At 47.9% G+C, this 1,153,433-nt stretch overlaps 4 protein-coding genes across 53 annotated transcripts; 2 read left to right on the top strand and 2 right to left on the bottom strand.

Moving 5' to 3' along the window:
- The first annotated feature begins 138,911 nt into the window (after positions 1-138,911).
- On the top strand, positions 138,912-280,827 carry clvs2 (clavesin 2). Its single transcript, XM_072499335.1, has 5 exons — positions 138,912-139,914; positions 156,544-156,718; positions 245,140-245,250; positions 261,729-261,949; positions 265,774-280,827. Exons 1-5 carry the CDS (start codon positions 139,526-139,528, stop codon positions 265,856-265,858), a joined length of 981 nt encoding a protein of 326 aa, XP_072355436.1. The 5' UTR covers positions 138,912-139,525; the 3' UTR covers positions 265,859-280,827.
- A 152,576-nt stretch (positions 280,828-433,403) lies between these two features.
- LOC140410753 (uncharacterized) lies at positions 433,404-960,061 on the bottom strand. Of its 50 annotated transcripts, none has more exons than XM_072499281.1 (46): positions 959,953-960,061; positions 954,804-955,109; positions 953,251-953,310; positions 901,218-901,295; positions 824,601-824,645; positions 801,920-801,967; positions 796,209-796,253; positions 772,597-772,635; positions 771,183-771,215; positions 767,791-767,841; positions 767,528-767,545; positions 756,784-756,816; positions 731,780-731,818; positions 728,643-728,681; positions 723,175-723,201; positions 719,987-720,013; positions 716,482-716,508; positions 709,548-709,592; positions 693,012-693,050; positions 692,810-692,836; positions 677,137-677,187; positions 664,223-664,297; positions 660,389-660,424; positions 651,229-651,279; positions 634,496-634,540; positions 632,715-632,735; positions 611,314-611,334; positions 604,211-604,255; positions 599,014-599,058; positions 597,486-597,506; positions 593,732-593,776; positions 584,401-584,445; positions 576,397-576,417; positions 566,811-566,855; positions 556,010-556,054; positions 553,365-553,385; positions 536,328-536,372; positions 531,545-531,589; positions 528,854-529,378; positions 523,138-523,164; positions 522,492-522,518; positions 522,250-522,273; positions 507,749-507,772; positions 501,455-501,493; positions 449,843-449,875; positions 433,404-434,592 (listed from the first exon to the last, which is right to left on the bottom strand). In XM_072499281.1, the coding sequence occupies exons 1-46, from the start codon at positions 960,044-960,046 to the stop codon at positions 434,435-434,437; spliced, it is 2,700 nt and encodes an 899-aa protein (XP_072355382.1). In that variant the 5' UTR covers positions 960,047-960,061; the 3' UTR covers positions 433,404-434,434. The 50 variants fall into 50 exon arrangements, with proteins under 50 accessions (XP_072355382.1, XP_072355384.1, XP_072355383.1 ...); XM_072499283.1 differs by having other exon boundaries at positions 576,397-576,414; XM_072499282.1 differs by having other exon boundaries at positions 597,486-597,503.
- Positions 854,841-855,556, top strand: LOC140410752 (NHP2-like protein 1). The gene has a single exon (XM_072499280.1). The coding sequence runs from the start codon at positions 854,995-854,997 to the stop codon at positions 855,379-855,381; it is 387 nt and encodes a 128-aa protein (XP_072355381.1). The 5' UTR covers positions 854,841-854,994; the 3' UTR covers positions 855,382-855,556.
- A 58,785-nt stretch (positions 960,062-1,018,846) lies between the features above and the next one.
- On the bottom strand, positions 1,018,847-1,152,861 carry LOC140411474 (triadin-like). Its single transcript, XM_072500571.1, has 8 exons — positions 1,152,433-1,152,861; positions 1,072,280-1,072,486; positions 1,061,792-1,061,845; positions 1,049,802-1,049,855; positions 1,046,621-1,046,764; positions 1,031,094-1,031,123; positions 1,019,686-1,019,715; positions 1,018,847-1,019,043 (listed from the first exon to the last, which is right to left on the bottom strand). The coding sequence occupies exons 1-8, from the start codon at positions 1,152,452-1,152,454 to the stop codon at positions 1,018,847-1,018,849; spliced, it is 738 nt and encodes a 245-aa protein (XP_072356672.1). The 5' UTR covers positions 1,152,455-1,152,861.
- Positions 1,152,862-1,153,433: the final 572 nt, after the last annotated feature.

The raw sequence follows: 1,153,433 nt of genomic DNA, 5'->3' as shown, positions 1-1,153,433 counted from the left end.
AGGACTGTCATGTCAGACAATGGACCTTGTTTTGCCAGCCGTGAATGGTCGTCCTTTGCCGCAGCATATGGTTTCACTCATGTGACATCCAGCCCTCTGCATCCACAATCGAACGGGAAGGCTGAAAAGGGTGTCCACATCGCAAAGCGGCTCCTGTGCAAGGCGGCTGATGGCGGATCGGACTTTAACCTTGCCTTGCTGGCCTATCGATCGGCCCCGTTATCCACGGGCCTCTCGCCAGCGCAGCTACTAATGGGTCGCTCCCTCAGGACGACGGTACCTTCCGTCCTGGCACCGACAACAGACAATGAGGCGGTTCTTCGGAACATGCAACTGCAGCGTGATCGCCAGAAAGGTCGGTACGACACACGAGCGACGGACCTGCCCCCCCTGTCCTCCGGAGACAAAGTACGCGTCCATCAACCGTATGGTGGCTGGTCAGCACCGGCCGAAGTCCTCCGACAAGTGGCTCCCCGCTCGTTCCTGGTTCGCATGCCGGATGGTTCCGTGCGTCGCCGCAATCGGCGCGCCCTTCGCCGACTTCCACGCTCACAGCCACACAACACGCCAGATCCTCAACAGGCTTCCGAGGATGACTTTGTGGAGCTGCCGCACATCACGCCCTTTCCATCGCCACCCATGGCCATGCCTGCACAGCAGCCGGTGGTTCTTGATCCACCCTTGAGGCGGTCAACCCGAACTCGTCGCAAACCCATTAGAATGGACTTATAATACAGTTCATATGTTTAATAAGTTGGACAATTTTACATGATAACCTGTTGTTGTTTATCGTTCCAGATGTCGTCTGACTGGACAACTGTTCAAATTTTTTTTCTTCTTCTCTCGTTCGCATTTCTGTTATGTTATGGTACAACTGGATTCATGTGACGCACTCGACATCGCCCCATGTACATAGTTCCGTCATAGACACATGCTGAACACGACACACACACACTCTTAGATGCACTCACGTCACGATCATATTTATCACCACGTAGGCACATAGCTTTGTAAAAAGGGGGGATGTCATGATATTCAAACACACACATCATGATGGACACACCAACAGGCAAATCAGAGTACACAACACCACAACCAATCACAGACAAGAACACCAACCACATAAAAAGCACGAGCACGACACCTGGAGGTCAGTAGGTCTGGGGAGAAGGGAACAAGAAAGAGCTGTTGAAACACCACAAGCAGGGAGCCCCCCACGTGCAGAGTGCAAAGACCAAGTTGTAAATAGTGAGTTTAAATAAAGAAGCGTTGTACCATATGCAACTGTGTTGGCTCATCTGTGTGTCAGAACACCCAACACCACAGACACCGGGGCAGGATTTGTGGATTTCTATGACAGCAAAGCAGGCCCCACAACTGGACCGACTCAATGACCGTTCAGGGGCTAGCAACGACGCCACATGGAACATAATCAATTCCAATGGTACGGGATTTGCGGGGTTCGCGATTGACACTCAGGAGGCCGACAAGCTGCAGCCTCACATACACACTTCACTCGCCACACACACCAACCCAACCAACAAGATGGAGAGCAGCACCCCGTTTCACAAATGCCGAGCTCGAGACCCTGCTGGACACAATGGAAGAGAGGTGGGTGATCCTGTACCCCGGCCAGGGAACGAGGCTGCCAGTCATCGCCGTTTGCCAGACCTGGGCATAGGTGGCAGAAGTCGTCAGCGCTGTGAGCAACACCATCTGGAACGGTCTGCAATGCAGGAAGAAACTGCAGGACCTCCTCAGGCTGGCCAAGGTGTGTAGGCAGCACTATGCCTCTAGCACCAACCCCAGTCCCACACACCAGTAACCCCAGCCCCCCCATACCCGGAGGCCTGCCGGGCTCCCACCCTGCACCACATGCCGGCACCCATACCGGCCCCATGGCCGGGTACCCTGGTCACTGAGCAATCAGCTATCCACCCTCTAGGCAGCATGCGTCAGACTGTTGGATTGGATTTATTTATTGTCATGTGTACCGAGGAGCTCAAACAGATCATTTAGTACATGAAAATAAAATAAAATAAAAAGAAAATACATAATAAGGCAACACAAGGTACACAATGTAAATACATAGACACCGGCATCGGATGAAGCATACAGGAGTGTAGCATTAATCAGGTTAGTTCATAAGAGGGTCGTTTAGGAGTCTGGTAACAGTGGGGAAGAAGCTGCTTTTGAGTCTGTTTGTGCATGTTCTCAGACTTTTGTATCTCCTGCCCGATTGAAGAAGTTGGAAGAGTGAGAAAGCCGGGCGGGAGAGATCTTGGATTATGCCGCCCGCATTCCCCAGGCAGCGAGAGGTGAAGATGGAGTAAATGGACTGGGCTGTGTTCACGACTCTCTGAAGTTTTTTACGGTCTTGGGCCGATCAGTTGCCATACCAGACTATGATGCAGCCAGACAGGGTGCTTTCTATGGTGCATCTGTAAAAGTTGGTAAGGGTTAAAGTGGACATGCCGAATTTCCTTAGTTTCCTGAGGAAGTATAGGCGCTGTTGTGCTTTCTTGATGGTAGCGTTGACGTGGGTGGACCAGGACAGATTTTTGGTGATGTGCACCCCTAGGAATTTGAAACTGCTAAATATCTCCACCTTGGCCCCGTTGATGCAGACAGGGGTGTGTACAGTACTTTGCTTCCTGAAGTCAATGACCAGCTCTTTAGTTTTGCTGGCATTGAGGGAGAGATTGCTGTTGTTACACCACTACACTAGGTTCTCTATCTCCCTCCTGTATTCTGACTCACTGTTGTTCGAGATCTGACCCACGATTGTCGTGTCGTCAGCAAACTTGTAGATGGAGTTGGAACCAAATTTGGACTGTCTAACATTGTGCATTTACTAGTCCCCCTGCCTCCCCCCAGGAGAAGGATGCCCATAACTGGCAGGAGTGAGAGAAGACTGGAGGGGGACCACCGGATCTCAGGCTCCTCACTACAGCACAGCAGAGGGCCCTGGACGTAGTCGGCAGGCCCTAAGAAAGGGCAGTCGTCAGAGTGCAGGTCGGCATCGGGCAAGGAAGTGACACCCTGCTAGGTTGTGATTCCCTATGACACCCAGCACCACCCCACACTAACCCCACCCTCACACCACCCCCACCAATAACCCTCCTCCCCCCCGTTCCAAACAACACCACCCCCCCACCCCCGGCCTGCGGTCTAATCTTATCTTGTGTTTTGCAGGAGCTGCTGGTGATAGGGTGGGCACTTCTGGTGACCACCGCCTCTGACCCCAGCCACAGCCACAGCCAGAACCACAGGTGCCGACTAGTGGCGAGGACCACACTGACAGAGACGGAGGCCATCGACCCGAATTCCAGGACACCCCAGAGGTTGAGTCCGAGGACGACACAGATTTCCTGTCATAACTGTCTCCAACACACTCCACCATCTCAGAGTCACTCACCTCGGTTGGGCATGTTAGTGAGAGGCCCCTGGAGCACTATCTGGTATGCACCACACACATGCTTTGGTACAGCAGGTGTAGGTAGGAACTCACGAGAGGGCAGACGGTCGGAGGGGGGTCCGACTCCAGAACCAACTGCTGTCCAGATGGGTTTCGGGCTTCTGGAACAGGCAGTCCCATCGATCGTGGAGATGCAGTCGAAATGGCCAGGGACTGCATGAGGGGCTGTCGGTTGATGCACGATCAATTGCACAGAGACGTGAGTTGAATACAACTGAGGCTTTATTACTCTAAGATGTGTGGCCTCCTACAGCAGCTGGCAAAATGGCTGCAGTATAGGGAGCACGCATTATTTATACTCCGCCCACTGGGCGGAGCTAGCAGGCAGGGACTACCCCCGTACCTGTAGTACAGGGTCTTACCACACATCTTCTAATATGTACAACAGTGGTGATTACCACATTCACCCCCTGTTAAAATTGAGTCCAGCGGGGGGGGTGGAGAACTATACACAGAGCAAGTTTAATATACAGAAGTGAAAAAAATATATATCTCTTTCTGAAGTCCAGTACAAGGTGGTTTGATAGTCCCGAACCAATTATAGATTTAGCCGGTCCGGGGCCTTGATATGGAGTTGGGAGCGACGCAGTGGTGGCGGCGATTTCAGTGTTCGTCTGGTCCTCAGTGACTCCGGGAGCGTGTCAAAATCCTCCTCATCCTCGGGCGTGGGCAGGGGGAGGACGGATGGTCCTGGGGGGGTTGCTGCTGGGTGCGCTGGGGGACGGGGGGGGGGGGGGGGTAGCCGGGCCGGAGCGCTGTGTGTGTGTGGAACCTGCTGGTGCCAGGTCCCTGAGGGAGACAGTATCCTGGCGGCTGTCGGGGTACGCCACGTAGGCATACTGGGAGTTTGCATGGAGCAATTGCACCCTTTCCACCAACAGGTCCGCCTCGTGGAGTCGGACATGCCTATGGAGGAGTACGGGTCCTGGAGCTGAGAGCCAGGTCGGGAGCGACACCCCGGATGTGGACTTCCTGGGGAAGGCAAAGAGACGTTCATGGGGTGTGTCGTTAGTGGTGGTGCATAATAGCGACCGAATGGAGTGCAGTGCATTGGGGAGGACCTCCTGCTAGCGGGAGGCCGGGAGATTTCTGGACCGTAGGTCCAGTTGGACGGCCTTCCAGACCGTCCCATTTGCGCTCTCCACCTGCCCGTTTCCCCGGGGGTTAGAGGTGGTCGTCCTGCTGGAGGCGATACCCCTGCTGAGCAGGAACTGACGCAGCTCATCACTCATGAATGAGGATACCCTGTCGCTGTGGACGTAGGCGGGGAAGCCGAACAGAGCGAAGATTGTGTTGAGGGCTTTGATGACCGTGGCAGACATCATGTCGGGGCATGGGATGGCGAGGGGGAATCTGGAGTATTCATCGACCACACTGAGGAAATATGTGTTATGGTCGGTGGAGGGGAGGGGCCCTTTGAAATCCACGCTGAGGCGTTCAAAGGGGCGGGAGGCCTTCACCAGGCGTGCATGGTCTGGCCGGTAGAAGTGCGGTTTACACTCCACGCAGTCCGGCTGGTAGAAGTGCAGTTTGCAGTCCGCACAGACCTGGCAGTCCCTGGTGATTGCCCTGACTTCCTCGACGGAGTAGGGCAGATTGCGGGCCTTTATGAAATGGTACAACCATGTGACTCCCGGGTGACAAAGGTTGTCGTGCAGGGTCCGCGGTCGGTCTACTTGTGCGCTGGCACATGTACCTCAGGATAGGGCATCTGGAGGCTCGTTGAGCTTGCCGGGGCGAGACAAAATCTCGTAGTTGTAGGTGGAGAGCTCGATCCTCCACCTCAAGATTTTATCATTTTTGATCTTACCCCGCTGTGTGTTATTGAACATGAAGGCTACCGACCTTTGGTCAGTGAGGAGAGTGAATCTCCTGCCGGCCAGGTAATGCCTCCAATGCTGCACAGCTTCAACGATGGTTTGGGCCTCTTTTTCGACGGATGAGTGCTGAATTTCTGAGGCATGAAGGGTGCGGGAAAAGAATGCCACGGGCCTGCCTGCCTGATTGAGCGTGGCGGCTCGGGCGACGTCTGATGCGTCGCTCTCCACTTGAAAGGGCAGCGTCTCGTCTACTGCGTGCATCGCGGCCTTGGCGATATGTGCTCTAATACGGATGAAGGCACGTTGAGCCTCGGCTGTTGGGGGAAAAGAGTGGACTGGATGAGTGGGCCGGCCTTGTACGCATAGTTTGGGACCCACTGGGTGTAGTATGAAAAGAACCCAGGCAGCGTTTGAGGGCCTTGGGGCAGTGGGGGAGGGGGAGCTCCATGAGGGGCCGCATGCGGTCGGGACCGGGCCCCAGAACTCCGTTCTGAACCACATAGCCGAGGATGGTTAAGCGGTTCATGCTGAATACGCACTTCTCCTTGTTATAGGTGAGGTTTAGGAGAGTGGCGGTATGGAGAAATTTGGCAAGGTTGGCATCGTGGTCCTGCTGATCGTGGCCGCAGATGGTGACGTTGTTCAGGTACGGGAAGGTGGCCCGCAACCCGTACCGGTCGACCATTCGGTCCATCTCCCTTTGGAAGACCGAGACCCCGTTGGTGACGCCGAAAGGAACCCTGAGAAAATGGTAGAGGTGGCCATCTGCCTCGAAGGTAGTGTATGGGGAGCTGGTGGTAGGGGGATTTGAGGTCTACAGTTGTGAAGACCCGGTACTGTGCAATCTGATTGACCAGATCAAATATGCGTGGGAGGGGGTATGCGTCGAGCTTTGTGTACCTATTGATGGTCTGGCTGTAGTCCACGACCATTCTATGTTTCTCCCCAGTTTTCACCACTACTACTTGGGCTCTCCAGGGGCTGTTGCTGGCCTCAATGATGCCTTCCCGAAGCAACCGCTGGACCTTGGACCTGATGAAAGTCCTGTCCTGGGTGCTGTACCGTCTGCTCCTGGTGGCGAAGGGTTTGCAATCCGGGGTTACGTTTGCGAATAGGGAAGGTGGATCGACCTTTAGGGACGCAAGGCCGCACACAGTAAGGGGTGGTAGGGGCCCGCTGAATTTCAATGTTAGGCTCTGGAGGTTACACTGGAAGTCCAGGCCGAATAGCAGGGCAGCGCAGAGGTTGGGGAGGACGTAGCGGCGGAAGCCGCTGAATTCTATGCCCTGGACCGTGAGTGTGACTATTCAGGACTCCCACATCGCCATGGAGTGGGATCCGGAGGCCAGGGAGATTCTCTGGTTGGCGGGGTGTGCCGCGAGGGAGCAGCGCCTTACCGTATTGGGGTAGATGAAGCTCTCAGTGCTCCTGGAGTCCAGCAGGCAGGAGATCTCGTGCCCATTGACCTTCACTTTAGTTGAAGCAGTTGCAAGGTTGTGTGGTCGAGACTGGTCAATCGTGACCGAGACATGACACGGCTGGTCGTTGGCGGTTGCAGGCGATGAGCGGCTGGATGAGGTGCCCGACGGGCATGGGCCCTGTGTCGGGTAAGATCGCGGCGCCCACGGCCCGTACGTGTCATGGGGAAAGCAGGATGGTGGCGCCCACAGGCTGCACGTGGGGGGTGCCGGGACAATAGCGGCGATTGAGCAGGCCTGGCACACTGCAGTGAAATGTCCCTTCTTGCCACAGGCCTTGCAGAGGGCGCTCCATGCCGGGCAGCACTGCCGGGGGTGTTTTGACTGCCCACAGAAGTAGCATTTGGGCCCACTGGGGTTGGTTGATTGCCGCGCGGCACAGACGTGTGATTGGCTGAGGGCGGTCGCTGATGGGGTCCACGATGGGGCGGCCGTCTGCCAAGTCCACGATGCACAGGGGGGTGGGCTGCGCGGTCGGGGGCATAGGCCTGAATGTTGCGTGATGCGACCGTAAATGACAGTGCTAGTTTTTTGGTCGCCGCAAGGTCAAGCGTGGCCCCCTCTAAGAGGCGCTGGCGGATGTAGTCAGACCCTATGCCCGTATGCCCGTAACAAATGCGTCTCTCATTAGAAAATTTGAGTGTTCCGTGGCCGAAATGGCCTGATAGTCACAGTCTCTAAATAGGGGGAGCAGGGCGCACCAGAAATCTTCCACCGACTCACCGGGAAGTTGACGCCGCGTGGAGAGGAGGTGCCTGGCGTAGAGTGTATTAGTTCACTGAGCGTAGTTTTCCTTCAGTAGTGCCATGGCCTCTGCGTAGGTCGGCGAGTCCTGGACAAGTGGAAAGATGTTGGAGCTCAGCCGCGTGTAAAGGATCTGGAGCTTCTGTGCTTCTGGAATTTTGTCTGCCGCAGACCCGATGTACGCTTCAAAACAGGCTAGCCAATGTTCAAAGTCCTTTTTGGTGTTGTCTGCTTGCGGATGCAGCTGCAGGCTGTGGTAGTCGGTATTAGGGGTATTACGGTACCCAGGTTGATGCTGTAAGACCATTGGTGTGGGAAGTACCTGAGACAGCAATATCATTGGTGAAGCCTGCCTGCTGGTTCCGCCCAGTAAGGCGGAGTATAAGAGTCTGTGTCTCCCCAGCAGCTGCATTCTGTACCTGCGCTGCTGGGGGAAACATCTATTCCAATAAAGCCTTCAATTGTCATCCAATGTCGCTTCTGGAGTTATTGATCGAGCATCAATTTATTGGACTAGGTTTTAAAGAATGGAGCTCTGAATCAAGCCGGAGTGTCTGCAGCTCAGCCCCCATGCTGCAAACTCAGCGGCAACCTTCAAACACTGGCTGGCGTACTTCAACAGGTACCTTAGGACGGCCAAGACTGAGGCTACGGAGGACCAGAAATTGCAAGTTCTCCACTCGAGGGTGAGCCCAGAGATCTACACCCTCATCGAGGATGCGGATGATTTCAAGGCCGCAATGACCCTGCTGAAAGGACGCTATATTCACCCAGTAAACCAGGTCTACGCCCGACATCTGCTAGCGACGAGGCGACAAATCCCCGGGGAATCGCTGGTGGAATTCTACCGTGTGCTCCTGGTGTTAGGTAGGAACTGTGACTGCCCGCAAGTTTCAGCCAGCGACCACACAGAACTTTTGATCCGGGATGCATTCATTGCAGGTATGCTGTCCTCCCAAATCTGCCAGCGGTTGATAGAAAAAGAGACACTGGGCCTCAAGGAAGCACGGGCCCTTGCTAGCTCCTTGGAAGTGGGCTCCCGAAATGCCCACACTTACGTACCTGATTGCGCGGCAGCCCCTTGGGCAGTGTGGAACCCCCCCGCGGCCGACTCCGATGCATCCCCCATCCCCCCACAAGCTTGTGCTGCGCAACTACCAGGCAACCCCGGGGGGCCCCGCTGTTATTTTTGTGGGCAAGCCGAGCACCCCCGGCAGCGCATCCCGGCCCGCTCCTCCACCTGCAAAGGGTGCGCCAAAAAGGGCCATTTTGTTGCGGTATGCCAGGCCCGGGTGGTCTTCGGGGGCAAACCGTGACCGCCACCCCTACCCTCTCCACGAGCCACGTGTGGCCAGCGGGCGGCGCCATGTTTCTGTTCCAGAGCCACGAGCGGCCCCGGGCGCCGCCATCTTGTTCCCCGGGGACCACGTGCGACGGATGGGCGCCGTCATCCTTCACACCCCCAGCCATGTGCGACCAGTGGGCGCCGCCATCTTGGCGGGAGTCTCAGGACTGTTCAATGACCACACACCGCCTGAGGAAAACCTCCAACTTCTGCCACGACTTGCCTTGGTGACCCTGGACCAGTCTCGGCCCCGAACGCTCTCGACCGCGACGACGACCGTGCTCATCAATGGGCACGAAACATCCTGCCTGATCGACTCCGGGAGCACAGAGAGCTTCATACACCCCAACACTGTAAGGCGCTGTTCTCTTCCCATCCACCCAGTTAATCAAAAAAATTCTCTGGCCTCCGGGTCTCACTCTGTGGAAATTAAAGGGTTCTGCATAGCGAACCTCATGGTCCAGGGAAGGGAATTAAAAAATTTCCGCCTCTACGTCCTTCCTCACCTCTGCGCTGCCACGCTCCTTGGGTTAGATTTCCAATGTAACCTCCAGAGTTTAACTTTTAAATTCGGCAGCCCTTAATCCCCCCCTCACTGTCTGCAGCCTCGCGACCCTCAAGGTCGATCCGCCTTCCCTTTTTGCAAACCTCACCTCGGATTGCAAACCCGTCGCCACCCGGAGCAGACGGTACAGTGCCCAGGACCGGACCTTCATCAGGTCGGAGGTCCAGCGGTTACTGAAGGAAGGTATTATTGAGGCTAGCAACAGTCCCTGGAGAGCTCAAGTAGTGGTTCCAATCTCACTTCTGTAGTTATTGATCAAGCATCACAGGTGATCCGGCTTGATGCGGAGGTCCGTCTTCTGAAAAACTCAGTGTAATAAATTGATGCATGATCAATTACACAAAGACGAGAGTAGGATGTAATCGAGACTTTATTACACTGAGATGTGTGGCCTCCTACAGCAGCTGATGAAATGGCTGCTGGACTGGGAGCAGACATATTTATACTCCGCCTACTGGGTGGAGCCAGCAAGCAGGGATCTACCCCCGTACCTGTAGTATAGGGGCCTTACTGTAAAGCACCTACATCAACATCCTATATATACAATATATACATCAGTGGTGACTACCACAAGGAGAGAATGTAATCTAAGCATTTCTTTCTGTCTGGGCTGTGCATGAAAAACACATCCGTGTGTAATATCAGTAGATGCAAGTCCACTTCCCCGTTCACCAGCTGCCCCATGCTGCTTACCTTCCCTCTGTCACTGACCATCACATTGGTCACATTTCAAAAGTAAAATACAACAAAATAAAACTCATCCCAAACCAAATTAATACTTTAAATAATGCTGTATTACATTAAAAATGAAGTATCTTTGTGCATTCACTTTAGTGCCTGTATTCAATGTGACTTTGGCTATCCTCGTGTTCCTATGAAGTTTTGTTGTACATATATACCAGTATTCATCTGCAGGATGCCTTGAAATGTTCATTGAAGTCCTCTGCCACAGAATCTGTGCCGCGTGGTAAGCTGGGACCTGTGCTACCCTTGCCCTCTGTCCTGGCTGCAGCTCACTTCTGCTCGGTGCTCCCACAGTCCAAAGACGTGCAGGTTAGCCGGACTGGCCATGCTAAATTGCCCTATAGTGTCCAAAAGGTTAGGTGGGGTTACTGGGTTACGGGGATAGAGAGGAGGCGTGGGTTTAAGTAGGGTGCTCTTTCCAAGGGCTGGTGCAGACTTGATGGGCCGAATTGCCTCTGCCTACACTGTAAATTCTATGATTCTCCCACAAGTCCTGAAAGACGTGCTTGTTAGGTGAATTCTGAATTCTCCCTCAGTGTACCTGAACAGGCGCCAGAGTGTGGCGACTAGAGGATTTTTACAGTAACTTCATTGCAGTATTAATGTAAGCCTACTTGTGACAGAGGGGATTTAAACCCAACTGATTGGTTTTCTCTTTCCAGGAATTGACAGGTGCTGCTTCCTCTGCCTGAGCCAGGAGAGTTTGAAAGCAGCGATTTTTTTTCACTGCCTCTGTCTGGATTGCTCCACAGCTTCCAGTCAGGGGTCTCTTTTCTGGAGGGAGGGAGGCCTTCCTGACAGGGGACACTCTTCTAAGGGGCTTCCTGACAGGCGGAGCTCTTCTGGGGGATGGGGAGGTGGGGAACGGGGGGAGCGGAGGGGGGGTGGGGGTTAGGTCTGGGGGTCTGTGGATGGTTTCTTTATCTGGGGGATCTCTGGAAGGGTCTCTTCATTTACGGAGTCTCTGTGGTGGTCTTTATTTAGGGCGTCTGTGTGGGGTTCTCATTATTTGGGGGATCTGTGTGGGGTCTCGTTATTTAGGGGGTCTGTGGGGTGGGGTCTCGTTATTTAGGGGGTCTGTGTGGGGTCCTCTTTATTTAGGGAGTCTGTGTGGGGGCCTCTTTATTTAGAGAGTCTGTGTGGGGTCTCTTTATTTAGGGAGTCTGTGTTGGGGCCTCTTTATTTAGAGAGTCTGTGTGGGGGTCTCTTTATTTAGAGAATCTGTGTGGGGGCCTCTTTATTTAGGGAGTCTGTTCATTTAGGGGGTCTGTGTGGGGGTCTCTTTATTTAGGGAATCTGTGCGGGGGTCTCATTATTTAGGAGGTCGATGCGGGGGTCTCTTTTTTTAGGGGGTCTGTGTGGGGGTCTCTTTATTTAAGGGGTCTGTGTGGGGGTCTCTTTATTTAAGGGATCCCTGTGGGGGTCTCTTTATTTCGGGAGTCTCTGTAAGGAAGGTTGGGGGAGTGGGGGGTCAGATCACCCCTTCCTGTGGAGGTGTGAGGTTAGGGGTGACCCAGACAACCCCAGTTGGGGGGGTTGAATTGCGCTGCAAAGGGGTGCGGTGGAGGGGGAAAGCAGTGGGTCCTCGCTATTGGGCCGCCCGCTGAAACATTTCATGGCTGAGGATTGGGAATTGCTTTCAGTGGGAGTGCCAATCAGGTGCAATTCTGGTCCGGCGGGAGAACATCTCCCAAACGGAGAATCCTGCCAAACGTTAACAAACTACAATTTTCTGTCAAAAGCAACAGCCTAAGAATAAAACCTACCCCCCGCCCACCCCCAACTGCCCGTCTACTCTTGTCCCTCTGCTCACTGCCTCAAATCCTAGCTTGTGCTACCAATGAACTGATATAACCCCCAACTGGCCATGTATGGTAATCCTCATTAACAAAGATTTCTGTAGATTTGTTCTGATGTAAATCCTGATTAATTAAATGCTGAAGAGTCAAATTCTGATTCCTATTTTAAATTCCGACAATTCGGTATAGTTCAGTGAAACACCAGTGAACGCACTGAGTACACAGTAACCAGCCAGAATTTTTGACTGTCAGAATTATTCTAATGTGCTGCATTGTTTCCCTCAGTACTTCTACACTATTCCTTGCCAGCCTAAGAAGTGAAAACAGTTGGGTGAATTAAATGATTCAGTCCATTGTAACTTTGTGCACAAGGATTGTTGATTTGTTTCCCACATGATGTCATTGAAGAGTGGGTAAAGACTGCGCACTTGGTGGGATATCCTTCAGTCTCATGCTTCACTGCAGATCTGACAGTCCATGAATACCTTCCTTCAGTTTGCTTTGTGTGCAAGGCCTTTAGCTGGGCTCTGATTTAGTCCTAAGCGGATTGTGCCTCAAGTGGACTGAGCATGACCAGTTTGGTTGCAGCCACTCAGTGAGTGGTTTGCCAGTTACATCACCATCAGACGATGGATGCTATACAGTCGTTGCCACCTCTTTATTCTTTATGATTAGCGCTGAGGAAGCCTGGGAAAAATGCAGTCTCGACAATCTTGAGACTGCTTTGTACATGGGTTGCATCCTAATGAACACATCTGAATGTGCACTTTCTCCAAGATAGCACAGCAGTGAAAGATGCAGGCCTGGCCACTTGGAGTGACTTGCACAGTATATTTCCAACTGATAAAGACTTTGGAATGAATATTCTGTGAAACTTAAAACATTATAATGCAGGGAAATCACTAAAGCATCAGTTTATAAAAAAAATGTTTATTTGATTCTGATTTATTTTTACTTTTGCGTCACCTTTTTGCATGTGGAAACACCGGAGCAGAATCTTTTCTTAGCAGGTAAAGTAGACAAAGGGTGAGGGTTACTGCAAGCAGAGGAAATGTTATTAAAGCATTGCAGAAAACAGAAATAAATCTCTGCAGAAGTTTAAGTTACAAGAACAAAAGGAATTCCTAAAATTGTAAGAGTGCAAACAGTAAAACTGAAAATCTGAAATAACTAAAGTGTTGGAAATGCAAATATTGATCAAAGGGAAAAGTTATATTTGGTGGTGTCCTTGTTCGAACTCCTGAAAATCTGAAGCATTGGGCAGAATCTTGTTGCAGCAGTGAATGTCCTGCCTTTAATAAGGACACGGGGAGTTCGCACCGAGTGAGTTTAGGAACAAAGTTTATTTACAAGAACAATATGTACATGACCCTGTAGATCCCGGGTTCTCCACTGGTCGGTGCCTTGCAGCCCAACCTTTTATACAGAGATTAACAAGATACCCTGCCCCTAGTGGGGGAACTCATACTCCAAAACGGCAAGTGGAAGACAAGCATTCCCACCCCGTAGGTCTCTTCATAGAATCATAGAATAGTGCAGAAGGAGGCCATTCGGCCCATTGAGTCTGCACTGGCCCTTGGAAAGAGCACCCTACTTAAGACCACATCTCCACTCTATCCCCGCAACCCAGTAACCCCACCTAACCTTTCTGGACACTAAGGGCAATTTAGCATGGCCAATCCATCTAACCTACACATCTTTGGACTGTGGGAGGAAATCGGCACCTGGAGGATACCCATGCAGACAAGGGGAGAACGTGCAGACTCCGCAGACAGACAGTGACCCAATCGAACCTGGGATCCTGGAGCTATGAAGCAACAGTGCTAACCTCTGTGCCACCGTGCAGCCCACGTGATACCCTTGTGGGGTATTATATTGGAAGTGAGTAGGACCTCAAGTCAAAGGTGGGAGGGTTGGCCAAAGACAAAGTGGTCAGCTAATTGATAGGTTAGGAGATTAGAAACTCGTTGGAAAGCCAGCATGTGGTCTCACCCCCTTATCAACCCTCGTAAGATGTTGTTTCAACATCTTGTAAGTGCAAGAAGGCAGCAAGGTGGCACAGTGGTTAGCGCTGCTGCCTCACAACTCCCGGGTTCAATACCGGCATCGGACGGTTGTCTGTGTGGAGTTTGCACTTTCTCCTTGTGTCTGCGTGGGTTTCCTCCGAGTGCTCCGGTTTCCTCCCACAGTCCAAAGTCGCACAGGTTAGGTGGATTGGCCATGATAAATTGCCCCTTGGTGTCCAAAGGTTAGGTGGGGTTACTGGGAGCGGGAGGAGGTACAGGCTTTCAAGGGCTGGTGTAGACTCGACGGACCAAATGGCCTCCTTCTGCACTGTAAATTCTATGATTCTGTGATCTGTTGCTGAGATATTCCATATTTTGCAGGTAAGCACTTCTGGTCAGGTCTTGCCAAGATTCGGGCATGTGTAACTGAGACATTTATGACCTCTTTCCAAGCAGTAATGCGTGTGGCTTTGACAGGATCATGGATATGGGCGTGTTTATGCCAAAAGCCTGAAGTCTATTTCCTTCTTGGTGTCAGAGGTTGTGGGCCTGTCGGTTGATTTGGGGCAGTGTTCCGGATGTGGTGGCAGTCCCACAGTGACATTTCTTGAGGAAGAAAGCAAGAGATGTTAAAGATGCCTCACTTTTGCTGAAATTGAGATTCAATGAGAATCTCACGGGTCTGTCTGCGACATCACCCTGGCATTTGCAGCAGGAGCATCACTTCAATCTTCTGATTCTTCCCCTTCGTCCTCATCTCAGGATGAACCCGGCTTCTCCATCTCAGCAATTGGCAATTCCTCATGTCCTTTGTGCACCAATTTTTGTCAGGTGCACCAGAGAACGATGAACTGAGAGATTCTCTGTGACTGCAGTGCTACGTCTGAGGGGGTCCAGGCAATGTTCTGTTCTATTATTGCCCTTGTTGAGATATATGGGAGGCATTGTACTTCCTCTGCCGGGCTTTGTGGGTTCCCCACAGGTGTCACAGACTATCCCTTGCCACATGAAAGCCCTGACAACGACAGTTGGGCAGGGGGAGCGAAAAGCTGTGACAATGAAGAGTGACTGGGAATGTACGAGCCATGAGAGTTCCCTGGGAAACAAATAAACACCTGCAAGTGTCATTTTTGGTTGTCATAGATTAGCTACACATTGATGGAATGAAATTCCTTTCAGATTATGAATGTTCCATATGGAGAATGCAATCAGTTAACTCTTGAATTTGTGTTAATCCAGCAATAGAGCCAAACCCAGCAGTTTCTGGCAGTCTGGCTCTCAGGGATTGGGGTGAATTGCTCAAATTCATTGACCCATTTGAACATGGCATTGGTGAACTCCATTTTGCATCTGTGTGTGCCTGACTGGAAGATGCCTCACATGTCCCTGTGGAACCGTGGAGCAACCTAGTCGGGTAGAACTTCAAGGCCACAGTGAGTTTTAAGGCTACTGGCATCTCTTTCTGGAAAGGATCCTCTTTCCATCATCCTCGGCCTGCCTTCAATGACCATAGAACCACCCACTATCAACCTCATCTGGCAACTTAGACCTGTCCCTATCACCCTCGATTTTTCAACCATCATCCTCGATAATCCTTCCATCACCCTTAACTTGCCCTCACTTACCCTCAACTCTCTACACTCACCCCATCCACCAACTTAAACACCCACTCCCTCCAGCACCAACTCACAGTAGCAGTATCATCTGCAAGATGTTGTGCAACAACTGACCAATGCTCCTTTGCCAACATCTTCCAAACTCACAACACTACCATCTTGAAGGGCAGGGGCAACAGATATAAAGAAGCAACACCAACTTGAAATTACCCGCCAAGCCACACACGATCCTGACTTGGAAATATATTGTGTTCCTTCACTGTAACTTGGTCAAAATCCTGGAACTCCCTTACAGCACTGTGAGTGTACCTACACCACAAGCAGACAGCAGTGGCATGTTATCAATATCCTAGTAATCCAGAGACCCAGGTAATGCTCTGGGGACCTGAGTTCAAATCCCACCATGGCAGTTTGTGAAATTTGAATTCAATTTATACATTAGGAGCTGGATTCTCCGGTCCCAAGCCAGAGGTTTCTCACCGGCACAGTCTTCACTTCTGTCACTTGTCAATGGGATTTCCCATTGGAGCCACCCCAGACCACTGGGAAACCCGCGGGCGGGGGTACATTGCCAAAGGTACAGAGAATCCCAACGACTGGAGAATACCGACCCGGGTCGTTATTTGGGGTCAATTAGCCGAACAACTAGTTTGTGATGCAGAGTGTGGTTTCCAGTATTACCGGCTGAGGTTATTCATGAAGACCCCATCTTCTCAAACTTGCCCCTTGTCTGAGATGTGGTGATCCGCAGGATAAATCGCAAAGGGGAGAGCAGCCTATAATCCTCTAGAACTGTGATGACATTTACATTTGGACCTCCACCATTTAGACTGCAGGGGTTCAAGAAGGCAGCTCACCACCACCTTAGGGATAGGCAACAAATGATGGCCTAGCCAATGGTACTCACATTCCATGAAAGAATAATAAAAAGTGATCAGAAATAAGGAGTACAGAGATATGGGCGGGGATTCTCCCCGATCCTGTGGGGCGGGGGTTCCCGGCGGGATGGAGTAGCGGGAACCACTCCGGCGTCAGGCTGCCCCAAAGGTGCAGAGTGCACCTTTAGGGGCCAAGCCCTCACCTTTAGCGGCTAGGCCCGGGCCGGAGTTGTTGGCGCGCCGGCGGGAAAGGCCTTTGGCGCCATGCCAGTCGGGGCCGAAGGGACTTCGCTGGCCGGCGGAAGTCCGCGCATACACGGGAGCGTCAGCACCTGCTGACGTCATCCCCACTCATGCGCAGGGGGGGTGGGGGTCACTTCCGTGTCGGCCATCGCGGAGGCTGTGGCCGACGCGGAAGGAAAAGAGTGCCCTCACGGCACAGGCCCGCCCGCGGATTGGTGGGCCCCGATCGTGGGCCAGGCCCCCATGGGGGCACCCCCCGGGGCCAGATCGCCAAGCGCCCCCCCCCCGCGCGCCGCCTGGTCCCACCGGTAAGGGAGGTGGTTTGATTCACGCAGGCGGGACCGGCATTACAGCAGCGGGACTTCGGACTAGAGGACTGGGAAATCTTTAGGGGACAACAGAAAGCTATGTTGCTAACTTTGGTTGGCTCTTAATTTGTTGCTCGTTGCGTCTTTACTTAATTTGCTCTGTTTCTATAACCTTTGCTTGGCAGGGTCACTCAGCAGCATGAACCAACCTTTGACAGTGACCTGCCTAGCTGCCGCAACAACCAAGTCAGTCTCCAGTCAACGCTCGCTACGAGATAGGTGCTCCTAGCTACCAGTCCATACCAGCTTTTGAATCCTGCAGACTCAGAATCAAACGAAAGGCCATTTGTTCCCCTGACCTGGTGGGCAAGTTCCGAAGCTAAGTATAGGCCTTTTAGCGATAGAGATAGTCTAGAAAGTAGAGTTATATGCATGAGTAGTGATTTACTGTGTATAATAAACGTGTTTTGATTTGAATCTTACGAATTGGTGTGTCGAGTTATTGATCAGTACTTGAACTTGAACCTCGTGGCGGTATCATACCTGGCGACTCTCGAGCAAAGGTTATAGAAGCAGAGCAAATTAAGTAAAGACGCAACGAGCAACAAATTAAGAGCCAACCAAAGTTAGCAACATAGCTTTCTGTTGTCCCCTAAAGATTTCCCAGTCCTCTAGTCTCCCACTAATTTTTGCCACTTTGTATACTTTTTCCTTCGATTTGATACTCTCCCTTATTTCCTTAGATATCCACGGTCGATTTTCCCTCTTTCTACCGTCCTTTTTGTTGGTATAAACCTTTGCTGAGCACTGTGAAAAATCGCTTGGAATGTTCTCCACTGTACCAAATTGTATCCCCTCACACTTGCTGATGATAACCTGAATTAATATCACATAAAAAGCCTCTGTAACTGCCATGGTGCTGTGAGCTAGAGAAAATGAAGAAGAAAATTAGAGTTCCTCGTTATTCGGGCCTCCTCTAAACATGACTGGAAAAAACAGCAGTATTCTGGTGTGGATTCTGTTTCATTTACGGAGATCACATGAGCTGAAATAAATATGTATGCATTTGAGATACAGTGATTTAAATAAGAACACACAGGCATTAAGAGGTAAAGAACATTAAACCCAAAATGTACTTCCTTTTTTGATAAATGTACACCACTTAATCACCCTTTCACCATTTTTTTAAGAGTTGGCCCTCATGTCAAAACATCACAAAAAAATATTTGTTTGAAACAAATACCCAACAAAATAATTGAGAACTACATATATCTCCATATGAAAATTGATGAGCTCTTTCTGCTGTGCTGCCTCTGGGCCTGAGATTTACATTCCTTTTTTAAAAAAAATGTTTTTATTGGTTTTCACAACTTTTATGTTACATATTTCAGTTTGTACGATTAGTTTACAGGTTTCATAGCCACCCATAGTATTTGGGAAAGCAACTAAGGAAAGACTGACCTTACACAACAAATATAGACTAAAGTACTATGAGAGAACTTACAAACAAACATGGAACCCGATACATGGTTACAAGTACTTATTTATCCTCCCTTCTACGGCTGTGGGTCCCATATGGTTGTTCTGACTCGGCTACCCTTCCTGACACTGGTCCCAGCGTGAGTAGCCCCGCATGTTGTTGCTCCGACTGACTCTCTGCTTGACCTCTGCATCCCCTGCGGTCATGTCCATAGCCATTTTTTCTCAGAACTTTGTCCCTCTCGCCTATTCCCCCCCTTCCCCTCAGCCCTACTCCTCCTTCCCCCCATCCTTTAGGCTCAGTGTCTCTACTGTGCCTTTCTCCCCCCCCCCCCCCCCCCCCGCCGCTCTACTGGTTGCTGGCTATGAACAGGTCTAGAACAAATTAATGAATGGCTTTCAGGCCTTATGGAAGCCCTCTTCTGACCCACGGAAGGCAAATTTTGTCTTCTCCAGCTGAATGAAGCCCGATAGGTCAGCCAGCCGGTCTGCGACTTTGGGTGGTGCTGCCGATCACCAGTTGAGCAGGATTCTTCGGTGCACGATTGGGGAGGCAAAGGCTAGGGTGTCAGCCCCCACTTCCCACCTGGCTGGTTTGACACCCAGAAGACTGTCACTTTTGGACTTGGCTCCACCCTCACCGCCACAACCTTGGACATCGCCTCAAAGAAGGTTGCCCAGAACCGAACCAGTTTGGGACAATCCCTGAACATGTGGGTGTGGTTGGCCGGGCCTCCCTGGCACCGTTCACATTTGTGCTCCACCTCAAAGAAGAACTTGTTCATTCGGGTTCCTGTTAGGTGCACTCTGATAGGTGTACTTACTTTAACTGCATCAAGCTCAGCCCTGCAGATGTGAAGTAATTTCTGCTGGAACAGAAATGCTGGGAAATTAGGCTGAGACACTGATACACTAATAGTGGGAGACTGGTGAGCAACAGACAGTGTCATGGTTTGAAGACCCATAGAGCAAATAACACCATTAATACATATTACTTTCACCTTTTTCTTTATTTTCTCAGCGTTTAAAAAAAAAACTATGCCCTCCCGACATCTGATGCAACTATTGCTGTAAGAGTCATTTTCATCTTTCTCATTTTTCAGGCAACAAAACCTCATTCCTCCAAATCCACAATCCTCCCTTGGTGGCTTGTGTGTTTCCTCTTTTAATTCCTTGGTGAGCGTGCCTTCAGTTGCTGAGGCCTCAAGCTCGGCAGTTTCTTCCCTGGACCTTTTTGCCTCTCTTGCTTTCCTCCTCCAAGATGCTTCTTAATATCTAACTCTTTGACCTGCTTTTAGTTATCTGACCTGACATTACCTTATGTGGCTTGTATCATACTCTGTTTTATAATACTGCCGTGAAGCACTTTGGCATGTTTCATTAGGATAAAGGTACTATATGAATATAAATTATTGTTGGTGTTGAGAAGTAGAAAAACCTATGTGGGTGTGAAGATAGCATAATTCACAGTAGAAGTGAAATACCTCTGTTAAAATTTTGTTGGCTGTAGCGTTTACACAGAACTTTAATCGTTACTATGACGTCATTAGTGCCATCTACATAGCTTTTTGTCTTCCGTGGCTGTTGAGTCAATGAAATAAACTTCAGGAGTTCTTACCACTTGCCACTTGTCAGCCCAAGCCAGGATATTATCCAGGTTTTACTGCATTTGGACAGCATCTAAGGAGTTGCGAATTTATCTGTGAACATCCCCACTTCTGACCTTATCATGGAAGGGCAGTCATTGATGAAGCAGCTGAAAATGGTTGGGCCTAGGAAACTACCCTGAGGAACTCCTGCAATGATGTCCTGGAGCTGAGACGATTGACCTCCAACCATCACAACCATCTTGCTTTGTGCCAGGTATGACTCCAACCAATGGAAACTTTTGCCCCTGATTCCCATAGACTCCAGTTTTGCTAGGGCTCCTGATGCCATACTCGGTCAAATGCAGCCTTAATGACAAGGGCCTCACCTCACCTCTGGCATTCAGCTCTTTTGTCCAAGTTTGAACAAAGGCTGTAATAAGATCAAGAACTGAGTGACCCTGACGAAACCCAAACTGAGTGGCAGTGAGCAGGTTATTGCTGAGTAAGTGCCGCTTCATAGCACTGTTGATGACCCCGCCCATCACACTGCTGATGATCGGGCGTAGACTGATAGGACGGTATGGGGCAGGTTGGATTTGTCCTGTTCCTTGTGTATAGGACATGTACCTGGGCATTATTCCACATTGTTGGATAAATATCCCTGTTTTAGTTGTACCAGGAACTGCTTGCGGCAAGTTCTGGAGCTCAAGTCTTCAGTGCTATTGCCAGAAAATTGTCAGAGCCCATAGCCCTTGCAGTATCCAGTGCCTTCAACTGTTTCTTGATATCATGTTGCTATTGTTATGTCTTTAAAGCAGGATAATAATTGTCTCAGATTTGTCTCTCCACGATTTTCTCACAATTCTTACCGCAATCTTATCCATGATGTGGAGATGCCAGTGTTGGACTGGGGTGGGCACAGTCTTTACATGTCCAGACGGTGTGACTGGAGAGAGGGAAAATCGCAGGTTAAAGAGGTGTCCTGAGGTGTGGTACAATGGCGAGACCATTCAGATGCTGCGACAACGGATGAACGGACATTGCGCAATAAATACCAGGCAGGAATGTTCCCTTCCAGTCGGGGAACACTTCAGCAGTCAAGATCACCTCTGATCTTCAGGTAAGTGTTCTCCAAGGCGTCCTTCAGGATGCAGGACAACGCAGAATCACCGAGCAGAAACGTATAATCAAGTTCCGCACACATGAGTGCAGCCTCAACCGGGACCTTGGATTCATGTCTCATTGAATTCACCCCCCACCATCTGGCCTGTGCTTGCCAAATCCTACCAACTGTCCTGGCTTGAGACAATTCACACCTCTTTAACCTGTGATTATCCCTCTCTCCAGTCGCTCTGTCTGGACCTGTAAAGACTTAATTACCTGCAAAGACTCACATTCAAAGTATTATCTTGCATCATTGACTTTATCTACATATGAGTTTATGGAACCCACCTCTTCACTCACCTGATGAAGGAGCTGCACTCCGAAAGCTAGTGACTCCAAATAAACCTGTTGGACTTTAACCTGGTGTTGTATGACTTCTTACAATTTTATCAGAAGAACAAAGTAAAGTAGCTCCTTCCAAACCAGTGGCTCTACCAGCTGAAAGGACAAGGATAGCGGATGCATGGGAACACCACCAGCTGCAAGTTTCCCTCCAAGCCACATACTTAGAAATATAACGCTTTTCCTTTGCTGTCATTTGGGCCAAATCCTGGACCTCCCTCCCTGACAGAATTGTAGGTTGCCACCCAGGTTGAGAGGGTTGTTAAGAAGGCATACGGTGTGTTCGCTTTTATTGGTAGAGGGATTGAGTTTCAGAGCCATGAGGTCATGTTGCAGCTGTACAAAACTCTGGTGCGGCCGCATTTGGAGTATTGCGTGCAATTCTGGTCGCCGCATTATAGGAAAGATGTGGAAGCATTGGAAAGGGTGCAGAGGAGATTTACCAGAATGTTGCCTGGTATGGAGGTAAGATCTTATGAGGAAAGGCTGAGGGACTTGAGGCTGTTTTCGTTAGAGAGAAGGAGGTTAAGAGGTGACTTAATTGAAGCATACAAGATGATCAGAGGATTGGATAGGGTGGACAGTGAGAGCCTTCTTCCTCGGATGGTGATGTCTAGCACGAGGGGACATAGCTTTAAATTGAGGGGAGATAGATATAAGACAGATGTCAGAGGTAGGTTCTTTACTCAGAGAGTAGTAAGGGCGTGGAGTGCCCTGCCTGCAACAGTAGTGGACTCGCCAACACTAAGGGTATTCAAATGGTCATTGGATAGACATATGGACGATAAGGGAATAGTGTAGATGGGCTTTAGAGTGGTTTCACAGGTCGGCGCAACATCGAGGGCCGAAGGGCCTGTACTGCGCTGTAATGTTCTATGTTCTATGTTCTAGGTCAATTATCCCAGCTCCAGGAGTTCCTCAGGGTACTGTCCAAGGACCACCTTCAGCTGCTTCGTCAATGACAGTCCTTCCATCATACGGTCAGAAGTGCCGATGTTCGCTGGTGGCTGCACAATGCTCAGTACCATTCGCGACTCCTCAGATACTGAAGCAGTCCATGTTGGACATACACATAGAACATACAGTGCAGAAGGAGGCCATTCAGCCCATCAAGTCTGCACCGACCCACTTAAGCCCTCACTTCCACCCTATCCCTGTAACCCAATAACCCCTCCTAACTTTGTTTGGTCACGAAATGCAATTTATCATGGCCAATCCACCTAACCTGCACGTCTTTGGAGCACCCGGAGGAAACCCACGCAGGCATGGGGAGAACGTGCAGACTCTGCACAGACAGTGACCCAGCGGGGAATCGAACCTGGGACCCTGGTGCTGTGAAGCCACAGTGCTATCCACTTGTGCTACCGTGCTGCCCCGTACTGTTCAAATGCAATAGGATCTGCACAATATCCAGTGTTGGGCTGACAAATGGCAAGTAGCATTCGCACCACGCAAGTACCAGACAATGACCATCTCCAACAAGAGAGGGTGTACCCATCTCCCCTTGACAGTCAATGGCATTAACATTGCTGATTCCCCACTATCAACATCCGGGGGGTTACCATTGACCAGATATGGAACTTGACTAGCCATATAAATACTGTGCCTACCAGAGCAGGTCAAACAAAGGCTATGAATCCTGTGGCCTCCTGGGCCCAAAAGCCTGTCCACCATCTACAGGGCACAAATCAGGAGTGTAATGGAATCATCTCCACTTGCCTGGATGAGTTCAGCTTCAACAACACTCAAGAAACTTGAAAGCATCCAGGACAAAGCAGCACACTTGATTTCTACCCCTTCCACAAATATTCAAACCCTCAACGACCGACGCACAATGGCAGCCATGTGTACCATCTACAAGATGCACTGCAAGAACTTACCAAGGTTCCTTAGACAGCACCTTTCAAACCCACAACCACTACTATCTAGCAGGACAAGAGCAACAGATACCTGCGAACCCCATCACCTGGAGGTTCCCCTCCAAGTTACTGATCATCCTGACTTGGAAATATACCGCTGTTCCTTCACTGTCACTGGGTCAAAATCCTGGAACTCCCTCCTTAACTAGCCTCTTGGTGTACCTACACGTCATGGCCTGCAGCAGTTCAAGAAGGCAGCTCATCACCACCTTCTCAAAGGCAACTCGGAATGGGCAATAAATGTATCCAGTGACGCCCACACCTCACACACACTCATCTCTCTCACACACACAGCTTTCTCACCTCTACCTCAGACACTCAAAGTCTCACCTCTCTCCATCACACACAGAAATACATACATACAAACCCCCACTCCCACCTCTCTCTCTCAGACACATTCTCATCTCTGCCTTTCTTGCACACACCCTCAGCTCACACACACACACTCCCACCTCTCTCTCACAGACACACCCTCAGCTTTCTCTCACACACTCCCACACACATTCTCACTTCTCTCTCACACACACATACTCCGACCTCTTCACTCTCACACACATTCTCACCTCTTGCACTCATCACCCTCTCCTCTCTCACTCTCACACACTCCCTCCTCTCTCATTCACACACACACTCCTCTCTCATTCACACACACTCACTCACTCCTCTCTCATTCACACACACTCCCTCCTCGCTCATTCACACACTCCCTCCTCTCTCATTCACACACACTCCCTCCTCTCTCATTCACACACACTCCCTCCTCGCTCATTCACACACTCCCTCCTCTCTTTCACACACACTCCCTCCTCTCTCATTCACACACACACTCCTCTCATTCACACACACTCGCTCACTCCTCTCTCATTCACACACACTCCCTCCTCTCTCATTCACACACACTCCCTCCTCTCTCATTCACACACACTCCCTCCTCTCTTTCACACACACTCCCTCCTCTCACTCACATACACGGGTGACAGAGGTCGTTGTGGAGGGCCCGGAGTCGGTCTACCTGTGCACTGGCACATGTACCGTGGGATAGGGCATTTGGGGGTTCATTGAGCTTCCCAGGTCGATACAAGATATCATAGCTGTAGGTGGAGTGCTCGATCCTCCACCTCAGAATCTTGTCAAACACCCACATACACATTCACACTCCCAACTCTCTCTCAAACACATTCATACTTCCACCTCTCTCACACATCTTCACACTCCCCTCTCTCTCACACACACTCACACTCTCACCTCACCCTCTCTCTCATACACACTCACACATCCAATTCTCTCTCTCACACATCCAATTCTCTCTCACACACAAATACAGACATACACATTCACACTCTCATTTCTGTCACACAAACGCTCTCTAGTTTTCTTCTCTCTCATACACACTCACATTCCCACCTCCCTCTCACACATTCACACTCTCACCTCTCCCTCATACACATTCACACTCCCAAGTCTCTCTCTCACAAATGCACACATACCCTCTCATTTCTCTCTTTCACACATACACATACTCACACCTTTCCCTGTCTCTCATAGAAACTCCCACTCCCACCTCTCTCTGACACACATTCAAACTCTCACCTCTCCCTCTCTCTCATGCGGCACGGTAGCACAGGGGTTAGCACTGTTGCTTTACAGCATCAGGGACCCTGGTTTGATTCCCAGATTGGGTCACTGTCTGCGGAGTCTGCACGTTCTCCCCGTGTCTGAGTGGGTTTCCTCCGGGTACTCCGGTTTCTTCCCACAAGTCCCGAAAGACGTCCTTGTTAGGTGAATTGGACATTCTAAATTCTCCCTCAGTGTACCCAAACAGGCGCAGCAATGTGGTGACTAGGGGGTTTTCACAGTAAATTCATTGCAGTGTTAATGTAAGCCTACTTGTGACAATAATAAGGATTATTATTATACTCACACTTCTAATTTTCTCTCTTACAGAAATCCATACATACACACTTACACACACTCCCATTACTCTCTCTCACACACACAGCCACACTTCAAATACTCTCTCTCATACAATACACACAAACCCTACCTTTATATCTCTCACACACTCAAACATACAGATTCACATTCCCGCCTCTTTCTCTCTCTCTCACACACACATAGACATTCACACTCTCAAATCCAACACGCACTCACACTCTCTCCATTCCTGCACGAACGCGCCTGCATTGGAATTGGGAGTGCTGGCCCTTCACTGGTGATGCAGACCTGCACAACGCTGCATAGTGTCCAGGCTTTCCGCAATTTAAACAGCGCCTGCCTCTTGGAGGGCAGTGTTTCTTTAAGTGGGCGGTGCCGCAGTTCGGGCACGTCGTTACGCTCCGCGCGTCGTCGCACATGCGCAGTGTGGTCGGCAGACATTCGCACCTACGCAGTGTGGTGATCGGCCGCTTCGTTATCCCATTCAGCGTGGGGCTCTGGGAAGAGCACGCAAAATGTCCACTTTCATCAATGCTGAGGCGCTGCATCGGGAGGTGGCCTGCATACTCTCTGCCTCGTGGGAGGCAAGTTTCTCATTTTCAGCCTATTTGTATTGGGAATACCGATTTTTTGGCGTGCTCATGCACTGTACATGTTTCAATCAGACTGGTAGGGTCATGTGCTTAATTTTTAAAAGCTGCTCTCTCAGAGGATCAGAGTGAACTCCAAACACGATTTGGTCTCTGATCATGGAGTCAGCAAGATCACCAAAGTTGCAGGACAGCGCTAGTAGATGGAGATTAGTTAAGAAGGAGTTGAAAGATTCATCTTTACCTTGTAGGCATTGTTTGAATATATAGCGCTCGATGACTTAATTGGTGTCCACTTCGCAATGACTATCAAACTTGTCCAGGATGGTCTGAAACGTTGTCTTGTCCTGGCCTTCGGTGAAGTTAAATGAGTTGAAGAGTTGGATGGCTTGATCCCCCGCAGTTGCGAGGAGAAGCACAATCTTTCTTGTATCAGATGCACCCTCGAGGTCTGAGGCTTCGATGGACAGCAGAAACCTTTGCTTGAAAGTCCGCCGGTTGGCACTGAGATTGCCGGAGGTCCGCAGCTGTTGGATCTTCTCCATGGTGCCGGGATACATTTGCTGGTTGTCACGGAACAGATTGAGGTAAACCACCGAGGGATAGCAGACTTCTGGTACCATGTTGTGTTAAGCACAGTGAGATAACACGGGCTGCAACTCGATGCAGCTATAACTGAAAGATACTCCAGACCTTGAAGTTAGTTCAATTTGATTTATTGAACCTGTCACACAGTTAGTTCAGTTCTCTGTGAGTTCGACTCTCTGCTAACCTAAGTGTGATTACTCTGTCTGACTGAACCAGACTAGCTCTTAGCCACGTGCTGTAGGTGTTATGTGATATATACACACGACTCACTCTGCAGATGTCCCCAGTGGAAAGAGGCGGAGTGTGAGTGCCTCGTGCCTTTTATAGTGGGAAACCATCCCCAAGTGTTCTGCCTGCTGATTGGTTATGTCCTGTTCTCTGTGTTCATTAGCTGCCTGTCTGTATCTCATTATGTGCATGTCTGCATATCATGACACAAACATCATGACACAAAAGAAAAGGATTCAGGAATCCACCATCCACCCATATATAGTTACCAACAACATACACAGTCCACCCCCCCCCCCACCCCACAATGTTCAATGTCATCCAATTATTCAAAGTGCATAATAAACAAAACCCATGAATTGTAGAACCCTTCCATTCTTCCCCTCAACTCAAACTTAACCTTCCCAAGTTTTAAAAACTCCAAACGATTCTCTCCGCCACACCAGGGTACAGGGTGGAGAAACTGACCACCCCAACAGCTTCCTGATACACCATCAATAACACACGACGAGTGATGAACGTAACTGAGGCTTTAATACACTAAACAGCAAGCCTCCTGCCTCTGGACCCGAACTGGGTCAGAGGCGGAGACTTGCCACCTTTATACATAAGCCTGAGGGGAGGAGCCACAGGCGGAGCCAGCCTGGACAAGCCCAGGTATGCACAAGCATGCACAATACAGTATAATACATATAATACAATAACGTGGTTTACCACATTCACCCCCTGTTTAAAAAAGAGTCCGGCGGGGCTGAAGTGGTCTTAAAGGTCAAGTCTGTCAGGGGCCTTGACCTTCCTCCATGATCGCCTCAGTCCCGGCTGTGGTGTGGGCGTCGGTGTCGAAAACTGTGCGTCCGGGAGCGTGCTATCTTCTTCTTCTTCACCCAGTTGTTGAGTCGGTGAAGGGGAGGGCGGTTTATGGGCAGAGGTGGTAGTGCTTGTTGCTGGTGGACCTGTGGGTGTCAGCTTGTGAGGGAGGTGGGCAGGGATGGGGGAAGACGGTGGGGGGTGGTGGTGATGGTCGCTGGGGAACCTGTCGGTGCCAAATCCCGAAGGGAGACCGTGTCCTGCCGCCCGTCCTGGTGTGTCACGTAGGCATATTGGGGGTTTGCATGGAGGAGCAGGACCTTCTCGATGAGCGGGTCGGTTTTATGGCTCCTTGCATGCTTCCGGAGAAGGACGGGCCCCGGGACGGTCAGCCAGGATGGAAGCGAGACCCCGGAAGTGGACTTCCTGGGGAAGGCAAACATACGTTCATGAGGAGTTTCGTTAGTGGCTGTACATAGGAGGGACCGGATGGAGTGGAGCGCATCGGGGAGGACCTCCTGCCAGCGGGAGACTGGGAGACTTTTCGACCGTAGGGCCAGAAGGACGGCCTTCAAGACCGTCGCGTTCTCCCTCTCCACCTGTCCATTTCCCCGGGGGTTATAGCTGGTGTCCTGCTGGAGGCTATGCCTTTGCTGAGCAGGAACTGACGCAACCCGTCGCTCATAAAGGTGGAGCCCCGATCACTGTGGATGTAGGCGGGGAACCCGAACAGGGTGAAAAGGCTGTGCAGGGCCTTGATAATGGAGGCAGAGGTCATGTCAGAGCGGGGGATGGCGAAGGGGAACCTTGAGTACTCGTCAACGATGTTGAGGAAGTACACGTTACGGTCAGTGGAGGGGAGGGGCCCTTTGAAGTCCATGCTGAGGCGCTCAAAGGGGCGGGAGGCCTTTACCAGATGTGCTCTGTCTGGCCGATGGAGGTGCGGTTTGCACTCCGCGCAGACCTGGCAGTCCCTGGTCACGGACCTGACCTCCTCGATGGAGTAAGGCAGGTTGCGAGCCTTGATGAAGCGGAAAAACGGGTGACAGAGGTCGTTGTGGAGGGCCCGGAGTCGGTCTACCTGTGCACTGGCACATGTACCGTGGGATAGGGCATCTGGGGGTTCATTGAGCTTCCCAGGTCGATACAAGATATCATAGCTGTAGGTGGAGTGCTCGATCCTCCACCTCAGAATCTTGTCATTCTTGACCTTGCCCCGCTGTGTGTTATTGAACATGAAGGCAACCGACCGTTGGTCAGTGAGGAGAGTGAATCGCCTGCCGGCCAGGTAATGCCTCCAATGTCTCACAGCTTCTACGATGGCTTGGGCTTCCTTTTCGACGGAGGAGTGTCGAATTTGAGGCATGGAGGGTACGGGAGAAGAAAGCCACAAACGAGCCTGCCAGCCTGGTTGAGGGTAGCGGCCAGAGCAAAGTCCGACGCATCGCACTCCACTTGGAATGGGATGGACTTGTCCACAGCGTGCATCGCGGCTTTGACAATATCTGCCTTGATGCGATTGAAGGCCAGTCGGGCCTCAGCCGTCAGGAGAAAAACGGTGGATTTGATCAGTGGACGGGCCTTGTCCGCATAGTTGGGGACCCACTGAGCATAGATCGAGAAGAACCCCAGGCATCTCTTCAGGGCCTTGGGGCAGTGGGGAAGGGGGAGCTCCGGGGGGGGGGGGCGCATGCGGTCGGTGTCGGGCCCGAGGACTCCGTGTTCCACTACGCAGCCGAAGATGGCTAGGCGGGATGTGCGGAAGACGCATTTCTCTCTATTATAGGTTAAGTTCAGGAGTTTAGGGGTGTGAAGGAAGCGCCGGAGGTTCTCGTCATGGTCCTGCTGGTCATGGCCGCAGATGGTGACGTTGTCTAGGTACGGGAACGTGACCTGCAGCCCGTACTGGTCAACCATTCGGTCCATTTCCCTTTGGAAGACCGAGACCCTGTTGGTGACGCTGAAGGGGACCCTGAGGAAGTGGTAGAGGCGGCCATTTGCCTCGAAGGCAGTGTATTGGCGGTCCTCCGGGCGGATAGGGAGCTGGTGGTACGCGGACTTCAAGTCGACTGTAGAGAAGACTCGATACTGCGCAATCAGATTGACCATGTCAGATAGGCGGGGGAGGAGGTACGCATCGAGCTGCGTGTACCGGTTAATGGTCCGGCTGTAATTGATGACCATCCGGTGCTTCTCCCCAGTCTTGGCGACCACCACTTGGGCTCTCCAGGGGCTGTTACTAGCCTCAATGATCCCCTCTCGCAGAAGTCGCTGGACCTACGACCTGATAAAGGCCCTGTCCTGGGCACTGTAGCGTCTGCTTCTGGTAGCGATGGGCTTACAGTCTGGGGATCGGGCCTGGCAGGCTTTTGCGAAGTGGCCCTTCTTCCCACAGCCGTTACAAGTTGCGTTCCGTGCCGGGCAGCGTTGTCTGGGGTGATTACCCTGGCCGCAGAAGTAGCACCTCAGGCCTCCGGCGTTGGCGGGCCGCTGCGTGGCGCAGGCTTGTGTCACACTGAACTGGGTCGGAGGCGGAGACTTGCCACCTTAATACATAAGCCAGAGGGGAGGAGCCACAGGCGGAACCAGCCTGGACAAGCCCAGGCATGCACAAGCATGCACAATATAATACAATACATATAATTCAATAGCGTGGTTACCACACTTCCCCCTTTCCCTCCCCCCACATCTACATCTGTCACAGTTTCCCCTCTGATGTTAACGTCCCTGCTGTTTGACCTTTCAGTCCTTTTGTTCTCTCTGGGGACTGTCATTAATACAGTTTCCCTTGGTTTCTGTGGCTATGACTCACCTTTCAGTCTCTCACTCCACAGTATAAATATTTCCCACTTTCTCTGTCTTTTAGCTTTGACAAAGAGTCATCAGACTCGAAACGTTAGCTCTTTTCTCTCCCTACAGATGCTGCCAGACCTGCTGAGATTTGCCAGCATTTTCTCTTTGGCTCCACCCCAACAACAGGATCAGCCTTCGGGCGACCAGTGAGGTATGGCTAAAACATCTGCCTCCGCACACGCTTCCAACCGAGGCCGATCCGATACCCCGAATATGGCCTCCAGAGGACCCGGCTCAAGCTCACATGTACCACCTTCGAAACTACCCTGAACACCTCCCTCCAATACCCCTCCAGCTTTGGACAGGACCAAAACATATGAATGTGGTTTGCCCCCCACGTCCCCCCCCCCCCCCCCCACAACATTCACAAACATCGTCTACCCCCTCAAAGAGTCAGCTCATCCTCGCCTTTGTGAGGTGCGCCCTAAACACCACCTTCAGCTTTATTAACCCCAACCTCGCACACAAAGTTGAGGCTGATACCCTCCGGGGTACCTCACACCACAACCCCGCTTCCATGCTCTCTCCCTGCTCTTCCTCCCACTTTGCCTTTATCCCCTCCAGCGGTGCCTTCTCCTCTCCCAGAATCGCCCCATTAATTGCCGACACCACGCCCTTCTCCATTCCCCCTGTCCTCAGGAAATGCTTATTGAAGCCATTTCCAGCATTAGCATAGCCTAACACTGATTTCAGTCTGAAAAGATTTAACGTATCACCTAAAGAGCAAACAAAAGTTCTGGAATTATTTCCTGATAGCAGTGTAATTAGACCAGCCAATATTGAACAAAATACTGAACTTTGACTCTTTCTGATTTGTTGATTGCACTGGTGCAAACATTCTTTTCTGATTCAAGAAGACTAATTATTCATGTATTTTTCATGCAAAGTTTAGTGAGGGCAGCAACTTTCTGTCTGACTTCTTCCCTCATCTCTTACCTCTCTGATTTATTTGAGACTACTATAATCAGAGCACTCTTGTTCCCCTTCAGTTCTGAATGTATCTCCTTACATGCTCTTTTTCCTCTTGTATTACCACTCTGCCAAAATCATTTGCACCTTATCTTACACCAATCCATTATTTCTCAGCATCCCCTTAACGTTACTCAGTCTGGTGTTGTCCCCTACGGATTTGGAAGCAGGCCTTGGCATCATCTAAACAGTACTTTATAATTTGCTTTGTTTCCCCCCGACTATTTTCAACGTTGGTGGTGTTCTGCATTGCAAGCTTTGACCCCCTATCCAGGTTCCTCAATAAAACAAAAAGCAGGAAAGAGGTAAAGAGGAAGTATACACTGGAATAGACCAAAGCCTTCAATTAGAATGGATTGGCAACCCCAAATTGCTGGCTGATGAGTGAGGATCTATTTTTACTTCACAATATGCTAAGTTTTGACGAACTAAAACAAGTTTGTAAAGACTGGGTGGACAATGGCAGGTTATTGATGGCACTACATTTACTTTGGCAGTACACCATGTACTTTTCATTGCTGCTGCGACGTGCCGCACTGGAATATTTAAATATTTTAGCACGTGAAATTCTGCCACTTTGTAACAACAGAAATATACGTGAGAAATAATATTTTCTGAAATGAGAAGCAGTGTGAATATTTTATCTTATCGACATTAGTTGCATACTAAACAATGAACTGACCCATTTATTTTTCATCCCGCCCGTGTACCATTTCGCCTGGAACATCGTGTTGCTGACAAGTGCTAGCTAAGATTTTGGCGCCCCTTACTGGTTGAATAAGCGGATTGCAGGCTAGAGTGGCGTTTCACACGTTTTCAGCATTTCAAGTGAATGCAAAAAATAAGTATAGGAAAGGATCATTTAGTCTAGAATTAATCAGTTTTGACTAAAAGTAGCATATATTGTTGCACCGCCCAAAGCTTCACATGCAACTTGAAATGTCTCTGATATATGCTACCTTGCCCCTCACTGGGCCTGTCGTTGTGATAGGCACATTGTGTCCTATTACACTAGGAAGTACTGCAATAAATTATGACCTGTGATTAGGAACTGCAGGCAGTAAAATAAAGATCTTCCTTCTGTTCTGTTTGGTTGTCAGATTGCTTGGGGATACCATAAAAATTATTTTATAAAATACATCGCCTGTGCCAAAGCCTACAGGAAGTGCAGTGTATGTTAATGCCGGCTCTCTGCAGATTAAATCATGGCTGGTTCAGAGTCTATATCTCATTAGCGTCCATCCGTCATGTACTCTCCTAATGAGACTAGAATTTTGAAATTGTTTCTATTTTACTTAATTATGCAATGGGACTAATCTATATTTCCTTCATTTTAAATTTTGGTATTACCTTGTGCCATGCATGTAGACGTCTAACATTGGCATTTTAATCGTGAAGAATCCATAAAAGGTAATGGGGTCAAAAGACTACGATTTTTTTCTTCCAGACCATCTACAGATTGACAAATACCTGAGACTAAAGTTAAAACTGGCACATCGGGGTGAGGAGAGGAGGGGAAGGGCCATGTAGACTGCCCCCCCCCCCCCAACACCAAACAGCAAAGAATAAAACCCCAGTGGGAAAAAAGGAGAAATAAATAGAAATGCCTCCAACAGGGGAAGGGGTGGGGACCGCTTGTAAAAACTGTTGTATATAAAACACAAACTGGCTTGTAAATATCAGACACACTTGAGCTGCTGTTTAGTAAATACCATGTGCCTTACATGTCAAACTGTTATAGTGGATAGCTTTTTCCCAGGGTGGAAGAGTCAATTACTAGGGGACGTAGGTTGAAGATATGTGGGGGAAAATTTAGAGCAGATGTGCGAGGAAGTTTTTTACACAGAGGGTAATGGGTGCCTGGAAATCGCTGCTGGAGGAGGTGGTGGAAGCAGGGACGATAGTGACATTTATGGGGCATCTTGACAAATACATGAATATGATGGGAATAGAGGGATATGGACCCCAGGAGTGTAGAAGGTTTTAGTTTAGACGGCAGCATGGTCGGCACAGGCTTGGAGGGCCGAAGGGCCTGTTCCTGTGCTGTACTTTTCTTTGTTCTTTGTTAAAGTTGAAAATGCCAATAAAAATATTTTAATTTAAAAATGGCGTTGTGATGCCTTCAGCAGGACTGAACAGAAAACATCCACGGTAATACCCTCCCTCACTTCTGGGAAGCAGGTACCACTTACTCAGTCATTATCGGCGCGATTCTCCAGCCTTGTTGCACTCTCGCTTGAGCAAAACGAGACTGGTGAATAGCGGGAGAGACCGAGAACGAGAACCGTGCCAGACACCAAACAGTTAGTGATGCAACCGGCCCGCTCCCGTCGGCAAAATCGGGATCCTGCCGTAGCGTGATGAGAAAGCAATTGTCAGGGGCAGCATGGTGGCGCTGTGGTTAGCACTGCTGTCTCACGGCGCCGAGGACCCAGGTTCGATCCCGGCACTGTGTCACTGTCCATGTGGAGTTTGCGCATTCTCCCCGTGTCTCACCCCCACAACACAAAAATATGTGCAGGGTAGGTGGATTGGTCACATTAAATTGCCCTTAATTTGAAAAAAGAATTGGGTACTCTAAATTTATTTAAAAAAGAGAAACCAATTATCACCACTCAAGCCCTATTTCCATGAAGTTAATGGGAGCCATCCCTTATCCAACCGCCTCCCTTGATTTATCGGCTTCCCCAGCAAGTGGTCACGCTGGCGCCGATTAGTACGCTTTTTGAAAAGGTGAAGCTGCTGGAACAGCCTCTGCAGGGAGCCAAGGAGGGGAGTAGCCATCTTTGCTCACAGGCAAAGAGCCCGAGACGCTGGGCTTGCTGCTTCAGTGCTCAGCGGGGGTTGAGAGACCCTCGGCCGGACTGGCGGGCACCCCCCACAGGGGCCTAACAGCCCCTTCCAATTCCTTACAGATGTTGAAATGTATGGATGATATTTTGGATCCCCCAGAACAGGCCCCTGGGAAAGCGGGAGGGGGAGACAAGGGGGGGGGGGGGGGCAGGTCCACCATGCCAACCCCTGGATCATGTGTACCCATTCTGAGGGCAATCCTTGTCCCTGCCCGTCTGCCCCACCGACCACCCATAATCCCCACCAACTGCCGATACCTCTGGACTTGCGGTCGAAGGCTATTGATAATAAGGATTTGCCAATCATGGTTAATGGAGCACTTCAGAGAACCCAAGTGGATTCCTGTGGGTGGGCAGGCCATATAGCACTTGTGAGTCAATGACTAGCATCCCGATCAGACCGTGATGTCTGGGCACTGTGCTTGAGCAATGCGGAAGGCAACACCACACACACAGCAGCCAACATCCAGGGGATGGAACACAGGTTTGGGGACATGTCCACAGCTGGAGGGTGGGCGAGTGCCATGGGAAGGGGACCAGCGCCCGGTCCAGGTGACGTTAAATGCGGGTGTCTGGGGTACAGGGTCTGGGGCCCGTTGAAGGGGGCCCGCTGTGGCCGGGTTTGCGTGGGCAGGGCGTTCCGGGTGTGTGGGAGGGAGGTATCAGTGGGACAATGGAGGATCCTGGGGTGGGAGCCACCAGTGTTTGTAAGTCTAACATCCCCTTCAATTTCCTGACAGACATTGAAAGGTATGGGTGGTATTTTGAACTACGCAGAACAGGCCCTAGTGGTGCTGCTGGTAGGTCGGGTGGCCAGACACCGGACAGCGTCAGCAGATGCTCGAGGCGACAGGCCACGTTCAGGGACCTGCCCCACATCCTGAGGATCCGATCGCCCAGCAGGCCAGGGAGGGACCCAGAGGGGGAGGCCCGTGATGGTCCAGGGTGAACAGGCATTGCTGGTCCTTTGAGAGATGACAGACAGCACATATCTCAGGAGGCCGCAAGGAGATGGGATGACACCTGTCTCATGTTCTCGCGGACGTGGCACCACATGGAGGAAGAAGAGGACACCTGCACTCGGTGGCCATCAAGGTCACTGCAGCTCTGACCTTTTACGCCAGCGGTTGAGCAGGGACCTGTGTGGCATCTCGCAGGCCACAGCCCACAGGTGCATCGGACAGGTCTTGGATGCCCTGCTTGCCCGGGCAAAAAACTATACAAGCTTTGACATGGACCAAGCCCAACAGGATGCCTGGGCAGCAGGATTCGCCGCCAACACCAGGATGCCACAGGTACAGCGGCTGACAGATTGCACGCATGTCGCTTTGTGCTTGCCAGGCTATTGGGAGTGCCCACATCAACAGTAAAGGGGTTCCACTCCCTGAATATCCAGCTCATGTGTGACCACCGCATGATAATCAGATACGGTGTGCACGCTTCCCAGGGAGTGTGCACGACAGCTACATCCTGGGGCAGTCGGACATCCCCGACATCTTCGAGGACCACCCCTGGATGGGTGGCTGGCTCTTGGGGGATAAGGGATCTGGCTGAGGACCTGACTAATGATGCCAGTATGGAGGCCGGAGACCGAAACGGAGACCCGCAATAAAAGGCACATGCAGCCACCCGGGCCTTCATTGAGTGGTACATTGGACTCCCCAGGATGCAGTTCAGATGCCTCGACCACTCTAGTAATGCCCTGTACACTGCCCGGAGGGTCGCCCGCTTTGAGGTGGTCTGCTGTGTCCTCCACAACCTGGCACAACAGCAGGGCACCGTGCTGGAGGTTCGGGATGAGGAACATGTGCCCAGCTCTGAGGAACACAAGGAGGATGAGGATGATGAGGAGGTGGCGGACCAGCAGGGGCTGGAAGACGGCCCCGGGGATGAACCGAAGGACCAACCAGAGTCTGCAGGCCAGGCGACAGCGATACGGGTCCGGCCAGCCTGGAAGGCCAGGGAGGCCCTCATACTCGCCCGCTTCACATAGGGTGTGTCCTGGTCCGTCATCGCCACCTTACCCACCACCTCCCCCTTTTTGCACCTCCTCAGGGTATGTATAACATCACTCCAGGGTGCGGGGACTGTATCAGCACCCTCAGCGGGTCACTGTCGAGGGAAGGGGGGAAGATGATATCCCACAGAGAGCTGCGCGCCAGTGCTCCTCAATCTGTGCCATAGTTTGACCCCTGCCTGTCTGCTGAGTGCTCGCTCACACCCATCACCTGAACATGGTGCGTCCGTAGAGAAGAGATGCCTGAAGAGATGCCTGAGGTTCGGAGGTCAACCCGCATTGTGGAAGAAAGTGTCAAAAGCGTCATACTGCTTGTGGTCAATGGTTTTTAATGTCACAGGTGTCCAACAATGCCCCACTCCCCAGATGGTGCCGCCCCACTCTCCCCACCAACTCTTTGTCCCTCTTCCGATGCCCTATTGATCCTCAATATGCTTAGCCTTCCTTGCTCTTCCACTACATCTGGCTGTGTCCCCAGGATGCACATATGAGGTGGAGGCAGCTTATCACATCCCGTGGCCTTCGATGCCCCTTGCGGGTGTCCTCTGGGGGTTCACGTGTCGGCATCACATGCACAGTAGTGTGGCCCTGCCTATGTGCTCACTTCAAGACTCGGCTTCATCAGAGGGGTGAAACGTGGGGAAGCAGGTAGCCACCCCCACTCCATGGGACGGCCTGGGTTGGCACCCAGCACCCTCTTCTTCTGCTCGGTGCCCAAAGGGCCCCAGACTTTACCTAAGGCAGCTAGTTTGAGCCTCGGCTGTCCCTGCGTCATCTGGCTCTGCGAGCCCTGGCGGCTCACCGATGTCTGCACCATCGTGCTGTCACCCTCGGTGATGCTCCGCAGTGACTGGGCCATGCTCTGCAGCGCCTCGGCAATGCCCACCTGTGACTGGGACAAGCTCCGAGCACCTCGGCAATGCCCACCTGAGAGCGGGATATGTCCTGCAGCACCTTATCAAGGTCAGCCTGGTACTGGGTCATGTCCCCTAGTGAGTTGGACATTCTGCCGATGCCCTCAGCCATGGCTGTCACCGACTCGCCACTCCTCGAACACCTCCACTAATGCTGCCGACGTTGTACGCCAGGCTTTACGATGCCGTCGCCACCCTAGCAGTGTTGGCTTTGGTGCCACGTATTGCCGGCAACATCTCCTGTGCCCATAGCCTCTGAGACTCCTCCAAGTGGCTATGGATCTGCTGGAGTGTCGCTGACATCTCCTCTGGATGTCCTGCTCGCTCCCGATAGCTCAGCGTCAGGCTGGGAGCCAGCTGGGTCCTGGGATCCAGCAGCCACCCGACTGCTGTCTCGCCTGGGGGTTGCTGCCTCCACCTGATGTACATCAGCAACTGTTCGGTGCTCACCAGATTGTGCCCAGAAGCCTGTCCACTAATGTTTCCCATCGAGGTGTGTGTATCTGCGCTGGTGGAGGGTGGGGATGTCAGCTGTGATGCGCTGATAGTGATATCCTCGGAGCTCTCCTCTGAGGTGGTCTCATGGGAGGCAGGGACGGAGGCCTCCCCTGATGGGCTGGCACCGTCGACTGGAGGACCAACAGGTGATTGCACATGTGGTCAGTGGGAGGCATGGGTCAGTCAGTAAGGTAATAACAACTTACGTTTGACAGGTCCTCCAGGTGGGGCCCAGTGCATCCTCCACATTGGTGACCACTCTGTCCTCGGCCAGCCCGTCACCTCCAGGGCCCATTCCTCGAAGGCCGTGAGGATTCTTATGTCCGGCACCCCTCTGCTAGTCTGGGCCCTCTCCCGACAATTGTGGGAGAGCTTCTCCTGCGGAGACACAGAGGGGGGATCGTTCGACGCCTCTGTGGTTCACAGTGGTGGAGGTGGGGTGTGAAGGAAATGTTGGGGGAGTTGAAGGGAGAAGGGGGTGATGAGAGGGTTGGGGCGGCAGCGAGGGTGAGGGTGGGTAAATGCTTGAATGGAGGGGCGGGGTGGGAGACATGGTGGTGTCCACTCACCAGTGCTGCCCGGTGTAGGCCATTGACCTTCCGACACTGGAGGCCAGTCCTCCTGGTCACACTTTTCGAGCTGACGACTGCTGCCACTTCGTCCCAGGCTTCACTGGCTGTCATGTGGCTCACCATCCGGGACTCTCGGGGAAGCAGGACATCCCTTCTGGTCTCCACCGCATCTGGGAGCCATCTCCAGGTCTGCGTCTCCAATATCATGGCCGGGAGCTGAGTGGGGTTGGCTGGGCAAATGCTTTTTAAGTGCTGCTCGGCCTTGATAGCCGGGGCCGGGCAAGCGCTGTCCTGGCGAATCGGTAGGTGAGCCTTCATGTGCGGTGAGAAGCCCATAAAGCCACGTTAAGTGGACCAATTAACATTGAATAGTGTTGCTGGCCTCGCTAGGCCGAGTACTGGGAAGATTGCCGCAGTTCCTATTCGCTACCACACTTAGAAATCTTTCTGGAGGATCGCAACAGCTCATATTACAGGAAAGAATACTGTCTCATGACAGAAAAGCCGAGCAGGAAAATAAAATGAAAAATCAAAATGAAAAATAAGCGGGGGGGGCAAGAAGAAACGTTATTGGAAACTTTTGAAAGTCGGGAATGGTACCATGGGAATTACTCATTTAAACTTGCATTTATAAATCACAAACTAATGAATAAAAGCTCTGGGGACGACCCTACTATTGAACGGCACTCGTATTTGTTCGGGTCTCAGTGAGGAACAAAAGAACAAAGAACAAAGAAAAGTACAGCCCAGGAACAGGCCCTTCGGCCCTCCAAGCCCGTGCCGACCATGCTGCCCGACTAAACTACAATCTTCTACACTTCCTGGGTCCGTATCCCTCTATTCCCATCCTATTCATGTATTTGTCAAGATGCCCCTTAAATGTCACTATCGTCCCTGCTTCCACCACCTCCTCTGGCAGCGAGTTCCAGGCACCCACTACCCTCTGCGTAAAAAACTTGCCTCGTACATCTCCTCTAAACCTTGCCCCTCGCACCTTAAACCTATGTCCCCTAGTAATTGACCCCTCTACCCTGGGAAAAAGCCTCTGACTATCCACTCTGTCTATGCCCCTCATAATTTTGTAGACCTCTAACACCCCACCGAGGCTGCACTCAGTTGCACTTCCTGCACTGAGGAGCTCTCAGTGATTCGGGGGGGGGAGATTATCCCATTCAAGGTGCACGGGCATGTGAGGAGAAGACAAGTGGGCAACACGGTAGCACACATGGCGAGCACTGTGGCTTCACAGCGCCAAGGTCCCAGGTTCGATTCCCTGCTGGGTTACTGTCTTTGCGGAGTCTGCACGTTCTCCCCGTGCCTGCGTGGGTTTCCTCCGGGTGCTCCGGTTTCCTCCTACAGTCCAAAGATGTGCAGGTTTCTTGGATTGGCCATGATGAATTGCCCTTAGTGTCCAAAAAGGTTAGGACGGGTTATTGGGTTATGGGGCTAGGGTGGAAGTGAGGCCTCAAGTGGGTCAGTGCAGACTCGATGGGCCAAATGGCCTCCTCCTGCACTGTATGTTCTATATTATGTTCTATTACTGGATGAGACAGGGAATATTTGAGAGACCCCACCGTGGAGGGATTTGCAAAAAGAAAGAAGTTACATGGGCAGTTCGACAGGCTGACGATGGGAAGGGCTCATTGGCAGCTACAGAGGGCGATGGGGCAGAATGAATATGGAGAGAAGGTGATCCGCATGCTAGCCCATCAACTACAGAGGCAGGCCACGTCCATAGAAATCCTGAGAGTATGGACAGATGAGGAGGTAGTGTTTAAGCAGGGGAGGATAAATGAGGCGATCCGTGAGTATTATGAGAAATTGTACAGGGCCGATCCGCGGGGGTGAGGAAGGAAATATGGGGCGGTTTCTGGAGGGGCTGGAATTCCCACGGCTGAATGAGGGGAGGAGGCGGGCGCTAGAGAAGCCATTAGGGTTGAGATAGGTGATGGAAAGCATAAAAGGGATGAAGTCGGGTAGGCCCCCGGGCCAGACGGCTATCCGGCGGAGTTATGTAAGGAGTTTGCAACGGAGTTGGCACCACATTTATTGGGGGAGTTTAGCGAGGCGTTGTTGCAGGGAGAGCTGCCGGAGGCAATGACACAGGCAATGCTCACACTAATTCCAAAGAAAAGGAAGAACCCGCTAGAGAATAGGTTATACAGACCCATATCACTGTTAAATACAGATGTGAAAGTGTTGGCTAAGTTAGTGGTGGGGAGGATGGAAGGATGCATTCCAGGGTGGTTGCAGAGGAGAAAACGGACTTTGTGAAGGCAACTATAGTAATATTAGGTGGTTATTGAACGTAATCCTGTCCCCATCGAGGTGACGGGTACCAGAGGTAGTGGTATCTATGGACGTGAAGAAGGCTTTTGACCAGGTGGAGTGGCAGCACCTGTTCGGGGTTCTGGGAAGGTTTGAGTTTAGGCTGAAGTTTGTGGCATGGGTGCGTCTGCTATATGTGGCTCCATTGACGAGTGTATGGACAAACAAGATGACCTCACGGAGCTTCGAGTCGCAGAGGGAAACGAGGCAGGAATGTCCGCTCTTGCCACTGTTGTTGCGTTAGTGATATAGATCTTGCCGGTGGCCCTTAGGGTCTCGGCAGAGTCGCAGGGGATTATGAGGGGAAGTAGGGAGCACTGGGTGTCACTGTCTGCAGACGACCTGCTGTTGTACGTGTCAGGCCCATTGGAGAGTATGGGTAGAAGTATGGGCTTAATAGAAAGGTTCGGGGCCTTCGTGGCAAAACGTGAGAACGAGGCAGGTCGGGGAGCTAATTTAGGGGGGTTGCCATTTAGGGTAGCCAGGGATAGGTTTAGGCATCTGGGATCCAGGTTTGCGGGGGTGGGTGACATTGCACAAATGGAACTTAAAGTTGGTGGCAAGGTAAAGGAGGGCTTTAGGAGGTGGGATACGCTGCACCTGACACTGGCGGGGAGAGTACAAGTGGTGAAAATGAATGTCCTGCCAAGGTTCCTATTCGTATTCCAGACCCTCCCGAACTTTATTCCGAAAGCCTTTTTCTAGAAGCTGAACGCAGCGATCTCGGAGTTTATATGGGCAGGGAAGGTGCCAAGGGTAAAGAGGGCCCTGCTACAGACGCAGAGGCAAAAAGGGGGTTTCGTTACAGAATCTGCTGCACTATTATTGGGCAGTGAATGTGGAGAAAGTGAGATTTGGGGTTAGAATGGGTGAGGATGGAGGAGTCCAGTAGGGGGTCCAGCCTGAGGGCTGTGGTGATGACGGGGCTACTGCTGGCACTGAGGAGGTGTACCGAGAGCCCGGTCGTACTGTCCACGATGAGGGTGTGGAACCAGCTGAGGAGATACTTTAGAATGGAGGGGATGTCAATGTCAACACCGTTGTCTGAGAACCACAAGTTCAAACTGGGGGAGACGAATGGAGAGAGATGAGGCTGGTGAGAGTGAGGGACCTATATCTGGAGAAGAGGTTTGCAAGTCTGGAAGAGCTGTGGGAGAGAGTAGAGCTCCCGAAGGGAACTGAATTTAGGTATTTGCAATTGAGGGACTTTGCACGGAGAGAGTTTCCCAAGATGCCAAAATATGCCCTATTGGAACAGTCCCTTCCGGACGTGGAAGGGGAGGGTAGGATCGGGGACATATAAGGGTAGCTGGGGGAGCAGGGGGGAGCACAAGTGGTGAGGATCAAGGAGAAATGGGAGGAGGAGTTGAGGAGGAGGAGATAGGATGGGAAGTATGGAGTGAGGCGCTGCGCAGGGTGAATTTGACCTCTCGGTGTGTGAGGATGACTTTGATATAGTTCAAGGTGGTACACAGGGTGCACATGACTTGGGCGAGGATGAGTGGGTTCTTCCAGGGGATGGCAGATGAGTGTGAGAGGTGTGGGCGAGGACCAACAAACCATGTACATATGTTCTGGGGCTGTGAGAAGTTGGGCGGGAGTGTTAGCACAGATAGTGGGGGGTAGAGGCCGGGCCGGACCCTGTGATGCCGATTTTTGGGGTATCGGAAATGCAAGAGCTGATGAAGGGTAGGAAGGCCGATGTGGTGGCCTTCGCCTCTTTGGTTGCCCGGCAAATAATTTTGTTGGAATGGCGGTCGACACCACCGCTCGGGGTGGTGGCCTGGCTAGGGGACCTGTACGACTTCCTCCAGCTGGAGAAGATTACGTTTGAATTGAGGGGATCAGCAGAGGACTTTGAGACATGGTGGGGATTGCTCACAACCATGTTTGATGAATTGTTCGTCGCATGAGGGGAGAGGAGGAGGTGAAAAGGGGAAAAAACCTATACAGACTGTAAAATTGTGAGTTGGGGAGAATGTTCCCCAGATTATTTATGTTTTGTACTTTTGAATATGTTTGAAATAAAAGACGCTTTAAAAAAGAAAAGATCATAGATTATCATAGAATTTACAGTGCAGAAGATCTCATGTTATGGTGGTGGGTGGGTTGGTGTTGATGTGACAGTTTCTAAATTATACAGTGCCAGTGGCCTCAAGATGGTGGGGTGAGGTTCACAACCACGATCACAATGGGGTCAAGGTTTTGCGTGTAAAGACTGAGAGGTCATGGAGTGCGGCAAACCTCACCACCCTGCTCGGCCATGACTTTCGGCGGGGTTTCCACACTGGCACAGGTCTGACACAGAGGTCTCAGCACCATCATCTTACAACATGAAACGATTGGGCGGCAAACAATGTTGATAAGGACAAACTCAGCTGGTGAGTTCGCGGAGGAACACTTGGATGACAGGTGCGTTGTGCTTGGGGATCATGTAAAGGGCCAGCAAACAGAAATGACAGGTGCACAGCTGGGACAGAATATGAGACCTTTATTCATAATGCAGGAAATCAGAAAAGGGACCAAATGAAGGGCACTCATGCGAGATTAATGCCGCTAAGTAGCACAAAGCGATTACTTGACCCTTAGGTCACAGCCTCAAAATTCCCCAGAGCAAGATGGGAGTCAGGAGCAATTGGTTGACTTGACCTGCTTTACCTGCTGGTTACAATTGTACTGCTGGCAGCTTCACACACAGAAGCATCCGCTACTGCCCCCCCCCCCCCCCAAACAAAATAATCTCCGTTCCTGACTAAACATCTAATGTCAATTATCTACAGGGTCAGGGGAAGGATAATCCTGAAACACACCCTGCACTGGCCAGGTTTTCAAAGGCAAATATTTGTCTACGATATTGGTACTAAGACATTTAACTCGTTAGTTGTCATGGGAAGAATTAGGGGGCTGGATTCTCCGATTCTCAGGCCATGTCCTGACGCCGGCATGGGAACAGTGGACTTTTATGACGGAAAGTTCAACGCAAAACGGCCACTGAACCTCCGTTTGGCTGGGGGTTAGCAGGAAGGCAGCGTAGAGCACCCGGCTCTAGCTGTCGATACTGCCCAGAGAATTGCCGGGTCCATGGCTGTGCATGCGTACAGCGGGGGCCTGCAGCGGCCACGCCATGCAATATGGTACCGGCCGCGCGCTGACCCAACCTGCAAAATAGTGCCCCCCACTTTGGCCGGCTCGCGAGCCCCGGACCACCCCCCAACAGTGCTCCCAACCCCTGCCAAAATGCCCGCAGATTGGCTCTCCCCCGACTGTGGCAGTGCTGGACTGAGTCCGCAGCCACCACGCCAGATTCCCATGAGAGACCCACGCTGTCGGGAACTCGGCCGGTCGAGGGCGGGGCATCGTGGGGTGTGCATCAGGCAACGTCCTGAGGCCGCCGATACGGCATGCGGTGTACTCCCAGAGTACGACGTTTTGGAGGGAGCTGAGAATCGCAAAAGCGGCCCCAATTAGAGGGAAGCGGGGATTCTCCGGCCAATCGCCGAATGCAATTTCAGCGTCGCCGACTGGAGAATCCTGCCCAGGATCTGTGGAGCCTCATGCTCGCTGATGTATTTTGCTCATGTATGTTGCAGAGAGAAGACTATCAGGAAGGTGGATGCTGTATTGATGGCTACCTGCAAAATTGCACGCAGACAGGGCAAAAAGAGGAGCAGACAAGGAAACCAGCGCCAGACTCACCAAAGGGAGGAGATTCACCCTCATGAGCAAAGGAAAGCAAGACCCCCTCCACATGCCAAGGACGAGGCTCCAGAAACATTGTGCAACTTGCAAGAACCAGAGCTGCATGTCTTTCCTGCAGATGAATGAGAGATAGTTTTGGTGACACTTCCACATGTCCATGGATCTAATGACTTACATATACCACATTCTTCAGTACTTGGCACCATGGGACTGCCAATGGCTCTGAAAGTAACAACCGCCTTGAACTCCAATGCCAATGGTTCTATCCAAGGCATAATTAGGGACCACTGTGGGATGTTACAAGCTTCCATGCATAATTGTATCCAGGAGGTTCCAGACAGCCTTTTTGTTCAGGCCCACAATTACATGTTCTTCATGATAGATCAAACCAGAATGCCACAGCATTGGGCCTCACACCAATTTCCAAATTCCCATAGGTGCAAGGTGCCATCGACTGCAGGCATGTGGATATCAGATCTCCTTGGCAGCAGGCACTGCAATATATCAACTGGAAAGGCTTCCACCTGCTGAATGTGTAGCTGGTGTGCACCAACACCTAACAAGCCCTGCAGGTTTGAGCAAGGTATCCTTGAACTGTCTATGATTCCGACATGCTTGGTAGATCGCAGATCCTGGAAATATTCCCGGGGTTGACTCCTCTGGGACAAAGGGTACCTGCAAAGGCCGTGATTTGTGACATTCGCCTGCTGGCGACAAACTGCAACTGAGAGATGGTAAAGCGATGCTCATGCTGAAGACAGAATATTGGTGGAGCACACCACAGGCTTGTTCAAAATGCAATTCCGATGTGTGAACAGTCGGGCTGGTCACTGCAGTATAGTCCCCAGAGGGTCTCATGGATCATTGTGGCTTGCTGTATCTTTCATAGCTTGGCCATGCAAAGAGGGTAAGAGCTGCCAGATGCCGAGATGGAAAAGCTGCAGCTCTCCTCTAATCAAAGAGCATGAGAGTGATGAGGTTAAAGAAGCTAATACTGGAGGGAGGGGGAAGAGGCCATAGCCAGAATCTGGCCACCTCGCTTGGTATCTGCTTATTATGGACAGGTTTATGCGCTATGCACACCAGATTGTGAGACCAAGTCTGCTCTAGATCTAGGTTCTACCGGGGCATGTGTATCTGTGCCGGGGAGGGTGTGGGTGAGCACTGTGGCAGGTCTTCAAAGGTTCGGTTCTTCCCCCAGGTTTCTCTTCTGAGGTATCCTCGGCAGTGGGGTTGAGGGCCTGGCTTGTGGGTGTTCTCTGGTGTTCTCCAAAGGCACCTTTGAAAATGAGTGGAGAAAATTAGTGCATGGCAGTGGTCTTGAAAAGAGGACAATGCACTCACAGTGCCATGGTCTGTGGGATGAGCTAGTGCAGGATCCCCACTCGGGTGTGCGCCACTCAATTCGCCGTCGCCACAGGTGTGGTTGATGCCCTTGCCAACTAACATGATGGCATGCTCCTCGAAGGTGTGTGGTGAGTGGAGCCCAAGACAGGATGAGGACACGAGCTTGAGAATGTGAGGCTGATGGATATGTGAGGTTGTGTGTGTGAGAGTGACTGGCAATATTTCATGTTGGCAGTGCGCGAGATGAATGCCAATATGTGATGGGCTGGTGAGTCCGTGAGTTAATCTTAGTGAAAAAATGGATTTACCCTGGTAGCATGGAAGAGATCACTCATCCTCTACCAACATTGGATGGCAGGTCCCTTGTGTGCTGAGTTGACCATGACCACCATTGCCATAGAAACATAGAAATGTTATGGTGCAGAAAGAGGCCATTCAGCCCAATGTGTCTGCACCGGCCAAAAAAAGGATAAAGAAACTAAACTAGCCGCTCATTTTAATCCCATTTTCCAGACCTTGCAGGTTACTGCACTTCAGGTGTAGATCCAGGTACTTTTCACATGAGTTGAGCATTTCTGCCTCAACCACCAACTTAAGCAGTGAATTCCAGATGCCCACCGTCCTCTGGGTGAAAATATTTTTCCTCATGTCCCCTCTAATCCATCTATAGATCACCTTAAATCTATGCCCCCTGGTAGTTGACCCCTCAGCTAGGGGAAACAAGTTTTTCCTGTCTACTCTATCTATGCCCCTCATACTTTGTGCTCCTCAATGAGGTCACCTCTTAGCCTCCTCTCTTCTAAGGAAAACAGTAAGAAGTTTTACAACACCAGGTTAAAGTCCAACAGGTTTGTTTCGATGTCACTAGCTTTCGGAGCGCTGCTCCTTCCTCAGGTGAATGAAGAGGTATGTTCCAGAAACACATATATAGACAGATTCAAAGATGCCAGACAATGCTTGGAATGAGAGCATTAGCAGGTGATTAAATCTTTACAGATCCAGAGATGGGGTAACCCCAGGTTAAAGAGGTGTGAATTGTGTCAAGCCAGGACAGTTGGTAGGATTTTGCAGGCCAGATGGTGGGGAATGAATGTAATGCGACATGAATCCCAGGTCCCGGTTGAGGCCGCACTCATGTGTGCGGAACTTGGCTAGAAGTTTCTGCTCGGCGATTCTGCGTTGTCGCGGGTCCTGAAGGCCGTCTTGGAGAACGCTTACCCAGAGATCAGCGGCTGAATGCCCTTGACTGCTGAAGTGTTCCCCGACTGGAAGAGAACATTCCTGCCTGGTGATTGTCGCACAATGTCCTAGACTATCCAATCTCTCTCATAGTTGCAATTTTCAAGGCCTGGAAATATTCTTGTAAATCTCCTCTGCACTCTCTCCCAAGCAATTATGTTCTATCTGTAATGTGGTGACCAGAACTGAACACTTAATTCCAGCTGTGGCCTAGCGAGCGCTTTATAAAATTCCATCATTACTTCGCTGCTTTTGTATTCAATACCTCACCCAATAAAGGAAATAATTCTATTTGTTTTCTTGACCTCCTTGTCCACTTGTCCTGCCACTTTCACGGACCTGTGGACATGCAGTCCAAGGTATCTCATTTCCTCAACACTTCTCAATATCATTCCATTTATTGAACATTCCTTTGCTTTGTTTACCCTCCCCAAATGCATTACCTCACACTTTTCTGGATTGAATTCCACTTGCCATTTCTCTGCCCACTCAATTGATATCATTCTGGAGATATCAGAAATCTCTTCACTATCAACTTCACGTTCATTTTTTTTGTTAGCTGCAAATTTCCAAATCATGCCTTCCCCATTAAATATACAACATACAGCAAGGGTCCCAACACTGAGCCCTGTGGAACACCACTTGAAACTGTTTTCCATTCGCAAAAACATCCATCGATCATTACCCTTTGCTTCCTGTCGCTGAGCCAAGTTTGTATCCAATATGCTGCCATCCCCTGTAACCCATGAGATCTCAACTTTCAAACCATTGGGGTTTATCAAATACCTGACTGAAATTCATGTACAATCTTCCTCTAACAAAATCATACTGACTAATTCTGATCAATCCGTGCCTTTCTAAGTGACAGTTATCCTGATTCTCAGAATTGTTTCTAATAATTTGTCCACCATTGAAGTCAGACTGGCTGGTCTATTGTTTTCTGGCCTTGTCCTCGCACCCTTTTTGATGTGTTGGGTGTTCTGGATCACATACAGGTCACCAACTCTTGAAGTATTGCAACACTATTTTATTAAAAGGTTAACTATTTAAACATACTTGAACTGTGGGTAAATACGATATGAGCTTTAACTAAAGACCTTTGCCTTGTCCTAACCAGTTAATGCACTCAGCACATGGTGAATGTCTGAATGTCCCCCCTTTTATAGAAAAAAATGTGCCTGCGTAACAATAAATAGTGTGTGGTGAATGTTCCTGACTACGTGTGTGCGAAATATTTACAGGACTATGTACATAAAACTAAGTTATTTACATGGGAAGGTGCCTAGTGCAGAAATAACAGTGTGTCACACAAATAACGAGATGAACACTATATACAAATCACTTGAACGATTAAACGGAAGAACAGAACAGACCAGAGAGTCCATTAGTGCACAAAGTTCACAAATTAAGTCTTTGAGGTGGGCGGCGAATTCTGGCTGACTGTCAGAGTGGCACACCACTCATCGTCTGTTTTGATGCTGTATACCGACAGTGGCTGGTGTCTTAGCTTCGGGGACAGTCTGTTTTTCGTTACGACATCGACTCAAAAAGGCGCCTTCGGGTCCTCGGTGTCACTGCTGTGTGGTAGGTCGGAATCAGACTCGGTGACTGTGGGTTGAATTGCCCAAACATTCCTGCGAGGCTGGCTGAAGCGATATGAATTGGAAGGCTGAGCTGCTCGACAGCAGGCAGCATAGTGGCCAAGTCGTCCACATCGTAGGCATTGTCGAGATTTTGCGGGGCATTGCCACTTTAAATGGGCAGAGCCACAGTTGCCGCACGTCGTGACGTCTGCACCTTCGTTTCGCCACCGCGCATGCGCGGTGCGGTCATGCGTGGTGCGTGCCTGCACATTACGTTCCTCCACGTCGCCGTCCCCTCTTTTGGTGCGTACAAGCGCGGGAGTCCGCGAAAAGTGCGTGAAATGGCCGCCCTCAACCAGGCTGAGGCCCTGGAGGTGCTCAATCATTTGGACCCGTTCCGCCTCGTGGGGACCTTGCCCCGCCGTTTCAGCCGCTTGTATATGGGAGTACCGACTGGTGGCATTTTCATGTAGGACACAGGTCTCGATGGCGGTCGCTAGGGTGAGTTGCTTTACTTTGAGGAGCTGCTGATGTAGGGGGGCCGACTGAACACCGAAAATGATCTGGTCGCGTATCATGGAGTCGGAGTTGGGCCCATAGCTGCAAGATTTTGCAAGGATGCGGAGGTGCATTAGAAAGGATTGGAAAGGTTCACCCTTACCCTGAAAATGCTGCTGGAACACCTCGCGCTCAAAACTGTCATTCATCTCTACGCTGCAGCGAGTGTCAAATTTGAGGAGAACCGTCTTGAACTTCGTCTTGTCTTTGTCATCTGCAAAGGTGAGAGTTGAAAATGTGGATGGCATGGTCCTCGGCCGTGGAGAAGAGAAGAGCAATCTTTCTGGTGTCCGAGGCGCCCTCCCTGTCCGTGGCTTCGAGGATGAGCTCGAAGCGCTGTTTGAAATTCTTCCAGTTAGCCCCGAGGTTGCCGGCGATGCAGGGCAGCGGCGGCGGGCTAATGTTGTCCATGTTGCAGGATGACGGAATGCTGGCGGAAGGCAGATCACTTGCAGGTAGGTCCAAGAAGTGCTAGTATGCAACCACTCCTGGTATCATGATGTGTTGGGTGTTCTAGATCACATACAGGTCACCAACACTTGAAGTAGTGCAACACTATTTTATTAAAAGGTTAACTATTTAAACATCCTTGAACTGTGGGTAAATACGATACTAGCTTTAACTAAAGACCTTTGCCTTGTCCTAACCAGTTGATGCACTCAGCACATGGTGAATGTCTGTGTTGCAGGCTGTGAGCTCTGTGCTCCTAGCTAGCTGCTACTCGAATGAGCGGGAACTCTGATGCCCCCTGTCTTTATAGTGCGTGTGCTCTAACTGGTGATTGGCTGCGGTGTTGTGTGTTGATTGGCCCCACTGTGTGTCCATCAGTGTGTGTCTGCACCATGATATACTGGTGTATATTATGACACTTTTTATATAATGGTACAACATTCACAGACCTCCAGTCCTTTGGTACCTTGGCTGTATTTAGTGATTATTAGAAAATGATCCCCAGAGCATCTATTATTTCCTCCCTGGCTTCCTTCAGCTCACTGGGATACAAGCCATTTGGCCCTGGTGAACTAATTCACCTTCAAGGATTCCAGTCCCTCCAGTACTTTGTCTCTCACTATGCTTCTTTATCTAATATTTCACACTTCTCCTCTTTAACTAGAATGTCTGAATCATCCCGCTCCTTAACAAAGTTAGAGTTAAAGTACTCATTCAGAATCCTTCCCACATTTTCAGAATCAACCCAGAAGTTACCATGTACATCTCTGATAGGCCCTACCTTTTCCTTAGTTATTATTTTGCTCTTAATGTATTGGAAAACCATTTTAGGATTTTAGTTTGATATTCCTGCCAATGTATTTTTGTATTCTCTCTTTGCTTTTCAAGCTTCCATTTTTACTTCACCCCTATATGCTGTTGCGACATCCCACTGATTTTATGTGTGAGGGTGTTCCAACCTGAAACACTGGTTTCACATCGTGTATTGTTTTTTGGATATTAGTGAGAAATGGCTGAGGAAATAATGAGAATTCAAACCTTTCTTTTAATAAACAACAAAATAAAAGTATTTATTAAAGTAGAAGGAAGATAATGAAACACTACAAAGAACAATCTTATACTTCGGCACATTAACAGTATTTAGTCCCTCAAAGACTGGAAACCCAAAAGCATCTAATTTCCCCCGTAATCCTAAACTCCATTGAGACCCCTCCATTTCCCAAACAACAACCGTAAATCTGTTGGTCAAATCTAAACAGTGACGAGCATACCATATGGCCTAAGTGATCAGGACTTCGGAATGGATTTTGGTTCAGCGAAGGAAATGATATTTTGCCTGAGCTGCTTCCTAAGGTTGACTTCCTTCTCTCTTGCTGTTGCTTCTTCAACATACGGGGCGGGATTTTCCATTCCCTGATGCCAATTTTGTAATCGGCAATCGGGCGAAGAATCCCTTTTAACGCTGAAATCAGGGGGAGCGCCTGTTTTCAGATGCTCCATGTTGTATGGCGCGACCGTTGCAGGTCATCGCCGTGAGCATGCGTGACCATGGACCCGGCAATTCTCCAGGCCGCACTGATTTTTCCCACGGATCTTCTGGACATAGCCTGGAAATTGGAGAAACCAGCCTCTCATCTCTGACTAGACTGCTTCCTGGCTCAGTACATTGACTACTAATTGTATCAGTTGCAAGGAACACCCTGTTTCCTATTCTTTCCTTTGCCTCCCGTTTTCTTAGTTGCTGCCCAGACATGGATTACAAAATATATCGCAGTTTGATTTTACTTGTGCAAAAAAAAAAAATTTTCATAGCATCCTATCAATTTAAGACAACTTTCTGTACTCATCTAGTGTAATAAGTATTTTGTGATCGTAGGACGGCACGGTAGCACAGTGGGTAGCACTGTTGCTTTGACGAATGTGATATAAAATAGTTACTTTAGAGATATTAGTTAATGTAATGTAGAGGTAGGCCAGTCTAATTCTGGTGAGTTCACAGACAAAGGATTTCAGACCGCATGGAAAAGCAGGAAGAGGTGTGTCCACCAAAGCAGGAGAAAAGGATGCTGGGTAATAGGGGCCAGAGGAAGGGATTGGAAGTGAGCCAATCAGAATAGATCAAACAGGTCAGGAGGGATATAGGATGACCTATGGGCGTCGAGTATGTGAAACTTGATGCCATTTGAATGCATCAGTACAGATTCTTTTGTTTCATATCCGCACTTGATTCCAGAAGTCCATGGAGCACAATGTGCTTCGTGCTCCTGAGAATTGAGGAACGCTTGCAAGCTAAATAAAATAACTAATGCTGTACCTGCAAATCCATCTCGACTTTTATTGAGGCCAGACTGACGGGTAAAGAAACTTGGGATTCTACAGCTTCACTGCGCCAGGGTCCCAGGTTCGATTCCCGGCTTGGGTCGCTGTCTGTGCGGAGTCTGAACTTTCTCCCGTGTCTGCGTGGGTTTCCTCCGGGTGCTCTGGTCTCCTCCTACAAGTCCCGAAAGACGTGTGTTAGGTGAATTGGACATTCTGAATTCTCCCTCAGTGTACCCGAACAGGTGCCAAAGTGTGGCGACTAGGGGATTTTCAGAGTAAATTCATTGCAGTGTTCATGTAAGCCTATATGTGACAATAACAAAGATTATTATTATAAGCTTTCTTTTTCTGCTTTATCTTGACCTGTATTCTTCTGGATTACCAGAGTGCTCTAGATTTGGCAGTCCCACCCATTTCCTTTGCGTCTACACCGTGCCTGCGGAATTTCGCTTTTGAAAGCCTCCCACTGCTTTGACAGTTTTTCCTTCCAATAGCTGTATCCAGTGCACTCTTGCCAGCTTATCACTCAGCTTTGTAAAATTTGTCTTCCCCCGATTTAAAACTTTTCCCCAAGACTAAACCTAGAAGTGCACCCCTTCTTGTTGGACTTGTTACATGCCGGCTAGAAAAGTCCTCTTATTATTATTATTATTGACTGCAGTTCAAGAATTTACACCCTCTGTGCCCTTCACACTGTTTGTGCCCCAATTGATATTAGGAGAGTTGAAGTTCCCAATGATTACTACTCTATTGTTTTATACTCAGAATTCAGTCTATGTATTTGCACTTCGAACTCCCTTCCACTATTTGAGGGTCTATAGTACAGTCCTAACAGTGTGGCTGCCTTTTAAAATTTCTGAGCTCAACACATTTGACCTCATTTGATGCTTCACTTAGTATATCATCCCTCCCCACTGTCATGATATTCAAACACACACATCATGATAGGCACACCAAATCAGAACACACACCACAACCAATCACAGACAAGGACAGGGACAGTATAAAAGGACAAACACGACACCTGGTGGCCAGTAGAGCTGGAGACCAGGACAAGGACAGGACCTGTTACGCTACACACTCACGGAGACACCACGTGCAGAATATCCAGACCGAATTGTATATAGCAGTTGAAATAAAATAGAGTTGTACCAAATACAACTGTGTTGGTTCATCTGTGCATCAGAGCACCCAACACCACATGGTACAGGAGTGGATCGATACCTGCCGGCATACTTCAGCGTACAGAGACAACCAGCAATACCCAGGCAAGATGTATGAGCTCCCGGTTCCGCAGCCGCTCCAGTGCCACGGCGATCTCCGCGAAAACTGGCGGCGATTCCGGCTAGCGTTTGAATTATTCCTGGTGGCAGCTGAACTCAAAGACCTGACTGATGATGAAAAAATTGAATTTCTCCTCACCATCGCCGGTGCAAGGGCAAAAGAAATCTTCACAAAATTCAAGTTCTTCAGGAGGCAACAAAGGTACGATTACCAGGCAGTCCTGAACAAATTTGCCAAATACTGTGAGGAAAACGCACTCCAATCGGCAAGTAAAGGTAAGAAAAGCGGCAGTACTCACCTCGTGGCCGGGATCCCGGAGGCCGAATTCCCGGAGGCCGAAATCCCAGGCCTGAGAGAGATTTGGGTCGAGGTCGGTGGCCATCTTGCTAAAGGTATCACGCTAACACAGTTGCGCGAGCAGTGCGCAGAACCGGAAGTTTCGGTTGCGCATGCGCGAGACGCTGTGCATGCGCAGTCAAGAAAACGGCCATCGGTAAAGGAACAGCAATCTGCGCATGCGCAGTCGCTTCCTACGTGCTACATACCGAGTGTCAGGATGTCAGACGCCCCAGACCGAACAAATTTAAAGGGGAAACGTCCCAAATCCAATTTAAAAGGGAAACGTCCCAAATCAAAAAACAAAAATCTGTTAAAGCTGTAAAACAACCTTCCCTCACCTGGAATGACAGCACATTGCCGCAAATTGACCCTGGAGATGAATTTGACCTCCGAAGAACCCTGCAACAAGCAGTTACCTACGCACAAGCCGATGATTCCAAACTCGAATACTTCGATACCGATCTTTACATTTTTTCTGGAACTCGCAAGCCCAATTACAACTCCGTGGTCCTAGACGACTACGATACGGACGAATCTTTCGTGTTGCACATTGGCGACCCCCACATCGAATCCGACGCAGATGCGGATTCACTTTTCGGATCTGAGGATCTTCAACCCAGCACATCTGACGTCCCAACTCATCAGTGCCGGATGATGCCGCAGCCTGAAATTAGGAGACAGGAAGCGGTGCAAGCCCACGGCGAGCGGCCCGCTGCCACACAGAGCATGGTCCACGTCCCGCTCAGCGTTCCCGACTCTGTGAAAGAACACATGCAAGACTCCACACCCCAGTCCTTGCATGCAAAAGAAGCGACTCCAGTATCACAAGACTCCACAGCAAGCTCGTGGGCAGACTCCACAAGGGCAGAAACGCTTGACTCTGATGCGCAGTCCTTGCAGGAACAAGACCATGATGGTCTAGCAACCTCTCCTGACCAACCAGCGGCAGACGATGCAAGTCTGCCATGCTCACGTGAACAGCAAGAAGGCTATAACAGCCTACCATGCTCCACTGCACAGCAGCATGACCATGACGGTCTCTCATGCTACAATGAAGGGCACAGCGCTGATAACTGTTCAAGCCCAACTGAAGACAAGCCAAAGGAATCGCCTCTTCCAAGCCCGAAGGAAAAAGGTTTATGCGCTGACCTTCAGGATCATTATAGCCGAACAGAGATTAATAATGCTGCACGGTCACAGAAGGATGCTGAGGATTTGCTCAAAAAAATACTTGTATGTTTAACTTGCAAGGAGCAGACTGAGAATTGCCAGTGTTTTAGTACGGATCGAAAAAATGGACAAGACATTGATCCTCAGGTAATGGAAATAACACAACCAAATGAATCATACCTACAGCAGGGACAAATGTCTCCCTTCAACACAACACCGCAAAATCCCAACTTCGGAGACCAGCAGTTAGTCAGTAATGACTCTTCAAACCTTGAGGGGAACATTAATTGCATTGAACCCCTACACACTCCACTGATAAATGAGCAGAACATTGGAGCAAGAATCCTGAGGACACCGACATCGAGTAGCCAGATAATGAATTTAAAACCCGCAGCAGTTTCAAGTGAACCAATTGTGCTTTCCACTGATGGTGAAGATGCAGATAAGGTCGACCCGTCTATCCATTGTACCACACTAACCCCAGAGATTAAGCAATTATGTCTGGGGAGTATAATGTGGGCAATTGAGAACACTAAAAGAGAGACTGTGACTATGCCAGTCCCAGCAAAATCAGACCCAGAGACTATGAAGGCATGTACATTAAACAAAGATACATATGAAGTCACTGAAAAGAAAACTGAAACGGAATGTTCTTTGGAACATAGTACAATGTCGAAAGAAACATTGGATCCAACATTCGAGGCCATACATATGGGAGAACTTGAGGGTAATAAACAAGGTTCTGCAATGTCTGGGGGAAGATTTAAAATTCCAAAGAAGAAAAGCCCAAATGAAGGACAACGGCAAGACAATGACAGTCCACCGCCATGGTTTGCACCACCAGATGAAAACTCTGACAATTTACCCAACCCTAGTGAACAGCAAGCTGCCAGTGAGGATCCATCCACGGGGTGTGAGACGAGTGACGGCGGCGTCCCACTTCCCATGCAGGGGGTGCAAAGTGACGGACCTCGCCTAGTGCGTACGGAGGCACTCGACGATCACGGTGGGACCACTGACAACTGCGGTGACAGCGCACCACTTCCACCCTCAATGGCTCGAACCTCTCCACTAATCAATGTACTCCTGCATGTCCCGACTCCACAAGTACAGCTTCACGTAATCTCAGCTGCCTCCAGTGAGCCTGCTGGGACTCCGGACAGGGAGCATCGGCGGAAGGCGGACCGGACTCCAGATGGGGAGCGGCCAGGCGCCGACTCTGATTCACGTACGCCAGACTTTGCTCCAGACGGGCAGTGTCGCGGCCTCGGTGGTGGCACGCTCAGGGTGACAGCGGATGTCACAGTGACAGGGAATGGATCACGTGACAATCACACTGGGTCAGCAATAACAACCAGCACCGACAGTCCAAGGCGGATACACCAATTTGCTGCACCACAGCCTCGCCACATCGCGTTTTCCTATCTGATGCAAGGTTCTAGTTTCATACAATCACCAGACATTGATGCGAGCAGCAATTCTCTCTCCAAGGTGACATGCTTCGACGCTTCTCAGCAGAATCACCCTTCCAGCACAGCATGTGGCCAGAACCAGCATGCACAGTCTCAGCCAACTTCAACATCTGGCACATTCATCGCCTTGCATGATATTAGTGATGGTACCTCTTCAATGTCAACGACCCATCAGCTACAAGATGCCATCCAACAGCACCACCACAAACATAAGAAGAAAAAAGACTCCACCTCGTTCCTGGTGTGAATGGCGGATGGATTGGTACGTAGGCGCAATCGGCGAGCCTTGCGCCGCCTTCCACGCTCGCAACTGAACCGTGAACACACGCCGGATCCTCCACTGGTTCCCAAGGATGACTTCGTGGAGCTGCCACGGATCATGCTCCTTCCATCGCCACCCGTGGCCAGGCTTGCACATCAGCCGGTGTTTCTTGACCCACCCTTGAGGCGGTCAACCCGAATTCGTCACACACCTATTAGACTGGACTTATAACACTGTTCATACATTTAAACGTTAAACAGTACTGTATTATAACCTGTTGTTGTTTTATCGTTCCAGATATCGTTTGACCGGACCACTATTCAAAGTTTTTTTTGCATTCATGTTTTGTTATGGTACAACCTCGTTAGCATGACGCACCCGACATCGCCCCATGTATATAGTTACATCGTATGCACTTGCTGTAAATAACACACACACACACTCTTAGATGCACACACGACACGATTATATTTATAACCAAGTAGGCACATATCTTTGTAAAAAGGGGGGATGTCATGATATTCAAACACACACATCATGATAGACACACCAACAGACAAATCAGAACACACAACACCACAACAAATCACAGACAAGGACAGGGACAGTATAAAAGGACAAACACGACACCTGGTGGCCAGTAGAGCTGGAGACCAGGAGAAGGACAGGACCTGTTACACTACAGACTCAGGGAGACACCACGTGCAGAGTATCCAGACCGAATTGTATATAGCAGTTGAAATAAAATAGAGTTGTACCAAATACAACTGTGTTGGTTCATCTGTGCATCAGAGCACCCAACACCACACCCACAGCTGTAATTTATTCTTTAACCAATAATATTACAACCTCACCTTTTTTATCCCCTCCCTCTCCTGCCTGAAAACTATAATGTTGAGCTGCCACTTTCTCCTCTGCTTCGGTTCAGTTTTCATTATAACGATGATGTTATGCTGCCATGTACTTACCTGTACCCTCAGCTCATCACATTTATGCACTATGCTCCTTGAATTTGTATAAATGCCAAATTTCTGTGCTGTGCACACACAACCTGTGCTGCTTCCGTCTTTCAGAGTCACTCACTAATTCTCCACCTCCCCTCCCTGCTCTGAATTTGCCCTCAGGTTCCCACCCTCTTGCCAATCTAGTGCCCCAACAGCACGAGTAAATCTCCCTGCGAGAATATTCATCCAAGTCCTGTTCAGGTATAGACCATCCTTCTTGCACAGGTCCCACCTTTCACAAACCGGCCCCAATGCCTCAGAAATCTGATGCCATCCCTCCAACATCAGCTTTCCAGCCACATGTTTAATCGTTCAATTCTCCTGTTTATATACCCACTTGCATGTGGGAGTAATCCTGAAATTGCTGCTTTAGAGTTTCTGTTTTTCAGTTTCCTTCCTAGCTCCCTGAAGTCTGCTTTCAGGACCTAAACCCCTTTTCTACCTGAGTCACTGATGCCAACGTGGACCAAGACCTCTGGCTGATCATCCTCCCCACCTCTCAAGCCAGAGTGGTGAGGTTGATGGACCTGTGGCCAAAGGGGGCGGTAGAGGACAGTCCTCAGGCCCCAACTCTGCCCAGCAGCTGGTTCAGGAAGGTTCAATGAACTTTGGGGCAGCAGTCTTTCTGGCTTTTGGGGCCATCATGCTGCTGTGTAGCAGTCCTGGGCTGCCTAGAGTGAGATAGGTGTGCGTGGGTGCACTTTAAAAATGGTGCCTTGGACTAGACGGCAGTGATTTCATGGTATTGCAGGCAAATTGAGACTGCCTGCCAGCGACCTGGTGTGCTTCCTGTGTGTGTAGATTCAATTCACTCGGAAGCGTATGATATGTCACGAAAACCTGCCTTTGCAGTTGGTGAGAAAAGCTTAGTTTTACATGCCCGTCGCAGTACATAGTGCGCAAAATGGACAATTCTGCCCAGTATTAAAATAACAGTTTTCTATACTGTGATATTCCTTTAATACTGAGCTTGCTTACATGTAATAGATATTATGTGGTCTAGTCTAGTTTTAATTGACTGGTGAGTGATTGCTGGGCGAAGTTTGTACGTTCTCCCCGTGTGTGCGTGGGTTTCCTCCGGGTGCTCCGGTTTCCTCCCACAGTCCAAAGATGTGCAGGTTAGGTGGGTTGGTCGATAAATTACCCTTAGTCAACAAAGGTTAGCTTGGGTTACTGGGTTATGGGGTAGGGTGGAGGTGTGGGCTTAAGTAGGGTGCTCTTTCCAAGGGCCGGTGCAGACTCAATGGGCCGAATAGCCTCCTTCTGCACTGTAAATTCTATGATTCTATGATTGTCCAATAGTGCAAGTCTCATCTAAAGACAGGAGTAGTGTGATGGAGGAAGAAGGTTAGTGGATTATATTAAAACTAACATTTTGAAGGGCGTCTCTGAGTTAGCATTGGCCATCTCAGTCTGACAGGCTTTTTCTACTCAAGGGCAGCCAACCAACTTCCACAATATAGGTTGTCCAGCTACTTTCAGAAGAGTAAGAAGAGCGGCATTTCTACACTTCTACCGAGCCTGCAGGGTGGCACGGGGGCACAGTGGTTAACACTGCTGCCTCGGACTTCCAGAGGCGACCATGGAGTGTGATCACACATTTGTTGGCTCTCGCTCGTGGTGGACTTTTTGAACCTTTTCCTCGGCTAACGGCGGAACATGTAATGGTGCAGGAGAGGTGGAAGAAGAGAGTATCCCACTGGTTTATGGATTTGTGGACCAGGAGTGGTCGGGAAAGGAGGGAACAATTGTCGAAAGCTGGTGTGGAGCCTGCGACATAGGGGAAGATGGCGGAGGGTCAGGGTCCAAGCCTACCGTCCCAGTGGTCGACGGAGCAGTTAGTGGCCTTTCTCCACATTTGCCCAGCAGAGGAAGGAGAACTTGGAGGACCTGGCCAGAGTGTTGGATTCTATGAAGGCGGGGTCGACTGCATGGAAATGAGGTTGGAGGCCCAGGGCCAGGCGATTTGGAATGTATAGGAGGTGGTTGGAGAGCATGAGGAGCAGCTCGCCTCGATGGCTGCAGAGATGGGCCTGATGAGAGATCATCAGAAGAGGCTGCAGGATAAAGTGGAGGTCCTGGAGAATAGATCACGCAGGCAGAATTTGAGCCTGCCGGAGGGTAGTGAGTGAGCAGACACTGGTGCATATGTGGCACGGATGTTTGAGAAGCTGCTGGGTGAAGGAACGTTTGCTCGGCCCTTGGAAGTGGACTGAGCGCACAGGGCGCTTATCAGAAAGCCGCAGAGAAACGAGCCGCTGAGGGCGATGGTGGTGCAAATGCACCGGTTCCTGGATAAGGAACAGATTTTGAGGCGAACGAGGCATACGAAGCGCTGCAAATGGGAAGGTAGCGAGATGCGTGTCTACCAGGACCTGGGTGCGGAGCTGGCCAAAAGTAAGGCAAGCTTCAGCAAGATCAAGTCGGCCCTCGTTCAGAAGGGGGTGAAGTTCGGCATGTTGTACCCAGTGTGTCTGTGCGTAACACATGAGGGCCAGGAACTCTACTTTGGATCGCCAGAGGAGGCAATGGAATTTATTAGAGACAATGGACTGGCAGGAGAATGAGAGCATTGAACTCTGGAGGGAGTGTTTATGTTTTGTATTTTGGTTTCCTTCTGGTTTGTATGAACCACTTTTGCACTATGTTTGGGGCCGTTGCTCTATTATGTTTTGGGTTTGTTTCATTCTTGATGGGAGACGGTGGGCTGCTTTTTTTCTCTTTGTGTTTGTTGGGGATTGTAAAGTTTGCACCGAGAGGATGGTCGAGCAGGGGGGAGGGGAATCAGTGGGAGGTAGGATGCTTGGCACCATGGGCGGGGGCTACCAGGCTAGCTGGGCGGCTAGTTCACGGAAGCACAGTGGGGGGGGGGCGAGCAGGTGGTAAGTGTGTTGATGGGGGTTGGGACTGTTATTTTGTTATGGGGTAGAGGGGGAGGGAGAGGGAGAGGGGTAGAAGTCTGCTGACAGGGGAGGGACTGACGAAAGGTGACAGGGTGGGGGTCGATGACGGTGGGCACCCGAGGGCGGGCCTGAAGAGGTGCGGGATGCGGGCTGGGGGCTAGCCTAGGAAGGACTATGGTTGATCGGCAGGCAGGGTCCCCCCCGTCCAGGCTGATCACATGGCATGTGAGAGGGTTGAATGGGCCAGTCAAGAGAGCCTGCGTGTTTGCACATCTGAAAAGCTTAAAGGCGGATGTGGCAATGTTACAGGAGACACACCTGAGGGTGGGGGATCAGCCTCGGCTGAGGATGGGGTGAGTAGGGCAGGTATTCCATTCGGGGCTAGATTCTAAATCAAGGGGTGTGGTAATTCTGATTAATAAACAGGTGGCATTTGAAGTCGGAAGCATAGTGGCAGACTCGGGGGGGGGGGGGGCAGATACGTTCTAGTAAGCGGGAAGTTGGAGGGGATGCCGGTGGTGCTGGTGAACATTAATGCACTGAGCTGGGATGATGTAGAGCTTATGAGGTGGGCACTGGGGAAGATTCCAGACCTGGACTCGCATCGGCTGATTATGGGGGGGGGGACTTTAATACGGTTATAGATTCAAGGCTGGATCGGTCGAGTTCGAGGACAGGAAGGGTGTCAGCGGCAGCGAAGGAACTAAAGGGGTTTATGGAACAGATGGGAGGGGTAGATCTGCGGAGGTTTGGTCGGCTGAGAATGAAGGCGTTTTCTTTTTTTTCCCATGTACACAAAGTATACTTCTGAATTGACTTTTTTGTCATGTATAGGACTTCGCTAGCGGGGGTGGTTGATGTTGAGTACTCGGCGATAGTTGTGTTGGTCATGCCCCACACTGGTTGGATTTATGGGTCAGCAAGGAAGGGGGTCAGTGCCCACACTGGAGATTAGATGTCGGACTAGTAGCGGAGGAGGAGATGTTTGTGCGGAAGGAAGGGAGGAAATTCGGAGATATGTGGAGATAAACGATATGGGGGCGGTTTCGGAGCCACTGTATGGGAGGTGATGAAGGCAGTGCTGAGAGGGGAGTTTATCTCGATACGGGCACACAGGGAGAAGGTGGCGCGGGCTGAGATGGATAGACTAGTTAAGGAGATTCTCCAGGTAGACAGGAGGTACTCGGGGGCCCCCGAGGCAGGGTTATTGAAGGAGTGGCAGAAGCTGCAGATGGAGTTTAGGTTGCTATCTACAGGGAAGGCGGTGGGGTAGTTGAGAAAGGCGAGAGGGCGGTACACGAAAATGGGGAGAAGGCTAGTAGGATGTTAGCACACCAGCTAAGGAAATGGGAGGTGGCTAGGGAGATAGGGAAAGTGAAGGAGAGAGGGGGGAACACGATCTTGGACCTCGTGGGGGTGAATGGGGTGTTTCGGGAATTTTATAGTAGGCTGTACAAGTCGGAACCCCCAGCTGGGGCGGAGGGGATGAGGCAGTTTTTGGAGGGACTGGAGTTTCCGAGGGTGGAAGAAGAGCTGGTGGAGGGCTTAGGGGCCCCGATTGGGCTGTTCAAAGTGGTGGAGGGGCTGGGGGCTATGCAGTCGGGCGAGGCCCCGGGGCTGGACGGGAATCAGGTTGTGGTGAATGTATTATGCCAATAATTCACCATTGTATTTGTATCTGTGCTGTTGCCCTTGTATCTGTATCTGTGCTATGCTGTTGCCTTTGTGGGCTCCTCCTATGGGCCATTGTATGGCATTATTCATAGCGGAACATGTTGGGCCCTGTAAGGGCTCCGCCCATGGCTCCTCCCCTTGAAGGGAGGTATAAAGAGCAGTTGTCATGGAAATCATAATAAAGACAATGCGACGGTCTGGAAGACCATCCTTCTGACCCTGCGGTCCAGGAATCTACCAGTTTCTCACTGGCAGGAGGTCCACCCGATGCGCTCCACTCTATTAGGTCCCTACTTTGCACGGCCACAAACAAGACTCCTCATGACCGCCTATTCGTTTTCCCCAGGAGATCCACCTCAGGGGCCTCGCTTCCGTCCTGGCTGAAGACACTGGGGCCCGTTCTGCTCCGCAAACACGTCAGGAGCCATAAGTCCGACCCCCTGGTCGAGGGGGTCCAGCTCCTACACTCCAACCCCCAGTACGCATATATCGAACACCCCGATGGCCGACAGGATACGGTCTCCCTCCGGGACCTGGTGCCAACCGGTTCCACCACCACCACCACCACTGCCCCCCCACCATATCCCACCCAACCTACCATGACCAGCGCTCCCGCCCCTATATGGCTCCCGCACTCCCTCGCGCCTGCCATCCCACCCTTCACTGATCCAGGAATGAAGCTCCAGAAGAGACGCTCCCGGAGTCCACGCCTGTACCCGCACCGGCGCCCTCACTACCAATGCCAGCACGGACAGCTCGACACCCAGGCCAGCAACAATGCCAGAGCTTCCGGAGGCCGGACTTCTGTTTTTTAACAGGGGGTGAACGTGGTGAATGTATTATATCAATAATCCACCATTGTATTTGTATCTGTGCTGTTGCCCTTGTATTTGTATCTGTGCTATGCTGTTGCCCTTGTGGGCTCCTATGGGCCATTGTATGGCATTATCCATAGGGGAACATGTTAGGGCCTGTATGGGCCCCGCCCATGGCTCACCCCTTGAAGGGAGGTATAACGAGCAGTCGATCTGTAGGTTGTTCTCAATATTGTATCAGTCACAGGCAGGCACTGTTCTAAGTTGATTAAAGCCACAGTTTACTTCTACTCCCTTCTCGAGTGATTTGATGGTCGCATCACCGGTGGAGCTTTATAAGAAGTTTTCAGGAGTGCGGGGGCCCTTGCTGATAAGGCTAGAGAGAGAGGAATACTCCTCCCAACGATGTTACAGGCCTCGATCTCTGTCATCCTGAAGCGGGATAAGAACCCGGAACAATGCGGGTCATCCAGGCCAATCTCCCTTCTAAATGTAGACGCCAAACTGCTGGCCAAGATCATGGCCGCGAGAATAGAGGATTGTGTGCCTGGGTGATAGAGGAACCACACGGGGTTTCTGAAAGAGAGGCAGCTAATGGCCAACTTCAGAAGGTTGTTAAATGTGATTATGATGCCCTTCGAGGGAAGGGAGGTGGAGGTGGTGGTCGCCATGGATGTGGAAAAGGCCTTTGATCGAGTGGAGTGGGAGTACCTGTGGGGAGGACCTGGGGAGTTTTGGGTTCAGGCAGGGTTTTGTGGACTGGGTTCAGTATTTGTAACAGGCACTGGTGGCGAGCGTGCGGACGAACTGAGTGAGCTTGGATTATTTTAGGCTGCACCAGAGGACGAGGCAGGAATGTCCACTCTCCCCACTGCTGTTTGCCTTGGCTATAGAACCACTGGCGATGGCACTGAGAGTGTCAAAGGACTGGCAGGGGATAGTGCGGGGTGGTGGTGGAGCATAGGATCTCGTTTTATGCGAACAACCTACTTTTGTATATTTCTGACACGTTGGGATGAGGGGGGGATTGGAGCGACTATGGGAATCCTAGGGGAATTTGGCTAGTTTTCAGGGTACAAAAGCGAGGTCTTTGCGATTCAGGCGAGGAGGCAGGAGAGGAGATTGGGGGGGGGGATGTCGTTCAAGGTGATGGGAGGGATTTTTCGATATTTGGGAATCCAGGGTTGGGAGCAGCTAAACAAGCTGAATTTGGCTCAGTTAGTGGAGCAGATGAAGGAGGACTTTCGAAGGTGGGATATGCTTTGGTTGTCACTGGCGGGGAGGGTGCAGACGGTAAAGATGACGGTTCCCCCAAAGTTTTTGTTTGTATTTCAGTGCCTGCCTATTTTTATTACAAAGGCTTCTTTTAAGAGGGTAAACACGGTGATATCTGGGTTTGTATGGGCGGGTACAACCCCGTGGGTAAAGAAAGTGCTGCTGGAGCGGGGCTGGGAGCAGGGGGGCTGGCCCTACCGAATTTCAGGAACTACTATTGGGCGGTGAACATAGCAATGATCAGGAAGTGGGTAGTGGGGGAGGGAGCGGGTGGGCGGCATCGTGTAGGGGCACAAGTTTAGGGGCATTGGTAACTGCATTTCTGCCATTCTCGCTGGCTCAGTACTCCCAAAGCCCGGTGGTGGCAGCAGCTTTGAGGGTGCGGGGACAGTGGCGTAAGCACATGGGAGTGGAGGGAGCGACGGTGCGGGCTCCAATTTGTGGTAATCACCGGTTTGTGCCGGGAGAGCTAGATGGGGGGGTTTCGGAGGTGACAGCAAGCTGGGATTGAGCGGATAGGGGACCTGTTTATTGATAGCAGCTTTCCGTGCTTGGAGGAGTCTGAGCTACACGGGCGGAATGGGTTCCGCGACCTGCAGGTGATGAACTTTGCACGAAGGCAGGTTTCGACCTTTCCTCTCCGACCGCCCCAGGGGATATAGGACAAGGTAGCGTCGAAAACGGGAGTGGGGGAGGGGAAGGTTTTGGAAATTTATAAAGAGCTCATGGAATGGGAGGGAACCCTGATAGTGGAGATAAAACTAAATGGGAGGAAGAGTTAGGCAAGGAAATAGAGGCAGGATTGTGGGAGGACACCCTGAGTAGAGTTAATGCGTCCGCGCCATGTGCCAGGCTTAGCCTGATACAATTCAAGGTGGTCAACAGAGCACATATGACTGTGGCCCTTATGAGCAGGTTCTTTGAAGGGGTGGAGGACAGGTGTAGGCGCTGTGCGGGAGGGACTGCAAATCATGTCCACATGTTTTGGGCATGTCTGAAGATTCGGGGATTCTGGCAAGGATTTGCCGATGTCATGACCACGGTATTGAAGGTACGGGTTGTTCCGTGTCCAGAGGTGGCCATTTTTGGTGTGTCAGAAGACCCAGGAGTCCAGGGGGCGAGAGAGGCTGATGTTTTGACCTTTGCCTCCCTGGTAGCCCGGAGACGTGTCTTATTGGCGCGGAGGGACTTAGAGCCCCCGAACTCAGGGGTATGGGTTAGTGACTAGGCCGGGTTTCTCAAGCTTGAGAAGATCAAGTTCGCCCTGAGAGGACCGACGCTAGGGTTTGCAGGAAATGGAAAATTAAGTTATCAGCAGATGCAAAAAGTATGGGGAGGGGGGTTAGGGAGGGAGGGAGGGGAGATGGTTGAGGTGGGATTAGTAAGTGGGGGAGGGGACTAGGGAACGGTGTATGTAAGCCATGTTGGCTAGGTGTGGTTGTTTGGTTGGCTGAATGTTACTTACTTTATTGTTTTTCCTCTTGAAATTGTTGATAAAAATTTATAAATGCCTTAATAAAATGTTTTTAAAAAACCACTGCTGCCTCATAGCAGGGACCCAGGTTTGATTCTGACCTTGGGTGGCTGTCTGAGTGAAGTTCGCACTCCACGTGTCTGTGTGGGTTTCCTCCGGGTGCTCCGGTTTCTTCCCACAGTCCAAACGACATGCAGGTTAGGTGGATTGGCCAAGTTCAATTGCACCATAGTGTCCAAAGGTTAGATGGGGTTACGGGAGTAGGGTGGGGGAGTGGGCCTAGGTAGGGTGATCTTTAAGAGGCCGGTGCAAACTTGATGGGCCAACTGGCCTCCTTCTGCACTGTAGGGATTTTATGATATCCAGGAATTGGTGTTAGAAAAGAGTAAATTAAGTTCTGGTCATCTTTGAGTTCTATTTTTAAAGGAGACGGCACATATTTTACAAATGGAGAACAGAGGAAAGGATGAGTTTATTTAATCCAACAATTAATTTTTGTATAGTTATGAAAGGTCAAAAAACATTTGATTTGATGTGCTGTTCTAAAACGCATATTGTGTTTGTCATCATTTACATCTATGTAGACAATGGAATGCAGACAGGCAGTGATTGACACACAGGATGACCAGTAAGCACACAGAACAGAGCAGCCAATCACCAGACAGGACACGATCACTATAAGCCAGAGGGCACCAGCTTTCCCATTCTCTCGGGATCCAGCCTCTGAGACAGTCAGAGTTAGTGAGCTGGCCAGTGCAAACACCATGTGGTAGCTAGTAAGTCTGGTTAGGCTAGTATCAGGTCTCCAGTCAAGTCAGCATAGTGTCAACCCACAGTTGAACATGTATAAAAGTTTAGATGTTAAATAAAATCGTGTTGCATCTTGTCAAGTGTTGGAGGTCTGTCTCTCGCCACACTGCATCAAGGACAGTCCACATCGACCCAGCCTACCCAACACATCATGGTACCAGTGAGTGATACTGAAAATTGACGGACCAACCTTGAGTGAATCAGCGTTGACCAGCAAACTGACGGACCTACCTTGAGTGAATCAGCGTTGACCAGCAAACAACCATCCGGTGACATGGAAAACGTCCGCCCTCCTCCGCAGCTCCGCAACGCCGGCAACCTCGGTGCAAATTGGAAGATCTTCAAACAAAAGTTCCAACTCTATCCAAAAACCACCGACCTCGAGGCCGCATCGGACGCCAGGAAGATCGCACTATTCCTCTCCGCAGCCGGGGACCACGCCATCCACATCTACAACTCCCTTACATTCGCTGAAGGCGAAAACAAGACGAAATTTAAAACAGTCCTACTGATGTTCGACAGCCACTGCGACATTGAGGTGAATATGAGCTTTGAACGGTACGTTTTCCAGCAGAGGTTTCAGGGTAAGGATGAACCTTTTCAATCCTTTCTGACCCATCTCCGCATCCTCGCGCAGTCAGATAACTATGACTCGACGGCTGATTCTATGATCCGGGATCAGATCGTTTTCGGGGTCCACTCCGACTCCCTGCGTCAGCAGCTCCTGAAAGTGATGCAGCTCACCCTCACCATCGCCATCGGAACGTGCGTTCTCCACGAACATGCTAACAAGCGGTACTCCCACATCAGGGCGGCAGGAACGGCAAAGCAAACCTCCCACGAGGCGGAACGGGTGCAGGCCATCGCACAAATGCAGGGCCTAAGTATCGACGAGAGTGGCCATTCCGCTTTCCCGGGCCCCTGCGAATGCGCACCACGACCGAGGGGACGGCGAGACCGACGAGCAGACTGCGCAGGTGCGTACATCATTCGACCGCACTGCGCATGCGCGATGGCGCACGGATGCGCTAACGTTGGCGTCATGACGTGTCCGAATTGTGGCTCCGCCCATTTAAAGCGGCAATGTCCGGCAAAATCACGACGGTGTCTACAGTGTGGCAAGCTTGGTCACTACGCAGCCCTTTGCAGATCTGCTCCACTGCCCAGCATCCAGTGATCCCAGCCACGGCGCAGAAGTGTCCGTCCAATACAGCAGGCCATGCCAGACTCCGGCCCCGACAGCCCAACAGATCCTGATGCTGCATGCCTCAAATCTCCATACCGGGTGGGCATCATTACGAAGCATGCGCTGCCTTTCTTCAAGACAGCGAAGCACCTCCTGATCCTCAGCGTGGATCCTGACGACGAGTGGTGTGCTGTCCTCACAGTCAACAAGGCTCGCATCCGGTTCAAACTGGACACCGGCGCATCGGCGTACCTCATCTCCAAATCCGATCTCGACACCATCTGCGTCAGACCAAGCATTCTTCCACCGGCCTGCCAGCTCCTAGACACGAGTGGCAATGCCATGGCTGCCAGTGGCTCATGCCAACTCGGAGTTTCCAATAAGTTATTTAAAGCGACGCTGTGATTTGAGATTGTGCGACATGACAGAGCATCCTCGGTGCTCGGGCCTGCAAACTCCTGAACTTGGTTCAGCGAGTCCACACCATGTCATCCTCACAGGCGACGGCCTCACCTGATGAGAACTTCCAGGCTGAAATTGATGACATCATCACGCAGTACCACAGCGTGTTCGACGGAATGGGCACACTCCCATACCGATACAAAATCCTGCTCAAACCAAACCCCACCCCTGTGATCCACGCACCACGTCAGGTGCCGGCACCCCTCAAGGACCACCTCAAGCAGCAGTTACAGGACCTCCAGGACCAGGGCATCATATCAAAGATCACAGAACCCACGGACTGGGTCAGCTCCATGGTCTGCGTCAAGAAGCCGTCAGGGGAGCTTCTAATCTGCATCGACCCCAAGAATTTAAACCGCAACATCATGAGGGAACATTACCCGAGACTAAAATGAAAGGAGTTGACCAGCGAGATGGCTCATGCCAAACTCTTTACGAAGCTGAACGCCTCCAAGGGGTTCTGGCAAATACAGCTGGATGCATCCAGTCGCAAGCTGTGCACATTCAATACCCCGTTCGGTCTGGGCATCTGGGCAACTGCTACAACCAGGTGCCTTTTGGCATCATCTCTGCCTCAGAGGTATTTCACCGCATCATGGCACAGATGATGGAGGGTATCGAGGGGGTGCGCGTGTATGTTGACGATGTCATAATCTTGTCCAAAACTCCTCAAGAACACATCGATCGCCTCAAGCAGGTATTCCACAGAATCCATGAGCATGGCCTCCGACTCAACAGAGCCAAGTGCTCGTTTGGTCAATCAGCAATCAAATTCCTTGGTGACCACAACTCGCAGTAAGGCGTGCGGCCAGATGCTGACAAGGTCTCGGCGATCAGCGCCATGAAGACCCCAGAGGACAAAAAGGCGGTCCTCCGCTTTCTAAGGATGGTCAAGTTCCTCGGGAAGTTCATTCCCAACATGGCGGCACACACCACAACCCTCCGCCATCTCGTCAAAAAGTCGACGGAATTCTAGTGGCTGCCCACTCATGAGAACGAATGGCGTGAGCTGAGGGCAAAACTCACCACAGCCCCGATTCTGGCATTCTTCGACCCTACCAAAGAGACCAAAATATCCACTGACGCGAGCCAGGACGGTATTGGGGCGGTGCTCCTCCCACAGGATGACTCCTCCTCAGGGGCCCCAGTTACGTATGCCTCCAGAGCCATGATGCACACTGAGCAACGGTACGTTCAGATCGAGAAGGAATGCCTGGGCCTCCTAACAGGAATTGACAAATTTCACGACTCTGTGTATGGCCTCCCAAAATTCACGGTTGAGAAGGACCACAGGCCACTTGTCCACATAATCCAGAAGGATTTGAATGACATGACGCCTCGGTTACAATGAAACCTTCTCAAGCTACACTGCTATGACTTTGAACTTGTCTACATGCCAGGCAAAGAACTCATTGTTGCAGATGCCCTTTCCAGATATATCACCACACCATGTGAACAAACTGACTTTGTCTGCCAACTCGATGCGCAGGTGCAATTGTGTGCCACCAACCTTCCGGCCACTGATGAAAGGTTCATCCAAATTTGTGAGGAAACGGCCAAGGATCCTCTGCTACAGCGTGTGATGCAGCATCTCACGAATGGCTGGCAGAAGGGGCAGTATCCCCAGTTTTACAACATCAAGGACAGCAACCTCATGAAGCTCGATAGGATTGTGATTCCGCAGAGCATGCGAGCTATGGTGCTCAGCCAACTGCATGAGGGTCACCTGGGGGTCGAGAAATGTCGCCGCAGAGCTCGAGAGGCAGTCTATTGGCCCGGCATCAGCCAGGACGTTGCCAACACGGTCCTCAACTGCCCCACATGTCAAAAATTCCAGCCAGCTCAACCCAAAGAAACTCTGCAGCAACATGCGATAGTGACCTCCCCATAGTCCAAAGTCGGCGTCGACCTTTTCCACGCCAAGGGGCGTGACTATCTCCTCCTGGTCGACTACTTCTCCAATTACCCAGAAGTGGTGAAACTGTCCAACTCCACGTTGAAGGCGGTGATTAAAGCATGCAAAGAAACATTTGCCAGGCATGGGATACCGCTCACGGTGATGAGTGACAACGGTCCCTGTTTTTACAGCCAGGAATGGTCTGATTTTGCCCGCCGATACAACTTTCATCACGTAACCTCCAGCCCCCACTACCCGCAGTCAAACGGGAAGGCCAGAAAAGGGGTCCATATTGTCAAGAGATTACTAAGCAAGGCTGCAGACTCAGGCTCCGACTTCAACCTGGTGCTGCTGGCATACAGAGCATCCCCGCTGTCCACTGTGTTGTCTCCCACGCAGATGTTCATGAATCGCACTCTGTGAACCATGGTTCCAGCCATCCATGTTCCAGACCTTGACCACCTCACGGTCATACAAAAGATGCAGCAGTCTCGGGCCCAACAGAAATCAGCATACGACACTCATGCCATGGATTTCCCTGAGCTGGTCCCAACTGATCGTGTTCGTGTGCAGTTGCCTGACAGCTGTGGTGGTCAAGCAAGTGGCCCCGAGATCGTTCCTCGTCCGCATGGCTGATGGCTCCTTCCTACAAAGCAACAGCCGAATGCTGCACAGAGTTCCATGCCCGCCACCTAACTATGATGGTCCGCCTCATACAATGCTTCCTCTGGACGTGCCCTACCACGAGGCCACCGATCTACCAGCAATCCTGCCGACCTCTGCGACAACTGCATTGGCAGCGGTCCTGCCTACCCAAGTGCAGGCAGCCCCTGATCCACCCTTGAGGTGGCCAATCAGAATTTGTCGCCTGCCGCAGAGACTAAACTTATAGACTGAACTTTTGCACAACTGTGTTACCTTATCGTATTCTGTAAATATCGTTGTTATCGTTCCATCTGCCCTATATCTGCACTAGCGATACCTTCCTGTGTACATAAGGTCATTTTAGCACATTCTGTATATAGTCACGCACATATACACATCCACACGCACATGCACCTTAATGTTTATTATCTCAACACACACAATACAGAAAAAAAGGGGAGATGTCATAATATACATCTATGTATACAATGGAGTGCAGACAGGCAGTGATTGACACACAGGATGACCAGTAAGCACACAGAACAGAGCAGCCAATCACCAGACAGGACACGACCACTATAAAGCCAGAGGGCACCAGTTTTCCCGCTCTCTCGGGACCCAGCCTCTGAGACAGTCAGAGTTAGTGAGCTGGCCAGCGCAAACACATGTGGTAGCTAGTAAGTCTGGTTAGGCTAGTATCAGGTCTCCAGTCAATTCAGCATAATATCAACACACAGTTGAACATGGATAATAGTTTAGGTGTTAAATAAAATCGTGTTGCATCTTATCAAGTGTTGGAGGTCTGTCTCTCGCTACACTGCATCAAGTGTAGTCCACATCGACCCAGCCTACCCAACATATCAGTGTTGAGAGATCAGAAGATCGGAAGAAAAAGGTATAGCAATGGTATCAAAAGGAGGTTATATTTAGCAGGCGTGAATATTTTATTGGTAAGTTGAATCCTGATTCCCATTTCAGATTTCAAGATGTATCCTTTGAGTGAGAGTTTTCCTTCATGTCTACTCTATGTTCTTCTGCTCTTAAAGCAATTAAGTCCACCTCCCAGGAGTCATCTCACCTTGGCCTTTTCAGCAAGGTCTTGCAGGGCACTGCAAGCTGAGAGTCCCTTGCGGTGTCTCTGCTATGTTGGAGCCTTAATCTGGACAAACTGGAATGAGTGATTCAATACTTTATTTTTTATTTACAGTACCCACTTATTTTTTTCCAATTAAGGGGTAATTTAGCATGCCCAATCCCCCTACACTGCACATCTTTGGTTTGTGGGGGTTAAACCCACGCAGACACAGGTAGAATGTGCAAAATCCAAATAGACAGTGGAGTGATTCAATATGAAGCAATGCATGAAAAGCACAACCTTTATTTGATAATTATTAAATGATTTCGAGGACCGATTTAGCTCGGTTTAGTGGGCTAGGCAGCTGGTTCGTGATGCAGAACAAGGCCAGCAGCATGGATTCAATTTCTGCACCGGCTGAAGTTATTAGAACATAGAACATGGAACATACATGCAGAAGGAGGCTATTCGGCCCATCGAGTCTGAACCGACCCGCTTAAGCCCTCACTTCCGCCCTATCCCCCGAACCCAATCACCCCTCCTAACCTTTTTGGACATTAACGGCAATTTAGCATGGCTAATCCAACTAACCTGCATGCCTTTGGACTGTGGGAAGAAACCCGGAGCACCCGGAGGAAACCCACACAGACATGGGGAGAACGTGCAGACTCCGCAAGGACAGTGGCCCAGAAGGGCATCAAACCTGGAACCCTGGAGTTGTGAACCCACAGTGCTAACCACTATGCTACCGTGCTGCCCTATTAATGAAAGCCCCACCTTCTCCACCTCGCCTGAGGTATGGTGATCCTCAGGTTAAACTACCACCAGTTAGCTCTCCTCCTCAAAGGGGAAAGCAACTTATGGTCATCTGGAACTATGGTGACTTTACTATTAAATCATTATTAAAAGAAAATGAAAGAAAGATAATGTTATTAAAAAAAGGAAGAGAAAAACACTTTATGTGGCATGGTAGCACAATGCTTAGCACTGTTGCTTCTCAGCGCCAGGGTCCCAGGTTCAATTCCTGACTTGGGTCACTGTCTGTGCAGAATCTGCACGAGCTCCCCGTGTCCGTGTGGGTTTCCTCCAGGTACTCCGGTTTCCTCCCACAAGTCCCGAAAGACGTGCTTGTTAGGTGAATTGGACATTCTGAATTCTCCCTCCATGTACCCAAACAGGCGCCAGAATATGGCGACTAGCGGCTTTCCACAGTAACTTCATAGCAGTATTAATGTATGTGACAATAAAGACTTATTTTTAAAAATTATTAAAAGAAAGGAAGACAAACAATCCTGCATACACATATTGTATTACAGATGCATAGCATACTACAAATGTAAACCACCCCATGTGTACGGCTAATCATTGTCCTGGCCTGTGGTTCAAGCATCATTGAATGCAGTAAGTAAAAGCATCTTTGATAAACAAAAGTCAACTTTTGTTTCAGTAGTACAGTTGGTAACGGAGAACCAAAGATATAGACCAAATGTCAGCTGTGAATGGCCAGTATGAAAATCAGGGTCTTGCACAAACACATCCTCAGTTACTAAAACTGATTACTGTTGATTAATTACTTGCCTTAATCAACGCACAATCGCGCCTAGTTTTAAATCAAGCTCCAGAAAGTAACTTTAAATATTCAATGCAGGCTTAAAATCAAGAGCAAAGCAGAAATAAAATGCAAAAATACAAAATTGCAAAGATAAGTGGCTGTAGGCCTCCCTCTTTAAAGTGCAAATTACAGCAGAATTTTACAATGAAAATATCTTTTTTTTTGTAATTTATCCAATTGAAATTATCTTTTTATATTCCCCGTGTAATGAATGTAGGTATTGTTATATATAGTTTATTGTAATAATAACCCTGGGTTCAAATACATACAAGCAATAATTAAGGAGTCATAAATGTAAGGTAATCATCGATTTTAACCATTTGTTTACAGAGAGATGGCTAATGGAATATTGATTTGAGAAAAGTAATCCCTGAAGTGCAGAAAAATAATGAAGGATGATGTTTAGTCATAGCTGAGCAGGTCATGGGACATCTTAGTGGGATACAGATGTGACGAATAGTAGGAGCCAGGTCGGTCTATAGTTTTGGCAGTTTTGCCACAGGATTTGAGTCTGACAAGGCAGAGGGATTGTAAGGTTGTTTCTGAAAGGGTCTTTGTCCAAAGGTCTGCACAGAGAACAACAAGTAGCCATTAGTGCTAATTTTATTTGGAAGTGGATTTTGAACTGTATTGGGTTGCTTGGTTGTAATATAAAGTAAAGATATAGGGCATAAGTTAAAGTTTTTCCTTTTAACTGTTTAACTGTTAATTGTAAAACTATTTATTTGATATTAATGTGGTTAATTCTGTGTTGAATGTTAATTTAACATGAAAGATACCTATTGGCCAGAGTCATCACTTCTGGGGTGAAGTATCCATTCCTCACAGTTTTACAAATTGCTTCTCTTCCGGTATCCGAGCAAAAACTGGAGTCCAGTATCTTAACACCTGCGGGTTTCATTGATCTTAAAAAATTGTATTTTGGATTCAGTTACCCGTGCGTGCAGTTGTTGATACATTTTGCTTATTCATTGTTGTATACAGCATATGACTAACAGGGACATAATTATCAGTAATTGACAAAAGACTAGCATATGTTGGGCCTGAGATTAAAGTTCTAAACTGGGAGACGGCTGATTTTAGTAAGATCAGATATGATTTGGCCAGCGTGAACTGGAAGCAGACACATTTAGGTAAATCTGTGACAGAACAGTGGGACACATTCAAGAAGGAAACAGGGAGAGCACAGGGCCTACATATTCCAATCCAGTGAACCCAGGATATCGAGGGATAGATAGCATAGGATCAGGAGGAAAAGAGAGGCTTATGGCAGATATCGAGGACTCAAAACAGCAGAAGCCCTAGAGGGATATAAAATGTGCAAGAGGTAACTTAAAAAGGAAATTAGGAGAGCAAAATGGGGACATGAAAGGATGCTAGCAGGTAAAGTAAAGGGAAATCCTAAGTTGTTTTACAAGTACACTAAGGGTAAAAGGATAAGACCCAGTAAGGACCATAGTGTTACTTTGTGCGTGGAGCTGGAGGATGTAGGTAGGGTTCTAAATGAGTACTTTGCGTCGGTGTTCGCTCGTGAGAGGGACAGTGTGGGTATAGAAAGCAGGGAGAAGGACTGAAATAAAATTAAAGAGATCAACAGAGACAGAGAGGAGGTTGTGAGTGGTCTGGCAGGCTTAAAAGTAGACAAATATCCGGGGCCAGGTGAAATGTATCCCAGCTGTTGAGTGAGGCAAGGGAGGACTGGCAGATAGCAAATGTGGTACCATTATTCAAGAAGGGAGGAAGGGTAAACCAGTCAGTCTAACTTCAGTGATGGGGAAACTATTGGAAGGAATTCTGAGGAACAGAATTAATCTGCTTTTGGAGAGGCAGGGAATAATCAAAACAGTCAGCATGGTTTTTGTTAAGGAGAGGTCATGTCTGACCAACTTGATTGAATTTTTCGAAGAGGTGACCAAGTGTGTAGATGAGGAAAATGCATTTGACGTGGTCTACTTGGACTTCAGCAAAGCTTTAGATGAGGTCCCACATGGGAGACTGATATGATACCCATGGGCTCCAAGGAAATTTGGGAATTTGGATCCAAAATTGGCTGAGTAGCAGCATTCAGGTGATGGTCAAGGGGTGATTTTTTGACTGGAAGGCTGTGTCCAGTGGGATCCCACAGCGATCAGTGTTGGGGCCCTTGCTGTTGGTGGTTTATATAAATGTTTTAGATATGGACGTAGACGGTTGATCAGTAAGTTTGCAATTGATACGAAAATTGGTGTGGTGGTAAATAGTAAGGAGAATAGCCTTCGATTACAGGAGGATATAGGTGGGCTGCTCAGATGGGCTGATCAGTGACAAATGGAATTCAATCCAGAGAGGTGTGAGGTGATGCACTTGGGCAGGCCAAACAAGCCAAGGAAATAGATGATAAACGGCAGGACCCTGGGAACTACCAAGGATCAGAGGGACGTTGGTATTGATGTACACCCTTCCGTCAAGGTAGCAGAGCAGGTGGATACAGTGGTAAAGAAGGCATATTGTATACTTGCCTTTATTAGCAGAGGCACAGAGTTTAAGAGCAGGGACGTTAAGCTGGAACTGTGTAAATCGTTGGTAATAATGATAATAATCTTTATTATTGTCACAGATAGTTTTACACATTAACACTGCAATGAAGTTACTGTGAAAATCCCCTAGTTCGCCACATTCCGGCATCTGTTTGGGTACACTAAGGGAGAATTCAGAATGTTCAATTACCTACAGTATTCCCCTCCTCCTACATATGCAGTTTACTCAGTTTACATCAGCCTCCTGGTTGTAATTTACTTGTGTCTGATTAAGCCTACATGTTGCTTTGGGATGGTACCTCATCTCGTATGGCCAGACAATGGGCTGGATTCTTCAGCTGCACCCGCCACAAGATCGCCACGGGCGAGACGGGGGCCTTGTAAAGGTCCATTGATCTCAGGCAGAAATTTCAAGTCGCTGGGCGGGCACAGCTGGAGAATCCCGCCCTTCCAGTCGAGTTCCTAACACAGTCAACTTCCACCATTTGTGGGGTTCTATTCCTATGAATTCTCACCAAGTGCGAAATCGCAAATGGCAAACATGCGCATGAGCAGTCGGCACATACGAAGTGCGCTCTTTCTACATGGGAGCGACATGGGAAAGGTGAAGGTGTAACATTCAAAATCGCAGATGAATGAAGTTCTGAGGCTGCGAACCGTGATTACGTATACAACTACCTTCGCCCGGGTGAACAAATTTGTGATAGAAAGGGTCAGGAATGACAGGAGGTGACTGCACATAATTTCCCAAAATTACTGCAATATGGGTAGACAGCCCAAATGATGAATGATCTCACCTGGAGGAGGAGTCACATTGACCAACTGTTGCCAAGTCAACCACCATCTCAGAATACGGCCATTATGGAAGAGCCTGATTTCACCACTTCCTGTGAGTATTTCCACATCCAGGAATGCCAAATCCATTCTCACCTCCTCAGTCTAGTTCAACTGAAGTTGAAGGCGTCTACCCTTCACCAGCATTAGATAAAACTTCTAATTTGGCTACAAATCCTAAATTGTCATCAGTCTCCAATGAACATTATTCTGTAAAGTCTGCCTTAACCCATACCGGGAGAGAAAACCACCTGAGTGTCTGAATTATGTTAAATATGCATGTATATTTTTGTGGAAGCTTACCCTCCTTCCCTAATTTAGAAACCGTTTTGTTAAACAACATTTCCAATAAGCAGGAAGGAATATGTTATGTACTGCATGTTTTGTCTGGCTTGCCGTACTTTGCAAGCTGGTGCATTATGGGATTGCAGGATCTATGTTTTCTCATTAGTTCAACTGAGACAGCAAAAAGAACAGTTGCAATATTAATCACCTCCTGTGTCTACTTGTGTACTGATTTTGATAGGTGCCAGGACCAAAAAACACACGTTGGTCGCTGTTCTCTGCAAGGGCCAAGACTTGGAAGGCACCAGCCTGCTTTGGATGTCCTGTGTAATGAACCTGTGTTTTAAACTTGAGTGCAGTAGTAACTTTCACATCTACAGACAGCTGATAAGGCAATTGATTTTGGCCACACGTACTTGGTTATGCCCTTCTATTGACCCTCCAATAACTTGTGTTTCTATTCACACAGAGTCCTTCATTAAGAGTTTGATAAGATATGCACGTCCTGTCAATCCATTTGGAGAGTTTGGAGAGGATAGGAGTGTAATATATAGGAACATAGGGAATAGGAGCAGGAGTAGGCCATTCGGCTCTAGGAATCTGCACTGCTATTCAACTAGATCATGGCCTATCTTCTATCTCAACGCCATCTTCCCGCATTATCCCCACATCCGTCCTGCATCTACCCGGTTGAGCCCTGTAAGAATTTTGCAAGCATTTTGTATACTTCAATGTCAAACCCCATAATAATTTTGATAATCAAAATTATGGGTACTGCTAGTAAGGTATGTCTTCCTCATAGGTTGCACCACCCTGCTTCCCTCCGTTCTGCCTTGCTCCTTTGACCCCAACTCGATTCGAATTTTGGACAAAGCAATGCCAGTTTAAAAGCGGTATGGGTCCTTCCTTTGAATTTTCCCCCCCAAACCTTACCAGTTCGGATGTCAGCAATTTCTGACCTTCTGTTAATCAGTTGATCGACTGAACTGTTGAAGCTGCTCCGTTCCAAAAATCTTTTGAAAAATAATGTTTTCTTCTTTCTTCTGCTCCCGCTCTCATTGCCAGTTTTCCTTTTGTAAACTGTTGTATCTTTCGACTAACAGTACAAAATAAATAGGATTTCAGAAGCATGTGGGTTTGATGCAAGATTAACATGTATTTATGGAATAGGTCTTAAAATTCTTACAGTGCAGAAGGAGGTCATTTGGCCAATTGAGACTGCATCGACAGTCCGAAAGAGCACCCTACCTAGGCCAACTCCCCCACCCTATCCCAGTAACCCCATCTAACTTGCACATCTTTGGACACGAAGGGGCAATATAGAATGGCCAATCCATCTAACCTGCACACGTTTGGGCTGCACTAGGTTTGACACTAGACTCTCTAAAAGCCTGCTAAGTAGCCGATGACTCGGTTCATAAAGAGACGTTGCACACAACTGCAATAAGCCACATATATAGCAGTTTCTCTGTGTGTCTGCCTGTCCCCTATTTGAGTTACACACTTGGGGGCTGGTAGAAAAACAAAACAATTTCAAAGCCACTGGATTGAAGCATTTTTAGGCAGCATCCATGACCGCTACCATCTAGGACAAGAGCAGCAGATACATGGGAATACCATCACCTGGAAGTTCCTCTCCAAATGACACATCATCCTGTCTTGGAAATATTTTGCTGTTCCTTCTCTGTCACGGAGTCAAAATCCTGAAACTCCCTCTCTAACAGCACAGTGGGTGTACCTACATCAAATGGACTGCAGTGGTTCAAGAAGGCAGCTCACCACCACCTTCCTGAGGGCAATTAGAGATCGGTAATAAATGCTTGCCCAGACAGCGGACCCCACATCCCAGGAATGGGTACAGAAAAAATGGAAGTAATTACAATATTCAATTATATCATGGAAACCTATTTATGATTTTGTTTATCAGTGTTAAAATTGTGATGAATATACATAGTCCCACCATTGTCAAATACAGTCTATACTTAAGCCTAATAATTGCTGTTTGTGATATTGCTTTACAAAAGTTTAACATATTCATATGGCATCCCCCTGGACTAAATGAACGAGGTGTTAAATATCTATTGAAATACTGTACAGAAGACTGTCACATCTGCATTTGTCTGATAATAACACGTACATTAAATTCTAGACTATGTCATCAATTGATGATTCACTTTATTATTATGCAATCATACCAGTAGAAATTGGGTTTGTATTACGGATTACCCATGAAGTAACCCCCATGATGATTTTTGTGGAAGGATATAAATTGCTGACATGAACATAAGAAAAGGTGCTGAATCTTTAACCCCAACAGCTGTTTCCAATTCATCCACAAAATACAGAAAATCTATGCCAGAAGCAAATGTTCCCTTGGCAACCGTATTAACATCAGTGAAGAGGAGACCAAAGTTTAAAATGTTCTCTATACTCACAGCAATGACAACTGCAGATCGAGTGGTTTCTTTCGGATCGAGGGGCTGTTTAGCACAGGGCTAAATCGCTGGCTTTGAAAGCAGACCAAGGTAGGCCAGCAGCATGGTTCAATTCCCGTAACAGCCTCCCCGAACAGGTGCCGGAAATGGGGCGACTAGGGGCTTTTCACAGTAACCCCATTTGAAGCCTGCTTGTGACAATAATGCTTTCACACGATGCCATCAGATTAATACACGTAACACCATCTGTCATAACCTATCATAAATCTGTTTCCACTACATTTAGAAATCTCTAAAATTTATTTTTTATTTCAACTTGTATTTAATCATTCCATTTTTGCTCATCCATCGAAGCTAACTCAACTATTAATTTACTCAATCATGCCCTCACCTCCACCTTAACTCCAGTCCCCAATTAAACCATTACACTCTTTCACCTTGGCTGTTTGCCCGGTACGTTCCTTATCTCTGCTTTGTTAAGTCCAAGGGACCCAGACTTGAAACAACATGGTGGACAATTGGTTAGCCATCTACTGCCAGATCTGGTTGGACTACACAAAGCACTCCCTGGTCTTGCTGTCCTCTGCTTAAGCTGCAAGGATAATCCTCGCTCCCTTCTGTACTGCAGACCGCCATCTTCAACCCCTCTGCTTTGACCGCCCACCCTCACTTTCAACAATAAATGTAAAGAGCTCATTAACGTCTTTATCGTTGAGATCGAGACCATCCAACAAGTTGCCTCTACTCTGCCCCTCCCTTCCCCAGCCTGCCTTGCCAAACTTCCTTTAATGCTCCTTTTTTTATAAACAATTTTAATGAGGTATTTTTGGTATTAGCCAGGTCTCCGACTTCGGGGGCTTTGAGTCCCTCCAAGCTAGCAGTATCCGTCCCCGGGCTACCAGGGAAGCAAAGGCCAAAACGTCAGCCTCTCTCCTCCTGGATTCCCGGGTCCTCCGAAACCCCAAAAATCGCCACCTCTGGACTCATTGCCACCCTTGTTTTCAATACTCTGGACATGACGTCCGCAAACCCCTGCCAATATCCCCTATGTTTTGGACACGCTCAGAACATGTGAACATGGTTCGCTGGTCCTCCCGCACATTTTGTGCACCTGTCCTCTACCCCAAAGAATCTACTCATCCGGGTCACTGTCATGTGGGTCCGGTGGACCACCTTGAATTGGATCAGGCTGAGCCTGGCGCATGTTGCGGTCGCGTTGACTCTGCTCAATGCGTCCGCCCATACGCCATCCTCCATCTCACGACCAAGCTCCTCCTCCCACTTACGCTTCAGCTCCTCGGTCTGCATCTCCTCCGTGCCCATGAGTTCTTTGTAGATGTCCGAGACGCTCTCCTCCCCCACCCATCCTCTAGACACTACCCTATCCTGGATCCCCCTCAGTGGCAGGAGTGGGAAGGATGATACCTGCCTACACAGAATGTTCCGCACCTGTACATATTTAAAGTCGTTCCCCCTTGCCAACCCAAACTTCTCCTCCAGAGCCCTCAAGCTAGGGAAGCTCCCCTCTAAAAACAAGTCCCCCATCTTCTCAATTCCCACCCTTCGCCATACTCAGAACCCCCCATCCAAGCTCCCTGGGGCAAACCGGTGACTGTCACATATTGGGGACCAGACCGATGCACCCACTGCTCCAGCGTACCTCCTCTACTGACCCCAGATTCTCAGGGCCACCACCACTACGGGGCTGGTGGAGTACCGCGCCGGCGGGAAGGGCAGAGGTGCCGTTACCAACGCCCCAAGACTGGTGCCCCACAAGAAGCTGCCTCCATCCGCTCCCAAACCGACCCTGCCCCCACCACCCACTTCCTTATCATGGCTATGTTAGCCGCCCAGTAATAATTGCTCAAATTCGGCAGCACAAGCCCCCCACCCCCCTGGTTCCGTTCAAGCATCACCTTCTTCACTCGCGGGGACATACCCGCCCACACAAAGCCCAGGATGATTTTATTGACCCTCTTAAAAAAGGACCGCGGAATGAAAATTGGGAGACACTGAAATACGAACAAAAATCTCGGTAGGACCATCATTTTAACCGTCTGCACTCTCCCAGCCAACGACAGCTGGAGCGCATCCCATCTCCGAAACTCGCCCTTCATCTGTTCAACCAACCGGGACAAGTTCAACTTGAGTAACCGGCCCCAGTCGCACGCCACTCGTATCCCTAAGACCCTGAAACTGTCCCCTACTAACCTAAACGGCAGCTCCCTCAGCCGACTCTCCTGACCCCTGCCTGAACTACAAACATCGCACTCTTTGCCATGTTCAGTTTATACCCCGAAAACCCGCCAAATTCCCCCAAAACCGCCATGAATTCACCCATCCCTGCCCCTGGATCCAGTATAAGAGAAGGTCGTCCACGTACAGCAAGACCCTATGTTCCACCCCCCCCCCCCCCCCCCCCGCGCCCCCCACCCCCCGCACCCCCCACCTTCCACTCCCTTGAAGCTCTCGGAGCAATTGCCAGCGGCTCTATAGCTAATGCGAACAACAGTGGGGAGAGGGGGCACCCCTGTCTTGTCCCCCAGTACGTCTAAAATAGTTCGAGGTCGTCCTGTTCGTCCTTACACTAGCCTCCGGGACCTGGTACAACAGCCTGACCCAGTCGATAAAGCCCTTTCCGAACCCAAATTGTTCCAGCACCTCCCATAAATAATCCCACTCCACCCGGTTGAATGCCTTTTCTGCATCCATTGCCACAACTACCTCAACCTCCCTACTCTCCGGGGGCATCATGATCACATTGAGCATCCTTTATATTGGCCACCAACTGCCTGCCCTTTGGTCCTCCATAATAACATCCGGCATACAATCTTCAATCCTGGAGGCCAAAGGTTTGGCCAGCAACTTGGCATCCACGTTAAGCGGGGAGATCGGCCTATATGACCCGCATAGCTCTGGGTTCTTGTCCCGCTTCAACAGCAACGAAATAGTGGCCTGTGACATCGTCGGGGGCAGCACCCCTCTGTCCCTTGCTTCATTGAAAACCTTGACCAGCACCAGCCCTAATATCCCTGAGAACTTTTTATAGAACTCCACTTGGTATCCGTCCTGCCCCGGGGCTTTACACAACTGCATTGCCTTCAAGCCCTCAGCTATTTCTTCGGCCCTGATCGGGGCCCCCAGCCCATCTACCAGCTCCCTACCCACTCTTGGGAAGGTCAGTCCACCCAAAAAGCGTCTCATCCCCTCCGGCCCCGTGGGGGGCTCCGAGCAATAGAGCCTACTGTAAAAGTCCCTGAACGCCCTGTTTAGCTTGCCGATTCCCCTGCCAAGTGCCCATCCCCATCAATCACCTTCCCTATTTCCCTGGCCACCTCCCTCATCCTAAGCTGCTGTGCAAGCATTCTGCTGGCCTTCTCCCCATGTTCGTAAACGCACCCCTCGCCTTTCTAAGCTGCTCCACTGCCTTACCTGTGGCAACACCCCGAACTCAGCCTGCAGCCTCCGACATTCCCTTAAGAGCTCCACCCCTGGGGTCACCGCATACCTCCTATCTATCTGCAAGATCTCCTTTACCAGTCGGTCCGTTTCTGCCCTTTCCGACCTGTCCCTATGAGCCCAGATTGAGATCAGCTCCCCTCTCACCACTGCCTTCAGCGCCTCCCAGACCACCGCTGCTGAGACTTCCCCCATGTCATTAACCTGCAGGTAGTTCTTCATACACTTCCTCAGCCTTTCGCACACCGCCTCGTCCACCAACAACCCCACCTCTAACCTCCATTGCGGGCACTGGAAGCTCTCCTCACTAACCTGCAGTTCCACTCAGTGTGGGGCATGATCCAAAATAGTGATGGCCACCCCCGCCAGTAAATCCCTGCTCAAAATAAAAAAGTCTATCCGGAAATGAACCTTGTGAACATGCGAATAAAAAGAAACCTCCCCATCGGCTGCCTAAACCTCCATGGGTCGACCCCCCCCCACATGTGCTCCATGAACCCTATCAGTTCCTTCTTCATTGCTGGCACCCGCCCCATTTTCAAACACGACCGGTCCAGGCCGGGGTCGATAACTGTATTAAAATCCCCTCCCATCACCAACTTGTGCGAGTCCAGGTCAGGTATCTTCCCCAACAACCTCTTTATAAATTCCACGTCATCTCAATTTGGCGCGTACACATTAACCAAGACTACCTTCCTCCCCTCCAGTTTACCGCTAACCATGACATAACGGCCCCCCCCCCCCATTCAAGACTATACTGCCCACCTCAAATTGCACCCGCTTGTTGATCAAAATCACTACCCCTTTGGTCTTGGTGTCCAGCCCCGAATGAGAGACCTGACTGACCCAACCCTTCCATAGTCTGACCTGATCCACCACTTTCAGGTGTGTCTCCTGCAACATTACCACGTCCGCCTTCAGAGCCCTCAGATGCGCTAACACACGTGCCCTCTTGACCGGCCCATTCAACCCTCTGCGGAGTCTGCACGTTCTCCCCGTGTCTGCGTGGGTTTCCTCCGGATGCTCCAGTTTCCTCCCACAGTCCAAAGATGTGTGGGTTAGGTGGCTTGGCCATGCTAAATTGCCCTTAGTGTCCAAAGAGGTTAAATGAGGGTTACTGGGTTACGGGGATAGGGTAAATACGTGGGCTTGAGTAGGAGGCTCTTTGTAAGGGCCGGTGCAGACTCGATGGGCCGAATGGCCTGTTTCTGCACTGTAAATGCTATGATTCTATGAACATTCCAGGTGATCAGCCTAGTTGGGGGGCACCCCCCCCTCCCGCAGAGCGTCAGGGAGGACCTCCTGCCAGCGAGAGGCTGGGAGGTTCCTGGACCGTAGGGCCAGTTGGACGGCCCTCCAAACCGTCCCATTCTCCCGTTCTACTTGCCCATTTCCCCAGGGGTTGTAGCTGGTCGTCCTGCTGAAGGCTATACCCCTGCTGAGCAGGAACTGACGCAGCTCATCGCTCATGAATGAGGATCGCCTGTCACTGTGGATGTAAGCGGGGAAACCGAACAGAGCGAAGATGGTGTTGAGGGCCTTGATGATGGTGGCAGACGTCATGTCGGGGCATGGGATGGCGAAGGGGAATCTGGAGTATTCATCGACCACACTGAGAATGTACGTGTTACAGTCGGTGGAGGGGAGGGGCTTTTGAAATCCACACTGAGACGTTCAAAGGGGTGGGAAGCCTTCACCAGGCGCGCACGGTCCGGCCGGTAGAAGTGAGGCTTGCACTCTGCACAGACATGGCAGTCCCTGGTGACTGTCCTTATTTCCTCGACGGAGTAGGGCAGATTGCGAGCTTTGATCAGATGGTACAATCGAGTGACCCCCGGGTGACAAAGGCTGTCGTGTAGGGCCCGGAGTTGGTCCACTTGTGCGCTGGCACATGTACCTTGGGAGAGGGCATCTGGGGGCTCGTTGACTTTACCGGGGCGATACAAAATCTCGTAATTATAGGTGGAGAGCTCAATTCTCCACCGCAGGATTTTGTCATTTTTGATCTTGCCCCGCTGTGTGTTGTTGAACATGAAGGCTACCGACCGTTGGTCAGTGAGGAGAGTGAATCTCTTACTGGCCAGGTAATACCTCCAATGCCGCACAGCTTCAATGATAGCTTGGGCCTCCTTTTCGACGGATGAGTGTCGAATCTCAGAGGCGTGAAGGGTGCGGGAAAAGAATGCCACGGGTCTGCCTGCCTGGTTTAGAGTGGCGGCAAGGGCGATGTCTGAAGCGTCGCTTTCTACTTGAAAAGGCTGTGACTCATCTACTGCGCGCATCCAGCCTTGGCGATGTCTGCTCTGATGCGGGCGAAAGCGAATTGTGCCTCGGCCGCGAGAGGGAATTGGGTGGACTGAATAAGTGGGCGGGCCTTGACGCAAAGTTTGGGACCCACTGGGCGTAGTGGGAAAAGAACCCCAGGCAGAGTTTGAGGGCCTTGGGGCAGTGGGGGAGGGAAATATCCATGAGGGGGCGCATGCGGTCGGGGTCGGGCCCGAGAAGTCCGTTTTGGACTACAGAGCTGAGAATGGCTAACTGGGTCGTGCTGAACACACACTTCTCTTTGCTTTAGGTTAGGTTGAGAAGAGTGGCAGTGCAGAGGAATTTATCGAGGTTGGCATCGTGGTCCTGCTGGTCATGGCCGCAGATGGTGACAAAGGCTGCCGTGTAGGGCCCGGAGTGAGGTAATTCGGTGAAGAGTGGGAGAAGGTGCTTTTTCCCAACTGTTTTGTTCTCTCTCTTTCTTCGGGCCTATTTTTGGGAGCCGTTCGGAGGAAGAGAAGCAGTCTCTGTGAGTATAAAAACGGTAACTTCCTGTTTTATAGTTTTTTTTCCAAAAATGACGTCAGAGGGAAGCTGTGATCTGATCAGTTGATAGCAAATCTGCCCCAAATTTTTTTAAAAACACAGCTAAACTCGTAAACTTAAATTAAACTAATTAATTAATTAGTGACGGCTGGTCAGGTGATGTGCTTGAGCTGCTTGATGTGGGAGCTGGCAGATCCCATTGCGAGCTGCAGTGAACACATCTGCAGTAAGTGTTGGCTGCTCGAAGAGCTCCGGCTCAGAGTTGATAAGCTGGAGTCTGAGCTTCAAACACTGAGGCACATCCGGGAGGGGGAGACTTACCTGGACACTGTATTTCAGGAGACAGTCACACCTGTCAGAGTAAGTAATTTAAATCCTGCAGTGGCCAGGGACAGCAGGGTGTGACTGCAAGTCAGGCAGGTAAAGGGAACCAGCAGTCAGGAACTCAGGAGCCTCAGCCCTTGACCCTGTCCAACAGGTTTGAGGCACTTGCTCTCTGTGTGGATGGCGAGCAGGGCTGCAGGAAGGATAAGTCAGCTGACCAAGGCACCATGGCTCAGCAGGCCATTCAAGGGGAGGGAGTAAATAGGCAAGTTGTAGTTGTAGGGGATTCTATTATCAGGGGAATAGATAGTATCCTTTGTGAGCAGGATAAAGAGTCCCGCATGGTATGTTGCCTGCCCAGTGCTAGGGTGCGGGACATCTCTGACCGGCTTGAAAGGATACTGGAGAGGGAGGGGGAGGATCCAGTTGTTGTGGTCCATGTCGGAATAAGGGAAGTTAACACGTGGCTGAAAGAGTGGTGTGGGAAAGAGGGGTTCCTTTTCATGGGACACTGGCATCAGTTTTGGGACAGGGACCTATACCGTTGGGATGGTCTCCACCTGAACCGAGCTGGGACCAGTGTTCTGGCGAAAAGAGTAAATAGGGTGGTCAATAGGACTTTAAACTAGAGATTAGGGGGGGGAAGGGAAAGTCAGAGAATCAAGAGGGGAAGTAATCAGTGGGACGCGTAGCTGCTTAGGAATACAAAAAAGCACGAAAAGACAGAGCTCAGGAGAGGTTACAATAGTCCCCATCCCACAAAATATGACAGTGTATGGAAAGGCTCAGTAAACCAAGGTCCACCACACTAAGAAAACAAAAAGGGACGGTCAATAGAGAATTAAAGGTGCTATATTTAAATGCGCGCAGTGTACGGAACAAGGTAGATGAGCTTGTGGCCCAGATTGTGACTGGCAGGTATGATGTGGTAGGCATCACAGAGACGTGGTTGCAGGGGGTTCAGGAGTGGCATTTAAACATCCAGGGATTCACAACCTATTGAAAAGACAGAGAGGTGGGCAGAGGTGGCGGGGTTGCCTTGTTAATTAGGAATGAAATAAAATCAATAGCACTAAACGACATAGGGTCAGATGATGTGGAGTCTGTGTGGGTAAAGTTGAGGAACCACAAAGGCAAAAAAACCATAATGGGAGTTATGTACAGGCCTCCTAACAGTGGTCAGGACCAGGGGCACAAAATGCACCACAAAATAGAAAGTGCATGTCTGAAAGGCAAGGTCACAATGATCATGGGGGACTTCAACATGCAGGTGGACTGGGTAAATAATGCTGCCAGTGGACCCAAGGAAAGGGAATTCATTGAATGTTTACAGGAGGGCTTTTTGGAACAGCTTGTGATGGAGCCCACGAGGGGACAAGCCATTCTGGACTTAGTGTTATGTAATGAGCCAGACTTGATTAAAGATCTTAAAGTAAGGGAACACTTAGGAGGCAGTGATCATAATATGGTAGAATTCAATCTCCAATTTGAAAGAAAGAAGGTAGAATCAGATGTAAAGGTGTTACAGTTAAATAAAGGTAACTACAGGGGCATGAGGGAGGAACTGACGAAAATCGACTGGGAGCAGAGCCTAGTGGGAAAGACAGTAGAACAGCAATGGCAGGAGTTTCTGGGAGTAATTGAAGACACAGTACAGAGGTTCATCCCAAAGAAAAGAAGGGTTATCAGAGGGGGGATTAGGCAGCCATGGCTGACAAAGGAAGTTAGGGAATGCATCAAAGCAAAAGAGAAAGCCTATAATGTGGCAAAGAGTAGTGGGAAGTCAGAAGATTGGGAAGGCTACAAAAACAAACAGAGGATAACAAAGAGAGAAATAAGGAAAGAGAGGATCAATTATGAAGGTAGGCTAGCCAGTAACATTAGGAATGATAGTAAAAGTTTATTTAAATACATTAAAAACAAACGGGAGGCAAAAGTAGACATTGGGCCGCTCCAAAATGACGCTGGTAATCTAGTGATGGGAGACAAGGAAATAGCTGAGGAACTAAATAAGTACTTTGCGTCAGTCTTCACAGTGGAAGACATGAGTAATATCCCAACAATTCAGGAGAGTCAGGGGGCAGAGTTGAATATGGTAGCCATCACAAAGGAGAAAGTGCTAGAGAAACTAAGAGGTCTAAAAATTGATAAATCTCCGGGCACAGATGGGCTACATCCTAGAGTTCTAAAGGAGATAGCTGAAGAAATTGTGGAGGCGTTAGTTATGATCTTTCAAAAGTCACTGGAGTCAGGGAAAGTCCCAGAGGATTGGAAAATCGCTGTTGTAACCCACTTGTTCAAGAAGGGAACAAGGAAAAAGATGGAAAATTATAGGCCAATTAGCCTAACCTCGGTTGTTGGCAAGATTCTAGAATCCATTGTTAAGGATGAGATTTCTAAATTCTTGGAAGTGCAGGGTCGGATTAGGACAAGTCAGCATGGATTTAGTAAGGGGAGGTCATGCCTGACAAACCTGTTAGAGTTCTTTGAAGAGATAACAAATAGGTTAGACCAAGGAGAGCCAATGGATATTATCTATCTTGACTTCCAAAAGGCCTTTGATAAGGTGCCTCACGGGAGACTGCTGAGTAAAATAAAGGCCCATGGTATTCGAGGCAAGGTACTAACATGGATTGACGATTGACTGTCAGGCAGAAGGCAGAGAGTTGAGATAAAAGGTTCTTTTTCGGAATGGCAACCGGTGACGAGTGGTGTCCCGTAGGGTTCAGTGTTGGGGCCACAGCTGTTCTCTTTATATATTAACGATCTAGATGACGGGACTGGGGGCATTCTGGTTAAGTTTGCCGATGATACAAAGATAGGTGGAGAGGCAGGGAGGATGGAGGAGGTGGGGAGGCTGCAGAAAGATTTAGACAGTTTAGGAGAGTGGTCCAAGAAATGGCTGATGAAATTCAACGTGGGCAAGTGTGAGGTCTTGCACTTTGGAAAAAAGAATAAAGGCATGGACTATTTTCTAAACGGTGACAAAATTCATAATGCTGAAGTGCAAAGGGACTTGGGAGTCCTAGTCCAGGATTCTCTAAAGGTAAACTTGCAGGTTGAGTCCGTAATTAAGAAAGCAAATGCAATGTTGTCATTTATCTCAAGAGGCTTGGAATATAAAAGCAGGAATGTACTTCTGAAGCTTTATAATGCATTAGTTAGGCCCCATTTAGAATACTGTGAGCAATTTTGGGCCCCACACCTCAGGAAGGACATACTGGCACTGGAGCGGGTCCAGCGGAGATTCACACGGATGATCCCAGGAATGGTAGGCCTAACATACGGTGAACGTCTGAGGATCCTGGGATTATATATTGGAGTTTAGGAGGTTGAGGGGAGATCTAATAGAAACTTACAAGATAATGAATGGCTTAGATAGGGTGGACGTAGGGAAGTTGTTTCCATTAGCAGGGGAGACCATGACCCCGGGGCACAGCCTTAGAATAAAAGGGAGTCACTTTAGAACAGAGATGAGGAGAAATTTCTTCAGCCAGAGTGTGGTGGGTCTGTGGAATTCATTGCCACAGAGGGCGGTGGAGGCCGGGATGTTGAGTGTCTTTAAGACAGAAGTTGATAAATTCTTGATTTCTCGAGGAATTAAGGGCTATGGAGAGAGAGCGGGTAAATGGAGTTGAAATCAGCCATGATTGAATGGTGGAGTGGACATGATGGGCCGAATGGCCTTACTTCCGCTGGCCTCCGGATCCCATTCCGTGGTGATCCGGGGATACTGTACGGTCACACTCACGGTCCAGGGCGTAGAATTCAGCGGCTTCCGCCTCTACGTCCTCCCTAACCTCTGTGCTGCCCCACTACTAGGCCTGGACTTCCACTGCAACCTCCAGAGCCTAACCCTGAAATTCGGCGGGCCCCTACCAACCCTCACTGTGTGCGGCCTCGCGACCCTAAAGGTCGATCCGCCTTCCCTCTTCGCAAATCTAACCCCGGCTTGCAAACCCATCGCCACCATGAGCAGACGGTACAGCACCCAGGACAGGACCTTCATCAGGTCCGAGGTCCAGCGGCTGCTTCGGGAAGGCATCATCGAGGTCAGCAACAGCCCCTGGAGAGCCCAAGTGGCAGTAGTTAAAACTGGGGAGAAACATAGAATGGTCGTGGACTACAGTCAGTCAATCGGTACACGCAGCTCGACGCGTTCTCCCTCCCATGCATATCTGATATGGTCAATCAGATTGCACAGTACCAGGTCTTCTCAACGGTAGACCTCAAATCCGCCTACCACCAGCTCCCCTTTCGTAAATCGGACCGTCCATACACTGCCTTCGAGGCAGACGGCCGCCTCTATCACTTCCTCAGGGTTCCCTTCGGCGTCACCAATGGGGCCTCGGTCTTCCAAAGGGAGATGGACCGAATGGTCGACTGGTACGGTTTGCGGGCCACCTTTCCGTACCTAGATAACGTCACAATCTACGGCCATGATCAGCAGGACCACGACGCCAACCTTGCCAAATTTCTCCACACCGCCACTCTTCTAAACCTCACCTACAACAAGGAAAACTGCGTGTTTAGCACGACCCGCTTAGCCATCCTCGGCTATGTGGTCCAGAACGGAGTTCTGGGGCCCGATCCCGACCGTATGCGCCCCCTCATGGAGCTCCCCCTCTCCCACTGCCCCAAGGCCCTCAAACGCTGCCTGGGGTTCTTTTCGTACTACGTTCAGTGGGTCCCAAACTATGCGGACAAGGCCCGCCCACTCATACAGTCAACCCATTTTCCCCTGACAGCCGAGGCCCATCAGGCCTTCACCCATATCAGAGCCGATATCGCCAAGGTCGGGATGCACGCAGTAGACGAGACACTGTCCTTTCAAGTAGAGAGCGACGCATCAGACGTCGCCCTAGCCACCACCCTCAATCAGACAGGCAGACCCGTGGCATTCTTTTCCCGCACCCTTCATGCCTCAGAAATCCGGCACTCATCCGTCGAAAAAGAGGCCCAAGCTATCGTTGAGGCTGTGCGGCATTGGAGGCATTACCTGGCCAGCAGGAGATTCACTCTCCTCACTGACCAACGGTCGGTAGCCTTCATGTTCAATAACACAGCGGGGCAAGATCAAAAATGATAAAATCTTGAGGTGGAGAATCGAGCTCTCCCCCTACAATTACGAGATTTTGTATCGCCCTGGTAAGCTCAACGAGCCCCCAGATGCCCTATCCCGAGGTACATGTGCCAGCGCACAGGTAGACTGACTCCGGACCCTGCAAGACAGTCTTTGTCACCCAGGAGTCACACGGTTGTACCATTTCATAAAGGCCCGCAATCTGCCCTACTCCGTCGAGGAAGTACGGACAATCACCAGGGACTGCCAAGTCTGTGCGGAGTGCAAGCCGCACTTCTACACGCCGGACAGTGCGCGCCTGGTGAAGGCCTCCTGCCCCTTTCAGCGCCTCAGTGTGGATTTCAAAGGGCCCCTCCCCTCCACCGACCGTAACACATATTTTCTCAGTGTGGTCGATGAGTACTCCAGATTTCCCTTTGCCATCCCATGCCCCGATATGATGTCTGCCACCGACATCAAAGCCCTCAACACGTTCTTCGCTCTGTTCGGTTTCCCCGCCTACACCCATAGTGACAGGGGATCCTCCTTCATGAGTGATGAGCTGCGTCAATCCCTGCTCAGCAGGGGTATCGCCTCTAGCAGAACGACAAGCTACAACCCCCGGGGAAACGGACAGGTAGAGAGGGATAATGGGATAGTGTGGAGGGCCGTCAAACTGGCCCTACAGTCCAGGAACCTCCCGGCCTCCCGCTGGCTGGAGGTCCTCCCTGATGCACTACACTCCATTCGGTCACTGCTGTGCACCGCCATGAACAACACACCCCATGAACGTCTCTTTGCCTTCCCCGGGAAGTCCACATCCGGGGTGTCGCTCCCTACTTCGCTCGCAGCTCCAGGACCCGTCCTTCTCCGTAGGCATGTCCGACTCCACAAGGCGGACCCGTTGCTGGAAAGGGTGCACTTGCTCCATGCAAACCCCCAGTATGCCTACGTGGCGTACCCCGTCGGCTGCCAGGATGCTGTCTCCCTCAGGGACCTGGCACCAGCAGGTCACACACACACACCCGGCCCGGCACCACCCTCCCCTCCCCCGGCGCTCCCAGCAGCAACCCCCCCCCCCCCTCCCTCCCCCCCCCCCCACCCCCGGGACCATCCGTCCTCCCCCTGCCCACGCTCGAGGATGAAGAGGATTTCGGCACGCTCCCGGAGGCTCGGATATCAGACCAGCATCAACATCGCCGCCATCACTACGTTGCTCCCAGTGGCACATCAAGGCCCCGGACTGGTTAAACCTCTAACTGGTCCACTGGACTTCAAAAGACATTTTTTTTCCTCTTTATCAAAAATTGTAAATGTAAATGTAAAAAGAAAACCATTTGTTGTATTTAGTTCTCCACCAACCCCGCCGGACTCAATTTTAACAGGGGGTGAATGTGGCAAACCCACTGTTTCACCTCTATTAGGTGATGTATGGTAGGACCTGTACTACAGGTACGTTGGTAGTCCCTGCCTGCTGGCTCCGCCCAGTAGGCAGAGTATAAATATGTGTGTCCTCCAGGCTGCAGCCATTTCACCAGCTGCTGTGGGAGGCCACACATCTTAGAGCAATAAAGCCTCAGTTGTACCCAACTCAAGTCTTTGTGCAATTGATCGTGCATCAGTGGTTTCAGTGCCGCAAAAGATTTCAATGATTTTCTGCTCTCGGCAAGGGTAAGTACTGATTTGGCATGGTAATGTATGTAGAAGTCTTGAAGGGTGGCCATTCTTCATGGCGCTCGAGGGAATAAGATTCAGTGTAACAGAAGACCCATATACCTGTGTCTGCTGAGGCTTGAAGATCAGAGCACTAGTCCTGGGAGCATCTAGGGGTGAAGAGTGCACATCTCACTGACAGCTCAACCTGGTTCTGGGGGGAGAGGAGTGGGAGTGCCTGCTTGGTAAGGTGGTGCAGGTAAAGGATGGATTAATGAATGCACTTTTGTCCACACAGGAGAAGAGAAGCCATAATGCCATTGAGTTCACACAAACAGGTGGTAGGGTGCCCACCTGCTCATCCTTAGCAACTTTGAGATAGATGCCCTAGAGCTGGTGTGCGAGCGTGTACCAAGGTAATCAGGGCCAACAGGACAGGAGAGACAGCAATCTGCCTCCAATGCTGCTTCCAGCAATCAGGGGTGGGGGCCCCATGGTTTATCACTCACAATTGTAAGCTTAAGGTACCATGAGCGCAGGATGGGTTTTCACAGGTGACTTTTGTTCATTTCATCAAAGTAATGTTTTGCTTCTGTGTAACTGTGCTAACGATCTTATGTACTGTTCTTTGTTTGCAAGACTACTGATGATATAATAAGTACTGTGTTGCAATGACCTTAGTGTCCTTCATGTTTTTGATTGGTTCAGGCCTCGTCAGTGCCTTATGTTGGATGGCAGGCGCAGCAAACATCTTCATAGACATTGCGAGGTGTCACTGGGTTCATGGCATTGCCTTCTCAGAAGTGTTTGTGCCTTTGGGTGCTCTTCGACTTAGATGGACGCCAAGCCTTGACACCATAGTCGAAGGAGCGTTGAATCAAAGCCTCTCTGGTGTCCCTCTCTCCCTAAAGGTTCAACAAGGCTACCCCCTCATTCTCACCCTCTGACTACCTAGGCTTCACATTAGATTCAACTGTGGAGCCTTCCTCTGAGGCGTGTGTCACCACCTTGTGTCGTCCCCTTCCTCAAGTACGGCCCCCTCTTGCCAGTGCAAGATTGTGCAGAGTGCAGGGTACCACAATGATAAGCTACACTTGCACTGGAGGATATTGCAGGGACCCCAGGCAGTGGAACTTCATCTTCAGTAAGTTTGCTACCTTTGTGACCACCACCCTTGTGGAGGAATGTCACCAATTGTATCTCGCTTTCTCCTCTGACCAAGGGTGCCCAAGTGGCATTATGAGCCACCGTTTCAGTGAATACTCTTTGTCGCCCAACAACCAACCATCCAATCAAGCAGCTCTGGCACCTAAGGGTGTTGCAGTATGTATGCATCATGGGAGCTGCTAGGGTACCTCACACAGACTTATTGAATCTGGGTCCTGTGGTCGCATACTATCTGGACATCCATAGAGTGATAACCTTTCCAATTTACAAAGGAACCAGCTGACCCGCTGGTTCCTTGCTGGCCTCATGTAGTCTAGCAAGGGGGGGACCCAGCAATAGCTGCAAAGCCTCTGGCTCGCTCAGTCTGGCTGGCTTTGTCTGTCCGGTAATGAATGAATGTGCGGATCCATCTGAACAGAGCGTTTCCAGCTTGATACAGCTATGGACAGCTGAGTGGAACACTCCGCTCAGATTCCCCACTGACTCCTGGAAAGATCTGGATGCATAAAAATTGAGGGCCACTGTGACCTTGAGAGTCACTAGCACTGGGTGCCCACGCACACAGTTGGAGGTGATCTCTAGTCCAATCATGTAGCATAATGATGTCAAAGTTTCTCTTGAGAGGCGGAGCCTCCTGTGGCAGTGGACCTCAGACATGCTGACGTAGCTGGATCGTTGGATGTACACTCTGGCAGCAGGATAGTGGTGTCTTCTACAGGACCGTCGTCCTTGCCCTCCCTGCTGGCCCTGTGCTTCCCGTTCCTGCACCTCTCCTCCCTAAGGTCTCTCCGGCGATTCTTCATACGGATACATGGGCCGGGATTCTCTGAAATCCCGGCCAAATGTTGACGCCAGCGTCAAAACCTGCGTGAGCGATGCAAGTGTCAATGGGCCTCCAGGCCTAGCCATTCTCCCCTTCCTCGGGGGCTAGAACGGCGCCGGAGTGCTGTGCGCTGCTCCAGCGCTGAAAACCGGCACTACACGGCCGACGCGGGTCCGCGCATGCGCGCCATGGCCGGGGGATCTGCGCATGCCGCCACAGCCCTCTCTGCGCCGGCCCCCAGGCAACATGGCGGAGCCCTACAGGGGCCCGGCGCGGAGGAACATAGGCCCTTCCTGGAATTAGCGCACCCGCCGATCGGTAGCCCCCGATGACGGGCATGGCCACCGTGGAGGCTCCCCCCCAGACTCGCCCCCCCCCCCCCCCCCCCCCCCCCACCAGGACGACCCCCGCAGTCAGAACGCCGAGGTCCCACCAGATGGGACCATATGTAAACCAAGCCGGTGGGACTCGACGGAACTCGGCGGGTACTCGGCCCGTCGAGGCGCGGAGAATCGCCGTGGGGGGGCCACTTTCAAAGGCCCCCGACTGGCACCACGGCGACCGTGCCACCGCGATTGGCGCTGATTCTCCGGTCGGCCGAGGAAAAGGTCTGAAATCTCAAGAGTAACGCTACCGCAAACTCTCACCTGACCACCTAACAATTCACACAGCCAGTGCCACTGCCCTCTTTAATCTCACCCTTGTAAGAGAAAAGTGAAAAAGTTGGGATGGCCGCCTGCCCATGTTACCCTGCTCCGACCTGAAAATTGCACAGGCAGCATAAAATTCCAGTCAGATGGACTTTTAATCCTCTTAACCAGCTGTTTTATTGTCAGCAGACACAAAGCTGACTCCCACTCGTGCCAACCACCCAACATTTCGCACAGTGCACGATGACTTCGAGATACAAGCCCGACGTCTTCTCAGGTAATTTCACGTGCTTCCGGGTCAGTCATGCGCCACCCAAGCAACATACAATTCTGGCCATAATAGTTGCTGAGAAGCACTTTGGAATGTTTTATTATGTTAAAGGTTTTGCATAACACATGCATATCCTCCAATGAGCGTGTGTCCACATCGAAAGTTAGGATCCTCACTTACCCTTGCAGCACTGTAGACAGATCCAATGGGTGCCCCATGGCTGCTGATCTTCTCTGCCACCTCCATGCAGGCTTGCTTAGTCAGGCAGGAATATCTCCTTTTCCCATTCGCGGCAGAAGAACATCTTCCTATTTGGCCTCAACTTGGAGCAAGGCTCACAGGGAAGTCACCATCAAACTGCGGGCTAGCCATGGTCGTGCCTCTGTCATTGGTCTAGATAGGTCATCATTTTAACTTTTCTCAGTCAGTACAATTTGGTGAAGATCTGTGTACATAGCAGTTGGAATCAGCATTTCAGGAAGACTGGGATTACAAGAATGCTGGTAGCTCTTCCGTCTGCAGAAAATGTGCCTTCTTCTGCATGCAAAGTGACCACTTAATGCAGTCCCTCCATTGCCCTGGTGCCCATTGATCGCAGCCGTTTGCTCCTTGTTGAACTCCCGGCACCATCACTGCCTGACAACTTGCCCTTGGCCTACAATTTCCCAGCAGTCCAGCCAGTTGGCCGCTAATTGGCCAGCACATAATTGCAATGGGACCACAGGACTGGGCAGGAGTGGCCGTGCCATGTGTTTCCAGCTTCTGCCAACATCACCCTTCCACCAAGCATAAATCCCAGCCTACAATAGGACCTAAAGGTGCAGTAGAATGGGCAGTATGAGAAGCACTGGAACAGGGTTTAGCAGAAAACAAATTCTCCCTAATAAAAATGATAGATGCACCTCATTTCTGCCCCACCCTGTTCTCCTCCATCTGTCACCCCATGGCAATTTTGTGAGACCCAAGTGAAATAAGAATAAAATCTATCCTATTACAACTTGATTTTCTATTTTAATCATTGACTTGCCTTGCCTAGTTTAATTTCTTGTGTTTGTGTAAATGTGCTGCTTTGTATCTGTTGCCGGGAGTAAGTACTGTACTGAACATTTACATTGACTTTGTGTACCTACTGTGCTGACCTGAATAAATACCACTTTAAGTAAATTATTCTTATCAGGAATGTAAATACTTTGATGGCCTATTTCATGTCTGGGACAATTTGCTTTTCATTTGCTCTTAATTGTTGTAATGAGCTCAACTGATGGTCTGATCTACAGTGACCGTTATCTGTGTCCAATCTAGTTATATAGAAATTTAAAATGCATTTCATAAATCTCCTTTATTTTTCCAGGACAGCTGTCAGCACTTTTACTCTGGCTTGAGGATTCAGAACACAATTCAGCTTTGTGCATTAATAAAGGGTGCTCTTTGGCCAGGAATAAATCTGTAAAAGCTTCTGATGCCCATCTTGCATGATCTTAAGCTCAGATTTTGTGAACCATTATAGATCTGATGGGCACAGTACCATTGTCAATATGCATCTGGTAAGTCCTGCTTACACATCCTCAAACCTCCAGCAAATAGCTCCCAAAAACTCTTCCACCCCTACAAGTTGGAAACATGCATCTATTTGTAAATAAACTGTATTTAACTCATAACTTGTCAAATAATATTTTAAATACAAGGTGAGTGTCATAACCCACCATATGGGACTTACAGGGTGAAGATGATTGTCTTCCCCGTGTCCCTTGCAGAGTACGAGCTCCCTGGTTAAGGGAGTGAGGTAAGCTCTATCCATATTGTATATAATGTCGACCAGTTTGGCACCGACCATTAAGACCCTTTTGAGAATGACCAGGAACTGTAATACAACTCTGTGTGGACTCCCCGTGACTTCACAAAAGTTAGTGCTGATGTTTAGTAATTTCTTAATACAAAACATTCAGCTAATTGATAAAAGTGATATAATTGACATTTTGACTCTAGTGTAGGATAATCAAATCTCAAGGTTCCAAAACTGAAAATGACACACATTGCTTTGTGCCTGAGCTGTGCAACTCCACCCAGTTGGCTGAAACGCCACATTCTCGGTACTAGAACCTATGGGCGGAATGATCCCCAACCAGCCGAGACAGGCATGAAGGCAGGACTGTCAGAAAGTGGGAAAGGAGAGTGTTGGGTTATAATAATAGTAATAATCTTTATGGTCACAAATAGGCTTACATTAACACTTCAATGAAGTTATTGTGAAAATCCCCTAGTCGCCACATTGCGGCGCCTGTCCGGGTACACCGAGGAAGAATTCAGAATGTCCAATTCACCTAACAGCATATCATTTGGGACTTGTGGGAGGAAGCCGGAGCACCCGGAGGAAACCCATGCAGACACGGGGAGAACATGCAGACTCCGCACAGACAGTGACCCAAGCCGGGAATCAAAGCTGGGAATCTCGCGGTGTGAAGCCATAGTGCTAACCACTGTGCTATCATGCTGCATATGAACTGATGCATACCCAACTCTGGTCGATCTCGCCAGAGGTGAGGTGAAACTGGCAAGGGCCACCCGGCAAACAGCAACAGGTAGCAAACTGGCTTACTTTAACAATTAAATGGCAGTTTGTGGGCAGATTGAGAACACCGCCATAATGTGTGTGGTGACAGATGAGGCTGTAGCCCAGCAGGTGCCTGCAGAGGGCGTGCTGACAGCTCGCCAGGCGAGGTCTGGTGGGGATGGTCGTGCCAGGCTTCTTTTGCTTCACCCCACCCCAATGGAGCCACGGACATCAATGTGCCAAAGGCATAGTCTGACAGCAGTGGCCACAATTTATTTTCTAAAAGTTCAAACCCCTTCAGAGAGCCCTTCAAGATGGAGGCAGCCTGGCAGTTCCTATCTTGCTGTGGCAGCACTCAAGTCTGTTTGGGCCTGCATCCACTATCTTTAATTGGACCACAGATACAGAGAAGGCCAATTAGATGGCCATCTTGCAAAAGTTGTGCCAATTGGCACTTTTCTGCTAAGTGTGGGGTTGGAACCCGGAAACTGTCTCACATTGCGATTATGATCATGCCCTTGGTTGTCACACATGAACCTTCTCACTTCCCACTGAAGTGATTTCAATGATTTGTTTGCATAAAAGCTGTTACAAATTGTTATTTTCTATTATCTGGAGTTTCTGCATGATTGTGCTTGTTTCTGCGGCATTATTCCTCCGAAATAGACAGAACCAGAGTAAAAGATCACAGAATTCTAAGCTCAAAGTTACATTCAACGTAAAGTGAGCTTCTGAAATATTTTGTACTAGTTCGTCGACCTGCCGTAGTATGTCCGGCTTGTCTCGGGGATGGTGACTGGTCTGTTGCCAGGGAACAGCGCCCTCACGTGATCTCCAAGAGCCTCACTCATGGTTGCGGCATCTCGCTCGATTTTGGCGGCTGCCATCTTGGAACGTTGGGTCGGGGGACACTTCGCGGTCACTCCGGGGCGAGCCACAGCAATTGCCGCGGAACCTGTGGTGGGTTCCTCCTCGTGAAAACCCCAGCTGTCCGGCAGTCCAGTCAGTGGCTCATAGTAAGGACCGCTAGGCCCTGGAGTTCCTGGAGGCCGCGCTCGGCACTCTCCATGGAGAGTATAATGTCGACTGCTCTCTGGATGGTCAATGGAGCCTCCATCAGTAATTTGCATTGCGTCGCTCGGTCCTGTAGCCCAGAGACAAATCGGTCCCGCAGCGATTCGACCAAGGCCGCCCCAAATGTGCAATGGGTGGCAAGCATCCACAGGCGCGCCAAAAACTCCCCATTGGATTCAGTCGGGGCCTGAGAGGCTGTGTGGAAACGGTATCTCTGGAGCATGGTTGGGGGCTGTGGGTTTAAGTGTCTTTCGGCCAAGTGCATCAGCTTTATGAACAGTAGCATGTCCGGCCTGTCCAGTAGGCAAGTCTTTTAATGAAAGCTTGAACCGCTGATGGTGATTAGCAGCGTGCCCATCTGCCTGCCATTACCCGCGATGGCATTTGTTCAAAAAAATGCCATCGCGGGTAAAAAAGTTACACCCGCTCGACGTATTGGGCCCAATCGTCAGTATCGGTATCAAATGGTTCCAGCCAGGCTTGTTTCTTCTGTGCATATGAACAGAAAGGTTTCATAAAGGTGACAATCAGGCATAAAACTGAATATATCTTGTCTTGGATCCTGTTCCAGCCGTCTTCTCTGTACACTGTGTTTCAGGAATGATTTTCTGAATTTACTGACTCTTTCATACTATTCTTCCTCCATGAATAGATCTCTTTATACATTAATCTTATACGGTGCAACTTTGTGGCCACGTTGTGCTTAAGCGAGAGCACAACGAGGCCATTAAATTGCGGGAGAGGCCTGATACAAGAAGTGTTCTGGGTGCCGATTTGCTTGCGATCTTACTGTCCCCTCCCATTGGCCAAGTCAGAATCCCGCCGTAGCATGGCGAGGAACCAATAATCACCATTTAAGCTCAATCTCCATACAATTAACAGGAGCGATCCCTTATCTAACGGTCCTCCCTGATCTAACCCCCTCCCTAGCAAGTGGTCACGCGGGCGCCAATTAGTACTCCTTTCTAAAAATATGAAGCTGGTGGAATGGCTGCTGCAAGGACCCGAGTAGGTGAGTAGCCACCTTCGCACACAGACACAGAGCCCGGGGTTACTGGGGCTGCTGCCCCTGTGCTTGGAGGGGGATGGGGCAGCCACCCGAGGGGGCCAGCTTCGGTCGGGGAGAATTTGCGGATCCGGGGTGATGGCCGCCCATAGACTGGTATAGTTTTATGGGGGGGCGCGAAGATGGGTCTCTCAGCGTCTGCAGGTCTGCCATGCCAACCCCTGGACCGTATGGTCCCGATTCAGGGGCAACAGCAGCCCGTCCCTGGCTGCTCCAATAACCACCTAGAATTCCCAATAACCACGGAGACCTCTGGCCATATGGCTGAGGGCTTAGGGCAGCATGATAGCACAGTGGGTAGCACTGTTGCTTCACAGCTCCAGGGTCCCAGGTTCGATTCCTGGCTTGGGTCACTGTCTGTGCAGAGTCTGCACGTTCTCCCCGTGTCTCCGTGGATTTCCCCCCGGATGCTCCAGTTTCTTCCCACAAGTTCCGAAAGACGAGCTGTTGGGGGAATTGGACATTCTGAATTCTCCCTCAGTGTACCCGAACAGGTGCTGGAATGTGGCGACTAGGGGCTTTCCACAGTAACATCATTGCAGTGTTAATGTAAGCATACTTGTGACAATAAAGATTATGATATTATTGGGAATTGGCAATTGTAATTAAGTGAGCAGTTCACACATCCCGAATGGATCCCTGTGGTAGGCGAGCCATGTAGCATTTGGGAGTCATTGCCTAGCACCCCAATCAGACCGTGATGTCTGGACAATGTGCCTGAACGATACAGGAGACAACACCGAGGGCGCAGCGGCCAAAGTCCGAACACCTAAGGGATGGGCCCCAGCACCGGGGACATATCAGAGACCAGATGGTAGGTGCGTGCACTGGGAAGGGGATCAGTGCCCTGTCCATGTAACATTACATACAGCGTCTGGGGTCCGGTGAGCAGGGGCTCCAACTGTGGCCGGTGTGCGTGGGCAGGCGGTGTCGGATGTCAGGGGGTTGGGAGAGTGGGAGCAATGGGGAAATGGAGGGTCTTAAGGTGGAAGACACCACTGGTTGTCAGTCTCACACCCTTTACTATCCCTTACAGATATTACACGGAATTGTTGGTATTGTGGTGCTGCTGGCAGGCCTGGTGGCCAGACATTGGAGAAGGCGGCACAGCAGCGTCGACAGAGGCTCGAGGCGGCGGCCCATTTGCAGGGTCCCACCCCACACTCTTGAGGGCTCGGCCGACCATCAGACCATGGAGGGATTCAGAATGGTCGGTCCGCGTGGGCCCAAGGTGTACAGGCATCGCTGGTCTTTCGAACAGATGTTGGACAACTTGTGCCGCAGGATGCTCCGCCTCAACAAGGAGACGGTGTGGCTCCTGTGCCATGTCCTTGTGGACCTGACACCACGTGGAGGAGGAGGATACCCGCTCTGGATGGCTGTCAACGTCATCATAGCCCTGAACCTCTCTGCCATGATCATTCCAGGGCTCGAGCGGGGATGTGTGTGTCATCTCATAAGCTCTGGCCCACAAGTGCATCCATGAAGTAACGGATGCCCTCTTTGGCTAGGCAGCGAACTATATAAAATTTGACATGGACAAGGCCCAGCAGGATGCCTGGGCAGTAGGATTCTCCGCCATCGTTGGGATGTCCCAGGTCTGGGGGTAGTGGATGGCACACATGTTACCTTGCCCTTACCGGGTCGTCTGGGAGTGCCCTACATCAACAGGAAGGGGTTCCACTACCTGAACATCCAGCTTGTGTGCGACCACCATATGAAGATCATATACGTTTGTGTACCCTTCCCAGGGAGTGTGCACAGCAGCTACATCCTGGGGCAGTCGGACATCCCCACCCTCTTCAAGGATCACCCCAGTATGACTGGTTGGCTTTTGGGGGATAAGGGGACCTGGCTAATGACACTAGTACATAGGACGGTGACCGAAACGGAGCCGATACAATGAGGCCCTAGAGGCCACCCAGTCTGTCACTGAATGGTGCATCGGAGTCCTCTACGCCATAGTCTGACCCCTGCCTGTCTGTTAAGTGCTCGCTCACACCAATCACCTGCATGTGGTGTGCCCAGAGTGGGGGTGGAGGGTACCGGGGTGGGGGGTGGGTGGGGGGAGTGGTGGTGGTGGGGAAGAGGCCTCCAGTACTTCCATGTTCAGGGAGCTGGGTCACAGTATTGCCGCTCAGGCAGCATTGCAGAAATAGGCGGCAGAGGCGCCATAGTGTTCAAGGTCAATGGTTTTTATTTGTGCACACATGTGTCCCCACCTATCCCAGTCCCCCAATGCTGCCCCTCTCTTCTCACCCCACTGACCCCTCCCCCACCTTTTCCCCCACCCCTCGCTGCACCCTCCCCCCCTTACCTGCAACCCGCCCCTCTCCCAGTGCCCTCTCAGTGATTTGTGATAAATAAGATCATAAGACCATAAGATATAGGAGTAGAATAAGGCCATTCGGCCCATCAAGTCTGGTCTGGCATTCAATCATGGCTGACAGTTTTCTTATTCCCATTCTCCTGCCTTCTCTCCATAACCCCTGATCCCCTTATTGATCAAGAACCTATCTACCTCTGTCTTGAAGACACTCAGTGATTTGGCCTCCACAGCCTTCTGCGGCAAAGAGTTCCACAGATTCACCACTCTCTGGCTGAAGAAATTCCTCCTCATCTCTGTTTTAAAGGATCGTCCCTTCAGTCTGAGGCTGTGCCCTCGGGTTCTAGTTTTTCCTACAAGTGGAAACATCCTCGCCACGTCCACTCTACCCAGGCCTCGCAGTATCCTGTAAGTTTCAATAAGATCCCCCTCATCCTTCTAAACTCCAGTGAGTACAGACCCAGAGTCCTCAACCGTTCCTCATTTGACAAGTTCTTCATTCCAGGGATCATTCCTGTGAACCTCTTCTGGACCCTTTCGAAGGCCAGCACATCCTTCCTTAGATACGGGGCCCAAAACTGCTCACAATACTCCAAATGGGGTCTGACCAGAGCCTTATACAGCCTCAGAAGTACCTCTCTGGTCTTGTATTCTAGCCCTCTTGACATGAATGCTCACATTGCATTTTCCTTCTTAACTGCCAACTGAACCGGCTGCCATCTTGAAAATGACCCCTTTATCCCCACTCTCTGCCTTCTGCCAGTCAGCCAATCCTCTATCTAATACAGGATCTTAACCTTAACACCATGGGCTCTTCATTTATTTAACAGGCTCCTATGCGGCACCATGTCAAAGGCGTTCTGGAAATCTAAATAAATCATGACCACTGGTTCTCCTTTGTCTAACTTCCTTGTTACTTCTTCAAAGAACTCTAACAGATTTGTCAGACATGACCTCCCATAGACGAAGCCATGCTGACTCAATCCTATTGTATCATGCACTTCCAAGTACTCTGCGATTTCATCTTAATAATGGACTCTAAAATCTTACCAATGACCAAAGTCAGGTTAATCAGCCTATAATTTCCCGTCTTCTGCCTCCCTCCCTTCTTAAACAGTGGTGTTACATTGGCCACTTTCCAGTCTTCTGGGACTCTTCCTGCCTCCAGTGATTCCTGAAAGATCACCACCAATGCCTCCACAATTTCCTCAGCTATCTCTTTCAGAACCCCGGGATGTAGTCCATCCGGTCCAGGTGATTTATCCACCTTCAGACTTTTCAGTTTCCCCAGAACATTCTCCTTCGTAATGGTCACTGCACTCACCTCTGCTTCTGATTCTCCTGGAGCTCTGGCATCCCACTGGTGTCTTCCACCATGAAGACTGGTGCAAAAGTAACTATTCAGTTCCTCTGCCATTTCTTTGTTTCCTATTATTACTTCTCTAGCCACATCTTACAGTGGTCCAATGTCTATTTTTGCCTCTCTCTTACCTTTTATATATTGAGAAAAACTCTTCCTATCTTCCTTTCTATTACTAGCTAGCTTGCACTCATATTTCATCTTCTCCCCCTTATTGCTTTTATAGTTGTCCTCTGCACGCTTTTAAAGGCTTCCCAATCCTCTGGCTTCCCACTAAAGCTCGCCACTTTGTATGCTTTCTCTTTCGCTTTTATGCTGTCCTTGACTTCCCTCATCAGCCATGGATGCCTTGTCCTCCCCTTAGCATGTTTCTTCCTCCTTGGGATGAATTTCTGTTGTGCCTCCCGAATAACCCCCAAAAACTCCTGCCATTTCTCTTCCACTGTCTTCCCTGCTCAGCTCCTTTTCCAATCAACACTGGCCAGCTCCTCCCTCATGTCTTTGTAGTTACCCTTATTTAATTGTAATACCGTTACATCTGATTGCAGCTTCTCCCTCTCAAACTGTAGGGTAAATTCTATCATATTGTGGTCACTGCTCCCTAAAGGTTCCTTGACCTTAAGTTCCCTAATCAAGTCTGTCTCATTACACATCACCAAATCCAGAATTGCTTGTTCTCTAGTCATAAACTGTTTCCTCTGTCATAAATTGCTCCAAAAAAAATCTCTTAGACATTCCACAAATTCCTTTTCTTGGGATCCACTACCAAACTGATTTTCCCAGTCCACCTGCATATTGCAGTCCCCCATGATTATTGTAATATTGCCTTTTTTACTTGCCTTTTCTATCTCCTGATTTATTTTCCGCCCCACATCCTGACGACTGCTACGGGGGCCAGTACATAACTCCCATCAGGGTCTTTTAACCTTTGCGATTCCCCAACTCTACCCACAGAGATTCTATGCCTTTTTATCCCACATCGCTTCTTGCTATTAATTTGATTTCATTCCTTACTAACAATGCAACCCCGCCCCCTTTTCCCATCTGCCTGTCCTTTCGATAGGACATATATCCTTGGATATTTAGATCCCAGCCCTGATCCCCTTGCAGCTACGTCTCTGTGATGCCCACAACATTCATACTGGCCAATTCCAATGTGTGCAAAAAGCTGATTTCCCTTATTCCGTACACTGTGCGCCTTCCGTGATCTGCTTAGCCTTCTGTGCTCTCCCACTATGTCTAGGTGTGTCTGTGTCCAGGATACACTTCAGAGGTGGGGGCAGCTTGCTGGTGGGCAGCCCATGGTCTTTGATGCTCCTAGCGGTTGTCCTTTGCGGGCCCCGGCACACTTGCCAGTGGCACACGACACCCTGTTCTGGGTGCTGACTCCGAGACATGCTGTTGTCAGCTGGATGGCTGGCTGCCACGTTGCCACTCCAGAGGGTGGCTCCGGGATGGCATCCAGCTGACTGGTGCCCACCGGCGCTGGGGTCTCCTCAGGATGGGGGGGCAGCTGGATTCAGCCCCAGCTGTCCCTGCATCACCTGGCTCTGCCAGCATGGCAGCTCCCCAATGTCTGCACGATGGTATTGACGCCCTCGGTGATTCTCCTCAGTGACTGGGACATGCTCTGGAGCACCCCGGCAATGGCCTCCTGAGATTGGGAATGTACCCTGTGTGTAGAGTCTGAAGAGATAGGCGAGATACTAAATGAATATTTTTCGTCAGTATTCACTCAGGAAAAAGATAATGTTGTGGAGGAGAATGCTGAGCTCCAGGTAAATAGATTAGATGGCATTGAGGTACGTAGGGAAGAGGTGTTGGCAATTCTGGACAGGCTGAAAATAGATAAGTCCCCGGGACCTGATGGGATTTATCCTAGGATTCTCTGGCAGGCCAGGGAAGAGATTGCTGGACCATTGGCTTTGATTTTTATGTCATCATTAGCTACAGGAATAGTGCCAGAGGACTGGAGGATAGCAAATGTGGTCCCTTTGTTCAAAAAGGGGAGCAGAGACAACCCCGGCAACTATAGACCGGTGAGCCTCACGTCTGTAGTGGGTAAAGTCTTGGAGGGGATTATAAGAGACAAGATTTATAATCATCTAGATAGGAATAATATGATCAGGGATAGTCAGCATGGCTTTGTGAAGGGTAGGTCATGCCTCACAAACCTTATCGAGTTCTTTAAGAAGGTGACTGAACAGGTGGACGAGGGTAGAGCAGTTGATGTGGTGTATATGGATTTCAGCAAAGCGTTTGATAAGGTTCCCCACGGTAGGCTATTGCAGAAAATACGGAGGCTGGGGATTGAGGGTGATTTAGAGATGTGGATCACAAATTGGCTAGCTGAAAGAAGACAGAGGGTGGTGGTTGATGGGAAATGTTCAGAATGGAGTTCAGTCACAAGTGGAGTACCACAAGGATCTGTTCTGGGGCCGTTGCTGTTTGTCATTTTTATCAATGACCTAGAGGAAGGCGCAGAAGGGTGGGTGAATAAATTTGCAGACGATACTAAAGTCGGTGGTTTTGTCGATAGTGTGGAAGGAAGTAGCAGGTTACAGAGGGATATAGATAAGCTGCAGAGCTGGGCTGAGAGGTGGCAAATGGAGTTTAATGGAGAGAAGTGTGAGGTGATTCACTTTGGAAGGAATAACAGGAATGTAGAATATTTGGCTAATGGAAACGTTCTTGAAAGTGTGGATGAGCAGAGGGATCTAGGTGTCCATGTACATAGATCCCTGAAAGTTGCCACCCAGGTTGATAGGGTGGTGAAGAAGGCCTATGGAGTGTTGGCCTTTATTGGTAGAGGGATTGAGTTCCGGAGTCAGGAGGTCATGTTGCAGCTGTACAGAACTCTGGTACGGCCGCATTTGGAGTATTGCGTACAGTTCTGGTCACCGCATTATAGGAAGGACGTGGAGGCTTTGGAGCGGGTGCAGAGGAGATTTACCAGGATGTTGCCTGGTATGGAGGGAAAATCTTATGAGGAAAGGCTGATGGACTTGAGGTTGTTTTCGTTGGAGAGAAGAAGGTTAAGAGGAGACTTAATAGAGGCATACAAAATGATTAGGGGGTTGGATAGGGTGGACAGTGAGAGCCTTCTCCCGCGGATGGAAATGGCTGGCACGAGGGGACATAACTTTAAACTGAGGGGTAATAGATATAGGACAGAGGTCAGAGGTAGGTTCTTTATGCAAAGAGTAGTGAGGCCGTGGAATGCCCTACCTGCTACAGTAGTGAACTCGCCAACATTGGGGGCATTTAAAAGTTTATTGGATAAACATATGGATGATAATGGTATAGTGTAGGTTAGATGGCTTTTGTTTCGGTGCAACATCGTGGGCCGAAGGGCCTGTACTGCGCTCTATTGTTCTATGTTCTATGTTCAATGTACCCTCACACCGGGACATAGATCATAGAATTTACAGTGTAGAAGGAGGCCATTCAGCCCATCAAGTCTGCACCGGCCCTTGGAAAGAGCACGCTACCCATGCGCACACCTCCACTCTATCCCTATAACCCAGTAACCACACCCCACCCCACCTTTTGGACACTAAGGGCAATTTATCATGTCCAATCCACCGAACCTGCACATTTTTGGACTGTGGGAGGAAACCGGCGAACCCAGAGGAATCCACGCAGACACGGGGAGAACATGCAGACTCCACACAGACAGTGATTCAAGCTGGGAATCGAACCTGGGACACTGGAGCTGTGAAGCAACTGTGCTAACCACTGTGCTACCGTGCTGCCCATGTGCTAGAGCACCTCGGCTATGACCACCTAACACTGGGACATGCTCCGCAGCACAACGTCAAGGTCCACCTGGTACTGGGTGACATCATCCAATGACTGAGACAGGCTGTGGACGCGCTCAGCCATGCCTGTCACCGACTGAGCTACGCCTTGGACATCACCACTCATGCCATCGACGATGTGCACTAGACTCTCAATTGCAGTCGCCAGCCTAGCAGCATTGGCCTCGGTGCCATGCTTTGCCGGCTCCAACTCCTGCTCCCATAGCCTCTGGAACTCCTCCATTAGACTATGGACCTGCTGGAGTGTCGCTGACATTCCTCTCCGAATATCTGCAGTAGCTCTGGATTAGCCTGGTCCAGAGGCTCAGATCTAACTGGGACCCAGTTGGGTTCTGGGATCCAGCAGACGCCGACTGTTGTCTCCCCTGGGTAGTCCTGCCTCCACCTGATGTGCATCTGCAGCTGTGGTGCTCACCAGAATGTGCCCCAGAAGCCTGTGCGCTACATTCTCCCACTGAAGTGTGTGTCTCTGTACTGGTGGAGAGTCGGGGTGACAGCTGTGATGGGGATAAGGTGGTGTCCACGGTGCTCTCCTCTAATGGTGCTCATAGGATGCGAGGGGGGGTCCATCCGGGATGGACCGGCAGCATTGATGCGGATCCTGCGGGAGAATGGACATTTGGTCAATGAGAGGGATGGGTCAGTTTGTATGGCAATAACAACTCACATGTGACAGGTCATCTGGGTCGGGATGTGCTGAAACTTACCCCCTGATCTGTTTGGATATTCGAGGTGCTGCTCTTTGGTCCCAATCGTACGACTCTTGTGATTGTCTGGGTGTCATTGTATCTGCGATTAGTTTCTAAGGCGTCCTGCAACAATGTTACTAATCCTGGCTGAAGTGGGGAGTCTCTTTTACCCTGAAACCATATTTTTACCACTACCTTTCTCTTCAAATAAAGCCGGTACCAGAGATAAATGCAAAATAAATACACCGTGGAAAGTGCTGGGGAACTGGGCGATGACCTGCTTTATTCTGTTCTGTGCATTTGCAGGCTTTAGTTCACAAGGGTGAAATGAATCACTCCTTGTGCCTGAGGGAAGCTCATTTTCAAATGCTTCTTAAATGTATAGCCCTCTCACATCAAAGCTGTTACTCACTGAAGAATGCTCTGAGCATGGTAAGCCTCTTCAATAAAGTTCAGCAATTTCCTTGATGCATCTGTTGGCATCATTCTGACAGGACAGAAGGCCTGGCACGATCCTTGAATGAACTGGAACTACAACAATTGAATTCCTCAGAGAGCTTGATGCCACTGGCCATTCTGTCCAGATTGCAGGTGTTATCTGAGGATCTTTCTGTCGGAGATGCTCTCTAACTTTATTTTAAATTGTAGGCCCTAAAGTATTCAATAAATAATTGTGCCTGGTATAGTAAACCTGCAAGATAGTATTCATCACTCCTGGACAGTATACTTTTGATATCACCCAACATCTCTGACACCCACTACCTTCTCCCACTGATTTTCCTCAAATGACAGGGGAACAGCAAATTCAATCCCCATTGTGCTGTGTCTAGAAAACGACAATGTCTCGGAACTCAAATAAACAGTAGTTAGCTACTCAGTCACTGCTACAGCTGACAACAGTCATTACATGGGTGGAGGGAATACATTAGATACGGAACAGAAAAACTCTGTCGTATGGTGCACCCCAACCCCAGGTTATTTCCCAATTATGCCAGTATCATTAACCCTAATTGGCACAGTGCACATGTTGGGGTAATTTCACTTTTTGTCTCTGGATAAAAAGTGTTACTATCCTGGATGCACCCCCAACTTTTTATGATCTTGGTCAAGATCAGTAACTTTTTTTAAAAATAAAAACAAATCCGAAACCCCAATGTTTTGCATCAGACAACACTTCAGCACCAGAATTTTGATTTGTCTCATTTACATGTTCAATGAATCACTACTAAGTCATTCAGAAAATCAACAAAATAAAGACAAAACAGAGCAGAACATTTTCTGAGAGGGATTCAGAGGTATGAGCCATTTCTGTCATGTTTAATGCCTTGTGCTGACATCCTGTGGTTCCCGTCACCATGTGTAGCCTTTACAAGGACCTCTACTGATGCTGCTGGGAGATCATTCAATTAAATTCTTACCAGTAGGAACTGCATTTAAGTAACAAATGTGTATCCCCATTTTACCATGGCAATTAATACATAGAAACATACATAGAAAATAGAAGCAGGAGGAGGCCATTCGGCCCTCCAAGCCTACCCCGCCATTCCTTATGATCATGGCTGATCATCAAATTCAATACCCTGATACCGCATTCTCCCCATTTCCCTTGATTTCTTTAGCCTGAAGGGCTATATCTAATTTGGGCAGCATGGTGGCGCAGTGGTTAGCACTTCTGCCTCACAGCACCAGGGATCCGGGTTCAATTCCGGCCTTGGGTGACTCTCTGTGTGCACTTTGTATGTTCTTGCCGTGTCTGCTTGGGTGCCTCTGGGAGCTCTGTTTTCCTCCCACAATCCAAATGTGTGCAGGTTAGGTGGATTGGCCATGCTAAATTCCCCCTTAGTGTCCAGGGATGTACAGATTAGGTTCCGGGGATTGGGCGAGGAAGTGGACCAAGGTAGGGTGCTCTTTCAGAGGGTTGGTGCAGACTTGATGGGCCGAATGGCCTCCTCCTGCACTGTAGGAACTATGGTTCTATTCCAAGGTTCGAGGAAACCCATGCAGACACAGGAGGAATGTATAAACACCACACAGTCATCTAAGGTCCGAATTGAACATTGATCCCTGGAGGCAGCAGTGCTAATTAGGGTGCCATTGTGTTACCCGTGTTTCTGCCTTGTTTACTTTAATTCTCTTATTAATTTATAATTATCTTAATTAAATGTTGTGTTCTGATGTTTCAGGAAGACATTTGGAGAAACTTATAAAGTTTAATGTAAAACATTTATTAACAAAAGTAATTTTATAAATACTAAACTTTGAAACCAGTTAACATTTAGCTTAACGTTTAACTTTATCAGCTGAACAGTGACACAAAACCACCTCAACGTTTACAAATTTCTTGCAATAAAATATATTTTCTTACTTCAACATAACATTCTCATCTATTTGTAAGGGGGGGAGAGAAAAGGAGGGGAAGAGAAGGGAGGGAAGGAGAGAGGGAAGAGGGGAGGGAGGAAATACAGGGGGAAGGGAGGGTTTTGACAATTGTTGATTGACAAGCTCAACATCCAAAAGTGGCTGCTGAAACTCAGTGTCCTGGCACACATCTCCTCTGACATCATTTTGGGATGTTCTTTGGCAGTACACTCTCAGGGGTGGGTGATTGATTCGCTGCAATACCTATCAGACAGATTGTTCATATCAGCTTACAGGAGGCTTGCATATATCAACTTTGTTCAACCATTTGAAGTAATCACTGAGGCTTCTCAGGACTAACATTACATCAGGGAGACTTGAAAACAACTCAGCTTAAAATACATTGCCAAATCCAAATGCACTTTAGCTCTGAATCAGCTGGGAGAACAGGTGTGCTTGAGAACATTAGTGTCCTTGAAGGAGTTAACAGCACCAGTATCAAGGCCATGATCATCTGAAGCCAACTCCGCTGTGCTTAGGACGTCAGAGTTCTGACTGCCAAAGCAAATCTTCACCCAGCTCAAGGAATGATCCCGAACAAGAGGAGGTCAAAAGAAGCTCTTCAAAGACACCTTGTAGGCTTACCTCAAGAAATGGAACAGAGACGTCAATGCCAGGAAGACCTTTGCTCAGAAGAGACTTACTTGGAGAAACCTCCTTGATAGTAATCAACTATTTTCTGAGAGGTAAAAAAAGGCTATTTTAATGTAAATATTAAAGCCCAGTTTTAATACCCATTTTAAAATAAGGATTTCAGCACTCGTAACCTCATGACAAAACACATAACTTCAACAGAAGCACAAAAGTCTGACACATGCATAAACTAATTGTAGATTAAAACAACATTTTAGAACAAGCTATTGTTCTAATAAACAGATTTTCAAAGTCAGTTTGACATTAAGAAATGAGCTGTACCAGTAATCTAGATCAAGGTCGAAGTAAGCACCATAGCAATATGAAGGCACCATTGTTCATAATGTGGATAAAGTAAAGTCAGCAGAAAACCAGTAAAAACCAGTCTTGATAATAGCACAAATTTGCATTCCATAGCATGCACAAATATTCACACATGAAACATTCAGAACTTATGTTGCACATTGAGGATTGACAGTTAACTATCGAATCCAAATGTATTTCATTCTCATCCAAACCAATTAGGACAACATAGAGCTGTAGACAGATGGCTAAAGACAGATAAAATTCTCCTTAAACATGATGGTCCGTATGGCCATCTTTATCCAGGATCATTCTATACTTTGATCTAACTACTCGCTATCTCTATTTTCATATTTTCACTTTTCCACTCTAACTCTTGAAGTAAATGCAAGCTGTTTTGCTGTAAGCAAGAAACCATTTCTGTATTATTTTGAAAGTTAAATTGTTTAGAAGTTACTTCGCTTTAAGTCCTTTTGCTAGCCAGACTTTATTGAGATTAGATTTAAGTTTCTCTCAATTGTAATCAAGTAGAGGCAATAAAAGATTCTTATTTGCATCCGAGACGTTTAACTCAAATTTCTACTGAGTTTTAGTGTTGCAAGACTTCACTAGATCCGTATGGTAGATCTCTACACTCCTGATTGAAGGGTCATAATTCTTCAAGAACACCCGATGGCAAGAAGAGACCTGGAAAGGAGCCTGAGAAAGGAATATCCTCGATATAATGTCCAAGGACTGATCTAACCTTTCGGAAACCCCTGCCAAGTGAATGATTGAAGCTGCGGCTCTAGGATTGGGTTCGCTAGCTATGCAAGAGCCACAGAACCTGTGACCAGGAACACTGAGTATCTTATGTGGACAATTAGATCTGTTAGCGAGTGATCACTGCATTCTATATATTCTAGTTCCTTTAATGGAATTAGCCTCATAACAAACCAAAGTTAAAAAAAAAATCTTCCTTTCATTTCAGTTGCATTTTAAATATATTTATAAACACTAAACACTAATAATATTAAATAGTAACCTATCAACAAATGTCTCCCGATGCCTCTTGCTAGACAAAAACATTTCCGTGTAAATAAAAAGGTGTAAAAACTCACCAAATATCTGGGTAAGTGATCCAGGTTAGCGCTGCAGCTGGATTTTTCTGCAGTGCAAGGCTTCAAGCAGACAAAAAAAGGGCAGGAATTCAAACGCTGCATGCTTCCAGTGTGCATGCCTGACTGCCCGCACGTTCGGGTCATCACGCCATGCATGTGCAGCGCACCACCGATTTAAGTCTCAAATGATGCAGAACGTTACGACCAAATGTTTTGGCCTCAACTACTTTATGTGGTAGTGAATTCCACAGATTCACCACTCTCAGGGTGAAGAAATTTATCCTCACCACAGTCCTACAAGGTTTTCCCCTTATCCTCAAACTATGACCCCTAGTTCTAGATTCCCCCACCATCGGGAACATTCTTTCTGAATCTACCCTGTCTAACCCTGCTAGAATTTTATAGGTTTCTATGAGATCCCCTCTCAGTCTTCTAACCTCCAATGAATATAACCCTAGCCAATTTAGTCTCTCTTCATATGATAATCCCGCCATCCCAGGAATCAGCCTGATAAACCTTTGCTTCATTCTTTCCATAGCAAGAACATCCATCCTTAGATAAGGATACTAAAACTGCACACAATATTCCAGGTATGGCCTCACCAATGCCCTATGCAATTGCCGTAAAACATCTCTATTCATATACTCAAATCCTCTCGCTATGAAGGCCAAACTACCATTTGTTTTCTTTACTGCCTGCTGTACCTGAGTACTTGTTTTCAGTGACTGATACACAAGGATAGCAAGGTCTCGCTGAGTATCCACCTCTCTCAATTGACACCCATTCAAATAATAATCTGCCATCCTATTTTTGCTACCAAAGTGGATAACCTCAAGTTTGTCCAATGGTCAGTTACCGAATGCGTGCCTACTGCCAGCAACCGCTAACCTTGACACATGTACTTGACTTTGCTTCAGTCTGATGAAGCAAATTGTGGATTAATTGTTCAAGTTGTAGCAAAGCTTTTAATGCATTTTGTTTGTTTCGCACCTTCCTTTGTCACTGATAACCTGAGCGTGTAAGAGACTACCACAAGCATCCTCCCCCACCAGCAGTAAGCCTTTCCTTAAATGTTCTTATGCATTTCCTGGCTTCCTTCAACTCTGGATCCTCAGATGGCTGGTTAGGTAATGCACAATCTGAAGACTCTGCTACATGTGGGGCAGATAGTGTTCAGAGGGTTGGGGAGATGAGTTATTTGGAGGTTTGTGCATCTCTCTGCTTCCTCGATTTCACCTCTGCCTGTTCCTGAAGTAATTAATAAGGAGAAACCAGGATGCCCTCCAGGGACAAGAGGTCCTGCCTCAGAAAGCTGCCACCCAATCAGAAGCCAGCAGCTCTCCAGTACTGGCTGTGTCACCAGGAGCAGGGGCCACTGCCGGTACTGCACTCAAGGTTGGAGGAGGCGAATTATGATGGATCGTGACTTTGTAAATATTTGGGTCCCACCAGACACAAAGCTAACAAGCCTGGGAAGAGGATGGGGGAGTAGTCGGAAGGGGGGGGGGGGGCTGAGACGTTGTGGTTGGAGAGAGTCCAGGGTGGTGGTGGGGGGGTGGAGGTTGGGGGGGCGGGGGGCGGTAACACATTGGGGGGGGGGGGCTCCAATGGGCCCAAGGGACCAGTTAAGGAGAATCACCCTTGCTGTCATTAGTCCACAAACCTGATTGGTGTGAGCCTCTCCCAAAACCCGTTAAATCCCAGTGGAGGTGGAATGAGACGCCTAAGTGGGTGTACGGGCAGATGGGCCACCTGCTGTCTCCCCAGCTGCCAGTAAAATTGTGGTGGGAGCATGACATTGGGTAGGGAGAGGACAGGCCACCCTCTGGATTTTTAGGTGCCACCTTGGCTTCAAACCCTCTGGTGAGGAGCATATAATCCAACCCATCGGAACAGCAGTTTGGAAACAGGCCATTTGGAAACTTTAACCTGTTCCACCATTCTGTGAGATCTGTGACCTAACTCCAGATGTCCTCCTCTGCCCCATCCCTCGATACCTTTGATGAAGGAAAACCTGTCAATCTTAATTGTAAAATTAACAAATGATCGAGCATGAATTGCCATTTTTAGGAGGGAGTTTGAACATCCACCACCCCTTGCGTGAAGAGGTAATTACTAATTTCACTCATGAAAGGTCAGATCTAATTTTTAGACTATATCCCCTAGTCATAACCTGTGGTAATACCAGATATTGCAGTACCTGAGAGGTGGATGACCATTGGCTAGACCTAGGAGTCTACCATTGGCTAACGTACATAGCTCTGCCCTGAGAGGCGGGGTATAAGAACCAATGCCGTCCCAGCAGCCTTCACTTTCTGTATCGAAGCTGCTGGGTACAGTTCTAGCTGATTAAAGCCTATTAGTTATGACTCAACTTGTCTCGAGAGTAATCGATTGTGCATCATAACCTTCCCAATCAGCGGAATGCTTTCTCTATATCTGCTCTAACCGTTCCCCGTGATACCTCAAAAACTTTGATCAAATCACCCCTCATTCTTCTAAATTGTTGGAAATATAATCCTCGTATGTGCCATCACTCCTTGTAATTTAACCCTTCGAGCTCTGGTAAATTTCTTATAAAGCCAAGCTACCCTCTCTCCATTCAACATGTCCTTCCTAAGATACGGTGTCCAGACCTGCTCACAGCACTCCAGATGTTACCTAACCGGGGCTTTGTACAGCTGAAGCTTCACCAAAAAGGCAATGAGAACTATGCCAACTGCTGCAGTGAGACCCTGCGGAAGAATTAGTGGCCTGGAAAGATCTGCCTGTAGCTATGAAAGACACTAACAATTAATGAAATTTAATGTCAGTGGTAACATCTTTTCAATGATAAAGCTAGTATTTACCATCATTCAAAAATTGTCCTCACCATGACCGACTGATGGTAGTATTCACGCCAACATAATAAAGAGCTAATTGAGCTGGTAATTAGTTGCAAAATGGCAAGAAAATTACTCCTTTGTGACATTCAATGACAAATTCTGGTGCTAATCTCTGGTTGTGTTTAGGCCATGTTGAAGTTATTCTTAACACTAGTCTATAAAAGTCTATAAAAAGTCTATAAAACTTGTCACAGAGGAATAAACCACTCCGCAATAACACAATAACACATCTATAATAAAAACAGAAAATACTGAAAATACTCAGCAAGTCGGGCCATTTTCCCAAAGGCAGAAGGGGTGGTCAAATGGCAGCAGGAGGTTTCAAGAGGGAAGGAGGACATGCTCTGCCCACCATGGTATTACAGGGGCTGTCACGGCAGCTTCCCAGTGAGAGTTTTTCTTTCCAAAGACGCTTCTGATCTCACTCCTTCAATCATCGGGGCCTACCTGCCAGCCCTGGAATCACAAAACATTTCTTACCAGCTCTTCAAGGAAGCCAAAACATCTCCTCTTCCTGGAAGCCTCAGCAACAACCTCTCTTGATGGCACTTTTGAGGATGCAGTGCTGCCAGCCTTCTGATTGGACTGACAGCTTGGAGAGAGAAGCCACCATTCTCCATTGGTGGTACATGTGACAATAAATAACAATCAGTCAATCATTCATTTCAATCTCATTAGTGAGGGGGTTTGAGCTTGGTTGTGGGGGGGGGGGGGGGGGGGTGGAGACTTCCATGCTGGGGGTCACCCCGAGGCCGGGGCCAGGGCTGGGGCTGGGGGGTAGGGGAGTAAAGGGCAACAAGGGGTGGGGGTGCAGGCAGGCCTCACACGTATCAGGTGTAACATGTTTCAATAGTGCACATATCCATTTCCCCTAGCAACAGATAGTGACCCTCCCATCCCCCTCAGTGCCCCCCAGTGCCCACTCAGTGCTCCTCAATCTTGTCCATCTTACGTGGTCTACTGCTACGTCTAAGTGTGTCCCCAGGATGCACATCAGAGATGGAGGCAGTCTGCAGCTTTCTGCTCCCTATGGCCTTTGATGCCCTTGGCGGACGTTCTCTGGAGAATCTGGAGCCGGAGGGCCGCAATGCCACTGGAATTGCCCGCTGCCCGTGAGATATGCCAGTGGAGGGAGATTCAGAAGAACTGGAGGCCACCGTCGTCTCCCTAGCGGAAGACCCTGGGTTGGTCTCCAGTGCTCCCTCCTACCTGACGGTGTCTGCTGGGCCCTGGAGACTCCATGGGATGGAGCGGCAGTTGGAGTGAGCTCCAGAGGCCTCTGAGTCATCCGACGTTGCCAGTCCCGGCGGCTCCCCATTGTTTGCATCAGGTGTCGACGCCCTCAGCAAAGCTCCTCAGTGACTGCAACATGCTGTTGAGGCCCTCAGCCATGGCTGTCACTGACTGAACCATGCCTCGGACACCCACACTCATGTCGCAGATGCTGTGCACCAGGTTTTCCACTGCAGTTGCCACCCTAGCAGTGTTGGCCTCCATGCCGGCACCATCTCCTGTGCCCACAGCCTTTGGACCTCCTCCAATCAGCCATGGACTCACTGGAGTGTTGCTGACATCCCCATCAGAATCTCACGGCCTCACCCAATTGATTGCATGAGCTCCAGGATAGCCTGGTCCAAGATGCTCTGCATCTGCCTGGGGCTTAGCTGAGTCTTGGTGTCCTGCAGACTGCAAAGTGCTCACTCCTCTGGATGTTCCTGCCTCCACCTGTACATTACCTAATATTGCCCACTGAGGTGTGTGTTTCTGCACTGGTGGAAGTTACAGATGAAAGCTGTGACACATCGATGGTGATCTCCTCAGAGCTCTGCTCTGAGGTGGTCTTTTGGGTGGGGGGGGGGGAGGAGCTGGGACCCATTGAGTCGAGATCCTATGAGAGAATGGGCATGTAGTCAGTGAGAGTGAAGGATCATTTTGTCTGCCCTGAAGTACTCACCTGAGGCAGGTCATCTAGGTGAAGGGGCAGTGGATCCTGGATCCTGACCTCAGTGGCGCATGCCAACCTCGCAATCAATGACTGCTCTGTCCGATGTTGTGCCCGCGATCTCCAGAGCCCATTCCTCATGTCGGGTGAGGACTCTGATATCGGGTACTCCGCCCCTGTCATGTCTAGTTCCCTCCTGTTATGGGCGAGCTTCTCTTGCGGGGACAGAGTCAGGGACTTTTGAGCCACACGCATGATGAGTCAGAGGAGTTCATAGCAGGTGGCATGTGAAGGGCAGTGGACCTGGACATGAAAGGGTTGTGCTGGTGGGTGCCGGGGTTCCTGAGGAACAAGCACAAAGATCAGTGTGGGGGGGGGTGCAAGAGGTCAGCCAGCGATTTGATGGATGGCACATGGAACTGATGCCAGGAGAGAGGCGGTGATTACCCTTGCAGCTCGTTGGAGGTCATTGGATTTCTTCCGACACTGGACGGCGGTCCTCTGGTACAAGCTGCCTCCGTTCACTGCAGTTACCACTGCCTCCCAGGCGGCAGTTCTAGCCGGGGTGCGAGTGTGGTGAATCAGACGGTGAGTGAGTCCGGAATGGCAAGAGGCTCTTGAGGGGCTAATGTTCGGCACTAGGTGCCGTTAGATATGTGTCGCGATCTCGCCAACGCAGCCGTCGAGCAACTCCCCACTAATCGTGTTCGAAATAACACTTAGAATTTATTCCGTTAGATTGCGGCCACACGCTAGAATTGGGTGCTTAGAATAACCATTAGGTCTGGGTTTCCTGTCTCCACCCACCCACATAACTCTGCAAGCACCCAGCTCCATTTTCCATGGGGGCCTTACATATGCATTAACAGATTGAATGTCAGGCCCACTCTTCAAAAGTAGTATGATTCTAGAACGTAGAGCTCATGTTCAAACTCTGAAGCTTGTCTCCTGTCCTAGGTTCCATAAAGTTAATCAGCTGATAGAAGGTCATGACCACCATTTTCAAAATGTCACGGTACGGACAGGGAAAGACGATGGAATAAGTTTTCCTCTTTTTACTCTTCTCTCCATTGTCTGCAACAAGATGTGCTTTCTAGGAAGTGTTTTAAACCTTTTGAGTGTTGTGATTTTCGGTAATGATCATGCAGCATTTCGGGTAAGTGTAAATCAAAACAGAGACTAATGTTTATTTACAAAACACCCCGAAATGCAGATGTAACGAAACACACCCTTAAGTACACAGACAATCATCCAAGTAAAGATTGATTCTATATGCAAAGCGTGAATATCGTTTATTAGCAAAAAAAACAAGCAAATTGTGGTAAACCACTGTTACACCTGTATTAGGTGATGTACAGTGGGACATGTACTACAGGTTCGCCGGTAGTCCCTGCCTGTATAAATATGCGTGTCCTCCAACCAGCAGCCATTTCGCCAGCTGCTGTGGGAGGCCACACATCTGATAGCAATAAAGCCTCAGTTGGATTCAACTATCGAGACGATCAACCAAGACTCGCCTCCATGTCAATCGACCAGTCTCGTCCGCATATCCTGACCAACGCATCCACCAGCGTGAAAGTTGACGAACATGTAACCTCCTGCCTGCTGGACTCCGGGAGCACCGAAAGCTTCATACACCCGGATACGGTAAGGCGCTGCTCCCTCACGATACACCCCGCCAACCCAAAAATTTCCCTGGCCTCCGGATCCCATTGCGTAGTGATCCGGGGGGTACTGTACGGTCACGCTCACGGTCCAGGGTGTAGAATTCAGCGGCTTCCGCCTCTACGACCTCCCTACCCTGTGCGCTGTACTAATCCTCGGCCTGGACTTCCAGTGCAAACTCCAGAGCCGAACTCTGAAATTCGGCGGGCCCTTACCACCCCTTACTGTGTGCGGCCTCGCGACCCTAAAGGTCGACCCACCTTCCCTCTTTGCCAATCTAACTCCAGATTGCAAACCCGTCGCCATCAGGAGCAGACGGTACACCACCCAGGACAAGACCTTCATCAGATTCGAAGTCCTGCAGCTGCTTCAGGAAGGCATCATCGAGGTCAGCAACAGCCCCTGGAGAGCTCAAGTGGTAGTAGTTAAAACTGGGGAGAAATACCGAATGGTCGTGGACTACAGCCAGACCATCAACCGGTACACGCAACTCGACGCGTACCCACTCCCACGCATATCTGACATGATTAACCAGATTGCACAGTACCGGGTCTTCTCAACGGGAGACCTGAAATACGCCTACCACCAGCTCTCCATCCATAAATCGGACCGTCCATACACAGCCTTCGAGGCAGACGGCCGCCTATACCACTTCCTTAAGGTCCCCTTCGGCATCACAAACGGGGTCTCGGTCTTCCAAAGGGAGATGGACCAAATGGTCGACCGGTATGGGTTGCGGGCCACCTTTCCGTACCTGGACAACGTCACGATCTGCGGCCATGATCAGCAGGACCACGACGCCAACCTTGCTAAATTTCTCCACACCGCTACTCTCCTAAACCTCACTTACAACAAGGAGAAGTGCATGTTCAGCACGAACCGCTTAGCCATCCTCAGCTATGTGGTCCAGAACAGAGTTCTGAGGCCCGATCCCGACCGCATGCGCCCCCTCATGGAGCCCCCCCTCCTCCACTACCCCAAGGCCCTCAAACGCTGCCTGGGGTTCTTTTCGTACTACACTCAGTGGGTCCCAAACTATGCGGACAAGGCCCGCCCACTCATACAGTCCACCCATTTTCCCCTGACGGCCGAGGCCCAACAGGCCTTCGCCCGGATCAGAGCCGATATTGCCAAGGCCACAATGCACGCTGTAGATGAGACACTGCCCTTCCAAGTAGAAAGCGACGCATCAGACGTCGCCCTTGCCGCCACCCTCGATCAGGCAGGCAGGCCCGTGGCATTCTTTTCCCGCACCCTTCATGCCTCAGAAATTCGGCACTCATCCGTCGAAAAGGAGGCCCAAGCTATCGTTGAAGCTGTGGATTGGAGGCATTACCTGGCTGGTAGGAGATTCACTCTCCTCACTGACCAACGGTCGGTAGCCTTCATGTTCAACAACACACAGCGGGGCAAGATCAAAAATGATAAAATCTTGCGGTGGAGAATAAAGCCTCAGTTGGATTCAACTATCGTCTTTGTCCAATTAATCGAGCCTCACAAATCACCTGGATATACAGTCCTTTCAGAAGCACACATCGCAGCTTTGGTGGGTTCCTTCCAGTGGTTCTTCGGAGATGAACACGAGTTGGAGGTCTCCGGATTTCCAGACATAGTTATGATCAAATTTCAGTGAAGTGAAGTGAAGTGAAGCTTGGCAGGTGACTAGGAATTTATCCCCTTTGCAACGCATGGGTAGAATGGTCTTTAGGCAGGGTTCTGTTCTACTGGCTGGTGGAATTGTCCCTCTTGTCCTGTAGGTTTCAGGCTGCCCTGCTAGGTTTTCTTGTGGAATAATAAGATCTTGACTCCCCTTCAGTTAGTTTTGATAATGTGATGTCAGGTTTTAGTGCCTACCACTGTCTGCATAATAGGTTGGACCCAGTGTGATTGATATGCAATGGGGAAATGATTGAAAACTTATCAATATACCAGCTATAATTAGCTACTGGAAGACTTTAATTGATATTCCATACTCATGGCCCCAACAAATCTGGTAGTCATCGCCTGTTAATTCTTTTCCGATGAGCTGGTGAGGTTGGTGAATTTACATGAGGGAGATACATTTGCATTTGCAAAATTTCCAGAAGCAGGTTCAGACATTAGTTAAATTTTTGTCTGCACTGAGGTTACGAACAGCAGCTACCTGACTCTCGGCAGTCATTTTTGGGGAGTATTTTGATGACATTTGAAGGCACCTTTCAAAAATCTGCATGAGCTGAAGTCCTTGTCCTGAAAGGTAGGAGTGTGATATCCTTACGCAGGCATAGCAAACACAATGAAAGAAGTATGTCACGGCATGTGGAATATTGTGGTGAAAGTGGCATCAAGATGTCAGGACGTCATTTGAAGCGCAACTGCAGCTTCGAAGGACTGCCTTGGATTCCCCTAAAGCTCTCTAACTCAGAACTTACAGAACTTCCTTGAATCTATTCGACTTCATTCAGATCATTAGATCAAATGAACCCATGAACAAGTGGGCTTAAAGAACAGGGGCGGGATTCTCCATTAGCCGACACCGAAATCGGGAAATGCAATTTGGTGGAGAATAGCTTCCACCGCCAAAATCGCGGCAGACGTCAATTTGATGCCAAATCACGATTCTCCGTCACCTCGAAAATGGCGTCAATGCATTACACGCCGCATGTACAGTAGGCATCGTTTGCATATCATTAGCAGACCCGACCTGGTACTCTTCAGGGCCTCCGCGATTCTCTGCCTCCGATGGGCCGAGTTCACTTGTGCTTCTAATAATCGTGTATCCAGCGTGGTGGCTGATGAGGGAGAGCGAGGGAATACGGAAGGTGTCCAACATCGGCATAGTTTACTGACAGTTGTGCCACAGGCCGGGAGGCCTCTGCAGCCCGGTCCTCTGCTGGACATTCCGCTGCTGTCTGCTCTGCTGCTACAGCTTCCCCCTCCTCTCCAAGCAGCCCCTGCTTACGCGGCCGCAGGGCATCTCGCAGAGCTGCGACCATCACCACGGTGCCCAGCATTGCTGGTTGAACGCCAAACGACATTGTCTGCAGGGGTGGAAGGACATCATATTAGCATAGCGCATGCTCCCATGCCCCAGCCAGGTTCCATGGTCTACACGGTGGCCCCGGTTGGCACTCACATGTTCCCCTCCACCCCTGCATCCCTGCCCCATCGGCATCCGGCTCCGTCGGTGCCCCCGGTCCTGGCGCCCGTCCCTGCTGCTAGGGGCACCGTTGGCTGGCACTGGCCTCACTGGGGGCTGCCTTGGGTGTGGCCCTGGGTGGTTGGCTGCCAGTTGAGTGGGGTGCTCAGGGCCCGGGAGGGGGCACGATTTGGCGGGGGTGACGCACCTATACTGCCGGTGTCACTGTGTAGAACTAGGGGCCGGGATGGGTGGTAGGCAAGGTGGCCGCTGTAATGGCGGTTGGTGTCTGGGCACCGCCCCATTCCTTTGGGGGGGGGGCACCCTGACTGCTCGGCCCCCTTCCACCCCTTCCCCATCCCATCCCTCGGCCCTGGCAGGGCCCCCCGCCGCAGCCAGCACGGCCGGTGTCCGGGCCAGCAGCCCCAGTCACTCCACGCCATCTTGACCTCCTCTCTCTCAATCAGCAGCCAGGACGCCAGGTTCACGATTTCTATAACCACAAGAGAACGACGCCGTCAGGAACTCGGCCCATCGGGGGCGATGAATCGCAGAGGCCCCGGAGAATCGGGTGTCAGGCCCACTAATGATATGCATACTGTACTTTTACCTCCCGTGCCGAGTGACACATTTACACCATTTTCGGTGTGCCGGAGCATCCCAATTTGGCGTGAAAGGGGCACCTCCCCGATTTCAGCTTTGGAAGATATTCTCTGCCCAATCGCATTTTGCAAATGGAGAATCCCACCCAGGCTCTGTAAGAACATCAGCATCACTGAGGTGAATGTCACCTCAATCCCTGAAGGATCTATCAGTTCTGCCCCAGCCACCAACCTCAGAATCTCTTGAGATAGCACAGAGGAATTAGAGATTAGGCACAAAAGGTGAGAAGAAATAGTAGTAGAACACAATGTGCAGATAATCAGTAAATATGGAAAGCTTTGACAAATTGAGGAGTTTGTGCACATTTAAAAAAAATTCAAGGCCATCAATTTACTTTTTGTTTGTTTGTGAATGTCTGTAAGTGTTCCTTTCTTGAAAGGATGGGGGCTGGACAGAGGGGTTGATCTGTCTGTTTGTGAGCATTGTAAATGTTCCTCATTGGCATTAAGTGTTCTGGAAATGGGGTACAGTGGGTGTTGGATATTGTGTATATGTGCAATAGCTTACGTTCATTTATATCTTAAACAAATTTAGTTCACAAATTTAGTGCAACTTGTTTTAATTTGTTTTAATTTCAAGCCTCATATCCAATATACATCTTACCCAATTTAGGAATTAAATCAGTCATGAAAGGAAGTAGATGTCGCTCAGTGACACAGCGTTTGACTGCAGATTAAGAGATCACTGCTTCAAATCCAGGTGCTCCATGGCAACATTTTACAAGACGATAAAAGTAGTAAGAAATGTGGGAGTGAGTTCTGGGCTACAGAATTGGCAGGAGAGAGTGAGAGTTCAGAGCTAAGTGGTGAGAGTGAGAGTTCAGTGGGTGTCTCCCAATGACATTCTCCTGTCGCCACGCCACCTGTGGTCGGATGCTAGAATACATTCTGTCTCACATGTGGCTGTGTTCCCGTAACATTCACTGTTGTCACGCCACTTGTGGTTGGATGCTAGAATACTAATCTATACATACAGGCACTAATGTTTATATGCAGTTTGGTTATTATATTATATACACAAACGATAGTTCACATATCATCACATTGACCACCTCTGCCACCTGTGCTCAGGCACAATGAATGGCAACAGCTGGCAGCCTCCTTCCCGGCCCAAAGTACAGAGTCACCCTCCTCTCCTCCATGGTGTCCAGGCGGGTCTCCAGCTCAGCATCGATGAAGTGTGGAGCTGCTCTCCTTACTGCCATCTTGTTGGCTGGGATGGTGTGTGTGGGGAGTGAAGTGTGCATATGCGGCTGCAGCTTGTCAGCCTTTGGGTGTCAATTGTGGAACCGGCGAAGCTGGCACCGTTTCTCATTAAAATTATTCTGTTCCACATGGTGTGGTGCTAGCCCCTTAACAGTAGCGGAATCGATCCAGATGTGGTGCCAGTTTTGCTCGAATTGTCAACGGCCATGAGTTCAGCGTTGGCTTCAACACTTCGTCTCAGAAACGGAAAATCCAGCCCCAGAGCTATAAAATTGGTGAGAGAGGGGGTGAGAAGCTGGTTACAGGGGGGCAGTTTTTGGCAGGCCGCGTCTGCGCGTAGCCAGCACCATGTTGCATGGCATAGCTGCCACAGGCCGCCGCCGCCTTGTGCATGCGCGGCCATGGACCCGGCCATTCTCCGGCTTTATCTGCAGGTAAAGCCAGGGAGTTTGCACTGTGCGGCTGCTAGCCCCCCACCAGACGGAGTATCTTTACGGGGGCGACGACGACTTTCTGGTCATAAGACCAGACGGATCCTGCGGACATAGCTGCAGGATCAGAGAATCCAGCCACATGACTGTAAAAGTGGTGTGAGGGGCTAGCACCGGCACCACGTGGAACACAATCGATTCCAATGAGAAATGGTGCCGGGTTCGGCAGATTCACGATTGACACTCAGGATGCTGACAAACTGCAGCTGCAAATACACTTCACTCCCCACATACACCATCCCAGCCAACAAGGTGGCAGCGAGGAGAGCGGCACCTCGATTCACCGACACCGAGCTGGCGACAAACATGGGTGCGGTGAAGGAGAGGCAGGCCACCCTGGCCCAGGAAGAAGGCTCCCAGCCACCAGGCGGCAGAGGTGGTCTGCACCACCAGCAACACCCTACGGACCGCCTTGCAGTGCTGAGAGAAACTGGGTGAGTGGGCCATTGTCCATAGAACCAACACTGTCCCAATCCAACTGCACCAACCCTGCCCTCTTCCCCCCCTCCGATTCGGTGGGTGGGTGAATTGCCACCCTGCACCACATGCTGGCACTCATATCAGCCTCCATGGCAAAGTGCCCTGGCCACTGAGGCCACCAGCTATCCACCCCCTGGGGTCGGACCGTCTAACATTCATTTTCTGATCTATCCTCCCCTCCCCCCCACAGAGACCCATAACCACCGGGAGTGTGATAAAACTGGAGGGGGACCGCAGGAAGTGCGGCCCTGTACATTGGCAGAGCAGAGGGACCTGGATGTGGTCAGCGGCCCAGAGGAAAGGAAAGTCGTCGGGGTAGAGGTCGGCTGCGGGCGAGGAAGTGAGACCCCACAGTTGCGATTCCCCATGCCACATGTGTCAACAGACCCCAACACCACCCCTCACCCTCACCCCCACACCAACCTCTCACCCCCACACCACCATCACCCTCACCCCACTCACCCCCACAACAGCCTCACCCTCACCCCCACACCACCCTCAACCTCATCCCCACACCACCCTCAACCTCATTCCACACCACCCTCCCCCCCACTCCCCCCCCCGGCCCACGGTCTAATCACACGACTTGTGCCTTGCAGGACTTGCTGGAGATGGGGCAGGTCCACCTGGTATCCTCCGCCCCAATACCAGTGGCACAGCTGGAGCCCCCCCATGTGCTGAGCAGTGAAGCTGGCAGTAGTACGGACGGCAGACCCAAGACACCCCGAATTCTGAATCCGGTGATGATGCAGATGTCCCGTCACAGCTGTCTCCAACACCCTCCAGCATCCCAGAGACACTCCACCTCAGTTGGGCACTTTAGTGAAGAGGCTCCTGGGACACCCTCTGGTGCGCACAGCTGTTCTGGTACACCAGGTGTAGCCATCTGGGATGGCCACTTCCCGATTACAAAATGGACACTTTGCAAAGATTGCAGGGAAAATGGACAATACTGAGAAAACAAGCAGGTTCAGGGTTTGTCTGCATATTGGAGCCGCAGCTCCCAGACAAGACCAAAACTGCAAACTCATTAGCATACTAATGGCCCAATCCGGGAACAAAAGAGTAACATTTAAGTAACCAATACTAAGGCAGACACCCCGGCGCCAGAGGAGACCACAACAAAGCAGGCCAACGGCCACCTAGGACACACCCAGCCATCAGGGCACCCACCCCTTTATTGGAGGAAATCAACAGGAACGATCGAGAAACGGCCCAATTAATTGGGGTCAAGTGCAAGGCCCGCCCAAAAGTGCGCGAAGCCCCTTTTGGGTATAAGAAGGATCCCCCAAGAGAGAATTGTTCTCTTGGCTCCAGCTCTCACCGAGGAGAGACCTGCCCAACAGCTGCACCAGAACAAGTAAGTCCAAGGTCAACGCTCGCTACCAGACAGCCGACCTTAGCTGTTCCCCTTCACCACTTCGACCCCAGCAGCCTCAGAACCGAACAACGGCCATTGTTCCTCTGACTGAGTGGGCGCCCGAAACTAAGTATAGGCTTTAGCAGTAGTGATAGTTTAGTCTGTAGTATTTGTGCATGAGTATATTTAACTGTGTGTGTAAATAAATAAGCATTTGACTTTGAACTAACTAATTGGTGTATCGAGTCTTTGATCAGTATCCAGTTTGAACCTTGCGGCGGCATCGAAAGATACCTGGCGACTCTAGAGCAAAAAATAATTAGAATTAAGTAAGGCGACCATATTGACTGCCATATTCAGAGGCAAATAATTAGAGAAACACAAATAGCAACACAGGTGAACACCCGAGGGGGCAGATAGTCGGAGGGCAGGCCAACACCAGGAACTAGCTGTCATCCAGACGAGTTTCGGGCTTCTGGAACTGACAGTTCCATCAATTGTGGAAATGCCGGCGCACGTCGGGTGATGGCGGCGAACCTCACTGCCTGGGCATCCTGGTGAGCTCGGTCCACATTGAAATGGATGTATTGTGCTGATGGGTGTATAGGGCCTCCGTGACGGATGCATCTATGCACTGAGCTCTGTGAGATCCCAGAAAGGTCCCCACCCGGCTCCTGGAAGGAGCCTGTGGCGAAAAGGAAAGGGCGACCGTCACCTTGACGGCCACTGGGAGCGGGTGTCCTCCCCTATTGCCCCGCAGTGCCAGGTACACCATGATCTGCACTTTCCCCCTTCTCAGTCGGTGTCTTCAACTGCATGCCGGGTCCGGCAGAACCTGGAATGACAGGTGCTGACAGTTGTCATGTTAGAGTACCTTTAAGAAATGGATGTTTAAGCAATGTACCTTTAAGAAATGGAGCTGATTATATTACTGAAGTGATGAAGGGTGGTGGGAACTGAGCTCACTTCTGCTTTTTGAGTTTCAGTTTGAGAACACAGCTGGGAGTGGCTGTGTGTTTTGCTGTGAGCTGCATGAAGAAACACAGACCTGGGCTGTTGATTTCTGCAATCCAAAGACTATAAATATATTGAATGTAACCTAATGTGCTGCTATTTTTGAAGGTTTGAAGTCTTTTGGATGTTTAAAGGAACAGTTTGAAGGATTATTTAGTGTTGTAGTCTTTTGGGGTTATCTTTGAAGTAATGGGTGTTAAGATACTCAATGTTTGTTTTTAAAAGGTTAACTTGAGTTCATAGAATAAACATTGTTTTGTTTTAAAAACCATTTGCCCATTTCTGCTGTATCGCACCTGGAGAGTACGCCGTGTGCTTCCCACACCACAATCTATTAAAAGTTGTGTGTCGGTTGAACTCCATGATACACTTTGGGGTTCTGTAAACCCGGAACCATAACAATTGGGGGCTTGTCCGGGATACAAGTCTATCGATTGGATTGGCTTAATGAACTTAAGGACAGTGAGGGGTGAGCATATTGTGGTTGCTTTTCAGGTGTGGTATTTTAGTTTATGTGGAGAGCGTGTTGTGGACAATGGCTCTTTCAGAGGCTCAGGAGTTTTTGGGGGTGGACAAGGTAACACGCAATACCTTTCCGACAGAGACTAAAAGCAGACTTTTAGCTTTGGCAAAAGCATTGCAGTTAACATTGCCTGGCAAAATGCAAAAAGAAGAGGTACTTACCATGGTAGCTGAGCATTTAAATCTGCCTGAGATACATTCTGACTCATTAGAAATGGCAAAGCTCCAGTGGCAGATTAAGCAATTTGAACATGAAAAATAATTAAAGCAGCTTGAATATGCAATGAGAGAAAAAGAAAAAGAGAGAGAAGAAAGAAACAAAGAAAGAGATAGAGATAGAGTGGAAAAAGAAAAGGAGAGAGAAGAAAGAAACAAAGAAGGAGATAGAGAGGAAAGGAAAAAGAGAGTTTGAACTTCATAAAATGGCTATGGAACATGAAAATCAGTTAAAATTGGCAGACGCAAAGGGAAACATACGGTTGGATGAGATTGATGAGGATAGTGAGACAGAGCATCATAGTCGAAGATGTGGTGGGGTTCTATTTAAATATGTCTAAGCATTGCCAAGGTTTGACGAGAAGGAGGTAGAAGCCTTTTTCATTTCCTTTGAGAAGGTAGATAAACAAATGAAATGGCCACAGGACATGTGGGTATTACTGATTCAAACAAAGCTGGTAGGTAGAGCTAGTGAAGTGTTTGCATCACTACCTTCGACACGACGGGAAATGGTTCGATTTCTTGGCATGAGTGGATTTGATCGAACATTTGTGCAAGAGATTTGTAGCGTGATTGCTCCACTGATGGACTTGCTCAAGAAACGCAAAAAAATTTCAATGGACAGCGGAGTTCCAACATGCATTTGACTGGCTGAAAGCTGTGGTAACCGATGCTCCTGTATTGGAGAATTGCAAGGGACTCGGTGATCAGATTGAACTGAAATATCTAACTTTAAAGAGAAATGCTGAGGCGTAGAGGAATGGATGGATCATGCAGAGACTTTCTTGTTCAAAGATACTGTCAATCGAGAAGGATTTCGGTTGGAGGAAGAACGAAAAAAAAAATGGACTATATTATTATACCTATTTGCGTGTGTTGTTTTTTTTGAACCGGTAAATTGTTTTTACTGTATGCATTTCTTAATTGATGGTGCAAAGGTGAAAAATGAAACCATCTTGAAGTTGATGGGGTTTTTTTCTTGGGGGGGGGGGGGGGTGTCATGTGAGAGTGCCTTTAAGAAATGGATGTTTCAGCAATGTACCTTTAAGAAATGGAGCTGATCAAATTATTGAAGTGATGTCAGAGGGTGGGGGGAGCTGAGCTCACTTCTGCTTTTTGAGTTTCAGTTTGAGAACGCAGCTGGGAATGGCTGTGTGTTTTGCTGTGAGCTGCATGAAGAAACACAGAGCTGGTCTGTTGATTTCTGCAATCCAAAGACTATAAATATATTGAATGTAACCTAATGTGCTCCTATTTTTGAAGGTTTGAAGTCTTTTGGATGTTTAAAGGAACAGTTTGAAGGATTATTTAGTGTTGTAGTCTTTTGGGGTTATCTTTGAAGTAATAGGTGTTAAGATACTCAATGTTTGTTTTTAAAAGTTAACTTGAGTTCATAGAATAAACATGGTTTTGTTTTAAAAACCACTTGTCCATTTCTGCTGTATCACACCTGGAGAGTACGCCGTGTGCTTCCCACACCACAAATTATTAAAAGTTGTGGGCGGTTGAACTCCATGAAACACTTTGGGGTTCTGTAAACCCGGACCCATAATACAGTACACAAGAGGCCTCATGCGGCACCTCCTTTGTACCTCCTCCCCCTCGGCCTGTTGGGCGGCCGGCACTCCATCCTGGGCGGCTGCCTCCTGTTCCTCTGGGGCACGCTACTCTGCTGCAGCTTCCTCCTCCTCTCACAGCTCCAGCTTGTGCAGGGTATGTCCAGGGCTGCGGCAACAAGCAGGGAGGCCACCATTGCTAATTGAATTCCAATATCCATTGTCTGCAGGGGGTGAAAGGCTGACATGTTAGCATGGTGTGTATCCCGTACCCAAGCTGGTCCACCGGGCTATATGGTGGCCCCGGTTAATACTGCAGACTCTGCCCCCGCATGTTTCTCCCGCCCCCCCATCCTTGCACCCATGGTCCCTTCGGTGCCCGGCACTGTGGGAATCTGGTCCTGGTGCCTGTCCCTGCTGCCAGGCGTACCATCGGCTGGTGCTATCCTTGCCAGAAGTACGCTCTGGGTCCCTGCCCAGCTCCCCCATAGGGGCTACAGTGGCCCTGGGTGGGCCTCCTAATGCCCTGCCGGCGCAGGTAGCCGCTGGTTGGTTGGGGGGGGGGGGTGGTATGGTGGAGGATGGGGTGCGGGGGTGGGGGGTGGTGGGGTGCAGCGTGAGGGCTGGGGTCTGGGAGTGCGGGTATGGGGGCACCCATACGGCTGGTGGCACTCTGCAGATCCAGTGACCAAGGTGGGTGGTCAGTGTGGTGCACAGAAAGATGACTGCCTTGTCAGCTGTGGAAATGGCGGTCACTGCCTGTACACCGCACCAGTTCCATGGTCACCCCTGCCACAAGGCCCATTCGACCGTAACCGCCCCCCCCCCCACCCCACCCTCCCAGCCTTGGTGCCCCTCCCCCCCCCCCCCCCCCCCCAATCTCAGCCAGCCCGGCTAGTGTGCGGCCCTGCAACCCGCAGTCACGCCTCTGTGTTATACCTCCTCTTGCTCCCTCATCAGCCATGATGCTGGTTTCATGATTTTTTAAAGCACAAGTGGACCTCGCCATTGATAATTCGACCCAACAGAGGTGGAGAATCGTGGAAGCCCCGGAGAATACCAGCTCGGGCCCGCTAATGATATGCAAACAGTGTTTACTGTATGTTTCTTCTGGAATGCATTGATGCCACTGTTGAGGCAACAGAGAATTGAGATTTGGTGTGAAATCGGAACTGGCCGCGATTTTCATGTCAGAACCAATTTTCCGCCCAATTGTGTTTCCTGATTTTGACGTCAGCTGACGGAGAATCCTGCCCCAGAACTATAAAAGTGCTGAGAGTGAGAGTTCAGGGCAAAGTGGTGAGGGAGAGAGGGTTCAGGGCTATAAATGAGGTGAGTGAGAGTTCAGGGCTGTAAAAGTGGTGCGGGAGAGAATGAGAGTTCGATCTGAGCCTATGGATGTTCAGAAACAGAAATGAAGGTGTTGCGTCACAGCAAAGTGAAATTTCATTCGCTGGTGAGTATTGCTACTTAGGGACTGATTCTAAACATGTGGGAAATTAAAGTCAATAAAAATATTAAGTAGCAATAATAAGTAACAAGTGAGTAACTGGTGGACAGGATACTCAAGTTGAGACTGAAGAAGTGTTTTAAAAGGCTCATAATTACCTCCTTGCATTTGTACTCTTTGGCTCCATCAATAAAACACAGGATCCTCTATACCATCCTCAACCTGGTTGCCACTTTCAATTATTTGTGCATATGTGCTCCCAGTTTTCTCAATCCCTGCACCACCTTTATTTTATATCACCTCTCTTCCTACCAAAATGCATCATTTCACACGTCTTGGTATTTGATTTCATCTACCACATACCCTCCCATTCTACTAGCCTGCACATATCCTCTTGAAATCTCTCACTATCCTCCTTACAGTTCACAAAACTTCTTTTAGAATGCATACTTTATGATTCTCTCAAGCATTTCTCCTATTGCTGATGTCGCGTAATGGGTTTATAGATATCTGTTTTTGCTTTATCCCTCTTTTTTAAAAATTGGAACTACCTTCTTGACAACAGCAAAATATTACAGATCTGGGCATGGAACTCATATACCACCTGTCCTTATTCCTTCAGGACCTAGAACATAGAACATAGAACAATACAGCGCAGAACAGGCCCTTCAGCCCACAATGTTGCACCGAAACAAAAGCCATCTAACCTACACTATGCCATTATCATCCATATGTTTATCCAATAAACTTTTAAATGCCCTCAATGTTGGAGAGTTCACTACTGTAGCAGGTAGGGCATTCCACGGCCTCACTACTCTTTGCGTAAAGAACCTACCTCTGACCTCTGTCCTATAGCTATTACCCCTCAGTTTAAAGCTATGTCCCCTCGTGCCAGCCATTTCCATCCGCGGGAGAAGGCTCTCACTGTCCACCCTATCCAACCCCCTGATCATTTTGTATGCCTCTATTAAGTCTCCTCTTAACCTTCTTCTCTCCAACGAAAACAACCTCAAGTCCATCCGCCTTTCCTCATAAGATTTTCCCTCCATACCAGGCAACATCCTGGTAAATCTCCTCTGCACCCGCTCCAAAGCATCCACGTCCTTCCTATAATGCAGTGACCAGAACTGTACGCAATACTCCAAATGCGGCCGTACCAGAGTTTTGTACAGCTGCAACATGACCTCCTGACTCCGGAACTCAATCCCTCTACCAATAAAGGCCAACACTCCATAGGCCTTCTTCACAACCCTATCAACCTGGGTGGAAACTTTCAAGGATCTATGTACATGGACACCTAGATCCCTCTGCTCATCCACACTTTCAAGAATTTTTCCATTAGCCAAATATTCCGCATTCCTGTTATTCCTTCCAAAGTGAATCACCTCACACTTCTCTACATTAAACTCCATTTGCCACCTCGCAGGCCAGCTCTGCAGCTTATCTATATCCCTCTGTAACCTGCTACATCCTTCCACACTATCGACAACACCACCGACTTTAGTATCGTCTGCAAATTTACTCACCCACCCTTCTGCGCCTTCCTCTCGGTCATTGATAAAAATGACAAACAGCAACGGCCCCAGAACAGATCCTTGTGGTACTCCACTTGTGACTGAACTCCATTCTGAACATTTCCCATCAACCACCACCCTCTGTCTTCTTTCAGCTAGCCAATTTCTGATCCACATCTCTAAATCACCCTCAATCCCCAGCCTCCGTATTTTCTGCAATAGCCTACCGTGGGGAACCTTATCAAACGCTTTGCTGAAATCCATATACACCACATCAACTGCTCTACCCTCGTCCACCTGTTCAGTCACCTTCTCAAAGAACTCGATAAGGTTTGTGAGGCATGACCTACCCTTCACAAAGCCATGCTGACTATCCCCGATCATATTATTCCTATCTAGATGATTATAAATCTTGTCTCTTATAATCCCCTCCAAGACTTTACCCACTACAGACGCGAGGCTCACCGGTCTATAGTTGCCGGGGTTGTCTCTGCTCCCCTTTTTGAACAAAGGGACCACATTTGCTATCCTCCAGTCCTCTGGCACTATTCCTGGAGCGAATGATGACATAAAAATCAAAGCCAAAGGTCCAGCAATCTCTTCCCTGGCCTCCCAGAGAATCCAAGGATAAATCCCATCAGGTCCCGGGGACTTATCTATTTTCAGCCTGTCCAGAATTGTCAACACCTCTTCCCTACGTACCTCAATGCCATCTATTCTATTAGCCTGGGGCTCAGAATTGTCCTCCACAACATTATCTTTTTCCTGAGTGAATACTGACAAAAAATATTCATTTAGTATCTCGCCTATCTCTTCAGACTCCACACACAACTTCCCATCCCTGTCCTTGACTGGTCCTACTCTTTCCCTAGTCATTCGCTTATTCCTGACATACCTATAGAAAGCTTTTGGGTTTTCCTTGATCCTACCTGCCAAATACTTCTCATGTCCCCTCCTTGCTCGTCTTAGCTCTCTCTTTAGATCCTTCCTCGCTACCTTGTAACTATCCATCGCCCCAACTGAAACTTCACACCTCATCTTCACATAGGCCTCCTTCTTCCTCTTAACAAGAGATTCCACTTCTTTGGTAAACCACGGTTCCCTCGCTCGACGCCTTCCTCCCTGCCTGACCAGTACATACTTATCAAGAACACGCAGTAGCTGATCCTTGAACAAGCTCCACTTATCCAGTGTGCCCAACACTTGCAGCCTACTTCTCCACCTTATCCCCCCCAAGTCACGTCTAATGGCATCATAATTGCCCTTCCCCCAGCTATAACTCTTGCCCTGCGGTGTATACTTACCCCTTTCCATCATTAACGTAAACGTCACCGAATTGTGGTCACTGTCCCCAAAGTGCTCTCCGACCTCCAAATCCAACACCTGGCCTGGTTCATTACCCAAAACCAAATCCAACGTGGCCTCGCCTCTTGTTGGCCTGTCAACATATTGTGTCAGGAAACCCTCCTGCACACACTGTACAAAAAACGACCCATCTAATGTGCTCGAACTATATCTTTTCCAGTCAATATTTGGAAAGTTAAAGTCTCCCATAATAACTACCCTGTTACTTTCGCTCTTATCCAGGATCATCCTCGCCATCCTTTCCTCTACATCCCTAGAACTATTTGGAGGCCTATAGAAGACTCCCAACAGTGTGACCTCTCCTTTCATGTTTCTAACTTCAGCCCATACTACCTCGGAAGACGAGTCCCCATCTAGCATCCTCTCCGCCACCGTAATACTGCTCTTGACTAGCAGCGCCACACCTCCCCCTCTTTTGCCTCCTTCTCTGAGCTTACTAAAACACCTAAACCCCGGAACCTGCAACATCCATTCCTGTCCCTGCTCTATCCATGTCTCCGAAATGGCCACAACATCGAAGTCCCAGGTACCAACCCATGCTGCCAGTTCCCCTACCTTATTTTGTATACTCCTGGCATTGAAGTAGACACACTTCAAACCACCTACCTGAACACTGGCCCTATCCTGTGACGTCAAATCTGTGCTCCTGACCTCTATACTCTCATTCTCCCTTACCCTAAAACTACAATCCAGGTTCCCATGCCCCTGCCGCATTAGTTTAAACCCCCCCAAAGAGCACTAACAAATCTCCCCCCCAGGATATTTGTGCCCCTCAGGTTCAGATGTAGACCATCCTGTCTGTAGAGGTCCCACCTTCCCCAGAAAGATCCCCAGTTATCAAGAAATCTGAATCCCTCCCGCCTGCACCATCCCTGTAGCCACGTGTTTAATTGCTCTCTCTCCCTATTCCTCATCTCACTATCACGTGGCACGGGCAACAACCCAGAGATAACAACTCTGTTTGTTCTAGTTCTGAGCTTCCATCCTAGCTCCCTGAAAGCCTGCCTGACATCCTTGTCCCCTTTCCTACCTATGTCGTTAGTGCCAATGTGGACCACGACTTGGGGCTGCTCCCCCTCCCCCCTAAGGACCCGGAAAACACGATCCGAGACATCACGTACCCTTGCACCTGGGAGGCAACATACCAAACGTGAGTTTCTCACTCTCCCACAAAATCCCCTATCTGTGCCCCTGACTATCGAGTCCCCAATTACTAATGCTCTGCTCCTCGCCCCCCTTCCCTTCTGAGCAACAGGGACAGACTCCGTGCCAGAGGCCCGTACCCCATGTCTTACCCCTGGTAAGTCGTCCCCCCCACAAGTATCCAAAGCGGTATACTTGTTTCTCAGGGGAACGACCGCAGGGGATCCCTGCACTGACTGCTTTTTCCCAGTCCCTCTTACAGTTACCCATCTATCTCCAATCTTTGGTGTAACTAATTCCCTGCAGCTGCTATCTATGACCCCCTCTGCCTCCCAAATGATCCGAAGTTCTTCCAACTCCAGCTCCAGTTCCCTAACTCGGTCTTGGAGGAGCTGGAGATGGCAGCACTTCCTGCAGGTAAAATCAGCAGGGACACTAACGGCATCCCTCACCTCAAACATCCTGCAGGAGGAACATTGCACTCCCTTCCCTGCCATCCCTCTAACTTTCTACCAAGATCTGGCTAACAACTAAATTAAATGTTTTTAAAAAATAATAATAATAATAAAATATGGTACTTACCTCACACCAATGGGTTTTATTATTAGGTTAGAGGAGGAGGGCGGGTGGGAGACACTACACGTGTAGTGTCTCGGGTTTCCTCTCCACCAGAATTTATTGGTGAGGGTCTTCCCAGAAGTCCGCGGGTCGAACTTCCTGTTCCCGCCTTAAACACTAAATTTTTTTTTAAAAACAGCAAAGAGGGACCGAAAACGGGACCAGGTAAGTGTTTTTAAAGGAGAGACTTACCTCCCAGAAATCACTTCCGCACTGCTCCCGCTGAAATTGACTAACCAGCTCCGCTCCCGCTGAAATCGACTGGCCTGCCCCTGCAAAGACAAGTGTATTTAAAGGAGAGACTTACCTCCCAGAAATCACTTCCGCACTGCTCCCGCTGAAACTGACTAACCAGCTCCGCTCCCGCTGAAATCCAAACAGAAATCGCTTGACCAACAGAAAACCTTATCAAAGGGCCCGCCCGGGATTTGAACACGGGACCTCTCGCAAGTTTCGAAACCGAGACACCCAAAGCAAGAATCATACCCCTAGACCAACGAGCCGCAAGCTGAGGGGGATATCATACTGGCTGCCATCCAGATCGATTTTAAGGTTCTGTGTTCTTTCGAAAACAATACCTTCATCTATGTTAATGTTAACATTATTATTAACAGCAACACTTTATGCTGACAGTTGCACATTATCTTCGTTTAGTATCTCTGTCAAACCATGAGAGTCCTTTCCAACCTGTTCTGGAGCCTTTTTGAATGGCTCGGTACACTCCTTAGAACTCTTTGACACTCCTCTTTAAAAATGGTCCCAGTAATACCACCGTTATCTACAATGCTAGTTTCATTCACCTTTTAGCTGACCTAATATTATCCCTGGTTGGCACTTGTCTTGGTTCTGCAGTGTATTCCGTATTGTTTAATTTCTGGTGGAGCCACAAGGCTGGAGAATCTTTGCTTGTTCATCCTACAGGCTGCCATTAGGAAAAAGGCGTGTGGAGTATTGCTGCAAGTTAAACAGTGAGAGTTGGACAAGGGGCCATAGATTTACATCAGGAAAGGGCACATTTAGAATAGCTTCTTTTCATAAATTGTGACCAACCCATGGAAAGGATGTCCAGACAGGGTGGAAGAGTCGTACAGGCTGAAACCTTTTTGAAATAATGTGTTAAAATGGAAAGCCCATAAAGAACTATCTGGATCTATGAACTAACAAATATCAGGGGCGGGATGCTCCATTGGCTGACACCGAGATCAGGGTGTGCAATCGGGCGGAGTATAGCTCTCGATGCCGAAATCGCGGCCCGAACCGGCTTCATGCCGAATCGCGATGCTCCACCTCCTTGAAAACGGCGTCATTGCCACGCACGCCACGTGTAGTTGCAACCACATTTGCATCTCATTAGTTGGCCCATCCATGATGCTCTGCCTCCGATGGTCCGAGTTCCCGACGGCACGGTCCACATGTGTTCTCAACAATTGTGAACCTGGCGTGGTGGCTGCGGGGAGAGAGAGGGCTTACGGACAGTGTCCGGCACTGCCGTACTTCATCGACATTCGTGCTGCTGCCGGGGGGCTTCTGCTAGGGCTGGGGTGGGGGGGTAGCGCGGGATGGCCAGGTGGTGGGCTGTGGGGTCAGGGTGGATGGGGACGCAGTTCAGCACAACCAGTGCCATGATCGGTGTGTGTGAGGGGGGTGTATAGTCTACACGCGGTGCAGCTCGCTAGCCCTGCCCGTGTCCAGGATGGACCCAGCAATTCCCGCCCCATTTTCGTGTGTTCTGCTTGTGTTCCACGTGGCGTCGTGCTAGCCCCTCACCAGTAGCGGAATCAGTGTGGGTGTGGCGCTGATTTTTCTGACGTGGAGCTCCACGGATCCTCCACTCGGACAGCGCAGGAATGGAGAACCCAGCCCCAGGTGGTTGGCCCTGTCAGGTCTATAACTGTTTCGGACTGTCACGGCACAGAACAGCACAGGAGACCACTCGGCACATCGAGTCTCTGTGGGCTCTCTATGGAAGCGCTATCCAGTTAATCGCTGCAGCACAGGCATGAGAAATGGAAGCCACTGGACCAAAATCACATTGCGAGTTTCTGAGAGGGGTAGCTGTACCTCAATCCTACCTCGCCTTGGTTTGTGTTCAATTGAGATTTAGAACAGTATCTGCCCAGTGATATTTATTTAAATCGAGTGGATGTGGTCCAGCTGCTAGCACTCGGCAGCGGCTCCACCCATTCCCCCTGTGGCTGCAGCCCAACACCGCCAGGGTACCACTGATCGCAGCCTCTTCCTGGAAGCAGAAATCACACTTTCAGGAATCGACAATTTGGGAATGTTCCAACTCCAATTTGATGCCTGTGGCTTTATTCGAACGATGTGCCGAATCTTTCATTCCTAGTCACAGGCAAAACGTCCGCGAGTTAACCCTAAAAGCACGTCATGACATGAAGGTGCATTTTGGGTTCATTTATCGGGAGGGGCACCTGTTCTGTGTAAGATGTAGAGGTCGGAATGGAAATAATATGTGCAACAGAGCCTCGTAACAATAATAGGGTCCTTAAAACCCATATAAAATGTCTGAAAACGGTCCCTAATACAACCCATACATTTCCCATGTTCCTTAAGAGAAAGCAGGTAAAGGGGGAGGACCTGCTTTTGAGCACAGGCACTGACAAACTACTCGATGTAAATAATAATAAAAGCTTCACCGCCCACGAAAGGTCACCATGTCATTAAACAGCAGATGCATTCCCCCAATATTGAATGAGATGGGGGGGGGGGCGGGGAGACTTCTTATTGCCCTGATTTACTGGGAGGGGGAGGGGCGAGAGGAGCTCTTTACGCTTTAAATAATAAATGAGATGACAATGGGCTGGGAGCGGCCAGAGCAGGTGGCGAGCATCCGATCCAGCTCTCTCTATCTCTCGCCAACCATTGCACGCCCAGATTGTCCCTGAAATTACATCGAGTCACTTTCACCACCACCTCCAGTACTGACGTAAAGCTGATAGGACGCAGCAGCAGGACGCCGAGTCACTGAAACAAAACACCCCTCCTCCCCTCCTCACACACACACACCGGGGACGGAGATGGACAGCCCGAGTGCAACTGCTTTCAAGAGCCGCCGCGTGAACAGCTTGTAATAAAACAGTTGCTGAGAATTGAGATGCCTCTTACTGCGGCACGCATTGCCTGGACCATGGTAGGAACCGTCTTCTGCAATTCGCTGCTTGTTGTATTGATCTGACATACAGACGGTGCTGAGACACACCACCACATGCGTGGGACTGCGCCTGAGGTTTTTGAGCCTGGGGTTAACGCGCGACCACCGCCGAATTAGTCCGCCTTTGTCATTTCCATTGAATTACCAAATTCGCACCTTTTTTTTTCCCGAACCAAACCGACAGCAGGTATGACCATCGGAAGCTAAAGGACAGGTTGGCTGCCACACGTTCGCGGGCGAGCCGGATCAGGAAAGATACACCCTGCCCACGTTCCAAAGGCAATAGGAGAACAATGACTCATTTGCAAGCGGGGTTGTCTCCAGAAACTCTGGAGAAAGCCAAACTGGAGCTGAATGAAAACCCCGACACCTTGCACCAGGACATCCAGGAAGTGAGAGATATGATTATCACCCGGCCGGACATCGGCTTTCTTCGGACTGACGATGCTTTCATCTTGAGGTTTCTCAGAGCCCGTAAATTTAACCATTTCGAGGCCTTCCGCCTGCTGGCTCAGTACTTTGAGTATCGTCAGCAGAATCTGGACATGTTCAAGAACTTCAAAGCCACCGACCCCGGGATCAAACAGGCGCTGAAGGATGGCTTCCCTGGAGTGCTTTCTAACCTGGATCATTATGGCAGGAAAATCTTAGTCCTCTTCGCTTCCAACTGGGACCAAAGCAGGTACAAGGCTGAATAAAAGCTTCTGATCAGCCCAAAATGAGCGCTGTTATGTTTGGTCCATTTCGAGTATAGCTTGATTGGCAAACAAAAAAAAAGATTATTTCCCCCTAATGTTAGGCTTTTGTATGAACATGCATCCTGGCTCCCCTTGGCCTATATCCCATTGAATTACAAAGCGCAAAACGAAGCATCAAATTGCAGTAATCATCCTCGAAACACTGCTAGATAAAAATAAAACAATCCGAAAAATCCTGAGTTTACAAAGAAACCCCGATGCCAATTACAAACAAATACTGAATGTATTCCTGAACCAACCTATTTTTGGCAGAGAGTACTTCAATGAGGGGTCAATACAACACAAAATAGTTTTTTTTTAACCAAGGAGAATGTTACCGATTGATTTTAAAATTAAAGACATGAAATAATCAGATATATTTGTAACATGACATCACCAGGCCTGTGTCAATCCTAACCATCACCATATCATGAATACTTACCCCGTGACTGTACTAATGAAGTTAAGCAGTATTAAATGAATATTGGTGATGTATTTTCCTTTAACCCAAAGCTCAGAGGATTTTGCTTCACATCGAGTAGGTGGGAATGGGGAATCCATGTAAAAAGAACACCAAGGATGACTTCTCCCAAAACAATGGGAAACGAAATACGTCTTGACGACATTTTAGATAGTAACAGTTCAGTGTCTAATGGGGAATCATTGAAAAAATGCTCACTTAAAATTCACATTAATATATGAAGTGCAAAGGACCAAATAAAGCTTTTTAATTTCACATTGACGTTCTTTACCGCAAGTTTAGTGAGCATCAATCAGGTCAGTGGTCAATAATGTAACATTCTTGAGCAAGATAGGAGGTCTTTAGTGATATATTAAGAATGTAATATTAACCAGAGCAAATACATCTGTAGCCTTGAAGTAATGTCTCTTGCCTCCGCTATTCCATCATCTACCATGGAACTTGGCTAGTGGCATATTTCACAAACTACCTTTAATGGCAACAGCTCAATTACATCAATGTAACAGTACTGACCACTACATGGGTGGCACGGTAGCACATGCTTCTTAGGGGCTGGTTTAGCTCAGTGGGCTAAACAGCTGGCTTGTAATGCAGAATAAGGCCAGCAGCGTGGGTTCAATTCCCATACCGGACTTCCCGAATAGGTGTCGGAATGTGGCGACTAGGGGCTTTTCACAGTAACTTCATTGAAGCCTACTTGTGACAATAAGCTATTATTATTATTAGGTGAATTGAACACTCTGAATTCTCCCTCCATGTAACCGAACAGGTGCTGTAGTGTGGCGACTAAAGGATTTTAACAGTACCTTCATTGCAGTATAATGTAAGCTTAATAAAGACGATTATTATTATTACATTTTCAGAAGGGTATTACTTCTCAGTTGTAACTGAAACTTAAATTAACATTTAGATATTTATTCAACATGTAAATATATAAAAAGCCACCTAAATGTGAAGCATTTGCTTTATGATTCTTTTGCAACTGATGCAAAAATTATATATAGCTTAATCATTTTATATGTGGGGCTGTACAATGCTACGCTACCATGATACCGAAGTGGAGCCATGTCTTGATGTTGTAGGTGCCTTTAACAGGATTTCCACAGAAATATAATCTAATTTGAAAGGTAAAGTTTACTAAGAATTTGTGATGTATTCAATCTGGATACATGGTAAATACAAGTCTATATAGGGCCATTGAAATGCCACTAAACTTGGAATAATTGCTGCGGGTAACCAGACTGGTACCATGTTTCTTATACCAGTCAGTTGCTCCTGACACTTAAAAAAATTGCAATTTTATTTGAATTTGCCATTTCTATTCTCCTTCACTTTATCACTGGTCATTTGATCCATGTATTTGCTACCTTCTGTATATGCAGTTAAAATAAATGTCTTATTACTTTTCTTTCTTCATTACAAGAATTGTTTGTACTACTCCAGGCAGGGAAAAACGATTGTTTTATACAAGCTTCCTATCATCTTCAAGGAATTAAGTTTTATTTCTCCGGCTGCATATCCTGACAACGTATTTGCTTATTTAAAGCTGTGGCACTCTGCTGATGCTGCCAATGAAATATCCATCAGCATCATTAGATTATTCTCCTAAGTTACATTTGTCTTATATTTTTATGATTTAGTTTTGACTCTCATGGTCTCATTGTCTTGCATTTCTCTTCATCAAATCACATTTGCTTTCTCAGCCCAAAGCTATCAATCTATATTTGGCTTATTTATTTATTTACTTACACCTTGTAGGTTAAAAAGCAGGGAACTTATGTTATGCTTGTATCAGAACCTGGTTAGATCACACTCAGAACTGTGCACAATTCTGATCTCCATATTGTAAAAACAAAAGATACCAAGGTACTGGTAAAGGTGCAAAAAGACTGACAAAGATGGTGCAAAGACATATTTATCAGAAATGATCTAGACCTGATAGAGATCTCTAAAATTAAGAAGGGGTTTACTAGGGTAATTTGAGAAGGTGTTCCCACTTGAAGGGGGAAAGTAAAACTATGCAGCATAAATGTAAGATAGTCACCAAAAATTCACCAGGAAATTCAGGAACTTCTTTACACAAAGGGTGGTCAGAATGTGGAACTCCGCAAGGAATAGCTGAAGCGAGTAGCATAGATACATTTAAGGGGAAGCTAGATATATCCATGAAGGAGAAAGGAATAGCATATGTTGATATAGTATGATGAAGTAGGAAGAGACTCACAGCAACACAGATCAGTTGGGCAAATGGCCTGCTTCTGTGCTAGACATTCTATGCAATATATGTAACAGTTCTGTATTACTACAAATAAAGGCAACTGTGTCCCTGTCCAAATGATCTTCAAACTCCATGTTTTATTCATCCATATCCTTACCTCAACTCTAGATTTGACTAGTCTAACACACACCCTGTTAACGTCAAACATTTTACTCTACATAAACTGAACTGATCCATAAATCTGCAACAAATTTCATATTTCTTATTGAGTTCTGCTGATCTATGTATTTTGTCCTGGACAACCTCCACAGTGCCTCCACACTTTTGTGCATTGATTTTCGCTCTTTTTCACCTGTCCTTTTCCTAAAAATCAGTCCACACTCTCCACTCTTCCAGCTCTGGGCTCTTGTATAACTTGCTCCTCTTTGTTTGCCTTCATTGGCAAAGTGTTCAGCCATCTTGGCTTTATAACCTATTTTCCAAACCAACTGTTTTGCTGTTACTGTCCCCTGCCCTAACCCATGAAAATTTCTAAACATATTTTACCATGTCTCATTCACTTTTTCGAACTGATCTGCTCTTACTATCTAGCATTACTTTACCTCCTCTGTGAAACAACCAGGAACATCTACTCCATTAAACAGACTATATGAATGAATAAAATCTGTTGATTTGTTTCCATGTCTTCTGATGTGGTGGACCAATTTCCGGTTTAGCACCCAAAGAACAGTACAGCACAGGAACAGGCCCTTCGGCCCTCCAAGCCTGTACCGGTCATGATACCACCCTTGGCCAATACCCTCAGCACTTCCGAGTGCCGTATCCCTCTATACCCAATCTATCCATGTATTTGACGAGATGCCTTTTGAACGGCATTAACGTACCACTCAATCAAAGCCGCCATTGAAATATCAATACAAAACAATAAATTGTATTAGGTTTTGCTTTTAGTTCAATGCCTCACTCAAACTCAATGGGAATCTGGATTGAAGAGTCAAAAACAGAAGTCAGGTGCAGTGAATTCAGCAATCTGATCTCAGCAACGTTTCCCTTGTCCATCCAAGCTGTCATGGAATCAAACTCTGCACCTGAAGCTTTGCCTCACAAATTGTACCCCTTCTTTTTTTTAATATAAATTTAGAGTACGCAATTCATTTTTTCCAATTCAGGGGCAATTTAGCGTGGCCAATCCACCTACCCTGCACATCTTTTGGGTTGTGGGGCAAACCCACGCAAACACGGGGAGAATGTGCAAACTCCACACGGACAGTGACCCAGGGCTGGGGTCGAACCTGGGACCACGGCGTCATGAGGCCGCAGTGCTAATTCACTGTGCCACCGTGCTGCCCTTATTGTACCCTTTCTTAACCAGAGAGTTTCCTCTCCAATCCTTGAAGAAGTTGAATAGATTTGTCACACACAAAACCTATAAAGTTATGCTGACTCCCTTTATTAGTCCATATTTTTGAGGTTTTTCGACATTATTGTCAGGTTTCCTCTATTGTTCTACCAAATATGTGGAAACCAGGGAATCCTAGAAATGTGGAGTACAGAAGGAAGCCATTCACCCTGTCCTGTTTGTGCTGACTCTTTGCTTGGTCCCACATCCCTCCCTTTTTGCCCCTCACCCTGAAAGTTCCTCATCCTCAAAATCTGTCAACTCCCTTTGAAAATTATTTATGAAATCAGTTTCTGCTACCTTTCAAGTTCGAGCGGTCCAGATATAAACAAGTCACTGAGTGAAATTATTTTGTCTCATCTTCCCTCCAGTTATTTAGCCAGTAATTTTAATTCTATGCCCTCTGGCTATTGACCTGCTCATTATAAGGAGTAGTTTTTCTCTATCTACTTTATCAAAACCACTAATATTTCTCTTTCTTGAAGTTTGGTGCCCTGAATTGTCCATAATATTCTAATTGTGACCTAACCAGTGGTTTGTAAAGCTCTAGCATGATCTCTTTGCTTTTATGTTCTGTGCCTCTATTTATAAACCCAAATAACTCATATGCTTTTATAACCACCTTACAATTGTACCCCTGTATCTTTGATGATTCGTGTAAATGGACACCAAGGTCTCTCTGCTCACCTACACTTTTCAAATTCATGTATACTGTCTTTCCATCCCAAAGTGCATCACTCCACACTTCTCCACAATGAACTCCATTTATCATCCTTCTGCCCATTTAACCATTCTGTCTATTTCATCCTGAAGTCCACACTTGTCATCTTCACTATCTGCTACATTGCCAATTTTTGTATCACCTTCAATACCCAAACTTAGGCTATAGCTAAAAACTGAAATTAGTAATGGACCCAAAACTGACCTCCACAAACACCACTACAAACCACCTCCCAGACAGAAATCCATCCACCTCTGCTTCCTATCACTGTTAATTTTCATCCATATACCAGTATACCAGTTTCCCCTTAATTTCATGGTCTTCCATCTTCTTAAATAACCTCTTATCTGGCACTTTGTTCAATGTCTTTTGGAAATCTCTGCAAGTGACATCTATTGCACTTCCTTGAGCAAGCTTCTCTGCTACTTTGTCAAAGAACGTAATCAAGTTAGTCAGACACACTTTGCCTTTAACAATTCCATGCTGTCTGTCTTTGATTAATCCGTGCCGTTGCAAATGAAAATTTATTTTGATACTGTTTGTTCAAAGGTCTTTTATTGAATATTACACTTGATGGATGGAGACAATGAATACATGAGGGGAAAGGACTAGATATTCTGAAAGGCTGAGATGAGATACAATGAAAGGAGACACATGGCATGGTAAACATTAACACAGCCTAGTTAAGCCAAATTTCTTTGTGAAATATGCTATGTCATTCAATGTAATTAGTGCTTTGCATACAATGAATGACAAAGAAGTGCAGTGACTGTTGGTAAGCAGAGATAAGCGATAGCCATTCTTTACAGGGTGGTTCCATAAATAAAGATCTACTGTATATTAGTATTAATTTATTATTGTGAGCATTGCTGGAGAAGCGTTTGCTCATTATTCTTGAGAAGTTGGACTGCTGCCTTCTTGAACCAGTGTACTCCAGGTAGTGAAGATACTTCACAGCATTGTTATACATGCATAGAACATAGAACATTACAGTGCAGTACAGGCCCTTCGGCCCTCGATGTTGCGCCGACCTATGAAACCACTCTAAAGCCCATCTACACTATTCCCTTATTGTCCATGCAGACAAGGAACAGGAGTTGGCCATTTGGCCCCTTGAACCTGTTCCGATATTTAATAAGATCATGACTGATCTGAGAGTAACACAAATCTGAATCCCATGATAACCTACCACCCCCTTGCTTATCAAGACCCAACCCACATCTGCCTTCAAAATATTCAAAGATTCTGCTTCCATCACCTTTGCAGGAAGAGAGTTCCAAAGACTCACAACTCTCTGAGAGAACGTATTTTGCCTCACCTCCATTTTAGATGGGCAACCCCTTATTTTAAACCGTGACCCCTAGTTCTAGATTCTCCCAGAAGAGGAAACATCCTTTCCGTATCCACCCTATCAAGACCCCTCATGATCATCTACATTTCAGTTAAGTCACCTCCCACTCTTCTAGTAAGTGGATTCAAGCCTAGCATGTCTAATCTTTTCCCATAAGACAACCCACCCATTTCAGGTGTTAGTCTGGTTAACCGTCTCTAAAATCTTTCTAACACATTTACATCCTTCCTTAAATAAGGAGACTAATATTGTACACAGTACTTCAAATGTGGTCTCACTAGTGCTCTGTATAACTGAAGCATAACCTCCCTATTTTTGTATTCAATTCCCTTTGCAATAAATGTGAACATTCTGCTAGCTTTCCTAATTTCTTGCTGTACCTGCACACTAGCCGTTTGCAATTCATGCAAAGATATCCCGATCACTTTCAATCTCCCATCATTTAGATAATAACCTTCTTTTTTATTCTTCCTGCCAAAATGTACAAATTCACATTTTTCTTATATTATACTCTATTTGCCAGATCTTTGTCCACTCCTTAACCTATCTGTATATTATTGTAGCCTCCTTATCTCCTATTCACAACTTACTTTCCTACCTATCATTGTATCATCAGCAGATTTAGCAACCATCCCATCCATCCAATGTAATTTCCCTTCCAGAAAACCATGTTGATTCTACCTGATTATCTTAAACATACACAAATTCCCTATTATAACTTCTTTAATAATAGCTTCTAACTTTTTCACTATGACAGACATTAAGCTAACTGGCCTATAGTTTCCCACTTTCTGTCTTATTCCCTTTTTGAATAATGGAGTTATATTTGCTATCTTCCAATCTAATAGGGCTTTCCCCAAATCTCACGAGTTTTGGAACATTAACACCAATGTATCAACTATCTCACTTGTCGATTCTTTTAAGGTCATAGGATGAGGTGCATCACGACTCCAACAATTTACTCAGTACCACTTCTTTGGTGATTGTAATTGAACTGCATTCCTCCCTCCCTTTCCTTTCCTGGTTTGTAGCTGCTTCTGGGATGTTACTTGTGTCTTTTATAATGAAGACTGCTGCAAAATATCTGCTTCATTCGTCTGCCATCTCTTTTTCCACGGTCAATACTCCAGACTCTCTTTCTATAGGATCAACCCTGACTTTATTGACTCATTTCTTTTTAAAATATTTACAGAGACTCTTACTATCTGTTTTATATTTCTGGCCAGCTTTCTCTCACACTCTAATTTTTCCTTCATTAACCTTTCAGTCATTCTTTGCTTTTCCTGATATCCTGTCCAATCTCCTGGCCTTCCATCTATCTTTGCACAATTAAACAGCTGGCTTGTGATGCAGAACAAGACCAGCAGCCGTGGGTTCAATTCCCGTACCGGCCTCCCCGATCAGATGGCGGAATGTGGCGACTAGGGGCTTTTCGCAGTAACTTCACTGAAGCCTACTTGTGACAATAAGCTATTGTTATTATTAATTAAATGCTTTTTTCTTTCCGTTTGATATTATCTTTAACCTTTCTAGTTAATCAAGGATCGTGTTTCCACCCCTTGGACTTTTTCTTACTTATTGGAATGTACCTATTCTGTGCATTCTGAAACACTCCTTGAAATGTTTTTCCACTGCTTCTCTATTGACTTGTCACTTAACATAATTTACCATGTTGCTTTAGTCAGCTCTGCTTTCATATCCTCATAAGTTTAAAAGCAAAGGGCGAGATTCTTTGGCCTCCCCGTGGTGTTTTTCTCGACGGCAAGAGGCGACCCGCCATTGACTGGTGATGGGATCATGTGGTCCCGAGGCTGCCAATGGGATTTCCCATTGAATCCACCCCACGCCACTGGGAAACCCGCAGTGGGGTTTACCCTCAGTGGAACCGGAGGATCTGGAACAGTCGGAAGGTCAAACCCAGAGTCTATGACCCACTCCTCTCTCAAACTGAATGTGAAATTAAATAACATTATAGTCGCTGTTTCCTAGGGATACCTTGACTATGAGATCATTAAGTCAATGCATCTCGTTGCACAATACCAGATCCAGTATAGCCAGTTCTCTGATTGGTTCCAGCACATGCCATTCTAAGAAACTATTCTGACAACGTTCTATGAACTCCTCATTTAGGCTACCTTTGCCCATCTGACTTTTCCCATCTATAAGTAAATTAAAATCTCCCATGATTATCGCCATGCCTTTCTGACAAGCTCCAATTATTTATTTCTTTATAATCCACCCTACCACGTGATTATCATTAGGGTCCTGTACACGACTGCCACAAGTGACTCCTTGTCTTTACCATTTCCCATCTCAACCCAAACAGTCCTCTTTTCTTTAACTTCGGTCATCCCTCTCTATTGTGCTATGACCATCATTAACTAACATAGACATCTCTCCACCTTTTCCTCGCATCCTGTATCTTTTAATATTAAGGTCCCAATCCATGTCCTTCTGCAGCCCTGTCTCTGACATGGCTGTCAAACCGTATTTATTTCGATGTATGCTCTCAACTCATCGGAAACGTTTCAAATGCTTTGTGCAATCAGAGACAGAGCGCTGGATTCTCCGATTTTGTTGCTATGTCTGGAGGAAGCGCCTGGTCTTACAACCAAAAGGTCGGTGCTGCCCCCGCACCGATACTCCGCCCGAGGGGGGGCTAACAGCCGCGCCACATAAAGCCCCCGGCTTTACCTGCAGATATGGATGCAGAATGGCTGGGTCCGTGGCCGTGCATGTGCACGGCAGCCACCACACGCGGACCCAGCCTGCCAGATAGTGCCCTCCTGCAACCCCCCTCGCCAGCCCTGGACCACTCCCCACCAGTCTCCCCAGTCCCTGCCAAAGCCCATTTCTGCCAGCGGAACGGCTCCACCCCCCCCCCCCCACACCCTCCCCCCCCCGAAAATTGAGGGGACACTCGATCAACGCCGTCGGGAAGTTGGCCCATTAGGGGCAGAACATTGGGGGAGGGCCTCAGATGACGCCCCAAACCCTTTCTTTTTAATCTTTTTTCTAACCTCTAGTCTCATCTGTTCATTTACTGTTAGATTTGTACTATCTATCTGATCCTGTCACAGTCTGTTTTGCATTCCCCATAATAATACATTTTCCTTTTGCATTAGCTCTACTCTTGATGTATCACATCCTCCCAAATGTGATCCCTTGCCCCCACCATTTGGTTTAAAACTCTCTTTACTTCCCTAGTTATGCAGCTCACAAAAACACCGGACTCAGCATGGTTCAGGTGTAAACTATCCCAACGGTACAGATCCCACTCTCCCCACCATTTGTACCAGTGCCCTATGAACTGGAATCCACTCCTCCCACACTAGCCTTCGAGCCACACATTCATCTCCCCAACCTGAATTGTCCCATACCAATTTACATGTGGATAAGGTAATAATCCAGAGATTATGACCGTTTGAGGTTCTGTTTACTAGTTTGTTCCCAAGCTCCTCATACTGCCTATGTCATTGGTACCTACTTGGACAATGATGACTGGGTCCTCGTAGTCCCACTGCAAGTTCCTCTCCAGCCCTGAGCAGAAGTCTGAATCCTAGCACTGGTCAGGCAACACAGCCATCTGGACCTTTGATCTTTGCTGCAGAGAACAGTGTCAATTCCTCTGACTATCTGTCCCCACTACCACTACATTTATTATAATTCCCCCGCTTGAATGGCTTCCTATACCACAGTATCATGGCCAGTTAGTTCATCCACCTGCAACCCTCACTCTCATCCAAACAAGCTGAAAAAAATCTCAAACCTGTTGGACAATGCACAAGGTGAGGTTCCCGCACTCTTGCCATCTGGGTCCCTTACCTGCCTCACTTGCAGTTGCACCCTTCTGTCTCTGACCACTGAACAAATCAGAAGATTGGCTGGTTAACAGGGAACAGAAGAGTTGGCATAAATGTGCCTTTTTTTATTTGGCAAGATGTGATTAGTGGTGTGCCACAGGGATCAGTGCTGGGGCCTCAGCTTTTTACAATTTATATAAATGACTTGGATGAAGGAACTGAAGACGTGGTTGCAAGATTTGCTGACAACACGAAGATAGATAGGAAAGTAAATTGTAAAGAGGACGTAAGAAGGCTACAAAAGGACATAGATAGGTTAAGTGAGGGGGGGAAAATCTGGCAAATGGAGTACAATGTGAAATTGTCCATTTTGACAGAACGAATAAGAAAAAAAGTTCATGATCTCAATAGGAACAAAGGGACAGGTGTAGGCCATTCAGCCTGTCGAGCCTGCTATGCCATACACACACTATCCACAGAACCCTTTACATTATTGTGAATCAGAAAGATATCAATCTCTAGTTTAAACATACTCAATGACTGAGCATTCACAGCCCTCTGGAGGAGAAAATTCTAAAGATTCAAAACCCTCTTTGTAAAGAAATTTCTCCTCATCTCTGTCCTGAGTGGCATCCCTCCTTATTTTGAAAATCACCTGCATCTATCCTTTCCATCCCTTTAAGTATTTTGTAGGTTTCAATGAGATCACCTCTCTACCAAACTCTAGAGAAGACAGGCCCAGTGTCCCCAATCTCTGCTGAACCTTCATTGCACTCTCTCTATGGAAATAACATTTTTTGAGGTAAGGGGACCAAAACTGCACACACTGCTCCGGGTGCAGTCGAAACAAGCTCCTATACAATTGAAGCATTTGACCTCACTACTCCTGTACTCATTACTCCTGTATGGACAAGAATATCCAGGCCCATTTGTATATCTACACTTTCTAACTTCTTACCATTTAGGGCATACTCTGCAGATCTATTCCTCCTACCAAAATGGATTACCAGAAATTTTTCCACACTATATCTGCCACGTTCTTGCCCACTCACTAAGTCTGTTCAAATCTGGAGTTTGTGTACGTATTGGTCTCCATATGTAAGGAAAGATGAAGAAGTTATGAGAATGTTTACTGGACTAATTCCAGGAATGACAGGTTATCTTACGAGGAAAGGTTGGAGAGATTAGGTTTGTATCCACTTGGGTTTCGAAGAGTAAGAGGTGACTTGATTAAATCCTTTAAGATCCTGAGGGGTATTGACAGGGTGGATGGGAGGATGTTTCCTCTTATGGGAGGATCTAGAACTAGGGGCCACTATTTAAAAATAAGGGGTTGCTCATTTCAGACAGAGATGAGGAGAAATTATTTCTCTGAGTAGGTCATGAGCCTTTGGAATTCTCTTCCTCAAAAGGCAGTGGAAGCAGAACCTTAGAATATTTTTAAGGCAGAGCTAGATAGATTCTTCATTAACAAGGGGTTAAAGGTTACCGGGGTAGGTAGGAATGTGGAGTTGACGAATTTGGGGTACAAGCAGGTCAGTCATGATTTTACTGAATGGCGGAGCAGGCTCAGGGGCTGAGTGGCTTACTGCTCCAAATTTGTATCTTCACACCCTATCCTGAAAGATGCCTCCTGGAATAAAGTGTCCAGGTAACTCTGCCCTTCCCTGATATGCGGGAGTGTCTGCCATTCAGCCTCCAACTCAAGAACTCGGTGTCAAAGTTGCAAATACTCACTGCAGATGTGTTAGCCCTGGATCACACCGGTACTCAGAATCTCCCACATCTTGCAATGGTGACACTTCATCTGCTCTGCCTTCTCCAATATGTGGTCATTAGAATAGAATAAAATAGAGAAGAATATAATAGAGTAAAATAGAATTTACAGTGTAGAAGGAGGCCATTCGGCCCATTGAGTCTGCACCAGCCCTTGGAAAGAGCACGCTACTTAAGCCCACTCCTCCACCCTATTCCCGTAACCCAGCAACCCCACCTAACCTTTTGGACGCTAAGGGGAAATTTAGCATGGCCAATCCACCTAACCTGCACATCTTTGGACTGTGAGAGGAAACCGGAGGACCCGGAGGAAACCCATGCAGACACGGGGAGGAAGTGCAAACTCCACACAGACAGTCAACCGAGGCCAGAATTGATCCCGGTTTCCTGGAGCTGTGAAGCAGCAGTACTAACCGCTGTGCCGCCGTGCTGTCCAATTAATTAATGATTGCTAATTACTTCAGCTATAAACCTCCCAAACCTGCCAGTAAACTTTACAATACTATACCAATTACTGATTTACCTGCTCCTTTCCTGTACCAATGTGGAAATCTAATACTGGAGCCGGAAACAGTGTAGAAAAAAGGCACCTCCTCCCTATTCTCCACCAAACTCCCCACTCTACACACTCTTGCAGTAAACCTTACCTAAAGCACATATTTCCCGTATGCACCGAATTCACACTTTGAATCAAATTCCCAGATTCACTCACTTGGTCTCTGCCTCACTCAGTCTCCCCTCACTGACCGTGCACCTCTTATTGATGTAGTTACTTGCCTAGTCTGTGGCACAGCCCTCCCAACTTTGGCACAAATCCCCGACAGTAATGAGAAGAATTTGTCAGGTTCAACAGGGTTGGATGTGCATTTGTTATACCTGAGTGTCATCCCTTGGTTACAGCTGGGGACAGTTTTATTTTTATACAACTTTGGTATCAGTTTGATGCATTTGCCCATTATGTCAGAGGGCAGTTAAAAATCAACTGCATTGCTGTGGGTCTGGACTCGCAGATTAGCTAAAGATGGCAGGTTTTCTTCACTGAAGGGCATTGATGAATCCATTTCATTTTAACCGTCTTTTACCATTTCTTTCTCTCTTGTCTTTCTTTATGTATATTTAACCCCCCCCCCCCCCCATCTTATCTACCTTTCCTTACCCTTCCTCTCCTTTGCTTCCCCATTCTCTTCTCCCATATCTACATATGCCACAGTTTACCCTCTGATGTTAGTTTCCCTGCTGTTTGGCCTTTGACATCTTTTGTTCTCTCTGGGGAGTGCAATTCGCACTCTTCCCCCGTGGTTTCTGTGGCTATTAGTACCCGGTTTTGTGGCTGCGACTCATCTTTCATTCTCACTCCACAGTATAAATATTTCCCACTTTCTCTGTCTGTTAGCTTTGACAAATGGTCATCTGGACTCGCAACGTTAGCTCTTTTCTCTCCCTACAAATGTTGGCAGACCTGCTGAGATTTTCCAGCATTTTCTCTTTGGTTCAGATTCCAGCATCCACAGTAATTTGTTTTTTTACATTGATAAACTCATTGGGTTTATAATTGAATCCATTACCTTCATGATCATCATCATCAACTATTGATGCTGTTTTTTTATTCCAGATTTTATTTAATTATTTTCAAGTTAAGGTGAAGTCCACTGCTAATGTGGGGCCTGTGATTATTAGTCCAGACTTCTGGATTACTAGCCCAATAACATAACACACTTTAAAATGTAAGTTGTTGTTAGCTAAATAAACCAATTAGCATACCAAGAAGGTTTTCTCTTAGAGTCGTAGAGGTTTACAGCACAGATAATAATAATAATCTTTACTGGTGTCACAAGTAGGCTTACATTAACACTATAATGAAGTTACTGTGAAAATCCCCACATTCCGCGCCTGGTCGGGTACACAGAGGGAGAATTCAGAATGTCCAAATTACCTCACCGAACGTCTTTCAGGACTTGTGGGAGGAAATTGGAGCACCCGGAGAAAACCCATGCAGAAACGGGAGAACGTGCTGACTTCGCACAGACGGTGACCAATGCTGGGAATGGAACCCGGGTTAATGGCGCTGTGAAGCAACAGTGCCTAACAAAATGATCTAAATCATTTATATAAACCACAAACACCAAGGGCCCCAACACTGATCCCTGCAGAATCCCACTGGACACAGGCTTCCAGTCAGAAAAACACCCCTCGACCATTACCCTCTGTTTCCTGCCACTCAGCCAATTTTGGATCTAATTTGCATGGTGGCAACTGCTGCTGGCACACTGTACAACATTGCGCTGGTCGCGTGTGGACCCGGCCTGCCAGATAGTACCCCCCTGTAACCCCCTTGCCACCCCGGACCATCCTCCACCAGTTCCCCCAGCCCCCGACAAAGCCCCCCGGCCAGCGGAATGCCCCCCCGACTGTGGGTGGTGCTGGACACAGCGCCATGCGAGGTTGACGAAACCTCAAACCACAAGTGATCCATGCCGACGGGAAGTTGGCCCATTGGGGGCAGAGCATCGGGGGAGGGCCTTCCAAAGGTATGCGGCTGACTCACCGATGATGCCGCTTTGAAGAGGGCAGAGCATCCGAAAACAGGCACTGCCCCCGATTTCGGTGACAGAAGGGACTCTCCGCCCACTCGCAGAATGCGAATTCGGCAGCGGCAATCGTAGAATCCCGCCCGACCTCTGCTTAACAAAACATGCTGACTGATTTTGATTAATCCCTGCCTCTCCAACTTCCTGGTTTATCCCTTTCTCTCTTCTTGAATAATGGTACCACATTGGCTATCCTCCAGTCCTTCCACACATCTCCTGTGGCCAGAGAGGAATTGAAAATTATTGACAGCACCCCTCCTATTTCCTGCCTTGCCACACTCAACAGCCTAGGATACATTTCATCTGGCCCTGGGTGTTTGTCTACTTTTAAGCCTGCCAGACCACTCAGAACCTCCTCTCTGTCTATGTTAATCTCTTTAATTTTATTACAGTTCTTCTCAGTGATTTCTATACCCACACTGTCCCTCTCATGAGTGCAGACTGACACAAAGTATTAATTTAGAACCCTATCTACATCCTCTGGCTCCACACACAAATTACCACTGTGGTTCTTAATGCGCCCAAGTCTTTCCCTCGTTATCATTTTACCCTTAATGTACTTGTAAAGCAACTTAGGATTTTTCTTTAATTTACCTGCCAGCATACTTTCATTTCCCTGTTTTGCTCTCCTAATTTCCTTTTTAAGTTCCCTCTTGCACATTCTATATGCTTCTAGAGCTTCTGCTGTTTTGAACCCTTGATATCTGGCATAAGCCTCTCCTTTTCTCCTGATCCAATGCTGTATATTCCTCGATATCCAGGGTTCACTGGATTTGTTGGTCCCACCCTTTTCTTTATGGAAACATGTTGGCCCTGTACACTCCCTATTTCCTTCTTGAATGTGTCCCATTGTTTTGTCACAGATTTACCTAAAAGTGTCTGCTCCCAGTCCACTCAGGTCAGATCATATCAGATCTTATTTAAATCGACCTTCCCTCAGTTTAGAATTTTGATATCAGGCCCATCCTTATCATTTTACATAACAATCTTGAATCTAACGGAGTGATGATCACTGTCTGTACAATCCTGCTCCACTGATACTTCAACCACTTGCCCAGCTTTGTTACTGAAAATTAATTCCAGGATTGGGCCCTCTCTTGTAGGACCTTCTACATACTGGCTTAAAATGTTCGCCTGGATGCATTTTTAAGATTCCGCTCCCTCTCAACCTTTCACACTACGGTTACCCCAGTTGATACTGGGAAAGTTGAAATCCCCCACTATGACTATCCTATTACATTTACACTTCTCTGAAATTTGCCTACATACCTGCTCTTCTATAATAGTAGTATACATACCTGCTCTTGTATTTCTCTCACACTGTTAGTGGGTCTGTAGAACATTCCCAGCAATGAGATTGCCCTCATTTGGTTTTTAAGTTCTATCCATATGTCTTCAGCTGAGGAGCCATCTAAGATGTCGTCCCTCCTTACTGCTGTAATTGGTTCCTTGATCAAAATTGCGACACCCCTCCTCTTTTACCTCCCTATCTCGCCTGAAGGTCCTGGGATGAATTCTCTGCCGGTGGAATTCTGTGTTTCACTGACAGCGCACCTCCACCTGCGGGTTTCCCGGTGGCATGGGGTGGCTACAATGAGAAATCCCATTGACCAGCCGCTGGAATGGAGAATCCCGCTGCTAGTGACAGCGTACCACCGAGAAACCCGCTGGGGAGACGGAGAATTCACTCCCCTGTATCCTGGAATAATGAGCTGCCAATCCTGCCCCTCTCTCAACCATGTCTCAGTGACAACAATGGCATCATACCCCCATGTTATAATTTGTACCCTCAATTCATCTGCCTTGTTCGTCAGACTCCTTGCATTAAAATAAATACCATCCAATCTTGCCAAAGTCCCTTGTAACTTAACTAGACCTTCTATTATTTCCTGACTCACTTGATGTCTCTTCTAATTTTGGCTGTGTATCTATGTCTGCTGAACCTTCTCTCAGGATCCCAGGCCCCTACCAAATTAGTTTAAACCCTCCACAATGGGACTAGCAAACCTCCCTGCAAGTACACCGGTCCCATTTTGATTTGGTGCAGATTCAGTTCTTTGTTACTATTTTGGCAAAATTAGTGTTTCAGTTGCCCACAGAGTATGATAATTGGTAATATTGGGGAATATTAGCTCCAAACGCTACAGTTAACCAAATTATCACAATCCTTTGGCCAACCTTTGCTGTTTATTGCTTTAAAAAGTTCCGATTGCTAATGACAGAGTCTCTGTTTACAGGTACACATTAATAGATATTTTGCGTGCCATACTGCTATCATTGGAAGCAATGATTGAAGACCCAGAACTTCAAGTGAATGGATTTATTTTGATCATAGACTGGAGCAACTTCACGTTCAAGCAAGCCTCTAAACTAACCCCGAGTATGCTTCGACTGGCTATTGAGGGTCTGCAGGTATAGATGTTTTCTAGTTCTTTCATTAACGTGCAGAGATTTTCAGTGTAAAGTTTTATTCATATTTGTGAATCAAATCACTGCATTTTGTAGAAAATATAATATTGTCCAAGTTTTTCTATTTTATATGTTATAATTATATATTGAAGGCAAAATACTTTAAGTTCATAATTGGATATTCCACAGGAGAAACATGTGGTAATAAGTATGTGACAGACATTGCTTTTACAGAAAGAAATAATTCAGGAAGTGATTTTATAGAATGAGTATACTGCAATACTAATCAAATTGTTTTCATACTTCCTCTGTGTTTATCTATCCTCGGAATGTATCAATCTATCACTGTGAATATCCCATTATGTCAACTAACTCACCAAATATATTTGTGCACAAATCAATTTAAAATGAAAACACTTGCACAGAAAATGTTGCTCTAGGATGGGGAATCAAAATGTATATTGGTTAATTTTTACTTGGCATAGACCATTCTTTGAAGCTGGGAATTTATTCCCCTCAACATATTTCCGTGAGCATCTGAACATTATAAAAAAAACAGAACTGCATTTGAATTAAGCTATTAGCACCACAATAATCAGCTACAGCCAGCAGGATCATATTTAAGCACATTCCAATAGTCACTTAGATAAACCAGTTCTTTAACATAATTTACTTACGCATGACTACCAATCACTATTTTATTGGTAATGGCAAAGATTTCCACCTTGGTTTTGAAAAGCAGGAGAAATTCCCATTTTCACCTTAGTTGATGATCCAAAAATTGGATCCTTCTTGAAATGAGTGATTGCTGAATATGGGATTTGATGGGAATGGGCCGAGAATGGAAAAAGCAGACATTTGTGATAGTCATGCCCCTTTAATGCTTCTAAATCAGCTATTGAGCCATTAAGATGTGTCATTCTGCTTCTCTGGGCCTCGATATCACATTCAGCTCTCTGTCAGGCAGGAGTCAGACATTTCATTGAGGATAAGGGGCGGGATTCTCCGCAATCGGCGCGATGTCCGCCAACCGGTGCCAAAAACGGCGCGAATCAGTCCGGCATCGCGCCGCCCCAAAGGTGCGGACTTCTCCGCATCTTGAGGGGCCGAGCCCTCACCTTGAGGGGCTAGGCCCACGCCGGACTGATTTCCGCCCCGCCAGAAGTCGGGAAAGGCCTTTGGTGCCCCGCCAGCTGGCACGGAAATGACTTTGCCATGCGGCGCATGCGCGGGAGCGTCAGCGGCCGCTCACGGCATCCCCGCGCATGCGCAGTGGAGGGGGTCTCTTCCGCCTCCGCCATAGTGGAGACCATGGCGAAGGCGGAAGGCACCCCCTGGGGCCAGATCGCCCCGCGCCTCCCCCAGGACCCCGGAGCCCGCCCGCGCCGCCTTGTCCCGCCGGTAAGAGAGGCGGTTTGATTCTCGCCGGCGGGACAGGCATTCCAGCAGCAGCCCCCGCCGAATATCCGGTGCCGGAGAATTCGGCAACCGGCAGGGGCGGGATTCACGCCAGCTCCCGGCGATTCTCCGACCCGGCGGGGGGTCGGAGAATCCCGCCCAAGCTGAGCATTGCTTTATCCTCACTGCAAGTCAAGATTATTCTCCTGCAGCATCCAGCCAACACTTTAACACCCTGCCCATGAATATAGCCATCATCCTGATAACCTCCCAGAGGCACTGTAGCAATGCGAGTATGTCAGACCCCATGGTGAGAGATGTTTTCACAGGTTAGTCCTGTTTGTCCCAAATGGAGAGGCTATGAGGGCGTCTCGAGCACTGTGCCTTATGCGGGCCCTGGCCATCACCTGAGATCCTTCCTTCGACTCCTACGCGGGTTGCCTTCCTCGGCATCTTCCTCATCTGAGGGGAGGGTGCTCCTCCATCTCCTCCTGGTCCAGCTGCTCGTCCTGCTGCAGTGCCAGGTTGTGCAGAGCGCAGCAGACCATTATGATGTGGTACACCTTCTGGAGGCTGTGTTGGAGGGCTTCCACAGACTGCTCCAGGCACCAGAACCATATCTTGAGCAGGCCTATCATCTGCTCGACCAGCGCACGCATTGATGCATGAGTTTCATTGTATTGAGTCTCAGTGGAGATTTGTGGTTTCCGCGCTGACATTATCATCCACCTCCTGAGTGGGTACCCCCTATCCTCGAGGAGCCATCCCTCCAGTCGCTGCTCTCCCTCAAAAACGGCTGCGATCTGTGAGTGTCCCAAGAACAAACTGTCATGGACGTTCCCTGGTAAATCGACACACATCTGCATAATTAGCATTGCGAGGTCACAGACGACCTGGACATTGTGGAAGTTGTATCCTTTGTTGTTCACAATGGTGCCCCATATTGTCATCGGAAACAGTCGATGACACCCTATACCTGGGGCATACCTGCTATGCAGAGGAAGTCCAAGGCCCTGGCTCACCTGGTCATGGTCCAAGTTAATGTACATGTAGGCCCTCACAAATAACGTGCATTTATGCACTTGTGCAGCTGACTGGGAGATCCTGCACAGGTCTCCAGTGCAGCCCTGAAACCAGCCACTGGCACAGAAGTTCAAAGCAGCAGTGTTTTTCAGGGCCTCAGGCAATGGGTGACCTCCCAGTCCATGTGATGCCAACTCTTGCACCACCTGACATAGGCGGCGCACAGTCCCCTGGGACAGATGCAGCCTTCTCCGGCACTGGACCTCTGACATCTGGAGGTCGGAAGTTCTGTGGTGGTATAGAAGTAGCCGAAAGTGTCACCTCCGAGGCTCTGACATCTGTGGCCCTATTCCTGGAAGATCCCACCTCTGCCTCCCCTTCCTCTGCAGGGCACTGATCCTGCCATACGCAGCGGCAAATTGATGTTATGCTGCTGTTCGATAACAATCAAAATATTGCTAACTTGACTGGCTCAATGTTTCTCCCGAATCAAAAACGGAAAGAAAGACAACATCAAAATGAGTGATGAGGAGGCCTGACAATGTACTGATCCACAGCCCTCTCGAGATCTGGGACATCCACCCTATGCATATCCCACTATGTGAGTGCATTTCCACTCAGCCTCACTCCCTCCCCTGTCACACAATAGTCACTTCCGCACAGTTGCCCCTCTCAACTCCACCTGAATGAAACACTTTGACCCTTGAGAATCTCAGCGGGCTGCATTCCTTCCCTCAAGGGTGAGGAGTGAGGGCAGTTGAGTGTATTCAATGGATCTGCGTTCTAACCTCACGAGGGAATGAGACACTGCCACCGGGCCTATCCTGAATGGAGTGACTGGTGAGCACCTTTACCATAACACGTTACATTTGGAGCCACATATACTTTATCTCTCTGTTATGGAAATGTGAGTGTTAACCTTGGAGTTCAATGCTCGGGGGCGAGGCTTCCAACGCTTTTGTGTGGAACCAACTATTTAGCATAAAACAATTAAACTAAATTAAAAGAACTGATGCACATCTTTGTCTGAAACAAAAATAAATCACAAATGAAACTTAGATCATCAAATTAAAATGTGATTGAAAGGGTCAATAAGGCATTCTAGTCTCTGAAGTGTGCAGTGGGCATGGGAGACCTCGATGGTGCCAGTGGACACCACATGCTCCCCCTCTAGGGACACCTAGCTGGTCATCTCGGCAGCCACAGCCAGTCTATTCTCCAACCACCCAAAATGGTAATTGGTGGAGGTGCGGATTCCTGAGCACCGGCTCCCTGACGACAGCCACTGCCCCAGACTGGGGAGAACTGCGGTGAGAGGCAACCGTACTGCAGGCTTTGAGTAGGTCCCAGTAAAAGGCGGGCAATGCCTTCAAGGAGTTATGAAAACCCATCAGGCCTGGAAGTTATGCTTACAAAGGGTTAACAATTGGGTGACTATCAGTGCCATACTCATGCATTGAAATGCTGACTAAATTGGCACAATTTACCCGTGAAGGAGGGTCAGGGAGCTGATTAGGCAATTGGCTTCCCCTTGTGGCAGGTGATGCATAACTGATGCATGTGAAGACTGCAATTTGCAATCAACTTCATCCTTAGATGGCATCCTCATTCCCCCAGCTTTCATGGGTTGCAGATTAAACAAGGCTTCCAACTTGAATAGCCCCCCCCTGTTAAGGGTCTTTTGCCCTTATGAGGCTGGGAACCATCCTTTGTCAGAATCCCCCACTCTGCCCATGCAGTCTTGAATCTCATGAGACCCCACTCAGGGACCTCACAGCCGCCCCCAGTGCTGACCCTGTGGGTTCACCTGCTCCAGCCCACTTTCCAGCTGCTGCTCTAGAAGGGCAATCCCTCAGTGCTGAACGCTAACCAGTGTGGAAATCTGTCACTGAGAGGGCAGCAGGGTGTCAAATACACGGATAACTTGCCAACAATTCCAGAAGAAGTTTCCTCACACACAGAAGGTATAAAATTGCTGGATAAAAGAGCACAAAGTTAGGGAGGTAAGGCGGTGGAGGTGGAGGAACTGGTGGATGGGAAAGAAACACTCTAGGTCCTTCTGGCCCCTGAGCAGTGCTGTTAAGTATTTACTCCCTCCCTCTCAGCTGCTGGCACATAGGTGCTAAAAATAAAACATTACTTAAAATGGAGGCACACAGTCACCATAAAATACTTTAGTGACTGATCCATCTCCCGAGACCTGAACTGTTGCTGTGGCTTCATTAAAACCAGAAAATTGTCAGTTTGAAGGCAGATTGGGGTCAAGCTGTACTTCCTTTTAGTTTTAACACGAGCAGTGAAACCTGCAACTTTATGGGGATTAATGCTGGTGATATTTGATCAGCTGTTCAAGTTACACCACACATTATTTTCCTTTTCCGTGCAGAGTGTAATGGGTGGACAATCTGCTAACCACCTGTTTTACTTGCACCCCAAGTCTGCATTAGATAGTTATTTGATCTAAAAATATTGGTTGGTATTCTCCCATTTCGAAGCTCAGTGGCGGGGCGGGAAAATGGAGTGTTTCCCGCTGCGGTGGCTGATGGGAAAATGTATCAAGTCCTCCGGTCCTGACCTAATTAATTATGTACCCGGGTGTTTTGTGCTATATTCCATGGCGGGGGAGACCTAGTCTGCTGTTGTGCCTGGAGGCCACACTGGAAAGGCGCCCAATGCCACTTACCCACCATTGAAGAAAGAAGGTGGACCACTTGAAAATGAAGATAGATCTCCGGGCGTACCCTGAGACCAGAAGATTGACCTCCTGAGAATGAAGATGGATTCCCAGGAATATTCCGAGGCTGGAAGATGGACTCCCTCCAGGACAGCTAATTTGGAAGGTCCTCCTGCAGATGCACCCCTAACCTACTGCTGTGGTGGTCCAGGGTTGCAGGTGATCTCCATCCTATTCCAAATGTATTTCACGCCAGCGTGTTTTCCCGCTGGCATTGCAGAGAATCTGGTGTGGGGGTGCAGGCCTTCATTTGCATCGTATTAACGGGATGCAAATGAGGTTTAAGCTGGCCTCTGGTGAGTTTTATGACCTGCCATGGTGGGCACTGGCGGAAGATCCTGTTGTAAATTTGCACCGGCATGAAACCGAGTTCTGGGCCTCCTGCCATATTCTCTTCCCCAAGCCTGCCATTGAATACACTAACGGGGACTCATTGTATAGGAAGAAAATCTGGCTAGGTTGACCCAACCGCTTCCAGCAGCCTGTAATAGAGCATGTGGCAACACCAGTAGCATCAGCAGTGGAGAGGATAACCATATGGTGTGGTTGGTGAAGGAACAGCTGGCTCAAGATTTGGCATGGCTAATTTCAGTTCACCTGGGGAATGGTTAATGAGGAGATACATAGGATTCTCAGGGTTCATAAATATTCAGTATTCCTTGTTCGCACAGTCCAGTATTCCTTGTTTGCACAGTTCAGTAAACATTGTGAGGCAATATCTTACAACAATTGCATGTGTGGTGATTTACTGTCAATGTAAATTTTGTCCAATTATTGAAGACCTGCTCAAGGGACGTGGCAGTGGCTTTGAATGCAATGGTACCACAGCAAAGGCATTAAAGGAGACACCTGCTGCTGATCTAGGTTCATCAGGATGTGTTGTTGATGACAAAATTATGCTATTTGAATCCCCTGAAATCGAGGAGTTGGCTGCGTATTCCTTGACTGGTAGTAGCCTTTAATCCTGTGGTTTGTACTCTAGAGGTCAATAGTTAACTGTAATGTTGACTATTACTATTCATTCAAGTGAGATAGCACTTATAGCAAAACCCATTTACATGCATCAGAGATGGCGAACTGAGCTCACTAATGCACTGTTGCTTCATCATGTCCAAACAGCTGATGTAGTTCTGGGCGATCCACTTAATGCATTCAGTGTCACTAAGAAATGGTCACTGACCCTTATGCACTGGGGCAGTATATCCTATATACTACCCAGCTGTGGTGATACTTGAAATCTTAACATTTCGTGGAATCACCAACTAAAATTTGGATTTAAATACTCTTTTGATTTTATAGGAATTGTTAACCATTAACAACAATTTGTATAACACTTTAAATGTCGAAATCACCCCAAGGCACATTAAAGAAAAATTGAATAGTAAGGAAAGGTGCCCAGAGAAATCAATCTTGAGGAGACTTTTGAAGATGGGAAGATAATGATAGGTAGATAAGTTTAAATGTACGTTCTCTCTCAATTTTATTAACTAATTTTTTTGGGTAAGTCTGACCTGCAAATACTCAGTAAGTTTCAAAAATTATTTCTTGGTGTTTACCACTGCTGGTAAACACTTACCAATTTTCTTCGCTAAAATGATAAAATAGTGATGAAACAGAATACAGTCCATCAGAAAATTCTCTACATTCAAAGTGGTCTTATAGCAGTCCTGCTAGGTTCTCAGTGAGAAATCAGGAGCTCAGATTCGAGGATTGATGGGAACAATCCCCTGGCTTAAAGGCTTTGCCTGGTTACTGAGAACAATACGGAGAGAATCCTTTCTTACATTACAAAGAGAATCCTCTGGTCGATTGACCATTCAGACTCAGATGTATAAATCCTTTTATTTTATTTCAATGCCAAAGTACTTGCATAGGAGCCAGCTTTTGATTCATTTGATTCCTTTTGTTCACACATTGTACAATTTTCTAACTGGCGCAAAGCTATGTGCATCAATCACGACGGTTAGGAAGCTGGCTGTCAGCCATGAGATAAAAAAAAGATGCACTGGGAAGAAAAATTGGCAAATAAGATTGGAGAGTGGAGTGGCCTATTGTGAGAGGAAACAGGGTGAGAGGCCAACAGATAAAATGTGAGGACCACTGGCAGTGAGTCAGTAAATGCAGAGAGAGTGGGACAACTGACCGCAGATTTGGTGAGAGCGAATAGAGCACAGGAGAACTGACAGCGGTGCGACAGTGAGAGCAGCCAGCACAGGAGAACTGATAGCAGAGACACAGAGAGAGCAGAGAGCACAGGAGAACAGATAGCAGGGACACAGAGAGAGCAGAGAGCACAGGAGAACTGATAGCAGAGACACAGAGAGAGCAGAGAGCACAGGAGAACAGATAGCAGGGACACAGAGAGAGCAGAGAGCACAGGAGAACTGATAGCAGAGACACAGAGAGAGCAGAGAGCACAGGAGAACTGAGAGCAGAGACAAAGTGAGAGCAGAGAGCACAGGTGAACTGATAGCAGGGACACAGAGAGCAGAGAGCACAGGTGGACTGATAGCATGGACACAGAGAGAGCAGAGAGCACATGAGAACTGAGAGCAGAGACACAGTGAGAGCAGAGAGCACAGGTGAACTGATAGCAGGGAGACAGAGAAAGCAGAGAGCACAGGTGAATGAGAGAGCAAAGAGCATAGGAGAACTGAGAATAGGTGTGGTAGTCACCACTGAGTATATATTAGGTGATTTGTGGTAAGGCCCTGTACTAAAGATATGGGGGTAGTTCCCTGCCTGCTGGCTCCGCCCAGTAGGTGGAGTATAAATATGTGTGCTCCCGTACAGCAGCCATTTCGCCAGCTGCTTTAGGAGGCCACACATCTTAGTGTAATAAAGCTTCAGTTGCATTCAACTCTCATCTTTGTGTAATTGATCATGAATCAATTTATTACACTAAAGTTTTCAGAAGATGGACCTCCGCATCAAGCCGGATTGCCTGCAGCTGGATCCGCAATCAGGCAACGCCAAAAAGGACTTTGAACATAGGCTAGCCTGTTTCGAAGCTTACATCAGGTCTGCACCAGACCCAATTCCGGAAGCTCAGAAGATTCAGATCCTCTCCACGCGGCTGAGCTCCAACGTCTTTCCGCTTATCCAGGACGCGCCGACCTACAATGAAGCCATGGCGCTACTGAAAGAAAATTACTCTCAGCGGACTAACACGCTTTACGCCAGACACATCCTCTCCACGCGCAGTCAACTCCCTGGTGAGTCAGTAGTAGACTTCTGGTGTGCTCTAATTCCCCTAGTCGGAGATTGTGACTGTCAGGCCGTCACGGCCACAGAACACTCAAACTTGCTTATGAGGGACGCTTTTGTTACGGGGATAGGGTCAGATTACATCCACCAACGCCTTATAGAAGGGGCCACGCTTGACTTTGCGGTAACCAAAAAGCGTGCGCTCTCGCTGACGGTCGCCTTGCGCAACATCCAGGCCTACACCCCCGGCCGTGCGGCACACTCCTCCTACGCATCGTGGACTCCGCAGACGGCCGCCCCATCGGGGACCCCACTCATCCAACCCCACGCCTGTGCTGCGCGGCAGCCAACCAACCCGGGGGTCCAAAATGTTACTTCTGTGGGCAGCCAAAACACCCCCGACAACGCTGCCCGGCCCGGAGCGCCCTTTGCAAGGCCTGTGGCAAGAAGGGGCACTTTGCGGCGGTGTGCCAGGCCCATTCAGTCATCACTATTGTTCCGACCCACCCCCCGTACGGCCAGTGGGCGCTGCCATCTTCCCCTCCTCGGACCACGCATGGCCAGTGGGCGCCGCCATCTTGTTCAACCCCCACCACGTGCGGCCCATGGGCGCCGCCATCTTGCCCTCCCCAGGAACATCGGGCGCCGCCATCTTGTCTCCCCCACGGCACGTGCGGCCCGTGGGCATCGCCATCTTACCAGGATCCATGCCCCCCGGGCACCCCATTGTCTGCCACCATCGACGATCAGCCGTGTCTCGCCTTGATCACGATTGACCTGTCTTGCCCACACAATCTAGCAGCCGCCTCTACAAACGTGAATATCGATGGGCACGAGATCTCCTGCCTGCTGGACTCCGGGAGCACCTAGAGCTTCATTCATCCCGATACAGTAAGGCGCTGCTCCCTCATGGTACACCGCGTCAATCAGAAAATCTCCCTGGCCTCCGGGTCCCATTCCGTGGCGATCCGGGGTTACTGCATAGCCACTCTCACTGTCCAGGGCGTGGAGTTTACCAGCTTCCGCCTCTATGTCCTCCCCAACCTCTGCGCTGCCTTACTACTCAGACTGGACCTCCAGTGCAACCTCCAGAGCCTAACATTGAAATTCGTCAGGCCCCTACCACCCCTTACTGTGTGCGGCCTCGTGACCCTAAAGGTCGACCCACCTTCCCTATTTGCAAACTTAACCCCAGATTGCAAACCGTCGCCACCAGGAGCAGACGGTACAGCATCCAGGACAGGACCTTCATCAGGTCCGAAGTCCAGCGACTGCTTCGGGAAGGCATCATCGAGGCCAGCAACAGCCCCTGGAGAGCCCAAATGGTAGTGGTGAAAACTGGGGAGAAACACAGAATGGTCGTGGACTACAGCCAGACCATCAATAGATACACGCAGCTCGACGCGACCGGGTCTTCTCAACTGTGGACCTTAAATCCGCCTACCACTAGCTCCCCATCTGTAAGGCGGACCGCCCATACACTGCCTTCGAGGCAGATGGCCGCCTTTACCATTTTCTCAGGGTTCCTTTCGGCGTCACCAACGGGGTCTCAGTTTTCCAAAGGGAAATGGACCGAATAGTCGACCGGTACGGGCTGCAGGCCACTTTCCCGTACCTGGACAATGTCACCAAATGCAACCATGATCAGCAGGACCATGACGCCAACCTTGCCAAATTTCTTCACACCGCCACTCTCCTCAACGTAACTTATAACAAGGAGAAGCGCATGTTCAGTACGAACCGCTTAGCCATCCTCAGCTATGTGGTCAAGAACGAAGTTCTGGGGTTCGATCCCAGCCGCATGTGCCCCCTCATGGAACTCCCCCTCCCCCACTGCCCCAAGGTCCCCAAACGTTGCCTGGGGTTCGTTTCTTAGTACGCCCAGTGGGTCCCGAATTATGCAGACAAGGCCCCCCACTCATCCAATCCACTCTTTTTTCCTTAACGGCCGAGGCTTACCAGGCCTTCAACCATATTAAGGCTGACATCGCCAAGGCTGCGATGCACGCAGTCGAAGAGACGTTACCATTTCAAGTCGAGAGCGATGTCTGATGTGTCGCTCTAGCCGCCACCCTCAACCAGGCAGGCAGGCCCATGGCATTCTGTTCACGATGCCCTATCCCGAGGTACATGTGCCAGCGCACAGGTAGACCGACTCCGGACCCTGCACGACAGCCTTTGTCACCCGGGAGTCACACGTTTGTACCACTTCATCAAGGCCCGCAATCTGCCCTACTCCGTCGAGGGAGTCAGGGCAATCACCAGAAACTGCCAGGTCTGTGCGGAGTGCAAACCGCACTTCTGCCAGCCAGACAATGCGCGCCTGGTGAAGGCCTCCCGCCCCTTTGAACGCCTCAGCGTGGACTTCAAAGGGCCCCTCCCCTCCACCGACTGTAACACGTACTTCCTCAGTGTGGTCGATGAGTACTCCAGATTCCCCTTCGCCATCCCATGCCTCGACATGACATCTGCCACTGTCATCAAAGCCCTCAACACCATCTTCGCTCTGCTCGGCTTCCCCGCCTACGTCCACAGCGAGAGGGGATCCTCATTCATGAGCAATGAGCTGCGTCAGTTCCTGCTCAACAAGGGTATCGCCTCGAGCAGGATGACCAGCTATAACCCCCGGGGAAATGGGCAGGTGGAGGGGGAGAATGGGACAGTCTGGAGGGCCGTCCAGCTGGCCCTACGGTGCAGAAAACACCCGGCCTCCCGCTGGCAGGAGGTCCTCCCCGACGCACTGCACTCCATTCGGTCGCTCCTATGCACTTCGGCTAATGACACACCCCACGAATGTCGCTTCGCCTTCCCCAGGAAGTCCATGTCCGGGGTGTCGCTCCCGACTTGGCTCGCAACTCCAGGACCCCTTCTCCTCCGCAAGCACGTACGACTCCACAAGGTGGACCCGTTGGCTGAAAGGGTACAGCTACTCCACGCCAACCCACAGTACGCCTACGTAGCGTACCCCGACGGCCGCCAAGAACCTATCTCCCTCAGGCACCAGCAGGGTCCACACACACACACACCCCTCCGGCCCGGCGCCACCCTCCCTCCCCCAGCGCACCCAGCCGCATCCCCCGCTCCAGGACAATCGGTCCTCCCCCAGCCCAAGCCCGAGGATGAAGAGGATTCCGACACGCTCCCGGAATCACCGAGGACCAGACTGGCACCGGAATCGGCGCCACCACTGTGGCGCTCCCAACGGCAGATCAAGGCTCCGGACCGACTGAACCTATAACTTGATCTGGACTCTTAAAACATCATCCTTCTGTATAATTCTCCTGCACCCCTGCTGGACTCAATTTTTTTTCTCTGTATTTTAAAACATGTACTTGTATATAGTTCTCCACCACCCCTGCCAGACTGAATTTTAACAGGAGGTGAATGTGGTAGTCACCACTGATGTATGTATTAGATGATTTGTGGTAAGACCCTGTACTACAGGTACGGGGGTAGTTCCCTGCCTGCTGGCTCCGCCCAGTAGGCGGAGTATAAATATGTGTGCCCCCGTACAGCAGCCATTTCGTCAGCTGCTGTAGGAGGCCACACATCTTAGTGTAATAAAGCCTCAGTTGAATTCAACTCGCGTCTCTGTGTAATTGATCGTGCATCAATAGGGACACAGTGAGAGCAGCCAGCACAGTAGAACTGAGAGTATGGACACAGTGAGAGCTGAGAGCACAGGTGAACTGATGGCAGAGACACAGTGAGTGCAGAAAGCACAGGAGAATGGTGAGAGCAGAGAGCACAGGAGAACTGATAGCGGAAATACAGTGAGAGCAGACAGCACAATAGAACTGAGAGTATGGACACAGTGAGTGCTGAGAGCACAGGTGAACTGATGGCAGAGACACAGTGAGTGCAGAAAGCACAGGAGAATGGTGAGAGCAGAGAGCACAGGGGAACTGATAGCGGAAATACAGTGAGAGCAGAGAGCACAGAACAGAGAGCAGGGACACAGTGAGAGCAGAGAGCACAGGAGAATAGTGAGAGTAGAGAGCACAGGAGAACTGATAGCAGAGATACAGTGAGAGCAGCCAGCACAGGAAAACCAATAGCAGCAACTAACTCAGTGAAAATGCTCTCTGGTAACACAATCAGATTGTGAGTTGAGTGTGGAACACTCAGAAAGAAATTCAAAAGTGACACAAGAGTTCTGGAGGAAACAGCTTGATGGATAAACGTTACTTCTAGTTTGTTAATTTGTCTTGTTAAATTTATGGGGCTGGATTCTCCAAAAATGGAGCTTTTTCCTCACGCTGGTGTAAAAACGCTGGCGTTTCACTCCCCAGTTTCCTGCAAAAAAAAAGAGCTATTCACTTACTTGCAGGGGGCCAGCAGAGACCCAGGGAGCTTCATGCAGCTTTGGCTGCAGATACGGACCCCCGCACGTCTGGTTCCGAGTCCGCGCATGCGCACGGCGGCGGCCTCTAGCGGCCGCACCGAGCACCATGGCGGACTCGGACCGTGGACCATCACCAAGAAAGAAGGTCTCTCCGATCGGCCCCGTGCCCCTGCATCGGACCGGCCTAATCGCTGCCCCAGACGCCTATAAGGGCCCCCTGGTGCTGGATACCCCCGCCCCCAACAGGGTGCTGTAGATTGAGTCCCGACTTGCCATACGTGGTTAAAATCATGCCATCAGGAACTCGGCCGGTCAGGATCGGAGTATCGCCGGGAGGGCCTCTGGCAATGGCCCCTCAGCCGCACGGCGTGATTAACGGACGAGTGATTCTCCAGGGCCCGGAGAATCGCTGGAGCAGCGCCGGTCGCGATTGAGCCGGGAACGATGATTCTCCGCCCCCGCGCCAAACGTGATTTCGGCACGGGACTGAGGAGAATCCAGCCCATGATTTTTCACTGTCCCGTAATAGTTATCATTAAATGGTAGATATCAATGTGTGTGATTTTTAGTAATTATTTTGTGAGGCATAAGCATCAGTGAAAAGGTCAAAATTTATTGCCCATCCCTAATTGCCCTTGAGAAAGTGGTGGTGAGCTGCCTTCTTGAACTGCTGGAGTACATCTGGTGTAGGTACATCTATCGTGTTGTTAGGTAGGAGTCCCAGGATTTTGGTCCAGTGACAATGAACTCGGATATATTTCCGAGTTATGGTGGTTTGTAGCTTGGAGAGGAGCTTGTAGGTGGTGGTGTTCTCATGGGCAGGATTCTATCGGGCTGATTGGGGCTTCACCCACTGTTCAAAGAAGCGCTGGTAAAATATGATGGGAACAGATCCTGAATACACTTGATTCAGTTGCTGCCAGTAGGGGATTGATAGGGGTTTCCTAACAGAATTGAGAGCCACTTAATGAACTGTTCCCATACCAGCAGCGAGGGAGAAACTTGCCACATGGCAAGACTAGTGGGTATACCCTGGTAGATTCCTGTTGGCTCAGCATAGTGGGGCACCACTTTAGTCCTGATCAGGAACCTATGGTCAATGGAGAGCTCCCCTTGTGGCAAGGGCAATCCCGGTTGGAAGGCTCCGGTCTGTCTTCCCAAACATGCCCCCATTCTCACCCCAAAACCTCCCTATTGGAACCTGCCTGACAGGCCCCAACAAGCCCAACCCAACTTTTCTTCATTCTGGAGCCTCCTTCAGGTGGCTGGTCCTGGCCAGCTGCAGTTCTAGCAGTGGTCACTGCTCTCCGAGGTGTTGCTGGGACTGAAGAATTGTTGGCCATCTGATCTCATTTCTTAAAGGGATGGTAGCTTTTTGCAGGCAGCTCACCATCAAATGTATACTAAATTCTGTCAGACCTTCCATGAGGTTGCCTCAAGTTCTCCAAATCCTGGCTCATATATTCAGAAATTATAAGGGAAAAAAAGAGGAGGGGTTTTGGTAGTATTGATTAAAGATAATGTTACAGTTTTAAATCAAAATGATTATACCAGATGAACTGAATCTAGTTGGTTTGAGTTAAGGAACAGAAGGTGAGTTGTTATATTTCTGGGAAATTTTTTGTAGAACTCCAAACAATGAGGAAGAGATAAATGAGCAAATTTGTTGGCAACTTTCAAACAAATATATCAATTAGGAGCAGGAGTAGGCCATTCGGCCCCCTTAAGCATGCTCTGTCATTCTACAAGATCTGATTGTAGCCTCAACTCCTGTCCCAAATAATGTTTGACTTCCTTGTTAGTCAAGAATCTACCTACCTCTGACTTAAAAATATTTATATTCATTGACCCAGTCTCCACAAATGTGGTCTCACCAATGCCATGTGGAACTCTAGCAAAACAATGGGTGGGATTCTCCAGTCCCCCAGTCACTTGTTTCTCAACAGCGCACCATTGGCTGGCAGAGAGATTCACTCTTCCTGTTGCTTGTCAATGTGATTTCCCATTGAAGCCACCCCACAGGACCGGGAAATCTATGGGCAGGTGTGCACTGCTAGCAGGGAAAGAGAATCCCAACGGCCTACGTTCCATTCCCCTTGCAATAAACAAAAATATTCAATTTGCCTTCCTAATCACTTGCTGTACCTACACACTAACATTTCTTGATTTATGGAACAGGACACCCCGTTCCCTCTGTACCTCAGAGTTTTGCAATCTCTCCATTCAAATAATGTGCTGCCTTTCTATAATTCCTGTCAAAGTGGACAAGTTCACATTTTCCCACATTATTCTCCGAAGACATGTATTGTTATTTAAGCAAGGGATAAATCAGACTCCAAGCCAGCAGCCTAAAGTTTATGGTGGGGAAGTTGTAGGAAACCATTATACGGGTAAAGTATTTTTTTTGGAAAGGCATGGGTTAATCAAGGACAGTCAGTATGGACTTGTTAAAGGGGAGTCATGTTTGACTAACTTTGACTAACTTTTGTAATAAAGTGGGTTGGTCAACCTCGTGTTGTAGATGTTGCCTTTCAGTGGGCATTTGCAAAGTGTCACTCAGGCGGCATGTTAAGAAGGCAGAAGCCAATGGAATTGAGGAGAAAAAAACAATATGGATGCAAGGTTGACTTAGTGACAGGAAGCAGAGGGTGGTGCTGGATGGATGTTTTGCAGACTGGGAGGTGTTTCTCAAGGTTCAATTAAGAGTTCATGGCTCTTTTCAATCTTTATAAACGATTTAGACTTGGGAGTTTGGAGCGGCATTATGGAATTTACAAATAATACAAAACTTGGCAATGTAATAAATAGTGATGAGAACAGTTGCAGATATCAGGATGAGATTTGCGATTCCAAGAAGAACAGCCCAAACATCTGGTGAAATAGTCAGAATAGTAGGGGCTGTTTAGCACAGGGCTAAATCGCTGGCTTTTAAGGCAGGCCAGCAGCACGGTTCAATTCCCGTACCAGCCTCCCCGAACAGGCGCCAGAATGTGGCGACTAGGGGCTTTTCACAGTAACTTCATTTGAAGCCTACTTGTGACAATAAGTGATTTTCAACATTATTCAGAAGCATGGAGATCATAATAAAGAAGCATTTTGGAGGACTAATATGAAAAGACAGGACACAATGACATGACTTTTAACGTGTAGATGTGTCCATATACTCAAATCCTTAAAAGTGATAGAGCAAACTGGTATAGTGTGCAGAAACAACTGGGTTAATTGGGTTTGTAAATACAGGCACATAATATAAAATCAAAGAGCTTTTAGAGCTTGGGGGCTGAGGGCAGGGCAGAGGCCATTGCTGAGGAAAGAATACAGTGGTGATCAGTGGAGAGGAAGCTGAAGGCTTCCTCCAGGGGCTGGTGGGAGAGCGGTCCTGCTCCTGCTAAGCCACAGGAATTCTGTATACCTTATGGAGACGGCAGTTCCTGAATTTGCAACCAACGGAAAATGTTCACCACAATTATAAAATGCGATAAGCTGGAATGAGAGAGTTTTATTAGATGGAGAAGCTGAAGAAGCTGTGGCTATTTTCACCACAGAGGGAAAGATTAAGGAGAGGTGAAAATTGTGTTGTTCGGATCACGTACATGCTGGTCAGCCACTGCATAACTAGTAGACAGGCATACCTTTAAGATCATCATTTAAAGAATGAAAGAAAGGCTGAGTTGGATTAGTTGATGCAAAGGGGGGTTGTTAAATCATTGAGTGTTTTTTGAGGGAACAGAACAGCTTTTACAAAGGATATATATATCAGAAAAATAAAGGAAAATGAAAGAGGCTAAGGGAATCAAGAGATATAGAGATAGAACTGGAAAATGGAGTTGATGTAGATAATCAGTCATGATCCTATTGAATGGCAACTCAGGCTTCAGATGCCAGATGGCCGATTCCTGCTCTATTTTTTAAATACTTTTATGTTCTTGTAGCTCTTTGCACCAAGCTGGTACAGATTCAGGGAGCAAATGGTCTCCTCCTGGGTTATATACACTGGAATAAATAAACATGCAAAATTATAAGGTTTATTTAATTGATTACAAAAAATCAATCCCCTACTTCCGCCATTCTATTCATATTAAAAGTAGCTGGCTTTATGAATTGTAAGTTCATTAATGTCTTTGAGTATGTGGCCTGTCAGCAAGATCCTGCTCATTTTAGAATTACCCGCAGGATCAGGTGGAGTTGGAGCTGTGAGCAAGAGTCAGTTCAGGTCAGGGTATTGCAATCAATCTAGGTCTTGAGAGTGCTACATTCCAGTCTGCTATTCAGGCTTTACAAAGTCTTTATCTGCACTTTTCATTAAGCTTTGGTCATTCCACAGATGAATAATCCAATATGACAGTAATGCTTCAATCGTGCTTCAGGAGAAAAGTGTGAAAGGAACAATATCAGTTCCAGATCTGGCTGATTTTCTGTCATTGCTGCTGTTTGAATTTATTTGGGATGAAAACACCCAAAGTAAAAATTAAAGCATCCATCATTTTGACTGCTGCCTGTTAAACCCAACCAAATGTAAGATCCAATCAGTTTAAATCCTGTCAATTCATTTTTTTTTTTACCAGTCATTTCATAGAATAGCATGAATATAAAAGCACAAAACAGCCCACCAGGCCAACTTGTCTGTGCTGATGTTTAGGACATAGGTCTTCTCCCACATTGCTTTATCGCACTCTTATCAGCATGATCTTTTACTCCTTTCTCCTCCATGTGATTTGGCTTCATGTTAAATGCATCTTCAACTCAATTCATCTCAACTACTCCATTTGACATCATGGGCTGGATGTTCATCCTTGAGGCGGGAAGAAGGAATTGGGAAATCTCTTGGCTTTGCCTGCCCACCTCAGGAGAAAGTGTCTGCAAGGATGGGGTTTTCATTGTGGAGAAGCTGGCGGGAGCTGCATCTAGCTGACCTGAGAACAAATCTGTAAGCCAGGGCGGAGGTGGCATGGTGGCGCACTGATTAGCACTGCTGCCTCACAGCAACCTCATTTGACTGTGTGCAGTTTGCATGTTATCCCCATATCTGCGTGGATTTCCTCCAGATGCTCCCACAGTCCAAAGATATGCAGGATAAGTAGATTGGCCTTGTTAAATTGCCCCTAAGTGTCCAAAGCTTAGGTGGGTTATGGGGTTACAGGGATTAGGTGGGAGATTGGGCCTTGGTAGGGTGCATTTTCAGACTTGATCGGCTGTAGGGACTTTATGGATTCTATAAGGTGGGCTGATTAAAAGGCTCACCTCAGTACTGTCGGACATTCCCCCAGTTATAATAAAAACAGAAAGACCCTCCAGCCCTCACCCCCTTCCACCCATACACTCCCCATGTCCAAACAATGCCACTTTACGCCCTATGGCTCTTCATGCCCCCATTCTCCCAATACCAAGGTATGGCCCCCATCCTTTCCTGATGACCCCTATTCCAATGTAAGTATCCCAATTAACCCTATATCCCTTCTTAACCCCCATTTCAAGGTATGGGGATTTGATGCCCATTCACCCACTATTTAAGGTATAGAACTAATGAACCCTATAGTGACAATAGGATGTGTAAGAAAAAAAACTATTAAAAACAGTTAGTTATTGATTAAGGATGTCTAGTAGTGCAGTGAGTAACATTCCTGCCTCAGAGTCAGTTGCTCTGGATTTGAGTCCTCCTACAGGATATATCGGCCATATGTTCATAATGTGGCCAAAGAGGTTGAATAATGACAAGCTAGCAACCTGTCCCAGAAATTCTAAGCTATGGGAACAGACATGAGTATGTGCCTCATGTGCCTGCAGGCACCAGTAGAGATATGTATGTATTAATTGATGACTTTACATTTTCTTAATCTTCCTTTTTCCTACAGCCTAATATGAGTGTCAATCATCATTTAAAGTATCAATATCAGACAGGGCAAGCACTTGAAACCTTTTATCTTGTGTAAATAAAGTGATGCAATTAACAACATAGATCAGAGAGCCAGATCTTTAGATGGTTTAGTATGCCAATAGATGTCTGAGCTCTCAGCCACAAATAAACAATGAAGCTTGGCTTAGAACCTGCTGAGTGGTGTGTTTGATGGGGAGTTTCTCAGCGCCCGCAGCACCGAGAAAGATCCCACTATTTTTGGTCTTGGCGAGGAACTGCCCACCGAGTCCACTCTTTAAGTCATTTCCTGCACCGGAGAGCTGAAAAATCCCCATAGATCGGGGCACCATTTTAAAGGCAGCCCCAATCTTTTGACCTCCCCCTGCGCTCCCATTGCAGCATCTGGATCCCCCCACCACACAACTTATATCTTCCAGGGTCCTTGAGAACTTACCCTCACCCTGCCTGTTATGGGCAAGGTCTCCCCCAACCCCCGGCCTGACTCCTGGCACTGGCAACCCAACACCAAGGCACCTTGGCACTGCCAGCCTAGCAGTGCCACCTGGGCACACTGGCAGTACCTCTGCCAGCCTAGCAGTGCCTGGGTGCTTGGGTGGCAGTGCTAAGGTATCAGGCTGGCTGTGCCAAGGTACTCAGGTGCCAGGCTGCAACCCTGCCCTTTATTCAGACGAGGCTGCTGAATAATACCCTTAATCTGTTCATATGTTGCTCCTCGATCCACCAAGACCTTTGTTAAAATAGGACACAGAAAAATGTATTAAGTATGAATGAATGCATTAAATGTTCTCCCATTTACTACCGGCAATAGAAATAAACCCATGTTGCATTAAATAAAAGTGCTGAAGGAAAGGATGCCATGGATACGCTTCCAGTCGAACTGCTTTTTGTCCTAATTAAAATGTTCTAACAATTGATCTATTTACCTATGTCTCAATGAGACTGATTTTCTTGTTCCTGGACTTACTAGATCACTTGGCTGCAACACATAGGGGACCATTGCATGAGTCTTATAAAGTGTGGGCGATCCCCAGTTTTTATCTAGGAGCAGAAAAACCTGTCCCACTGTCTGTATCTGAGGCATTTATGATATTCAATTTATTTTGGCTGATATGTTGAGTGGCCACATAGGATTTACTGCAATATTGTTAATCAGTCATGCAGACAGTTATTATGCTGTCCCTGGAATGCTCACATAAAATTTCACCCTCTCATTTTGAGAATTCCTGACTTTGTAAAATCACAGTTTTTCTGGCACACAGACATGGTTGAATCTTTTTCTATTTCTTTTTTCTGTCACCTATTTTTGTTGAATACCTTGGCAAGTTCTTTCATTATTTTATTTCACTTTTGCTGGTGAATAAATGCAGGAAAATGCTTTCAATAATTCAAAGTGTTTCGCAAATATATGTTGTGACATCCAATTGAGACTGAAGAGTTGCAACCTTGCATCATATTGCCTTATTAGTTTTAGCGGTGACTGTATGCTGATTTGTGAGTCTATTCCAAATAAAGGGCATAAAAGCGAGATTTTTTACATTTGTTAATCTGTGATCTGTAAGGTCAATACTGTGTCATGTGCCAGATTCAATTTGATTGTGATTACATGGTGGCAAATGTGGTCAATACTTTAATTTCGCAACAACAGTATCAGTAAGATATTATGGTGTGGGTGGGGGTGGGGGGGGGGGAAACAATGTGAATTTATCTTCACAATACAGTTCAGATGTAAACAGTTAATATAATTATCAATTCTAGTTTCCTGAGTGAGCTATAATTATTAGTCACTTCTGTTTGCTTTAATGTAATGTTATGGACATTCTGCGTGTAATGTTTGAAGGCTCTGACAGTATCTCATAGTTATTGAGCTATCACTTAAGGTCAAACAATTTGATTGTTGGAGGAATGTAATGCCGGCTGAATTAGGCACAGACATGGTGGCCGCATTATGATTGCAGGCTGCAGAGTTATAAAGGAGGCGCGCTGAGAAGTTCAGGATGTTGCTATCTCTCACACAGTGCAAGTCATGTCAGTATGTCTGATGTTTTCGAGTCCAGTAGGGTGGAGAATTAGAAAGGTGAAAAATAGGAAGGAAAAGCAATCGTGATGGACAGGATTACCAAAAACAAAGAGAAGAATCAGAAAAAAGCGCAGAAAGAGGAAGGAATAAGTCTGAGAAAAATAGGACTAATGGAACCAAATAGATGGGAGAAGGAAAATAACTAAAGAAAAGCAAATTACATATAGAGAAAAGGAAAGGACAGAAAATTAAGCGTGTGCACAGATCTCCGTGCCTGAAGCTCAGCCTCGAGAACACTACTTTGTAAAATCTACCTGACAGCAAGGTAGATTTAGACAGCAATAATTAAAACACTTTCTTTTTCTTTCATCAGAGCGAAACTTTTCACCTGCATTCATTCTGTCTCTTCTACCCTCCTTTGCCTCTCCTCATTCCACTTCTCCCAATATTACAACCATTGTTAGCTACTGCAGTTACCCCCTTCCGCCCCCACCCAATCCTTTATTTAGCGATGTTGCGAAGCTGTCCTGCATGCTGGAATCACCTTGGATTCTTTCTAATCTTCCCAGATAGGAACAAAATAGCCAAAATATCAAATAATTAACTAAATCTGCATAAAGAAGGGAGAATGAACAAATAAAACACTTTAAAGCAAGAGGAAGGTATGAAAAATAGAATTGTGGTACGAACATGTTCAATAAAAGGAAAAAAACTAAAGAAAAGGCAACAGTAAACATGGATTCTCATGGAATGTTTTCGGAGTTTATATTGCAGTTCCAATTCCGTTACTCCATTTTATCGAAATTTCGAGAATGTTTTAGAACGTGCATTACTTAAACCGAGTTGAGACAGAAAATTCCAAGCTAAATTAAATATGCAATGCAAGTATACTTGATGGCAGTAATTGAGCTGGCTTTATATTTGCACAACACTCCTTACGTGTTTTCAACAGTCTTCATTTTGTGATTTAGGGGAGGATTTTTGCAGAATAGTGAAGATCCCAGACACCTTTAAGAATGGTGAGTGGAACCTAGATGTGGAAATTTCTACCCCATTTCTAGCCAATAACACTGAAATTAAGGTAGAGAAAGGGGGCAGGATGTTATTCGCACAGACATGAAGCAGGAGTCTGCCTGATGGACTTGTGGGGAAAGGTGTTTCTCTGCATAAATTTTTTCAATGAGGAACAAGTGGTATGGCACGGTCCACCTACTTTGGAGCGTTTCACAGCAGTATGGCCAGACCAATCCTTTGCAAAACCATATGACTTATCTGCCTTATCTCCATAACCCTTGATTCCCTTACTGATTAAAAATGTGTCGATCTCAGCCTTAAACATACTTAATGATCCAACCTCTACAGCATTCTGCGATAAAGAATTCCACAGATTCACTACCCCCTGAGAGAAGAAATTCCTCTTCATCCCGGTTTTAAATGGGTGACCCCATACTCTGAGATTATGCCCTTTTCTCCTAGTCTCTACCACAAGTGAAAACAATCTCTCAGCAGCTACCCTTTCAAGCTTCCTGAGAATCCTGAATATTTTGTTCAGCTTTGATCTTGCAAACATGCTGGCTTACTGGATCTGTACACAGTCCTCCAGGTGAAGTCTCACCAATGCTGGGTACAGCTGCAGCAAAACTTCCTGACTTTTCCATCTTCCTTTCTATAAAGACCAACATTCCATTTGCCTTCTTAATTAATTGTTGTATTTGTATGTTAACTTCTTATGGTTCATTCACAAAGACACAGAGGACAGAATTTTACTCTCCACCCAAATGTTTTTGAGGTGGCGGGGAGTGAGTGTGAAATTGCATGGGTGGGATTCCATAGAAGCATGGAATCTCTACAGTGCAGAAGAAGACATGGTAGCACAGTGGTTTAGCACTGTTGCTTCACAGCTCCAGAGTCTCAGATTTGATTCCCTCTTGGGTCACTGTCTGTGCGGAGTCTGCACAGTCTCCCCGTGACTGCATGGGTTTCCTCCGGGTGCTCCGGTTTCCTCCCACAGTCCAAAGATGTGCAGGTTAGGTGGATTGGCCATGCTAAATGGCCCTTACTGTGCAATCAGGTTAGGTGGGGTTCCTGGGTTATGGGGATAGGGTGGAGGTGTGTGCTTGGGTAGGATGCTCTTTCCAAGGGCCGGTGCAGACTCAATGGCCGAACGGCCTCCTTCTGCACTGTAAATTCTATGAATCTATGAGACCATTCGGCCCACCGAGTCTACATTGATCCTCTGAAAGAACATCCTACCTAGGCCCACTCCCCCACCCTATCTCTATAACCCCACTTAACTTACACATCTTTGGTCATTTAGGGGCAATTTGATATGGCCATCCACCTACCCTGCATATTCCTGCTGGATTCCCACCCGCCCAGAAATGGAAGCAATTTTACAGTGGGGTGGGCAGGATCCATTGGATGGGGGGAGAAGCCTGCTTAAGCCCTTGCCAGAATTAAGCTTTTTAAGTGACCACTTCAGGGCTTTTCCCGCCCAGCCTCAATCTTTACACTGGCGGACAAATGACAGATCAGAAGGAAACAGAAAAATGTCCAAACCTACCACTCGGGCAAGAAGGGGTCCGGATGGCAGGGGTGGGTGGGCCTCCATCACAAGTCCCCTTCTGACTGGTGGCGCCATCCCCTCAAGACCTGGATGATCTCGGACCTCAATCTATACCCACACCCCACCTCCCCAACCTATCCCCAGGGACCTCAAAACCCCCCTTGCTCACTGCCCACATGTACCATGCCCTCCCCTCCCTGGGAACCCTCCTACTTACATTCAATTCTTACAGTTACACTTACAGCTCCAGGCACATTGCTGTGGTGCAATATGATTGGCCAGCAGCCCTCCAAGGCAGGACAAGGTGAGAGTGGAAGTCCCACCCTCTGCTAATCAACTCTCATTAGCGTGTGAATGGCTGAGGGCCTGTTTGAGTCAGTCAGGATATCTTCCCCACCAAGTCTCCAGTTGGCAGAGGCTGAGCCCAGCCATCCTTAGAAATTCAGGGCCAAGGTTCCTCTGTACTGCAGCATTCTGCACTCTCCATTTAAATAATATTCTGTTTTTCTACCTGAAAAATTGGACAACCTCACATTTTCCCACATTAATACTCCATTCGCTACTTTTTTCCCACTCAATTAACCGCTCTCATCCCTTTGTAGACTCACAACTGGCTTTGTTACCTTATCTTTTGTATCATCCGCAACATTGGCTACAATACAGTCTGTTCCTTCATCCAAGTCAACTACAAAGATCGTAAATATTTGGGTCACCAGCACTGATCCCTTTAGCACTTCATTAAGTACAGTTTGCGAACCAGAAAATGACACAGTTATCATTCACTCATTGTTAGCTAGTTAATCCTCTGTCCATGCTAATATATCACCCCCAATACCATGTGCTCCAATTGTGTGCAGAAACCTTTCATGTAGCACCTTTCCGAATACCTTTTGGTCGGGGCGGCTAGGCACGGACCATCATTGCCGTAGCCTGCAAGGCAGCCATCCGGCTGCGCATGCCACCGCTGACTGACCACTGTGAACTTAGCGTCATGGTCTTATGGGTGTTCCCCCCAGCCACCTTCTAGGTATCCTCTGGCCCCAGCAGATCCAAAAATGGGATGGGTGTGCTCCAGCGCAACCAGTACCGTCTTCTTGGCTGGGATGAGGATTGACATACATTGAAATCACACAGATTCCACGTGGCACCGGAGCTAGCCCATTAATGGGACCCAAATTGCTCTGGGACCCGCACCACTTTCGTGAATGTAGAACACCCGCGATTCAATCCTGGCATCAGCATTTCGTGTCTCAAATGGAGATTCCAGGCTTATGTTCTCCCGCCGGAGGAGAATTGCAACTGATTTATGTTCCCCCTGCGAGCGCAAATCGGGAAGCAATTCCATATCCGTTGCCATGCAAATTTATGCATGGCCAGGAACATGTGGGATTCCCAAGGGAATCCTGCTACCGGACCACCATTTCGAGCAAAGTCCCGTGGCCAGCCAGTCCCCCCCCATTGCAAAGTGGCCCCCCACCCAGGCAACCTGACCTACCCCCCCCCCCCCCTCCCACTCCCCACCCACCCAACCAGGGGACTTCCTAACTAGGGAGATTCATGACCCGCCCCCACCCCAGGATCACCTGAATAGGGACAACACCGCTCCCCCCACCCCCAGAGACCCGCTCCATAGGGAGAGCAGGGAGAACCACCCCAAGGAGCTCCTTAATAAGGAGACCCTCCCCAGGGGCCCCCCTTAATCGGGAGATCTTTCTCAAGGACCATTTGCCTTCTTTACTGTCTGCTGTACCTGAGTGCTTACTTTCAGTGATTGATGCTCAAAGACACCATGGTCTCACTGAGGATCCACTTCTCTCAATTTACACCCATTCAAATAATAATCTGCCGTCCTATTTTTGCTGCCAAAGCCGGTAACCTCACATTTATCCACATTATACTGCACCTGCCATGCATTTGCCGCTCACTTAGCCTGTCCAAATCCCACTGTATCCTCCCTGAATCCTCCTCACAGCTCGCCCTCACACCCAACCTTGTATCATCTACAAATTTGGAGATAATACATTTAGTTCCTTCGTCCTGGAGTACCCCATTAGTCACTGCTAGTTACTCAACTCAAATAGCTACATCTTCAAATAATTCTAGTAGATTTGTCAAGCATAATTTCTCGTTCGTAAATCCATGCTGACTTTGTATGATTACAACACTGCTTTCCAAATGCTGTGCTACAAAATCCTTGCTGATGAACTCGAGCAACTTCCCTACTACTGACGTTAGACTAACTGGTCTCTCTATCTCCACTTTGATTGGCAGGGTTATATTACCTAACCTCCAATCTGTAGGAACCATTCCAGAGTCCAAAGAATTTTGGAAAATGCCACCAATCGATCTACTATTTCTAGGGCCACCTCCTTAAGTACTCTGGAATGAAGATTATCAGGCCCTAGAGATTTGTCCGCCTTCAATCCCACTAATTTCGGCAAAACAATTTCTTTACTAATACTAATTTCCTTCAGCTCCTCACTAAAACGTGTTTCTCAGAACTTCCAGTACATTATTCATGTCATCCTTTGTGAAGACAAAAGCAAAGTTTGAATTTAGTTCCTTAGCCATTTCTTTGTTTTCCATTATGAATTCCCCCACTTCTGACTATTGACGGACAACAAATGTTAAAATGGCCATGACATCCACAAATCTTGGTGGACTAATACCTTCACTCAATGTCTGAATGAAGACTCGGGACTTTCACTGCTGGATATGTTAGTCACACCCTTGACTGTCACTAGGAAATGGATTACAGGCCGCAGACTTCATTACCGTTGTACCACCAATGTGTACGTCTTGTTGTGGGTACGCAGCTCCTTGCATAATTCAAGAAGATCAGCACTCGTATTCTAAATGGCCTTCAGATACAAAAGGAGGCCTTTAAAGTCGACATTCTGAGAACATGTCTAGCTTCAGATCAGTACCTTCAACCGTCTTAGTGGAACCCTTAGAACCAGTTTTTTATACAAGTTTAACATAACCATCTTAGCTTTGTAATCAAATGACCCTAATAATAAAGCTTAGGATCTTGAATGCTTTATTAACCATGCTCTCAATCTGTCCTGCTATGTTCAATGATTTATGCTTGTACACCTAGGTCCCTCTGCTCCTGAATCCCCCTTTAGAATTGTACCCTTTTGAAGGGCTCAAGACATACACTGGAGGCTTCCAGTAGTTAATAAAGGGGTTTATTGATGAAAGGCAAAGGCAATTAAGTAACAGGCATAGAACACTATACAACCGGTCTTAACACTTCGGCTCCCTGGTCCATACTGCCTGGGGTTCTGCTCCCAGGGCCCCATGCAAACTTACTATTGGCTGGGCTCACAAGCTCCCATGCAATTGGCCCCAAACAAGTCATGTGATCTGTGGGACCCGCCCCTTTCAAGGGGCCACACCGCCACATCATTATTTTATTTTGTCTATCCGAATTCTTCCAACCAAAATGAATCACTTCACGCTTCTTTGCTTTAAAATTCATCTGCCATTTGTACTCCCATTCTACCAATCTGGTTGTGTCCTTTTGAAGTTCTACATTATCCCCATTCACAGTTTACAATAGTTCCAAGTTTTGTATCATCTGTAAAAATTTAAATTGTGCCTTTTGCACCAAGGTCTAATTCATTTACGTATATCAGAAAGAGGAGGTGAACTAAACCTTCCACCAATCTGAAAAACATCTATTAACCTGTTTACTGTCTCTCAGCCAATTTTGTATCCATGTTGCGACTGTCCTTTTTTTTTCCATGAGCTCTAACTCTATTTACAAGCCTGTTCTGCAGCACTTTATCAAATGCCTTTTGGAAGTCTATGCACCACATCAATAGTATTGCTCCCTCTGTTATGTCATCAAAAAAACTCAGGAAAGTTAGTTAAATGTAATTTTCCCTTTACAAATCAATGCTGCTTTACTAAAATTAACTTGCATTTACCTAAATTGCTATTAATTTTGTTCCAAATTATTGTTTCTAGATGCTTCCTTGCCACTTGAATGCTCTTTGCTCTTTTCCATAACCAACCTCATGGTACAATAATCACTGTTCCCTAAATGTTCCCCTACTGGCGCATGATTGACTTGGCCCACTTCATTCCAAGAACGCATTGGACTGGAACCATTGCTGCTGCAGAAAATTCCCCTGAACACAGTCTAGGAATTCTTGCCTTTTGTTGCCCTTTACACAACCACTGTCACAGTTTATATTTGGATAATTATGGGGAGGTGGTGGCATAGTGGTAGTGTTACTGGACTAGTAACCCAGAGGCCTAGGCTAATGCTCTGGGGAAACAGGCTCCATTCCGATTCAAAGCTGGTGGAATTCAAAAACGATGAACAAATCTGTAATTAAAAGCTAGCCTAATGGTGACCATGAAGCCACTGCTGATTGCCATAAAAACCCATCTGGTTCACGAGTGCCTTTTAGGGAAGGAAAAGTGTTGTCCTTACCCGGTCTGGTCTACATGTAACTCCAGGCCCACAACAGTGTGGTTGATTCTGAAATGCCCTCTGAAAAGGCAGCCCAGCAATTCACTCAATTGTATAAAATCGCTATGAATCTTTAGGGCAGCACGGTAGCATTGTGGATAGCACAATTGCTTCACAGCTCCAGGATCCCAGGTTCGATTCCGGCTTGGGTCACTGTCTGTGCGGAGTCTGCACATCCTCCCCGTGTGTGTGTGTGGGTTTCCTCCGGGTGCTCCGGTTTCCTCCCACAGTCCAATGATGTGCAGGTTAGGTGGATTGGCCATGATAAATTGCCCTTAGTGCCCAAAATTGCCCTTAGTGTTGGGTGGGGTTACTGGGTTATGGGGATAGGGTGGAGGTGTTGGCCTTGGGTAGGGTGCTCTTTCCAAGAGCCGGTGCAGACTCAATGGGCCGAATGGCCTCCTTCTGCACTGTAAATTCTATGATAACCCTGAAAGGAATGAAACCAAATGAACCTAACACCCAACATCAACCTAGGCCCGGAAATGACAACAGCATATCCAGCACTATCGACCCTGCAAAATTATCTGTATAAACATCTGAGGGTTTATTGTCAAAATTGGGAAAACTGTCATGTGATATTGTCATATTCATGGCATCACACCTTACAAACAATGTCCCAGGTGGCACTATCATCATCGACAGGACAGGGTCATCAGCAGTGACGGCACAATGGTATACATTCAGGAGGGAGTTGCCCTGGGAGTCCCAAACATTGATTCTGGACCCCATGATGTCTGAAGGTATCAGGTCAAACATGGGCAAGGAAGTCTCCTGCTGGTTACGACATTCCATTCCCCCTCAGCTGCTGAATCAGTACTCCTCCATGTTGAACACTCCTTGGAGGAAGCACTGATGTTGGCAAGTGCACAGAATGTTAACTCAGTTGGGGACTTCAAAGTCCATTCCCAACAGGGACTCAATATTATCACTGTTGACCAAACTGGCTGAGTCTGAAGGGACATAGCTGCCAGACAGGTTAAAGGAACATAGGAATATGAGTAGGCCATTCAGCCTCTCAAGGCTGATCCACCATTTAATAAGATCATGGACTTAAATGCCTTTTACACCCACTATCCCCATAACCCGTTACGTTACAGTTCATCATAAATCTATCAATCTCTGCTTTAAACATATAGGAACATAGAGGTTCTGCAGCAGGGGCAGAACCAACAATCACCTCGTCCTAACCAATCTACCTGTCACACATACATCTGTCTATGGTAATACTGATAAGAGTGACAACTGCACAGTCCTTGTGGAGATGAAGTCTGTCTTCAAATCGAGGATACCCTCCATCATGTATGTGGCACCACCACAATGCTAAATAAGATAGATTTCATACAGATCTAGCAATTCAAAACTGGTTATCTGTGAGATAGAATTAACAGTGCAGAAGGAGGCCATTCGGCCCATCGAGTCTGCGCTGCCCTTGGAAAGAGCACCCTACTTAAGCCCACGCCTCCACCCTATCCCCGTGACCCAGTAACCCCACCTAACCTTTCTGACATTGAGGGGCAATTTAGCATGGCCAATCCCACTTATCCGGAACATCTTTGGACTGTGGGAGGAAACCAGAGCATCTGGGGGAAATCCACGCAGACACGGGGAGAAAGTGCAAACTCCATACAGACAGTCACCCGAGTCTGGAATTGAACCCGGGTCCCTGGTGGTGTGAGGCAGCAGTGCTAACCACTGTGCCATTGTGCCGCCCTACATGCTGTGCATCATCAGCAGAGTTGTACTCAACCACAGTCTGTAACTTCATGGTCCAGCATATCCCGCACTCTAACATTACCATTAAGCTGACGATCAACTCTGTTTCAATGAAGACTGCAGGAGGACATGCCAGGTGCGGCGCGAGGCATACCTAAAAGAGAGGTATGAAGCTGGTGAAGCTACAACACAGGATTACTTGCGTGCCAAACATTGGAAGCAACATGTGATTGAGAGGGCTATGTGACCCCACAACCAATGGATCATATCTAAGCTCTGCAATCCTGCCATATCTAGCCATGCATGGTGGTGGACAATTAAACAACTCACTGGAGGAGACAGCTCCACAAATATCACCATCATCAATGATGGAGGAGCCCAGCACATCTGTGCAAAAGATGAGGCCGAAGCATTTGCAAACATCTTCGGACAGAATTGCTGAGTGGATGATTCATCTCTTCCTCCTCCAGAGGTCCTCAGCAGCACAGGTGTCAGTCTTCATATAAATCAATTCACGCCACGTGATATCAAGCAATGTCCCTGACAACATTCCAGTGATAGTACAGAAGACCTCTGCTCCCGGACGAGCCGCAACTCTAACCAAGCTGTTCCAGTACAGCTACAGCACTGGCATCTACCCGACAATGTGAAAAATTGCCCAGGTATGTCCTGTACACAAGAAGGAAGGCAAATCCAACCCTATCAATCTACTCCCAATCATCAGCAAAGTGATGAAGGAATCGTTGACAGTGCAATGAAGAAGAACTTACTCAGCAATAACCTGCTCACTGATGCTCAGTTTGGGTTTCACCAAGGCCATACAGTTGCTGATCTCACTAAAGCTTTGCTGCAAACATAGACAAAAGAGCTAAATGACAGAAGTGAGGTGAGAATGACTGCCCTTGATATCAAGGCAGCATTTGACTGAGTATGGCATCAAGAAGGCCTGGCAAAACCAACGGTAATCAGGGAGAAACATCCTCACTGGTTGGAGTCATACCTAGAACAAAGGAAGTTAATTTTGGTTATTGGAGGTCAATCATCTCAGTCCTAGGACATTGCTGCAGGAGTTCATCAGAGCACTGTCCTAGGCCCAACTATCTTTAGTTGCCTCATCAATGACCTTCCCTCCATCATAAGCTAAGATGTTGGGATGTTCGTAGATTTTTGCACAATGCTCAGCATTATTTGGGATGCCTCAGGTATTTAAGGAGTCCATATCCATGGACAATATACAGGCTTGGGCTGATAAGTGGCAAGTAACATCGGCACCACACACGTGCCAGGCAATGACCATCTCCAACAAGGAAGAATTAACTATCTTCCCTTGACATCCAATGGCATTACTATGCTGAATTCCCTATGATCAACATCCTGGGGGTTTCCATTGACCAGAAACTGGAATGGACAAGCCATATAAATATAGTGGCTACAACAGCAGATCAGAGGCTGGGAATTTTGTGACGAGCAATCACGTCCTGACCCCCAAAGCCTGACCAGCTTCTACTAGGTGCAAGTCAGGAGTGTGATGGAGTACTCTTTACTTGCCTGGATGAGTGCAGCTCCAACAATACTCAAGCACCATCCAAGACAAAGTAGCCCATTTGATTAGCACCCCATCCACCACAAAAAGCATTGGGCTGAATTCTCCGCTGTCAGGATTCACCGTTGCGCCGGCATCGCACCCACGGCCAGTGATTTCCCGACAGTGTGGGGCTGCCCACAATGGGAAATCCCATTGGCCAACTGGTGGAACAGAGAATTCCGCCATTGGCTGGGGCGCGCCTTACCAGAAAACTGGTGCGACGGTACGGAGAATCCCGCTCATTGACTCCCTCCACCACCGACGCACAGTAGCAGCAGTATGTATCATCTACGGATGCACTGCAGCAACTCACCAAGGCTCCTTCAACAGCAGCTTCCAAACCCGTGACATCTACCACCTCGAAGGACAAGCGCAGCAGATACATGGGAACACCACCACCTGCAAGTTCTCCTCCGAGTCACTCACCATCCTGACTTGGAACCATACCGTTCCTTCACTGTCGCTGAGTGAAAATCATGGAACTCCCTCCCGAACAGCACGATGAGTGTACATACACCACAGGAACTGCAGCAGACCCGGAAAACAGCTCACCACCGCTTTCTCAAGGGAAATTAGGGATGGGCATTAAATGCTGGCCTAGCCAGCGACGCCTACATCCCATGAACAAATTTTTAAAAATGAATACCCCCAGTATTACTACTCCATAATATTTTCACCTCTCTTTATTCTCCTTGCTGTACCTGTTGTCGATTCCTGTCAGCTTTCCTCATTATAAATTTCTATCTTCACTTTCATAATACAATGCCCTATATTAATATCACACTCTATTTCAACTCTCCTCCGAATAATGGTGCTACAATGCCTCTTCTGTGCGGATGGTTTTAATTTCAGTGTGACGTGGATCCTCCATCGTTCTTTTTCTTTACAAATGAGGATTTGGGATTTATTATGGAAAATCGGTCAGGAAAATGCAGACATTAGGGCGGAATTCTCCATCCAGCGACTCCGGAATCGCAAAACACGATTGGGCAGAGAATCGAAGGTCAGGCGAAAATCGTGACCAGCGCTGAGCACCTAACAGAATGCCTTCCTCCAATGCCTCAACAGTGGCGTGAATGCATTCTACTCTGCGCAGACAGGAAACACCATTGGCCCATTAACGGGCCTGACCCAGTATTCTCCAGGTCCTCCGCCATGCTCCAACGGTAGATTTCCCTTGTGATTTAAAAAATCGGGAAACAGGCGCCCTGGCTGCTGAGGAAGAGAGGGAAGGTAGAACCACTGTGACCTTGGGCTGCGCACAGTGACACAGGCCGTATGGATATCCTCACCCCACCACCCCGCACTCCCCACCAACCCCACCATCCACCACCCACAGCTAGGCACCCCCTGCCGGCAGGGCATCACATGGCCTACCCAAGGATTGGGTTGATTTGTTTCTTGTGACATGTACCGAAGTACAGTGAAAACTATTGCTCTGAATACTGTCCAGCCAGATTATTTCATACAGGAAAAAGAAACATAGGGCAAACATAAATAGACAATGTAAATACATAGACACAGGCATCGAGTGAAGCATACAGGAGTGTAGAACTACTCAGTAGCGAAGATGTGTAAAGAGATCAGATCAGCCCATAAGAGGGTCACTTAAGAGTCTGATAACAGCGGGGACAGTACAGTAGGGGGCTAAGTATGCAGCCTTGCGGGGCCCAGGTATTGAGGATTATCGTGGAGAAGGTGTTGTTATTTATCCTTACCGATTGTGGTCTATGGTTCAGAAGGTCGAGGATCCAGCTGCAGAGTGGGGAGCCAAGTCCCAGGTTTTGGATCTTTGATATGAGCTTGGTGGGGATTATGGTGTTGAAGACGGAGCTGTAGTCAATGAATAGGAGTCTAATGTAGGAGTCCTTGTTGTCGAGATGCTCTCGGGATGGGTGTAGGGCCAGGGAGATGGCATCTGCTGTGGACCGGTTGCGGTGGTATGTGAATTGCAGTGGATCTAGGCATTCTGGGAGTATGAGGTTGATGTGCCTCAGGACCAACCTCTCAAAGCACTTCATAATGATCGATGTCAAGGCCACTGGACGATAGTCGTTGAGACACGTTCTTTGGAACCGGTATGATGATGGTCTTCTTAAAGTAGGTGGTGACCTCGGAACAGAGTAGGGAGAGGTTGAAGAGCTCCAGAAACACATCTGCCAGCAGGTCCGCACAGGATCTGAGTGCGCCACGGAACCCTGTGAGGACCCATTACGTTCCGAGGGTTCAATTTCAAGATAGCCGACCTGACTTCAGAAGCTGTGGCGGTAGGTATGGGTGTGTCCGAGGCTGCTGGAGCAGTTGACAGCGGTTTGATAATTTCCTGCTCGAACTGAACATAGAATGCATTGAGTTCATCGGAGAGGGATGCGCTGCAGCCGGAGATTCTGCTCGGCTTCAATTTGAGGATCATTATGTTATTTAAAACTTACCACAGCTGACGAGAGTCTGTGTCGTTAGTCTGTGACTCTAGCTTGGTCTGGTATTGTCTCTTGGCATCCCTGATGACATTGCAGAGGTCATACCTGGAAATCTTGTATAGGTCAAAGTCGCCTGTCTTGAACACCTCAGACCTTAATAGCCCCTACAGGAGGGCACCGAATGAGGGCCGCAGAGCATACCACCAGTGCCCCTGCTGGCATGGATGGTTGCCCAGGAGCCTCTTCACTAACATGCCCAACCGAGGTGGGTGTCTCTGGGATGGTGGAGAGTGTTGGAGACAGCTGTGACGGGAAGTAAGTGTCGTCGCCGGACTGGTGCTCCGGGTTGCCCCAGGCAGGTGCCAGGGGGCTGTCTTCACAATCCGTCACCTGCTTGTCACTGGAATCTGCTTCGGGATGGGATCAGGGTTGGGGGACATCAGTAGGGCACGCCTCATCGCCAGGTGATCCTGCAAGACACAAGATATGACACATGATTGGATTGTGGGGTGGGGTGGTGGTGAGGGGGTGGCGAGAAGATGGTGTGGGGTGTTGTGGGCGTGGTGAGGGGGTGATGTGGGGGTGGTGTGGGGTCTCCAATCCCATCGGCCAGCTCCAGCGCCCGACGCTCTGGCGGGGGGCTACAGGCCTGGCAGTCACCCTCAAGTCTTCTCTCTATCTCTGCGGTTATGCAACGCCTTCACCTGAGGGTAGGGGTGGTGGGTGCAGACAGAAAGCACATAATTAGGTAGTTGGATGCAGGCAGCACAGAGAGTGGGCAGCTGATTGCCTTCGTCATCAGGGCACCCGGCCATGGTGGCTGGTATGGGTGCTGGCAGGTGCGTGGGTTGGGGAGCGCGCACACTACCAGCGAGTGGGGTTCGGTCACCCTCCGGAGGGGCTGGAGGGTTACGGGTGTTTGGGACGGGGGTTGGTGCCAGGGGCATAGTGCAGCCTACTCAACCTGGCTGCCGTTAGGATGTTGTGCACATTCTTTCAGCACTGCTGGCCGGTTCTGGCGGTGTGGCCCACAGATCACAGTCTCTGTCACCCGCGTCCTGGCCCAGTGTACAGCAGCAGGTTACAGCCTCCTTCCCACCCTGGGGAACATGGAGGCCCACCTCCTCCATGGCATCTAGCAGGGTCTCCAGCTCAATGTCCGCAAACCGGAGTGCTGCTTTCCGTGCTACCATCCTGTTGGCTGGGATGAGTGAGTCTGGGGGGAGTAGAGCGGCTGCAGCTTGTCAGCAATTGAATGGCAATCCCGACATCTGCAAATTGGACACCGTTTTTCATTGGAATCGATCGTCTTCCATGTGCCGCTGGTGCTAGCCCATTAACCGATCCTGGATTGCTCTGGGATCAGCGGCAAGTTAATTGCCATAGAAGTCGACCGGTTCTGTCCTGGCGTCAACACTTAGGCCGGGATTCTCCGGTTTCCGGCGGAGCGGGTGTACCGGCGCCAAAGAATGCCATGAACCACTCTGGCATCGGGCCGCCCAGAAGGTGCGCAAGCCTCCGCACCTTCAGGGGTTGGGATGGAGCTGGAGTGGTTGGCGCTGCGCCAACTGGCACCGAAGGGCCTCCACCGGCCGCCGCGAGTTGGCGCATGCGCAAGAGCGCCAGCATGTTCCCAGAACCGCTGGCGTGATTCCTGCGCATGCACAGAGGGTTTCTTCTCCGCGCCGGCCATGGTGGAGCTTTACACAGGCCGATGCGGAGGGAAAGAGTGCCCCCACGGCACAGGCCCGCCCGCAGATCGGTGGGCCCCAATCGCGGGCCAGGCCACCGCGGGGCCCTCCCCCCCCCCCCCCCCCCCCCCCCCCCCCCAGGGCCGGATCCCCTCACCATAAGACCAAAAGACATAGGAGCGGAAGTAAGGCCATTCGGCCCATCGAGTCCACTCCACCATTCAATCATGGCTGATTTCAACTCCATTTACCCGCTCTCTCCATAGCCCTTAATTCCTCGAGAAATCAAGACTTTATCAACTTCTGTCTTAAAGACACTCAACGTGTGTGTCCCCCCGAGGACTCTGCAGGCCGCCCTCAGAGCCAGTTCCCGCCGGTACAGACCTCGTCTAATCCACGCCGGCGGGACTGGCCGGAAACAGGCGGCCGCTCGGCCCATGGGGGACCGGAGAATTGCCAGGGGAGCCACTGCCAACGGCCCCCGACTGGCGCAGCACGATCCCCGCCCCCGCCAAAAAAACGGCGCCGGAGAATTCAGCAGCCAGCGTCAGAGCAGCGGTGCGGGATTCACGCCACTCCCCGCCGATTCTCCGACCCGGCAGGGGGTCGGAGAATCCCGCCCTTCGTTTCTGAAACGGAGAATCACGCCCATGTTTGATACATGAATTTGAAATAACCTTTCATTTAGCATAAGATATAAGAGCAGGAGTACGTCACTTGGCCCCTTGAGCCTGCTCCTCCATTCAATAAGATCATGGCTAATTTAATTGTGGTTTTACCTCCACTTTCCTTCCTGCTGCACTTGTAGGTCACAGATCACAGATCTGTCTAATTCAACTTTGAACATATTCAATAATACAGCCTCTTCTGCTCCGTGTGGAAGAGAATTCCAAAGAGCAGTGACCCTTTGAGAGCCAAAATTGCTACTGATTCTATCTAAAATGGAGACCTATGATTTTTAAACTGTGCCGCTAAGAATCCTCCTTGAGGGGAAACATCCTCTCAGTATTTACCCTGCCAGGTCCCCTCAAGGATCTCCTCGTTTGAAAAGGTGACCTCTCATTTTTTAATACACCAATGCATGTAGGCCTGACCTGTTCAACCATCTTCATAAGACAACCCCTTCATCCCAGGAAATGAATCTCGTAAACCTTCTCTGAACTGCCTTGTCAAATAAGGAAACCAAAACTGTACACTGTACTCTAGTTGTAGTCTCACCAATGCTTTGTACAGTTCTAACAAAAAACTTCCCCACATTTATCCTCCATCCCTCTACTCTTGTAACAATTTTGTCATTTTTAATGATTATAGCTATAAGTTGTGATCACTTTTTCCTTGGAAATGTATATAACCTTTTGTACTTAACCGCACTATCTATTTGCTGGATGGCATTCTGGTGGAATATTCCACAGCAGCTCCGGTTAGCTTTTTATAATAGTTTAGAGAATATTCATCACAATTAACTGAAATAACTTGCTCTCCAGTTGACTTGGAGACAAAAATTGGTTGAGGTGGCATTTAACTGGGTAACAACAGGTGATGCCACTTCAGTGATTTTCTGTTGAAGGAACTCCACCCGTACAATATGTTCACTCTCGTAAAGTCAGGCTGTTGTAATCAAAATAAAGTACAGAACAATGCAATTCCTGTTACTTTGACTTTAGCAGAGCTGCCGCAAGAAGATAAGTCCAGAAGACCATATTTCGTAGTAGCAGAAATAGGCTATTTGGACCATCAAGTCTGTTCCACCAATCAACAAGATCATGGCTGATCTAATATAATCCTCAACTCCATTTTCCAACCTATTCCATAACCCTTGATTCCCTTACTAATTAAAAATCTGCCTATCTCAGCCTTGAACATACTTAACGACCCAGCCTCCATTGCCCTCTCTGACAAAGAAATCCACAGAGAGAAGAAATTCCTCCTCATCCCTGCCTAAACTGGGTGACCCCTTACTCTGAGAATCTGCCCTCTGGTCCTAGACTCTCCAACAAGGGAAACCAAACTCTCAGCAGCTACCATGTCAAGCCTCCTGAGAATTCTATGGGCTAGATCCTGCCGCCCCACCCGCTGCAAGATCGCCACAGGTGGGGCATGGACCATGTAAAGGTCCATTGATCTAGGGCGGGAATTTCTGAAGAATCCCTCCCTATATGTCTCAATAATGTTACCTCTCATTCTTTTAAACTCCAATGAGTACGGTCCCAGTCTACTCAACCTCTCCTCATAAGAAAATACCTCCACACCTGGGATCAATCTAGTGAATCTTAGAATTGTAGAATCCCGATAGTGCAGAATGAAGCCTTTCAGCCCACTAAATCTGCACCGACCCTCTGAAAGGGCACTCTATCCAAGACTACTCCCCAGTCCTATCCCCGTAACCCTTTAACCCTATCTAACCGTTGGACACTAAGGGGCAATTTAGCATGGCCAATCCACCTAACCTGCACATCTTTGGCCTGTGGGAGGAAACCGGAGCACCCGGGGGAAACCCATGCAGACAAAGTACAAACTCCACACAGACGGATACCCAAGGTCGGAATCAATCCTGGCTCCCTGGCGCTGTGAGGCAGCAGTGCTAACTACTGTGCCACCTTGCCACCCCTTCTCTGGACTTCCTCCAATGCCAGTATATCTTTCCTTAGAAAGGGCACCAAAACTGTTCAAAGTATTCCATACATGGTCTAACTACTGCCTTGTATAGTTTTAGCAAAATGTCAATGTTTTTAAACTTCATTCCCTTTGAAAACAAAAACAACATTCCACTTGCTTTCCCTATCACCTGCTGAACTTCCATGCTAGCTATTTGTGATTTATTCCTGAGGACACACACATCCCTCTGTGGTGCAGCTTTCTGCAGTCTTTCTCCATTTGTTCTTCCATCCAAATTGCATAACTTCACATTTTCCAATATTATAGTCTATCAGTCATTTTTCTTCTCACTCACTTAACCTGTCGATATACCTCTGTCTACTCTTTTTATCATTCTGACCATTTGCCTTCCCACTTATCTTTGTGCAATTTACAGACTTGGCGATAGTACACTTATTTTCCTCGTCAAAGTCATTATTATATATTGTAAATAATTGTGGACTCAGCAGTGATATATGTGGCACTCCACCAGTTATAGGTTGCCATCCTGAAAATGCCCCTCTTATCCCAACTCTGTTTTCTATCAATTAGTCAATCTTCGATCCGTGCTAAGATACACCCCCAACTCCGTGGGCTCCTACCTTTTAAGTAGCCTTTTGCGAGGTACCATATCGAACGCTATTTGAAAACCCAATTATATTACACCTACTGGTTCCCCATTTATCTATCCTGTTCATTACCACCTCATATAATTCAAATAAATTTGTCACGCATGATTTCGCCTTCATGAAGCCACGCTGACTCTGCCAATTATATTATGTTTCTAAATGTTCTGCTATTGCATCCTTTATAATGGACTCTATCTAACATTTTCCCAATGACAGATGTTAAGCTAACTGGCATGCAGTTACTGTTTTTTATCTCCCTTTCCGAATAAGGGTGTTACTTTGGCATATTTTCCAATCCTCTGGGTCTTTTCCAGAATTTAAGGATTCTTGAAAAATTACTACCAGTGCATCCATTAGTTCTGTAGCTACTTTAATAGCCTGGGATGCAATCCATCATGTCCAGGGAACCCATTGGCCTATAACCCCATCAGTTTACCTTGTACTTTTTCTCTAGCGATAGGTATTATTACTCCCCCTTTTGCCCCTTGATTATTTAGTATTTTTGGAATGTTATTGGTGTCATCCACAGTGAAGACTGGCTCAACGTATTTATTTAACTCCTGTGCCATTCCTCGGTACCAATTATTATTTCCCCAGTATCATTCTTGGCCTCTCTCTTCCTTTTTATATATTTAAGATGCTCTTACTGTCTGTTTTCATATTAATTGCAAGATTGTCCTCAAAGTTTATCTTCTCCCTCTTTATTATTTGTTGGTCCTCTTTTGTTGGTTTTTAAAACGCTCCCAATCCCCTAGCTTACCACTAATCTTTGCCACATTGTATGTCTTTTCTTTCAGTTTAATCCTAACCTTAACTTCCATGGTTAGCCGTGGTTTATTTATCCCCTTTCTTGAATCCTTCTTTCTTTCTGGGATATATCTTTGTTGTGAGTCATGAACTATTTTCATAAATTTCTGCCATTCCTCATCAGCCGTCATTTCTGATAAATTCCTTTCCCAATCATAGAGTCTTAGAATTTTACAGCATAGAAAGAGGCCCTTCAGCCCATTGTGTCTGTGCCGGCCATCAAGTACCTATCCAAGTTCACTCCAACCAACTTTGCTCTCATTCCTCAGGAAGCCGAGGTACTTCTCTCGTTTCAAAATGCACTTGGGACAGATGTACTTTGCAGTGTTGCACAAAAAGTCAAGAATGTAGCTGGAAGCACGTCGAAGATCTGTTTTTAATCTGTCCAAAGAGATGCAAGTGTTGCCACAACATTATGTTCCACAATGCATATAGAATTAAATTTAATTCAAATGCCAGCAGTGTAAAGCATTTGATAGACAATGTGTCATCTGTGCGACTGGAAGGTATGAACCAAAGAATCTCTTTAATTGTGAAGAGAGTGGCCTTTTACCATGTGCATTCTTCACTTGTAAAGGTCTGCTTCATTAAAAACATAGGGAAGAAATTTCATTATGGTTTGCTGCAACATGGATGGCAATGAAAAGTGCAATCTGCCAATGGTTAGCAAATCATGAAATACTTGTTGTTTTAGAGGAGTTCAGCATTTGCCTGTGGTTTACAGTGCAAGTGGGACCATCTTGAGGACCCGTGAGTATTTTTTCTGAATGGGTGCATTTGTAGAATCACAAACTGAATCAACCACGAATCTTTGTCTGAAACTGACACTGATGACATTGGTGCAATGACAAAAATAAATGCAGGACCTGGACAAAAATGGTGACATGATTTTAGCAGCAAGATATTCACGCTAGATTTAACAGTGCAGTGTATAGATCTTGATGTAGAGCCAAACTTGGGCGGCTCACAATGGTAGAAAAAGACAGTGAGGTTTACTGAGTTGTTTAGTGGAGACAAGTAGGACTACTGTGGTTCAAACTGTACAATTATATACTCTTAGAATGAAATGATAAGTTAGTGTTTTTGACAAAAAGAAACTGCAGTATAAATATACTTTGTGAGCCTTCATACACATTGGTTCACCTTGTTTACTGGTGAAATCAAGTCATTTTTATTTTAGGTTAATTGAGAAGCAAAATAATTTTACGGTCCACTTCTTACAGGGGGAAAACCATTTTAACAACCATGCAAATATAAGCAAATGTATGGAAATGTTTCTTAATTTGTTAGGACAGCATCTTAAGATACAGGGGGCTGAATTCTCCGCAGTCCCGCACTGAAATCACGTTTGGCATGGGGCCGGAGAAACAAAGTTACCAACCGAATCGGGCCCAGCGCTGCTCCGGCAGTTCTCCGAACCCCGAAAAATCCCAGGGCCGTAATTTACGCTGTGTGGCTGGGGGGAGCCCGGCCAGCGATACTCCTACTTGACTGTCCGAGTTCCCGACGGCGTGGAACTAATGTGGTATGGCCGGTCGAGACTCAGTCCACGGCCGCCCTGGTGGGGAGTGGGGAGATCGAGCACCGGGAGGGGGGTGGAGGCTCATGGGCGGCTGGGGCAGCGATTGGGCCGGAAGGATCCCCAGGCGCGCGACCGATCGGGGGGACCTAGATGGTTGATATTGGTCCGCGGTCCAAGTCCGCCATGGTGCTCGGCATGGCCATTGCTGGCCACCGCCGTGTGCAGGCGCGGACTAGGAACCAGTGGTGCGGGGGCCCATATCTGCAGCCAAAGCTGCGTGAACCTCCCCGGGTCCCTGCTAGCCGCCAGAAGGTAAATGAATGAACTTTTATTTTTTGCAGTACACTGGGGAGAGCAACGCCTGTGTTTTTACGCCGGCGTGGGGACATAGCCCCATTTTGGTCAAATCCAGCCCAGGGTTTAGAATGGTCAGACTGAAGAGTTATACTGATACTGTTCTTGTGCCAGCATTTATTGCACCTCCCTAATTGCCCTTGAGGGGGCAGTTAAAAGTCGATCGCATTGCTAGGGATCTGGGGCGAAATTCTCCATTATCGGCGCAAATCCCACTTGCGTCACGTTGGAAAAATGGGTCGAAAGTCTCCGGCCCGAAATGGGCTAGCAGCGACGTAACGGGATCCGCGCTTGCGCAGTGGTTCACGCCGTGCAGCGTCATTCGCGCTGCACGGCGCGACGGCTCATAAGGCCGCGCAGCTCCCCCCCACCCGACCGCAACAGCCGACCGCAACACCCGACTTGATGGCTGGCCGTCGCTCAGCCCCGAGGTTCGAGTCACGCGATGTGGAGGCGCTCCTGGACGCGGTGGAGCAGAGGAGGGACGCCATGTATCCCGGGCACGGCCGCAGAGTTGCCCCACGCCACAGCCGGCGTCTGTGGAGGGAAGTGGCAGAGGCCGTCACCGCTGTGGCCCTGACACCACGGACAGGTACCCAGTGCCACAAGAAGGTGAACGACCTCGTCAGAGCAGGCAGGGTGAGCCTCCCCATATCCCCCCTCCCCCATATCCCCCCCTCCCCCATATCCCCCCTCCCCCATATCCCCCCTCCCCCATATCCCCCCTCCCCCATACCCCCCATATCCCCAAGTGAATCCAGCCCTAACCTTAACCTCTGCAATGCACGCGCAACCGATGGCGTGCATTCATATACCTGCCTAACACTGTTGCCTTTTACCCCTGCCACCACCCCCCCCCCCCCCCCCCCACAGGAGAAGCGCGCACACAACAATAGGGAGCATGTGAGGACTGGAGGAGGGCCCGCTGATGAGAGGCCACTGACCGTACACGAGGAAAGGGCCCTGGAACTGGCTGGCGGACCTGAGTACCGGGAGGTTGCTGATGCAGAGGTCGGGGGCCCACGAGCAAGTGAGCCATCAACAGCCCGTCCCCATATCCCCTCTCCCCTATATCCCCCTCCCCGTATCACCTGATCACTGCCTGATGTCTAACCATGCATGCTTCATTGTGTATCGCAGGACCAAACGTCCAGGCACCCATCCCCGCAGATGCACACCGCCCGCAGGATGCCCCTCGGAGACCACAGGAGACGGAGAGACCCGCACCCTCCAGCATGCGGCGCCCGCAGGATGCCCCTCGCACACCACGGGAGACGGAGAGACCCGGACCCTCCAGCATGCGACGCCCGCAGGATGCCCCTCGCACACCACGGGAGACGGAGAGACCCGGACCCTCCAGCATGCGATGCCCGCAGGATGCCCCTCGCACACCACGGGAGACGGAGAGACCCGGACCCTCCAGCATGCGACGCCCGCAGGATGACCCTCGCACGCCACGGGAGACGGAGAGCCCCGGACCCTCCAGCATGCGACACCCGCAGGATGCCCCTCGCACACCACGGGAGACGGAGAGACCCGGACCCTCCAGCATGCGACGCCCGCAGGATGCCCCTCGCACACCACGGGAGACGGAGAGACCTGGACCCTCCAGCATGCGACGCCCGCAGGATGCCCCTCGCACACCACGGGAGACGGAGAGACCTGGAGCAACAGGGAGACGACACCCCCGTCACGTGCGGGAGCGACCACCCAGCGATGAGGGGGGCAGCCACAGGGCCCCGTCACATCCGAGCCAGGACACCACTACCCAGGACACCACTATCCAGGACACCCCTACCCGGGACACCACTACCCGGGACAGCACTACCCAGGACACCCCTACCCGGGACAGCACTACCCGGGACAGCACTACCCGGGACAGCACTACCCAGGACACCCCTACCCGGGAAGACAAAATACCGGACAGTGACTCAGAGTGGATGGGTGGATAAGAACCCCCACCCCAAAGTGCCATGGAGTCAGAGTGGGACGAAGAGCACGACACAACGCCACTGCTGTCACCAACACCCTCCGCCATCGCAGAAACACTCACCACAGTTGGGCACTTTAGTGATGAGGCGTCTGGTACACTCACTGGTGCGCACAACACAGCCGTCCCGGTACAGCAGGTGGAGGTAGGAGCAGCAGAGGGACCGGGCGGTCGGAGGGCAGCCCAGGCCAAGCGAACATCTGCCGCCCAAATGGATCCCGGGTTCCTGCAGTTACCACACCCACACATAGATCCGATGCAACCATCGACACGGAGACGAGCGAATAGGATGACGGGTGGCTTGCGGCGGCTGCGGTCGCAGGTGGAGGAGTCCACCCGCGTCCAGGAGCTGGGAGTGGTCCCGGTCATGCGTGCCACCCAGGCTGACACCGCACGGGTGGCGTCGGCGGTGGAGGCAATGGGTGCGACGGTGTCAGACATGGGGAACGGTTTGCGAGGCCTGGGGCCTTCCGTGCATGCGGCGTCTGTGGCCCAGGAAATGGCTGCCCTCTCACAGGAGGCCATGAGCCAGTGCCAGCGCCAGATGGCAGAGGCGCTCAACGCCATAGCCCAGTCTCAGCAGGCCATGGCCCAGTCTCAACAGGCCATAGCCCAGTCTCAGCAGGCCATGGCCCAGTCTCAGCAGGCCATCGCTGAGGGCATCGGCGCCAGTGGCCATGTGCGAGCCGGCGTCGCACTGTCACAGACAGGGTGTGACAACCCCCTGGGCTCCATGGCTGCAAACCTGCAGACCCCTGTCGATACCAGCACGGGCCTCCAGGACTGGCAGCGCCAGATGTCGGGGGCGCGTCGGATGGCCAGTCCGTTCGCATCCCCCACCCATGTAGAGGCCTAGGGGGCCATCGGGCACCCCAAGGGAGGAGGAAGTGGTGTGGTCCGTCCCAGCTCCCTCTGTAGGGGAGGTCCCGGTACACCGCGACACCTCGGGCACCCCCCTTCCGTCCCAGGTGCATCGGGTGGGCAACGGTCAGGACAGGCTGGCAGCTCGCCATCCCAGTCGCCCGGGCCGCAGCCTGGCCCATCTAGGCCAGGACGCCCCAGGAAACGGCCGCCAAAGGGATCCAGTGTCAGAGGGCAGGAATCACAGGAGTCCACCTCCGATTCTGCTGTACCGTCTGGGGAACCACGTAGACGTGGTCAAAGGGCCCGTAAGGCCAAACAATTAGACACTGAGTAAGTTGGCACGGGTGCAGGGCACAGATGAGTTTTAGGGGCTAGGGCACGTGCATGAACTCCTTTGATTATTAAAGTCAATGTTACACCTACCGAAGCTGCCTTTGTGCTCTGTCCAAAGTGTGCGGGCGTGTCATGTACGTTGAGCGCAAGTGTGTGTGTGACGGGTGGTCTTACCTCAGCCCCAGGTGAGTCTGCCCCCTGGGCCGCCATCAACATCCCCCGGGCAGAGGACGGGACCGTGCGCTGCAGTGTCACAGCCGCATGCAGGGATGGTCCGGGTGGATGGTGGTACTGTGGCCATGGGTCAGACATAGTCCAACGATGTAGAGCCAGGAGCTCATCGGAGGCGGGTTGTCATCATCCTCCATGGCCTGCGATAGACACGCGTCCACCCGCAACTGGGTGAGCCCGGCCCGTTGTGCCGCCGGTGGATCGGCAATTGGGGGGGGGGGTGGTGTGCATGCGGGTGGGGTGTGTGGGGTTGGGGAGGGGGGTGAGGGTGCTGGGTGGGTGGATGGGTGGGGGGTGTGGGTGGTCGGCTGTTGCCATGGTGTTCGGTCTGTGGCCATACTACCCAATTCCCACGCCCATCTAGTCAGTGAAGCGGGCGTCTATCAGTCTGTCCCGTGCCCGCTGGGCCAGCCAGTAACGGTGGACAGCCACCCGCCTGTGTCTACCCCGTCTGCCCTGACCATTGCCCCCATCCCCCTCATCTGGGGAGGACTGCGCCTCTTCCTGCTGCTCCTCCACTCCGCCCTCCTTTGCCTGCGGCACATCGCCCCTCTGCTGGGCTATGTTGTGCAGGACGCAGCACACCACAATGATGCGGCCGACCCTATCTGACCGATACTGGAGGGTGCCCCCAGAGAGGTCCAGGCACCTGAAACGCATCTTCAGCACGCCAAAGCACCTCTCGATTACTCCCCTTGTCGCTACATGGGCATCATTGTAGCGGTTCTCCGCCTCATGGCGTGGCCTCCGTATAGGCGTCATCAGCCACGATCGCAATGGGTAGCCCCTGTCGCCCAGCAACCAGCCCCTCAGCCGGGGATGGCGTCCCTCGTACATGCCGGGGATGGATGACCGCGACAACACGAATGAGTCGTGTACACTGCCTGGGTGACGGGCGCAGACGTGCAGGATCATCATGCGGTGGTCGCAGACCACCTGTACGTTCATCGAATAGGTCCCCTTCCTATTAGTGAACACGGCCCTGTTCTCTGCAGGTGGCCGCACCGCGACGTGCATCCCATCGATCGCGCCCTGGACCATGGGGAACCCGGCAACGGCAGAGAAGCCCACGGCCCGGGCATCTTGGCTGGCCCGGTCCACGGGGAAGCGGATGTAGCGGTGCGCCATGGCATAAAGGGCATCTGTCACTGCCCGGATGCACCGATGCACCGATGTCTGCGATATGCCGGACAGGTCCCCACTCGGTGCCTGGAATGACCCCGTTGCATAAAAGTTCAGGGCCACCGTAACCTTGACGGACCCGGGGAGAGGGTGTCCCCCGCCAGTGCCACGCGGTGACAGGTGTGCCAGCAGGTGGCAGATGTGTGCCACGGTTTCCCGGCTCATCCGGAGTCTCCTCCTGCATTCCCGGTCCGTGAGGTCCTGGTATGACTGCCGGGGCTGGTACACACGGGGCGCCCTCGGGTGCCTCCGTTGCCGTGGGGCCGCGACGTCCTCCTCCCCCTCCTCGTCCTGTCGGTCAGGTGTCCCTCCAGCCTGGGCGGCTGCCGCCTGCCCCTCAGCGGCAGCCTGCGCCGCCTCTCTGGCACGCTCCTCCTCCTCATCCAGGGCAACATAGACATGAGCGGCTGCCACCACGGCGGCCAACATCGCTGGATGGTCTGAAAACATGACGGCCTGGTGGGGGGGAGGGGAACGACGACATCTCATCATTGCCCATATCCCCTCCTCCCCCCAGCCAGGTGGCATGGACCGCATGGGTCCAACTGTTGGAGGCTGGCACCTGGCCAGGTGGACCAACTAATTTGCCCTCTCAACCTCCACCCCGGCACGGACCCCTCCCAACCCCCAACCTCCACCCCAGCACGGACCCCCCCCCCAACCTCCACCCCAGCACGGACCCCCCCCCCCCAACCTCCACCCCAGCACGGACCCCCCCCCAACCTCCACCCCGGCACGGACCCCCCCCAACCCCCAACCTCCACCCCAGCACGGACCCCCCCCCCAACCTCCACCCCAGCACGGACCCCCCCCAACCACAACCCCAGCACGGACCCCCCCCCAACCTCCACCCCAGCACGGACCCCCCCCAACCCCCAACCTCCACCCCAGCATGGACCCCCCCCAACCTCCACCCCAGCACGGACCCCCCCCCAACCTCCACCCCAGCACGGACCCCCCCCAACCCCCAACCTCCACCCCAGCACGGACCCCCCCAACCCCCAACCTCCACCCCAGCACGGACCCCCCCCCAACCTCCACCCCGGCACGGACCCCCCCCCAACCTCCACCCTAGCACGGACCCCCCCCAACCCCCAACCGCCACCCCAGCACGGACCCCCCCCAACCCCCAACCTCCACCCCAGCACGGACCCCCCCCCCAACCTCCACCCCAGCACTGACCCCCCCCCCCAACCTCCACCCCGGCACGGACCCCCTCCCGGCACTCCCCCGGAGCCCAGCCTACTCTAACCACCCCCCCCCCCCCCCCCGCCGCACACACACACACACACAAGCCGAGACACACCTCTCCTCACGCAATTAGTCTGCGGCCACGCCATTTCCTGCCCAGAGCCAACCCCCCAGGCCGTCACTCACCTCCTCGCTGGTCGGCGTGAGCCTGGAGCACCGGGTCACGCCGATGAAAAGGAGGTTTGATTCACGTCGACGTGAACGGTCAGCACGTCGACGGGACTTCGGCCCATCGGAAGGGAGAATATCGGCAGGCCGAAAATCGGCTGCCTTGCGCAGACCCGTGACATTCTCCGCGGCAGCGGCGCCATTAACGCCCCGCCGACTTTTCTCCCTTCGGAGACTTCGGCGGGGGCGGGATTCACGGCGGCCAACGGCCATTCTCCGACCCGGCGGGGGGTCGGAGAATGACGCCCCTGGAGTCACATGTAGGTTAGACCAGGTAAGGACAGCAGATTTCCTTGCCTAAAGGACATTAGTGAACAGATGGGCTTTTACGACAATCGATAATGGTTTCATGGTCATCATTAGACTGTTAATTCCAATTTTTTAAATTGAATTCAAATTTCACCATCTACAGTGGTGGGATTTCAACCTAGGTCTCCAAAGCATTACTCGGGTCTGTGGTTAACTAGTCCAGTGACAATACCACTACACTATCGCCTTGTAGATGGTGGAAAGGCTCTGGGGAGCCAGGCGGTGATTTCTTGCCACAAAATTCCCAACCTCTGATCTGCTGTTGTAGCTAGAGTATTGATATGGCTGTTCCAGTTCAGTTTCTCATCAGTGATAACTCCCAGGATGTTGCTCGATGTCTTTATTTATAAAGAATTATTTTTCTTTATTACTGTGGTGGTCTCTGTCACATACGATTAAAATCTGATTATTGCTCTTCAATCATTAGTCATACTTAACTTTTCATTAATTTCTTTAATTCATAAAAAATCATAGCAATATTTTGAATATGGAATGTGAATACTATAGGGAATAGTACACCACCATTCGCGATTCCTCAAATACTGAAGCAGTCTATGCCCACATGAAGTAAGACCTCAACACCCAGGCTTGGGATGATAAGTGGCAAGTAACATTTGTACCACACAAGTGATAGACAATGACCATCTCCAACAATAGAGAATCAAACCATCTCCCCTTGGTAATCAATGAAATTACCATTTGCAGATCCCCCACTAGCAACATCCTGGGAGTTACAATTGATGAGAAACTAAGCTGGAACAGCCATATGATGGAATACTCTTCCTTTCTCGGATGAATGCAGCTCAAACAACACTCAAGAGGCTCAACACAACCCAGGACAATGCAGCCCACTTGATTGTCCCCCAGTCAGACCTACTCTTGTTCCTATTTTCTACATTTCTATCTACCACTTTCAACATTCACTCCCTCCACCATCAATGCACAGTGACAGCAGAGTGTACTATTTACATGATGCACTGCAGCTACTCACCAAGCCTCCTTTGACAGCACCTTCCAAATCCATGACCTCTACCACCTAAGAGACGTAGGTGCATGGGAGCACCACCAATTTTCCTTCCAAGCCACACATTATCCTGACATGGAACTTTATCACCGTTCCTTCGCTGTCAAACTTCCTTCCTAACAGCACCATAAGTTTACCTACACCACATGGACCAAAATAGTTAAAGCAGGCAGTTCACCATGACCTTCTCAAGAACAATTACAGGTGGGCAATAAATGCTAGCCCACATACCGTGAATAAATATAAGTTGATGAAAGTTGCACAGATGCATTTAAGGGGAATTCGGGGAAGTATGTGAGGGAAAAATTTCTAGAACACAATGCTGAAAGAATTAGATGTAGTAGGTAGGGAAGAGGCTCATATCAAGCACAATGTGGAATGGATTGATAGCTAGCTTCAAACTAAAAACTGAAAGTGGGAGTAAGGGGTAGTTATTCAAAGGGCACAAGATAGGAAGTGGTGTTTGAGTGGATCAGTGCTGGGACCACTGCTATTCACAATTTACATTACCGATTTTGACTTTATAATAAAAACTATAATTTCTAGGTTTGCAGATGACACCGAATTGGGGGGGGGGGGAGTGTGCTGGTGGTAATAGAAAATACTTAAGTAGACTGCAACGAATTATAGGAGGACGTTAATAAATTTGATGATTGGGCAAATAATTGGCAAATTAAGTTCAACACAGACAAACGTACTGTAGTTCATTTTGGTAGGAGGGTTAGGGATGTCTCTTATTACTTGGAAGGTGAAGGTCTAGGTGGGATAGAGAAACAGAGAGATATTGGAGTACAAATATGCCAATCACTAAATGTTGCCCTCTAAGGTCTTCCTCCTTCAGCTACCAAAGACCATGCACTTCTCTTGGATTGATCCATGATTATGCATGGCAATGTATTACAATGGTTCGCCATTGTCTTCTACAGCCACCAGGTATAGAGGAAGGATTTACATGCTGATAATCAACCTCTTTGGCCATATCCCATGGCTATCATGCCCTGAAGTGGGAGTTGAACTCAAGCTTCTAACTGAGCTTCTACCCCAGAGGAAGCGACCATGGTGCCAAAAGAGCATGACTGGTTAGCAAACCATTTTTAAAAAGCAAACCAAGCTAGTCAAGCATTACACCTGCACAGATTGATTAGACAAAATGGCTTGTTTCTCTGCTATATATCCAATGTAACTTGAAGTATTCTGGAAAATGAATTGCTCTGATAGCTTCTATATTCACTAATGAAGGGCTGAGCATCCTAACCTGGATTTGTGCCTAATAGATCTAGAACAGAGTTGCTAGGTACTGTTTGAATAATTTCACAACATTGGAAGAACAGCCCTTTACTGCCTCAGTCTGAAGTTTTTTGATTTCCCACTTGAGTAATTTGTGGCTTATAAGGGTGATTCTACGATGCAAAGAGATTGTTTTTGTATGAATGCAATTTGTAAACCTGTTTCTTCATATTCCAATATCGAAACGCATGATATTGCTTCACTGTTTAATGATGTAATTCTTCTTCTCCAGAGATCAAAGCTAATTAGAGCCACATATTAGCAGGTTAATGCTTTGATCCCATACCTACTCTGAATGAGTTAGAGATGGTTTCAAGCTAATTTCAAAGTTGAAACTTTCAGTCCCGTAAGTTTGGGTTAAGCAAGCTCAGCTCCCTGAAGTGATCATCTTTCTAACCTCCTTTGCCTTAGCTGAATAGTTGTTACTGTGTGCAGGAGTCATAGGACAATAAAAGGTCTACAAAAATCATTGTAATTTCCTCAAAGGAAACCCTTTTCCTCCCATGACATCAATTAAAATCTTAAAGACCACCTAAATTAGCAATCTATGTTTAAAAACCAAAGAACTAATTTCAGGCAACATCTGTTCAGACAGCATCTGCTTGCGGTAGAACAATAGGATGCGCAGCTATTGACACCAAGGCGGGGAGGTTCTCTGTGATAAATTGATATTCAGCGATGGATCTCACCAGCCTGAGATAGCTTCTCACCCAGGCAGTTAGAACCCCTGCTTCATCCAAATCACCATAATTTGTAATATTTTCTGAAGTATATCGTTTGCTGGAGGATTACTGAGTATAGTTTAAAGCATTGTGAAGTGTGTACAATTCTTTGATAAAATGTCTTAGGGGTTCTTTTCTGTGCCTCTTGGGTCACTCACACCAGTTCAGTGTAATTATGGCACCGTAAATAGCCCAATCCAAAATTTTACATAATAAGCATTATTGAGAGGTCTGAAGATCTGAAATATGATATAATTTTTTGATCTGAAATAAAATGGTTGCCATATTTGCCGATATGCTTGTAACAGCAGTTATTGGATTTCACACAAAATGAATTGTGTGTAAAACACTTGAAATATTCTCATGAGAAAACATGCTATTAAAATGCAATTATTTCTCTCAGCAATTCTCTTTCTTTCCTATTCTCCAGTTCTTTCTGAATGACATAGTGAATTTAAGGGCAAGTTAACCTGCTTCATGTTAGTGTGATGTGGCTGTTCAATAGCTGATAGTCCATGTTTAAGGTGTGAGTTGTCAGTGAGCAAGGGTTGGAAAATATTGGTGAATGGGAGAGGTGTTATGGTGTGGTGCAGTGACTATTGGGGAGCAAAGGGGTGTTGGGAGGACAGTCTGGTGAATGGTGTTAATCCTGTAGCTATTGAAAATGGAAGTGGTACAGCTGTAAGCAGAGGCTTTTGGGACAATAGTCTTACTTTAACAACTCTAGAGGGATCATTGATTTTCGTTACGCATTGCAATTATATCCTGAGTGCTAGGCTCCTAGTATTTATATATTCTGCAATCACCCCCCAGTAACAGTGGAATTGATGTTCAGAGGGCATCCTTTCCCTCCAGGTCCTTCATGATTTTGAATACTGGTATGGGAGAGGAGTTCAGACACCCAAAATGGGAGTTCAACCAACCTCTCCCTTTAATGCTATTTGTTGCTTGTCCGAGCACATGGCTTGTTCCCTAGGTGTGGGATTACAATTATGGACACGTGGGTTTTTAAATACAACACAATGTTTATTCCATGAACTCAACTTAACCTCTTAAATAAACATTGGATCTCTTAACACCCCTTACTTCAAAGATAACCCTGAAAACATTACAACACTAAATAATCCTTCAGTTATTCCTTTCAACATCCAAGAGCGACTTCACACCTTTAAACAGAAAGACATCAGATTAAAGGCTTTACTATTATGAGTTTAAATCACCCAAATGATCCAGAGATAGTCTTTCATGGCAGAGATCACAGCAAATCCAGCTCACTGCAAACACAGACACACACCCAACCTCTTTATTTCAAAACTGAAACTTCAAAATGGCTGAACTGAGCTCAGCTCCACCCACTCTCTGACATCACTGTTTTCTAAAAGGTACATTGCTTAAACATCCATTTCTTAAAGGTACCCTCACATGACACCTCCCCCCAAGAAAAAAAAACAAACCATCAACTTCAAGATGGTTTCATTTTTCACTTTTGCACCTTCCACTAAGAAATGTACACAGTAAATATACCTTTTCATTTTAAAAAAAAACAACATACGTAAACAGGTATAACAATATAGTCCATTTTTCTTTGTTCTTCTTCCTCTAACCGAAATCCTTCTCGATTGACAGTCTCTTTGAACAAAATCTCTGCACGATCGATCCATTCCTCTACTCCTTGGCATTTCTCTTTCAAGTCAGATACTTTAGTTCAATCTGACCACAGAGTCCCTTGCAATTCTCCAATACAGGAGCATTGGTGATCACAGCTTTCAAGCAGTCAAATGCCTGTTGAAAGTCCGCTGTCCATTGAAATTTTTGACGTTTCTTCAGCAATTCCATCAGTGGAGTAATCACGCCAGAAAATTTAGCACAACTGTTCGATCAAATCCACTCATGCTAAGAAATCACATTATTTCCCTTTGTCTTGAGGGTATCAAAAACTCCGCAAGGAAAGTGATTCGGGCTTCTCCAAATTCACTTTCGGCTAGCTTTCATCACCAAACCCGCCTCCTGAAGTCGATCGAAGAACTCCATACGATGTTTTAAATGCTCTTTCCATGTCTGGAAGTTGGAAATAAAGGCAGATTGTCCCACTTTCTCAATGCAATCCTTCAAACGTGGGATAGGATAAGAGTCCGTTCTTGTAATCATTCACCTTTTGATAGTCCACACACAACCGTTGGGTACCGTCTGGTTTAGGTACCATCACTATGGGTGAGCTCCATTGGCTGCAACCCATTTCAACTATGCCGTTTTTAAGCATATGCTCAATCTCTTTGTTAACCTGTGCCAATTTTAAAGGATTAAGTCTACATGGATGCTGTTTGATCGGAACAGCATTTCCCACATCTACATCATGTATAGCCATTTTAGTACTTCCCAATTTATCTTTACAAATTGGCCATGTGATATCAATAACTCATTCAGGTCAGTTTATTTTTCCTCTGGAAGGTAACTTAACAATTCATCCCAATTTTTAAGAACATCCTCATTTTCCAATTTAATTTGAGGTATGTCAAATTCACAGTCATCTGGATTTGGTTCGTCACTTTAAGTTAGAATCATTAAAACCTCCTTTTTCTCTCCTTCCCTTTCAAAGTACCTTTTAAGCATATTCACATGACACACTCGGTGATTCTTCCTTCTATCTGGTGTTTTTACCACATAATTCACCTCACTTAATTTCCTTTCAATCTGATACAGCCCACAAAACCTAGCTTTTAAAGGCTCCCCTACCACTAGTAACAACGCTAATGCTTTATCCCCACTGGCAAAACTACGAACTTTGGATTTCTTGTCCGCAACCCGTTTCATCACATTTTGTGCAACTTTCAAATGTTGTCTAGCCAATTCACCTGCTCTATTTAATCGTTCCCTAAAATTTGACACGTAATCCAATAGTTTAATTTCCGATTTCTCACCCACCAATTTTTCCTCAATCAATTTAAGTGGTCCTCTTACCTCATGACCAAAAAATTAGTTCAAAAGGACTAAATTTGGTAGACTCCTTAGGTGCATCCCTAATTGCAAACAATACGAATGGGGTTTCTTTATCCCAATCCTCTGGATAATCTTGACAATACGCCCTCAACATTGTCTTTAATGTTTGATGCCACCTTTCTAACCCTCCCTGCGATTCTGGATGGTACGCAGTTGATTTAAATTGTTTTATTCCGAAGCTATCCATAACTTCTTTGAATAACTTTGAAGTAAAATTTGATCCTTGATCCGATTGAATTTCTGTGGGTAGTCCATATCTAGTAAAGAATTTAAGTAACTCCCCCACAATCCTTTTAGCTGTAATATTACGTATGGAATGGCCTCTGGAAACCTAGTAGACACATCCATTATAGTCAAAAGATATTGATTCCCACTTTTGGTTTTAGGAAGCGGTCCTACACAATCAATTAGGACCCTCGTAAAAGGTTCCTCAAATGCTGGAATGGGTATTAAGGGCGCTGGTTTTATCACTACTTGAGCTTTCCCTATCACTTGACATGTGTGACATGATTGACAAAATTTAACTACATCTTTATGTAGGCCAATAAAAATGTTTCTGGATTTTAGCTTGAGTTTTCCTTATTCCCAAATGACCTCCCACTGGTACCGCATGTGCAACTCACAACACCTCCGTTCTATACCTTACCGGCAATACTACTTGATGAACTTCTGCCCAATTTTCACCCGCCTGCATATGTACAGGTCTCCATTTACTCATCAAGACATTACTTTTATGGCAATAACACTCTGGTATACACTCAGATTCCTCTTCCGTATATGCTTTCTGATATATCCGTTTTATTTCTACATCGTTCTGTTGTAACTCCGCCAATTTTCCTGAACTAAACATATCCGCCTCATCCTCTACCTGTTCTTGTTCTTTTTCAACCATCTGATCAAAAATAGTTTCTGATAATTGCACTTCAATTTCATCTTCACTCTTTGATTTCTCCTCTTGTCTTAATCTGTGACTTTGCGACCTTGTTACTACACAATCCGGAAAAATCCCAGGATATTCGTCCTTCAACACTTCAGTTGACTGATTTTCCACTTGCCTATCTACCACAGTAGGCATCACTCCCACCTGCGATCCAGCTATATCATTACCCAAGATAAACTGTATTCCTGGACAAGATAGGTTCTCTATTACTCCTACTACCACTTCACCACTCTTCACTGGACTTTCCAACCTTACCTTATATAATGGAACGCTACTCCTCTCACCCTGAATTCCACATATCACCACCTTTTCTGGCAACATTCTTCCCCAAACTACATAATTCCTTATCTCTTACCATTAAAGATTGACTAGCCCCTGTATCACTTAAAATTGTGACTTCTTTACCTGCTCCTCCTGATACACATGAGTAAACTTTACCCAGACAAGTAAATTCTTTAAAGACATCTGGCACCTTCTTAACAATTACTTCTTGATCAGGCTGTATAATCATTTGCACCTCCTTCACTTCCCTTGGGTTTTCCTTTACCACTCTAACAAACCCTACTGTCCTTTCCTGTTTTACCACATCAGCCTTCCCAGTGCTATTCTTCAACCACCAGCACTGTGACTTTACACGGCCTAGTTTATTACAATGAAAACATTTGAAACTTTTCATTTCTTTTCCACCCTCCTGGATTTCTTTTTTAATCTGAGGTACACTCTCTTTATTGTCTCCCATCAGATCACCTTTACCTTTACCACTTGAATATTTCTCATGTCCCCAGTTTCTATCCCTCAACGGGTGAAACTGATGTTGGAAACCAATCTTTGATTTATCAACTAATTCATAATCATCTGCCATTTCTGCTGCTAGTCTCACAGTTTTAACCCTCTGTTCTTCCACATGAGTTCTCACTACATCAGGAATTGAATTTTTAAACTCCTCCAAAAGTATAATTTCTCTGGGAGCTTCATACATTTGGTCTATTTTCAAAGCCCTTATCCACCTATCAAAATTACTCTGTTTGATCCTTTCAAACTCCATGTATGTTTGACCAAATTCTTTTCTTAAATTTCTAAACCTTTGTCTGTAAGCTTCAGGCACTAGCTCATATGCACTTAAGATGACTTCTTCATCTCCTCATACGTTCCAGATATCTCCTACGGTAGTGATGCAAACACTTCACTAGTTCTACCTACCAGCTTTGTTTGAATCAGTAATACCCACATGTCCTATGGCCATTTCATTTGTTTAGCTACCTTCTCAAATGAAATGAAAAAGGCTTCCACTTCCTTCTCGTCAAACCTTGGCAATGCTTGGACATATTTAAATAGATTCCCACCAAGCCTTTGACTATGACGCTCTTTCTCACTATCCTCATCACTATCCTGCAACTGTACGTTTCCCTTTACGTCTGCCAATTTTAACTGACTTTCATGTTTCATGGCCATTTTCTGAAGTTCAAACTCCCTCTCTTTATCTTTTTCCCTGATCTGTATCTCCCTTTCTTTTTCTTTTTGTTCTGCTCGGGCGATTCTTTCTTTTCTCCTTCCTTCTCTCTCCTTTTCTTTTTCCTCTCTCTCTCTTTCTCTTTCCTTTTCTTCTCTCTCTCTTTTGTATTCAAGCGGTTTAATTCTTTCTTATGTTCCATTTATTCAATTTGCAACTGAATTTTTGCCATTTCCAATGAGTCAAACTCTATCTCAGGCAACTTTAAATGCTTCACCACTGCCATAATTACCTCATCTTTTCGCATTTTGTCAGGTAATGTTAATCGCAATGTTTTTGCCAGACCCAACAGTCTGCGTTTAGTCTCTGTCCGTAATGTATCACATATCACCGCATCCAACCCCAAAAACTTCTGAGCCTCTGAAAGAGCCATTGTCCACAACACATTCCCCACTTAAACTAAAATACCGCACCGGAAACGCAACACTCCTTCACTGTCTTTAAGTTCACAAAAGCCAATCCAATAGATAGACTTTTATCCCACCTGAGCCCCCAATTGTTATGGGCAAGGTGTTTAGAACCTCAAAATGTATCATGGAGTTCAACCAACCTCCCCCTTTAATGCTATTTGTTGCTTTTCCGAGCACACGGCTTGTTCCCTAGGTGTGGGATTACAATTATGGACACGTGGGTTTTTAAACACAACACAATGTTTATTCCATGAACTCAACTTAACCTCTTAAATAAACATTGGATCTCTTAACACCCCTTACTTCAAAGATAACCCCGAAAACATTACAACACTAAATAATCCTTCAGTTATTCCTTTCAACATCCAAGAGAGACTTAACACCTTTAAACAGAAACGCATCAGGTTAAAGGCTTTACTATTATGAGTTTAAATCACCCAAATGATCCAGAGATAGTCTTTCATGGCAGAGATCACAGCAAATCCAGCTCACTGCAAATACAGACACACACCCAAGCTCTTCTCCTCAAAACTGAAACTTCAAAAAGGCTGAACTGAGCTCAGCTCCACCCACTCTCTGACATCACTGTTTTCTTAAAGGTACATTGCTAAAACATCCATTTCTTAAAGGTACCCTCACATGACAATACCTCTATCAAATCTCCTTTCAACCTTCTCTCCTCCAAGAAAAACAGTCCCAGCTTGTCCAATCTATCCACGTAACTGAAATTCCTCTTCTCGGAGACCATTCTAGTCTATCCTATCTGCACTCTCTCTAATGCCTCCACATGTTTTGTATTGTGTGGCTCCCAGAGCTGGATGCAATACTCGAGTTAAGTTCGAAACAGACTTCTATACAAGTTTAACATGACTTTCTTCTTGTTATACTCTATTATGCCCCTGATAATAAAGCCTAGGATGCTGAATACTCTATTAAGTATTCACTCAACTTGTGTTGCCATCTTTATTGATTTAGCTACATATACACACTTGTCACTCTGCTCCTTAACCACCACCATCACCACCCCCACTTTAGAATTGTACCCTTTATTTTATACTGTCTCACCATGGTCTTCCTACCAAAATGAATCACTTCACACTTCTCTACATTAAATTTCATCTGCCCACTCCTCCAACCTGTCTTTATCCTTCAGAGGTTCTACACCAGCTTCCTCACAATTCACAATGCTTCCACGTTTTGTTTCAGAAATGTTGAAATTCTGCCATTACACCAAGGTCTCGGTCATTAATACAAATCAAGAAGTGCAAGGGTTCTGATACCAAACCCTGGGGAACCTTTCTCCAGTCCAAAAAATATCTACTAACCACAACGCTCTGTTTCCTGTCACTCAGATTATTTTACATCCATGTTGCTACTGTCCCTTTTATTCCATGGGCTATAAATTTGCCCACAACTCTGCTGTGCAACACTTTTATCAAGTGCTTTTGGAAGTCCATGGACACCCTAGCAATCTTCTCTGATACCTCACAAAAATAACTCCAACATGTTACTTAACCATGATTTGCTCTTAACAAATTCATGCTGGCTTCCCTTAATTAACCATAAAAAGCTAATTCGTGGAAAATGAAGTCTCATGGACTTGTTAATTGGCTCAAATTAATTGGCTGCTAATATTTGGTGAGTCATTCTCACATTGATTGTGGAAAGCTGTTATGTATATATTATGGCAGTGCATGTATAAATTCTGTGTGAACTTCACAATGAGAGTGCATGAAAAACCCATTGCTGCATGAAGTTTCTAGACCTTAATTTATAATCAATACCTGGAGGTATCAGCTGGATAATTATCTAGTTGCAATAATATTGTAAGTCAAGTTAAGTTCTGGGATAAGATGAAGAAAACTGCTTGGGTGTGGGCAGGACAGGAATAGGTGTGTTGGCTAAAGATAACAGCAGATCAAGTTTGAAACATATGGGCCATGAATAATCCAGCACAAGTTTGTAGAGTCAAGCAGTAAGTAACTTTATTTACAAGACTGTGTCCACTGGGCCACTAGTTCAAGATGGAATTCAAGATGGCACTGGAGCGAGGCAACTTTTTGCAAGCTGTGCCCAGCATACCCTCTAATTCTATCTTTTACTCTCGTTCTATGCTTCTAAAACTTCATTCTAACTCTTTTAAACTCTCTAACAATGTTCCCTACTACCATCAGACTTTTGAATGGACCTACCTCGTATTAAGTTGATCCTTTCTATACACCTTGCTTAACTGTAACATTATATTCTGCAGTCTCTCCTTCCTTCCTTATGTACGGTATGCATTGTTTGTACAGTATGCAAGAAACAATACTTTTCACTGTATACTAATACATGTGACAATAATAAATCAAAGTTCACTATTGTTTCCCTCTCTAGCCAGTACCACACTAGGCAGCTCTATTTATACAGCTGTATGATTTCCCCACCCCCCTCTCATTGTGATTGGATTGGATTTGTTTATTGTCACGTGTACCGAGGTACAGTGAAAAGTATTTTTCTGCGAGCAGCTCAACAGATCATTAAGTACATGAGAAGAAAAGGGAGTAAAAGAAAATACATAATAGGGCAACACAACATATACAATGTAACTACATAAGCACTGGCATCGGATGAAGCATACAGGGTGTAGTGTTAATGAAATCAGTCCATAAGAGCGTCATGTTGGAGTCTGGTGACAGTGGGGAAGAAGCTGTTTTTGAGTCTGTTCGTGCGTGTTTTCAGACTTCTGTATCTCTTGCCCGATGGAAGAAGTTGGAAGAGTGAGTCCACACCGGCTCCTGAAAAGAGCACCCCACCCAAAGTCAACACCTCAACACAACAGCACATTTTCTGCTTCCCCGCAACAAGTGATACCTCAGAGCAATTTAGTTTTTCCAACGGAAGAGGGGACAGAAAGGAACAAATGAAAATGATGCAGCAACAAAACAGAATGATGTCAACCTACTAGAATTTACTACAGTGAATCCCCAAGCTCTGAAAATCGGATGAGGAATTGAGTGAGGAGCAATATCTCTAACTTCCGTTCACTAAGAAAGCCACCGATGAACTGTCCCACTTTCCGCATGATGATCTACATTCCAGAGAAATGATACTCCAGGCTAGAAATAACTATCCATGCCTTTTCTCCAGAGAACTGTGATGAAGGAAGATTGATGTCCTGTACAAGCAGCTTATAGCCAAGTTCTGCACACATGAGTGCGGCCTCAACCGGGACCTGGGATTCATGTCGCATTACATTCATCCCCCACCATTTGGCCTGCGAAATCCTACCAACTGTCCTGGCTTGACACAATTCACACCTCTTTAACCTGGGGTTACCCCATCTCTGGATCTGTAAAGATTTAATCACCTGCTAATGCTCGCATTCCAAGCATTGTCTGGCATCTTTGAATCTGTCTATATATGTTTCTGGAACATACCTCTTCATTCACCTGAGGAAGGAGCAGCGCTCCGAAAGCTAGTGACATCGAAACAAACCTGTTGGACTTTAACCTGGTGTTGTAAGACTTCTTACTGTGCTCACCCCAGTCCAACGCCGGCATCTCCACATCATAGCTGGTTTCTATATTAGAGGTTGAGATGATGGGCACATTGTAAGAAGCTTTTCAGGAACTGCAGAGTAGCATGGAGAGAGTGACAGCCTAAGGGGCTTCTGCAGCAACAACGGATAAGGACAGTGGTAGCTTCCAAGCCTTTAACAAATGTTTTCAAGGTTAGCCTGAAAGCTACACTTACACAGGCCTTCCAAGATCTGGGTGAATTCCTGCCGCTAAAATGCCTGTCCCGCCGGTGTAAATTAAACCACCTACCTTACCGGCGGGACAAGGCGGCGCGGGCGGGCTCCGGGGTCCTGGGGGGGGTGCGGGGCGATCTGGCCGCGGGGGGGGGTGCCCCCACGGTGGCCTGGCCCGCGATCGGGGCCCACCGATCCGTGGGCGGGCCTGTGCCGTGGGGGCACTCTTTCCCTTCCGCCTCCACCACGGTCTCCACCATGGCGGAGGCAGAAGAGACTCCCTCCACTGCGCATGCGTGGGAATGCCGTCAGCGGCCCGGAGATGTCATTTCCGCGCCAGCTGGCGGGGCACCAAAGGCCTTTTCCGCCAGCTGGCGGGGCGGAAATTCATCCGGCGCCGACCTAGCCCCTTAAGGTTGGGGCTCGGCCCCCAAAGATGCGGAGCATTCCGCACCTTTGGGGCGGCGCGATGCCCGTCTGATTTGCGCCGTTTTGGGCGCCAGTCAGCGGACATCGCGCCGTTTCCGGAGAATTTCGCCCCTGGTATTGAATCACCAGAAATGTGCTCTAAATGAATATTGGACAGATCAAAGCCATCGTCTTTGATCCCAATAATAAACCTTGGTTCCTTGTCACTGAATCCAACCTTTTCCCTGAAGGGGCTTGATTGGATAGGGGCTGCCTACTAAATAATTAGAAGCAGTTTAGGGAAGGTTCACCCAACTGATTCCTGTGATGAAGGAGTTATCTCAGGATGAAATGGGCAGCATGGTAGCATTGTGGATAGCACAATTGCTTCACAGCTCCAGGGTCCCAGGTTCGATTCCGGCTTGGGTCACTGTCTGTGCGGAGTCTGCACATCCTCCCCGTGTGTGCGTGGGTTTCCTCCGGGTGCTCTGGTTTCCTCCCACAGTCCAAAGATGTGCAGGTTAGGTGGATTGGCCATGCTAAATTGCCCTTAGTGTCCAAAATTGCCCTTAGTGTTGGTTACTGGGTTAGGGGATAGGGTGGAGGTGTGGATCTTGGGTGGGGTGCTCTTTCCAAGAGCCGGTGCAGACTCGATGGACCGAATGGCCCCCTTCTGCACTGTAAATTCTATGAATTCTATGAAAGGTTGGAAAGGCTGGGCCTTGGATTTTAGATGAATGAGCGGTGATCTCATTGAAACATATAAGATCCTGAGGGGATTGGATAGTGTGGATGCTGAGAGAATGTTTCCTCTTGTTGGAGGTATTGGAACCATGGGGCACAGTTTACAAATAAGGGGTCTTCCATTTGAGTCAGAGATGAAGAAAGAATTTTCCTCTTGCTAGGCTCGTAAATCTATGACACCCTCTTCTCCAGGGGCAGTGGAGGCGTGGTATTGAATATTTTTAAGGTTAAGTTAAATATATTTTTGCTTGACAAATGGTGTCAAAAGGTATATGAGGTTGACAGGAAAGAAGTTGAAGCCACAGTCAGATCAGGCATGAGGTCGGTTCTGCTGGTCAGAAAATCGTAAACAGTCTCAGGATAATGGACTGAAATGAAGAAAAATTATTTCACTGAAAAGATTGTGAATCTTCACAACCTTCCCCACTGGGGTAGAGAAGGGAACAATCTCTCAGCATCTACATATGTACATAAATACTTTGGTACGTATAAATTTGGACCAAGAGAAGTCTATTCAGCCCTTCGTGCCTGCTCTGCTATTTGAGAAGATCATGCCTGATCTGATTGTGGCCTCAACTCCATTTTCCTGTCAAAAATCTATTTAACTTAGCCTCCCTCTAACTGTTTTTTCTGGTTCTATTGAAAAGGAAATAATGTGTACGGCATACCTGAATAAAGAACCAGTAATCTTCTTTATGCAGAGCTGAGTTCCTGCCTATCAAAGGTAGCTTAGGTCACCAGACGTTGCAAGGAAGATGTTGAAGGTGACGCTGACTTTGACTGGTACAGACACTATTGTTCCCTTGGTGGAAGTCGGGAATAGCTTATCAGCCAACAGCTGGCACTTCACTGCCTTGGACTTCGCCAGGAGGGATAACCCAAGGCATTGATTGAAGAAACATCCAAATAAAATGTTCTTGTGTGGTTGAATTTATTGATTTGGTATCCATGCATAGGAAACAGACACCACAATCTAAAATCTTCCAATCAATCTTCTTGTATCACTTCCTCTTGAAAACATAGTAATAAAGGGAGTCTCATTGGATAGCCTGTGTTCAAAATCCACAAGTGTATTTTTTGCCGAGCTAACTAAATAAGGCAGTGAAAGTATTAGCAGGACTGACTGAGCACCAAACAAAATTAAATTCAATCCTTCAGCTCACAATTGTTTTGTCTGCCTCAAGGCCTGGGTTGAAGTGATTCAGCTAGGGTAGATAGGAAGAAACCTTTTTACCCCTTTTACAAGGGTCAATAACCAGGGGCATAGATTTAAGTTAAGGGGCAGGAGGTTTGATGAAAAACCTTTTTCACCCGAGGGTGAATCTGGAACTCACTGCCTGAAAGGGTGGCAGAGGCGAGAACCCTCAAAACATTTAAGAAGCATTTAGGTGAGCACTTGAAACTCCATGGCATACAAGGTTACAGTCCATGTGCCATGAAATGGGATTAAAATTGATACGTGCTCGATGGCTGGCGCAGACATGATGGACCGCAGGGCCTCTTTCTGTGCTGTATGACTTTATGCATCCTATTATATTGCTGAAAGTGCCACTGATATATTGTATTAATTAGGCAAAGGATTAGGTGGAATTTGTTTGGAAAATGGAGTTTCAATGATAGTCATGCCCACTGAACTTCATTTAAATATAACAGGCTGGGCTCCAGCTGAGTTATTAATTTAGCAAATGCAAATTCCCTAAGCCAAACAGTTTCCCTTCCAGTCCTGCTGTGTTGAGTGCAAATAGGCCTCCGCTGAGTCTGTGGATTAGATGTTCTTCCATGACCCTAACCCTAATGCATCGCTCCCACAGACACAAAGGGGGCTGACACCAATGCCCCATCAGTGGAGGTTGGCCAAGCAGGGGCCATAGCCACTCTTTCCTCGGATGTTAAAACCAGACAGCTGTTGGATTGGGTTTGAGACCAGGTACTTATTTGTCATGTCCAGTGATTCCCATCCATTTGTCCAGGTGAAATTTGTGGTAAAGTCCTGTGTGGGAGAGTTTTTCCAGATCGGCCTTCTTGATGGGAGTTATACCTTGGGTGGGCTGAATAAATCAGCATGGAGTGGCAGGTGGGGGAGGGGGGGGGGGGGGGGGGGATTGCAAACTTTTCCTCTCGTTTTGTGGGTTATTACAAGTCGGCAAATATGTGGATGTTTGCCAGGACAGGAAACCAAGGGAATGAAATGAAAAGGAAATGAAATGAAAATGGTGTTGAACGGCGTGTTCTCTGAATCTTCCAGCTGGATGTTCAATGTGGATGGTGCTTGTTCTGGAAGAAAATTCAAGTGCAATTCTTTTACTGACAAGACTTGAATAAATAACCAGTTTAAGAGTTTGGCATGCATGAATGGTGAATGAGTTGAGAATCCAGCCGTTGGTTTGCTGTTTAATATGTGTAGCCCCAGGGAAAGGCAGGACAGGGATTGTGAATGAGATGTGGAAAAAGGAGGGTACTTACTGGATGGTAGCACCACATCTCCAAACTCGATGTCGACAATAAAAGCAAAACACCGCGGATGCAGAAAATCTGAAATAAAAGCAGAAAATGCCAGATTAGCGCCACAGGTCTGGCAGCATCTGTGGAGAGAGAAACACAGTTAACGTTCGTGTTCATATGGCCTATCTAAAGAATTGAAGAGGGATAGAAATGTATTATATACTAGGAGGAGGTAGGGCAGAATAGAAAGTCAGGAAGAGATCAGTGCAAAGGAGAGATTAACAAAGGTTTCAGGGACATATGGCAAAGGAAATGTTAATGGTGCCATTAAGGACTAATGAATGCCAATAGTGGCAAAAGGGAAAATAGCAGAATGTGTTAATAGGAGAACAAAGGTTACTGTTCAGTGGGATTAAAACTGAACAACAAGGGACAGGAGGGATATCTCATGAGGGGGAGGTATGTTGGGGCAAACCAAGGGAATGGAAAAACAAGCCAAAAAAGGAGCGGGGTCATATTTGACTCTCTTTCTCACTTCACTCATGCTGCCAGACCTGTTGAGTTTATCCAACATTTTCTGTTTCTATTTCAATATCAACACTACCTTCCACACTTTCCCTGAGGAACAGAGAAAAGATTATCCTAGAGAGATAGAAGTTTTTGATGATTATAGGTTACCCCTCCATCATTCCCCCAACCCCTGAAACACCATAGACCTGTCCCACTAACCAGTCTACATCCTCAATTTACCCGACTATGGTCTTATAAAATGTCTTGGAATGAATTGTGATTAAAACTGATGCGCCTTTTTGTTTAAAAGATACATATGAGCGTTATGATTAAGTATTTTCTACTATCTGACAAATTGATAATATAATTTTCTTAGGTTTACTTATTTTAAATGCTTCCACTCTATTTTACAGGTATCTTCATATAAATAAGCATTACATGGAAGGGGTTGGATCCGCTTCCAGCAGTAAAATAATGACTCCTGAACAAGATCAATTTTGTGGGCAGATATTTCTCTATTTATTTTACTCCTCATGTTCTAATTTGAATATGCATTGAAATAAAACCAAATATTCCACCACTGGCATTTGTGTAGTGCTGACAATTGCTACTACTGATACAGTAGTACAGGAAGGTGTACAGGAAGGTTTCCTGACTCAATATGTAGATGGGCCGACTAGGCCATATTGGACTTGGTGCTCGGCAACGAACCAGGCCAGGTGTCAAATGTCTCGGTGGGAGAGCATTTTGGTGACAGCGACCACAACTCCTTGACCTTTACCATAGTCATGGAGAGGGATAGGAACACACAGTATGGGAAGGTATTTAATTGGGGGGAGGGGAAATTATACTGCTATTAGACAGGAGCTGAGGAGCATAAAGTGGGAACAATTGTTCTTGGGGAAATGCACAGCAGTAATGTGGGAGTTGTTTAAGGAGCACTTGGTGCGAGTGCTTGATAGTTTTGTCCCACTGAGACAGGAAGGAATGGTAAGGTAAAGGAGCCTTGGATGACAAGAGAAATGGAGCTTCTAGTCAAGAGGAAGAAGAAAGCTTACGTAAGGTTGAGGAAGCAAGGATCTGACTCGGCTCTAGAGGGTTACGAGGTAGTCAGGAGGGAGCTCAAAAATGAACTGAGGAGAGCTAGAAGGGGGCATGAAAAAGCCCTGGTGGAAAGGATTAGGGAAAACCCCAAGGTGTTCTGCACTTATGTGAGAAATAAGAGGATGATCAGAGTGAGAATAGGGGCGATCAGGGATAGTGGAGGGAACTTATGCCTAGAGTCTGAGGAGATGGGGGAAGGCCCTAAATGAATACTTTGCATCCGTATTCACTAGAGAGAGGGACCTTGTTGCTCATGAGAACAATGTGAACCAGGTTAATGGGCTCGAACACGTTGATATTAAGAAGGAGGATGTGCTGGAAATTTTGAAAAGCATAAGGATAGATGTCCCCAGGCCTGATGGGATATACCCAAGGTTACTACGGGAAGCGAGGGAGGAGATTGCTGCGCCGTTGGCGATGATCTTTGCGTCCTCACTCCCCACTGGAGTAATACCGGATGATTGGAGGGAGGCAAATGTTGTTCCCCTGTTCAAGAAAGGGAATAGGGAAATCCCTGGGAATTACGGACCCATCAGTCTTACTCTGTGGTGAGCAAAATATTGGAAAAGATTCTGAGAGATAGAATTTATGATTATTTAGAAAAACAGTTTGATTAAAGATAGTCAGCATAGCTTTGGGACGAATAGGTCATGCCTCACAAGCCTCATTGAATTCTTTGAGGATGTGACACATTGATGAAGGTCGGGCAGTGGATGTGGTGTATATGGATTTTAGTAAGGCATTTGATAAGGTTCCCCATGGTAGGCTCATTCAGAAAGTTAGGGGGTATGGGATACAGGGAAATTTGGCTGTCTGGATACAGAATTGGCTGGCTGAAAGAAGGCAGCGAGTGGTAGTGGATGGAAAGTATTCCGCCTGGAGGTCGGTGACCAGTGGTGTCCCGCAGGGATCTGTTCTGGGACCTCTGCTCTTTGTGGTTTTTATAAATGACTTGGACGAGGAAGTGGAAGGGTGGGTTAGTATATTTGCCGATGACGCAAAGGTTGGGGGAGTTTAGATAGTGTTGAGGGCTGTTGCAGGTTACAACAGGATATTGACAGGATGCAGAACTGGGCTGAGAAGTGGCAGATGGAGTACAACCTAGATAAATGTGAAGTGATTCATTTTGGAAGATCGAATTTGAATGCTGAATACAGGGATAAAGGCAGGATTCTTGGACGTGTGGAGGAACAGAGGGATCTTGGGGTCAATGTACATAGATCCCTCAAAGTTGCCACCCAGGTTGATAGGGTTGTTAAGGCGGCGTATGGTGTATTGGCTTTCATTAACAGGGGGATTGAGTTTAAGAGCCGCGAAGTTTTGCTGCAGCTTTATAAAACCCTAGTTAGACCACACTTGGAACATTGTGTCCAGTTCTGGTCAGCTCATTGTAGGAAGGATGTGGATGCTTTGGAGAGGGTACAGAGGAGATTTACCAGAATGCTTCCTGGAATGGAGGGCATGTCTTATGAAGAAAGATTGAGGCAGCTAAGGCTTTTCTCACTGGAACAAAGAAGGAAGAAAGGTGACTTGATAGGGGTGTACAAGATGATGAGAGGCATAGATAGAGTGGATAGCCAGAGACTTTTCCCCAGGGCGGAAATGGCTGTCACGAGGGGACATAATTTTAAAGTGATTGGAGGAAGGTATAGGGGAGATGTCAGAGGTAGGTTCTTTACACAGAGAGTGGTGTGTGTGTGGAATACACTGCCAGCGGAGGTGGTGGAGTCAGAGTCATTAGGGACATTTAAGGGACTCTTGGACAGGCACATGGCCAGCAGTAAATTGAAGGGGTGTAGGTTAGGTTGATCTTAGATTAGGATAAATGATCGGCACAACATTTTGGGTCGAAGGGCCTGTACTGTGTTGTACTGTGCTATGTTTTATGTAGTAGGTCCCAAAGAAAGAAACAACTTGTAACCTTATAGATATTGCTAAGACAAACATCTCCAGACATGGGGTAAAATCGGAATTTGTAGTGCAATAAAGGTGCCAGCTACATTTAATGTTTAAAACCTCCAACTCCTCTGACAGCTTGGAGGATTTTTAGTATCGCAGGAAAGGATAAAAAAATTCAGGCAGGGAATTGTTCCATGTTTTCCCAATTGATCGTCACCAACAATAGAGTATTCTGTCAGATATGATTCCAGCACTGCATATCACTAACGTTATCAAGTTACTGCAAACAAATATTGCTAAGGGCCAGAGGAAGTCCCCCTTGAATATTAACTCCCTCTCTCCCTAAAGAAACATTGAAAAAACATAGGGTGCGCTTACTAGTCACGTCCCGCTAGAATCGGGAGAGGGACACCGCCAGAGATCCCACGGGAGGCCTCTTCCGGGAGACCCGACAGTTGTTACGCCTCACGAGATCTAATGGGATTGCGCGAGGTGTTGTGATTTGGATTCTGTCCACAATGGGCGAAAGCCAGACTTGCAGAGTTAAGTGAGCTTAAAAGTATCTGGGAAGAATGGCACCCCGACACCATGGCACTGCCAGTCTGGCATTGCCAGGGTGCCAAGGTGACACTGCTTGGGTGCCAAGTTGGCAGTGCCAAGGTGACCGCTGGCATTTTGTCCACGCCGGTCAACAGGGCATGGGAGTACCCTGCCTGTATGAGGCGAGGTGCGAGGTACTCGAGGATCCCCAACAGGGGAGGTGTGGCGTTGGGGGTGTCTGGGGGTCGTGTCAGTGGAGTCGACAGATCGGGCACCATTTGGAGCCCCTCAGTGCAACTGTATGCAGCCTTGGTGGAGTGCTCCCCGTCGAGGCCTGAAAATAAAGCAGATGGAGTTAGCGGGATTGTTCCCAGCGCAACAAGTGCTACGACCCCTCTAATCCCGCCTGGGACAGACTCGTTTTCTTCCCGATAAATTGGGCCCATAGAAATTAGGAGCAGGAGTCGGCCGTTCAGTCCTTCGGGCCGACTGTGCGATTCATCACAGCTGATCATCCAACTCAGTAATCTGTTCCCGCTTTTTCTCCATATTGATTGAACCCTTTAGCACCTTCTTGGAAACACACAGGGCAGGATTTTCTGGTCGTCCAGTTCCATGTTCCTCGGCGGCGCATCCTCGCCGGCAGTGGGATTCTCCGTACCCGCCACCTGCTAATGGGATTTCTCATTGTGGCCAACCCATGCCACTGGGAAACCCGTGGGCGTGTGTGCGCTGCTGGCGCAACAGAGAATTCCACTGGCGGAGAATCCCGCCCACAATGTTTTGGCCTCAACTGTTTTCTGTGGTAGAGAATTCCACAGGCTCACCACTCTCTGGATTTTTCCTCATCTCAGCCCTAAATGATCTACCTCGTATCCTTAAACTGTGACCCCTGGTTCGGGTCTTGCCCACCATCGGAAACATCCTTCCTGTATCTACCCTGTCTCGCCCTGTTCGAATTTTATAGGTTTCTATGACATCTCTCCATTATTCTTCTGAACTCTAGTGACTATAATCCTAACCGAATCAATCTCTCCTCACACTTCAGTCCGCCATTCCAAGAATCAGTATAGTAAACATTTGGTGCACTCCCTCCATAGCAAAAGTATCCTTCCTCAGATAATGAGACCAAAACTACACACAATTCTCCAGCTGTGGTCTCAACATGGCCCTGTATAATTGCAGCAAGACTTGCCTCTGCGCTCGAATCCTCTCACTATGAAGGCCAACATACTGTTTTCCTTCTTTACCACCTGCTGCACCTGCAAGCTTACTTTCATCAACTGGTGTACACGGGCATGTAGGTCTCATTGCACATTCTCCTCTCTCAATCTACAGCCAATCTGATAACCTGCCTCCCTCTTTTTGTTATCAAAGTGGATAACCTCACATTTATCCACATTATACTGAATTTGCCATGCATTTTCCCATTTACTCAGCTTGTCCAAATCACACTGAAGCATCTCTGCTTTCTCCTCACAGCTCACCCAGCTTCCTTTTTTATAGAACCCCTACACTGTAGAAAGAGGACATTCGGCCCATCAAGTCTGCACCGACCTTCCTTGAGCACTCTGCCTAGTCTACTCCCCCACCCTATCCCTGTAACCCCGCACATTGATCATGGCCAATCCGCCTAATCTGCATATCTTTGGACTGTGGGAGGTAATGGGAGCACCCAGAGGAAACCCACGGAGACATGAGGAGAATGTGCAAACTCCACACAGTCACCCTAGGCCAGAATCGAACTTGGGTCCCTGGCGTTGTGAGGCAGCAGTGCTAACAACAGTGCCACTATGTCACCATATCATCTGTAAATTTGGAGATTTTGCACTTTGTTTTCTCATCTAAATCAATAATGTATATTGTGAATATCTGGAGTCCTAACAACGATCCCTGCGGTACCCCACCAGCCACAGCCTGCCATTTTTAAAAAGACACGTTTATTCCGACCCTTTGTTTCCTGTTTGCCAACCAGTTCTCTATCCATCTCAATACACTACCCAAATCCCATGAGCTTTAAATTTACACACTAATCTCCTCTGTGGGACTTTGTCGAAAAACTACTGAAATCTCAAATAAACCACATCCATCGGCTCCTCCTCGTCACCTCTGCTAGTTGCATACTCAAAGAATTCTAGTAGATTTGTCAAGAATGATTTCCCTTTCATAAATCGGATTCTGTGGCATGTCCACATTGATTCTCGCCAATTATTACAGATGCACCATGGAAAGCATTCTATCTGGCTGCATCACAGCCTGGTATGGCAACTGCTCTGCCCAAGACCGTAAGTAACTACAGAGAGTCGGGAACACAGCCCAGTCCATCAAGCGAACCAACCTCCCATCAATTGACTCTGTCTTCACCTCCCACTTGCCTTGGGAAAGCGGGCAGCATAATCAAAGACCACCCTCACCCAGGTTATTCTCCCTTCCAACCTCTTCCATTGGGTAGGAGATAGAAAAGTCTGAGAACATGCCTAACTGATTCAAAAACAGCTTCTTTCCTGCTGTTACCAGACTCCTGACTGATTCTCTTACGGACTGAACTGATCTTTCCACACATCTTCTCTGAGTAGTACTACACTCCTGTATGCTTCACCTGATGTCCGTGTCTATGTAGATACATTGTGTATCTTTTTGAAGATGGAACCAAAGAATGTATTTAGTTGGTCATCAATTTCTTTGTTCCTTGTGATAAATTCCTGTTTCTGACTGTATTTGTCTTCACCAATCATTTCCTCTTCATATACCGGTACAAGTTTTTGCAAAACGTTTTTATGTCCCCTCAAGCTTGCTTTCACATTCTATTTTCCCCTTCTTAATCAATCACTTGATCCTCCATTGCTGAATTCTAAACTGATCACAATCCTCAGGTCTGCAATTTTTTCTGGCCTACGGTATGACTCTTTCTTGGATCTAATACTATATCTAATTTCCCTTGTAAGCCATGGTTTGAATCATACAATTCCTAAAGTGCAGAAGGAGGCCGTTCAGCCCATCGAGTCTGAAAGAGTACTCCGCCCTATCCCAGAACCTAACCTACACAGCCCTGGACACTAAGGGGCAATTGATCATGTCCAATTCACCTTTGCGGGAGGAAACCGGAGCACCCGGAGGAAACCCAGGCAGAGATGGGGCAACTCCACACAGTCACCCAAATCCGGAATTGAACCCAAGTCCTTGATGCTGTGAGGCAGCAGTGCTAACCACTGTGCCATAGTGCCACCCTTCCCGTTTTAATTTTGCAAGGAATGGACAATTGTTGCAGTTCACCCATGTGCTCTTTGAATGTTTGCTATTGCCTATCCACCATCATAGCCAACTTATGCCACATAGCATCGTAGTTTCCTTTATTTAGATTCAGGACCCTAGTCTCAGAATCAACTATGGCACTCTCCGTCTTGATGAAAAATTCCATCATATTATGGTCGCTCATCTCCAAGGGGTCTTGTACAACTAGTTTGTCAATTATTCACTTCTCATTGCACAATACCCAGTCTATGATGGCTATTTCTTAGTTGGTTCCTCAATATATTGGTCCAGAAAACCATCCTGTAAACACTCTAGGAGTTCCTCCTCTATGGTATTGTTACTAAATTGGTTTGTCCAATCTATATGCCCATTAATGTCACCCAGAATTACAAATGTTCTTTTATTGATAATTTCCAATTTAATGTCATCCCCCACATCACCACTACAGTTTGGGGGTCTAAGTACAACCCCATTAATGTTTCTTTCCCCTTAGTGTGACTCAGCTGTACCCATACAGATTCCACATTGTCAGAACTAATGTCCTTCCTCACTATTGCATTAATTTTCTCTTTAACCAGCAATGCAACCCCACCGTCTTTTCCTTTTTGACTGTCCCGCCTAAACATTGAATATTCCTAGATGTTCAATTCCCATCCCTGGTCACCCTGGAACCATGGGCGGGATTCTCCCCTACCTGGCGGGGCGGGGGGGGTTCCAGCGTAATGGAGTGGTGGGAACCACTCCGGCGTCGGGCCGCCCCAAATTTGCGGAAGTCTCTACACCTTTAGGGGCCAAGCTGTCACCTTGAGGGGCTAGGCCCGCGCCGGAGTGGTTTCCGCTCCGCCGGCTGGCGGGAAAGGCCTTTGGCGCCATGCCAGCTGGCGCCGAAAGGTCTTCGCCGGGTGACGCATGCGCGGGAGAGTCAGCGGCTCCTGACGTCATCCCCACGCATGCGCAGGGGAGGGGGTCTCTTCCGCTTCCGCCATAGTGAAGACCATGGCGAAGGCGGAAGAAAAAGAGTGCCATCGTGGCACAGGCCCGCCCGCGGATCGGTGGGCCCCGATCACGGGCCAGGCCACCGTGAGGGCACTCCCCGGGGGCAGATCGCCCCGCGCGCCCCCCCCCCCCCCCAGGACACCGGAGCCCGCCCACAGCGCCTTGTCCCGCCGTTCAAAAGGTGATTTAATCCACGCCGGAGGGAGAGGGTTGACAGCGGCGTGACTTCGACCCATCGCGGGCCAGAGAATCGCCGGGGGTGGACCCGTCGACCGGCACGGCGCGATTCCCGCCCCCGCCGACCGGCGCGGCGCGATTCCCGCCCCCGCCAAATCTCTGGTGGCGGAGATTTCGGGTCACGGCGGGGGCGGGATGCACGCCAGCCCCAGCGATTCTCCGACCCGGCGGGGGGTCGGAGAATCGCGCCCAAGGGCTCCGCAATCCCGACAATATCATACCCGTTTACATCTATTTGCACGATTAATTCATCAACTTTATCTTGAATGCGGGGCAGCATGGTGGCGCAGTGGTTAGCACTGCTGCACTGAGGTCCCAGATTCGATCCCAGCTCTGGGTCACTGTCCCTGTGGAGTTTGCACATTCGCCCCGTGTTTGCGTGGATTTGACTCCGACAAACCAAAGATGTGCAGGGTAGGTGGATTGGCCACTCCAAATTGCCCCTTAATTGGAAAAAATGAATTGGGCAGTTTAAATTTTTTTTCAAAAACTTTATCTTGAATGCTCCACGCATTAAGGAACAAAACCGTAAGGGTTATCTTTTTAACTTTCCTCATTCCATTCCCATAATTTTTCACTGTGGCCCAGTTTGATTCTGACCTAGATTGCTTTGATTACTTTTCTTATTCCTTTTTCTGTCTTTTGTTCTTGTCTGTGGTTCCCCCTCCCTTGTCGTCTTGCATAGGTTCCCAGGCCCCCCCCCCCCCCCCCCACCCCCCCCCCCCCCCGCCCCCTGCAATTTTAGGTTAAACACTCCCCAACCACACTAACAAATACTCCCCCTAGGACATCAGTCCCCGTCCTGTCCAGCTGTAACCATTCCAGTTTGAACTGGTCCCACCTCCACCAGAACTAGATCCAAGATTCTGAAATTCTTCCCCTCACACCATCTCTTCAGCCATGCATTCACTCGATACAGCTTGCTATTTCTGCTCTGACTAGCATGTGGCACTGGTTTTAATCCTGACATCACTTCCTTTGAGGTCATACTTTTCAACTTACTTCCTGGCTCCCTATACTGCTTTTCGGACCTCATCCCTTTTTTACCTATGTCGTTTGTACAAATGTGTACCACAACCACTGGCAGTTGACCTGCCCCTTCCAGAATGTCTTGCAGTTGCTCTAAAACATCCTTGCCCGAGCACCAGGGAGTCAACATACCGTTCTGGAGTCTCATTTGCAACCTCAAAAACACCTATCTATTCCCCTTACAATTGAATCCTTATGACTATTGCATTCCAATAATTTTTACTCCTCCCTGTGCAGCAACATCAACCTTGGTGCAACACATTTGGCTGTTGCTTCTTTCTACTGAGAGGTCGTCCCCCAACAGTCTCAAAAACGGTATATCTGTTTTGCAGGCCACAGCAGATCCCTGCACCGCCTGCCTCGTCCTCTTGCTCTAGCTGGTGGTCACCCATTCCCTTCCTGCCTGTGGAGTCTTAGCCTGCAGCATGACCATTTCTCAATATGTGCTATCCACAATACTCTCCGCAATGGCGGATGCTCCACAGTGTCCCCAGACATTGCTCCAGTCTGAAACCAGAGCTTCTAGGAGCTGCAGCTTGGGACACCTCCTGCATAAATGCTGACCCCGAGTACTGGAAATGTCAACAGCTCCCACATAGTGCCGGAGAAGCACAGTTGGTATTGAGCCCTCCTGCCATGACTTACCATTTTGCATTCAACCTTTTGGAAGATAGTTAAAATAAAATAATATCAATTACTCTAAGTCCCTTCTTCACAGGTTGTCCTTACTACAGAATATAGCCCATACAAACTATAAACAACAAAATATAGATTGTATAAACTATAAGCGATAAAAGTAATAATTACTTACCCAACCATACTCATCCAATCAGCTGCTTCCACTTTTGAATTCTGATATACCTCAGGGGCTCCAAACTCCAAGCTTGCACGCTGCTCTCAGACACCCTCTTTCTTGCATCATTTATCTCCCTGGCTCTGATCCCAGTCTCGCTCTTTCTCACGCTCTTTTATCTCCCTGGCTCCGCTCTCGGTCTCGCTTTTTTCTCGTGCTATTTCATCTCTCTGGCTTCGCTCTCAATCTCGTTCTTTCTTGCGCTCTTTTACAAATATAGAAACATAGAAAATAGGTGCAAGAGTAGGCCATTCGGCCCTTCAAGCCTGCACCACCATTTTATATGATCATGGCTGATCATGTAAATTCAGTATCCCACTCCTGCATTCTCTCCATACCCCTTGATCCCTTCAGCCGCAAGGGCCATATGCAGATCCCTCTTGAATATACCCAACAAACTAATCCCAAAAGCTTTCTGTGGTAGAGAATTCCACATGTTCACAACTCTATGAGCGAAGAAGTTCTTCCTAATCTCAGTCCTAAATGGCGTACCCCTTACTTTTAGGCTGTGACCCCCTACTTCTGGTCATCCCCAACATCGGGAACATTCTTCCCGCATCTAGCCTGTCCAGTCACACCAGGATTTTATATGTTTGTATGAGATCCCCTCTCATTCTTCTAAACTCCAGTGAGTACAAGCCCAGTCGATCCAGCCTTTCTTCAGGTGTCAGTACTGCCATCCTAGGAATTAGTCTGGTGAACCTTCGCTGGACACCCTCAATAGCAAGAATGTCCTTCCTCAAACTAGGATACCTAAACTGCACACAATACTCAAGGAGTGGCCTCAAGATATAACTGCAGCAAAGCATTCCTACTCCTATACTTAAATCCTCTCACTATAAAGGTCACCATACCATTAGCTTTCCTCATCACCTGCTGTACCTGCATCCCAACCTTCAGTGACTGTTCCACCAGGTTTCATTGCATTTTCCCTTTTCCTAAACTGTCACCATTTAGATAATAATCTGCCTTCTTGTTTTTGCCACCAAAGTGGATAACCTCATATTTACCCACATTATATTGTATTTGCCCACTTAGCCAGCCTGTCCAAGTCACCCTGCAGCCTCTTTGCATCCTTCTCACAGCACACACTGCCACCCAGCTTAGTGTCATTTGCCAATTTGGAGATATTGCATGCAATTCCATCATCCAAATCATTAATGTATATTTTATCACCCCTTTTGTCTCCCGGCTCCGCTCTCAATTTTGTTCTTTTGCTCTTTCTCATAGTCTTATGATATTATGATATTATGAACCTTGTCAAAAAGAAAAAGGAAGCATTTGTAAGGTCTAAAAGGCTAAGGACAGATGAAGCCCTTGAAGAATGGATAGTCAGAGGCTTTTCCCCAGGGTAGAGGGGTCAATTACGAGGGGGCATAGGTTTAAGGTGCGAGGGGCAAGGTTTAGAGTAGATGTACGAGGCACGTTTTTTACACAGAGGGTAGTGGGTGCCTGGAACTCGCTGCCGGAGGAGGTGGTGGAAGCAGGGACGATAGTGACATTTAAGGGGCATCTTGACAAATACATGAATAGGATGGGAATAGAGGGACTTTAACTTTCCAAATATTGACTGGAAACGCTATAGTTCGAGTACTTTAGATGGGTCCGTTTTTGTCCAATGTGTGCAGGCTGGTTTCCTGACACAGTATGTAGATCGGCCAACGAGAGGCGAGGCCGTATTGGATTTGGTACTGGGTAATGAACCAGGACAGGTGTTAGATTTGGAGGTATGTGAGCACTTTGGTGATAGTGACCACAATTGATGGAAAGGGATAGGTATATACCGCAGGGCAAGAGTTATATCTGGGGGAAAGGCAATTATGATGCGATGAGGCAAGACGTAGGATGCTTCGGATGGAGAGGAAAACTGCAGGGGATGGGCACAATGGAAATGAGAAGCTTGTTCAAGGAACAGCTACTGCGTGTCCTTGATAAGTATGTACCTGTCAGGCAGGGAGGAAGTGGTCGAGCAAGGGAACCATGGTTTACTAAGGCAGTCGAAACACTTGTCAAGAGGAAGAAGGAGGCTGATGTAACAATGAGATATGAAGGTTCAGTTAGGACGCTCGAGAGTTACAAGTTAGCTAGGAAGGACCTAAAGAGAGAGCTAAGAAGAGCTACAAGGGGACATGAGAAGTCTTTGGCAGGTAGGATCAAGGATAACCCTAAAGCTTTCTATAGATATGTCAGCAATAAAAGAATGACTAGGGTAAGAGTAGGGCCAGTCAAGGACAGTAGTGGGAAGTTGTGCTTGGAGTCCGAGGAGATAGGAGGGGTGCAAAATGAATATTTTTCGTCAGTATTCACACAGGAAAAAGACAATGTTGTCGAGGAGAATACTGAGATTCAGGCTACTCGACTAGAAGGGCTTGAGGTTCATAAGGAGGAGGTGTTAACAATTCTGGAAAGTGTGAAAATAGATAAGTCCCCTGGGCCAGATGGGATTTATCCTAGGATTCTCTGGGAAGCTAGGGAGGAGGTAGCTGAGCCTTTGGCTTTGATCTTTAAGTCATCTTTGTCTACAGGAATAGTGCCAGAAGACTGGAGGATAGCAAATGTTGTCCCCTTGTTCAAGAAGGGGAGTAGAGACAACCCCGGTAACTATAGACCAGTGAGCCTTACTTCTGTTGTGGGCAAAATCTTGGAAAGGTTTATAAGAGATAGGGTGTATAATCATCTGGAAAGGAATAATTTGATTAGAGATAGTCAACACAGTTTTGTGAAGGGTAGGTCGTGCCTCACAAACCTTATTGAGTTCTTTGAGAAGGTGACCAAACAGGTGGATGAGGGTAAAGCAGTTGATGTGGTGTATATGGATTTCAGTAAAGCGTTTGATAAGGTTCCCCACGGTAGGTTATTGCAGAAAATGCGGAAGCATGGGATTCAGGGATATTTAGCAGTTTGGATCAGAAATTGGCTAGCTGGAAGAAGACAAAGGGTGGTGGTTGATGTGAAGTGTTCAGACTGGAGTCCAGTGTGCCACAAGGATCTGTTTTGGGGCCACTGCTGTTTGTCATTTTTTTAAATGACCTGGAGGAGGGCGTAGAAGGAAGAGTGAGTAAATTTGCAGATGACACTAACGTCGGTGGCGTTGTGGACAGTGCGGAAGGATGTTACAAGTTATAGAGGGACATAGATGAGCTGCGAGAGGTGGCAAATGGAGTTGAATGCAGAAAAGTGTGAGGTGATTCATTTTGGAAGGAATAACAGGAAGACAGAGTACTGCGTAATGGTAAGATTCTTGGCAGTGTGGATGAGCAGAGAGATCTCGGTGTCCATGTACATAGATCCCTGAAAGTTGCCACTCAGGTTCAGAGGGTTGTTAAGATGGCGTACGGTGTGTTAGCTTTTATTGGTAGAGGGATTGAGTTTCGGAGCCATGAGGTCATGTTGCAGCTGTACAAAACTCTGGTGCGGCCGCATTTGGAGTATTGCGTGCAATTCTGGTCGCTGTATTATAGGAAGGATGTGGAAGCATTGGAAAGGGTGCAGAGGAGATTTACCAGAATGTTGCCTGGTATGGAGGGAAGATCTTATGAGGAAAGGCTGAGGGACTTGATGCTGTTTTCGTTAGAGAGAAGAAGGTTAAGAGGTGACTTAATTGAGGCATACAAGATGATCAGAGGATTGGATAGGGTGGACAGTGAGAGCCTTTTTCCTCGGATGGTGATGTCTCACACGAGGGGACATAGCTTTAAATTGAGGGGAGATAGATATAAGACAGATGTCAGAGGTAGGTTCTTTACTCAGAGAGTAGTAAGGGCGTGGTATGCCCTGCCTGCAACAGTAGTGGATTCGCCAACACTAAGGGCATTCAAATTGTCATTGGACAGACATATGGACGATAAGGGAATAGTGTAGATGGGCTTCAGAGTGGTTTCACAGGTTGACACAACATCGAGGGCCGAAGGGCCTGTACTGTGCTGTCATGTTCTATGTTCTATGATACGGACCCAGGAAGTGTAGAAGATTGTAGTTTAGTCGGGCAGCATGGTCGGCACGGGCTTGGAGGGCCGAAGGGCCTGTTCCTGTGCTGTACTTTTCTTTGTTCTTTGTGATACAAAGCAAGTAGGATAGAACTTAAGGTAGGCGTTAGGAAGGCCAAATGGGGTCATGAAATGTCATTGGCTAACAGGATTAAGGAAACTTCTAAGGCATTTTATACATATGTAAACAGCAAGAAGATAGCCAGAGAATGGGTTGGTCCATTCAAGGATATTGGAGGGAATCTATGTATAAAACCAGAGGAAATGGGAGAGATACTAAATGAATACTTTGCCTCTGTATTCATCAAAATGAAGGACTCGGTGGATGTGGAGTATAGGATAGAGTGTGTAGATACTCTGAGTCATGTTGATATCAATAAAGAGGAGGTGTTGGGCATCTTAAAAAGCATTAAAGTAGATAAGTCCCCAGGGCTTGATGGGTTCTACCACAGAATACTGAGGGAGGCAAGGGAGGAAATTGCTGGGGCCTTGACAGTAATCTTTCTATCCTCATTGGCTCCAGGTGAAGTTCCAGAGGACTGGAGAGTAGCCAATGTTATTCCTTTGTTTAAGAAGGGCAGCAGGAGTAACCCAGGAAATTATAAACTGGCGAGTCTTATGTCAGTAGTAGGGAAATTATTGGAAAAGATTCTTAGAGATAGGATTTACTCACATTTGGAAACAAATGGACTTATTAGTGATGGACGGCATGGTTTTGTGAGGGGGAGGTCGTGCATCACTAATTTGATTGAATTTTTCGAGGAAGTGACAAAGATGATAGATGAGGGAAAGGTAGTAGATGTTGTATACACGGACCTCAGTAAAGCCTTTGACAAGGTACTTCATGGTAGACTGATACAAAAGGTGAAGTCACATGGGATCAGAGGAGAGCTGGCAAGTTGAATACATAACTGGCGTGGGCACAGAAGACAGAGGGTAGCTGTAGAAGGGTGCTTTTCTGAATGGAGGGCTGTGACTAGCGGCGTTCCACAGGGATCAGTTCTGGAGCCTTTGTTGTTCGTGGTGTATATAAATGATTTGGAAGAAAATGTAGCTGGTCTGATTAGTAAGTTTGCAGATGACGCAAAAATTGGTGGATTGCGGATAGTGAAGAGGGTTGTCAGAAGATAAGCATGATATAAACTGGTTGAAGTCTTGGGCGGAGAAATGGCAAATGGAGTTTAATCCAGACAAGTGTGAGGTAATGCACTTTGGAAGGTAAAATGCATGTGGCATTATACAATAAATGGTAGAACTCTCACGAGTAGTGACATGCAGCGAGATCTGGGGGTGCATATCCACCGATCACTGAAAGTGGCAACGCATGTGGATAAGGTGGTCAAGAAGGCATACGTCATGTTGGCCTTCATCAGTCGGGGCAATTGAATATCAAAATTGTCAAGTCATGTATGAATAGGGTGGGAATGGAAGGATACGGACTCCGTAAGTACATACGGTTTTAGTTTAGGCAGGTACCATAGTCGGCGCTGGCTTGGAGGACTGAAGGGCCTGTTCCTGTGCTGTATTGTTCTTTGTTCTTTATTCTTTTTATCTCTCCAGCTCTGTTCTCAGTCTTGATCTTTCTTGCTCCTTTATCTCCCTGGTTCCGCTCCCAGTCTGGCGCCTTTTTTGCACTCTGTTATCCTCCAGACTCCGCTTCCAGTCTGGCTGCTTTCATATGCTCCTTTATCCTCCCGGCTCCGCTCTCACTCATGTTCTTCTCATGCTTACTTTTTTCCACGGCTCCGCTCTCAATCTCGTACTTTCTCACATTCTTTTATCTCCCGGTTCCACTCTCAGACTCGCTCTTTCTCACACTCTTTTATCTCCCGGTTTCACTCTCAGACTCGCTCTTTCTCACATTCTTTTATCCTCCTGGCTGTGCTGCGAATTGATCACAGATAATTGACATGATTCTTTCAACATGGGATAAAAAAATTTGAATTAAAATGGACGTTAGTTATCCTGGCCCATATGGAGAAAGGACAGATTCATATTTTGGGAGTAAGTCTTTATCAGAACTAAGTTATAATGTCTTGTTATCCTGGTTTGGAGGAGGAAGAGGAAATCCAATGGAGGAATGAAAGCAAATGTGCTTGCAAATTAGCATTTGATATCTGATTAATGGTGACCCAGGATATGAATAATACAACCCAGGCACAACTACCCGGCTTGCAATGCCTTGCAAGATCTAACTCCTCACGAGATCTAACACAATCTCACGAGACATTGTAAAACATCCCATTGTGGGCGGATCACTTTTTGGCAAATCTGCATAATAAAGTGAGACAGCTAATCTCACTCTAATACGTGTTCCCACGATCTACCCAAGGCATTGGGATCTAACCCCTTAGCCTTGGAGATCACGGGAGAGCGCTGTTCAATGCTCGTCTCCATAAACGAGAACCGGATGGAACAGCATTCCCAGTGGATCGGATGACCCAGGTGTGGCACCCTGGCACCTTGGCAATGCCAGACTGTCACCCTGGCAGTACTACCTGTGTGCCAGTCTGACACTGTCAAAGTGCCCAGGGGGCACTACCAGCTTGAAGGGGCACTGTTGGGTGAAAGGCAGGCATTTTTCCCACACCACAGCTGGGCCTGGGGGTAGCCTGCAGGGTGATGCACGATCAATGACCACTAAAGCGAGGTTGTAGTCCAACTGAAGGCTTTAATAAGCTAGATGTTTCCCCCAGCAGCTCAGGTACAGAATGAAGGCTGCTGGGGCGGCACGGGCTCTTATACCCCGCGTAGCAGGGCAGAGCTACCATACAGCTTGACCAATAGGAAGCATACAATATCTACCAATGGTGTTCCAGCATTACCAGGTACCGGAATACCTCTACACAGACTACCACACAGGGGTACAGAGGGGTGGCCTGATAACCCTCTTATAGGTGAGTTGGGGCTTGGGGGTCACGTTAAGGGGTCGAGAGATCGGGACTCCATTTAAAAATGTCATCCCGATCTCCTTCTGCACTGTGGAGTTCCAGTGAGCAGAGCTCCTCAGTGCAGAAAACGGGACTAAGTGCAGCCTCGTCGGGGCATTCCCACTGAACCCCCTACCCCCGACTAGGTGTTCAATAACAAAGGGTTTCTCGGTGCTCCAAGCGCGTGGAAACATCCGGCTAAACACACTCGCTTCGGGAGTCTGTTCCCATTCAGATAGATCGTGCTCAACGTAAATCAAAGAAATTCCTTCTCACACTTACTCTCCCATGATGACATGTTTAATAATGTTGGCGCTTACAGTTCATAATATTTTTTTGAAAAAATAAATGTTTTTTTAATTGGATTTTTGAACAGAGTATATTTTGCCGTTATGTACACAGGATATGATATATCTATATATATGTAAGTAGGCATCCGTTTGTGCCGGCGAGGCACTTCCGGAGGGCAATCCTCGAATGGGTCTGGTGCCGGTGTTGTCCCTCGCTTCTCCCGGTCGGATTTCGCTGCCGTTGTCTTCTCGTGCTCACTACCGCTTCAGCCGGCCCTCCCGTCCTCCGCCTGTATTCACCTTTATCTCTGTTCCTGTGGATGTCAGGTTGGTTAACGTTCCCCTGCCTCCCCCCCCCCCCCTCCCCCTCCCCCCCAGCTACCTCCCTGGCTCTCCTCCATTGTTCCCTGTCTCTTCCCACCTCCCCTTGCGGTTCGCCTTTCCTTTCCTCCTCCCCCCCCCCCCCCCCCCCTCCTGTGGTTCACCTTTCCTTCCTCTTAGACTGAGTTGTCACCCCCGCCCCCCCCCCCCTCTCCCGGTCTATCTCCCCCTCTCCTGCTTTGGCTGCTTTCCCCTGGTTCCTGGCTATTCTTCTGCTTGTTTGTTGGCCACAAACGGGTCTCGGAACAATTGGGTGAATGGCTCCCACGTTCTGTGGAAGCCGTCGTCTGACCCTCGAATGGCAAATTTAATTTTCTCCGTTTGGAGAGATTCCGAGAGGTCGGACAGCTTTGGGCGGTGCTGCTGACCGCCAGCCCAACAGGATTCTACGTCGGGCGATCAGGGAGGCAAAGGCAAGGGTGTCTGCCCTCCTCCCCAGAAATAGATCTGGCTGGTCTGAAACCCCGAAGACCGCCACTTTCGGGCATGGCTCCACCCTCACCCCCACCACTTTGGACATTGCCTCAAGGAAGGCTGTCCCGTACCCCGCAAGTCAGGGGCAAGACCAGACCATGTGGGCATGGTTGGCCAGGCCTCCTTGGCACCGTTCACATCGATCCTCCACCTCCGGAAAGAACCTACTCATACGGGTTCTTGTTAAGTGGGCTCCATGTACCACTTTTAGTTGCGTCAGGCTGAGCCTTGCGCAAGTGGAAGTGGAGTTGACCCTATGCAGTGCTTCGCTCCAGAGTCCCCAACCTATTTGAATCCCCAGGTCCTCCTCCCATTTCATTCTTGTTGCATCCAGTACGGTGTCGGCCCCTTCTACCAGTCGGTCGTACATGTCGTTACAGTTTCCTCTCTCTAATATGCTTGCGTCCAGTAACTTTTCCAGTAATGTCTGTCGTGGCGGTTGTGGGTAAGTCCTTGTCTCCTTTCGTAGGAGGTTTCTGAGCTGCAGGTACCTTAGCTCGTTCCCCCTGGCCAGCTGGAATTTCTCCGTCAGTTCGTCCAGTGTCGCGACCCTGCTGTCCGTGTATAGGTCTCTGACTGTCAGTGCCCCCTCGTCCTGTCTCCACCTTTTGAAGGTGGCGTCAGTCAGTGCTGGTGTGAACCTATGGTTGTTACAGATGGGAGCAATGTCCGACATTTTGGTCAGGCCAAGTTGCTGCTGTAGCTGGTTCCAGGACTGGAGGGTGGCTATCACCACCGGGCTGCTGGAGTGTTCTTTGGGTGGGGATGGGAGTGCCGCCGTGGCGAGGGCCCAGAGGGAGGTCCCCTTACAGGAGGCCTCTTCCGCGCGCACCCACTCTGCTTCTGGCTCCTTAATCCATCCCCTTATTCGCTCGGCTGTCGCCGCCCACTGGTAGAATTGTAGGTTTGGGACGGCTAGCCCTCCCCTTGATTTTGTTTTTTGTAAGCCCTTCTTTGTGATCCTAACATTCTTCCCCCCCATACGAACGCCATGATTAGTTGGTCTAATGCTTTGAAAAAGGCCTTGGGGATGTAGATCGGGATGGATCTGAATAGGAAGAGGTACCTGGGCAGCACGTTCATTTTGATTGTTTGGACTCTCCACTCTCCCCGTGAGGGAGAGTGGAAGTGTGTTCCATCTTTGCAGGTCCTTTTTTACTTCCTCCGTCAGACTGGTGAGGTTCCATTTGTGGATCCCTTTCCAGTCATGGGCTATTTGGATCCCCAGGTAGCGGAATTTGAGTCGGGCTTGTTTAAACGGCAGTCCCGTTAGTGCTGCCCCCCCTACTTGTGGGTGTACCGGGAAGATCTCGCTTTTGCTCATGTTGAGTTTGTAGCGCGAGTAGGCGCCAAACTCTTTCAGGAGCGCGATGATTCCGTCCATGCTGCTTTGTGGGTCCGAGATGTAGAGGAGCAGGTCATTGCATAGAGTGAGACTCTGTGCTCTCTGCTACCCCTTTGGATCCCCCTCCAGCTTTTTGCCGCTCTGAGCGCAATTGCCAGTTGCTCGATCACTAGGGCAAACAGCAGCGGGGACAGTGGGCATCCTTGTCTGGTGCCCTTGTGCAGCTGGAAGTATCGGGAGTTGGTGTTGTTTGCCCGTACGCTCGCCATGGGAACGTTGTATAGGAGCTTTACTCAGGAGGTGAACCCTGTTCCAAGCCCGAACCACTCCAGTACCTGTATGAGATATTTTCATTCGACTCTGTCGAAGGCCTTTTCTGCATCTAGGGAGGCGATCACCTCTGGTGTTCTCTCCGCGGAGGGGGTCATTATCACGTTCAGCAGGCGCCTGATGTTCGAGGTAAGCTGTCTACCTTTGACAAAGCCTGTCTGGTCTTCTGCGACCACCTCTGGCACGCAGTCTTCTAGCCTTTTGGCTAGAATCTTGGCCAGTATTTTGGCATCTGCGTTCAGCAGTGAAATGGGTCTGTATGACCCACATTCCGTTGGGTCTTTATCTTTCTTAGGTATCAGCGAGATTGAGACCTGTGCTAGCGTGGGTGGGAGTGTGCCCCTAGCTAACGGATCTGTGAACATCTCCCGCAGGTGCTGGGCCAGTGCTGTCGCGAATTTTTTGCAAAAGTCTGCCGGGAATCCGTCCGGTCCCGGTGCCTTTGCCGCCTGCATGGAGCTAATGCTGTCCATGATCTCTCCCAGTGCTAGTGGTGCTTCCAGGCCCCGTTTTCTGCCCTTCCCCACGACTGGTATGTCCCGTCCATCAAGGAACCGTTTCATCCCGGCCTCCCCTATTGGGGGCTCTCAGGTGTACAGCTCTTGGTAAAAGGCCCTGAATGCCTTGTTGATCTTTTTTGGCTCTGTTTGTGATGTGCCTCTGGTATCCCTGATTTGTGCAATTTCTCTGATGGCTGCCTGCTTTCTCAGCTGGTGTGCCAGCAGGCTGCTGGCTTTGTCTCCGTGTTCGTAAAGGGTCCCACGTGCATGGCTGAGTTGAAGCACTGCTTTCCTGGTGGAGAGCAGATCAAAGTTCCTTTGTAACTATTTCCTCTCGGCCAGGAGCTCTACGGTCGGGGCCTCAGAGTATTTATGGTCTACCTCCAGTATGGAGTCGACCAGCTGCTGCCTAGCCGCCCTTTCCACCCCATCTCTTTGCGCTTTGAAAGTGATGATTTCCTCTCTTAGTACGGCTTTTAGCGCTTCCCAGAATGAGGAGGGTGAGACCTCCCCGTTCTGATTGTTCTCCGTGTATTCTGCTGTGGCCCGAGATATCTTTTCATTGAAGGCCTTGTCTGCTAGTAGGGCAACGTCCAACCTCCATGTGGGGCGTTGGGCCCTGCCCATTTCCAGCGTCACGTCCATATAGCGTGGAGCGTGGTCTGATATCACAATTGCTGAGTATTCCACTTTATCTATTCCCGGAAGCACCGTTTTCCCCACCACAAAGAAGTCAATTCTGGTGTATACGTTGTGTACTGGGGAGAAGAAGGAACACTCCTTCACCCATGGGTGGGTGAACTTCCAGGGGTCTACCGCTCCCATCTGTTTCATAAAGTGTCCGAGTTCCCTTGCCATGTCTGAGGTTTTCCCCGTCTTGGAGTTCGATCTGTCAGTCGTTGGGTCCTGTACACAGTTGAAGTCCCCCCCATGATTAGCCGATGCGTCGCTATGTCACGGATTTCTGCCATGGTCTTCTTGAAGCTCGGGTCATCCCAGTTGGGCGCATACACGTTAACTAGTACTACCGGTGCCCCTTCCAGGGTCCCGCTAACCATGACGTACCGTCCCCCTGGGTCCGTAACCGTCTTTGTCGCCCTAAACATCGTCCATTTGCTGATCATTATTGCCACCCCCCGGCCCTCATCCCGTAACAGGAATGGTAGGTCTGTCCCACCCAGCCCTTTCTTACCCGCAGTTGGTCCTGCTCTCTCAGGTGCGTCTCTTGAAGGAAGATTATGTCTGCCTTCATGTTTCTTAGGTGGTTGAGGACTCTGGATCTTTTCACTGGGCCATTGAGTCCGCTTACGTTCCAGGTGGCTATCCTGGTGGGGGGCTTCTGCCCCCTCGCTCCTGTGGGATTAACCATTTTCACCTGGTGGACGCGCCCCTGCCCTCCGGGGTTCTGCCTGTCACTGTCCCCCCGTTGGGGGTGCGCTGCGGCCCTGCTTTTTTGCATGTCCCCGGTGCTAGCTTTCTTGCTCGTGCGGCGACCCCCCTCTAGAGAGTTACTGTCTCACTTCTCCCCTGCCCAGCCTCTGTGTTTTTTTGCCCACTCTTTCCCCGCCCTACCCTGCGCTCCCCCTGTTTGCTCTCCCTTCTCCGCTACTCTCATACCCTTGTGCTGGGGCCTGGTTTCCCACCTATGTCAGTTTGTTGGGTAGCGGTTTGCTTTTTGTTCAGGGTGCGCTCGCCATGGTGGGGGTGGGGGCAGGGGGACCTGGCGTTGCCTCACCCCCCCCTCCCCGTCAGCGTGGCGTTGCCTCACCCCCCCCTCCCCGTCAGCGTGTTGTTGCCCCTTACCAGGGGCCCCCTGTTTCTACCCTCGCGGTTGGTTTTCCAGCCTGTGTTCTTCGATATATTTGTTTGCGTCGGCGGGGGCTGTAAAGAAATACTCTCTTTCTTGGTAAGTGACCCAGAGTTTCGCTGGGTACAGCATAGCAAACCGCACATTGTTCCTGTGAAGGGCTGCTTTTGCTCGGTTGAATTTGGCCCGTCTCCTGGTGAGTTCTGCCCCAATGTCCTCGTACACCCTAATGAAGTGTCCTTCCCATTTGCAGGTTCTGTTTTGCCTGGCCGAGCGCAGGATAGTTTCCCTGTCTTGGTACCGGTGCAGTTTAGCTATAAATGCCCTCAGGTGTTTCCCCGCCCTGGGTTTCGGGCGCACCGACCGCAGTGTGTTCTCTGTCCATTTCTGGTGGGTTGGGGAAAGTTTCCCTCCCACTAAGTTGCCCAGCAACTCGGCCACGTAGGCCGTGGGGTTTCTACCCTCGATCCCCTCTGGTAGGCCCACTATCCTGACATTTTGTCTTCTTGAGCGGTTTTCCTGGTCGTGCACCCTGCTCTTCAGGCTCCCTTGCGTTGTGCCCAGTCTCGCCACCTCCTTCTCCAGGGCCGTGATCCGGTCACTCATGTCAGTCGCAGCCCGCTCCAGCTCCTTAATGGTCACCTTTTGGGTTTCCAGTTTCTCCTCCTGGGCTTCCCGGTTCTTCTCTGCTCTGCCCAGGGCGAGCCGCACCTCCGCCAGGGCCTTGGCCATTGCTGTCTGTACCGCGGCCTCTATGTCTGCTTTGGTCCCTGCCTTGCTTTCCTGCTGGTGTTCCCTCAGCGCTTCGGCTAAAGCTGCCTTCCAGTTCCCCTCTGGCCCAGGGGGAAAAAGCTCCCCCTTTTTGTTCTTTTAGTTGCGGCGAGGCTACCATTCCGCCGCTTCGTGTGCCGTAACTCGTCTGAGTGGGCTCGTGTATTGCCCCGTTTGCTCTTGGTGCCCTTTCGCCCTCTGCTTTGGCTCCCTTCTGGCATTTTTTTTTAAATTCCCCCCCCCCCACTCTTTTTTGAAATTCCTTTTCTCCCCCCTGTTTCCCTCTTTTTCTCCCCCCCCCCCCCCCCCCCGCCCCCCGCCCTCTGAAGAGACTCTTTTCAGGTAAGTTTGGTTTTCTTTTTTGAGAAGCGTGGAAGGAGAGAGGGAGTGTTCTGTCCCTTTAACAGTTTTCTTTTTCTAAGTCTTTATTTTCTTTTTTTTTCCTCCTCACTCACCCTGGAACCAGAGAGAGAGAGATAGTCATCGGGCCGGGAGTCCCCCTTTGTTCCGCCGCTGCCTGCCTCGTGGTGGTTGCCGCCGGGGGGGTGTCGGTCCTCGTTGCTGGCTCGGACCCCGCTTTGGCTCAGGCTGCCGCTCCTTCTGCCCCGCGTTTCGCTGCTCCGTGTTGTTGTTCCGTGCCCCGCTGCCGCCCGCGTTCTGCTGTGCAGGGGGGGGGCTTGGTCAGCGAGCCGGCCCGTGCTCCGATCACAGTTCATAACATTAATGGACAAATATGAACATCGGCCTACGAGCAAATATTAACTAATTTATTTTAAATGGGTTAATGCCCGTGTTATGATACCATGACAAGATTATCATACACATGTGTTCAGTGTTTACTGCTGACATCACCAGCAGCTATTTCTATGCTTTAATTGTCTTACTTGCCACACCTTTGTTAACATTTCTCATCAAGAGAACCCTTTTTGGGTGCATATTGTCCTGGACTACTCATTTACAATAATATTTGCCTTCAAACTCTAAACTTAATGGAAATTTTTTCTCCTTTCCTCTCAGGGTTGTTTAATCTGCAAACTGCATTTGTTGCTGCATTTTCTATTTATTTCTGACACTCTTTTGCCCTCCAGATATGTTAAGCTGATTCTTCATTTCAATATCCAACAGAGCTTGGAGTCCTTTGTTATTGAAATATGCTTTTCTTTGCTGGCAATTAGCCATTTGTTCCTATAATTGCTCACTCCAGTTTGTGAGATTTAGAAATAATTGGCTTATTAGGTGCTTGAGAAGTGTTAAAGAATTGTTGTTTGAGATGCATTGTGATTGGCTGATATTTCTCATTACAGCTGACATCCATTTTTGGGAGCATCGTATTACCGAATTATGGGCTCTTCACGTTTTGCAATTAAAACAGGCCTCATTTTCAATATTTCATTCAAGAGTAATTTGAGGCCGCAGTTTCTGATGGAGAGACTAACTAAACATGCTATTTAAAAAAGTGCTGCACTTCGAATTCAACAGCTTTGCAATTCCGTCATTGTGATCCCTGCAGGGGGCCCCCATATGTTGCTTGCATATAGTGTGAAGGGGGTAAACAAACTAAATTCATTGGAATTAAATATAAATTTGGGACAGTTGAAAGAGTCACTCCTTCCTAAGTGTATTCCTTTCATTACAGGACAGCTTTCCCTCTCGCTTCGGAGGAATTCATTTTGTCAATCAGCCTTGGTACATTCATGCTCTTTATACTGTCATTAGGCCCTTCCTGAAAGAGAAGACCAGAAAAAGGGTAAGACAAATATATTTAATAAAATTAAAATGCTGCGGATGTTGGAAATCTGAGATAAAAACAGAAAATGCAGGAAAACCTCAGCAGGTCTGGCAGCATCTGTGCAGAGGGAAAGAGATTTAACGTTTCGCGTCTGTATGACTCGAAACTGAGTCTAACTTGATGTTTAAAGGACATGAAACCACACCCAATCTGTTATCAGCATTCTATATTAATAGTATCTTTGCTGTAGACCTGCAAATTAGCAATTTTCTCTCTTCACCGAAGCATAACAAGTTATTCACTGCAATGGTGCAATTATAATCATATAAAAGGACTATATGAAGTTCCTCTAACCTGTACTCTATTCAAGTGCAGCTCCCCACAGGATCTGTTAATTTATCTTCATGTGTGTACAAGACACTGTAATGAATTTTGATCAGATTTACTTCATTGTACCACCTAAGTAAACAAAAAAGACTTTGCCAAACAAGTTGTCTTGCTAAACGGTGCTTGTTTAACATGACACTCTGCTGCTCAGGGTGAGTTTATGAGAAATTAAATACTGAGTTGAAAGGAGCTCCCAGACAAGGACTGGAACCTCAGGTTAAAAGTCTGACATCATACCCTGACTCAATAAATGTGACTTAATGGTCTTTTGCCTCACTTCAAAATCAAATGACTTTGACAATGTTTCTATGTAGTCTCATAGCAGGGAACCTTGTGGCAGGCGAATGTGATGACTAATACACTTTACAGAGAGAGCCTGAAGCCATGCCAATTCACAGATAGCAAAGAGAGCCAGCGGATGGCTACATGCCGAGACCCAGGGTTGAACCAGGGACCTTTGAATCTTCAGTCTAATGCTCTCCCAACTGAGCTACTTCAGCTGATGACAACATTTTCCAGGTCACCCATTCATGCCACAGGACGGTTTTTACCATCTACCGTGGTGGGATTTGAGCCAGGAACCCCAGAGCAGTGACGTATACCCCCTATACCGCATGGGAAAAACAAAGTTGAAAACTCACCCTTTTCAGTTTTTTTTTGAAACATCGTTTTCAGTTGAAATATTGCATCTTTGAATGTTATCTTATTCCCACACTTTTGTTGCGATGTGTTATGTTAACCAGCTGTTCACAAATCTAGTCGTAGGAACATTGAGTCTTTTTCATTAGGGATTATGCACTTTCAACAGATAAATGTCCATAAGACCATAAGACACAGGAGCGGAAGTAAGGTCATTCGGCCCATCGAGTCCACTCCACCATTCAATCATGGCTGATTTCAACTCCATTTACCCGCTCTCTCTCCATAGCCCTTAATTCCTCGAGAAATCAAGAATTTATCAACTTCTGTCTTAAAGACACTCAACGTCCCGGCCTCCACCGCCCTCTGTGGCAATGAATTCCACAGACCCACCACTCTCTGGCTGAAGAAATTTCTCCTCATCTCTGTTCTAAAGTGACTCCCTTTTATTCTAAGGCTGTGCCCCCGGGTCCTAGTCTCCCCTGCTAATGGAAACAACTTCCCTACGTCCACCCTATCTAAGCCATTCATTATCTTGTAAGTTTCTATTAGATCTCCCCTCAACCTCCTAAACTCCAATGAATATAATCCCAGGATCCTCAGACGTTCATCGTATGTTAGGCCTACCATTCCTGGGATCATCCATGTGAATCTCCGCTGGACCCGCTCCAGTGCCAGTATGTCCTTCCTGAGGTGTGGGGCCCAAAATTGCTCACAGTATTCTAAATGGGGCCTAACTAATGCTTTATAAAGCTTCAGAAGTACATCCCTGCTTTTATATTCCAAGCCTCTTGAGATGAATGACAACATTGCACTTGCTTTCTTAATTACGGACTCAACCTGCAAGTTTACCTTTAGAGAATCCTGGACTAGGACTCCCAAATCCCTTTGCACTTCAGCATTATGAATTTTGTCACCGTCTAGAAAATAGTCCATGCCTCTATTCTTTTTTCCAAAGTGCAAGATCTCGCACTTGCCCACGTTGAATTTCATCAGCCATTTCCTGGACCACTCTCCTAAACTGTCTAAATCTTTCTGCAGCCTCCCCACCTCCTCCATACTACCTGCCCCTCCACCTATCTTTGTATCATCGGCAAACTTAGCCAGAATGCCCCCAGTCCCGTCACATTAATATATAAAGAGAACAGCTGTGGCCCCAACACTGAACCCTGCGGGACACCACTCGTCACCGGTTGCCATTCCGAAAAAGAACCTTTTATCCCAACTCTCTGCCTTCTGCCTGACAGCCAATCGTCAATCCATGTTAGTACCTTGCCTCGAATACCATGGGCCCTTATTTTACTCAGCAGTCTCCCGTGAGGCACCTTATCAAAGGCCTTTTGGAAGTCAAGATAGATAACATCCATTGGCTCTCCTTGGTCTAACCTATTTGTTTTCTCTTCAAAGAACTCTGCAGTGTTCCTCCAAGAATCTGAGTTATATGTAAGCATGGAAACTAAAGACTGGGTTATATACTGAGGGCAGTTTGCCTGCATGCAACTCAACATATACTTTGGGGGTGAGCCCGCCTTGGCCAGCTCAGGCTGCTTTAATTTATCAAGCGACGGCCGTTTAATTAGAATGCAGGGTGGACATAAAGACAAAACTGTGGGGAGGACCTTCAAATTGGCATAGGGATCGGGGAAGGGACACCCAGCCTCCCTTTCACTGATCAAGTATGGCAGGGTTAAATCTATTGGGTTACACAGAAGGCGAATGTCTCTCCCGACATCTCTTAAATCAGTGGTGGTGGGATTAGGCCCTTAAGTGAGCATCGTTGCCCATTTAAGCTCCTCAATTGGGTCATAAGTGAGCAGCCCACCTTACACATCGGTGCAGCCCCTAAAATTGGGGCAGTGGCAGGGGGTAGTGAGCACACTACCAATGGCACAGTTCCCATCTTTACAGATTCACCCGTCTGTTTTCTCGCCCACCAGTTGCCCATAAAATTCATTCCCAAGAGTTTCATTGTTCCATTTTAATTGATGCTCTCATTTTAAATTCTGAATAAATACTGAGGTTAAAGATGGATTGTCCACTATATTCCTCCTCAGGCTTAACAGAGAGAACTTTGCACCTGGGCATGATGGACCTGATTTGGAATGCTTAGGGCGTTTGGAAATTAGAATTCAAAATAAAGTATCTTCCAACTTAAAGATTACATAATTGCACTGAAAGGTAAAAAAATAAGGAAATGTCCCCATGTATTATAAGGATTCCTAGCATGTAACCAACATTCACTCTAAGCTGCACAGCAACCTGAAAGTTTTCACAAAGCCAATACACAAGTTGGCACCTTAGGTTGACACGCATGCACAATGCGTGCAAGATAACTTGTTATATTGTTCGTAATTGTTATGAAAGTGTGCATCTGGCCACCGCATTTTACTGCTGCACTGTTGTGATGTGCCAAGCAACAATGTATCACTCCATCAGTCTACCAGCCACACGAAGAACAGCTAGAAAAACAACCAATCAACTTCCAACAATGTGAGTCTAAAATGTGATAACTTCTGACTAATTAGAACCAGAAGATTCTCACAGAAGGCAGCAGGTTGTCTGTGAGTAAAAACCCAAACATTGTAAATGGATTCAATGCTGAACTAGATGGAAAAATCAACCTGAATTCATGCCGGGGGAAAAAGAATTGACTGTCATGTGAAAATGAAATGGCCACTGCCATGGCAATGAATGCACAACCCCCCTCCCGCCATTAGAAGTAAAAGTTCCCAGGCTTATCCCTACAGCCCTGCTTAAACAAGGGCACAATATTTGCTACCCTCCAATCTTCTGGTACCTCTCCTGTGGCCGTCGATGATTCAAATATCTCAGCTAGAGGGCCGGCAATTTCCTCCCAAGCCTCCCACAATGCCCTGGGATACATTTCATCAGGTCCCGGGGAAGTATCTATCTTGATGCGCTTTAACACCTCCAGCACCTCCTTCTTTGAAATATGTACACTCCTCAAGCCATTTTTGTTTCCCCATTTCTCTAACATTCGTGCCTTTCTCAACAGTAAATATGATGAGAAATATTCAGTTAGGACCTCTCCTTAATACGGCGTCAGGGCAGCGTGGTGCGGTCGCAGCGATTCTCTGGCCAGGCGCGGGACTCGGAGAATCACGCCCCTCATGTCCCCTTTATGCCCTCCTGATTTCTCTCTTAACTCTACTCAGACAAACCCTATACTCTTCAAGAGATCCATTTGATCCCAGCTGCCTGTGCATGTCATATGCCTCTTTCTTCCTTTTGACCATGGCCTCGATATCCCGAGTCATTCAAGGTTCCCTACTTCTACCAGCCTTACCCTTCACTCTAAGAGGAATGTGCTTACCCTGAACCCTAGTTAACACCTTTTTGAAAGACTCCCACTTACCAGCTGTCCCCTTGCCTGTAAACATTCTCCACAGCAATCTTAAAATTAATGGAAGTATGGTCACTGGTCCCAAAGTGATCCCTCACTAACACTTCTGTCACCTGCCCTTCCTTATTCCCCAGGAGAAGGTCAAGTTCTGCCCCCTCTCTGGTCGGGCCATCCACATATTGAATGACGAATTCTTCCTGAATACACTTGACAAATTTCTCTCCATCCAAACCCCTAGTGCTATGGCTGTCCCAGTTAATGTTGGGAAAGTTAAAGTCCCCAACTATTACCACACTATTTTCCCGGCAGCTATCTGTAATCTCTTTACATATTTGCTCCTCAATATCCCTCTGACTATTTGGGGGCCTATAGTACAGTTCTATCAAAGTGATCTATCTCACCCTTCTTATTTTTCAGTTCTACCCATATAGACTCAGTGGGCGAACTATTGGATATATCCTCTGTGTGGCTGTGATACTGTCCCTAATCAAAAACACAACTCCCCCTCCTCACCTATCTCCTGTTCTATCTTTCCTATAGCATCTGAACCCTGGAACATTGAGCTGCCAGTCCTGCACCTCCTTTAGCCAAGTTTCAGTAATAGCTATAATATTCCAGTCCCATGTACCTCTATCTCTACAGATTGGGGAAAATTATATTTCGGTGAGAGAAAAGCCAAATGGGCAGTTAAGAATTTGCCTGGATTCTAAAGATCTTAATTTAACAATGAAGAGGAATCACTATCTTATTTCAACACTCAACATGATCACACCAGGACAGACAGGAGCAGAGTTTTATCAGCAAGCTTTATACAAGAAATGACCACTGATATATAAAGCTTGATGAAGGATCTTCACTGTTGACAATATTCAGCTCACCCCTTTGGATGGCACAAATTCCTGCCTCTACGCTTTGGTCTTAAATTGAGCCAGGAAGTGTACAAACAGTAAGTAGATAAGACACATTGAGGATGCATAGGAGCAGTTGGCATAACTGATAGTATCTAAAGATTAAAAAGATCATAACCATTTGTTACAGGAAGCTATGGTGAGAACCACTGAAGCCTGGATCAAACTAAATGCAGCCAAATGCATTGTGAAAGTGACAGATTGCCAGTTCTTCAGAATGGTGTACACATTGGATGCAAACCAAGTCCTGGAAAAGTCACAGATATCTCTGAGATGGAAGCTCCTAGTGACACGAAAGAGCTGAGAATTTTCTTGACTTGATCCAATACATGACTCACATGTCAGAACAGACAGCAACTATGAGAGCTAATAAAAGAAGATATTGAATCCCAGTGGTCAGAGTCACACAAGAGGAATTTCAACAAACTCAAAGAAGTAGTATGCAAGGAAGCAAGTCAGTAACACGACAACAGAAATAAACCTGTCACTGGGAGCAGCCCTGGTATAAAAAGGGAAAACTGATAGCATTCACATCAAAATCTCTAACTGCAGCTGAGGCCAACTTTGAGGCTTCAGAATTACAATTCTGCTCTGAAATACAAGCCAGTAAGAGAAATGATGCTGGCATATTCCCAGCTCAGTTGTCACCACAGGATAAACATTTTTTATTTGTTCATTGGATGTGGGCATCATTGGCTAGGCCAGCCTTTATTGCCCATCCCTAATTGCCCTTGAGAAGGTGGTGGTGAGCTGCCTTCTTGAACTGCTGCAATCCATCTTGTAAAATATTTACCTATAAAGATCCATCACCTGGTGAATATCAGACTACTGAAACTGAGTCAAATTAGAGATAAGACCAGTAAAGATGAAGATTTCAGGATGCTCTCTCAGTAAGTGATCTAGGGATAACTTGATAAGAAACAGCAAACTCGCCAGAGATATGGCAGTGCCGGTCTATCAAAGGTGACATCTTACTAAGAGATGGTGCTCTGCTGTCCAGAATAATCATAGCCAAAATGATGCACTAAGAATTGCTCCAGAAGATGTATGAAGTCCACATTGGAACAGAGAAGTGTGAGCTCGGAGTCAGATGGCTCTGCCCTGCATTGAAACCTACAAAGATATTGAAAGACTAGTGTCTACGTGCAATGTATGCCAGAAGTACAAGGACAGCACAGGGACAGTACCAGTACAGAAGTACAAGGGGCAGCACGGTAGCACAAGTGGATAGTTTTATGGGTCAGAGTTTAGAGAACTCTAAAGTGTATCGTGGAGTTCACCTGACCCACAACTATTAATAGATTGTGGTATGGGGAGCACACGGCTCACTCTACAGGTATGGTACAGCAGAAATGGTACAGTATTTTTAAAAACAAAACAATGTTTATTCTATGAACTCAAGTTAACCTTTGTAAAACAAACAGTGAATATCTTAGCAACCATTAATTCAAAGATAAGCCCCAAAGAATACAACACTAAGTAACCTGTATGCTGTCCTTTTACACCCAAAAGACTTAACAAACCTTTAAACAGAAGCACATCAGAGTTTATAATTCTGAATTCGCCAAATGATTAAGAGATAGTCCTTCATGTCAGAGAGCTCAACCGTACAGCTGCTTTGGTTGACTTCAGCTGCAACACACTGAAAAGCAAAACCAAAAAGGCAGACACACCCAAGCTTTTCTCAAAGTGAAACTAGAAAGCAGAACCAGAGCTCAGCTCCACCCACACTCTGACATCACTGCAGTAACATGAGCAGCTAACCATTTCTTAAAGTGACATTCTCATGACACCTCCCCCCAAGAAAAAAAAATAAACCATCAACTTCAAGATGGTTTCATTTTTCACCTTTTCACTATCCTTTAAGAAATGCACAAAGTAAATATACTTTATCGTTTCAAAAAAACAACACACGCAAACAGGTATATTAATATAGTCCATTTTTTTTTGTTCTTCTTCCTCCAACTGAAATCCTTCCTGATTGACAGTCTCTTTGAATAAGAAGGTCTCTGCACGATCCATCCATTTCTCTATGCCTCGGCATTTCTCTTTAAAGTCAGATACTTTAGTTCAATCTGATCACAGAGTCCCTTGGAATTCTCCAACACAGGAGCATTGGTAATCACAGCTTTCAGGCAGTCAAATGCCTGTCGAACGTCCGCTGTCCATTGACATTTTCGACGTTTCTTCAGCAAGTCCATCAGTGGAGCAATCACGCCACAAAACCTTTGCACAAATGTTCGATCAAATCCACTCAAGCCAAGAAATCGTATTATTTCCCTTCGACTTGAGGGTATCGGAAACTCCTCAAGGAAAGTGACTTGGGCTTTTCCAAATTCACTTTGGCTAGGTTCATCACCAAACCGGCCTCCTGAAATGGATCAAAGAACTCCATCAGATGTTTTAAATGTTCTTTCCATGTCTGGCTGAAAATGACCAGATCGTCAATGTATACCGCACAATTGGGTAATCCTGAAAGGACTGTGTTAGTTAACCGTTGAAATGTGGCTGGGGCGTTTTTCATGCCAAATGGCATTACTTTGAATTGGTATATACCATCTGGAGTCACAAAAGCTGAAATCTCCTTTGCCCTTTCGGATAAAGGTACCTGCCAATAACCTTTAAGTAAATCCAGTTTATAAATAACAGCTGATTGTCCCACTTTCTCAATGCAATCCTCCAAACGTGGGATAGGGTAAGAGTCCATTCTTGTAACTGCATTAACCTTTCGATAGTCCACACACAACCGTTGGGTACCGTCTGGTTTTGGTACCGTCACTATGGATGAGCTCCATTGGCTGCAACCCACTTCAATTATGCCATTTTTAAGCATACTCTCAATCTCTTTATTAACCTGTGCCAATTTTAAAGGGTTAAGTCTATATGGCTGTTGTTTGATCAGAACAGCATTTCCCACATCTACATCATGTATAGCCATTTTAGTACTTCCCAATTTATCTCTACAAACTTGCCCACGTGATATCAATAACTCTTTCAGGTCAGTCCGTTTTACCTCCCAAATGACCTCCCACTGGTACCTCATGTGCAACTCGCAACACCTCCTTTCTATACCCTACCGGCAATGCTACTTGATGAACTTATGCCCACTTTTCATCTGCCTGCATATGTAAAGGTCTCCATTTTCTCATCAAGCCATCACTTTTACGGTAATAACATTCTGGTATACACTCAGATTCCTCTTCCGTATATGCTTTCTGATACATCCGTTTTATTTTTATATCTTTCTGTTGTAACTCCGTCAATTTTCCTGAACTAAAAATATCTGCCTCATCACCCACCTGTTCTTGTTCTTTTTCAACCATCTGATCAAAAATCGTTTCTGATAATTGCACTTCAACTTCATCTTCATTTCGATTTCTCCTCTTGTCTTAACCTGTGACTTTACGACCTTGTTACTACACAATCTGGAAAAATCCCAGGATATTCGTCCTTCAACACTTCAGTTGTCTGATTTTCCACTGGCTTATCAACCACAGTAGGCGTCATTCCCACTTGCGATCCAGCTATATCATTACCCAAGATAAAATGTATTCCTGGACAAGATAGTTTCTCTAATACTCCTACTACCACTTCACCACTGTTCACTGGAGTTTCCAACCTTACCTTATATAATGGAACGCTACTCCTCTCACCCTGAATTCCACATGTTACCACCTTTTCTGGCAACATTCTTCCCAAACTACATAACTCCTCATCTCTTACCATTAAAGATTGACTAGCTCCCGTATCTCTTAAAATTGTGACTTCTTTACCTGCTCCTCCTGATACACATGAGTAAACTTTATCCACACAAGTAAATTCTTTAAAGTGATCTGGCACCTTCTTATCAATCACCTCTTGATCAGGCTGTACAATCATTTGCACCTCCTTTGCTTCACTTGGACTTTCCTTTCCCACTTTAACAAACCCTACTGTCTTGTCCTGTTTTACCACATCAGCCTTCCCAGTGCTTTTCTTCAACCACTAACACTGTGACTTTACATGGCCTAGTTCATTACAATGAAAATATTTGAACCTTTTCATGTCTCTTCCACCCTCCTGGATTTCTTTTTTAGTCTGAGGTACACTCTCCTTATTATCTCCCATCACATCGCCTTTACCTCTACCACTTGAGTATTTCTCATGTCCCCAGTTTCTATCCCTCACAGGCTGAAACTGATGTCGGAAACCAAACTTTGATTCATGAACTAATTCATAATCATCTGCCATTTCTGCTGCTAATCTCGCAGTTTTAACCCTCTGCTCTTCCACATGAGTTCTCACTACATCAGGAATTGAATTTTTAAACTCCTCCAAAAGTATAGTTTCTCTGAGAGCTTCATACATTTGGTCTATTTTCAAAGCCCTTATCCACCTATCAATATTACTCTGTTTGAGCCTTTCAAACTCCATGTATGTTTGACCAAATTCTTTTCTTTAATTTCTAAATCTTTGTCTGTAAGCTTCAGGCACCTAAGATTTTTTCACCTCCTCATATGACTCAGATACCTCCACTGGTAGTGATGCAAACACTTCACTAGCCCTAACTACCAGTTTTGTTTGAATCAGTAATACCCACATATCCTGTGGCCATTTCATTTGTTTAGCCACCTTCTCAAATGAAATGAAAAAGGCTTCTAATTCCTGCTCGTCAAACCTTGGCAATGCTTGGACATATTTAAATAGATCCCCACCACACCTTCGACTTAGACGCTCTTTCTCACTGTCCTCATCACTATCATCCAACTGTACGTTTCACTTTATGCCTGCCAATTTTAACTGACTGTCATTTTTCATGGCCATTTTCTGAAGTTCAAACTCTCTCTCTTTATCTTTTTCCCTGATCTGTATCTCCCTTTCTCTTTCTTTTTCCTCTCTATCGCTTCAATATTCAAGCTGCTTTAATTCTTTCTCATGTTCCATTTGTTTAATTTGAATGGCAACTGATTTTTTGCCATTTCCAATGAGTTGAACTGTATCTCAGGCAACTTTAAATGCTTAGCCACCACCATAATTACCTCATCTTTTCGCATTTTGTCAGGTAATGTTAACTGCAATTTTGCCAAATCTAACAGTCTGCTTTTAGTCTCTGTCCGTAAGGTACTTTGTGTGACCGTCTCCACCCCCAAAAACCTCTGAGCCTCTGAAAGATCCATTGTCCACAACACACTCCCCACTTGAACTAAAATACCACACCTGAAGAGCAACCACAATATGCTCACCCCTCGCTGACTTTAGGTTCACTAAGCCATTCCAATAGATAGACTTTTATCCCCCTCTAGCCCCCAGTTTTTATGGGTCAGAGTTTAGAGAACTATTAATAGATTGTGGTATGGGGAACACACGGCTCACTCTACAGCTTTGGTACAGCAGAAATGGAACAGTATTTTTAAAAACAAAACGATGTTTATTCTATGAACTCAAGTTAACCTTTTTAAAACAAACAGTGAATATCTTAGCAACCATTAATTCAAAGATAACCCCCAAAGAATGCAACACTAAGTAACCTGTATGCTGTCCTTTTACACCCAAAAGACTTAACAAACCTTTAAACAGAAGCACATCAAGGTTTATAATTCTGAATTCACCAAATGATTAAGCGATAGTCCTTCATGGCAGAGATCTCAACCGTACAGCTGCTCAACAATACAGCTGCTTTGGCTGACTTCAGCTGCAACACACTGAAAAACGAAACCAAAAGGACAGACGCACCCAAGCTTTTCTCAACGTGAAACTAAAAAGCAGAACCAGAGCTCAGCTCCACCCACACTCTGACATCAATGCAGTAACATGAGCAGCTAACCATTTCTTAAAGTGACATTCTCATGACAATAGCACTGTGGCTTCACAGTGCTAAGGTCCCAGGTTCGATTCCCCGCTGGGTCACTGTGTCTGCGTGGGTTTCCTCCAGGTGCTTCGGTTTCCTCCCATAGTCCAAAGACGTGCAGGTTAGGTGGATTGGCCATGATCAATTGCCATCAGTGACCAAAAAGGTTAGGAGGGAGATAGGGTGGAAGTGAGAGCTTAAGTGGGTCGGTGCAGACTCGATGGGCCGAATGGCCTCCTTCTGCACCGTATGTTCTATGACACATAGCAGAAAGAGATGACAGCGACTGAAGTACCACCCAGATCATGGTATGCTGTGGGAGCCAACTTATTCATATAAAATCAAGAATGATATCTCATAGTTGCAGACTACTACAAAAGTTCCCTTTTATCTGAAAGGTGAAAGCCTTGACAGCTATAATAATCATCTCAATAGTATGATTTCACTGAGTAGGGGATTCCTGAAAGAATAATATGTGACAATGGAACCTTCAGAGAATATAAGGAGACAAGAGTGTAATCACCTTCACAGGACCCATGGGGACACTCCAATTCATCTCCCCATGGGAGTTATGTAATATGAGCTCGCCCGGTGGTGAACGGAGGCCCATCAACTGGAGCTTGTAGAAATCACCTCATAAAAGCCGGCCCGGATTGGGACCGGCTAGAATGATAGTCCTGTTTGGAACCTTGGAACTGTAAGCCATGTTACGGCCTATACTTTGTTGTTGAATTAAACTTCTTTTGTATTTACCTTCTCAGAGTTTATAGAAAGGCATGTCTAGACAGTATAGCAAACCCTCACGTAATCCCGAGAGAGAAAGGGAAAATGAAACATTGCCTTATTGTCACTCCAGTCCACATCTCTCGCGGCTGATATGAAATTATCTGCAAAGCTGTTAAATAGAACAAAGAACAAAGAAAATTAAAGCACAGGAACAGGCCCTTCGGCCCTCCCAGCCTGCGCCGATCCAGATCCTTTATCTGAACCTGTCACCTATTTTCCAAGGATCTACTTCCCTCTGTTCCCCGCCCGTTCATATATCCGTCTAAATGCATCTTAAATTATGCTATTGTGCCCGCCTCTACCACCTCCGCTGGCAAAGCGTTCCAGGCACCCACCACCCTCTGCGTAAAAAACTTTCCAAGCACATCTCCCTTAAACCTTCCCCCTCTCACCTTGAAATCGTGACCTCTTGTAATTGACACCCCCACTCTTGGAAAAAGCTTGTTGCTATCCAGCCTGTCCATACCTCTCATAATTTTGTGGACCTCAATCAGGTCCCCCCTCAACCTCCGTCCTTCCAACGAAAACAATCCTAATCTACTCAACCTTTCTTCATAGCTAGCACCCTTCATACCAGGCAACATCCTGGTGAACCTCCTCTGCACCCTCTCTAAAGCATCCACATCCTTCTGGTAATGTGGCGACCAGAACTGCACGCAGTATTCCAAATGTGGCCTAACCAAAGTCCTATACAACTGTAACATGATCTGCCAACTCTTGTACTTAATACCCCGTCCGATGAAGGCAAGCATGCTGTATGCCTTCTTGAGCACTCTATCGACCTGTGTTGCCACCTTCAGGGTACAATGGACCTGAACTACCAGATCTCTCTGTACATCAATTTTCCCCAGGACTCTTCCATTGACTGTATAGTCCCCCCTTGAATTAGATCTTCCAAAATGCATCACCTAGCATTTGCCTGGATTGAACTCCATCTGCCATTTCTCTGCCCAAATCTCCAATCTATTTATATTTTGCTGAATTCTCTGACAGTCCTCCTCGCTATCTGCAACTCCACCAATCTTAGTGTCATCTGTAAACTTGCTAATCAGACCACCTGTACCTTCGTACAGATCATTTATGTATATCACAAACAACAGTGGTCCGAGCACGGATCCCTGTGGAACGCCACTAGTCACCTTTCTCCATTTTGAGACACTCCCTTCCACCACTACTCTCTGTCTCCTGTTGCTCAGCCAGTTCTTTATCCACCTAGCTAGTACACCCTGAACCCCAAACAACTTCACTTTTTCCATCAACCTGCCATGGGAAACTTTATCAAACACCTTACTGAAGTCCATGTATATGACAACTACAGCCCTTCCCTCATCAATTACCTTTGTCACATCCTCAAAGAATTATATTAGGTTTGTAAGACATGACCTTCCCTGCACAAAACCATGCTGCCTATCACTGATATGTCTATTTTCTTCCAAATGTGAATAGATCCTATCCCTCAGTATCTTCTCCAACAGTTTGCCTACCACTGACGTCAAGCTCACAGGTCTATAATTCCATGGATTATCCCTGCTACCCTTCTTAAACAAAGGGACAACATTAGCAATTCTCCAGTCCTCCGGGAACTCACCCGTGCTCAAGGATGCTGCAAAGATATCTGTTAAGGCCCCAGCTATTTCTTCCCTCGCTTCCCTCAGTAACCTGGGATAGATACCATCCGGACCTGGGGATATGTCCACCTTAATTCCTTTTAGAATACCCAAAACTTCCCCCTTCCTTATGCCGACTTGACCTAGAGTATTTAAACATCCATCCTTAGCCTCAACATCCGTCATGTCCCTCTCCTCGGTGAATACCGATGCAAAGTACTCATTAAGAATCTAACCCATTTCCTCTGACTCCACGCATAAATTCCCTCTTTTGTCTTTGAGTGGGCCAATGCTTTCTCTAGTTACCCCCTTGCTTATATACGAATAAAAGGCTTTGGGATTTTCCTTAACCCTGTTAGCCAAAGATATTTCATGACCTCTTTTAGCCCTCTTTATTGCGCGTTTGAGATTTGTCCTATTTTACCGATATTCCTCCAAAGCTTCATCAGATTTAAGTCGCCTAGATCTTATGTATGCTTCCTTTTTCATTTTAGCTAGTCTCATAATTCCACCCGTCATCCATGGTTCCCTAATCTTGCCATTTCTATCCCTCATTTTCACAGGGACATGTCTGTCCTGCACTCTAATCAACCTTTCCTGAAAAGACTCCCACATTTCAAATGTGGATTTACCCTTAAAGAGGTGCTCCCAATCCACATTCCCTAGCTCCTGCCGAATTTTGTTATACTTGGCCTTTCCCCAATTTAGCACTCTTCCTTTAGGACCACTCTCGTCTTTGTCCGTGAGTATTCTAAAACTTACGGAATTGTGATCGCTATTCCCAAAGTAATCACCGACTGAAACTTTAACCACCTGGCCAGGATCATTCCCCAATACCAGGTCCAGTATGGCCCCTTCCAGAGCTGGACTATTTACAAACTGCTCTAAAAAATTCTCCTGGATACTCCTTACAAATTCTGCTCCATCTACACCTCCAACACTACATGAGTCCCATTCAATGTTGGGGAAGTTAAAATCTCCCATCACGACCACCCAATTGCTCCTACATTTTTCTATAATCTGTCTACATATTTGTACCTCTCCTTCACGCTCGCTTTGGGAGGCCTGTAGTAAAGTCCCAACAATGTTAGTGTACCCTTCCTATTTCTTAGCTCACCCATATTGCCTCAGTGCTCAAATCCTCCATCATGCCCTCCTTAATCATAGCTGTGATATCTTCTCTGACCAGTAATGCAACTCCTCCACCCCCTTTACCTCCCTCTCTATCCCTCCTGAAGCATCTATGTTGCCAGTCTTGCCCTTCCCTCAACCAAGCCTCCGTAATGCCAATAACATCATATTCTCAGGTACTAATCCAAGCCCTAAGTTCATCTGCCTTACGTGCTACACATGTCGCATTGAAACAAATGCACCTCAGACCACCTGTCCCTTTGCGTTCATCATCTCTTCCCTGTCTACTCTTCCCCTTAGTCACATTGAGTTTATTATCTAGTACCTTACTGGCTTTAGTTGTTGCCTCTTTACTGACCTCTAACTTCCTAATCTGGTTCCCATCCCTTTGCCACATTAGTTTATAACTCCCCAACAGTGTTAGCAAAAGCACCCCATAGGACATTGGTTCCAGTCCTGCCCAGGTGTAGACCACCCGATTTGTAATGGTCCCACCATTACAAATGGAAGAAAGGATAAGATATCTCTGCCACGGAAGGTACTCCCTCCAAGTTATCAGCCAACAACTCACTGATGCACAAGTAGAAGGAGGTCAACATGGAGTTAAACATGGGCAGCACAGTGGTTAGCACTGCTGCCTCACAGCGCCAGGGTCTCAGGTTCAAATCCAGCCTTGAGTGACTGATGGAGTTTGCATCCTCTCCCTGTGTTTGTGTGGGTTTCCTTCAAATTCTCTGGTTTCCTCCCATATTCCAAAGATGTGCAGTTTACGTAGATTGGCCATGATAAATTGCCCCTGGGGTTATGCGGAAAGGGCAGGGTCTTGGACCTGGGTGGGGTGCTCTTTTGGAAGGTTGGTGCAGACTCGATGGGCCAAAGTGTGCTTCTTCTGCGCTGGCAGGATTCTATGATTCTAACACTTGAACACGCATGCTAAATCCCTGCCTGAGCTGTTGAAAAGACGAACTGTACATTTGCCAGCATCCAATCACGAAAACCTGGAAGTCAGCAAATGTTGCGAATGAAGCAGACACTCCAAGGTCATACGAGACTGAGACCAAACCCGGTAAGTAAATATGAAGGAACGGAGACTCATTTCAATTTGCACCTGAGCTGGGGAAATATAAAAGATTACCAATGACATCAGCAGCACCATTAACAAGCGAGACAACATCGACAGCATCACCAACAAGTGGTGCAGTATCAACAACGATACCAGCAAGTGACACAATGCTAGCAAAATCCAGCATGGCTATACAAACCAGGAGCAACAAGCACCAACACAGCCTGCGCTGTGTGCCAACTCACCACTGAAAATGATGAATTCCAAATTGTCACGGTGGAGGTACAACATCCTACCACCTAAATAATAGTCTCAATAATATTTTGAGAAAACAAACTATACAAGACTCTTAAGCTTCTTTTATAAAAGCCAATTCTTAATCTTCTTTAGTTTAGAAAAAAAAAGTTAATGATTGGAACAATTATATTGATACATCAATATAATTGCACAACAAGGCATTGTCAAAGTATAAGTTGACATACTGTGAGATCCGCTGGGAGCTCACTTGCAGACAAAGAGTAATTGCCATTCATAGGCTGGTCATTGCTGGTAAATCCCCAGTGCCTCCCATAATCAGAAAAAAACAACAGGAAATTAGTGGCCATCTTTATCTTGTTCCCAACAAGGTGTGAAGCGGAACTTGTTGCGAAAATGTAAGTATCACGTAGGATTCTGTTGGGTAACATTGTTACTAATTTTAATTTAAAAATAGTTTGAAACATGTTACTGTTTTATTATTTCTGGTATCTAAGTTTATGTGCTGTTTGCTGCATTATCTTTCCAGATATTTATGCATGGAAATAACCTAAACAGTCTTCACCAACTTATACATCCGGAAATCCTGCCTTCAGAATTTGGAGGGATGCTGCCACCTTATGATATGGGAACCTGGGCACGAACTCTGCTGGAGCATGAGTATGATGATGACAATGAATATGTCAGTGATTCTTATAATATGTCTTTCAAAGATGTAGAAAAGGGCCTCTCCCCAAAGTCCATGAAGAGGTCTGTATTCTTCTGTTTATCAAAACTGAGCCACCATTTATACATGGTTCAGGTAAATTTTTGATAGATTAGATGGAAAGTAGGCGTTACACAGTTTCAAAGCTCCAATGCTCTTAAGAATGTGCCTTTTTCTTTTGTAAATGTGGCATTTGGCTATGAAAGGATTACAAGTTTTGTTTTTGCAGTGGACTGCTACTGGTAAATTATTGTGCATGGTTTTTCATACCTTAATTTAATTTAATGGATGGAAAATCTTGAAGAGCTGCTGACCTTTACGGCTAAATTCTTCATTTGTGCCCAGTTTATGCCTGAAAAGTATTCAGCCTTAAAGTCCCAAAGCTAAAGGTATCTTGCATTAAAAAAAACATCTAAATCTCATAATGTGGTCATTAAAAATAACCTTTTCATATTTTATCAATCTCAAAACTATAAAATGAATCAGAAACATAATAATTGTCTTGGTGTTTTCATAAATAGAAAAGTAGCTATGAGGAGAGCATGTCATTTTGATTTTACTGTTGTATTATTTATGAGGTCGGTAACCAAATATTGATATTTCCCTGGAGCTCACTGTCCCCTTGCGCCTTCACAGATTGTTTACTTCATTCTCTTGAAGGTGAGTACGGTGGAAAGGAGAACGCCTCAAATTCATGCTGTTTCGAATGAACCTAAAGCCAACAACTCTTTAGTCTGTTCATTTGCAACTCCATGCACTGATTGCAAAGCTGTTCCAAAGCCTTGGAATCCATTGTTACATCATACCGGAGCTAGGGTTGGGGAGAATGTAACAGGAGGCAGATTGACTGCAGTCAGCAGCTCTGCCTGGCTCCACATTAATAATATAAAATGATTTTCCTTCTGTCACAGCCTTTTGTGAAGCCATATGGGTGCCTGGAGACCCTGGACAGAACAGACTGTTCAGGTCTGCACTGCTCAGAGCAGCTCCTTTTGGCACAAGAGTCTTTAAGTAATCTGATGCTTTAGGCTGCCGCCTAAGAAATGGGTCTGACAGATTTAGCAGTAGGCCAAATGCCTGTGAAAACTGGGCACAAGCATCCCAACTGCTACCTTTTCAGCATTTTACCAGTTTTGCAGCCAAAAAATAGATAAAATGCATTCCAATTTCTACCCCTTAATGCTTGCATGACACAAAAACACTTTGCAGCAGTTAAAAATTAGTTATAATACTTATACATTAAAATGCATGATTTATTTGTGTTAGTTGTGATTGAAATCTGGACTGAACAGGAGGAAATCAGTGTTTCCTGTTCAAATTAATCAATTTTTACATGGTACCATCCCTGAATTGAAAGGAAAGCACAGATCGGATGAGTTTGAATTGGAAAGAAAAAGAGGAAAAAAGAACTGAGAAAGTTCAAATGCAGTGAGCACATTTAAAAAAGAAAGCTTATTCTTGGTTAAATTTCATGTTGTGATCAGTGATAGACTCTGATTTTTCTGGAATGGAACCACAGTTGGGCACCCTGCTTGTTTTTTGCCAATTACAGTTTCAATGCAAAATTTAAATCTGTACTTGGGAGCATGCAATTTGTTATCAATATTGTGACAGCAACACAGCCAACTGCAGTTTTGCTTTGCAAAGTTCATTAAGACCATGAAAGTGAAGACAGTTGAGATTAGTTGCCAACTCAAAATGAATGAAGGAACAAGAAGCAGCTATTAATTCTATTTCCGTTGTTATTTAGACCTTTATCACAAGTTGCTCAACCAGTTTCCGTTGGAATCATTGGTTCTTCAGAAGAAACAGCATCAAAGATGTCCAGTGGCCTATCCGGCCTGTGCTAGCTCTTTGAAAGAGCTAATCATTCCAATTCCTGCTTTTTCCCATCGCCATGCAAATTTCCCCCTTAAAATAAGTATCCAATTCCTCTTGAATCCTCCTCTATGGCGGTATGGTGGAGCAGTGGTTAGCACTACTGCCTCACGGCGCCAGGGATCCGGGTTCAATTTCGACCTTGGGTGACTGTGTGGAGTTTACACATTCTCCTCCCGTGTCTGCATGGGTTTCCTCCTGGTGCTCTGGTTTCCTCCTACAGTCCAAAGATGAGCAGGTTAGGTGGGGTTATGGGGCTAGGTTATGGGGAAGTGGGCCTAGGTAAGATGATCTTTCAGAGAGTTAGTGCAGACCTGATGGACCAAATGGCCTCCTTCTGCAGTGTTTGAATTCTGTGTTACCCTCCTTTTGGGCAGTGCATTCCACATTATTTGTTACACTGGTGTAAGAAAATGTTGGCCAGTATTGTCTGCAGGCCCAGTGGCAGGTTTTGGGGCGGCAGAAGTGGCCTGCCATTGGCCAAGATCCCACTGCTGTTAGCAGTGTTTCCCATTGTTCATACCCACCGCCACCGGGGAACCTGCGGCGGTGGTTCTCTGTCAGCGGGATAAGAAGATACCATTGACGGGCACGGCCAGAAAAGTCCACCCCGAGGTCTCTCACCCTGAGTATCATTTAAGTAATCCCCTTCTGTTTCCTCTCTGGGCCCTTGACATCCATCTTAAAGTGTGATGGGCAGAATTGAATACAGATTTCCAAATGAGGCACAACCCTTTTGTAAAGATTCCTTGACCAGTCCTGGTGCGGCAGGTCCCACCGTGGCGGATGTAGTGGACCATTCAAACGTCCATCCACTCTGGCCAGATCATACGATCCCGCCGGTAGGAGGGGCCAGAAAATTCTGGCCCTCATTCTTATGTTCCATGCCTCCACTGTAAAGCCAAGGGTCTTCACATGCCTTTCTAATAGTTTTCTCAATTTGTCCTGTATATGCAGAGAGCCCAAGACATTCATGCACCCGCATTAAAATTGTGCCATTTAGCTCATACTGCTTCTCCTCATTCCACGCATCAAAATGTATAATTTCACACTTTGATGCATTAGATTTTTCTGCGGTGTGTGTTTGCCCATTTCATCAATCCTGAAGTCTTCTAATATCCTCTTCACTATTTAGTATATCCATGTAATCTCCATTCTTTGAAATTATATCCTGTATGCACAATCCAGATCAGTAATATAAATTAAAAAGGCCTAGTACCAGTCCCTGGACGACACCACTATAGACATCTCTCTAGTCTGGAAGGAGACTGTTCATCACTACTCTGTTCCTGAGGCAAAGGTGCTCACCTGATTTTTAACCGATTGCAAGGCATTTTGCCTGAGCAAAACAGGCAGCCAGGAACAGAATATCTGTCCAGCCTGTAGAAATCCCAAGTCTTATAGGAGATTTCAAAATAATGAGAAATTTGAAGGAAAAAATATTCATATTTGAATCAAGATCATTGTAGGATCAAGTGCTGAAAAAGGAGTAAAAATTGCCTCACGCTTGAAGTCTTTGGAAAAGGCTGCGCTACGGAACAGAAATTACATGTTCATTTAAAAAAATTAAATTTCAATATTTGCAACAAAAGACAAAGAAACAGGGCACTGTGAGCAGATTCTGAGAATCTGGCCTGTCTGGACCTTTGGCATTCAACATTAATTACATTTGACAAGCTATGCCCAGTTATTGATTGCAGAATCAACTCACAAGTTAATTGTTCCCCAGCCAGATCATAATATTCTGCTTGTTTGGATTTTTTTCTCCTCTTGCTGTCCTGACAATGCTGACTCATGCTGGGTACAGTTCCATGACAACCAGCTGTCCTTCAGTGCCTTGCCTGAGTGACTATTATATATCTTTTGAGCCTAGACAGTGAACGTTGGCTTAAACACGGCAGGTGTTGGGAAAATAAATTCAAGAAAGCGTCTCTCGGAACACATTTGTGGCCCAGTCCTCAGTCTGAATACACTTTCATTTTACTTGCAGGTCTCAGTCAGTGGTTGAAGCTGGAGTTCTGAAACACATAGATAAGGATGATGAGAATACTCAACCATTACTTTCCCTGGACTGACAGCGTCCAGGCCACACATTTTTCATGAAAGAGAAAAGCACTTATTCAGGAGGAGTAGTGTGCTAACACAGAGGATTATGTGTGAACTATGATGGTAACATGTCACTTGGTATGAACATTACAAATTAGAAATAGGCTGTAATATTTGCAGATCCATCCTGGCCTGCCTGTTTGGATGATAATCATCGGTATTCAAAAAGTGAAAGTGCCAACTTTACTGTAAATAAATTTTCTTAACATCATTGGAAAGTATTCAAAATCCACAAGATTAGCCAGAAGTCCATGTAAAATAACAGTGAAAAATATTTTCTGAGCCAAGTTTACATGTTGTGCTGCCTGTATTAAATGCTGTCTGTTTAATCTTTTGCTCCCACCAACAGCCTTTCCCTTCAAAAAGGTTATATTTTGGTAGGAGAAAAGTAGCTTTGCCCAAGTAAGGGGCTAAATATTTCTTGTCAGTTTGATTGTTTTATGGTTAACACTATAAGAATAATACTTGCATTCGTATAGCGCTTTATCACAATGAGAATGCCTCAAAGCCCTCCGCTAAGAATCATTCTTTCCTGGCGCACACAGTGCCCTCAAAAACAGACAGGTTTCTCCATGAAAAATAATGACAGGAAGAGAATCCAGGCCAGGAACTAGTCTCTTACTCTGAAAATTTCACTTCAAATATCACTGTCATGGCACTATATAAGAAAAATATTTGCATTATCTTACAGTTATATTAGTAGCTACTTTTTACGTAGACATACATTTTTACAACACAAAGATCACTTGGCCCAGCAGATCTATGCCGCTATTTATGCTCCACCTCCCATTTTGGAGGCTCCTCCCATTTTGCTTCATCTCACCCGATCTATCTATCCTACTGGCTCCTATGCTGATATAGCTTTAGCATAAATGAATCTATGCTAATCAACCACTCCCATGTCAGAGAAACGTCTACATTCACTTCTCACTTTCTTATTGGATTGATGAGTGGCTGGTATGGCCTTTGGTTTTGGACACCCCACTGTTAGGGGGAAAAAGACAATTCCCAACTCCCTGGCTCATTCTTTCCCTTCAGTAGCCATGTCTGCCAAAATATATCCATCAATCTCTTGAAATATTTATTATTGACCTCTTGTATGTTTCTACCCATGCCCCCACCCAGTCTCCATCCTCTGGGTAGGTCCTTTCACATGCTGATTTTCTTCAACATGGATAAATTGTATTGTATTTGGTTTCACCTTCCCTCATCTAAACTATGTTTCCTATACTCACCATAGGTCTATGTTCACCTGCTGTGGAGATTGTGCTGGTATTGAGCAATGCTCTGAGATCCCAGTTAATTTATTTTTTGGGGTTCTCTTGAATATTTCAATATAATCACATCTGGACCAGCGTTACTTTGTATGCAAATATCTCCATGCTTTCTTCAATGACCACATATTTTATCCTTTTTCTCAACTTAGTTGCCTTTCTCTTTACTCCCTGCTTTATCAGGTTGTCCCTCCTCCAGCATGGTACACAATTCTCAAGGACCAGTGCTTTGTAAAAGCTAATGAACTCTCCCTGGGATTTATGTGCTGTTCCTCAAGCAACGTGTTCCAAGATTCTGTTGTCTTTCTTCTGACTGCTACAATTGAATGTTTTCCATTAAATCTATTTTTCCTATCATATAGTGGCTAAGAATGTGTCTCACCAATTACTATTTTGTGAGGAGTTCCAGACATTCTCATTTCCAAACTACAAGACATAAGAGAAATAAAGTGTATTTCATCACCTCAAAAATCCCAAATATCTTTGCAGCCAATAAATGACTCAATGTGGCAGCCAATTTTTACACAGCAAAGTCCCACAAAAACCGACACCATCAATGACCGGATAGTGTGTTTTAGTGTTGTTAGATAAATGATACATTTTACCCAGGACACCAAAATTATCTCTGCCCTTCTTGCCATTGGATGTTTTATGTCCGTGAGAAAAGGACAAATACAGCTTAAATTTAATGTTTCATTCAAAATACAGGACCGGTGAAAGTGCACCACTCAGAATACTATAACATGGCTTCTGTGCTCAAGTCAATGGAGTAGGGTTTGAACTTTCACAGTCAAAGAAAAAGAGTGTTATCACTAACCCAAGATTGACATGAAAAGCATTGGTATTCTATAAATGTTCATGATTATGCACTTAATTTTACATTACTATGATAATATATTGTAAATAAAACTATCACCGAGAGCAGGAAAAAAACAGATACATGCAATGGAGAGTAATGCCAGGAACAGATACTAGAGGGGTTTTTCATTGAAATTCATAAATACTTCACATAGATCACAAAGTGAAGTGGAGGCAGCTCAGGCAGAGCACGGAAGTTAGTTAGAAAACTCTGTTTTTGAATTTAATGAAATGACTAGGTAATTTCAATTTAGTAGAATCTACTACAGGGGAGCTTTCAACTTTGGCTTCGATGAAGAAGAAAATTTGGCAGAGTAAATTGGTGGCCAATAGGTTACCACCCATTATATGCCCTGCTAAAGTTGAAAGTCCCAGACAACAGATTTCGTATTTAAATGTTGAAAATGTCAGTAAAGAACTTTTGACAATAGTTTTGATAAATGTAATTTCTGTCAAAACTACTGAATGTTGCATGTTCTTTACAGAAGCATACAATGTTTTCTGCCAGCCCATGTTATTTAATTATTGTACATTTCTTAATTTTTTTTTACATTGTTATGCTAATTAAACAAATTCTTGAAATGCGCCTTTCCCATGTAAAATGCAACTCTTTCCGATAAAACATCGATGCATGTTCAGTTCCTCAGGTGGGTTGAGAACCTGAAGTATTGATGTACATGTAACAACTAATTTTGTTCTCTATGTTGTCATTTATTTTAAAGTAATGATGTCTGTTAGTCTTATATTACCTTTGTTTGTATGTCTTCCACTGTTCTAACTTGTTAATGAGCCATCTTCATGCAATGACTGGAATGTAAAGTTCTTACTGAATTTAAACAAAAGTGTCTTTTTTTTAAATATGGTTACTACGAGGTCACTGAAATCAACTGCAGATTTAAGCTTTCAGGTAAAATTGTGGGGTTTGTTTTTCCCCTTTATGATAATTTGTTTTGAAGTTTAATTTATCATTCAGTATTATTTGGAGAATTATATGTCATCATTGATTTAGGCAGCTTTCAGATTTATTGAGCGATATTGGGCGAAATTCTCCCCCAATGGCGCGATGCCCGCCGACTGGCGCCAAAAATGGCGCCAATCAGACGGGCATCGCGCCGGCCCAAAGGTGCGGAATGCTCCGCATCTTTGGGGACCGAGCCCCAACATTGAGGGGCTAGGCCAGCGCCGGAGGGATTTCCGCCCCGCCAGCTGGCGGAAATGGCGTTTGTTGCCCCGCCAGCTGGCGCGGAAATGCGGCGCATGCGCGGGAGCGTCAGCGGCCGCCGACAGTTTCCCGCGCATGCGCAGTGGGGAGAGTCTCTTCCGCCTCCGCCATGGTGGAGGCCGTGGCGGAGGCGGAAGGGAAAGAGTGCCCCCACGGCACAGGCCCGCCTGCGGATCGGTGGGCCCCGACCGCGGGCCAGGCCACCGTGGGGGGCACCCCCCGGGGTCAGATCGCCCCGCGCCCCCCCCCCAGGACCCTGGAGCCCGCCCATGACGCCTGGTCCCGCCGGAAAATACCAGGTTTAATTTACGCCGGCGGGACAGGCAATTTCTGGGCGGGACTTCGGCCCATTCGGGCCGGAGAATTGAGTGGGGTGTCCCGCCAACCGGCGCGGCCCAATTCCCGCACCTGCCCAATCTCCGGTACCGGAGACTTCAGCGGGGGCGGGGGCGGGATTCATGGCGGCCAACGGCTATTCTCCGACCCGGCGGGGGGTCGGAGAATGACGCCCATTAAGAGGTTTACTTTCAGCAGTATTGTCTGTGTTTACCAAATAATGTCAAATAAGCCATGTAAAACAAAATAACCTGGGAGTATACATTGCTAAAGAAACCACTGAAAGGTATATTCTTATATTTCCCAATGTGTTGATTTGTGCTAAAACCGATGTTAGTTTGGGGACTGTTGATATGAGGTTCATTATATTTAATCTTTTAAAGAGTATGCAATACTCAAAATATTTCTCTATTTTTCATGTATTCTCATTTCCTGTATTTATGAACATTAATTCAATATTGAAAGGCATGTTTTCTTTCTATAATTCACAATGTAATTATGGCATCTGAAGCAATGAAAACATGGTTTGAATCTCTTTCAATGGGATTCATATTATTCGTCAGTTGCTTCCAGATATCAGATAATACAGATCTTGTAAAGGGGATAGATATTTGCTATATATTGTTTATTCGAGTTTTTGTTTTAATTTTTGTCCAGCTTTACCTTTGACAATTCCAACCATCTGTGATTTACTGTGTACAGGATTATTACTGGGAACATTGTACAAACAAATTGCAGAATCCGGATCAGCATGGGACTGATATTAGTATTTTGTTATGCCAGCAGCATTCACTGTACTAAGATTTGCTGAAGAAAGAGACATGCTATCAAAACAAATAGATTCACCCACATGCCAACTAATCAGCACCATCTTGTCATGCAGGACAACTTGTTGTTCCCTTTGAGATTTGGTATTCTTGCATCTGTCCTGTTAAGGGCAAGACAAAAAGCTTTGATAGCCTGGCTATTTTGCAGCAACATTTAAATTATGTACTATCAAGTGACTATTTGTGCTGAGATTGCATTTACAATTCAAAATATACCTTTTTGTTTATCAATTGCTATTTGATGCTGAGCAGTAACGTGTGGCACAATATAAATAATATAGAAATATCCTGCAGAGCTTTTGAAACAGACACCGAAGCTGGTCTTCTTTCCAAGAAGTAAAATTATTGAAACAAAGTAAAATTAGATAACCTTCTGTTCATTGTCAAAGAGTCATTACGGCACAGAAGGAGGCTGTATAGCCCATTGAGCCCATGCCGGCACTTTATAGAGCAGTCAAATCAGTCCCATTCTCTTGTTCTATCCCATAGCCTTGTAAGCTAATTTCCCTCAAGTGTCCAATCCAATTCACTTTTGAAATCATTCATCATCTCCATTTCCTCCTATTCGAAGAACATTGATTTTTTTTTTATAGCCTGTCTTTTATGTAATACTTTATCAAAGGCTTTATTAAAGCCTACATAGTCAAAATCCATTGCTTTCCCTCCATCAACCTTATCCATTACTTCGTCGAAAAAAATCAGCCATGTACAATTTACCTTTTACAAATTCGTGCCGGATATCTTTAATTAAAATCTTTCCAAGTACAAGTACCTGTTGAATTTTTTTTCCTTTTTTAAATTCTTTCATGAGATGTGGGCATCCCACAATTTTCTGCCAATCTCTACTTGCCCTTAAACTGAGTGGCTTGCTAGGCCACTAAGAATCAACCGCATTGCTGGGGTCTGAAGTTACATGTAACCTCCTGAGGACATTAGTGAACCAGATGGGTTTTTACAACAATAGTTTTGTGGTCACTATTACGTACAACTTGCAATTACAGATTTTATTAATTAAGTTTAAATTTCACTAGCTGCTATGGTGAGATTTGAACCCATACTCCCCAGAGAATTAGCCTGGTCATCTGGAATACTAACCCAGGGATATTACTACCATACTACCATAACCTTATCCACTACTGATGTTAAACCAACTGACGTAGTTACTCATAATGTGCTTACAATCTTTCATTGAGAAAGGTGTCATATTTGTTACGCTCCAATGTTCTGGACCTCCCCTGTATCCAGGGAAGATTAGAGGGTTAAAGCAAGCCTTTTTGCTATCTCCACTGCCACTTCCTTTAGCAACCGATGATGCAAGCTATTCAAATCAGATGAATTATCCACTCTAAGCATTTCCAGCACCTCATTCCTATCCATTTTCACTCTATCCATTACCTCTATCACCTAAACTGCTACTAATATTTTGTCAGCACCCTCTCCCTTAGTAAACACTGACACAAGGCACTCATTAAGTATTCTAGCCTTGTCCTATGTCTCTAAGCATTTGTCACCCTCTTTGTCATCAATCGGCCCACATCTTACGACCCACTTACAGTTTACATGCCAGTAGAAGATTTTTGGTAGAAGATATTTCATGTGATCTTCCATCCTAGTCTCCACCCTTTTCAATCTCACACATCAATGTTTAGTATGAGGGAACCAAAAGTAATATTTCAAAGTTTGCTGATGACACAAAACTGGTTGGGACTGTGAGTGGTGAAGAGGATGTTAAGAGGCTTCAAGTTGCTTTGGATACATTGGGCGGGATTTGCTAGTCTCCCAGCCGCAGATGTCTTGGCCACGTGAAATCTATCTTCCCGTCACCTATCAATGGGATTTCCCACAATGCCGGGGGACCCACTGGTGGGGTTGCACTGCTAGCAGGAAAAATGAATTCCGGCCATTGAGTAAGTGGATAAATACATGGCAGATGTATTTGTACATCTCTGAAGGTTTGCTCCTCTATCTCTCATTTTTTGAAGGCCTATAATAATAATAATCGCTTACCCCCAGGAGTGTGATCAGACTCTTCTTGCTACTCAACCCGAACCAAAAGGCTTTGCCCCATCCAGGATATCCACTCTTCAATGCGACAATGTCCTCGCTGATGAGTGCTCCGATCATCTTTTCTTTACAGTTTGTGTCCGGGAATATTTAAGTGCCCAATTCTCACAATTTTTAAGCCATGTTCCATTGTTGCCATTACATCATATGCAGTAACAAGTGGCATAGGTCCATTAGTATTTGTAGCCCATCAATTTTGTTCACCACTCTTTGTGTATTTACATACATGCATCATAAATCAACCTTTTGTAACCCTTTTTTTCTGCACCTATATCATGTTTTTTCTCATAAAGTTGCCATAGACCCAGATGAACATAGGCTGCTTTCCCCTTTGTGGAGGAGAGCTGACTTTAACCTTAGAGTCACCACTCTTCAGGCGAGGTGCAAGGTTGAGAAGGTGGGGCCTTCATTAGTGACCTCAGCCAGTATGAGAATTGAACCTGTGCTGTTGGACTCACTCTGCATCACAAACCAGTTGACTAGCCAACTGAATTAAACTGGCACCCTTTTCTAGTATTTTTCTAGTAATATTGGATTCTCTCATTCCCTTTTTCTACTTCGATATTCTATATGTTGGTTCCCGTCCCATTGCCACTTTAATTTAAATGTTCCTCAACATCACGAGTAAACCTTGCTGGGAGAATATTGATCTCAGTCCTGTTGAGGTGCAAACCATCCCTTTTGAATAAATCCCTCCTGCCACAGAACTTTCTCCAGAATCTAAAGCCCTCCCTTCTGCACCATGTTTCAAGCATGCATTGACCCTCACTATCTTCCTATTCTGCTCTAGCTAGTGCTTGACGCTGGGAGTAATTCAGAGATTACTACCTTCGAGGTGCTCGAGAACTAGGGGTCATTGCTTAAAAATAAGGGGTCACCCATTTAAGACAGAGATGAGGAAATGTTTTTTCTCTCTGAGGGTTGTGAAACTTTGGAATATTCTTCCTTAAAAGGTGGTTGAGGCAGAGTCTTTGACTATCGTGAAGCCAGATGTAGATAGATTCTTGATAAGAAAGTAGATGAAAGTATATCGGGGTAGGTTGAAGTTTGGATGAGATCACAAGACGATAAGATATAGGACCAGAATTAGGCCATACGGCTCATCGAGTCGACCATTCAATCATGGCTAGTATGTTTCTCATTCCCATTCACCTTCTTTCTCCCCATAACCCCTGATCCCCTTATTAATCAAGAACCTATCTATTTATGTCTTAAAGACACTCAGTGACATGGCTTCCAGAGTCTTTTGTGGCTATGATCTTATTGAATGGCAGAGCAGGCCCGAGGGACCGAATGGCCTATTTTTACTCCTAAGTCGTATGTCCGTTCTACTTTTTAACTTGCACCCTAGCTGATGAAAATATGACTGTAGGACCCCAGTACATGCCCTCTCTATTCTGTTAATGCTGAGAGTTACCACAGCTTCTGGATTATTCTCTGTCTCCTGCAGAATATTGTTTTTCCAATTAAGGAGCAATTTAGGGCGGCCAATCCACTTACCTGCACATTCTTTTGGGTTGTGGGGGTGAGATCCACGCACACTCGGGGAGAATGTGCAAAGTCCACACTGACAGTGACCCAGGGCCGGGATCGGGCCCGTGTCCTCAGCTCTGTGAGGCAGCAGTTCTAACCACTGTGCCACCGTGCCGCCTAGACTGTCCTTCAAGATGTCGTCACTCCTCGCATTCCCTAACATTGAGTACAGGTTTGAGAGAGTGGCACCCACCCCAGAGACTCCTGCACTTCCTGTATTATCCTGCTATTCTGGCTAGCCAGCAAGCTTCTATCCTGAAATCCTGAACGCATCTTACATCATGTTGTCACTGGATAAAAGGTCATCGTTCCCATATACTAAGAAGGCTGAATTTTGATAGACCCCCATGCCCTCCTCTTCTGACTTTTATATTACTATGAAGTTTTATGAAGTGACAAATGAATGAGGAATCCATTAGGTTGGAATTTACAAACCCCTGCCTCGAGTGTTTACGGCAAAGCGGCACATAAAATATGTTAGGTGGCTAGCCCAATGCCTTCTCACCCACCTCTACCTAGTCCCTAAAGTGAGATAGACGGACGGGTGCCAACATTGGCAGCCTGCCTGCTATTTTTAAATAAATAATTAACAGGCTTGTTACCAGGCCAATTAGCCTGAATAGTACACTGCTCTCATGATAAAATTATTGTTGTGGGTAGACAAGAGGGAGTGGGTTAGCCATTTTTGTTAAGCAAACAGTTTAAAAGACACGAAGAAAGGGAAGTATGTTCTTTGTGAGGGCTGCCATATGTCATGATGTTACCCCCTCCTTTATTCATCCCGGCCTGGCTTCCAAAAACCACAGCCCCTCCTAGGTTCGCCATACATTCATTACTTCCAACTCACCTCACTCCAGGATCCTGGGCCTCCTCACAGTTCTCGAACCTTCCACTACTGAATTCAGATACTGCTGGGACCATTGTTTGCCAATTAGTTGTTCAGGGTGGGACTTCCATTGAGGGTTCACCTCGGTCATGTCACCGGCAGCGCTTATTTGCCACCAGACGGCCCTGGCTTAGCATTGGTCAGAGTGGCACCAACGTTTATTCTGGGGAGTGAGCAATACGTGCCGCTCGGAAAATTCAGCCCATTGTTTTCTTTTGTTGTATTGGAAAGACTGGCACTTTTTCTGTTCATTGACGGGGTGGTGTAACTGCTGGTTGGCCAGCATTTATTTACAGGGTGGTGGTGATATGTTTCCAAGCAGGGATGGTGAGTGGCTTGAAGGGGAAATTCCAAGTGGTGGTGTTCCCATGTATTTGCTGCCCTTTGTTGTCTTTTTAGATGAGGTCGCAGGTTTGAAAGGTGCTGTTGAAGTAAAACACGATGAAAAGGTTATGAAAAAAGGTTTCAAGACTACTTCTAATGCCAAGAGTAAAATCGGAAAAAAGTGAGGGAAAAATAGTCCAAGCTCAGAAATATATTGTCGGGTGTATTTTCCTCCATTCATTTATACCTTTGTATATTTATTCATTAAAATTTAATTCGCTAATAAAGAGCAAATTGGAATAATATAACCTTTTGTAACTAAAATTAATCAGTTCAATAGACATTACTCCTTCCTGAATGACTTTGCTGAACATTGAACTTGTTAAAGTCGGAGCCATTCAAAAGATTTGGCCTCGATTTTGGAACATGCCAGTATGCCACACATTATACATGCCAGATCATGCTGGTGACGCGGTCACAGAAAATTGTTTCACCGGCTTCATTATGGTAATGCCAATACGTTGTGGGTGCTGTTCTGAACCACAGGAAATGTGACAACAGTGGGATAAAATCAGCCAGTCCAGCCACTTACTGACCAACGGTCTTAAGAGTGTCTATGTTAGGCCGAGGGGGAGGGCGGTGTCACAGTGGTTAGTGGTATTGTCACTGGACCCAGGATACTGCTCTGGGGACACGGGTTCGAATCCCGGGCAGATGGTGCAATTTGAATTCAATGAAAATCTGGAATTAAAAGTCGATTGTTGTAAAAACCCATCTGACATTCATGAATGTCCTTTAGGGAAGGACATCTGACACCCTTACCTAGTCTGGCCTACATGTGACTCCAGACCCACAGCACAGGTTGACTCTTACAAACGACCTCTGAAATAGCCTAGCATGCCACTAAAATCAAGGGCAATTAGGGATAGGCAATAAATGCATTCTGGTTCAGCCAATGACACCCATATCCCATGAACGAAATTAAAAAGGCAGTCGGGATGGGGTCTTTGGTGCCAGCATGTGTCCACTATTTATGTGTGGAGTTAGGAAATTAAATCTTTAAGCTTACCTTTAGGGTGGTAGCCTTCAATCGTTCTTATATGAACTGCTGGTTTGGATGCTGCATGAGCATCTGAAGAAACAGACTGCAGCATGTCCTGTGTAGTTTAAGGGGCCTAAAATGGGCATTAGACCTCTTCCCCACCCCTCGAATTAGAATATACAAGTTGGAGTTATGTAACTGGATGTCTACTGAACTGCCCTAACCAATTACAAATACAGAACCACTGCACCCTCGTGCTCCAGTTTTACACATGTAAGATGTGTATAGTGTGATTCATCCTCCAGCCCATTCATCTGGCACTGACCTAGAAATAAACTTTTAAAATTTGGTGTTCCAGATGCCAGATTTTATTTGAAATGCGTCTCGAGGCAAAGGTGCTGGAATCCTCTTTCACTTTGCTGTGCCGACACAAAACCAGTGGACACATCATCTTGCTCATTCGGAGTGGGAAGGCTAGGAGTTTGGCTGTTTGAGTTGTGGCTGCAACTTCCTCATTGTGCTGGTGTTCATTTTTCAATGTAATTTTACATACCTCATGAGATTCCTAATTGATTTGTCATACAAACCTTTCGAAATGTAACTGGGCTCAGCTGTCATGTGTATGCGCTGAAAGACATTTATTTTATGGAAGAGACTGTTCCATATTTCTGAGATTGTATTCACTTGCATTCTATATAGTCCACTTTGCCATGTTGTCTCACTTTAATGCACTATCTAAATATTTTTTAATGTGATGAGAGTGCATACATTAACCATTTGAATTGCATTAAAAATAGATTATCAGGCATTCATAATATTTCTATTTCTTTTATTTTGAATGGACCAAAATGACCTTTTTCATTAACTAGGACAGGTCTTTGTGCTGACATTTTATACAACAATAAAAATAAAATTGTGGAATACAGCCACTGTCTCTAAATAGGTCTCTTAATAAGCATGGTTTATGTGCTTTCTAAAGGTTAGCAAGGGACTAAAACTGAATTAATGCCTTTTTTGCGGACAGCTTTCCATTTCTTTAAACCGTGGAGCTTTCTAGTTCCTGAGTTAATGGAGGGACATGGATGAGAGATTTGTTTTTCATAGTGCTATGGCAGTCTAAGATGGGATCATGCAAGAAGTCTATTAGGCATTCATTTAAATATTTATATGAACCCCAAAAATTCACAATGTAGTGGCACCCAAAATATAGTTTAAACATTTCAAATGATGCTTCTTATGATGCTAATGGTAATTGAATTGCCCATTTGAAACAAAGTCCTTTATCTTTAAGTTAAGAAATTGAGAAAAAGGAAAGTGAGGATAGCATTCAGCATTACGTTAATTGCAGCTGTTCCTCTGACCAAATAGTTGTTGGTCCTCTATAAACATTGCTTCTAAATGAAGTAAAGGTTGCAGATACAAAAACCTTTAGTGTGCTGAATAGACTTGCCCTTGAAAATATCCAGTCATTTTAAGGTTAGGAAACTGGAAAATTCAGATGAATTCTACATTTTTCATCTGAAATAGTAATTTGAAGGAAAAATGAAGCCAAGCTACATTAAAATGTGAGAGGGGATTTACATTAATTAACTTAGCTTTGCTTTAAGTCCTGGAGGATGATTCTGAATCCAGAATCATTAAGTAAAATCTAAATTTTGGCAGAGGCCGCAGAAAAAGCTTATTGTCATGTTTATCAACATGCACCACTACTTAACTCATTCTCTTATTTCAAAAATAAATTCCTTTGATGCACATCACTTACTTTAATGAAAAAGGCTCCTGTTAATGGGAAAGGCTAAAATGTAATTATTTTAATACCACAAATAAACCTCCAACAATGAAATAAAAAACGTATTATTTTTTGCACCGTTTTGTTTTTCATTTCTTTCAGCCACTTTTAAAAATGATTTTCAGATCTTTTGCCAAATACTGACCCATAGAAATAAAATGGAAGCTTGTTGTTATGGTAACTAAGATGGTTGCTGCTCATTCTGTCAATATTTGTTTTGCTGTTAAAAAAAAATCTCATCTTTTATGTTTTCCGTTGAAGCAATGGCTATAAGTGATGTTTTCTATAAGAAGTGACCATTTCTTGGAGCTGTGCCATTTTTGTTCCCTCTCTATGACAATGATATTGTTCAGAATATCAAATTCAGATTCAAATAATGGAACTGATACTGATTACTTATTTTACATAATGTTGCAAGTTTTACTAGTACTGTGTGCACCATTTTCATACGTGCAATATATATTTTATGAACTACGAAAAGATGCAAAATATACTGGACAAATGTAAAATTTGGAATTACCTCATTGAGTCAATTTTATGTTGCTCTGTTTATTTATTTACATGTATTAGTGTGCACCATAATTTCACAAAAATTACCCTCATTTTCCATCAAATTATGTTATTAATTTGTGTTTTGTTAAAACTATGCTGTATATACTTAACACTAAGGGCAGGCTTTTGCAGGATTCCACCCCCCCCCACCATCTTTGCTGAAGAAATCGGTGCAAAATTCACCCCTGTTCCAAAGGCCCCACGACCATTTAACGATCTATGTTTTGAGATGTGCCTCCCGCCTGGAAACCCACCCACAGGGACCTGTAAAGTTCTCCCTCAGATATTTAGGGCACGATCAAATGTAATTTCAACAGAGTCCCGTGTTGAGTGCGTTTAGCCGGGTGTTTCCCGGCGCTCGCAGCGCCAAGAACGACCACGCTACCTGATGGGGCATTGTTGTAATCCAGGACCTCAGCGGGGGACGCCCCGCCGAGACCGCACTTGGTCCCGTATTCTGAGATGCTACGATTGCTAGACCTCCTCAATGCAGGAGGGGATCGGGGACCCCCCCCCCCACCCCACCGAATCCCCCCACAAAGCCCCAACTCACCTAAAAGGGGGTTCTCAGGCCTCCGCACCCCATCTTACAAGGGCAGGACACTCCCGGACCCAATCCCTAGTGCGGGAGATATGCACTCTGGCAGTGCCCTGACAGGCTGGCACCCAGGTGGCTGCCAAATTGCCAGGCTGATTGTGCCAAGGTGCCTGGGTGGCACCTACTGTGTCAGGGTGCCCCCTGCGCAGAAGACAACCACCTGGGGGCCTTAGATTTCCTGGGAGGCCTCCTCCAAGTGCCGTTCCATCTGGTCGCCATTTGTGGGGACCAGTACTGAATTGTGCTCGCCTAAAGTCTCCGAGGTTAAATCCTTGTGTCTCAGTAGATCAGGCAAGCGCATATTAGAGTCTAGCTATCTCACTCGAAAATGCAGATTTGGCAAAAACTGATCCAGCTGATAATAGGCAGGATTCAGAACGTGACGTCTCGCGAGATCCTGGGATCTCCCAGTATCAATGGCTGTGCCCCCATTCACTGTACGGGAGGGTGGAAGGGGCAGCAACACAGCTGCTAGATCACGCCCTTAAAGTTCATCATTAATACCTTCCAATTTACAACTATACAGAACCACATTTGACCTTTATTTTTTACCCTTAAGCTTCCTTCTAAATATCTATTTAAATCCAGAAGATACTGGGGCTTGAAATTCTTCAGATCCTGGAGTAGCATGGGGCAGGGCGGTGTAAGACAAAATGGAAACGATAGGTGGAGAAGTGGAGAGAGTCTGGAATCATTAAACCACCACCGGGAGGAGCCAGAAAGACTTGGGGTAAGGTGAGCTTGTTTCCAAATAGCAAACCGAGAATCAGGAAAAGCTGGGTACTCAGTTTATTGTGACAGAAGTATTTTCTGAAAAGTGCCAATGTGCTTGGGCAATCATTCTCCTCATGAAGAAGGCTGAATGACAGTACTGAATCAAGATTTCTGAGCCAGAGGTACCAGCCATGGTCTGTAAGTAGCTTGCCAGTTGTGTTTTCTCCTTTTCTTCCCCTCGTGGGTGCTGAAAATGCAGCCATACGGCTGAGGTGCATTCTGTAAATAAGAAATAAGATAATGCATCCGTACCCCTGATACTCTGGAGGAATCAACCTCACCGCCATACGTATACTGGTGAAGTCGGTCAAAGAATTTTCCGACCATCACCTTCACAAGGATAGAGGACCATATTTAACCATTCAGCACCAATGACAAGGTACCTCCCTACTCTAGCTCACAATTGTCCCAACACCCACTGACAGCAAATTCTTTACCTCACTTCTTACTCAAGCTTGGGAATGTTACCATCTTATTGCACTTGTTACCTGTAGATAAAATGGTACTGGCCAGCTTGCTGCAAGCTTGTACCTGTCTATTAATATAATTCCTGTACCTGGAACATTTAAATTTGCACAATAGGTTATTTTCATGAAATTATGGGAAATGTAAGCTATTATACAATATTTTCATGTAAGGTAACTGCGAAAATGTAACTCCGACTTTATGTAAAAGCTTTCATTAAAATACCATGCTATGTATAAACTCTTTGTATTATGGTGTTGAACTTCACCCCAGGAGTCCCAGGTCTGTCCAGTTGCAATCTTTTGGAGTCATATTCCCTATTTTTGGTTGAAAAATGTAAACTGTTTCTGTACGTCCTTATCTTTGAAAATAAATGCATCTCTATATATTTAAATAGCCTTGTAGTTCATCACCAAATGTCACTTTTGGTAATATATCTATATTACTCTTCCTTGGCGTAGAGGCAAAGGGTTCTGCCTGAAACAGTCAGAGGCATTTTAATTATATGGTAATAATTTGGACTGAAGCTACATATGTCCGGCATTGTTTTCCTGAGCTTTCATCTGACAGATCACTAAAATGTTAACTCAGAGTAAGTGAACCTTAAAAGATTGCAGCCAATAATTTCAGATTGGATGATTAGCAAAGAAACTCTTACTTGGGACACATTAACAGATCACTGGTTGGGGGGTGGTGTGGGGGGGACGGTCTGGTAAGGTGGGGTGTTGCAACAGGATCTTACAAGCCGATAACCAGAAGACATCGGAGCAGAATTAGTCCACTCGGCCCATTGAGTCTGCTCCGCCATTCAATCATGGCTGATATTTTTCTCATCCCCATTCTCCTGCCTTCTCCCCATAACCCCTGATCCCCTTATTAATCAATAACCTCTCTATCTGTCTTAAAGACACTCAGTGAATTGGCCTCCACAGCCTTCTGTGGTAAAGAGTTCCACAGATTCACAACCCTCTGGCTGAAGAAATTCCTCCTCATCTCTGTTTTAAAGGATCGTCCTTTAGTCTGAGATGATGTCCTCTGGTTCTAGTTTGTCCTACAAGTGGAAACATCCTCTCCACATCCACTCTATCCAGGCCCTGCAGTATCCTGTAAATTTCAATAAAATCCCCCTCATCCTTCTAAACCCCAACAAGTACAGACCCAGAGTCCTCAAACGTTCCTCCAGGGATCATTCTTGTGAACCTCCTCTGGACCCTTTCCAAGGCCAGCACATCCTGAGATACGAGGCCCAAAACAATACTCCAAATGGGGTCTGTCCAGAGCCTTATACAGCCTCAGAAGTACATCTCTGGTCTTGTCTTCTAGCCCTCTTGACATGAATGTTAACATTGCATTTGCCTTCTTGACTGCCGACTGAACCTGCACATTAACCTTAACAGAATCATGAACAAGGACTCCCAAATCCCCCTGTGCTTCTACTTTCTGAAGTATTTCCCCATTTAGAAAATAGTCTATACCTAAATTCCTCCTTCCAAAGTGCATAACCTCACACTTTTCCACATTGTATTTCATTTGCCACTTCATTGCCCACTCTCCGAGCTTGTCCAAGTCCTTCTGCAGTCCCCTTGCTTCCTCAATACTACCTGTCCCTCTACAGATCTTTGCATCATCTGCAAACTTAGCAACAGTGCCTTCAGTACTTCTTCCAGATCATTAATGTATATTGTAAAAAGTTGTGGTCCCAGCACAGACCCCTGAGGCACACCACTAGCCACCGGATGCCATCCTGAAAAGACCCCTTTGCCCCCAATCTCTGCCTTCTGCCAGTCAGCCAATCCTCTATCCATGCCAATATCTTGCCCTAAACAATAAGATATTGGCATTTAACAGTCTCCTATGCGGCATTTAACAGTCTCCTATGCGGCACCTTATCAAAGGCCTTCTGGAAATCTAAATAAATCACTTCCACTGGTTCTCCTTTGTCTAACTTGCTTGTTAGCTCCTCAAAAGAACTTTAACAGATTTGTCAGACACGACCTCCCTTTGACAAAGCCGTGCTGACTCAGTCCTATTTTATCATGCACTTCCAAGTGCTTGGCGATCTCATCTTTTCTAACAGACTCTAAAATCTTACCAATGACCGAAGTCAGGCTTACCGGCCTTTAATTTCCCGTCTTCCGCCTCCCTCCCTTCTTAAACACTGGTGTTACATTAGCCACTTTCCAGTCCTCTGGGACCCTTCCTGCCTCCAGTGATTCCTGAAAGATCATCACAAATGCCTCCACAATTTCCTCAGCTACCTCTTTTAGAACCATGGGATGTAGTCCATCCGATCCAGGTGACTTATCCACCTTCAGATCTTTCAATTTCCCGAGAACCTTCTCCATAGTAATGGTCACTGCACTCACCTCTGTCCCTGGAGCTCTGGCATCCCACTGATGTCTTCCACCGTGAAGACTGATGCAAAGTAACTATTCAGTTTGTCTGCCATTTCTTTCTTTCCCATTATTACTTCTCCAGCCACATTTTCTAGAGGTCCAATGTCTATTTTTGCCTCTCTCTTACCTTTTATATATTGAAAAAATCTCTTCCTATCTTCCTTTATATTACTAGCTAGCTTGCACTCATACTTCATCTTCTCCCCCCTTATTGCTTTTTTAGTTTTCCTCTGCTCTCTTTCAAAGGCTTCCCAATCCTCTGGTTTCCAACTAAACCTCGCCACTTTGTAAGCTTTTTCTTTAGCCTTTATGCTGTCCTTGACATCCCTCATCAGCCATGGATGCCTTGTCCTCCCCTTAGCATGTTTCCTCCTCCTTGAGATGAATTTCTGTTGTGCCTCCCTGATAACCCCCCAAAACTCCTGCCATTGCTGTTCCACTGTCTTTCCTGCTAGGCTCCTTTTCCAATCAACTCTGGCCAGCTCCTTCTTCATGTCATTGTAGTTACCCTTATTTAATTGTAATACCATTACATCTGAACAAAGAAAAAAGAAAAGTACAGCACAGGAACAGGCCCTTCGGCCCTCCAAGCCCGTGCCGACCATGCTGCCCGTCTAAACTAAAATCTTCTACACTTCCTGGGTCCGTATCCCTGTATTCCCATCCCATTCATGTATTTGTCAAGATGCCCCTTAAATGTCACTATCGCCCCTGCTTCCACCACCTCCTCCGGCAGCGAGTTCCAGGCACCCACTACCCTCTGTGTAAAAAACTTGTCTCGTACATCTCCTCTAAACCTTGCCCCTCGCAACTTAAACCTATGCCCCCTAATAACTGACCCTTCTACCCTGGGGAAATGCCTTTGCGTATCCACTCTGTCTATGCCCCTCATAATTTTGTAGACCTCTATCAGGTCACACCTCAACCTCCGTCATTCCAGTGAGAACAAACCGAGTTTATTCAACCGCTCCTCATAGCTAATGCCCTCCATACCAGGCAACATTCTGGTAAATCTCTTCTGCACCCTCTCTAAAGCCCCCACATCCTTCTGGTAGTGGTGACCAGAATTGAACACTATACTTCAAGTGTGGCCTAACTAAGGTTCTATCTAGCTGCACCATGACTTGCCAATTCTTATACTCAATGCCCCAGACAATGAAGATAAGCATGCCATATGCCGTCTTGACTACCTTCTCCACCTGTGTTGCCCCTTTCAGTGACCTGTGGACCTGTACACCTAGATCTCTCTGTCAATACTCTTGATGGTTCTACCATTCACTGTATATTCCCTACCTGCATTAGACCTTCCAAAATGCATTACCTCACATTTGTCCGGATTAAACTCTATCTGCCATCTCCCCACCCAAGTCTCCAAACAATCTAAATCCTGCTGTATCCTCTGACAGTCCTCATCACTATCCACAATTCCACCAACCTTTGTGTTGTCTGCAAACTTACTAATCAGACCAGTTACATTTTCCTCCAAATCATTTATATACTACGAACAGCAAAGGTCCCAGCACTGATCCCTGCAGAACACCACTAGTCACAGCCCTCCAATTAGAAAAGCACCCTTCCATTGCTACTCTCTGCCTTCTCTGACCTAGCCAGTTCTGTATCCACCTTGCCAGCTCACCCCTGATCCCGTGTGACTTCATCTTTTGTACCAGTCTACCATGAGGGACCTTGTCAAAGGCCTTACTGAAGTCCATATAGACAACATCCACTGCCCTACCTACATCAATCATCTTTGTGACCTCTTCGAAGAACTCTATCAAGTTAGTGAGACACGACTTCCCCTTCACAAAACTATGCTGCCTCTGACTAATACGTCCATTTGCTTCCAAATGGGAGTAGATCCTGTCTCGAAGAATTCTCTCCAGTAATTTCCCTACCACTGAAGTAAGGCTCACCGGCCTGTAGTTCCCGGGATTATCCTTGCTACCCTTCTTAAACAAAGGAACAACATTGGCTATTCTCCAGTCCTCCGGGACATCACCTGAAGACAGTGAGGATCCAAAGATTTCTGTCAAGGCCTCAGCAATTTCCTCTCTAGCCTCCTTCAGTATTCTGGGCTAGACCCCATCAGGCCCTGGGGAATTATCTACCTTAAGATTTTTCAAGACGCCCAAGACGTCTTTCTCGATCTCAATGTGACCCAGGCTATCTACACAGCCTTCTCCAGACTCAACATCCACCAATTCCTTCTCTTTGGTGAATACTGATGCAAAGTATTCATTTAGTACCTCGCCCATTTCCTCTAGCTCCACACATAGATTCCCCGCCCTATCCTTCAGTGGGCCAACCCTTTCCCTGGCTATCCTCTTGCTTTTTACGTATGTGTAAAAAGCCTTGGGATTTTTCTTAACCCCTTCTAGCCCTCCTAACTCCTTGCTTAAGTTCCTTCCTACTTTCTTTGTATTCCACACAGACTTCGTCTGTTCCCAGCCTTCTAGCCCTGACAAATGCCTCTTTTTTTTTGACGAGGCCTACAAGATCTCTCGTTATCCAAGGTTCCCGAAATTTGCCGTATTTATTCTTCTTCGGCACAGGAACATGCCGGTCCTGAATCCCTTTCAATTGACATTTGAAAGCCTCCCACATGTCAGATGTTGATTTACCCTCAAACATCCACCCCCAATCTAGGTTCTTCAGTTCCCACCTAATATTGTTATAATTAGCCTTCCCCCAATTTAGCACATTCACCCTAGGACCACGCTTATCCTTGTCCAGCAGCACTTTAAAACTTACTGAATTGTGGTCACTGTTCCTGAAATGCTCCCCTACTGAAACTTCTACCACCTGGCCGGGCTCATTCCCCAATACTAGGTCCAGTAAAGCCCCTTCCCTAGTTGGACTGTCTACATATTGTTTTAAGAAGCCCTGCTGGATGCTCCTAACAAACTCTGCCCCATCTAAGCCCCTAGCACTGTCCCAGTCAATATTGGGGAAGTTGAAGTCTCCCATCACAACAACCCTGTTGTTTTTACTCGTTTCCAAAATCTGTCTACCTATCTGCTCCTCTATCTCCCGCTGGCTGTTGGGAGGCCTGTAGTAAGCCCCCAACATTGTGACTGCACCCTTCTGATTCCTGATCTCTACCCATATAGCCTCGCTGCCCTCTGAGGTGTCCTCCCGTAGTACAGCTGTGATATTCTCCCTAATCAGTAGCGCAACTCCTCCACCCCTTTTACATTCCCCTCTATCCCGCCTGAAACATCTAAATCCTGGAACATTTAGCTGCCAATCCTGTCCTTCCCTTAACCAGGTCTCTGTAATGGCCTCAACATCATAGTTCCAAGTACTAATCCAAGCTCTTTAAGTTCATCTGCCTTACCCGTAATATTTCTTGCATTAAAACATACACACTTCAGGCCACCAGACCCGCTGTTTTTAGCAACATCTCCCTGTCTGCTCTTCCTCAGAGCCAGACTGGCCCTATTCCCTAGTTCTCCCACAATACTTTCACCTTCTGACCTATTGCTCCGGTACCCACCCCCATGCCATACTAGTTTAAACCCTCCCGTGTGACACTAGCAAACCACACGGCCAGGATATTTATGCTTCTCCAGTTTAGATGCAACCCGTCCTTATATAGGTCACACCTGCCACGGAAGAGCTCCCAGTGGTCCAGATAACGGAAACCCTCCCTCCTGCACCAGCTGTTTATCCTCATGTTTAGCTGCTCTATCTTCCTATTTCTAGCCTCACTGGCACGTGGCACAGGGAGTAATCCCGAAATTACAACCCTAGAGGTCCTGTCTTTTAACTTTCTGCCTAGCTCCCTGAACTCCTGCTGCAGGACCTCATGTCCCTTCCTGCCTATGTCGTTAGTGCCAATATGTACAACGACCTCTGCCTGTTTGCCCTCCCCCTTCAGGAAGCCCGCTACCTGTTCAGAGACATCCTGGACCCTGGCACCAGGGAGGCAACATACCATCCTGGAGTCTCTTTCATGTCCACAGAAGCGCCTATATGTGCCCCTGACTATAGAGTCCCTTATGACTATTGCTCTTCTGCGCTTTGAGCCTCCCTGCTGCACATCAGAGCCAGCCGTGGTGCCACTCCTCTGGCTGCTGCTGTTTTCCCCTGATAGGCTATTCCTCCCCCCCCCCCGACAGTATCCAAAGGGGTATACCTGTTCGAGAGGGGGACAACCACAGGGGATTCCTGCACTGACTGCCTGCCCCTTCTGGTGGTCACCCATTTCTCTGCCTGCACCCTGGGTGTGACCAGATTTATATAACTGCTATCCAAGGCGCTTTCCGCCACCTGCATGCTTCTAAGTGCATCCAACTGCTGCTCCAACCGAACCATGCGGTCTGTGAGGAGCTCCAGTTGGGTGCACTTTCTGCAGATGAAGCCATCCGGGACGCTGGAAGCCTCCCGGACCTGCCACATCTCACAGTCAGAGCACTGCACCCCTCTAATTGACATTGTGTCAATGAATTAGTAAATTAAATTAAAACTTTTTTTTTTAAAGTTACTGTTAACTATATGTTTCCTAGCACTAGATTTATACGAGAAAAGTGAACGCTAAATACAGATCTCCGAACTTTGGCTCAGATACCCCTCTAAATTATAATTAAGTAATTATGTTTAATTAGTTTAACAATGCTTAATTTTTAAATTTATTGTAGATTCCCAAACAGCCAATCAGGTCACAGCTTTACTGTGATGTCACTTCAGTTTTCCCCCCCCCCCCACACACAATTTGAAAAGGTAATAAAAATAAATGCAAATCACTTACCTTCTCAGGTTCTCAGATGCTCTCTGGTTCTCCCCCTGCAGATTAAAAGTTTAAGGCCAGAAGAAAGAGAACAAAACAGTAGGGAAAAAGCATCTTCTCCCACTCTGCACCGAATTACCTCACTGCACCAAATTACCAAGTTGCAATTTCTGATTGCATCTTCTCCCCCTCAAACTGCAGGGTAAATTCTATCATATTGTGGTCACTGCTCCCTAAGAGTTCCTTCACTTTAAGTTCTTTAATAAAGTCTGCCTCATTATACATCACCAAATCCAGAATTGCCTGTTCCCTAGTAGGCTCTGTCACAAGCTGCTCCAAAAAAATCATCTCTTAGACATTCCACAAATTCACTTTCTTGGGATCCACTACCAACCTGATTTCCGTAGTCGACCTGCATATTGAAGTCCCCCCTGATATTGTAATATTGCCTTTTTTACATGCCTTTTCTATCTCCTGATTCATTTTCTGCCCCACATCCTGACTACTGCTAGGGGGCCTGTACATAACTCATATCAGGGAGTTGCAGGATGCTCGACATGCTCTCCTTCAATCTGGAGTGTCAATCCATTTGCGGGGCATTTTGACAGCATGCTTTGCAAATTAGCTGAATGTCTCCAAAATATATCTTGAATTTTCACAATGTGGGAGACATTTGGGACTGCCCCTTTTTTGTCTACACCCCTCCACCCCACATTGGATAATCCTCCATCCAAACGGTGAGGTCTGAAAAGCTTGAATATTCAACCTCGAACTTCATTAGATTGAAGAAGTACTGTGGGTAGAGGCCACATAGGTGGGAACTGCAAGTCTGGGCCCCTGGTAACTAGGTAATGCTTGTGGAATTCTGATTGGGGCCTTGGGTTGGGAAAAAAGATGATCGGGGCCTCAATGAGGAAGACATCAGGGACTTTGGGGAGGGAGAGTTTAGGATCTTGTAGGGAGACAAGAGCAATCGAGGACTGACAGTATTGACAGGTTGGCTGACCTCCTTTAATGGGTAACCAGTCTGTGATTCCAGATCTTATAAATTTCAGTTGCATTCTGCAAAGACTGATAGCTGATACCTCAAAAATGCGATGTGTTTTCCATCTTTTTCTCCAAACAGTCTGCAAAACCCTAAATTCCCATAATCAAATCTTTGGATGCACTCAGTGATCAGAACGTTTCTCCATCAGATGGTGCAGTCAAAGCTCAGCCATGCACTTTATCAAAGGGGAGGCAGAGGCGCAGCAGTAATGTCACTGGACTAGTAATCCAGCAGCCCAGGCCAATGCCTGGGTGACACTGCTAGGTTGGCGAATACAATGGAGAGCCTAGTGAACAACGTCGGCAGCATGATTTTCCAAGGCCTTGGCTGAGTACCTCAGCAGAATGTCTGACTCGCTGGGGGATGTGACCCAGTACCAGGCTGACCTTGATGAAGTGCTGTGGAACATTTCCTGCTCTCAGATGGGAATGGCCGAGGTGCTGCTGAACTTGTCCCAGTTGCAGGTGGGCATTGTCGCGGCGCTGCAGAGCATGTCCCAGTCACTGCGGAGCATCGCTGAGGGCATCAGAACCTTGCTGCAGACATCGGGGAGCCGCCGGAGCTGGCAGAGCAAAATGATGCAGGGGCAACCAGGGTCCTATGGGAACAGAGCAGGAGGAGAGAGCGCTGGATGCCAACCCGGAATAGTCCCATGAGTGGCCAGCAGCTCCCCTGGCTTCCACCCGTCTGATGAGGCCACGTCTCGAAGTCAGCACACGTGACAGCTAGCCAGAGGGTGGGGGTGAGTGTGTAGACATCCCTCTGCAGTCGGTGGGTGTTAAGGATGACCGGTGAGGCAGGTGGGCAGGAGCTAGGATTGCTCCGAAACGGGTACACCCGATCCAGAGGTTGGCATGGTGGTGCTGCTCTTGGTTGCCCCAGACCTCCCCCTCCCCTCCCCTCCCCCACTTTGCATGGAGGCCCAACCCTGCGGAGGGTGCCCCTCCTCCCCAACCTAGGGTCATCCACTGCCTGCCGAGCACTGGGGCGGCCAGCCCCATGCCCCTGGGTTCTTTGCCTGTGAGCAAAGATGGCTACTCACCTCCTCAGCTCACCACATCCTGACTTGCCTGATTCTGGTCGAAGTGGAAGTAATTGCGTGGCCACGAAAAGAGTTAATCTGTCACCTCCTGCGTGCACATGTGCAGAGGCATGTGAGATGCAGCAAAGGCTGCGCATGGAGCCTTGGATGAAGCTGTTGTGTTGGGTGTTCTGATGTACAAATGATCCAACATGGCTGGAGATGGTGTAACTCAATTTTATTAACTACTCAACTGTAACAGCACACTGCTAACTTAGGTATGTGCATTACCAGCTAATCTGTGGACCCTGTCCTATCACTATCTGGGTGAGGCACTCAGCACATGGTGAATGTCTGAGTGGCAGGCTCCGAGCTCGGTGCTCTGTGCTGGCTGCTGTTGGAATGAGCGGGAACTGTAGTGTCCCCTGTTTTTATAGTGCGTGTGCTCTCACTGGTGATTGGCTGCGATGTTGTGTGTGTGTTGGTTGATCCTACTGCATGTCCATCAGTGTGTGTGTGATTGCACCATGATATGCTGATCTAAATATCATGACATCCCCCCTTTTCGCAAAGAATATGTGCCTACATGATAATAAATAAAGAAGTGTGGTGAGTGCATCTAATCATGTGTGTGCAATATTTACAACAATATGTACATGTGGCTATACTATATACACAGGAAGGTGCCAGGTGCAGAAACTATCTATGTTACACCAAGAACGAAACCAATGTTATTAACAAACAATAACAAAATCTTAAACAGTATGGCAAACAGTCTGAAACAGTATGTCAGAACAAGTCAGTGAGACCAATATGAAAAGGTTCATAAATTAAGTCTCTCAGGTGGGCGACGAATTCAGGGTGGCCGCTTCAAGGGTGGGTCAGGATTCACTGCTGAGGAATGGGCTGGGCCACGGTCGAGTGAGGAGGATGCAGGGTGTCCGGAAGGTCAACAAAGTCCATGTCAGGGACAACAGGAGGGTGTGGCACCGGTGCAGGATCACGTAGCAAGCGTGGAACCAGACGAAGGGCACGTCGATTGCGGCGGTGATCGAGCCATCAGGCAGACGAACCAGGAAAAAGCAGGAGCTATCTGTCGGAGAACCTCAGTGGTTGCCGACCAGCCCCCTCCGGAAGGTGTATGCGGACATTATCTCCAGTCGCCAGGGCAGGAAGATCAGTCGCCCGAACATCATGTGTCGCCTTTTGTTGCTCACGCTGTTGCTGCATCCGCCAAAATACCGGAGCATGGTCGAGGTCTGGGACGTGAATGGATGGCACAGTGGTCCTGAGGGTGCGACCCATAAGCAGCTGGGCCGGCGATAGGCCTGTGGACAGTGGGGCCAAGCGATAGGCCAGCAAGGCGAGGCAGAAGTCAGATCCGGCATCAGCAGCCTTGCAGAGGAGTCTTTTAACGATATGGACGCCCTTTTCTGCTTTGCCATTCGACTGAGGATGCAGAGGACTGGACGTCACGTATGTGAAGTTGTATGAGCTGGCGAAGGAAGACCATTCCTGACTCACAAAGCAGGGGCCATTGTCTGACATCACGGTGAGTGGAATGCCGTGGCGAGCAAAGGTCTCTCTGCAGGCCCGGATGACAGCCGATGACATGGTGTCGTGTAGGCGTATGACCTCTGGATAGCTGGAAAAGTAGTCGATGATGATGATGTAGTCCCTGCCGAGCGCATGGAACAGGTCCACGCCCACCTTCGTCCAGGGGGACGTGACCACTCATGGGGCTGAAGGGTCTCACGGGGTTGTGCCGGCTGAAACCGCTGACAGGTGGGGCAATTGAGCACAGTGTTAGCAATGTCCTCACTAATTCCCGACCAGTACACAGCCTCTCGGGCCCTCCGCCGGCACTTCTCAACGCCGAGATGGGGCTCATGATGAAGCGTCATCCCGTTGCAGGAGGACCGCCCCAATGCCGGACTGGCTGGCATCAGTCGGGATTTTCGTCTCCCTTGCAGGATCAAAAAACGCCAGCACCGGGGCGGTGGTGAGCTTGACCTTGAGCTCCTCCCATTCACGCTGGAATTCAGTTGTCTTCCTGACAAGGTGCCGGAGAGCTGTAGTGTGGGAAGCAAGGTTAGGGATGAACTTCCCCAGGAAGTTGACCATCCCGAGAAAGCGTAGCACCGCCTTCTTGTCTGCTTCTGCATAGCCGTGGTGGCTTCCACCTTGTCGGCATCCGGCCACATCCCAACTGGGAGATGTGGTCCCCCAGGAACTTCAGCTCGGTTTGTCCAAAAGAGCATTTGGCTCGGTTAAGTCACAGGCCCTGGTCCCGTATCCGTTTAAAGGCACGTTGGAGGCGACTGATGTGCTCCTGCGGTGTGGTGGAACAAATAATGATGTTGTCTACATAGACACGCACGCCTTCGATGCCCTCCATCATCTGTTCCATGATGCGATGGAACACTTCAGAGGCCGATACGATGCCAAATGGCATCCTATTGTAGCGGTATCTGCAAATGGAGTGTTGAAAGTGAACAGCTTCCTGCTGGACTGATCCAATTGAATCTGCCAGAAGCCCTTTGAGGCATCAAGCTTGGTGAATATTTTTGCCCGAGCCATCTCGCACGTGATCTCCTCAAGTTTGGGTATGGGGTAGTGTTCCCTCATTATGTTGCGATTTAAGTCTTTCGGGTCTATACAGATCCGGAGCTTGCCGGAAGGCTTCTTGACGCACACCATGGAGCTGACCCATGGAGTCGGCTCCGTTTCCCGGGAAAGGATTCCTTGATCCTGAAGGTCCTTCAGCTGCTGCTTGAGGCAGTCCTTGAGGGGTGCTGAGACCCTGCGAGGTGCGTGAACTACCGGGGTGGCATCCTGTTTAAGCCGGATTTGTACGTGTAGGGCAGTGTGCCCATGCCCTTGAAAACATCCTGGTTGTGCGTGAGGATTGAGTTGAGCTGCGCCCTAAAGTCTGCATCTGGGAAATCGGACGTGCCTTCTGGAGAGAGAGAGTGTACACGCCGAACGAGGTGGAGGATTATGCATGCCTGTGCACCTAGCAGAGAGTCCTTTGAGGAGCCCACGATTTTGAATGGTAGTATGGCTTTACGTGAGTTGTGTGTCACTTCGAGCTGGCATGACCCCGTGGCGGGGCTGACGTTGCCATTACAGTCAACGAGTTGACAGTTGGATGGCAGAATAGGTGGTTTAACCTTCAGGGTCTGGAATGCTGACCATGCGAGGAGATTGGCGGACGCACCAGTGTCCAGGCGGAATCTGATCTGGGATCGGTTGACCGTCAGGGTGGCACACCACTCGTCATCCGGATCAATGCTGTGCACTGACAGCGGCTGGTGCATTCGACTCGGGGACAGCTTGTTCTTGTTGTTGACAGCAACGCGGAAGGGCTCCCTGTCCTCAGTGTCACTGGTCTGTGTGATGTTGGGATCGGACTCGGTGAACATGGGTTGAATTGCCCGAACGTTTCTGCAAGGCTGGTTAAACGGGTATGAGTTGGAAGGGTGAGCAGCTTGAGAGCAGGCAGCATAGTGGCCCAACCTGCCACAGCGTAGGAATTGTCGCGCTTTGACAAGACATTGCCGCTTTAAATGGGCGGAGCCATAGTTGCCACACGTCGTGACGTCAGTGCGTTCGTTGCGCCACCGCGCATGTGCGGTGTGGTCTTGCGTAGTGCGCGTCTGCGCGTCGCATTCCTCTGCGTCAGCATCCCCTCTTTTGGCACGTACAAGCGTGGGAGGCCTCGAAAAGCACGTGAAATGGCTGGCCTCCTCCAGGCCGTGGCCCAGAAGGTACTCGATCGTCTGGCCCCGCTCCGCCTCATGGGGCCTGTGCCGTGCCGTTTCGGCCGCCTGGATGTGTGAGTAACGACTGGTGGCGTTCTCATGCAGGACGCAGGTCTCGACGGCAGTCGCCAGGGTGAGTTGCTTGACCCGAAGGAGCGGCTGGTGCAGGGTGTCCGACATGACTCCGAAAACTATCTGGTCGCCAATCATGGAGTCAGAGGTGGTCCCATAGCCGTAGGACTGCGCGAGGATGCGGAGGTGTGTTAAATAAGACTGGAAAGGTTTGTCCTTACCCTGCAGGTGCTGCTGGAACAGGTACCTCTCGAAGCTCTCATTTACTTCAACGTTGAAGTGTTCGTCGAACTTCAGAAGCACCATCTTGTAATTGGTTTTGTCCTCGCCGTCCGCAAATGTAAGGGAGTTAAAGATGTGGATGGCGCGTTGGCCCGCCGTGGAAAGAAGAAGGGCAATCTTCCTGGTGTCCGATGCATTCTCCCTGCCTGTGGCCTCGAGGAAGAGCTGGAAGCGCTGCTTGAACAGTTTCCGATTGACCCCGAGATTGCCAACGATTCGGAGCGGTGGCGGCGGGTTGATGTTCTCTATGCTGCAGGATGGCGGATTGCTGATACATTGCAGGTAGGTCTCACAGGCGTTGGTTTGCGTCCACTTCTGGTATCATGTCGTGTTGGGTGTTCTGATGTACAAACGATCCAACACGGCTGGAGATGGTGTAACTCAATTTTATTAACTATTCAACTGGAACAGCACACTGCTAACTTGGGTACGTGCATTCCCAGCTAATCTGTGGACCATGTCCTATCACTATCTGGGTGAGGCACTCAGTACATGGTGAATGTCTGACTGGCAGGCTCTGAGCTCGGTGCTCTGAGCTGGCTGCTGCTGGAATGAGCGGGAACTGTAGTGTCCCCTGTTTTTATAGTGCGTGTGCTCTCACTGGTGATTGGCTGCGATGTTGTGTGTGTGTTGGTTGGTCCTACTGCATGTCCATCAGTGTGTGTGTGATTGCACCATGATATGCTGATCTAAATATCATGACAGAAGCCAGTCATGTAAACATCGAGGAGAGCTGTGACTTTCAGTGTCTCCGGCGGTGGATACCCTCCAGATCCCCGTGGCAGCAAATGCTGCAGAAAGGTGCATATGTGAGCCACCAGCTCCATTGACAGGTCAAGTCTTCGGCGACACAGGTTCTTACTCACCTGCAGGAAGGTCAGGCGCTGTCTGTACACCCTGGGTCATGGAACAATTCTCCGAGCGGCACTCTCTGGTACCTCCTGTACCTACGGAGCTCTGGTGTTGGGACTCCAATGTCAGGCACATTTCTGGATCTGTGTTTGACCCTCAACAAACATGAACCCTCAACATGATTTTTAATGAGCAAGCCAAGGAGTGACCAGGTTGATGCTTGCTGTCCATTTGAAGATTGCAGGTTGACTTCTGAGGCTGAAGGTTCAATAGGAGGTAGGTGCTGCTGATGTAGGGCAAACCTTCCACTGGACAAATACCAGCTACAGGTGTGCTCCTTTGTCTTCTAGCACCCCACCAGTTGCCAGCCTCCATCTCTTGACTGTGTTGCAGCTTCAGCAGGGGCTCACACGCAAAGAAGCTGTAATAGAGCCTTTAATAGGGCTAATTGGCTACCTACTGCTTGCGGGTGGATAACTATCACCTCCCAGTCCCTCCTCACCGCTGCACCCCCTACCACGTACCCCCTCCCACCCCCTCCCCCCCACTCTGTATCTCTCCCCCCACCACACCTGCCAATCCTAACTGAATGAAAATGGCCCATAGGCAGGGGACTAGCATACTATTGGTTGCAAGAAATTGCAGGCCTGCTGCCTGTCTCCTCAGGTGAATGACATGGAACCTGTCATTTGGTTTATGCAGGAAGAAAATACAGACTGGGAGCACACAGCCAACTGCCCAATATTCACTTCCAGCTGGTGAGACTGCTGGTCTCAAGGATGAATTTATAAATGTTTTTTTTTTGTTTTGCCTATACTGCCTTCTGAGGGGCAAGATAAATGAAACACTATATCACATTGGCGTCTACGGATTGAAGATCCCTAACTGTCTCCATTACTTAAATTTGTTTCACTTCTCGATCCCCGTGGATGTAGGCTGTCAGCTTCAATAAGAGGACTCCTCAAGTTTTAACATTCAGCATGAAATATAACCTTGAGGATGTACAATCCATAAAAGGAGCTGTGATTACTTTGTAACACAATGATAGATTCAAATGGGTGACTGTGAAAGAATTTAATAGCTGACATCAAAGCCGACGATTTATATTTTGTTGTGGAATAATTTCTTTCAGCCTTACTTAAATTCTACTGACAAAAACAATCTCCTCCTTCTCCGCCAGTCCTTTTTCACTTGAGTCAAAACCTTCTCGAACGGTAGCTGAAATATTAATTTCCAATCAAAAATGCCGGACAAGATATTTAATATTTGAAAATCATTAAGAAAGGTTTGTCTTTGTGAGACAGCGAATACAAATATACAATTATTTTTGGCTAAAGAAGTAAAACATCTCTCCAAAAGGCTAATCTTGAGAAAGTGTTTTTTCTAAGTACCAATGGGTGGTATTAAATCACGGCGACGGGTGTCTTGCCAATTGGTTGGAGAGCAGCAAGAGTCTCATGTTGCCTCTTTTAGAAGAAGCCCACGGTATGAAATATCACTCAGGCAGTTAGCTGGACGAGGATTGGCTTTCCCTGTGAGCAAGGACCCTGAGGTGGTGGTTACGCTCATTGAGAGCTGGCAACCAATCAGAGGCTGGCAATTCCATTGAATAGCAGCACCACCAAGTAGGAATTGGCTGCTGCTGATATGTCACTCACCTGAGGCTTAGTATTATCACTTATAGGTGAGTGATGGGGGGAGACTCGCAGGATGGTGGGTCACGGGGGAGGGGATTCCAGCGCATGGCAGGGCTCTGTGAATCTCAGTTGCCCAAATCCCACCCCAAGGCCTAATGCTGGGTCCTTCAGTCAACAATTGAATACCTTTGAACAAGGGACACCATCAGGAGCATTCAAGCACCCCATAAGGGTTTGATTGTGGTTGTCATGCTTCACACATGGCTAGGCCCAGATGCACTGTAGGCTAGGTCTCTCATGCTGAGGGATAACCTGATTGTTAACAGCAGATTCTGTAGCATTGTGTCCGTCACAACAAGGTTATCGAGGTCTCTCATCACCTTTTATAAGCAGCAAATCAAAGCTCAGAATTCCAAACAAGGTATCACATCGTTGCCTGATTTTGGGCTCAACAAAAATGACACCTCAAGCTGCAGTGTAACATAAGTTCAGAATGTGAGGTGGCTGTGATTTCCAGAACAGACATCATCAATTCACTCGGCAGAAGGCGAGGTGGCTGTGATTTCCAGAACATACACACAGTATCAATTCACACAGCAGAATGTGAGGTGGTTGTGATTTCCACAACATATAGCATCAATCCACACAGCAGAATGTGAGGTGGCTGTGATTTCCAGAACAGACATCATCAATTCACTCGGCAGAAGGCGAGGTGGCTGTGATTTCCAGAACATACACACAGTATCAATTCACACAGCAGAATGTGAGGTGGTTGTGATTTCCACAACATATAGCATCAATCCACACAGCAGAATGTGAGGTGGCTGTGATTTTCAAAACATACACACAGTATCAATTCACACAGCAGAATGTGAGGTGGTTGTGATTTCTAGAACATACACACAGTATCAATTCACACAGCAGAATGTGAGGTGGCTGTGATTTCCAGAACATACACACAGTATCAATTCACACAGCAGAATGTGAGGTGGTTGTGATTTCCACAACATATAGCATCAATTCACACAACAGAATGTGAGGTGGCTGTGATTTCCACAACACACACACAGCATCAATTCACACAGCAGAATGTGAGGTAGGTGTGATTTCCAGAACATACACACAGCATCAATTCACACAGCAGAATGTGAGGTAGGTGTGATTTCCAGAACATACACACAGCATCAATTCACAGAGCAGAATGTGAGGTGGCTGTGTTTTCCACAACAGACACAAAGCATCAATTCACACAGCAGAATGTGAGGTGGCAGTGATTTCCACAATATATACACAGCATCAATTCACACAGCAGAATGTGAGGTAAGTGTGATTTCCAGAACATACACACAGCATCAATTCACACAGCAGAATGTGAGGTGGCTGTGATTTCCACAATATACACACAGCATCAATTCACACAGCAGAATGTGAGGTGGCTGTGATTTCCACAACACACACACAGCATCAATTCACACAGCAGAATGTGAGGTGGCTGTGATTTTCAAAACATACACACAGTATCAATTCACACAGCAGAATGTGAGGTGGTTGTGATTTTCAGAACATACACACAGCATCAATTCACACAGCAGAATGTGAGGTAGGTGTGATTTCCACAATATACACACAGCATTAATTCACACAGCAGAATGTGAGGTGGCTGTGATTTCCACAATATACACACAGTATCAATTCACACAGCAGAATGTGAGGTGGTTGTGATTCCAGAACATACACACAGCATCAATTCACACAGCAGAATGTGAGGTGGCTGTGATTTCCACAATATACACACAGCATCAATCCACACAGCAGAATGTGAGGTGGTTGTGATTTCTAGAACATACACACAGCATCAATTCACACAGCAGAATGTAAGGTGGCTGTGATTTCCAGAACATACGCACAGTATCAATTCACACAGCAGAATGTGAGGTGGTTGTGATTTCTAGAACATAAACACAGCATCAATTCACACAGCAGAATGTGAGGTGGCTGTGATTTCCAGAACATACACACAGTATCAATTCACACAGCAGAATGTGAGGTGGTTGTGATTTCTAGAACATACACACAGCATCAATTCACACAGCAGAATGTGAGGTGGCTGTGATTTCCACAATATACACACAGCATCAATCCACACAGCAGAATGTGAGGTGGTTGTGATTTTCAAAACCTACACACAGCATCAATTCACACAGCAGAATGTGAGGTGGCTGTGATTTCCAGAACATACACACAGTATCAATTCACACAGCAGAATGTGAGGTGGTTGTGATTTGTAGAACATACACACAGCATCAATTCACACAGCAGAATGTGAGGTGGCTGTGATTTCCACAATATACACACAGCATCAATTCACACAACAGAATGTGAGGTGGCTGTGATTTCCACAATATACACACAGCATCAATTCACACAGCAGAATGTGAGGTGGCTGTGATTTCCACATTATACACAAAGCATAAATTCACACAGTAGAATGTGAGGTGGCTGTGATTTCCACAACATATAGCATCAATCCACACAGCAGAATGTGAAGTGGCTTTGATTTTCAAAACATACACACAGTATCAATTCACATGGCAGAATGTCAGGTGGCTGTGATTTCCACAATATACACACAGTATCAATTCACACAGCAGAATGTGAGGTGGCTGTGATTTCAAGAACATACATACAGTATCAATTCACACAGCAGAATGTGAGGTGGTTGTGATTTCTAGAACATACACACAGTATCAATTCACACAGCAGAATGTGAGGTGGCTGTGATTTCAAGAACATACACACAGCATCAATTCACACAGCAGAATGTGAGGTGGCTGTGATTTCCAGAACATACACACAGTATCAATTCACTCAGCAGAATGTGAGGTGGTTGTGATTTCTAGAACATACACACAGCATCAATTCACACAGCAGAATGTGAGGTGGCTGTGATTTCCACAATATACACACAGCATCAATCCACACAGCAGAATGTGAGGTGGTTGTGATTTTCAAAACCTACACACAGCATCAATTCACACAGCAGAATGTGAGGTGGCTGTGATTTCCAGAACATACACACAGTATCAATTCACACAGCAGAATGTGAGGTGGTTGTGATTTGTAGAACATACACACAGCATCAATTCACACAGCAGAATGTGAGGTGGTTGTGATTTCCACAATATACACACAGCATCAATTCACACAACAGAATGTGAGGTGGCTGTGATTTCCACAATATACACACAGCATCAATTCACACAGCAGAATGTGAGGTGGCTGTGATTTCCACAATATACACAAAGCATCAATTCACACAGTAGAATGTGAGGTGGTTGTGATTTCCACAACATATAGCATCAATCCACACAGCAGAATGTGAGGTGGCTGTGATTTTCAAAACATACACACATATCAATTCACACAGCAGAATGTGAGGTGGCTGTGATTTCCACAATATACACACAGTATCAATTCACACAGCAGAATGTGAGGTGGCTGTGATTTCAAGAACATACATACAGTATCAATTCACACAGCAGAATGTGAGGTGGTTGTGATTTCTAGAACATACACACAGTATCAATTCACACAGCAGAATGTGAGGTGGCTGTGATTTCAAGAACATACACACAGCATCAATTCACACAGCAGAATGTGAGGTGGCTGTGATTTCCAGAACATACACACAGTATCAATTCACTCAGCAGAATGTGAGGTGGTTGTGATTTGTAGAACATACACACAGCATCAATTCACACAGCAGAATGTGAGGTGGCTGTGATTTTCAAAACATACACACAGTATCAATTCACACAGCAGAATGTGAGGTGGCTGTGATTTCCAGAACATACACACAGTATCAATTCACACAGCAGAATGTGAGGTGGTTGTGATTTCTAGAACATACACACAGCATCAATTCACACAGCAGAATGTGAGGTGGCTGTGATTTCCACAATATACACACAGCATCAATTCACACAACAGAATGTGAGGTGGCTGTGATTTCCACAATATACACACAGCATCAATTCACACAGCAGAATGTGCGGTGGCTGTGATTTCCTCAATATATACACAGCATCAATTCACACAGCAGAATGTGAGGTAGGTGTGATTTCCAGAACATACACACAGCATCAATTCACACAGCAGAATGTGAGGTGGCTGTGATTTTCACAATATACACACAGCATCAATTCACAAAGCAGAATGTGAGGTGGCTGTGATTTCCACAACACACACACAGCATCAATTCACACAGCTGAATGTGAGGTGGCTGTGATTTTCAAAACATACACACAGTATCATTTCACACAGCAGAATGTGAGGTGGTTGTGATTTCAAGAACATACACAGAGCATCAATTCACACAGAAGAATGTGAGGTAGGTGTGATTTCCACAATATACACGCAGCATCAATTCACACAGCAGAATGTGAGGTGGCTGTGATTTCCACAATATACACACAGTATCAATTCACCCAGCAGAATGTGACGTGGTTGTGATTTCCAGAACATACACACAGCATCAATTCACACAGCAGAATGTGAGGTGGCTGTGATTTCCACAATATACACACAGCATCAATCCACACAGCAGAATGTGAGGTGGCTGTGATTTTCAAAACATACACACAGTATCAATTCACACAGCAGAATGTGAGGTGGCTGTGATTTCCACAATATACACACAGTATCAATTCACACAGCAGAATGTGAGGTGGTTGTGATTTCTAGAACATACACACAGCATCAATTCACACAGCAGAATGTGAGGTGGCTGTGATTTCCAGAACATACACACAGTAACAATTCACACAGCAGAATGTGAGGTGGTTGTGATTTCTAGAACATAAACACAGCATCAATTCACACAGCAGAATGTGAGGTGGCTGTGATTTCCAGAACATACACACAGTATCAATTCACACAGCAGAATGTGAGGTGGTTGTGATTTCTTGAACATACACACAGCATCAATTCACACAGCAGAATGTGAGGTGGCTGTGATTTCCACAATATACACACAGCATCAATCCACACAGCAGAATGTGAGGTGGTTGTGATTTTCAAAACCTACACACAGCATCAATTCACACAGCAGAATGTGAGGTGGCTGTGATTTCCAGAACATACACACAGTATCAATTCACACTGCAGACTGTGAGGTGGTTGTGATTTGTAGAACATACACACAGCATCAATTCACACAGCAGAATGTGAGGTGGCTGTAATTTTCAAAACATACACACAGTATCAATTCACACAGCAGAATGTGAGGTGGCTGTGATTTCCAGAACATACACACAGTATCAATTCACACAGCAGAATGTGAGGTGGTTGTGATTTCTAGAACATACACACAGCATCAATTCACACAGCAGAATGTGAGGTGGCTGTGATTTCCACAATATACACACAGCATCAATTCACACAACAGAATGTGAGTTGGCTGTGATTTCCACAATATACACACAGCATCAATTCACACAGCAGAATGTGAGGTGGCTGTGATTTCCACAATATACACAAAGCATCAATTCACACAGTAGAATGTGAGGTGGTTGTGATTTCCACAACATATAGCATCAATCCACACAGCAGAATGTGAGGTGGCTGTGATTTTCAAAACATACACACAGTATCAATTCACACAGCAGAATGTGAGGTGGCTGTGATTTCCACAATATACACACAGTATCAATTCACACAGCAGAATGTGAGGTGGCTGTGATTTCAAGAACATACATACAGTATCAATTCACACAGCAGAATGTGAGGTGGTTGTGATTTCTAGAACATACACACAGTGTCAATTCACACAGCAGAATGTGAGGTGGCTGTGATTTTCACAATATACACACAGCATCAATCCACACAGCAGAATGTGAGGTGGCTGTGATTTTCAAAACATACACACAGTATCAATTCACACAGCAGAATGTGAGGTGGCTGTGATTTCCACAATATACACACAGTATCAATTCACACAGCAGAATGTGAGGTGGTTGTGATTTCTAGAACATACACACAGCATCAATTCACACAGCAGAATGTGAGGTGGCTGTGATTTCCAGAACATACACACAGTATCAATTCACACAGCAGAATGTGAGGTGGTTGTGATTTCTAGAACATAAACACAGCATCAATTCACACAGCAGAATGTGAGGTGGCTGTGATTTCCAGAACATACACACAGTATCAATTCACACAGCAGAATGTGAGGTGGTTGTGATTTCTAGAACATACACACAGCATCAATTCACACAGGAGAATGTGAGGTGGCTGTGATTTCCACAATATACACACAGCATCAATCCACACAGCAGAATGTGAGGTGGTTGTGATTTTCAAAACCTACACACAGCATCAATTCACACAGCAGAATGTGAGGTTGCTGTGATTTCCAGAACATACACACAGTATCAATTCACACAGCAGAATGTGAGGTGGTTGTGATTTGTAGAACATACACACAGCATCAATTCACACAGCAGAATGTGAGGTGGCTGTGATTTTCAAAACATACACACAGTATCAATTCACACAGCAGAATGTGAGGTGGCTGTGATTTCCAGAACAGACACACAGTATCAATTCACACAGCAGAATGTGAGGTGGTTGTGATTTCTAGAACATACACACAGCATCAATTCACACAGCAGAATGTGAGGTGGCTGTGATTTCCACAATATACACACAGCATCAATTCACACAGCAGAATGTGAGGTGGCTGTGATTTCCACAATATACACAAAGCATCAATTCACACAGTAGAATGTGAGATGGTTGTGATTTCCACAACATATAGCATCAATCCACACAGCAGAATGTGAGGTGGCTGTGATTTTCAAAACATACACACAGTATCAATTCACACAGCAGAATGTGAGGTGGCTGTGATTTCCACAATATACACACAGTATCAATTCACACAGCAGAATGTGAGGTGGCTGTGATTTCAAGAACATACATACAGTATCAATTCACACAGCAGAATGTGAGGTGGTTGTGATTTCTAGAACATACACACAGTATCAATTCACACAGCAGAATGTGAGGTGGCTGTGATTTCAAGAACATACACACAGCATCAATTCACACAGCAGAATGTGAGGTGGCTGTGATTTCCACAATATACACACAGCATCAATTCACACAACAGAATGTGAGGTGGCTGTGATTTCCACAATATACACAAAGCATCAATTCACACAGTAGAATGTGAGGTGGTTGTGATTTCCAGAACATACACACAGCATCAATTCACACAGCAGAATGTGAGGTAGGTGTGATTTCCAGAACATACACACAGCATCAATTCGAGGAGCAGAATGTGAGGTCGCTGTGATTTCCACAATAGACACACAGCATCAATTCACACATCAGAATGTGAGGTGGCTGTGATTTCCACAATATATACACAGCATCAATTCACACAGCAGAATGTGAGGTAGGTGTGATTTCCAGAACATACACACAGCATCAATTCACACAGCAGAATGTGAGGTGGCTGTGATTTTCACAATATACACACAGCATCAATTCACACAGCAGAATGTGAGGTGGCTGTGATTTCCACAACACACACACAACATCAATTCACACAGCAGAATGTGAGGTGGGTGTGATTTTCAAAACATACACACAGTATCAATTCACACAGCAGAATGTGAGGTGGTTGTGATTTCCAGAACATACACACAGCATCAATTCACACAGCAGAATGTGAGGTAGGTGTGATTTCCACAATATACACGCAGCATCAATTCACACAGCAGAATGTGAGGTGGCTGTGATTTCCACAATATACACACAGTATCAATTCACACAGCAGAATGTGACGTGGTTGTGATTTCCATAACATACACACAGCATCAATTCACACAGCAGAATGTGAGGTGGCTGTGATTTCCACAATATACACACAGCATCAATCCACACAGCAGAATGTGAGGTGGCTGTGATTTTCAAAACATACACACAGTATCAATTCACACAGCAGAATGTGAGGTGGCTGTGATTTCCACAATATACACACAGTATCAATTCACACAGCAGAATGTGAGGTGGTTCTGATTTCTAGAACATACACACAGCATCAATTCACACAGCAGAATGTGAGGTGGCTGTGATTTCCAGAACATACACACAGTATCAATTCACACAGCGGAATGTGAGGTGGTTGTGATTTCTAGAACATACACACAGCATCAATTCACACAGCAGAATGTGAGGTGGCTGTGATTTCCACAATATACACACAGCATCAATCCACACAGCAGAATGTGAGGTGGTTGTGATTTTCAAAACCTACACACAGCATCAATTCACACAGCAGAATGTGAGGTGGCTGTGATTTCCAGAACATACACACAGTATCAATTCACACAGCAGAATGTGAGGTGGTTGTGATTTGTAGAACATACACACAGCATCAATTCACACAGCAGAATGTGAGGTGGCTGTGATTTTCAGAACATACACACAGTATCAATTCACACAGCAGAATATGAGGCGGCTGTGATTTCCAGAACATACACACAGTATCAATTCACACAGCAGAATGTGAGGTGGTTGTGATTTCTAGAACATACACACAGCATCAATTCACACAGCAGAATGTGAGGTGGCTGTGATTTCTACAAAATACACACAGCATCAATTCACACAACAGAATGTGAGGTGGCTGTGATTTCCACAATATACACACAGCATCAATTCACACAGCAGAATGTGAGGTGGCTGTGATTTCCACAATATACACAAAGCATCAATTCACACAGTAGAATGTGAGGTGGTTGTGATTTCCACAACATATAGCATCAATCCACACAGCAGAATGTGAGGTGGCTGTGATTTTCAAAACATACACACAGTATCAATTCACACAGCAGAATGTGAGGTGGCTGTGATTTCCACAATATACACACAGTATCAATTCACACAGCAGAATGTGAGGTGGCTGTGATTTCAAGAACATACACACAGTATCAATTCACACAGCAGAATGTGAGGTGGTTGTGATTTCTAGAACATACACACAGTATCAATTCACACAGCAGAATGTGAGGTGGCTGTGATTTCAAGAACATACACACAGTATCAATTCACACAGCAGAATGTGAGGTGGTTGTGATTTCTAGAACATACACACAACATCAATTCACACAGCAGAATGTGAGGTGGCTGTGATTTCCAGAACATACACACAGTATCAATTCACTCAGCAGAATGTGAGGTGGTTGTGATTTGTAGAACATACACACAGCACCAATTCACACAGCAGAATGTGAGGTGGCTGTGATTTTCAAAACATACACACAGTATCAATTCACACAGCAGAATGTGAGGTGGCTGTGATTTCCACAATATACACACAGTATCAATTCACACAGCAGAATGTGAGGTGGCTGTGATTTCAAGAACATACACACAGTATCAATTCACACAGCAGAATGTGAGGTGGTTGTGATTTCTAGAACATACACACAGTATCAATTCACACAGCAGAATGTGAGGTGGCTGTGATTTCAAGAACATACACACAGTATCAATTCACACAGCAGAATGTGAGGTGGTTGTGATTTCTAGAACATACACACAGCATCAATTCACACAGGAGAATGTGAGGTGGCTGTGATTTCCAGAACATACACACAGTATCAATTCACACAGCAGAATGTGAGGTGGTTGTGATTTGTAGAACATACACACAGCATCAATTCACACAGCAGAATGTGAGGTGGCTGTGATTTTCAAAACATACACACAGTATCAATTCACACAGCAGAATGTGAGGTGGCTGTGATTTCCAGAACATACACACAGTATCAATTCACACAGCAGAATGTGAGGTGGTTGTGATTTCTAGAACATACACACAGCATCAATTCACACAGCAGAATGTGAGGTGGCTGTGATTTCCACAATATACACACAGCATAAATTCACACAACAGAAAGTGAGGTGGCTGTGATTTCCACAATATACACACAGCATCAATTCACACAGCAGAATGTGAGGTGGCTGTGATTTCCACAATATACACAAAGCATCAATTCACACAGTAGAATGTGAGGTGGTTGTGATTTCCACAACATATAGCATCAATCCACACAGCAGAATGTGAGGTGGCTGTGATTTTCAAAACATACACACAGTATCAATTCACACAGCAGAATGTGAGGTGGCTGTGATTTCCACAATATACACACAGTATCAATTCACACAGCAGAATGTGAGGTGGCTGTGATTTCAAGAACATACACACAGTATCAATTCACACAGCAGAATGTGAGGTGGTTGTGATTTCTAGAACATACACACAGTATCAATTCACACAGCAGAATGTGAGGTGGCTGTGATTTCAAGAACATACACACAGTATCAATTCACAGAGCAGAATGTGAGGTGGTTGTGATTTCTAGAACATGCACACAGCATCAATTCACACAGCAGAATGTGAGGTGGCTGTGATTTCCACAATATACACACAGCATCAATTCACACAGCAGAATGTGAGGTAGGTGTGATTTCCAGAACATACACACAGCATCAATTCACACAGCAGAATGTGAGGTAGGTGTGATTTCCAGAACATACACACAGCATCAATTCACACAGCAGAATGTGAGGTGGCTGTGATTTCCACAATATACACACAGCATCAATTCACACAGCAGAATGTGAGGTGGCTGTGATTTCCACAATATACACACAGCATCAATTCACACAGCAGAATATGAGGTGGCTGTGATTTTCACATAAGATCATAAGACCATGAGACATAGGAGCAGCATTCGACCACTCGGCCCATCGGGTCTGCTACGCCATTCATTCACGGCTGATATTTTTCTCATCCCCATTCTTCTACCTTCACCCCATAACCCTGATCCCCTTATTGATCAAAAACCTATCTATCTCTGTATTAAAGACCCTGAGTGATTTTGCCTCCACAGCGTTCTGCGGCAAAGAGTCCCACAGATTCACCACCCTCTGGCTGAAGAAATTCCTCCTCATCTCTGTTTTAAAGGATCGTCCCTTTAGTCTGAGATTGTGTCCTCTGGTTCTAGTTGTTCCTCCAAGTGGAAACATGCTCTCCATCTCCACTCTATCCGGGCCTCGCAGCATCCTGTAAGTTTCAATAAGATCCCCTCTCATCCTTTTGAACTCCAACGAGTACAGACCCAGAGTCCTCAACTGTTCCTCATACGACATTCCAGGGATCATTCTTGTGAACCGCCTCTGGACCTTTTCCAAGGCCAGCACATCTTTCCTTAGATACAGGCCCAAAACTGCTCACAATAGTCCAAATGGGGTCTGACCAGAGCCTTATTTAGCCTCAGAATTACATCCCTGGTCTTGTATTCTAACCCACTCTATACGGATGCTAACATTGCATTTACCTTCCTAACTGCCGACTGGACCTGCACGTTAACCTAAAGAGAATCGGGAACAAGGACTCCCAAGTCCCTTTGTGCTTTTGATTTCTTAAGCATCTCTCCATTTAGAAAATAGTCCATACCGAAATTCCTCCTTCCAAAGTGCATAACCTCACACTTTTCCACATTGTATTTCATTTGCCACTTCATTGCCCACTCTCCGAGCTTGTCCAAGTCCTTCTGCAGCCCCCTTGCTTCCTCAATACTACCTGTCATTCACAATCTTTGGCCATGTTATCAAAAGAGAGTAGGAATGGAATATCTCTGCAAGGATGGAGTGTGGGGAGGAGCTTTCAGGAAATATCCGTCAGAAGGATAATTCCCGCATAGCGGGAAAAGACTGGAGGGGATTGCCGACCTGCGGCCCCTCACCGTGGCTGAGCAGAGGACCCTGGACGTGGTCCATGGCCCTGAGCAAAGGGAAGTGGTCAGGATGGAGATTGGCCGCGGGCGAGGAAGTGAGACTCCGCTGAGTTGTGCTTCCCCATGCCATGAGTGTCAACCACACCAAACACCACCCCCATAACACTCTTACCCCACCCTCACACTACCCTTGCCCCCACCCTCAGACTCACCCCCACTCTCTCCCCTTCACTCCCCCCACCCGGCCCATGGTCTAATCATGCATCGTGTCTTGTGTCTTGCAGGACCTGCTAATGATGGGTGTGTCCATTTGATGTCCTACGCACCCACCCAGTGCCACAATCGCTCATGTGCTGACCAGCGATGAGGAGAGCAGGATGGGTGGCAGCCCTCAACAAGAGACCAAAATGACCACGGAGCTCGAGCCCAGAATAATACTGACTTTCCATCACAGCTGTCTCCAACACCCTCCACCCAGAAACAACCACCTCGGTTGGGCACTTCAGTGAAGAGGCTCCTGGGACACTATCTGGTCCTCACCACACAGCTGATCCGGTACATCACTTGGAGGTAGGAACACTTGAGGGGCGGAGGGTCGGAGGGCTTCTGGAACGGGCAGTCCCATCGATTGTGGAGATGCAGTCATGGAGCCAGGGACTGCATGAGGGGTTGTCGGTGAGCATCCAGCACCTTCAGGCACAGTTGGAGGAGTCCAACCGCGTGCAGGAGCAGGAGATGTTGCCGACCATGCATGCCACCTCAGCCAACACCGCATGGCTGACATCCGAAGTGGAGGCATTGGGGGTGAGGGCTTTGGCTATGGATCAGCACGTCCAAGGCCTGGGGAATTCTGTGCAGGTGCTGGCTGAGACCCAAGACAGGGTTGCCACCTCACAGGTAGCCATGAGCCAGAGCCACCTGGACATCGCAGCAGTGCTTCTGAGCATGGTCCATGGCTGGAAACATTGGCAGCATTGCCCAGATGCTGGCTGAGGTGGCGCAGACACAGAGGGATGTGACCCAGTCCCAGAGGGAGATGGCACAGTCACTGGAGAGATGTGACACAGACCCAGAAGGTGGTGGCACAGTCAATGGGCGATGTGCTGCAGTCCTAGACAGAGATGGTCCGCTCCCTGTGCTCCATGGGAACGAGCATGCAGACCCTGGTCGAGACCTGAGCGGGGCTCCAGGACTGGCAGCGCCAGGTTGCGGAGGAGCTTCAGGGGATAGCTCCACTTACACCCCCGTCCCATGGAGTATCCCAGCGGCCACCTAGCACCCCCAGATGTGGGAATCACAGCAGGCCACCTCCACTCTTGCTGTACCATCTGGGGAACTTTAACGTTAGGGCCCATAGGGCCAAAAAGTTATACACCAGTTAAGTTGGCATGGGCGCAGTGCACATTTTAGTTATAGGGGCTATGGCACATATCTGTAAATATTTGTGCACATTAAACATCTGTTAGCACTGCTACAACCTGCCTCGGTGCTCTGTCAGATTGGTGTGAGGAGTGGGCTGGTCTAGGCTGGCCAGAGAGGAGATGTGGGGGGGGGGGGGGAATGGGCGGATGTTGTGGGTGGCCTGGGCTCCCCCATCTCATCCATCGACCGTCTCGTGCGTGTTGGCACTGGCTCACACGTCGTGCGGCCATCCGTGCCTGCCTGGGACCCACATGCTGCTCATTCTCCCCCTCCCCCGTATCCTCCTCATTGGAGGAGGCCTTGTGTTTATCCTCTTCCTCCAGAACATCGCCCCCCTCTGCTGCTCGATGTTGTGGAGGATACAGCAGGCTACCATGCCGTGGGCGACCCTCTCAGCGTCAAACTGGAGGGCCCCTCCAGAGTGGTCCAGACATCTGAACCCCATCTTCAGGAGGCCGAACCACTGCGCAGCATGGGCGTCATTGAAGCGGGTCTCGGCATCAGTCTGTGGCCTCCGGATAGACATCACCAGCCAGGACTGAAGTGGCTAACCCCTGTCACCCATGAGCCAACACTCCAGCCAGGGGGGGGGCGCATCTTGAACATGTCAGGAATCGTCGAGTGTACCAGGATGAAGGCATCGTGCACACTGCCCAAGTGTGCATGATGCGCATCTGATAGTCACATATAGAACATAGAACGATACAGCGCAGTACAGGCCCTTCGGCCCACGATGTTGCACCAACATGGGAAGTCAAAAAACAAAAGCCATCTAACCTACACTAGGCCATTATCATCCATATGCTTATCCAATAAACTTTTAAATGCCCTCAATGTTGGCGAGTTCACTACTGTTGCAGGTAGGGCATTCCACGGCCTCACCACTCTTTGCGTAAAGAACCTACCTCTGACCTCTGTCCTATATCTATTACCCCTCAGTTTAAGGCTATGTCCCCTCGTGCTAGCCATTTCCATCTGCGGGAGAAGGCTCTCGCTGTCCACCCTATCTAACCCTCTGATCATTTTGTATGCCTCTATTAAGTCTCCTCTTAACCTTCTTCTCTCTAACGAAAACAACATCAAGTCCATCAGCCTTTCCTCATAAGATTTTCCCTCCATACCAGGCAACATCCTGGTAAATGTCCTCTACACCCGTTCCAAAGCTTCCACGTCCTTCCTATAATGAGGTGACCAGAACTGTACGCAATACTCCAAATGCGGCCGTACCAGAGTTTTGTACAGCTGCAACATGACCTCATGACTCCGGAACTCAATCCCTCTACCAATAAAGGCCAACACACCATAGGCCTTCTTCACAACCCTATCAACCTGGGTGGCAACTTTCAGGGATCTATGTACATGGACACCGAGATCCCTCTGCTCATCCACACTTCCAAGAATTTTACCATTAGCCAAATATTCCGCATTCCTGTTATTCCTTCCAAAGTGAATCACCTCACACTTCTCTACATTAAACTCCATTTGCCACCTCTCAGCCCAGCTCTGCAGCTTATCTATGTCCCTCTGTAACCTGCAACATCCTTCCGCACTGTCGACAACACCAACGACTTTAGTGTCGTCTGTAAATTTACTCACCCACCCTTCTGCGCCCTCCTCTAGGTCATTTATAAAAATGACAAACAGCAACGGCCCCAGAACAGATCCTTGTGGTACACCATTTGTAACTGAACTCCATTCTGAACATTTCCCATCAACCACCACCCTCTGTCTTCTTTCAGCTAGCCAATTTCTGATCCACATCTCTAAATCACCCTCAATCCCCAGCCTCCATATTTTCTGCAATAACCTACCGTTGGGAACCTTATCAAACGCTTTACTGAAATCCATATACATCACATCAACTACTCTACCCTCGTCTACCTGTTCAGTCACCTTCTCAAAGAACTTGTTAAGGTTTGTGAGGCATGACCTACCCTTCACAAAGCCATGCTGACTATCCCTAATCATATTATTCCTATCTAGATGATTATAAATCTTGTCTCTTATAATCCCCTCCAAGACTTTACCCACAACAGACGTGAGGCTCACCGGTCTATAGTTGCCGGGGTTGTCTCTACTCCCCTTCTTGAACAAAGGGACCACATTTGCTATACTCCAGTCCTCTGGCACTATTCCTGTAGTCAACGATGACATAAAAATCAAAGCCAAAGGCTCAGCAATCTCTTCCCTGGCTTCCCAGAGAATCCTAGGATAAATCCCATCAGGCCCCGGGGACTTATCTATTTTCAGCCTGTCCAGAATTGCCAACACCTCTTCCCTACGTACCTCAATGCCATCTATTCTAATAGCCTGGGTCTCAGCATTCTCCTCCACAACATTCTCTTTTTCCTGAGTGAATACTGACGAAAAATATTTATTTAGTATCTCGCCTATCTCTTCAGACTCCACACACAACTTCCCATCCCTGTCCTTGACTGGCCCTACTCTTACCCTCATCATTCTTTTATTCCTGACATACCTATAGAAAGCTTTTGGGTTTTCCTTGATCCTACCTGCCAAATACTTCTCATGTCCCCTCCTTGCTCATCTTAGCTCTCTCTTTAGATCCTTCCTCACTACCTTGTAACTATCAAGCGCCCCAACTGAAACTTCACACCTCATCTTCACATAGGCCTCCTTCTTCCTCTTAACAAGAGATTCCACTTCCTTGGTAAACCACGGTTCCCTCGCTCGACGCCTTCCTCCCTGCCTGACCGGTACGTACTTATCAAGAACACACGGTAGCTGTTCCTTGAACAAGCTCCACATATCCAGTGTGCCCAACACTTGCAGCCTATTTCTCCAACCTACCCCTCCCAAGTCATGTCTAATGGCATCATAATTGCCCTTCCCCCAGCTATAACTCTTGCCCTGCGGGGTATACTTATCCCTTTCCATCACTACCGTAAACGTCACCGAATTGTGGTCACTGTCCCCAAAGTGCTCACCTACCTCCAAATCTAACACCTGGCCTGGTTCATTACCCAAAACCAAATCCAATGTGGCCTCGCCTCTTGTTGGCCTGTCAACATATTGTGTCAGGAAACCCTCCTGCACACATTGTACAAAAAACGACCCATCTAATGTACTCGACTATGGGCGAAATTCTCCCCCAACGGCGCGATGTCCGCCGACTGGCGCCAAAAACGGCGCCAATCAGACGGGCATCGTGCCGGCCCAAAGCTGTGGAATGCTCCGCATCTATGGGGGCCGAGCCCCAACATTGAGGGGCTAGGCCGGCGCCGGAGGGATTTCCGCCCCACATGCTGGCGGAAATGGCGTTTGTTGCCCCGCCAGCTGGCGAAAATGGCGTTTGATGCCCCGCCAGCTGGCGCGGAAATGCGGCGCATGCACGGGAGCGTCAGCGGCGGCCGACAGTTTCCCGCGCATGCGCAGTGGGGAGAGTCTCTTCCGCCTCCGCCATGGTGGAGGCCGTTGCGGAGGCGGAAGGGAAAGAGTGCCCCCACGGCACAGGCCCGACCGCGGATCGGTGGGCCCCGATCGCGGGCCAGGCCACCGTGGGGGCACCCCCCGGGGTCAGATCGCCCCGGGCCCCCCCCCCAGGACCACAGAGCCCGCCCACGCCGCCTGGTCCAGCCGGTAAATACCAGCTTTGATTTACGCCGGCGGGACAGGAAATTTCTGGGCGGGACTTCGGCCCATCCGGGCCGGAGAATTGAGCGGGGGGTCCCGCCAACCGGCATGGCCCGATTCCCGCCCCCGCCCAATCTCCGGGAGCGGAGACTTCGGCGGGGGCGGGGGCGGGATTCACGGCGGCCAACGGTCATTCTCCGGCACGGCGGGGGGTCGGAGAATGACGCCCTATATCTTTTCCAGTCAATATTTGGAAAGTTAAAGTCTCCCATAATAACTACCCTGTTACTTTCGCTCTTATCCAGAATCATGTTCGCCATCCTTTCCTCTGCATCCCTAGAACTATTAGGAGGCCTATAGAAAACTCCCAACAGGGTGACCTCTCCTTTCCTGTTTGTAACCTCAGCCCATACTACCTCGGAAGAAGAGTCCCCATCTAGCATCCTCTCCGCCACCGTAATACTGTTCTTGACTAGCAGCGCCACACCTCCCCCTCTTTTGCCTCCTTCTCTGAGCTTACTAAAACACCTAAACCCCGGAACCTGCAACATCCATTCCTGTCCCTGCTCTATCCATGTCTCCGAAATGGCCACAACATCGAAGTCCCAGGTACCAACCCATGCTGCCAGTTCCCCTACCTTATTTCGTATACTCCTGGCATTGAAGTAGACACACTTCAAACCACCTACCTGTACACTGGCCCCCTCCTGCGAAGTCAAATCTGTGTTCCTGACCTCTATACTCTCAATCTCCCGTACCCTAAAACTACAATCCAGGTTCCCATGCCCCTGCTGCATATCAGCTGCACATTCATCGAATGGAACCCCTTTTGGTTTGTATAGAGTGGCCTGTCATCTGCAGGTGCTCATAGGGGGACATGTATCCCTTTGATCACCCTCTGGAGCCTGGACATCCCATCGTTGGCGGCGAACCCCGTTGCCTGGGCATCCTAGTGGGCTTGGTCCATATTGAAATGCATATATTGTGCTGACTGAGTGTATACGGCCTCCGTGCTGGCGGTGATGCACCTGTACACCGAGCTCTGTGAGATCCTGGACAGGTCCCCACTCGTCGTCTGGAAGGACCCCGTGGCGTAAATTTTCAGGGCGACCAACAGTCACTTTGACAGTCACCGGGAGCAGGTGTCCTTCCCCGTTCCCCCGCGGTGCCAAGTGAGCCATGACCTGGCAGATATGTCACACTGTCTGCCAGCTCAGCCAGAGTCTTCGACGGCATGCACGGCCCCGCAGGTTCTCGAATGACAGGCGCTGCCGGTACACAAGAGGCATCATGCGGCGCCTCCTTTGCACCTCCTCCTCCTCGTCCTGTTGGGCGGCCGGCTCTCCATCCTGGGCAGCTGCCTCCTGTTTCTCTGGGACACGCTCCGCTGCTGCAGATTCCTCCTCCTCGAGCTGCTCCAGCTCGTACAGCTGCAGGGCATTACCCAGGGTTGCAGCGACTAGCAGGAAGGCCACCATTGCTGGGTGAATTACAATACCCATTGTCTGCAGGGGGTGAAAGGTCAACATGTTAGCATAAAGTCATAGATAGATGATTACAGCATGGAAACAGGCCCTTCGGCCCAGCTTGTCCATGCTGCCCAGTTTCTATCACTAAGCTAGTCCCATTTGCCTGCATTTAACCTATATCCCTCTATACCCACCCTGCCCATGTAACTGTCTAACTGTTTTTTAAAGGAAAAAATTGTACCGCCTCTACCACTGCCTTTGGCAGCTCGTTCCAGATGCTCACCACCCTCTGTGTGAAGGAATTTTCCATCTGGTCTCTTTTGTATCTCTCCCCTCTCACCTTAAACCTATGCCCTCCAGTTCTAGACTCCTCTACATTTGGGAAAAGATGTTGACTATCTACCTTATCTATGTCCCCTATTATTTTATAAACTCTATAAGATTACCCCAAAGCTTCCTACGCTCCAAGGAAAAAAGTCCCAGCCTATCCAGACTCTCCTTATTGCTTAGACCATTAAGTCCTGGTAGCGTCCTTGTAAATCTCTTCTGCACTCTCTCTAATTTAACAATATCCTTCCTATAATAGGGTGACCAGAACTGAACACAGTATTCCCTGTGTGGTCTGACTAATGTCTTGTACAACTTCAACAAGATGCCCCAATTCCTGTATTCAACATTCTGACTAATAAAACCTAGCATGCTGAATGCCTTCTTAACCACCCTTTCCACCTGTGACTCCACCGTCAAGGAGCTCTGAACCTGTACCCCTAGGTCTCTTTGTTCTGTAACTCTCCCCAACTCCCTACCATTAACTGAGTAGGCCCTGCCCTGATTTGATCTACCAAAATGCATCACCTCACATTTATCCAAATTAAACTCCATCTGCCAATCATCGGCCCACTGGCCCAATTGGTCAAGATCCTGTTGCAATCTTATATAACCTTCTTCAGTATCCACTATGCCACCAATCTTGGTGTCATCTGCAAAATTACTAACCATGCCTCCTACATTCTCATCCAAATCATTAATATATATATAACAAATAACAGCGGACCCAGCACCGATCCCTGAGGCACACTGTTGGTCACAGGCCTCCAGTTTGAAAAACCACCCTCCTCAACCACTCTTTGGTTTTGGTCGCCAAGCCAATTTTGTATCCAATTGGCTACCTCGCCCTGGATTCCATGAGATTTAACCTTTTGCAACAACCTACCATGCAGTACCTTGTCAAAGGCCTTGCTAAATCCCATGTAGACAACGTCGACTGCACTGCCCTCATCTACCTTCTTGGTTACCCCTTCAAAAAACTCAATCAAATTGGTGAGACATGATTTTCCCCTTACAAAGCCATACTGACTTTCCCTAATTAGCCCTTGCCTGTCTAAATGCCTGTAGATCATGTCCCTCAGAATACCTTCGAACAATTTACCCACTACAGAAGTAAGGCTAACCGGTCTGTAGTTCACAGGCTTATCCCTACAGCCCTCCTTAAACAAGGGCACAACAAGAGCAGCATGGTGGCGCAGTGGTTAGCAGTCGGTCTACGGCGCTGAGGACGCAGGATTGAATCACGGCCCTGGGTCACTATGTAGAGTTTGCACATTCCCCCCGTGTCTGCGTGTGTTTCACCCCCATCACCCAAAACATGTTCTGGTTTGGTGGATTGGCCATGCTAAATTGCCCCTTATTTGGGAAAAAAAAAACAAGGGCACAACATTTGGTACCCTCCAATCTTCAGGCACCTCTCCTGTCGCCATCAATGATTCAAATATCTCAGCCAAGGGGCCGGCAATTTCCTCCCTAGCCTCCCACAACATCCTGGGATACATTTCATCAGGTCCCGGGGATTTATCTTGATATGCTTTAATACCTCCAGCACCTCCTCCTCTGTAATATGTACACACCTCAAGACATCGCTTTAATTTCCCCAATTTCCCTAACATTCGTGCCTTTCTCAACAGTAAATACTGATGAGAAATATTCATGTAGGACCTCTCCCATCCCTTGTGGATCTGCACATAGATGACCTTGTTTATCCTTAACAGGCCCTACCCTCTCCCTAGTCACCCTTTTACCTTTTATGTATCTTTAAAAGCTCTTTGGATTTTCCTTTGCATTATCTGCCAAGACAATCTCATGTCCCCTTTTTGACCTCCTGATTTCTCTCTTAACTCTACTCCGACAAGCCCTATACTCTTCAAGGGATCCACTTGTTCCCAACTGCTTATGCATGTCATATGCCTCTTTCTTCCTTTTGACCATGACCTCGATATCCCGAGTCATTCAAGGTTCCCTACTTCTACCAGCCTTACCCTTCACTCTAAGAGGAATGTGCTTACCCTGAACCCTAGTTAACACCCTTTTGAAAGACTCCCACTTACCAGCTGTCCCCTTGCCTGTAAACAGGCTCCCCCAATCAACTTTTGAAAGTTCCCGCCTAATAGCCTCGAAATTGGCCTTGCCCCAGTTTAAAATTTTAACTTTTGGGCCATAACTATCATTCTCCATAACTATCATAAAACTAATGGAATTATAGTCACTGGTCCCCAAGTGATCCCTCACTAAAACTCTGTCACCTGCCCTTCCTTATTCCCCCAGAGGAGGTCAGGTTTCGCCCCCTCCCTGGTCGGGCCATTCACATATTGAATGACGAATTCTTCCTGAATACACTCGACAAATTGCTCTCCCTCCAAACCCCTAGTGCTATGGCTGTCCCAGTTAATGTTGGGAGAGTTAAAGTCCCCAACTATTACCACCCTATTTTTCTGGCAACTACCTGTAATCTCTTTACATATTTGCTCCTCAATATCCCGCTGACTATTTGGGGGCCTATAGTACAGTTCTATCAAAGCGATCTCACCCTTCTTATTTTTCAGTTCTACCCATATAGACTCAGTGGGCGAACCCTTGGATATATCCTCTCTCTGTACTGCCGTGATACTGCCCCTAATCAAAAACGCAACTACCCCTTCTCTCTTACCTCCTGTTCTATCTTTCGTATAGCATCTGTACCCCGGAACATTGAGCTGCCAGTCCTGCCCCCCCTTTAGATAAGCTTCAGTAATAGCTATAATATCCATAAGTAATAGCGTGTTGGACATTTCGCCAACCAGGTCCAATGGGCTACATGGTGGCCGTGGTTGGCGCTATGGACTCTGTCCAAGCATGCTCCCTCTTCCCATCCTCGCACCCCTGGCCCCGTCGGTGCCCGGGGCACTGACAGCTGGCGCTGCCCTTGCCAGCGTTACACTCCATGGCCCTGCTTGATGCCCCTGTAGGGGCTCCATTGGGTGTTGCCATGGGTGAGCCGCCTGAAGCCCCGCCGGCAGGTGGCGGCCGGTTTGGTGGTAAGGGGTATGGTGGCAGGTGGGGTGTGGGGTTTGGGGGTGGGGGCACTAATGCGGCCGGTGTCACTCTGCAGAACCGGGGCAAGGTGGGTGGTCAGTGGGGTGCGCAGCAGGCTGCTTGCCTTGCAGGCTGTGGTAATGGCGGTCCATGCCTGGACACCGTCCCACTTTAGTGGAGAGTCACCCCAGCCACTCAGGTTGTTCCTCGTCACCACAGCCCCCCCCCCCCTACCACCCCCCACCCCTGGCAGAGACCCTCCCCCACCCTAGCCGCCTAGCCAGTGTGTGGGCCGGCAGCCCTCAGTCGCGCGTCTCCGTATCCTACCTCCTCTCTCTCCTTCATCAGCTATGACGCCGATTTCATGATTTCTAAAAGCACAAGTGAACCTCGCTGTCAGGAATTAGGCCCATCGGAGGCGGAGAATTGCGGAGACCCCGGAGTCAGACCTGCTAGCGATATGCAAATGGTGTTTACTGGACGTGCATTCTGGAACGCATTGAAGCCACTTTCGAGGCAATGGAGAATTGCGATTTGGCATGAAAGCGGCATCTGCCACGATTTCGGCGTTGGAACCGATTTTGGCGTCGGCCGACAGAGAATCCCGTCCAGATGCTGTAAGAATGAAGGGCGAGAATTCACTTCGATCTGGGCCCGCGCTGGCTTGACGCCGGTCAGTCATGATCTGCTCTCTCCACAATAGCGTGCTCGATAGGCTGGCATGCACCATCATCGCCCGTTAGCCCTTTACCATCCCCGGGCCCAAGCCCCCGAGGCACTTGCCCCCCCTCCCCACAAGGCATACCACATGCAAATATGGGCGCGCACTCAGCAGACAGACAGGCGTCAGATTGTGGCATAGATTGAGGAGCACTAGAGCTTGGTTCACAGCTGGTTACCATCACACTCCTGCCTTGTATATGGACCCACTGACAAATAGGCCCATCACCCTAGAGTAATGTAACACAGACCCTAGCAACCTGGACCCTTGGGGGGAGAGTTAATGAATGGGTAGGGGGATGATAATATAATGATAATAATCGCAGATTGTCACAAGTAGGCTTCAATGAAGTTACTGTGAAAAGCCCCTAGTCACCACATTCCGGCGCCTGTTCGGGGAGGCCGGTACGGGAATTGAACCCGCGCTGCTGCCTTGTTCTGCATGACAAGCCAGCTGTTTATCCCACTGTGCTAAACCAGCCCCTTGATCATGGTGGGTGGGGAGGGAAGGGTGGGGCGTAGTGTGAGGTGTAGGGGAGACAGGGGTGGGATGGTGGGTGGGACAAGGTGAGGAGAGAGATGGACAAAGCCACGTTCTTTGAGAAGCGGGCGAATACGAGGGCCTCCCTGGTCCTCCGTGCATGCTGAACCCTCGCCGCCGCCCCTTGTCGACCATCCTCCAGCTGGTCCAACAGGTACACCCTAGGCTCGTCCTCCAGCCCCTCCTGGTCCAGCTCCTCCTTGGAGGTGGCCGCATGTTCCTCCTCTTCCACCTCTAGTACGTCAATCCGCTGCTATGCCAGGTTGTGGAAGGCACAGCAGACCACCACAAAACGGGCAATCCTCTGGGAGGTGTACTGCAGGGCATCACCAGAGCAGTCGCGGCATCGGTACCGCATTGTCAACAGTCTGATGCACCACTCAGTGATAGCCTGGGTGGCCACATTGTCCTCATTATATCGGGTCTCTTGATTGGTCTCCGGCCTCCGCACTGGCATCATTTTCCAGGTTCTAAACGGGTACCACTCATCTCCCAAGAGCCATCTGATCACCCTGGGGGGTCCACGAAGACGCTGGGGATCTCCGACTGCCCCATGATGTAGCTTTTGTGCACACCCGCTGGGAAGCGTGCATATACCTGCATGATCTTGAGGTGGTGGCCGCATATGAGTTGGACGTTGAGGGTTTGGAACCCCTTCCTGTTGGTGAAAGGCACCCCCAGACAGCCCGGTGCATGCAAGATGACATGCGTGCCATCTATTACCCCCTAGCTCTGGGGCACCCTGACGATGCCGGGAATCTAGCTGCCCGGACTTTTATTCTTAATTCATTTACAGGATGTGGGAATCACTGGTTAGTCCAGCATTTGTTGCCCATCCCTAGTTGCCCTTCAGAAGGTGGTGGTGAGTTGTCTTCTTGAACAGCTGCAGTCCTTGAGGTGTTGGTACACCCACTGTGCTGTTAGGGATGGTGTTCCAGGATGTTGCCCCATCCAAGTCAGGGTGGTGAGTGACTTGGAGGGGAACCTCCAGGTAGTTGGGTTCCCAGATATCTGCTGCTCTTGTCCTTCTAGATGCTGAGGAACCTTGGTAAGTTCCTGCAGTACATCTTATAGATGGTACACATGGTTGCCACTGTTCATTAGTGGTGGAGGGTTTGAATATTTGTGGAAGGGGAAACAATCAAGCTGGCTGCTTTGTCCTGGATGGTGTTGAGCTTTTCGAGTGTTGTTGGAGCTGCACTCATCCTGGCAAGTGCAGAGCATTCCATTACACTCCTGGCTTGTGCCTTGTAGATGGTGGACAGGCTTTGGGGGGTCAGGAGGTGAGTTACTCGCTGTAGGATTCCTAGCCTTTGACCTGCCCTGGTAGCCACAGTATTAATATGGCTAGTCCAGTTCAGTTTCTGATAAATGGTAACCCCCAGGGTGTTGATTGTGGGGGATTCAGCGATAATAATGCCATTGAATATCAAGGGGTGGTGGTGAGATCTTCTCTTGTAGGAGATGGTCATTGCTTGGCACTCATATGGCGCTAATGTAATTTGCCACTTGTCAGCCCAAGCCTGGATATGTCCAGGTCTTGCTGCATTTGCACATGGACTGCTTCATTATCTGAGGAGTCTCAAATGATGCTGAACATGCAAAGTTATCCACTTTGGTAGAAGAAACAAGAAGGCAGACTATTATCTGAATAGCCATAAATTAGGTGAGGGGTGTCCTCATATACCAGTTACTAAAGGTAAGCATGCAGATACAGCAGGTGGTAAAGAAGGAAAATGGTATGCTGGCCTTCGTTGAAAGAGGATTCGAGTACAGGAGGAGGGATGTCTTGCTGCATTTATACAGGGCCTTGGTGTGGCCACACCTAGAATATTGTGTGCAGTTTTGGTCTCCTCACCTGAGGAAGGATGCTCTAATTATAGAGCGAGTGCAGCAAAGGTTTACCAGACTGATTCCTGGGATGGCAGGACTGACGTACGAGGAGAGATTGAATCGGTTAGGATTGATTCGCTGGAGTTCAGAAGAATGAGGGGGGATCTCATAGAAACCTATAAAATTCTAACAGGATTGGACAGGGTTGATGCAGGAAGGATGTTCCCGATGGCGCATGTGTCCAGAACCAGGAATCACAGTCTAAGGACATGGGGTAGACCATTTAGGACAGAGATGAGGAGAAATTTCTTCACCCAGAGAGTGGTGAGCCTGTGGAATTCGTTACCACAGAATGTAGTTGAGTCCAAAACATTGTATGGTTTCAAGAAGCAGTCAGATATAGCACTTAGGGTGCAGGGGATCAAAAGTTATAGGGGAAAGCGGGATTATGCTATTGAGTTGGATGGTCAGCCATGATTATAATGAATGGCAGTGTGGGCTAGAAGGGACGAATGGCCTCCTCCTGCTCCTATTTTTTCGATATATCTATGTTTCTAACATTGTGCAGTCATCTGTGAACATTCCCACTTCTGACCTTATGATGGAAGGGAGGTCATTGATGAAGAAGCTGAAGATGGTTGGGCCTGGGACAGTACCCTGAGGAACTCCTGCAGTGATGTCCTGGAGCTTGGTGGGCTTAGTCCACGTCTGCCCAGGCAAAGAGGGCATCCATTACTTCACGGATGTACTTGGGGGCTGTTGGTTCGGATATGCCGTACAAGTCTCCGCTCGAGACCTGAAATGATTCTGTGTTCAGGGTTGTGGTGACTTTGACGGCCACCGGGAGTGGGTAGCCTCCTCCTCCACGTGGTGCGGAGTCTGCAAGGGCATGGCACAGGTGCAACATTGTCTCCTTATTGAGGCGAAGCCTCCTGCGACACATATGCTGTCCATCATCTGTTCGAAGCACCAGCGATGGCTGTATACCTTGGGCTGTCTTTGGCCTCCCCCTCTGAATCCCTCTCTATTGCCGAAGGGGTGGCCGGGTCATCAGGGTGTGGGGCGGGACCCTGCACATGGGCCGCCGACACAAGTCTCTATCATCACTGCTGCTGCTGCCACCTTTTCCGGCCATGATATCATCCATAATGTAATATCTGTAAGGAATTGGAGAAGGTGAGAGACAGACAATCAGCTATGGTTCCCACCCTGGTATACCCCCATCCCCCAAGCCTCCCCCACCCTCACATTCTCTGTCATCCTTCAGGGTGCCATCCAACATGCCATGCACATGCACCCCTGGCCGCAGCAGTGGGCCCTGGGTACTGAACCCCAGACCCTGTACCCCAGACACCTGCTAGTAAAGTCTCCTTGGCTGGGTGCTGGATCCCTCCCTGGTCCACACACCCACCCTTCGGTCGCAGGGATGTTCCCAGTGCTGAGGGTCAACCCCTGGGTTTTCAGATGCTGGTCGCTGCCTCTGTGGTGTTGATGCCACCAGTGTCCAGGCCTCACAGTCTGATTGGAATGTTGGGCAATAACATTTGCCCTCTTCATGGCACTTGTGCCCACTTGGGAGCTGTGAAGTGATCGCATTTCTAGAATTGCCAATTCCTCATTAGCAATAGCCTTCAGCTGTGCGGCCAACGGCCGCCACGGTCAGTGGGAGTTAAAGTGACAATCACCATATTACCATGGGCAGGCCTCTGACACGGGGGTATTCAGTGGGACTGATAGGCAGCATCTGGTGCTGTCGGGGGGGGTGGCATGGTAGACCCACGGGTGCTTGCACCCCAGCCCAGAGGTGACCCCTCAACTATGGTGGCCCACAGCCCACCACCCCCTCCCCCCGCCCCATTCCCCGACCCAGTCCGTGCTTCCAGGTTGACAGCCCAATTTCAAAACTGGCTATGCACCTCCTTGGACCCCCACAGCAGCCAGTTCACTAACTTCACGTTTTGAAATAGGTACACTAAACGGCACGCAAATGACCACTCCTTGGGGTGCTGGTTTGACCACTGGAGGCTGTTCGATAGGGGGTCCTTCCCATTAATGGAATGGATTGTTGGTTTCTCGCCATGTTACAGCAGGATCCTGATCTCACCAACAGGAGCGGGCGGGTTGGATCTGAAACCAATCAGCACCCAGCATGGTTCGCGATTTCGGCCTCTCTCACTTTCTAACTGGCCCACTCGTTTCATAGAATCATAGAATCCCTAAGTGCAAAAGGAAGCTATTCGGACCATCGAGTCTACACCGGTCCTTGAAATAGCCTCCATCTAAGCCCACACCTCACCCCCTCCCCGCAACCCAGTAACCCCACCCAACTATTGGACACTAAGGGCAATTTAGCATGGCCAATCCACCTAACCTGCACACCTTTGGACTGTGTGGGGAAACCGGAGCACCCGGAGGAAATCCACGCAGACATGGGGAGAAAGTTTCACGCCTGGTGTGATGCGGCCAGTAGATCGCACCCTTAATTTCTATGGCTGTGATGCTTTTAACTAATAATATCATTCTTTCCTCCTTTTTCCTTTCTCTGGCATAGAGTCTCATTAACATCTGCACAGCACATTTATGAGGACTGTGGAGTCTGAACTGTGAACTCCAGTTCTTCCTGGCCTCACAGGACAGAGCACCCATGAAGAGCCATGTCTCACTTATCACCGCCCAATTTCTGTGAGGGACTCAAAACAGGCACTAGGTCCTTTATTTACATATAAAAAGGAACATTACACTAGACTTGGATAGCTATCATGTCCTGGCCCAATTTTACAATTTTGCAGGTGCTTTTAGGGCCCAGAATCTTTTCCCTGGAATTGGGTCTCACAACACAGGCCATCGTAATGACTGTCATAATTTGCTTAAATCAAGTCTGTACTTACACAGTCCCACATTCATTCCAGCCCTCGTGGCCATTAATTGGCAGCCAAATCTGTCTCCAAGTCAATTTCAGGGGGATGCCTCTGTTAAAATTGGACCCAGTGGCTGTATGTCGCTGGTGGCAGTTTGGGACTTGGAAACTGTCGAATGTCAGTTTCACCCCTCTCCTCCATAATCCCCCCCCCCAGTCACCCTCCCCCGTTCCCCACCCCCGTCACCCACAATATTGGCACAGCACTGATAACGAGTGTGATGGTTGCCATGGCATTCAACCATTAATGTCCTCATCTCTCCCGTCACCTTTTGCACCCCAGTCGTGATTAATCCACACCAATTCTCTTCAGTGAATGACTAGCATACCATTCCATCGCTACTGTAAGTACTTACCGAGCTCCATAATGCAGTTTGAATATGATTTGAAAGATTAGTCCTGCTGCCTTTCTATTTGCTGCTTGGCTGTGTGGAAGAGAATCCCCGAGCCACAGGCTCAATCCAGCAACATTTTCTGGGAACCAGGAGGATTGAATTCTCTTAGAGCTTGTTGTATCCCACATTTTACTCATGAATAGCACACCAGCAGCAATTTCTAGGCTATTGAGACTAACACTGGTATCTAATGATGTTGAATTAATAGGCTGATTGTCAGCCTGGCTGCATCTTAAAATTAATCTATTGTTTATTCTGACTGAGTTTCAGCTTACTAGTTCTTCCTTATCACCAAGCTGTTAGTCAATCAGTAATATTGAATAAACTGCTTCTTTCTCAGAGAAAGAACTGAAATAATGAGACTTTACTATGGCAAACCAGTTTTCTGGCTTCATTATAAAATTAGACACAACCATTTGAAAGAGCAGGACATGGTGTGGCAATTTATATTGCTGTTAGACAGTAAATTTACATTCCAAGTCCTTGCATTGACTTTTCACAGCAATAAAAATAATCAGCTGAACAAACCAATCAATTAGGAACTCACCTTTCTATTATGGCTCCTGTATATTTGTTTTGTTCTGGATCATTAGAAATAAGAATGGGTGTGTACAGAGGGCTAATATAACTTATGAGGCCTAGAGAGATCCTGAGCCTCACTTAAAAAATGAGGCCCAATCTCCAGCCCAAACCAGATCGGAACCATTGCATGACTGGTGCAATAGGCCACCGGCGGGGTCCTGCATTAATGTCCCCTGGCAGCAAGTTTGGTTGCAGAGGAGTTGGGATACTCGTGGCAAGGGAGGCCTGCGACATCCTGGAGTACCAACCCTGCTCCTCCTGTTTCCCCCAAAATTTTAAAAGTATATTTTACTGTTATTTTAGTGGGCTTTCTCTGGGCCTCGATCCAGAACACAGCAGACTGGATTGCCACTGCTCCCCTGTTCAACCCTGAGGATGAAGTTACAGATCGGGGCTCTGAATAGCTATCGGAATCTGATGTGCATATTTAAAGAGGAGCCCACCGCCCCACCCCACCCATCCCCCCTCATCAGGTTTGGGGCATGTTCGCTTGCCACGTGCAATTTAACATATCTTCATAGACTCCCTACAGTGCAGACTGGTGCCCGAAGAGTCTGCACTTACCCTCTGAAAGTGCTAACCACTGCACCGCCCCCCAATCTGATAATCTGAGTTGGCTGGTCCCATTAGGACAGCATTTGGATGTTAAAACTAGATTCAGTGCCCTTGGGACAAAAGGGAAAAACATCTGGGATTGCTATCCTGGACGCCAATGCAGTATCAAGGTGAGAGCGAACATTACAAATTTTGGCCAAAATTTCTGAGACGGCAGAGATGGAATTTAAGTGGCTGTGGCAGGGATTTCGGGCAGAACCAGATCTACTGAATTTCTGTTCCATCCCAATTCTGCAAGGAGAAGACTAATCCCTTTTCTATCTAGTACAGCCACATTCACTTAGAGTATATTTCCTGGCAAAAAGGCTACAAAGAAGCAGGTTCTCCTTAAATTCAATGCCTGTCGGAGTACAGCACAGTTTCCATTAAGACCATTGGGCGGGATTCTCCGCAATCGGCGCGATGTCCGCCGACCGGCGCCAAAAACGGCGCGAATCAGTCCGGCATCGCGCCGCCCCAAAGGTGCGGAATTCTCCGCATCTTGAGGGACCAAGCCCTCACCTTGAGGGGCTAGGCCCGCGCCGGACTGATTTCCGCCCCGCCAGCAGGCGGGAAAGGCCTTTGGTGCCCCGCCAGCTGGCGCGGAAATGACTTTGCCATGCGGCGCATGCGCGGGAGCGTTAGCGGCCGCTCACGGCATGCCCGCGCATGCGCAGTGGAGGGGGGTCTCTTCCGCCTCCGCCATAGTGGAGACCATGGCGAAGGCGGAAGGAAAAGAGTGCCCCCACGGCACAGGCCCGCCCGCGGATCAGTGGGCCCCGATCGCGGGCCAGGCCACCGTGGGGGCACCCCCCGGGGCCAGATCACCCTGGACCCCCCAGGACTCCGGAGCCCGCCCGCTCCGCCTTGTCCCGCCGGTAAGAGAGGTGGTTTGATTCTCGCCGGCAGGACAGGAATTCCAGCAGCGGGACGTCGGCCCATCGCGGGCCGGAGAATCACCTGGGTGGGGGGGGCCCCGCCAACCGGCGCGGCGCGATTCCCACCCCCGCCGAATATCCGGTGCCGGAGAATTCGGCAACCAGCAGGGGCGGGGTTCACGCCAGCCCCCAGCGATTCTCCGACCTGGCGGGGGGTCGGAGAATCCCGCCCCAGGTCTCAACAAACTCGTAGAGCTTAGATAATCAATTCAAGAGTGGATCAGTGACCACTGACTAAAGGTTCTTGTTCCCCTTGGGGAAGAGCTGAAATATTGTAAGTTTATTTTTGGCCTTTATCTAACCCAGCAGTGAAGAGACACCAGAATTTCAGACCTTCACCATCCAGGCTCAAAAATGAAGGAAATTCACTCACGTCAGTTATTGACGGGCATTACTCTATCCCAGTAAGGGTCAGTACCTGGAAGAGAGGAGGAGGATAAACAAGGACATGTAATAGAAAACAACACTGCATAACACAGATTTTAATCAGATTGTTTGTGGTCCATAACATCTGTTGTGAATTTCATTAAATAAAATTCTAAGTCCTTGCAATATAAGTTGATTTCTGGTGTTCTTCTGGCTGAGAGTATTAAACCTGGATTTCTAGATGCCAGTCACCAGTTGTTGGGTGCAGAGAAGGGCTGAAGTCTCACTCTACTGTCCAGACCTGCCTGCACCACCATTTTAATCCTGATGCAGTGACGGGGCTGGGGAATGGCAGAACACACAGCATCCTCACAAGTACCTCTCACATCACCAACTGTGGTTCAGAGCAGCTATCAAAGGAGGAGCCAAGTGCTGGGTAGCAACACCACTTAGCTACCATTGATAAATAGGAGAAACGGAAGGTGAAATGCAGCCTGGTGAGAGACAAAAAAAACTTCAAATACATGCGCAGAAACACATGCAAAATACCAAATCTAATCATTTCAGCTATCGCACAGCTAAGTTTATTCTTGGAGAGTGGGGAAGGTGGGTGGGGTGGGAGCAGGGCGAGGGGGCGATGGAGGTGGAGGACAGATAAGTGTACATAAATCTTGCAACATTTAGATCGTGGTCTGCATTTTAAGACAAGGTTAAGTAGCTTTGTCACAATTGCATAACGTCAGATTCATTCACCACAACCATGCAACCAGCTCGAGAAGCCCTGCAGTCTCTCCCTGGCTGATCAGGCAGGTGCAGCAGCCAACCACACAGCAAGCATGATTGAGTGCATAATCCATTTAAAATACATATATACACGGAGAGCGGGTTAAGTCAGCTGTGCAGATAGTGTCTGTGAGCCTTTACTGATTGCAGCAATTACTGAGCAGTCTGCTAGAGCTCCCCTAAGGCATCAACTGCTTTGCTCTTTACAATGAACATTTGGGGGGGAAAAAAGCACAGACACAGGCGGTATCCAGGCAACGGAAAAGCCAAGATCCTGCTATTGGTTGTGAACTGCATCCTATCACTTGTATTACTGAAACGAAATTACCTCAAATATGAAGATAAATTGTATTTATTGTTTTTTAATATTTGTATACGCATTGCCAAAAGATCTAATTTTCTCCTTCAATTCAACCAAAATTAATCTTTAATATAATTTGTCAGATGAAGTAAGAAGCATAATCTATTCATTCACAACATAATTTAGGAGGTTACACAATGCTGTTTTATTATGCATATACCATATGAAGAACATTTGTTTGTTGTATGTTTATAGTAATTAAGCAGAAAGGAAACCTATTTTAGGAAGGATGTGGAAGCTTTGGAAAAGGTGCAAAGGAGATTTACCAGGATGTTACCTGGAATGGAGAGTAGGTCTTACGAGGAAAGGTTGAGGGTGCTAGGCCTTTTCTCATTAGAACGGAGAAGGATGAGGGACGACTTGATAGAGGTTTATAAGATGATCAGGGGAATAGATAGAGTAGACAGTCAGAGACTTTTTCCCCGGGTGGAACAAACCATTACAAGGAGACATAAATTTAAGGTGAATGGTGGAAGATATAGGGGGGATGTCAGAGGTAGGTTCTTTACCCAGAGAGTAGTGGGGGCATGGAATGCCTGTGGAAGTAGTTGAGTCGGAAACATTAGGGACCTTCAAGCAGCTATTGGATAGGTACATGGATTATGGTAGAATGATATAGTGTAGATTAATTTGTTCTTAAGGGCAGCACGGTAGCATTGTGGATAGCACAATTGCTTCACAGCTCCAGGGTCCCAGGTTCGATTCCAGCTTGGGTCATTGTCTGTGCGGAGTCTGCACGTCCTCCCCGTGTGTGTGTGGGTTTCCTCCGGGTGCTCCGGTTTCCTCCCACAGTCCAAGGATGTGCAGGTTAGGTGGATTGGCCATGATAAATTGCCCTCAGTGTCCAAAATTGCCCTTAGTATTGGGTCGGGTTGCTGGGTTGTGCGGATAGGGTGGAGGTGTTGACCTTGGGTAGGGTGCTCTTTCCAGGAGCCGGTGCAGACTCGATGGGCCGGGTGGCCTCCTTCTGCACTGTAAATTCTATGATAATCTATGATTAATCTAGGACAAAGGTTCGGCACAACATCGTGGGCCGAAGGACCTGTTCTGTGCTGTATTTTTCTATGATGTGGAGATGCCGGCGTTGGACTGGGGTGAGCACAGCAAGAAGTTTTACAACACAAGGTTAAAGTCCAGCAGGTTTGTTTCAATGTCACTAGCTTTCGGAGCGCTGCTCCTTCCTCAGGTGAATGAAGAGGTATGCTCCAGAAACATATATATAGACAGATTCAAAGACGCCAGACAATGCTTGGAATGTGAGCATTAGCAGGTGATTAAATCTTTACAGATCCAGAGATGGGATAACCCCAGGTTAAAGAGGTGTGAATTGTGTCAAGCCAGGACAGTTGGTAGGATTTTGCAGGCCAGATGGTGGGGGATGAATGTAATGCGACATGAATCCCAGGTCCCGGTTGAGGCCGCACTCATGTGTGCGGAACTTGGCTATAAGCTTCTGCTCGGCGATTCTGCGTTGTTGCGCGACCTGAAGGCCGCCTTGGAGAACGCTTACCCGGAGATCAGAGGCTGAATGCCCTTGGCTGCTGAAGTGTTCCCCGACTGGAAGGGAACATTCCTGCCTGGTGATTGTCGCACGATGTCCGTTCATTCGTTGTTGCAGCGTCTGCATGGTCTCGCCAATATACCACGCTTCGGGACATCCTTTCCTGTAGCGTATGAGGTAGACAACATTGGCCGAGTCGCACGAGTATGTACCGCGTACCTGGTGGGTGGTGTTCTCACGTGTAATGGTGGTATCCATGTCGGTGATCTGGCACGTCTTGCAGAGATTGCCATGGCAGGGTTGTGTGGTGTCGTGGTCACTGTTCTGAAGGTTGAGTAGTTTGCTGCAAACAATGGTTTGTTTGAGGTTGCGCGGTTGTTTGAAGGCAAGTAGTGGGGGTGTGGGGATGACCTTGGCAAGATGTTCATCTTCATCGATGATGTGTTGAAGGCTATGAAGAAGATGTCGTAGTTTCTCCACTCCGGGAAAGTACTGGACGACGAAGGGTATTCTGTCGGTTGTGTCCCATGTTTGCCTTCTGAGGAGGTCGATGCGGTTTTTTGCTGTGGCGCTTTGGAGCTGTCGATCGATGAGTCGAGTTCGTACGAGGGCATCTTTCAACGTCTGTAGATGACTGTTACGCTCCTCCTCGTCTGAGCAGATCCTGTGTATACGGAGAGCTTGTCCATAGGGGATGGTTTCTTTAATGTGTTTAGGGTGGAAGCTGGAGAAGTGGAGCATCGTGAGGTTATCCGTGGGTTTGCGGTAAAGTGAAGTGCTGAGGTGACCGTCCTTGATGGAGACGAGTGTGTCCAAGAATGCAACTGATTTTGGAGAGTAGTCCATGGTGAGTCTGATGCTTGGATGGAACTTATTGATGTCATCGTGTAGTCGTTTCAGTGATTCTTCGCCGTGGGTCCAACGAAAAAAAATGTCATCGATGTATCTGGTATATAACGTTGGTTGAAGGAGCTGTGCGGTGAGTAGGTCTTGTTCAAACTTGTGCATGAAGATGTTGGCGTATTGGGGTGCAAATTGGTCCCCATGGCTGTTCCGTGTGTCTGGATAAAGAACTTGTTGTCGAAGGTGAAGACGTTGTGATCCAGAATGAAGCGGATGAGTTGCAGAATTGCGTCCGGAGATTGGCAGTTGTCGGTGTTGAGTACTGAGGCTGTTGCAGCAATGCCGTCGTCATGGGGGATGCTGGTATAGAGTGCTGAGACGTCCAGTGTGACGAGGAATGTTCCTAGTTCAACTGGTCCATGGGTGCTGAGTTTCTGTAGGAAGTCCGTCGTGTCGCGACAGAAGCTGGGCGTACCTTGTACGATGGGTTTCAAGATGCCCTCGATGTAGCCAGAGAGGTTCTCACACAGGGTCCCATTGCCTGAAACGATAGGATGGCCTGGTATGTTGGCCTTGTGTATTTTCGGTAGGCAGTAGAGACCTCCAATGCGGGGAGTACGTGGGATGAGAGCACGTAGGTTGCTCTGAAGATCTGGATCCAAGGTCTTGATCAGTCTGTTAAGTTGGCGTATGTGTTCCTTGGTCGGATCTGCGGGTAACTGCCTGTAGTGTTCTTGGTTGTTCAGTTGTTGGTATACTTCTTTGCAGTAGTCCGTTCTGTTCAGTATGACAGTGGCCCCTCCTTTGTCTGCTGGTTTGATGACGATGCTGCGGTTGGTCTTGAGAGCGCGGATGGCATTGCGTTGTGCTTGGGTGACGTTCGGGGCTGTCTTGTGAATGCGACTGATGAATCTGGCATTGACGCGACTCCTGACGGCTTGAGCATACATGTTGAGTCTAGGGCAGCGGCCTTCCGGAGGGGTCCAATTCGACTCTTTCCTCTTCGGTTGCCACACCGCAGATCTCTCGGTCTGCTGTTCTGGTTCATTGATATTCTGCTTGGGTTCGCTGTTGGCCTCTTGGCGTCTGTGGAAGAATTCCCGGAGCCTCATTCGCCTGATGAATTCCTCCGTGTCTGCCGCGAGACTGATGGGGTCCATTTTGGCCGAGGAGAAGCTTATAGCCAAGTTCCGCACACATGAGTGCGGCCTCAACCGGGACCTGGGATTCATGTCGCATTACATTCATCCCCCACCATCTGGCCTGCAAAATCCTACCAACTGACCTGGCTTGACACAATTCACACCTCTTTAACCTGGGGTTACCCCATCTCTGGATCTGTAAAGATTTAATCACCTGCTAATGCTCGTATTCCAAGCATTGTCTGGCGTCTTTGAATTTGTCTATATATATGTTTCTGGAGCATACCTCTTCATTCACCTGAGGAAGGAGCAGCGCTCCGAAAGCTAGTGACATCGAAACAAACCTGCTGGACTTTAACCCGGTGTTGTAAAACTTCTTGCTGTATTTTTCTATGTTCTATGTTCTATCTTCTATTGACATCATAGATTAGTACATTTTCTTTCTGTTTAGCTACTTGAGTATATTGATTTTTTAAAATCTGTTTCTTGATTTTCTGTTTCACACCAGTACTATTAGGGTCTCTTCATAGCCAGGAGCTAGTTTACACTAGTCATATATATATGCTGAGTTTTAGAGTTCCAGCAGGAACATGGAATTGAATGCTATCTAATCTGAGACTACAAGCCAATACATTTGGGGTTAAATCCAGTCCAGAAATATGGATGATAGATTCCTCTAAGGAATCCAGGGAGAATTGGTTTTAAAAAAATAAATTTAGTGTACCCAATTCATTTTTTCCAATTAAGGGGCAATTTAGCATGGCCAATCCACCTACCTGCACATCTTTGGGGCGAAACCCATGCAAACACGGGGAGAATGTGCAAACTCCTCACGGACAGTGACCCAGAGCCAGGATCGAACCTGGGACCTCGGCGCTGTGAGACTAAAGCTCCAGGGTCCCATGTTCGATTCCGGCTTGGGTCACTGTCTGTGCAGAGTCTGCACATCCTCCCAGTGTGTGCGTGGGTTTCCTCCGGGTGCTCCGGTTTCCTCCCACAGTCCAAAGATGTGCAGGTTAGGAGGATTGGCCATGATAAATTGCCCTTAGTGTCCAAAATTGCCCTTAGTGTTGGGTGGGGTTACTGGGTTATGGGGATAGGGTGAAGGTGTGGACCTTGGGTAGGGTGCTCTTTCCAAGAGCCGGTGCAGACTCGATGGGCTGAATGGCCTCCTTCTGCACTGTAAATTCTATGAAATCTATGAAATCTACCCCACTGCGCCATCATGCTGCCCCGAATCCAGGGAGAATTAACCGATGCAGAAGGGTAACTTTGCAATTTGGCATTCCCTGTCAATTTGAGCATGGGGTAATTTAATAACAGGTTAAGATTATGTAATCTGCAAGACATAATCATAGGACTAAAGTCTCCGCCTCGAGGCGCTGGAAGCGAGGTTCCCGGAGAGGCAGAGAATCTGGCGTCGAGGAGAAAACGGGTTTGGTGCCAGGTGCCGATTCATTTCTGATGCCCCCCACTGGCATCGGGATCGAGGTTAGCATCCTCACACCAGCGGGAGTATGTAATTGGGTCTTAATAAACCACTTGCATTCACTTTTCTGGACCCGTGTGATTCTTCGGTCCTCTGGGCTGGGAATCAATTGGATGGGAATTACGACAGGTATGGACAAGTGTGGCCCTGATGTGGTGGACGTCATGGTGGGCAAGGGGATGGGAACTCCTTAAGGAAGTTGCCCCTAAATTCCATCCAACAGCTATCCACTTCAATGCAAGACCTGTCTACCCCAGCCCCTCCCACTGCCCCCTCAGAGACCCCCTAAATAAATAGACCGCAGAGACTCCCTAAATAAGGAGACCACCTGAGACCCCTCAAATAAAGAGACCCCCAAGAGACCCCCTACATAAAGAGACCCCCTATTGAGCCCCAGAAAGATCCCATGTCAGGCTGCCCACCAGAAAAGGGACCCCTGCCAAGAAGCCCCCAAGAAAAGAGACACCCGTGTGGAAGCTAGAGAGCAGTCCAGACAGATGCAATGAAAATAATTGCTGTTGTAACACTCACCTGGGAAATACATCTGCTGGCTCAGACACAGGAAGCACCACATGTCAAATACTGGAAAGAGAAACAAGTCAACGGTGTTTAAACCCCTCAGATCCTTGAGTTACAAGCTATTCATTCATTTCCCTTATTATGCTGCGATTGACAGCTTCCACACACACACACAGCTGTCAGCTTTGTTTCATTCATCTTCCTTCACAGTTGAGTAACTCTGAAGTGCTCTAACACTTTTATGGTGTTTATAAACATCAGTCACTTCAAACTGGGTTAAGTGCTTTCCAATCACCTCCCTCACTCTTGAGTGATTTTGAAGTGGTTGGCTGGAAATTGACAGCACTTAACTCTGTTTGAAGTGGTTGACGTTTATAAAGATTGCGGTTAGAGTTACTCAACCATGAAGGAAGATGAATGAAGATAGCCTTCACAGTAAATGGAAGATCATTGAAGATGGAGTTCGACACCAGGGCAAGTTGGGCGAACAAATGTTTAAATATGTTTGAGGAGGCATTCAATCTTTGAACCTGTGTGACACAATAGCCAGGTTGGCGACATATTTGGGGGAGCCATGAAAACTTTGATAATAACCGTGACTCCAATGTTATATCAGCAACACGATGTCGAGTCACCTATGATCATTGTCAAGAGACAGCAACCAAACCTTAAGTTGAACTGGTTAAAAGTTTTCAAAATCTCGGGCAGTGTCTTTCAGTTATGTCATATACAAATATAAGGATGTGTAGCAGAAGAGTTGGGTCGAATAAAGTGAGTAAAGGCCAAGATTTACATCAACATTCAATGCCAAATTTGTTTGGAGCGAGACCAGTCCCTTACTCCTTGCACCAAATGGTTGAAGCTAAACTTAAACGCCTGCAAGAACTAGGAATGATCGTACCTGTGCATTTTTCAGAATGGACAGCCCCCATTGTCCTGTATTAACACCAAATCACTCAATTAGGATATGTGGGAACACAAGGCAGCCCGCATAGATAAATACTCAATTCCATGAGTTGAAGATCTTTATGTGAAGTTGGTAGGGGTCTCACTTGCACCAAATTCAACCTCAGTCTTATTTATTTGCAGCTGGAGCTGAATGAAGATTCCTGAAGATTAGGGGAGGATAGCAAATGTTGTCCCCTTGTTCAAGAAGGGGAGTAGAGACAACCCCGGTAACTATCGACCAGTGAGCCTTACTTCGGTTGTGGGAAAAATCTTGGAAAGGTTTATAAGAGATAGGATGTATAATCATCTGGAAAGGAATAATTTGATTAGAGATAGTCAACACGGTTTTGTGAAGGGTAGGTCGTGCCTCACAAACCTTGTAGAGTTCTTTGAGAAGGTGACCAAACAGGTGGATGAGGGTAAAGCAGTTGATGTGGTGTATATGGATTTCAGTAAAGCGTTTGATAAGGTTCCCCATGGTAGGCTACTGCAGAACATACGGAGGCATGGGATTCAGGGTGATTTAGCAGTTTGGATCAGAAATTGGCTAGCTGGAAGAAGACAAAAGGTGGTGGTTGATGGGAAATGTTCAGACTGGAGTACAGTTACTAGTGGTGTACCATAAGGATCTGTTTTGGGGCCACTGCTGTTTGTCATTTTTATAAATGACCTGGAGGAGGGCGTAGAAGGATGGGTGAGTAAATTTGCAGATGACACTAAAGTCGGTGGAGTTGTGGACAGTGTGGAAGGGTGTTATAAGTTACAGAGGGACATAGATAAGCTGCAGCGCTGGGCTGAGAGGTGGCAAATGGAGTTTAATGCAGAAAAGTGTGAGGTGGTTCATTTGGAAGGAATAACAGGAAGACTGAGTACTGAGCTAATGGTAAGATTCTTGGCAGTGTGGATGAGCAGAGAGATCTCGGTGTCCATGTACATAGATCCCTGAAAGTTGCCACCCAGGTTGAGAGGGTTGTTAAGAAGGCATACAGTGTGTTAGCTTTTATTGGTAGAGGGATTGAGTTTAGGAGCCATGAGGTCATGTTGCAGCTATACAACACTCTGGTGCGGCCGCATTTGGAGTATTGCGTGCAATTCTGGTCGCCACATTATAGGAAGGATGTGGAAGCATTGGAAAGGGTGCAGAAGAGATTTACCAGAATGTTGCCTGGTATGGAGGGAAAATCTTATGAGGAAAGGCTGAGGGACTTGAGGCTGTTTTCGTTAGAGAGAAGAAGGTTAAGAGGTGACTTAATTGAGGCATACAAGATGATCAGAGGATTGGATAGGGTGGACAGTGAGAGCCTTTTTCCTCGGATGGTGATGTCTAGCACGAGGGGACATAGCTTTAAATTGAGGGGAGATAGATATAAGACAGATGTCAGAGGTAGGTTCTTTACTCAGAGAGTAGTAAGGGTGTGGAATGCCCTGCCTGCAACAGTAGTGGACCCGCCAACACTAAGGGCATTCAAATGGTCATTGGATAGACATATGGACGATAAGGGAATAGTGTAGATGGGCTTTAGAGTGGTTTTACAGGTCGGCGCAACATCGAGGGCCGAAGGGCCTGTACTGCGCTGTAATGTCGTTTGTTTCAATACATCAGGTTACTCTTTGGCATCTCCTTAGCTTGTGCGATGCACAATGTCAAATCTACTCCAGGACATCCCAAAGGTTGTGGTTTACCTGGATGACATCCTAGTAACTGTAAAGATATGTAGACTGACATGAAACTAAGGGGTTAATCAGAACACCCGGCTGTGGCATGACCACTAGAGGGCACTACAGAACTCATTATAACACCAGTCACACACTAGACCCTCCCTCTCACTCCTGGCAGGGACTGTAGGATTAGCACCAGAATAGTTTAGACCTCAGGCTGGGTCACCACATGTGGCCTAGATCCCAGTTGTACAGTTAATCATTATCACTGAGTTACTGGAGTTAGATCAGCAGAGTGTCGAACTCATTTATCTAGTTGTTGTTACTGAATAAATCCTTTCAACTTACTTCAAGGACTGAAGTGTCTTTCAATGTCGTCTACGGTCAGTAGCAACTTATGTTAATCAAACAGCATAATATAACAGTAACTGGAATATCAAATGAGGAACACTTGGCAAGCTTAGAAGCGGTAATGATAAGATTAAGTGATGAGTGAATCCGACCAAAATGGGAGAAGTGCACTTTCCAAGCTGGTGAGTTCACTTAACCAGGGTTTAAATTGGACTCAAAAGGCCTGCACCCACTTGAAGACAAGGTGAGAACCATAAGAAAAGTCCCAGCATCTAAGAACATGACAAAATGAAAGTCCTTCTTAGGAATGCTGAACTATTATGATCGTAGGCTATTTCACAAAGAGTCATTCAGACTCAAAACGTTACCTCTGCTCTCTCTATCCTCAGATGCTGTCAGACCTGCTGAGATGGCCTAGCATTTTCTGTTTTTGTTTCAGATTCCAGGATCCACAGTAATTTGCTTTTATTTTACATCAAACTATTGTGGTAGTTTTATTCCAAACCTAGCATTGAAATTGGCACCACTACAATTGCTGTTCAGAAAGCACCAGCGTTGGCCTTGGAAGTAACCACAGGAGCAAGCCTTCCAACACGTTAAGCAGGCGTAATGTCATTGAATCTAATAGTTCACTTTGACCCGAGAAAACCCATCACATTCTGACCTGTGATGCTGTAGTCTCTGCACCCAGTTGCACGGGGTTACCCCAAATTATGTGGGGAGGATGGAGGCAGGGCAGGTCTCCCAGAGGAAACAGCACATTTCACAAAAAGGGGGCAGATAATTCTAAGTTGGTGACCAGGCGTGATTCACCCCTACCCGGCGGGGTGGGGGGTCCCGGCGGGATGGAGTGGCGTGAACTATTCCGCCGTCGGGCCGCCCCAAAGGTGCGGATTTCTCCGCACCATTAGGGGCCAAACCCTCATCTTTCGGGGCTAGGCCCACGCCGGAGTGGTTGCCGTCCCGCCGGCTAGCGTGGAAGGCCTTTGGTGCCACGCCAGACGAGGCCGAAGGGACTCCGATGGCCGGCGGAAGTCCGCGCATGCGCGAGAGCGTCAGCGGCTGCTGATGTCATCCCCGCACATGCGCAGGAGCCTCAGCGGCTGCTGACGTCATCCCCGTGCATGTGCAGGGGGGGTCACTTACGCATCGGCCATCGTGGAGACCTACACGGCCGACGCGTAGTAAAAGATTGCCCCCATGGCACAGGCCCGCCCGCGGATCGGTGGGCCCCGATCACGCGCCAGGCCACCATGGGAGCACCCCCCGGGGCCCGATCCCCCAGGACCCCGGAGCCTGCTCGTGCCGCCTGGTCCCGCCGGTAAGGGAGGTGGTTTAATTCACGCCTGCGGGACCGGCATTACACCAGCGGGACTTCAGCCTATCGCGGGCCGGAGAATCGGCGGGTGGCCTGCCGATCTGCGCAGCGCGATTCCCGCCCCCGCCGAATCTCCAGTGTTGGAGAATTCGGCAGCCGGCGGGGGCGGGATTCACGTCGCCCCCCCCAGCGATTCTCCTACCCAGCGGGGGGTCGGAGAATCCCGCCCTGGTCCTCATCAGAAACATTGCCTCAGGCCCACTGTGGCCAAATTGTGACCAAGTCAGACCCTGACTTTGTATGTGCTGGATTTGAATAACAGGACAGTTTGGAAACATGTTAACCACATGAGAAGCCGGGGCCCACAACTCCAATTTTGGAACAGATCCTCCTGTGGTGGAACTCGAACAGAGAGGATCCAGAGTCTTGAGGAGGCCCCATAATTGATCCAAGAATGAGCCAAAGAAAGAAATAATAATCTGCTAAGTATGGCAAACACGTTCCCTCTGAGTTGGAGGAGCCAGTTGGAGGATTAAGGCAGTCATGAAATCCAAGAAATCCCCCAATAGGTTAACGTTGTGATGGACTGTTCGGGCTCTCTTCCCTTTGTTTTCCTCAGCCTTATATCGTATATAATTACTGTATATAGCTTATTTATAAAATGTTATTCAGTGAATAAAGAGGAGAGGGATGTGGAAATGGCAGCCCCTTTAAGGGGCTTGCCCTCGTGGTCCATGAGACTGGCTTGGGGCCTATTGTGCGGGGGTGCGTGAACACCAATGGGGAATAAGCGCGTGGCCTGGTGAGAAAGGTTCTGGTCAGCGTGAACCCAGGAGCCAGAGTGTGAAGACCTGTATAGAGACTCTGCACCTGTATGTAAGTTATCGTTGATAGCTGTCAATAAAGCCTTCGTTCTTCCTTACTGACATCTACCAGACATTAACTTGAGCCACCACAATAAGTGATCTGTGTGCCTGATGCTATCTCAAAACTGCACACACTCCCTCCCAGCATCAGCTGGTAATTCAGCCAAAGAGGAACTAACAGACAACTTTACATTTCATTCTATGAATTTGGGCTGGTGTTCCTTCAGAATCCACAAAACCAGCCTTGGCTTCTGCCTCCCTGGGACCCTCCTCTCCTATGAGTGGCAGACTCAACCCTCTGCCACCACACCCAGATACCTGCCAGAGCTTGGCTGGGCCATCTGATATTGCATGCAGCAGTGCTTGGACATGCCCTAGTATTTGTTTCCTGTCATATACGCCAAGACTTTCAATAGTGGCAGGGTTGTAAAGCGGGCGTGGGCTGTTAAGGAAAATTGAACAATGTATACACTGTCCTGCTGATCCGATATTATCCTTTTTACACCCCTTGTCAAGTTGAACTTCATGGTTTCAAGTTCAAAATCCAATGATGCTGTAACCCACTCAGGACCCCACGGAACCGGGCCAATTAGGCTTCCCGTGAGCCTTGTGGGATACGACCTTCCCCGCTGAAGGGTGGAGCCCCCTGATCAGCGGGAGAGGAAATCAAAGTATATAATCCCGGCCCAACTGTGAGCCTGCGCAATAGTCCCATTGGGACTTGTGCACATAGTCTTTACATATCTCTGTAAATAAATGAAATTGTCACAAGTAGGCTTCAAATGAAGTTATTGCGAAAAGCCCCTAGTCGCCACATTCCGGCGCCTGTTCGGGGGGGCTGATACGGGAATTGAACCGTGCTGCTGGCCTGCCTTGGTCTGCTTTCAAAGCCAGCGATTTAGCCCTGTGCTAAACAGCCCCTGTAATATGTAAATCTTTCGTTCCCAACGCTTCTCATGTGGCTGCTTCTGTGAACTCAATAAATAACATCTCAAATAAGGAGCTTTTATAATCTAAGATTGAATTTTGCAGAGTACTTCGCAATTGTCATTAGGGGTGGAATTTTCCGAAAAAATGACAGTGTCATTTTCGGAGTGAAAATCGGTGCAAATCCCATCAGCCCTGATGGTGCAATCCGGAGCGCGGTCTTTAGCTAAAAACATTTCCCCACTTAGTAAGTGGCGCACCTGTGGTTCAAAGCGTGTGATTCGCCCATCCTTGGGTCATCTGAGCATTTCAAAGAAGAGGATGGTGCATTTAAGCGGCTCCACAGCACTCATTCTAATTCAAGTCAGGAGAATGGCAACTGGGAGACCTGCTCCCAGATCTTCGAAGAGGGCCCTGACTCGATTACTGGATTCTATGGAGGAGAGGTGGGCCACAATCTACCCATGGGGTGACAAGAGGCCCTCCAGCAATACTGCCTGGGAAACGGAGGCAGCACTGGTCAGTACCAGCAGCCTGACCAAGAGGATGGGGGTTCATGCAGAAAAGGATGTATGACCTCCTACCATCTTCAAGGGCAAGTGCCCCGTGTCTGCCCTTGGACATTGACCTGTCAAGCCTCAGTATGTCACCTTGACCCCCCATGCTACAACCTCGGTTTCCAGCAACTGATCTCCCATCTTCATCCTCAACTGCCCGACACTCTTCATTAGAACACTTCCCTGCTTAAGCGCAATGACCACCATGTCAGTTGTCCTCAACCTCTGAACTGCCAGGTGTGTGGCTCACACTTTCTGCTTTCATGATCCAGGAGAGAGCGAGAGAGAGGAGCCACTGCAGTTTCCCCCAGATAACCAGTCTCAAGTGAGGTATTTGTTTTCAAACCCTTGACCAGGCCATGTACTAAAACCATGTTTCTTGCAGGAACATCAAGCGAAGAGCCTGGCAAGTGTTGCCCCAGCCACCCTTGGCAGAACCTCGGAGGAGATCTCCTAGGAGGACAAAGGTGTTGCTATCACCCACCCAATCCACCATCCCAAAGACATGAACCTTGGTGGGCAAACTTAGCAGGCACGCTTCTGGATCACTTTCTGGTGAGCACCACACTGCATCTGATGCACATCATGTGGAGACAGGAGCATTCCAGGGATTAGGCAGTTGGAGGCCTGTTGGATTCCAGGACTATGCTGTGCTCCAGCCAGGTGCCATGCCTCTGGACATGTTCATCCCCCAGCTACTGGAGATGCAAAAGCAGAGACGGGAATACCACGAGGGGTTGTCAGCGACATTCCTGTGACTGCAAGGCCGAATGGAGGAGTCCCAAAGCCTTCAGTCGCAAACGTTACCTGCGTTGCATGTCACCCAGGCATCTGCAGTGGAAAGCCTGGGGAAAGACGTCAGATCCATGACTGGCAAATTCCAAAGCATGGCTCAGTCCCCGAGGACCATGGCTGATGGCTTCGAGGCCATGGTGCAAATACAGAGGACCATTGCTGAGGGGTTCGACACCATGGTTCAGACACTGGCAGGCCTCCAGAACTAGGAGTGCTAGATGCTCTTGAGGCACTCCAGATGCCCCTCCAACCCATGGAGTACCCCAGCGGCCCATGAGCACCCGGAAGAAGGAGGACGCGCTGGAGCACATCCCAGGACCTTTCACGCAGGAGGCCCCGGAGATGGCCAGACCTTCTGAATCCCCACTTCCTGATACCAGCACTTCTCAGGGGCAGCGGGCAGAATAGGATGTCACAGCAACATCAGTGCCATCTGAAACTCGGCTGGGATCCTCCAGGTCCAGGCCCCCCATAGAATGCCCACCAAAGGTATCTCAGACAACAGGGCGCGGAAGGCAGCAGATCGCCTCCACTTTTGATGTGGTTCATGGGAAAACACCTGGACATAGTAGGGAAGGGAGGGTTCGCAAGATGAAGCCGTTTTAGGGGCACAGAGTGGGCCTGGGTGAAGTTAGGCACTGATTGTTGCGGGTCAAAATCATTTGTCACAATTTCACTTGTCACCTTATTAAAACCTTTTGTTGTTCAGAACCTTAAAGCCTCACTCTGTTTACCTCCCCCCCACCGAATGGGATTGATCCTCATCCCTCTGGACACAGCATTTCATATAATTCATAGAATCATAGAAGTTATAGTGCAGAAGGAGGCCATTCGGACCATCGAGTCTGCACCGGCTCTTAGAAAGAGCACCCTACTTAAGCCCACGTCTCCACCCTATCTCCGTAACCCAGTAACCCCAACTCACCTTTTTCTTTGGACACTAAGGGCAATTTATCATGGCCAATCCACCTAATCTGCACATCGTTGGATTGTGGGAGGAAACCGGAGCACCCGGAGGAAACCCACGCAGTAACGGGGAGAACGTGTAGACTCCTCACAGACAGTGACTCAAGCTGGGAATCAAACCTGGGACCCTAGAGCTGTGAAGCAACTGTGCTAACCACTGTGCTACCGTGCTACCCACTACTCCTTCAATGTGAGAGAAACAGTTAAGTCCACTCAAACAGAGAGTAACATTCATGTTGTAAGGGGCCTCCAACCATTCATTAAACCCTAGACCGTAGCCCCTCAGCCCTCTCTGGAGCAATGGGACTGCCATGGTGACCATAAAGGATACAGGGGATCATCAATAGATCTCCCCTTGGGCTCGTGGAATACGAACTCGCTTATTGAGCGGCCAAGTCTCGCCCAATAGGAGATACATGGCAGGAGTTTAAAACCTGCAGTTCCTAACTGGACCCGCAGGGTATCTCTCGGTCCCTGGGCTGGGACTCCAAGTGTTGTATGCTGCGGTAGCGGCCCTTTTTGTCACTTGGAGTATCGCTAGAAGACTGGCTCTGGCCTAGTTATTACAGTGACGATGAGGAGTAAGAACAAGTTTTTCTGGGCCGCCTTCACAGTTGAATGTAAGCAGCTTCTCCGGCAAGAAACAAAGTGCTTCTCTTCAATAACCTCACACCTTATGATGTTAAGGGAGAAGACCGCACACAATATGCGGAATTCATGCATTACTTCTTCCGGGCTGATAACATTGTGGAAGATGAGAAGCAGAAAGTGATTCTACTGATTGCTGACATTCAGCGTCATAGAAAGGTTGACCGACCCAGATGCCCTCGACTCAAAAACTGTTGACGGGTTGGTAGACCTAGTGCAAAATCAGTATGACCTGACGCCCTCTATCATCCTCCAGAGATATCGCATTAATATGTGAGAAGGTCCTCGGGGGAACCTGTCACTGAATTTTTAACCAGATTGCAGAAACTGGCAGAACATTGTAAATTTGGCCCATCCCTGACGAGATGTTGCCAGACAGATTGGTGTGTGGAATAAACAATGTTACAACTCAAGAGAGGATACTGGTAGAACCGGGTCTGGATCTTTAGAAAGCCATTAAGAGAGCAACACAGTGGTTAGCACTGCTGCCTCACAGACCGAGGTTCAATACCGGCTTTGTCTCTGTGGAGTTTTCACGTTTTTCCAGTATCTGCATGAGTTTCTTCCGGGTGCTCTGGTTTCCTCCCACAGAGAAAGATGTCCAAGTTAGGGGAATATTTTAGTTAAATTGCTCCTTAGTGTCCAGAGCTATGCAGGTTAGGTTCAGGGGTTATGGATGGCGGGGAAGTGGACCTAGGTAGAATGCTCTTTCAGAGGATCGGTGCAGATTCGATGGGCCAAATAGCCTCCTCCTGAACTGTAGGGATTCTATGAACAAGCTCTATCAAGCTCTATCACTGGAAAGTGCAGAAAAAGGGGCTCAGGAACTCCAGGGGACACCTGACAGTAATGTCTCATAGTTAGGGGGAAAGGCCTCGTTGAAGGTGCCTGTGCGAATAGCCCATCACCAAATTGAATCCTAGCTGGTGTTCCCAGGCAGTCTGGGAAATTTCTTGGCAAGCCTTCGCATGCTAGTGAAAACACTCCGGAAGAGTGCAAACATCAGGGAATGGACTACTGTGAACACTTTTTCACACAGAGTGTGATGAGTGCCTGCCAGAGGCAGTCATGGAGACAGATACAATTTTGTCTTTTAAAAAGCATTTAGACAGTTATATGGGAAAGCTGGGTATAGAGGGATATATACCAAATGCGGGCAATTGGGACTAGCTTAGTGGTAAAAAGCATGGATAAGTTGGGCCGAAGAGCCTGGTTTCACCTGTAAACCTCTATTATTCGATGACTCTAAGCACTGTTAAAGGGCACAACTAAGGCAAGGCTATAGGAATTGGCAACACCATGGTGCAGACAATGGGAAGCCCCCAGGACTGACAGCGTCACATGATTCTGAGGCCTCTGGAGCTCACTCCAGCTACCCTTCTATTCCATGGAGTCCCCAAGGACTCTTTGGGCACTGTTCAGGAGGAGCAAGTACTGGAGATCAACCGAGGGCCTGCCACCAAGGAGACTATAATGGTCTCCATTATTTCTGATTCCCCCCTCCCGACATCACCGCATCTCATGGGCAGAACAGGGCGGCACGACGATGCCAGTGACACTGGTAAGTCGGCAAGGGGCTCCCCGGCTCTAGGCCTTCCAAAGGCATCAAAGACCACAGGGCATGTAAAGCAGCAGGCGACCTCCACGTCTGCTGTGCATCCTGGGGACACATCTAGACATAGCACTAGACCATGGAAGATCAAGAAGAGAGAGGATCACTGAACAGGCACTGCTGGGGGTCTTGGGGGCGGGGGGGGGTCACTTTCTGTACCTAGGGGGAATGCTGTCACAGTTAAATGTTCACTATTAAAACATGTCACATCTCATACATGTGAAGCCTCGGTCACGTTAATCTTCAAAGTGGGCCTGTCCGCACCCCCACCCCCTCTCCCCCCCCACTCCCCAGCATATTGGTCCAAGATCAAAAGCCCCAATGCAGACCCTGTTCAGAGGATGGGTGTGGGTGCGCTGGCAGCAGAAAGACAGGAGTCAGACTTTAGCAGAAACTGAGGAGCATCAGAGCTTTCCTCCCAGCGAGTTATCATCACTCTCTGCCTTGTATGGTGACCCGCTGACAGTGCCAACATCGGCCCATCACCCTAGAATGATGTTAAATCAGTCCTTGGAGGGGGGAAGGAGAGGATTTGGGGGGATTGGTTGAAGAGGACTAGGGGGTGGGAGTGAAATGAGGGGGAGGGAAGACCATGGGGCCTCCTTGGTCCTTCTGGCATGTCAGACTCTTGATGCAGCCTGTCCACCATCCTCTGGTCCTTCCTCGGGCTTGTCATCCAGCCCCTCCTGGCCCGTCTCATCTTCCTTCTAAAATGACGTTGCATGTCCCTCTGCCTCTTCCTGCTCCTCCACCTCCGCTTGTATATCGCCCCGCTGCTGTACCAGATTGGGGAAGGCACAGCAGAACACCACAAAGTGAGACCCTCTGGGGGGAAGGTGTTCTCCCCCAATTCCCCTCACTGCTCTGGGAGGTGTACTGCAAGGCACTACCAGAGAAGTTAAGGTATCAGAACCGCATTTTGTGGAATAGAATAAACCAGCAAACAAAAAAAAATCATAATGAAGGCACCAGCATCCAAATCAACCCCTCACCCCGCAGCCAGGACAGCAAACTTGAAGTTGTGAAAAGCCACTTGATTCTGGTGCAGAGCCTGGCGGAAGAGTGAGGGAGCGCCCTCCTCTGGGAGCCAGGCCACAGGTGGGCTGCAGCTGACAAGCACAGGGCATCCAAAAAGCAGCAGGAGACAATGAAAAATATAAAAAGCGGCTAAGTCAACCCACCGCTCCCTCCCTCTCCTGCAGCACCCGGCTGCAGGACACAGCAGAAGGGCAAGGGAGCATTCCTTTCTGGAAATTAGACCTCAGACAAAAGGGGCTGTGGCAGACAAACACAGAGCCTCCAGGCAGAAAACAGTAAACAGTCAATAACATAGCAAAGTCACCAGCATGCTAGCCAACTCGAGTTCTCCCTCCGTCCCGTCCCCACCCCCCACAACCCCATTAGCAGGCCCGCATCAGTGGATAGGCGTGCAACAATTTACTGGAAAAGTACTCAATTAATTTTTTTTCCAATTAAGGGGCAATTTAGCGTGGCCAATCCACCTACCCTGCACATCTTTTTGGGTTGTGGGGGTGAGACCCATGCAAACATGTGGAGAATGTGCAAACTCCACAGTGACCCAGGTCCTTGGCACCATGAGGCAGCAGTGCTAACCACTGCACCACCACGCTGCCCTACGTCACACTGACATTTTTGCAGTCAGGAGCAGGAACACACAGAGCACACAGCTTATGCAGCCACTTGAGAATATTTTAGTTTATTAACAGTTCCTCCATACAAAAAAGACAAAACAAGGTACAAAACAATTACATAAACCAAAAAGCAGGCAACAATACAATGAATTTGCCAACTTTACACCGTTACAAAGGAGACAAGACAAACCAAATCACAATACAATAGTGTAAACCAGTGAACAAACAACAGCATAATAATAGCACCAGCATTCAAATCAAACTTGTCTCTAAACTCCATGATAAGCCTAATCAATGGCAGGACAGACAGGCTGCAGCTGTGGTTGCCCATGCTATGGGTATTCTCAATATTTAAAGATGGGGACTTCCGGTTGCGGCTATGTGGAGCTAAGCCGCACGATTCGGCAGCTCCCGCGAAGACAGACTTTCGGGCTCGATTGAAGAGCCCCAACGGAACTTTTTACATAGTCAACCCGTGGGAAAGAGAGGAGAGAGGTCCCCCACTAACCTGTATGGACCGGACCCGCAGCGAAACGGCCAAAAAAACGGCACTGGAGCAGCGGGAGAAGAGGGGGAAAACAAACAAAATGGCGGCGGCCGGGGACAAAGAGGAGATGCAAGAATTCATTAAGCGCTGCTTCGAGAAGCTGCGCAAGGAGATGGTAGCGCCTATGCTGGCAATAATTGAAGGACTTGCGGCAACCCAGAAAGCCCATGAGGTGAAGATCCAGGAAAATGTGAGTGAGAATGAAGATGAGCTCTTGGGCCTGGCGGTGAAAGTGGAGCGACACGAGGCGCTACACAAGACATGGGCGGGAAGACTCGAAGACCTGGAGAACAGGTCGAGGAGAAACAATCTGAGGATCCTGGGTCTCCCAGAAGGAGTGGAGGGGGCCGACACCCACGGCATATGCGGGCACAATGATCGGGGCGCTGATGGGCGCGGAGGCCCCCCCGGGGTTGCTGGAGCTGGAAGGGGCGCACCGGGTGCTGGCGAGGAAGCCTAAAGCAAACGAGCCGCCAAGGGCGATGGTGATGAGATTTCACCGGTTCACAGACAGAGAGAGGGTCCTGAAATGGGCCAAGAAGGAACGGAGCAGCAAGTGGGACAATGCTGAGATTAGAATATACCCGGACTGGAGCACGGAGGTCGCTAAGCGGAGAGCGGGTTTCAACCGGGCCAAAGCGGTGCTGCATCGGAAAGGAGTGAAATTTGGAATGTTGCAGCCAGCGCAACTGTGGGTCACATATAACGGCCAACATCACTACTTCGAAACGGCCGAAGAGGCGTGGACCTTTATACTAACTGAAAAGTTGGACTCTAATTGAGGGTTTGTGAGCGTGGGGGGTATTTGAGGGTTGAAGTATGATGGCGGTTGTATATAGGGGGGCAAGCACGCGCAGGGAATGTTATATGGGTTGGGGACGAAAGACAAGGCCGCAACAGAAGCTGCATCGGGGGGGGGGGGGGCGGGGGGGGCAGGCTCTGGAAAGCGCGGAGATTTTCTCCCGCGCGCGGGAAGAAAGGTGGGAGGGGGAACGTAGGAACATCTACTGATGGGGAGATTCCCACACGGGGGGGTTCAAAGGGATGGCAGGGGAAGCCGGGGTCAGCAGGCGTCAGCTGACTTACGGGAGTGATATGGGGGGAGCAAAAAAGCTAGACAGGGATTTAGCGGGGGGGAGGGAAGGGGGGGAGGGGGGGAAGGGGGGGGGGGAAACAGGGTTGCTGCTGCACTGGCCGAAAGGGAATGGGACACAGAAGAGGTGGCCGGGACGGAGGTCCCCAGGTTGGGGGCCTGAAGGGTGAGGGAGACGCGGACACGGGACTGGCCCAGAAAAGGAGATGGCTAGTCGGCGGGGGGGGGGGGGTTGAGAGCCCCTCCAATCCGGCTGATAACGTGGAACGTGAGGGGCCTGAATGGACCAGTGAAGAGGGCTCGAGTGTTCGCGCACTTGAAGGGACTGAAGGTAGACGTGGCTATGCTCCAAGAGACACACCTGAAGGTGGCGGACCAGGTTAGGTTAAGAAGGGGATGGGTAGGACAGGTATTTCACTCGGGACTGGACGCAAAAAATAGAGGGGTGGCAATTCTGGTGGGAAAACATGTGTCATTTGAGGCCAAGACTATCGTAGCGGACAATGGAGGGAGATACGTGATGGTGAGTGGTAGGTTGCAAGGGACGTGGGTGGTGTTGGTAAATGTATACGCTCCGAACTGGGATGATGCTGGATTCATGAAGCGCATGTTGGGGCGCATCCCGGACCTGGAGGTAGGAGGACTGATAATGGGAGGGGACTTTAATACAGTGCTGGATCCAGCACTAGACCGCTCCAGATCAAGGACGGGTAAGAGGCCGGCGGCGGCCAGGGTGCTCAGGGGGTTTATGGACCAGATGGGGGGAGTGGACCCATGGAGGTTTGCAAGACCGCAGGCCAGGGAATTTTCTTTCTTCTCCAATGTGCACAAGGCATACTCCCGGATAGACGTCCTTGTTCTGGGCAGGGTGCTCATCCCGAGGGTGGAGGGGACGGAGTATTCGGCCATAGCTGTTTCGGACCATGCCCCGCACTGGGTGGAAGTGGGGCTGGGAGAGGAGAGGGACCAACGCCCGCTGTGGCAGTTGGATGTGGAACTGCTGGCAGATGAGGTGGTGTGTGGGAAGGTGAGGGGGTGTATTGAAAGGTACCTGGAGGCCAACGACAATGGGGAGGTGCGAATGGGGGTGGTATGGGAGGCGTTGAAGGTGGTGATCAGGGGAGAGCTAATCTCCATCAGGGCTCATAGGGAGAAGACAGAGGGCAGGGAAAGGGAGAGGTTCGTGGGGGAGATTTTGCGAGTGGACAGGAGATACGCAGAGGCCCCGGAGGAAAGATTACTTGGGGAAAGGCGACTGCTCCAGACGGAGTTTGACCTGTTGACCACGGGGAAGGCGGAGGCACGGTGGAGGAAGGCGCAGGGGGCGACCTACGAGTACGGGGAAAAGGCCAGTCGGATGCTGGCGCACCAGCTCCGTAAGAGGGCGGCAGCAAGGGAAATAGGAGTCAAAGATGGTGGGGGAGCCATGGCCCAGAGTGCAACGGAAATAAACAAGATATTCAAGGCCTTCTATGAAGAGCTGTACAGATCCCAGCCCCCAGGGGGGGAAGAGGGGATGAGAAGATTCCTGGACCAAATGCGGTTCCCGAGGGTGGAGGAGCAAGAGGTGGCTGGTTTGGGGGCACCAATCGGGTTGGAGGAGCTGAGTAAGGGTTTGGGTAGCATGCAAGCGGGTAAGGCCCCGGGGCCCGACGGGTTCCTGGTGGAGTTCTATAGAAAGTATGTGGACCTGTTGGCCCCGCTACTAGTGAGGAACTTTAACGAGGCAAGAGAGGAGGGGACCCTGCCCCCGACAATGTCGGAGGCGACAATTTCCTTGATTCTGAAGCGAGACAAGGACTCACTGCAATGTGGATCGTACAGGCCGATTTCGCTCCTTAATGTGGACGCTAAGCTATTGGCAAAAGTGCTGGCCACGAGGATTGAGGACTGTGTCCTGGGGGTGATACATGAGGACCAGACGGGATTTGTAAAGGGCAGGCAATTAAATACGAATGTGCGGCGGCTCTTAAACGTGATAATGATGCCATCGGAGGAGGGAGAGGCGGAGATAGTGGCAGCTATGGACGCGGAGAAGGCCTTTGACCGAGTAGAGTGGGAGTACCTATGGGAGGTGTTGCATAGGTTTGGGTTCGGGGGAGGGTTTATTAGCTGGATTAAGCTACTTTACAGCGCCCCGGTGGCAAGTGTGGTGACGAACCGGCGGAGGTCGGAGTACTTTCGACTGTACCGAGGGACGAGGCAGGGATGCCCCCTGTCCCCCCTGTTGTTTGCATTGGCGATCGAACCCTTGGCCATGTCATTGAGGGAGTCTAATAAATGGAGGGGGGTGGTCCGCGGAGGAGAAGAGCATCGGGTGTTGCTATACGCGGACGACCTGCTGCTGTACGTGGCGGACCCAATGGAGGGGATGGTGGAGGTCATGCAGACTTTGAGGGAGTTTGGGGAGTTCTTGGGCTATAAGCTCAATGTAGGGAAGAGCGAGCTTTTTGTACTACAGGCAGGGTACCAAGAAAGAGGGATAGGGGACCTACCGCTGAGGAGGGCAGAGGGGAGTTTTCGGTATCTAGGGATCCAGATAGCCAGAAGCTGGGGGGCCCTACACAAATTGAATCTGACGAGGTTGGTGGACCAAATGGAGGTGGACTTCAAAAGATGGGACATGTTGCCGCTCTCGTTGGCGGGTAGAGTGCAGTCGGTCAAAATGGTGGTCCTTCCGAGGTTTTTGTTTGTGTTCCAGTGCCCCCCCATCGTGATTACCAAGGGCTTTTTCAAGAGAGTAGGTAGGAGTATTATGGGATTTGTGTGGGCGAACAAGACCCCGAGGGTAAGGAGGGGGTTCCTGGAGCGCAGTAGGGACCAAGGAGGGCTGGCGCTGCCAAACCTAGGGAGCTACTACTGGGCAGCAAACGTGGCGATGATCCGTAAGTGGGTTATGGAGGGAGAGGGGGCATGGAAGAGGATGGAGATGGCGCCCTGCAAAGGAACGAGCTTGGGGGCGCTGGTGACGGCACCGCTGCCGCTCTCGCCATCAAAGTACACCACGAGCCCGGTGGTGGCGGCAAAGTTAAGGATCTGGGGCCAGTGGAGACGGCACAGGGGTGCAGTCGGAGCCTCGGTGTGGTCCCCGATCAGGGGTAACCACCGGTTTGTCCCGGGGAAGATGGACGGGGGGTTCCAGGGCTGGCATCGGGCGGGGATTGGAAGAATGGGGGACCTGTTCATCAACGGGACATTTGCGAGCCTAGGGGCACTGGAGGAGAAGTTTGAGCTACCCCCGGGAAATGCCTTTAGACATATGCAGGTGAGGGCTTTTGTGAGGCGACAGGTGAGGGAATTCCCGCTGCTCCCGACACAAGAAATTCAAGAAAGGGTGATCTCGGGTGTATGGGTCGGGGAGGGCAAGGTTTCGGCAATACACCAGGAGATGAAAGAAGAGGGCAAAGCGCTAGCAGAAGAGTTGAAGGGTAAATGGGAGGAGGAGCTGGGGGAGGAGATCGAGGAAGGTTTGTGGACTGACGCCCTGGGTAGGGTTAATTCCTCCTCCTCATGTGCCAGGCTCAGCCTGATACAATTTAAGGTGGTTCACAGAGCGCACCTGACGGGGACGAGGTTGAGTAGGTTCTTTGGGGTAGAGGACAGATGGGGAAGATGTTCAGGGAGCCCGGCGAACCATATCCACATGTTCTGGACATGTCCGGCTCTGGAGGGGTTTTGGAGAGGAGTGGCGGGAGCAATATCTCAGGTGGTGAAAGTCCGGGTCAAGCCAAGCTGGGGGCTAGCAATATTTGGAGTAGTGGACGAGCCGGGAGTGCAGGAGGCAAAAGAGGCCAGCATTCTGGCCTTTGCGTCCCTGGTAGCCCGGCGAAGGATCTTGCTAATGTGGAAGGAGGCGAAGCCCCCTAGCGTGGAGGCCTGGACAAACAACATGGCTGGGTTCATTATGCTGGAGAGGATAAAGTTTGCCTTGAGAGGGTCTGCGCAGGGGTTCTGCAGGCGGTGGCAACCGTTCCTAGACTACCTCGCGGAGCGTTAGAGGAAGGTCGGTCAGCAGCAGCAGCAACCCTGAGGGGGGGGGGGGAAACGAGAGATTGTTTGAGGGGACGGATGAGCGGGGGATAACATGGAGGGTGGGGGAAACTGGCATGAATGGGCGAGAGCCAGTGTACAAAGCTATGTAAATATATTATCTTACCATGTATATATCTTGCTCAGGGCGATTTTGTGTTATTTTGTTACGGGGGGGGGGGTGCGTTATTGTTTGTAAGGGGAAAAAATAATTTTGTTAAAAACTTTAATAAATATATATATATTTTAAAATATTTAAAGATGGCTTGAAGGCCTCTCAGATGCAGAGCCCCTCAGCCCTCTAGCCCATAGATGACCTCTGACCTGGAACACTTCAGTCAGACCAAACCCAAGTCCCCTGAACGGTCCCCCGTGACTCGAGCACTGGGGCAGCAGCTCTGGTGCCTTTCAGCTGCATGTCGGAAAATGGAAAGGGTTACTCACCTCCTCAGTTCCCATCAGCCTCACGTTTTTAAAAAGGAGTACTGAACGTGCCTGTGGTATTATCAGGTATTACGGTACCTGAGAGGCTGAAGTACCATTGGTTAAACCTAGGGGTTTACCATTGGCTGTAGAGTACAGTAGCCCCACCCTGATAGGCGGGGTATAAGAACCCATGCAGTCCCAGCAGCCCTCATTCTGTACCTGAGTTGCTGGGGAACAGTTGTAGCTTATTAAAGCCTTCAGTTGTACTAGAACCTCGTTTTAGTAGTTATTGATCGTGCATCAATTTAATAAGCTAGAACTAAGTAGAAAGAATGGATCTCCGAATCAAGCCGGAATGTCTACGACTCAGTCCCCATGCGACAAACTCAGCGGCGATTTTTAAGCACTGGCTGGCGTGTTTTAAAGGCTACCTTGAGACAGCTGGAGGCACACCCTCGGGGGAGCAGAAACTGCACGTCTTGCACTCAAGAGTCAGCCCAGAGATCTACACCCTCATTGAGGAGGCGGAAGATTTTGATGCAGCAATCGAACTTTTAAAAGGACACTATATTCGCCCAGTAAATGAGGTCCACGCTCGTCACCTGCTTGCAACAAGACGACAAAACCCCGGGGAATCGTTGGAGGAATTCTACCGCGCGCTATTGGTGCTGGGAAGAAGCTGTGGCTGCCCGCAAGTTTCGGCGAGCGAGCACACGGAACTCCTAGTCCGGGACGCCTTTGTACCAGGTATGTGCTCTTCAGAAATCCGTCAGCGTCTTTTAGAGAAAGACACCCTGGGACTTAGGGAGGCACGGGCCCTTGCAGGGTCCATGGACGTTGCCCCCAAGAACACACGAGCCTACGTGCCCGACCGCGCGGCGGCCCCCTGGACAGCGTGGAATCCCGCAGCGGCCGCCCCAGAGACCTTCCCCGCTTCCCCACAGGCCTGCGCTGTAAGGCGACCCGCCAACCCCGATGGACCCCGCTGCTTCGTTTGCGGGCAGGAAAACCACACCCGCCAGCGCTACCTGGCCCGCACATCCATCTGCAGGGGGTGCAGCAAAAAGGGCCATTTCGTGGGGGACTGCCAGGCATGGGCGGTGGCCGTGGTCTCCAGCGGCGACTCCGGACCGCCACAGTGAACTTCTCCAGGGGCCCCGGGAGGCCAGCGGTCGCCGCCACCCCCATATCCCAGGCCCACGTGCGGACCCCAGGTGCCGATATCTTGTCCCTCGGACACCACGCTGGACGGATGGGCGCTGCCATTTTGTCCACCCCCGACCACCATGTGCAACCAATGGGAGACGCCATCTTGGATGCCCCAGGACCCCAGCTCGGCCGACCACGCACTGCCTGAACAAAATCCACAACTACTGCGTCTTGCCTCGGTGACCCTCGAACACTCTCAACAGCAACGACGACCGTCTTCATCAACAGCCATGAGACGTCCTGCCTGATCAACTCTGGGAGCACGGAGAGCTTTATACACCCTGACACGGTAAGGCGCTGTTCCCTCTTTATCCACCCTGTTAATCGAAGAATCTCCCTAGCCTCCGGTTCTCACTCTGTAGAGATAAAGGGGTTCTGTTTAGCAAACCTCACAGTCCAGGGAAGGGAATTCAAAAATTTCCGCCTTTATGTTCTTCTCCACCTCTGCGCGGCTACACTCCTGGGTTTAGACTTCCAGTGTAACCTGCAAAGTCTGACCTTCCAATTCGGCGGCCCTATACCCCCCTTTACTACCTGCGGCCTTGCGACCCTTAAGGTCGACCCGCCTTCCCTGTTTGCGAACCTCACCCCGGATTGCAAACCCTTCGCCACCAGCAGCAGACGGTACGGTGCCCAGGATCGGATCTTTATTAGGTCAGAGGTCCAAAGGTTACTGAGGGAAGGGGTCATTGAAGCCAGCAACTGTCCCTGGAGAGCTCAAGTAGTGGTGGTAAAGACTGTCGAGAAGCATAGGATGCATCTGAGTTTAGGTGAGTGACTGAGTTCGGGTGAGTGGCGAGAGAGGGCTGTGTTTTTGTTGGTGTTCGGGTTTATCCTTGAGGTTCTATAAAGAAATGTTTTTTTTTAAAATATTTAAATTAATTAACTAGTTGAATATGGCTGGACAGGTGATGTGCTGTTGCTGTATGATGATGGAACTGGTGGATCCCATTGAGACCGTCAGTGACCACATCTGCAGCAAGTGTTGGTTGCTCGAGGAACTTCGGCTCAGAATTGATGAGCTGGAGACCGAGCTGCACACACTGCGGCACATCAGTGAGGGGGAACATTACCTGGACGCTTTGTTTCAGGAGGCAGTCACACCCGGTAGAATAAGTTCTGTTAATAGTGACAGTGGTCAGGGACAGAGTGGTGTGACTGCAAGGGAGGCAGGTAGGGGGATCCTGAGTTTAGAAGTTGAGGAGCCTCAGCCCTTGACCTTGTCCAACAGGTATGAGGTACTTGCTCCCTGTGTGGATGAGGAAGAGGGCTGTAGGGAGGATGCGTTGACTGACCACTGCACCGTGGTACAGGAAGCCATTCAAGAGGGGGGAGCAAAAAGACAAGTGGTAGTTGTAGGGGATTCTATAATTAGGGGGATTGATGGCATCTTTTGTAAGCCAGATCGAGAGTCCCGCATGGTATGTTGCCTGCCCGGTGCCAGGGTGAGGGACATCTCTGATCGGCTTGAAAGGATTTTGGAGAGGGAGGGGGAGGATCCAGTTGTTGTGATCCACGTTGGGACTAACAACATAGGTAAGACTAGGAAAGAGGACCTGCTTGGGGATTATCAAACACTAGGGACTAAATTAAAGAACAGGTCCTCCAGGGTTATAATCTCTGGATTACTACCCGAGCCACGTGCCAATTGGCATAGGGTTGAGAAAATTAGAGAAGTTAACACGTGGCTAAAGGAGTGGTGCAGGAAAGAGGGATTCCATTTCATGGGGTATTGGCATCAGTACTGGGGCAGGAGGGACCTGTACCATTGGGACGGTCTTCACCTGAACCATTCTGGGACCAGTGTTCTAGCGAACAGGATAAATAGGTTGGTCACAAGGACTTTAAACTAGCAAGTTGGGGGGAAGGGAAGTGTAAAGCTATGGACAGTATAATGGTTAATGGAGATTAAGGCAGCAGGTTACGTGACAGGTTATTATGTAGAGATATGGGTTCAAAGACAAGGAAAATTAGGAGAAAGGGTAAGAGGAAAAATAAATTGTGAAAAGTTACTGATCAAGGTGTCAGGATTTATAACAAAGACATAAAAAACAGCATAAGTGTACTTTACCTGAATGCTCGTAGTATACGAAATAAGGTAAATGAGTTAATGGCGCAAATCATCGTGAATGACTATGATTTAGTGGCCATTACTGAAACATGGTTAAAAGATGGTCACGACTGGGAGTTAAATATCCAAGGGTATCAGACTATACGAAAGGATAGAATGGACGGTAAGGGCAGTGGTGTAGCTTTGTTGTTTAAGGATGGCATCCGGGCAATAGTAAGGGATGATATTGGTGCTATGGAGGACAAGGTTGAATCAATTTGGGTGGAAATCAGGAACAGTAAGGCGAAAAGGTCACTGATAGGAGTAGTCTATAGGCCACCAAATAGTAACAGGGTGGTAGGGCAGGCAATAAGCAAATAAATAACGGATGCATGTAGAAATGGTACAGCAGTTATCATGGGAGATTTTAATCGGCATATCGATTGTTTAACCAGGTTGGTAAAGACAGCCTTGAGGAGGAGTTTATAGAATGTGCCCGGGATAATTTCCTGGAACAGTATGTAATGGAACCTACAGGGGAACAAGCGGTCCTAGATCTGGTCCTGTGTAATGAGGCAGGGTTGATTAATGATCTCATAGTTCGGGATCCTCTTGTAAGGAGCGACCACAATATGGTGGAATTTAAAATACAGTTGGAGGATGACAAGGTATAACCAAACACTAATGTTTTGCGCTTAAACAAAGGTGATTACAATGGGATGAGAGAAGAACTAGCTAAGGTAGACTGGGAGCAAAGACTTCATGGTGAAGCAGTTGAGGAACAGTAGAGAACCTTCCGAGCGATCTTTCACAGTGTTCAGAAAAGGTTCATACCGACAAAAAAGAAAGACGGTAGAAAGGGGAAAAATCGACCGTGGATATCTAAGGAGGTGAGGGAGAGTATCAAATTGAAGGAAAAAACATATAAAGTGGCAAAAATTAGTGGGAGACTAGAGGACTGGGAAGTTTTTAGGGGACAACAGAAAGCTACTAAAAAAGCTATAAAGAAGAGTAAGGCAGACTATGAAAGTAAACTGGCTCAGAACATAAAAGCAGATAGTAAAAGCTTCTCCAAATATATAAGACAAAAAAGAGTGGCTAAGATAAATATTGGTCCTTTGGAAGATGAGAAGGGAGATTTAATAATAGGAGACGGGGAAATGGCTGAGGAGCTGAACAGATTTTTTGGGTCAGTCTTCACAGTGGAGGACACAAATAACATGCCAGTGACTGATGGAAATAAGGATATGATAGGTGAGGACCTTGAGATGTTTCTAATCACTAAGGAGGCAGTATTGGGCAAGCTAATGGGGCTCAAGGTAGACAAGTCTCCTGGCCCTGATGGGATGCATCCCAGAGTGTTAAAAGAGATGGCTAGTGAAATTGTAACGCACTAGTGATAATTTATCAAAATTCACTAGACTCTGGGGTGGTCCCAGAGGATTGGAAAGTAGCAAACGTGACACCACTGTTTAAAAAAGGAGGTCGGCAGAAAGCGGATAATTATAGGCCGGTAAGCTTAACTTTGGTTGTAGGGAGAATCATTAAGGAGGAAATAGCGGGGCACCTGGAGGGAAATTGTCCCATTGGGCAGATGCAGCATGGGTTCACAAAGGGTAGGTCGTGTCTGACTAATTTGGGAGAATTTTTTGAGGACGTTACCAGTGCAGTAGATAACGGGGAGCCAATGGATGTGGTATATCTGGATTTCCAGAAAGCTTTTGACAAGGTGCCACACAAAAGGTTGCTGCATAAACTAAAGATGCATGGCATTGAGGGTAAAGTGGTAGCATGGGTAGAGGATTGGTTAACTAACAGAAAGCAGAGAGTGGGGATAAATGGGTGTTTCTCTGGTTGGCAACCTGTAACTAGTGGGGTCCCTCAAGGATCAGTGTTGGGCCAGCAGTTGTTCACAATTTACATAGATGATTTGGAGTTGGGGACCAAGTGCAATGTGTCAAAGTTTGCAGACGACACTGAGATGAGTGGTAAAGCAAAAAGGGCAGAGGATACCGGAAGTCTGCAGAAGGATTTGGATAGGTTAGGTGAATGGGCTCGGGTCTGGCAGATGGAATTCAATGTTGCCAAGTGTGAGGCTATCCATTTTGGGAGGAATAAAAGCAGAATGGATTATTATTTAAACGGTAAGATGTTAAAACATGCTGCTGTACAGAGGGACCTGGGTGTGCTGGTGCACAAGTCGCAAAAAGTTGGTGTGCAGGTCCAACAGATGATTAAGAAGGCTAATCGAGTTTTGTCTTTCATTGCTAGAGGGATGGAGTTCAAGACTAGTGAGGTTATGCTGCAATTGTATAGGGTATTGGTGAGGCCGCATCTGTGTTCAGTTTTGGTCTCCTTACCTGAGAAAGGACATATTGGCACTGGAGGGAGTGCAGAGGAGATTCACTAGGTTGATCCCAGAGTTGAGGGGATTAGATTATGACGAGAGGTTGAGTAGACTGGGACTGTACTCATTGGAGTTTAGAAAGATGCGGGGGGATCTTATTGAGACATATAAAATTATGAAGGGAATAGATAGGATAGATGCGGGCAGGTTGTTTCCACTGGTCGGGGAAAGCAGAACTAGGGGACATAGCCTCAAAGTAAGGGGAGGTAGATTTAGGATGGAGTATAGGAGGAATTTCTTCACCCAAAGGGTTGTGAATCTCTGGAATTCCTTGCCCAGTGAAGCAGTTGTGGCTCCTTCTTTAAACGTTTTTAAGAAAAAGATAGATGCCTTTCTAAAGAATAAAGGGATTCGGGGATATGGTGGAAGGGCCGGAGAGTGGAGCTGAGTCCACAAAGATCAGCCATGATCTCATTAAATGGCGGAGCAGGCTCGAGGGGCCAGATGGCCTACTCCTGTTCCTAGTTCTTATGTTCTTATGTTCTTATGTCATCGACTACAGTCAGACCATCAACAGGTTTACGCAGCTGGACGCGTACCCTCTCCCCCGCATATCCGACCTCATAAACAGGATCGCGCATTATAAGGTCTTCTCCACGGTGGACCTCAAGTCTGCCTACCCCTCCGTACTAGTGACCGCAAATACACTGCCTTCAAGGCAGACGGGCGGTTCTATCACTTCTTAAGGGTTCCCTTCGGTGTCACTAACGGGGTCTCGGTCTTCCAGCACGAGATGGACCGAATGGTTGACCGGTACGGTTTTCGGGCAACGTTCCCGTATCTTGATAATGTCACCATCTGCGGCCACGAGCAGCAGGACCACAGCACCAACCCCCGATAATTTCTCCAGACCGCTAAAATCCTTAACCTAACATACAATAAGGATAAATGCGTGTTTAGCACCGGCCGTCTCGCCATTCTCGGCTACATAGTGCGAAATGGAGTTATAGACCCCGACCCTGAATGCATGCGCCCCCTTATGAAGATCCCCCTCCCTCACTGCCCCAAGGCCCTGAAGTGCTGCCTAGGGTTTTTCAGTTACTACGCCCAGTGGGTCGCCAACCACGCAGACAAAGCCCGTCCCCTGATCCAATCCACAACTTTCCCCCAGTCGATAGAGTCCCGTCAGGCCTTCAGCCGCATCAAAGCAGACATTGCAAAGGCCACGATGTGCGCCATCGACGAGTCCCTCCCCTTCCTAGTCGAGAGCGATGCATTCGACGTAGCTCTGGCGGCCACCCTCAACCAAGTGGGCAGACCCGTGGCCTTCTTCTCCCGCACCCTCCATGCTTCCGAAATCCGCCACTCCTCAGTCGAAAAGGAGGCCCAGGCCATAGTAGAAGCTGTGCGACATTGGAGGCATTACCTGGCCGGCAGGAGATTCACTCTCCTCACTGACCAACGGTCGGTTGCTTTCATGTTCGATAATGCACAGCGGGGCAAGATCAAAAACGACAAGATCTTGTGGTGGTGGATCAAACTCTCCACCTACAACTACGAGATCTGGTATCGGCCCGGGAAGCTAAACGAGCCTCCTGACGCCCTGTCCCGCGGCACATGTGCTACCGCACAAGTGGACCACCTCCGAGCCCTCCACGAGGACCTCTGCCACCCGGGGGTCACTGGCTTTTTCCATTTTGTTAAAACCCGCAACCTGCCCTATTCCATCGAGGAGGTCAGGACAGCCACCAAGGACTGCCAAATCTGCGCGGAGTGCAAACCGCACTTCTACCGACCAGAGCGGGCGCACCTGATTAAGGCTTCCCGTCCCTTTGAATGCCTCAGCATAGACTTCAAAGGCACTCTCCCCTCCACCGACCGCAACACGTACTTCCTGAACGTGATTGACGAGTACTCCCGGTTCCCATTCGCCATCCCCTGCCCCGATATGACCGCAACCACCGTCATCAAGGCCCTATATAGCATTTTTGCACTGTTCTGTTTCCCCGCGTACATACACAGTGATAGGGGGTCCTGTTAATGAGCAACGAACTGCGTCAATTCCTGCTCAGCAAGGGCATCGCCTCGAGCAGGATGACCAGTTACAACCCCCGGGGAAACGGACAGGTAGAGAGGGAGAACAGAACGGTGTGGAAGACCGACCTACTGGCCCTACGGTCCAGGAATCTCCCAGTCACCCGCTGGCAGGAAGTTCTCCCGGAGGCCCTCCACTCCATCCGGTCACTGCTTTTTACGACCACCAATCAGACATCTCACGAACGTCTCCTTGTCTTCCCCAGGAAGTCCTCCTCCGGGACCTCGCTCCCGACGTGGCTGGCAGCAACCGGACCCATCCTGCTCCGAAAACACGTGCGGGCGTACAAGTCGGAACTGTTGGTCGAGGGAGTCCATCTGCTGCACGCTAACCCCCAGTACGCCTACGTGGCGTTCCCTGACGGCCGACAAGATACGGTCTCCCTACGGGACCTGGCGCCCGCCGGAATCCCACGTACATCCCAGCCACCAGTCCTACCCTCCCCTTCACCGCAGCACCTTACAGGAGGATCAGTCCTCCCGCCGCCGCTGCCAAGGCCCCCCCCCCACACCGACGCCCCCTACAGGCGCCCCCTTCCCAGGTCAGCCGTTTTTCCCACCAGCGCCGTCTAGGGGTGACGAAACTGCCATAGAGGCAGAAACCACGCTCCCGGCGTCACAGACGCCCGGGCCCCCACCAGAATCACCACCGAGGCTCAGACGATCCCAGAGGATGACCAGGGCACCCGACCGACTGATTGCTTAATTTTAATGAATGTATATACCCGCCATGCTTGTAAATATTCGCTGTAAGGAGGTATGAGGTACCTCCATACCTGATCATACCATGTTGTTACATTTTGTTGTTGCTGGCCACCACCCCCGTCGGACTCTTTTTAACATTGGGTGAATATGGTATTATCAGGTATTCCGGTACCTGAGAGGCTGAAGTACCATTGGTTAAACCTAGGGGTTTACCGTTGGCTGTATAGTATAGTAACTCCGCCCTGCTAGGTGGGGTATAAGAATCCGTGCCGTCCCAGCAGCCCTTATTCTGTACCTGAGCTGCTGGGGGACAGTTCTAGCTTATTAAAGCCTTCAGTTGTACTACAACCTCGTTTTAGTAGTTATTGATCGTGCATCAGCGCCCGCGTTATTTCTCGTTGTGGAGTCAGGTAATTTCAGGGAGGCCGCTGCATTCGGCTTCAATCTAATGAGATTGAAATGAATGCAATTGAGGGTTAATGACATTCGCGCCATTTTGGGCGTGATCCATAACTCGCCATCGGGAGCGGGCCAGATGAATCACAAAATGGTTCGCACCCGGCATGAATCTTGATTTTGCCCTCTCTCGCGTTCACCCGGGGTGCCCGGATCCACGCCAGGCGCAACTTGATCATTGAATCGTGCCCATCATTTCAAATAAGACTTTGGAAGTATTTATTCTGTCCTAGATTTCCTGCATTGGTGAGATCATCTACATGCACTCTAAATTTAGGCACCCAGCCTGTCTCTAATTAGAATATGTTACAGTGAAATTTGTGGTGATTCAGACACTGGACAATGAGAATCCCATTCATAGAGAAACATTTTTTATGACAATAAGTTAACATAACACAGGGAGTTGGCTAGTGCAGCTAAATGCAAATAATATATTGGCGAAATGTAGTTACCAGCAAGGTTTGTGTGTGGGTTGTGGGAGGGTGGGAGAGTGTCAGGAGTAACATTTGTAAATGATAGCCAGCTAACTGAGATAGTCTGGAGAACAATGTGATGCCAGAAGTATTGGGACTAATTGTGTGGACTAGTAACACTGTGTGCCACAGGATGACAAGGAAAATAAATTTCTCTGCGGCTCAGTTTATTGTTACTAGTGACTTCTTCTGTGCGAGTGCTGCAAGCGTCAGCTGATTATAGTAATTCTGGCACAGTCAGGTGTCTGTATAAGTGTCGGTGGGAAATCTCATAGGCCCTTCAGCCTCTCAAGCACAAGTTGTTTCTTCATGTGAATCACGCTGCGCTCCGGGCACCCTCCCGCAGATTCGCTCGTCCCAGGGAAGCTTTATCACTGCAATCAGTGGGGCCATAAGACAATAAGACATAGGAGCAGAATTAGTCCACTCGGCCCACCGAGACTGCTCCACCATTCAATCATGGCTGATATTTTTCTCATCCCCATTCTCCTGCCTTCTCCCCATAACCCTTGATCCCCTTATTAATCCCCTTATCTCTGTCTTAAAGGCACTCAATGATTTGGCCTCCACAGCCTTCTGCGGCAAAGAGTTCCACAGATTCACCACCCTCTGGCTGAAGAAATTCCTCCTCGGCTCTGGTTTAAAGGATCGTCACTTTAGTCTGATGCTGTGTCCTCTGCTTCTAGTTTTTCCTACAAATGGAAACATCCTCTCCACGTCCATTCTAACCAGGCCTCACAGTATCCTATAAGTTTCAATAAGATCCCCCTCATCCTTCTAAACTCCAATGAATACAGACCCAGAGTCCCTGGAACATTCCAGGGATCATTCTTGTGAACCTCCTCTGGACGCTTTCCAAGGCCAGCACATCCTTCCTGAGATAAAGGGCCCAAAACTGCTCACAATACTCCAAATGGGGTCTGATCAAAGCCTTACACAGCCTCAGAAGTACAACCCTGGTCTTGTATTCTAGCCCTCTCGACATTAATACTAACATTACATTCGCCTTCCTAACTACCGCCTGAACCCGCACGTTAACCTTAAGGGAATTTTGAACTCGAACTTCTAAGTCCCTTTGTGCTTCTGATTTCCTACACTTTTCCTATTTAAAAGTTAGTCTATGCCTCCATTTCTCCTTCCAAAAGGCATAACCTCACACTTTTCTACATTGTATTCTGCCACTTCTTTGCCCACTCTCCTAGCCTGTCCAAGTCCTTCTGCAAAACCCCTGCTTTGTCAATACTACCTGTCTCTACCTGTCAGTACTACCTGTCTACCTGTCAGTACTATCTGCCCCTCCATATAAACGCCTCCCCAACACTTGTTTCAGATTTATCAGAGGGGATAGCAGCCAGAAAGCCAGCTCCACAAGGGAGCCCTGACCAGACTCCTGGCTGGAGTTCACCAGAGGTGGGATCTCCTGTACCTGCCCCTCCAGCAAGTTGACCACCCCCACCTGGGAGGCTATTGCAGCTTTCGTAAGCACCAGTTCCCTGCAGAAGAGGATGGGGTAGCAAGTGTCAGAAAAAAATGAATGATCTTCTTCGCGTGGCCAGGATAGGTTTGCCACCTCCAGTCTCTTGCTGCATCCCCTCACCCACCCCTCGCACCTTCAAGGTAATCTCTCACCCAGCCACCTCGTGGGTTACCCACCTGTCACAAGGCCCTCTTCGCCACCAACCCACCCCCCCCCCCCCGCCCCAAACCCCATGGTCTTCTCACAGTCTTCTCTCTGCCCTTCACCTATCCGCTCCCACTCCAATCTCACACATGCCACTCCTCAACCATCTGAAGTGGCAGGACTCACACCTACACTCTCCACATCCGTATCCCCACAGGATAAAATCGAGCACACCAGACATGAGAGGCATAGCCACCCAAGTGATGCCAGAGCTCCGCACCCTCTTCCAATGTGAGGAAAGTGCTCTTGAGCTGGCTGGGGAGAAGCAGGACCATGTCAGTGCTGATGGTGAATAGAGGCAGTGAGCAAAAGTGAGAAACCCAAGGACACAGTCATTCCACAAACCTCACCTGAGTAAACAGCTCATATTATTTCTCACCTGTGACATACTAATGCCATCTCCCTTCCATTGCAGGGCAATCAGATGAGCAGCCCGGACCATCCTCACGCTCCCTGGAAACCACAGACTCAAGCAGTTATGAAGGGGAAATCTTGGACCTAACTACAGAAGAGGTGTCATAGAATCATAGAATTTACAGTGCAGAAGGAGGCTATTCGGCCCATCGAGTCTGCACCAGCCCTTGGAAAGAGCACCCTACTTAATCCCACGCCTCCACCCTATCCCCATAACCCAGTAACCCCACTTAACCTTTTTGGACACTATGGGCAATTTATCATGGCCAATCCACCTAACCTGCACGTCTTTGGATTGTGGGGGGAAACCGGAGCATCCGGAGGAAACCCACGCACACACGGGGAGAACGTGCAAACTCTGCACAGACAGTGACCCAAGGCGGGATTCGAACCTGGGACCCTGGAGCTGTGAAGCAACAGTGCTAACCACTGTGCTACCATGCCACCCTGTGCATGTCATAGCTATCAGCGCAGATACTCACAACCCGTTGGGATTTAGTAGGGATGCTTCTGGGTCATTCACTGGTGAGCACCTCACAGTTGAAAATCCATGGCAGATGGAGGTAGGGTTGTCCCAGGATCTGGAACTCGGAGGGATGTCAGACCCCAGGAGATGGCTGAGTCTCTGGCCAATAACGTGCTCCTGGATCCGGTCATTCCAGAGTTGATGGAACTGCAGATGCAGAGTCGTGAAAATGAGGAAGATATGACAGCATCGTTCCTCGGACAAGTCCCATCGCCTTCTGTCCAAGGAGATGGTGCCATCACCCAAAGCAGTGAGGCCAACACTGTGAAGGCAGCAGTGAAGGCAGCATCCACACATCCACAGTAGAGACCTTGGTGCAGGAGTTGCACTCCATGGCAGGGGATGCCCACTCCATGGCTCAGCTCATCACCTCCATGGCTGAGGGCATGAGTTCCATGGTGCAGGTCTTCAACTACATGGTGCAGGCCTGGTGGGAATCCACAAGTGTAAGCGCCAGAGGATGGCGGGGCTTCTGGATCTCATTTCAGTTGTGCCTCCATCTCCTGGAGAGGCACAGGGAGCCCCAGACATCCTAAGGGAAGAGGATTGGCAGAAGCACAGCCCAGAGCCCTCCACCCAGGTGACCCTGGGGTTGTCCAACCCATCTGACACCCCCTCCCGTGAGTGACACACATCCAACCAAGCACACCGAGGAGGGTAGACCTACAACATCCATGCTGCCCGAAAGTAGGCCCAGATCCTCAAGGTCAAGGACCCTCAGGTGGTCATTTCAGGCAACAGAGCAGGAAGGCAACAGACCACCTAAACCTCAGCTCTGGATCCTAGGGATACACCTAGTCATAGCGGGAGAGTGAGGAAGAGTAAGAAACTGACACCATTTTGTGAGCATGGGTGAACATAAGTACCCAGGTAAGATGGTCACCACTGTAATACAGTGCTTGTAAATAAACATCATTCTGATCACCAGCAGAACCTCCATTCTGTCATTTCATGGCGCCATGCTCTGCAAATCCCGCACATAGTGGCTGCTTCATCCATGTGTAGTTTGAGAATAGAAGCACTATGTCTCTCCCAACTCCCACACTTATGACTCGGTAAACATACGCTGCTACTGACAGGACCCCCCCCCCCCCCCGTCCTCCCCGTCCCCCTCCCCATCCCTCTGCTACTGACAAGACCTGCATCACAGTTATGATGAGATGAGAGCTCCTCACTCCCTACTCCTTCTCATCCCCAAACCAAAAGGCGATGTGGGCGACCCTAGCATTTGGGCCTGGGCCATGGTCCAAGGTCCTTCCTCCTCCGTGGGTAGCACCTCGCCACCCCCTCGACCTCATCTGAGGAAATGTGGCTTTCCTCTATCTCCTCCTGGTCCATCTGGGCTCCCCTCTTCAGCGGCAAGTTGTGGAGAGCGCAACAGACCACAGTAATTCAGGATACCCGCAGGGGGCTGTATTGTGGGGCACCTCTCAATTGGTTCAGGCACTGGATCTGCACCCTAAGCGTCCGATCACCTGCTCCTCCAGCACGCATGTTGATGCATGAGTTTCATTGTAGAGAGTCTCCCCAGCTGTTTGTGTCCTCCACACTAGGGACATCAGTCACCTCCTGAGTGAGTGGCTAACCTCTGTCTATCAGGAGCCATCCCTCCAACCACTGCTCTCCCTCAAAAACGTCAGAGATCGGAGAGCATCCCAAGATATAACTGTCATGGTTGGTCCCCGGCAAACAGCACACACCTGCATTATGGTGCATCATGTGGTCACACAAATGAGTTGGACATTGAGGGAGTGGAATCCCTTGCAGTTCATGAATGGCATTACATAATGCCATAGAGACTGCAGGGCCACATGAGTGCAGTCTATCACATCCTGCATCTGATGCATGCTTGCTAAGTGGGTGAAGCCCGTGGCCCTGGTACCTGGCTCAGGTCCAAGTTTATATACATGTGGGACTTCACATAAAGGGCACCTGTTACCTCTCTAATACATCTGTAGGCAGCTGGCTGGGAGATGCCACACAGACCACCACTGCTGCCCTGAAACGAGTTGCTCGCATAGAAGCTCAGAGCGGGGGTAGGTTTAAGGGCCACGGGCAGTGTGTGTACTCCCATTCCATGTGGTGTCAGCTCTTGCAGGACATAGCAACAGTGGTCCACCATCCCTCGGGACAGACGCAGTCTTCTCCAGAACTGCAGCTCTGACATTGGTCGGTAGAATGTCTGATGTAGGTATATCCTTTGCCAGTGGTGTCTTGTACAGGGTTCCATCATCTGTGGTGCTGCTCCTTGTGGTGAACCACTGTAATAGGAGATGTGAGGTAGGACCTGCACTACAGGTTCACTGGTAGCTCCTGCCGGCTGGCTCTGCCCACGGAGAACTGTATCAATATGTATGACCTCCAGTGCCCTGCCATTTCACCAGCTGCAGCAGAAGGCCACACATCTGACTGTATTAAAGCCACAGTTGTACCCAACTTTAGTCTTTGTGGAATTGATCGTGCATCAATTTATTACAGTCAGATTTTCCACAGAATGGATATCCGAATTAAGCCCGATCGCCTGCAGCTGGATACCCATTCGCCCGACGCCAGGAAAGACTTTGCTCACTGGCCAGCATGTTTCGAGGCTTATATCAACGCGGCGGACTCCGCGCCAACGGAGGCTCAGAAGATAAACGTCCTGTACTCCAGACTGAGCTCCAGTGTGTTCCCGTTGATCCAAGACGCCACAAATTACACAAAAGCAATGGAACTCCTTAAGGAACACTACGCGCAGAAGACGAACACGCTCTTCGCCAGGCATGTACTCACCACCCGCTCGCAACTACCTGGTGAGTCCATCGAAGACTTCTGGCGGGCCCTAATCCCACTCGTCTGGGACTGTGACTGTCAGGCCGTCACGGCCGGCGAACACTCGAATCTCCTCATGCGCGATGCCTTCGTGACGGGGATTGCGTCGGACCGCATCCGAGAACGATTGCTGGAAGGGGCCACGCTCGAACTGGTGGAGACGAAAACCTTGGCGCTCTCCATGACGGTCGCATCCCGTAACGTACAATCGTACCCCTCCCGCCTCCCTGCCCACCCTTCTACATCTTCCTACCCCTCCTGGACCCTGCCGACGACCTCCTCAGCCGGGGCCCTGCCTTTGCAATACGTCTGCGCCGCAGGCCGATCCGCACACCCCGGGGGTCCCCGCTGCTACTTCTGCGGTCAGCAGAAGCACCCCCACCAGCACTACCCGGCCCGCACTGCCGTTTGTATAGCCTGCAGTAAAAAGGGCAACTTCGCGGCTGTGTGCCAGGCCCGCGCAGTCGCTGCGATCGCGCCCGCTATCGCCGCCTCCCCCATGCCAGGCGCACAATGGGAGCCGCCATCTTCTCCTGCCGGGTCCATGTGCGACCAATGGGCGCCGCCATCTTGGCCCGACCCTGCAATGTACGCACCATGGGTGCCCCCACCTTGTCCCGACACCCCAATTTGCACACCATGGGTGCCGCCATCTTGTCCCCCACAGGGTCTCCGGACATCCGGACATCGAAACCGCACACGCTCGCCACCCGAAGCATCCGATGACTACTCGCAGCTTGCTTCGATGACGCTGGACCAATCTCACACGCACAACCTGGCCACCGCATCGACAACGGTTAAAATCAACGGCCACGCGACCTCGTGCCTGCTGGATTCTGGGAGCACCGAAAGCTTTGTTCACCCAGATACGGTAAGGCGCTGCTCCCTCGCGGTCCATCCTGCCAATCAAAGGATCTCCCTAGCCTCCGGATCCCACTCCATCCCAATCCGAGGCTTTTGTACAGTCACCCTCACGGTCCAGGGCGTAGAATTCAGTAACTTCAGCCTCTATGTTCCTCCTAATCTCTGCGCTGCACTCCTGTTGGGCCTGGACTTCCAGTGCAACATTCAGAGCCTCACCCTCAAATTCGGCGGACCCTTACCCGCCCCCCTTACCGTGTGCGGCCTTGCGACCCTCGAGGTCAATCCCCCCTCCCTTTCTGCCAATCTAACTGTGGATTGCAAGCCCGTTGCCACTAGGAGCAGACGGTACAGCACCCAGGACAAGACCTTCATCAGGTCCGAAGTCCAGCGGCTGCTTAAGGAGGGTATTATCGAGGCCAGCAACAGCCCCTGGATAAATTCCTCCACACTGCCACTCTTCTCAACCTGACCTACAACAAAGAGAAGTGTGTGTTCAGCACAACCCGGTTAGCCATTCTCGGCTATATTGTCCAAAACGGACTTCTTGGGCCCGACCCCGAGCGCATGCGTCCCCTCATGGAACTTCCCCTCCCCCACTGCCCCAAGGCCCTCAAACGCTGCCTGGGGTACTTTTCCCACTACGCTCAGTGGGTCCCAAACTATGCGGACAAGGCCCGCCCACTCATTCAGTCCACCCAATTCCCCCTTGCGGCTGAGGCACAACATGCTTTCGCCAGCATCAGAACAGGCATCGCCAAGGCCGGGATGCGCGCAATGGACGAGTCACTGCCTTTCCAAGTAGAAAGCGACACTTCAGACGTCGCCCTTGCCGCCACTCTAAACCAGGCAGGCAGACCCGTGGCATTCTTTTCCCGCACCCTTCATGCCTCTGAAATTCGACACTCATCCGTCGAGTAGGAGGCCCAAGCTATTGTTGAAGCGGTGCGGCATTGGAGGCATTACCTGGCCGGTAAGAGATTCACTCTCCTTACGGACCAACAGTCGGTAGCCTTCATGTTCAATAACACACAGTGGGGCAAGGTCAAAAATGACAAAATCTTGCGGTGGAGAATCGAGCTCTCCACCTATAATTACAAGATCTTGTATCGCCCCGGTAAACTCAACGAGCCCCCAGACGCCCTCTCCCGAGGTACATGTGCCAGCGCACAAGTGGACCAACTCCGGGCCCTACGTGACAGCCTTTGTCACCCGGGGGTCACTCGATTGTATCATCTGGTCAAAGCTCGCAATCTGCCCTACTCCGTCGAGGAAGGAAGGACAGTCACCAGGTCTGTGCGGAGTGCAAGCCGCACTTCTACCGGCCGGACCTTGCGCGCCTGGTGAAGGCTTCCCGCCCCTTTGAACACCTCAGCATGGATTTCAAAGGGCCCCTCCCCTCCACCGACCGTAACACGTACATTCTCAGTGTGGTCGATGAGTACTCCAGAGTCCCCTTCGCCATCCCATGCCCCGATATGACGTCTGCCACCGTCATCAAGGCCCTCAAGACCATCTTCGCTCTGTTCGGTTTCCCCGCCGACATCCACAGTGACAGGGGATCCTCATTCATGAGCGATGAGCTGCGTCAGTTCCTGCTCAGCAGGGGTATAGCCTCCAGCAGGACGACCATCTACAACCCCCGGGGAAACAGGCAAGTAGAACGGGAGAATGGGACGGTTTGGAGGGCCGTCCAACTGGCCCTACGGTCCAGGAACCTCCCAGCCTCTCGCTGGCAGGAGGTCCTCCCTGACGCTCTGCACTTCATCCGGTCACTATTGTGCACTGCCACTAATAACACACCCCATGAACGTGTTTTTACCTTCCCCAGGAAGTCCACATCCGGGGTGTCGCTTCTGACTTGGCTCGCTGCTCCAGGACCGGTCCTTCTCCGTAGGCATGTCCGACTCCACAAGGCGGACCCCTTGGTGGACAGGGTTCACCTGCTCCACGCCAACCCTCAATATGCCTACGTTGAGTTCCCCGATGGCCGCCAAGATACTGTCTCACTCAGGGACCTGGCACTGTCAGGTTCCACCCCAACACACACCCCCCACCAATGCGCCCCCCCCACCTCCCACAGTGCCACCAATATTGACCCCAACAGACCACCCCCCCCCTCCCCTTTTCGGCACAAGAAGAGGAAGAGGACTTTGGCACGCTCCCGGAATTCCCCGATGACTGGCCAGCATGAGCACCGCCACCACCACCATCGGTGCCACCTCCACCACCGCCAGCACCGACTTCGCCGCCACCGTTACGCCACTCCCAACGAAGCACAAAAGCACCGGACCGGCTGAACCTTTGACGGACTCCGGAACGTCAACATGGACTTTTCTTTCCCTACCACTGTACATAATTGCACTAATTGTATATAGTTTCACGTCAGCCCCGCCGCACTCATTTTTAACAGGGGGTGAATGTGGTGAACCACTGTAATAGGAGATGAAAGGTAGGACCTGGTAGCACTACAGGTTCGCCGGTAGCTCCTGCCGGCTGGCTCCGCCCACGGAGAACTGTATAAATATGTATGACCTCCTGTACCCTGCCATTTCGCCAGCTGCAGCAGGAGGCCACGCATCTGACTGTATTACCCAACTTTAGTATTTGTGCAATTGATTGTGCATCACTCCTGGAACTGCTATGTGCCCAGTCTCCCCCTCCTCTGCAGGGCACTGGTCATGGGCGAGTGCAGAGTCTATGTCTTTACTGTGGCTCGATTGATACAGAGTAGAAAAGCTAATTCAATAGGCTCCATGATTCACCAGAACCATGCACTGAAAAGAAGAGAACACCAACGTGAGTGGTGAGGATTCCTGACAGCCCTCCATGCATATCCCCATCAGTGAATGCCTATTCACTAGGCCTCATAACCTCCCCTCTCACACTGGCAAATCCCCACAGCTGTCCCCTTGAACTGCACAGGATTAGGAGCCTGGACCCTCGAGAGTCTCAGCGGCACTTTCCCCTGACTTTTCTCCCCACCCCTCAACCCTTAGATGCAGGGCAGTTGAGTGAATGCATAACCAGCATCTGAATCCTCATGGGACACCTTAAAGACGCCTTCTGTCATGACATAGAACAGGGTGAGTGATGATAGACTTAACCATTAAGTAAAAGGAGTAGCCTCTGAAAGGGACACTGTCTTAAACAAAATAAAATCCCAAATATATCTTAAAACATCAAATTAAAATGTGGTGATAAGAATCAATAAGGCACTCCAGTCATGCCCAGCGGGCATGTTCCCTCTCCAGGAACACCCGGCCGTGAATGTAGGCATGGTATAGGGGCAGACAGTTGGGTCGAACCACCCCCTTGGTCGCCTGCTGCCTAGACCTGTACATGGCAAGTTTTGCCAGGCCCAGGATCAGGTTCACAAGGAGGTCCTCTTCCTGCCCGCCCCTATCTGAACCAGGTGCCCACCTTCAAATAACTAAAAAAGGAGTGCCATCTAAAGCAAATTCGATACACATGGTCCACGGACTCTGCAAGGCCGCAAAAAAAGCAGGCATATTGGAAGTCCATGAACCGATGCAGTCTACACTTGTATGGGACTTCTACGAGCAATACCCTCCACAAAAGGTCCCCAATGTTGAGGGCCCTCAACTGGGGAACTCCGCCGCCAGGTGGCAACCATGGTTCCTGGGTGATGGGCGAGGGCAATGAAGTGAAGGGTGTGCAGCAGCAGCCCATAGAGGAAACCCCTCCGTGCAGTGAATAAGGGCATTGAGGGCATTTCCGTGAGGACGCTCAAGCTGTGGGGCTCCTGCTCCTGAGGAGGGTTTTTGGGGTCAGTGTGCAATTCCGTCCGAGCTGGGGTAAACTCAGATGAGCGCTCACCTCACACCTGTGCCACCTCAAGGCTTCGAGTGCCATCAGGTATCAGACGTGAGCTGGATATCCACCACACACGATGTGCCAATTTGCGAGGAGTCATCCAGCCCACTCTCCACCACCCAGCATGTCCCCGATCCTGGTCACCCCAGCAGCCACAACCCATCTCTCTGACAGCCACCCAAAATGGTGGAGGGGCAGATTCCTGATCAGCGGTTCCCTGACGACAGCCACAATTCCAGATGGGGGAGACTTTCCGCGCAAGGCGACCATGGTCCAGACTTTGAGCAGGTCCTGGTAAAAGATGGGCAGTGTCTGCAAGGAGCTACGAAGACCCCTCAGATCTATGGACAGGAGTTTATGCCAGACTTCAGGCTGTGCACCTAGCAGAAAAAATACCTTGCCAGGGCACACCATCTGGAAAGGCGTTCGATGTAAAGGTATCGCTGCAGGATCTGAAGGGTACTTGTGCATCCTCCGCAGGTCAGCAGGGTCCATGAACATGAGGAGCACGTCATCAGCGTAGGTTGAAAGGAGCAGCCCATTGCCTGGCCCGCACAGAACAAATCCCGACAACGCCTTCCGCAATAGGCACAGGAAAGACTCCATGCAGATAGAATACAGTTGGCCAGACGAGGGCAACTCTGACGCACTCCTTAAGGGGTGCGTTCAGGGACTGGCTCACCTTAACAAGACACTCTGGAGCTGAGTATAGAAGTTGGATCCGGGTGATAAAGTGCGTCCCGAATCCGAATGCCCGCAGAGTTCTAATAAGTATTTGTGATCCACCCTGAAGAACGTTTTCCCTGGTCAAGAGGCAGGAAGGCACTCGACGTATCAGCCCTCTGGAAATGAATACACCTTTGCCATACATTTTTGAGACAGCGACAATAGCCGACAAAGGTAGTGACAGCCTCATCCTGCCCAAACAACAGGTCCCTTCCCCAGGCAGCGCATAGCCCAGTCACAGCAATATACCTGGAGGGCACCATCATTCTCCCAGTTCACAGTTCACTAATTCCCGACAGTCAAACTTCCTTGCCAATTGGACTTGAACTTCCATACTGCTTAACCACTTTGTCCTCATAGTGCTGCCTGAATGTGGGGTTCTATTCACATTGCAGCCATGCTTTCCCAAGTGCGAGAGTCTTCATTCCTCATGATGCAGAGATGCAACCTATTCCTGAATTCCCCACTTTGCCCTTGCACCCTGGCCTCTCATGGAACCTCACCCAAGAACCGCGCCGGACACTCCCTCAGTGCTGATTTGAGCACAAGCTCAGCAAGGAGGGCACAGGAAGTGAGGCCTACATGCCAGCCTCCAGGCCTCCTTAAAGCAAGGCTTTCCCTGGAGTAAATGGAAAGTAAGGCCTGCTAGCGACCCCTCCCCCAAGATTGAGAGACTGAACCTCAGCCCTGTCGTGTTAGGTAAACGGGTCTAACACTGGCTGCAACTGGATGCAGCTTAGATCTGAAAGATACTCCAGACCTTGAAGTTAGTTCAATCAGGTTTATTGAACAAATAGCACAGTTAGCACAGTTCTCTGTGAGTTCGACTCTCTGCTAACGTAAGTGTGGTTACTCTGTCTGACTGAACCAGACTAGCGCTTAGCCACGTGGTGGAGGTGTGAGATTGTAACAACACGCTTGACTAACTCGCTAGATGTTCATCAGTGGAAAGAGGCGGAGTGTGAGTGCCTCATGTCTTTTATAGTCAGATCCCACCCCTGAGTGTCCTGCCTGCTTATTGGTCATGTCCTGTTCTCTGTGTCCATTAGCTGCTTGTCTGTATATCATTATGTGTGTGTCTGCATATCATGACATCTCCCCTTTTTTATAATGTTTGGATAACATATGTGAACGTATTTTCAAGAATAGGCCAATATTAACATATATACATGCAGTGGATGTGAACATACGTACATGTGTAAACAGCTGTCTAATGTGAGAACACAGAACATAGCAAACAGAACAAATGTTCTGATGCACAATCAATACTCTTGAGACCACGAGGAATCATATCGATTCAGCTTTAATCAGATAGAACTATACCCAGCAGCGATGTTACATAAGTGAACGCTGCTGGGACGGCACTGGTTCTTATACCCCGCCTCTCAGGGCGGGGCTATGTACATTACCCAATGGTAGACCCCGCGGTCTAGCCAATGGTCATTCACCTCTCAGGTACTGCAATACCTGGTATTACCACATTCACCCCCTGTTAAAAAAGGAGCCAGTGGGGTGATGGCCAGTGTTACTGTCGCCTTTGCATGGTAAGACCAGGTATTGCAGGTACCATGCTGTCGAGGGTAACGGAGAAAGTTCTTGTGTTGTTTATTTTTTTCATGGTGCTGCAATCAGACGATCGGGTGGCCTGGTCGTCCTACTGGAGTGTCTAAGTTTCGGCGGCGATCCTGGTGAGGGCCCCGGCGGTTGTGACTCCGGGAACGTGGTGTCTTCCTCCCAGGCAGTTTCGTCACCCCTAGGTGGCGCCTGTAGGGGGCGTCGGTGCCTGTTCGGCGCTGGGTCGGGGTCCGGCGGCAGTACTGACCCTCCGGTCAGGTGCTGCGGGGGGGGGGGGGCAGTAGCACGGGTGCGCGTGGGGCTCCGGCGGGTGCCAGGTCCCAAAGGGAGACCGTATCTTGGCGTCCGTCGGGGAACGCTACGTAGGCGTACTGGGGGTTGGCATGGAGCAGGTGGACCCTCTCGACCAACTTGTGCGCCCTCGCATGTTTCCGCAGCAGGACGGGTCCGGGTGTCGCTAGCCAGGTTGGGAGCGAGGTCCCGGAGGAGGACTTCCTGGGGAAAACCAGGAGACGTTCGTGAGGTCTCTGGTTTGTGGTAGTACATAGCAGGGACCGAATGGAGTGAAGGGCCACTGGGAGGACTTCTTGCCAGCGGGAGACTGGGAGATTCCTGGACCGAAGGGCCAGCAGGACGGTCTTCCAGACTGTTCCATTCTTCCTTTCTACCTGCCCGTTACCCCGGGGGTTGTAGCTGGTTGTCCTGCTCGAGGCGATGCCTTTGCTAAGCAGGAACTGGCGCAGCTCGTCGCTCATAAAGGAGGACCCCCTATCACTGTGGATGTATGCGGGGAAACCGAACAGTGCAAAAATACTTTGGAGGGCCTTGATGACGGTGGTTGTGGTCATGTCTGAGCAGGGGATGGCGAATGGGAACCGGGAGTACTCGTCAATCATGTTAAGGAAGTATGTGTTGCGGTCGGTGGAGGGGAGGGGGCTTTTGAAGTCCATGCTGAGGCGTTCAAAGGGATGGGAAGCCTTTATCAGGTGCGCCCTCTCTGGTCGGTAGAAGTGCGGTTTTGCACTCCGCGCAGATTCGGCAGTCCCTGGTGACTGTCCTGACCTCCTCGATGGAGTAAGGCAGATTTCGGGACTTAATGAAATGGAAGAACCGGGTGACTCCAGGGTGGCAGAGGTCCTTGTGGAGGGCTCGGAGGCGGTCTACCTGTGCGGTGGCACAAGTGCCGTGGGATAGGGCATCAGGAGGCTCATTCAGCTTCCTGGGACGGTACAAGATCTCGTAATTGTAGGTGGAGAGTTCGATCCTCCACCGCAAGATCTTGTTGTTTTTTATCTTGCCGCGCTGCGCATTATCGAACATGAAGGCCACCGACCGTTGGTCCGTAAGGAGAGTGAATCTCCTGCCGGCCAGGTAATGCCTCCAGTGCCGCACAGCTTCCACTATGGCCTAGGCCTCCTTTTCGACTGAGGAGTGGCGAATTTCGGAGGCATGGAGAGTGCGGGAGAAGAAAGCCACGGGCCTGCCCGTTTGGTTGACGGAGGCGGCCAGAGCTACGTCGGACGCGTCGCTCTCGACCTGGAAGGGGAGGGACTCGTCGATGGTGCGCATCGTGGCTTTTGAGATGTCCGCTTCGATGCGGCAGAAGGCCTGGCGGGCCTCCGTCGACAGGGGGATGGTTGTGGATTGGATTAAGGGCCGAGCCTTGTCGGCGTAATTAGGGACCCATTGCGCATAGTAGCTAAAGAAGCCTAGGCAGCGCTTTAGGGCCTTGGGGCAGTGAGGGAGGGGGAACTCCATGAGGGGCGCATGCGTTCAGGGTCGGGGCCTATGACTCCATTTTGCACTATGTAGCCTAGGATGGCTAGACGGTCAGTGCTAAACACGCACTTCTCCTTATTGTAGGTCAGATTTAGGAGGTGCGCAGTCTGAAGAAATTTACGGAGGTTGGTGTCGTGGTCCTGCTGGTCATGACCGCAAATGGTGACGTTGTCAAGATACGGGAACGTTGCGTGTAAGCCGTACCGGTCAACCATTCGGTCCATCTCACGCTGGAAGACCGAGACCCTGTTTGTGACACCGAAGGGAACCCTTAAAAAGTGGTAGAGCCGCCCATTTTCTTCGAAGGCAGTGTACTTGCGGTCACTATTACGGAGGGGTAGCTGGTGGTAGGCAGACTTGAGATCCACCGTGGAGAAGACCTTGTATTGCGCAATCCTGTTTACCAGGTCGGCAATACGGGGAGAGGGTACGCGTCCAGTTGCGTAAACCGGTTGATGGTCTGACTGTAGTCGATGACCATCCTATGTTTCTCCCCGGTCTTTACCACCACGACTTGAGCCCTCCAGGGGCTGTTGCTCGCTTCGATGTCCCCTTCCTTCAGCAGCCTTTGGACCTCGGACTTGATGAAGGTCCGGTCCTGGGCGCTGTACCATCTGCTCCTGGTAGCGACGGGTTTGCAATCCGGGGTGAGGTTCGCAAACAGGGAAGGCGGGTCGACTTTAAGGGTTGCGAGGCCGCAAACAGTAAGGGGGGGTATAGGGCCGCCAAATTTAAAGGTCAGGCTTTGTAGGTGGCACTGGAAATCCAGCCCAAGAAGGGTGGCTGCGCAGAGATGCGGCAGCACGTATAGGCGGAAATTGCGGAATTCCCTGCCTTGGACGGTGAGGTTCGCGAGGCAGAACCCTTTTATCTGCACCGCGTGTGACCCGGAGGCCAGGGAGATCCTTTGTTGGATGGGATAGGTGACCAGAGAACAGCGCCTTACCGTGTCGGGGTGGACGAAGCTCTCCATGCTCCCGGAGTCGATGAGGCACGACATCACGTGGCCGTTGATGGCGATCGTAGTGGTGGCCTTCGCTAGCGTTCGGGGCCGACTCTGGTCCAGGGTAACGGAGGCCAGCTGCAGCAAGGAGTTTAGGTTGGGCAGCGCGCAGTCAGCCGTGCTGGCGGCTTGAGGCCCCATCCAAGATGGCGCCGGCCATGGATCGCACATGGAGTCCGGGGACGGGGACGCCGAAGATTGGACCGGTGAGGGACAAAATGGCGGCGTGCACTCCTCCAGCGTGGTTGCCGGGGGGCAAAATGGCCACGGCTGCGACGCTGCCTGGAGGGCCAAAGGCTGCGGTGCGCGTTGGGCCAGCGGGGCTGGGAAGAAGGAGTGCGGTGGGCCTTGGACAGCCGGGACTTGGAAAAACAGCTGTGGTTGAACAGCAGGGACCTGGAAAAACGGCTGTGGGTACTCGCTGGATACCGCGGCCACCGCGCGGGCTAGGCAGACCGTGGCATAGTGGCCTTTCTTGCCGCACCCTTTGCAGGTGATGCTGCGGGCTGGGCAGCGCGCGCATGCGGGTAATTCGCCTGGTCGCAGAAGAAGCAGCGTTGGCCGGCGGCGGTAGCGGGGCGCCTTGCCGCGCAGGCCTGCGGTGTTAGCGGGTATGTCTGCGGGTTAAGCAGGTAAGTCTGGGGGACTGCCGCGGCGGGGTGCCACGCAGCCCAGGGGGGCGCGGGGGCGTACGCAAGGGCGTTCTTGTACGCCACGTCCATGGACCCTGCCAGGGCCCGGGCCTCGGTGAGGTCCAGTATGTCCATTTTGAGGAGCCTTTGGCGGATGTCGGGGGAAACCATACCTGCCACGAAAGCGTCTCGAGTTAACAGTTCAGTGTGCTCGTTCCCCGTCACCGCTGGGCAGCCGCAGTTTTGGCCCAGCACTATCAGTGCCCGGTAGAAGTTTTCGAGTGTCTCATCTGGGCTCTGCCGTCTCGTTGCCAGCAGGTGACGGGCGTAGACCTGGTTCAGTGGACGAATGTACCAGGTCATGTCCTTCCAGCAGTTCCATGGCTTTATAATAGTTCGCCACCCCTTCGATCAGGGAGTAGATCGCCGGGCTGACCCGCGAGCGTAGGAGGTGTATCTTCTGCCTTTCCGTGGGGGTGTCGGCAGCCGTATCGAGGTAGCTCTGAAAGCACGCCAGCCAATGCTTAAAAATTGCGGCGGAGTTTTCTGCGTGAGGGCTGAGCTAAAGGCATGCCGGCTTGATGCGGAGGTCCATCCTTCAAAAGTACTTATCTGATTAAATTGATGCACAATCAATACTCTTGAGACCACGAGGAGTCATATCGATTCAGCTTTAATCAGATAGAACTGTACCCAGCAGCGATGTTACAGAAGTGAAGGCTGCTGCGACGGCATCGGTTCTTATACCCCGCCTCTCAGGGCGGGGCTATGTACATTACCCACTGGTAGACCCCGCGGTCTAGCCAATGGTCATTCACCTCTCAGGTACTGCAATACCTGGTATTACCACATGTTCATAAGTCCAGTCTCTGTGGCTTGCCGCCGGAGAGGTGGTGGTGGGGACGACGGCGCCTTGATGGGCGGGTTTGAAGCCTGGCTGGTGGCCTCGTGAGTGGAGGTATATCAGGAGGTGGCAAAACAACAGAAGGAGATGGAGAAGAATGTGGTTGCGGGCAGGCAACTTTGCGCAGTGCCCGTCTGTTTCATTGAACAACAGAACCATCAGCCAAACGCACATCATACGAGCGGGGGGCAGCCTGTCGAATAACGACAGCTGGAGCTGACCAGCCTCCATCAGGGAACTTGACCCGAACAGTGTCTGACGGGGATAACACGGGCAAATCAATGGCATGAGCATCATAGCCCTGTTTTTGCCGGTCTCAGGGTTGCTGCACCTTCTGCAGCACTGGGAGGTGATCCAGGTTGGGCATGTGTATGGCTGGAAGTGTCGTTCACAGGTCCCTGTTCATCAGGAGTTGAGCTGGCGACATGCCAGTGGACAGTGGGGTTGCCCTGTACGCAAGCAGCTCAAGGTGAATTTCAGACGCAGAATCCGCGGCCTTGCAGATGAGTTTGACTCTCTGCTAACTTAAGTGTGGTTACTCTTGTCTGACTGAACCAGACTAGCTCTTAGCCACGTGGTGGAGGTGTGAGATTGTAACAACACCCTTGACTGACTCTCTAGATGTTCATCAGTGGAAAGAGATGGAGTGTGAGTGCCTCGTGTCTTTTATAGTGAGATACCACCCCTGAGTGTCCTGCCTGCTTATTGGTCATGTCCTGTTCTCTGTGTCCATTAGCTGCTTGTCTGTATATCATTATGTATGTGTCTGCATAGCATGACAAGCCCCAGCCCTGAGTTCAACTCATCTGTATCCCCCACATCCTCTCTGGTGCGTCCTGAGCATTGAAGAATCCTGGAGATTCATAGCTGCCTGAGGTTTCACTCCGATATCCCCCTCGGAGGTGCCAGGTTCACTGTAAATTTATGTAAACTTGTTGCCATGTGCTGTCAGGCTGGCCTCCAGTGAATATTCCATGAAGGTGGGGACGATCTGGAGAGAGTGCTCGCTAATGACATGCTAGTGTATTAAAATGCATGGTGTGATTCGGGAATGTTTACTGTACGCTAGGAAAGGGAAAGCAGTTCTCTCAAGATTAATCTCACCCAACACCTTCTGCTAATCTACTCAGTTTATTTAATTGAAAAGTCATATACCAAATGGTTTCAAAATGGTTTTCATGACTAGTTACTAAGAACTGTGAAATGTTGGATTAGATTTGATGCAAAACCTTGTCTGGAGAAAATATAGATGAGCCTGATGACAATGAAGTATTTAATTTAGTGAATAATATATTTTCACACTGATTCTTCGACCATGCTTTTGGTATTGTCACAGTCAACTAAGATGTCAGCAACATAAATGAGCAAACAAATGACAGATGATCCAGGAGGGGTGAGAAACTAGAATCTCTTAATCTGGTGAACCTTAAGTCTGCTTTTTCTAAAGTGGGGCAATGAATAGAACAGGTGGTATGCATGCATTGCAGCAGGAAGGGCACAGCATCTAACCCAGCAGCAGGTGAATCTCTGCGTAGCTGCTGCTTTCAATGACCTGGAAAATCACAGCTTCCACCATAACATAAAAAAATGGCAATCTGTTTTACTAAATTGATTTCTTAAATTGCACCCAATATGAATGGGCCAGTTTAAGTAGGAGGTGCACATTTCAAAATTTAACAATGCATTGCACATATCCACAGGTCAAAGGCATTCACTAAATTGGAACAAAAACAGTGACTTCCAGAGATACCCAGTAGGTTAGACAGCACCCCATCAAGAAAATGTGAAATTGTTGACGGTTCATGTATAAAAGCTGGTCTCAGAACTGAAAAATATGACAAATGTACGGTATTAGAGAAAGAACAAACAAAAGAAAGGGGCGAGAGAATACAACACACACATGAACCACAGGCAGAGGAAAAGACAGAGAATGGGGATCATAAAATGTTAAAATGCAGAAATGAAATACGTAGGAAGCAAAAGGAGTGAAAATAAGCGAAATTAAATAAATAAAAGAATGTAAGAAGTTGAGGCCTCCCGCCTGGATGAAACAGGATCACAAAATTGGTTTAGTAATTGCCTTATTATTCCCAACAGTGTGGCCATTCCTAACTTCGCCAGTGTCTATTTGATGAGACAGCTATCTAAATTAAGTGGTAGGCCCCATCAAAATAAAAATAGGGCACATGTAGCAGCATTTTTAGGACATAGAAACATGGAAACATAGAAAATAGGAGCAGGAGGAGGCCATTCAGCCCTTTGAGTCTGCTCCACCATTCATTATCATCATGGCTGATCATTCAACTTAATAACTTAATCTCGTTTCACCCATAACCCTTGACCCCCTTCACCCCAAATGCTACATCTAACTGTTTCTTGAGAACATACACTGCGATTCTCCATAGGTGGGATCCTCCAGTTGGCAGCGCACCCATGCCCGCGCGTTTCCCGACAGCGTGGGGTGGCCCATGATGGGAAGCCACATTGGCCGGCTGTAGGAATGAAGAATCTCGCTGTCGGCTAATGGCGCAGAAGTAGGCCATTTGGTTCATCGGGTCTGCACCGATCCTCTGAAAGAGCACACCACCCAGGCTCAATCCCCCACCCCTTCCCTGTAACCCCACCTAGGCACAATTTAGCACATCCAATCAACCTAACCTAGGCGTCTTTGGACTGTGCGAGGAAACCGGAGCACCCAGAGGAAACCCACGCAGACACTGGGGAAAGTGCGAACTCCACACAGACAGTGGTTTGAAGTCAGAATCAAACCCAGGTCCCTGGCGTTGTGTGGCAGCAGTGCTAACCACTGTGGCACTGTGCCATCACTTGGGTTGTGTGAAGTGCTCACTTAACCACGATTGCCTATTCCCTATTAGCAATAGTCTTCAGCCTCATGGCTTGATGCCTTGGCAGTCAGTGGGGGTTATGTGGTTATGGGGAAGACAGGCAGGGAAGGTGCCCCTGGAATGGATACACATAATCAGGGGTTGGCTTTGTGGTGCCGTGCACGGTTGCCGCCCCCCCCCCCCATTGGCGGCCCATGTGGAGGGTCCCCCGCCCCCAGCCGGGGATTTCGCCCCCAGCCAAGGGTTCCCCACCCCTCCCACTGAGCACTGGGGTGTCAAGCTCAGCACCCCCGGGCTCTTTGCCTGTGATCAAAGATGGCTACTCACTTCCTCAGTTCCCCACAGAAGTCCTTCCGTCAGGTTCACATTTAAAAAAAGGACAACTAATCGGCGTCATCGTGACCACTTGTTGGCGAGGCCAACGAATCATGGGAGGCTGTTGGGTAAGGGGTGGCTCCTGTTAATTATATGGCAATAGGGCTTAAGTGGTGATACTTGGTTTCTCGCCATCCTGCGATGAGATCCCAATTTTGCCAATGGGAGCAGGCTGGTTGCATTGCAAACTGTTCAACGCCTGGCATAGTCCTTGTTTTCAGCCTCCCCCGCTATTCACCGGCCTCGTTTCGCTCGAGCGAGGATGCAACGTGGCCGGCGAATCGTGCCCAATGTACAATTTTTCTCCTTTAATCATCATTATTTCTATTAATCTTTCATCTTCATTAATTAATCTATTAATCATCGACATCAGGGCAGCATATAATGTTCAGGGATGCTGCATTTTAAATATGTGCCACGATGTGTTATTGGATGGAAAAATGGCCTGAATTCAGATGTAGGAAAGGTTCCAGTTACAGAGAATTATCTATTCTCTCTGAGGAGACAGGGTTCTTAACAGAAAGGGATCCTTCATAAGTTCAATCAATTCTCATGGAAAATGTACTGCATTTGGGCTGAGCAGTCATTAAGAATGTGTGCTTCAGAACAACAGCAGGTATGCATCAGGAGGGAATGGGGGCTTGCTGAAATTATAGAATAGAATCAGTGATACAGCACCAAAGGAAGTCTGATTGTTCCTTTGCCGGTGTTTTGAAAGAGCTCACTAATTATCCCAGGCCCCCTGGCCTGTCTCTGTAGCCTTGCAAAACTTTTCCCTTCAAACATCTATTCAATTCCATTTTGGAATCTATTATTAAATCTGCTTCCACCATTCTTTCAGGCAGGGCTTTCCAGATCATAATAGCTGCTGCATAAAATAAAATTGCTTCATCTCCCCTCTGGTTCTTTCTCAAATTACCTTAAATTTGCATCCTCTGGTTACTGACCCTTCTGCTACTGTAAAGAGCTTTCTCTTATTTATGCTATCAGCAGTATTATGCAACACATTATCAGACTTTGGATATTTTTTCAGCCTGGCAGTGGTATTTCTATTGCTGATTGCTCTTGCTATATGCTCTAAAGTTACTGTTTTGAATTATGTGGAATAAATCAAATCTTTTGTTTTGTGCTTATTTTCTTTTGTTAATTCTTGAATGCATTTTTTAATGTCAAAAATAGGTTGTTATTGAAAAAGAGGTCATTCATGTAACAAAGGGATAAGATGCCAGAGCTTGTAATTGTTCAATGTGACACACTGCACATCATTAAAATGGCCACAAGTAGGTCAGGAACAGCACTTATAATGCCCTCTGGTACTATACAAAGAAGGTTATAGAACCTCAGTCTGCTTTCACAATTGTAAATGCAACTATCTCAACATGAGTGGCAATATTAAGTAAAGAAGTTCCCAAGACAAAAAGTAGTTTCCGTAGTTTTCTTGGACTGGCTCTGGGCCATCGATGCATTTTTTTTTATAAACAAAGGAAAAATAATTCATATGCTTGTGAATAAAAAAAATTGTTGCCCAAACCTTTTTATTTGAAGGATGTGGAGAAAGTTAAAGCCCTATTTTGGGAGCTGTGAGAATGGGAAATATTAAGACAATCTGTCGAGGTAATCTTCTCGACACATTAGTGGTCAATCCAATTGCGCCCCAGTTTTGACTCCATCAGTTTTCTGATACAGCAAGCCTTAGTCATAAAAGTAGTAAAAATTTACAACTTGACTGATGCAATTCATCACATTTATTTTGGTGGCAATAATGGGAGTGCCAGACAGCAAGTAGAAAAGTGTATTTCGGTAAGATGTGGATTTACATTTTGGCAACAAGTGGGCAACGGAAATGAAATGGGCAGATTGCTGTTATATGCCTTAAATTTCCTGTTGTCCAAATTCAGGTGGGATAGCAATATTACAATAGGAAACAGGCCTCTATCCAACCTTTACTTTCTTGCACTGCTGGAATATTTATGTTCCAAGGAAAATCCAGCTCTATATTCTCTCAGAAAAAGTTTTGGCACCAATAAAGGTCTTAATGATGGTTATGTGGATGTGACAAAATGGGATATCGCTTTGGTTAAGTACAAGCTAATATGTATTTTTAAATTATGAGAATTCTCAAAAATGATGGCTGCGGGAACTTCTTAGACTGGCAGGAGAAGGATCATTTTATGACCTTCAGAACAAGTCGCTGTCCTTTGTTGTATGAGCACACTCTGATAGTATGCAAGTAACTGAAGTTTCTCCTCACCCTGTAAAAGTCTGGCAGGGTAAGCAACCACACTGCCCAGTGGATATGAGTCCAAATGGGTGGCACGGTAGCACAGTGGTTAGCACTGTTGCTTCACAGCTCCAGGGTCCCAGGTTCGATTCCCAGCTTGGGTCACTGTCTATGCAGAGTCTGCACGTTCTCCCCATGTCTGCGTGGATTTCCTCCGGGTGCTCTGGTTTCCTCCCACAAGTCCGGACAGACGTGCGGTTTGGTAATTTGGACACTCTGATTTCTCCCTCCGTGTACCCGAACAGGCGCCGGAATGTGGCGACTAGGGGCTTTTCACAGTAACTTCATTGCAGTGTTGTAAGCCTACTTGTGACAATAAACGTTATCAAAAAAAAAAAATGAGTGTATTTAGAAGAGGTCATTCATGGAAATATGGAAAAATTCAGGCCACAAAAGATGTGGGTGACAATTGAAGATCATCCCAATAGTGCCATAGTATAGATTCATCAGGTTCATGTCAAGTTTGGAAAATATAGCCATAGCAAATGAGATATTGAATTTTCATTGGACCAGGGAAAGCCACGAAGAGACAGAATAGCTTTCTTGTAAGATTATGAAGAGGTTATTTTTTTTACAATTAAGGGGCAATTTAGTGTGGCCAATCCACCTACCCTGCCCATCTTTGGGTGTGGGAGTGAGACAAGGGGATAATGTGCAAACTCCGCACGGACAGTGACCCGGGGCCAAGATTGAGACCGGGTCCTCAGCGCCTTGAGGCAGCAGTGCTAACCACTATCCACTGTGCGGCCCCTAGGTAATGAAGAGCTTTGAGAATAAACAGGGAAAGACTATTCTCTTGTGGAGAATCAATTATGAAGGTTGTCCATTTAAAATTATTACCAAGTGTAATAATCCACAGGAGGCAGGGGTTCCGTCACCACACCAGTATTTATTTACAATAACTTATATACAAGAGCAGCTCCAAACAGTGCTGCTAGCATTCCAGTCAACCTAAGACTGCCTCACAAAGCCTACACAGGTGCTTGCTTATATGGGCCCCCTCAATGAGCTATCATTGAGGGAGCTCATACTCCAATTGGCCAACCAATAATGCCAATTGGAGGTCATTACACCCCTCTTCCCCCCCCCCCCACCCCCCCACCCCCAAAGGTCTGAGGAATTCCTGCCAGCTGGCATTCCTCGGAGCTTCTTCCTGCTCCTCCTGTCCGGGTCTGTCACCTCTGTGTCGTCCGCCGGGTCGTTCTCCGACGTGGGTGGGGTGTACCTTCTTCGGTGCCCGTCTTTGCCTTGATGATCTCCTTGGAAGTTGTACTTCCTCCTCCTCGGGGAGAGGTGTCGCGGCGGCCTCGTCGAACGTGTCCATCTCCGACTCTGACGACTGGATGACGGGGACTGGAGAAATTGCTCGGGGCTGGGGTGTGGGTATCTTTCCCGTCTGAGCTATCCCAACTTGAGGCGGTCCTGCTTCGACTGCCTCCAGGTGTGGTTCCGCTGCCCTTATTTGGTCCAGGTGTTTCTTCAGCACCTTACCTCCTATAGAAACTTCATAGGATATGGGCCCGGTTTGGGACTGTTCCGTGCCTTTGACCCACGTTGGTCCATTCCCATAATTCTTGAACCAAACCGGTGCCCCCACCTGGAAATGTCTCTGCTGCCGACTATTATCATGCCCCCTGCGTTGGACCTCCTGTTGTTTCTCCACTTTCCCCGTTAAATTTGGGAAAAGGAGACTCAGCCTCGTTCGCAGCCGCCTTCCAATTAAGAGTTCAGCTGGCGGTATGCCCGTTGTGGAATGCGGTGTCGTCCTGTAATCAAACAGCCAGCGGGAGAGCTTTGTGTCCATTGACACTGATGGCTGCTTCTTGAGTCCCGCTTTTAGTGTCTGGACCGCTCTCTCTGCCAGGCCGTTGGACGCTGGATGGTAAGGGGCCGTTTTGATGTGGCGGACTCAGTTTCCCTTTAGGAATTTTCCAAATTCCCCACTTGTGAATGCCGTTCCGTTGTCCGACACCAATACCTCCGGAAGCCCATGTGTTGCAAACGAGGCCCTGAGCTTTTCAATTGTCGATGCTGTGCTTGCCGCGTTTACCTGGTGGACGTCCAACCATTTGGAATGTGCGTCCACTATCACCAAAAATATTGAGCCCATGAAAGGGTGCAGGCGGGTCCACGGTCCACAGTCTGCCTAGCCATTCCCACGGGTGCAATGGTGCAGCTGGTGGCACTCTTTGCCCCTGTTGGCACTCCTGGCACCGACGTACCAAGGCTGCTATGTCTGTGTCCAATCCCGACCACCAAACGTATCTTCGAGCTAGCATCTTCATTTTAGACACCCCTGGGTGTCCGTGATGTAACTCGGTTAAGATTGCCCGACGGCCCAGAGCTGGGACTATTACCCGGGCTCCCCATAATAGGATACCATCTTCTACGGTTATTTGGTCCCTTCTGCTCCAGTATGGGTGCATCTGGGGCTCCACTGGTCTCTCCAGTTCCCCTGTTAGCAGTAAATGCTTCACCTTGGCTAAAACTGGGTCTATTTGCGTCCACAACCGAATATGTTGTGCGTCCACTGGTAGGGTGTCCAAAAAATTTAGAGTCATTACTGTCTCCTCTACTTTCGGTATTAGCGGCGGGGTGTCTGGGAGGGGAAGTCTGCTCAAAGCATCTGCATTTGCTACTCACATTCCCAGCCTGTGATCCAGGTAGTCCTAGCAGACTTGGGGAAGTTCTGGGGTTTTCCTTTGGCCCTCTCTTCCTCAGGCTTTTCCTGAGGGTGGCTATCTGGTAGTTGGACCCATTGTGGTAGCCCCTCTCCCAGGTAGCTATCTCCATTGGCGTGCCCTGTAGTTCCTGCGCCCCACTTGCTGCCTTTTCTAGGGACGGTGCAAGCTGTAACGCCCACCTGCAGTCTAGCTGCGTTTCCACCAACAGGCACTTCTGTATTTGGAGGTCATTTATGCCACACACTAACCGGTCCCGAAGCATTTCATTTAGCGTCGGGCCGAACTCACATTTTTCCGCCAGCCTTCTCAGGCGGGTCAAGAAATTTGTGACTGCCTCTCTGTCTTCCGGTTTCATTGTGTAGAATCTGTACCTACACAAAATGAGGGGTGGTTTTGGGTCATAGTGCTCTTCCACCAATTTCGTTAATTCTTGGAAAGGTATCGTGTCCGGCATATCGGGAGAAGTTAGACTACGTATAATGGTGAAGGCTGAGGGTCCGCATGCCGACAGCAGTATAACCCATTTCCTTCCGTCCTCCGTTATCTCATTGGCCTGGAAAAAGTAACACATTCTCTCCACATACTGGGACCAGTCCTTAAAAGTCGGGTCGAATGCATCCAACTTCCCAAAAAACAGCATTTTTGAAAGAGCAAGGCTTACCCTCCGAGTGCGGCAGCTGGTCTCCGCAAGGTTCTTGGTTTACCTCATCACCACTGTAATAATCCACAGGAGGCAGGTGTACTGTTATAACCTGCCTACTTACGATTGGCTGGGGACTAATGACTATCCCACAATCCTAGGGGAGTATGAACTTCCCCAATGAGGGGGGCGGAGAAACTCCTAGTATAAATAAGTTGGCCAGTTCAGGAACCAGCTGGAAGGAGAAGGTAGCAAGGGAAGTTACTGCTACTGTTATGTATATATTGTTATAGTAAATAAACGTTATTATTTTGTATCCTTAAAACTAGTGCTGGATTCTTCGTGGCCCTTACAAAAGGTACCATCACTACACCAGTATTTATTTGCAATAACTTATATACAAGAGCGGCTAGCATTCCAGTCAACAAGAGCGGCTAGCATTCCAGTCAACAAGAGCGGCTAGCATTCCAGTCAACAAGAGCGGCTAGCATTCCAGTCAACAAGAGCGGCTAGCATTCCAGTCAACTTAAGACTGCCTCACAAAGCCTACACAGGTGCTTATATGGGGCCCCTCAATGAGCTATCATTGAGGGAGCTCATACTCCAATTGGCCAACCAATAATGCCAATTGGAGGTCATTACACTAAGAGAATAAAGAGCGAGAAACAGAGCATTCTTAATGTAGTTGGTTGTTGGAGCATTGAATTCTTTGCTACTGGGAAATGTTGAGGCAATGACCATTGTACCATTTTAAGGAGAAATTAAAGAATCTTTGAAGCTGAAGAAAATAGGAGGCTATGAGGGAGAGCCAGAAAGTTGGATGAGTTTTGAATCATTCCAGAAAATGGCTGGCAGAGGCAGAGTGGGCTGAGTGGCTGCTATCTTTTTTGTTATTCGTTCATGGGACATGAGTGTCGGCGACTTGGCCGGCATTTATTGCCCATTCCTAATTACCGTTGAGGGGACATTTAAGAGTCAACCACATTGCTGTGGGTCTGGAGTCACCATAAGACCATAAGACATAGGAGTGGAAGTAAGGCCATTCGGCCCATCGAGTCCACTCCACCATTCAATCATGGCTGATTTCAACTCCATTTACCCGCTCTCTCTCCATAGCCCTTAATTCCTCGAGAAATCAAGAATTTATCAACTTCTGTCTTAAAGACACTCAACGTCCCGGCCTCCACCGCCCTCTGTGGCAATGAATTCCACATACCCACCACTCTTTGGCTGAAGAAATTTCTCCTCATCGCTGTTCTAAAGTGAGTCCCTTTTATTCTAAGGCTGTGCCCCCGGGTCCTAGTCTCCCCTGCTAATGGAAACAACTTCCCTACATCCACCCTATCTAAGCCATTCATTATCTTGGAAGTTTCTATTAGATCTCCCGTCAACCTCCTAAACTCCAATGAATATAATCCCAGGATCCTTAGACGTTCATCGTATGTTAGGCCTACCATTCCTGGGATCATCCGTGTGAATCCCCGCTGGACCCGCTCCAGTGCCAGTATGTCCTTCCTGAGGTGTGGGGCCCAAAATTGCTCACAGTATTCTAAATGGGGCCTAACTAATGCTTTATAAAGCTTCAGAAATACATCCCTGCTTTTATATTCCAAGCCTCTTGAGATGAATGACAACATTGCATTTGCTTTCTTAATTACGGACTCAACCTGCAAGTTTACCTTTAGAGAATCCTGGACTAGGACTCCCAAGTCCCTTTGCACTTCAGCATTATGAATTTTGTCACCGTTTAGAAAATAGTCCACGCCTCTATTCTTTTTTCCAAAGTGCAAGACCTTGCACTTGCCCACGTTGAATTTCATCAGCCATTTCTTAGACCACTCTCCTAAACTGTCTAAATCTTTCTGAAGCCTCCCCACCTCCTCCATACTACCTGCCCCTCCACCTATCTTCGTATCATCGACAAACTTAGCCAGAATGCCCTCAGTCCCGTTATCTAGATCGTTAATATATAAGGAGAACAGCTGTGGTCCCAACACTGAAACCTGCGGGACACCACTCGTCACCGGTTGATCTGGTCACATGTAGACCAGACCAGGTAAGGATGGCAGATTTCCTTGCTAAAGGATATTAGTGAACCAGATGGGTTTTTACGACAACCAACAATGGTTTCATGGTCATCATTAGACTTTTAATTCCAGATTTCTTTTTATTGAATTCAAATTTCACCATCTGCAGTGGCGGGATTCAAATCTGGGTCTCTGGTTTACTAGTCCAGTGACAATACCACTATGCCACCACCTGCCCATATCTGTGAAATAAAAGTATATAGTTCTAAAGTTCATGATTCTCCGTCCTGCCGCACCAATGGAGAAAACCTACCAAATACGCAACATTTCCCTTCCCAAGTTTCTGAGCTGTATAGAAGAGTTGGAAGGACAACTGCCTTGTACATGAGGATCTTGGTGTTAGCACAAATGTTGTGGTCATCCTTAGGTTTCTGAAGGAGGCACTCGGGATTGGATACGATGTTGGATCTCCGCATCAATGTCAGCCTTAGATGAGAAGTGGCTCCCTGGTAGGGGAAATGTTCCACATTTGGTAGGTTTTCTCCATTGATCTTGATGGAGGAAGAGTGAATAGAGACAATCTATAAATGAAAGCAAGACGCAAAATGTCTAGATTATGAATAAATAAGCAGTGGGATTCTCCGGTCTCCGATGCCGTTCAGCGAATCCCCGTTTGCAACCAAATCAGGATCGGCAGTGAAGTGTTGGGTGCTCTGAGGTACAGTCGAACCAACACGATTGCGATTGGTACAACGCAGTTTTATTCCATTAAACTATTTATACATCAGACTTGGTACTCAGCACTTTGTGACTGTGTGAGTGTCTTGCTATGAGGTCCTGGCCCTGTGCCGTCTCCAGATGGACTGCCCAGGAAGTGTCGTGTTTCTTGTTTTATACTGTGTCTGCTCTTGTCTGTGATTGGCTGTCGTGTTATGTGTGCTAATTGGTCCGTTGGTCTGTCTATCATTATGTATGTGTTATGATGTATGTTTGAATATCATGACATCCCCCCTTTTTTTACAAGATTATGTGCCTACGTGGTGAGAAATATAAATGTGTCCTGAGTGCAGCTAAAGGTGTGTGTGTGTGTGCGTAATATTTACATCATGTACATGTGGCGTAACTATATACAAGGGGTGATGTCAGGTGTGACATGCTAACGAGGTTGTACCATAACAAAAGAAGAACAACGTGGACATTTGGAAGAATCAAACGAAGCCTGTAACGATAAAACAGAGACATGTTATAAACCAGTGGTTGCAAAAGTTTGACGTGTGAACAGTCTCATAAGTCCAGTCTAGTAGGTGGGCGACAAATTTGGGTTGACCGCCTCAAGGGTGGGTCGAGAACCATCGGCTGAGGTGTGAGCTTGGCCACGGGCGGCGACAGAAGGGGCATGGTCTGCGGCAGCTCCACAAAGTCACTATCAGGAACCAGTGGAGGACGCGGCGTCTGTGTAGGGTCCTGTTGCGAGCGTGGAAGTAAGCAAAGGGCTCGGCAATTGCGCCTACGCACAGATCCATCCGGCATGCGTACCAGGAACGAGCGGGGAGCCACGCGTCGGAGAACTTCGGCAGGTGCTGACCAGCCACCATCTGGTAGGTGGATGCGGACGTTGTCTCCAGGGGCCAGGGAGGGAAGATCAGTTGCCCGTGTGTCGTACGATCTCTTCTGGCGACCGCGCTGCAGTTGCATCCTATGCAGTACAGGAGCATGGTCTATTGTTGGTGCCAGGATGGAAGGCACAGTGGTTCTGAGGGCGCGACCCATCAGCAGCTGTGCTGGTGAGAGACCAGTGGCTAGTGGGGCTGAGCAATAGGCCAGCAGGGCAAGGCAGAAGTCCGACCCGGCAGCAGCAGCCTTGCAGAGGAGCCGCTTGGCAATGTGAACGCCCTTCTCCGCCTTTCCATTGGACTGGGGATGCAGAGGGCTGGACGTCACGTGTGTGAAGCCATACGAAGCAGCAAAGGACGACCATTCCTGGCTGGCAAAACAGGGCCCATTGTCCGACATGACAGTCATCGGAATGCCGTGGCGAGCAAAGGTGTCTTTGCAGGCCCTGATGATAGCAGACGACGTCAAATCGTGCAGGCGTATGACTTCAGGGTAGTTTGAGAAGTAGTCAACTATGATGACATAGTCCATGTCGAGCGCGTATAATAGGTCGACACCCACCTTCGCCCAGGGGGACGTCACCAGCTCATGGGGCAGAAGCGTCTTAGGAGGTTGCGCCGGCTGAAACCTTTGGCAGGTTGTACAGTTGAGCACCATGTTGGCAATATCGTCACTGATGCCCGGCCAGTATACCGCCCCTCGGGCCCTCCGTCTGCACTTCTCGACCCCCAAGTGGCCTTCGTGTAGTTGGTCAAGAACCAGCTGGTGCATGCTGTGCAGAATCACAATCCGGTCCAGCTTCAGAAGGGCACCATCAATGATGGCTAGATCGTCTCGTACATTGTAGAACTGCGGGCACTGCCCTTTGAGCCATCCTCCCGTCATGTGGCGCATCACTCTCTACAGAAGGGGGTCGGCCGCTGTCTCTCAGCGGATACGGGCCAAACTGGAGTCGTCAGCCGGCAGATTTGCCGCTGTGAAAGCCACCTGTGCCTCGACCTGACATACGAACCCCTCCGCATCTGGCGGCGTGCTCACTGCTCTGGATAGGGCATCTGCCATGTTGAGGTCCTTCCCTGGAGTGTAGACCAGTTGGAAGTCGTACCTCCTGAGTTTAAGTAGGATGCGCTGGAGGCGAGGGGTCATCTCGTTCAGGTCCTTGTTTATTATGCTGCCCAGAGGGCAGTGGTCAGTTTCGACTGTGAACCGTGGAAGACCATATACGTAATTGTGGAACTTGTCTGAGTAAGTTAGCAAGCCCAGGCATTCTTTTTCGATTTGCACGTAGTGCTGCTCTGTGGGGGTCATGGCCCGCGATGCATAGGCCACTGGGGCCCATGATGCCGCGTCATCCCTCTGCAGGAGCACTGCTCCAATGCCGGATTGGCTGGCATCAGTTGAGATTTTGGTGGCACGAGACGTGTCAAAGAACGGCAACACTGGTGCCGTAGTGAGTTTGCGTTTGAGCTCCTCCCATTCCAGCTGGTGCGTATGTTGCCACTGGAACTCTGTGGATTTTCTGACGAGGTGGCGCAGAGTCATCGTGTGGGAGGCAAGGTTGGGAATGAATTCCCCAGGAAGTTGACCATGCCAAGGAAGCGTAGGACAGCTTTCTTGTCGGCCGGCCGCGGCATGGCTGTGATGGCGCTCACCTTGTCTGCATCCGGACAGATCCCTGACCGGGAGATATGGTCCCCCAGGAACTTCAACTCGGTCTGGCCAAAGGAGCACTTGGCTCGGTTGAGGCGCAGGCCGTTTTCCCGTATGTGGGCAAAAACGTGTTGGAGACGATATATGTGCTCCTGCGGTGAGGTGGACCAGATGATGACATCGTCCACATATACGCGCACCCCTTCGATGCCTTCCATCATCTGCTCCATGATTCTATGGAAGACCTCGGATGCCGAGATGATGCCAAATGGCATCCGGTTGTAGCAGAACCTGCCGAAAGGGGTGTTGAAGGTACATAGCTTTCGGCTGGATGGGTACTGTTGGATCTGCCAAAATCCTTTAGAAGCATCCAGTTTCGTGAATATCTTCGCCTGGGCCATTTCACTGGTGATCTCCCCCCATTTGGGTATGGGATAATGTTCCCTCATAATGGGCAAAATTCTCCGTTATCGGCGCAAAGTCCGCCGGTCGGCGCAAAAAACGGGGCAAATCCGACCTGCGTCACGCCGCAAAAATCTTCGCGAAGTCTCCGGCCGAAATGGGCTAGCAGTGACGTGACGGGATCCGCGCTTGCTCACGTGGTTCAGCCGCACGGCGGGACGGCTCATAAGGACGCGCTGCTCCCCCCCACCCGACCGGAACATACGACCGGAACACACGACCGGATGGCCGGCCGCCGCTCAGCCCCGAGGTTCCAGTCACGGGATGTGGAGGCGCTCCTGGACGCAGTGGAGCAGAGGAGGGAGGACCTGTATCCCGGGCACGGCCACAGAGTTGCCCCATGCCACAGCCGGCGTCTGTGGAGGGAGGTGGCAGAGGCCGTCACCGCTGTGGCCCTGACACCACGGACAGGCACCCAGTGCCACAAGAAGGTGAACGACCTCGTCAGAGCAGGCAGGGTGAGCCTCCACCCCCCCTGCCCGATATCTATATCCCCCATATCCCCTCTCCCCCATATCGCCATATCCCCCCTCCCCATATCCCCCCTCCCCCATATCCCCCATATCACCCCTCCCCCATATCCCCCCTCCCCCATATCCCCCCTCCCCCATATCCCCCCTCCACCATATCCCCCTCCCCCATATGCCCCCTCCCCCATATACCCCATATCCCCCCTCCCCCATACCCCCCTCCCCCATATCCCCCTCCCCATATCCCCCCTCCCCATATCCCCCTCCCCATATCCCCCTCCCCCATATCCCCCATATCCCCCTCCCCATATCCCCCTCCCCATATCCCCCCTCCCCCATATCCCCATATCCCCTCTCCCCATATCCCCCCTCCCCATATCCCCCCTCCCCATATCCCCCCTCCCCCATATCCCCCATATCCCCCTCCCCATATCCCCGATATCCCACCTCCCCCATATCCCCCCATATCCCCCTCCCCATATCCCCCCTCCCCCATATCCCCCATATCCCCTCTCCCCATATCCCCCCTCCCCATATCCCCCTCCCCATATCCCTCCTCCCCCATATCCCCCCTCCCCCATAGCCCCCATATCCCTCCTCCCCCATATCCCCTCTCCCCCATATCTCTCCTCCCCATATCCCCCCTCCCCATATCCCCCATATCCCCCTCCCCCATATCCCCCATATCCCCCTCCCCATGTCCCCCCTCCCCCATATCCCCCCACCCCCACATCCCCCCTCCCCCATATCCCCCATATCCCCCCCTCCCCCACATCCCCCCTCCACCATATCGCCCCTCCCCCATATACCTAACCTTAACCTCTGCAATACACGCGCAACCGATGGCGTGCATTCATATACCTGTCTAACACTGTTGCCTTTTACCCCTGAAACCCCCCCCCCCACCCGCCACAGGAGAAACGCGCACACAACACCAGGGAGCATGTGAGGACTGGAGGAGGCCCCACTGATGAGAGGCCACTGACCGAACACGAGGAAAGGGCCCTGGAACTGGCTGGCGGACCTGAGGACCGGGAGGTTGCTGATGCAGAGGTCGGGGGCGTACTAGCGAGTGAGCCACCGACAGCCCGTCCCCATATCCCCCCTCCCCTATATCCCCCTCCCCCATATCACCTGATCACTGCCCGATGTCTAACCATGCATGCTTCATTGTGTATCGCAGGACCAAACGTCCAGGCACCCATCCCCGCAGATGAAGACCGCCCGCTGGATGCCCCTCGGAGACCACAGGAGACGGAGAGACCCGCACCCTCCAGCATGCGACGCCCGCAGGATGCCCCTCGCACACCACGGGAGAAGGAGAGACCCGGACCCTCCGGCATGCGACGCCCGCAGGATGTCCCTTGGAGACCACGGGAGACGGAGAGACCTGGAGCAACAGGGAGACGACGCCCCCGTCACGTGCGGGTGCGACGACGCAGGCGTGTGCCACCCAGCGACGAGAGGGGCAGCCACAGGCCCCTGTCACAGCTGAGCCAGGACACCACTACCCAGGACACCACTACCCAGGACACCACTATCCAGGACACCCCTACCCGGGACAGCACTACCCAGGAAGACGAAATACCGGACAGTGACACAGAGTGGATGGGTGGAGACGAACCCACACCCCAGAGTGCCATGGACTCAGAGTGGGACGAAGAGCACGACACAACGCCACTGCTGTCACCAACACCCTCCACCATCGCAGAAACACTCACCTCGGTTGGGCACTTTAGTGATGAGGCGTCTGGTACACTCACTGGTGCGCACAACACAGCCGTCCCGGTACAGCAGGTGGAGGTAGGAGCAGCAGAGGGGCCGGGCGGTCGGAGGGCAGCCCAGCCCAAGTGAACATCTGCTGCCCAGATGGATCCCGGGTTCCTGGAGTTTCCACACCCACACATAGATCCGATGCAACCACCAAACCGGAGACGAGCGAAGAGGGTGACGGCCGGCTTGCGGCGGCTGCAGTCGCAGGTGGAGGAGTCCACCCGCGTCCAGGAGCTGGGAGTGGTGCCGGTCATACGTGCCACCCAGGCCGACACCGCATGGGTGGCGTACGTGGTGGAGGCAATGGGTGCGACGGTGTCAGACATGGGGAACGGTTTGCGAGGCCTGGGGCTTTCCGTGCAGGCGGCGTCTGTGGTCCAGGACATGGCTGCCCTCTCACAGGAGGCCATGAGCCAGTGCCAGCGCCAAATGGCAGAGGCGTTCAACGCCATGGCCCAGTCTCAGCAGGCCATAGCCCAGTCTCAGCAGGCCATGGCCCAGTCTCAGCCGGCCATAGCCCAGTCTCTGCAGGCCATCGCTGAGGGCATCGGCGCCATTGGCCATGTGCGAGCCGGCGTCGCACAGTCACAGACAGGGTTTGCCAATCCCCTGGGCTCCATGGCTGCAAACCTGCAGACCCCTGTCGATACCAGCACGGGCATCCAGGACTGGCAGCGCCAGATGTTGGGGGGGCGTCGGATGGCCAGTCCGTTCGCATCCCCCACCCATGTAGAGGCCTGGGGGCCATCGGGCACCCCGAGGGAGGAGGAGGTGGTTTGGTCCGTCCCGGCTCCCTCTGTAGGGGAGGTCCCGGTACACCGCGACACCTCGGACTCCCCCCCTTCCGTCCCAGGTGCATCGGATGGGCAACGGGCAGGACAGGCTGGCAGTTCGCCATCCCAGTCGCCCGGGCCGCAGCCTGGCCCATCTAGGCCAGGACGCCCCAGGAAACGGCCGCCAGAGGGATCCCGTGTCAGAGGGCAGGAATCACAGGAGTCCACCTCCAGTTCTGCTGCACCGTCTGGGGAACCACGTAGACGTAGTCATAGGGTCCGTAAGGCCAAACAATTAGACACTGGGTAAGTTGGCACAGGTGCAGGGCACAGATGAGTTTTAGGGGCTAGGGCACGTGCATGAACTCCTTTGGTTATTAAAGTCAATGTTACACCTACCGAAGCTGCCTTTGTGCTCTGTCCAAAGCGTGCGGGGGTGTCATGTACGTTGAGCGCAAGTGTGTGTGTGTGAGGGGTGGTCTTACCTCAGCCCCAGGTGAATCTGCCCCTTCCCCCTGGGCCAGCCGGTAACGGTGGACAGCCACCCGCCTGTGTCTAGCCCGTCTGCCCTGACCATTGCCCCCATCCCCCTCATCTGGGGAGGACTGCGCCTCTTCCTGCTGTTCCTCCACTCCGCCCTCCTCTGCCTGCGGCACATCGCCCCTCTGCTGGGCTATGTTGTACAGGATGCAGCACACCACAATGATGCGGCCGACCCTATCTGACCGATACTGGAGGGCGCCCCCAGAGAGGTCCAGGCACCTGAAACGCATCTTCAGCACGCCAAAGCACCTCTCTATCACTTCCCTTGCTACATGGGCATCATTGTAGCGGTTCTCCGCCTCATTGCGTGGCCTCCGTATAGGCGTCATCAGCCACGATCGCAATGGGTAGCCCCTGTCGCCCAGCAACCAGCCCCTCAGCCGGGGATGGCATCCCTCGTACATGCCGGTGATGGATGACCGCGACAACACGTATGAGTCGTGTACACTGCCCGGGTAACGGGCGCAGACGTGCAAGATCATCATGCGGTGGTCGCAGACAACCTGTATGTTCATCGAATAGGTCCCCTTCCTATTGGTGAACACGGCCCTGTTATCTGCAGGTGGCCGCACGGCGACGTGCATCCCATCAATCGCGCCCTGGACCATGGGGAACCCGGCCACGGCAGAGAAGCCCACGGCCCGGGCATCTTGGCTGACCCGGTCCACAGGGAAGCGGATGTAGCGGTGCGCCATGGCATATAGGGCGTCTGTCACTGCCTGGATGCACCGGTGCACCGATGTCTGCGATATGCCGGACAGGTCCCCACTCGGTGCCTGGAATGACCCCGTTGCATAAAGGTTCAGGGCCACCGTAACCTTGACGGACACGGGGAGAGGGTGTCCCCCGCCAGTGCCACGCGGTGACAGGTGTGCCAGCAGGTGGCAGATGTGTGCCACGGTTTCCCGCCTCATCCGGAGTCTCCTCCTGCATTCCCGGTCCGTGAGGTCCTGGTATGACTGCCGGGGCCGGTACACACGGGGCGCTCTCGGGTGCCTCCGTTGCCGTGGGGCCACGACGTCCTCCTTCCCCTCCTCGTCCTGTCGGTCAGGTGTCCCTCCAGCCTGGGCGGCTGCCGCCTGCCCCTCTGCGGCAGCCTGCGCCGCCTCTCTGGCACGCTCCTCCTCCTCCTCCTCCTCATCCAGGGCAACATAGACATTAGCGGCTGCCGCCACGGCGGCCAACATCGCTGGATGATCGGAAAACATGACGGCCTGGTTGGGGAGGGGGGGTGGGGGGGGGGGGGGAACAACGACATGTCATCATTACCCAGGTGGCATGGACCGCATGGGTCCAACTGTTGGAGGCTGGCACCTGGCCAGGTGGACCAACTCACTTGCCCTCGCACCCCCCCTCCCCGGCCCGGGCAACCCCCCATCCTCCTCCCCGGCACGGGCCCCCCATCCTCCTCCCCGGAACGGACCCCATCCTCCTCCCCGGCACGGGCCCCCCATCCTCCTCCCCAGCACGGACCCCATCCTCCTCCCCGGCATGGACCCCCCATCCCCCTCCCCGGCACGGGCCCCCCATCCTCCTCCCCGGCACGGATCCCATCCTCCTCCCCGGCACGGACCCCCCCCATCCTCCTCCCCGGCACAGGCCCCCCATCCTCCTCCCCGGCACGGACCCCCCCCCCATCCCCCTCCCCGGCACGGACCCCCCCCCCACCCATCCCCCTCCCCGGCACGGACCGCATCCTCCTCCCCGGCACGGACCCCCCCCCCATCCCCCTCCCGGCACGGACCCCATCCTCCTCCCCGGCACGGACGCCCCCCCACCCCCCTTCCCGGCACTGACCCCCCCTCCCAGCACTCCCCCGGAGCCCAGCCCACTCTAACCTCCCCCCCCGCCACACACACACACACACACAACCCTACACACACCTCTCCCCACACATTCAGACTGCGGCCACGCCATCGCCTGCCCAGCGGCCAACCCCCCAGGCCGTCACTCACCTCCACGCTGGTCGGCGTGAACCTGGAGCACAGGTTGACGCCGATTAAAAGGAAGTTTGATTTACGTCGACGTGACCCGTCATCACTTTGACGGGACTTCGGCCCATCCGGACGGGAGAATATCGGCAGGCCCAAAATCGGCTGCCTTGCGCCCACCCGTGCCATTCTCCGACGTCTGCGGCGCCATTAACGCCCCGCCGACTTTTCTCCCTTCGGAGACTTCGGCAACCGGCGGGGGCGGGATTCACGGCGGCCAACGGCCATTCTCCGACCCGCTGGGGCGTCGGAGAATGACGCCCAATATTATTATTGAGGTCTTTGGGGTCAATACAGGTGCGGAGCTCGCTGGAGGGCTTCTTGACACACACCATGGAGCTGACCCATGGCGTGGGCTCCGTGACCCTGGATAGGACCCTTTGGTCCTGGAGATCCTGCAGCTGCTGCTTGAGGTGGTCTTTAAGTGGCGCAGGAACCCTGCGAGGTGCGTGAACGACCGGGATGGCGTCCGGTTTGAGGCAAATTCGGTGGGTGTATGGCAGTGTTCCCATGCCTTCGAATGCCTCCTGGTTGTGGGCGAGGATCGATTGGAGCTGTGCGTTGAACTCTGCATCCGGGAAGTCAGACGTGCTGTCTAGAGAGAGAGAGAGAGGATTCGTTGCACAAGGTGGAGAGCCTTGCATGCCTGTGCGCCCAGCAGGGAGTCCTTCGGTGAGCCGACTATCTCGAACGAGAGTGTGGCCGTGTGTGTGTTGTGTGTCACCTGGAGCTGGCAGGATCCCATGGCCGGGATAACGTTCCCGTTGTAGTTGACCATCTTGCACCGGGATGGCCGGATTGGTGGTCTGACCTTCATGGCGTAGAAGGCTGACCGTGCTATGAGATTGGCGGAGGCGCCAGTGTCCAGGCGGAAAGTGATCGGCGATCAGTTGACCGTTAGGGTGGCACTCCATTCATCGCCCTGATTGATGGTGTTTACCCGGTTCGCATCAATGACCGCAACCCGGAAGGCGTCTTGGTCTTCTGTGTCGTCGGTTTGGATGTCGTGATGTGTAGGCTGAATGGTCCGCACCATCCTGCGAGATTGTCGGAGATGTGGAAGATCAACAGGTAGGCGTTCCTACTGTCGACCTGTATTGAGGACGTATTGCGCCCTGCCCAAATCCTGCTATGTTGAGACAATTGCAGGAGAGCCTCAACACAGGAGGAGTAAAAAGTGTGGGAACACAATAATTATAGAGGATTCAATTGTAAGGGAAATACATAGGTATTTCTGAGACCGCAAATAAGGTTCCAGGATGGTATATTGCATCCCTGGTGCTCAGATCAAGGGTGTGTCGGAGCGGTTACAGGACAGTGTGGGGGAGCGGGGTGAGGGGGTGGGGGGGGGGGGTGAACAGCCAGTGGTCATGAACAACAAGGGTAAAAAAAGGGATGTGGTCCAAAAGGCAGGTTATTAGTGAGACCATACCTGGAATATTGTGTGCAGTTTATTTTCCTCATCTGAGAGAGAATGGGCGCGATTCTCTGACCCCCCCACCGGGTCAGAGAATCGCCAGGGACTGGCGTGAATCCCACCCCCGCGGTGTCCCGAATTCTCCACCACCAGAGATTCGGCGGGGGCGGGAATCACGCCGGCCAGTCGGCGAGAATCGGCAAAGACCTTTCGGTGCCGGCTGGCGTGGCGCCAAAAACCTTTCCCACCAGCTGGCGGAGCGAAAACCACTCCGGCGCGGGCCTAGCCCCTCAAGGTGAGTGATTGGCCCCTTAAGGTGAGGAGAATTCCGCACCTTTAGGGCGGCCCAACGCCGGAGCGGTTCCCGCCACTCCATTATGCCGGAACCCCCTGCCCCGCCAGGTAGCGGAGAATCCCGCCCTTGTTCTTGCTGTCGAGACAGTGCAGAGAAGGTTTATCTGACTGATTCCTGGGATGGCAGGATGGACATATGTGAAGTGATTGAGCCGGTAGGTGTGTATTCACTGGAGTCCAGAAGGATGAGGAAGGTCTCATAGAAACCTATAAAATTGCACCAGGACTAGACAGGGTAGATGCAGGGAGGATGTTCCCCACAGTGGGGTGTACAGAAACAAGGGGCACAGTCTGAAGATACGGGGTAGACCCTTGAGATGGGGAGAAATGTCTTCACCCAGCGAGTAATGAGCCTATGGAATTTGCATCCACAGAAAGCAGTTGACGCCAAAGAATTATATGTTTTTAATAAGCGGTTAGACATAGCACTTCGAGTTAAAGGGATCAAAGGGTATGGGGAGAAAGCGTGAGCAGGCTATTGAGTTGGATGATCATTATGTTGAATGGTGGAGCAGGCTCGAAGGCCAAGTGACCTACTCCTGTTCCTATTTTCTATGTTTCTATGGGACAGTGCCTGTGGCCAGTAAGGTGATGATGTGTTAAGGGCAGTAGATATTTGAGGTGGCTCTGCGTGCCGGGATGGTGATGGGTTGCCAGTTTCCAGGATCGTGAGTACATGGGGTTCTGGGGGCAGTCGGGCGCTTTGAGGGTGCTGGGATGGAAGACCTCACTGACTGTCATTCTCTCTGGTTCTCCACCGTCCCAGATTAAATGTTAATTTTGAGATAGAGCCAGTTGAGATGGTTATCATCTTAATGACTGCAGTCGAGGCAGACAGACATTGACCACTGTTGTGTTATGTACTCTGGGATAACACAGGCTGCAACTGGATGCAGCTTTAACCAAAAGATACTCCAGACCTTGAAGTTAGTTCAATTGAACTAAGTAGCACAGTTAGCACAGTTCTCTATGAGTTTGAATCTCTGCTAACCTAAGTGTGGTTACTTTGTCTGACTGAACCAGACTAGCTCTTAGCCACGTGCTGGAGATGTGATACTGTACATACACCCTGACTCACTCTGTAGATGTTCATCAGTGGAAAGAGGCAGAGTGTGAGTGCCTCGTGCCTTTTATAGTGAGATACCACCCCTGAGTGTCCTGCCTGCTCATTGGTCATGTCCTGTTCTCTGTGTTCATTAGCTACCTGTCTGTACATCATTATCTACATGTCTGCATATCATGACATCTCCCTTTTAAAAAATGTTTTGTTAGCACATGGGAACGTACTTACATGTGGTGGCATATATTAACATATTTACAAGTGGTGGCATATGTGAACGTATTTACATGTGAAGACAGCTGTCTAATGTGAGAAAACAGAACATAACAAACAAAACAAATGTTCATAAGTCCAGTCCCTGGGGCTTGCGTCTGATTCTTGTTGACCGCCAGAGAGGTGGTGGTGGGGACGACGGCGCCATGACAGGCGGGATGGAAGCCTGACTGGTGGCCTAGTAGTTCGAGGTATCAGGAGGTGGCAAAACAACAGACGGAAACGGAGAAGAAAGCGGTTGTGGGCAGGCAACTTTGCGCAGTGCCCGTCTGTTTTGTTGCACAACAGAACCATCAGCCATACGTACAACATACGAGCGGGGCGCAGCCTGTCGAACAACGACAGCTGGAGCAGATCAGCCACCATCCGGTATCTTGATCCAGACAGTGTCTGCCAGGGATAACACGGGCAAATCGGTGGCATGAGCATCATAGCTCTGCTTTTGCTGGTTTCAGAGCTGCTGCACCTTCTGCAGCACCGGGAGGTGATCCAGGTTGGGCAAGTGTATGGCTGGATGTGTCGTCCACAGGCCCCTGTCAGGAGTTGAGCAGGCGACATGCCAGTGGACAGTGGGGTCGCCCTGTCCGCAAGCAGCGCGAGGTAAATGTCAGAAGCAGAATCCGCAGCCTTGCAGATGAGCTGTTTCACAATGTGCATCCCTTTTTCAACCTTCCCACTGGACTGCGGATAGTGTGGGTTGGAAGTGACATGTTTGAAATGGTATGACTGGGCAAACAGAGACCATTCATGGCTGTTGAAGCACGGGCGATTGTCACTCATGACAGTGATGACAGTCCGAGATGTGAGGTCTGAGAGCTTCACGACTTCAAGGTAATTGGAGAAATCGTCAACAATCAACACGTAGTCACGACCATTCGCACAAAAGAGGTCGATGCCAACCTTGGACCACGGGGAGGTCTCGATTTCCTGCTGCTGGAACGTCTCCTTGCTCTGCACTGGCTGGAAGCGTTGACAGGTCGCACAGTTGAGGACCATGTTCGAGATGTCCTGGCTAATACCGGGCCAGTAGACAGCCTGCCTGGCTCTGCGTCTGCACGTCTCGACGCCCAGGTGTCTCTCATGGATTTGGCGGAGCACCAAGCTCTGGAGACTGAGTGGAATGACAATCCGGTCCAGCTTGAGGAGGATATCATCAATCACCATCAGGTCGTCCTTTACATTGTAAAATTGAGGGCACTGCCCTTTCTGCCAGCCATTGGCGAGGTGTTGCATGACACGCTGCAAGAGGGGGTCTTTGGCTGTCTCCTGTGTCATCACGTTGAAGCAGCACCGCACCGATGCCATCCTGGCTCGAAACTGTTGAGATCTTCGTCTCCCTGTCTGGGTCAAAAAATGCCAAGACGGGTGCAGTGGTGAGCTTGGCTTTCAGCTCCAACCACTCTGCCTGTTGTACTGCCGCCCACTCACCAGGTTTCGTAGGGCCGTGGTGTGTGAGGCCAGGTTTGGGATGAACTTGCCCATGCCCAGGAAGCGCCAACACCGCCTTCTTGTCTTCAGGGACCTTCATGGCTTTGATGGCCTTGACCTTGTCTGTGTTCGGGCGCACGTCCTGCTGAGACATCTGGGGCGTCATTCTCCGACCTCCCGCCGGGTCGGAGAATCACCGGGGGCTGCCGTGAATCCCGCCCCCGCCGGTTGCCAAAGTCTCCGGTACCGGATATTCGGTGGGGGCAGGAATCGGGCCGCGCCGGTTGACGGGCCCCCCCGCTCGATTCTCCGGCCCGGATGGGCCGAAGTCCCGCCGATAAATTGCCTGTCCCACCGGCATGGATTAAACCACTTTTGAACGGCGGGACAAGGCGGCGTGGGCGGGCTCCGGGGTCCTGAGGGGGGGCGCGGGGCGATCTGACCCCGGGGGGTGCCCCCACGGTGGCCTGGCCCGCGATCGGGGCCCACCGATCCACAGGCGGGCCTGTGCCTTGGGGGCACTCTTTCCCTTCCGCCTCCGCCACGGTCTCCACCATGGCGGAGGCGGAAGAGACTCCCTCCAATGCGCATGCGTGGGAAACTGTCAGCGGCCGCTGACGCTCCCGCGCGTGCGCCGCCCCGAGATGTCATTTCCGCGCCAGCTGGCGGGGCAACAAAGGCCGTTTCCGCCAGCTGGCAGGGCGGAAATTCCTCCGCCGTCGGCCTAGCCCCTCAATGTTGGGGCTCGGCCCCCAGAGATGCGGAACATTCCGCACCTTTAGGGTGGCGCGATGCCCATCTGATTGGCGCCGTTTTGGGCGCCAGTCGGCGGACATCGTGCCGTTTCGGGAGAATTTCGCCCCTGGTCACCGAGGAACTTTGGCATGTGTCGCCATGCCAAAGCAACACTTGGCCCTGTTCAGCTTCAGGCCTTTGGCATGGACACGGAGGAATACCTGCTGGAGACGGGAAACATGCTCTTCAGGGGTCGTGGACCATATGATGATGTCATCCACGTACACACAAACCCCTTCAATGCCCTCCATCATCTGCTCCATGATGCGATGGAAGATCTCCGATGCTGAGACAATGCCGAACGGCATGCGATTATAGCAGTATCAGCCAAATGGTGTGTTGAAGGTGCAGAGCCTTCTGCTGGACTCATCCAGCTGGATTTGCCAAAATCCATGTGACGCATCTAATTTGGTGAAAAAACGTGCGTGTGCCATCTCACTGGTGAGTTCCTCCCGCTTCGGGATGGGGTAGCGTTCACGCATTATATTCTTATTGAGATCCTTGGGATCAATGCTGATGCGCAGGTCTCCCGAAGGCTTTTTAACACATACCACCGAGCTGACCCAGTCAGTCGGTTCGGTTACCTTGGAAATGATGCCCTGTTGCTGAAGATCCTTGAGCTGTGCCTTCAGGCGCTCCCTCAGCGGAGCCTGGACCCGGCGTGGTGCGTGGACCACTGGCTTGGCATCACGTCATAGCAGAATCTTGTATCGAAATAGCAGCGTGCCCATCCCATCGAACATATCCGGATACTGAGCGAGGATGTCGTCAATGCCGGCCTGAAGATCCACATTGGAGGATGTCATTGTGTAAACCCGCTGCACGAGGTTCAGCTGCTTGAAGGCATGCGCGCTAAGTAGGGATGCCCTGTCTGGCTTGACAATTTCTAAACGTAACCGTGCATGGGTGCTCCGGTTGGAGACGAGTAGATGGCAGGATCCCAGTGCCGTGATGGCATTTCCGTTGTAGTCCAGGAGCCTGCAGGCTGCTGGAAGAACCTTGGGGGGCTTCTTGTTGCATTTGAAATCTGCCTGTGAGAGGAGGTTGGCAGAAGCAACTGTGTCCAATTTCAACTGGATGGAGTAGTGGTTGACCTGAATCACCACACGCCATTCATCTGCAGAATCCACAGCGAGGATGGATTGAATTTGTGATGAGTTGGATGTGGCATATACACATTTGATAATGATGCCCACACAGTAGGCGGAGTCCAGGCATCCTTCTTCTGGATCTGTTGTGCTGCCAGGATCAGAATCCTGTAATCATTGTTGCACACTCTGAACGTGCCGTTGTCGGAATTGGGAGCGCTGGCCCCTGACTGGTGGTGCAGACCTGCACAAGGCTGCAAAGTGTCCAAGCTTTCCGCAGTTTAAACATTGCCTGCCTCGTGCAGGGCAGTGTTTCTTTAAGTGGGCATTGCCGCAGTAGGAGCACGTCATGACGTCGGTGTCCTGACGCTCCGCGCGTCGTCGCACATGCACAGTGCGGGTGTTGGCCGCTTCGTTATCCCGTTCGCATCGCGCATGCGTGGGACCCTGGAAAAAGCGCACAAAATGGCCGCTTTCATCAATGCTGAGGCTCTGCATCCGGGAGACGGCCTGCACACTCTCTGCCTCGTCGGAGGCAAGTTTCTCATTTTCAGCCGATTTGTACTGGGCAAAGCGATTTTTTGCGTGCTCATGCACTGTGCATGTTTCAATCGCGACTGGCAGGGTCATATGCTTGATTTTCAGTAGCTGCTCTCTCAGAGGATCAGAGTGAACTCCAAAAACGATTTGGTCTCTGATCATGGAGTCAGCAATATCACCAAAGTTGCAAGACAGAGCTAGCAGGCGGAGGTTAGTTAGGAAGGAGATGAAAGATTCATCTTTGCCTTGTAGACGCTGTTTGAATATGTAGCAAATATATTCGAAGATTTCATTGGTGTCCACCTCTCAGTGACTGTCAAACTTGTCCAGGATGGTCTGAAACTTTGACTTGTCCTGGCCTTCGGTGAAGTGAAAAGAGTTGAAGAGTTTGATGGCTTGATCACCCGCTGTTGAGAGGAGAAGCGCAATCTTCCTTGCATCAGACGCACCCACGAGATCTGAAGCTTTGATGCACAGTAGAAACCTTTGCTTGAATGTCCGCCAGTTGGCACTGAGATTGCCAGAGGTCCTGAGCTGGTGAGGAGCCTGAATCTTCTCCATGGTGCCGGGTACATTCGCTGGTCATCACGGAATGGACTGAGGTAAACCACCTAGATTAAGCAATCACCTGGTAGCATGATGTGTTATGTACTCTGGGATAACATAGGCTGCAGCTGGATGCAGCTTTAACCTAAAGATACTCCAGACCTTGAAGTTAGTTCAATCTGATTTATTGAACCAGTAGCACAGTTAGCACAGTTCTCTATGAGTTCGACTCTCTGCTAACCTAAGTGTGGTTACTCTGTCTGACTGAACCAGACCAGCTCTTAGCCACGTGCTGGAGGTGTGATACTGTAAATACACCCTGACTCACTCTCTAGATGTCCATCAGTGGAAAGAGGGGGGTGTGAGTGCCTCGTGCCTTTTATAGTGAGATACCACCCCTGAGAGTCCTGCCTGCTCATTGGTCATATCCTGTTCTCTGTGTTCAATTGCTGCCTGTCTGTGCCTGTCTGTATATCATTATCTGCCTGTCTGCATATCATGACAACCACTGCATCAAGGTCAACACCGACTGGAGCCTGAACCGTAGCAACAGGGGGCCTTCTCTCAGGCTCAAGTCCTGGCTGCCCATCAGGCTGAGGAGTGTGCCAGAAGGGTACACCGACAACAACCCAGAGTGTATAGGACTCGATGATTCATCAATGAGCTATGGGACACCAGACTGCATCTGATCAGGGTGGCACGTCCCATGTCCTCGTGGACCTCGCACCCCGAGGAGGACGAGGACAGCTCCTCCCAGTGGCCGTGAACTTCACGGCTGCCCTCAGTTTCTATGCCACTTGGCTAGTCCAGGGCTTGAGTAGGGACCTGTGTGGCATCTTGCAGTCATCAGGCCACACCTGTATACATTATATGGTCACAGATGCCCGGACATTGAATCACATGCACTTGGGCCTGGACCAGGCTCACCAGGATGCCCGAGGTACAGGATCCATCACCATCGCCCCAGGTCCGGGGGCCACCGATGGCACACGTCGCCCTGAGAGCACCATAGCATATGGGAATGCCCTTTATTCACTGAAAGGGTTTCCACCCCCTGAATGTACAGATTCTGTGTGACGAATGCCTCAGTATCAAGTGGGTGTGTGTGCATGCTATCCTAGGAGTGTGCATGACAGTTACATCCTCGGGCACTCAGAGACCCCCGAGGAGTCAGGGACCACCCCAAGCTGACGGGTTGGATTGTGGTGGACAAGGGATACCCATTGAAATCATGGCTGCTGATGCTAGTGAGGAGGCCCGAGATTGAGGTGGAGACCCATTACAATAAGGCCCAAGCTGCCACCTGGAATGTCATTGAGCGGTGCATTGAGCTGCAAAAAATGTGACCACTGTGTGACCACAGCTTGGGAAATCTGGTGGTGCTTTCCAGTACAGCCCCGGAAGGGTTTCCCGCATCGTTATAGTCTGCTGTTTCTGGCACTATAGTGGGGCCACATGCTGGAGGAGTAGGAACTTGTGACCTCGTCTGAGGAGGAAGACCAAGAATGAGTGGAGGACAAGCCCAAGGAAGAGCTGAAAGATGAAGGACAGGTGACAGCAAGGTCTGATAGGCCAGAAGGACCAGGAACGCCCTCATAGCCTCCAGATTCCCAAGTTAAGAGGCTTTGTGTCCAGCAGCCCAAACCCCCTTTCCTAAACCCAGATCCCCCTTTCCCAAACCGTGTTCCCCCTTTCCTCAAACCCGATCCCCCTTCTCCAAACCCAGTTGCTCCTTCCCTAAACCATGCTCTTCCCTCTCCCCCCAAGGGACATCACAACAGGTTGATGGGCCTGTGTTGACAGTGTTAGCAGGTCATTATTCAAGGCAGGATAGTGATGACTGTTAAGTAATGGGTTAAGAGACATTCCAATTAGTTGTCTCATTTAAGGTAAGTATCCAATAATTGACACTGATATGTGAAGGGGCTTAAGGTGGCCTTCGTGTCAGGTGATGTGATGTTAGAGTTTTGTGCAGAGTCTGTTAAAGTGAAATAAAGGTGTTGGTGAAAAGGAGCAGAACTTTTGACTCTTTATACAGCAGCTAAACGTCTAACAATTGGTAGCAGAGGATGGTTGCTGTGCAAATGTGAAGGGTTGAATGATACAACTTTTCCAGACCAAACCAAGGAGTGAGTGAGAAGAAAAAAAAAGATATATGGCTGAACCTAGGATAAAGATGGCCGGATATGACTATCCCCCCTTATTTTCTGAAAGGGGATCATATGACCAATGGAGAAATGCAGTAATTATGTGGATTAAGGTAACTGCCTTGGGAAAGAGAAAACACTGTATGACATTGGCTCTTTCTCTACCTTAATATAGTAAAATCCAGAGCAAAGTGTTTTCTGAGCTGGAATTGGAAGAGTTAGACTCAGAAGAAGGTCTGCAGACTCTATTATGTTATATGGATAAGATTTATAAGAAGGATGACTTGTTAAGTGCATATGAAGCATGGTCGGATTTTGATAGGTTCTGGAATATAGAGGATTTCTCCATTGAAGACTATATAATGGAATTTGTCAGACTCTCTAAAAGGCTGCAGAAACACAACCTGGAATTTCCACAGTCTGTGTTGGCCTTTAAATTACGTGACTGTGTGAGAGTGAGCAACATGGATAGGCCCCTGGTTTTGACAGGAGTTCAGTTTGTGAATAAGGATACCTTATTCGATCGGATGACAAAGCTTTAAAAAAGGTTTCTGGGGAAACATTCGATTCCGATGGCTCTGATGACCCAAATAGGTCAGCCTGCAATAAAGCAGAATATGGAAGATACACTACAAATAGGATGGCAAAATCGTATGGCTACGAACAAGTTCCAAGACATGGAAGGAGATCGAGACCCGGAAATTATGACGACAGAAACCCAGTTAGAAAGTACAGTAGGAAGATGAACCCCAGAAATGCATGGGGCATGATAAATCGATGTTTTAGATGTGACTCTCAATACCATTATGCTTTCAACTGTCCAACACGTTATAATAGAGTGTTTGAAGTGACACATGAAACAGAAGAGTCAGAAGATGAAAAAGATAGTGACCAGAAAGAAGGCACTGTCCTATTGACAAGCAGTTTTATACCGGTAATGAGGGTGTTGGTTGCAGAATCCTTCAATTGTGCTGTATTGGACAGTGGCTGCACATCTCTGTGTGTGGAATTAGCTGGTTAAAATGTTACCTGGACTTGAATGCTGAAAATCGTAACAAGGTTAAGGAATGTGAAAGTTCCACAAGTTTCAGGTTTGGGGATGATAATACTCTGAAGTCACTGAAAAGAGTGGTGATCCCTTGCAATATTGCTGGAGTGAATCATTTCATAAGCATGGATGTTGTATCAAGTGAGATACCTTTGCTTCTGAGCGGACCGTCGATGAAGAAATCACACATGAAACTGGATATGGAACAGGATAAGGCAACAGTTTTTGGAAAGACGGTGGACTTACAATTTACACAGTCGGGACACTATTGTATTTCCTTACTGATAAATAATATTTCAAGTACAGTTGTTAAGGATGTGTTAATGGCAGTTGAAAATGGGACTTTAGCTGATAAAAAGCTTGTTGTATTAAAACTGCATAGGCAATTTGCACATCCGTCTCCTCGGAGGCAATAATTTATTAAAGGATGCAGGAGTAAGGGATGAAGACTATACTAAACTGATAGAACAGGTTAGTGATCGCTGTGAAGTTTGTAGGAAGTACAGAAGGACACCAGCACGACCGATAGTAACCCTACCTTTGGCCAGTGATTTTAACGACATGGTGGCCATGGACCTTAAGATCTGGGATAAAGCCAATAATATATTTATTTTGCATTTTGTAGATTTAGCAACCAGATTTAGTCAATCAACGATTGTACGAAGTAAAGAAAAGAGAGTAATATCTGGATCAAATTGTGGAAAACTGGATAGGGACAGGAATGGGCCCACCAGCAAAATTCCTTGTGGACAATGGGGGAGAATTTGCTAATGATGAATTTAGGGATATGTGTGAAAATGTGCATATCACAGTTATGAATACAATTGCGGAAAGCCCATTTAGTAATGGTGTCTGAAAGAAACCATGCTGTAATCGACATGCTCTGGAAAATTTTGGCAGATAGGCTGAATTGCAGGCTAAATTCAGCTTTAGCAATGGCGGTACATGCAAAGAATTCATTGCAGATGGTTGGGGACTATAGTCCCTATCAATTAGTGTTTGGTAGAAATCCTAAAATTCCGTCCATTTTTGGTTTAACAGCCTCTAGCTTGGGAAGGGACTATAATTAGCTCTGCCTTTGCTGAGCATTTAAATGCATTACATAGCAGTAGAAAAGCCTTTTTGTAAGCAGACGTCTCGAAGGAATGCGCAGAGCTTTAAGGCATAATGTACGGCCATCAAATACCGTTTTTCAGCAAGGAGACATAATATACTGTAAAAGAGACAATTTTAATGAATGGAAAGGCCCAGGGAAGATCATAGGCATAGATGGCAAAACAATTATTTTGCAACATGACAATCAAACTGTTAGGGTACATTCATCAAGGATAATGGGTACAGCCTACAAATTTTCAAATTTAGACAGAGCAGACAGATATGACGAGGAACCAGGGTCATCTGGTTTGCAAGTGTTACAGAACTACGAGGACCAGTTAAGTGATATAGACAGGGTTTGTGTGGAGGAACACAACACTTCTGATGAATTAGAACAGGCCATTTTTCCAAAAGGACAACTGCCAAAAGTTGGTACAAAAGTGACATACTTGCCTGAAGGGTCTAGTCAATGGAAGGATGCAACTGTTATTAGTAGAGCAGGGAAGGCCACTGGAAAGTATAAACATTGGTTGAATGTACAGCATTCAGGGGAAGGAGTAAAGACAATGAATTGGGAACACAAAGTTCAAAAATGGAGGGCACAGAAACGCAGTGCCAGTTCAGATAGTACATAAGACAGTGAACAGGTCTGCAGGAAAATATTGAGAACTATTGAAAGGACATCCCACAGCAGAAGGGAAAGATCAAAAAGTAGCAGTATAGAACGAGATACCAGGCGGCAGAGGGGACATAGTTTATCAAGATCTCGGAACATGAGTAAGACTACGAATACAAATAGGAGTAGAAGCCCACATTCATGTGAGATTTTGGTGGCTTCCAATAAATTAGATGAAAAGTTATCAAAGATGCCAAACAGCAAGAACTGCATAGTTGGAGTGAATTTGGGGTATAAACGGAAATACCGGATAGGGGACCAACAGCTCTATCCCACAGATGGATTTGCATGGAAAAGGTTCTTCCGGATGGAACTTATAAGGCAAAAGCGAGCTTGTGGCAAGGGGATTTGAAGAAATCCTAGAAGATCAGGATTTAAGGGTAGATGCACCTACGGCAGGAAAGGTTATTTTAAAGATCTTCTTGGCCCTATTAACCACAAAGGCATGGGAATGCAAATCTATAGATATAAAAGCTGCCTTCTTGCAGCGGCATCAGCTCCAGAGAGACATTTTTCTCCGTCCTCCTAGAGGCAGCTAACACAGAAGGGGACTCTGGAAGTTGAACAAATGTGTATATGGATTAAATGATGCGTCTAGAGTCTGGTATTTTTCGGTGAGGTCAGTTTTGTTAAAGTTAGGCTGTTGCCAGTTAAAAGCAGATCCAGCAATGTTTTACTGGCACTATAAAGGAAATCTTTCTGGCATCTTCATGATGTATGTCGATGATTTTTTGTGGGGTGGAACTAGTGATTTTGAAGCTATTGTAATCTCTGGTTTGAGGAAAGAATTCAGGGTTGGAAGTCAGGCTTCCGGTGCATTTAAATATATTGGACTGGAAATCGGACAGACTAAGTTAGGGGCAACTTTACGTCAGCAATCTTATCTGGAAAGCATCAGCCCAATAGCAATTAGCCGTTGCCGGGTTTCACAAAAAGACGCAATGGTTTCAAAGATGGAAAAAGAGCAATTGCGAAGTTTAATTGGGCAACTGAATTGGTTAGGTAGACAGACTAGACCGGATGTGAGTTTTGATGTCTTAGAGTTGAGTACAAAAATGAAAGATCCCAAAGTGGAAGACATAATAAGAGCAAATAAAGCATTGGTCAAACTAAAAATGCAGGAGTGTGTTTTGAGGCTCCGGTTTTAGGTGACCTTAGGCACTTGAAGCTCATAGTTTATAGTGCTGCGTCCTATGCAAATTTATGTGATGGGGTTTCAAGCACAGCAGGTTTTATAATTTTTCTTTAGGGGAACAATGGTAAATGTTGCCCTCTTGTGTGGGAAACAAAGAAAATAAGGAGAGTGGTCAAAAGCATTTTGGCTGACGAGACGTTAAGCCTTGTAGAGGTGGTGGATATGGCCTTTTATATATCTCAGATATTGACAGAAATTTTGGGATTAGGGGATTTGGGTAACATACCTATTGAATGTCACATTGACAATAAATCCCTGTGGGAAAATGTGCACTCTACAAAAAGTGTCAATGAAAAAAGGTTAAGGATAGACATCGCAAGTTTGAAGCAGATGTTGGACAGAGGGGAAATAGCAAAAATTAAATGAGTCGACGGTAGCTATCAATTGTCAGACTGTTTTACAAAAAGAGGGGCTAGCTCACAGAATATTGTTAATGAAGGGCGCCTGTCACATTCCAATTAGTTGTCTCATTTATGTTAATTATCAAATAATTGGCACTGATAGAAAAGGTGTCCTTTGTGTCAGGTGATGTGATGTTAGAGTTTTGTGCAGAGTCTGTTAAGGTGAAATAAAGATGTTGGTGAAAAGGAGCAGAACTTTTGACTCTTTGTACAACAGCAGCTAAAAGTCTAACAATGACCCTTCACTGTGAGGAAAATTCTGGCACTCCTCAGCTTCTGCTCAAATCTGACTCTAATTGTTCAGGCGATAACATATTGACTCCCGACTTCATGCCTTAGTGTGTGTCGGGTGCACATTCCTTTGGCATAGGATTAAGTAGGTTGGGCATGTACTCATTGGAGTTTAGAAGAATGAGAGGTGACCTGAGTGTAACATTTAGGAATCTCAGGGGGCTTGACCGAGTAGATGCTGAGAGGTTGTTTCCTTTTGCGGGAGAGGGTATAATCTCACGGTAAGGGGACGTCCATTTATGAAACAGATGAGGAAGAGGGTAGGGAATCTGTGGAATTCTTTACCACAGAGGGCTGTCCAGGCTGGGTCGTTAAGTATTCAAGGCTGAGATAGACTGATTTTTAATCATACTCGAATCAAGGGTTCTGTGAATAAGGTAGGTAAGGAGAGTGAGTTGAGGATTATTATATGAGATCAGTCAAGATTTCAGTGAATGGTGGGCTGCACAGTAGTTAGCACTGCTGCCTCATAGGGCCGAGGACCCGGGTTTGATCCCTGCCCCGGGTCACTGTCTGTGTGGAGTTTGCATATTCTCCTTGTGTTTGCGTGGATCTCATCCCCACAACCCAAAGATTGGCTAGGTGGGTTGGGCATGCTAAATTGCCCCTTAATTGGAAAAAAAAAGAATTGCCTATTTTAAATTTAAAAAAAGATTTAATTGAATGGCGGAGCAGTCTCAATGGGCCTACATCTTATGGTCTTATCGTCAGAGGGACCAACAGGACTCGGGCAGCACAGTAGCATAGTGGTTAGCACAGTTGCTTCACAGCTCCTGGGTCCCAGGTTCAATTCCCGACTTGGGTCACTGTCTGTCTGTGCGGAGTTTGTACGTTCTCCCCATGTATGCATGGGTTTATTCCGGGTGCTCCGGTTTCCTCCCACATTCCAAAGATGTGCAGGTTAAGTGGATTAGCCATGATAAATTGCACTTAGTGTCCCAAAAAAAGGTTAGGGTGGAGTTACTGGGTTACGGGGATAGGATGGAAGCGTGTGCTTAAGTATGGTGTTCTTTCCAAGGGCCGGTGGGCCAAATGGCCTCCGTCTGCACCATAAATTCTATGATTCTATGACAACCTGGTTTTGGTTGCAAGCCACAACATGTTCGCAATGAAAATATAAGATGCATATTTTACCCATGCAACGCTCAAGAGACCAATCGACAAACCACGGCAGTTGTTAAGCCAAGATTGTAAACTATAAATCTGGTGGGTGGAAACCTCAAGTGGTGTGCAACTGTGGTGGAGAAACTAGGATGCCACTCAGTGCTGTATTGATGTAAGTTCTGCATTGTTATTTGCTCAGTTTTGGGTGAGACTTTAAAGAACGTTCCTGTATTCCTTTTCAAATGGAAGTTAAAGATTCCATTGTACTATTTAAAGGAAAACTGCTCAACATTCCACCTGACCAAAAACATTCATAAAGTGTCTTTAATGTATGAAAATATCCCTTGTTTTTCACAGGAGGATAAGCAGTCAAAAGCAGGAGAAACTAGGAGTAAGTAAACGTTTGGTACAAGATCACAAAAACACATTCATGGTTTACTCAGGAAGTTACAATGTTGCAAAAAACATTAATAAGTCTGAGGATAGAGAATGTTTGACAAAGCAGCAAAAAGCCACCAAAACATTTATAAAAAGACAAAAAAATAGAATGAGAGCAAACTAACAAAAATATTGGGCATGATACAGTGACCCCGTTGCACCCGGTGCAGAGACGGGCACAGCGGGTGAATCGCACGAGAGCTCCAAATTGGGATCTGCACCAGGCCGATTGAGAGCCATCTGACGATCTAATGGCTCATTTAAATACCTGGACGCCAGATTCAGCCAGCGCCCAGGTCTCAGCAGCCGCATCTGTGAGACCTCGCCAGGGTAGCGGTTAGTACCAGTCCGCCAAACGTAGGCCAGGCTTAACGGCACCTGGGGAGTTTCGCAGGCCATTGGACACTCCCATGTGGTCGGAAACAGGGTAGGGTAAGGCTCATTTAAATATGCTGATCTGGATCACACCCAGTAAGGGCGAGAGGCAGATTGTGCTGAGACGAATTAGTCGGGTGGTTTGCAATTAGTTTGGCGTGGAACCCGATTTGGGATTGCGAGTGATTCACCGTTTCGCCCGGATCTGCGCCGGGTGCAACAGGTTTGCTGAATCCCACCCCTAGTGTATTATCCTTTTGTGTGGCAGCTTATCAAATGCATTCTGGAAGTCCAGGGACATCTACCCATTTTGCTTGTTACATCTTTGAAGAACTCCAGCAAATTAATAAACATGATTTACCCAATCAAACATGATTTACGATAATAGGCAAGGTAAGGGCTCAAGGAGTCGGGGTAATTGGTTAATGGCTAGAAAACAGAGATTGGGCATAAACAGGACTTTTTGAAGTTGGCAGGCAGTGAATACTGGAATGCAACAAGGATCAGTGCTGGAACGTCAGCTATTTAGAATCCATATTAATGGCTTAGTTGAAGAAGGAGAGAGTAATTTATCTTGGTTAGCTGAAAAGACCAAGCTAGCTAGAAGGTTAGCTGTAGGAGTACGCAGAGTGGCTGCAAAGAGATGTAGGGGATGATTTTCCGTGCCTTCTGCGATGTGTTTCAAGGTGGTGAAGGCAGCCCGCCATTGGCCAGCAAAGGGATCCTCTTGTCCCGCCATTGTTTCCTATTGTACGCACTTGCCACGATCAGGAAACCCATGGCAGGGGTTCATTATCGGCAGCATCGGAATATCCCTCCGGGGGAATGGAAGGAAATTTCTGACTGTAGACAAGTTGAGTGGGAAAACAAGATGCCGGATCGAGTATAATATAGGGAAGTATTCACTTTGGTCACAAGAATGGAAAGGCAGAATAGTTTTTAAAAGATGTGAAACTTGTAAGGGCCTGCTAGCCCCAGGCAGGAATTGCAATGGCCCATTGACTCAGGTAAGAGACGTAAATCAGGATCCTTGCCGGGCGTCTCAGACTACTCCACTGGTCCCGATCAGGTTCTCGCCCAGAGCAGGCGAGAACATGCTCGCTACTCATTTAAATACATTTTAATTGAATTACCAGGTTTGAGGCTGGATGCTCCAGTCTCCTTACATTTTTCCGCCCACGCAGCAGGAGGTCCAGTGCGTGCCAATTAGTGCAGGTCCTGACAAGCGGGAACCTGGCACCTTGGACTCCAAGATGGGGCAAGGAGGTAAGTATTATGCCCATAGGCTCCTCTGCCACTTCTAGGCTGCAGAAGGAGAGACCCTTAAGGGACCTGGGGTTGGGGGGCTCAGGCTTGGGGGGAGGGGCCGGGTGGGGGAGGGAGGGTTGACCTCGGGATTCTCCCCTGGGGTGGGGGTTGTGTGGCAGGTCAAACCTCTGTCGTTTTGAACATCACTAAACTGTTTTTCAACACGTCCAAGTTGTGGTTAAAAGTTTTCCCTCAGAAGCTTTGATGTCTCTCCCAGCATGGCACTATCAATGATCTGTCAGATGAAGGTAAAAGTATACCTTTGACGTTTTGGTAACATTGAACTTCTTTTTTCTTTGTTCTGAAGAGCTTCCTAGAAAGAGCAGGTGCAAGGGCAGCACTCAGACAGAGTACCTGCACTTTCTCGGAAGCACTTAGAACAAAAAGACCATGGGCTGGATTCTCTGTTTTTGAGTCTATGTCCCCACCACGTCATAAAAACTGTGGACATTCACGGCAGAAAAACTGGAGTGAAAGGGCCACATATTATTAACCCTGCCGGGGGCTAGCAGTGAACCAGCATGAAACTAGCAGCTTTTACTGCAGATACGGGACCCTGCACTTTCTGTTCAGAGGCCGCGCATGCGCACGGCGTCATCCTCCAACTGCCGCGACATGCTCCATGGCAGACTTAGACCACGGAGCTGGACCCTAAACATAGTGCCCCCGATTGGCCGCACTCTCGACTGGCCGCCCCAAAATTGCCCGGCTGCATATCAGGCTACCCTCTGCCCACTGATTGGCCTGCCCCCGACCAGTGCGGTCGCAAACTGAGTCCGCAGCTGCCACGCTAGTTTCCCAACCGGCAGGACCTTGTTAGATCCATGCCGTCGGGACTTCTGCCAGTCAGGGGCAGAGAATGGTGGGGCGGGCCTCCAGCAATGAGCGCAGGTAGGTGATATGCGGCGCGGCGTACTTTTCGGGGCCTGGAGAATCGGGGAACCGGCGCCGGTCCTGATTCCATGCAGGGAAATGGATTCTCCACCCTGGCGGCAGACGTGATTTCGGCGTCAGTGTGCGGAGAATCCAGCCCCGTAGAATTCCCAAATGCAGGAGGCCATTTGGCACTTTGAGTCTGCTCCATCCCTCTGAAAGAACATTACCCAGGCCCACTCCCCGTCTATCCCACCTAATTTGCATATCCTTGGACACTAAAGGGAAATTTAGCATGACCAATCCACCTAACCTGCACATCTTTGGACTGTGGGAGGGAACCGGAACATCCGGAGGAAACCCACGCAGACACGGGGAAGAAGTGCAAAATTCACACAGTCACCCAAGGCTGGAATTGAACCTGGGTGCCTGGCACTATGAGGCAGCAATGCTAACCACTGTGTCATACTGACGATAGATTGGGGGAGGGGGGAGGGGGGGCAGAACATGCATCTTGCTCATCAATTACAGCTGTAACAAGCTATTTGCATGATCCCATCAGGTCTGGACAGAAAGCCCGTCAGTAACATCGGGAACTCCATTATGGCCAACATGGTTGGGATTTGATGCCTGACGCGAATCGGTATTTTGTCCCAACCCGGGCCATTGCGAATCTTGCCACTGCTGGGGGGAGGGGGGCCTGAAGATTCCCGGCCCTTGTCTCCATTCCAATAAATTGGAATTTGGAATATCAAGAAAATGCTAATTATGTAGCCATCCTGGCTGTGAGCTCAAGTCATCTTTAGTCTCTTGTTTTCAAAAAGCCTCTGTATTAAACACTAAATTCAGGCTTCCAGTCAGTGGATTAAAAACCATTCATCCCACATTGAAGCCACATTATTGCTTCAGCCCGCCGGCAGGATGCTCCTTTACGCCAGCCGATTAATGGGATCTCCCATTGTGGGGCAGCCCCATGCAGTTGGGAAACCGCCGGACTGCATCCCGCTGGTGGAGAATCCCGCCCATTATTTGCCATAAAACACATTTTCATGACAACTGTAACCTGATAACTTATTGGGAACAAAGTCAGCAATGTTCCTTCCAAACCCATAACCACTACTACCTAGAAGGACAAAGGCAGCAAATGCATGGGAACACCACCATGTCCAGGTTCTCCTCCAAGTCATATACCATCCTTACTTGGATTAGATTTGTTTATTGTCACGTGTACCAAGGTACAGTGAAAAGTATTTTTCTGCGAGCAGCTTAACAGATCATTAAGTACATGAAAAGAAAAGTAAATAAAATAAAATACATAATAGGGCAATACAAGGTACACAATATAACTAGATAACACCGGCATCGGGTGAAGCATACAGCGGCGTAGTGTTAATGAGGTCAGTCCATAAGAGGGTCGCTTAGCAGTCTGGTAACAGGGGGGAAGAAGCTGTTTAAGAGTCTGTTCGTGCGTGTTCTTAGATTTTTGTATCTCCTGCCTGATGGAAGAAGTTGGAAGAGTGAGTAAGCCAGGTGGGAGGGGTCTTTGATTATACTGCCCGCTTTCCCCAGGCAGCGGGAGGTGTAGATGGAGTCAATGCATGGGAGGCAGGTTCGTGTGATGGACTGGGCGGTGTTCACGACTCTCTGAAGTTTCTTGCGGTCTTGGGCCGAGCAGTTGCCATACCAGGCTGTGATGCAGCCAGATAGGATGCTTTCTATGGTGCATCTGTAAAAGTTGGTGAGAGTTAATGTGGACATGCTGAATTTCCTTAGTTTCCTGAGGAAGTATCAGCGCTGTTGTGCTTTCTTGGTGGTAGCGTCGACCAGATGGACCAGGACACATTTTTGGAGATGTGCACACCAAGGAATTTGAAACTGCTAACCATCTCCACCTCGGCCCCGTTGATGCTGACAGGGGTGTGTACAGTACTTTGCTTCCTGAAGTCAATGACCAGCTCTTCAGTTTTGCTGGCATTGAGGGATAGATTGTTTTCGCTGCACCATTCCACTAGGTTCTCAATCTCCCTCCTGTATTCTCGTCGTTATTCGAGATCCGGCCCACTATGGTTGTATCGTCAGCAAACTTGTAGATGGAATTGGAACCAAATTTTGCCACGCAGTCGTGTGTGTACAGGGAGTATAGTAGGGGCTAAGTACGCAGCCTTGTGGGGCCCCGGTTTTGAGGACTATTGTAGCGGAGGTGTTGTTGTTGGAACTACTTGGAACTACATCACTGTTCCTTCACTGTTGCTGAGGTCAAAACCCTTCCTGACAGCACTGTGGGTATTCCTACAACAGAGGGACTGCAGCAGACCAGGAACACAGCACACCATCACGCTCTCAAGGGCAGTTAGGCATCGGCAATAAATTCTGGCCTCACCATGATGCCCACATTCATGAATTAATAAAATAAAACCTTACACCTACCTTTACATTGCAATCAGATGAAAGATTTAACAGAGTTATCATTACACCTTCTAACAGTTTAGTTGAAATTGCAGCTGTCTCCCCTGATAATTTGTCCATAATTGTTTTAAAGCAGCATTGGGATGGAATATGATTTGAAGATGATCCCATGGCCTCGTTTCTTTTTGAGGTGGGGAGGCTGAAACGGAAGGCTGAAATCAGCATTGAGGAGAAACATTTTTTAATCCTACTGTTGCTTAAAAACAATTATAGTCAATTAACTTATATAATGCCCATTAAAATGTACTGTGAATTAGTAGCAAATTGCCATTCGGTTTAAATCATAGGTTCCTCAAAGTCACAACAAAATCATGGTTGTATGACTTGCACTATTCTCATTGCATCTTATGTCCTGGAATTAAGTTTGATTAGAGGGCAGCTGGGGCCAAACATTTGATCACCTGACTGATATATATTTTGAGTCTTGGTGCCATTGTCTAAAATAATCTTCTGATGAAGCACCATGGGACATTTTACCATGTTGAATGTGCTGTATAAATTACGGGTAGCGCGGTAGCATCGTGGATAGCACAACTGCTTCACAGCTCCAGGGTCCCAGGTTCGATTCTGGCTTGGGTCACTGTCTGTGCGGAGTCTGCACATCCTCCCCGTGTGTGCGTGGGTTTCCTCCGGGTGCTCCGGTTTCCTCCCACAGTCCAAAGATGTGCGGGTTAGGTGGATTGACCATGATAAATTGCCCCTAGTGTCCAAAGTTGCCCTTGGTGTTGGGTGGGGCTGCTGGGTTATGGGGATAGGGTGGAGGTGTTGACCTTGGGTAGGGTGCTGTTTCCGGGAGTCGGTGCGGACTCGATGGGCTGGGTGGCCTCCTTCTGCACTGTACATTCTATGATAAAAATGTTTATTATTTGATCTAAAAAAACAAGTTTGGACATGGCGATTGTGGGCCTGGATGTGCTGAGTTCAAACAGATCCCATTTTCACTGGGGCGAAGACCTTATCCCAGTGTGTGTGTTCCTAATTTTTAGAGACAGCATAAATGATCTTAAAGTGCCAATAAGATCTGTAGAACTATCAATCTGTCAAGTTATTCAAATGCCCTGCCCTTAAAAAATAATAAACTGGCTGCCTGTGTCTGTGAGAGGAAGAAAAATGTCTCATCAGTTTCAATAGTTGTTTGTTGACATAACCCTAAAACCAGCCTTGAGAGTGAAAATCCAAGTCCCAGTATTCTTGATCATGTCTACTGACAGCCATTGCATTTTGAAAGGGAAGCAGTTTGAGATGTACTCATGCAATATATTACAAGAGAGATCCCGGAGTAGGATGTGCATGTCTACCATCTGGTGGTGCAGCAGGAGACACAGTCTATTTTAAAAGCCCGTGCTTTGTTTCAATGGAACTGAAGGATTTCAGGAATGTAGAAGATTAGGTGAGCCCAGGGCAGCAGAGATAGATATGTAGGAGCTTTCAAATCGAATTTAGGTTGTGAAGTCAAGAATATGAATTCTTTAAGAATGACTTGCTTGCTGCAAGCACAGGATCATGAAACATCCTTATTTACCATTACTGAATCAGTGTGAAAAGTACTGTATCAATAAAGTATAAAACTAAGAACGTTTTAAATTAAATATGTTTATATGTTAATTGTTTGACAACTTTCCTGTTTTAAATTGTAATCTGTTTGTAATTGCGATACCTTTATTTGTGCATCGTTGATTGTGACTCCAACTTCTGTCTTCACAGCCTCAGGCCCCTCTTCACTCTTGACTGAATTAGAATATATCTGTCAGATCTGCATTACCATTTTAAATGTAGTAACACATTTCTTTGACATCAGTTTTTATTGCATCTGTGTTACTGCTCTTAGATTACACATTGAGAGTTCATTTGTCTTTTTCTAGCGATATTTGTTGCATGCACTGGATTTGAATTGAATGTTAATTTTTAAAAAGCTTTTGTTGTGATGGCTTCTTTGTTTGAAAATATTGCATCCGCTCAGGGACAAAACAATAAAATAAAGATTTGCATTTCTATAGCTGGTTACTGTTGTAATGCAAGTTAACAATCCAATGGTCTTACATATGGGACTGAATGTCCACTATGGGGATGCTAAACCAATGTTGGGACTTTTATGGGGTCCCGAGCCTGGCTTTGGGTGGGAAGTAGATGAATGTTATGGTTTTTGTGGGGGGAATCCCTTAATTAGATTGGCGGCAGGTTTAGTGGCCAGTTGGAGGTTGTGGGGGTTGGAGATAGGCCAGATGAATTGTGAGTCAAATTTGAATCTCCGTAGTTTCCTTTACTGTGGCTGCCATTGAAGCTTGAAGGAAGCAAGCAGAAAAGTTTCTGTGAAGACTGAAGTAGATTTAATACTGCAAAGATGGCATTGGAAAGCCAAATTACTGAATGCAACATTTCTTGCAATTAATACAGCTCATAAACAAGTTATCCTGTATGTCTATGCAGTGCATGTCTACCGTCAAAATCGTCAGCTTCTCATGACAAAACCTTTTATACTATGGTGTGCTGCTTTGCTATTAGCTTGTAATATGATCCTGGTATGTCAATGCAGGTGCATGATGTTACCATACACATAAAACATCAATTTGTCATTAAATCAATTTTTCTAAAATCAGCTGCTTGGTAGTACGGAACTTGGTTATTGCTGAAAAGAGAGATATGGTTGAAACTTTTCCCCTTGCATTCATTGGGCCAAACACATGGCGGCCAAATTTCAAATAGTCATAACAATTTATGCTGCAGGAGAAAAAGGTGTGCTGATTGATTGTCAAGTTAACTCTGATTGGCTGAGGTGCTGCAGTCTATCAAAAAATACATTTTGTCTACCACACGATTGAGCAAAATGGAGTATGAATTTCAGTGCAGATGCAATGCCAGGTATGTAAAACATATTTCTGGATGATTGACTGATAGAATCAAATAACATGCTCCTCTGGCTGTTTGCAACCAGCCCGTGTTTACAAAACCTAAACATTACGTCTACTGTTAGATGTGATTCCGCAATTGAGCAGCACTTGCTGAACAATCATGGGTGTGCTAATCATTGCACTAACAACCAATTTAAGATGATCAGACTAGCTCATGACGTAGTTCATTTACACTTACTAGAAGTGACATACATTCATACTAATGGACCTGTTCTCTACAAACAGAAGGAATATTTCAAACCTTGCAACTTTTTGAATTACTCAGAAGCATGGAGAACCTACTGTTCCGTTGCTTTCTCCATGGCAACACTTCAGCCAGTCAGAGTTAACTTGTCAAACATTCGGCACCCTCTTTTCCTGGAGTATAAATTGTAGTGATCATTTGAAATTTGGCATTCTTGTGTTTGTCCTGATGAATGCAAGACAGAACGATTTTTTAAATCATATTGTCTGCTCATTGCTTTTTGCATATTTGTTGCTTAAAAATGATTTGAACAATGCTTAATAACAATCACAACAAAAATACATGGGCGAACATTTAAATATAACCTCAAACAATGGACAACATAGCATCTCACATATTTATTAGAATTAGTGCAGTGAAACATCTTTGATTTATTTCTAGGATTGAATCCAAGCATAAAATGATTTAAAACAATAAATATCAATCCCATAAGCAAAAATATCATTACGCACCTGGATAAATTCTTTAACAACTTCATATTTAGAACTGCTACACAGTGACATTTTCAATTACATAGATTGTCAACTACAGAGTATTGATTGAAATACAGTGTCACATAATAAAGGCACCGTTTTAAAAATTCAATAGATTAATTGTCTGTGTTAACTACTAGCTTTACTACATTCCAAACGTAGTCACATTTAATTAAATATAGTAGATACTGAGTGCGAAAACATTGTAAATGCCAAAATTCAGCATCATGAACTAAAGATAAAGGAAATTCTAGTTTCCACACTAAACATTTTATTTTTGGTTATGCACAGAGCTGACCTTAGTGCCCAGTCACAAATAAAAATAAATTATAAACAGCAGCTACATCACCATATTGTAGAATTGAAAATCAATTTGATGACTGTATACAACAAATAAGCAGCTCCATTTTTAGCACCAAATTGAGGTTTGTCTACTATCGCAACAGTCAATGATGATGATAGATTTTTCCGTCAACGTTTATTTTATTTTACCCTTTCATAACGGTCATATCTGTGTACTTCAAAATTGTGATGTACCCTAGAGTGCTTGCTATCACCAAGTTGAGCAGCATCCACCAACTAGCCTATAGTCATAACAATCAATCGTGACACTAATCAGATAGCAGCAACCTTTCAATGTTCCTCTCATGTCAGTTGCTAAAGACAATTGCAAATTTGTCAGTCAGGAGTGAAACTTTTCATGTTAACATAGTTAGTCAACTTTTATAGTCAATGTTAATATTTTGCCAGTTATATTTTGTTAATTTCATCCAAAGTTGAGCTTATTCAAAAATGTTGTTCAGCTCCATTTGAGTCAATAGCTGAAAACTTACTGACTATAACTGAAATGCCATTCACTAGAATTTTCTGGCACGGTTAAAAGAGAAACTCAGTTTCAGTATCCAAATTAGTGTTCATGTGGATCAAATAGTTTTCAAACATTAAATTATTTGATGTTTTTTTCACCATAAATTAGCAATTGCATTGAGGAGCATAAATTTAAGTTACATTTATAAAAATTGTGGGTCAGCAGAAGAGTAAAAGGATTGCACCAGCTCGAATTGGTTAAAATAGATGATTTGTATTGAGAGTTTTACTTCGGCTGTTATTGTTTGTTTCAAAAATTTGGGAACTTGGTACTTTAACTGAAATCTCTTCAATTTGAGAAATAAAATGGGTTGTGGTGGCACACTTTTTGTTGATTATGTGGAATTTTATTGCTAAATTGTAAAATGCAGAGGAGATCATCGGCCCATCGTGAATGTGCTGTTTTTTTTTAAAAAGAGCTATCTAATGAGTCCCACTGTCCTGTTCTTTCCCATAGCTCTGCAAAATTGTCCCTTTCAGCAATATGCCCAATTCCCTTTCGAAAGTTAAAGCTGAATGCGCTTCCATCAACCTTCCGGATCGTAACAGTTTGCTATGTAAAACATTTTCTCCTGGACTTTTTTGCCAATTACCTTAAATCTGTGGAATCAGTTTCTCCCATCTAGACTACCAAACGGCTTGTTAAATTAATATTTTGGAATTATCTGATGAAATTATTTATTCCACACCAGCATGGAATTTTAATTTTAGGTTACTTTATTTAAAACAAGTGTTATATGGAAGGGAGGGAGAATAAACTTATACCAAAAAGAATCTAGAATTCTATTGTAGTGAATAATTGATTTAATGATTTTATGCACAGGTACAAGTAGCCACACGTTTGCATCTCTGTGACAAATGGGATTCGCCTGGTTTCTCTAAATCCAAAGCTAATTTTTGACTGATAATGTGGTGAATGTATCAATTAAATTTTATCTTATTTCATGGGCGGCACGGTAGCACAGTGGTTAGCACTGTTGCTTCACAGCACCAGGGTCTCAGGTTCGATTCCTGGCTGGGTCATTATCTGTGCGGAGTCTGCACGTTCTCCGTGTCTGCATGGGGTTCCTCCGGGTGCTCTGGTTTCCTCCCACAAGTCCCGAAAGACTTGCTGTTAGGTAATTTGGACATTCTGAATTCCCCCTCTGTGTACCCGAACAGTCGATGGAGTGTGGCGACTAGGGGCTTTTCACAGTAACTTCATTGCAGTGTTAATGTAAGCCTACTTAGATGATAATAAAGATTATTATTATGTTCGATGACTAAAACAAATCACAAGGTACATATTGCTAACCAAGCCAACATTAAACATCATTTGTTAATATGGCACGTCCAGCACTCACTAGCAGCTCCTTGCAATTCCTCTTGTATGCCAGTTACCATACCCCCCAAAAAAACCAAAAATCATTTGAATGTTGTTGCTGCATTATAAACAAAAATTTCTTTCACTGGAAGAGATTTGTAATTGACTAAACTTCTATCAGAAAAGTTAGTTGTTTAACTTTGCTCCATCCGTGCATGTCTTTATTGTCTTTTTTTTTGCAAATAGATAGCTGAAAGGATTTCATGACTAAAAACAATTTCTAAGTTAATTTCCTCTTTTCAAGCAACATTTATGAAAATTCTGTTTATTGCCCAAAATACTGATTGGTGGATGATTGTTTTTGTGCTCATGCCTGACTTTGTTTTTGTGCTCATGCCTGACTTATTTTTCTCCAATGCCCTGCAGTGCTGGCGTCATGCTTATGAACTGAATCTTGGCGGGAGCGGAGATTTTTGCTGTGATACATATTTTTGATTATCATAGAGACAGCATTTATTACAATCAATATGCTCCTGGAACCATGATATTGTGCACCTTGTTTTCGAGTCATTCTTGAACACATTAACATCTAATAAAGAGGTCCAGTTTCTAGTATTTTTCCTGCCATTAATGGCCTCAAATGGGATCGATAGCCTAACTACTCAGTTTACATCAATGATGCAGCCAGCACCATTTTGAAAGAAGCCTGCCTCTAGGTGCTCAGAATGGTTCCTGGGCTGGAATCTCCGGTTCCCCAGCCACGTACTTCTCAGCGGTGTGTTATTTGGTTATGTCGGGATTCTCTACTCCCGTCGCTTGTCAATTTGATGCCCCCCTGAAGTCACGCACACCGTTGGGAAAGCCATAGTCGGCGATAATGATAATATATAATAATCGCTTATTGTCACAAGTAGGCGTCAATGAAGTTACTGTGAAAAGCCCCTAGTCGCCACATTCCGGCGCCTGTTCGGGGAGGCGGTACGGGAATTGAACCCGCGCTGCTGGCATTGTTCTGCATTACAAGCCAGCTGTTTAGCCCACTGTGCTAAACCTGCTCCATGAGCTATTGGCAGGAACAGACAATCCCAATGGTTGGAGAATTCCGACTCCTATTTTAAGCGATAGACGCCTTTTGATATGGAAATTAGTGTCCAATTAGAAACTCCTCCAGCTCTACAACCCTCCGAGATATCCGGGCACCTTCATTTCCAGCCTCTTGCACATCCCCAATTTCCATTGCTTCACCAATGGTGACCATACCTTCAACTGCCTAAACCCTATGCTCTAGAATTCCCTCCCTTAACCTTTCCACTTCTCTCCTCTTTTCACCTTTTAAAGTTTTCCTATAACACTTTGATCAAACTTTTGGTCACAAGTCCTGATAACTCTTTACATGGCTTAGTGCTGCAATTTAATGAACATACCTGTGAAGCATCTTGCGATATTCTACTGTATTGAAGCTGATATATCAATTTTTAAGTTGGCTGTTCTTCTTAATTGCTATTTTAGATAAATGGTGAGGCCCAGCAAAGAAAAATCTTGAACTATATTTGTGGGCCTCAAAAATGCATCTCTGGAGCACAGAAAACTAACATGGATCAGTGCTGCCTGTGAGCCATACCCTCAGCGATCACCATTTCCCCTGTGACTGATCTTTTTGGTATCAGCTCCAGCCTGTTTTCCTTTGCAATATTTGATGAGTCTAGTTGGCACGTCTGTTTGGTACCCTGAAGCTCAGTGGGTGAATGCAAGTCAGGCAAGAGCCTCATTGCAGGAATGGTTGGCTGCCCAAAATTTATAATAAGTCTTACAACACCAGGTTAAAGTCCAACTGGTTTAAATGGTAAGTCACCTGATAGAGGAGCTCCGCTCCGGAAGCTAGTGATTCTAAATAAACTTGTTGGACTTTAACCTGGTGCTGTAAGACTTCTTACTGTGCTCACCCCCGTCCACCACCGGCATCTCTACATCAAATGGATTTCACAAAGGATGAAAGGAGCTTATTCTCCCACTCTCCAACTGCTTGCTTGTTGGCGGCACTTTGTTCGCTGGTGGCGGGTTTTTCTACTCCCGCCGCAAGTCAATGGGATTTCCCATTGAAGTCACCCCACGTGCCGTGGGCGGCGGGGAGATATGCCGCTGGATAATTCTGGCCTACATTGTTTTTGATTTTACTTTCCACTGAAATCATGGAAGTAATAATGGACAAATGAGACAAAAATAAGACACATTCTTAAAATTTTCAATCCAATTTCTGCTATCAACTACTGGGGGGGAAAAATACTAATTCTTTCCAGTTGGGTTCCAGAAGTTGGTTGATGATTACATTCACTTTGACTCCTTCTTTCCTGGCTTAGCAGGTAAAACCACATCAACGATTGACCAAGTTGTATCTATGACCGTGAAACTGCCATGCGAGTGCTTTCGATCGGTTTGGAAAAGTATTCCAGTCAGTTGAACACAACTATGGGCAGAAAGCTAAGAAAATTTAAGTACTAAAACATTTTCTGTTAAAATACCATTCCAGATATGTATTTCAGTTCTAACAAGAAAGACTTGGACTTCCATAATGTCGTTTATGACCATGAAATGTCTTAAAATGCTTTGCAGCTTCAGAGCTTAACTTTAGAAATGTGGGCGAGATTCGCCGACCCCCCGCTGGGTCGGAGAATCGCTGGGGGCTGGCGTGAATCCCGCCCCCGCCGGTTGGCGAATTCTCCGGCACCGGATATTCGGCGGGGGCGGGAATTGCGCCGCGCCGGTTAGTGGACCCCCCCCCCCCCCGCGATTCTCCGGCCCGGATGGGCCGAAGTCCCGCCGCTAAAATGCCTGTCCCGCCGGCGTAGATTAAACCATCTACCTTACCGGCGGGACAAGGCGGCGCGGGTGGGCTCCAGGGTCCTGGGGGGGGGCGCGGGGCGATCTGGCCCCGGGGGGGTGCCCCCATGGTGGCCTGGCCCGCGATCGGGGCCCACCGATCTGCAGGCAGGCCTGTGCCGTGGGGGCACTCTTTCCCTTCCGCCTTCGCCATGGTCTCCACCATGGCAGAGGCGGAAGAGACTCCCTCCAGTGCGCATGCGCGGGAATGACATCAGCGGCTGCTAACGCTCCCATGCATGCGCCGCCCGAAGATGTCATTTCCGCGCCAGCTGGCGGGGCACCAAAGGCCTTTTCCGCCAGCTGGCGGGGCGGAAATACGTCCGTTGCGGGCCTAGCCCCTTAAGGTTGGGGCTCGGTCCCCCAAGATGCGGAGCATTCCGCACCTTTGGGGCGGCGCGATGCCCGACTGATTTGCGCCGTTTTGTCGTCAGTCGGCGGACATCGCGCCGATACCGGAGAATTTCGCCCGTGGTCACTGTTGTAATGTACAAAATGTGCGAACTAATTCACCCATGGCAGACCCCCACAAGCAGCAATAATTGCCAATGTGGTATGTTGATCGAAGAATATATTGGCCAGAACACATGAGATAATTCATTTGCCCATCTTCAAAATAGTGCCGTGAGATTTTTACATTCACCTGACACAACAGAACAGGCTTCAGTTTAACGTCTCATTCAAAACTCAGCGCCCCTGACAATGCAGCACTCTCTCAAGGCTACACTGGGGCTTCAGCCTAGGTTTTTAAGCCCTGGATTGGGTACTAATGTGACCATCTGCCTGTTCAGGTGTATGTAACCGATTCCATGGCACTATTTCAAAGAAGAACATGGAGTTATCCCTGGTATCGTCACAAATATTTATCCCTTAACATTACAAAAAGTGTTATCTGGTCATTATCACATTACTGTTTGTGGGAGCTTGCTCTGCATTAAATTGGCTGTTGCGTTTCTCCGGGCCCACGTAATTCTCTGGTCCTCTGGTACGGGAATTACTTCTGCTATTGATAAGCGTGGCCCTGATGCGGTGGACCTCACAGTGGGCAAAGGGGAGACGCCCTAAATAAAGGGAAACCCCAAAGAGACACTCCAGACAAGAGACCCCTGTCAGGAAGCCCCCAGAAAAGAGACTCATTTCAGGGCGCCCGCAGAAGAGAGATTCCTTTCAGGAAGCCCGCAGAAAAGAGACTCCTTCCAGGGAGCTCGCAGAAAAGAGACCCTTTCAGGGAGCCCGCAGAAAAGATTCCCCTTTCAAGGAGCCTGCAGAAAAGAGACCCTTTCAGGGAGCCCGCAGAAAAGAGACGCCTTTCAGGGAGCTCGCAGAAAAGATTCCCCTTTCAAGGAGCCTGCAGAAAAGAGACCCTTTCAGGGAGCCCGCAGAAAAGAGACCCTTTCAGGGAGCCCGCAGAAAAGAGACGCCTTTCAGGGAGCCCGCAGAAAAGAGACGCCTTTCAGGGAGCCCGCAGAAAAGAGACGCCTTTCAGGGAGCTCGCAGAAAAGAGACCCTTTCAGGGAGCCCGCAGAAAAGAGACCCTTTCAGGGAGCTCACAGAAAAGAGACCCTTTCAGGGAGCCCGCAGAAAAGAGACCCTTTCAGGGAGCCCGCAGAAAAGAGACGCCTTTCAGGGAGCCCGCAGACAAGAGACGCCTTTCAGGGAGCCCGCAGAAAAGAGACCCTTTCAGGGAGCCCGCAGAAAAGAGACCCTTTCAGGGAGCTCGCAGAAAAGTCCTGACAGAGGCAGTGAAAAATATTACTGTTTTAACATTCACTGGGGCATACATCTGCTGACTCGGACAGAGGAAGCACCACTGACAATTCCCCGGAAGAGAAAGCCATTCAGCTGTGGGTCATTTTCTTCTTTTTTTAAAATAAATTCAGAATACCTAATTCATTTTTTCCAATTAAGGGGCAATTTAGAGTTGTCAAACCACCTAGCCTGCACATCTTTGGATTGTGGGGGCGAAACCCACGCAAACATGGGGAGAATATGCAAACGCCACAAGGACAGTGACTCAGAGCTGGGATCGAACCTGGGACCTTGGCGCCGTGAGACAGCAGTGCTAACCACTGTGACACCACGTTGCCTGAGTCAGCTGTGTTTAAGCCATCTCAGTTCTTTGCAAGCCATTCAGTCATTTCTCTTTGCTATTGATTTTACTAGGCTGTGATTGACAGCTTCCACTCATACACACTATCAGTATTGCTCTAGTCATCTTCCTTCATGGTTGAGTAACTCCGAAGTGCTCTAACAATGTTTATCAATATCAAGTTTAGATTGACAGGTCCTGGACCACTTGGAACAAAATTAAGTGCGTTCCAATCACCTACCTTCACGCATCAGTGATTTTGAAGTGGTCAGCGAGAATTTCATAGCACATAACTCTTTGAAGTGGTCCAAGACCTGTCAATCAATGCTTGATATTTATAAACATTGGGGTAGGACCACTTCAAAAATACTCAATTGTGAGGAAAAATTAATGGAGCAATGCTGACAGCTGTATGTGTCTGGCGGGGGAGGAGGGGGGTGGGGGGGGAGGTCCCTTTATTTAGGAGATCTCTGGGAGGGTTCCTTTATTTAGGGTGTCTGGGGGCCCTTTATTTAGGGGGTCTCAGGGGCTCCTTTATTTAGGGGATGTTTGAGGGGGGTTCCTTTATTTGGGGAATCTGTGGAGGCGTCCCTTTATTTAGGAGGTCTCTGGGGAGTGGGGGGGGGGGGTATATCGGGGGACCCAGGAAATCTGAGATTGGGGGAATGAACTGTGCAGCCGGGGGGAGGTCACAAACCTTGATATCGGGCCGCCCGCTCAAAATGGCAACCTGACGAAGGATTGGGAATCGCGCCTGCGAGCGCAAAACAGGTGCAATTCAACTGTGGTGGGAGAACATAGTCTCCCAAACCGAGAATTTTGCTCTGCTTCACTTATTTTTATTTATATGTTTGAATAAAAACAAATTATCTTAATTTTTTTTTTAATTTCTCCAAAATCACTACATGAACCTGCACAAATTATTTTAAGTAATTTTCCTTTTATACATTTATCATTATATACATGTTATTTTACACATGTTTTATCCATTTATCATTCAGTAGATGGATTGTAAGGGTTTACAAATGACCTTCAAGCCCTATTCCTATTTTATTTGGTAGATATTGGCATCTCTCATCATTTCAGATCATCCATTCAAAATTGACACTTGTGATTTGTAAATGTAAAATGTATTTGAAATTAACTTTTTGGTATGTATGTAAATTAACTTATTTGTATTCGTTTGGTGCTATCCTTATTTCTGCCACTAAATAGAAAAACATTTTCGATTCCTGGAGTACATTGAGGTAGATCTTGACCCTGTGCAATAGAGTGAAACAGATGTCAGCAGGTTAGCAGCCCAATTTATATCTCTTCAGGAGAGATGTAAATCATGCTGACAACTCCTTATTTTCCATTAGTCAAGACGCCTCATTGTCTTTAACACGAATACACAATTGCGCATAAAATCTACCAATGAACTCAATTCTGTGCATTATTTTTTAAATGTGAACTTTTCTTTTAAGCGCAAATCTAAAGTATAATCTGACGATATCAATTTTGATATTGATCACAAGAATAACTTTATCTTACGGTTCATCATAAACTCAAATTTAGCAGTGAGTTTTATGATGTAAATTAAATGTTATGAAATTTCAACCCAGATCATGTGGGAAGCAAAAGCAGTTCAGCTGGAATTTAGCTGAAACACACTTCGAGAGGGAATCCACTTTCTGTCAAGAAGGACCATGAATGGGTCTACTTCTTGAACCTACATGATGGGGCAACTCTGATGGAGTTCTCAGGCTACCTTAAGAATTCCAGCCTGTGCGCCTTTAAAAGACTTCAGCAGAACGCACGCAACCTGAGAGTCAGGGTCAGGTCCCTTTGAAAGGCTCCATTACTTATCTAGGCCTAATTCAAAAAGGATTAATAAAGTTATATTTTGAAGCAGAATGACTCCTTTTTTGCACTTCATGGTTTACCTTTGGCCTTGGGCCACTGAGGCAGGATGGCTGTGGGCTGCTCCACCTTATAAAGCTGGACTGAGCAGATGCCGCTGAAGCACCTTTGCAGGTCCCCATACCATGTAAATGGAAATGGGGTTCAAGCTAACTGTCTTTCACCAACAGAGCAGCTTCCACAAAATTCTGAATTTTACATCCATGTGGCATAAAATAATAGCTGCAGTCATTATCTCCCTTCAAAGGAGCTTAGTGGTTATTCAGCTGTCCAATGTTTTTAAGTTCTCCATGATTTATGTGAATATCAAATAAAATACAACATTGTGCCATGAATCACCTGAAAACATGATAAGCAAGTGTACTTGTGCCTTGCAGGCAACTTAACAGTGATATTTGTATAAAGCTTAATTTTACAGCCACAGATTTAAAAGCAGAACCTGTAACACATTTTTAAGGTGCCCTCTTTCCCTTTTATTCCTTAGACCATTATTCCTGGAAAATAAAACTTGCTTCCATCTTGCCCTTAGTACATACCTTTACATTATTGTTTACACGTGATCACTATAATCTGCAAGGTTCATAGGTCAAGCAGCCTCTCTTGCCCAGAAATTGTATTTTCTCATCTCCAATCTTAATGCAATCTGAACAGTTACAATTTCCTTTTATCAAATATTTTCTCCAGTCTCTCTTATCCTCGCTGCCCAAATGTTCCTTCACTTCCCTGTGGACACACATGGGCTGCACCCATCTGCTTGAAAGGATTTCATCAGAGTTATATTCCAGTATTTGGAAAGCTTTCCCTTTTGTGAAATATCATTTAGCATCAAAACAAGGTAGCAATCTTTTCCAACTGTGATTAATATAACATGGCAAACATAATTTCAGTAGAATATTATGAATTATTTTATAAAGAACACAAATACCTTAGATACGTTTGCAAAATTTGCATTCTCTGATTCAACATTGTTTCTGTACTACCATTTGCTAAGGTAGTGCTGTCGATTTTACTTTAAAACCCACTGATAAAACGTGGTTACTGTCCAACTGTCATATTTCAAAATAGATTAATAAACCCAAAATGCGCCAGGAACAGCCTTTCGGGTCTTATTTCTGTATTTCCATTCATGCATGAACAGGATCTTCTGAATGAGATGCCACGAAAGTCCGTCTAGTCAAAATGTTTTGATGTAGGTCTCAGAACTGAAGTTTCTGTCCCCAATCACACACAAACACATGCTACAAAATGATTTATCCTAAAAAGATAACGAGGCAATTTCTTCCTGGTTACATTGATAAACAATGATCACAATTAATACAAACAGATGTAAACATAATTTTAGGTTAATAGTGAGATGCTTTAATTTAGTTGCCATTTTGATGTTGCCTTTTAATTACACCAAAATATTAAAGCAAAAATCAAAAGCCTTTAGATGTTGCGTCATTGAGCACAAGCAATGATAACATCTGTCAGACTCCACTAAACATATTCTTTAAAAGAAATTACAATTTTTTTCACACCCAATGAAAATCTAATGATTATTACACTGGTGGTACTATTCCTGTTGAACTAGTAATTATCGGTGCCATATCTAAGTCAGAACCAAGCAAAATGCTGATTACTTTCTAGATTTAAGTCAAACATAGTTACCCACAGTACCAACACTTGCGTCTCCTTTAAAACTCTTGTTGGTACACTCCAGAAGACATTTCCTTCATGTGCTTCTCGACCAATTACCTAAACCCAAGTTGTGAAATTTCTCCTTTTGTTTTAAATCATTACGTGCTTGAATAATAATTAAAGTCAAACAGTGGCTGGTAAATAACTGTATTTTGTTTCAAATTGTGATAAAATGTTATGAAAATACAGTCACAGAAGCAGCTGGCAGAAAGAGAGGTCATTTCCAACAAAGCCATGCACTGTCAGCATAAATACATCAAAGCTTTTGGATAGGTCAAGCCTAAAAGTGAAATGCTGAGTGCAACAGCTCAGTGTGAAGGTTTCCATCTGGCAGTTAATCACAACAGTCCCTCGGAATGCTGAAGGGATATTAATGCCATAAAAACGAATTGCTTTCCTTAAAATTCTAATTTAGGGCTAATGCTTCAGAACAGACTGTCAACACTTATCTCACATTGAAAATTTGGATGGGCACTTTCACTGCCCATTGGCATTTGTGTAATAATACAAAGATTATTGGAAGCCATTCACAGTCTGAATACAATACCGAACATTGTGGCTGGTTTTCAGTCAGAGCGAGCTGCAGTAGCATTAATATTCAGAATTCATAGACGGAGGACAAGAACAATTGAAGCAGGCAAACAAGTATTCTGATGGAGTTCACTTGTTTTTTTCTCTACACCTGCTTAAACTGGAAATTGGAGATGCAGCAAGTCCATCAGAACGTCAGTTTTCTGGATTTCAGAATAAAAGCTTGAACTGAATAAATCATGGTTATGGCCGTGTTGTGTTTTACAAGCAACTGAAAGGTAATTTTAAACTGACACACCTTGGATTTTGCAAAGAGCCATGGAGAAGGAACTGAAAGATGCAGGCACAGGTGAATATTGCATGTTGTTGTCAGGAGCAATTTAATGCTATAGCACCATAGTTTTGACAGGAGGAATTAGATAGTTAAGTCTTCCAACCCCTAATAATATTGCATTCCATTCAAACCGATCATCATTCCTGCTTTTCAGATCTGCAGTCAACAGTAAAATATTTTGTTCTTCTCAATGACCTCTGCGATTACAACTCTGCAAACAGAGCAGAGCAGGAGAATTGGAAGTTTCAGCTTGAAATCTTCTGGATACTTTTCCATATAACCTTGTTATCCATTCATCTAATGTCCTGGAGATCTGACCTTCTTTTCAGATTCCCCACTCTGCTTGGGGCTATGTTTACTCACTGCAGGGCTTTGGAGAGATGATAAAGCATTTGACATAGGCCCATATCCATTGGGAGCATCAAGGGACACACACTGGAAGAAGCGTAGATTTGCTGTGGTGACAAAAGAGTATTTAAAAATTCATACGTTAATGAAAATGTACATTTTAGATTGGTGTATTATTCTACCTTTTATATCTTTATCGATACATGAATAGAATCGCTTAAAAGTCACTTCTACTCTAGTAATTTTGGTTTAAAATGTAAACCAAACTTTCAACGTTTGATTCAAGTTCTGACAAATGCTAGCAAAGCAACAATGCAGTAAGTTTAGACATTGCAGTTAGTGCACAAATCAGGAGTGTACAATGGGTTACTAAAGGTTTTGGAGAACAATAATCTTGCTGCTTTACAGATCAATTTCCTGTTTTCAATCCGTGAGCTAATTTGAGGGCTAAAATGTGGGTTATGTCTACCACATAGTAAGACTACGAGGCAATGATGAAGGAGAAACATTTAATCATAATTAGCTGGGAGCTGTGAGTGGGAAATAGTTAATAACAAAAATGCACCGGCAAACAAAATCAGCTATATACGGAGCAAAAATTCTGTCTAATTGTCATTGGAATGAGGAAAATTGGTTTTACAGGCCATCTGCTAGAAGAGGAGGAACATAATTGATGAAAATTAATGGTTGTCTTCCCCTTGAGATTTAGTACACCCAATGTGGAAGAAAGCTGGTAGGACCAGCCTGCTACTAGGTCTGGATTGCTCTGACTCACTCTGGATGTCTGCAATTGACAGTCTAAGAAGTGATAGAGCAATTAGAACTACAGCAGATCGGAGGTGAAATTCTACAAAACAGCCACAAGGAATTCACTAAAAAAATGCTGGTAGGTTAGATGTCACGCGACTGAAATAAAATGCAAACACCATCTGTTTAACTTAAGCTGCTAATTTTAACACACTAAGGCGACAAATTTGCTTGAAGCTGTTTGAGCTTCACTGCCATATCGTCGGCAGAAGTACCATGGGACTCCTGTTTGAATTGAACACGAAAGCTTGAATGTAACTCCCTTTAATCAATAAAGGCATTAATTGATTCATGGATCTGATGTCATAATTCATTTGCAAATTCACTTTGTGCAAGATTGTACAGTGCCCTCTATGTGCCCTCGATCAATACACTGACTAGCCAATTAGTGAGATGGTTAAATTTAGTGTTTGAATGCAGATAATGGTGACTGAGTATGACATTTAGGTATAATTAAATTGCGAACACAAAAACGAAACAACACAGCCATTAAAAGTCAAAATAACATATATACCATGGCATAGCTATTCAATACCATTTGAAAACTTTGGAATTAGTTTTAGATGCAATTTTAAAAAAATAATCAAATCTCTAATGGATTGTGACTACAAGAACAAAATATTCGACTGACTTTAATATTCATTTTCTAAAATTTATAAATGTTACACTGTGGCCATAGAATCATAGAATCCCTACAGCGCAGAAGGAGGTCATTCGGCCCGTCGAGACTGCACTGACCCTCTGGACGAGCACCCTAAGTAGGCCCATTCCCCCACCCTAATCCCCGTAACCACACTTAACCTTTGGACACTAAGGGGCAATTTAGTATGGCCGATCCACCTAAACTTCACAAGCTGGATTCTCCGTCGGCGGGATCCTCCGTTTCGCCGGGAGTGCACTCACGCCTGCGGATTTTCCAATGGCGTGGGGGTGCCCATAATGGGAAACCCCATAGGCCGGCTGCTGGGACAGAGAATCCCACTGCCGGCTTGGGCGTGCCACACCTAAAAACGGGTACGGCGGGATGGAGAATCCCACCGCAAACCTTTGCACTCTGGGATGAAACCAGAGCACCCGGAGGAAACTCATGCAGCCATGGGGAGAAGGAGTCTGTTGGAATTAATTGCATAAACATTTTGGTAATCAGGAACACAGTTGTCGCAGTTTGAGAATGTGAAATTTGAATGCGAAGAGTTGAGCAGGTATTTAGAGCTGACAATTATGTTATTCTCTAATTCTGAATAACGACTGTAGACTTACAGTTAACACAAACACTTTATTCAAAGGGTTCGTTCTGCTTCCAGACCTCAACTAGATGTAAAACAGTCAAGAGGTATGACCAGTGAAACTAAGGTAAACTGCCTATGCTGAGCTATCCCTGTGTGCTGCTGCTCATTAGCTCTGTGCTTCTGAAAGAGGCGGATCCTGCCTTGGGCTCGACCCTTTATACCCGTCTCTGATGCTCCCTCTAGTGATGCTGTGGCTGTCACATCTGTGCTGCAGTCCCTGGTGTATGTGCAGATGTACAGATCACTACATCCCCCTCCCCGCCACTTTTGACTTGATATGTTTCCGAGACTGACCTCAAGAAAACTGTACATAATAAGCGGTGAGAATAAGCAAAGCTGCACACTGCGAAAATGATAAAGTAATACAGAAACAATTAACTGTGTTATGAGTCCATCGTGAGAAAAGTTCATATTTGTCTTGTGGGTGTGTTGAAGTGTCATTACAAATCTAGCCGGTCAAGTGCCTAACGGCTTCTGCTGGAGCGTCATAACGGTGGTGGTGGGGATGACGGTTTGATGTCATCAAGAGTACTGTCTGGCGTTGTGTGGTGAGGAACGTCCTGTGGACTAATGGACTTGGTCAAGTCCAGTGTGGGAAACACCGGCGTTGTAGGCCGAAGCATTAACAGATCCCGGCGGATACGGCAAAAGAGTACTCCCGCCGACGACTTGACAATGTAGGACCACGGTGCCTCCTGCCTGATCACCGTGGCTGGCTCAGACCATCCGCCTTCTGGGTCCTTGATCCTGATGTTCAGTTGGTTGAGTGGGATCACATGTTGATTGTAGTATTGTTTTTGCTTGGACCATAGTACCCGCATTTTGGCGAGTACCAGAGCGTTATCGGGGTCTCGGAATTGAATTGCCGAGAGGGTTGTCCGTATGTCCCTGTCAAAGAGCATCTGCGCTGGCGACAGTCCTGAGCTCAATGGGGTTGCTCGGAAGGGCAACAGCGCTAGGTTGATGTCCGAACGTGAATCTGTTGCCTTGCTAATAAATTGTTTAACAATGTGGACACCCTTTTCCACTTTCCCATTTGACTGTGGGTAGCGCAGACTGGATGTTACATGCCGAAAGCTGTAGTGGTCTGAGAACTCTTTCCATTCCCAGCTCGCGAAGCAGTGACCATTATCTGACATCACCACACGCGGGATTCCATGTCACGCGAATGTCTCCTGGCACGCCTTGATGACAGATGAAGACGTGAGATCACGGAGTTTCAGTACCTCCGGATAGTTTGAGTAATAGTCCATGATCAAGATGTAATCACGCCCTGTGGCATGAAATAGGTCAATGCCCACTTTTGTCCACGGTGCCATTGTGAGTTCATGTTGCTGCAGTGGTTCTTTACACTGTGCGGATTGATGTCTTTGACAGGTGCCACATGTCATGACCATGTCCGTCATGTCTTGATTCATGCCGGGCCAGTACACAGCCTGTAGTGCTCGCCTTTTGCATTTCTCAATTTCTAGGTGGCCTTCATGAATCTTACGTAGCGTCTCGGCGCGGAGCGTGGCCGGAATCACAATCTGCGCATTGCGTAGCAGCAGGCCGTCAACTTCAATCAGTTCTGACTTGACATTCCGAAATTGTGGACATTGTCCCCTCGTCCAACCGTGCTGGAGTAGGTGCAGCACCCTCCGTAAGGTTGTGTATTTCTGCGTCTCCTGTCGGATTAGGCAAAGCTTCTCATCCGAAGCAGGCAAATTCTCCATGCATAACCGTGTTTGGGCCTCGATTTCTCTGATAGGGGTGATGGTGCATTGTCAGTGCCAATTGATCGGGACAGTGTATTGGCAATGGCAAGATCTCTTCCCGGAGTGTATATTAGGGTGAAGACATACCTTCACAGCTTCATCATGATGCGCTGCAGACGAGGTGTCATGTCATTTAGATCCTTGTCTGTGATATGGACCAACGGTCTGTGGTCGGTTTCCACTATGAACGTGGGCAGGCCGTACACATAGTCATGGAACTTCAGAATCCCAGTGAGGAGTCCGAGACATCCTTTTTCGATTTGTGCATATCTGCACTCAGTTGCGGTTATGGCCCTGGACGAGTATGCCACCGGGACCCAGTCAGACTGGTCGGCCAGTTGGGGGAGAACGGCGCCAATCCCGCCCTGGCTGGCGTCAGTGGAGATCTTGGTGGGTCTGGTTGCGTTGAAGAAAGCAAGGGTCGGTGCCCTCGTTAGTTGCTGTTTGAGATCCACCCATTCATTTTGGTGACGTTGTGTCCACTCAAACGCAGATGTCTTTCATCGGAGATTGCGTAAAGCTACCGTCCGTGCGGACAGGTTTGGGATGAACCTGCCGAGGAAATTGACGAAGCCAAGAAATCGTAGCACCGCATTCTTGTCGTGTGGCGTCTTCATGGTCCATATTGCAGCGATTTTCTAAGTCCCTCATCAGCTATACCATTGACTATCTGGTCGCTGATGAGGGAGTCACGGAGGTTTTCAAAGTTGCAGGATTGAGCTAGTAATTTTAAATCAGTTACAAAACTGCTGAAAGATTCTCCCGGTTTTTGTAAACGCCTGGTGAACTTGAATCTTTCAAATATCTCATTGACTTCAGATTGACAGTGGGTTTCAAATTTTTTGATGATTATTTCCAGCTTGCCCTTGTCCTCCCCTTCCAGGTAGCTAAAGGAATTATATATTTCTAATGCCTGTGGACCTACCAGGGATAAGAGCAAGGCTATCTTCCTGGCATCAGACGCTGAGGTTAGATCCTTAGCTTCTAGATATATTTTGAACTGTTGTATAAAAAGTTTCCAATTGGAATGCATATTACCAGTGGTCTTGAGCAGGCGTGGAGGTTGGATTGGGTCCATCGTACCGATTGGTATCTGAAGGGTCCGAATACTGTGAGGCCTTCCTTGGTCGAATGTCTGGTTTAAGTTCTCTTCTCTTGCTGGTGTCTAGCTGGCTTGCTGAAACCACACCTGGTACTATATGTTATTCTCTAATTCTGAATAACGACTGTAGACTTACAGTTAACACAAACACTTTATTCAAAGGGTTCGTTCTGCTTCCAGAGCTCAACTAGATGTAAAACAGTCAAGAGGTATGACCAGTGAAGCTAAGGTAAACTGCCTATGCTGAGCTATCCCTGTGTGCTGCTGCTCACTAGCTCTGTGCTTCTAAAAGAGGCGGATCCTGCCTTGGGCTCGACCCTTTATACCCGTCTCTGATGCTCCCTCTCGTGATGCTGTGGCTGTCACATCTGTGCTTCAGTCCCTGGTGTATGTGCAGATGTATGTACAGATGTACAGATCACTACAACAATCCCAGGGTTTACACTACTTACTGGTGCAAGTTTAACACAGTGGTGCAAAATTAAAGTGAGCGAATTAAAAACCATAACATAAACATTCAGAAAAAAGACAAATCCACTCATCTAGATATAAAAGATAAAGTCCCAAAATCCCACCCTCAGTTTTGCGATTGCTGGCAACCTGCTCTAAACTGTCCATACATACAATGTAGCCTAGGAGGTTATGATCTGATGATGCCAAACTCCGAGTGAAGATGAACTGAAGCTCAACCATAATAAGTTGTGAAATTGAATAGTGAAATGATACCCATAAACAAAATAACAATTGAAAGCTACCATACTGCAAAAGCTAGTGGTAAGCTGGAGGATTGGTATAGCTTTAAGGTTCAGTAAAAGGATACTAAAAATAAAATCAAACGAGCTAAGATGAACTATGAAAGGAAACTAGCAGACAACATAAACACTGATGCCAAAAGCTTCTATAAGCGTATAAAATGGAAGGGAATAGCTAAAGTAAATGTTGGTCCTTTAGAGGATGATACTGGTGAGGCAATAATGGGGAACACAGAGATGGCCAAGGCACTGAACCAATATTTTGCCTCTGTCTTCACGGCAGAAGGTACTAAATTTTTTTCCAAAAGCTGCAATTAATGTAGAGGAGCGGTGCAATAACCATCACTGAGGAGACTGTATTTAATAAGTTGACAGGATAAGAACAACTCCAAGTTTTACATCTACTTTTACTTATGTGCCACAAATGTATGCACTGTATATTACCAGAGGCAGATCTGATTCCATCAATTTCTTGCTGGGTGGGTTAGATTAAAATGTTCCTCTTGTTTTTTATTAAAATAGTAATGTTTCAGATAATTGGTATTGCCTTGGAGGTTATTATTGAGCTATGTCTGATATTGGCTTACTGCAGTTTGGAAAGATCTTTAGCATTACAACTGTTTGCGTACAGCTTTTAAAAGACATGGGTCTGGACTCTCTGTTCAGGAGATGAAGTTCTCCTGTCGGAGTAGAATCACTCTGGGTCTGCACTGGAAATTATGTATTTTTATAAAATTTACAGTGCAGAAGGAGCACCCCAATTAAGCCCACGCCTCCACCCTATATCCGTAACCCAGTAACCCCACCTAACCTTTTTGGAGACTAAGGGCAATTTATCATGGCCAATCCACCTGACCTGCACATCTTTGGACTGTGGGAGGAAACCGGAGCACCCGGAGGAAACCCACGCAGACACGGGGAGAATGTGCAGACTCCACACAGACAGTGACCCAAGCCGGGAATCGAACCTGGGACCCTGGAGCTGTGAAGCAATTGTGCTATCCACAATGCTACCGTGCTGCCTGTAAATTTGACCACCATTTATGTAACTGCGTAAACCTTTGACGATGTTGAAGGTGGTTTCAGATGTCGAGATAGGTCTGGCTGTGTTCAGTGCTCGCCGGCCAGGATGTCCGGAATCATGGTGGTTTGCTGTTTTCAGCACTACATTGCACAGTAGAGAGGGAAACCCACGCACACGGGGAGATCGTGCAACGCCGCACAGTCAATGACCCAAGCCGGAATCGAACCTGGGACCCTGGAACTGTGAAGCAACTGTGCTAACCACTGTGCTACCATGCTGCCTATGTATGGCAGGGAGCTTGCCATTTTGAGCTGGTGGTGCTGATGCCGAGGTCTGGTGGTGGCCCCCCTCCCCCACACAATGCAAATACTGCCCCTACCCCTCTGCTGACAAGGTCATCCTCCCTCCCTCCCACTACCACAGGAATTATGGGTCAATGCCGCTCCCCCTGCATCCTCCCCTCCCACCCCCACAGCACATACAGATGAGGGTGACCCAATCCAGCCCCCATTAACGTTACATCAGAAACCCCAGTCAGGAACCCCGAACAGAGTACCCAACAGAGATCCCCACATCAGCGATTCCCCCATCAATCACCCCTGCTTGGAAGCTAAAGAGCAGTCCAGGCAGAAACAGTGAAGCAATCACTGCTTTTTCACTTATCTGTCCCTTACACCTGCTGATTGAGACAGAAATGTTGAACGTGGCAACTGTAACAGGTGACCTAGGCTTCATAGAAAGCCAAAACAGATCCATAGATCTGCGGGGCTTCTCTTCACTTTCAAAGATAAATAGCTTTTAGTACGCTGTAAATGATAGGGTAACAGCTTCCAGACAGTCAGGTGTCTGGATTGTTTATTTTCATTCTTCTTCATGCTTGAATACATTTCATGTACCCTGCTTTAAAGCTAGACACAATGTTTGTATTTGGGCAGCACGGTAGCATAGTGGTTAGCACCATGGCTTCACAGCACCAGAATCCCAGGTTCGATTCCTGGCTTCAGTCACTGTCTGTGCGGAGTTTGCATGTTCTCACCCGTGTCTACGTGGGTTTCCTCTGGGTGCTCCGGTTTCCGCCCACAGTCCAAAGATGTGCAGGTTAGGTGGATTAGCCATGCCAAATTACCCTTAGTGTCCAAAAGGTTTAGGTGGGATTCCTAGATTACGGGGATAGGTTGGAAGTGTGGATTTAAATAGGGTGCTCTTTCGAAGTGCTTGCGCAAACTTGATGAGCCGAATGGAACCTTCTGCACTGTAAATTCTATGATTTTATCTAGCTATGATTGATAGGACCTGACCATATCAAAAGACGTTGAGTGCTTTCTACTGAGAAAAAGAGAGTGTGAAAGCACTGATCTCCTCTATATTGCCCTGGAACATTGACTCTGGAAGTTTGATAGTACCAGGTCAAACACGGCCAAGGAAACCGCCTGCTGATTACCATGTACCATTCCCCCTCAGCTGATGAAGCAGTACTCCTCCATGTTGAACATCACTTGAAGGAAGCACTGAACTGGCAATGAAACAGAATGTATTCTGGGTAGAGGAGTTCAATCTCCATCACCAAAAGTGGCTTTGTAGTACCACCACCGACCAAGCTGACAGGGTCCTAAAGGACATGGCTGTTCGATTGGGGCTATGGCAGGTGGCGAGGAAACAAGAGGCAAAAACATATTTGACCTTATCTTCACCAACCTGCCTGGCGCAGATGCATCTGTCCATGACAGTGTCAGTAGGAGTACCACCGCACAGTCCTTGTGGAGACAAAGTCTCATCCACAACAAACGCACCAGATCTAAGCTCTGCAGTCCTGCCACATCCAGCCGTGAGTGATGGTTGACAATTAAACAACTCATTGGAGGAGGAGACTCCACAAATATCCCCATCCTCAATGCTTTTTTTCCCCATTTAAAAAAAAAGTAAATTTAGAGTGCCCAATTCATTTTTTTTCAATTAAGGGGCAATTTAGTGTGGCCAATCCACCTTTCCTGCACATCTTTGGGTTGTGGGGGCAAAACCCACGCAAACACAGGGAGAATGTGTAAGCTCCACACGGACAGTGACCCAGAGCCTGGATCGAACCTGGGACCTCGGTGCCGTGAGGCATCCATCCTCAATGCTGGAGGAGCCCAGCACATCAGTGCAATAGATAGGCTGTAACATTCGCAAAAAGATTTAACCCGAACTACTGAGTGGATAATCCATCTTAGTCTCCTCCGCAGGTCCCCAGCATCACAAATGACAGTCTTCAGCTAATTCACTCTACATAATATCCAGAAATGGCTGAAGGCACTGGATACTGTAAAGGCTATGGGCTCTGACAATATTCCAGCAGTAGTACCGAAGACTTGAGCTCCAGGGCTTGTCACGCTCCTAGCCAAGCTGTTTCAGTACAGCTACAAGACGAGCGTCTACCCAGCAATGTGGAAAATTGTGCAGGTATTTCCAGAACGCAAGAAACAGGATAAATCTAACCTGGCAAATTACCGCCCTATCAGTCTAATCTCGATCATCAGCAAAGTGATGGAAGGAGCTATCGACAGTGCTATCAAGCCATGTGTATTCAGAATAAGCTGCTCACAGATGCTCAAGTTGGGTTCCGCCAGGGACACTCAGCTCCTGACCTCATTACAGGGCTGGTTCAAACATGGACAAAAGAGCTGAAATCCAGAGGTGAGGTGAGAGTGACTGCCCTTGACATCAAGACAGCATTTGACAGAGTAGGGCATCAAGGAGTCAACGGGAATCGAGGGGGAAACCTTCCACTGGCTGGAGTAATCTTTGACACAATGGAAGTTGGCTGTGGTGTTTGGAGATCAATCAACTAATGGGCGGCACATTAGCACAGTGGTTAGCACTGTTGCTTCTCAGCGTCAGAGACCCGGGTTCGATTCCCGTCTTGGGTCACTGTCCGTGCGGAGTTTGTACGTTCTCCCCGTGTCTGCATGGGTTTCCTTTGGGTGCTCCAGTTTCCTCCCACGAGTCCCGAAAGACTTGTTAGGTGAATTGGACATTCTGAATTCTCCGTCAATGTACCCGAACAGTCGCTGGAGTGTGGCGACTCGGGTATTTTCACAGTAACTTTATTGCAGTGTTAATGTAAGCCTATGTGTGACAAATAAAGTTTCTTATTGTCATTGCTGCTCCAGGCCATCACTGTAGGAGTGCTTCAGCGTAGTGTCCTAGGAGGAGCCATCTTCAACTGTTTCATCAGTGACCATCCTTTCATCATAAGGTCAGAGGTAGGGATGTTCGCAAATGTCTGCACAAGGTTCGGTACCATTCGCTACTCCTTAGATACTGAAGCAGTCCATGTCCAAATGCAAGAAGACTTGGGCAATATCTTTTTTTTTTTTTTTTTAAGAAATTTAGAGTACCCAATTCATTTTGTCCAATTAAGGGGCAATTTAGCATGTTCAATCCACCTAACCTGCACATCTTTGGGTTGTGGGGGCGAAACCCACGCAAACATGGGGAGAATGTGCAAACTCCACACGGACAGTGACCCAGAGCCGGGATTGAACCTGGGACCTCGGTGCCGTGAGGCAGCAGTGCTAACCCACTGCGCCGCCGTGCTGCCCAAGACTTGGGCAATATCGGCTGACAAGTGGGAAGTAACATTTGTGACACACACGTGCCAAGTAATGACCATCTCCAAAAAGACAGGATCTAACCATCACCCCTTGACATTCAATGGGGTTGAAATTGACCAGAAATTGAACTGGCTAGCCATATAAATACGGTGTCTACCAGAACAGGTCAAAAGCTAGGAATCAGGGGCGTCATTCTCCGACCCCCCAGCGGGTCGGAGAATGGCCGTTGGCCGCCCTGAATCCCGCCCCCACTGGTTGCCGAAGTCTCCGGTACCGGAGAATGGGCGGGGGCGGGAATCGGGCTGCGCCGGTTGGCGGGCCCCCCCGCTCAATACTCCGGCCCGGATGGGCCGAAGTCCCGCCGAGAAATTGCCTGTCCCGCCGGCGTAAATTAAAGTAGGTATTTACCGGCGGGACAAGGCGGCGTGGGCGGGCTCCGGGGTCCTGGGGGGGGGGCGCGGGGCGATCTGGCCCCAGGGGGTGCCCCTGCGGTGGCCTGGCCCGCGATCGGGGCCCACCGATCTGCGGGCGGGCCTGTGCCGTGGGGGCACTCTTTCCCTTCCGCCTCCGCCACGGTCTCCACCATGGCGGAGGCGGAAGAGACTCCCTCCACTGCGCATGCGTGGGAAACTGTCAGCGGCCGCTGACACTCCCGTGCATGCACCACCCGGGGATGTCATTTCCGCGCCAGCTGGCGGGGCAACAAACGCCGTTTCCGCCAGCTGGCGGGGCGGAAATCCCTCCGGCGCCGGCCTAGCCCCTCAATGTTGGGGCTCGGCCCCCAAAGATGCGGAGCATTCCGCACATTTGGGGCGGCGCGATGCCCGTCTGATTGGTGCCGTTTTGGGCGCCAGTCGGCGGACATCGCGCCGTTGGGGGAGAATTTCGCCCCTGAAGTGAGAAACTCACCTCCTGACTCCTCAATGCCTGTCCACTGTCTACAAGGCACAATTCAGGCATGTAATGGAATGCTGTCCATTTGCCTGGATGAGTGCAGCTCCAACCAACACTCAAGAAGCTCAACATAATCTAGGAAAAAGCAGCCCGCTTGATTGCTCCCGCTTCTAGAAACATTCAATTCCTCCACCACTGCTGAACAGTGTCAACCATGTGTACCATCTACAAGATGCACTGCAGCAACTCTCCAAGGTTCCTTCGACAGCACCTTCCAAACTCACGACCACTACCATCTAGAAGGTCAGGAGAAACATATACTTGGGATCACCACCACCTGGAAGTTCGCCCTCCAAGCCACTCACCATCCTGACTTGGAAACACATCACGATTCCTTCACTGTCGCTGGGTAAAAATTCTGGATCTTCCTCCCCATCAGCACAATGGGTACACCTCAACGAGTGGTTTGAGAAAGCAGCTCACCACCACCATCTCAAGGGCGACTAGGGATGGGTTATAAATGCTGGTCTGGCAAGCGACACCCACATCCCATAATTGAATTTTTAAAAATCTGTCTTACCAAGGGCCGAAAATACTGAGGAAGATTGAATCCACCAGCACTATGATTTGGGAAGGGGAAGAGTAGAAGTTGGATTGGCTAGAATTCATAGTTGTAAAACTGGTGTTAAAGAAATGTAAATAGTTAAAAATATAATTTCCTGCGTTGTTGCAAAGCAGGATGTAATATTTGGGAAAGGTGTATAAAGGATTGGCAGATGGGATATGCAAATATATAACATAGATGATGATGTACCATTGATATCAGCCAGTCATGTGTTAGATTCTTTCGCGAGAGAGAGGGGAGAGAGAGGAGGCGTGATCTACTAGCCACGTCACTCCAGAATCGGGGCGAGATGCGGCCTGTAGATCCCGCGAGAGGCTTCCCCCGGGATTCCCGACAGCCGTTACACCTCAAGAGACGTCACGATCTAGGTCCCACCCACAATAGGCGGGACCCATTCTCGCATGGTTAAGTGGGTTTAAAAACCCACTTAGCCATGCCAATGCTGGATCGAACTACCACCCAGCATCTATCAGCCTCGCTGAGGAAACCCCACCGAACGCCGATTAGTACTGGTCCCCACTAATGGGGATCAGGCGTATCGGCATTTGTGGCTGTATCCCAGATGACTGGAAGTGCCTAGGTGGTTGGCATCTGGCACCCTGTCACTGCTGATGCCTCCTGGGCACTTTGGCACTGCAAGCCTGGCAGTAGCAAGGAATCAAGTTGGCATTTTCCAGTTTCCTCCCACAGTCCAAAGATATGTCAGTTAGATGGAGTGCCCTTAGTGTCCAAAAACGTTAGGTGGGTTATTGGGTTACGGGGAAAGGATGTATGTGTGGGCATAAGAGGGGTGCTCTTTCCAAGGGCTGGTGCAGACTCGATGGGCCGAATGGCCTCCTTCTGCCCTGTAAATGCTATGATTCTATGATTTTGCCTGCACCAGGGATCAGGCCCAGGGGTGTCCTGCCGGTATGTGGTGGAGTGTGGGAGGGTTCAAGGATCCCCCAATAGGTGAGTTGGGGCATTGGGAGAGGGGGTGGGGTAGTCACGCGACTGGTTGAGAGATCACTCACCATTTAAAAATGGAGTCCCGATTTCTTCATGCACTACGGAACTCTGCTCATCGGAGCTCCTTAGTCCAGGGAATGCAGCTGAGCCGTTATATAATCGGGTCATTCACGGCACTAGAAGCGCCAGGAACAAACCCGTTAATTCCGCCCAGAATGGACTCTGACTTATTTGGTTAGATCGTGCCGAGAGAGAGTTTGGAACCATACCTAGGAGCTAAATGTCTACTCTGTAACCTGCTTAGATGTCATACAATAAACATGTGTTTAGCAGATACCAGAATATGTCTTCAGTCTGTAAGAACCAAATTCCATTCCTCCATTCCAAGTTGGAAGATTCAATCTCACACCGGCTACCATTAGTAAGATGGAGATTGTGGACACGGTAAAATCTAGGCAGGAACTCCTATTCTTGTGAGGACACCTGTCTTCAAGATACCATGGCAATAATCTCTATGATTACTGTTTCAATTATGGTAAGAGTAGAGAGGGACCCAGTCCTGTACATTATGAGAGCCAAATTTAGGCAGAAGTAGAACTGCAAGGAAGAGAGGCTGATCATAGAATTTACAGTGAAGATGGAGGCCATTCAGCCCTTTCAGTCTGCACTGGCCCTTAGAAAGACTACCCTACTTAAGCCCACGCCACCACCCTATCCCCGTAACCCAACCTAACCTTTGGACACTAAGGGGCAATCCACCTAACTTGCACATATTTGGACTGTGGGAGGAAACCGGAGCACCCAGAGGAAACCCACGCAGACACGGGGAGAAAGTACAAACTCCGCACAGTCACCCAAGGTCAGAATTGAACCCAGGTCCCTGGGGCTGCGAGGCAGCAATGCGAACCACTGTGCTGCTGTATCTTTGTCTGCAAATGTTGATGTGCTAAGGAAGTTCCCAACCCAAAACACTAAAGGACTGAGGCACCTCTGGGGTTCGGATAATTAATGCCATAATTCTGGTATTGTCCCATTTACATTGCTATTTCTGAACTAGGGGGTTGATGATTTTTTAAAAAAAGGATTGTGCATATTTGTGGACATACTGAAGACATGGGTTAAGTACGTACTGTATTTATGCATATATGCTATACATGTATTTTTGACAATTTCCTGTATTTTATTGATGACAGGAGAAGTTGAGATTTGGTGGTATAGAGTAGATATACGGTGAAAGCTGCAGGGGGAAAATGGTATGTGGGCATTCATCAAAAAGGGTAATTCTATGATCTTTTATCGTCAGTTCCATTCAGGGGCCCGTTAAAAATGGCAGGACGTCCAAATTCTGGGATACCCGGCCTCATTTCTGGACTTTTTCACTCCTGACCAGGCCTCCATTGGGGAGATTGATGGATCCTACTGCTCTGCAATTTTCATGAGTTGGGCCAGGTTTTTAATGAGTTGTGGTTCTTGTCTTCTTAGAGGAGGTGTGAACCCTGCATGAGGGGACCTTTTAAAAGTTAAGTTCAAAACATTCCCTTCATGCCCCCTATGCAAAGTTATGCCCCTCATGCTCTGTCCTCTAGTGCCCCCGGTGTCAAAAGCTCTGCCCTTCCACCTACACCCTCTGTCCCCTTGTGCCCCTATATCAAGCTCTGCCCTTCCACCCACTCCCATGCCCTCTGTGCCAAGCTAAGGCACCTCCATGCCCATTGGTCCACTGTATACGTTCTAGAAGCAATGAACCCAAAATGCAAAGTGGGATTTCTCTTCTTTATCCTTTCCCTGGATGTGAATGTTGGTGGGAAGACCAGTATTTGTTTAACCATCCCTCAGCGACAGTTAAAAGTAACCCACTTTGCTGTGGGGCCTGGAGTCAAATGTAGACCAGACCAGGGAAGAACGTCAGTGAATTGGATTGGTTGTTATGACAATCTATAATAGTTCCATGGTGAACGTGGTTGAGATTACTTGTCAAATAAGATTTAATTTTGTTAACTGAATTTTAAATTTAACCTACAGGGGGATTTGAACCCAATTCCCCAACACATTACTCTCGGCCTTTGAATTACAAGCCCAGTGACATTTCCACTGGGTCACCAACTCTTTTGCCCTGAATTGACTTAATCCAATCCTTATCCACTCTATTTCTATCTTTGTATTTAATTTGAAATTGAATTCATTTGATTCAATTCAGCCTTTTCACATCGCTAAAATGAATTGGTGAAGGAGGTACACTGTTTGCACTATTGTTCACCAAGGTTGCCCTTACTGCATCGTTATTCGTTCAGGCTTACAAAACAAAATAGTTTTGAGCTGAAATGTGCAGGAAAAAAATCGAAGAAACTAGACACATCATGAGATGCTCTGCTCTGGTAAATTCTGTGCCAGTAGATTCTGGGACTAGTCAGAATTCCAACTGCCAAGATAAACCAGGTTACCTCAAATTAGTGATATTTCCTTTCTCATTTCAAAAATACAATTCACAGTAATTTCCTGCAAAGCAAGTGAGTCAAATCACTTGTTTCTATAGGAAAAGGGTAATGATTTTATTCATTAGGCCTACCTTGAGACTTTATCATTCCAGCTGTGCTTTGTCCTGGAAAATGAAAAAGATGGATTCAGTTACAGATATCTGTCAAGGATGTTAGCTTTTGTGCAACGGTGTGTGAATACATTTATAAAACACCTTGAGGATTCCGGCCACAACTCCAGGAAACACTCTAACTGATAGCAACAACTCACATTAGGAGGCCGGTCTAGCTTAGTTGACTACTCGGCTGGCTGATGATGCAGAGTGAGGCCAACAGAGCAGGTTCACTTTCTGTGCTGGCTAAAGCTATTCATGAATGCTCTGCCTTCTCAACCTTGCCCTTTGCCTGAGGTGTGGTGACCTTCAGATTAAACCACCTCGTCTTAATGATAAGGAATTTGCACACTCCACTCGTTTCCAGCAAACCATGGTTGAAGGTATTGATCTATAACTGCGGAAGTCTGTAACCTGTTTTGGTTGATTGGTGATAGGTCACATTCACTTGTGTGACAACCTGCTCTCTTCTCCTTCAAGCAGTATTTTGTAAGTGGCAATTTCAATGTCCAAAGGGGAGAGCAGCCTCTGGGACTACGATGACTTTACTTTGTACAGTCATGAGCAACCAATATTTTCCATGATTCAAGTTGAGCTCCATTTTGTTTTTAAATACTTCATTCAAGAAATCTAATATCTGGAATGTGCAGGTTGGTCCTGAGCTAGTCACCACATCTAAAAGCTGGCACCTCCAACAATGCAGCACTCACTCAGTATGAGACTGGAATGGTGGTTTTGGTTATGTGTCATGGAGTTGAAACCATAATCCCTGACTCAAAATTCAAAGAGTTACTTGCTGAGTCAAGTTGACACAAGGCTGAGATGCAAGTTTCTTGGTTTGTTTCAGCATTTGGAAGCTTAAAACGTTTGTTTCGAAACACTGTGATGTTGTTACAATGGTAGCACCATCAATTTACTCATGCTATGGCACATTACACATTTGTATAAATCTAATAAATGATTTTACATGAAAGGTTTTTAGAGTTTTCACAAAAAACCTGCAGATTCTGAAAATTTGACATTTCGTGATATACATCATGAAGTAAGTGGTTTATATTTTTACAATGTCATCCAGTGCTTTAACTTTAATACTAATATTGATATTAATCAGAATATATTCAGTCTGCAGAGTTCTCCTAAGTTGTGGGATAATGAGAAATTGCTTGAGAAAGCCATGATACCATCCCCTCAGGGGCCAAACATTTTGTTGTTTCTGGTTCCCCACCTACACCATGGAATATGAACTCCCCCCGGTAATTGAGGTGGTGGAGCCTCTCCCCCGATTGGGAGGAACTTCACAGTATATAAACCAAGGGTGTCACTTCGGGGTGAGGAGTTGTACTTGTGGTTATTGTGCGTAGTGTAAATAAACCTTGTTCTTATCCAACTTACGGTGCATACCATGAAGTCTCGTCCTTCGGCTACTACAAGCCATAAGACAATTCCTCTATGGTGTTCTCAATGATATTGCCATATAGAAGCTGTTTGCATGGAATATTGGAAACATTGGGCAGAAGGAGCAACAGAGCAATTACAGAGCAAGAGGTAGTTCAAAATACTTTGGATTTGTCAGGAAAGAAACTTGATCTTCAGGGCAGAAAGTATGAAAAAATGGACTTCGATTGAAAAATAGTAACAAATAGTAAAAACAGATGGAATACCGAAAGGAGAATATCCAATTTATATTTTTAGTGGACAAGGTTGGCTAGTCATTTAATTTAATTCAATTTAATGAAAGCAGTACAGGAAGGAAAATATGGAATTTCTTTAGAATTTTTGTAGAATCTGCAATTGCTTTTCAGAATGTTTGAAAGAGACTTTTAAAAGTTTGCATCAGTTATAAAGGGGTCAATCTTTGTTAACAAGAACTACTGATCAATGCGGCCTGGCAACCATTGAACTGAAAGCGGTACCAACAGGCAGGAAGTTTATATACAAAGAAGCTGTGTAGCTGGCAGACGTAAGTGAGAGGTACAAGGAGAGGAGCTGGAGGGTGACGGCAATCAGGCGCACAGCTGCAGGTACAAAAAGAAAGCAGAGTCCAAAAGAGGAAAACAGAATATTCATCCGAGGAGAAGAAGCCAATCAAACCCAGAAAAAGAGGTCAGTTTTTTCTGTTTGGCAGGAAAGGAGGCAGGATCTCTTGAGGCAGTGAGGGAGTTTCTCTTCCCCTTCTGCGGCATGTCATGCAGGGGGTAGCTTGCCAGTAGCGGGATCTTCTGGTCCCACCGTTGTCAATGGGACAATGGGATTTCCCTTTGAACGCACCCCTCACCACCACCTTTTCAACCATTGGCAGGATCAATGCTGGACAGCGTTATTAAGCATACCAACATACGAATTAAGGGCAGGAACAGGCCATTCGAGCCTGCTCTGCCATTCAATAATATCTTGGCTGAACTGATTGTTACCTTAACTCCATGTTTCCCGCTTACCCTGTTAACCTTTCACCACCTCGTTCATCAATAATCTATCCAGCTCTGCCTTAAAAATATTCAAAGATTCTGCTTCCACTGCCTTTTGAGGAAGAGAGTTCCAGAGACTCACAACCCTCAGAGAAAGAAATGCTCCTCATCTATCTTAAATGAGCAACCTCTTATTTTTAAATAGTGACCCCTAATTCTAGATTCTCTGACATGAGGAAACATTCACCCTGCCAAGACCCCTCAGGATCTTAAAGGTTTCAGTCAAGTCACCTTTAACTCTTCTAAACTTTAGGGGATACAAACTTAATCTCTCCAACCTTCCCTCATAAGACAACCAGTCTATTCCTGGTGTTAGTCTAGTAAACTTTCTCTGAACTGTTTCTAACATATTTACATCTTTCCTTAAATATCGAGATCAACATTGTACACAATAGTCCAAATGTGGATTCACCAATGCCCTACACAACTGCATAACCTCCCTAATTTTCTGATCAATAACCCTCACAATAAACTATAACATTCTATTAACTTTCCTTATTAATTGCTGTACCTGTATATCAGCCTTTTGCGATTCATGCATGAGGACACCAAGATCCATCTACATCTCAGAGCTCTGCAATCTCTTTAGATAATAAGTTTCTTTTTTATTCTTTCTGACAAAGTGAAAAAAAATCACATTTTCCCACATAATACTCCATTTGTCAGAGTTTTGCCCACACACTTAACCTGCCTATGTCCCTTTGTAGCCTCCTTCTGTCCTCTTCACAATTTACTTTCCTACCATCAACAAATTTAGCAATCATACCCTCAGTCAGTTCATCCAAGTCATTTATATAAATTGTAAAAAGTAGAAGTCCCAGCATTGATCTCTGTGGGATACCACTCGCCACATCTGCCAACCCAAAATAAGACCCATTTATGCTGACTCTGTTTCCAGTTAGCTAGCCAATCTCCAGCCCATGCCAATATGTTACCTCCGAAGCCATGAGATTATATCTTCTGCAGTAACCTTTGATGTGGCACCTTATTAAATGTCTTCTGGAAATCTGAGTCCAGTACATCCACCGGTTTCCCTTTATCCACAGCACATGTGACTCCTTCAAAAATATTTTGCCTATTACTACCTCCCCCTTGGATTGCCACCTTGGCATGATGGAAAAGCTTGTGTGCTCAGATGAACTCTTGAGCGTGACCGTGAGCATTCCTTACATCTGGTAGGGTAGGGCCATCATTGGCAGTAAGGTCAGGGGAAGGTGGCAGACAAAGTTCAGCCCAAAACATTCTCAATGGCAGAACAGATGAAGCAAGACAGTGTCTCATCAACTGCAAAGGCAGAAGAAGAACCCCACATTAAACAAATCATGTTCACGCTTCTCCAGGGTATATTTGGCAAGTCCTGTGTCGATGGATAATTGAAGACACAGCCATGTTTACGAAGCTGGGAATCCCAAGTCAAGATCTGTACACAGGTGACAGATGCGTGAAGGCCATTGGATACCTGCGTAGTGGCAGGGCTGTCTTTGAGCAGAAGCATCTATGACTGAGCTGTTTGAAGCCTACTTGTGACAATAAGCGATTTTCATTTCATTTCATTTTCAAGAACTCTTACACAAGCAACTTGTCATTGCATTGGGCAGCACGGTAGCATTGTGGATAGCACAATTGCTTCACAGCTCCAGGGTTCCAGGTTCGATTCCGGCTTGGGTCACTGTCTGTGCGGAGTCTGCACATCCTCCCAGTGTGTGCGTGGGTTTCCTCCGGGTGCTCGGGTTTCCTCCCACAGTCCAAAGATGTGCAGGTTAGGTGGATTGGCCATGATAAATTGCCCTTAGTGTCCAAAATTGCCCTTAGTGTTGGGTGGGGTTACTGGGTTATGGGGATAGGGTGGAGGTGTTGACCTTGGGTAGGGTGATCTTTCCAAGAGCCGGTGCAGACTCGATGGGCCGACTGGCCTCCTTCTGCACTGTAAATTCTATGATAATGATGATAATCATTCATCAAACTGACCAATTAATTTAACTCAGTAAAGCACAGGATTATGTGGATTATGCTCCAAAGATTTGGATGTCTGAGAAACTTAAGTACAATCCTATAATTGCTTCATGATGAAATGACTGCAACAGTCTTGAGTGGGAGGTTTGAGTCAGACATCTTCAAAGTCTGGAGTGGGGTCCTGCAAAGCTATGTGGTAGTCACCATACAATTTATAACCTACATGACAATGGCTATTCACCTCATCAACTGATGTCAGTATTAAATACTGTCTGGATGGAAAACTCTCTAACCTCAAATGCCTCCATGCCAAAAATAAATTGACGACATAAATATTATTGATCCACAGTTTGTGGATGACTGCGGTGTTACTGCCCACTCGGCACCAGTTTTGCAATCTCTTCCATTCTGCATACAAGAAACTCAGCCTGTCCGTGAACATGGCCAAAACAAATCTCATATCAACCTACACCTGGGCAGCCGAACGTCCCACCTCGCAAATGTCTTGAAGGCGAGCCTCTGAAATATGTTCAACACTTCAGCATATGCGTTGGGGTGGAAGAAACATTTAAATGGTGCTCCGAGCTCTGTGGAGCTGCCGTTCCCAGGGCTCTATCAGGCCCTGCCTCATCAGATTGACGGCACAATACACAGCCCCACATTTTCTGTGCACTAAGTGGCAGAAAATCTGGTCTAAAAACTCGGCTGTGTTTCTGGAGAAACACATGTAGGTTTTCAGTCAGAGCCTGATACTTTTGGGAAAATTCCACCCATAGAGGCTGGTGCAACTGAACCCACTCGACGAAATAGCCCCCAGATATGCCTTTTTTAAAATGTCTTTTACTCCAAACATATTGAAAAGTACAAAAACATGAATAAATCAAAAACCATTCTCCACACCTCGCAGTTCACAGTTTATGCAAGTTGTTCCTCCTTTTCATCCCATCCTCCCCCCCCCCCCCCACCCCCGATGAACAATTCCTCAAACAACGTCACAAACAGTCCCCAACGTATATCAAAGCCCTCGCTGATCCCCTCAATTCAAACTTGATGTTTTCCAGTTGGAGAAAGTCGACAAGGTCCCCCAGCCAGACCCCCCCCCCACCCGGGGGCATTGTTGACCGCCATTCCAAAAGAATCCTTTGCCGGACAACAAGAGAAGCAAAGGCCACAACATCGGCCTTCCTCCCCTCCATCAGCTCTGGCATTTCTGATACCCCACAAATCGGCACCATAGGGTCCGACTCAGCCTTTACCCCCACAATTTTTGAAAACTCCTGTGGTGAATGTATTCACCTGAATATGAGCTGTCTGTATAGTACTGTGACCTATGGCCAGGAAATGGTAATACAAACTACTTCCAGGTATTGTACTGGAACCCCAGTGGGCTCCGCCTCTGGCTCCGCCCCCCCCCCAGCGCGATATGTAGACCTGCCACCTGTGGGCGGCACTCATTTGTACAGCAGACACTGGCAGACAAGTTCCTGCATAATAAAGCCTATGTTCACTCGTTCTCATAGTCTCGCAGTGAATTGATGGTATATCAATTTATTATCCAGCGACATCACTATGGAAGCCGCTCTAAAGCCAGATAAACTTGAACTCGACACACGAGCAACAGAAGCTAAGGAGATCTTCTCCCACTGGCTTTGCTGTTTTGAGGCCTACCTCGACTCCTCCGCAACGCCTCCCTCCGAAACCCTCAAGCTGCGCCTCCTCCACGCACGGGTGAGCCGTTGAATCGCCGTAATGATAGAGAAAGCTGCCACGTACGAGGTGGCGGTCGCGACTCTGAAGGCACATTTCGTGAAGCCTGGAAATGAGGTGTTCGCGAGGCACCTCCTCACTACTCGCTGTCAACGCGCCGGGGAATTGCTGGACGAGTACCTAGAGAACCTGACCCTACTCGCCAGGAACTGCAACTATCAGGATGTGAAGGCCGAGGAGCACATGAAGCTGCAGATCCGGGACACCTACGTGTCTGGGGTCCGTTCTAACTATGTCAGGCAGTGCCTACTAGAAAACGGGGCCACTGACCCCGTAAAACTAGCCACCTCGTTAGAGGTGGCCTACCAGAACCTCAGTGCGTTCCCCGCAGACCCAGCGAACCCTTCGTGGGCACGACCGATGCGGCCTCCACCAGACTCGACTACATCACAGGCCTGTGCTGCGCGGCTGCCCGTCCAGACCGGGGAACCGCCGTGCTACTTCTGCGGCCAGGGTCAACACCCCCGCCAGCGTTGCCCAGCCCGCACCGCGACGTGCAGTGACAGCGGCAAAAAGGGACACTTTGCCAGAGTCGGTCTGGGCCGACCTAAAGCCCAGAAGTCCAAAGCTTAACAGGCCCAACCCACGGACTCACAGGCCCACAGATCCCGCAATGTGACTGCGTGCCTGCTGGGGACGCCCCCTTCAGACGTTTCATCAGCCTCGTGCGACTCATGGGGGCGGCCATCTTGGTCGCCATCTTCGACTCAGCCCGACACATGCGACTCGTGGGGGCTGCCATTTTGTGACCCCGATACCTTCGACCACGCAGGCTACACGCAGCTTGGCGCAGTCACCCTCGACCAGTTGCGGCCAAAGCACCTGAAAAGTTCTATGATGGTCGTCCGGGTCAACGGGCACGAGACCCCCTGTCTTTTCGACTCCGGGAGCACGGAGAGCTTCGTTCACCGCAACACGGTAAGGCGGTGCTCCCTTCACATCTACCCCGCATCCCAAATAATCTCCCTTGCCTCCGGATCCCATTCGGTACTGTTTCCGGGGATACTGTATCGCGAACCTCGAGATACAGGGCTCTGAGTATGCCCATTTTAAACTGTACGTCCGCCCTCACCTCTGCGCCCCCCTATTGCTTGGACTAGACTTCCAATGCAGTCACCAAAGCCTGACCCTAAAGTTCGACGGACCCTTACCCCCCCTCACGGTATGTAGCCTCGCGGCCCTTAAGGTCGCCCCCCCCCCTCACTCTTCGCGAACCTCACCCCCGACTATAAGTCTGTCACCACGAGGAGCAGGCGGTACAATGCACAAGACATGATTTTTATCAAGTCAGACGTCCAGCGACTCATGAGGGAGGGGGTCATCGAGGCCAGCAACAGCACCTGGAGAGCACAAGTGGTAGTTGTCAGGACCGGGGAAAAGAACCGGATGGTGGTGGACTACAGCCAAACCATAACCCGGTTCACGCAACTGGATGCGTACCCCCTCTCCTGCATTGTGGAGATGGTCTACCGGATCGCACAATACCGGGTTTTCTCCACGATGGATTTGAAGTCTGCCTACCAGCAGCTCCCGATACACCTGGAAGATCGCCACTACACTGCTTTTGAAGCAATAGCCGACTCTTCCACTTCCTCAGGGTCCCTTTCGGCGTCACTAATGGAGTCCTTGCCACACTTCTCACACTTCCCTGCTAACCCCTGGACAAACCTACTCATCCTTGCCCGAGTCATATACATTCTTTGCACCACCTTAAACTGAATTAAACTCATACTCACACACAAGGAGGTCGAATTCATCCTGCACCTCACTCCATTCTTCCCATCCTATATTGCTCTCTCAGCTCCTCCTCCCATTTCTCCTTAATCCTCACCACTTGCGCTCCCCCTATTCCCCCAGCCACCCGTATATATCCCCAATCCTATCCTTCCCTTCCACATCTGGGAGCAGCAACCGCTCCAACAGGGTAAACTCCGACAGCTTGGGAAACCCTCTCCATTCCTTCCGTGCAAAGTCCCTCACTTGCATATACCTGAACTCGCTTCCCTTCGGCAACTCCACTCTCTCCCGCAGCTCTTGCAGACTCGCAAATCTCTCTTCCAGCTATAAATTCCTCCCATGATGTCACCCATCTCCACCCAGCTTAAACCCATGATTCCAACACAGCAGTGTTAGCACCGACATCCCCACCATCCTAAAGTGTCTCCTCAACTGGTTCCGCACCCTAATCGTGAACTGTACAACCGGGCTCACTGTGTACCTCCTCGGTGCTGGCGGAAGCACCGCTGTCATCATGGCCCTCAGGCTGGACCCCCTACAGGACCATCATTACCTGCTTTAATCCCTCCCCTTCCCACCACTGCCTCACCTTCTCCACATTCACCACCCAATAGTAATGCAACAAGTTTGGTAGCGCCAACCCCATTTTCTGCCTCTGTAGCAAGGCCTTCTTCATCCTAGTTACTGCTCCGCCCATATAAAACTCGCATAAATCGCTTCATCCAGTTTCCAGAAAAAGGGCTTTGGGATGAAGATCAGCAGGGTCTGGAATATAAACAGGAACTTTGGCAGAAAGTCCCCAGATATGCCTGATCCCAACTATGTCACTGAAACAGAAATTCACAGAGTAAAACAAACTGGAATCCCTGAGAAATTATGCAGCCCAGTGCAAATAGTTATCAGCCTATTTTGGCAAGTTACATTTATTTGTCTCCAAAATTACAGATCCCCATGTGGAATTTCAGCAGTGAACTGTTTAGCTGATTTAGTAGTTTCCTTATCCCTTTATGTCCAACCATCTATATTTTACAATAATCCAGAACTGAAAGCAAACAGGCAAAAGAAAAATACATTACATTCTCCATAGGCATTCTATATAAAATAAGCATACGTAAAGTAAGTAAGCAGAGAGACGTATCACTATGTTCCTATTATTTACCAGCAAATGTTGTATGTTGAACATGAAGAAATAGTCGCATTTGATCTGAAACCATGGGCGCGATTCTCTGCTCCCGCGCTGTTTCAGAGAATCGCCTGGGGCGCCATTGTTACCTGCGACGCCGGTCCGACGCCCTCCCGTGATTCACCCCAGCGGTGAGAATGGCCCCGTCGAGGTCTGCGCGGCGCAGGCCAGAGAATCGCCCGGGACCCCCAAAATGGCGATTCTCTGCTCTCCCAATATTCTCTGGCCCGGATGGGCCGAGCGGCCTGCCCAAAACGACGGCTTCACGCCGGCGCCACCACACCTGGTCACTGCCAGCGTGAACACCGCGGGAACGCTGGGGTTGCGGCCTGTGGGGGGGCGAGGGGGGTTCCTGCACTGGGGGGGTGCTCAAAAGGGGTCTGGCCCGCGATCGGTGCCCATCATCTTGCGGGGCGGTCGCGGGCAGGACGTCAACCGCGCATGCGCGGGTTGGCGCCGATTATCCCGCGCATGCGCGGTTGATGTCATTTACCCGGCGCCGGCCCTGTAATTTACACGGCGCCAAGGCCTGGCACGCGTAAATGACACGGCACCGCTCCTAGCCCCCCGGGGGAGTGTGAATCGGGGTGTGGGAACGGCCTCCGACGCTGGAGTAAAACACTCCGGTTTTCACTCCGGCGTCGGCTCTTAGTCTCCAGATCGGAGAATCGCGCCCCTTAACTCTGGGCGTGATTTAACTGCCTCGCTGCGGCCACTTCGTTCCGGGATGAGACCGTTGAATCTCGCGAGATTTGCAACATTCAAAACACCTGGTGAGATTTAACGGAGTCTCACGAGACGCCGTGATCTTGATCTCACCCACACTGGCCGTGATCCAGATCAGCATATTTAAATGAGCCTTTAGGGCGTCAGAAGATGCCCGCCAGGGATATCAAAAGCCATGGGGTGCAATAAACATCAGATTCTGTGGACGAACCTAGACATGGCAGCAGAGCACGGAGGGTTAAGCAGTTTGAGGATCACTGAGAGGGCACTTGGGACAATTAGGGTTTTATTGTACACTATTAAAACACGTTACAACCGAAACATGAGAAGTGTCTGTCACGTTATTCCGCACTGCGGGCTGGCCTGCACTCTGCACTCCCAGTTCCTCTGCGCCCTCCCCCAGTCCCAGCCTGCCGGGCGCAGGGATCGCTCTACCCCCTCGAGGAGGCATACCACGTGCAGGTGATGGGTGTGAGCACGCTGTCAGCAGAAAGACAGGAGTCAGACTACGGCATAGATTGAGGGGCAGCAGAGCTCAGCTCACAGCGGGCTGTCATCACCCTCCTGCCTTGTCTATTGACTCGCTGACAGTGCTGACACAGGCTCATCAGCCTGGAGCGATATAACACAGATCCTGGGAGGGTGGGACAGGACAATCAGGGGGAAAGGGGAGAGAAGTGGGTGGGTGTGGGAATGGTTGGCGGGGGTGGGGGTGGGGGAGGGCGGAGAGAGATGATAGGTGAGAAGGGAGAGGGGGAGAGGATGAGATACAGCTGAAGCCATGTCCAATGAGAAGTGGGCGAGGGCCTCCCAGGACCACCAGGCATGCCAGACCCTCGCTGCCGTCGCCTATCCTCCGGCTGCACCGGTGGATCCTCCTCGGGCCCCTCCTTCTCCATCTTCCAGTACATTGCTCTGCTGCTGTGCCAAGTTAAATAATTCTTGGGCTGTTGTCTGTTGCTCTATACAGTGTATTCTGAAGTTCACCTTTACACAAAGCCGATCCATCAGCATGTTACACAACCTGGCAGGATGTTCTGATCAACCTCAGACAGGGCCAACATATTGACTCTGCGCAACCTCTCATATCTTTATGTTCACCACTTCAAATCCAGTTTAATTATGAATAAAAATAATACTCCCCGAACAGGCGCCGGAATGTGGCGACAAGGGGTTTTCACAGTAACTTCATTGAAGCCTACTTGTGACAATAAGCGATTATTATTCGTAACTGTAGCTCCATTCTTTGTTTAAAAGCCTAAATTCCAATAGGACATCTGTTGCCTTTCAATCCAGGCTGGGGAATTTGGTGGTCAACTTCTTGATGTTTCCTATCTTTTACGAATGCTGTCGACGGGTCGAGATTTGAAGCTTCTCGACACCATGGACAGATTCAGGAACTGTGTGTATTTCCTTTCCTTTCCCTCTTTTTTATGTTTTCTGGAGATTGGGCTTCTTTTCTGTTTTGTTTGTTGTTCATTGCGCGGGAATGGAACTCGAGAACATTGCAATAGCCCTGCAGCTTGTTCTGATTGACTGAAAATCGACTGTCTGATTCACCACCAATCTGGCTACCCTCAAATCAGTATGATTTGCAGAAGTTGAGTGAGTGAGAAAATGCATGGCAGATGCAGTATAATGTGAACAAATATGAAGTTAACCACCCTGGCAGTAAAAAGAAGAAGGCAGATTATTATCTGAATGACTACAGATTAAGTGTGGGGAATGTGCAACAAGATCTGGTGTCCTTGTACACCAGTCGCTGAAAGCAAGCAGACAGGTGCAGCAGGTGGTGAAAGAGCCTAATGGTATATAGGTCTTCACAGCAGGAGAATTCGAGTCCAGGAACACATGTGGTGAAGAGTAAGAATAATATTTTAAAAGCTACGTGGGAAGAAAGTAGCTTCCTAGTGGAGAGATGCAAAAGCAAAATTACATAATTTATGTAAAAATCACAGACAACAAAACATGTTTCAAATTGAACGTGTTGAATTATAACCAGATCACCGATAACCAGAGTTTGAGCACACCTCTCACTGGCCTTTTGGGATAATATGAAGCAAATTTGTAAACAACCATTGTTTTGTCTAATTATTTATCCTGTGTCAAACCAACTAGCTGAGAAGCTAACACCAAGTGTTATACAACATTAACATCCACAACCATATATCCATGAAAAGGACACCCAATCTTAAAAATTGCCAATAAAAATATATTTTGAACAAAAATATGTGCATGGCAAAACCTCTTAAACAATCATTTATGGTTAACGGTATTGGACATGATCCCAGTTACATAAGGCAGTGAGTGATTTAAGGATTGGTATCGTCTCCATATGCATGTGCCTGTTATTTTTGAGGAAACGTTTATTTAAATCACACATATCTAGACAGGTTTGAACTAAACCAGATTGTTGAAATTCAGATTAACAGTTGGATTCAACCTAAGACAAGTAAAAATAAGTTGCAATAACTGGAGCCTGTTGTGATCCTGTTGGGAAGGTGACCTACTTTGGTGATGCTGTTCACTTCATGCAATTCTGAATCTGCTCACTGACAACAATTAGCTTCATTCATGGACGATGTTATGATACAATTACAATCATTTTAGGCACTTATTTATAAATGTCTTCCCTTGGAGATGAGCTGCAAATAGGACAAGGAGATAGAGGCCAAGTTGTTCTTACATACCTATAATCAGAGGTAATGCTCAAAGAAATGCAAATTGGTGGTTATTATTTTTAGTAATAAAACAAAAAAAGCTGGAAAACTTTATTTATACCCAGCATCTTTTATAGGCTAAGATTTTTTGTTGTGGTAACATTAAAGGTCTCATTAAAGGAATGCGTTGGTAATTGCCTATGAATGACAACAAAAGATGTTAACCTGGAAATGTATTTTTCCTGACTTCTTCATGTGTTTTGAATGGAATACAAGAATAAATTAAAATATATTTTGAATTTTTTAATTATTTTGTCCCAGTTCATGGTGACACACATTACAATACAGAAGGAAGTGTTTTCATTCATTATGCATGTTCCACACTAGCTCCTCAACTGAAAATATCTAGTCTAGGCTTATTTCCTTCCATTTCCTCCTATTTTTTAAATACTTATCCGATTCCCTTTCAAATGATACATTTATTGCTGATTCTTTGTCAGCTATTTTGGCAATGCATCCGTGTTCAAATAATCCTTATGTTAGAAGATAAATTATTCTAACTCCCCTCTTTTGTCTTCCGGTGATGATTCGGAGTCATTGGATTGGATTTTCACCACAAAGGCGGGAAGCTCGTGTTAGGAAATTGTCCAACTTGGCAGATCCAGCTCCATGTAAATGAACCCTCCGAGCACAATTTTGATTGGGGGAGTGGGTGAGTTGATAGTGGTGTGATTGGCTCAGGCCTCCTGAATCTCTACAGTTAGTTCAGAGGCAGGTGAGTGTCAAAGCAGGCTGGTTAGAAGGGTAGCATCGGTTCTCTGAGGCTTTGGTCCAATATTATAATAGGCTGTTCAGGCCTAAAGCCCTCACCGTTCAGCCTCCGATCAACTTCATGCCCCGCCCAATACCCTCATATTACCTCCATGACCACTCATAGCCCCATGTCACCTCAATGCCACCTTATACTCCCATGCCTCCTCCACAGTCAATCATCCGGTATCCACTATGGGATGAACTCAGGATCCATATGGAGATGAAAAAATGGTTAACAATCTAAGGAATTTATAAAAGATCTAAAAAAGCAACTCTCATTCATGAAACACATTCAAAACTTTCAAATCCCCTCAAGTAGTCCATCAATTATAAAAACAAATAAACTTTTATCTACTAACTCAACCAAAGACAGCTAATCCTTTAATAGCCTCTTAAAATATAAGTCAAAATGTGAACTCAACCTCACTGTTGAGATGTGTTTTTTAATTGATTGAAACTCACTCAAGCATTCATAGAGGTATTGGCAAGAATAACAGCCTTTGGGAAATGTCAACAGTGAGGTCTATTGAAATCATAGGAACTGATAGTTTATTGATTTATTCATGGTTTTAGGTGCTAATTGAATGCATAGCTAAAGAGTGAAATTATTAAAAATGTCTTGACTGTGAGAATACTGTCATTGTTTTAGATAATGAATCAACTATTGAACATTGTTTCGGTGAATGTTTCATATAATAAATTGACTATTGTTTTTTCAGTGCACTTAGCAATAAGAATGTATCAACTAATTAGTTATAGCAAGGTCTATGACCAGTGGTGGCATGTGAAACCTATTTTCATGAGATTGTGCATGTAGACACTGAACTAACTTTGATGGACACCAGTCAATCTTAAGTAATGGCCAATGTTTGACTAATGAACCATCCTCTAAGTAACATACATCCATTTGAACAAATCAGGAGGTCTTAGTTGAGACTTAGAAACCAATGAGGAATTAGACCTTAGATAAGGATTCCCTTAAAAGTAAGAGCTCGTGATCGAGGTCTTGTTCCTGAATTCTTGAATCATCCTATTCATTTGTTTTGAAGTGATTTATTAATGCTTTTGTGTTTAATGCTTTTCTTTGCCATGCATTTGACCTGTTCATGTATTGTTTGATATTTCATTCCTAAGTTTTGATTCAGTTCTTATGCAACTGTATTAAAGTGAATAATTAGCAATAAAGTTGTATTTTTGACACCTCCAATCAACCGGACAATCGACTCTTATTAGAGGAAGGTAAAACAAGTGTTCTGATAGGAACAGATGGTAATTTTTCAAATTGTAAAAAAGATGGCCTGCCAGTCAATGCACTCCAGCAACTGATTTTATTTTGCATGATTAAAGGCCTGGAGATTTAAAAACCTTAAGATTACAATACATAACATTCCTTATCCACTCTTTAATAGTGTTTAAGTCTCCCCTATCAATTTGTGACTCCCACAATGTGGGCCAAGGAAGAGCAAAAATGGGGTATGTTTGAATTCAGCACTAATTTTAATTTCCCACGTATCTGATTGATGTCCTGCACCCTTTCCCCACCGGCAAAAAAGGATCTGTTGAAAATGAGGGCAGGACATCCACATTTAGTTCCTGACCACCATTTTAAAGGTCTCCAGAGTCAATCAAATTCCACAAAATCCATTCCTGTATCCTTTTTCAGGCTCAAAGATAATTTTTGTAATAGGGGAGCCCAGAACTGCATTCTGTTCAGTGGTTTAAACCATTTCAATATCACATCTTCACCTTCATGACCAATATATAAAACACGGAATCCAATTTTGTTCTTTATGGGACTTATCAACCTATGCTCTAAGCTTTGGAGATCTATGCATCTGTGCCTCTGGAATTCACCATTATTCTAGTTGGGTAAGCATCTTACCAGTTATATTCAATCTTATCAAATGCACTCTTTGAAAATCCCTAATGAAATATTGGCTGCATTCATTTTCTTTATACATTCTGATTACATCAAAACATCCAGTTAAGCTAATCAAGCATGGTCTGATGTTTGCAAATGCATGCAAACTTTCCCAGACTGTCTTTCTGAGCATTTAATAATACCGTTCTGCATGATAAATGACAGAGATAAATTGCTGGAGTGCTTGGCAGGCATCAGCGTTCGAAACAAATGTGAGCGTCATCAGTCATTCCCCAACATGCCATACTGAGCTGCCTCATTGCAATGAGGGCTCAGAAACTCCGGACTCTATGTTATGGCCTCCTGCTGGATGAGCTTTCAGGTGAGGGCACAGTAGCCCACTGCCTTCCCGCTCACACCCAACCTGGCCACCATATACAGGGGAGGTGGGTAAGGCGCCCACTAGTTCTCCCGCTCTTAGACCCATTGACAACCTTAATTGCTCAATTAAGGGCCTCAATCCAACTCCACTGCGATAATGCGCTGGACAATAGCAGGCAGATGAGAAGGAGAACTCAAAGTTGGTGAAAAGCGGGAAGGAAGGTTGAACATGCAGTATTGTGAGAGGTCACTACTGTCCCACAATGCATTGGCACTGGGCAAGATATGCTCCTTCCCTTTCAGCCCACCTAGTCTTTGTCTTCTGGGGTATTTGGGTAGTTTGCAAATTCTGCACACTATTTATTGCACTCCCCCCTCAGAAAAAGCTTTGGCTGGTAGTGTTCATACAAAGTTTCAGGCTAAGGGTGGCCTCTCTTTCAAATGAGGTAGTCAGCGATTGTCCTTTTTGGCTGACACCCCACCTAATTCTTTGAGGGCAGCTTCAAAAATGATACATTTTTCTTCCAAATGTTCTTCCAATTCAAGTATCACAGAGTGCACCTGCTTTTACAAAGGCTTTTTGTCGCAGCAATCGGGTCTTAGAGAGCAGTCCATTAGGTCACATTCTCCGACAAAAGAAAGCAAGGGTTTAAAGGAGCTTCGCAGCTGTCTGAAATCCACAGTCCGCAGCAGCCACTACTGTCTCATAGCTCATGATCCCATAATCTAGTCATTCGGCCTCACTGGGGGTCGCAATGCACATTTTGGAAAGCCCTGGCCTAGCGAGTGACTCAGCTATAGAAATAAATACATCAAGTTGTCAGGGTAACTAGGAATAGGCAATGCATGCAGCATTGCCTGTGATACCTGCCTCATGATTGCGTTAAAAAAGTCATGTTCCAACCGAAGAAATAGTACCTTTAAATGATAGTTGTGCTGGGATTATACCCGCATCTGTTATTGCCTTCTTTGGACAATCGATCACCCTATTTAATGGCCACATGTTCATTCCCAAATCAGAAAAACCCCAACTCTGCAAAACCAACTCGGGAGAAAGCGCTCTGAACACTGGGGGCAGCTAGCTAACAGGAGATGTGCCTTCCAATCCCAGAAAGAGTTCAGAGGCAGCCAGGTGCCAAGGTGGCCTGGTTAACATTCCTCCTTGATACTTTGGGGCATCATCCCAGTTACAATTTAAACAAAACAAAAATCAGCCCTTTAGCCTTCACCCTTCACACCTCCACCCACCCCATGAACTTGTATACGTTCCATGCCAACCTATGCCCAGACCCACTCCATGGCTACTCAAAACCTTTTTGCCACCTTATGCTCCCACCCACCCCATGGATCCTAATACCCTCTCTGCCAACTCCTTCCCCATTCATCCACATAGCACTTTCTGAACTCTATGTCAACCTAATATTAATTAGTGCCATCTGAAGTCCCTCACCAACCACCCTTTTCCCTTACACCCTCTGTTATGTATTATAAATCAATGCGTCTCTGTGTAGTGTGTGTCATGTGAGAGTACCTTTAAGAAATAGATGCTTATAAATGGGTGTGTATATAAATATCTGTAGTGAGAGTACCTTTAAGAAATGTGTGTTTACTACTGCAGTGATGTCAGAGAGTGGGTGGAGCTGGGCTGTCTGTCAGCTTTTTACTTTCATTTTAGGCTGTTTGCTGCAGGGTGTGAATTAGTTTCGTTTTCAGTGTTGAAGCTAATGCCAGACCAAGCAGGTGTACTGCTGTTCTCTCTGCATCAAAAGACTATCTCTTGATCATTTGGTGAATTCAGAATTATAAACGTTTTTAGTAGTGATTTTGACCTGATGTGCTTCTGATCAAGGTTTTGTTTTTCAGTCGTCTGGATGTTAAAAAGGAAAGATTAAAGGTTTACTTAGTGTTGTAGTCTTTGGGGGTTGTATTTGAATTGATGGTTGCTAAGATGTTCACTGTATGTTTCAAAAAGTTTAACTTGAGTTCATAGAATAAACATTGTTTTGCTTTAAAAAATACTTTTCCATTTCTGCTGTACCACACCTGTAGAGTGGACCGTGTGCTCCCCATATCACACTCTATTAAAAGTTGTGGGTCAGGTGAACTCCATGATACACTTTGGGGTTCTCTAAACCCTGGCCCATAACACGTGTCACATGATTATGTAGTGACATCATCAGAGACACTTTGGATTGTGAGCAAGCAACACCTTCTGGTTAAGTAACCTCAATGTGGCAACCTTTTCATCCTTTGTTTCTACTGCAAAGACTAAAAATAGAACAGGAAAGACAAAGCTGGCGAGGAGGATCTTTTTCCAGTAAAAAGTCAGAAGAAATAGTCAGTCCTCGAGTCCTGGATCAATTTTCAGGAGACCACTCTTGGAGGAGTGGTCCACTCCACCACCTGGTAATCTGGCCATTAGAAAGGGGCTTTTCGTCTTTGCTAAGGGTGTACATTAATTTTAAAGTGATTTTAAGTACCCTAAACGTTTCTTTAATTTTGTTTTTAATTCGACTGTGGTCACGGGAGATCTTGGAGAATTGGAGGCGGGAAAAGAAAATATTTTCTCAGCCAGCACGTCGACAGTCGTACTGAGCGATTCACACAATTGGTGGATTCCAAAACTGCCTGGAGAATTAGCAAAGAAAGAAAATAAGGGGGTAGGCTGTGTAAAAAATGAGCTTACTCAACTCAGCTGGGGAGTCTTTTCCAGCTGCGTGCCTTCGCATATAGTGGGCTGCAGCATCGGATCCTCAATCGCAGTGAGAGAGTTGCTTTTGAAGAAACAACTGCTCACATGGGAAAAAAAAAATAATAACCAAGATTAAGTAGAAGTAAAGCTAAAATCTTCAGGTTTTAAAACAGATTGGTTTTTGAAAAAAAAAAATGGTTTTCTGAAAGCCCGATCCCAACCAAGAAAATAAATTAGAGGGGAGGAAAAGTTAAATTAAGTACTGCAACTTAAGAGCAAGTATGGATCCAGATGAGAATGTGGAAGCTTGGAGATCCTATGAAGAGATTTTAATTCTATCTGCCACAACTTTGCCCATTCACCTAGTCTGTCAATATCGCCTTGCAATTTTATGCTATCATCTCGCCGGTCTTCAATACTGCCTAACTTTGTATCATCAACACAATTGGATATATGACATTCTATGCCATCATCCAAGTCATAAATGAATAGTGTGAATAGTTGAGGCCTAACACAGATCCATGTGGGAGACCACGAGTCACATCCTGCCAATTAAAGTAATCACCCATTATCCCCACTGTCGCCTGCCACTCAACCGATTTCCTAATCCTCAACTCCGTGGGCTTCCACCTTAGCTAACAGTCTCATATATGGGACTTTATCAAATGTCTTTCGGAAGTCCATATAAATAACATCCATAGACATTCCCCTGTTCCTATCTGAGTCACCTCTTCAAAATATTCAATGAGAATGCCTAATGCAGCTGTAAGGGACAAGAGAGTTTTAGAGCAGAGATTTTTTTTTTCACTGTTTCTGTCTGGACTGCTCTTTAGTTTCTAGGCAGGCATCTCTGTTACAGGAGCGTTTCTGTTATAGGGGGACTGATGGTGGGGGAGTCTGGTGGTGTGGCAGGATTTGCATTGTGGGGGAAAGAAGGCCCTCTGATGGACATTGCGGGCACCTAAAGACTTACCCCCTTGGCCCACTGGGAGGTCCACCATGCCATGTCCACAGTAGCAAACCAGCACCAATCCATGCCCATGAGAATCCCAGCCCAGAGGACCGGAGAATCATGGAGGCATGACGAATCTGGTGTCCAGCCTATTAATAGGATGAGAATGGGTCAATTTGACCCATTTGCATGCTCCCGCAGGTGTGGGGCGTGAACCTCGATACAGCCACCAGTGGGGTACTGGAGCATCAGAAACGGATCAGCGCCCTTTTCTTTGATGACTTGTATTCTCCGCCCAATCACGGATCTCTCTGGGGCGTCAGGCAGCTGAGATTCCAGCCCTAATTCTTTCACCATAATTCTTTCCTAACCTTTCTATTTTCTACCTTTGTGTGCTCTATATAATTATTCTCACTTTCTTCTATCTTATTCCCCAACTTTACCACGGGCCAAATTTCCCCAAATATGTCAAAATGTCAATCTCAGTGTGAAAACCGGTGCTATTTCTGCCGGCCCTAGCAGTGCAGTCGAGACTGCAATATTTAGGCACTTAGAAAAAATGTTCTCCTCACGGGAATAACATGCAAAGCTTCTGATTTGCTCACCCCAGGGATCATCTGAACACTTTAATAAAGGAGCACTGCATTTAAATGGCAGTTCCTCTCATTCAAGCCGGGAGGATGGCAGTGAGGAAACCTGCTCCTTAGAGGTGGCCCTCACTAACCCTCAGGCTGGCAGGAGACCTTCCAGCAAGATACAAGTGGGCAGCACGGTAGCATTGTGGATAGCACAATTGCTTCACAGCTCCAGGGTCGCAGGTTCGATTCCGGCTTGAGTCACTGTCTGTGCGGAGTCTGCACGTCCTCCCCGTGTCTGCGTGGGTTTCCTCCGGGTGCTCGGGTTTCCTCCCACAGTGCAAAGATGTGCAGGTTAGGTGGATTGGCCATGATAAATTGCCCTTAGTGTCCAAAATTGCCCTTAGTGTTGGGTGGGGTTACTGGGTTATGGAGATAGGGTGGAGGTGTGGACCTTGGGTAGGGTGCTCTCTCCAGGAGCCGGTGCGGACTCGATGGGCCGAATGGCCTCCTTCTGCACTGTAAATTCTATGATAATCTATGATAAGATAACGCATCTTTGTCTGAGAAACAGTCTCAGCACCGGTCAGTGCCAGCAAGCTGAAAAGAGGATGGGTGTGCAATGCCACAAGATGAATGACCTACTCCCTTCTGCCAGGGTAAGTACTCTCCGTCTCCTCCCTGCACTCCACCTTGCCGTCACCCCTGGGAATGCCACCTCGATTCCACATGCTGCCACTTAGCAGGGTCCCAGCGCCTGACCTCCCACAAGTTTCCTCACACCCCCGGCACTCCTCTTGAGAACCCCACACTGATTATGCGCAATTCCCACAAATGCCAGGAATCATCAGCATCTGACCCGGCTCACATCATTCCCATTAGATCCTATAGGATCAGCTCGCCCACAAGCGCTGCAAGCGAGCTAAAACGGGATAAAAAGTGGGATACCCAAGGTGAAGATCCTGATTTGTTTTGAGGAGAGTGTCTTGGAACTCACAAGGAGGTGCAGGAGCAGGCCTGTGCTGAGAACAATGTGGGCCTCTGAGCAAAACGTAAGGAGCCACTACATGTCCATCCAGGTGACCAATCTCAAGTGAGTTCTGTGTATCCCAGAAAACTGACCTGGCCATGTAATAATACAAAGTCACTTTCCTTGAAAGATCATCACTTGAGCAGCCTGGCCCATCCACCAGCAGGGTCCCACCGTCCAACCTCGACATGACCTCGGAGGAGGAGTCAGAGGAAGACACTGAAGATGTGTCATGGCTCACACCTGCACCTTCCATCAGCGAGAGACACACATCTTGTTGGCTGATCTTAGCAGGCAGACATTTTATGCACATCAGGTGGAGGTCGGGCGGCCCAGGGATTGGACAGTCAGAGGTCTGCTGGATCCCAGAACTCAACTGTGCCCCAGCCAGGTGCCGTGACTCTGGACATGTCCATACCTTAGCTGCTGGAGATGTAAAGGAAGAGCCAGGAATACCTGGAAGAGGTGCCAGCAACATTCCTGTGACTGCAAGGCCGAGTGGAGGAGTTCCAAAGCCTTCTGTTGTAGGAGATGTTGCCGGCGATTCCTGGCACCCAGGCGAGCACTGCAAGGGGGTATCTGCAGTTGAATGTCTGGGGCTCGAGGTCATATCCATGGCGGGAGAAATTCAAAGCATGGCTCTATCATGGCTGAGGGCTCCAACTGCATGGTGCAGACAATGGCAGGCCTCCAGATGATGTTGAGGCTTCTGGAGCTCACTACAGCTGTTCTCTCATCTTATGGAGTCACCCAGGGGCCCACGAGCACCTGGAAGGAAGAGAATGCACAGCCCAACCTCTCCCACCTAGGAGGTCCTGCGAGTGCCCAGCCAATCTGAATCCCCCCTTCCTGAGACTGGCGCAACTCAGACACAGCGGACAGAACAGGGTGACACTACAATACCTGTGCCACCCGAAGGTACGCTGGGGCTCTCTCTAGGACTCAGTCCTCCACAGGACATCTGCCAAGGGCATCTTAGACAACAGGACGTGAAAGGCCGCAGGCTGTCACCACCTCTGATGTGCATCCTGGGAATAAATCTAGACATAGTGGGAAGGTTTGCAAGGCTGAGGAATTGTTAGGGGGCTGGTTTAGCTCAGTGGGCTAGACAGCTGGTTTGTGATGCAGAACAAGGCCAGCAGCGCGGGTTCAATTCCCGTACCAGCTGAGAATTCTGAATTCTCCCTCAGTGTACCCGAACAGGCGCCGGAATGTGGTGACTAGGGGCTTTTCACAGTAACTTCATTGCAGTGCTCATGTAAGCCTACTTGTGACAATAAAGGTTATTTATTTAATTTATTTATTATTGTTGAGGCATAGTATAGGCACGGGTGAAGTTAGACACTAGTAGTTAGAGGACATTGTCTCTTGTCACATTTTGATAGGTCACTCCATTAAAATTACTGTTGCTCACTAATTTTAATGCCTCAGAATCGTTAACCCACCTCCCAGTGGCTTGGAGCTTCTCCCCATAGGGACGCAGATGTTCTCACTGGGCCTCCATGCCTGCCAGACGGTTGGGCGTCATGATAAACATTAAAGTAGATAAGTCCCCAGGGCCTGATGGGATCTACCCCAGAATACTGAGTGGAGCAAGGGAGGAAATTGCTGGGGCCTTGATATAAAAATTGGCAAGTCATGTAGCAGCTGTATCGACCCTTAGTTCAGCCACACTTGGAATATAGTGTTCACATTACCAAAAGGATGTGGATGCTTTGGAGAGGGTACAGGTTTACCAGGGTGTTGCCTGGTCTGGAGGGTGTTAGCTATGAGAGATTGGATAAACTCGCTTTTTTCTCACTGGAACGACGGAGGTTGAGGGGTGACCTGTTAGAACGTTACAAGATTATGAGGGGCATGGACAGAGTGGATAGTCAGAGGATTTTTCCAGAGTGGAAGAGTCAATTACTAGGGGACATATGTTTAAGGTATGAGGGGCAACGTTTAGAGATGTGCGAGGGAGGTTTTTTTCTTTTTTTTTTTTACACAGGGGGTTGTGGGTGCCTGGAACTTGCTGCCGGAGAAGGTGGTGGAAGCAGGTATGATAGTAACGCTTAAGGGGCATCTTGACAAATACATGAATAGGATGGAAATAGAGAAATACGGACACCAGAAGTAAAGAAGATTTTCGGTTGGACGGGTAGCATGGTTGGCGCAGGCTTGGAGGGCCAAATGGCCTGCTCTTATGCTGTACTTTTCTTTGTTCTTTGTCGAGTGGAGCCCCTTTCAGTTGATGAAGGGAATTCCCTGGTGCCATGGGGTGCAGAGAGAGCGACATAGACTACACCAATCGCTCCCTGCACCTGTGGAGACCAGCTGTGTGTCCAAACTTCGTAGCCCTCTCACCTACCGGGCCTGGTCGAGATCAAAGTAGATGTCGTCCATAACCCATGCATGCAGTGCATCCCCCACCTTATGGATGCACTTATGGGTGGATTCCTGTGAAATACCACATGGGTCCCCCATGGAGCCCTGGAGGGACACTATGGCATAGAAGCTGATGCTGCCATGAACTTGACGACTACCGGAATCGTATGTCCTCTGCTGCCAGGTGGCACCAATCTGCAAGGACACGGCACAGGTGTTGCACAGTCTCCTTTGTCAGGCAAAGTCGTCAATGGAAGATGGTATCAGACAGCTCCATGAAGGACACATGAGTCTGGTAGATCTCCTGGTGCTTTTTGGTGCCTTTTTACCCTTTGCATGGCTGAGGCAGTCTGCAGGCCCTGCTCCTGCCCTGGTCTTGTTCTGCAGGGTCTTCCCTCAGGGCCACTGGCGTCTGTGCTCCTCCAGTGCTAGCTCTGCTGGCTCCATGCTCATATCACTCAGACCCCCGGGAAAGAGAGAGAGAGAGTCAGGTTGATGTCACTGTTGCTGACCATAATTAACTCACCTGACCCTTTGGCCATCATGACCTGGAAGCAGCCAGTCCCAGAAGTTCAACAGCAGCGATCGCCTACTGACTGCTCAGATGCTATCCCATCTCCAGACCATGAGAGTCTTCAGCCTCTGTCCTCACCCACTTACACTCGCCTGTAGACTTCCATCTGGGTTTCCCCTCCCTTAGCTCACTACCACTGTAGGTTCTTATAGGAGGGTCATGTACCCCCTCATCCCAACTGTCCAAGGTCAACTTGATGGTTATGTTTTTCTTTTGACCCCCAACCCCAAACACCCTGGAGCTGTCCAGAGGCCATGTTTCCTTGGACTCTCTGGTGCTCAGTGGAGTCAGTGGTGCTCACCTTCTTCCTCCATCTCGGAAGTCATGACCCCTGGTTTCCATTTTTAAAAAGCAATAGTAATCCAGGTTGGCGTAACGTCATGCCAGATGGGAAGGAAGATTCAATGAGGGCTCAAGATGTGATGTTAACCCTGCTATGTAGATGCTAATTGATTCAAATTCATGTTAACTCAGGTTTACACCATTCCTGGATGTGAATCCAATCACGCGATCAGAGATTGCATTCCAAAAGCGCGGCAGCACAAATCGCATTATTGGCCTCTTGCGATGTTCAGCGGCCATTGCGGGATTTGTGTCCACAGCTGATGTGCCCGCTAAATCGCGCCTCACATGATTCTACTTTACAAAACTCTATTTGCCCATGGGACTTCAGTCTTTAATGTACTCACCTTATTCTTAACTTACTTAGCATGTACCTCATGCATCTCATATTTAAATATGTTGCACTGTTGATCCATTGATTGCTCTGCCATTTTCTCTCAACTAATTAACCTGCCTGAGTTTCTTTGCGTCTCATTGAATTTAAATACTCCAAGAGCTTCATCTTTGACCCTTCTTTATCTATTTTCAATTATCTTTCCTTTGAAAGTAAATTTATTTTATTGCAGTGGTCTACTTAGATGTGTTACTGTTTTCAAAGGATAATTAGTATGTGCTGGACTGTGATGCTGTCCTCGGTTTTCAGTGAAGTTCTAATACAGACATCACATTTTATCAGCATTTCTTCACTGAGATAACCTGAACTTGCTGTAGCTTTATGGGAATCAATGTTCCCTTTAGAACAACTGGAAATAAATAATTTAATAGTCACAGATGCAAGGAACTAAATATAGATGCAAACATTACTTCACGGGCTAGATTCTCCAATTTCCAGACTTGGTGCTGATGCCGGTATGGGAACAGTGGCGTTTTACGCCAGACAAAATGGCGCAACAGCTGCACAGATTCCGGGACCGTTGGGGGGCTAGCAGCCGCGCTGGGTAAAGCTCCCGACTCCCACGCCAAAAACGGCTGGAGAATGGCCGAGAATGACCACGGCCTGCGGTGGTTGCGCCGTGCAACATGGCGCCAGCCACGCGCGGACTGGGCCTGCCAAATACGGACCCCCAGTAACCCCCCTCGCCACCCCCAGACCACTCCCTTCCAGTATCCCAGCCCTCGCCGAAGCTGATGTCAGGAACTCAAACCCATCGGGTGCGGAGCACTGGGGGAGGGGCTTCCGATGACACGTCAATGCCTTTCCAATGGCGTGCGGCAACAACGTGATGACGCCATTTTGGAGGCGGCTGAGAATAGAAAACAGGCGTCAAACCGGTGCCACCCCCAATTTGGGTGTTGGGAGGGATTCTCCGCCCGATCGCCGATTACGATATCGGCATCGGGCAACAGAGAGTCCCGTCCCATTTTGTTTATGGTAGTTTAACTATTTGCATACTTGTGTGTGAAGGTAAATGGCTTTAATTCAAAGGGTTTGGAGATATTTACTTCAAATGTAGTTATAAATAATGAAACTATTTAACTGTGCCAATGAATATATATTTTTTTAGCCCAGATCGTCTGGTCTCTGATGGTTGTACCTTGGAGGTACCCAGGAAGTCAACCCTCCGACTCGCCTCGACCCACCAACTCCCACCCGCCCCTCTAACTCCACCTGGCCCGGCATGACGCAACCTCATCATCTAACCCACCTGGCTACCCTACCCAATTGGCACCTTATCCATTCTACCATCTTGCCACCAACCACCATGTCACCTTCGCACACTGCCACCCAACCCACTTACTTCATTCACATTCATTAACCAACACAGTGAAAAGCTATTTAAATGTCCCAAAGCTTTTAATTGTGGTAGTTGAATGAAGACTTACACAATGACAGTGAGTGCTAAAAAAGACGTTTGGTCTGGTTTCCCTCGGCAATCCTGCCCGAAGGTACGCTCCACACAGGCTGCCTCTCAGGACACCCTCATACCCAGTTGCATCATCAAGGGGCTGGGTGTGTCCAAGCTCAATCAGGGGCCCACCAGGTGTTGCACTCCACAGACACGCTGCCCCATTGCAGAGGAAGCAGGGGATCAGCAGAGCTCGCCCCAACCAGAGGACACCTGGACTGCAGCCTTTGGAACCTTCCCTCATTCTCTGCCGCTCTCAGGTCAGAGGACTCAACAGTGAGCTCCACCCCTCCAGATTACCAGCTGTCTCTTCATGGTGAGGCTGGCAGTGCTGACTGCCTCTGCAACCACCTCCCATGCAGTGTACAGGAGGAAAGGCTCGTGTCTGCGGCCCACGCTAGGGAAGAGGATGTCCCTCTGCTCCTCACTGGCATGGAGCTGTGGGTCTACCTCGGACTCCTGACATTGGGAGTCAGGTCTTCTCTGAGCCATCATGGGCTGCAATGAGTCTGTGGGAAGTGGAGCGCTTAAAAACAGTTCCAGCTGCCATGCTCTTAGGCGCTAACTCTGGCCCCATTGGTTAGAATGCCCGTTGGGCCGGGAACGACTCGGAGTTTGCACAGCAGAATGCTGGCCCATTAGCATGTCCTGAATTGCTCCACAAATAGCACTCGCAGTGGGAACGTGTACCACACGCAATTCAGTCCCAGAGTCTTTCGGCCAGTATTGATCATTCCCTCCTTAATAAACAAAATAATATTCCACACGTTTCCAGTATCATTATGCACAACAACTCATATTTCCAAATTATAACACATCTGTCAATCCTCAGCCTCGCCATTTGTTCACATTCCTTTAGTGGCCTCAAATTTCCCTTATCCTAACCGGATATGACGCAGCATGTTGCTGTCCACAAATATAAGGCCATAAGACCACAAGTCACAGTAGCAGATTTAGGTTAATCGGCCCATTGAGTCTGCTCCATCCTTCAATCATGGCTGATATGTTTCTCATCCGAATTCTCCTGCCTTCTCCCCATAGAGGCACGGTAGAAGAGGATTCTGGCAGAAGTCAACTCAGTCATTTTGACTGCGCTGTGGGTAGCCGAGGAACCCCTCTAGTGATAAACAGGAGGAAGTTCATCCAGTAGAGGTTGCAGAAGAGGATTCTGGGAGAAGTCAACTCAGTCACCTTGACTCGATGGGCCGAATGGCCTCCTTCTGCACTGTAAATTCTATGATAATCTATGACTGCACTGTGGGTAGCCGAAGAACTGGTGTCAAGGAGCAGTTGAGCCCAAAACACTACATAAGAGTTTCCCCCCATCCCAAAAATGGCACTGTGAAGCTAACAAGGGTAAAGAAGGATATCATGACCAGCAGGTAAATGAATGGTTGGTGACTGGTAAGTACTTTTATTTTGATTTTCTGTTTTCTTTTCTCTTATTCTCTCTTGGCATTGTTGTAAAGGTAACTTAAGATTTACGTCATGGCTGGAGATTCCAGACCCATGACATGCTCCTCCTATGCGATGTGGGAATTCAGGAACCCTTCCGGTGTCCCTGACTCCTTTAAGGGCAAGAGGTGTGTCCAACTGCAGGACCTGTCAGACTGCTTGATAGCTATGGAGGTGCAGGTGGATTCACTTTGGAGCATCTGTGATGCTGAGGAAATCATGGATGGCACATTCAGTTAAGTTGATCACACACACCACAGATTAAAATTACTGAGGGAGATAGGGAATGGGTAACCACCAGCAAGGAAGAGTAGGAAGACAGTGCAGGGATCACCTGCAGTCATCTCCCTCCAAAACAGATATGCAAGCTGTTGCATGCTGTTGGGGTAGATGGCTCACCAAAAGAAGGCGGCAGCAGCCAGGTTCATTGCACCGTGGCTGGCTCACAGGAGGGCAGGAAAAAGAGTGACAGAGCTATAGTGATAGGGGACTCAATTACAAGGGGAATAGACAGGTGCTTCTGCGGCCGCAAACGAGACTCCAGGATGGTGTGATGTCTGCCTGGTGCAAGGGTCAAGGATGGCTCAGAGTGGCTTCAGGGCATTCTAGAGGGGGAGGGTGAACAGCCAGCTGCCATGGTGCATATATGCACCAATGATAAAGGTAGAATTTATAGGCTGAATTTAGGGAGTTAGGAGTTAAACTAAAAAGCAGGACCTCAAAGGTAGTAATCTCAGGATTGCTACCAGCTAGTCATAAACACAGAATTTACAGTGCAGAAGGAGGCCATTCTACCCATCAAGTCTGCACCCCACTTAAGCCCATACCTCCGCCCCATACCCATAACCCAGAAACCCCACTCAACATCTTTGAACACTAAGGGCAATTTAGCATGACCAATTCACCTAACCTGTAGGTCTTTGGACTGTGGGAGAAAAACGGAGCTCCCGGAGGAAACCCACGCAGAAACGAGGAGAACGTGCAGACTCTGCACAGACAGTGACTCAAGCCGAGAATCAAACCTGGGACCCTGGAGCTGTGAAGCAACAGTGCTAATCACTGTGTTACCATGCTGCCCATAGTCAGAGTAGGAATGGCAGGATAGCTAAGATGAATATGTGGCTTGAGGGATGGTTCAAGAGGGAGGGATTCAAATTTCTGGGACATTGGAACTGGTTCTGCAGGAGGTGGGACCAGTACAAACTGGATGGTCTGCACCTGGGCACGACCAGAACCTAAGTCCAAGGGGGAGTATTTGCTAGTGCTGTTGGGAGGGTTGAAACTAATATGGCTGGGGGGATGAGAACCAATACAGGAAGTCGGAGGAGACAGAAACAAAAGGCAGTAAAGGGAAATGTGGAAGACAGGGAAACCAAAGACAAAAATCAAAGAGGGCCACATTACACCATAGTTCTAAAAGGGCAATAAATGTCAAAAAACAAGTCTGAAGGATGTGTCTCAATGCAAAGAGCATTTGTAATAAGATTGATGAATTAACTGCGCTGACAATCATAACAGTTATAATGTAATTGGGATCATGGAGACCTGGCTCCAGGGTGACCAAGGATGGGAACTCAACATCCAGAGGTAGTCAATATTCAGGAAAGATAGAAGGAAAAGAAAGAGTGGTGGGGTAGTGTTGCTGGTTAAAGAAGAGATTAAAGCGAGAGCAAGGAAGGACATTAACCTTGACGATGCGCAAAACCAAAGGGCAAAAAACATTAGTGGGAGTTGTGTACAGACCACCAAACAGCACTTGTTAGGTTGGGGATGGCATCAAACTGGAAATTAGAGATGTGTGCAGTAAGGGTACAGCCATTATTATGGGTGACTTCAATCTGCATATTGATTGGGCTAATAAAACTGGTAGCAAGGCAATGGAGGAGGATTTCCTGGAATGTATAAGGGATGGTTTTCTTGACCAATATGCTGAGGAACCAACTGGAGACCAGGCCATCCTAGACTGGGTATTGTGCAATCAGAGAGGATTAATTAGCAATGTTGTGGTGTGAGATCCTTGAAGGAAGAGTGACCATAATGTGGTAAGTTCTTCATTAAGATGGAGAATGACTCAGTTAAGTCGAGGGTCCTGAACTTAAAGAAAGCTAATTTTGATGGTATGAGACATGCATTGGCTAGGGTAAGCTGGCAAATTATACTTCAGAGGTGATGATGGAGAGGCAATGGCAGACACTTAAAGAACACATGGGTGAACTTCAACATTTGTATCTCCCTGTCTGGCATAAGAGTAAAAAGGGAAGGTGGCTCAACCATGGCTAACAAGGGAAATCAGGGATAGTGTTAAAGCCTAAGATGTAGCCATCTGGGATGGCCACTTCCAACTAGGTACAGAGAAACTCGCAAAGCCTAGCGGGTAAAATGGACAAGCCAAGACTCAGGCAGGCTCAGAGCCTGAAATGCATATTCGTAAGCAAGAAGTCCAGACGGTATCGAAACTCCGTCCAATTAGCATTTTAATGGGGCCGATTAGCATTCGATGGCCCATCTTCCCCAAAACAAAGGACTGGTACTCGAGCAACCGGGGCAGTCCCAGACATTTCGGCGCCACTCCCTGTTCAAGGGAAATGCAAACAACGGGGTCAGTGACCGCTTGGGACACGCCCCAGCCATCCAGATCCCTGCCCACTTATTGGCTAAGGAATGGAACGGAGTGATCAGGGATCACCCAATTAGTAAGGCCCAAATCGAAGGACCGCCCAAAAGAGAGCGAAAAAACCCCGAGTATAAGAAGAAGAGTTCGCCATATGTTCGCTCTCTCTTGGTCCTGGTACCCCGGTCACGGCCATCGCCAAGTGCAGCAACACCAGAAGCAAGTCCAAGTTCAACGCCCGCTACCAGACGGATGAAACCAGCTGAGCAGCAGTTACTCCTTCGAACCCGATAGATCCAGAAGCGAACAGCGGCCACTGTTTTCTGACCTAAGCCGGGTGCCCGAAGTTAAGTACAGGTTGTCTTAGTCGATAGGTGTAGTTAACTAGTAGTGTTTATGTTGCATGACTAATTGTGTGTAAATAAAGTACCCTTGACCTTGAACTAACTAACTGGCTCTTTGATCGATAACCGGTTGAAACTTGTGGTGTTATCATTTGATACCTGCCGACTCTAAGCATTTGGCATAGATAACATAGAAAGAAGGGCAAATTCACTGATTGCCATAATTGCAACAGAACCACAGAAAAGACAAGTAAAAGAAACTTGCAACAAAAAGGAGGCATATAAATTGGTCAGAAAAAGCAGCAAGCCTGAAGGCTGGGAGAATTAAAAAATTCAGCAGAGAAGGACAAAGGGTTCAATTCAGAAGGGGAAAATAGAATACGAGAGTAAACTTGCAGAAAACCTAAAAATGGACTGCAAAAGCTTCTATAGACATGTGAAGAGAAAGAGACTGGTGAAGAAAAATATAGGTCCCTTACAGTTAGAATCAAGTGAATTCATAAAGGGCAACAAAGAGCTGGCAGACCAGTTGAACAATTACTTTGGAGCTGTCTTCACTAAGGAGGACACAAGTAACCTTCTGGAAATACTAGGAGACGGAGGTTCTAGCATGAAGCAGGAACTGAAGGGAATCCTTATTAGTCAGGAAATTGTATTGGGGAAATTGATGGAATTAAAACCTGATAAGTCCCAGGGCCTGATGTTCTGTATCCCGGAGTACTTAAGGAAGTGGCCTGAGAAATAACAGACACGTTGGTGATCAATTTCCAGCATTCTATAGACCCTGGACGAGTTCAATGGATTGAGGGTAACTAATGTAACCCCATTTAAAAAAAAGGGGGGGGGTGGCAAAAGAAAGAAAATGGGGAATTATAGACCAGTTAGCCTAACATCGATGGTGCGGAAAATGCTGGAGTCAATTATTAAAGATGAAATAACTGAGCATTTGGAAAGTGGGGACATGATCGGCCCAAGTCAGCATCGATTTACCAAAGGGAAATCATGCTTGACAAATCTTCTGGAAGTTTTTGAGGATGTGACCAGTAGAGTGGGCAAGGATGAACCAGTGGATGTTGTGTATCTGGACTTTCAAAAGGCTTTTGACAAGGTCCCACACAAGAGATTAGTGAGCAAGATTAAAGCTCATGTTTTGGGGGTAATGTATTGATGTGGATAGAGAACTGGTTGGCTGACAAGAAGCAGAGAGTGGGAATAAACAAGTCCTTTTCAGAGTGGCAGGCAGTGACAAGTGGGGTACCGCAGGGTTCAGTGTGGGACCCCAGCTGTTCACAATATACATTAATGATTTGGACAAAGGAATTGCATGCAGTATCTCCAAATTCGCAGACGACACTAAGCTGAGTGGCAGTATGCTGTGAGGAGGATGCAAAGAGGCTGCAGAGTGACTTGGACAGGCTGGCTGAGTGGCCAAATACTTGGCAAATGCAATATAATGTGGGTAAATATGAGGTTATCCACTTTGGTGACAAAAACAGGGAAGCAGATTATTATCTGAATGGTGGCAGTTTAGGAAAAGGGGAAGTGCTACAAGACCTAGGTGTCATGGTGGAACAGTCACTGAAGGTTGGCATGCAGGTAGAGCAGGCGGTGAGGAAATCTAATGGCATGCTGGCCTTCATGGCGAGAGGATTTTAGTATAGGAGTAGGAATGCCTTGCTGCAGTTATATAGGGCCTTGGTGAGGCCACATCTTTTGTATTGCGTGCAGTTTTGGTCTCCCAGTTTGTGAAATGACATTCTTGCTATTGGGGATGTCCAACTTGCTATTGTGGATGTTCACCAGACTAATTCCCGGGATGGCAGGATGGATATAGAAAGAAAGATTGGATCGACTGGGCTTGCACTCACTGGAGTTTAGAAGAATGAGAGAGGATCTCATAGAAACATATAAAACCTTGATAGAACTGGACAGGCTAGATGCAGGAAGAAGGTTCCCAATGTTGGGCACATCCAGAACTTGGGGTCACAGCCTAAGAATAAGGGATAAGCTGTTTAGGACTGAGATGAGGAAGAACTTCTTCTCGCAGAGTTGTTAACTTATGAAATTCTCCACCACAGAAAGCTATTGCAGGCCAGTTTGTTGGATATATTCAAGAGGGAGCTGGATGTGGCCTTGCAGCTAAAAGGAACAAGGGGTTTAGAGAGAAAGCGGGAATGGGATACTGAATTTGCATGATCAGCCATGATCATATTAAATGGTGGTGCAGGCTCGAAGGGCTGAATGACATACTTGTGCACCTATTTTCTATGTTTCTATAAACCCTGAACCCCTTGTTGTAATATTACTGGAAAAGCTCCATTCATAATATTGATAAATATATGAAAAAGAAAACAGAACAAACCACTGCTCCACTGATAACTGTACCTGCATTGATTTAGTTTTGACAACATTGAATCTAAGATAGCAAATTTGCTGTAAATTCAATTCTCAAGGGAGGAAATTCTATAAATCGCAAACAGTTTCAGGCCATAAGAATACACCTTATTCAAATGTATTTTCAACAGCTAGTTAAGACGCAGCCACTGAACTACACTTGTGTATTATTTTCAGTTATGGCATCAAACCCTCACCATAATTTTGAGATCTTTGTTGACATTTTCCTATCAGCCTTGTCAATAAGGTCAACCTGGTGAATCATCAAACAACGTAGAGCAGAAAGTCCTGAGTTTAGTTCCAGGTCTGCACCGAGTCTGTCCCGATGTCAGAGAATAAAATATTGGAGCCAGAAGTCAGCCTGATTGCCAGGCTTGGAGCTGGATTCTCTGTTTGGGAGACAAGCCCCCATGCCGCCATGAAAACAGTGGTGTTTTATGCCATGAAAACTGGCGCAAAACGGCCACAGATTCTCTTCATGGCGGACGCAGACCCGGACTGCAAAAATAGTCCTCCCATTCGACCGCTTGCGCGCCCCAGAACCCCCCCCCCCACAGTGCCCCAGCCCTGAATAAAGCCCCCCCTGCCCGCGGATCCGCCCTCCCCCGACTGTGTCGGCGCTGGACTGAGACCACATGTGTCCCATGCCGTCGTGAACTCGGTCGGTCGGGGATGGAGGATCGCGGGGTGGGCCTCAGACAATGGCCTGAGGCCGTGGATACAGCGTGCGGTTTACTCCTAGAATACGCCGCTTTACAGAGGGCAGAGCATCACGAATTCGGCGCTGCCCCCGATTCTGTCATCGTTGGGGATTCTCCGCCCTGTCGCCAAACGCAATTTCGGGGTCAGGGATCGGAGAATCTCGTCCTGGCCTGGATTCTCCGTTTGGGAGACTAAGTGCTCCCGCCAGCGGAGAATTGAGACTGGGCTCCGTTGGCATTGAGAGTGGCGCGCATGTGTGCATCTCTGTCTCCTTAACCATGCAAATATATGTTTGGGGGGGGATCTCACCAGATTCCATTGGAATCCTGGTATTGGGAACCATTTTGAGTGGGCTGCCCAATCCAGAGGTTCGGTAGCAGCCCCCCTCTCTCCCACAATGCTAAACCACCCCCCCTCCCCCACCCCCAGCCCTGGGCATCCTCTCCACTACCATTGGAATAATGGGTCACCCTCCCACAGCACACATGTATGGGGGTGACCAGATCCCCCCCCCCCCCCCCCACGACCTACTACCAACCAGACCTTCATCAGAAACATCCATCAGTCATCCCATCAGAGACTCCCATCAGAGACTCCCAATGGACCAACATCAGAGACCCCCATCAGATGACCCCCATCAGCCATCCTATGACCAACCCATCAGTCGCTCCCATCAGAGACCCACCATTAATCACCCCTATCAGAGCCCCCTATCACCCTATCAGTCATCCCTGCCTGAAAACTGAAGAGCAGTCCAGTGGAAGATCACTGCGTTTTCACTTACTAACTTCTGTTGCTAACATCTGTTGCTTCAGATAGAATTGTTTAAAGCAGTAGCTGTTACAAGTGTCAGAGGCTTCCTCGAAAGTACACATGAAAGGACTCCAAATCCCCGACAGACTTTGAAATGCAGAACTCTCATTCAATTTTACCCAGCAATACATTACACTTGTCAGCGATTGACAGTTTTATTACTCTAGAGATTTATGCTTGGTGGATTGTTTATGAAAAATGAAAATTGCTTATTGTCACGAGTAGACTTCAATGAAGTTACTGTGAAAAGCCCCTAGTCGCCACATTCCAGCGCCTGTTTGGGGAGGCTGGTACGGGAATTGAACCGTGCTGCTGGCCTGCCTTGGTCTGCTTTAAAAGCCAGCGATTTAGCCCAGTGAGCTAAACCAGCCCCTACTATTATCTATTGCTCCTTCAGTGCTTTGCTGCTGACGACAATGTTTATAAACATTTTTGTTATGATTGACAGCTCCTCGCCACATCAAAAGGAACTAAGTGGTTACACTTTCTCGAATTTACAGCAGAAAGCACTGGCCACACACGTGTGCATGGCGTGGGTGGCGACCCATTATTCCTGTGGTGGAGTGGGAGGATGCCACTTCCTATCAGTGAGAGGGAGGCAGATTTGCACTGTGGGGGATCAGGGGGGCCTTCCTATGGACTTTGGGTGGGCACCTCGGTAATGCGCTGGTCCCCTTATCACCTCAGGGTCCACTATGTCAGGACCATGCTTGGGCAAACTTGCACCAAACCCAACCCAGAGAATTTCCGCTGTGGGGATCAACAAATAATGTGGGGGGGGGGCGGGGGGGGTGTGTAGAAATAAAGGCCCATTCTACGCGAACTCACCTCCAAGGGACATGTTCCTTATCCCAGGAATCAAATTGTGTGAACCTTCATTGCATTCCTTCAAAGTTAAGTATATATTCCCTTAAGTAAGGAAAACAAAACTATAGACAGTACCCCAGTTGTGGTCTCACCAAGACTATGTACTCTCAAGCTACAATCCAATTTAATTAAGGCTAGCATACCATTTGCCTTCCTAATTGCTTGCTGTATCTGCATCCTTGCTTCGTGATTGTGTACAGGGATACAGATCCCTCTGAATCTGAGCAGCATGGTAGCACACGTGGCTTCACAGCACCAAGGTCCCAGGTTCGATTCCCTGCTGGGTCACTGTCTGTGCGGAGTCTGCATGTTCTCCCCGTGTCTGCATGGGTTTCCTCCAGGTGCTCTGGTTTCCTCCCACAGCACAAAGACGTGCAGATTAGGTGGATTGGCCATGCTAAATTGCCCTCAGTGTCCAAAAAAGGTTAGGAGGGATTATGGGGATAGGGGGGAAGTGAGGGCTTAAGTGGGTCGGTGCAGACTCGATGGGCCAAATGGCCTCCTTCTGCACTGTATGTATGTTCTATGAATACCAACATTTTTGAGATTCTCAATGTTTAAAAAGAAATGCTGTTTTTTTTATTTTTCCAACCAATTTCAAATTTCCTCAAATAATGTTACAACTTCCAAGATCTTGGCCACTCAAAATCTATCTTTAGCTCTTTGCATCCTCTGTGTCCTACTCAAAGTGTACTTTCCTACCTTACTTTGTATCAGCGGCCAACTTGGATGCATTACACTCCTATCCTATTGATAAAGACTGTAAGTAATTGAGCAAGCAAAACCAAAAACAACCTGTTTATTCCTGTTCTTCTGGGTTGGAAGCTGGTTTTCAGATTTTTTAATCTTTAGCACATGCTCCAACACTAACCCACCATACTTGGGTGATAAAGTTCTCCTCCTAATTATAAAGACAGCATTTTTCATGCTTTTTTAACCAGCCATTTATATCCAAGGTCATTAGTAAATATAAATCCAGGTCATTAATGAATATAGAAGAAAAGTGATCCCAACACTGGCTCCTGTGAAACAATAATGTATAATTCCCTTCAATCTGAAAAACAATCATACCCGATTACCTTTTTCCCCTTCTTTAGCAGATTCATACTGTCACTGTTTCTTTAATCCTATAGGTTTTAATTTTGCTAAAAGGTTTATTCTGTGGTACTTCATCATACATCTTTTGAAAATTCATTTACCCATTAACCACACTACCCCCATCATCCACAACCTTTTCATGATCAATTAGGGATGAACACCAAATGCTGGCTTTGCCTGGGACGTTCACAGAAATGAAAAAAAAAATCCCCTGTTACTTCATCAAAAAATTCACTCAAGTTAGCCAAACACATTTTGTGTTTAATACATCATTTACAGTCATTTAGTTCTTGCCTGACCTAAACTGGATTGGAAGATGTCCCAAAGTTTTTACTATCCCAGTCTATATTAGGGCAATTTGAAGTTGTCTATTATTACACTACTGCCGGGATTTTCCACACCCCCGCGGTGGTTTTTATGGAGACGGAGGAGACCTGCCCTTGGTCGCCGAGTACCCCGACGGCAAGGCCGGTGAGCCATGGAAGACATTGATTCCTTCCTCATCTAAATTCTGAGACATATAGGAGAGTTTATCAATCTGCCCTGCATCAAATTCTCTATGCTGTTTTCCTCCAACTATTTTATCTCACCTTGCACTGCACTTGGTAGAATTCTGATTGAGAGCACAGAGGACGTTTTTTCTGTGCTTGCATTCAGTGTATTGATTTCTGTTTCAATCTGTTTTAGCCGGTCAGCTTTTGATGCTATTAAAGCTGCCAGCAGATGCGTCTTAATCATGTAATGCTATTGGCATCATAGCATCAAGTGCACTAAAACCGGCACAGATTTACTGGCCAGAATTGAAGTAGATGAATGGAGTGGCAAAACCTGTGAATAAGTTAATCAACATAGAAAATAGTTGATCGTTTATATTGATGAGTACTAGTGACCGCCAGAGAAAAACTTTCTTTCAACGCAAGAAAAAGCTTAAATGAATCAAATGAGCACAATTAATAAAAAGGATTTCCTCAACAAAAAAAACCTGACAAACAGAAATAGCTGACTTGCACATTGGAAATACAGCAGACACTGCTGATTCTCCGAGTGGAAACATAGCTGCTCAATCCTTCAAATGGGAATCAACTAATAGCATGAGTCATGTCTGAAGAGGAAGTAGCACTGTTAGATGTGAAAGATACAGGACAAGCACTCAAACGTTCAAACAGTGCCACGTGCTATTCCTACCAGTAAAATCAGTTCTTTGGACCATAGGCTTCTTCCAAGGTTGAGTATGTTTCAACGCATTGCATTATGCAACTGTGATGGGACTGGCAGTAATGCATGCCATCAATGCTTTATGAGCATCCATTCAATTTAAACCAGCTTTTGAAACTTACGACAAGCTGCTGAAACTGGGTTTGTTAACAACTGGGTTTGTTTCCTCCCCCGCACCCCCCCCCCCCCCAAAAAAAAAATAAAACTGCTTCCCAAAGGCAGGCGCCAAACAAGAGGTTTTCAGGTTCACTCCTTGAGCAGCATCATTGCAGCACCCCTTCCCACCGAGTCTAAGATACATTCCATGTCCATCTCATTGCCTTCCTCTCATCGGCAAAGTTTTAAAAAGCCAAGTAACGAAGAATAAAAAAAGTGGAAAGAAATAAAAAAGAACTTTAAAAATTAGGAAATAGAATTGAAGAACAGAAAAACAGAAGAAAGGAGAAACAGAAAAGTGAAGCAAAAAGTTAAATATAGCAAAATAAAGCACTCAATTGCACAAAGCGAGTTTGACTTAATTATTAGGATCTTTACTGTGCTTTGTGACATGACAGTTTTATCATGATGAATGTAGAAAAATAGAGCTCTCGACATAAACATTTGTGAACCACTATATACATGACCGACATCTTTTGAAGGAAGCACAAAATTTCAAGGCAATTGAAAGACTAAAAGCATCAAATACCTGACTGAACAGATATTAAGCAGTTAATAATAATCACTTATTGTCACAAGTAGGCTTCAATAAAGTTACTGTGAAAAGCTCCGAGTCACCACATTCCAGCGCCTGTTTGGGGAGGCCAGTACAGGAATTGAACCCGCACTGCTGGCCTTGTTCTGCATTACAAGCTAGCTGTTTAGCCGAGTGTGCTAAACCAGCAGTTATCACTGCTGGCACATTTGTTAAAGAATACACAACCAATAAAGGCTTTCTTACACTGGAAATGGACAACAATAATGTTATAAAATAAGGTCACTGCAGTCAGTTTCACAAGATTTAATGGGATTTAGCATTGGCTTCTGATCAATAATGAGTGAAAAGCAACAGAAGGAAGTTAAGGGTTGTTTTATTTGTTGCTGATACATTTCATAAAAAACAAGTGTTGTGGTGTGAATTATTTTACTAGTCTGTTTGGTTGTTACATTCTTCTTCTGTTTAATGTAAACATACCAATCTAACACAAGGATTGGTGAAATAATAATGTGGGTTCTTTATTTGACAGGGTTTGTAAAGGGTAGGCAGTTGTCCTCGAATGTGCGGCGCTTGTTAAATGTGGTGGTCTCCCCATCAGAAAGAGGGGAGCTGGTGACGGTGCTGGATGCAGGGAAGACGTCTGATCGAGTAGAGTGGAATTATTTGTTTGCGGTATTGGAGCAGTTTGGGATTCGCCCTAGGTTTGTGGTGTGGGTCAAATTGTTGTATAAGGAACCGAAGGTGAGTGTTCATACAAATGAGGTGAACCCTGTATATTTTCAGCTGCATAGGGGAATGAAACAGGGCTGTCCCATGTCTGCCCTTTTGTTTGAGCTGGTGATAGAGCCCATGGTAATTGTGCTGAGGTGTTTTGATAAGTGGAGGGGGATAGTGAGTGGAGGGGGGGTTGGGCATTGGGGGTAGAGCATAAGATGTTCCTGTATGCTGATGACCTATTGTTGTATATTTCTAACCCGGGTGTCATGGTGGGGAATAAAATAGGTCTTCAGATGATTTGGGGCATTTTCGGGATATAAATTGAATTTGGAGAAGAGCGAGTGTTTTTTGGTTTCCTCACTAGGGGTGGGAGCCTGCCTTGGAAGATTGGCGTTTTGTGTGGCGACTACTACTTCAGGTACCTGGCGGTGCACTTGGCTCGGGACTGGGCCCAGCTCCGTAAATTGAATTTTACAAGCCTGGTCGGCAGGGCTAAGGCAGATTTGTTGAGGTGGGACAACCTCCCCATCGTTGGCAGGCTGGGTGCAGGCGGTAAAGATGAATATTTTGCCGCCATTTTAATTTTTATTCCAGTGCTTGCCGGTCTTTTTGCCGAAGGCACTTTTCGTGAGGTGGAACAGTTGATTTCGCCATTTGTATGGCCAGGTAAGTGTCATGATATTCAGGTGAACATCACAGCACATACAGACACACATAATGATGGACAGATCAACGGACCAATCAACACACACAACACGACAGCCAATCACGGACAAGAGCATACACAGTACAAAGCAGGGACCATGACACTTCCTGGGAACTCGAGCAGGAGGGAGCTCAGGGCACAGACCTCATTGCCAGCCACTCAGAGGTTCACCATGTGCTGATTACCAGAGTTTACTATGTTTATAGTTCAATGAAATAAAACTGCGTTGTACCATACTCAACCGTGTTGGTTCGTCTGTGTGTCAGAGTACCCAACACTTCAGTAAGGTGGCGAGGATTCGGAAAACGATGCTTCAGAGAGGGTGACAGTTGATGGGTTTGGCTTTTCTGAATCTGATGTATCACTATTGGGAGGTAAGTGCCAAGAAGGTGCGGGGCTGGGATAGAGAGCCAGAGGCAATGTGGGTGAGGATGGAGGCAGGCTTTTTTGGGGGTCGGGGTTGCGGGCACTGACAACGGCGCAGCTCCCATTTTCCCCAGGGAAATGCTCAGGTAATCCAGTGGTGGTAGCCACGCTAAAGATATGGAGGTGATTTCAGCAGCATTTTAAGTTAGGGACGAGGTCCAAGCTGATGCCGGTTCAAGAGAACCATGTGTTTGAGCCAGCGAGACTGGATGCTTGGTTTCGGGGGAGGGAGGAGCTGGGTGGGGGGGCGGGGGGGGGGGGGGGGGGGGGGGGGGGGGAATGAAGGACTTATTCTTGCAAGGCCGGTTTGCGGCTTTAGACGAGTTGGCGGAGAAATTTGGGGTTCCACAGGGGTGACCTTTAGGTATATGCAGGTGCAGGATTTTGCTATGTAGGTTTTCCCAATGTTTCAAGTGACACCTCCCTCCTCGTTGTTGGACAGTAAGAAGTTTTACAACACCAGGTTAAAGTCCAACAGGTTTGTTTCGATGTCACTAGCTTTCGGAGCGCAGCTCCTTCCTCAGGTGAATGAAGAGGTATGCTCCAGAAACATATATATATATATATAGACAAATTCAAAGACGCCAGACAATGCTTGGAATGTGAGCATTAGCAGGTGATTAAATCTTTACAGATCCAGAGATGGGGTAACCCCAGATTAAAGAGGTGTGAATTGTGTCAAGCCAGGACAGTTGGTAGGATTTCGCAGGCCAGATGGTGGGGGATGAATGTAATGCGACATGAATCCCAGGTCCCGGTTGAGGCCGCATTCATGTGTGCGGAACTTGGCTATAAGCTTCTGCTCGGCGATGCTGCGTTGTCGCGCGTCCTGAAGACCGCCTTGGAGAATGCTTACCCGGAAATCAGAGGCTGAATGCCCTTGACTGCTGAAGTGTTCCCCGACTGGAAGGGAACATTCCTGCCTGGTGATTATCGCACGATGTCCGTTCATTCGTTGTCGCAGCGTCTGCATGGTCTCGCCAATGTACCACGCTTCGGGACATCCTTTCCTGCAGCGTATGAGGTACCTCATACCTCGTTGTTGGAGGCGGTGTTGTCGGCGATGGGAATGGGGGGTCATCTCGGCGATGACGAATTCGAGGATGATCTGGGTTGTTTGAGGTGGTGGAGGAGATTTGCGAACGGTGTGGGAGAGGTCCGGCCACCATGTTCATGTGTTCTGGTCCTTCCCGAAGTTGGCAAAATTTTAGCGGTCGTTTTTCAGCACCATGTCGGCAATCCTGCACTTGGATTTTTGGAGCCCTGGGGCCATAATTGGGTTTTGGTCTTGTCGCAGCTGCAGACTGGAGCATGGCCGATGTTTTAACCTTCATCTCGCTGATTGCTCACAGGGCGGGCCCTGTTGGAGTGTAGGTCAGCCTCTCTGCTCAGCGCCTCAGTATGCCTTGGGAACCTGATGGAGTTCCTGTATTTGGAGGTTATATTTACATTGAGGGGGGCAATTGAGGGGTTCCAAGATATGGGATCTGTTCATTCTTCATTTTAAAGAGTCAGCTGCTTGGGGGGGGAGGGGGGGGGGTGCGGGTGTACGGATGGGGGTGCTATTCTTTTAGTTATTTGTTGGTAGAGGGGGAGTTGTTGTTCTTGTTGATTTGCATTGTTTTGTTTTGTATCTAAAAACGTTAAAAAGCGAATAAAAATATTTTCAAAAAATAATTATTTGACAATAAATCTATGTACAATTAGATGTACTTTGTTACTGCGAGGCGCGTGCCTGGCCTTGACCACTACTGCTTGCTGACTGATGGGCTTAATACATCATATCCTGGCTGGACTTTTCCGGCCATTGGTATTCCCTGTTCAGGTTTCCTGGCAGCGTGGGGTGTCTTCAATGGGAAATCCCATTGACAGCGGCAGGAACTAAGATTCCGCCGCCAACAAATGGCACCACGCTGGGAAATACGTGACTGGGGGACCGGAGAATCCAGTTCCCTGTCTCAAGGTCATAATGATTGACAGTAGTTTAAGATAACCACCCTTAAATGTCACAGCATTGGTGACACAAAGTCTTGAACAGAGGAATTGAAAGATGAACACTGCAGAACTTTGTCTATTTTCCGTCAAAGTCTTTGAATGGCTGGTTTATTGCAGGTCTCTTTGTATTGCCAAATTAACATTATCAAATCATTCAACATTGGCAAAGAAAACGGTTTCACAAAACTGCTTCACGCATACTGAACTCCACACAACATTCATTCTGTGGGTGTCGTTGGCGAGACGGGTTTTTAGATGGCATTGGTGGGTTTTGAACTAGTGAACAAAAGTTCTCAGTCTCTAGCCCAATCTTGTAACCACAGTATTTATTTCGCTGACATAGTCAGGTTTCTGGTAACTGGTAACTCCTATTCAGGAGTTCAGCAAAGATAATGCCAATGAATATCAAGGGGAGATGATTCGATTCTCTCATTTTGGAAATGGTCACTGCCTTGCACTTGTATGGCATGAATCTTTCTTGTCACTTTTTAACCTAAGGCTTAACGTTGTCCAAGTCTTGCTGCTTGATGGCACAGGCTACTTCATTATATGAGGAGTCATAAATAAAATTGAATACTGGGGCAGCACGGTAGGAGAAGTTCACAGCGCCAGGGTCCCAGGTTCGATTCCCCGCTGGGTCACTGTCTGTGTGGAGTCTGCACGTTCTCCCCGTGTCTGCGTGGGTTTCCTCCGGCTGCTCCGGTTTCCTCCCACAGTCCAAAGACGTGCAGGTTAGGTGGATTGGCCATTCGTGACCAAAAAGAAAGTTGGGAGGGGTGATTGGGTTACAGGGATAGGATGGAAGTGAAGGCTTAAATGGGTCGGTGCAGACTTGATGGACTGAACGGCCTCCTTCTGCACTGTATGTTCTGTGTTCTATGTTGTTCTATGCTGTGCAATTATCAGCAAATATCCTCACTTCTAGCATTATGAAGGAAGGAAGGTCATTGCTGAAACAGTTAAAGATAGTTGGGCTTTGGAAATTTCCCTGAGGAACTCCTGGAATGATGTCATGCAGCTGAGATAATTAGCCTCCATCAACCACAATTATCCAGTGGACATTATATAGTCCAGGGCATCCAAGAAATGAAAATTAGATTGGAGGTTGGATGTGATGTTTAATTGCAATTATACTGGGCTGAAAAGTGATGTTGTCTGCAATTCTCTGTTTTTTCATGCAGATGGGATTCTCCGGTACCTCTGCAGTGAACAAAGCTTTGGTTGTGCGCCAAATTCTCCGTTCTCGCTTGCAGCGGTGGTGGGTGGAATTCGGATTGGAGAATCCCGGCCATAACCTTATGCAGCCCACTTATGATTTGATGCACACAAATCTATTCACTTCCCTCTTCCAAAGCATTGGACACACCTGGGGCTGGATTCTCCATTTTTGGGACTATGTCCCCACACTGTCGTAAAAACTGTGGCCTTACACGCCAGATAAAATGGCGGGAAAAGGCCCCATTTTCATAGCCCTGCAGGGGTCTAGCAGGGATCCATCGTGAATTTGCCAGCATTAGCTGCAGATACGGGCCTCCGCACCTCCAGTCAGAGGCTGCGCATACGCACGGTGGCGGCCTCCAGCGGCCGCGCCATGCTCCATGGCAGACTCAGACCGCGGAGCTGGACCTGCCAAATAGTGCCTCCAATCGGCCACGCGCCCGACCCGGACCGCCCGCCCAAAAATTGCCCGATCCCGTTGGAGGACCCCGTACCATCCGATCAGCCCGCGCCCGACCATGGCGGCCGTGGACTGAGTCCGCAGCCGCCACGTGAGTATCCCGAACGGCAGGACCACATTAGATCCTCGCCATCGGGACTTCGGCTGATCGGGGGCGGAGAATAGCGGGGCGAGTCTCCAGCAATGGCCACAGGTAGGGGATACGCGGCGCAGCATACTCTCCGTGTACAATGTTTTTCGGGGCCGGGAGAATCGGGGAACCGGCACCGGTCCCGATTCCGTGTGCAGAAATGGATTCTCCGTCCCGGAGCCGGACGCGATTTCAGCATCACGGTATGGAGAACCAAGCCCCTGATTTTCTGCATCACTGGAACTGAAAATAGCTTCCCAACTGCAGTACTATAAATGATTTAAAGTAGCAAATGATTAGTAATGGCTTTTCAGGTATTCTTGCTTCTTCCTATCTGATTTGAAAAGCTACAATTTTCTGTAAAGTAATTGCAAATAAGCATTCAAGTTGTTTGCAAGTCAGAAAGTGTAGTTTTACAGTACAAGGGTGTTGTTGAAGTGAGCCTGCTGAACACTGACATTCCTGTCGCCTTCTCAAAATTAAATATTCACTAAATATTGTTCAGGTTTTGACCAAGAATATTAATCAGCAGCAATAATTAGCTGTGGAGATTATGGACACTGTGATAACAGATCTGGGAGAAAATATTGGTTATAATGAACTATAGAAAACACAGTCCTGAACATTGGACAAAGAAACTACGAATATTTAAGAAGTTTGAATGCATATTAAGTTTTCAAGATGACAAGATTGATGATAGCTATAAAAAATGATCAATGACTGTTAAACATTATTGAGGGAGGAGTCTCATTGCTATTCAACAGTATTCTGAATAGAATTCTTAAACCACACCTAGATTTTGCTGTCACAGTTAACACTGTTCCAATTGGCACCATTGGGTTTCTGGATGGATGGTGTGCTATTAGCATCAAGAGGAAAAGTTCCCCGCTGAGCCAAAAACATGGCGGCAGCTTGGAGACTGCTGCGATGCAATGTACACAGCCTCACACCATTTGTGAGGCAGTTTCCTCTCCGCACTGATGGACTGACAGCTGTGACCATGAAGGATTTTAATTTGTCCCATGTCATGTGAGCGTCCCTTTGGACATGGCTTCAGTGATGTCACTGTGGGTGGAGCTGGGCTGTGGCTCCAGGAGTTGGTTTTACTTTCGCTTTGGTTTGGAGCTGATTTGTGACTCTGAGTTTTTACTTTCGTTTTCAGATTTGGCTGCTGTACTCAGACAGAGAAGCATCTTGGCCTGTCTCTCTAATTTCAATTTTAAAGAGTTATTCCAAGGAAGAAACCCAATGATTATAGTTACTTCTGTTTTGATGAAACAGGGTTTTTGGTTTATGGGATCGTGTTATTAAATTGGAACAGTTAAAGGGGGAATTTATTAAAGGTTATACATAGAGTACCGTCGCTCTGGAGGGTATTTTTGCTTGTAGTTGGTAATAATTCTTACTGTGTGTGTTTATAAAGATGTTAACTAAATTTGTAGAATTTATCGTAACCAAAATCAATAAAGTGTCAGTCAGGTGAACTCCATGATATACGTTGTCGTTTTCTAAACCCTGGCCCATAACACCCAGTGCTGCGGGGAGCGAACCCTCACAGACTCCTTCCTGACTCCGCAGCACCCACCTCCCTTGATGGAGTTACTAGCTGGACATGGCTGAAGGAGTCCTACTGGGTCTTCATGGAATCCCCACAGTGCAGGAGGAAGCCATTTGGCCCATAGAGTCTGCACCGACCCTCCGAAAGAACAATCGACCCAGGTCCACTCCCCCGCCCTATCCCCATAATCCCATCTAACCTGCACATCCATGGACACAAGGGGCAGTTTACCATGGACAATCCACCTAACTGCACATCTTTGGACTGAGGGAGGAAATCGAAGTACCAGGAGGAAACTCACGCAGACACAAGGAAAATGTGCGAATTCCATAGCAGCAGTCACCAAAGGCTGAAATCGAACCCAGGACCCTGGCGCTGTGTGACAGCAATGCTAATCAATGTTCCCCCACTCTTCCCACTGTTCAGAATTGAACAGGAATCTCCAAGGCAGCTTCTTAATTGACCACCACCAGAAGAGCTCGACCGACATCCTAACATGAGTTTGTGGGTGAGGAACTCGAGTCTGGAACTTGTGAATTAAAATTTTAAAAAGAAAATTATAAAGATATGAAGATAAAGTTGACTAAAGTGGTCTGGGGAAATAGATTAGGAAGTAAAATTGTGGATATGAAGCAAGATATTTAATGAGACTCTCCAGGAAGGAGAAACCATTCGTGGTTAACTAAGGAAGTAACGGGTGGTATCAAATCAAAAGAAAAGCTGTGCAATGTAACAAAGACTAGTGGTACACTAGAAGATAAGTAATATTTTAGAAACAGTGTATGCAAAACAAAGTGGGAGCGATTTGAATGTGAGAGTGAAGTAGCAAGAAATATAAAAACAGACAGTAAGTGATACTGCAAGTAGATGAATGCTGTTCATCATGCTGAGATTGTCCAGTATTTTCTGTTTTGTTTCAATTCCAGCAACCGCAATAATTTGCTTTTATCATAAAAGGGAGAGAGTGTCTCAAGTAAACACTGATGGGACTGCTGAATTGATAATGGGAAACATTGAAATTAGAAAGGCTTTGAATAAATATTTTGTATCTTTCTTCTTGGTGGGAGACACTAAAAGAGTCCCAATGACTGCGGAATATCAAAGGGTAGGAAGACAGGGAGGAAGTTAAAATAATCATTATCAGTAGAGAAGAGGAACTAGGAAAACGAATGGGGCTAGAAGCTGACAAGTCCCCTGTTAATGACTCTAAGGTTGTGAGTGATGAAATAAGCTCGATGGGTTGGGCAGCTTTCTCCTGCTCCTATATTTTTATGTTCTTATGTTTGTAATTGAATGCATGAACTTCCAAACAAGCAGATATTACTTTGGTCAGAATACTGCAGCATTTCAGCCTGTACAGGGGAATAAAGATAATGGCCGGAATTCTCCAGCCATTGGGACTTTTCTGGTCGGGCTGACAGCGCACCCCCACCGGCGGGTTTCCCAACAGAATGGGATGGCTTCAATGGGAAATCCCAATGGCAAGTGGTGGGAGTACAGAATCCTGCCGCCAGCGAACGGCACATGGCTGAGAAACACATGGCTGGGGGAACCAGAAAATCCAAACCATATAATATTTTAAGTATTTTATATAATTGTTATTTCAGGTGTCCAAGTCATTGGAAGCAAGTCTGACAAGAATTTAGATGGTAGGTTTTGGATTTGTGTTTTCCCAACTGCTTGTCGATTATTCATCAATATTTATTTAATACCCTGTCATTGTACTCCTCCCATATCACCCAAGCCCGCCCCTTTAACTCAGTGATATAACTCCATGCCGGCGGTCCCCAGATGGCAAGCTGCCTACCAGCTCCTGAAATTCATAGATAGAAATGAAAATGAGGTCCAAGATCAAGGCCTCATGTTGATCTGGGTACAATTTCTCCATCAACTACCTGCACAATCTACATTATGGACAACAATTCATTCAAAAAGAACTTACTAGCAAATTGCCAGAAAAACAAGGTTGAACCATTTTCTCACAAATTATAAGAGAAAGAATTGTATTCATATACAGGTGAAAACATTTTGACTTCCAACCAATTACAGTTTGAAATGTAGTCACTTCGTATATTGGCTAACATGGCAGTCAGGACACCACAGATAAAGCTCCTCTATTCTTTGAATAGTAAAATGGGAGGGGTGGGGGAGGGCTGAATTCCATGTGCCCCAGGCATGCCTGCTTCCTGTGGGGATGGGGGGGGGCTCATAAAATGGGGTTGGCACCTAACCGCTCCCTCTTTTAAATCCACCCGTCTCTCAATTTGGCAGCACGGTAGCATAGTGGTTAGCACAGTTGATTCACAGCTCCAGGGTTCCAGGTTCGATTCCCGGCTTGGCTCACTGTCTGTGTGGAGTCTGCACGTTCTCCCAGTGTCTGCGGGGGTTTCCTCCGGGTGCTCCAGTTTCCTCCCACAGTCCAAAGATGTGCAGGTTAGGTGCATTGGCTATGCTAAATTGCCTTAGTGTCCAAAAAAGGTAAGGTGGGGTTACAGGGATAGTGTGGAGGTGTGGGGATAGGGTGGAGGTATGGGCTTAGATAAGGTGCCCTTTCCAAGGGCAGCTGCAGATTCAATGGGCCGAATGGCCTCCTTCTGTACTGTAAATTCTGTGATTCAACCTCTCTACCTAATCTAGATTTACCTGCTCTGGGGACCATAGGCCTTAGGGTCCTCTCCTCACCAGCAGCCCCAGACACCTTCCTGATGCCATTGGGACTGATTGGCCTTCTGGCCAGTCGGACTGGTTTTGCAACTCTAGAGAGTGGGAATTCCTCCCAATGTGGAGCATGTTGACTCCACACCAACGTGGTTTCCAGGAGGCTTGCCGCACCCCCACTTGCACACTGTAGTTGAGAAACAACAGCTCCGACAATGCAGTTAGAGTGAAGATTGAACCTATGTCCTTCTGACTCAAAGGTGACTATGCTACCATTGAGCTAAAGCTTTTCAGTTTATTGTTTGAAAAAATCACACTTTTTATCAATAGAAAATGTGAAAAATCTATGCCTCGATTGTATTAAAATTCATTTGCACAGAGCAGATTTTATCACTTCCAGAACATTAACTGAATTTTCTGACTTCACAACATGTTAATATAATCACCATAGTGCTTTAGAAGAGGAGTACCAGCTGCTTCTGGGCTGAGGTGTCACTCCAAGTGCCCCAGGCAGTAACTGTTTGGCATAGTTTTGGATACCAAATCATTCTATCTCTAATATGCTTAAAATCACAATTTAAGTATTTGAGTTTCACAGTAAGGGCAGTGACCCCACACATATGCTCCAAGAGGTAACTACATTTTTGACAATTTTGCAGAAACTTATCTTAAATGTCAATTAAACTGTTAAATTTAGGAGCAGAGTGTCTTATATTTGCCAGGCAGATATCCCTCTCCAGTAGGCTTGCAACTATGACAGGTATGCTACAATATTAAAAAATGCACAGGGCCCAACGGGGATCAGTAAGGGGTGTCAGGTAGGTCATGTTGCCTGAGTGGAGTTCTGAACCCTGCCACCTGAATCTGCACCCTCGCATTTGCAGGAAGAAGTACTTTTTGCAGATGTTGTTGGTGGTGGTACTTGCAACAATATGTATACTGTAAGGAATACAAAGGGTGAATAATTTGATGTTAATACTTCTCACCACTAGATGGAGATAAGGAGCAGTCATATAAATACCATGTGACTCCTAGGATTCTGGGAGAAGGTGTTTAGGCATGAGATAGATTAGTTGCATAGTGTAGAGTTCTGTATTTCGAGATATCGTATAGTTTAATTTCATAACTTATACTTTGTGACTTGTTCAAATCTTATTTAAGTAGTGTAAATAGGGCAGTACGGTAGTACAAGTGGGTAGCATTGAGGCTTCGCAGCGCCAGGGCCCAGGTTCGATTCACTGCTGGATCACTGTCTGTGCGGAGTTTGCACGTTCTCCCCGTGTCTGCGTGGGTTTCCTCCGGGTGCTCCGATTTCCTCCTACAGTCCAAAGGCGTGCAGATTCGGTGAATTGGCGATGATAAATTGCCTTTAGTGACCAAAAAGGTTAGGATGGGTTATTGGGTTACGAGGACAGGGTGGAAGTGAGGGCGTAAGTGGGTCGGTGCAGACTTCATGGGCCGAATGGCCTCCTTCTGCATTGTATGTTCTATGTTCTAAATAAATCAGCTTTGTTCATTTACTTAATTTGATGTTCTTTGTTCAACATTACGTTCACAAGACATCCTGATAGACACAACAGAGAACGCCATATGGTACCAGGAATGGTCACCAAGGTAGTATAGTTAGATTTAGAGAGAGAAAGAAAAAATTCTCCAGAAAAAAAAACTTGCGAAGATCGGAAAACAAAATCTCATGCAGACTTCGATCGCAACGACGAGTGGAAGCCAGTTGCGTCGAACAGCAGAGCCCAGTGGAAGCTTCATGGAGGGATTGCAGTTCCAAAGCAGTGCAGGACATTGGGTAAAGTAGATGTAAACAGTTTGAATTCTAACTCTCAGTCTCAGACCTTGAAGCGGCCAGTGATCAGCGAATGATTGTGCTGTTCTTAACCATGGCTGCACCACAAGCATTAGAATTGTATAACTCATTTCACTTTCAGAATGACAGCGATAAAAATAAATATAATATTGTCATAGAAAAGTTCGACAGACATTGTGAATCACAGATTAATGAAACGTTGTGCATTTTTTATTCCGAAAAAGAGTCCAAAAAGCAGGTGAAGCGATTGACGGTTTTGTAACACATCTCAGGCTCAAAGTGCAGACCTGTAATTTTTCGCTATTAACAGACTCCCTTCTGTGTGATCAGATTGTATTCGGTACAAAAACTGAAAGATTGCTCAGGCAACAGAAGTTAACGCGAGAAGAGGCTATCAGTATGTGTCATACGAGTGAACTTGCTAAGAATCAGTACTCCGAAATGTTAATTCGCAAAAGTGGCGCGGAAATAAACAACGTGGCTGATGCCATCGATGCTGTGGCGTACTTGAGAGAACAGCGTGCTACAGACGTTGGTCATTTTGCACATGACACAACTAGCGTTGTGACGTGCAAACGTTGTAGCCACGCCCACCCAGTGAAAAAATGCCCAGCTTTCGGAAAAGTATGCGCAAAATGTTGCCTGCTTGGTCAAACCCATCAAGGTGCCATTTCTTTGGGTTCTGGCAAACCCACCCGAGGAATGACTGTGGCAACTAAACACTGAGGATCTAGATCAGAAGTGGAGAACATTACAAGATTTGCATCTGTCGCTAAAATGCCAGCAGCTACCATTCAGCATTGAGCTTGACAAGTACAGGGGCAGTACTCTGGCCTGAAGCGTAATGACACCTTTGTGCAGACATGCTGCAGTTTATACTTATGGGAAAGTGCTGTAGTGTGGCACAAGAAGAAACCTCCCTCTTAAGCATCACATGCAGCACAAATGTACATATGCAAGTTCTGTATTTACTAAAATAAATTAGTTAACAATTATGCACCAAATTCATTTCAGTGATTATCACGTGTTTTATTTTCCCAATATGTTGAATTTTTTTTAAAAGTCAACCTTTCAGGAACAAAATGAAATTGCTTAGCATTGCCAATTTGGCAATACCTGTATTTAGAAAGGCATAATAAGAAATGGGTGCTTAAATGATATTCACTGGATCAAAATGATAGAATAAATTTTAAAATTATACTTTTTATTTATTTTATCCACTCTCTTAGTTGTTCTTTATGTGGTGATGTATGTAGGGTAGTGCTCTGATTAACATATCATTGAATATGTATACAGTTAAAATATATAATCACTGGAAGTGACACAGCCGCTGGAGCAGTGTTGACTCTCTGATAGCATATCTATGTACAATTCTCCTGTAACCATACATATAGTCTGCTGTTCATCAATAAAAAACCCATGCTTTTGTTACCATTTATTAATGTGTGATTGTTTTAAATATTCCTTAATTCCAGCTATCATTCTAGCATTGGAGAGAGGTGGATTAATTTGTAATGCTGGTGCAAGAATTCAACATTTATTATTTTATTTATATTAATAAATTAATAATTGTTCGATGTCTTATGCTTATAATATGTTACCAGAAAAAAATACTAAATCCTCCAGCCATTATTTAAAAGAGTCTTAGCAGGATATACAATGACAGCTGATATAAATACAAGTCATTGATAAATTATTACCCCTCTGCAGTCAATCATGGAGAATGAACTAACAATAGTTAGTTACATCATCATGTATGCGGACAAAACCTCAAAAGTTCACTCACCTTCAGCTTTATTTGTTTGTTTTGCCAGCTTCACCTTTGCTGAAATAATGGAAATATCAATGAGTTAGATATGGCTACGTGAGTCATAATTCCACAGATATTTTAATTTCTACAGTGATAAATTAAAAGGGACTTGATGTTCCCTTCAGATGTCTCGAGAAAGAACATCTGTGCATGTGTGGTACAGTTGTTTTCAAACTTTGCAGCATGGAAAATCTCATATAGTTCACTCCAGGTTCACACCTCTAGGTTCCCCCCATAGATTTTGACACTCCTTGGGCCCTCAGATCCTAATCAGCTAGCCACAAGACAACACTTTCCTTCCAGAAAAATGTTGTATTACTATACAACAAGGTGAATGTTGGGTTAAATAGTACATCAAGAAATTCTTTTAAAAAACCTGATTACCTTACAGATCTCCAAGCACGAAGAATCTTGGGTGAAATTCTCCCCCAACGGCGCGATGTCCGCCGACTGGCGCCAAAAACCGCGCAAATCAGACGGGCATTGCGTCGGCCCAAAGGTGCGGAATGCTCCGCATCTTTGGGGGCCGAGCCCCAACATTGAGGGGCTAAGCCGGCGCCGGAAGGATTTCCGCCCCGCCAGCTGGCGGAAATGGCGTTTGTTGCCCCGCCAGCTGGCGGAAATGGCGTTTGGTGCCCCGCCAGCTGGCGCGGAAATGCGGCGCATGCGCGGGAGCGTCAGCGGCGGCCGACAGTTTCCCGCGCATGCGCAGTGGGGAGAGTCTCTTCCGCCTCCGCCATGGTGGAGGCCGTGGCGGAGGCGGAAGGGAAAGAGTGCCCCCACGGCACAGGCCCGCCCGCGGATCGGTGGGCCCTGATCGCGGGCCAGGCCACCGTGGGGGCACCCCCCGGGGTCAGATCGTCCTACGCCCCCCCCAGGACCCCAGAGCCCGCCGACGCCGCCTGGTCCCGCCGGTAAATACCAGCTTTGATTTATGCCGGCGGGACAGGCAATTTCTGGGCGGGACTTCGGCCCATCTGGGCCGGAGAATTGAGCGGGGGGTCCCGCCAACCGGCATGGCCCGATTCCCGCCCCCGCCCAATCTCCGGTACCAGAGACTTCGGCGGGGGCGGGGGCGGGATTCACGGCGGCCAACGGCCATTCTCCGACCCGGCGGGGGGTCGGAGAATGACGCCCCTGATTTTGGAAATATTTGGTGTGAAGAGGAGGAGTTGAAATCCTGATAGAGATGCTTTATTTTACCGTGACATCAGTCCCAATCATCTCGATTCATGTTATTATTGCCAAACCAGGTTGAAAATCCTCAGCCCTGCTCTGTTGGCAAAAATGCAACCTGGTCCTGCCATCCCATTGTGGGTGAACCTTGTACATTCACTAGAGGAGTAGCTAGTGCCAAAGCCGATAACAACAGTACCATTATTCTCTTTACTGAGGGGGTCAAGCATATTTTATCTGAAACCCTCATGTTTCTCATTTCAAATAATTTCAGTTTTTGGATATCGCATAAAGGCCTCGGCTTACTTACATTATATTGTCGATGACGAGGCCAGCTACAGTCTAAAGTAATTAAAATATCCAGAAAAATAAGAGTCACCACTGAAATATAAACACACGGTGCCTGTAATAAGTTCCCACCCATGGCACCATTTGTGATTCTGTTTGGAGAGAGGGCCAGTGTATGATTTTGATAATTCGATTAAGTTTTAGAATCTGTAATGCATTAAGATTTTATTCTGCACCCACAGTTTATAATTAAATGGTTCAGTTTGAATTTCCGTGGACAATTAACAGTCAAGATAATTGAGGAACAGGAAGGCAAATTGTTCATGAGAAACTGCACTTGATGAAGTTGTGACTTTAATGGTGCCACAAAGTTTGAATTCAAGACATTTTCTGCTTTGAATGAAGTAACAGCAGTGAGATCAACAGTGTGAACACCTTATGCTGAACAAACCATGTATTGTTTTAATTAATCTGTACCAGAGGCGAAAATGTATTTTCTGATACGTGAAGCGTGAGTTAAAATATGTTGACAAGAGAATGGATTGGATTGGATTGAATTTGTTTATTGTCACGTGTACCGAGGTACAGTGAAAAGTATTTTTCTGCGAGCAGCTCACCAGATCATGTAACTTTATTTGTTGCTTCTTTGTATCGGGAAGAAATGTGGGGCTGGATTCCCTGTTTCAGCGGCTAAATGCCGGCTGAAATTGACAATTCCCGGGCGTTTTACACCAAAATCAGCGTCGAACCTGCACCGATTCCGGGACCGGTGAGGGGCTGGTAGTGGCGCCAGGTAAAACCCCTGGCTCCCGCGCCAAAACCGGCCAGAGTCCACAGCAGCACATGCGCACGGTGACAACCTGCAGCGGTCGGGCCATACACCATGGTGCCAGCTGTGCGCGGACCTGACCTGCCATCCCTCCAGCCCTTGCGGAAGCACCCCCGGCCAGCGGAACAGCTCCTGGCCGACTGTGGTAGTCAGGATGTAACACCAAACATTCCTAGCATCTTGAGAGACGAGAACCTTCTACGTTGCCTTCACTGCTTTTTGGTAAGTATGTATGAATTTTTATCGATTCATAAATACTAGTTATTTGTATCTTTTGGGCCGAGCACAAAAGAGGATCCAAATATTAGAAATTAAAAATTCGGACCTTATGGAGCTTATTTTAATTATCGGGGTTTTATCCCTAAGCTTTTACCAGTGTTTACCTATGCTAAAGGTCAGGTGCAGTCGGCGATGTTTGTGTCGGCTTGGGTCACAGGCTTCCCATGCTAAAGGGCGATGAGGTTGACAAAAAGTGCAGTTTTTGGATGGTGTTCCGTTTTTGGACTGACACATTATGGAAACTTGCCCCACCATATTTCAGAGGCCTGGACTAATTTTCACGCTCAGTTGCCTTCATACTCACCCTTCTAGGAGGGTGAATATTCTCCCTCAGGAGTCATGTTTTGTGTGGATAGAAATTCTTCTCAAGCAAGGCGCCTGTGTAACTGGGCTGGGATTATACTCCGCAACCTTGGACTTGACCCCTTCCTGTGCAGCTGGATTCTCGGTTTCCTCACCAACAGACCGCAATCTGTCAGGATAGGCAATAGCACCATCTCCACAATAGTCTTGAACACCGGAGCAAGGATGTGTGCTCAGTCCTCTACTGTACTCCCTATACACACATGACTGTGTGGCAAGATTTAACTCCAACTCAATCTATAAGTTTGCGAATGATATGACTGTGGTGGGTAGCATCTCAAACAACGATGAATCAGACTACAGGAGGGAGATAAATCACTTGGTTGCATGGTGTACCGAAAACAACCTCTCTCTAAATGTTGGAAAGACCAAAGAACTGATCATCGACTTCAGGAAGCGCAGCACGACACCACCAGTTCTCCCCCCCCCCCCCCCCCCCCCCCCCCCCCCGTGTCTGCATCAATGGCTCTGAAGTGGAGATGGTCGATACCTTTAAGTTCCTGGGGGTCACCATCACCAACAGTCTGTCCTGGTCCACTCACGTTGATGCAACAGTCAAGCAAGCCCAACAACGTCTCTACTTCCTGCGGAAGCTAAAGAAATTTGGCATGACTGCATAGACTCGCACAAACCTCTACAGATGTGCGATAGAGAGCATCCTATCTGGCTGCATCACAGTTTGGTATGGCAACTGCTCAGTGCAAGATCGCAAGAAACTGCAGACTGTGGTGAACTCAGCCCAATGCATCACACAGACTTGCCACCCCCACATTGATTCTGTATACACCTCCCGCTGCCTCAGGAAGGCAGACAGCATTATCAGAGACCCCTCCCACCCAGGCATTGCCTTCTTCCAGACCCTTCCATCAGGCAGAAGGCACAGAAGTCTGAAGACTCACACATCCAGACATAGGAACAGCTTCTTCCCCACAGCTACAAGACTCCTCAACGAGTCCCCCTCAGACTGATCTGTCCCCTTTAAGAACACTATTCACGACGCCCTAGGCTGCTTTTGCTCATGTATTTGCTTTGTTTGGCCCTTGTTCTGCACTGTAACCAATCACTGTTTTGTCGATGTACCATTTGTCAATGTTCCCTGTTGATTATTCTTGCGCGGTATTCTCACCTCCCACTCTGGGTGGGAGAACCACCGGGGCGCCGCGCGAGTCGTGCCACGCCACCCCGACACCCGCACACGATTCTCCCACCCCCCGAAACCAGCACCACGAGAATCGCGGCGGGCCGCTCAGAGGATCACCGCAAACGGCGAGCGGTGATTCTCCGGCCCGGATGGGCTGAGCGGCTGGCGAAAAAAATGACAGTCCCGCCAGTGCCATTCACCCCTGGTCGCTGCCGGCGGGAACTGTGCGGGAACGCTGGGGGGGGGGGGGGGAAAGAGGGGGGCTCCATCACCGGGGAGGGGCCTCCGCTGGGGTCTGGCCCGCGTTCGGGGCCCACCGATCGGCGGGCCGGCCTCTCCCCTCCCGGGCCTACCTCCTTTCGCGGCTGGCCCCAGAACCCCGGCGCCATGTTGGTGAGTGGCCGGCGTGCGTAAGAAGTTCCCTGCGTTGCGCCGGAATGAACTGCCCCAACTGCGCATGAGCGGGTTGGCACGGCACCCATTTGGCGCCGTGTAAGGAGGCTGGAGCGGCGTGAACCGCTCCAGCGCCGTGCTGGCCCCCTGTGGGGGCCAGAGTAGGTCATGCCCGGCCCCTCTGCACTTAGTCCCGGGAGCAGAGTATCCCGCCCCATGTGTCTACTATGTACGTACTGTGTACGTTCCTCGGCCGCAGAAAAATACTTTTCACTGTACTTCGGTACATGTGACAATAAATCAAATCAAATCAAATCAACACTGCTGTCCAATAAATAAATCAAAGGCTGAATTTTACAGCCCCATGTTAAGGTTTTTGAAGGTGAGGTAGCTTGTAAAATAAAGAGGATGGTCAGCCCACCACCTTCCACCCTCTATTGACTTATTCCCCAGATTAAAGAGGGGCTTGGTAACGCATACAGCAGCTCACCCACCCTTGGTCTATTGAGGCCCCTAAGTGGACAATTCACAGCCACTTAAGGGCCTCAGTCCATATCCACAACATATTTCAGTTTACAGGGAAGTCAGAGCAAGCTCAGCAGCCTGGCAGTTTTGTCTGCGTGGGCTGCTTTCAGGCAGGAAGTGGGGTACCCCCTTTTGGGTGGCCCCTTTGCCCATCGGGGCACCCCCTCCAAAGTTGTACTCCCCTCTATTGCACCCCCTAGCTGATTGAACCCCACATCCTATCCTCGCTGGAGTCTCTCAACCGGGCCCAACCAAAGTTCAGAGACTTCGGGATGGATTCTCCATTTCTGAGTTTAAGTGTTGATGCCAGCAGAGAAACTGTGGCATTTTACAATGGAAAAATCGGCTCCGGACACTCACCCATCTTGCAACCGGTGAGGGGCTGGCAGCCGCACCAAGTAAAACTCCCATGACAAAAACGGCTGGAGAATGGCTGGGTCCGTGGCTGCGCATGCATACAGTGATGACCTGCAGCGGTCACGCCGTTAAACATGGCACCACCTGTGAGCGGACCCGACCAGCCAAATACTGCTCCCCTGGCCACCCCATGGCCATCCCCCACCAGTCTCCACAGCCCTCGCGGAATCCCCTCCAGCCAGCAGCACGGCCTCAGCTGACTGTGGTGGCGCTGAACACAGTCAGCAGCCGCCACGCCAGGTTCCCGACCACTGAGACCACAAGTGAGCCGTGCAGTCGGGAACCCAGCCCATCGGCGGTGGTGAATCGCGGAGGCCCCGGAGAACAGAGGGTCAGGCCCGCTAGTGATATGCTGCTGGTGCTTAAATGCTGCACGGCGAGTGACACATTAACTCCATTTTCGGGGTGCCGGAGGATCCCGATTTGCTGTCAAAACGACGCCTATTTTGGCATCGGAGGCTATTCTCCGCCCAATTGTGTTTCACGATTTTGGCACCGGCCGACAGTGAATCCCACCCTTCTTCTTTAGTCTGGTGCTACTGAACTACAGAGTTGTGAATGCTCCCTAGGGCCACACTTCTTTCTTGATGCAGACAGAAATGCCACTCTGACCCAATTATGGCCACCCCTAGTGTAATATCGCTGCTGGACTGAAAGATTTTAATTCAGCAAACCTTGAGGTCGGGTGGGATGAGTAATCTGTGCACCTCTAAAATACACTGCTCAATTTTCACTCACCTTTGCGAGGCTATTTCTTATAACGCTTATGATGTTGACACAGGCTGATTAATGTTAGTGCCTCATGTTCAAAGAACCCTGTCATATAGAGAAAATACATTTATTAATAAAAATGTATTACCTGTTCTCGGGACCACAGGTGCCTCTATAAAATAAAACATATGAAAATTATTTTTGTAATGGGAATATAACTCATGTATGAATCTGAGGAGGAGCAGGTCATACTGCCCCTCACATTTGCTTTTCCAATAAGATTATGGCTGATCGCCTACATCAACTCCACTTACCCACACTGTCCCCATATTCAATTCCTGTCACATCCAAACATCTATTGAACTCAAGATTACCTCCCTGCCTGTTCCCCATATCCCTTTAACCTGTTTTTTTAAATATCAGAAATATATCTTCCTCAATATGAATCCCATATTAGGGACCAGGAAGCCTGGGGGATGGGAGGATGATCTTTGGAGGTCGGCAGGATGGTGTCCTAGTGTGAACAGGGCACCTTCTACAGAATGTGCCCCCTTTCTGGCATTCCCCCTTGCCCATGCCAACTCTTTTATGATGTGGGTCGTTTTATATTTGGGTAAATTGTCTTGGTACCAAGCTCAATTGCCTGTTAATTCGTTATTTTAACATAGTGGGTGGTATGCTGATCCACCTGCCTAGCATATGATGGGGACTGGGTAAAGCGGGAAGGCAGTGGGCTAGCCATCTGTCATATTTTACCACCCCCCACCCCATGGAAAACATACCCAGTGAAGGACATAAAATACAGCACAATAATGATTTTCTTCATCAAAGTGGTAAATGGTTAACCTCTGAGCCCTCATTCTAGACTCTTCAATCAGGGGAAACAACATCTTAGCATGTACTCTGTCAGCCTCTCTTGGAATTTTATACATTTCAATGAGATTGATGAGATTGTCTCTCATTCTATGAAATAGCACAGAATATAGGCCCAATCTAGCAAATCTTCCCTCACAGGACACTCCTCTCATCTCAGGAATCACTCCCTTTAAGTACATCCTTTCTGAGGTCAGACCAAAAATGTGCACAGTATTCCAAGTGACATAATAATTGCAGTAATAAAGGTAATAAATTGCCCATAAATCTTCCTAAATTCTTTCTGTTCTGGTATGATTCATGTACAAATACACAAATCCCTCTGAATCCCAAAGCCTGCTTGTCTCTCACTTTTTGATACATATTTTGCTTTTCCATTTTTCCTGCAAAGTAGACAATTTTACACTTCCCAACAATACACGCCATTTGCCACAAACTCATCTGATCACTGGTCTCTATCTTTTGCGACACTTTTACATTCTCCTCATAGCTTATTTTCCCACCTGGCTTTATGTCGTCAGAAAATTAGGATATGTTACAAAGGTTGCCTCATTCAATTCATTAATAGAGATCGTAAATAGTTGAGGTCCATGTGACACTCTACAAGTTACACCCTGCCAACTTTATTTATTCCCTGTCTGTATTCTATCCATTGCCCCAAACCTATGATTCTAAAAACTGCACAGGGTGCTCAATCAGGGCGAGAAAAGCTGTGTGAAACTCGCTGGTGTCATAGCTACCTTTCCTAGCCAGATAAACCGGCACTCTGTGCAATTCCAAAGTGCTGGCGAGAATCACACAGACAACTTGAGGGGGTTAAATTCGAGGCCAGTGAGGGCCTAAACTCACTGTCAAAGTTGGTATGCAGAGATCTGGGCACCGATTTTAAAGGGTTGGTCTCAAATTGAAGTTAAAGATTCCCCCTCCCCCATCGCCGGCATCAGAGAATTAGAGGCCACCCCCAATCAATGCGGGCAATGGTTGGCAATGCCAGAGCTCTGCCCGGCCATGTCCCTCAGCAGCCAGAAGCTATACTCACCCCTGAGCCCCCGGCGTGGCCATCATGACTGGTTTATGTTTTTGGAAACCAGTATTGATTCGGCCGGCATGACATCATGCTGGCAGGTGGGGGGGCAGAGGGGAAGGGACCCCAAAACAATGGCCGAAAGCCATTTCTTAATATTTAAATACATGGGACGGGATTCTCCGTTGCCCGACACCGAAATCAGGAATGGAGATCGGGCGGAGAATAGCTCCCGATGCCGAAATCACGGCAGGCACCGGTTTGTCGCTGAATCACGAGGCACCACCCCCTCCAAATCATGGTCTTGTGCCGCATGCTGTACATAATTCCGACCGTGTTCACATCACATTATCAGACCCACCCGCGATGATCCGCCTCCGATGGCCCGATTTCCTGATGGCGTGGGCCACATGTGGTCTCAACAATCATAAGACTGGCATGGTGGCTGCAGAGAGAGAGAGAGAGGGCATACGGACAGTGTCCAGCACTGCCATACTTCGCCGACAATCATGCCGCTGGCCGGGGAGCTTCTGGCAGTGCTGGAGGGAGTTGTGGGGGGTGGCCGGCTGTGGGGTCGGGGTGGACAGGTATGCAGTCCAGCACAACTGGTGGCATCTTTTTAGGCGCAATTGATACGTGTGTGGAGGGTGTTAAGGGTACTTAACGGGACTGCAGCTTGTCAGCCCTGCGCACGTCCAGCATGGAACCGACGATTCTCCCTCCATTTTTTGCGTGTTCCGGGGTGCTTCACATAGCATCAGTGCTAGCCTTTCACTGGTAGTGGAATCGGTGCAGGTGTGATGCCGGTTTTTCCGTCGTGGAACTCCACGGATCCTACGTTAGAGTCAGCACTTAGCCGCAGGAACGGAGAAACCAGCTCATGGTGTTCAGGTTCACATGCTAGATGTGAACTTGATAATGTCACTGGCGGAAACATGTGGAAGACCTCAAAGTGAGAGTTAAGTGCACTCCAATCACCCCCCTTCATGCATGAAAGATTTTGAAGTGCTGAGCCGGAAATTGACAGCACTTAACACCCTTTGAATTTCGAGGATGTAACGAGTAGAATTGATGAAGGGTAGCCAGTGAATGTGGTGTATTTGGACTTTCAGGAGGATTTTTACGAAGTCCCGCATTAAAGATTAGCGTGAAAAAATAAAGCTCATAGGGTTGGGGGATTGAGATGGACTGAAAACTGGTTGGCAGACAAGAAAAAAAGAGTAGTATAAACGGGTCTTTTTCAAATTGACAGACAATGACTAGTGGGGTACCGCAGGGATCGGTCTAGAACTCTTGCTATTCACAATATATATGAATGAGGGAACAAAATACCATATCTCCAAATTTGCAGATGACACCAAGTTGGGTGGGAGGGTGAGCTGTGAGAAGGATGCAGAGATCCTTCAGTGTGATTTGGACAAGTTGAGTGAGTTGGCAATTGAATGGCAAATGCAGTATAATTTGGATAAATGCGAGCTTATTCACCTTGGTAACAAAAACAAGAAGGCAGATTATTATCTGAATGGCCATAAATTACAAGAGGAACATGCAACAAGATCTGGGTGTCTTCGTACACCAGTCTCTGAAGGTAAGCATGCAGGTATAGCAGGTGGTAAAGAAGGTAAATGGTATGATGGCCTTCATAGCGAGTGAATTCAAGTACAGGAGCAGGGAAGTCTTGCTGCAATTACACAGGGCCTTGGTGAGGCCACACCTGGAATATTGTGTGTAATTTTGGTCTCCTTATCGGAGGAAGGATGTTCTAACTATAGAGGGAAGGTTTACCAGACTGATTCCTTGACTGGACTTACCACCCAGAGAGTGGTGAGTCTGTGGAATTTGTTACCACAGGAAGTAGTTGAGTCCAAAACATTGTATGGTTTCAAGAAACAGTTAGATATAGCACTTAAGAGATGGGGATCAAAGGAAATGGGGGGAGGCAAGATTAGACTATTGAGTTGGATGGTCAGCCATGATCATAATGAATGGTGGAGCGGGCTTGAAGGGCTGAATGGTTTCCTCCTGCTCCTATTCTTTCTATGACCCTGACCACTCAGGGGTCTCCTACAGCCCAAGAGGGGTGGCTTAGGGGGAACCTTGGCACTATGTTCAAAGTGGGCAGTCAGTGGCGTGCGCAGCTGCATTGCAGTCTGCAGCAGTGGTGTTTCATGCCCATCCACACCGACCCCACGGCCCATCTCCCGCCCAGCCCCCGCTATTCCTCCCGGCCCTGGCAGAAGTCCCCCAGCCAACGGCACAACTGTCAGCACACTCTGGGGCGGGATTCTCCCTGACCCGGCAGGGCGGGCCGTACCGGCGCCGAGGAATGGCGTGAACCACTCCGGTGTCGGGCCGCCCGGAAGTTGCGGAATCCTCCGCACCTTCAGGGGCTAGGCCAGTGCTGGTGGGGTTGGTGCCGCGCCAGCCGGTGCGGAAGGGCCTCCACGTGTTGGTGTATGCGAGGGAGCGCCAGCATGTTCTGGCGTCATCCCACCGCATGCGCAGGGGGTTTCTTCTCCACGCCGGCCATGGTGGACCGTTACACCGGCCGGCACGGAGGGAAAGAGTGCCCCCACAGCACAGGCCCACCCGCGGATCGGTGGGCCCCGATCGCGGGCCAGATCCCCCCCCCGAGGACTCCGCAGGCCGCCCGCAGAGCCAGGTATTTTATGTCGGCGGGACCCGCCGAAACCAGATGGCCACTTGGCCCATCGCGGGCCAGAGAATTGCCAGAGTGGCCGCTGCCAACGGTTCCCGACCGACGCGGCACGATTCCCGCCCCCGACAAAAAACCGGCGCCGGAGAGTCCGGCAGCCGGGCTGGATTCACGCCGCCGCCCGGCGATTCTCCGGCCCAACGGGGGGTCGGAAAATCCTGCCCCTGATATTTGGGATGTATTTTTCAGGTATCGACTATAGACTGAGAGCTACAGTAGAACTAACTGCCACATGATGCCAAGTGTCAGATGGCTGTTGATTAAATCATAGTGCTCTGAATTACAAAGATGCCTGACTTTACTTTTTCTGCATCTATTCATAACAGAAGAGCTTTTTCTGAACATCAAATACAGAAAACATATTTTAATTACTTGAATTTTCTCAGTAAATGTAAGCAGATTACAATGTTCATAATAGAATGAAGTTTGCCAAGCGGTGCTGTACATTCAATCGATATGACCAAAGTAATTAATTGAAAGTATTCAGTGCTAAGTGGATTCAGACATATAAGTGCTGTTCTGAGTAATGCATTTGTGTCCTGAAAAAAAAATATTGTACTTTCAGCAATAATGTCCCAGCAAATGTCAGCTGACATCGCTCTTCAAGATTTTACATTGCTGCAATCACTTATCTTGAGTTATGCACTTGTGTGACCTTTTATCCTCTGAAGTAGTTTGTTTAATTTGTAAATAGCCATAAAATAATAGGAAGAACTGATCTATTTTACAAACTACTTCCTTTCCCCTCCATAATGTAATTGAAAATCTTTAAGCAGGCATACAGGTGGCAATTCTCCGGCTGCAATGTGCCTGGCGAAAATCCCGCTATGCCAGTAGAACTGCGGGCCTAATCATTTTCCCATTCTCATCCTCTCCAGCTTGTCTGATCAGGATATGGCCCATATAGGTGGGTGGGGGGGGGCGGCCTCAGCGGCCCTATAGCGGTGGGAGGGGGCAGCTCCCCGATGCCAATGAGGATGGATGGGGGTGGGGTTGGATCACCCTCATACCTGCATGGTGTCAGAGATGGGAGGAGGGTGATATGGACATTTAATGATGTGGGCTTGGAGGTTGCCCCTCTGAGGTAAAGGGTCGGGGGATGCTGCGCCTATCTGCGGGGGTCGCAATGTCCGTGGGTGGAAGGATGTGGGGGATCCTCAACATCAAGGTGGCATAGTGGTTAGCACTGCTGCCTAATGGCGCCAAGGATCCGGATTCGATCCCGGCCCTGGGTCACTGTCCATGTAGAGTTTGCACATTCTGCCCATGTGTGTGTGGGTCTCACTTCCACAACCCAAAGATGAGCAAGGTAGGTAGATTGGCCACGCTACATTGCCCCTTAATTGGAAAAATTAAAAAAAAATTTACTTTGAGATTTGTGCACCCTTTAGAAAGGGCACCCCGATCTCTGAGGAGCCAGTCTTGTTGACGTCTTTAGTTCCCCACTCCAGAAAAAATTCAACGGCAGTGATCTATCAGCTGTGTTTTGCCCGAACAGACATGAGACACCATCGGTAGATGCCGGGAGAGGCATCCTAACAGCCGTTGTGCCTTGTGAGATCTGACCAGATCTTGTGGGTGGGATCCTACCTCCCTCGCCGAGGAGGCGCCATTCAGTACTGGTTTCACAAACGGGAACCAGGAGGAACGGTACCGGGAGGGGGGTGGCAGCAGGCTATTCCAGACGACTGGAGTGGTCGGCCTCTGGGCAGCATGGCACCCTGGTCCTGCTGGTGTCCCCCGAGCACCCTGGCAATGCCACCTGCGTGCCTGCATAGCACTACCAGGGTGCCCGAGTGGCACTGCCAGGCTAGGAGGAGCCTGGCTGGGAGTGCCAAGGTGCCAAGCTGGCATTGTGGCTATGCCGGGGATCAGGCCTGGCAGTACCCTACCCATATGTGGTGGGTGCGGAGCCCCCCCCCACCCCGAGGACCCCCCCATTGGTCCCACCTCCTTTGAATAGAGACCATCTGCTCTTGAATCGGTCCCTATGTGTCAAGTATCTGAAGCCGCCTTCCTGTACCATGCCTCAAGCCATACATTGATCCTCCTTATCTTTATATTACTACTCTCACTGGTGTACAGCACTGAGAATAATCCAGAGAATACTACCTTTGAGTTCCTACTTTTAGGTATCTCCCTAGCTCCTGAAAATCTAACTAGGATAACTGCCCTCTCCTTGGGCGAGATTCGCCGACCCCCGGCAGGTCGGAGAATTGCCGGGGGGCGCCATGAATCCCGCCCCTGCCGGCTGCCGAATTCTCCGGTGCCGGGGGCGGGAATAGCACCGCGCCGGTCGGGGGCCGTTGGCAGCGCCCCCCGTCCCCCCCCCCCGGCGATTCTCCGGCCCGTGATGGGCGGAGTGGCCGCCCGTTTTAGGCCAGTCCCACCAGCGTACATTACAACAGGTTGTTAACTGGCGGGACCTGGCTCCGTGGGCAGCCCCCAGGGTCCTCGGGGGGGCAGGGGGGGATCTGGCCCCAGGGGGTACCCCCATGGTGGCCTGGCCCATGATGGGGGCCCACTGATCCGCGGGCGGGCCTGGGACGTGTGGGCACTCTATTCCTCGGCGCCGACCGGTCTAACGTTCTGCAATGGCCGGCGCAGAGATGAACCGTCCATGCGCATGCGCTGGGATGACGCCAGCACACACTGGCGCTCCCGCGCATGCACCTGCCGGCGGAGGCCCTTCGGCGCCGGTTGGAGTGGCGCCAAGCCCCTTCCACGATGGCCGGCACACCGCAAACCACTCCAGCGCCGGCCTAGCCCCTGAAGGTGTGGAGAACTCCGCTCCTTCGGGGGGCAAGACGCCGGACTGGACCCCCCCCGCCAGTTCGCGGAGAATCACGCCTCATGTTTCTGGGTTACTCCCTAACCCTTGCAGAATATGCTGCACCCTCTCATTGATGTCCTGTACCTTAGCACCAGTGAGGCAACACACTGGCCAGAATTTTCCACCCAATTTGACCCCACCCCACCGTCAATTACGCAATGGGGTTCCTGCCATGAAATATCGGAACCACTTTATTATAAATTTAAATATAATTAGCAGTCATTCCCGCTGCTTTAACCCTCCCCATGTTAGAAATTCACATCCCGCCAATGATGTGACATCACGTCGGCAGGGATTACAACAGGTCTGGACCATCACGGACCTCTCAAACAGTATCTACAGCCTCCAGGGGAGAGAGGTATTCTCAGGCAGTCCTCTGGCACTTCCAGGGGTCAGAGCTGGGGATGTGCGGTTCCCATGTCTGTGAGTTTGGTCTGTGCGCCCATGAGGGGGGTTCCCTTGTCCATGGGACAGGGTGGTCCCATGTCCGTGGTGAGAGTCCCATGTCTGTGAAGGGGAGGGGGTGTTGGGGTTCATTTACTTATTTTTTTTAATATTGGGAGTAAACCCCTGCAAGTGTCATGTCACGGGATCCGCCTCCAAGATTTTGTTTTGTTTTGACTAAATCTCAAAAATGTACGGTGGAGCCAGTACGGTGGAACCAGTGAACGGTGGAGCCACTTTTCCCGCCTAAGTTGACACTTCATCAAAAATGAGAAAATTCCATCCATTATGTGGGACTCACGAAAATACTTAGAAAAATGCCAGTCTGCCCCTGACTGTGGAATCTCATATTACAATTGCATTTTTACTCTATGCTGTTCCCTCCTGGGCAGTTCCTTCAAATTCTGTCATGGTCTGTATGCCGTTCCTCCAAGGTTTCAACACTCCTTGCATTCTCCAATGTGGAACACCTGTTTGGTGGATACAGAACTGGCTAGGTCATAGAAGGCAGAGAGTAGCAATGGAAGAGTGCTGGGACCTTTGCTGTTCGTAGTATATATAAATGATTTGTAGGAAAATGTAACTGGTCTGATTGGTAAGTTTGCAGACGACACAAAGGTTGGTGGAATTGCAGATAGCGATGAGGACTGTCAGAGGATACAGCAGGATTTAGATCATTTGGAGACTTGGGTGGAGAGATGGGCAGATGGAGTTTAATCTGGACAAATGTGAGGTAATGCATTTTGGAAGGTCTAATGCAGGTAGGGAATATACAATGAATGGTAGAACCCTCAAGAGTATTGAAAGTCAGAGAGATCCAGGTGCACAGGTCCACAGGTCACTGAAAGGGGCAACACAGGTGTAGAAGGTAGTCAAGAAGGCATACGGCATGCTTGCCTTCATTGGCCGGGGCATTGAGTATAAGAATTGGCAAGTCATATTGCAGCTGTATAGAACCTTAGTTAGGCCACACTTGGAGTATAGTGTTCAATTCTGGTTGCCACACTACCAGAAGGATGTGGAGGCTTTAGAGAGGGTGCAGAAGAGATTTACCAGGCTGTTGCCTGGTATGGAGTGCATTAGCTATGAGGAGCAGTTGAATAAACTCGGTTTGTTCTCACTGGAACGACGGAGGTTGAGGGGCGACCTGATAGAGGTCTACAAAATTATGAGGGGCATAGACAGAGTGGATAGTCAGAGGCTTTTCCCCAGGTTAGAGGGGTCAATTACGAGGGGGCGTACGTTTAAGGTGCGAGGGGATGTACGAGGCAAGTTTTTTACACAAGAGGGTAATGGGTGCCTGGAACTCGTTACCGGAGGAGGTGGTGGAAGCAGGGACGATAGTGACATTTAAGGGGCATCTTGTCAAATCCATGAATAGGATGGGAATAGAGGGATACGACCCAGGAAGTGTAGAAGATTTTAATTTAGACGGGCAGCATGGTCGGCACGGGCTTAGAGGTCCGAAGGGCCTGTTCAAGTGCTGTACTGTTCTTTGTTCTTTGAGAATGGCAAACTCCCCAGATCCACTTGTACTTTCAATCTCTTCCTGCTCATACAAATGGATATCCCTTTACTATCCTCAACTCTTACTGTCTGTGGAGTAGCCACATCTTGGAACATACAATCCAAGAAACACTCATTCTTCCTGATGCACCACGGTGAATCAAGCTGCCCCAAGTTCAGAAACACTGAGCTCAAGCTGAGACATTTCCTCCACACCCAAGGCAGGTGAAGTGTTCTAACGTTCCCACCTGGTGCAGGAATTGCAAGCAACAAGTATCACATGCCCCTCGGTGATTTAACTCAAAAGCTCGTTTTTACAATATAGCTGGTATCTCATCTAAACTATTAATTTTAATGAATACTGTCATGATATTCAAACACACACATCATGATAGACACACCAACAGACAAATCAGAACACACAACACCACAACCAATGACAGAAAGATATAAAAGCACAGACACGACCCCCGGTGGTCAGTATTAGCTGCAGAGGAGGACCAGGACAGATCTGTTACCAAACACACTCAGGGAGACAGCACGTGCAGAGTATCCAGAACGAACTGTATTATAAGAGTTAAAATAAAATAGAGTTGTACCACATACAACTGTGTTGGCTCATCTGTGCACCAGAGCACCCAACACCACATGATACAGGAGTGGATCGATACCTGCCGGCATACCTCAGTGTACACAGACAACCAGCAGTGCCCAGGCAAAATGATAGAGCTCCCGGTTCCGCAGCCGCTCCAGTGCTACGGCGATCTCCGCGAAAACTGGCGGCGATTCCGGCAATGGTTCGAATTGTTCCTGGTGGCAGCTGAACTCCAAGACCTGGATGATAGCGAAAAAATTGAATTTCTTCTCACCATCGCCGGTGCAAGGGCAAGAGAAATATTCACAAGGTTCAGGTTCTTCAGGAGGCAGCAAAGGTACGATTACCAGGCAGTCCTGGACAAATTCTCCAAGTACTGTGAAGAAAACGCAATCCAATCGGCAAGTAAAGGTAAGAAAAGCGGCAGTACTCACCTCGTGGCTGGGATCCCGGAGCCCGAATTCCCAGAGGCCGAAATCCCGGGCCTGAGAGGGGGCTGGGTCAAGGTCGGCGGCCATCTTGCTAAAGGTATCACGCTAGCACAGTTGCGCGAGCAGTGCGCAGAACCGGACGTTTTTCGTTTGCGCATGCGCGAGATGCTGCGCATGCGCAGTCAAGAAAACGGCCATCGGTAAAGGAACAGCGATTTGAGCATGCGCAGTCGCTTCCTACGTGCTACATACCGAGCGTCAGGATGTCAGAGGCCCCAGACTGCACCAATTTAAAGGGGAAACGTCCCAAATCCAATTTAAAACGGAAACGTCCCAAATCAAAAAAACAAAAATCTGTTAAAGCTGTAAAACAACCTTCCCTCACCTGGAATGACAGCACAGTGCCGCAAATTGACCCAGGAGATGAATTTGACCTCCGAAGAACCCTCCGACAAGCAGTTACCTACGCACAAGCCGATGATTCCGACCTCGAATACTTCGATGACGATCTTTACAGTGTTTCCGGACCTCGCGAGCCCAATGATAGCTCCGTGGTCCTATACGACTATGACTCGGACGAACCTTTCGTGTTGCACATTGGCGGCCCCCACATTGAATCCGACGCAGATGCGGATTCATTTTTCGGATTTGAGGATCTTCAATCCAGCAGATATGACGTTCCAACTTATCAGTACCGGATGATGCTGCAGCCTGACATTAACAGACAGGGAGCGGTGCAAGCACACGGAGAGCGCCCTGCTGCCACACAGAGCGTGGTCCACGTCCCGCTCAACGTTCCCGACTCTATGAAAGAAGACATGCAAGACTCCAGAGCGCAGTCCTCGCATGAACCAGAAGTGACTCCAGTGTCACAATCCTCCACAGCAAGCTCGTGGACAGACTCCACAATTGCAGAAATGCAAGACTCCAGAGCGCAGTCCTTGCACGGACAAGAAGTGACTCCAGTGTCACAAGCCTCCACAGAGAGCTCGTGGACAGCCTCCACGATAGAAGCAACGCAAGACTCCAGAGCACAGTCCTTGCACGAACAAGAAGTGACTCCAGTGTCACAAGCCTCCACAGAGAGCTCGTGGACAGCCTCCACGATAGAAGCAACGCAAGACTCCAGAGCGCAGTCCTTGCACGAACAAGAAGTGACTCCAGTGTCACAAGCCTCCACAGAGAGCTCGTGGACAGCCTCCACGATAGAAGCAACGCAAGACTCCAATGTGCAGTCCTTGCAGGAACAAGACCATGAGGGTCTAGCAACCTCTCCTGACCAACCAGCGGCAGATGATGCAAGTCTGCCATGCTCACGTGAACAGCAAGAAGGCTATAACAGCCTACCATGCTCCACTACACAGCAGCATGACCATGAAGGTCTCTCATGCTACAATGAAGGGCACAGCGCGGATGACTGTTCAAGCCCAACTGAAGACAAGCCAAAAGAATCACCTCGTCCAAGCCCGAAGAAAAAAGGTTTATGCGCTGACCTTCAGGATCATTATAGCCGAACAGAGATTAATAATGCTGCACGACCACAGAAGGATGCTGAGGATTTGCTAAAGAAATTAATTGAATGTTTAACTTGCAAGGAGCAGACTGAGAATTGCCAGTGTTTTAGTACGGATCGAAAAACTGGACAAGACATTGATCCTCAGGTAATGGAAATAACACAACCTGAATCATATCTACAGCAGGGACAAATGTCTCCCTTCAACACAACGCCGCAAAATCCCAACTTCGGAGACCAGCAGTTAGTCAGTAATGACTCTTCAAACCATGAGGGGAACATTAATTGCATTGAACCTATACACACTCCACTGATAAATGAGCAGAACATTGGAGCAAGAATCCTGAGGACACCGACATCGAGTAGCCAGATAACGAATTTAAAACCCACAGCAGTTTCAAGTGAACCAAGTGTGCTTTCCACTAATGGTGAAGATGCAGATAAGGTCGACCCGATTATCCATTGTACCACACTAACCCCAGTGATTAAGCAGTTATGTATGGGGAGTATAATGTGGGCAATTGAGAACAGTAAAAGAGAGACTGTGACCATGCCAGTCCCAGCAAAATCAGACCCAGAGACCATGAAGGCATGTACATTAGACAAAGATACATATGAGGTACCTGAGAAGAAAAGTGAAACGGAATGTTCTTTGGAAAATAGTACAATGTCGATAGAAACATTGGATCCTATATTCGAGACCATACATATGGGAGAATTTGGGGGTAATAAACAAGGTTCTGCAATGTCTGGGGGAAGATTTAAAATTCCAAAGAAGAAAAGCCCAAATGAAGGACAACGGCAAGACAATGACAGTCCACCGACATGGTGTGCACCACCAGATGAAAACTCTGACAATTTATCCAACCCTAGTGAACAGCAAGCTGCTAATGAGGATCTATCCACGGGATGTGAGACGAGTGACGACAGCATCCCACTTCCCATGCAAAAGGTGCAAGGTGACAGACCTCGCCTAGTGCGTACCGAGGCACTCGACGATCACGGTGGGACCACTGACGACTGCGGTGGCGGCGCACCGCTTCCACCCTCGATGGCTCGAGCCTCTCCACTGGTTGGTGCATTCCTGCATGTTCCGACTCCAGAAGTGCAGCTTCAGGGAATCTCGGCTGCCTCCAGTGAACCTGTTGGGACTCCGGACGGGGGGCATCGACGGAAGGCAGACCGGACTCCAGATGGGGAGTAGCCAAGCGCCGACTCTGATTTGCGCACGCCAGACCTTGCTCCGGACGGGCGGTGTCGCGGCCTCGGTGATGGCACGCTCAGGGTGATGGCGGATGCCACGGCGACAGGGAATGGATCGCGTGGCAGTCCCACTGGGTCGGCAGTGGCAACCAGCACCGGCGGTCCAAGATGGACACACCAATTCGCGCCATCGCCAGACGTTTATGCGAGCAACAATTCTCTCTCCAAGGCGACATGCTTCGACGTTTCTCTGCGGAGTCGCCCTTCCGGCACAGCAGGTGGCCGGAACCAGCGTGCACGGTCTCGGCCAACTTCCACATCTGGCACAGTCATCGCCTTGCATGATATTAGTGATGGTGCTACTTCGATGGCAATGACCCATCGGCTACAAGATGCCGTCCACCACAAACATACAAAGAAAAAAGACTCCACCTTGTTCCTGGCATGCAGGGCGGATGGATTGGTGCGTAGGCGCAATCAGCGAGCTTTGCGCCGCCTTCCACGCTCGCAACTGAACCGTACGCACACGCCGGATCCTCCACTGGTTCCCAAGGATGACTTCGTGGAGATGCCACGGATCATGCCCCTTCCATCGACACCAGAACCAAACCACAGCCAAGGCACCACTAACAAAGATGTTGAATGTTATATTTGCACGAATGAAAAAACCAAGCACTGCACGAAGTACAACAAATGGTAAAGTAGAGACTTCGGCAACAGCATCACCTCCAACAGTCCAAGGTGAACCAGTGTGACCCCAAATCTCCACAGCTGAACCGGCTTGAGGACCAGCCCATTCTTGAGGCGGTCACCCATTAGACTGGACTTATAACGCTGTTCATACGTTCAAAAAGTCAAACACTTCTGTATTATAACCTGTTGTTGTTTATTGTTCCAGATATCGTCTGACCGGACCAATGTTCAAGTTTTTTTTTTCTCTCGCATCCAAGTTTTGTTATGGTACAACCTTGTTAGTGTGACGCACCCGACATCGCCCCATGTAAATAGTTACGTCATATACACACGCTGTACACAACACACACACACACTCTTAGATGCACTCACGACACAATTATATTTATAACCACGTAGGCACATATCTTTGTAAAAAGGGGGGATGTCATGATATTCAAACACACACATCATGATAGACACACCAACAGACAAATCAGAACACACAACACCACAACCAATGACAGAAAGATATAAAAGCACAGACACGACCCCCGGTGGTCAGTATTAGCTGCAGAGGAGGACCAGGACAGATCTGTTACCAAACACACTCAGGGAGACAGCACGTGCAGAGTATCCAGAACGAACTGTATTATAAAATAAAATAGAGTTGTACCACATACAACTGTGTTGGCTCATCTGTGCACCAGAGCACCCAACACCACAAATACCTCATTATGGAACTTTACTTCTGTATTTAGATGTCACCAATGATTTAAACATAGGTTGGCTAAAATCGCTTGGATTTTTAAAATAATGTTTTAAAAGAGTATTTGTACCTGATTTTCCAGCAAGTTTAGAACCTAAAAAATAAAATAGCAAATATTAATTCAGGGCATAATAATCAAAGAAAATAGACAATACAGAGATAGCTAATTTTAGTTGTGCAGTTTTCAAACGGCATCAGAATTTTACGTTTACTAAAACTGGCTGATTTCATTTTTTTTTACTTCAATCATGCATAATTGGAACACATTGCAAATGAAGTTAAACCTGATTTAGAATCTCAGAATATACATACTTTCTACTTCAACCGAAGGAGGTTTCTCTGGGAAATGAAATCACAGAATGAGATCCTGCTGCTTTGTCCTAACACATTTTGTTTGGCACAATGACATCTCATTGATGCAAGTTCAAAGAACCTACATAATTGGCTGGCACAGAAAGCTTTAAACAGGCAAGCACAAAAGCAGGAGAAAACTAAATACACTTCAATTGATCGTTTCAATGCACTACAGGCTTCAATGAAGCAAAAGGAACAAAACTGAGTGTGGCATACAAAAGGTAAATCAAGTAACAATTTTAAGAAGTCACAAATCGAGAATGTCTTATTCATTTATGGAACACTGTTCATGCATTAATAAGCTTCAAGCAAGTTATTCACCTTACAATATATCTTAGAGATCATTAGAGATGCACAGATTCTTAAATGGTCAAGTTTGCCCACATCAGCCATCAATCTCAATAGTCAAGTTAGGATTATACCACTTATGTCTGTTTAAATCTTCTATAGACATTGCTCCCAAATTTGATTTGCTGAGTTGAGCACTTTGCTCATATTGAATATGAGTGCTCCTTCTCAGCAGAAGTCAGACAAACATAAATGGTTGCATAAGTAGCATGCACTAAAATATCACATGCAGATAAGTGTGCCCCAAACTACATACTTGCTGCTTTTTGCTTTGTTGAACTGGCTGGAAAAAAAATCAGGTGACAAAGTGAATTGGAAGTTACTAGAGGTGAGAATGAAAGGTTGTCAGATGGAGTTTTATTTCTTACCTTGGCTTTGTAATCTGATCGTAAGAGAAATCAACACAGGATTATTTTAAAAAACAAACTGGATATATTAATATTGTGCTGTATGCACATGATGTATGAATGCAGCCTGCAGCATCTGGTCTAATTTCTGAAAGTAACACTTAGTACAGTGTGGTTGAACATTGGTTCGCACACGAACACGATTGGTGCGTGGTATTTGCATCATGGTGTCATTCACAATGCATTTTGAAGACTATTCTTTCACTTTCTTATTGTTCAATAGTGCATCTCAAATTAAACTTCTACAAATGCACAATGGTGCTGTTATGTATTTCAGAGCATTTTTCCCCATTTTGGTGTTCTTGGCATTGAAAAGGTGTTCCTTCGAAAAACAACTTGGAAAATTAAGTGCACCTACTGATTTTCTACCAACACTCAAAACAGTCAAATAGGAATCAGTTTTATTGTATGTAAAATGGATAGTTTCCCAAAAAATCTCCTTTAAGGCATCTTTAACTGTCCAAAACTGTCCACAATGGTAGTTAAGTTGAGGAACGGTTCACAGGATGCATTCACGGCAACTTCATAAGTGAGTACAATAGCAGTTGAATGGACAAATTTAGACCAGGGGGCTTAATTCTGGGTAGCACAGGAGGACAAGAAAATAATTTGAATTCAAAGTATTGCCAGAATAGATGAAGAAACTGAAATCAAGGACAAAGGGAATGGGCCATAAAAGAAAAGATTTGAGAGAGGAAGTGGATCTAGTCTAAGTTAATTGGATAAACCCGAAGAACAGCGATGAGAAATATTTGAGTACAATTTCAGTGGAGGAGTATCAAAAAAATTTAACCATCTCCTGGAATGTTTCCTGAGAAGTTTCAGTGGTCTCTTTAGAAAGATCCTTTATATATATCATAGGGCCTGGATTTACATGTTATGAGTAACGTCACATCTGAAAGAGACTGGTATTCTAGCCGCCAATCTGAGGACGCTGCCCAAGATGACTGTGGCCAGAGTTCCAATGAAATCAAGGTTACACGTAGCCTAATGTAATTTTAAGTTAGAGGGAGTATTGCATAGGATTGAATAACTGAATAAAATTAAGATAAAAATATGGAACATTGCAATGTAGCTGTTCTGCAGCAAAATTTATTTAAACAATGCTTAACATATGTAAGTAAAGTTGGCTTAATCCCAGATGACCTTTGAAGGGGAGAGCTGGCTGGTGGTGCTTTAACCTGAGGATCATGACATCTCAGGTGAGGGGCAAGGTTGAGAAGGATTCATGAATAACTTCAGCTGGTACGGGAACTGAACCCATGCTGTTTGCCTTATTCTGCATCAGAAACCAGCTGCGGAATCCTCAGTTGGCAGGATCCTCCACCCCGCCGGCAGCGCACCCATGCCCGCGTGTTTCCCGATGGTGTGGAATGGTCGATAATGGGATATGCCATTGGACGGCTGCAGGAACGGAGGATTCCGCTGCCGGCGGGGGCGTACCATGCCAGAAAACAAGCTGGCAGATGTCCAGCCAACTGAGCTAAAGCAGTCCAATTAATATATGTGCAGGTCAATTAAAAGACTTAAGGCAACAATAAACCAGAAGGATGGAACCACATTACCACATTTCAACATTCAAGAAAATCATTCCTTCAATCACTTCGATGTCGACTCTTTGCTCAAGCAATTCAAACCTATTCTCTCTGTTTTGCAGAATTTTACATTAACTAATCTTAATAGATGGGAACTCCATCAGGAACCATTGTTTGCCATACCCAATATTCCCAATGTAGAATAGTTGAGGTGTACTTTTAAAATTCAGCAAAAGGGATGAGTTATTGAGTCTAGAATCTGTTATTAACAAAACGCAGTTATTTTTCCGGGAGTCATAATCACTCTACTCGAGAGAATGTTACACATGATGCCAACAAAAGTGGCCTTGAGCTTATCGGCGGTCAGTCTTTTCTCTTCTGGCTCATTTCACAAATCAGTTCAGGCTGCCTTTTTTCCCCCACTGCCTCCTGACAATGAAAGCTTCCTTTCCAGTAACCCAGTTAACTGCAGATTTTCGTTCTAAATGATTTTAATTCTGTGAGAAACGTTTTGTAAATTTGGCAGGATTAGTAAAAGCAAGTTATAGACTGTCAAACGCAATTTTCTTTAGAATGTCTTGGTTTTCCCCTTGCCATTTGCTAATTGGCTACAGGTTTGTTGCAATTCTGTCGGAATGTACATAGCAACATCGGAACAGGAGTAGGCCATTCAGCCCTTCAAGCCAGGCCTGTCATTTAATGAGATCATGGCTGATCTGTGACCTAACTCCAGATACCTGCCTCAGACCCATATCCCTTAATCTTTGCTTAACAAAAACCTATCTATCTCAGATTTTAAATTAACAACTGATCTAGTTTCAACTGTTGTTTGTGGGAGAGTGTTCCAAACCTCTACCACCTTTGAGTACAGAAGCCCTTCCTAACATCTTACCTGAACGGTCTAGCCCTAATATTTTAGACTATGCCCCTTAGTTTTAGAATCTCCAACCAGTTGACATAGTTTATTTTTCATAGAATCTTAGAATCCTAGAATTCCTACAGTGCAGAAGGAGGCCATTCGGCCCATCGAATCTGCACCGACCCTTCAAAAGAGCACCCTAACCCGGCTCACTCCCCTATCCCCATAACCCCACCCAGCCCGCACATCCTTGGACACTAAGGGACAATTTAGCATGGCCAATTGGCCTAACCTGCACATCTCTGGAATATGGGAAGAAACCAGAGCGCGCAGAGGAAACCCACACTAGACATGGGTAGGATGTGCAGATTCCATGCAGTCACACAAGGCTGAAATTGAACCTAGGATCCTGGTGCTGTGAGGCAGCAGTGCTAACCATTTTATCTAGCCTGTCTTTCCCTGTTGATATCTTGAACACTTCAATCAGATTACCCGTTAACCTTCTAAATTCTGGAGAAAACATGTCTAATTTGAGTAATGTCTCCTTGTAACTGAACCCCTGTAATCCAGGTATCATTTTTATAAACCTACATTGCACTCCCTCCAAGGGAAAATATCCTTCCTCAGGTGTGGTGCCTGGAATTGCTCACAGTGGGGTTTAATCAGGGTTTAGTATTGCTACCGCTTAACCCCTGTGTCTTTATATTTCAATCCTCTAGTTATAAAGGTTAGCATTCCATTAGCTTTTTTGATTATTTCCTGCACTTGTTCCTGGCATTGAAGGACCTATGCCCCTGAACCCCAAATCTCTTTGTACGTCCACTGTATCTAACCTCTTTCCATTTAGAAAGTACTCTGTCCTATCCTTTTTTGGTCCAAAATGGATAACCTTACACATACTTATATTAAATTCCATCTGCCACAATTTTGCCCATTCATCTAGTCTGTCAATATTTCCTTGCAATTTTATGCTATCATCTCGGCTGTCTACAAAGCCACCTAATGTTGCACCATCTGCAAATCTAGATATATGACTTTCTGTGCCATCATGCAAGCTATTAATGGTAGTGTGAATAATTGAGGCCCCAACACTGTTCCCTGTGGTACACCACTGCCAATTAGAGTAATTACCCATTATTCCCACTTTCTGTCACCTGTTGCTCAACCAATTTCCTAACCATGTCAATAACGTGCCCTCAACTCCATGGGCAACCTTAGTCAATATAATAATATTATTGTCTCTTGTATGGGACTTTATCAAATGCCTTCTGAAAATCCATATAAATGACATCCATAGACATTCCCTTGTCCACTAGCTTAATGACCTCTTCAAAAATTTTAATGAGATTAGTCAGGCATGACCTTCACTTCACAAATCCATGCTGGCTCTCCCTGATCGACTGACATTTTTTAAGGTGTTCAGCTACCCCATCCCTGAATATAGACTCAACAATTTTCCCACCACAGACGTTAGGCTAACTGGTCTGCAATTCTCCCCCCTTTCACCCTTCTTAAAAGGTGGAGTGACATGTGCAATTTTCCAAGCCAGAGGGGTACTCCTGTGTCTGGAGAACTCTGAAAGATTATAGTTAGGGCATCTATAATGTGCTCCCCCATTTCCTTTAACACCCTCAGATGGAAACCATCAGGTCCTGGGTATTTGTCACTCTTTAATTCCATTAATTTCCCAGTTACTCAGGCTGTACTTATGTTAATTGTATTAAGTACCTGTCTTTAATCGACTAATTTTTGAGGACTTCCGTCAAGTTATCCTCCTTTACAAACTGTAAATACTGAGGCAAAGTAATTGTTCAACATGTCTGCCATTTCCCCACTATCACTGACAATGGGCTGGATTCTCCCACAAAAGGGACTATGTCCCCCCGCCAGCATAAAAATGCTGGACTTTTACTCCAGGGATTCCTGCAAAAAAGTACCGCTAATTCAATGCCCTGCAGAGGGCTAGCAGTGACCAGGAGTATTTCATGCAGCTTTAGTTGCTTCCAGTTTTGAGTCGATGCATGTGCACTGCGGCAGCCTCTTGCGACCGCGCCGAGCTCCATGGCGGACTCGGATGGCGGAGGCAGAGTGAAAAATTAGACCCCCCCCCCCCGATCGGCCGCTCGCCCAAGGATCTGACCGCGTGGATCTAAACCCCGGCCACCTATAAGGCCCCCCCAATGTCCGATCCCCCCCTCCCCCAACAGGGTGGCCGTAGACTGAGTCCGCAGCCGCCACACCAGCATCCCGACTGGCAATAGCAGGTTAGTTCCACGCCGTTGGGAACTCGGCCGGTCGGGAGCGGAGGATCGTTGGACTGGCCTCTGTCAATGGACCCCCAGCCACGTGGCATACTCCGCGATCACACCGATTCCCGGGTCCTGGAGAATCGCCGGACCGGTGCCGCACCCATTTTAAGCGTGAAATTGGATTCTCTGCCCCCGCGCCAAACGTGATTCGGGCGCGGGGCTGCGGAGAATCCAGCCCAGTATCTCCATTTTCAGCTTTTAGTCGGCCTACATTGCTCACCCACCACCGGTTTCCTTTTATATAACTAAAGAAATTATTCCTATTGAATTTAATGTCTCTTGCAAGTTTCATTATATAACCCTTTTAGTAGCTCATATAAGCTGTTTTGTGACCTTCTGCTGGTCCTTGTACATATCCCAGATCTGGGCTATGTCTTGCATTTTTGTAAGCCCTTTCATTTAGTTTTATGCTGTCCCTAACCTCATTAGTTGTCCATGGCTGTTTTTTTTTAAACATTTTTGTACATTTTTATCCTCTTTGAACTAATCACTACTTAGGCCTATATGGTACTGTGAATGATTAGTAGTGATGTGTGTATAAAGATATATTTGCTCCTACATATAATTCCTGTTTTGATTTTTAAAATTATACCGTGCCTTGAGCATTTTTGCAAATTAATGCAATAACTTTACAAGATAGTCTTGCGTGAATAATCATTGGTTTAACTGATCTAATCTCCATGTTCTTTCTATTGCTAAAAGGAGGACTAAACTGGACTGATGATTGCCAGATATGATAATCCATCCATCTGCCCCAGAGACTCATTGGTAATTTTGTACCTTTAGCATTGGAACAAAGGAGTACAGCACTGAAATGTTAGAAACACACATCAATTGCTCATCGCTTTAGTTTTTGCCTTACCTTTCTCTGCCGGTTTTTGTTTCTCTGTTGGTTTCTGTTTCTCTGTCGGTTTCCGTTTCTCTGCCGGTTTCCGTTTCTCTGTCGGTTTAGTTTTTTGTTTCTCTGTCAGTTTCGGCTTTTGTTTCTCTGTCGGTTTCGGTTTCTCTGTCGGTTTCGGTTTCTCTGTCGACTTCGGTTTTTGTTTCTCTGTCAGTTTTGTTTTTTGTTTCTCTGTCGGTTTCCGTTTCTCTGTCGGTTTCCGTTTCTCTGTCGGTTTAGGTTTTGGTTTCTCTGTCAGTTTCAGTTTTGGTTTCTCTGTCAGTTTCGGTTTTGATTTCTCTGTCGGTTTCAGTTTTTGTTTCTCTGCCGGTTTCGGTTTTGGCTTCGCTGTCGCTTTCGGTTTTGGTTTCTCTGTCGGTTTTGATTGTCGTTTCTCTGTCGGTTTCAGTTTTCGTTTCTCTGTCGGTTTCGGTTTTGGTTTCTCTGTCAGTTTCGGTTTTGGTTTCTCTGTCGGTTTCGGTTTCATATGCTTCAAGGTTTTTGCTTCTAAACATTTAATGAACAATTAAAATAATTCCATATTAATGATATCATGATTGTACATGGAAATTGCAGGTATTAGAAATAAAAAGGCATACATTAAACACATTTTATGTACAAATGCAATAGTTAATTACATTAGTAGGAGGTGGTAGTTGTCCCCAAAAGGCTGTCAGTTGCACCCACTTGTACAGGAAGTCTTGCTGCACACAGAAGTTAAATCTGGGTGAGAATCTTATGAGTATATACAAAATGTGTCATGTGAAATCATCTCGACGCCAATGCCACTTTTACACTCACAGCCTGATTACCATAAGTGCAATTGCTGCCAACAAACAATGAATTGTACAAATTGTCTCAAATCACAGAAGTAATAGAAAGCAGTCTGGATGAATATGGTAACGGTAGTCCCCTTCATCCTCAAGTTAATGAGCATTCTATGTAACAGCACAGTCTTTTGGGGGCAGATCATTCAGCACAGCAGAAGCTCTTAAAAGGTAGTTGCTTAAAAGGAGAGGTTGTTGTGGAAAGGTTTATGCTTACAGTGACCAACTACTGCAAATGTAGCCAATGCTGTATGAATCTAAAGGTTGTCAAGAAATAGGAAAGAAACCTTCTGTTTCTGTTGATGCCTTAGCGCAGGAGCTGCGAGAAAAGAGGGTGACCTTTTTGGGAGGAGACGGTGATGACTAAAGTACAGATCAACTCTGCTTGGATGGGGGCAGTAGAGTAAATGGCATTTTCCAGATCCATAGCACACGCAATATGCTTGTTAGCAAAGGAAGTGTAGTACCCCGCACGGGACATACAGGGTGGGAATGCTTGTCTTCCTACACTCCTCAAGAAGAATCAGATCCCTCATTAGGGGCAAGGTATTTTGTTAATCACAGTATAAAGGGTAAGGCACAGGCTGCAGGATAACCCGATAGCAATCTACCGGGTAGTGTACAAATCGTTCTTGTAAATAAACTTGGTGCGGACTCCCTGTGTCCTTATTAAAGGAAGAGTGCGAAAAAAAGGTGCAGTAACCTTCACAGACGTGATTTTGCTGAGGAGCACAATTTACATCAAACAAATCAAATCTGTGAGCTATTATGATGCCACAGAGCGAGTGTGCAAAGCATTGTTGTTTACGATAGAAAAACAGAGGTGAATATATTTTTGCAGGGTAATACTTTTCAGAGAGATGCATTTCTGAAACTGCCCAAAGAGGCAGCAGACGCAGAAGGAAAATGTGTCCCTAGACTGAATGATGCTACCAGGCCAGGCTATTTCTATCGATATTCAGTCTCTTGATTTCAATGAAAAAAAAAGAGATCTGAATATGTCCCAATATCGTTCAGTTTGCTCAATTTACCAAAGACAGAATTTACAACTGTCAGGGTGTGTAAAGATACAGTTGCTGCTGCACCTTATTCTCACTGTCACTTCTTATAGAATTTCATAGAATTTACAGTGCAGAAGGAGGCCATTCGGCCCATCAAGTCTGCACCAGCTCTTGGAAAGAGCACCCCACCCAAGGCCAACGCCTCCACCCCATCCCCACAACCCAGCAACCCCACCCAACACCAAGGGCAATTTTGGACACTAAGGGCAATTTATCATGGCCAATCCACCTAACCTGCACATCTTTGGACTGTGGGAGGAAACCGGAGCACCCGGAGGAAACCCACGCACACACGGGGAGGATGTGCAGACTCCGCACAGACAGTAACCCAAGCCAGAATCGAACCTGGGACCCTGGAGCTGTGAAGCAATTGTGCTATCCGCAATGCTACCGTGCTGCCCCACACTTCTTGTTGCACACCGGATATAAGTAACATGTCTGAATTCTGTAAACCAACGATCAATGCTCATGTTGGCACTCAAAGTCTTCAAGAAGTTAAACATCCCAGATTTTAATTGTTTTAATTGTACTTTACTATGACCATGATTATCATAAGATTCTTAAAACATTTTCACAAGATGGTCCAAATGCTGATAAGTACTGGTTTAATTTGAGTATCTCCATTTTCTTTCCATTGCCAAGAGAATAAACTGGAGTGCGGATTGCTCGATATGACTACCCACCCATCCCCAGAGGCTCATTGGCAGTTTTATACATTTAGCAATAAAGGAGAGTGGGGAAGTTAGAAACACAAGTGCATTTCATTGCTTTAATTTTTGTATTACCTTTCTCTGTAAGTTTCGGTTTCACGTGCTTCACAGTAGCCGCCTCTAAACATTTAATGAATGATTGAATTAGGTTTGCTATTAATCAGAATTTAATTGTACAGTGCAGAAGTAGACAACAAACTGTAAAATCTACTGCATAAAACAGTGATGATAGAACTCAGCTCAAGGCACTGGCTAATGACGTGCAGATAGAAAAGAAGGCAAGCAGCAAGAATTTTACAAAATTGGTTGCTCTTCAATTTAATCAATTACATCTGTGAGAAAAATGAGATCCGGAGGCTGGACAGCATCACTGCTGTTTCTAGACAAGGACATCTGGTGAGGGAGCAGACACCTGCCATAAAAATGAAGAATTTTTAATGTGGCCACAGATGCATTTGTGCATATGAATTTTGATCAACCACAGGAAAGGTGACCAAAATTACTTCCAATGTGTTTATAACAGGAATGTGGGAAAATTCCTTTCACTGAGGATGCCCTGGAGGAATTGATGCAGAAAGTATGACTATATTCCCCCTCCAAAAATGTCAAATCTGGTTGGATGGAAGTCCCTAAACTATAGCCAAAGCCAAGAGGGTTTTGCATTGTGCGAAGTCAAGTGAAAACATAGCTATACTGACCTTTGCCTATTTAATTTTGTTCTGGGGCATAGTACACATGATCTAAATAAAGCTGGAAACGCAACATCAGCACAGAGCCAGCACTCAAAGCATGCACCCTTTCTGAAGCTTCTCTTCCTACAGGGAAACTTCTTGTGCCTAACAGAAACAGCTTTCACTGTTCATACAAATGTTTAAAGTCTGAATATTGGTGCAGAAACTGTGCTTCAAGAATCCAGATTAGGCCAGGGTGTGTCAATTTCTACAGGTGAGAAGAGAAATGAATCCCGCTCAATGCATAATTCGGCTCAGAAGCTTATTAATATAATTACCATAAAGTGACGATACTGATTGGAGCCACAGTAAAATTCTATTTTGACTGCCTATTGCCTCCATTATAAAAGGCACTGAAAATTAAGTTTGTAACCAGACAGCTGAAGAGCTGTGCAAGTCAGCATTCATGTACACAAGTCACAGTGCCACAGGTTTATTTTACAAAAACGTAATTGCTGAGGCTGTTGTGATGTTGAGTCAAGCTAAGCGGTGAATGAAATATCTTGAAGCTTGGTCATTACTGTTTGAATCAGCCTAACAGAAGAGCCATGTTACACTAAATTGTTTAGTTTGTAATCATTCACTGAGGAAAGCGATCAGAATATTAAAACAGCTGGAGACAAGCAATTCATGCACTCATTTACTTTGTAAACAGCTCTCATCATTTACATCTAGAACATTTGCAAGGAATGACAGTTTTAAATCAAAAAAAATTATTGCAAATAACCAGAATAAAACTTTCACTCACTTTTTATTTTGGGCTTTACTGCTGTTCAAGAGAAGAATGATGACAATCTGAGACAACCAGTTTCTTTTTGAAAGATCGGGTTCCCTATTACTGGGGAACTCATTTTTTTTGAATGATGACCACATGCAACATCAATGTTTCTCTCCTTTGACTGGTAATGTTACACCTGACACATTGCTTAAAAGCACCTTAATGCTACCACACCATTCATTCGTGCACATGTCTCTCAAAAACACATTTTCTACTTCACACCCAATGGTACACCTTTGTACTCAGCAGTCAGGATAGTTCTGCTACTGGTCACTAACAGCGGATGAATCCACTCTACTGTCTTGCAATGTTTGCTCATGTTCCAAAAATCCCAACCACACATGCTGTGAAAATTTCCAAACTTAGTTTTCTAAAACTGGTAAGGAGGCTTATTATCGTGTATTGTGGGCAAAGAATAGTGAACAACCGAATGAAATTTGTAACTATATATTTACTTTCCAAATTTGATCATTCTAATCCCCTATCTAAAGTATTTACGTGCCAACATTAAGATTCTGCCTATCCCTTTTCAGGAATTCACGTACTGTATATGTACACAACAACAATAAACTTTGAAGTAGGGAAGTGCTGTGCACAACACATCTGATTATGCGGAAGGCAATCTTTATCGCCCACCATACAATTGGGCAACATGGTGGCACAGTGGTTAGCACTACTGCCTCACAGCGCCAGGGACCCGGGTTCAATTCCAGCCTTGGGTGAATTCTAACAGGATTAGACACGGTAGATTCAGAAAGAATGGTTCCGATGGTGGGGGAGTCCAAAGCTAGGAGTCATAGTTTGAAGAGAAGGGGTAAACCTTTTATGGCTAAGGTGAGGAGAAATTTCTTCACCCAGAGAGTGGTGAATCTGTGGAATTCCCGACCACAGAAAGTAGTTGAGGCCAAAATGTTGTGAAATTTTAAGAAGGAATTAGATATAGTTCTTGGGGCTAAACGAGTTCAAGGGATACGGGAGGAAGGCAGGATCAGGGTATTGAACTTGATGATCAGCAATGGTCATAATGAATGATGGGCAGGCTCGAAGGGTGAATGGCCTCCTCCTGCTACTATTTTCTATGTTTCTATGCTGCAAAAAGTCAGATCTGACCCTGCTTTTCACAACATTATAAGAATAAAGGACTTATTAGTTACGAAAAAAGAAAGAAAGAATGGTGGATTTGTGGCTGCTATTAGTTTTGATGTGGAGATGCCGGCGTTGGACTGGGGTGAGCACAGTACGAAGTCTTACAACACCAGGTTAAAGTCCAACAGGTTTGTTTCGATGTCACTAGCTTTCGGAGCGCTGCTCCTTCCTCAGGTGAATGAAGAGGTATGTTCCAGAAACACATATATAGACAAATTCAAAGATGCCAAACAATGCTTGGAATGCGAGCATTAGCAGGTGATTAAATCTTTACAGATCCAGAGATGGGGTAACCTCAGGTTAAAGAGGTGTGAATTGTATCAAGCCAGGCCAGTTGGTAGGATTTCGCAGGCCAGATGGTGGGGGTGAATGTAATGCGACATGAATCCCAGGTCCCGGTTGAGGCCGCACTCATGTGTGCGGAACCTGGCTATAAGTTTCTGCTCGGCGATTCTGCGTTGTCGCGGGTCCTGAAGGCCGCCTTGGAGAACGCTTACCCGAAGATCAGAGGCTGAATGCCCTTGACTGCTGAAGTGTTCCCCGACTGTAAGGGAACATTCCTGCCTGGTGATTGTTGCGCGATGTCCGTTCATTCGTTGTCGCAGCGTCTGCATGGTCTCGCCAATGTACCACGCTTCGGGACATCCTTTCCTGCAGCGTATGAGGTAGACAACGTTGGCCGAGTCGCACGAGTATGTACCACGTACCTGGTGGGTGGTGTTCTCACGTGTAATAGTGGTATCCATGTCGATGATCTGGCACGTCTTGCAGAGATTACCATGACAGGGTTGTGTGGTGTCGTGGTCACTGTTCTGAAGACTGGGTAGTTTGCTGCAAACAATGGTTCGTTTGAGGTTGCGCGGTTGTTTAAAGGCAAGTAGTGGGGATGTGGGGATGACCTTGGCAAGATGTTCATCGTCATCAATGACGTGTTGAAGGCTGTGAAGAAGATGACGTAGTTTCTCCGCTCCGGGGAAGTACTGGACGACGAAGGATATTCTGTCGGTTGTGTCCCATGTTTGTCTTCTGAGGAGGAGGGTCCGGTTTTTCGCTGTGGTGCGTTGGAACTGTCGATCGATGAGTCGAGTGCCATATCCCGTTCGTACGAGGGCATCTTTCAACGTCTGTAGATGTCTGTTACGCTCCTCCTCGTCTGAGCAGATCCTGTGTATACGGAGCGCTTGTCCATAGGGGATGGCTTCTTTAATGTGGTTAGGGTGGAAGCTGGAGAAGTGGAGCATCATGAGGTTATCCGTAGGTTTGCGGTAAAGCAAAGTGCTGAGGTGACCGTCCTTGATGGAGACGAGTGTGTCCAAGAATGCAACTGATTTTGGAGAGTAGTCCATGGTGAGTCTGATGGTTGGATGGAACTTATTAATGTCATTGTGTAGTCGTTTCAGTTTTGCTAATTGCAAAACTAGTTTTGCAATTAGTTTTGCTAATTGCTTTCAACAATGCTCAGTAATAAAAATATGGGCTTCAGAATTCCTTGGGGATCTGGGTGTCTCCTGCCATAAATCTGTTGGAAACTGGTTGAACTCCAGGAAAATGATAAAAGCCTTGTTGGCCAAGTCTGCACTGCAATGAACCTCGCGCATGTAAATTTCTGTCTTCTGCTGCTGAACTGCCAATTCACCAGACACAACTAATCTGCTCCAGGACGAGGAAAGCATCATTGGTGCTCAAGTTGGGAAACAAAGTGTTCAAACAAGTAAGTTTTTGAGATTTTAAAAATGTAAACATTATTTTGTTAACTGCAGCTTTAGTATTTGTGGTAAACCACTGTTGCACCTGTATTAGGTGATGTACGGTAGGACCTGTATTACAGGTTCGTCGGTAGTCCCTGTCTGTATAAATATGCATGTCCTCCAGCCAGCAGCCATTTCGCCAGCTGCTGTGGGAGGCCACACATCTGATAGCAATAAAGTCTCAGTTGGATTCAACTATCGGCTTTGTCCAATTGATCGTGCATCAGTATTGCAAAGTACTTTGCTAATTTTTACAAATTAATTTTTAGAAGTTGTTTCTATGCAGCTTTAACCTGGACTTATCTCCATCCTGTGGAAAAGTGGAGCGCAGAATGTGAGACCTAATAACCCCACCATCCCTCCATAATTATTTGTAGCTTTAACAACTGGAAGAAAGGGGAGCTGTGCGGTTAGCAGCAGTTGTAAATATCACATCGGTTAAACTTCTCTGTTACCTTCTTTTGCAGGTTTTGGTTTCACTTGCTTCTTGGTATCTGCCTCTAAACATTTGCAAAACAATTGAATTAGTTTCCTAATTAATCATTCATACTACACATGAAGATATACCAGTTATTAGTCTCATAAGATGCATGTATAACAGCTATAGAATAAATAATGCAGTAAAACACATTCTATGTATACACACATGAAATAATGAAAACATTAAAACACGTGGATGTTTTTGCCTCATTGCACATTGCTTTGTGCACAAAAATTGGGGTTGTAACCCCAAAAATGGTGGACAGTAAAGTTTTCCAGTGGCAAGAAATGTAGAGAGGAATTTTCCCAGATTTTGGCTAAGTGCAGGATTTACTGACTGCCTCGCTGTGTTTTTCGGCGGCGGGAGCAGCTCGTGAGCGGGGTCTATCGGTCCCGCCATTATCAATGAGATTTCCCATTGAGAGAACCCCTTATCGGTGGGAAACCTGTGCGCCTGCCGGAGTAAATAGCGGTAAATTCCGCCCTAAGTGTCACTTTTGGTGCGAAAACCAGTGTGAATCCCGTCGGGCCCATCTGGATCGCAATTGTTAGGCACTTTAAAAAAAATCTCCCTGGTGAAAACTGCTTCACCTATGGCATGAACCATCTGATTCTCCCATTGCATTTAAATGATGCCACAGCACTTGCTCACATTCATTCTAGGAGGATGGCAGTGAGGAAGCCAGCTCCACGCTTTACACAAGGGGCCCTAACCAAAATGTTGGAGACTGTGAATCAGAGAAGGGCAGCAATCTATCCACTGGCTGGCAGGAGACCCTTGAGAACGGTCACAAACTGTGCCAGGGAGACGGTGGCCGCACTGGTAAATGCCAGCATAGTCCACAAGACGATGGGTTGCAATGCTGCCAAAAGCTGAATTACCTATTCCGTTCTGCCAGGCTAAGTGCTCAAGTACCCGCTCTGCACTCCACCTTGGGCGTCATTCTCCGACCCCCCAGAGGGTTGGAGAATGGCCGTTGGCCGCCGTGAATCCCGCCCCCGCCGGTTGCCGAAGTCTCCGAAGGGAGAAAAGTCGGCGGGGCGTTAATGGCGCCGCTGCCGCGGAGAATGTCACGGGTCTGCGCAAGGCAGCCGATTTTCGGCCTGCCGATATTCTCCCTTCCGGATGGGCCGAAGTCCCGTCGACGTGATGACCGTTCACGTCGACATGAATCAAACCTCCTTTTCATCAGCGTGACCCGGTGATCCAGGCTCACGCCGACCAGCGTGGAGGTGAGTGACGGCCTGGGGGGTTGGCTCTGGGCAGGCAATGGCGTGGTCGCAGTCTGATTGCGTGAGGAGAGGTGTGTCTCGGGTTGTGTGTGTGTGTGTGCGGCGGGGGGGGGGGGGGGGGGGTGGTTAGAGTAAGCTGGGCTCCGGGGGAGTGCCGGGAGTGGATCCGTGCCGGGGTGGAGGTTGGGGGGGGGTCCGTGCCGGGGTGGAGGTTGGGGGTTGGGGGGGGGTCCGTGCTGGGGTGGAGGTTGGGGGGGGGTCCGTGCCGAGGAGGGGGATGGGAGGGCAAGTGAGTTGGTCCACCTGGCCAGGTGCCAGCCTCCAACAGTTGGACCCATGCGGTCCATGCCACCTGGCTGGGGGGAGGAGGGGATATGGGCAATGATGACATGTCGTCGTTCCCCTCCCCCCCACCAGGCCGTCATGTTTTCAGATCATCCAGCGATGTTGGCCGCCGTGGTGGCAGCCGCTCATGTCTATGTTGCCCTGGATGAGGAGGAGGAGGAGGAGCGTGCCAGAGAGGCGGCGCAGGCTGCCGCAGAGGGGCAGGCGGCAGCCGCCCAGGCTGGAGGGACACCTGACCGACAGGACGAGGAGGGGGAGGAGGACGTCGCAGCCCCACGGCAACGGAGGCACCCGAGGGCGCCCCGTGTGCACCGGCCCCGGCAGTCATAGCAGGACCTCACGGACCGGGAATGCAGGAGTAGACTACGGATGAGCCGGGAAACCGTGGCACACATCTGCCACCTGCTGGCACACCTGTCACCGCGTGGCTCTGGCGGAGGATACCCTCTCCCCGTGTCCGTCAAGGTTACGGTGGCCCTGAACTTTTATGCAACGGGGTCATTCCAGGCACCGAGTGGGGACCTGTCCGGCATATCGCAGACATCGGTGCACCGGTGCATCCGGGCAGTGACAGATGCCCTATATGCCATGGCGCACCGCTACATCCGCTTCCCCGTGGACCGGGCCAGCCAAGATGCCCGGGCCGTGGGCTTCTCTGCCGTGGCCGGGTTCCCCATGGTCCAGGGCGCGATCGATGGGATGCACGTCGCCGTGCGGCCACCTGCAGATAACAGGGCCGTGTTCACTAATAGGAAGGGGACCTATTCGATGAACGTACAGGTGGTCTGCGACCACCGCATGATGATCCTGCACGTCTGCGCCCGTCACCCAGGCAGTGTACACGACTCATTCGTGTTGTCGCGGTCATCCATCCCCGGCATGTACGAGGGACGCCATCCCCGGCTGAGGGGCTGGTTGCTGGGCGACAGGGGCTACCCATTGCGATCGTGGCTGATGACGCCTATATGGAGGCCACGCAATGAGGCGGAGAACCGCTACAATGATGCCCATGTAGCGACAAGGGGAGTGATCGAGAGGTGCTTTGGCGTGCTGAAGATGTGTTTCAGGTGCCTGGACCTCTCTGGGGGCGCCCTCCAGTATCGGTCAGATAGGGTCGGCCGCATCATTGTGGTGTGCTGCGTCCTGCACAACATAGCCCAGCAGAGGGGCGATGTGCCGCAGGCAGAGGAGGGCGGAGTGGAGGAGCAGCAGGAAGAGGCCCAGTCCTCCCCAGATGAGGGGGATGGGGGCAATGGTCAGGGCAGATGGGGTAGACATAGGCGGGTGGCTGTCCACCGTTACCGGCTGGCCCAGCGGGCACGGGACAGACTGATAGACGCCCGCTTCACTGACTAGATGGGCGTGGGAATCGGGTAGTATGGCCACAGACCGCACACCATGGCAACAGCCGACCACCCACACCCCCCACCCATCCACACACCCAGCACCCTCACCCCCCTCCCCAACCCCACCCACCCCACCCGCATGCACACCACCCCCCCCCATTGCCGATCCACCTGCGGCACAACGGGCCGGGCTCACACAGTTGCGGGTGGACGCGTGTCTATCGCAGGCCATTGAGGATGATGACAACCCGCCCTGCGATGAGCTCCTGGCTCTACATCGTTGGACTATGTCTGACCCATGGCCACAGTACCACCATCCACCCGGACCATCCCTGCATGCGGCTGTGACACTGCAGCGCACGGTCCCGTCCTCTGCCCGGGGGATGTTGATGGCGGCCCAGGGGGAAGGGGGCAGACTCACCTGGGGCTGAGGTAAGACCACCCCTCACACACACACTTGCGCTCAACGTACATGACACCCCCGCACACTTTGGACAGAGCACAAAGGCAGCTTCGGTAGGTGTAACATTGACTTTAATAACCAAAGGAGTTCATGCACGTGCCCTAGCCCCTAAAACTCATCTGTGCCCTGCACCCGTGCCAACTTACTCAGTGTCTAATTGTTTGGCCTTACAGGCCCTTTGACTACGTCTACGTGGTTCCCCAGACGGTACAGCAGAACTGGAGGTGGACTCCTGTGATTCCTGCCCTCTGACACTGGATCCCTTTGGCGGCCGTTTCCTGGGGCGTCCTGGCCTAGATGGGCCAGGCTGCGGCCCGGGCGACTGGGATGGCGAGCTGCCAGCCTGTCCTGCCCGTTGCCCACCCGATACACCTGGGACGGAAGGGGGGGAGTCCGAGGTGTCGCGGTGTACCGGGACCTCCCCTACAGAGGGAGCCGGGACGGACCAAACCACCTCCTCCTCCCTCGGGGTGCCCGATGGCCCCCAGGCCTCTACATGGGTGGGGGATGCGAACGGACTGGCCATCCGACGCCCCCCCAACATCTGGCGCTGCCAGTCCTGGATGCCCGTGCTGGTTTCGACAGGGTTCTGCAGGTTTGCAGCCATGGAGCCCAGGGGGTTGGCAAACCCTGTCTGTGACAGTGCGACGCCGGCTCGCACATGGCCACTGGCGCCGATGCCCTCAGCGATGGCCTGCAGAGACTGGGCCATGGCCTGCTGAGACTGGGCCATGGCCTGCAGAACCTGGGCTATGGCGTTGAGCGCCTCTGCCATCTGGTGCTGGCACTGGCTCATGGCCTCCTGTGAGAGGGCAGCCATTTCCTGGGCCACAGACGCCGCCTGCACGGAAGGCCCCAGGCCTCGCAAACCGTTCCCCATGTCTGACACCGTCGCACCCATTGCCTCCACCGCGGACGCCACCCGTGCGGTGTCAGCCTGGGTGGCACGCATGACCGGCACCACTCCCAGCTCCTGGACGCGGGTGGACTCCTCCACCTGCGACCGCAGCCGCCGCAAGCCGCCCATCACCCTCTTCGCTCGTCTCCGGGTCAGTGGTTGCATCGGATCTATGTGTGGGTGTGGTAACTGCAGGAACCCGGGATCCATCTGGGCGGCAGAAGTTTGCTTGGGCTGGGCTGCCCTCCGACCGCCCGGTCCCTCTGCTGCTCCTACCTCCACCTGCTGTACCGGGACGGCTGTGTTGTGCACACCAGTGAGTGTACCAGACGCCTCATCACTAAAGTGCCCAACCGTGGTGAGTGTTTCTGCGATGGTTGAGGGTGTTGGTGACAGCAGTGGCGTTGTGTCGTGCTCTTCGTCCCACTCTGAGTCCATGGCACTTTGGGGTGGGGGTTCGTCTCCACCCATCCACTCTGAGTCACTGCCCGGTATTTCGTCTTCCTGGGTAGTGCTGTCCCGGGTAGGGGTGTCCTGGGTAGTGCTGTCCCGGGTAGGGGTGTCCTGGGTAGTGGTGTCCTGGGTAGAGGTGTCCTGGGTAGTGGTGTCCTGGGTAGTGGTGTCCTGGCTCGGATGTGACGGGGGCCTGTGGCTGCCCCCCTCGTCACTGGGTGGTTGCTCCCACACGTGACGGGGGTGTCGTCTCCCTGTTGCTCCAGGTCTCTCCGTCTCCCGTGGTGTGCGAGGGGCATCCTGCGGACGTCGCATGCTGGAGGGTGCGGGTCTCTCCGTCTCCCGTGGTCTCCGAGGGGCATCCTGCGGGCGTCGCATGCTGGAGGGTGCGGGTCTCTCCGTCTCCCGTGGTCTCCGAGGGGCATCCTGCGGGCGTCGCATGCTGGAGGGTGCGGGTCTCTCCGTCTCCTGTGGTCTCCGAGGGGCATCCTGCGGGCGTCACATGCTGGAGGGTGCGGGTCTCTCCGTCTCCTGTGGTCTCCGAGGGGCATCCTGCGGGCGGTCTGCATCTGCGGGGTTGGGTGCCTGGACGTTTGGTCCTGCGATACACAATGAAGCATGCATGGTTAGACATCAGGCAGTGATCAGGTGATACGGGGGAGGGGGATATAGGGGAGGGGGGATATGGGGACGGGCTGTCGGTGGCTTACTCGCTAGTACGCCCCCGACCTCTGCATCAGCAACCTCCCGGTCCTCAGGTCCGCCAGCCAGTTCCAGGGCCCTTTCCTCGTGTACGGTCAGTGGCCTCTCATCAGCGGGCCCTCCTCCAGTCCTCACATGCTCCCTATTGTTGTGTGCGCGCTTCTCCTGTGGGGGGGGGGGGGGGGGCAGGGGTAAAAGGCAACAGTGTTAGGCAGGTATATGAATGCACGCCATCGGTTGCGCGTGCCTTGCAGAGGTTAAGGTTAGGGCTGGATTCACTTGGGGATATGGGGGAGGGGGGGATATGGGGGAGGGGGGATATGGGGGAGGGGGGATATGGGGGAGGGGGGATATGTGAGAGGGGGGATATGGGGGATATGGGGGAGGGGGGAATATGGGGGAGGGTGGGATATGGGGGATATGGGGGAGGGGGGATATGGGGGAGGGGGGATATGGGGGAGGGGGGATATGGGGGAGGGGGGATATGGGGGAGGGGGGGGATATGGGGGAGGCTCACCCTGCCTGCTCTGACGAGGTCGTTCACCTTCTTGTGGCACTGGGTGCCTGTCCGTGGTGTCAGGGCCACAGCGGTGACGGCCTCTTTCACTTCCCTCCACAGACACCGGCTGTGGCGTGGGGCAACTCTGCGGCCGTGCCCGGGATACAGGGCATCCCTCCTCTGCTCCACCGCGTCCAGGAGCGCCTCCACATCGCGTGACTCGAACCTCGGGGCTGAGCGACGGCCAGCCATCCAGTCGGGTGTTGCGGTCGGGTGTTGCGGTCGGGTGGGGGGGGAGCAGCGCGGCCTTTTGAGCCGCGTATGACGCTGCACGGCGTGAACCACTGCGCAAGCGCGGATCCCGTTACGTCGCTGCTAGCCCATTTCGGGCCGGAGACTATCGACCCATTTTTCCGACATGACGCAAGTCGGATTTGCGCCGTTTTTTGCGCCGATCGGCGGACTTTCCGCCGATAACGGAGAATTTTGCCCCTTGTCTTCATTCCTCAGAATGCCATCTCATGTTTTTGAGCGTGATAAATTTGGGTCAGAAACAACTGTCTTTAACTTAACTAAAGAGAATTGAAATGAAATGGTGATAGAGTTAGCTAAAGTGGACTGGGTGGGTAGATTAGAAGATGTGACTACTGGAAGACTTTAAGTATATTGGGTTCTAACTATTCAACAATGAAATAGTTAAAAGCCTGGAGTTAGCGTGTGTTTGACTACAATGGTCATGTTTTTAAAAAAATTATTCTGTTTTGCAGGGTCTGGGTGCTTTTGGCAACAAGAATGTGAAATCGACAAAGAATGTGTTTTTCAGTCTAGGCTAATGGACTGTGGTTTGACTGGGAAAGTCCCTGGGAGTTAAAGGGCGGGATTCTCTGACACCTCCGCCGTGCTGGAGAATCACCGAGGGGCGGTGTGAATCCCGTCCAGCCGCCCCGACGCTGACTGCCGGATTCTCTGGCGCCGGTTTTTCGGTGGGGGTGGGAATCGCGCCTCCCCGTTCGGGGCCAGTTGGTAGCGGCCCCCCCGGTGATTCTCTGGCCCGCGATGGGCCGAGTGTACGCCCAGTTTCGGCAGGTCCCGCTGGCGTATATTACATCAAGTCCGTACCGGCGGGTCCTGGCTCTGCGGGCGGCCTGCGGATTCCTCGGCGGGGTCCCGGGGGGGGGGGACCCCCACGGTGGCCTGGCCCGCGATCGGGGCCCAATGATCCACGGTCGGGCTTGTGCCGTGGGGGCACTCTTTTCCTCCCCGCTAGCCCCTGAAGGTGAGGAGGATTCCGCACCTTCCAGCCCGATGCCGGAGTGGTTCACTCAACTCCTCGGCGCCGGTACGGCCTGCCCCGCTGGTTAGAGAGAATCCCGCCCAAAGTGCCTGCAGAAATAAATTGTTTTACAGCTTGGGGAGAGGGAGATCATTGCTGTATGGAGCCAATAGAGAGAGGCATTTTGATAGGCTTTGGAGAAACAGTTTTTGGAGAAAGCTGTGGCGAGAGAATTGGTGGAGAAACCTGGAGAGAGAAGTTGAATCTGGGGCGGGATTCTCCCATCCCGTGGCAGAGTGTCCATGCCGTCGTAAAAGGGGCACTGCCAGGAGTAATTCTGGCCCCTACAGAATACCAGCACAGTGCTGGAGCAGTTTGCGCCGCTCCAGCTGGCGATCCCGGCGCGAACAGTGCGCCGTGGGATCCGCGCATGCGCAGTGGCCTCCTTCAATGCACCGGCCCCGACGCAACATGGCGCAGAGCTAAAGGGGCTGGCGGGTAGGAAAGGAGGCCCCCAGACAGACAGGCTGGCCCACCGATCAGTGGGCCCCGATCGCGGGCCAGGCCACATCGGAGGCCCCCCACGGTTGGACGCCCCCTCCGCCACAGGCCGCCACCCAACCCTCCAACGCCGAGGTCCCGCCGGCTCAGAGCAGGTTAGAACGGCGCCGGCAGGACTCAGTTTTTTTCTTATGGCCGCTCAGCCCATACGGGCCGGAGAATCGGCAGGACAGCCACGTAGAGCGGCCCCCAACCGGCGCCGCTGACCATGCCAGCCCCAATGGCATCGAGCTCTGCGGAGAATCGCGTCCCGGCGTCAGGGCGGCGTGGCGCAATTCACGCGGCCCCCCGGCGATTCTCCGACCCGGCGTGGGGTCGGAGAATCCCGCCCCTGATTTGCCCGTTGCTGAGTCCACAATTCTCCCACTGTAAGATAGATTGAGATCTGTATGTTTTGTTTCTTGTTGTTTAATGGTCAATTGAGTTGTAGTGTTTAAGGACCTAAATTCATTTTTGGGTGTGAAGTTGAAACATTTAATATTGTAGTCATTGTTTTGTTATGTTTCCTTTGTAACATAAGCGGCTTCCTTGTGTTGCATTTGTCAAGGAAGGTTGAGACGTGTAAATAACTTCAACTCATTTATTTACACTATGTACACTTTTATAACTTGAGTTCGACACTACTGCTAATCCTATTGTAGCTACCTAAACTGACTAACCAGCTGCTGTCTTCCACGTGGTGGGTGTGATAATGAATCAACCCTGTGCCTCTCCTCACTGACTGTCTCCACTGGCCAAAGGGGCAGATCATGTGTGTGGTGTCCTTTATGTATGGGTTGGTGTAATGCCTCCCTGTGGTCGTGTCACCTCCTTGTGTATCGTGAATGTCCATTGGTCGCCTCCTATCTAACTTATCTATTGGTTGAGTGTGTGTGTGTGATGTTTCTGGTGCTCCCTCTAGTGTCTGTCTAGCTTACATGTATTTACAGTGATGCACATCACCACAGTCATAATAAAGTTTTTGTTTTAAAAATAACCAAGCCCTATTTCTTCATGCAATCACTCCTGGAGCAAATCAGTCTTTCCGCACAGTCTTTGAAATAACTTAAAATTTAGGTTTTAAAATTGGATTTAGGTCCAGTATCCTAACCACTGTTGGGGAAATAATACAGGAAAGACAGTAAACAAGCAGTGGCAGACATTTAAAGAGGAAAGATTCTAAGAGAGGGATAAACAAGAAAGTTAAGGAGAGTATTAAGTTGAAATAAAAAGCATAACAAGGCGAAAGACAGTAATAGCCCCGAAGATTGGGATAAATTCAGAATCAAGCAAAGGAGGACCAAGAAGATAATAAAGAGAGAGAAATTACACTACAAGGGCAAACTAGTGAGGAATATAAAAACTGACAATAAGAGCTTCTTCAAATATATAAAAAGTAAGTGGGAGCTCAAACTGATCATAGGCTCCTTGAAAATGAATCTGGGGAGATAGTTATGAGGAACAAGAAAATGGCAGAAGAATTAAACAGATATTTTGAATCAATGGAAGATACTCCAGATATCCCATTAATACTAAAGAACACAGGGAGGAAATAAATACTATCCCCATCATTAGAGAAGTAGCACTAGACAAAGTAAGGGGGCAAAAGGCAGATAAGTCCCTTATTTCATAGATTCATAGATTCGCAGTGTAGGAGGCCATTCGGCCAATCATGTCTCCATCGCCTCTAGGAAAGAGCACCCTACTTAATCCCACAAGCCCACCCTAGCCCCTAACCATTTGGGCACAAAGGAGCAATTTATCATGGCCAATCCACCTAACCTGAACATCTTTGGATTGTGGGAGGAAACTGGAGCACCGGAGGAAACCCACGCACACACGGGGAGAAAGTGTAAGACAGTGACCCGGGGCCGGAATTGAACCCGTGTCCCTGGAGCTGTGAAGCAGCAGTGCTAACCATTATGCCACCGTGCCTTCCTGGTGGCTTGCATCCTAGGATCCTAAAAGAAGTAGCTACAGAGATAATGGATACAGTTATTGTAATTTTTCAAAAAATCCTTGGATTCTGGAAACTGCCAATGTGACACCCCTATTCATAAATGGACGCAGGCAAAAAGCAGGTAACTATCGGCCGAATAGCATGACACCTATTGTTGGAAAAATGTTGGAATCAATTAATAAGGAAGTAATAGCAGGATATTTGGAGAATCATAAACTAATCAAGCAGAGTCAGCTTCATGGCTTAATGGAAGGGAAATCATGTCTGACTAATTTCTTCGTTTTTTGAGGAAGTCTCAACTAGAATAGATAGAGGGAAACCAGTAGGTGTGTTGTATTTGGACTTCCAGAAGGCATTTGAAAAGGTACACTGCAAAAGGTTAAGTCATAAGATAAGAATCCCTGGTGTTGGAGGCAGTATATTGGCATGGATAGAGATTTGGCGAATGGGCAAGAAACAGCGAGTGGCGATAATGGGTTATTTTTCAGGTTGGCGACTGGTTACCAGTGGGGTTCCACGGAGATCAGTTATGGGACTGCAACTATTTACAATATGTATTAATGGTTTGAAGGAAGGAAGCGAATGTTCCGTAGCCAAATTTGAAGATGACACAAAAATAAAATAGGTGGAAAGGCAACTTGCGAGAGGGATAACAAAGAGTTTACAAAGGGGTATTAATAGGTAAAGTAAGTGGATATAAGTTTGGCAATGGAGTATAAATGTGGGAAAACATGAAGTTGTTCATTTTGGAAAGGAGAACAAAAGAAGAAAGTTTGATTTAAATGGAGACAAACTTCAGAAAAGTGCAACACAAAGAGACTTGTGCACGAAACACAGAAAGTTAGCACACAGCTACAGCAGTTAATCAGGAAGGCTAATAGAATGTTGGCCCTTATTTCAAGGGGGTTGGAGTATAAGGATCATTAAAACACATAGGATTCTTAAGGGGCTTGACAGGATAAATGCTGACAAGATGGGCTGGATTCTCCTTTTCAGCGGCTAAGTGCTGGCTCGAACGTAGATCCGCGGGAGCTTTACGTAGGGAAAATCAGCACCGACCCCTCACCAATTCCGGGACCGGTGAGGGGCTAACAGCTGCGCTGGGTGAAACTCCCGGCTCCTGCGGAGAATGGCTGGGTCCCTGGCCGCGCATGTGCACGGCTAACGACCTGCAGCGGTCGTGCTGTACAACATGGCGCCGGCAGTGCATCTGGTTACATCTCTAACCAGTTTAGCCTGACCCACTGGAGCCAATCTCACCCCATATGACTTGATCTCTGTCCCTGCATAACGGTGAGTGGAAGATGGGCTGATTGCTGCTTGTAGGTCACAGGGGTCATTGGTAGTGTTCTTAATTCACAAAGGTTCCCCCATGTAGTCTGTCCTTTGTCTTTCAAACTCAAGGTTTGGATACCAGTTTGGGAGTTGATAAAATGTATGCTGTCTGATGACAGATATGGCAGCCCCTGTGTCCACTCCCATCTCTAATAGATGACCATTTACCAGCAACTTTATCATTATTGGGGTGACCTTGGTCATGATGTTGTGGTTTCGTTACATTTTCTCTGTTTCTGGGAGTGAGTATATCTGTATGGTATGGGTCTGTTTTGGCCTTGGTTTCTCCCCTGAGCAGCACACATATTGCCTGTTCCTATATCTTTGCCTTGGTTGTGCCCTTTTACAGTGCTTACAATAGTGCATCATCTGGCATCTACAACCTTCCGGAACAAGTTCCTTAATATCCTTAGGACTGTCATAATATATCCTTGACTGCCGGAGGATGCACTTTTACATGAGGCTCCTCCCCCAACCAGAGGACATTGTTGTCTGATGGCCCCTGTAGTTCCCGAGTCTTTTTTTCTGCATTTTCTGGGGATACGGTTATCTCAATGGCTCTTTTTTTAGTTCCATATTGGGTTTGCCAGTAACCTTTTCTGAGTTATATTGTTTGTTCCGCACACCAATCTGTCTCACAACATGTCAGTCAGGGATGGGCCAAATGCATAATATTCTGCCAGTTTCGGCAATCTGGTCAAAAAAATCAGTGACAGGTTCCCCAGGGTTCTCCGTGTTCTATTAAAGCCGTATCTCTGGAGGATGATAAAAGGCTTTGGCTCATAGTGATTTTGCACTAGGCCTATGAGCTCGTCTAAAGTTTTCGAGTGCAGAGCATCTGGATAGGTCAGGTTTTTTTATCATGCTGAATGTTGCGGCACCGCATGCTGTCAGCAGAATTGTCATGATATTCAAACACACACATCATGATAGACACACCAACAGACAAATCAGAACACACAACACCACAACCAATGACAGAAAGATATAAAAGCACAGACACGACCCCCGGTGGTCAGTATTAGCTGCAGAGGAGAACCAGGACACATCTATTGCCAAACACACTCAGGGAGACAGCACGTGCAGAGTATCCAGAACGAACTGTATTATAAGAGTTATAATAAAATAGAGTTGTACCACATACAACTGTGTTGGCTCATCTGTGCACCAGAGCACCCAACACCACATGGTACAGGAGTGGATCGATACCTGCCGGCATACCTCAGTGTACACAGACAACCAGCAGTGCCCAGGCATGATGTACGAGCTCCCGGTTCCGCAGGTGCTCCAGTGCCACGGCGACCTCCACGAAAACTGGCGGCGATTCCGGCAAAATTTCGAATTGTTCCTGGTGGCAGCTGAACTCAAAGACCTGGATGATAGGGAAAAAATTGAATTTCTCCTCACCGTCGCCGGTGCAAGGGCAAGAGAAATATTCAGAAGGTTCAGGTTCTTCAGGAGGCAGCAAAGGTACGATTACCAGGCAGTCCTGGGCAAATTCTCCAAGTACTGTGAAGAATACGCAATCCAATGGGCACTTAAAGGTAAGAAAAGCTGCAGTACTCACCTCGTGGCTGGGATCCCGGAGCCCGAAATCCCGGGCCTGAGAGAAGGCTGGGTCGAGGTCGGCGGCCATCTTGCTAAAGGTATAACGCTAGGACAGTTGCGCGAGAAGTGCACAGAACCGGAAGTTTTGTTTGCGCATGCGCGAGATGCTGCGCATGCGCAGTCAAGAAAACGGCCATCGGTAAAGGAACAGCGATCTGAGCATGCGCAGTCGCTTCCTACGTGCTACATACCGAGCGTCAGGATGTCAGAGGCCCCAGACTGCACCAATTTAAAAGGGAAATGTCCCAAATCCAATTTAAAAGGGAAACGTCCCAAATCAAAAAAACAAAAATCTGTTAAAGCTGTAAAACAACCTTCCTTCACCTGGAATGACAGCACAGTGCCGCAAATTGACCCAGGAGATGAATTTGACCTCCGAAGAACCCTCCGACAAGCAGTTACCTACGCACAAGCCGATGATTCCGACCTTGAATACTTCGATGACGATTTTTACAGTGTTTCCGGACCTCGCGAGCCCAATGATAGCTCCGTGGTCCTATATGACTATGACTCGGACGAACCTTTCGTGTTGCACATTGGCGGCCCCCACATTGAATCCGACGCAGATGCGGATTCATTTTTCGGATTTGAGGATCTTCAATCCAGCAGATATGACGTTCCAACTTAACAGTACCGGATGATGCTGCAGCCTGACATTAACAGACAGGGAGCGGTGCAAGCACACGGAGAGTGCCCTGCTGCCACACAGAGCGTGGTCCACGTCCCGCTCAACGTTCCCGACTCTATGAAAGAAGACATGCAAGACTCCAGAGTGCAGTCCTCGCATGAACCAGAAGTGACTCCAGTGTCACAAGCTTCCACAGCAAGCTCGTGGACAGACTCCACAATTGCAGAAATGCAAGACTCCAGAGCGCAGTCCTTGCACGGACAAGAAGTGACTCCAGTGTCACAAGCCTCCACAGAGAGCTCGTGGACAGCCTCCACGATAGAAGCAACGCAAGACTCCAGAGCGCAGTCCTTGCACGAACAAGAAGTGACTCCAGTGTCACAAGCCTCCACAGAGAGCTCGTGGACAGCCTCCACGATAGAAGCAACGCAAGACTCCAGAGCGCAGTCCTTGCAGGAACAAGACCATGAGGGTCTAGCAACCTCTCCTGACCAACCAGCGGCAGATGATGCAAGTCTGCCATGCTCACGTGAACAGCAAGAAGGCTATAACAGCCTACCATGCTCCACTACACAGCAGCATGACCATGACGGTCTCTCATGCTACAATGAAGGGCACAGCGCTGAAGACTGTTCAAGCCCAACTGAAGACAAGCCAAAGGAATCGCCTCGTCCAAGCCCGAAGAAAAAAGGTTTATGCGCTGACCTTCAGGATCATTGTAGCCGAACAGAGATTAATAATGCTGCACGGCCACAGAAGGATGCTGAGGATTTGCTAACGAAATTAATTGAATGTTTAACTTGCAAGGAGCAGACTGAGAATTGCCAGTGTTTTAGTACGGATCGAAAAAATGGACAAGACATTGATCCTCAGGTAATGGAAATAACACAACCTGAATCATATCTACAGCAGGGACAAATGTCTCCCTTCAACACAATGCCGCAAAATCCCAACTTCGGAGACCAGCAGTTAGTCAGTAATGACTCTTCAAACCTTGAGGGGAACATTATTTGCATTGAACCTATACACACTCCACTGATTATTGAGCAGAACATTGGAGCAAGAATCCTGAGGACACCGACATCGAGTAGCCAGATAACGAATGAAAAAACCAAGCACTGCACGAAGTACAACAAATGGTAAAGTAGAGACTTCGGCAACAGCATCACCTCCAACAGTCCAAGGTGAACCAGTGTGACCCCAAATCTCCACAGCTGAACCGGCTTGAGGACCAGCCCATTCTTGAGGCGGTCACCCATTAGACTGGACTTATAACGCTGTTCATACGTTCAAAAAGTCAAACACTTCTGTATTATAACCTGTTGTTGTTTATTGTTCCAGATATCGTCTGACCGGACCAATGTTCAAGTTTTTTTTTTTCTCTCGCATCCAAGTTTTGTTATGGTACAACCTTGTTAGTGTGACGCACCCGACATCGCCCCATGTAAATAGTTACGTCATAAACACACGCTGTACACAACACACACACACACTCTTAGATGCACTCACGACACAATTATATTTATAACCACGTAGGCACTTATCTTTGTAAAAAGGGGGGATGTCATGATATTCAAACACACACATCATGATAGACACACCAACAGACAAATCAGAACACACAACACCACAACCAATGACAGAAAGATATAAAAGCACAGACACGACACCCGGTGGTCAGTATTAGCTGCAGAGGAGAACCAGGACACATCTATTGCCAAACACACTCAGGGAGACAGCACGTGCAGAGTATCCAGAACGAACTGTATTATAAGAGTTATAATAAAATAGAGTTGTACCACATACAACTGTGTTGGCTCATCTGTGCACCAGAGCACCCAACACCACAAGAATCACTTTCTGGGCTTCTCATCTCCCAAAATTCTAATAGCCCAGAGGAAGTAATGCATGCGTTCCGTGTGTTGGGCCCAGTCTTTTCCTTTAACGCCAGGTTGGGCTTACCGACAGAGGCATTTTGTTTCTTAATGGAGAAGCCGCTCATTTTCAATTCTGTAAGTTACTCGGAAACTTGTTTTCACTTCTTGTCACCAATGTAATAACTTTGCCAAGGCCAGTTTTCCACCAACAAATCCTTTTACTGCAGTAACAAAAAGGCCACTACCACAGCTTGCAACACATGTGTCCAAGTCCGGGGCCCCATGGAAATGCCGATCTGGGTTGGAAGAATGGATTTTAAGCTCCCACCACACACCTCCTATTGGCTGAGCTACTGCCCACTCGATAGGAGAATTCATATTCCACAAAGTCCACAGGGAGATCTATTGACGATCCCCTGTGACTTTCATGGCCACCATAACACTCGGGAACAGTTATCATGAACCAAATTCAATGTGCACATCTTCACAAAGCTAATATGTAAAATATGGGCATTTTTTTAAAAAAAAAGGTCTTTTACAGTAGGTACACTGAAATGCACAGTGTGGTAGCAACAAATAACTTTCACACCTATCTATAAATGTTGAAAGGTGTGAACAGTTGCTGTGGAAATTTAGCCCGAATAATCTAACATCAGCAGTTGAGAGCATAAATCATGAGGTACTTTTTGGGAATGAAGTGAGAACCAGAAATGCAGTTCACTCAATGAACATGCAATTTAGATTATAATATAATTAATATAATTATTATATTTTTATGATACTGGTGTTAGCCGCACCAAGCCTCCTTTTAACTGTCGTCTCCACAATGAAATGTAGTACACTGGAAATTCAACATGCCAATCCACAAGCATAATTTCATCATAGTGAGGCTGCATAAGATCAGTTTAGATACACAAGACATGTTTGTATCAATGAGCGCATATCTTGTTAAATTGAGCTTAAATGAGGGTCTGGATTCTCCATTTCAGAGAACTTGCGGGCATTTTACGACGCCAAAATCGGCACCAACCCCTCACCGATTCCGGGACCGTTGAGGGGCTAGCAGCAGCGGGGTGAAACTCCCGGCTCCCGCGCCGAAAATGGCTGGAGAATGGTTGAGTCCATGGCCGCGCATACGCACAGAACGACCTGCAGCAGTCGCTCCGTACAACATGACGCTGGCCGTGCACGGACCAGACCCACCATCCGTGACCCCACAGGCCACCCCGGCCAACCCCCACCAGTCCCCCAGCCAATGTGGAAGGCCCCTCCGGTCAGCAGCATCGATACCGGCCAGGTGCGGCAGCGCTGGACACAGTGCGCAGTCGCAACGCCGGATTCCCGACCGCTGAGACCACACATGTCCCACGCCATCGGGAACTCAGCCCATCGGGCCAACGGCGTTGCAATAGCGCACGCCTTGCAATGCAATGACGCCATTTTGGAGTGGGCAGAGACTCGCAAACCGGAGTCAAACAGGCGCCTGTCGCGATTTGGGCGTCGGAGTTGATTCTCCGCCTGATCGCCGATTACAATATCGGCGTTGGGCAATGGAGAATCCCGGCCGAGGAGTTTGGTCATTATTATTTAAAAGTCCTAACAAAACTGCCATATTGCAGTAAAGTGTAGAAAGTCTTCAGTTCCTGGTGAAATATTGAAGCCCTGCGCATCTTGTGTATATATTTATTATATAAATAAATGAGAAGCAACCGAGCTCTCAATTCATTTTTCAAAACTATCCAAAAAAATCACAAGTGCTGTAAAATGAAAATTCATGCCAGGTTTCCTGTACAAGCCAACCATTTAACTCTACAACAAACAGCAAGATTAAAATCTCATTAAAGGTACTCACTTGTTGCAGTTAGCTTTACTGCTGTTTAAGAAAAGCAAAATGAACACTTGAGGTAAAAATGTCAATAGAATTTTGAAAAATAATGTTTATTATTGATACTAAACTATTCTGTCTTTGTATGGTGATCTCACAAATTTCCTCTTTTAATTGGTAATGTTTATGCCTAGCACATTGTTTAAAAGCAGTTTCATGAATTTAAAAAAATATTATTTCCTCGCATGTCAGCTACGCTGGCGAGGGAAGGAGTTCCAGGATTTTGACTCAGCGTCAGAGAAGGAACAGTCATATCGCTCCAAGTCAGGATGGTGGATAGCACTCAATGTCATAAATTAATGGTTGGATTTTATTGTGGACTTTGGGACGCTAATGTCGGGACCAAGTCGGGCTCTCAAAAGCTCACTTGCCAGAAGCTGGTGCAACCTTCCAGGACCTGGCCACTTAATTAGCCTCTCTTGTACTTTAGCCCAATCAAAAGGCTGGCAGTTCTGGAACCTCAGTAGCACTACTGGAGAGATGGGCACTGATGAGGTAGGTTGAGAAGCACCAGGGTGTCAACATGGAGAATTCAAGCTTGTGGACTGGCATGATGAGTTGTTTGTGGTATTAAAAACTGATGAGGATCAAAATCTGTCAGGGCCATTGGATTGGAGGGGGAAATTCATTTGAGCCACAACTGCGGTCTTTCCTACTTGCAGCCCTATCATTAGGCAAATGAAGCTCATCGTTGCAAAAATCCTCTGTCTTTCCAAAGTGAAGCCATCTCCACACCACTGGTGAAAAAATGAAGGCGAGGCCACAAAATTGTACTTATTTGGAGCTGTAATCATGTTAATTGGCTGGACACATCATTGATATAGGTAGCCTATCCAGTTTCCCATGCACTCCGGGTAAACCTCCCCGGTGGGCGAGAATATGTCAGGGAGCCATCCCAATGCAGCCTTTCCCCCTATTCTCCTAGTCCCACACCTCCATCCGATCTACAGCAGGCCAGGAAAATTCAGCCTTCCCACTCTAGCTGATGGTCTAAAATGGGCAACATGGATTCAACTGCTCCTTAAGTGTCTCACCACACTCTATCTCTTATATCTCTTATATCTCTCACTGTTTCTTAAATATCTTTCACTGTCTCTTAAATATCTCTCACTATCTCTTAATTATCTCTCACTGTCCCTTAAATATCTACCTCTAGGGCAGCATGTGGCGCAGTGGTTAGCACTGGGACTGCGGCGCTGAGGACCCGGGTTTGAATCCTGGTCCTGGGTCACTGTCAGTGTGAAGTTTGCACATTCTCCCCATGTCTGCGTGGGTTTGACCCTCACAACCCAAAGATGTGCAGGTTAGGTGGATTGCCATGCTAAATTGCCCCTTAATTGGAAAAAAATAATAATTGGGTACTCTAAATTTATTTTTAAAAATCTACCTCTGTCACATAAATATCTCTCACCATACTGTATCTCTTGATATTAACAGAAGTGCAAATCAGGGGAGATATATAGGGGCAATCTCCAATATTGGGCCCAAGAGATCGCGCCATCGTGAACGCCGTCGCGTTTCACAATGGCGTGAACCGGGCCCGGTTACATATGATTCTGGCCCCACAGAGGGCCAGCACGGCGCTGGAGCGGTTCACGCTGCTCCAGCCTCCTTTCGCGGTGCCAAATGGGTGCCACGCAAACCCGCACATGCGCAGTTGGGCCGCGCCATCCTGCGCATGCGTGGGGGACTTCTTTAGCGCTCCAGCCCTGACTCAAGATAGAATCGGTGTTCAGGGGCAAGCCACGCCAGAAAGTAGGCCCGGTGGGGGAGAGGCTGGCCCACTGATGGGTGGGCCCCGATCACGGGCCAGACCCCATCGGAGGCCCCCGGTGAAGGAGCCCCCCTCCCCCCCCACAGCCGCCCCCCGACCATTCCCGCAGAGTTCCCGCCGGCAGCGACCAGCGGTGAACGGCGCCGGTGGGACTCTGTCGTATCGGCGCAGCCACCGGCCCACCCGGGCCGGAGAATCGGCGGCTCCGCCAATTCCAATGGCCCGCAGCCGGTGCCGCGCCAAATGCGCCGGCGCAAATGGTGCCGATTCTCCGCACCTCGGAGAATCACGCGCTAGCGTCGGGTCATCGTGGCGTGGTTGAGGCAATTCTCCGGCCCGGCCCCAATAATGTGTAGTTGTCCCAATATCAACCATTTACACCATTGACCAAATTCTAAATTACAAACTGTAAAGCTGGATTAATTACAGGTGCTGTTTGTGCATCTTTTTCTTACTGTCACTTTTTGGGGTGCAGCAAGCAAACTAACAAGTGTGGATTCCATAAATGAATTACCAATGTTCATGTAATACTCAAACTGTCCAACAGATAAGCTTGCCAGTCTTTATTCGGAACATAGTTTGGCTAATAATTGTACCTTTCAATTGCAAGATTTTCAAATGATTTTTAGACTTTTCACCTTGGAGATAATCACTGGTTTAACTGGTCTAATCTCCCTTTTCTTTCCAGTGCCAAGAGGAAGAGTCCAGATTGCGAGATATTATATCCCATCCAAACCCAGAGATGCACTGGTAGTTTTATACATTTAGCCTTGGAATAAAGAAGAGCTGCAAGATTAGAACCACATTTAAATATCAAATTGGATTAATTTTTGTGTACCTTTCTCTGTAGCTTTTGGTTTTGTTCGCTTCACGATTTCTGCCTCTGAAAAAATATAAATATTTATATTAGTCTCATATTTTGATGTATTATTATTGTACATGCAATCGTTAATAATGAGGAAGTAACATTCCCTTAAAAAACAGCTAGTCACACCCACAACCTGTTGTTTTTAAGGTCAGGTGAAAACATTTATTCCAATTGTATTTTTAATTCATCATCCAACCACTGTCAGCTCCAGTGCTGTGTGCAAATCATGGATTCTACACCTCAGCTCAAGGACATACAGATAGAAAAGAAGGCAATCAGCAATTAATTTTATAAAGCTGGCTGCCTACCATCACAATTTAATCAACTAGCCTGAACAAGAGGTTTTCTTAGTATAAAGTGGATTGAAAACATAGGAGTTACTAAACTTTGCATATTTTATTTTACTTTGGAGACTGTGCAATCCAAATTAAAGCTGAGAAATGCAATATTGACCAGAGTCAACACTCCAAGCATAGATTAAACTTTCTAATAAAAGCATATTACTGTGGATGCTGGAATCTGAAACCAAAAGAGAAAATGCTGGAAAATCTCAGCAGGTCTGTCAAAGCTTTTACAAAGGGTCCGTCCTCTGGACTCGAAACGTGAGCTATTTTCTCTCCTTACAGATGCTGCCAGACCTGCTGTGATTTTCCAGCATTTTCTCCAATTCTTTCTGCAGCAGTGAAAACCTCTTGTGAGTAACAGGAACTACTTTCATTGTTCATACAAATGTTTAAAGAATGAAATGTTGCTTCAGCATTGCATTCCAAGAATCCAACTTCGGCAGACCAGACGGGTTTTGTAAAGAGCTCGGTTGCCGACGCCGAAATCGCGTTTGGCGATCGGCCAGAGAATCAACGTTTCTGACCAAATCAGGGTTGGCTTTCGGGAAGCCCCCTCCAAAGCAGCATACTCTAGAAGTACGCAGCACGCCATATCGACGGCCTCAGGATGTTGCCAGGGGCCCTCCCCTCGATGCTTCGCCCCCGACCAGCTGAGTTCCCGACAGCGTCGGTCGCGTGTGCTATCATTTGTCGGGAACTAGGCGTGGTGGCTGCAGACTCAGTTCAGCGCCACCACACAGTCGTGCGAGGGCCGAACCGTGGGCAGGGGGGACTTTGACAGGGGCTGGGGGCACTGTTGGGGGGTGATCCGAGGGTCGCAAACCGGCCACAGGAGGGGTCACTATTTTGCCGGCCAGGTCCGCGTCCGGCCGGCGCCACGTTGCATGGTGCAGCCGCTGCAGGCCATCGCCGTGCGCATGCGCGGCCACGGACCCGGCAATTCTCCGGGCCTTATCGGCAGCTAGAGCCGGGTGCTCTATAATGCTTGCCTACTGGCCCCCACCAAACGGTGGATTGGTGGCCATTTTGCGCTGAATTTCCTGTCACAAAACGCCACCTCTCCCACTTTCGTCATGACATAGCCTGAAAATCGAAAATCCAGCCCGGGAAATTTGGATCAGATGCTAATTAATTTAATTATCATATAGTTATGATGTTGATTGGAACACAAGTGAAATCCTAATTTGACTGTCAATTATCTCCATTTTGAAATGTAACACATTGAAAACCAAGCTTGTGGGCCAAAAACTGGAATTCAACTGATTGAGGCTCCCAGACGTCATCATTCTTCTACACGAGGCATAGTGCGACATACTTTCTTTTCAATAAATTTAGAGTACCCAATTCATTTTTTCCAATTAAGGGGCAATTTAGCGTGGCCAATCCACCTACCCTGCACATCCTTGGGTAGTGGGGGTGAAACCCACGCAAACACAGGGAGAATGTGCAAACTCCAAACGGACAGTGACCCAGAGCCGGAATCGAACCTGGGACCTCGGCACCTTGAGGCTGCAGGGCTAACTCACTGCGCCACCGTGCTGCCCGAATGCGATATACTTATATAGAGATAATTGTTGGCTTTGTTGCGATGTTGAGTCAGATAGAAAAATGTTGCAAATTTAATTCAAATAACTTTTAACCATTCACTGAAAAAGTTATCAGACGATTAAAACAGTTGTAAACAAACCATTCACGCACTCTTTGTAATTACCAGCAGCTCATTCAACTCCACAGCATTTGCAAAGAATGAAAGTTCTAATCCCAAAAATAAATTATTGAAAAACATTAAATCATTGTAAAACAAATCACTCACTTTTTATTTTGGGCTTTACTACTGACAAGGAAAAATGATGAGAAATTTGAAATAGAATTGCAGGTTTTTTTTTAAACAATAGATTCCCTACTACTGGGGGGGACTCATGTTTCATATGGCTTGTTTAAAAAAGAGTGTCCACCCTTTTTGTGAGGGCCTCGAAGAATCCAGCATGAGTTTGTAGTTAAAAGAAAATAACTTTATTTATAATTTTATATATACAGCAGCAGTAGTACTTCACCACTGCTTTACTCCTGTGGCTGGTACCACAGTGGTCAGCTCTATTTATGCAGGTGAAACTGCTAATGATTTCTCTGCCCTCCTCATTGGGGGAGCTCACGCTCTACCCGAGTAGCTCATGCTCTGAGATGTTGGAGGGGAATCTTTCTCTGAGCTCCTGCTGCCTCTGGCTGTAACCCTGCTTCTGGACCTGGTGTGTTATTCTGTATGCTGGCTGCCTATTCCGGACTTTGAAGCCTGGACCACGGCAAGCGGGAACAGTGCTACGCCCGGTTGAATGAGAGCGGGGGGGGGGGGGAAGGGAGGTCTGTTGCTGCTGCCAGTTGCTTGCGGGGGAGCGAGAGGAGAGTGCTTGTCTGCAGTTGCCACGCCTGGGACTCGTACTTGTCACTGGCCGCCTTTCTGCTTATCGGCTGGGAGTGGAATACGGGGTGGATTTTGGTTGGCCTGCTGTCGGGCTGAAAGTGGAGTGGAATGGACTCACTTTTGCAGTTTTGGACTGGATGGTGTCTGTGTGGTGAACCATGTTATTGTTTTATATTCACTGTGCTGTATTGTACATGCCTGGGCTTGTCCAGGCTGGCTCCGCCTGTGGCTCCTCCCCTCAGGCTTCTGTATAAAAGTGGCAAGTCTCCGCCTCCGGACCCAGTTCGGGTCCAGAGGCAGGAGGCTTGCTGTTTAGTGTATTAAAGTCTCAGTTATGTTTATCACTCGTCGTCTATTATTGATGGTGTATCAGTCTGGAGACCGGATGCCAGGAGGCCAGGATATGAGGATTGTGGGGTGGTGGCCCAGTCGGCTATGTGTTCTGTCTGTACTGATGTTGGTTGTGTTTTGAATAGGATGGGAATAGAAGGATACGGACCCAGGAAGTGTAGAAGATTGTAATTTAGTCGGGCAGCATGGTCGGCACGGGCTTGGAGGGCCGAAGGGCCTGTTCCTGTGCTGTACATTTCTTTGTTCTTTGTTCTTTGTTTGTTCTTTGTTCTTTGTTTTATTGTTGGGGGATTATTGTATTTTTGTTGTGTATTGTTATTTTGGGCTTGGTGCTGGGTGTTCACCAGTTGCGGCCCCCCTGCTTCTGTGCACTTGAGGGGTCCCTCCCGGTGCTAGTGAGGAGAAGGAGTGTTCTCTTTCTCTCTCCTCAACTGCACACTGCCTGTCCCTTCCCGGTGAACTGAGCTGCTTGCGGGCCTCTTCACCGACGTTGGGCTGTTGCTGGAGTTGGCGGAGGGTTGGGAAAGAGGGCATGTACTGGTTTGAGTGCTGGCAGCTTTGACTTGAATTTAATTGTTTATGGGATTTCTTGTGTTTGCTCTGTATTTGTTTTTATGAAAGGAGATCCCTCTCTCTCTCTCTCCCACTTTTCTGCCATGCTGCGTATCAGTGTGTTCTTTTCCAGTTGTCTGTGCTGTTCAGTTGGGTGCCTTTCCATTGATGTGCGGCTGCCATTGGGAAGGGCTGGGGATGGGGAGAGAAGTGGCCATATGCTGGCTTTGTAGCTGGTGGCCTGTTTTGTTTTGGATTGAACTGTGGCCCCTTCTTGGGAGGGGAGGACTGTACTCTCTTTCTCAAACTTTGCCCTATACCGGTGTGTCCTTTTCCAGTGGTATGTGCTGCTCATTAGGCGCCTTTCTGCTGATGTGGGGCTACCGTTGGGGCCAGGGGGTGGTAGTGTGTGTGTGTGTACTGGCTTGGGAGTTGGTAGTTTCTGTGTCTTGTAAATGCTTTAGGCATATTACTGTTTTTCGTGACAATGTTGTTTTTGCATGTTGCTGCCTCTTTTTTATTGTCGAGTTGTCAATAAACTAAAATATAGTGTGGGATACCCAAGCTCCAATTAGGAACGGCCCCTTTTAATTTATTCTTCCGTTTATTTTTGTTCTTCTATTTCGTTAATTGTCCCTATAGTACATTTTGGGATACCCAATAGTCCCCAGCCAATAACATTCAGGCAGATTATAACACCCCTTTAATGCATAAAGTTAGTCCTGGCATATTGTATTCAAGTATCTTGATTATAGAACACCATCCATGTCTGCACATGTCTGTTAAAAATACATTTCTTACTTGACACCCAGTGTTGGGAATCTGACTTCACAGTCAAAATTGCTCTGCTCCTGGTCACCCACAGCTGATAAATTCATTCTACTGTTTTACAACCTTTGCTCATGCTCCTAGAATCCCGGGCGGGATTCTCCGACCCTGCACCGGGTCGGAGAATCGCCGGCAGGCCGCACGAATTGCGCCACACCGCCCTGACGCGATTCTCCGCCGTGCGGAGAATCGGTGCCAGCGTGGTTGGCACGGCGCCGGTCGCGGGCCGCTCTACACGGCGGGCCCGCCGAATCTCTGGCCCATATGGGCTGAGCAACCTTAGGAAAAGAGCCGAGGTCCCGCCGGCCCAGAGCAGGTTAGAACGGCGCCCAGTTCACGCCGGGATCTGCAGCTGGAGCGGCACGAACCAGGCCATTTGGTCCATTGTGGCTGCACTTGCTCCCCAAACAAGCATTATGATTTAGTATCATTCCCTGCTTTTTCCCTGCATGTTGGGCGGAATTCCTGTACAACCCGCCGTGTGTTTTTCTGCGGAGGTGGCGGACCGTCAGTGGGATTTTCTGGTCCCACCGTTGTCGACGGGATTTCCCGTTGACTGCACCCTCATCGCCGGGAGACCCATGCGCCATGGGTGGGACCAGAATATTATGCCGGCGCGAACAGCTGGTAAATCCCATCCTATATTTCTATTAAATATGGAGGCATGTTGTTGTGTGTATTGCATTTTTTACCTACTGTAAATATGGCAATCAGTGAGGTTGCCCTTCTTTCTTTGGATATCGATATTATATTGTTCAGAGTCGCCAGGTATCAAATGATACCACCACAAGGTTCCACTGGACACCGATCAAAGAGCCAAACACCAGTTAGTCAAGATCAATGGTACTTTATTTACACACACAATTAATCATGCAACATAAACACTACTAGTTAAACTACACCTATCAACTATGACAACCTGTACTGAACTTCCCGGCTTAGGTCAGAGGAACAGTGGCCTTTGCTTGAATCTGGATCTATCGGGTCTGGAGAAGTAACTGCTGCTCAGCTGGGCTCATCTGTCTGGTAGCGAGCGTTGAACTTGAACTTGCTTCTGGTGATGCTGCACTTGGTGGTAGATGTTGCCGGAGCGCCAGCTCCAAGAGAGATCAAATGCATGGCGGTCTCTCTCTTTATCCTTGGGGAGCTTTGCGCTCTTTTGGGCGGTCCTTCAGTTTGGACCCCACTAATTGGGTAATTCTTGATCATTGTGTTTGATTTGAGCCAATAAAGGGGCGTGTCCTAAGCGTCAATGACCCTGTTGTTGATGCTTCCTGAATACAGGGAGTGCCGCCGAAATGTCTGGGGTTGTATCGGTTGCTCAAGTATCAGTCTTCTGTCTTATGGAGATGGGCCATCAAAATGCTAATCGGTCGGGAGTTTCGATATTGTCTAGATTCTTCGCTCACAAATATACATTCAGGCTCTGAGCCTGCCTGAACCTTACATTGTCCATTTTTCCATATTTCAGTTTCTTTGCGACTGTCCATGATTCTTATTGTAAGTGGCCATCCCAGATGGCTACAGTCCGTCCTCTTGATTCTCAACACGAAGCGTGAAGGATTACACTACTGATTCTTCTCCTGTTCTCCGATATGCCGGGTACCCTCATTCAAGGACAGGTTCTACCCTACTCTGTCCTATGGGTCAAAATATTTACCTAAGTTTTCCCTAATACAACACATATCTCTAAAAATTCATTTGAACATACATTTCAGTTCCTTTACACAAAAAAGGGGACCTCTAACTGTCCTTAACTAAACTACACTCATGCTGCTATCTAATAACCAAAGAACTTATATTACAATACAACATAAACAATAGCAGCATCACATTCCCACTTAACACTAATGTCAATTTACAGAGAAAGTAACTTTATTAAAAAACAAACCGCGGAATTTATTCGGGAGGAAAAGTTCTGAACGAGTGTGGGGTTTGCTGGAGTCCGAGAAAAGGGGCTCGGAGTGTGTATACTGGAGGGCGGGAGGCTCTCCTTCCCCATTTCCAAAGTCTAAGTGTCTGGATGACACTGCAAAGTATAGCTATAATCAATCGGGCTTCTACTGTACGAAAGGGAATACCACTTTATGATATTATCACATCATGTGGGGGTATCCATAGCTGTGTCTATGTGTGGTGTAGTGTCCGGGCTAGGGGTATCGTGTTGGGTGGTCGCGCGTTGGTGCCGGTGCCAATGCGCAAGTCCTGGTTGGCGCCGGCGCAACTGCGCATACGTGGATCCCGCGGCGCCCAGTTCGCGCCGGGATCTGCAGCTGGAGCGGCACGAACCGCTCCAGCGACGTGCTGGTCCCCTGTAGGGGCCAGAATTAGACGTGAGACCGGCCCGTTCACGCCGTCGTAAAACACAACAGCATTTACGATGGCGTGGACACTCTGCCGCGGGATTGGAGAATCCCGCCCCCTAACTAGAGGGATTTCTAGAACCCACAGTGTGGTGAGGGGTGTAGGGGCGAGTAACGCGCGAAACTGTATTGATCCACGACGATCATGATGCAGATCATCAGGTTCATCTTCATCTTGTCTGTATCTTCCTCTGTCTTCTGGTATCTCCGTATCTTCCTAGGGTACAAGCATAATATCTGTTATTATCTTGTTGTTTAATATCTTGTTTGACTGTCTGTTTCTCTTTAACGTTAATTTCCCATTTAGAATCATCACCATATGTGACTCCCTCATTTTTTTTAAAAAACCATTTGGGAGACAAGACATCCGAAAAAAAAATATTCTGTCACAGTGCGAGCACTCTCGCAGCCTGTGTTTGATGGGCTGAGTGGGCGGACAATTTCTCCGTCCAGTGCAAAATCGTTTCAACCAAGTGTTTTAACATTTAAGGAGCAGGCGGAGGTTAGCAACCGAAGGGTCGCCGGAAAGGGAACAAAAGTTGTGGCAAAGTGTATTCTTTAAACCACATTTTTAAAGAACAGCAAAAGAGTTTTGAAAAGAATTTTCCGAATGAGTGCATATGAGCTGCGGCAGGGCAAGAATGGGTGGAATCCCCATGTAGGGCGGTGATCAGTGCCGTTGCTCTACTACCCGAGCTTGGCTGACCAAATACATAGGGGGTCCTCAGGCAGGGCGGGGATCAGTGCTGTTACTCCACTGCCTGAGTGACCTTACAAGAACGGTAAGAATTTGAATATTTATGGACTTACGACAAACTTGTCCCTTTACTACCATGTGGCATCAAAGGAATAGTCCTAACTGTATCAAGAAATTTTGCATGAGATCGACACACAAAGTAGTACAAGAGAGAAACATTCAACATTAAAAATCAAACAAAAGAAGAAAGCGGGCAAGCTCCATCAGAGAATAGGACACCGTAAATCACATTTGGCCTGGAGTGTAACTAGCATTAGGAGTCAGTGTAGTGTGACCGAAGAAGAGAGGAAGGAGGAGAGAAACAACAATGAAGTGGCATTGCTGAGGTGTCCCTGCCATGAGAAGTGGCGGGTAAGCGCTCACAGTTTGCATGGGGCAGCTGGGACCATGTAGCTGCTGTGGGTGGTGTTCTCTTTCATATCTGGGGGCTAGTCTAGTTGGTGGTGGGGGTCTCCTGCAATCTCGGGCGAAGTGTCCTGACCGCCCACAGTTGGACCGCCGCAAGCTGCTCTCGGAGTTGCTCATTTACTCTCTCACACTTGCTAACATTTCCCTCTCTACTCCTCTCCTTCTCCTCAAGCTGTCGACGGAGCGTCCTCACGACCTCCTCTGTGCTTCGCAATTGTGCCAAACAGGACACAATTGCCATCGGCTTACGAACTCTACTCAAACTCTTCTTGGGGATCTCGGTCATGTTGTCCCACCATGTTTGTCCTATACTACCAGGGCCTGTTTCCTCATTCGCACAAAACTCAGACCACAGAGGCCATCTTTTCCCCTTTAGGTACTTTCTAATCTCCTCTTCCCAAATGGGACATTGTTCTGCTCTGTTGGTCATTGCGACTTCGGGTTCTTGTGGATGCATAAGGCATTCCATTGCCTTCATTGCCATCTCTACGATTACCTCTGTTTCTACCGGGAATTTGGGACAATGGGGAATAAAGCGGTGGGGCAAACAACGGGTACGGCTCAAGCTATTTTCCGGTTTACGCAACCCCCGAAGGTTTCACGCAACAAAATCTATCGAGGTTACCTTATATCCCTTGTTAGTACGCATGCAAATTACACATTTCCGAATTTTGGAGGTTTGATCGATACTGGTCTTATGCTTGTGGTTTCTTTTACTTTTCCAATTTGGATTTCCAATTCAAATGTTTTGTGGGTTCTCTCGGAGTGACACAGTCACTTCTGGGTCGCGTTCCCACCAGAGCCGTTAATAACTGTCGCTTTTTAACATACTGTAAATAAGGCCGTCAATAAGGTTGCCCTTCTTTCTTTTGATATCGATATTATATTGCTCAGAGTCACCAGGTATCAAATTATACCACCACAAGGTTCAACCGGACACTGATCAAAGAGCCAAACACCAGTTAGTTAGTTCAGGATCAATGGTACTTTATTTCCACACACAATTAATCATGCAACATAGACACTACTAGTTAAACTACACCTATCGACTATGACAACCTGTACTTAACTTCAAGCACCCGGCTTAGGTCAGAGGAAAAGTGGCCTTTGTTCGAATCTGGATCTACTGGGTCTGTAGAAGTAACTGCTGTTCAGCTGGGCTCATCCGTCTGGTAGCGGGCGTTGAACTTGAACTTGCTTCTGGTGGTGCTGCAATTGGAAGTAGACGTTGCCAGAGCGCCAGGTCCAAGAGAGATCAAACGCATGGCGGTCTCTCTCTTTATCCTTGGGGAGTTTTGCTCTCTTTTGAGTGGTCCTTCAGTTTGGACCCCACTAATTTGGTAATTCTTGATCACTGTGTTCGATTTGAGCCAATAAAGGGGCGGGTGCCATGATGGCTGGGTGTGTCCTAAGCGTCATTGACCCTGTTGTTGATGCTTCCTGAGTACAGGGAGTGGCGCCAAAATATCTGGGGTTGTATCGGTTGCTCAAGTTTCAGTCTTTTGTCTTACGGAGATGGGCCATCAAAATGCTAATCGGTTGGGGGTTTTGATGCTGTCTGGATTCTTCGCTCACAAATATACATTCAGGCTCTGAGCCTGCCTGAACCTTACATTGTCCATTTTTCCATATTTCTGTTTCTTTGCAACTGTCCATGTTTCTTAATGTAAGTGGCCACCCCAGATGGCTACATGTGTTCCAGGTACACTACTCTCAGGTCATACAATTTTAGAACATAATTAATGAACATAATTACTGAACAAACAGAACAAAACTCTCTTTTTGGGGGATTTTCCACGTGTATTGCAGTGGCGCAGTCGGCTTACCACTGACTGGCGGCAGGACCTTCTGGGTCTACCATTATCAACGGGTGAACCCGTGGTGGGGATGCTCTGTTGGCCTTTGTATCTAGATGATACATGCTTCCCAATTTGCTCATTCCTGATCTAGAGGATTTACTATCACAGAGAAGTGTATTCAATATTCAGGGCAACATTAAACCTCAAGCAGTTAAGTATCATACAGAACACATTTGATTATGCTGCACACAATCTTTTTATCCTGCAAAACATCAGATCTATTCCTGCCTTTCACAACATTTTCAAGGAATAAAGGACATATGAGTTATGAAAGAACAGAGAAAGAATGGTGGATTCTCAGCTGCTACTTGTTTTACCAAATACTTTCAACATTGCTCAGTAATAAAAAACATGGGCTCCAAGATTCCTTGGGGTTCTGGCAGGAAAATTGTCATCATTCCAGGAAAACGATGAAGCCTATGTTGGCCAAGTCTGCCCTGCAATTAATCTCTCATATGTAAATTTCCGGCAGCTGTTGCTGAATATAATTTCTATTTTCACTTCTGCCAGTTCACCAGACACAACTAACCTGCTCCAAAACTGAAAGATAATCATTAATGCTCAAGTTGGCATACAAGCAGTAAGCTCGTCAGATTTTAATTTGAAAATTATTTTGTTGATTATTTTAATTATACTTTGCTATTAGCTTTAGTATTACGCCATTCTCAAATGATTTTTTACAAGCTTGTTCTGTGCAGGCTTTATCTGGAATTATCTGTTTCTTTCTATTGTCAAGAGTTGTGGAAAATTGGGGTACAGAATGTTACATCTAGTACGTCCTCCATGTCCTGAGAATCTCTTTTGCTTTTAAGCATTTATTATTGGAAGAAAGGAGAGCTGTGAGGTTAGCAACAAGTGTAAGTATCTCATTATTGAAATTTCTGTGTTACCTTTCATTGCAGATTTTGGTTTCACTTGCTTCACAGTATCTGCCTCTAAACATTTATAAAATTTGGTTCAAAATTAATCATTTCATATTACACATGGATATTCACCAATTATTATCTTCATGCGATGCACTGTCAGCATATAATAATTAAGCAACAGGACACGTGGATGATTTTTGTCTCATTACATTTTAGTTTGTGTACAAAAATGAGAGGGTAGTGGCTCCAAAAATAGTTGACAATACCATTTTCCAATGGCAATACATCTAGATTTGACTCCCCTAACTACATACAAGAAAGGGTCAGGTGAAGTCATTTAATCTCCAACACTATTTTTACCCTAACTGTTTGACCATGGCCAGATCCTTCTCAACAGCTACAAACCAGACAGTACAGGCCAGCTCCTGGCACAGGTAAGCCTGTGTAAATAGAAAGGAATGTGGGTTTAATTGAATTTTGCAGTTAAGTGTCACCTGCCGCCCCCTGTATCACCTTCAAATTAATTTGTTTCCTACGTAAGAACAATAGGTAGAAAGAACCAGGGCAGTAGCACAGTTTGCTATAGACCATTAGGGCAGGTGAGGCAACAGCTCTTCAAGGGCTGTTGGTTGAATAAGACAAGAACATTTTCATTGTAGCAGATGTTAGATTTGCGGAGATGAACAATGACCATCTACAAGGAAAATCTCAAATCTTGTGTACAGCCAAGGAATTAGGAATGTGGGGAAGTTTCCCTTTACTGAGAATAACTTGGTGGTCCTGATGCAGAAGGTGCGAAGGAAGATGATTCTCTTGGGAGAAAATGATGAACATAAAGCAGACCAGTGATCTGCTTGAAGAGAAGTAATGGAATAGTTAGAGTTTCCTATATCTGGAACGTATAGATGGAACTTAGTTGTATGAGGAAGAATTTTTAAAAAGGTGTTCTCATATTTCCATATCGCCCGTCGGAATCGCAATGGGACGTGGCCGGAAAATCTCGGAAGATCTCACGAGACGTCAAGATCTGGAACCTGCCCAACCGGACTTGCAGAGTTAAGTGAGTTTAAAAGCTTACTTAACTCTGCCAACACCAGATCGAACCAGTGCCCAGGATTTATCGGCTTTGCTGAGGAGACCCAAGCCGGGAGCCATTTAGCACTGCTCCCCACAAACCGCGAGCTGATGGAATGGCACTTGGTGGGATCTCCCTGGCAATCGGAGGCCCCCGGTGGTTGGTATCAAACCGGCTGTCCCTGCAACATGTGGCTCTGCCAGCCCTGGCGATTCCCCAATGTTGGCACCATGGTGTGGATGCCCTCGTCAATGCTCCTCAGTGACTGGAACACATCTCCCAGTGACCAGGTTATGCTTTGCAATGCCTTGACATTGTCCACCTGCGAGTGGGACAAGCACCGCAGTGCCTCGGCCATGCCCATCTGAGAGTGGGACAGGTCCCGCAGAACCTCATCAAGGTCAGCCTGGTACTGGGTGACATCCCAGTGAGGCAGATATTCCGTCGAGACCCTCAGCCATGGCCATCACCGACTGCACGATGCCTTGGACACCTTCAGTCATGGTGCCGATGTCGTGCACGGGCTCTCCACTGCGGTCGCCATCGATAGCAGTGTTGGCCTCGGTGCCACTCATTACCGATGCCATCTCCTGCGGCCGTAGCCTCTGGGACTCCTCCAATCGACGATGGATCTACTGGCGTGATGCTGACATCTCCCTCTGAATGTCCCGGCAGCACCCTATTGTCTCCATCAGCTCCAGGTAACTATGTTCCAGAGGCACAGCATCAGGCTGGGACCCAGTTGGGTCCTGGGATCCAGTAGACCTCTGACTGATGTCTCGCTTGGGGGTTCCTGCCCCCACCTGATGTACATCAGCAGCAGTGAGGATCTCACCAGATTGTGCCCCAGACGACTGACCACTAACATTTCCCATCGAGGTGTGTGTATCTGCACTGGTGGAGGGTGGGATGACAGCTGTGCTGCGACTACACAGTTGCATCCTCGGAACTCCTCTCCGAGGTATTCGCCTTGGAGTCAGGAGAGGTGGTCGTCCGGGATGGGCCGGCGCCATTGGCTGGAGGATCTGTAGGAGAATGGACATGTGGTCAGTGGGAAGGATGGGTCAGTCAGTAAGTCAATCACTACTCACGTTTGACAGGTCCTCCGGGTGGAGCCTGTTGGTTCCTCACCTCTGCGGCGTCCGCAGCCTCCACGTTGGTGACCACCAAGTCCTCAGCCACACCGGTCACCTCCACGGCCCACTCTTCGAAGTAGGTGAGGATTCTGATGTGCGGCACCCACCGCCAGTCTAGGCTCTCTCCCGCCGATTGTGGGAGAGCTTTTCCTGAGGAGACACAGGGAGGGTATTGTTAGCCACACTCGTGGATCACAGTAGTTGGGGGGAGGGTGAAGGAGGAGTTTGGGGGGCGGTGAAGGGGTGAGGGATGGAGGAGGGGTTGGGGGATTTGAAGGAGGAGGGGGTGGGGGATTTGAAGGAGGAGGGGGTATGGATGCCCCTATGGCGGTGGGGGAGAAGAGGTCTCGGGGAGTAGGGGGGGGGGGTGCATTGGTGTCTACTCACTCATGCTGCCTGGTGTATGTCATTGATCTTCTTCCTGCACTGAAGGCCAGTCCTCCTGGTCACACTCCCCGAACTGACTGTTGCGCCACCTCATCCCAGGCAGCACTGGCTGTCTTGTGGCACATCCTCTGGACCCTCGGGGGAACAGGACATCCCCCTGCCTCCATGCCGTCCAGGAGCTTCTCCAGGTCAGCATCCACGACGGTCTCCTCGGCGCCATTGTTGCGAGCTGGCTGGGGTTGGCTGAGCAAGTGCAGCTTAAATGCTGCTAAACTTTGTTAGCCGGGGGCTGGCGAGCGCAGTCCCGGCAAATCAGCTGGCAAGCCGTCTTTTGGGGGGAGAAGCCCACAAGGTCTTGTTAAGTCGACCAATTAATGTTGAATTGCGATGCCGGCCTCGCAGCAAATCCCGCTCGCTACCACACTTAGAGATTTTTCCGGAGAAGCCGTAATTTCCATGCTGTTATGATACTGATGTTGTCCTCAGTGAAGTGTCCTGTCAACTGTCATTTATCTCCATAATGAATTATAACACACTGATAATTCATCATGGTGATCCACAAGCTTGACTTCATCACAAGTGAGGTTCCATAAAATCAGTGTTCATATATACAAGTCATAATGCAACAAGTTTTTTTAAATCAGAAATAATGATTGGAAATGTTATTAAATTGAGTCTAGTTGAGAAGGTTAATCGTGAGGGAGATTAGACAGTTCAGTTGTTCTTTAAAAAAATAAAATCCGAACTAAAGTGTTATATTGGACCAAACCACTAAGGAAAGGGTTAAAGGACTGATTATGAGTTCAGAGCAGTGTTTATTATGTGGAAACCGTATGGGTGCATTAGTGTCACAAGTAGGTTTACATTAATACTGCAATGAAGGTACTGTAAAAATCCCCTCGTCGCCACATTCCGACGCCTGTTCCGGTACACAGAGGGAGAATTCAGAATGTCCAATTCACGCAACAAGTATGTCTTTCGGGACTTGTGGGAGGAAACCGGAGCACCCCGAGGAAACCCATGCAGACACGAGAGAACATGCAGACTCTGCACAGACAGTGAACCATGTGGGATCGAACCTGGGACCCTGGTGCTGTGAACCAACAGTGATAACCACTATGCTACCGTGCCGCCCATTACTTGCTAATTATATTGATACTTGTTGATTAAAATTATGCTGCTGAATTAAATAGGATAATTTGAATTAAATAGAATGGTTAATCAGAGCAAACTGGCTGAAATCAGTGGTGGCTAATTGAAACCTGCATGTAATCATAGTGGGGCAAGAAGAGGACCTTAAATGGCGAAGCCAATGGAGAGAAGCAATCCACATCCAGTAGAGGATCATGGAAGCAAAGGGCGGCACAGTGCTTAGCACTGCTGCCTCACAGTGCCTGGGTCCTGGGTTTGATTCCATCCTTGGGTGACTTTCTGTGTGGAGCTTGCACATTCTCCACTGTCTGCATGGGTTTTCTCTGGGTGCTCCGGTTTCCTCCCACTGTCCAAAGATGTGCAGGTTAGGTGGATTGGTCATGCTAAATTGCCTCTTGGTGTCCAGGGATGCGCAGGTGGGAGCATGGGGATAGTAGACTTGGGTAGAGTCTTTCTGAGGGTCAGTACAGACTCGATAGACCGAATGGCCTCATTCTGCACTGTAGAGATTCTATTATTCTATGTTGGATAAAACTGTATTCTGTATGTAAGGGTGCTGCAGACACAAAAGATCAAATCTTCAAGGCCATGGGGTACAGGACCAGGAATCCTTATGAGCTGGTGATGAGTACCGAACAGAAGCTGGGTTGGTCCTTCGAGGTGTTTGCTGATTGCCTCTGGTCAGCTTATGCCAGAACCAGACAGGGCAGTCTTGGTTAGATAATACCCTGATAAGGAACTCTCTCAGCCTTGGTTAAGGACTCTGATTTTAGGAAACCTTTCATTTATTAAAGTTCAAGTTAATGCATGGTGTGATCCACAAGGAAATCAGACAATGATGGGAGCTTTGAGGAAAATTATCCTCGTCTTCGATGTTCACAGGAGAAGGGAGGTAGGGGGTCAGGAGAAACAAACGGAAAATCGGATGAGGCAAGAGGAGCCTCGAAGGAGGACCCCCCACAATTGGTGGTGAAAACAGGAGGGAATGGAGGCTAAACCCTCCAAGATAATTGTGGTGAAGCTGGATACTTCATGCAAGAACAAAATAGTCTGAATAAAGGAACACAGGGAAAGTTAGGTGCAGAGTTGGAATTGAAAGGCCACCCTGAACAATCCCAAGAACAGCCATTGTTGGGGTTGCTAAGGTAAAGGCACACTAGCGTGTAGCTAAAGGATCAATAAATGTAGCCATCAGAGAAGGAGACCATCAAAGGCATTCAGGCCACAATACCCGGCCTGAGTATTTGTGCCTGCTCGTGTGTGACACTTGGAGAAGGCCATGTATAGTGATTAGTTAGAGGGATAGAAAGGGGACAATCGAGTGAATATCAGAATTTCTGGAATGATAGTAGACACTCTGGATCCAATGTGGTCGAGCAGGGTTCCCTTTATTTCAAAAGTATTTCCAAGCACAAACAGGTTGAGGGCACATGATATTGGTGAGGGAAAATGGAAGGTGGTTCAGGAATAATCACATCATAACTCCTTACCCTCTTTTGGACCAAGCGGGCTACTGTAGGGAATTTATAGAGGATTATATTGCTCCAGTGGCTCCTCTATTCTGTTCAGGGGATTTTCACAGTAACTTCATTGCAAGCCTATTTGTGACAATAACGATTATTATTATTATTATTATTATTAATAATAAAAAAGGGAATAGTTTGGAACTGGGACAAGGGCCAGGATTCGCCCCTACCCAGCGGGGCAGGGGGTCCCGGTGGGATGGAGTGGCGGGAACCACTCTGGCGTCGGGCCGCCCCAAAGGTGCGGAACCCGCACCTTTAGGGGCCAAGCCCTCACCTTGAGGGGCTAGGCCCACGCCGGAGTGGTTGGCGCGTCGCCAGCCGACTAGAAAGGCCAATGGCGTCACGCCAGCCGGGGCCGAAAGGACTTTGCCAGCCGGCGGAAGTCCACGCATGCGCGGGAGCGTCAGCGGCTGCTGACGTCATCCCCGCGCATGCGCAGGGGGGGTGTCTCTTCCACGTCGGCCATGGTGAAGGCTGTGACCGAGGCGGAGGGAAAAGAGTGCCCCCACGTCACGGGCACGCCTGCGGATCGGTGGGCCCCCATCGCGGGCCAGGCCACGGCAGGGGCACCCCCCCGGGGCCAGCGATTCTCCGACCTGGCGGGGGGTCGGAGAATCCCGCCCAAGGAGCATGAGCAGGTCTTTGTGAAGTTAACACAAAGCCTACAAGCACCTACCTTGAGAGTTGTAGACCCAGAAAAGGACATTTTAATTTGGAAAGGTGACCATTGATAGAACCGTGAGCACTGTGTTACTGAAAGTGGTGCAGAGTAGATTAAGACCTGTTTGCATCTAGGATGCTCACCAATGTCGAAAGGGAATACGCAGCATGTAAGCAACATCTCTTAGCGACCTTCTAAGGGGCAAAACATTTTCAGGTGTTCACTGAGTCTCCAGAATTAAGTCTCCTAACTCATCACACTGCCATCAGACTGCTAGTAGATGGACTGTTGAATGAAGGCACAGTATCAAGATAAAGGATTTTCTTAGGCGGTTCACAAGAATGATCCCTGGAATGCATAGATTTGCATGGCAAAGGATACAGAATTGCTCAGTACAATTCAGCTTAGTCTCTCAAACGGAGAATTTTGTGGTGTATGTGTGTGTGTAAGTGAGCATGGGCGTCATTCTCCGACCCCCGCCGGGTCGGAGAATGGCCGTTGGCCGCCGTGATTCCCGCCCCCGCCCCCGCCGAAGTCTCCGGTACCGGAGATTGGGCGGGGGCGGGAATCGGGCCGCGCCAGTTGGCGGGACCCCCCCGCTGGATTCTCCGGCCCGGATGGGCCGAAGTCCTGCCCAGGAATTGCCTGTCCCGCCGACGTAAATCAAACCTGGTATTTACCGGCGGGACCAGGCGGCGTGGGCGGGCTCCGGGGTCCTGGGGGGGGCACGGGGCGATCTGACCCCGGGGGTTGCCCCCACGGTGGCCTGACCCGCGATCGGGGCCCACCGATCCGCGGGCGGACCTGTGCGGTGGGGGCACTCTTTCCCTTCCGCCACCGCCACGGACTCCACCATGGCGGAGGCGGAAGAGACTCTCCCCACTGCGCATGCGCGGGAAACAGACAGCGGCCGCTTGCGCTCCCGCGCATGCACCGGGAAACTGACAGCGGCCGCTGACGCTCCCGCGCATGCGCCGCATTTCCGCGCCAGCTGGCGGGGCAACAAACGCCATTTCCGCCAGCTGGCGGGGCGGAAATCCCTCCGGCGTCGGCCTAGCCCCTCAATGTTGGGGCTCGGCCGCCAAAGATGCGGAGCATTCCGCACCTTTGGGCCGGCGCAATGCCCGTCTGATTGGCGCCGTCTTTGGCGCCAGTCGGCGGACATCGCGCCGTTGGGGGAGAATTTCGCCCCATGTGTGTGAATCTATGTCTGAGGTTGCGAACAACCTACCCCACTCCATGGGTTTCAATATGAAATAAACTAACTTTCTGAGTTGATCCTAAAGAGAGTTTGCTGCATTATATTCATAAAATTAGACCACACAAGCTGAACATTTCGGGAAACATGCCACAGCCTACTTTAAAAATAATTTTAAAACACCTCTGCTTCAGAACAGATAGAGAGGGGCAAAGCAGTTCAGTTTCCCTCTTGCCTGTACGTAACAGTATGATAATCAGAGTTGCCGTGGGCGTCATTCTCCGACCCCCCGCCGGGTTGGAGAATCGCCGGGGGCTGCCGTGAATCCCGCCCCGGCCGAATATCCGGTACCGGTGACTCAGGCCGCGCCGGTTGGCGGGCCCCCCTGCTGGATTCTCCGGCCCGAATGGGCCGAAGTCCCGCCGATAAATTGCCTGTCCCGCCGGCGTGGATTAAACCACCTTTTGAACGGCGGGACAAGGCGGCGTGGGCGGGCTCCGGGGTCCTGGGGGGGGGGCGCGGGGCGATCTGGCCCCAGGGGGGTGCCCCCACGGTGGCCTGGCGCACGATCGGGGCCCACCGATCCGCGGGCGGGCCTGTGCCGTGGGGGCACTCTTTCCCTTCCGCCTCTGCCACGGTCTCCACCATGGCGGAGGCGGAAGAGACTCCCTCCACTGCGCATGCGCGGGAAACTGTCAGCGGCCGCTGACGCTCCCGCGCATGCGCCACCCGGGGATGTCATTTCCGCGCCAGCTGGCGGGGCAACAAAGGCCGTTTCCACCAGCTGGCGGGGCGGAAATCCCTCCGGCGTCGGCCTAGCCCCTCAATGTTGGGGCTCGGCCCCCAAAGATGTGGAGCATTCCGCACCTTTGGGGCGGCACGATGCCCGTCTGATTGGCGCCGTTTTGGGCGCCAGTCGGCGGACATCGCGCCGTTTGGGGAGAATTTCGCCCCGTATTCTAAACAATGGGCGGGATTCTCCGACCCCCCCCCGCCGGGTCAGAGAATCCCCGGGGGGTGGCGTGAATCCCGCCCCGCCGGTCCGACGATGGCTACCGTATTCTCCGGCGCCGGCTTTTGGGCGGGAGCGGGCATCACGCCATGCCGGCCGAGGACCGTTGGCAGCGCCCCCCCCCGGCATTTCTCCGGGCCCTGATGGGCCGAGCAGCCACCCGTTTTATGGCCAGTCCCGCCTTCGTGGATTGGACATGGTCCCACACGGCAGGACCTGGCAGATATGTTGGCTGGTGCGGTCCTCGGGGGAGCGCGGGGGGATCCGACCCCGGGGACAGTGACCTGGCCCGCGATCGGGGCCCACCAATCTGCGGGCAGGCCTGTGCCATGGGGGCACTTCTTCCTTCCGTGCCGGCCCCTGTAGGGCTCCACCATGGCCGGTGCGGAGAAGACACCCCCCCTGCGCATGCGCCAGTATTTGCCGGCCGGTCTGAGCATGCGCTGAACCACGCAGGCAGTTCTGCGCTTGCGCTAACTAGCGCAGTTCCTTCGGCGCCGGCTGGCGCAGCGCCAACCCCTCCGGTGCCAGCCTAGCCCCCGGAAGTGCGGAGAATTCCGCTACTTCCGGTCGGCATGACGTCGGAGTGGTTCGCCAGCGTCGGGCCATTGCATCGATTCGGGAGAATCCCACCTTTTTTGCTTTACTCAGTGTTGACCTCTTGGAATCCGAACATGGGAAATTGTAACCATTTCGATCCCTAATGTAAAACACATTCAGGCGAAGAATGAAGTTGAAAGTTTCTGTCATTAAGTTTGGTTACTGATATATCCCTTCTCACTGAGCATTTGACTGTGTTGCAGAAGGAGAATGGCATGTCTCAGAAGCATTACTACATAATTCAACAACAAGCGAGGAGATGAGACAACAAATTGATAAACTAAGCACTGAATCTATTTGGTCTCAGTGGACCAAATATTTAGTTGGTGAATCATAGAATCTACAGTGCAGAAGGAGGCCATTCAGCCCTTCGAGTTTGCACCGGCCCCTGGAAGGAGCACCCTACTTAAGCCCACACCCCACCCGATCCCCGCAAGCCAGCAACCCCACCTATTCTTTTTGGACATGAAGGGCAATTTAGCATGGCCAATTCACCTAAAATACACATCTTTGGACTGTGGGAGGAATCCGGAGCACCCGGAGGAAACCCACAGAGACACGGGGAGAATGTGCAGACTCCACACAGACAGTGACCCAAGCTGGAAGCGAACTTGGGACCCTGGAGCGGTGAAGCAACTGTGCTAACCACTATGCTACCATGACGTGGTGGTGAAACTTTGAAACTCTGTGCATCGTGTATGTGTATGTATTATATAAATAAAAAAGAACCACCCATCAACCCAGTGAGCAAAACTACTAAGAAATTGCTGTAAACTGAAAATTCATACTCAGTTTGCTTTGTATAAACCAGCAGCTCTAATCACTTAACTCTGCACAAATTGCAAGAATGAAACTCCACTCACTTGTTACTTTTGTCTTTACTGCTGTTGAAGAAAGAGATGATGAAAATATAAGGTAAGAGTTGTGACAATGTACATTTCTTCCCTTCTTTTATTGACAATTGTTTACACCTGGCACATTATTGAAACGCAGCTTATGGTAACACTCAATGGGCGGGAATTTTCCCACAATCCGCATTGTGTTTCGTGGCAGCGGAGGTGGCCCGCCATTGGCAGTGGTGGGATATTCTGGTCCCACCGTTGTGAACCGGGTTTCCCGTTGAATGCACCCCTCGCTGCTGGGAAACTCGGGGCAGGGATGTGCCTTTGGCTCTTTCTTGAAGAGCCCACCAATGTGAATGGCCTGAAAACTCCAGCCAATGTCGGTAAATTTGCATTGGATTTTATTGTACATTTCGGGAACCCAATATTGGGGCCAAACCCACACAGTCTGGAAGTGAGCCCATTGGCACAACTTCCAGACACAGCCTCCTGATTGACTATCTTAATATTTACTGTCAATCAGAGGGCTGGAGCTTTGGCAGCAAGGGGAGGCAGTGATATAATGGCACTGTCACTGGACTTGTAATCCAGAGACCCAGGTAATGTTCTCGGGGTCCTGGGTTTGAACCCACCATAGCAGATGGTGAAATTCAAATTCAATAAAAATCTCTAATTAAAAGTCTAATGATGGCCAGAAATTATTGCCGATTGGGGCAAAAAAACATCTGCTTCACTGATGTCCTTCCAGGGAAGAAAATCTGTCATCTCTACCTTGTCTGGCCTACATTTGACTCCAGATCCACAGCAATGGGGTCGACTCTTAAAATGCCCTCAGGGATGGGCATTAAATGCTGACCCAGCTAGAGGCACCTGCATCCCATGAACAAATAAAAAAAACCTACGAGAGGTGGGCGCTGCTGAGGTAGGCTGGAGAGTATGAGGGCGACTCAACATGAACACATTGATGTTCATGGAATGAAAAACTGATTCAGATCAAAGTCCGTAAGGCACCTGGGAGCAAACAGAAAACCCACCAGACGATTAGCTTGGGCTGCAATTGTAGCTTCTCATGCTTGCGCCCAAATTGTTATCAGCATTTGTGGAGAGAGAACAGAGCTAACGTTTTGAGTCTGGATGATTATTCATCAGAGCACGAGAGAACTGGAATTAGGATGAAATTTATAGTGGGGGTAAGGGTGGAGGAGTATGGGGGGCTGGATAGAGGGCCATCGATAGGTGGAGGCTAGGGAGAGATTGATAAAGATGCTGTGGACAGAAAGACAAGTGGTAAACAGCAGTGACCATGGCTAGGAAGGGTGCTGGCAGTGACACATTAAGAGATTAGAATGTGTTAACGGCAGAACAAAGGACAATCTGTCACTGGGAACAGATGATCCTAGTGGATGGAGTGGGGGGAGGGGAGACAGTGGTAAGGGGAAAAACAAGATGGAAAGCGGGATGAAAAGGGCGATGGAAAAATGAATCAATGGCAAAATGAAAATAAATTGATAGAAATAAAAACGGTGTGAAAGTGGTCCTCCAGTCTGAAGTTGTTGAACTCAATGTTAAGTCCAGAAGGCTCTAACAAGCCTAACCGGAAGATGAGGTATTGTTCCTCTAGTTTGGGTTGGGCTTCACTGGAGCACTGCAGCAGGCCAAGCACAGACATGTGGACATGAGAACAGGATGGTGTATTGAAATGGCAAGTGACAGGAATGTCTGGTGTTGTGTTATGTAATTTGGAATAACACAAGCAGCCACTTGATGCAGTTTTGAGTAAAAGATGCTCCAGACTTTGAATTGAGTTCAATGTGTTTTATTGAACTATTAGCACAGTTCTCAATGAGCTTGACTCTCTGCTAATCTAAATGTAGTGACTCAGTCTAACTGAACCAGCCTTGCTCTAAGCCACGTGCTGGGGTGTGATGCTGAGGATACACCCTGTCTCACTCTGTCGATGTTGGTCTGTGGAAAGAGGCGGGGTGTGAGTGTCTCATCCCTTTTATAATGAGATACCACCCCTGAGTATCCTGACTGCTCACTGGTTGTGCCCTCTTCTATGTGTTCATTAGCTGCATGTTTGCATATCATGACATCTGGGTCCTGTTTTCATACGGACTGGACTTAACCTTCCCGACTTAATATTGAGTTTAACACTTCAGACTGAACTCCAGCCTCCACCTTCACCATATTTGTATTTCAATCAATTTATTTTTATTTTTCCATTGATTCATTTTTCCCATCCCCCTTTTCATCCTGCTTGCTTTCTCGTTGTTCCCTTACCACCATCTCCCCTCCTTTCATCCCATTCCACCAGAGATTATATAGAGCTAGGAATCAAATTAAAAAACAGGTCCTCAAGGGTCATAATCTCCGGATTACTGCCTGAGCCACGTGCAAATTGGCATAGGGAGGCAAGAATAAGGGAAGTTAACACGTGGCTGAAAGAGTGGTGTGGGAAAGAGGGGTTCCTTTTCATGGGACATTGGCATCAGTTTTGGGACGGGGGGACCTATACCGTTGGGATGGTCTCCACCTGAACCGAGCTGGGACCAGTGTTCTGGCGAAAAGAGTAAATAGGGAGGTCAATAAGACTTTAAACTAGAGATTGGGGGGGAAGGGAAGGTCAGGGAACCAAGAGGTGAAGTAATCAGTGGGAAGCGTAGCTGCTTAGAAATACAAAAAAGCACGAAAAGACAGAACTCAGGAGAGGTTACAATAGTCCCCATCCCACAAAATATGACACAGTGTATGGAAAGGCTCAGGAAACCAAGGTCCACCACACGAAGAAAACAAAAAGGGACGGTCAATAGAGAATTAAAGGTGCTATATTTAAATGCGCACAGTGTACGGAACAAGGTAGATGAACTTGTGGCCCAGATTGTGACTGGCAGGTATGATGTGGTAGGCATCACAGAGAAGTGGTTGCAGGGGGTTCAGGACTGGCATTTAAACATCCAGGGATTCACAACCTATCGAAAAGACAGAGAGGTGGGCAGAGGGGGCGGAGTTGTTTGTTAGTTAGGAATGAAATTAAATCAATAGCACTAAACGGCACAGGGTCAGATGATGGGTTTGTGTGGGTAGAGTTGAGGAACCACAAAGGCAAAAAAACCATAATGGGAGTTATGTACAGGCCTCCTAACAGTGGTCAGGACCAGGGGCACAAAATGCACCACGAAATAGAAAGTGCATGTCAGAAAGGCAAGGTCATAGCGATCATGGGGGACTTCAATATGCAGGTGGACTGGGTAAATAATGTTGCCAGTGGACCCAAAGAAAGGGAATTCATTGAATGTTTACAGGAGGGCTTTTTGGAACAGCTTGTGATGGAGCCCACGAGGGAACAGGCCATTCTGGACTTAGTGTTATGTAATGAGCCAGACTTGATAAAAGATCTTAAAGTAAGGGAACACTTAGGAGGCGATGATCATAATATGGTAGAATTCAGTCTGCAATTTGAAAGAAAGAAGGTAGAATCAGATGTAAAGGTGTTACAGTTAAATAAAGGTAACTACAGGGGCATGAGGGAGGAACTGACAAAAATCGACTGGGAGCAGAGCCTAGTGGGAAAGACAGTAGAACAGCAATGGCAGGAGTTTCTGGGAGTAATTGAGGACACAGTACAGAGGTTCATCCCAAAGAAAAGAATGGTTATCAGAGGGGGGATTAGGCAGCCATGGCTGACAAAGGAAGTCAGGGAATGTATCAAAGCAAAAGAGAAAGCCTATGATGTGGCAAAGAGTAGTGGGAAGTCAGAAGATTGGGAAGGCTACAAAAACAAACAGAGGATAACAAAGAGAGAAATAAGGAAAGAGAGGATCAAATATGAAGGTAGGCTAGCCAGTAACATTAGGAATGATAGGAAAAGTTTCTTTAAATACATTAAAAACAAACGGGAGGCAAAAGTAGACATTGGGCAGCTCCAAAATGACGCTGGTAATTTTGTGATGGGAGACAAGGAAATAGCTGAGGAACTAAATAAGTACTTTGCGTCAGTCTTCACAGTAGAAGACATGAGTAATATACCAACAATTCAGGAGAGTCAGGGGGCAGAGTTGAATATGGTAGCCATCACAAAGGAGAAGGAAGAAACGAAGAGGTCTAAAAATTGAGAACTCTCTGGGCCCAGATGGGCTACATCCTAGTGTTCTAAAGGAGGTAGCTGAAGAAATAGTGGAGGCGTTAGTTATGATCTTTCAAAAGTCACTGGAGTCAGGGAAAGTCCCAGAGGATTGGAAAATCGCTGTTGTGACCCTCCTGTTCAAGAAGGGAACAAGAAAAAAGATGGAAAATTATAGGCCAATTAGCCTAACCTCGGTTGTTGGCAAGATTCTAGAATCCATCGTTAAGGATGAGATTTCTAAATTCTTGGAAGTGCAGGGTCGGATTAGGACAATTCAGCATGAATTTAGTAAGGGGTGGTCGTGCCTGACAATCCTGTTTAGAGTTCTTTGAAGAGATAACAAATAGGTTAGACCAAGGAGAGCCAAAGGATGTTATCTATCTTGACTTACTTCCAAAAGGCCTTTGACAAGGTGCCTCATGGGAGACTGCTGAGTAAAATAAGGGCCCACGGTATTCGAGGCAAGGTTAACATGGATTAACGTTTGGCTGTCAGGCAGAAGGCAGAGAGTTGGGATAAAAGGTTCTTTTTCGGAATGGCAACCGGTGACGAGTGGTGTCCCGCAGGGTTCAGTGTTGGGGCCACAGCTGTTCTCTTTATATATTAACGATCTACATGTTGGGACTGGGTGCATTCTGGCTAAGTTTGCTGATGATACAAAGATAGGTGGAGGGGCAGGTAGTATGGAGGAGGTGGGGAGGCTGCAGAAAGATTTAGACAGTTTAGGAGAGTGGTCCAAGAAATGGCTGATCAAATTCAACGTGGGCAAGTGCGAGGTCTTGCACTTTGGAAAAAAGAATAGAGGCATGGACTATTTTCTAAACGGTGACAAAATTCATAATGCTGATGTGCAAAGGGACTTAGGAGTCCTAGTCCAGGATTCTCTAAAGGTAAACTTGCAGGTTGAGTCCGTAATTAAGAAAGTAAATGCAATGTTGTCATGTATCTCAAGAGGCTTGGAATATAAAAGCAGGGATGTACTTCTGAAGCTTTATAAAGCACTAGTTAGGCCCCATTTAGAATACTGTGAGCAATTTTGGGCCCCACACCTCAGGAAGGACATACTGGCACTGGAGCGGGTCCAGCGGAGATTCACACGGATGATCCCAGGAATGGTAGGCCTAACATACGATGAACGTCTGAGGATCCTGGGATTATATTCATTGGAGTTTAGGAGGTTGAGGGGAGATCTAATAGAAACTTACAAGATAATGAATGGCTTAGATAGGGGGGACGTAGGGAAGTTGTTTCCATTAGCAGGGGAGACTAGGACCCGGGGGGCACAGCCTTAGAATAAAAGGAAGTCACTTTAGAACAGAGATGAGGAGAAATTTCTTCAGCCAGAGAGTGGTGGGTCTGTGGAATTCATTGCCACAGAGGGTGGTGGAGGCCGGGACGTTGAGTGTCTTTAAGACAGAAGTTGATAAATTCTTGATTTCTCGAGGAATTAAGCGCTATGGAGAGAGAGCGGGTAAATGGAGTTGAAATCAGCCATGATTGAATGGTGGAGTGGACTTGATGGGCTTAATGGCCTTACTTCTGCTCCTATGTCTTATGGTCTTATGGACCGTCCCCTCCCTGTTCCAGGTTGCCCTTTGAAACACTGCTTATCTTTGTTCTGCTTTAACACATTCTAATATTTTAATTTGCCGCTATCACCTTCCTTCTTAGCCACGATCACCACCATTTACATTCCCTTTGTCTTTTTGTCCATGACACCTTTGACAATGTCTCGCTAGCCTCCACCTATCTCTGGCCCTTTATCCAGTCCCCTTATTGCTCACCAACCCCAACCCCCGCCCCCCCCCCGCGCTGCAGTCCAAGTCTCATTCTACTTTCAATTCTCTCTAGCTCTGACGAAGAGTCATCCAGACTCATATTAGCTCTGCTCTCTCTCCACAGATGCTGACTGTCCTGCTGAGATTTTCCAGCATTTCTGTCCTTAATAATCTTAACTGGCTGGCTGCATCCTTTTTATGTGGGAAGCCGATGCAAACCCCACACACCTATGGAAAACTTCCTTGGGATGAGAACAAGTCTGTGAGCCACCCGCTGCAGCTTTTCTCCTTATTCTCCGAGTTCAATGCATCCAATCTTATCTACAATGATCCAGGAAAATTCAGCCTTCCCACTCGGGTTGGTGGTCTAATACAGGAGACATGGATTCAACTGCCCTTAAATATCTCTCACCATACTCCAACTCTGAAATATTTTTCACTCAACTCTGTCTCTTGATTTCAATGCAAGTGCCAATCAGGAGAGATGTATCGGGCGAGATTTACCGACCACCCCGCTGCGTGTTTTTGATGGCTGAGGCGGCCCGCCAGCGGGACCTACCAACCCCACATTGTCAACCTGATTTCCAGGTGACAGCACCCCTCGTCGCCGGCATGGAACCGGAATTTCCCGCTGGGGTGGACAGCCAATAAATCCTGCCCACTATATGTACCTGCCCCAATGTCAACCACCACACCATTTACCAAAATTACAAACTGTAAAACTGGATAAAGATACAGATACTGTCTGTGCATCCTTTCCTTGCAGGCACTTTTTGGGGTGCACCAGACATAACTAATATCTGTGGATTCCATAAATTAATCATCAATGCTCCACAATTGTAGTTCCCTTTTCTAAGGATAGATATACTGGCATGGGAGGCAGTCCATAGTAGGTTCACTCGATTGATACCGAGTATGTAGGGATTTCAAAGCCAGAGTTATTTGGAGAGGTTGAGTAGTTTGGGCCTGTACTCATTGGAGTTTAGAAGAATGAGAGGTGACCTTATTGAGACATACAGGATTCTCTGGGAGCTTGATTGCAAAGATGTTGAAAAAAAAAATGAAAATCGCTTATTGTCACAAGTAGGCTTCAAATGAAGTTACTGTGAAAAGCCCCTAGTCGCCACATTCCGGCGCCTGTTCAGGGAGGCTGTTACGGGCTGTTGTGACGTTATTTACACTTGTGGGAGAATCTAGGACCAGAGGGCATAATCTCAGACGAAGGGGTCATCTCTGTAAGACAGAGAAAAGGAGAAATTTCTTCTTTCAGATGGTAGTGAATCTGGGGAATTCTTTCCCACAGGTGGCAGATGTTGGGCTGTTCAGTATGTTGAAGGCTGAGAGAGACAGATTTTTAATCAATAAGGGAATCAATGGTTATTGGGCGAGAGTGGGGAAGTGAAATTGAAGGTCATCACATGAAGTCAATCATAATCTCATTGAATGGTGGAGTAGATTTGATGGACCGAATGGCCAACTTGTGTTCCATGGCTCATGGTTAGTACCCCAATTGTCCAAGGGATAAGCTTGCCAGGTTTTACTCTGAAAATAGTTGGGCTAATTTATTATTAAAAGATTTTCAATTATATTTACACTTCTGTCCTGTGGAGATAAGAACTGATTTAACAGGTCTAGGTTGGGGAGGTGGTGCGTAGTGGTATTGTCACCAGAAGACCCAGGGTAATGATCAGGTGACCTGGGTTCAAATCCCATCACGGCAGATGGTGAAATTTGAATTCAATAAAAGTCTGGAATTAAAAGTTGAATGGTGACCTTGAAACTATTGTTTATTGGGGAAATCAATCTGCTATTCTTACCTGGTCTTGCCTACATGTGACTCCAGACTCACAGCAAAGTGATGGACTCTCAATGCCCAACAAAAGCACTTAGTTCAAAGGCAATTAGGGCTGAGCAAACGCTGGCCAGCGACATCCACATCGCCTGAACGAATAAAAGAAAATCTACCTTTTTGTTCCTTTGCTAATAGGAGGAATAAACTGGAGTGTGGATTGCTAGAAATGAAATCCCATCCAAACCCAGAGGCTCACTGGTAGCTTAGAATTTTAATTCAGGAACACTGCAAGATTAGAAACACATATATTGATTTTGTTTTCATGTTACCTTTCTCTGCAGCTTTTGGTTTCACTTGCTTCACGGTTTCGGTCTCTGAAAAGTCAATGTACAATTCAATTAGTATCAAATTTAATCATATTTTAATTGTACACAAATATTTAGATTAGTTTCATATTTCAACATATCCATGTACATGCAACAGTTAATAATGAGGGCGTAATGTTCTCTAAAAGGCGGTTAGTCTCATCTGCTCACTATTGCTTCTACAGGATCAAGAATATGAACAACGGTCAGGTGAAAACTTGCATCCCATTGCCACTTTAAATTCATTATACAGACCCGTCAGCTCCAGTTCCTCTGTGCAAATTATAGACGTTACATCTCAGCTCAAGGCATGGGCATGGATGTATAGAAAGAAAAGGAGGTAATCAGCAATGAATTGTGCAACGCTGGCTGCCTTCATCCTCAATTTAAACAACTACATCTGCGTGGAAAAGTGGGTGCAGGAAGCCTGGGCAGCAGCACTGTTGTTTCAGAACAGAAAATCTGGGTGAAACAGCAGCTCATAAAGGCCTGTCGCTTGATATTAAAGAGAAGTTGAGTTTTCATTGTGGCCACAGTTGTATTTGCAGGGATCAACAGTGACCAACTACAGTAAAAGTGGTTCAAACTGTTCGTGTCCAGAAACGTCTAGAACATGAATTTGGGGGACATTCCTTTTCCTGATGGTGCTGAGAATCTGGTGCAGCGGGTGCAACAATATAAGTCGCTTGTCCTGTGAAGAAATGGTCACCCCAAAGAAAATGTCAAATCTGCCTGGATGGAAGTGATGAAGTGAAGGCATTTTCCATAGATCCCATAGAATCCCTACAGAGGTTTTATACTGTGAGGCAGAATGAAACCGTAGGAATATCGAACCTTGCATATTTCATTCTTGGAAACAATGCACACAATCCAAATGAAAGCTGAGAAATGCAACATCAGCACAGAGCCAGCACTCAAAGCATAGATAACCCCTTCCACAGCACATTTTCCTGCAGTGAAATTTAGTGAAAACATTTGGTGAGTAACATAAATAACTTTCCTGTTACATACAAATGTTCAAAGTATGAATTGTTTCACGGAGCCGAGGATGTGGGTTTGATATCGGCCCCGGGTCACTGTCCATGTGGAGTTTACACATTCTCCCTGTGTGTGCGTGGGTCTCACCACCACAACCCAAAGGTGTACCTGGTAGGTGAATTGGCCACGCTAAATTGCCCCTTAATTGGAAAAAAAAGAATGAGGTACTCTAAATTTTGAAAAAAAAGAGTATGAATTGTTGCTACAGAAACCACACTCTAAGAATCCCACTTCAGCATATCAGGCCAGAGGATTCTGCATGCACTAATTTGTAGAGATGAGATGAGAGCCAGATATGGAGCTCACTCAAAGCATGTGCAATTTGGATCACAACCTAATTACTGTAATTACCATATGGTTACAATGTTGGTTGGAGCCATGGTGAACTTCCATCATGACTGCCATTTATCTCCATTTTGGAATGTAACACACTGAAAATCTAAGCGGGGCAAAAAGCTGAATTTGATCTCGCTGAGGCTTCAGAAGGTCAGCATTCATGCAGGTAAGGCACAGTGCAACGTACCTTTGCAACATCCTAACCGAAATGCCGCAAATTTAATTCAAATGAATTGTAACCATTCACTGAGGAAAGTTATCAGAATATTAAAACAATTATAAATAAACAATTCACTCATTTATTCGCTTAGTAATTGCCAGCAGCTCAGACCATTTAACTCTATAGCATTTGAGAGGAATGAAAGCTCTAATCCCAAAAATAAATAACTGCAAAACAATACATTTTGTGAAATAAAAGTCACTCACTTTTAATTTTGGGTTTTGCTGCTGTTTAAAAAATAAATGCTAAAAATCTGAGATAACATTGCCGGATTATTTTTTTGAAGGAGTAGATTCTCCACTGCTGCAAGTCTCATTTTTTTTGAATGATGGCTGCATGCAACATCAAGGGGTGAGGTTTTCTGGCCATTCCCCTCAGTGGGACTGGAAGGTCCCGCTGGCGGTCAAAGACAAACACCATCACTGCCGAGAAACACGCCGAGGTGGGGCTGACATATGCACTTTTTCTCTCCTTTGTTTATGAGCACTACTTGTGAAGATGTCTGTTAATATTACATTTTCTCCTTCGCACCGAATGGTAGAAATGTGTACTTCGCAGTCAGGTTAGTTCTGCTACGGCTCACCAACAGCAGAAAGATCCTCATTGTCTTAAAATATTTGCTCAAGTTCCAAGAATCCCAATAATAGATATTAACACACACGACCCCTCATTGAAAATTTCCAAAGTTATATTTCAAAAATTTGCATAAAGGCATCATTTTGTTTATCGTGGGCACAGAACAGTGGCTAAAAGACCATTGTAATCAAATGATACTTGCTTCCCAAATTTGTTAATTCAAATACCCCACCTACAGGGTTTACATTCACAAAGTCTAGAGCCCAAAATTTCATGAAAACAGAAGGGGTGTCTGCCTCAGCCAAAATCACTTGAGAACCTGGGGCGGGATTCTCCCCTACCCGGCGGGGCGGGGGATCCCAGCGGGATGGAGTGGCGTGAACCACTCCGGCATCGGGCCGCCCCAAGGGTGCGGAGAACCCGCACCATTCGGGCCAAGCCCTCGCCTTTAGGGGCTAGGCCCGCGCTGGAGTGGTTGCCGTCCCGCCGGCTGGCGTGGAAGGCCTTTGGCGCCACGCCAGCCGGGGCCGAAGGGACTCCGCTGGCCGGCGGAAGTCTGCGCATGCGCGGGAGCGTCAGCGGCTGCTGACCTCATCCCCACTCATGCGCAGGGGGGTCACCTCCACGTCGGCCATCGCGGAGGCTATGGCCGAGGCGGAAGGAAAAGAGTGCCCCCATGGCACAGGCCCGCCAGCGTATCGGTGGGCCCCGATCACGGGCCAGGCCACCGTGGGGGCACCCCCCACGACCCCAGAGGCCGCCCGCGCCGCCAGTCCCGCCGGTAAGAGAGGTGGTTTAATTCCCGCCGGCGGGACTGGCATGACAGCAGCGGGACTTCGGCCCATCGCGGGACGGAGAATCGCTGGGGGGGGGCGCTGACTGCCGGGGGGTCGGAGAATTTCACCCCAGAATCAAGAATTGCTGCCCCCAAACCCAACACCCTCCATTTTTGCCAGAAAGAAATGGAGGTGAGCTGTATTTCACTCACCCACAGTTCGATTCCGGCTTGGGTCACTGTCTGTGCGGAGTCTGCACGTCCTCCCCGTGTCTGCGTGGGTTTCCTCCGGGTGCTCCGGTTTCCTCCCACAGTCCAAAGATGTGCGGGTTAGGTGAATTGGCCAATGATAAATTGCCCTTAATGTCCAAATTGCCCTTGGTGTTGGGTGGAGGTGTTGAGTTTGGGTAGGGTGCTCTTTCCAAGAGCTGGTGCAGACTCAAAGGGCCGAATGGCCTCCTTCTGCACTGTAAATTCAATGATAATCTATGATTAATCTAGGACAAAGGTTCGGCACAACATCGTGGGCCGAAGGGCCTGTTCTGTGCTGTATTTTCTATGTTCTATGTTCTATGTTCATGGAAGCTGCTGTGTATTTAAAAGTGCAGCCCCCTTCAAACAGAAGGAATTTTGGCTACCTTTCTGTAACATGACTCATGGGTGTTTGAGGGAAAGGTCTAAACATGCCAGAGTTATTTGGAGAGGTAAGTCACCCTTTTGGACAGGTACGATACCCCTTTGGGACTGTTAAGAGTAGACATGATGTGCGTAAAAAGTGGATGAGGTTTTTGGAACTGTCAAGTTATTTAAATACCATGCCCTTTAATTAAAAAAGAAACTGCCAGCCTACAGTTGAAAATAATCAGTGCTTGTAATTTCAATAGATGTTTGTTGACATAAACCTGAGGGTTATCAGTGTAGGATTAGTGCTGCTTGACTGCTTCCAAATCTATCATTGTCACAGTCGGGAGAGGGTGCCTGGGTGGGGCTGTAAGTGCAATGTTTGAATTAATGCTCAGAGAGTTTATAAAGGGATTAGTTGTCTGGATGGGGAACTGGTTTGATGTTTGGCACTCGGCAGCCTCTGAATTCTTTCCGAGGTTGACAGGTCCAACTACAGTGAGCACCTGTCCCCCATCCCCACCAAAGCCTGGCCATTCGGAGCACTTTAATCCCAAGTTGGCAATTTCCCAACTCTGCGCTCCTGACTTGGGAGTGAAAATTCAACCGAGTGTTCACATACAGGGCAACAATAAGTCTTGGAGTGGTTAAATGCTGTGCTCATTACATTAGATATGCAGAAAACAGTCAGCCCACAACTGAATCACGAAAAAAATAAAATATGGCATTGTCTTTTACAATATTTTCAAGGAAGAAAGAAAGAACATAGGAACAACATAGGAACATTGGAATTAGGAGCAGGAGTGGGCAATTCAGCTCCCCGAACCTGCTCCGCCATTCAGTCAGATCATGGCTGATCTGTTCCTGGTCTCAAGTCCACCATCCCACTTGTTGCCCATATCCCTTGTTTTTTAATCAGAAGAATATTTATCTCCTTCTTGAAATCAGTTAATGACTCAGACTCCACCGCATTATGGGGCAGACCATTTCACAAATTCATCACCCTCTGCAAGAAGTAGTTCCTCCTCATCTCAGTTTTAAATCTAACGTCTCTCAACCTATATCTGTGGCCTCTCGTTCTACATTGCCCCACAAGGGGGAACATTTGAGGTGAGATTCTCTATCAACAGCATCTTCCAATTCACCGCCAGCGCATTCATGCCCGTGGATTTCCCAACGGCTTGGGGGTGGGCACAAGAGGGAACCCCATTGGACGGCTGCCAGGCCGGGGATCCCGCTGCCAGCAGGGGACACTGTGCCAGAAAACAGGGGCGGGATTCTCCGACCCCCCACCGGGTTGAAGAATCGCCGGGGGGGGGGGGGCAGTGTGAATCCCGACCCCGCCGGCTGCCGAATTCTCCGGCGCTGGGGTTTTGGCGGGGGCGGGAATCGCGCTGCGCTGGTCGGGGGCCGTTGGCAGCGGTCCCCCCGGCGATTCTCCAGCCCATGATGGGCCAAGTGGCCGCCCGTTTACGGCCGGTCTCACCGGCGTAAATCACAACAGGCTCTTACCGGCGGGGCCTGGCTCCACTGGCGGCCTGCAGAGTCCACGGAGGGGCACGGGGGGATCTGGCCCCGAGGGGTGCCTGCACAGTGGCCTGGCCCACGATCGGGGCCCACCGATCCGTGGGCGGGCCTGTGCCGTGGGGGCACTCTTTCCCTCCGCACCGGCTGCTGTCAACCTCTGGCATGGCCAGTACAGAGAAGAACCCCCTGTGCATGCACTAGGATGATGCCAGCACACGCTGGCGTTCTCGTGCATGCGCCAACTCGCGTGGCCGGCGGAGACCCTTCGGTGCCGTTTGGCGTGCCGCCAAGCCCTTCCGCGCCGGCTGGCGCAACGCCAAACACTCCGGCACCGGCCTAGCCCCTGAAGGTGGGGAGGATTCCGCACTTCCAGGGCGGCCCAATGCCAGAGTGGTTCACGCCACTCCTCGGCGCCGGAGTGGCCCGCCCCGCCGGTTCGCAGAGAATCCCGTCCCAGGTCTCCGATGTCTCTGTTTATTTTATCAATTCCATCTGGTACTTTATATACCTCAATCAGATCCCCTCTCAACCTTCTAAACCCCAGCAAGTATGAACCCAAACTGTTTAATCTTTCCTCGTACATCAAACCTTCACCCCGGAATCAAAATGGTGAACTTTCTCTGAACTGCCTCCAATGCCACTACATCCCTCAAATAAGGAGACCAAAACTGGACACAATACTTCAGATGTGGTCTCACCAACACCCTATACAATTCCAACAACACTTCTCTACTTTTATACTCCAGTTCTTTTGCAATAAACGCTAACATTCCGTTTTCCTTTTTCATTACCTGCTGTACCTGAATACCGACTTTCTGCAATTCATAAACAAAGATATCCAGGTCCTTCTGCCCAGAGGCATTTTGAATCTGCTTTCCATTTCGATGATAATTTGACTTTCTATTTTTCCAGCCAAAATGGATAACCTCACATTTATCCACATTAAACTCCATCTGCCAAATTTTAGCCCAATCTCCTAGCCTATCTATATCTATCGGTAAACTCTTTATGTCCTCTTCACTGCCTGCTTTCCAATCTATTTTAGTATCATCCACAAATTGTGTTATGTTACACTCTGTCCCTGCATGTAGATCATTTATATAGATTATAAACAGTTGAAGTCGGAGGTGTCATGTGAGGGTCCCTTTAAGAAAAGTGTGTTTATCAACTAGCTGCAGTGATGTCATTGTGTGGGTGGAGCTGAGCTGTGTTTCTGGCTTTTACTTTCGTTTTGAGCTGGAAGCTGTTTTGTAGCTGAGGTTTTGGTTTTGTTTTCAGTTGGGAGCTGCATTCAAACAAGAAGGTGCATTTTGAGCTCCCTCGCTCTCTCCATGCTAAAAAATGTCTTCAGATCACTTGATAATTTAAAAGTGATCACTGCTTTCTGTAGAGAATTCAACCTGCTGTCTTTGTTCAAAAGGATATTTGACTTATGGATGTTGTTAGGAAAGTTATTAAGGGTTACCTATAGAGTATTGTATCTGTGGGGATTATTTGTGTTGCTGGTTGATAAACGGTTTACTGTGTGTTTATAAAATGTTAACTGGATTCATTGAATAAACATTTTGTTTTGTTTTAAAATACTTAAGGTCTCTGTTGCATAACACCTGGAAAGTGGGCCCTTGTGCTCCCCATAACCAAAATCTATTAAAAGTTGTAGGTCAGGTGAACTCCATGATATTCTCTACTTTGGTGATCTCTAAATCCTGGCCCATAATAGAGGACAGACCCCTGCGGCACTCCGCTAGTTATAGCTCACCAGCCAGGGAAGGACCCATTTATCCGGACTCTCTGCTTTCTGACAGTCAGCCAATCCTCAATCCAATCTAGTACTCTACCCCCAATCCACTGTGATCTCACCTTCTGGGTCAGTCTTTTATGCGGCAACTTGTCAAACACTTTCTGGAAGTCTAGATATACCACATCCACAGGTTCCCCATTATCCACTTTGCTGGTTACGCCTTCGAAGAACTCAAGCAAGTTTGTCAAGCATGACTTACCCTTCATAAATGGTGACAGTGGTGGATTGAGCTTCGTCTTTTCATATGTTTCCATATGAGTGGGCAGCACGGTAGCATTGTGGATAGCACAATTGCTTCACAGCTCCAGGGTCCCAGGTTCGATTCCGGCTTGGGTCACTGTCTGTGCGGAGTCTGCACATCCTCCCCGTGTGTGCGTGGGTTTCCTCCGGGTGCTCCGGTTTCCTCCCACAGTCCAAAGATGTGCAGGTTAGGTGGATTGGCCGTGATGAATTGCCCTTAGTGTCCAAAATTGCCCTTGGTGTTGGGTGGGGTTACTGGGTTATGGGGATAGGGGGGAGGTGTTGACCTTGGGTCGGGTGCTCGTTCCAAGAGCCGGTGCAGACTCGATGGGCCGAATGGCCTCCTTCTGCACTGTAAATTCTATGATGTTCCGTCATCTCCTCCTTACTGATTGATTCCAACAACTTCCCCACCACAAAGATCAAGCTAACCGGTCTATAGTTTCCTACTTTTTGCCTCTCTCCCTTTTTGAATAGGCGCATCACATTAGCGTTTTTTCAATTCACCGGGACTCTTCCAGAATCCAGGGAATTCTGAAATATCATAACCAATTCATCGACTATCTCTGCTGCCACCTCCCGTAGTACCCTAGGGTGCAGGCCATTAGATCTTGGAGACTTATCTGCCTTTAATCCCATCAGTTTATTCAATACTGTCTCCCTAGAGATGGTTATTGCACCACGTTCCTCTACATTCACTGCAGTTTTTGGAAATTTTCTATTGCCCTCGAGAAAGAAAGAAAGCAAGAAAGAAAGGTGGATTTCTCAGCTGCTTCTTGTTTTACCAATGAAGCACTTTAAGCAATGCTTAGTATATAAAAATGGCTCCAAGATTCCTTGAGATTCTGGCATAAATCGCACAGGAAATTGATTGAACTACGAGGAAATCACAATCTCTGGTTGTGCCAAGTCTGCACTGCAATGAACCTCTTTTATGCAAATATCCTGCTCCTGCTGCTGAGAATTCTTATTATCACTTCTGCCAGTTCAACTGACACAACTAATCTGCTCCAGAACGAAAACATAATCATTAATGCTCAAATTGGTTTTCAAGGTGTTACGAACATATGAATTAGGACCAGTAGACCACTCGACCCCTCAAACCTTATCCACCATCCAATAAGATCATGGCTGATCTCATTGTAACCTCAACTCTACATTCCTACCTACTCCCAATTATCTTTTGCCCACTTGTTTATCAAGAATCTATTCACCCTGCATTAAAAATATTAAAAGATTCTGATTGCTTTGCCTTTTGAGGAAGAGTGTTCCAACGACCCTTACAGAAAGAAATTCTCCTCATCTCCGTCTTAAATGGGCATCCTCTTATTTTTAAAAAGTGGCACCTAGTTCTGGATTCTCCGACAAGAAGACATCGAACATAGAGTGCAGAAGGAGGTCATTCGGACCATCGAGTCTGCACCGACCAACTTAAGCCCTCACTTCCACCCTATCCCCATAACCCAGTAACCCCTCCAAAACGTTTTGGTCACTAAGGGCAATTTAGCATGGCCAATCCACCTAACCTGCACATCTTTGAACTGTGGGAGAAAACCGGAGCACCTGGAGGAACCCCACGGAGACACGGGGAGAACGTGCAGACTCCGCACAGACAGTGATCCAGCGGCAAATCAAAACTGAGACCTTGTGCTATCCAATTGTGCTACCGTGCTGCCCTTGAGAGGAAATGTCCTCTCTACCCTGTCAAGACCCCTTGGGATCTTATATCATTCAATAAAGTCACATCTTACGCTTCTAAACTCCAGCAGATACAAGCCTAGCCTGCCCAACCTTGGCCCATATGACAACCGGACCATTCCAGTTTAGTCCAGTAAACCTTCTGTTCAAGCAGTAAGATCGTCAGATTTTAATTTGCACATTATTTTGATGATTATTTTATTCATACTTTACTATTAGTTTTAGCATTACAAAATTATCAAATGATTTTTGAAAGCTTTATTAGTGTAGCTTTTACCCGAACTTATCTTTGTTTCTTTCCATTGTCAAGAACTGTGGAAAATTGGAGTGCGGAGTGCTATATCTAGTAACCCCACTATTCCCCAAGAATCACTGTTAGCTTTAGCCAATTGTCAATGGAAGAAAGGAGAGCCTTGAGGTTGGCAATACATGTAATAATATATTGGTTGAACTTCTGTTTTACCTTTCTTTGCAGGTTTTGGCTTCACTTGCTTCATGGTTTCTGCCTCTAAATATTTGGTAAACAATTGATTTAGGCCCCATATTAATTAAACTTTAATTATAAATTAATATTGACCAGTTATTAATCTTATAAAATGTATATTCAATATACTATAGATATAGGGCGCGATTGAATGGGACAAGTTCCAAGTGCCATAGCAAGCGATGTTTCCTGCAAGCTCCTCGACAGCTGTGTAGGCGAGCTCTTGAGCACTATTGAACGGCACTTAGTCATTTTTCCAGGCTCTTACGAGTTTCTTGCCGGGTGAGTCCATTATTTTCATTACTGGGAGCTGAACTTGCTGGCAAGACCAGCTCCTCAGAGATCGGGCCGCCATTTTGAAAGGATGCATGATCTCTAGATGGGCTTGTGGGTCCCTCACACTCCCCACCCACAAGCAAACTGACCCCCACGCACATCAGCACTACTGCACATCCTGCAAGTGCAGACACACTGCTGTGGGGTCGCTGACGCCCTCCCTGTTTCAGGCCATCCCAACTCCTTTTGGACCCCCTCTTTTCTGGGACCCCCATCCTTTACCTCATCCCCAAACCTTCTGGAGGCCTCATAACCGCCCTTCACAGTCCATGTGGTGCAGCTAACCAAAAGTGCTGTTATGAGGGAGTTCCGGGATTTTTACATAAGCGACAGTGAAGGCACAGTGATATGGTTCCAAGTTAGGAAGGTTTATGGCTTGCGGGGGAACTTGCAGATGGTGGCATCCCCATCTATCTTCTGTCCTTGACTCTCTAAGTTGTGGAGGTCATGGGTTTGGAAAGTATTGACAAAACAGCCTTGGTTAGATTTTGTATTGCATTTTGTAGATGGTACATGCTACTGCACTGTGCTTTGGCAACGGAGAGAGTGAATGTTTAAGGTGGTGGATGGGGTAACAATCTTTATCCTAGGTGGTGTCAGGCTTCTTGAAAGTTGTTGGAGCTACAGTCATCCAGGCAAATTAATACATTTGTATCCCATCACATTCCTGACTCGTGTCTTTTAGGTTAGGTGGAGACTCGTACCTAATTTTACAGCCTTTAAAAGTGGCACTATGGGACTGGCAGCCATTATTTTGTAGCCACTACCCCCTCATGGTTTGGATATGGGCATGCCATGGGCAGCACCAAGCATACCTAATAATGAGGTGTCAGCTTGGTGAAGGTTCAACACAGAAATACTTGCCTGTCAAATAGTGGAAGCAGCAAGTGATAGAAAGAGCTAAATGGTCCCTCAACCAATGGATCAGATCTAAGCTCTGAGGCTGCCATACCCGGTCATGAATGGTGCTGGTCAATTAAACAACTCGCAGGAGAAGGAAGCTCACAAATATTCCCATCCTCAATAATGGGGAAGCACAGAAAATCAGCATTAAAGACAAGGCAGTAGATGGTTGCATTTGAGGTTGTTTTTTTTTTTGGGGGGGGGGGGGGTTGGGGGGGTGAGGGACAGAATAGGGGGGAAAAGAAATACATCCAGAGACCAGAAGACCATAAGACAGAGGAGCAGAACTACGCCACTCGGCCCATCGGGTCTGCTCCACCATTCAATCGCGGCTGATATTTTTCTCATCCCCATTCTCCTACCTTCTTCACATAACCCCTGATCCCCTTATTAATTAAGAACCTATCTATGTCTTAAAGACACTCAGTGATTTGGCCTCCAAAGCCTTCTGCGGCAAAGAGTTCCATAGATTAACCATCCTCTGGCTGAAGAAATTCCTCCTCAACTCTGTTTTAAAGGATCGTCCCTTCAGTCTGAGATTGTGTCCTCTGCTTCTAGTGTTTCCTACAAGTGGAAACATCCTCTCCATGTCCACTCTACCCAGGCCTCGCAGTATCACTTTAGTTTCAATAAGAGCCCCCCTCATCCTTCTAAACAGAGGGAGTGGAACTCGCGAGGAATAGGGAAAGAATGGGGATGAGGGTCACTCACAGGAGAGATCACAGGCCTCCCCCACACAGGGAGAAACCGGGGTAATGAACAGACCCACCCTTCCTCGAACACTCAAGCTCAAGGGGGGAGTGTGACATCTCCCCCCAGCAGCGGTTGGAGTTAGCGACGAGTGAGGGAAAAGACCCCAACTCTACCTGTGGGGATAAAACTGGGGGCAACTCTTACCATCAAGCGGCAGGAGCCCCAGCTAAAGCCCAACAAATACTCAAAATACTGAATATAATAAATGTAAATATTAAATAGCATTGGTGCCCCAGTCACGGTTACGGTGACAGAGAGGGGCTCAAATCTTGTTGATCCTATTGTTGGTTATTATTACTGTTGTTGCATTGCCTATTGCATGCAAATCTCAGTTTCCTCTTCCATTTCTTCAGTACGTATAACTCAAAACACCAACAAAAATATGAAAAAAAAGAATTCAACTCCGCGCTCCAAAACATTCTCCAAAGAAAACTGCTTCTCTAAAGTTTTTCAAAATGTCTCTCTGTGGTCCTTAGCTCCAAGCAGCAATTATTTCATCTCCCCAAGCCAACAAAGCAAATGAACTCTCCAGGGGCTTTCCCAGTCAAACCACAGTCCAGACTGAAAAACACATTCTTTGTCATTTTCATCTTCTGGCTGCTAAAAGCACCCAGGACCTGCAAAACAGAATTCTTAAAAAGAAAATGACGACTGCAATCAAACACACTAACCCCAGGTTTTTAACTCTTAAATTGCCCAATACATAAAATCCAACTTTTACGATGATTTAATTGTATCTGTCTCCAACAAGTCTGCTGCCTTTCAAGCCAGGAGTTTTCATAACATGACTGCAGCAGTCACATACTAACCCAGGCTTTTCACCCCGACTGCACCAAATACATTTCATACAATATATCTGGGGCAGGATTCTCTGCCGATGGGATGCTCTGTTTTGCCAGCACCTGGGGGTTTCCCGATGGCGTGGGGCTGCCCCACAATGGGAAACCCCATTGAGCGGCGGCGTAACGGAGAATCCCGCCGGCGGGTCGAAGCAGAAATGTGGCGTGGCGAGGCGGAGAATCCAGCTCCTGAAATTCCAATATTCATCACACAAAGAACCTGTAATTTGGATAAGAACGTAATTTGTGTAATTACTTTTTTGCTATGATACTGGTATTAGCCACAGCAAAGTCTCATTTCAACTATCACCTATCTCCACAATGCAATGTAACACTGAGAATTCATCACAGTGATTTCAGCACAGCGAGGCTGCATAAAATCAATGAAATGCAACGTGTTGTGAACTTACATCTAGATGAGGAGATTAATGGGGAGGAGGACTAGACTGTAGGTTATCCGATACTCTGGTCAAAATCCTTGAACTCCCTTCTTAACAGCACTGATGTTGTACCTACAACACATGGGCTGTAGCGGTTCAAGGCAGCAGCTCACCACCACCTTTTCACAGTCAATGAGGGATAGCCAATAAATGTTGGCCAAGCCAGCAATGCCCAGACCCCATGAATGAATCTTAACTAAGGAGTCATTTTTCACAAAAATATAACAATTTTTAGTAGGTTGTAAATCACAGCAATTCTGTACATTATGGATAGGTATTTATTATATCAATAAAAGAGAAGCAATTCTTCTAAATTTACAACTCAGCGAGGAAAGCGATCAGAAAATTGCATGTGCTGTAAAATGAAAATTCATGCCCAGTTTACTTTGTATAAGCCGGCAGCTCTAATCATACAGTTCTACAGCAAACAGCAAGAGGAAAATCTGCACAAAAGTCACTCACTTTTTACTTTTGGCTTTACTGCTGTTTCAGGAAAAAAGAGATGAAAATCTGAGGCAAAACGGTCAATTGATTTTTGAAAGTGAAGTTTTTCCATTAGTAGCAGACTAATTTGTCTTTGAATGGTGATCAGGAGAGGTGTCATACAATTGTTTAAAGCAGCTTCATAACATCACTCAATGTGGGTAATTCTGACTTTTGGTATTGGGAGTAAAGCACACAACATAGATTTTGTCTCCCAAAAACATTTCTACTGCTACTTGGTCTCTGATGGCAGTGCATTCCAGACCATCACCATCCTCTGGGTAAATATTTTTATAAGATAAACACTGTATTGCTCAACACTTGGTTAAATAAATTAATTGCCAATGTTGTGCCATTGTTAATAGAAGGAGTAAACTGGGGATGACAAACTAGAAGGCCAGATGTGGCCTCACCTCAGCCTTTTGGGTAAGGCCCAGCTGCATTTCAGCCACTTTAGGCGAGGCAATGGCATAATGGTGCTGTCGCCGGACTAGTAATTCAGAGACCCAGAGTCATGCTCTGGGGACCTGGGTTCCAATTCTGCCATGGCGGTGAAATTTGAATTCAATACAAATCTGGAATTAAAAGTCTAAAGGTAACCATGAAATCATTGTCGATTGTCATAAAAACCTATCTGGTTCACTAACGTGCTTTAAGGAAGGAAATCTGTCATCCTTACCTGGTCTGAGCTACGTGACTCCAGATCTACAGCAATATGGTTGACACTTAAATGGCCACAGGGATGGGCAATAAATGCTAGCGCTCCAGCGTCACCCACATCCCATGAATGCTTTAAAAGATGGGAGCTGCCCCCAAGGACTGTCAGCCAATTGGAAGGCTTGCAGCTCTTCAGTCTTATTAGCACCACCAGAGGTAGAGGCCACCTCTGGGACTTCACCCAGCTGTGAGATGATGTAGTCAAGGAAGTTGCCCTCAGAACTTGTTAAGTGGTGCCCAGGTTCGCAGGGGCCAGTTAGGTAGGCCCCAGAAATGGGAGGGGGCATTTGGTGAGTGCAGGAAGGGTTGTTGTCACAAGGGTGTCCTTATCACTGGAGGAATCCCTCCCCCCAGCCAATGAGTTCGTGATTAGGAAGGCCTGGAGCCCTCCTTCCCCCACTGAACCCACAGTGGCCACCAGGGGTCACTAGGCAGTTCTCCCACGTGGCGAAGGGCCCATCTGCCTCTGGTAAAATGCTAGAGGCAGAAGGAAGAGGCTCTTAATTGTCTGTTATCTACCTTCCCTACAGCACAGGTGCTGTGACAGCAGGAAGGTGACAGCTTCTACACCTCATGCTTATCTCACCATTATATGGTCCCCACTACCTCTCAGCCTATTACCAGAGGGTCGGAAAAATCCAGCAACTTGAATTGCAGGTTGCTAGACATGATAACCTATCCATTTCTAGAGACTCAGTGATAGTTTTATACTTTTTTGCATTGGAGGGAAAAGGGTGCTGGGAGGTTATAAACACAGATAAAGGTCTCACTGGTTGATCCTTTGTGTTACCTTTCTCTGTAGATTTTCGTTTCTCTTGCTTGACAGTTTCTGCCTCTAAACATATGGTGAACATTCAAATTAGATTCAACACAAATCATACTAGAACTGTACATAAATATTGACCAGATATGAGCCTCACAAGAGCAATGTTTAATGTATTTCATGCAAACATGCAGCAATTAATATTGCACAAAACATGGTGATAGTGGCCACAAAAATGGCAGCTACTGCAATAAGAAATTACAAATGACACAGGGAGTTCACAAACGTTTTCAGCAGAGAAAACTGGCTGAAAGCTGGGGTCTCCCCCAGTCTCCCTTCTGCAGAAGTGTATGAAATGGTTTTACTAGAAATCTACCAGCGCACCAAGATCTCATCATAATTGAAACATCTTCGACATCTGACTGAAGCTATGAAACCAGCTACCAAATCAGCATTACAGGAATCTTCCCTAAGAATCCATTCTCAGCAGGCCAGACAGTGGATTAGTCAAGCACCAATATTTCAGAGATGCATTGAAGGCCAGATTGGAGCTTGCCCAAATAACATGAAAATTGAATCAACACCTAATTAATTATATCACCATATTGCAATGGCACTGGTCAAAGCCACATTGACGTATTTATCTATGGCATAAACTGCGCTGAAAAACAGGCATGTGAACCGACAAGCCTGGTTGATGTTCTACAAAAGACATGTTCATATATACAAGGCATAGTGTCTTTGCCTAAAAAAAAATTGTTTGGATTATTTTATTAATAAGTCTAAAAGCGTGATTTAATATAAATAAAACAGAGTCCCGTGTTGGGTACGTTTAGTCGGATGTTTCCCGGCGCTGGCAGTGACGAGCATGACCCGCTATTAAATGGGACTCTGCTTCATTTCTGGACCTCGGTGAGGAACGCCCTGCCAAAGCTGCACTTGCTCCTATTTCCTGCACTAACGAGCTCAGCTTGGCATTGCAGGAAGGGATCGGGCCACCATTCCAATCACTGAAGCCTTTCAACTTGGCCTCCGGACCCCAACAACGTCCCAACCTACCTATGAGCGAGTCCTTGAACTGCCGCACCGCACCTCATAATGGCAGGGCACCCGGGGCTTGTTTCCCGGTGCTGGCAAGATGCCACCTGGGCACTACCCCAGGTCGCACTGGCAGCATGCCAATGTGTCCAGTTGGCATCAGGGGTGTCAAGGCACCACCCTGCCCCAAGTCCAACCACCCAGGGGCCCCCGATTGCCTGGGAGATGCCCCCCAAGTGCCGGCACACCTGTCCTCATTGGTGACCAGTGCTAATCGATGCTCGCTTGGAGTCTCTGAGGAACACCTATCGATCCTGCGCCTTGGGTATCTTTGGCGTGAACATATTCAAGTGAGCCTGACTGCAAACTTGAATATGTAAATCTGGATTCCGCACGTTGTGAGCGGGATCCAGATTGTGATGCCTCGCGAGATCTAATGAGATCTCACGAGGTGTATCAAGGCCATCAAATCTCACGAGAGGCCTCTTGCAGGATTTAATGACTTCGTCGAGATTCGTTTTAGGCACGACCAAGCCGATAGATTGGGACCAAAAGCATGCAGTCCACTCAGCTCATGAATGTAAATAAAATGTATGTTATTTCACATTACCAGAAAATGGATATACACATTTTCCATATCTAATAGAGTCTTAAAAAGATGTGCAGGTTAGGTGGATTGGCCGTGCTAGATTGACCCTTAGTGTCCAAAATGTTGCGTGGGGTAAAAGGGCTGGGCGGAGGCATGGGCCTCGGTAGGGTGCTCCTTTGGAGGGTTGGTGCAGACTCGATAGGCCAAATGCTCTCTTTCTGCACTGTAGGAATTCTATGATAACTACAAATAATGTCACCCATGGCATGTCCCTGTTGTGCTCAAGGTGTCTTAATTTAATATCTGTGGGTGCTGCATCAGTGTCCAATTCCTCGCTGGCAGTACCATTGGAGACAGCCTGTTTACTTTGCTGTCCTGGTGGCCATGATGACTTTGGTAGTTGTCTTCTGGCTGCTGGAGCCTGAGTTGGCTCCGATTTGGAGGGAGATCCAGCCCCATGGCACCATCAGATGCAGCGGCTACTGGCAGAGGGCGAAGCTGCTGCCCAGAGCATCCTGAGAGGAGCCCACAGAGAATGAGTTTGGACCTCCTTGCTCCGTAATGGACAGGCACCTAGCAGAGAGACGATGTGCCTCATCCATCCCTCAATATTAGGCAGGAACTGAAGAACCTAGATTGGGGGCGGATGTTTGAGGGCAAATCAACATCTGACATGTGGGAGGCTTTCAAATGTCAGTTGAAAGGAATTCAGGACCGCATGTTCCTGTGCGGAAGAAGGATAAATAAGGGCAATTTCGGCAACCTTGGATAACGAGAGATATTGTAGGCCTCGTCAAAAAGAAAAAGAAGGCATTTGTCAGGGCTAGAAGGCTGGGAACAGACGAAGCATGTGTGGAATATAAGGAAAGTAGGAAGGAACTTAAGGAAGGAGTCAGGAGGGCTAAAAGGGGTCACGAAAAGTCATTGGCAAATAGGGTTAAGGAAAATCCCAACGCTTTTTACACGTACATAAAAAGCAAGAGGGTAGCCAGGGAAAGGTTGGCCCACTGAAGGATAGGCAAGGATTCCTTGTGTGGAGCCAGAGGAAATGGGCGAGGTACTAAATCAATACTTTGCCTCAGTATTCACCAAAGAGAAGGAATTGGTGGATGCTGAGTCTGGAGAAGGGTGTGTAGATAGCCTGGGTCACATTGAGATCCAAAAAGACGAGGTGTTGGTCGTCTTGAAAAATATTAAGGTAGATACATCCCCAGGGCCTGATGGGATTTACCCCAGAATACTGAAGGAGGCGAGAGAGGAAATTTCTGAGGCCTTGACAGAAATCTTTGGATCCTCGCTGTCTTCAGTTGATGTCCCAGAGGACTGGGGAATAGCCAATGTTGTTCCTTTATTTAAGAAGGGTAGCAAGGATAATCCAGCGAACTATAGGCCTATGAACCTTACGTCAGTGGGAGGGAAATTACTGGAGAGAATTCTTCGAGACAGAATCTACTCCCATTTGGAAGCAAATAGATGTATTAGCGAGAGGCAGCACGGTTTTGTGAAGGGGAGGTCGTGTCTCACTAACTTGATAGAGTTTTTCGAAGAGGTCACAAAGATGATTGATGCAGGTAGGGCAGTGGATGTTGTCTGTATGGACTTCAGTAAGGCCTTTGACAAGGTCCCTCATGGCAGACTGGTACAAAAGGTGAAGTCACACGGGATCAGGAGTGAACTGGCAAGATGGATACAGAACTGGCTAGGTCATAGAAGGCAGAGAGTAGCAATGGAAGGGTGCTTTTCTGATTGGAGGTCTGTGACTAGTGGTGTTCTGCAGGGATTAGTGCTGGGACCTTTGCTGTTCGTAGTATATATAAATGATTTGGAGGAAAATGTAACTGGTCTGATTAGTAAGTTTGCAGACGACACAAAGGTTGGTGGAACTGCAGATAGTGATGAGGACTGTCAGAGGATACAGCAGGATTTAGATCATTTGGAGACTTGGGCGGAGAGATGGCAGCTGGAGTTTAATCCGGACAAATGTGAGGTAATGCATTTTGGAAGGTCTAATACAGGTAGGGAATATAGAGTGAATGGTAGAACCCTCAAGAGTATTGACAGTCAGAAAGATCTATGTGTACAGGTCCACATGTCACTGAAAGGGCCAACAGAGGTAGAGAAGGTAGTCAAGAAGGCATACGGCATGCTTGTCTTCATTGGCCGGGGCATTGAGTATAAAAATTGGTAAGTCATGTTGCAGCTGTATAGAACCTTAGTTAGGCCACACTTGGGAGTATAGTGTTCAATTCAGGTCGCCACACTACCAGAAGGGTGTGGAGGCTTTAGAGAGGGTGCAGAAGAGATTTACCAGGATGTTGCTTGTATGGAAGGCATTAGCTATGAGGAGCGGTTGAATAAACTCGGTTTATTCTCACTGGAACGACGGAGGTTGAGACCTGATAGAGGTCTACAAAATTATGAGGGGCATAGACAGAGTGGATAGTCAGAGGCTTTTTCCCAGGGTAGAGGGGTCTATTAGCCTGTGCACAAATGGTGAAGTCCGAGGATCCCCAGATATTAGCAGCAGAGCTCATTCCGTTAGTATTGCAGGAGTAGACACAAGCAGCTAAGGACAATAGGTATGGGCAGCTGCTAGAGCAGACGTAATGGATGGCTTCAAAGGAGATTTAAAGATTAAAGGGCGAGGCCAAAGCCTGGAAATCGTGGACCTGAGTAAGGGGCAGTGCAGGAATGGAGTAGTGATGCTTGGCCTGGTGATTTACAGGTCGGTAACCTACCATTTTTCTGCAAGAAATCTGTAGGTTTGGTTTCCCTAAGTGCAATTGCACAGGAGCGTCTAACACCTGCCCCTATCATGGGTGCCTCTTGCTTGTCTATAGCCTGGATGTTTTCTGCCCACAAGGTAGGAAGTACAGAATCACAGAATTCGGCACCAGCTCTTCGAATGAGCATTTCACCTTGTGCCATTCTCCTACTTCTCCCAGTAACCCTGTACATTGTACTTTTCAAATAATATTCTAATTTCCTCCTGAATGCCTCAATTGAACCTGGTTCCTCAAGACTCTCTGGCAGTGTATTCTGAAACCTAGCCATTCGCTATGTGAAATGTCACTTTTTCTTCTTTTATCAATTACCTTAAATTTGTGCTCTCTAGTTCTCAATACTTCCACCAATGGGACCTATTTCCCCCTATCTATTCTGTCCAAGCACCTCATGATTTTAATACTTCGATCAAATCTCCTCTCAGCCTTCAATGTCTCCAAGGAAAGAGAATCTATTTTCATAACTGAGGCTCTGTAACACCTGAAAACTGGATACATGACCCAGTTCCTCGGCAAACGTGTTTATGAGGTAAGAATTTTAAACTGAACATCACTTCACTTCGCTGTGAACGTTATGACAGAATTGTTAATTAGGTTTTATAAGAAGGCCCTGTATGGATAAACTTTGGTTTAACTAGACTGAACTCCATTTGCATTCCATTGACAAGAGAAGATGTAAACTGGTATGCAGACTTATAGACATGATAATCCATCCATTTCAGAAGTCCTGTTAGTCTGTGGTTTGATCATTGGAAGAAGGACTGAGAGGTTAGAAACATGCATAAAGCTCTTACTGATTACATATTTGTGTTACCTTTCTTTGTAGGTTTCTGTTTCACTTGTTTCACAGTTTTGGGCTCTAAACATTTGGTGAACAATTGAATTAGGTTCAACGTTAATCATAGTTCCATTGTACATGAATATTGACCAGATATTGGTTTCAAAGGAGAAACATTCAACATGTTTCATGCATACATGTAATAATTAACATGGCACAAAAATGAAGCAGTGGGTTCCCCCAAAATGGCTGCTTGCCCCACCCATTTACTGCTTCATTTCTGGCCAGTAAAATGTTCAATTAGAGGTGAATCCAGGTGTGAATGTTATAAATGCAACCCGAGAAGGTACGAGTGCATTATTTCGATCCCAATGTGACTGATACATTCTTCACCTGACCACTGTTAGTTTCTGCTCCTGCCGACAAACTGCGCGTGGTCACCTTCAGTGGAATGGGAAGATCCGACTAGCGGAATGGGCCGAAAAATCCCACCCTATTATGGTCATCTACCCATTTCAAAAGGAGCTGGGAAGAGATAACAGAGGAATCATTACACATCATTCATAGTTTGTTATAAAAGGTACAGTGCCAAAGAGCTAATGTAATTCCTCTTAGGCCAGAAAATGAAGCCTCTGTGGAAAAGTAGCAGAATGGATTACAGGCTGGCTTCAAGGTAGAGTAGGAATGACAAGAGTGCCAGAAGATGGAAAAGGTGTTCCATAAGGATCAATTCTGGGACCACTGCTGTAAACAGTTTACATTAACAATTTGAACATTGGAATCAAAAACGCAATTCCTAAATTTGCAGATATCAAATGGTGAGTACTCCAACAGATTACACGAGGACATTAATAAACTTGCAAGCTGTGCAAATAATTGACAAATGAAGCTTAACACGGATAAATATAAAGTGGCACATTCTGGTCGGAAGAATAGGAAGGTCATTTATTATTTGGAAGGTCCATGACTAGATTGGGGAGAGGAATGAAGGAATCTCAGAGTATAAATCGCCATTCACTAAACATTGTGCAACCGGTTAGAGAGGTTACAAAAAGAAAACAAAACACTAGACTTTATTTCTAGAGTTATTGAATTGAAAATAAACCTATTTCAAAACTTGATTATCCATGTTCTGAGTGCCAGTTCTGTGAAAATATTGCAATTTACAAATCTGATTTGGTTCATTTGATCCATACTTCAGAATAAAATAAAGTATACAACAATCAGTATTATCATTCTTCAAAAACAATTCCTCGAGATCGAGGATGATTTGCTTCCATTCCAGTTTGATGGGATCTGAGATGGCTGATAAAGTTAACACGTGATCTGCAGACTCTGGCAAGCGCAGCTCGCAGGTCAGATAAGTAGTTTGGACATTTGTGAGCTCTTCCCGACACCCTCAACTTCACCTCTGCATTTTCTTGACAAAGCATCTTGATGTGTTCAGTGCCTTCCTGAATCAACATTCATCATTTTGGTCAGTCATTGTTGTAACCCCAGTGGATGTCACAGGATAGGAACCATCAGGTTTCCAGTGCCCTCTGAGGAATATAAACTTCCCTGGTAAAGTGGCGGGGCTTCCCTGTAACAGGTGCAGCCCCTCTTATATAAAAACCCCGACCTGGGTGAAGGTTGAGGAAAGAGACCATCTGGGGTGTGGTGGTGATTTAATTGCAAGTAATGAAAAACCTTTTTGTGCTCTAACCTATGGTTTATGATTGGCTATTTATCCATGATCTTACACTGACGACGAGGATTCCGTGGAGCCGCCGTCGACACCAGTTGCTACGGTTTACCTCGTCTAGGCTTCGTCAGGCCCCACTGGAAGCCATCAGCAAGGCCCAAATCGGGAATTTGGAGCTAATAAACGCAGGCATGGATGACTGGGGGCAGTACATAGAGAGGATGGAATTCTTCTTCCACACGACTATGATAATTGGCAATGTACACCAAACTGTAGCCTTTGCTGACAGCTTGTGGGGGGCCCACGCATTATAAAAAGCCTAACCCAGCTGGACCTTGTGGACACCCGCTCGTTCACCTTGGTAGGGGAACACTTCCGGTTTCACATGGCCGCTCAGGCTCAAGGCGAAGGTATCAGTGAATTTCTGGCTCGTCTCAGAAACTATAATAATGATCTTTATTGTCACAAGTAGGTTTACTTTAACACTGCAATGAGGTTATTGTGAAAATCGCCTAGTCGCCACACTCCGGCGCCTGTTCGGGTGCACTGTGGGAGAATTCAGAATATCCAATCAACCTAATAAGCACGTCTTTCGGGATTTGTCGGAGGAAACCGGAGCATCCTGAGGAAACCCACGCAGACACGGGAAGAACATGCAGACTCTGCACAAACAGTGACCCAGGCTGGGAATTGAACCTGGGACCCTGGCGCTGTGAAGCAACAGTGCTAACCACTGTGCTACCGTGCTTCCCAAAACGAGCTAAGACCCATGAGTTCAGCACAACCCTGGGCAAAGCACTACGCAAACGGTTAGTATGCTGGATCTGCGATGCGGCCACACAAAGGAAACTACCAGCGGTAGCTCATTTAGACCTCCAAAGAGCTGTGGGAATTGCAGTTAAGAGGGAAAGTCCAAGAACTCCAGGGGATGGCAATGCTCAGTTTAGGGCACCAAACAGCTCTTGCACACAGCTCGCAAGGAGTGAAAAACCCATTCCCCAGCATTGGGACACCTACAGGCAAGGGGCGAGAGTCCCGGGAACAGCGCCAAACCTTTTCCTCTGACCAGGAGGAACATGAGTATAATTACCGGCCTGCAGCAGTAGCAGCGGGACGCAGGGGTCCGGGGCACAGAAGGCTCGTGAGGAACTACCCACCCACTGCACTGCCAGGCATGAACCCATGACATGACCCACTAAATGGAGGACGATGACAATCAGTACCAACAACTACATTGTGTGGCAGCTGGAGGAATTGCACCCATCCAATTCCTGCTGCAAGTGAACGGCCACACGACCCGCTTGGAACTCGATATGGGGGCTGCTGTGCCTGTCATTAGTGATCACACCTTCAACTGCATACGATCTGGGATTCGTCCGCTGACTCTCCATGATACCAACGCAAGGTTAGCTACCTACACAGCAGAGCCTCTCTCGATTGCGGGCACCACAGCCATCCCCGTTGAATATGGCAGGGTATCATGCTTACACCGGTATCCAGTCCCCGGGATCAAGGATTTGTATGCCAAGCTCAGCGGTGGACTTATATTCACCAAGCTAGATATGAGCCATGTGTATCGGCGTGCACAATATTTAAGAGGGTCATGGAAAACACATGTGGCGGTCTCCTTAGGCAACATATTGTTAACTGGCTCATCCGACCAGGAGCACCTCTGCAACTTGGCAGAAGTGCTACAACGCTTTGAAGTGGCTGGCGTCCGCCTCCACTGAGAGATGTGATTCTTCAATGCGGCCAAGGTGATGTACCTCGGTTACTGTGTGGGCCGTTACAGTCTGTACCCCTTGGCGGAGAAGGTCTAGGCCATCCGCCAAGCCCCAGTGCCAGGGGGTCAACAGAACTTCGGGCTTTCCTGAGGCTGGTCAATTGTTGTGGAAAGTTCCTCCCAGGATTAGCCATGACATTGGCTCCCCTCCATAGACAATCTGGGCGTGGGGCGCCGAGCAACAAGCCGCGTTTGTCAGAGTAAAACAGCAGCTTTCCTCGTCAATTGCTCTTTCAATTTCACCCCTCTATCCACTCATACCTGAGACACATCCTCTTACGCACCGGGCCATGCAAGCCCACATGACAGAAGATGGTTCCAAGCGACCTATCGCATTTGCATCTGGGTAACTGGCCGAGGCGGAGAAATGGTAGAGGCAAGTGGAGAAAGAAGGCCTGCCCATGCTATTTGGCGTCACAAAATTCCACCAGTATGTTTTTGGGCACCACTCCATTGTCCTCATGGACCACAAGCCCCTTCTGAGGCTCTTCATGGAGGATAGTGCGATTCCTCCCATAGCCTCTGCTCACGTCCAGCGCTGAGCACTATTACTTGCAGTGTATAACTTAAGTATTGGAACTCCGCCCCAGGGCCCACATACCCCACGTGGCTGCTTTGAGCTGCCTACTGCTGCCCATTAAGCCACCTACTCCCAAAACAGCCGATGAGGTAATAGCTCTCCTCCATTTTATGGACTCACTACCGGTCACTGCATCTCACTTCCGCGGCTGGACCCAGACCGACCCACAGCACTCCCACGGTCAGACACTTGGTGCAGTATGGGGCCCAGCACCGGGCTTTGCCCGAGGACCTGAAGGCTACACAGTGAAGGTGCAAGAGCTGAGCATCAAAGACGGCGGCACCCGCATGGTGGTCCCCGAGTGCGGATATGCAGCTCTCTTACTGAACTTCCATAATGGACACCCGGGAGTGACTGAAATGAAGATGCTCATCCAGAGCTATGTCTGGTGGCCCAGTAACAACGTTGAAAGAGTAGCCCAGCGATGTCTCAAATGTCAGGCGCTTACCCCCAGAATCCCACTCCACCCTTGGGAATGGCCCAGAGGGCCTTGGGCCCGGGTACATATAACCTTTGCGGGCCCTTTCCAGAGGACAATGTTCCTCATCCTTGTAGAAGCTCACTCTAAGTGGCTGGAAGTGGTGGGGATGTAGGCGACAATCGCCCAGGCCACTGTGGACAAACCATGCCAGATTTTCAGTACGCATGGAATGCTGAAGGTACTGGTATCTGATAAGGGCACGACATTCACCAGCACGGAGTTTGAGGAATTCACCTCCTCCAACAGGCACATGAGGACTGCTCACTACCACCCGGCTTCGACCGGACTCACCGAAAGAGTGGTCCAGACATTTAAGCTGGGCATGAAGGAGGTGACTGCTGGATCGTGGGATCTCACCTGGCACGATTTTGTTTTTCCAATCGCACAACACCACATGCCATGATTGGCGTCGCGGCAGCGGAACACTTGATGGGCCTCGGCACCTGCCTGAGGTTGGTCATGCCTTCTTTAGGAGTGAGGATCTACCAGGACCAGTCCGAGGTCAACGCCGTCGGCAGGCCCACACATTCGCCCCCAGCAACTCCATGCACATCCGAAACTTCAGCGATGGAGCCGTTTGGGTCCCAAGTGTCATCTTGGTGGCCACTAGGCCGGCAGCCTATCGAGGACAGGGCACAAGGGAAAGCATCCAATCACCATGTGGATCATCTTCAGAGCCGTGTGCCGGACATCCCACTGAACAGCACCCCCATCCCCGGTCCCAGACCCAGCAGGCCCGCCGCTGACCCGATCGCGCCTATTGCTGTCGCCAGCGGCTCCAGTGCCGCAGACAAATGCCCCCATCTGAGGACGGCGAGATGTTGGACGAGGATCCACTCAGCTCTGAGTCAGAGAGCGAGATAAGTCTGACTGTTATATCCAAGGTAAACCGCCACGCATATTCCCGTAACAATGCGAACATTGAAAGAGTCGCCCAGCGATGTCCGCAATGTCAGGCCCTTACCCCCGGCAGCCCCACTCCACCCTTGGGAATGGCCCAGAGTGTCTTGGATCAGGTACATATCACCTTGGCGGGCCCTTTCCAGAGGGCAATGTTCCTGATCCTAATAGAAGCTCACTCTAAGTGGCTGGAAGACACTTGCACCAGCCACCGCGCCTGCAACACCGCCTCCACCTCGGCGGTCGTCACGCAAGCGCCATTCTCCAGTCCAATACATGCTCCTCTGGCCGACACAGACCATGTCAGACCGTTAACCCCAATCTAAATGAACCAGAAATGCCTGGACAGGTTCCGACAGACATGGACACGTCTCCTGCCTCGGGGGCGGTGGGGCGCTATAACCCCAGCAGAGATCACGATTTCCCATGCCCTCCGGGAAATTTGAACTTACCTAGTAAAGGGGCCGGGCTTCCCCTTAACAGGCGTAGCCCCTCCAGTGTATAAACCCCAACTTGGGTGCAGGTCGGGAAAGGAGACCCTCCGGGGAGTGGTGGTGATTTGATTGTTGTGCTCTAACCTACGGCTTATGCGTGGCTGTTTACCTTGGATCTAACAGTCATACTCATGTGAATCAGTGAAAATATTTTATCACTTCAGGGGTGCTTAGAGGACATTCCTAAAGTGTTTCTACTGTCCTCCTTTGGGTACCTCCAAAGCAGAGGTACCAAAGTACTTGCGGTTTCCAGGATCCATATCCTGGTGAGGAAGAGGTGTTGCATATGAGGAGGATGAGAACAAGTGGGTAAATATACTGACCTTTTCAACTTTTATTTTATTGAGGCACAGTTCACATGAACCAAATCAAATTTATGAGCTGATCTTCACAGGACTAGCACTCAAATCATGGACCACCATTTGACAGTGTGAAGTGTATAAATACATTTTGCTGGTATATATAAATGTGGAAAGATATGAACTGTTGTTAGAGAAACTTTGCTCAAATAATACATTCTCAGCATGCCGACTCAAGTCGATGGATTAGCCATGCATCAATATTTTCTCACCGCGTTGAGAACCAGGATGGAACTCGCCCAAGGAATTTGTAACTTCAATCAATGCCTAATTAATATCAATATCATGCAATGATGCTGGTGATAGCCACACTGAAGTCTGCAATTGGCTTATTTATCTGCACGATGATGTATAATGCACTGAAAAGCAGGTATGTGAACCGACCAGCCTGATTTCATCTCATCGAAGCTCTAAAAAGTAGCATTTGTACATATAAAGGCACAGTACAACATATCTTCATATATATATCTATGTATAAAATTGTTCTGGTTGTGGTATTGAGTCTAATTGAATGGACAAATGGTGGGAAGGTAGGTAGCTGACAGCATCTTACAAAAAGTAATAACTGAACTAAGTGCGATATTACACTAAAGCATAACAATTGTTTATTTCAGGTGTAAAGCTATTCTGTGCCTTATATGTATATAATATATATTGAAAGAGTAGAAAATTGGATTCAGATTGAATCACGAAGCAACGATTTCCGTCCATTCAAATAGCCATAAATGGAAATTTCATGCAAACGTTTGCTTTGTATATGCCGGCAGCTCAAACCATTTAACTGTACAGCTTTTGCAAAGAATGAAAGCTCTAATCTCAACAAACAACAAGAATAAAATCTCCATGAAAATCACTCACTTGGTTCTTTGGGCTTTACCACTGTTCAAGAAAAGAATAGAAATCTGAGATAACAAGGTCGGTTTTTATGGAAAGAGACATGTCTCTTACTCCTGCCGGACCAACTATTTTTCAACAATGATCAGCAGTAACAATTTGCCCATCCTTTGATTGTTAAAGGTTTGCTTTTGGCACATTGCTGACAAGGAGCTTAATGAGAGTATGCAATCACAGTCTATTTGTAAACGTGCCTTGAAAGAATGTGCATACTTTGTTAAAACTGATGGTAGAAACTTGTACTTCACAGTTACGGGTAGCTCTGCTCCTACAGCTGCTGCTCCTGGACATTGTTCCAAATTTCAATTCTGATGGTGCACCAGACACAACTAATGCTTGTGACATCTGCAGGTTACTGGTCGAATTTGGGTGGGATTCTCTGGTTCCCAAGCCATATATTTCCCAGTCACATGCTGTTTGCTGGCGGTGGGCGGGATTCTATCCTCGTACCGCTTATCAATGGAATTTCCCATTGAAACCACCCCACTCCGCCACAAAACCCACTGGCGGGGGTGCACTTCCAACAGGAAAGGTGAATCCTGATGACTGGAGAATTTCGGCCCTTATCTTTCCCCCTGACATAACTGTTTGGACAGGACAACATTGGAAATAATTAAATGCTGTGCACAACTCAGGGCATATGAGTCACAAAATCTCTATGACCGATCGCTGAATACTGCGGTGATTCGCAGGATGGAGAGCTAAAAATACAGCTAAAGAACCAATTGGATTGAATGTTGTTTTAACTTTCGTTGCAAGTTTTGGTTTCATTTGGTTTTCACCTCTGAACATCTGGTGAACTATGTTTGAATTATGTTCAAAATTAATCATACTTAAATTATGCATTGACCAGATGTTGATCTCACAAGATGCACAATCAACATGTGGTATGTAAAATTACTAAAAGAATACATCAGATGATTTTTCTCTTGTCATCACCTGAGAAATTGGCCCAATCCCCCTCATTTGCTTCTACTTTTAAAGATAGTTAGATTTTCCTATAGAGACAAATTGAGATGGGAACCTTATAACTAACACCAAACAGAGTCAAGTGAAATCAATAAAACAAAAATGCCACTATTACACTCACTATTAAGTATGTGCCTGATTACCATGAATAAGAAATGGTACAAGTCAGATCACGGCATGGAGAATGCTCTGCTTGTCGAAAGAAAGCAAAGCTTGTTAAGTTTTGCAAGACCCCCCTCTTCATCAATTTCATCAGCTTCCTGTGCATGATAAAGGGGCACAAAGAGCTTGGTCAGCAGCAGTTTGTTTGAGAGCAAGAAATGTTGTGTGGCGACATTTCTTGAAGGTCTCTTGTTCGCAAGTAAAGCACAGAAGTTGGTTTTGTGGCAAAAGTTGCATTTGTAGAGAATACTGATCAATGGGAGCAAAAATAGCCAAAACTTCAGGAATCGGAAAAATGTCTGGAAACTGGAAATGGAGGAAAATTCCAGTTACTGAGTCTACCTGGGAGTTCTGCCACAGAAAGTCCAACAAAGGAAGATAGCCCCTTTGGGAGAAGCCTGTCACCATAATGCAGAGGTCAAGGGCGCGATTTTCCCGCCAATCTCATTGTGCCGGGATTATCGCAGGAGAGGCCATAATCAGGCTTCTTGTCAGACAGAAACCATGCGCGAGTCAACCAGGCCCATTAGACTCATAAATATGCATGGCCGAGTTGAGGTTGCATTCTCCCTGTGCCCAGGAGTCAACGACTGCACCGGTGAGGCCTCACCCAGGCGCCAATTAGTACTGGTCTCCAAAAGTGAAGACTAGGTGTGATGGCCAATCCAGGTGTCTCGGGAGGCCACTGAAGCCCCCTGCGTGGTCAGGGAAAGGCAGGACCCTGGCACTCCCCTGGCACATGGGCAACCTGGCAGCACCGCTGGCACTGCCAGGGTGCCTCTGTGACAGGTTGGTACTATCAGGGTGTCAGTGGCACTGCCTGGATGCCAGGATGCCAATGCCAAGGTGCCAGATTCATACTGGTAAGGGTCGGGGCTTGAGTGGGGTCATGCCCATGAAAGGGTGGTGGAGGGGGGTATGAAGGGTGGGGGGTGTAAAGTGGGGGTATGAAGGGCATCATAAAGGTTGGCAGGGTGAAATGGGAATCCTGAAATGGGGTCCTGAAAGGTGAGGGCCCTCAGCAACCCCATAGCAGGGTGTGCTCATTTGGTGGGGGAGTGGGGTGTAATACCCACGTCTGTGGGGGGTGGCACTGTCTGTGGGTAGGGGGTGTAAGGGACCCTCAAGTTCACTTAGAAATCAAGGCACCCTTTTCAAATGGGATCCTGATCTCGGAGGAGCCGGTCTCGTTGGCCTCCTCACTGTTGAATGGAATTGTAAGTGTGGGCTAGATCAGGGAGAAACTCGAAGGCCCCAGAAAACTGGCTACGGTTGCAATTTAACCACCTCGTTGTGCGCGATGTGGATCTGGGTGCACCAGGGAAATAGTGGGAAAGGGAAAAAAATAAAGATTCGTGTCAAACGCCAACCAGTTTGCACTTCACCCGGCCTGCTTCCAAAGGCAAGAATTTCCGGAACCCGCCCAAATATGACGAACATATCATTAACTCTCATTTGTATTCATTTTAATCTCATTAACGAGATTGAAGTTGAATGCAGCGGTCTCCCGGGAATTACCCGACTCCCCAGTGAGAAATTACGCGGGTGCCGTTTAGCACTCCTTTACAAAAATGTGAAGCTGGCGTAATGGCTGCTGAGGGAAAGTAAGGAGGCGAGTAGCCATTTCCATCTCCTGGCATGCAGCTCAGGGGCACCAGAGCTGCTGGGGCAGTTCTCGGTGGTGGGGAGGGGGCGAACTCTGGGGGGGGGAGTGGGGGGGGGTTGGGCTAGGCCTGGGGGGCTGAAGCATTCCAAGTCGGCGGTCACCCCGACGTGGGTGATGGGCTTTGCGTTTGTGAGGTCTTCAAGCATCTTTAAATATTGTGAAGTCCCTACCAGAGGCAACCACAGCTGCAGCCAGTCTGTCCTACCAAACACGCCCATGACAGCCCTGCTGTGGTTTCTATCCTAAAAATCAATTTTCACCAAAGGGTAAGTTTGTGAATCAGGGGCGGGCACCTGAGCACCGTCTCCCTAATGATCCCGGCAGAGGTCTGGGATCTGGGACTCCTGATGTGGCCTGGGTGAGTGTGCAGGGCAATGTTTGCTAGCACAACTGGCTCGCTGGGTGGCACTCTGAGAGAAGGCAGGACATGTCAGGGTGGGGGGAGCCTTGTGGAATTTGAGGGTTCTAGGACGGAAGCCCTGATTGGAAACTGATCGTCAGTCTAGCTCCTTCTCCAATTCCTTACATATATCAAAATGGTTGCTGGTGTCAGTCCCCCGGCGCTGCCCTTGCGTTGCTGGTTGTAGCCCAGGCTGCCAGGTGCCAGAGAAGACAGCAGCAACAACGCAGACTGGATGCGGAACCCCATGTGAAGGGGGCCGCTGCACACCCTGAAGATCCGGCCGCCCATCATGCTGAGGAGGAACCCAGAGAAGGAGGCCAGCGACGGCCCTAGGTGTACAGGCGTCGTTGGTGTTTCAACGAGATGATGGACAGCATGTGCCACGGGACATTCCGTCTCAGGAGAGAGACAATGTGCCACTTGTGCCAGGTCTTCACAGACTTGGCATCCCTTGGAGAAGGAGGACAACTGCTCCCGGTGGCTGTGAAGGTCACCGCAGCCCTGAACATTTATGCAACCAGTACTATCCAGGACTTCAGCGGGGACCTGTGCGGTATTTCACAATTTACAGCACACGGGTGCATCCAGGAGATCACGGATATCCTGTATGCCCGGGCATCAGACTATATCCCCTTCGAGCTGGACCAGGTGCACCAAGATGCTGGATTTGCTGCCATTGCTCCAGGTTCAGGGACAATCCACGGGACGCATGTTGCCCTGCATGCTGCTGTCTTCCTATTGGTGGCAGGCCCCAGGTTGCCTCCAGTGTTTCCTCTTCCCTAACAGTGCCCATAGAGCCCTGGGGGACTCCATGGGACGGAGGGGCAGCTGGAGTGAGCTGCAGAGGTCTCTGAGTCATCTGGATCTGCCAGTCCTGGCGACTCCCCATTGTATGCACCATGGTGCTGACGCCCTCAACTATGGTCCTCCGTGACTGGGCCATGCTCTGGACTGCTTTGGCAATGTCCACCTGCATCTGGGACATGTCCCTGATCGATTGGGACATGATGTTGAGACCCTCAGCCATGTAGTCACAGAGTGAGCCATGACTTGGGCACCACCACTCAAAACACAGATGTTTTGTTCCAGGCTTTCTGGCATCACCACCCTAGCAGTGTTGGCCTCTCATTGTCAGAACATGTCCTGCGCCATTTCTTATGCTTGAAGCCTTTGGGAGCCCTGCACTCAGTTATGCAGTCGCTGGAATGTACCTGAGATTTCCTGCGGAATGTCACGGCTCTGGCCTATCATCTGTATCAGTTATGAAAGATCCTTGCCCCGAGGCTCGGCATCTGACTGAGACCCAGCTGAGTCCTGGGATCCAGCAAACCTCTGACTGCTGTCTCCCTTGGATGTTCCTACTTCCACCTGATGGACATCAGCAACTGTGTGATGCTCACTGGATTGTGCCCCAGAAGCCTGTCCACTAATGTTGCCCACCGAGGCGTGTGTCTCTGCGCTGGTGGAAGGTGGAGTTGAGAGCTGTGATGTCTTGATGATCTTCTCGCAGCTTTCAAACAAAGTGGTCTCTTGGGTGGCGAAGGGAGTGGGGGGGGGAGCAACCTGGTACCTTGGCAGTACACATGCCAACTGGTAATGCCACCTGGGAGTTGCCACCTGGATGCCATTCTGGCACTGCCAGGGTGCCCAGGTGGCACCAGCAGTGCCAGGGCACCACTGGGGGCCTCTGATTCCCTGGGTGACCCCACAAGTGCCCTTCCGCCTGGTCCCCGTTTGTGGGGACCAGTGCTGAACGGCGCTTGCCCGATGTCTCAGAGGCGAAGAGGATGAATCCCAAAGCTTCGGGTACATTGGGAATCTGCACGTTAGAGTGAGGCTCCAATATGCAGATTTGCCAAAAGGTGGTCCCGCCTATCGCAACGTCTCACTAGATCGTGCTATATCTCGCGAGGCATTGCGAGCTGGGTAGATCCTGGGAGCGGCATCCCCCGGCTTTTATCGGCCGCGCTGCACCGTGGCGAGCAGCTTTTCCGGCGCACGTCGCATTGGATCGTGTCCTATGTCATCTTTTTTGGATGAAAATAAAGCAAACAAGTTCCCAGATCCATAGAATGGATTTGAAATTTTGAGGTATGGAAGAATGAACAACGGTTTACTGACATTGGCATACTTTATTTTACCACTGACACAGCTCACATCAATCAAATCAAATTTGTGAGCTGCAAACCATTCAAGAAATTGCATGCAATATGGATAATCCTTTCAGACACTGGACTTTTTATGTGGGTTACAAAAATAGCACTCATAATTACACATAAATATTGAATGGTACGAATGGTCGCTGAAGAAATCTAGCTTTAAAAATCAATTGTCAGTGGGCCAAGAGAGAACATTCGTCAATGTTCATTTTATACAGTTAAATTGAGCACCAGATATGGAGCTGGCCCAAAGAATGTGTAATTTGGAGCAGAATCTAATTAACATAATTACAATATTGCAATGATACCAGTGATAGTCACTGTGAAGCCTCCTTGTGACTGTCACTTAGCCCCACTATAAAATATAATGCACTGAAACTCAGACTTGTGGGCTGACAAGCCTGATTACATCTCCTTGAGCCTGGTCAAAATTAGCATGCATAAAAAGTAAACGTAAAGTCTTCATTGTCCCAGATGGCCATCGGCTGTTTTCCCCTTTGACAGGGAGAGCTGGTGGTGGTTTAACTGGAGGATCACCACATGTCAGGCAAGGGGCAAAGTTGAGAAGGTGGGACTTCATCAATAACCTCAGCCGGTATGGGAATTGAACCTGCAATGCTGGTCTCACTCTGCATCACAAAATCAGCTGTCCAGCCAACTGAGCTAAACCGGCCTGGCTTATGAATATGGTCCAGTACAACAGGCATAATCTTCCATTCTGGTGTATAAGTCGGGTGGAGTGATATCCATTTGGGGCAGAACAGCTGGCCAAACTGTTCAGCTCATTTAGGAGCTCGGCAAATCTCATGACATGATTGGTCCCACTATCACCACCCTTAGCTCAGTGGGAGTTAAAGGTCCTGGCGCCATTTTTAAAAGGCACCTGGACATCCCATTCTCGCACCATAATGAAAATGAAATGGAAATCGCTTATTGTCACAAGTTGGCTTCAAATGAAGTTACTGTGAAAAGCCCCCAGTCGCCACATTCCGGCGCCTGTTCAGGGAGGCTGATATGGTAATTGAACCGTGCTGTTGGCCTGCCTTGGTCTGCTTTAAAAGCCAGCTCTTTAGCCCTGTGCTAAACCAGCCTGTAAGCCAGATGTTCTGGATCTTAAATCTATCAGAATGTCACAGAGAAGAAAGCCTGTTGCTCCATGATTCAGCTATGGCCCCCTGCAGATTCTCCAGGCTGTCCAAGAAAGGCGAGAGGTACTGATCTTAGTGATACCAGCAGGTGGCCCTCCTGTCTAACCACAGTGGCCTGAGTGGGGGTTGCAATGGAGGTTAGTGCCCATGGGGCCCACAAAGTCAAGTGCAGAAAAAGGATGAACAAACTAAAATGCTACATCAGTGTATGTGGCACCATTTACTCACTGCAAAGTGACACACAAGAGGGCATCAGGCAGTGAAAGTGTGTGAGTGCAGATGGATGTCAGACAGGGATTTGGGTTGCAAGACTCAGCAGCAGATGGGACAAGTGTATTGAATGTGTGGCAGTCACTTCATGTTCCCATTGTTCCACCAGTTGCAGGACATCCTGCTTATTTATCTGTTACTAGAGAGCGTTCAAGAGTTGGTATATGCATGCATACTCCTAAATTGATCAGGCACCCCTTGGGATCACACTCAACCATTGGCCTGAATTTTCACCAAGTTGGGATGGCTCGGGAGGCCTTTAAAAATGGCGGAGGTGGGTCCCAATTTTTGGATTCCTGACCCTACTCCCAAACTGATTTTCCAGAGTTCCTTTAAAGAGTGCTGGCTGGTCCCTATCAGAAGCTCACACTCAACACTCACAACTAGGCCGGCTCCATTGAAGAGATAGGTCTGCCCCATTCCACCAAAATGTTCACAAGAGTTGGGCCAGATATTTAAAGAGTCGTAGTTCACAAACACTCAGAAGAGTCATGAATCATAGCTTTTAAAATATGCTCACATGCAGACTAAGTTCAAACGGTCTTCCTCATGTTCCCTATGCCAAGCTCTGCCCATCCACCAAGCCCCAAGGCCCCTCGTGCCCCATGTGCCATGCTCTGCACATCTCCTCACAGCCTCTCTGTAAAGTTCAGTCCTTCCATCCATCCCCATGGCCCCTTTCAATTTCCCAATATTTATTTACACAAGGTTAAGCGATTTCAGGAGCTTGTAGGGTTTGTATTGATATTTTAAAGAGTCTAAATGATATCGTGAAATGACCCTTTCCAACATCAGAGAGAGTTGTGAATTACTTACTTTAAAAAAAACTTCATTGAACACACCCTACTGTCACTATCAGGCTCATTGGTTCAATACAGTGTATAGTGGGTCAATGGGCCTGGAGTCTCAACATCATGGCATAGCTTGACATGGGCACAGAAGAGGCCATGGAGTTAGGTGGAAAGGCTTGACATTGGAAGCATGAGAGACCACGAGGTGGCATGAACGGGCTGTGGGGACTGATGGAGATTGAGGGGGTGTGATGGGTGAGGGGCTGAGGGTCTTTGTGTTTTTAAGTGGGATAAAGTGGATTTACAAATGGGGAGTCATGTTTGAAGATGTTACTAACAAAATTGATAAAGGAGAGATGATGGACTTAGTTCAGAAGGCTTATGATGAAGTCCCTGACAGGAGCTTAATTAGCAAAATGAATAGGAGGCAAAATATTGTCATGGATTGAGGATTGGCTAACAGGCAGAAAACCAAGTGTAGGAATAAATGGGTCATTCTCACATTGGCAGGCTTTGGCCAAGGGGGAACTGCAAGGATCAGTGCTTGGTCTCCAGCTGTTCACAATATATATCAATAATTTGGATGTGGGGACCAAATGTAATATTTCCAAGTTTGTTGGTGATACAAAGCTCGGCAGGAGAATGTGTTTGAGGAAGATGTAAAGTGCTGCAGAAGGATTTGGACAGACTTGGTGAGTGGGTAAGGACATGGCAGATGGAACATAATGAGGAAAAATGTGAGGTAATTCATCTTGGTGGAAGGAACAGATACTAAGAGTATTTCCTAAATGGTAAGAAATTAGAAAGTGTAGATATATAAATGGACCTGGGTATCCTTGTCCATAAGTCACTCAAGGCTACCATGCAGATGCAGCAAGCTAATGGAAGGCTGATGGAATGTTAACTGTTATTGCAAGTGGACTTGCGTACAGTAGGGAGGTCTGCTTCAATTATATAGGAGGTTGGTTAGACAGCATCTGGAGTACTGTGTGCAATAATCCAAAAGGATTTGATTTGATTAATGTCACATACACCAAGGTACAGTGAAAAGAATTGTTCTGCGTACAGTACAGACAGATCATTCCATACTTGAAAAAACATCAATACACAATGTAAATACATAGACACAGGCATCGGGTGAAGCATACAGGAGTACAGTACTACTCAGTAGAGAAGATGTGTGAAAAGATTAGTTCAGTCCATAAGAAGGTTATTCAGGAGTCTGGTAGCAGTGGGAAAGAAGCTGTTTTTGAACCTCTTAATGTGTGTGTTCTTAGACTATTGTATCTCCTGCCCAATGGAATAGGTTGGAAGAGAGAATAACTCAGGTGGGAGGGGGTCTTTGATTATGGTGCCTGCTTTCGCAAGGTAGCGGGGGGTGTAGACAGAGTCAATGGATGGGAGGCGTGTTCGTGTGATGGACTGGGCTGTGTTAATGATTCTCTGTAGTGTCTTATGGTCTTGGGCAGAGCAGTTGCCATACCAAGCTGTGATGCAGCCAGATAAGATGCTTTCTGTGGTGCATCTGTAAAGGTTGGTAAGAGTCAGTGTGGACCTGGGGGGTAGGTTTAGCTCAGTTGGCTGGACAGGTGGTTTATGATCCAGCAGCCCCTGTGGCTGCTTCTAACCTTCTTCCCAGGTCAGTTGGCCCGACTCGAGCTTGCAATCACCCCTCTGGCAATGTAGATCCCGACTTTACAGGTACTTTTTCCCAAGGCAAATGGGAAGACCTGAGACTTTACCCAACACCTGCTGCCTGCCTCAAGAAAGAAGATCCAGACGCTTCCATCTAGATGTTGGACAAGAACACTCACAACTGGAGGGAGCGATAGGGGCAACATGCCAGATATCAGTGTGCTCAGGGCATTTGAAGAGGAGGCCACCAAACTAGCAGGGGAGGAGCAGGATCATGCATGCATCAAAGGAATGACAGGATGCCTCCAGCAAGCCAGTGAGGATGCCACCACTCTGCAATTGTCAGATATGCTGACAGAGTGTCTAGGTAAGGAAGTCTGCTTAAACATTCACTAAATATTTCTCTTTTCCATTCCAAGTACAGCAGGAAATGAAAGGGAAGGGAAAGAACCCAGTCACCACAATGCCCCAGCTCCAATCCCACCTTTGTAGATGATGACTCTCAATCTTCAGAGGATTCACCATCAAGCTGTTCACCAGCACCTTCTACCAGCACAGAGATGTTCACCTCATCAGGTGCACTTTTTACAGTAGGCTTGGGGTCACATACAGTTGAGCACCTTAAAGACATGGTGAAACAGCTGACAAGGAAATGATGGCTGAGATTTGACACATGGGAGGACTGCTGGAGACTAGGCCCCCGCTCAGTTCCACCGAGATATCGAGCCTGTGGACTTGCCTATGAGAGACATGTTGGAGATGCAGAGACAGGAAGAGGGAACATTAGGCAGACATGCCAGAGACAATGTGCAAGCTTGATCAAAGGCTGGAGGATTCCATCCACATTCTGTCTGCTGTTGTGGCTCTGGCATACGAGCACTTGGCTACCGCCATAGGTCAGGCCGAGATGGGTGCACCCTTAGTAGGCCGGGGACTTCAAAGAGTCAACAGGGGAGAGCAGTCAGCATGCTGCATCAATCTGAACTGTTGACTTTGGGGCTGCATCAAGGCATAGTAATAGGAGAAGAAAGATAAAGAAGTTTTGACGGCACATAGGATGTCCAACTATTGTATAGAATGTAGGTACTTGTAAATATCTGTTCACTTGCTCTGTTTGGAAGTATCCTGGATTCTCATCTTGCTGCAGGTCACTTCAATGACCATGGACATTTAAGGATGTGGAATTTGGTTCCCCCATCAGAGTCTGCTAAGGCCCTCCTTTTGGAGTAATTTCTCTCACATTATCAACATTGTGATTATCGAACATGCTGGCCTGAGGATGTCGAAGCACTGGCTATCATTTTTGACTATGCAGCCTGGACATGCATCATGCAATTCATTACTTGTAGCTCAACAGATTGTGAATCCGAGAATGATGACTGTGAAGAATGTGCAGCAAACTCTTGAGCTCACTGGCCATGGCCTTTAGATCCATCTCTTGACCATGCTCACTGTCCAGAGATACCATCCACTACCCTACAATGGGACCAAGGCATGTGTGACAAAGTAAGCCCCAGCCAGTTTGGCTACCTTCCCCAAATGCCCTCCCACCCTTCTCCCCTGACCTTGAAATACTTGTCTAGCCTTCACCCTACCCTTCCCCACTAATTCTGCCTCCCCTTTGCTCAGCATCTGCACAAACTGGACTATCAGCACACAATCGAGATGAAGAGGCAATTCTGATGAAGAGACTGACATTTATGAACAGTAGCCAAGTCAAAGCAGTGGTTACTGACTCCAAAGTCCAGGAAGAAGTCCACCTCACCAGCAAAACCCCACATATGTTATCATATATGTGGCCATTCAAATCTTTGTCTGGAGGAGAACTAGATTTGGAGGGGGCACTTAATTCTGGTGAGATGGCCTTCTAATAAGCATGCATGACATGCAAATGCACACAAATGGACTTCCTGGCACTGGCCATAAGGAAGCACAACCTGCCTTTAAAATTCTGAGAATTTAATGGCAAATTAAATCCTGTTATCAGGAAACTAATTTGTGGCCTCCCACTAAATTAAGGCTGAAGGCAGACCTGGAGGATTCTACTCAACATGTCTTAATAAGAAACAATTGTTGGGGATATTGTGGTGTTAAGTCTATGTGGTAGTAGAGGCATTATGGTACCTGGTATACTGGAGCACCATTGGTGGAAACTGTATGCTTTCTATTGGTTAAGATGTATGGTAGCTCCGTCCTGCTAGGCGGGGTATAAGAACCTGTGCCGCCGCAGCAGCCTTCATTCTGTACCTGAGCTGCTGGGGGAAACATCTAGCTTATTAAAACCTTCAGTTGGACTACAACCTCGCTTTAGTGGTCATTGATCATGCATCAATTTAATATGCTAGTTTTAAAAGAAAAAGGATGGAGCTCCGGATCAAGCCGGAGTGTCTGCAACTCAGCCCCCACGCGGCGAACTCAGCGGCAATCTTCAAGCACTGGCTGGCGTGCTTTAAAGGGTATCTCGGGATGGCCGAAAACACACCCACGGGAGAACAGGAAATGCAAGTCCTGCACTCAAGGGTGAGCCCGGAGATTTACACCCTCATCGAGAAAGCGGAAGACTTCGATGCAGCAATGGAGCTGCTAAAAGGACATTATATTCATCCGGTAAACCAGGTCTACGCCCAGCACCTGCTAGCAATGAGGCGACAAACCCCTGGGGAATCGCTGGAAGAATTCTACCGTGCACTCCTGGTGTTGGGGAAAAACTGCAGCTGCCCGCAAGTTTCGGCGAGCGAACACACTGAACTCTTGGTCCGGGACGCTTTCGTGGCAGGTATGCTATCCTCACAAATCCGCCAGCGACTGCTGGAAAAAGACACTCTAGGTCTCAAGGAGGCACGGGCCAGTTCATGTGTCCCGTTTCAGCTCCTGTTAGACCGCTTGACAGCTCTGGAGCTGCGGATGGACTCACCTTGGAGCATCCGCGATGCTGAGGACGTCGTGGATAGCACGTTTAGCGAGTTGGTCACAACACAGGTGAAAGGTACTGAGGGAGATAGAAAATGGGCGACCAAAAGACAGCAAGAGTAGGAAGGCAGTGCAGGTGTCCTCTGCGGTCATCTCCCTACAAAACAGATATACCGCTTTGGATACTGTTGAGGGAGATGGCTCACCAGGGGAAGGCAGCAGCAGCCAGGTTCATGGCACCGTGGCTGGCTCTGCTGCGCAGCTGGGCAGGAAGAAGAATGGCAGGGCTATTGTGATAGGGGACTCAATTGTAAGGGGAATAGACAGGTGGTTCTGCGGATGCAGTCGAGAGACCAGAATGGTACGTTGCCGCCCTGGTGCAAGAGTCAAGGATGACTCGGAGCGGCTGCAGGATATTCTGGGGGGGAGGGTGAACAGCCAGCTGTCATGGTGCACATAGGCACCAACGATATAGGTAAAAAACGGAACAAGGTCCTACAAGCTGAACTTAGGGAGTTAGGAGTTAAACTAAAAAGTAGGACCTCAAAGGTAGTAATCTCAGGATTTCTACCAGTGCCACGAGCTAGTCAGAGTAGGAATGTCAGGATAGAGAGGATGAATGCGTGGCTCGAGAGATGGTGCAAGAGGGAGGAGTTCAAATTCCTGGGACATTGGAACCGGTTCTGGGGGAGGTGGGACCAGTACAAACCGGACGGTTTGCACCTGGACAGGACTGGAACTGATGTCCTGGGGGGGTGTTTGCTAGAGCTGTTGGGTAGAGTTTAAACTAATGTGGCAGGGGGATGGGAACCGATGCAGGAAGTTGGAAGGTAGTAAAACAGGGACAGAAACAAAAGGCAGTAAGGGGGAAAGTGTAAGGCAGATAAGCCATAGTCAAAAATCAAAAAGGGCGACAGTACAAAGTACAGTGACTGAGGGGAGCTCAGTGAATAAGACCAGGAATACTAAAAGGAATAAAACGGGAAGTGAAAACAGTAATGGTAAGCGACGCGGCAGGTTGTTACATGAAGATATGGATTCAACAACAAGGAAAATGAGGAGAAAGGTTAAGAGGAAATATAACTTAGGAGAGGTTCCTGATTGAGGTGTTAAGATTCAGAACAGAGGTAAAAAAGCCAACATAAGTGTACTTTACCTGAATGCCCGTAGTATTCGGAATAAGGTAAATGAGTTGATGGCGCAAATCATCGTGAATGACTATGATTTAGTGGCCATTACTGAAACATGGTTAAAGGATGGTCACGACTGGGAGTTAAATATCCGAGGGTATCAAACTATTCGGAAGGACGGAGTGGATGGGAAGGGAGGTGGTGTAGCTCTGTTATTTAAGGATGACATCCAGGCAATAGTAAGGGATGACATCGGTGCTATGGAGGATAAGGTTGAAGCCATTTGGGTGGAAATCAGGAATAGTAAGTCACTGATAGGAGTAATCTATAGGCAACCAAATAGTAACATTATGGTGGGGCAGGCAATAAACAAATAAATAACTGATGCATGTAGAAATGGTACAGCAGTTATCATGGGGGATTTTAATCTACATGTCGATTGGTTTAACCAAGTCGATCAAGGCAGCCTTGAGGAGGAGTTTATAGAATGTATCCGCGATAGTTTCCTAGAACAGTATGTAATGGAACCTACGAGGGAACAAGCAGTCCTAGATCTGGTCCTGTGTAATGAGACAGGATTTATTCAGGATCTCATAGTTAGGGATCCTTTCGGAAGGAGTGATCACAATATGGTGGAATTTAAAATACAGATGGAGAGTGAGAAGGTAAAATCAAGCACTAGTGTTTTGTGCTTAAACAAAGGAGATTACAATGGGATGAGCGAAGAACTAGCTAAGGTAGACTGGGAGCAAAGGCTTTATGGTGAAACAGTTGAGAACCAGTGGAGAACCTTCCAAGTGATTTTTTACAGTGCTCAACAAAGGTTTATACCAACAAAAAGGAAGGACGGTAAAAAGAGGGAAAATCGACCGTGGATATCTAAGGAAATAAGGGAGAGTATCAAATTGAAGGAAAAAATATACAAAGTAGCAAAGATCAGTGGGAGACTAGAGGACTGGGAAATCTTTAGGGGGCAACAGAAAGCTACTAAAAAAGCTATAAAGAAGAGTAAGATAGATTATGAGAGTAAACTTGCTCAGAATATAAAAACAGATAGTAAAAGTTTCTACAAATATATAAAACAAAAAAGAGTGGCTAAGGTAAATATTGGTCCTTTAGAGGATGAGAAGGGAGATCTAATAATGGGAGATGAGAAAATGGCTGAGGAACTGAACAGGTTTTTTGGGGTCGGTCTTCACAGTGGAAGACACAAATAACATACCAGTGACTGATGGAAATGAGGCTATGACAGGTGAGGACCTTGAGAGGATTGTTATCACCAAGGAGGTAGTGATGGGCAACCTAATGGGGCTAAAGGTAGACAAGTCTCCTGGACCTGATGGAATGCATCCCAGAGTGCTAAAAGAGATAAAGAGATAGCTAGGGAAATTGCAAATGCACTAGTGATAGTTTACCAAAATTCACTAGACTCTGGGGTGGTCCCGGCGGATTGGAAATTAGCAAACGTGACACCACTGTTTAAAAAAGGAGGTCGGCAGAAAGCGGGTGAGCTTAACTTCAGTAGTAGGGAAGATGCTGGAATCCATCATCAAGGAAGAAATAGCGAGGCATCTGGATGGAAATTGTCCCATTGGGCAGACGCAGCATGGGTTCATAAAGGGCAGGTCGTGCCTAACTAATTTAGTGGAATTTTTTGAGGACATTAACAGCGGTAGATAACGGGGAGCCAATGGATGTGGTATATCTGGATTTCCAGAAAGCCTTTGACAAGGTGCCACACAAAAGGTTGCTGCATAAGAAAAAGATGCATGACATTTAGGGGAAAGTAGTAGCATGGATAGAGGATTGGTTAATTAATAGAAAGCAAAGAGTGGGGATTAATGGGTGTTTCTCTGGTTGGCAAGCAGTAGCTAGTGGTGTCCCTCAGGGATCAGTGTTGGGCCCACAACTGTTCACAATTTACATAGATGATTTGGAGTTGGGGACCAAGGGCAATGTGTCCAAGTTTGCATATGACACTAAGATAAGTGGTAAAGCAAAAAGTGCAGAGGATACTGGAAGTCTGCAAAGGGATTTGGATAGGCTAAGTGAATGGGCTAGGGTCTGGCAGATGGAATACAATGTTGACAAATGTGAGGTTATCCATTTTGGTAGGAATAACAGCAAAAGGGATTATTATTTAAATGATAAAATATTAAAACATGCTGCTGTGCAGAGAGACCTGGGTGTGCTCGTGCATGAGTCACAAAAAGTTGGTTTACAGGTGCAACAGGTGATTAAGAAGGCAAATGGAATTTTGTCCTTCATTGCTAGAGGGATGGAGTTTAAGACTAGGGAGGTTATGCTGCAATTGTATAAGGTGTTAGTGAGGCCACACCTGGAGTATTGTGTTCAGTTTTGGTCTCCTTACTTGAGAAAGGACGTACTGGCACTGGAGGGTGAGCAGAGGAGATTCACTAGGTTAATCCCAGAGCTGAAGGGGTTGGATTACGAGGAGAGGTTGAGTAGACTGGGACTGTACTCGTTGGAATTTAGAAGGATGAGGGGGGATCTTATAGAAACATATAAAATTATGAAGGGTATAGATAGGATAGATGCGGGCAGGTTGTTTCCACTGGCGGGTGAAAGCAGAACTAGGGGGCATAGCCTCAAAATAAGGGGAGGTAGATTTAGGACGGCGTGTAGGAGGAACTTCTTCACCCAAAGGGTTGTGAATCTATGGAATTCCTTGCCCAGTGAAGCAGTAGAGGCTCCTTCTTTAAACGTTTTTAAGAAAAAGATAGATAATTTTTTGAAGAATAAAGGGATTAAGGGTTGTGGTGTTCGGGCCGGAAAGTGGAGCTGAGTCCACTAAAGATCAGCCATGATCTCATTGAATGGTGGAGCAGGCTCGAGGGGCCAGATGGCCTACTCCTGCTTCTAGTTCTTATGTTCTTGCAGGCTCCCTGGATGTGGCCTCCAGAAACGCCCGTGCTTACATTCCCGACCGCGCGGCAGCCTCCTGGGCAGCGTGGAACCCCTCCGCAGCCGACCCCGAGACATCCCCCATCCCCCCACAAGCCTGTGCTGCAAGGCGACCTGGCAACCCCAAGGGGCCCCGCTGCTACTTTTGCGGGCAGGCCAAGCACCCCTGCCAGCGCTACCCGGCCCGCGCATCCCCTGCAAGGGATGAGGTAAAAAGGGCCATTTCATGGGGGTATGCCAGGCCCATGCGGTTGCTGCAGTCTCCGGCGGCGAATGTGGACCGCCATCACAAACCTCTCCACTGTCCCCGTGCGGCCAGCGGTCGCCGCCATCTTCCTACTCCAGAGCCACGTGTGGCCCCCGGGTGCCGCCATCTAGTCCCGCGGATGCCTCGTTAGAGAGATGGGCGCCGCCATTTTCTGCACCCCCAGCCATGTGCAACCAATGGGAGCCGCCATCTTGGATGAAGCCCCAGGACACCAGCTCGGCTGACCACACACTGCCCGAAGAGAACACTCAACTGCTGCGATTAGACTCGATTACTCTGGATCAGTCCCGGCCTCGAACACTCTCAACTGCTACAACGACTGTATTTATCAACGGGCACGAGACGTCCTGCCTAATCGACTCTGGGAGCACAGAGAGCTTCATACACCCTGACACGGTAAGGCGCTGTTCTCTCCTGGTCCACCCCGTTAATCAAAAAATCTCCCTTGCCTCCAGTTCCCACTCAATGGAGATAAAGGGGTTTTGTGTAGCAAACCTCACATTCCAGGAAAGGGAGTTCAAAAATTTCCGTCTCTACGTCCTTCCCCACCTCTGCGCGGCTACACTCCTAGGTTTAGACTTCCAGTGTAACCTCCAAAGTCTAACCTTCAAATTCGGCGACCCTATACCCCCCCCTCACTGTCTGCAGCCTTGCGACCCTTAAGGTCGACCCGCCTTCCCTGTTTGCGAACCTCACCCCGGATTGCAACCCTGTCGCCACCAGGAGCAGATGATACAGTGCCCAGGACTGGATCTTTATTCGGTCGGAGGTCCAAAGGCTACTGAGGGAAGGAGTCATTGAAGCCAGCAACAGTCCCTGGAGAGCTCAAGTAGTGATGGTAAAGACCGGGGAGAAGCATAGGATGGTCATCGAGTACAGTCAGACCATCAACAGGTTTACGCAGCTGGACGCGTACCCTCTCCCCCGCATATTCGACCTGGTAAACAGGATCGCGCATTACAAGGTCTTCTCCACGGTGGATCTTAAGTCCACCTACCACCAGCTCCCCATCCGCACTAGTGACCGCAAATACACTGCCTTCGAGGCAGATGGGCAGCTCTACCACTTCTTAAGGGTTCCCTTCGGTGTCACCAACGGGGTCTCGGTCTTCCAGCACAAGATGGGCCGAATGGTTGACACGTACGGTTTATGGGCAACATTCCCGTATCTCGATAATATCACCATCTGCAGCCACGACCAGCAGGATCACGACACCAAACTCTGAAAATTCCTCCAGACCGCAAAAGGCCTTAACTTTACATACAAGGATAAATGCGTGTTTAGCACCGACCGCCTAGCCATCTTTGGCTACGTAGTGCGAAATGGAGTTATAGGCCCCGACCCTGAACGCATGCGACCCCTTATGGAGTTCCCCCTCCCTCACTGCTCCAAAGCCCTGAAGTGCTGCCTAGGGTTTTTCAGTTACTACGCCCAGTGGGTCCCCAACTATGCGGATAGGGCCCGTCCCCTGATCCAATCCACAGCTTTTCCCCTGTCGATATGGGCCCGCCAGGCCTTCAGCCGCATCAAAGCAGACATTGCAAAGGCCATCGACGAGTCCCTCCCCTTCCAGGTCGAGTGCGACGCATCTGATGTAGTTCTGGCGGCCACCCTCAACCAAGCGGGCAGACCCGTGGCCTTTTCACATACCCTCCATGCTTCCGAAATCCGCCACTCCTCAGTCAAAAAGGAGGCCCAGGCCATAGTAGAAGCTGTGCGACATTGGAGGCATTACCTGGCCGGCAGGAGATTCACTCCCCTCACTGACCAATGGTCGGTTGCTTTCATGTTCGATAATGCACAGCGGGGCAAGATAAACAACGATAAGATCTTGCGGTGGAGGATCGAAGTCTCCACCTACAACTACGAGGTCTTGTATCGTCCCAGGAAGCTAAACGAGCCTCCTGACGCCTTGTCCCGCAGCACATGTGCCACCGCACAGGTGGACCGCCTCCGAGCCCTCCACGAGGACCTCTGCCACCCGCTTCTTCCATTTTATCAAGACCCACGACGTGCCCGACTCCATTGAGGAGGTCAGGATAGCCACCAGGGATTGCCAAATCTGTGCGGAGTGCAAACCACACTTCTACGGGCCAGAGAAAGCGCATCTCATAAAGGCTTCCCGTCCCTTTGAATGCCTCAGCATGGTCTTCAAAGGCCCCCTCCCCTCCACCGACTGCAACACGTACTTCCTGAACGTGATTGACGAGTACTCCCGGTTCCCATTCGCCATCCCCTACCCCGACATGACCCCAACCACTGTCATCAGGGCCCTCCATAGCATCTTTGCACTGTTCGGGTTCCCCGCTTTCATACATAGTGATAGGGGGTCCTCCTTTATGAGCGACGAACTGCGTCAATTCCTGCTCAGCAAGGGCATCGCCTCGAGCAGGATGACCAGTAACATCCCCCGGGGTAATGAACAGGTAGAGAGGGAGAACGGAACGGTCTGGAAGACCGTCCTACTGGCCCTACGGTCCAGGAATCTCCCAGTCTCCCGCTGGCAGGAAGTCCTCCCGGATGCCCTCCACTCCATCCGGTCACTACTTTGTGCCACCACCAACCAGACACCTCACGAATGTCTCCTTGTCTTCTCCAGGAAGACCTCCTCTGGGACCTCGCTCCCGACCTGGCTGGCAGCACCCAGATCCATCCTGCTCCGAAAACACGTGCGGGCGTACAAGTCAGACCCGTTGGTCGAGAGGGTCCATCTTCCCCACGCTAACCCCCAGTACGCCTACGTGGCGTACCCCGATGGCCGACAAGATACGGTCTCCCTACGAGACCTGGCGCCCGCCGGAGCCTCACGCACACCTCAGCCACCAGTCCCACCCTCCCCTCCACCAGGGCACCTTACAGGGGGATCGGTCCTTCCGCCGGCCCCGTCTAGATCCCCCATCCACCGACGCACCCCACAGGTGCTCCCTTCCCCGGTAAACCGTTTCCCCCACTGCCTAGGGGTATCGAAGCTGCCATGGAGATCGAAGCCACGCTCCCGGAGTCACAGACGCCCGAGCCTCCACTGGAGTCACCACCGAAGCTCCAACAATCACAGAGGACGACCAGGTCCCCCGGTCGACTGATTGCTTCATTTTAAATTGTAAACTGTAAATTTAAATCATCAATTGTAAATAGTTATTAGAATTGTAAATAGTTACAAAACGCTGTATTAAGGTACCTCCATAACTAATTCTACCACGTTGCCATGTTTGTAGTATCAGGCCACCACCTGCGCCGGACTCTTTTTTAACAGGGGGTGAATGTGGTAGTAGAGGTATTACGGTACCTGGTATACTGGAGCACCATTGGTGGAAACTGTATGCTTTCTATTGGTTAAGATGTATGGTAGCTCTGTCCTGCTAGGTGGGGTATAAGAGCCCGTGCCGCCCCAACAGCCTTCATTCTGTACCTGAGCTGCTGGGCGAAACATCTGGATTATTAAAGCCTTCAGTTGGACTACAACCTCGCTTTAGTGGTCATTGATCATGCATCAGTCTAGCTATGGAGATTAATGATGAGAAGTAGATTGCACTGTTCTTAATATTTTAAGTAAAGAACTATATTACACTGAAGTATTATAATTGTTTATTTATTACAGTGACATTAGTAACATAGAAACATATTAGATGCATAGAGTTTAACTGCACTAATTGTAAATTTGATGTAAATCCAACCACTGTGAAAAGTTATCAGAAAATTAAAAGAACTGTAAACAGAAAATACATGGGAAAGAATTGTTTTCTATATGATAACACATCTAATCATTTAACAAAGAAATATTGGAACAGGAGTCGGCCATTGGGCCCATCAAGCCTGCTCTGCTGTGCAATTAGACCATGGCTGATCATCTACATCAATTTCCCGAGCTATCCCCGTATCCTTTGATAACATCAGCATCCAAAAATCCATTAATTTCTGTCTTGAACGTGTTCAATGATTGAGTTCTGCTGCCTTCTGGGGTAGAAAATTCCAAAGATTCACCACCTTGGTGTGAAAGAAATTCCTCCTTAGCCCAGTCTTAAATGGCCTGCCCGTTATTCTGAGACTGTGTGCCCTGGATCTAGGCTTACCAGCCAGGGCAACAAATTATCTACGTCTATCCTGTCACGCCCTGTAAGAATTTTGTACGTTTCAATGAGATCAACTCTCATTCTTTAGAACTCTAGAGAATACAGGTCCAGTTTCCTCAATTTCTCCTCATAAGATAAGTCTGCCATCCAGAGAATAGTCTAATGTGCCTCTTGTTGTATTCCCTCAATGACATATCCTTCCTTAAATCAGGGGATCAACGCTGCACACAATACTCCAGGTGTTGTCTGAACAAGGCTTAATTGTAGCAACATTTTTTTATTCCTGTACTCAAATTCTCTTTCAATGAAGGCCAACATACCATTTGCCTCCTGCACCTGCATGCTCGTTTTTAGTGGCCCATGAACAAGGATACCTTGGCCTCTTTGGACATCAACACCTCCAAGCCTCTTGCCATTTAAGAAATACTCTGCCTTTCCATTTCTTTTACCAAAGTGGATAACTTCACACTTGTTAACATTATATTACATCTGCAATATTCTTGCCCATTTGTGTAGCCTGTCAAGTCCCCTTGAAACCTCTTGCATCCTCCTCACAACTTACATTCCCACATAATTTTGCATCATCCGTAAATTTGGAAATATTAAATTTATTCCCATGTCCAAATCATTTACATAGATTGTGAACAGCTGTGGCCCGAGCACTGATTGTTGTGGTACCCCACAGCAGTAGTAACAGCCTGCCATCCTGAGAATGATTCATTTATTCCTACTCTGTTTTCTGTCTGTTAACCAAATCTCAATCCAACACCAATCCAGACTTTGCAAATAAATAAAACTCTAATCTCTAGAAAACATAACTGGAACATTTTTGAATAAAATATCTGTGAAGGTCACTCACCTGTTGCTTGCGGCTTTACTGCTGTTGAGGAAACATAAAAGAAAATCAGAGAAAAGGAGCTAGGTTTAATATAACCTATCACAATGGAAGAGATGGAGACTGAATCATGGGCGAGGACCTGGTTCAGATTCCTGACAATGGCAAAACCTCCCTTGGAGACAGATGAGTTGATGCACAGGATTCGGCCAGAGGCAGCGAGATGTCAACTGAGCCCATTAATGAGGCAATTAACACCCATTAACCTTGGGCTTACTGCAAAACGCAAAGTTTAGTGTTTGTACCATTTGTTTTTTTGTACAACTGTGTTGTGAACTGTTTTAATAATCAGAGTATCCTAACCCCCCCTCCCGGTACGTTGGTACAGAGGCGAGGGTACGGAAAATTAGTGTTTGTACCATTTGGCCTTGTACAAATATTTTTTATACAAATAAAAAGATATGGGCTCACTGAGATTTAGTAGTGGCTCGTGGATCAGATAGAGGCCACAAGTCTTTCCTGTACTATCAGAAGGTCGCCCAGCAAAATCAGTCAGGTGTGCCAGTGACCTTCTGGGAAATGTCATGTGAGTGTCCATTTAAGAAATGTTTTTGTCTTATCACATGGCTTCAGTGATGTCATTGTGTGGGTGGAGCTGGGCTGTGGCTCTGTGAGTTTACTTTTGCTTTGAATTTGGACTGGTTTGTACTGCACAGGTTGAAAGAAGGGTTTCTCTTACTTCATTTTAAAAGCTGTTTCCAGACTGCTTGATAACTTAAAAGAGATAATTGCTTTCTGGAAGGAATTCAAATCTGCTGTTTGGAAAGGAAACAAGAGTATCCATACAAAGTCTTGTACCAGTAAGAGCGCCGTGTGCTGGAGCACACATTTGAAAAGGGGGTTTCTGGTTTTTACTTGGATCTTGTTATTAAATTGGAACAGTAAAGGGGGATTCATTAAGAGTTATACATAGGTTACTGTAGCTGTGTGAGGTATTTATGTTTGTATTTGATAAAAATTCTTGCATGTGTGTGTTTATACAGATGTTAACTAAATGCGTAGAATAAAGTTTTTTTTTTATTAAAAGCGCCGAAGAACTCGGTTGAATAACACTTGAAAGGAAGGATCTTGTGCACATCCCAGCCACATTCAATAAACAGTTGTAAGTCAGGTGAACTCCATGATATACTTTGGAGTTTTCTAAACCCTGGCCTATAACAAAAAGGGGGTTGAATGTGTGTCTTTTGTAGTTCGAACTTTCGTCAAAGTTTTTTTTTGGTTAGTACATTATTCAAAGACAAGGCGTGTGATCTAAGCAAAAAGGAACACAGCCCATTCTGGGTTGGATTAGATAGGTCATTCCCAGCTCTGGGACCGACTCCGCTATTTAACAGCACTTTGTTGTGTTTCGGGCCCCGGCGGGGAATGCTCCCCCAAGGCCGCCATTTCCTGCACTGAGGAGCTCCAAAGAGCGGAGCTGCTCAGTGCAGGAAGAGATCAGGGGGATCTCTTGATCTCCCCACCCCCGTGCATTATTTTGTTGATTACATTATTTATACTTAACTATTAGCTTCATTATGGCAATATTTTCAAATCAATCTTATAAGACTGCCCTGTGCAGATAAAGCTGAATTTATTTCCATTTTCTTTCCATTGCCAAGAGGACAAGAAAATTGGAGTGCAGAATTCCAGGTCCATTTATCATCTGAGACATTGGTAGTTTAGTGCTTTTAATATTGGGAGAACAGAGATTTGCGAGGTTAGAAGCATACTTGAAGATGTCACTGATTTAATATTTGTGTTACCTTTCTTTGTAGGTTTTGGCTTCACTTGCTTCACAGATGCTTTCTCTAAAGAATTAGAGTGAAGAATTGAATTAGGTTCAATATTAATCATACTTTAATTGTACAATGAATATTAATAATATTAGTCTCATAAAATTTACATTCAACAAATTGTACATATGTAGGCAATACTTAATGTAACAAAATATATGGGGATATGGTTTTCTAGTAACTGACATGAAAATGGGCCTGTAGTGGACCTGAATAAAATGGCTTTGTCCCATACAGTTATTGCTGCTCTTACAGGGAGTCTGATTTTCTAAGTAAACATAAATGCTGTTGGGAATCTTGTTATTTTAAGGGGCGGGGTGGTGGTCCACACTCGAAAGTTGGGGTTGGTAGAGGGGAGGGGGTAGTCGGCCCACGATCCTGACAGCTGTCCTGCAGCACCTTAATACTGGGAGTAGCTTTAATTGCTTCAGGCCAAATCTTCCCCCACTTTCTCGGACGTATTCCCGACTTCCAGAGCTGCCAGCCAGGCAGCTCTTTAGACCCATCAAAGCCAATAGGAGTAACTGTTGAGACTACAAACAGTTCCTCATGGCGAGGAGGTGCTAACAGGTATGTCCAGGGTTGGGTTTTGAGATGAGAGGCTGACTGGGATGAGGAAGTTGAGGGGGGGGGGGGGGGGGGAAGGATGACCTTGGGGAGTGGTGGCTTCGAAGGGCTGACAGGGCCCCCAAAGGAGATTCCCACTCCCTTGCCTGACACTATTTAAGCATCTCAAGTCTTCTCACATGGCCTGAGCCTCTCCCCATCATGGGTAAAATATTGGTGTCGGTGGAATGAGGCTCTTAAATGGCCATTATTTGCCACGTAAGGGCCTCATTGGCCCAAGGGTTTACGGGCCATCTGATTCTTCCACCACATGCCCCGCATCAGACCTATGTAACATTTCAAAAAGTTAGGGAGTAGCAGGGAAGCGTGGGAAGGATTTTACCTGCTCCCCACCTTCAAACCCACCAGCAAGAAACTATAAGATCCAATCCACGAATACATTAAAAAAATTCAAGTTAGTTAGGCACCAATAGGACTTTTTAGTGGATCATCTGTTTAACACAAATCCTGCACAATATCTTCACACCAGAGATGGTATAACATAATTCATAGCACAAGTATATACGGATATAAAGAAAGATAGGTCTTGTTGCATTCTGCAAAACTAACCCATTTCTCCTTGATTTCATGTTTTCTGTGCAAGAAAAATCAGGTTAAGGAGCCTTTCACCAACACATTTTACTTAGGGGCAAGAAATCTGGTGAAGTAGCTGTTCTTAAAGGGCTGCTGCTCGACATTAAAGAGAGTGTTTTTGTTGTCATAAAAGTTGCTCTTGTAGAGATAAATAGACCAAAGAAAATGGGGGAAAGCTTCACGCATCAAAAGATGTGTTATAACAGGAATATAGGAAAAGTTGCTTTTACCCAGAATGTGCTGGTGTTCTAGTGCAGGAAGTGCAAAAAATGAAAAATCGCTCTCCTAGGAGTTAATGGTCACCATAAAACAGATGAAATGTGCGTGGATGGTGATACCAGTAGCAGAGTAGCTGGAGATTCCCAGATCAATAGCACGAGGCAGATGCTTTGTAGTATGAGGCAGAGCGAAAACGGTGCACTGATTGCATACTTTGCTTTATTCTGGAGTACTGGTCACAAGGGCAAAATCAAGCTTGTGACTTGCAACATCTTCACATGGCTAGCATGCAAAAATCATCTTTTCTACGACATCTTTTACTTCAGACGAACTGAACTCAATTCTTTTGTGGGTTGCGCAAATACCTTGCACTGGTACATAAACATGTTGAAAGGTATGAATTATTACAACAGAAACTCAGCTCCCAACCTCACAGACGCAGGCCAGTATATTAGCCCTGTGGCAATTTTTATGGGTTGGACAAAAGTGAGAAATGGAGCTGGTCCTTAAAATGCGCAATTCTGAATGTGAGCCTAATTAATATAATTACCATATTGGAATGGTGCTTTGTGGTGGCACAGTGAAGCTTCCCTTTGACTGTTTTCACACCAATATGAAATATGATGCACTGTAAACCAGGCATGGGCTGAGGGGCCTGATTTCACTGGAGAGCCATAAAATTAGCTTTCGTACATTCAAAGCATAGCGTGGAATGCCTTTACAAAAATAATTGTTGGGGTTATTATGGTGTTGTATCTATTTGGAGAAATTAACGGTGAGAAAGAATATACTGCAACTCTGTTTTTACTGATGGGAACACCCTAACTATAAATCCATGTTACACTAAATGTAGCAATATAAAATTATGCAGCGCAGAAGGACATTCAGCCCATCATGCCTGTGCCAATTAGATTCACTCCTTTGCTATTTCTCTATTGTCCTGCATATTGTTACCTTCAAGTATATATGCAGCTACCTTGTGAAAGCTATTGCTGAATCTGCATCCGCCACCATTTCAAGCAGTGGATTTTCACTGCATAAAAATGATCTACTTGTCACAGCCCACATGGGGCCTATGGGGTGGGAATGATTAGATGTGAATGATTATCTTCCCCATGGCCATTGCAAAGTACGAGCTCTCCCGCTAGTGGCGGGGAATCTTTATTAACCACGTATAAAAGGTTGGCCAGTACAGCACTGAACAGAGAGGAACCTGGAAGGGATCTACCGGGCTATGTATATATTGTGCTGTCAATAAAAACTTTGTTTCTTTATTTTTACTCCCTGAGACCTTATTTAACTACTTATCACCCCTCTGGTTCTTTGTCAATGATCTTAAATCTCCGTTTCCATGCTTTCTGGCTCTCCTGCTAAATAAAAACAGTTTCTCAGAGAAAAATGCCCTCAGGATTTTGAACACCTCTATTAAATCTTACATTAACCTTCACCGATCTAGAGAGAAACGTTCCAGGTTTTGTAGTATCTCCATATATCTCAAGTCCTTCATTTCTGGTACCATTGATGCGACCATCAATTCACACGAGACAGAGAGTTGAAGTGAACAGTGGTTTTAATCAGCTAGAACTGTGCCTGCCTGCGGCTGCACTGCACTGAGAGCCACCTGGCGGCAGCAGATCTATATACCTCCCCTGAGGGGGCGGGGTCAGGGGCGGAGCCCACACGGGCACCAACATGATACAATGTAATTACATTTCTATTACTGAGACTTGGTTGAGGGAAGGGCATGATTGGCAACTAAACATCCCTGGATATCGATGGGATAGAGAGGGAGGTGAAAGGGATGGAAGAGTTGCATTACTGGTCAGAGAGGATATCACAGCTGTGCTGAAGGAGGGCACTATGGAGGACTCGAGCAGTGAGGCGATATGGGCAGAGCTCAGAAATAGGAAGGATGCGGTAACAATGTTGGGGCTGTACTACCGACCTCCCAACAGTGAGTGTGAGATAGAGATACAAATATGTAAACAGATTATGGAAAGATGTAGAAGCAACAGGGTGGTGGTGATCGGAGCTTTTAATTTTCCCAACATTGACTGGGATACACTTAGTGTCAGAGGTCTAGATGGAGTAGAATTTGTAAGGAGCATCCAGGAGGGTTTTCTAGAGCAGTATGGAAATAGTCCAACTCAGGAAGGGGCCATACTGGACCTGGTGTTGGGGAATGAGTCCAGCCAGGTGGTTGAAGTTTCAGTCGGGGATTACTTTGGGAATAGTGATCACAATTCCGTAAGTTTTAGAATACTCATGGACAAAGATGAGGGGCGAAATTCTCCGGTATCGGCGCGATGTCCGCCGAACGGCGCCAAAAACGGCGCTAATCAGTCAGGCATCGCGCCGCCCCAAATGTGCGGAATCCTCCGCATCTTGGGGGGCCCAGCCCCAACCTTGAGGGGCTAGGCCCGCGCCGGACTAATTTCCGCCCCGCCAGCTGGCGGAAAAGGCCTTTGGTGCCCCACCAGCTGGCGTAGAAATGACATCTCCGGGCGGCGCATGCGCGGGAGCGTCAGCGGCCGCTGACGGCATTCCCGCGCATGCGCTGTGGAGGGAGTCTCTTCCGCCTCCACCATGGTGGAGACCGTGGCGAAGGCGGAAGGAAAAGAGTGCCCCCACGGCACAGGCCCGCCCGCATATCGGTGGGCCCCGATCGCGGGCCAGGCCACCGTGGGGGCACCCCCCAGGACCCCGGAGCCCGCCGGTAAGAGAGGTGGTTTAATCCACGCCGGCGGGACAGGCATCCTAGCTGCGGGACTTAGGCCCATCCGGGCCGGAGAATCGCGGGGGGGGGGCCCGCCAACCTGCGCGGCGCGATTCCCGCCCCGCCAAATCTCCGGTGCCGGAGAATTCGGCAACCGTCGGGGGCGGGATTCACGCCAGCCCCCGGCGATTCTCCGACCCGGCGGGGGGGGGGGGGGGGGGGGGGGTCGGAGAATCTCGCCCGAGAGTGGTTCTAAAGGAAGAGTGCTAAATTGGGGCAAGGCCAACAATACCAAAATTCGGCAGGAGCTGAGGAATGTGGGTTGGGAGCAGCTGTTTGAAGATAAATCCACATTTGATATGTGGGAGGCTTTTAAAGAGAGGTTGATTAGAGTGCAGGACAGAGATGTCCCTGTGAAAATGAGAAATAGAAGTGGCAAGATTAAGGAACCATAGATGATAGGTGAAATTGTGAGACTAGCTAAGAGGGAAAAGGAAGCATACATAAGGCCGAGGCGACTGAAGACAGACAAAGCTTTGGAAGAATATCGGGAATGTAGGACCAATCTGAAACGAGGAATCAAGAGGGCTAAAAGGGGTCATGAAATATCTTTAGCAAACAGGGTTAAGGGAAATCCCAAAGCCTTTTATTCATATATAAGGAGCTAGAGGGTAACTAGAGAAAGGGTTGGCCCACTCAAGGACAAAGGAGGAAAGTTATGCGTGGAGTCAGAAAAAATGGGTGAGATTCTTAATGAGTACTTTGCATCGGTATTCACCGAGGAGAGGGACATGACGGATGTTGAGGTTAGGGATAGATGTTTGATTCCTCTTGGTCAAGTCGGCATAAGGAGGGAGGATGTGCTGGGTATTCTAAAAGGCATTAAGGTGGACAAGTCCCCAGGTCCGGATGGGATCTATCCCAGGTTGCTGAGGGAAGTGAGAGAGGATATCTTTGCAGCATCCTTGAACACGGGGGAGGTACCGGAGGACTGGAGAACTGCTAATGTTGTCCCCTTGTTTAAGAAGGGTAGCAGGGATAATCCAGGTAATTATAGACCTGTGAGCCTCACGTCAGTGGTAGGGAAGCTGCTGGAGAAGATACTGAGGGATAGGATTGATGCACGATCAATGACACTAAAGCAAGATTGTAGTCCAACTGAAGGCTTTAATAAGCTAGATGTTTCCCCCAGCAGCTCAGGTACAGAAAGAAGGCTGCTGGGGCAGCACGGGCTCTTATACCCAGCCTTGCAGGGCAGAGCTACCATATCGCTTGACCAATAGGAAACATACAATATCTACCAATGGTGTTCCAGCATTACCAGGTACCGTAATACCTCTACACAGACTACCACATTCACCCCCTGTTAAAAAAGAGTCCGGCGGGGTTGGTGGCTTGATATTACAAAATGGTAACGTGGTAGAAATTATTGTTGTGGAAGTACCGTAATACCTCCGTACAGCGTTTTGTCTTATTGTCGTAACTATTTACAGATTCACAATTAACTATATACACTTTAAAATGAAGCAATCAGTCGATCAGGGGCCCTGGTCGTCCTCTGTGATCGTTGAAGCTCTGGTGGTGACGCCGGTGGAGGCTCGGGCGTCTGTGACTCCGGGAGCGTGGCCTCGATCTCTGTGGCAGCTTCGACACCCCTAGCTGGTGGGGAAAACGGTTGACCTGGAAAGGGAGCGTCAGTGGGGTGCGTCAGTGGGTGGGGGGGCCTAGACGGGGCCGGCAGAACGACCGATCCTCCTGGGAAGAGGGTGGCTGTAAGGTGCACCAGTGGGAGGGAGGGTGGGACTGGTGGCTGGGGTGTGCGTGGGGATCCGGCGGGTGCCAGGTCTCGTAGGGAGACCGTATCTTGCCGGCCGTCGGGGTTCGCCACGTAGGCGTACTGGGGGTTAGCGTGGAGAAGGTGGACCATCTCGACCAACGGGTCCGACTTGTGCACCCGCACATGTTTTCGGAGCAGGCTGGGTCCGGGAGCTGCCAGCCAGGTTGGGAGCGAGGTCCCAGAGGAGGTCTTCCTGGGGAAGACAAGGAGACATTCGTGAGGTGTCTGATTGGTGGTTGTACAAAGCAGTGACTGGATGGAGTGGAGGGCATCCGGGAGGACTTCCTGCCAGCGGGAGACTGGGAGATTCCTGGACCGTAGGGCCAGTAGGACGGTCTTCCAGACCATTCCGTTCTCCCTCTCTACCTGTCCATTACCCCGGGGGTTGTAACTGGTCGTCCTGCTCGAGGCGACGCCCTTGCTGGGCAGGAATTGACACAGTTCGTCACTCATAAAGGAGGACCCCCTATCACTATGTATGTAAGCGGGGAAACCGAACAGTGCAAAGATATTATGGAGGGCTTTGATAACGGTGGTTGCGGTCATGTCGGGGCAGGGGATGGCGAATGGGAACCGGGAGTACTCGTCAATCATGTTCAGGAAGTACGTGTTGCAGTCGGTGGAGGGGAGGGGGCCTTTGAAGTCCATGCTGAGGCATTCAAAGGGACGGAAAGCCTTGATCAGGTTCCCCTTGCCTGGCCGGAAGAAGTGCGGTTTGCACTCCGTGCATATTTGGCAGTCCCTGGTGGCTGTCCTGACCTCCACGATGGAGTAGGGCAGGTTGCGGGTCTTGATAAAGTGGAGTGACCTCCGGGTGGCAGAGGTCCTCTTGGAGGGCTCGGAGACAGTCCACTTGTGCGTTGGCACATGTGCTGCGGGACAGGGCATCAGGAGCTCGCTTAGCTTCCCGGGACGATACAAGATCTCGTAGTTATAGGTGGAGAGTTCGATCCTCCACTGCAAGATCTTGTGATTTTTATCTTGCCCCGCTGTGCATTATCGAACATGAAAGCAACCGACCGTTGGTCAGTGAGGAGAGTGAATCTCCTGCCGGCCAGGTAATGCCTCCAATGTCGCACAGCTTCTACTATGACCTGGGCCTCCTTTTCGACTGAGGAGTGGCGCATTTCGGAAGCATGGAGGGTACGTGAGAAGAAGGCCACAGGTCTGCCCGCTTGGTTGAGGGTGGCCGCCAGAGCTACGTCAGACGCATCGCTCCCGACCTGGAAAGAGAGGGACTCGTCGATGGCGTGCATCGTGGCCTTTGCAATGTCTGCTTTGATGCAGCTGAAGGCCTGGCGTGCCTCTATCGACAGGGGAAAAACTGTGGATTGGATCAGGGGACGGGCCTTGTCCGCATAGTTGGGCATAGTAAGAGAAAAACCCTAGGCAGCGCTTCAGGGCCTTGGAGCAGTGAGGGAGGGGGACTCCATAAGGGGGCGCATGCGTTCAGGGTCGGGGCCGATAACTCCATTTCGCACTACATAGCCGAGGATGGTTAGGCGGTCGGTGCTAAACACGCATTTATCCTTGTTATACGTAAGGTTAAGGATCATGGCGGTCTGGAGGAATTTTCGGAGGTTGGTGTCGTGGTCCTGCTGGTCGTGGCTGCAGATGGTGACGTTATCGAGATACAGGAATGTTGCCCGTAAACCGTACCGGTCAACCATTCGGTCCATCTCGCGCTGGAAGACCGAGACCCTGTTAGTGACACCGAAGGGAACCCTTAAGAAGTGGTAGAGCCGCCCATCTGCCTTGAAGGCAGTGTACTTGCGGTCACTAGTGCGGATGGGGAGCTGGTGGTAGGCGGACTTAAGATCCACCGTGGAGAAGACCTTGTAATACGCGAACCTGTTTACCAGGTCGGATATGCGGGGGAGAGGGTACGCGTCCAGCTGCGTAAACCTGTTGATGGTCTGACTGTAGTCGATGACCATCCTATGCTTCTCCCCGGTCTTTACCACCACTACTTGAGCTCTCCAGGGACTGTTGCTAGCTTCAATGACTCCTTCCCTCAGTAACCTTTGGACCTCTGACCTAATAAAGATCCGATCCTGGGCACTGTACCGTCTGCTCCTGGTGGCGACGGGTTTGCAATCCAGGGTGAGGTTCGCAAACAGGGAAGGCGGATTGACCTTGAGGGTCGCGAGGCTGCAGACAGTGAGGGGGGGTATAGGCCGCCGAATTTGAAAGTTAGACTTTGGAGATTGCACTGGAAGTCTAACCCTAGGAGTATGGCTGCGCAGAGGTGGGGAAGGATGTAGAGCCGTTAATTTTTTTATTCCATTTTCTGGACCGTGAGTGTTGCTACACAAAACCCCTTTAATTATACCGAGTGGGAACCGGAGGCCAGGGAGATTTTTTCATTAACGGGGTGGATGGGGAGAACAGCGTCTTATCGTGTCGGGGTGTATGAAGCTCTCCGTGCTCCCAGAGTTGATGAAGAAGGACGTCTCGTGCCCGTTGATTAGTACTGTTGTTGTAGCAGTTGAGAGTGTTCGAGGCCGAGACTGGTCCAGGGTCACCGAGGCTAATCGCAGCAGCAGTTGAGTGTTCTCTTCGGGCGGTGTGCGGTCAGCCGAGCTGGGGTCCTGGCAGTCCATCCAAGATGGCGGCTCCCATTGGTCGCACATGGCTGGGGGTGCACCATATGGCGGCGCACATCCATCGCACGTGGGACAAAATGGCGGCGCCCGAGAGCTGCACGTGGCTGATGGAGAAAGTGAAGTCTCATGGGGCCCAGGGTGTACTAGCTAGATGGATAAAGAACTGGCTGGGCAACAGGAGACAGAGAGTAGTAGTGGAAGGAAGTTTCTCAAAATGGAGAACTGTGACCAGTCGTGTTCCACAGGGATCCGTGCTGGGACCACTGTTGTCTGTGATATACAATAATGATCTGGAGGAAGTTATAGGTGGTCTGATTAACAAGTTTGCAGATGACACTAAGATTGGTGGAGTAGCAGATAGTGAAGGGGACTGTCAGAGAATACAGCACAATATAAATAGATTGTGGAGTTGGGCGGAGAAATGGCAGATGGAGTTCAATCCGGGCAAATGCGAGGTGATGCATTTTGGAAGATCCAATTCAAGAGCGAACTATACGGTAAATGAAAAAGCCCTGGGAAAATTGATGTACAGAGAGATCTGTGTGTTCAGGTCCATTGTACCCTGAAGGTGGCTGCGCAGTTCAATAGAGTGGTCAAGAAGGCATACGGCATGCTTTCCTTCATCGGAAGGGGTATTGAGTACAAGAGTTGGCAGGTCATGTTACAGTTGTATAAGACTTTGGTTCGGCCACATTTGGAATACTGCGTACAGTTCTGGTCGCTACATTACCAAAAGGATGTGGGTGCTTTGGAGAAGGTGCAGAGGAGGTTCACCAGGATGTTGCCTGGTATGGAGGGTGCTAGTTATGAAGAGAGGTTGAGCAGATTAGGATTATTTTCATTAGAAAGACGGAGGTTGAGGGGGACCTCATTGAGGTCTACAAAATCATGAGAGGTATAGACAGGGTGGATAGCAAGAAGCTTTTTCTTAGAGTGGGGGACTCAATTACTAGGGGTCATGAGTTCAAGGTGAGAGGGGAAAAGTTTAAGGGAGATATGCGTAGAAAGTTCTTTACGCAGAAGGTGGTGGGTGCCTGGAACGCATTGCCGGCGGAGGTGGTAGAGGCGGGCACGATAGCGTAATTTAAGATGTATCAAGACAGATACATGAATGGGCAGGGAGCAGAGGAATACAGATCCTTAGAAAATAGGCGACAGTTTTAGATAGAGGATCTGGATCTGCGCAGGCGTGGAGGGCCGAAGGGCCTGTTCCTGTGCTGTAATTTTTCTTTGTTCTTTGTAATGTAATACAGTGGTGAATGGTTGCCGTAATACGTTCACCACAACCATTCTAATAAATCTTCTCTGCAATCTCTCCAAGGCCTTCCCATCTTCCTGAAATGTCACATCAGAATAGGACTCAATGCTCCAGCCATGAAATAATCATTATTTTTAAGCCACGTGACCCCTACCCAGCACATCCTTTGGATTGTGGGGCTGAAACCCACGCAGACACAGGGAGAATGTGCAAACTCTACACTGACAGTGACCCAGGGCCAAGATTTTAACCCGAGTCCTCAGGCAGCGGTGCTAACCACTGTGCCACACCCGTGACACTTAGAAACTCTGTGCTTTCTATTATTAAGTTAATAAAACAGATAAATAAATTTCATTTAGATCTAACAATCAATGGTCAATGTGCAAAATCGTCAAACAATTAACAGAAAACTCATACAATTGCTTGCTTTGTATATGCTAGCAGTTCTATTCATTTAGGGTTGATGTAAAAGAACAAACTCTAAATCCAACAAAGCATTGTTAGCAACAACAAGAATCAATTCTGCAGAGAGGGCATTCACTTGCCACGTGGGCAGTACTGTTGTAAGAATACAGGTTTGACAACTTGACTAAACTTAAGAGCTTGACCAATATTCTCAACATGCATTGAGAAGCTGGGAACTATCTGTTTCCTATCTGTAAAAAAAACTTGCCAGGTTATGCAGATTAGTAATATCAAACAATGGTATTGGAGAGAGAACATATGCATTTGAAAGAAGCAGACTTTGAAAGTCTGCAAAAACAAGATCCAAACATAGAAATGTGCCAGCTCAACAGTTCAAAGTTTGCGTAAGAAATTCAACCAAGATTGTGGCCACATGATGGAAATTAACTGAAAGAAGTTTAAGAAATATAGAGACTGTCAGGAAGGACACAATCTCCATGGGTTGCATTTACTGAAAAGGTCAGCGGAGAATGCATTCCGCTGATGAACCCAGTGGTGAGGAAGTGCTGAGCTTGGGCTGCTGGAATTATAAATGCTGCAGCATCGCAGCTTTTCCCCTGGTTCCTCGCTCGCCGTAGCATTAACAATCTGGTTTGTAGCAGCCTCAGTTCGGCGCTTCTACACCATTGGAACTTGCATTTCCACAATTTCAGAGCTTTGGCTTTGGATCAGATCTATATCTTCAAAATAGAACGCAGGTCCAGGAGAGGGAAGTGGCGAAAGGGAGTGTCGGGGAGTTGGAGGTTCTACAGAGTATAGAATGGGGAGGAGTGGGGTGGTTGTCATGATATTCAAACATACATCATAACACATGCATAATGATAGACAGACCAACAGACCAATTAGCACACATAACACGACAGCCAATCACAGACAAGAGCAGACACAGTATAAAACAAGAAACACGACACTTCCTGGGCAGTCCATCTGGAGACGGCACAGGGCCAGGACCTCATAGCAAGACACTCACACAGTCACAACGTGCTGAGTACCAAGTCTGATGTATAAATAGTTAAATGGAATAAAATGGCGTTGTACCAATCGCAACCGTGTTGGTTCGTCTGTACCTCAGAGCACCCAACACTTCATTGTACCAGGAGTGAATCGATACCTACCGGCAAATCTGCCATCCTGAGCCATGGACACCCGCAACAAACTGCAGCCGTTGCAAGTCGCTGGGAACCTGGACACAAATTGGAAGCTCTTCAAGCAGAGCTTCGAACTCTTCATGCAAGCCAATGAAAAACAGGGCGCCTCGGATGAAACAACGATTGCCATGCTCCTCACTACCGCAGGTCAGCACGCCATCGATGTATACAACTCCTTGGTGTTCGCGGAAGGCGAGAACAAAGCTAAGTATGACACGGTCCTCCTCAAGCTCGACAAGCACTTCAATGTTGAGGTCAACGACAGCTTTCAGAGGTATGTCTTTCAGCAGCGCCTGCAAGGTAAGAATGAGCTCTTTCAGTCCTTCCTGACGCACCTCCGCATACTCACGCAGTCCTGTGGTTACAACACCACCTCAGAGCCCATGATCCGGGACCAGATCGTTTTTGGCATTGCCTCCAGCAGCTTCTAAAAATAAAAGGCCTGACCTTAGCATCTGCAGTTGAAGCCTGTGTCCTGCATGAGAATATGACTAGCCGCTATGCCCAATTTCAGGCGACCGAATCGGCACGGAGGGGATCCCACGCGACCGAATCGGCAAGCCAGGCCACCCACGAGGCCAAACGCGTCCACGCAATCGAGTTTCTCCCGGCCCGCGGCCCGGACGAGGGCGGCCGTTTCGCGCGTTTTCAAGGCCTCCCGCGTTTGTGCGCGACAAAACCTACGGCAACACTGAGGGACGTGCTGTGCATGCGCAGTGGCGTAACGAACGGCATGACGTCATGACGTGCGGCAACTGTGGAACTGCACACTTAAAAGGGCAATGTCCTGTAAAAACCCGACAATGCCTACGCTGTGGCAAGATGGGCCACTACGCTGCCTACTGTCGAGCGGCTCAACCTCTTGATCTTCCACATCTCCGACAACCTCGCAGGAACGTGCGGACCATTCAGCCTCCACATCACGTCATCCAAACCGATGACACAGATGACCAAGACGCCTTCCGGATTGCGGTCATTGATGGGAACCGGGTCGACACCATCAATCCAGGCGATGAATGGAGTGCCACCCTAACGGTCAACCGATCGCCGATCACTTTCCGCCTGGACACTGGCGCCTCCGCCAACCTCATAGCATGGTCAGCCTTCTACGCCATGAAGGTCAGACCACCAATCCGGCTATCCCGGTGCAAGATGGTTGACTACAACGGGAACGTTATCCCGGCCATGGGATCCTGCCAGCTCCTGGTGACATACAACACACACATGGCCACACTCTCGTTCGAGATAGTCGGCTCATCGAAGGACTCCCTGCTGGGCGCACAGGCATGCAAGGCTTTCCACCTTGTGCAACGAATCCACTCTCTCTCCCCAGACGGCACGTCTGACTTCCCGGATGCAGAGTTCTACGCACAGCTCCAATCGCTCCTCGCCCACAACCAGGAGGCATTCGAAGGCATGGGAACACTGCCATACACATACCGAATTTGCCTCAAACCGGACGCCATCCCGGTCGTTCACGCACCTCGCAGGGTTCCTGCGCCACTTAAAGACCGCCTCAAGCAGCAGCTGCAGGATCTCCAGGACCAAGGGGTCCTAGCCAGGGTCACGGAGCCCACGCCATGGGTCAGCTCCATGGTGTGTGTCAAGAAGCCCTCCGGCGTGCTCCGTATCTGTATTAACCCCAAAGACCTCAATAATAATATTATGAGGGAACATTATCCCATACCCAAACGAGAGGAGATCACCAGTGAAATGGCCCAGGCGAAGATATTCACGAAACTGGATGCTTCTAAAGGGTTTTGGTAGATCCAACTGGACCCGTCCAGCCGAAAGCTATGTACCTTCAACACCCCTTTCGGCAGGTTCTGCTACAACCGGATGCCATTTGGCATCATCTCGGCATCCGAGGTCTTCCATAGAATCATGGAGCAGATGATGGAAGGCATCGAAGGGGTGCGCGTATATGTGGACGATGTCATCATCTGGTCCACCTCACCGCAGGAGCACATATATCGTCTCCAACACGTTTTTGCCGCATATGGGAAAACGGCCTGCGCCTCAACCGAGCCAAGTGCTCCTTTGGCCAGACCGAGTTGAAGTTCCTGGGGGACCATATCTCCCGGTCAGGGGTCCGTCCGGATGCAGACAAGGTGAGCGCCATCACAGCCATGCCTCAGCCGAACAACAAAAAAGCTGTCCTACGCTTCCTTGGCATGGTCAACTTCCTGGGGAAGTTCATTCCCAACCTTGCCTCCCACACGACGACTCTGCGCCACCTCGTCAGAAAATCCACAGAGTTCCAGTGGCAACACACACACCAGCTGGAATGGGAGGAGCTCAAACGCAAACTCACCACTGCACCAGTGCTGGCGTTTTTTGACACGTCTCGTGCCACCAAAGTCTCAACTGATGCCAGCCAATCCGGCATTGGAGCAGTGCTCCTGCAGAGGGATGACACGGCATCATGGGCCCCAGTGGCCTATGCATCGCGGGCCGTGACCCCCACAGAGCATCGCTACGCGCAAATCGAAAAAGAGTGCCTGGGCTTGCTAACCGGTTTAGACAAGTTCCATGATTACTTATATTGTCTTCCCCGGTTCACTGTCGAAACTGACCACCGCCCCCTGGTCAGCATAATAAACAAGGACCTGAACGAGATGACCCCTCGCCTCCAGCGCATCCTACTTAAACTCAGGAGGTACGACTTCCAACTGGTCTACACTCCAGGGAAGGACCTCAACGTGGCGGATGCCCTATCCAGAGCAGTGAGCACGTCACCAGATGCGGAGGGGTTCGTATGTCAGGTCGAGGCACAGGTGGCTTTCACAGTGGCAAATCTGCCGGCTGACGACTTCAGTCTGGCCCGCATCCGCCGAGAGACTGCGGCCGACCCCCTTCTGCAGCGAGTGATGTGTCACATGACGGGAGGATGGCTCCAAGGACAGTGCCCGCAGTTCTACAATGTACGAGACGACCTATTCATCATTGATGGTGTCCTTCTGAAGCTGGACCGGATTGTGATTCCGCACAGCATGCGCCAGCTGGTTCTCGACCAACTACATGAAGGCCACTTGGGGGTCGAGAAGTGCAGACGGAGGGCCCGAGGGGCGGTATACTGGCCGGGCATCAGTGACGATATTGCCAACATGGTGCTCAACTGTACAACCTGCCAAAGGTTTCAGCCGGCGCAACCTCCTGAGACGCTTCTGCCCCATGAGCTGGCGACGTCCCCCTGGGCGAAGGTGGGTGTCGACCTGTTTCACGCGCTCGGCAGGGACTATGTCATCATCGTTGACTACTTCTCAAACTACCCTGAAGTCATACGCCTGCACGATTTGACGTCGTCTGCTATCATCAGGGCCTGCAAAGACACCGTTGCTCGCCACGGCATTCCGGTGATTGTCATGTCGGACAATGGGCCCTGTTTTGCCAGCCAGGAATTGTCATCCTTTGCTGCTTCGTATGGCTTCACACACGTGACGTCCAGCCCTCTGCATCCCCAGTCCAATGGAAAGGCGGAGAAGGGCGTTCACATTGCCAAGCGGCTCCTCTGCAAGGCTGCTGCTGCCAGGTCGGACTTCTGCCTCGCCCTGCTGGCCTATCGCTCGGCCCCATTAGCCACTGGTCTCTCACCAGCACAGCTGCTGATGGGTCGCACCCTCAGAACCACTGTGCCTTCCATCCTGGCACCAACAATAGACCATGCTCCTGTACTGCATAGGATGCAACTGCAGCGCGGTCGCCAGAAGAGATCGTACGACACACGGGCAACTGATCTTCCCTCCCTGGCCCCTGGAGACAACGTCCACATCCACCTACCAGACGGTGGCTGGTCAGCACCTGCCAAAGTCCTCCGACGCGTGGCTCCCCGCTCGTTCCTGGTACGCATGCCGGATGGATCTGTGCGTAGGTGCAATCGCCGAGCCCTTCGCTTACTTCCACGCTCACAACGGAACCACACACAGACGCCGTGTCCTCCACTGGTTCCTGATAGTGACTTCGTGGAGCTGCCGCAGACCATGCCCCTTCTGTCGCCGCCCGTGGCCAAGCTTGCACCTCAGCCGGTGGTTCTCGACCCACCCTTGAGGCGGTCAACCCGAATTCGTCGCCCACCTACTAGACTGGACTTATGAGACTGTTCACACGTCAAACTTTTGCAACCACTGTTTTATAACATGTCTCTGTTTTATCGTTACAGGCTTCGTTTGATCGTTCCAAATGTCCACGTTGTTCTTCGTTTTGTTATGGTACAACCTCGTTAGCATGTCACATCTGACATCGCCCCTTGTATATAGTTAAGCCCCATGTACATGATGTAAATATTACGCACACACACCTTTAGCTGCACTCAGGACACATTTATATTTCTCACCACGTAGGCGCATAATCTTGTAAAGAAGGGGGGATGTCATGATATTCAAACATACATCATAACACATACATAATGATAGACAGACCAACGGACCAATTAGCACACATAACACGACAGCCAATCATAGACAAGAGCAGACACAGTATAAAACAAGAAACACGACTCTTCCTAGGCGGTCCATCTGGAGACGGCACAGGGCCAGGACCTCATAGCAAGACACTCACACAGTCACAACGTGCTGAGTACCAAGTCTGATGTATGTATAGTTAAATGGAATAAAACTGCGTTGTACCAATCGCAACCGTGTTGGTTCGTCTGTACCTCAGAGCACCCAACACTTCAGTGGTGGTAGCTACAACCCTTGAGGTTGGGGGGTGGGGGGAGTCTGAAATACAGTTTTGGGGAGGGGGAAGATCTGCAGTGACCAGAAGGACCAGGGAGCGTGAAGTTCAGGAAGTAGGATCCACGGCGAGCAGGAGGTATTGCAAGAAGAAAGTTATACTTTTCTTTTATATTTTTAAGCCTATTTTATTTTAAAAGTTATCTCATTTACCAATATGAGAGTTTAGCAATGTAAATGATTTTAACTTGGAGAATATAACATTTTTATCTATGTTTCTTTCTGATGAGGAGGCTTTCTAGAGAACCTAACTAGAGCTTTCATATTGATTCTGAAGGGAGCCAATGTCTCACTTAAAATAGTTTCACTAAAAGTTGTGATTTTCAGGACACAACTACAACAACAGCTTTATTTAAGGACTTACTGTAAATGGCAGTACCCGACCACCCGACCTCTGTTTTAAAAATGTATTATCCTCACTTCTCACAAAATTATGAACAGATGCCTCAATTGCTCTCAAAATATTAAATAATAATGTTGAAATTATACACATTTTCATTTCAATATGTGTTCTTTCTTACCTTTCATTGTAGCTGCTGGAGTTGATTTAGATTTTTTCAGCTTTTCTTGTTCTATAGACAAAAGAGAATATATATCAGTAATTATGTAATGAATATATTATTCATGTGCAACCTGCAGGAATAACCATTCTCAATTAAAATCCAGTACAAAATGCAAGAACTTAGTAGTAATTCTGTCATAATATCAGCACCAATATTTAATTGATTTTAGGCCTTGTCTGTGAAACCAAATAAAATATTTATTTGGCCATTTCTAGTCCGTTGGGAGGCTTTACAAGCTAAGTTCCTGGAACAAGAAAAATAAATCTAACAGAAACATTTGCAGGAATTCTACCAGATTCGCTACCAAGGTAAGGCTGCATTGGACTATTGCAATTTATTTTTTTGTTCGCCAAATCCTGAAAGGTGCCTCATTAGATAACATTTCCTTTTTTAAAAAAGATTGGAAAATTATGAGAAGTCATGTGGTATATCTTTCCTAAAGTGACAGTAGTTTTTACCTTGGATAATATTTCTGGACTTTGTATCGTGAAAAATCTATAATAGGCTGAATTCTCCATTCTCCCAGCTGTGTATTTGCCGGCAACAATAGGCAGCATGTCATTCGCACTGCCAGCAGGACCAGAGAATTCTGTTGCCAGCGAGCGACCGGAGAACTCGGGCCAAGTTGTTTACTTGAGTGATCTGACTGTGTGGATATTTATTTTTGTGGGGGTGAGATGTTTCATAAGGCTATTTTAACAGTGTAACTTTGTTCTTATGTGCTTATGTTATTATTTCTTCTTGTTAATAAATCCTTTAAGTTTTTAAATCCCCAAAGTGCTATTGTAATTCTATGTCCCTAGGATCAATAGTTTTATTCCCTTGCTTTCAGAATTCAAAAAAAGAGTTATGATCAATAAGACAAGTTTCCCTCTGGGATTTGGCTTGCTCAGCAAATAACATCTGCTGTGATCGTAATACGACACTGAACTTTGGCAAGAAAGCCCAATATTGGGTGAACCTCACAGACTTTCTGCTCAGGAGCAGAGATTGTTCCCTGCGCCCACCATGAATTTTTAAACTCAATTTTATTTCAGTTATATTACATTTCCCATGGATTCACATATAATTCACTTTCCAGGGAAGAGTACTACTTACCTACTTCATTCAGAGCTGATGTTTTTTTAAATTCATTTACAGGATGTGGGCACCACTGATTAGGCCAGCATTTATTGCTCATCCCTAGTTGGTGGTGGTGAGTTGTCTTCTTGAACCGTCACAGTCTTTGAGGTGTAGGGTCACCCACTATGCTGTTAGGGAGGGAATTCCAGGATTTTGCCTCAGTGACAGTGAAAGAACGGCGATATATTTCCAAGTCAGAGTGGTGAGTGCACTGGAGGGGAGTGTCCAGGTGCTGGGGCTCTCAGATATCTGCTGCTCTTGTCCTTCTAGCTGGCAGTGGTCATGGGTTTGGAGGGTGCTGTCTAAGGAATCTTGGTGAAATACTGCAGTCCGCCTTGTCGATGGTACACATGGCTGCCACTGTTCATCGGTGGTGGAGGGTTTGAATGTTGTGGAAGGAGGAGCAATCAAGCGGGCTGCTTTGTCCTGGATGGTGCTGAGCTTCTTGAGTGTTGTGGGAGCTGCACTCATCCAGGCAAGTGGAGAGTATCCCATTACACTCCTGACTTGTGCCTTGTGGACGATGGACAGACTTTTGGGGGTCAGGAAGTGAATTAATCGCCATTGGAATCCTAGCCTTTGCCCTGCCCTGGTAACTACAGTATTAATATAGTTAGTCCAGTTCAGTTTCTGATCAATTGTAACCCCCAGGATGTTGATTATGGGGGATTCAGCGACGATAATGCCACGAATATCAAGGGGCAATTGTTAGATCATCTCTTGAAGGAGATGGCCATTGCCTAGCAAAGGTGTGGCATGAATGTATCTTGCCAATTGACAGCCGCAGCCTGGATATTGTCCAGGTCTTGCTGCACTTGGACATGGACTGCTTCGTTATCTGAGGAATCGCGAATGGTGCTGAACATTGTGTAGTTATCCAAAAACATCCCCACTTCTGACCTTACGATAGAACTTTCATAGGCCTCACAAATTCTCTGATAGTTGCCTCCCTTCCCTCGCAGTAGAAAATATCAGTGTCTTGGTGTACTACATTGATAAAGCAGCTGAAGATGGTTGAGCCTAGGATACTACCCTGAGACACTCCAGCAGTTATCTCTTGGAGCTGAGATGATTGACCTCCAACCACCACAACCATCTTCCTTTGTGCCAGTGGAGAGTTTTCCTCATAATTCCCATTGACTCCAGTTGACACCTCATTTTTCCATTTCTTTATTCCACTCTCCACTTGTTTCTACTCCTATTGCTTCGATCATCGATTCCACACTTTATAGATTCAATACCATTCTTTAATAATCCAAGAATTGATTTCCTGTTCATTTTCACTTGTGTCAGTTGATAACCAGCTTGAACACTGATATGTGAACATTGATTATAACAACTGGACTGTGATTTGTTGCTGTAATAGTGAAACATCCCTCACTCCTACGGATGAAGGGACACAGACTTAAAATGTTAACTGTTTTCCTCTGCACAGAGGCTGGAATTGCTGAGTATTTCCAGAACTTTGTTTTTATTTCAGACTTCCAGCATCCACATCATTTACTTTTATAGGCCTCACAAATTCTCTGATAGTTGCCTCCCCTCCTGAGCACGAGAAAATATCAGTGCCTTGATGTATTACATTTTACAGTTTTGCTAACAAATGGATCAAGTTTCTTCTGAATTACTGTAATAGAACATTACAGCGCAGTACAGGCCCTTCGGCCCTCGATGTTGCGCCGACCTGTGAAACCAATCTAAAGCCCATCTACACTATTCCCTTATCGTCCATATGTTTATCCAATGACCATTTAAATGCCCTTAATGTTGGCGAGTCCACTATTGTTGCAGGCAGGGCATTCCACGCCCTTACTACTCTCTGAGTAAAGAACCTACCTCTGACATCTGTCCTATATCTATCTCCCCTCAATTTAAAGCTATGTCCCCTCGTGCTAGACATCACCATCCGAGGAAAAAGGTACAGATGTAATAGGCATGGTCTCAGCTCTGAAACTGAAATGTATGAACAATTATTCAGAGTGGAAGAAGGTGGGAACTGATATTCCACAAGGATCAGTGCTGGGACTTCTGTTGTTTATAATTTACATTGACAAAGTGTTTTTTTCAAAGTTTGTGGATGACACCCGAATTTGTCGGGGATAGTTAATATTAAGGAGGACCACAATAAATTACAGGAGGACATTAATGAGCTTGCAGAAAGGGAAAATAATTGCCAAATGAAATTCAACGCAGATTAATGTGAAGCAATACATCATGTCGGAAGAACAGGGAGGGCACTTATTATTGGAACGTTCAAGTGGGAAAGAGAAACAAAGGAATTTAAAAGTATAAGTACAACAATTACAAAAGTTGTACAATAGGTTAATAAAGCCATTATAAAGCAAACCCAGCAGCATGTATTTCTCGAGGGATATAATTGAAATGTTGGGAAGTAATGCTAACCCTGTATAGAACCTTGGTTAGACTACACTTAGAATACTACTTATCGGTCTGGTCACCATATTATAAAAATTATATTGAGGTACTGAAGAGGTTTTAGAGACAATTTACAAGGCTGATGCCAGAAATTCTTGGGTTTCCTCATCAGGAATGGGTTGACAGGTTGGGCCGTTTTCCTCTTGGAAAAAGGCTGAGGACGTTGGTGAGGCCGCACCTGGAGTATTGTGTTCAGTATTGGTTGCCTTGCAATAGGAAAGATGTTATTAAACTGTAGAGAGTGCAGAAAAGATTTAATAATAATTTTTATTAGTGTCACAATCAATGAGGTTACTGTGAAAGTCCCCCAGTCGCCACATTCCAGCACCTGTTCGGGTACACTGAGGGAGAATTCAGAATGTCCAATTCACCTAACAAGCACATCTTTAGGGACTTGTGGGAAGAAACTGGCGCACCCGAAGGAAACCCACGCAGAGACGGGGAGAACATGCAGACTCCACACAAACAGCGACCCAAGCCAGAAATCGAACCCGGGTCCCTGGTGCTGTGAAACAACAGTGCTAACCACTGTCAAGGATGTTGCCAGGACTCGAGGGACTGAGTTATAGGGACAGATTGGACAAGCTAGGACTTTTTTCTTTGGAGCATAGGAGACTGTGGTGTGATCTTATAGAGGTGTATCTGATCATGAAAGGCATGGATAGGGTGAATGCACGCAGTCTTTTTCCCAGGGTTATGGAATCAAGAACTAGAGGGCATAGGTTTAAGTTAAGAGGGGAAAGAATTAATGGGAACTTGAGGAGCATCTTTTTTTACACAGAGGTTGGTGCATATGTGGAATGAACTGCCAGAGGAAGTGTTTGAGGCTGGGACATTGACAACATTCATGTGCATTTGGAGAGATACATGGGTAGGAAAGATTTAGAGGGTTTTGGGCCAAATGCAGGCAAATGGGGATAGCTTAGATCGGCTTTTTGGCTGGCATGATCCAGTTTGGGCCAAAGGGCCTGTCTCCATGCCGTAGATTCTATGATTCTATGATTACATAATAAAGGTCTTTAAAATTATGAAACGTTTTGAAAGAGTGGATACAGAGAGAATGTTTAAACCCGGGGAGCAGAGCATAACTAGAAGCTATTAATACAAGATAAGTCACCAAGAAATCCAATAGGGAATTCAAAAGAAACGTCTTCATCCAAAGAGTGGTAAGAATTTGGAACTTGATATCAAGAGTTGAAGGAAATGGTATAGATGCAGTTTGGTATTCAGGTATTGCTGAAAAAATAGACATGCCAAAGTTTTTCATCTGGCTCTCCTCAGGACACTTCACAAGAATATCCATATAAGGGAAAAACAACAATTTAGAGAATGCTGATTGGTTGGCACATGGACTCTGATTTGTAGAGGCATTGCCATTGAGAGTCCACCAGTTGATGGTGGCTGACAGATAAATGTCAACCATTATTTTAAATTTACAGCAGGAAACCTGACCGTTATTGATAAAGGAATTGCTCTGGGGCATGATTCAGCAAATGACAAACTTCTTCTGTTTAACTGAAACAGGCACAATGTGTATACAAGTTGTTTCTGTCTGTAAAGAACAGGGCCCTGTGTAGTAATATATGTAGCTTCCAGTAGACACAAATGTGTTGCACTGCAAGCACAACTGAAAAACTTAAATTGGTGTCAGTGTAATTCTTAACACACTGAGGTTCATTTAGCAAATGTTGTCCAATCGTGGAATCACATCTACTGTTGGACATTGTTTTGAGTTCTGCAAGTATGAGTTGGTTGGGTATGGTCTGTACCTTGCCCATTGCAAACAACGGCTCGGAAATGCTGTTTGATATGATCTGCCAACCGTTGGGGCATGCAGCCTACGTAACTGGCAACATACTGACACTTGTGTGATACATGCTCATTTGTGTGATAGACAGAACATCTCTTTGGCTTGACGGCAGCATCCTGTTAGTAGCGAATATCACTCACGCTACTATGCATTGTAGCAGCGTGAAACAACTTGCTTCATCTGTTGCTCAAATGTTTGAGATACCCTGCCCTCCCAGGGTAATCTGAGATAGACTGGGCACTTTTCAGGGCCAAATGTGATGGTCTTAGGCCTGTTCATAAGTTTGCATGATATACAGCATGAAATGATCTGATCAGGATGGCCATTATCCCACAGCATGCCTATTTTAGCACCAACCTTGCATGGTGCACATGACTTGGGGCCCATTTGCAAGGTTGTCAGAGAAACCAATCCTATAGTGGTGGAACTATAAAAATCCAAATGCACATATTGACCAGTGACCGCAGGTCTGTGGTAGACATGGTAGTGATCCATCTGACAGACCTCCCAAACAGTACATTAAGGAAGGGAGTTCATTTGACTGCATCATTTCAAATGCGAATCTGAGTGCAGGATGGAACTCATTAAGACATGCAAGTTAACTATTACTTACAGTTGCGGATTTAAATACAGCAAACGTATCACCCAGATATTAGAAATATGCAAGGGGTTTGAGGTTAGGTGTCATTCCATCAAAGACACGTTCCTCATGGAACCAAACAAAGATGTTTTGAAGAACTGGGTCTAGAGGGGATCCCATGGTAACACCATCTCTTTGGGCATACAGGGTATCAGTAAAGCTGAACTTAACTGTTCGTAAGTTCAATTAATATTGATTCACGCAATGGTTGCGAGTCCAGATCACGATGATATTGTGCTGCAGCACAAAGATCCAAGTCTTCTTTCGGTGGAACATTGGTGAATAGGCTAGCAATGTCAAATGGATGCAACATTGCTACCCTAGCTACAGATGAAGCTAGTTGTTTCACGCTGCTATAATGCATAGCAGCAGGAGTGATATTCGCTATTAACAGGAATCATTCACTGTGTATGTGGAAAACTTATGCTCATGCAGCATAAGTTGTTCTTTTCCCCTTATGCTGGTTCTGTTGCAAGTGTCCGGATGAGTGCAAGACCAAAAGCTTTGTAGGGTCTCTTTTTTCAGCAATACTCAAGTATAGATGTATTTAAGGGGAAAATGGATAAACATATGATAGAGAAGGGAATAGATGGTTATGATGGTTAGTTTGGATGAGAAAAGATGGGAGGAGATTTGAGTGGAGTATAAACACTGGCATGGACTGATTGGGTTGAATGGCTTGTTTCGGTTCTTTATATTCAATGTTATCCTATGTAAAATTAGAGTCGAATGAAAGTGATGGTTGTAACCCAAATGCTTGTTAAGGGTGCCAAGGGATACAGAGCAAAAGTAAGTTAATTGGAGTTGAGGTACAAATCAGCATGATCTAATTAAAGAGTGGTAGAACTCAAGGGGCTGAGTCACTTAATCGCCTTCCTGTGTTCCTAAGATGACTGTAACAGCAGCTGTTACAATAAACAAACAGAAATTTCCTTTATTCTTAAGCAGACTGAAAGAGAATTAAAAATTCAAACATTTTTAAAACATGCAGCTGATTAAAGCTGAAGTGCTGGTTTGGGGGGGTAAACTAAATAGAAGAGCAAGAAAAATATTTCTCTGCTGATTCTATCATTTCCTCTGCAATTTATTTTGGTTTTAAGCAGTTTTTCTTTTATTAAAATAGGTGATATGCCTGGCTCCAGATAGCCCCCAGCCTTTATTGAGGGTCATGGGCGAGATTCTCCGACCCCCCGCCGGGTCGGAGAATCGCCGGGGACTGGCTGAATCCCACCCCCGCCGGTTGCCGAAGTCTCCGGCACCCGAGATTCGGCGGGGGCGGGAATCGCGCCGCGCCGGTTGGTGGGGCCCCCCGCGCGATTCTCCGGCCCGGATGGGCCGAAGTCCCGCCGCTAAAATGCCTGTCCCGCCGGCGTAGATTAAACCACCTACCTTACCGGAGGGACAAGGCGCGCGGGCGGGCTCCGGGGTCCTGGGGGGGGGCGCGGGGCGATCTGGCCCCGGGGGGTGCCCCCACCGTAGCCTGGCCCGCGATCGGGGCCCACCGATGCGCGGGCGGGCCTGTGCTGGGGGGGCACTCTTTCCCTTCCGCCTTCGCCACGGTCTCCACCATGGCGGAGGCAGAAGAGACTCCCTCCACTGCGCATGCGCGGGAATGCCGTCAGCGGCCGCTGACGCTCCCGCGCATGCACCGCCCGGAGATGTCATTTCCGCGCCAGCTGGCGGGGCACCAAAGGCCTTTACCGCCAGCTGGCGGGACGGAAATTCGTCCGGCATCGACCTAGCCCCTCAAGGTTGGGGCTCGGCCCTCAAAGATGCGGAGCATTCCGCACCTTTGGGGCGGCGCGATGCCCGTCTGATTTGCGCCGTTTTGGGCGCCAGTTGGCGGCCATTGCGCCGTTTCCGGAGAAGTTCGCCCCATATGTTCCTTTAAATCTTAAGGGATTCATCAGGATAGATCAATTGATAATCCCATTCTTGTTCCCCTGAATTCATCATTTTTGATTAAGTGATGATGCACAATTCAGGACAATACTGGTTTCTTTTATCCATCAGCTCTATTGAAACACACATTTCTCCTCTGAACAGGACTGGAGATAAACTGTGAGAACAGCATATTTATTTATTTTATGTTTAAAGAGTATCACTAATAACATCACCATTCAGCACCATTTAAAAAAAAATTTAGGGTACCCAATTCATTATTTTCAATTAAGGGGCAATTTAGAGTGGCCAATTCACCTACCCTGCATATCTTTGGGTTGTGGGGGCGAAACCCACGTGAACACGGGGAGAATATGTAAACTCCACACTGATGTGCAAACTCCACACGGACAGTGATCAGTACACACTAATGAGTTTTAAATTAACTACTACACAAAGGTATTCTGCCATACAACCAGATTGTATTCTGTGATATAAGGATGTCTCGGAATACAATTTGGTATTTATTATGATGACTTTAAATTAAGGCAGCATGGTGATTCTTACTAATCTTACTAATATTACCTTTGGTAATATGCTCAAATTCAAAGAAAACAAAAATATCTGTTTTGAGTTATACTTGGTATTACAGGAATGGAAGAACCAATGTTACTCAGATGGTATTTTACTGAAGGTAATAAACTGGCAAAATAGATAGGTTTTATACTTCTATTTGGATGAGCAGAACTAGCTCATAAAGAAAACATTGAGTGGGATAGCACACTATCCTTTCACTTCTGGGACATTGGGCAATGTCCAAGGCAACTGGACAGGATAAAATTGCCTCTATCCCTCTCAGCTACACTGGTCATTCATGTAATGAATTTAGGCAGATTCAATTCATTCTTAATGGGTGAAGATTTATGGTGCAAAACTGCCTCTAATTCAATAGCCATTGATGCTAACTGGAAAGATCATGCAAAGAAACATTAACCACAGCTACATCTTGACAGTGATGAGGTGTTCCACTGAAATTCCTGATGTGTGTTTCTGTAATGCAAAGCTCAGGTTGAAGGTATTTAAGACAGGACGTATTAGCTCTAGGAATTCTTGATAATGATGCTTGATTAACAAAATGTGAAAATGTTAGATTCCCAGTATTAACGTTCTTCAACTTGATGAGCACAATATTATATGGTCAAGTTTTTTACTTTGACCAATCATCATACCTGGTCTTGTAAGATGTGACTTTTTCTCCTTTAGCTCTGCTTGACAATAATGAAAATAGGTTATTGTTTGATAACTTGGAATTATTTCAGTGTGTATATACATGATAATTTATTAAAGTAATTATATTTTATTCAATATCTCTCTACAGACCTTATATCATAACCCACAAGAAACTTATTACAAATTATACATTAGGATTCAGTTAAATGTAGCATCATATGAGCTGTCTACAACGCCGAAGACATGCAGGCGCTATTTCATATTGATATAATTAATAAAACTGGCATACACACACAGGTAAAGTAAGATAAGGTAAAGTCGCCATAGTCCCAGATGACCATGGGCTGCTTTCCCCTTTGAGGGGGAGAGCTGACTGGTGGTGATTTAAACTGAGGATCACCACACCTCAGATGAGGGGAAAGTTTGAGAAGGCGGGCGTTCATGAATAAGCTCACAGAACAAAATTAAGAAATACCATGTCTTACGCATAAATGAGTAATTTTGGTTTTAGTGAAATTTCAATTTGATACTAAAATGGGCAACTCTTTACTGTTCACACATAACCCTAGAACAGGACAGGATGAGTATACCAAAACTAATTTTACACATAGCTTCAGCATCCAGCAGAAAGAGGACACTATTTAATGCAGATACACTGATTAAAAAATTAAGCTAGCTGTTTTCCATGATATATCTAGATGGTTTAGGGAAAAGCATGATGTTGAAATAATTAAAGCTGGGAAGGCTGAAAACAGCTATTTTTAACTTTACAGATAAGCCAAATAATCTCTAAATTTAAGTGAAGTAAAACTGTGCACATTTAATAACATGAACACTACTGAAAAGATGTAGCCTAAGCTCAACTACAATGTCAATCAGAAAAAGGATTGTGATTGTTTGTTCCTGCTCGTACAAAGCTAAGCCCTCATTTATGAGCAATCGCCAGCTTTTCTTTCCTTTCCTGGTAGTGCCTGTGGTCATTTTTACAAATAATTCCTTAATGTGGCAGAAAATCGCATTTAATGACATCAGAAAGCAGCTGATTCGGAGAAAAAAAGATTTGATAAGACAGATGGCGAATGGATCAAAGTGATTTCATTTCACGAGATGAGCTCGTTGACTTTTACAGCTGTATCATTCTTCGTATCAGTCTATTCGTGCTCTGGGGTGGGAGTTGATGCTTTTCAAAAAGCTGATTATCTGGCATGTGATGGCAGAACTGGAATTTTATAAAATTCATGGTTCATGGAGAAGCTCAATAGAGAAAACTAGGCCACAGTCTTGAAGAAGAGTTCAGATGTTGTCTACAATGCTGGAAAAAAGATCGGATCCATTTAAACAATTGTGTTCAGAGCGTTCTACTGAAAGACAGATGCACGTCAGTGCAGTTCTTCCCTGAAACCACACTTATATCTGATATACAGATTAGAGTTTAGCAACATGGTGATTTGAGAGGCTGTACTATCATTTTCATCTGATGGGATTAGTGTGTTTATCAATCACTTTGAGATAGGTCACTGTTTGGTCAACATAATACAATATTTGAGTAAGAGATGGCCAGAATCCATTCTACGGTGTTGTTAATTTTTTAAATGAATAATAACTTCTGTATTATTCTCATTTAATATAATATATTCTCATTTAACATAAGGCCAACCAATATAATTTACGATTAATGTTAAGATTATATCTAATTATACAGCACAATATTAAAAAAGTTGAGAGTGGGAATATAGGGAATGTGGCACAGTTCGACATAGATGCAGCAATTCAGCTATGAAAGATAAGTATATAATGCCATTGCCTGAACTGATACAAAATGCATAAAATATATACTATTTACACAAATGCAATATGTTAGCTTTTCAATCACGAAACCTGTTTGTATAAATATCATTCGCTGATATCCTAAAGGGATATAATGAGAAGTAGGCCTTTGAGCCCTTTGAACCTTTCCACCCACCATTCAATGAGATCACGACTAATCTGAGACCTAACGTCTCATCCATGCATTTGCTCCACATCCCTCAGTGCCTTTAGATAACAAAAATCAAGCAATCTCAGTTTTAAAATTTACAATTGATCTACACAAGAACCCAAAAATTAGGAGCAGGAATAAACCAGTCAGTCCTTTGAGCCTGCATCTTCCCCACTGTTACCAGACTCTTAAACGACCCTCTTATGGACTGACCTCATTAACACTACACCCCTGTATGCTTCACCCAATGCCGGTGTTATTTAGTTACATTGTGTTGCCCTATTATGTATTTTCTTTTCTTATCATGTACTTAATGATCTGTTGAGCTGCTCTTGGAAAAATACTTTTCACTGTGCCTCGGTACACGTGACAATAAACAAAATCCAATCCATCGCCATTCAATAAGATCATGGTGGATCAGACTTTGGCCTCAACTCCACTTTCCTGTCTGTCCCCTCCACCATAACCCTTGACACCGTTGCTGATATAAAATCTTTATAACTCAGCCTTAAACATATGCAATGACCCAGCTTCGACTGCATTCTAGGGAAAAAAATTCCACGGACTAACAATGCTCTAAGAGAAAATATTTCTCCATATCTCAGTCTTAAATGGGGTCTCCTAAGTTTTGAACATTCCCTCAACAAGAGGAAGCATCCTCTCAGCATTCACCCTTTCAAGTCCCCTCAGAATCTCATATGTTTAATTAAGTGTCCTAGGCCCAACCATCTTCAGCTGCTTCAATGACCTATCATAAAGTCAGGAGTGGGGATGTTCGCTGATGATTGTACAATGGTCAGCACCATTCATCACTCCTCAGATACTGAAGCGGTCAATGTCCAAATGCAACAAGTTCGGGACAATATCTAGGCTTGGCTGACAAGTGGCGAGCAATGACTATCTCCAACAAGAGAGAAACTAAGCATTATCCCTTCATATTCAATGGCATTACCATTCTGAATCCCTCACTATCAATATCCTGCAGTTACCATTGACCAGAAACACATTAACCATATCAATGCTGTGGCTATAAGAGCGTGTCAGAGGCTGGGAGTCCTGAAGTGAGTTCACTTCCGAACTCCATAAAGCCTCTCAACAATCTACAAGGCACAAGTCAGGAGTGTGATGAAATACTCTCCCACTAGATGACCCAACAACACTCAAGAAGCTTGACACCATCCAGGACAAAACAGTCCGCTTGATTGGCACCACTTCCACAAAGAATCACTTCCTCCGCCACAAACATACCACTCTTTGGGTGAAAGGATTTCTCCTCACCTCAGTTCAAAAAGGTTTGGCCCTTATCCTCAAACTATGACCCCGAGTTCTGGACTCCCCCACCATCGGGAACATTCTTTCTGAATCTACCCTGTCTAATCCTGTTCGAATTTTATAAGTTTCTATGAGATCCCCCCCTCACTCTTCTGAACTCCAATGAATATAATTCTAATCAATTTAGTCTCTCCTCATATGACAGCCCCGCCATCCCATGAATCAGCCTGGTAAACCTTCGCTGTACTCCCTCCATAACAAGAACATTCTTCCTCAGAAATGGACACCAAAACTGCACACGATACTCCAGTTGTGGCCTTACCAATGCCCTATACAATTGCAGGAATACATCTCTATTCCTATACTCAAATCCTCTCGCTATGAAGGCCAATATACCATTTGCCTCTTTACTGGCTGCTGTACCTACGCAACTAATGCATGAGGACACCAAGATCTCGCTGAGTATCCACCTATCTCAATTTACATCCATTCAAATAATATGCTACCTTCCTATTTTTGCTACCAAAGCAGATCCTACATTTATTCACATTATACTGCATCTGCCATGTATGTGTCCACTCACTCAGCCTGTCCAAATCCCACTGAAGCATCTCTGCAACCTCCTCGCAGCTCACCCTCTCATCCAACTTTGTATCATCTGCAAATTTGGAAATAATACATTTAGTTCCCTCATCCAAATCATTAATATATAATGTGAACAGTTGAGGTCCTGGTACAGATCTCTGCAGTACCTCACTAGTCACTGCCTGGCAATCTGTAAAAGACCCATTTATTGCAACCTTTGGCCTCCTGTCTGCTAACCAGCTTTCTATTCATCTCAATACACTACCCGCAATCCCATGCACCTTAACTTTACAGATTAATCTGCTATGTGAGACCTTGTCGAAAGCCTTCTGAAAGTTTAAATAAACCACATCCACCGGTTCTCCCTGGTCAACTCTACTAGTTACATCTTCAAAGAATTCTAGTAGCTTTGTCAAGCATGATTTTCCTTTTGTAAATCCAATGTGACATTGTCTGATTACACCACTGCTTTCCAAATGCTGCCCTATCAAATCCTTGATAATTGACTCCAGCAACTTCCCTACTACTGACATTAGGCTCACTGGTCTATAGTTCCTGTTTTCGCTCTACCTCCCTATTTGAATAACGGGGTTACATTCACTATCCTCCAATCTGTAGGAACCAATCTAGAGTGCAAAGAATTTTGGAAAATGGCCACCAATGGATCTACTATTTCTAGAGCTACTTCCTCAAGTACTCTGTGATGAAGATTATCAGGTCCTGGAGATTTGTCTGCCTTCAATCCCATTAATTTCCCCCAAACCATATTAATTTCCATTTGCTCCTCACTAAAACTTGTGCTTCTCAGAACGTCCGGTACATTATTCGTGCCTTCCTTTGTGAAGACAGAAGCAAAGTACAAATTTAGTTGCTCAGCCATTTATTTGTTGCCTGTTATGAATTCCCCCGTTTCTGACTGTAAGGGGCCGACAATAGTTCTTATTAATCTTTTTCTCTTGACATACCTATGGAAACTATTACAGTCAGTTTTTACGTTCCCCGCTGGTTTACTTTCAAATTGTATTTTCCCTTCTTAATCAATCCCTTGGTCTGCCTCTGCTGAATTTTAAACTGTTCCCAATCCTTAGATCTGCTGCTTTTTACAAAGAACAAAGAAAAGTACAGAATAGGAACAGGCCCTTCGGCCCTCCAAGCCTGCGCCGACCTTGCTGCCCGTCTGAACTAAAATCTTCTACGCTTCTGGGGTACGTATCCCTCTATTCCCATCCTATTCATGTCTTTGGCAAGATGCCCCTTAAATGTCACTATCGTCCTTGCTTCCACCTCCCCCTCCGGCAGTGGGTTCCAGGCACCCACTGCCCTCTGTGTAAAAAAACTTGCCTCGTACATCTCCTCTAAACCTTGCCCCTCGCACTTTAAACCTATGCCCCAAGTAATTGACCCCTCTACCCTGGGGAAAAGCCTCTGACTATCCACTCTGTCTATGCCCCTCATGATTTTGTAGACCTCTATCAGGTCGTCCCTCAACCTCCTTCGTTCCAGTGAGAACAAGCCAAGTTTATTCAACCACTCCTCATAGCTAATGCCCTCCATACCAGGCAACATCCTGGTAAATCTCATCTACACCCTCTCTAAAGCCTCCACATCCTTCTGGTAGTGTGGCGACCAGAATTGAACACTATACTCCAAGTGTGGACTAACTAAGGTTCTACACAGCTGCAACATGACCTGCCAATTCTTGTACTAAATGCCCTGGCCAATGAAGGCAAGCATGCCGTATGCCTTCTTGATTACCTTCTCCGCCTGTGTTGCCCCTTTCAGTGGCCTGTGGACCTGTACACCTAGATCTCTCTGACTGTCAATACTCTTGAGGGTTCTATCATTCACTGTATATTCCCTACCTGTATTAGACCTTCCAAAATGCATTACCTCACATTTGTCCGGATTAAATTCCATCTGCCATCTCGCCGCCCAAGTCTCCAAACAATTTAAATCCTGCTGTATCCTCTGACAGTCCTCATCGCTATCCGCAATTCCATCAACCTTTGTGTCGTCCGCAAATTTACTAATCAGACCAGTTACATTTTCCTTCAAATCATTTATATATACTACGAATAGCAAAGGTCCCAGCACTGATCCCTGTGAAACACCACTAGTCACAGCCCTCCAATCAGATAAACACCCTTCCATTGCTACTCTCTGCCTTCTATGACCTAGCCAGTTCTGTATCCATCTTGCCAGCTCACCTCTGATCCCGTGTGACTTCACCTTTTGTACCAGTCTGCCATAAGGGACCTTGTCAAAGTCCTTACTGAAGTCCATATAGATAACATCCACTGCCCTACCTGGATCAATCATTTTTGTGACCTCCTCGAAAAACTCTATCAAGTTAGTGACACACGACCTCCCCTCACAAAACCGTGCTGCCTCTCACTAATTTGTATGTCCGTCTTTGAATCTAATATTATCTCTAATTTCCCTTGTGAGCCATGATTTGGCCACAGTTCCCTTTCTACTCTTGCGCTAAATAGGAATAAGCAACTTTTGATAACTCGCCACATCTCCTTAAGGGCAATTACGGATGGGAAATGAATGCTGGCATTGATTTAATAACAAAAAAGATTACCTCTTAATATAGGAATTAGGAGCAGAAGTAGGAAATTCAGCCCTTCGAGCCTGCTCCGCCATTCAATCAGATATTGGCTGATCTCTTCCTGGTCTCAAATCCACACCACCCCCCCCCCCCCACACCTGTTGCCCTGCTTTCTCAACCGTGCCCCTTGCCTGAGATGTAGTGATCCTCAGGTTAACACGTTTTTTAAATCAAAAAATATCTTAATGACTCAGATTCTGCCACTCTATTGGGCGGCATGTTCCACATATTCACCACCCTCTGTGACAAGTAGTTCCTCCTCATCTTAGTTCTACCGCCTCTCAACCTATATCCGTGACCACTCATTCTAAATTTCCCCACAAGCGATCTACGTTTACTTTATTAATCCCATTTAGTATTTTATGCACATCAATCAGATACCCTCTCATTCTTCTAAACTCCGATATGCCAACCTGCTCAATCTTTCCACAGCTTCATCCAAAGAATTAGTTCAGTGAACCGTCTTGGACTCCTTTGGATATTCCTTCTTAAGCATGGAGAATTCCAGATGTGGTCTCACAGGGTGGTACCCTGGCACTGCTGGTGCCACCTGGGCACTTCCAGCCTGACACCCTGTCAATGCTACTTGGGTACAGCTGCAATACTTTTAACTACTTTTATATTCCGTTCCTCTTGCAAATAAGGCAACATCCCATTTGTGTTCTGATTTACTTGCTGCACCTGCACACTATCTTTTCGTAATTTATTAACCAGGGTGCCCAGATCCCTCTATTTCAGAGCTCTGCAATTTCTCTCCCTTTAAATAGCACACTTATTTCTTATTCTTCCTGTCAAAGTGGACAAGTTCACATTTTCCCACATGGTATTTCATCCGACAATTCTTTGCCCTCTCACTTAATTTATCTAAATCCCTCTGTACAGCCTTTTGACAACTTATTTTCTTATCTATTTCTGTCATTAGTAAATTTAGCTGCCATAACCTTCACCTCTTTCATCCAAGTCACTGATATAGATTGTCAATAGTTGAGGCTCCAACAATAATCCCTGTGGCTCACATCTAGCATCAGCTTGCCAACACAAAAATGAACTATTTATTCCTACTCTATACTTCCCATGAGCGAACGAATCCCCCACTTGATGCTAATTTGTTACCCCCTATAAAATGAACTAATTGTGGGTGGGATCACTTTTGGGCAAATCTGCATTTTAGAGTGAGACAGCTAGTCTCACTGTAATATGCAGTTTCCTGAGGCACCCGAGCTGTTGGGATCTACTTCAGACGAGTGCCGTTCAGTACTGGTCTCTACAATGGGGACCAGGTGGAACAGCACTCATGGGAATCTCCCAGGGGATTGGAGGCCCCCAAGTGCATGCCCTTTGGGCAGGGTGGTACCCTGGCACTGCTGGTGCCACCTGGGCACTTCCAGCCTGACACCCTGTCAATGCTACTTGGGTGCCTTCCTGGCATTTCCAAGATGCCCAGATGGCAGTGCCAATTGTCAGGGTTATTGCCAGGGTACGGTAGGATTCTTGGCAATGTGGAGGAGCAGAGAGATCTTAGGGTCTATGTTCATAGATCTTTGAAAGTTGCCACTCAAGTGGATAGAGCTGTGAAGAAGGCCTATGGTGTGCTAGCGTTCATTAACAGAGGGATTGAATTTAAGAGCCGTGAGTTGATGATGCAGTTCTACAAAACTTTGGTAAGGCCACATTTGGAGTACTGTGTGCAGTTCTGGTCGCCTCATTTTAGGAAGGATGTGGAAGCTTTGGAAAAGGTGCAAAGGAGATTTACCAGGATGTTGCCTGGAATAGAGAGTAGGTCTTACGAGGAAAGGTTGAGGGTGCTAGGCCTTTTCTCATTAGAACGGAGAAGGATGAGGGGTGACTTGATAGAGGTTTATAAGATGATCAGGGGAATAGATAGAGTAGACAGTCAGATACTTTTTCCCTGGGTGGAACAAACCATTACAAGGGGACATAAATTTAAAGTGAATGGTGGAAGATATAGGGGGATGTCAGAGGTAGGTTCTTTACCCTGAGAGTAGTGGGGGCATGGAATGCACTGCCTGTGGAAGTAGCTGAGTCGGAAACATTAGGGACCTTCAAGCGGCTATTGGATGGGTACATGGATTACGGTAGAATGAAATAGTGTAGATTAATTGTTCTTAAGGGCAGCAAGGCAGCATTATGGATAGCACAATTGCTTCACAGCTCCAGGGTCCCAGGTTTGATTCCAGCTTGGGTCACTGTCTGTGCGGAGTCTGTACATCCTCCCCGTGTGTGCGTGTTAGGCGGATTGGCCATGATAAATTGCCCTTAGTGTCCAAAATTGCCCTTAGTGTTGGGTGGAAAAGGCATTCTCGTCCATGCTTACAAGAAAGGATTGACAGATGAAGGTAGTTGCAAAAAATAGATCAAAGCACTGTGGAACTTGAGACAGACAAAAAAGGTTTGTCTGGGACATGTTCAAATCCCACCAGGTTGATGAAGTGATCAGTGATGTAAGATCGATTAACATAGATGTGGCAGTTATTTCCGGGATCTTATGATTCATCTTTTATTTATGTGTATAAATAAACATCTCAAGGACATTATCTGAAAGATGAGGAACATTGGGAGCGGGATTCTCCGACCCCGCGTGAATCCCGCCCCTGCCGTCCTCCAAATTCCCCCGCCCCCCCCAAATTTCTCTTTGGGGAGAATTTTGTGCCATACAAGATGGAACCACTGTGAACCTTGGGCTTCAGTCTCCGCCGGCGGGATGCTCCATTTTGCTGGCAGCCCGGGGGTTTCCCGACAGCGTGGAGCTGCCCCACAATGGGAAACCCCATTGACTAGCCGGCGTAACGGAGCATTCCACTGGCGGGGTAAAACAGAAATGTGGCGGGGCGGAGAATCCAGCCCATGTCTTCTCATGGTCAAACAGCTTTGCAAGTTTTTTCAGCAATCTTGGAAATGGCCTTGTTTGCTGGCATTTTAAAGTTCATCCTTGTTTCATCTATATTCCAATGTGAGCCGATCGATATGCATTTTGTTCTCAATGTCAGACAACAAAACGGTGGAATTCAATGATTTTAGTATTGAATTCAGTGAGCAGATGCTGTGCAATTTTGGTTTTCTGACAGAGTGCTAATTTGTGCCTTTTTATGAACCTTATTCAGCACTTGCTTTGATTTCTAAATCTTTCTTTATTTCTCTGAGGGTGCAGAGTCGGCTAGCTCCATGGATAACAATATGACCATTTTGCCAATGCCCATTATTAACCTATTCTAGCACTTTTTCCTCCAGGTGAGGCCACTTGCTGAATGTTCATCCGTTGGCACCTTTATTCTTCATCTTTTCTAATTTATTGGATATCTTTCCCAAGCTTCTAATTATTTTCTTGGAAACATTAAAATCCTTTGCCAATGCTTAATATTTAGTCTTATCTGCAAATGTTACAACTTGAATTTTAAATTGAAACGTGTACTTGTTATTCTTCCTCAAAGGCATTGTGAAAGTTCATGGTACAAACATTAGTCTTCTCGATTGTCTAGGAGATGGCCAGTAGAATTGGCAGAGAGGAAATCTATAGGTTTCCACATGAGCCTTTAAACTACTGAAGCATAGTAATTACTGGTAAATAATTAATAATCACAATACTGTTTGATTCCTGAAAAACTAGGGTCCATTTTTACACAAGTATACAAGGTACATTTATATAGTGCCCATAACATAATAAAGCATCTCAAGGCACTTCACAGAAACATTTTAAAACAAAATACGATGCCGCGAACAAAAGGAGATATTTGGTCAGATGTCCAAAAGCTTGGTCAAAAAGATAGGTTTTAAAGGAGTTTCTTTTTTTAAAAATATACTTATTAAGATTTTTTGACAACACAATTTTTTCCCCTTACAAACAATAAACCCCCCCCCCCGAAACAAAATAACACAAAATCGCACTGAGCAAGATATTTACATGGCAAAATGGTATATTTACATAGCTTTATACACTGGCTCTCACTCGCACGTGCCAGTTTCCCCCACCCTCCATGTTATCTCTTGCTCATCCATCCCCTCAAACAGTCTCTCGTTCCCCCCTAACTCCACCCCCCCCCCCCACCAGGGTTGCTGCTGCTGCTGACCGTCCTTCCTCTAACGCTCCGCGAGGTAGTCTAGGAACGGTTGCCACCGCCTGTAGAACCCCTGCGCAGACCCTCTCCAGGCAAACTTAATCCTCTCCAACTTAATGAACCCGGCCATGTCATTTATCCAGGCCTCCAGGCTAGGGGGCTTCGCCTCCTTCCACAATAACAAGATCCTTCGCCGGGCTACTAGGGACGCAAAGGCCAGAATTCCGGCCTCTTTCGCCTCCTGCACTCCCGGCTCATCCACTACTCCGAATATTGCTAGCCCCCAGCTTGGCTTGACCCGGACTTTCACCACCTGAGATATTGCTCCCGCCACTCCTCTCCAGAACCCCTCCAGTGCCGGGCATGACCAAAACATGTTGAAATGGTTCGCCGGGCTCCCTGAACACCTTCCACATCTGTCCTCTACCCCAAAGAACCTACTCAACCTCGCCCCCGTCAAGTGCGCTGTGTGAACCACCTTAAATTGTATCAGGCTGAGCCTGGCACACGAGGAGGAGGAATTAACCCTACCTAGGGCATCAGCCCACAAACCTTCCTCGATCTACTCCCCCAGCTCCTCCTCCCATTTATCCTTCAACTCTTCTGCTAGGGCTTCCCCCTCTTCTTTCATCTCTTTTAAAGGAGTTTCTTAAAGGAGAAAAGTGAGGAAAGGAGCTGAAGCAGTGCCAGAAGGAAATTCCAGAACGTATCTCATAGACAAATTAAGGTACGGACACCACGGGTGGAGTAAAATTGGGGATGCTCAATAGGTCACAATTAGATAAGCAGAGATATGTCAGGCTGGAGAAATGACAAAGATAGAGAGAAGTGAGGCCATGGAGGAATTTGAAAAAAAAAGTTTTAAAATCAGAATGTTGCTTGATCAGCCCAGGGGATGAATTGCTGCCCTGCAGTCATTTAACTATTTAACTTTCAATTAGCATTTAACAGCACTCTGGGTGCTGCAGGTTACACCACATGGACCGCAGGGGTTCAAGAAGGCAGCTCACCACCTCCTTCTCAAGGCAATTGCAGATGGGCAATAAATGCTGGCTTAGCTAGTGATGCCCCCATCCCAAGAATGAATTTTTAAGGACGTCAATAGGTTGGAAGTGGGAATTCTGCCCTTTATGACAGGAAGCCTCAACTCAAGAGTTCTGCCAACTAATCAGGGGCTGACAACTTGATGTACTGATAGTGCCAGCAGGGGCGGTGGCCAATGCCAATGCTGCAGTCAGGCGATGAGGAGGTGAGCTGTGATTGACTGGAACTTTGGAAGGGACCAGTTAAGAAAGGGATGAGATAGTTTCTCAAAAGGTAGAATTTTGGTGATCAGCCGAGTGTATTGAAATAATAAAGCCGAGAGGTAACAAAGGCATGAATAAGCATTTCAGCAACAGAAGAGTTGAGATGGGGCAAATTCAGGTGATGTTATGGAGAGGGAAAGCAGTGGTGCGAATAAATGTCAGAAGCTCATCTTGGAGTCAAATATGACACCAAGATTGCCATTAATTTTACTTAACTTCAAACTATAACCAGAGAGATGGATGGAGTTGGTTGCTAGGGATAGGAGTCTGGAGCAGGGTCTGAACAATGGCTTCAGTGTTCCCAATACTTAATTCGAGAAAACATTTGTTCATCCAGTCGTAGATGGCAGATAAGCTGTCTGATATTTTGGAACAATGATGAATTAAGAGAGGTGTCGATGAGGTAGAACTGGGTCCTCAGTGTAGATGTGAAAACAATTGCTGCACTTTCAGTGATGTAGCCAAGTGGCAGCATGTAGATATTATTATGGTTATGGGGAGCACAAGGGCCCACTTTACAGGTATGATGCAACAGAGAACTAAAATTATTTTAAAACAAAAACAATGCTAATTCTATGAATCCAGTTAACATTTTATAATAGATAACCCTTAATAACTTCCCAAACAACATCTATAAGTTAAACCCTTTTTAAATAAAGACAGCAGGTTTAAATTCCCTACAGAAACAGATATTACTTTGAAGTCATCAAGTGATTTGGAGACATGCTTTAGATTGCAGAGAGAGAGATCATAACATCTTCTTGCTGTGAATACAGCTCTCCAACTCTGAAAACAAAACCAAAAACACACTGTAGCTGCCAGCTCAAGAACAAAAGTAAAAGCAGAGCCAGAGCTCAGCTCCACCCACACACTGACATCACTGCAGCCAATTGGTGAAACACACTTTTCTTAAGGGGACTCTCACATGTCAATATAAAATAGAAGGGGTAAAGTACAGAATCCTGGGGACAACCGACGCAACAATTCTGGAGCAGGAAGAGAAGCAATTACAAGTGATTCTCTGACTATAATTAGATAGCTAAGAGTGGAAGCAGGTGAGAGCAGTCCCACCCATGGAACAACAGTGGAAAGGCTTTGAAGGAGGATGGTGTGGTCAATCTGCAAAAGATTTCAGGCATGACAAGAAGAACCAGGAAATAAAGTTGCCTTTGTCACAGTCACAAAAGATGCCATTTGTGACAAAAGAAGAGCTGTTTCAATACTGTGGCAAAAGTGGATATCTAATTGGAGGGATTTCAAAATGGAGTTCTGGGAAAATTGGGCACAGAATTGAGAGGAGACAACACATCCAAGGACTTTGAAGAGAAAAGGGTAGTTGCAGATGGGTGGTAGTCTGCAAGGACAGTGGGGTCATGTGTTGTTTTTTTGAGAAGAGGCGTGATTATGGAAGATTTTAAAAAGAGAGGAACAGCAACTGAAGAGAACCACAAATGTTATTAGCTAGCATATGGGGACCTGCAAAGGTACTTGTAGTTTAGTGGAACAGTGGGTAGGAGCTGGGTCTCATGGCCAAGATTAACTCTGTGAAAGAATTACAATGCAGTACAAGAGAAGCTATTGATGTGCAATTCCTACCTATGCTTACTCCCATCAAGAGGCCATCTAATCCTCAGCTAATATCCTCAGTAAGTACAGTGCATGTTACTTGTCAACAATGACACAACCTGATAATGAACCCCACCTTCCAGAATAACTAGTGTAATTCTGTAAAAGTACCGCATGGAACATTTGCGTTTGAGAGCCCATCAGCAGCAAACATTCTTTCTGACAGCAGATGCAAGTTGGAAAACTGATTTGTGAGCTGCGACTCATTCAAGAGCACTTTAAAAGATCTAGTATGGGCGCGGTAGGCCGAATGGCCTCCTGCTGTGCCATAGGAGTTTTTCACATTCAAGCTTCTTATAATTATGCTAAACATAGAATTGAAGTTAAAATAATGCTGCAATAAATGTTGCATTAAATTTAACATTAATTACGCCTACATTTCTTTATAATTTAATGTTACGTAAGCTTACTGGAGATCAATGGTAATCTTCAAACCTTTAATAACGTTATTGAATCTACCAATGGTTTCTTATTTTTCTCTGCTTGATTTGTGGTCCATCAACAATAACTTCCTTTGGAAGCAATGTGCATAAATTGGAAAGGATATATTTTTATTAGACCATTACAACCAGGTCATTGAATTCATTAAGAATAAAGTACAAGGTAATTCACAACCTGCCCTAACAACTTACAAGAACCTCTAACTCCTCTTTGACATGAGTTGATTAGACAAAAGTATGATTCCATATGGAATCAGTCCACTAGACAAGTTCCCCTGATGAAGTAATAAGCTAAGACACAACAAAATCAATAATACATCAAGGAGAAAGGCAGAACAACCTATTCACTCTTTTGAAGAACGGTTTGAATATGGAAATAAATTGTCTAAAAATTTCAGAATACTGACATACTGATCTTCTGAATGAATGTCCTGTCATTTTAAACAGCAGATCATGTCAATCATCTCCGGGTAGCATTACAAGCTAAATGAAGCAGAGCATCATATAGGCATGCTCCAAGCTACTTAACACTGAGAGTTAAACACAAGCGGCACAATGTCAATATCTGGTAAAAGACTTTCAGCATCATTAGCTATTTCCTTCCTGCATTAGTACAGCATTTTTTAAAGATCTTGATGTACCTTAAACTTGATAACAAAGAGAAAAATAGATTTCTGAATTAAACTGTCAATTTAAGCAGTGATGTTTCCAGAACATAAAATCCACTGTAAAGCTATTGTCTTCATATTTATTATTATAGCTGCAAATACGTAATGTAGTGTTAAAGACTGGTCAGAAAACATAACAGTAACAAGTCTAATTTTTACACCAATGCGCCAAAATGTTTTGTTTGCCCATCTATCTTCATTCTAAGCTAGCTGATGCTTACCTCCTGGATATTAGTGGCATCATATGTAATCTGGTTTATTATTTGAAGTGTCACCAAACAATATGAACAATAAGAGTATCACTAACCAATTATTTATATTCCATATCACCTACCTCTTCCTGCCATCTTTCAGCCCCAAATCTGCATTCATTCCATTTATTTGAAAATACCAGGTATGCAACTGGGTTAGTCATCCTTTGCTAGATCTGGTTCAATCATTTCAAGCTTTACCAGACTTCACTCTCCTCTGTCATAACCCCAAGTTGTCCCCACGTTCCTTTTCTTTTCTATCAATTGCCTTTGTAAATTCTTCTCCATTCCCTGCTTCCCCCTCACCTTTAGCAAATATTCCTTGAAAGGTAGGAGGTTAGAATGAAAGGATTATACAGCCAGAAATAGGGGGCCGGATTCTCCGACACCGGGCCATTGAATCGCCGCCATCGGCGCCGGAGCTGCGTGAGTCACTCCAGTGTCGTGCTGGCCCCCTGTAGGGCGCAGGATCGCTGATCCTGGGGGCCTGTTGACGCCGTCGTAAAATGCGACGGCATTTACGATGGTATCAACACTTAGCCTCAGGATTAGAGAATCCCACCCGACCCTTCAAGCATGTGCAGGCTCTTTCCTGCAGCCATCTAATTAATCCCACTTTCCGCTCATTCTCCTTAGCCACAAATGAATATTGAGAAACTGCACAATCTAGCTGTCTAAATCAAAGGAAGGAAGGATGTGGAAATTCTTTGCCTTAAAAAACCTTAAATTATTTAAACTTGCAAAACTTGGGCCTGAATTTCCACGCAATTGAAGATCCATACCTTAGCCAAAATGGTGCCACAGGCCCCAATCTGTAAGTCCCGACCCACAATTCGGCTTCAGCCATTTTCCCCAGATGCAATTTGCTTATCAATGGTCCACAAAGGCAACTCCGCTTGTTAAAATACTGCTGCCTTCAGTCAGATCCAATGTCCGCTAGTGTAATACCCAAAACACAACTTTTGCACTTTACATTTATCAGGAGAATGTGTAAAGTTAGCAGAGTTCTCTGGAGAGTTGGGTGCCTTTTTGGAAAAGTCAGCTATCCTTTAGGATAGGTTGCAGTACACTTTTGAGAGGGGTGAGATCCCCGCCGGGAGAGGTAAAGTGCCCTTTGGGAGAGGTAAAGTGTCAGTTGAGATTGTTAAAAGTAGACATGAATGTATGTAAACATTGGATGAGCACATTGGAACTATCAAGTTCATTGGAACTGTCAGGGAAACTGTCATGGGCGCTGTCAAGGAAACTGTCATGGGAGCTGTCAAACTATTTAAATATGCCACCCTTTAAATGTTTGAAAAACTGGCTTCAATATTAAAAAGAAAATCAGTGCTTGCTTCATTCGACCTGTTGTCATAAACCTGAAGGAGGCTGTCTCTGAAAAGTTTGAGGTTAGTGGGCTATGGAGAGAGAGCGGGTAAATGGAGTTGAAATCAGCCATGATTGAATGGTGGAGTGGACTCGATGGGCCGAATGGCCTTACTTACGCTCCGATGTCTTATGGTCTTATGTCCCCCATCACACTCCACACCCTAGGCCCCACCAAACCTGGCATTTCCCATCTTCACAGGGGCAAAACTGGAGTTACATCAATGTATGTGCATGCGTGAATTTCAGAGGTAGCTGGCCATTTAAATCACCAGCTGCCTTCACTGACTTTTGATTTTTTAACCTGAGCTGGAGAAAGATTTAACTTTAACTTATAGGAGTAGGAATGAACTGAATTTAGATGGTTCTTCATTTCTCAATGAGTTGAGAACCTTTGGAAACATTCCTAGTTGGTGTGGTGAGAGAGAAGTAATGCCTCATCAAGCTGCTCCAGCCATCAAGGTTTGGGAGCAGGCTTGATGGACTGCTGATCTTCATTTGCTTGTCAGTTTTATGTTTGAAGTTTCAAAATGCAGATTCACAGCTCCATAATACACTCTATTACCTTTCTCCTTTGGTTTGGTGGGAGGCTTTCTCTGTTTTTCTTTTTCAGTTTCTGTCAAATAAAAAATATCTTATAGTTATTCAAAATACTCATTGACGTATATAATAAATATTAATCTTAATAGCAATTATTCACCATTTTTCTCCAACACCAATTTCCTTTGTAGGGTACTATGATGGCTCAAGACATACACTGGAGGCTTCCAGTAATAAACAACGGGGTTTATTGATGAAAGTCAAAGGCAGATAGACAAAAGGCACAGAACACTATGCACAGATCTTTATTATTCAGCTCCCTGGTACACAATACCCTGGATCCTTCTCTCAGACCCCTATGTAAACTCCCCGTTGGCTGGGGTTTGCACCTTCCTGTGGGATTGGCCCCAAGCCAGTCACATGGTCAATGCAACTTGCTCCCTTAAAGGGGCCGAGCAAAGGTAGGTACATAGGTCCAAAGACACTTTAAGTGTATTTATGAAAAGAAAGATAATTGCTAATTTGTGCACAAATAATTTCGAGTAACACACTCTTCTGCCCCAAGATTTACCCCAAAAGGTTTTGGGCCGTATCTAACAATTTACATAACATCTCTAACTTAGCAAAACATTTTAAGAGGCATTATCAAACAAAATGTGATACGAAGGCATCCAAAGAGAAATCAAGACCGATGACCAAATGCTTGATCAAAGGGATAAGTTTTAAGAAACATCTTGGAGGAAAGAAAGATCAAGAGGGGGAGGTTAGGGAGGGAATTCCAGAGGTCAAGGTCTGAATTCTTATTCTAGTAGGGGGTGACAGTTCCAGTGTATATTTTCAGTACTGATAATAAAAGGCAAGTACTGGAAAATGTCAGCTGACCTAGCAGCATCTGTGGAGAGAGAAATAGAATTGGTTTTTTAAGTCCAATATGTCTCTTCTTCAGAACTGAATTTGACTTCTGTTTCTCTCTCTACAGATGCTTCCAGCACCTCTTGTGTATAATTCAGATCTCCAGCATCTACAGTATTTTGCTTCACCATCGAATAATAAAATTTACATTCGGCCCATCGAGTCTGCACCGGCCCTTGGAAAGAGTAACTTGACATAACCTTTTGGAACTAAGAGGCAATTTACAATGGCCAATCCACGTAACCTGCACATCTTTGGACTGTGGGAGGAAACTGGAGCACCCGACACAGAGACGGGGAGGAAGTGCAAATCCACACAGACAGTGACCCGAGACCGAAATTGAAGCTGGCCCCTGGAGCTGTGAGGCAGCAGTGCTAACCACTGTGCCACCCACTTTCAGTATGGCTGGGTCATGGACCTAAAGAATTTCTGCAGTTTAGTTAACTAAATATGCAAAGTGGCAACAACTGCCTTTCAGGTTTTCCATCATCCACTAATAGCTTAGCACAGAAAAATACGAATGGGGTATTCATGTAGACCAAGCAACACCCATCAGATGTGAGACAAAGGTGAAATTTGATGGCATCAAGCACATTTTTAAATTGCAAAAGCACACCTTTGCCTTCATGATATCATGTACCAATTAAGCACTAGGTAGACTGAAAGCAAATTACTGCGGATATTGGAATCTGAAACAAAAACAGAAAAATGCTGGAAAATCTCACCTGGTCTGACAGCATCTGTGGAGAGAGAACAGCTAATGTTTTGAGACTGGTTGACTCTACTTCGAAGCTAGTCAGAACTGGAAATAGGATGAGATTCAGACAGTTGTGGGGAGACGGGACATGGCTCGGTCATTGGCCTGCTACAATGTTCCAATGAAGCCTAATGCGAACTGGAGGAATAGCACCTCATCTTCTGATTTGGCACGTTACAGCCTTCCGTACTGAACATTGAGTTCACAACTTCAAAATGTGAACTCTCTCTTCCACCTTTCACCCTACTTTTATTTCTATCAATTTATTTTCATTTCTTCCATTGATTCATTTTTCCATCCCCCTTTTCATCCCGATTTCCTTCTTGTTTTCACTTACCACGGTCTCCCGTCCCACCATCTCACTTAGGCCATCTGTTCCCTGTTCCAGAGTGTTCTTTGACAGACTGATTATCTTTGTTCTGTCACTAGCTTATCCTGATCTCTCAATGTGCCACTATCTTAGCCTTGATCACAACCATTTACCTTCTCATTGTCTTTTTGCAGACAACGTGTTTGTCAATCTCTCCCAAGACTCCACCTATTTGCTAGCCATATATCCAGCCCTTACTGCTGCATGCTACACCCCCCCCCCCACCCCCCCACCCCCCACCCCCACCCCCATCTAGAGAGCAGGCCTTCCTTGACTGGGCAATGAGAAAGGATTAATTGGCAATGTTGTGGTGCAAGATCCTTTAGAGAAGAGTGATCATAATATGGTAGAATTCTTCATTTAGATGGAGAGTGACCCAGTTAAGTTTGAGACTAGGATCCTGAACCTGAAGAAAGCTAACTTTGATGGTATGAGACTTGCATTGGCTAGGATAAGCTGGCAAAGAATACTTAAGGGGTTGCCGGTGGATAGGCAATGGCAGACATTTAAAGAACGCATGGATAAACTTCAACAATTGTATATTCCTGTCTGGCCAAAGAGTAAGATGGGGGAAGGTGGCTCAACCAAGGCTAATAACGGATAGTGTTAAAGCCAAAGAGGAAGCATATAAATTGGCCAAAAAAGCAGTAAGGCTGAGGACTAGGAGCAATTTAAAATTCAGCAGAGGAGGACAGACTGTTTAATTCGGAAGGGGAAAATAGAACATGAGAGTAAACTTGCAGAAAACATAAAAACTGACTGCAAAGGATTTGAGACTGGTGAAGACAAATGTAGGTCCCTTACAGTTAGAAATAAGTAAATTCATAATGGGCAAAGAGATGTCAGACCAGTTGAACAATTACTTTGGATCGGTCTTCACTGAGGATGAAACAAATAACCTTCCGGAAATACGAGGGGACAGATCGTCGAGCATGAAGGAGGAACTGAAGAAAATCCATATTGGTCAGGAAATTGTTTTGGAGAAGTTGATGGGATTAAAACTCAATAAGTCCCCAGGGCCTGATGGTACTGACAGGGTGCCAGACTGGCACTACCACGGTACCCAGGTAGCACCAGCAGTGCCCGGGCACTACCCGCCCAAAGGGCATGCATCTGGGGGATTCCGATCCCCTTGGAGAGCCGCACGAGTGCCATTCCATCTGGTCCCTATTTGTAGGCACCAGGTAGTCTGGTGGTGGTAGCCGCGCTGACGATTTGGAGGCAATTGCGATGACAGTTAAGTTGGGGCAGGGTTGAAGTTGATGCCAGTTCGAAAGAATCATGGGCGGGATTCTCCGACCCCCCGCCGGGCCGGAAAATTGTCGGGGGGCGGCGTGAAACCTGCCCCACCTCCCTGATGCTGGATGCCGGATTCTCCAGCGGCGATATTTCGGTGGGGGCGGGAATCGCACCGCGCCAGTCGGGGGCCATTGGCAGCACCCCCCCCCCCTCGGCAATTCCTGGCCTGCGATAGGCCGAGTGGCCGCCCATTTTTGGTGGATCCCACCGGCGTAAAATACACCAGGTCCCTACCGGCGGGACCTGGCTCTGTGGGTGGCCTGCGGAGTCCTCGTGGGGGCACGGGGGGATCTGGCCCTGGGGGGTCCACAATCCACGGGCCGGACCTGTGCCGTGGGGGCACTCTTTCCCTCTGTGCCGGCCGGTGTAACAGTCCCTCTTTCCCTCCGTGCCATGGCCGGCGCAGAGAAGAACCCCCCTGCCCATGTGCTGGGATGGCGCCAGCAAATGCTGGCGCTCCCGCGCATGCGCCAACTCGCAGAGGCTCACCGGCGCCGGTTGGCGCAGCGCCAAGCCCTTCGGCGCCGGCGCCAGCCTGGCCCCTGAAGGTGCGGAGGATTCACGCCACTCCTCGGCATCGGCACAGCCTGTCCCACCGGGTAGGGGAGAATCCCGCCCCATGTGTTTGGGCCAGCGTGAGTGGATGCTAGTTTTCGCAGCTGGGAGGAATGAGTGGTGATGGAAATTAAGGACTTATCTTTGGAAGAGTGGTTTACAAGTTTGGAGGAGTTGACAGAGAAGTTTGGGATTCCGCAGTGGGGGGGGGGGGGGCGGGGGGGGCTGCCTTTAAGTATATGCATGAACAGAGCTTTGCAAGGAAGCTTTTTCCAATGTTTCCGGTAAACCTTCCTCCTCGTTGTTGGAGGGGGGATTGCCAGTGATGGGTTTGGTGGGGGGCATTTCGGCGATTTATGGGAGGATTTTGGAGGAGGATATAATGTCATTGGAGGGGGTTAAGGTCAAGTGGGAGGAGGAACTGGGGTTGGCATTGAAGGAGGGGTTGTGGTGTAAGGTGTTGGGGAGGGTGAATGCCTCAACCTAGTATGCGAGGCTGTGGTTAATACAGTTAAAGGTGGGGCACACGGCACACCTGACGAGGTTGAAGATGAGATGCTTGTTCAAGGGGTGGAGGACATTTGCGGGCTGTGTGGGAGAGGTCCAGGCAATCATGTACATATATTCTATTTCTGCCCGAAGTTGGAGAAATATCGCCGGCCAATTTTCAGCACCATGTCAATGATCCTGCACTTGGATTTGGAGCCCAGTCCCCTGGGGGCCATATTTGGGGTTTTGGACTCGACAGAGCTGCAGATGGGAACAGGGTCAGATGTTTTAGCCTTTGCCTTGATGATTGATCACAGGTGAGTCCTGTTGGGTGGAGGGCAGCCTCTCCACCCAGCGCCTCAGTATGGCTTGGGGATCTGATGGAGTTCCTGTATTTGGAGAATGTTAACTTTACCTTGAGGTGGGCAATTAAGGGGTTCCACAAGAGATGGAGTCTGTTTATTCTTCACTTTAAAGATTTGGTTACCATCAACTGCTGTGGGAGGGGGAGGGGGGGGGCATGCGCATAGGGTTGGGTGGGCTATTCTTCGAGGTTTTAAAAAAATGTATTTGTTCATGGGATGTGTGTGCCATTCCTAATTGCTCTTTATTGGCAGTTAAGAGTCAACCACATTGCTGTGGGTCTGGAGTCAAATATAGGCCAGACCAGGTAAGGACGGCAGATTTCCATCTCCAAAGGACATTGGAGAACCAGATGAGTTTTTTACAACAATCGACAATGGTTTCATGGTCATCATTAGACTTTAAATTGCTGGTTGAATTCAGATTTCACCACCTGCAGTGGCGGGATTTGAACCGGGGACCCCGAGAATTACTCGGGGGCTCTGGATTACTAGTCCTGGATTGCATAGTGATAATACCACTATGGCAGCGCCTCCCCTAATTGGGCTGCTGGTTGGTAGGGTTGGGTGTCGGGGGGGCGCGGAAGTGGTTTCTGTTGTTCTTATTTTCTACATTGTTTTGTTTCATGTATAGAATGTGAAAACCAAATAAAAATATTTTCAAAAGAAAAGATAATGCAGTTCTACAAGCATAAACAAACAGAATGGGCTGGATTCTCTGGCTGGGAGACCATGTTCTCCTGCCGGAACGGAATCAGGTGGGGTGCGTGCTGGCGCTCAGAGCTGTGCCCACAAGCAGTACATTCTCTCCAGAAACAATCCCTCTCCAGCCATGCGAGTTTGTGCATGGCAGCGATTGCAAGGGATTCCATCGTGAATTCCGCTGCCAGGGCGCCATTGTTTGTGGAGGCCTGGTAGTGAGAACCGGTGGCTGGTCCCCCTCCCCAGCAACATAATTCCTGTAACCCCCCCGCCCCCCCCCCTGCTGACAGGTAGGGGTATCCTCCACCTTCACACCCACCATGGAAATTGCTGGGTCACCCCCATCCCCAGGACACACGCATTAGGGTGACCCAAACCCCACACTGACACTCCCATTAAAAATCCCACCATCAGATACCGCCACCAGACAACTCCCTCCTATCAGAGACCCCCACCAAAGGACTCCGTCCATATCAGAGACCACCACTAGAGGCCCCAATATCAGAGAACCCCCCCCACATAAAAGAACCCCACAACAGGGAACCGCCCCCCCCTCCCCCCCATTAGTCACTGTTTTTGCACTCACCTATCTCTTACACTTGCTACCTCAGATAGATGTCCAGAAAGCAGCATCTGTTACTTCATAGAACGCTGATACCACATCACAAGTCTTTGACCTACCTCAGATCCCTTGATCTGCAACTTTCTGTCCACTTCAAAGAGAAATAGCTTTCAGCAGGTTGTAATTGACAGCTACCAGTCAGCCAGATGTCTGGATTGTTTATTTTCATTTCTCTTCACGCTTAAATGTATCTCAAATCACCAGTTGTGAACTTAACCACAATGTTTATATGCGTTTAGCTATAATTGACAGCTCTGACCACATCAAAGCAGTTAAGTGCTTTCTGCTGAGGAAAAAAGGAAGTGAAAGCACTCAACTCCTTGAGACTTATAAATATTGTGGCTAGGTTCAAAGCAGGTGACTTGAGATGCATTCAAATGTGAAGAGAAGTTAAAATAAACAATTGAGACATCTGACTGTCTGGATTGGTCAATTATTACCTACTAAAAGCTATTCCCCTTTGAAGTGAATAAAAATCTTACAGGTGAAAAGATCTGAGGAGGTTTAAACCCTTGTGATGTGGTATTGGTTTTCTATGAAGTAAGAGCAACTGCTTTCTGCATATCTATCTGAGGTAGCAGGTGTAAGGGGCTGATGAGGAAGAAGGAATTATTTTTTATCACTGTCTGCCTGGGCTGCTCGTTAGCTTCCAGAAAGGGTGATGTATGGGGTGGGGTGTCTGTTATTGGGGATTCTCTAATATGTGAAGTTCTCTGATATGGGGAGGTTCTCTGCTCTGGGAGGTTCTTTGCTATGGGGAGCTTCTCTGCTATGGGGAGGCTGTCTGATATGGGGCAGTTCTCTGATCCAAGGGGGTTCTCTGACATGGGGCAGTTCTCTGATACAAGGAGGTTCTCTGATACAGGGGTGTTCTCTGATATGGGAAGGCTCTCTGATATGGGGGGTTCTCTGATACAAGGGGGTTCTCTGATATGAGGAGGTTCGTTGATATGGGAGGTTCAGCAGAGGGCAGTAGAGCGGAGCTGCTGATTGGCTGTTGTGGGGGGAATTTGCATACGTGCATTGTGGTCACCGTAACTTGAAGATGTACCTGTGCAAGAGACCCTAGCTGTTCAAGTGAAGGCAAGTATCCAGCAGAGGGCAGTAGAGCGGAGCTGCTGATTGGCTGTTGTGGGGGGAATTTGCATACGTGCATTGTGGTCACCGTAACATGAAGGTGGTTTGTGGAGGAGCTGTTGTCAAGTGACACTTTAACCCGAAACACTTCTTCAGTGTTTCCCTCCCTACCCCCTCCTCTAACCAAAAAACAACAACCGCTGTAGTGATCCCAGCCGAGAGGAATGCTCGAGGGCAGGTAGAAGCAGAAAGAAGTTGAACCGTGACGTCACAGCCTGCAGGTAAGTGATTGACTGATGACTGATAAGTAGTTTTTCTTTTCCATGAGGCATTATCGTGCGGGGCGCAGTGGTTGCTGAGTGAGTGCTTGCTGAGAAGGGGAGTAAATTTTTAAAAACCTAACTGTAGGGAGTTTCCAGCTAAATCCAGTCGGAGTGAGGACAGAGTGACTGCTGGGTAAGTAGTAAAGATTTAAATTGTTTGCGCAGGCCCATAACAGCTGATTGCTGTTTTCATGTGGGGTGCAGTGGTTGCTGGTTAAGTGTCTTATTTTTACCTGTATTTAAGTTGGGCAGTTACTAAACCCTAGCCACTACACTTGTAGTGTCCCCCACCCTTCCACCTCCTTTAACCTAAATGGTAGAGTGAATAACAGGTAAACTCTTTCTTTTTTAAAAATCTATAGTGGATGGCAGGGAAGGTAGTACAATGTTCCTCCTGCAGAATGTTTGAGGTGAGGGACGCCGTCAGTGTCCCTGCTGATTTCATCTGTGGGAAGTGCACCCATCTCCAGCTCCTCAGAAACCGCGTTAAGGAACTGGAGCTGGATGAACTTTGGATCACTCGGAAGGCAGAGGTGGTTATTGATCGAAGCTTCAGGGAGGGAGTTACTCCAAAGAATAAAGATAGATGGGTGACGGTGAGAGGGGCTGGGAGGAAGCAGTCAGTACAGGGATCGCCTGTGATCGTTCCCCTTAGTAACAAGTATACCGCTTTGGATACTGTTGGGGGGGATGACTTACCAGAGGTAAGCCATGGGGTACAGTTCTCTGGCACAGAGTCTGTCCCTGTTGCTCAGAAGGGAAGGCGGGAGAGGAATAGAGCATTAGTCATTGGAGACTCCATAGTTAGGGGGATAGATAGGAGATTCTGTGGGAACAAGAGAGACTCGCGGTTGGTGTGTTGCCTCCCAGGTTCCAGGGTCCGTGCTGTCTCGGATCGTGTTTTCGGGATCCTTAAGTGGTCCACATAGGTACCAACGACATAGGTAGGAAAAGGGATAGGGCTGTAAGGCAGGAATTCAGGGAGCTAGGGTGGAAACTTAGATCTAAGACAAACAGAGTTATTATCTCTGGGTTGTTACCTGTGCCACGTGCTAGCGAGATGAGGAATAGGGAGAGAGAGGAGTTGAACACATGGCTACAGGGATGGTGCAGGAAGGAGGGTTTCAGATTTCTGGATAATTGGGGCTCATTCTGGGGTCAGTGGGACCTCTACAAATGGGATGGTCTACACCTGGACCAGAGGGGTACCAATATCCTGGGGGGGGGGAATTTGCTAATGCTCTTCGGGAGGGTTTAAACTATTTCAGCAGGGGATTGGGAACCTGAATTGTAGCTCCAGTATACAGGAGGTTGAGAGCAGTGAGGTCATGAGTAAGGTTTCAAAGTTGCAGGAGTGTACTGGCAGGCAGGAAGGTAGTTTAAAGTGTGTCTTCTTCAATGCCAGGAGCATCCGGAATAAGGTGGGTGAACTTGCGGCATGGGTTGGTACCTGGGACATCGATGTTGTGGCCATTTCGGAGACATGGATAGAGCAGGGACAGGAATGGTTGTTGCAGGTGCCGGGGTTTAGATATTTCAGTAAGCTCAGGGAAGTTGGTAAAAGAGGGGGAGGGGTGGCATTGTTAGTCTAGGACAGTATTACGGTGGCAGAAAGGACATTTGATGAGGACTCGTCTACTGAGGCAGTATGGGCTGAGGTTAGAAACAGGAAAGGAGAGGTCACCCTGTTAGGGGTTTTCTATAGGCCTCCGAAAAGTTCCAGAGATGTAGAGGAATTGATTGCAAAGATGATTCTGGATAGGAGCGAAAGCAACAGGGTAGTTGTTATGGGGGACTTTAACTTTCCAAATATTGACTGGAAACGCGATAGTTCGAGTACTTTAGATGGGTCTGTTTATGGTCAATGTGTGCAGGAGAGTTTCCTGACACAGTATGTAGATAGGCCAACGAGAGGCGAGGCCATATTGGATTTGGTACTGGGTAATGAACCAGGACAGGTGTTAGATTTGGAGGTAGGGTAGCACTTTGGTGATAGTGACCACAATTCGTTTACGTTTACTTTCGTGATGGAAAGGGATAGGCATACACCACAGGGCAAGAGTTATATCTGGAGGAAAGGCAATTATGATGTGATGAGGCAAGACTTAGGATGCATCAGATGGAGAAGAACACTGCAGGGGATGGGCACAATGGAAATGTGGAGCTTGTTCAAGGAACAGCTACTGCGCAGGGAGGAAGTGGTCGAGCGAGGGAACCGTGGTTTACTAAAGCAGTCGAAACACTTGTCAAGACGAAGAAGGAGGCTTATGTAAAGATGAGACATTAAGGTTCAGTTAGGGTGCTCGAGAGTTATAAGTTAACTAGGAGGGACCTAAAGAGAGAGCTAAGAAGAGCCAGGAGGGGACATGAGAAGTCTTTGGCAGGTAGGATCAAGAATAACCCTAAAGCTTTCTATAGATATATCAGGAATAAAAGAATGACTAGGGTAAGAGTAGGGCCAGTCAAGGACAGTAGTGGGAAGTTGTGCATGGAGTCCGAGGAGATAGGAGAGGTGCTAAATGAATATTTTTCGTCAGTATTCACCAGGCAAAAGACAATGCTGTCGAGGAGAATACTGAGATTCTGGGTTCTAGACTAGAAGGTCTTGAGGTTCATAAGGAGGAGGTGTTAGCAATTCTGGAAAGTGTGAAAATAGATAAGTCCCCTGGGCCAGATGGGATTTATCCTAGGATTCTCTGGGACGCTAGCGAGGAGATTGCTGAGCCTTTGGCTTTGATCTTTAAGTCATCTTTGTTCACAGGAATAGTGCCAGAAGACTGGAGGATAGCAAATGTTATCCCTTTGTTCAAGTAGGGGAGTAGAGACAATCCCGGTAACTATAGACCAGTGAGCCTTACTTCTGTTGTGGGCAAAGTCTTGGAAACATTTATAAGAGATAGGATGTATAATCATCTGGAAAGGAATAATTTGATTAGAGATAGTCAACACGGTTTTGTGAAGGGTAGGTCGTGCCTCACAAACCTTATTGAGTTCTTTGAGAAGGTGACCAAACAGGTGGATGAGGGTAAAGCAGTTGATGTGGTGTATATGGATTTCAGTAAAGCGTTTAATAAGGTTCCCCACGGTAGGCTACTGCAGAAAATACGGAGGCATGGGATTCAGGGTGATTTAGCAGTTTGGATCAGAAATTGGCTAGCTGGAAGAAGACAAAGGGTGGTGGTTGATGGGAAATGTTCAGACTGGAGTCCAGTTACTAGTGGTGTACCACAAGGATCTGTTTTGGGGCCACTGCTGTTTGTCATTTTTATAAATGACCTGGAGGAGGACGTAGAAGGATGGGTGAGTAAATTTGCAGATGACACTAAAGTCGGTGGAGTTGTGGACAGTACGGAAGGATGTTACAAGTTACAGACGGACATAGATAAGCTGCAGCGCTGGGCTGAGAGGTGGCAAATGGAGTTTAATGCAGAAAAGTGTGAGGTGATTCATTTTGGAAGGAATAACAGGAAGACAGAGTACTGGGCTAATGGTAAGATTCTTGGTAGTGTGGATGAGCAGAGAGATCTCGGTGTCCATGTACATAGATCCCTGAAAGTTGCCACCCAGGTTGAGAGGGTTGTTAAGAAGGTGTACGGTGTGTTAGCTTTTATTGGTAGAAGGATTGAGTTTTGGAGCAATGAGGTCATGTTGCAGCTGTACAAAACTCTGGTGCGGACGCATTTGGAGTATTGCGTGCAATTCTGGTCGCCGCATTATAGGAAGGATGTGGATGCATTGGAAAGGGTGCAGAGGAGCTTTACCAGAATGTTGCCTGTTATGGAGGGAAGATCTTATGAGGGGAGGCTGAGGGATTTGAGGCTGTTTTCGTTAGAGAGAAGAAGGCTGAGAGGTGACTTAATTGAGGCATACAAGATGATCAGAGGATTAGATAGTGTGGACAGTGAGAGCCTTTTTCCTCAGATGGTGAAGTCTAGCATGAGGGGACATAGCTTTAAATTGAGGGGAGATAGATATAGGACAGATGTCAGAGGTAGGTTCTTTACTCCGAGAGTAGTAAGGGCGTGGAATGCCCTGTCTGCAACAGCAGTGGACTCGCCAACATTAAGGGCATTCAAATGGCCATTGGATAAACATATGGACGATAAGGGAATAATGTAGACGGGTTGGTGCAACATCGACGGCCGAAGGGCCTGTACTGCACTGTAATTTTCTATGTTCTATGTTCTCTGATATGGGGGGTTCTCCGATACAGGGGGTTCTCTGACATGGGGGGGTTCTCTGATACGGGGAGTTCTCTGATATGGGGAGTTCTCTGATATGGTGGGGTTCTCTGATACAGGGGGTTCTCTGATACGGGGGGTTCTCTGATATGGGAGGGGCTTCTGGTTCGGGGGGGTTCTCTAATACAGCAGGGGGTTCTCATGAAAGGGGGGTTCTCTGATATGCGAGGTTCTCTGATATGGGGGGTTCTTTGGTATGGGGGCTTCTCCGATACGGGGGGGGTTCTCTGACACGGGGGGTGTTCTCTGATACGGGGGGGGGTTCTCTGATATGGGAGGGGTTTCTGATTCGGGGGGGGGTTCTCTAATACGCGGGGGGGGGGTTCTCTGAAATGGGGGGGTTCTCTGATATGGGGGAATTCTGATAGGGTGTTAAAATGGGGATCTGGCGGATGTCTCTGATGGGCATATCTGGGGATGTGGTGGGCAGGATTTGCATTGTGGGGGACCCTCCAATGGCAATTTGGGGCACTGACCTTAAATAATTACCCCCTTGACCTACCGCGAGGTCCATCGTGTCAGGGCCATGTTTGCAAATACTTGCACCAACCCATTCCCATGTGAATCTCAGCTGCGAGGGCCAGAGCATCACAGAAGGGTTAAGAATCTGGCATACAGTCCATTAATGACCCACATGCATTCTCCCATTGGTGTTGAACTTTAATGCCAACATCAATGGGGGACATCGCAAACGTGTCGGGCATCGATCCTATTTTTTTCCCCGACACAAGATTCTCCGCCGCATTGTCACGTGATGAAAAATCCTCTCCAATAGCTAACATTTCATGTGTCTTTGTATGTCCTGTGTAGACGAAGGATCTTCCCACTCTTGAACTGTGGTTCAAGTAACGTCAGATGATTGAGGTCAAGATATCAGGATTACTTTGAAGAGAAGAATGTTCAGCCGGTCATGAAGTCAGGCACTCCTGGTTATTCTATCAAGAGGTCCAATCTCTTTACAGGTGAAATTGTAGATTGTGTATGAGGTTGGGAGACTTTTTAAGATACTTTTAAACTCTTAGTCCTTAAAAGGCAAAGGCGGTACAGCCTTTCTCAGCAGCTGCTGCCTTGTCCGTGATATTCTGTAGACTGGCCAGGTCTCTTTTGAATTTGGAATAAAACGATTCCCTGTCAGAGAACCAGTTTCACCCTCCCATTCAACTGCCAATAATGTACAATAATAGTACAATGATCGTGGTCTTTCTATTACAGTGTAAATGTAAGCCTACTTGTGACACTAATAAAGATTATTCCTATTATAACTGGTCTCATCAGCTTTCCTTTGTTCCATTACAAACCACAAGACATATATCTGAAGTTTTTGAATGGCAGAGGCTCAATAATGCCATCTGGAGTGTTGGCGGAGAATGCACCCCTGACTCAAATAGGCCTGCTGCCATTTTACATTCAATTGAGCATTGATTGGCAGCTGGTGGTATATCCACATGTGAAAGGAAGCCCAACCTTGGAGAGCTGTCGGTCAATGAACCCTCTTGGCACAGCATTGCAGTGACTGGAAGATGTGCTTGGGTCTAAGTGCTGGGAGCCAGTGTGAAGGTACGCCGTAGGGGTCCTGAGGAAGGGAGGGAAGGAAATTCAATGGGGGGGTTGCAAAGGGGCAAATGGAATATTGTGGGATAGGCCGGGATGGGAGGGAAATCTGGGGTTGTCTATTCTGAACTTCCAATGGAGGCTCCCCCTCTGCTTCCCATCCAAAACCGAGGTTCTTATCTTTTTCTGTTTGTCACCCTGAAATATCCAGCCTAAAAACAGAGACTAGGCAGGAAAAAGCTCTTCACTTAATGACCTTAGTAGGAACAAAGGCGAGCTACCCTTCTAAGGCCCTGCCACCACACTGTAACATCGTGTCCAGGTTGAGATGGTCAGGATTCCGGGGAAATCCTGTCCATGCAATGTCACACTTCCCCACCACCTCAAAACCCACTGGGGGAGCATAAAATTGAGGCCATAGAGTCTCGGCGTCCATTTACCCTGTGCTTTGGAGTGAGCTTCAAACAACGGAATAATGGTAGGCACGAATTGCAGAAGTAAATGCTGTCCAGGCATGTCCATTCAAGGGGAAGACTCCCATCTATTATGTCTCAATTCAGAGGTTTCCAGAAGCTTCATAGTCTTTGTTGAAGTTGTAGAGATCACCTGATCTCCTGGTAGCCATTTTACCAGTTCATTCATGTTTATCATTAAATAGATAAAGACAGTTCCAGAAGACTTAAAGTTATGAATATGACATGCTTTTTACTGAACAGGACAGGCATATAGGCCAAATTAATCTCCAGTGTTCACATGGGTCATGCCTTTTAACCATCTAGACTCTATGCTCCTGAATTCTTTCCCAAACCTCCTTGAAACTCTGCCTCTTCCTCCTTCATATAGACACTGCTTAAAACCTGCATCTTTGTGCATTTGACAACCTGTCCTATTACTTCATTCTTTGGTTCAGTATTAAATTTTATTTGTCTTACAATGTTAAAAATACTATATCAATACAAGTTATTGCCATGTTGTCCATCTTGCAGGATAATAGGGAGACTTGGGCTGAGCAAATATTTGTTGTGAGAATTTTCTCCTTTTCGCCCCACCCTATCAAACATCAGGGGGATGTTCAGTGATGGCAGAGATTCAATTTGTCCCATCTCTATGCATGAACTGGTTGCAAGGGATGTGGGCTTTTAAATAGTGCCTTTGCATTTTCTCAGAAAGCTTCCCTCTGTAGGCCTTCTTTGTACAAATCACAGCATCTTCACTGTGCTGAAGGAGGCCATTTGTCCCATCAAGTCTGCACAGCCTCTCTGAAAGAGCATTCTACCTAGTCCCAATCCTCTACTGTATTCCTGTAACCTTGCACATTCTTTTCAGATAACAACCCAATTCCCTTTTGAGTACCTCGACTCAACCCACCTCCAAACATCCTGGGCGGGATTCTCCCTGCCCTGGGCTGGGCCAGAGAATCCCCGCAACCGGGCCACACCGCCCCGACGCCGGCCCGCGATTATCCGGCCCGAGTGGCCGTGAATAAAAAACTGAGTCCCGCGGCGCCGTTCTAACATGCTCTGAGCCGGCGGGACCTCGGCGTTGAAGGATCAGGTGGCGGCCTGTGGGAGGGAGGGGTGTCCGACCCCAGGGGGGCCTCCGATGTGGCCTGGCCCGCGATCGGGGCCCACCGATCGGCGGGCTGGCCTCTCTAGCTGGGGCCTCCTTTCCTATGCGCCGGCCCCTGTAGCCCTACGCCCTGTCGCATCAGGGCTGGTGCGTTGAAGGAGGCAACTGCGCATGTGCGCGTTGACGCCAGCACCACTGCGCATGCGCGGATCCCGCGGCACCCAGTTCACGCCGGGATCAGGAGCGCATCAACCGCTCCAGCACCATGCTGGCCCATTGTAGGGGCCAGAATTACTCCTGGCAATGGCCCATTCACGCCGTCATAAAACGTGCCGGCGTTTGTCACTCTGCCGGGGGATGGGAGAATCCCGCCCCTTCTGGGTGAAAAATTGTTTCCTCACATAACTTTGACTCGCTTTATTAATTATTTTGAATCTGTACCCTCTAGTTTCTGATGCTCTCTGAGAGGGAATAATTCTCACTATTTATCCTGTTCATACCCTTCAGGATCTTGCATTCTTCTATCAAGTCACTTCTCAGTCTTCTTTTCTCCAATGCAAACAGACCCGACCTCTCCAATCTATCCACATAGCTACAGTTCATTATTCCTGGAATTACTCTTGTGAATCTTCTCTGTACTTTCTCTAATAACTTCACATCCTTCCTCAAGTATGGCACCCAGAACAGGATGCAGTACTCCAGATGAGGCCTAACTAGTGTCAAGGTCTAAGAATACCACAAAACATTGCTGGCCCCATCGATAAATCAGCTAACTGTAACTGAATCAGACAGCCTTGAAACTTGAATGAAACATCTTAATTTATGTACAATTTCTCAAGCATTGCAATAGACAGCAAAGAACCACTTACTTCTTTCTTTGCCTTTGGATGGGTCAACTGAAAAAATTAAAAATCTACATTGGTAAATTCTACTTTGTTTTCTCGCTTTTATTCTCAACAAGTAGTTCAATAAATTGGGATTCTTATTATTTATAATTTGCAAACTGAACGAGCATTATTTCCTCTTTAGCAAGGACAGCTTAAGTTCGATTTGAAATGGGGCTTTACCTACCTTTTTCTTTCACAAGCTTTGGCTTTTCTTTCTTTGATTCTATAAACAACAAGAAAAGTTTAGTTTTGTTTATACATCATATTCTTATTCCAATGTATCGAGTACTATGCACACCATTGGGTTAATGTTATAATTCAAAGCATGAATGTGCATTGTTTTGCGCACATGAACCCCATATTTTTGGGTGCAGAGATTTCAAGTCATTTTTGAAGGCTTCATGAAAATGTGTGTGATTAGAACCTGTACACACAGCATCTGCAAGGCTTATTAAATGCATAGTTTTTATAAAGGAAACAGAAGTCCCATAATATAGCTGGAGTACTAGAATGCAGAATTATGGCCAAATGGTATCTAAGTATTTCAATGAGCTGACCTTGCATTATGATATTAAGTCAGCCACTTGTCCATATTATACATGAGTACCCATCATGCACCAGTCTGGCACCAGGGTGAATTAACTTCTCCAGAGTAGCTCAAATTGTTTAACCTCTGGGCCTATATTTGTCTATTTAAGTATGCCTGTGTTTGGATAGCATTCTCTTTAGATTCAGAATCATCACCGAAGGGTTACATGCAGTATTGATTTTGCACAGAAATATGGGTTTCATAATTTTTTGTAAGTTCTAATCTGAACTGAGTTGCTAATGCAGTAGTTATTGGCAAGAATAAAACAATGAAAAAAATAGGTGGCAGTAAATTTGGTGTGATGGCCAACATATTGCTCCCTGTGCTAAGAAAACCTTAGGGCCTGGTTTGGAGTCCAGTATTTGATATGGTGGTGTAATTCTTTTCACCTGTTCTGGCCACAAAATCGTTCACTGCTGTTCTATTCTACGTCTGTAGAATGACATCCATTTGATCATATGATAGACCTTCCCACAAGAAGATTGTTTATGTATATTATTATGGGCCAGGGTTTAGAGAACACCAAAGTATATCATGGAGTTCACCTGACCCACAACTCTGAATAGATTTTGGTTATGGGGAGCACAAGGGCCCACTTTACAGGTGTGATGAAACAGAGATCTAAAGTATTTTTATAAACAAAAAACAATGTTTAATCTATGAATCCAGTTAACATTTTATAAACACACAGTAAACATCTTATCAATTACCAACACTGATACTCCCCCCACAGATATAATACTCTATAGGAAACCCTTAGTAACTTTCCTAACAACATCTCTAAGTCAAAAACCCTTTTTAACAAAGACAGTAGGTTTGCATTCCTTACAGAAATAGGTATTATTTTGAAATCATCAAATGATCTGGAGACATACTTTAGAGAGAGAGACACACTAAATATACCTCCTTGGTTTGAATGCAGCTCTCCAACTGAAAACGAAACTAAAGCTCAGAGCCAAAAAAAGCTTCCAGCTCAAAACAAAAGTAAATAGCAGAGCCAGAGCTCAGCTCCATCCCACAATGGCATCACTGCAGCCAAATGAGAAGACAAACAGTTCTTAAAGTGACATTCCCATGACGATATACAGTGCGCACAAAAATCACATTTTTGATTTGGAACACTCCAGCTGAGAGATAAGTGTACTGATAAAATGGAATAATAGGTCAGCTGAAGTAGGTCCTGCAGCCCATTTGATCTCATGTAGAAAGTTAGTTCCGGTTAGTCTACACCGATAAGTGGGAAACGCCCCTCCTGGCGTCCATAAACAACAGGGGTCATTGTACTTCCTGCAATGTCCAGAGGATGCCCCGTGTAGGTGGCCAACCTGGCCTGTGAGTCGGTTAATGTAAGGGTCTCTATACCCTGCTTGATGCGGTCGAATGTCCTCTAGGCGATCACGGAGACCGCTGCGCCAGTGTCCAACTCCATCTCAAGCGGGTGACCATTGATCCGTACTGTCACCTTAATGGGGGCCACACGGGGAGCTGCCACACAATGCAGCTGCAGGCAGTCGTCCTCCATCTCCACATCCTCAGGAGTAGTCGCCGCAGGTTCATCCACATGGTAGGTACGGCCCCTGGGCTGGTCCCAGTTTCGGTCGGAACGACGGCGCCTCTGGCGCCCCCAGGACCGGCGTCCGCAACGGGGTCGGCATCTACAAGTCTGACACGGACATGGCTCTGTAGCGCACAAAAACTCCGTGAGACGAATAGAGTGAAGTCGATGAGGCTTTATTAAGCTTGTCTGTTCCCCCGCAGCTCGATAGTAAACTGGCCTGCGGGGGAAGACTCCGGCTTCTTATACTCCGCCTTCAGGGCGGAGCTTGAGGTCAACGGCCAACCAGGACCCGGGATCTGTCAGCCAATGACATTAGGGCTTCCAGTCCCACATGACCCCCAATACATACTACCACATTCACCCCTTGTCAAAAATGAACCCAGCGGGGTGATGCTTCGTATGGTGGTAAGGGTTTACAGGGCTGGTCCTGGGAGGACAAAACATTCACATGGCAATACAGTATTGGACAATTTTGTCCTGTTGCAACTATTTACAGAGGGTATAGGAAGAAAAGCAAAATGTTCTTGTGAACAGTCCATATTTGTTTTACATTGACGCCACGAGTCGGTCGGGCGGTCTGGTCGTCCGTGTCGATCGCCTCGGCTCCGGCGGTGGTGGTGGTGCTTGTACCAGTGTACAAGCTGGTCGGAGCTGAGGGGAGGGGAACCGATCCTCCTGGGAAGGGGGCGGTCGCGGGGTGCGGCGGTGGCAGGAAGGGGGGGGGTTGGGTTGATGGTGTCGGGGGGGTGTGCGTGTTGCCGGCGGGCGCCAGATCCCGCAGGGAGACCGTGTCCTGTCGGCCGTCGGGTACTCCACGTAGGCGTGCTGGGGGTTCGAGTGGAGGAGGTGAACCCTTTCGACCAACGGGTCCGCCTTATGTGCCCGCACATGCTTTCGGAGCAGGATGGGTCCTGGGGCCGCCAGCCAGGTCGGCAGCGACGTTCCAGAGGAGGACCTCCTAGGGAAGACAAGGAGACGCTCATGTGGCGTTTGATTAGTGCTCGTACATAATAACGACCGGATGGAATGGAGAGCGTCCGGGAGGACCTCCTGCCACCGTGAAACTGGGAGGTCCCTGGACCGTAGGGCCAGTAGGACGGCCTTCCAGACCGTGCCGTTCTCCCTTTCTACTTGCCCATTCTCCCGGGGGTTGTAGCTGGTCATCCTGCTTGAGGCTATGCCCTTGCTGAGCAGGAACTGGCGCAGCTCGTCACTCATGAAAGAGGACCCCCTGTCGCTGTGGACGTATGCGGGGTAACCGAACAGTGTGAAGATGCTGTTCAGGGCTTTAATGACTGTGGCCGCGGTCATGTCAGAACAGGGAATGGCAAAAGGGAAGCGGGAGTATTCGTCCACTACATTAAGAAAATATGCGTTGCGGTCGGTGGAGGGGAGGGGCCCTTTGAAATCGAGACTGAGGCGTTCAAAGGGGCGGGAAGCCTTAATCAGGTGCGCTCCATCTGGCCAGAAAAAATGCGGCTTGCATTCCGCGCAGATGTGGCAGTCCCTTGTGACTGTACGGACCTCCTCTAAAGAGTATGGGAGATTGCGGGACTTGATGAAGTGGTAAAACCGAGTGACCCCCGGGTGGCAGAGGTCCTCGTGGAGGGTTTGGAGGCGGTTAATTTGTGCGTTGGCACATGTGCCGCGGGATAGGGCATCGGACGGCTCGTTCAGCTTTCCGGGACGATACAAAATCTCATAGTTGAAGGTGGAGAGCTCGATCCTCCACCTTAAGATTTTGTTGTTTTTGATTTTGCCCCGCTGTGCATTATCGAACATGAAGGCTACCGACCGTTGGTCCATGAGGAGAGTGAATCTCCTGCCGGCCAGGTAATGCCTCCAATGTCGCACAGCTTCCACTATGGTTTGGGCTTCCTTTTCTACTGAAGAGTGGCGGATTTCTGAGGCGTGGAGGGTCCGGGAGAAAAAGGCCACGGGTCTGCCCGCTTGGTTAAGGATGGCCGCTAGAGCGACGTCGGAGGCGTCGCTCTCGACCTGGAAGGGGAGGGACTCGTCGATGGCGCATATCGTGGCCTTTGCGATATCCGCTTTGATGCGGCTGAAGGCCTGGCAAGCCTCTGTCGACAGAGGGAAGGTCGTGGTCTGTATTAGGGGGCGGGCCTTGTCTGCGTACTGGGGGACCCACTGGGCGTAATATGAAAAGAACCCCAAGCAGCGTTTCAGGGCTTTTGGGCAGTGCGGGAGGGGAAATTCCATGAGTGCGCGCATACGTTCGGGGTCGGGGCCTATTATCCCATTGCGCACTACGTAGCCCAGAATGGCTAGCCGGTCGGTGCTAAAAACGCACTTGTCCTCGTTGTACGTGAGGTTCAAGGCTTTGGCGGTCTGGAGGAATTTTTGGAGGTTGGCGTCGTGGTCCCGCTGATCGTGGCCGCAGATGGTTACATTGTCGAGATACGGGAACGTGGCCCGCAACCCATGTTGATCAACCATTCGGTCCACCTCCCGTTGGAAGACCGAGACCCCGTTTGTGACGCCAAAAGGGACCCGTAGGAAATGGTATAATCGCCCGTCTGCCTCGAAGGCTGTGTACTTGTGGTCACTTGGGCGGATGGGGAGCTGACGGTAGGCGGACTTGAGGTCCACGGTGGAGAAAACTTTATATTGGGCAATCCGATTGACCATGTCGGATATGCGGGGGAGAGGGTACGCGTCTAGTTGTGTGTACCTGTTGATGGTCTGGCTATAGTCAATGACCATCCTTTGTTTCTCCCCTGTCTTCACTACTACCACCTGCGCTCTCCAGGGACTATTGCTGGCCTGGATTATGCCCTCCTTTAGTAGCCGCTGGACTTCGGACCGAATGAAGGTCCGGTCCTGGGCGCTGTACCGTCTGCTCCTAGTGGCGACGGGTTTGCAATTCGGGGTGAGGTTCGCAAACAAGGACGGGGGTTGCACCTTGAGGGTTGCGAGGCCGCAGATAGTGAGTGGGGGTATGGGGCCGCCGAATTTGAACGTAAGGCTCTGTAGATTGCATTGGAAATCTAATCCCAGCAAGGTGGGGGCACAGAGTTGGGGAAGGACGTTTAGTTTGTAGTTTTTGAATTCCCTCCCCTGCACCGTTAGGGTAACTAGGCAGAATCCCTGGATCTGTACGGAGTGGGATCCTGCAGCTAGGCAAATCTTTTGTGCACTGGCATAGGTGGTTAAGGAACAGCGTCTTACCGTGTCGGGGTGTATAAAGCTTTCCGTGCTCCCGGAGTCGACTAGGCATGGCGTCTCGTGGCCGTTTATTAGTACCGTTGTCGTCGTCGTCTGGAGTGTCCGGGGCCGAGCTTGATCGAGCGTAATCGAAGCGAGCCGTGGTTGTAGTAGTGGAGTGGGGTCCGTTGTTGCCGTCCAAGATGGCGTCGGGGATGAACAAAATGGCCGCCCCCATACATCGCACGTGGCTGGGGGGTCACAAGATGGCGGCGGGGGTGGACAAAATGGCCACCCCCACGCGTCGTACAGGTCTGGGGCGGTCCAAGATGGCGGCGCCCCTCCTCCCCTCGTGGTGGCCGGGACCCAAAATGGCGGCGTCTGCGGGTCGCACATCGGCGCCCCTCCTCCCCTCGTGGTGGCCGGGACCCAAAATGGCGGCGTCTGCGGGTCGCACATGGTGTGCTGGGGGGGCTGGCGAGCGCTAGGACCGCGAGCGCTAGGACCGCGAGCGCCAGGACCGCGCGGAGCTCCCTCACCGCGAGCGCTAGGACCGCGAGCGCTAGGACCGCGCGGAGCTCCCTCACCGGGGACAGCAGTGGTCGGGGCCCAAGTAGGTGGCGCCGGCGGGTCAGGCGTGGGGCGCGGGGTGGGGGTTAGGGTGGCGTTAGGGACGCGGAAAACTCCCTCCTCTCCGTGGAGAGTGTTGGCCGGGACCCAAAGCGGTAGCGCCGGCGGCGGGTCATACATGGGCTGCGGGGAGGGGTGTTGGGGAGCGTAGGCGGCGTGCAGGGCTCCCAGTTCTCCCGGGACCGCGGTGGTCGGGACCCAGAGCGGCTGCGCCTGCGGGTCGTACATGGCGTGCTGGGGCGCGTAAACGGCTTGCAGGGCTCCCTGTTCTCCCGGGACAGCGGCGACCTCGCGGGACCGGCACACAACCGCATAATGGCCCTTTTTCCCGCAGCTCTTGCAGATAGCTGCGCGGGCCGGGCAGCGCTGCCGGGGGTGTTTCGCCTGGCCGCAGAAATAACAGCGGGCGCCCCCGGTGCGACTCGGCGTTTGGACCGCGCAAGCCTGTGGGGGGGTAGGGGGTTTGCCGCGACGGGTACGTACGGGGCCCAATGGGTTGCCGCGCGGTCGGGGCCGTAGGCGCGGGTATTACGCGTGGCCACGTCTAGGGAGGCTGCTAGGGCCCGGGCCTCTGAGAGTCCTAGCGACTCTTTTTCTAGAAGTCTTTGGCGGATTTGGGAGGATTGCATACCTGCCACAAAAGCATCGCGCATTAACATGTCCGTGTGTTCGTTTGCGTTCACCGACGGGCAGCTGCAGGCTCGTCCCAAAATCAGCAGCGCGGCGTAGAATTCGTCCACCGATTCTCCGGGAGCTTCCCGTCTCGTCGCGAGCTGGTAGCGAGCGTAGATTTGGTTAACTGGGCGAACGTAGAGACTTTTCAGTGCTGCGAACGCCGTCTGGAAATCGTCCGAGTCTTCGATGAGTCACCCTCGAGTGCAGGACCTGCAGTTTTTGGTTTTCTGAGACTCGGCCGGTGGTCGTTCTGAGGTAGGCTTCGAAGCAAGTCTGCCAGTGCTTGAAGGCTGCTGCCGCGTTCACTGCATGGGGGCTGATCCTCAGGCATTCCGGAATGATCCTGAGCTCCATAGTCCTTTTTTTAGGCACGCTTAATAAATTGTAGCGCACAAAGACTCCGTGAGACGAATTGAGTGAAGTCGATGAGGCTTTATTAAGCGTGTCTGTTCCCCCGCAGCTCGATAGTAAACTGGCCTGCGGGGGAAGACTCCGGCTTCTTATACTCCGCCTTCAGGGCGGAGCTTGAGGTCAACGGCCAACCAGGACCCGCGATCTGTCAGCCAATGACATTTTGGCTTCCAGTCCCACATGACCCCCAAAACATACTACCACAGGCTCCTCATCCATTGGTTCTGGAGAAGGCTCTCTTTGGGGAGGAATGTCTGATGGCCACTGGCGTCGATCCGGACATCGCCTCGCCCAAGGTACAGCAGGAGTGCAGGGGGACGTTTTCGGATGGAAGGGGTTGCGCCCCAAGGCATGCACCTCCATTCCCTGTAGCTCCTGCACTCCTCGTTCTGCGCTCTCTCGGGACAATACTATTTGAATGGCCTGTTGAAAAGTCAATGTTGGCTCAGCTAACAACTTTCTCTGGGTGGCCGCATTGTTAATACCGCAAACCAAACGGTCGCGTAACATTTCTGACAAGGTCTCACCATAGTCACAGTACTCCGCAATACTGCGTAGCCTGGATAGAAAGTCGGCAAGGGATTCTCCTGGGGTCCTCTCAGCGGTATTAAACCGGTAACGCTGGACAATCGTAGATGGGGTTGGGTTAAAATGTTGCCCCACTAAATTCACAAGTTCATCAAACCTTTTGGTGTCCGGCGCAGCTGGGTACGTAAGGCTCCTAATCACCCCAAACGTATGCGGGCCACAGGCAGTGAGCAATATGACCACCTGGCGCTCGTTTTCGGTGATATTGTTTGCCCGGAAATAGTAACGCATCCGTTGTGCATACTGGTTCCAGCTTTCCAGCGCAGCATCGAAAACATCCAAACGTCCGTACAGAGGCATGGTATAATAGAAAACAAGTTCCAACCTGTATCCAACAAAAATCCAGGGAGGTGGCTTCAGCAGTGTAGACAGCTATTCACTTTAACCCTCGTTGCCAGTTTTGTGAGGGCCACGAAGAATCCAGCACGAGTTTTAAGGCAGGTTATAATAACTGGCAAATTCACAAATGTATGAGATTTGTCAGTATGTGATGTAAAATTTGCATTTGTCGTATTCAGTAGCAAGGAAATCAACTGGTATTATAGAAATGCTTCCAGTGGAATGATTTCTCTGGTGCAAATAAATTTTCAGTATGCATACATCATAAACAATGAACAATCACACAATAGATTATAACATGCCAATAGAGTTAAATACTTGATTTATGCAGGATGAGGCTTCCTAATACAAAGGTTATGTTTTTGCAAATTTTCAATTAAAGCAGCTGAACACCCATGTTTCAACTCAAACAGGTTGAACAAATGAAAGAAAACAACATCAGCATCTGACAGCAGCCTCTCTACAGAGCGGGCTCTATCTATATAAGGAATCTGCAGGGAATTATAGCCATCCAGAGTGAAGCAGCAGCCTTCTGTCCTTCCTGTGCCTCATCCTCCCTCTCTGTATTAGAATCTGACTTTAGTCATTCTTGGACCTGCTGGATTGTTGGCTTTTGACGTCAAAGCTGATGTATTGTTTAAAATGCAAGAGTCAACGGTCGGGATTGTCCGTTGGCCGATGCCAAAATCGCGGCAGGTGCCTATTTGACTCCAAATTGCAATTCTCACTCACTTCGACAGCAGAGTCAATGAGGTCCGGAACGCACGTACAGTAAACACCGTATATCATTAGCTGGCCTGATGCGGTATTCTCCAGGGTCTGCGCGATGCTCTAACTTCAGTGGGCCGGGTTCCCAATGGTGCGGTTCACTTGTGCTTTCAAAAATAGTGAAATCAGCATCATGGCTCCTAAGGGAGGGAGAGGGGGTACAGAAAGTGTCCAACATCGCCATAGTTTTCTGACAGTTGTGTCGATGGCCAGGGGTGCTTCTGCCAGAGGGAGTAGCGGGGCATGGCCAGGAGGTAGGCTGTGGGGTTGGGTTGGATAGGCATGGAACACCATTGCCACAGCCGGAAAGGCTGCCATGCAGCTGCACACGCCGCTGACAGCCCACTGCGAACTTAGGGCCAGGGATTGTATGGGTCCGCCCCCCAGACCACTCCTCCAGGTGCCCTCTGGCCCCAGCTGACCCATCAGCTGTATGGGCACGCTCCAGTGCAACCAATGCCATTTTATTGGCTGGGATGAGTGTGTGTGGGGAGTGTAATGTGTATATGCGGCTGCAGCTTGTCAGCCTCCAGAGTGTCAATCACGGACCGTTTTTCATTGAATCGATTGTGTTCCATGTGGCACCGGTGCTAGCCCCTCCACAGTTGCTGAATCGGTCCAGGTTCGGCGCATGTTTTGCTGTCGAGAAAGTCCACGAATACTGTGCCAGCATCAGCACTTAGTCCCAGAAAAGGAGAATCCCGCCCTGTATGTTTCAATTTGTCCTTTCCTTTGTGCATCTATATAGCTTGAATTGTGCTCTCAGCCATAAAAGACCAGCACCCACTGTTCACCTTGCTGACAGTTGCCGACAGAGTTTTGGCAGGCTTGTCAAAGGTAGTGATTTTCACGACTTTGGATCTGTTTCAGGGCAGCATCAAGGCACAAAACAGAAAGCCTCTTCAACCAATCAGATTTTAAAATTCTCACTGGAGACATACAAGGTCCAACCCAGGAAGTAGAAAACGAGAAATTTGAAATAATGTATAATAATAATAATCTTTATTGTCACAAGTAGGCTTACATTGCAATGATTTTACTGTGAAAAGCCTCTAGTCGGCACCTGTTCGTGTACACAGAGGGAGAATTCAGAATGTCCAAATTACCTAACAGCACGTCTTTCGGGACTAATGGAAGGAAACAGGAGCACCCAGAAGCAACCCACGCAGACACGGGGAGAACGTGCAGACTCTGCACAGACAGTAACCCAGCCGGGAATCGAACCTAGGGCCCTGCCGCTGTGAAGCCATGATGCTAACCACTGTGCTACTGTGCTGCCCCTCTACAGGATGTACAGAAAGATAAACTAAAATTGCGAAATACAAATGAGATTAATAAGATGCAGAGATAAGGGACAGAAGGGAAAATTAAAACTAAGTTGTATAATTTTTAAAAATCTCATATAAATTTTCTTCTGATAGAATGCGACTACATAGAGCGGAATATTCCATCGGCTGACGCTGGAATCGGGAAAGGCAATTGGGCGGAGGATCTGTTCTCACGCTGAAATAGTGGCAGGTGCCGGTTTCACGCCAAATCGCAATTGTCCAGCATCAGTGTGTTCCACTCCGCACGTACAGTAAACGCCTTTTGCACTTAATTAGCGGCCCTGACCCGGTATACTCCAGGGCCTCCGCAATTCTCCGCCTCCATTGGGGGAAATTCCCGATAGCAAGGTTCACTTCTGCTTTTAAAAATCAAGAAACAGACGCCGTGGCTGATGAACGAGAAAGAGGAGGTAGGACACTGAGAGGCACGATCGTGGGCTGCGGGGCTGGACACTGGCGGGCTGGCTGGAGGGGTGGGCTCTCCCAGGGCCATGGGGTGTGAAGGGGGGATGGGCGTGGGGCTGCGCAGACCCCCATGGGACTGGGGCAACATCCAGACATGGACCGCCATTGCCATGGCCTGCAAGGCAGCCATCTTGCTGTGCACTCCACTGACCACCCACGTTGGCCTTCGCTCTGCAGTGACAACATCCGTATGGATGCCCCCACAACCTCTGCACCCCAGTCCCCTCCCTCCACCCCCACTCTCTGCCATACCACCCCACCCCCAAAAATGGCCACCACCCATACACCACTATCACCATTCCTGGGTATGTCCTATCTTGCCGGCAAGACAGACCCAGGAGAGGTGGCGGGCGGCAGAGTGATATACAGTCAGGAGGAAGTAGCGCTGGAAGTCCTCAGCAGCGCCTCTGGACCCCATGATGTCTATTGGCTTCAGGCTAAACATGGGCAAGGAAACCTCCTGCTGATTACCACATACCGGCCACCATCGGCTGATGAATCATTACTCCTCCATGTTGAACACCACTTGGAGGAAGCACTGAGTGTGGCAAGAGCACAGAATATGCTCTGGGTGGGGGACTTCAATGTCCATCACCAAGAGTGGCTCATTAGTACCATCACAGACCGAGCTGGCCTAAACGACATAACTGCTAGACTAGGACTGCAGGTAGTGAGGAAACCAACAAGAGGGATAAACGGATTTGACCTCATCTTCACCAACCTGCCTGCTGCAGGTGCATCTATCCATGACAGTATTGGTAGAAGTGACCACCGTACAGTCCTTGTGGAGACAATGTCCAGTCTTTACATTGAGGATACCCTCTATTGTGTTGTGTGGCACTACCACCGTGCTAAATGGAATAGATTTTGAACAGATCTAGCAACTCAAGACTGGGCATCCATGAGGCACTGTGGGCCAGCAGCAGCAGCAGAATTGTACTCAACACAATCTGCTACCTCATGGCCCAGCATATCCCCCACTCTACCATCACCATCAAGCCAGGGAATCAATGAAGAGTGCAGGGCAGCATTCCAGGAGCTACATCAGGCATACCAAAAAATGAGGTGTCGACCTGGTAAAACTACAACACAAGACTACTTGTGTGCCAAACAGGATAAGCAGCAAGTAATAGACAGAGCTAGGTGATTCCACAATGAATGCATCAGATTTTAGCTCTGTAGTCCTGTCACACCAGCCATGAATGTGGTGGACAATTAAACAACTCACTGGAGGAGGAGGCTCCACAAATATACCCATCCTCAATGATGGAGGAGCTCAGCATGTATGTGCAAAAGATAAGTCTGAGGCATTCGCAACAATCTTCAGCCAGAAGTGCCGAGTGGATGATCCATCGCGATCTCTTCAGGAGGTCCCCAGCATCATAGATGTCAGTCTTCAGCTAATATGATTCACACCTCGTGATATCAAGAAATGGCTGAAGGAACTGTCTACTGCAAAGGCTATGGGCCCTGACAATATCCCGGCAATAGCGCTGAAGATTGCTCCAAAATGTGACGCACCCCTAGCCAAGACAGAACTTGCCATACCCCTAGCCAAGCTGTTCCAGTATAGCTACAACATTAGCATCTACCTGGAAAGGTGGAAAATTGTGCAGGTCTGTCCTGTACACAAGAATCTCAAAAATTAAACCCAGCCAATTACCGCTCTATTAATCTACTCTCCATCATCAGCAAAGTGATGGAAGGAGTCATCAACAGTGTGATCAAGAGGCACTTATTCCGCAATAACCTGCTTACGGATGCTCAGTTTGTGTCCGCCAGGGTCACTCAGCTCCTGACCTCATGACAGCCTTGGTTCAAACATGGACAAAAGAGCTGAATGCCAGAGGTGAGGTGAGAGTGACTGCCTTGATGTACTATCCATATGATGCGCTGTAGTAACCCATCAAGGTTCCTGATGCAACACCTTCCAAACCCATGACCACTAGAAGGACAAGAGCAACCATTACCTGGGACACCACCACCTGGAGGTTCCCCTCAAAGTCATTCACCACCCTGAGTTCGGAATATATCGCTGTTTCTTCACAGTCACTGGGGCAACATCCTGGAACTCCCTCCCTACTAGCACAGTGGATGTACCTACACCCCAAAGACTGCAACAGTTCAAGAAGGTAACTCACCACCACCTTCTGAAGGGCAACGAGGGATTGGCAATAAATCCCGTAAATGAAATTTTTAAAAGGGTGATGTGCATCTGAACTTTCAAAAGGTTTTTAACAAGGTTCCACACAAGAGACCCATGAGCAAAATTAAATGTCATGATATTGGGGTAATGTATTGTTGTGGATAGAGAACTGGTTGGCAGACAGGAAGCAGAGAGTGGGAATAAACGTGTCCTTTTCAGAGTGGCAGGCAGTGACTAGTGGGGTACGTTGGGTTCAGTGCTGGGACCCCAGCTGTTCACAATATACATTAATGATTTGGACGAAGGAATTGCATACAATATCTCCACATTTGCAGATGACACTAAGCTGGGTGACAGTGTGTGCTGAGGAAAGGATGCAAAGAGTCTGCAGGGTGACTTGGACAGGCTGGCTGAGTGCGCAAATACTTGGCAAATGAAAAATAATGTGGGTAATTATCCACTTTGGTGGCAAAAACAGGAAGACACATTATTATCTGAATGATGACAGTTTAAGAAAAGGGGAAGTGCAACGAGACCTAGGTGTCATGGTGGAACAGCCGCTGAAGAATGGCATGCAGGTAGAGCAGGTGGTGAGGAAAGCTAATGGCATGTTGGCCTTCATGGCAAGAGGATTTGAGTAGGGATGGAGTAGGGATGTTTTGCTGCAGTTATATCGGGCCTTGGTGAGACCACACATTGTGTGTGCAGTTTTGGTCTCCTAGTTTAAGGAAGGACAGTCTTGCTATTGAGGGTGTCCAGCGAAGGTTCACCAGACTAATTCCTGAGATGGCAGGACTGACATATGAAGAAAGACTGGATCGACTGGCTTGTACTCACTGGAGTTTAGAAGAATGAGAGGGGATCTCATACAAACATATAAAATCCTGATGGGACTGTATAGGCGAGATACGAGAAGAATGTTCCCGATGTTGGGGACATCCAGAACTAGGGGTCACAGCCTAAGAATAAGGAATAAGCCATTCGGGACTGAGATGAGGAAGAACTTCTTCTCTCAGAGAGTTGTGAAGTTGTGAAATTCTCAGAAAGCTGTTGGGGCCAGTTCGGTGGATATATTCAAGAAGAAGCTGGATCTGGTTGTTTCGGCTAAAGGGATCAAGGGATATGGAGAGAAAGCGGGAGTGGGATATTGAATTTGCAGTATCAGCCATGATCATATTAAATGGTGGTGCAGGCTCGAAGGGCCGAATGGCCTACTCATGCACCTATTTTCTATGTTTCTATGCCCGGGCAGCAGGGTCCGCCAACATTGCTGAGATGTGTCCAGGGGGCGATCGATGGGATGCAGGTCCCCCTACGAACAGCTGCAGCTGACAGGCCGCTCTACACAAACCAAAAGTGGAACACTTGATGAATGTGCAGCTGGTGTGTTACCATCAAATGCACATCACGCATGTCTGCACCCGATACCCGGGCAGTGTGTATGATTCCTTCATCCTGGCCTCTTTGAAGTGCCCTCCTGGCTGAGGGGTTGGCTCCTGTGCGGCAGGGGTTATCCGCTGTGTCGTGGCTGATGATGCCTATCCGGAACCACAGATTGATGTGGAGACCCACTACAACGGCGCCCATGCCACGACTAGGGGCGTAACTGAGCAGTGCTTCGACATCCTGAAGATGCGGTTCAGGTGCCTGAGACGCTCTGAACGCCCCTCCAGTATGGTGCTGGGAGTGTTGCCCACATGTGGTGACCTGCTGTATCCTCCACAACATCGGACAGCAGAGAGGCGATATGCTGGAGGAGAAAGAAGAATGGCAGTCGTTTCAAGTATGGACAGAACATGGGCCGGGCAGGCACAGGAGGCTGCATTATATTTGCACCAGGGACGACACGCACAGAATGCTCTGATCGCCACCAGGTTTACCGACAAGGGGGGGTGGACTGGCCAGGGGCATGGACAATGCATTCCAACCCCACAACCCTACCAACCACCCCCTCCTTCTGCAACCCCCTCTGTGATACCTGCCGTACTACGGGGTGCGGGCCTGGTTGGCAGTAACAATGGGTATGTTCCATGGGATGGAGAGTGATGACGAACTATTCTGCGATGACCTCTGGTGATCTGCATCGTTTGCCAATGTCTGACTCCTGCCCATGTTTGCGCTTTCCACCGTCCACCTGGGTGATCCTGCATATGAGCTGGCCATTCCATCACTGAGGCAGCGATGTTGAGTATGGTGAGGGCCGGGGGGCGGGCGGGCGGGGGGTGGGGGGGGGGATGGAAGTGGGCTGAACTGCAATCCCTGAGCCAAACCCACCCACAATGTTCGTCCATTTCCCCCTCCCACTCTGCGGTCGCCCAGACCGGCCTACCCCTCACACCCTTTTGACAGAGCACCGAGGCAGGTTGTAAGATTGTGCACAAGTGTTTAATGTGAAAACATATATATAGATTAGTGTCCTCGTCCCTATCGCTAAACTGTGCCTTGCACCTATGCCAACGCATCTGGTGTCTATGTTTCTGGCCTTATGGGCCCTAATGCTATGTCTAGATGGATCCCCAGACGGTAAATCATTAATGGATGCGGCCTCTGTGATTCCCGCCTTGTGACCTGGGTTACGGGGATAGAGTGGAGGCGTGGGCTTGGGTAGGGCCAGTGCAGACTCGATGGGCCAGGTGGCCTACTTCTGCAATGTAAATTCTATGATAAAAAAACAGTCCTGTTTAACAGTGAGGTTGTTCCTGGCCCTGTCGAGAAGCACCCCGCTAAACACGCCCAAAACGGGACTATTATCAGTTAAATCCTGGCCGTAATGTGTAAACATACGGTGGGGCTATTAGTTGTGTTGTGTTGTTTTAACTACTAGTTGACTACTAACAGATGTTTAGTTGCTGTTGATTTTTACTTTGTTTGTTGCAGTAAAAGTCTTAACAATTGAAAGCTTGTCATGCGACTCCTTTAAATTAGTCACTGTGAATTCAAATCTCTTTTAAAACGTGTTATGACCTCCCCCCCCCCTTAGGGGTCAGAGCCAACATTGTATCCTGTTCCCCTCCTGCACCCTGGAGCGCAAGCTCCCCAGGTGATTGGGGAATGCGGAGCCTCCCCCTGATTGGAGGATCCCCACAGGATATAAACTCTGACCTGGGAGATCAGGGCGGGAGATCCTGTGGGGAGAGGAGTAGAGTGATTTGTGAATTGTTAGTTATAAATAAACCGAGTTGTATCCTGCCTACCAGGATACCTTGTGTGGAGTCCTTGCCTTCGGTCTTAACAAAAAAGTTAATGAACTCTATTAGAATTGTAAAACTAGCAAGGGACAAAAATTGGGCTCAGTGGTAATGGCCACATTAACAGGGAGTAATAATATCAGGAAGCTGCAAGGAGTGAGCCTCAGCAGAAGCTACAGGAGAGCAAGCAGTGACACTGTGATATCATGGAACCCACAACCAAGCAGATGAGAGGTAACTGGAAAGCAGCTAATTGTCTTCAACCAAGCAGTATTACTCTGCGATCACTCTTACACATCAAGCCAACTCTTATTAACTAAAAGTAATAATATCAACTGGAAACGATTCAGTCATGCTAACTGCAGTATCTGTCAAAGCTGACAGATGCACAGCACGGCCATTGGTGGGAGGTCTGCAACTATAACATGGTAGGTAAATGTGTACATTGGAAAGCTCATTATAAATGTTAACATCAGCAGTTCCATTCATAAATATTGGCATTAAATGTGTGATGTAAAATTGTGACAGGCTCTTAATAAAAAAATGCTAATATTACTCGTAAAGCAAGTGGAGTTTATTGCCTCCAATTGGCATTCAACAATGAAAATGTTAATCTCGTCAGAATGCGGGTAGATCAAAAATAAATGAGAAGATCATGTTCAGAGAAATAAAACTATATTTGGGGTAAAATAATTTCCTTTGGGAAATGATTGCTGAGGGGTGCCATTAATTACCTTTCTCCAGGGGGCGGCACAATTGTGCAGTGGTTAGCGCTGGTGCTTCATGGCAACGAGGAGGCAACCCAAAGATGTGCAGGGTGGGTGGATTGGCCATGCTAAATAGCCCCTGAATTAGATTTGTTTTATTTACCTTTCTTTGTTGTAACAGCAGCCGTGGGTTTGTGTTTTGCCGGTTCTGCAAAGATTATAATGAATATGTTAAAATATATCACCCAATGACTGAATTGATAACAAAAGCTAACAATACCTTTCCTCCCATCTTACCCCACCCTGGAATGCTACATTTTTTATTGATCAATCCACGTTGATTCACTGACTATCTGGAATCCTAAGCCTGTGTGGAAAACGTATGTTGCAGCAAGCAATCATCCTGAAATGCAATAAGATACCTTAAAAAACATTAACATCTACACTTATTTAAAGATGACATCATTTTTATTTTTAATTAATAAAGATTAGAAGTCTTTCATGAAATAAATACAGGCAAAGTGCCATCCAGGATTGTCAAACAAACTCTACATTTTGATTGCCAAGTTACTCTTGCTGTTTTGAAACTGCGTCCTTTTGATGCAAGGTGATTTCTGACTTTTCAAGTTAATGTTTATAATTAAACCATAGAAACGTCCTGTTATTGTTGATTAGTCCAGATGCTTTTCTTCCTCCCTCATGATAATAGTAGCTGTGCACTTGTGTTTCCAACTTGATCTGGCCTGTTGAGTCAGGATGTGCATTCAAATTCCTCCTTCCTCCACATCAATATTACAAAGAGGACATATATTTTTGGTGGCAGACACTTGCATCCAAACCTAGAAAATCTAAGAGAGCAGCCCAATTGATCCGAAGGAGCCTAAAACAAGGGTTGGGCCCCTCATTAGCATTTGCATGGCCCTGTCTGAGGCTGGCTGGTAGTCTTCCAGGTGCCCTAGGAGTGCCCTTGCAAAATTTATCATTTTTACTTTCATTTTACCTTTAGTAAATAAGCATCTTGATGACTAATTTGTCTTTTCTCCCCAATATTAAATTTAGCACTTATTAAAACAAAACAACTTTACAAATCAATGGCTAGACTAAAAACACTAATTTCCAGCCATTATCTGAGGGTTAGATAATAACTTAAATTCTGTTCGACATTTGAAATTACAGTGTAAATGAAAAGATTTTTCTGACTGGATTTTAACTTTCAAAAGTAAAAGACAAGTCAGAAAAATGAAGGTGAAAGATTTCACTTATTTTAAACAGAAGCCATTTTGAAAATAGTCAGGAAATGGGAATGACTAATACATTTTAATCACCAATAAAAACAAATTCATTTGAGCTTTGATTGGTTAGAAAGAGTACAATGAGAGATTACACAATACCCTGTATATAAAAGGTAGATGGTATAGTTTACAAAATTACATAGATAGTGTGGTATTATAGGTATTACGGTACCTGACAGGCTAAAGCACCATTGGTGGAAACTGTATGCTTTCTATTGGTAGAATGTATGATAGCTCCACCCTGATAGGCGGGGTATAAGAACCCATGCCGCCCCAGCAGCCTTCGTTCTATACCTGAGCTGCTGGGGGAAACATCTAGCTTATTAAATCCTTCAGTTGGACTACAACCTCGCTTTAGTGGTCATTGATCGTGCATCAATTTAATAAGCTAGTTTTTTTTAAGAAGAAAGGATGGAGCTCCGAATCAAGCCTGAGTATCCGCAACTTAGCCCCCACGCGGCGAACTCAGCGGCAATCTTTAAGCACTGGCTGGCATGCTTTAAAGGGTATCTCGAGACGGCCGAAAACGCACCCTTATCGAGGAAGCGGAAGACTTTGATGCAGCAATAGAGCTGCTAAAAGGACACTATATTCGCCTGGTAAACCAGGTCTACGCCCGGCACCTGCTTGCAACAAGGCGACAAACCCCTGGGGAATCGCTGGAGGAATTATACCCAGCACTCCTGGTGTTGGGCAGAAGCTGCGGTGCCCGCAGGTTTCGGCGAGCGAACACACGGAACGCTTAGTCCGGGACGCTTTCATGGCAGGTATGCTATCGTCACAAATCCGCCAGCGCCTGATAGAAAAAGACACCCTGGGTCTCAGGGAGGGATGGGCCCTTGCAGGCTCCCTGGACGTGGCCTCCAGGAATGCCCGCGCTTACGTTCCCGACCACACGGCAGCCCCCTGGGCAGCGTGGAACCCCTCCGTGGCTGACCCCGAGACTTCCCCGATTCCCCCACAGGCCTGCGCTGCAAGGCGGCCTGGCAATCCCGAGGGGCCCCACTGCTACTTTTGCGGGCAGGCAAAGCACCCCCGCCAGCGCTGCCTGGCCCGTGCATCCACCTGCAAGGGATGCGTCAAAAAGGGCCATTTCGTGTGGGTAAGCCAGGCCCGGACGTCGCGCGGTCTCCGCCGGCGAATGCGGACCGCAACCACTAACTTCTCCACAGGCCCCGTGCGGCCAGCGGTCGCCGCCATCTTCATATCCCAGGGACACGTGCGGACCCTGGGCGCCACCATCTTGTTCTGCGGACGCCACGTTGGAGGGATGGGCGCCGCCATTTTGTCCACCCCCAGCCAATGACCAATGGGAGACGCCATCTTGGATGAACCCCAAGGACCCCAGCTCGGCTGACCACGCACTGCCTGAAGAGAACTCTCAACTGCTGCGACTAGCCTCGGTGACTCTGGATCAGTCTCGGCCTAAAACACTCTCAACTGCAACGACGATCGTATTCATCAACGGGCACGAGACGTCCTGCCTAATGGACTGTGGGAGCACGGAGAGCTTCATACACCCTGACACGGTAAGGCACTGTTCTCTCCTCATCCACCCCATTCATCAAAAAATCTCCCTGTCTTCCGGTTCACACTCAGTGGAGATAAAGGGGTTTTGTGTAGCAAACCTCACAGTCCAGGGAAGGGAGTTCAAAAATTTCCGTCTCTACGTCCTTCCCCACCTCTGCGCGGCTACACTCCTGGGTTTAGACTTCCAGTGTAACCTTCAAAGTCTGACCTTCCAATTCGGTGGCCCTATACCCCCCTCACTGTCTGCGGCTTCGCGACCCTTAAGGTCGACCCGCCTTCCCTGTTTGCGAACCTCACCCCGGATTGCAAACCAGTTGCCACCAGGAGCAGACGCTACAGTGTCCAGGACCGGATCTTTATTAGGTCAGAGGTCCAAAGGCTACTGATGGAAGGGGTCATTGAAGCCAGTAACAGTCCCTGGAGAGCTCAAGTAGTGGTGTTAAAGACCGGGGAGAAGCATAGGATGGTCATCGACTACAGTCAGATGCATCAACAGGTTTACGCAGCTGGACGCGTACCCTCTCCCCCGCATATCCGACCTGGTAAACAGGATTGCGCATTATAAGGTCTTCTCCACGGTGGATCTCAAGTCCGCCTACCACCAGCTTCCCACCCGCACTAGTGACCGCAAATACACTGCCTTCGAGGCAGATGTGCGGTTCTATCATTTATTAAGGGTTCCCTTCGGTGTCACTCACGGGGTCTCAGTCTTCCAGCGCGAGATGGACCGAATGGTTGACCGGTACGGTTTACGGGCAACATTCCCGTATCTCGATAATGTCACCATCTACGGCCAAGACCAGCAGGACCATGACACCAACCTCCGAAAATTCCTCCAGAACGCTAAAATCCTTAACCTTACATACAACAAGGATAAATGCGTGTTTAGCACCGACCGTCTAGCCATCCTCGGCTACGTAGTGCGAAATGGAGTTACAGGCCCCGACCCTGAATGCATGCGCCCCCTTATGGAGTTCCCCCTCCCTCACTGCCCCAAGGCCCTGAAACGTTGCCTAGGGTTTTTTAGCTACTACGCCCAGTGGGTCCCCAACTACGCGGACAAGGCCCGTCCCCTGATCCAATCCACAGCTTTTTCGCTGTCGATAGAGGCCCGCCAGGCCTTCAGCCGCATCAAAGCAGACATTGCAAAGGCCACGATGCACGTCATCGACGAGCCTCCTGACACCCTGTCCCGCGGCACATGTGCCACTGCACAAGTGGACCGCCTCCAAGCCCTCCACGAGGACATCTGCCACCCGGGGGTCACTCGCTTTTTCCATTTTGTCAAGACCCGCAACCTGCCCTACTCCATCAAGGAGGTCAGGACAGCCACCAGGGACTACCAAATCTGCGCGGAGTGCAAACCGCACTTCTACCGACCAGAGAAAGCGCACCTGATAAAGGCTTCCGACCCTTTGAACGCCTCAGCATGGACTTCAAAGGCCCCCTCCCCTCCACCGACTGCAACACGTACTACCTGAACGTGATTGACGAGTACTCCCGGTTCCCATTCGCCATCCCCTGCCCCGACATGACCGCAACCACCATCATCAAGGCCCTCCATAGTATCTTTGCATTGTTCGGGTTGCCCGCTTACATACACAGTGATAGGGGGTCCTCCTTTATGAGCGATGAACTGCATCAATTCCTGCTCAGCAAGGGCATCGCCTCGAGCAGGACGACAGGCTACAACCCCCGGGGTAACAGACAGGTAGAGAGGGAGAACAGAACGGTCTGGAAGACCGTCTACTGGCCCTACGGTCCAGGAACCTCCCAGTCTCCCGCTGGCAAGAAGTCCTCCCGGATGCCCTCCACTCCATCCGGTCACTGCTTTGTACAACCACCAATCAGACACCTCACGAACGTCTCCTTGTCTTCCCCAGGAAGTCCTCCTCTGAGACCTCGCTCCCGACCTGGCTGGCAGCTCCCGGACCGATCCTGCACCGAAAACATGTGCGGGCGCACAAGTCGGACCCGTTGGTCGAGTGGGTCCACCTGCTCCATGCTAACCCCCAGTACGCCTACGTAGCGTTCCCCGACGGCCGACAAGATACGGTCTCCCTATGGGGCCTGGCGCCCGCCGGAACCCCACGCACATTCCAGCCGCCAGTCCCACCCTCCCATCCACCGCAGCACCTTACAGGAGGATCGGTCCTTCCGCCGGCCCCGTCTAGGCCCCCCCACCCACCAACGCCCCAGCAGCCGCTCCCTTTCCAGGTCAACCGTTTTCCCCACCAGCGCCGTCTAGGGGTGCCGAAGCTGCCATGGAGATCGAAGCCACGCTCCCGGAGTCACAGACGCCTGAGCCTCCACCGGAGTCACCACAGAAGCTCCGACGATCGCAAAGGACGACCAGGGCCCCCGATCGACTGATTGCTTCATTTTAATTGTAATCTGTAAATATAAACCATCAAATGAACATAGCTTTCAGAATTGTAAATAATTACTAAACACTGTACGGAGGTATTACGGTACCTCCATAACTAATTATACCATGTTGCTATGTTTTGTAGTTTCAGGCCACTACCCCCGCCTGACTCTTTTTTAACAGGGGGTGAATGTGGTATTATAGGTATTACGGTACCTGACAGGCTAAAGCACTATTGGTGGAAACTGTATGCTTTCTATTGGTAGAATGAATGATAGCTCCGCCCTGATAGGCGGGGTACAAGAACCTGTGCCGCCCCAGCAGCCATCATTCTGTACCTGAGCTGCTGGGGAAAACATCTAGCTTATTAAAGCCTTCAGTTGGACTACAACCTCGTTTTAGTGGTCATTGATCGTGCATCAAATAGATAGATAATAATATAGCGAGATATATATAGAGATAGTTAGATCGATAGATAGACAGATAGATAGATAGATAGTAATATAGAGAGATATATAGATAGATAGTTAGGTAGATAGATGGATGGATAGATAGATAGAGAGATAGATAGATAGATAAATAGATTGTTAGATTGATAGACAGATAGATAGATAGACAGACAGAGAGATAGATACACAGACAGACAGACAGACAGATAGAGAGATGGACAGATAGATTGATAGATAGAGAGATAGTAATATAGAGAGATATATAGATAGATAGATAGATGGATAGAAAGATAGATAGAGAGAGAGATAAATAGATCGTTAGATTGATAGATAGACAGATAGATAGATATATAGACAGACAGAGATAGATAGACAGATAGACAGATAGACAGATAGATAGATAGATAGATAGATAGACAGATAGACAGAAAGGTTGGTAGATAGATAGATAGATAGTGGGAAAGATAGATAGATCGTTAGATCGATAGATAGATAGCTGCATAAATAAATAGATAGATAGATAAGTAGATAGATAGATCGATAGATAGATCAATAGATAGATATATAGATAGATAGTTAGATAGATATATAGTAATATAGAGAGATATATTGATAGATAGTTAGATAGATAGATAGACAGTACATCATCTGTGCTAATATCTTTCCTCAATATTGTATCAATATCTTCTTTAATCAACAATGCAACTCCACCACCTGTACCTTTCTGTCTATCCTTCCTAAAAACTGAACAGACTTCAATGCTTAGTTACCATCCTTGGTCGCCTTGCAGCCATGCCTCCGTAATTCCAACAAATCATACTCCTTTACATCTTACTGCAACTAATCCATTTTACTTTGACATAAGACTGACCATCAAAGTCACTATCCTCTCCATTACCAACGCTGTTCCATGTTTTCACTGCTAATTTATGCATACTGCTGCTGAAACATTAATACCACAACATTAATTCCTTCACTGCACTTTTCAGTGGTGTCCTAGCCTTCATTTCCCAAAAACTGATCATACAAATCTCTGTTGCCCACAGCCTATTTTGCTAACTCTGCTCACACCTTTATTGACTTACATTGGTTCTCTATTCTCCAAATGATTGGACCTAGTCTTCTAATCCTTACATCGACTAACCCCACCATAACTCTTCAGCCATCTGCATTCTTCCATCAAGTCTGTACCTTCAAGCATCGTAAAGTTTCATTTGTACAGCCTATTGTCACCTATTCCTTACACTCTGCACCTCCCTCTCCAATAACCTCAACTTTCCTATCTCTTCCCTTGCTTTCAATATTCTTCTCAAAACAATACTCTCCAACCAAGCTTCCAGACAGCTATCCTAAGCTCAAATGCTTAGGGCTTGGACACTTTCTCTTCAAAACATCTCAAGAGTAAATCAATCACATAAACATAATTAAAGAACTGGATATTTCCTGTGAAAAACTAACCTGGTGCTTTCTCTTTTGTAGGCTTAGCTGCAAATACAAAAATAGAAGTTATCATTGCACAGGAAATCTGAATAAAAATTAGTCTGCGAGCTATAAAGCGAAAAGGATCACAAGATCATAGAATTTGCAGTGCAGAAGGAGGCCATTTGGCCCATCGAGTCTCTACCGGCTCTTGGAAAGAGCACCCCACCCAAGGTCAACACCTCCACCCTATCCCCATAACCCAGTAACCCCACCCAACACTAAGGGCAATTTTGGACACAAAGGGCAATTTAGCATGGCCAATCCACCTAACCTGCACATCTTTGGACTGTGGGAGGAAACCGGAGCACCCGGAGGTAACCCACGCACACACGGGGAGGATGTGCAGACTCCGCACAGACAGTGACCCAAGCCGGAATCGAACCTGGGACCCTGGAGCTGTGAAGCAATTGTGCTATCCACAATGCTACCGTGCTGCCCACTAGGCAGGATAGGATGGATAGATAGGATGGATGAGGAAGGCTCTTCAGCCACGCAGGCAGCTCAGAATTTGAAAACCCAAGATTGCAGGCCATCTGGTGCTGGGGACTCAGCAGCATTCATATCTAATAGTTTTCAGTCCAATGTCACCTTACCTTCTTCTTGTTACGTCAACCTGTAGTTCCAATTGTCCATCCCCAGAACCTCTAACTTCATTTTTTTTTCAAATTACCCAATTAATTTTTTTCAATTTAAGGGGCAATTTAGGGTGGCAAATCTACCTAACCTGCACATCTTTGGGTTGTGGGGGCGAAACCCATGCAAATACAGGGAGAATGTGAAAACTCCACACGGACAGTGACCCAGAGCCAGAATCGAACCTGGGACCTCGGCGCCGTGAGGCAGCAATGCTAACCACTGCACCACCGTGCTGCCCTGGTAGTTTCATTCTTAACTATGCATACACCTTTCCATTTGTGTGCAAAATAAAGCATTTTTATCTCTTAAATTTACATTCTATTTTATTCCCCACCATACATGTTCCATCTAAGTCATTCTGTAATTTGTGAACTGCTGTTGTTTCACTTAGTTTGGTACCTTCTGAAAATATGAACAATGTATATTCGAGTTTCTGAATCCATGTTATGCATGCAAATTAGAAACGGCAATTGTTCCAGCATTATCTTCTAAGCACCAATTTAGTTCTCTCCCCATCTAATAAGTCATTCTTTTCTTTACTTCAGCCAATTTCTTACCTATTCTTAAGGTTTACCCTGAACTGCAATGTGAATTGGCAACAACTTAAAACAAATTGATTGAGAAATAACCTTGTAACAGCCCTCAAAAGGGCCAGTCTACGAACTTTCAAATATTTCCTGCTTTCTCAGTTATTTCTATCAACTCTGACAAGCCATTTTATACTGCCGTGAACATAAGCAAGCAAAAATGAGGTGGAAATGATGAGATATTTGACACAAGACATTAATGCTTCACAAAGGTTTCATTTGCATATTCTCATTCATTTTGGTCACTGTTAATGAGGGTGAAAATGGAGCAGGTGGCAGCTGGTAGTGTGCGAGTGCTGTGGATTTCCATCCCATTGCACATGGCCACTTTTTAAAATAGTGCCATAAGATTGGACAGAAGCCAGCTGAAAATCCAAGCATCTGAAGCTTATGGGCATGATTTCACTAAATTGGAACAAAGTCCCAAAGCGAGCTTGTTTAGCTACATGTTTCCCGGAGCTCGGAGCACCGAAAACATCATTCAGGTTAGATAGGGGGCCTCAGTGGAGAACACGCAGCCGATGCAGCACATAGCCACATTTTCTGCATGGAGGAGCCCCGCTTGTCGGAACTGCTCGGGGTAGTAAAAGATCAGGATGCCATTATTAATTGGTATCCTGATCTCTGGAACCCTGACATGACCCCCGACCCTACCCCCCAAGCTCCAACTCACTTTTAGGGGGTCCCCGGGTCCCTTTTCAACACCCGCGCAGGGCCTGATCACCGTCACGCAAAATAATTACAGCTTGGAACCTTGATAGTGCCAACCTGGGACTCTGGCAGTGCCCCTGTCAGATGGCAGTGCCATGTGGCACAGTGCCAGGCTGGCACTACCACAGTGCCCTGGTGGCAGTGCTAGAATGTCCATGTGGCACCAGCAGTGCCAGTGTAACAGCCTGCCCAAAGAGCATGCATCGAGGGACCTCCGGTCCCCTTGGAGACCCCCATGAGTGCCGTTCCATCTGGTCCCCGTTTGTGGAGACCAGTGCTGAACGACATGCACCCGAAGCCTCCGAGAGAAAGAAGATAGATCACAATGCCCACTGCCCTGGGAAACTGCATATCAGTGACGCTAGCTGTCTCGCTCTAATATGCAGATTTGCCAAAAAATTATCCCGCCCACATCGCAACATCTCATTGTGTTAGATCTCGCAAGGCATTCCGAGCCAGTAGGTCCTGGGAGCAGGGTTCTTCAGGCTTCGACTGGCCACATTGCGCTGTGGCGCGCGCTGCTTTTAGGGCGCAGTGTTACCGTTTGATCGCGCCCATTGTATGAAAAGAAGCTTTGTCATAAAGAAATTTGTCCTTTAATCCCATATGTTCTATGACAGAGTAAGAAATTAATATCATAATCATTCATTTTGAAATGGTAGCATTGTGGTAATATTACTGGGCTTGTAATCCAAATGGCCAGGCTAATTATCTGGGGGCAGGCGTTGAAATCCTACCATAGCAGCTGATGGAATTAAAATATAATTAGTAAATAAAATCTGGAATTATAAAGACCATAAGACATAGGAGCAGAAATAGATCATTTGACCCATTGAGTCTGCTCCATCATTCAATGAGATCACAACTGATCTGATATGATCATCCTCAACTCCACTTTCCCACCTTATCCCATAATCCTTGATTTCCTTACTGATCCAAATCTGTCTATCTCAGCCGTGAACATACTTAGTGACCCAACCTCTATAGCCCTCTGCAGTAAAAGAAATTCCAAAGATTGACTACAAAATAAAGCTAGTCTTAATAATGGCCATCATGATTGCTTGTTGGTAAAAACCCACCGGGTTCACTAATATGCTTGAGGCTATCCTTACCTGGTCTGGCCTACTTGTGAACCAGACTCACAGCAATGTGTTTGCCTCTTAACTGCCATCTAAAATGGCCAAGGAAGCCACTCAGTTGAAGTGCAATTAGGGATGGGCAATGTCATAACCCTCATGGGGACCATGGGGAAACCATTGTCGATCCCACCTTGGGACCCGTGAGTACGAGATTCCCAGGTAGGGGTGAAGGTCACCCAGCTGGAGCTCATTAAAGACTACACATAAAATCCGTCCCAAGCAGAATGCAGTTGTTGATTGTTCCAACAAGGATTGGATTGGGACAGAGGTACTGCCGTGGCAGCGTATTAGACATAGTTCAATAAATCCTTGTTCCACCATCGTTGAGCTTTCTCAAGTTACTAAAGGCAACAAGTTGTGGCCTTCATCTACATTTTTAAAAACTTGCCACATGGCCATCACACCCACCTGCTGCTTTCTCTTTTGCAGGTTTGGCTATAATAAAAAGTAAAACAAACAAAAGTATCAGGGGCTGGATAGAAAATAATATCACTTATCCTTTTAATCAGCCTACCTTTTGGAATGTGTTAACTATTATTGAAGAAAGATAAATAGCTGTACTGTAAAAGCAATGGAATTAATTATTAGATATGTGGAACGTAGAAGGTGATTGAAATTGTATCAGGGATTGATCAAATTTACCATGTGAATTTAGGAAATTTTCAATGAATTAGTCCTGAACTTCCTATGTGAGTGCAATTAACTCATGTTTCAAATTATTTTGAGCAGCAATGTTATATAGTAGTTCCAGGAATGTAAAACTGTTTATTATTATAACAGTGATGACACTTCATAGATCATAGATCATAGAATTTACAGTACAGAAGGAGGCCATTCGGCCCATCGGGTCTGCACCGGCTCTTGGAAAGAGCACCCCACCCAACTCTAAGGGCAATTTTGTTCAAATTATTTAATTGGCTCTGAAACATCTGAGGTGTCCTGAGGTTGTGAAAGATGCTATATAAATTCAAGGTTTTCTTTTAGTGGAGGTCAAGTTACTTTATTGGATCTGTGTTAACGAAATAAGTCATATGATTGGAGGCTGAATTTTGTTTTAAGCCTAGATTTTATCATATTCCCAGGGAACGTACACAAAACCATTTGCTTTTAATCCCGATTCTAGCTGTGAGCACAACATGTTATGCATAATAGCATCGGTATTTCACTAATGGAATACACTGTGCTCCTACACAGATCTCTATCCACCCTGAAAATGGATCTGGAATTCAGCACCAAAGTTCTCAACATATGAGGGTGGATTCTCAATTGCTTATCACCGGTATCGAGATTCCTGACCGGGCAGTGAATGGAGCGTCGATAAAAAACAGGTTTGGTGCCCACGATGCTCCGATCCCCCACTGGCAGTCTCAGTGCTGGACTCGCCTGTGTCAGCGGGAGTGATTTGCACCCATTTCCATTTGATTAATGGTTGGAAGTCCAATTTATCAGCCCCCCCATTATGCACCGACCCCCACAGTGGGAATAACAGATCACCCCCCCCCCCCACAGCACCTCCCCCCCACAGCACCTCCCCCCGCACAGGATGAAGGTGACCCACTGAACCCCCAGCCCCCACCATCAGACCCCCACCATCAAACCCCAACAGAGACCCCAATTTCCTGATATTCAGAGAAGATGTGATGAGAAGCTGTCAATCAAAGCAAGTGTTTATAAGCATTATGGTTGGCACCAAAGTAGTAGTTGGAGCATGAAGGGTAGTTGGAGCATGAAGGGAAAGATAAATAAACAAGCCTCCTAAGCAGCTGTGGCTCAACAAAAACTGCAAATTTTTGGCTAGTGCAATGTATTTCTGTGTGAAATAGAATGGAAGGTTTGCATCTCAAAGGCTGTCAAGCAATATGAAGCCCTTCGAAGTGTACTTGGCTTTCAATGAAGCCTCTGACACTTGTAACAGCTATTGCGTTAAACGTTGTTATCTGAGGCAGCAGATCTTAAGGAAGGATAAGTGAAAATGCAGTGATATTTCATTCTATTGCCTGGACTGCTCTTCGGTTTTCAGGCAGCAGAGACCAGTAGCGATTCTGTGGTGGGGGTCTCAGGTGGGGGTCTCTGTAATGGATGTCTCTGTAATGAGGGTTCTCTATATTAGGGGGTCTCTGTAATGGGGGCTCTGGCCAGTGTCTCTGTAATGTAGGTCTCTCGTGGGGGGAGGGGGTCTGGTGGTGGTGGGGTGGACAGGATTTGCATTGTCGGGGAGAGGCGGGCCCTCTGATGGACTTTGGGGTATCTCTCTTAAGGTTTTATCCCTTTTGCCCACCAGGTTCAGCATGCCAGGGCCACACTGGGAAATATCTGCACTAATTCTCACCCACGTGAATCCTGGCCCAGAGGACTAGAGATCCATGCAAGCTTAGAGAATCCGGTGCCCAGCCCAATAATAGGATTCAAATGGGTCAATTCAATCTAATTGCATCTCCCTGATGGTACGGGGCTCAAACCTTGATACCACGGCCAGCAGGGGACCGGCCGGCACTGATCCCGTTTTGTTGACCGTGATGGATTCTCTGCTGTATTGGGAACTCAGCAACTGGTGGCGGGCAGTGGAGAATCCAGCCCAGCCTTTGAAATGCAAACCTTCCATTCACTTTCACACAGCAATACATTTCATTAGCCAGTGATTCACAGTTTTATTACTCAAGCGGCAGGTGCTTGGTGGATTGTTAATCGACCTTCGCTTCATGCTTGAATGCATCTCCATTACCCAGGCTTTGAAGCTAACCACTATGTTTATAAACACACTTACTATGATTGACAGTTCCTCACCACATCAAAAGTACCTAAATGCTTTTACTTCCTCTTTTTCACAGCAGAAAGCATGTGGCCGGATTGGGAAAGGTGATGGGCAATGGAGAATCCATCCCCCTATGTTAGATCTCAGATGTTCTATAATTCACGTAGTTAAAGAACAGCCAGGTTTCTCAGCCTTCCATCTGCATGTTTCTCGGCAGCAGGAGGCATTGCACATTTGCTGGAGGCGGGACTCTCTAGTCTTGCGCGATTAATGGGATTTCCCATTGAAGCCACCCCACACACTAGGAAAGCTGCTGGCGGGGTGTGCACTGCTGATGGGAACAGAGATTCCCACTGCTAGCGAACAACCAGAGAATTCCGGCCAACATATTCATAAAATAAACCTGAAACTTAAATAAAGGAATGATAAATCTATTGAAGAATATAATGAAAATTTCTATCAGTGCTGAAGTAGTAAACATTTAATATTTAAACTTTATTCTTTCATCTGTTCTGTACAAGTGGTATTGGAATATTAATCCATAATTTCAGTAAATCTTCTTTATAGCCTATTTCCCTGGTTTATAATACACCTTTTGGTTCACTGTGGAAGTATCATATATCTTTTATCAAACAGGTGAAACACAAAGAATGTGATAATTTATAGAAACATCTACGTCAAAAAAAATGTTGGGAGTCTGAAGTAATCTTAATATTGCTATGATTATTTTTGGTAATGAATATGTTCTGTTAGTTGCTGTTTATTGTTTTGTTGTTATATAGTACAGAAATGTCAAGGTGGCAGCGATTCACATAAATGAGAGTTGTTTCTGTTAAAAACTCACCCAGAACTTTAACCTTTGCAAGTTTAGCTGTGAATATGCAAAATAAAAGAAAATGTTTAAATTTCAGGCACGAGATATCAATATAACAACGGCACAAAAACCACATGAAGGGCAATATATGAGAAACAGTTATGTGCTTGTTTGCATTTTTTGCAATGAGTGCTCAGAATGGCACATCAGATATTGGAGAAATATATACAATGCCAGACTCCAGTCGTTACTATTACAATGTAATTCATGTACCTTTCCTTTCACTTTCAATCAAATTTGTCATGTTCTTGTGCTATGGCCGGTAGATATGATGCACAATAGAACATCTAGTTCTTGACTAGTTAAAGTCATTTATTATAAAACGAATGCGTGGTAAAGATAACTATAAGGAATATATTACAAGCTACTAATACTGATAAATTATCCTAGAGCTACTGCAAGTATGACTATCCACCAACACAGCAAACTCCCAACTCCTCGAGGTACAGAGTCACATGGTACATTTACACTGTCACTTGCTGGTCGGAGGTTGTGCACATCATTATATAGATGATTGCTTATGCATATCATCACAAAATTGTATTCTACTTCCAACATTTGCTATCCTTGGGAGTTTTTTTTGAGTAAAACTATAAAATTCCTGAGTGTAAAGGGAAACAAAACCGGGACTTTCCGGGACCTGGCAGGAAGGGGAAAGCAGAACTTGAAGTGGCTCTGACTCCATTTCTGGAAGAATCTCTTGCCAGCTCGTTCCTAATAGCTGACAGGCAGGGTGACTGACGACGCAGAGGCTGGAGGTAGGGACAATGTCAGTGGCCATATCATCAGCTGATGTGATAGGAAGTGCTAGTGCCATGTTTAAAGGGCCTCTCAGCTTCAAACTTTCTTTGCTGCACCATGCATCCCTGCAAGAAACCTTGGACCATTCATCCCTCCATCGACCTGTGAGTATTCATCCCATCAACCTTTGAAGAATTGCTGAGGAAAGACAAAGTCAATTTGGCAGAAGGAAGATCCTGCGAGTCCCCACAATTCATTGATGACTTGTTCAATGCTTGCCACCTGGTTACAAGGGAGGTCCTATTCCCCAGAGACAAAAGGAGGAGGCCTCCCTACCTAACCAATCAAAGACTGTATGGAAATCAGGGAGGAGGTCGGCAGCCATGCGGTTATCCAAACAACTTGATTGCAGTGCTGCAAGCACATCAACATCTTACTCAACTCCATGAAGGTGAGCACCACACATGTTGGCCCCCGGGGGTAAGCAACTGGATAAATGTGAGGGTGGGGATACTGGAGAGGGAAAGCTCAACATGTAGTTGGTAAAAGGCTGATGGTGCAGTTTCCCCTTGGAAAGTAATTGCTGCAACTCTGCCAAAAGGGGCAAGCCTAGCACTGCTGACCTTCGTAAGGTAGCAGTTACCGTGCAAGCCAAAAAGGCAGTGTCTGCTCTAATGGGGCAACTGATATTACTCTTGGTGTTTCCTCTGGAGAAGATGGCACATGGCATGAAAGAAAGATCCAAGATCGGCATTGGATTCCCGATTATCACACTCCTGATGCGAGACTGAAGGATGGTGGTCCTGTGTCCTCCAATATACATACATCAATTTGAACTGCACCAATTCTGTGGGCTCCCTTTTATAGGAGCAGGAAGTGCTAATCATTCTAATAACTGACGTACGTCAACCCCAATAACAGAGAGTTTCCACCTCTGGGGACCATTTATCCATCTCTGAGGAGGGGGAGGGGACCTCAGAGGCTGCAGCACTACATCATTCACCACACCCTTCAGCAGCACAGATACTTTCACCTCAATGGGTGTGAATGTGCTTGTGAGTAAATTCAGACCCACAGCCTGAAGAGAGCACCACACAAGTGTCTGATAGGCTGACAGAGGTTGCGACAGCTGAGGCCACTCACAGGAGACCAGGCCTTTGCTGACCCCTAGGCTGATGACATACCTCTGGAATCATCCATAGGATAACAGATACTGGAAGTCCAGCGTGAAGTGTGTTAAAATCTGGCGGAACCTCCAGACAATATCCACAACCTGGCCTGACAGTGGAGGAGTCCTTCCAGGCTGTGAATGCAGCTATCTCCAACTTGCCTGTGTTGGACCCCTCCATTAAGAGATTGGTGAATCTCCCGGAGATCTGCCAAAGATGCTCCCAGACCTGCACCCCATCACCTTGACCAATGGAGAACATCGTGTAAGAGCACAAAAAAAAAATTAAGAAAACATATCTTATGTGCATTTGGTTCTCATGGGTGATTGGAGAGTTAATGCTTCTCTGCTTGCACTTAATGTTGTAGATCAAAGTCTTATGTTTCTGAAATTTTCCTCAATTGTTGGTTGCTCTCTGGCATTTCAAGAGTGTATGGGTCACCCCAAGAGCTGGCTGAGGTTGATCATTACATTTGTGGTTATCATTCATACATTCCAGAAGTGCCAGATTACAATGGGCAAGGTGTCTTGGTTTAGAGCAGAGAATAGATACCTAAAGTATTGGTGAAAAATGGACCTTTATTTGGTATTATGGCTACAGTGGGAAGGGTAATCGGAATCATGTGTATGAAGATGTCCCTTGTGCCTATATTTTGTCAGAATCACTTTCTACAGTGAAACTGCCTCTTCAAAATCTACAGGTAGCTTATCCCCTGTCTGAAGGGCCAGCCTGCCAATTGCTGTGGCAATGCTTCCCATCCCACTTCCCCTTTCAGACCCCACTCAGTTTATTCCCCTGCAAAAAGGTCAATGGCACGATGAGGGCTCAACTCCAGAACATAGCTACCCGATTATCTCTCCTGCATGAAAAACGCTGTGCTGTACTGGCCTATCCAACCTAAAAAGAAAAATTACCCACAGTGGCCAAACACAGCAATTTTTCTTTATTAATTTACAAGATGTGGGCGTCACTGGCTAGGCCAGCATTTATTGCCCATCAGGAGATGGTAGCGAGCTTCCTTCTTGAACCACAGTGGTCCCTGTAGCGTAAGTACACACACAGTGCCATTAGGGAGGGAGCTCCAGGATTTTGACTCAGCCACAGTGAAGGAACAGCAATATATTTCCAAGTCAGGATGGTGAGTGGCTTGGAGGGAACCTCCAGGTGATGGTGTTCCCAAGTACCTGCTGCTCTTGTCCTTTTAAATGATAGTGGTTGAGAGTTTGGAAGGTGCTGCTTAAGAAACACTTTTCGTCGGTGGTGGAGGGTTTGCATTTTTATGAATGGGGTAGCAATCAAGTGGGCTGCTTTGTTCTGGATGGTGTTGAGCTTCTTGAGTGTAGTTGGAGCTGCATACATTCAGTTAAGTGGAGAGTATTCCATTGCACTCCTGACTTGAGCCTTGTCAATGGTGGACAGGCTTTGGACGGTTAGGAGGTGATATATGCATCGCAGAATTCCTAGCCTTTGACCTGCTCTGGTAGCCACAGTATTTATATGGCTAATCCATGATCAGTGATAACACCCAGAATGTCGATAGTGGGGGATTCAGTGTTGGTAATGCCATTGAATGTCAAGGGGCGATGGTTAGATCCTCTCTTACTGAAGATGGTCATTGCCTGGCACTTGTGTGGCACAAATGTTACTTGCCACTAGTCAGCTCAAGCCTGGATCTTGCTGCATTTGCACATTACCTGCTTCTGTATTTGAAGAGTCGCGAATGGTGCTGAACATTGTGCAGTCATCTGTGAACATCCCTATTTTTGACCTTATGATGGAAGGAGTGTCATTGATGAAGCAACTGAAGATGGTTGAGCCTCAGCTGCCACCACCTTGCTGTTCTTAAAGACAAGCTAAGGCAGCAATGTCCCATGTTCTCTTGTGCACTCATCCTTAAATTCATCGAGGCTGATCAAATTGCAGTCCATTGGATCTGCAACAATGTTAAATCTTTACAAATTGCCTATTTAGAAAAACCTTGCTACATTCCTATTTGGTTTCCTGCCTGCATCTTGTAAAATGTGGAACCAGTGTGCTGATGCCAGAGATTCACCCAAAGTCTCTCATGCAACTTGCCACATGTTTTATAATTCTATGCTGCCAAGGCTACAGTTTCTCTACAGAGTCAAAAGGGTAGGGAGACTAGCAGAAAAGTGTCCGCTTGAGGCATCACCATAGTCAAATAGCAATGTCTTCATATGCATTCCTGCATGAATGGGAGGAACACCTGTCTCTGGGCCTCCTTTACCTGGAAGGGGTGGCGTGGGAATACCATGTCCAGATGGAGGCCACGTGAAGCACTTAGCACTGGCCTTCTGGCTTTGAGATGGACGGAAACCTGTAAAGAACATGTTTGCTAAATTTATTACTTCAATTTGTTCACATACCCACTGAGGCTGCAGGTAACCCTGCCTTGATAATGACTCTCATCCAGATGAGGAGCAGACAGGCCCATTGCAAGTTGACACAGGGCAAACAGGAGCAAGGACCTGAGTAGGAAGAGGCAGTTGGGCCTCTATAATCAAGAGGCTGGTGAAAATGGAACACTCCAACACGAGCATTGGCTCAATTGCTGGCGGTGTTCTCACCTAGAAATGAGCAAAAGACATCCTGTTTGTCCCAGGATGTGGTTACTCGTATCTATCAACTTCCCCAGTATGAGTTGCAGCCACAAGGACTCTGTAGGAGTAATGCAGACTACCTTTCCTGCAATGAGTGAATGTCTGTCCAGGTGCCCTTTATATATGGCGCCAGAACCCTCGGCCACAAGGTAACTGCGGAGCAGGTGATTTCCTACCCACCCACGATGTAATTTGCCGAGATCCTCGTGGATACACAATTAATGAACTGCAAAGTGAAATATTGTGGGCGGCACGGTGGAGCAGTGGTTAGCACGGCTGCCTCACGGCACCAATGACCTTGGTTTGATCCCGGCCCCGGGTCACTGTCTATTTGGAGTTTTCACATTCTCCTCGTGTCTGCGTGGGTCCCATCCCCACAACCCAAAGATGTGCAGGGTAGGTGGATTGGCCACACTACATTGCCCCTTAATTGGAACAATTAAAAAAAAATTTTAAGTGAAATATTGTGCGTGTTCTCCTGCCCCACTGCCCAGGTGGAATCACGCTGACTTTCCAACAGACTTAGTCTGCAGAATGGAAAATTGTGGCCCATGTGCGTTGAAATACGAGTAAGTTCTGAGGTACCATAAAGTTTTATCAAATAAATTTGTTAGGATTTAGAACTAGATCTCTGCACTGCTCTAAGATAAATAAGATTCAGCTAACCAGCGAATACATAACAATGAATGCGACTGAATATCCACCATAGATCCGAAATGGAATCACCTCCTCCTCTATTTAAGTATATTTAAATTTAAGAATGTATTTAAACTACGGTCAAGAGGTGAAGGAATATACCCAAATATGAACCAGCATTATTCAGTAGTGCAGGTGTTCCTCATTCTGTCACCATTTGTCTCTGTAGAATGCAGTCGCACTGTGACCAGACAAACTGAAAACTCTTTACCTTTTCCAGTAGCAGCCAGTTTTTGTTTCTTTTCTTTTTCTGAAAGAGGAAAACAGTTTAATTCTAATGTTAAACCTTAGAGGGCATAACGAGGGAGGGCTTAATGAACTGTCTACAAAATACAGAATAATAAGTGAGAATCAACATGGTTTTAGAATGTTGGCATGTAAAATTCTCACGAGTACAATTCCAGTGGTGTGTGTCTGGAACACACCTGCAGCTTAACTTGGCCACTGTCGCTGATGAAGTCCCTGTGGTCACAGAGAGAGACCCCAAGAAGAGTTGAACTTTGACAACAAATACAGCCTTTCCCCACTGAAGAGATTGAAAACACTAGCCTGAAATTGTTGTGAGTTACTCGCTGCTGAATTCCCACTTTCTGAGGGCCACAATATTTGTAAAAAAAAAATTATTCATTCGTGGGATGTAGGCATTACCAGCTAGGCAATGCCTAATGGCCCTTGAGAAGATGATGGTTAGCTGCCTCCCTGAACTGCTGCAGTCCATGTGGTATAGGTACACTCACAGTGCTGTTCGGGAGGGAGTTCCAGGATTTTGACCCAGTGACAGTGAAGGAATGGTGATATATTCCCAAGTCAGAATGCTGAGTCCCTTGGAGGGGATCATCCAGGTGGCGGTGTTCCCATGCATCAGCTGCCCTTGTCTTTCCAGGTGGTAGCAATCTTGGGTTTGGAAGGTGCTGTCTAAAGAGACTTGGTGAGTTATGCAGTGCATCTTGTAAATGGTACACTACTACCACGCAAGTTGGTGGTGGAGGCTGTGAATGTTTGTTGATGTGGTGCCAATCAAATGGGCTGCTTTGTCTTGGATGGTGCCAAACTTCTCGAATGTTGTTGGAGCTGTATTCATCCCGATAAGTGGAGTGTACTCTACCACACTCCTGACTTGTGATTTGTAGATGGTGGACAGGATTTGGGGAGTCAGGAGCGAGTTACTTATCGCAGGATTCCCAGGCTCTGACCTGCTCTTGTAGCCATAGTATTGATATGGTTGGTTCAATTAGGGTTTTGGTCAATGGTGATCCCTGGGATGTTGATAATGGGGGATTCAGTGATGGCAATGCTATTGAATGTCAAGGAGAGATGTTTAGATTGTCTCTTGTTTGAGATGGTTAATGCCCAGCACTTGTGTGGCATGAATGTTACTTGCCACTTATCAGCCCAGGACAGAATGTTCAAGGTCGTGCTGCGTATGAACATGGACTGCTTCAGTATCTGAGAAGTTGCTTATGGTATTGAACATTATGCATTATCAGCAAACATCACCTTATGGTTGAGGGATGATCATTGATAAAACAATTGGAGATATTTGGGCTGAGGACACTATCCGAGGAACTCCTGCAGCGATGTCCTGAGGTTGAGATGGTGGTCTCTCACCACCATAACCATCTTTCTTTGTGCCAGTTATGACTCCAACCATTGGACGTTTTTCCCTGATTCCCATTGACTTCAAGTTTGCTCATAATCCTTGATGCTACATTCAGTCAAATGCTATCTTGATGTCAAAGGCAGTCACTCTCACTTCACCACTTAAGTTCAGCTCTTGTCCATTTTTGAACAAAGATTTCAATGTGGTATGATGCCGAATGGTCCTAGCAGAACTCAAAGTGAACAGTTATTATTGTGTAAGTGAATCATAGCACTGTTGACAACAGCTTCCCATCACTTTGCTGATGATGAGTGAAAGTCGACTGATGGAGTGGTAAATTGGCCAATTGGATTTATGGGAATACTATTTATGGGAATGACATTTGTGGGAAATTTTTCACATTGCTGGGTAGATGCCAATGCTGCAGTTGTACTGGAACAATTTAGCTTGGAGGCGCAGCTAGTTCTGGGATACTGTCAGAGATCATAGTCTATGCTGTATCGAGTGCCTTCAGCCTTTCATTTAAAATGAATTGAGTTGGCTGAACACTGGCATCTGTGATGTTGGGGACCTCCAGAGGAGGCCAAAATAGATCAATTACTCAGCAGTTCAGGCTGAGGATGATTGCAAATACTTCAGCCTTGTCTTCTGCACTGATGTGCTGGGCTCCCCCAACATTGAGGAAGGGAATATTTGTGGAGCCTCCTCCTACCATTAGTTGTTCAATTGTCCACCGCCATTCGTGACAGTATAGCATATAGAACATAGAACATAGAATAGTACAGCACAGAACAGGCCCTTCAGCCCTCGATGTTGTGCCGAGCATTGTCCGAAACCAAGATCAAGCTATCCCACTCCCTGTCATTCTGGTATTTGAACTGATCTATGTGTCCTATGTTTGCTTAGGTCTGTCTATCTTAATGGGGTATGTGTGTCTGTGTGTGCGCGGGGGGGGAGAAGATGTCTGGTTGTCGGGGGTGGGGGTGGGATGGGGGAGGTGATGGGGAAAGTCTGACGATACCTGGTGGTATTCCCAGATGTAGAAAAGGGGGCCATCTTTAAGATGGCGGTGCAAACCATATCCCTAGATTCTCAGTGTCAAAAAACATGGAGCAAAAACTTGGCTGTTCATCTGGAGAGATTAATGCCATTTTTCGGTCTGAACCTGACACTGACAAATTTTGGGAAAATTCTGCTCCTCACAGAGCTAAACTGTGTGTGTACTCCTTACAGAGGTATTCCTGCACATGTTCATGTGTACGGTTTGCATTACATAGAATTCCCAGCTTCAACAATACTCAAACGTTTGATACAATCCAGGATAAAGCAACTTGCTTCATCAGCATTCATCCGCCATTTTAAACATTCACTCCTTCCACCACTGCATTATGGCTGCAGCAAGTACCATCTACAAGATGTACTTCACCAAGGCTTGTTTAACAATATCTACTGAACACTTGACCTCTACCATCTGGAAAGACAAGGCAGAACATGCATGAGACCGCCACCACTTTCAAGTCCCCAACCGAGTCACATACCATCTTTACTTGGAAACATGTTCCTGGGTCAAAATTCTAACAGTACTGTCAGTGTCCTCATGCCACACAGGATGCAACAGTTTAAGATAGCTCATCACCACCACCTTCTTGAGGGTAAGAAGTGATGGGCAATGAATGCTCACCTGAACTGTGATGCTCACATCCCATGAACACAAAAATATCAACACATCAAACTGATTGCTTCTTTACCTTTCTCAGCAGCAGCAGGTTTTTGCTTCTTTATTTTCTCTATGAAACGAAAATAGCTGTTTAGATTTTTTCACTCTTAATGAACATCAGTACAATTTGCAAAAAGTAAAACCTTTATAAGAACAGCAAATAAAAATGTGTAGTTTAGAGGCATATTAGAACATTGAGTAACTGTATTGCAGCATGTAATGTCGACTGGAATTTTTGTTGGACTCATTCCAATCTCCTGCTGCAACTTCAGCAGTGGCATTGTCGAGTGTTTGCACCATTTCTCTGAGACTCCTGTCAATCCTCCGGCAAAGTTACAGAGGGAAATCGGGAAACACCATCACTGGGGAATGGGGAACCAGACTTAAAGAACTGAAGGCCTATCCTGTTCTTATGATCCTAACACCTGCAGAAATTCCACCCCCCAGTTATAAAAAAAGTTTCATTTTTTGATGATATATCTAGACAAATTTCGAAGGAGCTTTTTAAGAAAAATAAATTATCCAATTTTTGTATTTTCTGGACCACTATTTCTCATGCCACTTTCTTACATACACAGAGCTGTAGATTATCAGGTCTTGGGGATCTGTTGGCTCTCAATCCTATCAATTCCCCCAACACTATTTCACTACTAACATAGATTTCCTTCAGTTCCTCCCTCTCACTGAACCTTATGTTCCTCAACATTTCTGGTATGTTATTTGTGTCCTCCTTTGTGAAGACAGAACCAAAGTGTGTACTTAACTGGTCAGCCATTGTTTTGTGCCCCATTATAAATTCCACTGTTTTTGACTGTAAGGGACCTACATTTGTCTTAACCAATATTTTTCTCTTCACATACCTATAGAAACCTTTACTGTCAGTTTTAATGTTCCCCACAATCTTACTCTTGTACTCTATTTTCCCTTTCTTAATCAATCCCTTTGCCCTCCTTTGCTGAATTCTAAATTAGGCCAAATCCTCAGGTTTTCTGCTTTTTTGGGGCCAATTTGTATGCCTTTTCCTTGGATCTAATACTATCTCTAATTTCCATTGCAAGCCATGGTTTTACCTTTGCCAATTTATTTTTGCACCAGTCAGGAATAAACAATTATTGAAGTTCACCCATGCACTCTTTGATATCTGGAAGCAGCTTGCCATCAGTAATTGTCTAGTTATAGTGCTGAGAGTGGCATTTATGTTGATCTCGTGAGAAGGGGGAGGTGGGATGCAATGCCATAAAGCAATGTTTCAGGGTCAACAGCTACCTGCAGTTATTTTGTGGAGGAGCCAGAAGGGGTTTCTCACTAAATACAAGCATTTTCCAAGCACATTGGGCTTTCATTCAGAGGCCAACAGCAATTCCACAAAGTGGATAAGGTACCCTAAAACCATAAGAAATAGTCAGAGTTTGTGTTACACAAGCTCCATCTAGTTATTATTCGATTTACAGTTGGTGTCACATACAGATTGTAGGTGCACTCTTTATTTCCCATGATCAATTATGGAAGGAGGAGTCCCTTTTCTTACCTTTTTTGAGTGTGTATCACAGTAAAATAATTCAGAAGCAAGCTTTTGAGAGTTTAAAATTAAAGAGGTTATTTATTCTCACATATTTTCCCCGAATTAAACATAGCATGAGACACACTGAGATTAGGCACAGGTTAAAGTGATCTACTTTTACATATTAGTTTCTCAGTCTCTGGTTTATGATCTCTGGTTTTTCATGAGGCTGGTCTAGTTTCTAAGATGGTTTCAATGCTTTAAATTTGAAGTGAAGGTCTTGTAAAAATGAAAAGTTGACAGCAAGTTGCTATAATGTTTGTCGTTGAAATTGTAGGAGATTGGTTTTCAGTTGAATTTTAACTAGGAGAGTTTATTTACTTTGGCTAACTGATGTCTTGCAGCTTGTTTTGTGTCTGGTTCACAGGCTGGCTGAACTATGGGTTTTGATGGCTTTGGTGCCTGCAGCCAACTCATGACTGTTTTTTTATTAAAGCCTACAACATGGCTCCCTCACCAAGTGACTTTCAACAAATTCAAGTGTGTTTCCAAACAAGGAGGGGTATTTATTTTGATACCACATTCTGTGTTGTGGGTTAACACCTCTGAGGGTTGGAGACAATCAAATGGGACTGTGATAGGGGCCATTCACTTCCAATTGCCACCATTTATTTTTATCTTCCACTTTGAAACATGGAGACAGACAATGGCTGTGAATGTCGTTATATAATTAGGAATTCACTTGAGATTTGATACTATCTGTAGCTAAAATGCTAATGGTCACATGATTTGCAGCAGTCATTTTAATAGCTTGTTTGTGTTCAGGTTTTACAGTATTGACTAAAAGTTCACAATATACCGGCATGCCACTAACATTTGAGTTTGATTTGAATAGCCACTCTTAACTATTACCTATATCAAGCAGTTGCCCGAGCAACTAAAGGTCATCATGATGTACTACGAGGATTAATCACACAAGGAAGATTGTGACCCACTTTAGGATCCCATTCTGCCTTTTCCACATTCATGAAATGGTTGCATTGATATTTAATTGCTCTTTCAGTATAATATTCTACCCTCCATCGCGTAGCTTTCTAAGTCCATTGGTGAGGGGCAACTTCCTTATCTTTGTATAACTGTTGGGCCAGATATTCAATGTGGGATCAGGAACCCAACATTTTGATGAATTCTGGGTTGGACTGTGTTGTACTAGCAACACAATCTTCAAATTCAATTGTCCCAATTGGCTACCAGACTAGTTTTATGTCTAATTAGAGACACTGGAGAGGGGATGCTCAGCAAAGGCAAGCAGCAACCATGTTGGGGGTTGCCCATTGTCTTGCCAATTTGAATACGCAGCTCCCCAGGAGGTCAGGAAGTGGAGCAAGACAGAAAGGCTATTGCAGTACAAATAAAGGCTAGAACTCATGTCAGCATTAATTGGCCCAACAAACCATCTATACAAATTTATTAAGACCCCCAAGGTGAACTCGACAGCTGTGCATGAATGTGCACAAGAATGTTCGAGCTCTCCGGGAAAAATTGTGAAGATTAAATTTTCTTCCAGACAGGCCCTTTAACGTGCGCTTTAAAAGGTTTAAGGAGCAGTTAATTGGAGCTGAGAACTTTTCCCATTCTTCCCTCCCAAACCCCCACCCCACCCAATGCTAACCTATTAAAAATTCTGAACTGTCCCAGAGGCACTGGGATGCTGACACAACCTCTGGAACTGCCATTTGTAAAACTCAGCAGCACCGGACCATGAGCCCACTGTTGTGATCTTGTTTGCATGCCATTGAAGTGTAAAGCTGTTACTGTTCAGCAGAGCAATGTTTAATGTGGGACTGGAGAATAACACTGCTCCTGGTTTGTGTCATGATATACATCAGCATATCATAGTGCAATCACACACACACTGACACACTGATGGACATACAGTCGGACCAACCAACATACACAACATCGCAGCCAATCACCAGTGAGAGCACACGCACTATAAAGACAGGGGACACCAGAGTTCCCGCTCATTCTAGCAGCAGCCAGCACAGAGCACAGATCTCACAGCCTGCCTCTCAGACATTCACCATGTGCTGAGTGCCTCACCTAGATAGTGATAGGACAGTGTCCAGAGATCAGCTGGTAATGCACGTACCCAAAGTTACAGTATGTTATTACAGTTGAGTTGTTAATAAAATAGAGTTACACCATCTCCAGCTGTGTTGACCTGGTTGTAGACCAGAACACCCAACACGACATGGTTCCAGGAGTGGACGCATACTAGCCCCTGTGAGACCTACCTGCAGCTTATCAGCAATCCGCCATCCTGCAGCATGGAGAACATCAACCAGCCGCCACCGCTACGCATCGCTGGCAATCTCGGGGTGAATTGGAAGCTTTTTAAACAGTGCTTCCAGCTCTTCCTAGAGGCCACAGACAGTGAGAATGCATCGGACACCAGGAAGATTGCCCTCATTTTCTCCACGGCAGGGCAACACGCCATCCACATTTTTAACTCCCTGACATTCGCGGATGGCGAGGACAAAACCAAATACAAGACGGTACTCCTAAAATGTGATGAACATTTCAGCGTTGAAGTCAACGAAAGCTTCGAAAGGTATCTGTTCCAGCAGTGCCTGCAGGGTAAGGATGTCCTTTCCAGTCTTATTTAACGCACCTCCGCATCCTCGCGCAGTCCTGCGGCTATGGGCCCACCTCTGACTCCATGATACGCGACCAGATAGTTTTCGGGGTCATGTCGGACACACTGCGCCAGCAGCTCCTTAAAATCAAGCAACTCACCCTAGCGAAGGCCATTGAGACCTGCGTCCTGCATGAGAACGCCACCAGCCAGTACTCACACATCCAGACGGCTGAAACAGCGCGGCAGGGGCCCCACGAGGCGGAGCGGGTCCAGACGATCGAGTACCTCCCGGCCCGCGGCGGCCATTTTGCATGCTTTGCGAGGCCTCCCGCGCTTGTACGCGCCAAAAGAGGGGACGTTGACACGGAGGAACGTGATGCGCAGGCGCGCACTATGCGAGACCGCACCGCGCATGCGCGGTGGCGCAACGAACGCACTGACGTCATGACGTGCGACAACTGTGGCTCTGCCCATTTAAAGTGGCAATGTCCGGCCAAAGCGCGACAATGCCGACGCTGTGGCAGGCTTGGCCACTATGCTGCCTGCTGTCGAGCACCTAAACCTGCCAAATCGCAACAGTTTAACCAGCCTCGCAGAAATGTTCGGGCAATTCTACCCACGTTCACCGAGTCCGATCCTGATATCATACAGACCAGTGACACTGAGGACAGGGAGCCTTTCCACATTGCTGTCATCAACAATAACAAGCTGTCCCCGAGTAGAACGCACCAGCCGCTGTCGGTGCACAGCATTGATCTGGACGACGAGTGGTGTGCCACCCTGATGGTCAACCGATCCCAGATCACATTCTGCCTGGACACTGGTGTTTCTGCAAATTTCCTCGCATGGTCAGCATTTCAAACCCTGAGGGTCAAACCAGCAATTCTTCCATCCATCTGTCAACTGGTCAACTATAATGGCAACGTCATCCCCGCCACGGGGTCGTGCCAACTCGAAGTGACGCACAACTCGCGTAAAGCCATCTTACCCTTCGGGATCGTGGGCTCTCAAAGGACTCTCTGCTAGGCACACAGGCGTGCAAACTCCACCACCTCGTTCAGCGTGTACACTCTCTCTCTCCAGAAGGCACGTCTGACTTCCAAGATGCGGAATTCAGGGCGCAACTAAACTCAATCCTCTCTCACAACCAGGATGCTTTCGAGGGCATGGGTACACTGCCCCACACATACAAAATCCTGCTCAAACAGGATGCCACCCCGGTAGTTCATGCACCTCGCAGAGTCCCAGCACCCCTCAAGGACCGCCTCAAGCAGCAGCTGCAGGATCTTCAGGACCAAGGAGTGCTTTCCCGGGTGATGGAGCTAACTGCATGGGTCAGCTCCATGGTGTGCGTCAAGAAGCCTTCCGGCGAGCTCCCTAGATGTATTGACCCGAAAGACTTAAATCGCAATATAATGAAGGAACATTACCCTATACCCAAACGTGAGGAGATCACGTGCGAGATGGCTCAGGCAAAAAATATTCACCAAGCTTGATGCCTCAAAGGGCTTCTGCAGACAAGCTAGTTCTGCTGAACAAGCGTCTGGTCTGCTGACCAGGTATCTGCAGATAAGTTGGTACCGCTGAACAAGCGGCTGGAAAAAAATTTCTGTAGGACGAACAACTCAAAGCAAACGTACGAACAACATAAAACATCTTGCAGGTTCCATCAGGAAGAACAACACTTCTCCCAAGCGTTTCCTTTAAACATCATGTGGACACCTCAGTTCTCTGTTGCGAACAGGGTCGCAAAGGGGTTGGCGGCTTGGGAGTCAGACTCAAGGTCGTCCCCTTCTCCCGGGTGCCAAACTCTGGAGTGAATTAGGGCTGAAAGGGCTGCTTGGTGTGAGTTGGGGTTGCTTTCGTTGTTGCGGACGAGTCTGTAGGAATTGTCGCGGTGCCAATGAGTTGTGTCGAGTTGTGTGGGGGCAAAGTCGGGGTCGTCCGTGTGGTTCGGTGGTCGGTGGTGGGATTTGTTTAGAAAAGTGATCATGAAGGTATCACTGGAGTCGAAATCAGAGTTGCTGGGTGTGGGTCCGGTTGTATGGGGATAGTAGGGAGGCGTGCTGTGGCTATCGTCCGAGTCACAGTCGCTGTCTCTGCTGCTGCAGTCTGTGGGTGTTCCGGGGCGGAGTGTAGATTTTGGGGGTGGAGTCGAGGGCGAGTCTGTGGCTGGGCTGGACGTGGTGGGGGTTGGTCTGGTTACGTTGGCTGTGGCGGGGTACGTTGGCTGTGGGCGGGGTGTGGTCTGCTGCATCAAGCATGACGTGGTGGGCGTGGTTTGACGGTGCTCCATAAGCCTTTAACTGGTTTATATGAAACCACGCAGTCTTACCATTTGGGTATTTAATTTTATAGACCGATGGGCTTACTTTATCCGTAATGGAGTACTGACCCGAGTATTTTGGAGACAGGAATGTGCTGGGGTTATATACAGACAACATCACTTGCTGTCCTATATCATACTCCGTTGCATGCATTGCCTTATCAAAACAGGCCTTGCTCTGTTTCTTTTTAGTGCCCAATTTAACTGCGGCTGCTAACTGAGCCATTTTTACATTACCAACTAATTGCTCCACGGCTTTCTCGTGGGTGAGGAACGTAGGAGGGAGCACCCTTGCAGAAATGCATACCGCGACCCTGGATGCGATCGGGTATGACCGGGGCGACCCCGTAGATGGCCTAAATAAATGTAGGCAGAAGAAGTCTGAACACCCCACAGCGTTCGCAGGACGCCTGTGGATTCACTTTGAAGCCGTTTTTGGAGACGTAGACCATGCCCATTTGTTCCCAGACAATATGGCCAAATGGACCCGCATCCTTATCTCCCATGCCACAGAGGCAGGACGGAATGCCTGTAGTAGTTATGATCCCTTGGAGGAGGCTGATAACGAGAAGTGGGTGGTTAAAAGACCAAGTATTCCCACCAAGTATGCCCTATACTTCCGGGACCTGAGTCGTCATTATTACAGAAATCATTCCACATGAGCCATCCTTTGCCCTTGACGTATTTCCGAATTTCCTCTTCCCAAGTGGGGCACTGTCCCATTCTACTGCTGCTGGTCGCTGCGACCGCAAATTCCTCGGGGTTCATGAGGCGTTGCATTGCCTGCATGGCCATCTCTCCTATCTGCTTGCTTCGGTTAAATTTGGAACAGGGGGCTAAGGTGGTGTCGTAGATGCGGGTACGGCTTGCGCTAATTTCCGAAAATACAGACTTCCGACAGTTTTGACACAACAAAAATCTATTAGTTTTACCTTATAGCCCTGTTAGTTTTGCATGCATACACACACTTCCGAATTGTGAATTATTAATCAGAACTGCTTGAACACTTGTGGTTTTTTTGTTTCCAATTGGATTCGATTTCAAAATTTCTTGGGTTCTCCCGGAGTGGTTTTCCACTTCTAGATCGGGTCCCGGCGGAGTCGCCAAAATGTTGCTCTTATTAGCCTTAGTTTTATTAGCTCTAATTCTGTCACCTTTGCTCATGAGTCGCCAGGTATCTTTCTGATACCGCCACGTGGTTCAAGCTCAAGTAATGATTAATAATACAGCACACCGCTTAGTAAATGTTAAATCAACGATCATTTATTATATACAGCAATAAATACTTATACAATAATCCTACTTCTAGACTATTACCTACCACTGAAGGCCAATACTTAACTTTGGTGATGGCCCACCAGGTCAGGGAAACGAATGGCTTATCGAATTGGGTCTGGCCTGCGGGATTCAAAAAGGCTGGTACGGGTCGATAGTCTGGAACACCTATCTGGTAGCGATCGCTGGAGTAAGACTTACTTGTTCTTTCGTCGGAGGGTCTCGAAGGTTGCGAGTAGAAGAAGGGTCGATCTGAACTTGGCCCCTATCTTTATAGTTCCCAGGGGCTTCCCGCCTCTCAGGGCGGACCTTGACCCTGGTCCCAAGTGATTGGACTTGGTCCCAATCACTGGGTTCGATATGCTCCAATAATGGGGCGATTCCTTGATTGGGGGGTGGTCGTTTCCCTTTCTTTGTCTCGGCCACTGCTGGCGCCGAAAGGTCTGGATCGGCTTTCAATTGCTAATTTGTAGCAATTGTTCCCGGGGATCGCTGATTAAACTGCAGATGGCTGGGTTGATGTGTTGTTAATGGTTGCAGGTATCGGTCTGGGCCGACTTCCCCAGAGCCGAATACACTGCTCTGTCTGCAGCTGTCCGTTTGAGTCCTGTTGGCTGATTTTCCCATCAGCCTCTTTCGTTCGCCATTTTACAACGGGGTTTGGTCATTTTACTCGGGAATCAGCCATTTTAGGTGGCTACAGACCTTCCCCAGTTCACTGTGGAGACCGACCATCGCCCGCTGGTTGGCATCATCCAAAAAGACCTTAATGACATGACCCCTCGCCTCCAGCGCATTCTGCTCAAACTCCGGAGGTACGCTTCCAACTTGTATACACCCCGGGTAAGGACGTGATCATAGCAGGCGCTCTGTCCAGGGCAGTCCATCCCAGGGAAACTCCATCCGACCCAGAGGGGTTCGTTTGCCAAGTTGACGCACATGTAGCCTTCACTTCTGCCAATCTGCCGGCCACTGACGAACGCCTTGCCCACATTCGCCGTTAGACTGCGGCTGACCCCCCTACTGCAACGTGTGATGCACCACATGACGGACGGGTTGCTCAAGGGACAATGCCCACAGTTTTACAACATTTGGGATGTCTTGGCAGTCGTGGATGGTGTCCTCCTGAAGCTGGACCACATCGTGATCCCACACAGCATGCACCGGCTTGTCTTAGAACAGCTGCACGAAGGCCATCTCGGCGTTGAGAAGTGCCGACGGAGGGCCCGAGAGGCTGTACACTGGCCTGGAATAAATGAGGACATTGCCAACACTGTGCTCAATTGCCCCACCTGTCAGCGGTTTCAGCCGGCACAACCCCGTGAGACCCTTCAGCCCCATGAGTTGGTCACGTCCCCCTGGTCGAAGGTGGGCGTGGACCTATTCCATGCGCTCGGCAGGGACTACACCATCACCATCGACCACTTTTCCAGCTATCCTGAGGTCATACGCCTGCACGACACCATGTCATCGGCTGTTATTCGGGCCTGTAAGGAGACCTTTGCTCGCCACGGCATTCCGCTCACCATGATGTCAGACTATGGCCCCTGCTTCGCGAGTCAGGAATGTTCTTCTTTTGCTAGTGCATATAACTTTGCACACGTGACGTCCAGTCCCCTGCACCCTCAGTCAAATGGCAAAGCAGAGAAGGGCATCCACATTGTAAAACGGCTCCTCTGCAAGGCTGCTGATGCAGGATCTGACTTCTGCCTCGCCTTGCTGGCCTCTCATTCGGCCCCATTATCCACGGGCCTATTGCCGGCCCAACTGCTTATGGGTCGCACCCTCAGGACCACTGTGCCGGCCATTCACGTCCCAGACCTCAACCTTGCTCCTGTACTTCGGCGGATGCAACAAGAGCGTGAGCAACACAAGGCGGCTCATGATGCTCGGGCAACTGATCTTCCTGCCCTGGTGCCTGGAGATAATGTCCGCATACATCTTCCGGAGGGTGGTTGGTCGGCAACCGCTAAGGTTCTTAGACAGGTGGCTCCCCGCTCGTTTCTGGTTCGTTTGCTTGATGGCTCCATTCGCCACCGCAATCGGCGTGCCCTTCGTCTGGTTCCACGCTCGCTACAAAATTCTGCACCGGTGCCACACCCTCCTGTTGTCCCTGACATGGACTTTGTTGCGCTTCCGGATACCCTGCCTCCTCCTCACTCAACCGTGGCCCGGCCCATTCCTCAGCCGGTGGATCCTGAACCACCCTTGAGGCGGTCAACCCGAATTCGTCGCCCACCCCAGAGACTTGATTTATAAATCTTGCACTATTGGACTCACTGACTTGTTCTGCCGTACTGTTTAAGAGTTTTTCATCGTTTGTTAATAGCATTAGTTTCGTTCTTGGTGTAACATAGTTTTCCTCTGCACCTGGCACCTTCCCGTGTATATAGTATAGCCACATGTACATATTGATGTAAATAATGCACACACATGATCAGACACACTCACTACACTTCATTTATTCTCATATAGGCACATATTCTTTGCGAAAAAGGGGGATGTCATGATATACATCAGCATATCATAGTGCAATCACACACACACACTGACACACTGATGGACATACAGTAGGACCAACCAGCATACACAACATCGCAGCCAATCACCAGTGAGAGCATACGCACTGTAAAGACAGGGGACACCAGAGTTCCCGCTCATTCTAGCAGCAACCAGCTCAGAGCACAGAGCTCACAGCCTGCCGCTCAGACATTCACCATGTGTTGAGTTCCTCACCTAGATAGTGATAGGACAGGGTCCACAGATCAGCTGGTAATGCACGTACCCAAAGTTACAGTATGTTATTACAGTTGAGTTGTTAATAAAATAGAGTTACACCATCTCCAGCCGTGTTGACCTGTTTGTAGACCAGGACACCCAACACGACAGTTTGATGTATAGAATCATGTAGTAACAGAATCAGAGAAAACACTCTGGAAGGCTATCTGCATGGAGTAGCAGCTTCATGCAGGACTGTAACCTGGGTTTTGTATATCAGTAAAGTCGAACAATAAACAATTCATTTAAAAAATATATAAATTTAGAGTGCCCAATTCTTTTTTTCCAATTAAGGGCAATTTAGCGTCCACCTAGCCTGCACATCTTTTGGGTTGTGAGGGCGAAACCCACGCAAACATGGGGTAAATGTGCAAAGTCCACACGGACAGTGACCCAGAGCCGGGATCAAACCTGGGACTTCGGCACCGTGAGGCAGCAGGGCTAATTCACTGCGCCACCGTACTGCCCCACAATTCATTTTTAAAATACAAGTCTCAAGATTCTCACCATTGAGTCACCACGCCCGATATCATGGGCTGGATGCTCTGGATGCCGCGTGTTTTCCGGTGGTGTGCCATTCACCAGCGGAGGGATTCTATACTCCTGCTACTTGTCAATGGGATTTCACATTGAAGCCACCCTACGCTGCTGGGAATCCCGTGGGTGGGTATGCGCTGCCAGCGGGAGAAATAAATCACAACGGCTGGCGAATTATGGCACATGTTACAACACTACAACCATTTGAAAATACTGTCTATGTAGTGTCAAAACTAAAATAATGGAGGTTCCAACTATTCCCTTCTCAATCATCTATGTTCTGCAATGTAAGTAGCTTAATCTGATCAGGAGAGCCATAGGTCTTTGTCGAGAAAAGGAATGACTTAAAATATAATCACTCACATTCGAGGATATAGATCTTGTCTCCCCAGAACTTAAACTGAACCTAAAATTTAAGTTCATCTGAATTCTATTCAGTTCTTGTTATTTGTTTATATAGGGGAACACTGTGCTTCCATCCTTCATCCTTAACAACACAGAAATCATACATCACCATTGATCTTTGTCGCAAATTGTGTTAAAATGTGCATTTTGTGCAAAAGTTGTTTGTTACCATTCCACAGCAGTTCAAATAATGCTAATTAACACCTCATGCCTTTTCTCGGCATCATGACATTTCAACTCAATGTTCTGACTTGCAGCCTTAAAGAAAAATCACTTTCATGAACAAGTTTTTTGCAAACCTTTCTTCCATTTGTTTACAAATTCACAACCTAATGGTGCTATATCACATGATCACTTTACTTATGTGTGATGTCACTGTATTAAATACGATGAACATTCTTCACGTGTCCCCCCACCGCCCCCCCCCCCCCCCAGCCCCGCACATGAAAACATGTGGGCTGGATCCTCCGCTGACGGGATTCTCCATTGCGCCGGCAGCCCAGTGTGTTCCCATCGATGTGGGGCTGCCCCCAATGGGAAACCCCATTGCAGCAGGATGGTGAATCACCCCCCTTGGTATCCTTTTAACAAGTGGACAAAAAATGGGTAATTAGATTCTTTTACAATTTCAGCACCTGGCATCATATGCAGGCCTTCTTTCAGTTTCTGCAGATGTTGCAAATGTAAGACAATCTATAATGAAGAACTGTCCAGGGTAACGCCAGTGGAATATATAAAATATACATGTTGCACAGGAGGTCAGTCAGTTCACACAAGAGCCAGCCTACTCAATGAAATTTTCTTTAAAAGTGAAGTAACACATTCATGTATAATGTAAGTAAAATATCTCATTGAAATAATCCCAACTGAGAAGCTTAGATATGCCTATTAATGGAGTTAAATCCTCATTAAATGAACCCTTTTGTACTGGTGCTCCAACATGCTACGCTGTGTAACATATAAGGCGCAGCCCTGCAGGGAGTTCATCCTCTCAGCTGTGCCAGAAAGGTGGAGTGCTGAGTGAAAGCTTTTCAAAGAGGATGAACTGAAATGTAGATTATCAATCAACCAGCACTGCACTTGTATGGCTCCAACTGATTAGTTTAAGAGTGATTTTGGTGTTTAACTGTAAGTAATCTGCTGGTCTGTGAATGGCAAGTGATGCAGAAAAAAAAAACTCATGCAAGAGGAGTAGAGCACATTTAGTCAGGCAAAATTGATCAGGTAAAGCCTTGATTAAAAAAAAACTGGCCCATCTTTAAATCTATAACAAGAGTTACTGAACTGAAATTGAATTCTAATTTACGCATGTTTCAGCATTTAGAAATACAGCTTTTTGTGCTACATTAGTTGTGTTATGTACGTAACAAAGCAGCAAGATGTCCTGCTGACTTCATAATTAATTCTGTTTTGGAGTTGTTGTATATTGCAAATTTTTAGGCCAGCATTTATTGCCCTTCAGAAAGTGGTAGTGGCAACCCTGTGTTATGAGTAGCTTGAACGATTGCAGTCCCTGTACGTACACCCACTGTGCTGGTAGGGAAGGAGTTCTAGGATTTTGACCAAGCGAATGTGAAGGACGCATTTCCAAGTAGGGGTGATGAGAGACTTGGAGGGGAACCTTCAGGTGTTGGGGTTCCCAAGTATTTGCTGCTCTTTTCTTTCAAGATGGCAGTGGTCATTGGTTTGGAAGGTGCTGCCTAAGGAACCTAGGCGAGTTCCTGCAGTGCATCTTGTAGATCAGTATTTTTCAAACATTTTTGCTCGGGATTCATTGTTACCAACCAATTATTCTTCAGGACCCACGCCGGCCGACCTTCGCAACCCACCATCTTCCTTTACCTTTAATGCGACAGGTGAGCCAGCTTGGTCCTCATAATCTCACTCCAATCAGGTTCACAGGAAGAGAGGGCAATGTGCATATCAGATGCAGAGTTCAGCTGGTTCCTTTGTGCCATCTTCATCTTTGTGAGAATGGAAAATCCAACCCCGCACATGTAGGTTGTTGTGAAGGACAAAAGCAACAAAATGCTTGTTTTACTCAGCTCCGGATACTCCTCGGAGACACTACTCCAGAATGCTGACTTGTAGCGTGTTTTTAATGTGCTGTCACATCTGAGGTGCAGAAGCTCAGTCTCTTCATTTGGAGTAAACTACAAGTTAATAATTGACTCTGGGGTCTCAAACTCAAAAGATATTTTTCACCCACCTCTTCTCTCTCAAAATCTTAAACTTTTCATCTAGAAAGTAGCAACAGTGGAAAGTAGCGACAAAAACTGTTGATCAGTGCAGCCAGATGTGACTGAATAAGGTTTGCCAGCCTATTGACAGTTCCCCAACTAACACTGTTTTCATCGACGTGTCCGAGCAGTGTGGGAACTTGTAGTTGTTTTGGCTTAGCACTCACAATTGCCAAACTTACAATGATTTTTGGAAAGCATCGATTTCTTCAGTGCCAAGAACATTCATCATTCGTCCTTTGCAATTAGAGGTTTAGTTCATTTAAAATGAAAAGATGTCTGCAAGGTAAGACATAGTTAGCATCCAAGTTTCATCAGCAAACAAATCAGCCAGAGGGGATGATTTCTCAAGTAGAAAAGCATAGGTTTGACACCTCAGTTTGTAAACTCCGACTAGCACCCGACCCCTTGACAGCCAACTTACTGTGCTCGGCCGTCATATCAGAATACAAAGTCTCAAAAAGTCTAAAATTGAGTGTGCTGCATTTAATTAAATTCATAACTTTCACAATTCCTTTCAACACCACTTCAAAATCGGATGGAATTCCTTTCGATGCCAATGCCTCATGGTGAGAGAAACAATGATTCCATATCCATGTTATCACGTGGTACAACAGTCGAAAGCTGAGGTTGAACTTTGTGCTTGACACGCAGCAATGATCATCTGTTTCTCCTGAACAGCGATCCCTGTTCTGTTTGTACTAAGTATAACCTAGGTGCTACTTGTTTCCCAGAACATGTTGCCACCCTCCTTCTGGATTCTGAATTCTCACATAGTTACCTTCTTGAAGTTCAGACAGATGTTTGGTTCATCTATTTGAGACCTCTTGTTGCTTCTGTTTTGTTGCCATGATACATTCACGTATCTCTTTATTATCCATTTCAGGACTGGTGATCTCTGGTAATGTGGTTCTGAGTCATCTACCAATTAACATTTGAGCAGGTGATAGATTAGTTGATAACAGTGTCGCTCGGTATGCTGACAATGCTAACGATAATTATCCATGATAATTAACTTCTATGATATGTCTTGACCATCTTCACTCGCTTTGCGGAATAACTTCGTAATTATCCCTACTCCTTTCTCTGCTTTTCCATTAGACTGTGGATAACATGAGCTAGACGTGACATGATTGAAATTATATTGCTCTGCAAACTGTGTCCACTCCCAACTTGAGAAACACGGACCATTGTCAGAGACAACATTAAGAGGTATCCCATGATGTGCAAAAATCAATTTTGTTGCCTTTCTCACCAATCTGGCAGTCGAATCTTTCAGCATCATCACCTCTGGAAAGTTGGAGTAAAAGTCTATGACTATCAGGTAGTCATGACCCTGGAAATGGACACATGCCCACTTTGTTCCATGGACTGGTAACGATTTCCACCTGTTGCATGGTTTCTTTGCTCTGTGCAGGCTGATGCATCTGGCAAATTGGACATGCTTGAACATACTGGTCAATATCTCTGTTTATATCTCTCCTACAATACGTTTTGATGCCTTGGTGACCCTCATGAATTTGCTGCAGAATCCCTAAACATAAACTGGCAGGAATCACTATCCTGTTTCCCTTGAGCAGGAAAACATCTACTGTAGAAAGATCATCTCTTATATCTCAAAAGGCAGATCGACATCCTGCAGGTTTTCCTTCTTTTAGGTATTGTTTCACCTTCTGGAGCGTCCAATCCTTTTCAGTTTCGGCTTTTATGGTCGGTCGTTTGCAGTCAGACACTGCTGGTATCTCGGTAAATAGATGCGCTTGAGATTCCATTATTTGGACTATCTCAGGTACTGATGTTTCAGCATCAGTGGTTGTCTTGAATTCTGAAGTGTCAGCATCAGTGGTAGCTTTGGAGAGGTCGTCCACAACACCAAAATCTTCCCTTGACTCCTTATCTTGGTCAGCTGAAGTACTGGTTGAGAGAACCCTTTCAACTAGCTGCAACCTTTTACAAGCATCCAATCCAATTAATGATGATTTCTCACCCTCTACCACCTCAAAGTCGATGGGTATCTCAATATTCCCATTCGTAACAACAAGACATCAGGATCCTCTTGTGACTATCTTGTTACCATTGTAATCTTCGAGTCTACAAGTGGATTGCTTTATTAGTAGTTTGTCAATAGCTTGCTTTAAGGATTGGTAGGTGATAATATTTACGTGCGCTCCTGTGTCAATTTTAAATGGTATTAATTCTCCATTTATTTCTAATGAGCCAGTCCACTCCTTAATTATCTTTGCGAGCTCTTTCATGGTCTTTCATCTCAGTCCAGTAAATTAATCCTAGTGACTGCTTCTGTCATGAAAGTATCCAAAAGTGAATATGGTGAGCAATCCTCCCTATCCACTACAATGTTGGATTTTTACTCTGCACACTTTGGATTCGTCTGAAAACACTATAGGACTTTTAAAATTTGGTTACTGGAACAGTTGCTGATAAACGACACTGTGCTGCAAAGTGGTTCGTTTGCAACAATTGGAACATTGTTTGCCTTTTGCGGACAATCTTTTTTACGGTGGGCGTGTCCACAGCGTGTGCACGTCATCACGCTCATGATGTCATTTTCAAAATGGCCACCGGCCATTGTACGCGGTTTTCTTTGCTGCGACACATCATTAATGGCGTTTCCCTATTTTGCACTCTTTTCCTTTGCCACGGATTCTGCATATTCGCTCGAAGCCTGTTCGCTGGCCTTGCACATATTAATAGCATCTTCAATAGATACAACTGGTCATCTTAGCATTTTCTTGTGCAAACATTCATCATTTATCCCAACAGAACTTGATCAGGCAGCATAGAATGGGAGGCTGAGGAAAAATTACAGGATTGCGCTCGCAACTTTAGAGCTGTGATAAAGGAATCTACTTACTCTCCTCTTAACTGCAGTCTTTTGCGAAACATATAGCGCTCATAGGTCCCTATTATATTACTCTTTGGTAATATATCGTTATTCTTTGCTTTATATATCCAGAATGGTCTGATGATGTGATTCTCAAGAAACCACCAATCTTCAACTTGAAGCAAAATAGATTTAATGAATAACAAATTGATTAATTTTGAGTTCGCGCACTCTACAGAACTAAAACTAGTAATGTAGTAATTCAGAATAAAGTATCAACTATTTTAAACTACACATGCTTACTATACTGTGATGCTGTTGATGAACATTGAAGTCCCCTACCCAGAGTATATTGTGCATCTTTGCCACCCTCAAGTAGTTCCTCCAAATGGTTTTCAACATGGAGAAGTAGTGATTCATCAGCTAGTGGTAGATGGTATGTGGTAATCAGCAAGTTTCCATGCCCATGTTTAACCTTAAGTCATGCTATTTCAATGTCAATGTTGGGGACAGCCAGGGCAACTCCCACCTGACTGTGTACCACTGTGCCGCCACCTCTGCTGGGTCTGTTCTGTTGGCGGGACATGACATATCCAAGGTTGGTGATAGTGGTGTCTGGGACATTGTCTGTTAGGAATGATTCTGTGAGTATGACTAAGTCAGGCTATTGCTTGACTAATCTGTGAGACAGCTCTCCCAACTTTGGCACAGATATTAGTAAGAAGGACTTTGCAGGGTTGATAGGGCTGAGTTTGCTGTTTTTGTTTCCAGTGTTGGGTGGTCCGTACGGTTTCATTCCTTTTTTGTGTTTTTGTAGCGGTTGAATACAAGTGAGCGGCTTGCAAGCCCATTTCAGAGGGCATTTAAGAGTCACCCACACTGCTGTGGGTCTGGAGTCACTTGTAGGCCAGACCAGATAAAGTCGGCAGATTTCCTTCCCTGCAGGCCATTAGTTAACCAGATGGGTTTTACAAAAATCAACAATGGTTTCAAGGTCATCATTAGACTATTAATTCCAGATACTTTATTGAGTTTTTAAATTCCACCATTTGCCATGGTGGAATTCGAACCCGGGCCCCCAGATTATTACCCTGGGTCTCTACATTACTAGTCCAGTGACAATACCACTATGCCACCAACTCCCCTCAATGACCTTGGGTCAGATTTTCCCATCCTGATGGGCAGGCTTTACAAATGTTGGCCAGGAAAGATTCCTGGATTTCTGTCCCCATTCTTGTCACCAGCAATGTTCAATGGCATGGGATAAGGGTGCCAGTCTCAAATCCATATCCTCTAGTGGCATTGTTGCTGGCTCCATTGCAACGATGAGCATTGCAGACCCGGACAATTTTCTTCGAGCCTGCATGTGAATGCAACATGATTCGCACCAGCTCAGAGGTGTTGTAAACAATGAGGGACTCTGTTCTGAATTCAGGGATCTTTTGACAGGCAAATCTATATAAATAATAAAAGCAAATTACTGCAGATGCTGGAATCTTAAACCAACAAGAAAATACTGGAAAATCTCAGCATGTCTGGCAGCATCTGTAGGGAGAGAAAAGAGCTAACGTTTCGAGTCCAGATGGACTTTGGCAAAGAGTCATCTGGACTCGAAATGTGAGCTCTTTTCTCTCCCTACAGATGCTGCCAGACCTGCTGAGATTTTCAAGCATTTTCTTTTTGGTTTCAAATTTATATAAGTGTTGCTCAGTTCACGTATCATAATGAAGTACTGTACATTAGAGGCTGTTTAGCACAGGGCTAAATCGCTGGCTTTGAAAGCAGACCAAGGCAGGCCAGCAGCATGGTTCGATTCCCGTAACAGCCTCCCCGAAGAGGTGCCGGAATGTGGTGACTCGGGGCTTTTCACAGTAACTTCATTTGAAGCCTAATTGTGACAATAAGCGATTTTCATTTCATTAAGTTAAATATATTTTAATGCAATAATTGATGACAGGGGTGTGTTTTGAAAAAGATAACTGACCATTAAATTGATGAGCATTGTGAAAGTGGATAAGTCTTCAGATGCATTAGGGTACATTATCCCCCGTATAAAGAGCACTTTTCCATGGAACAATATTGGAAATTCAGATTATCCCCTGTGCTTTTATCCTTTCATTGATTGACAGCTCAGAAATCTGTTGGCCTATTGCAAAGTTTAAAGAGATGGGTGATCCCTTTTAATGAGTTTTAATGATGTCAAAGGCTTTAATGTATTCAGCTCTGGATGCTTTGTTAATGCAGTGCACAATGGAATCTCATTATGAATGTTTGGCTGAGCTCCAAGCCCACTAACTGATTCAGTTCAGCAGAAGTTGTTGTCAAGGTGACAGTGAGTTTATTTATCTTGACAGTTTTTTGAGCTTTAAAGAGGATTTGTTTTTGAAGTGACATTTTTTATTTTAATAATGTAAGAAATAGGTGCAGGTGTAGGCCATTTAACATTTCTAACCATTCTGCCATTCAATGAGATCATGACTGGTCTACTTCAACACTATTTTCTTGCGGTATCCTTCTATTTCTTGATGTTTTAAATATGTAGAAATCTTTCGATCTCAGTCTTGAACACACTCAGCGACTGATCCACCACAGCCCTCTGGGGCAGAGAATTCCAAAGATTCACCACCCCCCAAAGGAAGAAATTCCTCCTCATCTCAGTCCTAAATGGCCTTCTCCCTATTCTGAGACTGTGATGCCTGGTTCTAGAACACCCTGCCAGGAGATGTATCCTTCCTGCAATTATCCTGTCGAGCCCTGATAAGCTCGCATCTCATTCTTCTAACCGCCACAGAATAAAGCCCCGGGGCAAAATCGAACGGCCTTATCATGCCTGACTCGGTGATGGGACAAGGCCATTAAATCTCAGGCGAGGTCTCTCGTGAGATTCGCAATGCTCTAATGGGATCTAATGGGATCTTGCGAGATGTCGAGATATGGATCTCACCTTCGCTGCGTGCCTCAGTGGCACTGCCAGGCTGGCTGAGGCACTGCCAGTGTTTATTGAAATTAATTTACAGGATACAGGCATCGCTGGTTAGGCTAACATTTATTGCCCATCCCTAGTTGCCCTTCAGAAGGGGGTGGTTAGTTGCTTTCTTGAACCGCTGCAGTCCTTGAGGTGTAGGTACAGCCACTGTGTTGTTAGGGAGGGAGTTACAGGATGTTGCCCCATCGACATGAAGGAGCGACGAGATGTTTTAAAGAATAAAGAACAATACAGCACAGGAAGAGGCCCTGCGGCCCTCCAAGGCTGTCCTGGTTTCTTAGTCGGTGTGCTGAGTGACTTGGAGGGGAACCTCCAGATGATGGGGTTCTCAGGTATCTGCTGCTCTTGTCCTTCTAGACGGTAGTAGTCGTGGGTTTGGAAGATGTTGCCTAAGGAACCTTGGTGAGTTACTGCAGTGCATCTTCTCCTCACGGCTGCCTCTGTTCATCAGTGGTGGAGGGTTTGAATGTTTGCGTAAGGGGCAGCAATCAAACGGACTGCTTTGTCCTGGATGGTGTCAAGCTTCTTGAGTGTTGTTGGAGCTTCACTCATCCAGGCAAGTGGAGAGAATTCCATTACACTTCTGACTTGTGCCTTGTAGATGGTGGACAGGCTTTGGGTGTGCTGGGGTGGACTGCCAAGAGCTTGAGATAGGCCATGTCCATGAAAGGGGGGATGAGGGTGTATGAAGGGTGGGGGGGGGGGTGAAGGGGGGTTATGAAGGGGCCTCCTAAATGTCGTTGGGGGTGGGGGTGGGGGGGGTGAAGGGTCCTAAAAGGGGAGGGACCTGAAAGTGGGATTGGGGAGGCCTGAAAAGGTGGGGCCCTCAAGGAACCCATAGTGGGATGACCTCGCTTGGGGCGGTGGGGGGGGGGTTGTGGAATATTGCCCATGTGTGCGGGGATGACAATGTCAGTGGGTGGGGAATCCTTTAAGCTCACTTAGAGATCATGGAACTCTTTCAAAATGAGGGCACAATCTCTGCGGAGCTGGTCTCGTTAGCGTTTCAGCTTCCCATTGCAGAAGATATTTCTATGTGTCTAGACCGGGTAGAAAACATGGTATGGGAGGAGAAACCACAACAGTGTGCTGGTAGATAGCAGGGTAGTTCCTGGCGCTAACAGCACCTCTAATCCCGCCCAAAACAGACTCTGTTTCTATTTCGTTAGATTGTGTCCTAAGTGTGGGTAAATACCGGTGTGGATCTCACTGAAAAATCTGGCACAAAACACTCTGCCAAACTGGCCCAAAATGACACTTAGAAATGTTTCTGCTAAATCGCACCCCCGGTCCACTTCATCTGTCCTCATTGAACATTGAACAATCATTCCATCCCACGAATTAGTTAGATGAACCTTCGCAGCACTCCCTCTACAGCAAGTATATCTTTGCTTAGGTATCTTTGTTTAGATATTTCAGTAAGCTCAGGGAAGGTGGTAAAAGAGGGGGAGGGGTGGCATTGTTAGTCAAGGACAGTATTACGGTGGCAGAAAGGATGTTTCATGAGGACTCGTCTACTGAGGTTGTATGGGCTGAGGTTAGAAACAGGAATGGAGAGGTCACCCTGTTAGGGGTTTTCTATAGGCCTCCGAAAAGTTCCAGAGATGTAGAGGAAAGGATTGCAAAGATGATTCTGGATAGGAGCGAAAGCAACAGGGTAGTTGTTATGGGGGACTTTAACTTTCCAAATATTGACTGGAAACGTTATAGTTTGAGTACTTTAGATGGGTCCGTTTTTGTCCAATGTGTGCAGGAGGGTTTTCTGTCACAGTATGTAGATAGGCCAATGAGAGGTGAGGCCAGATTGGATTTGGTACTGGGTAATGAATCAGGACAGGTGTTAGATTTGGAGGTAGGTGAGCACTTTGGTGATAGTGATCACAATTCGATTACGTTTACTTTAGTGATGGAAAGAGATAGGTATATACCACAGGGCAAGAGATATATCTGGTGGAAAGGCAATAAAGATGCGATGAGGCAAGACTTAGGATGCATCGGATGGTGAGGAAAACTGCAGGGGATGGGCACAATGGAAATGTGGAGCTTGTTCAAGGAAAAGCTACTGCGTGTCCTTGATAAGTATGTACCTGTCAGGCAGGGAGGAAGTAGTCGAGCAAGGGAACCGTGGTTTACTAAGGCAGTTGAAACACTTGTCAAGAGGGAGAAGAAGGCTTATGTAAAGATGAGACATGAAGGTTCAGTTAGGGTGCTCGAGAGTTACAAGTTAGCTAGGAAGGACCTAAAGAGAGAGCTATAAAGAGCCAGGAGGGGACATGAGAAGTCTTTGGCAAGTAGGATCAAGGATAACCCTAAAGCTTTCTTTAGATATGTCAGGAACAAAAGAATCATAGATTATCATAGAATTTACAGTGCAGAAGGAGGCCATTCGGCCCATCGAGTCTGCACCGGCTCTTGGAAAGAGCACCCTACCCAAGGTCAACACCGCCACCCTATCCCCATAACCCAGTAACCCCACCCAACACTAAGGGCAATTTTGGACACTAAGGGCAATTTATCATGGCCAATCCACCTAACCTGCACATCTTTGGACTGTGGGAGGAAACCGGAGAACCCGGAGGAAACCCACGCACACACGGGGAGGACGTGCAGACTCCGCACAGACAGTGACCCAATCTGGAATCGAACCTGGGACCCTGGAGCTGTGAAGCAATTGTGCTATCCACAAGGCTACCGTGCTGCCCAAAAATTGTTTTACGCAGCAAGTGGTCAGGACCTGGAATGCACTGCCTGAGAATATGAAATGAAATGAAAATCACTTATTGTCACAAGTAGGCTTCAAATGGAGTTACTGTGAAAAGCCCCTAGTCGCCACATTCTGGTGCCTGTTCAGGGAGGCTGCTACGGGAATTGAACCGTGCTGCTGGCCTGCCTTGTTCTGCTTTCAAAGCCAGCAATTTAGCCCTGTGCTAAATTAATGACTAGGGTAAGAGTAAGGCTAGTCAAGGAAAGTAGTGGGAAGTTGTGCTTGGAGTCCGAGGAGATAGGAGAGGTGCTAAATGAATATTTTTTGTCAGTAATCACACAGGAAAAAGACAACGTTGTCGAGGAGATTACTGCGATTCAGGCTACTAGACTAGAAGGGCTTGAGGTTCATAAGGAGGAGGTGTTAGCAATTCTGGAAAGTGTGAAAATAGATAAGTCCCCTGGGCCGGATGGGATTTATCCTAGGATTCTCTGGGAAGCTAGGGAGGAGATTGCTGAGCCTTTGGCTTTGATCTTTAAAGTCATCTTTGTCTACAGGAATAGTGCCAGAAGACTGGAGGATAGCAAATGTTGTCCCCTTGTTCAAGAAGGGGAGTAGAGACAACCCCGGTAACTATAGACCAGTGAGCCTTACTTCTGTTGTGGGCAAAACTTGGAAAGGTTGAAAAGAGATAGGATGTATAATCATCTGGAAAGGAGTAATTTGATTAGAGATAGTCAACATGGTTTTGTGAAGGGTAGGTCGTTCCTCACAAACCTTATTGAATTCTTTGAGAAGGTGACCAAACAGGTGGATGAGGGTAAAGCAGTTGATGTGGTGTATATGGATTTCAGTAAAGTGTTTGATAAGGTTCCCCACGGTAGGCTACTGCAGAAAATACGGAGGCATGGGATTCAGGGAGATTTAGCAGTTTGGATCAGAAAGCTAGCTGGAAGAAGGCAAAGGGTGATGGTTGATGGGAAGTGTTCAGACTGGAGTCCAGTTACTAGTGGTGTACCACAAGGATCTGTTTTGGGGCCACTGCTGTTTGTCATTTTTATAAATGACCTGGAGGAGGGCGTAGAAGAAAGAGTGAGTAAATTTGCAGATGACACGAAAGTCGGTGGAGTTGTGGACAGTGCGGAAGGATGTCACAAGTTACAGAGGGACATAGATAAACTGCAGTGCTGGGCTGAGAGGTGGCAAATGGAGTTTAATGCAGAAAAGTGTGAGGTGACTCATTTTGGAAGGAATAACAGGAAGACAGAGTACTGGGATAATGGTAAGATTCTTGGCAGTGTGGATGAGCAGAGAGATCTCGATGTCCATGTACACAGATCCCTGAAAGTTACTACCCAGGTTGAGAGGGTTGTTAAGAAGGCGTACGGTGTGTTAGCTTTTATTGGTAGAGGGATTGAGTTTTGGAGCCGTGCGGTCATGTTGCAGCTGTACAAAACTCTGGTGCGGCTGCATTTGGAGTATTGCGTGCAATTCTGGTCGCCGCATTATAGGAAGGATGTGGAAGCATTGGAAAGGGTGCAGAGGAGATTTACCAGAATGTTGCCTGGTATGGAGGGAAGATCTTATGAGGAAAGGCTGAGGGACTTGAGGCTGTTTTCGTTAGAGAGAAGAAGGTTAAGAGGTGACTTAATTGAGGCATACAAGATGATCAGAGGATTGGATAGGGTGGACAGTGAGAGCCTTTTTCCTCGGACGGTGATGTCTAGCACGAGGGGACATAGCTTTAAATTGAGGGGAGATAGATATAAGACAGATGTCAGAGGTAGGTTCTTTACTCAGAGGGTAGTAAGGGCGTGGAGTGCCCTGCCTGCAACAGTAGTGGACTCGCCAACACTAAGGGTATTCAAATAGTCATTGGATAGACATATGGACGATAAGGGAATAGTGTAGATGGGCTTTAGAGTGGTTTCACAGGTCGGCGCAACATTGAGGGCTGAAGGGCCTGTACTGCGCTGTAATGTTCTATGTTCTATGTTCTAGGTAAGGAGACCAAAACTGTGCACAATACTCCAGGAGCAATCTTAACATGGCTCTGTATAATTTTAGCAAAATATCTTTACTCCTGTACTTAAATCTTCTTGTAATAAAGGCCGACATATGATTTGCTTTTTTAATTGTTTGCTGTACCTGCAAGTTAGCTTTCAGTGACTCATAAATGAGGGCACCCAAGCCCCTTTGAAGTTCAGTAACTCCAACAGTACATTAATTGGTACCCAACTAATATTATGCAGGCTTTCCCTCTGGTGGATGTTGGAACAAAATGAGTTTTCTCTCTCACACCACACCAGGGTCTATTCCCTCCTGAAATGTACACCATTGAGAGTCAACTTTCAACTTGGTCCCAGAGAGCTGGAGCTGTTGTTGTTGCTATATATACTGTTTTGCTGCTGCAACAAAAGCAATTACACCTTATTGCCACAGGGAGACGTCTGGTGCTCTGGTGCTGATGAACTTTCTTTGAAATTGAATGTTGGCGGTGATAGGGAAATACAAGGCATATAATGTATTTGAAATATTGATGCTATTATTTGGGTTTTAAGTGTAAAAATATTTCCCTATTATTGTTCCAACAGTTCTTGTTCAACATTCTTAAACAGAATAAACCTGAAAGTACTAGACGTATATCTTATATACTTGAGTGGACTTGCAATGAAATAAATTTCAATGAAATCTATATCCTCCACTACAGTTCAAGTTCTAAGAATTTTAATGTTAGAATGATCAAATATGCGAGTACTTGACTTATAGGCAAGCCAATCATAATGATCAGTGTTCATACCTTTCTCTGATTTCACTGCTGCCACAGGTTTGACTATAAAGGAAAAAAAAACAGGATTAAAAAGTATCGCTGCAATTAACTGTGAACACAATACAATTTTTCTCCGATTTAACATGCTGGGTGTTTCAATGAAATTGAACATTTGTTTGAAGCATTGGTATCCAGGTGCAAATTCTCTCCAGGTAGATGGATTGAAAATGCTCATTATTAAGGTTATTTCTTTCTCTAGTGAAGTGAGTTGAGCCATGAATTCACTAATGCATAAGCCAGCTCCCTGTGGGGAGCCATAACATTAAACTATTCTGAAACTCAGTAAAACTAATTAAGAGGACTCATTCAAAGAGGGGATATCAAGGTTCAAAATGATTATGAAATAGAAAAAAAACATTCACTGGTGCAGGAAATTGTTGTGCAAAATTTATTATTTCTGTCTATGAAGTCTTAGGTTAAAGTTTTTTCACTGTTTTAAGTAAGTTTTGAACAAATCCTCAGTACAGAAATAGTTTTCAGACCGTATAGAAAATAAATATGCAAGTTCATTGGGGACATAACTTTGTACATTCAAAAATTATTGACCTCAAGTAAAATTTGCTACTCCCACCAATGTCATCTTGGTTCTGTTAAACATTCAAATAAACTGTATCCTGGAGAGAGCTATTGTGTCCTTTCCTTTTGACCATTAAACTCACAACTTATTGCCAATTGAAGAACAAGACAGAGAGCAACCAAAGGGCATAAACTTACCAGAATTTGCTAAAGTGCCAGGTTCACACGGAAAACTGGTGTGTAACTCTCCTGTTATACAGACTGGTTTTTGCGCAGAATCTTGAGCTTCTTAGACAAAAAGCAATTAGTGGGCGTGGTTTACGCCATCACTCTGGTGGGGCTTGGTTCCATAGAACCAGTAACTGTCTCCAAAAAGATCGGAGTGCCATCTTGAAAGGGTGCACTGATCAGCGCTGCCCTGCCCAGGAATGACTGTCTCTCGCCCAGGGGGACTATACATAACTCTGCGCCTTCGGTGGAATCCCCTTGACTGCCTCACGTCTTGTCAAACCTGTTGTAAACCTCACTGAAGTGGTGTCTTGCCGGCGATGTATGGATATTTAGTGATGGGGATGATTTGACAGGGGGCCTTTTGTGGGTGTGAACCTCGTGGTGTTGTGTTGTGGAAAATCGGAAACCGCAATCTCTCTGGTGAGAATCATGGCCGGGATTCACCGACCCTGCGCCGGGTTGGAGAATCCCCGTGGGGAGGTGTGAATCCCGCCCCGCCGCCGGCTGCCCTATTCTCCGGTGCCGTTTTCCTCTGGCCGGCAGGATTTCCGCCACACCGGTGGGGGGCTGGCGATGCTCCGGGCCCCGATGGACCGAGTGGCCAAAGGCTTTGGCCAGTCCTGCCGGTGTGAATTACTCACATCACACACGGCGAGCCCTGGCAGGTACGTGTGCGGGGGCAGTCCTGGGGGGGGGGGGGGGGTGGGGGGGGTGGCAGGGGGATCTGACCCCGGGGTGTGGCCTGGCCCGCGATCGGGGCCTACCGATCTGCGGGCAGGCTGGTTCTGTGGGGGGCCTTCTTCCCTCCACGCTGGGCCCCTGTAGGGATCCGCAATATTGTCCAGGGGCTCGTGCGGAGAAGGGAAGCCCCGTGCAGGTGTGGAAATACGCCGGCCGGTCCGCGCATGTGCGGAAATACGCTGGCCATACCGCGCATGCGCGAACTCCCTTCGGCTCCAGCTGGAGCGGCACCAACCACTCCGGCGTCAAACTAGCCCCCGTAAAATTGGAGAATTCCTCACTTTCGGGGGCTGTTGACGCTGGTTATCCCACCGGAGTGGGGACGTAGCTCCATTTTTGGAGAATCCCTCGTTTCCTGCTTCTCGCCAGATTTTCCTCCCGCACCACCAATCCAATGGACCTCGAGTGGGGGCTCAATGTCGCGCCCAGTACCTGTAAGGTCATGGTAGACACTATCTATCTGTACAGTGAGACACATCACAAAACAAAAGTTTGATATTCTGAATGTATGAATTCACGCTACAGACAATGCACTGAGTGCACTTTGCCAGTTTAACCAAATGTCTGTTAACACAGCCTTGGAGCATCTATGAAGGGATCAAAAAGGCAACAGGTTTATCAGCAAATCAAAAAGATTAATTGAAATCAAAGAGACTGGAAGGCACTACTGACTGCAATAAAAAGTTGGGGAGATGGGTGGAATATTACATTGAGTTATACTTGAGCAAGAACAGGAAGGAAGTGGTAGCGGCCGTCAGCTAGGGGAATGTGACCGGGAAGACCGGCACCCAGTGCAGTAAGATGATCAATGACCTCCCCCTGGCCGCACGGCTGAGTTGGCATAGTACCCCCACTTCCTCCCCACAGGAGTATGCATCTGCACTGCCTCCCCCGCCCAGCACTGTTCCATGCCCCGGCCCACCCAAGTCCAGCAGCGCCGGCCACGCCATCCCCTCCCCCAAAATCTCCAGTTCCCCCCCCCATATGAGCTGGCTCCCCAAGCCACCCCTCTGAAGCACCCTGAGCCCCCCCTGAGCCCCACCACCCCATAAGCCCCTCGATGAACAACGCATGCGGCTAACAATGCCCCCTCTGTGCCCCCGCAGGAGAAGTTGGCCCACAACAGACGGGAGAGGGCCCAGACAGGCAGCAATGTGCCAGACATCAGAGTCCTCACTCTTATGAGGAACGGGCCCTGGAGGTTGCGGGGGTGCCTGAGGACAAATCTGTAACCAATGCAGAGGTTGGCATCTGGCTCAGAGGTGATTATCCGCCAGTCTTTGGAGTATTGCGTACAGTTCTGGTCACCGCATTATAGGAAGGACGTGGAGGCTTTGGAGTGGGTGCAGAGGAGATTTACCAGGATGTTGCCTGGTGTGGAGGGAAAATCTTATGAGGAAAGGCTGATGGACTTGAGGTTGTTTTCGTTGGAGAGAAGAAGGTTAAGAGGAGACTTAATAGAGGCATACAAATGATCAGGGGGTTGGATAGGGTGGACAGTGAGAGCCTTCTCCCGCGGATGGAAATGGCTGGCATGAGGGGACATAGCTTTAAACTGAGGGGTAATAGATATAGGACAGAGGTCAGAGGTAGGTTCTTTACGCAAAGAGTAGTCAGGCCGTGGAATGCCCTACCTGCTACAGTAGTGAACTCGCCAACATTGAGGGCATTTAAAAGTTTATTGGATAAACATATGGATGATAATGGCACAGTGTAGGTCAGATGGCTTTTGTTTCGGTGCAACATCGTGGGCCGAAGGGCCTGTACTGCGCTGTATCATTCTATGTTCTATGTTCTATGTTCTTCACCCAGGTGACCTGTCACACATGAGTTGTTAATAACATACGGACTCACCCAACCCTCCCACTGACCACATTTCCATTCTCCCACTGGATCTCCATCTGATGGTGCCGGTCCATCCTGGGTGGTCCCCCCCCCCCGGTCTCCCATGAGAATGTCTTGGAGGAGAGCTCCGAGGATGCCACCGCCGAAGCGGCACAGCTCTCATCCCCACCCTCCACCAGCGCAGAAATGCACACCTCAGTGGGCAATGGTAGTAGACAGGGTTCGGGGCACAATTTGGTGAGCGCCACACAGTTGCTGATGCACATCAGGTGGAGGCAGGATCCCCCAGGCGAGATAGTATTTGGAGGTCTGCTAGATCCCAGGACCAAGCTGGGTCCCAGTCAGTTTGATGCTGAGCCGCTGGACCAGGTTTACCCAGAGCTGATGCAGACGCTAGGATACCACCGTGAGATTCAGATGGGGATGTCAGCGACACTGATTGGAGGGGTCCCAGAGGCCATGGGTGCAGGAGATGGTGACGACAATAAGTGGCACCGAGGCCATCACTGCGAGGGTGGCAATTGCAGTGGAGAGCCTGGTTCACGACGTAGGCAGCATGAATATAGGTGATCAAGACATGGCTGAGTGAATGACAGCCATGGCTGAGGGTCACAAAAGCATGTCCCGGTCACTGTGGGACCTGACCCAGTACCAGGCAGACCTTGATGATGTGCTGCAGGATATCTTCCAGCCTCAGGTGGGCATTGTCAAGGCCCTCCAGAGCACATGCCGGTCATTAGGAGAGGTCTCCCAGTCCCATGTGGGCATAGCCGAGGGACTGCAGAGCATGTCCCAGTCTCAGATAGACATAGCCGAGGTGCTGGAGAGCATGCTCTGGTTGCTGAGGGACGTGTCCCAGTCACAGGTGGGCATTGCCATGGCACTCCTAGTGGAGAACCTAGTGGAGTGGTGTAGCGACAACAATCTCTCCCTCAATGCCAGCAAAACTAAAGAGCTGGTCACTGACTTCAGGAAGCAAAGTACTGTACACACCCCTGTCAGCATCAACGGGGCCGAGGTGGAGATGGTTAGCAGTTTCAAATTCCTATGGGTGCACATCTCCAAAAATCTGTCCTGGTCCACCCACGTCGACGCTACCACCAAGAAAGCACAACAGCGCCTATACTTCCTCAGGAAACTAAGGAAATTCGGCATGTCCACATTAACCCTTACCAACTTTTACAGATGCACCAGAGAAAGCATCCTGTCGGGCTGCATCACAGCCTGGTTTGGCAACTGCTCGGCCCAGGACAGCAAGAAACTTCAGAGAGTCGTGACCACCCAGTCCATCACACAAACCTGCCTCCCATCCATTGACACCACCTACACCTCCCGCTGCCTGGGGAAAGCGGGCAGTATAATCAAAGATCCCTCCCACCCGGCTTACTCACTCTTCCAACTTCTTACATCGGGCAGGAGATACAGAAGTCTGAGAACACGCACGAACAGACTCAAAAACAGCTTCTTCCCCACTGTTACCAGACTCCTAAACGACCCTCTTATGGACTGACCTCATTAACACTACACCCTGTATGCTTCATCCGATGCCAGTGCTTATGTAGTTACATTGTATATGCTGTGTTGCCCTATTTTGTATTTTCTTTTATTCCCTTTTCTTCCCATGTACTTAATGATCTGTTGAGCTGCTCACAGAAAAATACTTTTCACTGTACCTTGGTACACGTGACAATAAACAAATCCAATCCAATCCAATCCGCAGCGGAGGGCGCTGCTCACCGGACCCTAGACACCCGCACATAACATTACCTGAACCGGGCCCTGGCCCCCCTCCCCGGTGAATACACCCGTCATCTGGTCGTAGAAATGTCCCCGTGCTGGGCCTAGCCCCTGGGTGTTCGGATGTTAGCCATTGCATCTCCCACAGTGTTCAGGCATCATGGTCTGATTGGAATACTCGGCAATAACTCCCACATGCTACACGTCCAGATTGTATGCAGCCACCGCCTGAAGATTTGTGCCTGCTACACTGGGACCGGGCATGGAAGCTGTATCCTGGAGCACTCTGAGATCCCTGGTGCTTTTGAGGACTGCCCCACGATGATGGGTTTTCCCGAGTGGGACAAGGGATACCCACTGAGGACATAGATGATGATGCTGTCACAGGTGCCTGAGATGGAGGCAGAGATCTAACATAATGAGGCACACATTTCCACAGGTGCTGTCATTGAGCGGTGCATCAGGCTGCTGAAAATGCAGTTCCGCTGCCGGGACCACTCTGGTGGTGTGCTGCAGTACACCCCCAGACGGTCTCCCGCTTTGTGGTGATCTGCTGGGCCCTCTGGGTTATGGCGGAGCAGCGGGGCAATGTTGAGGAGTAGGCACAGGTTCACGTGGCCTCGTCTGATGAAGAGGGGGAGGTGTACCAGGAGGGGCTGGAGGATGAACCCGAGAAGGAACTGGTGGGTAGAGGACAGGTGGCGGCAATGGTCTGGAATGCCCGGAGGACCAGGGAGGATCTTGTCTCCAGGACGAGGCTGTGTCCGTCAGCTCAACACCACCCACCCTGTCTTTCAACTGACAATGCGCTCACACCCATCCCCTGAACAGGGTCTGCATCGGGGGCTTTTGATCTTGGACCACTGTGCCCGCGGGTTGGGGGTGGGGGTGCAGGCAGGCCAGTTGTGAAGATTAATGTGACAGAGGCCTCACGTGTATCAGGTGGAATATGTTTTAGTGAACGTTTTATTCTGACAGATTATCATTCCCCCTGGCTACAGATATAGTAACCTCAGCATTGCCCACTCAGTGCTGCTCACTCTTCTTGATGTTGCGTATTCTACTGCTACATCGAAGTATGTCCCAAGGATGCACATCAGAGGTGGAGGCAGCCTGCTGCTTGCCACGCCCTGTGGCATTTGATGCACTTGGCGGACATCCTCTGGAGGGCCTGGCGACTGAGGGCTTCGGCTGACCTCTGGGTCATAGAATCACAGAATTTACAGTGCAGAAGGAGGCCATTCGGCCCATCGGGTCTGCACCGGCTCTTGGAAAGAGCACCATACCTAAGCTCACGCCTCCACCCTATCCCTGTAACCCTGTAACCCCAACTAAACTTTTTTGGACACTATGGGCAATTTATCATGCCAATCCACCTAACCTGCACATGTTTGGACTGCGGGAGGAAACCAAAACACCCAGAGGAAACCCATGTACCTGGTATTGCCAGTCCTGGCAGCTCCCCGTTGTCTGCACCATGGTGTCAATGGCCTCAGTGATGTCCCTCAGTGACTGGGCTATGCTCTGCAGTGCCTTGGAAATGCCCACCTGCCTCTGGGAAACATTCCCCCATCGACTGGGACATGATGTCTATACCCTCAACCATGGTTGTGACAGACTGAGCCATGCCTTTGTCACCACCACTCGAGGCATGGTCATCATGCTCCAGGTTTTCCATTGCAGTCGCCATGCTAGCAATGTTGGCCTTGGTGCCACGCATTGTCAGCACCACCTCCTGCACCTGAAGCCTTTGAAACTCCTCCAATTGGCTATCCACTGGCTGGAATGTCACTGACACCCTGGGCGAGATTCTCCGACCCCCCCCGCCGGGTCGGAGAATCACCGGGGGCTGGCGTGAATCCCGCCCCCGCAGGTTGCCGAATTCTCCGGCACCGGAGATTCGGCAGGGGCGGGAATCGCGCCGCGCCGATTGGCGGGCCCCCCCCGCGATTCTCCGGCCCGGATGGGCCGAAGTCCCGCTGCTAGAATGCCTGTCCCGCCGGCACGGATTAAACCACCTCTCTTACTGGCGGACAAGGCGGCGCGCGCAGGCGGGCTCCGGGGTCCCTGGTGGGGCATGGGGCAATCTGGCCCCGGGGGGGTGCCCCCACGGTGGCCTGGCCCGCGATCGGGGCCCACCGATCCACGGGCGGGCCTGTGCCGCGGGAGCACTTTTTTCCTTCCGCCTTCGCCACGGTCTCCACCATGGCGGAGGCGGAAGAGACTCCCTCCACAGCGCATGCACGGGGATGCCGTAAGCGGCCGCAGACGCTCCCGCGTATGCGCCGCCCGCAATGTCATTTCCGCACCAGCTGGCGGGGCACCAAAGGCCTTTTCCGCCAACTGGCAGGGCGGAAATCAGTCCGGCGCGGGCCTAGCCCCTCAACGTTAGGGCTCGGTCCCCCAAGATGCGGAGGATTCCACACTTTTGGGGCGGCGCGATGCCGGACTGATTTGCGCCGTTTTTGGCGCCGGTCGGCGGACATCGCGCCGATACCGGAGAATTTCACCCCCTCTCCTGAAACTCACAGCTCTGTCCTATCATCTGGAATCAGCTTAGAGAGAACCTTTTCCAGAGACTCGACATCTGACTGGAACTCAGCTGAGTCCTGGGTCCCAGCAGACCTCCGATTGCTGACTCCTTTGCATGTTTTTGCTTCCACCTGATCAGCATCTGTGCGATTCTCAGCAGACTGTGCCCCAGAAATCCACTCATGTCACCCATCGAGGTGTGTGTCTCTGTGCTGGTGGAAGGTGCAGATGATAGCTTTACACCTCATTGGTGGTCTCCGTGGAGCTCTCCCAAGGTGTTCTCTTGGGTGGTGGGGAGGTACGACTTCAGATGGGCCGATGATCAGATGGTGATCCTGCAATCTAATGGACATGTGGTCAATGAGAGGGAAGGACCATTTTGTCTGATATGAACAACTCACTTGTGACACATCATCTGGGTGAAGGCACAGTGGATCCTCACTTCTCAGGCGCAGACCAACTTCACGGTCGGTGACTGCCCTCTCTTCGGGCAATCTCCAAGGCCAGTTCCTCATAAGAGGTGAGGATTGAATCTCTGGTATTCTGCCCCCCATCTTGGCCTTTTCCCGTTTATTATGGGCTAGCTTCTCTCACGGGAACAAAGAGGGAATATTGTGAGCCATTGAGTACAATCTCGCCCACGCAGCCATCGTAAAACTCCCATCCAAACAAACCCAAAACCGGACTTTAACTTTGGTCCCCTGAATCGTGCCCTTTGTTTCAGGATGACCCATTCATCAACCCTTTTGACTGGTTTCAGAGAAGGGCATTGATTCAAATGAATCTGGAATGTTCATTTTGTTCCCTCTTGTGACAGGAAAATGGTTCTAATCCACAAAAGAATTCAGATGATCTTTGCAGCCATCTTTTCCAGCCTTTTTCTCCAGTCTTTCATTCGTTTGAAGTTCAGAATACAACTTGTTGTTGAGTATTGAGTGACTGATCTAAGGACTTCACATTGGGAAGGGAGCGGCCCACAGAGCTACCCCCTGCACTTGCTCCCGACCCCCATTCCTGTGACCACTTTGCATGACATCCATCCAGCTCCCACTAACCTGTGGCCTGGATAGCTCGCTGATCTGATGAGTGCAACGCCAGCAGCTGACACCACTCTCATTGATTGGCATTGCCTGCAAAGGACTCTGGCAGATGTTCACGTGTGGTGGGACGTCCACCACCAGGGTTCTTGATGCCAGGGAAGGCTGCCACTGGCACATAATAAGTTGAGTTTTCCTCAAAGGAGACAATGCTGGGCACTCACCAGCTCTCCAGCACTCAGGTGGGACCCCACATTACCCAAACTAAATACAGGCCTTGGAATATTGGTTATTCATAGAATCCTTACATTGCAGAAGGAGGCCATTTAGCCCATTGAGTCTGCACCAACACTCCAAAGGAGCAAACCCCTGCCCTATCCCCATAATCCCACCGAACCGGGACACTAAGGGCCAATTTAGCACGGCCAATCCACCTCAACTGCACATCTTTGGACATTGTGAGGCACGGAGGAAACCCACACAAACTTGGGGAGAATGTACAAACGCTGGACAGACAGTCACCCAAGGCCGGAATTGAACCCAGGTCCCTGGTGCCGTGAGGAAGCAGTGCTAACCATTGTGCCAGGAAGAATAATCAATTCACTGAAGTGTCATTGAACTGATGACTAACCAAATTGTGTTTCTATCTGTAACACTTTCCATTGCGCACTGCAGCTGATGCTCGAACAAAGAACATTACTCCTTCTTGGTTAATATTAATGGAAGGTGGCAATATCCAACAACAGGGTGTAGAATAAATCCAAAGGTTAATAAGTTAATTACACAGCAGGGATGTAGGTTGGATAAATCTTTAAATGAAGAGGCCTGAGGCAACATTTGCCGATCCCTGCAGGCGGTGCCTGACTATTACTGCACAAAAAGCTTCAAGGTGATGTAGGTATAGTCATTTGAATGAAGTAAAGCAAGTGTCAAATGAGGCCATGTTCCCTGGCTTCCAAGTGCATTAAGCTGTTATCAGTAATAGCAGATTTACCTCCATTTAATATAGCAAGATCATTAATATGAAAACCTCAGCAGGTCTAGCATCACCAATTGTCAGGGAGAGTTAATATTTTGAGTCTGTGTGACTCCTCTTCAGAGTTAAAGTGAGGGAGAAATGTTTGAGATTGTCTAAGAGGGAGTGGAGCAGCTGGAGCAGAGCAGAAGGTCAGGGGTTCACAAGAGTATGTCCATTTTGAGGCAGAAGCCACATTCTCCTGGTGGCCTGAGCAGCTGGTTTAACACCAGAAGAAGCAGAATGAGGCTCTTAATTGGGTATAATTGCCCACTTAAGGGCCTCAATTGGTAGTGGGTTGAGAGGGCTGTCCACAAACCTTTGTGCTATGGACGTAATCAGGGTGGAGTTAGGAAGGTGACATGGTCCCCACTCATCAGCACATCATCTGATTAGACAACCTCCCCACTTCGAAACCTGCCACGAGAGAAAATCATAAAATAACGTCCTATTATATTAAACAGTAGGTCTTAAGAAGCCATTTCTCCTCTTCCTCCTGTGGGTGCCATGCATTAAGATTGCAGAGTAAATGCAAATATAATTAGAGGGAAATAATTTCCTGGCAACCATGGACTTCCAATGGATTGGTATATGATTATGCTTGGCCAAGTGCTCCAGTGGTTTGCCGTTCCCCCTGCAGCATAGCTGACCAAGAAACTCTCCAGCGGTTGCCATCTGCCAACAAGCGTACTGGAAAGATTTACAAGCTGATAATCAATTTGTTTGGCCATGTTGTTCATGTGGGAAGTGAGACTTGAACGCAGGACCTCTGGCCCAGTGGTAGGAACGTGAGCCATTTCTACAGTTTATAAAGAATGAAGACACATTAAGAAATCTCTAAATTCTACTTGCGGTAAACTGTACCAGTAGATTTGCAAAACTTTAGGACAGCCTTATTTCAAACTTGAAATTCTCTATTGCGCAACATAATTATTCCTCAATTTAAGAATGCAAAATAAATGCAAATATAATTAGAAGACAATAATTTCCTTCATTTCGACACTTCAAAAAAGGTCAATTAAATTTTCCACATAAATGTAACATGAAAACGTTTACTCACTTTGCTTCTTTTCTTTCACTGTAATAAACAAAACAAAATAAATAATTACTTTATTAAAACATATCTTTTCTGGTCTGGAAATGCAGTTTGCATACTTATTAGATTTTGCCTTTATTGATAATACATATTCTTCAAGAAATACACAGGTAATTTAAGAGGAATTACCAATTTTATATTTCTTCCAATGATTATGACCAGTAGATGGCATAATTGTATTTTAATTCTCACCAGAAAACAAGACATTCTGGTTGTGCAGAATTTACCTGTTGCGACTTTGGATGTTTTGTGTTTTGTGTTTGAAACTTCCACTGGTTCTATAGAAAGAAAAGAAAATATGTTTAAAGAAAGCAGAAAATTTTGAATTACTCAGGACCTTTTTCCATTGACCCTCAAAATTATACCGAGCAATAAAGATCCTGCGGTGCAATGTAATGCTCCATCCACTTTATTTAGTAGTGGGAAGTATTCTATTTATTCTGTTGGTTGCATTGTGATATACTAATTTGAATACATGTCTTCAATACTTGTATTATTGTTTAAATGATCTTGAAGGTTTGGGCAATTCTTTGTTCTCATCTACGTTGCTTTTCCCCTGTCCTTATTCTATGACCTCATTCAGCTCCATGTTCCTGTATTCCTGCTCTGTTCTTTCAATTCTGACATACTTTGCATTTTGTCTTTTCTTCATCTGTCAAAGAATACACAATGCACAACTATTTCAGCCACACATTTTCAACCAATTTACTTAGGTCTGTCCACCATGCAACCTATCTTCCCACCTTCAAAGCCTTCCCCAAAATCTATCTGTTTTAAAAGATAGTAGCAGCTTTTAACATGCACAAAGCTGTGTGTTGTTTCACCTGACTTTATAATATTTTACACTGTTCTTGCCCAATATGATTATGGTATTTTGAAAATAATTTATAATCAATCAGCAATACTAATTTACAAACTTCATATGATTAATTCAAGACATTTGGAGTCTAAATTTATTACTGTACTATCTATAAAACCTTCTTTTTTTGAATGCATGGTCTCCAAAATTTCTAATCATAGATTATCATAGAATTTACAGTGCATAAGGAGGCCATTCAGCCCATCGAGTCCGCACCGGCTCTTGGAAAGAACACCCTACCCAAGGTTAACACCTCCACCCTATCCCCATAACCCAGCAACCCCACCCAATGGAAAAACCATGAGAACCACACTCAGAAATTCCAGATCACATCATTATGAAATTAATTCCACTCGCCCGCTCTTGCCCTAGAGTCCTGTAAACATTTCCTCTTCATGTGTTTCAAATTCCCTTCGAAAATCATAGAGTCTACTTCCATCACCCTTTCAGGCAGTCCATTCCAGAACACAATTCACTACCGAAAAAGAAATTCCAGCAGTTTCTTCAGTCAATTAATGCAAATCTGTGTATTCGGGTTACGTACCCTTCTGACACATTTCTACTATTCTACCAAAACCCTTTACAGTTTTAAACACTTCTATCAAATTTCTCCTTAATCTTCTCGGCTCTAACAAAAACAACATCAGCTTCTCCAGTCTCTTCACATTTCACTGATGCTATTCAACCAAGTCTCTCCTGTCACACTCTCCAAGGCCGTGGCCTCCTACCAACGATACTTCAACTGGAGTCGAACCAGTGTTTTATAAATGCTAAGCATAGCTTCCTTTCCTATATACTCGATGTTTCCATTTACAAAATAAAGGAACCTGCTTGTTTTTTTAACAGCCTCCTTGATTTGTCCTGTCATGCTACTATTGAATTTATATTGCATTATCTCATTATTCCTACCAAGATTAATCATTCACACTTGTGTGCATTAAATATAATTTGTCGTGTGATATCTAACAGTGATCCAAATGTCGACGGTTAGGGGACCTACAGTCTGAAAAACATCATTCACCACCATACCTTTCTTCCCCTTAGCCAATTTTTTTTGCAAGCAGTCAATTTTGTATTCAAGCAGCCACTGTCCTTTTAATCTCAAGAACTTCAAATTTGCCTATTGTGTGATATTTTATGAAATAAAGTGGAAACTTTTGTAAAAGCCTTACATGTTGCGCATTATCAAATAACTGCTGAAAACCCAATTAAATGATGGCAACAATAATGCTCTTCATGACACCTGAAGCACTGAACATCATTGGGTGACTGAGATTAATTTAATGCTCAATGCATTCAACGCCTTATGCTATGAATCCCAAGCACTGATAGCATTCATAGCCATGGCACAAATTATGTCAAAGACACTACATATGTTGCAGCTGGAAAACCATAGCAATGCTTCAGAGATTCACCGATTTTTTGCAAAGGATTCCTCAAGTAAAATACATGCTGTGCCTTAACACATGACCACCCACTTCTTACAGTTGTTCTACCTCATGGACTCCTTTATCCAATCAGAATTTTTCACATTATGTGGGCTGGGCAGTTACTGGAACTTGATCACTTCCAAGACATCGTAGGTCCCAATGTGTTGTTTTATGCACTGGATGCACTATCTAAATATGTTGCTAAACTAATCTTTTTTTATTGAATGATGTTAGTTAAGTGGCACTCAGAGCCCTTGGGCCAAATTACAGGTCCCATGTCACCTGCATAGTTTAATTCACACATTTAGTTAGCATTATAACAATTTCCCTAAAAAGGTTTATTGGGCAGTCTTTTTACATTGATAACAAATTAATGCTGACTAATGTTGAATGTCTCTGCACTTCATATGAGCATTGGCAGTTAATGAGCACATTTTCTACTGCAGTAATTTTTATAACTGATCTACAGTTCCCTAATAAATGACTCAGTCTGTCAGTGTTATAGTTGGAATTCTGAAGCTCTCATGTATTGCTTCAGTATTTAGGGAGCCCAAAATATGAAACAAATAGCTTTCAATTCTTCTCTCTTTTCTAGAGTATTCTAGAGTTAGAGTTTCTGGTACTCTGCAGGTAGTTAGACTTCAAAATCTGGATGCTCAATTTGTTGGTGGAAGTGCATTGGAACAGTGGAGAAAAATGTAATGTCTTTCAAATTAAGAGAATGGTCAATGACTTGTTCAGAGAAACCAGCTTTTGCTTGCAAGAACTCCTCAGAGGCACCATACAAACTGAAGAAATAAAAATCAAAGGGTTACTATAGTGATTCGGCAAGGGAGGGGGCGGGGGGCACTTGCTAGCATTGGCACTTTGTCAAATGCCTAGTCTCCAATTTAGATGGTTTTTTTTTCCATTTAATACCCTTGTGTTAAAATTGCTAAGTCAATTTGCAATCCAGCTAGTCAAATATTCATTATATCCTACAAACTGGAATCTTTTGTAAATAGCCTGGCAGGAACGTTTAAATTAATCCATGGAAGCCAAGGAATGTCTCCAAAGATTGTAATTCCATTCACAATTGAATAACTCAGGCATTTGTAGGTTCTGTGGCCTTTCCAAGGATCTACAGAGCTCGATATTAAGTGAAATTGCACGTTGGAGGAAGGTAATTGAGTGATTCTGGGATAGTCCAAGAACCACTCTAAGATGGCCACTTGACATGGGTTGCAGTTAAGACTCACCCAGCAGAAACGACCCATTGACCAAGGGCAGAGTACATTTAAATATATTTTTCACATATTTATCTGAGAAGAATAGAATGTTGAGTACATACTTTTACCCGCCTGGTCAACGTGCTTCTTTTTAACTGAGGATAACAACAGAAAAAATGCTCAAAAAATATTTTAATTAAACATTTAATTGAACATTAATACCCATTGCAGCATACAGAACAATTCTTCAATGTTTTCCAATCTAAAAAATATTTATAAAAGTAACATTCATAAATGAAATGAGAAATGCAAATAAATATATCATTGTCAGTGATGATGCATCTGGAAGAATATCTTCCTCTCTGAGATCTTTAGCAGCCTGATGCACAGGGCTTTAGAGTAGAAAAGGTGTTTGTTTCTTAATGCACCGGCTAATATTAGACCAATCATAACATAGTACTTCCAGGAGAACATGGCTAGAAAAAAATCTTAATTTAATACCTTTGTCATGTGCGAAACCTTTAGGAAATGGGTGTTTATTAAATAGCTGTACTGGATGTACCTTTAAGAAATGGGTATTTATCGAATAGCTGCAGTGATGTCAGAGTGTGGGTGGAGCTGGGCCGGCTGTCTTTCACTTTGAAAAAGCTGGTGTGTGTCTGTGGGTTTTTACTTTTGTTTTGAGAGCTGGATATCACCAGTAAAAGCAAGCATCTGTATAAGTATCTCACTGCAATCTAAAGACTGTCTGCCCATCATTTGGGTGATTTCAAAATGATAACTGCTTTCAGGAGAGAATTTAAACCTGATCTCTGTGTTAAAAAGGGTCTTTTGTCTTATGGATGTTGCAAGGAAAGATTAAAAGTTACTTCTAGAATATTGTATCTGTGGGGATGATTGGTGTTGATAGTTGTTAAGATGTTTACTGTGGGTTTATAAATTGTTAACTGGTTTCATAAATAAACATTGTTTTAATTTAAAAATACTTTAGCTCTCTGTTACACTACACCTGTAAATTAGGCCCATGTGCTCCCCATAACCACAATCTATTAAAAGTTGTGGGTCAGGTGAACTCCATGATACACTTTGGGGTTCTCTAAACCCTGGCCCATAACACCTTGGATCATGCAACATTTTATTAATAAATGTATTAATACAATTTCTCACTCTGTTTGCAATGATTTCCCTAATCCGTTCCTATATTTGAAATACATGTTTGTTAATTATGCTTTAGCCAATTTTAAGATGTTCCTAGCAGGCAAATTATGAAAATAACATGAATCTAGTGCTAATTTGCAATTCAGAATAGTTATGAAAATAATGTGCATCTAGTATGATGAGATTGTGTTAATTAGCAATTCAGAATGGTCATTTGAATAACTACTGTTTTAAAACAATTTTCACGAACCTATTTTATTATTTATGAAGTGTTCATTAATCTCAAAGCAGAATTTATTTAAACATTGTTTTATTCTTACAGGTAAATCATTCTATACAGGTATGTTGTGCTTGTATATGTAGATGTATTTGTCAAACCTTTTATCTCTTTGATGGCAGCAGGAGGCATCTTCTTTTCTATATAACAGAATATTGATAATTTTCTCAAGTTATATGTAACATGGAATACTAAGTTACATGTCAGAGATATTACATAATTACAACTAACTCTTAGACTAGCAGAAGCAAATTTCTATGTTTCTTGACAGATTGGTTGCCTATGCACTGGGATACTGAGCCAACTGTTGATAGCAGTGACAGAAGTGTCAGGCATTGCTTGACAATTACAATACTCACCCTGAACTAAAAACAAACTAGGAAAAATAATTTAAAATAAAATTCTGGCTGAATGCCTGTCTAATGGACATGATCAATGCTCCTTCATAAGCATAAATGAGAAGAAAAGGAGTGGTGATCCATGCCATGAGGATCCCACCTGGGATTTCAAAGCCATCCTGTGGGTAGGGGTGGTGGTGGAGGTTGGGGGTGGTGTGGGGGGGGGGGGGGGGGGGGGGGGTTGGGTGAAGCAGAGTAATTGTGTGTATAAAATGATCAAAGTCAAACAATGAGCAAAGGATCCAGTAATTTGGGGTACTTTCCTCGGCAGTAGGGCAGTGATTGGTACATAGGCCTTCTGGCTGTTATTTTAAAGCCCAGCCTTAAAGCCCTCATGGTGTCCCTGCAGTGCAGAAGGAGGCCATTCAGCCTATCATGTCTGCACCATACCTAGACCCACACCATCGCCCTATCCATGTAAGCACACCTAACTTTTTGGATACTATGGGGCAATTTAGCATGGCCAATCCACCTAAATTGCACATCTTTGGACTATAGGAGGAAACCAGAGCATCCGGAGGAACCCCACGCATACATAGGGAGAATGTACAAACTCCACACAGGTAGTCACTCAAGGTTGGAATTGAACCCAGGTCCCTGGTGCTGTGAGGCAGCAGTGCTAACTAACCATTGTACCACAGTGCCACCCTCATGCCAATGGTTTCACCTTCAAGGATTTGTCAAGGATGGGCCTGCACCTAATGTATGTTGGGGCTAAGTTGATGACTGGTGCCCACAAATACAGGCAAATTTATGTCATGTCAGGTGGTGCACTCCTCAGGTATGGTTCACGTCACTAACAGCAGGTGCAAGAGAAACAAGAACATCAGCCTCTTTATTTAAACGGATTTGTTTATTTCTTCTCTTAAGTCTCTGTTCTATTTTACTCTCCACAACATTCCCTAACTTTTACAGTTCAAAAAATGAATTACACTGGACCAGATTTAGGTTGCGAGAGAGCTCACAGCGTTCCAGTTTGTTGGACTTATTGATGCATATTTGGATTTTAACAATTTTTGACCACAACGATACTGAAAGTGCAAGCTGACAATGGTCAAATGAGGTTAATGGGACAAGCAGTGGTTCTCATTCATAAATTAGATTTGAGGATTAAGAGGTAAACAGGGTTTTTGACCAGAGGCTGAGCTGGACAATACATATAACTTGTGTGGCTACAAATGCAGGTCAGAGGTTGAGAATTCTAGACGAGTAACATCTGACCTCCCAAAGATTGTTCATCACCTGGCTTCCCAAAGCCTGTTCACCATCGAAAAAAAGTCAGGAGTGTGATGGAATACTTTCCACTTGCCTGGATGAGTACAGCACCAACAACACTCAAGAAGCTTGACACTGTCCAGGACAAAGCAGCCCGCTTGATCATTACCCTATCCACCTCAGTAAACATTTACTGCCTCCGCCACCGACACAACTGGCAGCAGTGTGCAGTGTGTACTATCTACTAGATGCAATGCAGAAATTTATCAAGGCTTCTTTGACAGCACCTTCCAAACCCGTGACCTCTACTACCCAAACGTTCAAGGGCAGCAAACCACCACATTCAATTGCTCCTGCTCACTCACCATCCTGATTTGGAAATATATTGCTGTTCCTTCACTGTCACTGGGTCAAAATCCTGGAACTCCTTTCCGAACAGTCCACATGGACTGCAGCGGTTCAAGAGGGCAGATTACAATCACCTTCTCAAGGGCAATTAGAGATAGGCAATACATGCTGGCCTATCCAGCGATACCTACATCCCATGACAGAATGGAAAATAAGACTATGAAGAAAAACGAGTTAGAAGAAAAGAAAAATTGGTTAAGAGAGAGGTAAAAAGAGACAGAATGGAAAACTAAGAAATCATGTAAACTTTTTGTAAGTTTGATCTCCTAAAGTAATTCACAACCTGAAAAAATGAGTCTCGACATCTATCATTTTTCACTTTCTGGGCAGAAGAGGTTGATTGAAAATCTTGAATGATTAACACTTCGCAAAAGGGTACTAACTGTTAATTGTTCAACTTAACTTCCTGCGGTGTATTTAAATGAGAAATTAATATGCAACTTCATGACAAGAAGGTTAAGGGCAAGATGTTGTTTTTGCAAAGCTAATAACAAATTAGCATTAATTGTCCAGTAACTTGTTATGATTCACAATTCACAGGCTATTCTTCTTTGTTGCAGGTAGCTGGATGATCAACACATTGATATCGTTGTATTATTCAGAAACTCTTATTCTACTTCGCAAAATCCAACTCCTTGGGCGGGATTCTCCGGCCCCCCTGCTGGGTCGGAGAATCGCCGGGGGCTGGCGTGAATCCGTGAATCCTGCCCCTGCCGGTTGCCGAATTCTCCGGCACCGGAGATTCGGCGGGGGCGGGAATCACGCCGCGCCAGTTGGCGGGCTCCCCCCCCCCCCGGCGATTCTCCGGCCCGGATGGGCTGAAGTCCCACTGCTGGAATGCCTGTCCCACCAGCGTGGATTAGACCACCTCTCTTACCGGCGGGACAAGGCGGCGCGGGCGGGATCCGGGGTCCTGGGGGGGGGGTGGTGCGGGGCGATCTGGCCCCGGGGGGTGCCCCCACGGTGGCCTGGCCCGCGATCGGGGCCCACCGATCCGCGGGCAGGCCTGTGCGGTGGGGGCACTCTTTTCCTTCTACCTTCACCACGGTCTCCACCATGGCGGAGGCGGAAGAGACCGCTCCACTGTGCATGCGCGGGGATGCCGTGAGCAGCCGCTGACGCTGCCGCGCATGCGCCGCCCGGCAATGTCATTTCCGCACCAGCTGGCGGGGCACCAAAGGCCTTTCCCGCCAGCTGGCAGGGCGGAAATCAGTCCGGCGCAGGCCTAGCTCCTCAAAGTTAGGGCTAGGCCGCTCAAGATGCAGACTTTGGGGCGTCGCGATGCCAGACTGATTTGCGCCGTTTTTGGCGCTGGTCGGCGGACATCGCGCCGATTACGGAGTATTTCACCCCTTGTGTTCCGATGATGTCTACACACATTGATGTGAGTCGCACTTCAAAGGTTTTGACTGCTTGGCCGAGAAGGGATTCTGGATCAATCAGGGGGGCACGGTGGTAAATGACAACACAGTGGCACAGCGGTTAGCACTGCTGCCTCACCATGCCAGAGACTGGTTCAATTATGACCTTGGGAGACTGCGTGGAGTTTGCACTTTCTCCCCGTGTCTGCACGGGTTTCCTCCTGGTTTTCTCTCACAGTCCAAAGACATGCAAGTTAGGTGGATTGGCCATGCTAAATTGGCCCATAATATCCGAAGGTGCAGGTTAGGTGGTTACAGGTTTACAGAAATAGACCAGGGAAGGGAGCCTCCGTAGGGTGCTCTTTCAGAGGATCGGCGCAGAGCTGATGGGCCAAATGACCTCCTTCTGCACTGTAGGAAATCTATATCTATGTCTTCATTGCTAATAGGTTAAATTCGTTTATCAGGGATTAAATTTATTGTTTACAGGAATTCTGATTCGATTGAGTCCAAGCATTTTCATTTTCATATATAACATCAGTCAGAGATGACAGCAGGGGATTAAGAAATTTGATTAAACTTCTACATGTTATTTGGATGGAATGGCTTAATTTATGTGCACAGTAAGAAGTCTTACAACACCAGGTTAAAGTCCAACAGGTTTGTTTCGAACCACGAGCTTTCGGAGCGCTGCTCCTTCCTCAAGTGAATGAAGAGGTAATTTCCAGAAACACATATATAGACAAATTCAAAGATGCCAGAAAATGCTTGGAATGCGAGCATTAGCAGGTAATTAAATCTTTCCAGATCCAGAGATGGGGTAACCCCAGGTTAAAGAGGTGTGAATTGTGTCAAGCCAGGACCGTTGGTAGGATTTTGCAGGCCAGATGGGGGGGGGATGAATGTAATGCGACATGAATCCCAGGTCCCGATTGAGGCCGCACTCATGTGTGCGGAACTTGGCTATATGTGTGCTTAGTTGGGGTGAGGTTCCAAAGCTCAGATCTAAGAGGATTCTGAGTAGGTTTAATATTAATTCAATTAACCAATTGACAAACACGGAGGGCTGATGCAGAATCAACCATCGGGTCTTTGACTTCCTCTTTTTTCTTGAGTTCTCTGCCCCAAGATCTGACCCCCCTCATGACAAAGTTCATCATAATAGGGCAATGTGGCAGGTCCAGAATCCAGAATCCCTTCTAGGCCAAGCAGTCAAAAACTTTAAAATGTGACACACGTAAATATGTGCAGAAGTCATAGGAACACAAGGAGTTCAATCCAGCCGGAACGGAGATTGAATCCCGTAACGTTGCCAATGGTATGACCCATACCAACCGTCCAGCCAAATTAGCTAAACACCCCCACTCAAGAGGATCAAGTGGCTGTGGCAACACACACTTATGTTGTAGCATGTAGTAGCCTGGAGCTATGAATAGAGGTGAGATAGAGGCTCCAATTTCTTTCCATCACATGGCTGACCAATTCTTTCTCCCACTCTTACCGTCTGTATTTGGTGTATGTCGGACAGATTAATAAGTTGGCATCCAATAGTTTGGTTGTGTTATTAACACACCTTCTCTGGCCAAATCATGGAATGGATCTGCGACCCGGAGCTTCTGGCTGAGGGACAGGGACACTATCCACTACACCACCAGGGGCAAAATTCTCCTGAAACGGCGCGATGTCTGCCGACTGGCGCCCAAAACGGCACCAATCAGACGGGCATCGCGCCGCCCCAAAGGTCCGGAATGCTCCGCATCTTTGGGGGCCGAGCCCCAACCTTGAGGGGCTAGGTCGGCGCCGGAGGAATTTCCGCCCCGCCAGCTGGTGGAAACGGCCTTTGTTGCCCCGCCAGCTGGCGCGGAAATGACATCCCCGGGCGGCGCATGCGCGGGAGCGTCAGCGGCCGCTGACAGTTTCCCACGCATGCGCAGTGGAGGGAGTCTCTTCCGCCTCCGCCATGGTGGAGACCGTGGCGGAGGCGGAAGGGAAAGAGTGCCCCCACGGCACAGGCCTGCCCGCAGATCGGTGGGCCCCGATCGCGGGCCAGGCCACCGTGGGGGCACCCCCCGGGGCCAGATTGCCCCGTGCCCCCCCCCAGGACCCCGGAGCCCGCCCACGCCGCCTTGTCCCGCCGTTCAAAAGGTGGTTTAATCCACGCCGGCAGGACAGGCAATTTATCGGCGGGACTTCGGCCCATCCGGGCCGGAGAATCCAGCGGGGGGGCCCGCCAACCGGTGCGGACCGATTGCCGCCCCCGCCGAATATCCGGTGCCGGAGACTTCGGCAACCGGCGGGGGCGGGATTCACGGCAGCCCCCAGCGATTCTCCAACCCGGCGGGGGGTCGGAGAATGATGCCCAAGATGTCTTTGACTTCTTATCAGGCTAAGAAAAGACAATCTCTAGAAATCTGGACATTAATTGAATCATAACAAGGAAAACCGTTTCCTAATTAAGTGTTGGTAACGGTGAGATGCAGAGAAATGTTAGGGTGGAATTTTTAAAGTGGCATGTTTCCTGCCAACTCGTGTGATGGGTTTTCATGCCAGATTGTTTGCTTTCCACCGCATTATGTATGCATGAACATTAAGCACATGTATCTCCCGGCAAGGTGGGCTGGAATTTTCAGCCCTGCTGAGACCTCATTAGATCATCTTTCTGGACACCATATTTTAACCCCACTCGTGTACATTATTTGCTCTCTGCAGCCCAGGACTGGACAAGGCGAGAGTAAGAAACTCACTATCCCAAATTCAGTCACAATGCATTGGGGCACTTCTGAATGCTGTGGAGGCATGTTGGACATGTTTTACCCCCATGATGCGAGAATGAGGTTCACCAAACTTACCATGCCAGCTTGGGAGCAGGTCACCAAGGCGGTCAGCGCCAACGCACCTCAGAAGAGCGGCATCCAGTGTAGGAAGAGGATGAATGATCTCACCGTTCCAGCAGGGTAAGTCAACCTTCTCCTCAATCTCTACTCTCACAAGCCCACCAGACATTTGCAGGGTTACAGTTCACAGTGATCGTACGCAGCAAAAAGGACATCACCACCAACTCTCTCACACACACTTTGACAGCCTCGTTTCTTGTACATCTCATGTCATCGGCCCCTGCACAGGTTCACTCAGCACACATGGAAGGCAGGCATCCTTATCATCTGCCTTGGCATCTGTCCTGTTCACCGTCTGTTCATTTGTACTTACGCAGTACGTGATCACCTACAACTAAAAGGAGAGACCCCAGAAGAGAGATGTTCAAGCTCAAGACCCACACCCAGCATGAAGAGCAGGCGACAAAGCTGGCCGGTGAGGACCAAGGCTGCGCCAGCACCGAGAATGAAACCAGCGTCTCCCAAGCCAGTGAGGATCCATCACCAGCTCATCATTAACCCAACCAAACTGGATGCTTTGTTGTGTTGTTGACGATGCAGCCATCACAAATCATCTCTTCTTGACCGATACCAGCAGCAAAAGGAAGAGGCCCTGTGGCAACAAGTCCATCAGCCCCACACCACCTCAGATGAGAATCCTGAGGACCTATTAGATGTAAACCCATCATAGTGCTCACCCACACCCTCCAGTGATGTGTGCCTCCACAGAGACACACACATCAGTGGAACCTAATGGAAAGCAGGCTCGGGGTTACAATCTGGTGAGCACAGCATGGATTGAGGCAGAGGCAGGGACATCTAGGATTACCACCTTTCTTAGACTCTGGACGTCAGTCTCCTGTGGAGTCTGAGTTAGAAGATGAACCTGTGGATTTAACCTGAACGCAGATGTTAGTGCTGCAAAAAGAGACACCGGAACATTAGGCAGAGTTGTCGGATACCGTCACCAGATTACAACGGACAATGGAGGAGTCTGTCTGCATTTAGTCTGATGTCATTGTGCTGACATGCTAGAGCACTGAGGTCAATGTGAGGTCAATGCCCGTGACCCTATCATCTGCAGCTCCTCAGCAGGAGATCCAAAGCAGGCCGAGGCCTTCCAGAGGATGCCCGCTTAAGGTCATCACAGACAACATGCTGCAACAGTCAGCAGGCTGGCTCCACCTCTGCTATGGCTGCTGGGGGAACACCCAGGTGTAATTGTAGGTAAGAAAAATTAATACTAAGAGCACAAAGGTAACATGGATATCTGCAATCAGTGAAGAATTTGCACAAATGTAAATAGATTTTGACTTATTCCACTTTCATATTGTGTACGCCTCTTCTATCTGATGAAACATTGTGTTCAGTCCAGTAGCACTTCCGCTCCCCCACTCCTCCTCCCAGATGTCCCATCGTCTATCTTTGTTCTATCGGATCCAGAATAATCTCATTACAGTGCCTTCGAGGAATAGAATAAATAAAATCCCTACAGTGCAGAAGGAGGCCATTCAGCCCATCGAGTCTACACCAGCGCTTGAAAAGAGTACCCTATTTAAGCCCAAGCCTCCCCCCTATCCCTGTAACCCCACCTAACCTTCAAAGTAGCGGTTCACCAAGACATTTCTGAGACCTGCTTCAGAAGTTCATATAATGTTATATGAGTTTCAAACATGGAGGCTGTGTTAGTTCCGGGTACTTTTGCATTGTCGAGTGCTCAATATGGGTGTTACAGGACTGAATGATGGCACCCATGGAATCAGGGTATCTTTAAGTGGCCACCAAGTACTTTCCCGATGTCATGATCTTCACGTATGGATCCAAACTCAGGACCTCTTACACGCTCCTGTCTCCCTGCTGCGTTATCTCATGTCCACATCTGAACATCGCCCCAAAATTAGTCTCCATCTTCCAACCTCCATGATTTAGAGCTATGAGCCTAGCTGATAGATGTTGAGACTCATTATTCCTGCTTGATGGTTAAAACTGTGTGACCTAGAGTTGGGAGCAGAGGCCCCAGATGCCTGACTTGTAGCTGGGAGGATACAGCAGTGAGCCAGAAGGTCTGGCTGGCATCTCCTTACAGTAACTCTCTGCCAGCTCTGAGATGGTCAATTGACACAGTAATGTGTAACTTGCCCTCGGATTGATGTGCCTGGTTTCCCTGTGCATTTGGCAGGCTGTTGGAATGAAAATGCAGAGGTCTTAAATGGGATCAGGGCAAGTATCTAAGACACCTGGCATACAATTTTGATTATCCATGATGGGGTCCTTAAGGCCCAGATGGAATGTTATAATTTTCTTTCAGGCCCAAAATGCTACAGCTAGGCAGCATGGGACACTGGAAGACTCCAAATTGAGGCATGGCATGATTGCTTGACAGATACAAGAGACTATGATGCTCCTGAAGCTTTCACGGTCAGCCTCACATTCACTAATGAGAGTTAGAAATGACTGCATCTTGGAAATATATCTAATACTGAGACTGATGATGAGGCTTGAACACTAATTCCCTCAATGATTACCTTTGCGGACAAAATGCAGTGTGGATTCAGAACTGACCTCCAACGTGAAGAGAACCACTGGGTAATGATTGTCCTCTCTGTGATGCCTTGCCAGACTGCAGGCATACTGTCACAAGTACACTGAAGATAGCAGTGCTGCCCCTGCCTCTTAAATGCTGCTGTATACAGTGGAATATTGACGACATGGTTAAGAGGCTGCACCATCACAACTCTGCCCACAAAATTCCATTTTGCAGTTATTATCCCAGAATAGAAATGTTGCATGCGAGGGTGTCTACAGCACTGTCCTTTGTTCATCTGGAAGTATGATGCCCGTCTTCTGTACACCCTTGATATTGCCAGATGCCTCCGCTCAATGGCTCTGTTAGCCTCAGCTTCTGAGTCATGAGAGGGCTCCAGCCTAGCGATGACAGGGCCTTCTTAGTCTCTTCCTCCGTTGCCTGATTGAGAGAATGAATGCAACATTTCCTGCTCCAGACATGAGGCATTCATGGTCGCGTCAACGGAAACACCGAACAGGAAGAAGAATGAACATAAACCTGCTATGGCCATATTTCAGTCACTAACTAGGGAGTCATTGTAGAGCCCATGGGTTACTGTCATCCCAGGCATTACATCTACACATATTCCCTTAGAGTGCTATTACAGCCTTCTCAATCACCAGTGGTGCACGCGTCCCACTAACCCGAGCTCCTGCCCTGAAACAGCAGAGGCACGACAGAGCTTTGACACAGGGGTTTGGATCTGACTGAGTTATACCAGATGAGAGAAGCCTTAGTCAGGGCATTGCCAGCCTATATCCTTTGGATTGCACAACAGCACCAACGTGAACTCATGTTATGATAGAATTGAGGGGAAAAGGGCCTTAAAACTCTTAAATTACCAGCTGCAAGGTTTAGAGGTCATAAGGACATGAGGCAAGTGCATTTTTTCCAATTGCCCCTTTTAAGTTGGTTCCTTCTGACACTCAGGATTTCCCAGGAGAGGGACAATCTGGGCGGGATTCTCCACTCCCGCGCCGAAGTGCCCACGCCGTCGTGAACGCTGTTGAGGTTCACGAAGGCGCGAAACGGCCCCTATCCTGACCGATTCAGGCCCTGACAATGGGCCAGGATCGGGGCCGCGTCATCTACACCCGCCAGGCCTTGTCGCCGCGTAAAGGCGGCGCCGCATAGATGACGCGGCCGGCGCCGCATAACTGGCGTCACCCGCGCATGCGTGGTTGCCGTCCTCTCTGAGTCTGCCCCGCAAGAGGATGGCGAACGGATCTAGCGGGGCCGTGGAAGGAAGGAGGCCCTCCTTCAGAGAGGACGGCCCGACGATCGGTGGGCACCGATCGCGGGCCATGCCACATTTGAGGTACCCCCCCGGTGCAGGATCCCCCCCCCCCGCCGCAGGCTGCCCCCCCCCAGCATTCCCGCGCCGTTCCCAACGGCAGCGACCAGGTGTGGATGGCGCCGGGGGGAACCCGCCGTTTTGGCCTGGCCGCTCGGCCCATCCGGGCCTGAGAATAGCAGGGGTGCCGGAGAATCGCCATTTTGGGTGTCTCCGGCGAGTCTCCGGCCTGCGGCCCGCGGAACCTGACGGGGCCATTCCCGTCGCTTGGGAGAATCGCGGGAGGCCGTCGGACTGGCGTCCCGAGAAATTTTGGCGGCCCAGACGATTCTCCCAACCGGCGCGGGAGTGGAGAATCTCACCCAGAGTCTTTGGAAACCTCTGGCCCTAATCAGGTCAAGAATGCACAACAGGAGTTAAGGCATCACAATGTCTCCATTGGCATTTGCCTGTTCCTAACATGTCTCAACTATGTCTTCTTCTCCATTTGAAAAGCAGAACTTAGTGGTGCACCCCTTCAATTAGCCCACAAGTGCAGGAGTCAAATCAGCCCACTGCCCTGGCAGCTCTCTGCCAATATTTTTCAGGGCTTGTTTTTGTTCTGCTCCATTGGAACAATTTCCAAAATGATGGTGAAGTTTTACTAACAGACCAACTTCACGCCCACCACACTCCAACCCCCTCTGAAGGAACATCATGTGCAGCTTTCCTTCTCTTGCCTTCTTCCCCTTCTAATCCTTGATCCCATTGTTTTGCCATTGGCATAATTTCCTCCCTGTTGAACCGTTTGATGCAGACGGGGAACATCCGATGGGCAAAGCCATCTTAGATGAAGAATTCATGGAATGTTTTTGAGATAGTTTCCTAGACCAGCATGTTCTGGTATCAACCAAAGAACAGGCGATATTAAACCTGGTATCATCCAGGGTAGGATTAATTATTACCCTCATAGTGAGGGCAACCCGAGATAACAGTGATCATGATATGATTGAATGTTATATTCAGTTTGAGGGAGAGAAAAGTGGACCCAAGACTAGTACTTTAAACTTAAATAAGGGCAATTATGAGGGCATGTAACCACAGCCAACTAAACTGACCTGGCAAATTAGGTTAAGGGATGGTTCAATAGAGATGCAATGGCGTACATAGAGATGCAATGGCATACATGTAAGGGGATGTTTCAGAATATACATAATAGACAGATATATTCCCAATGAGAAAGAATAAATCCAAGGGGATGACCCACCATCTGTGGTGAACTAAAAAAAATTAAAGATGGCATCAAACCAAAGAAAAAGCATATCATTGCACAAAGATACATGGCATGTCAGATGGGACAGAATACAAAAAAAAAGCAAAGAATAATCAAAAGATTGGTAAGGGACGAAAAAAATAGATAACAATAGAAAGCTAGCGGTAAATATAAAAACAGATAGAAAGGGTTTCTGTAGATAACACAAACCCTATTGAATTCTTTGAGAAGGTGACCAAACAGGTGGATGAGGGTAAAGCAGTTGATGTGGTGTATATGGATTTCAGTAAAGCGTTTGATAAGGTTCCCCATGGTAGGCTACAGCAGAAAATACGGAAGCATGGGATTCAGGGAGATTTAGCAGTTTGGATCAGAAATTGGCTAGCTGGAAGAAGACAAAGGGTGGCGGTTGATGGGAAGTGTTCAGACTGGAGTCCAGTTCCTAGTGGTGTACCACAAGGATCTGCTTTGGGGCCACTGCTGTTTGTCATTTTTATAAATGACCTGGAGGAGGGCGTAGAAGGATGGGTGAGTAAATTTGCAGATGACACTAAAGTCGGTGGAGTTGTGGACAGTGTGGAAGGATGTTACAAGTTACAGAGGGACATAGATAAGCTGCAGCGCTGGGCTAAGAGGTGGCAAATGAGTTTAATGCAGAAAAGTGTGAGGTGATTCATTTTGGAAGGAATAACAGGAAGACTGAGTACTGGGCTAATGGTAAGATTCTTGGCAGTGTGGATGAGCAGAGAGATCTCCATGTACATAGATCCCTGAAAGTTGCCACTCAGGTTGAGAGGGTTGTTAAGAAGGCGGATGGTGTGTTAGCTTTTATTGGTAGAGGGATTGAGTTTCGGGGCCATGAGGTCATGTTGCAGCTGTACAAAACTCTGGTGCGGCCGCATTTGGAGTATTGCATGCAATTCTGGTCACCGCATTATAGGAAGGATGTGGAAGCATTGGAAAGGGTGCAGAGGAGATTTACCAGAATGTTGCCTGGTATGGAGGGAAGATCTTATGAGGAAAGGCTGGGGGACTTGAGGCTGTTTTCGTTAGAGAGAAGAAGGTTAAGAGGTCACTTAATTGAGGCATACAAGATGATCAGAGGATTGGATAGGGTGGACAGTGAGAGCCTTTTTCCTCGGATGGTGATGTCTAGCATGAGGGGACATAGTTTTAAATTGAGGGGAGATAGATATAAGACAGACGTCAGAGGTAGGTTCTTTACTCAGAGAGTAGTAAGGGTGTGGAATGCCCTGCCTGCAACAGTAGTGGACTCGCCAACACTAAGGGTATTCAAATGGTCATTGGATAGACATATGGACGGTAAGGGAATAGTGTAGATGGGCTTTAGAGTGGTTTCACAGGTTGGCGCAACATCGAGGGCTGAAGGGCCTGTACTGCGCTGTAATGTTCTATGTTCTATGTTCTATATATATTTTTTTAAGTTAACAAAGTGATGTTGATCCTCAGGAAACTGAGTCTGTTTAATTGCGGATGAAAAATAAAGGTGTTGGCAGATGAATTGAATCAGTATTTTGCATCAGTCTTCACTATAGAGGATATGAGGAAATAGCTGCAAATCAGCAATTGGAAGAAAGGGAGAAACTCAGAAAAATCACAATTACCATGGAAGTGGTACTGAGAAAACTGTCGGTGCTATGGGCCCCAGGTTCTGAATCCTATGTCCTTAAAATAAGTGATGTGGAGATGCCGGCATTGGACTTGGGTGAGCATAGTAAGAAGTCTTACAACACCAGGGTAAAGTCCAACAGGTTTGTTTTGAATCACTAGCTTTCGGACCTCTTAACCTTCTTCTCTCTAACGAAAACACCTTCCTCAGGTGAATGAAGAGGTGGATTCCAGAAACATAATATAGACAAAGTCAAAGATGCAAGACGATACTTTGAATGCGAGTCTTTGCAGGTAATTAAGTCTTTACAGGTTCAGATGGAGCAACTGGAGAGAAGGATAATCACAAGCTAAAGAGGTAGGATTTCACAAGCCCAGGCCAGATGGTGGAGGGTGAATTTAATGCGACATGAATCCAAGGTCCCGGATCGTGCAGACGCTGCGACAATGCATGAATGGACATCGCACGACAATTGCCAGGCAGGAATGTTTCCTTCCAGTCGGGGAACACTTCAGCAGTTAAGGGCATGTAGCCTCTGATCTTTGGGTAAGCGTTCTCCAAGGCGGCCTTCAGGACGCGCGACAATGCAGAATTGCCGAGCAGAAACTTATAGCTAAGTTCCGCATACATGAGTATGGCCTCAACCGGGACCTTGGATTCATGTTGCATTACATTCACTCCCCACCAGTGCAGTTCGGCCAAGTCACGCCGACGTCATTCGTGTGTGGTCCTACCCGGTGAGACCTCGGTGTTCTGGCTGCGGGTCCATCCTGGTGGGGGGAGGGGGACCCGACTCCGGGGGGTGCGTCTACGGTGGCCAGGCCAGCGATTGGGGGCTACCGATCATCGGGCGGTCTAATTCTGCCATGTTGCCTGGGGATCGGCACCGGGACAGCAACCCACGCGCATGCGCGGAGCCACGCCGGCCAAGGCATGCATGCACGGACCCGCGCCAGTCATGCTGGGGCACGTATCGACAGCTGGAGCTGCGTGAAGTGCTCCAGTGCCGTGCTGGCCCCCTGGGCGGCCCAGCATCGCTGCTCCTAGTGGCCAGATGACGCCATCGTAAAACGCCCCGGCGTTTACGACGGCTTCAACACTGAGCCCCATTATCAGAGAATCCCACCCCCAGTGTTATTTGGGAAAGTTCATTTGGGCAGGAAAAATAAAAATTAAACATGAATTAGCAAGGGATTGCAGAGCTATCTAGATGCCCTCTTGCTTTAATCGCAAAAGGTTAGTATGCAGGTGCAGCAAGTAATTAGGAAAGCTAATCAATGTTATTATTTATTGCAAGGGGTATTGAACATATCAATCATGAGTGAAATGATGCTCTTCACGTGCATCTCACATATCCGGTTGTGAATCACACTTTCTCACCTGTGAGATTCTGATCAGCGCCCTTGAGTTTCCTGCTTTTCAAATTGATGGAAATGCGTGGGCTGCCCAGCCCGCCATGAAAGTCGGGAGCTGAACATTGCAAACTCTTTTTATGCAGGCGAGAAACTGAATTTTGGCAGTTACACCTGCCATGACGCACACCACTAACGGAACTGGAAAATCTATTCGTCAAATGTATTTAGCCTAACAAGTTATATTGAAGCATACTTTGCTATTTGTTAAAATACATTAAAATTCACAGCAAACATTACTTTGTCCATATTTATATATTTTTTAAATGATCCTGTTGGTTTATAATTGGTCTCACCTCAGTCCACCTTCTGGAAGATATAAGAAACCTCTGGTAGCATATACGAGATTGCGATATAAAATGACTCCTGAGTTATGCAATCATATGATTTGATAATGGGCAGTAAAGATAAACTTATCAGAGAAGGGGAAATGATATATATAGTGCTTAATCGTATTTTGTTTCTGTGTATTATTACACATTGCATTTTGGTTTCTACAATTCATAATAACCTAGAACTCTGCCAAACTAAATAATTCTGCTGGCATAAGTGTTTTTAATGGAATCTACCAGCACAGGTAGATGAATTCAATTGTGAATAGCAAAAGGTTAGTATTCAGGTGCAGCAAGTAATTAGGAAAGCTAATCAATGTTATCATTTATTGCAAGTGGTATTGAATATAAAAATAGGGAGACTGTGAATTCAACTGTATGCTATGTAACATGAATAGGACAAAAATGGAACTAAAACATTTTCCATTACCTAGAGTTTGTAAAGCTCAGTCCCTTCAGTGATTTTATGAGAAAATTGAGCCCATTAATTTGTCAGTCACCCAGTTGATTGGAAATATCCAACTCAGCATATCTAGTGATTAGGTTCCAGATAATCAATTAAATATAAATAATTGATTAAATTAATTATTTGTTAAGTAAAGGTCTCCGAATGATTGCATAATTTCTCCTTCGAATCTATGCAGTTCCGGTTCACTAATTGTCATTGTGGCCCTGAGCAATTAAACATTTGATCTTAACCTTGTAAAGCCAAGTTTTTATTTAAAAAAACAAGAATGGTATAAAACGGAACTGAAAAATAGGAAGGGAGGCAAAGGCATTAACCCCAAACCTTCCTCCAAATGGGACCTGGTCAAGCTGAACCTCTGCTACCTTTCTTCATTTGTCATGAATTCTGCCAGCAGCGGATTGCATCTGCCCTATTCCTGTGCCTTTCAGAAAAAGGTGCAAGGATGATTAGATGGCTTCATCAATTGGAATGTCCTAGGAGCAGATGAAAAGACCCGAAGGCAGTAACCACCATCCAGAAGAGTGTGTGAAAATGGGACCCAGAGGCAATATGGAAGACTGGGGTGGGTTGGGGGGGGGGGGGGTGGAAGAGATCCAGAGGTAGAAAACACTATCTAGAAGAGCAAACAAAATGAGGACCTGGAGGCATAGCCAACACCTAAGAGAGCTATCCAATCCAGTGCAATCTGTGCCTCCAGCATGGAGTGGCTACATTTTGAGAGAAATTAAAGTGTGACACCACAGGAAAACAGGTTTCGCTTATTTCTGTTTGAAACTCATGCAACTAATTAATTCATTGTAAGGTTTTATTAAGTGTAGTAAGGTTTATTAGCAGTAATAAAGATTATTGGAAGTAGTGCTGTTTATTAGTTACAAATTAATTTAAAATAATGAATTGACACATAATTAAGAAGGCAGTGCAGGTGTTGTATTGCGACTGCAGAATGTGGGAGTTTCTGCACATGGGGGTGATCCAGGGCACACACTTCTGCAGTAATTCTCTACAACTTGAGGAGTTTCAGCTCAGAGTCATGGAGCAGGCTACATTAAATCTAGTAATGTGCAATGAGACAAGATGAATTAAAGACCTCATGGTGAAGGCTCCCATATGTAGTACTGATCAGAAAATGATTGAATTTGACATGCAGTTTGAGGGACAGAGGAGTGGATATAAGACTTAAAAAAGGGTATTAGGAAATGAAGACAAAGCTGGCTAAAATGAACTGGGAAATTAAGTTAAGGGATAAGTTATTTCGGATGCAGTGGCAGACATCCAAGGAGATATTTCAGGATGCACAGAAAAGATTAATTCCAGTGAGAAAAATAAAATCTAAGGGAAGGACACCCCATCCATGGTTAGCCAAAGAAGATAATGGGCGCGATCTTCCCAAAAGGTAACAAAGTCCAAGCAAGCCCGTTCAGCCGCGTGTTTCCCGACACTCGCAGTGCCAAGAAACACATGACTATTCAACAATATTGCTTTGAATAAGGGGCTCGAATGGGGACCAGTACCAAACGGCGCATCCCCGAGGCGAAGGGATTGAATCCCAAAGCCTCTGGGACCTCGGGAATCTGCACATTCGAGTAAAGCTTACTGCCTCGCTCCAATGTTCAGATTTGCCAAAATGTGATCCCATCCAGTGTGGGCGGGATTCACCTTGCAATGTCTCGCGAGATTGCGTTGAATCTTGCGAGGCGTTGTGAGCCGGGTAGATCCCGGCTTTCACCGGTCACGCTGCGCTGCAGAAAACTGCTTTTCCGACGCAGCACAGCTGGAAGATCGCGCCCACTGAACGCAATTTATGGGGCCCATTAACGGCAGGCCAAAATCCTGTAATAGCCACTAAATCTCACGCTGTGTGAGTGTGACGTCTGGGGCATGGAAGGCTGGTGTGGTGGTGTCACCCCAGTTGTCTTCGGCCAGTCGAAATGAGTGAACACATTCCTCTCCTGAAAGAACCCCAGTGGTCATGAATCTGAGGGGTGAGAAACTCAGACTGAATATTCGATGTGAGTCTAATTGGGAAAGGGCATGTTCAATGGACAGGACTGGTGAGATGGGACAGCACCGGAGCTTTGAGTGTGTGATTGCTGCTGGCGATGCTCTTGGACTGGCTGCTCCCAAGACAGTCAGTTGGTCAGGGGAGATAATGATGTTTCGTAGCTGCATCACCAACCTAAATGTCTCTCTCTCTCTCTCTGTCTCTCTGAAATCGCCCCCTAACGAAGGAAATGGTGCAGCTCCTTTACCATGTTTTTACACACTTGGTGCCTCTTGGCAGCGGAGGTCACCCACCAACCACTTCACCACGGGATCCTTCATGGTCTCCACTGGGGCCCCCTGTGAAATCTCACAGGCATCAGCCCGTAAGCAGATCTTTGAAGTTATGGATGCATTGTATGCAAGGACAGGTGGCTGCAGCTGCATTCACGAGGCCCGGCAGCATGAGTGAGCTACTGAGTTTGGGCCGATATCGGGTCTGCCACAGGTGCAGAGGGCAATAGACATCACTCCACGCCCCATGGTGCAAGAGTGTTCGCTTCATCAACCGGAGAGGGTTCCACTCCCTCAATGTCCAGCTGATGTGCGTCATGCATGTGTGTGCCTGTTTTCATGGAATGTGCATGACAGTTTCAGCCTAGGCCAGCCCCAGATCACTGGTCAAAGGAACACCCCGGGCTACAGGAATAGCTCCTTGGGGACAAGCAGGAGGAGGCATTTAGCCCCTCGAGCCACATTTGATTAGATCATGACTGATCTAATTGTGGCCTCAACCCAACTTTCCAGTCAGCACCTTAGGCTTCCTTGTCAATCAAAAATCTATCTAAATCAGCCTTAAAAAGTTTCAATGCTGTTGCCTGCACAGCTCCCTGAGGAAGAGAATTCTAAAGACTAACACACATCTGAGAGAAAAGATTTTTCCGTATTAAATTATTATTTTTAAACTGTCCCCTAGTTCTGGTCGTTACCACAAAGGGAAACATCCTTTCAGCATCCATGCTGTCAAGTCCCCTCAGGATCTGATATGTTTCAATAAATCACAATGGTAGAAATGAAAGAACATTTACTCCTCCAACCCCCTAAGTGTCGCCTTCCTAGACCTGCAGCTAGCCCGGAGTTTTTATACAGCTGGGGCTCTCCTTGTAAAGGGGAAACCCCGCTCCCTTAAAGGGAATGTCCTGTCTGCCTTAAAGAGGAAGTACATTGTCCAGGGAATGTAATGATATGTATAGTACAAGTGTAGTAAAGTGTTAACAAGTGAGACTACATGTAACTCAACACTAGATGGTGTTACTAAGTGATCATATATAAGGCTGTGTTTCTAGGCATGCTGGGAGAAGCTGATGAGAAGTTGAGGGAGAAGCTGATGGAGATTTCATTGTAGAAGAATACATGAGGTTGAATTATAGTGTAGTTTATAAGTTAGAGAAATGATTGATTGCTGTATTACAGATTCAGTACTATTATTTTAATATCTGTTACTCAGTAAAGTGTGAGATACTAATCAAGTTTAGTAGTGTAAAATAAATTAGTTTTGATTTAAATTTCTTAGTTTTATATTCTTTGTCAGATCTGGCTATCTTGGAGAACAAGACAAGGAATCTAACAGGGAGGTCATGGGAAATTGAATGGTCCTGATCCTGGGACTTCCATTGGGATTATTCCAGTATACAAGTCAGTTTCTCAGTAAATTAATTAGTTTTTACTTTTAAGATACGCCTATGCTTCTAAAAAAGTTCTCAATTTGAGAAACCTTTGGTGCAATAGGCGGAAACTCACCACTATTTTCACCTGCAGATGTGTGCAATTTTATGGAAGGGGCAGACTTTGGGCAAAATTATTTTTTAAACTAGCATTAAAGATTGCGGAAACTCGATTTACACTTGATGTAACTTACATTAAAATTCCGTCTTAATTACACTGTTAAAACAAACTGAAACTTTACCCCAAGATGTTCTGAAAGTTTGAAGATCTTCAGCTGGCCCCATTTACGTTGTGGTTAGATGGTGCAGAGATACTCCTCCATCCCCAGCACCCAAAATAGATGGTGAATTGTTTCAATCCATTTAAATAACAACAGCTTAAAAACTGCTGTCAAATGTGGCTGATGGTGCTCAATAATGTTTAAATGTAAATGCCACAGCAGCTTCAGGTGAGGGAAGATGTGCGACTAAGCATGGAAATCCAGCAGACGCTAGCCCAGGTGTACCATCCTGCTTTGCAGAAATGGTGCCTTGCTGTCTGTTCCCAATTCAAATGTATTGAGTGGCATGAAGTACCTGTATTTGCATTGTAGATGTGACAAACTTTCTCCACAGAAAATTCAGTAAAGTCATTTCAAATCTAAATAACTTTCTAACAACATGAGATGTGTCACTTACTAGGGGACAGTGGGGCTCTGAGGCAGAGCAGACAGGGAGAAGTTGTTGAACACAGCGGGTCTGGTGGCCTGAAGTGCATATGTTTTAATGCAAGAAGTATTACGTATAAGGCAGATGAACTTAGAGCTTGGATTAGTACTTGGAACTATGATGTTGTTGCCATTACAGAGACCTGGTTGAGGGAAGGGCAGGATTGGCAGCTAAACGTTCCAGGAATTAGATGTTTCAGGCGGGATAGAGGAGGATGTAAAAGGGGTGGCGGAGTTGCGCTACTGGTTAGGGAGAATATCACAGCTGTACTGCGGGAGGACACCTCAGAGGGCAGTGAGGCTATATGGGTAGAGATCAGGAATAAGAAGGGTGCAGTCACAATGTTGGGGGTTTACTACAGGCCTCCCAACAGCCAGCGGGAGATAAAGGAGCAGATGGGTAGACAGATTTTGGAAAAGAGTAAAAACAACAGGGCTTTGGTGATGGGAGACTTCAACTTCCCCAATATTGACGGGGACTCACTTAGTGCCAGGGGCTTAGACGAGGCAGAGTTTGTAAGGAGCATGCAGGAGGGCTTCTTAAAACAATATGTGGACAGTCCAACTAGGGAAGGGGCGGTACTGGACTTGGTATTGGGGAATGAGCCCAGCCAGGTGGTAGATGTTTCAGTAGGGGAGCATTTCGGGAACAGTGACCACAATTCAGTAAGTTTTAAAGTGCTGGTGGACAAGGATAAGAGTGGTCCTAGGATGAATGTGCTAAATTGGGGGAAGGCTAATTATAACAATATTAGACGGGAACTGAAGAACATAGATTGGGGGCGGATGTTTGAGGGCAAATCAACATCTGACATGTGTGAGGCTTTCAAGTGTCAGTTGAAAGGAATTCAGGACCGGCATGTTCCTGTGAGGAAGAAGGATAAATACGGCAATTTTCGGGAACGTTGGATAACGAGAGATATTGTAGGCCTTGTCAAAAAGAAAAAGGAGGCATTTGTCAGGGCTAAAAGGCTGGGAACAGACGAAGCCTGTGTGGAATATAAGGAAAGTAGGAAGGAACTTAAGCAAGGAGTCAGGAGGGCTAGAAGGGGTCACGAAACGTCATTGGCAAATAGGGTTAAGGAAAATCCCAAGGCTTTTTACACGTACATAAAAAGCAAGAGGGTAGCCAGGGAAAGGGTTGGCCCACTGAAGGATAGGCAAGGGAATCTATGTGTGGAGCCAGAGGAAATGGGCGAGGTACTAAATGAATACTTTGCATCAGTATTCACCGAAGAGAAGAAATTGGTAGATGTTGAGTTTGGAGAAAGGTGTGTCACATTGAGATCCAAAAAGACGAGGTGTTGGGTGTCTTAAAAAATATTAAGGTGGATAAGTCCCCAGGGCCTGATGGGATCTACCCCAGAATACTGAAGGAGGCTGGAGAGGAAATTGCTGAGGCCTTGACAGAAATCTTTGGATCCTCACTGTCTTCAGGTGATGTCGCGGAGGACTGGAGAATAGCCAATGTTGTTCCTCTGTTTAAGAAGGGTAGCAAGGATAATCCAGGGAACTACAGGCCAATGAGCCTTACTTCAGTGGTAGGGAAATTACTGGAGAGAATTATTCGAGACAGGATCTACTCCCATTTGGAAGCAAATGGACGTATTAGTGAGAGGCAGCATGGTTTTGTGAAGGGGAGGTCGTGTCTCACTAACTTGATAGAGTTTTTCGAGGAGGTCACTAAGATGATTGATGCAGGTAGGGCAGTGGATGTTGTCTATATGGACTTCAGTAAGGCCTTTGACAAGGTCCCTCATGGTAGACTAGTACAAAAGGTGAAGTCACACGGGATCAGGGGTGAGCTGGCAAGGTGGATACAGAACTGGCTAGGTCATAGAAGGCAGAGAGCAGCAATGGAAGGATGCTTTTCTAATTGGTGGGCTGTGACCAGTGGTGTTCCACAGGGATCAGTGCTGGGACCTTGGCTGTTTGTAGCATATATAAATGATTTGGAGGAAAATGTAACTGGTCTGATTAGTAAGTTTGCAGACGACACAAAGGTTGGCGGAATTGAGGATAGCGATGAGGACTGTCAGAGGATACAGCAGGATTTAGATTGTTTGGAGACTTGGGCGGAGAGATGGCAGCTGGAGTTTAATCCGGACAAATGTGAGGTAATGCATTTTGGAAGGTCTAATGCAGGTAGGGAATATACAGTGAATGGTAGAACCCTCAAGAGTATTGAAAGTCAAAGAGATCTAGGAGTACAGGTCCACAGGTCACTGAAAGGGGCAACACAGGTGGAGAAGGTAGTCAAGAAGGCATACGGCATGCTTGCCTTCATTGGCCGGGGCATTGAGTATAAGAATTGGCAAGTCATGTTGCAGCTGTATAGAACCTTAGTTAGGCCACACTTGGAGTATAGTGTTCAATTCTGGTCGCCACACTACCAGAAGGATGTGGCGGCTTTAGAGAGGGTGCAGAAGAGATTTACCAGAATGTTGCCTGGTATGGAGGGCTTTAGATATGAGGGGCGGTTGAATAAACTCGGTTTGTTCTCACTGGAACGAAGGAGGTTGAGGGGCGACCTGATAGAGGTCTACAAAATTATGAGGGGCATAGACAGAGTGGATAGTCAGAGGCTTTTCCCCGGGGTAGAGGGGTCAATTACTAGGGGGCATAGGTTTAAGGTGAGAGGGGCAAGGTTTAGAGTAGATGTACGAGGCAAGTTTTTTATGCAGAGGTTAGTGGGTGCCTGGAACTCGCTGCCGGAGGAGCTGGTGGAAGCAGGGACGATAGTGACATTTAAGGGGCACCTTGTCAAATACATGAATACATTCACCTGAGGAAGGAGCAGCGCTCCGAAAGCTAGTGACATCGAAACAAACCTGTTGGACTTTAACCTGGTGTTGTAAGACTTCGTACTGTGCTCACCCCAGTCCAACGCCGGCATCTCCACATCATGAATAGGATGGGAATAGAGGGATACGGACCCAGGAAGTGTAGAAGATTGTAGTTTAGTCGGGCAGCATGGTCGGCACGGGCTTGGAGGGCCGAAGGGCCTGTTCCTGTGCTGTACATTTCTTTGTTCTTTGTTCTTTGTACTGCCAATCAATCCCTCCTCCACCTCCCCCCCCCCCCCCCCCCCTCCCTCCCAAACCCACTCCCCCATCTCCCCTGGCACTAAAGGTTAACTATTAAATTATGGAGGCTCATTCCGTCTAGTTTTAATTATAATTGGAGATTTTGAAAAGCCTTTATTTCTACTTTGGGCGCGATTTTCTGACTCTTCTTGCTGGTGGAATCTCACAGTTCCGGTGAAGTCAGCCCCCTCCCCCCATGGGTTCGCTGGCAGTGGGACGGGCGAACCGTACAAAATGCCATCGGCTTCAGCAGAACCAGAATATTCCACTGGCAGCCAAGAGTGAGCCAGCTCCTCCGACCTTTGTCTTTTTCTTTATTTTTTCTCTCTTAACCAAATTTTCCTTTTCATCTTTCTTTTCTTTCTCTACCTGATTTTGCATTGAATTCACCCAACTAACTTTTCACAATCCTTCAGTTTGATTGTTATGGAGGGACACCGTTGTTCGCCCTGGTCACCCCGACCCCAGATGTCTTGCAGATTTTAATTCACACCTTCAGCAGAATATATCATGGAGATTACTTTTACTATTTAAATGAATGCAAGCATAGCTGACAAGGTCAGCGTTTGTTGCCCATCCTTAATTGCTCTTGATCCGCTGGATCCCACCGATGTAGGTACCTTCGCAGTGCTGTTACAAAGGGAGTTCCAGGATTTTGACCCAGGACAGTGAAGGAACAGTGATATCGTTCTAAGTCAGAATGGCTGTAGATTGGAAGGGAACGTGCAAGTTGTGGTGTTCCCATGCACCTGCTACCCTTTGTCATCCTAGGTGATCCAGATTGCGGGTTTGCAAAGTGTTGTCAAAAGAGCCTTGCTGAATTCTTGCAGTGTAACTTATGTGTAATACACACTGCTGTCATTGCGCTTAGATGGGTACCTTTCATTCCAGGATATTTTTGTGCCAACAATTTTTCCATACTTAAAATTGTGGACAGGTAGTGTGAATCAAGTTGAGGGCTGCTCTGAATATAATCACAGTTTAGGGGATCATACGTAATTAATACCTGCTTTCTTTGGTGATGAAGGAGCTGACTTCTCTTTGGCCGGTTCTTCAATATAAAGAAAAAAAAATGTTTCAAAGAAAATATTTTTTTTCAAATTGCAATTATAAACCATAGAGACATATCAAAAGATACTGAAGAAGCTTCTATTTTTGCTGACAGAATATATCAACAGCATTCAGCAATTTTGATGCATTTTAGCAATTGCCTCAGAGATTCATGTAAAGCTGTGCATTCTTCTAACTTTGGTGTCACGATTATTCTGTGAAATAAATGATACATCTAATGACAGGTATCCTAGCAATAAAATTAAAACTATGATTTAAGTTTAAAAATGATCCTCCTTTGAATAATATTATATCATGATACAGTGTTTTGGTTCATAGTAAATATTGGCAATATCATTTTTTATATAGTGTTTCTTAATTTAACTTTGACTTTACAGCTTAAAGAACGCAGTAATCTGGAGGCCACTGCAAACCATAAAAATATTATGGGTGGGATTTTCCGGGACTTGATGACACGACAAAGCATTGACCTCTCGGGATATTCATGATGCTTGAGATGTCTCACGAGATTCAACTGTACCTCAAGGGACATCACAATCTGGATCTCGCTCAGCGAGGGCTATTAAGCTCATTTAAATTTGTCTGCACCGGATTCTACCAGGGCCTGGGAACTAACTGTCTCCCCAACGAGGACTTGACCGGGTGCCATTTAGTTCTGGCCCACATAAACGTGGACCAGTCGTAATGGCACATGGGGAGGGGACCCCCAGGCTATTAGAGACCCGCAGGTGGTCAGGCTCTGGGCAGGATGGTACCCTGGCACTTCCACTGATACCTGGGCACCATGGCACTGCCACCCAGACACCTTGGCAGTAGCATACTGCCAGAGTGCCAGACTGGTAGTCCCATGGTGCCCAGGTGTCAGGCCCAAGGTGCCTTATCTTTAAGAGGATGGGGTGAGGGGGGGTGGGGCTTGAGGACCCTGGAAGATTTATGTTTATGGATGAAGTGGGGGGCGGGTGGTTGGAGGCCACAGTGGGGTGACTGAGTGGGGTCGAAAGAGCGGGACTGCCTTTAAAAATGGCATGCTGATCCACGATTATCTAATGTTCTGCCTCGACAGGGCATTCCTCACCAATGCCACCAAGGAACACCCAACTAAACTCGCCCAAAATTGGACTCTGTTTTGTTCCTGTTGAATCACGCCCTCATAAAAATGTTTGGTAATTGTTGAAATTTGGTTCTTATTTTCAATTAAAATGAGTATATTTTGAACTGTTTTGAAATTCTTAATTTACAATTGTAATTATTTACAAGCGTAAAATATTCAAACCAAGTTGGAGCTATTTTAGACCCCTATTAGATATGTCCAAGATTTATAGTACTAAAGGCTTCAATGGGAGATTTAGCTGTTCATTTGGCCACTGCTAAAAATAAAAATGGCTCAATGAATTGCCACTGAGGCTAGAATTCAGCCTCACAGTGGAAGACAAATGGGGTATACGATAAGACATATTCTCACATAGGCAAGAGAGAAATGGACGGTGAAATGAACCTGATTTTCATGTGCACTTGGCAGTAAGGGCATCACTGAGCATGAATGGAATAATAACCTTCTAGCTAAGGAATGGTATGTGGCAGATGAAATTGAATCCAAAAGGAAGAGAATGGAAATAAATAAAACTAATGAAGAAACAATGAAAACTTTACAAAGAATCCACAAGTGGCATAAAGTAGCAAAGTATTTCAGAGAAATCTACTGCTACAAATGATGCTGTCATCATGTTATTGAAGTGCAATATTTACTTGACACAGATTTTGCTGCTTGAGATTTCACTTTCTCATCGTGAACAAAATTGAAAACAAGATTGAATACAAGATCAAAACACAATCCCATGCTGTTATAGAAAACCGTGAGATTAATGACAGTCAAGTATCCGATATGGGGCGAAATTCTCCCCCAACGGTGCGATGTCCGCCGACTGGCGCCAAACACGGCGCCAATCAGACGGGCATCGCGCCGGCCCAAAGGTGCGGAATGCTCCGCATCTTTGGCGGCCTAGCCCCAACATTGAGGGGCTAGGCCGACGCCGGAGGGATTTCCGCCCCGCCAGCTGGCGGAAATGGCGTTTGTTGCCCCGCCAGCTGGCGCGGAAATGCGGCGCATGCGCGGGAGCGTCAGCGGCCGCTGACAGTTTCCCGGCGCATGCGCGAGAGCGTCAGCGGCCGCTGTCAGTTTCCCGCGGATGCGCAGTGGGGAGAGTCTCTTCCGCTTCCGCCATGGTGGAGGCCGTAGCGGAGGCGGAAGGGAAAGAGTGCCCCCACGGCACAGGCCCGCCCGCGGATCGGTGGGCCCCGATCGCGGGCCAGGCCACCGTGGGGGCACCCCCCAGGTTCAGATCACCCCGCGCCCCCCCCCCCCCCCAGGACCCCGGAGCCCGCCCACGCCGCCTGGTCCCGCCGGTAAATACCAGGTTTGATTTACGCCGGCGGGACAGGCAATTTCTGGGCAGGACTTCGGCCCATCCGGGCCGGAGAATTGAACGTGGGGTCCCGCCAACCGGCGCAGCCCGATTCCCGCCCCCGCCCAATCTCCGGTACCGGCGGGATTCACGGCGGCCAACGGCCATCTCCGACCCGGCGGGGGGTCGGAGAATGACGCCCCTGGATGTTAAACACATTGGCCATGGATTTCAACTCTTTTGGGGTTGCTTGGAGGTAAGGGGAGGCAGAGGGGTTCCTCACTCAAAGGCTCTCAGTGACTGATCAAGGGACCCAGCACCAGGAAAGTGTGACCCACTGAGAACCACCACCCTGCTCTTGATACCAACCTCCTTCTCACGATCCCCACCATTCCATCACCTTCCTGCCATCATTCATAGAATCATAGAATAGAATCTTAGAATCATAACAGTGCAGAAGGAGGCCCTACGGCTCATCATTTCTGCACTGACCAGCCTAAATAGCACACTACCTAGGCCCACACCCCCACCCTATCCCCGTAACCTCACCAAACCTTTTGGACAGCAAGGGCCAATTTAACATGGCTAATCCACCTAACCTAACCACATCTTTGGACTGTGGGAGGAAAGCGGAGTACCCACACAGACACTGGGAGAATGTGCGAACACCACACAGATAGTCATCCAAAGCCAGAATCTAACCCGGGTTACTGACACCATAAGGCAGCAGTGCTAACCACTGTGCCACCAGTGGCCTGAGACCCTTGGCAATTCTGGGGGCCTGGGTGGGTGCATTTCCTGCAGCAGCCACCATTTCCCTGCGGACACTGAAGAGCAAGGAAGAGCTATCAGCCACTGACTGGACACAAAGCTCTTGGTGGCTTTCCAGCCAGCGGACGAGCCCATATCGCCCATGTTAAATTCCACCCACTATTTTATCCCACTTTCCTCCTTTACCCTGAAACCCAATTTAAATTTGACTCCAAATCCTTTTTTAAAATAATATTTTGGTTTGAAGACAATTCAATGGGGATTAATGGCTATTCAATATGTCCCCCGAGTGATAGTTTTTCATGGATTGTATCGTCAAAGCTGAAATTTTGTTTATTGATTTACTGATATTGAATTATTCTTTTCATGTGTATGATTCAGGGGAACAGGAAAAATGGAGATGTGAAGGCTGTTCAGAAAATGGCTCAGGAAATGTTAGTTTTGTTTTTGCTGGGCCAGGAGGTGTGTTCTAGACACTGTCAGCCACCAAACCACCCCACCCTCCCAAGGATTATAGTCCACTACTGATCCATGTGAGCTCCTATTCACTCCAGAATTACCTGTTCTGTTTCAGAAAGTGAGTTAGTGAAAGATGATCCTGGAACCAATCGTTACTCAGTCTTATGTTTATTTACAAAATGAATAGTTACAAGCACACACTCCTAGATCAGCCAAATAATGGGTTCAATAAGTTTGTCTTCATGTGTGCTCCAGTGAAATCTCTATTAATATCTTCCATTTGCACACAAGCTCAACACAATTAATATGCAATTAACATATCCTCCTGATCCCATTGGCATCCAGTTCTGCTGACAACACAGTTGATTTCCTGAACTCCCACAACTGACAAGCTGTTTGGTCATGAGTAAGTCTCAATTCTCAAATGTTACGTGCCTCAAGTTAGCCAAGAAAATAGAAGTAGAGAGCATAAATTTTAATTTGTGAAAAATAAATTTCATGGATGTTACAGAATCACAGAAGTGTTCCAGCGCAGAAGGAGGCCATTTGGCTCATTGTGTCTGCACCAGCTCTCCAAACTAGCATCATGACTTAGGCCATTCCCCTGCATTTTCCCCATAATCCTGCATATTGTTTCTATTCAAGTAACCTCTTGAATGCCTCGATTGAACCTGCTTCCACCACACTTCCAGGTGGCGTATTCCAGACCTGAGCCACCCGTTGTGGAAAGGCTTTTTCTCACATCACGCTTGCTTCTTTTACAAATCACTTTAAATCTGTGCCCTCTCATTTCTTGATCGTTTTACGAGCGGGAACAGTTCCTGCCTATCTACTCTGTGCGCCCCCTCGTTATCTTGAACATTTCTATCAAATCTCCTTTTAGCCCTCTTCCCTCCAAGGAGAACAGTTCCAAACTCTCCAATCTATCTTCATAACTGAGGTTTCTCATCCCTGGAACCATTCTTATAAACCTCTTCTGCACTCCCTCCAATGCATTTTGACCTCTATAAGTTCAGCATAACGTGCCTGCTCTTGTATGTCAGACTTCTTTAACTAAAAGGTCATGCTGTTGAGCAGGATTGTAGAGAAAGAGGCAGTGGTCCTGAAGCTCCATACAGTCTTGGGAGTGGTTTTGGCTTACAGTCAAGTCAAGTAACCATCTTTTGATGGCAAAATAAGGCAGTAGCCATTTCTGAAATAATTTTGCTTCAGTTTCTCAGAAGTCCTCTGTCTTTTTGGCTCTTTTTACAATCTGCCCATAGTGTTCCAAGATATGACACATTTTATAATGAGGTCAATGGAGCTGCAGCCATCAATTTCTGATTTATATACCAACATATTTGGACTTAAAGTTACAAGGTACAGCTGTCCTGACAATCGGCTGGAAGTAAGGGGGTTTGTGAGACCCCTCATCGAGATATTTGCAGTGTGGAACATCTTTTTCAAGTGATATTTTACCATCTTCCCAGACAATTCTGCTCCTGTACCAGACTGTTTGTATGAGACCACTGTGTTAGAAAATAGTGAGGTGATGTGTATAAAAGAAGAACCATCAGCAAAGAGGCAACTGGGGAGCTGTGCCAATTGCTGCATTATGACCGGCAACCACAGCCAGCTACTCACACTAACCTCTCTGTGGCAATGAACATGCGACTGCTCCCAACTGTTATGAAATGCAGTAATCTCAAAGGCGTGATCTTCATAATTTCAGCCAAACTGATGTTTATCAGGTGGCTGGTGCGCTTTATTGGAGAGCTAAGAAATTCACCACATTTGGGATCAGTGAGATTGGACAATCCACTTTAATGCTGGGTTTAAGTCCAGAATGTAATTGATGGCATACACATTTTCTCTGCAAGCTGTTACAGAAAGCACCTCAATACGTACCAAGCAGGATGGGCATAAAATCCCTTAATACACAGATTGTGTATGACAACATGCAGAGACCCTATCATGGCAACACACTCTGCAGAAATGAAATTCAATGTTCAGTGCAGTGTATACTTTTACTCACCTGGTTTTAATTGAGCAGCAACTTTTTCCTTTGCAACGACTTCTGGTTCTAAAGAGGAAAAGCAAAGCAAACTGTAATGAATAACTTTTTTTTTCCAATTTAGCATGGCCAATCCAGCAACCTTGCAAATCTTTGGGTTGTGGGGTTGAGACCCATGCAGGCAGAATGTGCAAACTCCACACGGAAAGTGACCCAGGGCTGGGATCGAACCTAGCTCCTCGGCATCGTATGGCAGCAGTGCTAACCACTGCACCTGTTTGAGAACCTCGGTGCCTGGGAGTTTAAATGGACTCTGGGCTGAAGTTCAGGGGTGGTACTCGCCGTTGGCGGAATCCTCCGTTTCGTTGGCAGCACACTCATGCCTGCGGATTTTCCCGATGACGTAGGGTGCCCACAATTGGCTGGTTGCCGGGACAGAGAATCGCATTGCCAGCGGGGGCGCTCAACACCAGAAAATGGGACGGAGAATCCCACCCAAGGTCTTTTGGGTCTATATGGATAACCCCTGAAATTAAAGTAATGGATAAAAAGGATTAAAGGTTTAGTGATTTGGGAAAAAAGATTTCACTGTTGCTAAACAATAATGGCAAAGTGACACAGACACAGGAAAAGTAGGGGGAATAAAATTGAGTTCAGTATGTGTTAAAGAGAGGGGACAGGAATTATCAGCTCTCTAATAAAGACTGAGGTTTTTGGGGCCAGTACTTGACTGAATAGTCAGCGATAGAATGCAGTTAAATGATCAGTTTCGCATAAGTGCTACTGGAAGACTGAGTTTAGAAAACTAATTTGTTTGCTCGATAGTTGAAGAAACAGTAAGTGTAGGTTTTGGGAGCTTTGGGGCGAGATATGAGTTTGGAGAGAAGCATAAAGTAAATGCTCAGGAATACTTCAGAAGAAAACTGTTCGAAAGTGTAACAATCCCAAGCGAGAAGCCTTTTTATCAAGCTACTGGTAGCTCTTCACTGATTTATGTATCTGGAAAGATATTGCTGGAATAATAATAGCAAAAATCTTTATTGTCACAAGTAGGCTTACGTTAACACTGCAATGAAGTTACTGTGAAAAGCCCCGAGTTGCCACATTCCGGCGCCTGTTCAGGTATACTGAGGGAGAATTCAGAATGTCCAATTCAACTAACAATCCCGTCTTTCGGGTCTTGTGGGAGGAAACCGGAACACCCGGAGGAAACCCACGCAGACACTTCTTCTTCTCTTCTTTTCTTTTCTTTTTAAAAAAAAATTAGTTTTTTAGGCGGGAACAGGAAGTCGACCCGCGGACGTCTGGGAAGACCCTCACCAATAAATTCTGGTGGAGAGGATTTTACCTGCAGGAAGTGCTGCCATCTCCAGCTCCTCCAAGACCGAGTTAGGGAACTTTTGGGAGGCAGAAGGGGTCATAGATAGCAGCTTCAGGGAATTAGTTACACCAAAGATTGGAGATAGGTGGGTAACTGTAAGAGGGACTGGGAAAAAGCAGTCAGTGCAGGGATCCCCTGCGGTCGTTCCCCTGAGAAACAAGTATACCGCTTTGGATACTTGTGGGGGGGGGGGACTTACCAGGGGTAAGCCATGGGGTACGGGCCTCTGGCACGGAGTCTGTCCCTGTTGCTCAGAAGGGAAGGGGGGAGAGGAGAAGAGCATTAGTAATTGGGGACTCTATAGTCAGGGGCACAGATAGGAGATTTTGTGGGAGCGTGAGAGACTCACGTTTGGTATGTTGCCTCCCAGGTGTAAGGGTACGTGATGTCTCGGATCGTGTTTTCCGGCTCCTTAGGGGGGAGGGGGAGCAGCCCCAAGTCGTGGTCCACATTGGCACTAACGACATAGGTAGGAAAGGGGACAAGGATGTCAGGCAGGCTTTCAGGGAGCTAGGATGGAAGCTCAGAACTAGAACAAACAGAGTTGTTATCTCTGGGTTGTTGCCCGTGCCACGTGATAGTGAGATGAGGAATAGGGAGAGAGAGCATTTAAACACGTGGCTACAGGGATGGTGCAGGCGGGAGGGATTCAGATTTCTGGATAACTGGGGCTCTTTCTGGGGAAGGTGGGACCTCTACAGACAGGATGGTCTACATCTGAACCTGAGGGGCACAAATATCCTGGGGGGGAGATTTGTTAGTGCTCTTTGGGGGGGTTTAAACTAATGCAGCAGGGGCATGGGAACCTGGATTGTAGTTTTAGGGTAAGGGAGAATGAGAGTATGGAGGTCAGGAGCACAGATTTGACGTCGCAGGAGGGGGCCAGTGTTCAGGTAGGTGGTTTGAAGTGTGTCTACTTCAATGCCAGGAGTATACGAAACAAGGTAGGGGAACTGGCAGCGTGGGTTGGTACCTGGGACTTCGATGTTGTGGCCATTTCGGAGACATGGATAGAGCAGGAACAGGAATGGATGTTGCAGGTTCCGGGGTTTAGGTGTTTTAGTAAGCTCAGAGAAGGAGGCAAAAGAGGGGGAGGTGTGGCGCTGCTAGTCAAGAGCAGTATTACGGTGGCGGAGAGGATGCTAGATGGGGACTCTTCTTCCGAGGTAGTATGGGCTGAAGTTAGAAACAGGAAAGGAGAGGTCACCCTGTTGGGAGTTTTTTATAGGCCTCCTAATAGTTCTAGGGATGTAGAGGAAAGGATGGCGAAGATGATTCTGGATATGAGCGAAAGTAACAGGGTAGTTATTATGGGAGACTTTAACTTTCCAAATATTGACTGGAAAAGATATAGTTCGAGTACAATAGATGGGTCGTTTTTTGTACAGTGTGTGCAGGAGGGTTTCCTGAAACAATATGTTGACAGGCCAACAAGAGGCGAGGCCACGTTGGATTTGGTTTTGGGTAATGAACCAGGCCAGGTGTTGGATTTGGAGGTAGGAGAGCACTTTGGGGACAGTGACCACAATTCGGTGACGTTTACGTTAATGATGGAAAGGGATAAGTATACACCGCAGGGCAAGAGTTATAGCTGGGGGAAGGGCAATTATGATGCCATTAGACGTGACTTGGGGGGGATAGGTTGGAGAAGTAGGCTGCAAGTGTGGGGCACACTGGATAAGTGGGGCTTGTTCAAGGATCAGCTACTGCGTGTTCTTGATAAGTATGTACCGGTCAGACAGGGAGGAAGGCGTCGAGCGAGGGAACCGTGGTTTACCAAGGAAGTGGAATCTCTTGTTAAGAGGAAGAAGGAGGCCTATGTGAAGATGAGGTGTGAAGTTTCGGTTGGGGCGATGGATAGTTACAAGGTAGCGAGGAAGGATCTAAAGAGAGAGCTAAGACGAGCAAGGAGGGGACATGAGAAGTATTTGGCAGGAAGGATCAAGGAAAACCCAAAAGCTTTCTATAGGTATGTCAGGAATAAGCGAATGACTAGGGAAAGAGTAGGACCAGTCAAGGACAGGGATGGGAAATTGTGTGTGGAGTCTGAAGAGATAGGCGAGATACTAAATGAATATTTTTCGTCAGTATTCACTCAGGAAAAAGATAATGTTGTGGAGGAGAATGCTGAGCCCCAGGCTAATAGAATAGATGGCATTGAGGTACGTAGGGAAGAGGTGTTGGCAATTCTGGACAGGCTGAAAATAGATAAGTCCCCGGGACCTGATGGGATTTATCCTAGGATTCTCTGGGAGGCCAGGGAAGAGATTGCTGGACCTTTGGCTTTGATTTTTATGTCATCATTGGCTACAGGAATAGTGCCAGAGGACTGGAGGACAGCAAATGTGGTCCCTTTGTTCAAAAGGGGGAGCAGTGTCATGCCTCACAAACCTTATTGAGTTCTTTGAGAAGGTGACTGAACAGGTAGACGAGGGTAGAGCAGTTGATGTGGTGTATATGGATTTCAGCAAAGCGTTTGATAAGGTTCCCCACGGTAGGCTATTGCAAAAAATACGGAGGCTGGGGATTGAGGGTGATTTAGAGATGTGGATCAGAAATTGGCTAGCTGAAAGAAGACAGAGGGTGGGGTTGATGGGAAATGTTCAGAATGGAGTACAGTCACAAGTGCAGTACCACAAGGATCTGTTCTGGGGCCGTTGCTGTTTGTCATTTTTATAAATGACCTAGAGAAAGGCGCAGAAGGGTGGGTGAGTAAATTTGCAGACGATACTAAAGTCGGTGGTGTTGTCGATAGTGTGGAAGGATGTAGCAGGTTACAGAGGGATATAGATAAGCTGCAGAGCTGGGCTGAGAGGTGGCAAATGGAGTTTAATGTAGAGAAGTGTGAGGTGATTCACTTTGGAAGGAATAACAGGAATGCGGAATATTTGGCTAATGGTAAAGTTCTTGAAAGTGTGGATGAGCAGAGGGATCTAGGTGTCCATGTACATAGATCCCTGAAAGTTGCCACCCAGGTTGATAGGGTTGTGAAGAAGGCCTATGGAGTGTTGGCCTTTATTGGTAGAGGGATTGAGTTCCGGAGTCGGGAGGTCATGTTGCAGCTGTACAGAACTCTGGTACGGCCGCATTTGGAGTATTGCGTACAGTTCTGGTCACCGCATTATAGGAAGGACGTGGAGGCTTTGGAGCGGGTGCAGAGGAGATTTACCAGGATGTTGCCTGGTATGGAGGGAAAATCTTATGAGGAAAGGCTGATGGACTTGAGGTTGTTTTCGTTGGAGAGAAGAAGGTTAAGAGGAGACTTAATAGAGGCATACAAAATGATCAGGGGGTTGGATAGGGTGGACAGTGAGAGCCTTCTCCCGCGGATGGATATGGCTGGCACGAGGGGACATAACTTTAAACTGAGGGGTAATAGATATAGGACAGAGGTCAGAGGTAGGTTCTTTACGCAAAGAGTAGTGAGGCCGTGGAATGCCCTACCTGCTTCAGTAGTGAACTCGCCAACATTGAGGGCATTTAAAAGTTTATTGGATAAACATATGGATGATAATGGCATAGTGTAGGTTAGATGGCTTTTATTTCGGTGCTACATCGTGGGCCGAAGGGCCTGTACTGCGCTGTATTGTTCTATGTTCTATGTTCTACACGGGGAGAGCATGCAGACTCCGCACAGACAGTGACCCAAGCCGGGAATCGAACCTGGGGCTCTGACGCTGTGAAGCAACAGTGCTAACCACTGTGCTACTGTGCCCGGGATAGAGGGCTAGTGTAAATATGAAGCACCTTCTTGTGCTTATATTGCGATCTTTCCAATTTTTTTGTCTGGTGTATGATTGGTCATTTTTCTTGATTAATAAATAATTTATTCTTTGTGTTAAAAGTTCATCAGCAGACTCCTGTGAATTTGTGCAGTAACTTTCCTGGACTTTGTAGTTTTTTTTTAACAAATAGGCTTGCAGACTACAAAAGTTCTAAACAAACAAAAGCTTTATTGGAAAAGTATTTACTCGACAGGCTGTTAAGACAGACTGCCTATTTGCCTGTGCAAACGGTCAATCATGCCATCAATACATCACGTGACCAGACTCTTAAAGTGACCTTGTTCCAACTTGGAACAAACATGAATACGCAACAGACTTCAGTTCTAGGGTGGAGTGAATTCTTAGGTCAGCACCCGGAACTACAGCTGATCTGCCACTCAAACCTGTTCTTTGTTGGAAATGGATGGAGGTTATCATTTCCATCATAAGATTTTCAATGCCATTGATTACTGCTGAATACTCCTCATTGAAGCGACAATCATTCTTTCTAAATAGAGCAGGAAGTATGAGAAGTGAACCACACTTTCAATAGTCACCCATTTCAGTAAAATACATTGCCAGTTGCAAGAAAGGTCATTGCAGACGTATTTCTGTCTCATGTCAGATGCTCATATGAATAAAGCATTCCAGTCTCCTGCCTGCGGAAAACATCACATAAGGCCTGTACGTAATAAATGTGCCACCAGTTTCAATTTTCCATATAGGCTTCAGTTTACGCCCGAATGGTTTGAAATAAAAATGCTGTGACCCACACGGATGTATGGCTATTCAACCCAAATTTCCATGGTCAGCTGTTTATCATAACATAGCTTTCAGGTGGGACAGTTTTTGTCATACTCATAGTAGTACACTAGCAACCACGAGAGGGATTCTCCCTTTTGGGGAGTAAGTCCCCACGCACACTGGAAAACGGGCGAGATTCACTCTGGACGTTTTCCTCGATAGTCCGGGGTGATTCTCCGTCTTCTAGGGGGCTAGCGTCCCGCAGCTCTGTCTACCAGTGGGGCCCTGCTGTCCAGACAGCGTGGCCGCACATGCACACAGTGGCCATAAGCTTATGCACGGTGGCCCACTTCTGTGCTGGCACCGCCGACTTAGCGGACCCACACGGTGGGCCCGCACGGAATAAGGTAGGTCCCCCCCTGATCGCGATGGCCCGCCGATCGGTGACCCCCGATTGCGGGCCTAGCCACTGCCGAGGCCCCCCTCCCCCGGAGTCAGATTCCCTTGCCCCCCACAAGGACCGCCACCGCAGCCACGGGTCCGAGCTCCCACCGGGTGGTACCAGATGTAAACCACGCCGGCGGTAGTTCGGTCGGTCGACCGCGGAGAATCGTCATGAGGGCTTATTTCAGCGGACCCCGCCCGGCGCCGCGGTGACCGCGCAGGCACGGTTGCCGCCAATTCTCCAGTCGCCGGAGAATCGGCGGCCCGGCTTCAGAGCGGCATGGCGGGAAGTACTGCTCCAGTGCGGGCTCGGAGAATCCCAGCCCATATGTTCAGAATCTCACCATATTTTAAAACTGTATTTAATAAATTGGGAGAAAGAAAAGGTGGAATTTTCCAGGGTTTTTTCCATGTGGTGGCTTAGGTGAAAAAGTGCTGACTGCACAGCTGGCTTTTCTCACCATATTTTCCGCCGGAAACGTGTCCAGCACCGTCATGATGGTGCTGCGGGCTCTGCCCAGCATACAACATTTCCAGAAATCGGGAAAGGGTGCCCCAATTTCCAGCACAAATTAAAAAAGGCAGAACAACCCCATTTACACAGGGACCCCCCTCCCACCACCACCACAGACTCAGGGAACCCTCCCCCTCCCCCACCATGGACCTCCCTGGAGAAAGCCCCCCACCCCCGCACTGTCCCTTGACAGTGTCAGGGGAAGTGGCGCATGGCAAATCCAGGGTAATGCCTGGGTACGTCCCTTTCCTACCTGCCATCAAGTGGCTACTTGACAGTTGCCGATAAAGAAGTGCAGATGGTTGTGAGAAGTTGTCTTCTATGACTTTCCAACACATCGTCGTCGCAGGTCAGATTTACAATAATTGAGCTTTCAGATAATAACTGTCACTAGATGTGCCAGTCCATTGGCCTCACGATCGCTGAATGTATCTGTGCAGCAGATAGCACAACTCTGCATCGAGTTTTCTCATGATAAGTGCTGGGCGGCACGGTAGCACAGTGGTTAGCACTGTTGCTTAACATCTCCAGAGACCCAGGTTCGATTCGCGGCTTGGGTCACTGTCTGTGCGGAGACTGCGTGGGTTTCCTCCGGGTGCTCCCGTTTCCTCCCACAAGTCCCGAAAGACGTGCTGTTAGGTGAATTGGACATTCTGAATTCTCCCTCTGTGTACTCGAACAGGCGCCGGAATGTGGCAACTAGGGGCTTTTCTCAGTAACTTCATTGCAGTGTTAATGTAAGTCTACATGTGACAATCAAGATTATTATTTTTGTTATGAAGGTGTTTCCAGGTCTAGAATCATAGATAGTGACAGATTAGCAGATGAGGCCAATCAGTATATGCTGGCTGTTAATCACCTAAGCATTTTTAAAATATGACATACTTTAATTGGGCTACCTCTGTGGAAACATCCAACTGTGGAAGCATCCAACAATATTACTGGTCAAACATTGGCTGATATTAGTCATGGCATCAAGATTTTTGGCCCAGTGTCCTTTAGGAATGAAAGTCTCTATGTATAAATTACATTATACAACATTTGGGCCAGCTGTCTGTGCTGGGTGTTTACATTCCATACGAGTCTCCTAGACTCCACCTGCCTCATCTCAGACTTTCAGCATTCTGCATACCCTTGTATCCACTTTTCTCTCAAGTATTCACTCATTTTCTTTTAAATCCCCCTAAGTTATTTGCCTCAACGACTGTTTCAAGTTGCATATTTAAACACTTTGAGTAAAGAAATGTCTCCTTTTCCTAGTTCAGAATTCTTCCACAGGTAGGAAACATTCTCTCCACATCGACCCTCTTCAAAACATTTATAATTTTAAAGAGAAATATAAACAATCGATTCAATCTTTCTCAAAGTTATACAGCTGGATTCTCCGCCCCACCCGTCGCAAGAAAGCCACCCGCGAGCCATGTAGAATGGAAAAATCCGTCGACCTCGGGCGGGATTTTCTGGTCACCGGGCGAACGCGGCTGGAGAAACCCGCCTATAATCTCTCAGTTTTGGTACCACATTTTGTTTTTGCACATTCTCCAGTACTTTGGTATCCTTTTTATTGCATGGGGACCAGGGGCGTAATTCAGCTGCCTCTTCGCGCCTGATTGGTGTTGGGACGAAAGGCTTCTTGCAAGATTCGCAACACTCAACATCTCACTGGGCGAAATTCATTAGGCTCATCTAAATATGCTTTCACTCAATTTACCCAGGGCCCGGTATTAACTGCCTTGCCAGCGAGGCCTCAACTGCACACCGTTTAATACTGGTTCACAAAGTCATGAAACAGTCGTGATGGCACCTCGGGGGTCTCGCTGGGGTATGAAGACCCGTGGTGATCGGCATTGGGCAGGGTGGCACCCTGGCACTCCCCTTGGCACCACCAGCCTGGCATCTTGGCACAGCCAGGGTGCCAGGTTGGCAATGTCAAGGTGCTCAGGTGCCTGGTTGCCCGTGCCAGGGGCCGGGCCCGGGCCCAAACCGGGGGGGCTCAAGGACCCCGAAAGATGTAAGTCAGGTGAAGTGGGGGTCTCCTGGTGCCACTATGGGGGGATCGCAGAGGAAGGTAGAAAGATCGGGGCTGCCTTTAAAAATGGCGTCCCGATCCATTTGTAGTCTTCCTGCTGGAATTGATTTGAAGAAGGACCTCAATGGGGAGCTTCTCGCCGAGGCAAAAAAAAGACGAAGTGTCATAAGAACATAAAAAATGAAATGAAATGAAATGAAAATCGCTTATTGTCACAAGTAGGCTTCAATGAAGTTACTGTGAAAAGCCCCTAGTCGCCACATTCCGGCGCCTGTTCGGGGAGGCTGTTACGGGAATTGAACCGTGCTGCTGGCCTGCCTTGGTCTGCTTTCAAAGCCCTGTGCTAAACAGCCCGAGGAGTAGGCCATCGGGCTCCTTGAGTCTGCTCCGCCATTCAATGAGATCATGGCTGATCTTTGTGGACTCAGCTCCACTCTCCGGACCGTACACCATATCCTCGAATCCCTTTATTCTTTAGAAAGGTATCTATCTTTTTCTTAAAGACGTTTAAAGAAGGAGCCTCAACTGCTTCACTGGGCAAGGAATTCCAGAAATTCACAACCCTTTGGGTGAAGAAGTTCCTCCTACACTCCGTCCTAAATCTACTTCCTCTTATTTTGAGGCTATGCCCCCTAGTTCTGCTTTCCCCGACCAGTGGAAACAACCTGCCCGCATCTATCCTATCTATTCCCTTCATAATTTTATATGTTTCAATAAGATCCCCCCGCATCCTTCTAAACTCCAATGAGTACAGTCCCAGTCTACTCAACCTCTCGTCATAATCTAATCCCCTCAACTCTGGGATCAACCTAGTGAATCTCCTCTGCACTCCCTCCAGTGCCAATATGTCCTTTCTCAGGTAAGGAGGCCAAAACTGAACACAATACTCCAGATGCGGCCTCACCAACACCCTATACAATTGCAGCATAACCTCCCTAGTCTTGAACTCCAGCCCTCTAGCAATGAAAGACAAAACTTGATTAGCCTTCTTAATCACTTGTTGCACCTGCACACCAACTTTTTGCAACTCGTGCACCAGCACACCCAGGTCCCTCTGCACAGCAGCATGTTTTAACATCTTACCGTTTAAATAATAATCCAATCTGCTGTTATTCCTCCCAAAATGGATAGCCTCACACTTGGCAACATTGAATTCCATCTGCCAGACCCTAGCCCATTCACCTAACCTATCCAAATCCTTCTGCAGACTTCCGGTATCCTCTGCAGTTTTTGCTTTACCACTCATCTTAGTGTCGTCTGCAAACTTTGACACATTGCACTTGGTCCCCAACTCCAAATCGTCTATGTAAATTGTGAACAACTGCGGGCCCAACACTGATCCTTGAGGGACTCCACTAGTTACAGGTTGCCAACCAGAGAAACACCCATTTATCCCCACTCTCTGCTTTCTGTTAGTTAACCAATCCTCTACCCATGCTACCACTTTACCCTCAATGCCATGCATCTTTAGTTTATGCAGCAACCTTTTGTGTGGCACCTTGTCAAAAGCTTTCTGGAAATCCAGATATACCACATCCATTGGCTCCCCGTTATCTACTGCACTGGTAACGTCCTCAAAAAATTCTACCAAATTGGTCAGACACGACCTACCCTTTGTGAACCCATGCTGCGTCTGCCCAATGGGACAATTTCCCTCCAGGTGCCCCGTTATTTCCTCCTTAATAATAGATTCCAGCATTTTCCCTACAACCGAAGTTAAGCTTACCGGCCTATAGTTACCCGCTTTCTGCCGACCTCCTTTTTTAAACAGTGGTGTCACGTTTGCTACTTTTCAATCCTCTGGGACCACCCCAGAGTCTAGTGAATTTTGATAAATTATCACTAGTGCGTTTACAATTTCCCTTGCCATCTCTTTTAACACTCTGGGATGCATCCCATCAGGGCCAGGAGACTTGTCTACCTTTAGCCCCATTAGCTTGCCCAATATTGCCTCCTTAGTGATTACAATCATCTCAAGGTCCTCATCTATCATATCTTTATTTCCATCAGTCACTGGCATGTTATTTGTGTCCTCCACTGTGAAGGCTGACCCAAAAAACCTGTTCAGCTCCTCAGCCATTTCCCCGTCTCCTATTATTAAATCTCCCGTCTCATCTTCCAAAGGACCAATATTTACCTTAGCCGCTCTTTTTTGTCTTATATATTTGTAGAAGCTTTTACTATCTGCTTTTATGTTCTGAGCCAGTTTATTTTCATAGTCTACCTTACTCTTTTTTATAGCTTTTTTAGTAGCTTTCTGTTGTCCCCTAAAGTCTTCCAAGTCGTCTAGTCTCCCACTAATTTTTGCCACTTTGTATGTTTTTTCCTTCAATTTGATACTCTCCCTCACCTCCTTAGATATCCATGGTCGATTTTTCCCCTTTCTACCGTCTTTCTTTTTTGTCGGTATGAACCTTTTCTGAACACTGTGAAAGATCGCTCAGAAGGTTCTCCACTGTTCCTCAACTGCTTCACCATGCAGTCTTTGCTCCCAGTCTACCTTAGCTAGTTCTTCTCTCATCCCATTGTAATCGCCTTTGTTTAAGCACAAAACACTAGTGTTTGATTTTACCTTGTCATCCTCCAACTGTATTTTAAATTCCACCATATTGTGGTCACTCCTTCCAAGAGGATCCCGAACTATGAGATCATTAATCAATCCTGCCTCATTACACAGGTCCAGATCTAGGACCGCTTGTTCCCTTGTAGGTTCCATTACATACTGTGCCAGGAAATTATCCCGGGCACATTCTATAAACTCCTCCTCAAGGCTGCCTTTACCAACCTGGTTAAACCAATCGATATGCAGATTAAAATCTCCCATGATAACCGCTGTACCATTTCTACATGCATCCGTTATTTCTTGGCTTATTGCCTGCCCTTCCATCCTGTTACTATTTGGTGGCCTATAGACTACTCCTATCAGTGACCTTTTCGCCTTACTATTCCTGATTTCCACCCAAATTGATTCAACCTTGTCCTCCATAGCACCAATATCATCCCTTACTGTTGTCCGGATGCCATCCTTAAACAACAAAGCCACACCACCGCCCTTACCGTCCATTCTATCCTTTCGTATAGTCTGATACCCTTGGATATTTAACTCCCAGTCGTGACCATCTTTTAACCATGTTTCAGTAATGGCCACTAAATCATCGTCATTCACGATGATTTGTGCCACCAACTCATTTACCTTATTTCGTATACTACGAGCATTCAGGTAAAGTACACTTATGCTGTTTTTATGTCTTTGTTATGAATCCTAACACCTTGATCAGTAACTTTTCGCAATTTATTTTTCCTCTTACCCTTTCTCCTAATTTTCCTTGTCTTTGAACCCATATCTTTACATAATAACCTGTCACGTAACCTGCTGCCTTGATCTCCATTAACCATTATACTGTCCATAGCTTTACACTTCCCTTCCCCCCAACTTGCTAGTTTAAAGTCCTTGTGACCAACCTATTTATCCTATTCGCTAGAACACTGGTCCCAGAATGGTTCAGGTGAAGACCGTCCCAACGGTACAGGTCCCTCCTGCCCCAGTACTGATGCCAATGCCCCATGAAATGGAATCCCTCTTTCCCGCAACACTCCTTTAGCCACGTGTTAACTTCCCGAATTTTCTCAACCCTATGGCAATTGGCACGTGGCTCGGGTAGTAATCCAGAGATTATAACCCTGGAGGACCTGTTCTTTAATTTAGTCCCTAGTGTTTGATAATCCCCAAACAGGTCCTCTTTCCTAGTCTTACCTATGTTGTTAGTCCCAACATGGACCACAACAACTGGATCCTCCCCCTCCCTCTCCAAAATCCTTTCAAGCCGATCAGAGATGTCCCTCACCCTGGCACCGGGCAGGCAACATACCATGCGGGACTCTCGATCTGGCTTACAAAGGATGCCATCAATCCCCCTAATTATAGAATCCCCTACCACTTGTCTTTTTGCTCCCCCCTCTTGAATGGCTTCCTGTACCACGGTGCAGTGGTCAGTAAACGCATCCTCCCTACAGCCCTCTTCCTCATCCACACAGGGAGCAAGTACCTCATACCTGTTGGACAAGGTCAAGGGCTGAGGCTCCTCAACTCCTAAACTCAGGATCCCCCTACCTGCCTCCCTTGCAGTCACACCACTCTGTCCCTGACCACTGACCGAATTACCAGTACTTATTCTACCGGGTGTGACTGCCTCCTGAAACAAAGCGTCCAGGTAATTTTCCCCCTCCCTCATGTGCCGCAGTGTATGCAACTCGGTCTCCAGCTCATCAATTCTGAGCCGAAGTTCCTCGAGCAGCCAACACTTGCTGCAGATGTGGTCACTGACGGTCTCAATGGGATCCACCAGTTCCATCATCATACAGCAACAGCACATCACCTGTCCAGCCATATTCAACTAGTTAATTAATTTAAATAATTTTTTTTTTAATAGAACCTCAAGGATAAACCCAAACACCAACAAAAACACCAACAAAAAACACAGCCCTCTCTCGCCACTCACCCGAACTCAGTCACTCACCTAAACTCAGATGTACTCTGTTCCAATCAGCACTCCAACTCAGTCACTCACCTAAACTCAGATGTACTCTGTTCCAATCAGCACTCCGTGACCAAAGGCACTCCTGCCACACCTTTCGTGCACTCACCTCTCCCAGCACTGTCCCGGCTCTCTCTCCTCTCACGCTGTTTTCGCTGTCCCGGCTCTCTCCTCCCGCGCTTTTTAAATCTCCCGGCACTCACCTCCCGCGCTGTTTTCGCTGTCCCAGCTCTCTCTCCTCTAGCACGGTTTTCGCTGTTCCAGCTCTCTCCTCCCGCGCTTTTTAAATCTCCCGGCTCTCACCTCCCGCGCTGTTTTCGCTGTCCCGGCTCTCTCTCCTCTCGCGCTGTTTTCGCTGTCCCGGTTCTCTCCTCCCGCGCTTTTAAAATCTCCCGGCTCTCTCCTCCTGCGCTGTTTTCGCTGTCCCGGCTCTCTCTCCTCTCGACTGTTTTCGCTGTGATTAGCGGGGTCATTGAATTAGTCATTGAATAGCGGGGTCTTGCTCGGCACTGCAGGCATTGAGGAACAGCCCACTAAATGTGCCATTGAGCGGACTTTAACTCCAGAAATGTGAACGCATTCAAAGTGTGGCCAAAATATGATTCTATCCAAGTTTCACTACTTTTGAATTCTATACAACTAGAAATAAATCCCAGTGCCTTACTGACCTGCGATGCTACTTTTAATGATTTGGTTAATTGTATCCATAGGTTCCTTTGCTTCTCTCATTCAGTTTGTTACTTTTTTTAAGTGTGGGCGGTATTTTTTTTTTACCAACAGGTACAGCGTGTCTCAAAACCAACAACCTCAGGACTGAGTCCATACCAAATTTCTGGTCAGGTGGTTCAGGCTGAATCAGGTAGGGTCAAGGGTCACTTGGTCACTTAGAGCATGGGAAAAAACAGGCATGCAAAGCCAGTAACTAGTTGGCACACCACCACACAAATGCAGCTGGACAAACTCCTAAGTTGTTTTACTCACTTAATATTTAAAATTCATCCATGACAGCTTAAATAAATTTGCAGTTTTTGGACATCGGCAGTTTATGGATAGCCGGAATTGAGACACTGCACCTGCACAAAGTGCATCATCTCATTTCTATCTGCATGAAGTTCATTTGTCACTTAACTGCATAATCTGCATTTGCATGTCGCATTTATAACAAAGTAAATGAATTGATGGCGCATATTGAAATCAATAAATATAGGGCAGGATTCTCCATTTGGGAAACTATGGGGTGGATTCTCCGAAGGTCCACACCAAAATCGCGAAACACGATCGGCCGGAGAATCAGCCACAATGGCGGAATCGGCTCTGACACCATTTTTCCGATTCTCCAAACCCCTCAACATGACAGAATCGCGGCGTTCGCTGCATGGCCCAGAGAATTGCATGAGGTGCCCCGACGACCGATTCTCTGGACCCTTACCAATTCTGTGTCCCGGATGGGTCGCAGTCCCGACGGCGTGGTTCTAACGATGCATAAAAATGTGTAAAGCCGGCGTACTGCCTGTTGCCACGACTGGAGGAAGTAGGGGTCAGCGTGGGGGGACCGCGGGCTCCTGAAACAGACACGGCGTGGCTGCTGCGTGGGGTGGAGGGCCCATCCAGGGTCGGGAAAGGGGGGGGGAACAGGCTGAGCGGCCGGGAACCCCCTGTCATGACAGGGTGGTGCCAACGCAACGGACGCCATGATGGCTGCCATGTTGATGGGCACCCACCGCGGGCACTGGCTCAGGGCAGGCCTCATGGCCGTTTGGGTGGGTGCCAACACCCTCACCGGCCACCCCACCCAACCGGAGGCACACACCGGGAGGAGGACCCAGGGCCACACTCACGGCAACGGTGGCCCTGGCAGCAGGAATGGGCACCAGGAACGGAGGCACCGACTGGGCGGGGGTCGGGGGCATGCATGTCTGGGGTGCGCGCTGCCATCCGGGGCGACTATCTAGCCCATGGCACCTGGTTGTGGATGGGTGTATGCACCATGGGTCCCCTCACCCCCTGCAGATCATAATGTTTGGGCAGCCAGCGATGTTGGCTGCCGTATCGGGGGCCGCTGCCCTACATGCAGCCCTGTGGGAGCATGAGCGCAGGCGGCACAGAGAGGAGCGGGCCGCAGAGGCGCAGGTGCCAGCCGTTCAGGCTGGAGGGCCACCTGCCCAACAGGCCGAGGAGGAGGGACAAGACCAGGGGGAGCCACAGGATGGGGATGACGATGATGAGGAGGAGGGGGAGGAGGTGGTGCCACAGAGGTGCCTGAGGAGGCCCCGTGTGTACTGGTGCCGCATGCCCTTCCAGGAACTCCGAGATCAGGCATGCATGAGGAGACTGCGGATGAGCCGGGAAACCGTCACTCATATCTGCCATATGATGGCACATCTGGCACCGCGTGGGACTGGGGAAGACACCCTCTCCCTGTGGCCGTCAAGGTGATGGTCGCCCTGAACTTCTGTGCAACGGGGTCATTCCAGTTGCTGAGTGGGGACCTGTCCGGCATCTCGCAGGAATCAGTGCACAGGTGCATACGCGCCATCACGGACGCCTTGAATGCCCTTGCGGACCAGTACATACAGTTCCCTGTGGACCGCGCCCACCAGGATACCCGGGCAGCGGGGATTGCTGCCGTGGCCAGGGTATAGGGGTTAATCGCTGGGGTGCACATCGCCATGCGGCCACCAGCAGATAATAGGGCAGTGTTCATGAACAGGAAGGGTTACCATTCCATGAATGTTCAGGTGATCTGTGATCACCATATGAAGATCCTGCTCATCTGCACCCGGTACCTGGGCAGTGGGCATGACTGGAGCAACATGATCTGGAAACAACCAGAAAGCAGGTTATATTAGACTTGTATTGTGTAATATGACAGAATTACTTAATGAACTCAGAGTGATGGCACCCCTAGGTTAGCAGCGACCACAATAGGCATGATCCAGTTTGAAAGGGAAAAGAGTGGGTCTAAAACTAGTATTTTAAACTTAAATGAGGGCAACCAAGTGGATATGAAAGCTACGCTAGCTGCTGTGAATTGGGACAATAGGCTAGGGAATACATCAATAGAGAAGCAGTGGCAGATATTTAAGGGGATATTTTGGAATACTCAGAATAAGTATTTTCCTCTTCTAAATAAAATTTCAAAAAGAAAGGCTGCCCAATCCGTAGTTAAGTAAAGAAGTTAAGAAAGCATCAAACTTTAAGGAAAATGCAGACAACAATGCAAAGATGAGTGGCAGGAATGTCAGAAAATGACGAAAAGGTTAATCAGGAGAACAAAATTAAAGTATGAGAGGAAGCTAGTTAAAAATTTAAAAATGGATAGAAAGAATTTCTATTGGTATTTAAAAAGGAAAAGAGTGAAATTAGTTTTGATCTTCTGGAGAGTGACAATTGGGAGTTAATAGTAGATAATAAGGAAATAGCGGAGGAAATGAACAATCGTTTTGCTTCTGTCTTCACTAAAGAGGGTACAAAAACATTCCAGTGATATCTGTAAATCAAGAGGCGGAAGGGTGAAGGGAATCTTGGGGCGCAAACTTCCCAAAAGGGACTTGAGTTCCCGAGCGAGCACGTTCAGCTGTGAATTTCCCGGCACTCGCAGTGCTGATAAACAGATGGCTATTTAATGCGATTCGCTTTGAATAAGGGGCCTAAATGGGGAACGCGAGGCCGACGCCGCTCACCGGAACGCCCCATTGTAGCACGAGCTCACAAAAAAAAATCCCCAACTTCCCCCCAGCCCGAATGCCACATGTGAGGGTCCCCTAACCCCCCACGCACTCCCAACTCCCACACCGGGCAACCCCTGCCCAATGCCAGCTTGGCATTTTATGTTCGCGCGATCGGGCCGGGGTTGCCCACCATGGGTGTTGGGGGGGCTGGGGGGACCCTCCCATGTTGCCTTTGCACTGGGGGAAGGTCAGGGATATTATTTGTGTGCCTTGGAGATTGGGATGCCATTTTTAAATGAGGTCCCGAACTCTCGCTACAACGGGCGGTTCCGGCGAGTGGAGCTCCCAGTTGTGAAAAATGGACCTATGTGTGACCTCGGCCACGCAGTTCCTGCTTAGGCCCCTTATTCAACATGAGTAGCATTGAACAGCCATGTGTTTCCCGGCGCTGTGAGTGACGGGAAACACGCGGCTAAATGTAGTCGCTTGGGAACTTTGTTCCCTTTTGGGAAGATTGCACCCAGTCAGCCTTTTGAAATTTGCGTGTTCGTTCACTGCTACAAATGAGTGGCTGGAAGCTGAGTAGTCACAGCTGTGCCAGAACTCAGTAGTGGCCGCTGCTGGGTCTACAAGCAATCCCAAAGAAGAGAACCATGGTGAACAGAGGTTGGGGCCCTTGGGTGGGGGAAGGGGAGTGATGTGGGGAGGGGCCTGTGCAGGGAAAGAAGTAAGGGTCGGGCTTCGGAGTCTAAGTGGAGAATCACAAAGGTAGATCTGGCGGGGAGAGGGGGCTGCAGTGGAGCACAGGGCACCTCCCAAAGGAGGTATCTCCTCTATTCTACCCACCTTTTCACCTGATATGGTGAAGTAGTGGGTTGGCCTCCTTCATTCCACCTTCTCCAGCCTCATGTATCCTTGTGGCACTGGTGGAAACAACCCTGAACTGAACTGAACATGAGTTGGCCAGTTAAAGAGCCTAAGAGTGGGTGGGTGGGCTGGTTGATGCCTTCCTCACTCACCATATTGTGGGTGACAGCTCAGGAGTGAGCAGGAAGGCAGTGGGATAGCCACCCATCCTATTTTTCATGCTCACCCCCTCACCCCCTCCATCTGAAAATATGATGGCCCCCAAGAAGATAAGAAATAGGAGCTGCAGTAGACAATTTCTCCCTTAGAGCCTGTCATAATATCCACTCATATATATAATGAGATGCAGACAGGCAGTGACTGACAATCAATCACCAGACAGGACACTGCAGGGGACACCACCACTATAAAACACACGAGGCATCAAGACTCTGCCTCTTCTCACTGGATACAGCTACAGAGATAGTCAGGGTGCACAGTGCAGTGAGCACCGTCTCCATGTGACAGAGAGCCAGTCTGGTCAAGCCAGTAGGAGGTTATCAGTTTAGATTAATAGAGTGTTAACCCACAGCAGATTATGTACAGCAACCAGCAGGTTCAATAAAACAGTGTTGGACCATCTCCTGTGTCGGAAGCCTGATTCTCGTCTTACTGCATCCAGTTGCAGTCAGTGTTAAACCAACTCATATAACACATCAGAGCCTACACCACTTCACACGATTATAACAGATCTTCGACCACAAGTCCACCTTCCTGCATTATCTCCATTTTCTTTGATTTTCTTTGTCCCCAAAAATGCATTTGGAATAAATAAAATATTAACACTTGGTATAATAACTCATCATAACCTCGGTACCAAAAGGGGAGACATTGAGAAAATAGTGAAGAACTGGCTGATGTACACCCGTCTTAACATTGTGTCTTTTCAATGCCCTTCAAAGTCTTTCAATGTCTAATAACGCTGGATGCTTATTTCACATACATAATGATTACAAATCAACATCCTGCACAGAATAGCCAGAGGCAAGGTTTGTGATTACAAACCATTTACTGGGACTAGTTTTCCTGTCTCTCGCATCCCAAGTGAATCTGGGACTTTACAGAGAAGAGAATGAGGCTGAGACCCACCACCACTACCAAGCTATCTCTTACATTTACACATGACATGCATTCCCTGGGACATAAGGAATGATAATGGGAAAATCTGTCTTGAAACAGATAGGAGCATTAAAATTATATTAAGATAACATAATAGCTTCCTCACTATTTTCAGTTTGATGCTGTATGGATGAATCCCAGGTTAATAATGCCGATAGAAACTAGACATCGGGCAATGCAAGGGTACCTCAAGATTGCAAGAGCATTAGTATGGAAGTCAGTAACTTACCATTTTGTTCACAGATAACCTACTGTTACAAACATTCTAGCAAAAAGGGTAACATTTCATTGTTGGACGTGATTTTATTGCCAACACAGTATTACAAACAGTAGCCACCAGAACAAAACTGCCCTTTAGCGCTTGCAGCAATACATTCATAGTGTTCTGTGTAACCTCAATTAATCAATGAGGTACAAAAATAGACATTATATAAAATATAATCAACTTGTATTACATGGGATTATTACAGATTATTTGCATCATTATTAAGGGATTTCACGAGTCGTCCTAGTTGTCAAAAAGTACTAGGGCCAATTTCCCTTTCATTTCTAAATGGGTTCCCGTCTAGTAAAATGATAAGCCAACCCCAAACAGTCAGCTGCTGGCCTGAGCGAAGTCGCAGACCTGAAACGAATCTGTTGTTCTCTTCACAAATGCTGTCTGACCTGTTGAGTAGGCCGGTTAGCTCAGTTGGTTGGACAGCTGGGGCGAAATTCTCCCCCAACGGCGCGATGTCCGCTGACTGGCGCCCAAAACGGCGCCAATCAGACGGGGATCGCGCCGCCCCAAAGGTGCGGAATGCTCCGCATCTTTGGGGGCCGAGCCCCGACATTGAGGGGCTAGGCCGACGCCGGAGGGATTTCCGCCCCGCCAGCTGGCGGAAACGGCCTTTGTTGCCCCGCCAGCTGGCGCGGAAATGACATTCGGGGCGGCGCATGCGCGGAAGCGTCAGCGGCCGCTGACAGTTTCCCGCGCATGCGCAGTGGGGAGAGTCTCTTCCGCCTCCGCCATGGTGGAGACCGTGGCGGAGGCGGAAGGGAAAGAGTGCCCCCCACGGCACAGGCCCGCCTGCGGATCGGTGGGACCCGATCGCGGGCCAGGCCACCTTGGGGGCACCCCCCGGGGTCAGATCGCCCCGCGCCCCCCCCAGGACCCTGGAGCCCGCCCACGCCGCCTTGTCCCGCCAGTAAATACCTACTTTAATTTTCGCCAGCGGGACAGGCAATTTCTCGGCGGGACTTCGGCCCATCCGGGCCGGAGAATCGAGCGGGGGGGCCGCCAACCGGCGTGGCCCGATTCCCGCCCCCGCCCAATCTCCGTTACCGGAGACTTCGGCAACCGGGGGGATTCACGGCGGCCAACGGCCATTCTCCGACCCGCTGTGGGGTCGGAGAATGACGCCCCTGGTTTGTGGTGAGGAGGGATGCCAACATCATGGATTCAATTCTCATACAGGCTGAAGTTATTCATGAAGGCCCCGCCTTCTCAACCTTGCCCCTCGCCTGAGGTGTGGTGACCCTCAGGGCAGCTGTCTCTCAAAAGGTGGCAGCAGCCTCTGGGGCTGTGACAATATTTACATTTCTAGCAGTTTCTGTTTATTTTTAAAAATACATTCACCCTGAAAGAATTTGAACCCTTGCATATTAAGGCCATTATCATGTCCCCAATAATGTCCTGGGTGTATGATAGAAAATCATCTCTCCCAATGACAACGAAGAATAGTGAAGACAGTGGCACAAGGTTAGCACTGCTGCCTCACAGAGCCAGGGACCTGGCTTCAATTCCGGCCTCGGATGTCGAGACTGTCTTTGTGGAGCTTGCACTTTCTCTCCATATCTTCGTGGGCTTCCTCTGGGTGTTCTGGTTTCCTCCCACAGTCCAAAGATATGTAGGTTAAGTGGATTGATCATGCTAAGTTGCCCAGTAGTGTCCAAAGATGTGTAGGTTAGATAGGGTTACGGGGATGGGAGGGGGGAATGGGCCTAGGTAGGTTTCTTTTTCAGAGGGTCAGTGCGGACTCAATGGGCTGAATGGCCTTCTTCTTCACTGCAGGAATTCTATAGTTCTATAATTCTAATTAATCAATGCTTGTTATCACTGTTTGCTTGAGGTGTGCTAGCCAGTGGAACCAGAAATACCCCACTGAGCAGGTCACTGAATTATTCTAACTGCAGAAGGATCCACTGAATTCAGGACAGAGAGAAATGACTGGTTATAAAGGCTGCAGTGCCTCTAATTCAGTGGCATTTACAGCAGAGCAGAAACTCAGCTCCAGATCAGCATTTTGGCATTCTATGTCACTTCAATAAGTTCATGTGATGCCTCATGACTAAATGTAAGTTGGTAAAGTACGAGACGTTCTGAGAAATTAGATGACCCTCTCTCTGGAAGCTCCTGGGCTATAATGTCAGGTAATTGGGATTGTAGCTGGGATTGCCATTGTTGCCTGATTACCGATGCAATGCAGGCCTGCACCTTTTAGAGACATCTCTGTTCCATCGTTAGGGGGAAGCTACAAAAATCCCAAGACAATCCAGAGTGGGGCAGAGACTTGGTAGTAACGATATTTCCGGGGAAAATAGTTGTTCCCTGCTGCAAAATTTTAGGAAAATCAACTATATATTCCACCAGTCCATTCAATTTAACCGTTTCCTTAATTGACATATGGCAAGAACCCTAATAAATGTATTTGGTCCATTTCAGTCAACTAAGCAGCTGGGTAGCACCGTGGTTAGCACAGTTGCTTCACAGCTCCATGGTCTCAGGTTCCATTCCCGGCTTGAGTCACTGTCTGTGCGGAGTCTGCATGTTCTCCCTGTGTCTGCATGGGTTTCCTCCGGGTGCTCCGGTTTCCTCTCACAGTCCAAAGATGTGCAGGTTAGGTGGATTGGCCATGATAAATTGCCCTTAGTTTCCAAAAGGTTAGGTGGGGTTACTGGGTTACAGGGATAAGGTAGAGGCGTGGGCTTAGCTAGGATGCTCTTTCCAACAGCCAGTGCAGACTCGATGGGCCGAAGGGCCTCCTTCTGCACTGTAAATTCTATGAACTAAGCTTGTACACCGCACTGGAAATTAATTCCCCATTTGTGGATTTATTTAAGTAGAAATGGTATTCCCTAGGAAGAGCTGCACTGATTAGGCTCATCTCTACCTCTGTCAACATCTTGTGAGAGTTCTTTGTATGTGGAAAAATAATTTTGGTGAAAATCTTTAGCTTTGTGAAATGCAAATGAAGAAATATTAGGAAAGTGGCCAATTACGTGACCTAAATTATGTTCAAACATGTCACCTGCCACTGGCACTAAAGAAAATAATTGATTAGAATTATTCACTGCTTCTTATAACCCATTTAACACTCAGAACATTCAATGGAGAAATTAATTATCTCCTGCTTTGGTCCAGTTGTCTTGAAATCAAAATAAAGATTGAATATGTAAAATTTCAGGCAACCTTGGCATCTGAACACTGACCTGAATCACGGTGAAGGACCCCATAAATGGCTTAATTGAAATTATGTCAACAAGATTTTCAGGTGAAGAGCGCCATTTAAAATCAAAATTAATTATGTTTTATTGACTGCAATCAAATACCTACTTTTAATCACTTTGGGCTTGGTAGCAGTGACAGCATCTTTCTTTTCTGTAAGAATGTAAAAAGTAAATGTTATTATGTTGGTAAAAAAAACAGTGTGATAATGTTTTGAGTGCTAGTAGAAAGGCAAGAACAATGTGGCCATGCCAATGAGATAGAAGCCAACTCTATCATTGGCTTCATAGAGACAGCAAGTCTTTACAGCACAGAAGGAGGCCATTCAGCCCATCGAGTCATGGCTAGCATCTGTAGAGCAATCCAATCAGTCTCAATTCCCTGCTCTATCCCGATAGCCGTGTAAATTTAATTCCCCCAAGTGTCAATCTAATTTCCTTTTTAAATAATCTATTGACTCTGCTTTCACCACCAGAGGCAATGATTTCCAGGTCATTCCACTTGTTGTGTAAAACCATTGGGCGGGTTTCTCCATTGGCCAACATCAAAATCGGGGCACGTGATCGGACAGAGACTAGCTCCTGATGCCACAATCGCAGCAGGTGCCAGTTTGACGCCAAATCGCGATGCTCCATGTCCTCGAAAACGGCGTCAATGTGACACATGACGCGTGTAGTTGAAACACCATTCGCATATCATTAGCGGGTCCACCCACTATTCTCCGCCTCCGATGGGCCGAATTCCCGAAGCCGCAGTCCACGTGTGCTCTCACAAATCGTGAACGTGGCATGGTGGCTGCTGAGAGAGAGGGCGTACCGATAGTGCGCAACACCTCCATACCTCGCCAACAGCCATGCCGCTGGCCTGGGGCTTCTGCCAGGGCTGGGTGGAGTTATGGAGGGTGGCCAGGAGTGGGCTGTGGGGTCAGGGTGGACAGGTATGCAACACCATTACCGCAGCCGGCAAGGCAACCATGCAACTGCATGGTTACCTTTCTTTAAACCTGGTGCCCTGCACTCTGGCCCCAGCCGACCCATCAGCTGTCTGGGCGCTCTAGCACATCCTGTCCCATCTCTTTGGCCCTGATCAGTGTATGTGTGGGGAGTGTATTGTTTAAGCGCGACTGCAGCTTGTCCATCACGGATCTGGCAACTCCTGCACCATTTTCTGTGGGTTCGGTGGTGTTCCATGCGGCACAGTTGCTCGCCCCTCACTGGTAGCAGAATCAGTGAGGGTTTGCGCCGATTTTCCTGACATGTAAGTCCACGGATTCTCCGTTGGCGTCAACACTTTGACTCAGAAACGGTGAATCCAGCCCATTGTTCCTCACACCTTCCCTACATCTCTTGCCCAAATTCTTAAACCATTGCTAAATTTCTTCTGCACCTTCTGAAAGACACTCATATCCTACCTAAAATGTGGTGACCAGGACTGGACGCAATACTTTAATTCTGGCATAACCAGAGATCTGGATAATTCCCCAGCTGTTACACTCCACACTATTATTTAAGAAGCCTGAAATCTCATATGATTTTCTAGCTATTATGTCAATCTGTCTTTACTACCACGTTCAAGGATCTATGCACATGACCCCCACCCCAGGACCCTCTGCTCAGTAAACACAACTTGAATTGTGTTATTTGATCAATATTGCTTCTTCCTATTCCTTCTACCACTCTCATCTGCTTTATTAAATTCCATCGGCCACTTGTCTGGCCTATCGATGTCCTGCTGTTATCGTCGCTGTCTGCCACATCTCCAAGTTTGGCATCATTGGCAAATAATGAAATTTTACTCTTTATAATAACCAAGTAATTTATAAATATCAAAAGAAGTAATGCCTTTAGCAGTGACTCATGGGCAACACCACTATTACCCTCCATTCTGAGAAACAACCATATTCCCCCTCCACCCCACCTCCGCATTCCGGCCCCATCGGTGCCCCCGATTCTGGCACCAGTCCCTGCTGCCAGGGGCACCGTTGGCTGACACTGCCTTCACTGGGAGCTGCCGCCGATGTGGCCCTGGGTGGTCACCCGATGGATGGCTGCCGGTTGGGTGGGATGGTCGGGGAGGAGGGGTTGTGCCCATCCATACGGTCATTGTCACTGCGTGGACCCAGGGGCCGAGGTGGGTGGCCGGCAAGATGGCTGCCATAATGGCGGTCGGTGCCTGGGCACCGCCCCTGTCCCGTGGGGGGGGCTCCTCAGCTGCTCGGCCTGTCCCCCCTCCCCCTCCCCTCCCCCGGACCTGGTAGAGCCCCCCCCACACCCCCCGCCGCTGCAGCCAGTACAGCCGGTGTCCGAGCCGGAAGCCCGCTGTCATCCCACATCACTTCCTACCTCCTCTCACTTGCTCAGCTGCCAGGACGCCAGGTTCACCATTTTTAAAAGCACATTAGAAACACGCCGTTGGGAAATCGGCCCATCTGAGGCACTGATTCGCGGAGGCCCCGGAGAATCGGGCGTCAGGCCCGCTAATGCTATGCCTTCTGTACTTTCAGGCTGCTGTTTACATCGCTTTTGGGGGAACCGGAGAATCACGATCTGGCGTCAAATTGACTTCTACCTCAATTTCGACGTCGGAAGCTGTTTTCCGCCCAATCGCATTTCCCGATTTCGGCATCAGCTGACGGAGAATCCAGACCCTCATTTTTCTCCATTGCAATTTTCCCCAACTATCTTTGGTCCATTTTACCATGGCTGGATTTCCTCTCATCCTATTGATTTCCTCTCATCTCGTCTTCCAATTTAGAAGTCCTACTTTAGATTGTGCCTTGCTGTTCTCCATTGCTAAGCTATACTGCATGATACAATGATCACTCTTACCCCAAGTGTTCTGCAGCCACTTGGGACTAGATTTTCAAAGGGTCATAAAAAATTCAAGGGATCTTCCAAAATTGTGATTGGGACCCAGAGCAGGAAGTTTGTTTTTCTTTATTTCAGCTTTTGTTTTGTTTGTTTATTTGATTTCTTTTGACACATTGTGATCTTGTGCAGGTTATCTCTAACTCATTGGTAAGACCCATCAAATAAATTTAATGAGATCCTACTTCCGACATTTTTCTATAGTATGCCTCTTTTAAAATCATTTCAGCGACTGAAAGCAAGAAACAAGTGTCACATTAATCCATATTCCAGGAGAAGAAATGTCCAATCCCAATCATTTGAGCACAGCTGTGAATTACTGGGTCATTATCCAGGATTTGACCATCTAATGCTTGGTTCACTGCTGACCAGCGTAGGCCCATTTTGCTCACCTCAAAGTAATGGCATTTATTGCCCTCACTTCTCAGCATTGTGAAATCATTCTGTAATTTGGATTTTCAGAAGCCCAAACTCAAGTATCATTTCTGCCCTGCTACCCAGTCACCAGGTGAAGTATTTGGAAAGCATTGTGCAAAGAGCCTTCACGAGTTGTTGTAGTACATCGTTGGTATACAATGCTGTAACTTTGCACTGGTGGGGAAGGGAATGAATGCTTAAGGTAGTGGTTAGGGTACCTAACAAGTTGGCTGCATTGTCCTGGATTGTGTTGGGCTTCTCAAATATTATTGGAGTTGCACTCATCCAGACAAATGGAGAGTATTCCATCACACCCTGACTTGTGTTTAATGGATTGTATTCAGCCTTTGGGAAGTCAGGAGGTGAGTTACTTGCCACAGAATTCCCAGCCTCTGTCCTACACTTGTAACAGCAGTATTTATATAGTTGGTACAGTTACATTTCTCATCATTGGTAACCCTCATGATGTTGATGGTGGTGGATTCGGTGATGGTAATGACATTCAAGTGGGAAATAGTTGGACTCTTTCCCTTTGGAGATGGCTATTGCTTGGCAATTGTGTGGAACAAATATTATTGGCTACTTAATCAACCCAAGCCTGAATGTTTCCCAGATTTTGTTGCGTGTGGGCATGGAAAGCTCTAGTATTTGAAGAGTTGTGAATGGTATTGAACACTGTGCAATCATCAATGAACATCCCAACTTTTGACCTTATGATGGATGATGAAACAGCTGAAGATGGTTGGACTGAGGTCGCTACTCTCAGGAATTCCAGCAATGAGACCCTGGGGTGGAGATAATTGGCCTCCAACAACCACAACCATCTCCCTCTGTGCTGGGGATGACTTCGACCAGTGGCGAATCTTTCTCCAATGTCTATTGACTTCAATTTTGCTAGGGCTCCTTGATGCTGTACCTAGTTAAATGCTGCAGTTGAATGCTTGACTCTCACCACACCTCTTAAATTCAGCTCTTTTGTCTCTGTATGAACCAAGGCTGTAATGAGCTTTGGTGCTAAGTGGCTTCAGTGTAACCCCAATTTGCCATTAGTAAGTAGACTATTAGTCAATAGCAAAAACAGAAAATACTGGACAATCTCAGCAGGTCTGACAGCGTCCATGGAGAGAAAAGGGAGCTAACATTTCAAGCCTGGAAGGCTCATTGTCTTTAATTACTCAGTGAGTTCAGCTTGATGGAATCACTGAATTGTTACAGCGCAAAAGGGTGATATTTGCCCATCATGTCTGCACTGAATGAGGGCAGCACGGTGGCGCAATGGTTATCACTGCTACCTCACGGCGCCGAGGTCCCAGGTTCGACCCCAGCTCTGGGTCACTGTCCGTGTGGAGGTCGCACATTCTCCCCGTGTTTGCGTGGGTTTCGCCCCCACAACCCAAAGATGTGCAGGGTAGGTGGATTGGCCACACTAAATTGCCCCTTAACTGGGAAAAATGAATTGAGTACTCTAAATTTTTTTTTTAATGTGCGCTGAATGAGCAATTCACATAGTATCATTCTCCCACCTTTTTCCTCTGATTTGCAGGTTCTTCCTTTTCAGGTGAGTCTAATTCCATTTTGAATGCTTCAACTGAAACTGCCTCCACCAAACTCTCATGCAGTGCATTCCAGAACTTAACTACTCGCTGTGTGAAAAGGATTTTTCAGAAATTACTTTAAATCTGTGCTCTCTCATTATCGATCCTTTCACACGTGGGAAAAGCTTCTCCCTGTCTATTCTGTCCAGAACCTTCATGATTTTTGATACCTCTGTCAAATCTCCCCTCAACCTTCTTTTCTCCGAGGAAAACAATCCTAACCCCTTCAATCTATCTACATAAATGAAGCTCTTCATCTCTAGAAACATTCTTGTGAATCTTTTCTGTAGTGTCTACAATACCTTCACATCCTTCCTAAACGGTGGCATCCAGAGCCAGATGTAAGACTCCAACTAAAGAAAAACTAGTGTCTTACACAAGTTCAACACAACCTCCTTGCTCTTGTACCCTATGCCCCTTTTAATAAAGCTTTGGATATCGTATGTTTATAATTTGCTCTCAACCTGCCACTTTCAATAATTTATGCACATATATACCGTGCTCCTGCACCCTCTTTTGAATTGTGCCCTTTATTTTGTATTGTCTTGTTTGTCAATGTGACTATTAATTTTATGCCAAATTATAATTTCTAGAAGGTTTCCCCCCAATGAGGTTAAACCAACTGGCATGTATATGTTTGACTTAGCCTTACACCCTTTTCTGAAATTCCCCAGTCACCTGGCATCTCCGATTCTAAGGAAGAGTGAAATATTATTGTCAGTGCCTCCACAATTTCCACTGTCACTTTTTTCATTATCCTTGGACGCATCTCAATTGGTCACGGTGTCTCATGTACTTCATGTATCGACAACCTATCAAATATAACCCTTTTTAGTGTCTGAATTACTTCCTCTTTCACCATTGCCTGGGAAGCGTCTTCTTCCTTGGTAAGACTGATGCAAAGTATTTATTTAATGCCTCAGTAATGCCCTCTGCCTCGATTTGTAAATCTGTTTCTGATCTCTAATTTGCCGAATCATCTTTTTACCAAACTCTTATGATATGCTGTGGGGAATAAAGGATAAATACAATTCCTATGTGCTATTAAGTGAGTTATACTTATGAAAGTCGTGGACAGCACGGAGGCACAGTGGTTAGCATTGCTGCCTCACAACACCAAGGACCCAGGTTCGATCTCGGCCCCGGGTCACTGTCCATGTGGAATTTGCGTATTCTCCCCGTATCTGCCTAGGTCTCACCCACAGAACCCAAAAAGATGTGCAGGGTGGGTGGATTGCCCATGCTAAATTGCCCCTTAATTGGAAAAAATGAATTGGGTACTATAAGTTTGTATATTAAAAAAATACTTAAGAAAGTTATCTCTCCCGCTATTTTTTTCAACACAGGGCCTTGGCCTATACATCTGCAAATTGTTTTTCCGTATATGTATGTAGATGAATTTGCTGTAGCTGTAGCTTCTCTTATTTGCTTCTTCACCTCCCTACTGAATGTTCTATTCTCAGCCTGGCTTTCATTTGTATTTTATACGTGACATGTACCTGTCATAAGCATACTTTTTCTCCTTAATCTTATTTTCTACCTCTTAAGCACTGTCAACAACACCTTCCTTCACTCTACTGCTGAGCAAGAGGAGACTGATGGATGATAATTGGCCAGGTTGGATTTTTCCTACTTTTTGTGGACAGGACATACCTGAACGGTTTTCCACAACATTGAGGTGTGCTGGTACTGCAGCTGTACGGAAATGGCTTGGCTAGGGGCACAGCTAGTTCTAGTGCACAAGTCTTTGGTACAAAAGCTGGAATGCTGTCAGGGCTGATCTTCTATCCAGTATGTTCAGTCATTTCTTGTTATCACATCCAAGTGAATCAAATTAGTATAAGGTTGGTATGTGATGCTGGGGATCTCAGGAAGAGGCAGAGATAAATCCTCCACTCAGTAATTCTGACTGAAGATGGTTGCAAATTAGATTTAATTAGTCAAATGTCTGGAATAAGACAATAGTCTCAATAAGGATGATCATGAAACTTTTGGATGGATGTTAAAAACTATTTGGTTCTCTAATGTTGTTCAGAGAAATTTGCCATCCTTAGTCTGGTCTACAAGGGGCTCCAGACACATGGCAATGCAGTTGACTCTTAACCATCTAGTTTTATTCTAATTGGTCGTAGGTGGGTCTTGTTGGGGTGAAGGTCAGCTTCTCCACCCTGTGCCTCGGCATGGTGGGAGGGGGAGATCCTGCTGGGGTTTCTGACCCTGGAAACGGTGAGGTTTGCGCTGAGGGGGGTGAATTCGGGGGTGAATTGTTGGGGTTTGTTCATCATACACCTTAGGGAGTTGCTTACCGTTGAATGCTGAGGGAGGTGGGGAGGGAGGATGGGGTGTTGGGGAGGTCTTTGTTTGTTTGGGGTTATTTTGCTGATATGTGCAGGAATCATGTATGTAATGTCAATCATGTGCAGATCTAATGCTGTGTGGAAATGATCGGCCTGTCACATTCTCCAGATATGGGGCGTCATTCTCCGACCCCCCAGAGGGTCGGAGAATGGCCGTTGGCCGCCGTGAATCCCGCCCCCGCCGGTTGCCGAAGTCTCCGAAGGGAGAAAAGTCGGCGGGGCGTTAATGTCGCCGCTGCCGCGGAGAATGTCACGGGTCTGCGCAAGGCAGCCGATTTTCGGCCTGCCGATATTCTCCCTTCCGGATGGGCCGAAGTCCCGTCGACGTGATGACCGTTCACGTCGACGTAAATTAAACCTCCTTTTCATCGGCGTGACCCTGTGCTCCAGGTTCACGCCGACCAGCGTGGAGGTGAGTGACGGCCTGGGGGGTTGGTTCTGGGCAGGCGATGGCGTGGCCGCAGTCTGAATGCGTGAGGAGAGGTGTGTCTCGGCTTGTGTGTGTGTGGTGTGTGTGTGCGGCGGGTGGGGGGGGGGTGGTTAGAATAGGCTGGGCTCCGGAGGAGTGCCGGGAGGGGGTCCGTGCCGGGGAGGGGGATGGGGGGGTCCGTGCCGGGGTGGAGGTTGGGGGGGGTCAGTGCCGGGGAGGGGGATGGGGGGGGGTCCGTGCCGGGGAGGGGGATGGGGGTGTCCGTGCCGGGGTGGAGGTTGGGGGGGGGGGGCGTGCTGGGGAGGGGGATGGGGATGTCCGTGCTGGGGTGGAGGTTGGGGGGGGGTCCGTGCCGGGGAGGGGGATGGGGGGGGGGGGGGTCCGTGCCGGGCGGGGGATGGGGGTGTCCGTGCCGGGGTGTATGTTGGGGGGGGGGTCCGTGCCGGGGTGGAGGTTGGGGGGGGGTCCGTGCCGGGGAGGGGGATGGGGGGAGTCCGTACCGGGGAGGGGGATGGGGGGGTCCGTGCCGGGGTGGAGGTTGGGGGGGGGGTCCGTGCCGGGGAGGGGGATGGGGGGTCCGTGCCGGGGAGGGGGGTGGGGTGTCCGTGCCGGGGTGGAGGTTGGGGGGGGGGGTCCGTGCCGGGGAGGGGGATGGGGGGGGGGTCCGTGCCGGGGAGGGGGATGGGGGGGGGTCCGTGCCGGGGAGGGGGATGGGGGGGTCCGTGCCGGGGAGGGGGATGGGGGGGGGTCCGTGCCAGGGAGGGGGATGGGGGTGTCCGTGCCGGGGTGGAGGATGGGGGGGGTCCGTGCCGGGGTGGAGGTTGGGGGGGGGTCCGTGCCGGGGGGGGGGGGGTCGCTGCTGGGGAGGGGGATGGGAGGGCAAGTGAGTTGGTCCACCTGGCCAGGTGCCAGCCTCCAACAGTTGGACCCATGCGGTCTATGCCACCTGGCTGGGGGGAGGAGGGGATATGGGCAATGATGACATGTCGTCGTTCCCCTCCCCCCACCAGGCCGTCATGTTTTCAGATCATCCAGCGATGTTGGCCGCCGTGGCGGCAGCCGCTCATGTCTATGTTGCCCTGGATGAGGAGGAGGAGGAGGAGGAGGAGTGTGCCAGAGAGGCGGCGCAGGCTGCTGCAGAGGGGCAGGCGGCAGCCGCCCAGGCTGGAGGGACAGCCGACCGACAGGACGAGGAGGGGGAGGAGGACGTCGCGGCCCCACGGCAACGGAGGCACCCGAGGGCGCCCCGTGTGTACCGGCCCAGGCAGTCATACCAGGACCTCACGGACCGGGAATGCAGGAGGAGACTCCGGATGAGCCGGGAAACCGTGGCACACATCTGCCACCTGCTGGCACACCTGTCACCGCGTGGCACTGGCGGGGGACACCCTCTCCCCGTGTCCGTCAAGGTTACGGTGGCCCTGAACTTTTATGCAACGGGGTCATTCCAGGCACCGAGTGGGGACCTGTCCGGCATATCGCAGACATCGGTGCACCGGTGCATCCGGGCAGTGACAGATGCCCTATATGCCATGGCGCACCGCTACATCCGCTTCCCTGTGGACCGGGCCAGCCAAGATGCCCGGGCCGTGGGCTTCTCTGCCGTGGCCGGGTTCCCCATGGTCCAGGGCGCGATCGATGGGATGCACGTCGCCGTGCGGCCACCTGCGGATAACAGGGCCGTGTTCACTAATAGGAAGGGGACCTATTCGATGAACGTACAGGTGGTCTGCGACCACCGCATGATGATCCTGCACGTCTGCGCCCGTCACCCAGGCAGTGTACACGACTCATTCGTGTTGTCGCGGTCATCCATCCCCGGCATGTACGAGGGACGCCATCCCCGGCTGAGGGGCTGGTTGCTGGGCGACAGGGGCTACCCATTGCGATCGTGGCTGATGACGCCTATACGGAGGCCACGCAATGAGGCGGAGAACCACTACAATGATGCCCATGTAGCGACAAGGGGAGTGATAGAGAAGTGCTTTGGCGTGCTGAAGATGTGTTTCAGGTGCCTGGACCTCTCTGGGGGCGCCCTCCAGTATCGGTCAGATAGGGTCGGCCGCACCATTGTGGTGTGCTGCGTCCTGCACAACATAGCCCAACAGAGGGGCGATGTGCCGCAGGCAGAGGAGGGCGGAGTGGAGGAGCAGCAGGAAGAGGCGCAGTCCTCCCCAGATGAGGGGGATGGGGGTAATGGTCAGGGCAGACGGGGTAGACACAGGCGGGTGGCTGTCCACCGTTACCGGCTGGCCCAGCGGGCACGGGACAGACTGATAGACGCCCGCTTCACTGACTAGATGGGCGTGGGAATCGGGTAGTATGGCCACAGACCGCACACCATGGCAACAGCCGACCACCCACACCCCCCACCCATCCACCCACCCAGCACCCTCACCCCCCTCCCCAGCCCCACCCACCCCACCCGCATGCACACCACCCCCCCCCCCCATTGCCGATCCACCTGCGACACAACGGGCCGGGCTCACACAGTTGCGGGTGGACGCGTGTCTATCGCAGGCCATGGAGGATGATGACAACCCGCCCTGCGGTGATCTCCTGGCTCTACATCGTTGGACTATGTCTGACCCATGGCCACAGTACCACCATCCACCCGGACCATCCCTGCATGCGGCTGTGACTCTGCAGCGCACGGTCCCGTCCTCTGCCCGGGGGATGTTGATGGCGGCCCAGGGTGAAGGGAGCAGACTCACCTGGGGCTGAAGTAAGACCACCCCTCACACACACACTTGCGCTCAACGTACATGACACCCCCGCACACTTTGGACAGAGCACAAAGGCAGCTTCTGTAGGTGTAACATTGACTTTAATAACCAAAGGAGTTCATGCACGTGCCCTAGCCCCTAAAACTCATCTGTGCCCTGCAACCGTGCCAACTTACTCAGTGTCTAATTGTTTGGCCTTACGGGCCCTTTGACTACGTCTACGTGGTTCCCCAGACGGTACAGCAGAACTGGAGGTGGACTCCTGTGATTCCTACCCTCTGACACTGGATCCCTTTGGCGGCCGTTTCCTGGGGCGTCCTGGCCTAGTTGGGCCAGGCTGCGGCCCGGGCGACTGGGATGGCGAGCTGCCAGCCTGTCCTGCCCGTTGCCCACCCGATGCACCTGGGAGGGAAGGGGGGGAGTCCGAGGTGTCGCGGTGTACCGGGACCTCCCCGACAGAGGGAGCCGGGACGGACCACACCACCTCCTCCTCCCTCGGGATGCCCGATGGCCCCCAGTCCTCTACATGGGTGGGGGATGCGAACGGACTGGCCATCCAACGCCCCCCCGACATCTGGCGCTGCCAGTCCTGGAGGCCCGTGCTGGTATCGACAGGGGTCTGCAGGTTTGCAGCCATGGAGCCCAGGGGGTTGGCAAACCCTGTCTGTGACAGTGCGACGCCGGCTCGCACATGGCCACTGGCGCCGATGCCCTCAGCGATGGCTTGCAGAGACTGGGCCATGGCCTGCTGAGACTGGGCCATGGCCTGCAGAGACTGGGCCATGGCCTGCTGAGACTGGGCTATGGCGTTGAGCGCCTCTGCCATCTGGCGCTAGCACTGGCTCATGGCCTCCTGTGAGAGGGCAGCCATTTCCTGGGCCACAGACGCCGCCTGCACGGAAGGCCCCAGGCCTCGCAAACCGTTCCCCATGTCTGACACCGTCGCACCCATTGCCTCCACCACGGACACCACCCGTGCGGTGTCGGCCTGAGTGGCACGCATGACCGGCACCACTCCCAGCTCCTGGACACGGGTGGACTCCTCCACCTGCGACCGCAGCCGCCGCAAGCCACCCGTCACCCTATTCGCTCGTCTCCGGGTCGGTGGTTGCATCGGATCTATGTGTGGGTGTGGTAACTCCAGGAACCCGGGATCCATCTGGGCGGCAGATGTTCGCTTGGGCTGGACTGCCCTCCGACCGCCCGGCCCCTCTGCTGCTCCTACCTCCACCTGCTGTACCGGGACGGCTGTGTTGTGCGCACCAGTGAGTGTACCAGACGCCTCATCACTAAAGTGCCCAACCGAGGTGAGTGTTTCTGCGATGGTGGAGGGTGTTGGTGACAGCAGTGGAGTTGTGTCGTGCTCTTCGTCCCACTCTGAGTCCATGGCACTTTGGGGTGGGGGTTCGTCTCCACCCATCCACTCTGAGTCACTGTCCTTCTGGGTAGTGCTGGCCCGGGTACTGCTGTCCCGGGTAGTGGTGTCCCGGGTAGTGGTGTCCTGGGTAGTGGTGTCCTGGGTAGTGGTGTCCTGGGTAGTGGTGTCCTGGCTCGGATTTGACGGGGGCCTGTGGCTGCCCCCCTCATCGCTGGGTGGTCGCTCCCGCACGTGACGGGGGTGTCATCTCCCTGTTGCTCCAGGTTTCTCCGTCTCCCGTGGTGTGCGAGGGGCATCCTGCGGGCGTCGCATGCTGGAGGGTGCGGGACTCTCCGTCTCCCGTGGTCTCCAAGGGGCATCCTGCGGGCGTCGCATGCCGGAGGGTCCGTGTCTCTCCGTCTCCCGTGGCCTCCGAGGGGCATCCTGCGGGCGGTCTGCATCTGCGGGGATGGGTGCCTGGACGTTTGGTCCTGCGATACACAATGAAGCATGCATGGTTAGACATCTGGCAGTGATCAGGTGATACGGGGGAGGGGGATATAGGGGAGGGGGGATATGGGGACGGGCTGTCGGTGGCTCACTTGCTACTACGCCCCCGACCTCTGCATCAGCAACCTCCCGGTCCTCAGGTCCACCAGCCAGTTCCAGGGCCCTTTCCTGGTGTTCGGTCAGTGGCCTCTCATCAGTGGGGCCTCCTCCAGTCCTCACACGCTCCCTATTGTTGTGTGCGCGCTTCTCCTGTGGGGCGGGGGGGGGGGGGGGGGGCGGTGGCAGGGGTAAAAGGCAACACTGTTAGGCAGGTATATGAATGCACGCCATCGGTTGCGCGTGCATTGCAGAGGTTAAGGTTAGGGCTGGATTCACTTGGGGGTATGGGGGAGGGGGGATATGGGGGAGTGGGGGATATGGGGGAGGGGGGATATAGGGGAGGGGGGATATGGGGAAGGGGGGATATGGGGGAGGGGGGGATATGGTGGAGGGGGGGATATGGGGAGGCTCACCCTGCCTGCTCTGACGAGGTTGTTCACCTTCTTGTAGCACTGGGTGCCTGTCCGTGGTGTCAGGGCCACAGCGGTGACGGCCTCTGCCACTTCCCTCCACAGACGCCGGCTGTGGCGTGGGGCAACTCTGCGGCCGTGCCCGGGATACAGGGCCTCCCTCCTCTGCTCCACCGCGTCCAGGAGCGCCTCCACATCGCGTGACTCGAACCTCGGGGCTGAGCGGCGGCCAGCCATCCAGTCGGGTGTTGCGGTCGGGTGTTGCGGTCGGGTGGGGGGGAGCAGCGCGGCCTTATGAGCCGTCACCCCGTGCGGCACGTATGACGCTGCACGGCGTGAACCACTGCGCAAGTGCGGATCCCGTTACGTCGCTGCTAGCCCATTTCGGGCCGGAGACTATCGACCCATTTTTCCGACGTGACGCAAGTCGGATTTGCGCCGTTGTTTGCGCCGATCGGCGGACTTTCCGCCGATAACGGAGAATTTCGCCCATGATATCAAATAGTCTTCACTCTGATGCCTTTGAATGAGATTGGTGTTTCAAAAGTCCCAAGAATTTTCAGTGGTTTGTCACTGTTGCAAGGGAAAATGTTCATGTTGCTCGTTTGCAGAGAATAGGAAATCCTGAAGTTTGTGAACATCATGGGCGGGATTCTCCCGCAATCGGCAAATTGGCCCGACGCCAGCGCCAAGAATGACACGAACCACTCCGGCGCTGGGCCAAAAGGAAGTTGCAGAATCCTCTGCACTTCCGGGGGCTAGGCCAGCGACGGAGGAGTTGGCGCCATGCCAACCGGCGGCCAAGCGCCGCCGCGCGTTACTGCATGCACAGAACCGCCAGCGTGGTTCCATGCATGCGCAGAGCGTCCGGCGTATTCTTGCGCATGCGCAGGGGGTGTCTTCTCCACGTCAGCCATGGCGGAGCCCTACAGAGGCCAGCGCGGAAGGAAGGAATGCTCCCACGGCTCAGGCCTGCCCGCAGACCGGTGGACCCCGATCACAGGCCAGGCCACCGTGGGGGCATCCCCGGGGCCGGATTCCCCTGTGCCCCACCCCCCGAGGACCGCACCAGCTAGCCTACCAGCCAGGTCCCGCCGTGTGGGACCATGTCCATTTCACATCGGCGGGACTGGCCATAAACCGACGGCCGGTTGGCCCATCGGGGCCCGGAGAATTGCCGGGGGGCTGTTGCCAACGGCGCCTGGCCTGCGCTGCATGATCCCCGCCCTAAAACCGGCGCCGTAGAATACGGCATCCACTGTTGGAGCGGCAGGGCGGCATTCACGCCGCTCTCCCGGGGATTCGCCGACACGGCGGGGGGCGGAAAATCCCGCCCCATGTTTCCCATGACATTGACAGTCACTCTTGTATCTATGAGGCATCTACGTCCGAGCAACCAATGGTCACTGTCACATCTGGATTGTTGCTGCTTCCGAAAGGGAGGTGTTCAGGGTCATTTACCTCTACTTTGGCTACATTCGCTCACTCTTTTGCTAAGCGCACATACATGGCACTCTTCTGTTCATGGTGTCTTGACAGTTTATTTTGCCGATAAGCATAAAACACAGGCAAAGTTACTGGGGTTTCCACAGGTTTGTCACTCTTTACCAGTCGTGGAAAGCTCTTTCTGGTATGAATAAATACCCCCCACAGTGCAAACATTGTTTGGACAAGTCATAATTCTGATGGTGAGACTGCTGTTGGTGCTTTGCAGGTGGTGTCCTGGCACATGAGTGATGAATAGTGTTTACAGGAGCTAAAGTTGGAGTGTGCTTTTTGGCAGCCTCAACTGTAGCAGTACTGGACTCAGAAAGATGGTGGTTTGTTAGATCCAACAGCTTCCTATCTTTCTCAAGTACATTTTGCTTTTAAGTTATTTCTGTCTGGTATCCCTTTCAACATGTTCCACATCACCAAAGTCACATAAGTTTGGAGAATTGTGTGCAGTTCTGGTCACCTCACTATAGGAAGGATGTGGAAGCATTGGAAAGGGTGCAAAGGAGATTTACCAGGATGCTGCCTGGTTTGGAGGATAGGTCTTATGAGGAAAGGTTGAGGGAACTAGGGCGTTTCTCATTGGAGCGAAGGAGGATGAGAGGCGACTTAATAGAGGTTTATAAGATGATGAGGGGGATAGATAGAGTGGACGTTCAGAGACTATTTCCTCGGGTGGATGTAGCTGTTACAAGGGGGCATAACTATAAGGTTCAGGGTGGGAGATATAGGAGGGATGTCCGAGGTAGGTTCTATACTCAGAGAGTGGTTAGGGTGTGGAATGAACCTGCTGTGATAGTGGAGTCGGACACTTTAGGAACTTTCAAGCGGTTATTGGATAGGCACACGGAGCACACCAGAATGACAGGGAGTGGGATAGCTTGATCTTGGTTTCGGACAATGCTCGGCACAACATCGAGGGCCGAAGAGCCTGTTCTGTGCTGTACTGTTCTATGTTCTATGTTCAGTTTGCTTTGTAGTGATCTTTGTATGGGTATGTACATAAGGGGTTAATGGGAAATCGGAAGATCACTAGAGGGCAGCACTGGCAGGTATAAAAGCCAGACGCAAGCAGCTCTCTCGCTTTTGATGATTAGACTGTGGCGAGAGCAGGAGCATTGACCTAGCTCAGGGTGACTAGTGTGGTCAGACACAGCTACGGTATATATACTTTGTAACCATTCTACTGGTATTGATCTTACAGTAAAGAACTCACGCAGTTGTTAACTCTGTTACTCAATAAACCTTTCAATACCTCTGGACGACTTCGAGCCTTCTTGATCAAGGTACAGAAAGCCTCTTCAACAACTGGATTGAGTAACGCATGTTACACATAGTAGTGCTACCTAACACACTACAGTAAGGCAACAAAAGATGCTTGTTGCCTCAACTGTGTGAAATACTGGTCAGATTGTTTCATCAGCTTCTTGCTTCATGTGTCTGAAGATGATTGTCTCAGTTATTGTATTTTTCTTAGGCACAAAGTAGGATGAGGATGCCTTTGTATGTGAGTCACGGTCATTTTGCTCAGGTGTAGGTGTTTTAAAAACATGTTACAATTGCACTGGAGAAGTAGGCCTTTTTCCTTTTGTTCACTGCGAAGAGGTGTTCCAATGACCTGCGACCAAGACAACAACTGTTTCTTCACTAGTCTGAGCAGTGTCATAATATACACCAGTATATCATGGTGCAGACACACACTGATGGACACACAGTGGGACCAATCAACACACACAACACTGTAGCCAATCAGTGAGAGCACACGCACTATAAAGACAGGGGGCAACAGAGTTCCCGCTCACTCGAGTTGCAGCTAGCTAGGAGGACAGAGCTCACAGCCTGCAACACAGACATTCACCATGTGCTGAGTGCATCGACTGGTTAGGACAAGGCAAAGGTCTTTAGTTAAAGCTAGTATCGTATTAACCCACAGTCAGAGTATGTTAAACAGTTAATGATTCAATAAAATAGTGTTGCACTATTTCAAGTGTTGGTGACCTGTATGTATTCCACGGATCCAGAACACCCAACACATGGCAGAAGACCACAGCATCCGGTGCGGAACAATAGAGTGCCCACATGGCACATTCCCGCCCACGGATCGGTGGGCCCCGACCGCGGGCCAGGCCACCGTGGGGGCACGTCCTGGGGCTAGATCCCCCCGCAACGCTCCAAGAACCCCGGAGCCTGCCCGCGCCACCAGGTTCCGCCGGTAAGGGACCTACTCTAATTTACGCCGGCGGGACTGGCAAAGAACGGGTGGGACTTCGGCCCATCGCGGGCCGGAGAATTCGGTCAGCCACGGGGCCCATTAAGTCGCGCCGGACCCAGCCATTCTCCGAGGCGGGCGGCACGACTCACGCCGGGCCAATTTTTTGGGAACAGCTCTCACATGTTTCTACTCTGCTCACACTACATGAAGAATTCCTACGTTAGAGCAGCAAGGTGACACATTGGTTAGCACTGCTGTCTCATGGCGCCGAGGGCCTGGTTCGATCCCAGCCCCAGGTCACTGTCTGTGTGGAGTTTGCACATTCTCCCCGTGTCTGCGTGGGTCTCACCCCCACAACCCAAAACGATATGCAGGGTAGATCAATTGGCCATGTTAAATAGCCTTTAAGTGGAAAAAAAGAATTGGGTACTCTAAATTTATTTTAAAAAAAGAACTCCCAAGTTTCCATCACGTGACCTTTTAAGTAGCCGTATATTCACACCATCACATGACCATTTGAAACCTCCTGACGACTGCTGTTAGGCTCACTGGTCTATAGTTTTCAAAAAGGAGTACTAATCGGCGCCAGGTGACCATTTGCTGGGGAGGCCGATGAATCACGGGAGACGTTGGATATGGGGTGGCTCTCTTTAATTGTATGGAAATTGGGCTTAACTGGTGATAATTGGTTTCTGGCCATGCTACGGGATCGGGCATGTTGCATCGCAAACTGTTTGACACCTGGTGCGGTTCTCATTTTCAGCTTCTCCCACTATTCACCGACTTCGTTTCGACCGAGCGATAGCGCAACGAGGCCGTAGAATCGTGTCTGAGTTCTTAAATTGTAACATCAGTTTAACCTGCATTTAGTGTAAGGCACCATCTTGAAAATGAGTTGCAGCTTGTGCTCAGGATGGCTACCTGGAGGATCCTTAATGGGCTACATAGCATTTTGGTAGGTAGCACTTGAACTATCTCCTAACAGCTACCACATAATTGGGACTAAAGAAGTCACTGTGGAATATTTTCACTTCCACTTGAAAGTACATCACCTTTTACTGTTCACCAACTGCTGGAGGTTTGAAGAGAACTTTTGAGACATTCTATGAAAATTTCCGAGAGACTTTTTCAAGACTTCACCAAAACACCTTCGATATTTATTCTGGAAATTCTCTGAGAACTTTAGCGAAAATGAGCAAGTGATACTGTTCTCTATTATCCATTAGAGGAGTTATCGACAACAGCTTACAGAATCTTGGATAATGATGGAAAAGGCACTCAACCAATTGCTCTATCCCCACAGCAGGAGGTTAATAAGAAAATGGTAATGAACTATCATGAATCATTGCAAGTAAAAGCCTGCTATTAAAATCTATCACCATCAAAGAATCGTGCAGGAAAAGATTCTCAGCATTTGGCATTGTAATTTGCAGCTGGAGGAATGTAATTATCAATGATTTTGTTTCTATCTTCAGTTGATAGTAAACAATGGGCGGGATTTTCCAACCCCCTGCCGGGTGGGAGAATCGCCGGGGATCGGCTTGAATCCCGCCCCCGCCGTCCTCCGAATGCTCCCGCCCCCCAAAAAATTGGCCCGGCGTGAGTCGTGCCGCCCGCCTCGGAGAATGGCGGGGTCCGGCGCGACTTAATGGGCCCCGGGGCTGACCGAATTCTCCGGCCCGCGATGGGCCGAAGTCCCACCCGTTCTTTGCCAGTCCCGCCGGCGTAAATTAGAGTAGGTCCCTTACCGGCGGAACCTGGTGGCGCGGGCCGGCTCCGGGATTCTTGGAGCGTTGCGGGGGGATCTAGCCCCAGGACGTGCCCCCACGGTGGCCTGGCCCGCGGTCGGGGCCCACCAATCCGTGGGCGGGAATGTGCCATGTGGGCACTCTATTGTTCCGCACCGGATGCTGTGGTCTTCTGCCATTCCCGGTGCGGAAGCGAATCACGCTGCGCATGCGCGGGGATGACGCCAGCACACGCTGGCGCTCCCGCGCATGCACTGACTCACGCCGGCCGGTAAGGCCCTTCAGCGCCGGTTGGCGTGGCGCCAAGCCCCTTCCCCGCCAACCACTCCGGGACAGGCCGAGCCCCTGAATTTGCGGAGGGTTCCGCACCTTTGTGGCGGCCCGACGCCAGAGTGGTTTACGCCACTCCATCCCGCCGGGACCCCTCGCCCCGCTGGGTAGGGGAGTATCCCGCCCAATGTTTTCGGGCAGCACGATGGCGCAGTGGGTTAGTCCTGTTGCCTCATGGCGCCGAGGTCCCAGGTTGGATCCCGGCTCTGGGTCACTGTCCTTGTGGAGTTTAAACATTCTCCCCGTGTTTGCGTGGGTTTCGCCCTCAGAACCCAAAGATTTGCAGGCTAGGTGGATTGGACACGCTAAATTGCCCCTTAATTGGAAAAAATGAATTGGACACTCTAAAATTATTTCTTTTGAAGAAAGAAAACAATGGGCGGGATTCTCCCAACGGGAGTCTAAGTGCCGACGCCGGAGTAAAAACCGGAGTGTTTTACTCCGGCGTCAGTGCCCGGTCCCAGACCCCTAGTCTCCCCCCTCCGTGGGGCTAGCAGGGGTGTCGCACGATTTACAGGGGTGGGGCCTCGGCGCGGAATCAGAGACCCGGCACCGCCTAAAAGACGTGGCGCCTTGGGCCCCACACATGCGCAGTTGGGCTAGCCCCAACTGTTAGCCGTTTTAGTTGTTGTGATATGAAGAGTCTAAAGTTCTTGTTCCTTTTCACCAAACACCATTTATTTAGCTGCTCAAAACTCTTAACAACACACCACCTGACAGAGGCCACCTGAAGCCCCTTTACATATCAGTGTCAATTAATGGATACTTAACATAAATGAGACAACTAATTGCAATGTCTCTTAACCCAGTACTTAACAGTCTCCCCTTCCTTGGAGAAAAAAAATAATTAGGTGAAAACAAAATTTCAGGAAACTCAAAAACACACACATAGTGCGAAATTCTCCCCCAACGGCGCGATGTCCGCCGACTGGCGCCAAAAATGGCGCCAATCAGACGGGCATCGCGCCGGCCCAAAGGTGCGGAATGCTCTGCATCTTTGGGGGCCGAGCGCCAACATTGAGGGGCTAGGCCGGCGGCGGCGGGATTTCCGCCCCGCCAGCTGGCGGAAATGGCGTTTGTTGCTCCGCCAGCTGGCGGAAATGGCGTTTGGTGCCCCGCCAGCTGGCGCGGAAATGCGGCGCATGCGCGGGAGCGTCAGCGGCCGCCGACAGTTTCCCGCGCATGCGCAGTGGGGAGAGTCTCTTCCGCCTCCGCCATTGTGGAGGCCGTGGTGGAGGCAGAAGGGAAAGAGTGCCCCCACGGCACAGGCCCGCCCGCGGATCGGTGGGCCCTGATCACGGGCCAGGCCACCGTGGGGGCACCCCCAGGGGTCAGATCACCCCGCGCCCCCCCCAGGACCCCGGAGCCTGCCCACACCGCCTGGTCCCGCCGGTAATTACCAGCTTTGATTTACGTCGGCGGGACAGGTAATTTCTGGGCGGGACTTCGGCCCATCCGGGCCGGAGAATTGAGCGGGGGGTCCCGCCAACCGGCGCGGCCCGATTCTCGCCCCCGCCCAATCTCCGGTACCGGAGACTTCGGCGGGGGCGGGGGCGGGAATCACGGCGGCCAACGGCCATTCTCCGACCCGGCGGGGGGTCGGAGAATGACGCCGGGTCGGAGAATGGCCTGTCCCGCTGGCGTAAATTAAACCTGGTATTTACCGGCGGGACCAGGCGACGTGGGCGGGCTCCGGGGTCCTGGGGGGGCGCGGGGCGATCTGACCCCAGGGCGTGCCCCCACGGTGGCCTGGCCCGCGATCGGGGCCCACCAATCCGCGGGCGGGCCTGTGCCGTGGGGGCACTCTTTCCCTTCCGCCTCCGTCACGGCCTCCACCATGGCGGAGGCGGAAGTGACTCTCCCCACTGCGCATGCGCGGGAAACTTTCAGTGGCCGCTGACGCTCCCGCGCATGCGCCGCATTTCCGCGCCAGCTGGCGGGGCGGAAATCCCTCCGGCGTCGTCCTAGCCCCTCAATGTTGGGGCTCGGCCCCCAAGGATGCGGAGCATTCCGCACCTTTGGGCCGGCGCGATGCCCGTCTGATTGGCGCCGTCTTTGGCGCCAGTCTGCGGACATCGCGCCGTTGGGGGAGAATTTCGCCCATGATGTCCCCCCCTTTTATTTTTGGATGAGAAAAAAAAACAGTCACAGAAACAAGCGCCCTTCATTAACAATATCCAAAAGTTTCTGTGAACTCGCCCCTCTTTTCGGAAAACAGTCTGACAGTTGATATCTCCTGTTGACCCATTTAATTTTTATTATTTCCCCTCTGTCCAACATCTGCTTCAAACTTGCGATGTCTATCCGTAACCTCTTTTCATTGACACTTTTTGTAGAGTGCACATTTTCCCACAGGGATTTATTGTCAATGTGACAGTCAATAGGTATATTACCCAAATCTCCAAATCCCAAAATTTCTGTCAATATCATACTTATATAAAAGGCCATATTCACTGCCTCTACAAGGCTTAATGTCTCAGCAGCCAAAGTGCTTTTTACCACTATCCTTATTTTCTTTGTTTCCCACAGAAGCGGGCAACATTTACCATTGTTCCCCAAAAGGAAAATTATAAAACCTCCTGCGCTTGAAACCCCTTCATATAAATCTGCGTAGGACGCATCACTATAAACTATGAGTTTCAAGTGCTTAAGGTCATCTAAAGCCGGGAACTTCAAAACACACTCCTGCATTTTTAGTTTGGCCAACGCTTTATTTGCTCTTATTATGTCTTCCACTTTGGGATCATTCATTTTTGTACTCAACTCTAAGACATCAAAACTCACGTCCGGTCTAGTCTGTCTACCTAACCAGTTCAGTTGCCCAATTAAACTTCGCAGTTGCTCTTTTTCTATTTTGAAACCATTGCGTCTTTTTGTGAAACTCGGCCACGACTAATTGCTATTGGGGTGATGCTTTCCAAATAAGATTGCTGACGTAAAGTTGCCCCTAACTTAGTCTGTCCGATTTCCAGTCCAATATATTTAAATGCACCGGAAGCCTGACTTCCAACCCTGAATTCTTTCCTCAAACCAGAGATTACAATAGCTTCAAAATCACTAGTCCCACCCCACAAAAAATCATCGACATGCATCATAAAAATGCCAGAAAGATTTCCTTTATAGTGCCAGTAAAACATTGCAGGATCTGCTTTCAACTGGCAACAGGTTAACTTTAACAAAACTGACCTTACCGAAAAATACCAGACTCTAGATGCATCATTTAATCCATATACACATTTGGTCAGGTTCTGTGTTAGCTGCTTCTTTAGGAGGATGAAGAAAAATGTCTCTCTGGAGCTGATGCCCCTGCAAAAAGGCAGCTTTTATATCTATAGATTTGCATTCCCATGCCTTTGTGGCTAATAGAGCCAAGAAGATCTTTAAAATAACCTTTCCTGCTGTAGGTGAATCTACCCTTAAATCCTGATCTTCTAAGTTTTCTTCAAATCCCCTTGCCACAAGCCTGGCCTTTGCCTTATAAGTTCCATCCGAAATAACCTTTTCCGTGCAAATCCATCTGTGGGATAGAGCTCTTTGTCCCCTATCCGGTACTTCCGTGTATACTCCAAATTCACTCCAACTATGCAATTCTTACTGTTTAGCTTCTTTAATAACTTTTTCATCTAATTTATTTGAAGTCACCAAAATCTCACGTGCATGTGGGCTTCTACTCCTATTAGTATTCGTAGTTTTACTCATGTTCCGAGATCTTGATAAACTACGTCCCCTCTCCCGCCTGGTATCTCGTTCTGTACTGCTACTGCTTGATCTTTCCCTTCTGCTGTGGGATCTCCTTTCAATAGTTCTCGACCTTTTCCTGTGGACCTGTTCACTATCCGATGTACTATCTGAACTGGCACTGCGTTTCTGTGACCTCCATTTTTGAACTTCGTTTTCCCAATCCATTGTCTTGACTCCTTCCCCTGAATGCTGTACATTCAACCAATGTTTATACTTTCCAGTGGCCTTCCCTGCTCTACTAATAACAGTTGCATCCTTCCATTGACTAGGCCCTTCAGGCAAATATGTCACTTTTGTACCAACTTTTGGCAGTTGCCCTTTCGGAAAAATGGCCTGTTTTAATTCACCAGCAGTGTTGTGTTCCTCCACAGAAACCCTGTCTATATCATTTACTTGGTCCTCATAGTTCTGTAACACATGTGTACCAGATGACTCTGGTTCCTCGTCATGTCTGTCTGCTCTGTCTAAATTTGAAAATTTGTAATCTGTACCCATTATCCTTGATGAATAGACCCTAACAGTTTGATGACCATGTTGCAAAATAATTGTTTTGCCATCTATGTCTATGATCTTCCCTGTGCCTTTCCATTCATTAGAATTGTCTCTCTTATAGTATACCATGCCTCCTTGCTGAAAAACGGCATCTGATGGCCGTACGTTATGTCTTAAAGCTCTGTGAATTCTTTCAGAGACTTCTGCTTCCAAAAAAGCTTTTCTACTGCTATGTAATGCATTTAAATGTTCAGCAAAACCATAGCTAATTGTAGTCCCCTCCCAAGCTGGAGACTGGTCATCCAAAAGGGACGGAATTTTAGGATTTCTACCAAACACTAATTGATAAGGACTATAGCCCCAACCATCTGCAATGAATTCTTTGTATGTACTGCCCATGCTAAAGCTGAATTTAGCCTGCAATTTGGTCGATCTGCCAAAATTTTCCGAAGCATGTCATCGATGACAACATGATTTCTTTCACAGACACCATTACTAAATGGGCTTTCTGCAGTCGTATTCATAACTCTGATATTCATGTTTTCACACATATCCCTAAACTCATCATTAGAAAATTCTCCCCCATTGTCCGTAAGGAATTTTGCAGGTGGACCCATTCCTGTCCCTATCCATTTTTCCACGATTTGATCCAGAATTACTCTCTTTTCTTTACTTCGTACAATCGTTGATTGACTAAATCTGGTTGCTAAATCTACAAAATGCAAAATAAACATATTATTGGCTTTATCCCAGATCTTAAGATCCATGGCCAAAATATCGTTAAAATCCCTGGCCAAAGGGAGGGTTACTATCGGTCGTGCTCGTGTCCTTCTGTACTTCCTACAAACTTCACAGCGGTCACTAACGTGTTCTATCAGTTTAGTATAGTCGTCATCCCTTACCTCTGCATCCTTTAATAAATTTTTCTGCCTCCGAGGAGACGGATGTGCAAATTGTCTATGCAGTTTTAATACCACAAGCTTTTTATCAGCTGAAGTCCCATTTTCAACTGCCATTAACACATCCTTAACCACTCTACTTGAAAAATTATTTGTCAGTAATGGAATACAATAGTGTCCCGACTGTGTAAATTGTAAGTCCGCCGTCTTTCCAAAAACTGTTGCCTTATCCTGTTCCATATCCAGTTTCATGTGTGCTTTCTTCATCAACGGTCTGCTCAGAAGCAAAGGTATCTCACTTGATACAACATCCGTGCTAATGAAATGATTCCCTCCAGCAATATTGCAAGGGATCACCACTCTTTTCAGCGGCTTCAGAGTATTATCATCCCCAAACCTGAAACTTGTGGAACTTTCAAATTCCTTAACCTTGTTACAATTTTCAGCATTCGAAGAGTCCAGGTAACATTTTAACCAGTCAATTCCACACATAGTAGATGTGCAGCCACTGTCCAATACAGCACAGTTGAAGGATTCTGCAACCAACACCCTCATTACCGGCGTAAAACTGCTTGTCAATAGGACAATGCCTTCTTTCTGGTCACTATCTTTTTCCTCTTCTGACTCTTCCGTGCCATGTGTCGCTTCAAACACTCTATCATGACGAGTTGGACAGTTGAAAGCATAATGGTATTGAGCGTCACATCGAAAACATCGATTTATCATGCCCCATGCATTTCTGAGGTTCATCTTCCTATTGTAGGTTCTAACTGGGTTTTTGTCTTCATAATTTCCTTGTCTCGGTTTCCGTCTATAGTCTTGAGCCCTGTTCGTAGCCATACAATTTTGCCATCCTGTTACGAGTGTATCTTCCATATTCTGCCTTATTGCAGGCTGACCTATTTGGGTCATCTGTTCGAATAAGGTATCCTTATCAGTAAACTGAACTCCTGTCAAAACCAGGAGCCTATCCATGTTGCTCACTCTAGCACAGTCAAGTAATTTAAAGGCCAACACAGACTGTGGAAATTCCAGATTGTATTTCTGCAGCCTTTTATATAGTCTGCCAAATTCCATGATAGAGTCATATCCTGCCATCTTTATCCTCGGTTCAGCCAAAAATCCCTTTTTTTTTCCCTTTTCTCACTCACTCCTTGGTTTGATCTGGAAAAGTTGTATCTTTCAACCCTTCACATTTACACAGCAACCATCCTCTGCTACCAAATTGTTAGCCGTTTTAGTTGCTGTGATATGAAGAGTCTAAAGTTATTGTTCCTTTTCACCAAACACCATTTATTTCACTTCCACAGCCTATGCTCAAAACTCTTAACAACATACCACCTGACAGAGGCCACCTGAAGCCCCTTTACATATCAGTGTCAATGAATGGATACTTAACATAAATGAGACAACTAATTGCAATGTCTCTCACCCATTACTTAACACCAACTAGCGCATGCGCGGTAGCTGTCCTCCCCCAGGCCGCCCCGCACAAACATGGCGGATGGATCCAGGCTCGCCGGCGGAAGAAAGGAGGCCCGCCAACAGAGAGGCTGGCCCGCCGATCGGTTGGTCCCGATCGCGTACCAGGCCACTACGGAGGCCCCCCCCCCCGGGAATGGAGCCCCCCTCTCCCCCACAGGCCGACACCCAAGCCTTCGCAATGAGTACCCACCGGCAGCGACCAAGTGTGGACTGCACCGGCGGGACTAGGCCGTTTACGCATGGCCGCTCGGCCCATCCGGGCCGGAGTGTCGCCGCTCGCCATTTGCGACGATTCTCCGAGCGGCCCGGTGCGATTCGCGCGGCGCTGGTTTCGGGGGGGTGGGAGAATCAAGTTGTAGCCATCTGGGATGGCCACGTCCCGATTACAAAATGGACACTTGCAAAGAATGCAGGGAAAATTGGACTATACTGAGAAACAAGCAGGTGTAAGGTCTGTCTGTTGATTAGAGTGTTAGCTCTCAGACAGGACAGAAACGGCTCAGCCATCTACATACTAATGAACCATCTCCGGGGACAAAAGGGAAACATTTAGATAAACAATGTCAAGGCAGACACCCTGGCGCCAGACCAAGTAAGTTCCAAGTCAACGCACGCTACGAGATAGACGTTCCCAGTTGCTATCCTGTAAACAGCTCAAACCAGCAGCCTCAGAACCGAGCAAAGGCCATTGTTCCTCTGACTGAGTGGGCACCCGAAGCTAAATATAGGCTTTTAGCAGGAGTGTTAGTTTAGTTTGTAGAGTTTTATGCATGAGTAGATTTGACTGTGTGTAAATAAATGAGCATTGCTTTTGAACTTACTAACTGGTGTATCGAGTCATTGATCAGTATTCGGTTCTGAACCTTGTGGCGATGTCGAAAGATACCTGGCGACTCTTGAGCAAACGTAATTAAACAGAGCCAAATTAAGAGACAACACCAAAGAGAGCAACAGCATGCGGGGGTCAGGGCGGCGTGGCACGATTCGCGCGGTGCCCCACCAATTCTCCCACCCCGCGGGGGGAGAATACCGCCCAATGTTTTCAGTTTGCACCATTATTGTTCAACAATCATTTTTACTCTTACTGTTGCAATGTGATAGGTCATTCAATAACAGTAATTTGGTTAGTTTGCAAACTCCTAATATCCCTTAGCTAAATATATATAACTGAAGTTGCTTTTAAGAAACCCCTTTCAATGTTATGTATTAATAAATTATAAATTCTGTTTCTATTACAAATTTTCTTTCGATTTCTATTACTGTTTTAAGTTGCACTGTACAGACGGATAGACTTTGCCTGATTCAGATTGGTTCCAATGTCTTTGAAAACAGATTTAATGGGAAGAGGTAGGGAGAGTTTAACCTTTTTGGCAGGGAGAAAAGCTAATGGAACAGAATTAGCTGGGAAATAAAGAGCTATCTTGTTAGAAATGATACTGAAACACAATATACAGGAGAGAGCTGCGAGGTCCTGAGGATTTCTCAGAACATTATATATTCAAATTCCCTGAGTGTTTGGCTGATATGAGTGAGCTTCTGCACCTTCCTAATGGCCTTAACATCCTTCCTAAAGTAGGGCACCCAAAAATGGGCTAGATATTCCAACTGTGGGCTACATAAATAATTTATACAGGTTTTGCATTACATCTTTGCTTTTGTAATTTATGCATCTATTATAAAACCTAGGTTCCCATATATTTTAAACAGTTTTATCAACTACTAATTTTAAAGATTCATGAATCTGAATCCCTAGTCTACCTGCTTGTCTCTTCCTTTTTACTCTGTCTGGTCTGCATATCTTCCTCTTTCTTTCCAGCAAAAATGTATTAGCTCATGTTTTGCGGCATTAAATTGCACCCAATAACAATCTGTCCAATCTACACACCATCCAAGTCTTCCTGAAGTTATTCAATTTCCTTCGCAATTAAGTGTGCTTCCCATTTTTGCAGCACCTACAAATGCTGATGCATTTCTATTTCCAATTACAGTTTATTTCCATGGATAATGATAAGAAGGGAAGATATCCAAACATTTCACTATGGTAATAGGGGGAGTTTGGGGGGAGAGCAGCTGGGAAGCTAGACCAGGAGGAAATGGAGGAGTGCCACATCTCCTTGGATGAGGAGGGACGATGTTCAGGAGGGCGACGAAGGACCACCCAGGAAAGAGGAAGAGGAAGGACCTAGGCTGATGGCCTGAGCCAGCATGGGGCACAGGTCAAGGGATGCCCTCACAGCATCTCGGTTTGGGGATGACCAGGACGACGGAGCTGAACTATAGAGTGGATATCCACTGCCATGGAGCACATGTCCTGTGCCAAGGCCAACACTGCGGATGCCACCCTCGCAGTGTTGGCCTCATTCCATCCAAGTGACAACACCATCTCCTCAGACCGAAGTTGATTGGACTCCTCCAGTCGACGCTACAGTCTGAGGAGGGCTGCTGTCAAAACTTCCTTAAGCTCACAATTCTGCCTTTGTAGTTCCATCAGCTCTGGGATGACTGTACCCAGCGCCACATCATTGGCCTGGAGCTCAGCAGAGTCCATGGTTCTGGCATCCTTCCAAGTGCCGGATCGCTGGAACATTCCTTCCTCTGCCTGTTATGGATCCTTAGCTGTGAGGTGCTCACCAGTGAGTGACCCAGAAGCCTGCTTACTAGTTCATCCCACCGAGGTATGAGTATCTACACTGGTAGAGAGTGTGGGTGACAGCTGTGATGCCTCCCCGATGCATGTCTCCCTCGGAGCAGCTTGGGTCTGTGGTCTCCAGAGGTTACAAGGATGATCCAGGCTGGTTGAATAATTGACCTACAGGGGATACGAAATGGCATTAGAGCCTTAGGGGGGCAGACTGATGGATGAAAGTTAACTCATGTGAGTTTTGCGTGGGTTTCCTCTGGGCGTTCCAATTTCCTCCCACAAGTCCCAAAAGACGTGCTTGTTAGGTGATTTGGACATTCTAAATTCTCCCTCAGTGTACCCGAACAGGCGTTGGAGTATGGGGACTGGTGGATTTTCACAGTGACTGCATTGCCGTGTTAATGTTAGCCTACTTGTGACAATAATAAAGATTATTATTAAAAGCAAAATTGATCAGCCTCTGATTTTGTTATTAGTTACAAACATGAAGCTAGCCATTTCGTGCTGCTACTATGTGGTGGCAACACGAGAGGCAGTTTTCATGAACAGTATGCAAGCCATGAAGATTTTCACCGCCAATTCGGGTGAGCAAGATGGTATATGAATTTCATTGCTGGTGTGATGCTTGGTACGCCAGCCATACGGCCCCATAACTGGCGGTTTGTATGAAATAGCACATCCATTCAACTGTTCGCAATAGGCAGCGTACCGACTGAACTCAGCCAACCCGTGCTTGTAAAACTCAGAACATTTTCCGGTCCTGCCCTCTGTTGAATAGTCGCAAGTGAGATGGATAATTTGGCAGACTCTTTAAAGGCTCATTGACCTCGGATGGGCATTTCTGGTCTCTGGGTGGGTGGGACTAGAAAATCCCAACCAATGTCTAACCTGAGGTGTGATTGGGAAGTATTTGCTGAACAATCCCGAGTGTACTAAGAATTACACTACCAACCAGTTTAAAATGATCAGCTGGGCAATGCGATATATTGACGCTGAAATTGTTACCTTGGTCATAAAGTGGTCATTCATTTCCTTTGTAATACATAGACATAGAAAATAGAAGTTGATCATCAAGTTCAATAGACTGATCGTGCCTCCCCCCCCCCCCCACCCCCCACCCCCATATCCCTTGATCCCTTTTGTCCAAAGAGCTATATTTTTTTAAAAAATTAAATCATAGCTTTGTTTAAGTATAAGCTATACTGTGCTATTTGTGGAACACTACCCCAACCGTCCTAAATAAGCAACACAAAGAACACCACAATGTCCAAGTGATTATGTTGGTTCCAATGCAGAACTGTTTGTTATAATGTAAATGTAAATATTCTTTATTGTCACAAGTATGCTTACATTAATACTGCAATGAAGTTACTATGAAAAGCCCCCCGTCGCCACATTCCGGCGCCTGTTCGGGTACATAGAGGGAGAATTCAGAATTCTCAACTGGTACGGGAATTGAACCCGTGCTGCTGGCCTTGTTCTGCATCACAAACCAGCTGTTATAATTTGCTTACTTCATGAACTCCAGCAGTAAGCCTGGCTTCAGTTCCAGTGAATCACTGTAAAAAGAACAACTGCACAGACTGAAATCCCAGCAACAGGATGGAGCCAGGAAGGATTAGTCAGGCGTGAAACAAGTAACATGTTGGCAAAGAGTAAAAAAATAATTATCAGGCTGCAGTCTCCCCCACCATATGCCAATTCTGACTGGTAAATAGCTTAGTCAAAGATTTGTGGAGCAGGAAAATCAAAACTGTCATTATGGACCTGAGCATATGGTGATTTAATGGTGACTCAATTTTTAAAAAAATGTTGTTACTGTTTTCACATTACTTGCATTTTTCCCTCGGTAGATGAACACAGTTTTCAGTTAATTGAAATACATAGCAGATCTGTCAGTAACTATAAAGAGAAAAAACACGCAGTGGAATTCTCCATCGGCGGGATCCTCTGGTCCACCAGAAGTTCACCCACACTCAGAGGTTTCCCGATGACGTGGGATGGCCACAATGGGGAACCCCATTGGCCAGCTGCGAAAGAGGAGAATCCCGCTGCCGGCATGGGTGCGTCGTGCTGGAAAACGTGGCTGCCAGACCGGAGAATCCCGCCCAAGATAAAGGTTTTAGATGCCTGCTTCTTTTACCAATACGAATTCTGTTCCTTTTCTTTAAAGAAGCTATGAACGTGCTGCATATTTCTGGAATTTTATGGTCTGACTTCCAATTTCCAGTGTTTGCAGTCTTTTTCTCTTTCATCTTTGGTTTTAGCTACTTCAGAAATATTAGGGAATCATTTTTTGAGTGTGTCATGATTGGCTATTGATGAAATCACATCCCCTGAAAATACATTTTAAAACCATGCTAATAATTTAATTAGCATGTCATAAATTGTAATGATGTGGAGATGCCGGTGTTGGATTGAAGTGAGCCCAGTAAGAAGTCTTACAACACCAGGTTAAAGTCCAACAGGTTTGTTTTGAATCACTAGCTTGTAAGACTTCTTACTATAACTTATAATTAAAAAAAAAAAAAGGGCCCACTGGTGTCTCTTTGGTGCCGGGTGGTTTCAGTGAGCGCGGCGCCGGTGACTCGGAGTGAAGTGGGCTCGGTCCTCAGTGAAGCGGCAGCTGAGGGGACAGCGGGAAAAACACAGCTGAGAAAAGCCACCAACCAGCTTGGATTATCGCACGAAGATGTCAGAACAAGACGTTAACCCAAAAGCCTATCCTCTTGCGGATGCCCAGCTAACAAAGACAATTCTGGATCTTGTGCAGCAAGCGGGGAACTATAAGCAACTGCAAAAGGGAACTAATGAAGCCACCAAGACCTTGAACAGGGGAGTTGCTGAGTTGATAGCGATGGCTGCAGATGCTGAACCATTGGAGATTATTCTTCATTTGCCTCTTCTCTGTGAAGACAAAAATGTCCCTTACGTTTTTGTAAGGTCTAAGCAGGCTCTGGGGCGTGCGTGTGGGGTGTGTCGGCCAGTTATTGCATGCTCTGTTACAATAAAGGAAGGCTCTCAGCTGAAGCCACAGATTCAGTCTGTTCAACAGGCAGTCGAGCGTTTACTGGTTTGAATTGTGACAGTGTGAGATATTCAGCGACTGAACAGGAAAGGCTTCCAACCATCAGTTGTGTATGTTCTATTTTTTTTTTCTAAACTGCTTTTGAACATTGAGATAATTGTTCAAAGAACATATTTGTAATGTACTTTAATTTCTTGAATAAAAAGTGCGTCTCCTAAAAAAAAAACTTATAATAAAAAGCAAGTAAGTGTATTTTCAGTAGAATGCTATTAAGTATTTTCAGTACTACGCATAGTTACAAAGTACATCGTAATGGATGGCTCCCCACAAGTGTAAATTAGTGAAATAGTTGTATTTTCTTATCATCCTAGCACTTACTGCAGGAATACCATGTAGGTCCCTGAGTTGAAGAACTGAAAAGCTCCAGACCAGTATTGTCAGAGCTGGCATATGTCAACAGGCAAGTTGAAATCTCAAAACAGGTGTCATCATTCAGTGGATAAGGTTTAATGTTTGGGTAGCTTTTTCCATTGCACACACTTACAGAACAGCAGTGTGACTGTGTGAACTCCTAATGTTTTGCAGATAAGCAGCTGACAAACATGCAAAAAAAAACACCTTATTGCTCAGTCCAGTAAATTCCAGCCATTACAGCTTGAGAGGAGTTAATCCAGCAATTATAATCCAGGGGGGAGCGGAGAATCCCGCTCCTAAACTAATACTCAATTCGAGCACACATCCTGATACTCTTAGCCCCACAAAAATAAAAGATAAAAATGACAGTCGTTTTTACATCCAGCCATTTTAGGACTGCTGATTAGGCCTTTCAATGTTGATATAATTGGATAGAGTGTACATAGAACATAGAACATACAGTACAGAAGGAGGCCATTCGGCCAATCGAGTCTGCACCGACCCACTTCCACCCTATCCCTTACCCAATAACCCCTCCCAAACGTTTTGGACACTAAGGGCAATTTATCATGGCCAATCCACCTAACCTGCCCGTCTTTGGACTGTGGGAGGAAATCGGAGCACCCGGAGGAAACCCACGCAGACACGGGGAGAAGGTGCAGACTCTGTACAGACAGTGACCCTGCAGGGAATCAAACCTGGGACCCTGGCGCTGTGAAGCCACAGTGCTATCCACTTGTGCTACCATGTACCCTGTGCTTTTCCCAGTTGTGGTTCAAAATTACAGTTGGGGGATCCATTTGCAAATTGAGAGGGACCTCATAGCTGAGACAGTTGCTCCAGCTGCCGATTTGGATGTTCCCACCATTTGTGATGCCTGGGGGTAAATCGGGTGGTAAGTGACCCATCTCTATTTTCAAGATGGTTTTCATTGAGGGAAGTTACAGTGAATATTTTTTCCATTATATTAACTGATGTGTTGGGTGTTCTGGATCCGTGGAACACATACAGGCCACGGACACTTAAAATAGTGCAACACTATTTTATTAAGTTAGAAACTGTTGAACATACTTTCACTGTGGGTTAACACGATGTTAGATTAAACTAAAGACCTATGCCTATCCGAACCAGTCTATGCACTCAGCACATGGTGAAGATCTGTGCTGTAAACTGTAAGCTCTGTCCTTGTAGGAGGCTGCATCCCGAATGAGCGGGAACTCTGATGCCCCCTGTCTTTCTTGTGAGTGTGCTCTAACTGGTGATTGGCTGCAGTGTTGTGTGTGCTGATTGGTCTTGCTGTGTGTCCATCAGTGTGTGTACCTTGTAGCCACCTAAAATGGCTGATTCCCGATTAATTTGGCCAAAACCTGATGTAAAATGGCTAACCGAAAAGGCTGATGGGAAAAGCAGCCAACAGGGCACAAACGGACAGCTGCAGACAGAATAGCGTATTCGGCTCTGGGGAAGTTGGCCCAGATCGATACCTGCGACCATTAGCAGCACATCAACACAGACATCTGCAGTTTAATCGGCTATCCCCGGGAACAATTGCAACATATTAGCAATTGAATGCCGATCCAGACCTCTCGGCCAGCAGTGGCCAAGACAAAGAAAGGTGAACGACCACCCCCCGATCAAGGAATTGCCCCATTATTGGAGCATATCGAACCCAGTGATTGGGAACAAGTCCAATCACTTGGGACCAGGGTCAAGGTCCGCCCCGAGAGGCGGGAGGCCCCCGGGACCTATAAAGATAGGGGCCAAGTTCAGATCGACCCTTCTCTCCCTTCTTCTCCTGCTCGCAACCTTCGCAAGAGCCATCGACCAGCAACCGTAAGTTTGACTCCAGCGATCGCTACCCGATAGAGACTCCTAGCCATCGACCTGTATCAGCCTTTTGAATCCCGCAGGCCAGACCCAATTCAATAAACCATTCGTTTCCCTGACCTGGTGGGCCATTCCCAAAAGTTAAGTATTGGCCAGTAGTGGTAGGTAGTGATATAGAAAGTAGGATTATTGTGAAAGTATTTATTGCTGTACATAATAAATGACTGTTGATTTCAATCTTACTAAGCGGTGTGCTGTCTTATTAATCATAACTAGAGCTTGAACCACATGGCAGTATCAGAAAGATACCTGGCAACTCGTGAGCAAAGGTGACATAATTAGAGCTAATAAAACTAAGGCTAATAAGAGCAACAATCTGCACCTTGATATACTGGTGTATATCATGACATTAACATCCCTCGATCTTTCAAATCCTTCCTTACATTGAAAATGTTACCCTTTAGGATTTATTATACTATCTTTATTTTTGCTCAAAATCAACATTTTTGCCTTGTCTACTTTACATTGCATTCGCCTAGCATTCTCTTGACATCTCTTATCCTCCCTTGCACGGTAGCACGGTGGTTAGCACTGGTGTTTCACAACACCAGGGTCCCAGGTTCGATTCCCAGCTTGGGTCACTGTCTGCGAGCCTCCATGTTGTCTCCGTATCTGCATGACTTCCTCCGGGTGCTCCGGTTTCCTCCCACAAGTCCTGAAAGACGCACTTGTTAGGTGAATTGGACATTCTGAATTCTCCCTCTGTGTACCCGAACAGGTGCCGGAATGTGGCGACTAGGGGATTTTCACAGTAACTTAATTGCAGTGATCATAGAATTTCATAGAACTTACAGTGCAGAAGGAGACCATTCAACCCATCGAGTCTGCACCGGCTCTTGGAAAGAGCACCCTACTTAAGCCCACGCCTCCACCCTATCCCCATAACCCAGTAACCCCACCTCACCTTTTTTGGACACTAAGGGCAATTTTATCATGGCCAATCCACCTAACCTGCACATCTTTGGACAGTGGGAGGAAATCGGAGCACCAGGAGGAAATCCATGTTCATTAAGTTCATTCACCTGAGGAAGGAGCAGCGCTCCGAAAGCTAGTGACATTGAAACAAACCTGTTGGACTTTAACCTGGCGTGGTAAGACTTCTTACTGTGATTTAAGACTTTATTATCCCATATCCAAACTATTTGATCCGTCCAGAAAATACACCCAATTTCCTCTTCCTTGACAACCGCTGAAACAGGAACATTTTCGCTACATACACATTTACTTTTCCCTTTTCTACTGTGCATCGTTTTTTTTTATTGGCATTAAAATCCATCTACTAATCCCTGGTTAATTTGTTTGCTTGAATGAAATCTTATTGAATGCTATTTGGTTGTCCTATACATGGCATCTCATCATGTAGTTAATATCATTAAATTTTATTGCAATATTATAAGAGATACTTGCACGAAAATTAAACATTTTATGTTACCTATCATATTAATTCTTCTATCATGCTCCATTTAGGATTGAAAGGCAGTTTAAATTAGTGAAAATAACCAACTTTATTTTACACAATAGACTCAGATTACAGAAATTACAGTGGGGGAACTGACAGTGACGGTGAGGAAAGCAAACAGAAGAATGGAACCAAGATCCAGGGAAAGAGACAGGCCCAGAAAATCACCTCTCATTGTTTGAAACACAAGGGAATATAGAGGTAGGCTACTCAATCTATTCCCCCAGGATAATTCCTCATTCCAGTAATCAATCCAGTGAACCCGTGTTGCATTCCCTCGTGGGGCAAGTATGCAAATCATGTCCAACCAGGCATCCGAAGAGGCAGGGTGGCGTTCCAGACTAGGAATGAGGGGACACAGGTTTAATGTTTTTGCAAAGAATTGCAGGGAGATTGTGAAGGAACTTGTTTACACACTGGGGATGAGAATGCAGAGACGATCAATGTTTCAAACGAAAATTGGAATGGGCACTTAAAGGAAATAAAAGGGCAATGGGGACAGAGAAAGGGAAAATAACTGACTGGATTTCTTTGTGGAGAGCCGGCATACACTCGATGGGCCAAATAGCCTCCTTCTTTTCATTTAATTTCTGTGTTGTAATTGATTCTATAGCCAGCATTTTCGCTTCTGAGGCAGAGAGTTTGAGATGTGAAATTTCCCAATTTGCCGCTCTCACCAGTATAATGTATACTGGAGGAATAGAAATGGAAGACCATGAGTTTTATGGAGGGTATGAGGGACTATTGGGGTGGGGGACATAAATGGGTATATATTGGAGTGGCCTACGTTGCCATGGAGGTATAGTATGACCTTTTAAACATACCTTGCAAAATGTTTCTGAACCCAGACTATCGTTCACGGCACTTCTGAGATTCGTGAGCCACAATTCCTGGAGGAGCTGGTCTGACACCATGAAAATTGTGTGACTGCTAAGAGATGCCCAGCTTCACAATGGAATGGAATGGTATTCAATGGCACTTAGTTCAAAAATGAATTCTCATGAGATTCACGCCATTACTGGTTCCCTCGCTGTCTCACTCGCCTGACTCGCGTCTCAGCATCTCACTGCTAACAAGGGGGAGCTGCTTTTAAACACTCCCTCACTGCTCACTCCCAGTCAACACACAAGCATGGCAGCGTGTAGAACTGCCCGTCACTTTGGCAATGCTGACCTGGCTCAGCTTGTCGACACTGTGGATGAGAGGCGGGCCACCCTATTCCCCCAAGGGGATTGGAGGACCAACAATAGGGTCAGTAATGCTGTCTGGGAGGCAATGGCAGCGGCTGTCACTTTGGGCCAGTGTCCAATGTCAGAAGAAGACCAATGGCCTCCACCAAGCTGCAAGGGACATTACCACCTCTCTGCTGTTATCAGTTCTGCCTGCCACACCTCAGTTTCCCAAACCCACCATGGCTGACACCTCACAACCTTCCCCACACCCGGGCGGGATTCTCCTACCCCCCACCGGTTCGGAGAATTGCCGGGGGCTGGCGTGAATCCCGCCCCCGCTGTGTCCCAAAGTCTCCGCCACCAGAGATTCGGTGGGGGCGGGAATCGCGCCGCGTTGGTCGGCGGGCCCACCCCCGACGATTCTCCGGCCCACGATGGGCCGAAGTCCCGCTGCTGGAATGCCTGTCCCGCCAGCGTGGATTGAACCACGTTTTGAACGGCGGGACAAGGCGGCGTGGGCGGGCTCTGGGGTCCTGGGGGGGCGCGAGGCGATCGGGGCCCACCGATCGGCGGGCAGGCCTGTGCCGTGGGGGCACTCTTTTTCTTCCACCTTCGCCATGGTCTTCACTATGGCGGGGGCGGAAGGGACCCCCTCCTCTGCGCATGCATGGGGATGACGTCAGCAGCCGCTGACGCTCCCGCGCATGCACGGACCCGTGTCGCCCGGCGAAGACCTTTCAGCCCTGGCTGGCGTGGCGCCAAAGGCCTTTCCCGCCAGCCATTGGAGCGGAAACCGCTCCGGCGCGGGCCTAGCCCCTCAAGGTGAGGGTTTGGCCCCTAAAGGTGCGGAGACTCCCACACCTCTGGGGCGGCCCGACGCTGGAGTGGTTCCCGCCACTCCATCACGCCGGGCCCCCCCGCCCCGCCTGGTAGGGGAGAATCCCGCCCCCGATCTTTGTGCTTATTCCTCAACACCCCCTGGCACACAGCAGAGACCCTTCATGTTCAGGCATGGTGCCCACAAACCATCTGCAAAAGACACCCTGACTATCAAGCATGCAGCTCACAATGCCCTCTCTTTGTCCCTGGAGGATAAGATAGAATCATAGAATTTACAGTGCAGAAGGAGACCATTTGGCCCATCGACTCTGCACCGGCCCTTACAAAGAGCACCCTACTGAAGCCCACGTAGCTACCCTATCCCCGTAGCCCAGTCACCCCCGTTTAACATTTTTTGGACACTAAGGGCAATTTAGCATGACCAATCCACCTAACCTGCACATCTTTGGACTGTGGAAGGAGACCGCAGGACCCAGAGTAAACCCACGCACACACGGGGAGAACGTGCAGACTCCGCACAGACAGTGACCCAAGCCGGGAATCGAACCTGGGGCCCTGGAGCTGTGAAGCAACTGTGCTAACCACTATGCTAACATGCTGCCCTTAATAAGCGGGAAGGGCTAAGATGGGGAGTAGAATGCCAGAGATCCAAGTCCAAACCCGTTATGAGAAATGGTCCCTGGATATCACGGGTTTGACCAAGGAGAGAGCAGTCACCAAGAGTGAGGGTGGCCTGCACCACAGCGGTGAGGATCCACTGCATGTTCACACCTGTCTCAAGTGAGTTGTTCGTGTCAGACAAAATGATCCTTTCCTCTCGCTGCCCACATGTCCATTGTCTTGGAGGATCACCATCTGATGGGGGCTCCCCCTGCCTCCACCCAAGAGACCACTTAGGAGGAAAGCTCTGAAGAGACCATCATCGAGGCGTCACAGCTATCCCTCCCACCTTCCACCAGCACAGAGACACACAACCTGGAGGGCGAGATTAGTGAACAGGCTTCTGGGCAGGTGGAGGCAGTAGCATTCAAGGGACTCAGCAATCGGAGATCTGCTGGATCCGAAGACTGTGCATGGTCCCAGTCAGATGCCGAGCCTCTGGACACAGCTGATGCAGGTGATAGGCCACAGTCGTGACATTCAGGATTGGATGTCAATGACAGTCCAGTGACTGGAAAGCCGATTGGAGGAGTCCCAAATGCTTCGGGTGCAGGAGATGGTGCCAGCAATGTGTAGTACCCAGGCCAACACTGCTAGTGGAAAACCTGGAGCACGACGTCCGTGTCTTGAGCATCCGTCACCTCCGGGATGCACATGTGGACTGTAGATAGTGAAATGCTACACAGGTCCCCGCTCGTATCCTGGAACTGCCCAGTGGCATAAAAGTCAAGGGCTACAGTGACCTTCGTGGCCTCCGGGAGCAGTTGGGCCAGTGCCAACTTGCGCATGGGCAGTGGCCTTCTTCCGTGCGCCGGCCCCAACGCCAAATGGTGCAGGGATACTGGAGCCGGTGTGGAGGAAAGGAGGCCCCCCGACAGGGAGACTGGCCCACCGATTGATGGGCCCCGATCGCGGGCCAGGCCACTATGGAGGCCCCCCCCGAGGTCAGACCCCCCCCCCCCCCCCCCCCCCCACAGGCCGCCCCCGCCGGCTCAGAGGATGTTAGAATGGCGCCGGCGGGACTCGGCTTTTTGCGATGGCTGCTCGGCCCATCCGGGCCGGAGAATCGGCGCGGCGGTCCGGGCCAGCCCGGGCCGGAGAGTCGTCGCACACCTCGACCGGTGCCGCGTCGACCACGCTGGCCCCAATGGCGTCAGGGCGGCGTGGCGTGATTCACACGGCCCGTCGACGATTCTCCGACCCAGCAGGGGCTCAGAGAATCCCGCCCGTGAACCGCTCTCACAACTAACAAGGCTAATTCTTCATTTGAAAAAGCTTTCCGCTCTGAAGCTAGAGGCTGCTTGCAGTCAAAGGGAGTGAAATTGAATTCATGATAGAAGCCACAGCACGGCTCTCTCCTGGAAGTGTTTCGTAGGACAGACAGGCTGCAGCAGTGGTTATCCCTCTTATGGGTCTCCACAATATTTAAAGATGGCTTGAAGGTCTCACAGACAGAAAGCCCTTCCCCCCCCTCCCCCTCCCCCCGACATCAGTGCACTGACCAAGCACAAGCCTCCTGAGGGGTCTACCCCCACCCACCCCTCCCCGAGCACTGGGGCAGCTTTGGTGCCCTTGAGCTGCATGTCATAAATTGGAAATTGTTACTCACCTCCTCACTTCCCCTCAGAAGCCATCACGCTAGCTTTTTTGTTTTTAGTAAGGAGTACTAAACGACACCAGCGTCATTTCTCTCTGGGAAGTTGGGTAATCCCTGGGAGGCCACTGCATTCGACTTCAACCTCGCTGATGAGATTGAAATGAATGTACTTGAGGGTTAATGATATTCTCGCCATCTTTGGGTGAGATCTGGAACTCGTTATCGGGGCCAGGCCGAGTGGGTGCAAATCTCGATTTTGGCCCTTCACACTATTCACCAACAGGCCCCGATCCACGCTGGGCAAAACGCGGTGGTTAAATCAAACCCATGTTCAAATTTAAGAAGTCCTTTATGTTTATGTGAAAGCACGGACTTAGAATAAGATGTCACCTATACAATCCTACAAAGATTACTTAAGATTCATCCTCTCAGCAGAGTTGTAAAGCACAGAATTTAACTCATGGTGCTGTGTAGTCCACACTTCTCTGATACTCTTGAAATGATTGGTAATCTGATGTACCCTGATGATTTAAATTGTTTCATGCCCATATTGCCAACCATTCTGCTTTAACAGCACCAAATGATCAAATCTTTATGAAAGGCATAATCCTTTCTGTTCTTTTCCAATAGATTATCAGATGCATATTAAATATTCACCAACTCCCAGAATGTTTAGTACTTTTTCAAAACCATACTGTTACAAGTTTAACAAGAGCTGTGTGTTGAGGTGTAAAATTTCACCCTGTAATGGCACAGCATGTGCAATTAAGTAGTAGCTGTCATATTGGGATGTTATGTAAACACAGGTACACAATGACACTTGAAAGCTTATTATTTGACTGTAAATTATTAAAAAGCCTCAAAGCATGCAGATATTCCAGCTCCTCAGTGCACAAAACGGGTTCCCGGCTGAGGACCTCTATCTAACTGGGGTGCCATTTTATTGCGCTGCGAGCACCGGGAAACAGGCGGCTACACGTGCTCGGTATGGGACTTTGTTCCCCTTTTGGTAAACCCTGCCCATAATCTTTCACCACAAAGTGCTATTTTGGAATGCATTTTATAGAATTGACCTTCACCTTTACATTCTCTAACTCAAATCTGCAATATCATTGTAACATGGTTAATGGTTTAGACAAGAGGTCTAGGCACTTACAAAGGGCACTTGCAAAATATTGAGAACTTTCTCATCAGGACAGTGAAAGGTTTTCTGCAGTCTCCTTGCCACTCTCTATTTGTCTCAGCTGTTCTTTCTTTCTCATTCCAGATTCTTGGGGGTGAAGCTGTATAGACATTGTATCTCGGCAACTGTGCCATTCAGTCCCATCTTTACTGTCATCATTTATGATGTGTGTGGACAGATCTGCTGAGCTGCAAATCCCAATTTAAAAGAAGCCACTTTCAAGCACAAATTGACCTGAAGGTGGCTCAGGTGAAAGAGTGCAAATGATGCCGTTCCTCTGAATAGATGCATATCTTAGCTGTGCCATTGGGAAGGCAGAGCATCTGAGAAAGGCAGAAAAGTTCAGAAAAGTGTGTCCTCTCCCTATTCTTGCTAAATAAAGGACAGTACAGCACAGGAACAGGCCCATCGGCCCTCCAAGCCTGTACTGGTCATGATACAAACCTTTGCCAAAACACTCAGCACTTCCTTGCACTTCCCTCGAGACCCATCCTATCCATGTATTCGTTAAGATGCCTTTTGAACACTGTTAATGTATCTGCTTCCACAACCTCCCCCGGCAATGTGTTCCAGGCACTCACCACCCTCTGCGTAAAAAAATCTGCCTCCCACATCTCCTCTGAACTTTGCCCCACAAACCTGAAACCTATGCTCCCTAGTGACTGACCCCTCCACCCTGAGAAAGAGTGCCTGCCCATCCACTCTAACCATGGCCCTCATAAACATGTAGACCTCTATCAGGTCATCCCTCAACCTCCGTCTTTCTAATGAAAACAGTCCGAGTCTACTCAGCCTCGCCACATAGCTAACACCCTCCAGACCAGGCAACACCCTGGTAAACCTCCTCTGCACCCTTTCCATAGCCGTCACATTCTTCTGGTAGTGTGGCGACCAGAATTGTGCGCAATATTCCAAGTGCGGCCTTACCTAGGTTCTATACAACTGTAGCATAACTTGCCAGTTTTTATACTCAATGCCCTTTCCAAAGAAGGCAAGCATTCCATATGCTTTCTTGACTACCTTGTCCACTTGTGTTGCCACCTTCAAAGATCTGTGGACCTGCACGCCCAGATCTCTCTGACTTTCTGTATTCCTAAGAGTTTTGCCATTTATGGTATATTTCCTCTCTATGTTAGACTTACCAAAATGTATTACCTCCCATTTGTCCAGATTAAACTCTATTTGCCATTTCTCTGCCCAAGTCTCCAACCTACCTATGTCCTGCTGTATCCTCTGACAATCCTCCACACTATCTACCACTCCACTAAACTCGGTGTCATCTGAACGGTTATAAAATAATGTTGACACCAAACTGGAAGCTAAGGGCTGCGTTTTCCCAACCACTAGCAGAAGGCTTGGAGCGGGGTGGGGAGCCATGTAAATAGGGGAAGCCACATTGAGAGGGCTTCCCAATGCATTCCACTGCTGAGGAAGTATCTCAGGGATGGCCTAGGAAGCAGATCAGCTGCCCGCTGATTGGATGCAGTTTACATACTTAAGGGTCCAATACATGAGATTTTGCAGCATTTTGCTGCACATGGAACCATGGTGTAGAGGCCACCAACTCCATGGACGTAGCCTCCTTGGGGCAGGCTGGCTGTTCACTGGAGCCGGAAGCCCCAATGATGGAGTCACCGGCAGGAAAGGCTATTTTCACAGCATAAAGGCTTCCATCAAAAAGATTTTCTTCTCTCTCCAAAGGTTGTTCCAGATGGATGAGTGTATCAGGAAATATCAGTGGCAATGTAAAATCAGTCCCTAAACTGCAAGAAAAGCTGTTAAGTGGAAATTATTATTTTCTGACCTTTTAGATAGACACTTCCCAAAATCCTACAACTTAAGCCATAAAATTTAACCTAAAATATTATGTTGATATTTCTACCCAAAATGCCTCATTGTCACAAGATGCTGCAAAGGTCTACTTTTATTTAAACATCTGGAGCGAAATTCTCCATCCCGCCCCGCCACATTTCTGCCCCGACCCGCCGGCGGGATGCTCCGTTACACCGGCCGGTCAATGGGGTTTCCCATTGTGGGGCAGCCCCACGCCGTCGGGAAACCCCCGGGCGCCGGCAAAACGGAGACTCCCGCCGGCGGAGAATGACGCCCATGAAGTTTCTAATATGAAAATCAATAGGTAGGGAGGCACAACGTTCTAAGCATGAGTGTCATTGTCTATCTCTGGCCATCTGAATAAATTGTTAATTTAGAGTGGAACAAAATTTAGTTAGAACTGATTTGAAAAAGAAGAATGACTTTCCCAGTGAAATGATGTTTGTAGCTGTGCTATAGATAGCTAGCAAGTAAATAGAGGAGCTTCCAACTGGGAGGCAGAGAAAATCAGGGAATAAACAACTTGAGTTGTTCTCAACTCATATGGAGTTGCATAGAAAAAAAGCTCCTGAGCATTTAAATGTGTGTGTGTGCACAGACAGAGTATGCAAGTGGTCTGAGATAAGTACTACTAAATAACACTGTGCAAAAGCAAGTAGAAGGTAAATCAATGAAGAACTCATTATATTCCATCTCAGTATAGTGGGGAGTCCAAGAAACAACAACCATGTCACAACTTACTTTTAAGTAAATGCATACTCACAAAAGTGCTGCCAAAAACCCAGTATGTCTCAGTAAAATGGAAATGTAACTGTCAAATGATAGTTGGCAAAGGATAGTCTAACAATGATCACATTGATTTTAAGTGCAATGCACAAAAGGTTCAGTTGTTGGTTTGACGTTATTTGGGGAAATGTGAAAAAAGGCACCAAGTGGCTGCTGTGCTAATATGATAACCCTGTTTCATGTTTTGAGGCTAATTGCTGATAACTTTGCTTTAAATGTGGACGGAGATACTAAAACAAACACCTGCAAGTTTAACACTCCTAAATATTGATTCAGAGCAATTATCATGAAGCTTCCTTGCATTAACGTACGTTGAAGGTGTGAGTGCATTAGCTGACGTACAAAGAACATTTCAGGGAGAGTCAGAGTGCACATATGTTCCCAAATGTGGTACTGGAAGTCCTGGTGGAGGAAGTCCAGAGGAGGAGAGATGTCCATACTCACAGAGGGGAAAGAGGCCAGCTAATGCAGCAATTGTGGAAGGAGATCAGTCAAGAGATCATGTCAGTAGCCCTGGCAATACAGCAGAGCATCAGCTCAGAAAATTAACATGTATAGGCCAAACCAGGTAAGAATGGTAGATTTCCTTCACAACAAGCCAATGGTTTCGTGGCCACAATTACTGGTATCCACTTTTTATTCCAGAATGTTATATTTGATTAAATTTAAATATCCCAGGTACTTTGCTGTGATTTCAACTGGTGACACAATGAATGTGATCTAATGGCCTCTCACGGGATTTACCTGGCTCGCCGTGCCTCGCGAAATCTAAATTTGAATATTTAAGTGTGCAGTTAAACACACTTAAATATGTCTCCGTCGGATTTAATCCCCACTCCAAGGAGATCCCAGCAGGGCGGCATTTAACACTGGTCTCCACAAATGGGGACCAAGAGGAATGCCACTTTGGGGCGACCTCCCAGGTGATCGGAGGCCCCCGGGGGGTCAGCTTCTGGGCAGTCTAGCATTGCTGATGCTACCTTGGCACTGCTAGCCTGGCATCCTGACAGTTCCACCTGAGCACCCTGCGAGTGCCACCTGGGTACCTGGCAGTGCTATCTGGATGCTAGCCTGGCACTGACAAGGCACCCTGGTGGCACTGCCAGGTTGGAAAGGGCGCTGCCAGAGTGCAAGGCTGACAGTACCAAGGTAGCATTTTGCCTGCGCCAGGGTTTGGGCCTGCAAATGCCCTGCCCTTTTGAGGTGGAGTGCAGGTGGTGCAAGGACCCCCCCCAGCAGGTAAGTTGGGGCATTGGGGGTTCGAGAGACCTCGGAGCTCCTCAGTGCAGGAAATGAAGGTAGGCGGATAATTACCCAGCATTTAGAAGTTGCTTTAATTCTTAAATTTTCCTGAGTAACTATTCCTGTAAGACATTTGGAGCCATCTGAAGTCTGTGATTTAATTCAGAGTATTGGATGATTTCCAGTGCAGCATAATTACCCAACAGAATTTGAACTTACTAGGCAATTACTGTACAATTCCTATGTAGGTGTTAATTAGGTAGTGTGGAATAGGAACAGAAGAACTAGGAACAGGAGAGGGCAGTTTAGCCCTTCGAGCCCGTTCTGTCATTCAATACAATCATGGCTGATCTCATCTTGGCCTCAACACTGTTTCCCTGCCTGTTCTCCATAACCCTTCAACTTATTACTAATTATAAATCTGTCCATCTCCTCCTTATGGGCGGCAGGTGGTTAGCACTGTTGCTTCATAGCTCCAGGGTCCCAGGTTCGATTCCCGGCTTGGGTCACTGTCTGTGCGGAGTCTGCACGTTCTCCCCGTGACTGCGTGGGTTTCCGCTGGGCGCTCCGGTTTCCTCCCACAGTCCAAAGATGTGCAGGTTATGTGGATTGGCCATGCTAAATTGCCCTTAGTGTCCAAAATTGCCCTTAGTGTTGGGTGGGGTTACTGGGTTAGGGGCATAGGGTGGAGGTGTGGGCTTGAGTAGGGTGCTCTTTCCAAGAGCCGATCCAGACTCGATGGGCCGAATGGCCTCCTTCTGCACTGTAAATTCTATGATTCATTCCAGATTGCCTCACAAGGGGAAGCATCCACTCTTCTCTGCTTTGTCAACACCTTGTATCACCTTATATACCTCAGTTAGATCTCCTCTTATTATTCTAAACTTGATAGCGTATAGGCCTAACCTGCTCAATCTCTCTTCATAAGGTAATGCATTTTGGTAGGTCTAACATAGACGGGAAATATACCGTAAATGACAAAATTCTTAGGAATATAGAAAGTCAGAGAGATCTGGGCGTGCAGGTCCACAGATCTTTGAAGGTGGCAACACAAGTGGACAGGGTAGTCAAGAAAGCATACGGAATGCTTGCCTTCATTGGACGGGGTATCGAGTATAAAAACTGGCAAGTCATGCTACAGTTGTTTAGAACCTTGGTAAGGCCGCACTTGGAATATTGCGCACAATTCTGGTCGCCACACTACCAGAAGGATTTGGAGAGGGTGCAGAGGTTCACCAGGATGTTGCCTGGTCTGGAGGGTATTAGCTATGTGGAGAGGCTGAGTAGACTCGGACTGTTTCCATTAGAATGACGGAGGTTGAGGGGTGACCTGATAGAGGTCTACAAGATTATGAGGGGCATAGATAGAGTGGATGGGCAGGAACTCTTTCCCAGGGTGGAGGGGGGTATTTCACCGGGGGGCATAGGTTAAGGTCCGTGAGGCAAAGTTTAGAGGAGATGTGTGAGGTAGGTTTTTTACGCAGAGGGTGGTGAGTGCCTGGAACGCGTTGTCAGGGGAGGTTATGGAAGCAGATACATTTTTAAAAAAAATAATTTTTATTAAAGGTTTTCATAAAATATCAATAACAAAATGAGAAAGAAAAAAAGAACCCAACAGGGTTAAATACAAAACACAATCTAAAAAAGCAACCCCCCAAACCCTTCCCCACTGTACCTAAATAATAAATTAACATTAACATCCCGACTTAAGACAACAGGTGTAAACACCCCCTCAGACCCTTCCAGTGTAAATAACATAAACAAAAATAAATTTCCCCCCCCCCCCACCCCCGAGCTGCTGCTGCCATTGACCAATGTCTATCGTTCTGCCAGAAAGTCTAAGAACGGTTGCCACCGCCTAAAGAACCCTTGTACCGACCCTCCCAAGGCGAATTTCACCCTCTCCAATTTAATGAACCCTGCCATATCGCTGATCCAGCATTCCATGCTTGGGGGCCTCGTATCATTCCACTGAAGGAGAATCCTTCGCCGGGCTACCAGGGACGCAAAGGCCAGAATTCCGGCCTCTTTCGCTTCCTGCACTCCCGGCTCCTCTGCCACCCCAAATATTGCGAGCCCCCAGCCCGGTTTGACCCTGGATCCTACCACCCTCGACATCGTCCTCGCTACGCCCTTCCAAAATTCCTCCAGCGCTGGGCATGCCCAGAACATATGGGTGTGATTTTCTGGGCTCCCTGAGCACCTAACACACCTGTCCTCACCCCCAAAGAACCTGCTCATCCTTGTCCCGGTCATGTGTGCCCTGTGCAGCACCTTGAACTGTATGAGGCTGAGCCTCGCGCATGAAGAGGAAGAGTTCACCCTCCCTAGGGCATCTGCCCACGCCCCCTCTTCGATCTCCTCTCCCAACTCCTCCTCCCACTTACCTTTCAACTCCACCACCGAGGCCTCCTCCTCCTCCTGCATCACCTGGTAAGTTTCCGAGATCTTCCCCACTCCCACCCACCCCCCCGAGAGCACCCTGTCCTGTACTGTGTGTGGCAGTAGCCGTGGGAATTCCATCACCTGCCGTCTGGCAAACGCCCTTACCTGTAAGTACCTGAAGGTGTTCCCCGGGGGGGAGCCCGTACTTCTCCTCCAGCTCACCCAAGCTCGCGAACTTCCCGTCCACAAACAGGTCCCCCAACTTTCGTATCCCTGCCCTGTGCCACCCCAAAAACCCTCCACCTGTTCTTCCTGGGGCGAACCAGTGGTTCCCCCGTAATGGGGTCCACGCCGAGGCCCTAACCTCCCCCCTATGCCACCTCCACTGCCCCCCAAATTTTGAGGGCCGCCACCACCACCGGGCTCGTGGTATACCTCCTTGGAGGGAGCGGCAGCGGCGCCGTTGCCAGTGCCCCCAGACTCGTACCCACACACGACGCCGTCTCCAGCCTCTTCCATGCAGCCCCCTCCCCCTCCATCACCCACTTGCGCACCATTGTCGCATTGGCGGCCCAGTAGTACCCACAGATGTTGGGCAGCACCAGCCCCTCCCTATCTCTACTCCGCTCCAGGAACACCTTTCTCACCCTCGGAGTCCCTCGCGCCCACACAAACCCCATTATACTCCTGTTAACACGCCTGAAAAAAGCCTTCGGGATAAACAGGGGGAGGCACTGGAACAGGAACAAAAACCTTGGGAGCACCGTCATTTTGATTGACTGCACCCTACCCGCCAGGGACAGCGGCAACGCGTCCCACCTCTTGAATTCCTCCTCCATTTGCTCCACCAGCCTTGTAAAGTTAAGCCTATGCAGGGCCCCCCAGCTCCTGGCCACCTGGACCCCAAATATCTGAAGCTCCTCTCCGCCCTTTTTAGTGGGAGCTCGCCAATCCCCCTCTCCTGGTCCCCTGGATGAACTACGAACAGCTCGCTCTTCCCCATATTGAGCTTGTACCCCGAAAAGTCCCCGAATTCCCTAAGGATCCTCATTACCTCCGGCATTCCCCCCACCCGGTCCGCCACATACAGCAGCAGGTCGTCCGCATAAAGCGACACCCTATGCTCCTCCCCACCCCACACCAACCCCCTCCAGTTCCTCGACTCTCTCAGTGCCATAGCCAGGGGTTCAATCGCCAGTGCGAAGAGCAGGGGGGACAGGGGACATCCCTGTCTCGTCCCTCGGTGCAACCGAATGAAGCAGATACATTAACGCCATTCAAAAGGTATCTTGACAAACACATGGCTAGGATGGGTATAGAGGGATACGGCACAAGGAAGTGCTGAGGGTTTTGGCCAAGGGTGGTATCATGACCGGTATAGGTTTGGAGGGCTGAAGGACTTGTTCCTGTGCTGCATTGTTCTTTGTTTTTTGTGTCAGACAAACCCCTCACCTTTGGATTCAATCCAGTGAACCTCCTCTGAACTGCCTCTAATGCAACTACATCCCTCCTCACGTAAGGGGACCAAAACTGTATATAGTGCGCCAGGTGCAGTCTTACCAATGTTTTGTGAAGTTGCAGCAACACATCCCTACTTACATATTTTAATCCTTTAGCTATAAATGGCAACATTTAATTTGCCTTCCTTATTATCTGCTGTAGCTACATGCTACTTCTGCAATGCATGAGAACACCCAAATCACTCGATTCCCCAGAAAGCTTTCTGGGCACGATTCTCCAGAAAGATTTCTAAGTGTGATAGCGAGCGGAAACTGCCGAGAGCTACCGGGCGCTTGGCACAGTGAGGCCGGCAACGCTATTCAACATTAATTGGTCTACTTAATGAGGTCCCACGGGCTTCTCACTGCAAATGAAGGCTCACCAGCTGATTCGCCGGGTCCGCGTTCGCCAGACCCCCGCTAACAAGATCAAGCAGCACTTAAACAGCAGTTGCACAGCCAACCACACTCACCTCGCAGCCATGGTGCTGAGAAGAACGGCCTCAAGATTCAGGGATGCAGACCCTGGGGCAGCTCCTTGATGCAGTGGAGGCCAGGAGGGATGTTATGTTCCCCTGTGGGTCCCGGAGGGTGAGCCACAGGGCAGCCAATGCTGCCTGGGACGAGGTGGCAGTGGCTGTAAGCTCCGAGAGTGTGACCAGGAGGACTGGCCTCCAGTGCCGTAAGAAGTTCAACGACCGATAGTGGGCAGCACAGGTGAGTTGACACCAATGCCCTCCCAACCCTCCTTGCGTCCCACAACCCTCTCTTCACCTCCACTTTCACTTCAACCCCCCCCCAACCCTTCTTCGCATCCCCCTCCCACCACTGTGAACCACATGTGTGGCTAACAAAGCCATCTGTGTCTCCGCAAATGCAGCTCTCCCAAAATCGCCGGGAGAGCCCCAGACTGGCGGAGGGGTGCCAGACATATGGATCCTCACCACCTTCGAGGAATGGGCCCTGGAGGTGACGGGGTGGCCAAGGACAGAGCGGTCACCAATGCAGAAGTTGATGGAAGCCAGAGGTGAGGATCCACCGAGCCCACCCGGAGGACATGTTACACATGAGTTGTTATTGCCTTACTGACTGACCCATCCCTCCCACTGACCACATGTCCATTCTCCCGCAGGTCCTTAGCCGATGGCGTTGGCCCATCCCTGATGGCCCCCTCTCCTGCCTCTCAGGAGGACACCTCGGAGGAGAGCTCCAAGGATAACACGATCGACGCGTGACAGCTCCACCAGCGCAAATACACAAACCTCGGTGGCAAGTGTTAGTGGACAGGCTTCTGGGGCACAATCTGGTGAGCACCTCACTGCTGCTGATGTAGATCACTGGAGGGAGGAACCACCAGGTGAAACAGCAGTCAGAGGGCTGCTGGATCCCAGGACTCAGCTGAGCCTCAGCCTGATGTTGAGCCTCTGATACAGGGTTACCCAGAGCCGATGGAGACGTTTGGGTGCGGCCAGGACATTCAGAGGGAGATATCAGTGACATTCCAGCAGGTCCATTACCGACTGGAGTCCCAGAGGTTATGGGTGTAGCAGATGTCACCAGCAATGCATGGAGCCGAGGCTAACACTGCTAGGGTGGCGACCACAGTGGAGAGCCTGGTGCCCGACATCGGCAGCACAACTTCGGCAGCATGAGTGAAAGTGTCGCGCAGTCGGTGACGGCCATGGCTGAGTACCTCAGCAGAATGTCTGCCTCGCTGGGGGATGTGACCCAGTACCAGGCTGACCTTAATGAGATGCTGTGGGACATTTCCCGCTCTCAGATGGGAATGGCCGAGGTGCTGCGGAGCTTGTCCCAGTTGCAGGTGGGCATTGCCGCGGCGCTGCAGAGCATGGGCCAGTCACCGAGGAGCATCGCTGAGGGCATCAGAACCTTGGTGCAGACATCGAGGAGCCGCCGGAGCTGGCAGAGCCGGATGATGCAGGGGCAGCCGGGGCCCGTCAGGGGCATCAAAGGCCATGGGACGAGGTAAGCAGCTGACTGCTTCCACATTAGATGTGCACCCTGGGGACACACCCATAGTGGTCGAGCTATGACGGTTAAGCACGTTGAGGATCAGTGAGGGCACCGGGAGGAGGGGGGAAGAGGGTGGGGTGTGGAGGTAGGTGGGGGATTGTGAGGGGGTGGTGGGGAGAGTGGGGCAGCACCTTCTGGTGAGTGGGGAATTGTTGGACACCTGTGACACATTAAAACCCTTGAGCATAACCCAGTATGACTCCCCTGCCACTTTCTTCTGCAATGCAGGCCGACCTCCGAACCCTTGGCCCAACTATCCAGGTACCCCCCCAGGCACACCACGTGCAGGAGATGGGTGTGAGTGAGGGACTCCCTGGCCCTACAGGCTTGCCAGCCCATGCCGCTGCTTCCTGCCCTTCAGCCTCCAGCTGGTCCTCTGTTTCCTCCCTCGGATCGTCCTCCAGCCCCTTCTGGTCTGGTGCCGCCTCACCATCCTCATCCTCCTCCTCCTCGGAAGTGGGCACATGTTCCTCATCCCCAACCTCCAGCACGTCACCCCGCTGCTATGCCAGGTCGTGGAGGACACAGCAGACCACCACAAAGTGTGCGACCCTCCTGATGGTGTACTGCTGGACACCATTGGAGTGGTCAAGGCATTGGAACCACATTTTGAGCAGACCATTGCACCAGCCAATGACCGTCCGGGTGGCCACATGGGCCTCATTGTATCCAGTCTCTACTGCGGTCTCCAGCCTCCGTACTGGCATCATTTGCCAGGTCCTCAAAGGTCCCCAAGAGCCAGCCACCCATCCTTGGGTGGTCCTTGAAGAGGCCGGGGTGACCCACTGCCCCAGGATGTAGCTGTCATGGACACTCCCTGGGAAGCGTGCACATGTGCACGATCTTCATGTGGTGGTCACATACAAGCTGTATGTTCAGGGAGTGGAACTCCTTCCTGTTACCATAGGGTACTTCCAGATGGCCTGGTGAGGGCAAGGCGACATGTGTGCAGTCTATCATCCCCTGAACCTGGGGCATCCCAGCGATGGCGGAGAATCCTGCTGCCTGGGATTCTTGCAGGGCTTGGTACAAGTTAAAGTTGATATAGCTTTCCGCTCAGCAAACAGGACATCCGTGACTTGTCGGATGCACCTGTGGGCTGTGGCCTGTGAGATGCCACACAGGACCTCGCTTGAGCCCTGGAATGATCCTGAGGACTGAAAAGTTAAGAGCTGTGGTGACCTTGACAGCCACCGGGAATGGGTGTCCTCCTCCTCCACGTGGTGCCAGGTTCATGAGGACATGGCACATTTGCCGCACCATCTCCTTGTTGAGGCGAAGCCTCCTGCGGCACGCACTGCCCGTCATCTGTTCAAATGGCCAGCAACACCTCTACACCCTGGGCCGTCATGGGGTTCCCTACTTGGGTCCCTACCTGGCCAGATGGGTGGCCACGTCCTCAGGGTGTGGGGCAGGGTCCGGCACATGGGCCGCCTTGAGCATCTGCAGATGCTGTCTCCGCCATCTGGCCACCCGGCCCAGCAGCAGCATCACTAGGGCATGTTCGAGGTCCAAAATACCGTCCCTAATCATTCAATATGTGTCAGGAATTGGGAGAGGGTGTTAGACTGACAAACAGCAGTGGCTCCAACTCAGGACCCTCCATTCCCCCATTGATCCCCCCACCTGGCACGCAAAGCCCACATACACCCGGCCACAGCGGGCACCCTCAACGGACGCTAGGCCCTGTAGCTCTTAATGCCATCTGGACTGGCTGCTGGTCCCATCGCCGTTCCACTCACACACCCTCCGGAGGTGGACATGGAACATAGAGCTGTGTCCCATCCCCTGAGTGTTCTGATGTTGGCTGCTGCGTGTGTAGTGTTGCCTCCCACAGTGTTCATGCACAGTGTCCAGGCATCGTGCTCTGATTAAGATGCTGGGAATGACTCCCACATGATACATGGCCGGCCCACCCACAGGAATCCACTTGGGTTGTGTGAAGTGCTCACTTAACCACGATTGCCAACTCCCTTTTAGCAATAGTCTTCAGCTGCACGGCCAGAAGCCTCCAAATTGGTGAGGGTTATGTGAGGACAATGGGGCAGATGGGCAGGAGCTGGGGTTGCCCCCAGAATGGGTACACATGATCCAGGGGTTGGCATGGTAGTGCCACACGCAGTTGTTCCCCCCCCCCACACCTCCCCCCACCCTCCCATGGCAGCCCATCACTGCGAGGGTCCCCCAACCCAGCCGAGGGTCTTCTATCCCCTGCCGAGCACTGGGGTGGCAAGTCCAGTACCCAAGTTCTTTGCCTGTGAGCAAAGATGGCTCCTCGCAGAATCCCTTCCAATACGTTTTCCAAAAGGAGTACTAATCGGCACCAACGTGGCCACTTGCTGGGGAGGCTGCTGAATGACAGGAGGCCGTTGGATATGGGGTGACTTTTGCTAACACTGTTGGGGAGGATTTAAACGAATGTGGCAGGGGGATGGGAACCAGATCAGGAAGTTAGAGGTCAGTAAAGAGGCAGCAACTAAAGCCAGTAAGGTACTAGATAATAAACTCAATGTGACGAAGGACAAGAGTAGACAGGGAAGAGATGATGAACGCAAAGGGACAGGTGGTCCGAGGTGCATTTGTTTCAATGCGAGAAGTGCAGCAGGTAAGGCAGATGAATTTAGGGCTTGGATTAGTACCTGGGAATATGATGTTATTGGTATTACGGAGACTTGGTTGAGGGAAGGGCAAGACTGGCAACTAAATATCCCAGGGTATAGATGCTTCGGGAGGGATAAAGAGGGAGGTAAAAGGGGTGGAGGAGTTGCATTACTGGTCAGAGATGATATCACAGCTGTGATTAAGAGGGGCACGATGGAGGATTCGAGCACTGAGGCAATATGGGTAGAGCTAAGAAATAGGAAGGGTGCAGTAACATGGTTGGGATTTTACAACAGGCCTCCCAAAAGCGAGCGTGAAGTAGAGGTACAAGTATGTAGACAGATTATTTTAAAATGTAGGAGCAATAGGGTGGTCGTGATGGGAGATTTTAACTTCCCCAACATTGAATGGGACTCATGTAGTGTTGGAGGCGTAGATGGAGCAGAATCTTTAAGGAGCATCCAGGAGAGTTTTTTAGAGCAGTATGTAAATAGTCCAACTCGGGAAGGGGCCATACTGGACCTGGTATTGGGGAATGATCCCGGCCAGGTGGTTAAAGTTTCAGTCAGTGATTACTTTGGGAATAGCGATCACAATTCCGTAAGCTTTAGAATACTCATGGACAAAGACGAGAGTGGTCCTAAAGAAAGAGTGCTAAATTGGGGAAAGGCCAAGTATAACAAAATTCGGCAGGAGCTAGGAAATGTGGATTGGGAGCAGTTCTTTAAGGGTAAATCCACATTTGAAATGTGGGAGTCTTTTAAGGAAAGGTTGATTAGAGTGCAGAACAGTCATGTCCCTGTGAAAATGAGGGATAGAAATGGCAAGATTAGGGAACCATGGATGACGGGTGGAATTGTGAGACTAGCGAAGATGAAAAAGGAAGTATACATAAGATCTAGGCGACTTAAATCTGATGAAGCTTTGGAGGAATATCGGGAAAGTAGGACAAATCTCAAACGCGCAATAAAGAGGGCTAAAAGGGGTCATGAAATATCTATGGCTAACAGGGTTAAGGAAAATCCCAAAGCCTTTCATTCGTATATAAGGAGCAAGAGGGTAACTAGAGAAAGGATTGGCCCACTCAAAGACAAAAGAGGGAATTTATGCGTGGAGTCAGAGGAAATGGGTGAGATTCTTAATTAGTTCTTTGCATCGGTATTCACCAAGGAGAGGGACATGACGGATGTTGAGGCTAAGGATGGATGTTTAAATACTCTAGGTCAAGTCGGCGTAAGGAAGGGGGAAGTTTTAGGTATTCTAAAAGGCATTAAGGTGGACAAGTCCCCAGGTCCGGATGGGTTCTATCCCAGGTTACTGAGGGAAGCGAGGGAAGAAATAGCTGGGGCCTTAACAGATATCTTTGCAGCATCCTTGAGCACGGGTGAGGTCCCGGAGGACTGGAGAATTGCTAATGTTGTCACTTTGTGTAAGAAGGGTAGCAGGGATAATCCAGGGAATTATAGATCTGTGAGCTTGACGTCAGTGGTAGGCAAACTGTTGGAGAAGATACTGAGGGATAGGATCTATTCACATTTGGAAGAAAATAGACTTATCAGTGATAGGCAGCATGGTTTTGTGCAGGGAAGGTCATGTCTTACAAACCTAATAGAATTCTTTGAGGAAGTGACAACATTTAATTGATGAGGGAAGGGCTGTAGATGTCATATACATGGATTTCAGTAACGTGTTTGATAAAGTTTCCCATGGCAGGTTGATGGAAAAAATGAAGTCGTATGGGGTTCAGGGTGTACTAGCGAGATGGATAAAGAACTGGCTGGGCAACAGGAAACAGAGAGTAGTGGTGGAAGGGAGTGTCTCAAAATGGAGAAAGGTGACTAGTGGTGTTCCACAGGGATCCGTGCTCGGACCACTGTTGTTTGTGATATACATAAATGATCTGGACGACGGTATAGATGGTCTGATTAGCAAGTTTGCAGATGATACTAAGATTGGTGGAGTTGCAGATAGCGAGGCGGACTGTCAGAGAATGCAGCAAAATATAAATAGATTGGAGAGTTGGGCAGAGAAAGGGCAGATGGAGTTCAATCCAGGCAAATGCGAGGTGATGCATTTTGGAAGATCTAATTCAATAGCGGACTATACGTTCAATGGAAGAGTCCTGGGGCAAATTGATGTACAGAGAGATCTGGGAGTTCAGGTCCATTGTACCCTGAAGGTGGCAACGCAGGTCGATAGAGTGGTCAAGAAGGCATACAGCATGCTTGCCTTCATCGGACGGGGTTTTGAGTACGAGAGTCGGCAGGTCAAGATACAGTTGTATTGGACTTTGGTTAGGCCACATTTGGAATACTGCATGCAATTCTGGTCGCCACATTACCAGAAGGATGTGGATGCTTTAGAGACGGTGCAGAGGAAGTTCACCAGGATGTTGCCTGGTATGGAGGGGGCTAGCTATGAAGAAAGGTTGAGTAGATTAGGATTGTTTTCGTTGGAAAGTTGGAGGTTGAAGGGGGACCTGATTGAGGTCTAAAAAATTATGAGAGCTATGGACAGGGTGGATAGCAAGAAGCTTTTTCCAAGAGTGGGGGTGTCAATTACAAGGGGTCACGATTTCAAGGTGAGAGGGGGAATGTTTAAGGGAGATGTGTGTGGAAAGTATTTTACGCAGAGGGTGGTGGATGCCTGGAATGCTTTGCCAGCGGAGGTGGTAGAGGCGGGCACAATAGCATCATTTAAGATGCATCTAGATAGATATATGAACAGGCGGGGAACAGAGGGAAGTAGATCCTTGGAAAATAGGTGACAGGTTTAGATAAAGGATCTGGATCGGCGCAGGCTGGGAGGGCCGAAGGGCCTGTTCCTGTGCTGTAATTTTCTTGGTTTTTTGTATTAATTGTATGGAAATAGGGCTTGTGGTGATAATTGGTTTCTCACCACGCTATGGCGAGATCCCGATCTCGCCTACGGGAGCGAGGCAGTTGCATCGCAAACTGTTTGGCACCTGGCGCGGTTCTCGTTTTCTGCTTCTCCCGCTATCCACCAGCTTTGTTTCGCTTGAGCGGGAGCGCAACGAGGCCTGAGAATCGAGCCCATGATTTTCATTTTCTCCGCTAGTCTCACTTTCTCCTCCCATGCCTCTTCTAGAACAAACGGGAATCCTTCGCAAGTCCATATGATCAAGAATTTCCTTTCTCCTGATGACTTCTATAAGATTTTCAATAAGGCAGACTGGCATAGCGCGTGCATTTTAGGCGAAGTCCTCAGAGAATATCTGGGAAAAGATCTTGATACGTTGTTGGTGAATGTTGTGTTTGGTGTTCGAGGTCTAGCAAGGAATCTACCTAATGACTTGTGACTTGTCCAAACCAGAATCTTTATTAAATCACACTTGGTAAGATACCGATCTGTTGCAGACCAAGTTATCGTGGAGTTTCTTTGTACTCCCCTGGAACTACCCCGAGGCACGATTGTCCTCTTGTACGCCTTATAACCATCTCTCGATCACCGGATGTGCCTGCACTTATATCTGAGTACCTTGTCACATTACCCCTGTCTGGAGACTGCATGGTGGGTCTGTACTGCCACCTGCTGGTTGGAGGTTGCACCACTGGCCATCTACAATATTGCTTACAGGTATATCACCACAGTGGAGTATTAATAAAATGGCCCAGAAAGTCTCCCAGTGTGTTTCTGAACCCTGCTCTAACATAATGTGGTCAATCAATCTTAAGTAACATGTGAACAGTGAATGATAAGAATGGTTTAAAATGGTGTTAAAGTCAGCAGCAATGACTTATTGACTTCTTTACTCCTGTGTCGCCGGTTTCTATCAGGAGAGGTCAGTGGTTGCAATTCCAATCAACAAAATCTCACAAGGGCCCCTGAATGAGCACCAGGAGCCAATTTAATTGGCAATTGTTCCATGAATAATTCTCAAACTGGCCGTTCTGAGCTCAAGCGGTCTCCTCTCACAAGATTTCACCATGCACAGAAAGTCTGGTGTTGCAGCTCAAGACCCCATCCTGACCACCTCGAAGGTACATTAGTGCATATGTGTCCAGGAAAAATAATCGCCACCCCCCTCCTGCCACCCACTCTTGTCACACGTACAAATAGAATCAGTGATTATTTTGTACTCTCATATTTTTAGCACTTTCAGTGCCACGAGAGTGGGATTGAACCTTATTTACTGCAATCCTACCACTTTTTAAAAAAATCAGGCACAAAATAAAGATGCCACTTGTGCTCTATTAAAATGCGTCACGCATCAGCAAATTTTCTCCAAATAACTTTTGCAATAATGACAATATGTAATACTGGCAAGTTTCTTTCTAGTTAGCTGTGTGAATTATGCTGAAGCAATTTTGCAGACACAAACAAGTGTCTCCATCCATCTTTAATAATTGCTTATGCTTCAGTAGATAATTTTTCCATACGTATATTAGTTCAACACTTTACCAGTAAGTTATAGTTATAGTTTTGTTTGGTAGCCCTGATCCTGCTGCACTGAATGCCACTCTGCTGGAGCAGACTGATTTGTGCCGTCCAGCTCCATGCGGGGCTAGTCGTTAGCACTGTGCTGCGTGGGTACAAGGTGAGAGCGGCCAGATGAAGACCAAGGGGGACATTATGGAAGGAGGCCTGTGCAAGGGCGGGGAGAGGGGGAAGGGCAAGGGGGTATAGTGGTAGGCAATGGTGCAAGAAGGTAGATGTAGATGTGAAGAATGCAAGGCAGAGAGAAGACGGATGGGAAGGTAGCTAGACCCCGACAAGGCTGCATGAAACACAAACAAGGGGTCAAGGGAATGCCGCTGGCATGATTCAGCGGCCTTGTTGTGCCCGACTTGGTGTCGGGACGAGGCTGTTGATTCTCGCAAGAGGCTTTTGCAACTTTGTTGACTTCTCATCATCATCGTCCTTCAAGGGGTCTTTGGACTTTGGGGAGGGAGAAATGTAATAACCAGCACAGGACATACAGTGCGGGGATGATTCTTTTCCCTGTGCTCCTAGAGGAGTGCGAACTCCCCGACTACGGGTGGGGTAGTTTATCCGCACTTGTGTAAAAGGACCGGCAGAGTGAGAGTACCTGGTGAGGCTTAACTGTGTCTCATCTATCTACTTGTTATGTAAATAAAAGTCTTTTACTTTTACTCGCTGAACTCCCCGTGCCTTAGTAAAGTCTTACCAAACAAAGATCAGACTCTTTCAAGCTTCATTTAGCATTTTCTCATTGGAATGAGCATCTTCAGTATAGCAGTAAACATGCCTGAATTTTTCATTTTCATATTAATGCCCACAAGCTGTATGCCACGCGTTAACCTAAACTCCTCCTGCCACCACGTCTTTTCAAAATCAATAATCAGTTTTACTCACAAAGCAAAATGGACTGAGGTACAATGGGGCAAAGTCAGATACAAACAATCGGCATGGGAACATTAATAAGGATACAAGGCACAATCAAAAACGAAACAAATGAATGACTGAACCTATACTGAATAAATTCTGAATTGGCAAGTTAACTGAAGCAAGTGCACCACTTGATTGCATTGTGTACCGAAAACAACCTCTCTCTAAATGTCAGAAAGACCAAGGAACTGATCATCAACTTCAGGAAGCATAGCATGACGCATCCCGCCACCCTCCCCCACCCCCCCCCCCCCCACCCCCCCGCCCCCCCTCCACGCTCCCGTCTACATCAATGGCTCCAAAGTGCCATAGCTTTAAGTTCCTGGGGGTCACCATCACCAACAGTCTGTCCTTTCATAGAATTTCTTAGAATCTACAGTGCAGAAGGAGGCCATTCGGCCCTTCACATCTACACCAGCCCCAAAAGAGTACCCTACCCAAGCCCACACCTCAACCCTATCCCCGTAACCCAGCAACCCCACCTAACCTTTGGACACATCCACCGAACTCGCACATCTTTGGACTGTGGGAGGAAACCAGAGCACCCGGAGGAAACGCACGCAGACACAGGGAGAATGTGCAGACCCCGCAAAGACAGTGACTGTGGTAGTATGTATTGGGGGTCATGTGGGACTGGAAGCCCTAATGTCATTGGCTGACAGATCCCGGGTCCTGGTTGGCCGTTGACCTCAAGCTCCGCCCTGAAGGCGAAGTATAAGAAGCCGGTGTCTTCCCCCGCAGGCCAGTTTACTATCGGGCTGCTGGGGAACAGACACGCTTAATAAAGCCTCATCGACTTCACTCTATTCGTCTCATGGAGTCTTTGTGCGCTACAATTTATTAAGCGTGTCTGTTCCCCAGCAGCCCGCGCGGGTATTACGTGCGGTGGTGGTAAGGGTTTACAGGGCTGGTCCTGGGAGGATAGAACATTCACATGGTAGTACAGTATTGGACAGTTTCGTCCTGTTGCAACTATTTACAGAGGGTATAGGAAAAAAACAAAATGTTCTTTGAACAGTCCATCTTTGTTTTACATCGACACCACAAGTCGGTCGGGTGGTCTGGTCGTCCGTGTCGATCGCCTCGGCCCCGGCGGTGGTGGTGGTGCTTGTGCGGGCCTTGTCTGCGTACTGGGGGACCCACTGGGCGTAGTACGAAAAGAACCCCAGGCAGCGTTTCAGGGCTTTTGGGCAGTGCGGGAGGGGAAATTCCATGAGTGCGCGCATACGTTCGGGGTCGGGGCCTATTATCCCATTGCGTACTGCTAGGGCCCGTGCCTCTGAGAGTCCTAGCGACTCTTTTTCTAGAAGTCTTTGGCGGATTTGGGAGGATTGCATACCTGCCACAAAAGCATCGCGCATTAACATGTCCGTGTGTTCGTTTGCGTTCACCGACGGGCAGCTGCAGGCTCGTCCCAAAATCAGCAGCGCGGCGTAGAACTCGTCCATCGATTCTCCGGGACCTTGCCGTCTCGTAGCGAGCTGGTAGCGAGCGTAGATTTGGTTAACTGGGCGAACGTAGAGACTTCTGAGTGCTGCGAACGCCGTCTGGAAATCGTCGGTGTCTTCAATGAGGGTGAAAATCTCCGTGCTCACCCTCGAGTGCAGGACCTGCAGTTTTTGTTCGTCTGAGACTCGGCCGGTCCCCCAGGACCCATCCTGCTCCGAAAGCACGTGCGGGCACATAAGGCGGACCCGTTGGTCGAAAGGGTTCACCTCCTCCACGCAAACCCCCAGTACGCCTACGTGGAGTACCCCGACGGCCGACAGGACACGGTCTCCCTGCGGGATCTGGCGCCCGCCGGCACCACGCACACCCCCCCGACACCATCAACCCAACCGCCCCCCTTCCTGCCACCGCCGCACCCCGAGACCACCCCCTTCCCAGGAGGATCAGTCCCCCTCCCCTTTGCACCGATGGCTCCTGGAGGCGACAACACTGGTACAAGCACCACCACCACCGCCGGGGCCGAGGCGATCGACACGGACGACCAGACCGCCCGACCGACTCGTGGCGTCGATGTAAAACAAAGATGGACTGTTCAAAGAACATTTTGTTTTTTCCTATACCCTCTGTAAATAGTTGCAACAGGACGAAACTGTCCAATACTGTACTACCATGTGAATGTTCTATCCTCCCAGGACCAGCCCTGTAAACCCTTACCACCATACGAAGCATCACCCCGCCGGGTTCATTTTTGACAAGGGGTGAATTTGGTAGTATGTATTGGGGGTCATGTGGGACTGGAAGCCCTAATGTCATTGGCTGACAGATCCCGGGTCCTGGTTGGCCGTTGACCTCAAGCTCCGCCCTGAAGGCAAAGTATAAGAAGCCGGTGTCTTCCCCTGCAGGCCAGTTTACTATCGGGCTGCTGGGGAACAGACACGCTTAATAAAGCCTCATCGACTTCACTCTATTCGTCTCATGGAGTCTTTGTGCGCTACAGTGACCTAAGCCGGGAATCGAACCCGGGTTGCTAGTGCTGTGAAGCATCAGTGCTAACCACTGTGCTACTGTGCCGCCCCACTCACGTTGATGTAACAGTCAAGAAAACCTAACAACATCTCTACTCTCGGCCAATGCTGAAGAAATTCGACATGTCTGCATCAACTCTCACAAACTTCTACAGATGTGCCATACAGAGTATCCTATCCGGCTGCATCACAGCCTGGTATAGCAGCTGCTCAGCCCAAGATCGCAAGAAACTGCAGAGTGTGGTGAACTCAGCCCAACATATCACACAAGCTTGCCACCCTCCCATTGATTCTGTCTACACCTCCCGCCTCCTCAGGAAGACAGACAGCATTGTCAGAAAACCCTCCCACCCAGGCATTGCCTTCTTCCAGACCCTTCCATCAGGTAGAAGGTACAGAAGTCTGAAGACCCGCACATCCAGACAAAGAAACAGCTTCTTTCCCACAGCTACTAGACTTCTCGACTCTCCCTCGGACTGATCTGTTCGCTGTAAGAACACTATTCATGACGCCCTGTGCTACTCTTGCTCCTGTATTTGCTTTGTTCGGCCCTTGTGCCGCACTGTAACCAATCACTGTTTGTTGATATACCATTTGTCAATGTACTCTATCGGTTATTCTTTTTGTCTACTATGTACTGACTGTGCACGTTCCCTTGGCCGCAGAAAAATACTTTTCACTGTACTTTGGTACATGTGACAATAAATCAATCAATCAATTTTAACTAATAAATCATTTAATGTAACAAGCAAACCAAGACACTGATTTAATAATTAATTCTCTCACATTGGACACAGGAAGGAAAGCTCACTCAATCAATATGGGACATCATTAACCTAATTCTTCTTTTGTGAAGAGGCCAACATTCCATTGTTGTATTTCTTTCCTTTGTTTTGAGCTACAGGAGTGACTAGGGTAATAATAATAATAATAATCGCTCATTGTCACAAGTAGGCTTCAATGAAGTTACTGTGAAAAAACCCTAGTCGCCACATTCCGGCACCTGTTCGGGGAGGCGGATACCGGAATTGAACCTGTGCATTGTTCTGCATTACAAGCCAGCTGTTTAGCTCACTGTGCTAAACCAGCCCCTAGGAGTGGGTAGGAGTGGGGGCAGCTGGTGCCTCAAATCCTCACAAACTCAAGGTATTCAACTTACCAGTAACGTATATATTTATTAGCTAGCAATGGCCCCAACATTTAAAAAATCTTTAGCAGAATGACTCGTAGAAGTACTTGATGCTTGAAAGCATCCTGTGAAAAAGCAGTGAGTTGCTCCCTGAAGCTCTCGACTTCAAAGTTAATTAATTCATTGTCCCTATTCCTTCAGGATCACCCATTTAATTTAATTGAATGAATTAGTCTCCAAGATAATTATGAAAAGAGCAGTGACACAAACATTTAGCCCTGCAAAATACCGCATTATAAAATATGTCAGTTTTAAAAAAAACTTTGTTTGAGATTAATTGTACCATAAAAGCTGAATACCATAACACCAGTGATCTTGACGCCCTTTGAATCCAGTGCATCACAGCAAATTGGCAAGTCTGATTATTTGATATAAGACTTTTTGCCTTCACAAAAGTGAGCATATAAATTGATAATGCATTACCTTTATTAAAATATCAAATGTTCTAGTGTTTACCAGCAACATTCACTGCTGGATACATTGAACATAACTCATGACTTATCAACAATGAACAATAATTCATTCATAACACCTATCACATTGAGTTGTCATCAGAATATCTACTGGTTATTTGTTATATTCTGTGATTCATTACTGGAGATATATATATATATTAATGCAATAAATATTCCAGGTGACCTCATGATTCTGCAACATATCTTATTCTCAAAATATTCATTTCCTGGGTTAGTTCGAGGTACTTACTCAAAAAAGACAATATCCTTTCTCCTATTTTAGTTTTATAAATATGTTTTCTTTTAATCAAAATGATAATTTGTCCTGAGTTGTAGAAGTCCAATAAACCGGTGTGGTTCATGTTGCAAAAAGGTGCAAACTTGCAAGTTTTGGGTTCCTAAAACCTTTTTTTACTCTTCCTCCGGTGTATTCACATTTTATCCGAATCTTGCTGTGAAACTAGAGCTTTCTCATGTCCATTCGTCCTGTGTATTTTGGCTGCTACTCAGGACATGAGCCTTATTTTTACCTTATTTTTCCTTTAATTTTCTTCTTTATTATTTATCCCTCGAAGGCCTTTTTGTCCTGTTGTCATACCTCCTTTTATTGCCCAGTCAAACAAGTTTCTGTAAAGGGCATGATGTTGATGGAATTATGGATTATCTACAATAATCTCTTGGGCAACCCTTGCCCCCCCCCCCCCAACCCCCCCAACCCCAACCTGGCCAAATACATAGCTAACTCCATCCCACCATGATCACTGTTTGAAGCTGCACCATGCTGTTCACAGCCTTTGCATACTATCTAACATCTAGAAGCACTTCTGACACCTCTTTAAGGCTGCTTACGTCCATCTCCATAACATCAACTGCCTGCTCCATCGCCTCAGTTCTTATCCATGCTTCTATTACTTTCAGACGCAACTATTCCAGTGCTGTGCTGCCGACTTCCTATCTTGCGCCGTCCAAAAGCTTCAGTCCATCCAGAACTGCCACCAAGTCCCATTCACCTGTCCACCTGTGTACTTGCCGATCTACAGTAACTCCTAGTCGAGCAACGTTTTAGTTTTTAAACTCGTCCTTGTTTTCAAATTGCTCCATGGTCTTGCTCATCCTGAACTCTCTAACCTCCTCTTGCCCTACAACCCCTCAAGAGATTAGTACACCTCAAGTTCTGGCTTCTTGCACATCTCAGATTTTAATTGTTCCACCACTTGAGTTGCCAAAGTCCTAGGATGCGAAATTAGCTCCCTACACATTTTCACCTCTCTAATTCACTCTTCACCTTTAAGAAACTCCACAAACTGTTCCTCTTTGACCAACTCTGTGGGCGACTGTCCTGATATCTCTTTCTATGGCTCAGTGTCAGATTTTGTTTAATAACACTCCTGTGAAGTATGTTGTGATGTTATACTATATTAATATCCATCATGTAAAGGATGATTCTTTCTTGTGGATGATTGTGTGGAGGAGAGATGTCAGTACTCACTGTGGCTTTGCCAATGCTTACGAGCCCTATCTTAGCTTTGCAGGTTCTCCCGCAGCTTCCAACCCTGGACAGCCTTCTTCAATCTCCTTCCCAAAATTCACAAACAGGACTGTTATAATAGGCCCATTGCGTTAGCTTATTCCTTTCCCACTGAACTCATTTCTTCGTCTCTTTACTCCATACACTCTCCTCTTGTCCAGTCCCTTCCCACCCACATCCGCGATTCTTCTGATGCCCTACAGCATATCATCAACTTTCAGTTCCCCCACCCTAGCCACCTCCTCTTTACCATAGATCTCCAATCCCTCTATACCTCCATCCCCACAAGGATGGTCTGAAGTACCTCCGCTTCTTCCTTGAACAGAGGCCTGAACAATCCCCATCCACCATTCTCCCCTGTCTGGCAGAACTTGCCCTCTCAATGAAGAATTTCTCCTTTAACTTGTTGCACTTTCTCCAAATCAAAGGTGTGGCCAAGGGTACCCCCTTGGGTCCCAGTTCTGCCTGTCACTCTATGGGGTAAGTGGAACACCCTATTCCAGTCCTACTACGGCCTCATCCCACAATTCTTTTATTGGTGCTCAATGGCTGTTTTGGTGCCGCTTCATGTTCCTGTCTGGACCTGTAAGAAATTATCAATTTCGCTTTCAATTCCCACCCCCCTATCACCTTCACATGGTTCATCACCGACACTTCTATTCCCTTGACCTCTCTATCTCCATTTCTGGTGATAGACTGTCCACTAGGATCCATTACAAGCCCACCAACTCCCACAGCTACCCCGATTACATCTCCTTACACCCCGCATCCTGTAAGGGCTCTGTAGCCACGTAAAATGGCTGCGTTCCGATTAATCTGGCCAAAACCCAGTTTAAAATGGCTAACCCGAAAGACTGCTGGGAAAAGTAGCTAAGAAGACACAAGCAGGCAGCTGCAGACAGTATTGCATATTCGGCTCTGGGAAGTTAGCCCAGATCGATACTCAGGGCTATCAACAGCCCATCAACCCAAGTATTTGCAGTTGCATTCAGGACTGTTTACAGCCCATCTATTCAGACATCCACAGTTAAATCGGCTATCCCCGGGAACAATTGCAACATATTAGCAATTGAATACCGGGCCAGACCTGTCGGCGCCTGCAGTGGCCAAAACCAAGACAGGTGAGCGACCACCCCCCGATTGAGGAATCGCCTCACCATTGGACACATCGACCCCAGAGATTGGGGACAGATCCAATCACTTGGGACTCAGGGTCAAGGGCCGCCCCGGGAGGCGGGAAGCCCCTGGGCCCTATAAAAGTGAGGGTTCAAGTTCAGATCTCTCTCTCTCTCCTCTTCGCCTGCTCGAGACCTTCGCAAGAACAGCAACCGGCAACAGTAAGTTTGAATCCAGCGATCACTATCTGGTAGAGACACCTAGCCACCGACCTGTAGCAGCCTTTTGAATCCCGCGGGCCAGATCTGATTGGACAAGCCATTCGTTTCCCTGACCTGGTGGGCTCTTCCTAAGTTAAGTATTGGCCAGTAGTGATAGGTTTATTATATAGAAAGTAGTATTAGGGTATTAATATTGCTTGTATATAATAAATGACCGTTGTTTTAATCCTTACCAAGCGGTGTGCTGTATTATTAATCATAACCTGAACTTGAACCACGTGGCGGTATCATAAAGATACCTGGCGACTCATGAGCAAAGGTGACGTAATCAGAGCAAATAGACTAAGGTTAAAAAGAGCAACAGCTCCATTCCATCCTCACAGTTCCTTCGCCTCCACCACATTCGTTCCGATGTTATCACTTCCCAAAATGGTGCTGCTGACATGCCTTCCTTCTTCCTCAGTCATGGTTTCCCATCCATTTTTCTGAAGACGACTCGCAACAATATCTGACCCATCTACCGCACCTGTTCTCTCACCCCTTCCTCTCCCCCCCCAGAACCTGAACAGGGTCTCTCTTGTCCTCACGTTTCACCCCACCAGCCTCCACATTCAAAGAATCATCCTCCACCAGTTCTGCCAACTCCAGTATTACACCACCACCAAATATATCTTCCCCTCACTCCCCGTCAGCATTCTGCAGGATCCATTCCCTCCAGGATTCCCTGATCCACTCCTCCCATCACCCCCAACACCTCATCCTCTTGCCACAGCACCTTCCCATGCAATCTCAGAAGGTACAGCACTTGCCTCTCTTCAGGTGAGGCGGCGCTTCACATGTACCTCCTTCAATCTGAGGGCGGCACTGTGGCACAGTGTTTAGCACTGCTGCCTCACAGTTCCAGGGACCCTGGTTCAATTCTGACCTCGGGTGACTGTCTGTGGGGAGTTTGCACTTTCTCCCCGTTTCTGCGTGGATTTCCCCCGGGTGCTCCGGCTTCCTCCCACAGTCCAAAGGTGTGGATTGGCTATGCTAAATTTCCCTGAGTGTCTAAAAATGTTTGGATGGGATTACTGGTTACGGGGATGGGCTGGAGGTTTGGGCTGAAGTAAGGTGCTCTTTCCAGAGGCCAGTGCAGACTTAATTGGCCGAGTGGCCTCATTCTGCACTGTAAATTCTATGATTCTATTGTATTCGCTGCTCCCAATGCAATCTACTCTACATTGGAGAGATTAAATGCAGACTGGGTGACCACTTCACAGAACACATTCTGTCCATCTGCAAGCAGTGCTCAGACCTTCCTGTCGCTTTCTATTTCAACTCACCATCCTGCTCTCATATCCACATGTCCGTCCTTGGCCCGTTGCAAGGCTCTAGTGAAGCCCAGTGCAAACCGGTGGAATGGCACCCCATCTTCCGATTAGGCACATTACAGCCTTCTGGACTTAACATTGAGTTCAACAACTTCAAACTGAGAATTCTCTCCTCCACCTTTATCCCACTTTTATTTCTATCAATTTATTTTCCGTTCATTCAGTGATCCGGTTTCCCCTCACCATTGCCTCGAATCCCCCCACCCCACCCTATTAGGGCCATCTGTTCCCTGTTACAATTTGTCTTTTGAAACACTGTTACCCCTGTTCTGCCATTGACACATTCTGATCTCTTAATGTGCTACTCTCAGCACCCTTCTTAGTTATTATCACCACCGCATACATTCCCTTTGTCTTATTGTTCATGATATCTATGACAATCACCACCTATTGCTGGCCTTCTATCAAGCCACACCCCCCCTCTCTCTCCCTCTCTCTCCACCCCCCCCCCCCCCCCCCCCCCACCCATTCCTCCATCAACAGTATCAGTCTCATCATATTTTCAGTTCTCTCTAGCTTTGGAAAAGTGTCATCCAGACTCAAAATATTTAGAACATAAGAACTAGGAGCAGGAGTAGGCCATCCGGCCCTTCGAGCCTGCTCTCCCATTCAATGAGATCATGGCTGATCTTTTGTGGACTCAGCTCCACTTTCCCTCCCGAACCCAAAGAACAAAGAACAAAGAAAAGTGCAGCACAGGAACAGGCCCTTCGGCCCTCCAAGCCCGTGCCGACCATGCTGCTCGACTAAACTACAATCTTCTACACTTGCTGGGTCCGTATACCTCTATTCCCATCCTATTCATGTATTTGTCAAGATGCCCCTTAAATGTCACTATCGTCCCTGGTTCCACCAGCTCCTCCGGCAGCGAGTTCCAGGCACCCACTACCCTCTGTGTAAAACACTTGCCTCGTACATCTTACCATGGATGATAATGGCATAGTGTAGGTTAGATGGCTTTTGTTTCGGTGCAACATCGTGGGCTGAAGGGCCTGTATGGCGCTGTATTGTTCTATGTTCTATGTTCTATGTTCTATCTCCTCTAAACTTTGCCCCTCGCACCTTAAACCTATGCCCCCTAGAAATTGACCCCTCTACCCTGGGGAAAAGCCTCTGACTATCCACTCTGTCTATGCCCCTCATAATGATGTAAACCTCTATCAGGTCGCCCCTCAACCTCTGTCGTTCCAGTGAGAACAAACCGAGTTTATTCAACCGTTCCTCATAGCTAATGCCCTCCATACCAGGCAACATTCTGGTAAATCTCTTCTGCACCCTCTCTAAAGCCTCCACATCCTTCTGGTAGTGTGCCGACCAGAATTGAACACTATACTCCAAGTGTGTCCTATCTAAGGTTCTATCCAGCTGCAAAATGACTTGCCACTTCTTATACTCAATGCCCCGGCCAATGAAGCCAAGTGTGCCGTATGCCTTCTTGACTACCTTCTCCACCTGTGTTGCCCCTTTCAGTGACCTGTGGACCTGTACACCTAGATCTCTCTGACTGTCAATACTCTTGAGGATTCTACCATTCACTGTATATTCCCTACCTGCATTAGACCTTCCAAAATGCATTACCTCACATTTGTCCGGATTAAATTCCATCTGCCATCTCTCCGCTCAAGTCTCCAAACAATCTAAATCCTGCTGTATCCTCTGACAGTCCTCATCGCTATCCGCAATTCTTCCAACCTTTGTGTCGTCTGCAAACTTACTAATCAGACCAGTTACATTTTCCTCCAAATCATTTATATATACTACAAACAGCAAAGGTCCCAGCACTGATCCCTGCGGAACACCACTAGTCACAGTCCTCCAATTAGAAAAGCATCCTTCCATTGCTACTCTCTGCCTTCTATGACCTAGCCAGTTCTGTATCCACCTTGCCAGCTCAACCCTGATCCCGTGTGATTTCACCTTTTGTACTAGTCTACCATGAGGGACCTTGTCAAAGGCCTTACTGAAGTCCATATAGACAACATCCACTGCCCTACCTGCATCAATCATCTTTGTGACTTCTTCGAAAAACTCTATCAAGTTAGTGAGACACGACCTCCTCTTCACAAAACCATGCTGCCTCTCACTAATACGTCCATTTGCTTCCAAATGGGAATAGATCCTGTCTCGAATAATTCTCTCCAGTAATTTCCCTACCACTGACGGAAGGCTCACCGGCCTGTAGTTCCCTGGATTATCCTTGCTACCCTTCTTCAACAGAGGAACAACATTGGCTATTCATCAGTCCTCCAGGACATCACCTGAAGGCAGTGAGGATCCAAAGATTTCTGTCAAGGCCTCAGCAATTTTCTCTCTAGCCTCCTTCAGTATTCTGGGGTAGATCCCATCAGGCCCTGGGGACTTACCTACCTTAATATTTTTCAAGACGCCCAACACCTCGTCTTTTTGGATCTCAATGTGACCCAGGCTATCTACACACCCTTCTCCAGACTCAATATCTACCAATTCCTTCTCTTTGGTGAATACTGATGCAAAGTATTCATTTAGGACCTCGCCCATTTCCTCTGGCTCCACACATAGATTCCCTTGCCTATCCTTCAGTGGGCCAACCCTTTCCCTGGCTATCCTCTTGCTTTTTATGTATGTGTAAAAAGCGTTGGGATTTTCCTTAACCCTATTTGCCAATGACTTTTCATGACCCTTCTAGCCCTCCTAACTCCTTGCTTAAGTTCCTTCCTACTTTTCTTATATTCCACACAGGCTTCGTCTGTTCCCAGCCTTTTAGCCCTGACAAATGCCTCCTTTTTCTTTTTGACGAGGCCTACAATACCTCTCGTTATCCAAGGTTCCCGAAAATTGCCGTAATTATCCTTCTTCCTCACAGGAACATGCCGGTCCTGAATTCCTTTCAATTGATACTTGAAAGCCTCCCACATATCAGTTGTTGATTTGCCCTCAAACATCCGCCCCCAATCCAGGTGCTTCAGTTCCCGCCTAATATTGTTATAATTAGCCTTCCCCCAATTTCGCACATTCACCCTAAGACCACTCTTATTCTTGTCCACCAACACTTTAAAACTTACTGAATCGTGGTCACTGTTCCCGAAATGCTTCCCTACTGGAACTTCTACCACCTGGCCGGGCTCATTCCCCAATACCAGGTCCAGTACAGCCCCTTCCCTAGTTGGACTGTTTACATATTGTTTTAAGAAGCCCTCCTGGATGCTCCTTACAAACTCTGCCCTGTTTAGCCCCTGGCACTAAGTGAGTCGCAGTTAATATTGGGGAAGTTGAAGTCTCCCATCACAACAACCCTGTTGTTTTTACTCTATTCCAAAATCTGTCTACCTATCTGCTCCTCTATCTCCCGCCGACTGTTGGGAAGCCTGTAGTAAACCCCCAACATTGTGACTGCACCCTTCTTATTCCTGATCTCTACCCATATAGCCTCACTGCCCTCTGAGGTGTCCTCCCGTAGTACAGCTGTGATATTCTCCCTAACCAGTAGTGCAACTCCGCCACCCCTTTTATATCCCCCTCTATCCTGCCTGAAAAATCTAAATCCTGGAACGTTTAGCTGCCAATCCTGCCCTTCCCTCAACCAGGTCTCTGTAATGGCAACAACATCATAGTTCCAAGTACTAATCCAAGCTCTAAGTTCATCTGCCTTATGCGTAATACTTCTTGCATTAAAACATATGCACTTCAGGCCACCAGACCCACTGTGTTCAGCAACTTCTCCCTGTCTGCTCTGCCTCAGAGCCATACTGGCCCTATTCCCTAGTTCTCCCTCAATGCTCTCACTTTCTGACCTATTGCTCCCATGCCCACCCCCCTGCCATACTGGTTTAAACCCTCCCATGTGACACTAGCAAACCTCGCGGCCAGGATATCTATGCCTCTCCAGTTTAGATGCAACCAGTCCTTCTTATATAGGTCACACCAGCCCCGGAAGAGCTCCCAGTGGTTCAGATAACAGAAACCTTCCCTCCTACACCAGCCGTTTAGCCACGTGTTTAGCTGCTCTATCTTCCTATTTCTAGCCTCACTGGCACGTGGCACAGGGAGTAATCTTGAGATTACAACCCTAGAGGTCCTGTCTTTTAACTTTCTGCCTAGCTCCCTGAACTCCTGCTGCAGGACCTCATGCCCCTTCCTGCCTATGTTGTTAGTACCAATATGTACAACGACCTCTGCCTGTTTGCGCCCCCCCTTCAGGATGCCCGATACCCGTTCGGAGACATCCTGGACCCTGGCACCAGGGAGGCAACATACCATCCTGGAGTCTCTTTCACGTCCACAGAAGCGCCTATCTGTGCCCCTGACTATAGAGTCCCCTATTACTAATGCTCTTCTGCACTTTGACCCTCCCTTCTGAACATCAGAGCCAGCCGTGGTGCCACTGCTCTGGCTGCTGCTGTTTACCCCTGATAGGCTATCCTGCCCGACAGTATCCAAAGGGGTATACCTGTTCGAGAGGGGGACAACCTCAGGGGATTCCTGCACTGACTGCCTGCCCTTTCTGGTGGTCACCCATTTCTCTGCCTGCATCTTGGGTGTGACCAGATTTATATAACTGCTATCTATGATGCTTTTCGCCCCCTGCATGCTCTTAAGTGCATCCAACTGCTGCTCCAACCGAACCATGCAGTTGGTGAGGAGCTCCAGTTGGGTGCGCTTTCTGCAGATGAAGCCATCCGGGACGCTGGAAGCCTCCCGGACCTGCCACATCTCACATTCAGAGCACTGCACCCCTCTAATTTTCATTTTGTCAATTAATTAATAAATTAAATTTAAAAGTTAAAACAAAAGTTACTATTATCTGTATGATTCCTAGCATTAAATTTCTACTATAAATGTGAAAGCTAAATACTGTACTCTCCGATCTCTGGTTTAGATACCCCTCTAAATTATAATTAAGTAATTATGTTTAATTAGTTTACCAATGCTTAATTTTTTAAATTTAGTGTAGATTCCCAACCAGCCAATCAGGTCACAGATTTTCTGTGATGTCACTTCAGTCCCCCCCCCCCCCCCCCACCCTGCCCCCCCCCCCCCCCCCCAACACACACACAATTTGAAAAAGTAATAAAAGTAAAAATGAGTAAAAATCACTTACTTACCTTCTGAGGGTCTCAGATGCTCTCAGGTTCTCTCCCTGCAGATTAAAAGTTACAGGCCAGAAGAAAGAGAACAAAAGAGTAATTCTGCACCGAATTACCTCACTGCACCAAATTACCAAGTTCCAAATTCCCACTCTGGATGTGTCTCAGGCTGTGTATCTTTGACCTGTGCAAAGCTTACTGAGTCCGCTTTCTGCCTGTCTTTTATACAGACTTCAGCTGACCAGGGTGACTCACACTACTTAAATTTCAAAGAGAAGAATACAATGTGCACCTTTGTGCCCCTAAACAGGCCTCGGGTGACTGACACATAACTGCCTCTCAGCAATTAGGGTGAGGCAACGTCAGCCAATCAGACACTAATTTACACACTGCACTTTGGACTGAAAAACAGCAGATTTAGACTTACCACTCACCTTTCCTGATTACCTCATTGAACCAAATTACCAAATCCAAATTCCCACTCTGGATGTGTCTCACTCCGACTGTGTCTCTTTCACCTGCGCAAAACTTGCTGAGTCCGCTTTCTGTCTGTCTTTTATACAGACTTCAGCTGACCAGGGTGACTCATACTACTTAAATTTCAAAGAGAAGAATACAATGTGCACCTTTGTGCCCCTAAACAGGCCTCAGGTGACTGACAGATAACTGCCTTTCAGCAATTAGGGTGGGGGCAGCTTCAGCCAATCAGACACTAATCTACACACTGCACTTTTGACTGAAAAACAGCAGAATTAGACTTACCACTTACCTTTCCTAATTATCTCACTGCACCAAATTACCAAGTTCCAAATTCCCACTCTGGATGTGTCTCACTCCGGCTGTGTCTCTTTGACCAACACCATAACCCATAATCCCTTTATTCTTCAAAAAACTATCTATCTTTATCTTGAAAACATTTAATGAAGGAGCCTCAACTGCTTCACTGGGCAGGGAATTCCATAGATTCACAATCCTTTGGGTGAAGAAGTTCTTCCTAAACTCAGTCCTAAATCTACTTCCTCTTATTTTGAGGCTATGCCTCCTAGTTCTGATTCACCCGCCAGTGGAAACAACCTGCCCGCATCTATCCTATCTATTCCCTTCATAATTTTATATGTTTCTATAAGATCCCCTCCGCATCCTGCTAAATTCCAACGAGTACCGTCCCAGTCTACTCAACCTCCCCTCATAATCCAATCCCCTCAGCTCTGGGATTAACCTAGTGAATCTCCTCTGCACATCTTCCAGTGCCAGTACGTCCTTTCTCAGGTAAGGAGAACAAAGCTGAACACAATACTCCAGGTGTGGCCTAACACCTTATACAGTTGCAGCATAACCTCCCTAGCCTTAAATTCCATCCCTCTAGCAATGAAGGAAAAAACTCCATTTGCCTTCTTTATCACCTGTTGCACCTGTAAGCCAACTTTTTGCGACTCATGCACGAGGACACGCAGGTCCCTCTTTACAGCAGCATATTTTAATATTTTATCATTTAAATAATAATCCCTTTTGCTGTTACTCCTACAAAAATGCATAACCTCAGATTTGTCAACATTGTATTCCATCTGCCAGACACTAGCCCAATAACTTAAACTGTCCAAATCCCTCTGCAGACTTCCAGTATCGTCTGCACTTTTTGCTTTACCACTCATCCTAATGTTGTCTGCAAACTTGGATACATTCTGCGGGATTCTCCCTTCTGGGGGATTAAGTCGCCATGCCGGCGGGGAACCGGCGCCAACCACTCCGGTGTCAACAGCCCCCGAAAGTGCGGAATTCTCCGCACTTTCTGGGGCTAGGTCGACGCGGGAGGGGTTGGCGCCATTCCTGCTGGCATCAAAGTGACTGCGCAAGTTCACGCATGCGCTGAAGGGCTGGCGTGATCTCGCGTATGCACGGAACTACCGGCGTGGTTCCGCACATGCGCAGACCGGCTGACTTATTTTGGCACATGCGGGGGGGGGGGGTTCTCTTCTCCGCGCCGGCCATGACAGAGCCCTACAGGGGCCCGGCGCAGAAGGAAGAAAGTGCCCCCACGGAACAGGCCCGCCTGCAGATCAGTGGGCCCCGACCGGGGCCAGATCTCCCCGCGCCCCCCCGAGGACCGCCCCACCGACTTACCTGCTAGGTCCCGGCGTGTGGGACCATGTGTAACCCACGCTGGCGGGACTGGCCAAAAACAATGGGGGTCTGGAGAATTGCCAGGGTGCCGCTGCCAACGGCCGCTGACCGGCGTGGTGTGAATCCCGCCCCCGCCCGAAAAACGGCGCCGGAGAATACGGCAGACGCCGTTAGGGCGGGATTTGCACCGCCCCCCTGGGATTCTCCGACCCAGTGGGGAGGGGTCGGAAAATCCCACCAATTGTACTTGGTCCGCAAATCCAAATCATCCATGTAAATTGTGAGCAATTGTGGGCCTAACACTGATCCCTGAGGGACACCACTAGCTACTGATTGCCAACCAGAGAAACACCCATTAATCCCCACTCTTTGCTTTCCATTAATTAACCATAATTGACCATAGTTTGCTCCATTCTCTCTCCACAGGTGCTGTTAGATTTGCTGAGATTGTCTAGCATTTTCTGTTTTTGTTTCAGATTCCAGCATCCACAATAATTTGCTTATCTTGTTGTAATTGCGCTGTTTTGTCTCCCTCTGGCCCTTTATGTGGAGATGCAGGCATTGGACTGGGGTGAGCACAGTAAGAAGTCTTACAACACCAGGTTAAAGTCCAACAGGTTTGTTTCAAACACTAGCTTTCGGAGCACTGCTCCTTCCTACAGTCTGGCCCTTTGATATAGCAGTGAAGGTTACAGTCTTTTTCTCTTCTTCTAGCTCTGATACAGTAGTGATGGCAATAATGCTGCTGTTTTGTCTTCTGATACTTGGATACTGTGGTTCTTATCATGCTGCTGTTTTTTATTTTGACACTTTGAAACAGAACTGATGGCTATTATAGGCTGTTGCTTTGTTTTTCACTTGAATATTACAGTGCTAAATGCTACTCTATACTGCTTTTTGTTTTATTTTGGCACTTTAATAATGAAATAATGATGTTTGCTGTCCTGTTGTTTTGCCTTATTTGCCTTGGCCCACTACATCCCACCCCTCCCCACTGAAAAACTGAATCCCCCCCACAAGTCTGAGATGTTAAAATGGAGTCACACAAGGAAAATGTTCGTGAAGTACTGAATTAATAGACGGACAATATATTGCTGGTGCATTATAATCTTTTGGGGAAAAGAATTCTTCTTAAGGAGCCCTTTCATAATTTCTCCAACAATAAACAGAAGTTATAAAAATTAACAAATGCAGATGAGAGAAATTATGCAAAAATATTGAAATCAGTTTGTAAATTAGAATTATTCGAGATGCCAAAGGCCTTTTTATAATCTTGACTGTGATTACTGAGAGAATTTGAATCGATGCACCTGCATTTTAGTTTCCTGGCTTTTAGTTGTTTGTTGGTTGTAAAAAAAAAAATGTTTCATCTGAACAAATGATTTCTGATCACAAGCGTCTAAAAAGGAAACATAATTTTCAGCTTAAAAATACAGAACACTCTGGAATGCCCATATGAAGGTTCAAAATAGTCCTCTTAATATTATTCACAATCAATGCCATCTCCGAGCAGATTCTCATAAGTGAATGATCATCACGGAAACCTGCCACTCCACCTTCTAAACGAAGTGTGTCACCATCAGAGTTGGCAAACACTGGAAATCTGAAATTAATCAGTGATTATGTAGAGAGAAGAAGCAACTTCTGTTTCAGCTGTGGATCCTTTATCAAAACTAGTAAAATAGTATTTTTGTTTCATTTGTAATTTTTACCCATGAAATGTTAACTTGCCTGTTCATCTCAAATCTGCTAACTGACTTGCCGAATGGTTTCTATATTTATCTCCAGTCAGGTGATCTTTCAATCACTTTTTTTCTCTCTTCCCACCAAGTAGAATAAATAAATAATTAAGGGTCAGTTGAGCTCATTAAGCCAATTGACCCCGATAACACACTGCCCAGGCCATAATATTGTTCGCATGGGCAGTCGGGCAGGAATGGGCAGGCCGGTCTGTAAAAAATGTTTTTCATAGGGCAGTAAGGAAGCTTGATACTAACCTTGAGGAGTGCTCTTTGCACATAATACCTCCCTTTCTTCCTCCCCACATGTGAGCTGTCCACACCCCTTGATCCACAGTCTCCAAAAGCTACACTGCAGGATACTAACTCACAGGTACACGAAGATCTGAAAATATTGTACGTGTGCACATTGCAAAGGGATAACATCCAAATTCTTCTCCAGAGAGAAGAGCAGCTAATGCACAAGAAAGGTAAATTTTACAGCCAATTTTTTTAAAATTCTGGGAAATAAAATTAGCACGTTTCATAGCAGGGCTATGAAACGTGCCAAGCCTTTTAAAAGGCCATTGTCTTTGGCAGGAAAGGAAAATCCCACCCAACGCATTTACCTTTTTCTCAGGGGTGGGTAGCGGAGTGATGGAAAACAAAAAGAAAGGGGTGTCAACATTTTTCTTGATCTGCGGTTTGATTGTTTACTCTACAGTGGTTATCAGTTGCTCATCAGCTGTGGTATAAAGACACCGAAAATAAATGTAAAGCCGAAATTGTGAGGCGGCACGGTAGCATAGTGGTTAGCACTGTTGCTTCACAATGCCAGGGTCCCAGGTTCGATTCCCCCCTTGGTCACTGTCTGTGTGGAGTCTGCACATTCTCCCCATGTCTGCATGGGTTTCCTACGGGTGCTCCAGTTTCCTCCCGCAAGTCCCGAAAGACGTGCTACTAGGTAATTTTAACATTCTGAATTCTCCCTCTGTGAACCCGATCAGGCGCCGAAATTTGGCGATTAGGGGCTTTTCACAGTAACTTCATTGCAGTGTTAGTGGAAGCCTACTTGTGACACTAAAGATTATTATTATTTTCAAAGAATGGAAGATTGGGATAGATCAATATTCTTTGCTTCTCGGGGCAAATCAAACATTTTCCCATAGACTGGATAAATTACAGGCACACGGATTGTGGAAATAATAACATTAAGCTCATGGCTTCATTTAAACTTGAAACCATTTATAAACTTGTATTCTCTTCTGTTATTCGAAATTTCTCATTGTAATTCATTCCAAATGTATTATACCAACCCACTTTCTGATGGATCATTGTATGATTTTGAACTGATAGACCTGACTTAGACTTAAAAGTATGATCCTTACCAAACTACACAAGTGCTATCATTGGCAAAATGGGTGCAAATATCATCAAAATGAAAATGAAATGAAAATCGCTTATTGTCACAAGTAGACTTCAAATGAATTTACTGTGAAAAGCCCCTAGTCGCCACATTCCGGCGCCTGTTCGGGGAGGCTGGTACGGGAAACCATTATCAAAACCATTATCAATTAAGCATTTAATTTATTGTGTGTCAAATGTGTAGCATAGCTGCATAATTGTTTTTGAATATTTGCCAGTCATGGCAAAGAAACATAACTTACCTTGAACAACCAGGCCAGAAGTTTCCTTGGTTTGAAGTTTCTTTTCTGGAGATTTGAGTAATTCTGGAGCTGGAGTGACTGCAGAAATGAAAAGATGCATTCCATTAAACAGAAATGAAGAAACTGATGAGATTGCAATCAGAATTTTTAAAAGCACTTTGGAAGGTGATTTACATTATTACATAAATCCAACACAGTGTTTCCATTATACTGAAGAAGCACATTAACTCTCCTGCTACTTCAATGAGTACTGCATTGTGCTTTACTCAGCTTAATTACATTTTACTATTTAGTTTTTAACGTTGAACAATATTGTGATGCTACAAAGCATTCAAACCCAGGCAATTGGTGCAAGTAACATGGGCATGATTTTACGGGACAGAAACAGACTCCCATTTTGGGCGAGTTTAGTGGGGTGTTTCTCAGCGCTATGTTTAACGTTGCTTTGCCAGTGAGCTCATCAGCCATTTTTAAATGCCGCCCCGATCTTTCGAACCTCCTCAGCCACCCACCACAGTGTCCGGACCCCTCAACTGTACCCAAATCTCATACGGGGACCTCGAGACTCCCCCCTCTCTCCCCACCTTTTCAGATCAAGGCAGCCCCGGGCCCAATTCCTGGCACTGGAAACCTGGCATCCGGGCACCTTGGCACTGCCAGTCTGGTACCTGGCAGTTTCCCTGCCAGTGGCACTGTCAAGATGCCAGATTGGCAGTGTCAAGGTGTCCAGTGATGTGTTGGGTGCTCTGGATCTGTGGAACACATACAGGTCACCAACACTTAAAATAGTGCAACACTATTTTATTAAGTTAGAAACTGTTGAACATACTTTCACTGTGGGTTAACACGATGTTAGATTAAACTAAAGACCTATGTCTATCCGAACCAGTCTATGCACTCAGCACATGGTGAAGATCTGTGCTGCAGGCTGTGAGCTCTGTCCTACTAGGAGCCTGCAGCTAGAATGAGCAGGAACTCTGATGCCCCCTGTCTTTATAGTGCGTGTGCTCTAACTGGTGATTGGCTGCGGTGTTGTGTGTGTTGATTGGTCCCGCTGTGTGTCCATCAGTGTGTGTGTATCTGCACCATGATATGCTGGTGTATATTATGACATCCCCCTTTTCTAAAAGAATGTATATGTGTGGCAATAAATATTGTATGGTGAGAATGTTCCTAACTACGTGTGGGGTGCGAAGACATATTTACAGGACTACGTACATGAGAACTAAGCTATTTACATGGGAAGGTGCCTGGCGCAGAGAAGCAGTATGCAACAAGAATAACGAGATGAAACTCTTTAACGAGACCGCCTTAAAGATGGGTCAAGAGCCGCCAGTTCAGGAGCGGGCTGGACTGCGTCAGAGTCAGTGGGATGCAGAGTGACAGGGATTTCTGCATAGTCTGTGGGAGGGTCAGCAGGAGGGTGATGCGACAGAGGAGGATCATGTAGCGAGCGTGGAACGAGACGAAGGGCGCGTCGATTGGGGCGCCAAAAGGAGCCATCCGGTAGATGAACCAGGAACAAGCGGGGGGCCACCTGCCGAAGGACAACAGCGGTCGCAGACCAGCCACCATCCAGAAGATGTCATATGGAGCCAGAGCCAGGAGATCAGCTGCACGAGAGTCATGAGCCGCCTTGTGCTGTGCACGAGACAGCTGCATCCGGCGAAGGACCGGAACGTGGTTGAGGTCTGGGTCATGAATGGACGGCACCGTCGTCCTCAGGGTACGATCCATGAGCAACTGGGCTGGCAACAGGCCAGTGGACAGTGGGGCGGAGCGATAGGCCAGCAAGGCGAGGTAGAAATCGGACCCAGCATCGGCAGCCTTGCAGAGGAGCCATTTGACTATATGTACTCCCTTCTCCGCTTTGCCTTTGGATTGGGGGTACAGGGGACTGGATGTCACATGGGCAAAATTGTACCGCCTGGCAAAGTTGGACCATTCCTGGCTGGCAAAGCAGGGGCCATTGTCCGACATAACCGTGAGCGGGATGCCGTGTCGAGCAAAGGTTTCCTTACAGGCCCGAATGACTGCAGATGAGGTGATGTCGTGCAACCGTATCACTTCCGGGTAATTTGAAAAGTAGTCCACGATCAGGACATAGTCACTACCCAGCACGTGGAACAGGTTGATGCCCACCTTGGTTCATAGTGACGTGACTGTAGCCACCTGGGTTGGCCACTTCCCGACTTAAAATGGAGATCCGCAAAGAATGCAGGGAAATTCAGTCAAGCCAGGAAAAATTAGCAGGTGCAAAGTTCCTGTGTATTAGAACTTGCAGAAACCCAGACAGCACTGAAACCAACAGCCATTTGCATATTAATGAGCAATCCCCAGGAATAATTGAAACATTTAAGGTGAATAAGGCCAAGCCAGACTCCTCGAGCCAGCAGGAGCCAAGACAAAGGAAGGTCAACGGACACTCAGGAACCGCCCAGTGATCAGGGAACGGCTCCAGTATTGGAGAAATCGATCCAAGTGATCGGAACATAGTCCAATCACTTGGAACCAGATTCGGGGTCCACCCCGAACGGTGCGAAGCCCCTGGGGACTATAAAGTAGAGTCCCCAAGTTCAATTCGTCCTTCTTGGCAGGGTCACTCAGCAGCTCGAAACAACCCTTGACAGTAACCTACCTAGCTGCCGCATCAACCAAGTAAGTCTCCAGTCAACGCACGCTACGAGATAGGCGCTCCTAGCGACCAGTCCATACCAGCTTTTGAATCCTGCAGACTCAGAATAGAACGAAAGGCCATTTGTTCCCCTGACCTGGTGGGCCAGTTCCAAAGCTAAGTATAGGCCTTTTAATGTTAGAGATAGTCTAGTAAGTAGAGTTTTATGCATGAGTAGTGATTGAATGTATATAATAAATGTGTTTTGATTTGAAACTTACTAACTGGTGTAGTGAGTTATTGATCAGTACTTGAACTTGAACCTTATGGTGGTATCATAAAGATACCTGGCGACTCTAGAGCAAAGGTTATAGAAACAGAGCAAATTAAGTAAAGACACAACGAGCAACAAATTAAGAGCCAACCAAAGTTAGCAACATTTACTGGCGACTCTGGTGGGACCCGACTTAGAAGTGGCCTAACCACTCCGGGAGAACTCAAAATTTGAATTGAGAATCCAATTGGGAACAGAAAAACCACAAGTGTTCAAGCAGTCCTGATCAATCCTCATAATTCGGAAGCGTGTTAATGCATGCGTAACTAACAGGGCTACAAGGTAAAACTGATAGATTTTTTGTTGCGAAAAACTGTCGGGAGTTTATATTTTGGAAATTAGCGAACGCCGTACCCGTGTTTACAGCACCGCCTTAGTACCCCTCGTTCCAAATTTAAAAGAGCATTCAGATAGGAAAAATAGAGCAAAGGTTATAGAAACAGAGCAAATTAAGTAAAGACACAATGGGTAACAAATTAAGAGCCAACCAAAGTTAGCAACAGTGACCAATTCATGGGGCTGCAGGGTCTCACGTGGTTGGGCCGGCTGGAAGCGCTGACAAGTGGGGCAGTTGAGGACTGTGTTGGCTATGTCCTCATTGATGCCGGGCCAGTACACTGCCTCTCTGGCCCATCGGCGGCACTTTTCCATGCCCAGGTGGCCCTCGTGTAGTTGTTCCAGGACGAGCTGGCGCATGCTATGCGGGATGACAATGCGGTCCAGTTTTAGAAGAATCCCGTCTACTACCGCCAGATCATCTGTGACATTACAGAACTGAGGGCATTCACCCTTGAGCCACCCGTCTGTTAGGTGGCGCATGACATGCTGTAGCAAAGGGGCAGCCGCCATCTCACGGCGTATTTGGACGAGGCGTTCATCCGTAGCAGGTAGATTGGAGGCCGCGAATGCCACATGGGCATCAACCTGGACACAGCCTCCCGTAACAGCCTTACCGAACAGGCGCCGGAATGTGGCGACTAGGGGCTTTTCACAGTCACTTCATTTGAAACCTACTTGTGACAATTAGCGATTTTCATTTCATTTCAACCTGGCAGACAAATCCCGCTGGGTCGCATAGAGTGTTGACTGCCCTGGAGAGAGCGTCAGCAATGATGAGGCTTTGCCAAGGGTGTATACCAGCTAGAAGTCATATCGCCGGAGCTTGAGAAGAATACGCTGGAGGCGAGGCGTCATGTCGTTCAAGTCTTTCTGTATTATATTGACCAGTGGGCGATGGTCGGTCTCGACGGTGAATTGAGGAAGTCCGTAGATATAATCGTGAAACTTAACCACACCGGTCAGAAGGCCCAGGCACTCCTTTTCTATCTGCACATGGTGCTGCTCCGTGGGGGGTCATGGCGCGTGACGCCTATGTAATGGGGGCCCATGATAAGGCCTCATCACGTTGAAGGAGCACTGCCTCAATGCCGGATTGGCTGGCATCGGTCGAAATTTTGGTCTCCTTTGCTGGATCAAAGAAAGCTAAGACCAGGGCCGTGGTCAGTTTTCTTTTGAGTTCTCTCCATTCGCGCTCGTGGGCAGGGAGCCATTGGAAGTCTGTCGTCTTCCTGACCAGGTTCCTGAGAGCTGTAGTATGAGAGGCGAGGTTAGGGATGAACTTCCCTAAAAAATTGACCATGCCCAGAAATCGGAAGACCGCCTTCTTGTCCTCTGGTGCTTTCATAGCTGTGATAGCAGCTACCTTGTCCGCATCCGGCTGAACACCCAATTGGGAGATGTGGTCCCCGAGGAACTTGAGCTCCGTCTGACCAAAAGAGCATTTGGCCCTGTTGAGGCGGAGGCCATGCTCACGTATACGTTTGAATACGCGCTGGAGGCGACTAACATGCTCCTGCGGGGTGGTGGATCAAATGATTATGTCGTTGACATAGACGCAAACACCTTCAATGCCTTCCATCATTTGTTCCATAATCCTATGGAACACTTCTGAAGCAGATATGATCCCAAACGGCATCCTGTTGTAACAATATCTGCCAAAGGGGGTGTTAAATGTACAAAGTTTCCTGCTGGATTTATCCAGAATCCTTTTGAGGTGTCGAGTTTGGTGAAGAGCTTGGTGCGAGCCATCTCACATGTGAGCTCTTCGCGCTTGGGAATTGGATAGTGCTCCCTCATGATATTGTGATTTGGATCCTTGGGATCAATACAAATTCTCAATTCGCCGGAAGGCTTTTTTACACATACCATGGAACTGACCCAGTCGGTTGGTTCCATGACTTTGGAAATCACTCCTTGGGTCTGGAAGTCCTGCAGCTGCTGCTTGAGGCGGTCCTGAAGGGGGGCTGGGACCCTGCGAGGTGCGTGTGCCACAGGCGTGGCATTCGGTTTTAATAAAATCTTGTAGGTGTATGGGAGCGTTCCCATGCCCTCGAAGACTTTGTGTACTGGTTGATAATGGGGTCGAGCTGTGCCCTGAAGTCGGTGTCCTGAAAGGCAGACGTGTCATCAGGAGAGGGAGAGTGAACTCTCTGAACTAGGTTCAACAGCTTGCATGCCTGCGCGCCAAGCAGGGAGGCTTTCGAGGAGCCCACGATTTCAAAGGGAAGGATGGCTTTGCGTGACCTGTGCGTCACTTCAAGTTGGCACAAGCCGCTGGGATCAATGGCATTGCCATTGTAATCCAATAGCTGGCAGGCTGATGGAAGGGTGGCTGGTTTGACACAAAGGCTTTGGAGGTCAGACCGCGCAATGAGGTTGGCGGAGGCACCAGTGTCCAGGCGGAATCATATTTGGGACCGGTTGACCGTCAGGGTGGCACACCACTCATCGTCTGGATCTATGCTGTATACCGATAGAGGCTGGATTATTTGCTTCGGGGACACCCTGTTTTTTGTAACGATACCGACTCGAAAAGGCGCCTTCGGTTCCTCGGTGTCAATGTTGGGTAGTAGGTCCGCATCGGACTCGGTGACCGTGGGTTGAATGGCCCGGACATTCCTGCGAGGCTGGCTGGAGCGACGAGAGTTGGCAGGCTGAGCATAAGGCAGCATAGTGTCCAGGTTTGCCACATCTCAGGCATTGTTGGGATTTGGCAGGGCATTGCCGCTTTAAATGGGCGGAGCCACAGTTGCCACACGTCGGAGCATCAGTACGTTCGCTGCGCCACCACGCATGCGCGGTGCGGTCGTACGTGGTGCGTGCCTGCGCATTACGTTTGGCGACGTCGCCGTCCCCTCGTTTGGTGCGCACAAGTGCAGGTGTTTGTGAAAAGCGCGCGAAATGGCTGCCCTCATCCAGGCTGAGGCCCTGGAGTTGCTCGATGGCTTGGACCCGTTCCGTCTCGTGGGGACCTTGCCGTGCCGTTTCAGCCGCTTGGATGTGGGAATACCGACTCGTGCCATTTTCGTGTAGCACGCAGGTCTCGATGGCGGTCGCTAGGGTGAGCTGCTTTACCTTGAGGGGCTGCTGGCGTAGGGGGTCCGACTGAACACCAAAAACGATCTGGTTGCGTATCATGGAGTCAGAGGTTGGCCCGTAGCTACAGGACTGCGCAAGGATGCGGAGGTAGGTGAGAAAGAACTGGAAAGGTTCATCCTTACCCTGCAAACGCTGTTGGAATACATAGCGCTCGAAACTTTCATTCACCTCTATGCTGCAGTGAGTGTCAAACTTGAGGAGAACCGTCTTGAACTTTGTTTTATCTTCATCATCCGCAAAGGTGAGAGAATTGAAAATGTGGATGGCATGGTCCCCGGCCGTGGATAGGAAGAGTGCGATCTTCCTGGTGTCCGAGGCATCCTCCCGGTCTGTGGCTTCAAGGTAGAGTTGGAAGCGTTGTTTGAATATCTTCCAGTTGGCCCCTAGGTTACCAGTGATGCAGAGCGGCGGGCAGACGCTGTCCATTTTGCAGGATGACGGAATGCTGGTGGAAGGCAGATCACTTGCAGGTAGGTCTAAGAAGTTCTAATATCCCAACTCCTGGTATCATGATGTGTTGGGTGCTCTGAATCCATGGAACACATACAGGTCACCAACACTTAAAATAGTGCAACACTATTTTATTAAATCAGAAACAGTTGAACATACTTTCACTGTGGGTTAACACGATGTTAGATTAAACTAAAGACCTGTGCCTTGTCCTAACCAGTCTATGCACTCAGCACATGGTGAAGATCTGTGCTGCAGGCTGTGAGCTCTGTCGTACTAGGAGGTTGCAGCTAGAATGAGCGGGAACACTGATGCCCCCTGTCTTTATAGTGCGTGTGCTCTAACTGGTGATTGGCTGCGGTGTTGTGTGTGTTGATTGGTCCCGCTGTGTGTCCATCAGTGTGTGTGTATCTGCACCATGATATACTGGTGTATATTATGACATCCAGGTGCCAGCAGGAGTTCCAGGGTACCACCCTGTTCAGAGTCCAAGAGTCCAACAACCCAGGGATCTCTAATGACCTGGGAGTCCTCCAGGGTGTTCTTATGCCTAATCCACATTTGTGGAAACCAATGCCAAATGTTGCCCTGCTGAGGTCTCCCAGTTAGTTCCAGAGCCCAAGGGGAATACGGCGCAGTCATGTTCAAATGAGTCTAATGGTTCACTTAAACATGCAAATCCGGATCTCGCCCGTGTTGGCAAGATCCAGATCGCAAAGCCTCATGAGATTCAGTTAAATCTCGTGAGATGTTTCGAGCGTCGCAAATCTCGTAAGAGGCCTCTCATGATATTCAACGGCTTCATTGCATCACCAAGTCGGGTGCGACGAACAATTGCAACGCGTCCAAACCCAGGCAATTGATGCAAGTGGTGCAATAGGTTTTGGTAAACAGGTTAAAATACATGAAATAAGAACATAAGGAAGGATTTAATTATGGGGAAAAGCTGGAGAAAATAAGGGAGCAGAACATGGTAGTTTATGAGGATTAATAACAAAAGCTGTATAAAAAGTGTATGACTCAATTGACATCTAGGGAGCAAAACTGAATAGCTTCCAAAAACAAGCACAAGGACTAACATTTGTAATTAACCTGCACTTGCCCTCCTAATGTATGCAGAATGCAAATTTCATATTGACTGATCATTGAAATGATGCAGTATGCAACTCAATGCTAAATGCCCTGTGCAGTAGCTGCGTACCTCAGCAGGGGTCCAAATCTATGCAAGGTCACTGAATGTTCACTTATCTGCAACACAGATAACTAATGGCAGAAACAGGGTAAGTGGAATCCTCCAAGGTTCCTCAAAGTAGAATAAGACACTGCTGGATTGGCAGAGAGGTTCCCTAGACAAACTTTGAAAGCTAGTGGATCAGCTACCTATCGTGGTCAGTACAGGCAAGGTAGCACCAGGAAGTGGTTGCATTGCAAGAAGACGTTTATTGAGCTTACATGAATGGTCACAGTCAGTAAATTCATCCTCAAATAAACCTTCTTCTTCTTAGGCAGTCCCTCAGGACCAAGGATTATTTTCTTCTACTCCAGGGTTGTGGGTCCTGAGGTAACTAAAATGTCCAATGCTGGATCCACACACACTGCCACAGGTGGGGAAGGTACGGTTGCTGAGGTGGGTGGGTGGAATGCTGGAATTTTGGTAAACTCCTTCCACTGTTTGTGCTTGGCCTTTCGCAGATGCTTCTTCTCCAGCTCAAGCTGTCTCAAGGAAGAGATTTCCACAAATCAGTGGGTATATTGCATTTTTTTCAGAGAGGCTTTGAGAATTTCCCTGAAATGTTTTCTTTGCCCTCCTGGTAACTGCTTGCTGTGGCAAAGCTCAAAGTAGAGAGATTGTTTTTAACAAGTGAAGCACTGCTCCATTCAGCACAACTGCTTTGCACACCTACTAAAAATGTTTATCAGCTATGTTTCATACCTCAGATTCACAGATTCACTTCAGCCTCACTTACTTCATACTGTGGCGAGCCTCACACCCACATCTCACATAGACAGCTATTCAAAAATGGCAGCTACATAATCCAAAACATTATGCCATACGCATTGACATAATGGAGGAGGCCTTGTGAAGCAGTGATAGGGCCCCTACCCCAGGGCCAGAATCTCCGGATTAAAATCTAACCCCAGGACGTGTTATCCACGGAAGGAGTATTCAACATGGTTCAACAGTCTGATAATCAGCTCAGAAACCCTTCCACCTCTTTCCCCCACTATTGCCCAAACGATAAAAAGTATATGGGTGTGAAGATATGCTAAAAACAACATTGACACAATCCCTATCTCTTGCAGGACAAGGTGGTGCACAAATCGAAGAAAGCAGGAGCAAACTTTGCAGGGAACTGGCATACTGCTTGTCCTCATCCACATGGAAGATGATGATGTCAAAATCCACAGTCAACCATGAAGATGATAGTATACTTGCACCTAATCCTCTTTATCATATCCACTTTCCTCTCATTCCACAATTTGTTCTGCTTCGCAAGCTGCAGATGGTTTAATGATACATCTCTTGCTTTCCTCCCTTCTTACCTCCCACTGATGCCTTTATCTTTTCAGATACCCAAGAACTGCAACCTGACCCAGCAGTGGTGCAGAAGTAAGAATCTGGAGTGGAAGAAAATTCTGATGATGAGGAAACACATTTGCTCGCAGCCATGAGTTCAAATACTGATAGTGAATATATGTTCGAGTGTGTGGGATCAGCTTGTGGGAAGGTGCTAGGCATGGGGGGCTGTCAGTCAGGGCAGAGGAAAGAATAATACAGGTGCCAGCTCACCAAAAGATGATGTTGCACACAGGTTCTACTGCAGAGGACTCAGATTAGGACGGAGGAATTCAGAAAAAAACCTTGCACAGGTCCTTGCACGGAACTTGGAAGCCATCCTTACCAGCATGGAAGTGGTGACCAACTCCATGGCAACAATTACAGTGTTGTAGTGTCTGATGGCTGATGTCCCAGCTTCCATTGCAGCACAAGCAGAAGCCACACAATGTCGGAGTGTTCCATGGCAGCTCAGACTGAAGTCATGCAAGCTCATCTTGCATGTTGCCATCCTTAATGTGGAGACCGATGGTTAATAAATTTGCCCTTTCTTGTTTGATTGGTTCCTTATTGGTCACAGCTTAAATAGTAAAATGCATTCTGATTTGGAAAAGGCATATCCTCATGAAAAGGATATTTTTGTTTTTGTTGTTGCCAGCCCAGGAGGTTGAATCGAGGGGAGGCAGTTCACACTTTCTTATAACAGCTGTATCCTTGACTAAAGGTCAGCAGCCTTCCACCAGCCATACTGCGACGACATTTGTGTAATAGCACTCGGCGAGGCAGAGACACATGGTAGATAAGCACTAAGGGAATCCACAATGCATTAGTTACATGTCTAGTCAATGGAAACCACTAAGAAATTGATGCTGAGAGATTAATGATTGCAAAGCCGTTGACTGTCAAGGAGAAAAAAAATGTTCTTGTTCAAGATTGTCATTTTCTGGCACTGTATGGCACAAATGTTACTTGCCACTTATCAGCATATTTCAGGAACAAATATATCCTTGTCCTTTGTACAAAGTATGACACCAACCAATGGAGAATTTCCCTCCTGGTATCCATTGACTTCAATTTTACAAGAGCCCTTGATGCCACCCTCAGTCAAATGGGTGTAATGTTACTTTGATGGTGGCACAGTGGTTAGCACTGTTGCTTCACAGCGCCAGAGTCCCAGTTTCTATTCCCGGCTTGGGTCACTGTCTGTGCGGAGTCTGCACGTTTTCCCTGTGTCTGAGTGGGTTTCTTCCGGGTGCTCCAGTTTCCTCCCATAAGTACCGAAAGACGTGCTGTTTGGTGATTTGGACATTCTGAATTCTCCCTCTGTGCGCCCGAACAGACTCCGGAATATGGCGACTAGGGGCTTTTCACAATAACTTCATTGCAGTGTTAATGTAAGCCTACTTGTGACAATAAAGATTATTTAAAAAATTTAAAATTAAGATAGACTCTCCAACTACACCTGTGGAATTCAACGCATTTGATCATGATTTGATCAAGTCTGTAATACGATTTTGAGCTGGTTAGTCTTGGCAGAATCATATCTAAGTAGTAGTGAGCAGGTTATTTCTGACTAACTGTCTCTTAATAAGCACTTTGCTGATGATTTGCCCATGCAGACAGATGGGGTGGTAATTAGCCAAATTGGATTTTTCCTGTTTATGTTGGGCGGCACGGCACAGCTCTAGGGTCCCAGGTTCGGTTCCTGGCTTGGGTCACTGTCTTTGTGGAGTCGGCATGTTCTCCCTGTGTCTGCGTGGGTTTCCTCCGGGTGCTCCGGTTTCCTCCCACAGACCAAAAATGTGCAGGTTAGGTGGATCGGCCATGCTAAATTGCCCTGAGTGTCCAAAACTGTTAGGTGGGATTACTGGGTTACGGGGATAGGGTGGAGGTGTGGGCTTAATTAGGGTGCTCTTTCCAAGGGCCAGTGCAGACTTGATAGGCCGAATGGTCTCCTTCTGCACTGTAAATTCTATGATTCTAAGCCATATCTGGTCAGGCAGCCATACTCTGTCAGGCAGATGCTAGTGTTGTAGCTACACTGGAGTAGCTTAGCAAGGGGAGCAGCTAGATCTAGTGCACACATCTTTAGTACTACAGCCAGGCTATTGTTGGGGTCTTTAGCCATGTCTCATGCCTTTAGTCATTTCTTGATTTCATATGGAGTGAAATGTATTGGCATTAAATTAAGTTAGATTAGATTGGCATCTTTGATGCTGGGAACCTCAGGAGAAAGCCGAGATGATGGATCATCATTAAACATTCCTGACTAGAGATGCTTGCAAATGCTTCAGCCTTGTCTTTTGCACAAAATGGACTCCGGCACCATTGAGGATACGAATGTTCATGGCACCTTCTACTTTCCTTATTCCCTCAGAGTAAAATTAAAGTAAGAATTTGAAAAATAAGAATTAAGGACCGGTTTGCAATTGTCAGACCTTTTAAGAAAGTAGAGAAGATAAGGTAATGAACATCCAGGCAAAGCATGGTTATTTTGAAAGTTACTTTCTCATCGCTATTCATGAATCACCTTAGGTGTACAAGCAAATTCTGAACAAAATCATTACAAGTAAGGGGGTTGTCAAAGGATTAAAGGCTAAATAAGTAAAGCATAATCTTCTGAAAGCAAGCATTAAAAAAAAATAAGACAACTAAAGAAGACGAGACAAGCTTTGCAAAGATTTTAACGAACTAATTCGGAAATGGACAACATTTCAACTCATTTAAAACCTATTTATTTGGACAGAGTTAAAATTGGGCCCAACCTGGTTAGGTCTCGGGAACGCATATTAGAGTGAGACTAGCTGTCTCATTCTACTATGCAGATTTGGCAGAAAGTTATCCCACCCACAATGGGCGGGAATCACATTGCAGTGTCTCGCGAGATCGCGTTTGATCTCACAAGGCGCGGCGAGCCAGGTAGACCTGAAAGTGGGATCTCCCAGCATCTACTGGTCACCGTGCACCGCGCTGCTTTTCGGTCACAATGTGACAGGTAGATCCTGCCCTCATTCTATTCCATAAAGCCCCTTAGGATTATTATATGTTTCAATAAGGGAGGCGGTGGCAGAGTGGTATTGTTGTTGGACTAGTAATCCAGAGACTCAGAGCGATGATCTGGGGACCCGTGTTCAAATCCCACCACAGCAAGTGATGGAATTTAAACTCAACCGGAATTAAAAGTCTAATGATGGCCATGAAACTATTGCCGATTGTCGTAAAAACCCATCTGGTTCTTGAATGTCCTTCAGAGAAATAAATCTCCCATCCTTACCTGGTCCGGCCTACATGTGACTTCAGACTCACAGCAATGTGGTTGACTCTTAACTAACTGCCCCCTCAAGGGACTCAAGGGCAATTAGGGATGGGCAATAAATGCTAGCCCAGCCTGAGACGCCCACGTCCCATGAACAAATTTTAAAAAGTGCCTCAGCCCAGAAACCAGTCCAGTGAACATTCATTGCACCCTCCATGGCAGGTGAATTAAAAGTCAAATGATGACCACAAAACCATTGCCGATTGTCGTAAAAACCCATCTGGTTCATTAATGTCCTTTTAGGGAAGGAAATCTGCCATCCTTACCTGGTCTGGCCTACATGTGACTTCAGACCAACAATATGTATGTGCATTCGTCAATGAAGGTCAAAATTACACAGAGTGCTCCAGGTATGGCCTCATCAAGATTCCGTACAATTGTACTAATTGCTCTTCACTGTATACTCCAAACCCTTTGTAACAAAAGGTTAACATAACATTTGCCCTCCTAATTGCTAGCTGTACCTTCATGTTAACGTTTCGTTTTGCAATGTATAAGGACATCCGGATCCTCTGAATGCAAATATTTTCCAGTCTCTTGCCATTCAAAAAATGTTTTTTCTAATTTCCCTATCACACTGAATAACTTCAAACTTCGCCATTTCATATTCCATTTGCCATAATCTTGCCTAATCATCTGACCTATCTATATCACTCGGCACCCTCTTTGTGTCTACCTCAATGATTACTTCCAGTTAAACTTGGATGTATTACACTCTGTCTTCTCATCTCAGTCATTAATATAAATTGTACTTGGTTAAGGCCGAAGTACTGATCCTTGCAGTACCCCGCTAAGTTACAAGCTGCCAGCCCAAAAATGGTCTGTTCATTTTAATTTGGTTTTCTGTCCATTAAACAATCGTCAATCCATACTAGCATATTATTATCGCAAATTTCACAAGACCCAATTTTTTTCAATAACCTTTTGTATGACACTTTACTGAATACGTTTTTTAATCCCTAAATACTCTACGTCCACTGGCTCCCCCCTTCCATCAACTTAGTTATGTCCTCAAGAACTTTAACAAATTCCTCAAACATGATTTCTCTTTCATGAATCCATGTCGACTCTGAATAATCATATGATTTTCTAAGTGCTTTGTTACCACTTCCCTAATCTAGGGCCTGGATTCTGCAAAAACGCGGCTAAGCGTTGACGCCGGCGTAAACACCTCTTGGCCCAGCGATTCTGAATCCCACAGGGGGCCAGCACGGCGCCGGAGTGCTCCGCGCAGCTCCGGTGCCGATATGTGGCCCTACACTGCCGGCCATGGGTCCGCACACGTGCGCAGCGGCCACTTCCGCGCCATGCCCGCGCAACATGGCGGAGCCACACAGCAGGCTGGCACGGAAGAAGGTAGACCCCCCCCCAGACGGCACACGACCGCTGATCGGTAGCCCCTGATCGCGGGCCTGTCCGTCGTGGCGGCCCCCCCGGAGTCTGATCTCCCCGCCCCCCCCCCCCCCACAGGACGGCCACCGTGGCCGCGAGTCTGAGCTCCTGCCGAGTGGAACCACGTTAGAACCATGCCGGCAGGAACTCGGCCGGTCGACCGCGGAGAATCGCCGCTTGAGCCCCTTTCAACAGCCCCCGACCGGCGGCGCATCGACCGCACGCGGCTGCGCGGAGGCTCAGAGAATCCCAGCCTAGGACTTTTCCTGCTAATGGTGTTAGGCTGACTGACCTGTATGTCCCCATTTTCTCTCTTCCTGCTTTCTTAAATAGTCAGGTAATGTTTGCTACCTTCCAATCCTTGGAACATCAAAACCAAATGCAGTGACTCTCTCTACAGCTATCTATTTTAAACCTCTGTGTTGCGACTGATTACCATTGATTTCTCCAGTACTATTTCCATAAATATAATGATTTTTTCAATTCCTCATTCTCACCAGACCCTTGGATCCCCGTTATTTCCAGAATATGTTTTGTATCTTTTGCTGTGAAGACAGATGCTGTTACAGTCCCAGGTGATATTAATGCATGACAAGTCATAACCCAGAGTGAAACCTGACTTGATAGATCGTAACTGTTTTTGTTTTAGAAACCGTGGAGGTAGGTTACTGAACAAATTCATAGGAGTTTACTGCTGAATTTTGAACATAAAGAATAAAATATTTATTAAACAAGGTAAAAAAAAAGAACTATATTACACCAGACAAAACAGTTGGAAAGACTTCAATACAAACACCAAAAAATGATTCAAACTCACATTATTCCATTTATCCCAGCAATACCCTCACAACACAAAATCCTAATGAAGATTTTCCATGATTTTAACACCAAGGCTTCTTGGTTGGGCTGGCCTTGTTGAAAAGAGTTTTCATTTGGTGGATTTCTGAACATTCCCAAAATGCTTTTTCCCCAGTTGATGGGCAAGATCTACCAGAATGGGGACAAAGTCTCGTAGCGCACGCAATTAGCCGAGTGTTTCCTGGTGCTCAGAGCGCCGAGAAACACCCCGCTATCTAACGCCCATCCGGGTAGATCAGTGCCTCAGTGGGGAACACACGGCTGAGGTCGCTCTTAGCTCGGTTCCCTGCACTGAGGAGCTCCGCTCGCTGGAACATCTCAGTGCAGGGAGAGATTTGGACTGCATTTTTAACCTCCCCAAGCTCCAACTCACTATAAGGGGGTCCTAGGCCCCAGCACCCCTCCACACCCATGCAGGGCAACCTGCTGCCCGATCCCCACCATGCATAAAATGCCAGCATTGCACCTTGGCAGTGCCAGCCTGGCAGTGACCGTCAGCTGAATGTGCCACCTGGGCAACTTGGCAGTGCTAGGCTGGCACTAGATGGTGCCCAGGTGGCACCAGCAGTGCCAAAGTATCACCCTGCCCAGAGGGCAAGCACTTAGGGGCCTCCAATCCCCTGGGGAACCCCCTCGAGTGCCATTCCTTCTGGTCTCCGTTTGTGGAGACCAGCACTTAACGGCGCTTACCCAAAGTCTCCAATGCGAGGTAGTTAGATCCCACAGCCTAATTAAATCTTGGGACTAGCTGTCCCAATGGGCAGGATTCACATCATGACGTCTCGCGAGATCACATTAAATCTCGCAAAGCGTGGCAAATCGGGTAGATCCCAGAAGTGGGATCTTCCGGCATTTACTGGCCATGCCGTGCTGCTATTTAGGCATAACGCGACTGGTAGATCTCGCCCATTATCTCTCCCAGAGACACCCAAAACTGCATTCTAAAGTAACTATGACTTCAACAACAGAGAAAACACGAGTTCCCTAAACTGAGTCCCCAGCAGCCTTGCAGTGTTTCTGATCAGAAAGCTTAGAAAACTTAGAACTCACGTCTTTGCTCTCTGACATTCACATTCTTTTTTAGTCTTTCCCTCTCTCTGTATGTCACTGGATCCTTTCGCTGGCAACAGCACAGTTTTTTTACCTTATATTTTTTCCTAGAAATCACTAAACTACTAACCCCTTGGTAATCCATCTCTTCACTTTAAGGGTTGTAAAACCTTATTAAAAATGCATTTATACAGGGAGCACGGTGGTGCAATGGTTAGCACTGCTTCCTCATGGCGCCGAGTACCTGGGTTCGATCCTGGCCCCGGGTCACAGTCCGTGTGGAGTTTGCACATTCTTCCTGTGTCTATATGGGCCTCAGCCCCACAACCCAAAAAAATGTGTAGGGTAGGTGAATTGGCCATGCTAAATTGCCCTTAAATGGAAAAAAAGAATGGTACTCTAAATTTATTTTAAAAAATGCATTTATACAAACAAATCCAGAAAACCTTTTGCTAGGAGGTCCTCCACATTACCCAGCACCAAGCTCATAAAAAAACCTAAATGGAAATGGAACCACCTTTCTCAACACAAAAATATAAAATAAAGCTAGAGTTAGACATTGTTCCAAACAATACAAAGTATTTGTTTCACATCTCAGTCAATTCTTTATTCCCCGTTTTGATAATGGTGGCCATGACACTGTCATTCATTGTCATAAAAACCCATTTTGTTCACTAATGTCTTTTAGGAAGTGAAATTTGGCCATCCTTACCTGGTCTGGCCTGCATGTGACTCCAGACCCACAGCAATGTAATTGACTGCCCTGCCCGCTGAAATGGCACAATAAGCCACTCAGTCCAAGGGATGGGTAGAAATGCTGCCTTTCCAGCAATGCCCTGATCCCATGTAAGAATTAAAAAAAACTATCCTTCGCCTATTTCCATGCCTATAGAAATGTAAACAATCTATTTTTATTTCTCATGTTATTCTACTCTCCTATTCTCTTTTCTCTTTCCTCTTTCCTTCGAATGGAATTTCTTGGGAGTTGATTTTGTACCTTTACTTTTTATGATCTTGGCTGGTATTCCCTGATCCCAGTTCACCTGCCATCACTGCCAAAACTCCACTCACTTTGGCGCTCAGCCAAACTCCATTCACTTTAGCAGGACCGGCGAATCCCGCTGGAGTGAATGGCCCTTATCACTAGTCAAAATGAGAGGAGTATTAGCAGAATTTCCAAGTTCATTTTTGGTAATATGATTTGTGACTGCACTCAATTTTGATTAGCGCCACATTATCCAGATATAAAATTATGATCTGTGCTTAAATAACACTTCATCAAATCTGCCAAACTCAGCCCAGAGAACTTCACAGATAATTAGTTGCTCTGAAATGCTGACTGTGATATGTAGCAAATACAATAATCATTTTGCACACAGGAAGATCCTGCAGCAATGAATTTAGTGACCAGTCAATATATCCTGACAACATTGAGCAGGGAGGTTAGTTCACTAGGAGAACTCCACTGTTCTTCTTTCAACAGTTCCAACTACTTAACATTTTCAATATTCTCCTGAACATGCAGATAAGGCCTCAGGTTATTATCTCATCTCAAGGACAAACTCGATTACATTTTTGAGTTCTATGCTGAGCATTTAACTTGGGGGTCAGCATCACCAACTGCTCCCCCAGGTCCAGTAGCTGCAAAAACATAGTAAGATCCAGAAATTGATCATAGAACCCTCTTACTTAATGTCAGTTTATTAAAATGCAACATACGTGATTCTCTTCATTTTCTGCAGGCAGAACAAATGTATAAATGATCAGACCAAGACTCAAATTCTAAACTAACAGATAATTTACCTATTCCATGTGAAATAAGTTAAGAGTATCTATTACAAATCATGTATTCACAGCAAACTTTGTGACCCTTTAAAACGTTTCAAAACACTAAAGATATTCTCCTCAACCGTAGCTAAATGCTGAAATGGTTGCGCACGCCATGCATAATGAAACACTGGGATAGAGTCAAATTAACCCAGGCCCTCTGTTGGCTGTAAATGTAGACACACTGAATGCCTTCAGATAACCTTCAACAATGGGGGCATTTGCTTAAAAATATTAAGTCCATCATAGAACTGCAGTCAATCAGTGGCCCTTCCTGTAGATCTCAGATTAAACTATAAACGAGAACTGTAAATAAAAACTATCAAAATTGGAAGTTTGATATATTTGGTCAGTGAAATCCTATGAAAATGTGTCAAGAAACTATATTAGCAAATTTCTAGTTACATAGATACATAGAAGATAGGAGCAGGAGGAGGCCTTTTGGCCTTCGAGCTTGCTCCGCCATTTATCACGATCATGGCTGATCATCCAACTCATAGAATCATAGAATCATAGAATTTACAGTGCAGAAGGAGGCCATTCGGCCCATCGAGTCTGCACCGGCTCTTGGAAAGAGCACCCGACCCAGGGTCAATAGCTCCACCCTATCCCCATAACCCAGTAACCCCACCCAACACTAAGGGCAATTTTGGACACTAAGGGCAATTTATCATGGCCAGTCCACCTAACCTGCACATCTTTGGACTGTGGGAGGAAACCGGAGCACACGGAGGAAACCCACACACACACGGGGAGGATGTGCAGACTCCGCACAGACAGTGACCCAAGCCGGAATCGAACCTGGGACTCTGGAGCTGTGAAGCAATTGTGCTATCCACAATGGTACCGTGCTGCCCACAAACTTAATAGCCTAATCCTGCTTTCTCCCCATAGCCTTTGATCCCATTCTCCCCAAATGCTATATCCAGCCGCCTCTTGAATATATTCCAAGTGTTAGCATCAATTACTTCCTGTGATAATGAATTCCACAGGCTCACCACCCTTTGTGTGAAGAAATGTCTCCTTATCTCTGTCCGAAATGGTTTAGCCTGAATCCTCAGACTGTGACCCCTGGTTCTGGACACATCCATCATCGGTAACAAGTTCCCTGAATTGACTCTGTCCAGTCCTGTAAGAATTTTATAAGTCTCTATGAGATTCCCCCCTCATTCTTCTGAACACCAGTGAGAACAATCCCAACCTTGTCAATCTCTCCCTATATGACAGTCCCGCCATCCCTGGAATCATTCTGGTAAACCTTCGCTGCACTCCCTCGAGAGCAAGAACATCCTTTCTCAGAGAAGGAGATCAAAACTGCACACAGTACTCCAAGTGTGGCCTCACCAAGGCCCTGTACAATTGCAGCAACACATCCCTGCTTCTATACTCGAAACCTCTCGCAATGAAGGCCAACATACCATTAGCCTTCTTTACCGCCTGCTGCACCTGCATGCTTACCTTCAGCGAATGGTGCACAAGGACACCCAGGTCCTGCTGCACACTCCCCTCTCTCAATTTACAACCATTCAGGTAGTAATCTGCCTTCCTGTTTTAGCTTCCAAAGTGAATAACCTCACACTTATCCAAATTATACTGCATCTGCCATTGATTTGCCCACTCGCTCAACCTGTCCAGATCTTGCTGTAGGATCCCTGCATCCTCGTCACAATTCACCCTCCCACCTAACTTGGTATCAACTGCAAACTTTACATTTTGTTCCGTCATCCAAATCATTAATATATATTGTGAATAGTTGGGGTCCCAACACCAATCCCTGTGGTACCCCATTAGTTACAGCCTGCCAATTTGAAAAGGACCCATTAATCCCTAGTCTTTGTTTCCTCTCTGCCAACCAGTTTTCTATCCACCTCAATACATTTCCCCCAATCCCATGCGCTTTAATTTTGCACAATTATCTCTTATGCGGGACTTTGTCAAACACCTTCTGAAAGTCCAAATACACCACAGCGACTGGCTCCCCCTTGTCAACTGTACTGGTTACCTCTTCAAAGAATTCCAACAGATTTGTCAAGCATGATTTTCCCTTCATAAATCCATGCTGACTCTGACTGATCCTGCCACTGCTCTCTAAGTGTTCCGCTATAAAGTCCTTGATAATGGATTCAAGCATTTTTCCCACCACCGATGTTAGGCTTACTGGTCGATAATTCCCTGCTTTCTCTCTACCTCCCTTTTTGAATATCGGAGTGACATCAGCTACCCTCCAATCTGCAGGGACAGTTCCAGAGTCTATAGAATCCCGGAAGGTGACCACCAATGCATCCACTATTTCCAGAGCCACCTCCTTAAGCACTCTGGGATGCAGATTCTCAGGCCCTGGGGATTCATCCGCCTTCAATCCCATCAGTTTTCCCAGCACTATTTCTCTACTCATGTTGATCTCCCTCAGTTCTTCACTCTCACTAAACCTTTCATTCTCCAACATTTCTGGGATCTAATTTGTGTCCTCATTTGTGAAGACAGACCAAAGTATGTATTCAATTGCTCAGCCATTTCTTTGTCCCTTATTATGCATTCCCTTGTTTATGTCTGCAGGGTTCCTACATTTCTCTTTACCAACCTTATTCTCTTCACGTAGCTATAGAAACCCTTAGTGTCAGTCTTTCTGTTCCCTGCAAACGGGGGGGGGGAGGGGGAGAGGCCCGGCCTGCCGATCGGTGGGCCCCGATCGCGGGCCAGACCCCATCGGAGCCCCCCCCCACACAGGTTGCCCCCCGACCCTTCACGCAGAGTTCCCGCCGGCAGCGACCAGGTGTGGACGGCGCCAGCGGGACTCTGCTTTTTCCGCTTGGCCGCTTGGCCCATACGGGCCGGAGAATTGGTGGCCCCGCCGCGTACAGCGGCCCGCAACCGGCGGCGCACCAAACGCGGCAGTGCAAATGGCGCCGATTCTCCGCACCTCGGAGAATTGCGCGCCGGCGTCGGGGCGGCGTGGCACGGTTGCGGTGCTTCTCTGGCCCAGCGCGGGGCTGGGTGAATCACACCCCATATCCTTTCTCACTACTGTGTTAATTTCCTCTTTAACGAGCAGTGCAATGCCACCACCTTTTCTTTTATGCCTGTCCTTCCTAAATACTGAAAATCCTGGGACATTGAGTTCCCATCTCTATTCACCCTGCAGCCATGTCTCCGTAATCCCAATTATATCATACCCATTTATATCTATCTGCACGATTAGTTCATCCACTTTATTGCAAATGCTCTGTGCATTAAGGCACAAAGCCTTTAAGTTTGCCTTTTTCACAATGTTTGTCCTGCTCCCAATATTTTTCTTTGCTGTCCTGTTTGAATTTTGCCCTTAGTTTCTGCAACTATCACTTTTCTTCTTCACTTTTTTACCTTTTGCTTTTGTCCTTGCTCCCTCTTTCTCTGACTCCTTGCGTAGGTTCCCATCCCCCTGGCATATTAGTTATATAGTAATCTGTCATTTCACGGAAAAAAGAGAAGATTTTAAACAGGGCAGATTGATAGGCAGTTAAAATAAAATAACTATCCCATCGACATTGCATGCCTTTCCGTGCCTTCTATCCTGCTCTCCTGAACAAGTGGCTGGCAAACCTGTTCAGAGCCCACAACAACCTTCCTTAATTCTCATGGTCTGTTGACATTTTGGACCTAACAGTAAGTTAAACTGGTGGAGTTGTGTGGAGACACCTGCTAGGTGAACACAGCAGAAAAAGGATTTTGGACCAGAAAAGTCCCAAACTTTAGGCTTCACCGTGAGCACCAGTGGAATGTGAATGAGACTTGGGAATTGAAATAGCTCAAGGCTCATATTGGCAGAGTCAGTGGGTTAGGTGTTCACCTCGTCTCCAATCTGCTTGTGGATAATATATGAGCACAGTTGCGAATGTAGGCCATTCAGCCCTTCAAGCCTGTTCAGCCACTGAATTCCATCATGTCTAATCTGTGCCTCAAACCCATTCATTTGTCACCACTTAATATCCTTTGATACCCATAACAATGTATCAATCTAAGTCCTGAAAGATTCAAGTGACCTAGCATCCACAGTCTATTTGAAGAATGAGTTCCAGATTTCCACTATCCTCTATGTGAAGAAATGCTTTCTGATTTCACTCTTATAATTTATAATTTTAAGATAGGTGGGACTTTCCAGCCCTGTCCGTTGGCAGGATCTTCCGCCCCTGCTGAATGCGACCCCCACACCCCCCGCCATGGTAGCTTCCCCGGCAGTGGGACGGGTGAGCCACGCAACACTCTGTAGACATCTGCGGGGCCGGAAGATCCCACCAGCTGCCAATTACAAGTCACCTCCGCCACCAGAAAACACACCGCAGGAGGGCGGTTTGTGGGGGGGGGGGGGGTTGGAAACGGGGTGGGATGGGACAGGAAATTCTGCCCGTTAATGTCTCCGTGTTCTAGATTCCCCAACAGAGGAAGTAGTTACCTTATTGAATCCTTTTACAAATTTCAACATTGATTAGACTACCTCTACAAGTCTTTTTGATGCACCTGCCCTTCTAACTTGCCACACACTTTGGCTCCATACCATTCTGGAATTCAAAAGCTAAAAGTGTTAAATTGTACGAAGGTTTCATGCATTCCGCAATAGGCCGGACTTTGCTGTCTTGGCATGGGGAAACCCAATGTAAATGAAGGCGGGTGGGAATTAAAATCTGAAATTGTGATCTCCATGAACCATGCGAAAGCCTGTTCCGGAGTCAGGAAACTTGACAAGTACATTTAAAAGTTGTTGCTGACTTCATATGTCAGAATGAGATGTTGTCTGCTAACTTAAAGTGTGTTTTTTAAATGGAGTGATTGATAGAACATACTGTGCAGAAGGAGGCCATTCGGCCCATCGAGTCTGCACCGACCCACATACACCCTCACTTCTACCCTATCCCCGTAACCCAATAACCCCTCCTAACCTTTTTGGTCACTAAGGGCAATTTATCATGGCCAACCCAACTAACCTGCATGTCTTTGGACTGTGGGAGGAAACCGGAGCACCCGGAGGAAACCCACGCAGACACGGGGAGAAGGTGCAGACTCTGTACAGACAGTGACCCTGCAGGGAATCAAACCTGGGACCCTGGCACTGTGAAGCCACAGTGCTATCCACTTGTGCTACTGTGCTGCCCATGATAGGGCTTTGTTATTAAAAGGTGAGTGGCTATTAAGTTGACAAGCATTATGAAAGTATTCAGGTATTTTGATTACTTTCTCTCATGGTAAAATGCTTTGGTGAATTCAATGTGTTAATTAAACCCCATGCTTTGATTGTTACACTGACTGACAGCCCAGCTATCCATTGAGCCTTTGGAACAGTAATGGTCATCTGTTCCACTACAGGTTTTAATGCATTCATTTCTGGAGCTTTTGAATAAACAAAAAGAACAAAGAACAATTGTAGCGCACAAAGACTCCGAGAGACGAATAGAGTGAAGTCGATGAGGCTTTATTAAGCGTGACTGTTCCCCCGCAGTTCAGTAGTAGACTGCCTACGGGGGAGGACTCCTGGTTCTTATACTCCGCCTTCAGGACAGAGCTAGAGGTCAATGGCCAACCAGGACCCGGGATCTGTCAGCCAATGACATCACGACTTCACAGTCCCACATGACCCCTAATGCATACTACCATATTCACCCCTTGTTAAAAATGAACCCGGCGGGGTGATGCTTCGCATGGTGGTAAGGGTTTACAAGGCTGGTCCTGGGAGGAAAACCTTTGCATGTTATTACAGTATGTACAAGGTTTTTTTTTTGTTTCGAACTATTTACAGTAATCATCAGGAGAAAAAGACAAAATGTTCTCGTTAAAAGTCCACATATTGTAGTGTTAGATCGACGCCACGAGTCGGTCGGGCGGTCTGGTCGTCCGTGTCGATCGCCTCGGCCCCGGTGGTGGTGGTGGTGCTTGATCCGGTGTTGTCGTCTCCGGGAGCCTTACGGTTTCAGCTTGGGCTTCACTCCTGGTCGGGCCTGGGAGGAGGACCGATCCTCCTGGGAAGGGGGCAGTCGCGGGGTGCGGCGGTGGCAGGGAGGGGGTGATTGGTGTCGGGGGGGTGTGTGTGTTGCCGGCGGGCGCCAGATCTCGCAGGGAGACCGTGTCCTGTCGGCCGTCGGGGTACTCCACGTAAGCGTACTGCGGGTTTGCGTGAAGGAGGTGAACCCTTTCGACCAACGGGTCCGACTTGTGCGCCCGCACATGTTTTCGGAGCAAGATGGGTCCTGGGGCCGCCAGCCAGGTCGGCAGCGACATTCCAGAGGAGGACTTCCTGGGGAAGACAAGGAGGCGCTCATTAGGCGTTTGGTTAGTGCTAGTACACAGTAGTGACCGGATAGAGTGGAGGGCGTCCGGGAGGACCTCCTGCCACCGTGAAACTGGGAGGTCCCTGGACCGTAGGGCCAGTAGGACGGTCTTCCAGACCGTGCCGTTCTCCCTCTCTACTTGCCCGTTCCCCCAGGGGTTGTAGCTGGTCGTCCTGCTCGAGGCTATACCGTTGCTGAGCAGGAACTGGCGCAGCTCGTCACTCATGAAGGAGGACCCCCTGTCGCTGTGGACGTATGCGGGGCAACCGAACAGTGTGAATATGGTGTTCAGGGCTTTAATGACTGTGGCCGCGGTCATGTCAGGGCAGGGGATGGCGAATGGGAAGCGGGAGTACTCGTCCACCACATTAAGGAAGTATGTGTTGCGGTCGGTGGAGGGGAGGGGTCCTTTGAAATCCAGACTAAGGCGTTCAAAGTGGCGGGAAGCCTTAATCAGGTGCGCACCATCCGGCCTGAAAAAATGCGGTTTGCACTCTGCGCAGATGTGGCAGTTCCTTGTGACTGTACGGACCTCCTCCAAAGAGTATGGGAGGTTGCGGGACTTAATAAAGTGGTAGAACCGAGTGACCCCCGGGTGGCAGAGGTCCTCGTGGAGGGTTTGGAGGCGGTTAATTTGTGCGTTGGCACATGTGCCGCGGGATAGGGCATCGGACGGCTCGTTCAGCTTTCCGGGACGATACAAGATCTCGTAGTTGAAGGTGGAGAGCTCAATCCTCCACCTTAAGATCTTGTCGTTTTTGATTTTGCCCCGCTGTGCATTATCGAACATGAAGGCTACCGACCGTTGGTCCGTGAGGAGAGTGAATCTCCTGCCGGCCAGGTAATGCCTCCAATGTCGCACCGCTTCCACTATGGCTTGGGCTTCCTTTTCCACTGATGAGTGGCGGATTTCTGAAGCGTGGAGGGTTCGGGAGAAAAAGGCCACGGGTCTGCCCGCTTGGTTAAGGGTGGCTGCTAGAGCTACGTCGGAGGCGTCGCTCTCGACCTGGAAGGGGAGGGACTCGTCGATGGCGCGCATCGTGGCCTTTGCGATATCCGCTTTGATGCGGCTGAAGGCCTGGCAAGCCTCTGTCGACAGAGGGAAGGTCGTGGTCTGTATTAGGGGGCGGGCCTTGTCTGCATACTGGGGGACCCACTGGGCGTAATATGAAAAGAAGCCCAAGCAGCGTTTTAGGGCTTTTGAGCAATGCGGGAGGGGAAATTCCATGAGGGGGCGCATACGTTCGGGGTCGGGGCCTATTATCCCATTGCGCACTACGTAGCCCAGGATGGCTAGCCGGTTGGTGCTAAAAACGCACTTGTCCTCGTTGTACGTGAGGTTCAAGGCTTTAGCGGTCTGGAGGAATTTTTGGAGGTTGGCGTCGTGGTCCTGCTGATCGTGGCCGCAGATGGTTACATTGTCGAGATACGGGAACGTGGCCCGCAACCCGTGTTGATCAACCATTCGGTCTATCTCTCGTTGGAAGACCGAGACCCCGTTTGTGACGCCAAATGGGACCCTTAGGAAATGGTATAATCGCCCGTCTGCCTCGAAGGCTGTGTACTTGCGGTCACTTGGGTGGATGGGGAGCTGATGGTAGGCGGACTTGAGGTCCACGGTGGAGAAGACCTTATATTGGGCAATCCGATTGACCATGTCGGATATGCGGGGGAGAGGGTACGCGTCTAGTTGTGTGTACCTGTTGATGGTCTGGCTATAGTCTATGACCATCCTTTGCTTCTCCCCTGTCTTTACTACTACCACCTGTGCTCTCCAGGGACTATTGCTGGCCTGGATTATGCCTTCTTTCAGTAGCCGCTGGACTTCGGACCGAATGAAGGTCCGGTCCTGGGCGCTGTACCGTCTGCTCCTAGTGGCGACGGGTTTGCAATCCGGGGTGAGGTTTCCAAACACGGATGGGGGCTGAACCTTGAGGGTTGCGAGGCCGCAGATAGTGAGTGGGGGTATTGGGCTGCCGAATTTGAAGGTTCGGCTCTGTAGATTGCACTGGAAGTCTAATCCCAGTAATGTGGGGGCGCAGAGTTGGGGAAGGACGTAGAGCCTGTAGTTTTTGAACTCCCTCCCTTGCACCGTTAGGGTAACTATGCAGAAGCCTTTGATCTGTACGGAGTGGGATCCTGCAGCTAGGGAAATCTTTTGTGCGCTGGGACGGATGGTCAAAGAACAGCGTCTTACCGTGTCGGGGTGGATAAAGCTCTCCGCGCTCCCGGAGTCGACCAGGTTATAATGGTTGAGCGTCTTCTTCGAACCCCGTGGAGCCGTCGACGCTGGGGTCCGTTGTTGCCGTCCAAGATGGCGTCGGGGGTGAACAAGATGGCTGCCCCCATGCATCGCACATGGCTGGGGGGTCACAAGATGGCGGCGGGGGTGTACAAAATGGCCGCCCCCATGCGTCGTACAGGTCTGGGGTGGTCCAAGATGGCGGCGCCCCTCCTCCCCTCTTGGTGGCCGGGACCCAAAATGGCGGCGCCTGCGGGTCGCACATGGGGCGCTGGGGGGGGGGGGGTTGGGGAGCGTTAGGAACACGCAGGACTCCCTCTTCTCTGGGGACAGCGGTGGCCGGGACCCAAAGTGGTAGCGCCGGCGGGTCATACATGGGGCGCGGGGGGGGGGGGGGGGGGGGAGGGTGGTTGGGGAGCGTAAAAGGCGTGCAGGGCTCCCTGTTCTCCTGGGAGAGCGGTGGTCGGGACCCAAGGTGGTTGCGCCTGCGGGTCGTACATGGGGCGCTGGGGGGGTTGGGGAGCATAAAAGGCGTGCAGGGCTCCCTGTTCTCCTGGGACAACGGCGACCTCCCGGGACCGGCACACAGCCGCGAAATGGCCCTTTTTCCCGCAGCTCTTCCAGATCGCTGCGCGGGCCGGGCAGCGCTGCCGGGGGTGTTTCGCCTGGCCGCAGAAATAGCAGCGGGCTCCCCCGGTGCGACTTGGCGTTTGAACCGCGCAAGCCTGTGGCGTGTCCGGGGGGGGGGAGGGGTGGGTTTGTCGCGACGGGTGCATACGGAGCCCAATGGGCTGCCGCGCGGTCGGGGCCGTAGGCGCGGGTGTTTCGCGCGGCCACGTCTAGGGAGGCTGCTAGGGCCCGTGCCTCTGAGAGTCCTAGCGACTCTTTTTCTCAAAGTTTTTGGCGGATTTGGGAGGAGTTCATACCTGCCACAAAAGCATCGCGCATTAACATGTCCGTGTGTTCATTTGCGTTCACCAGCGGGCAGCTGCAGGCCCGTCCCAAAATTAGTAGCGCGGCGTAGAATTCATCTATCGATTCTCCGGGACTTTGCCGTCTCGTTGCGAGTTGATAGCGAACGTAGATCTGGTTTACTGGGCGAACATAGAGACTTTTTAGTGCTGCGAACGCCATCTGGAAATCCTCTGCGTCTTCGATGAGAGAGAAAATCTCCGTGCTTAACCTCGAGTGCAGGACCTGTAGTTTTTGATCTTCTGTGACCCGGCCGGGGGCCGTTCTGAGGTAGGCCTCGAAACAAGTCTGCCAGTGCTTGAAAGCTGCTGCTGCGTTCACTGCGTGGGGGCTGATCCTCAGGCATTCCGGGATGATCCTGAGCTCCATAGTCCTTTAGTCACGCTTAATAAATTGTAGCGCACAAAGACTCCGAGAGACGAATAGAGTGAAGTCGATGAGGCTTTATTAAGCGTGACTGTTCCCCCGCAGTTCAGTAGTAGACTGCCTGCGGGGGAGGACTCCTGGTTCTTATAAGAACATAAGAACTAGGAGCAGGAGTAGGCCATCTGGCCCCTCGAGCCTGCTCCACCATTCAATGAGATCATGGCTGATCTTTTGTGGACTCAGCTCCACTTTCCGGCCCGAACACCATAACCCTTAATCCCTTTATTCTTCAAAAAAACTATCTATCTTTATCTTAAAAACATTTAATGAAGGAGCCTCTACTGCTTCACTGGGCAAGGGATTCCATAGATTCACAACCCTTTGGGTGAAGAAGTTCCTCCTAAACTCAGTCCTAAATCTACTTCCCCTTATTTTGAGGCTATGCCCCCTAGTTCTGCTTTTACCCGCCAGTGGAAACCTGCCCGCATCTATCCTATCTATTCCCTTCATAATCTTATATGTTTCTATAAGATCCCCCCTCATCCTTCTAAATTCCAATGAGTACAGTCCCAGTCTACTCAACCTCTCCTCGTAATCCAACCCCTTCAGCTCTGGGATTAACCTAGTGAATCTCCTCTGCACACCCTCCAGTGCCAGTACGTCCTTTCTCAAGTAAGGAGACCAAAACTGAACACAATACTCCAGGTGTGGCCTCGCTAACACCTTATACAATTTCAGCATAACCTCCCTAGTCTTAAACTCCATCCCTCTAGCAATGAAGGACAAAATTCCATTTGCCTTCTTAATCACCTGTTGCACCTGAAAACCAACTTTCTGCGACTCATGCACTAGCACACCCAGGTCTCTCTGCACAGCAGCATGTTTTAATATTTTATCATTTAAATAATAATCCCTTTTGCTGTTATTCCTACCAAAATGGATAACCTCACATTTGTCAACATTGTATTCCATCTGCCAGACCCTAGCTCATTCACTTAGCCTATCCAAATCCCTCTGCAGACTTCCAGTATCCTCTGCACTTTTTGCTTTACCACTTATCTTAGTGTCGTCTGCAAACTTGGACACATTGCCCTTGGTCCCCAACTCCAAATCATCTATGTAAATTGTGAACAGTTGTGGGCCCAACACTGATCCCTGAGGGACACCACTAGCTACTGATTGCCAACCAGAGAAACACCCATTAATCCCCACTCTTTGCTTTCTATTAATTAACCAATCCTCGATCCATGCTACTACTTTCCCCTTAATGCCATGCATTATACTTATACTCCGCCTTTCAGGGCGGAGCTAGAGGTCAACGGCCAACCAGGACCCGGGATCTGTCAGCCAATGACATCACGGCTTCACAGTCCCACATGACCCCTAATGCATACTACCACAACAATACAGCACAAGAACAGGCCCTTCGGCCCTCCAAGCCTGCGCTGATCACATGTCCGATCTAGACCAACCGCGTGTATCCTTCTACACCCTGTCTGTTCATGTGCGACCTTTAAGGCTTATCTGGATAGGCACACGAACAGACAGGGTATAGAAAGATACAACGGTTGGTCTAGATAGGACAAATTGTTGGCAAATTGTTCAATGGGAACTCATTCTAAATGCTTGGCTGAGCGCTAAACCCAACTAATAGATTCAGTTCAACTGGGGTTGTTGATACAGCTGTTAAGGGGACTTTAAACTTGGTTCTGACTGACAATTTATTGAACTCTTAATAGGTTCATAGTATTTGAAGCGCTGTTTGTTTATTTTGACAGTTATATGAACCACTTATGATTACATTTTTAGATTTAGATTTATTTATTGTTATGTGTACCGAGGTACAGTGAAAATATTGTTCTGCATACAATCCAGTAGTTTGCTGGGTAACTGGGTAGCAAACTACCGAGCCTTCAGAACAGCGACCATGACAGCACACAACCCTGCCATGGCAATCTCTGCAAGACGAGCCAGATCATCAACATGGGTACTACCATTACACGTGAGAACATCACCCACCAGGTACATGGTACATACTCGTGCGACCCGGCCAACGTTGTCTACCTCATACGCTGCAAGAAAGGATGTGGTGCATTGGCGAGACCATGCAGACGCTGCAACGACGGATGAACGGACATCGCGTGACAATTGCCAGGCAGGAAGGTTTCCTTCCAGTCGGGGAACACTTCAGCAGTCAAGGGCATTCAGCCTCTGATCTCCGGGTAAGCGTTCTCCAAGGCGGCCTTCAGGATGCGCGACAATACAGAATCGCCGATCAGAAACTTATAGCCAAGTTCTGTACACATGAATACGGCCTCAACCGGGACCTGGGATTCATGTTGCATTACATTCGCCCCCCCACCCCCCCATCTGGCCTGAGCTTGCAAAAACCTACCAACTATCCTGGCTTGAGACAATTCACACCTCTTTAACCTGTGATTATTCCTCTCTCCAGTTGCTCCGACTGGATCTGTGAAGACTTAATTGCCTGCAAAGACTTGCATTCAAAGTATCGTCTTGCATCTTTGACTGTGTCTGTATATATGTTTCTGGAACCCACCTCTTCATTCACCTGAGGAAGGAGCAGTGCTCCAAAAGCTAGTAATTCGAAACAAACCTGTTGGACTTTAACCTAGTGTTGTAAGACTTCTTACCATGAAAACAGTGTGGGCAGCCAATGCCTGGCAGGAAGGGGGTTTGCGAAGTCACACTATCTGCCAACTCGTGATTCATGACTCAAGGAGAAAAACCTGGCTCAATGTCTAAAAAACTAATTTTTAAACAAAAAACTTGACCATTTAAACAATTGACATAAAACTAAATAATGAACAATTATCTGAAAACTAGTGGCTATAGAAGTAAAAATATGGATTTTAGTATGAATGTTACTTGTTGGCTTGGCTTACTAAAGTATGTAATCATGTAATTTGCAGAATTAATGAACTAAAACCAACAATTCTTATGTGAACAATAGTAAAGAAAACAAACAATAAGCCAGCACAAACAAGGTCTCAGGTGAGGGTCTCTGATGGGGTCTGTGTTGGGAAGTCTGTTGGGGGTCTCTGATTGGGGGTCTGGTGGGGGGGGGGGGGTCTGCTGTGGGGGCTCTGTTGGTGGTCTCAGGTGGGGGGAATCTGGGGGATGGGATGGGCAGGATTTGCATTTTGGGAAAAGAGGGCCCTGCAATGGACATGGTGGGAGGAGGGGGGGGGGGCACCTACCTTAAATACCTACCCCACTGAGAGGTCCACCACATCAGAACACATTGGGAAATATTTGTACCATCCATGTCTAGAGGGCCGGAAAATCATGGAGGCATGGAGGATCTGGTGCCCAGCCTCACTGTGTTAAAACTACAGTTCTCAGCATGAGGGTTTTAAGTGGGCTTCTAAACGGTCCTTCACCTTGCTCTGAACCCTCAGGAAGAATCTAACAGAACAGAGAGGGTTTAGAGCACTGGCTTTACAGTAGCTAATCAGGACAGAATTATCTAATTGCCCACAGCTTCACTTTCACAGGCAAGCTGGAGGCACTTAAATCACCAGGCCTCTCAAACAGAGTTTTTGCACTGTCACTGACCTGGCTGGACACATTAAAGTTCCTTCCCCAAGCCAGCTGGAAGCATTCAAATTGCCCTGCCAGCAGCTGATAGATCCCAGACTGACTGTGTGCTGCTTCGTAGGATTCCCACAGATCTGAAAACAAAATGGAGCTGGCCTGGGTTTTCCAGAATCTTCCAGCAACTCTCTCACAAGCTTGTCCAATCCCAAATGAGACCTAAGGGGCAGGATTATCTGGTCTCGGACACCAAAATCGCGTTCGGCAATCAGCCAGAGGACCCATGTTGGTGCCGAAATCGGGGGCGACGCCGCTTTTGCGATGCTCCATTCCCTCCAAAATGGCATACTCTACAGGTACGCCGCATGCTGTCGGGACAACCTCAGGACCTGAGGCCCTCCCCCTGATGCTCCACCCCTGATTGACGGAGTTCCCAGTGGTGTCAGTCGCGTGTGGTATTTTTCTCGGGAACTCGGCGTGGCGAATGCGGACTGAGTCCAACACCGCCACAGCCGATCCGCAGGCAGGGGGGGGGAGGGCTTTAGTGGGGGCTGGAGGCACTGGTGAGGGTGCTCCAGGGGTGGCAAGCCTGGCAAAAGGGAGTCACTATTTAGCAGGCCGGGTCCGACGCGGCCGGCGCCATATTGCATGGCGCTACCGCTGCTGGCCAATTCTCCACTAGCCACCCAATAGATGGAGGATCGGTGGCCGTTTTGCACCATTCTTTCAGTAGTAAAACGCCACTGTTCCCACTCCGGCGTCAGCACTTAGTCTCAAAATCGAAGAATAAAGGGGCAGCATGTGGCACATTGGTTAGCACTGGGACTGCGGCGCTGAGGATCCGAGTTCAAATCCTGGCCCAGGGTCACTGTCCATGTGGAGTTTGCACATTCTCCCCATGTCTTCATGGGTTTCACCCCCACAACCCAAAGATATGCAGGTTAGGTGGATTGGCCAAGCTAATTGCCCCTTAATTGGAGAAAAAATAATTGGGTACTCTAAATTTATTCAAACAAAATCAGAGAATACATCCTAAGATGTCCCACAGTTTCAGATGCACTGATTGGCTGCTTGCCATGTCCATCAAAGTGACATCAGGGCCTGTGCCAGAAAGCATCTGGCCAGTACATTAGACCAGGATTGTTTTCAGTTTGATCAAATTGACCAAGGTCTGCAGTTTAAAATAAAACTGCAACATTGCAGGGACAGGGATTGAAAAGAGAAACACAAAACAGAAAAGGATTTGTCAAGTTCCTTACAGACTCTCACCAGTGACCCGCACCAGATCGGGACTCGAAACGTTAGCTCCTTTCTCTCCCTACAGATGCTGCCGGACCTACTGAGATTTTCCAGCATTTTCTCTTTTGGTTCCGGATTTCCGCATCCGCAGTAATTTCCTTTTACCCATGACAGAAGGCCCTACAAGTGACCCCCACAAGAGACCCCCACCAGAGACCCCTCATAGCAAATATCCCCCATTGCAATGAAACCCCATAACAAGGAACACCCCCCCCATAGTAGAGAACCCCCACATATCAGAGAACCCACCCTTATCAGAGAACCCCTCCATATCAGAGAACCCCCCCATATCAGAGAAGCCCCCCAAAGCCGAGAACACCCTCGCCTCATTGGTCACTCCTGCCTGGAAGCTAAAGAGTAGTCCAGGCAGAAGCTGTGAAAAAAAATCGCTGCTTTCTTACTCACCTGTGCCTTACACCCGCTGCCTCAGGCAGATGTCGAGAAATTAGCAGCTGTAACATAATAGAAATCCAAAACATTGCAAAGCTTCAAACCCCCTCAGATCCTTTGATCTGCAAACTTCCAGTCACTAAAATGAGAAATAACTTTTCGTAGTCTGTAATTGACAGCTTCCAGGCAGCCAGATCTCAAGATGGATTATTTCCATTTCCCTTCACGCTTGAATGAGTCTCAAGTCCCTTGTGTGAAACTAACTGCAATGTTTACAAACATCTAGGAGTTAAATTCTTTCACTTTGTATTTTTCTTAGCAGAAAACATTTAATTACTTTTGATGTGGTCATGACCTGTCAATCGTAGGTAGATATTTCTAATCATTGCGGGCTTTTATGGCAAGGGACACTGAATTGCTTCTGGGCGTCGCTCCAAGCACCATGCGAAACAAAAGCAATTCAGCTCTGGCAGGAGGATATAGAGACTGAGTGTTGATGCCAGCGTGGGAACGGTGGTGTTTTACGACCAGAGAAATGGTGCATTTTTGGTTGGGGGGGGCTAGCGGGCACGCAGCGTAGAGCACCCAGCTCTAGCTGCGGATACAGCTGGAGAATTCTGGGTCCTTGGCCGTAAATGTGCACGGCGGCAGACCCGGCCTGCCAAATAGTGACCCCATTTGGCCAGGCTCACCACCCCCACCAGTGCCCCCAGCCCCCGCCAAAGCCCCCCTGCCCGCAGATCGGCTCCCTCCAACTGTGGCGGCGCTGGACTTAGTCCACAGCCGCCACACCGTGTTCCCCAAAATAAATAGGATGAGTGAACGACGCCATCGGGAACTCGGCCCATCGGGGGCGGAGCATCGGGGGAGGGCCTCAGGTAACATCCTGAGGCCAGCGTGACAGCGTGCGGCGTACACCATTTTAGAGAGGGCGTAGGATCACAGAAGCGACACGGCCCCTGATCTCGGCGTCGACGTGAATTCTCTGGCCGATCGGCGAACGCGATTTTGCCGTCGGAGACCGGAGAATCCCGCCCATAATCTCCCGAACGGAAAATCCTGCCCACTGTTTCTAAATGTGAGATTGAACTCAAAAGTAAACTTTAGTCCGTATTGGATATGGAAAAATTTAACAAAAATGTATGAACGAGTATCTTGTAGAAAAAGGCAACTGAGGCAAGTTTTTATTTGCCTATGAAAATCCGATCCAAGATATTAAATCAAAAAAGAAATGACCAAAGTACATGCTAGCATGTTCTCCGTATTAAAATAGAAAGCTAAGTGAAAACGTCACTAAACATGAACTAAGAATCTATAAAGTGCTCATTTTATGAGCCTGTTCTGACAGTGAGTGCCCTATAGGTTTGATATAATTTTACCAATTATAAATCCTTGAGCAAATTTTATAGCAGCATGTTTTGAAATGCTGAAAGCTTTTCCAAGAAACCTGCTAAAAGCTGGAGGCTGCTTTTTCACATGTAAACAAACTGTGATGGAAAAGAGCACTCTCAGGCTATGGTACATCTGGCAGAGAGGCCCGAGGATCATAAAACAGGGCTGAAATCAAGAATCATATTTCAAAGCTATAGTTTGCTTTTATGCAATTTTAGAACCTTAGTGAAACTTTGTTTCCGGAAGACTGATTTAAAAACTGGATACAAAGCAGACAGAGACATGGAGCTGGGTTTTTATATCTGGGTCAGGAACCTGATGCCCAGACCATTTCCTGCTCCTGTCCGTAATCCACATTTTGAAACATAAAAGCTGGAAGCAAGCTTTATCTCCAGTCAATGATACAGAGCGTAACTGGGTTAGAATCTACCTGCCGAGCATGAGCAGCAAAGTCAGATGGCACATACGCTGCACATCGCACTGTTTTCTACACCAAGGAGCTCCCCTCGCCAGAACTCCTCAGTGTAGCGAGGAATCATCCTTGATCTCCGAGGCCCTCAACATGACCCCTGACTCCCCCCCCCCCACCACCCGTCCCAAGCTCCAATGCACCATAGGAAGATCCCTGCCCACCTCAGGGCACCACCAGTCCGATTGCCAGCACACAGAAAAATCCAGCTTCACACCTTGGCAGTGCCACCTGGGCACATTGGCAGAGGCTAGGTGAGCCCCCATGTTTCAGTGCCAGGTACCACACTGCCAAAAGGGCTTGCACCTGGGGGCCTCCCATCCCCCATGAGTGCAGTCCATCTGGGGCCCATTATGGGGACCAGTGCTGAACGATGTTCGCTCGAGGTCTCCAAGGCAAAGGAGATAGATCCCAATGCCACGGATACCCCGGGAATCTGCACATTAAAGTGAGATGAGATGACTCGCTCTAATATGCAGATTTGCTAAAATGTGATCCCATCCACAATAGGCGGGGTTTACATCACAACTTCTCGCGAGATCACTTTAGTTCTTGCGAGGCCTTGCGAGCTAGGTAGATCCCGGGAGCAGGGTCTCCCAGCTTATATTGGCCACTCTGCACCCTGGTGAGCTGCTTTTTGGGCGCAGCGTGGTAGTTCGATTGTGCTCTAAGTTTGAGGTTCAAGGCACCTGCCAAGAGAATAAAGCCACAAGGTTCCATGGGTTTTGAACGGACAAACTTTACGAAAGAATAGCAGAAAGATAAAATAAGTTATAATAGGTACGATTCTACAAACGCGTGAGCCTGGCACCAATCCGGACGTAGTGGGTGCATTGTGGGAGAGGCCCAAATCGGGCTTAATGCCGGGTGAGAAACCTCACGCAATTCACCCAACCTGCAGCGCCTGACACGATCTGGATCATGCCCAGATAATTATATTTAAATGAGCCATTAGGCAAGACAGCAACTGGATGCCGACTCGTAGTCGTCTCCATCGGCGGAGACCATGCGTGATGGCCACTCTGGGGGTAATGAAAGCCATTGGAGCCCTCTAGTTGGTAGTGTCAGGGTAGTGCGAGGTTGGAAGGTGCTGGGGGGGGGGGGGCTGCGGGGACCCTCCCATAGTGCATTCGAGCTGGCGGGGGTCGGGGATTGCTTTGGGAGCATCGGAGATCGGACTCTATTTAAAAATGGCGTCGCAATCGCTTGATGCAGTGGGGAGCTCCAACAAAATGGGGCTATGTGCGGCCTCAGCCGAGCATTCCTCTGAGGTGCCTTATACAACATGAGTCGCGTTGAATAGCCATGTGTTTCTCTGAGCTGCAGGCAGCAGGTAACATGCCGCTAAACGCACTCGCTATGGGACTTTGTTCCCATTTAGTTGAATTGAACCCATAGAAAATGGTGTCATCTAGAACAGGGGAGGTAAAATTCACCACTGTATGTGTGTGTTTGTATTCATATGTCTGTGTCCATATTTACAAGTGTGTATAGTGCCTGAGGCCTGGGCCTGATGTGGCACCTTTGGTTCATTCACACATTGACCTTTATTCTTTTAATCACTCGGCAACACGGTGGCGCAGTGGTTAGCACTGCTGTCTCACGGCACCAAGGTCCCAGGTGTGGTGATGTGCATCAAGGTAAATACATGTAGGCTAGCTAGACACTAAAGGGAGCACTAGAAACATCACACACACACACTCAACCAATAGATCAAGTAGATAGGACTTGACCAATAGACATTCACGATACACAAGGAGGTGACACGACCACAGGGGGGCATTACACCAACCCATATATAAAGGACAACACACACATGATCTACCTCTTTCCAGTGGAGACAGTCAGTGAGAACAGACACAGGGTTGATTCAATATTACACCCACCACGTGGATTGCAGCAGCTGGTTAGTCAGTCTGGGTAGCTATAGTAGGATTAGCAGTAGTGTCGAACCCGAGTAATAGAAGTGTAACTAGTTTAATAAACGTGTTGAAGTTATCTCCACGTCTGAACCTTCCTTTGTCAAGTGCACCACAAGGAAGCCGCTTATGTTACACCTACAACATAACAAATCATGGTACCAGAAGTGACTCCAGTGTCACAAGACTCCACAGCGAGCTCGTGGACAGACTCCACGATTGCAGAAACGCAAGACTCCAGAGCGCAGTCCTTGCACACACAAGACGTGACTCCAGTGTCACATGCCTCCGCAGCGAGCTCGTGGACAGCCTCCACGATAGAAGCAATGCAAGACTCCAACACGCAGTCCTTGCAGGAACAAGACCATGAGGGTCTAGCAACCTCCTCTGACCAACTAGCGGCAGACGATGCAATTCTGCCATGCTCAAGCAAACAGCAAGAAGACTATGACAGTCTACCACGCTCCAGTGCACAGCAGGACGACCATGACGGTCAATCATGCTACAGTGAAGAACAAAGCGAGGATGACAGTCCAAGCCCAAATGAAGGACAACAGCAAGACAATGACAGTCCACCCACATTGTTTGCACCACCAGATGAAGATTCTGACAATTTACCCAACCCAAGTGAACAACAAGCAGCTACTGAGGCTCTACCCACGGTATGTGAGACGAGTGACGATAGCATCCCACTTCCCATGCAAGATGTGCAAAGTGACAGACCTCAGCTAGTGTGTACAGAGGCACGCGACGATCACTGTGAGAACACTGGTGACTCCGGTGACACCATGATACTTCCACCCTCATTCGCTTGAACCTCTCCACAAGTCAATGCATTCCTGCATGTTCCGACTCCAGACGTGCAGCTTCAAGGAAATCTCAGCTGACTCCAGTGAACCTGCTAAGACTCCGGATGGGGAGCATCAACAAACCAACACTGACTCAGTTAAAACAGACCAGACTGCAGATGGGGAGCAACCAAACGCCGACTCTGAATCACATAAGCCGGACTTTACTCCAGACAGGGAGTGCCGCAACCTCAGTGATGGCACGCTCAGGGTGACAGCAGATGCCACAACGACAGGAGATGGATCACTTAACAATTACACTGGGTCAGTAATAACAAGCAGCGGCTACAGTCCAAGAGGAATACACCAATATTCACCACAGCTATATCCACATATTTTTTCCACACCAGCAGTGCAGCCAATGACAGCTCATGCTGGACAAACCCAGTATTCAGGCATGCAGCAGCCAGCAGTCTATGCAGCATATTCTCAAACAGTCCAGCACTACGGATTGCCTATTAATGGAATCAAGATCGAAGGAGGACAACGCAAGCGAAATCTGCACTACAGACTGGATGCCTTAGTTACAGCCCAGGATTTGCTGCACCCCAGCCTGGCCAGACGGCATATTCCTATCAGATGCAAGGTTCTAGTTTCACACCATCACCAGGTATTTATGCGAGCAGCAATTCTGTTTCCAATTCGACAAGCTTCAACGGTTCTCAGCAGGATCACCCTTCCAGCACAGCACGTGGCCAGAACCAAAATGTACAGTCTTGTCCAACTTCAACATATGGCACATCCATGACCTCAAATGATACTGTTGATGGTACTTCTTCAACGTCAACACCTTATCAGCTACAAGATGCCATCGGACAACACCATATCAAACATCGAAAAAAGAAAAAGACTCCAAATCAGACAGCAAAGTGATTTGACCACTTCTTGGTTCCTGTGGCACAGGGACGTTGATGGCGTTCATAACCAAGAGAGACATTTGACCATGATGATTGATGGTTTTTGGACTCACACAAATGATTTGGACTTATTGTTTAATCACTGTTCCCATGACTTGTATATACCATACCTTATCAACCTGTTCTTTGTTCAATTTTCTTAAAGTGTACAGAAAATATGAACATATAAAAAAGGAGGGATGTGGTGATGTGCATCAATGTATAAGAACATAAGAACATAAGAACTAGGAGCAGGAGTAGGCCATCTGGCCCCTCGAGCCTGCTCCACCATTCAATGAGATCATGGCTGATCTTTTGTGGACTCAGCTCCACTTTCCGGCCCGAACACCATAACCCTTAATCCCTTTATTCTTCAAAAAACTATCTATCTTTATCTTAAAAACATTTAATGAAGGAGCCTCTACTGCTTCACTTGGCAAGGAATTCCATAGATTCACAACCCTTTGGGTGAAGAAGTTCCTCCTAAACTCAGTCCTAAATCTACTTCCACTTATTTTGAGGCTCTGCCCCCTAGTTCTGCTTTCACCTGCCAGTGGAAACAACCTGCCCGCATCTATCCTATTTATTCCCTTCATAATCTTATATGTTTCTATAAGATCCCCCCTCATCCTTCTAAATTCCAACGAGTACAGTCCCAGTCTACTCAACCTTTCCTCGTAATCCAACCCCTTCAGCTCTGGGATTAACCTAGTGAATCTCCTCTGCACACCCTCCAGTGCCAGTACGTCCTTTCTCAAGTAAGGAGACCAAAACTGAACACAGTGCTCCAGGTGTGGCCTCACTAACACCTTATACAATTGCAGCATAACCTCCCTAGTCTTAAACTCCACCCCTCTAGCAATGAAGGACAAAGTTCCATTTGCCTTCTTAATCACCTGTTGCACCTGTAAACCAACTTTTTGCGACTCATGCACTAGCACACCCAGGTCTCTCTGCACAGCAGCATGTTTTAAAATGTTATCATTTAAATAATAATCCCTTTTGCTGTTATTCCTACCAAAATGGGTAACCTCACATTTGTCAACATTGTATTCCATCTGCCAGAGCCTAGTCCATTCACTTAGCCTATCCAAATCCCTCTGCAGACTTCCAGTATCCTCTGTACTTTTTGCTTTACCACTTATCTTAGTGTCATCTGCAAACTTGGACACATTGCCCTTGGTCCCCAACTCCAAATCATCTATGTAAATTGTGAACAGTTGTGGGCCCAACACTGATCCCTGAGGGACACCACTAGCTACTGATTGCCAACCAGGGAAACACCCATTAATCCCCACTCTTTGCTTTCTATTAATTAACCAATCCTCTATCCACGCTACTGCTTTCCCCTTAATGCCATGAATCTTTATCTTATGCAGCAACCTTTTGTGTGGCACCTTGTCAAAGGTTTTCTGGAAATCCAGATATACCACATCCATTGGCTCCCCGTTATCTACCACACTGTTAATGTCCTCAAAAAATTCCACTAAATTAGTTAGGCACGACCTGCCCTTTATGAACCCATGCTGCGTCTGCCCAATGGGACAATTTCCATCCAGATGCCTCGCTATTTCTTCCTTGATGATAGATTCCAGCATCTTCCCTACTACCGAAGCTAAGCTCACTGGCCTATAATTACCTGCTTTCTGCCTACCTCCTTTTTTAAACAGTGGTGTCACGTTTGCTAATTTCCAATCCGCCGGGACCACCCCAGAGTCTAGTGAATTTTGGTAAATTATCACTAGTGCATTTGCAATTTCCCTAGCCATCTCTTTTAGCACTCTGGGATGCATTCCATCAGGTCCAGGAGACTTGTCTACCTTTAGCCCCATCACTACCTCCTTGGTGATAACAATCCTCTCAAGGTCCTCACCTGTCATAGCCTCATTTCCATCAGTCACTGGCATGTTATTTGTGTCTTCCACTGTGAAGACCGAGCCAAAAAACCTGTTCAGTTCCTCAGCCATTTCCTCATCTCCCATTATTAAATCTCCCTTCTCATCCTCTAAAGGACCAATATTTACCTTAGCCACTCTTTTTTGTTTTATATATTTGTAGAAGCTTTTACTGTCTGTTTTTATATTCTGAGCAGGTTTACTCTCATAATCTATCTTACTCTTCTTTATAGCTTTTTTAGTAGCTTCCTGTTGCCCCCTAAAGATTTCCCAGTCCTCTAGTCTCCCACTGATCTTTGCTACTTTGTATGTTTTTTCCTTCAATTTGATACTCTCCCTTATTTCCTTAGATATCCACGTTCGATTTTCCCTCTTTTTACCATCCTTCCTTTTTGTTGGTATAAACCTTTGCTGAGCACTGTGAAAAATCGCTTGGAAGGTTCTCAACTGTTTCACCATAAAGTCTTTGCTCTCAGTCTACCTTAGCTAGTTCTTCTCTCATCCCATTGTAATCTCCTTTGTTTAAGCACAAAACACTAGTGCTTGATTTTATCTTCTCACCCTCCATCTGTATTTTAAATTCCACCATATTGTGATCGCACCTTCCAAAAGGATCCCTAACTATGAGATCCTGAATCAATCCTGTCACATTACACAGGACCAGGTCTAGGGCCGCTTGTTCTCTCGTAGGTTCCATTACATACTGTTCTAGGAAATTATCGTGGATACATTCTATAAACTCCTCCTCAAGGCTGCCTTGACCGACCTGGTTAAACCAATCGACATGTAGATTAAAATTCCCCATGATAACTGCTGTACCATTTCTACATGCATCAGTTATTTCTTTGTTTATTGCCTGCCCCACCATAATGTTACTATTTGGTGGCCTATAGACTACTCCTATCAGTGACTTTTTCGCCTTACTATTCCTGATTTCCACCCAAATGGATTCAACCTTATCCTCCATAGCACCGATGTCATCCCTTACTGTTGCCCGGATGTCATCCTTAAATAACAGAGCTACACTACCTCCCTTACCATCCACTCTGTCCTTCTGAATAGTTTTATACCCTCGGATATTTAACTCCCAGTCGTGACCATCCTTTAACCATGTTTCAGTAAATCATAGTCATTCACGATGATTTGCGACATCAACTCATTTACCTTATTCCAAATACTACGAGCATTCAGGTAATGTACACTTACGTTGACTTTTTTACCTCTGTTCTGAATCTTAACACCTCGATCAGTAACCTCTCCTAAATTATATTTCCTCTTAACCTTTCTCCTAATTTTCCTTGTCGTTGAACCCATATCTTCATGTAACAACCTGCTGCGTCGCTTACCATTAATGTTTTCACTTCCCGTTTTATTCCTTTTAGTATTCCTGGTCCTATTCACTGAGCTCCCCTCAGTCACTGTACCTTGTACTGTCACCCTTTCTGATTTTTGACTATGGCTTCTCTGCCTTACACTTTCCCCCTTACTGCCTTTTGTTTCTGTCCCCGTTTTACTACCTTCCAACTTCTGCATCAGTTCCCATCCCCCTGCCACAGTAGTTTAAACTCTCCCCAATAGCTCTAGCAAACCCCCCCCCCCCCCAGGACATCAGTTCCAGTCCTGCCCAGGTGCTGACCGTCCGGTTTGTACTGTTCCCATCTCCCCCAGAACCAGTTGCAATGTCCCAGGAATTTGAATCCCTCCCTCTTGCACCATCTCTCGAGCCACACATTCATCCTATCTATCCTGACATTCCTACTCTGACTAGCCCGTGGCACTGGTAGCAATCCTGAGATTACTACCTTTGAGGTCCTACTTTTTAGTTTAACTCCTACTCCCTAAATTCAGCTTGTAGGACCTTGTTCCATTTTTTACCTATATCGTTGGTGCCTATGTGCACCACAACAGCTGGCTGTTCACCCTCCCCCCCCCCCCCCCAGAATGTCCTGCAGTCGCTCCGAGACATCCTTGACCCTTGCACCAGGGAGGCAACATACCATCCTGGAGTCTCGATTGCATCCGCAGAACCGCCTGTCTATTCCCCTTACAATTGAGTCCCCTATCACTATAGCCCTGCCATTCCTCTTCCTGCCCAGCTGCGCAGCAGAGCCGGCCACGGTGCCATGAACCTGGCTGCTGCTGCTTCCCCTGGTGAGCCATCTCCCTCAACAGTATCCAAAGCGGTATACCTGTTTTGCAGGGAGATGACCGCAGAGGACACCTGCACTGCCTTTCTACTCATGCTCTGTCTTTTGGTCACCCATTTTCTATCTCCCTCAGTACCTTTCACTTGCGGTGTGACTAACTCGCTAAACGTGCTATCCACGACGTCCTCAGCATTGCGGATGCTCCAAAGTGAGTCCATCCGCAGCTCCAGACCCGTCAAGCGGTCTAACAGGAGCTGCAACTGGACACATTTCTTGCACGTGAAGGAGCCAGGGCAGTGGACGTGTCCCTGAGCTCCCACATCGCACACGAGGAGCATGACACGGGTCTGAGATCTCCTGCCATGTCTTAAACCTTTGGTTAACTTCAACAATTACAATTTCCCCCCAAAAATTAAATAAATAAATAAACAATGAAAAGAAACAGAAAAACAGAAGCACTACTTACCAGTCACTTACCAGGGATAAAAACACTTCCTCCCCACTCAGCTTCGAATTCCCACCTAGATTCAAATTCCCAAACTCACTCTTTGTTCTGTCTCACTCTGGCTGTGTCTTCTCTGGCTCACTGGGAGAACTCACTGGGATTGAGTTTACAAGTTGCTCTTTTTAAACTGTCCTGAATTGACTCCCCTCCCCCACCTGCTTTTAGATCAAGGGAAATTTAAGTGACTGACACTTAACTGCCAACCAGTTATGTGAGTGGGTGGGGCAGCCCTTGTTAACCTACACTGCACAATTCTAGCTTAATTTAAATTAATTTAAACTCCTGAAATTTAAAAGGAGCTGCCTTACTGATTTGATTCAATTCCCACCTAGATTCAAATTCCCAAACTCACTCTTGGTTCTGTCTCACTCAGGCTGTGTCTTCTCTGGCTCACTGGGAGAACTCACTGGGAGTGAGTTTACAAGTTGCTCTTTTTAAACTGTCCTGAATTGACTCCCCTCCCCCACCTGCTTTTAGATCAAGGGAAATTTAAGTGACTGACGCTTAACTGCCAACCAGTTATGTGAGTGGGTGGGGCAGCCCTTGTTAACCTACACTGCACAATTCCAGCTTAATTTAAAAGGAGCTACCTTACTGATTTGATTCAAATCCCACCTAGATTCAAATTCCCAAACTCACTTTTGGTTCTGTCTCACTCTGGCTGTGTCTTTTCTGGCTCACTGGGAGAACCCACTCATACATGTAGGCTAGCTAGACACTAGAGAGAGCACTAGAAACATCACACACACACACTAAACCAATAGATCAAGTAGATAGGACATGACCAATAGACATTCACGATACACAAGTAGGTGACACGACCACAGGGGGGGCATTACACCAACCCATATATAAAGGACACCACACACATGATCTGCCTCTTTCCAGTGGAGACAGTCAGTGAGAACAGACACAGGGTTGATTCAATATTACACCCACCACGTGGATTGCAGCAGCTGGTTAGTCAGTCTGGGTAGCTATAGTAGGATTAGCAGTAGTGTCGAACTTGAGTAATAGAAGTGTAAATAGTTTAATAAACATGTTGAAGTTGTCTCCACGTCTGAACCTTCCTTTGTCAAGTGCACCACAAGGAAGCCGCTTATGTTACACCTACAACATAACGACTCACCAGGTTCGATCCCGGCTCTGGGTCACTGTTCGTGTAGAGTTTACACATTCTCCACAACCCAAGGATGTGCAGGGTAGGTGGATTGACCATGCAAAATCGCTCCTTAACTGGAAAAAATGAATTGGGAACTCTAAATTTATAATAAATAAATAATTATTTTAATGACTCCACTCTTGGCAGCCTGGCTTAAATCTGCCTCGAATGTAAGTTCTGGAATTCCCACCACAAACCTTTCCATCTCTCTAGCTTTCTCTCCGCTTTTAAGATGCTCCATGAAATTGACCTCTCATCTGTTCTAATGTCTTCTTACATGGTTAAGTGTCAAATGTTGGTCTTGATGACATCCTTGGGATGTTTTACTGCATTAAAATAATGTAAATTCAATTTATTTATGTTATTGGGCACAAGTTTGTCTTTTCCTGATCATGCTTTTCAACACATTTATGTGTTTCCTCCAATTCTGTTGTGTTTTCAGTGACCTAGGTCCACATGTACATTCATTCCCTGTAATGGGTGGAGTAGGCTTACTCCCACAGAAAATGTCTTTGAATGTTATAAGTTATTGGAATAGAATAAACAATCCCAATCCAGTTTTCTTTCTTTCCTTCTTGATTCTCCTTTTCACCTTTAACACTGACAGCATATGTTGTCACATTCCTCAGTATGAGTTACTGTATGCTGGCATAGAAAAATTGCCACGTTGAGACTGCAGCTTTCAGTGATTTCAACCAATTTCTAATTGGGCGTGTCAGTGTACTATAAGTGTCAAGTTAAAATTATGTCATCTGAGAAATAATTTAAGGCATTTGCCGCAGCATAATTGTCGAGAGCATTTTGATGCTTCCAGCCTAGAATATCACTCCAGTCACACCAAAAAAAACCTCAATTATAATGGACCCTTGAGCAAACTTTGCATCTATCTTTCACTTTGCACTTTACAATCATTCAGTGACCACCTTTCTAATTATATTTGACACTGAACCAACCGTATTTCAAGAAAAGTGGCCTCCTAAAAAGCTGAGAAACTGAAGATGTTTGTATTTTATTCTGAATGACTTTTGAGATAATTTCATAGTTATCCCTGTTGTACTGCACTTGCCATGTATTTGCCCACTGATCATACTTGTCTCAATCACCTTGAAGCCTCTTAACAACCTCCTCACCACTCACATTCCCCCAGGTTTTGTGTCATCAGCAAACTCGGAAATGTTACATTTGGTTCCATCATCCAAATCATTGATGTATATTGCAAATAGCTGGGATCCAAGCATGAATCCCAATGACCCACACTATAGTCACCGCCTGTGACTCCAAAAACATATATGCATAGAAAATGGAAGCATGAAGAGGCCATTCGGCCCTTCAAGCCTGCTCCGTCATTCATTATGATCATGGCTGATCATTAAATTCAATACCCGCCTTCCCCCCATATTCTTTGATCCCTTTAGCCCCAACAGCTATATCAAATTCCTTCTTGAAATCACACAAATTACATAAAATTCCTACCCTTTGTCTGCCAACCAATTCTCAATCCATGCTAATTTATCAGCCCCAATCCCATGAGCTTTAATTTTGCACACTAACCTCTTTTATGTGGGACTTTATCAAAAGCTTTCTGAAATCCAAATGTACATAGGTACATAGATATTAGAAGCAGAAGTAGGCATGAACTGCTCTGCCATTCAATCAGACCATAGCTGATCTCTTCCTGGTCTCACATCCACCTCCTCACCTTATCGCCTTTAACCAGTTTTTTAATCAGAAATATATCTACCTCTTTCTTGAAACCATTTACTGATTCAGACTCCACCTCATTATGGGCCACGTGTTCCACAAATTCATCACCCTCTGCAAGAAGTAGTTCCTCCTTATCTCAGTTTTAAATCTACCGCCTCTCAACCTATATCTGTGACCTCTCGTTCTACATTGCCCCACAAGGGGGAACATTTGGTTGACATTTACTTTATTAATCCCTCTTAGTATTTTATATATCTCGATCAGATCCTCTCTCATTCTTCTAAACTCCAGTGAGTATGAGCCCAAACTGTTCAATCTCTCCTCATATGTCAACCCCTTCATCCCCGGAATCAATCCGGTGAACCTCCTCTGAAATACCTCCAGCGCCACCACAACCTTCCTCAAATAAAGAGTTGAAAACTAGACACAATACTCTAGATGTGGTCTCATCAACAGCCTGTACCTTTGCAACAACACCTCTCAATTTCTATACTCCAGTCTTTTTGTAATAAATGCTAACATTCCATTTGCCTTTTTAATTATATGCTGTACCTGCATACCGGCTTTCTGCAATTCATGAACAAAGACAGAGATCCCGCTGCCCGGATGTATTTTGAATCTACTTTCCATTTCGATAATAATTTGCCTTTCTATTTTTAGGCCAAAATGGATAACCTCACATTAAACTCCATTTGCCAAATGTTGGACCCTTCTAGCCTATCTATAGCCATCTGTAAACTCTTTATATTCTCTTCACTGCCTGCTTTCCAACCTATTTTAGTATCATCCACAAATGTTGCTATGTTACACTCTGTCCCTACTTGCAGAACATTTATACAGATTGTAAACAGTTGAGGTCCGAGGACAGACCCCTGCCAGAGAAGGACACATTTATCACAACCCTCTGCTTTCTGTCACTCAGCCAATCCTCAAACCAATCTAGTACACTATCCCCTATTCCCTGCGATCTCACCTTATTTTATGCGGAACCTTGTCAAACGCCTTCTGGAATTCTAGATATGTTGTGTTATGTAATTTGGAATAACACAAGCTGCCACTTGATGCAGTTTTGAGTAAAAGATGCTCCAGACGTTGAACTGAGTTCAATGTGTTTTATTGAACTATTAGCACAGTTCTCAGTGAGTTTGACTCTCTGCTAATCTGAATGTAGTAACTCAGTCTAACTGAACCAGCCTTGCTCTAAGCCACGTGCTGGGGTGTGATGCTGAGGATACACCCTGTCTCACTCTGTAGATGTTGGTCTGTGGAAAGAGGCAGGGTGTGAGTGCCTCATCTCCTTTTTAGTGAGATACCACTCCTGAGTGTCCTGACTGCTCATTGGTCGCGTCCTATTCTATGTGTTCATTAGCTGCATGTTTGCATATCATGACAAGATATACCACATCCACGGCTTCCCCATTATCCACTTTGCTGGTTACGTGCTCAAAAAGTCAAGCAAGTTTGTCAAGCATGATTTACATTTCATAAAACCTTGCTGACAATGGTGGACTGAACTTTGTCTTTCGAAATGTTCAGTCATCTCCTCCTTAATGATTGATTCCAGCAACTTCTCCACCAGAGAAGTCAAGCTAACCAGTCTATAGTTCCCTACATTTTACCTCTCTCCCTTTTTGAATAGGGGTGTCACATTTCCAATCCACCAGGACCTTTCCAGAATCCAGGGAATTTTGAAATATTACAACTAATGCATCCACTATCTCTGCTGCCATCACTTTTAATACCCTAGGATGAGGGCCATCAGGTCCTGGCGACTTATCTACATTTAATACCATTATCCAATACCTTCTCCCTAGTGATGGTTATTGCACCAACTTCCTCTGCATTAACTGCAATTTTTGGAAAATGTTTACTATTCTCTACCATGAAGACAGAGGCGCCACGCCAGCCGGGGCCGAAAGGTCTTCGCCGGGCGACGCGGTTCCACGCATGCGCGGGAGCGTCAGCGGCTGCTCACAGCATCCCCGCGCATGCGCAGTGGAGGGGGTCTCTTCCACCTCTGCCATAGTGAAGACCATGGCGAAGGCGGAAGAAAAAGAGTGCCCCCACGGCACAGGCCCGCCCGCGGACCACTGGGCCCCGATCGCGGGCCAGGCCACCGTGGGGGCACCCCCCGGGGCCTGATCGCCCCACGCCCCCCGCCCCCCCAGGACCCCGGAGCCCGCCCGCGCCGCCTTGTCCCGCCGTTCAAAAGATGGTTTCATCCACGCTGGAGGGACAGGCATTCCAGAAGCGCGACTTCGGCCCATCGCGGGCCGGAGAATCGGCGGGGGTGGGCCCGCCGACCGGCGCAGCGCGATTCCCACCCCTGCCGAATCTCTGGTGGTGGAGACTTCGGGACACGGCGAGGGCGAGATTGACATCAGCTCCCGACGATTCTCCGACCCGTCGGGGGGGGTCGGAGAATCCCGCACATGGTTTCCCTTTCATAAATCCATAATGACTTTGTCTAATCCTATTACAGTACGAAGTCTTACAACACCAGGTTAAAGTCCAACAGGTTTGTTACGATGTCACTAGCTTTTGGAGTGCTGCTCCTTCCTCAGGTGAATGCAGAGGTCTGTTCCAGAAACACATATATAGACAAATTCAAAGATGCCAAGCAATGCTAGGAATGCGAGCATTAGCAGGTGATGCTAATCCTATTGATATTTTCTTTGTGTCCTGTCATCACATCTTTGTAATAGACTTTTGCATTTTTCCTACTACTGATGTTAGACTAACCGGTCTCTAACTCCCTGTTTTCTCCTGCCTCCTCCTTTTTTTAAATAGTGGGGTTACATTTGCCACCCTCCAATCTGCTGGAACCTTTTCCATCTCAATAAAGAATTTGATCATGTTGTGGTCACTGTTCCCTCAAGAACTCCGCCCAAGATTATTAATTAACCCCTTCTCATTGCGCAATACCAAATCTAGGATAATCTATTCCCTGGTTGGTTCCTCCGCATACTGGCCAAAAAGACCTCATACACACTCTAGGAATTCATCTACAACAGAATTATTGCTAATGTGATTTGCCCAGTCTATATGTAGATTAAAATCACCATGATTTCTGTAACACCCTTCTTAGAAGCATAGCCTGTTTAATGCCGTCCCTATACCACAGCACTACTGTATACAACTCCCGCTAATTTTTCCCACCCCTTGTTCCTCCTTAACTCCACCCAGACTGATTCTACATTTAGCTTATCTGAGCCAATATCCTTTCTCACGATTGCTTTGATTTCATCCTTAACTAAACGCTATCCCACCACCTTTTTCTTTCTGCCTGTCCTTTTTAAATGTTGAGCACCTTTGGCCATCCTACAGCCATGTCTCTGCAATCACAAACGCAATCATATGAAGTGCTCATTGCCAAGCAATTCTTTCCAGTGTACTTCATATTATTCTGAGTAAAGTCAAATCATGGGTTAGTTGAATTACATTGCATAACTGAGTAGCAAATGGCAATAACAGTGATTAGTTTGTACACCAGAATTTTAAAAGATTAGTTTGTGCAAAAGTTTTTATTATTTTTTGATCAAATCGACAAACAGGTAAATGGAAACATGCAACAGAACAAATGATCATGTATCGTATGAACATGATTTGAACTGTACAGATGCAGCAGTTACACAAGTTAATATATTTTAATCGTCAGATTGTTGCATAAGAACTATAACATTTGGATTATGAAACTATTTTGAGGGTTTAAAGTAAATAAATCAACCAAGCATCAAATCATGTTCATATTCAAACTTTATTGGTAGCTGAAGCTAATTACAGAACTTTTCATTGGAAAGAGTCTTCAATGATTGAGAAAAGTTCAATAAGTAATAACAGTAGCAAGGTCATTCTCATCATTAAGAAAAGTAATCACTGGTGCCTAGGAATTATTGAACATTTGATAAGCACATATTGAAATACATAACAGCACAGAATGTTTTAAGAGAAATGTAAGGCCTCCATTAAAAATGAAATACTATTTCTGAACACTGTTCAGTACTAGTAATAAAACCAGATCACCTTTAGCTCAGTACTAGCTTAAAAATAGCCCCCCTTAAAATCAGGTCCAATTCTCACTCTTTCAGAACAATAGGAACCAATTAAAGTTTGGAGCATTCAAAGTTGGCAGAGACATGACTGGCTGGGAACTGAGTGGAATCCTTGGCCTGAGACCAGAGTCATTTTAACTCCAGGTCCTCATTTACATTTGTCGGCAGTTCCTCTCGCTATATGTCAGCAGGAGTGGAAAACAGCAAGTTGGCGGGAGCGAAAAATTGGATAGGAGGCTCTCAAAAGAAACTGTCCCAATATAAGGTTAGAGCCAGGATGTGATTCTTCGAAATGTTTCCAGTGGTGGACAAGAAAGGGCAGCCAGGCTGGGGAGAATCTAGGATTCCTTACGAGGCCTGGATGAACTCCCTTGCTTATCAGATACAAATTTCTTGTTACTTTGTTCTAGTTCAAAGTATCCCTTAGTCCAGATCTGCCTTTCAGATCTGGCTTTCACATATTTAGTAAAATTTTCTATTCATATACACGTATAGTATAAATGTGAGTTAAAGTCCAAAATGAAAACTGCAATTAATTATTGTCCAAAATATCCTTGCACCCATTTCAGAAATATAGAAATATATTTAGTTCAAAGACAGCAGGCAGACAACCACAACATGTGGAAAGATCCAATCGTCCGACCTGTATTACACAATTTAAATGTATAGTATAGCCCAAGCCTCTAGGAATCTGATGTTCATCTGCTGAAGTACAATGCTGCACGTTATCAGACAAGCATTTTCTAAAAATCCTGAATAATTACATCTGAAACCATGGTGACCAAATTAAACATTTAGAATCTTTTGTTATTCTGGCAACTAAGTGTATGAATTCAGAATCTATATGGCCATTCACAACTGTCTCGCAAATTATATACAAAAATGTATTGGATGATTCCACAGTTCAGATCATCTCTTAAATTTGCATTCGGTGAAAGATACCTGATCCATAAATTCATCTTTATTTTCCCCCAAACTTTGATAATAATCACTCGCTGACTATTTTCTTCTGTTGCAATGCATAGAAATGAATACAAAAAGAACTCATTTGGATGTCTGCTAAAATCTTTAGTGCATGTGCAAAACTGAAAGTGACATGACGAAAAGCATCAAATAGCTTAATTGGGTGTTCACACTTCATTTCATAGAACTAACAAAATAAGTGTTAATTTTGTCAGATGTAGATTTAATCTAAGTGCATAAACAACATTTTTAATGCCAATGTGGTTATTTCACGTATTGGAAAATTAAAACTGCAGTGGAGAAAGAAGAGCTACAAATTCAGCTGTAATTTGGATGAGGGATAAAGACAGATAACGCAACAGTCTCATCTTTTTGGAGCTCCTTAACTATGCCAAAGAATTATTTCAGTAGAATGGAATCACTCGGGCAAATGTCATTGCACAATATTTGCCTGTGCATTGTGGGACACAATTTGCACAATATTTTTACTAAATACAAATGGCAAAGCAAAACGAAGAAAACCTTTCTCTTTGCTCCTGCTTCCATGTTTGAGTTCATGGTGATGGTTAATTGACATACAAACAATGAAGTAAGTGGCACAAGTGTTTTTACGCTGGAATTGTTTCGGAAAAAAGCAGTGAAAATAAAAGGCCATCTAATTTTCTGCCATGCTGGAGTCTACTATTTTATTGTTTCTTTTTAAATAACATTATCAAACATTGCGGTGTAAGAATATTAGCTTCTGACTTATATGTACCAAGGCCTTTCACAATTCATACCTTAAACCTTTTGCTCCTCCAATCTTTATGTGAAAAATATGCTTCATTAAAAGAAGATGTGCTGTCCTTTCAAGTCAAAAGAAAATTCTGCAGGGAGTTCTATGAATATTATGAATGATAATTGCCTGGATACTATGTTATTTAATATAACGTTTACTTTCCAAATAAAAATATTATGGCCAAATCCTTGGGGCAATTTGAATTTGCAATATATGTAGGTGTTACCTACAATACTAATCATAATCTCAAGTATCAGAATCTAGAAAATTAAACATTATCAGTGTGTGAAACATGGGCAGGGAGTCAGATTTAGTAAGAAACGTTATAAGCATTATAAATGTACCTGGATAAATATCCCCATGAGTGTACATGTCAATCACATAGCGACAGAACTGATACTGATCTGGCAGAGCAGAAGGGAAAAAAAGACAGCAATGAAGACCACATACAATGAACAGAGTGAAAGCTAACTGAAATTGTGGATTTGGTTCCATGAGCTTCAGTTGTAAAGGGAACAGAACAAACTGTTCTGAACACTACCAGTTACGATGGAGTAAACAAAATAATTATATTTTACATTAACTTAGCAATTCTGATATGCTTGTGATTCATTTTCTTCAAATTTAATGTTGTATTAAAATCTTTTGGCATCAAAGGCCAGACCAGTATTCACCATTTTGTTTCAATTTTCTATCATTTATAACTTAGAATAAAGAAAATTTGCAAAACCGAAGAACCACCCCTAATTCAAGTTATTTTTGGAATGGATGAAGTGAACAAAGAACAAATTGATGCAATATTGTTGTTTACATTATGCTTTCTCTTCATGGCCCATTGGCTCACCATCAAATGAAATGTTGTAAAAATGCATGAAAGAGAATCAAGCATATTTTTATTTTCAGGAGATGTAGTGGGATTTTAAAAAAGTATCACTGTGCCTAACTGCATTCTGGTAATGCCTGTGACTTCTTTAAGACTATAAGTCTTATGTGACTTAAGTGAGCTTAAAAATCTCATTGGGACCTGACTCCTGAGTTACCGGGCGGGTTCTACATCCAAAGCCTCTTGAACTGCACATGATATTAATTCTTTCTCAGAGGTCTTCAACTCTCTTTTTACTCCTGAGAGCCTTTTCTAAATTGCCAAAATGCAAATTAGGTGCAAGCTGAAACTCTATGAAGTATATTTATATTATTTGACAAGCCAAATTAATTGATAAATCATGAGCTTTACAAAATTACTTGGCAGGCAACTAGCAACAACATATTTTCCGTGGTGAAAAACATTAGGTTAAAAAAAAATGTCCTCTCCTTGCAAACAGCTTGGATAATGCTTTCCATGAGCTCACCTTTATTTTCGCAGACAATTAAAATAATAATTATTAGTTTCGCTGAATGGATTTCATGCTGGTTAAAATGGGCATGCTGAATTTGTGCTGAAAAGGGTATTTTCTTTCCTCATTGTTTCTTGGTTCCAAATACCTATGAGCCCCAAAATGGAGGTGCGTGCTGCTGAATTCCATCCCAAAATGATTTTCAGGACAAACACACATAAATAGACCCACTTAAAAGCATATTAGTTCACCTTGTTTTTCAGGCATCTGAATCACACAAATGAGGCACATGATATAGGGCATGAAGAACCAAGTATTCGCTGTCAGAATAATCCTTGGTTAAGGTTTCAATATGAATATTGTGAAAAGGTCAAAATGATTTTAATTGTTGTACCTTCCACTGCTATTCAAAATAAAGACAATAGTGGACTCAATTAATTTTTCTTTTACAGTTGTCACTTGTAAAAATTGAATTTATGCCCCATGTTTTTTCTTTTGTCTCTCAGGTGCCTTACTTTGACTTTTATTGCTTACAGACTTTTTGTCATTATTTGCCTTTTCACCTTTATCCTTTGATTTTGGCTTGTCTTCTTTGGTGTCTTTCACTTTTTCCTTCCTTTTGCCTACTTTCTCACTCTTCAGTTCTGCAGGCTCCGTCTCTCTCTTTTTACCTTTTTTATCCATTTCAGACTTAGATTTTTCACGTTTGATGACCTTTTCCTTCTTCACTTGGAGCTTGGGCTTTGTTTCTTCCTCTTTCTTGGGCATTTTTTCCACTTTCTTTAATTTCTGTACTCTTTTTTCCACTTTAATGATTTTGAGTTTCTTCAGTTTTTCCTCAGATTTGGGTACTTTAACTTTTTTAGCTACTGGAGAAAACAGAAGGTTCCATTGAAAATGTTCTTTCTCTTCGAAGGCACCCTGTTTTCAAGTGAAATAATTTCCAGTCTGCTTAATTACTTGTAAATGGAAAGGTCGAGAAACTCTGTTCAAATGCATGTAGATATTTAGTATTGCTGAAAAAGAGACATATCATAGATGCTTTTCATCATTGCACTGATGATCTCAAATTGGTTTTCAGTGTAATCCATAGCACAATCAGCAAGTTTGGTTCTGAAATAAGACGCATCAAAGCCATTTAGCAATATTATGGTTATGCTGATCAGATCATTGCCGAATATTGTGCAACCTCATCAATGGACATAAGGCTGCCCATTTATGGCGCTGAAAGAACCTAGTCCACCTCAGATTACTCGGAAAGGGCAAGCGGCTGAATTCTCCAAAAATGGGGCTATGTCCCCATGCCGGGGTAAAAACGCTGGCGTTTCACTCTTGACTTTCCTTAAAAAAGTCAAGAACGATTCACTTACCTTCTGGAGGCTAGCAGGGCCCCGGAGTGCTTCTCGTAGTTCTGGCTGCGGATACGCACTTCCGGTCGGTACCGCGGATCGACATCGACAATGTACGCCCCCCCCCCCGAGATGATGCACGCCCGCGGATCCGAGCTGCCCGATCGCTGCCCCAGATGACCATGAGGCCCCCCTCCGGTGTTCGATGCCCCCGCCCTGCAACAGGGCGGCCGCGGACTGAGTCTGCAGCCGCCACCCGAGGTTCCTGACTGGCAATACGTGGTTAGATCCACGCTGGAGAATCTTTGGGGGGCCTCTGTCAATGGCCCCCCAGCCGCGCCGCGTAATCCGTGTGCGAGTGATTTTCCGGGGACCGGAGAATGGCGGGAGCGGCGCCAGGCACGACCCCCCGTAAACATCGATTCTCAGCCCCCGCGGCAAATGCAATTTTGGCGCTGGGCTGCGGAGAATCCAGCCCAAGGTCTCTCAAATATTTGTGCAACAGGAGAAGCTAGCCGTTGTACACTGTTACTATGCAGTTGCATCACAAGTGGTATTCTCGACTATCAGGATGATGCCATCAAGCCAAAAGGCATTCTGAACATCATACAAATGAGGAATGTGCTCTATGAATTTCAATGTGGGTGTGATGCCAAACATTTAGGCTGTATGTTCCAATGACAAACGGACCGTATCAAACAGCACGTCTCTTTGGCTGTTTGCAATAGGCAAATTTCTGACCGTAACCAACCAGCTCATGCCTGCAAAACTCAAATCAGGCCGGGATTTTCCACTCCAGTTCACGGCACCATTAGAAAATATCTCGAGAAGGCCATAGACATCGGAATCGTACCCCCACATCAAATTTAATTTCCACAGCGAGTGATGCAGAACGGCACAATGTACGTCTGGCTTCAAAAGGTGTGCAACTGCCGAACAGAACTCTGAGGGCAGCTCGGAGGTGAGTGCACTCAAGATGGCGCAGCACTCGCAGAGCATCTTCAGATGGAAGGAGGGGGTTGGGCGCGACACAGGCAAGCCTACACAGCAGCTTCTTCGAAGCTGCCTTCAGGTGCTGGGTGCATGGGCCTCTTTGAAGGGTTGCCCATTGGGAAGCAAAGTCCAAGGCACAAGCTTCAGTGTGGTTGGTAATCGATGTGGGAAGGATGTGGGAAATCAGCACAGACTGAATGCTCCAGCAATCATGGGGAATTGGGTGTATAGTGGCAGGATACAGGCAGGGGCAAAGCTAATGGAGAAACATGTCAATGACCAATACACCAATGCAGCTGAGGCCGTTTAGCTTGAACTCCACTGACATGCTTGGAGCCAGATTAGACATGCAATTGTGCAGAGTCAAGCAGCACTTATGTGTGAGGGTGCCAATGATTGCTGCTCAGTATTTAACTCCTGGTGTACAGAACTCCAAATTAAATACTATCATGGTGTGGCAGTACCATTGCCAGACTGAGCAAGTTACAATATCTCCTTAGAATGGTATCCATGGGACACTGAACAAGGATAGCACTCCTAATCTTTCACTCTATGCTGAACTGCTTTTTGACAATTGCGCCCCATGGGTCAAGCTGAGCACAAGGCCTTGGAATGAAAGTTAGGACAATGACTGCACATGAGTTGAGGTCCCTGGATGCAATAGAGTGGCCAAACTGTCACCACTCAGGCATGTAGTGTGGGGAGGGGTGATGTGGTGTCTTGCCCAACCAGCATGCAAAGTAAGAACTGGGCATCAATGTTGTGGCCAGCACGTGAGCCCTAACAGTACAGTGGATTTACCTACACCTCATGGACTGCAGAGGTTCAGGAAGGCAATTCACCACCACCTTCTGAAGGGCAACTAGGGATCTACTTCCCTCTGTTCCCCGCCCATTCATATATCTGTCTAGGTGCATCTTAAATGATGCTATCGTTAGGTCAGCCTTTGTTACCCATTCCTAATTGCTCTTGAGAAGATGGTGGTGAGTTGCCTTTTTGAACCACTACAGTTCTTGTGGTGTAGGTACACCCACTGTGCTATTAGGGAGGCAGTTCCAGGATTTTGACCTAGCGACAGTGAAGAAATGGTGATATTTTTCCAAGTCAGGATGGTGAGTGATATGGAGGGACACTTCCAGGTGATGGTTTTCCCATATATCTGTTGTTCTTGTCCTTATAGATGGTAGTGGTCATGAGTTTGGAAGGTTATGCCTAAGGAGCCTTGATGAGTTCCTGCAGTGCATCTTATAGATGGTACACAGTGCTGCTACTGTGCACCGGTGGTGGAGGGAGTGAATGCTTGTGGAAAGGGTGCCAATCGAGTGGGCTGCTTTGCTCTGGATGGTGTTGAGCTTCTTGAGTGCTATTGGAGCTGATGCGTCTTCTACGTCAGAGTCTTCGTCTGTGCTGCTATTGCAGCTGGAATCGGGGTCTTGGCTTGTGAGCCTCCATGGCTGCTTCCCAGATGTACCTGCGAAAAAATAGGAGAGTTCATTAGTGCATGACAGGGGCCTGCAAAACAGGAGACATGACTCACAGCATTGTTATCTGATGGACGTTGCAGTGCTGGATGCTCACTTGGTTCAGCACCACAAACCTCACCATCAGCATTTGATGGTCCATGTCCTCACCGATCAGCTGAATGGCTTGCTCCTTAAAGCCTGTGAGGACCTGGAGTTCTGGCATCCCTCCACCGGCCTGGGGTCTCTCACTCTTATTGTGTGCTATGTGCTACATGAAGACAGATGGAGAGAGTGTAAGCAGGACACATGCCAGGGAAGATTATAAAGAAACCTGGCTTGTGTGGGTGGGACTGGAAGGTGATGAGGAAACAACCTGGCATTGAATGAGATGCCTGTGTATGAGTGATGGGTTTGTGAGTTGTGAGTGATGAGAAGAGTGACTTACCTGGCTGAACAGAGGGCATCATTCACCCTTTTGCGGCACTGGATGGCTGTCCTCCTCTGCAGGATTTTGGCACAATGATCACCGCCTCCCATGCTGGATTTGTCACCAGAGCATGGGAATAGACCACTGCAGCGGATCTTCATCGCATCGAGGGAGGCATCGGTGAACATTGATGCTATAGGCTTCCTAGGATTGGCAACCATGAATTCCCAGCGGCTTCTGAAGTATGCTAGCTGTGTGCAGGAGTGGCCTTTAAATATGACGCCAGGAGCATTGAAGCACTGTGATAATGGCAGGATGGACAAATCAGATGCCGCCCGCCAGTGTTACGGGTGGAACCCGTGCCTGCTCATATTTTACACTAAGTGCCACACAAAAGGACAAGAAAGGCCGTTGCCTTTGGTAGGTCAAATGTCCCTTTTCCTGCCTGAAATTAGACTTTGCCAATTTCAGAGATGATTCTGTCCATAGTTTCCAACATCAGCTGTGATTCTCCAATTGGACAAAACTTGTTAAGCAATTCTGATTGCACTGAGAATTCCAATGAAAACCAATTTAGATTATCAGTCGGGCTTGCACTGTGGCTCACTTACCCATATTTTGCAGAGAGGAGCATGTCCAGGAATTATGGCTTTTCCAACTACACAATATCTGGTCAATCAGAGTCAACCTGCCTGGTTTGAATCTGAAACAAAAGCCTGGCAGTTACTAGTTAACTTTTCTCAGCTGCATTCTCCATGGCAACATCTCTACCAATCCATATCCAGTTGCCAAGCAATCAGCATTCTCTTCTCATGTAGTATAAATTGTTACCAGAGAGAAAATGCTGGAAAATCTCAGCAGGTCTGGCAGCATCTGTAGGGAGAGAAAAGAGCTCACATTTCGAGTCCAGATGACCCTTTATTGTTGTTCCCTGACTCTTGCATAACTGGCTCGATTAGTGCAGGATGAAAAACTTCAATAGTAAGTCTCTTTTTTCAGCAACAGCATGTCCAAACAACGACAACTAGATTTCCTGTGGTGCTGCTCAGATAGTTTATTCTATGTATATTAGAATAAACATTCAAAGCTCAGTGTTAGTTTGGAGACTCGCATGTGAGAAACATTAAATGGTGAATTCAACAAATCTCTGAAGTGAGGCTTCCACACAAATTCCTCTGACTCCGAGACAAGAGCTAAGGCTAACATTTTTGACCATCTTGCCAGGGATGCATAAATCGTTTTCCTTAGCAGGACTATGACAGCTGCTGTCTGGAATTCAATTGGTCAATGATCAGAAGCAAGCTGGTAGCTGAAGTGTAAAAGCGTAACAGTTAAAGTCGAGTCACATTTTGACCGGTTGCATTCTTAACATTTTCAAGAAACTATTTTATCAAGAGTAACGGGTAATAACATTGATGTTTCTTTGCTCCAGCACCAAAGATTCACCAAAGTGCCTCTACTGCTTACGACTAGTGTTTACCTTTCGATGGAGCTTTTTGTTTTGTTTCTTTTTTTGCTTTAATCTTGCTTTCAGGTTTTTGGCTTTTAATCTCTGTGTGTGAAAGCACGTACATCAAGATTGGGAAAACAAAGAAAAAAATAACTAAAAAGGCATAGGTCAGGGGTGCTATAAAACAAAATCTATTCTCAAGGAAAACATAGTTATGGTAATTATAGTACACAAAATATGTTATTTTCTTTAAAATCTGATATAATTTCAGCATAAACACAATGCTGATATTTAAAAGGTAATCCGGTAAAATATAATTACAGTACTGAATGAAGTATTGATTGTTCTATTGAGTATTCTGTTCTTGTATATCAATTCAGTTTGAATTGCAACAAAATAAATAAATGAGTCAGAATATATCAAAGCTGAAGCAAATACTCTTACCTGGTGGTGCAGCTGAAAAAGACAAGAAGGAAAGATGTTTCAAAAATAATAATTTTATACATTGTCTGTCTATAATTAAAGCAGAGACATAATTCTAATACTGGTATAGCCAGTTTCTACATTGCCTTTTGCTTTTAGGCATATTACATGTGTTCACTCAACAACTACGAATAAAAACAGTAAAGAGGATAAGACCATAAGAAAGCATGAATCTTGGAAAGTTCATCAGCGCTCTGAACTCATCCCTTGTGATGTACCATACTTTCGCATTTCTACGGACTTTACCTGAAGGTGAGGGGGGAAGGTTTAGGGGAGATGTGCAGGGAAAGTTTTTCATGCAGAAAGTGGTGGATGCCTGGAATGCATTGCCAGTGTAGGTGGTGGACACAGGCACGATAGCAATGTTTAAGATGAATCTTGATAGACACATGATGGCCGGGGAAGTGAGGGATACAGGTCATAAGGGCAATAAGTAGTAGGTCTAAATAAATAATCTGAATCGGCGCAGGCTCGGTGGGCTGAATCATCATATAGAATCATAGAATTTACAGTTCAGAAGGAGGCCATTTGGCCCATCGAGTCTGCACCGGCCCTTGGAAAGAGCACCCCACTTAAGCCCACACTTCCAACCTATCCCCGTAACCCAGTAACCTCACCTAATCTTTTTTGGACACTAAGGGCAATTTAGCATGGTCAATCCACCTAACCTGCACATCTTTGGACTGTGGGAGGAAAACGGAGCACCCGGAGGAAACCCACGCAGACATGGGGAGAACGTGCAGACTCCGTGCAGACAGTGACCCAAGCCGGGAATCGAACCTGGGACCCTGGAGCTGTAAAGCAACTGTGCTAACTACTGTGCTACCCTGCTGCCCCTTTGTTCTTTGTTCTTTGCTCTGAAGGAATTAAAACCATTGAGTTCAGCAGAGTTTTACTGTGAGGCTGCCAAAACTACACAGCCGTGGAAGCAATAAAAACAAGGGACAGGGGAGGATTTGGGGAGACCCAAGGGACGCCATTGTTGAGTCTCTGCTCCAGACAATAGTCAAGGACTACAGACATGTTTTGATCGACCACAATAGATCACTGCATAGAAAAACAGACAGTCAAGGGCCGCACTAAACTCACCAGGGAAGGTCTGGACCTTTCTATTCAAATGTGTGTAATTGGTTAAGTATACTCATATGATATAAATGAAGTAATTAGAATACTACTAACTATAATTGGATGTCGATTACCTTAGATCAAATGTATACTTTTGACTGTGTATGCAAATCTAAAATTATAATTACTGGTGTATTCCTTTGTTCAGGGACCTTGTGGGCCACATGTTGTTAAACAAGATCACTTGCTCTATCTTGAGTAAAGATTTTAAACTAGGGGCGTGATCCAACGGCCATGCTGCGCCTGAAAAGCATCTCGCCATGGTGCAGCGTGGCCATTCAAAGTCGGTGGACCCCGCTCCCAGGATCTACCTGGCTCTCCACGCCTAGTGAGATCCAACGCGATCTCACGAGATGTAGTGATGTGAATCCCATCCACAATGGGAGGGATCACCTTTTGGCAAATCTGCATATTAGAGCGAGGCAGTAAGCCTTACTCTAATGTGCAGATTCCCGAGGTACCTGGGGCTTTGGAATTCAACTCCTTCTCCTCAGTGACCTCGTGTGTGCGCCCCACAAATGAGGACCAGATGGAATGACACGCATGAGGGTCTCCCAGGGGATCAGTGGCCTCCCAGCTGCATGCACTTTGGGCAGGGTGGTGCCCTGACATGGTTGGTGACACCTGGATACCCTGGCTGTGCCAGCCAGGCACTCTGGCAGTGTCACCTGGGTGCCAGCCTGGCACTGCCAATATGCCTAGGTGACACTGCAAACTGGCATGGGCACTGTCAGGTTGGCACAGCCAGGCCGGGGAACCGCCTTCCCATAGTGAGTTTGGGCTTAGGGAGGGAGGGCGGGGATTGTTTCAGGGGCCTCGGAGATCGGGACACCATTTAAAAATAATGTCCCGGTTTCTTGCTACATTGGGGAGTTCGGTGAGCAGAGCTCCCCACTGTACAAAACGGGGGGCTATGTGCGGCCGGGAAACACACGGCTAAACGTGCTCGCTAGGGGCTTTAGTTTTCTTTTGGGAGAATCATGCCTAGAACTCTGTGTCATATGGTCGCTCGAGGGACGTGATGTACACGATATCCAAATAGCTGTGAAAACTCACACAACATTACCCAATCTATTTATATGATGAAATGATAGTGTGATGTCAGTATATGAACAATTAACTTATTCATTATGAAATCCTATTTTAATAGGAGAATTAATATATTCCTTTTATTTATATTCAAACATTAATACACTAATGCCTCAATTAAAATTGTAGACAGACGACTTGCAAATGAATATCATCTGTTCATTCGCCAATATCACATGGTATGATTGCATTGTATTGTTCTTTTAATGTGACAAATAGCATCAGGTTAAACCACCAAGATAAACTGTATAATTTATCTTTGCCTGCTGTGCTTCTTTGAACTTCCGAGTACCCTTATGATCAACAAAAGAAACAAAAATCATCTTCATCAGAATTTGATCATATTATATCTTCCATTCAAATAATGTTTTGAGCCTCACGTTATTCTTTGCTGGTAGAAGAGTACAAACAAAGAACAAAGAAATGTACAGCACAGGAACAGGCCCTTCGGCCCTCCAAGCCCGTGCCGACCATGCTGCCCGACTAAACTACAATCTTCTACACTTCCTGGGTCCATATCCCTCTATTCCCATCCTATTCATGTATTTGTCAAGAAGCCCCTTAAATGTCACTATCGTCCCTGCTTCCACCACCTCCTCCGGCAGCGAGTCCCAGGCACCCACTACCCTCTGCGTAAAAAACTTGCCTCGTACATCTACTCTAAACCTTGCCCCTCTCACCTTAAACCTATGCCCCCTAGTAATTGACCCCTCTACCCTGGGGAAAAGCCTCTGACTATCCACTCTGTCTATGCCCCTCATAATTTTGTAGACCTCTATCAGGTCGCCCCTCAACCTCCTTCGTTCCAGTGAGAACAAACCGAGTTTATTCAACCGCTCCTCATAGCTAATGCCCTCCACACCAGGCAACATTCTGGTAAATCTCTTCTGCACCCGCTCTAAAGCCTCCACATCCTTCTGGTAGTGTGGCGACCAGAATTGAACACTATATTCCAAGTGTGGCCTAACTAAGGTTCTATACAGCTGCAACATGACTTGCCAATTCTTATACTCAATGCCCCGGCCAATGAAGGCAAGCATGCCGTATGCCTTCTTGACTACCTTCTCCACCTGTGTTGCCCATTTCAGTGACCTGTGGACCTGTACTCCTAGATCTCTTTGACTTTCAATACTCTTGAGGGTTCTACCATTCACTGTATATTCCCTACCTGCATTAGACCTTCCAAAATGCATTATCTCACATTTGTCCGGATTAAACTCCATCTGCCATCTCTCCGCCCAAGTCTCCAAACAGTCTAAATCCTGCTGTATCCTCTGACAGTCCTCATCGCTATCCGCAATTCCACCAACCTTTGTGTCGTCTGCAAACTTACTAATCAGACCAGTTACATTTTCCTCCAAATCATTTATATATACCACAAACAGCAAAGGTCCCAGCACTGATCCCTGTGGAACACCACTGGTCACAGCCCTCCAATTAGAAAAGCATCCTTCCATTGCTACTCTCTGCCTTCTATGACCTAGCCAGTTCTGTATCCACCTTGCCAGCTCACCCCTGATCCCGTGTGACTTCACCTTTTGAGCTAGTCTACCATGAGGGACCTTGTCAAAGGCCTTACTGAAGTCCATATAGACAACATCCACTGACCTACCTGCATCAATCATCTTAGTGACCTCCTCGAAAAACTCTATCAAGTTAGTGAGACACAACCTCCCCTTCACAAAACCATGCTGCCTCTCACTAATACGTCCATTTGCTTCCAAATGGGAGTAGATCCTGTCTCGAAGAATTCTCTCCAGTAATTTCCCTACCACTGAAGTAAGGCTCACCGGCCTGTAGTTCCCGGGATTATCCTTGCTACCCTTCTTAAACAGAGGAACAACATTGGTATTCTCCAGTCCTCCGGGACATCACCTGAAGACAGTGAGGATCAAAAGATTTCTGTCAAGGCCTCAGCAAGTTCCTCTCCAGCCTTCTTCAGCATTCTGGGGTTGATCCCATCAGGCCCTGGGGACGTATCTACCTTAATATTTTTAAGACACCCAACACCTCGTCTTTTTGGATCTCAATGTGACCCAAGCTATCTACACACCCTTCTCCAGACTCAACATCTACCAATTTCTTCTCTTTGGTGAATGCTGATGCAAAGTATTCATTTAGTACCTCGTCCATTTCCTCTGGCTCCACACATAGATTCCCTTGCCTATCCTTCAGTGGGCCAACCCTTTCCCTGGCTACCCTCTTGCTTTTTATGTACGTGTAAAAAGCCTTGGGATTTTCCTTAACCCTATTTGCCAATGACCTTTCGTGACCCCTTCTAGCCCTCCTGACTCCTTGCTTAAGTTCCTTCCTACTTTCCTTATATTCCACACAGGCTTCGTCTGTTCCCAGTCTTTTAGCCCTGACAAATGCCTCCTTTTTCTTTTTGACGAGGCCTACAATATCTCTCGTTATCCAAGGTTCCCGAAAATTGCCGTATTTATCCTTCTTCCTCACAGGAACATGCCGGTCCTGAATTCCTTTCAACTGACACTTGAAAGCCTCCCACATGTCAGATGTTGATTTGCCCTCAAACATCCGCCCCCAATCTATGTTCTTCAGTTCCCGCCTAATATTATTATAATTAGCCTTCCCCCAATTTAGCACATTCATCCTAGGACCACTCTTATCCTTGTCCTCCAGTACTTTAAAACTTACTGAATTGTGGTCACTGTTCCCGAAATGCTCCCCTACTGAAACAGTACACTTGAAAGTCAAGCATAGAATATAGATGGTCAATCTTATAAATGGTGCCTTTTGAACCTTAGTTTGTCTCGCAAGGCGAAGTAGTGATGAAAGTCAAGCATAACCCCAGGAAGGAAAAATTGTTAGTTGGATAAACCAGCCTTGCGCATCTTCTTGTTGTCAGTTAGAGAAATAATGGTCCTTGTATTAATTCCAAGAGGCTACATGACCATAAGACCTTGGAGCAAAAGTAGACCACTTGGCCGATCAATCCTGCTCTGCTATTCAACAAGATCACAGCTGATCTGATATGATCCTCAGCTCAACTTTCTCAACTTATCCCCACAACCGTTGATTCTCTTACTGATTAAAATCAGTTTATCTCAGCCTTGAACTTACTTAACGAGCCAGCCTCCACAGCCTTCGCGGTCTTATGAGGAAAGGTTGAGGGAGCTAGGGCTTTTCTCATTGGAGCGAAGGAGGATGAGGGGCGACTTAATAGAGGTTTATAAGATGATGAGGGGGATAGATAGAGTGGACGTTCAGAGACTATTTCCTCGGGTGGATTGTAGCTGTTACAAGGGCACATAACTATAAGGTTCAGGGTGGGAGATATAGGAGGGATGTCCGAGTTTTGTAAGGGTCCCGAAGAATCCAGCACGAGTTTTAAGGATACAAAATAATAAAGTTTATTTACTATAACAATATATACATAGCAGTAGCAGTAACTTCCCTTGCTACCTTCTCCTTCCTCTTGGTTCCTGGACTGGCCAGCTTATTTAGAGGCGGAGTTTCTCCGCCCCCCTCATTGGGGAAGATCATACTCCCATAGGATTGTGGGATAATCATTAGTCCCCAGCCAATCGTCAGTAGGCAGGTTATAACAGTGCGGGAGGCGAAAGCTATCGGTCGCTCGGCCCCGTTCTCCATCTTGTGGGACAGGACAGCCCCAATACCATACGGGGATGCATCACATGTGACGAGAAAAGGCTTTCCCGGATCATAGTGGGTTAGTAACCCAGACGACGACAATTGTTGCTTTACCCGCCGGAAAGCGGTTTCTTGCGGCTGACCCCAAACCCAGGTGTGATTTTTCTTTAGCAGCAGGTGTAAGGGGGCCAGCGTAGTTGCCAGATTGGGGAGGAACTTCCCGTAATAGTTTACGAGACCGAGAAAAGAACGAAGATGCGAAGTGTCAGTCGGGGTGGGGGCATGTTGAATTGCACGCACCTTCTCTGCGACGGGGTGCAGACCCTCGCGGTCCACCCGATAACCTAGGTAGACTACTTCTTTTGCCTGAAATACGCAATTTGTGTGACGTAAACAGACTCCAGCCTCCGAAAGGCGTTTAAGGACAGCCTCCAGATTTTCCAAATGCTCTTGCTCCGACGTCCCTGTAATCAACACGTCATCTAGGTAGACAGCCACACGTGGTAAACCTCGCAAAACGCCCTCCATAACACGTTGAAAAATTGCGCAGGCAGAGGATACTCCAAAGGGAAACCGTGTATATTCATACAGGCCCCGGTGTGTGTTAATTTTTACATATGGTCGGGAGGCAGGGTCCAGCTCCAACTGCAGGTAGGCGTGACTCATATCTAATTTTGTGAATGAGAGTCCGCCTGCAAGTTTCGCGTAGAGATCCTCTATGCGAGGCATTGGGTATCGGTCGAGTCGGGAAACTGTATTCACTGTAAGTTTATAGTCGCCACACAAGCGAGCTGTGGCATCTGGCTTCATTACTGGCACAATTGGTGCTGCCCAGTCAGCAAAGCGGACAGGCCTGATAACACCCAAACTCTCCAAACGAGTGAGCTCCCCTTCTACCTTCTCGAGCAAAGCATAAGGCACTGGGCGCGCCCGGAAATAGCGCGGTGTGGCTCCTGGTTCAACTTGGATACGGGCTACGGCCCCTTTTATTTTCCCCAGACCAGGCTGGAATACCTCTGGGTATCGTCCTAGCACCTCAGTCAACCCTCCAGAAACTGTTTGGAGGATGTGCTGCCATTGCAACCGCAAATGGCGCAACCAGTCCCGACCCAACAGGCTGGGCCCATGGCCACGCACTACGATAAGTGGGAAACGCCCCTCCTGGCGTCCATAGACAACAGGGGTCATTGTAGTTCCTGCAATGTCCAGTGGTTCCCCCGTGTAGGTGGCCAACCTGGCCTGTGAGTCAGTTAGTGTAAGGGTCTGTATACCCTGCTTGATGCGGTCGAATGTCCTCTGGGCGATCACGGAGACCGCTGCGCCAGTATCCAACTCCATCTCCAGCGGGTGGCCATTGACCCGTACTGTCACCTTAATGGGGGCCACACGGGGAGCTGCCACACAATGCAGCTGCAGGCAGTCGTTCTCCGTCTCCACGTCCTCAGGAGTGGTCGCCGCAGGTTCATCCACATGGAAGGTACGGCCTCTGGGCTGGTCCCAGTTACGGCCCCTGGGCTGGTCCCAGTTTCGGTCGGAACGACGGCGCCTCTGGCGTCCCCAGGACCGCCGTCCGCGACGGGGTCGGCGCCTACAAGTCTGACACGGACATGGCTCCTCATCCATTGGCTCTGGAGAAGGCTCCCTTCGGGGAGGAATGTCCGATGGCCACTGGCGTCGGTCTAGTCGTTGCCTCGCCCAAGGTACCGCAGGAGTGCGGGGGGACGTTTTTGGGCGGAAAGGGTTTCGCCCCAAGGCATGCACTTCCATTCCCTGTAGCTCCTGTACTCCTCGCTCTGCGCTCTCTCGGGACAAGACTATTTGTATTGCCTGTTGAAAAGTCAATGTTGGCTCCGCTAACAACTTTCTCTGGGTGGCCGCATTGTTAATACCGCAAACTAAACGGTCGCGTAACATTTCTGACAAGGTCTCACCATAGTCACAGTATTCCGCAATCCCGCGTAGCCTGGATAAAAAATCGGCAAGGGATTCTCCAGGGGTCCTCTCAGCGGTATTAAACCGGTAACGCTGGACTATCGTGGACGGGGTTGGGTTAAAGTGTTGCCCCACTATATTCACAAGTTCGTCAAACGTTTTGGTGTCCGGCGCAGCTGGGTACGTAAGGCTCCTAATCACCCCAAACGTATGCGGTCCGCAGGCGGTGAGCAATATGACCACCTGGCGCTCGTTTTCAGTGATATTGTTTGACCGGAAATAGTAACGCATCCGTTGCGTGTACTGGTTCCAGCTTTCCAGCGCAGCATCAAAAACATCCAAATGTCCGTACAGAGGCATGGTGTAATAGAAAACAACTTCCAACCTGTATCCAACAAAAATCCAGGGAGGTGGCTTCAGCAGTGTAGACAGCTATTCACTTTTACCTTCGTCGCCAGTTTTGTAAGGGCCCCGAAGAATCCAGCATGAGTTTTAAGGATACAAAATAATAAAGTTTATTTACTATAACAATATATACATAGCAGTAGCAGTAACTTCCCTTGCTACCTGCTCCTTCCTCTTGGTTCCTGGACTGGCCAGCTTATTTATAGTAGGAGTTTCTCCGCCCCCCTCATTGGGGAAGTTCATACTCCCATAGGATTGTGGGATAATCATTAGTCCCCAGCCAATCGTCAGTAGGCAGGTTATAACACCGAGGTAGGTTCTTTACTCAGAGAGTGGTCAGGGTGTGGAATGGACTGCCTGCTGTTATAGTGGAGTCGGACACTTTAGGAACTTAGAAGCGGTTATTGGATAGGCACATGGAGCACACCAGAATGACAGGGAGTGGGATAGCTTGATCTTGGTTTCGGACAATGCTCGGCACAACATCGAGAGTCAAAGGGCCTGTTCTGTGCTGTACTGTTCTATGTTCTACGTTCTAAATAATTCCAGAGATTTACTAACTTCTGAGAGAAGAAATTCCTTCTCATTTCTGCTTTAAATGGGCAACCTCTTACTCTGAGGTTATGGTCCTCTGGTCCTGGACTCTCCCACAAGAGGAAACATCCTCTCAGCATCTACCCTTTCAATTTCCTGAGAATCCTATATGTCTCAAAAAGGTCAGCACTCGTTCTCCTAAATTCCAATGAGTGTAGATCTAAACTACTCAACCTCTCCTCATAAGGAAATCATTCCATACCTGGAATCATGCTAGTGAAACGTCTTTGGACTGCGTCCAATACCAGTATATTTTTCCTTAGATAGAGGTAACTAAGCTGTTCACAGTATTCCAGCTGTGGTCTAACTAGTTCCTTGTATAATTTTAGCAGCACTTCCCTATTTTCTGTATTCATTTACGGGATGTGGGCGTCGCTGGTTAGGCCAGCATTTATTGCCCATCCCTAGTTACCCTTCAGAAGGTGGCGGTGAGTTGCTTTCTTGAACCACTGCAGTCCTTGAGGCGGAGGTACACCCACAGTGCTGTTAAGGAAGGGCTTCCAGGATTTTGACCCAGCGACAATGAAGGAACGGCAATGTATTTCCAAGTCAGTGTGGTGAGCGACTTGATGGAGTTCCCAGGTATCTTCTGCTCTTATGCTTCGAGATGGTAGTGGTCGTGGGTTTGGAAGGTGCGGCCTGAGGAACCTTGGTGAGGTACTGCAGTGCATCCTGTAGATGGTACACACGGCTGACACTGTTTGTCGGTGGTGGCGGGATTAAATGTTTGTGGAAGGGATAACAATCAGGCAGGCTGTTTTTATATTCCATTCCTTTTGAAATAAAGGGCAACATTACATTTGCCTTGCCAGTTATCTGCTAAACCTGCATGCTAGCTTTTTGTGATTTATGCAGGAGGACCTCGAATCCCTCTATGCTGTAGTTATCTATAGTCTTTCTCCATTTAAATAATATTCAGCTCCTTTATTCTTCCTATCAAAGTCCGTAACTTCACATTTTCCTACATTACATTCCATCTGCCAAATTTTGCACACTCACCTAACCTACCTACACCCATCTGTGGGCTTTTTGTGCCATCTTCACCACTTGCTTTCTCACCTATTTTTGTGCCATCCTCAAACTTGGTAATAGTGCAATCATTTCCTTTGTCCAAATCATTAATATATATTAATTTGTGAGTAGATAACTTATTTATCATCTTGGCCATGTAATGATTTCATTAGCTTCCCCAGGGAAGGGAAAATGTCGTCTTGGAAATGCATGGTAGCTCCGAAACATGGATCAAGATTTAGGGTGGATAATGGAGATCTCTCCCACCTGGGCTGGAGAACCTCGCCACACTTTTGTCTGCAAGTTCAGATGCTATTTAATTCGAATCCAGTACTGCCTAGACAGCACCTAGACTCCTATCTGATTAAACAGGGCGATAACCCCACCCCGACGAGCTGCTGGCCAATCAGTCTCGCAGCCCTCCAAGTACCAGCAATGTGACCAGGTGGGCACTACAATGGGGCTTACCATGAGGATTAACCACGGATCCCCAGATAGAGACGAGTGTGGATGGGAGGAGAGCCGAGAGGGAGGGGTCATCGGGAAGTGGGGGGGGGGGGGGGGGAGGGGAGTGTAACGGAGTCTAAAGAAAAGGATGGCTTCCTGTGGGGTGGCCGAACCCAAAGACAAATATCTCAATCAAGAACAGTTTGTCTGTGAATGATTTCTTCCCTCCCCCAGCCTCAACCTGCTGACAAACCCAGTAGGGTTTGCTGGGCATCTGTTCTTGGAGGCCACTTAAGGGCCTCGATTGGCCTCTGGGCAGATAGGGCACTAAGAAGCTTTCCCACCCTGGATTTGATTAGAGGGAGTTGGAAGGGCATTTAAATTCTTCCATGATCCTTGAACTATTTTGTGTAAACTAATACCAGTCCATATCCATTAGCAACTCCACACAAAGCCTCAGAAACCCTGGGCTAGGCAGGGATACATCCGCCAGATTTCTGTTACAGATTGATATCCAATGATCTCTGATCAAATGCATGTCTGTTCTGGATGACAGTCAAGACCAGATTGTGATGTCTGCTTTGATTAAGTGGCCTGTTCCTTTTTCTCTGGGCTCACATATTCAGGATGGCGGATTAGATGAAGCATTAGGGCAGCACGGTAGCATAGTGGTTAGCACTGTGGCTTCACAGCACCAGAGTCCCAGTTTCGATACCCTGCTGGGTCACTGTCTGTGTGGAGTCTGCATGTTCTCCCCGTGTCTGCGTGGGTTTCCTCCGGGTTCCGGTTTCCTCCCACAGTCCAAAGACGTGCTTGTTAGGTGGATTGGCCATGCTAAATTGCCCTTAGTGTCCAAAAAGGTTAGATGGGGTTATTGGGTTCGGGGGATAGGGTGGAAGTGAGGGCTTAAGTGTGCAGGTGCAGACTCGATGGGCTGAATGGCCTCCTTCTGCACTGTATGTTCTATGTTCTAAAAAAATCATAGGATTGAGCGCCTATGAACTCGAGCCTAGTAGCATCCTCAGGAGAGAAGGTGAAAAGATTGTTTGAAAAATCAAGATTTTCACCATTCAATCTCATTAAATCTCGATATCATGCGGCTGACAGATTCTAATTATTTTACATATACAATTATGATAGCAGTTTACTAAATGAGCATAATAGATGCATTTTTATGCAGACACTACGCACATTTGACTTTCACTCTATTTGTATGATTAAAAGCTTCTTTATTGCAAAGCTCATAGGCATATTTACAAAGGAAATCAACCTTGTCGGGATTTAAGAAAGCCACAGAGGAAGAATGAAAACTGCGGAGTTTAAAATGCTACCCCAAGGCATTCCTGCCAAAAAAAATGCATTATCCGAATTGTGGAATCTCAGTTTGTGAACTGTTTTCTCAGAAGTACATCTGTAGTTTAGTGGAGATCTCAATGACTGTGAATATTGTTCTGTTTTTCACAAAGATTTTCCCGACTGAGTTATGTGGAGGAATCTCATAAACCTACAATAACACGGTGCACACTTTGTGGTCGAAAGAACAATGAGGCTAACAGTGCTCACAATTATTAAACAATAAATCAGACAGCAACCTCTGCAAACACACGCACAATTCTTATAATCTTTATTAGTGTCACAAGTAGGCTTACATTAACACTGTAATGAAGTTACTGTGAAAATCCCATAGTTGCCACACTACGGTGCTTGTTCGGGTACACAGAGGGAGAATTCAGAATGTCCAATTCTCCTAACAAGCACATCTCTTTGGACTTGTGGGAGGAAACCGGAGCAACCGGAGGAAACCCAAACAGACACGGGGAGAAAGTGCACACTCCGCACAGACAGTGACCTGAGCCGGGAATCGAACCGGGTCCCTGATGCTGTGAAGCAACATTGCTAACCACTGTGCTACCATGCCGCCCACATGCAGAACTCAGGAGATGTGTGTCCAAGTTATTTTGCTCCTCCAGAAGCTGCACGGTGGCAGCATCTCAATGAGAAAGTTGGCACTGGCAAAAACGGAGAAGGCTACATTTGCTGTCTTTATATGAAAGATACACACTAAACTCACCAGGCAAGGTTCGGACCTTTCTATTCAAATGTGAATACATTTTCAAGTTGCGATATGTCTCAATTACTGCCAAACAACCTCACTGGCAATGAAATTACACATTGACAAGTGTGGGGCTTGATCCTTTGAGTTTAATTACAGTTGGAGATTTAAGAAAAAACAAGCTTTTCCTTTCTGTCACTTTTATATTTCTCTTAATTCCATTTTTTCCCCTCTGGTGTTTCACTTTCTGCATAAGATTTGACATTGAATTAAATATTCCAATGGTCATTTTCTGCTTCAGATTTTGTGTGGCTTGTTGCAAATTCTTCCATTTTATTGGTTAAGGAGATGCACAGTTGTTTGCCTTTTTCAAACAGGAGCCACATTCCCTGTAGAGGGCACCATGTGGAAATGGTTTCCAATCACCGCAAGCTCCAATGCAAAACCCATAGGCAATTGTAACAAAAGGCTGGTGTAGTGATCTGTACATCTGTACATACATCTGCACATACACCAGGGACTACAGACAGATGTAACAGCCACAGCATCACTCGAGGGCAGCATCAGATACGGGTATAAAGGGTCCAGCCCAAGGGAGGATCAGCCTCTTTCAGAAGCACAGGGCTAGTGAGCAGCAGCAGACAGAGACAGCTCAGCATAGGCAGTTTACCTGAGCTTCGCTGATCATACCTCTTGACTGTATTATATCTAGTTAAGCTCTGGAAAAAGAACAAACCCATTGAATAAAGTATTTGTGTTAACTGGAAGTCTACAATCTTTATTCAGACTTAGAGAATAACATATGATTCTATGAGTGATTTCAGAAAGCTCGCTAGACACAAGCAAGAGAAGAAAAACCTAAACCGGATATTCGACTGTGGAAGACTTCACAGCAAATGGATCCTCGACGACGAACTGATTCGATGGAACTTGTTGGAACTCCATGGCAGCTGGAAACAACCGGTAATTTAAGTTATAACTGGAAAATGTTTGAAAAAATGTTCCAAATATTTATCACAGCTAATGATTTAAGCATTGCCTCTGACGCAACAAAAATAGTCCAGCTCCTCTCAACAGGAGGGCATAAAGCTAGAGAAATCTATAATTGCTTTAATTACTTAGAAGGTGAGGACAACACCAAAGTAGACATTGTACTCAAAAAATTTGCTGAACGCTGTAACAGTCAGCCCGGTGAGATGCTGGAAAGATTTAACGCTTGTCAGAGAAATGGAGGGCCCATCTCTGATTTTATTACAAATCTCAAGTTAATACCACAAGGTTGTGATTATGCTGATTTCAGAGACACTGTGATAATGCATCAATTAATTTCTGGACTATCTGATAAAAATTTGAGGGACGAACTTTCACAAAATAAGTATCTAACTCTAGAAATCGCTGTACAAAAATGCCTTGCTTATGAACAAAAACAAAATCAGTACTTTGAGTCTCTACAAACACAGAATCATCATTTAGAAAACAAAATCGGTAAAAGTGGCGCAAACACTCACCACGAGCGGAGGCAGGGTTGAATCAGAGAAAGACGGAGGTTCCGAAAGGCAGTCATCGTGAGAAAGGAGCCGCACATGCTCAGTTGTGAAAAGAGGGCACAGTACAGGAAACTCGGTGTGCGCATGGGCAATCGAGTCCTATGCATGACGTCACGAGCGTCATGATGTCAGAGGACCAGGACCACGCCCACTTAAAAGGGAAATGCATGAAAATGAACAAAAAGGAATTTAAAGCTGCAAAACCCAGTTTTCTTGCCTCAAAAGACAGAACAATGCCCAAACTTACACCAGCAGTTGAAAATAATGTCACAACACCCTGGAACAAGCAGTTAGCACCACCCTAGAAGATGATATGGTCCTTGTAGACTACGACTCAGACGAAGATACTGGCTATCCCAGTACCAAATCCGAACCGCAACTAGATGTGTTGTACCGTGAAGACCCTGACGATGAGTTCTTCGGAATGGGGAATCTTCAACCCAGCATATATGACATCCCGACTCGTGAATGCAGGCTTATGATGCGGCCTGTCGCCAAGAAACAGAGTCTGGTCCACGCACCACAAAGGGTCCCAGCCTCCACACAAGAAGATGATTTGCTCATTGAACATGAAGAGAACGATCACAATTCCGAAACATAAAGCGATGATTTGTCCAACGAACAATATACACAATACTGCTCAGACATGGCTGAGTTATTCGGAGATAAAGATCACAGCATCAGCAACATGGTTGAAAAACTCAATACGACTCTTCTCATGGTAGATGAATCCAATACCATGGTGCCATGGCAGATCATCGGTACATTGGATGACAGCAATACCCAAGACAGCACGGGCAGCACGATAGCTCAAATGATTAGCACTGTGGCTTCACAGCGCCAGGGTCCCAGGTTCGATTCCCTGCTGGGTCACTGTCTGTGCAGAGTCTGCATGTTCTCCCCGTGTCTGCGTGGGTTTCCTCCGGGCGCTCCGGTTTCCTCACACAGCCTAAAGATGTGCAGGTTAGATGAATTGGCCATGTAAATTGCCCTTAGTGACCAAAAAAAGATTATGAGGGGTTATTGGGTTACGGGGATAGGGAGGAAGTGAGGACTTAAGTGGGTTGATGCAGATTCGATTGGCCTAATGGCCTCCTTCTGCACTGTATGTTCTAAAAGACGAAGACAACGGCACACAGAGAGCACAGAATGACTCCGTTGAGAGAGCACAGATCAACTCTACAGAGAGAACACTGCACGACTCCACAGAGAGAGCGATGACAGGCTCCACAGAGAGAGCGATGAAGGACTCCACAGAGAGCGATGAAGGACTCCTCAAAGAGAGCGACGCAAGCCTCCACAAAGAGAGTGATGCAAGCCTCTACAGACAGCTTGGTGACAGACTCAAAAATGGAAGCAAGCAAATACTCCATCGCGAACGCCATGCATGAACGAGACCATCAAGCTTATTTGAGCCACCAGAAGAAGATACTGAGTGTCTACCCACTGTATGTGAGACAAGTGACAAAGAAATTCAGGATGTGCAGGATCACAGCGAGACTGACATATCTCAGCTCGTCTGCACAGAAGCACTCAATAATCAGAGGATGGCCACCCATGAGTCCAGAGAGACCATGTTAATTGAAATCTTGAAGATTTTGACTCCAGCAGAGGAGCACCAAGTGTCCAGAGAGACGTCAATAGAACTCCTGAAGATTTTGACTCCAGAAGAGGAGCACCAAGAGATCACAGATGATTCAAATGAACCTGAAATGACTCCAAAAGAGCAGCATCTAGAAATCAATGGTGATTCAAGTGACCCAGAAATGACTCTAGAAGTGGAGTACCAAGTAAGAAAAGAAGAGGAATTGAATCCACCACAGATGACTGATGTCACCAACATCAATGCAACATCAGATCATTCTCACAAGTCTCAAGAAGAAACGTTCAATGTAGCAGGTACCACAAAGGACACTGACACCAATAACTGTGACAATGACTCAAATCATCCACATGACACACTCATTGAGCACAACAAGAACAACAAAAACTGCAAGAAGCACAGCAGAAACAAGATCAACAATAGCAACAACAAAAACAACATGCAGCCCAACAAGAACGACAAAAGCAACAAGAAGCATCCCAGAAACAACAAGCACGACAAGAAAAAGAACAAGAATAAAAGCGAAAACAACGAAAACAGAATCAACAAGTGCGACAAAAAGAACAACAAGAACATCAATGAAAACAACCAAGAAAGAAACGCCAAAAACAACAACAAGAATGACAACAAAAACAACAAAGACAGAAGCGACAGAAACAACAACAATGAAACAACGACCTGCACAATATGGTACAACTCTGCACATGAAGGACAATGCCACAGCACACTGTGAAACAATGACAAGACTACAAACATGCCATGGCATGATAAAGAATATCACAAATTCACATCTGCTCGAGAACAAACAAGCAAAACAGCCTTCACGAACTATGACATACAGAATCTCTACCACAAACACAGGAAAAAGTTGAGGTCAGACAATGGTGCGACACAGAATTGCTACCCACAATCAAATGGAACAAAGAACAAAGAGAAAAGTACAGCACAGGAACAGGCCCTTCAGCCCTCCAAGCCCGTGCCGACAATGCTGCCCGACTAAACTACAATCTTCTACATTTCCTGGGTCCGTATTCCTCTATTCCCATCCTATTCATGTATTTGTCAAGATGCCCCTTAAATGTCACTATCGCCCCTGCTTCCACCACCTCCTCCGGCAGCGAGTTCCAGGCACCCACTACCCTCTGCGTAAAAAATTTGCCTCGTACATCTACTCTAAATCTTGCCCCTTGCACCTTAAACCTATGCCCCCTAGTAATTGACCCCTCTACCCTGGGGAAAAGCCTCTGACTATCCACTCTGTCTATGCCCCACATAATTTTATCGACCTCTATCAGGTCGCCCCTCAACCTCCGTCATTCCAGTGAGAACAAACCGAGTGTATTCAACCGCTCCTCATAGCTAATGCCCTCCATACCAGGCAGCATCCTGGTAAATCTCTTCTGCACCCTCTCTAAAGCCTCCACATCCTTCTGGTAGTGTGGTGACCAGAATTGAACACTATACTCCAAGTGTGGCCTAACTAAGGTTCTATACAGCTGCAACATGACTTGCCAATTCTTAAAATCAATGGCCCGGCCAAAGAAGGCAAGCATGCCGTATGCCTTCTTGACTACCTTCTCCACCTGTGTTGCCCAATACTCTTGAGGGTTCTACCATTCACTGTATATACCCTACCTGCATTAGACCTTCCAAAATGCATTACCTCACATTTGTCCAGATTAAACTCCATCTGCCATCTCTCCGCCCAAGTTTCCAAACGATCTAAATCCTGCTGTATCCTCTGACAGTCCTCATCGCTATCTGCAATTCCACCAACCTTTGTGTCGTCTGCAAACTTACATTTTCCTCCAAATTATTTATATATACTACGAACAGCAAAGGTCCCAGCACTGATCCCTGTGGAACACCACTGGTCACAGCCCTCCAATTAGAAAAGCACCCTTCCATTGCTACTCTCTGCTTTCTATGACCTAGCCAGTTCTGTATCCACCTTGCCAGTTCACCCCTGATCCCGTGTGACTTCACCGTTTGTACCAGTCTACCATGAGGGACCTTGTCAAAGGCCTTACTGAAGTCCACATAGACAACATCCACTGCCCTACCTGCATCAATCATCTTTGTGACCTCTTCGAAAAACTCTATCAAGTTAGTGAGACATGACCTCCCCTTCACAAAACCATGCTGCCTCTCACTAATATGTCCATTTGCTTCCAAATGGGAGTAGATCCTGTCTCGAAGAATTCTCTCCAGTAATTTCCCTACCACTGAAGTAAGGCTCACCGGCCTGTAGTTCCCTGGATTATCCTTGCTACCCTTCTTAAACAGAGGAACAACATTGGCTATTCTCCAGTCCTCCGGGACATCACCTGAAGACAGTGAGGATCCAAAGATTTCTGTCAAGGCCACAGCAATTTCCTCTCCAGCCTCCTTCAGTATTCTGGGGTAGATCCCATCAGGCCCTGGGGACTTATCTACCTTAATATGTTTTAAGTCGCCCAACACCTCGTCTTTTTGGATCTCAATGTGACCCAGGCTATCTACACACCCTTCTCCAGACTCAACATGGTTTGAAACAAACCAGTTGGACTTTAACCTGGTGTTGTAAAACTTCTCACAGTCGAACGCCGGCATCTCCACATCATGGCAGTTTTCTTGAGGCCAGTCTCGAAAACATGTCCAATAAAAGGGGAGGGGGGGGGAATGTAGTGATCTGTACATCAGTACATACATCTGCACATACACCAGGGACTACAGACAGATGTAACAGCCACAGCATCACTCGAGGGCAGCATCAGAGACGGGTATAAAGGGTCCAGCCCAAGGCAGAATCCGCCTCTTTCAGAAGCACAGGGCTAGTGAACAGCAGCACACAGGGATAGCTTCGCATAGGCAGTTTACCTTAGCTTCACTGGTCATACATCTTGACTGTATTATATCTAGTTAAGCTCTGGAAACAGAACAAACCCATTGAATAAAGTATTTGTGTTAACTGGAAGTCTATAATCTTTATTCAGACTTAGAGAATAACATAGCTGGTATCATTCATTCACCACAGACTGCAAAGTCTGAGCATTGCATTTGTACATTAACTAAGTTAGTTTTACCCACTTGATCTCTTGTGATTATCTGAACAAAGAACGGTCATAGACTGTGGACTGAATGACAATCTTCTGTGCTACAAATTTCGAAAGGTGGGATTATCCTATTCCGCCCATGTCGGGCTGGGTGATGGATGAGCGCAGAGAACCTGGCAGGAAACAAAAAGTCAGAAACCTGACAGTGTAAAATCATGTTGCAATTCTCCTAATGCGGGTCGGTCTTCCTGCTGAAAAGCAGGAGATACAAAAGTCTGAGAACAGGCACGAACAGATTCAAAAACAGCTTCTTCCCCGCTGTTACCAGACTCCTAAACGACCCTCTTATGGACCGACCTGATTAATACTACACTCCTATATGCTTCACCCAATGCCGGTGTTTATGTATTTACATTGTTTTAATGTACTAAATGATCTGTTTGAGCTGCTTGCAGAAAAATACTTTACACTGTACCTCGGTACATGTGATAATAAACAAACCCAAATCCAGGTGACACAGACAAAATTTTCATTAATTTGCATCTGATGAATTCTCATTAGAGCAACTGACAACCGTTGATGCGTCAAGCCTTCCAATCTTGCATCATGCTAACGGGAAATCACATCAGCATGGCATCAAATCGATTGCTATAGAAAACTGTGCATACGATGGCCCTCAGTTTGCAAGAGACTTCGAGGTGAGTGACAAATGGCCATAGTGCTTTGCTGACCCTGATGTGCTGTACAGCACTCAGCCGGGGCAGACTGTTCCCAGTCTTCCGTCCTCACGCCAAGCTGGTTTTCATGGATAGCACTATGTTGCTGGGCCCATTGATCCTCTTGTGTCACTGTCTCATTTCAGTACTGCGTCTGGGGTTGGGGAGCACAGGGTCCCCTTCCCTCCTGATGCCACACATCAGCATCTATATGGAAAATACTATGCTACAAGGCTCAAGCAATCACCACAACCAGAATGCCAAGTTCGACCGGGGGTCTGGAATGCAGGTTGGGGGGTATGGGGCGGGGTTGGTGGCCGAATGAAAAGAAATGGGGTAACGTGGAAGTAGGGCTGTGCAAGGAAGTGGGATAGGGCTTATAATGGCAGGCAAATGGACAAGGAGATGGATGAAGATGATGAACAATGGAAGGTCAAAGGGAAGGAAACTGGACCCTGCCAATAATATAATAAAAACAGTAAATACTGGACAATCAGAGCAGGTTTTGAGTCTGGATGACTCTTTGTCAATGTTAGAGAGAACAAGCCTGACAAGCTTTCATGGAAAGTTCACAAACAAGAGGGTCAAAGGGTCACCATATTGTTCACTGAAAGGGGTGGGTAAAGACTCCAGATGTGATGGGTACAGATCGGTAGAGATTGAAGTGGGACATGGGCACCTCACAGGTGATGGGCTCCGAGGTGGGGGGGGGGGGGGGGGGGGGGGGGGGAAGGGGGTTGAATCAAGGAGCAGACTTCTCGGGCTGCAAGCTTTTTTCTGCTGGGTTGCTGACATTCTGCACAGTCTGGTATAAACAGATGAGCTGGAGAGAGTGATATGAGTGTGGTAGACTGGTATTTAAATATGGCACTGAGACCTTTGAGCCTGTCAGCTGAGGGCTGATGGAATAATCAGCTGCTGACCTGCCTAGAAAGTCAGTGGGGAACTTGTCTATTCCTAAGTCATGAAAATCCAAGTGCTGAATCTGGCATTGGATACCGCCATTCTGGTCAACGGGACAGGTACCGCCAGTGTCGTCTGCTACTGCACTTAAGTCTCGAAGTGAGAGAATTCCGTCCTATGCTTCTACAGTTTCAGTCTTTACAAAACATAATACCCCAAAAAGCCATGAAAGACTTCACAGTTTCTTAATATTTCCCATCAGTGTCAAAAGACCACAGTCTTTTTATTCAGTAATGCCTTTGGCGCGTGATTCTCCGGCCTCATTACGCTCTCGCTCAAGCGAAACGAGGCCGGTGAATAACGGGAGAGGCCAAAAACGAGAACTGCACCAGGCGTCAAACAGTTTGCGATGCAACCGGCCTGATCCTATAGACAAAATCGGGCGAAACCAATTATCACCACTTAAGCCCTATTACCATACAGTTAACGAGAGCCACCCCTTATCCAACGGCCTCCCGAACAAGTGGTTACGCTGGTGCCGATTAGTACTCCTTTTGAAAAACGTGAACCTGGCAGGAGGGCTCGGTGTGCTTAGCCATCCTAGCTCTATAGGTGTCTCCCCAGAATGCACATCTGCGGTGGAGGAAACCAGCTGCTTACCTTGTCCCATGGCCTTCAATGACCCTGATGGGAGTCCTCTGGGGCTCCTCTCGGCTCACTTGTCAGCAGTACATGCACAGCTGTGCAGCCTTCTGATCCCATGTGCTGGCTGTGAGAAGCGACCTCATGAGAGGGGTGGAACGCAGGGGTGCTGTTGGCCACTGCCGTTACTCCATGGGACGGGTCCCAGTAGCCACGCACCGTCCCCTCCTCTCGTTCGGTGCCCATAGAGCCCTGGGGTTTGCTTTCGGACAGAGGGCAGCTGGTTTGAGCCCTGGCTGCCCCTGCATCATCTGGCTCTGACAACCCTGGCGGTTGCCCAGGGTCCGCACCATCGCATCGACGCCCTCGGTGATGCTCCACAGTGACTGGGACATGCTGTGCAATGCTTCGGCAATGCCCATCTGCAACTGGGACAACCTCTGCAGCACCTCGGCCATGCCCATCTGAGGGCGGGACATGCTTCACAGAACCTCATCAGGGTCAGCCTGGTAAAGGGTCACTTCCCCAGCGAGACAGACATTCTATCGAAACCCTCAGCCATGGCCGTCACCGACTGCTCGACGCCTTGGACACCTTCACCCGATCACGGAGACCAGGCTCTCCACTGCCACCCTTCCAGTGTTCCTCGGTGCCACGCATTGCCGGCGACATCTCCAGTCCCTGTAGCCTCTGGGACTCCTCCAAACAGCTTTGGATTTGCTGGAATGATGCTGACATCTCCCTCTGAATGTCCTGGCCCTTTCCTAACATCTCCATCAGCTCCGGGATAACCTCTTCCACAGGCTCAGCAATAGGCTGGGGCCCAGCTGGGCCCTGGGATCCAGCAGACCTCTGCTGTTTCCCCTGGGAGTTCCTGCCTCCACCTGATATACATCAGCAGCAGTGTGGTGCTCACCAGATTGTGCCCCAGAAGCCTGTATATTAACACTTCCCACCAAGGTGCCTGTATCTGCACTGGTGGATGGTGGTGATGACAGCTGTGATGTGACCATTATGGTGACATCCTTGGAGCTCTCCTCTGAGATGGGGGAGGGGGGGGTGCAGAACCCGGGATGGGCCGGTGCCGTCGGCTGGAGGACGTGCAGGAGGATGGACATGTGGTCAGTGAGAGCGATGGGTCAGTCAGGGAAGCAATAACAAAGCACTTGTGACAGGTCTTCTGGGTGGTTCCTCAACTCTGTGGATTCTGCCAGCCTCCGCTCTGTCCTCGGCCACACCAGTCACCTCATGGCACGCTCCTCGAAGGTCGTGAGGATTCTTAAGTCCGGCACACCACTGCCAGTCTCGGCCCTCTCCTGGCGATTATGGGAGAACTTTTCCTGAGGACACAGAGAGGGCATCATTAGCCACACACGTGGTTCACAGTGGTGGGAGGAGGGGTATGAAGGAAGGGTTGTGGGGGGGGGGGTGGTTGAAGCGGGAGAGGGTGAAGGGAGGTTTGGGTGGTCGCATGGAAAGTTGGGGGAGGTGACTGCTCCCATGGGGGTGGAAAGGTCTCAGGGGAAGGGGATGGGTAGGTGGAGGCATTGGTATCTACTCACTTGTGCTGCAGTAGGTTGTTGACCTTCTTCCTGCACTGGAGGTCAGTTCTCCTGGTCTCGCTCTCGCTGCTCACAGTTGCCACCACCTCGTCCCAGGCAGCACTGGCTGCCCTATGGCTGATGCTCTGGGACCCTTGGGGGAACAGGACATCCCTCCCGCCCTCCACTTTTGTCTGGCATCCTCCCCAGGTCAGCGCCCCTGAATCTTGGGCCTGTCTCCTGTAGCCACCTGGGTTGGCCACTTCCCGACTTAAAATTAAGAACCGCAAAGGCTGAAGGGAAATTCAGCCAACACAGGCAAAGACTAGCAAGTACAGAAATCATGTGTATTGAAACCTGCAAAAAACCAGACAGCACTGAAACCAGCAGCCATCTGCATAGTAATGAGCAATTCCAAGGCTCAATGGCAACAGCTGAGGTGAATAAAGCCAAGCCAGACTCCTCGGCGCCAGCAGGAGCCAAGACAAAGGAAGGCCAACGGACATTTAGGGACCGCCCAGCGATCAGGGAACAACTCCAGTATTGGAGAAATCGATCCAAGTGATCGGAACGCAGTCCAATCACTTGGAACCAGGTACGGGGTCCGCCCTGAAGGGCGGGAAGCCCCTGGGCACTATAAAGTAAAGCTCCCAAATTCAAATCATCCTTCTTTGGTAGGGTCACTCAGCAACTTGAATCAACCCGTGAGAGTGACCTATCTAAGCTGCCGCATCAACCAAGTAAGTCTCCAGTCAACGTTCGCTACGAGATTGGCGCTCCTAGCTACCAGTCCATACCAGCTTTTGAATCCTGCAGACTCAGGACCTGAACGAAAGGCCATTTGTTCCCCTGACCTGGTGGGCCAGTGCAAAGCTAAGTATAGCTAAGTATAGCCTTTTAGTGATAGCAATAGCCTAGAAAGTAGAGTTTATGCATGAGTAGTGATTTACTGTGTATAATAAATGTGTTTTGATTTGAATCTTACTAATTGGTGTGTTGAGTTATTGATCAATACTTGAACTTGAACCTCGCGGCGGTATCATAAAGATACCTGGCGACTCTAGAGCAAAGATTATAGAAACGGAGCAAATTACGAATTAAGAGCCAACCAAAGTTAGCAACACTCCTCAGCACCATTGTTGCGAGCTGGCTGGGGTTGGCTGAGCAAATGCAGCTTAAGTGCTACTCGACCTTGTTAGTGGGGGGGGGGCTGACGAGCGCATTCACGACGAATCGTCTGGCGAGCCTTCATTTGCGGTCAGAGGCCCGTGGGGCCTTGTTAAGTGGACCAATTAACATTGAATAGCATTGCTGTCCTCACCAGGCTGAGTGCCGGGAAGCTCATTGGTAGTTCCCGCTCACTATCGCACTGAGAAACTTTTCCAGAGAATTGCTCCCTTTTACTTCGCTGACATAATGTGGATATGTTTCCTTCGGATTTCACCTATTCTCCTGCTTTGAATTCAGCAGAAATACCATTGAATATGTAAATTGGGCACCTGCCAAATTTTCATTGAAGTTACAGCACCAGTCAAAGGCGGCCCACAGAGTATCCAGATTTATATATCAGTCGCTCTGCTGCTGCTGAATCTTGGGCATTATGATTTATTCTCATGAACAATACCATCAGTTCCTGGATTTTCTTCTGTTACACTCAATAATGAGTTACGTATCTCATTTATCACATAATTTAAATGTACAGTGAGTGTATCATAATTTATAGCTCGGTGTTTTATGGTTCAATAATTAAGAAAGATTTGCCCTATATGGTACGTTATCACATCTCTCAGCAATATCTCACACAATATAATTTGACATTAGCAATTATTACAATGTATGCAAAATTGGCTGCTATTTTGTACAGAGGGAAATGACATAAACAGCAATAAGATTAGCAGTTAATGTGCCTTTGCTTGAGGATGGATTATCTTCTAGTATCACTACCTGCACTTTTCCAGATAATGCGATGGAAATGTCAATAAAGTAAGCAGTTTAACATCTCGTAGATAGGCAGTAACCAGTTCCTCAGCACTGAAATCGAGTGACCACCATGATAATGGACTGAATACAGTCGTGGTGGTGTGGGGGGAGGTTTAAAAAAAGCTCACCGCCCACCCTCAAGAAGCAAAGCCAGTACGAAGCCAACAAGACAATGCTCTGCAGGCAAGTTAAACCAGGGTCAAGTGGGACTCACTGGAGAGGACGCCCCACCCTCTGGAGCTTCTGGCCAATCAGATTGAAAAATGTGTATGGAGAAATATACTTCTCGTTACTAAAAGTATTTTTCATTCAACGTGGGTATTTAACAGGCCTGTAGGAGATTTTAAAAATGACAAGAATAACTGACAGTTCTCAACCTCATCATTCTTAGTTAGGAACATGAGGAGTTATCCATTTTGTTGTGTGACAGTCTGACTAATTCTGTCAGAATCAATTTTTCAACTGCAGGAACTATTCTTAGTTCATTTTCCTTGATCATACAATGTAAATTTTCAATAAGTTTCAGTGATTAATATGAGATGGGTAAACATTTGACATATATGGGCAGCACGGTAGCACAAGTGATTAGCACTGTGGCTTCACAGCGCCAGGGTCCCAGGTTCGATTCCCCGCTGGGTCACTGTCTGTGCGGAGTTTGCACGTTCTCCCCGTGTCCGCGTGGGTTTCCTCCGGGTGCTCCGGTTTCCTCCCACAGTCCAAAGACGTGCAGGTTAGGTGGATTGGCCATGATAAATTACCCGTAGTGTCCATAAGGGTTGGGAGGGGTTATTGGGTTGCGGGGATAAGGTGGAAGTGAGGGATTAATGTGTGTCGGTGCAGACTCGATGGGCCGAATGGCCTCCTTCTGCACTGTATGTTCTATATGACCATCCCTAATTGTTTCCTTTTATCTATGGCACCTTCTTGTCTAGACCACCTTCTGTATAGATTCCACCATCTTTGGCTCAAGCGACCTTATCTCAATAACAATCCTAAAAAGTCAAGTTTTCTTTGAATAAGTTCATAACTTTGAGAAAAAAGCATAGGGCATATACTCCAACTCTTTTCATCATGGTCCTTATAAAAGCTTTTAAGTATGTAAAATGGAAGAGATTAGTAACGTATAAATATGGGGCCCTTCCAGGCAGAGACAAGAGAGATTATAATGGAGACTAAGTAAATGGAACAGATGTTAAACAAGCATTTTGTCTCTGTCTTCACAGTAGAAGGCACAAAGAACATACTGGAAGTAGTGAGCAGCCAAGAATCCAATGAAATTGAGGAACTTAAAACAATGAGTATCAATGAAGATAAAGAACTAGAGAAACGAATAGAACTAAAAAAAACAGCCAACATGTTAGGGTTTTTAAAGAGATGGCTGTTCAGATAGTGAATGCACAAATTTTGATCTTCCAGAATTTCCTAGATTCTAAAATAAAGGGCGGGTTTCTCCGGCCCCCCGCCGGGTCGGAGAATCCCCGGGGAACAGCATGAATCCCGCACCACCGCTCCGATGCTGGCTGCGGTATTCTCCGGCTCCGGTGTTCGGGCAGGGACAGGGATCATGCCACTCCGGTCGGGGGCCGTTGGCAGCGGCCTCCCCCCAACAATTCTCTGGGCCCCAATGGGCCGTGCGGCCATCGGTTTCTGGCCAGTCCCGCCGGCGTTGATTGGACATGGTCGCACATGGTGGGACCTGGCTGGTAGGCCAGCTGATGCGGTCCTCGGGGGGGGGGAGCGCAGGGGGATCCGGCCCCGGGGGGCCCCCATGGTGGCCTGGCCCGCAATCGGGGCCCAACGATCTGCGGGCGGGCCTGTGCCATAGCGGCACTTCTTCCTTCCGCGTCGGCCCCCTGTGCATGCGCCAGAATACGGCAGCTGGTCTGCGCATGCACCGAACCAAGCCAGCGGTTCTACGTATGCGCTAACTCATGCAGTCTCTTCGGCGCCAGCTAGCGCGGCGCCAACCCCTCTGGCGCTGGCCGAGCCCCCGGGAGAGCGGAGAATTCCGCAACTTCCGGTCAGCCCTACGCCAGAGTGGTTTGCGCCGTTTTTTGTGCCAGCGTCAGGCCACCTCGCTGATCCGGGAGAATGCCGCCCCAGATCCTTTGAATTTGAAGGTATTACTTGTAACTCTGACTTTCAAGAAAGGAGGAATAAGGAAAATAAGGAACAACAGGCAAAGTCAGCACTATTTTAGGAAACGGAAATCATGTTTGATTAATCCATTAGGGTTTCTGAGCGTGTAGCAAGTAGGACAGATAACAACATAGAAAATAGGAGCAGGAGGAGGCCATCTGTCCCTTCGATCTAGCTCTGCCATTCATTGTCATCATGGTTGATCATCCAACACAAATAACCTATTCCCGCTTCCCCTCCCCCCATTTCCAGTGATCCCTTTAGCCCCAAGTGTGATATCTAATTTCTTCTTGAAAACATACACGGTCGGATTCTCCGTTCCTGAGACAATTTGGGCGGGATTCTCCGTTTGTTAGACTCAGGGCAGATTCTCCGATTGCAGACGCCGATTCGCGGTTGGGCAGAGAATCCCTTGTGATGCCGAAATAGGGGGCAGCGCTTGTTTTTGGATGCCTTGCCAGCTGCGGCAATGATGTTCCATGCCCGTCCACCCCTACCCCACAACCCACCTCCTGGCTACCCACCACTATTCCCCCCCCCCCAGCCCTGGCAGAAGCCCCCTGACCAGCTGCACAACTGTCAGCAAACTATGGCAATGTTGGACACTTTCTGTACCCCCTCTCACCCCTCAGCAGCTGCCACACCGGTTTCACAATTTTTACAAGCACAAGTGAATCACGCCATCGAGAACTCAGCCCATTGGAGGCGGATATTCGAGGAGGCCCTGAAGAATACCAGGCTAGGCCCGCTAATGATATGCAAACGGTGTCCACTGTACGTGCGTTCCGGAATGCATTGACACTGCTGTCGAGGTGATGAAGAATTGCGATTTGGCGTCAAATCAGCACCTGCCAGGATTTTGACATTGGTACTGATTATCCTCCCAATCGTGTTTCCCGATTTCGGCATCGGCTAATGGAGAATCCTGCCCTAAATGATGATGCTGGGCAGGATTCATGGACTTCTACGACAGCAAAACTGGCGCTGCACCTGGACTGATTCAGCAACCATTGAGGGACTACTACCGGCGCCATGTGGAACACGACTGATTACAATGAACAACGGTGTCTGATTCGCCCTGATTGACACTCAGGAGGCTAACAAGCTGCAGCCGCATATACACACTTCACTCTCCGCACACTCATCCCAGCTAACATCCCGTTGATGGGTCGGCTGGGGCCAGACCCATGGGGGGACACCCATCCGACCCATAGCACTAAGTTCACAGTGGGCAGTTGACGGCGTGTGCAGCTACATGGCTGCTTTGCACACTGCGTTAATGGTGTTCTGTGCCCCTCCACCCTGACCCCACAATCCATCTCTTGGCCACACCCCGCTACTCCCCCTGGCCCTGGACCCCCCCCCCCCAGGTCAGTGGCACAACTGTGAGCAGACTGTGGTGATGTCGGACAGTTTCCGTAACCTCAGTTTCCTCAGCAGCCACGGTGCCTGTTTCACGATTTTTGAAAACACAAGGGAACTGTTATGTCGGGAATTCCCTTGGTAGAGGATCATTGAGGCCCCGGAGAATACCGGATCAGGCCCGTTAATGATATGCAAACAGCGTTTACTGTACTTTGGGAGTGGAACACATTGACACTGCTCTCGAGGCACAAGATAATTGCAATTTGGCATGAGCCCAGCACGCACCCACCACAATTTCAGATTGCAAATCAAAACCGATTCTCCAGTCAATCGCCTTTCCCGATTTCGGCGTCGGCCAACGGAGAATCCCGCCCACAATGTTTTGACCTCAACTGCTTCCTGTGGTAACAAATTCCACAGGCTCACCACTCTCTGGGTGAAGATGTTTCTCCTCATCTCAGTCCCAAATGGTCTACCCCATATCCTCAGGTGGAGACTGTCATAATATTCAAACACACATCACAACACACACATCATGAGAGACAGACCAACAGACCAATTAGCACACATAACATGACAGCCAATCACAGACAAGAGCAGACACAGTATAAGACAAGAAACACGACACCTCCTGGTCAGTCCATCTGGAGACAGGGCAAGGCCAGGACCTCATTAACAAGACACTCACACGGTCACCACGTGCTGAGTACCAAGTCAGATGTGTAAATAACTAGTTGGAATAAAACTGTGTTGTACCAATCGCAACCGTGTTGGTTCGTCTGTACCTCAGAGCACCCAACACCACATGGTACCAGTGAGTGAATCGATACTTACCGGCAAATCTGCCATCCTGAGCCATGGACACCCACAACAAACTGCAGCCGTTGCACGTCGCTGGGAACCTGGGCACCAATTGGAAGCTCTTCAAGCAGCGATTCAAACTGTTCATGCGAGCCAACGAAAAACAAGGCGCCTTGGACGAAACAAACATTGCCATGCTCCTCACTACCGCAGGTCAGCACGTCATCGATATATACAACTCCTTGGTGTTCGCGGAAGGCGAGAACAAATCTAAATATGACACGGTCCTCCTCAAGCTCGACCAGCACTTCAACGTTGAGGTCAATGAAAGCTTTGAGAGGTATATCTTTCAGCAGCGCCTACAAGGTAAGGATGAGCTCTTTCAGTCCTTCCTGATGCACCTCCGCATACTCACGCAGTCCTGCGGTTACGGCACCACCTAAGAGTCCATGATCCGGGACCAGATCGTTTTTGGCGTTGCCTCCAGTGGCCTACGCAGCAGCTTCTAAAAATTAAAGGCCTGACCTTAGCATCTGCAGTTGAAGCCTGTGTCCTGCATGAAAATGCGACCAGCCGATATGCCCAATTTCAGGCGACCGAATCGGCACGGAGGGGGTCCCAAGCAATCGAATCGGCAAGCCAGGCCGCCCACGAGGCCGAACGCATCCAGGTAATCGAGTTTCTCCCGGCCTGACGAGGGCAGCCGTTTCGCGCGCTTTTTGAGGCCTCCCGCGTTGGTGAGCGCCAAAATCTATGGCAACACTGAGGGACGTGCTGCGCAGGCGCGCCCGACGCAAGACCGAACTGCGCATGCGCAGTGGCGTAACGAACGCCATGCCATCATGACGGGCAGCAACTGTGGAGCTGCACATTTAAAAGGGTAATGTCCTGCAAAAACCCGACAATGCCTACGCTGTGGCAAGATGGGCCACTACGCTGCCTACTGTCGAGCGGCTCAACCTGTGGATCTTCCAAATCTCCGACAACCTCGCAGACACGTGCGGACCATCCAGCCTCCACATCACGACATCCAAACCGACGACACAGATGACCAAGACGCCTTCCGGGTTGCGGTCATTGATGTGAACCGGGTCAACACCATCAATCCGGCCGATGAATGGTGTGCCACCCTGATGGTCAACCGATCGCCGATCACTTTCCGCCTGGACACTGGCACCTCCGCCAACCTCATAGCATGCTCAGCCTTCTACGCCATAAAGGTCAGACCACCAATCCAGCCATCCCGGTGCAAGATGGTCGAATACAACGGGAACGTTATCCCGGCCATGGGATCCTGCCAGCTCCAGGTGACACGCAACACACACACGGCCACACTCTCGTTCGAGATAGTTGGCTCATCGAAGGACTCCCTGCTGGGCGCACAGGCATGTAAGGCTCTCCACCTTGTGCAACAAATCCTCTCTCTCTCTCCAGACGGCACGTCTGACTTCCCGGATGCAGAGTTCAACGCACAGCTCCAATCGCTCCTCGCCCACAACCAGGAGGCATTCGAAAGCATGGGAACACTGCCATACACCTACCGACTTCGCCTCAAACCGGACGCCATCCCGGTCGTTCACGCACCTTGCAGGGTTCCTGCGCCACTTAAAGACCGCCTCAAGCTGCAGCTGCAGGATCTCCAGGACCAAGGGGTCCTATCCAGGGTCACAGAGCGCACGCCATGGATCAGCTCCATGGTGTGTGTCAAGAAGCCCTCTGGCGAGCTCCGCATCTGTATTGACCCCAAAGACCTCAATAATAATATTATGAGGGAACATTATCCCATACCCAAACGGGAGGAGATCACCAGTGAAATGGCCCAGGCGAAGATATTCACGAAACTGGATGCTTCTAAATGATTTTGGCAGATCCAACTGGACCCGCCCAGCCGAAAGCTATGTACCTTCAACACCCCTTTCGGCAGATTCTGCTACAACCGGATGCCATTTGGCATCATCTCGGCATCCGAGGTCTTCCACAGAATCATGGAGCACCGCCCCCTGGTCAGCATCAAAGGGGTGCGCATATATGTGGACGAAAGACATCATCTGGTCCACCACACCGCAGGAGCACATACATCGTCTCCAACGCGTTTTTGCCCGCATACGGGAAAACGGCCTGCGCCTCAACCGAGCCAAGTGCGCCTTTGACCAGACCGAATTGAAGTTCCTGGGGGACCATATCTCCCAGTCAGGGGTCCGTCCGGATGCAGACAAGGTGAGCGCCATCACAGCCATGCCGCAGCCGGCCGACAAGAAGGCTGTCCTACGCTTCCTTGGCATGGTCAACTTCCTAGGGAAATTCATTCCCAACCTTGCCTCCCACACAACGACTCTGCGCCACCACGTCAAAAAATCTACAGAGTTCCAGTGGCAACACACACACCAGCTGGAATGGGAGGAGCTCAAACGCAAACTCACCACGGTACCAGTGTTGCCATTCTTCGACACGTCTCGTCCTACCAAAATCTCAACTGATGCCAGCCAATCCGGCATTGGAGCAGTGCTCCTGCAGAGGGATGACACGTCGTCATGGGCCCCGGTTGCCTATGCATCGTGGGCCATGACCCCCACAGAGCAGCGCTACGCGTAAATCGAAAAAGAATGCCTGGGCTTGCTAACCGGTTTAGACAAGTTCCACGATTACGTCTATGGTCTTCCACCGTTCACGGTCGAAACTGACCACCGCCCCCTGGTCAGCATAATAAACAAGGACCTGAACGAGATGACCCCTCGCCTCCAACGCATCCTACTTAAACTCAGGAGGTACGACTTCCAACTGGTCTACACTCCAGGGAAGGACCTCATCGTGGCGGATGCCCTATCCAGAGCAGTGAGCACGCCGCCAGATGCGGAGGGGTTCGTATGTCAGGTCGAGGCACAGGTGGCCTTGACAGCAGCAAATCTGCCAGCTGACGACTCCAGTCTGGCCCGCATCCGCCGAGAGACAGCGGCTGACCCCCTTTTACAGCGAGTGATGCGCCACATGACGGGAGGATGGCTGAAAGGGCAGTGCCCGCAGTTCTATAATGTACGAGACGACCTAGCCATCATTGATGGGATCCTTCTGAAGCTGGACCGGATTGTGATTCCGCACAGTATGCGCCAGCTGGTTCTCGATCAAATATACGAAGGCCACTTGGGGGTCGAGAAGTGCAGACGGAGGGCCCGAGAGGCGGTATACTGGCCGGCTATCAGTGACGATATTGCCAACATGGTGATCAACTGTACAACCTGCCAAAGGTTTCAGCCGGCGCAACCTCCTGAGACGCTTCTGCCCCATGAGCTGGTGACGTCCCCCTGGACGAAGGTGGGTGTCGACCTATTTCACGCGCTTGGCGTGGACTATGTTATCATCGCGGACTACTCCAGTTACCCAGAAGTCATACGCCTGCACGATCTGACGTCGTCTGCTGTGATCAGGGCCTGCAAAGACACCTTTGCTCGCCACGGCATTCCGATGACTGTTATGTCGGACAATGGGCCCTGTTTTGCCAGCCATGAATGGTCGTCCTTTGCGGCCTCGTATGGCTTCACACACGTGACTTCCAGCCCTCTGCATCCCCAGTCCAATGGAAAGGCCGAGAAGGGCGCTCACATTGCCAAGCAGCTCCTCTGCAAGGCTGCTGCTGCCGGATCGGACTTCTACCTCGCCCTGCTGGCCTATCGCTCGGCCCCACTAGCCACGGGTCTCTCGCCAGCACAGCTGCTGATGGGTCGCGCCCTCAGAACCACTGTGCCTTCCATCCTGGCACCAATAGACCATGCTCCGGTACTGCATAGGATGCAACTGCAGCGCGATCGCCAGAAGAGATCGTATGACACAAGGGCAACTGATCTTCCCTCCCTGGCCCCTGGAGACAACGTCCGCATTCATCTACCAGACGGTGGCTGGTCAGCACCTGCTGAAGTTCTCCGACGCGTGGCTCCCCGCTCGTTCCTGGTACGCATGCCGGATGGATCCGTGCATAGGTGCAAACGCCGAGCCCTTCGCCTACTTCCACGCTCGCAACGGAACCATACACAGACGCCGTGTCCTCCAATGGTTCCTGATAGCGACTTCGTGGAGCTGCCATATACCATGCCCCTTCTGTCGCCGCCCGTGGCCAGGCTCGCACCTCAGCCGGTGGTTCTCGACCCACCCTTGAGGCGGTCAACCCGAATTCGTCGCCCACCTACTAGACTGGACTTATGAGACTGTTCACACGTCAAATTTTAGCAACTACTGTATTGTAACATGTCACTGTTTTATCGTTCCATGCCTCGTTTGGTCAGTCCAAATTTCAACGTTCTTCTTCTTTTGTTATGGTACAACCTCGTTAGCATGTCACACGTGACATCGCCCTTTGTATATAGTTACGCCACATGTACATGCTGTAAATATCACGCACACACACCTTTAGCTGCACTCAGGACACATTTAAATTTATAACCACGTAGGCACATAATCTTGTGAAAAAGGGGGGATGTCATGTTATTCAAACACACATCACAACACACACATCATGATAGACAGACCAACAGACCAATTAGCACACATAACACGACAGCCAATCACAGACAAGAGCAGACACAGTATAAGACAAGAAACACGACACCTCCTGGTCAGTCCATCTGGAGACAGGGCAAGGCCAGGACCTCATTAACAAGACACTCACACATTCACCACGTGCTGAGTACCAAGTCAGATGTGTAAATAACTAGTTGGAATAAAACTGCGTTGTACCAATCGCAACCGTGTTGGTTCGTCTGTACTTCAGAGCACCCAACACCACAGAGACCTGTGTTTCTGGACGCCCTACCATCAGAAACATCCTTCCTGCATCTGCTCTGTCTCATTCTGTTCGAATTTTGTAGGTTTCTATGAGATCCTCCTCATTCATCTAAACTCCTGCAAATTTAATCCTAACTGACTCAAGCTCGCCTCATCCATCTCCTCTTACATCAGTCCAGCCATCCCAGGAATGAATCTGGTAAACCTTTGCCGCACTCCTTCTATAGCAAGAACACCCTTCCTCAGATAAGGAGACCAAAACTGCTCACAATACACTTGTGTGGTCTCACCAAAGTATAATTGCAGCAAGACATAATTGCTAATCCTCTCGAAATGAAGGCCATCATACCATTTGCCTTCTTCACCACCTGCTGCAACTGCATGCTTACCTTCAGCAACTGGTGTACAAGGACACCTAGGTCTCATTCCATATTCCCCTCTCTCGATCTATAGCCATTCAGATAAAAGCCACCTTCCTTTTTTTGCGATTAAAATAGGATAACCTTGCATTTATTTCTACATTATACTGTTTCTGCCATGCATTTGGCCACTCACTCAACTTGTCCAAATCACACAAGCTCCTCACAGCTCACCCTCCCACCCAGCTTTGTGTCATCTGTAAATCTGGAGATGTTGGGCACGGTGTACCGACTGTGTTCCACCCGAACAGGGCACGACGGCCGATAGTTGCCGGGAGAGGTCTCTTCCCTCGCGAGATCTAATGGGAACTTGCGAACTGTCGCAATCTGGATCCTGCCCATTGTGGGTGGGATCAGTATTTGGCAAATATGCATATTAGACTGTGTAGCTAGCCTCACTCTAATATGCAGCTCATCTGATCTACCCAAAGGGTTGGGATCTAACCCCTTCACCTCAGAGACTTTAGGTGAGTGCCGTTCAATACTGATCCCACAAATGGGGCAAGGCGGAACGGCATTTGGGGTGTCCCCTGGGTTGCCCTCTGGGCGGGTGGTATTCTGGCACTGCTTATGCACCACCTTGGTGCCAGCCTGTTACTGCCAGGGTGCCCAGGTGGCACTGGCACTCCCATGGTGCCAGGTTGGCAGTGCCTATGTGCCAGGCTTCATGAAAGGGCAGTGGATCCTTAACTCGGCGACGCAGGTCAATGTCGCTGTCGGTGACTGCTCTCTGCCCAGTCGCGATCTCCAAGGCCATTCGTCGTAGGAGATGAGGACTCTGATCTCTGGTACTCCGCCGTCTGTCTTGGCCCTTTCACACTATCATGGGCCAACTTATCCTCCGGGGACAAAGAGGGAGCATTGTGAATCATACGCTTGATGGACCGGGGAGGTCTATGGCAGGTGACATGTGTGGGCACTGCAACTTTATATGAAGGGGTTGTGCTGGTGGGTACCAGGGGCTGCTTTAGAACAAGTACAAAGATTGGATGTGGGGAGGTGTGAGGTGCTAACCACTGCGCCCCCATACCGCTCGAAGGTTAATCTTGTGCTAATAATGTTTATTTTAATATAAAAGATTCCTAGGTGTCAGGGGAAATCGCTCCTTGAACAAAGTATCCTTTCCTCACAGTTTACAAATTGAAGTCATTGGGGTCTCGTCCGGTTTCCTAATATAAGTTGGGGTCTGGTCCGTAACACACTTCTGTACCTTTTCTCTCTCAGTAAGTTGCGAGGTTTCTTGAAGTTGAATTGCCAGGAGGTCAACTCTCAGGTGAACATGAAGGTGGAACAGATTGGGGCAGATTCTTTCTGCGCTGTCTTGCAACTGGTCAATGGCTTTTCAGATGGTCTTTCAGAACTCTCATGGTTTTTATCTGATCGGAACAACTTGTGTTGTCACTTTTAAAAGTAGATTCAAACATACCTGCCTTAACCATGTGACCTAAACAAGTCCAAAAACCTTTCTCAAATAAGGTAGTGGGTTGTGTCCAAGTGATTTGTGATGAGGGACTATCACAATATGATCAAAGGACAGAGAAACTTAATTTATATCCATCTAACGCTCATAATGTTTTGACACCTCTGTTGTTCATTGTGGGGCATCGTAGTCCTGGGGCGAAATTCTCCATCCCGCCCTGCCACATTTCTGCCCCGACCGGCCGGCGGGAGTCTCCGTAACACCGGCCGGTCAATGGGGTTTCCCATTGTGGGGTAGCCCCACGCTGTCGGGAAACCCCCGGGCGCCGGCAAAAAGGAGACTCCCGCCGGCGGAGAATGACGCCCCTGTTGTTTACAGTTAATCCTTACCAAAAGGACTTGTGAGTTTCACAAGTGGCTAGAATTCTTATTTGAATGAGGTATTTGCTTGACTTTCAGGTCTTGTCTGGAGCCGGTATTTCCAAATACATGATGTGTTAGCCATCTTAAAAACAGTTTTGGCCATTTTAAAAACTAGTGCTTTAAAATTTGTAATATTTCCATGCCTGTGCTGGGCATGACACAAAGGAAGACCCATGACAGAAACTTGCGACCCTCTAATTGAAAGATAGCTGAGGATGATGATTAAAAATAATTGACCCGGGCCCGCAGCACGGTGGCGTCGTGGTTAGCACTGCTGCCTCATGGTGCCGAGGACCCAGGTTCGATCCCGGTGCTGGGTCACTGTCCATATGAAGTTGCACATTCTCCCCGTGTATGCGTGGGTCTCACCCCACAACCCAAAAAGATGCGCAGGTTAGGTGAATTGGCCAAGTTAAATCGCCACTTAATTGGAAAAAAAGAATTGGGTACTCTAAATTTATTTTTTTAAATTTACAGGACATAGTTTTGCTGGGCATAAGGACCACTCTGCCAAACTTACACTGGTGGAGCTGGAATCTGGGCTTTTCCAGACTACATCGGTGACATGTGAATGTAGCACTTTCGTTTATGGCTACTATTTCACTTACAATAGGAAGGAATGCAGCGAGCATTAAGACGGATCAGCTTAATCTTGCAACAATCGCTTATTGCAGGCTGCAAAAGGGGATATAATTGCATTGAAGGGCAGTTCGAACTCAGTGATCTATCTTAATCACTCTACTTTATTCATTATGATAGATTGTTGATGAAGTCTGGGCATAAAACTTGCATGGCAAATAAATGTGCGAGACAAGAAATGATGAAAATGATTTCATGTTTCCATGACAACCAATCTTGCTCTTTATCAGATGACAATCAGGTTTATTAAAAAGCACAATGAACTTGACAACGTCTTTATGTAAACTAACTACTCTTATTATGACGAATAGGCTCTTCCTCTGCTCTTTATTGTTATCTGTGTGCTGATTTCAGCCTGATTTATTAATGTAGGATATCATAAGTACTATTAATTATTAACAAATGATGAAACCACAATTTTTAACAATGACCTTACCTACTTCCTGTATAGGCCAATAATGTCCTCCAGACAATACCATTTAGGCAATCAACCTAAAAACCTTTGGTTTTAGCTGCAGACAATTAACCTTCAGTGTATTAGTCACTTACATTTTCTTCCAAAGCACATTTTTTAATGTCATTTTTATTTCTCTTCCAACTCCTGGCACCAGGCACTCTCTTCCAATCAGCAACACAGGGCATTCGATCAGATGATAGCCATTGTCAATTCCAAACCATCACAGAAAGGGAGGTACAATTTAGATATGTTTCTCTCAATCTATTATCAGACTGCATGCAACCCGCTATGAGGCAATCCATGGTCTATCCTTTCTCAGTCCAAAGCGGATGGCCTCACTGTTGCCTACATTTAAATCCATTTGCCATGGTTCTTTACATTCACAGAATCTATTAATATTAATATCGTTTTGCAGGTGAAAGTTGTCTGTAATAGAAGAAGAAAAGCTGAATGGCAGAAGGTTCCTTTAACCTGTACTCTCAAATCTTATAGAGAGGCTGTGCAAAAACAAAAACAATCTTGGACAGCTATTGTTGTATTTGTAGTATCATTTTATGAGTGTCATGAGTTCCCTATATTGTAACAGTGTATAACGTTGTTGGCACTATTGTTCTGCTTCAGGTTCTGGTGTGCATCTCAAAGAGCTGGTTGTGTTATCTTTGTGGTTTTTTGAAGCTATCTACAATCTCGAGGCCTGGTTTAGCTCACTTGGCTAGACAGCTGGTTGGTTTAGCTCACTTGGCTAGACAGCTGGTTCGTGAAGCAGAGCAAGGCCGGCACTGTGGGTTCCATTCCCATGCCGGCTGAGGTTATTCAATGAACCTTGCCTCCCCGGCCTGAGGTATGATGATCCTCAGGTTAAATCACCACTAATCAGCTCTCCCCCTCAAAGGGAAAAGCAGCCTCTGGTCATCTGGATCTATGGTAACTTTACCTACAATCTGTGTCCTGTGTCCTTCTCGGAAAGATACAAACCCAACAAGTTGGAAACAAATGGAATTCAAAACAGATGTATAATGAATTGAACTTAATACAGGGCATAGCAGGTTTGTATCAGTCAACTTTTGTCACCGTTTGGCAAATTATGGTGATAATAAAGACTGTATTATAAACTAATGAAGACTATTTTGAAGAGATATATTCAACGCAAATTACTTGAAGTTGCCTAGTACAGCCAATATTGTAACCAGCACGCAGGTAGTAGCTATTCTGCTAAATTCAATAGGAGCACACAACTATGAAACAGTGAGACTTGATTTTACCAAACAAGCCCAGCAGCAAATTGACTAGCTTGAACGTGTTACTACGGAAACACCTTGGAAAGAAAGCCAATCCAGAGTGGCAGCTCTGGAGAGACAAAAAATGATTCATCAAGATCCACGACAGACAGCATCTACCTTCAATTGAAGATCCAGGTTACACTGCATCTAACTGCCATTATGCAGCAAAACACTCATCTTGAAACTGCAACCACAGGGAAAAAACTGAATGGAAACCCAAGGGGACACTTCATTAGTGGTCTACAGAGTTGAATCCGCATTACACAGGCTTATGGAAAGAGTAAATGCAGGCCTGAGTTTGACATTGTGAAAGACAGTGGACTATGCACTAGCATTCGAATTAATAGCGGAGGGGACATGGGCGATGAGAAGTGAACCACACAACAGGAGTTGAGCTCACGTGAGGGGGGGATTCAGACTCCATAGGAAAAACCTTGTATGGAAAGCCATGAAAAATTTTGCAAGACAAAGAGCAGAGCAGTCACAAACGAAAACCCTGCTTTCTATGTGGAAAGAGTCACCACTTTGACAGAAATAAAAGCAAATTACTGCAGATGCTGGAATCTGAAACGAAAGAGAAAATGCTGGAAAATCTAAGCAGGTCTGGCAGCATCTGCAGGGAGAGAAAAGAGCTAGCATTCGAGTCCGATGACTCTGTCATGATGTGCACTCATGCACATAATGAGATACAGACAGGCAGTGACAGACACCCAGTACAGCCAATCAACACACAGGGAATAGTGTAGATGGGCTTTAGAGTGGTTTCACAGGTCGGCACAACATCGAGGGCCGAAGGGCCTGTACTGCACTGTAATGTTCTATGTTCTATGTTCTAGGACAGAACACAACCAATCACCAGGCAGAACACTAGAAGGTGGTCTCCCACTATAAAACACACGAGGCATCAACACTCTGCCTCTTTCCACTGGTGACAAATGGAGTGACAGTCAGGGTGTATATATCAGTTAGCACCAACTACACATAGCTCAGAGCTAGTCTGGTCTAGTTAGTTATAGTAGCACGCTTAGATTAGTAGAGTGTCAAATCCACAGCGAACTGTGTGCACTGCTTAACAAGTTCAATAAAGCGTATTGAACCAACACCAAAGTTTGGAGTCTACTTTCAAGTACAACTGCATCCAGTTGCAGTCCGTGTTACCCCTGGGTGATTAACACAACATGGTACCAGCAGTCTACTATCTCTAAGTGGTTTACCTCGAGTGATTCCGTGACGACCAGCAAGTGCCTTCCAGCGGCATGGAGAGGATCCAGGCCCCTCCACAGCTACGGATCTTCGGCAATCTCGGCGCCAACTGGCGGGTCTTCAAGCAAAGGTTCCTTCTCTACATTGAGGCCTCAGGCCTCGAGGATGCATCCGATGCCAGAATAATCGCGCTGCTCCTAACAACTGCGGGGGACCAAGCCATCCAGATTTTCAACTCACTTAATTTTACCGATGGCCAGGACAAGACCAAATTCAAGACCGTTTTGGAGAAGTTCGACAGTCACTGTGAAGTCAAAACAAACGAGACCTTTGTGCGCTATATCTTCCAGCAATGCCTTCAGGGTAAGGATGAACCATTCCAATCCTTTCTAACTCATCTCCGTATATTAGCGCAGTCCTGCAATTATGGTGCAACCGATAACTCCATGATCAGGGATCAGATCATGTTTGGGGTGCACTCCGATTCCTTGCGGGAGCAACTCCTCAAAATTAAGCACATGACCCTGCCAGTCACAATCGAGACGTGTATAGTGCATGTGCATGCGAGAAATCGGTATTCCCGTTTCAAATCGGCAGAATACGAAAAACTTGCCTCCCACGAGGTAGAGAGTGTACAGGCCATCACCCGGATGCAGCGCCTCAGTATCGATGAAAGCGGCCATTTTGCACGCTTCTCCCGGGGCCCCACGCATGCGCAACACGAACGGGAGAACGAAGCAGCCGAAAACCAAACTGCGCAGGTGCGAACGTCGGCTGGCCGCACTGCGCATGTGCGACGACACACGGAGTGTAACAACGTCAACATCATGACGTGCCTGAAATGCGGCACCGCCCACTTAAAGCGGCAATGCCCTGCAAAAGGCAGGTGATGTTTAAATTGCGGGAAGCCTGGACATTATGCAGCCTTGTGCAGGTCTGCACCACCAGTCAATCACCAGCGATCCCAATTCCAACGCCAGCGCGTTCAATATGTACAGCAAGGTTTACTGGATTCTGATCCTGGTAGCACTACGGATCCAGAGGACGACTGCCTGGAGTCCCCCTATCGTGTGGGCATCATCACTACATGCGAGTATGTCTCTTCAAATTCAGCAAGCCACCTATCTATCCTCAATGTGGATTCCGCGGACGAATGGCGTGCTGTCATACAAGTTAATCAATGCAGCATCGAGTTCAAGCTGGACACTGGTGCTTCTGCCAATCTCATCTCTCAAGCTGATTTTGACCGCGTTAAAAAGCAACCCGAAAGACTTCTGCCAGCCTGCCAGCTCCTCGATTATAATGGCAATACCATAACTGCACTAGGATCTTGTCATCTATTCGTCTCCAACAAGACCATCAATGCCACACTGCGATTCAAAATCATCAAGCCTAATAAGGCATCTCTGTTCGGTGCCCATGCATGCAAGCTACTCAACCTCATACAGCGAGTCCATGACATGTCTTCTTCCAAGCTTGATCTTCAGGCTGGCATTGATGACATCCTTGCCCAATATCCGGATGTGTTTGATGGAATGGACACTCTGCCATACTGCTACAAGATCCTACTCAGGCCTGATGCCACGCCTGTAATCCATGCACCACGCCGGGTGCCGGCTCCTCTGAAGGAACGTTTAAAGGCACAGCTACAGGAGCTCCAAGACCAGGGCATCATCTCCAAAGTGACTGAACCGACTGACTGGGTAAGCTCGATGGTCTGTGTGAAGAAGCCCTCAGGAGAGTTGCGGATGTTCATAGATCCCAAAGATCTTAAACAGAACATAGTGGGGGAACACTACCCGATTCCGAAGCGGGAGGAACTGACCAGTGAGATGGCACACGCCAAATTCTTTACGAAGCTAGATGCATCGCATGGTTTCTGGCAGATACAACTGGATGAGTCCAGCAGGAATCTCTGCACGTTCAACACACCATTTGGCAGGTACTGTTATAACCGTATGCCGTTCGGCATTGTCTCAGCCTCTGAAATCTTCCACAGGATCATGGAGCAGATGATGGAGGGCATTGAGGGTGTGCGTGTCTACGTAGATGATGTAATCATATGGTCCATGACTCCTGAGGAACACATATCTCGTCTCAAACAAGTCTTTTGACGTGTCCATGCAAACGGCCTCAAGCTGAATAAGGCTCCTTTGGCATGTCAACCATCAAGTTCTTGGGCGACCAGATATCCCAGCAGGGTGTGCGACCAGATTCGGACAAGGTCAAGGCCATTAACGCCATGAAGACCCCGGAAGACAAGAAGGCGGTACTACGCTTCCTCGGAATGGTGAACTTCTTGGGAAAATTCATTCCCAACTTGGCCTCACACACCACGGCTCAGGCATCTGGTGAAGAAGTCCACTGCATTCCAGTGGCGACCCACACATCAAGCAGAGTGGCTGGAGCTCAAAGCAAAGCTCACCACTGCTCCGGTACTAGCGTTTTTTGACCCAGACAGGGAAACAAAAATCTCCACGGATGCAAGCCAGGACGGCATTGGTGTGGTGCTGCTCCAGAAGGATGACTCCTCATCCTGGGCTCCAGTTGCTTTTGCATCAAGGGCCATGACTCCTACTGAACAGAGGTACGCCCAAATTGAAAAAGAGTGCCTGGGCCTCCTAACCGGCATTGTAAAGTTCCATGACTACGTCTACGGTCTACCTACATTCATAGTGGAGACTGACCACAGACCCTTGGTCCATATCATTCATAAGGACTTGAATGACATGACGCCTTGGCTTCAGCGCATTCTCCTTCGACTCCGAAGGTACGATTTTGAGTTAGTATACACACCAGGCAAGGAGCTGATAATTGAAGATGCCCTGTCCCGCTCCATCACCTCGCCCTGTGAACAGGTTGACTTCATCTGCCAGATTGAGGCACAGATGCAGCTGTGTGCCAGCAATCTCCCAGCCTCAGATGAAAGAGTGATCAGCATTCGTGAAGAGACTGCCAAAGACCCTCTTCTGCAGCGTGTAATGCACCACCTCGCAAATGGCTGGCAAAAAGGGCAATGCCCTCAGTTCTTTAATGTGAAGAACGACCTGACAGCCGTCATGGGGATCCTCCTCAAGCTAGATCGTATTGTTATTCCTCACAGTCTGTAGAGCTTAGTGCTCAAACAAATCCACGAGGGACACCTAAGTGTCAAAATGTGTAGGCGCAGGGCCCGGCAGGCTGTCTATTGGCCTGGAATCAGCCAGGACATATCCAACATGGTCCTCAATTGTGCGACCTGCCAGCGTTTCCAGCCTGCTCAGGCAAAAGAAACACTCCAGCAACACGAGATTGTGGCCTCTCAGTGGTCCAAGGTGGGAATCAACCTTTTTCACGCGAATGGGCGTGACTATGTGCTCATCATAGATTACTTCTCAAATTACCCGGAAGTTGTGACGCTGTCAGACCTCACATCAAGGACAGTCATCAAGGGCTGCAAGGAGACATTTGCCAGGCATGGTATTCCACTCACTGTCATGAGTGACAATGGTCCCTGCTTCCACAGCCAAGAGTGGTCCAATTTCGCCAAGTCGTACCAATTCAACCACATCACCTCAAGCCCGCACTACCCGCAGTCCAACGTGAAGGTTGAGAAAGGGGTCCATATAGTGAAGCAACTGCTCTGCAAAGCTGCGGACTCTGCTTCTGATTTCAACCTTGCTCTGTTGGCGTACAGGGCACCCCTCTGTCCACCGGTATGTCTCTGGCTCAACTCCTCATGAATAGAGACCTGCGGACGACTGTTCCAGCCATACACTTACCAGTCCTGGATCACCTCCCAGTGCTGCAAAATGTGCAGCAACTCAGGAACAGGCAAAAGCTGACGTACGATGCTCATGCTACCGATTTGCCTGTGCTATCTCCGGAAGATGCTGTTAGAATCAAACTACCTGATGGAGGCTGGTCAGCCCCAGCTGTTGTTGTTCGACAAGCTGCTCCCAGATCGTTTGTAGTTCGTATGACTGATGGCTCCATTGTCAGGCGCAACAGAAGGGCACTGCGCAAAGTTGCCTGCCCACCACCAGATCCTACTTTTCCATATGTTGTTATGCCTCCTCCGGACACCTCACACCATGAGGCCACCAATCTGGCAGCAATCCCACCTGTCAAGGCGCCGTTGTCCCCACCTCCACCTCTCAGGCGGTCGACAAGGATCAGACGCAAGCCCCAAAGATTGGACTTATAGACATTTATCTTGTAAATTTTGTTCTGTATCTGCATGCTAGACACCTCTTATGTATATATTCATCCACTCGCTTTCATCCACTCGCCATTTAATGTAAATAGTTCTATCTGTAAATACAGTCGCATATGCTCCAAGCAACCAACATTTTTTTTTTTAAAGGGGGGGAATGTCATGATATGCACTCATGTACATAATGAGATACAGACAGGCAGTGACAGACACCCAGTAAAGCCAATTAACACACAGGACTGAACACAACCAATCACCAGGCAGAACACTAGAAGGTGGTCTCCACCTATAAAACCCACGAGGCATCAACACTCTGCCTCTTCCACTGGTGACAACTGTAGTGACAGTCAGGGTGTATATATCAGCTAGCACCATCTACGCGTAGCTCAGAGCTAGTCTGGTCTAGTTAGTTATAGTAAGCATGCACGGTAGCATTGTAGGGCAGCACGGTAGCATTGTGGACAGCACAATTGCTTCACAGCTCCAGGGTCCTAGGTTCGATTCCGGCTTGGGTCACTGTCTGTGCGGAGTCTGCACATCCTCTCCGTGTGTGCGTGGGTTTCCTCCGGGTGCTCCGGTTTCCTCCCACAGTCCAAAGATGTGCAGGTTAGGTGGATTGGCCATGATAAATTGCCCTTAATGTCCAAAAATTGCCCTTAGTGTTGGGTGGGGTTACTGGGTTATGGGGATAGGGTGGAGGTGTTGACCTTGGGTAGGGTGCTCTTTCCAAGAGCCGGTGCAGACTCGATGGGCCGAATGGCCTCCTTCTGCACTGTAAATTCTATGATAATCTATGCTTAGATTAGTAGAGTGTCAAATCCACAGCGAACTGTGTGCACTGCTTAACAAGTTCAATAAAGCATATTGAATCAACACCAAAGTTTGGAGTCTACTTTCAAGTACAACTGCATCCAGTTACAGTCCGTGTTACCCCTGGGTGATTAACACAACAGACTCTTTGCCAAAGCTCTTTTTGTCTGAAGTTGTTGAATTCCATGTTGTATGCCTAACCGGAAGATGAGATGTTGTTCCTCCAGTTTGCGTTGAGCTTCACTGGAACATTGCAGCAGGCCAAGAACAGACATATGGGCATGGGAGCAGGGTCTTTTGTTAAAATGGCAAGCAACGGCAAGGTCAGGTCCTAAATGCGCACAGACCAAAAATGCTCAGCAAAGTAATCACCCAATCTGCGTTTGGTCTCTCCGGTATAGAGGAGACCACATTGGGAGCAGCGAATGCAGTGGACCAAATTGGAAGAGATGCAACTGAAACGCTGCTTAACCTGGAATGAGTGTTTTGGGCCTGGGATGTTAACCACTTTGACAGATTTGATTTAAAACAGCCACTTACAGATGATGCTGAAAAACTGGACACTTCTGAAAGGAAATACCAACAAACGGTTCACAGGCCCAACAGAACTACATAGGTAATCAGGGACAACGGCAGGGTAAACAAACCACAGTACAAACACAGAAATTGATAAAGTTACAGGTGGCAGTGAGGTTGAGGATGATGGTATTAATGTACATGCCGATGCTATATTAAAATTATAGGATCATACAAGTTTTAGCAAAGAGGCTAAAGTATCCGTGTGGCGTTTGCACATTCTCCCCGTGTCTGCGTGGGTCTTACCCCCACAACTCAAAGATGCACAGGGGAGAAGGTGAATTGGCAACGCTAAATTGCTCCTTTATTGGAAAAAAAATAATTGGGTACTCTAAATTTCAAAAAAAGAGGCTCCAATAGTGATAGAGAGTAAGGTTGTCACTAAGGTTGGAGGAAAGTTGATACTGCGTCCAGTGCAACAATGGTACCTTTGGCGTTCCATGAAGTCAACTTAACTCATTTACCTTTGTTTGAAGTAGACAAGTCATTTGTCAGTTCCACAGAAGAAAATGTCAAGCCCACCGGATTGCGAACTTAGATATGCGAACTTCAAAGGTGAGCTGGGTTTGTATATTTTGGAGTGCATAAAGTACATATTACTATGTAGAGATTGGTTGGAAGTAATTCCTTAAAGTGGATCACTTGGCAGGTCAGTTGATCAGAGGTCTATGATGGATGGGAAGTGTATAGTCTTAGTGGGTATGTGTTGGAGAAGCACTCAAGTTAATCGGCATAAATTAGGAGAACTTTGGCATGTCAAGGCAAAAGTGGCAGTGGGAGTTATTCCATTGAGAGCAAAGTTATACAGAGTTCTTTATGAGCAAGTTGAACAGGAGTTGGATTGTCTCCTAAAATCTGGTGTCTTATTTTTAAATAAATGTAGAGTACCCAATTATATTTTTTTCCAATTAGGGGGCAATTTAACCTGGCCAATCCACCTAACCTGCACATCTTTGGGTTGTGGGAGTGAAACCCACACAGACATGGGGAGAATGTGCAAACTCCACATGGACAGTGACCCAGGGCTGGGATTCGAACCCGGGTCCTCAGCGCCGCCCGTAATATCTGGTGTCTTGACGCCAAACCCATACAGTGGACTGAATGTCAGTGACACGCCGTTCCCAACAGGCACAACCAGAAGATACACTCCTTCTATTCTCTTGCTTTTTCCAGTTTCCCACACAATTAAAATTTAAATTTAAAGAGACGGTGGCGTGTACAGTCACATGTGCTATCATGCGGTGAGGGATGCTTTTCAGTGATGAAACATGCTGACAACAGACAACGCCGCTGCTACAGACAGTTATATTACCATTTGTGGTAATATGTTATATTATTTGCCCTTCGTTACAGAATTATCCAATATGTTGTTGACAAAGAATTCACCAATCAAAAGATTGAAACAAAACTAATTTATTATAACACTATTGATTAAATGAAGTTCGAGCACTTTACTGAGCTATAGTAAATAATTAAGTAATATTGAATCTGTCTTACAGTACTCAATAATCTAAATAGTCAATAACTACACTATGATCTAACCTCGTGCTAACTCTGTCTAATCTAATCTTCTTCCAATGCTTTCACCATGCTTTCTCCTTATGCTACTCATAGAATTCCTCCAGGGTCTGACTTAAGTACAGAGAAGTGGTGGTGCCCTCTAGTGTTTGATTATACTGAGATGTAATAATTAACCCTTCACTAACCTAACTATATACATATCATTACACAGACAATTTATGAAAGAGCTTCCTGGTCAAAGAGGGAGGCTCTACATTACGGCTAAAACATTCTTGCCCAACTCCATTGCTGTTAATATAAGACTTGAGAGTACAAAGATGACATGGGTTTTTTCAAAATTAAATTTCACTTGCAAATATTTCACATGACATTCACTTGACATCGCTATTTGTTCAGTCTAGCTTAGCAGATAGTTAAAAGTACTCCGCACTTCATAGTTAACACACTTTGATGGTTAACGGAGAGTTATGGACATTTCTTTTATTGTGGATGAAACAATTATTTTGTATAATCGTTACTGAACGTTTATGCTTGTGTCCAGTGTTTTATTCGCCTTTCTGTGGGGCAAGACTGAACTTCCAGACTTAATTGACCCCGCCCTTCTATGCTTTGCAAAAGATATTACCCAAAATCACACTCAGTGGGGATAACTGAAATATTGTCGGTGAACTCAATATCCTGTAAGGCCTGTGCAAGCTAACAACCTGAGGTAGACACATTTGGACATTACCAACATGACACTTTAGGCCCCTCATTTTCACCTTGAGTGACTATTACCACCAATCCCACTCCGCAACACACCCAGGACACCGGACCCTTCCCAATTAACTCCCCCTGATACTTCCAACCCCACCCTCCATGCTCCTTTTAATCCCGCTTTCACGCCTCCATGTCTCCGACCCCCTCACCTCTACTACTGATTCAACCTTGCTAGTCCTGTGCCTCCATAGAAACTGCCATTCTCCTGCTTCCCTCATTTTTGCTGTACAGTTAAACAAGGACAACCGTTGACCTCAGACAAAACTGCCCAAAGCCCACTGGAGCACATTACCTTTAAACAAGATTCTTGTGTATTACTGGCTTTGGGCATGATCTACTGGTCACACTGCATCTGAACGGTAGTGTTACACGGCCAGTGGATGCTGGGAGAGGCCTCCTGCGGGTTTCCCAACAGCCAGTATGCCTCGTGAGATCTACTCAGGCCTCACAGGGCATCGTTATCAGAATCCCACCCACAATGGGTGGGACCAAGCCTCGCGTGCCTAAGTAGGTTTATACTTTGCATAGGCGTGCTGACCTAGGATCTATCTGGCTCCCAACATCTACTGGCCTCTCCAGGGGGCCCCAGCCGGGCTCCATTCAGTACTGGTCCACATAAAATGTGGACCAGGTGGAACAACACCTGTGGGATCCCCTGCGCTATCGGAGGCCCCTGGGTGGTAATAGATAGAACAGGCTGCCCTCCCCCCTTCCCTTGAACATGGACACATTGGCACTGCCATCCTGGCACTGCCAAACTGCCTGGGTGGCACTTCCAAGCCAGCAGGAGCACTGCCACGGTGGCATGGCCAGGGTCAGGGCCTGATGAGGGGCAATGCCCATGAAAGGAGGGTGGAGGGGTAGTGTGAAGGGTGGAGGGGAGTTCAGGGTGTGTATGAAGAGGCCTGCAGAAGGTGGGGGGTGAAGGGTGGGGGCCCTGGAAGGGGGTGGGGGATCCCAAAAGGGGTATGGGAAGGCCAGTGAGTTCAGTTCCCCAGTGATGAAAATAATTTGTAGTGTGAGTTAGTCCAGAGAGGAACTCTCCAGGGCCCACAAAAGTGACAAAGTGTGGTAAGAAATCAGTGGGGAACTCGCTGACAGAGCCGGGGAGAAACACCCAGCAAATCCGCCACAAGTGACACTTAGAAACATTTCCGTTAGATCACGCCCATTATATTGAAGCTGTATGACATTACTACTGCAGCACGATAGCACAGTGGTTCGCACTGTTGCTTCACAGCACCAGAGTCCCAGGTTCGATTCCCGGCTTGAGTCACTGTCTGTGCGGAATCTGCACATTCTCCCTGTGTCTGCGTGGGTTTCCTCTGGGTGCTCCGGTCTCCTCCCACGAGTCCCGAAAGACGTGCTTGTTAGGTGAATTGGACATTCTGAATTCTCCCTCAATGTACCCGAACAGGCGCCGGAATGTGGCAACTAGGGGCTTTTCACGGTAACTTCATTGCAGTGTTAATGGAAGCCTACTTGTGACAATGAAGATTATCAAAAATTACTGCAGCACCGATTTGGCAGAATGCAAAAGAAAAGGCTCTAGGATGAATATCCACCTAGCATCAAGACATCACAAGACCCAAAAGTCCAAGAGGAAGAAGTTGAATGTCCCAGCCCTAAATAAAGCATAACTCAATATCAATCCGGAAAATCTTCACATATCCAACACAATTCCAGAACAATGGTATCAAAGTCGACCTTACTAGATTTGTGCCCAGACCATTCAGTTTGAACATTGTCATCAGCAGCACTAGTTCAATGAAAATTATGCAGAAATATGTGACCCCCGACTGACAATTCTAGGCCAATATGACTGCTAACTGTCTTGAATGGGAGATTTGAAACACACGTTCAAAATTCGGACAGTGTCAAGTAAGATTGTGGAATAGCTGTCCATATTATTTACAACCTACCTCATCAAAGCTGACTGGGTTCTTGACAATGATTTCTTTGTTTTTGTCAGGTATGATTCCTCTCAAATCCCCTTTGTCTTCAGTTTTGCTGTGATTCCTTTATGCCATATTCTACCGCCTTGATTTCAAGAAACTAGAGAGAGACGTGAACACAGCCCAATCCATCGCACAAACCCGCCTCCCATTCATTCATTAACTCTGTCTGCACCTCCTGCTGCCTTGGCAAATCAGGCAGCAGAATAAAAGACCCCTCCCACCCCAGTTACTCCCTCGTCCACCTGGTAGGAAATGCAAAAGTCTGAGAACACACACTACACACTAACAGATTCAAATACAGCTTCTTCCCTGCTGTTACCAGAGTCCTAAACAACCCTCTTATGGACTGATCTGATCTCTCCACGCATCTTCTCTACTGAGTAGCACTACACTCCATATGCTTCACCCAATGTCTATGTATTTACATCGTGGGTGCGATCCTATAGCCACGCTGTGCTGGAAAAACAGCTTGCGGTGCAGCGTGGCCATTGAAAGCCGGGAGTCCCCGCTCTCAAGATCTACCCAACTCGCAAAGCCTCTTGAGATGCAACCCGATCTTGCGAGACGTTGTGAGGTTAATCCCGCCCACAATGGGCAGGATCACTTTTTGGCAAATCTGTATATTAGAGCGAGGCAGTAAGCCTTACTTGAATGTGCAGATTCCCGAGGTACCTAAAGCTTTGGGATTCAATCCCTTCACCTCGGGGCCTCGGGCGAGCGTCATTTAGCAATGATCCCCACAAATGGGAACCAGGTGGAACGGCACTCCTGAAGGGATCGGAGGCCCCAACTGCATGCCCTTATCACAGGGTGGAGTCCTGGCACTGCTGGTGCTACCGGGGTACCCTGGCAGTGCCAGATTGGCACCTTGGCAGTGCCGCCTGGGTGCCAGCCTGGCACTGCCAAGGTGGCAGGTTGGCATTGCCAAGCTGGCATTTTCTGCGTTCGATTGGGTCAGGGTTGCCCGGTGTCAGCCTTGAGGGGGCCGGGGACATTCCCATATTGCGTTCGGGCTGGGGGAGAGGTCGGGGATTCTTCTGAGGGCCTCGGAGATCGCTACAATAGGGAGTTCTCGTGAATGGAGCTCCCCATTGCAAAAAACGAGGCCATGTGTCACCTCGGCCACACGTTCCCCGTTGAGGTCCCTTATTCAACATGAGTCACGTTGAATAGTCATGTGTTTCTCGGCACTGCGCGTGCCAGGAAACACACGGCTAAACGCGTTCGCTAGGGCCCTTTGTTCCCTTTTGGGGAGATCGTGGCCTGTGTATTTATCATATGTCCTATGTTTCTCATTCTGTACTGTATGCAGAACAATACTTTTCACTGTACCTCGTTACACGTGACAATAAATCTAAATCTAACGCTAAATCAAGGACAGCTATTCTCACACCTTCCTCAGCATTCAGTTCGCATCCATGTATGAATAAAAGCTGTGTTGAAGGCTGGAACCAAGCAGATATAGTACAATGCAAGTTGAGCCCCGGTGAGCAAATAATTGAAGAATAGAAATTAGAAATGCTTCAAGTACTCAGAAAATCAAGCAGCACCTGTAAAGAGAAGCAAAGTCAACATTTCAGGTCGATGATGACACTAAAGGTATAAATCATCATTCTGTTGAAGGGTCATCGATCTGAAATGTTAACTCTGTTTCTCTGCACAGATGCTGCCTGACCTGTTGAGTGTTTCCAGAATTTTCTCTTTTTATTACAAATTTCCAGCATTTGCAGTAGTTTGCTTTTGAATTGAGGCGCAGATGCCTCTTGATAGTACTATTGATAACTCCTTCCATCACTTTATGAAATTAGAAAGGACTTAATAAGCCAGTAATTGGGTGGGTTAGTTTACTCATGTTTTATTGATAGGACAGTCCCAGTTTGTCAGGCAGTTTGCAGTGTACCAGATGAACAGATATAATATGGCCAGGGAAGCAGCTAGCTTTGCTTCACAGATCTTCAACTGTACACACATTGACCCAAGTTCACCTTTGACTACTGTCGAGTTGACTGAACCTTTATTATTCACTCTGTAAATCTTCCACCTCAGGCTGATCAAAATACTCATGAGGTAACATTGATGAGCAGATACCATTCATCTTAATACTATTCTTTAAAAAGTTTTAACTTGACTCTCAGGTATGAAAATTACATTGATGATCACTGCCTGTTATTAAAAACTACTCAAATGTCATTTCTGTTGAAATTAATGCAAATAAAAACAGTGTTTTCAATAGCATACAGCTAATCCACAATGTCAGTTCTACATCTTGGAGGTAAGTTGAAAATGTATCTCATAGTCTTGCATCAAAGGAACAGTTGAAAAAGTATCACTTTCAGTACTTGTACAAGTAATACAAAATAGCAAAGTCAAGTAATGCTTTGTTCAGTCTAATGAAGCATAATTGTATCATCTATTGCAGAGTTTATTGATTAATTGAAATGAAGAGCAAACCATCCACAGACTTGCAGATAAAGGTGCATAGTGTGGTTTGCCTGAATGGAGTTAAATCGGTATCAATTGTGCCACTTATTTATTTAAATTGTTTAATTGAAAATGATCAATAGGAGATCCACCATTGAGTAACAGACTTAATCAAATGTGAAATCCTTGAACTGTTCAAGTGAAAATTGATATTTTGAAACACTGCAGATGTGAGGTAAACTTTGGAATGAAAACTTTACAAACTGTGAATTTGGAAAACAAATAAATGAACATTGCAACTGCAGTACGTTATTAAAAAAAACACAGGCTGTGTTCAGATGCTGAATATATTAATATGATATTTCAGGCATGAAACATAGATTAAACTGCTCAATACAGCAAATGTACAATTTTCACATTTTCAAATGTCAAAAATGTCACTTATAAAAAGAAAGCTCCAGGAGTGTGCTACATTAAAATGAGAAACCACCAACCTTTTCTTTTAGATGGAGGATTAGCTTCAACTGAATTAAAAAAAAAATCAGAGAATTATTTTTTGGAATTATATTTCTGGAAGATAACCCAGTGAAAGATCACACTTCTTCTAATGAAAAAAGAGCTTGGAAATAGCCTTCAATAATGCAATTGCTAAAATATTCAGTTTAAGCATACGATAAAGCATTTTAAAATATTTAAATAAATTCCAAAGCTCTCCAAGTTACATTTTCCCAAACTCTGTAAATTTGGTATGATTCTATCCTTTCTCCAGACAAAAGAGAACAGAAATTTCATATGTTTTCCTGACAAAATATGTGACGGGCGCAATGTAACCAAAAATAAAAATCACAGTCCGTTCTGGGCAGGATTAGCAGGGTTGTTCCCGGTGCTTAGAATGACTCCGCTGTCTAATAGCACTCTTTTGCTATTTTGGGCCCTAACAGAGAGCGCCCCCCACCGAGGCTGCACTTAGCACCATTTTCTGAACTGAGGATCTCTGACAAGCGGAACTCCTCAGTACAGCAAGAGATCGGAATGGAATTTTTAAATGGGACCTTGATCTCAGAACCCCTCTACGGACACCGGACTCCCCCAACTCACATGTTGTGGGATCCTCGAGCCATCCCTCACCCTACCACATAACAGCAGGGCACCCTCGTTCCCGAACCCCAGCGGGGGGAAAATGGCACCTTGGCAGTGGCACCTGGGCACTCTGGAAGTGCTCAGGTGGCACCAGCAGTGCCAGGACACCAGTTTGGCCAGAGGCAGACCACTCGGGAACCTCCGATCGCCTGGAAGGCCGCCCCAAGTGCCGGTACACCTGGCCCCATTTGTGGGGATCAGTACTATTCGGCCCTCAGCTGGGGTCTCCTCGGCAAGGCCGATAAAGAGGCTGGGTGACCATTCAACCACGTCAGCAGGGCTAAGTGGGTTTTTAAACTCACTTAACCATGCAAATCTGGGTCCCACCCATTTTCCGCAGGGCCCCGATTGCGACATCTTGCGAGATCTGGTTAGAGGCGTCATTAATGTCGGGAATCCTGGGTGAGGCCTCTCCTGTTATCTTCCAGCCACAACACGCCCAGGTTCCGATGGGACGCAGCCAGTAAATCACATCTGACATTTTTGTTTTTTTAATATTAAGCCAAAACTAGCAAATTGGTCAAAAACATACTGAGAGCATTAATTACTTCCAAAGCAGTGAGGAAAATGAAACTTTATGTTATCCGCAGAAATAAATCGGGCAAAAGAAAACTGGGCTGGGATTCTCCCCTACCCGGCAGGGTGGGGAGTCCCGGCGGCATGGAGTGGCGTGAACCCAAAGGTGAGAATTTCTCCGCACCTTTAGGGGCCAAGCCCTCACCTTGAGGGGCTAGCCCCGCGCCGGAGTAGTTGTCGCGCTGCCAGCTGGCGGGAAAGGCTTTTCGCACCACGCCAGCCGGGGTTGAAGGGACTTTGCTGGGCGTCGGAAGTCCGCGCAAGAGCGGGAATGTCAGCTGCTGCTGACGTCATCCCTGCACATGCGCAGGGGGGGGGGTCACTTCCACATCGGCCATCGCGGAGGCTGTGGCCGAGGCAGAAGGCCTGCCCGCGGTTCGATGGGTCATGATCGCGGGCCAGGCCACTGTTGGGGGCACCCCCCTGGGGCCAGATCGCCCTGTGCCCCCCCAGAGGACACCGGAGCCCGCTCGCGCTGCCTTGTCCCGCCGGTAAGGTAGGTGGTTTGATTCACGTCGGTGGGACTGGCATGACAGCAGCGGGACTTCGGCCCATCGCAGGCCGGAGAATCGCCGGGGGGGGGGGGGGGGGGGGGGGCCGCCGACCGAAGCGATTACTGCCCCCGCCGAATTTTCGGCACCAGAGAATTTGGCTGCCGGCGGGGGCGGGATTCACGCCACCCCCCCGACGATTCTCCGACCTGGCTGGGGGTCAGAGCCTCCCGCCCCTGGAGAGAACAAAACCACCAGTGTTTGAATGACAAGAAATAGAAGAACTGCTTAACTATGTTTGCAGGTGGACAATCTCCAAAGATTGATAATTGATTTTGAATAAACTCCATTCAACTGTAGATAAACACTGGTGATAAGATTTTAAAAATTTACAGATCATAAATATGCAACTCATACAAGCTCAGTTTTCACCTCATGCTCAGCGTGTTGATGGTGTTAATTATGGTTTGGATGTTTGCCTAAGAAGATTAATAAGACTGTAGGATTGGATTGGATTGGATGGATTTGTTTATTGTCACGTGTACCGAGGTACAGTGAAAAGTATTTTTCTGCGAGCAGCTCAACAGATCATTAAGTACATGAGAAGAAAAGGGAATAAAAGAAAATACATAATAGGGCAACACAACATATACAATGTAACTACATAAGCACTGGCATCGGATGAAGCATACAGGGTGTAGTGTTAATGAGGTCAGTCATAAGAGGGTCATTTAGGAGTCTGGTGACAGTGGGGAATAAGCTGTTTTTGAGTCTGTTCGTGCGTGTTCTCAGACTTCTGTATCTCCTGCGATCCAACGGCCACGATGCACCCGAAAAGCACCTTGCGGTGCAGCCTGGCCAATGAAAGCAGGAAGACCCAGCTCCCAAGATCTACCCGGCTCACAACACCTCGCGAGATTCAACCCGATCTTGCAAGACTTTGCGATGTGAATTCTGCCCATAATGGGCGGGATTTCTTTTTAGCAAATATGCATATTAGAGTGAGGCAGAAGGCCTCACCCTGATGTGTTGATTCCTGAGGTACCTGAGGCTTTGGGATTCACCCCCATTGCTTGAGAGACCTCGGGTGAAATTCTCCGGTATCGGCGTGATGTCCGCCGACCGGCGCCAAAAACGGCGCATATCAGTCCGGCATCGCGCCACCCCAAAGGTGCGGAATCATCCGCATCTTGGGGGGCCCAGCCCTAACCATGCAGGGCTAGGCCCGCACCGGATTGATTTCCGCCCCGCCAGCTGGCGGAAAAGGCCTTTGGTGCCCCGCCAGCTGGCGCGGAAATGACATCTCCGGGCGGCGCATGCGCGGGAGCGTTAGCAGCCGTTCACGGCATCCCCGTGCATGCGCTGTGGAGGGAGTCTCTTCCGCCTCCGCCATGGTGGAGACCGTGGCGAAGGCGGAAGGAAATGAGTGCCCCCACGGCACAGGCCCACCCGCGGATCGGTGGGCCCCGATCGTGGGCCAGGCCACCGTGGGGGCACCCCCCGGGGCCAGATCGCCCTGCGCCCCCCCAGGACCCCGGAGCCCGCCGAGTCGCCTTGTCCCGCCGGTAAGGTAGGTGGTTTAATCCACGCCGACGGGACAGGCATTCTAGCAGCGGGACTTCAGCCCATCCGGGCTTGACAATCGCGGGGGGGGCCCGCCAACCGGCGCGGCGCGATTCCCGCCCCCGCCGAATCTCCGGTGCCGGAGAATTCGGCAACCGGCGGGGGCGGGATTTACGCCAGCCCCCGGCGATTCTCCAACCCGGCGGGGGTTCGGAGAATCTCGCCCCTCGAGTGCGGTCCCCACAAGCGGGGACCAGATGGAATAGCACTCGTGGGAGTCGCCCAGGGCATTGGAAGCCCCCAGCTGCATGCCCTTTGGGCAAGGTGGTGTCGTTGCACTGCTGGTGCTAAGCTGGCATTTTCGTTACACATGCAATCGGGCCCGGGTTACCCTGAGTGGGTGTTGGGCGGCTGGCGATTCTCCCATAGTGCATTAAGGCTTGTGCAGGGGTGGGGGGGGGGGTCTGGGACTGTTTTGGGGTTTTGGTGATTGGGTCGCCATTTTTAAATGGCATCCCAATCTCTCACTCCAATGGAAAATTCCAGTGAGCGGTGCTCCCCACTGTACAAAACAGGGCAATGTGTGGCTCATTCCCTGTTCAGCCCTTATTCACCGCGAATTGCATTGAATAGGCATGTTGCTCTCGGCACTGCGAGTGCTGGGAAACGTGGCTAAAAGCGCTCGCTAGGGGACATTGTTCATTTTTGGGAGAACTGCGCCTACAAGTTCATAAAACCATGATTATTGATTTTTAACTCTTCTGGACACCTCAGTAACTCCATACGAAGTTTACTTCTCCTTCCCTCCAGGCTTGTTGCTTAGTCATGTGACATCGCATCACTCTTGCATCGGGCCCTTCTGATGTTAATCCTTTACTCCACATTTCCTCGCACATCTTTATCCCAATTATATACATCCTCCAACATGGGTCCCAAAAATCTCAGACTTCACAGGGTTAATCCTAATCTTGTTCTGATCTCAATCTGAGGTTGAGAAATATCTGTACTCTCTTTGTTTATATGTCCTTCTCCTGTGTGGCTGTCGAGCTTTGTCTTGATTATGGTTCCGTCGGGATCTGAATAGTGAGTCCAAGTTTCTACTGGCTTCCTTCCAAATAATGTCAAAGCTTTCTAGTTACTACTTATATCTCCTTGGTTTCTTTTGATTCAATAAGATCTCAGCTGTGAACCTTTTACTGTTATTATGCCTTCTTTCTGTTGGTCTCATATCGAAATTCTGTCACTTGGCTGTAGTTATGCTAAAAGTTATGCTCAATGCCTGAAGTTGAAGTTACAAGCTTGATTGTGTCTTTCTAACTTTCTAACTCTCTAATGATCCTCTGAGGTAATGTTAGGTTATAGGTTTTGTTGTAGAGCTGGAAGTTGTGTTTGCTGCCATCTTTCAGGTGGCATGTGGGGTGGCATGGTGGCACAGTGGTTAGCACTGCTGCCTCACAGCGCCAGGGTCCCAGGTTTAATTCTGACCTTGGGTGAATGTCTGTGTGCAGTTTGCACTTTCTGCCCCTGTCTGCATGGGCAGAACATCCCGAACAGGCGCCGGAATTTGTCGACTAGGGGTTTTTCACAGTAACTTCATTTGAAGCCTACTTGTGACAATACTTGTGATTTTCATTTCATTTCATTTCATGGGTTTCCTCCGGGTGCTCTAGTTTCCTCCCACAATCAACTGATGTGTAGGTGAATTGGCCATGCTAAATTGCCCAAAGATTAGGTGGGATCACAGGGCTAGGAGTGGGGGATTGGCTTAGGTAAAGTGCTCGATCGGAGCAAGGGCCGGTGCAGACTCGATGGGCCGAATGGCTTCCTTCTGCACTGTAGGGATTCTAAGGATAACAATTTTGATGGTGAAACCCTGTTATGTAGCTGTGAAATTCTGTAATTAAGAAGGGCTAAGTTAATGGGCTGGATTCTCTGCTGTCCTGATTCTCCGTTGCACCAGCAGCGCACCCTTGCATTACCCGACGGCGTGGGATTTACTGGAGAGATAACGTCCTGCTGTAATATTTTCTCAATCTCAGTCTTGGCTTTGTCTAAGAGTGGGTGAGGACTTTCATCGGTGTAAAGAGGCAAATTAGCTTAGAGCCTGGTCTTCAGTTTTCCTAAGCCTGAAAATATTGTTGGGAATTCACTCCTGAATACAATGTTGGGACACTCATCAGGAATTTAATCAATCTTGTAGGTCAGCCACAATTGTAAGCATGCTTTATTGCTTCAAAATGATGACTCTTGGTTCTGTATGACATACAGAGGTGCAATGATTTCTTTATCCTTTTATCTTAGTCTTGCCAAGTGTTGACCTGTGAATGTTCATGTAATCCCTCCTGCACCTTGCAATGGAGGATGGCTGTAGTGTGATGCATTTCAGTCACTTTACTTCATCAGTTAAGTCTGAAACACCTGCACCCATTTCTAATTCGAACCCTATGGACTGTCCTTCAACTTCTAGTTCAATGCTCCAGTATTTATTTTCTGATTCATTAACTTCCAAAGAAAATTGTTTGATTTTTCTCTGTGGCTTTTCCATTTCCTGTATTTGGTTTAGCCTTGTTATTTTTCCTTTTTTTCTTGCAGGCTTTTTATGTTTTAGATTAGAAGACAATTGTAGAATTTCCTAACTTTCCACAGTTGTAGCACTCTGCTCCCCCTGCTGGAAATACTTCCCTTTTGTGCAGGGTTTTCCTGCCACATTGAGGGCATTTCAAGATGGTGGTTGGCACGCTTTTTCCCAATTTCATGGGCTTCTGCTTTCATTCACTTTCTCTTTTCTCTCTGCCATTTTAAATGGCCTCACTCATGCATTCCCAAAGGATGTCACTTTCTCCATGACCAACTGCTCAATTTTGCTTTCTGAACTCAGTCTGCCGTGCATTTTGTACTGCTTTAGTAAGAGTTAGATCTCTTGTTTGTAAGAGATCTGAGTTTCATCTAGGATCCAAACTACAATACAATTGCGTATTAATTCTCTGCTAGCCTGGTCAGAACATTAATGACCGAATTCATGTATGCATATCCCTCAGTTTTTGTTTCCAATTATTAAGTTTTGCTCGTGCAAACCTGAAGCTCTTTGCTATCTGGAAGAGCTTTCTCCAATTGTCCCAGTGTTGAGCCTGTTGCAAGCCTTCAGTCCTTTGCAATGGTTGTAGGAGTACCAGTGTAGGCTCCATGCTTGCTCTCAGCTCTGGTTCTGTGAGCAACTTCAGTAGCTCAGTGCTGTTCGGACTCTGGGTCTGTGTCTGAGCCTGCATCTGCTGCACTCATGATGCTCTGAGTTTTTCAAGCGAGTCTTTGATCAGTTTTCTTTTAATCTTTCTTGCATGGATCTGCAGATCTGTCGTCTTCTCTTGGAGTTTTATTAAGTTTTTAGCTCGCTGTCCACTGCCACCATGTTTTGTCATGTGTGCAAAGTCTAAATGGTGTTCTTTAGGGTTTGACTGTTTCTTCCCGAAGGAAGCTAATTCAGACTGCAGTTAGCAGAACCTTTATTATTTATTTACAGCTCCCTATAATAAAGATTATATTATTATTATGTACATCTCAGTAACTTTACCCACAGTTGTACTTCCCCTTTTCACCAGACCTCTGTTACTCATGTGATATTGCATCATAGTTACAACAGTATCAGGTGCTTCTGATGTTAAACCTTTACTGTACAGCCTCAGGCCAGAGTTAGTTACTCCCAGTTATCAGGGAATTGACACCAAGGGTAGCAATCAGACCTCACTGCTTCTGCTTTAACAATCAGACAAACTCCATAAATGACAATTTCATGGACCAATGCTCTGCAGCTAAATGACAGTCAACATGTGTCTGATCTGATATTGCATCAGACCATTATCCAGTATCGCGGGGGCTTCTAAAATTGTGGCAGATCCTTTTCATATGCAAATGATAAATCTAACAGGATAGTGAACTTTGTACTGATGTGGGAGATGCCAGCGTTGGACTGGGGTGGGCACAGTAAGATGTCTTACAACACCATGTTAAAGTCCAACAGGTTTGCTTGGAATCACTAGCTTTTGGAGCGCAGCTCCTTCATCAGGCGAGTGTGAACCTTATACTGACATGATAAAATATTGTTACTGAAAATACTAACCTTTTCGTTTAGCTGGGGGGTGAAGAGCTTCTACGATGGGTTAAATAAAAAGAAAACAGGTAAGTGTCAGTTACATACAACAATGATGTTTTATAATTAAGCATATGCAAATAAACACAATTGGGTAAAGTAGCAGATCATGAGAGGGTTCAATGGTATTTTTTAAAGAACCATCTTTGCCTCTTGGGTAACTATTTAACCCAGAAGCAGGATATTCCCTCTGAGATAAATAAGGCACAAGAAAACTAGGGAGCAAAGGAAATCATTACTGTTTGGATTACAAGAAACAGCAGGCTAGTTTTACATTCCCCTGCCAGTGGGTTTGAAAGAGGTGAGGGGGTGGGAGAGATGGTGGTGGGCATTTGAAATCCAGCAAACAGCTTACCTGCTGCCAAGCGGCCCACAGTTGCCTTCACCGCATTTGCTAGTGAGCCAAATAAGTGCCTCATCCTGCCGCCACTGCGATTTAACCAGCAGCAAGAGACGTCCATGCCAAGCAGCCAGCCTGGAATGGGGGGTTGGCACTTCTTAGCAGGCTCTAGGTCCTTCAAAGGTACCCCCACTCCTTTCCGCCAAGAATTTACACCATCCCCAGGTTCCCCTGACCCTGACCTCCAGTCCCATTTTTGAGGCCTGTTAGTTTAGCACCCAGTGAGATTGCTAAACAGTAACAAAGTGATCCAGCACAGTTCCTTTCTGATCGTCAGGGTGCAGTATTGGAAGTGTCTACCTCACACAGTACTGGAGAGGAGCTGCCCTCTAATCGACCAGCACATTACTGATGTGGGACTTCAGTCTCTGAGGGGTGCAAATCCTGCCTCCAGTCTATTGACAGCCAATCAGCCATTCAATGGCTTTCAGGCAGTCGTTCACAGGCTGGATAGCCTCCCACCCAACATTTTAGCCGGGTGGACTGCCCTCCCCACCCAATGTTTTAGCCAGGTGAATAGGGTCCCATAAAATCCAACCTATAAAAACTGTGTAACTCAATTTACAACAGATTTAAATAGGCGAAGTGAATGGGCAAAGACCTGGCAAGTGGAGCCTAATGTGGTAAAATGTGAAATCGTCCATTTTGGCAGGAAAAATAAAAACGAAGCATACTTTCTAAACTGTGAGAGATTGCAGAGCTCGGAAATGCAAATGGATTAGGAGGTCTTAGTGCATGAATTACAAAAGGCTGGTATGCAGGAACAGTAAGTAATTAGGAAAGCTAATAGAATGTTATCGTTTATTGCGAGGGGAATTGATGACAAAAGTAGGGAAGTTATGCTTCAGCTATCCAGTGCTTTGGTGAGACCACATCTCGAGTACTATGTTTTTGTTCTCCTTATTTAAGGAAGGATGTAAATGCACTGGAACCAGTTCAGAGATTTCTATTTTAACCATTTACGGGATGTGGACATAACTGGCTGGGCCATCATTTATTGTCGATCCCTAATTGCCCTTGAAAAGATGGTGGTGAGCTGCCGCCTTGAATTGCAGCAGTCACCGTGGTGTAGATGCACCCAGAGTGCTGGTAGGGAGGGAGTTCCAGGATTTTGATCCAGCGACAGTGAAGGGATGGCGATATATTTCCAAGACAGGATGGTGAGGGGCTTGGAGGGAAATTTCCAGGTGGTGGTGTTCCCATGTATCTGTTGCCCTTGTCCTTCTGGATGGTAGTGGTCGCAGGTGTGGAAGGCCTAAGTGGCCTTGGTGTGTTTTTGAAGTGCACCTTGTAGATGCTGCTGATTCTGTGCGTCAGTGGTAGAGAGGGTGAATATTTGTGGGAGGAGTTTCAATCAAGAAGGCTGCTTTGTCTTGGATGGTGTCAAGCTTCTTGAATATTGTTGGAGCTGCCCTAGCCACTTGTCAGCCCCAGCCTGGATGTTGTCCAGGTTTTGGGCATGTACTCCTTCAGTAGCTGAGGAGTACGGATGGTGCTGAACATTGTGGGCGGGATCCTCCCATACCTGGCGGGGTGGTGGGTCCAGGCGGGACGGAGTGGCGCGAACCACTCCGGCGCCAGGCCGCCCCAAAGGTGCGGAATCCTCCGCACCTTTAGAGGCTAGGCCCGCCCCAGAGTGGTTGGCGCCCCGCCGGCTGCTGACGTCATCCCCGCGCATGCGCAGGGGGGTTCACCTACACGCGGCCATCACGGAGGCTGACACAGCCGGCGCGTAGGAATAGATTGCCTCCATGGCACAGGCCCGCCCGCCGATCGGTGGGCCCCGATCGCGGGCCAGGCCACCGTGGGGGCACCCCCTGGGACCAGATCGCCCGCGCTCCCCCCTGAGGACCCCGGAGCCCGCCCGCGCCGCCAGGTCCCGCCGGTCAGGGACCAACTCCAATTTACGCCGGCGGGACCTGCATAGAATGGGCGGGACTTCGGGCCTTTGCGGGCCGGAGAATCGCCAGGGGGAGCCCGCCAACAGCGCGGCGCGATTCCCGCACCCGCCAAATCTCCGGCGCCGGAGAATTCGACAGCCGGCGGGGGCGGGATTCACGCCGCCCCCCCAGCGATTCTCCGATCCGGCGGGGCGTCGGAGAATCCCGCCCTATGTAATCATCAGTGAACACCCCCACATCTGAACTGATGTGAAGCAGCTGAAGATGGTTATGCCAAGGACACTACCCTGAGGAACTCCTGCCGTGATAAGCCGGAACTGAGATGATTGACCTCCAACCACCACAACCATATTCTTTTGTGATAGGTATGATGTCAACCAGTGGGGAGATTCCCAGTTTTGCGAGGGCTCCCTGATGCCATACTCGATCAAATGCTGCCTTGATGTCAAGGGCAGTCACTCTCACCTCACCTCTGGAGTTCAGCTCTTTTGTCCATATTTGAGCTAGGGTCGTAATGAGGTCCGGAGCTAAGTGACCGTGGTGGAGCCCAAACTGAGTGTCAGTAAGCAGGTTATTACTAAGCAAGCAACATATAATATCCCCATCCTCAATGATGGAGGTTCATCAATTTACTGATGATGATGGTGGATCAGCGGTAATTTTCTCAGTTGGATTTGCCCTGCTTTTTATGTACAGGACAAACCTAGGTAATTTTTCACATTGTAGGGTAGATGCCAGTGTTATAGCTGTACTGGAACAGATTTGCCAGGGGTCAGAAAGTTCTGGAGCATGAGTCGTAAGTACTATTGATGGAATATTGTCAGAGCCCATAGCCTTTGCAGTATCCAGTGTCTTCAGTCATTTCTTGATATCACGTGGAGTGAATTAAATTGGCTGAAGACTGACACTGCACTGCATCACCTCAACAATATTGTGGCATGGACGGTATAATTATAAGGGACTATGGGACTGGGGAAACAGCACAACCCACATAGTGATATAGGGAACCACACGATGGCAAGCTGTATGTAGTAGAATCTGGAAGGAGCCAGCATGGAGCCAACACCCATGCAGGACTGTACCTTACTCTGTATATCGTTATGAGTTACCAATAAATAGTTTATGCTCAACCATACAAGCCTCCTGGCTTCTTAATGAGACGTCAGACACCCTTACAACAAGCAACATATTATCTGGGTCAATTAGCTTGTTAACAAGCTCAAGTGACCCTTAGTTATTTATTTAAATATGGCTGGTGGGCTGCCAATTTTGATATACAGTTGGGAGGGTGTTGCTCTGGGAGTCCTCAACATTGAATCTGAACTCCATTAAGTCTTATGACACCAACTTCAAATATGGGCAAGACAACCTTCTTTTGGACCTACCATCCTCCCTCAGCTGATGAATCAGCACTCCTCTATGTTGATTACCATCGATAAGGAAGTCCAGCACCGAGTCAACTGTGCCAGCCCTGTCTTCTTTGACAAAAGGAATTTTTGCAAGTCAACAAGGGTTCTGGTTTATAAGACCATTGTGTTGACTATCCTCATCTACTGTTGTGAAACCTGGTGGTCTATCGATGCCATATTAAGGTACTTAAGAGTTTCCATCAGCAATACTTGGCAGAAACCTGGGCATCGAATGGGACAAAGACCACAAAGCTGTGTCTACCACCATCAAATCTCTTCTTCTGTCGAACTAACTCCACTGGATAGGGCACTGCGTCTGGTTGCCTGGAAACAACTCCCTCAGCAGGTTCTCTTCTCCCAGTTCTCCATTGACCAATGCTCCAAGTGCTGTCAAAGGAAAGGTTTTAAGGATATGCTCAAGCCTGCCTTAAAGCCTGGAAGCATCAACACCACTGACTGGGAAGTGAAGACTGCTGGACTATCGGCTTGGCTCCACCTGATCAATCAAGACATAACCCCCTTTGAGGCTCAGCGACTTGACAGCGAGGCAGAACGGTAGTAGCAGAAGATGGAGAGAAAAGCCAACCTGGGGCTGGGACCTCCATTCCCCAACAGTGGAAAAACATGGAACCAGAGTTGGGTTCCTCAGTCATCTGAAAACTCACCAAGCCGAAAGTAACATCATGCTGGATTTCGAGAGACCACGGAAACCAATGACAATGTTGAACACCACTTGGAAGAAGCACCGAGGGTGGCAAGGGCACAAAATGTACTCTGGGTGTCGGACTTCATGTCCATCACTACGTTTGGCTCGGTAGCACCACTACAAGCCTAGCTGGCTGAGACCTAACAAACATAGCTGCTATATTGTGTCATTTACTGGTGATGAGGGAACCAACAAGAGGGAAAAACCTACTTGACATTGTCATCACCAGTCTACCTGTTGGTGGTGCATTTGTCCATGGTAAAAGTGACCACCACACGCTCCTTCTGGAGACAAGTCTCGTCTTCACATTGAGGATACCCTTCATGATGTTGTGTGGCATTAACACTGTGCTAAATGGAGTAGATTCAGAGCAACTCAAATTTGACGTCCATGAGGCATTGTGGGCCACTGGCAGCTGCAGAATTGTATACAAACACAATCTATAACCTCATGTCCCGGATATGCCTCACTCTGTCATTACCATCAATCTAGGGGACCAACCCTCCTTGTTCAATGAAGAGTGTAGGAGGGCATACCCAGAGCAGCACCAGGCATACCTAAAAATGAGGTGTCAACCTGGTGAAGCATCAACATAGGACAACTTACATGCCAAACAGTGAAAGCAGCAAGTGATAGACAAAGCTAAGCGATCCCACAACAAATGAATCAGATCTAAGCTCTGCAGTCCTGCCATATCTAGTCATGAATGGACGATTAAGCAGCTAACTGGAGGAGGACAAATATCCTCATCCTCAACAATGAGGATCCAGCACATCATTGCAAAAGAAAAGGCTGAAGTACTTGCAGCCATCTTCAGCCAAAAGTGCTGAGCAATGATCATTTTGGCCTCCCCCTGAGGTCCCTAGCATCACAGATGGCAGTCGTTAGTCAATTTGATTTGCACCACATGATAGGGAAGGCAATGGAGTAGTGGTATTGTCACAGGACTAATAATCCAGAGACCCATGGTAATCGTCTGGAGACCCGGGTTCGAATCCCGCCATGGCAGATAGTGGAATTTGAATTAAAAGTCTAAATATGACAATGAAACCATTGTCAATTGCGTAAAAACCTGCCATCCTTACCTGGTCTGGCCTACATGTGACTCTAGATCCATGTTGACTCTGAAGTGGCCCAGCAAAATACTCAGTTGCATCAAACCACTAAAAATTCAAAAGGGTTTAAACCGGACAATCACCTGGCATCGACCTAGACACTGGAAACAACAATGTAAACTCAGCCCTGTCGACCCTGCCAAGTCCTCTTTACTAACGTATGGGGGCCAGTCAATGTCCTAGTGACCACCATCACCATCTCTGCCAGTAGGACAGGACATACCCAACAGTGGTATACGGAATAGAGTTGCCCTGTGAGTCCTCAACATTCCCTCCGGATCCCAATAATGTTGTTTTCTCACTTTCGCCACCCTCTGCCCCCTCCCCATCTGTGTGGCTACACCAACGACTTATGTTCCATCATCAGACTTTGTGTTGCCACAAAAATCTCACCCAATAAAATTTACCTCAATGCAAAAAATAAATTCTTCCTTCCACGAAGAGAGTTTCATAATATAGATCTGAGCTCAATTTGGGCTTTTCCCTGAAGCAATGGCTCTTTCTGTTTTCTTACATTTGCGGTGTTCTTCTATTTACTATGTTTAGTTGTTTACTAATATATGTCTTTAGGGTATTGTTGGATTCCCAACGGAGCCACTCCAAACTGAGAGAAAGATCCTAGCAGCCTGTTTTGCTATGTTGCTAGTGGTGAGCTGCTTTAGAAATATTCAGATATTGAGATTAGGGGTAAATTTGCCCCCAGGGAGGTCTCCAGGGAGGCTGACTAGTGTAACACTTGGTAATCCCACAAGGGGACCTAGTGCATTAAAACTGGGGCAGCACGGTAGCATGGTGATTAGCACAATTGCTTCACAGCTCCAGGGTCTCAGGTTCGATTCCCGGCTTGGGTCACTGTCTGTATGGAGTCTGCACGTTCTTCCCGTGTGTGCGTGGGTTTCCTCCGGGTGCTCCGGTTTCCTCCCACAGTCCAAAGATGTGCAGGTTAGGTGGATTGGCCGTGATAAATTGCCCTTAGTGTTGGGTGGGGTTACTGGGTTATGGGGATAGGGTGGAGGTGTTGACCTTGGGTAGGGTGCTCTTTCCAAGAGCCGGTGCAGACTCGATGGGCTGAATGGCCTCCTTCTGCACTGTAAATTCTATGATATTTTCATCAGATGGGCAGGCCAAAGCTGGAAACTGACCATCTGACAATCGGCTCTCCAGAATCAGGGCTGGAGGCCCAGTGCCACAACAATAAAGAGATATTCATGGATCTTATTCAGCTGAACAGAAGCTGGTCACGCGCACCCCAGATCCATCCAAAATGACAATTGGAGCCAAAATATTAAGTGCCAAATATAAAAATTGTTGGAACTGAATTTTAATTGGAACTCATATTTAGTGTGTAGCTTGCCACAGAAACCAATCATTACTGTCACACTGAATGGCAGTTGTTAATATGTAGCCATGCAGTTTTTAAATTGTTTTATTTTGTTTAGATCAAAAATAAGGGTTAAGTTACCTAACTTACCAAGATAGCCAGGAGGGAACTGAAGAAAGGGATTAGGAGAGCTAAGAGAGGGCATGAACAATCTTTGGCGGGTAGGATCAAGGAAAACCCCAAGGCCTTTTACACATATGTGAGAAATATGAGAATGACTAGAGCGAGGGTAGGTCCGATCAAGGACAGTAGCGGGAGATTGTGTATTGAGTCTGAAGAGATAGGAGAGGTCTTGAATGAGTACTTTTCTTCTGTATTTACAAATGAGAGGGGCGATATTGTTGGAGGGGACAGTGTGAAACAGATTGGTAAGCTCAAGGAAATACTTGTTAGGAAGGAAGATGTGTTGGGCATTTTGAAAAACTTGAGGATAGACAAGTCCCCCGGGCCTGACGGGATATATCCAAGGATTCTATGGGAAGCAAGAGATGAAATTGCAGAGCCGTTGGCAATGATCTTTTCGTCTTCACTGTCAACAGGGGTGGTACCAGGGGATTGGAAAGTGGCGAATGTCGTGCCCCTGTTCAAAAAAGGAACTAGGGATAACCCTGGGAATTACAGGCCAGTTAGTCTTACTTCGGTGGTAGGCAAAGTAATGGAAAGGGTACTGAAGGATAGGATTTCTGAGCATCTGGAAAGACACTGCTTGATTAGGGATAGTCAGCACGGATTTGTGAGGGGTAGGTCTTGCCTTACAAATCTTATTGAATTCTTTGAGGAGGTGACGAAGCATGTGGATGAAGGTAAAGCAGTGGATGTAGTGTACATGGATTTTAGTAAGGCATTTGATAAAGTTCCCCATGGTAGGCTTCTGCACAAAGTAAGGAGGCATGGGATAGTGGGAAATTTGGCCAGTTGGATAACAAACTGGCTAACCGATAGAAGTCAGAGAGTGGTGGTGGATGGCAAATATTCAGCCTGGATCCCAGTTACCAGTGGCGTACCGCAGGGATCAGTTCTGGGTCCTCTGCTGTTTGTGATTTTCATTAATGACTTGGATGAGGGAGTTGAAGGGTGGGTCAGTAAATTTGCAGACGATACAAAGATTGGTGGAGTTGTGGATAGTAAGGAGGGCTGTTGTCGGCTGCAAAGAGACATAGATAGGATGCAGAGCTGGGCTGAGAAGTGGCAGATGGAGTTTAACCCTGAAAAGTGTGAGGTTGTCCATTTTGGAAGGACAAATATGAATGCGGAATACAGGGTTAACGGTAGAGTTCTTGGCAATGTGGAGGAGCAGAGAGATCTTGGGGTCTATGTTCATACATCTTTGAAAGTTGCCACTCAAGTGGATAGAGCTGTGAAGAAGGCCTATGGTGTGCTCGCGTTCATTTGGTAAGGCCACATTTGGAGTACTGTGTACAGTTCTGGTCGCCTTATTTTAGGAAGGATGTGGAAGCTCTGGAAAAGGTGCAAAGAAGATTTACCAGGATGTTGCCTGGAATGGAGAGTAGGTCTTACGAGGAAAGGTTGAGGGTGCTAGGCCTTTTCTCATTAGAGCGGAGAAGGATGAGGGGCGACTTGATAGAGGTTTATAAGATGATCAGGGGAATAGATAGAGTAGACAGTCAGAGACTTTTTCCCCGGGTAGAACACACCATTACAAGGGGACATAAATTTAAGGTGAAAGGTGGAAGATATAGGAGGGATATCAGAGGTAGGTTCTTTACCCAGAGAGTAGTGGGGGCATGGAATGCACTGCCTGTGGAAGTAGTTGAGTCAGAAACATTAGGGACCTTCAAGCAGCTATTGGATAGGTACATGGATTACGGTAAAATGATATAGTGTAGATTTATTTGTTCTTAAGGGCAGCACGGTAGCATTGTGGATAGCACAATTGCTTCACAGCTCCATGGTCCCAGGTTCGATTCCGGCTTGGGTCATTGTCTGTGCGGAGTCTGCACGTCCTCCCCGTGTCTGCGTGGGTTTCCTCCGGGTGCTCCGGTTTCCTCCCACAGTCCAAAGATGTGCGGGTTAGGTGAATTGGCCAATGATAAATTGCCCTGAATGTCCAAATTGCCCTTGGTGTTGGGTGGATGTGTTGAGTTTGGGTAGGGTGCTCTTTCCAAGAGCCGGTGCAGACTCAAAGGGCCGAATGGCCTCCTTCTGCACTGTAAATTCAATGATAATCTATGATTAATCTAGGACAAAGGTTCGGCACAACATCGTGGGCCGAAGGGCCTGTTCTGTGCTGTATTTTCTATGTTCTATGTTCTATCTCGAGGGTGGCACGGTGGCGCAGTAGTTAGCCCTGCTGCCTCACAGCGCCGAGGATCCGGGTTCGATCCCGACTCTGGGTCACTGTCCGTGTGGAGTTTACACATTCAACCCCTTTGTCTCCTCCACCACAACCCAAAACGATGTGCAGGGTAGGTGGATTGGCCATGCTAAATTGCTCAGCAATTGGAAAAAAAAGAATTGGGTATTCTAAATTTATTTTTTTACAGTTATCTAGCTCATCCAAGCAAACAACTTCGAAAATAAATCATATTCATAAATGATATTACAAAACTTCAGGCGCGGTTCTCTGGAAAAATTTCGAAGTGGTGGCAAGCGGGAACTGCCGTGAGCTTCCTGGCACTCGGCCTACCAAGGCCAGCAATGCTATTCAACATTAATTGGTCCACTTTTGATGAGGCTTCATAGGCTTCTCGCCACAAATGAAGGCTCGCCAGCTGCTCGCTAACCCGCCGCTAAGAAGGTCAATCAGCACTTGCCCAGTCAACCCCAGCCAGCTCGCAATAATGGTGCCGGGGAGACCGTCCCCAAGATTCGGGGATACAGGTCTGGGAGGCTGCTTGAAGCAGTGGATGCCAGGAGGGATGTCCTGTTCCCCCGAGCGTCCCACAGGGTCAGCCAGAGGGCAGCCAGTGCTGTCTGGGATGAGGTGGCAGCTATGAGCGCTAGGAGTGTGGCCAGGAGGACCGGCCTCCAGTGCAGGAAAAAGGTCAATGACCTACACCGGGCAGCACAAGTGAGTAGACACACATGCCCCCCTACCCGATCCCTTTCCGACCCCATGCCAGCAGTAGATGACTACTTACCTCCTCGGCTCCCCACAGAAGCCCTTCAGCCAAGTTCACGTTTTTGAAAAGGAGTACTAATCGGCACAAGCGAGACCACTTGCTGGGGAGGTCGCTGAATGACGGGAGGCAACTGGATATGGGGTGGCTCTCATTAATCACAGTGGCACTTTGGTTAGCACTGCTGCCTTCCAGTGCCAGGGACCCAAGTTTGATTCCACCCTCGGGTGACTGGCTGTGTGAAGTTTGCACATTCTTCCTGTGTCGGCTTCCTCCGGGTTCTCTGGTTTCCTCCCACAGTCCAAAGATGTGTAGGTTAGGTGGATTGGCCGTGATAAATTGCCCCTAGGTGCGATTGCGGGGATAGGGTGGGGGATTGAGCCTGTGTAAGGTCTGCACTTTCAGAGGTTGATGCAGACTCGATGGGCCAAATAGCCTCATTCTTCACTGTAGGGATTCTATGATTCTATTCTATGATTGATTGTATGGAAATCGGGCCTAAATGATGATAATTGGTTTCTTCACATGCCAAGGCGAGATCCCAATTTCACCTACAGGAGTGGATCAGTTGCATCGCAAACATGTTTGGCGCCTGGCACGGTTCTCGTTTTCTGCCTCTCCCACTGCTATCATATATGCTATGATAAAGCACATCCAACAAAGATCAAAAACCGGATCAAGGGACTTAAAATTCTCCTATCAAAATGGCCTTAATTGATATAACTGAGTGTCAAGGAAATGCATGGTAATTGTCTTTTAATATTGATGCACGCTATGGATGTATCTCTTAATTGTCATATTTCTAGTCTGCTAACGCACATAACCCCATAGAAGGACAGGGCAGCAGATACCTGGGAACATTGCTGTCTGCAAGCTCCCCTCCAAGCCACACACCATCCTGTCTTGGAACTATATCACCGTCCCTTCAATGTTGCTGGCACAGAAACCTGGAACTCCCTAACGGCACTATGGGTGTACCTGCACCACATAGACTGCAACGGTTCAAGAAAGTGGTTCATCACCACTTCTTCAAGAGCAATTAGGGATGGGCAACAAATGCTAGCCTAGCCAGCGACACCAGCCACCAGTGAAAGAACTGAAACAATGTGAAGTTGTGGCCAGTACTTTTGGATGCTGAGGCACTAAAATTATGCATGAGGCTGTTAAAGTAATTATTACTAACAATAGGCATTTAAATCTGAAGTGCACCATGAAGACCACATATCAAATGAGCAGTGCATTGCTAATGTGCCTGGAAGCCAGCTGCACTGACAAAGTGCTTAGTTTTAGCTGGCAAGGCTTGACAATATTTTTCAATTCTTCTTTAATTCCTTGTAAATTGTGTTGTGTGTGCACATGGACAGTTTGATTCGGTATATTACCCACCTTTCTTTTTTGAGTGAGGTTCAATTTCATCTAAATCAGGGAAAAAAACAAAATGAGACAGTATAGTCAACTGGTGCCAATATGCATAGCCTATATTAAAGTATGGAAACTCTACGCATATCAATTATTATCTGATAAAATAAAACATAAAATGTTAACAACCACCTTGACACAGTAAAGATTTGAATTCCAAACCATAATGATATTTTTATATTTTACCTAATTTCCACAGCAAGAGCATGCAACACAAATCCAGCTCACCACCTCAACTCGTTCTCCTCAAAAAAGAATAAATGAAACTAATTGAAAACAATCTCTTCCATCATGTCTATTATAGATTAAATTAAAATAAGAAGTCAACGGTTTTTTATAGTGTTAAATTTTCACTTTTATTGTGCTCGAAGTGTAAGAAGAAATTTGTATTGGAAATAGAAAATAGATATGAACATTCATATTTGTGAATGTTCTACAGTTTGAATATGTACATAAACCACTTAACAGTTAAAATGCTGTTAAATTATGTCTTTGACAGTTTCTTATGCACATTGACATGGAAACAGCAGCATAAGTTGTGTGTCTGGTCCCGATCTGCTTCCGAGCACTGATGCGAGGTTTGAGTGCACCTTTAAGAGGTAGTCTCACAACACCTGCCCTTCACATTAGGTGGAGCATAATTACAGGCCAATAGAAAGTAACGTTTAAAAATGCCCAGATGATTCAAAGAACCTCGTGGGAACTTTATAAATTTAGTGTGGAATCGTTAATATGTTGCAAGAGAAACAATATGGGAGATGTTCTCTTTGTTAATACCTTGAGATGGCCGAAAGGATGACCATGGAATAACTAATGGAGAAAATTACAGAGCGACAGTACGGAGTGTGAAGAATAAGCAGACAGAGAATGATAGGACATCTGGTGCACCAGTGATGAACTGTCTTCGTGTAGAACTGGGTTCTGAAAATAGACTCTGAGATAAACGTGTACGTTTAAGATAGTTAAATGAGGAGTGTTACCATGGATACAAAACTATAGTGAAAAAGCACTGAGAAAGCAAATTGAAGTAACTCAGAATCAGAGACTAGTGATGGAAACCACCTCTCTAATGTTGTTTTGTTGGCTCCTCCAGGTAACATGCCCGAGGACAGCATTGTGACCAAGGATTTCGAGTCCGTGATTATGCTTGGCACAGTATTGCAGTTATTGCCATTTTCTTCTGCCATATAGGTGACCAGGAAACTCTTCTGCTCTTACCGCCTACCATCAGGCACTTTCGAAGGATTTACAAGCTGATAATCCAGCTTTTTGACCACATTATGGACACACCCTCCTGAAGTAAGCCTCAAAAAGCTTTTGAGCAGAGGGAGGGACACTACAACTCTGCCACAAGACCTCATTCTGTGGGAGCAGCATGGTGGCGCAGTGGTTAGCACTGCTGTCTCACGGCACCAAGGTCCCAAGTTTGATCCCGGCTCTGGGTCACTGTCCGTGTGGAGTTTGCACATTCTCCCCTTGTTTGCGTGGGTTTCGCCCCCACAACCCAAAAGATGTGCAGGGCAGGTTGGCCGCACTAAATTGCCCCTTAACTGGAAAAAATGAATTGCATGCTCTAAATTTAAAAAAAAGGCCTCATTGTGCAGACTATTTGGTGGATATACAGCTGCTCAGGAAAAATAAATGATTTGAGTCAGTTTCTGTAGACGCATTATGCCCGGCGCCAATCCAGTTGCGCTGGGTGAATCACACGAGAGTCCCAAATCGAGGTTTGCGCAGGGAGCAACTATTTTGCAATTCAACTGGCCCGCTCCCGATGGCGGGTTCCAGTGTCGAGATTCTCCGACCCCCCGCCAGGTCGGAGAATCGCCGGCAGCTGGCGTGAATCCCGCCCCTGCTGGTTGCCAAATTCTCCGGCACCGGAGATTCGGCGGGGGCGGGAATCGCGCCGTGCCGGTTGGCGGGCCCCCCCCGGCGATTCTCCGGCCCGGATGGGCCGAAGTCCCGCTGCTAGAATGCCTGTCCCGCCAGCGTGGATTGAACCACCTACCTTACCAACGGGACAAGGCGGCGCGGGCGGGCTCTGGGGCCCTGGGGGGGGGGCGCGGGGCGATCTGGCCCCGGGGGGTGCCCCCACGGTGGCCTGGCCCGCAATCAGGGCCCACCGAACCGCGGGCGGGCCTGTGCCATGGGGGCACTCTTTTCCTTCCGCCTTCGCCACGGTCTCCACCATGGCAGAGGCGGAAGAGACTCCCTCCACTGCGCATGCGCGGGGATGCCGTGAGCGGCCGTTAATGCTCCCGCGCATGCGCCGCCCGGGAAATGTCATTTCCGCGCCAGCCGGCGGGGCACCAAAGGCCTTTTCCGCCAGCTGGCGGGGCGGAAATCAGTCCGGCGCGGGCCTAGCCCCGCAAGGTTAGGGCTCGGCCCCCCAAGATGCGGAGGATTCCGCACCTTTGGGGCGGTGCGATGCCGGACTGATTTGCGCCGATTTTGGCGCCGGTCGGCGGACATCGCGCCGATACCGGAGAATTTCGCCCCAGATCTCGCCCAGAAATGGTCAGAAGGTCATTCAGCCAAATTTACATTCATTTCAATCTCATTAATGAGACTGGATGTGCAGCACGGTGGTGCAGTGGTTAGCACTGTTGCCTCATGGCGCCGAGGATCCATGTTTAATCACAGACCCGGGTCCCCATGTGGAGTTTGCACATTCTCCCGCTGTCTGCGTGGGTCTCATCACAACAACCCAAAATATGCAGTGTAGGTGGATTGACCACACTAAATTGCCCCTTTAATTGGAAAAAAAATGAATTGGGTACTTTAAATTTATAATAAAAAATTAATGAGTTTAAAGTCGAATGCAGTGGTCTCCCGGCAATCACCCGACTCCCCAGCGAGAAGTCACCCGGGAGTTGTTTAGTACTCCTTTGTAAAAAGGTGAAGCTGACGCAATGGCTACCGAGAAGTGAGAAGGTGGATATTCCTTTCCAATTACCGGCATGCAGCTCAAGAGCGCCAAATCTGTTTCAGGGGAGTTGGAGTTGTTCGGGGGACTGTAGGGGTGCAGGTCCAGGGTCGCCAGTGGATCGGGGGGGGGGGGGGGGGGTGAGGGTTTTGCGCCTGTGAGGCCTTCAAGCCATTTTTAAATATTGTGGAGACCCATAACAGGGGCAACTACATCTGCAGCTTGTCTGACCTACCAAACTCTCCCAGGACAGAACCCTGCTGCAATTTCTCTCTGAAAATCAATTTCACCCTCTTTGACTCTGAGCAGGCTCTAGCTTCACAACTGAAGGCTATTTAAAATGAAAAATTGGTTTTGTTAGTTGTGAGAGCACTTAACAGCTGCAGGTTGTGTTTTCTGCTTGCTCCTGCTGGTGGCTGCAGATGCCTGGAGGCTGCTGCTGCTGTTTCCTTCTTTATCTGTAGCCAAGGTCAATTTTTTCTAAAATACCTGGGTCCTGCAACACCTGGCTCACGGGGACATATGGGTCCGGATAGCAATCCGGTTTGAAGCGAGAAGATGTTGCGGGACCCGGTGCGTAACATTGTTCCAAATGGGCCACCTGATGACAGCTTTGAAGAAGTGCATTCACAGATTGTTGATGCTTTTGTTGCTGGCGTGATGAGTGCTGCATGTAACTGGCACATCACCATGGGTTAAACATGTTGGGAATCAAGGATGATCAACTGCACCTTAAGTGCCAGTGGATTATGTGAATGCCAGGATTTGGTTCCGGTGAGATTGGCCATGTCTGCACAGCTGCAGCTCCTGGACGGAGAATGGCACTGATACGTGGAACACTTCACACATTAATGGACAGGTCATTTCTACGACAATGTTCTGGACATGGCAACACATTCTCAGGCTTATCCTCCATTTCTGTTGAGGAACCTGCAAGGAATGATACTGTGTTTTTGTTTTGTGAAAATGAGCTGGCATAGCTTTGTATTAGTGCCAATACAGAGCAGGGATACTGTTTAATGGTTAGTTTGATATGTGGAATGTTACATAGTTGATTTTCAAATCTTTGTTACTGTTGACCATTTAATACCAAAATATTCTCAACTGTCAAGTTCGTCCTCAAAGGAACAGTTGCCATATCTGAGAGGATGATTAGTGAACTGCATGTCTTGCAACCTTTGATGCCTGAACAGTGAGCCTGAACTCTACTAGTGTCAGCACCATAAAGGCAGCTGCCAAATATCAAACACTAAAGACCAGGACTTCACCACTGGATGAGCAGAGGGCAGCTGAGCATGGCCTCACTAATGGCTGGAAGAGTTCTGGGGTCTATGAGTTCCTGATCTGGCAAGGAGTGAGTGTGCAGAGCGAGGTTTGCCAGAACAACTGGCTCACTGGATGGCACTTGGAGAAGGAGAGACAGTTATGGTAAGGGTGGGGAGGCCTGGGGGATTTGAGGGTCGCAGGATGTAAGCCCTAACTGATTGTCGGTCTCTCTCCTTCTCCATTTTTTTCCAGTTACAAATGTTTACTGGTGTGGATCCCGCAGAGGCTACCGTCACTGCTTGTAGCAGCCAAGGCGGACAGGGGCTTAAGATGGCAGCAACGCCAATGCAGGCTGGAGGTGGCACTGCATGACCACCATACACCCTGGAGACCCAGCCATCCATCAGGCTGAGGAGGGGGCCAGAAGAGGGCCACATGAAGTTATTGTGAAAATCCCCTATCGCCACACTCCGGCACCCGTTCGGGTGCACTGAGGGAGAATTTAGAATGTCCGATTTACCTAACAGCACGTCTTTCGGAACTCGTGGGAGGAAACCGGAGCATCTGGAGGAAACCCACGTAGAGACGGGGAGAACGTGCAGACTCCGCACAGATACTGACCCAAGCGGGAATCAAACCCGGGACCCTGGCGCTCTGAAGCAACAGTGCTAACCACTGTGCTACCGTGCCACCCAATAAAACTTTCAAGTTAATTTGCATCCACGGTCTGATCATTTCCTGGGACTAGACTGGTTCCAGTCCTATAATGCTCTCTTCCCACATGTGCACGGAGATCTTTTGACCCACTTTTTACAGCGAAGCACAGTAAGCAGTATAACATGGAATCTCCTCGCTCCGAAAGCAGCATCTATATTACAACAGCATCTAAAGAGGAATTTACTTCACAATTTGTGAACTTTAACTAAATTTTAATGATCCTAACCTGAAGATCTGACTGTTTGCAAATGAGAGTGGTATAATTCTATTTTAAGACATGTTCTGCTTGTGAAAAAAAATCCCATTACGTTTATTGCTGCTATGGCCACAGGGCAGGAAGGTAGAGACTTCATTGCTGCAATATAGCAGCAATAAGCTGTTTCAATGAGTGCTTCAATCAGCTCAAGCCCACTCTTGTGCCTTAGAGTCTGTCTTCTTGCACTGTAGCGATTAGTGCTTTACACATCTCTTGGTAACGCTTTTATATGTTCAATGATGTTCTAAGAATTCTGCTCCACTGCAAATTACAGTCATTCCCTACTAGTCAACCAGTCAAATTGCTCAGTAACAATGATCTGCAATGATCCGAGGCAGCAACAGATAGGGCTAAGCGAAAAATGGGATTTCCTTTTCAAAATGAGGTCTTCCAAAATCACGGCGAAATGGGGCATAGTTCCCTCCTGCTTAGAACTGAATGGGCTATATAAGAGATGTGATCAAACTCATTTTGTGTTACTGCCTAAAATACATTTATGTCGCCATGTTCCATGTTCTAGGTCATTCCTTAAAGCATTTTCCTCTTATTATTTGATAATGTTTTAAACTTTTTTTAACATATATTCAGCTGTTGATCATCCAGGTGGAGCTCTGCCTTACACAGTTTCTGAGGTCCAAGAAAGATGGACATAGGAGCCCTGAGGCAACTAGCCAAATGACACAGAGCCTTTTCCCCAATATTGAATCTATTCAATGGAACACCTTCAGCTACTGATGGCCCTCCCCCAAACATTCATTCTCCAGTTTTGAGGCTAAGTGTAATGGTGGGAAGCTCAGGCAATGCCTTTACCGCTGGCCAGAATCATGGGATCCTGGACCACATTCTGCAATTGGAATTTCAGTATTTATGCACAGACAAGTTCCCCTCCAATTCACCCGTAGGCCGGCAGCTGATTCATCTGCCCACCCTGCCCAAGGGTTTAGCTCACTGGGCTAAATCGCTGGCTTTTAAAGCAGACCAAGGCAGGCCAGCAGCATGGTTCAATTCCCGTACCAGCCTCCCCGAACAGGCGCCGACTAGGGGCTTTTCACAGTAACTTCATTGAAGCCTACTTGTGACAATAAACAATTTTCATTTTTCATTTTTCACCCTCAGCTGATGGGTTTGAAGGTCCTGGTGCCATATTTAAACATCAGTCCACAGTCATGGTGCCATATTTAAACATCAGTCCACAGTCATATCGCTGTCTTCAGCTCACCTCTCTTCAGCACAGTAAGATGTCTTACAACACCAGGTTAAAGTCCTGCACTCGTCTCAAAGTCTCTTGCTAACTGTGGACCACCTTGAGCATATCAGTCTTTAGCAATTGGGTTTTAGACTGACATAATCTCATGCTGGCTTGAAGGCCTGATGGGATGCCAACAAGAAGCTATTTTAATGAGCATTCATGAGATGCAAATTGCATTCACGCCACCAGCCAACGGGAAGACTAAAAAGTAATTGGGAGAATTGCAATGCAATTTTACTCCGCAGGCTTCTGGGGCGGGATTCTCCGACCTCCCGCCAGGTCGGAGAATCGCCGGGGGGCGGCGTGAATCCCGCCCCGACGCCCTCTGCCAGATTTTCCGGCGCCGGTTTTTCGGCAGGGGCGGGAATCGCGTCATGCTGGTCGGGGGCCGTTGGCAGTGGCACCCCCCCCCCCGGCAATTCTCCGCTCCGCGATGGGCCGAGTGGCGACCCGTTTTCGGCCACCCGCCGGTGTAAGTCAAACAAGGTGCGTACCGGCGGGACCTGGCTCTGCGGGCAGCCTGCGGAGTCCTCGGGGGGGGGGGGGGGGGGGGGGGGGGGGGCATGGGGAGATCTGGCCCCAGAGGTTGCACCCATGGTGGCCTGGCCCGCGATCGGGGCCCACCGATCCACGGGCGGGCCTGTGCCATGGGGGCACGCTTTCCCTCTGCGTCGGCCGCTGTAAACGTCTGCCATGGCCGGCGTGGAGAAGAACCCCCCTGCGCATGCGCTGGGATCACACCCCCACATGCTGCCGCTCCCGCGCATGTGCCAACTCACGCCGGCCGGCGGAAGCCCTTCGGTGCCGGTTGGAGCTGCGCCAACCCCGCTGCCGGCCTAGCCCCTGAAGGTGCGGAGGATTCCGCACCTTCTGGGCGGCCCGACACTGGAGTGGTTCACGCCAATCCGCGGCACCAGTACGGCCGCCCCGCTGGTTAGGGGAGAATCCCGGCCCTGACCTTTTGGTTCCCACTAGATTCTCCGCTCCCGCCCGCCACCAAACCTGCTGCAGACGGGATGGGAGAATTCCACAGACTGTGAACCTGCTTCTCCTGCAAACATGAAAGAAAGTCTGACAAGGGGCTGCTGCTTTGGCCAATGTCAGCAGCTCCTGTTTGTTAGAAGCTGCTTGTTTCAGTGTTAGCAGATGCTCAGCAGCACTGAGCCATCCTGAAATGTCAGTAAGTGCCCTGGACATACACCCCTCCCAAGCTCAGCAGCAGCATGCACCCTGAGGCTCCTTGGGCTGTGGGTCTGCCGGAGGGTGCAAGGGCAGAGGCCTGTCCTGAGGTTTGGCCGTTGCATTTACTTTGCCAGAATGTATGAAGTTATTGAAGCATTTGTAACACTGAGTCCAGGCTCTTCTCATCTCACTCGGCATCAGGATCTTTTTCTTTGCACGTGGTGACCTCCTCCTGCCATTGAATGGGAAGAGGACCACACTCCTCTCTTTCATGGGGCCTCCAACATAAGATCCAGATCAGCATCGAGAAAATGAGTGGCAGCCTTGTCCTGTCAGGCCTCTGGCTCTCCTGTGACATTGTTTCCCTCTGGTGCTGTGGAAGGTTTTGGCACAAGTCGGCAGATCTCTTCCTTAGGACCACCAGTAGCCTCAGTGAAGACTGCCACGAGGGTTTTAATAAATCCTACACTTCATCTGACCCACCTCCCTTCTCCACCACCCCACTCCCCACCAGCTCAAAATGGACAGGAAACCTTTCTTCATATCAATTAAAGCTCATCCCAGTGAAAATCGTAACTTGAATCAGTTTCCCATCAAAGGCAGGTTCCTGAGCTGAAAACAATCCTAATCCTGTTTCCTGCCTCTCAATGGTGAAAATCCAGGCCATTGTTTGTTCCTGAATCACAGAGCACGATTCTGCGGAAAGATTTCTCAGTGTGGTAGCGACCGGGAATTATCGTGAGCTTCCCCGCGCTAGGCCCATGAGGCCGGCAATGCTATTCAACGTTAATTGGTCCACTTCTGACCAAGAGGACTGGCCTCCAGGCACACCAGGCAGCACGAGTGCGTAGACACCAACGCCCGCCCACACCCAAGACTTTGACACCACACGAGCATCCACCCTCAGCTTTCCATGAATCCCCAACCCTCTCTCCAACCCCACTCTCCATTCAAAACCCCCTCAAACCCTTCCTGCAAATCCCTCCCCTCACCACTGTGAACCAAGTGTGTGGCTAATGATGCTCTCTCTGTGCCTCCTCAGGAGAAGCTCTCCCACAATCGCCGGGAGAGGGCCCAGACTGGCAGAGGCATGTCAGACCTAAGAATCCTCACCTCCTTCGGGGAACGGAGGTGATTAGCATTCCGAGGATGGAACGGTCACTAACGAGGAGGCTGATGGATGCTGCAGAGATGAGGAACCACCTGGCTCCACCCCTCGGACCAGCCATACGTGAGTAGTGATTGCTTACTGACTGACCCATCCCTCCCACTGACCACATGTCCATTCTCCCGCAGGTCCTCCAGCCGAGGACGCTGGCCCATCCTGGGTGGCAACCTCTCCAGCCTCCCAAGAGACCTCCTCAGAGGAGAGCTCTGAGGATGCCACTGTAATAGTCGCAGCACAGCTGTCATCCCCAGCCTCCACCGGTGCAGATACACACACCTCAGTGGCCAGGCATCTGGGGCACAATCTGGTGAGCACCTCACTGCTGCTGATGTGCATCTGGTGAGGGCAGGAACCCCCAGGCGAGACAGCAGTCAAAGGGCCACTGGATCCCAGGACCCAGCTGAGTCCCAGCCTGATGCTGAGCCTGTGGAAGAGATCATCTTGGAGCTGATGGATGCGTTAGGGTGCGGCTGGGATATTCAGAGGAAGATGTCAGTATCACTCCAGCAGGTCCATAGCTGCTTGGAGGAGTTCCAGAGGCTACAGGCGCAGAAGATGTCGCTGGCAATGCTTGGCACTGAGGCCAACACTGCTAGGGTGGTGACCGCACTGGAGAGCCTGGTGCACGATGTTGGCACCATCAGTGGAGGTGTCCAAGGCGTTGCTCAGTCAGTGGCGGCCGTGGCTGTGGGTCTCGGCAGAATGTTTGACTCGCTGGGGGATGTGACCCAGTACCAGGCTGAACTTGATGAGATTAGGCGGGACATGTCCCACTCTCAGATGGGCATGATTGAGGAGCTACAGAGCTTGTCCAAGTCACAGGTTGGCATAGCTGAGGCACTGCAGAGCATGCAAACCAGTCACTGAGGAGCATTGCCGAGAGAGTCGACATGATGGTGGTGAGCATGGGAAACCACCACGCACCGTGAGGGGAGTGAGGAATTGTTACATACAATAAACACCCTTGTGCACAACCAGTATGATGCTCCTGTCACTTTCTTCTGCAATGCCAACCTCTGAATCCTTGGCCTATCACTCCAGGCATTCCCCCTCCCTCTGGCACTCACCTACCCTCCAGCCATGCACATATCCCCAGAGCTGTGCTCCAGCCCTGGGTATTTAGATTTTGGCTGCTCCATGTGTGATGTTGCCTCCCTCAGTGTTTAAGTACAGTGTCCATGCATCAAGGTGTGACTGGGATGCTAGGCAATGACTTCCACATGCTACATAGCCCGCCTACCCACGGGAATTCACTTGGATTGTATGAAGTGCTCACTTAACCACGATTGCCAATTCCCCATTAGTAATAGCCTTCAGCTGCATGGCCAGAGGCCTCATCAGTCGATGGGGTTTATGGGTGGTCGGTGGGGAAGGTGGGCAGGGACAAGGGTTGCCCCCAGAATGGGTACACACGATCCAGGGGTTGGCATGGTGCCACGAGTGGTTGCCCCCCCCCCCCAAGGCCCCCCGCCCCCCCCGACCCTCCCATAGTGGCCCACGCCTGTGAGGGATACCTCACCCCCAGTCAAGGGTCACCCAGCCCTGCCGAACACATGGGTGGCAAGCCCAGCCCCCCGGGCTCTTTGCCTGGGAGCAAAGATGGCTACTCACCGCCTGGGCTCCCTACAGAATCCCTTCTGCCAGGATCATGTTTTCAAAAGGAGTACTAATCGGCGCCAGCGTGACGACATGCTGGGAACGCCACTGAATGATGGGAGGCCATTGAATATGGGGTGGCTCTCGTTAATTGTATGGAAATAGGTTTAAGTGATGATAATTGGTTTCTCACCATACTATGACGAGATTCCGATTTTGCCTACAGGAGTGCGCAGTTGTACCGCAATTGGTTTTAGTGCCTGGTGCGGTTCTCGTTTTTTGCCTCTCCCGCTACTCACCGGCCTCATTTCACACGAGCGAGAGCGCAACAAGGCCAGAGAATCGCACCAATACAAAACAGCAAGCTCCAAGATTTCAATGCTGATGGAAGCTAACTTAGCTGATCCGATCTGATATTGAAACAGGCTTCATTGCCCCTTGACTGAAAGGGAGACCCATATCATCTCCATCACAAAGACTTCCTACATCTACCTCCATAGCATCGTCTTTCTCTGCCTCAGCTTCATCGAATCTGTGTTAAAATGCTCATCCATTTTTTGTTACGTGCAGACTTGACGATTCCAATGTTTTCATATTTTTATCCCTCCATGATTTGAAATGCATTCACAACTCTGTTGCATGCATCCTAACTTGCAACAAGTCCCAGCCACCCATCATTCTTGCTTGCTGGTGTAAGTTTTCTCAGTCTGGATTTTGCAGCGAAGGAGGAAGTCCAGCTGCCTGGACTGAAAGCAGGAGATATTGCCACTTCCGAGGGCAACACATCCTTAAGGGCTGCTTGTCTAATCAGAGTGTTGGCATCCCAGCAATCTCAGCCGAGCCACCACTAGCAGTAGCCATTATTGAAGTTGCAGTTCATTGGAGCGGGTGCCTCAGTGACTGGGTGCCCTCCTCGAAGAGCATTGAGGTAGGTTGGAGGGCGCCAGAATCAGGCAGCCAGTCCATGCCGAGCAAGAGGCGCGAAGCATCAGTCGCACCATTGCCATGAGGTGTAGCCATTTCCACCAGCGGAACCTCCATAAGTCCTGGAGTACCCATGAGGGAAGGCCCCCACCCTTGCCCCGTATCCCTACTCCTCGCTCCCCTCTCCACCTACCTCCCACCACCACTACCCATTCCTCCCTACCTGCACCCCCCCCCCCATGGCCAGAACCCACTGGAAGACCACTGGGTCATCTCCCCGGGTGGTGGCAGACCCTCTCGACACATGAAAATGCCCATGGAGGTGGGAAGTGGCTAATAATTGGCGATTTATGTGGCTCAATTGACCTTCCAGTGGGTGTCCAAACCACCACCTTGGCTATAACCAAAAAAAGGTCCATCCTCCAATTTCACCATCGCAAGTTCAGACTATGAAAGATTTATTTTATTTATCGTGGCTTGCGCATCTCTTTAACAATGGTAACTTTTCTGAGGAGTTTACAGAATCCAAGTTCAAAATGCATTCAACATTCATCAAAAAAATGTCAAACAAAATGCATTAGTTTTTCATTAACACTCACATGCAATTAAATTTAGAAAGAAAACTATTTATATAAAAGATATGATGGCATCAATTAGGTAGAATACTAACTATAAAAGATAACTTAAAATAACACAAGGGCATTATAATCAAAAATAATCATTCCTTTGACAAGATATCTTGGGTATAATTCTTCAGGTTCCCAGTGCAAGGATCAATGTGAACAAAAGCATTGTATTTTTAGCTTTGTGATTATTTTCGAATATGAATGAGAATAAAAGTAAGCGATTTGTACGAGACAGCTGGTATAACAACCTCAATATTCATTCAAACATTTTGACAGCATTTAGGAACTGGCATTTTTCTTGTGCGTTCTATCGTGTTTTGTTATGTCCGTTTCAGTATATATAAGTTAAATTCTATGTTATTATGTTTTTATAAGTGATTTTTTTTCTTTTTGAAGTGGGAGTTAAATTTAATTTATTGAAAATATATTTGACATGAGTTCTGTGGCTTATTTGAAGCCATGTTAAAATATATGTTTGTTTCCCCATGTCAAGGTCATGAGGAACATTAACAATATTACTTCTAGTTTATCCTGTGGTTATTTTCGACAAGGTTGCTATTACCCTTCATTCCAGTAATCCATTCACAACCTGAACTTGCATAGCCAGATTTTGATTGGGATATTTGTTATGAAATATATGTTGCAAATTTAAAGCCTTACTCACTGAAGTTATTTTGTGCTGATGGCAATTAATGAATGGAAAACCATTACAGTCATAAATATGAATTCATGCTATGCACTATCTGCAGGAGAAGTTTCAAGCGAGGAGCCTGAATTTGTTCAATTCTCCCTAAGCTTATGAACATAACTCTACATATTTATCTCTGCTTTTCCTCCCACCCTCACTCCATTTATGAATGAAAGTTGATTTCACAAAAGGAAAGTATTTGTGCTAAATAAAAGAAACATTTTCATAGTTTTTGTATCTTGGTACTTCCCAATTAAATGTGGGCTGGGATTCTTCATTCTCCACCAGTGCGATCGGGAACCCCGATCAGGTGGAGAATGGAGTGTCGGTCGAAAAACGGGATCGGTGCCAGTCAGCAGGCCCATCCCCCCAGTCTCTGCAATTAACTGACTACAATCCTGATTCTTCCCCCTCCCCCACAGTAGCAAATGCACCAGGCAGGCTTTGGTGTAAGTATGAACAAGTACAGCCCTGACACATTGGACCCTGATAGGATCAAGGGGGTCATCCCATTGCTTATGTGTCCCTCTGCCATTGCCAGGCTGCAGAGGACGTTCCCCAAGGATCCTAGGGGTTGGGTGGGTGAGGGCTGTGTGTGAGGATTTGACCATGGGAACCCCCCGGGATTGGGGGGTGGGAGGGTGAATCCTGTGTATGGACTGCCCCTTCCAGCCCTGGGCAACCTGAAGATTACCTTTGGCATGGTGATCTCAGGCAGCTCTCTGCTCAACTGCATCCTCCCAGTCAGACTTTTTAAACTCCTCACCTTGAACAGTTCTGCCTGCCAGCTGCTGAGCAGTCCAGGCAATTCAATGAAGAATCAGTGCAGAAAGACTTTCTCGGGCAAGATCTTTCTCGGGCGAGATTCTCCGACCCTCGCCGGAGGCTGGCGTGAATCCTGCCCCCGTCGGTTGCCGAATTCTCTGGCACTGGATATTCGGCGGGGGCGGGAATCGCGGCGTGCCGGTTGGCGGGCCCCACCCCCGGGCGATTCTCCGGCCCAGATGGGCCGAAGTCCCGCTGCTAGAATGCCTGTCCCGCCGGCGTGGATTAAACCACCTCTCTTACCGGCGAGCCAAGGCGGCGCAGGTGGGCTCCGGGGTCCTGGGGGAGGTGCGGGGCGATCTGGCCCTGGGGGGTGCCCCCACGGTGGCCTGGCCCACGATCGGGGCCCACCGATCCGTGGGCGGGCCTGTGCCATGGGGGCACTCTTTTCCTTCCGCCTTCGCCACGGTCTCCACCATGGCGGAGGCGGAAGAGACTCCCTCCACTGCGCATGTGCGGGGATGCCGTGAGCGGCCGCTGACGCTCCTGTGCATGCGCCGCCCGGCAGTGTCATTTCCGCGCCAGCTGGCGGGGCATCAAAGGCCTTTCCTGCAAGCTGGCGGGGCGGAAATCAGTCCGGCGCGGGCCTAGCCCCTCAAGGTTAGGGCTCGGCTGCTCAAGGGGCGGAGGATTCCGAACCTTTGGGGCGGCGCGATGCCGGACTGATTCGTGCCGTTTTTGGCGCCGGTCGGCGGACATTGCGCCGATTACGGAGAATTTCGCCCCTCATTCCTAACATCTGCTCCCTCAGCCCTGTGCCTTTGAATCTGCAATGTTTTGAAGTGCAAAGCCTTCCTAGAAAGCTCTCAACACTTGAAAAGGCTTCAAACCTGCACAGATCCTTTGAAATGCTCAGCATCCATTCAGTTTCACAGCACAGTACCTTTCACGAGCCTGTGATTGACAGATTAATGGTTCAGATACAGTTGTTGGGGATTTGTTTATTTATCATTCACTTCATTCTTAGCATCTGCAGTACGCTCCATTGATCCTAACCGCAATGTTTCTAAACAATCGGCAGCTCCTGAACACTTCAACAATGCTAAGTGCTTTCTGTGGTTACAAACAAGGAAATGAAACGACTTATTGCTTTGAAGTGGCCACCCTCATGTGATGTGGTGCGTGTGTGTGGGCGGGGGGGTATGCGTTATTCCCATTGTGGGCGGGGGAAGATGTCCCTCCATGAGGAGGGGTTGGGGCGTTTCCCCTTGTCAGCTGTGAGGGGGGGTGTCAACATTTGCGCTACATGGAGGGGGGGAGGGGGTGGAGGCAGGCCTGCCACTGGACTTTGGGATTGGGTGCCCGTTCCGAATGGCAGCCCAAGTCGGAGAGTGTTGGGAATCCGACGCACTCGCCGCTCTACACATATTTACATGGCGAAGGATTGTGACTCGCACCTGGGTGTCGCTCCTGAGCGTGGACCAGTCCTGAATCTCCACTAGCAAGAGAACCTAGACTGTGGAATGGTTGTGGCATAAACTAAATGCTCAACTATACTTAAAAATTGGCCTTAACCTGAACCTTAGAAACCCATCTCCCTACTGAGTCTGCATGACTCCACCAGCCTTTCATCTAACACCTCTGAATTAGATTGCTTAATTAATGCCAAATCTCTCATAGGATTCCTTACAGCAGATCGAGATGTTCATCCTCAATCCGAGGGGTGAAAAGGTAAATCCTAATCCATTATGCTGAACAATTTACAATCATCAAGTCCTGGCATTAGCAGGGATCAGAATTTCTTGTGTTTTAAAAAAAATCAAATTGCTAGTTTTAATATTGTAAATATTTGGAACTATTGAGAGTCAGGAGAAGAATGTCCTCTCTTTAAATAGCAATAAAGTAGATAAGTACCACAGAATTTTCAGTGCAGGAAGCTTTCCAAGTTCATAAAAATCTCAATTGCTCACTATAAAAGCTGAGTGGGCAGAAATATTACAGTACTTTAAATTGTACGAGAGGAATAAAGTAATTCTGGTTACTTCAAACAGGCTGGACATAGAGCTTGATCATATTATACTCATCTTAATATAAAATGTATCAAGTATACAAGTGTGTTTATTCGGAATACCTTCATCCATATCGTCATCAGGGTATTCTGTTGTTGTTAATATATCATACAGTACAGATATAGAGCCATAGATCCAATCTGAGGTATCTTCCACAGCCTCATCTATGACTTTCATAGGGTCTGAGCTTATAGCTTTAAAACCTCCTAAATGCATATAAGGAAAGAGCAGTCAGAAATAAAGAAAATAGTTCAGAGATTAGAAGGACAAAATGGAACACCTGCAAAATAATTTATTGTTTGAATTCTTTTTCAGAGAGACAAGGATGTTATTTATTGTAAGTTATTATATGTACAATATCATATGTACATTTAATAATTGTCAGGGAAATTTAATTGAACTAGTTTACCTGATGCAATGGTAGAAATTAAAAAGCCTTGGGTATTAAATGAGACATACAGGTATGAACACTATTTCAATGAGTTTAGCCATGCTTTTTGAAGAAAGCTATTTATTTCTAAATACAACTCCGTTGCTTGAAAAATCCTGTAATTTCTCTTGCGAGCATAAAAAAATGATTTGTTTTGAATATCATAAAAATTATCAGGAAGAAAAAGAAGGCAGCAAACAGACATGTCCCAGTCATAGCTGAGGACAGACTCCCATAACTTGCAACACCTATTTTTCTGACACTGATCTTGCTCCATTTACAAAAATACTTCCGGTTTCTTTTGTCCGAATCGAAGCAAACATGTCATAAATTTCAATTTTTCAAATGGGATAGAATTTTTATCTGTTAATTCCGTCAGCAATACACAGGCACACAGAAAAATTAAGTGACAGCTGGTGTGAACCTAGAAGAACAGATGAGGCAAAACAAATGGGGCAATGCAATTTGTGAAGGGTGTTTTTTAAAAAGCCAAAATAAGAATTAAAGACTCTTTGGGCTTGATTTTCATGAAGACTCCATGAAGAGGTGAAAATGGTAACTGGGACCCAATTCCGGAGTTCCCAACCCCATTCCCTGGGTTTCTGATTATTGGCAGTGTCTTTTAAGGGTGTGGGTTAGTTCAGGTTATGAGCCTGCACCTTGCACTCCCCACCTAGCTGACTCCATTGCGGGGATAGGCATGTCCAAGTCCTTTGCACTTTTCATAGAGTCAGGCAAGCTTTTCAAAGAGCACTGGCTCACGGCATCTCAGCAGTGTCATGAACCATAGTTTGCATGGGCAAACCTTTTGTAAAGTAAGTTCAAAAGTTCTCCCTCATTCCCCATACCAAAATATGCATCCTACCCACCTACAATGGCCCCTCATGCCCACACCAAGGTATGCCCCCACTCATCCCCTATGGACCGCCGTTTCCCTAATACCAAGCTATGACACTTTCATGCCCATTCATCAACAATCTGTATGGAACCATTGAACCCTAAAGCGACAATAGGATGTGTAAGATATGCTTTACAGATGTAATTCATTGATAACTTTCCACTTTCTTAAAAAAAACGTTCTACTTTATCTACAGCTCAATAAAAATGTCAGTCATCCAGACCCTTTAACTATCAATAGGTGATACTGAAAGCACTTGAAACCTCTTAATTTTGTATGAATAAACTTAGTGCAATTGACAACATAGATCAGAGTGCGAGAGTTGTCAATCAAGCAATGTTTTCCCTGGCACTCAGCTGTTTCAATACTCTAATGGATGTCCGGGCTCTCAAGTAGGAATGCACAGCGAGGCTTGGCTGAGAGAGCAGAAAGCCATGTGCATGCGGAAACAACTGAGCCCCAGGGAAAACATTCTTTGATTGATATTTCTGGCTCTCTGATTCCTTCTATCAATTGTATAATGTTTATTTACACAAGAGGTTTCAATTACCTGCAGTTTTAGCTATTGATACTATCAAAAGGTCTGGATGATTGACACATTTATTGTCCTGTAGTAAAAGGGAGTTATTTTAAGAAAGTGGAAAGTTATCAAATTAATAATTTGGTTTATTAATGCTTTTGCTTACATTTTATTTTGTCAATGTAGGGTCCATTGCTTCTACCCAGTGTGTAGTGGTGAGTGAGCATGGAATGCAATCAGGAGTGGGGTGTCATGGGGGGGGGGGGGCATGAGTGGCTATCGAGAGTGAGTATGGGGCATACCTTGGCATTGATGTATGTGGGTGGGGGGCATGAGCTGACATGGATGGAGCATGAGTTGTGCGTGTGTGTGTGAAGTGGTGTGAAGGGTGAGGGCTAATGGACCTTGCTTTCTTCATTATAACTGAGCCAAAAATCCATAGCACCAAGATGGGCTTTTCAAACAGCCCATTCAGCACCCAACCATAGCTGCCTCTTTGCTGGACCGGCTGGCACGCCTGCAGCCCGCGACGTCCCATTCCCCCAATGAAAACCCCATCCTTTCTGGCACTTCCACCTGAGGCAGCCAAGACGAGGGGGAATTTTCCCGACTCTCACTGCCCACTTTGAGGATGAAAATCCAGCCATTAATGTTGATTTGCACATTCAGCACATGTCATTAACCTCTGAAGCGGACCGCTACCTAGTTTGGAACCATTCACATGCTAATTCCATCGCTGTCAATGCAATGGCAATCAGGCAAGTTTTTTAACCAGTGGATGGTTTGCTTTACCAAGTAGTTAAAATGGAAATCCATCCCTACGTGTTTTGAATCCATGGTGTACACAATAGAAAAGGCACATAAGAATCTGTTGTAGGATTGAGGCTGTTATTATCCTCAGGGGTATTTCCACTGTAGACTGTGTGAAGCCCCTGCACATTTTCACCATCAAGCAAAGGCACTCCAAAGGCAAAAGCAGCAAAACATATCCATGCATCCCACTCAATTGGAAAACATGCAATCACCATTCAAAAAATCAAAAGCACACTGTTAGTTTCTAAGTATATCAATGGACGTTAGGAATAAAGGAAAGATTCCTAAATCTCTTTGATCAGTAAGTGGGCATATACAGTCTGTCGTCGCAAGAATTTATTCCTTCAAGGTTAAACTATGAACAGCATAAATTTATATAATCCATTTTCCGTGCACTGCAAATATACTTCCCTTCAAGGAATACAAATATTTATTGATTACACTTTTTAGCTAATGATATGCCACAATTCTTTGTAAATGTATTACAATTTGTCACTTTGATTTGGGTGATAAGTCTAAGTGTTAAGAGTTCCTTGAAGGCAATGCCAAGATTTTAATGAACAACATTAAATGAGTCCTTGCCTCCAGGGCTTTTTGCTTCCTTTAGTACTTTGCTGTCATCAACTTGGTGCTTTCCTGTTAGGACAGAATGCATTAGAAAGAAAGGGAGAGTGAAGAGTTAATGCAGACATGCACCATCGGAAAAGTCAGAGAAATTGTTTAGACCGGTCAATGCAGTACTTGATGTGTCAGTGACTGCTAGCAAAATGTAGCAAATACATAGACACACAAATTAACACTTTCGACAAAACATGAGTCCAGGAATGATAACAGTGAGCATTTAAAATTCAGTTCCACTCATTAAATCAATCATGAAGGCCTCATTGTATTATGCATTAGGTCAATTGTAATAACTAAGGTGCAATTTCTCTTTTTAAAAGGATTAATGGATCTATTAATACTGCAGATCTCCTGTTCTCTAGTTTAGAAAGCAAGGAAAATTCTACCTAATGTATCAAATCAAATAATTTAATGTAATTTTGCACATATTCAGTTGTTTGTATCTTTCTTGGAAAAAGTCAAAATAAAACATCAGATAAATATATATTGTTCATTGTTTTTACATTAAACAGAGAAAATTTATAAAATTATTTAGAATTACATATTAATTTGTTATATGATCATAGAATCATAGAATCCCTACAGTGCAGGAGGCTATTTGAACAATCAAATCTGCACTGACCTTCCAAAAGAGCCCCCTACCTAGGCCCACTCCCCTAGGCCCGATCCCCACAATTCCACCTAACGTTGGACACTAAGGGGCAAATTAGCATGGCCAATCCACGTCTTTGGACTGTGGCAGGAGACTGAATCACCCGGAAGAAACCCACGCAGACACGGGGAGAATGTGCAAACTCCACACAATCACCCGAGGTAGGAATCGAATCAGGGTCCCTGGCGCTCTGATGCAGCAGTGCTAACCATTGTGCCGTTGTGTTAATGTTACAGACTATGGGGCGAAATTCTCCGGAAACGGCGCGATGTCCGCCGACTGGCGCCCAAAATGGCGCCAATCAGACGGGCATCGCGCCGCCCCAAAGGTGCGGAATGCTCCGCATCTTTGGGGGCCGAGTCCCAGCATTGAGGGGCTAGGCCGACGCCGGAGGAATTTCCGCCCCGCCAGCTGGCGGAAATGGCCTTTGTTGCCCCGCCAGCTGGCGCGGGAATAACATCGCCGGGCGGCACATGCGCGGGAGCGTCAGCAGCCGCTGACAGTTTCCCACACATGCGCAGTGGAGGGAGTCTCTTCCACCTCCGCCATGGTGGAGACCGTGGCGGAGGCGGATGGGAAAGAGTGCCCCCACGGCACAGGCCCGCCCGCGGATCGGTGGGCCCCGATCGCGGGCCAGGCCACCGTGGGGGCACCCCCGCGGGGTCAGATCGCCCCGCGCTCCCCCCAGGACCCCGGAGCCCGCCCACGCCGCCTTGTCCCGCCATTCAAAAGGTGGTTTAATCCACGCCGGCGGGGCAGGCAATTTATCGGCGGGACTTTGGCCCATCTGGGCTGGAGAATCGAGTGGGGGGGGCCCGCCAACCGGCGCAGCGCGATTCCCGCCCCCGCCGAATATCCGGTACCGGAGACTTCGGCAACCGGCGGGGGCGGGATTCACGCCAGCCCCCGGCGATTCTCCGACCCGGCGGGGGGTCGGAGAATGTCGCCCTTGATCTATGAATTATTAAAAATACTCTACTCCTCCAAAGATTGGAGTAAGAATCATGTGTTCTCTCTATGTATTTCTTCGGTGTTTCTTAAAAGTACTCTTGATCCGTAACTTCCACAGATTGGCAATCTCCGTTGGGTGGATGGGAGAGTGGAGGGGGTGTTCATGTCAGGTCAGGGGGGTGGAGCGCAGGGTCATGCCAGCAGAGGGAGAGGGGGTTCATGTTTGGAGGTGGTTTCGTGGGTCCCCTGCGGGATGGGAGGAGGGGGGGGTGGGGGGCAGAACCTTCTGAAGTTAGTGATTTAAATCACTTCAGTCTGATGGTTCCCAGCACAACGCAATTGTCCAGATGAAGTTAGCGCTTCACGGCAATTGCCAGGTAACCCTGACATGGGATCTCCCTAGAGAGATTCCCACTGCATCATAGGGATTCTCCTTAACTGCGACACAGGGGAACTAAAAGTGAAAGGCCATTGTATGAAATAAATATCTTAACAGTGAAAGAAAAGTTTACATATTAGGCTGTTAATTTGCGGCCTACTGCCACCTACCTAAGAATGTAAATGAGCTAAACGATATTTGAGACAATGCCCCAGCCTCACCTTGGAGATGGGCAGGTTGAGGTGGGGAGGGGTGCAATCTTGTGATTTGGTTTAGTTCCTGCTGAATTTATTGGTAGGACCTGATTACTATTTATTTGTCTTCATTTTTTGGTCAATCAGATAGGTAGTTCTTCAGTGACAGGCTCGAGCCGTAGAGCAGAAAGACAAAGGGAGGAATCGGAAAGGAGGGGAGAAGATTGGCAGCTCGAGGGGAGATTGGAAGATGGGGTCAGGAAGAGAATGGAATCCATAGCAGAGTGGAGATTGGAGGTCAGAGAGGAGATCAGAAGGGCTGGTGGGGGAGATTTGAGTATTAAGGCAGATCAGAAGGATTGTGGGAAGGTGGTGCATTTTCTGATCAATGAGACGTTGGCAAAGTAGGTGAACTTGATCAAGCTGGTAAGTGAAAAGACACTTACCTCCTGGATTCAGCAGTCCACATCTCCTTTTATCAGCCTAGCTTCCAGAAGCCCAGGAAACCAAGCTAGCCAGAGTTAATTTAAAATAAGTGAAAACCTTCAGGCAGCACTGTTCAAAGTGCAAACATGAGCAGGTAAATGCAAATATTGGGGAACGGCCTCCGACACCGGAGTGAAATACTCCGGTTTTCACTCCGGCGTCGGGACTTAGTCTCCCGATGGGAGAATTGCCCCATCGTTTCTGTAAAGATATGCCTATACATTCTACATTTTTATGTGAAAACTAACAAATACTTTATGTATTGAACCCATTTTAAGGTTAAGATGAAATAATTATTCACCTTGAGGGAACTATAAACATTCCACCTGCACCTTTTAGCAAGTGTTTGGAAATGCATTGTCTGCAGGATAAATTTTGGAATTGTCAATTCTTATTAGTGCATTCCATACAAAGATTGTCAACTCCACATTTGGAATGATTTACTTTTCAGCATTTATATTAGCTGCTCAAGAAGTCTAAGTGAACACTGATTGGCTAATTTGTTTCTTGTCCCTACAAGTGAAATTGTATAATATGACATGATGCAACTGTATTCCCGCACTTTTGTTAGGAAATCAAAATTTAGAGAGATAAATAGGTGTTTTTATGTAAAATAAGAAATGCTACAATCACATTTAATTTTCCAATCGTGACAGAAACATGGAAGTGAATTTTATGGTCCACTCCTGCTGGGCATTTTAGTGGGGAAATATGTGAGCCCAGTGCCTTTCTGCCCACCCCTGAACTGTTCCCTGTAGTATAGTCAGTGGGTATGGTGCCCAATAGCCCACCCAATTAAGAGGCAGTTAAAGGCCTCATTCTGCTTCTGCCACCATAATATGGTGGAAGGCGGCAAGTGTGTGCAGGCAATTGTTCACCAATTCTACTGATAAAGTGGAAAGGAAGGAGCCAAGTCCTTTGTGGGGGTTCCCTTTGCGCATTGGGGGCACCTCATCAAGATGGTACTCCTTCTTTGTGCTCCCTCCATTGGTCTCCAAAACCTAACCACCAACCTCCTCCTAGGGTGCACGTTCTCCTCCTGCTCAGAAAATCCCAGACTTGTTTGAATCTGGGATTAATGTTGTCTTCTTCGTGGGTCTGCTTATAGTAACAGCAGCAGCCACTGTTGAGTTCTGGCACTGTTCGACTGCAAGACCAGCTGGCTAATCAGATTGACCGGCATCTCTCGGAGTTTGAACTTCCTTCTGAGTTTGCTGAGCTTGTTAAGACCACCTGCTGGGTATTATTGGTAGCACAAGTGGATAGTACTGTGGCTTCACAGCGCCAGGGTCCCAGGTTCGATACCCCGCTGGGTCACTGTCTGGTGGAGTCTGCACATTCTCTCCGTGTCTGCGTGGGTTTCCTCCGGGTGCTCCGGTTTCTTCCCATAGTCCAAAGACGTGCAGGTTAGGCGGATTGGCCATGATAAATTGCCCTTAGTGATCAAAAAGGTGAGATGGGGTTATTGGGTTACGGGGATAGGGTGAAAGTGAGGGTTTAACTGGGTCGGTGCAGACTCGATGGGCCGAATGGCCTCCTTCTGCACTGTATGTTCTATGTTCTATTGCTTTAAAGCCTGTCGGACTTGACTGCCTTTGCTAACAGTAGTCGAGCACCATAAAATTCATCCCAATTTGTTATGTTTTGCATTGTTATTGACTAACTTGATCAAATGAAAACATAATGGTGTCCAAACTGCAATATTACAGCGCCAGGTACTTCAGAGCACATGTTGAAAACTTCTTCCTCTTTATCGAACCTTTGCTATTATATCAGTCATATAGGCGGCACGGTGACACAGTGGTTAGCATTGCTGCATCACCCAAGTTCAATTCCAGCCATGGGTGAGTGTGTGGAGGTTGCACGCTCTCCCTATATATGCATAGGTTTCTTCCGGATGCTCCTGTTTCCTCCCACAGTCCAAAGATGTGCAAGTTAGGTGGGGTTAAGGAGTTAGGGCGGGAGAAAATGGGCCTAGATAGGGTGCTCTTTCAGAGGGTTCTTGCAGATTTGATAGGCTGAATGGCCTCTTTCTGCACTGTAGGGATTCTATGATTCTACAGAACGCATTTAATTCATTGCCAACAAAAACAGTTGTCATTAGATCTCATCATATTAATTTACAATGTAAAGCCATAAATAGTTTAATTACCACTTTTCTAACGGTAATCTAAACTATTTGTTGAATAACTGTAGCTGATGTAAGAAACTGAAATAAAAATATTGTAATTCATGCATGAACCTTACATCACTCATACTGGCAACATTATAAATCTTAGTATATCTGTTAATCTTTCATTTTCTTGCAATCAGTTCACTGAGCTCAATGTATCACATTGTAAAGTGATCTCTCGCAACACCAGTCGTTAAAGCACATCAGTACCTGAGGGGTTAGTGACAGTAACAAGACACACAACACTGACAGGATACATTACTTTCAAAGTCAAAGATTCAGCTTTGGCTCAACTTGTGCATTGTTTTTCCAAGGAGAAGCTGAGAGGATGATTATTTATTTATTTTCTGTATAGTGTATTTTGATTCTAACATGTTGACATATTTTATCAGGGAAATATAGGCAGCAGATTTCAGTTGAATGTGCCATGGGGCAACCTTGTGTTTACTTGCATAACTAGAATTAGGTGGGGTTACTGGGTTACGGGGATGGAGAGGAGGGTCAGTGCAGACTCGATGGGCCAAATGGCCTCCTTCTGTGTTGTAAATTCTATGATGTGGAGATACCGGCGTTGGACTGGGGTGAGCACAGTAAGAAGTTTTACAACACCAGGTCAAAGCTCCGAAAGCTAGTGACATCGAAACAAACCTGTTGGACTTTGACCTGGTGTTGTAATACTTCTTACTGTAAATTCTATGATTCTATGATAATTATGATTTTGCAAGGCATGTTATCTTACAACTTCAAATTCCTTTCTCTGTTTCACTGGGACTGACATTTTTCATAAATAGGGGAAAGTAGGACTTTGCCGTGTGTAAACTGGCTGCCAGGTAAGATCAGAAGAAATGAAATCAGGAGATCATCCAGTCCCTCACTGCACTAAAAACTGGTTTTGAACAATACAGAATATCAGCCTTTGATATCCTGGGTGAAATTCTCCCCCAACGGCGCGATGTCCGCCGACTGGCGCCAAAAACGGCACCAATCAGACGGGCATCGCGCCGGCCCAAAGGTGCGAAATGCTCCGCATCTTTGGGGGCCGAGCCCCAACATTGAGGGGCTAGGCCGGCGCCGGAGGGATTTCCGCCCCGCCAACTGGCGGAAATGGCGTTTGTTGCCCCGCCAGCTGGCGGAAATGGCGTTTGGTGCCCCGCCAGCTGGCGCGGAAATGCGGCGCATGCGCGGGAGCGTCAGTGGCCGCCGACAGTTTCCCACGCATGCGCAGTGGGGAGAGTCTCTTCCGCCTCCGCCATGATGGAGGCCGTGGTGGAGGCGGAAGGGAAAGAGTGCCCCCACGGCACAGGCCCGCCAACGGATCGGTGGGCCTCGATCGCGGGCCAGGCCACCGTGGGGGCACCCCCCGGGGTCAGATCGCCCCGTGCCCCCCCAGGACCCCGGAGCCCCCGCACGCCGCCTGGTCCCGCCGGTAAATACCAGCTTTGATTTACGCCGGCGGGACAGGCGATTTCTGGGCGGGACTTTGAGCGGGGGGTCCCGCCAACCGGCGTGGCCCAATTCCCGCCCCCGCCCAATCTCCGGTACCGGAGACTTCGGCGGGGGCGGGGGCGAGATTCACGGCGGCCAACGGCCATTCTCCGACCCGGCGGGGGGTCGGAGATTGACGCCCCTTATCTGCAGAACAAGCAGAAGAAACACCAGGGGCGAAATTCTCCGGAAACGGCGTGATGTCCGCCGACTGTCGCCCAAAACGGCGCAAATCAGACGGGCATCGCGCCGCCCCAAAGGTGCGGAATGCTCCGCATCTTTGGGGGCCGAGCCCCAACCTTGAGGGGCTAGGTCGGCGCCGGACGAATTTCCGCCCAGCCAGCTGGCGGAAAAGGCCTTTGTTGCCCCGCCAGCTGGCGCGGAAATGACATCTCCGGGCGGCGCATGCGCGGGAGCGTCAGCGGCCGCTGACAGCATTCCCACACATGCGCAGTGGAGGGAGTCTCTTCTGCCTCCGCCATGGTGGAGACCGTGGCGGAGGCGGAAGGGAAAGAGTGCCCCCACGGCACAGGCCCGCCTGCGGATCGGTGGGCCCCGATCATGGGCCAGGCCACCGTGGGGGCACCCCCCGGGGCCAGATCGCACCGCACCCCCCAGGACCCCGGAGCCCACCCGCGCCGCCTTGTCACGCCGGTAAGGTAGGTGGTTTAATTTACGCCGGCGGGACAGGCATTTTAGCGGCGGGACTTCGCGTGGGGGGACCCGCCAACCGGCGCGGCGCGATTCCTGCCCCCACCGAATCTCAGGTAACGGAGTCTTCGGCATCCGGCGGTGGTGGGATTCACGCCAGCCCCCCGCGATTCTCCGACCCGGCGGAGGGTCGGAGAATTTCGCCCCAGGTTTTGAACATATCAGAACATCTCTGAACTAAATGGAACATAGGATGGGATTCTCCCTCCCATGTCACCTGATGGGATGGAGAATTGGACATTGGGGCAAAATTGGGATCGACATTGGGCGCCGACCCGAACATGATGCTTCGACCCCCAGAAGAGGTCCAGGACCACGCGCCAGCAGGAACTGTAAATGAATGCAAATGGGACTTAAAGACAGATCGATTAGCTGTAAGCCATTCATAAATGTCTAGAAGTGGTCTGTGATTGACAGCTTCTACCTGAACCACCTACAGCTTTGATCTTCATCTTCTGCCTTCATAGTACAGTGGCCTAAGTGGTGAAACTCCAATGTTTAAAACATTGACCACATCAAAGAGAGATAAATGCTGTGCAATCACACGCTTGAATGATTAGAATGCACTTAGTGTTTGGAATGCACTTACCTCTCTTTGATGGGGTCTGTGTGGGAGGGTGGTCCTTGGGTGGATTCCTTTGGCCAGGCGGCCCCTGGGCTGGGCCCATATTACTGGGGTCCTTGTGTGGGGTCCCTTTTGTCAGGTGGTCCCTGGGGTGATCCCCCTATTACAGCAGACACTGTGGGGGGGTCTTCCCATTGTAGCGGTTCCTGTGGGAGGTCTCCCTATTAAGAGGGTCCCAATGGGGGGTCTCCCTGTTACACGGGTCCATGTGGGGATCTCCCGGTTGCAGGGGTCCCTGTGGGAAGGTCTCCCTATTACAAGGGTTCCTGAGGGGTCTCCCTATTAAAGGGGCTGAGGGGGGGGTCTCCTATTACAGGTGTCCCTGGAGGGGATCTCCCTATTGTAGGGGTCTTTGGGAAGTACTTCCTATTACAGAAGTCCCTGAAGGGGGCCGGGTCAGGTCACCCCCGAATTTGAGGGTGGGGGGCACCCAGGTAATCATTGGGTACATGGCTGCTGAGATGCAGCAGAGGCGTACTGGAGTTGGCTGTGGGACCTCGCTATTGGGCTCCCCACTCACAATGCTGGCCCATTAGCGGGATTCCCAAGAGAATCCCTTGCATTCCATGTCATGCATAAATTTGTCTTCTTCTCAGAGCTTAGTTTCCCATTTAACTTACTTTGTCAGAAAAATTGGATACATTGCAATCATCTAAATCATTGACAGAGATTGTAAATAGTTGGGCCCAAGCACTAATCCTTACAACGCTCCATCAGTTACACCCTACCACCCCTAAATTGCCCAGTTTATTCTCACTGTCTTTTTCTCTTCCAATCCTGTGAACACTAATTTTGTGTAACAACCTCTTCTGTGGAAACTTTTCAAATGCCTTCTGAAAATGTAAATATACTGCACCCACCACTCCCTTCTTATCTACTGTGCTAGTTGGCCATTCAAAAACTCTGACAGACTTGTCAAACATAGGGAAGAATTGTACATTCCTCAGGGGCAAATACAAAAATAAATTCAAAAAGGCAAATGGAATTCTGGCTTTTATATCTCCAGCATCTTAATACAAAGTCCTGTTTCAGCTATACAAAGCCCTGATTAAATCAGACCTAGAGTACTGTGTTGAGTTCTGGGCATCACAACTTAGATGTGATATTGGCTTTGGAGGGAATGCAGCATAGATGTACCGGAATAATGCCTAGACGTAAAGGGCTAAATTACAAGGAAAGATTACATAAATTAGAGTTGCTTTCCCTGGAATTTGATTAAAGTTTTTGAGATATTAGGAGGAACTGGTACGGTTGTTGGAAATAAACTATTTCATCTGGCTGGGGAATCTAGAACTAGAGGTCTTACCTTAAAATTAAAATTAGGTATTTCAGAAACAAGTTAGGAAACACGCTCTCCATGCAAAGGGTAGTAGAAATTTGAACTCTTCCACAAGTAGCAGTTGATACATATGAACATATGAATTAGGAGGAGTAGGTCACTCAGCCCCTCGAGTCTGCTTCGCCATTCAATCAGGTCATCGCTGATCTGATTGTAAGTTCCCCCTAGCAAGGACAATTTTTCACCCCCTTGTTTATCAAGAATTCATCTACCTCTGACTTAAAATTATTCAAAGTCCCTGCTTCCATTGCCTTCTGAGAACGGGAGTTCCAAAGACTCACAAGCCTCTGAGAGAAAAAGAATTCTCCTCACCTCTGTCTTAAATGGGCGTCCTCCTATTTTTAAACAGTGACCCCGAGTTCTAGGTTCTCCCACATGAGGAAGCATCCTCCCAACGTCCACCCTGTCAAGACCGTCAGAGTCTTAAAGGTTTCAATCAAGTTGTCGTTTACACTTCTAAACGCCAGTGGACACAAGCCTAGCTTTCCAACCTTTTCACATAAGACAACCACTCATTCTGGTGTTAGTCTGGTAATCCTTTTCTGAACTGCTTCTAACACATTTACATCCTTCCTTAAAGAAGGAGACCAATACTGTACACAGAACTTCAAATATGGTCTCACTGTTGTCAAGTATGACTGAAGCACAGGTTCCCTACTTTTATATTCAATTCCCCTCGCAATGAATTATAACATTCTATTAGCTTCCCTAATTACTTGCTGTACCAACATGCTAACAGTTTGTTTTTCATGTACTTGGGCACCCACTTTCCTTTTGAATCTCTGAACAAACTCTCACAATTTAGATCATTTTTTTTGTTTAAAATGTAGAATACCCAATTCTTTTTTTTCCAATTAAGGGGCAATTTAGCGTCCCAATTCACCTACCCTGCACATCTTTTTTGTGGGGATTTGTGAGGGTGAAACCCATGCAGACACAGGGAGAATGTGCAAACTCCACATGGACAGTGACCTGGGACTGGGATCGAACCCGGGTCCTAGGTGCCACAAGGCAGCAGTGCTAACCACTGTGCCACCATGCCATTTAGATAATAAGCTTATTTTTTATTCTTCCTGCCAAAATAGATACTTTCCCATTTTCCCACATAGCACGCCATTAGCAAGATCTTTGTCCAGTCGCTTAAACTGTCTATATCTCTTTGTGGCCTCCTTATGTTCTCTTCACAGTATACTTTCCTACCTATTTTCATGTCATCAGCAAATTTTGCAAGAATATCTTCGGTCTCTTCATTCAAGTCATTTATATAAATTATAAATTGCTGAGGTCCCTGCAATGATCCTTGTGGCACACCTTCGCTACATCTTGCCAATCAGAAAAATTGTTAATTGTAAATCTCAGATTGTTAGATTTCTGTTTACCAACAGTTTGAGCTATTCCACAGATCAGTTATGGTTTCACTGAGTAGTGGAACCGACTTGAGGGCTCAATGACCTATGTTCCTCTGCATTAACAGAAAGCAAAACCATTAAAAGTTTTTTTGCGCTGGGTACACTGCTTTTTACAATTATTGAAATACTATAGTTAGGTAATAGCTCAGTAACTTCATCAGTCTTTGTCTTGCCAATTTTTTTTCACTTTTTATGATGTTACGTTACCTTTGACTTTGCACACAGTAACACCAGCCAAAAATAATTCTTCTTCAGTACACCAAAGTCACCCACACAGTCTGAAATGTTTGAAAATGCAGCAATGGTAATTTGAAAGGCTCCTTAGTTCATATTTGAAATGTTCTACAAAGTATGGAAATGCCATTGATATGAAACCTGTAATAATAATAATCTTTAGTAGTGTCACAAATAAGCTTACATTAACACTGCAATGAAGTTACTGTGAAAATCCCCTAGTCGTCGCACTCCGGCACCTGTTCGGATATACTGAAGGAGAATTCAGAATGTCCAATTCACCTAACAAGCACGTCTTTTTGAATTTGTGGAGGAAACCCATGCAGACACGGGAGAACGTGCAGACTCTGCACAGACAGTGACCCAAGCCAGGAATTGAACCCAGGCTCCTGGCGCTGTGAAGCAACAGTGCTAACCATTGTGCTACCATGCCGCCCACATATTGCAATGCAGGCTTTTATTTATTTGTATCCACAGATAAAATCTTAGGAACTGATTATGTTTAAACAGTAATTTATTCCTTTCATTTTTACACATAAATAACAGGAGATCTGCCTTTGACGTTATATTGACATTCTGATATTTAATTGACCTGTACTGTCACTGTTATTTATTCTATCATTAGGTTTTATTTAAATGGTTTGTATGTTAATAGCATCTACTCTCCAGTGTTCTTAAAAACATACAACGTTCAACGTTAAATCTCAAAAACGGCCTTCAATATCATGTTCAGGAAGTGATCCTTCAGCAATATATTTTTTAACACTAGAACCCAATTTGTGCGAAGATATCTAACTTCACGGATGGTAGCTGGGGTGAAATAATTGATTAAAGGTTTGATAATATTTTGAATTCTCCTCTTATTCCTCTCAATATTAACAAAAGGAATAAAGCTTATTTAATCTTCTGTGAAAAAAACAAAATTCTTTCTGAGGTTTTCCAAAAACTTAAAAGGTTTAGAAATTACCACCATTGTCTAAAGGTACTTATTGGATTTATGTTCTAATTTTTTTAAAATAAGAACATGCTGTTGCTTTGTCAAGTCGTATACATTAACCATTTGACTATAAGCATTCTGGAAACATATTGGAAATCATTCAATATGTTGTTGGCAGACTACAAGTTAATTATTTATAGATCATTTCCATAATTGGAGAGGAAGATTGGTTTGATTATTTTTGGACAAACCAGCAATGGTGGATTAGGTTCAATTTCCTAAATTGTAGTTGGAGCTAGATGTATTTTCAAACATTCCAGACAATAAAGCAGTCAAAGCTGTTTCAACACCACCGCTGCATGCAGTATGTCTTTACCAGGTGGCAAACAGGGCTCATCACAGTACAGAGAATAGGCGGGGTCTATGTCAGCTTTAGAAACCAGGATGACAACGAGATGAAGTGGTAGCATGATCGATTGAGAAAGGAGGGAAAAGCATTAAAAGTAATGAGGACCCAGGAATGACTCACCATCATTGAAATTCAGAAAAAAAACGTTCATCATTTCAGTAAAAGATGACAGTTCACATTAGGAAATTGCTGCATTGCAAAGTGTTTGGGATTTGAACAGATCGTCGGTTATAACCAACTAGAGGACGTTCTTTTACAGTCGTTAAAAAACACAACCCGTGCAGTAATACGTTCTCAATTTCTAATTTTTTGTCTTGAAAAAGGAAATTGCATGCAGAGTTAATTTGTATGTCGGATTACATAGTGGAGCACGGTTGTCATCTGGCCTGTTTTGAACAAGCCAGGCAAAGTTTTGTGTAGGCTGCTTTAAAATGTGCACAAGGTACCTTCCGACCTATTCCCGAAGTGGAACCTCAGCTACTAAATGCACAAATCAGAGAATTGTACGGTTGGAATTTGCAATACTGGCTCTTGATGACTCAAAATGACCTCACAGGCAAAAAGACAGACGCCCTTCTTTTGCATGATGTGTAGGCAGTAGCAAAGCAGATATTCCCACCCCTGTCATAAGCGTAACCCTGTTCCTAAAATATCTTTCTGACTTTTAAACCAGTGGAAAGGTGTCAATGCAAGACTTTACAGCAGAAGGGAAAGGTTGACATGTCATATTGATAACAATAGGCAAACAAACGTAGAGGTGAAGTATCCAGTATGTAAAAAGTCTCGGTTATCCTGATTTCTCACCATACTAAAATAGTTGGACAATGGAAAAATCCAGAGATGTGTTTCAAAAGTGAATTGTGTATCATGGTAACAGGGACGCATATGGATGTGGAAACTTTGCAGCAAAATTGTGAATTGAGAACTACATTTAAATAAATAATTTGCTTTTAGAAGCCACACAGATTTTATTTTTGTTCTTGAAATGAAGTCGTTTTTATAGGCTACGTTGCAAACGAGCAGCACATTATCAACTTGGAGCATCGTCATACTAATTAATGAAGAAATTAATGTAATATTCCATGCTCAAACGAAAGCCTGGGTTGGAAGGGAAAATATCCCAATCCCCTATTCACTTCTAGTCATGAAAGATTGCCATTGAATTTAACCTTAGTGATGAGTACCATCCCTCCTCAATTCTTTCTCCATCGAGTAAACTCCTAAATCCCTGCCGCATTGTGAAGATTTGTATAACAAAGCACGAAGTTGTAATATTTACTGAAGATTAATAATGCTTCTGTCACTCAGTAACACTTGTACATTTCAGATGATTGAATTTTCAAGGAACAAACATGAACCCCCACCCATTAACCAAGTAAAAGGTGTTTAATTGTGGCAAGCAAACTTTTCAGTGCAATCTATTTCGATTGTTTTTTTCTACTGCGTAGTTCCAAATGTGATGTAAAATATCAGAGTACGTACTATACAATCGAAAAGCAATATGAATATGCATAGCTTGTCATGACAAATGCACTCTGATATTTTGTATCATTGGAGGAGTGAAATAACAACCTATTTGGTGTCATGAATGTGATAGTTGCAAAACCCCAATTTGTTCTGGATACAAAAACAGGATTGCTTAGATATCAATATGTTATTGTTTCAGTCATTATTATTTTCAATCTTGCACAGCACCTCAGATAAGCAGTTAAAATCACCAATGTGTAACCTAATTAACTATTAGTTATTTTGGGTGTCTTTAAAACGCATTTAAGCACATTAAGTTATGAAATTAAACGCATTGGGCGCGATTCTCCACTCCCACGCTGGTTGGGAGAATCGCCTGGACCGTCAAAATTTCCGGGGACGCCAGTCCAACGCCCTCCCACGATTCTCCCAAGCGGCAGGAACGGCCCGGTCGAGTTTCGTGGGCCGCAGGCCGGAGAATCGCCGGAGACACCGAAAATGGGAATTCTCCGGCACCCCCGCTATTCTGAGGCCTGGATGGGCTGAGCGGCCAGGCCAAAACGGCGAGTTCCCCCGGCGCCGTCCACACCTGGTCGCTGCAGTCGTGAGCGGTGCGTGAATGCTGGGGGGGCGGCCTGTGGGGGGGGCGAGGGGGGATCCTGCACCGGGCTTTACCTGGAATGTGGGGTGGCCCGCGATCGGTGCCCACCGATCGTCGGGCCGTCCTCTCTGAAGGAGGACCTCCTTCCTTCCGCGGCCCCGCAAGATCCATCCCCCATCTTCTTGCGGGGCGGACTTAGAGAGGACGGCAACCACGCATGCGCGGATGACGCCCGTTATGCGGCGCCGGCCGCATCATCTATGCGGCGCCGCATCATCTATGCGGCGCCGCTTTTACGCGGGCGACAAGGCCTGGCGCGTGTAGATGACGCGGCCCCGATACTGGCCCATTGTCAGGGCCTGAATCGGTTGGGACCGGGGCCGTTCCGCGCCATCGTGAACCTCGACGGCGTTCACGACGGCGCGGCCACTTCGGCGTGGGAGTGGAGAACCGCGCCCATTGTATTTTATAAATAAATTGCTGACCCAGCTAAGATGTAAATAGAAAAATGTAAATGAGTATAACAACTTCTCTCAAACTCCTATTAGGTGGAATCTATAAAGCCAGTTGTATGATTAGCAACATGCCCTGTAAAGCAGCATTTCTTGATAGCTGTATAAATTGTTTTAATTATACTACTAACTTCCATCACAACTCACATTATAAGAGCTCAGAAATAATTTAATGGCAATGTTAATTGAAGCGCAGAATGCATAGTGTTAATTAGAAAAGCCTTACAATTGCCAACTTGATCACCATCCCAACCACATTCCCTATAAGCAGAGGAATGCAATCCTGAATTTGGCCTCAGATACCCTCGGTTGCAACATGGGGAAAGATTGACCTTTTTTCTGAGAACACTAAGAATTTTTATCTAATAAAATCAGCTCAGAATCAGAATACAAAGTGGATCATTTCTGGAGTGGGAGAATAATTTTAATTTGTAAAAAATCTCTCCAGCATACATACCCTATTTAGAGCAAGGCCTTGACATTCAAATATGCATAATGCATGCATCTTAAATAATTGTTGTTAAATAGCAGAGAAGGAATCACATTTTATTAATATGTATGGGATGTGGAAGCAGGGGTCATCATCTAGTATGCTGAAGCCTAAAAATCAGAAGGGAGTTCATTGATTTAAAAACAAAGAATACTTATTGAATTATAAATCCCACTTACAGTTTGAAGATTTCCTTGTGAAGTACAATGAACAGAAATTGGAATTATATCAGATTAAAGGTAAAGTGGATTTTCCTAATTAACCCATCTGCCACGTTTGTCAGATTTTACACTGCAGAATGACTGTCAATTTTGTCACCCATATTTAAATAGCTCGTATTACTCAACGTGCTAAACTATATTTACAAAATTTAACAGATTTAAAATTAACTTGGCTATGCTCCAACAAATCCTGAGGTTTCCACCTGCTGGATGTGCTATTTTAATGTAGTTTCAGGCCACAAACACGTCTACTAAAGTTACTTCCTTATTTGGAAGGAAGAGATAGGTTGAGTTTTACTGTAAAGTTACACCATTGAGGTACCAAGGAGCCAAATTATTCGTATCTGCTGGCTATTTCAGCCAATTGTTGGAAATGTTTCCTAAGTCATGGAATTTGCACAAAAAACTATGATGTCCCACAGTTATTTCATGACAAAAATAGACTAATTAAATGGAGAAATGTGTTGATCATTTATTTTCCAAGGTTCTTACCAACAGGAAAATGGGCAATTAAACTTTATTATTCAGGCATGTTTGGAAGGAATTTCATTGTCTGCCACTGAGCACTGTGTCCAGAGCAGCAAAAAATAAATAGCTGCAGCAATTTGCAAGTTAGTTAATTATGGATAAAGACAGTCATTTACCAATCATATTTCAATCACCCAGAGAGATTCTTAGATTCCCTACTGAAGCATGAATTATCTTTGAAATTATTCTTGTGGTTTTGGCACCTCTTCTCCATCCGGACCGTTATACCATATGTTGTATGTGTCCTGAATGGCCTTTTATTTATTTGAACCTATGTTCAGGGAAACCATTATTCTGGGTTAACTTTAAAATTATTAACAGGTGCCAGATCAGCTCTCAGATGCCTCTGCCAAGATTCTTCAGTACTTCTTCCGAACTTAGATCCCTGCTATTCTGCTAGATCCTTGAAGCTCTTTCCTGCACTACCCTGGTACTTAACTGTATCTACTGTTTTTGTTATTCAGAGACAAAGAACATGCGTGATAAGAGTTGTCAGAATAAATGGGAGAAGCAACAACAACTTATATTTATATAGCAGCCTTAATGTAACGCACTTCACAGGAACAAAGTATGACACCGAACCACATTCTAGGTCAGATGACCAAAAGCTTGATCAAAGAGGTAGGTTTCAGGGATTATCTTAAAGAAGGAAAGCAAGGTAGAGAGGCAGAGAGTTGTAGAGAGCATATTCCAGTGCTTGGAGCCTAGGCAACTGAAAGCATAACTACCACGATGGAGCAATTGTGAGACTGAGAATGCAGAAGTGGAGGAGGGCAGATATCTGAGAGTTGTGTGGCTGGATGAGATTACAGAGATAGGAAGGGGCCAGACCTTGGGAGGCATATGAAAGCAAGGATGAGAATTTTCAAATCAAGATGTCGCTTGACCAGGAGATAATGTAAGTCGGTGAGCACAGGGGAATGGAACTTTCAGCAAGTTCAAACATGGGCAGAAGAAGGGTACTGAGTGTTCAGAGTTTGTTGCTGCCATCATGTATATTTATAACTTCCATAAACGACCTGGATTCATAAAGTCAAAATGTAAAGAAGTAATATTCGCAACTTAGGCAAAACTTAGGAAGTTTGATGGAATTGGTTGTTCCTCTGAATTGGTTGGATGTACTTTACATTGAATCTACCAAGATTCAGATATTTCAGATAAATACTTAGTTATTTAACCCTAACACTTCTGGAGAAGGCATAGGATGTATGTTTTCTTTATGCATGAAGAATTCTACGCTCATGTAAGTTATTTTGGCCACTTACATATCTTGCCTAACTCATTCTGTTATTTCTGACCTGCCTCTTCCAATTTCATTGGCATTTCCAGTTATTTATATAAATACAATTTATTCCTACAAACTGATGCCCCACCTGTGCCTTTCTGTATCCTTCTAACCTTTCTTCAATTTGTACAAAGTAGAATGTTCACCATCTTACAGATATTGCCTTGATAACAGATCCAGTCAGTCATCTACTTGCCTGAGTAAAGAATCTCAATGACGACAGTCCCTTCATGACCTGCAAGCTGTCTTGGTTCAGCTTTCTCCCCCTGATTCTCTAACTATTCTTTCTCTGGAATGCAATTATCCTCTGTAATGTTGAAGAGTGCCTGGTATCTGTTTGCTAGTGTGACCTCCTGGACAGCTTCCCAGAATTTATAGCTTTGCCGCTTCTATTATCACGCTTATTCCCTCCTGTAGCCCCATTTTTGAGGCTCGTTTCAGCATTTTCCTGTCTTTCATGGTAATGCTGTTCCTGATTGTTCTTGTATCCAGCTCAAACCCCGAAAGGTGCACGCTTGATTTATAATGTTAGTCTGGCATATCACTCATCTGAGATAATTAATTTACTCAGTCTAACGTTGTTCGCCTGCCTGCAGAACATCCTTTCTGCATGCTATTATAAGTTCTGTACTTTGTTTCCTAAAGGTCATATATCTTACTTTAGGTTTTTGTACATCTAGCTGTTCTGTTTATAAACATCCACAAGAAACACACATCTTTTCCATTTTTTTTCTAATATCTTGGCTGTTTTCCACATTTGTCATATTTCTCTTCCTGGTCACTTTTAATTTTACATTTTTTAAATTTCGGGCATTCCCTTTTGATGTGACTTATTTCTGATCATGCTTTTAATTATTATTTGCCTTGTTTGTTCTGTTTTGCTTTGAACTGTCTAGTGTTCCCTTCGGTGTTCTGTTTGTAATAAATCTGTCTGTTAGATTTCTTTGCTTTTGTGGTTCCTTGTTTTTTCCCCTCCCTTTGCTTCACCTGCTCACTTAGATGTTGTGTTGAGCCATTCTCCGAGGCTTGGGAGTGTTTAACTTATATTTGTGATTTTTTTTTCTGCAATGTTGATTGCTTCTAATGGAGACTTAGCTCATCCTAAAGTTTAAAGGTCTCTAGCTTCCCTCTTCTTTGATGTATTAGGATTAGTAATTTCTGATCATTAGAAATCTCTAATGTTACAGCCATCCAATGATCAGAGTGATCACCTCCTCACTTACCCTGACCCATCCATCAGGCCCAGTGGTTTGCTTCAGGAAGAGGTGGATTACCCTTAGCCCACCGCTTCAAGCTAGCAATACACTTCTACAAATTGTTGGTTTCTATGAATCTTCTTTCAATATCAGTGAATGTCATGACCAGAGTATCGAAGTCAAATGCTTTACTTTGGGCTCATTAACTGTTCACATGATGAAGAAGCTTAATAGTCACTCTGAGTTGTACTGATGGATCTTCTCCTCAGCTGCCCAGATAGTGGAAACATTGGGCGCGATCAAACTGCCATGCCGCGCCTGACTCGGTGATGCAACAAGGCTATTAAATCTCGGGAGAGGCCTCTCGTGGGATTTGCGATGCTCGGAACGCCTCACGGGATATCATGAGATGTCATGATCTGGATCTCACTCTCACTGGGCGTGATCCCGATTTACATATTTAAATGAGCAGTCAGGCTCACTTAAATATGTAGCCACTGGATTCTATCAGGGCCTGCACCTGGGAGACCTCGCCACGGCGCTGTTTAGCACTGGTCCACAAGTTAGATGTGAAATATAAGCGGGATCTAGCAATGCCTATCACCCTAATAATACCTGAAATGAACTGCTAGCATGCCTAGTCTATTCCCTTGTACTGAAATTATAGCGGACAGGATAGCTGACAGTGCATTTTTGGGAATAAGACTCAGGTTGCATTACCAGTGAGTGCCAGAGGTCACGCATTCTTACTGAACTGCACAATATCTCGTTTAAGACACTCCTTAAAACCTATCTCTTTGGCCAAACCTTTGATCAACAGCCCTAATATCTCCTTATGTGGATAGGTGTCATATTCTGTTTTTTAATGCCCCTGTGAAGAGCCTTGGGACTTCTTTTTCCTTTTAAAAAATATTTTTATTCTCCTTTTTCACATTTTCTCCCAAATTTACACCCAACAATAACCAATAATCAGTAACGAATGCAATGTCATTCCCCATATCAATAACAACAATCCCATCCTCCCACCAAACCCCCTAACATTAATCCTCATCTTAACAGAAACAAATGACAAAAAAGAATTAGGAATCACCCATAGTCACCATTAACACATACAGTCCCCCTCCCCTAACCTCCCAACCCCCCGCTAATGTTCGATGTAATCCAATTCTCGAAAGTGCATAATGAATAACGCCCATGAATTGTAGAACCCCTCCATCCTTCCCCTCAGTTCAAATTTGACCTTTTCAAGAGTCAAGAATTCCAGGAGGACCCCTGCCACGACAGGGCATAGGGTGGAGAGGTTGATCTCCACCCTAAAGGATCTGCCTTCGGGCGATCAATGAGACGAAGGCGACAACATCTGCCTCCATGTCCGTTTCCAACCCCGGCTGGTCCAACACCCCGAATATGGCCTCCCGAGGGCCCGGGTCCAGTTTCACGTGCACCACTTTAGAGATTACTTTAAAAACCTCCTTCCAGTAATCCTCCAGTTTTCGACAGGACCAAAACATATGAATGTGGTTTGTGGGGGCCCCCCCCTGCAATGTTCACACACATTACCCTCTCAAAGAGCCGGCTCATCCTCGCCCTTGTAAGGTGTGCTCTATACACCACCTTCAGCTGTATCAGCCCCAACCTCACACACGAGGTGGAGGAGTTCACCCTCCGGACCACCTCACATCAGAACCCCTCCTCCATACCCTCTCCCATCTCTTCCTCCCACTTTGCCTTGATCCCTTCCAGCAGTGCCTTCTCCTCTTCCAAAATGGCCCCATAAACCACCGATACTACCCCCTTCTCCAGTCCCCCTGTCGTCAGCACCTCCTCCAGCAATGTGGAAGCCGGCTCTACTGGGAAGTTCTGTATCTCCTTTCTGGCAAAGTCTCGAACCTCTTGTATCTAAATATTTCCCCCTGCTCCAGCCCATACTTCGCTCCCAGCTCCTTCAATCCTGCAAACCGACCCCCAAGAAACAAATCTTTTAGTGTCCTAATTCCTTTCTCCTCCCATCTCCGGAAATTTCCATCCCACTTCCCTGGCTCAAATCTATGAGGCCAGATTGTCCACTCCCGCGCCAGTTGGGAGAATCGCCTGGGCCGACAAAATTTCCAGGGACGCCGGTCCGACGCCCTCCCGCGATTCCCCCAAGCGGCGGGAACGGTCCCGTCGTGTTCCGCGGGCCGCAGGCCGGAGAATCGCCGGAGACATCCAAAATGGCGATTCTCCAGCACCCCCGCTATTCTCAGGCCCGGATAGGCCGAGCGGCCAGGCCAAAACGGCAGGTTTCCCCCGGCGCCGACAACACCTGGTCGCTGCCATCGGGAACAGCGCGGGAACGCTGAGGGGGGGGGGGGGCGGCCTGCCGGGGGGGGGGGGGATCCTGCACCGGGGGTACCTCAAATGTGGCATGGCCCGCGATCGGTGCCCACCCATCGTCGGGCCGTCCTCTCTGAAGGAGGACCTCCTTCCTTCCGCGGCCCCGCAAGATCCGTCCGCCATCTTCTTGCGGGGCGGACTCAGAGAGGACGGCAACCACGCATGCGCGGGTTGCCGCTGGCCAACCCGCGCATGCGCGGGTGACGGCAGTTATGCGGCGCAAGACGCGTCATCTATGCGGCGCCGCCTTTACGCGGCGACAAGGCCTGCCGCGTGTAGATGCGCGGCCCCGATCCTAGCCCATTGTCGGGGCCTGAATCAGTCGGGATAGGGGCCATTTCGCGCCGTCGTTAACCTCGACGGCGTTCACAACGGCGTGGGCATTTCGGCGTGGGAGTGGAGAGTTCCGCCCATGGTTTCCCCCGAATCGGCATTTCCCTTGACCCTGCCCCCAACCCGAAGTGCTGGCGAAATTGCCTCCAAATTCTCAACGAAGCTATTATTACCAGACTCCCTGAGCATTTCCTCAGGGCCGTTGGGAGCGGCGCTGTTGCTAGTGCCTTCAATCCCGACCCCCTACACAAACTCTCCTCTATTCTAACCCATTGGGAGTCAACCCCTCTGACCCAGCTCTGCACCTTCTCCACATTCCCCGCCCAGTAATAATACATCAGGTTCGGAAGACCCAAACCCCCTGCCTGCCTTCCTCTCTGTAGTAGCACCTTTCCAATTCTAGCCCCTCTCTGTAGTAGCACCTTTCTAATTCTGGCCGAGCCTTGGGACTTCTTATTATATTATAGGCTTTATATAAATATAAGTTTTTAATGCTGTTGCTGTAAATGTAAGTAAGTCTCAGGTAGAATGCCTCCTCTCAAACCATAGCAGGTATTATAATATTTTACAAAACTATACCTTTGAAGCAAAAGTGTTTAATTTTAATTCAAAATAATCAAAACAGTCTTTTTGTGTTGTGAATACCTGTAGTTTGAAAAAGTGAAGATTATTTTTCGAATTGAAGGATCATCATTGAAAATGTATTAACAGGTTGAAGCATAAACCACAATGCACAAGATAGCCACCTTTTTAAATCCAGATCAGTTTAATTGTTACAATAAAACGTTTACATCTGAAGATTTTTCTTCATGGGTTGAGGGGGGAGCTATTTATGCCATTGCATCAGCCACCTAGTGAAACCTCCGATCCAGTGTTATAATATTCATCACCACTATTTTCAGTTTTGCTCTTTTATGATAAATAAAATGTTTCAAATACTTTCAATGAAACAGAGGGCTGATTTCCCAACTTTGTGCCCCTGCAGAAAGCTTCACATGTCAAAAGTACAGGTCACAAATTTTGGTGGGAATTTTGACATTATTTTGTATGTTCGAAAAATTGCCTGGAGTGCTAATTTGAATTCTGAATATGCACTGTCAGCAGGTCAACACTATAGAATTGGAAAATTGTTCTCTTCATTGAGCATCTTGTAATCTCTTCCTCAGTACTGAAAATATTCATCTCAATATCAAGAATGGAAACACTGAGCTGTGTGGCTAACTTTACCTTCTTTGGTGCTACAGTCGATTCTAGATTTCTCATCTATTTAAAGTCATCTTCTCAGTGTTAAACAAAAATAGTTATTCACCACCTTGAACAATGCTTAAAGACATTGAAGTCATCGTGTATAATAATATGCAACAATCAAATTACATTCGAACTATTCTATTCTGGCAGTTTATCTGTAAACAAAAAGTAATTCTTCTTGTGGATTGCATTACATACCAACAAGGTTCTTGTAGTCCATCAAGTCGAACATCACAATGGCCACTGCTGACCAGGTTACAATCAAAGCCACGACAAGGAACCATGCTGCTGGAGAGCTGAAAGTTGTAGCAAGATCATCAGAGACAGATTTTTTCGGTACCTTTGCCAGAGGTGTTGGGCCAACTCCATTCTTATTATCAAATGTGGTGGTGGTTGCTGGGTAACCTGGATAATTATTATCATGAACAAGGTTAGAATTCAGTATCTTCAAAAAGAATATGACAAGATATATACAAATTACAATGTTATATCATTGCAGAGTTTAGAAAACTCCAAAGTATATCATGGAGTCTACCCGACCTACAACTGTTTATTGATTTTGGTTATGATGAGCACAAGAGCCGACCCTACAGGTGTTATTTAACTGAGGTCTTAGGCGCTTTTAATCAAAAAACAAGCTTTATTCTACAAAATTAGTTAACATTTTTATAAACACACACAGTAAGCATTTTTATCAACTACAAACATAAATACCCCACACAGCTACAGTAATCTATGTATAATCCTTAATGAATCCCCCCTTAACTGTTCCAATTTAATAACAAGATCCCATAAACCAGAAACCCCTTTTCAGAGGTGTGGCCCAGCACACAGCACTGAAGACTTGGGGCGCAATTCTCCCATCGGGAGACTAAGTCCCGACGCCGAAGTGAAAACCGGAGTGTTTCACTCAGGCGTCGGAGGCCACTCCCAGCCCCCTATTTTCCCGCCCCCGGGGGGCTAGTAGCGGCGTTGTGTCATTTACATGCGCCGGGCCTTGGCACTGCGTAAAAGCGGCACCGCGTAAATGACACGGCCAGCACCGCGTAAATGACGTCAACCACGCATGCGCAGGTTGGCCGGTGCCATCCCGCGCATGCGTGGTTGCTGTCCTCCCCAAGGCCGCCACCGCGTAAATGACATCAACCACGCATGCGCAGGTTGGCCGGTGCCATTCCGCGCATGCATGGTTGCTGTCCTCCCCAAGGCCGCCCCGCAAGAAGATGTCGGATGGATCTTGCGGGGCGGTGGAGGAAAAGAGGCCCTCCTTCAGAGAGGCTGGCCCGCTGATCGGTGGGCACCGATCGCGGCCCAGACCCCTTTTGAGGCCGCCCCCGGTGTAGGAACCCCCCTCCAGCCCCCCACAGGCCGCCCCCCCAGCGTTCCCACGCTGTTCCCGTCGGCAGCGACCAGGTGTGGACGGCGGGATGCCGTCATGTTGGGCAGGCCGTTCGGCCCATCTGGGCCGGAGAATCGCCGCTCACCATTTGTAACGGGCGAGCGGCGATTCTCCCAGCGGCCAGCCGTGATTCTCGCCGTGCCGGTTTGAGGGGAGTGGGAGAATCGCGTGCGGGTGCCGGGGCAGCATGGCGGGACTCATGCGCGCCCCGGCGATTCTCCCACCGCCGCGGCCTGGGGGGGGGGTGAATTCCGCCCATGGTATGGATACTCTTGTTTCCTTTCCAAAACAGCAGGTTTGAATTCCTTCCAGAAAGCAAGTATCTCTTTTCAAGTTATCATGCAGTCTGGAAACAGTTTTTAAAATGAAGATAGAGAGACAGGCCAAGATACTTCTCTGTCTGAGTACAGCAGTCAAATGTGAAAACGAAAGCAAAAAACTTAGTGCCACAGCCAGTTCTCAACTCAAAAACAAAGGTAAAAACTCAGCCTCAGCCCAGCTCCACCCCCCCAATGACATCACTGAAGCCATGTGATAAGACAAAAACATTTCTTAAAGGGACATTGCTATGATAGGCATTAAAGTGAGTTTTTCAAAACTTACGATTCTATTTTCCTGTGAGCGGAAGGAATTGCTGTATGTGTGTCTGAATTGATATAAGTAATAATAAAGATGTCTCAAGTATTATAACAGCACAGGTCAAGGGAAAAACCAGCAGGCAAGGGGTTAATATGTTGGACCTGAAAGAAAAGTCACCTTCACTGGAGATAATTCAATCATCTCACAGCGCATTAGTATAAGAAAGGGGAACCACGTCATGGCTTCAGCCTGTCTGTAAGGGATTCATTGTCCAGCCCAGTGCAAGGGATAAAAACACATTAATACCCCATCCAGAAGTTAAACATGTTGAACAGAATCCAGGAGGTTGTAAAGAAGCATTGTATTAGCTAGTCGTTTTCCCATTAAAGGGACCAGAAGATATGCATACTGATCAACTTGTATTGTTCCGACTGAATTGATGACGTCAATGCTTACTTATAAATCTGAAAGAACCTTAATTATATATGCGTGTAATTCTGACTATGATCAGAGCTGTCTTTTGCGAGCTAAAGCTAGCAGCAGAACTTGCCTCTCCTGTACACACACCAATTCCGAATAACCATAACTTTTACAACTCCACACGGTCGAGAACAGACACTGAGCTTTACTTTGCTCCAACATTTCCCAATTAATACTGAATTTCATGGCTCTCGAGGGTATGTTTTCAGCGATGTGGCACATAAAATAATTTGGGTGACCAGCCTACCGCCTCCCCGCATACCCCAGACCTGGTCCCCATAATATGGGAGGTGTGTAAAAGGCTCACTAGACCGTCACCCTTAAGCCTAATAAGGCCCTTAAAGGGCCAATTATTTCCCATTCAAGGCCCTCAGTCCACATCCACAACCATGGAATGCTGGGAAATGGCAGGCTAGTGAGAGTAAGAACTCCATTTGTTCACATTTCTTGTTAAAAGGTGGGAAGGGAGGGGGGCACATAATTTGGGAGGGGTGCCCTCTGTTCATTGGGGGAACACTCTCCAAGATGTTACCCTACCCCCACTTTGTGTATCTCACTTGGCCACCAGTGTCCAACCATCAGCTCACCACCCTCCCTAGGGTGACCAATTCCTTCCCCCCCCATAAATCCTCACTTTGGTTGCCATCACTCGTCATCATGGAGATACATGCAGTCCCAACAGTGGCTCTTCAGAGTTCTAGCCCTGCTAGGACTGCCAGAACTGCTGGTCAATCAGATTGGCTGACAGGTCTGAAGAGCGGGTTTCCTCAGCTGACAGACCTCAAGGTCAGGTCTCCTCAATGATTGGTGGAAGTCTGGCCCTTACCTCTTTAAATCCAACTGGGGCATGTTATGGCTGCCTGGAGTGGCCGTATTTAAAATTGGTCAGATCGGCACCGACTTTTCTAGCATGGGGGCGAGGAGAACGCACTTCCACTTCCCTATCTGTATAGGACATAATGTTATCAATGTATGGTGGATGGGTTTTGACCCAGTCAAAGCAGGCTCTAGTGGAGCACAATACTCAAACAAGGCATGAGTAGGAGAATCAGCCATTGTATACCAGCTTTAAGTCCAACCCTGAGGGTGGGGGTTTAAATCTATTCCAGAGATCTGAGCAAAACAAATCTAAGCTGACACTCCAATGCAATACCAAGGGAGACTGCACTGTCTTTCAGAAGGGATGTTAAACTGAGGTCCCAGCTGCTCTCCCATGTGGACCTAAAGGACCCCACGGCATTATTTTGAAGAAGAAGAGGGGAGTTACCACTGGTGTCCTGATCAATATTAATCCCTCAATCAGCATTTATATGGAAGGTCAAATTTGAATGTTGAAAACAAGGTTAAAGGCAGAATACTTGGAAGTGTGGAAGAACAGAGGGATCTTGGGGTCCACGTACATAGATCCCTCGAAGTTGCCAGCCAGGTTGATAGGGTTGTTAAGAAGTCCAGATCTGGTCGCCTCATTATAGGAAGGATGTGGTAATGGCATTACAATCGCTGAATCCCCACAGTCAACATCTTGGGGGTTACCATTGATCAGAAACTGAACTGGACTGGTTATATTAATACTGTGGCTACCAGGGCAGGTCAAAGACTAGGAATCCTACTCACCTCCTGACCCCACCACCAGCAATGCCTGTCCACCATCTACGAGGCACAAGTCAGGAGTGTGGTGAGTGCAGCTCCAACAACTCTCAAGAAGCTTGACACCATCCAGGACAAAGCAGCCCACTTGATGTCTCCCCCTTCCACAAACATTCAAACTCTCCACCACCTACAAGATGCAGTGCAGTAACTCAGCAAGAATCCTTAGACAGCACCTTCTAAACCCATAACCACTACCATCTAGAAGGACAAGAGAGCAGATACCTGGGAACCCCACCACCTGGAGGTTCCCCTCCAAGCCACTCACCACCCTGACTTGGAATTATATCGCCGTTCCTTCATTGTCGATGGGACAACATCCTGGAACTCTTCCCTCATAGGACAATGTGTACCTACACCTCAAAAACTGCAGCGGTTTAAGAAAGCAACTCACCACTATGTTCTGAAGCGCAACTAGGGATGAGCATTAAATGCTGGCCTAACCAGCGATGCTTACATCCCATAAATAAATTTTAAAAGAAATCAGAAAATTTAAGTTAAAGGTGAAGATAATTTTTAACTTTGTGTTTTGCTCTCTATGAGAATGCTTCAATGTGATTGGCTGCTTACTCTGCTTGTCGACATCACTGTTGCAGGGACCTGGAGCTCCCTTTGACTTGGTTCCAGATTCAAGCAGCAGTCAGAAAAGGGGAAGTCTGTGCCACAAAAATGATTATTTCTCTATGGGTATCTTTCTTTGAGGTCAGAGGCAATTACTGTTACTTTACTGCTGAGCACATAATCTAATTCAATGGGCCGGATTTTCCGGGCCCACATGGCGTGTTTTCTAGAAGCGTAAGCAGCTCATTACTGGCCCCAGTGGGAACTTCCGGTCTGCGGATGTCTGCGGTGTTTTATGGCTCGCCTGTCCCACAATTCAGTTTGGGTTACGTGAAGCTCAAGGTGTACGGCACCTGAATAATGTGGGAGGATTTAACCACTTTTACAGAGCAAACATTTAAGATACTTTTCTGTAGTGTCTGTGACTATTCTGTCAAAGTTACTGTGGTCGAGTGAGAGTTTTCACAGAAGTACATCTCTTCTGAATCCTAAACCACCAAATCGAAACAGCCTCTTCACCTTCCATAATTCACAGTATGATGTTTTTTCTTTATTTCTCTTTTGATTAAAGCTCTTACATGGCCTTGGCACCATCTAAATTTAGACCTGAGTTTTCACCTTAAAAGTGGTTGGGGTTGGAATGATCTCATTTCGTGAAAAGACTCTGGTGTCCCTGCTGCAGGAAGTTTGACAGTGAAGCAGACAGTTAAAGATAAAGAATATAGCCAGGTGAAGCTCATGGTATATATGCCAGTGGAGTCTCATCTGCAGACCAAATATGAATTGCATGTGAGGCATAAGTGTTCTGACCTATGTAAGATGAACAAGTTGAGTATGTAAGCAGAGGGGCACATTTTAATAGGTTATCCAGGCAAGCTTCATTTATTTTTATTCTTAATATGATCCACCATTGGAGAAGGAGAACACATGGAACCTAGCCAACTGCTGATCATTTACAGTCTTTTTTTCTGTCTTGCTGTGACATGTCCCTGTCATCCATTAAATATCAAGCATCAAGTACGATGCCAGCTCAAAGTTCACTGGCCGCTGGGTATTCACAAGTTTTAAAAATGTGGCTGATGTTCTTGAAGTTTCTTTTCAGGTCACTTGTCTTCAACGTTTCGTCTCCAACAAACATCCAGTTTACATCTTCTTTCAGGATAAGGGTGCATGTAACAAGAGGTGGTGCTTTCAGACAGGAGGGGAGTAACCAAAGGTGTGACCTCTGGCTCCTTATCAGGGAATTATCAACATTCTGCATGTAGAGATATTAGATAACAGGAGAGGGTGAACGCAATAGCCTCAGTAAGCTCATTGTTGATAGCTCTTACTTTTCATTGCTTACCTTCTTTTATTATTGATTTGCTTATTCAATCACTTAAACACAGGTCTACATTCACACAATATTCTTTCATGATGTACAATAGTGTTTCAAGAGATACATTAATACAAGCATTATGAAGCATGTTGTTCTTCTGCTATTGCAGGTGCCCAAGAGGAGGAGATGTCGAAGAAAGCTGGGTAGCCTTGCCCAAGCATCTCATTATCGAAGTTACCATTCCTATAATAATAATCTTTATTAGTGTCACAAGTAGCCTTACATTAACACTGCAATGAAGTTCCTGTGAAAATCCCCTAGTCACCACACTCTGGTGCCAGTTCGGGTACACTGGGGAGAATTCGGAATACCCAATTCACCGAACAAGCACGTATTTTGGGACTTGTGGGAGGAAACTGAAGCACCCGGAGGAAACCCACACAGACATGGGGAGAACATGCAGACTCCGCATAGACAGTGACCCAATCTGGGAATTGAACCCAGGCCTCTGGCACTGTGAAGCAACAGTGCTAACCATTGTGCTACAGTGCCGCCATAACAGGAGAACAGGAGAACTCCATTGCCGCAGCAAGCTCATTGTTTTCAGCTCTTACTTTTCATAGCTGATAGCTTCATAGCTTTTCATAGCTATATTGATGCCAATCACCTGGGAAAGCTTTGTTAGCAAGCTGCTGCAAAAAGCAATTGATGAAAGACTGAGTGTGAGGGTGGGTCAAAAGTTTTGGACATGCAAACAGTGGGCCTAAGGTTCAGCTAAAGGTTGCCAGGGAATTCATTTCCAAAAGTTCTGCCTGAAAATCATTTTTGTAGCTGAACAACAGCAGGTAGTACAATAATTTGAAAATTACTCAAAAGCCTGTTTAATTTAGAGAAGGGAGGCAGGGTTCCATGGAGGAGTCCGTAATCTTTGAAGTGTCACATTCCCTACCTAAAAAGTTTGACATAATTTCAACAGTGCTTATTAGTTTTTATTTGATACAGATTACACCCATTTATTTAGCTATCATTTAACACCAATTGCACTCAAAAACAACCATGTAGCTATCATTTGTCAAAAAACAAGAGAGCTCAAACATTTGCAATGAAGCATTCATACACCAAAACAATCAGAGAATTTATTTTCATTGGCGAAATTCTCCCCCAACGGCGGGATGTCCGCCGACTGGCGCCAAAGACAGCGCCAATCAGACGGGCATCGCGCCGGCCCAAAGGTGCGGAATGCTCCGCATCTTTGGCGGCCTAGCCCCAACATTGAGGGGCTAGACGGACGCCGGAGGGATTTCCGCCCCGCCAGCTGGCGGAAATGGCGTTTGTTGCCCCGCCAGCTGGCGCGGAAATGCGGCGCATGCGCGGGAGCGTCAGCGGCCGCTGTCAGTTTCCCGGCGCATGCGCAGGAGCGTCAGCGGCCGCTGGAAGTTTCCCACGCATGCGCAGTGGGGAGAGTCACTTCCGCCTCCGCCATGGTGGAGGCTGTAGCGGAGGCGGAAGGGAAAGAGTGACCCCATGGCACAGGCCCGCCCGCGGATCAGTGGGCCCCGATCGCGGGCCAGGCCACCGTGGGGGCACCCCCCGGGGTCAGATCGCCCTGCGCCCCCCCCCCCAGGACCCCGGAGCCCGCCCACGCCGCCAGGTCCCGCCGGTAAATACCAGGTTTGATTTACCTCGGCGGGACAGGCAATTTCTGGGCGGGACTTCGGCCCATCCGGGCCGGAGAATCCAGCGGGGGGTCCCGCCAACCGGTGCGGCCCGATTCCCGCCCCCGCCCAATCACCGGTACCGGAGACTTCGGCGGGAGCGGGGGCGGGATTCACGGCAGCCAACGGCCATTCTCCGACCCGGCGGGGGGTCGGAGAATGACGCCCCGAACACCAGAACTGGGGTGAAATTCTCCCGAAACGGCGCGATGTCCGCCGACTGGCGCCCAAAACGGCGCCAATCAGACGGGCATCACGCCGCCCCAAAGGTGCGGAATGCACCGCATCTTTGGGGGCCGAGCCCCAACATTGAGGGGCTAGGCCGACGCCAGAGGAATTTCCGCCCCACCAGCTGGCGCGGAAATGACATCCCCAGGCGGCGCATTCGCGGGAGCATCAGCGGCCGCTGACAGTTTCCCGCGCATGCGCAGTGGAGGGTGTCTCTTCTGCCTCCGCCATGGTGGAGACCGTGGCGGAGGTGGAAGTGAAAGAGTGCCCCCACGGCACAGGCCCTCCCGCGGATCGGTGGGCCCCGATCGCGGGCCAGGCCACCGTGGGGGCACCCCCCGGGGCCAGATCGCCCCCCCAGGACCCCGGAGCCCGCCCACGCCGCCTTGTCCCGCCGTTCAAAAGGTGGTTTAATCCACTCCGGCGGGACAGGCAATTTATCGGCGGGACTTCATCCGGGCCGTAGAATCGAGCGGGGGAGCCCGCCAACCGGCGCAGCCCGATTCCTGCCCCCGCCGAATATCCGGTACCGGAGACTTCGGCAACCGGCGGGGGCGGGATTCACGGCAGCCCCCGGCGATTCTCCAACCCGGCGGGGGGTCGGCGAATGACGCCCCTGAACTGGACCTGCCATATAAATACTGTGGCTACAAGCACAGACCAGAAGCTAGGAATCCTTCGGCAAGTAACTCACCTCCTGACTCCGCAGAGCCTGCATAACGCCTACAAGGCACAAGTCAGGAGTGTGATGGAATACCCCTTGCTTGCCTGGATGAGTATAGCTCCAACAACACTCAAGAAGCTCAACACCATCCAAGACAAAGTAGCCTGCTTGATTGCCAAAGCTTTCAGAAATATTCAAACCCTCCACCATCAAGGTACAGCGGCAGCAGTGTGTACCATCTACAAGATGCACTGCAAGAACTCACCAAGTCTCGTTAGGCAGCATCTTCCAAACCCATGGCCACTATCATCAGTGGGCAGCACTGTAGCACAGTGGTTAGCACAGTTGCTTCACAGCTCCAGGGACCCAGGTTCGATTCCCGGCTTGAATCACTGTCTGTGCGGAGTCTGCACGTTCTCCCCATGTCTGACTGGGTTTCCTCCGGGTGCTCCGGCTTCCTCCCCGAGTCCAAAGATGTGCAGGTTAGGTGGATTGGCCATGATAAATTGTCCTTGGTGCCCAAAAAATATTAGCTGGGGTTATTGGGTTATGAGGATAGGGTGGAGGTGTGGGCTTAAGTAGGGTGCTCTTTCCAAGAGCTGGTGCAGACTCAATGGGCCGAATGGCCTCCTTCTGCACTGTAAATTCTGTGATTCTATGATCTAGAAGGACAAGGGCAGCAGATGCGTAAGAATACTGCCACTTGGCAGTTCCCATCCAAGTCACTCACCATCCTGACTTGGAAATAAATCACCGTTCCTTCAGCTTTGCTGGATCAAAATCCTGGAACTCCCTCCATAAAACACAGTGGGTGTACCTACACCACATGGACTATAGTGGTTCAAGAAGGCAGCTCACCACCACCTTCTCAAGGGATGGGCAACAAAGGACTGGCCTAGCCAGTGAGACCACATCCCGTAAAAAATATATATTTTTTAAAATCCTGAATTTCGATTGCTTCAAACATCATAAAAACGAGCTAACTTTTGAAAAAGCAGACCCTATTTCGATGGTGTACTTTAATTTTTTTCTTTATAGCTCATAATGCAACACAACTCTACCCAGGACCATCGCCCCTGATGCCTCAGTGTGCCCACCCCGTCACTATCTACCGCCTCTCCAGCAATTTTCTCCACCACAATCCCCCATCCCGCTGTGCAATTTTCTTCCACTCCCCAAAACCTCCACCCCGGAGAAAAATCTACCCCCAAACTTTCAAAAGTCAAACTATTAAGGTGGGGTTAGCCTACATAAGCCCCCCCCCCCCCCCCCCCTCACAACACACAACCAGAGATCTCAGTTTGCAGAGCTGGTTGTAAACTGGAAATGATGTTTTCTGGTTGGCCCTGCTGCAGCTTTGAAGCCGGCACATGGGAGCAGTGAGGATAGAAACATAGAAAATAGGAGCAGCAGTTGGCTGTTCAGCCCTTCGAGCCTGCTCCACCATTCATTATGATCATGGCTGAACATCCAACTCTAACCTGATCCCGCTTTCCCCCCATATCCTTTGATTAGCACAGGGCTAAATCGCTGGCTTGAAAGCAGGCCAGCAGCACGGTTCAATTCCCGTAACAGCCTCCCCGAATAGGCGCCGGAATGTGGGACTAGGGGCTTTCCACAGTAACTTAATTTGAAGCCTACTTGTGACAATAAGCGATTTTCATTTCATTCCTTTAGCCCCAAGAGCTATATCTGCCTCCTTCTTGAAAACATGCAATTATTTGGTCTCAACTGCTTTCTCTGGTAGAGAATTTCACAGATTCGCCACTCTCTGGGTGAAGACATTCTCCACATCGCAGTCTAAAATGGTTTACCCCGTATCCTTCGTCTGAGACCCTGGGCGAAATTCTCCCCCAACGGCGCGATGTCCGCTGACTGGCGCCAATCAGACGGGCATCGCGCCGGCCCAAAGGTGCGGAATGCTCCGCATCTTTGGGGGCCGAGCCCCAACATTGAGGGGCTAGGCCGGCGCCGGAGGGATTTCCGCCCCGCCAGCTGGCGGAAATGGCGTTTGTTGCCCCGCCAGCTGGTGCGGAAATGCGGCGCATGCGCGGGAGCGTCAGCGGCGGCCGACAGTTTCCCGCACATGCGCAGTGGGGAGAGTCTCTTCCGCCTCCGCCATGGTGGAGGCCGTGGCGGAGGCGGAAGGGAAAGAGTGCCCCCACGGCACAGGCCCGCCCGCGGATCGGTGGGCCCCGATCGCGGGCCAGGCCACCGTGGGGGCACCCCCCGGGGTCAGATCGCCTCGCGCCCCCCCCCCAGGACCCCGGAGCCCGCCCACGCATCCTGGTCCCGCCGGTAAATACCAGGTTTAATTTACGCCGGCGGGACAGGCAATTTCTGGGCGGGACTTCGGCCCATCAGGGCCGGAGAATTGAGCGGGGGGGTGTCGCCAACCGGCGCGGCCCGATTCCCGCCCCTGCCCAATCTCCGGTACCGGATGCTTCGGTGGGGGCGGGGGTGGGATTCTCGGCGGCCAACGGCCATTCTCCGACCCGGCGGGGGGTCGGAGAATGACGCCCCCTGGTTCTGGATTTCCCCGCCATCAGGAACATCCTTCCTGCATCTACCCTTTTCGAAGTTTATAGGTTTCTATGGTATCGCTCTCATTCTTTTGAATTCGAGCATATATAATCCTAACTGTCTCATTCTCTCCTCATAGGTTAGTCCTTCCATCCCAGGAATCAGTCTGGTAAACGTGGAAATCATGGCAGTTAGGTCAATATTGGGAAAAGTGGAGGTGGGTTCGGGCAGTGGGAGGGAGCAGTTTGGTGACTGAAGGGAGTGGGGAGTTTGGAGACCGAGAGAGAGGGGGCTGAGACTTCGGGCAGGTTAGTGGTGGAGAATTAAACCCTGAGACTAGGGGCGAGGGGTTCAAAAGGGCAACACAGTGGTACAATGGTTAGTGCTGCTGCCTCACATCGCCAGGGACCCGGGTTCAATTCTGGTCTTGGGTGACTGTGTGGAGTTTTTCACGTTCTCCCCGTGTCTGTGTGGGTTTCCTCTGGGTGCTCTGGTTTCCTCCCACAGTCCAAAGATGTGCAGGTTAGGTGGATTGGCTATGATAAATTGCCCCTTAGTGTCCAGGGATACCCAAGTTAGGATGCTGTTATGGATATAGGGCAGAGTAGATCGTTGCAGGCCAAATGGCCTCCTTCTGTACTGTGGGTATGTTGATGAGAGTTTAAATGCTGAAACTGGTCCCAGTGGGCTGGGGGAAATTTAGACACTTTTGGTGGATGGAAGGTATAGACCCTGAGACGAAAATAAATTAAAACCGAATGGGGATCAGGTGGTGTTCTCAAGCATGTACTGTATAGCAGAATGATTTTTTTGGATGAAATGAGTTTAAGTAATTAATTTCCTTGCATTTTTCAATGCAGTTTGTTGAGTGCATTGGATAGCTTTGAGCGTATTTGATAGATTTTAGTGTGCTTGGTCGCACTAAACGCACTGAGTGTTGAGTGCACTGTCGCTTTGAGCGCACTATTAAATTTAATGTCAATTCATTCCAAATGACAGCTTTTGAAGCCAAATCATTATTGAGTGGAGGGAGTGCAAAAATGATGCCAAAATATTCAGTCAGGGACAAAGCTGCAGACCATGACATAGCCATTTCAGAATACTTTGGCCAAGGTTCTGAGCTTAAGCGCAACTCCTCTCACAAAGCTGCAATTGGAGCCATGGGAGCTATCAGCTGCAATCTACAATAACGAAGCTGCCATCGCAGAACTTGGTGAAAGTTGATTGAATCTGTTAAAGAGCAATGGCTTAATGTATATAGGAATCAGGGACGCGATTCTCCGACCCCCCCACCGGGTCGGAGAATCTCCGGGGGCTGGCGTGAATCCCGCCCCCGCCATGTCCCGAATTCTCCGCCACCAGAGTTTCGGCGGGGGCGGGAATCGCGCCGCGCCGGACGGCGGAAATCGCGCCGGTCGGCGGGCCCACCCCCGGCGATTCTCCGGTCCACGATGGGCCGAAGTCCCGCCGCTGTCAACCCACACCAGCCGGCATGGATTGAACCACCTTTCGAACAGTGGGACACGGCGGCGCGGGCGGGCTCCGGGGTCCTGGGCGATCTGGCCCCGGGGGTGCCCCCACGGTGGCATGGCCCGGAATCGGGGCCCACCGATCCATGGGCGGGCCTGTGCCGTGGGGGCACTCTTTTCCTTCCGCCTTCGCCATGGTCTTCACTATGGCAGAGGCAGAAGAGACCCCCTCCACTGCGCATGCGCGGGGATGCCGTGAGCGGCCGCTGACGCTTCCGCGCATATGTCGCACGGCAAAGTCATTTCCGCGTCAGCTGGCGGGGCGCCAAAGGCCTTTCCCGCCAGCCGGCGGGGCGGAAATCACTCTGGCGCGGGCCTAGCCCCTCAAGGTGAGGGCTCGGCCGCCCAAGATGCGGAGAATTTCGCACCTTTGGGCTGGCGCGGTGCCGGACTGATTCGCGCCGTTTTTGGCGCCGGTTGGCGGACATCGTGCCGATTGCAGAGAATCCCGCCCTTGGTGAGAGTGCAAATTAGGTTCATGGCAGGAAGATGATACTAAATAGCAAAGGAAAAATAATAAATGAGCAAATACACAGTATGTAGATAGGCCAACGAGAGGCGAGGCCATATTGGATTTGGTACTGGGAAATGAACCTGGACAGGTGTTAGATTTGGAGGTAGGTGAGCACTTTGATGATAGTGACCACAATTCAATTACGTTTACTTTGGCGATTTAAAGGATAGGTATATACCGCACGGCAAGTGTTATAGCTGGGGGAAAGGCAATTATGATGCGATAAGGCAAGACTTAGGATGCATAGGATGGGGAGGGCTACTGTGTGTCCTTGATAAGTATGTCCCTGTCAGGCAGGGTGGAAGTGGTTGAGCGAGGGATCATGGTTTACTAAAGTAGTTGAATCACTTGTTAAGAGGAAGAAGGAGGCTTATGTAAAGATGAGACGTGAACGTTCAGTTAAGGCGCTCGAAAGTTCCAAGTTAGCTAGGAAGGACCTAAAGAGAGAGCTAAGAAGAGCCAGGAGGGGACATAAGAAGTGTTTGGCAGGTATGATCAAGGATAACCCTAAAACTTTCGACAGATATGTCAGGAATAAAAGAATGACAAGGGTAAGAGTGGGGCCAGTCAAGGACAGTAGTGGGAAGTTGTGCGAGGAGTCCGAGGAGATAGGAGAGGTGCTAAATGAATATTTTTAGTCAGTATTCACACAGGAAAAAGACAATGTTGTCGAGGAGAATACTGAGATACAGGCTACTAGACTAGACGGGCTTGAGGTTCTGAAGGAGGAGGTGTTAGCAATTCAGTGGCCCGCGATCGCGGCCCACCGATCCGCGGGCGGGCCTGTGCCGTGGGGGCACTCTTTCCCTTCCGCCTCCGCTACGGCCTCCACCATGGCGGAGGCAGAAGAGACTCTCCCCACTGCGCATGCACGGGAAACTGACAGCGGCCGCTGACGCTCCCGCGCATGCGCTGGGAAACTGACAGCGGCTGCTGACGCTCCCGCGCATGCGCCGCATTTCCGCGCCAGCTGGCGGGGCAACAAACGCCATTTCCGCCAGCTGGCGGGGCGGAAATCCCTCCGGCGTCGGCCTAGCCCCTCAATGTTGGGGCTAGGCCGCCAAAGATGCGGAGACTTCCGCACCTTTTTGCCGGCGCGATGCCCGTCTGATTGGCGCCGGCTTTGGCGCCAGTCGGCGGGCATCCCGCCGTTGGGGGAGAATTTTGCCCCTTATGAGGGACGGCTGAGGGACTTAAGGTTATTTTCTTTAGAAAGAAGAAGGTTAAGAGGTGACTTAATTGAGGCATACAAGATGATCAGAGGATTTGATAGGGTGGACAGTGAGAGCCTTTTTCCTCAGATGGTGATGTCGAGCACGAGGGGACATAGATTTAAATTGAGGGGTGATAGATATAGGACAGATGTCAGAGGTAGGTTCTTTACTCAGAGAGTAGTAAGGGCGTGGAATGCCCTGCCTGTAACAGTAGTGGACTCGCCAACAGCAAGGGCATTTAAATGGTCATTGGATAAACATATGGACAATAAGGGAATAGTGTAGATGGGCTTTAGAGTGGTTTCAAAGGTCGGCGCAACATCGAGGGCTGAAGGGCCTGTACTGCGCTGTAATGTTCTATGTTCTAAATGTAAAAAGTCTGAACAGTGAATGATATTTAAAGGGACAAAATTAAAAATTAACTCTATAGAGGATATAACATTGAAAGGACTGCATTAAATAAAAATCTTGTTTATTAAAAAAAATGAAAAGAAGGATACTAAGCTAAATATACATCTAAATAGATATAAACAAAATGAACTGCTAGCTGAAATCCATTCCCTGAACATCCTGAGCCATATGGGAATTCCAGACAGTCCGATGTGTCCTGCACCAGATTCCTTCCAATTAATCCGACTTAAATTCAGGATTTCTGAACTTGAGGAGATGTTGAAGTCATTACAGAGCTTATGAAAGACATCGGGTGGGATTCTCAGAGCCTGCGCCGGGTCAGAGAATCTCGGGGGGTAGGGGGGGGGGCGTGCGAATCCCGCCACGCCGATCCGGCGCTGGGACGCAATTCTCCAGAGAGCGGAGAATCGGCGCCATTGGCACTGGCGTGGTCAGCGATTCTTGGCCCGGCATGGGCCGAGCGGCCGTACAAAAAAACCCGAGTTCCGCCGGCGCCGTTTCTAACCTGGCCTTACCCGCCGGGACCTCAACGTAAATGGATCCGGGGGCGGCCTGGTGGGGGGGGGGAAGGGATTCTGACCCCGGGGGGGGCCTCCGCTGTGGCCTAGCCCGCTATCAGGGCCTACCGTTCGGTGGGCCTGCTTCTCAGGCTGGGGGCCTCCTTTGTTCCGCCCGGCCCTGTAGCCCTACACCAAGTTGCGACGGGGCCTGCGCGGAGAGGCAGCCACTGCACATGCGCGGCAATCGCGCCGGTCCCACTGTGCATGTGCAGACCCGTGGTGCACATCTGATGCCGGGATCGGCAGTTGGGTCACTCCAGTGCCGTGCTGGCCCCCTGTAGGGGCAGAATTGCTGCTCCTGAGGCCATGTTGACGCCGTCGGGAAACGCGGCGGCGTTTACGACGGCATTAACACTTAGCCTCAGGATCAGAGAATCCCGCCCTGAGAATTGCCTGAAGTGCACATACCATGAGGTGGTCATTGTGCAGCCACAGAGAATACAGGAGGATCTTAAGCTGGGGTAGGAAACATGTGACAGAGCAGAGGCAGGCAGTGCAGGAACCCTTCAGGAGTATGGGACTTTATTACCTCTGGATTTCTTTTGTTCTCTCAATCTCTTTAATTTTGTTGATATAAGCAATTCCCAATTTGAAAGCACTTTGAATTATTTTAATAATGTCTTGATATGTGGGTAGATTTTCAACTTCTGCAGTTAAAGAGCTGCATTGATGCACTGAAAAATGTGAGCAGACTTTGGGATTTCCTGTCATTGAAGAGAATGCTATGAAACAAAACTTCAAAATGCAGGACATTTTGCCTCCTACCGATAATGCTTCCAGAGTTACCTTTGAATTTCCTGTTTAAGGATCCTTTGTAGGTCATTCAGTGATTTTAAAAGGATCCAGTAAACAATTGAAAAGTGTGGGATCATGCGTGAAAAATACTAAATACTAAAAAGATGAAGTTTGAGTCTACATGAAATTGGCACAGCGTCATTAATTTTGCTTGTCACTGGGTGGCAGGACTGCAATCTCTGAAGAAGCTTGTAGCATTATCAATAAAACATTAAACAATATGAAGGAGTCCTGATTTAATATCCAAACTAAGGAAAATATCCTATTTGGCAGCGTAATCCACTTTTGTCTCAGAAATATTTAAATATCTGTAGCTATTTTCCTTGTCCATGATAACATAAATCATTTTACTGTTTTTCACTATAAACCATTTCACACCATTTAGCTTTTGAAAGGTACATCAACAAAAAGATAAAATATTGTTGCTTTATAAATTGGGCAACCAATTCAACAGAGTGGAATAATAGAGAAACATCAAATAGACCGTGTAGAGTTCCTACAAAACAATAAATTTACAGCAGTACAGTGATCAAGTGCCTCTGTTATATTCAGTCATTAACTCATTAATATCTTGCCACAGCTACAACGGACAAACCGTGGCAGTTATTCTTGCTAATGATTGCTTTTCAACAGGTGTACAGAACCAACATTTTCTGGTATTAAGGTTAATATTGAAGTCTACACAAAGACATTAACATTGGTGAGAAAGATATGTGTTGCGAAGAAACTACAGAGCTGTACAGTTCTTGTCATTAGTGTTCAATTTATTGGGAAACCAACACCATCAACACAACTATGAGTAAGTAGCCATGACCAATGTGAAAAGGAGGCATTGCTTAACCTGGTTCTTAGGAATGAGGTGGGCTATGTGGATCCAGTGTGAGTGGGAGACCATTTACAGGACACAGATCATGGTATCATAAGGTTTAGAGTGACAATGGAAATGGACAGTCAATAGGGTAGTACGGTGGCGCAGTGATTAGCACTGCTGCCTCACGGCGCTGAAGTCCCAGGTTTGATCCGAGCTTTGGGTCATTGTCCGTGTGAAATTTTCACATTCTCCCTGTGTTTGCATGGTTTTCGGCCCCACAACCCAAAAGATATGCAGGGAAGGTGGATTGGCCATGCTAAATTGCCCCTTAATTGGGAAAAATGGATTGGTCACTCAAAATTTTTGAAAAAATGGACAATCAATAATCTAGAGTAAGAAAAATTAACTGGGGAAAGAATGGATCTAGGCCGAATAAATCAGTGCCAAACGTTAACAGGAAAAACAATAGCTGAACAATGGGCAACCTTCAAAGAAGAGATGGTTCAGGCACAGTTAAGGCATATTCCCTCACAAAGGAAAGGCAGGGCAAACAAATCCAAAACCGATTGATTTTATGTTTTGAGTGAACTTGGAACATTGAATTCTACAAAGGAGTGTTGTCAAGGCATGCCCATTCAGGTGGGCGGCCCCCACCCAGTAAGATTCATATCAAAACTTTCCAAAAGCTTGATAGTCTGTGTTGATGTTGCAAACACCACCTAACCCCAGGGCAGCCATCTTAACAGTTCATCAGTGTCTATTTTAAATAGATAACAAACAGTTCCAGAAGCTTCCATAGGAGCACAGTCTATTCTTAAAGTTATGAGTAACTGTGAATAACTGAGCCTTTACTGGGAATGATGCTTGACCCATGGAGATGATAGACAGTCAGATGCACTGAAAGCGTACCATCTTCACAAAAACAGGCGAATGGAAAACCTGGAAATATGCAACAGCACTGTGCATTGTGTCAACTAAAAGTGTTAATGCTGTTGATATGTCAAAATGGAATTTTAACCCAAATTCATAGAATTCATAGAATTTACAGTGCAGAAGGAGGCCATTCGGCCCATCGAGTCTGCACCGGCTCTTGGAAAGAGCACCCTACCCAAGGTGAACACCTTCATCCTATCCCCATAACCCAGTAACCCCATCCAACACTAAGGGCAATTTTGGACACGAAGGGGCAATTTATCATGGCCAATCCACCTAACCTGCACATCTTTGCACTGTGGGAGGAAACCGGAGCACCCGGAGGAAACCCACGCACACACGGGGAGGATGTGCAGACTCCGCACAGACAGTGACCCAAGCCGGAATTGAACCTGGGACCCTGGAGCTGTAAAGCAATTGTGCTATCCACAATGCTACCGTGCTGCCCCCAAATATAGGTGGGTTGGAATAAAAAAAGTTGGAGGATTTTCTACAGCAAAATTACAAGCTGTATTGTCAATACTAAGGGCAATAATTGGTTCAGTTTTAATCAACAAACACTCTTCAACCCCTCCAGCTGCACCTTTTCCTTTTCCTTCACGTGGTTACTTCCAACGACAAGTAATGCTGAGGGTTCAATCTTCGCAGAGTTGGTTGTCTTTATATGTACCATCCTTTGTTTTACCGCTTTTATCTCTTCCTCGGAGTCTTTGGAATCACAATTTTTATCTCTACTTAGTAATATGGATTTATACAATGTGCGTTTTCCAGATTTCAACTTTCCTTCTTTAGGTTCTGGGGCGAAATTCTCCGTTATCGGCGGAAAGTCCGCCGATCGGCGCAAAAAACGGCGCAAATCCCACTTGCGTCACGTCATAAAAATGGGCCGATAGTCTCCGGCCCGAAATGGGCTAGCAGCGACGTGACGGGATCCGCGCTTGCGTAGTGGTTCACGCGGTGCAGCGTCATACGCGCTGCACGGCGTGACGGCTCATAAGGCCGCGCAGCTCCCCCCCACCAGACCGGAACACCCGACCGCAACACCCGACTGGATGGCTGGCCGTCGCTCAGCCCCGAGGTTCGAGTCAAGCGATGTGGAGGCACTCCTGGATGCGGTGGAGCAGAGGAGGGACGCCCTGTATCCCGGGCACGGCCGCAGAGTTGCCCCACGCCACAGCCGGCGTCTGTGGAGGGAAGTGGCAGAGGCCGTCACCGCTGTGGCCCTGACACCACGGACAGGCACCCTGTGCCACAAGAAGGTGAACGACCTCGTCAGAGCAGGCAGGGTGAGCCTCCCCCATATCCCCCCACCCCCATATCCCCCCTCCCCCATATCCCCCCTCCCCCATATCCCCCCTCCCCCATATCCCCCCTCCCCCATATCCCCCATATCCCCCCTCCCCCATATCCCCCCTCCCCCATATCCCCCCTCCCCCATATCCCCCCTCCCCCATATCCCCCCTCCCCCATACCCCTCTCCCCATATCCCCCTCCCCCATATCCCCTCCCCCATATCCCCCATATCCCCCCTCACCCATATCCCCCCCTCCCCCATATCCCCACTCCCCCATATCCCCCCTCCCCCATATCCCCCCTCCCCCATATACCCCCTCCCCCATATCCCCCCTCCCCCATATCCCCCCTCCCCCATACCCCCCTCCCCATATCCCCCCTCCACCATATCCCCCTCCCCCATATCCCCATATCCCCCCTCCCCCATATCCCCCCTCCCCATATCCCCCTCCCCCATATCCCCCCTCGCCCATATCCCCCCTCCCCCATTTCCCCCATATTCCCCCTCCCCCATATGCCCCCTCCCCTATATCCCCGCTCCCCCATATCCACCCTCCCCATATCCCCCCTCCCCCATATCCCCCCTCCCCATACCCCCCTCCCCCATATCCCCCCTCCCCCATATCCCCCATATCCCCCCTCCCCCATATCCCCCCTCCCCCATATCCCCCCTCCCCCATATCCCCCCTCCCCCATATCCCCCATATCCCCCCCCTCCCCCATATCCCCCCTCCCCCATATCCCCCCTCCCCCATATCCCCCATATCCCCAAGTGAATCCAGCCCTAACCTTAACCTCTGCAATGCACGCGCAACCGATGGCGTGCATTCATATACCTGCCTAACACTGTTGCCTTTTACCCCTGCCACCACCGCCCCCCCCCCCCCCACAGGAGAAGCGCGCACACAACAATAGGGAGCATGTGAGGACTGGAGGAGGGCCCGCTGATGAGAGGCCACTGACCGTACACAAGGAAAGGGCCCTGGAACTGGCTGGCGGACCTGAGGACCGGGAGGTTGCTGATGCAGAGGTCGGGGGCCCACGAGCAAGTGAGCCACCAACAGCCCGTCCCCATATCCCCCCTCCCCTATATCCCCCTCCCCCGTATCACCTGATCACTGCCTGATGTCTAACCATGCATGCTTCATTGTGTATCGCAGGACCAAACGTCCAGGCACCCATCCCCGCAGATGCACACCGCCCGCAGGATGCCCCTCGGAGACCACAGGAGACGGAGAGACCCGCACCCTCCAGCATGCGACGCCCGCAGGATGCCCCTCGGAGACCATGGGAGACGGAGAGACCCGGACCCTCCAGCATGCGACGCCCGCAGGATGCCCCTCGGAGACCACGGGAGACGGAGAGACCCGGACCCTCCAGCATGCGACGCCCGCAGGATGCCCCTCGGAGACCGCGGGAGACGGAGAGACCCGCACCCTCCAGAATGCGACGCCCGCAGGATGCCCCTCGGAGACCACGGGAGACGGAGAGACCCGGACACTCCAGCATGCGACGCCCGCAGGATGCCCCTCGGAGACCACGGGAGACGGAGAGACCCGGACCCTCCAGCATGCGACGCCCGCAGGATGCCCCTCGCACACCACGGGAGACGGAGAGACCTGGAGCAACAGGGAGACGACACCCCGGTCACGTGCGGGAGCGACCACCCAGCGATGAGGGGGGCAGCCACAGGCCCCCGTCACATCCGAGCCAGGACACCACTACCCAGGACACCACTATCCAGGACACCCCTACCTGGGACACCACTACCCAGGACACCCCTACCCGGGACACCACTACCCAGGACACCCCTACCCGGGACAGCACTACCCGGGACAGCACTACCCGGGACAGTACTACCCGGGACAGCACTACCCAGGACACCCCTACCCGGGAAGACGAAATACCGGACAGTGACACAGAGTGGATGGGTGGAGACGAACCCCCACCCCAAAGTGCCATGGAGTCAGAGTGGGACGAAGAGCACGACACAACGCCACTGCTGTCACCAACACCCTCCACCATCGCAGAAACACTCACCACGGTTGGGCACTTTAGTGATGAGGCGTCTGGTACACTCACTGGTGCGCACAACACAGCCGTCCCGGTACAGCAGGTGGAGGTAGGAGCAGCAGAGGGACCGGGCGGTCGGAGGGCAGCCCAGGCCAAGCGAACATCTGCCGCCCAGATGGATCCCGGGTTCCTGCAGTTACCACATCCACACATAGATCCGATGCAACCACCGACACGGAGACGAGCGAATAGGGTGATGGGTGGCTTGCGGCGGCTGCGGTCGCAGGTGGAGGAGTCCACCCGCGTCCAGGAGCTGGGAGTGGTCCCGGTCATGCGTGCCACCCAGGCTGACACCGCACGGGTGGCGTCCGCGGTGGAGGCAATGGGTGCGACGGTGTCAGACATGGGGAACGGTTTGCGAGGCCAGGGGCCTTCCGTGCAGGCGGCGTCTGTGGCCCAGGAAATGGCTGCCCTCTCACAGGAGGCCATGAGCCAGTGCCAGCGCCAGATGGCAGAGGCGCTCAACGCCATAGCCCAGTCTCAGCAGGCCATGGCCCAGTCTCAGCAGGCCATAGCCCAGTCTCTGCAGGCCATGGCCCAGTCTCTGCAGGCCATGGCCCAGTCTCTGCAGGCCATGGCCCAGTCTCAGCAGGCCATCGCTGAGGGCATCGGCGCCAGTGGCCATGTGCGAGCCGGCGTCGCACTGTCACAGACAGGGTTTGACAACCCCCTGGGCTCCATGGCTGCAAACCTGCAGACCCCTGTCGATACCAGCACGGGCCTCCAGGACTGGCAGGGCCAGATGTCGGGGGCGCGTCGGATGGCCAGTCCGTTCGCATCCCCCACCCATGTAGAGGCCTGGGGGCCATCGGGCACCCCGAGGGAGGAGGAGGTGGTGTGGTCCGTCCCGGCTCCCTCTGTAGGGGAGGTCCCGGTACACCGCGACACCTCGGACTCCCCCCCTTCCGTCCCAGGTGCATCGGGTGGGCAACGGGCAGGACAGGCTGGCAGCTCGCCATCCCAGTCGCCCGGGCCGCAGCCTGGCCCATCTAGGCCAGGACGCCCCAGGAAACGGCCGCCAAAGGGATCCAGTGTCAGAGGGCAGGAATCACAGGAGTCCACCTCCAGTTCTGCTGTACCGTCTGGGGAACCACGTAGACGTAGTCAAAGGGCCCGTAAGGCCAAACAATTAGACACTGAGTAAGTTGGCACGGGTGCAGGGCACAGATGGGATTTAGGGGCTAGGGCACGTGCATGAACTCCTTTGGTTATTAAAGTCAATGTTACACCTACCGAAGCTGCCTTTGTGCTCTGTCCAAAGTGTGCGGGCGTGTCATGTACGTTGAGCGCAAGTGTGTGTGTGACGGGTGGTCTTACCTCAGCCCCAGGTGAGTCTGCCCCCTTCCCCCTGGGCCGCCATCAACATCTCCCGGGCAGAGGACGGGACCGTGCGCTGCAGTGTCACAGTCGCATGCAGGGATGGTCCGGGTGGATGGTGGTACTGTGGCCATGGGTCAGACATAGTCCAACGATGTAGAGCCAGGAGCTCATCGGAGGCGGGTTGTCATCATCCTCCATGGCCTGCGATAGACACGCGTCCACCCGCAACTGGGTGAGCCCGGCCCGTTGTGCCGCCGGTGGATCGGCAATTGGGGGGGGGGGTGGTGTGCATGCGGGTGGGGTGGGTGGGGTTGGGGAGGGGGGTGAGGGTGCTGGGTGGGTGGATGGGTGGGGGGTGTGGGTGGTCGGCTGTTGCCATGGTGTGCGGTCTGTGGCCATACTACCCGATTCCCACGCCCATCTAGTCAGTGAAGCGGGCGTCTATCAGTCTGTCCCGTGCCCGCTGGGCCAGCCGGTAACGGTGGACAGCCACCCGCCTGTGTCTACCCCGTCTGCCCTGACCATTGCCCCCATCCCCCTCATCTGGGGAGGACTGGGCCTCTTCCTGCTGCTCCTCCACTCCGCCCTCCTCTGCCTGCGGCACATCGCCCCTCTGCTGGGCTATGTTGTGCAGGACGCAGCACACCACAATGATGCGGCCGACACTATCTGACCGATACTGGAGGGCGCCCCCAGAGAGGTCCAGGCACCTGAAACGCATCTTCAGCACGCCAAAGCACCTCTCGATCACTCCCCTGGCATAAAGGGCATCTGTCACTGCCCGGATGCACCGATGTCTGCGATATGCCGGACAGGTCCCCACTCGGTGCCTGGAATGACCCCGTTGCATAAAAGTTCAGGGCCACCGTAACCTTGACGGACACGGGGAGAGGGTGTCCCCCGCCAGTGCCACGCGGTGACAGGTGTGCCAGCAGGTGGCAGATGTGTGCCACGGTTTCCCGGCTCATCCGGAGTCTCCTCCTGCAATCCCGGTCCGTGAGGTCCTGGTATGACTGCCGGGGCCGGTACACACGGGGCGCCCTCGGGTGCCTCCGTTGCCGTGGGGCCGCGACGTCCTCCCCCCCCCTCCTCGTCCTGTCGGTCAGGTGTCCCTCCAGCCTGGGCGGCTGCCGCCTGCCCCTCTCCGGCAGCCTGCGCCGCCTCTCTGGCACGCTCCTCCTCCTCCTCCTCCTCCTCATCCAGGGCAACATAGACATGAGCGGCTGCCACCACGGCGGCCAACATCGCTGGATGGTCTGAAAACATGACGGCCTGGTGGGGGGGAGGGGAACGACGACATGTCATCATTGCCCATATCCCTTCCTCCCCCCAGCCAGGTGGCATGGACCGCATGGGTCCAACTGTTGGAGGCTGGCACCTGGCCAGGTGGACCAACTAATTTGCCCTCCCATCACCCACCCCGGCATGGACCCCCTCCCCAACCTCCACCCCAGCACGGACCCCCCCAACCTCCACCCCGGCACGGACCCCCCCCCCAACCTCCACCCCGGCACGGACCCCCTCCCCAACCTCCACCACAGCACGGACCCCCCCCAACTCCCAACCTCCACCACGGCACGGACCCCCCCCCCAACCTCCACCCCGGCACGGACCCCCTCCCCAACCTCCACCCCAGCACGGACCCCCCCCAACCCCCAACCTCCACCCCGGCACGGACCCCCCCCCCAACCCCCAACCTCCACCCCAGCACGGACCCCCCCCCCCCAACCTCCACCCCGGCACGGACCCCCTCCCCAACCCCCAACCTCCACCCCAGCACGGACCCCCTCCCCAACCTCCACCCCAGCACGGACCCCCTCCCCAACCTCCACCGCAGCACGGACCCCCCCCCCCCAACCTCCACCCCGGCACGGACCCCCTCCCCAACCCCCAACCTCTACCCCAGCACGGACCCCCCCCCCAACCTCCACCCCGGCACGGACCCCCTCCCCAACCCCCAACCTCCACCCCAGCACGGACCCTCCCCCCAACCCCCAACCTCCACCCCGGCACGGACCCCCCCCAACCTCCACCCCAGCACGGACCCCCTCCCCAACCTCCACCCCAGCACGGACCCCCCCCCCAACCCCCAACCTCCACCCCGGCACGGACCCCCCCCCCAACCTCCACCCCAGCACGGACCCCCTCCCCAACCTCCACCCCAGCACGGACTCCCCCCCCAACCCCCAACCTCCACCCCGGCACGGACCCCCCCCAACCTCCACCCCAGCACGGACCCCCTCCCGGCACTCCCCCGGAGCCCAGCCTACTCTAACCCCCCCCCCCCCCCCGCCGCACACACACACACACAAGCCGAGACACACCTCTCCTCACGCAATCAGTCTGCGGCCACGCCATTTGCTGCCCAGAGCCAACCCCCCAGGCCGTCACTCACCTCCTCGCTGGTCGGCGTGAGCCTGGAGCACCGGGTCACGCCGATGAAAAGGAGGTTTGATTCACGTCGACGTGAACGGTCATCACGTCGACGGGACTTCGGCCCATCCGGAAGGGAGAATATCGGCAGGCCGAAAATCGGCTGCCTTGCGCAGACCCGTGACATTCTCCGCGGCAGCGGCGCCATTAACGCCCCGCCGACTTTTCTCCCTTCGGAGACTTCGGCGGGGGCGGGGGCGGGATTCACGGCGGCCAACTGCCATTCTCCGACCCGGGGGGGGGGTCGGAGAATGACGCCCCAGATGTGTCAAGGTGAAGCCTGTGGCTCAGAGTGCCCATGGTGGATGTGTTGAATTGAAAATACGTTGTTCATTTAAATGGTGGGAGCCTGCAACTACTTTTTACATTATTATTAGAATCAGAGGACAGCATATTATTGGTTCCATGAATTTTCTGTTTTTTGTTAACTGATGTAGTTACAGATTCACTGCATGGTTCTTCATCCACCTTCTGGCTAATTTTCAAAAGGAATTGATCACTAATTATTTCATCTCTTTTGCAATTTGCATCCTTTACCTTGAAGAGGCACTGTGGAATTTTAGGATGTGGGTTAATCAGCTATTTGCTTGGTATCGCTTCACAATCATTGCTATCCTTATCCTGAATAGTTGGTGCCATGCTATTATGTATATTTTCCTTCAAAACAGGCATGTTATGGGAGATATTTGTACCTGAAGTGACCGGCAATGGGTTTACTGCAAGTGGCTGTAACAAGTTACTTTTAGAAAAGTCCAGTTCACTTTCTTCTTCCAATTAATAATAATAATCTTGATTAGCATCACGAGTAGGCTTACATTAACACTGCAATGAAGTTCCTGTGAAAATCCCCTAGTCGTCACACTCCGGCGCCTGTTTGGGTACACTGAGGGAGAATTCAGAATGTACAATTCACCTAACAAGCACGTCTTTCGGGACTTGTGGGAGGAAACCGGAGCACCCGGAGGAAACCCATGCAGACACGGTGAGAACGTGCAGACTCCACATAGACTGTGACCCGAGCCAGGAATGGAACCCGGGACCCTGGCACAGTGAAGCAACAATGCTAACAACCGTGTTGCCGTCTTCTTTTCCAGCTTTGGAAGAATTACTTGCTATTTGTTCAAGATCAGTTAGTGACAGGTCTATTCGGTAGCAGTTGTTTATGATCTCTTCATAATCAGAACCCAAATTGGATTCAGAACTGTCGTCTGAATCTTCATCATTGTTATTACTATTAGATCTGAATTCCTCTTTCTTAGCATCCCCTTCAACCCTGGGTTCCCAGAATCTGGTTCTCTTGTAGATTTTAACTGACAAATTTCTGTGAGAAATCATTCTCGTAGAGATAATTTCATTAGTATCAGCAGAATCAGATTCACTGCCATTGTCATTTGATATGTGATTAATGTCTTTCAAAATGTTCTTTTTTGATACAGTTAATGCCCAATAAGCTTTCCTAATTCCCACATGCCCTGCCATTGGCATCTCATGTGCTCCCTGCAGTACTTCCCTCAGACTCTCTGTAACTATGGCTGAAGCTACAACCTTCACTCCTGACAAATCATTCCCCAAAAGTAAATCTACTCTATACAATGGGAATTTCTTAACCACCCTGACAACTACTGAACCTGACAATAAACCACACTTGAATTGGACTTTACACAATGAAAGTGGGATATAATCTCCACCTATCCCATTTACTAATACCTTAGCTTTCATTGAACTCTCTGGAAGTAACACCAAATCCTTCTCCAAGAAAAAAGTTTGAGTAGCCCCTGTGTCCATTAAGATAGTCATGGGTTTGGCTACATCTGTTGAGGAAAATGGGGTTCTTCCCCTTCGTCATAAAATCCAGCATATCTCTCCTAGAATCATAGAATCATAGAAGTTTACAGCATGGAAACAGGCCCTTCGGCCCGACCAGTCCATGCCGCCCAGTTTTTACCATTAAGCTAGTCCAAGTTGCCCGCACTTGGCCCATAACCCTCTATACCCATTTTACCCATGTAACTATCTAAATGATTTTTAAAAGACACAATTGTACCCGCCTCTACTACTACCTCTGGCAGCCCATTCCAGACACTCACTACCCTCTGTGTGAAGAAATTGCCCCTCTGGGCCCTTCTGAATCTCTCCCCTCTCACCTTAAACCTATGCCCTCTAGTTTTAGACTCCCCTACCTTTGGGAAAAGATGTTGACTATCTACCTTATCTATGCCCCTCATTATTTTATAGACCTCTATAAGATCACCCCTAAGCCTCCTACGCTCCAGTGAAAAAAGTCCCAGTCTACCCAGCCTCTCCTTATAACTCAAACCATCAAGTCCCGGCAACATCCTAGTAAATCTTTTCTGCACTCTTTCCAGTTTAATAATATCCTTTCTATAATAGGGTGACCAGAACTGCACACAGTGGGCGAAATTCTCCGTTATCGGCGGAAAGTCCGCCGATCGGCGCAAATCCGACTTGCGTCACGTCGGAAAAATGGGTCGATAGTCTCCGGCCCGAAATGGGCTAGCAGCGACGTAACGGGATCCGCGCTTGCACAGTGGTTCACGCCGTGCAGCGTCATACGCGCCGCACGGCGTGACGGCTCATAAGGCCGCGCTGCTCCCCCCCACCCGACCGGAACACCCGACTGGATGGCTGGCCGTCGCTCAGCCCCGAGGTTCGAGTCACGCGATGTGGAGGTGCTCCTGGACGCGGTGGAGCAGAGGAGGGACGCCCTGTATCCCGGGCACGGTCGCAGAGTTGCCCCACGCCACAGCCGGCGTCTGTGGAGGGAAGTGGCAGAGGCCGTCACCGCTGTGGCCCTGACACCACGGACAGGCACCCAGTGCCACAAGAAGGTGAACGACCTCGTCAGAGCAGGCAGGGTGAGCCTCCCCATATCCCCCCCTCCCCATATCCCCCCTCCCCATATACCCCCTCCCCCATATCCCCCATATCCCCCCTCCCCCATAACCCCCCTCCCCCATGTCCCCCATATCCCCCCTCCCCCATATCCCCCCCTCCCCCATATCCCCCCTCCCCCATATCCCCCATATACCCCCCTCCCCCATATCCCCCCCTCCTCCATATCCCCCCTCCCCCATATCCCCCATATCCCCCCTCCCCCATATCCCCCCCTCCCCCATATCCCCCATATCCCCAAGTGAATCCAGCCCTAACCTTAACCTCTGCAATGCACGCGCAACCGATGGCGTGCATTCATATACCTGCCTAACACTGTTGCCTTTTACCCCTGCAGCCCCCCCCCCCCCCCCCACAGGAGAAGCGCGCACATAACAATAGGGAGCATGTGAGGACTGGAGGAGGGCCCGTTGATGAGAGGCCACTGACCGTACACGAGGAAAGGGCCCTGGAACTGGCTGGCGGACCTGAGGACCGGGAGGTTGCTGATGCAGAGGTCGGGGGCGTACTAGCGAGTGAGCCACCGACAGCCCGTCCCCATATCCCCCCTCCCCTATATCCCCCTCCCCGTATCACCTGATCACTGCCTGATGTCTAACCATGCATGCTTCATTGTGTATCGCAGGACCAAACGTCCAGGCACCCATCCCCGTAGATGCAGACCGCCCGCAGGATGGCCCTCGGAGACCACAGGAGACGGAGAGACCCGCACCCTCCAGCATGGGACGCCCACAGGATGCCCCTCGGAGACCACGGGAGACGGAGAGACCCGGACACTCCAGCATGCGACGCCCGCAGGATGCCCCTCGGAGACCACAGGAGACGGAGAGACCCGAACCCTCCAGCATGCGACGCCCGCAGGATGCCCCTCGCACACCACGGGAGACGGAGAGACCTGGAGCAACAGGGAGACGACACCCCCTTCACGTGCGGGAGCGACCACCCAGCGACGAGGGTGGCAGCCACAGGCCCCCGTCACATCCGAGCCAGGACACCACTACCCAGGACACCCCTACCCGGGACACCACTACCCGGGACAGCACTACCCAGGACACCCCTACCCGGGACAGCACTACCCAGGAAGACGAAATACCAGACAGTGACTCAGAGTGGATGGGTGGAGACGAACCCCCACCCCAAAGTGCCATGGACTCAGAGTGGACTCAGAGTGGGACGAAGACCACGACACAACGCCACTGCTGTCACCAACACCCTCCACCATCGCAGAAACACTCACCACGGTTGGGCACTTTAGTGATGAGGCATCTGGTACACTCACTGGTGCGCACAACACAGCCGTCCCGGTACAGCAGGTGGAGGTAGGAGCAGCAGAGGGACCGGGCGGTCGGAGGGCAGCCCAGCCCAAGCGAACATCTGCCGCCCAGATGGATCCCGGGTTCCTGCAGTTACCACACCCACACATAGATCCGATGCAACCACCGACCCGGAGACGAGCGAATAGGGTGACGGGCGGCTTGTGGCGGCTGCGGTCGCAGGTGGAGGAGTCCACCCGCGTCCAGGAGCTGGGAGTGGTGCCGGTCATGCATGCCACCCAGGCCGACACCGCACGGGTGGCGTCCGCGGTGGAGGAAATGGGTGCGACAGTGTCAGACATCGGGAACGGTTTGCGAGACCTGGGGCCTTCCGTGCAGGCGTCTATGGCCCAGGAAATGGCTGCCCTCTCACAGGAGGCCATGAGCCAGTGCCAGCGCCAGATGGCAGAGGCGTTCAACGCCACAGCCCAGTCTCAGCAGGCCATGGCCCAGTATCTGCAGGCCATGGCCCAGTCTCTGCAGGCCATCGCTGAGGGCATCGGCGCCAGTGGCCATGTGCGAGCCGGCGTCGCACTGTCACAGACAGGGTTTGCCAACCCCGTGGGCTCCATGGCTGCAAACCTGCAGACCCCTGTCGATACCAGCACGGGCCTCCAGGACTGGCAGCGCCAGATGTCGGGGGGGCGTCGGATGGCCAGTCCATTCGCATCCCCCACCCATGTAGAGGCCTGGGGGCCATCGGGCACCCCGAGGGAGGAGGAGGTGGTGTGGTCCGTCCCGGCTCCCTCTGTAGGGGAGGTCCCGGTACACCGCGACACCTCGGACTCCCCCCTTCCGTCCCAGGTGCATCGAGTGGGCAACGGGCAGGACAGGCTGGCAGCTCGCCATCCCAGTCGCCCGGGCCGCAGCCTGGCCCATCTAGGCTAGGACGCCCAAGGAAACGGCCGCCAAAGGGATCCAGTGTCAGAGGGCAGGAATCACAGGAGTCCACCTCCAGTTCTGCTGTACCGTCTGGGGAACCACGTAGACGTAGTCAAAGGGCCCGTAAGGCCAAACAATTAGACACTGAGTAAGTTGGCACGGGTGCAGGGCACAGATGAGTTTTAGGGGCTAGGGCACGTGCATGAACTCCTTTGGTTATTAAAGTCAATGTTTCACCTACCGAAGCTGCCTTTGTGCTCTGTCCAAAGTGTGCGGGGGTGTCATGTACGTTGAGCGCAAGTGTGTGTGTGAGGGGTGGTCTTACCTCAGCCCCAGGTGAGTCTGCCCCCTTCCCCCTGGGCCGCCATCAACATCCCCCGGGCAGAGGACGGGACCGTGCGCTGCAGTGTCACAGCCGCATGCAGGGATGGTCCGGTTGGATGGTGGTACTGTGGCCATGGGTCAGACATAGTCCAATGATGTAGAGCCAGGAGCTCACCGCAGGGCGGGTTGTCATCATCCTCCATGGCCTGCGATAGACACGCGTCCACCCGCAACTGTGTGAGCCCGGCCCGTTGTGCCGCAGGTGGATCGGCAATGGGGGGGGGGGGGGGGGGGGGTGGTGTGCATGCGGGTGGGGTGGGTGGGGTTGGGGAGGGGGGGAGGGTGCTGGGTGGGTGGATGGGTGGGGGGTGTGGATGGTCGGCTGTTGCCATGGTGTGCGGTCTGTGGCCATACTACCCGATTCCCACGCCCATCTAGTCAGTGAAGCGGGCGTCTATCAGTCTGTCCCGTGCCCGCTGGGCCAGCCGGTAACGGTGGACAGCCACCCGCCTGTGTCTACCCCGTCTGCCCTGACCATTGCCCCCATCCCCCTCATCTGGGGAGGACTGGGCCTCTTCCTGCTGCTCCTCCACTCCGCCCTCCTCTGCCTGCGGCACATCGCCCCTCTGCTGGGCTATGTTGTGCAGGACGCAGCACACCACAATGATGCGGCCGACCCTATCTGACCGATACTGGAGGGCGCCCCAGAGAGGTCCAGGCACCTGAAACGCATCTTCAGCATACCAAAGCACCTCTCGATCACTCCCCTTGTCGCTACATGGGCATCATTGTAGCGGTTCTCCGCCTCATTGCGTGGCCTCCGTATAGGCGTCATCAGCCACGATCGCAATGGGTAGCCCCTGTCGCCCAGCAACCAGCCCCTCAGCCGGGGATGGCGTCCCTCGTACATGCCGGGGATGGATGACCGCGACAACACGAATGAGTCGTGTACACTGCCTGGGTGACGGCCCGGTCCACGGGGAAGCGGATGTATCGGTGCGCCATGGCATATAGGGCATCTGTCACTGCCCGGATGCACCGGTGCACCGATGTCTGCGATATGCCGGACAGGTCCCCATTCGGTGCCTGGAATGACCCCTTTGCATAAAAGTTCAGGGCCACCGTAACCTTGACGGACACGGGGAGATGGTGTCCCCCGCCAGTGCCACGCGGTGACAGGTGTGCCAGCAGGTGGCAGATGTGTGCCACGGTTTCCCGGCTCATCCGGAGTCTCCTCCTGCATTCCCGGTCCGTGAGGTCCTGGTATGACTGCCGGGGCCGGTACACACGGGGCGCCCTCGGGTGCCTCCGTTGCCGTGGGGCCGCGACCTCCTCCTCCCCCTCCTCGTCCTGTCGGTCAGGTGTCCCTCCAGCCTGGGCGGCTGCCGCCTGCCCCTCTGCGGCAGCCTGCGCCGCCTCTCTTGCACGCTCCTCCTCCTCCTCCTCATCCAGGGCAACAGACATGAGCGGCTGCCACCACGGCGGCCAACATCGCTGGATGATCTGAAAACATGACGGCCTGGTGGGGGGGAGGGGAACGACGACATGTCATCATTGCCCATATCCCCTCCTCCCCCCAGCCAGGTGGCATGGACCGCATGGGTCCAACTGTTGGAGGCTGGCACCTGGCCAGGTGGACCAACTCACTTGCCCTCCCATCCCCCTCCTCGGCACGGACCCCCCCCCCCAACCTCCACCCCAGCACGGACCCCCCCCCAACTCCACCCCAGCACGGACCCCGCTCCAACCTCCACCCCGGCACGGACCCCCCCAACCCCCAACCTGCACCCGGCACGGCACGGACCCCCCCCCAACCTCCACCCCGGCACGGACCCCCCCCCAACCTCCACCCCGGCACGGCACGGACCCCCCCCCCCCAACCTCCACCCCGGCACGGACCCCCCCCCCCAACCTCCACCCCGGCACGGCAAGGACCTCCCCCAACCTCCACCCCGGCACGGCACGGACCCCCCCTAACTTCCACCCCAGCACGGACCCCCCCCAACCTCCACCCCAGCACGGGCCCCCCCCCAACCTCCACCCCGGCACGGACCCCCCCCAACCTCCACCCCGGCACGGACCCCCCCCCCAACCTCCACCCTAGCACGGACCCCCCCCCGACCTCCACCCCAGCACGGACCCCCCCCCCCCCAACCCCCAACCTCCACCCCGGCACGGACCCCCCCCAACCTCCACCCCGGCACGGCACGGACCCCCCCCCAACCTCCACCCCGGCACGGACCCCCCCCAACCTCCACCCCAGCACGGATCCCCCCCCAACCTCCACCCCGGCACGGACCCCCCCCCCCAACCTCCACCCCAGCACGGACCCCCCCCCAACCTCCACCCCAGCACGGCCCACCCCAACCCCCACCCCGGCACGGCACGGACCCCCCCCCCAACCTCCACCCCAGCACGGATCCCCCCCCAACCTCCACCCCGGCACGGACCCCCCCCCAACCTCCACCCCAGCACGGACCCCCCCCCCCAACCTCCACCCCAGCACGGCCCACCCCAACCCCCACCCCGGCACGGCACGGACCCCCCCCCCAACCTCCACCCCAGCACGGACCTCCCCAACCTCCACCCCGGCTCGGACCCGCCCCCAACCTCCACCCCAGCACGGACTCCCCCCCAACCTCCACCCCGGCACGGAACCCCCCCCAACCCCCAACGTCCACCCCGTCACGGACCCCCCCCCAACCTCCACCCCGGCACGGACCCCCCCCAACCTCCACCCCAGCATGGACCCCCTCCCGGCACTCCCCCGAAGCCCAGCCTACTCTAACCCCCCCCCGCCGCACACACACAACCCGAGACACACCTCTCCTCATGCATTCAGACTGCGGCCACGCCATTGCCTGCCCAGAGCCAACCCCCCAGGCCGTCACTCACCTCCACGCTGGTCGGCGTGAGCCTGGAGCACCGGGTCACGCCAGTGAAAAGGAGGTTTAATTTACGTCGACGTGAACGGTCATCACGTCGACGTGACTTCGGCCCATCCGGAAGGGAGAATATCGGCAGGCCGAAAATCGGCTGCCTTGCGCAGACCCGTGTCATTCTCCGCGGCAGCGGTGCCATCAACGCCCCGCCGACTTTTCTCCCTTCGGAGACTTCGGCAACCGGCGGGGGCGGGATTCACGGCGGCCAACGGCCATTCTCCGACCCTCTGGGGGGTCGGAGAATGACGCCCAGTATTCCAAGTGTGGCCATACCAATGTCTTGTACAACTTCAACAAGACGTCCCAACTCCTGTATTCAACGTTCTGACCAATGAAACCAAGCATGCCGAATGCCTTCTTCACCACCCTGTCCACCTGCGACTCCACCTTCAAGGAGCTATGAACCTGTACTCCTAGATCTCTTTGTTCTATAACTCTCCCCAACGCCATACCATTAACTGAGTAGGTCCTGGCCTGATTCGATCTGCCAAAATGCATCACCTCACATTTATCTAAATTAAACTCCATCTGCCATTCGTCGGCCCACTGGCCTAATTGATCAAGATCCCGTTGCAATCCTAGATAACCTTCTTCACTATCCACTGTGCCACCAATCTTGGTGTCATCTGCAAACTTACTAACCATGCCTCCTAAATTCTCATCCAAATCATTAATATAAATCACAAATAACAGTGGACCCAGCACCGATCCCTGAGGCGCACCTCTGGACACAGGCCTCCAGTTTGAAAAACAACCCTCTACAACCACCCTCTGCCTTCTGTCGTCCAGCCAATTTTGAATCCAATTGGCAACCTCACCCTGGATCCCGTGAGCTTTAACCTTCTGCAACAACCTACCATGCGGTACCTTGTCAAAGGCTTTGCTAAAGTCCATGTAGACAACGTCTACTGCACTGTCCTCATCTACCTTCTTGGTCACCCCCTCAAAAAACTCAATCAAATTTGTGAGACATGATTTTCCACGCACAAAGCCATGCTGACTGCCCCGAATCAGTCCTTGCCTCTCTAAATGCTTGTAGATCCTGTCTCTCAGAATACCTTCTAGCAACTTACCTACTACAGACGTTAGGCTCACCGGTCTGTAGTTCCCAGGCTTTTCCCTGCTGCCCTTCTTAAACAAGGGCACAACATTCGCCACTCTCACCTGTGGCTGCCGATGATTCAAATATCTCTGTTAGGGGACCCGCAATTTCCTCCCTAGCCTCCCACAACATCCTGGAATACATTTCATCAGGTCCCGGGGATTTATCTACCTTGATGCGCTTTAAGACTTCCAGCACCTCCTCCTCTGTAATATGCACACTTCTCAAGCCATCACTATTTATTTCCCTTAGTTTCCTAACATCCATGCCTTTCTCCACCGTGAATACCGATGAGAAATATTCATTCAGGATCTCACCCAACTCTTATGGCTCTGCACATAGATGCCCTTGTTGATCCTTAAGAGGCCCTACTCTGTTCCTAGTTACTCTTTTCCCCTTTATGTATCTGTAGAATCTCTTTGGATTCTCCCTTGCTTTATTTGCCAAAGCAATTTCATGTCCCCTTTTTGCCCTCCTGATTTCCCTCTTAACTCTATTTCGACAATCTCTATACTCTTCAAGGGATCCACTTGATCCCAGTTGCTTATGTACGTCATATGCCTCCTTCTTCTTTTTGACCAGAGTCTCAATATCTCGAGTCATCCAGGGTTCCCTACTTCTACCAGCCTTGCCCTTCACTCTAAAGGGAATGTGCTTACCCTGCACCCTGGTTAACACATTTTTAAAAGCCTCCCATTTACCAGCCGTCCCTTTGCCTGCCAACAGTCTCCCCCAATCTACCTCTGCAAGTTCCTGTCTGATACCATCAAAATTGGCCTTGCCCCAATTAAGAATTTTAACTCTTGGGCCAGACCTATCATTCTCCATAGCTATCTTAAAACTAATGGAGTTATGGTCACTTGTCCCAAAGTGATCCCTCACTAGCACTTCTGTCACTTGCCCTTCCTTATTTCCCAAGACGAGGTCAAGTTTTGCCCCCTCTCTAGTCGGTCCATCCACATACTGAATGAGAAATTCCTCCTGAATACACTCAACAAATTTCCCTCCATCCAAGCCCCTAATGCTATGGCTGTCCCAGTCAATGTTGGGAAAGTTAAAGTCCCCTACTACTACCACCCTATTATTCTTGCAGCTATCTGTAATCTCCTTACATATTTGCTCCTCAATTTCCCGCTGACTATTTGGGGGTCTGTAGTACAGTCCTACCAAGGTGATCTCTCCCTTCTTATTTTTCAGTTCCACCCATATAGACTCAGTGGGCGAACCCTCGGATATATCCCCTCTAAGTACTGCCGTGATGTTCTCCCTAATCAAAAACGCCACTCCCCCTCCTCTCTTACCTCCTGTTCTATCCTTTCTATAGCATCTGTACCCCGGAACATTGAGCTGCCAGTCCTGCCCCTCCCTTAGCCATGTTTCAGTCATAGCTATAATATCCTAGTCCCATGTGCCCGTCCATGCCCTGAGTTCATCCGCTTTGCCCGTCAGGCCCCTTGCATTGAAATAAATGCAGTTTAATGTAGCCTTCCTTGCTCTCTGCCCTGCTTTCCCTGGTCATGCTTTACACACTCTCCCTTCCTGCCTTTTGTTTCTGTCCCCACTGACTTCCTACATCGGTTCCCATCCCCCTGCCACATTAGTTTAAACCCTCCCCAACTGCACTAGCAAACACACCCCCGAGAACACTGGTTCCGGTCCCACCCAGATGCAGACGGTCCGATTTGTACAGGTCCCACCTCCCCCAGAACCAGTCCCAATGTCCCAGGAATTTGAAACCCTCCCTCTTGCACCATCTCTCAAGCCACGTATTCATCCTAGCTATCCTGTCATTCCTACTCTGACTATCACGTGGCACTGGTAGCAATCCTGAGATTACTACCGTTGAGGTCCTACTTTTTAGTTTAACTCCTAACTCCCTAAATTCAGCTTGTAGGACCTCATCCCGTTTTTTACCTATATCCTCTACATCATTCATCACACCTGCTCCCATAGCAGTGTTTACCTCACCTCTCCTACATCCCGTTGGAGCTACAGTCTGACTATCATATTCTCCACTTTTATTCCCTTTTCAAAATCCTCCTTATGTACTCCAACAAGTCCCATGGGTTTTTCTCGCAACTCCCAACATGCTGAACTAACGTATCCCACCTTATTACAATGGTAACAACTAGTCCTTCGAGTCTCACCTGCCTCCTAAGTACCTTCCTTCCTCGTCTAAAGAGGTGATGGCGGAGCATTCCCAGCTATCCATTCCTTCCCTTGGCTATCTGTCTTTCTTTCACTCTCCCACTTCCTATCCTTTTAAAAATGATGGGGGTGATGGAACAACGGTTTACATTTATGGATTAGCTCATAATTGCCAGCCATAATTGCTGCTTGTCCAGCAGTCGTTAACCTTTCATCTTCAACAGGATTTTCACAGTTAACTTCTTTGCAATGTTAATGTCAGCCTAATTGTGACATGAATAAAGATTATTATTATGAGTTCTTAACATAGAAGGTAGGAAATTCAGAAATTCCTGTAAGAGAATGACCTCTCTCAGAACCGCATCGTAGTTCCAACTCCCAATGCTTGCCCCATCTGGCAAAATTGTTCTGCTTCACCCTTTCAAATTCAGTATACATTTGTCCTGGCTGTCTCCTTAAATTCCCAAACTTTTGCCTTTATATGCTTCGGAACCAATTCATATGCACCCAGAATAGCATTTTTTTACCGCGTCATTCTTAATTCTTAGATACCCCTTCTGACAGGGAAGCATAAACCTCCTGTGCTCGCCATGTCAATTTACTTTATGGGTAATGTCCACTTTTCGTTTGGTCACTCCATTGGGTTACTATTTTCGCAAAAGCTCAAAAAAAAAGGTTTCTACCTCCTCCTCTTCAAATTTTGGGATGGTCTGTATAAATATGAACATATCGCCACTGGGTTCCATTCTAAGATTAAGCTCCCATCTTTTCCTGGAAGGTACCTCTAATTTTCAGTGCCTTACACTGGAACTCGCTCTCTTCTGCCTTTTCCTTTCTCTCTATTATTTTTTCCTCTCTCTAATTCCAACCACCTCATTTCCATCTCCACTTCTTTTTCTTTTTTCCAATTGTTTCATTTGTAACCAGATTTTAATTAATTCTACTGCAGGTTGCCATGACTCAGGCTGTGTTTCTGGCACCTCTTTCAGATTTAAATGTTGAGCAATCGCTTCAGTTATCTCTACCTTCCTAGCTTTAGCTGGTACCTCTATTTTTAATTCCCCTGCGATTTCAACAAGCTTGTCTTTTTGAAGCCCTTTTATATAAACCAATTACAAGTCACCCGCCTGACAAAAATTCTGTTGTATTACTACAAACCTGGGGCGAAATTCTCCGGTATTGGCGTGATGTCCGCCTACCGGCACCCAAAACGGCACAAATCATTCGGGCATCGCGCCGCCCCAAAGGTGCGGAATCCTCCGCATTTTTGGGGGCCGAGCCCCAACCTTAAGGGGCTGGGCCCACGCTGGACTAATTTCCGCCCCGCCAGCTGGCGGAAAAGGCCTTTGGTGCCCCGCCAGCTGGCGCGGAAATGACATTGCTGGGCGGCGCATGCGCGGGAGCGTTAGTGACCGCTCACGGCATCCCCGCGCATGCGCTGTGGAGGGAGTCTATTCCGCCTCCACCATGGTGGAGACCGTGGCGAAGGCGGAAGGAAAAGAGTGCCCCCACGGCACAGGCCCGCCCGCAGATCGGTGGGCCCCGATCGCGGGCCAGGCCACCGTGAGGGCACCCTCCAGGGCCAGATCGCCCCGCGCCCCCCCCCAGGACCCCGGAGCCCGCCCGCACCGCTGAGGTACCCTCAATAATGACGCTTAGAGATTGAACTGTAAAGAAGGCTTTATTAGACTAATAACTATGCTAGAGCTAGAGACGAGAGCTGACTGTTACAGACCATGAGGCAGCCCTTATGTATGGCTCCCAGACGGGCGGAGCCAGAGGCGGAGTCCCCAGGGTTACAAGCCCGGTCTTAAAGGGGACATCACCTTACATGATGATAAGGCAGTAGCCGTTCATCACAGCCTTGTCCTGCCGGTAAGGTAGATGGTTTAATCTACGCCGGCGGGGCAGGCATTCTAGCAGGGGGACTTTGGCCTATCCGGGACGGAGAATTGCGGGGGAGGGAGTCCCGCCAACCGGCGCGATTCCCGCCCCCGCCGAATATCCGGTGCCGGAGAATTCGGCAACCGGCGGGGGCAGGATTCACGCCAGCCCTTTGCGATTCTCCGACCCGGCGGGGGTCAGAGAATCTCACCCCAGGTATCTCTTTTTAATTTATATTGTGACCCAAATGGCGGCATTTACTTTTCCAAACCTGAGCCTCCAAAATATGTTAGGATCGCCTGGGCTAGAGCGGCATCAATTGCAGCCCCACTTGACCCGGAGCCGCAACACAATTGAATTAACCAATAATTCTTAGAAAAATACCCAAAGTTTGAAGAACAAGGGGCGAGATTCTCCCCGCCGGGTCGGAGAATCGCCGGGGGCTGATGTGAATCCCACCCCCGCCGGTTGCCGAAGTCTCCGGCACCGGAGATTCGGCGGGGGCGGGAATCGCGATGCGCCGGTTGGCAGGCCCCCCCGCGCGATTCTCCGGCCTGGATGGGCCGAAGTCCCGCCGCTAAAATGCCTGTCCCGCCGGTGTAGATTAAACCACCTACCTTACCGGCGGGACAAGGCGGCGCGGGCGGGCTCCAGGGTCCTGGGGGGGGTGCCCCCACGGTGGCCTGGCCCGCGATCGGGGCCCACCGATCCGCGGGCGGGCCTGTGCCGTGGGGGCACTCTTTCCCTTCCGCCTCCACCACGGTCTCCACCATGGCGGAGGCAGAAGAGACTCCCTCCACTGCGCATGAACGGGAATGCCGTCAGCGGCCGCTGACACTCCCGCGCATGCGCCGCCCGGAGATGTCCTTTCCACTCCAGCTGGCGGGGCACCAAAGGCCTTTTCCGCCAGCTGGCGGGGCGGAAATTCGTCCGGCGCCGACCTAGCCCCTTAAGGTTGGGGCTCGGCCCCCAAAGATGCAGAGCATTCCGCACCTTTGGGGTGGCGCGATGCCCGGCTGATTTGCGCCGTTTTGGGCGCCAGTCGGCGGACATCGCGCCGTTTCCGGAGAATTTCGCCCAAGATTCTGCTCAAATTTTTAAGTGAAATAAATTACTTAATTACAGAAAGTGCCTACATTTTTAGTAGATCCCTAAAAAGTGAAAAAATGGATCAACATTTGGGCGTTGACCCGGCATCAGAACAGTAGCGGTGAAGCAACTATACTTGGAATGCTTATCTATCTTTGTTTTGGCTGTTGACAGATTTGCTGTGTATTTCAAGCATTTTCTCTATTTCTTCAGGACGTTCAGCCTGGGAAGTTGGAGAAAGTTGGTTTGTTCTCACTGGAACAACAGAGTATGAGGGGCAACCTGATAGAAGTCTACAAGATTATGAGGGGCATGGCCAGAATGGATAGTCAGAAGCTTTTTCCCAGGGTCAATTACTCGGGGGCACGGGTTTAAGGTGTGAGGGGCAAGGTTTAAATGAAATGTATGTGGCAAGTATTTTACACAGAGGGTGGTGGGAGCCTGGAACTTGCTGCCGGGGGAGTGTAATGGAAGCAGATACAACAGTGACTTTTAAGGTGAGTCTTGCCAAATACATGAGTAGGATGGGAATAGAGGGATATGGTCCCCGGAAGGTAGGGGATTTTAGTTCAGACAGGAAGCATGGTCAGTGCAGGCTTGGAAAGCCGAAGGGCCTGTTCCTGTGCTGTAACTTTCTTTGTTATTTGTTCTTTGAAGTGAACAAAATGAGGTAGAAAGCCAAATGGTGTCCTGATCTGCTCAGCCTGAGTCATGGAAAGCTTTCCTGCTGGTATGCGCTAGATTAAATGGAAAGCAATGCAAGTGTTGCTCAGTACCCAGGCAGGTTGACAATGCTATCTTCAGTAGTTGTAACACTGCAGTGCACCAGGCATAAACTTCTTGCACGATCAGACACTGGGGCTTAATCATTGCCTGATGTGCGCAGTATGAAATGATCCAAATGTGAAGCACATTCAGCAAGGTCCACTGAAATCCTGATTTGCATGCAAATTGGGGGAATAATGCATCAGGAATGCCTAAGCAGATCCACTGATGTTCTGTGCTTGTTCCAAATACAATGGATGCCCCATTATTATTTTATTTTCTTGCTTTAATGTTGTCTCACTATTTCTTGCCATTATGTGATGTTTATTTTCACCAATAAATCTGCAGAGTAAGGCAATTGCTTTTCTCATTGTCTGATTTGGCCCTTAAGCATAAACAGACCTTTTTTTACGGTAATCTTTGTCAATGTCATCTCAGTCTTTTTGCAGGGAGATACTTTATGCTGCCTTTTTCAACTTTAAAAAAAAACTTTTCTTCTGTTTGGTGAAAGATTTAGATCAGAGAAAGCATGCCAGCCAGATATTATATTGGCACCTTCTCAATTCTCTTAAAAAGCTGTTGTCCATCAGCCGAGGGTGAGACATACATACCTGCACACTCACCAGTATGCAGGGCCAGCAATGCCCCAGAGGAGTTATCACAGTTCTGCCAAGGTCTACAGGCATACTTAAAACTCAGCCCCATGACAGATGTGGCGCAGTAAGTCCTTATTATGCTAATCATGGAATCAAACTTTGTTTGCGCAGTCTTGAAGCAATGGTATGGGCAAAGCACAGCCTTGCAATGTGCAGTGACATTATGTTAGTCAAAGTTGCCTTGTTTGCGTTGGCAACTCAAACATGTAATTACTCATCTGAAACACTCAGCAGCGTAAGCTTGCTTTGAAATGGTACTTACAATGAGCTAGACTGGACTCAAATACCAGTGCCACACTAAACCCCTCAACACAAACCAGAAAATCTATCACTATAATAAACCAGCCAAATAGCCAAAATGAAATAGGCATTTGTAAACCATTATGCAATCACTTAAGTGCCCAAAACATTCAGTACAAATCATTATATACGGCAGAATCTTCCCATTGCCAGGATCTTCTGGTCCCCCCGCGACCTGTTCCCCAGTTGCGGGATGGGCGAACCATGAAAACCAGCGTAGACATTGGCAGCCAATGATGAGCTACCTTACCCACTGGAAAACATACCCCAGGGTACTGGAAATTCCTGCCCATAGTATTGCATCAGAACTTCTTAACAGAACAGACTTGCTCAGCTGCAGGATTACTCTATCCCCTCACATTGAAGCGTCAGGGCACATGCAGTTGTAATTTATTCAAATGTTTTTAACTTGCACAGTGTACGATACAGAGTGTGTCTTACAGCAATATTTCCCTTTTGTGGCAAGGTATAGAATGTTTCTCCTATTTTCTAACTGGTGCTCTTTCCAAATGTTTGTTAAATTAAAAGTGAGATGGATATCTACTGTGCATCAGTGGTAAAAGGAGGAATAGTGCTGATTGGGGACTGACACATGGAGGTGGGGGGAGGGGGGGGGGGCTTGGCTGAGCTGTTAAGTGAATACATTGTATCCATCTTTACCAATGAAATGGTACATTTCAGGCCACAGAGACAGACAAGGCCACATGGAAGTGTTGAATAGACTGCCAATACTTAAAAGTTGTCAAAGGACTTGTACCAGATCAGCTGTATCCAAGGATATGGAAGAAAATGAGAATGGAAAATGCAGGGTCACTGGCCATAATCTTGCAGTCTACTCCAGACTCAGGGGGGTGCCAGAGGACTGGAGAATTAAAAATGTTACATCCTTGTTTGAAAAGGGTAGGAAGGATTGCCCCAGCAATTACAGACCAGTCAGTTTAACAGCAGTGGTGGGCAAGTTTCGAGAAGTAGCAATTCAGCATATAATTAGTAGTCATATGGAAAGATGTGGGTCGATTAGGAAGAGCCAGTATTGATTTCTAAAGGGGAAATTGTATTTTAAAAACTTGCTGGGGTTTTTTGATGAGACAGCAGAAGGTGCCAATCAGGGTAATACTGTGGAGTGGTGTACTTGGACTTTCAGAAGGCATTTGATACAGTGCCACATACCAGACATGAGAAAAATTATAGCTCATGGAATAAATGGGACAGTAGCAACTTGGATATAAAATTGGCTGAATAAAAGAAGCAGACAGTACTAGTCACTGGATTTTCCAGGCTAGATAAAGGTTTGTGGTGGTGTTCCTCAGGGGTCGGTCTTGAAACCTTTGATTTTCCTGATATATAAACGGGCTATATTTTGGTGTGCAGGTGACAATTTCAAAGTTTTGCGGATGATATAAAACTTGGAAGTATTGTAAATTGTGAGGAGGATAGTGTAGAAATTCAAAATTATATAGACAAGTTGGTGGAGTTGCTCGATAGTTGGCAGATGATGTTCAATGCGGAGCTGTGTCACTTTGGTAGCCAGAACATGGAGAGACACTTTAAAATAAGGGGTAAAATTCTTACGGGAGTGAAGCAGCAGAGGGACCCTTTTGTATATGCGCATACACCACTGAAGGTGGCAGGACAGGTGGAGAGAGCAGTTATTAAAGCAGATAGTATTCAGGGCTTTATTAATAGGGCATAGAGTACAAGAGCAAGAAGGTTATGCTGAACTGACACAAGACACTAGTGAAAAAATGAAAATCGCTTATTGTCACAAGTAGGCTTCAAATGAAGTTACTGTGAAAAGCCCCTAGTCGCCACATTCCGGCGCCTGTTCGGGGAGGCTGTTACGGGAATCGAACCGTGCTGCTGGCCTGCCTTGGTCTGCTTTCAAAGCCAGCGATTTATCCCTGTGCTAAACAGTTAGACCTCAGTTGGAGTATTGTGTACAGTTCTGCGTGCCACTGTATAGGGAGGATGTGGATGCATTGGAAAGAGTGCAGAAGAGGTTTATACGAATGGTTCCATGGTTGAAAAACCTCAGATATAAGGATAGTTTGGAGTAGTTGAGACTGTTCTCCTTGGAAAGAAGGCTAAGAGGAAATTTGGTAGAGATGTTCAAATTTGTGAGGGGGCAGAGTAGACAGAGTAGATAGGGAGAAACGAAAGAGAAAATGCTGGAAAATCTCAGCAGGCCTGGCAGCATCTGTAGGGAGAGAAAAGAGCTCTTTGTCATCAGACAGTCATCGGACTCGAAACGTGAGCTCTTTTCTCTCCCTACAGATGCTGCCAGGCCTGCTGAGATTTTCCAGCATTTTCTCTTTCGTTTCAGATTCCAGCATCCGCAGTAATTTGCTTTTATGTAGATAGGGAGAAACCGTTCCCTATTGTAAAAGAATCAAGAACAAGAGGGCGCAGATGTAAAGTGATTTACAAAAAAAAGCAAATGTGATGTAAGAAAAAGCTTTTTCACACGAGTGGTTTGAGTCTGGAAAGTACTGCTTGGAAGTGTGGTGGAAGCAGGTTCAATCGATGAATTCAAGAGGGCATTAGATAATTATTTGAATAGAAACAATGTACAGTGGTACAGGGAAAAGACAGGAAATGGTACGAAGTCAGAACGCGCTCTTGAAGAGTACAGACATGATGGGCCAAATGGCCTCCCTCTGCACAATAACAGTTCTGTGATTCTGTGATAATGCTTGCCCGTGGCTTAGTATATGTGGTAGTTCCTTGTGCCAACTCAGTAGGGCTCTCTGCAACTTCAAATGTACCAGGTATACAAGCTCTGTGTGCCTCTATGGACTTTCTGTCAATACCCTCAAACTATTTTGGCAGAAGGCTGGTTGTTCTTCTCCAATTCTATCTGCATTTACTCCTCCACAATTGTGCCCCCTGTGTTTCATCAGGTGCAATTCATTAATAGAGCCCCACTGGAATGGATTGATATGTGATATTGCCTGAAAAATTGCCATTGCACTGTCTATTTTTTTAATATTAATTTTTGGGTTGTGAACTGGAGGGGAAAATGCAAGTAGTGGTGTCCCCATGCATCTGTTGCACTTGCCCATCTAGATGGCAAATGTTGGGGTTTGGAAGATGCTGCCAAAGGCATCTTGGTGAGCTTCTACAGTGCATCTTGTAGATTATACACACTGTTGCCAGGCAGTGCTGTTGATAATGGGAGTGAATGTTTAAGATGGTGGATGTGGTACCAATGAAACGGCTTGCTTTGTTATGGATAGCGTCAGGCTTCTTAAAAGTGTTGTTAGGGTTGCACTCATCCGGGTTGCTGCATTATTTATATATTTTAGAATATAAATTTTAGTTTTAGGAAGTAAAGCTTTAACTGTAGGTAAATGGGAACATTTGATTGAGAAACCAATAAGCATACCTGAAGCAAGGGAAATTCAAACCGAGTGGGAGTTAATTGCAGGTAAAAGCGAACCTATGCTTATCTTGCAGGTAGAAGCATAAACCATAAACAATGAATGATCCATCTCTGTGCTTGAATGGAGTCAGAAATCTACACTTATTTCAATAAAAGATTTAAATTATGTGTTCAGATCAAAAGAAGTTGAAACCAACTGGTAAACAAAAAAGATCCTTTTGTAGACCACAAATGCGTCTGGACCAAGTAGATTTAAGAAAACTTGGTTTATTAACATACAGTATTTACAATATATACCAGATCCCGACCAGATCTGAAATGTCTGTACCATACCTAGATTACTTTATACATAACTATGGATGATTTAGGGTTCCCCGCCCCTTTTGAGGGGGAGCTCGTATTCAGCGAGACTCAGGGGGGGGGTTGGGTGCTCCAAGCCAATAGGTCTTATGTAGGTTACAGCAATCCTTAACAACACCAGGAACTCTGGAGAAAGATTCCTAAAACTCCATTAGCAATATAAAATTTTCTTATGCGTTACAGAATCAAAGAGTTGTGTTGTAGGTAAAATAATTCAATTGCTTTTCTGTTTGAATCATTCCAAAGGATGACATGTTGCCATATAGATTGTGATTCAGGGTGGACCCTTGATTAAAAAATTATTTTGTTCAGCTGCTGACCTCATTACAGCCTTCCTTCAAACAAGGACAAAAGATTTGAATGCCAGGAGTGAGGTAAGAGTGACTGCTCCTGACATCAAGGTAGCATTTGACTGAGCATGGCATCAAGGTCTGAAGTCAATGGGAATCTTTTGTTTTTTGTTTTGTTCAGGTCATCTTTACACATGAAAATAATAAAGGTCGTTTGATAGTAGCTGGTGTCCACACTCTGGGGAATAGTCCTTGCAGTCCTGTTTATCCATAGCATGTAAATTAACCATTTTATGTAGATGGCGTCCTACTGGGAAAAGCTGCCAAAAACATTCAGGTAAGTTACACTAGCGCTGCACTATCATAGTATAATGACAATGAATATGTTTCTCCAATACATTCTGTCTTTGCTACAGGCCGATCTAGAAGATTGTCAGTCATGTGTATACTTTCAAATCAAAACTTCTTCAAATAATATAACAAATTATCAACAATTCAGTATTGTAAAGATACGTAATTTTCACTTTGCAATGAACAGACCCGTTTGGTCTGACTGGCCATTATATTTTCACCCAATTCATTCCATTGTTTTCAAAATTTTCAAAATTTCATCAACATTGCTGAGACCAGGGGCGGAATTCTCCCGAAACGGCGCGATGTCCGCCGACTGGCGCCCAAAACGGCGCCAATCAGACGGGCATCGCGCCGCACTTGGGGGCCGAGCCCCAACATTGAGGGGCTAGGCCACCGCCGGAGGAATTTCCGCCCCGCCAGCTGGCGGAAACGGCCTTTGTTGCCCCGCCAGCTGGCACGGAAATGACATCCCCGGGCAGCGCATGCGCGGGAGCGTCAGCGGCCGCTGACAGTTTCCCACGCATGCGCAGTGGAGGGAGTCTCTTCCGCCTCCGCCATGGTGGAGACCGTGGCGGAGGCAGAAGGGAAAGAGTGCCCCCACGGCACAGGCCCGCCCGCGGATTGGTGGGCCCCGATCGCGGGCCAGGCCACCGTGGGGGCACCCCCCAGGGCCAGATCGCCCCGCGCCCCCCCCCAGGACCCTGGAGCCCGCCCACGCCGCCTTGTCCCAATGTTCAAAAGGTGGTTTAATCCACACCGGCGGGACAGGCAATTTATTGGCGGGACTTCGGCCCATCCAGGCCGGAGAATCGAGCGGGGGGGCCCGCCAACCGGCGCAGCGCGATTCCCGCCCCCGCCGAATATCCGGTACCGGAGACTTCGGCAACCGGCGGGGGCGGGATTCACGGCAGCCCCCGATGATTCTCCGACCCGGCGGGGGGTCGGAGAATGACGCCCCAAATGTAAATGATCTCTGGGGAGCTCAGGCTTATCAAATGTTAAAGCACAGAAACTGGCCATTTGGCCCATCTGGTATTTTCACCTCAAAAGGGGCATCTCATTCTATTCTGCTATTCTGCACACTTTTGTGTATTTCAAAATTGTTCATTTCAAGAAAAAATTTATAAACTCTGATTCCACAGTTCAGAGCACAGAGTTTCACATCCTGACTATTATTTGTCATTGAATGTTATCAACTGTTGTTGCCAGATCATCGATGTATGTGAAACATAAAACACATATGAAATAGCAGGAGTAGACCACTTGACCCTTTCAGCCTGCTTTGCCATTCAATAAGATCATGACTAAGATCACTGGACTTGTAATCCAGAGACCCAGGACAATGCTCCGGAGACTCAGATTCAACCTCCACCATTGCAGATGGTGAAATTTGAACACAGTAAAATTGGGAATTAAAAGTTTGACGATGACCATGAAACTATTGACAATTGCTGTAAAAACAGAGAAGAAAATCTACCGCGTTTACGTGGTCTGGCCTACATGTGACCTCCAGATCCACAGCAATGTGGTTGACTCTTAACTGCCCCTCAAAGACAACTAGGGATGGGGAATAAATATTGGCCCAGCCAGCGACACCCAAGTCCCATGAATTAATTTTTTTTAAATCAGCGGGAAAACTCTCCGTTGGTTGGAGCCATACCTGGCCCAAAGGAAGATTGTTGTGGCGGTTGGAGGTCAATCATCTCAGCTCTAAGACATCACTGCAGGAGTTCCTCAGGGTAGTGTCCTAGGCTCAACCATCTTCAGCTGCTTTGTCATTGACCTTCCTTCCATCATAAGATCATAAGGTCAAAAGTCGGAATAGTCGCAGATGACTGCACAGTATTCAACACCATTTGTAACTCCACAGATAACGAAGCAGTTAATGTCTAAATGCAGCAAATCGCCGAGCAGAAACTTATAGCCAAGTTCCGCACACATGAGTGCGGCCTCAACCGGGACCTGGGATTCATGTCGCATTACATTCATCCCCCACCATCTGGCCTGCAAAATCCTACCAACTGTCCTGGCTTGATACAATTTACACCTCTTTAACCTGGGGTTACCCCATCTCTGGATCTGTAAAGATTTAATCACCTGCTAATGCTCGCATTCCTAGCATTGTTTGGCATCTTTGAATTTGTCTATATATGTGTTTCTGGAACAGACCTCTGCATTCACCTGAGGAAGGAGCAGCGCTCCGAAAGCTAGTGACATCGAAACAAACCTGTTGGACTTTAACCTGGTGTTGTAAGACTTCGTACTGTGCTCACCCCAATCCAACGCCGGCATCTCCACATCATAAATGCAGCAAGACCCGGACAATATCCAGACTCAGGCTGACAAGTGGCAAGTTACATTCATGTCACACAAGTGCCAGGCAATGACCATCTCCAACAAGAAAGGTTCTAATCATCACCCTTTGACAATCAATGGCATTACCATTGCTGAATCCCCCACTATCAAATCCTGGGGTATACCATTGACCAGAAACTGAACAGGACAACCTATATTAATACTGTGTCTACCAGAATGGGTCAGATGCTAGGAATCATGTAGCAAGTAACTCACCTCCTGACACCCCAAAGTACGCACAGCATCTACAAGGCTCAAGTCAGGAGTGTAATGGAGTACCCTCCAACACATTGAAAAAGCTTGACACCATCCAGGACAAAGCAGCCGCTTAATTGCTACCCCTTCCACAAATATTCAATCCTTCCACCACCGACGAACAGTCATGTGTTACAATATACAAAATGCACTGCAGGAACTCACCAAGTTTCCTTAAGTAGCACCTTCCGAACTCACGATCACTACCATTTAGAAGGAGAAGGACAGCAGATTCTTGGGAACACCACCACCTGGAGGCCCCCATTCAAGTCACTCACCATTCTGCCTTGGAAATATATCGTCGCTACTTCACTGCCACTGAGTCAAAATCCTGGAATTCCCTTCTTAACCGCGCTGTGGGTGTACTTACACCTCAGGGACTACAGCAGTTCAAACTGCAGCTCACCACCATCTTCTGAAGGGCAACTAAGAATGGGCAATAAATGTTAACTTAGCCAGTGATGCCCAAATCCGTAAATTATTATTTTTTTAACGTATTTGTGCGTGTTTGCTGACAGAAGTAGACATTTCAGTTTGGGTTTCAAAAGGGAAAAGCAGCTGGAACGTTTGCTGTAGCTTGTTGTTGATGGAAGGAAACAGTTGGCTTGGGTAGTTATCTTGGAGAGAGCTGAAGAGAAGCCACAGGAACAGAATAGGGGGGAAAGAACAGTACGTTTATGTCAATAGCCAGGACAGGAGGTGAAGGCCGGGATTTTCTGACTCCTCCTATGGCGTGTTTTCCAGCGGTGGAGGCAGCTCACCAATGGTCACTGGCAGGATCTTCCAGTCCTGTTGATGTCGATGGTATTTTGCATGGCTTGCCCATCCTGCCGCTGGGGGACCCGCCACAGCAGGATCGCCTTCAGCTGGACCAGAAGAACTGGAAAATCCCGCTGGAAGACTCCACAGTCATGAGATCTTTAAAGAATGTTGGAGGTTCAATTATCCAAAAGCTAATGGAAGGATACCCTTTGTATCTTGGGGAATATTTGAAATAGGAAGGAGAATTCAAGTAAATTCAGAAAACTGTGGCATAACTTTGGTTTGGCCCCAGGAAAAGTGAATGAACTTTCAAGATTTCACAAAAGGAGCTCTTAGAACTGATAATTTTTTTTAAGCAATAATATTAAGTTAATAGTGCTTATTTTTAAAAATGTATCATTATATATACACTATCCTGTTAAAAAACAGAAATTATGTGATTTATTTCTGTCAGTTAATAACTGGGTGTCTTTGTGAAATGTTAACAGACCCGAACAGGATCTATAACAAGAAAAGTAGAAAACATTCCATCAAACTCATTGTGCCTTGTTTGCAGGCTTTCGGGAGCACTGTGGGTGTACCTACACCTCAGAGACTGTGGCAGTTCAAGAAGGCAGTTCACCACCACCTTCAATGGTAATCCCTAGGGTGGTGATGCTGGGGATTTCATCATTGCTAAGGCCCTTGAATGTCAGGGGAAGATGGATAGATTCTCTCTTGTTGGAGATGTTTATTGCCTGGCATTTGAATGGCACAAATATTATTTGCCACTTACCAGCCAAAGCCTGTATGTTGTCCAGGTCTTGCTGCATGCAAGCATAGACTGTTTCAGTATTTGCGGAGCTACAAATTCTATTGAACATTGAGGAATCACCAGCAAACATCCTTGCTTCTGATCTTGGGCATGATTTCCCGGCCAATGCCTGTCGGATTTGGGACAGTATGCAGCCAGTAGATCCTGGGAGAGGCCTCACTTGGGATTCTCGATGGTCGTTACGCCTCGTGAGATCAAATGAGAGCTCGCGACCTGGATCTCACCCATCATGGGCGGGATCCACACTTGGATAGCTAAGAGAGCGTGAAAGCTCACTTATCTATGCTGCTGCCAATTGAATGGCCACCCAACATCTATGGACCTCACCGAGGAGACCCAGTCGGACAAAATTCAGCACTGGTTCCCACAAATGAGGACCAGGCAGAATGGCACTTGGATAGCACCCTGGCACTGTAATGCCACTCTGGCACCTTGGCAGTGCCATTCTGTCACCCTAGCAGTGCCACCTGGTGCCATCCTGGCACTCAGAGTGCCCAGGTAGCACTGTCAGGCTGGCTGGGGAATTGTCAGGGTGTCAGGCTGGCAGTCCCACGGTGCCAAGCTGACATTGTGCCTGTCTGTGGATCGGGCCCGGGTGTGCCTTGCCAGTATCATAGAATTTACAGTGCAGAAGGAGGCCATTCGGCCCATCGAGTCTGCACCGGCTCTTGGAAAGAGCACCCTACCCAAAGTCAACACCCCCACCCTATCCCCATAACCCAGTAACCCCACCCAACACTAAGGGCAATTTTGGACACTAAGGGCAATTTATCATGGCCAATCCACCTAACCTGCACATCTTTGGGCTGTGGGAGGAAACCGGAGCACCCGGAGGAAACCCACGCACACACGGGGAGGACGTGCAGACTCCGCACAGACAGTGACCCAAGCCGGAATCGAACCTGGGACCCTGGAGCTGTGAAGCAATTGTGCTATCCACAAGGCTACCGTGCTGCCCACGGTAGGGTGTGGGACTGGTGCTCAAGGACCACCCCAATGGGTGAGTTGGGGCGTTGGAGAGTTCCGGAGCCATCTGAAGGGGGGGTCGAAAGATTGTGCGCCATTTAAAAATGCTCATCAGAACTCCTCAGTGCAAGATATGTGGCGAAGTGTGATCTCGGCGCAGCGTACCCTACTGGGGACCAGAAAATAAAGTGTCTCTAGATAGGGTGTCATTCCCAGTGCTACAAGCGCCAGGTACGACCCCTCTATTCCCACCCAGAATGGACTGGACTGGTTTTTTTAAGTTAATTCGTGCCCCTTATGTTGGAGGCAATGTCATTTTTTAAACAGGTGTAGATGATTGACCCTGAAGAACTTCTGCAGTGATGTCCTGGGTTGGAGATAATTGACCTCCAAAAACCACAACCATCGCCTTTTGTGCTGTGTATGACTCCAATCAGTGGAGAACTTTCTCCCTGACATGCACCAACTTCAAACTTCCTGAGGCTCCTTGATGCCACATTCCAGTTAAATTCTACCTTGTAATCATGGGCAGTCACTCTCACCTGACCTCTGAAATTCAGATCTTTTGTTCATTTTTGGACCAAGGAGACTCGGTGTTGCTGGTGGAAGCTTGACTGAACATCAATGAAAAACTGATGCTGAATAAGTGCTGCTTGATAGCATTGCCAATACCCCTTCCAGCATTTGGCTGATGATTGAGTGTAAACTAATAATCGGGTATTTGGTTGGATTTATTTGTCCTGATATTTGTAGGCAGGACATACCAGGGCAATCTTTCACATTGTTGGCTAGTTGCCAGTGTTGTATTTCTGCTGGAAATGCTTGGTTAAAGGTGTGGTTAGATATGTAGTCTGCAGTATTATAGCTGGAGCTGGGATGTTGTCAGGGGATATATTTTTTATGTATCTGGTGCCTTTGAGTGTTTCCTGATGTCACATAAAGTGAATTGAATTGTCTGCAGGTTGGTATCTATGATGTTGGGGAGTTAGTGGAGTCTTGTCTTGCCAAGTTGTGTTGAATTCTGATGATAAACAGTCAAAGTCTTCCAGAAGATGACAAATTATTTATTGAGTAACATAATAATATGCGTGTGAGTTCTTTCACTTTAATACTTTGACTAGTAAAACAAGTAAGTAAGATTAGATTAAGCTAACAATTATGATAATACACTACACTCTGACCTGCTCACGTCTTCACACTAGCTGTCCTATACACACACTAACTAAAGAGGTCTCTCCCAGAAACTTCTTATATAGTTCCTGTTAGTGTTGCCATCTAGTGATCATCTGTCTGTACTGACTTCACATTAACTAAACATGTATTAACACATATAGAGATCACTACAGAGTCGACTTATCCACTTGGTGCTTTTGGCTAAAGATGTTTGCAAATGCTTTAGCCTTTCTTTTGCCCTAACATGTTGGGCTCCCCCATTATTAAGGGCAAGGATCCTTTTGGAGCCTCTTCTAGTTAGGTATTTGACTACCACTAGCATTCATATATCGTTATGCTCTGAATAGTATGTTTCTTCCACGGTTTATAATGTGCGTAGTCCTGTGTTGCAGCGTCACCTGATTGGTTTCCCAAGGGATGCCTTGTGCTGTTCCAGACATGTTCTCTCCATTGAACCTGGATTCGTTCCGTGGCTTGATGGTAATGGCAGAGTGTGGGATATGCTTGGGCATGAGGATATAGGTGAATACAATTCTGCTGCTGCTGATGCAATATTGCACCTCATTGATGCCAAGTTTTATGCTGCTAGATCTTTTCCAAGTCTATCCCATTTAGGACGGTGGTTGTGCCACACAACCCAATGGAAGGTTTGTTCAAAGTGAAGACAGGCCTTCATCTCTCCAAAGACTGAGCTGTGGTCATTTCTACCAATGCTGTCCTGGACAGCTGTGTCTATGACAGGTAAATTGGTGAAGAAGAGGTCAAGCCAGCTTTTTGTTAGGGCAGCACGGTGGCGCAGTGGATAGCATTGCTGCCTCATGGCGCCGCGGTCCCAGGTTCGATCCCGGCTCTGGGTCACTGTCCGTGTGGAGTTTGCTCATTCTCCCCGTGTCAGCGTGGGTTTGGTCGCCAAAACCCAAAGGTGTGCAGGCTAGGTGGATTGGCCACGCTAAATTGCCCCTTAATTGGAAAAATGTATTGGGAACTAAATTTATTTAAAAAGGTTAAGCTTTTTGTTCCTCTAGGCAAAACAGCTTTGAAACATTGCTTCAAATTACAAGATTTTAGCATGTTCCACTAAACAGCTGCTTGTCTATGACTTTATACTCCCCAGCCCTTTCCAATGTCTCCATGCATATAATCGGGAGCCAAGTGTTGCAGCTTCGGTAAGCACATTCTCTTATCAGCCAGAACTGATTCCTCTTTTGTGCAGAAGTAAAAGAAGTATATGCTGTAAAGAAGATTGGGAAACATGAATGTTACCCAATGTCAAGGACATTACCTACTTTAACTGAATCTGTGAACATACAGTATTAATATCCTTGTACTGGCGTAGTTATTGGGATTTGTTACTTGCCACATTTGACGGTTGACATTGTAAGCACTTTGAAATGGGAACATACTTTTTGCAATGTAAGAACATGAGTATGCCTGCACATTTAAAAGGAGAAACATTTGGCACTATTCACTGCATTTGCTTTCTGAGATGATGTTCTTAGCTTACAATGAAGAGCCATAAGGAAACTTGGCAAGACTATTGCTTCCTCACAGACAGGCAGACATTGCAGCATTCCAATGTAACATGCTTTACCACATGTGGCAATGTTTCTGGCTACCTTACTGCAATCACTCTAAAATATGTTGCTCTTTTGCTCACCCCCAAGAGGAGAGAGTGGCAGAGTTCAATCGACATCTTCAATTGAGTGAAAATAGCTGTTCAATGCCGAACCAGCTTTTCTCTTGTTAATAGCGGCTGGTATCAGAAATCCCATTCGACAGCCTCAGCACACTTCTAATATGTCACAGACAATGAACTAAGGACCTTCTAAATATAATAAGTAGCTAAGGTCATTTCCTAAGGCGAAAATCGGCATGGAATGCCCCTCCTTGGCTGCATGGTCCCAAAGTGTAACCTTGGTAGGACAGTGGGACGCAATGTTGACGGAAGAAAATCCTGCCAGGGCACGAAAATAAGACAGAGTGCCGTGAGATAGCGGGGTCATTCCCGGCGTTACATGTCAGGAACGATCCCGCTAATTCCATCCAGAATGGCATTCTGTTTTATTTTGGTTGGATTGCGCCCTTAATATTTTTCTAACAAGGAACAATACAGCACAGGAACGGCCTAAGGCCCTTTGGCCCTCCAAGCCTGTACTGGTCATGATACCACCCTTGGCCAAAACCTCAGCACTTCAAAGAACAACCTTTCACACAGTCTGTTCTGTTAAATAAAAAATAGGAGCTACTTTATTTTGCGGAAGGGGATTGGTGGCAGCACAAGATCAAATGATGTGTACATAAGACATTTTGTTGCTGACCTCGAACATTGCATTCTAAGTTGATTAGTCAGTTCTTGACAAGACAAACGATCGTCTCTTCAGGTGATAGTTACTGGAGATTGAGAATATGGAAAACATTCCTTGGCAATGCTATACTGAAAGCAGCAACAGCAGCAAGAACTCGCAAGCAAGACTGAAAATAAATATTTTACAGTCTGTAAAGAACTCAGAAAAATAAGTTCACTGAGAGAAGTAAAAAATAGAGTTCCTGCCTCTTACGCAATTGAGGGATAATACAAAACTGGAAATAAGTAAAGTTCCTTGGGAGACACATTGGGTCAATTTTCAGCCCATGATCACCGTCGGAGAGAACAGTGACGTGGGAGGAAACTCCAGAGAGAATCATGAAACGTGGGGTGGAATTCTCCGACCCCCCCGCCGGGTCGGAGAATCGCCAGCGGGTCGCACGAATCGCACCACGTCGCCCCAATGCCGGGACGCGATTCTCTGCAGAGCGGAGAATCGGCGCCACTGGGGCCAGCGTGGGCGGCGAGCCGATTCTCTGGCCTGAATGGGCCGAGTGGCCGTCACAAAAAGCCGAGTCCCACCGGCGCCGTTCTAACATCCTCTGAGGGGGGGTCTGACCCCGGGAGGGGGGGCCTCCGTAGTGGTCTGGCCCGCGATCGGGGCCCACCAATCGGTGGGCCGGCCTCTCTGTGGGGGGGGGCCTCCTTTCCTCCGTGCCGGCTCCTGTAGCCCTGTGCCATTTGGCGTCGGAGCCGGCACGGGGAAGGACGGCACTGCGCATGCGCTTGTTGGCGCCGGCCCAACGCGTGGGCCGCTCCAGCGCTGTGCTACCCCACTGTGGCCCGGAGAATCGGGTCTCAGAACGGGGCGCTGACGGCGGAGTAAAACAGTCCCGTTTTTACGCCAGCGTCGGCACTTAGCTGAAAATAGATAAGCCCCCGGGACCTGATGGGATTTATCCTAGGATTCTATGGGAGGCCAGGGAAGAGATTGCTGGACCTTTGGCTTTGATTTTTATGTCATCATTGGCTACAGGAATAGTGCCAGAGGACTGGAGGACAGCAAATGTGGTCCCTTTGTTCAAAAAGGGGAGCAGAGACAACCCCGGCAACTATAGGCCGGTGAGCCTCACGTCTGTAGTGGGTAAAGTCTTGGAGGGGATTATAAGAGACAAGATTTATAATCATCTAGATAGGAATAATATGATCAGGGATAGTCAGCATGGCTTTGTGAAGGGTAGGTCATGCCTCACAAACCTTATTGAGTTCTTTGAGAAGGTGACTGAACAGGTAGACGAGGGTAGAGCAGTTGATGTGGTGTATATGGATTTCAGCAAAGCGTTTGATAATGTTCCCCACGGTAGGCTATTGCAAAAAATACGGAGGCTGGGGATTGAGGGTGATTTAGAGATGTGGATCAGAAATTGGCTAGCTGAAAGAAGACAGAGGGTGGTGGTTGATGGGAAATGTTCAGAATGGAGTACAGTCACAAGTGGAGTACCACAAGGATCTGTTCTGGGGCCGTTGCTGTTTGTCATTTTTATCAATGACCTAGAGGAAGGCGCAGAAGGGTGGGTGAGTAAATTTGCAGACGATACTAAAGTCGGTGGTGTTGTCGATAGTGTGGAAGGATGTAGCAGATTACAGAGGGATATTGATAAGCTGCAGAGCTGGGCCGAGAGGTGGCAAATGGAGTTTAATGTAGAGAAGTGTGAGGTGATTCACTTTGGAAGGAATAACAGGAATGCGGAATATTTGGCTAATGGTAAAGTTCTTGAAAGTGTGGATGAGCAGAGGGATCTAGGTGTCCATGTACATAGATCCCTGAAAGTTGCCACCCAGGTTGATAGGGTTGTGAAGAAGGCCTATGGAGTGTTGGCCTTTATTGGTAGAGGGATTGAGTTCCGGAGTCGGGAGGTCATGTTGCAGCTGTACAGAACTCTGGTACGGCCGCATTTGGAGTATTGAGTACAGTTCTGGTCACCGCATTATAGGAAGGACGTGGAGGCTTTGGAGCGGGTGCAGAGGAGATTTACCAGGATGTTGCCTGGTATGGAGGGAAAATCTTATGAGGAAAGGCTGATGGACTTGAGGTTGTTTTCGTTGGAGAGAAGAAGGTTAAGAGGAGACTTAATAGAGGCATACAAAATGATCAGGGGGTTGGATAGGGTGGACAGTGAGAGCCTTCTCCCACGGATGGATATGGCTGGCACGAGGGGACATAACTTTAAACTGAGGGGTAATAGATATAGGACAGAGGTCAGAGGTAGGTTCTTTACGCAAAGAGTAGTGAGGCCGTGGAATGCCCTACCTGCTACAGTGGTGAACTCGCCAACATTGAGGGCATTTAAAAGTTTATTGGATAAACATATGGATGATAATGGCATAGTGTAGGTTGGATGGCTTTTGTTTCGGTGCAACATCGTGGGCCGAAGGGCCTGTACTGCGCTGTATTGTTCTATGTTCTATGTTCTATTAGCTGCCCGATGGGAGAATTGCGCCCGTGATCTTTTTCCAGTGAGATTGTGTTTCCTGATTTTTCCCGCCCCTCACCGGTGACTTCACGAGGTTCACACCCACAAAGGGCCAGGATCTCGTTTAAATTTATTTTAATAAATGTTAATATTATTAATAGGTGTCCTTGCCACATAAACCTCCCCACGCAACTAAATATTCATACCTCGCCAATGTGATGTCACGTCGGCGAGGTTTACAACATATTGGCAAAATGAGATTTAATCAAGGGGCTACCTCCAGGGCACAAAGGTAGGTCTAGCCCTAGTAGGGTGGTGTGGGGGAGCAACATGCCTACCTGGCATAGATTGGCACAGCCATGTTCGCATAATCAACCAGACAGTACCAACATGTGCCAGGGGCAGTGGGAGGGGTCCTCTTGGAAGCCCAATGGGGGTGGGTTTCCATTAATGTGTGGTGGTGGGTGGAAAGCGGGCTCTGAGGGGGGCAGCTTGCAGGCACAGGAGGAATGGGCACTGAGGGGGCAGGGGGGAATGCCAGCAATTCCACCATGGTAGCTAGCCCCAATACCTACAAGGTGGGGACCATTCAGGGCTCCCTGATCTCCGTGGATCAGGTTGCTAGCTCTATCAGGCTCCGCCCTGCCGGAGTAATGGAGTAAACCCCACCCACTCATTTTCTTCTTTTTAAAGAAGCTCAAGATCTGGGAGAAAACTGGTCCATTCAATTGGTGGGCCACATGCCAGTTTCAATCTGAGCCTCTCACTTTGCCAAATTAAGGTAAGTTTCTGCCCATTGTAACTCCATACTTACACCAAGAACTCCTACAAATCTGCTCGTCACTCAGCAATACCTCCCAAACAAACATAATATCTCAAAATTGACAATGCTGATGGCTATGTTAGATATGAAATGCCTCCTCCATTTGAGTTGGCCTTTTCTTCATTGATTTCTCTACATCCCATATTTAATTTCTGCTGTTCTTGATATAAATGTGGCTTTCAAAGTGGCACTAATGTCAAAGTTTCATATATAAACAGATATTCTTTTGCTTGGTGTTTCTATCCTGACTGGCCAAAGGGTTACTTACAATTTTGGCATGATAAACTGTCTCAAGGTTTAGAATTCACAGCATAAAACATAAGATCTCATGGAAAGGTTTCTAAGTGTCATTCGTGGCGTGCTTTGCTGGATGTTTCCCCCGGCTCTGCCGATGAGTTCCCCACCACTATGTAACCACACTGAGTCGCTTTTTTGGGCCCTGGGGTTTTTCTCTTCGATCAAGCCCACACTAAAGAATTATTTTCATCACTGGGGAGCTCAACTCGCTGGCCAGATCTGAAAGGGTGCCTGGATCTCTGATTGGGCTTTTGGTTCCCCACACCCCCCACCCATGGTCAATGTCACCCCACACACATGTGCATTACCCCACCCTCCCTAATGACAACACCCCGCTATGGGGTCCCTCAGGGTACCCCACCCTCCCTAATGCACAACCCCGCTATGGGGTCCCTCAGGGTAACCCTTTTCAGGGCCCTCACCCTTCACCCCCCAACTTTCCGGAGGCTCCTTCATACCTGCCCTGCACCCCCCCACCCTTCATACCCACCTCCGCCCTCCTTTCATGAGCATGGCCCCGTCAGACACTGCCACCCTGGCAGTGTTCCTGCCAACTTTGCAGTCCCAAATAGGTACCTTGGCAACGTGCCAGCCTGGCAGTGCCAAGATGCCCATGTTCAAATGAGGGCCAGGGAGCCACCCTGCCCTGTTCCTGACCACCCAGGGGCGTCCAATGGCCCGGAACCCCCCCCCCCCCCCCCCCGGGTGCCATTACGCCTTGTCCACATTTGTGTGTACCAGTACTGAACGGTACCCAGCTGGGGTCTCCCTATGGAGGTGGGTAGATGTCGGGAGCTCAATAAGACCTCGGTTCTAAACCCACTTATGTGCCCGATGCTTGGTCCTGCCCATTGTGGGGAGGATCCTGAGCCTGACGCCTCGTGAGATCTGGCGGTCGGGAAGCCTGCAGGAGGCCTCATGCCCAAGAATTAAGAGCAGGAGTAGCCCACATGGCTCATTAAGCCTGCTCTGCCATTCAATACAATCACGGCTGATCTTGGGCTTCAATTCCATTTTCTCACCTGTCGCCCATATCCCTTAATTCCCTGAGAGATGGCAGCATGGAGGCATAGTGGTTAGTACTGCTACCTCACGGCGCCGAGGTCCCAGGTTTGATCCCAGCTCTGGGCCACTCCCCGTGTGGAGTTTGCACATTCTCCCCGTGATGTGCAGGCAAGGTGGATTGGCCACGCTAAATTGCCCCTTAATTGGAAAAAATGAATTAGGTACTCTAAAAAATTTTTTTTTAAATCCTGTCTGTCCGAGCATTAAATGTGTTCAACAATGACATATCCACAACCCTCTGCGGTAGAGAATTCCAAAAGATTAAGAACACTTTGAGTGAGGAAATTTTTCCTCATCTCAATCTTAAATGATTGGCCCTGGTCCTGAAATGGTGCCCCATATTTTAGATTCCTTGAAACAACCTCTCATCATCCAGCCTATCAGGCCCCTTCAGAATTTTGTATGTTTCAATGAGATCACTCCTCATTCTTCGAAACTCCAGAGAATGTAGGATAATGTACTCAGCCTCTCACCTTAGGATAACCCTCTCATCCCAGGGACCAACTTAGTGAACCTTAAGTGTACCGCCTCCAAAGGAAGCTTGCAAACAGCGCAAGAGGAGATACCATTGCTTTAAACTAATGGGGGTTCACTTCATCTCAAAATAATTGGCTGAATTCATACTTCAGTTTATTAGTATTAAATATGCTGCTAACATGTGGATTACAACTGACATCAGTTCTGCCATTTTCCGAATGTTGGTAAGTGGGGAATGAACTGCTAATACTTAAGAGTGTAGCTCTCATGACCTTCCATGAGATGTTACCCAGACAATGGGTGCGATTTAATGGCTGCGTCACACTTAAATGAGAGTGCAACGCAGCCATTAGATCGTGGGAGAGGCCAAAATCGGAAACCGTGCCAGTCTTCCTGGTGGCTCTCTCCGAGCTGACGGCTGCTGCCATTTTCTCTCAGACGGCACGGGCTGCCGAGCCTCTCAGGGAAACAGGGCATCCCGTCTGCACTCCATCGCATCCAACATTCTAACCAGTGGCATTGCCTAATCTTGGAGACGGTCTCCTCGGTGGCATGTCTGCGTACTGCCTGGTGTTTGCTTTGCGGGATTGGTTTAAATGCTGATCTCCCTTGTTAGTGGTGGGGGGACTGGTGGGCGCGGTCCCGGCGAATCAACTGGCAGGACAATCATTTGCGTCGTAAAGCCCGTGGGACCTTGCTAAGTGGCCCAATTAACGTTTGATACCAGTGACGGCCTCGTTGGGTTGACAGTCGGGAAGCTCACGACAGTTCCCGCTCGCTACCACACTTTAAAAAATTTCAGTTAGATCACGGCCAATACCTCAATTGGTCTCTACTTCAATAAAGTTATGTGTATAGTTCATATCTTCTTAGGCAGAACCTCCTGTCTCTATTCATCTTTGATCATTTATTATATTGTTTCTTTTGCAATTTTTTCCCACGCCCAAAATTCTCCTTATGTTTTAGATCGAATCTGCATGAGTTGAGAATCTTCAATCCTCGTTTGGCATATTCATACACAATTCCCATGTTGTCTAGCATGACACTAACAGCAGTCCAGTTTCTGCCAATCCCCCAAGTTCCACTGTATTTTTCTTTTGTAATTTGTACACACAGCTGGATCCCCTGTTGCTCTGATGGTTTAGAACTGGACCTAGTTAATTATGAGATACTTTTAACAGCTGAAGTTTAACAGAAAGCAACTGTAACTCTGTAAATCTTTATTTAAAATTGTATCTGTAGCAAAATGTGGCTTCTAACGTATCACAGACGCATCAGCTGAAAGACTTTCACACATATTAGATATTCAGCACTTAATGCTGTTCTTAATTAGATACTGAGATATTTGACACAGAATTAAATGCTTTAGATGCTGATGGATTCCATTACATTGCAGAGTAGTTGAGTCAGACTTTTAAGGGAGAGTAGACCATATTTGAAATCGAGGTTTTATCTCATAATTGAACCAAAATTTGAATATTTTAAAGAAACACCCCCTGAGTTTAGATGAGTGATTTGGCAACTTTTCACAATTCATGGTAGAAATCTGCAATAATAGGTCTGGGCAATACATTGACAGATAAGTCACCCATCTACTTCCATGTTAAATATATATATTGTACAATACTAAGCAAGATCACCGTATAAACTTATGAAATTCGACTGCATTTTTCCAATGAATTTCAAATTTTATTTTGGCAGTGACATAGGTTGATGTGTTCCTGCATTTATTTACTTTTAATGACTATTTAAACACAGTATAAAAGTACTGTGTGGAGCAGAATTGCTCCACGTTTGACGAAGACAAATACTGATTAAAACATGTTGCCTTCAGTTATCCAGTCAGATCATGAACAGGCTGAAAATAACTTCATGGCCTTTCCTATCTGAGTCAGAAGCTCAGAATGCCGTGTTAGATGTCACCGTCAGCACTTGTTAGCATAAGGCATGCAGGTCAGATTATGCCCAGTAATCAGCGATTATGATACAAGCGGCCTAGAAATCCAAGTTCAAGTTACACCTAGTTAAACTAGAACATTCAGTACCTGCCACAAAAATCTTTCTGCAGTTCAGAGAAACATATCTCTGGAGATCACGCTAGGGGCAACCCAAACAGTGAATTTGCAATACAATTTATTAGGTGCACTTTTTACAAAATACATTAACTGGTGTACAAAAATAAATGTAAAAATGCAAGAATGAGATGAATGTGAAAAAATAGTAAAGACGCAGAACACCAGCAGCACATGGTATTTCAATAAAACACTTCTGTTTTGCTTGTACTGTTCCAAGATAATGAAGTGAAATCCATTCATACTGAACTTGAGTACATGAAAAACAATTAATTTTCTTAATGTTACAAAGAAACACCACAATCTAAGTTACTCAATCATAAGTGCAGCATGACAAATATCATGGGCGAAATTCTCCCGAAACGGCGCGATGTCCGCCGACTGGCGCCCAAAACGGCGCCAATCAGACGGGCATCGCGCCGCCCCAAAGGTGCGGAATGCTCCGCATCTTTGGGGGCCGAGCCCCAACATTGAGGGGCTAGGCCGACGCCGGAGGAATTTCCGCCCCGCCAGCTGGCGGAAACGGCCTTTGTTGCCCCGCCAGCTGGCGCGGAAATGACATCCCCGGGCGGCGCATGCGCGGGAGTGTCAGCGGCCGCTGACAGTTTCCCACGCATGCGCAGTGGAGGGAGTCTCTTCCACCTCCGCCATGGTGGAGACCGTGGCGGAGGCGGAAGGGAAAGAGTGCCCCCATGGCACAGGCCCGCCCACGGATCGGTGGGCCCCGATCGCGGGCCAGGCCACCGTGTGGGCACCCCCCGGGGCCAGATCGCCCCGTGCCCCCCCCAGGACCCCGGAGCCCGCCCATGCCGCCTTGTCCCGCCGTTCAAAAGGTGGTTTAATCCACGCCGGCGGGCCAGGCAATTTATCGGCGGGACTTCGGCCCATCCGGGCCGGAGAATCGAGCGGGGGGGCCCGCTAACCGGCGCGGCCCGATTCCCGCCCCCGCCGAATATCCGGTACCGGAGACTTCGGCAACCAGCGGGGGCGGGATTCACGGCAGCCCCCGGCGATTCTCCAACCCGGCGGGGGGTCGGAAAATGACGCCCCATACCTGTGACTATGTCAGGTTGGAGCGTTTATAAAAGCAGAGGGCTTGTACTGTGTAATATTATCCAGGACACTGGGCTTTGTCTTCCCGGTCCATGGAGAAAGATTTAGAGGTGATACCTGGAGTGAATTCAGGAAAACCTATGTTTGTACAGGTCCCAATACGTTCTCACCTCAGAACGCTCTTGCTCAAGGCAAAATCTATCCGACACTGGCTAACCACTAGGCAGTGGCAGATAGCTAAATGTTATGATTTATGTACCTATTTAGGAACAAATTAATGATACTGCCCAGGATCATCCTTGAAGTAAATGGTGGACCCATGCATCCACTGAAACTCAACAGGTGCTTGTCGGCAGGCTCCTGGCAGCAGCCCGTGGGCCAGCAAGACCTCCTTTAATTTCACATATGGGGGACACTCGATCTAGTTCCCACATAATTATGTGAACCTCAATAAAGTCCCCCAGTCTCCTTTATTCTAAGGGAAATAACATGCGGAATCCACAAAGTAGTAGGCATGGACCAAGGAGGCAGAAAACAAAAGTAAGGTTTATTTATGCAAGAATCTCCACTCCTCGAAGGGTCTCCCTCCCCGGCCTACACCCAGGTCAGGGTTTTTATACAAGTGAGCGTATCCCTTGTTAAGGGGAAGCCCCACCCCCGTTACTGGAGAGGTTCATACTCTGTGGGGGTCACAGTGAATCTGATAGTTCGTATGCTGTGACCTCCGAGGGGGTTATAACATAACCCTTAGCCTACCTAATCTTTCCACATCGCTGCAATTTTCAAACCCTGACAAAATTCTTATAAATCTCTTCTGTACTCTTTCCTGTACTCTTTCCTGTAATGTGGCAACCAGAACGTACACAAAATTCCAGCTGCAGTCTATAGTTCCCAATTACTTGAACTGGAAAAAGAGCTTTGGTTCAGATTTTTTTGATTGTATAGTTGTGTACTTCAGAAATTAATCATCGTCCTGTTTATTTATTTGGACTTTTAAGATAGAGATTGAGCGTACACCATTTTGATGGTGATTGCCAACATTAAGCAGTCCCAAGCGAGGGTACAGCAGAGTGAAGAGTATTTAATATTTTACATGGTATGAATGGAGTACTAATGTGACAAGCTTTTCACATACTGTAATTATTTGAGACACAATGACTGTGTTAAAGTCAACCACGCAACCATTTTGCATACACTAAGATCCAAAATAGTAATAAATGACTTGCATTCATGCAACGCTTTTTATGGCCTCTGGACTTCTCAAAATGCTTTATAGTCTGTGAAATACTTTTAAAATGCAGTCTCTGTTGTAATGAAGGGAATATCATAAGGTAAATGAACAATAAATTTGGAGAAATCTAAACTGGGGAGCATAGCTTAAAAATTAGAACCAGGGGCGGGATTCTCCGGTCGACGACGGTGAAATCGTGCTCGGTGATCGGCCGGAGAATACCCGCTTCCAACCAAACCGGAGTCGGCGCCGCTTTCGCGATGCTCTGCCCCCTCCAAAGCGACGTACTCACAGAGTACGCTGTGTGCTGGACTGATGGCCTCAGGACGTTGCCTGAGGCCCAATCCACATTGCTCCGCCCCCGACCGGCCAAGTTCCCAATGAAGTCAGTTGCGTGTGGTGTCATCTGTCGGGAACTCGGCGCGTCGGCTGCAAACTCAGTCCAGCGCTGCCACAGTGGGGGAGGGCCGATCCGCGGGCAGAGCGGATTTTCCCAGTGGCTTGGGGTACTGTTGGGGGCTGGTCTGGGGCGCGCGAGCCGGCAAAAGGGAGGAGCATTATTTTGCAGGCCGCTACCGTGCGCATGCGCAGCCATGGACCCAGAAATTTTCCGGCCCGTATCGGCAGATAGAGCCAGGTGTTCTATGCTGCTCGGCTGCTAGCCCCCAGTCAAATGGAGGATCGGTGGCCATTTTTCGCCGAATTGTTGGGTCGTAAAATGCCACCGTTCCCACGCCGGCGTGGAGACAGAGTCTCAGAATCGGAGAATCCAGCCCCAGATCTTTCAGCAGTGAAATTAGGAAACATTTCGACTCTAAAGGGCGGGATTCTCCGTCCCACCGCAACAGTTTTCTGGTGCGGCGCATCGCCGCCGGCAGCGGGATTCTCTGTTCCACCAGCCGGCCAATGGAGATCCCCATTGTGGCCAACCCCATGCCATCAGGAAATCCCCGGGCGTGGGTGTGCTGCCTGCGCACCGCTGAATCCCGCCAGCGGGGAATCCAGCCCAAAGAGTGGTAAACATTTGGAACTCTCTTTGTGAACAGCATTTGATGATCGAGGAATATTAATGCTCATTCAATCGTTTAATTTAAACCTGAGATTGAGAGCCTGACCGAACGACCTCGTCACGCATTACTTGCGATGCAATGAGATCGTTAAATCATGTAAGAGGCCTCTTATGAGATTGGGGAGGCCTCCCAAGATCTAACGAGATCTCGCAAGACGTTGGGATCTGGATCTCACCCTCATTGGACAGGATTCAGATTTGCATAGGCTCACTTAAAAATGCCTGAGCCGGATTCCCCCAAAGCCCGGCATTGAATGCCCAGGAGACCTCTCCATGGTGACGTTTAATGCTGGTCGACACAAACATGGGGGCACCTGGGGGGGGGGGGGGGGGGCTGCTATCCAAGGAGATTGATGGAACTGGGTGGTGGGCTCTGAGTAGGCTGGTACCCTGGCATTCCTGCTGGCACATTCTCATTGTGAGCCTGGCATCCTGGCATTGCCAGGGTGCCTGTGTGGCACTGCAAGGCTGGCAGGGGCACTGCCAGGGTGCCAGGCTGGCAGTGCCACGTTGGCCAGATGTCAGGTTGGCACTGCAAGGGATCAGGCACAGGGGTGCCATGCCCTTATGACGGAGGCTCGAAGACCTTCAAACAGGTAAGTTAGGGCATTTGGGGGATTCGGAAGCTGCGGTGGAGAGTCCAGAGATCGGGGGTTTGCAGCATTTAAATTGGTGGCCTGATCGCTTCCTGCCCTGTTGAACTCATCAGTGCAGTAAATGGAGGTAGTGCGGACTCAGTGGGGGGTTCATTTAGTTATTGTTCAATTTTTAAATGAAAGGTACATGCTTCGTAGAAATCTTTCTTATGTTTGCCAAAACTATAATCAGAAAATTGAAGACATCTTACATCAAACAATTCAAGAGGCTTTCAGAAATGCTAAAGAAAAATTTGCTTCCTTAATCACTAGACTAACACTTGCTTTGAGATGCTAGTCCCACAAGTAGCTGACAGAATGGTCTCTTTCTAAAATTCACAAATCAACAGCTTATTTTGGAGATCACGGGCGTCATTCTCCGACCCCCCAGAGGGTCGGAGAATGGCCGTTGGCCGCCGTGAATCTCGCCCCCGCCGGTTGCCGAAGTCTCCGAAGGGAGAAAAGTCGGCGGGGCGTTAATGTCGCCGCTGCCGCGGAGAATGTCACGGGTCTGCGCAAGGCAGCCGATTTTCGGCCTGCCGATATTCTCCCTTCCGGATGGGCCGAAGTCCCGTCGACGTGATGACCGTTCACGTCGACGTAAATTAAACCTCCTTTTCATCGGCGTGACCCGGTGCTCCAGGTTCACGCCGACCAGCGTGGAGGTGAGTGACGGCCTGGGGGGTTGGCTCTGGGCAGGCGATGGCGTGGCCGCAGTCTGAATGCGTGAGGAGAGGTGTGTCTCGGCTTGTGTGTGTGTGTGTGCGGCGGGGGGGGGCGGGGGGGGGGGGTGGTTAGAGTAGGCTGGGCTCCAGGGGAGTGCCGGGAGGCGGTCCGAGCCGGGGAGGTGGATGGGGGGTCCGTGCCGGGGTGGAGGTTTGGGGTGGGGTCCGTGCCGGGGTGGAGGTTAGGGGGGGGGGTCCGTGCAGGGGTGGAGGTTGGGGGGGGGTCCGTGCCGGGGTGGAGGTTGGGGGGGGGTCCGTGCCGCGGTGGACGTTGGGGGGGGTCCGTGCCGGGGTGGAGGGTGGGTCCGTGCCGGGGTGGACGTTGGGGGGGGGGTCCATGCCGGGGTGGAGGTTGGGGGGGGGTCCGTGCCGGGGTGGAGGTTGGGGGGGGAGGTCCGTGCCGGGGTGGAGGTTGGGGGGGGGGGGTCCGTGCCGGGGTGGAGGTTGGGGGGGGTCCGTGCCGGGGTGGAGGTTGGGGGGGGGTCCGTGCCGGGGTGGAGGTTGGGGGGGGGTCCGTGCTGGGGTGGAGGTTGGGGGGGGTCCGTGCCGGGGTGGAGGTTGGGGGGTCCGTTCCAGGTTGGGGGGAGGGGTCCGTGCCGGGGTGGAGGTTGGGGGGGTGGTCCGTGCCGGGGTGGAGGTTTGGGGGGGTCCGTGCCAGGGTGGAGGTTGGGGGGGGGTCCGTGCCGGGGTGGAGGTTGGGGGGGGTCCGTGCTGGGGTGGAGGTTGGGGTGGGGGTCCGTGCCGGGGTGGAGGTTGGGGGGGGGTCCGTGCCGTGGTAGAGGTTGGGGGGGGGGGTCTGTGCCGAGGAGGGGGATGGGAGGGCAAGTGAGTTGGTCCACCTGGCCAGGTGCCAGCCTCCAACAGTTGGACCCATGCGGTCCATGGCACTTGGCGGGGGGGAGGAGGGGATATGGGCAATGATGACATGTCGTCGTTCCCCTCCCCCCCACCAGGCCGTCATGTTTTCAGATCATCCAGCGATGTTGGCCGCCGTGGTGGCAGCCGCTCATGTCTATGTTGCCCTGGATGAGGAGGAGGAGGAGGAGGAGGAGGAGGAGGAGGAGGAGCGTGCCAGAGAGGCGGCGCAGGCTGCCGCAGAGGGGCAGGCGGCAGCCGTCCAGGCTGGAGGGACACCTGACCGACAGGACGAGGAGGGGGAGGAGGACGTCGCGGCCCCACGGCAACGGAGGCACCCGAGGGCGCCCCGTGTGTACCGGCCCCGGCAGTCATACCAGGACCTCACGGACCGGGAATGCAGGAGGAGACTCCGGATGAGCCGGGAAACCTTGGCACACATCTGCCACCTGCTGGCACACCTGTCACCGCGTGGCACTGGCGGGGGACACCCTCTCCCCGTGTCCGTCAAGGTTACGGTGGCCCTGAACTTTTATGCAACGGGGTCATTCCAGGCACCGAGTGGGGACCTGTCCGGCATATCGCAGACATCGGTGCACCGGTGCATCCGGGCAGTGACAGATGCCCTATATGCCATGGCGCACCGCTACATCCGCTTCCCCGTGGACCGGGCCAACCAAGATGCCCGGGCCATGGGCTTCTCTGCCGTGGCCAGGTTCCCCATGGTCCAGGGCGCGATCGATGGGATGCACGTCGCCGTGCGGCCACCTGCAGATAACAGGGCCGTGTTCACCAATAGGAAGGGGACCTATTCGATGAACGTACAGGTGGTCTGCGACCACCGCATGATGATCCTGCACGTTTGCGCCCGTCACCCAGGCAGTGTACACGACTCATTCGTGTTGTCGCGGTCATCCATCCCCGGCATGTACGAGAGACGCCATCCCCGGCTGAGGGGCTGGTTGCTGGGCGACAGGGGCTACCCATTGCGATCGTGGCTGATGACGCCTAAACGGAGGCCACGCAATGAGGCGGAGAACCATGTAGCCAATGATGCCCATGTAGCGACAAGGGGAGTGATCGAGAGGTGCTTTGGCGTGCTGAAGATGCATTTCAGGTGCCTGGACCTCTCTGGGGGCGCCCTCCAGTATCGGTCAGATAGGGTCGGCCGCATCATTGTGGTGTGCTGCGTCCTGCACAACATAGCCCAGCAGAGGGGCGATGTGCCGCAGGCAGAGGAGGGCGGAGTGGAGGAGCAGCAGGAAGAGGCCCAGTCCTCCCCAGATGAGGGTGATGGGGGCAATGGTCAGGGCAGACAGGGTAGACACAGGCGGGTGGCTGTCCACCGTTACCGGCTGGCCCAGCGGGCACGGGACAGACTGATAGACGCCCGCTTCACTGACTAGATGGGCGTGGGAATCGGGTAGTATGGCCACAGACCGCACACCATGGCAACAGCCGACCACCCACACCCCCCACCCATCCACCCACCCAGCACCCTCACCCCCCTCCCCAAACCCACCCACCCCACCCGCATGCACCCCCCCCCCCCCCCATTGCCGATCCACCCCTCACACACACACTTGCGCTCAACGTACATGACACCCCCGCACACTTTGGACAGAGCACAAAGGCAGCTTCGGTAGGTGTAACATTGACTTTAATAACCAAAGGATTTCATGCACGTGCCCTAGCCCCTAAAACTCATCTGTGCCCTGCACCCGTGCCAACTTACTCAGTGTCTAATTGTTTGGCCTTACGGGCCCTTTGACTACGTCTACGTGGTTCCCCAGACGGTACAGCAGAACTGGAGGTGGACTCCTGTGATTCCTGCCCTCTGACACTGGATCCCTTTGGCGGCCGTTTCCTGGGGCGTCCTGGCCTAGATGGGCCAGGCTGCGGCCCGGGCGACTGGGATGGCGAGCTGCCAGCCTGTCCTGCCCGTTGCCCACCCGATGCACCTGGGACGGAAGGGGGGGAGTCCGAGGTGTCGCGGTGTACCGGGACCTCCCCTACAGAGGGAGCCGGGACGGACCACACCACCTCCTCCTCCCTCGGGGTGCCCGATGGCCCCCAGGCCTCTACATGGGTGGGGGATGCGAACGGACTGGCCATCCGGCGCCTCCCCGACATCTGGCCCTGCCAGTCCTGGAGCCCCGTGCTGGTATCGACAGGGGTCTGCAGGTTTGCAGCCATGGAGCCCAGGGGGTTGGCAGACCCTGTCTGTGACAGTGCGACGCCGGCTCGCACATGGCCACTGGCGCCGATGCCCTCAGCGATGGCCTGCAGAGACTGGGCCATGGCCTGCAGAGACTGGGCCATGGCCTGCTGAGACTGGGCTATGGCGTTGAGCGCCTCTGCCATCTGGCGCTGGCACTGGCTCATGGCCTCCTGTGAGAGGGCAGCCATTTCCTGGGCCACAGACGCCGCCTGCACGGAAGGCCCCAGGCCTCGCAAACCGTTCCCCATGTCTGACACCATCGCACCCATTGCCTCCACCGCGGACGCCGCCCGTGCGGTGTCGGCCTGGGTGGCACGCATGACCGGCACCACTCCCACCTCCTGGACGCGGGTGGACTCCTCCACCTGCGACCGCAGCCGCCCGTCACCCTCTTCGCTCGTCTCCGGGTTGGTGGTTGCATCGGATCTATGTGTGGGTGTGGTAACTGCAGGAACCCGGGATCCATCTGGGCGGCAGATGTTCGCTTGGGATGGGCTGCCCTCCGACCGCCCGGTCCCTCTGCTGCTCCTACCTCCACCTGCTGTACCGGGACGGCTGTGTTGTGCGCACCAGTGAGTGTACCAGACGCCTCATCACTAAAGTGCCCAACCGTGGTGAGTGTTTCTGCGATGGTGGAGGGTGTTGGTGACAGCAGTGGCGTTGTGTTGTGCTCTTCGTCCCACTCTGAGTCCATGGCACTTTGGGGTGGGGGTTCGTCTCCACCCATCCACTCTGAGTCACTGTCCGGTATTTCGTCTTCCTGAGTAGTGCTGTCCCGGGTAGGGGTGTCCTGGGTAGTGGTGTCCTGGGTAGTGGTGTCCTGGGTAGTGGTGTCCTGGCTTGGATGTGACGGGGGCCTGTGGCTGCCCCCCTTGTCGCTGGGTGGTCGCTCCCGCACGTGACGGGGGTGTCGTCTCCCTGTTGCTCCAGGTCTCTCCGTCTCCCGTGGTGTGCGAGGGGCATCCTGCGGGCGTCGCATGCTGGAGGGTCCGGGTCTCTCCGTCTCCCGTGGTCTCTGAGGGGCATCCTGCGGGCGTCGCATGCTGGAGGGTGCAGGTCTCTCCGTCTCCTGTGGTCTCCGAGGGGCATCCTGCGGGCGTCGCATGCTGGAGGGTACAGGTCTCTCCGTCTCCTGTGGTCTCCGAGGGGCATCCTGCGGGCGGTCTGCATCTGCGGGGATGGGTGACTGGACGTTTGGTCCTGCGATACACAATGAAGCATGCATGGTTAGACATCAGGCAGTGATCAGGTGATACGGGGTAGGGGGATATAGGGGAGGGGGGATATGGGGACGCGCTGTCGGTGGCTCACTTGCTAGTACGCCCCCGACCTCTGCATCAGCAACCTCCCGGTCCTCAGGTCCGCCAGCCAGTTCCAGGGCCCTTTCCTGGTGTTCGGTTAGTGGCCTCTCATCAGCGGGCCCTCCTCCAGTCCTCACATGCTCCCTATTGTTGTGTGCGCGCTTCTCCTGGGGGGGGGGGGGTGGTGGCAGGGGTAAAAGGCAACAGTGTTAGGCAGGTATATGAATGCACGCCATCGGTTGCGCGTGCATTGCAGAGGTTAAGGTTAGGGCTGGATTCACTTGGGGATATGGGGGATATGGGGGAGGGGGGATATGGGGAGGGGGGGATATGGGGGAGGGGGGATATGGGGAGGGGGGATATGGGGGATATGGGGAGGGGGATATGGGGGAGGGGGGATATGGGGGAGGGGGGATATGGGGAGGGGGGATATGGGGGATAGGGGATATGGGGGATATGGGGGAGGGTGGATATGGGGGAGGGCGGATATGGGGGATATGGGGGAGGGGGGATATGGGGAATGGGGGGATATGGGGGAGGGGGGATATGGGGGAGGGGGGATATGGGGGATGGGGGGATATGGGGGAGGGGGGATATGGGTAGGGGGGGATATGGGGAGGCTCACCCTGCCTGCTGTTACAAGGTCGTTCACCTTCTTGTGGCACTGGGTGCCTGTCCGTGGTGTCAGGGCCACAGCGGTGACGGCCTCTGCCACTTCCCTCCACAGACGCCGGCTGTGGCGTGGGGCAACTCTGCGGCCGTGCCCGGGATACAGGGCGTCCCTCCTCTGCTCCACCGCGTCCAGGAACGCCTCCACATCGCGTGACTCGAACTTCGGGGCTGAGCGACGGCCAGCCATCCAGTCGGGTGTTGCGGTCGGGTGTTCCGGTCGGGTGGGGGGGAGCAGCGCGGCCTTATGAGCCGTCACGCCATGCAGCGCGTATGGCGCTGCACGGCGTGAACCACTGCGCAAGCGCGGATCCCGTTACGTCGCTGCTAGCCCATTTCGGGCCGGAGACTATCGACCCATTTTTCCGACGTGACGCAAGTCGGATTTGCCCCGTTTTTTGCGCCGATCGGCGGACTTTCCGCCGATAACGGAGAATTTCGCCCCACATATCAATTCATTTAGTCGGTCGAGTTCACAATTTTGAATTTATTACCTGTTAATATCACATGTATTCTGCATTGTGTAAACAACCATGTTTAAATTTTCATGGGGGGGGAATGTTTTCGGTGGGCGGGAATGGAGCCGGGAGCAGAGCATCAAAGCTAATAGGTGACCTGTTGGCACAGTGGTTAGCACTACTGCCTTACAACGCCAGGGACCCAGGTTCAATTCTGGTCTTGGGTGACTGTGTGGGGAGTTTGCATGTTCTCCCCATGTCTGCGTGGGTTTCCTCCAGGTGTTCCAGTTTCCTCTCACCGTCCAAAGATGTACAGGTTTGGTGCATTGGTCATGATCAATGTGCGGGGTTACGGGGATAGGTGGGAATGGGCCTAGATAGAGTGTTCTTCTAGAAGGTCGGTGTAGACTCGATGAGACAAATGGCCTCCTTCTGCACTGTAGGGATTCTATGGATTCTTCTACGAATCCAACAGGAGTCTTCCTTTTCGCCCTGGGCGAGACTAGGACAATGGAGAAGTCCATTGACCTTGGGCGGGACTCTCCAGTCACCGGGCAGGTGCAGCCACAGAATCCCACCCATAGACTTTCTTTGCACTCATCGCATTCACATGACTCGACATCTCTCATGAGAATATACAGAATAGATCCGCTGCAAAATAAAGTTAGTTCAAATATCACTTTGTTCGATTTAGTGGTCTTAACCAGGGGTTTAAATACTATCATATTTAAAATTGCAGTCATGTACCATGAATCAGTCCTTCTGCTCCATCTCATGACAAGTGGGAAGTGGATAACAGCCAACAATAGTTGGATCAACTAAAATAAATCTTCTCAAATTTGTTCTTGCTATGTCAGATAGACTATGCGAAGTACAATTTTATACTTGCTGTTAGTAATCCTGCATGCCTTGTCGCTAAAATTCTATACCATATAGTGGCACAGTGAAGCATTAAAGATCACTAGATCAGCAAATGAGTAGTAATTTTCATGTTTTTCCAGTAGAATACAATGGTATGCCACTTTTGCACTGGAGTTTAACAGAGTGCGGCATCACATATCTACCAGAAATTAATGAAAAATGCTATCTCAGGCTTGTACATAAGCAATTGAAGCACATCCAAAAGCTGGCCAAAGATAGTTCAGAGCAGCCTCCTAAAACATGCTTAAAAATATGTCATCGAGCATGATTGGCACTCATGACTCTGGTTCCTGTTCTTCTATCTCTGAATAGTTAAATGAATTCCAAGTAAATTGACAATAAATCACCAGCAAAATTCTGCAATAGATTTATATCAGCTTGGGCCTTTACTCCAGGTTAAAATGCATTTTTATTGTTTTTGAGAATTGGAAACTATTTGGCAATGATATGGCAGTTACATTGAAACCAACCAGTAGAAAATGCGGAACATCCTTGCAAAGCTGCCTTTTTTGAAGGGTTTTGTGAGCTAAAATGAGTGACATGAGGCCAATGTGGATTTCCATCAAAATCCCAGCACAAAAATGGACACCAAAAAATTGTTAATCTTAACCATCCACCAGTATTGATGTTCATCCACTTTGAGTTTCCTAGTATGATAAACCTGCATGAGCAGATGTGTGCATCAACATTCTGCAATTTCCTTTATAACATCCTAATTTAACCACATGAAACAACTGTCACTATGTAAGTGGTAGTAGATGTAGCATAGAAGCAGCAGTGACACAGATTTGTTGGAACTTCTGCAGTTTTCTAAAACTTTCCCAGGACAGCAATGAGACTTTTATTTCATCTCCGGACTTTTTTCACTTTATGTTGAGGAAATGGATTTCACGATGGGAATCTCCATCTTCTGTGTTATGAAGAGGAGGAATTGAGAGTGATGTTGTTTGTTTGCAACAGCTGATAACTATTCCATGGGTTATGAAGAAGCAAAGCTCTTACATAGACTTCTCTGTCATCAATGCTTCTGAAAACTGCACTTTCTCCAAAGAGTATCAGAAAGTTATGCCAGCCCTTGTCAGAAGATGCAAGATTATATGAATATGGGGACAAGGCTAGCAGTCTACTAGCACACCAACTGCGACAAGTTAGCACAGTGGTTAGCACTGTTGCTTCACAGCGCCAGGGTCCCAGGTTCAATTCCCGACTTGAGTCACTGTCTGTGTGGAATCTGCACGTTCTCCCAATGCCTGCATGGGTTTCCTCCGGGTGCTCTGGATTCCTCCCACAAGTCCCGAAAGACGTGCTGTTAGGTCATTTGGACATTCTGAATTCTCCCTCCTTATACCCGAACAGGCGCCGGAATGTGGTGACTGGGGGGTTTTCACAGTAACTTCATTGCAGTGTTAATGTAAGCCGACTTGTGACAATAAAGATTATTATTAAAATTGCCGCAAGGGAGATAATACAAGTGAGGGAAAAAGGAGGAGAACTGGTAAGATCTGGAATCATTTTAAAGGAGGTTATACGGGTCCAAACCCCGTTCAGGGAAGGTGGTGAAATGAGAAGATTTTTTGAGGATTGGTTTTCCCGGAGGTTGAAGAGTAGAAATGGCAGGGACTGGAAGCTCCGCTGAAGTTACAGGAAGTTACAGATACATTTAGTGCAATGCAATCAGGAAAGGCGCAGGGCTCCGATGGATTCGTGGTTGATTTTTATAAATGGTTTGCGACAGCATTGTCACATCTCCTGAGTAAGCATGGGGGACTCATGCTTACTCAGACATCTATTTCATTAATCCCCAAGAAAGAAAAAGACCCAGTGGAATGTGGATCGTACAGACCCAACTCCTTATTAAATATAGATGTAACAATTCTGGCTAAGGTTGTAGCATTAGGCTCGAGGGGTGTGTTCTGGATGTGGTGTTGGAAGATCAGACAGGTTTTGTGAAAGGGAGGCAGATGTCCAATAATATCATGCCCCTATTAAATGTTATTATGACATCATCTAAGGGTAGGATGCCGGATGTTGTGGTGGGTATAAATGCAGAGAAAACTTTTGAAAAGGGCTGAGTGGAGGTATTTGCTGGAGGTATTGGGTAAATTTGGATTTGGGCCAACATTTATCTCATGGGTTAGATTTTTGAATGCAGACCCCACAGCTAGTGTTAAGACTAATTCGGGTAGCTCGTGGTATTTCCAACTATTTAGGGCCACGAGATAGGGCTGTCCGTTATCCCCACTTCTGTTTGCATTAGCAATTGAACTTCTGGCTATTGCTCACCAAACTTCTCGGGAATGGTCAGGTATTTTTACAGGGAGTAGAGAACATAGAGTTTTGGTATATGCAGATGATTTATTATATATATCTAATCCATTGAATTGTATGGATACGATTATGAATATATTGGAAACATTTGGAACCTTCTTGGCTATAAATGGAATATAACAAAAAAGTGAAATATTTGCAAGAAATATCCTTGGGAGAGAGACAGATTTAGGTAACTTTCCGTTCAAACTAACCAAAAGAAGGTTCAAGTTCTTAGGCATTCAGGTGACTCATGACTGGGTCACTATATATAAATGGAATCTGACAGGCCTGCTGGAGGGGGTGAAAGAAGATTTTAAAGGGGTGGAATATCCTTCCACTTTCATTAGCTGGACGGGTACAAATGATCAAAATGAACACCCGACCAAAGTTTTTATTTGTGTTTCAATTCCTCCCAATATTCCTCCATCAGGCATTCTTCTATAAATTGGATATAGTAATTTCAGATTTTATATGGGCAGGTAAAATGCCACAAATTTGACGAGTGTTTTTACAAAGGAATCGGTGGATGGGTTGGCCCTCCTCGTTCTTTTGTATTATTGGGGGGCAAATATAGAGAAGATTTGTAAATGGTGCAGAGAGGAAGGAGTGGAATGGGTACAGGTGGAGGAAGCATAGTGTAAGGGGGTTAGCTTGAAGGTTTTAATTGTGGCCCCACTGCCATTTTCCCCAAGGAAGTTTACAGAAAGTCCAGTGCTTGCATTTTCCTTAAAAATCTGGAGCCAGTTGAGATGCCAGTTTGCTTTGGGAAGTATGTCGATGCTAGCCCCTATTTATGGGAACCACAGATTCACCCTGGTAAGATTAGATACAACATTCAAACAGTGGCATAAACTGGGGTTGAGATAGATGAAAGACTTGTTCTTAGAAGATTGGTTTGTGAACTTTGAAAAGTTGAGGGGAAACACAAAATGAAGAGGGAGGAGAAGTTTAAATATCTTCAATTATGAAATTTGGTGAAAAAGAAGTCGTCCTCTTTCTCTCGACTACCAGGTAACAACTTACTTGATAAATTGCACTTGCCGGATGAGTTGGGAATGGGAAAATTACTAACATTTATAAATGGCTGATAGACACAAATAAAGCACTGATTGAGGAGATAAAACAAAAGTGGGGGAAGAGTTGGATATGGAGTTGGATATGGGGGGTATGGAGTGAAATTTTGCATCAGGTCAATGCCACATCTTCATGTGCTAGGATGAGCTTGATGAAATTCAAGGTAGTTCTCAGAACCCATATGACACTGGAACGAATGAGCAGATTCTTCACAGAGGTAGAAGATAAATGTTTGAGGCATAAAGGAGGACCAGCTAACCATGTCCACATGTTCTGGACATACCCACGATTAGTGGGCTTCGGAGTCTTGGTATTTAGAGCATTAACAAAAATTGTGGAGGTGAAAATATTACCAGGACCTCTTGAGGCGGTTTTTGGGGCGTTGGAATTACCAGGACTAATAGAAGGGATCTTGCCTGATATGATGGCCTTTGCCACATCGATCGCCTGGAGGCGAGTTTTATTCGAATGGAAGTCAGAAGATCTGCCAAAGGTATCAACATGGTTGGGGGATGTTGCGGAATTGAGAGTTCAGAATTATTTTCAGCTGAGCAAATGGCAGAGAATGATCCTTTGAATGTAGTTACTGGTGAGGTGGAAACTAAGGGCAAGCGGAACCTTGTTATAGTGCTGGGAGGAAGGGGAATGGGTGACAGCAGAAGTTTGAGAAATGGGTTGGACATGGTTGAGGGTCCTGCCAATCACGGTGGGAGGAAGCAAAGGGAAGACATAAAAGAAGCTGTTGTGGAAGGTTACATTAGCAGAACAGATGCAATGGAGACCAAGAAACTGGGAGAATGGAATAGAGGCCTTTACAGCAGGCAGGATGTCAGGAAATGAAATGATGGTAGCTGTGAGAATCAGTAAACGTGTAATGAATATTACCATCCCCAGAAATTAAAACAGAAGAAAGGAAGGGATATAAGAACATAAGAACTAGGAGCAGGAGTAGGCCATCTGGTCCTTCGAGCCTGCTCTGCCATTCAATGAGATCATGGCTGATCTTTTGTGGACTCAGCTCCACTTTCCGACCCGAACACCATAACCCATTATTCCTTTATTCTTCAAAAAACTATCTATCTTTATCTTGAAAACATTCAATGAAGGAGCCTCTACTGCTTCACTGGGCAAGGAATTCCGTAGATTCACAACCCTTTGGGTGAAGAAGTTCCTCTTAAACTCAGTCCTAAATCTGCTTCCCCTTATTTTGAGGCTATACCCCCTAGTTCTGCTTTCACCTGCTAGTGGAAACAACCTGCCCACATCTATCCTATCTATTCCCTTCATAATTTTTATATGTTTCTATAAGATCCCCCTGCATCCTTCTAAATTCTAACAAATACAGTCCCAGTCTACTCAACCTCTCCTCATAATCCAACCCCCTCAACTCTGGGATTAACCTAGTGAATCTCCTCTGCACAACCTCCAGTGCCAGTATGTCGGAGATAAACCATGTGAAGGTGAGAAAAGGATGTAAATTGGGAGCAAAGTTGATGAAGTTATCCAGCTCTGGGTGAGAGCAGGAGGTGACACTGATACAGTTATTGATAAAACAGAAAAAGTATTCAGAGAGGGTACCAGTGTAGGACTGGAACAAGGAATGTTCCACATAACACTCATTAAGACAGACATAAATAGAACCCATGGGGACACCCATAGCAATACCTTTTATTTGGACAAAGTGAGGCACGTCAAAGGAGCAATGATTCAATGAGAGATCAAATTCAACCAGGCAGAGGTGGTTGTTGGTGGACAGGAACTGGTTGGGTCTCTGGTCAAGGAAGAATCAGAGCGCCCTCAAGTAATCCTGTTGGGGGATAGAGGTGTAGAGAGATTACATGTCTATTGTGAAGAGGAGGCATTTGGGATCAGGAAGCTGGAAATTGTTTAAATGATGCAGGGAATCTGAAGTCATGAATATAGGTGGAAAGAGATTGGACAGGGGAGGAGAAAATAGAGTCAAAATGGGAAGAAATAAGTTCAGTGGGGCAGGAACAGGCTGAAAACAAACAGTCTACAAGGACAGTCCTGTTTGTGGATTTTGGGAAGGAGGTAGACATTGACTGGGGGATTGGCGGACAATGAGGTGTGAAGGGTGGACAAAAGGTCTCCAAAGATGATGAGGTCAGTGACCGTCCTGGAAACAATGACTTAATGTTTTGTGGTATTCTTTACTCTCTCCCCTAACCCTCAACCCTCACTTCCAATAGCAATTGCGTGGAGCCTAGGAACTTCATTATCATTAAAATTTAGGACATCCATTAAACTGCTTCTGCTGTTTTCCGTCTTCCCCTTTTCCCCCCAAGTCAATTCACCAAGCTCTATCCTCCGTTCGCCCATATCCCTCATCTTTCGCTAATATTGCTCTTATTTCCCCTCATGTCCTCTCCAAGTTCATCTTGTCCAAGAAACGACCTCTAGTTCACCTGACCTTCTTCTTGTGAAATACTGACTATTTCTGTACCTATTGGACTACAAGGAAAATTAAAAGACTAACACGTCAAACTTATTGCAAGCAGAAGTGGTCTGGATTAAGAGGCATTAATTAGTTCCTGAAGTTACTTATCATCAATTAAAGACAAGAGGAAAACATGATAAGTAAAGGGCAAAGGAGTGTTAGAGGACATGCTTGAGAAATGGCACCTTTCTTCTTTGTGCACTGTATGCCAATTTGGAGGGTGGTGCAGGTTGCACTGACTTGCATTATTAGTTCCTTTCATTAAACATCTACCATTATGTTATGGGGCTTATTGTCTCAATCCTGGGGAAGCTATATTTTCTAGAGCTAATTTCCGCGGTTAAAAGTTATGGCTTCACCCAAAAACGTAACATCTCTTCAATCCTCTGCTTCCTAATGCATGACTTCAAAATGTATCTTTTAATCAGTACTGCAGTTTAAATGCTGCGATACAATTTAATTTCCCACCTTTCAAGTCCATGCCACACAACTAATGAGAGGTGCTTCAAGAAAAAGCCAAAGGAAAATTCAGTCTAAAATTTCATATTATTTCAGAGAGTATTGCACCTCAGCTGTGGCTTAGTGAGCAGGAGTTTTTCCTTTTCCATTCAAATCCAACTTGAGTACGAAAACAAGGCTGATACTCCAGTGCTGTACTGACAGAGCTCTGCGCCAACAAAGGTGCCATCATTCAGGTAAGGTACTAAACTAAGGCCAAGTCTGCCCTTGTAGGCAGATGTAAAAGATACCATGGGACTTTTCTAAGAAGAGCTGGTGAGTTCTGGTCAATTTTTATCGCTCCATCAGCACTGATTGTATCAGTTCAATAAAGAGGATATTCTGAGCTTTGCACTCTGTGCTGTTTAGCACAGGGCTAAATTGCTGGCTTTGAAAGCAGACCAAGGCAGGCCAGCAGCACGGTTCAATTCCCGTAACAGCCCCCCCGAACAGGTGCCGGAATGTGGCGACTAGGGGCTTTTCACAGTAACCTCATTTGAAGCCTACTTGTGACAATAAGCGATTTTCATTTCATTTCTATCAGACAACCATTTCTCAGATTTTCTTGGTTTTGGCAGAGATTAGTGGAACGTTGCTTCATGAGACTGTCCCACTTAATGACTAACTTTTATACTTTCCCATAGGTTATTATATTCAAATTCAACTTTGCAAAAAGACAGATTAAAGCAGTTTATTGCAATAATTACAGCATTTGCACAATGCTAACGATTTTGTTAACTATCTTGGTGAAAAAGCAAAAGAAAATATAAATGTGAAGAATTTAGATTATACATTTGGCTCATCCAGGTAACAAAAAGTGTAAAATATTCGTTGAGTGAAGCACAATCCATTAGTTCTAATCAAAGCATATTAGATTATCCTGTCCTTTTCTCTAATTCATATCAATCACTTCATTTATTTCTACTGATGTATATTAAACAGGCAAGCAAATTGATGGAGTAAATATCAGTCATCTGATTAATGCTCCCATCAATGTGGAATTTCAACAATGCTACTTTAATCACAATTCCCTAATGAATTTAAAATTCATGTAACTGATATTAATATGCCCATCCCCCGAATACACCAGCAATGAATCCCCCACATAATTTCTCAGCTGCACAATCTGTGTTATTTTTAGAAAGCTATGGTAATCTAATTCTGCTGCTGACTGATGCAACCACTTGCAATTCACACAGTCACTAGGAAAATCTTCCTTCAGCACAAAACATATTTTAATTAATTATTTTTCCGGGGCTTTTAAATTAAATCTATTTTCCATGCAGACACGAAACAAATGACACAGGCACTTTGGCCATTCTTCACAGTACCTTCAGTTGTGATTTCAGTCATACTGGCAAAGATTCTTATTTCCACTTTTCTGGCAACTCATTGAATGTCTTCGAGTATGATGAATTTGATTTCTCAGAACTAATAGTAAGGGGATGATTCTCACACTTATCAAGTCGTGGTACTGTGGAGATCTTCTGTGTCCTTTGCAGAGTCCTCACCCCGCCAGCGAGAGCTTTCACAACTGAAGACTTGTTGCTGGCAATAAGGATATCAACTTCAATCTAAAATAGAAATGTCTCACAATGTGTTTCCATGTTCCCAGTTTTAGAATCATTTGTATCTGAAGGAATCCAGCACCAAGGGACAGCAAAGCAGGAAAGGACACTAAAAAGCACAGTTACTCATGACACAGTTCAAGCCCTTGCAACCACCCCTCTGTATCTACTGCTGCCCAATGGATAAGTCAAAATAATGGAATATTTGCCTCAAGGTAACCTTATCCATTATTACTCAGTTTATTATTAGAACAGTTAATACTTACTCCATTCTGCATTGCCTTTTTTAGCCAGGGGAGGGTCCTGACACCACTGGTGTCAGGAGGCAATGAATGATGGGTACCAAGCAAATTTATTTTGTATGTTCTCCTATGATTTAAATTCTTGCTGCCAAACAGAGATAGGAGATTAAATAAGATGAAAATTATCCAAGAAACACTCTCATTCTTGTTTTTATTCGCTTTCATTTATTTACATACTAGGGTGACATGTTTGCCTGCATTTGTCTTTATTTATGAAAGTAATTAATCATTTAACCTCACATTTTATGCAAAATGTAACCGACCACAAACCTGAGCATTTTTTTTACAGGTTGCCCCAATATTGTTCTTCTCCACAAGGTCACCTCTGAACCATAAAAAGAAAGCAAGATTTGCATTTGTATAATGCCTTTCATGCCTGCAGGACGTCCAAAAGCACATTGTATCCTATGAGGTACCTTACAAGTGTCATCCTTTTTTATAATGTGGAACATGCAGCAGCCG

Source organism: Scyliorhinus torazame, chromosome 4, assembly GCF_047496885.1.
Source record: "Scyliorhinus torazame isolate Kashiwa2021f chromosome 4, sScyTor2.1, whole genome shotgun sequence".
In the NCBI taxonomy this organism is placed as follows: Eukaryota; Metazoa; Chordata; class Chondrichthyes; order Carcharhiniformes; family Scyliorhinidae; genus Scyliorhinus; species Scyliorhinus torazame.
Note: the sequence above shows the minus strand (reverse complement) of the source record. Positions and strands in the feature narration are given on the sequence as shown.

Excerpts from the sequence above, each read along its gene's own strand:
- LOC140410753 (XM_072499281.1), bottom strand. The coding sequence starts at position 960,046 with ATGTACGTGCTTTCACACACAGAGATTAAAAGCCAAAAACCTGAAAGC. Across the intron at positions 953,311-954,803 it reads GCCAAAATCAAAGGATAAAG|ATCAGTATCAGTTCTGTCGC; the intron begins GTGAAAAGGCAA and ends CTGCTCTGCCAG. Across the intron at positions 716,509-719,986 it reads TGCAAAAGAGAAAGCAGCAG|CTAAGCCTACAAAAGAGAAA; the intron begins GTGGGTGTGATG and ends TTGTATTTGCAG.
- LOC140410752 (XM_072499280.1), top strand. The coding sequence starts at position 854,995 with ATGTCAGAACAAGACGTTAACCCAAAAGCCTATCCTCTTGCGGATGCC.
- clvs2 (XM_072499335.1), top strand. The coding sequence starts at position 139,526 with ATGACTCATTTGCAAGCGGGGTTGTCTCCAGAAACTCTGGAGAAAGCC. Across the intron at positions 156,719-245,139 it reads TGGCTATTGAGGGTCTGCAG|GACAGCTTTCCCTCTCGCTT; the intron begins GTATAGATGTTT and ends CTTTCATTACAG. Across the intron at positions 261,950-265,773 it reads TCCCCAAAGTCCATGAAGAG|GTCTCAGTCAGTGGTTGAAG; the intron begins GTCTGTATTCTT and ends TTTTACTTGCAG.
- LOC140411474 (XM_072500571.1), bottom strand. The coding sequence starts at position 1,152,454 with ATGACTGAAATCACAACTGAAG. Across the intron at positions 1,049,856-1,061,791 it reads TGAGCCCTGTTTGCCACCTG|GAAAGCACCAAGTTGATGAC; the intron begins GTAAAGACATAC and ends CTGTCCTAACAG. Across the intron at positions 1,019,716-1,031,093 it reads ACCTCACTCAAAAAAGAAAG|AAGCTCTTCACCCCCCAGCT; the intron begins GTGGGTAATATA and ends AACCCATCGTAG.